The following is an 882500-nucleotide window of genomic DNA, read 5'->3' as shown; positions in this document are numbered from 1 at the left end:
CTCTCTCTCTCTCTCAGTCTCTCTCTCTCTCTCTCTCTCTCTCAGTCTCTCTCTCTCTCTCTGTCTCTCTCTCTCTCTCTCTCTGTCTCTCTCTCTCTCTGTCTCTCTCTCTCTCTCTCTGTCTCTCTCTCTCTCTCTCTCTCAGTCTCTCTCTCTCTCTCAGTCTCTCTCTCTCTCTCTCTCTCTCAGTCTCTCTCTCTCTCTCTGTCTCTCTCTCTCTCTCTCTCTGTCTCTCTCTCTCTCTCAGTCTCTCTCTCTCTCTGTCTCTCTCTCTCTCTCAGTCTCTCTCTCTCTCTCTCTCTCTCTCAGTCTCTCTCTCTCTCAGTCTCTCTCTCTCTCAGTCTCTCTCTCTCTCAGTCTCTCTCTCTCAGTCTCTCTCTCTCAGTCTCTCTCTCTCTCCCTCTCTCTCTCTCAGAGTCTCTCTCTCTCTCTCTCAGTCTCTCTCTCTCAGTCTCTCTCTCTCTCTCAGTCTCTCTCTCTCTCTCAGTCTCTCTCTCTCTCAGTCTCTCTCTCTCTCAGTCTCTCTCTCTCTCAGTCTCTCTCTCTCTCAGTCTCTCTCTCTCTCTCACCCTCTCTCTCTCTCTCAGTCTCTCTCTCTCTCAGTCTCTCTCTCTCTCTCACCCTCTCTCTCTCTCTCACCCTCTCTCTCTCTCTCAGTCTCTCTCTCTCTCTCAGTCTCTCTCTCTCTCTCAGTCTCTCTCTCTCTCTCAGTCTCTCTCTCTCTCTCACCCTCTCTCTCTCTCAGTCTCTCTCTCTCTCTCTCAAGTTGTGTTTTCATTGGCTACAGGAGGGACGAGGAGCTCGGCAAGTTGCAATTTCTGCCTGGCCTGAAAGCGCAAAAAACAAGGGCTGCGATTGGAGGTTTCACAGCCGTGTAGCTGAATGGTGAAAAGGGAAATCAAAATAAAAGGAAGTGCACAATGGAAGCAGTTACTTGCTGGCTTTTGAAGCCCTGGTAGCTGTGTATGTGCTGTTGGTCCCCATTTGCAAGCAAGATAATTGGCAAATGCAGAAGTGCGAATTCATACCCTATTATATCTAATGTTGCAAGGTGTCAGATGGGTTTTCTTTAATTTCTGGAAGGATTTGCTGCCTCCTCTCCCTAAAGACAGGCGCCTACGCTGGGAGTTAGGGAACTAGGCACACGACAACATCTTGCATTTAGATAGCGCCTTTAACAGTCACACATGCCGAGTCCCTTCACAAGGGCGATAACCAAACAGAAATTTGACACTGAACCACGTAATGTGATGTTAGGAAATACTACAAGACACTTGTCCAAGAGAGTTGGGTTACAGCCCAGATGTGTGTTTGTAGGTGTGGGGTGGTGTGGGGTGGGGGGGGGGGGGGGTTTAAATAAACATCTCTTCGCATTATTGAGCTCAGGACCTCTCTTCCAAACATAGGGAGAGCAAATATCATATCCCCAGAATAATTAGATTATTCCAACTTAGACCAGGGGGCTTGGCTCATACCTCCACCGCCTCACAGAGAAGTGAGATATACATTTCTATTTCACGATCCCAGGATGCACCCCCCCCCCCCCCTGCGCCCCCCCCCCAAGCCCTTCAGCATCAGTGAAGTGCCTGTCACTGCTGTAATGTAGGAAACGGTGTTAACCAATTTGCACACAGGTAGCTCCAAAAGACAGTCATAAGATTCTGGCCAAATTATCAGCGTTTATTTAGTGGCACAGAAGCAAGCTGACGTAGGTGCCGGAAACCTGAAATAAAAACAGAGACCGCGGAGACTATTCAGCAAGTCAGGCAGCCCCTGCGGAGAAAGAAACGGAGCTAACGTTTCAGCTTGGCCTTCAGCCGGACTTGATGGACTAAAGCATCTGTGTCGAAAGAAGCAGAGTTGGCGTTTCAGGCTGATGACCTCTGGCCCCACCAACCGGACTAGTGTGGCCAGAGGTCATCAGCCTGAAACGCCAACTCTGCTTCTTTCGACACAGATGCTGCCTGACCTGCTGTGTGTTTCCAGTATTGTCTAATTGTTTTTTTTTTTTTTTTTTTTTATTGATGTTGGCTGAGGGGTTCAATATTGGTCAGGACGTTAGGCAGAGAGAGAGCCCTGCACCCACCGTGCAATCCATTTGAGAGGCCAAAACTCTGTGAGGAAAGGGAATGGGAGGGGTGGGGACTTAGGTGAGGGGGGGGGGTAGAGTTGTGGGGGAGGTGAGGGGGGAGGTGAGTGAGGTGGGGGGGAGGTGTGTGGGGTGGGGGTGTGGGGGGGAGGTGTGTGGGGGGGGGGAGGGGTGGGGGGGGGAGGTGTGTGGGGGGGGGAGGTGTGTGGGGGGGGGAGGTGTGTGGGGGGGTGTGTGGGGTGGGGGGGAGGTGTGTGGGGTGGGGGGTGTGGGGGGGGAGGTGTGTGGGGGGGGGAGGTGTGGGGGGGGGTGTGTGGGGGAGGTGAGTGGGGTGGGGGGGAGGTGTGTGGGGTGGGGGTATGGGGGGGAGGTGTGTGGGGGGGGGGAGGTGTGTGGGGGGGAGGTGTGTGGGGTGGGGGGGGAGGTGTGTGGGGTGGGGGTGTGGGGGGGGAGGTGTGTGGGGGGGGAGGTGTGGGGGGGGTGTGTGGGGGAGGTGTGGGGGGGGGGGAGGTGTGGGGGGGGTGTGTGGGGGAGGTGTGGGGGGGGGGGAGGTGTGGGGGGAGGTGTGTGGGGGAGGTGTGTGGGGGAGGTGTGGGGGGGGAGGTGTGTGGGGGAGGTGTGGGGGGGGGAGGTGTGGGGGGGGAGGTGTGGGGGGGGTGTGTGGGGGAGGTGTGGGGGGGGAGGTGTGTGGGGGGGGAGGTGTGGGGGAGGTGTGGGGGGGGGGAGGTGTGTGTGGGGGGAGGTGTGTGTGGGGGGAGGTGTGTGTGGGGGTGTGGGGGGAGGTGTGTGGGGGGGTGTGGGGGGAGGTGTGTGTGGGGGTGTGTGGGGGAGGTGTGGGGGGGGGGGAGGTGTGTGGGGGGGGAGGTGTGTGTGGGGGGGAGGTGTGTGGGGTAGGTGTGTGGGGGGGGAGGTGTGGGGGAGGTGTGGGGGGGGGAAGGTGTGTGGGGGGGGGAGGTGTGTGGGGGGGGGGAGGTGTGTGGGGGGGGAGGTGTGTGGGGGGGGGGTGTGTGGGGGGGAGGTGTGTGGGGGAGGTGTGGGGGGGGAGGTGTGTGGGGGGGGGTGTGTGGGGGGGGAGGTGTGGGGGGGGGAGGTGTGGGGGGGGGAGGTGTGTGGGGGGGGGAGGTGTGTGGGGGGGAGGTGTGGGGGAGGTGTGTGGGGGGGTGTGTGGGGGGGGAGGTGTGGGGGGGTGAGGTGTGGGGGGGGGAGGTGTGGGGGGGGGAGGTGTGTGGGGGGGTGAGGTGTGTGGGGGGGTGTGTGGGGGGTGAGGTGTGGGGGGTGAGGTGTGGGGGGGTGAGGTGTGGGGGGGGTGTGTGGGGGGGGGTGTGTGGGGGGGGTGTGTGGGGGGGGGGAGGTGTGTGGGGGGGGGAGGTGTGTGGGGAGGTGTGGGGGGGGGTGTGGGGGGGAGGTGTGGGGGAGGTGTGTGGGGGGGGAGGTGTGTGGGGGAGGTGTGGGGGGGGGGTGTGGGGGGGAGGTGTGGGGGAGGTGTGTGGGGGGGGGGTGTGTGGGGGGGGGAGGTGTGTGGGGGGGAGGTGTGGGGGAGGTGTGTGGGGGGGGAGGTGTGGGGGAGGTGTGTGGGGGGGGAGGTGTGGGGGAGGTGTGTGGGGGGGGAGGTGTGGGGGAGGTGTGTGGGGGGGGAGGTGTGGGGGAGGTGTGTGGGGGGGGAGGTGTGGGGGAGGTGTGGGGGGGGGGTGTGGGGGGGGGGGAGGTGTGGGGGAGGTGTGTGGGGGAGGTGTGTGGGGGGGGTGTGGGGGGGTGTGGGGGGTGTGGGGGGGGAGGTGTGGGGGAGGTGTGTGGGGGGGGTGTGGGGGGGTGTGGGGGGGGTGTGGGGGGGGAGGTGTGGGGGAGGTGTGTGGGGGGGGTGTGGGGGGGTGTGGGGGGGGAGGTGTGGGGGAGGTGTGTGGGGGGGGAGGTGTGTGGGGGGGAGGTGTGTGGGGGGGGAGGTGTGTGGGGGGGGTGTGTGGGGGGGAGGTGTGTGTGGGGGGAGGTGTGGGGGAGGTGTGTGGGGGGGGAGGTGTGGGGGAGGTGTGTGGGGGGGGAGGTGTGGGGGGGGGAGGTGTGGGGGGGGGTGTGTGGGGGGGGAGGTGTGTGGGGGGGAGGTGTGGGGGAGGTGTGTGGGGGGGGAGGTGTGTGGGGGGGGAGGTGTGTGGGGGGGGAGGTGTGGGGGAGGTGTGTGGGGGGGGAGGTGTGTGGGGGGGGAGGTGTGGGGGAGGTGTGTGGGGGGGGGAGGTGTGGGGGAGGTGTGTGGGGGGGGAGGTGTGGGGGGGGGAGGTGTGGGGGGGGGAGGTGTGGGGGGGGGTGTGTGGGGGGGGTGTGGGGGAGGTGTGTGGGGGGGGAGGTGTGGGGGAGGTGTGTGGGGGGGGAGGTGTGTGGGGGGGGAGGTGTGTGGGGGGGGAGGTGTGTGGGGGGGGAGGTGTGTGGGGGGGGAGGTGTGTGGGGGGGGAGGTGTGGGGGGGGGTGTGTGGGGGGGGTGTGGGGGAGGTGTGTGGGGGGGGAGGTGTGGGGGAGGTGTGGGGGGGGGTGTGTGGGGGGGGTGTGGGGGAGGTGTGTGGGGGGGGAGGTGTGGGGGGGGGTGTGTGGGGGGGGTGTGGGGGAGGTGTGTGGGGGGGGAGGTGTGGGGGAGGTGTGTGGGGGGGGAGGTGTGTGGGGGGGGAGGTGTGGGGGGGGGAGGTGTGGGGGGGGTGTGTGGGGGGGGGGAGGTGTGTGGGGGGGGGAGGTGTGTGGGGGGGGGGTGTGGGGGGGGAGGTGTGTGGGGGGGGGGGTGTGGGGGGGGAGGTGTGTGGGGGGGGTGTGTGGGGGGGGTGTGGGGGGGGTGGTGTGGGGGGGGGGGTGTGGGGGGGGTGTGTGGGGGGGGGAGGTGTGTGGGGGGGGGAGGTGTGTGGGGGGGGGGTGTGGGGGGGGAGGTGTGTGGGGGGGGGGGTGTGGGGGGGGAGGTGTGTGGGGGGGGTGTGGGGGGGGAGGTGTGGGGGGGGGAGGTGTGGGGGGGGGAGGTGTGGGGGGGGTGTGTGGGGGGGGGGAGGTGTGTGGGGGGGGGAGGTGTGTGGGGGGGGGGTGTGGGGGGGGAGGTGTGTGGGGGGGGGGGTGTGGGGGGGGAGGTGTGTGGGGGGGGTGTGGGGGGGGAGGTGTGTGGGGGGGGAGGTGTGGGGGGGGAGGTGTGGGGGGGTGTGGGGGGGGAGGTGTGGGGGAGGTGTGGGGGGGGGTGTGGGGGGGGAGGTGTGTGGGGGGGGAGGTGTGGGGGTGGGGAGGTGTGGGGGAGGTGTGTGGGGGGGGTGTGGGGGGGGAGGTGTGGGGGAGGTGTGGGGGTGGGGAGGTGTGGGGGAGGTGTGGGGGTGGGGAGGTGTGGGGGAGGTGTGTGGGGGGGGTGTGGGGGGGAGGTGTGGGGAGGTGTGTGTGGGGGGGGTGTGGGGGGGGAGGTGTGTGGGGGGGAGGTGTGGGGAGGTGTGGGGGGGTGTGGGGGGGGAGGTGTGTGGGGGGAGGTGTGGGGGGGTGTGGGGGGGGAGGTGTGGGGGAGGTGTGTGTGTGGGGGGGTGTGTGGGGGGGTGAGGTGTGGGGGGGTGAGGTGTGGGGGGGTGAGGTGTGGGGGGTGAGGTGTGGGGGGTGTGTGGGGGGGTGAGGGTGGGGGGGTGAGGTGTGGGGGGTGTGTGGGGGGGTGAGGTGTGGGGGGTGAGGTGTGGGGGGTGTGTGGGGGGGTGAGGTGAGGGGGGTGTGTGGGGAGTGTGTGGGGGGTGTGTGGGGGGGTGAGGTGTGGGGGGGTGTGTGGGGGTGAGGTGTGGGGGGGTGAGGTGTGGGGGGGTGTGGGGGGGGAGGTGTGTGGGGGGGGAGGTGTGGGGGGAGGTGTGGGGGAGGTGTGGGGGGGGGAGGTGTGTGGGGAGGTGTGGGGGGGTGTGGGGGGGGAGGTGTGTGGGGGGGGAGGTGTGTGGGGAGGTGTGGGGGAGGTGTGGGGGGGGGAGGTGTGTGGGGAGGTGTGGGGGGGTGTGGGGGGGGAGGTGTGTGGGGGGGGAGGTGTGGGGGGGGAGGTGTGTGGGGGGGGAGGTGTGGGGGAGGTGTGTGGGGGGGGAGGTGTGGGGGGGGAGGTGTGTGGGGGGGGAGGTGTGGGGGAGGTGTGTGGGGGGGGTGTGGGGGGGGAGGTGTGGGGGGGTGTGGGGGGGTGTGTGGGGGGGGAGGTGTGTGGGGGGGGAGGTGTGGGGGAGGTGTGTGGGGGGGGAGGTGTGTGGGGGGGGAGGTGTGGGGGGGGAGGTGTGTGGGGGGGGAGGTGTGGGGGAGGTGTGGGGGGGGAGGTGTGTGGGGGGGGAGGTGTGGGGGGGGGGGGTGTGGGGGGGGGGGTGTGTGGGGGGGGGGTGTGTGGGGGGGGTGTGGGGGGGGGAGGTGTGTGGGGGTGGGAGGTGTGGGGGGGGAGGTGTGTGGGGGGGGGGTGTGTGGGGGGGGGAGGTGTGTGGGGGGAGGTGTGTGGGGGGAGGTGTGTGGGGGGGGAGGTGTGGGGGGGGGGAGGTGTGTGGGGGAGGTGTGGGGGGAGGTGTGTGGGGGGGGGGGAGGTGTGTGGGGGGGGTGTGTGGGGGGGGGAGGTGTGTGGGGGGGGGAGGTGTGGGGGGGGGGAGGTGTGTGGGGGGGGAGGTGTGGGGGGGTGTGGGGGGGTGTGTGGGGGGGTGAGGTGTGTGGGGGGGGGGGGTGTGTGGGGGGGTGAGGTGTGGGGGGGGTGTGGGGGGGGGAGGTGTGGGGGGGTGTGGGGGGGGGAGGTGTGGGGGGGGGAGGTGTGTGGGGGGGAGGGTGAGGGGGGAGATGTGGGGGGTAGGAGGGGGGGAGGGGGGGAGGTGGCAGTAGGAGGGGCCAATACCCTGCAAGAAGGGAAATGGGGGTTTTGGAGAGGTGGGGGGGGGGGGGGTGGTGGGGTTATGGTAGGAGAAGCCTAGATCCAGCGAAGAAGGGGAAGGGGGGGAGGCTGCCCAGCAGATTCTGGTGCTCCGGAGCTTGGATAGGAGGGCGTACAAATTGCTCTATCTTCCTGACATACAGGCTAGGGAAATCAGCCCTGTGAACCAGAGAGACAAATTATAAACACACAGCCTCGAAAAATATTTCAGTACCAGTAATCCCAGAATCCCAAACCATCAAAAAAAAAAGGAACTTGGTTGATTCTGGCCTAGTTAAAAAGGAAGTTTGCCTGGCAACACAGATTTCACCGTGTGTACAGCTCTAATTACAGGGCAGGATAGAGAACACACAAGACTTTTATATTGTGATCCATTCCAGCACAGCCCAGCGCAGTACAAGGTAAAACAACACATCGTTATTGCATAAATAAAATTATGAAACAATTAACTGCAAGTCATCTCAAGACAGAGTCTGTACGCACAAAGTTCAATTCGAGAGTGGGCTGTGCCTAGATGGTCATTCTTTTTGCTGTCGCTGGCCAATCATTTCACCTTATGTTATTTACTACATCAAAGTGTTGGCTCCCTTCCCGTAACTAGTTGAACCTGATTGGGAGGTCAGCATTCCAAACCGCCCATAAAACCCAGAAAGTTCCACCTTGCTTTTCACACTCCCGAATGCAGAAACAAGACGCAGAGAGTAAATTATCTACTGCTGAGCAATGTGTCTGCACTTGTACACCGTGGTTTCTCCCTGAACAGCAATTCCACCTGTAAAACCTTCACTCCTCAGCTTCTGGGGAGAGCAGCGGGGAGGCGTTTTGGACAGCAAACCAGCGGAGGGTCATGACGACTGTAAGGAGGAAGTTGGTGGTGGTCGGCGATGGTGGCTGTGGTAAAACAAGCCTGTTGTTTGTGTTAAGCAAGGATGAGTTCCCAGAAGGTTATGTCCCCACCGTCTTTGACACCTACGTGGCCGACATCGTGGTGGACGAGAAGCAAGTGGAACTGGCGCTCTGGGACACGGCCGGTCAAGAGGACTACGACCGCCTACGGCCCCTCTCCTACCCGGACACCGACGTCATCCTGATCTGCTTCTCGGTGGACACCCCCGACTCGCTGAGCAACATCCCGGATAAGTGGATGCCCGAGGTCAGGCACTTTTGCCCCGGCGTGCCCATGGTGCTGGTGGGCAACAAGAGAGACCTGCGGAGCGACCAGCAGGTCCGCAAGGAGCTGGCCAGGACCAAGAAGGAGCCGGTGAGGTGGGAAGAGGGCCAGGCCATGGCGGAGAGGATCGGGGCCTACGCTTACCTGGAATGCTCGGCCAAGCACAAAGAAGGCGTCTGGGAGGTTTTCGAAACAGCCACCAGGGCCACCTTGAAAGCCTCGGAGCCGGGATGCTTTGGGTGCGGGTGTGTGCTGATGTAAGAGCGCTGGACTGGGGACGGGTGAAACCGCCAAGTTTCCCAGAAAGGCAAATACCTTATTAACATGTTAGGGCAGGAAAGTTATTCTATCAAGTGGGCTGGGGGAATAATAAAACTGGCACGGGGAACCAGGACACTCATCGAACAAGATGTCAGCTGCTGCTCAGTGGTGAGCACCCTTATAGCTCTCGGGTCACACCGGGTTGTGGGCTCAAAGTCCCAACTCCAGTGACTTGAGAGCAAAATCTAGGCGGACGCTCCTGTGCCAGTGGTTTAGGAAGGGCAGCATTGTAGCAAGTGCCACGTCTGCCCTCTCAGGTGGTGAAGAAATCAGCCCTTGACATCATTTTGAAGAAGAGCTGGGGAGTTTATTTGTTTCATTGCTGTTTATGGCACCTGAGGGTGCAGAAATTGTCTGGCACGTTCCCTTCACTACAATGGGTGACTTATACTTCTAAATCCTTTGGTGTTTTGCTGTTTGGGATGTCCTGAGACTGCTAAAAGGCACTATCTAAATGCAAATTCTTTTCCTTTTAACCAATGTTCCAAATGGCTTCAAATCGTACAGACGTTTTCTGTTAAAAAGTAAAGGAAAGTATTTTGTTCAACACCAGATCACGATGTTATAGTTCAGTTGGCATACAAATTGTATATCTGATCTACAATTTCCGTTTAAGGGTCAGGCCAGCTGGATTTTCTGCTTTTATACTCACATGTTCCTCTTTGCATTTGAAAAGTGGACAAAAAAAATTCCTCCATGATTCACTGGATACTTTCCCTTGTTTATGAAAGGGTGAGCGAGGTTGTGACAATTAGATCATTTTTGTTCTGCTAATTATCAGCTCACTTAAAATCACACTTCAGCTTTCTCACTGCACGCCAGGTAAAGACTGAGGTCAGTGCTGGGCGAACTCAGGTCAGTCCAATGGTTTGCACACAGACCAATATCCCACCGGCACTCGCCTCCTGTACGTGGGAATGTCCACCTCGGCAAAGTGACGCACGGGGAGACAAATGAAAGGGCAGTCCAGGCTCCCACCAGGGAACCCGCGGTACCTGGGGCCAGTCTGAACTTTGCTGCGGTAACTTACCGGCAGCTCCGACTGCCAAGGAGCTGGGCCCGACCAGTACCGGGAACACAGCCCCTTGTGGAAAAGCGGCACTGGGAAGCTTTTGAAGTGTCCGGGGAAGAAGGAAATAGGTGATACGTCTGCCCAAGAATCCACCCCCTCCCTTGACTTTGTGCACCAGCTAACAGGGAACTAAGTCCGACAGACCGGGAAGGGCTTGAGAGTCCGATCCCCGCCGTGTTGGTGGGGTGGGGGGTGGTAATGAGCATCTGTGACCCCCCCCCACCCCCCACCGCCACCACCCCTTGCCAAGACAAGCCGAGGACATCAATCAGCCAGGGTTCCGTCTCCCGCTCACCGGCTGGTCAGCACTGCTGGAGACCAGGTGACTGCAGGCCGAGATCGGGTAGGGACACCCTTCTCCGCCCACGGGCAATGCCTGCTTCAACTGACGCCCATCCAAGGGGGGTGGGGGGGGGGGGGGTGGGAAGGCACCTTCAGGAAAGGAGGGCAGGAAACGGAAACGGAAACTGAACGCCACTGGGACCGAATGCGAAAGTTCCCTCTCACCGCCCTGGAATCAGGGGAATGGGTACAACACAGCGGGCGGTGGTCACTCAGCCCATCGGCACACGTGGCCCCTCTCCACACCGCGGCACTGTTTCCCGGCCGTGGCTCCGTTAACCACCCGGCGGAGGCCTGTGTTTAACGTTGTGTGGTGGGGGGGGGGAGGGGGGCAATGGGCTCACGGAGGTGAAGTGGCTGGCACTCAACAGGCAAGGAGCGGGGGAGGGGAAATAAGCAGACGAGGTTGGGGGTGGGGGGGACATGTTAGGGAAAGAATGAGAGACCCACCAGTTGAGATGTGGGGACACTTCGGACCGGTGGGAGAGAGGGTGGGTGGTGGGAGGAAGTGGGGATCCTCGCCGGCTTGTATCTGCTTTGCTTTGCTTTGCAGGGCCTGATAGAAAAGTCAAGCAGCTCCGGCAGCAGTTGGCACCGTGACCACCTCAGGAGCCAAGGCCTCCAGCCAGGTGAACTGCAGCGCTGCCCACGGGCAGCATGACAACCAATTGGCAAAAGAAAAATACGGGGGGGAAAAAAAACCAGGAAAGGTTGCAGAGGGCAGGTATGTCAGCCACCCTCCTTGATCGTGAGGCAGGCAGAGGGAGTGGCAGCGGAATTAAAATGATTTGTTTAAATTCTGTAAGCATTTAACATTTTTTTTCCCCTTGAGGAGAGGTGAGGCCAGAGTTAAACATTAACCTGTTTGTTTGCGTCAGTAGATAGCAATGTTCAGTGAATATTTACCCAGATCAAAAAACTGCAGTTACAGAACTTAACACCAGCCCAGGTTTCCTGGGAACTTGCGTGGGGTTTCGCCTGGATTTTCAATGACCCTTCTGACATTTCCCCATTCCGGTCATCTTAATGATGGATGGACTGCTCCAGATCAATGCGTGCATTTGCAATGAAATCGTTCAAATAAATAAACTGCTCCGTCAAAGCCAACAGTTTAAACTGCGTTTTTTTTTTAAGCAACCGATTTTCTTCGCAAGAAAATAACGAAACAACAGATTAAAACAATGCTCTAACAAACAGGCCGCCAGCACAAAGATTTGAAAGATGGCGGGGGTGGGGGGGGGGGGTGGGTGGTGATTGCACCTCTTCAGTTCGAGGTCAAAACTCCAGCCAAAACAAATGGGAATAAAATCTCCGAATCCCTCGATGGTTATAAAAGTCCAATTGTAGTCGAACAGCCGCTACCCAACTTGTGAAAAGCCAGAAGAGCGCGCACACACACACACACACACACACACACACACACCGTAGCTCCTGTCTTCTCAAGAAGTCGGAAGTCATAGCTTAGTGAGCAGCATCCAAGTCTGAGTCAGGAGGTTGAGGGTACAAGTCTCTCACTCTAGACTCGAGCGCATAATCCAGGCTGACACTCTCTGTGCAGTATGGAGAGAGTGCTGCAGAGGTGCCACCTTTCAGATGAGCTGTTAGAAACATTGAAACTAGGAGCAGGAGTAGGCCATTCGGTCCTTCGAACCTGCTCCACCATTCATTATGATCATGGCTGATCATCCAACTCAATAGCCTGCTTCCGCTTTCTCTCCAAACCTTTTGATCCCTTTCACCCCTAGAGCAAAATCTAACACCTTCTTGAAAACATATAATGTTTTGGATTCAACTACTTTCTGTGGTAACGAATTCCACAGGCTCACCACTCTCTGGGTGAAGACATTTCTCCTCATCTTGGTCTGTTAGACCAAGGCACCAACCTCCTTTCAGGTGAATGTAAAAAAAAAATCCCATCACACTGTTTCTAAGAAGAGTAGGCGAGTTATCCCTGGTGTCCTGACCAAAATTATGCCTTAACCAAGATCTTTAAAAAAAAAATCAGATAGCTTGCTTGCTCTGGGGAGATTGTGGTGCTACGTTTCCAACGCTACAGCAGTGATTACACTTTGAAAGTATTCCTTCGGCTGGAAAGCACTTTGGGACATCCACAGGTAGTGGAAGGTGCTCTATAAATGCAAATCGTCTTTTCGTTCTAAACTGGCGGCTTCATTCAAAGTGGCCAAATCAGCTGCTGGAGTGGCACACAGATGATGTAGAGATCCACTGGTCACATATTAAATTGGGTTTATTGGTTCAACTGATAAGGTATCACACCAGGCTCAGCATGTACTCTACCTGAAGAATAGTTTGTTCATCATAAAGTGCATGTTTGAAACTCTTGATGTTCTATATGATTGATGAGGACAATTAACTTGTTTTTCACTGGAATCAATCACATGTTAGAACAGAGGAGCAGTAGAGAGAGTGCAGGGAAAGGGTCAGCTGACGGCTGCCGAACACTAAATCCCCTCCACGCAATTCTTGTAGATTAATCCACACTGATGATAAAATCAAAGGCTCAGTCCCAGGCCAGTACTACGTTTAACTGATCTTACACAGTACAGCAAATGACATGGACAAAATGGGCCTTCGATTCCTGTTCAAGGCACACGAATTGGGAGGTGGGGGGGGGGGGGGGGGGCAAAATCTCCCAAAACTGATGGCTACCCAGTGATTCTGGCTTCAAAGTTTATGATAATTCAATGGGGAAAGGACTGGACCAGACTAATGCCCCAAAACAAGCCTTTAACTTTCACTGTCACAGGTCAAACATAATGATTGGCATATGGCAACAAGGAACCCTACCCCAGTATAAATCACCACACACCATGGAACCCAACCTCAGTATAAATCACCACACACCATGGAACCCTAGCCCGGTATAAATCACCACACACCATGGAATCCTACCCAAGTATAAATCACCACACACCATGGAACCCGAGTCCAGTATCAATCACCACACACCATGGAACCCTACCCCAGTATAAATCACCACACACCATGGAACCCTACCCCAGTATAAATCACCACACACCATAGAATGCTAGCCCAGTATAAATAACCACACACCATGGAACCCTACCCCAGCATAAATCACCACACACCATGGAACCCTACCACAGTATAAATCACCACACACCATGGAACCCTCCCCAAGTATAAATCACCACACACCATGGAACCTGAGTCCAGTATCAATCACCACACACCATGGAACCCTACCCCAGTATAAATCACCACACACCATTGAACCCTACCCCAGTGTAAATCACCACACACCATGGAACTCTACCCCAGTATAAATCACCACACACCATGGAAGACTACCCCAGTATAAATCACCACACAACATGGAACTCTACCCCAGTATAAATTGCCAAACAACATGGAACCGTACCCCAGTATAAATCACCACACACCATGGAACCCTACCCCAGTGTAAATCACCACAAACAATGGAACCCTACTCCAGTATAAATCACCACACAACATGGAACCCTAGCCCAGTGTAAATCACCACACACCATGGAACGCTAGCCCAGTATAAATCACCACACACCATGGAACGCAAGCCCAGAATAAATCACCACACGCCATGGAACCCTAGCCCAGTATAAATCACCACAAACCATGGACCCTACCACAGTGTAAATCAACACACACCATGGAACTCGAGTCCAGTATCAATCACCACACACCATGGAACCCTACATCAGTATAAATCACCACACACCATGGAAGGCGAGCCCAGTAAAAATCACAACACACCATGGAACCCTACCCCAGTATAAATCACCACACAGCATGGATCGCGAGCAGAGTATAAATCACCACACACCATGGAACCCGACCCCAGTATATATCACCACACACCATGGAACCCTACCCCAGTATAAATCACCACACACCATGGAACCCTACCCCAGTATAAATCACCACACACCATGGAACCCTACCCAAGTATAAATCACCACACACCATGGAACCTTACCCCAGTATAAATGACCACACACCATGGAACCCTACCCCAGTATAAATCACCACACACCAAGGAACACTAGCCCAGTATAAATCACCACACACCATGGAACCCTACCCCAGTATAAATCACCACACACCATGGAACCCAACCCCAGTAGAAATCACCACACACCATGGAACCCTACCCCAGTATAAATCACCACACACCATGGAATCCTACCCCAGTATAAGTCACCACACACCATGGAACCCGAGTCCAGTATAAATCACCACACACCATGAAACCCTACCCCAGTATAAATTACCACACACCATGGAATCCTACCACTGTAAAAATCACCATACACCATGGAACCCTACCCCAGTAAAAATCACCACACACACCATGGAACTCTACCTCAGTATAAATCACCACACACCATGGAACCCTACGCCAGTATAAATCACCACACAACATGGAACCCTACCCCAGTGTAAATCACCACACACCATGGAACCCTACCCCAGTATAAATCACAACACAACATGGAACCCTACCCCAGTGTAAAACACCACACACCATGCAACGCTAGCCCAGTAAAAATCACCACACACCATGGAACCCTACCCCAGTATAAATAACCACACACCATGGAACCCGACCCCAGTATCAATCACCACACACCATGGAACACTACCTCAGTATAAATCACCACACACCATGGAACACTACCCCAGTATAAATCACCACACACCATGGAACACTACCCCAGTGTAAATCACCACACACCATGGAACCCTAGCCCAGTATAAATCACCACACACCGTGGAACCCGACCCCAGTGTAAATCACCACACACCATGGAACGCTAGCCCAGTATAAATCACCACACACCATGGAACGTAAGCCCAGTATAAATCACCACACACCATGGAACGCTAGCCCAGTATAAATCACCACACACCATGGAACGTAAGCCCAGTGTAAATCACCACACACCATGGTACCCTAGCCCAGAATAAATCACCACACACCATGGGACACTACACCAGTGTAAATCACCACACACGATGGAACCCGAGTCCAGTATCAAGCACCACACACCATGGAACACTACACCAGCATAAATCACCACACACCATGGAACGCTAGCCCAGTATAAATCACCACACACCAGGGAACCCTACCCCAGTATAAATCACCACACACCATGGAACGCTAGCCCAGTATAAATCACCACCCACCATGGAACCCTACCCTAGCATAAATCACCACACACCATGGAACCCAACCACAGTATAAATCACCACACACCATGGAACCCTACCCCAGTAAAAATCACCACAAACCATGGAACCAACCACAGTATAAATCACCACACACCATGGAACCCTACCCCAGTATAAATCACCACACACCATGGAACCCTACCCCAGTATAAATCACCACACACCATGGAATCCTACCACTGTATAAATCACAACACACCATGGAACTCTACCTCAGTAAAAATCACCACACACCATGGAACCCTACCCCAGTATAAATCACCACACACCATGGAACCCTACCGCAGTGTAAATCACCACACACAATGGAACCCTACCCCAGTATAAATCACTACACAACATGGAACACTACCTCAGTATAAATCACCACACACCATTGAACCCTACCCCAGTATAAATCACCACACATCATGGAACACTACCCCAGTATCAATCACCACACACCATGGAACACTACCCCTGTATAAATCATCACACACCATGGAACCCTACCCCAGTATCAATCACCACACACCAAGGAACACTACCCCAGTATAAATTACCACACACCATGGAACCCGGCCCCAGTATAAATCACCACACACCATGGAACGCTAGCTCAGTATAAATCACCACACACCATGGAACGCTAGCCCAGTATAAATCACCACACACCATGGAACGTAAGCCCAGTATAAATCACCACACACCATGGAACGTAAGCCCAGTGTAAATCACCACACACCATGGTACCCTAGCCCAGAATAAATCACCACACACCATGGGACCCTACACCAGTGTAAATCACCACACGCCATGGAAACCGAGTCCAGTATCAATCACCACACACCATGGAACACTACCCCAGCATAAATCACCACACACCATGGAACCCGACTCCAGTATCAATCACCACACACCATGGAACCCTACCCGAGTAAAAATCAGCACACACCATGGAACACTAGCCCAGTATAAATCACCACACACCAGGGAACCATACCCCAGTATAAATCACCACACACCATGGAACGCTAGCCCAGTATAAATCACCACCCACCATGGAACCCTACCCCAGCATAAATCACCACACACCATGGAACCCAACCACAGTATAAATCACCACACACCATGGAACCGTACCCCAGTATAAATCACCACACACCATGGAACCCTACCCCAGTATAAATCAGCACACACCAGGGAACCCTACCCCAGTAAAAATCACCACAAACTATGGAACCGCACCCCAGTATAAATCACCACACACCATGGAACCCTACCCCAGTGTAAATCACCACACACAATGGAACCCTACCCCAGTATAAATCACCACACAACATGGAACCCTACCCCAGTGTAAATCACCACACACCATGGAACACTAGCCCAGTATAAATCACCACACACCATGGAACGCTAGCCTAAAATAAATCACCACACACCATGGAACCCTAGCCCAGTATAAATCACCACACACCATGGACCCTACCCCAGTGTAAATCACCACACACCATGGAACGCTAGCCCAGTATAAATCACCACACACCATGGAACCCTACCACAGTATAAATCACCACACACCATGGATCGCTAGCAGAGTATAAATAACCACACACCTTGGAACCCTACCCCAGTATAAATCACCACACACCATGGAACCCTACCCCAGTATAAATCAACACACACCATGGAATCCTACCCCAGTATAAATCACCACACACCATGGAACCCTACCCCAGTATAAATAACCACACACCATGGAACCCGACCCCAGTATCAATCACCACACACCATGGAACACTACCCCAGTATAAATCACCACACACCATGGAACACTACCCCAGTGTAAATCACCACACACCATGGAACCCTACCCCAGTATAAATCAACACACACCATGGAATCCTACCCCAGTATAAATCACCACACACCATGGAACCCTACCCCAGTATAAATAACCACACACCATGGAACCCGACCCCAGTATCAATCACCACACACCATGGAACACTACCTCAGTATAAATCACCACACACCATGGAACACTACCCCAGTATAAATCACCACACACCATGGAACACTACCCCAGTGTAAATCACCACACACCATGGAACCCTAGCCCAGTATAAATCACCACACACCGTGGAACCCGACCCCAGTGTAAATCACCACACACCATGGAACGCTAGCCCAGTATAAATCACCACACACCATGGAACGTAAGCCCAGTATAAATCACCACACACCATGGAACCCTACCCCAGTATCAATCACCACACACCAAGGAACACTACCCCAGTATAAATTACCACACACCATGGAACCCGGCCCCAGTATAAATCACCACACACCATGGAACGCTAGCTCAGTATAAATCACCACACACCATGGAACGCTAGCCCAGTATAAATCACCACACACCATGGAACGTAAGCCCAGTATAAATCACCACACACCATGGAACGCTAGCCCAGTATAAATCACCACACACCATGGAACTTAAGCCCAGTGTAAATCACCACACACCATGGTACCCTAGCCCAGAATAAATCACCACACACCATGGGACCCTACACCAGTGTAAATCACCACACGCCATGGAAACCGAGTCCAGTATCAATCACCACACACCATGGAACACTACCCCAGCATAAATCACCACACACCATGGAACCCGACTCCAGTATCAATCACCACACACCATGGAACCCTACCCGAGTAAAAATCAGCACACACCATGGAACACTAGCCCAGTATAAATCACCACACACCAGGGAACCCTACCCCAGTATAAATCACCACACACCATGGAACGCTAGCCCAGTATAAATCACCACCCACCATGGAACCCTACCCCAGCATAAATCACCACACACCATGGAACCCAACCACAGTATAAATCACCACACACCATGGAACCCTACCCCAGTATAAATCACCACACACCATGGAACCCTACCCCAGTATAAATCAGCACACACCAGGGAACCCTACCCCAGTAAAAATCACCACAAACTATGGAACCGCACCCCAGTATAAATCACCACACACCATGGAACCCTACCCCAGTGTAAATCAACACACACAATGGAACCCTACCCCAGTATAAATCACCACACAACATGGAACCCTACCCCAGTGTAAATCACCACACACCATGGAACACTAGCCCAGTATAAATCACCACACACCATGGAACGCTAGCCTAAAATAAATCACCACACACCATGGAACCCTAGCCCAGTATAAATCACCACACACCATGGACCCTACCGCAGTGTAAATCACCACACACCATGGAACGCTAGCCCAGTATAAATCACCACACACCATGGAACCCTACCACAGTATAAATCACCACACACCATGGATCGCTAGCAGAGTATAAATAACCACACACCATGGAACCCTACCCCAGTATAAATCACCACACACCATGGAACCCTACCCCAGTATAAATCAACACACACCATGGAATCCTACCCCAGTATAAATCACCACACACCATGGAAACCTACCCAAGTATAAATCACCACACACCATGGAACCCTACCCAAGTATATATCACCATACACCATGGAACCGTACCCAAGTATAAATCACCACACACCATGGAACCCTACCCCCAGTATAAATCACCACACACCATGGAACCCTACCACAGTATAAATCACCACACACCATGGAACCCTACCTCAGTGTAAATCACCACACACCATGGAACCCTAGCCCGGTATAAATCACCACACACCATGGAACCCTACCACAGTATAAATCACCACACGCCATGGAACCCTACCCCAGTGTAAATCACCACACACCATGGAACCCTACCCCAGTATAAATCACCACACACCATGGAACCCTACCCCAGCATAAAACACCACACACCATGGAACCCTACCCCAGCATAAATCACCACACACCATGGAACCCTACCCCAGTATAAATCACCACACACCATGGAACCCTACCCCAGCATAAATCACCACACACCTTGGAAATCTACCCCAGTATAAATCACCACACACCATGGAACCCTACCCCAGTATAAATCACCACACACCATGGAATCCTACCACAGTATAAATCACAACACACCATGGAAACCAAGCCCAGTATAAATCACCACACATCATGGAACCCTACCCCAGTATAAATCACCACACACCATGGAACACTAGCCCAGTATAAATCACCACACACCATGGAACCCTACCCCAGCATAAATCACCACACACCATGGAACCCTACCACAGTATAAATCACCACACACCATGGAACACTACCCCAGTATAAATCACCACACACCATGGAAACATAGCCCAGCATCAGTCACCACACACCATGGAACCCTACCCCAGTGTAAATCACCACACACCATGGAACCCTACCCCAGTATAAATCACCACACACCATGGAACACGAGTCCAGTATCAATCACCACACACCATGGAATCCTACCCCAGTGTAAATCACCACACACCATGGAATGCTAGCCCAGTATAAATCACGACACACCATGCAACCTTACCCCAGTATAAATCACCACACACCATGGAACCCTACCCCAGTATAAATCACCACACACCATGGAACCCTACCCCAGCATAAATCACCACACACCATGGAACCCTACCCCAGCATAAATCACCACACACCATGGAACCCGACCCCAGTATAAATTACCACACACCATGGAACCCTAACCCAGTATAAATCACCACACACCATGGAACCCTACCCCAGTATAAATCACCACACACCATGGAACCCGAGGCAGGTATAAATCACCACACGCCATGGAACCCTACCCCAGTATAAATCACCACACACCATGGAACCATACACCAGCATAAATCACCACACACCATGGAACCCAATCCAGGTATAAATCACCACACACCATGGAACCTTACCACAGTATAAATCACCACACACCATGGAACCTTACCCCGGTATAAATCACCACACACCATGATACCTTAGCCCAGAATAAATCACCGCACACAATGGAACCCTACCCCAGTATAAATCACCACACACCATGATAACTAAGCCCAGAATAAATCACCACAGACAATGGACCCCTACCCCAGTATAAATCACCACACACCATGGAACCCTACACCAGTATAAATCACCACACACCATGGAACCCTACCCCAGCATAAATCACCACACGCCATGATACCTTAGCATAGTATAAATCACCACACACCATGATACCTGAGCCCAATATAAAACACCACACACCATGGAACCCAAGCCCAGCATGATTCACCACACACCATGGAACCCTACCCCAGTATAAATCACCACACACCATGGAATCCTACACCAGTATAAATCACTACACTCCATGGAACCCTACCCCAGTATAAATCACCACACACCATGGAAACCTACCCCAGTATAAATCACCACACACTTTGGAACCCTACCCCAGTATAAATCACCACACACCATGGAACCCTACCCCAGTATAAATCACCATACACCATGGAACCCTACCCCAGCATAAATCACCACACACCATGGAACCCTACCCCAGTATAAATCAGCACACACCAGGGAACCCTACCCCAGTAAAAATCACCACAAACTATGGAACCGCACCCCAGTATAAATCACCACACACCATGGAACCCTACCCCAGTGTAAATCAACACACACAATGGAACCCTACCCCAGTATAAATCACCACACAACATGGAACCCTACCCCAGTGTAAATCACCACACACCATGGAACACTAGCCCAGTATAAATCACCACACACCATGGAACGCTAGCCTAAAATAAATCACCACACACCATGGAACCCTAGCCCAGTATAAATCACCACACACCATGGACCCTACCGCAGTGTAAATCACCACACACCATGGAACGCTAGCCCAGTATAAATCACCACACACCATGGAACCCTACCACAGTATAAATCACCACACACCATGGATCGCTAGCAGAGTATAAATAACCACACACCATGGAACCCTACCCCAGTATAAATCACCACACACCATGGAACCCTACCCCAGTATAAATCAACACACACCATGGAATCCTACCCCAGTATAAATCACCACACACCATGGAAACCTACCCAAGTATAAATCACCACACACCATGGAACCCTACCCAAGTATATATCACCATACACCATGGAACCGTACCCAAGTATAAATCACCACACACCATGGAACCCTACCCCCAGTATAAATCACCACACACCATGGAACCCTACCACAGTATAAATCACCACACACCATGGAACCCTACCTCAGTGTAAATCACCACACACCATGGAACCCTAGCCCGGTATAAATCACCACACACCATGGAACCCTACCACAGTATAAATCACCACACGCCATGGAACCCTACCCCAGTGTAAATCACCACACACCATGGAACCCTACCCCAGTATAAATCACCACACACCATGGAACCCTACCCCAGCATAAAACACCACACACCATGGAACCCTACCCCAGCATAAATCACCACACACCATGGAACCCTACCCCAGTATAAATCACCACACACCATGGAACCCTACCCCAGCATAAATCACCACACACCTTGGAAATCTACCCCAGTATAAATCACCACACACCATGGAACCCTACCCCAGTATAAATCACCACACACCATGGAATCCTACCACAGTATAAATCACAACACACCATGGAAACCAAGCCCAGTATAAATCACCACACATCATGGAACCCTACCCCAGTATAAATCACCACACACCATGGAACACTAGCCCAGTATAAATCACCACACACCATGGAACCCTACCCCAGCATAAATCACCACACACCATGGAACCCTACCACAGTATAAATCACCACACACCATGGAACACTACCCCAGTATAAATCACCACACACCATGGAAACATAGCCCAGCATCAGTCACCACACACCATGGAACCCTACCCCAGTGTAAATCACCACACACCATGGAACCCTACCCCAGTATAAATCACCACACACCATGGAACACGAGTCCAGTATCAATCACCACACACCATGGAATCCTACCCCAGTGTAAATCACCACACACCATGGAATGCTAGCCCAGTATAAATCACGACACACCATGCAACCTTACCCCAGTATAAATCACCACACACCATGGAACCCTACCCCAGTATAAATCACCACACACCATGGAACCCTACCCCAGCATAAATCACCACACACCATGGAACCCTACCCCAGCATAAATCACCACACACCATGGAACCCGACCCCAGTATAAATTACCACACACCATGGAACCCTAACCCAGTATAAATCACCACACACCATGGAACCCTACCCCAGTATAAATCACCACACACCATGGAACCCGAGGCAGGTATAAATCACCACACGCCATGGAACCCTACCCCAGTATAAATCACCACACACCATGGAACCATACACCAGCATAAATCACCACACACCATGGAACCCAATCCAGGTATAAATCACCACACACCATGGAACCTTACCACAGTATAAATCACCACACACCATGGAACCTTACCCCGGTATAAATCACCACACACCATGATACCTTAGCCCAGAATAAATCACCGCACACAATGGAACCCTACCCCAGTATAAATCACCACACACCATGATAACTAAGCCCAGAATAAATCACCACAGACAATGGACCCCTACCCCAGTATAAATCACCACACACCATGGAACCCTACACCAGTATAAATCACCACACACCATGGAACCCTACCCCAGCATAAATCACCACACGCCATGATACCTTAGCATAGTATAAATCACCACACACCATGATACCTGAGCCCAATATAAAACACCACACACCATGGAACCCAAGCCCAGCATGATTCACCACACACCATGGAACCCTACCCCAGTATAAATCACCACACACCATGGAATCCTACACCAGTATAAATCACTACACTCCATGGAACCCTACCCCAGTATAAATCACCACACACCATGGAAACCTACCCCAGTATAAATCACCACACACTTTGGAACCCTACCCCAGTATAAATCACCACACACCATGGAACCCTACCCCAGTATAAATCACCATACACCATGGAACCCTACCCCAGCATAAATCACCACACACCATGGAACCCGATCCAGGTATAAATCACCACACACCATGGAACCTTACCACAGTATAAATCACCACACACTATGGAACCTTACCCCAGTATAAATCACCACATACCATGGAACCCTACCCCAGAATAAATCACCACAGAAAATGGACCCCTACCCCAGTATAAATCACCACACACCATAAACCCTACACCAGTATAAATCACCACACACCATGGAACCCTACCCCAGCATAAATCACCACACGCCATGATACCTTAGCATAGTATAAATCACCACACACCATGGAACCCAAGCCCAGCATGATTCACCACACACCATGGAACCCTACCCCAGTATATATCACCACACACCATGGAATCCTTCACCAGTATAAATCGCTACACTCCATGGAACCCTACCCCAGTATAAATCACCACACACCATGGAAACCTACCCCAGTATAAATCACCACACACTTTGGAACACTACCCCAGTATAAATCACCATACACCATGGAACACTACCCCAGTATAAAACACCACACACCATGGAACCTTAGCCCAGTATAAATCACCACACACCATGGAACCTTAACCCAGTATAAATCACCACACACCATGGAACCCTACCCCAGCAGAAATCACCACACACCATGGAACCCGATCCAGGTATAAATCACCACACACCATGGAACCTTACCCCAGTATAAATCAACACACACCATGATACCTTAGCCCAAAATAAATCACCACACACAATGGAACCCTACCCCAGTATAAATCACCACACACCATGATAACTAAGCCCAGAATAAATCACCACAGACAATGGACCCCTACCCCAGTATAAATCACCACACACCATGGAAACTTACACCAGTATAAATCACCACACACCATGGAACCCTACCCCAGCATAAATCACCACACGCCATGATACCCTGGCATAGTATAAATCACCACACACCATGATACCTGAGCCCAACATAAATCACCACACACCATGGAACCCAAGCCCAGCATGATTCACCACACACCATGGAATCCTACCACAGTATAAATCACCACACACCATGGAACCCATGCCCAGCATGATTCACCACACACCATGGAACCCTACCCCAGTATAAATCACCACACACCATGGAACCCGAGCCCAGTATAAATCACCACACACCATGGAACTCTACCCCAGTGTAAATCCCCACACACCATGGAATCCTACCCCAGTATAAATCACCACACACTAAGGAAACCAAGCCCAGTATAAACCACCACGCACCATGGAATCCTAGCCCAGAATAAACCACCACACACCATGGATCGCTATCACAGTATAAATCACCACGCACCATGGAACCCTACCCCTGTATAAATCACCACACACCATTGAATCCTAGCCCAGTATAAATCACCACACACCATCGAATGCTACCCCAGGATAAACCACCACACACCATGGATCGCTATCACAGTATAAATCACCACACACCATGGAACCCGACCCATGTATAAATCACCACACACCATGGAACACGACCCCAGTATGTATCACCACACACCATGGAACCCTACCGCAGTATCAATCGCCACACAGCATGGAACCCTACCCCAGTATAAATCACCACACACCATGGAACCCTAACCCAGTGTAAATCACCACACACCATGGAAATCTAGCCTGGTATAAATACCCGCACACCATGGAACACTACCCCAGTATAATTCACAACACACCATGGAACACTACCCCAGTATAAATTACCACTTACCATGGAAATCTATCCCAGTATAAATCACCACACACCATGGAACCCTACCCCAGTATAAATCACCACACACCATGAAATCCTACCCCAGTATAAATCACCACACACCATGGAACCCTAGCCCAGTATAAATAACCGCACACCATGGAACCCTACACCAGTATAAATCACCACACACATTGGAACCCGAGCCCAGCATAAATTACCACGCACCATAGAACCCTAGCCCAGCATGATTCACCACACACCATGGAACCCTACCAAAGTATAAATCACCACACACCATGGAACCCAACCCCAGCATAAATCACCACACACCATGGAACTCTACCCCAGTATAAATTACCACACACCATGGAACCCGTGCCCAGTATAAATCACCACACACCATGGAACCCTACCCCAGTATAAGTCACCAAAAACCAAGGAACCTCAGCCCAGTATAAATCATCACACACCATGGAACCTTAGCCCATTATTAATCAACACACACCATGGAATCCTACCCCAGTATAAATCACCACACACCATGGAACCCTATCCCAGTATAAATCACCACACACCATGGAAAAAGAGCCCAGTATCAATCACCACACACCATGGAACCCTACCCCAGTATAAATCACCACACACCATGGAAACCTACCCCAGTGTAAATCACCACACACCATGGAACCCTACCCAAGTATATATCACCATACACCATGGAACCGTACCCAAGTATAAATCACCACACACCATGGAACCCTACCCCCAGTATAAATCACCACACACCATGGAACCCTACCACAGTATAAATCACCACACACCATGGAACCCTACCTCAGTGTAAATCACCACACACCATGGAACCCTAGCCCGGTATAAATCACCACACACCATGGAACCCTACCACAGTATAAATCACCACACGCCATGGAACCCTACCCCAGTGTAAATCACCACACACCATGGAACCCTACCCCAGTATAAATCACCACACACCATGGAACCCTACCCCAGCATAAAACACCACACACCATGGAACCCTACCCCAGCATAAATCACCACACACCATGGAACCCTACCCCAGCATAAATCACCACACACCATGGAACCCTACCCCAGTATAAATCACCACACACCATGGAACCCTACCCCAGCATAAATCACCACACACCTTGGAAATCTACCCCAGTATAAATCACCACACACCATGGAACCCTACCCCAGTATAAATCACCACACACCATGGAATCCTACCACAGTATAAATCACAACACACCATGGAAACCAAGCCCAGTATAAATCACCACACATCATGGAACCCTACCCCAGTATAAATCACCACACACCATGGAACACTAGCCCAGTATAAATCACCACACACCATGGAACCCTACCCCAGCATAAATCACCACACACCATGGAACCCTACCACAGTATAAATCACCACACACCATGGAACACTACCCCAGTATAAATCACCACACACCATGGAAACATAGCCCAGCATCAGTCACCACACACCATGGAACCCTACCCCAGTGTAAATCACCACACACCATGGAACCCTACCCCAGTATAAATCACCACACACCATGGAACACGAGTCCAGTATCAATCACCACACACCATGGAATCCTACCCCAGTGTAAATCACCACACACCATGGAATGCTAGCCCAGTATAAATCACGACACACCATGCAACCTTACCCCAGTATAAATCACCACACACCATGGAACCCTACCCCAGTATAAATCACCACACACCATGGAACCCTACCCCAGCATAAATCACCACACACCATGGAACCCTACCCCAGCATAAATCACCACACACCATGGAACCCGACCCCAGTATAAATTACCACACACCATGGAACCCTAACCCAGTATAAATCACCACACACCATGGAACCCTACCCCAGTATAAATCACCACACACCATGGAACCCGAGGCAGGTATAAATCACCACACGCCATGGAACCCTACCCCAGTATAAATCACCACACACCATGGAACCATACACCAGCATAAATCACCACACACCATGGAACCCAATCCAGGTATAAATCACCACACACCATGGAACCTTACCACAGTATAAATCACCACACACCATGGAACCTTACCCCGGTATAAATCACCACACACCATGATACCTTAGCCCAGAATAAATCACCGCACACAATGGAACCCTACCCCAGTATAAATCACCACACACCATGATAACTAAGCCCAGAATAAATCACCACAGACAATGGACCCCTACCCCAGTATAAATCACCACACACCATGGAACCCTACACCAGTATAAATCACCACACACCATGGAACCCTACCCCAGCATAAATCACCACACGCCATGATACCTTAGCATAGTATAAATCACCACACACCATGATACCTGAGCCCAATATAAAACACCACACACCATGGAACCCAAGCCCAGCATGATTCACCACACACCATGGAACCCTACCCCAGTATAAATCACCACACACCATGGAATCCTACACCAGTATAAATCACTACACTCCATGGAACCCTACCCCAGTATAAATCACCACACACCATGGAAACCTACCCCAGTATAAATCACCACACACTTTGGAACCCTACCCCAGTATAAATCACCACACACCATGGAACCCTACCCCAGTATAAATCACCATACACCATGGAACCCTACCCCAGCATAAATCACCACACACCATGGAACCCGATCCAGGTATAAATCACCACACACCATGGAACCTTACCACAGTATAAATCACCACACACTATGGAACCTTACCCCAGTATAAATCACCACATACCATGGAACCCTACCCCAGAATAAATCACCACAGAAAATGGACCCCTACCCCAGTATAAATCACCACACACCATAAACCCTACACCAGTATAAATCACCACACACCATGGAACCCTACCCCAGCATAAATCACCACACGCCATGATACCTTAGCATAGTATAAATCACCACACACCATGGAACCCAAGCCCAGCATGATTCACCACACACCATGGAACCCTACCCCAGTATATATCACCACACACCATGGAATCCTTCACCAGTATAAATCGCTACACTCCATGGAACCCTACCCCAGTATAAATCACCACACACCATGGAAACCTACCCCAGTATAAATCACCACACACTTTGGAACACTACCCCAGTATAAATCACCATACACCATGGAACACTACCCCAGTATAAAACACCACACACCATGGAACCTTAGCCCAGTATAAATCACCACACACCATGGAACCTTAACCCAGTATAAATCACCACACACCATGGAACCCTACCCCAGCAGAAATCACCACACACCATGGAACCCGATCCAGGTATAAATCACCACACACCATGGAACCTTACCCCAGTATAAATCAACACACACCATGATACCTTAGCCCAAAATAAATCACCACACACAATGGAACCCTACCCCAGTATAAATCACCACACACCATGATAACTAAGCCCAGAATAAATCACCACAGACAATGGACCCCTACCCCAGTATAAATCACCACACACCATGGAAACTTACACCAGTATAAATCACCACACACCATGGAACCCTACCCCAGCATAAATCACCACACGCCATGATACCCTGGCATAGTATAAATCACCACACACCATGATACCTGAGCCCAACATAAATCACCACACACCATGGAACCCAAGCCCAGCATGATTCACCACACACCATGGAATCCTACCACAGTATAAATCACCACACACCATGGAACCCATGCCCAGCATGATTCACCACACACCATGGAACCCTACCCCAGTATAAATCACCACACACCATGGAACCCGAGCCCAGTATAAATCACCACACACCATGGAACTCTACCCCAGTGTAAATCCCCACACACCATGGAATCCTACCCCAGTATAAATCACCACACACTAAGGAAACCAAGCCCAGTATAAACCACCACGCACCATGGAATCCTAGCCCAGAATAAACCACCACACACCATGGATCGCTATCACAGTATAAATCACCACGCACCATGGAACCCTACCCCTGTATAAATCACCACACACCATTGAATCCTAGCCCAGTATAAATCACCACACACCATCGAATGCTACCCCAGGATAAACCACCACACACCATGGATCGCTATCACAGTATAAATCACCACACACCATGGAACCCGACCCATGTATAAATCACCACACACCATGGAACACGACCCCAGTATGTATCACCACACACCATGGAACCCTACCGCAGTATCAATCGCCACACAGCATGGAACCCTACCCCAGTATAAATCACCACACACCATGGAACCCTAACCCAGTGTAAATCACCACACACCATGGAAATCTAGCCTGGTATAAATACCCGCACACCATGGAACACTACCCCAGTATAATTCACAACACACCATGGAACACTACCCCAGTATAAATTACCACTTACCATGGAAATCTATCCCAGTATAAATCACCACACACCATGGAACCCTACCCCAGTATAAATCACCACACACCATGAAATCCTACCCCAGTATAAATCACCACACACCATGGAACCCTAGCCCAGTATAAATAACCGCACACCATGGAACCCTACACCAGTATAAATCACCACACACATTGGAACCCGAGCCCAGCATAAATTACCACGCACCATAGAACCCTAGCCCAGCATGATTCACCACACACCATGGAACCCTACCAAAGTATAAATCACCACACACCATGGAACCCAACCCCAGCATAAATCACCACACACCATGGAACTCTACCCCAGTATAAATTACCACACACCATGGAACCCGTGCCCAGTATAAATCACCACACACCATGGAACCCTACCCCAGTATAAGTCACCAAAAACCAAGGAACCTCAGCCCAGTATAAATCATCACACACCATGGAACCTTAGCCCATTATTAATCAACACACACCATGGAATCCTACCCCAGTATAAATCACCACACACCATGGAACCCTATCCCAGTATAAATCACCACACACCATGGAAAAAGAGCCCAGTATCAATCACCACACACCATGGAACCCTACCCCAGTATAAATCACCACACACCATGGAAACCTACCCCAGTGTAAATCACCACACACCATGGAACCCTACCCCAGTATAAAACACCACACACCATGGAACCTTAGCCCAGTATAAATCACCACACACCATGGAACCTTAACCCAGTATAAATCACCACACACCATGGAACCCTACCCCAGCATAAATCACCACACACCATGGAACCCGATCCAGGTATAAATCACCACACACCATGGAACCTTACCACAGTATAAATCACCACACATCATGGAACCCTACCCCAGTGTAAATCACCACACACCATGGAACCCGAGGCCAGTATCAATCACCACACGCCATGGAACCATACCCCAGTATAAATCACCACACACCATGGAAAGCGAGCCCAGTATAAATCACCACACACCATGGAAACCTACCCCAGTGTAAATCACCACACACCATGGTACGCTAGCCCAGGATAAATCACCACACACCATGGAACCCTACCCCAGTATAAATCACCACACACCATGGAACCCGAGTCCAGTATCAATCACCACACACCATGGAATCCTACCCCAGTGTAAATCACCACACACCATGGAATGCTAGCCCAGTATAAATCACCACACACCATGGAAACCTACCCCAGTATAAATCACCACACACCATGGAACGCTAGCCCAGTATCAATCACCACACACCATGGAACCCTACCAAAGTATAAATCACCACACACCATGGAACCCTACCCCAGTCTAAATCACCACACACCATGATACCTTAGCCCAGTACTAATCGCTACACACCATGATACCTTAGCCCAATATAAATCACCACACACCATCGAACCCAAGCCCAACATGATTCACCACACACCATGGAATCCTTCCCCAGTATAAATCACCACATACCATGGAACGCTAGCCCAGTATCAATCACCAAACACCATGGAACCCTACCCCAGTATAAATCACCACATAACATGGAACCCTAGCCCAGTATAAATCACCACACACCAAGGAACCCTACCCCAGTATAAATAACCACACACCATGGAACCATACCCCAGTATACATCACCACACACCATGGAAACCGAGCACAGTATAAATCACCACACACCATGGAACCCTACCCCAGTATAAATCACCACACACCATGTAACTCCACCCCAGTGTAAATCACCACACACCATGGAACCCTACCCCAGTATAAATAACCGCGCACCATGGAACCCTACCCCAGTAGAAATCACCACACACCATGGAATCCTACCCCAGTATAAATCACCACACACCATGGAACCCAAGCCCAGTATAAATCACCACACAACATGGAACACTACCCCAGTATAAATCACCACACACCATGGAACCTTACCCAGGTATAAATCACCACACACCATGGAACCCTAGCCCAGTATAAATCTCCACACAACATGGAATCCTACCCCAGTATAAATCACCACACACCATGGAACCTTACCCCAGTATAAATCACCACACATCATGGAACCCTACCGCAGTATAAATCCCCACACACCATAGAACCCTACCCCAGTATAAATCACCACACATCATGGAACCCTACCCCAGTATAAATCACCACACAACATGGAACACTACCCCAGTATAAATCACCACACACCATGGAACCCTAACCAGTATAAATCAACACACACCATGGAATCCTACCCCAGCATGAATCACCACACACCATGGAAACCGAGCCCAGTATAAGTCACCACACACCATGAAACCCTACCCCAGCATAAATCACCACACACCATGATACCTTAGCCCAGTATAAATCACCATACACCATGATACCTTAGCCCAGAATAAATCACCACACACAATGGAACCCTACCCCAGTATAAATCACCACACACAATGGAACCCTACACCAGTAAAAATCACCACACACCATGGAACCCTACCCCAGTATAAAAAAACACACACAATGAAACCTTACCCCAGTATATGTCACCACACACCATGGAAAAATAGCTAAGTATGAATCAACACACACCATGGAACCCGAGCTCAGAATAAATCACCACACAACATGGAATCCTACCCAAGTATAAATCACCACACACCATGGAACCCAAGCCCAGTATAAATCGCCACACACCATGGAACCCGACCCCAGTATAAATCACCACACACCATGGAACCCTACCCCAGTATAAATCACCACACCCCATGGAATCCTACCCCAGTATAAATCACAACACACCATGGAAACCAAGCCCAGTATAAATCACCACACATCATGGAACCCTACCCCAGCATAAATCACCAGACACCATGGAATCCCACCGCAGTATAATTCACCACACACCATGGAAACCTACCCAAGTATAAATCACCACACACCATGGAACCCGAGCTCAGTATGAATGACACGCACCATGGAACCCTACCTCAGTATAAATCACCACACACCATGGAACCCTACCCCAGTATAAATCACCACACACCATGGAACTCTACCCCAGTATAAATCACCACACACCATGGAACCCTACCCCAATATAAATCACCACACACCATGGAACCCAAGCCCAGCATGATTCACCACACACCATGGAACCCTACCCCAGTATAAATCACCACTCACCATGGAACCTTAGCCCAGTATAAATCACCACACACCATGGAATCCGACCCCAGTATAACTCACCACACACCATGGAACGCTAGCCCAGTATCAATCACCACACACCATGGAACCCTACCCCAGTATAAATCACCACATACCATGGAACCCTGGCCCATTATAAATCACCACACACCAAGGACCCCTACCCCAGTATAAATAACCACACACCATGGAACCATACCCCAGAATACATCACCACACACCATGGAACCCGAGCACAGTATAAATCACCACACACCATGGAACCCTAGCCAAGTATAAATCACCACACACCATGGAATCCTACCCAAGTATAAATCACCACACACCATGGAATCCTACCCCAGTATAAATCACAACACACCATGGAAACCAAGCTCAGTAAAAATCACCACACATCATGGAACCCTACCCCAGCATAAATCACCAGACATCATGGAATCCCACCGCAGTATAATTCACCACACACCATGGAACCCTACCTCAGTATAATCACCACACACCATGGAACCCGAGCTCAGTATGAATCACACGCACCATGGAACCCTACCTCAGTATAAATCACCACACACCATGGAACTCTACCCCAGTATAAATCACCACACACCATGGAACCCTACCCCAGTATAAATCACCACGCACCATGGAAACCTACCCCAGTAGAAATCACCACACACCATGGAATCCTACCCCAGTATAACTCACCACACACCATGGAACCCAAGCCCAGTATAAATCACCACACAACATGGAACCCTACCCCAGTACAAATCACCACACACCATGGAACCTTACCCCAGTATAAATCACCACACACCATGGAACCCAAGTCCAGTATAAATCACCACACAACATGGAATCCTACCCCAGTATAAATCACCACACACCATGGAACCTGACCCCAGTATAAATCACCACACATCATGGAACCCTACCCCAGTATAAATCCCCACACACCATGGAACCCTACCCCAGTATAAATCGCCACACATCATGGAACCCTACCCCATATAAATCACCACACAACATGGAACACTACCCCAGTATAAATCACCACACACCATGGAAGCCTACCCCAGTATAAATCACCACACACCATGGAACCCGACCCCAGTATAAATCACCAAACACCAAGGAACCCTACCCCAGTATAAATCACCAGACACCATGGAATCCTACCCCAGCATGAATCACCACACACCATGAAACCCAACCCCAGTATAAATCAACACACACCATGATACCTTAGCCCAGTATAAATCACCATACACCATGATACCTTAGCCCAGAATAAATCACCACACACAATGGAACCCTACCCCAGTATAAATCACCACACACCATGGAACCCTACACCAGTAAAAATCACCACACACCATGGAACCCTACCCCAGTATAAAAAACCACACACCATGAAACCTTACCCCAGTATATTTCACCACACACCATGGAAAAATAGCTAAGTATGAATCACCACACACCATGGAACCCGAGCTCAGAATAAATCACCACACACCATCGAACACTACCCCAGTATAAATCACCACACACCATGGAACGCGAAACCAGTATAAATCACCACACACCATGGAACCCTACCCCAGTGTAAATCACCACACACCATGGAACCTTAACCCAGTATAAATCACCACACACCATGGAACCCTACCCCAGCAGAAATCACCACACACCATGGAACCCGATCCAGGTATAAATCACCACACACCATGGAACCTTACCACAGTATAAATCATCACACAGCATGGAACCTTAGCCCAGTATAAATCACCACACACCATGATACCTGAGCCCAGAATAAATCACCACACACAATGGAACTCTACCCCAGTATAAATCACCACACACCATGATAACTAAGCCCAGAATAAATCACCACAGACAATGGACCCATACCCCAGCATAAATCACCACACACCATGGAACCCTACACCAGTATAAATCACCACACACCATGGAACCCTACCCCAGCATAAATCACCACCCGCCATGATACCTTAGCATAGTATCAATCACCACACACCATGATACCTGAGCCCAATATAAATCACCACACACCATGGAACCCAAGCCCAGCATGATTCACCACACACCATGGATCCAACCCCAGTATAAATCACCACACACCATGGAACCCAAGCCCAGCATGATTCACCAAACACCATTGAACCCGAGCTCAGTATAAATCACACATACCATGGAACCCTACCCTAGTATAAATCACCACACACCATGGAACCATAGCCCAGCATCATTCACCACACACCATGGATCGCTAGCCCAGTATAAATCACGACACACCATGCAACCTTACCCCAGTATAAATCACCACACACCATGGAACCCTACCCCAGTATAAATCACCACACACCATGGAACCCTACCCCAGCATAAATCACCACACACCATGGAACCCTACCCCAGCATAAATCACCACACACCATGGAACCCGACCCCAGTATAAATTACCACACACCATGGAACCCTAACCCAGTATAAATCACCACACACCATGGAACCCTACCCCAGTATAAATCACCACACACCATGGAACCCGAGGCAGGTATAAATCACCACACGCCATGGAACCCTACCCCAGTATAAATCACCACACACCATGGAACCATACACCAGCATAAATCACCACACACCATGGAACCCGATCCAGGTATAAATCACCACACACCATGGAACCTTACCACAGTATAAATCACCACACACCATGGAACCTTACCCCGGTATAAATCACCACACACCATGATACCTTAGCCCAGAATAAATCACCGCACACAATGGAACCCTACCCCAGTATAAATCACCACACACCATGATAACTAAGCCCAGAATAAATCACCACAGACAATGGACCCCTACCCCAGTATAAATCACCACACACCATGGAACCCTACACCAGTATAAATCACCACACACCATGGAACCCTACCCCAGCATAAATCACCACACGCCATGATACCTTAGCATAGTATAAATCACCACACACCATGATACCTGAGCCCAATATAAATCACCACACACCATGGAACCCAAGCCCAGCATGATTCACCACACACTTTGGAACCCTACCCCAGTATAAATCACCACACACCATGGAATCCTACACCAGTATAAATCACTACACTCCATGGAACCCTACCCCAGTATAAATCACCACACACCATGGAACCTTAACCCAGTATAAATCACCACACACCATGGAACCCTACCCCAGCATAAATCACCACACACCATGGAACCCGATCCAGGTATAAATCACCACACACCATGGAACCTTACCACAGTATAAATCACCACACACCATGGAACCTTACCACAGTATAAATCACCACACACTATGGAACCTTACCCCAGTATAAATCACCACACACCATGATAACTAAGCCCAGAATAAATCACCACAGAAAATGGACCCCTACCCCAGTATAAATCACCACACACAATAAACCCTACACCAGTATAAATCACCACACACCATGGAACCCTACCCCAGCATAAATCACCACACGCCATGATACCTTAGCATAGTATAAATCACCACACACCATGATACCTTAGCATAGTATAAATCACCACACACCATGGAACCCAAGCCCAGCATGATTCACCACACACCATGGAACCCTACCCCAGTATATATCACCACACACCATGGAATCCTTCACCAGTATAAATCACTACACTCCATGGAACCCTACCCCAGTATAAATCACCACACACCATGGAAACCTACCCCAGTATAAATCACCACACACTTTGGAACACTACCCCAGTATAAATCACCATACACCATGGAACACTACCCCAGTATAAAACACCACACACCATGGAACCTTAGCCCAGTATAAATCACCACACACCATGGAACCTTAACCCAGTATAAATCACCACACACCATGGAACCCTACCCCAGCAGAAATCACCACACACCATGGAACCCGATCCAGGTATAAATCACCACACACCATGGAACCTTACCCCAGTATAAATCAACACACACCATGATACCTTAGCCCAAAATAAATCACCACACACAATGGAACCCTACCCCAGTATAAATCACCACACACCATGATAACTAAGCCCAGAATAAATCACCACAGACAATGGACCCCTACCCCCGTATAAATCACCACACACCATGGAAACTTACACCAGTATAAATCACCACACACCATGGAACCCTACCCCAGCATAAATCACCACACGACATGATACCCTGGCATAGTATAAATCACCACACACCATGATACCTGAGCCCAACATAAATCACCACACACCATGGAACCCAAGCCCAGCATGATTCACCACACACCATGGAATCCTACCACAGTATAAATCACCACACACCATGGAACCCATGCCCAGCATGATTCACCACACACCATGGAACCCTACCCCAGTATAAATCACCACACACCATGGAACCCGAGCCCAGTATAAATCACCACACACCATGGAACCCTACCCCAGTATAAATCACCACGCACCATGGAAACCTACCCCAGTAGAAATCACCACACACCATGGAATCCTACCCCAGTATAACTCACCACACACCATGGAACCCAAGCCCAGTATAAATCACCACACAACATGGAACCCTACCCCAGTACAAATCACCACACACCATGGAACCTTACCCCAGTATAAATCACCACACACCATGGAACCCAAGTCCAGTATAAATCACCACACAACATGGAATCCTACCCCAGTATAAATCACCACACACCATGGAACCTGACCCCAGTATAAATCACCACACATCATGGAACCCTACCCCAGTATAAATCCCCACACACCATGGAACCCTACCCCAGTATAAATCGCCACACATCATGGAACCCTACCCCATATAAATCACCACACAACATGGAACACTACCCCAGTATAAATCACCACACACCATGGAAGCCTACCCCAGTATAAATCACCACACACCATGGAACCCGACCCCAGTATAAATCACCAAACACCATGGAACCCTACCCCAGTATAAATCACCACACACCATGGAATCCTACCCCAGCATGAATCACCACACACCATGAAACCCAACCCCAGTATAAATCAACACACACCATGATACCTTAGCCCAGTATAAATCACCATACACCATGATACCTTAGCCCAGAATAAATCACCACACACAATGGAACCCTACCCCAGTATAAATCACCACACACCATGGAACCCTACACCAGTAAAAATCACCACACACCATGGAACCCTACCCCAGTATAAAAAACCACACACCATGAAACCTTACCCCAGTATATTTCACCACACACCATGGAAAAATAGCTAAGTATGAATCACCACACACCATGGAACCCGAGCTCAGAATAAATCACCACACACCATCGAACACTACCCCAGTATAAATCACCACACACCATGGAACCCTACCCCAGTGTAAATCACCACACACCATGGAACCTTAACCCAGTATAAATCACCACACACCATGGAACCCTACCCCAGCAGAAATCACCACACACCATGGAACCCGATCCAGGTATAAATCACCACACACCATGGAACCTTACCACAGTATAAATCATCACACAGCATGGAACCTTAGCCCAGTATAAATCACCACACACCATGATACCTGAGCCCAGAATAAATCACCACACACAATGGAACTCTACCCCAGTATAAATCACCACACACCATGATAACTAAGCCCAGAATAAATCACCACAGACAATGGACCCATACCCCAGCATAAATCACCACACACCATGGAACCCTACACCAGTATAAATCACCACACACCATGGAACCCTACCCCAGCATAAATCACCACCCGCCATGATACCTTAGCATAGTATCAATCACCACACACCATGATACCTGAGCCCAATATAAATCACCACACACCATGGAACCCAAGCCCAGCATGATTCACCACACACCATGGATCCAACCCCAGTATAAATCACCACACACCATGGAACCCAAGCCCAGCATGATTCACCAAACACCATTGAACCCGAGCTCAGTATAAATCACACATACCATGGAACCCTACCCTAGTATAAATCACCACACACCATGGAACCATAGCCCAGCATCATTCACCACACACCATGGATCGCTAGCCCAGTATAAATCACGACACACCATGCAACCTTACCCCAGTATAAATCACCACACACCATGGAACCCTACCCCAGTATAAATCACCACACACCATGGAACCCTACCCCAGCATAAATCACCACACACCATGGAACCCTACCCCAGCATAAATCACCACACACCATGGAACCCGACCCCAGTATAAATTACCACACACCATGGAACCCTAACCCAGTATAAATCACCACACACCATGGAACCCTACCCCAGTATAAATCACCACACACCATGGAACCCGAGGCAGGTATAAATCACCACACGCCATGGAACCCTACCCCAGTATAAATCACCACACACCATGGAACCATACACCAGCATAAATCACCACACACCATGGAACCCGATCCAGGTATAAATCACCACACACCATGGAACCTTACCACAGTATAAATCACCACACACCATGGAACCTTACCCCGGTATAAATCACCACACACCATGATACCTTAGCCCAGAATAAATCACCGCACACAATGGAACCCTACCCCAGTATAAATCACCACACACCATGATAACTAAGCCCAGAATAAATCACCACAGACAATGGACCCCTACCCCAGTATAAATCACCACACACCATGGAACCCTACACCAGTATAAATCACCACACACCATGGAACCCTACACCAGTATAAATCACCACACACCATGGAACCCTACCCCAGCATAAATCACCACACGCCATGATACCTTAGCATAGTATAAATCACCACACACCATGATACCTGAGCCCAATATAAATCACCACACACCATGGAACCCAAGCCCAGCATGATTCACCACACACTTTGGAACCCTACCCCAGTATAAATCACCACACACCATGGAATCCTACACCAGTATAAATCACTACACTCCATGGAACCCTACCCCAGTATAAATCACCACACACCATGGAACCTTAACCCAGTATAAATCACCACACACCATGGAACCCTACCCCAGCATAAATCACCACACACCATGGAACCCGATCCCGGTATAAATCACCACACACCATGGAACCTTACCACAGTATAAATCACCACACACCATGGAACCTTACCACAGTATAAATCACCACACACTATGGAACCTTACCCCAGTATAAATCACCACACACCATGATAACTAAGCCCAGAATAAATCACCACAGAAAATGGACCCCTACCCCAGTATAAATCACCACACACAATAAACCCTACACCAGTATAAATCACCACACACCATGGAACCCTACCCCAGCATAAATCACCACACGCCATGATACCTTAGCATAGTATAAATCACCACACACCATGATACCTTAGCATAGTATAAATCACCACACACCATGGAACCCAAGCCCAGCATGATTCACCACACACCATGGAACCCTACCCCAGTATATATCACCACACACCATGGAATCCTTCACCAGTATAAATCACTACACTCCATGGAACCCTACCCCAGTATAAATCACCACACACCATGGAAACCTACCCCAGTATAAATCACCACACACTTTGGAACCCTACCCCAGTATAAATCACCATACACCATGGAACCCTACCCCAGCAGAAATCACCACACACCATGGAACCCGATCCAGGTATAAATCACCACACACCATGGAACCTTACCCCAGTATAAATCAACACACACCATGATACCTTAGCCCAAAATAAATCACCACACACAATGGAACCCTACCCCAGTATAAATCACCACACACCATGATAACTAAGCCCAGAATAAATCACCACAGACAATGGACCCCTACCCCAGTATAAATCACCACACACCATGGAAACTTACACCAGTATAAATCACCACACACCATGGAACCCTACCCCAGCATAAATCACCACACGCCATGATACCCTGGCATAGTATAAATCACCACACACCATGATACCTGAGCCCAACATAAATCACCACACACCATGGAACCCAAGCCCAGCATGATTCACCACACACCATGGAATCCTACCACAGTATAAATCACCACACACCATGGAAGCCATGCCCAGCATGATTCACCACACACCATGGAACCCTACCCCAGTATAAATCACCACACACCATGGAACCCGAGCCCAGTATAAATCACCACACACCATGGAACTCTACCCCAGTGTAAATCCCCACACACCATGGAATCCTACCCCAGTATAAATCACCACACACTAAGGAAACCAAGCCCAGTATAAACCACCACGCACCATGGAATCCTAGCCCAGAATAAACCACCACACACCATGGATCGCTATCACAGTATAAATCACCACGCACCATGGAACCCTACCCCTGTATAAATCACCACACACCATTGAATCCTAGCCCAGTATAAATCACCACACACCATCGAATGCTACCCCAGGATAAACCACCACACACCATGGATCGCTATCACAGTATAAATCACCACACACCATGGAACCCGACCCATGTATAAATCACCACACACCATGGAACACGACCCCAGTATGAATCACCACACACCATGGAACCCTACCGCAGTATCAATCGCCACACAGCATGGAACCCTACCCCAGTATAAATCACCACACACCATGGAACCCTAACCCAGTGTAAATCACCACACACCATGGAAATCTAGCCTGGTATAAATACCCGCACACCATGGAACACTACCCCAGTATAATTCACAACACACCATGGAACACTACCCCAGTATAAATTACCACTTACCATGGAAATCTATCCCAGTATAAATCACCACACACCATGGAACCCTACCCCAGTATAAATCACCACACACCATGAAATCCTACCCCAGTATAAATCACCACACACCATGGAACCCTAGCCCAGTATAAATCACCACACACCATGGAACCCTACACCAGTATAAATCACCACACACATTGGAACCCGAGCCCAGCATAAATTACCACGCACCATAGAACCCTAGCCCAGCATGATTCACCACACACCATGGAACCCTACCAAAGTATAAATCACCACACACCATGGAACCCGACCCCAGCATAAATCACCACACACCATGGAACTCTACCCCAGTATAAATTACCACACACCATGGAACCCGTGCCCAGTATAAATCACCACACACCATGGAACCCTACCCCAGTATAAGTCACCAAAAACCAAGGAACCTCAGCCCAGTATAAATCATCACACACCATGGAACCTTAGCCCATTATTAATCAACACACACCATGGAATCCTACCCCAGTATAAATCACCACACACCATGGAACCTTAGCCCAGTATAAATCACCACACACCATGGAACCCTACCCCAGTATAAATCACCACACACCATGGAAAAAGAGCCCAGTATCAATCACCACACACCATGGAACCCTACCCCAGTATAAATCACCACACACCATGGAAACCTACCCCAGTATAAATCACCACACACTTTGGAACCCTACCCCAGTATAAATCACCATACACCATGGAAAACTTAGCCCAGTATAAATCACCACACACCATGGAACCATAGCCCAGTATAAATCACCACACACCATGGAACCCTACCCCAGCATAAATCACCACACACCATGGAACCCTACCCCAGCATAAATCACCACACACCATGGAACCCGATCCAGGTATAAATCACCACACACCATGGAACCTTACCACAGTATAAATCACCACACATCATGGAACCCTACCCCAGTGTAAATCACCACACACCATGGAACCCGAGGCCAGTATCAATCACCACACACCATGGAACCATACCCCAGTATAAATCACCACACACCATGGAACGCGAGCCCAGTATAAATCACCACACACCATGGAAACCTACCCCGGTGTAAATCACCACACACCATGGAACGCTAGCCCAGGATAAATCACCACACACCATGGAACCCTACCCCAGTATAAATCACCACACACCATGGAACACGAGTCCAGTATCAATCACCACACACCATGGAATCCTACCCCAGTGTAAATCACCACACACCATGGAATGCTAGCCCAGTATAAATCACGACACACCATGCAACCTTACCCCAGTATAAATCACCACACACCATGGAACCCTACCCCAGTATAAATCACCACACACCATGGAACCCTACCCCAGCATAAATCACCACACACCATGGAACCCTACCCCAGCATAAATCACCACACACCATGGAACCCGACCCCAGTATAAATTACCACACACCATGGAACCCTAACCCAGTATAAATCACCACACACCATGGAACCCTACCCCAGTATAAATCACCACACACCATGGAACCCGAGGCAGGTATAAATCACCACACGCCATGGAACCCTACCCCAGTATAAATCACCACACACCATGGAACCATACACCAGCATAAATCACCACACACCATGGAACCCGATCCAGGTATAAATCACCACACACCATGGAACCTTACCACAGTATAAATCACCACACACCATGGAACCTTACCCCGGTATAAATCACCACACACCATGATACCTTAGCCCAGAATAAATCACCGCACACAATGGAACCCTACCCCAGTATAAATCACCACACACCATGATAACTAAGCACAGAATAAATCACCACAGACAATGGACCCCTACCCCAGTATAAATCACCACACACCATGGAACCCTACACCAGTATAAATCACCACACACCATGGAACCCTACCCCAGCATAAATCACCACACGCCATGATACCTTAGCATAGTATAAATCACCACACACCATGATACCTGAGCCCAATATAAATCACCACACACCATGGAACCCAAGCCCAGCATGATTCACCACACACCATGGAACCCTACCCCAGTATAAATCACCACACACCATGGAATCCTACACCAGTATAAATCACTACACTCCATGGAACCCTACCCCAGTATAAATCACCACACACCATGGAAACCTACCCCAGTATAAATCACCATACACCATGGAACCCTACCCCAGTATAAAACACCACACACCATGGAACCTTAGCCCAGTATAAATCACCAGACACCATGGAACCTTAACCCAGTATAAATCACCACACACCATGGAACCCTACCCCAGCATAAATCACCACACACCATGGAACCCGATCCAGGTATAAATCACCACACACCATGGAACCTTACCACAGTATAAATCACCACACACTATGGAACCTTACCCCAGTATAAATCACCACATACCATGATACCTTAGCCCAAAATAAATCACCACACACAATGGAACCCTACCCAGTATAAATCACCACACACCATGATAACTAAGCCCAGAATAAATCACCACAGAAAATGGACCCCTACCCCAGTATAAATCACCACACACCATAAACCCTACACCAGTATAAATCACCACACACCATGGAACCCTACCCCAGCATAAATCACCACACGCCATGATACCTTAGCATAGTATAAATCACCACACACCATGGAACCCAAGCCCAGCATGATTCACCACACACCATGGAACCCTACCCCAGTATATATCACCACACACCATGGAATCCTTCACCAGTATAAATCACTACACTCCATGGAACCCTACCCCAGTATAAATCACCACACACCATGGAAACCTACCCCAGTATAAATCACCACACACTTTGGAACACTACCCCAGTATAAATCACCATACACCATGGAACACTACCCCAGTATAAAACACCACACACCATGGAACCTTAGCCCAGTATAAATCACCACACACCATGGAACCTTAACCCAGTATAAATCACCACACACCATGGAACCCTACCCCAGCAGAAATCACCACACACCATGGAACCCGATCCAGGTATAAATCACCACACACCATGGAACCTTACCCCAGTATAAATCAACACACACCATGATACCTTAGCCCAAAATAAATCACCACACACAATGGAACCCTACCCCAGTATAAATCACCACACACCATGATAACTAAGCCCAGAATAAATCACCACAGACAATGGACCCCTACCCCAGTATAAATCACCACACACCATGGAAACTTACACCAGTATAAATCACCACACACCATGGAACCCTACCCCAGCATAAATCACCACACGCCATGATACCCTGGCATAGTATAAATCACCACACACCATGATACCTGAGCCCAACATAAATCACCACACACCATGGAACCCAAGCCCAGCATGATTCACCACACACCATGGAATCCTACCACAGTATAAATCACCACACACCATGGAACCCATGCCCAGCATGATTCACCACACACCATGGAACCCTACCCCAGTATAAATCACCACACACCTTGGAACCCGAGCCCAGTATAAATCACCACACACCATGGAACTCTACCCCAGTGTAAATCCCCACACACCATGGAATCCTACCCCAGTATAAATCACCACACACTAAGGAAACCAAGCCCAGTATAAACCACCACGCACCATGGAATCCTAGCCCAGAATAAACCACCACACACCATGGATCGCTATCACAGTATAAATCACCATGCACCATGGAACCCTACCCCTGTATAAATCACCACACACCATTGAATCCTAGCCCAGTATAAATCACCACACACCATCGAATGCTACCCCAGGATAAACCACCACACACCATGGATCGCTATCACAGTATAAATCACCACACACCATGGAACCCGACCCATGTATAAATCACCACACACCATGGAACACGACCCCAGTATGAATCACCACACACCATGGAACCCTACCGCAGTATCAATCGCCACACAGCATGGAACCCTACCCCAGTATAAATCACCACACACCATGGAACCCTAACCCAGTGTAAATCACCACACACCATGGAAATCTAGCCTGGTATAAATACCCGCACACCATGGAACACTACCCCAGTATAATTCACAACACACCATGGAACACTACCCCAGTATAAATTACCACTTACCATGGAAATCTATCCCAGTATAAATCACCACACACCATGGAACCCTACCCCAGTATAAATCACCACACACCATGAAATCCTACCCCAGTATAAATCACCACACACCATGGAACCCTAGCCCAGTATAAATCACCACACACCATGGAACCCTACACCAGTATAAATCACCACACACATTGGAACCCGAGCCCAGCATAAATTACCACGCACCATAGAACCCTAGCCCAGCATGATTCACCACACACCATGGAACCCTACCAAAGTATAAATCACCACACACCATGGAACCCGACCCCAGCATAAATCACCACACACCATGGAACTCTACCCCAGTATAAATTACCACACACCATGGAACCCGTGCCCAGTATAAATCACCACACACCATGGAACCCTACCCCAGTATAAGTCACCAAAAACCAAGGAACCTCAGCCCAGTATAAATCATCACACACCATGGAACCTTAGCCCATTATTAATCAACACACACCATGGAATCCTACCCCAGTATAAATCACCACACACCATGGAACCTTAGCCCAGTATAAATCACCACACACCATGGAACCCTACCCCAGTATAAATCACCACACACCATGGAAAAAGAGCCCAGTATCAATCACCACACACCATGGAACCCTACCCCAGTATAAATCACCACACACCATGGAAACCTACCCCAGTATAAATCACCACACACTTTGGAACCCTACCCCAGTATAAATCACCATACACCATGGAAAACCTAGCCCAGTATAAATCACCACACACCATGGAACCATAGCCCAGTATAAATCACCACACACCATGGAACCCTACCCCAGCATAAATCACCACACACCATGGAACCCTACCCCAGCATAAATCACCACACACCATGGAACCCGATCCAGGTATAAATCACCACACACCATGGAACCTTACCACAGTATAAATCACCACACATCATGGAACCCTACCCCAGTGTAAATCACCACACACCATGGAACCCGAGGCCAGTATCAATCACCACACACCATGGAACCATACCCCAGTATAAATCACCACACACCATGGAACGCGAGCCCAGTATAAATCACCACACACCATGGAAACCTACCCCGGTGTAAATCACCACACACCATGGAACGCTAGCCCAGGATAAATCACCACACACCATGGAACCCTACCCCAGTATAAATCACCACACACCATGGAACACGGGTCCAGTATCAATCACCACACACCATGGAATCCTACCCCAGTGTAAATCACCACACACCATGGAATGCTAGCCCAGTATAAATCACGACACACCATGCAACCTTACCCCAGTATAAATCACCACACACCATGGAACCCTACCGCAGTATAAATCACCACACACCATGGAACCCTACCCCAGCATAAATCACCACACACCATGGAACCCTACCCCAGCATAAATCACCACACACCATGGAACCCGACCCCAGTATAAATTACCACACACCATGGAACCCTAACCCAGTATAAATCACCACACACCATGGAACCCTACCCCAGTATAAATCACCACACACCATGGAACCCGAGGCAGGTATAAATCACCACACGCCATGGAACCCTACCCCAGTATAAATCACCACACACCATGGAACCATACACCAGCATAAATCACCACACACCATGGAACCCGATCCAGGTATAAATCACCACACACCATGGAACCTTACCACAGTATAAATCACCACACACCATGGAACCTTACCCCGGTATAAATCACCACACACCATGATACCTTAGCCCAGAATAAATCACCGCACACAATGGAACCCTACCCCAGTATAAATCACCACACACCATGATAACTAAGCCCAGAATAAATCACCACAGACAATGGACCCCTACCCCAGTATAAATCACCACACACCATGGAACCCTACCCCAGTATAAATCACCACACACCATGGAACCCTACCCCAGCATAAATCACCACACGCCATGATACCTTAGCATAGTATAAATCACCACACACCATGATACCTGAGCCCAATATAAATCACCACACACCATGGAACCCAAGCCCAGCATGATTCACCACACACCATGGAACCCTACCCCAGTATAAATCACCACACACCATGGAATCCTACACCAGTATAAATCACTACACTCCATGGAACCCTACCCCAGTATAAATCACCACACACCATGGAAACCTACCCCAGTATAAATCACCATACACCATGGAACCCTACCCCAGTATAAAACACCACACACCATGGAACCTTAGCCCAGTATAAATCACCACACACCATGGAACCTTAACCCAGTATAAATCACCACACACCATGGAACCCTACCCCAGCATAAATCACCACACACCATGGAACCCGATCCAGGTATAAATCACCACACACCATGGAACCTTACCACAGTATAAATCACCACACACTATGGAACCTTACCCCAGTATAAATCACCACATACCATGATACCTTAGCCCAAAATAAATCACCACACACAATGGAACCCTACCCAGTATAAATCACCACACACCATGATAACTAAGCCCAGAATAAATCACCACAGAAAATGGACCCCTACCCCAGTATAAATCACCACACACCATAAACCCTACACCAGTATAAATCACCACACACCATGGAACCCTACCCCAGCATAAATCACCACACGCCATGATACCTTAGCATAGTATAAATCACCACACACCATGGAACCCAAGCCCAGCATGATTCACCACACACCATGGAACCCTACCCCAGTATATATCACCACACACCATGGAATCCTTCACCAGTATAAATCACTACACTCCATGGAACCCTACCCCAGTATAAATCACCACACACCATGGAAACCTACCCCAGTATAAATCACCACACACTTTGGAACACTACCCCAGTATAAATCACCATACACCATGGAACACTACCCCAGTATAAAACACCACACACCATGGAACCTTAGCCCAGTATAAATCACCACACACCATGGAACCTTAACCCAGTATAAATCACCACACACCATGGAACCCTACCCCAGCAGAAATCACCACACACCATGGAACCCGATCCAGGTATAAATCACCACACACCATGGAACCTTACCCCAGTATAAATCAACACACACCATGATACCTTAGCCCAAAATAAATCACCACACACAATGGAACCCTACCCCAGTATAAATCACCACACACCATGATAACTAAGCCCAGAATAAATCACCACAGACAATGGACCCCTACCCCAGTATAAATCACCACACACCATGGAAACTTACACCAGTATAAATCACCACACACCATGGAACCCTACCCCAGCATAAATCACCACACGCCATGATACCCTGGCATAGTATAAATCACCACACACCATGATACCTGAGCCCAACATAAATCACCACACACCATGGAACCCAAGCCCAGCATGATTCACCACACACCATGGAATCCTACCACAGTATAAATCACCACACACCATGGAACCCATGCCCAGCATGATTCACCACACACCATGGAACCCTACCCCAGTATAAATCACCACACACCTTGGAACCCGAGCCCAGTATAAATCACCACACACCATGGAACTCTACCCCAGTGTAAATCCCCACACACCATGGAATCCTACCCCAGTATAAATCACCACACACTAAGGAAACCAAGCCCAGTATAAACCACCACGCACCATGGAATCCTAGCCCAGAATAAACCACCACACACCATGGATCGCTATCACAGTATAAATCACCACGCACCATGGAACCCTACCCCTGTATAAATCACCACACACCATTGAATCCTAGCCCAGTATAAATCACCACACACCATCGAATGCTACCCCAGGATAAACCACCACACACCATGGATCGCTATCACAGTATAAATCACCACACACCATGGAACCCGACCCATGTATAAATCACCACACACCATGGAACACGACCCCAGTATGAATCACCACACACCATGGAACCCTACCGCAGTATCAATCGCCACACAGCATGGAACCCTACCCCAGTATAAATCACCACACACCATGGAACCCTAACCCAGTGTAAATCACCACACACCATGGAAATCTAGCCTGGTATAAATACCCGCACACCATGGAACACTACCCCAGTATAATTCACAACACACCATGGAACACTACCCCAGTATAAATTACCACTTACCATGGAAATCTATCCCAGTATAAATCACCACACACCATGGAACCCTACCCCAGTATAAATCACCACACACCATGAAATCCTACCCCAGTATAAATCACCACACACCATGGAACCCTAGCCCAGTATAAATCACCACACACCATGGAACCCTACACCAGTATAAATCACCACACACATTGGAACCCGAGCCCAGCATAAATTACCACGCACCATAGAACCCTAGCCCAGCATGATTCACCACACACCATGGAACCCTACCAAAGTATAAATCACCACACACCATGGAACCCGACCCCAGCATAAATCACCACACACCATGGAACTCTACCCCAGTATAAATTACCACACACCATGGAACCCGTGCCCAGTATAAATCACCACACACCATGGAACCCTACCCCAGTATAAGTCACCAAAAACCAAGGAACCTCAGCCCAGTATAAATCATCACACACCATGGAACCTTAGCCCATTATTAATCAACACACACCATGGAATCCTACCCCAGTATAAATCACCACACACCATGGAACCTTAGCCCAGTATAAATCACCACACACCATGGAACCCTACCCCAGTATAAATCACCACACACCATGGAAAAAGAGCCCAGTATCAATCACCACACACCATGGAACCCTACCCCAGTATAAATCACCACACACCATGGAAACCTACCCCAGTATAAATCACCACACACTTTGGAACCCTACCCCAGTATAAATCACCATACACCATGGAAAACTTAGCCCAGTATAAATCACCACACACCATGGAACCATAGCCCAGTATAAATCACCACACACCATGGAACCCTACCCCAGCATAAATCACCACACACCATGGAACCCTACCCCAGCATAAATCACCACACACCATGGAACCCGATCCAGGTATAAATCACCACACACCATGGAACCTTACCACAGTATAAATCACCACACATCATGGAACCCTACCCCAGTGTAAATCACCACACACCATGGAACCCGAGGCCAGTATTAATCACCACACACCATGGAACCATACCCCAGTATAAATCACCACACACCATGGAACGCGAGCCCAGTATAAATCACCACACACCATGGAACGCGAGCCCAGTATAAATCACCACACACCATGGAAACCTACCCCGGTGTAAATCACCACACACCATGGAACGCTAGCCCAGGATAAATCACCACACACCATGGAACCCTACCCCAGTATAAATCACCACACACCATGGAACACGAGTCCAGTATCAATCACCACACACCATGGAATCCTACCCCAGTGTAAATCACCACACACCATGGAATGCTAGCCCAGTATAAATCACGACACACCATGCAACCTTACCCCAGTATAAATCACCACACACCATGGAACCCAAGCCCAGCATGATTCACCACACACCATGGAACCCTACCCCAGTATAAATCACCACACACCATGGAATCCTACACCAGTATAAATCACTACACTCCATGGAACCCTACCCCAGTATAAATCACCACACACCATGGAAACCTACCCCAGTATAAATCACCATACACCATGGAACCCTACCCCAGTATAAAACACCACACACCATGGAACCTTAGCCCAGTATAAATCACCACACACCATGGAACCTTAACCCAGCATAAATCACCACACACCATGGAACCTTAACCCAGTATAAATCACCACACACCATGGAACCCTACCCCAGCATAAATCACCACACACCATGGAACCTTAGCCCAGTATAAATCACCACACACCATGGAACCTTAACCCAGTATAAATCACCACACACCATGGAACCCTACCCCAGCATAAATCACCACACACCATGGAACCCGATCCAGGTATAAATCACCACACACCATGGAACCTTACCACAGTATAAATCACCACACACTATGGAACCTTACCCCAGTATAAATCACCACATACCATGATACCTTAGCCCAAAATAAAACACCACACACAATGGAACCCTACCCAGTATAAATCACCACACACCATGATAACTAAGCCCAGAATAAATCACCACAGAAAATGGACCCCTACCCCAGTATAAATCACCACACACCATAAACCCTACACCAGTATAAATCACCACACACCATGGAACCCTACCCCAGCATAAATCACCACACGCCATGATACCTTAGCAGAGTATAAATCACCACACACCATGGAACCCAAGCCCAGCATGATTCACCACACACCATGGAACCCTACCCCAGTATATATCACCACACACCATGGAATCCTTCACCAGTATAAATCACTACACTCCATGGAACCCTACCCCAGTATAAATCACCACACACCATGGAAACCTACCCCAGTATAAATCACCACACACTTTGGAACACTACCCCAGTATAAATCACCATACACCATGGAACACTACCCCAGTATAAAACACCACACACCATGGAACCTTAGCCCAGTATAAATCACCACACACCATGGAACCCTACCCCAGTATAAATCACCACACACCATGGAAACCTACCCCAGTATAAATCACCACACACTTTGGAACCCTACCCCAGTATAAATCACCATACACCATGGAAAACTTAGCCCAGTATAAATCACCACACACCATGGAACCATAGCCCAGTATAAATCACCACACACCATGGAACCCTACCCCAGCATAAATCACCACACACCATGGAACCCTACCCCAGCATAAATCACCACACACCATGGAACCCGATCCAGGTATAAATCACCACACACCATGGAACCTTACCACAGTATAAATCACCACACATCATGGAACCCTACCCCAGTGTAAATCACCACACACCATGGAACCCGAGGCCAGTATCAATCACCACACACCATGGAACCATACCCCAGTATAAATCACCACAAACCATGGAACGCGAGCCCAGTATAAATCACCACACACCATGGAAACCTACCCCGGTGTAAATCACCACACACCATGGAACGCTAGCCCAGGATAAATCACCACACACCATGGAACCCTACCCCAGTATAAATCACCACACACCATGGAACACGAGTCCAGTATCAATCACCACACACCATGGAATCCTACCCCAGTGTAAATCACCACACACCATGGAATGCTAGCCCAGTATAAATCACGACACACCATGCAACCTTACCCCAGTATAAATCACCACACACCATGGAACCCTACCCCAGTATAAATCACCACACACCATGGAACCCTACCCCACCATAAATCACCACACACCATGGAACCCTACCCCAGCATAAATCACCACACACCATGGAACCCGACCCCAGTATAAATTACCACACACCATGGAACCCTAACCCAGTATAAATCACCACACACCATGGAACCCTACCCCAGTATAAATCACCACACACCATGGAACCCGAGGCAGGTATAAATCACCACACGCCATGGAACCCTACCCCAGTATAAATCACCACACACCATGGAACCATACACCAGCATAAATCACCACACACCATGGAACCCGATCCAGGTATAAATCACCACACACCATGGAACCTTACCACAGTATAAATCACCACACACCATGGAAGCTTACCCCGGTATAAATCACCACACACCATGATACCTTAGCCCAGAATAAATCACCGCACACAATGGAACCCTACCCCAGTATAAATCACCACACACCATGATAACTAAGCCCAGAATAAATCACCACAGACAATGGACCCCTACCCCAGTATAAATCACCACACACCATGGAACCCTACACCAGTATAAATCACCACACACCATGGAACCCTACCCCAGCATAAATCACCACACGCCATGATACCTTAGCATAGTATAAATCACCACACACCATGATACCTGAGCCCAATATAAATCACCACACACCATGGAACCCAAGCCCAGCATGATTCACCACACACCATGGAACCCTACCCCAGTATAAATCACCACACACCATGGAATCCTACACCAGTATAAATCACTACACTCCATGGAACCCTACCTCAGTATAAATCACCACACACCATGGAAACCTACCCCAGTATAAATCACCATACACCATGGAACCCTACCCCAGTATAAAACACCACACACCATGGAACCTTAGCCCAGTATAAATCACCACACACCATGGAACCTTAACCCAGTATAAATCACCACACACCATGGAACCCTACCCCAGCATAAATCACCACACACCATGGAACCCGATCCAGGTATAAATCACCACACACCATGGAACCTTACCACAGTATAAATCACCACACACTATGGAACCTTACCCCAGTATAAATCACCACATACCATGATACCTTAGCCCAAAATAAAACACCACACACAATGGAACCCTACCCAGTATAAATCACCACACACCATGATAACTAAGCCCAGAATAAATCACCACAGAAAATGGACCCCTACCCCAGTATAAATCACCACACACCATAAACCCTACACCAGTATAAATCACCACACACCATGGAACCCTACCCCAGCATAAATCACCACACGCCATGATACCTTAGCATAGTATAAATCACCACACACCATGGAACCCAAGCCCAGCATGATTCACCACACACCATGGAACCCTACCCCAGTATATATCACCACACACCATGGAATCCTTCACCAGTATAAATCACTACACTCCATGGAACCCTACCCCAGTATAAATCACCACACACCATGGAAACCTACCCCAGTATAAATCACCACACACTTTGGAACACTACCCCAGTATAAATCACCATACACCATGGAACACTACCCCAGTATAAAACACCACACACCATGGAACCTTAGCCCAGTATAAATCACCACACACCATGGAACCTTAACCCAGTATAAATCACCACACACCATGGAACCCTACCCCAGCAGAAATCACCACACACCATGGAACCCGATCCAGGTATAAATCACCACACACCATGGAACCTTACCCCAGTATAAATCAACACACACCATGATACCTTAGCCCAAAATAAATCACCACACACAATGGAACCCTACCCCAGTATAAATCACCACACACCATGATAACTAAGCCCAGAATAAATCACCACAGACAATGGACCCCTACCCCAGTATAAATCACCACACACCATGGAAACTTACACCAGTATAAATCACCACACACCATGGAACCCTACCCCAGCATAAATCACCACACGCCATGATACCCTGGCATAGCATAAATCACCACACACCATGGAACCCTACCCCAGTATAAATTACGACACACCATGGAACCCGAGTCCAGTATCAATCACCACACACCATGGAATCCTACCCCAGTGTAAATCACCACACACCATGGAATGCTAGCCCAGTATAAATCACCACACACCATGGAAACCTACCCCAGTATAAATCACCACACACCATGGAACGCTAGCCCAGTATCAATCACCACACACCATGGAACCCTACCAAAGTATAAATCACCACACACCATGGAACCCTACCCCAGTCTAAATCACCACACACCATGATACCTTAGCGTAGTACAAATCAACACACACCATGATACCTTAGCCAATATAAATCACCACACACCATGGAACCCTACCCCAGTATAAATCACAACACACCATGGAACCCAAGCACAACATGATTCACCACACACCATGGAATCCTACCCCAGAATAAATCACCACACACCATGGAAAAAGAGCCCAGCATGATTCACCACAAACCATGGAACCCGACCCCAGTATAAATCACCACTCACCATGGAATCCTACCCCAGTATAAATCCCCATACACCATGGAATCCTACCCCAGTATAAATCACCACACGCCATGGAACGCTAGCCCAGCATAAATCACCACACACCATGGAACCCTACCCCAGTATAAATCACCACATACCATGGAACCCTAGCCCAGTATAAATCACCACACACCAAGGAACCCTACCCCAGTATAAATAACCACACACCATGGAACCATACCCCAGTATACATCACCACACACCATGAAACCCGAGCACAGTATAAATCACCACACACCATGGAACCCTAGCCCGGTATAAATCACCACACACCATGGAATCCTACCCAAGTATAAATCGCCACACACCATGGAACCCAAGCCCAGTATAAATCGCCACACACCATGGAACCTGACCCCAGTATAAATCACCACACACCATGGAAAGCGACACCAGTATAAATGACCACACACCATGGAATCCTACCCCAGTATAAATCACAACACACCATGGAAACCAAGCCCAGTATAAATCACCACACATCATGGAACCCTACCCCAGCATAAATCACCAGACACCATGGAATCCCACCGCAGTATAATTCACCACACACCATGGAACTTTACCCCAGCATAAATCACCACACACAATGGAACCCTACCCCAGTATAAATCACCACACACCATGATAACTAAGCCCAGAATAAATCACCACAGACAATGGACCCCTACCCCAGTATAAATCACCACACACCATGGAACCCCACACCAGAATAAATCACCACACACCATGGAACCCTACCCCAACATAAATCACCACACGCCATGATCATTTAGCATAGTATAAATCACCACACACCATGATACCTGAGCCCAATATCAATCACCACACACCATGGAACCCAAGCCCAGCATGATTCACCACAAACCATGGAATCCTACCCCAGTATAAATCACCACACACCATGGAACCCAAGCCCAGCATGATTCACCACACACCATGGAACCCTACCCCAGTATAAATCACCACACACCATGGAATCCTACACCAGTATAAATCACTACACTCCATGGAACCCTACCCCAGTATAAATCACCACACACCATGGAATGCTAGCCCAGTATAAATCAACACACACCATGGATCCCTACCCTAGTATAAATCACCACATACCATGGAACCTCAGCCCAGTATAAATCACCACACACCATGGAACCCGAGCACAGTATAAATCAACACGCACCAGGGAACCCTACACCAGTATAAATCACCACACACCTGCAACCCGAGCCCAGTATAAAACACCACACACCATGGAATCCTACCCCAATATTAATCACCACACACCATGGAACCCGAGCTCAGTATAAATCACACACACCATGGAACCCTACCCTAGTATAAATCACCACACACCATGGAACCATAGCCCAGCATCATTCACCACACACCATGGATCGCTAGCCCAGTATAAATCACCACACACCATGGAACCTTACCCCAGTATAAATCACCACACACCATGGAACCCTACCCCAGTATAAATCACCACACACCATGGAACCCTACCCCAGCATAAATCACCACACACCATGGAACCCTGCCCCAGCATAAATCACCACACACCATGGAACCCAATCCAGGTATAAATCACCACACACCATGGAACCTTACCACAGTATAAATCACCACACACCATGGAACCTAACCCCAGTATAAATCAACAGACACCATGGAACCCGAGCCAGGTATAAATCACCACACGCCATGGAACCTTACCCCAGTATAAATCAACAGACACCATGGAACCCGAGCCAGGACTAAATCACCACACGCCGTGGAACCCTACGCCAGTATAAATCACCACACACCATGGAACCCTACCCCAGTATAAATCACCACACACCATGGAACCCTACCCCAGTCTAAATCACCACACACCATGGAACCCTACCCCAGTATAAATCACCACACACCATGGAACCCGAGCCCAGTATAAATCACCACACACCATGGAACTCTACCCCAGTGTAAATCCCCAAACACCATGGAATCCTACCCCAGTATAAATCACCACACACCATGGAAACCAAGCCCAGTATAAACCACCACACACCATGGAATGCTACCCCAGTATAAACCAACACACACCATGGATCGCTATCACAGTATAAATCACCACGCACCATGGAATCCTACCCCTGTATAAATCACCACACACCATGGAATCCTAGCCCAGTATAAATCACCACACACCATGGAATGCTACCCCAGGATAAACCACCACACACCATGGATCGCTATCACACTATAAATCACCACACACCATGGAACCCTACTCCTGTATAAATCACCACACACCATGGAACCCGACCCCAGTATGAAGCACCACACACCATGGAACCCTACCGCAGTATCAATCGCCACACAGAATGGAACCCTACCCCAGTATAAATCACCACACACCATGGAACTCTAACCCAGTGGAAATCACCACACACCATGGAAATCTAGCCCGGTATAAATACCCGCACACCATGGAACACTACCCCAGTATAATTCACAACACACCATGGAACACTACCCCAGTATAAATTACAACATACCATAGAAATCTATCCCAGTATAAATCACCACACACCATGGAACCCTACCCCAGTATAAATCACCACACACCATGGAACACTACCCCAGTATAAATCACCACACACCATGGAACCCTAGCCCAGTATAAATCACCACACACCATGGAACCCTAACCCAGTATAAATCATCACACACCATGGAACCCGAGCCCAGTATAAATTACCACGCACCATAGAACCCTAGCCCAGCATGATTCACCACACACCATGGAACCCTACCCCAGTATAAATCACCACACACCATGGAACCCTACCCCAGCATAAATCACCACACACCATGGAACTCTACCCCAGCATAAATTACCACACACCGTGGAACCCGTGCCCAGTATAAATCACCACACACCATGGAACCCTACCCCAGTATAAGACACCAAAAACCATGGAACCTCAGGCCAGTATAAATCATCACACACCATGGAACCTTAGCCCAGTATTAATCAACACACACCATGGAATCCTACCCCAGTATAAATCACCACACACCATGGAACCTTAGCCCAATATAAATCACCACACACCATGGAACCCTACCCCAGTATAAATCACCACACACCATGGAACCCTACCCCAGTATAAATCACCACACACCATGGAAAAAGAGCCCAGTATCAATCACCACACACTATGGAACCCTACCCCAGTATAAATCACCACACACCATGCAAACCTACCCCAGCATAAATCACCACACACCATGGAACCCTACCCCAGTATAAACCACCACATACCATGGAACCCTAGCCCAGTATAAATCACCACACACCAAGGAACCCTACCCCAGTATAAATAACCACACACCATGGAACCATACCCCAGTATACATCACCACACACCATGAAACCCGAGCACAGTATAAATCACCACACACCATGGAACCCTAGCCCGGTATAAATCACCACACACCATGGAATCCTACCCAAGTATAAATCGCCACACACCATGGAACCCAAGCCCAGTATAAATCGCCACACACCATGGAACCCGACCCCAGTATAAATCACCACACACCATGGAAACCTACACCAGTATAAATCACCACACAACATGGAATCCTACCCCAGTATAAATCACAACACACCATGGAAACCAAGCCCAGTATAAATCACCACACATCATGGAACCCTACCCCAGCATAAATCACCAGACACCACGGAATCCCACCGCAGTATAATTCACCACACACCATGGAACCTTGCCCCAGAATAAATCACCACACACAATGGAACCCTACCCCAGTATAAATCACCACACACCATGATAACTAAGCCCAGAATAAATCACCACAGACAATGGACCCCTACCCCAGTATAAATCACCACACACCATGGAACCCTACACCAGTATAAATCACCACACACCATGGAACACTACCCCAGCATAAATCACCACACGCCATGATCATTTAGCATAGTATAAATCACCACACACCATGATACCTGAGCCCAATATCAATCACCACACACCATGGAACCCAAGCCCAGCATGATTCACCACAAACCATGGAATCCTACCCCAGTATAAATCACCACACACCATGGAACCCAAGCCCAGCATGATTCACCACACACCATGGAACCCTACCCCAGTATAAATCACCACACACCATGGAATCCTACACCAGTATAAATCACTACACTCCATGGAACCCTACCCCAGTATAAATCACCACACACCATCGAACGCTAGCCCAGTATAAATCAACACACACCATGGATCCCTACCCTAGTATAAATCACCACATACCATGGAACCTCAGCCCAGTATAAATCACCACACACCATGGAACCCGAGCCCAGTATAAATCAACACGCACCAGGGAACCCTACACCAGTATAAATCACCACACACCTGCAACCCGAGCCCAGTATAAAACACCACACACCATGGAATCCTACCCCAATATTAATCACCACACACCATGGAACCCGAGCTCAGTAAAAATCACACACACCATGGAACCCTACCCTAGTATAAATCACCACACACCATGGAACCATAGCCCAGCATCATTCACCACACACCATGGATCGCTAGCCCAGTATAAATCACCACACACCATGGAACCTTACCCCAGTATAAATCACCACACACCATGGAACCCTACCCCAGTATAAATCACCACACACCATGGAACCCTACCCCAGCATAAATCACCACACACCATGGAACCCTACCCCAGCATAAATCACCACACGCCATGATCATTTAGCATAGTATAAATCACCACACACCATGATACCTGAGCCCAATATCAATCACCACACACCATGGAACCCAAGCCCAGCATGATTCACCACAAACCATGGAATCCTACCCCAGTATAAATCACCACACACCATGGAACCCAAGCCCAGCATGATTCACCACACACCATGGAACCCTACCCCAGTATAAATCACCACACACCATGGAATCCTACACCAGTATAAATCACTACACTCCATGGAACCGTACCCCAGTATAAATCAACACACACCATGGAATGCTAGCCCAGTATAAATCAACACACACCATGGATCCCTACCCTAGTATAAATCACCACATACCATGGAACCCCAGCCCAGTATAAATCACCACACACCATGGAACCCGAGCACAGTATAAATCAACACGCACCAGGGAACCCTACACCAGTATAAATCACCACACACCTGCAACCCGAGCCCAGTATAAAACACCACACACCATGGAATCCTACCCCAATATTAATCACCACACACCATGGAACCCGAGCTCAGTATAAATCACACACACCATGGAACCCTACCCTAGTATAAATCACCACACACCATGGAACCATAGCCCAGCATCATTCACCACACACCATGGATCGCTAGCCCAGTATAAATCACCACACACCATGGAACCTTACCCCAGTATAAATCACCACACACCATGGAACCCTACCCCAGTATAAATCACCACACACCATGGAACCCTACCCCAGCATAAATCACCACACACCATGGAACCCTGCCCCAGCATAAATCACCACACACCATGGAACCCAATCCAGGTATAAATCACCACACACCATGGAACCTTACCACAGTATAAATCACCACACACCATGGAACCTAACCCCAGTATAAATCAACAGACACCATGGAACCCGAGCCAGGTATAAATCACCACACGCCATGGAACCTTACCCCAGTATAAATCAACAGACACCATGGAACCCGAGCCAGGACTAAATCACCACACGCCGTGGAACCCTACGCCAGTATAAATCACCACACACCATGGAACCCTACCCCAGTATAAATCACCACACACCATGGAACCCTACCCCAGTCTAAATCACCACACACCATGGAACCCTACCCCAGTATAAATCACCACACACCATGGAACCCGAGCCCAGTATAAATCACCACACACCATGGAACTCTACCCCAGTGTAAATCCCCAAACACCATGGAATCCTACCCCAGTATAAATCACCACACACCATGGAAACCAAGCCCAGTATAAACCACCACACACCATGGAATGCTACCCCAGTATAAACCAACACACACCATGGATCGCTATCACAGTATAAATCACCACGCACCATGGAATCCTACCCCTGTATAAATCACCACACACCATGGAATCCTAGCCCAGTATAAATCACCACACACCATGGAATGCTACCCCAGGATAAACCACCACACACCATGGATCGCTATCACACTATAAATCACCACACACCATGGAACCCTACTCCTGTATAAATCACCACACACCATGGAACCCGACCCCAGTATGAAGCACCACACACCATGGAACCCTACCGCAGTATCAATCGCCACACAGAATGGAACCCTACCCCAGTATAAATCACCACACACCATGGAACTCTAACCCAGTGTAAATCACCACACACCATGGAAATCTAGCCCGGTATAAATACCCGCACACCATGGAACACTACCCCAGTATAATTCACAACACACCATGGAACACTACCCCAGTATAAATTACAACATACCATAGAAATCTATCCCAGTATAAATCACCACACACCATGGAACCCTACCCCAGTATAAATCACCACACACCATGGAACCCTAGCCCAGTATAAATCACCACACACCATGGAACCCTAACCCAGTATAAATCATCACACACCATGGAACCCGAGCCCAGTATAAATTACCACGCACCATAGAACCCTAGCCCAGCATGATTCACCACACACCATGCAACCCTACCCCAGTATAAATCACCACACACCATGGAACCCTACCCCAGCATAAATCACCACACACCATGGAACTCTACCCCAGCATAAATTACCACACACCGTGGAACCCGTGCCCAGTATAAATCACCACACACCATGGAACCCTACCCCAGTATAAGACACCAAAAACCATGGAACCTCAGGCCAGTATAAATCATCACACACCATGGAACCTTAGCCCAGTATTAATCAACACACACCATGGAATCCTACCCCAGTATAAATCACCACACACCATGGAACCTTAGCCCAATATAAATCACCACACACCATGGAACCCTACCCCAGTATAAATCACCACACACCATGGAACCCTACCCCAGTATAAATCACCACACACCATGGAAAAAGAGCCCAGTATCAATCACCACACACTATGGAACCCTACCCCAGTATAAATCACCACACACCATGCAAACCTACCCCAGCATAAATCACCACACACCATGGAACCCTACCCCAGTATAAACCACCACATACCATGGAACCCTAGCCCAGTATAAATCACCACACACCAAGGAACCCTACCCCAGTATAAATAACCACACACCATGGAACCATACCCCAGTATACATCACCACACACCATGAAACCCGAGCACAGTATAAATCACCACACACCATGGAACCCTAGCCCGGTATAAATCACCACACACCATGGAATCCTACCCAAGTATAAATCGCCACACACCATGGAACCCAAGCCCAGTATAAATCGCCACACACCATGGAACCCGACCCCAGTATAAATCACCACACACCATGGAAACCTACACCAGTATAAATCACCACACAACATGGAATCCTACCCCAGTATAAATCACAACACACCATGGAAACCAAGCCCAGTATAAATCACCACACATCATGGAACCCTACCCCAGCATAAATCACCAGACACCACGGAATCCCACCGCAGTATAATTCACCACACACCATGGAACCTTGCCCCAGAATAAATCACCACACACAATGGAACCCTACCCCAGTATAAATCACCACACACCATGATAACTAAGCCCAGAATAAATCACCACAGACAATGGATCCCTACCCCAGTATAAATCACCACACACCATGGAACCCTACACCAGTATAAATCACCACACACCATGGAACCCTACCCCAGCATAAATCACCACACGCCATGATCATTTAGCATAGTATAAATCACCACACACCATGATACCTGAGCCCAATATCAATCACCACACACCATGGAACCCAAGCCCAGCATGATTCACCACAAACCATGGAATCCTACCCCAGTATAAATCACCACACACCATGGAACCCAAGCCCAGCATGATTCACCACACACCATGGAACCCTACCCCAGTATAAATCACCACACACCATGGAATCCTACACCAGTATAAATCACTACACTCCATGGAACCCTACCCCAGTATAAATCACCACACACCATCGAACGCTAGCCCAGTATAAATCAACACACACCATGGATCCCTACCCTAGTATAAATCACCACATACCATGGAACCTCAGCCCAGTATAAATCACCACACACCATGGAACCCGAGCCCAGTATAAATCAACACGCACCAGGGAACCCTACACCAGTATAAATCACCACACACCTGCAACCCGAGCCCAGTATAAAACACCACACACCATGGAATCCTACCCCAATATTAATCACCACACACCATGGAACCCGAGCTCAGTATAAATCACACACACCATGGAACCCTACCCTAGTATAAATCACCACACACCATGGAACCATAGCCCAGCATCATTCACCACACACCATGGATCGCTAGCCCAGTATAAATCACCACACACCATGGAACCTTACCCCAGTATAAATCACCACACACCATGGAACCCTACCCCAGTATAAATCACCACACACCATGGAACCCTACCCCAGCATAAATCACCACACACCATGGAACCCTACCCCAGCATAAATCACCACACACCATGGAACCCGATCCAGGTATAAATCACCACACACCATGGAACCTTACTACAGTATAAATCACCACACACCATGGAACCTAACCCCAGTATAAATCAACAGACACCATGGAACCCGAGCCAGGTATAAATCACCACACGCCATGGAACCTTACCCCAGTATAAATCAACAGACACCATGGAACCCGAGCCAGGACTAAATCACCACACGCCGTGGAACCCTACGCCAGTATAAATCACCACACACCATGGAACCCTACCCCAGTATAAATCACCACACACCATGGAACCCTATCCCAGTCTAAATCACCACACACCATGGAACCCTACCCCAGTATAAATCACCACACACCATGGAACCCGAGCCCAGTATAAATCACCACACACTATGGAAACCAAGCCCAGTAAAAACCACCACACACCATGGAATGCTACCCCAGTATAAACCAACACACACCATGGATCGCTATCACAGTATAAATCACCACGCACCATGGAACCCTACCCCTGTATAAATCACCACACACCATGGAATCCTAGCCCAGTATAAATCACCACACACCATGGAATGCTACCCCAGGATAAAACACCACACACCATGGATCGCTATCACAGTATAAATCACCACACACCATGGAACCCTACCCCTGTATAAATCACCACACACCATGGAACCCGACCCCAGTATGAATCACCACACACCATGGAACCCTACCGCAGTATCAATCGCCACACAGCATGGAACCCTACCCCAGTATAAATCACCACACACCATGGAACTCTAACCCTGTGTAAATCACCACACACCATGGAAATCTAGCCCGGTATAAATACCCGCACACCATGGAACACTACCCCAGTATAATTCACAACACACCATGGAACACTACCCCAGTATAAATTACAACATACCATGGAAATCTATCCCAGTATAAATCACCACACACCATGAAACCCTACCCCAGTATAAATCACGACACACCATGGATCCCTACCCCAGTATAAATCACCACACACCATGGAACCCTAGCCCAGTATAAATCACCACACACCATGGAACCCGATCCAGGTATAAATCGCCACACACCATGGAACCCGAGCTCAGTATAAATCACACACACCATGGAACCCTACCCTAGTATAAATCACCACACACCATGGAACCATAGCCCAGCATCATTCACCACGCACCATGGATCGCTAGCCCAGTATAAATCACCACACACCATGGAACCTTACCCCAGTATAAATCACCACACACCATGAAACCCTACCCCAGTATAAATCACCACACACCATGGAACCCTACCCCAGCATAAATCACCACACACCATGGAACCCTACCCCAGCATAAATCACCACACACCATGGAACCCGATCCAGGTATAAATCACCACACACCATGGAACCTTACCACAGTATAAATCACCACACACCATGGAACCTAACCCCAGTATAAATCAACAGACACCATGGAACCCGAGCCAGGTATAAATCACCACACGCCATGGAACCTTACCCCAGTATAAATCAACAGACACCATGGAACCCGAGCCAGGACTAAATCACCACACGCCGTGGAACCCTACGCCAGTATAAATCACCACACACCATGGAACCCTACCCCAGTATAAATCACCACACACCATGGAACCCTACCCCAGTCTAAATCACCACAAACCATGGAACCCTACCCCAGTATAAATCACCACACACCGTGGAACCCGAGCCCAGTATAAATCACCACACACCATGGAACTCTACCCCAGTGTAAATCCCCACACACCATGGAATCCTACCCCAGTATAAATCACCACACACTATGGAAACCAAGCCCAGTAAAAACCACCACACACCATGGAATGCTACCCCAGTATAAACCAACACACACCATGGATCGCTATCACAGTATAAATCACCACACACCATGGAACCCTACCCCTGTATAAATCACCACACACCATGGAATCCTAGCCCAGTATAAATCACCACACACCATGGAATGCTACCCCAGGATAAAACACCACACACCATGGATCGCTATCACAGTATAAATCACCACACACCATGGAACCCTACCCCTGTATAAATCACCACACACCATGGAACCCGACCCCAGTATGAATCACCACACACCATGGAACCCTACCGCAGTATCAATCGCCACACAGCATGGAACCCTACCCCAGTATAAATCACCACACACCATGGAACTCTAACCCTGTGTAAATCACCACACACCATGGAAATCTAGCACGGTATAAATACCCGCACACCATGGAACACTACCCCAGTATAATTCACAACACACCATGGAACACTACCCCAGTATAAATTACAACATACCATGGAAATCTATCCCAGTATAAATCACCACACACCATGAAACCCTACCCCAGTATAAATCACGACACACCATGGAACCCTACCCCAGTATAAATCACCACACACCATGGAACCCTAGCCCAGTATAAATCACCACACACCATGGAACCCTACCCCAGTATAAATCACCACACACCATGGAACCCGAGCCCAGAATAAATTACCCACGCACCATAGAACCCTAGCCCAGCATGATTCACCACACACCATGGAACCCTACCCGAGTATAAATCACCACACACCATGGAACCCTACCCCAGCATAAATCACCACACACCATGGAACTCTACACCAGCATAAATTACCACACACCATGGAACCCGTGCCGAGTATAAATCACCACACACCATGGAACCATAGCCCAGTATTAATCAACACACACCATGGAATCCTACCCCAGTATAAATCACCACACACCATGGAACCTTAGCCCAGTATAAATCACCACACACCATGGAACCCTACCCCAGTATAAATCACCACAAACCATGGATCCCTACCCAAGTATAAATCACCACACACCATGGAAAAAGAGCCCAGTATCAATCACCACACACTATGGAACCCAACCCCAGTATAAATCACCACACACCATGGAAACCTACCCCAGTATAAATCACCACACGCCATGGAACCATAGCCCAGTATAAATCACCAGACGCATGGAACCTTAGCCTAGTATAAATCACCACACACCATGGAACCAAAGCCCAGCATCATTCACCACACACCATGGAACGCTAGCCCAGTATAAATCACCACACACCATGGAACCTTACCCCAGTATAAATCACCACACACCATGGAACCCTACCCCAGTATAAATCACCACACACCATGGAACCCTACCCCAGCATAAATCACCAGACACCATGGAACACTACCCCAGCATAAATCACCACACACCATGGAACCCTACCCCACTATAAATTACCACACACCACGTAACCCTACCCCAGTATAAGTCACCACAAACCATGGAACCTTAGCCCAGTATAAATCACCACACACCATGGAACCTTAACCCAGTATATATCACCACACACCATGGAATCATACCACAGTAAAAATCACCACACACCATGGAACCCTAGCTCAGTATAAATCACCAGACTCATGGAACCATAGCCCAGCATGATTCACCACACGCCATGGAACCTTAGCCCAGTAAAAATCACCAGACGCATGGAACCATAGCCCAGTATAAATCACCACACACCATGGAACCTTAGCCCAGTATAAATCACCACACACCATGGAACCTTAGCCCAGTATAAATCACCACACATCATGGAACCTCAGCCCAGTATAAATCACCACACACCATGGAACCATAGCCCAGTATAAATCACCACACACCATGGAACCCTACCCCAGTCTAAATCACCACACACCATGGAACCTTACCGCAGTATAAATCAACAGACACCATGGAACCCGAGCCAGGTATAAATCACCACACGCGATGGAACCCTACCCCAGTCTAAATCACCACACACCATGGAACCCTACCCCAGTATAAATCACCACACACCATGGAACCCGAGCCCAGTATAAATCACCACACACCATGGAACCCTACCCCAGTCTAAATCACCACACACCATGGAACCCTACCCCAGTATAAATCACCACACACCATGGAACCCGAGCCCAGTATAAATCACCACACACCATGGAACTCTACCCCAGTGCAAATCCCCACACACCATGGAATCCTACCCCAGTATAAATCACCATACACTATGGAAACCAAGCCCAGTATAAACCACCACACACCATGGAATCCTAGCCCAGAATAAATCACCACACACCATGGAATGCTACCCCAGTATAAACCACCACACACCATGGATCGCTATCACAGTATAAATCACCACGCACCATGGAACCCTACCCCTGTATAAATCACCACACACCATGGAATCCTAGCCCAGTATAAATCACCACACATCATGGAATGCTACCCCAGGATAAACCACCACACACCATGGATCGCTATCACAGTATAAATCACCACACACCATGGAACCCTACCCCTGTATAAATCACCACACACCATGGAACCCGACCCCAGTATGAATCACCACACACCATGGAAGCCTACCGCAGTATCAATCGCCACACAGCATGGAACCCTACCCCAGAATAAATCACCACACACCACGGAACCCTAGCCCAGTATAAATCACCACACACCAGGGAACCCTACCCCAGTATAGATCACCACACACCATGGAACCCGAGCCCAGTATAAATTACCACGCACAATGGAACCCTACCCCAGCATAAATCACCACACACCATGGAACTCTACCCCAGTATAAATTACCACACACCGTGGAACCCGTGCCCAGTATAAATCACCACACACCATGGAAAAAGAGCCCAGTATCAATCACCACACACCATGGAACCCTAACCCAGTATAAATCACCACACACCATGGAAACCTACCCCAATATAAATCACCACACTCCATGGAACCCTACCCCAGCATGAATCACCACACACCATGGAACCCGATCCAGGTATAAATCACCACACACCATGGAACCTAACCACAGTATGAATCACCACACACCATGGAACCTTACCGCAGTATAAATCAACAGACACCATGGAACCCGAGCCAGGTATAAATCACCACACGCGATGGAACCCTACCCCAGTATAAATCACCACACACCATGGAACCCTACCCCAGTATAAATCACCACACACCATGGAACCCGAGCCCAGTATAAATCACCACACACTTTGGAACCCTACCACAGTATAAATCACCACACACCATGGAACCTTAGCCCAGTATAAATCACCACACACCATGGAACCTTAGCCCAGTATATATCACCACACACCATGGAATCCTACCACAGTAAAAATCACCACACACCATGGAACCCTAGCTCAGTATAAATCACCAGACGCATGGAACCATAGCCCAGCATGATTCACCACACGCCATGGAACCTTAGCCCAGTAAAAATCACCAGACGCATGGAACCATAGCCCAGTATAAATCACCACACACCATGGAACCTTAGCCCAGTATAAATCACCACACACCATGGAACCTTAGCCCAGTATAAATCACCACACATCATGGAACCTTAGCCCAGTATAAATCACCACACACCATGGAACCATAGCCCAGTATAAATCACGACACACCATGGAACCCTACCCTAGTCTAAATCACCACACACCATGGAACCTTACCGCAGTATAAATCAACAGACACCATGGAACCCGAGCCAGGTATAAATCACCACACGCGATGGAACCCTACCCCAGTATAAATCACCACACACCATGGAACCCGAGCCCAGTATGAATCACCACACACCATGGAACTCTACCCCAGTGTAAATCCCCACACACCATGGAATCCTACCCCAGTATAAATCACCACACACCATGGAACTCTACCCCAGTCTAAATCACCACACACCATGGAACCCTACCCCAGTATAAATCACCACACACCATGGAACCCGAGCCCAGTATAAATCACCACACACCATGGAACTCTACCCCAGTGTAAATCCCTACACACCATGGAATCCTACCCCAGTATAAATCACCACACACTATGGAAACCAAGCCCAGTATAAACCACCACACACCATGGAATCCTAGCCCAGAATAAATCACCACACACCATGGAATGCTACCCCAGTATAAACCACCACACCACCATGGATCGCTATCACAGTATAAATCACCACGCACCATGGAACCCTACCCCTGTATAAATCACCACACACCATGGAATCCTAGCCCAGTATAAATCACCACACATCATGGAATGCTACCCCAGGATAAACCACCACACACCATGGATCGCTATCACAGTATAAATCACCACACACCATGGAACCCTACCCCTGTATAAATCACCACACACCATGGAACACGACCCCAGTATGAATCACCACACACCATGGAACCCTACCGCAGTATCAATCGCCACACAGCATGGAATCCTACCCCAGTATAAATCACCACACACCATGGAACCCTAACCCAGTGTAAATCACCACACACCATGGAAATCTAGCCCGGCATAAATACCCGCACACCATGGAACACTACCCCAGTATAATTCACCACACACCATGGAACACTACCCCAGTATAAATTACCACATACCATGGAAATCTAGCCCAGTATAAATCACCACACACCATGGAACCCTACCCCAGTATAAATCACCACACACCATGGAACCCTACCCCAGTATAAATCACCACACACCACGGAACCCTAGCCCAGTATGAATCACCACACACCATGGAACCCTACCCCAGTATAAATCACCACACACCATGGAACCCGAGCCCAGTATAAATTACCACACACCATGGAACCCTACCCCAGCATAAATCACCACACTCCATGGAACTCTACCCCAGTATAAATTACCACACACCGTGGAACCCGTGCCCAGTATAAATCACCACACACCATGGAACCCTACCACAGTATAAGTCACCAAAAACCATGGAACCTCAGCCCAGTATAAATCATCAAGCAAAATGGAACCTTAGCCCAGTATTAATCAACACACACCATGGAATCCTACCCCAGTATAAATCACCACACATCATGGAACCTTAGCCCAGTATAAATCACCACACACCATGGAAAAAGAGCCCAGTATCAATCACCACACACCATGGAACCCAAACCCAGTATAAATCACCATACACCATGGAAACCTACCCCAGTATAAATCACCACACACTTTGGAACCCTACCCCAGTATAAATCACCACACACCATGGAACCCTACCCCAGTATAAAACACCACACACCATGGAACCTTAGCCCAGTATAAATCACCACACACCATGGAACCTTAACCCAGTATAAATCACCACACACCATGGAACCTTAGCCCACCATAAATCACCACACACCATGGAATCCCACCACAGTATAAATCACCACACACCATGGAACCCTAGCTCAGTATAAATCACCAGACGCATGGAACCATGGCCCAGCATGATCACCACACGCCATGGAACCTTAGCCCAGAAAAAATCACCACACACCATGGAACCCTACCCCAGTATAAATCACCACACCATGGAACCCTACACCAAAATAAATCACCACACACCATGGAACCTTAGCCCAGTATAAATCACCACACACCATGGAACCTTAGCCCAGTATAAATCACCACACACCATGGAAACTTACCCCAGTATAACTCACCACACACCATGGAACCTTAGCCCAGTATAAATCACCACACACCATGGAACCCTACCCCAGTATAAATCACCACACACCATGGAACCCTAGCTCAGTATAAATCACCAGCGCATGGAACCATAGCCCAGTATGATTCACCACACGCCATGGAACCATGGTCCAAAATATATCACAACACACCATGGAATCCTAGCTCAGACTAAATCACCACACACCATGGAACCATAGCCCAGTATAAATCACCAGACGCATGGAACCTTAGCCCAGTATAAATAACCACACACCATGGAACCAAAGCCCAGCATCATTCACCACACACCATGGAACGCTAGCCCAGTATAAAGCACCACACACCATGGAACTTTACCCCAGTATACATCACCACACACCATGGAACCCTACCCCAGTATAAATCACCACACACCATGGAACCCTACCCCAGCATAAATCACCAGACACCATGGAACCCTACCACAGCATAAATCACCACACACCATGGAACCCTACCCCACTATAAATTACCACACACCACGTAACCCTACCCCAGTATAAGTCACCACAAACCATGGAACATTAGCCCAGTATAAATCACCACAAACCATGGAACCTTAGCCCAGTATAAATCACCACACACCATGGAATCCTACTACAGTAAAAATCACCACACATCATGGAACCCTAGCTCAGTATAAATCACCAGACGCATGGAACCATAGCCCAGCATTATTCACCACACGCCATGGAACCTTAGCCCAGTAAAAATCACCAGACGCATGGAACCATAGCCCAGTATAAATCACCACACACCATGGAACCTTAGCCCAGTATAAATCACCACACACCATGGAACCTTAGCCCAGTATAAATCACCACACATCATGGAACCATAGCCCAGTATAAATCACCACACACCATGGAACCATAGCCCAGCATAATTCACCACAAACCATGGAACCCTACCCCAGTATAAATCACCACACACCATAGAACCCTACCCCAGTATAAAACACCACACACCATGGAATCCTACCCCAGTATAAATCACCACACACCATGGAACCCTACCCCAGTATAAATCACCACACACCTTGGAACCCTACCCCAGTATAAATCACCACACACCATGCAACCCTAGCCCAGTATAAATCACCACACACCATGGAACCCTACCCCAGTATAAATCACCACACACCATGGAACCCTACCCCAGCATAAATCACCACACACCATGGAACCCTACCCCAGTATAAATTACGACACACCATGGAACCCGTGCCCAGTATAAATCACCACACACCATGGAACCCGATCCAGGTATAAATCACCACACACCATGGAACCTTATCCCAGTATAAATCACCACACACCATGGAACCCTACCCCAGTATAAATCACCACACACCATGGAACCTTACCCCAGTATAAATCACCACACACTTTGGAACCCTACCCCAGTATAAATCACCACACACCATGGAACCCTACCCCAGTATAAATCACCACACACCATGGAACCTTAGCCCAGTATAAGTCACCACACACCATGGAATCTTAGCCCAGTATAAATCACCACACACCATAGAACCTTAGTCCAGTATAAATCACCACACACCATGGAACCCTATCCCAGTATAAATCACCACACATCATGGAACCCTACCCCAGTAAAAATCACCACACACCATGGAACCCTATCCCAGTATAAATCACCACACAACATGGAACCCTACCCCAGTATAAATCACCACACACCATGGAACCCTACGCCAGTATAAATCACCCCACACACCATGGAACCCTACCCCAGTATAAATCACCACACACCATGGAACCCTAGCCCAGTATAAATCACCACACACCATGGAATCCTAGCCCAGTATAAATGACCACACACCATGGAATGCTACCCCAGTATAAATCACCACACACCATGGAACCCTACGCCAGTATAAATCACCCCACACACCATGGAACCCTACCCCAGGATAAACCACAACACACCATGGAATCCTAGCCCAATATAAATCACCACACACCATGGAATGCTACCCCAGTGTAAACCACCACACACCAAGGATCGCTATCACAGTATAAATCACCACGCACCATGGAACCCTACCGCAGTATCAATCGCCACACAGCATGGAACCCTACCCCAGTATAATTCACCACACACCATGGAACCCTACCCCAGTATAAATCACCACACACCATGGAAATCTAGCCCAGTATAAATCATCACACACCATGGAACTCTACCCCAGTATAAATCACCACACACCATGGAACCCTAGCCCAGTATAAATCACCACACACCATGGAACCCTACCCCAGTATAAATCACCACACACCATGGAACCCTACCCCAGTATAAATCACCACACACCATGGAACCCGAGCCCAGTATAAATTACCACGCACCATAGAACCCTAGCCCAGCATGATTCACCACACACCATGGAACCCTACCCAGTATAAATCACCACACACCATGGAACCCTACCCCAGTATAAATCACCACACACCATGGAACCTTAGCCCAGTATTAATCACCACACACCATGGAATCCTACCCCAGTATAAATCACCACACACCATGGAACCTTAGCCCAGTATAAATCACCACACACCATGGAATCCTAGCTCAGACTAAATCACCACACACCATGGAATCCTAGCTCAGACTAATCACCACACACCATAGAACCATAGCCCAGTATAAATCACCAGACGCATGGAAACATAGCCCAGTATAAATCACCACACACCATGGAACCTTCGCCCAGTATAAATCACCAGATGCATGGAACCATAGCCCAGTATAAATCACCACACACCATGGAACCTTAGCCCAGTATAAATCACCACACACCATGGAAACTTAGCCCAGTATAAATCACCACACACCATGGAACCATAGCCCAGCATCATTCACCACACACCATGGAACCCTACCCCAGTATAAATCACCACACACCATGGAACCCTACGCCAGTATAAATCACCACACACCATGGAACCCTACCCCAGTATAAATCACCACACACCATGGAACCCTATCCCAGTATAAATCACCACACACCATGGAACCCTATCCCAGTATAAATCACCACACACCATGGAACCCTACCCCAGTATAAATCACCACACACCATGGAACCCTACCCCAGTATAAATCACCACACACCATGGAACCCTACCCCAGTATAAATCACCACACACCATGGAACCCTACCCCAGTATAAATCACCACACACCATGGAACCCTAGCCCAGTATAAATCACCACACACCATGGAACCCTACCCCAGTATAAATCACCACACACCATGGAACCCTACCCCAGTATAAATCACCACACACCATGGAACCCTAGCCCAGTATAAATCACCACACACCATGGAACCCGAGCACAGTAGAAATCACCACACACCATGGAACCTTAGCCCAGTATAAATCACCACTCACCATGGAACCTTAGCCCAGTATAAATCACCACACACTTTGGAATCCTACCCCAGTATAAATCACCACTCACCATGGAACCTTAGCCCAGTATAAATCACCACACACCATGGAACCCTACCCAGGTATAAATCACCACACACCATGGAACCCTACCCCAGTATAAATCACCACACACCATGGAATCCTACCCCAGTATAAATCACCACACTCCATGGTACCCTATCCCAGTATAAATCATCACACACCATGGAACCCTAGCCCAGTATAAATCACCACACACCATGGAACCCTACCCCAGTATAAATCACCACACACCATGGAACACTACCCCAGTATAAATGACCACACACCATGGAACTCTACCCCAGTATAAATCACCATACACCATGGAACCCTAGCCCAGTATAAATCACCACACACCATGGAACCCTATCCCAGTATAAATCACCACATACCATGGAACACTACCCCAGTATAAATCATCACACACCATGGAACCCTAGCCCAGTATAAATCACCACACACCATGGAACCCTAGCCCAGTATAAATCACCACACACCATGGAAGCCTACCCCAGTATAAATCACCACACACCATGGAACCCTACCCCAATATAAATCACCACACACCATGGAACCCTAGCCCAGCATGATTCACCACACACCATGGAACCATAGCCCAGCATGATTCACCACACACCATGGAACCATTGCCCAGCATGATTCACCACACACCATGGAACCATAGCCCAGCATGATTCACCACACACCATAAATCTTCACAAGACAACTACAAATTTAAACGCGTCCCAGATCAGCCACAGCAGGACCCGGACACATTCGTCCACTCTCCTGTTTTTCCAGTTTCGTTCCATCTCTTGAGGATGGCTACTGATGATTGGTTATTTGGTATCTCTGTCAACTGGTCATTCCTCTTCTGGACAGTTGGCGGTTTGACCAAGGGTGCTTATCCAGGCGCGTCAGTATGAGCAGATAGACTGGCTGTTCTCCCCTGCACACACAAGCCCCCACCCTGGCCCTCTGGAGAATTTTAAGGTCAATTTTAACCCTAGCCTCAAGTATCATGACAAGGAACCCAACATGAGTCTTTCATGATTTTTCTTTATTCTTTCATGGGGCGTGGACATCGCTGACAAGTCCAGCATTTGCTGCCCATGCCTAATTGCCCTTGCACTGAGTTACTTGCTAGGCCATTTCAGAGGGCACCTAAGAGTCAACCACACTGCTATGGGTCAGGAGTCACATGTAGGCCAGACCAGATAAGGACGAGAGATATCCTTCCCTAAATGACATTAGTGAGCCCGATGGGCTTTTACAACAATCAGTGATAGTTTCATTCTTACCATCACTGAAACGAGCTTTATTCTCCTGACTTATTAATTGAATTTGCATTCCACCAGCTGCCATGATGGGATTTGAACCCGTGTCTCCAGAGCATTAGCCTGAGGCCTCCGGATTACTAACCCATTACCAAGATGCCACTGTCTCCACGTGTGGATTCAGAAACCACGTGGTACTCACGGCCAAAGCATGATACAAGGGACTGGGGACTGGAGAAAGAGAAATCTGTTCATCTACGTCCATTTTAAGACCCCCTGTCCAAGATGCCTTGTCGAGAAGTTCTCTGATTGTACCCAAAATAAAGCAGGCACTGAGGTTGGCATTGACCATCTGCTTCATCAGGGCAAGTGAAGTACCAGTCGCTGATCAGCTATTAACTCTGCTGGTCTATCCACAGGACCAGAGTTGGTTCACAGTCCTGTGAGAGCCTGTCTCTTTTGTGAGGACCAGCATGGGTCTGTCATTTCAATAAGGCTTTTTGCAATAAGGATAGCGAATGTCCAATTACTTTCTCCCTCCAACAATCCATCTTTGATTTAGCCTCTGTCACCCTGATCACCGATTCTCGCCGGGGCACAACGCCGCAGACAGCAGGTTGCCTTGCTCTCTCTCTCCCTATGCAAGCCTAGACACTGAGTGCCAGGGCTGTGAAGAACACTTTAAGCCAAGGTTTGACCTATTCTTAAACCAGTGCCCACACATATACACCTCATAGAATCATAGGATCATACAACACAGAAAGAGGCCATTCATGCCTGTGCTGGCTCTTTGGTAGAGTTAGCCAATGAATGCCACTTCCTAGCCCCTTCCCTTTAACCCTGCATTATTTTCCTTTTCAAGTATTTATCCAATTTCCTTTTGAAAAGGTATTTTACTGAATCTATTTTCACCACTTTTTCTGGCACATCACTCCAGGTGGTAACAATTTGCAGTGCAAAAAAAATTCTCATCGCCCCCATTTTTTTTTGTGCCATTAGCTTAGGTCTGTGTCCTCTGGCTACTAACCCTCCTGCCGGTGGAAATAGTTTCTCCTTATCTACTGTCAAAACCTTTAAAACTTTGAGCCTGTCTATTAAATCTCCCCTTAACCTGCTCTGAGGGGAACAATCCCAGCTACTCTCACTGAGGTCCCACATCCCTTCTAGTAGGTACCATTCTGATAAATCTCCTCTCCAAGGCTTTGACATCTTTTCTAAAAAGTGTGGTGGCCAGAATTAGATGCAATATTCCAGCTGGGGCCCAGCACAGGACCTGTGGAGAGACCTCTTCCCTAACTCACGCGTGCCGAGACCAACTTATGAGTCTGTAGTTCTGCCACAGCTGAAATCAGTCACCTCAACACAGAGTCCAGATGGAACCTGGAGCTTGTGTTCCAGCCTGCGTAATTCAGCAATTCATTACCCCGATCAGGTGAGCCCTCATGGGTTCAAATGTCCAATACCTCAGGTCTATAGATAACAAAGACTATTGATGGGTTAAGATATCTGAAACAATGCAAAGGGGCATTGTACTTTATGGTCTGCGAGAAAATGGTCTCTGTTTATTCAACACGGCAAAGCAAGGTGATATGAAGTAAAAAAGAAACTCACGTTCCCCGAAGGCCTATTGGGTAACAGCACCACCAGTGACAACCAGCGCTGCCCGGACAAGGAGGTATTGGGTCTGGATTCCAGTTTCTATGGAGTTAGCTCAGCTCCGCCAGGGTTACCATTGGGCCTCTATGAAGGAGAGAAGAAATACCTACAAATAAATCAGGGATTAGCTTCCAGGTTCATAAGTAAATGTTGTTGAGCGAGGCTCTGGCCTGTCCGATGACGCCTCCACAGTTGAATGCTCAGTGCCCGGCCTCCCACATGAAGGAAGGCCACTCACACATGATGCCAGTGGACCTGGAACTGTCCTCAAGCAAGAGATGACGCGGAGGAGGAAGGCATTGGCAAAACAATTTTGCCCCCAATTATAATCATGGTTTAATTCCAACAATGTGATCTGGCTCCTCAGTGAAGGCTGAAATTGCTTTCATCCAGTTTGATAATGGGAGCTCAATGTGCACGTCCGGCCTGTTTTCCCTCCTATCCCAATTCCCAAAGTCTTTGCAGGGTCACAGAACTGGCAACGTCCACTTTTTAACCCCTGAGCCTCGACAGCAACACTCCTTAAAACACCAAAGCGATAGTTTTAGTCTGACTCCCTCTCTCCCATAGGCTGGGACTGACAGCAGCGATCGGAGCTCATGCCACATAAAAGAAAGACTTACATTTATCTAACACCTTTCATGACCTCAGGGCATCCCAAAGCATTTTACAGCCAATGAGTGTGGTTGTTGTTGTACTGTAGGAAAAGCAGCAGCCAATTTGCACACAGCAAGATCCAACAAATAGCAATGTGACCAATGAATCTGTTTTGTGATGTCAGCTGAAGGATAAATATTGGCCAGGGCGGTGGGGAGAGCTCCCTGTGCTTCTTCAAGTAGTGGCCTTGGGTTTTCCACATCCACCTGGCAACCCTTGACTTGACATCTCACCTCTGACAGTGCAGCACTCCCACAGCCCAGCACTGGCGAGTCAGTTTCATGAGTGGGGCTTAAACCTGTCAGCTGTAAGTGTCCGCGGCTGGAGGAACTTCAGCTCAGAGGCACTGAGCTGGAGGCTGAGCTGCAGACACTGCGACGCATCAGGGAGGAGGAATGTTACTTGGACACTTTGTTCCAGGAGGCGGTCACACATAGGATAGAGTCATCTGATCTGGTCCATAGTGAGATTCAAGAGGTCAATCTACATATAGACTGATAAACCTAATTAGCATTAATGCTGTGGGGGACGAATTCCTGGAAAGTAGCACGAGATGGTTTTCTGGAGGAACCAACTAGAGGATGGGCTATTTTAGATCCAGTATTGTGCGATGAGAAAGGGCTAATTAATGTCATTGTAAGGGAGCTTCTAGGGAAGAGTGACCATAATATGTTAGATTTTTAAATTAAGTTTGAAAGTGATGTAGTTCAATCCGAAACTAGGGTCAAGGGAACTACAAGGGCAAGAGGGGCAAGTTGGCTGTGATAGATTGGGAAGCAACATTAAAAGTTATTATGGCAGAGAGGCAATGGCTAGCATTTAAATAATTAATACATGGTTTACAAAAAATTTACATTCTGTTGAGGCACAAAAACCCAGCAAGAAAGGTGATCCATGAGAAACAAGATTAGATCTAAAGAAGAGGCTTATAAAGTTGCCAAAAGTAGTAGGATTGGGAGCATTTTAGAATACAGCAAAGGAGGACCAAGAAAGCGACAAAGAAAGAGAAAATAGAGTTTGAAAGTAAACTCGTGAGAAACATAAAAATGGACTGTAAAAGCATTTATAGGTATATAAAAAAGAAAAAGATTAGCAAAGACAAATGTGGGCTCACTACAGGTAGAGACAGAAGAACTTATAATGGGGAATAAGGAAATGGCAGAGAAATTAAACAAATGCTTTGTGTCTGTCTTCACGGAAGACAATACAAAAGACCTCCCAGAAATACTAGGGAACCAAGGCACTCGCGAGAATGACAAACTGAAAGAGATTAGTATTAGTAAAAACGTGGTAGTGGAGAAATTAATGGGACTGAAAGTTAATAAAGCCCCTGGACCTGATGATCTACACCCCAGAGTGTTCAAAGAGGCGGCTGTAGAAATGGTGGATGCATTGGTGGTCAGCTTCCAAAATTGGATAGATTCTGGAACAGGTCCTGCAGATTGGAAGGCAGTGAATGTCACCCCCCCCCCACTATTTAAAGGAAGGGAGGGAGAGACAGAAAATGGGGGAACTACAGGCCAGTCAGTCTGACATCAGTAATAGGGAAAATGCTGGAATTTGTTATAAAGGATGTGGTAGCTGGGCACTTAGAAAATAATGAGAGGATTGGGCGGAGTCAACACTGATTTGCGAAAGAGAAACCGTGGTCAGGAATTCACGACCCCTGCCACCCGGATGTTACGGTCCCGCCAAACTGAATGGAGATTGAAATGGCTCACCGCATCCACCGGTGGGAGACGTTGTGGCAGGGCCGTAACATCCTGGCCTGTGTTTGACAAAGCTGTTGGAGTTTGTTTTTGAGAACGTAACTCGCAGAATAAAAAGGGGGGAGCCAGCGGATGTGGTGTATTTGGATTTTCAGGAGGCTTTTGATAAGGTCCCACACAAGAGGTTAGCAAACAAAATTAGAGAGCATGGGATTAGGGGAGGAATACACTAGTGTGGACTGAGAACCGGTTAACAGGCAGAAAACAGAGAGTAGGAATAAAAGGGCCATTCTCCGGTCAGCAGGCAGTGACTAGTGGGTTACCGCAAAGATCAGTGCTTGGGGCCCCAGCTATTCACAACCTATATCAATGACTTAGATGTGGGGACCGAATGTAATATTTCCAAGTTTGCTGATGACACAAAAGCAGGTGGGAATGTGAGTTGTGAGGAGGATGCAAAGAGGCTTCAAGGAGATTGAGACAGAGTAAGTGAGTAGGCAAGAGCGTGGCAGATGGAATATAACGTGGAAAAATGTGAAGTTATCCATTTAGGTAGGAAAAACAAAAATGCAGGGTACTTCTTAAATGGTGAGAGATTGGGGAGTGTTGGCATCTAAAGGAACCTGGGTGTCTTTGTTCCTGTCACTGAAAGCAGACATGAGGATGCAGCGGGCAATTAGGAAGGTGAACGATATGTTGGCCTTTATTGCAAGAGGAGTTGAGTACAGGGGTAAAGGAGTCTTGCTGCAATTGAACCTTGATGAGGCCACCCCTGGAGTATTGTGTACAGTTTTGGTCCTCCTTACCTATAAGGAACAACATACTTGCCATAGAGTGAGTGCAACGAAGGTTCACCAGACTAATCCCTGGGATGGCCGGATTGTCCTACAAGGAGAGATTGAGGAGACTGGGCCTATATTTAGAAGAATGAGTGATGATTTTTTTCAAGTATACAAAATTCTTACAGGGTTCGACAGGATGGATTGCAGGAAGGATGCTTCCCCTGGCTTGGGGTGGTGGGGTGGGGGTCTGGAACCAGGGGGGACAGTCCCAGAATAAGAGATTTAGGACTGAAACGAGGAGGAATTTCTTCACGCAGAGGGTGGTGAATCTTTGGAATTCTCTACCCCAGAGAGCTGTGGAGGCTCAGTCACTGAGTATGCTCAAGTTAGAGATCGATAGAGTTCTTGATAGAAAAAAGAATCAAGGGGTGTGGGGATGGCACTGAGGTGGGTCGGCCTTGATCTAATTGAATGACGGAGCAGGCTCGAGGGGCTGGAAGGCCTATTCCTGCTCCTAATACATCCTGTTCCATAACCTTCAGACTCAGGCGAGTGCACCATAACCTTCAGACTCAGGCGAGTGCACAATCATTTCCCACTCAGGACATTTTTGCTACAACCATGACATATGTTACACAAACTCTATTCCAAAGACTTGTTCCCAAAATTATTTGGAGCATTTATCAAAAGCTTGGTCAAAAAGGTAGGATTTAAGGAGTGTCTTAAAGGCGTAGAGAGACCGATAAAGAGGCTTAGCGAGGGCTTCCAAAATTTAGGGCCTAGGCAGCTGAGTGTATGACCACCAAGGGTTAGAGTCGAGGATGCACACAAGGTCAGAACTGGGGGGACAGCAGGGATCTTACAGGGTTCTAAATGACAACAACTTGCTTTTAAAATAGAGCCTTTAATATAGCAAAATGTTCCAAAGCGCTTCACAGGTGTGTGATCAAACAAAATCTGACACCAAGCCACATGAGGAGGAGAGACCAGAAGCATGATTAAAGGGCTGGGTCTTAAAGGAGGGGGAGATAAAGAGGTGGAGAGGTGCAGGGAGGGAATTCCAGAGCTTGTCAACTCTCTCCTGAAACAGTGAGTGCGTTCGAAGCGTTTATTGTGAAGACACTACTCCTGTCAAGTATTAATTGTTCGAAAAGACACCAACTACACAACCTCCCCCAACATTAAAGGATGAAGGGGAGAGATTTTTTTTTTCAAAATGTGGGATGAGATAAAATAAAGTATTGTGCAAGCAAAATACGTAATCGATTTTAAAAGGGAAGTAGATGTTTAAAAAGTTTTAGCAAAAAAGCAGAGAATGCGCTTGAGTGGTTCTTTCACAGGGCCAGCACAGATGCATTGGACCGAATAGACTCCCATATGGAGTAAGATTGTAGTTCCATGATTACAAGACCTTACAACCTCCGTGGCCCCAAAGCCTGGCAATTAAGAAAGAACTTGCATTTACATAGCATCTTTCACAACCTCAGGGCCTTGCAGCCAATGAAGTACTTTAAACCGAGTAAGAGACTGTCATAACTTCAGAGACACAGCAGCTAATTTCTGGAAAGCAAGCTCCCACAAACAGGAACGAGAATCTGTTTTTTTTTAAGCCCTGTAGGTTGGGGGGGGAGGGTGGTAAATGTTGGCCTGAGCAACTCCCCTGCTCTTCTTCAAAATAGCACCATGGGATCTTTTACGTCCACCTGAGAAGGCAACAGAGCTGCTGTTAAATGTCTCATGTGAAAGGAGACCTTTCTGACATTGCACCTACTGTGGGACTTGAGCCTGCAGCCTTTTGACTCAGAGGCAAGCGTGACCCTGTTTGTTCCGTTTAGGCTTTGTGGGGTTGGTGGTTTGGGAAGTGCTGGTTTCGTGCTGTCACATCATTGCCGGCCACGTGAAAAATCCAGCAAAGATCCCGTGTACCAGCGACCTGAAACACCCGCAGGATCAACTTTACTTTTACCCACGGGCCGGCAATACTCCACGAGATTCACTTACACAGCTCGCAAAGACAAAAACGTCCGCGCTTCCTCCATGATTTTATCATCCAATCGCTTCCTAAGCTATCACAACGTTAAAAGGCATGGTTCCACCCAAAAAAAGTGGGAAGGGGGGGGAAGGAACGCGCAGGTGGAAGGGGGTACTGTGAAGCTGTCTGCAGTCAAATAGCCTGCCAACAATTGTCAAGCCAGCTACCACAAAGGATGAAGTGTAACAGAGAGTCTCAAGCCCACGAAGCTTACCTCTCAAAAACAGGGTTGGTGCCTTCAGGTGAGTGGAAAAGAAATGGGAAGAGGTGGAAATTTGAAGAGAAAGCACAATAGAATAAAACTAACAAAATACGAACTATTACATTTTTGCCCCCAAAATCACTCAATTCAGTGAGAGAGAGAGAGAGAGAGAGAGAGGGGAGTCACCAAGTGGTCAAGGAATAGAAAGAACCTGCATTTATCTAGCACCTTTCAAGGACTCAGGGCAACTCGAAGCACCTTACAGCCAATGAAGTACTTTTGAAGCATAGTCACTGTAGTAGCGTCAAAAATACTGCAGTTAATTTGTGCACAGCAAGCTCCCACAAACTGCAATGTGCTAATGAGCAGATAGCCCATTTTTGTGATGTTGAATGAGGGATAAATATTGACCGGGGCACCAGGGATAACTCCCCTGCTCTTCTTCGAAATAGGGCCACAAGATCCCTTGCGTCCACCCGAGGGGTCAGACGGTGTCTCCGTCTCTTCCAAGAGAGGGCACGGCTGACAGTGAAGCACCCCCTCGGTCACTGCCCTCGGGGGCGTCAGCCTGAATTTTCGGTCTCTGGAGGGGGAAACCAACCCACAGCCTTCTGACCGCGAGGCCAAAGAGGGCGACCAACCGGGGGAGGGAGAGGGGAGGCTGCAAGCATCCATGCCAGAGCTGGCAAAGTTGGCACATGTTCATCTGAACCCACCACCCCCACCACCCCCCTCCCTTTCCAAACCCTCCCCTCCACCACCCCGCTCCCACCCCCCCACCCCAACCTCAACACCACTCCTGACACACACTTATCAAACACTTGTCTAGTTTGCCTAGCCACTTACCCGCACTCAGAGCTGCCTTAGGGTCCACGTGGAATGACATCAGTGGGTGCACACAGTATTGCAAAGCCCTTTGTGACATAAGAAAGTGTATGATATCAACCATGTGTCTGATGGAAGGACATTACAGAGCTTAAAGCAAACCAGGCCAGCAGCCCCTTTGCACCCTCCAGCACACAGACTTTATTTTGACAAAAAGCACAGACTAATGCAGACAGAGGAACACAATGCAGCACCGACAACAAGTGGGAAACAGTCAGAACAATGCAACACAATCAGGGAAAGGAAGAGAGGAAATGAGCTCACAGGAAATGATGTTACAGAGAAGGCAGTGCTTGCCGCCTTAAAGGCACACATGACCCTTGAATAATGCTGTTTATAATTTTTTAAAGCTACATACGCCGTCGCATTGGAACAACATCAGTGCATTTTATATTTTAAGCGCAGTGGACTTTGTGCAATTTTTGCAACAGTTTTCTTTCCTTTCTCCCCTTCCTGTTTCCTCCATCTATCCCCCTACCCTCAGCCTCAGGGGTTTTGCCTCTGGGTGGGGAATTACCCCACCCGTGTCGGTAGCCCGCTGTCTTTCCCAATTGCCAACCCTTCCCCTCTGACCACCTTGCCAGGATATGTGACTGCACGCAGGCTGTCACACTGTGCCATTCTGCCTCAAGCCAACAGCCGCAAATTGGCACTCGGCAGCAATGGGAAATCAGGAGCAGGAACCCCCAGCTGACTCCTTCCCACCCGCACCCCCCCCCCCCCCCACCTCATACACCTTCAACCCAGAGATTTCAAACTCAGTTTGAATTTCCTCACTGGAATCTCAGCCGGGAGCGACCCGGATCATCCCCAGCTTGGGGCGTTTGGCGGAAATTAGCGGGCACAAGGAAGTTGAGCTGAAATTGCAGGTCCCCCCCCCCACCCCACCCCACCCCACCCCAGGTTCAATGAGTTTGTTCGGTGAGGTTAGCTGAGCTGTGAGAAGCCACAAGGTCCCACAGCTTAGATTTCCAACCCCGTGCAGGGGGTTGATTCGTAATTCGTAATCTTGAAGCAAAATGCGGCTGGAAATCAAATAAAGATGGGAAACGCTGGAAGTTCTCAGCAGGTCTGGCATCTGTGGAGAGAGGAACAGAGTTAATGTTTCAGTTGTGTGACCTTTCATCAGATAACTAATAATCTTAGCTGGGACACTAGAAGGAGTGCTGTTACCGTTGAAGGGTCATGAGGACTCGAAATGTCAACTGTGCTCTTCTCCGCCGATGCTGCCAGACCTGCTGAGTTTTTCCAGGTATTTCTGTTTCTGTTACCACAGACCTCTGGGCTAGAGTTGGAGAAATGCCCGGGGTGGGGGTTTGTTCCTGATCGTTATTCAGCAACGTCTCCACATGTGGATATAAGGCAAGGGCAGGATTAGGCCTTCCACACTCCCTCCTCCCCTACTCCTGCAGTTGAATAGCCCAACAGCACTCATGATCAAGACAACGTGCGTGAAGGACAGCCAGTTTATACCAGAAAGCACACCCTAGGATAGGGACAATGCCTCAGGAAAGGAAGAAGGAGAGTGGAGAGGCAAACATCTTTTTCTTTCTATTTGCTCATTCAGCAAGTGGCTCTTTTGTATCATAGAGATTTTCCAATAGGTTTTTACACAGCAAGTGATTAGGATCTGGAATGCACTGCCTGGGAGGTTTTTTTTATTCACTCATGGGGATATGGGTGTCACTGGCTGGGCCAATTTATTGCCCAACCCTAATTGCCCTTGAGAACTGAATGTCTTGCTAGGCCATTTCTGAGTCAACCACACATTGCTGTGGGCCAGATCAGATAAGGACAACAGAGTTCCTCCCTTAAAGAGCATTAGTGAACCAGGTGGGTTCTTACAACAGTGGTTTCATGGTCATCATTAGACTTTTAATTCCAGATTTTATTCAATTCAAATTCCACCATCTGCCGTGGTGGGATTCGAACCCAGGTTCCCAGAGTATTACCCTGGGTCTCTGGATTACCAGTCCAGCCACAATACTGCTCTGCCATCACCTCACCACACCCCTGGGGCTAGCTGATTTGTTCATGCAGAGTGCTGTCACTGAACGATATGCCAAATGGTCTCCTTCTGTCTATGACTCTCTGAAGATCTCGTTGAATAGAAGAGCAAAGATTTCTTGCTAGTCGCCTAGAACCAAGGTCAGGTCCCACAACTGAAAGATCAGTGTTGTAACCAACTATCTCACTACCCCCACCCACCACCCCCCTGCACCCCCCAACTCCAACCCCACCATCCTGCACCATTGTGTCCCTTCTTTAATTGGAGGGATTATTATTTGATTCTCATCGTGCTGTGGGATATCAGTGCAAATGTACTTAACGTCTTTCTCTAAAATAGTAGAAAGGTCAATTTAAAAACTGGCCTGTATACCTTGAAATGGAACACCAGTAAAACTGGGAAATTGGAGTACTGGACTGGTCTAAACTGTATTTTCCTTCTGGGTTCCAAGCAATACAGCACCTTAGAAATGTGGTTCCTGCTGCAACCAATCTGAGCACAAACAGCAATGTGATAATGGCCAAATAATCTGTTTCATTATATATTAAAAAATGGAAAATGCTGGACATTCTCAGCAGATCAGGCAACATCTACGGAGAGAGAAACAGCGACAATCTATCAAAGACAATGGAACTTTCACATGAATCTGTTTTTAATGATGTTAATGAGGGGGTAAGTGTTGACCAGGACATCGGTGAGGTTTCCCCAGCTCTCCTTCAACAAAGTGCCATGGGATCTTTTCCACCCACCCAAGAGAGTAAATGGAACCTCTGATAGTGCAGCATTCCCTCATTACTGCCTGAATTTTGTACTCAAGTCTCTGGAGTAGAACTTGAACACACAACCTTCTGACTCAGAGGCGAGAGTGCGATAAGGGATAAATATTTAAGTAGATTCATATTGTCCCATGGTATGATTTCATGGCCAAAGTTCTCTCTTATCAGAAAGCTGAGTGATAAAAGCTCAAAGGGAATTCATTTTTAATGCAGATGAAACATAATATTAAATAATTTAAATGTTTTCAGTCTATCAAGAGCCCAAGATGTACACAACACTGGGCCATTGTGAGATTTATGAGAGGATAGGTTTATGGGGTGGTAGTGGTGCTGCTAGTTAACTACTAATCTAGCTGTTTAGGCTAATGCTATGGGGGTATAAATTCAAATCTGACCATGACAGCTGGTAGAATTTGAATTTTGTTAATTAAACAATTAATCAATTCTGGAACTGAAAACTAGTCTCAGTAATGGTGAGCATGAAACCATCATTGATTGTGGTAAAAACCCATTTAGATCACTCCTGACTTTTTGGGAAGGAAATCTGCTGTTTTTACCCGGTCTGATCTACAAGTGACTCCACAGTAATGTGCTTGACTCTCAACTGCCCCCTGAAATGGTCTAGCAAGCTACTCAGTTCAAGGGCAATTAGGGATGGGCAACAAATGCTGCTCTTACCAGCAACGCCCACATACCATGAAAGAATGAAAAAGAATCCTCCTTTTTGAAGGAGCTACTCCACATCTTTGTGCCTACACGGTGAGTGTTGGCAAGCTCCTGGACCGTGCGATGCTGACCATGTACTTGTTTGACGTCTGCACATTCATGGGTTGCCCAACAGGAGTCACTGTGGTCATTACCACCTAGGTTGTGTTAGGCCACACAGCCTGCTTGCAACCTGGGGTCTTGCAACGTGTTTGAGATCCACATGGAGCATTGCACATACCCACTGAGTCATCAAAGGTGTTTAACGTCTATTCTGTTTAATCCTACAGTTTTTTCTCACATTCCCCTCAACCCTGCCCCACCGACCTCCCAACCAACACCGCCCCCCCCACCAACCCCTCAATTTTACTTTACTGCCTGGGTCCAAGATGTCTCAACTAATGATTCCAAATCCCAGTCCAGCACTGATCCAATCGAAGGTGTATCCCTGGCAGTGGGGATCACTGGTTGCTTTACGACCTCTCAAGACTTGGTGTGCCTGATTAAACATGAACTAAACAATTATTCTTTTTCCCCTGTTCTTCACCCAGTCCATCTGCCTCAAGCCAGAACCTCCCCTCGAGCACGTCTGCTAGGAAATCCACAGCCCAAACCCGCCCACAAGAGAACAGCAAAGACTTACTGTTTTCTAAGGGAACAGGGTCACCCCTGAGTCGACACATCCTCATGCTAAATGTCAAACTGCTTCACATGATCAGTAATAATTAACAAGGAGTTTCCATAACAGGCATTGGAAGAAATCAGGTGATTCAAACCCAGAGGGAGACAGGCTAAAATAAACCATCAAACTTGTTTTATTTACTACTGGCTCAGCAGTGCTCCAGATGAAAAGAGGATACATCAATGTAGAACACTTCCTGCCCTCTCTATCCCATCCTGCCTCATAGGCCGTGCGACACAGGTTTTTGGCTGCTGTACACACTTGCAGTTTCCCTACCTCGCAACTAACATTCAGATTGATGTCAAAGAAGAAAGCAAGAACTTGCATTTATATAGCGCCTTGCACAACCTCACGACGTCCCAAATTGCTTCGCAGCTATTGAAGTACTTGCTGTCGTGATGTAGGAAACATGACAGCACATGTGCATGCGGCAAGCTCCAACAGAAGAAGGGTGAAGACGGGCGGCAGGTTATGTGGGTTTTGAAAGAACTTAACTTTTCCCAAGTTCAGTTTCCCGTCCTGACTCCCTCTGCAGGATGTGCACAGGGATCGTCTCGTGCCTCCCGTCTCTTTGTTTGATCGTCATTGCTCTTGCTGCTTGTTTTGCATCTCGCTGCCTCCCCAGGATGTTCAAAGTGTTTAACCGGAAGGTACCTCCTGTAACTCTCTCGACTTTGTCCAGCTTGGCGGTTGTACCTCCTGTGGGAGCAGCATAAGGAGGCAACTGATTCACCACTGCAAATATTTAACAATTTCCACTTCACGTGCGTACAATATTGGAAAAAAAAGACCAGCACCTTTCACAACCTCCGAATATCCTGAAGGAGTTTTAGTAGTGCCGTTGTTGTTGTAATGCAGGAATGCAGCATCCAAGTTGCGCACAGCAATATATTTATGACCGATATCTATTTTGGTGATGTTGGCTAAGACACCGGGGAGAACTCCTTTGCTCTTCTTCAAAATGGTGTGGTGGACTGTTTCACATCCCTGGAGATGGCAGACAGGGTCTTGCTTTAAGGTCTCATCCAAAAAGATGGCACCCCCGACAGTGCAACACCCCCTCAAGCTCTGCACCATGAGTGCCAACCTGGCCTTTGCGTAGAAGCCCTCTGGGTTGGGATTTGGACCTTCTGGCTCAGGGTGAGGGTGACACCCAATGAGCCACATCTGAGAAAATAACTGTTGTTAGTTAATGAAAGTTCAGAACTTCAAAGGCACGAGTAAAAGGGATTCAGCATAACAAAATCACAATAAAGGAATGAAACATTTCGGAGAGGAGATGGTGCAGCGACACACTAATCCCTAAATTGATGCCAGCAGTTTCTGAGGGGGGTGGGAGGTGGGGGGGTGGGGGGGGTGGGGTGGGGGGGGTGGTGGGTGTGTCAAATGTCCTAGTGGGGAATTTCAGAATGTTTTTCAGATTGCCAGGACTTTGTGACCATTTCCTATGTAGCTGCTGAGCTGTGCTCCTCAGTATTGAATGAAGAAAGAGAAATGGCGCAGAGAACCAAGAGGAGGACAGATAAATCAAAAAAAAAACGCTAGTGGGGTTTGTGGGAGGATTTTACAGGCTTTTGCTTCTGCTTTTGCTTCTGCTTTGGTTGTGTCATCATCATAGACTAGCATCCGTATTCCAGCAACATTTATCAATGTGGTTAGTGCTAGCTGAACTAGGCCTGACCCACCGATATTGTAGTCACGATAATGAAAAGCTTATACAATGGAGATGATCTAAAGGTGGGTTTTGAAGAGTTCAGGTGACGGGGCCATGACTATTTCCTTTGGCAGCTTGTTCCACTGTGGGATTGTCCTTGGGAAGAAAGATTGTTGATACACCGTCTTGGAAACAAATGGTCTTTGTTGTTTGTTCGAACGGTTACCTTGTGTTTTGTTATTGATGTGGGCACCAGGCACTTGTTAACTATATTTTCTGACGCAAACACTTTTTAAGTTCCTGCCAGTTCCCATCAGTACATTCCATGTTTTATATCTATCTACTTTTCTCCCTCCTTTGCTGTAGTGATTCCCTTTCCAAACCTTGGCCCAAGGACATGACACTGGTGTATTTCCCGTACTGATTTATGCAGAATCGTGCAGCACATCTTTGAGATTGCTTCAATTTTATTTATATCTCTAGCTAGTATAAGGATCCCACACACAACCTGCCCACTCCAAGTCTGAATGAACAAATGTTTGGTAAGCTGTAACTCTGATATTTTTGTCGCACTGTAAAAGAACCCTCCTCCGAAACTCAAGAACCCAGCTTGCTTTTGATGTTACCTGCTCAGGTAACTGAAATGATAACAATAATTATAACAGAGATTTTCAAATTGTATAACCAGTGGAATTCCTCACTTGGACTCATTCAGGTGAGAGCTGGCTGCTGCAAAAGACACCCGGCTTGAAAGGCTGGAAACAAGCGGACCAGAGGTCCTCTGTCACCCCAATCCTGGGCTTTAGAACCATAGAACACTACAGCACAGAAAAACAGGCCATTCGGCCCTTCTAGTCTGTACCGAAATATTATTCCGCTAGTCCCATTGACCTGCACCCAGTCCATAACCCTCCAGACCTCTCCCATCCATGTATCTATCCAACTTATTCTTAAAACTTAAGAGTGAGCCCGCATTTATCACGTCAGATGGCAGCTTGTTCTACACTCTCACCACTCTAAGTGAAGAAATTCCCCCTAATGTTCCCCCTAAACCTTTCCCCTTTCACCCTAAAGCCATGTGACACTAAAACAGAAGCCGCTGGAAAAACTCAGCAGGTCTAGCACCATCTGTGGAGAGAGAAACAGAGTTAACGTTTCGACTCCATATTACCCTTTTGTGATTGTATTACAGCCTAGTGACAACCTTCTGCCTATTATTGTCCCTGTACAGCCATCACAAAGGTGTGAATGATCAACTTACAGAGACACAACTCAAAGAGGGTTTGCATCAGAAAATATAGTTAACTTTATCGTTTACTAAAATCATCGTATTAAATTTGGGATTAACTCTGATGGGCTTAACTTCTTGAAAGCAGTTCAGATCGTTCTGCAAAGACGGTGTTAATTGCTCAAATAACACAGGCTTTCTGATGTTGGTTTGCCCATTATCTTCGTGTGTCCCTTCAGTCGAATTCACGGTTCTGCAGCTTTACTTAACAATGTAATCTCAGCACAAACCAGCTCAGCTTTATCTAATGTGAATTTTAGACTTCAGATACTCATTGGCTAGCTGACTCGCAAGATGCGGCACTGGATGAGTAATCCAGAGGCCCAGGCTAATACTTTGAGGATAAATTGCGATAATTTATATAGATTTTCCTTTTCCCATCTATTGCCATTAATTTTAAATGTATTCTACCCATTGTTTATTTCACCCCACCCCCACTAGAGCTGTCTGTACCTTGCTTGTCCTGCTCTCCACCCTTAATTAGCACATTCTTTTAGATAATATCACCACCTTCAACAGCTCTTTGTTCTTTTGTCTGTGAAACTTTTGGTTATCTCCTCCTATCACTGCTTGCTTGTCCCGACAACCCTCCACCCCTCCCATTAAATCAGCTTATTTTTCACCCCATTCCTATTTTTACTTAGTTCTGTTGAGGGGTCACGAGGACTAGAAACGTCAACTTTGCTCTTCTCAGCCGATGCTGCCAGACCTGCTGAGTTTTTCCAGGTATTTCCGTTTTGGTAATGTTTTGAGGACGTGGGTTCAAATCCCACCAAAGCAGCTGGTGGAATTTGAATTCAGTTAATAAAATCTGGAATTAAAAGCTAAGCTGAATGGTGCTCATGTGTCGATTGTCGTCAAAAACGACCTAGTTCACTAATGTCCTTTAAGGAAGGAAATCTTCCATCCTTCCCTGGTTGGGCCTACATGTGACTCCAGATCCACGGCGAGAGTTGACTCTTAACTGCCCTCTGGAATGGCCGAGCAAGCCATTCCGTTGTCTCAAAACTGCTGCAAAACCGACGAAAAGGAATGAAACCAAATGGGCAACCTGGCATCGATCCAAGCATTGGAAAAAAACAGCAACAAACTCAGCTTTGTCAACCCTCCTGCTTAGTCCTCCTTATTAATAGTTAGGAGCTTGTGCCAAACTGGGGAGATCTGTCCGACAGACTAGCCAAGCAACAGCCTGACATAGTCACACTCATGGAAACATAGCTGACAGACAACATCCCAGACACCACCATCAGGGCAAGGCCGACCCTCCAGACGTAGTGGTACAGTGGGGTGCAGTTGGGAGTCCGCAACATTGACTCAGGATCCCGTGGGCCAGGATTTTACCTAGGGCGGGGACAGGAGCGGGCGCAGAGCCGATCACTACCCGCAATTGGCCCCGTGCTGCCCTTTTACCCCGGGCGGGCCAGTTAAGGCCCGCCCGGCGCAAGTCGGGGCTCCCGAGATCAGTGGGAAGGGGTGGGCAGCAGAGGGAGGCCAAGGACAGCCGGGTCCAGTGGCGACCCGGCGGTATATTCAAAACTGGCACCGGCACCCAAGCTAAGGCTGATGTTGGAGAGGGAGGATATCGGGCAGAGTCCTCGGAGAACAGGCCAGGCAGGAGGTTCAGGTCGGCCCTCGGACGAGTCCCTCGCTACCCTCCTTGAGGAGGTGGCAGCGCGCCCCCGATATCCTTGTGCCCAAGGACAGGAGGAGGAGGGCCCCCCCCCCCCCTCCTCCCTCCCCCCCACCCACATAACAAAACCTGCCTGGGAGGAGGTGGCGGAGAGGGTCAGCTCCCACACGACGTGGTGAGACGTACCCAGGTGCAGTGCCGCAAGCGGGTTTAATGACCTCTCGCGATCGGGAAGGGTGAGTAGCGTGTTGGCATGGGTCACTTATCACAGCGGTTAGGCTGGCACCCCACCCCCTGCACCCCCGCCCCCCCAAAACCCAACCCCTCAACTCCAAATGTTGTTTCTGTATTTATTAATTCACAGGATGTGGCCTTCGCTGGCTGGGCCAGCATTTATTGCCCATCCCTAGCTGCCCCTGAGAGGGTGGCGCTGAGCTGCCTTCTGTATCTGCTGCATTTGGTGCGGGTACACCCTCAGTAGTGTTTGAGGGTGAGCTCCAGGATTTTGACCCAGGCGCAGTGGTGGAGTGCCGAAAATATTTCCAAGTCAGGATGCTGAGTGACTTGTGGGGGAACTTCCAGGTGGTGGTGGTCCCATCCATCTGCTGCCCTTGTCCTTCTAGGTGGCAGTGGTCGTGGGTTTGGAATGTCTTAGGGTCTGAGTGGCAAATGTGAAGGAGGCAGTATCTGGGCAAGGGTGTCAGCCCTGGCTGCTTGGAGGGAGTGTAGTGTGGCTCCAGGGTCACAAATCAGCTGCAATGTTTCCCTCAGGTGGGGGTAGCAGGGCTGCAATGACAGTGCAGGTACAGGGTGGGCTAATCAATGCTCCTCTCTCCTTTCAGGAGAAGACCACACACCATAATGCCGAGCGGCTGCAGACTGGCAGAGGACAGCCCCACCTTCTCATCATGACCAGACACGAGCAGGAGGCTCTCGAACTGGAGAGGCACCATGCGCTCAAGTCAACCGGCCGCGGTGAGGTTGGGGGTGCCACTGGGAGGTAAGGGTGCCGTGCACTGAGGTCACAATGTCTGTCAGTGCAAACGTTCCATTGTTGACTGTATATTGATTTCAGCCTCCAATATGGGACCCCCATCGATAATGGAAGGAGGAGGGCAACCTGATCCGGGTGCCAGGCATGAACATTAACAGCGTATCAACTTCCACTAATCAAATGTCCTTGTTCTTCCTTTCAGCCTCACTGGAGCCCGCTCACACTCAGGAGCCAGAGGGATGGCTGCTGACCCCTGAGGACCCAGGAAGTATAAACGCACCAGCCTCACACCCTCTCAGCCGGGCAGGTGCCAGCACAGATACCAGCACTTTGGTGGGCATAAGATTGTCGGCTAGACTCTCGGTGCACAGCGGTGAGGGCACTTTGCACTCATTTGAGGTGCGGGCAGAGGCAGAGAGTGCCCAGGGCGCTGGCAGTCGGAGGACAGCTGAAGACCAGGAACATGCTCAGTCGGTGGCTGATGATGAGCCTCTGGAGTCGTCCCTGAGGCAAAAGATGCTGGAAGTCCAGCAGGGAGTGCGGGAGGATCTGGTGGAGACACATGAGGGTATGTGTGCCATGGTCTCCATGATGGAGGAGTCCATGCGGAGCATCAGCAATGCAATGACCCTCGTGGCCGAATACCATGCTTCCTCCATGGAGATAGTGGCTACTCTCATGGAGAGGCAGCTCCAGGCTCAGAATCAGGGCTTCCTGGGGATGCACTCGGACCTGCAGCCCTCACACAGGCAATGACCTCAGCTGATCAGTGTCAGTGTGGGAGATGGATTGGGCACCCAGTACCCCAGCTCGGTGCCCGTCCATCAATGGCGAGCAGGGAGGTCAAAAGTGACCTCACGTTGGCACACGAGCTGCCTGTCGTCTCTGCGAGCTCCTCTCAGGGCGCTCCGGAAGATGGCAGCAGCTCCTCTGCCCCTCTGCCAGTGACTGTGGCATCTGATGAGGCTGTGGTGACTGGGGAGAGCCGGGGCCAGCACAGGCTTCACAGGCCAGAGGACACCCGCCCAGGTCATCAAGGCCAACAGGACAGGAGAGTGAGCAGGCTGCCTCCAATGCTGGTGCCAGCGAGGGGGGAGAACCTGGACGTAGCACTTGCAAGTGTAAGTGTAAATTACCTTAGGCACAACAAGGGCTTATCACTAATGGTTTTCTTTTGCCCCCCATTTCTGTAGTTTTTCAATAGGTGGGCTGCTCAACCTCTTTTAATGGAGAAGAAAAGAGTTGACGTTTCGAGTCCTCATGACCCTTCGACAGAACTTGAGTTCGAGTCCAAGAAAGAGTTGATATTTCAACTCTTTCTTGGACTCGAACTCAAGTTCTGTCGAAGGGTCATGAGGACTCGAAACGTCAACTCTTTTCTTCTCCGCCGACGCTGCCAGACCTGCTGAGTTTTTCCAGGTAATTCTGTTTTTGTTTTTGTTTTGGATTTCCAGCATCCGCAGTTTTTTTGTTTTTATCTTTTAATGGACTTTGAGTTCTGAATGCAAGTTGGCAATCATTAAATGTTTTGATTCTCAACCATGCCTCTGGGTGCTTCATTAGTTCTGCAGTTGAGGGGGAACCCATGATGTTATGAGTGATTTGTTTGTCATTGAGCTTTATTGACAAGGCACATAGTTAATGTTCCTAACCAGGCAGATGTTGCTGTCAGGTATCGAGTATGGAGCCTGCAGCCCTGGCATGTGGTGCTGGTTTATCTTTGGTAGGCTAGCTGAAGGAGTGTTGGATCAAAGCCTCCCTGGTGTCCCTGCTTCCCTGGAGGTTGTCCGGGTTAGCGTCTACCCCCTCAGCATTCTCCTGACCGAGCTTGTCCTCGGACTCACTACTGGACTCATCGTCTGCAGCCAGAGCAGCTGCATCAACACCTTCTTCCTCCACTGCGTCCCCTCTTTCCAGCGCCAAATTGTGGAGAGTGCAGCATGCAACCACTATCAGTGACACACGATCTGGGGGGTACTGGAGTGCGCCCCCTGATTGGTCTGGACATCAGAAGTGCATCTTGAGAAGACCGATGGTTCTCTCCCCCACAGTCCTTGTGGAGCCGTGGCTCCTATTGTACCGCTGCTCAGCTTCTGTTCTTGGATGGTGGAGAGGCGTCATGAGCCACTTTCTGAGGGGATAAACCTTGTCACCCAGCAGCCATCCATCCAGCCGAGCTGGAGCACTGAAGAGCCCTGGCACCTGGGAGTATCTGAGGATGTAGGCGCCGTGGGAGCTGCCTGGGTACCTTGCACAGACTTGTAGAATCAGCATCCTGTGATCACACACTATCTGCATGTTCATGGAGTGGAAGCCCTTCCTGTTGATGAAGTCAATGTAAACCTGAGCGTCTGTCACCAGCTTGACACAACTATGGACAGCTGATTGGGAGACACCACAAAGATCACCCACCAACCCCTGGAAAGAGCCGGAGGCATAGAAGTTGAGGGCAGCCGTGACCTTCAGAGCCACTGGCATGGGGTGTCCACTCACATAGTTGGAGCTGATCTCAGGGCCGATCTGACAAATGGAGGTCACTGTCTCCCTTGAGAGGCAGAGCCCACTTCAGCATTGCATCTCAAATATATTGAGATAGCTGCATCGCTGCCTGCAAACCCTGGCAGCAGGATAGTGGTGTCTTCTGCAGCCCTTTCTGCCTTGGACTTCCATTTGCTTCTGCGCCCCTTGTGCCTGTACCTGCGCCTGTCCTCCCACAGGTGGCTCCCCTGGAGGCTGAATTTGGACTCCTGGCCTCCTCCCCCTTCTAGCCCTCTCTTCCTCCTCAGAGGAGGTGCCTGTAGCAGAGAGCACAATCCCCATTCCCAGGGTAAGGGAAGGCTGTCTGATACCGGGAAGGCCCCGAGTGTTATGACTCCTCCAGGGTTCTGAACTGAAGCCTGTTATTTCTCTCCAAGCAGCTCTGAAGAGAATTGAAGTTGCCCAGTCAGTGCAAGCAAGTTGCAGTAAGTTAAAACCTAAAGTTCCAACAACTCACATTAACGAGCCCACTCACCCCTCCTATCCCGCCCGTGGATGAGGCTTTTAAAAGTGTGGCCTACCCGCCTGCCTGTTGTGCCTGTGCGATGCACTGGAAATCACACGGGCTGCGCAAAATCGATGTCAATTGCTGCCTCAATGGCCTTAAGTGACCTGTTAGTTAATGGCGGGCCGCCTCGAAACTCGTAGCGCGTCTGCCTTCCAAAGTATCACGATGGCGTGCAGTGATGTCGGGACGCCCGCCTGATGTCACCACGTGTCATTTTAAGTGTCAGCGTGTCGGGCCCGCCCCTGAACATCAACCTGAAAATTCAGCCCATGACGTCTCCTGGCAACAGGTCAAATATGGGCCAGGAAACCTCCTGCAGACAACTACCTACCACCCCCTATCGGTCACTTGATACTCAGTACTGTTCCATGTTCAACACCATCTGGAGGAAGCACTAGGGTCGGCAACGGCACAGAATGTACTCTGGATGGGGGGACTTCAACTTCCATCACCAAGAATGGCTCGTAGTACCATTACTGACTCAAATGGCTGAGTCCTAAAGGCCATAGCTTGCAGTAGGTAAGGGAACCAACAAGAGGGATAAACCTACTTGATCTCATTAATCTCACCAATCTACCTGTCACAGATGCATAGTGTTGGTAGGAGTGACCACCGCACAGTCCTTATGAAAACGAAGTCCAGATTTCACATTGAGGATACCCTCCATCATGTTGTGTGGCACTACCACCGTGCTAAATGGGATAGATTTCAAACAGATTTGGCAACTCAAAACTGGGCATCCATGATGTGCTGTGGGCAATCAGCAGCAGCAGAATTGTACTTAATCACAATCAGTAACCTCATGGCAAACCCTTCCTCTACCATTACCATCAAGTCAGGGCATTAGGCCTGGTTCAATGAAGAGTGCAGGAGGGCATGCCAGGTGCAGCACCAGGCATACCTAAAAATGAGGTGCCAACCTAGTGAAGCTATCACACAGGACTACTTGTGTGCCAAACAGTGAAAGCAGCAAGTGATAGACAGAGCTAAGCGATCCCACACCCAACAGATCAGATCTAAGCGCTGCAGTCCTGCTACATCCAGTCGTGAATGGTGGTGGACAATTAAACAACTCACTGGAGGAGGAGGTTCCACAAATATCCCCATCCTCAATGATGGGGGAGCCCAGCACAATAGTGCTAAAGACAAGGCTGAAGCATTTGAAACCTACTTTAGGCAGAAGTGCCGGGTGAATGATATATCTTGTCCTTCTTCTGCATCACAAATGTTAATCTTCAGCCAATTTAATCCAATCCATGTGATATCAAGAAACGCCTGAAGACACTGGATAGTGCAAAGGATATGGGCCCTTACAACATTCCGGCAATAGTACTGAAGACTTGTGTTCCAGAACTAGCCGTGCATCTAGCCAAGCTGTTCCAGTACAGCTACAATACTGGCATCTACCCGGCTATGTGGAAAATTGCCCAGTTATGTCCTGTACACACAAACCAAGACAAATCCAACCCAGTCAATTACAGGCCCATCAGTCTACTCTCCATCATCAGTAAAGTGATGGAACAGGTCATCAACAGTGCTATCAAGCAGCACCTACTCTGCAATGACCTGCTCACTGATGTTCTGTTTGGGTTTGGCCAGGGCTTCTCAGCTCCTGATCTCATTACAGCCTTGATCCAAACATGGACAAAGAGCTGAACTCTAGTGGTGAGGTGAGAGTGACTGCCCTTCACATCAAGACAGTATTTGACCAAGTGTGGCATCAAGGAACGCTAGCAAAACTTGAATCAGTGGGAATCGGGGGAGAACTCTCTGCTGGTTGGAGTCATATTTAGCACAAAGGAAGATGGTTGTGGCTGTTGGAGGTCAAACATCTCAGTTCCAGGATATCACTGCAGGAGTTCCTCGGGTAATGTCCTCGACCCAACCATCTTCAGCTGCTTCCTTCCTTCCATCCTAGATCAGAAGTGGGGATGTTCACCGATGATTGCACAATGTTCAGCACCATTCTCGACTCTTCAGATACTGAAGCAGTCCATGTCCATATGCAGCAAGACCTGGACAACATTCAGGCTGGGGTTAGTAAGTGATAAGTAACATTTGTGCTACACAAGTGCCTGGCAATGACCATCTCCAACAAGAGAGAATCTAACCATCTCCCCTTGACATTCAATGGCATTACTATTGCTGAATCCCCCACTATCAACATCCTGGGGGTTACCATGGACTAGCCAAATAAATACTGTGGCTACAAAAGCAAGACAGAGGCTGGGAATTTTGCAGTGAGTAACTTACCCCCTGACTCCCCAAAGCCTGACCAACAAGGCACAAGTCAGGAGTGTGATAGAATACTCCCCACTTGCCTGGATGAATACAGCTCGCACAACATTCAAGATACTCGACATCATCCAGGCACAGCTCGAACATGCACTCCCTCCATCACTGACGCACAGTAGCAGCAGTGTATACCATCTACAAGATGCACTGTAGGAACTCACCAAGATTCCTTTGACAGCACCTTCCAAACCCACGTTCACCACCACTTTGAAGGACAAGGGCAGCAGATGCATGCAAATACCACCACCTGAAAGTTTCCCTCCAAACCACATACTGTCCTAATTTGGAAATGTATCTCCGTTCCTTCACTGTCACTGCGTCAAAATCCTGGAACTCTCTCCCTAACAGCACTGTGGGTGTACCTACACCATATGGACTGCAGCGGCTCGAGAAGGCAGCTCCTTCTCAAGGGCAACTAGGGATGGGCAATAAGTGCTGGCCCAGCCAGCGAAGCCCACATCCTGTGAATGAATAAAAAATAACATGGGATCCTGATTTTATAAACAGAGACAGAAACAACAAGGTTATATGAATCTTTTATAAATCATGAGCCTCTGTTCTTGCTTTTCCCTGGAAACTATAGAATCAGAAAATTTTCCATTACTGAAGGGGGGCATTTGGCCCATTATGCATGTGCTGGCTCTTTGAAAGAGCTATCCATTTAGTCCTACTGCCCCCACCCTTTCCACATTGACCTATAAAACTGTCCCTCCAACTATTGATCCGATTCCCTTTTGAAAGTTGCTATTGAAATCTGCTTCCACCACTCCAGATCATCACAACTCGCTGCATAAAATATTCTTCAATTTGCCTCTGGTTCTTTCGCTAACTGTCCTAACCCTGTGTTCACTGGTTATACTGACTTCTGTCCAGTGGAAACAATTTCTCCCCATTTACCATAGCAAAACCCTTCATGATCTTTATAAGGTGTTAGTTTGGGAGACACTGTTTCCATTGACAGGTATCTTTTTACATCTGTTGACCATCCCAAGGATCATTGCTTGAGTGGTCACTGTTCATGGGGTGGTAATTGGCTGGGTTGGATTTGTCCTGCTATTTGTGTTCAGGACATACCTGGGCAATTTGCCACATTGCTGGGTAGATGCCAGTGTTGTAGCTGTACTGGAACAGCTTGGCGAAGGGTGTGGCTAGTTCTGGAGCACAAGTCTTCAGCCCTATTTGAGGCAGTGCAGTCTAAGCTCTCAGGCATCAGAGTCATGCAGTCATTACCTGCTCTTCAGCTGTACAGACTCCATCAAAAACCATACTGACGTGCTGCCTCAGCAGTCGAATACCCTACAGGTGCTCACTTCCCTGGTTTGCAAACGAGCACTAGCCACTTTTCAGGGGAATTACAGGGGGAAACAAGACCCTCAGGACAGGAGGCAATAACATCAATGATAAAAGGGAAAAAGAAATACAAGATTAAATAATTTGATTCAGCCACAAGGGACAGATATAAAGCAAACTACAAGAGGAGATGAATTCAGATTCCGCACACAAACTCCACTCAGTAATTCATCCCTGTCAGATTTAATTGCTCGAGTGCAATGGAATCGGAGGCCAGGAACTCCCTGGATTTCCCTCCGTTCTCTCAGCAGATTTTTTTTGTTGTTGTTGGAACAATGCAGATGCTCCTTATTGCAATTAATCTTGCTTTATGGCTGGTGTTGGAATTCATTTATTGCACACGGTTTGAATGAAGTGGCCACTTGTTCACGCTCCTGCCCGTTACTGTGCATTTTTGCTCCTTTGTCTGCCCTGCCCTGGCTCACGATTGGGGCATCGTTGATTGGTGCCAAGGTCACTGCGCACCCAAACCTGGCATTGTTAACCCACGCTGATGTTCGCTGCATAGTTGCACCAGTGTGCTTGGTCTGTGCAGTCACGTTTGCCTTATTATCAGTCAAAACCCTGCACCATATGCGGACAGACCCTGTTGCAATGTGAGGCCCTTTGCACCTCAAATTTTTGTTTGCGACCCCAGAGATGCCCCTCTCTGCTGCACTCGTTAAAAAAAAACTGCCTCCCTCTCCCTCCCAGCCCCCAGCTCAATAAGGTCGCCCGGCTGCTTCTCGCTTCAAGCAGCTCTTTGTAGTTGTCTGCCCTTTGACCTTCTCCTCCCCCCCCTCCCCCCCCCACCACCAACCTTCGGCCCCCTGAGAGAGCTGATTTCTGTTCTCCTATAGGCCACTTAAGAGGCAATAATTGGTCACCGTTTTTTAGTGAATGGCATTTTTTTTTTCAGAAATAATGATGTAATTATTTAAACGTTTTTCAGTGTTTGATTGTCTCGAATGAATGTGAAAACGAGCCTTTCGGGATACGCTGTGCTCTTCATACATATTTGGCACATAACCAGATGCAAAGCTGATAGAGGTACAGACATTTTACACACAGATAACATATTACGAAAATATATCCAGACTATAGAGCCATACAAGTGGCGGGCACTGGTTTGTTAATGTTGACTCAACTTTCTTCCTTTCTTCCAATTTGTGCTAGTTCATACAGCAGTGTCGTCAGATAAGCGCCAGTTACCCTGCGTGAAGTGAAGTCCTTTGTCTACCTCATGTTGGCAAAATCTGATAGTGTGAATCAACAGACTAGTGCATAGCAGGGGGCCATCATGTGCAGGCCAGATCTTGCACCCCCCCACCTCCGCCACTTCCCACAAGCTTGGGCATGCATTCCGTTTGCAGGTTTATATGGCGCCTTTCACAACCTCAGGATGTGCCAAAGCACTTTACAACCAATGAAATCTTTTTTGAAGTGCAGCCACAAAACCATCAGACATAGGAGCAGAAATTAGGCCATTCGGCCCATCGAGTCTGCTCCGCCACTCAATCGTGGCTGATAAGTTTCTCAACCCCATTCTCCCGCCTTCTCCCCGTAACCTTTGATCCCCTTACCAATCAAGAACCTATCTATCTAGCCACTGTTGTGGCAAACACAGCAGCCAATTTGTGCGTAGAGAGATACCGCAAACAGCCATGAAATAAATGGCAGGATCATCTGTTTTAGTGACACCATTGGACGATTTTCTAAATTTAAAAGCATCTGCGACTTGGGGCAGTTCTCCCTTGGTGACGGGAGTGAGGGTGTCAACTTAGACTTTGCGCTCAAGTCTCTGGAGTGGAACGTGACTTTCTGAGCCACGTTGAGCAGACTGAGGTTCCTTTGTCGAATGCGGACCCCCCGAGGCTGATTGGAGCATTGAAAAGCTCTTGCTGGAAAGGGAATGGAGCCCTGCCTCATGAAGAGAAGGGTCTGGCTTATAATTAGAAGCGACTTGGCAGAAGGAGAAGGAAGCATCCATTGTGGCAGCAATGGACCAGTTTCCACTGGTGTTATCCTCGCAGCTATAAGACAGCGGAACACATTGCCCTCAACTTGCAGCTGTGGGACAATCACACCCATTATCATCGCGTGTCATGCCCAGCACTTACCCTGAATGAAAGAGTAAATAACCGAAATAAGAGATCAGGAAATGAGCGCAAATTAGCCCCTGAAAGAAACATTGAGCGAGAAGATGAGAGAGGCAGCTAGATAATGCTGCTTCCTGTTGAGGAAGGACAGTGACTGCTTGTTTCACAGGACTGGTGGTAATTTTTTTTGCTTTTTTCTCTCTCTAAAGATTTCCCTCTTGGACCGAGCATTCACCAAGTGAAGCAAAGCTGAAAAGAAACTTCAGAAAGGAGGGATAGGGCAACAAAGGGCTTCTCAGCCGAATGAAAACATTCAAACAAAGTCGTTGACTCAAATGTTTGTGCAATGCAACTTTTCCTGAGCGCCAAATTCCTAGTTTGCTGTGTTATTTATGTTGTTGAATTCATATGGGGGGGAGGGGGGGGTAATTTAGTTTTTTTTTAATGTGGTACTTGGCGTCATTCAGAACTTGCCCTAGCATCAGAAAACCTGCAGTAAGCCGGAAGATATGGTACAACCAGTGACTCCACACTCATCTTCAGTGTCTCCAACACCACCCCGAACCCCCCCCCCACGCACAAGAAATGTCAAATTGACTGAAACAAAGATGCTGCCACCTCCTTTTCTCCCTCAACCTGTGGAAGCACAGGAGGGTTTTGGGACACAAGACACTGGCCTCCCACAGCAGCAGAACTGCCCCTAGTTTGGGGTCTGGCTTAATCCTATTGTTCACAGTGGATAAAGCAGAGCTGGATCACATCTTGATCCCTTTGCATTTAGAAGATTAAGGGGTGATCCCATTGAGGTATTTAGGATGATTAAAGGATTTGGTGGGGATGGTAAAGGGAAACCATTTCCGGGGGCTGGGTGGTGGGGTGGTCGGGCGAGGCTTGGGAGCGGGGGTCGGGGGGGGGTGTGGGGGTGCTTGGGGTGGGGAGGGGTGTGCCAGAGATGAGGGCAGAGATGAACAAAGTGGCATAACCTTAAAATTAGATCCAGGCCATTCAGGGGTAACTGTGTCCAGGAAACTCAAAAGGAAGTGGAAATCTGGAACTCTGTCCCCTAAGAAAGCTGTTGGGCCTGGGGTGTGGGGTGATTGAGTTGTGGTGGGGGTGGGGGGTCAATTGAAAATTTTAAAACTGGGGTTGATACATTTTTGTTAAGCAAGAGTATTAAGGGTTACAGAACTGAGACACATAGATGGAGTCAAGGTACAATTCAGCCGTGATCTAATTGAATGACGGAGCAGGCTCGATGGGCTGAATGGCCTCCTGATGTTCTTTTAACTTGGCTCCCATTTGACTGCCAGTGAGAGGTGTCAAAACGCCCAGTGTTTCATGTGAGAAGCTCTGGGAAGCTGATTCCTGCTTGTGGGGATGAAATCAACTCGTGTATTTTCACCTATGATGAAATTGCTATTGTGCAAACAGGATATTGTGGGTGACAATAAAAGCTTTCCTTCCCGTGATTGGCCGCTATATTTAGTCCCTCGTTTTAGAGTTGAAAAAGGGCAGCTGATTCTCCTCTTCACCAGACCCAGCTTTCACCGTACAACAAAGCAGGTCTCTGTCTCCGTGAGGCTAGTAACGGCCCAGTGTTCTGGTCACACTTCTCAAATATCACTGACAGCTTTTCCAGAGCCATCAATAAAATGAATCAATGCAGATCCAAAAAGGGCTGTTTTTAGAAAAAAAAAATCTCACGGTGGGTTGGGGGTGGGGGGGAGGTGGGGGGTAGGGGGGGGGAATGTAGCATAGTGGTAATGGGACCGTGCTAGTAAGTCAGAGGGACTGACTGAATAGTCCAAAAATCATAAGCTGAAATCCCACAAGACAGTTTAGGAAGTGAAATTCAAATGAATGAATAAATAGGGATTAAAAATGCTAGTTTCATTAATAATGATAATGTTTTAAAAAAAAAACCCATCAGGTTCACGAATGCTCTCCAGGGGAGGGTACCTGCTGTCCTTGTCCGGTCTGGCCTACATGTAACTCCAGGCCCACGGCAAGGGTGGTTGACTCTTAACTCCCCTGTGAAATGGCCCAAGCGGTTGCAGGCAACTCACCGTCACCTATTCACAAGGCCAACCAGGCTTGGAAAATACTGCTGGCTCAGCCAGTGAAGCCCACATCAAAAGAAATTATATTGTTAAAAAATGCCTGCAGACTCTGCGTGCAGAGGTGTGGCCTCGTCAAGCTGAAGGATCAGTTTGAAGAGGGCAGGATCTTCAGGCTTTTCAATTCTCTTTACCTTCCTCTCTCAGAGACCCCGCCCAAAATGTTAACCCGTCAAACGCCGTCAAGCCTGCTGTGCGTTCACCCGAATTCTCTCGGTTGCCTGATTCAGATTTCAGCCATTTTGCGGTTTACCTTTTTAATCCTTTGTCTGTTTTTCTTTCATTTTGTCCTCAGGTTAACTGGTGCTATGAGCGTTTTCCCAGAAATCTCCAAACGTCACATCCTAATATCTATCCTTCATCTGACATCGCTGAAACAGTTTATCTGACTATTGTCACATTGCTGTTTGTGGGAGCTTGCTGTGTGCACAAATGCTTGCCGTGTTTCCTACATTGTTCCACTTCAAAGAGCAGTTAATTAGTTGTCAAATGTGTCGAGATGTCTGGAGGCTGTGAAAGGCTCTACAGAGATACAAGTTTTATTTTAAATGCGGAATAAGCTCAAAGGGCTGAATGGCCTATTCCAGTTTCAGTGTAAATGTATTCTCAGCTGACTGACCTGCAGAGTGGATGTGTTTGTTAACATAATAACCCAAAAAGACTGAATGGGGGAGCAGATCAAAGGTCTATATACACAGATAGGTTTTGGAGGGTGTCTGATTGTACCCTAATTACTCTGCAGTGACCTCTGCTCACCGGTCACCCCACACTGGACATATCCATGTGTGCATGTTAGGTTAGGAGAGCATTGGGATAGTCTGTGGCTCACTTCCGATAGATAGAAAGAAAGAAGTTGCATTTATGTAGAGTCCTCCATGACATCGCAAGGCCATAGCCAACAGAGGACTTTCAAAATCTTGTCACTGTTTGTAAGGCAGCACAGTAAGATCCCACAAACAGCAACACAATAACGATCATATCATCTGTTTTTAGTCTTTTCAAAAAAAATCATTCTCAGGATGTGTAGGTCATCTTTAGTTGCCCCTGAGGAGGCAAGTCAGCCACCTTCCTGCCAACCCAGCGGCTTGCTGGGCCAGTTCAGAGGGCAGTGAAGAGTTGGCCACATTTTGAGTGATGTCGGATGAGAGAATAAATAGTGGCCAGGACGCAAAGTTCGACCTAAAACAAATCTGGGTGAAGTTCAAAGAGAGGGCATGGTGGAATGTGAGTTTTAATTTACTACTTTTCACGAATCAGTTGACCTAGCACCATTAGATTACACTCTGAAGCTCCTGGGCAGGGAAGATGGAACCTTTGATTCACACGGAGCCTTATGGCGCTCCCTGGGTGTCCCAAAGTACTTTTGCAACTGATAAATTACTTTCGAAGTACCGTCACTAATGGTGATTCAGGCAGAGATGCCGCCCGATTTGCACACAGCAGGAATGATATGCACTAGTGGTTAATCTGGTTTTGACGGGGTGGGTTGGATGTTGACCAGGACACCAGGGCAACATCGCTGCTCCATTGAGTCAGTCAGAAAGATATATATCGGGTGGGTTCCATAAAGTGTGTGGGTGATCCACCTCCTCAGATTAATGGTACAGACACAGGGCGCGGCTCTGGCCTGGGGTCACTTAACTTGAGGCAAAAGCATGGAAGTGTCTAACTTCGCTCATCTTTTGCTTTTTGCTACATGTAGGACTTCGTATCGCGTCACTGGCTCAGAAGAATTGCTGAGGAATCAAACTTGTCTACTGCCAGAAAGCAACCCACATGCCCGCACATTGCAGGCACCCAATTCTAAGGTTCAATTATCCCCAGGCAACAGGGGAATAAACAGTACCTTCCTGTTTAAACAAAAGAGGGTGGGTTATGTAATTGAGCCAAAGGTGAATTAATTCCACGGGCTGAATGCCATTTGCAGCTAGTATCATTTCCTCAAACGAACCAGAACTGAAAGGACTCATAAATATAAGATTAAAAACAGGGTTATGATATTACAGATCAGAAAGCAAGCATTAACTGGTTTGATGGACCAAGTAGCCTCCTTCGATGCTGTATCATTGTACAATACACTGTATACACTAAAAAAACAAGAAAAGTCACAAGAACACAGGAAGTAGGAGCAGGAGTAGATCATATTGCCCGTCAAGTCTGCTTCGCCATTCAATATGATCATGACTGATCTTGGATCCACTCCCCATATCGCTTGATTCCCTGAGAAACCAAAAATCTGTCTTGTCCAATCTAAATGGCATGGCTCCTGCCTTTTAATACCCTCCCCTCTCCTGAACATATTGCCTTCAGTTGGGATTTAGAGAGTTGGCTGCCTATACCCTTTGAGTCTCTCACATGACTCACTATTTCTTCCTGTGGGTGTCTGGCCAATGAAATGCACCAGCTGTGGCTCAGCTGGTAGTGCTCATGCCTCTGAGTCACGGGGTTGTTGGTTCAACTTTGGCTCCAGAGATTTGGGTACAAAAATCCAGGCTGATGCCCAGTGTAGTACTGAGTGAGGTATTGTCAATAAGGTGAGACGTTAAACTGAGTCCACCATCTCAGGTAGCTATCAAACATCTTGTGGTACAATTTTGATTCAGGGGTGTTATCCCTTGTGGCCTGACCAACACTTATTCCTCAACAGACTAAAAACAGATTTTAACCCTGAAGAAAAGTCATACAGACTTGAAACATTAACTTTGTTTCTCTCTCCACAGATGCTGCCAGACCTGCTGAGTTTTTCCAGCGTTTTCTGTTTTTATTTCAGATTTCCAGCATCCGCAATATTTTGCTTTTAACTAAAACCGGATTATTTGGTCATCATCACCTTGCACAAATCAGTTGTGCTGCAGCATGTCCTACATTAGGATGACTACACTTAGCAAGTACTTCATTGACTGTAAGTGGGACATCATGGATTATTCACCATGGATTATTCCAAGTCACCCTGAGTTATTCATTCATGGGATGTGGGCATCATTGGTAACTGCCCCCTGAAATGGCCTAACAAGCCACTCAGTTCAAGAGCCACAGGCCTGGCTAGGCCACCTGGAGTCACATATAGGCCAGACAATGTAAAGATGGCACATTTCCTTCTTCTAATGAAGCTATGGGTTTTTGGTCACCATTACTGAGACTATTAAATTCAAATTCCACCAACTACTGTGGTGGGATTTGAACCCATGTTCTCCGGAACATTAACCTGGGCTTCTGGTTCAGTGACACCACCACTACACCACCATCTCCCTAACAAAAAATGAATTGTATTTTCCTCAGAAGCCTGATACTGGGCACAAGGTTCTTATTCGGATTAGATCAGGTATTAAATTCTGAAGTTAGATATTTGGAGTGTTTGAACACGTAACAGATAATTATAATGGAGTCAGGTAAATCTGCCTTTTAAAATGTTAGGAAAATCGACTAATCTGACCACAGTTAAAGAAGAGTGCTGTCTTTCCAGTAACTGTGTACCTGAGAGGGCATTTAATTATGTCCGATCTGCAGCTTAGATGCAACAGGGTATGGTGGTGCAGCAGATATGAAACTGGACAAGCAGCCAACAGGTTTGGGTTAATAATCTGTGCGAGAATGTGAGCATTAATCCCACTTAGGCAGTTTGACGATTTGAATTGAAACTTTGAGAAAATTGTAAGTTGAAAGCTGATATCACCAAAAGTGGCCAGGAAGCTGTTGGATTGTCCTGGAAATCTAATTGGTTCAACGATGTCCCTTCAAGGGAGAAAGAGTAACATCCTTACCTGGCCTGGGCTGAGATTTGACTCTAGTCCCACACTCAGATTGTTGACCCTGTAGTGACCTCGTAAGCCTCTCGATCGTATTAAACTGCTGCAAGGAAGGCGGCTCACCACTAATGTCTCAGGGCAAATTGCAATGGGGTAATGAGTGCCAGTCTTGCCTGCAACGCCCATATCCCAAGAATTTCAGTTTGTTTTATTCACACATTGCTTGGTTATTATCTGGCATCTGATCTCACTAAAAGTTAAAGTAACACAAACAATTTACTTCTTCAGATTGTGGTTACGGTACCTGACTTTCAAAACTTCAATAATTTGTCAGGATTTTTCTTGGTGAATCAATTTGTCCTCTTTCCTTTGAGATCTGAAGTCTCTTTATTCTTTCATGGGATGTGGGCGTCACTGGCAAGGCCAGCATTTGTTGCCCATCCCTAACTGCCCTCGCTGGGCATGCTACTTCCGCTGTTTGGCAAGTAGTTCTGTGTTGTAGCTTCAATAAGTTGACAAAATATTTTTAGCTATGCCTGGTGCTGCTCCTGCACTCTTCATTGAACTAGTGTTGATCTCTTGACTTGATGGCCAAGGTAGGGTGAGGGATATGTCGGGCCATGAAGTTACAGATTGTGGTTGAATATAGTTCTGCTGCTGTTGATGGCCCACAGGGCCTCATGGGTGCCTAGTTTTGAGCTGTTAGACCTATTTGAAATTGTCCCATTTAGCACCATGGTAGTGCCATAGAACACAATGCAGAGTGTGTTCAGAGTGAAGGCAGAACTTCATCTTCGCAAGGACCGTGCAGTGGTCACAGCTATCCATAGTGTCATGGACAGATGCATCTGCAACAGGTAAATAGGTGAGGATAGGATCTCATGGATTTTCCCCTCCTGTTGTTTCCTTCACCACAGACCCAATTTGGCAGCTATGCCCTTTAGGACTCGGCCAGCTCGGTCAGTAGTGGTGCTACCGAGCCACTCTTGGCGATGGACATTGAAGTCCCCCACCCAGAGTACATTCTGTGCCCTTGTCACCCTCAGTGCTTCCTCCAAGTAGCGTTCAACATGGAGGAGCACTGATTCATCAGCTGAGAGAGGGCGGTAGGTGGCAGTCAGTAGGAGGTTTCCTTGTCCATGTTTAACTCAAAAACATACACCTTATTTTTAAGAAGGGGAAAAGTTCACTGAGCTTAAAGAGCCCAGCCCACCTACCAGCCTCGTCACCATACCCTCCAACCGTTTCTCTTTCCAGAAGCAGTCCATTTTAATGAAGCTTTCTAGTAACTTATTGCAGTGTTCTATCCCTTTTTTACCCCACATAATGGCTGGAGCTGTGCAGCAAAACTCCAGGTGCATTTAATACAATGCGACATTTCTGAGAGATGGGAAGAGCTGCTATGTAAATGCAGGCTTTCCCATTCTGCCTTTTCAGTAGAAGCAGTCTGCCTGCCTTCCTGTCCGTCATGTTTGTGTGTACATCTATTAGAGAAACTTCTTCTCTGAGACAAAACACAAAGACGGCAAAGCTAGAGTTACCTGGAACCTTTCCTTCATTTTCTCTTGACCATTGGTTTCAACATGCTTTCACTGGTTATATTATTCAGCAAATTGAGCAGATTCCAGAAGTACCAGATTGATAGGAAGAAATGAAAAAGGGATTCTGTTTCTTTCTGTGCCTTTCTCTTCCTCATGATGACTCAAAGAGAATTGTTGCCAATGAACCCACCCAGCATATGCCCCCCCACTGAGTGGAACCAATGACGAGGATAGCTGATAAGATCCAGTCTGATTGCTGCCTGGTTAATCATGTACTGATTATTGTGAGTTGTCTCATCTCTGACTTCAGTACTTTTGCATGATAGTGACTAACTCTGTATTGACATTTGGACTGGGGGATGGACTGTGTTTCGGCCAAGTGCTGTCTAAGAGCGATTGTTCATCACATCCCAGTTATATTGGCTCCTGTTAGGGTTTATACTCTGTTTATACTGTGATGTGGATATTCCACAAGGAGCAGAATAGCCTCCTGGTTGGTTCAATCTTCTGTCCGTGAGCCTGCATTGCAGTGGGGATACTGCCCAGTTTCAGGGAAATGATGGTGAAAGCGCAGACACACAGCTAGAGCAAAGATGACACATCTAACACAAAGTCTAACAACACCACACGTTCATCGTGTCTGAAGGAGGGCCCAACAGCACTGACTCTGGGTTCATTACATCACACTGGTGCCTCCAATGCCACATTTTCTGTTGGAAGATCAACTCTTTAAAGTAAATAGAATTAGCAGAGCAAATGTCAGCATTTTGTGTATCAGTTAACGGCAACAACTGGAATTTATATGGCACCTTTAATACAGTACAGCTGTCCCTCATTTAACATGTCTGATGTGTTCCTGAAAACAGCATATTAAACAGAAATCACTTTCTCATAAGGAACCATGTAATAAGAGTGGGTTACATTCCTGACCTGTCATTTTGACATTAAAAACCTCTTGGCTCCCTTAAGTTCAACTAGTTCAAAAATCCTCATTCATCTTAGTTACTCTTACTAACTTACTACTTTAACTACCTTTACTAACTTACTACTCTTGTTAACTAACTTATTAAATTACTACCCTTAGTAACTTATTAACTTACTACTCTAACTAATCTTAATAATTTACTAAATTACTGCTCTTACTAATTTAGCTCCTGACCATTGCTTCCACCTCCAAACCCCCTCACTCCCCCTCACTCCCCCTCACTCCCCCTCACTCCCCCTCACTTGCTGCTTCCCTCTTAGCCCTCTTTCTGTTTCTTGCTCCGCTGACTCACTTACAACCCATTCCTGAGGCTGTGAGGGAGGACTCGGGAGCAGGTAGCAATTGGGAGGGAGTGAGCAAAGTGGCGAGGTGGGTGGTGTGGGAGGGAAGGAGGGGGTGGGGAGAGAGGGTGAGTGGGAGGGAGGGAGGGGGTGGGCAGAGAGGGTGAGTGGGAGGGAGGGAGGGGGTGGGGAGAGAGGGTGAGTGGGAGGGAGGGAGGGGGTGGGGAGAGAGGGTGAGCAGGAGGGAGGGAGGGGGTGGGGAGGGATTGTGAGTGGGAGGGAAGGAGGGGGTGGGGAGAGAGGGTGAGTGGGGAGGGAGGGGGTGGGCAGAGAGGGTGAGTGGGAGGGAAGGAGGGGGTGGGGAGAGAGGGTGAGTGGGAGGGAAGGAGGGGGTGGGGAGAGAGGGTGAGTGGGAGGGAGGGAGGGGGTGGGGAGAGAGGGTGAGTGGGAGGGAGGGAGGGGGTGGGGGGAGAGGGTGAGCTGGGAGGGAGGGGGTGGGGAGAGAGGGTGAGTGGGAGGGAGGGGGGTGGGGGGAGAGGGTGAGTGGGAGGGAGGGGGGTGGGGGGAGAGGGTGAGTGGGAGGGAGGGGGGTGGGGAGGGACGGTGAGTGGGAGGGAGGGAGGGGGTGGGGAGACCGCTGAGAGGGTGAGTGGGAGGAGGGAGGGAGGTGGGAAGAGAGGGTGAGCGGAGGGAGGGAGGGGGTGGGGAGGGACGGTGAGTGGGAGGGAGGGAGGGGGTGGGGAGGGACGGTGAGTGGGAGGGAGGGAGGGGGTGGGGAGGGATTGTGAGTGGGAGGGAGGGAGGGGGTGGGGAGAGAGGGTGAGTGGGAGGGAGGGAGGGGGTGGGGAGGGACGGTGAGTGGGAGGGAGGGAGGGGGTGGGGAGAGAGGGTGAGCAGGAGGGAGGGAGGGGGTGGGGAGAGAGGGTGAGCAGGAGGGAGGGAGGGGGTGGGGAGAGAGGGTGAGCAGGAGGGAGGGAGGGGGTGGGGAGGGATGTGAGTGGGAGGGAGGGAGGGGGTGGGGGGAGAGGGTGAGTGGGAGGGAGGGAGGGGGTGGGGAGAGAGGGTGAGCAGGAGAGAGGGAGGGGGTGGGGAGGGACGGTGAGTGGGAGGGAGGGAGGGGGTGGGGAGAGAGGGTGAGTGGGAGGGAGGGAGGGGGTGGGGGGAGAGGGTGAGTGGGAGGGAGGGAGGGGGGTGGGGAGAGAGGGTGAGTGGGAGGGAGGGAGGGGGGTGGGGAGGAGGGTGAGTGGGAGGGAGGGAGGGGGTGGGGAGGGAGGGTGAGTGGGAGGGAGGGAGGGGGTGGGGAGGGATTGTGAGTGGGAGGGAGGGAGGGGGTGGGGAGAGAGGGTGAGTGGAGGGAGGGAGGGGGTGGGAGAGATTGTGAGCAGGAGGGAGGGAGGGGGTGGGGAGGGACGGTGAGTGGGAGGGAGGGAGGGGGGTGGGGGAGAGGGTGAGTGGGAGGGAGGGAGGGGGTGGGGAGGATAGGGTGAGTGGGAGGGAGGGAGGGGGTGGGGAGGGATTGTGAGTGGAGGGAGGGAGGGGGTGGGGAGAGAGGGTGAGTGGGAGGGAGGGAGGGGGTGGGGAGAGAGGGTGAGTGGGAGGGAGGGAGGGGGGCTGGAGGGAGGGTCGGGAGGGGTGGGGAGGGACGGGAGGGAGGGGGGTGGGGAGGGCGGTGAGTGGGAGGGAGGGAGGGGGTGGGGAGGGATTGTGAGTGGGAGGGAGGGAGGGGGTGGGGAGGGATTGTGAGTGGGAGGGAGGGAGGGGGTGGGGAGGGATTGTGAGTGGGAGGGAGGGAGGGGGTGGGGAGAGAGGGTGAGTGGGAGGGAGGGAGGGGGTGGGGAGAGAGGGTGAGTGGGAGGGAGGGAGGGGGTGGGGAGAGAGGGTGAGTGGGAGGGAAGGAGGGGGTGGGCAGAGAGGGTGAGTGGGAGGGAGGGAGGGGGTGGGGAGGGACAGTGAGTGGGAGGGAGGGAGGGGGTGGGGAGGGACGGTGAGTGGGAGGGAGGGAGGGGGTGGGGAGGGATGGTGAGCAGGAGGGAGGGGGTGGGGAGGGATTGTGAGTGGGAGGGAGGGTGGGGGTGGGGGAAATGGTGAGTGAAGCACTGGTCTGTTTAATAACAGCCGAACTTTGTGGGGTTCTGGGGATGTGATAAAATGATAACGGGTGCTCGTTCGTTTCATTGTGGTGGTGAAGCGCTGTGAGGGACAGCGGGACAGTGATTGGAGACTGAAATGGCTGAACCCAGGCCCTTATCCATCCTCAACCAGCCGAATGCTCCTTGTATCAAGTGACTAACTAACTCTCAGTGAAGGTGCAGCACAGATTTCAAACATAAAGAAACTCTCCACCTAACTATCACTGAATTTCACAATAATCTCATCATATTTTTTCCATTCCCCACGGTTATTATGCTTTCTGGAGTGTCAATGTTTTTTCTTTCAACCTTGTTTGTTTCATTAAGCTATCATCCAGAGTGTAACAGAGAGAGTTGTGTCACTTACTACCCTGGGTTAATATGGTCAGATGGTCTCTCGGTCAGTCTGGTTCTTGCTCCATGTGCAGCAACTGCACTAAAATGAAAATGGAGCCAATATTATTCAGGTAAATCCCCTAATTTACAAAGCACATTAAAACAAAAAAGTGCTCTTAGAACCCATTTTAAATGGGGGGGATATCTGTATTTGGCAGTGTGGTGTAATATGTTTAAAATAAGCACATCAAACTGGCCAACGGCTTCTGAATCATTTGAAAAGTTACCAAAACAGTGAAAACACTGAACAGTGATTAGCTGCTGTCAGGTTTGGAGGGAGCTTTTGTAATATCAAATGGGGAATGACTCAACTCTGCCACCTTATGGTGTAAACACAGACTGACCGAGAGACCATCTGACCATATTAACCCAGGGTAGTAAGTGACACAACTCTCTCTGTTACACTCTGGATGATAGTTTAATGAAACAAACAAGGTTGAAAGAAAAAACATTGACACTCCAGAAAGCATAATAACCGTGGGGAATGGAAAAAATATGATGAGATTATTGTGAAATTCAGTGATAGTTAGGTGGAGAGTTTCTTTATGTTTGAAATCTGTGCTGCACCTTCACTGAGAGTTAGTTAGTCACTTGATACAAGGAGCATTCGGCTGGTTGAGGATGGATAAGGGCCTGGGTTCAGCCATTTCAGTCTCCAATCACTGTCCCGCTGTCCCTCACAGCGCTTCACCACCACAATGAAACGAACGAGCACCCGTTATCATTTTATCACATCCCCAGAACCCCACAAAGTTCGGCACAGCCCCAGGAATTCATTCACTTTCTTCAAGAGTGTAGGCCGGGATTTTCCTGACTTGCCGGGGAGCGAGGCGGTGCTCCAGCCAGAAGCCCATCGACTCGCGGCGGGACCGGGAAGATCCCGCCCATCGTCACCGCTGTTACTGTCAGCCGCACAGCAGGATCCCACAAGCAGCGGGAGTTAAGCTGTTTGGCTGGCAGTGTTGGGGGTTGAAGAGAGGGCTCAGGGATAGCTCTCTACTCCTGGTGGTCGCAAGGTGCCGTGAGGTTCCTCATGTCCGTCCGATGAGTGTAAATGGTGGAGTATAAGCTGACCAAGCAATACATAAGATGGCCCCGTTTGCAGGCCCAGACATCATGTTTTCGCATATACTTGACCTACACGCGACATGCTAACCTCACAGGGGTAGTCAGCCTCAATTTTTCACGCCACACATGCATGGTTTACTCGCTGGGTACCTCATGAAGGGACACAAGAGATCAAGCAGGTGACACGGGCTGTGGTTGTGGATATGTGTGGGGATTTAGGGACCCACCCACTCTTTGCGTTGGATTCCGATGATGTTTCAGAAATGGCGGCTCCCTGCACCCACACCGGCGGCTCATTTTTATATCGGCGTTTCGGTCAACCCCATAATTGGAGGGATTTCTCGTGGCTTCAGAGGTTGACTAACTTGCCAACAACAATGGCAGGCAAGAAGCTGCTTGTCAAAAACACTTCTAGTCGCCTTTCTCATTGTTTCAATTGGCTATTCGTCCTTGGTGGGCTCGCCGCCCCACCCCCCCCAACTCTGTGGACATCCACAAAATACACCCAGTCTGATGAGATGTCATAGGCCTGAAAACTGGGTGTCATTGCAACCCCCAGAAATGGGTGGGCTCGGGTTTGGGTGGGAGGTTAAAACGGTAAAAGTCTCAAACAGGAATGTGCCTCTCTCCCACCCACTCCCACTTTTAAGCGAGGTAAGATGAGGGGAGGGCAACCAACTCCCCTCTCACAAAGTGGTCACTGAAAACGCTTAAGGTGACAATGGGCCTCCATTTTAGAAAGATTTCTATCTTTTACTCACGTTGGACTGGTTTCTCTGGTCAGGAAACCCGGTGGTGAAAAGGAGGCGAGAAGTGGGAGGGGTTCCATCAGGCAAGGGTCTTTACAGCACAGCTTGTGGGCCAGGGGGAGCATGAGTGTTTCCCTCAGGTTCAACAAACAAATCCTGCAAACTCCCTCCTGCAATCTCCAGCTCTCCCCCAACCTCCAGTCATTGCTGACTCTCCTTTAACCAACCGCAGTCTCTCCCCCATGTTCCAGCCCCCATGGAATCTTCACTAACCCCTTCATGAGCTCCAACGTTCTCCCCCAATGCTCCGACCGTGCTGTACCCACCCCTCCAGACCCCCTGCCGTCCCTACCCCCCGCCCCCCCCTCCCCACCACCCCCAACAACCGGTAAACTACCTCCTCCTGGGCTGCTGTCTTTTCTGGAACATTCCCTGTCTGACAGGGAGACCAGGCCGCCAGTCAGGCTAGTCTCCAGGTGAGGAAACCGCTTGAAAACAAAATTAACGTATACGCTGCGCCAATTGTAGTAAAAACCCATCTGGTTCACTGATGTCCTTTAGGGAAGGAAATCTGTTATCCTTACCCGGTCTGGCCTACATGTGACTCCAGACCCCACAGCAATGTGGTTGACTCTTAAATGCCCTCTGAACAAGGGCAATTAGGGATGGGCAATAAATGCTGGCCTAGCCAGTGACACATCCCACGAACACACAGTTAAGTCTCTAGACAATAACTCCCCTTCCCCATCCCCATTACTAAAGCCTACACCAGTGAATATTGCGGCCATTAACTCCATGGGAAGAATTTTCCCCCCGTTGGGGGGTGGGTGGGGGATGTTCAGGAGCGGGCATGTGCGGGCGCACCTCTGATCGGCGTCCCCGATCGGGGGTGCCCCGCCATTTTACGTGGGCGGGCCGATTAAGGCCCACCCAGTGTGACGCGTGCTCCCTGTGCGTGTGGGGGGGTGGGGGGGAGGGGGGAATCCCCTCAGCCAAGAGTCCGCCCTTTCACGCATGCGCATGAAAGAGCGCGCTCATCTCCCTGAGGCTAAGTGCAGCCTCAGGGTGAACAGCGCCAAATTTAAAAATGGCACCGGTGGACAAATAAAATTTCCCTGACATGGCCCCTCATGTGACACTGCCACACGAGTTGAGACGTGTCCATCGCTTGTAACCAAAACCTTTATTACATTTTTAAAAACCCCTCATGAAACCTCGTCCCGCCCGTGGATGGGGTTTGATGCTCTTTCTGAATCCCGGCCTGTCCGCCAACCTTAAGGCAGGATGGGCAGGTCCATTGATCATCTCAACGTCTTTTTAAAGAACCTCTTCAATCAATTAGCAGGGCTGCTTGTCCAACTTTAAGGTAGGCATTGGGGGAGGGGGTGGGAGAAGGGGGTGGGGTGGGTAGGCAAAGAGTCCAGGCGGCCTTCGCATTTCTCGTGAAACCTCATCCATGGGCGGGAGTCTTTATAAATTAAATAAAAAAAACCTGTTATTGAAACACGTAAACATGTCCCAGCTCGTGTGACTCTGTCCCGTGAGGGGACAAGTCTGAGTCATTCTTTTAACTCTTTTTTCTCCCTCCCCATTTTTCATAATGAAATGAATCTCCCTGAGGCGTCTCTCCCCGCCACCCCCCCCACCCCAACCGTCCGCACAGGGAGCGCTGAGCACTTCCAGGTACGCGTCACGCTGAGGGGGTGGGGGTGGGGGAGGGGAGGGGTGCAGGGCCTTAATTCGCCCGCCCAAGTGAAATGTCGGCGCCCGGCCGACAGCGGCGGGCAGGGATTGGCTGCTGCGCCCGCTTCCCGCCCGGCACTCAGGACGGGGAGGGAATCCTCCCCCACGTTCCTCTCTCCCCCTCTGCACCTTTGCGGCCTGAGTGTTTCCCGGAAGTTCCCGTTGCGGCCCAGAAAAACTCAATGGCGGAAATCCGTCTTGGGGAATAGCGGAAAATGGCTGCCGTTGACTGGTCTGCCTGTTGTGCCTCCCGCCCGTTATTTATTTATTCTTTAAAAAGAAAATTCACTCACAGGGTGCAGCATCACTGGCAGTGCCAGTAATTACCTCCTGTTCCTTCATCGCCCTTGAGCAGGGAGTGCTGGGCTGTCTTCTTGAACCACTACCAGAGGCTCAGTGCCGTTGAGGACACTTCAGGGTTAATCATTTTGACACAGCTGCAACTTCTCCTACGTGCTGTGGCCCTTAGTGTCTATCCAGATAGGGGATCAGGGCTGGTCGCTAAGTGCAAATATTTCTTTTCGATGCCTCACTGAGGCTGGAACTGAGCCAGACACAGCCCGCACTCGGGCCAGGGTTCAAACTCCAGGCCGTGCTGGGTAAATCCGCTGTAAACCAGTCACAGCGCCCACCCTTGGCCGGATTTTGATCGTTCTCTGAGAAGGGAAAACGGATCATGACTGCGCGTTGCCGTTTGTGGGAGCTTGCTGTGCCCAAATTAGTTAACCGGGGTTCCAGAGAACCATAGAAAAGTTACAGCACAGAAAGAGGCCATTCAGCCCATCGGTTCTGCGCCAGCCGAAAAATAAATAATAAAAAAAGAAACAGCTTCCCATTTTAACCCCACCTTCCAGCGCCCAGTCCATGTCCTTTGCAGGTTACAGCACTTCAGGTGCAGATCCAGGTGCCTTTTAAGTGAGTTGAGGGTTTCTGCCTCCACCACTAAACCAGCCAGCAAATTCCAAACACCCGCCACCCTCTGGGTGAAGAGGTTTTTCCTGCCGTCCCCTCTAATCCTTCCACCAATTACCTTAAACCTGTGCCCCCTGGTAATTGGCCCCTCAGCCATGGGAAACAGGCCATCCCTGTCTACTTTATCCAGGCCCCTCCTCATCTAGTGCACCTCAGTCAGGTCACCCCCCTCAGCCTCCTCTGTTCCAAGGAAAACAACCCCAGCCTACCCAATCTTTCCTCATAGCTGCAATTTTCAAACCCTGGCAGCATTCTTGTAAATCTCCTCTGCGTTCTCTCTCCAGAGCAATTGTGTCCTTCCTGTAATATGGCAACCAGAACTGTACACAAAATTCCAGCTGTGGCCTCACCAGCATTTTATACAGTTCCATCATTACATCCCTGCTTCTGTATTCTATGCCTCGTCCAATAAAGGAAAGCATTCCATATGCTTTCTTGACAACCCTAACCACCAGCCCTGCCACCTCCATGAGCCTGTGGGCATGCTCACCAAGGTCTCTCATTTCCTCTCAATATCCTACCATTTATTGCATATTCCCTAGCTTTGTTTGCCCTCCCAAAACACACTATCTCGCGCCTCTCTGGATTGAATTCCATTTGCCACTTTTCTGCCCACTCAACCGAACCATTGATATCATTCTAGAGACACCAACTATCTTTTTCACTATCAACTACACGGCCAATTTTTATGTCATCTGCAAACGTCCCAATCATGCCACCCACCTTTAAGTCCAAATCATTAATACACATAAAACAAACAACAAGCGACCCAACCCTGAGCTCTGTGGAACACCATTGGAAACTGTTTTCCATTCGCAGAAACATCCAACAACCATTACCCTTGGTTTCCTGTCACTGAGCCAATCTTGAATCCAACTTGACACATTCCCCTGTATCCCATGGACTTCTACTTTTCTGACCAGTCTGCCATGTGGGACCTTGTCAAATGCCTTTAAATCCATGTAGATAACATCCACTGCACTACCCTCATCAACCCTCCTTGTTACTCCCTCAAAAAATTTGATTAAATTAGTAAGACACGACCTTCCCCTAACAAAACCACGCTGACTATCCCTGAGCTATATAAATGCAAGTCTTCCTTGCTTTGTCCCACCGTGTGCATGAAAAATCTGTTGAAGTTTCATTGCCTGAGCTCATAGGTGCAGAACGTTCACTTGGTACCGTTTAGCAACTTACTGTACCCTGAGAATCAGCAGCTTGAACAAAGGAGATGGGGTGGGGGTGGGGAAGGATTACGAGCAGTTTTGATAGAGTAAATCAGAACAAACATTTTGACTGGTAGGAGGGTTGGTACCAGGACACAAGGTTAAGGTATTTGGTAAAAAAAAACAAGGGGGAGATAATGAGGTTTATTTTACACAGTGAGTTATAATGATCTGGAATTCACTGCCTGAAAGGGAAGTGGAAGCAGACCCAATGGTAACTTTCAAAAGGAAGTTGGACAAGTTCTCTAACTATAAAAGGGCTACATTTGCAGGGGGAATAGTTGGACAGCTTTCAGAGGGCTCACACAGGCACAATGGACCGATTGGCCTCCTTCTGTGCTGTGGGCTTCTATGAATCAGTTCAAAGAAAAGCTGTGCACAACAACAGAAAGGAAAAGCCTCCAGTTATTTTAAAACCCAGTTCCTGGACTCGGTGGGGAGGGCTGGCTTATGAGGTTGTCAATCAGCATCTTGGAAGTAGCCCAATCATTTTGGTGGGAGAGCTGAATCAGGGAACCAGGAAAACCTGATTGGGCAGTCGAGTCTGGTGCTGGTTCATAAAAGCTGCTGTCTGTCTGTGCAGCTGAGACTTGTAGTTCTGCAGTGCACTCGAGTGCATGAACAGGGAGTACTGTGGTCACGTTAACAAATCGGAGCAGCTTTCTCTCATGGCCACAATAAGGAGAAAGTTGGTGGTGGTCGGCGATGGTGGCTGTGGAAAAACAAGCCTGTTGTTTGTGTTAAGCAAGGATGAGTTCCCGGAAGATTATGTCCCCACCGTCTTTGAGACTTACGTGGCCGATATAGAAGTGAACCAGAAGCAAGTGGAACTGGCGCTCTGGGACACGGCCGGTCAAGAGGATTACGACCGCCTACGGCCCCTGTCCTACCCGGACACCGACGTCATCCTGATCTGCTTCTCGGTGGACACCCCCGACTCGCTGAGCAACATCCCGGACAAGTGGATGCCCGAGGTCAGGCACTTTTGCCCCGGCGTGCCCATGGTGCTGGTGGGCAACAAGAGAGACCTGCGGACCGACCAGCGGGTCCGCAAGGAGCTGGCCAGGACCAAGAAGGAGCCGGTGAGGTGGGAAGAGGGCCAGGCCATGGCGGAGAGGATCGGGGCCTACGCTTACCTGGAATGCTCGGCCAAGCACAAAGAAGGCGTCTGGGAGGTTTTCGAAACAGCCACCAGGGCCACCTTGAAAGTTTCTAAAACAGGATGCTTCGGGTGCCGGTGTACTTTGCTGTAAAGGCGTGTGGAAGCAAGCGGAGCAAGGAAACAGAGCTCCTATTTACTGAAGACAATTTACCTCACTAAACCAAAATATCTGGGAGATAGAAACTTGTGATAGAAACCTGGGGGAGTTGCTTTTGGAACCTGATCTTGAGAAACAATGGGGTCTGCAAGAAACTGCCTGGTTCTGCTAAGAAAAGAAAGATTTAGCTTTAAGTGCTCTTCAAACTGCGTGTGTCAATCCAACTGATGAGTTTAAAAGGTCCTTTTTTTAAAGGAAGGTAGAATTGGAAACTGCTGTACTGTGTATGAATTAACTGTTAATGTTTCTGAGTTTTGCCACAGAATCGTGTTACAGGACTAGATCAAATCAGTGATTATCTGTATCTCCCCAGACTGGATGTCATTACGAATGGATGTGGGTGGGCAAGGGCGAGGAGGTTCTTAAAGCAGGCCCCACTGTACAGCCTCTACGGCCCTCTGAAAAGCCTCTTGGCTTTTGGTGTTCGGTCTGTTCTATCAAGTGTGCAGTTTCTTGTCAGCCAAACTCTTAAGATGTGATTTCATTGCATGCAGAGTGCTCGGAATTGTGCAGAATTCTCTATGTTCAATTTTCAGCCTTTTACAGCATGTGTTTTTTATGAGAGAGAGAAGGAAAAATTACTGTGTGTGTGTGTGTGTGAGAGAGAGAGTGTGTGTATGTGTGTGTGAGAGGGAGTGTGTGTGAGTATGAGAGAGAGTGTGTGAGAGAGAGAGTATGTGTGTGTGTGTGTGTGTGAATGAGAGAGACTGTGTGTGAGTGTGAGAGAGAGTGTGTGTGAGAGTGTGTGTGTGAGAGAGTGTGTGTGAGTGTGTGTGAATAAGAGGGAACTAGTGTGTGTGAGAGAGAGTGTGTGTGTGTGAGAGTGTGTGTGTATGAGTGTGTGTGTAAGAGGGAACTAGTGTGTGTGTGAGTGTGTGTATGAGAGAGTGTGTGTATGTGTGTGCATGAGAGTGTGTGTGAGAGTTTGTGTGTGTATGTGTGTGAGAGAGAGTGTGTGTGTGTGTGGGAGTGTGTGTGTAAGTGTGTGTGTGTATGAGAGAGTGTGTGTATGTGTGTGCATGAGAGTGTGTGTGCATGAGTGTGTGTGTGTGTGTGAGAGAGAGAGAGTGTGTGTGTAATTGTGTGTGCGTATGAGAGAATGTGTGTATGTGTGTGTGAGAGTGTGTGTGAGAGAGTGTGTGTGTGTGTGTGAGAGAGAGAGAGAGTGTGTGTGTGTGAGAGAGAGAGAGAGTGTGTGTGTGAGACAGTGTGTGTGAAATTATATTTATTGACGGGGACCTCAAGGTCTTGGAAGAGCAAGTTTGTTAGCAAGATGGTGACACAGTTTTGCTTTTAGTTAGACAAATGTTTAAGTTCCAAACTGTCCCGAACTGAACGGATTTGGTTTCTGGTTATCTGAGCTATTTAACCCCCTCCTTCCCTCTTCTCACTCACAGCTCAGTGAGTAGCGGGTGTGTAACTGAGGTGCCATGGTCAGGCTTGGATAGTCACCAGAGGGTTGTGTGAACACCCCACCCATGTCCCAGCAAAGGGTAAAATGCTTTAGGAGAAGAGGTGAGGAAATTGGCAGGAGAATAAGAATGTATAGAGAGATATAGGAGAGAGCAAGAACAACCTTTCAGCATCTCGGATACAGACAATGTATAAAAACCCTTGGGCCCGGATTTCAGGCATGTTCAGGCTGAATCTGAACACAACCTACTTGAGATCCGATTTCCCTCTTATGGGAGGGTTTAGCCTGGATCTAGTCATCAGGGTCACTGTAATAACCGCCTAACGTAAAACAAACAGAAAATTCAGGTCAGGCCCAAGATCTAAGGTCTCAAACAATAGGACTGAAAATAATCCAGGATTGTGCTGAGAGTGGAGGGTTTTCCTCATGAATCCGGTCAACGTTCCGGTCAATATTTCTGCATTACGGCTAAACAATGGGGTTTTCTGACATGAACGTTATTATTTTAGATTAGTTATTGATAAGTCTACCTCCTGTTAAAGAGCCCACACCAGTCACTGTTAAACTCTCATTCTTACACCACAGAGTGCAGGGTTAAAAGTTACCCCCAGTATGCGAGCCTTACATCCTAGTGAGAAAATGCACACTGTGGTACAGGAAAGCTCTTACGTTTCTCGTGGCTGTTTATCATATCCCTTTGGATGTCCCGAGCACTTCCTGGAAAACAAGTTTATATGAAGTGCAGCCATTGTTGAGACAGTAAGCCACACAGGCCAGAATGGTTTCAGGCCGAATCCTGGATTGAAATCGAACCTGTGGGTCAGAGGCAGCCAATAGCAAACCTTAGTGTAAAACTCTAATACTTGCAGCACATATACCCCAATTAAGTGGAGCAGCGCTGTAAGCTCCGATTGGTTTTAGTCTTCTGCGGGTAAAGGAGATGGGACGAGGGTAAAGGACCAAATCCTGATCATTATCCAGCCATCCCTGCGTCTGCATGTGCAGGTATATTTTGGAACTGCAGCCTCCTGCAGTCACATAGTCCACACACTCTCTTGTCCAGACATAACATCAGTGACGCACAGCAATAAAAAGTACTCCATTGGTGTGAAGTGCATTGGGACGTTCTAAAGTCATGAAAGGTGCTATAGAAATGCAAGTTCTCTTCAGTCTAACCAAAAGGAGTGATGGCTGAAAAGCTAATGGGGTAACTCAGTATGGTGTCTGGTACCCGTGGGAGTGGGTCTCAGGTACTGCAGAGAACACTCATGAAACACATTGCCATATTCTGGTAAAAATACTTCAAAAATATTTATTTCAAAATGTTATTTAAATTTTATTTGCTTGTAAAAAGGCATAAGCCACTGATTTTTTTTGTACACGCTGAATGTAAAGGAACAAACTGAATGTTTTTCAAAGGCTGCTGGAGAGGAATGTAAAGGCTTTGTTTCAATCTTTTTATTTGGTGCAATTATTTGTACACTGATTGAAATCCTTATTTAAATAAGATGTAATAAACGTGAAAAATACTCAAATAATTAGAAGCCCAAAGTGTTATAGTCTGAATGAAGATCACTTTCGAATGGGACATTGCTAAAAGAAAAGGAATGTAAATCTCTGACTGTAGTTTGTGTGTTATGGATAAACAACATGGATCAACCTTGAATGCCCTCACTAACAGCACGGTGGTTGTACTTACACTACAGGGACTGCAGTGCTTCTTGAAGGCTGCTCACCACCACCTTCTTGAGTGCAATTAGGGACGGGTGATCAAAATGCTGGCCTTCTGAGACGCTCTCATATCCCGTGAAAGAATAAAAAAGACATATGTGGGAAAACAGACCATGAGATTGACCTCAATAACCCGAACTCGATCATAATTACTACCCAGTGATACTGCAGGAATGGGTAGGCATTTAGCCAACCATTGAACATAAGTTTGGCTGTGATTCCTTCCACAGTTGAGCATCCTGCCTAGTATCACAAACCAGGTTCAAGTCCTGAAAAATGGTCACATAATTTAGGAGCGTGGTGAGTAGTTGATGTCCCTAAACTAACCAATGTACAGTAACAGGTCAATATCCCTAAACCAACCAATCTACAGCAACAGGTCAATGTCCCTAAACCAACCAATGTACAGCAAGGGGTCAATGTTCCTAAAATAACCAATGTACAGCAAGAGATCAATATCCCTAAACTAACCAATGTACAGCAACAGGTCAATTTTCCCAGGCAAGTCAGAAGTAAAGTTGATTGGGAGAGATCGCTTGCAGCACAACAATCAGTGACAAACGAGTAAATTTATTTCGCTGTACACATCTCGCAATCAGAGTGGAAACTGAAATGTTTTACATATAGATTCTCAAAGCTCTCAAATGCAATGGAACCATTTATTAGGAATGGGCACAAGGCAAGAGTGTTCTCTCCAGATGTAGATAGGCAGTAGCAGTTTCTGGAATATTTGGCGGTGCGGTGTAATGTGTTTAAAATATCCTTAGCCACTTCTAAAAGAAGTCAAGAAGATATTGTGCTCGATGACCTGTTTACATCCTAGACCTGTATTTTGTAGTTGGTTTACAGTTAGTGCTCACTCATGAAGAGCCACATTTTGAACAGGGTACTAGTGGCCCTATGACAAAGGTGGAATTGCATCTCAGCCAGAGTTGGTGTTTTTAGGGTGTAAGTGAGTTGATATGTAGATGTTGAACATTGTAGTTATGTAACAGTGAGAGAACGATATTCCAGGAATGAGAGCAGCTCTGAAAATTGTTTAACTGACAAGGAAACTAAAGGAAGCTGAGGAAAGATCAGGAATGGGTAAAAAGAAAGAGATAGTTACAGACTATTCTGTTACAGTGAAGGAGGACTTTTTTGATGATTGTCCCCTGTTCTTGGGACAGTGTACTGATGCCTCAGAAGCAAAGTTGCTGCAATAAACAGAGAAATGGGTAAGGAGCAGGGGGGAAGTGGAAGAAATTAGATAGCACTTTCAAAGAGCTGGCACAGGCTGGATGGGATGAATGGCCTCCTTCTGTGCTGTATGATTCAATGATCTGTCCGAAAGAGGGCCAGAAACAGATTCAATAGCAGCTTGCAAAAGGGAATTGGAGAAATAATTGAAAAGGAAAACAAAATGTAGGGCTTTGGGGTAAGAATGGGTGAGAGGGACTAATTGGATAGGTCTTCCAAAGAGCAGGCACAGGCATGATGGGCTGAATGGTCTCTTTCGCACTGTACAGATGTGTGAGCCATTCCTGTTCCAGGTCTATTAGCTGAGGGATGCAGCAGCTCTGGATTTGGAAAGGGAATATCAAGCAGCACTTCCACATCTGGCAATTACACAGTAACCCTCTTCTGGAAGTGAAGACAGCTGAAGATCGGATAAGGACAGAACTCAGCTCAGTTGTGATGCCCTCCACAGTCAGATAATCAACAAACGTTCACCATAAAGTATCACAAATAGGTGATGCCAATTTGGGCAATACACTGAATAGCATTTGCTATCTGTGAAACTTGCACCAGAAAAGAGTCAAAGCCGTCAACAACAACTTGCATTTAAATAGCACTTTTAACATAAGATAACTTCCCAAGGCAGCCAGAGGGATTATAAAACAAATGATGACACTGAGCTACTTTAGGAGATATTAGGTTAGATGACCAAACGTCTGGTCAAAGAGGTAGGTTTTAACAAGTGTCTTAAAGGAGGGAATGAGGCGGAGAAGTTTAGGGAAGAAATTCTAGGGCTTAGGGCAATGGTGGAATGATTAAAATCAGGGATGCTCAAGAGGATGATTTGGGGGAATGCAGTTATCTTGGAGGGTTGTGGAGCGGGAGGAGATTACAGAGATAGAGAGGGGTGAGGCACAGGCATGATGGGCTGAATGGTCTCTTTCGCACCGTACAGCTGTGTAAGCCATTCCTGTTCCAGATCTATTAGCTGAGGAATGCAGCAGCTCTGGATTTGGAAAGGGAACATCAAGCAGCACCTCCACATCTGGCAATTACACAGTAACCCTCTCCTGGAAGTGAAGACTTCCTATCACTTCCTATCACTGACCTTTCAATGATTTGTAGAAAGGCTGGCAAATATTTGGGGAGGACTGTCGATTTAAAAAAAAATTTGGGTTGAGCAGCTTGTCATTGTAGATGGTGAAAGGTAGAGTACTTATAGAAGAACACCTAGCTCTGACCCAGCCTCTACAGGTAAGGGACTTTCCAATCCAACCCTGGTGGAGTAGCTACAACATGGTCAAAGAATGCAATTGAATATTTCATCGTTTAAAGTGACAGAAGATGCTGTGCCCGAATTGCTCCTCCCTATTAATCCTTCCCCTCCTGTTCTCTCCAAACTGCTTTGAACCCCCTCCTTGATATGATTCCACAGATGCCAGTTGCCTCCCCCTTTCACCCCCACCCCAAAATCCCTCCACTCCCTTACTCATGTGCCCATTCTTCTCTCTGGAATTTTGTCTGACGACTCTTCTGAGAGGTGGGTCATTTCAGTCTGTCAAAGGCGCCGTATAAATACAAGGTGTTGTCGAAAAGATCCACATATGAAGAGTGACCACTTGGGCCAGACTGCAGAACGCTGGTCTCTGTGGAGCTGCAATCACCTTCCAGAACAATTTTTAGGTCATTATGAACGAGAACATGATGTGGAATCCAAGGTTTAAATTACACGGAGAAATGACACAAACTAGGGCTGTATGCCCTGGAATTTAGATGGTTAAGGGATGATTTGATTGAAGTTTTCAAGATATTAAGGGGAACAGATAGGGTAGAGAGAGAGAAACTTGTTGGGGGGATCTAGGGCCAGAAGGCATGGTCTAAAGATTAGAGCCAATCCATTCAGCAGTGAAATTAGAAAACACTTCCACACACAAAGGGCGGTAGAAGCTTGAAACTTTCTTCTGCAAATGACAATTAATACAAGATCAATTGTAAATTTTAAATCTGAGGTTGATAGATTTTTATTCTTCATTGGTATTAAAGTGATACAGGGTAAAGACGGAGTTAGGTCACAGATCAATCATGCTCTCTGTCTTATTGGTGGGAACGGTGGAACAGGTTTGAGGGGCTGAGTGGCCTCCTCTTGTTCCCATGTACCTATGTGGGAAGGCCATTTGGCCCACCTTAGGTGGTCCAGTCATAATGATCCCATGGTTGCCCCACTGCAGGGTTTTTAATCTATTCCAGGATTTTGCCCTCTCGAGAGGCTTGAGCACATAATCCAGGCTAACACTATTTCTGTTTGAGGGAGCTTGCTCTGTGCTAATTGGCTGCCATCTTTTCAGTTATTACAACAGTGACTACAATTCCACTCAATTTACCTTATTGGGTGTAAATCTCTTTGAGATGTCCTGAAATTGTAAATGGTGCTATATTAATGTAAGTTCTTTATTTATTATTTTCTAGAAATTTAGCTTTTATTTCAGACAAGCTGGTCTACGTGTACTACAACGGGGAAATAAAAGAATGAAAGTTAAAAATAAGATTTAAAAAATAAGATAAAGAAAATGTTTTTATGAGGTAATAAGCTGCGATATTTGCCCTATGGGCATATGGACTGAATATCCAACAGATTTCATTTAACAATTCACTTTATTACATCCTTTTGCATAATTATTTTAATTAACAATTCTGATCCCACAAACATGAAACACAAAATTAAATTCATGCAATCCTCAAAAAAAAATTGACCAAAACATAAGTTCACAATGGGTTTACTTTCATTTGCTTTACTTTGCTTGGCTCTAGTTTAGTTAGGTTTATAGAATTCCTACTAATCATTTTTTACATCCTCAGTGTCACTCTCAAGATCCTCAAGATCAAAACCTACATCCATACCTACGTCCCCAATGCTTTTGAATACTCTGAATATTTCATCATCTCTGTCAGAAGCAAAATCTGTGGCATGACGTTCTCAGTGTCACGCTCCATTTTCAGAGTTTGTCGAAACATTAAATGCTTCAGCTGGACAACATTAGAGGTCCTTCCTTCTTGAGCCGAAATAAAGAGAGTTCTTCGTGATTCTACTCAAGTTGTTTCTGATGTTTTCCATGGAACGTTTTGATTTTGAACACTCAGTGGGTCAGGTGGATCACTGAAGGGTGACACCCTTGCTTCACCATTTGGGCAATGGTGGATCTATTTGCCCTTTTTTTGCATGAAATCCACCAACTCTGATCTACTGCCAGTTCTGGGTCTGACTCATTAATTATCATGTGCATCATGGATGAAAGCTTCCTTAAAGAGTCTTGGGCTAGGTTTGATGCTCACCCGCTGTTTGGAATCCAGCGGGTAGCCTACCCACCACATACCTGCCCGCCTGCCCCCAACCTGTCTGAAATTTTACAGGGGGCAGTGGATGGGTTGGGTGGCCCACTCACCCTTGGGTCTATGGAAGCCCTTATGAGGCCAATTAATGTCCAATTAAGGGCCTCATCCAACTCTGGCGCTATTACACCTGCGGTGGAAAGGGGCCCATGCCAAGCGGGTAGCCTGGCAGGTTTTACTTGGTTGGTTGTTGTCAGGAAAGTGGGTGGGGGGACCTCCTTTGCGAGTCCCAAGTCCATCAGAGTCAACCCCCCTCCCCAGGTCATACTTCCCCCTTTACCCTCTCCGCCCGGCCTCTCTAAACCCGGCCCCTTACCCTCCTCCTCAGGGCCTGCCAACCTGACCCCGGTGATGCCCCGGGCTTACCTTCAACCCGGGGATCTCTTCGCTGAGCCTGCCTGTAGTCCCAGTGGTGGCCATTGCTCCTGCCTGGCGCTACCGGGACTACAGAGCTGCGAGCCATCTGATTGGCCGACAGCTTTCTAAGGAGGGACTTCTTCCTGAGGGAGGGGCAGAAGTCCTGGCCTTAAAGCAATTAATGCTGTTCCCAATAATAAATTGCTGAGGGGCAGCTGTCAGTATGGTGGGAGGGCGCACCACCGATTTCTCAGCCAGGTGGCCGCGAACCTTGGCACTCCCTAAAATCAGAACACCTTCGGTCTGTCCGCAAGAATGACCCAGACCTCTCTGGCGCTTGCCATTTTAACACTCCACCCTGCTCTCTTGCCCACATGTCTGTCCTTGGCCTGCTGCTTTGTTCCAGTGAAGCTCAACGCAAACTGGAGGAACAACACCTCATCTTCCAGCCCAACACTTTACAGCCTTCTGGACTGAATATTGAGTTCAACAACTTTAGATCTTGAACTCCCTCTTCCATCCCCACCCCCTTTCCATTTCTTCCCCCTCCTTTTTGTTTCTTCCAATAATTTATATAGATTTTTCTTTTCTCACCTATTTCCATTATTTTTAAATGTATTGCACCCATCGTTTATTTCACCCCACCCCCACTAGGGCTATCTGTACCTTGCTTGTCCTGCTTTCTACCCTTAATTAGCACATTCTTTTAGATAATATCACCACCTTCAACACCTCTTTATTCTTTTGTCTGTGACATCTTTTGGTTATCTCCACCTATCACTGCTTGCTTGTCCCGACAACCACACCCCCTTCTCCCACCACCCCGCTCCCCCCCCACCTCCCCAAACCAGCTTATATTTCACCCCTTTCCTATTTTTATTTACTTCTGTTGAAGGGTCATGAGGACTCGACACATCAACTTTGCTCTTCTCCGCCGATGCTGCCAGACCTGCTGAGTTTTTCCAGGTATTTCTGTTTTTGTTTCCATAAAATCCACTCCTTGGCCTCTTTACTGCAGCACTGAATCTTCTTTCATTCTGTCACTCTTTTTCAACTTTATGCTCACGCCTCTTCATGTTCCCTGGCTCCGTGTGCCGCCTGTCACTTTCCCTTGCCAAATAATCACATGTTGTGTCTCAGAAAAGAACTTACATTGGAACAGATAAAACATGAGAAAATAACCAAATGAAATATGAAGGAAAGTCGTGGGTTTATGACGTAAATTCCTCACATTCTTTCTTGGAATGTACGGTTAGGGTGGTTAAAGCATGTCTGGGTTACTGGCAGGGCCACGCGATCTACTGATAGGAGGCCAAAACCCCCTACCCCCCCACTCCGATGAGGGTGGTTAGACGCCAACTCCCCGACAACATGCCCCTTGACCCACGAGGTATTGTCTCGTCAAGTTTGGTTGAGATCGGCCCAAGGACAAGACAGACTTTGATGTGTAGGTTTCTGGCTTTTGTGGTTTTTCTTTGCAAGGGAAGAATCCCAGACATTGAGTTGGAAAGTGTGCAGTGTGTCATTGGAACACGATAACTCCGCAGTGCTAAATGCAAGTGGATTGTGTTTGATCTGCTTCCCTCCTTTATGAGTGAAAAGCAAGGCATTTAGTGTAAAGCTTCAAAAATTACAATCACACACGAGACTGTACCAAATTCCTCTCAGGAATTTCAAACACCAGCAGTATGCCCATTTATTTTAAACAAATTAAAACTTACATTAAAGCACAAAAAGACATTTGTTAAACGTTCCTGTGCGACAATGTGTGTCAATCCTTCAATCTCTGTCACCAGCCAATTGGCATTGCCACCTTTATTTTTAACCGTGGTTTATTTGTCATTCTCCCAATTGGTTTCTGACCTTTTACCCTCGGTAACCTTGAGCTCATCCAAAACTCTGCTGCCCTGTCTCCTAACTCACACTATTGCTCCCTTGCCTTGATGATCTACAATGGCTCCTGGTCTGCCACTGCCTCAATTTTAAAAGCTTTGTCTCCAAGTCCCTCCATTTCTGTAACCTCCGATGACGACTGAAATCTCTGCACTTTTCCAAGTCTGGCCTCTTGTACATCCCCGATTTTAATCTCTCCACAACTGGGGGCCCATGCCTTCACCTGAAGCTCTGGGATTCCGTCCCGAAACCTGTTCCCCTCCACCCAAACATGTCCAGCTCCATCTAAACCCATTCACCTCCACCTGAGTTCTGATGAAGAGTCATACAGACTCGAAACATTAACTCTGTCTTCCTCGCCACAAATGCTGTCAGACCTGCTGACTTTTTCCAGCTATTTTTATTTTTATTTTTGTTTCGGATTTCCGGCAACCGCCGTATTTTGCTGTTACCTCCACCTAAACCTGTTCACCTGTTCACTTTCATCTAAACCTGTCGACCTCCATCTAAACCTCTTCACCTCCAGTTAAACCTCTTCACCTCCCCTAAACCCCTTCACCTCTATTTAAACCCCTTCTCCTCCCCTAAACCTCTTCACCTCCAGTTAAACCTCTTCACCTCCACTAAACCTATTCATCTCCATCTAAACCTCTTCAACTCCCCTACACCCTTTCACCTCCATCTAAACCTGTCCATCTCTCCAACTTTCCTCTTCTCCAAAAGATGGTCCTTCAAATCTACTTCTTTGATCAATCCTTTGTCACCTGTCTTAGCGGTGCCGTAGGTGGGTCAGAGTCAAATTCTGTCTGGCTGCTTTTGCTAAGCACCTTGGGACATTTTACAAGGTTGAAGCTGCTATATAAATGCAAATTGTTGTTGTTAAGAGATTTAAAAGTGTGTTATATGCGAATCAGCCAGGTTTGGGGCTGCTGATCCTTCAGTAGCCCTTGATGGAAGTCATCTTGACATGAACATCAGTGAAGACAGGATCTGGCATGTCCTCAATTAGAACATTAGGATTACTAACCATCAACCTCATTCACCTTCTAGCATCCCAACAGTCACATGACAAACTGATAATGGTGTTGCTGACTAATCATGACAATCAGTCTCTATTAAAGAGCATCAACTGACCCAGATATAAGGTGAGGGAGATCCCCAGTGCTGGAGAGCTCTTGGAACTATATATGCAAAGTCACCTGTTCCCCCCAAACACCCTCCACGTACCACATGCCACACCAACAATCTACATTCACAAGACACATTTCTAACATCGTAAAACATTCCAATTAAGGCACTTAACAAAAGTGACATCAATGAAAAAAGTGTAGCATTTTTTGACACCAAGCCATAGAAGGAGAAATCAGGAACGACCCAGAACTTGATCAAAGAGATGGTTGTTTAGGAGAATTTGAGAAAAGGAGGGAGAGGTGAAGAGGTGGAGAGATCATAACTACCTCTTCCTCCCAAACAGCCTAAGCCTTCCAGCTGTCAGGTCTCAAGTTATTCAGATAACATACTGCCTCCTTTCGACTATTTCCAACCTGTTCATCAATGACATCAGGAGCCTTCTTACTCCACTCGTGAACCCACATTGCAGCATGCTAACCAGCTGTTAGTGTACTGTATCCAGATGCAAATTCAGACCCATGTTACTTCACAAAGCCCATAATGGAACTTGCTACCAACTCACGTTAACTTATGCCCTTTCCCGCTCTTGCAGTAGAGATGACCGAGGACAGCTAGTTTCCTCGCATTGAAACCTGCCCTTTCAGAGCAGAAAATAGCTCTTGAGTAAATCCAGTAACCTACCTGGAAAAATATTCCAGATGTGAATATGTTTAGTTAAGAAACATTTCCTGATAACAAGCTTTTGGCATTTTCCAACTAATTTGTGTTATCTTCCTCCATTGTCACCTATCTATTTCCCTTCCTTTGGGTATCGATTACATCCTGTGCTGCGTGTCCATAAGAACCTCACCCAAAGGCTCACTCTTGATGCATCGGGTTTGAGAGAGGCTGGCAATAAGCTATTTGGTCAGTAGTTGCATCACAGACAAACCTGGTCCTGTGCCAATCAATTCACACGTGCACACGCATGCACACGCGCACACGCATGCACACGCATTCACGCACACACACACACTCACACGCGTATGCACACACACACACACATACATACACACTCATTATGCACACTTTGCATATGAACTCACACAGGCATGCAATCACACACATGCTACAGACTTGCACATCATATGTGTATACCATGGACACATAGGCACAGAATCTCTTCCGGTTCCTAAAAGCAAGAAAGAATTGAATTGATAAAATACTTCTCATGGCCTCAGGACATCTCAAAGTGCTTTACAGCTTATGAAATACTATTGAAGTATTGAAGTGTAGTCACTGTTGTTATGTAGGAAGCGCAGCCGCCAATTAGTGCACAGTAAGCTCCCACAAACAGCGATGTGATATTGACTGGATATCTGTTTTGTTCTGTTAGTGGGGGGATAAATATTGGCCAGAACACTGGGAATAACTCCCCTGCTCTTCTTCAAAATAGTGCCATGGGATTTTTTTAAAGTCCACCTGAGAAGGTAGACTGGCTTTTGTTTAACGTCTCAACCAAGCAACAGCACCTCTGACAGTGCAGCACTGCGTCAGTACTGCACTGGAGTATCAGCCTAGATTTTTTTGTGCTTAAATCTCTGGAGTTGTTCTTGAATCCACAACCTTCTGCTCAGTGGTAAGAGTCTTACCAACTGGGCCACAGCTGACACCATGTGCCAATTTTTGATTGAAATGCCATTAATGACCAGAGGGTGGACCCACTGCCCCATTAAGCATGCTAACTGACCAGTGGGAGGCCCTCCAGCGCTGAAGGATCGGCAACCTGCCGATGCAGGTAAACGAGAGAGAGTGAGCCCTTCAAGAAGGAGGCGCCCTTTAAAATCTTGCTACTTAAAAAAATGGCCACAGCTCCCAGATTGCCCTTACCTAGGGGGATTCTCTCCACAGGCTGGCCTGCGGCCATTTTAAAATTGCCCGCAGAGATGCTTCAACAGTGAAACAGAATGCTGGCTCCCCCTCACCCCCTCCCCACCTCCCCCCTCCCTCAGGCTGCCCCCGGGGAGTTCTGCCGACTTTCTCTGGCTACGTTCGGTCACTGCAGGAGCATGCCTGCCAACCGGAAAATTTCTGGCGGTGTGGGAGAGGGGCCCTTCATCAACTCAAGTGGCTCCCTGCCGCTTGCAGCTAGCTCACCCCCAGCTTGGTCTCCTGAAATTGGACTTGGAGATCAGACAGGCTGGCACGCCAGCCAGCAGTGGGAAATTCCAGGTATGCACCCCCCACTCCAAGAAGCCGCTTAGAAATTTCTCCGCGTATATTTGTGGATAAGAATCACTAGCAAGAACTGCTACTCATTTTCCCCTCCCTCAGAGAGGAGGAGGAGTTACTTTTCTCAAAGGGCGGTGAATCTGTGGAATTCACTACCTCAGAGCGCGGTGGATGCCGGGACGCTGAATAAAGTTGAGGAGGGAATAGACAGATTTTTCATTAGTAACGGGTTGAAAGGTTATGGGGAGAGGGCGGGAAATTGGAGTTGAGGCCGAAATGAGATCAGCCACGATCGTAATGAATGGCGGGGCAGGCTCGAGGGGCTGAATTGCCCACTCTTGCTCCTAGTTCTTATGTTTTTATGTTCCCCCAACCCAGGTACAGTGGTATCAGTTCTTCTGGCTGATTTACCATAATGAAACCAGCAAGAAAATGGCACCAAACTCCTGGTCTGCCCAGCTCAGCTACTCACTTCCTTCAGGAACCTTTGCTGCTTGACCATATGTGGAGAGGACTTTGTGGGATCCATTATGTGCTTCCCTTTCAGTAGCCACAGCCTCACTCAAATATTTCCAGCTTGCCATATGCCTCGATGTTCCTGTCTGTTCTATCCTTTGGCCAATGACTCATATCCTGAATGTGAAATCAGAGCCTAAATAACCTGTGTCAACAGGACTCGTTTTGTTGATTTACACATCATGAGCTGACATTACCCAGCACCTGAGGGAGCCATGAGGGGTTGACATGTTCCTAAAACAGTTTATGTCTGGGGACGAGAGAAAGGCAGATAATGCCCTTAAAGGAGCACAGATCAGGAGAGAGGGAAAAAGAGATGGAGAGGGAGAGAGAGAGAGAGAGAGAGAGGGAGAGGGTTAGGGAAGGAATACCAGAGTTTAAGGTTGAGGTTGAAGGGAAAGCTATCAATGGCTGAATGATGAAAATGGGGGATCTGCAAGAGACCTGTTTTGGAACAGTACAGAGATTTTGGTGGGTTGTAAGGTCGGAGGAGGTTAGAGAGATAGGGAGGTGTGTGACCATGGAGAGATTTGAGAAGAAAGGGAATTTTAAAATTGAGGCATCGTTGGACCAGAAGCCAATATAGGTCTGTGAGCTCGGAGGTGATGGGTGAATGAACGATGTGAATTATGATGGAGGACGCCAAGTTTTGGATGAGCTGAGGTTTACAGAGGGTGCAAAGTCAGGGGTCAGCCAGAAAAGCAGTGGAATAGCCAAATCTGTGGATAGCGAAGACAGGGAAGAGGTTTTCAACCATAGGTGAGCTGAGGTAGGAGTGGAGACAGGCAAATAGTAAGGAAGGTGGAAGTAGGCAGTCTCGTGGTGGTAAGGGTGTCGGGAGATGGTAGCTCAGCTCAGGATTAAACAGGACACTAATCTGGTCAACAATCTGCTTCCGACTCAGACAAGGGACATGAGGAGAATCCACCCATTCTATGAACAGAGTGAATTTACCAGAGACTGGGAGGGGCAGGATAACAGTAGATGAAAGCTTCAATGTGCACAGCTGTTTTCAAAAAGTGGTTCTGTGCTATTTATTAGGCATGAGTCATGTAGCCAGGCACACACCAAACACATCCCACAGGGGAAAAAAAATCCACAGAAAAACAAGACAAGAATTTGACATACCTCAGTCTGCTCTCAAACAGCTTTTGAAAATTCCCTGCAATAACCTGCACATATTGTCTTTCAGTGATTCAGTGCGGATTAAACTCTGTCAACTCCCCTCCTGAATTCAAGGGAGTCTCACTGCTTAGGTAAGGCTTCACAGACCCTGGGGCCTCAGCCATTTCATTTCTATAATGTGTGAGGCTCAGCGTGAAAGCTAATTGGCTGTGGGAGGCACCACACTGAGCTCAAACTTGCCTCATTTCCTGCATTGTGATGAAAGGTCGCTCATCGGAAACATTTTTCTGTTTCTTTCTCTACAGTTGCTGCCAGACCTGTTGAGTATTTCCAGCATTTTCTCTTTTTATTTTACTTGATATCTGAAATCGGATATTTTCCAGAAGCGAGTGGGAGACTTGAACCAACCACCACCCCCACCCCATCTTCCCCATATAAGAGGCACTGAAGCTAGTTGTAGCAAACAAACATATGCACAAGGAGTAGGAGTAGGCCATTCAGCCCACTGAGCCTGCTCAGCCATTGAATAAAATCATCTTATCTGAAGCCACCTCAAATCTGCATCCCACCTACCCCCGATAACCTATCACCCCCTTGCTTACTAAGAATCTATCCACCTCTGCCTTAAAAATTTCCAAAGATTCTGCTTCCACCACCTTTTCAGGAAGGGAGTTCCAAAGACTCACAACCCTCATCTCCATTTTAAATGGACGACCCCTTATTTTTAAACAGCGACCCCTGGTTCTCGATTCTCCCACAAGAGGGAACATCTTCTCCACATCCACCCTGTCAAGACCCCTCAGATCTTATATGCTTCAATCAAGTCGCCTCTTGTTCTTCTAAACTCCAGCGGATACAAGCCTAACCTGTCCAGCCCTTCCAGGTAAACCCGCTTCCTATTAGCCAGCCATTCTTCTATCCATGCCAATATGTTACCCCCTACACCATTAACTTTTATTTTCCACAGTAACCTTTGATGTGGCACTTAATCAAATGCCTTCTGGAAATCTAAGTACAGCACATCCACCGGTTCCCCTTTATCCACAGCACAAAAATGCAAAGGCCGCTTGGCCTTTTCACTCACCCACCAACCGAACGGTTGGATGGGCAGTGAAAAGTTAGTAGGCCACGTAATTGTCAGCGGGTGCGCTGCCAGCTCCCACAAGCGCCTTCACCCAAAGTATCGCGTGAGTGCGTGATGGTATTGGGCGCTTGTCCGACATCATCGTGGGTCATTTTACGTTCGTTCCGGCTGGGTGTGTGCCCACCTGAAGAGAGAAAAATTCTCCCCTCCCCCACCCCCCATCTCTTTTCATGTCCTGGCAATTTTTATCCAGGATTGCACACAGCAGCGTCTGGGAGATTTTTTTGATTATTCATTCAAGGGATGTGGGCTTCGCTGGCTGGGCCAGCATTTATTGGCCATCCCTAGCTTCCCTTGAGAAGTTGGTGGTGAGCTGCCTTCTTGAACCGCTGCAGTCCACGTGGTGTAGATACACCCACAGTGCTGTTAGGGAGGGAGTTACAGGATTTGGACCCAGCCAGGCCAATCCTTGAGGTTTGGCAACCCTATGCAATGCATGCAAATGTGTACCTTTGTATAGCTTAACGCTGGCTACAGCAAGTAATGCCTCATCAATTAGATTTTTGATTACTTGCTCACATCATACACTTTGCACCCAGATACCCATCACAATTACAGTAGCTCCTTCAATTCTCTCCTATTTCATGCTCTACCCAGGCTCAGCAAGTGTCAAGTGGCACAGTTGAAATAATATTGAGCTGTTAGCATTGTCCAATTCATTGACAATGGACTCATCTAATAAAGTGTTACTCAGTTAAAGTGGGTTTTGTGACCAACGGGGTCCCAACAGATTGTATAACTTTTGACCCCTTCTCACAATTTTTGACTCTAGTGCTGCAACGTTTAGAATTTGATAAACATTTGAGTTTATAATCAAAGAGCAGTGCACGACTTAACATCTGCAGCACAAAAAAAGGCCATTCAGCCCAATGGGTCTGTGCTAGCTGTTATGCTTCGCAAGGGCCACCCCCCACACTCCTTCACCTAACCCGATCATCATAACCTTCTGGTCCTTTCTCCCTCACTCGTTTATCTTTTCTCCTTAAATGGATCTTTGCTATTTGCCTCAACGACTCTATGGACAGGCACTTACTGCAGGCCTGGGATCATCCAAGAAACAGGCTGCCACCTGCGATCCGATTTCTCGTGGGCCAATCAAGGTCCGCTCAGGGTAAAACACGGCTCCCCATTGGTTGGGAATGGGCGGGGGTGGGGGTGGGGCTTGTCGGCCGCTGGGTCCCATGGTGCCCTGGTGGCCAGTTTAAATACGACACCCTTGAAGGCTGCCAATGGAAGAATGCCTCTTCTCTCTCTCATTACCTACGATGATGGAGTCCAGGACAGCTGGAGATGCCAGGCGGGAGAGCATGTCGGGTGGGCACTTGTCCTCCCCTCACTGCTTTTCTGATGAGTGGCTCGAGGTCCTCATGGACGAGGTGGCTGCCCTTATTTAGTAAGGGTGCCCTTGTCCCCAGAGATGAGAAGAGGAGGCCACCGCACCTCACAAAGAGGGCATGGGAGGAAGTTAGCAGCCATGACGCGGTGCGGCGCACATGTGGGTGCAGTGCCGGAAGAGGTTCAATGACCTGCTGCACTCCGGAAGGGTGAGCACCGTGTTGGCATGGGTCAGTGTGCAGAAGTGTTAAGGTGTGGCTATCCCCCTGTGGACCTCAGGGGCGCTAGAGTCTGAGTGCCAGCTGTCAGTGACGTCGGAGCTGGCCAAGGGGGTGAGCCCTGGCTGCTTGGACTGAGGGCCTCGCGGCTCGAGGGTCACGACTCGGATGTGCCCTGCGAGGTATTCCTCAGCTGGGGTTGTCCAGGCTGCAATGGGGCTGCAGGTAGAGAGTGGACTCATCAATGCTCCTCTGTCCTTTCAGGAGAAGACAATCTATAACCAGGCAGAGAGGACTCATTCAGGCAAGGGCTGCCCAACCTGCTGCTGCTCACCAGATTCGAGTGGGACTCCCTAGAGCTCAAGATCTGGCATGCATCACGTGCAACCAGGCATGGAGAGGTCGGTGTGCCAGATGAAGGTGAGAGGGCAGTGCACAGAGGTGAGAGTTTCATATTGTGCAACCAGTCTAGTGTAGTCTCTTCATTGATGGGAGCCTCAAGACTGGAGTCCCCATTGATCATTGAAAGACGATGGCACCATGATGCAGATTTCCATTGTCTCACTCAGGTACCTGGCATGCACAGTGACAGTGTGATGAGTTTAGCTAATGACATGTCCTTGTCACCTCTTTTAGGTTTGCCAGCTCGCACTCGCTCTCTGGACCCTGAAGTGCCACTCCTGATAGCAGAGGACCACTGGGTTTTATTTGCACGTCACAACTGCTCTCTGAACCAGGCACCAGCATAGATACCAGACCCTCGGTGGGAATTAGATCAGTGGCTAGAATTTTGGTGCACATTGGTGAGGCCACTTCACATTCACTTGAGGTGCAGGCGGAGGCAGAGAGTGCCCAGGGCGCCGGCCATTGGAGGGCTGCTGGGGACCAGGACGATGCTCAGTTAAAGGCTGAGATGAGCCTCTGAAGTCGTCCATTAGGTGACAGATGCTGGGTGTCCAGCGAGATGTGCGGGAGGATCTGGCAGAGATCCATGAGGGTATGCGTGCCATGGTCTCCGTTATGTGTTGACCCTCGTGGCCGAGTGCACTGCCTCCTCCACTGAGAGAGTGCTGACTCTCATGGAGAGGCAGCTCCAGAGGCAGAATCAGGGCTTCCTGAGGGTTGCGCTCGGACCTGCAGCCCTCACACAGGCAGTGACCTCAGGTGGTCAGTGCCAGTGTGGGAGATGGATGAGGCACCCAGTACCCCAGCTAGGTGCCCGTCCATCAATGGTGAGCAGGGAGGTCCAGAGACAAGCTGCTTGTCACCTCTGCAGGCTCCTCTCAGGGCGCTCTGGATGAGGGCAGCGGCTCCTCCGCCCCTCTGCCAGTGACCACGGCATCCGATGAGGCTGCCCCGACTGGGGAGATGCCAGCCATGGCACTGGCCACTCCTTCCCAGGCGGGGCCAGCACAGGCTCCATGGGCCAGAGGACGACCACCAAGGTCATGAAGGCCAACGAGACAGCAGAGTCCGCAGGCTGTCTCCAGTGCTGGTGCCAGCGAGGGGGGAGCACCTAGACGTAGCACTCGGGAATGTAAGCTAAAGGTGTCATGAGCACAAGAGGTGCTGTTGGCGGGTGATCTTCTATTTCAATTATGTTTGATTTATATGCTACTGGTGTGGACGTCAACACAAGTAATAGTCACGCCAATGTGATTTGAATGTGGCAATAACATTAAATTTGCTTTCATTGTGATGGCCTATGTATGCTTCACCTTTTGTGTAATGATGTAATTTATGGCTCTACACTTTATTGCACAGGCACTAAGTGGACTTTGGGTTCACATGACGGGAATTTCAGACATCCAGGATGGAGGTGGCACTGGCATGAGGTGAAAGCAGATCTTTGGCAGCCTGGCTGAAGGATCATTAATTCAAGGTGTCCCTGGTGTCCCTGCCTCCCTGAAAGATACAGAGGTCTGCTTCCACACCCCCAGCATTCTCCTCAAAGTGCTCCTCTTCTGACTCACTACTGGATTCATCCTTTGTGGCCTGTGGAGCTGCCTCAAGATCCTCTTTGCCAGTGCCAGATTGTGGAGAGCACAGCGTGTAACCACCATCAGTGACGCCCGCGCTGGGGGGGAGGGTATTGTAGTGCTCCCCTTGAACGGTCCATGCAGCGGAAGTGCATCTTCAGGAGACCTTTGGTCATCTCTATCACTGCCATTGTGGAAGCATGACTCCTATTATAACGCTGTTCTGCCTCTGTTCTTGGATGGTGGAGAGGTGTCATGGGTCACCTTTTCAACGGATAGCCCTTGTCACCCAGCAGCCAACCATCCAGCTGAGCCGGAGCACTGAAGAGCCTCGGCACCTAGGAGTGTCTCAGGATGTAAGAGTCATGGGAGCTGCGAGGGTACCTTGCACAGACTTGCAGAATCTGCATCCTATGATCACACACTATCTGCACGTTCATGGAGTGGAATCCCTTCCTGTTGACGAAGGTATCCGGCTGACCTACTGGCACCTTGATGGCCACATGTGTGCTGTCGATTGCACCCTGGATGCTGGAGAACCCAGCAACCACTGCAAAGCCTCTGGTTCACTCAGCCTGGCTGGCCTTGTGTGTATGGAAATGAATGAAAGACAATACCCGCCTGAACAGATCTTCTGTCACCAGCTTGATACAACTGTGGACAGCTGATTGGGAGATTCCACGCAAATCCCCCACTGAGCCCTGGAAAGAGCCGGAGGCATAGAAGTTGAGGGTCACTGTGACCTTCAGAGCCATTGGCATGGGGTATCCACCCACACAGTTGGAGGTGACCTCAGGCCCAATCATCTGACAAATGGAGGTCACGGTCTCTCTTGAGAGACGGAACCTCCTTCGCCATTGCACCTCGGACAGATTGAGGTAGCTGCATCACCGCCTATAAATCCAGCAGGGTAGTGGTGTCTTCTGTGGGCCCTTCTGCCTTCGACTACTTGCTGGCCCTGCACCCCTTGTGCCTGTGCCTCTCCTCCCACAGGTTGCTCCGCTGGAGGCTGCATTGGGACACCTGGTCGCCTCTCCATTCTGCCCCTCTCTTCCTCCTCAGAGGAGGTGCCTCCAGCGGAGACCACAATCCCCATTACCAGGGTAAGGGAAGGCTGTCTGGTACCTGGAAGAGTCCACACAATCTGAATCTTCCAGGACCCTTGGAGACACCAAGGAGTCTTGAAATGAAGCCTGGAAATGCTAAGAATGAAGCCCCAGAGATAAGGCTGCCATGTATCAATAAGCAGCCAGCAGTAAACTATCTCGAAAACTCCTCACTACTCACACTGGCAATGCTGCTGACCCTTTTAATCCTGCCCTTGGGTGAGGTTTTGCAAATTGTGGGCTGCCTGCCTGCCCGTTTTGCCCTGAAACCTGGCAGGCAACATCAAATCCAGCTTAATTGCCTTTTTAATGGCCTTAACTGGCCTCGTAATTGATGGTTGGCGGGTTCCGACTCCTGCCAACCAAAATATTACATGAGTACGCGATGGGAAGCTCGCCCGATATCATCAAGCGCTATTTTACCCTCGAGCGGGTCGGGTGGTGTGCCTGTCTGCTCAGTGAAAAGTTCTGCCCTATAGGTGGTAGCCAGATACATGTTCTTTAATCACTTCCTGGTTAAAGAAACAAGTTTCCAGTGAAACAAGTTCCTTCCGAATGCCTTGTACAATTTATTAGTCACTCTCCTACATTTCTAACTGCTAGTTCTGCTCTCGCCCACAGCAGAAACTTCGCTAACAAACCCTTTCATAATCTTAAAGACCTCTATCAGGCTACCCCTCAGCCTTCCATATTTAGGAGAAAAAAGCCCCCAGACTATTCAACCTTTCCTGATAATTGGAACCTCTCGGTTCTGGTATTATTCTTGTAAATCTACATTTGCCCCTTCTCCGGTGCCTCTGGAAATACAATGGATTGTCAGGAGATGCCGTGTGTATAGATATTACAATGCATTTTCATTTTTCTTCCAAAATATTTGTCTAAGTACTTGATTTTACAAAGTTCAACTCTGGTTTTTCAGAAGGCTTGCGACGCCAACACTTATTGTCACAGCTCACACATGAACCAAGTTGACGCAGACTGCCAACAGGACTGCTGCTCAGTAAAAAGTCAACTCCCTCGAAGAGGCTAAACAAGGAGAGTAGCAGGCAGGAAAAATAAAACTGCCAGGTAAAGAGGAAAAGAAGTAGCACCTTTCACAACCTCTTGGTGCCCATGGCATCTTACAGCCAACTGAGAACTTTTGAAGAGTAAGACATAAGACCATAAGACATAGGAGCAGAAAGTAGGCCATTTGGCCCATCAAGTCTGCTCCACCATTCAATCATGGCTGATAAATTTCTCAACCCCATTCTCCCGCCTTCTCCCCGTAACCTTTGACCCCCTTACCAACCAAGATCCCATCTATCTCAGTCTTAAATACACTCAATGACCTGGCCTCCACAGCCTTCTGTGGCAATGAATTCCATAGATTCACCACTCTCTGCTAAAGAAGTTTCTCCTCATCTCTGCTCTTAAAGGTCTTCCCTTTACTCTGAGTAGTTGTTCTTTGATATAGGAAGCGCAGCAGATATTTACCCATAGCAAGATCCCACAAACAGCTACGTGTTGATAATTGGATAATTTGTTTTCGGTGATTGTGTTTGAGGTATAACTATTGGCCAGGGGATTGTGAAGAACACCCCCGGGTCTTCTTCAAAATAATACTTCTTCATCCCCCAGAGAGAGCAGACAGAGCCTCAGTCTTACCTCTCACTTGAAAGACACTCAACAGTGCAGCATTCCCTCAGTACTGCACCAGGTTTTCAGGCAAGGTTTCTTCAGGATTGGGATTTGAACCCATAACCTCCTGCCTGAGGAGCGAGTGCAACCCACTGAGTCACAGCTGACTCTATTCTTGCTGTGAATGAAAATTTAATTTCCAAATGTGAGAGCTTTAATGTTATTTTCTTCGTTGTTGTTCTTGCTGTACAGATGAGGTAATCGAGACTTGTTTCGACAAGCTGAAGGGCGATTTCAGAACCATTTGGATTAAAAGGGTAACACTGGGCTGAATAATACTCTCACTCAGAAGCAGGCTCCTGCCCTGCTGTCACAGCACACCGTGTCAGGTAGTAATCATCCAATTAACAGCTGCAGGCTGTGTTCTTAAGCCCACGGTGTTGCTGGGTTGCCGTTCCCACACCAAGTCCGAGCTGGAGGGAGGGATACCTGGCGGCCGTGATCCGCAAGGAGGTCACGCCCTCTCGTTTAAAGGGGCACCCGGCACAGGACAGGGGCAGCTAACGCTGCGATTTGCAAAGCCCAGAGGGAACGGGTTGTTTTCTGCAAGATTCTCAGGCGTTGTTTGAGGCAAGTATTATTATTCTGAAAATTGCGTCAAGTTCTGCGAGGCTCTGAGTTAAGTGTTTTTGCCAGTGAACACAGATGGTATGAAATCTGATCATGCATATAAGGCTAAAATCTAAAAATTGAGCAGCTGCTGAGCGTGTTTGCCTCCATAGATGGCCAAGGCAAGGGGACAAGGACAGAGGCTGGGAGGAAGATCCAGAACCACCTCACGTTTTGATGATGACTCCCTCTGTGCCCTCCTCCAGGCTGTGACCATCGGGTGTGATGTTCTCAGCTGATAGGAAGAGGAGGCTTCCCTCAATCACTCGACCTGCCTGGATGGAGGTGGCCCCAAGGGGTCAGCAGCATTTGGTGTGGTGCCCCGAAATTGGACGCAATGCAGGAAGAGGCTGAATAAACTCTTCAGATTGGCAAGGGTGAATAAGTCCTCGCTCTGCATATTAGCGTGCAGGGAAGGAATTAAGAAAACTCCACATCAGTCATGAAGTGGTTCACATGGATGTGTTTTGTGGATGTTATCATTAGATGCACTATTGCAAATAGGTCAATAAACTTTCAATTCACTATCCCTCATGCAGGGGTGAGTTTTCTGTAAGCGCTATAGGAAATGTATTGAAATAAGATTCCTGAATTGTCAGTAGTGAACGGTGGTCAGGATGCAACAATGCCGAAGGAATCAAAATGGTGAATGCTCTGACAGGGCTTTCTCAGTGAGTTCACAGTCTAGATGGAATAACGTTGAGACACAGACAGTATCTCTGAGGCTAAGAATGCCTGACCTATAGGGACCTCTGTCTTACCAAAGCTTCCCTGTGTCAGGGCCATCCATGCATTCCCCTGCAGGCCCTTGCACCTCCCCATCAGGTTGTTCCCTCACCTCATCGACCTCATCTTCAGAGGAATGCCTGCTATCTTGCACCCCCTCTTCCTCCAGAGCATTCCATCTCTGAATGGCGAGTTATGCAGAGCGCAGCACACAACCAACCATCTGCAATGCTCCTCCTGAGCTATCCAGGCATTGGAACCTCATCTTTAGTAGCCCGATTGTCGGCCTGACGATGGCCCTGGTGGTTCCATGGCTGTCATTATAGCTCCTTTCTGTTTCTAGGGACCCTCACTGGCATCATGAGCGATCTCTAAAAGAGTAACCCTTGTCACCCAAAAGCCAACCATCCAGGGCATAGGCCTATTGAACACGTCTGGCACCTGGGAGTTCTGGAAAATGTACGAGTCATGGCTGCTGGCCGGGTACCTAGTGCAGATCTGCATAATTCTTCAATTATGGTCACATACCAACTGGACATTTAAGGAGTGATAGTTCTTCCTGTTAATGGATACACAGGGCTGGCCTGCTGGAGCCTTTATGGTGTTGTGAATGTAGCCCATTTCTCCCTGAACCCTGGGGAAACCTGCTATTGCCGCAAAGCCTCTGCATTGTCCAAGTTGACTGTGATGGTCCATTGAAAATCTGATGTACTGACCTGCCCTTCAGAACATTGCATCTGTGAAGATGCTACTGCAATGGTGTGCAGCGGGCTGCATAATGCCATTGAGGTCTCCACAGGCAGCTTGAAAGGATCCAGTGGCAAAGAAATTCAGTGCAACAGTCACCTTTACAGCCACTGGCACTGGGTGACCACCAGTTGGAAGTGATCTCCCCTGCCAGCATCTCACAGGGAGAGGTCACTCTGGCACTTGAGAGCCTGAGTCTCCTCCAGCACAGTGTCTGTGACATCTGAAGCTAACTCATTCTGTGCCTATATACTCGATTGGCAGCATGGGTACTTGCTTTGCGCCTCAGTGGTTGCAGCACCCTGACTTCATCAGCTACTGGTGTCCAAGCACTGGTCTATCGCCCTCATGCACCACCAATGCATTCTGACCCTTACCATCTGGCCTTCTTCCTCTCCCTCTCCTCCTCACTGGAGGATGTGTCTCCCACAGCGACCACTATCCCCATGTTTGTACAAGCAAACAGGCTGGTTGAGGCTCTACATGTATCTCTCTGCAGGCTAAGTGGTGCCTCAGATCAGCAAAGGTAACCCCTGGAAATACAGCTAGCATTAACAAATGCTAGCAGCACTCATAGCAGCTTGCTGAGGTCAAACGAAGGGCCCAGCGGGTGACTTTTAACCCACCCTTACAATCTCTCAGTGAAGAAAATGAGATTCCCACTCGGTGTGATTCACACTCTCTGCTTTTTATTGGTCCCAGCACATTATTCCAGGCAACTGGGACATTAGCGAGCTTAACTAAGCAATTAAATTGAATTTGAATATGGTGGGCAAGCTCCCATTTTCTAGGCTCGTCTGTCTACCATATTATTGCGTTTGGACGTGATGATGTCAGGAACGTGACCTGATGTCATTGCACCTGTTAGCATGAGCGCGATACAGGCCTGTTTTTGTCGTATATTATTCAGCCTGCTGTCCTTATTAGGCTGCTTTCAACTACTCTTGGATCATGCAGCAGTGGAATAGGGAGTAAAAAAAACTCAAGCCCAATTTTTGATCCAACAACAACTTGCATTTATATGGTGCCTTTAATGGAGCAAAAACATCCCAAGGAGCTTCATTGACCAAAATCTGACACCAAGCCACACAGGTGATATTAGTCCATGCAATCAAAAGCCCCAGTCAAGATATAAGGTTTGAGGAGCATCGTAAATGAGAGGCAGAGATTTTGGGAAGGGAATTCTTAGGGACGAGGCAGTTGAAGGTGTGGCTGCCAATGGTGAGTTGGTAAATTTGCAATGAGCAGGAGGTTGGCACAGTCTACCTCAGGAAAAAGTGGTATTGAAATGTGGGCTTTAAGAGGTTAAGATCTGTTATTTGCATTCATCTGCCAAGAGATATTTCAGGCATGGCCCTGGACATCTATTTTATTCCTTTTCCAATATGGTGGGTGACACAGTTTTCTCCCACCATCTTGAGGGCTTAGTAGGCCAGCTAGTGCCTGAAAAACCAGTGCTGTGCAGCCAAATTTATAGGGCCATAATACTTACTGAAGCACAATTAGACACTTCAGAATTTTTGGGAACTGCACAACTGAAAATCCATAAAAATGTATAACATATATATTTTATTTGTACATAGTCATTCATTGAAATAATTTGCATCTCTTGTTATATCCCAAAGTATTTCATGGCCAATGAATTGTACATGTCACGCTCTATGTACCTTCACACTGTAGATATGACTGTTGTTTACAACACACTTCACATTTTCTTGAAAGGGAAGCATAAATTTTCCACTATTGCACAAGAATGATTTATTGCATGGAGCTGATGGATTTGTATAGGGTGATTCACGTAGCTGTTGTAGTTATAGGGCAGAAAAAACAAACACTGGCCTGAGTAATGAATCATCAAATCTGAGGAAAGAGTAAGGCTGAGCAGGACACGAAGCTAAGAAACATCTTATCTGCTTTAATGTGGCACGAGCAAACCCAGAACATAGACTAGGGTGATAGTGGGGCAATGAGCTGTAGCAACTTGAGACTGATAAAGAGAAACCTCTGTCTGTAGTTAGACATTTCCTAAAGCTTGATGATTCCAAGGCTTCCTCAAAAGTGCTTTGTTTGCTTTCATGGAAGATCACATAGCGGAGTTGTCTGACAACCCAGTGAGTTCCTGGCATGGAGCTGAGGCACACAGACAAGGAAGATGTTAAGTTCTATCCTCATTGTGTGCTGAGGTCACTGATCTTGAGCACAATTGTTGCCATGCCTTTGTAGTGGTGTAGGAATATTGGGTCAGGGAACCATTTATGATGCCTGTCCTGATTGCTGTCCACTGACTTGGTACAAATAGGTGAGGACAGGATTCAACTTGGCGCTAATATCTCAACATCAATGAATTGGCAATCAACATCTAGGCTGAAAGCTGACCTACATTGGCTCCTGGCCTGGTAACATCTCAATTTTAAAATTCTCATCCTTGCTTTTAAACACCTCCTTGGTCTTCCCCTTCCCTATCCCTCTAATAGGGGAGGTGGTGGCATAGTGGTATTATCACTGAGCTAATATTCCAGAGACCCAGGGTAATGCTTTGGGGACCTGGGTTCAATTCCACCATGGCAGATGGCAAAATGTGAATTTGATAAAAAAAAAATCTGGAATTAACAGTCTAATAATGACCATGGGGTGAATTTTCTCCCCAGTGGGTGTGGAGCCGATCGCTAGCTGCGCACCATCATTTTACGTGGGTGGGCCAATTAAGGCCCATCCAGCGTGACGCGCACCCGGTAGTGCTGAGCGCTCCCTGTCCGGCGAGGGGAGGGAGGGGAGGGAGGAGAGTCGGGGCCTGCGCTGTCTCGTGCATGAGGCACGGAGCTGCCTCAGGGAGATTCATTTCATAATAAAGCATTGGAAAAAAGAAAGAATAAAATTATTCAGACATGTCCCCTCATATGAGCTGGGACACGTTTATGGATTTTCATAACACATTTTATTTAATTAATAAACCTTTCGTGAAACATCATCCCGCCTGTGGATGAGGTTCCACGGGCCAGAATCTTCCGATTGGCGTGCAAGCTGACATGTAAAGTGAGGCACGGTGACGTTGGGCGTGTGTTCCGACGTGACCGTGCATCATTCCGATCTTCAGTTCGGCCGGCGCACACTGGAGTCGGCTGGGAGTCCGCCGGACTGTCAAAGGCCTCTTAAGGCCACTTGAGTAACAATTAAACTAATTAGCGGAGCTGCCCGTCCAACATTAAGGTCGGCGGTGGGGGGTGCAGGTGAAGATTCCAGGCGGCCTTCGCATTTTTCATGGAACCTCATCCACGGGCGGGATGAGGTTTCATGAAGCGTTTATATCAATTAAATAAAACGTTTTATGAAAATTCATGAACATGTCCCAGCTCATGTGACAATGTCACATCAGGGGGGCATGTCTAAGGAATTTTATTCTTTCTTTTTTCCAATATTTTATTATGAAAGTAATCAGAGCTGCCTCAGGGAGATTTCTGCACGCTTTCGCACGCAGGCCCCAGCTCCCCCTCCTTCCCCCCCGTCCCCACCACCCCCCCCCCCACCGCCCACACAGGTAGCGCTGAGCGCTTCTGGGCGTGCCAATTAAGGCCCGCCCGCATAAAATGGCGGCACGCAGCCGATCGCGGACAACGGTCAGCTCCGCGCCCGCCCGTGCCCACTCCCGACCGGCGGGGAGAAAATTCTCCCCCATGTAAAATGCAAAGGCCGCCTGGTCTTTTCGCCTGCCTGCCAACCTTAACGTTGGACAGGCAACGCTGACAAGTACTTTAGTTTATTAATGGCCTTAAACAGGCCTTTGACAGTTTGGTGGGTGCGCAGCTAGCTCCGGCGCGTGGCCGCTGAACTGAAGATCGGAATGACGCGCGGTGACATCGAGACGCGTGCCTGACATCACCGCTTGTCACTTGATGCATCGACATGCGGGGCCCACCTCCGCACGCTGAACGGAACGTTCTGGCCCATGAAAACTCACTAATGCCCTTTAGGGAAGGAAATCTGCCATCCTTACCAGGTCTGGCCTACATGTGACTCCAGACCCGCAGCAATGTGGACGACTCTTAAGTGCCCTTTGAACAAGGACAATTAGGGATGGGCACTAAATGTTAGCCTAACCAGCGATGCCCACATCCCATGAACATATATATATAAAAAAAAAGCTCCTCCAGCTCTACAACTTCTCTGCACTCCGCCAGTTCTGGCCACATCCCAAATTTTATCATTCCTCATTGGTGGATCTGCCTACAGCTGTCTCAGCCCTAGGATTTGGGTTTCCCTCTCTAACTCTCTCTCCTCCTTTAAGTCGCTTCTTAAAACCTATCGATTTGACCACCATTTGTTCATCTGTCCCAATATCTCCTTATGTGGCCCAATGTCAATTTTTATTCACTGTCACTCTGCTCAACAACAATTTGTATTGATACAGTTGTTAAAATGACCCAAGGTGCTGGGACTCATTTCTGTTGAGGAAGGTGAGGCGCGTCTGCCCACAACAAATATGGCCGCCCGTACATTTATGAGGCTCGTCTGCCCACAACAAATATGGCCGCCCGTACATTTATGAGGCTCGTCTGCCCACAACAAATATGGCCGCCCGTACATTTATGAGGCTTGTCTGCCCACAACAAATATGGCCGCCCATACATTTTCTTAGCGTGTTAGCCATGGCTCAGTTGGTAATATTTTCGCTCCTAAGACTCCAGGTTTGAGCTCCAATCCAGAACTTGATCAAGACTGATGGAGTGCTGCGCTGGCGGAGTTATCGCCTTTTGGATGAGCTGTAAAACCGAGGCCCTGTTTCCCACCACCCTCCACCCCACCCCCACCCCCCTCCCAATGTCAAATGGAGGTCAAAGATCCCATAGCATCCTGTTGAAGAAGAAGTAGGGGTGTCTGGGCCGATAGCCTCAATTAGCATCATGAGAAACAGATTCCCTGGTCATTATCATATCACTGTTTGGGCTGCATTCCTTCCTACTTCACCACAGAGGCAACACCTCAAAAAGTACTTTATTGACGGTAAAGCACCTTGAATTGTCCGGTCATTGTGAAAAGTGCTAAATAAATGAAAGTCTTTCTTCTGATAATATGGTATTTGGCATTATAAAGTGGACTAGGAGGTGGTGGTGTAGGGTAACTATGCATCCAGAGACCCAGGCTAATTCTCTGGGGACATGGGTTCAAATCCCACCTTGGAAGCTGATGGAATTCAGTTAATTAATAATCAAAACCAATCTGGAATCAAAGAGCTATCACGGGTTGTTGAAAAACCCTGTCTAGTTCACTAACGCCCTTTAGGAATGGAAATCTGTTGTTCTTACCTCATCTGGTCTACATGTGGGGCACATGTACAACCACAGTAATGTGGTTGACTCTTAAGTGCCTCTGAAATAGGCTGGTAAGCCATTCACCAAGAAGGTGGCTCTCAAGCACCTTCTCAAGCACCAAGGGGCTGGGAAAGGTATAGGCCCCTCAGGTTGTACGGCTCAGAATGAATGTATGCATTGAATACTAATTGTACTGAAGCACCTCAGAGTGCAACATGATGTATGTCAATAACTCCAATACCATTGCACTGTCTGACTGTCTGTAATGACCATATTGAAATGATTGTAATATTCATTGATGGTATTGAAGCACCTCGTGATCCACGTGTAAAAGTTGAATCTGATTGTACTTTTTGTGATGGCCATTTAGAAATGTTTTGTAATGTTCTTCCAGGTATTTTATGAATGAAGTGTATTTTTCAAAAAAATTAAATTAGGGATTGTATGATTGAAGCCCACAGACAGCACGGCCTCCCAGTCCCTCCTGTCCTCTATCACGGAGGTCTTAGACGACAGTACACGGGAGAGCCTGGACAAACCGCTAACTCCTGATGAACTGACTAAGGCCCTTGGGTCCTTTTAGAAAAGTAAAACTCCCAGAAGCGACAGCTTGCCGGCGGAGTTGTATTCAGCTCTGTGTGACTGGATCGGCCCAGACCTGCTAGAAGTGTACGAGAGTATGCTCCTGGTCGGCAGTATGTCAGAATCCATGAGGAAAGGCATCATCACCCTCATCTACAAGCACAAGGGGGAAAGGGAGGAAATTAGAAATTGCGAACCCATTTCACTGTTGAACGTGGACTATAAGATTCTGTCCAATGTCATCGTCAATTGGGTCAAGTCTGCTCTGGAATTGGTGATCCACCCTGACCAGACCTGCACTGTGCCGGGCAGGAAGATCTCTGACAGCCTCGTGCTGCTCAGGGATACGATTGCCTATGTACAGGACAGGGGTGTGGACACCTGCCTCATCAGCCTGGATCAGGAGAAGGCCTTTGACAGAATATTGCACACCTACATGATGGATGTGCTCTTCAAAATGGGGTTTGGGGAGGGAATTAGCAATTGGATCCAACTGCTCTACACTAACATCAGTAGCGCCGTTTCAATCAATGGGTGGGAATCAGATAGCTTTCTAATTAAACCTGGAGTCAGGCAGGGCTGCCCTCTCTCCCCTGTCCTGTTTGTGTGTTGTATAGTACCCTTTGCTGAGTCCATCAGGAAGGATCGGGGCATAAGAGGAGTGACGATCCCAGGCAGTGGAGGCACTCAGGTCAAAGCCTCTCTGTACATGGACGATGTCGCCGTCTTCTGCTTGGAACCGCTGTCGGTGCGCAGACTGATCCACATCTGCAACCAGTTCGAACTGGCCTCAGAAGCCAAGGTAAATTGTGGGAAGAGCAAGGTCATGTTCTTTGGGAACTGGGCTGACCGATCATTTGTCCCCTTCACCATCAGGGCTGATGGCCTGAAGGTGCTGGGGATATGGTTCAGAGGGACTGGGGCATGTGTTAGAAACTGGAAGGAGCGAGTGTCTATGGTGAAAAGGAAACTGAGCATGTGGGAGCGACGCTCCCTCTCCATTGTGGGTAAGAACCTGGTCATCAGGTGTGAGGCACCCTCACTGTTGCTGTACGTGGCGCAGGTCTGGCCCATTCCAGACTCCTGCGTGATAGCGATCACCCGAGCCATCTTTCGCTTTATCTGGAGGTCGAAAATAGATCGTGTTCACAGGGACGCAATGTACAAGCCTCTAGATAAAGGGGGAGAATACATTCCGAACATCGCCCTCATACTGATGGCCACCTTTGTGTGTGGCTGCATCAAGCTGTGCGTAGACCCTCAGTATGCAAACGCCAAGTGTAACTACGTGCTGAGGTTCTACCTGTCCCCGGTGTTGTGAAGGATGGGTCTGGCCACGCTGCCGCAGAACGCTCCAAGTGGTTGGACCGTGCGGTACCACCTGTCCCTCGTGGGAAAATTTATGCAGAGAAACACCTTTGACCACAAGTCCATCAGGCAGTGGTCGGTAGGTAACATCCTAGAGACCCTGCAGGAAAAGGAAAGGGTGGATCCGGTGGGATGGTTCCCCGAGCAGACTGTCAAAGTCAGTTGGCAGAATGCCTCATCGCCAGAACTTTCCAACAAGCACCAAGATGTAGCTTGGCTGGTGGTGAGAAAGGCCGTCCCTGTCAGATCCTTCCTACATGCCAGGAGTCTCACCCCCTCTACACGTTGCCCTCGAGGTGGCTGTGGTGGGGGAGAGACCGTTGTTCACCTCCTTGTGGATTGTGCCTTTGCAAAGAAGGTCTGGAGAGAGATGCAGAGGTTTTTGTTGAGGTTCATCCCGAGCAGCTCTGTGACACAGGACTCTGTGCTCTACGGGCTGTTCCCAGGGACACACACCGAGATAAACATCAACTGCAGCTGGAGGATCATCAGCTCGGTGAAAGATGCTCTTTGGTCTGCCCGAAACTTGTTGGTCTTCCAGCGCAAAGAGTTGTCCCCGACCGAGTGTTGCAGATCGGCACATTCCAAAGTCCCCAGGACTACGTGCTGAGGGACGCACTAAAGCTTGGGGCAGACGCCGCAAAGGCCCAATGGGGAAAGGTCACTGTCTAAGACCTTTCTGCCACAGTGCACCTAGGGACTGGGAATTGTATAGACCCCTCGGGCTGTACGACTCAAAGGTTGTATGTAGTGAATACGAAACGTATCATAATTGTACGGAAGCACCTCCAAGTGCAACATGAAGTATGTCGATAACTCCAACATCATTGCACCATCTGACTGTCTGTAATGACCATATTGAAATGACTGTAATATTCATTGATGGTATTGATGCACCTCATGATCCACGTGTAAAAGTTGAATCTGATTGTACTTTTTGTGATGACGATTTAGAGATGTTTTGTAATGTTCTTTCAGATATTTTATGAATAAAGTATATTTTCCCAAAAACAAAACTAGGGGTGGACAACAAATTTTGGCCTTGCCAGCGATGCCCACATCCCATAAAATAATTTTTAAAAATGCTGTCACAATGTTTGCACATTTCAGCAATTTTGTTTATAATTCCCTTCATTATGCTTTTCATTCAATGGTTTTTGAAAAGCCACAGGGTATCGTTCCTGATGTAAGTTCCGGGTCCTGGTCTGGGTTGGACGAGATATGGACAGCTATGAGTGACACTGAAAAGGCATCTCGGCTGTGTGTGCGTGAGTAGGCTGACAATTCCAGTGCCAGTACCTCTTTCAGGGGAATGTGCTGGAATGATGAGGGCTCTAACCAATTGGATGCTCCATATTCCTTCAAAATTTTGGGGTGGGGGGCAGTGGAAAAGTGCAGGCAAAGTTTTGAAGATCTTCAGCTTACCACCTCAAGGTGGACCTCACTCCAAACAAAGCTCGGGCCTGCTCCCACCTGCCATAGCAGCTCAGTGATGTTAGGAACGAGGAAACTCGTCTGGGAGTCCCGTCCCTCTGCCACAACACATCAGATGTAGCGGGGGGGGGGTCCAGGTTTGAGGGGTTGGATGAATGATACTTAAATGCAGGGAGATGGTTCCATGTGTTTGCTGCAGTGATTCCATATAAAGGCTGAGCCCCCACATGACCCTACAGAGGTCAGCACTCAGGCAGCTGGGTGAACCTCTCCCCAAAGGAGCCACTTTGCGGGGATAGGAAGCAGTATGAGGCAAGAAGATAAAAACAGCTTCCTCCGACACATCAAGGGTGAAACGTTAAGATAAAAGCAAAATACTGCGGATGCTGGAAATCTAGAACAAAAACAAAAATACCTGGAAAAACTCAGCAGGTCTGACAGCATCTGCGGAGAGGGACACAGTTAACGTTTCGAGTCCGTATGACTCTTCAACAGAACTAAGGAAAAATAAAAAAGAGGTGAAATATAAACTGGTTTAAGGGGGGGAGTGGGACAGGTAGAGCTGGATAGAGGGCCAGTGATAGGTGGAGATAGCCAAAAGACATAGACAAAAGGACAAAGAGGTGTTGACAGTGGTGATATTGGCTAAGAAATGTGCTAATAGGGACATTAAGGGTGAAACATCGTCATCATTCCCTCTAGGGAAAGGTGGAGCAGATTGTTCCAAAAATAGATGCAACTTTCGTGCCAACAGAAAGGATTATCTCACTGTTTAATTATTCTTGAAGAACCAGCTGTGGAATTTTGATTCTTGCTCTTTCATTTGTCCTGAAGATATAATAATTTTCATAATGTTATCGTAGAGTAATAGTGGGGTCTGTGTCTATGGGTCTGTGTGAGTGACTGTGTATGTGTCTGTGTGTGCGTGTGTATCTGTGTGTGCATGTGTGTGCGTGTGTCTGTGTCTGTGTGTGCAAAGGTGTGCGTGACTTAATTGAATTAAAAGCAGCTGGTCTGAAGAGTCTGAAGATCAGAAGATAAACTGTGTTTGACATGTTAAGTAGGTAAACATGGGTGAAGTCTTAGAATGTGAGGTGTAAAGGGAACATTTACATTTTTTAAAAAAACCAGAAGTGCCTCAGGGAGATTTGTTTTAGTGTTAAGCTTTTCCACAAAGGATTTTTAAACCTTTGAAACATGTCCCCTCACGTGACAGTGTCACATGAGCTGGGACATGTGAATGAAGTTTTGGAAAAAATTTTATTGATTTTTTAAACACTTCATGAAACCTCATCCCACCCGTGGATGAGATTCCATGAAATATGCAAAGGCCGCCTGGGCTCTTCACCTGACCCCCCCCCGCCAACCTTAAGGTTGGATGGGCAGCTCATTTAATTGTTTTAATTAGTTTTCAACAATAGGCCTTTGACAGTTCGGCGGGTGTGCAGCCGAGAAAGAGAAAGAATTCTAGCTTAAATGCTGGCAGTTAAAAAAGAGATGCCAGTAGGTGAGGAAGGGCTTATTTCTAGATCAGAACCCAGTGGGGAGATATTTAAATTTATACAAGCTCTTCCAAATTTTGAGGAAAGGGATGTTGAACAATTCTTTATTTCATTTGAGAAGATAGCTAAACAGATGAAATGGCTGCAGGAAAACTGGACATTGTTGTTACAATCCAGGTTGGCGGGTAGAGCACATGAGGTTATACTTTACTGTCAGAAGAAATGTTGGTGAACTATGATGGGGTTTAAAAAAAAGGCTATTTTGAATGCATATGAGTTGTTTCCTGAGACATACGGGCAGAAATTTGGAAATATGAGAAAACAGCCAGGGTAAGCCTATATTGATATATTTGAGATAGCAAAACAAAGTAATTTTGACCGTTGGATATGAGCATTAAAGAGAGACAACATATGCAGCTTTTAGAGAAGTAATTCTTTTGGAAGAATTTAAAGATTCAATTCCTTCGGTAGTGGGAACTCATGTGGAGGAACAGAGGGTTGAGACGGTAAGACAAGCAGCAGAGATAGCTGATGATTATGTGTAAGTTCCCAGAGCTAAACCTTTTCTTCGTCACACTTTTAAACCGGAAAAGGATGGAAAGTAGGAGGGTGAAAGGAAGGTGGGTAGTCAGGGAAAAGAAGGAGTAGGTGGAAATTCCCAGGAAGTTATTTGCTCAGAATAAAAAGGAAGGTGCTGAGGGTGGAGGTGACATTCGAAATTGAAGTATTTTTATTGTAATAAAGTTGTACAGATGAAGTCAGTGTGTTGGAAATTGCAGGGAAAATCTGTTGGAATTTTTAGGTTGCAGAAAAAGTTCTGGAAGTAAAAATACTGTGGGTTTTGAGGTTCTTGGACAGGGAAAAAAAACAATAGTTTGTGTGCAGGTAAAACAGGAAGAATCAGTGATAGGTAAAGAAATGGGAATGTGTTCATAATTTACCCAAGAGGATTCTGAGGAGCAGGTCTCAGAAATGTTTAAAGATTTTGTGTGTGAAGGGAAAGTCTTTCCATGTGTACTGGGTGGAGTAGGTAAAGATGTTAAAATTTTAAGAGACACAGGGTCCAGTCGATCCTAAATGTTGTGGGATAGTGATATTTGTTTTTCAAAAGGAGTATTGCAGGAACAGGTGGCAGCAAGTTGGGTTCATGGAGATGCTAAACCTATTCCATTGTGGAAGGTAAATTTAAAGAATAAGTGGAAAACAGGTGAGGTGATTGTTGGAGTAGTGAAAAAAATGCCCATTGCAGGGGTTCAATTTAGTTTGGGTAATGATATAGCTGGGTCCGAGATGTGGGTGATGCCTATGATAGTTGAGCAGCCCGTAGGAGTGTTTTTAACAGAAGTGTTGCAGAGAGAGCATCCTGCATTATTTCTAGATTGTGTGATAAGAAGATTAGAGGCTCATAGGTTGAAACAAGAAGGACAGGAAGTTCAAAGGCAGGGAGAAGGTGCGTAAGTCCAATTAGCTGGCACTGTGTTTGATAACATTGTTCAGGAAGAAAGACAGAGAGGCAATACAGTTGAAGTGTTTACCTCAAGGCAGTCAGTAGATTTACAGAGAAAGGATTTGCAAATCAGACAGTTATATCAAACAACTTACTCAGAAACAGAGGCAAAATGTATTCCAGAATGTTATTACCTTAAGGATAATGTTTTAATGAGAAAATGGAGGCCATACAAAAATGCTTATATTGGCCTGGATTGCATAAGGATGCAAATTCTGTTCAACACATGTCAGGTGATAGGGAAACCATAAGCAGTGACTAAGCAGGCACCTTTAATCCCCATTCCAGCATTTGAAGAGCTTTTTACTAGGATCGTGATTGATTGTGAAGGACTCCATTCTAAGACTAAAAGTGGAAATCAGTACTTATTGACATTAATAGATGTGTCTACCAGGTTTCCCGAAGCAATACCTTTGAGGAATGTTACAACAAAGAAAATGGTGGAAGAATTGATTTTTTTTTTTACAAGATATGGTTTATGAAAAGAAATACAATGAGATCAAGGTTCAAATTTCATGTCACAGCTGTTTAAGGAAGTAATGAACATTTGGGGAATAAAACAATTTAAGTCAACAGCTTATCATCCGGAGTCACAGAGGCTTTGGAAAGATGGTATCAAACTTTACATATTATGGTGAGGGCTTTTAGTCAGGATTATCCACAGGATTAGGATAGGGGAATTCCATTCTCGTTATTTGCTATTCGGGGTGCTCCTAATGCATTGACTGGTTTTACTCCTTTTGAACTAGTTTACGGTCATGAGGTAAGGGGATGACAGAAATTGAGAAATTGATGGGTCAAAATTCAGAAATTACTCTCCAGGATTATGTATCAAATGTCAGCGGGAGCCAATTTCACCACCAAATTAGCTTCTTGTAATCGGGTAAATAATTATTCCAGATGTTGTAAATGCTCCTCCTACATCTGACTGAAAACTATCAAGTCTTCATTATACACCGCACAATTGCCCAGAACTGCCACTTCTCTTTAGGGCAATCCAGTCAGTCCCATTCCCCCACTCAATCTCTGTAGCCCTGAAAATTTATTTCTCTCAGTGCCCATCCAATTTCCTTTTGAAATCATTAATCATCTCCGCTTCCACCACCCTCGAAGGCAGCAAGTCTTCTAGGTCATTACCAGTCACTGTATGAAAAATTAGTTCCTCACATTCCCCCTTATATCTCTCACTCAAAACCTTGGAACAGTTTTTTTTGTCTACCTTATCTAAACCTATCATAATCTTATATACCTCCATCAAATCTCCCCTTAACCTCCCTTGCTTCGGGGGGAACAAGCCCAGCTCCTAACCTTGCAATTAAATACCCTCATCCCCGGAATTATTCCGATACATTGCCTCTGCACCCTCAAGAACCCTCACATCCTTCCTAAAGTGTGGTGACTAGAAGTGGATGCAGTAGTCTAGTGAATAGACAAATTATGAGAGAGAGAGAGAGAGAGAGAGGGATTAAAAGAGTGAGAGCATGGAAAGCAGTAGAGAGAGACAGTAATTGGAGGAACTGAAGCTTTTTGTCCTCAGTGGAGGCCACAGGTTGATCAATTAATCGAAAATTCATTTCCTTTCGATCTTTAACAGCATTTCCTGTTCCGATGTTTTTCCAAACCATTCAGAAGGGCGAGAACAAATTAACTGGCTCATTGTATCCTGGTCAATCGAGCTGCTTCCGTGTGGACCCTTCTTGATTTAAACCAGACAACATGCCCGTCTCTTTATTAGATTGCTTGTCAGTTAAAAAAAAACCTCCAAACCTTGCGCTTTTAGCTGTCCCGCCCACTACTGCACTTTGTGTAAATCTGGGGCGGTTCCACCCAAAGGTGGGAATGGTGCCTCCGATCGGCGCCCCCTGATTGGGGGCGCGCTGCCATTTTATGTGGGCAGGCCAATTAAGGCCTGACCAGCGTGACGTCCGCCAGGAAGTGCTGTGCGCTCCCTGTTGCGGGTGAGGGGTGCGGCGGCGTGGGGGGGGCAGGGAAGGTGGGTGGATTCCCAATGGTGATATGCTTCCAAGTCAGTGTGGTTTGTGACTTGGAGGGGTACATGCGGGTGGTGGTGTTCCCATGCATCTGCTGCCCTGGTCTTTCTAGGTGGTGGAGGTCGCAGGTTTGGAAGGTGGATTGTTGGAGGCCAACTGAGATTTCCCAGCTGGCTTTCAGGTCCCTGCAGCTGGTGAGGGACAGTTTAGCTGTGTGTGGGGGGCCAGTGCGCCAGGCAGGTTTTAGAGACCCTCGCTACCTGCAGGGGTACAGCAATAGCTACAGGTTGCCCTGTGGTCCTGCTGCAAAGGAGGTTTTTTGTTTGTTTAAGTGGAGAGAGGATGCCTCCATTTTGGAGTGCCATCTCTCTCATGTACTTATGGCATCTTCTTAATGCTTCACCGCTGGTTGGTCCCCTATTGGAGCCTGCCCATGTGGTGCACCTGCCCTCTGACCATTAATTGGCCAACACAGGGGAAAATCACAGGTGAGTGACTGCTATCTGACCCACATTCAAGACTGACGGTGGAGTTTGGAAGCCAGAAGAAAAATCCTGCCCCTGGTCTCAGTGACCCGGGTACAAGGGCGGAAAGTCCTCTTGCTGGTTATGACCAAGTCATTCTGACGGACAAGTGTCTGTGAGATCAGTGTGGGTGGCACAGGGAGCCTGGGTAACTGGGTATTAGAGAGCAGTGGGCGGGTATCAGGGGCAATGTAGCAAAACGACAAAAGGGATTATTTAAGAATATTCAATATCAGAGCACATACCGGACAACACACTGGTCTAGAAATAACCATGATATTACGGCAAAAACACATGGGGCAAAATTTTACCCTTGCTGGGGTGGGGGGGTGCGGGGGGGGGAAGTGCGGGAGCGTACATGGGTGGGTGTGCCTCTAATCGGCGCCCCCGATCAAGGGCGCGCCGCTATTTTACGTGGGCGGGCAAATTAAGGCCTGCCCAGCGTGACGTCCACCAGGAAGCGCTATGTGCTCCCTGCACATGCGGGGCAGGGGTGGTTCCCTCAGCCAGGAGTGTGCTGTTTTGTGTGTGCGCGTGAAAGAGCGCACAGATCTCTCTGAGGCAAAGTGTTGCCTCAGGGTGATCATCCCTGCTTTCAAACTTTCATTAAACTTGTTTAAAAATTTTCCCTGCCATGTCCCCTCATGTGACACCGTCACACGAGTTGGGACATGTCCATAGGTTTTATTGAAACCTTTCTTAAAGATTTAAATACACTCATGAAACCTCATCTTGCCCGTGGATGAGGTTTGATGCTTTTTCTGAAGCCCGCCAGGGCTCCTGGCCTGTCCTAACGTGGGACGGGTAGGTCCATTAACGACCTTAGTTACTTTTTAAATGGCCTCAATAGGCCATTGACAGTTGATTCGGCTGCACCCCCGCCCACCTGAAAATTCAAATGAGGCGGGGTGATGTCGGGAGTTCCACCCGATGTCATCCTGCATCATTTTACGTGTCGGTGAGCAGGCCCCACCTCCACTCGCCAACCGGAAGATCCTGCCCAAGATGTGCCTTCCGTGTCATATTTTCATGGAGGCATTCTCCCATTTAAAATAAACTTAATGTCTTTGTTAGGAACGTAAAGGAGTATCTTACGAATATGTCCTGTAAATATCAGTAAGAGTCGTTCCTTGTCTACTGAGAAAAGTTAGGGATGAGAAAACTCCTTTCAGTCAAATGGAGGCCGTCCCTCCTTTCACATATCATGACATCTCATTCATTGTGCTTTGAAAGACCAAATGTTTTGCCTCTAGCTGTCACTGTTTAAATAAATATATTTTCCTGGTATCATAGAATGATACAGGAGAGAAAGTGGCCATTCAGCCCATTGTGCCTATGCCAGCTCTTTGAAAGAACTCTCCAATTAGTCTCATTCCTCTGCTCCTCCCAGAAGCCCTGTACATTTTTTTGTCTCTAAGTATTTATCCAATTCTCTTTTGAAAATTGTTATTGCGTTGGTTCCCACTGCCCTTTCAGGCAGCGCATTCCAGATCTTAACTCACTGTGTAAGTGTTCATTTTCCTCATGTTGCCTCCGATTCTTTTGTCAATTTGCCTCATATCCTTTGGTTACAAACCCCTTCTGAACTTGTAAAAAAGACAATCAAACAATGCTGCACATTACCAAGGAGCGTCCCCTCTACACACTAACTGCAGACTAATCGCATTAAACTCAGCAAATGAGGGGCTTTTGAGCATTTGCATTCACTAAATAAATAAACAAACAAACAAATAACTAAAACTAACCTTCCTGTCACTGGAAACCGTTTCTCCTCATTTATTCCTTAAAATTATCCATGTTTTTCAACACCTCTATTAAATCTCTCCTTAAGCCTCTCTGCACAACAACAACAATTTCTCGAGACTCTTCTCCCATTCGTACCTGGCACCCTTCTAGTAAATATCTTCCATCCAAGACCTTAACATTCTCCCTAAAACGTGGGCCAGGATTTTACGCTCCCCCAGCAGTGAGTTTTTAGAAAGTGGTGGCGGGGGTGGGGGGGGGCATGAAATTGAAGGGGTGCAATTCCCTCTGGGTTCCTGCCCACCCCAGCCACACAGCGGTTGTACGCTGGGGCGGGCAAGGCTTCATAGGGGAAGTCCGCCCTTGACCCAATTGAGGCCCTTAAGTGGCCAATTATTGGCCACTTAAGGGCAGTTTCAGACCCAGCTCAATTTTTAGGCTGGCAGGAGGATTGAACTTGTGTGGGGGAAGGCCAGAAATCAACAGAGTTACATCTTGGGCAGGGAGTTGGGGGGGGTGGTGAGGATGCCTCTATCTCTTCTGAAGTCGAGCCCCACCCCTAACTTTAAGTTCTGTTGGCTGGCCTCCATACATAACCACCGCCCCCAGCCTCTCCCCCGAGACCCGAATCGCCCTTTTTGCACCTCCCAAGACCTTCCCCACCCTCCCCGCCCTGGGGCTCTTGAATTTACCAGGGGCATCCAGTGCCTGGGCCGAGTCTCAGACATTCTCCTGCATTTCCTCTTCTGTCCACTGCAGCGCTGTTGCTGCAGGGACTGAAGGTGGGACTTTCTCCTGAGTGAGGGGCAGAAGTCCCGCCTGTAGCCACTTGACGCTCTGTCAAGCGTGAAATGGCGGGAAGCGAGACCCGGCCATCCGAAAAATTCAGGCCGTGCTTTCCAGAATTGGCCGCAATACACCAGTTCAGGTTTAACCAGTTTTTTGTAAAAATTTAGCCTTGCTTCTTTGATCTTGTACTCATTCCTTCAAAATGTAAAGCCAAGGACCCTTTATGCCTTTAACAATCTTCTTTACTCGTCCTGTCAACTTCAAAGGCTGGTGTATATTAGTCCCAGGTCTCTCCTTTCCTGCAACCATTTCTGTTAGAAATTTACTTTCCAAGATTTCCATTTCTGTCTTGTGATCTTTGATGTAATGATCATTACAGTTCAATATTTTACGTACTTCAGTGAAGCGTTCCCTTCACTAATTCTTTCTGGACTGCCTCACGCTTTACTAATCTTTCTCCATAGCTGCTGTCCTTCTTCCTGACCTTTTCTGCCCTTCTGCTGTTTCTCGTCAGGATTGGCTTTACTTCATGGGGTGTGGGCATCACTGGCTGGGCCAGAATTTATTGCCCATCCCTAATTGCCCTTGAGAAGGTCGTGGTAAGCTGCCTTCTTGACCTGTTGCAGTCCATGTTCACTGAGGTTAGTGACCAGCAGAAAAGGTTGCGCTGTTTATGGGATGTTTAGATTCCAAACTGCACCCTCACATGAGATAGGCCAGAGCACTAATCTCTTATCCCTTTATCTGCATTCTTGGTGTCAAGACAGGTTATGTTCCCCTGAATGAGTAATCCCACTGATCACTAGTGAATGTTCCTCTTTTATTGGTTGTAGCACAGTGGGATCTGGAAACTGAACCTGGGGCATTCTGCTCTATGTGCTTTAATACAGTTGTACAAGAGTGGACTGGTGGTGAATGAACCCACTGGTTCATCATAGAAGGGATCTATTCCTCTATAGTTATCTCCATTTCTGCCCTATCTCAGTTCATCTCCAGTTATCCATGCCTTCCTAACCTCAAGGCCCAACTATTCCAATGCCCTCTCACCTGTCTCCCACCTTGAAACCTCTGTAAACGCGAGTTCATCCAAAACTCCGCTTGCCCATATCCTGACTTGCACCAAATCCCTTTCAACCAACACCCCTGGTCTCGCTGACCTACACTGTCTGGAAATGCCTCCATTTTAAAATTCTCATTCTTGTTTTCAAATCCTTCCATTGACTTATCTGCTCCCCATTTCTGTTACCTCTTCTGTTACCTACAAGCACATCCTGCCCTCTGAGAACCCTGCATTCCTCTAATTCTGGCCTCTTGAATATCCCCAATTCTCATCATTTCACCATTGGTGGTTGTGCCTACTACTGCTGTCAAGCACAACTGTTACACATACTAGTACTCCAGATATCCAGAGGCACACAGGTTTTGAATCCCAGCACGACAGGTGGGATTTGAATTCAATAAAAAATCTAGAATTAGAAATTCAGTGGCCATGAAACTATTGTCGATTGTCTTAAAAACCTATCTGGTTCACTAATGCCCTTTAAGGAAGGAAATCTGCCATCCTTACCTACATGTCTGGCCTACATGTGACATTAGACCCACATTAATGTGGTTGACTCTTAAATGCCTTCTGAAATGACCTAGCAAGCCACTCAGTTCTCAAAGGGCAATCAGGGCTGGGCAGTAAATGTTGGCTCAGCCAGCGATGCCCACATCCTGTAATGAACAAAAGAAAAATCAATGGTTCTCTGTGCTGATTTGGTGTCACACTTCTTGACGATGACTTCAGTGCCGTTGTTCACACCCGGCCAATAGACCGTTTCTCTTGCAAATCTTCTCGTCCTATCTATGCCCATGTGTGAATGATGATGTTGTTGAAAACTATCAAAACGCAAAGGTTCCGATATGGATGACCTGCCTCACTTTAAATATCACTTTCTAAAGATGCCTAGCTCACCCCGATAAGGTCAAAATGGTCTCCTGCATTCTTTGACATACTGAATTGAATCCGGCTATCCTTCGATGATGGTTTTCCAGTTAATGTAATGTGGAATCTTTCACTGTTTTTTCTTGTAGCTACTGGGATTTGTGTTGTGCAGGGTGTACCAGATCAATTGACAGACTTGCATTCTCCTGCAAGCGTAATGTTGCAGCTCCCTTGAAACATAGCTGACAATTTTGTCGAAACATTCTGGAAATTTGAGGTTAGTTGATGAACTGAGATGATAGGAGTAGGTTCTGAGGTTGATCTGCCTTGTGATGTCTGACTAATCCCATGGATTGTCACTAATGTGAATTTAAGGAATGCCGATAGACCTGTGATAGCTGGACCTTTAGTCTCCACAATGTAGAACATCTGTGGCACCCAGGTGAATTGATTGTACTTGCACTCCAGTGCTACGGAACCTGCACATGGAATTAGTGAACCATTGTACAATTAAAGATTCACAGCCATTAAGGATTCACCATGGTCTTCCATTTCTTTGGATGCATGTCTTTTAGAATTTGCAGGGGTACTTTGTTAGCACTTTCTCTTGTGTCAATCTTGGCCAATAATGAGTAGTTAACTTTTTTTAGGGTAGATAGCTTGAAATGTGGCAAACGGCTGGGATAGTGTGAGGTATTTAGGTTTTTCATGGGACTGACGGTGTGAAGTATATATTCATCGCTCATTGTCTCGTCATGCACATCCCTGGTTCGTCAATCGCCTCATGTCTATGTTTCCGACAGGATACTAGACTGTCATTCTTATTGCTTGAAGGTACCCATTGTGTATGGACTGCTTAGATCGGTGAATGGCTCTTTGTAGCTGCATCAGCCTTTACTCTAGCGGAACTACCACTGCCAATGGCCCTTTCTGCCACATGCCTTGCAGAATTGATGGAAAGCTGGGCATTTCCTTGGTGCAAGCAGAAGGCCACACCTTCCACATGCCTTACTAGGTTTAAGTATTTTATTGAAGGCGTCAACAATGATGATTATAAGACCTGTAAGCTTCGTCGATCTGTTAGGATCGCTTCGTACTTACATCCATCTTTGAGTAGTGCTTCAATGCTCTACATTTTGGGCTTGTCTAGCAGATCTGCCTGGAATACTTCCATGGGAATGGAAGTGATCATCAACTCTACAATTCTTTCTGCTGGTGCTGCGTTTGAAAAATCACAGTATGTATCCCTTATCTCTGCATCTGCTGATGATGCAGTCTATGAACTCTGCAGGTTGTTGTTGAAAGGACATGAACTTCAGCTGAAGAATGCGGAAGTTTAACCTGATTCTGAACCAGTCTTCCAATGTCGTCCATATCTTTTGGGGATTCTTTAGCTCTTCTGCTGTTAATGCTGATGTATGCAGCCTATGTAGACCTTCATTCCCAATTGCCAGGTGATTTTTTTATCGCTTTCTGATCTGGTTCAGACACACCTGAATCAAGAAACCATAGCTCTGTGCGCTATTTAAACATTCTGAATTCAGATAGTAGGACAGTTGCAGCCCAATTTAAAGTAGGGAATTTTGGGGACATTCTGACAATATCCCTTTGATTTCCCTTTTCCTATAGCACCCGGGAGGAGTGTCACTGTAGCGGCTATTCCTGCGCTAGTCTGAAACTCCGTCCGTTATAATTGCAACCCTCTCTAGCCCGATGTTTTTGACAGTTTTGGGATTTTTTTTGTTGGAATCTCCCTCGCTCGCTCTCGATCCGGCCCACACGCTGGTTCCTCGCTTTCCCCAACACAGCTAACCCGGTGCTGGCTCTTTCAAGGTGCTGTCCCGCTCACTGAACTGACAGGCTATGGACTGCAACCTCATCACAAGGGGTCTGCCAGCTATTTAGTTGAGCACTGTCCCAGCTCAGTGTCTTCAGTCAGCCAGCACACTGTGGTTTCAGCACTCTCTGATGCTGTACCTTCCGAACAATCTGACCAAAACATCGAGGGTTGTCTCATGACGTGTAGCATGATCTAAGACTGTTCACCATGTTGCGCCTGTACTGAATTTTACTGCAGGCTGAGCACCATGTCGTTTAGAAGGAACCACTGCTGTAAACCATATTGTGCGTGTTATAATGATATAAAGGCACCAATCGTTCATAAGCGATTGAGGAAACATATTGTGGATTCATTTATCTATTCTAGGCACAGGTGAACATGGGCAGAAAGCTTGGAGACACTAGGAGCAGTGCTGTGTCCTGCTCCAATGTCAAAGCGAAACTGTGCCTGGATCACATGACCCATTTAAAGTGATGGCATGTTGCTATCCCTTAAAGGCATATTACAACCGTGCCTGCAGTTACTTGCCAGCATAGCTGTTCAGTGCCGCAAGGATACAACAACGTGCCTCAGAGCAGCTGTGCAAAACCACTTCCTATCCCTGTGGAAAATGCCAGTGTGGCTTATTGTTAAGGGTCAGCTGTGAATGAGAGACACCATTGCTCCCAATCAAGGTTACCGCTTTGGCTTGTACAATCCCCAAAACCTTGCCAGAGTTCTCAGAATCCTGAGTTAGAAAAACAGAAGCTGATGCGTCAGCAGCCTTTGCCCATGTCCAAATATCTTACTGTCATTCTCTGGGCCAACACGTCAAAAATAGTCTTTAGGGTGAGACACCAGGGAGCATTACCACAACAGCTTCTACAACCTTCGCTATCCAGGATACGTTCACCTCGTGTTTCTGGTAAAGATCTTAGGAACAAAGGAAAACTAGAAACACTAGAACCTCGAGCCTCCTCAGACATTCAATTAGATCACAGCTGATGTCGCCTTCCATACTGTCACCTAATCCAGATCTATCAACCTCAGTCTTCAAATTCCAATCATCCCTCAGCATCCACAGCCTTTTGGTGGGGAGGAGGGGGTGGGGGAGGCGTGATGAGAAGGAGCGGAGTAGGACAATTCTGGGTCTCCCCATCCTCTGTGTGAAGAAGTGCTTCCTGATGTCGCCCTTCAATATCCTAATAAGAATGTCACCTTGCTCTCCCTGTATCTCAGCAGGGGAAACAGCTTCTCTGTGTGGACCCTATCAAATCCTTTTTAATATTTTAAACACCTTGATCAGATCATCCCTCAATCTTCCATCTTCTTTCTCCATATGGTTTGTAATTCCCTTTGGGCAAAGTATTTTGAGACATTTCTGAGCGGAGTGACAGGGTGTCACATAAACCCATTGCATAAACCATTATATTTATTATGTAGACCCATCAGCCACTTACATTCCTACATTACGACAGTGATGACAGTTCACTGTGTGACATCCTGGGGTTGTGAAAGGTGCGGACAGAAAGGTGTTCTTCTTCCCTTTGACTGCTCATCGAAGTGTTGTTTGATGGAAGGAATAAAAGAGAAAAAGGGGATAAAACAATTCCACCCGCATCAATGTCTAAAAAAACAATTTGCACCACTGGGGTGTGCTGACATCGATTAGTGAATTCCCAGAGGGTGGGGCTGTAAAAGAATGAAAGCTGGGAATGCTTTGACGTGGAACTCCGGTGGGGGGGGGGGGTGCAGGATTGTTGGGTTGTCGAGCGGGCGTGGTGGGTGTGGGCCTGGAAACAGCCGGCCGTCCGCGATGGGCTGGCCAGTTAACAGCGTGGAAGGCTCAGCACTGCCGGGATGGGGGTGGGGGAAGGGCCGAAGGCAGAGAGCGGCCTCAGGGAACTGACGAATTTTAAACCAACAAATAAAGTCTTAAAAATTATGGAAAAAGCGTCCACACAGCGAACTCACTCACCTTTAACGCGTAGATTTGATAAAATTCTGCACAAACTCTTTTTATTTTTAAAATTTAACGACGGAAGCCTCATCGGGCCCGTGGATTTCCTCAAAAATCCAAAGGCCGCCTGGCCAATTCGTCCGTCCGCCCGCCAACAGTAACGTTGGATGAGCTGCAAAAAATATAGCTTCATTAATTGACTAATGGCCTTAAAGGGCCTCTTAATTGTCGGCGGGCGCGCTGTCGACTCTCGCGCTTGCCTGCCGACCGAAATACCACCCGGGTGCGCGGTGATGTCAGGACGCTCGCCCGGCGTCGTCGCGCGCTATTCCACGCTTGAGCAGAAAACCCTGCCTCAGGTGAAACGTGAACCTACCTGTTCTGTGTTCAGGTGTCATCTGGCTGACTGCGCGTTTCCAATAACCTCTGTATTAACTCCCAAGGCAGCATGAGTCAGCGTGTTCCGATCATCCACAAACAAAACCTCCGGGAATACAGACACGCTTTCAGATTGCTTGTGCATCTGCAGGAGGTTGCAATAAAGCCACCAGACACCCCAAGGCTGGTTTTGAATGGAGTTGACTGGAAAGCGCGATTTCGCAACCTCTGGAACCTTGCCCAGCCCTACAGCTCACTGAGGTCCCTGCATTCCTCCAATTCTGGTCTCACGCACATCTTTGGTTTTCTCCACTGGTGGCTGTGCCATCAGCTGCTAAAGGCTCTAAACTCTGGAATTCCCTCCCTAAACCTCTCCGCCTGTCATAATATTTCCTGATGTGACTCAAGTGTCTAATTAAGCTGCTGTTATGCTCTGTAGGGGGTGCTTTACAAAGTAAGCCATTGTATACATCCTGCCTGCTCTTGTGGGCTTATGTTGTCAGCGTGATTGACTGTTTTCTTACACAGCTGGCTTCTCGATATCTCTGTCTTAGTTTGGATTCCCACAGGCTGACATCTTATGAGTAAGTCCCCAGTGTTTACAGATCTCATTCCCGCTCGCTTAACTACTGACATTCCCATGAGGGGTGAATTGAAGCGCTCCAGATGTTTGGAGGGACGCTACCTCAGGATGTGTCACACGCTCATCCCTGTGTTCTTCTGTGGGTGGAAGTGGATGGGTGGACTCACATGGGCTGCATATTTTGACCTGAACAGTAGAACCAGAGGGGCATGGCCTGCACCTTAAGGTTGGTAAATTCAAAACAAATTTGTGGAAACAACAGGCGGAATGAATAGAGCCCGCCAAAGCGGGCACAACAGAGGGGGGTGGGTGGGTGGGAGGGGTGTGATGGCGCCAGACAATCGGGCAGAGCACCCATGCCTTATTCCCAGCATTAAGAAAACTGTCCCTAATTTAGTGTGAGGTGCAAAGGGCCCACGTCACTATGAGCCACTTAAAGTAAATTATCCCTGACCTCACTAGGATTTAATGGCGGCTCATGAATTTAATGGGATTGGCACACCTCCTGTTGGGTTTGCCAGTGGTTTAACAATGGTTTCCTCATTGACAGACAATCAGTGCTCGATTGCAGGAACAAGCATCAGGAAGGTGGGGGCTGCTGAAAGTCACCTCCCACCCCCCTGCCCAGCATCCAACCCCGCCTTGCCTCCCCTCACCAGGTGCCCCCTGCCCAAGACCGCTATGTTATCCCACTCACCCATCTCCAGGAATCCCACGGTGATCCCTGGTGAAGGCTTCAGAGCATGTCTGGCAGCAAACACTGCTCCTGGTCACACTGTCTGCAATGGAGAGCGGCCAGCCTTTGACTGGCCCAGCATCTGGAACCGCTGCAGTCCCTGCGGTGTAGGTACACCCACTGTGCTAATAGTGAGGGAGTTCCTGGATTTTGACCCAGTGACAGTGAAGGAACACCAAATCAGGATGGTGAGTGACTTGGATGGGAACTTCCAGGTGGTGGTGTTCCCATCTATCCGCTACCCTTGTCTTTCTAGATGGTGGTGATCGTGGGTTTGGAAGGTGCTGTTGAAGGAGCCTTGGTGAGTTCCTGCAGTGCATCTTGTAGATAGTACACACACTGCTGCCACTGTGCATTGGTGCTGGATGGAGTGAATGTTGAAGGTGGTGGATGAGGTGCCAATCAAGCGGCTGCCTTTTCCTGGATGGTTTCAAGGTTCCTGAATGTTGTGGGAGCTACACTCATCCAGGCAAGTGGAGAGTATTCCATCGCACTTCTGACTTGTGCCTTGTAGATGGTGGACAGGCTTTGGGGATTCAGGAGGTGAGTTACTTACCATAGAATTTCCAGCCTCTGACCTGCTCTTGTAGCCACAGTATTTATGTGGCTAGTCCAGTTCAGTTTCTGGTCAACGGTAACCCCCAGGATGTTGAGAGTGGAGGATTCAATGATGGTAATACCATTGAATGTCAAGGACCAATGGTTAGATTCTCTTTCGTTGGATATCATCACTTGTATGGTGCGAATGTTACTTGCCACTTATCAGCCCAAGCCTGGATATTGCCCAGGTCTTGCTGCATTTGAACATGGACTGCTTCAGTATCTGAGGAGTCGTAAATGGTGCTGAACATTGTGCAATCATCCCCACTTCTGACCTTATAATGGAGGGAAGGTCATTGATGAAGTAGATGAAGATGGTTGGGCCGAGGACACAACCCTGAGAAACTCCTGCAGTGATGTCCTGGGACTGAGATGATTGACGTCCAACAACCACAATCATCATCCTTTGTGCTAGGTATGATTTCAACCAGAGGAGAGTTTTCCCCCTGATTCCCATTGACTCCAGTTTTGCTAAGGCCCCATGATGCCACACTTGGTCAAATGCTGCTTTGATGTCAAGGGCAGTCACTCTCCCCGCACTTCCGGAGTTCAGTTTTTTTGTCCATGTTTGGATCAAGGCTGTAATGAAGTCAAGAGCTGAGAGGCCCTGGGGGAACCCAAACTGAGTGTCAGTGAGCAGGTTATTGCTGAGAAAGTGCTGCTTGATAGCAATGTTGATGACCCCTTCCATCACTTTGCTGGGTCGACAGCTAACCCATCAACCTTGTTTGTACGGCCCACTGCATGGTGCCCTAACCCATGAGTCCATCACAGGAGCTCCTCAAACATAAATAAATCACTTATTGAATATATTCTAATCACCAATGTGGAACTCTTTATTGAATTTTCTATCGAAAGTTCAAAGGCCCTTGCAAGCCACTAGATATTTTTGTTGCATCAGGGCATTGCTATGAAGGCTGGTCAATGGACTTCAGGTGAAGATTAGCCATAAGCTGACAGAACGACATAGCATTCGTGGGGCCAAATGATTTACCACTCTTCCGGTTGTATAGCTTTCCCTATCATGAACCTAATCTAATTTGTCTAATCATAGAATGGTTACAGCACTGAAAGAAGCCATTTTGCCCACTGTACCTGTGCCAGCTCTCTGAAAAGCAACTCAGCTAGCAAAATCCCTTTGAAAATAATTGTGCAGAACACCAGAATGTCAGTCCATCCTCACAGCCAGCTCTGAAACTGTGCCAGTGAAAGCAAAGCAGAATCCGTGAGTTCCTATAATATTGACTCACATGCCTACCGCTCCAGACCCATACTTCCTTCAGATAAAAGCATCTTACCTTCCCTTCCAAGTTCCTCAGCTTTCCGGAGGTGACAAATGAAACCCTGGCATGTTGACAAGGGAACAAAGTTCAAAGCAGTAAAAGCTGAAATTTAAATTCAGAACAACAACAAAATACATTTATACAGCTCCTTTGAAGTGGTAAAACATCCCAAGGCATACATTTTAAAAATTTCATTCATGGGGTGTGCCGCGTTGCTGGCTAGGCCAGCATTTATTGCCCATCCCTAATTGCCCTTGAGAAGGTGGTGGTGAGCCAGCTTTTTGAACCGCTGCAGTCCATGTGTTGTAGGTACAGTGCTGTTAGGGAGGGAGTTCCAGGATTTTAGACCCAGCGACAATGAAAGAATGGCGATATATTTCCAAATCAGGATAGTGTGTGGCTTGGAGGGGATCTTGCAGGTTGTTGTGTTCCCATGCATCTGCTGCTCTTGTATAAGTCGTGGGTTTGGAAGGCGCTGTCTAAAGAATCTAGGTGAGTTCCTGCAGTGCATTTTGTAGATGGCACACACTGCTGCCACTGTGCGTCGGCGGTGGAGGGATTAAATGTTTAAGGTTGTGGATATACGGGCTGCTTTGTCCTGCATGGTGTCCAGCTTCTTAAATGTTGTTGGAGCTGCACTCACCCAGGCAACTGGAGAGTGTTCCATCACACTCCTGATTTGTGCCTTCATACAAGCATTATCAAATTAGGTTGAACACCGAGCAGAATAAGAAGGTATCAGAACAGATGACAAAATGTTTGATCAAAGGGGTAGTTTTAAGGTGTGTCTTAATGGAGCAGAGAGACATGGAGAGAATTCCAGAGCTTAGGCCCTAGGTAACTGAAGACATCGTCACCAATGGTGCAGCAATCAAAATGGTGGATGTGCAAGATGCTAGAATTGGAGGAACACAGGGATCTCAGAGGATAGTAGACCTGGAAGAGGTTATAGAGATAGGGAGGGACTAGCCCATAGAGGGATTTGAAAACAAGGATGAGATTTTTAAAATTAAGACATTGCCAGACTCAGATCCAATGTAGGTCAATGAGAACAGGAGTGATGGGTGAATGGGACTTGGTGTGAATTATGATACATGAGAACTAGTGTCAAGCAGCTCTTCAAAAATTCTGGTTTAGGGTTTTTGGCCAGGTAGGGGAAATGAAAATCTGAGAATCACTCAATAAAATGGTGGATACAATGATGGGGATATAGGACCAGGTGTAGTCTATTTAGCCCTTCAAGCCTATTTCACCCCTTAATTCATGGCTGATCTCCATTTGGTTTCACATCCCACAATAACGTTACCTAGCAAAAATCCATCAACATCAGCTTTGAAATATTCAATTCAGCCTCAGCCTTATAGTATTAGGGTGTTCAGTGCTGAAAGGGTTAAAGTGTGGGACTGGAAAAACAGTACTGCCTACATGATGATGTAAAAGATACAAATGACCAAGAGTCGAGAAGGAGAAAGCTCATGGCTTAGACTGAGTAATAACTGTAGTCTTGTATATTTGTAAATAATTATGTTCCTCTAATAAACCAGTTACTGTTCAGACATATCTATGTCTCTGTATTTGTTCCTTAGCCAGTAACAAACAACATACAACATGGCAGCGGTGAAGGACCCAGAAATGTCCGAACATCAACTTTTCAAAAGTTCGCAAGTCTGCCCTGAAAAAGTAGGCACTAAAACTGAAGATTTCGGTTACACAATTGAAAATCAGCAAAAGAGCTCCACAGAAGACATGGAGGTGAGAGGCAGAGAAAAAAAAAATCAACTGTTCCACTTACTAAGGGCTGCACTATAGCATGTGGTGGTCTGTGAAAAATCCCTATTTAGCAGCAGGAGCCAAAGAACATTGCAATGATCGAGGAAGGGTGCGTAAACCTCGAAAAGGTTCAAAATCTTCGGACTAACATCACAGTAAGCAGGCAGCACTGGGAAATTCCATTTCAGTGGGTGCGGGTTTTCACCCACACACCCTGCAGCCCAGGTCCGAGGTTGGCATCATTACATCATTACACATGGTAGCTGTGCAGCAACAATTGAAAAAAAAATTTGGGTGCTGAAACACGATTCCCCATTTGGGGGTGGGGGGCTAAGAGTTTAATAATAACTTGCAGTGATTAGTTTCTAAATTCTATAAAATTTAGGAACTGTTGCCAAAAAGGGTCAGTGATGGCAGCAGATATCAGTGAAAGGCTGATCAGCACGGGAAAATTCCATTACTGCAACAAAAGTTTAAAACATCTAGGCAGACCTTACAAAAGCTCAAAACAGCTATGGATTCCAGATTCACCTTGCCAGACTGATTTGGGTGCTTGGAAGAGCCAGGCCAAACGTAGAATTGGGCACTATGGAGGAAGAGATTTTTAAGATCCAGGATTGCATCCAGATTGAGCAGTAAGTCAGAGGCTGAATGAGTCAATACATTATTGTGCTCCATTGGAGCAATTGTTAATGATGTGATAGCAAGACCTGGCATTAATTAAACAGCAGGCAAATTTGAAGAAATCATTAAAACCTTTGTTAGTTATTTTATCTTATGGAGTAACAAGATATTAGAACAAGCCAAGTTTAACAAAAGGATCCAGAAACCTAGCGAACTAGTAGACACCTGTATCAATTGGCTGAAGGTTGCGAATATGGTGATACATGACCACACGTTAGTCATTGTTACCGATGACACCCTATCTGACCGACTGGAATCCAAAGAAGACTTTGGATCTGGCAATACAGTTAGTCAGGCAATCAAAGGTCCATCAACAAAATAGAGCCACACCGAGAGCATAAGACAATTCATGATTCAGAAAACCCCTAATGATGGCACATTCCAAGGAAGAAGACACGTCATGGAACAAAAGCTCAAGGTTCCATTAAACCATGCCAGCGCTGTGGACCCCAAAATCCCTGCAAGGGCGAACAGTGCCCTACAAGCACCGCAGAATGCTTTCACTGTAAAAGGTTTGGACACTTTGTATCTAGAAGTGTGAGTTCTGCTCATCTTTCCACAGAGAATACCAAGGGAATCTTCGCACACAAGGCCATTAATGAAATTGAGGAATCTCAACAAGAAGAGGGGCAACAATTTTTCATAGGTGAGGTCAAAGATCCAATATACACATTCCAGAATTTGGATGTTTGTGTCTATGGACATTTCACTGATTTCAAATTGGACACAGGGGCAAGTCTTGTCCGACAAATGACTGTGACTACCAAAACAATGACTGAAACCCAGTTGTATGGTCCAAGAGGGATCATTCTGCCAGTCACGGGTGTGCAGCAAGCAACGCTCCAATGCAAGAACAAACAGATACGGGAAATGTTATATGTTATTCACAATCAGGAGTTTTCTCTTCTGAGCTGTGTCAACCTCAAACTCATCAAGACAGTGGAGATGTCAATGAGCAGTCAATCATCGATGAGTCCAAATCAGAGCCCCTCAAACTTTCCACATGGACTGATGATCTAGATTAGGACTTCAGTGATGATCTTTCGACATTCTTCACAGAAGCTGATAATCCAGCCCTTTTCCAAGATGTCCAGCAGATGGAGGAAAAACTTGTGCTTACTGAAGCTGTAATGAACCAATTGGGTCAATGAATGGCTGAATGCGACTGATGCCTCATCACTCTGTGAGTCTACTGAGAAGGTGGAAGGCGAAACTCAAGTGTTAAAATACACTGGTACAATGCCAGATTCATCTAACAGTGGTGATCCTTTTTTAATTGCATCCACACGTATCCATCCACCAAAAGTGGCAGTCCAGGGTACGAGCAGTCAAAAACGTCCTGAACCAGAGACAGAACAGAACCAAAGTCGACTTCTTCCACATTGGAAGACACTGGCCTTCCTGCTACACCAGGGTTACTGGAATTTGAGGGAAAGCGAGATGTTGATCAAGTGCCTTTCTCACAGATTCCTATTCTGCCTAAACAATTGTTCCCAGAGGCAGCAGTCCAGGATTACCCAAGAGTTCATGAATCAGAGGCTACAAGGAATCACCAATCCAGAAATAAAGAAAGACAGAAAAAATCATCAAAAAGAACCAAGGTCAACTCAACCAATAAGAATAGGGAACATATCAGACAAACAAAAAGGGATAAACCCACAATATTCCAATCATGAAAGAGAACCAACAGATTGAGAGAGGTATAACAGCAAGGAGAGGCAAACAAGGATCAAGTCTAGATCCAAATGAGAGAATTATCCATTATACATTTGGAAGAACCAGATGCTGAGAGTCAAACTGATGATGCACCAGATACTGCAACTCTTACTGAAGACCAACCAATTCAAAGCAAAGAAATCCAAAGGGAGACAGCTGATCTTCCAAGCATCAAAGGGACTTGATCAGGGAGAGTCGTGAGACCTCCAGACTGATTGAATCTATGAAGTCAGAGACTTGGTGGGGGGAGGGGGTGGGGTGGTGCTGGTATGTTAATAATAAATGTAAAATATATTTGGACAGGGGGAGATGTAGTATCAGGATGTTCAGGGCTTAAAGGGTTAATGCGTAGGAATGGAGAAACAGTACCAACCAGATGATGATGTAAGAGATGCACATGACCATAAGTCGAAAAGGAGAAAGCTCATGGTTCAGACTGAGCAACACCTGTCATCTTGCATATCTGCAAATAATTATGTTTCTCCATTAAACCAGTCAGACTTATCTATGTCTCTGCATTTGTCCCTTAGCCATTAACAATTAACATGCAACAAGCCCCGGCATCATTTTGGGGAAGAAAGTTCTCAACTTCCACTATTCTATGGGATGTTTCTATGTGGATGAGGTCAGACTCTATCTTGGGATCTTGTTGCTGTTGTTGGTATTTCACTGAAGTGGTTGGTCATCCTGCAAATCTGGTTAGTGAACAGCAGCATGCTATTTGACCAGATCATAGCAGAGTCTGTCCCTGTTCTCACCCAAAGTTCGCTAGTTATCACTCAATGCCAATCAGTAGTAGCAACTTCTGATTGTTTTCATCCCCTCCTGAATCCAACTTTAGAACAGACCAGGAATTAATCCAAGGACTTGCCTGGATTGTATTTCGTGTATTTACCAACTTGCTCATTAAAGAAGTTCTTAACACAGACAGGCAGACCGACAGCTTATCTGCTCTTAATTAAAGGACAGTTACTCTTCAAATAGTTGGGCAGAAACAGTTTGGGAATAATTATTTTGTTCTGTCACACAAATATTGTGCTCACACCATACTTAAATATTCAAGCATCTGGTGCATTAGTTAATGAAACTGTATGAAAATTTAAATTCAGCCTTCCCAAGGACAGCGATTGTAAAGGTTAACCATGGATGCCTTACATCAACATCTGCTTTTCCTTACGAAGGTTTTTAATTTGTTATGACTTTGGCATTTTCTCCTTGTTATTTATGAAGATTTTTGCCCAAGATGTAGGAACAAATTAAGAGCACTGATGCAGACTGTTAACAGTTGGTACACCAGATGGTACAAAACTATTATGTTTCACAAATATTCATCAGTCAATTATGTCATAAATGTACAGCATTGAGTATGAGCATAAGACAACGAAAGGATAGAACTGACCATCTAATGGCAGAGCTATAAGACGTTTGGGCTGGAAAGGACACTCTAGTGTCAACTGTGGCTCACTGGGTACCATTCTCATCTCTGAGACGGAAGCTTTGTGTGTTCATGGGCCACTCCATTTCAGCACAAGTCTATACCGACACTCCCAGTGACTGTACTGAGGGAGGGCTGCACAGTCTGAGGTGCTGTTTCTCAGATGAGATATTAAACCGAGGCTCCATCTGCCCTTTCAGATGAGATGCCACCATTTTGAGAGCAAGGGGGTTGTCCCCGATGTTCTGGCCAATATTCATCCCTCAAACCAACAGCACAAAAACAGATTACCTGCTCGTTATCACACCGCTGTTCGTTGGATCTTGCTATGTGCAGGTTGGCTGCCAATCATTACAATAGTCACTACGCGTTAAATATATTTCTGTGCTCTGGGGCATCCTGGATGAAGCTATACAAGTACAAACATTTCTTTGGATAATTTTCATTGGCATGAAAGAAGTACATGGAAATACTTTCTCAAATCAGCACGCACTCTACTATTAAAACTGGCTGCAGCCTTTTTTTTTATTTTCCATCTGCTTTACAAAATTCAGAATGATAATCTTGTACAGCAACATTTTTCAAAGATAATGTGTGGCAGAAAAGCTGTGATACACATTCAGTAGGTTCTCAAAAAAAGTTTTAAGGCGTCTGGACCAGTGGCTGTATTCACATAACAGATCTAAGAATCGGAAAAGTGCTCACACTGCTGCTTGCGTAGCGTTCTTCTGCTAACAAATTCCAGCCCCAACTTCCCCTTTCCCTCACCCCAGCCCTAGGAATGGTTCTGGGCCATGTTAGCTCCTCTAATCTTTATGAACACTGACTTTAGTTATTCTCCTCTGGGGATATACGGAGTGGAGGCCTGGTGTTATTCCATGGTGAGGCTTCTGGTCACTCATGTGTCTTCTGTTAAGTTTCTGGGTAGAATTGGTTGACCACTGGTCATCCACCTTACTCCCTTCAGCTGGGATGGTGCGCACTAAGCCAAGGAGAAATGGTTCAAGCACCCAAAAAATTGGTCTGTGACCATTTAAAGAACTAAAAGGTCTCTTTTTGAGTCAGAGCCCGTTGAACTTAGCAATCTCTAAGAACATAATCCAACAACTTCCACTGTTACCTCAATATGGAAACCAATATGGGACAAATGTTAGCTTTTTCTACTTTAACCAGACCCAGCTTCCATTTGGGAAGAGCAGGGGAAAAGGAAAGTTCAACTTGCGTAGCATTAAAATTCAGACAGCAATCCTGACAACTGTATGCCAATGCTTGAACCTCTCAGCACCAACAGGAATCAGAGACCCTAATCACCCTCCCACAAGAACAGAGAAGCATTTTCACTGGTAAACAACCAGCGGACCGGTTTCCATATAGTTCCAAGCTGCTGGAATAAACAGATAGGCACACCAGCCACTAGACCATCATGGTTACATCTGGACATTCAACCATCCCCACCCCAAACCCCCCTCCCCCCACCCCGATAGCCTATAAATGTCAAACAGCACAAAGACCACTAGACCCAAAGAACTGGATACAGACCACTGCCAAGAATATCAAGCATGTGAAGCTACCCACCATCTTATCGCCACTGGACAGACAAGGATCAAACAAACACTAAATACAACAGAGTAGAAACTCAACTTGGTCACTCTCACTCCTGATACTGCTGGCAGTCATTTACCCAAGTACAGTGACAGGCACTAAGAAAGTTGTGGGATGCAAAATAAATGGTGCCTGGGATGCCAAAAAGAACATTAACCACAATGTAATGTCTTTTCTCCTCAGACAATATGTGCCTCTGAACAGGAGGGTGTTTGGCCAACTGGCATTGAATGTGAAACCTTATTTTTTATGTAAACTTACAGCTACAATAGTAACCTAGACATTATGAAGCAATGGGGAGTAAGAGTCAAACCAAAGTCAACAAGTGTACAAAGACCGTGTCGACCTAACTATAGAAGACTATGTAAGTTTGAGGGTCACTTCTTCCACGTGAAGCGATTACTGTGGTATCTGCTTGAGTGTCACCAAATGTCTTTATTTCTGGAATAGAATCCGATGAACAGCAAGTTACTGCCAATATCAAGGAACCAGGACACCATTGCAACTGACTGTAAAATCACCACCAACCATAAAACCACCACCAACCATAGCATCACCATCGATTGTGGCATCACTACCATGCAGAAAGCATTGGAAATCAAGTCTGGTCCTTGCCAAAAAATGGCCAGGGGTATGATACAGAAAAGTGACTTTCTTTTTATCCTTTCCACTCACCCAAAGAATGGCCAGAGACCATAAACCCACCAATAGGCAACTGGATGGTGAGCCTCCCACCTCGTGCTCCCCAGTGTAAAACAGACATGACCACTAAGCCATAGAGTCTATCTTCTACCTTGTAATTGCCAAGACACACTTTCATTCTGCCTGACTGGTTAAGGAACGTAGGAACAGGGGGAGGCTATTTAGCTCCTCAAACATGTTCCACCAGTCAATTAGATCACACTGCTTTTTACCTCAGCTCTATCTACTCACCTGGATTCGGGGATGCCTGTTACTTTTTGCCAAACAAAAATCTGTCAATGTCACTTTTAAAGTTTTCAATTAACCCGCAGCCTCAACAGCTTTTTGGGGAATAGAGAGTTCCAGTCCCCTTTCCGTGGTAATGCTTCCTGACATCAAACCTGAATGGCCTAGCTGTAATTGTAAGGTTCTGCCCCCACTGTTCTGGGCTCCCCGCCCCCAACCCCACCCGAGGAAACAGTTTCTCTCTGCCTACCCTATCAAGTTCTCCATTAGATCAGCCTTAAGAATGGTTCATTATCTGTGCTCCTCCCCTTTCTAACTGGCTATTTTCTACTTTTGTTACTCAGCAGTCATATCACGTATAAGGTTTTCTCCAGGGGCTCATCTTTATGCCAACTTCACTCTAGCCAGCTAAAAAAAGACTCCCACCCATCCCACTATTAAATCCCTAAAATCGAAATCTATCACCTAGAAACCAAATAACCATTGTAAACATTCACAGGCTTCCCCCTGAAATCAATGGTAAATCTTATGCTCACCATCAAAAGCACAAATTAGTTGCACTGACAATGTGTGGGCGGGCCTTCCTATATACTTTCCAACTCCATTCATTATCATAATAGTACCTTGTTCCCTGTGTGGGTTGGGTATTGGGAATTTCCTTGTGGATCTCCTGATTGACCACCATAACTTTGGCTTTTGTGTGAATCTGGGGTTTCCGCCGATTTTCTGGTGCATATGCAACAGCCAATCACAAGAGCGCCCTGGGAAATTCCCGGCATTAATGCAAACCAATCAGCTGCAAAGACAATTGCTGTGAACCCCTACCGAAAACCATGGTCTGTGTACTTTCAATACAAAGAGTGGAATTGGTTAAAAAGGGAGGCCTATCACCACCTTCCCAGGGCCACGAGGAGACAACAATAAATGCAGCCTTGCCTACAATCTAAGAACAAATAAGAAAGTAAAAGCTGAAGCTCCATATCTCCGATAGACAAAATTATCCTAAATTGGGTGGAGACAGTCTCCCCATGGAGGAAAGAGACATCATCAACGCAGAAGCCTCCAGGATGGCACTCATCCCTCCCCCTGTCCGTTAATGTCCTCAGTGACTCTCTCCTTCCTTAAATTTGCCTGCCACCACAATGTAACACACCATGCATTGCCACGGCATCTGTGCTAGAAGGCGTGCTGCTAGCACCATGGTAAAACTTGGTCGACATGCATTTCCCGGAAAGTTTCCCAAAGAGGCTAGGATTGCCGCCCCACCATTCTCAGTAAGCAAGGCCTCTCAGTCCACCTGCCTCAAACATCAGCGACCATACAGTCTCTCTCTCCTGGGGGTTTAGTTCATGAGGTTCGGGAAAGCATTACCTGGTGAAGGATTCAGTTCAAATGAGAAGGAATAAGAACCTTAGGGAGGGATTCCAGAGTTTAGGATCTGGACAGTGGAAGGCATGGCCATCAGTGATGGAGCAATAAAAATCAGGGATGTGCAAGAGGCCAAAATTGGATGAGCAGAAGGTTTTTTCCTTTTCTCTCATGGGAAAGATGTGAACTTTACTGGCAATCCCAGAACTTGTTGCCCATCCCTAATTGCCCTTGAAAAGGTGGTGGTGGGCCATCTTCTAACTCTATGGCTTTCTGGGCCATTTCAGAGAGGCAGTTAAAATCAAGCCAACCACATTGCTGTGGGTCTGGGATGGCACTTTAGTTAACCAGATATGTTTTTATATAGTGTCATTACCAAGACTAGCTTTCTATTCCAAATTTATTAATAAACTGATATTTAATTTCCACAAGGTGAGATTTGAACTTGTATCTGAACTCTGGATCATTGGTCCGGGCATCTGGATGACTAGTCCAGTAACATTACCACTATATTACCATGACCCTATGTTATCAGTTGGAGGAAAGTGCAGAGATATGAGTCCTTATGCAATCTCTCAGTGAAATGAATTTTCAGCTAACGCCTGGAGCACAGTCACATTTTTGAAATGAAAATAAATTTGTGTGATTTGTTTATGGTTCATTTAATACAAATTTTAACAGGGATGAAAATGTTTCACGTTAAAGCTGGGTATCACTGGTCAGTCCATCACACCGCCTCATAAAGGGCTCCTCCTGCCTCTTTTCCATCTGATCCAACCTATGGCCTGAAGACACAACACTCATATCTACCCCTAGAACCCCCATCCCCCTACAACTATCAACCTCACAGCACTCATATTAATCCACATTAATGGCTTTTGGGACCAACATAAGTAAACATCCTCCAGGACTATTGGTTCCAACACCATGTGATGGCCGGGGCCCCGTTCACTGACTGGGTCTACAATTCGACTCAAGTTTTTGTACGTACGGTGGATGCTCCGCTATCCCAATCAATGTGCCCCTTCATAAAAACAATGTAATATAAAAGCAGCTCACAATCAACACACTTTAGGAAAGCAAGTACAGGACTCCAACCACTAACATGACCAACCCAGCAATCTCGTGCTTCATGGCATTAGAACAGGGATGAGCTCTTCCTATTCCTGTCATGTGGCTCTTTACATACACACTGCAAGTTAACCAGTTGCAATTGGAAGAGTCACTCTGATCTTTGCAAACAGCTGTAAGGTTTCATGATGGACAAAAGCCTTTCAACAAAGAGACTGAAATCACAAATGCTTCTTTCCAACTTGACAACCTCCCCTCAAACCACTAGATCCAATCTGCCTACTTGACAGGATAGGAAAGGCTGTGAAACTAATGGGACTCTGCAACATCAACCTTCACTCATATTCCCCCATGCACCTAATCATTGCCATGGAAGCTGGTCTAACTTAGGCAGTTGCCAAGGTCTTGCAGTGGAAGAACTGCTTTGTGAATACAGCCAGGCATTATGGACATCGAACATCAGAGGGTGCCAGTGTACTTTCTGTCTAATTCTATAAAATAGCAAAATCTCTGGGTTCTGTGAAGTATCTATGAAATTTACAACCGGTTACCACTGAACTTTTTTTGTCTGGATTCCCTACAATCCTTCTGCTCTTCCACTCTCTGTCTTTCTCCGTGTGCCTCCTTGGAGCTTTCTTATTCATTAACAAATCCCCGGACGTTGTCTGCTTTTGACAGTTGGTGCAGACTGTCTCTGTGTCTCATGTTCTCAGTTCCTGCCTCATTAAGACCAGGACGTCCCCTGTTTACCCTGACCTGGAAATCAAAAGAAATAGCAGTGAATTAAACCCGCAAAAAAGTAACGGGTCAGCTCAACTCTGAAACATCCCTTTAAAACTCACAAAGGCTCCCTATTGGTGGGTCAGTGGGTGTTAGGAGTTGCTAACTCTGGTTGGACATATTCCTGGAGGTTTCATCGTGCATGGTTAAACCTTCTTTCCCTCCCCATCCCCAATAAGCAAAGTGTTCAGGGAAAATTTTAAAAAGGCCATTTTTTTCTAATGACTGTGTGATTTTGAGTTCCTTGTTGCTTCTCACTGCAGCGTACAGGAGAATAGTCCTTAATTCCCGGAAACTCATGGAGGGTTGGCAATCCCAGGGGGTAGGGAGAAGGTGAAAGTGAGCCATGAAACCTGGAATTCCCAGGATCAATTGTCCATCTGTGTTTATAATCAAGCCAGTGGCAATCAGTCTCAGAGCTTTTTTACGGAGAAAAGGAAAATATTCAGTCAGTTTTCACTATCCTCTGGCCCCCTTGTAGATATCCCAAGGTAGGATTGAACTAGAATGTGATACCCTTATGGTCAAATAGCCCACCAATATTCACGATCCTGGGTCACTTGTGAAAACAAAAAGCCCTTTAGGAAATGTAGTAGAGGGCAGACTGTGCTCCTGTCATTGTACCTGGAGTGAATCAGCATTTTCAGAAGAGGATGGGATAATAATCGGAAGGAAAAATCTGTTCAGAGACTGCAGCATATTTATTTCCAGGTGTGTTGCTGCCAGTGAGCATGGGGTTGTAAAGAGGCCTCAAATATAGGCAAGGATTGTAGAACTGTCACTGGTGAGATTATAACCCTGGACAATGTGTGACATACTGTGAGAATTCTTCCTCCCCCTGTTTACACACACATACACTCAAACACAAACATGCACATAAACATAAATACATGCACAAGTCTTAATGCTCATTTGTGCATGCATAACATGCGTATGGTTTTGTGTGTGGTTGACATGTACGTATATTAATGTGAATGTATAGAAGTGTGTGTGTATGTATAAGTGAGTTTGTTTCCTGGTTTTTATTTATTCTTTAAAGGGACCTACTTATACACACGGACATGCACAAAAACACACTCATGTACATTCGCACTAATATAAAAACATGCTGGCCATACAAAAAACATATGTTATACATGCACAAATTAATATTAAGACATGTGCCTTGCACTTAAGCATTAATGGTCATTAACACATGTGTAATGCACACATTGATGGATATTAATATTTCATGCACAGAGGCATTAACATACATGTAAAGTGCACATTAATCGGCATTAACACACAAATAATGCACACATTAATGGTATAAACACACGTATAATGCACACATTAATGATATTAACATACATATTATGTAAACAGCAATTGTCAATAACACACATGTAATGCACCCACTATCGGCATTAAGACAGTTCCCGTTGATAACTACACACAGACAGACAGTTACACTCCCTTTCAACACACAGTTGTACAGGCAGACATTGATATTCATACACATTTACATGCGCACACCACACATGTACATGTTATTTGAAATCTACTAAGTAATTTAAGAATGCCGGTAAAAAGCATCAAGGTGCAAACACTGGAAATCAGAAACAAGAGTAGAAAAAGCTCTAAACAAACAGCAGATGTGTCAGTTTCTACAGTGGGAACAGGAGGTCCATGGTTCAGGCGGGATCATTTGTTAGAACCCATTCCGCTCTGGGCCACAGATGTACCTGCTGAATCCTTCCAACAATTTTGTAATCGATTTTGTGAATGAATCCTCCAGTCACAAAATCTCAGGGGGCAGGAATAAAACACTGCGAGTGATGTAAAATTATTTTTGCCTGTCCTATCCTATAATACAAAGTCAAAATGATCCCCCTCACAGATTCAGACCACAGGATCAAGGTACTCTAAACATACTCTAATCATATAATTTAGTAAAATTTCATTATTTTCTCTATAAACCATGCTAATAATTATTTAAGCCAAACCATAAGCACCCTTTTAGATACCATCAGTAACACAACAGGAAGCAGAAATTAATCCACTTTATTCACTCTTCACTGTAATAATGGAACCCACTTAATGCTAAAGTGATTCGAATTATTATCTGCAGCCTGTTACTTAATGAGAATTCGCAGACACATTTTACAGCAAGTTTTTTTTCTTATAAATGTTCTTCCTCTCTTCAAGTGATAGCACTGACAGGTGCTATGCTTCAGGTTGCTGTCTGTTGGCTTCCATTGCCCACTAGGCTCACTACAAAAGCAAATATTGACAGGCTGCTAGATTGTGGGGGCATCATAGCTGAGTTTGATCCTGCTTTCAGCTAAGGTTGATCCGTGTGCACTTTCCGACATCCAGATGGTGTTTAATGCTGCAGTTGATCTGTGTCGAGGTGAATCGCCACCATCAGGTAGATTGTAAATAGTACGGAGGTTATCACACAGCCTTGCTGACCCTGGTCAGGATTCTGAAGCGGACTGTTTCTGATCTCCCACTCAAGACGAAGGCAGTCATATTGTCACAAAACAATTGCAGGATTGTGATGAAGTTTCTTGGTCATCCAAATCTTTCAAGTACAATCCACAGAGCCTCACGATTTACTGGGTCTAATGTTTTGATCAAGTCGATGAATGCAATGAAGAGTTCCTGCTATTGTTTTCCAAATGGGTTTGTCTAGCAACAGGGAATGGCAACAACTTGTCCATTGAGCTGCATCACACTTTGATTCACAATGTCTTCATGATGAAGCAGACCGGTGGCAGAGTAGGGAAGTAAAGGAAACAAATCCTGCACTCTGGATCCCACTACCTCGTGGGACATCCTGCCTCCATGTTCCCAAAGATCTGCGCGTTGGGAATCGGCCTGTCCAGTCGCATGAAGGCCAATGGCAGAAACTCACGACCCTGGGTAGACATCAGCCTCAAATTGAGGGACAGGTGATGATGACAAAGACTTTCCAACAAATTGTGCTAAATCGTGATCCAATTCTGTGCCCCACCCCCCACCTTACACATTTTAAGCCCCAGCCTCCATTTTTCTGGGTTTCATAAGGACTGGAACCAATTTTGCAAGTTGAACTATGACACTGAAGCCAAAGTCAAGGATTAAACTATTATTCTGAAACCTAGGGCCTTAAGGATTGAACTGTGATACTCAAACCCAAAGAATTCTCCCATAGTCAAAAGACTCTGAAAGAATACTCTAGGATTGGAGGTGCAGTCACCAATCAGATGAATATATTTTCATGAATTAGTTACTTCTGAAATCAAAGAAGTTCCAACAACTTCTGCTATCAAATTAGGTGAATATTACATGGAAGTGACATGATGGCTCTGTTTAGTGATGGATCCATTGACAGCTTAGCCACTGCCCAACCAATCAATGCAGAGAAAGAGAACAAGTTTGAATGGATAGGTAAGGTTTACCTACCTGTGTTCCTAGATGGAATTCTGAAAGAGAATACAATTGTTTAGTAACGCTATAAATCATTCAGTGGCTCTGAACATTCTAAAAATTAACACCTAGGATATTGTACGTCAAAAATTTACATTAGGGTACAAATAATATGTTTCCAGCCTTTCAACTCTTTGAAGAGTCACTTTCTTTGGAAAGGACTTTGGAAAAGGTCTTTCTGTTTGTAAGAGTCATGGAATATTGCAAATAGTTTTCTATCCACTACAAATTCATTGACACATGACAACATTTTAAGGAATTGTCCCATTTTGGATCTCTGACAAAAAGGAAAAAATAGAAGTTTGTTGAATAAATGTTTACGATAGCGGAATCCATTTAAGAAGGCTTGTGATAAATTTACGATTTAGTGCTTCACTTTAATAAACACTGCAATGGATGTGATGTCATAATACACAATATGTATCAACGAATGTCCGGGAAATGGTCAGAGAATCACACATAATGTGTTTCCATTTTTAGAAAAGGGCACATGAATTGCATCAAATTCTGTCCATTTGACAGTGATAAACAAAAATGCTAATTATTCTTGCCTTTTAATTGGTGAGTGTAAATTGCAAAAATTGCAAGGGCGGAACATTGACCAATCACCTACAATAACCCTCACTGTGAATAGCAAGTAGCTGAAAAAAAGCAGGTAATTGATTAAATAACGGATCAGAAAGACAGAAATAGTTCAATTCACTGATGTCCTCATTCTTGATTTTGAATGTTTGGTTTATAAATCCATGGAAATGGATTCAAAATACTTATTCTTCTGAATTTCATAGAAGGTATACACAAAAATTGGTCATTCAACCCATCTAATACATGCTGGTATTTATCCTTCGTACAAGCCCCTCCTACCCCTCTACATCTTACCCTACCATCAAAGTCTTCGCTTCCATTTTCCTCTCATGTGTTTGTCCAGCTTCCCTTACATGAATCTATGCTATTCGCCGCAATCACTCACTGCGGTAGCGAGTCCCACATTCTAACCACTCTCTGGGATAAAAAGTTTCACCTGAATTATCTATTGAATTTATCATCTTACAGTCATGGCCCCTCAATCTGGGCTTCCCAACAAGCAAAAACATCCTCTCCATATCTACCATATCAAAATCAACTTCTGGGTTGTGAAGTCCGAAACACAGATTTAACCACGGTTACCATTTCATGCTCCTGAAGTGAGGCTAAAACTGCCCCTTCACAAATCAAGCTTTAAGAGCTACATGTCATTCGAATTGGATAATTTAACGTTAAGAAAATTCTAATAAAAGTGATTTCCTGGCTAGCTTAGGCCTGATTAGTACTTGCGGTGATTTAAGCAAACACACAAAGCAGTGAGTTTTGTGATAAAAGCAAAAAAACTGCGGATGCTGGAAATCCAAAACAAAAACAGAAACAGAAATACCTGGAAAAGCTCAGCAGGTCTGGCAGCATCAGCGGAGAAGAGCACAGTTGACATTTCGAGTCCTGTTTCTGTTTTTGTAATGAGTTTTGTGATTTATCCACAGAGGGGTTGGGGGGGGGGGCGGTGGGTGCGCGATGAGTGCAGCCGGGTCGCACATTTGAACTTTTCTAGTTTTCTCTCTGCTGGACACAATGGGCCGGATTTTCATGGCGAGGTCAAGAACCTGAAACTCCGATGAATTCCAGGCCCCAACACTGTGCCCTCGCTGAGTCGTTTTGGTGATGTAATTCATAATTTAAATGGCTTAACTGGCCAGGAGGCAAGTTTGGTGCCCAATTAGAAGTACCGAGGGGCTATAGGAAGGCAAGGCTGCCTGCATGACACCTCAGAACTGAATCCAGATCCTTGGAAGTTTTTAAAGGATCTGTTAACATTGGAAGATGGGATGAATTTACTTAAAAAAAGTGTTATGGGTGGTTTTATTTCAGATGCTGTTAATTGTTTTAGAATGCTGCGGGCTATCTCAGCTGCTGTGGTGCACTTTGTCACAGCTGTCAAAATGTGAGCAGAGTTTTCAAAGCAGGTTGTTGGATGTGGATTAGCCTCAGTGAGATGGAAGCTCTTAATAAAAAAGATTTCTTTTTACAGAGTTGTTACAGAGCATTAAAAGTCTTAAGGAAGAGCTGTGAAATTGTAATAAAGTTAAGTTAACACAATGTGAGGGAGGTATGCACTCTACTGAGTGCCCTCTTCACTTGTTTCTGCCTTTTCCGGAGGGAGGGAGAATTTGTGAAGTGTGATTGATTTCTATCAAAACAGCAAAAGTACAGAAGCATAGAATCAGACAGCACAGTAGGAGGCCAATCTGCCCAATGGGTCAGTGACAGCCCTTTGAAAGAGCTATCCAATTAACTCCCCTTTACCTTCCCCAAGAGCCCTGTAAGTTTGTTTTTTTTCCAAGTACAGTATATATCCAGTTTCCTTTTGAAAGTTAGTATTGAATCTGCTTCCATCACCCTTTCAGCCAGCGTATTCCAGATCACCATAACTCACTGGGTAATTTTTTACCTCACATCTCACCTCTGGTCCTTCTTGCCAATTGTTTTACATCTGTGTCCCTCTGGGCGGGGGGGTGGGGGGTGGGGGTGCAGTTACTGACCCTTCTCTCAGTGGAAACAATTTCTCGTTTACTCTATAAAAACCATTCACGAGCTTGAACTCCTCTAGTATCTATCTCCTGAACCTTCTGTGACCTAAGGAGAACTGCCTCTCGTCTCTGCATATATGTAGAAGAGAGTGGAAGATCTCTCTGATCGAAAAGAAGTAGTTTATTTGCACCTTTTCGGGCCTCACATTAGTTTGACGTGAAGAATAAAAGAGCCAATTGTGTATGAGAAAGGTTGAGAGTTCCGCAGCTATAAATACAACCTTCCCAACAATTTCCTACATGGTTTTGTTTCTGCTGTAAACACTCTGCAGGTTACAAATTAATTACATGGTATTTTCAAAGATACTGTGCCATGTGATAAATGAACCTCCTATCTGTAAAATATTGTGTTAGTAAATAACACTGAAAATATTAATTAAAATATAATTAGTGAGATTGTACTTTATTGCATATTGTGCTCTCCCACACCATGTGCATAATTAATCAGAGCTGTCAGCTCAAACTCTCTCTGCCTGAACTTGCAATCCGCTGTTCCAGACCTGGGAATTCTCCCTTTCTCTCTCGAACAATAGAATGACAAATTGTTCCCCCCCCCCCCCCCCCCCCACCGAACCTCTTTGTGATGCATCACTTTGCATTAAAAGTGCCATAGGTTACCGAAAGGAATTGCTTCTTCAAATAGTTCTCAGTGTATTTACATGTTGGACAACCTGGAGGGGTCGATAACCCAGATTGGAGCTAGTCAGTGGGAAGGGTTGCAACATGGTGAATTCAGCAAGATCACCAATTAAACTCATCTTGGTGGGATGTCAATAGAATTTACAGCATAGAAACAGGCCATTCGGCCCAACCTATCTGTGCTGACGCTTTTGATTCAGATGGGCCTCCTCCCATCTCTACTTCACCTCAGCCCTTCTATCCCTTCCTCCCTGATATATTTATCTAACTTGTCCAAGACTATACACCTTAACTACTCTGTGTGGTAGCGAGTTCCACGTTCTCACCACTCTCTGGATAAAATTATTGGATTTATTGATCACTAGTTTATATTTATAGCTCTTAGATTTGGACTCCACACTCCACATGCCCCACCCACACCCCCCCCAACCCACCCCCCGACCCGCTACCCCCAGCCCCACCCCCCACCACAGGTGGAAAACTTTGTTGATACTTTAGCTCCCTCTGCTATGGAGTGTTCAAAGCTTGGTGCTTGAGCCTAGCATGTCCTGAGCTCTCAGCCATATCAACAGTGAAGTGGTGCTGGCTGAGGGGAAGAATGGAGGGAGAGTCATCATTAAACAGCTCTTGGGACACTCCCTGGAGGTTACTTCTAGAACTACCACAGGAAAATCTGGGCATGTCCACCAGCTGAAGAGGAGGCAAGAAAGATATGGTGAGGAGATAATATGAAATTAAATACGTCCCTTCTTCTCCTACTTGCTGAGGCACATTGACCTCGCGATAATGTTGTCGCTCAACCGTCCATTCCATTCCAGAGACTTGTGCACGCAATCGAGGCTGACACTATAGTGATGAGGGAGCATGACATTGACAGAGAAGCTGTCTGTCGGATGAGATATTAAACCGAGATGCCATCTGTCATCTCAAGAGGAAATGAAAGATCCTACTTGGAAGAAAAACGGGAGTTCTCCCCAGCGTCCTGGGGCAATTTTTACCCCTCAACAAACAAACAAACAATTCGCTGCCTCATTGCTGTGTTTTTGGGAGCTTGCTGTGCACAAATTGATTGGTGCGTTTCCCACATTACTGCCATAGCTACATTTCAAAGGTACTCCATTGGTTATAAAGCACTTTGGAATGTCCTGATGTTGTGAAAGGCATTAGTTTTTGTTCAGAGAGTGTTGTTGGCCAAGACACCTAAAGAATGCTCTCTGCTCCTCTCCAAATAATACCATGGGATATCTAACCTCCGCCTGAACTGCTGGAACAGTCAGATGGTCCTTCAGTTTGATATCTCGTCTGAAGGATAGAGTTCCAACCGGGAACCACTCCCTCCACATTGCACTGTAATTGCAGTCTAGATGATGTGCTCAAGTTCTTGAGTGGGAGTTGAACTTCCAGCCTTCTCTGACTCACAGGCAAGGGTGCTGCCAGCTGACCCAGCTTGAATTGAGGTTACATCGAATTTACAGCACAGGGACAGCCCATTCAGCCCAATGTGTCCATTGCGGTGTTTATAATCCACGCAGGCCTTCACACGCCCCTCTCTATTGGACATTATCAGCATAACATACCCTCATTTATAAAGGCTCCCCTTAAATGCACCAATGCTATTCACCTCCACTACTCCATGTGGTATCTACTTCCACATTCTAACCATTCTCTGGATAAAGAAGTTTCTCCTGACTTTCCCACTGGTGATTATCCTATATTTTTGGCCCCTAGTTTTGGTTCCCTGCACAAGCAGAAATGTTTCCTCTAAGTCGGCCCTATCAAACCACTTAATCATTTTAAAGGCTTTGATCAAGTCACCCCCTCAGCCTTCTCATTTCTAAAGAAAAGAGATCCAACTTGGTCAGTTTCTTCTGGTAACTATAATCCCTCAATTCCAGCATCATCCTTGAAAATAATTTTTTTGCATCTTCTCCAGTGTCTCTATATCCTTTTTGTAATGTGAGACCGAATGGAGCACTGTTACTTCACATGGTCCAACCAATGTTCTTTGCAAGCTGAGCATAACTTCCCTGCCTGTTAATTCTATCACAGTAAAAATAAACCCCAGTGTTTTTCCCTCATTGCTAAAGTAACTTTTGGTATTTGAATCACTCCACCATTGGTGGCCGTGCTTTCAGCTGCTGAAGCTATAGGTTCTGAAATACCATCGCTATTTCTCTCTACCTCTCTTAAAATGCTCCTTAAATCCTACCCCTTTGACCCGGCTTTGTTCATTCCTTCTGATACCTCCTCACATGGCTCAGTGTCAAATTTTGTTTGCTAACGCTTCCGTGAAGTGCCTTGCGAGGTTTTATGTTAAAGGTGCTATATAAGTGCAAGTTGTTGTTGTTCTGCATAAACCACATGAAAGTGTTTGTTGAATTGCACTTGTTGATTTTTTTTTGGAGCGCAGCACAATGGTGGGAAGCTGTACTATACAATGACCCCTGACATAGTAACAGTCCCTGGGCATTGCAGGCAGGCCCTCACATTCAACATCACAAAAGCAGCCTGAAGGAAGGCAAACTGGAATTAACAGGTTTGTACTTTTTTTTCCGTTCATGGGGTGTGGACATCGCCAACAAGGCCAACATTTGTTGCCCATCTCTAGCTGCCCTTGAGAAGGCGGTGGTGAGCTGCCTTCTTAAACCGCTGCAGCCCATGTGGGTTAGGTACACCCACACTGCTGGCAGGGAGGGAATTCCTGGGATCTGATCCAGTGACAGTGAAAGCATGGCGATATAGTTCCAAGCCAGGGTGGTTTGTGACTTGGAAGGGAATGAGCAGCTGGTGGTGTTCCAATGCATCTGCTGCCATTGTCCTAGATGGTAGCGGTCATGGGTTTGGAAGGTGCTGTTGAAGGAGCCTTGGTGAGTTGCTGCTGTGTGTCGGTGGTGGAGGGATTGAATGTTTAAGGTGGTGGATGGGGTGTCAGTCAAGTGGGTTGCTTTGTCCTGGATGGTGTCAAGCTTCATGAGCGTTGTGGGAGCTGCACTCATCCAGGCAAGTGGAGAGTATTCCATCACACTCCTGACCTGTGCCATGTAGATGGTGGACAGGCTTTGGGGAGTCAGGAGGTGCGTTACTCTCACCTATGTTTTAATAGAAGGGGTTCCTTTTTAGTTCTGGGTGTCTGGAAGAAGGAGGAGTGCAGAATGTTGAGAAAACTTGGGGAAATGGTGTTGTGGTAATGTCACTGGACCAATAATCCAGATGCGCAGTCTGGGGGGCATGATTACAAATCCCAACACAGCAAAGGTGGAATTTAAGCTCAATTGATAACTCTGGAATTTAAAGCTAGTCTGGTGACTGTGAAACTATCATCAACTGTTACAAAAATGCTGTCCTTTAAGGAAGGGAATCTGCTGTCCTTACCTGGTCTGACCTACATGTGACTCCAGACCCGTAGCAATGTGGTTGACTCTTAACTGCCCTTTGAAACGGCCAAGCAAGCCACACAGTTTAAGGGCAATTCAGGATGGGCAACCAATGCTGGCCTTGCCAGTGACACCCACATCCCATGAAAGGATAAAGGAAAAGAAAGGGAATCCACACAGGAAGAAATATAAGGGAGAACAAGAAGCAGATATCACAAAAGGGGGAGACAACAAGAGAAGCGGGAGGGAGACAGCGACACATAGGGCAGGATTTTTACCTCGAAACAGACCACTGCCCCCGATGGGGCCTCAACCTCGATTTCACGCTGGCTGGCCAATTAACGCCAGCCGGTGTGAATCGATCGCTGCGGCGCTGGGCACTGTCTGGGTGGGTGGGTTGGGGGGGTGGTGGTGGGAGGAGGGGGAAACCCGCAAACCTGCGCGTGTGCGTGGGGGATGTGTGCGCACTGAAAACTCCCCGAAGGCCCAGAGCTGCCCTGGGTGGGGGGGGGGGGGTGAAGATTTTTAAAAAACGCAAGTAGAGAATTGAAAAAATGTTAAAAACATGTCCCCTCATGTCACACGAGCAGGGAGGTGTTGTCAATGAGATTCGAACCTTTTTTAGCTGTGTTTTTAATTTCTGTTGGAAACCTCATCCCGCCCGTGGGTGAAGCTTCATAATTCGCCCGACAGCCAACCGTAAGGTTGGACAGGCAACAAAAATTTCCATTTAATTATTAATGGTCTTTACAAGCCTGCTAATTGTCGGTGGTTCGTTGCCGACTCCCACACGCGTCTGCCGACTGAAAAGTCACAGGAATGCGCAGTGATGTCGGGTACCCTTGCCCAACATCATCGCGTGTCATTTTATGCTCAAGCCGGTCAGGTGTGCCCGCCCGTCCATCCACTGAGCTAAACTTTCTGCCCACACAAACAGTTTGCCAAGTGAGAAAGGCAGCAAGAGGGGGCAGGGAGTGAGAGAGAGACAGGAAAGAGAGAGAGAGAGAGAGAGAGAGGGGGAGGTGGATAGAGAGAAAATGAGAGACAGAGAGGAGTATGGAAAAAAAAAGATGAGGGAAGAATTGGGGTAGGTGGTTGCATTTTACAACCCAGGAGATGGTTAATCCAGGCCTTGCCCCTGTGCCATCTCTTGGATGGAATTATCCACGTCTTCTCTGACCTGACTGCTCAAGTAGGAAATGAGGAGGTTTTCTGAGTGCGCCCCATGCACTTGCTTTACCAGTGAACCTCCTTTCACGCCGGAATCCTGAAAAATCCCATACGGGAGGACCAGTGCTCTCCTGCTCATTCCTTTCCTTCCTCAAAACGCTTCAAAAATTTAATTTTTTTTCTAATATGTCCCCACTTCCCTTTGAGAAGTTATTCTGGATTCTACTTCCACCACTGTTTTCCCTGTCTTAACATCCGTCTCTGAAAAGAAACCTCTCCTCACCTCTCAAAAGCAACTTTTTTTTCGCATTTAACAAGCACTTAAATATAAATAAATGCCAAGGTACATCACAGAAGGCCTCTGTGGACGGAGGTCCATCCCTTCCCACTTGCTGAGGATCTGGAATGCCCTCTTAGAGACCAGTGGAAATAGCTCTTCCAGCTGTTTGAGTGCTTCCATCAGATTTCCTTTCAATCTTCTCCCTCCTAAAGAAAACAGCTCCAGTTTCTCTTTGTAACTACAACGTTGGTATCCTCTTGGTCAATCTCTTCTGCACCCTCTACAAAACTTTGAGCTCCTTCCTATAGTAGGCAGACTATAAAACTGGTCACAGTATTCTACCTGTGACCTAACCAATGATTTGAAAACTGGAAAAGTTAAAGGCAGAAGGTGAGTTGAAAAAAAGAGAGGGAGAAAGGGAAAGAGGAAACAAAGAGGAATACTTAAGTTGCATAGAGCCTTGGTGAGACTGCACCAGGCATATTGTGTACAGTTTTGGTCTCCTTATCTAAGGAACAATATACTTGCCATAGAGGGAGTGCAACAAAGATTCACCGGACTGATCTGTGGGATGGTGGGATTGTCCTATGAGGAGAGATTGAGAAGCCTGGGTCTGTATTCTATAGAGTTTAGAAGAATGTCTTGCAGTGGAGGGGGGGGGGTGGTCTAGAACCAGGGAACACAGTCTTAGAATAAGAGGCTTAGGACTGAAATGAAGATGAATTTCTTCACTCAGAGGGTGGTGAATCTTTGGCATTCTCTACCCAGAGGGCTGTGGAGGATCAGTCAATGAGTATGCTCAAGACAGAGGTCGATAGATCTCTAGATATTAAAGATATCAAGGGATATGGGGATAGTGCGTAAAAATGGCTTTGAGGTACAAGATCAACCTTGCTTTAGTTGAATGATGGAGTAGGCTCAAGGGGCTGAATGGCCTACTCCTGCTCGTACTTCCTACATTCCTAAGGGAAACTGATGATGGATTGGATAAGAGAGAGAGGGGAAAAGTATAGCTTGGGATACAAGAAAAATCCATTACACATTCATATTCAAGAACTAATTTCATTTCACTGCTAGTTTGAAATGATATGTATTATTCCAGTTTTAGTTCAAATATGGAAATTTATGCATAAACATTGATATAAAATCTCAACACTGTTTTTCATTCTTCAAAAGATTATACATTTCTTAAGGTTCTTTCCCCGATCTGGCCCAAGCTTTTTCTTTTTAGAAATTGTGTATAAGATTCAAAGGCTTTGCAATGTTTTATTAGAAATATTTTTTCATGGTTGTGATCTGAGAGAAAAGATGTGCATGTCTTACAAGTAGAAAGGGCCTTTCAAAATTCAAAAAGGATTAAACATGTGAGACTAATTTTAATTAATCAGAGTGCGGCAACAGGTGGGGGATTAAATAAGTATTCAATATTTATTAATAAATGTTACTGGTAATAAGTGATCTGGCGGGATGTACATTGGTAATGGTGAACTGTGCGTCTGATTCACATCTAACGGAACTAGCCATGTTGCACATTTCTGCGGAGAATGACGAGGAAATTCAGTTCCCTGTGAAGATGAGAAGCTGGGATTGTTCTCCTTAGAACAAAGAAGGCTAAGGAGGGATTTAACTGAGGTGTTCAAAACCGTGACAGGTTTTGACAGAGTGGATGGGAAGAAACCGCTTCCACAGGCAGGAGGGTTGGTAACCAGAGAACACAGGTTGAAAATAATTGTCAAAAAAAAACCCACGGGGAGATATGGTCAGCAAGTTATGATCTGGAATGTTAGAACCATAGAACCATAGAACACTACAGCAAAGAAAACAGGCCATTCGGCCCTTCTAGTCTGTGCCGAAATATTATTCCGCTAGTCCCATTGACCTGCACCCAGTCCATAACCCTCCAGACCTCTCCCATCCATGTATCTACCAAATTTATTCTTAAAACTTAAGAGTGAGCCCACATTTACCACATCAGAGGGTAGCTCGTTCCACACTCTCACCACTCTCTGTTCTGCCTGAAAGGGTGGTGGAAGCGGGTCAATATTAATTTTGGATAGAGATTTAGATATATACTTAAAAAGGGAAAAAAATTGCAGGACTATGGGGAAAGGGCAGGGATGTGGAACTATTTGGACCATACCTTCAAAGAGCTGTCACAGGTGTAATGGGCTGAATGGCCTCCTCTTGCACTGCAAGGTTCTATGATTCAATGAACATAGGAAGAGAAAGAAGCAGATACCACAACAACAGAGGGAGCAGTATGAAGAACTGGTCCTCAACCCCAGGGGCAGGCAATAAGGAGCTCCCCGCGGCTCTGCCCCTGGGATAGTTATTTCTACACGAGGCAACGTGCAACTGTCCCCAGTGGCAAAGTACACTCTCCAGATGTGCTAAGGCTGGTGGCCGGGAGGGCTGGTTAAGTTTTCGTACTCCAGAGATTTAAGCGCACAATCTTGCCTGACACTCCCAATGTTGGACGTGCCGTCTTTCCGTTGCGATGCTAAACTGAGGCCCCTCTGCCCTCTCAGGTGGCCGTAAAAAGATCCCACAGCACCATGTGAATATTAGCAGGGGAGTTCTCCCAGTATCCTGACCAATATTTATCCTTAACCAACATCTCTGGACATTATCTCACAGCTGATTGTGGGATCTCGCTGTGCTCAAATTTGCTGCCGGGTTTTCCACATTACAATAGTGACTGCACTTCATAAAGCACTTAATTTGATTGTAAAGGCCTTTGGGGACATCGCAAGATTGAGAAAGTAAGTTTTTTTCTTTTTTCTATGCCAACCCTCCTCCTTTCCCCTAACTGACATTGGGATATGGCTGCACAAAACCCTCTGACTCTCTCTTGAGACCCTAGAGTCTGACCCTAGGCACTAAGTGTTGGCGGTCCATAGAGTAAACGTGGTCAGGCCCTGTGCCCTCTCTGCACACCCTGACGCATACACTTTCCAAAAAAAATCTCAGGGACTTCGGATGATATTTTTCTCCCTTTCCAAGGCCAGAGGGTGTTGAGGTCAAGAGTGATGCGCCCACACACCTGTCCCCTGCCCCCTGCCCCCTGTCTTCCCAGCTGTGACCAGTCTTCTTAACACAGTGTGATCTTAGGCCTCCTGTGTACTTTCCCTGGTCAACTTTACTGAGGCGAGAAGCTCATGACTGAAATTTAAAATATTTAAAATGACTCACCGCCTGTGAGTGACAGTTCAGTGACTGAACAGTCTCGAGAGCTGAAGAGCCTAATTCCTATTCTGTAACTTAGGTGCTCATACAGGCTGTCAAAGCTCCATATCTATGGCAGAAAATTAATTACGTTCTTCAAAAGCTGACTGACAGATTCTTTTTTTCAATCCAGGGCCTGTTTTCTCTTCATCCTCCGTCACCTCACGCCACAACTGCACCCACCTCCCCCACCACCGCCCCCCTGCCCCCAGCTATCCTCGGCAGCCCACTGCCACACAACACTCCCCCCACCCCCATCAGACCCCACCCCTCCACAGACTCCCCTCGCCCTGCTTTCAACCGACGGCCTTGAGTTTCTAATGATGTGAAGTTCATTTCAACCTGACCCTTCTTTCTTTTGCACGGCTCCTAGTTTGGTCAAACTCTGGATCCTCTGGGGCCTAGTTTACTAAACGGATGGGCAAGGAAGCGAACGAAGTGGCGCTCAAAGCTGGCCAAGCGGATTTGGCCCATGATCAGCGTACTCGAGGAGATCAGCGCACTCGAGGAGTTCAGCGCACTCGAGGAGTTCAGCGCACTCGAGGAGTTCAGCGCACTCGAGGAGTTCAGCGCACTCTCAGTCTAGGTCATCTTCAGGCTTGTGTCCACCAATGGGGACTATAACTTCAAGCAGGACCACTCAGTTATACCGTATCACAGGTGAAGGTCACTCGGGCAATCTAAACCAATTTCTTTCTGAAGCAGAGCAATTTGCAAGGATAACTCACCTGGATAAGGGAGGCGGAGGGGGGTGGGGGGGGGGCGGCTGTTGGGGGAGGCTAATGGTGGGGGCTGGAGGGGAGGAGATACAAGACTGGATAGAAGGATGAACAAAAATATTGAGGTTAAAATTGAAAAGTAAGGGCAAAGCCTTAAATGATGCAATTTGGTCATTAATTCAGAAACCACTCGACTCTATTACATCCGAAGTCCTGAGCGTTTGTCCGCCCTCTTGTTTTCTGAATGGTCTGATTCGTGCTGGGGCCCAGTTTGACAGGCCATCATTCTGGGGGCCTACTTTCCCTGCCTCAGCTTCCCTTGAGTTGGGTGAATACATGAAAGGGAAAAAAAATATCGCAGGGCCTTTGGGAAAGAGCAGGGAATGCAGTTGAAGAGAAGCTGGATTAGCCCATGAGGAAAACAATCTGCTGCTAGGGTCAGATGGATTAGGGTGGGAGAAGGCTCGGTGGAGGATAAATGCCAGCAGGGAGCATTTGGGCCGAATGGTCTTTTTCTGTGCTGTAGATTCAATGTCATAAATTAAAATGTTTATGGCAAATTTCATGAAAGACTCAGTTATTCTTTAAAAACTCTTAGGGCATTTCTTTCAGGTTGCTTGTGGCAGTGTCTGGGACTTTTTCCATTCCCCAGGGACCCCAGGGCAACGCTACATGGTTGGCAACCCCAACTCCAACATGTGCCCGGGCGAGGGGTAACCCCCATCTTGCTGGTTGTCTCTCTTGAACAGATCATTGCCATGGCGACACGAATTCTGGCACCCTGAACCCCACCATTGCACAGTCCCTGAACCCCACCATTGCATAGTCCCTGAACACCACCATTGCACAGTCCCTGAACCCCATCATTGCACAGTCCCTGAACCCCATCATCGCACAGTCCCTGAACCCTATCATCGCACAGTCCCTGAACCCCATCATCGCACAGTCCCTGAACCCTACCATCGCACAGTCCCTGAACCCTACCATCGCACAGTCCCTGAACCCCACCATCGCACAGTCCCTGAACCCTACCATTGCACAGTCCCTGAACCCCACCATTACATCGTCCCTGAACGCCACCATTGCACAGTCCCTGAACCCCACCATTGCACAGTCCCTGAACCCCACCATCGCACAGTCCATGAATGCCACCATTGCATAGTCCCTGAACCCCACCATTGCACAGTCCCTGAACCCCACCATCGCACAGTCCCTGAACACCACCATTGCACAGTCCCTGAACCCCACCATTGCACAGTCCCTGAACCCTATCATCGCACAGTCCCTGAACCCCACCATTGCACAGTCCCTGAACCCCATCATCGCACAGTCCCTGAACCCTATCATCACACAGTCCCTGAACCCCACCATTGCACAGTCCCTGAACCCCACCATTGCACCGTCCCTGAACCCCACCATTGCACAGTCCCTGAACCCTACCATCGCACAGTCCCTGAAACCCACCATTGCACAGTCCCTGAACCCCACCATCGCACAGTCCCTGAACCCCACCATTGCACAGTCCCTGAACCCCACCATTGCACAGTCCCTGAAGCACATCATCGCACAGTCCCTGAACGCCATCGTCGCACAGTCCCTGAACCCTACCATCGCACAGTCCCTGAACCCCACCATTGCACAGTCCCTGAACCCCACCATCGCACAGTCCCTGAACCCCACTATCGCACAGTCCCTGAACCCCACCATTGCACAGTCCCTGAAGCCCACCATTGCACAGTCTTTGAACCCCACCATTGCACAGTCCCTGAACCCCACCATTGCACAGTCCCTGAACCCCACCATCGCACAGTCCCTGAACCCCACCATTGCACAGTCCCTGAACCCCACCATTGCATAGTCCCTGAACCCCACCATTGCACAGTCCCTGAACCACACCATTGCACAGTCCCTGAACCCTACCATTGCACAGTCCCTGAAACCCACCATCGCACAGTCCCTGAACACCACCATCGCACAGTCCCTGAACCACACCATCGCACAGTCCCTGAACCCCACCATTGAACAGTCCCTGAACCCCACCATTACACAGTCCCTGAACCCCATCATCGCACAGTCCCTGAACCCTATCATCGCACAGTCCCTGAAACCCACCATTGCACAGTCCCTGAAGCCCATCATCACACAGTCCCTGAACCCCATTGTCGCACAGTCCCTGAACCCTACCATTGCACAGTCCCTGAACCCCACCATTGCACAGTCCCTGAACCCTACCATCGCACAGTCCCTGAACCCCACCATTGCATAGTCCCTGAACGCCACCATTGCACAGTCACTGAACCCCACCATTGCACAGTCCCTGAACGCCACCATTACACAGTCCCTGAACCCCACCATTGCACAGTCCCTGAACCCCACCATTGCACAGTCCCTGAACCCTATCGCACAGTCCCTGAACCCCACCATTGCACAGTCCCTGAACCCCATCATCGCACAGTCCCTGAACCCTATCATCGCACATTCCCTGAACCCCACCATTGCACAGTCCCTGAAACCCATCATCGCACCGTCCCTGAACCCCATCGTCGCACAGTCCCTGAACCCTACCATCGCACAGTCCCTGAACCCCACCATTGCACAGTCCCTGAACCCCACCATCGCACAGTCCCTGAACCCTACCATTGCAGTCCCTGAACCCCACCATTGCACAGTCCCTGAAGCACATCATCGCACAGTCCCTGAACCCCATCGTCGCACAGTCCCTGAACGCTACCATCGCACAGTCCCTGAACCCCACCATTGCACAGTCCCTGAACCCCACCATCGCACAGTCCCTGAACCCCACTATCGCACAGTCCCTGAACGCCACCATTGCACAGTCCCTGAAGCCCACCATTGCACAGTCCTTGAACCCCACCATTGCACAGTCCCTGAACTCCACCATCGCACAGTCCCTGAACCCCACCATTGCACAGTCCCTGAACCCTACCATTGCACAGTCCCTGAAACCCACCATCGCACAGTCCCTGAACACCACCATCGCACAGTCCCTGAACCACACCATCGCACAGTCCCTGAACCCCACCATTGCACAGTCCCTGAACCCCACCATTACACAGTCCCTGAACCCCATCATCGCACAGTCCCTGAACCCTATCATCGCACAGTCCCTGAAACCCACCATTGCACAGTCCCTGAAGCCCATCATCACACAGTCCCTGAACCCCATTGTCGCACAGTCCCTGAACCCTACCATTGCACAGTCCCTGAACCCCACCATTGCCCAGTCCCTGAACCCTACCATCGCACAGTCCCTGAACCCCACCATTGCATAGTCCCTGAACGCCACCATTGCACAGTCCCTGAACCCCACCATTGCACAGTCCCTGAATGCCACCATTACACAGTCCCTGAACCCCACCATTGCACAGTCCCTGAACCCCACCATTGCACAGTCCCTGAACCCTATCGCACAGTCCCTGAACCCCACCATTGCACAGTCCCTGAACCCCATCATCGAACAGTCCCTGAACCCTATCATCGCACATTCCCTGAACCCCACCATTGCACAGTCCCTGAAACCCATCATCGCACCGTCCCTGAACCCCATCGTCGCACAGTCCCTGAACCCTACCATCGCACAGTCCCTGAACCCCACCATTGCACAGTCCCTGAACCCCACCATCGCACAGTCCCTGAACCCTACCATTGCACAGTCCCTGAACCCCACCATTGCACAGTCCCTGAAGCACATCATCGCACAGTCCCTGAACCCCATCGTCGCACAGTCCCTGAACCCTACCATCGCACAGTCCCTGAACCCCACCATTGCACAGTCCCTGAACCCCACCATTGCACAGTCCCTGAACCCCACCATTGCATAGTCCCTGAACCCCACCATTGCACAGTTCCTGAACCCCACCATTGCACAGTTCCTGAACCACACCATTGCACAGTCTCTGAACCCCACCATTGCACAGTCCCTGAACCCCACCATTGCACAGTACCTGAACCCTACCATCGCACAGTCCCTGAAACCCACCATCGCACAGTCCCTGAACACCACCATCGCACAGTCCCTGAACCACACCATCGCACAGTCCCTGAACCCCACCATTGCACAGTCCCTGAACCCCACCATTACACAGTCCCTGAACCCCATCATCGCACAGTCCCTGAACCCTATCATCGCACAGTCCCTGAAACCCACCATTGCACAGTCCCTGAAGCCCATCATCACACAGTCCCTGAACCCCATCGTCGCACAGTCCCTGAACCCTACCATCGCACAGTCCCTGAACCCCACCATTGCACAGTCCCTGAACCCCACCATTGCACAGTCCCTGAACCCCACCATTGCATAGTCCCTGAACCCCACCATTGCACAGTTCCTGAACCACACCATTGCACAGTCTCTGAACCGCACCATTGCACAGTCCCTGAACCCCACCATTGCACAGTACCTGAACCCTACCATTGCACAGTCCCTGAAACCCACCATCGCACAGTCCCTGAACACCACCATCGCACAGTCCCTGAACCACACCATCGCACAGTCCCTGAACCCCACCATTGCACAGTCCCTGAACCCCACCATTACACAGTCCCTGAACCCCATCATCGCACAGTCCCTGAACCCTATCATCGCACAGTCCCTGAAACCCACCATTGCACAGTCCCTGAAGCCCATCATCACACAGTCCCTGAACCCCATCGTCGCACAGTCCCTGAACCCTACCATCGCACAGTCCCTGAACCCCACCATTGCACAGTCCCTGAACCCTACCATCGCACAGTCCCTGAACCCCACCATTGCATAGTCCCTGAACGCCACCATTGCACAGTCCCTGAACCCCACCATCGCACAGTCCCTGAACACCACCATTGCACAGTCCCTGAACCCCACCATTGCATAGTCCCTGAACCCCACCATTGCACAGTCCCTGAACGCCACCATTGCACAGTCCCTGAACACCACCAACGCACAGTCCCTGAACCCTATCGCACAGTCCCTGAACCCCACCATTGCACAGTCCCTGAACCCCACCATTGCACAGTCCCTGAACCCCCCCATTACACAGTCCCTGAAATGCACCATTGCACAGTCCCTGAATGCCACCATTGCACAGTCCCTGAACCCCACCACTGCACAGTCCCTGAACCCCACCAATGTATAGTCCCTGAACCCCACCATTGCACAGTCCCTGAACCCCACCATTGCATAGTCCCTGAACCCCATCGTTGCACAGTCCCTAAACCATACCATCACACAGTCCCTGAACCCTACCATTGCACAGTCCCTGAACCCTACCATTGCACAGTCCCTGAACCCTACCATCGCATGTCCCTGAACCCTGCCATTGCACAGTCCCTGAAACCCACCATCGCACAGTCCCTGAAACCCACCATCGCACAGTCACTGAACCATACCATCGCACAGTCCCTGAACCCCACCATTGCACAGTCCCTGAAACCCACCATTGCACAGTCCCTGAACCCTATCGCACAGTCCCTGAACCCCACCATTGCACAGTCCCTGAACCCCATCATCGCACAGTCCCTGAACCCTGTCATCGCACAGTCCCTGAACCTCACCACTGTTCAGTCCCTGAACCCCATCATCGCACAGTCCCTGAACCCCATCGTCGCAGTCCCTGAACCCTACCATCGCACAGTCCCTGAACCCCACCATCGCACTGTCCCTGAACCCTACCATCGCACAGTCCCTGAACCCCACCATTACACAGTCCCTGAATGCCACCATTGCAGAGACCCTGAACCCCAACATTGCACAGTCCCTGAACCCCACCATCGCACAGTCCCTGAATGCCACCATTGCATAGTTCCTGAACCCCACCATTGCACAGTCCCTGAACCCCACAATCGCACAGTCCCTGAACCCCACCATTGCACAGTCCCTGAACCCCATCATCGCACAGTCCCTGAACCCTATCATCGCACAGTCCCTGAACCCCACCATTGCACAGTCCCTGAACCCCATCATCGCACAGTCCCTGAACCCTATCATCGCACAGTCCCTGAACCCCACCATTGCACAGTCCCTGAACGCCACCATTACACAGTCCCTGAACCCCACCATTGCACAGTCCCTGAACCCCATCATCGCACAGTCCCTGAACCCTATCATCGCACAGTCCCTGAAACCCACCATTGCACAGTCCCTGAACCCCATCATCGCACAGTCCCTGAACCCTATCATCGCACAGTCCCTGAACCCCATCATCGCACATTCTCTGAACCCTATCATCGCACAGTCCCTGAACCCCACCATTGCACAGTCCCTGAACCCCATCATCGCACAGTCCCTGAACCCTATCATCGCATAGTCCCTGAACCCCACCATTGCACAGTTCCTGAACCCCATCATCGCACAGTCCCTGAACCCTATCATCGCACAGTCCCTGAACCCCACCATTGCACAGTCCCTGAACCCCATCGTCGCACAGTCCCTGAACCCTACCATCGCACAGTCCCTGAACGCCACCATTGCATAGTCCCTGAACCCCACCATTGCACAGTCCCTGAACGCCACCATTGCACAGTCCCTGAACCCCACCATTGCATATTCCCTGAACCCCACCATCGCACAGTCCCTGAACCCCACCACTGCACAGTCCCTGAACCCCACCATTGCATAGTCCCTGAACCCCACCATTACATAGTCCCTGAACCCCACCATTGCATGATCCCTGAACCCTATCGCACAGTCCCTGAAACCCACCATCGCACAGTCCCTGAACACCACCATCGCACAGTCCCTGAACCACACCATCGCACAGTCCCTGAACCCCACCATTGAACAGTCCCTGAACCCCACCATTACACAGTCCCTGAACCCCATCATCGCACAGTCCCTGAACCCTATCATCGCACAGTCCCTGAAACCCACCATTGCACAGTCCCTGAAGCCCATCATCACACAGTCCCTGAACCCCATTGTCGCACAGTCCCTGAACCCTACCATTGCACAGTCCCTGAACCCCACCATTGCACAGTCCCTGAACCCTACCATCGCACAGTCCCTGAACCCCACCATTGCATAGTCCCTGAACGCCACCATTGCACAGTCACTGAACCCCACCATTGCACAGTCCCTGAACGCCACCATTACACAGTCCCTGAACCCCACCATTGCACAGTCCCTGAACCCCACCATTGCACAGTCCCTGAACCCTATCGCACAGTCCCTGAACCCCACCATTGCACAGTCCCTGAACCCCATCATCGCACAGTCCCTGAACCCTATCATCGCACATTCCCTGAACCCCACCATTGCACAGTCCCTGAAACCCATCATCGCACCGTCCCTGAACCCCATCGTCGCACAGTCCCTGAACCCTACCATCGCACAGTCCCTGAACCCCACCATTGCACAGTCCCTGAACCCCACCATCGCACAGTCCCTGAACCCTACCATTGCAGTCCCTGAACCCCACCATTGCACAGTCCCTGAAGCACATCATCGCACAGTCCCTGAACCCCATCGTCGCACAGTCCCTGAACGCTACCATCGCACAGTCCCTGAACCCCACCATTGCACAGTCCCTGAACCCCACCATCGCACAGTCCCTGAACCCCACTATCGCACAGTCCCTGAACGCCACCATTGCACAGTCCCTGAAGCCCACCATTGCACAGTCCTTGAACCCCACCATTGCACAGTCCCTGAACTCCACCATCGCACAGTCCCTGAACCCCACCATTGCACAGTCCCTGAACCCTACCATTGCACAGTCCCTGAAACCCACCATCGCACAGTCCCTGAACACCACCATCGCACAGTCCCTGAACCACACCATCGCACAGTCCCTGAACCCCACCATTGCACAGTCCCTGAACCCCACCATTACACAGTCCCTGAACCCCATCATCGCACAGTCCCTGAACCCTATCATCGCACAGTCCCTGAAACCCACCATTGCACAGTCCCTGAAGCCCATCATCACACAGTCCCTGAACCCCATTGTCGCACAGTCCCTGAACCCTACCATTGCACAGTCCCTGAACCCCACCATTGCCCAGTCCCTGAACCCTACCATCGCACAGTCCCTGAACCCCACCATTGCATAGTCCCTGAACGCCACCATTGCACAGTCCCTGAACCCCACCATTGCACAGTCCCTGAATGCCACCATTACACAGTCCCTGAACCCCACCATTGCACAGTCCCTGAACCCCACCATTGCACAGTCCCTGAACCCTATCGCACAGTCCCTGAACCCCACCATTGCACAGTCCCTGAACCCCATCATCGAACAGTCCCTGAACCCTATCATCGCACATTCCCTGAACCCCACCATTGCACAGTCCCTGAAACCCATCATCGCACCGTCCCTGAACCCCATCGTCGCACAGTCCCTGAACCCTACCATCGCACAGTCCCTGAACCCCACCATTGCACAGTCCCTGAACCCCACCATCGCACAGTCCCTGAACCCTACCATTGCACAGTCCCTGAACCCCACCATTGCACAGTCCCTGAAGCACATCATCGCACAGTCCCTGAACCCCATCGTCGCACAGTCCCTGAACCCTACCATCGCACAGTCCCTGAACCCCACCATTGCACAGTCCCTGAACCCCACCATTGCACAGTCCCTGAACCCCACCATTGCATAGTCCCTGAACCCCACCATTGCACAGTTCCTGAACCCCACCATTGCACAGTTCCTGAACCACACCATTGCACAGTCTCTGAACCCCACCATTGCACAGTCCCTGAACCCCACCATTGCACAGTACCTGAACCCTACCATCGCACAGTCCCTGAAACCCACCATCGCACAGTCCCTGAACACCACCATCGCACAGTCCCTGAACCACACCATCGCACAGTCCCTGAACCCCACCATTGCACAGTCCCTGAACCCCACCATTACACAGTCCCTGAACCCCATCATCGCACAGTCCCTGAACCCTATCATCGCACAGTCCCTGAAACCCACCATTGCACAGTCCCTGAAGCCCATCATCACACAGTCCCTGAACCCCATCGTCGCACAGTCCCTGAACCCTACCATCGCACAGTCCCTGAACCCCACCATTGCACAGTCCCTGAACCCCACCATTGCACAGTCCCTGAACCCCACCATTGCATAGTCCCTGAACCCCACCATTGCACAGTTCCTGAACCACACCATTGCACAGTCTCTGAACCGCACCATTGCACAGTCCCTGAACCCCACCATTGCACAGTACCTGAACCCTACCATTGCACAGTCCCTGAAACCCACCATCGCACAGTCCCTGAACACCACCATCGCACAGTCCCTGAACCACACCATCGCACAGTCCCTGAACCCCACCATTGCACAGTCCCTGAACCCCACCATTACACAGTCCCTGAACCCCATCATCGCACAGTCCCTGAACCCTATCATCGCACAGTCCCTGAAACCCACCATTGCACAGTCCCTGAAGCCCATCATCACACAGTCCCTGAACCCCATCGTCGCACAGTCCCTGAACCCTACCATCGCACAGTCCCTGAACCCCACCATTGCACAGTCCCTGAACCCTACCATCGCACAGTCCCTGAACCCCACCATTGCATAGTCCCTGAACGCCACCATTGCACAGTCCCTGAACCCCACCATCGCACAGTCCCTGAACACCACCATTGCACAGTCCCTGAACCCCACCATTGCATAGTCCCTGAACCCCACCATTGCACAGTCCCTGAACGCCACCATTGCACAGTCCCTGAACACCACCAACGCACAGTCCCTGAACCCTATCGCACAGTCCCTGAACCCCACCATTGCACAGTCCCTGAACCCCACCATTGCACAGTCCCTGAACCCCCCCATTACACAGTCCCTGAAATGCACCATTGCACAGTCCCTGAATGCCACCATTGCACAGTCCCTGAACCCCACCACTGCACAGTCCCTGAACCCCACCAATGTATAGTCCCTGAACCCCACCATTGCACAGTCCCTGAACCCCACCATTGCATAGTCCCTGAACCCCATCGTTGCACAGTCCCTAAACCATACCATCACACAGTCCCTGAACCCTACCATTGCACAGTCCCTGAACCCTACCATTGCACAGTCCCTGAACCCTACCATCGCATGTCCCTGAACCCTGCCATTGCACAGTCCCTGAAACCCACCATCGCACAGTCCCTGAAACCCACCATCGCACAGTCACTGAACCATACCATCGCACAGTCCCTGAACCCCACCATTGCACAGTCCCTGAAACCCACCATTGCACAGTCCCTGAACCCTATCGCACAGTCCCTGAACCCCACCATTGCACAGTCCCTGAACCCCATCATCGCACAGTCCCTGAACCCTGTCATCGCACAGTCCCTGAACCTCACCACTGTTCAGTCCCTGAACCCCATCATCGCACAGTCCCTGAACCCCATCGTCGCAGTCCCTGAACCCTACCATCGCACAGTCCCTGAACCCCACCATCGCACTGTCCCTGAACCCTACCATCGCACAGTCCCTGAACCCCACCATTACACAGTCCCTGAATGCCACCATTGCAGAGACCCTGAACCCCAACATTGCACAGTCCCTGAACCCCACCATCGCACAGTCCCTGAATGCCACCATTGCATAGTTCCTGAACCCCACCATTGCACAGTCCCTGAACCCCACAATCGCACAGTCCCTGAACCCCACCATTGCACAGTCCCTGAACCCCATCATCGCACAGTCCCTGAACCCTATCATCGCACAGTCCCTGAACCCCACCATTGCACAGTCCCTGAACCCCATCATCGCACAGTCCCTGAACCCTATCATCGCACAGTCCCTGAACCCCACCATTGCACAGTCCCTGAACGCCACCATTACACAGTCCCTGAACCCCACCATTGCACAGTCCCTGAACCCCATCATCGCACAGTCCCTGAACCCTATCATCGCACAGTCCCTGAAACCCACCATTGCACAGTCCCTGAACCCCATCATCGCACAGTCCCTGAACCCTATCATCGCACAGTCCCTGAACCCCATCATCGCACATTCTCTGAACCCTATCATCGCACAGTCCCTGAACCCCACCATTGCACAGTCCCTGAACCCCATCATCGCACAGTCCCTGAACCCTATCATCGCATAGTCCCTGAACCCCACCATTGCACAGTTCCTGAACCCCATCATCGCACAGTCCCTGAACCCTATCATCGCACAGTCCCTGAACCCCACCATTGCACAGTCCCTGAACCCCATCGTCGCACAGTCCCTGAACCCTACCATCGCACAGTCCCTGAACGCCACCATTGCATAGTCCCTGAACCCCACCATTGCACAGTCCCTGAACGCCACCATTGCACAGTCCCTGAACCCCACCATTGCATATTCCCTGAACCCCACCATCGCACAGTCCCTGAACCCCACCACTGCACAGTCCCTGAACCCCACCATTGCATAGTCCCTGAACCCCACCATTACATAGTCCCTGAACCCCACCATTGCATGATCCCTGAACCCTATCGCACAGTCCCTGAACCCTACCATTGCACAGTCCCTGAACGCCACCATTGCATAGTCCCTGAACCCCACCATTGCACAATCCCTGCACCCCACCATTGCACAGTCCTTGAACCCCACCATTGCACAGTCCCTGAACCCCACCATTGCACAGTCCCTGAACCCCACCATTGCACAGTCCCTGAACCCTACCATCGCACAGTCCCTGAACCCCACCATTGCATAGTCCCTGAACGCCACCATTGCACAGTCACTGAACCCCACCATTGCACAGTCCCTGAACGCCACCATTACACAGTCCCTGAACCCCACCATTGCACAGTCCCTGAACCCCACCATTGCACAGTCCCTGAACCCTATCGCACAGTCCCTGAACCCCACCATTGCACAGTCCCTGAACCCCATCATCGCACAGTCCCTGAACCCTATCATCGCACATTCCCTGAACCCCACCATTGCACAGTCCCTGAAACCCATCATCGCACCGTCCCTGAACCCCACCACCGCACAGTCCCTGAACCCCATCATCGCACAGTCCCTGAACCCTATCATCGCACAGTCCCTGAAACCCACCATTGCACAGTCCCTGAACCCCATCATCGCACAGTCCCTGAACCCTATCATCGCACAGTCCCTGAACCCCATCATCGCACATTCTCTGAACCCTATCATCGCACAGTCCCTGAACCCCACCATTGCACAGTCCCTGAACCCCATCATCGCACAGTCCCTGAACCCTATCATCGCATAGTCCCTGAACCCCACCATTGCACAGTTCCTGAACCCCATCATCGCACAGTCCCTGAACCCTATCATCGCACAGTCCCTGAACCCCACCATTGCACAGTCCCTGAACCCCATCGTCGCACAGTCCCTGAACCCTACCATCGCACAGTCCCTGAACGCCACCATTGCATAGTCCCTGAACCCCACCATTGCACAGTCCCTGAACGCCACCATTGCACAGTCCCTGAACCCCACCATTGCATATTCCCTGAACCCCACCATCGCACAGTCCCTGAACCCCACCACTGCACAGTCCCTGAACCCCACCATTGCATAGTCCCTGAACCCCACCATTACATAGTCCCTGAACCCCACCATTGCATGATCCCTGAACCCTATCGCACAGTCCCTGAACCCTACCATTGCACAGTCCCTGAACGCCACCATTGCATAGTCCCTGAACCCCACCATTGCACAATCCCTGCACCCCACCATTGCACAGTCCTTGAACCCCACCATTGCACAGTCCCTGAACCCCACCATTGCACAGTCCCTGAACCCCCCCATTGCACAGTCCCTGAACCCCACCATCGCACAGTCCCTGAACCCCTCCATTGCACGGACCCTGAACCCCACCATCACACAGTCCCTGAACCCCATTGCACAGATCTGAACCCCACCATTGCACAGTCCCTGAACCCCACCACCGCACAGTCCCTGAACCCTACTATCGCACAGTCCCTGAAACCCACCATCTCACAGTCCCTGAACCCTACCATTGCACAGTCCCTGAACCCCACCATTGCATAGTCCCTGAACCCCACCATTGCACAGTCCCTGAACCCCACCATTGCACAGTCCCTGAACCCGATTGCACAGTCCCTGAACCCTACCATTGCATGGTCTGAGGACTGAACATGGAATCTATTTGCTCTGTATGGGATTGAAGGATGATTTCCTGATGCATCTGTCAGAGGTGATTAGTGGGGTGGGGGGGGGAGGGTGGTGGGCGGGTGGATGTGTAGGCCTCAGTTACTTGGCAATGTGAGTGTAACGTTTGAACACTTACAACACTGATTTAATCATCCACGGCAGACGTGCGCAGAATAGCTACAGACTCCGCTTTCTGCTTTCACTTGTGTTTACGATATTCAAAGTTCCACCAGTTCTGATCTTTCCCTTTTCCCCTGTGAATGCCAATTAGCAGGTAGCTACCACAGTGGAGACAGTAATAAAATTAAAGATGTTCTCACGGACAGGCATTAAAAGTAAAATATGGATTATTACCATTGGCCAACACTCCCCAGAGTATCGGAGAAAGGTTTTAGTGCTGAAATGAAACGGTGGGAAGGGAAGCAAGACAGCAAATTTGACTGAATCAGTGAGGGAATGTTGGCCATTTCCTTTCTCTTTGTGTAAAGCACTTACGTGTACAGAGGCTGCAACTGTAAAGGAGAAGTCTTCTGTGGGGCCTGATAACCATAGGAATCAAATCCTCCAATGAAATCAACTGAAAACACAGGAGAAACAATTAGTATTTTGCAGCGTGATTAATTAATAATTTTCAGACCGTTGCGATGAGAGACATTGTCCTTTGTATCTTTCGATGGCATCTTGCAAATTTTCACTTTTCAACTATTTCCACACCACCCCCTCTCACACCTCCAACCAATCCCCTTTTTCAACCCACACTAAAAATTAAATTATTTGCTCGTTATCCCATCGTTGTCTGTGGGATCTTGCTGTGCACGAATTAGCTGTCACTTTGCCCTGCATTATAACAGTACATTTCAAAAAGCGTTTCATAGGCTTTAAGTTGCTTTGAGATGTCCTTAAGCCTGGAACGGTGCTATATAAATGCAAGTTCGTTCTTTCTTTCACCATATACCTTTGCCAAAGAGACAATTAGAAACCTAATTCTCTCCGGGATGTGATAACCAAGAGCAAGGCCAGCATTTGTTGTCCATCACTGGTTCCTCATGAAGGTGGGTGTGGGCCTTCATCTTTAACCTCAGTGTTGTAGCACTCTGATACAACTGAGGGTCTTGCTAGGCCACTTCGGAGGGCAGTAAGAGTCAACAATGGACAACATTCTGGCAATAGTACTGAAGACTTGTGCTCCAGAATTTGCCATGCCCCTAGCCAAGCTATTCCAGTGCAGCTACAACAGCTGGCATTTACCTGACAATGTGGGTAATTGCCCAGGTATGTCCTGTCCACTAAAAGCAGGGCAAATCCAACCCAGCCAATTACCGCCCCATCAGTCTACTCTCGATCATCAGTAAAGTTATAGAAGGAGTCATCATCAGTGTTATCGAGCAGCACTTGTTCAGCAATACCTGTTCACTAACACTCAGTTTGAGTTCCACCAGGGTCACTCAGCTCCTGTCCTCATACAGCCCTGGTCCAAACATGGACCAAAGGGCTGAACTCCAGAGGTGAGGTGAGAGTGACTGCCCTTGACATCAAGGCAACATTTGACCGAGTGTGGCATCAAGGAGCCCTAGCAAAACTGAAATTAATGGAAAGCAGAAGGAAAACTCTCCACTGGTTGGAATCATACTTTGCATAAAGGAAGATGGTTGTGGTTGTTGGAGGTCAATCACCTTAGTCCTGGGACATCACTGCAGGAGTTCCTCAGGGTAGTGTCCTCGGCCCAACCATCTTCAGCTGCTTCATCAATGACCTTCCCTCCATCATAAGGTCAGAAGTGGGGATGTTCGCAGATGATTGCACAATGTTCACACTATTCGTGACTCCTCAGATACTGAAGCAGTCCGTGTCTATGTGCGGCAAGATCTGGACAATATTTAGGCTTGGGCTGATAAGTGGCAAGAGACATTAACACCACATAAGTGCTGGGCAATGGCCATCTCCAACAAGAGAAAATCTAACCATCGCCCCTTGACATTCAATGGTATTACCATTGCTGAATCCACCACTATCAACACCCTGGGGGTTACCATTGACCAAAAACTGAACTGAACCAGCCATTTACATACTGTGGCTACAAAAGCAGGTCAGAGGCCAGGAATTTTGCACTGAATAACTTGCCTTCTGACTCCCTAAAGTCTGTCCACCATCTAGAAGACACAAGTCAGGAGTGTGATGGAATACTCTCCATTTGCCTGGATGAGTGCAGCCCCAACAACACTCAAGAAGCTCGCCACCAACCAGGACAAAGCAGCCCGCTTGATTGGCACCCCGTCCACAAACGTTCACTTCCTCCGCCACCAACGCACAGTAGCAGCAGTGTGTACCATCTACAAGACAAGCTGCAGCAACTCACCAACTTCGACAGCACCTTCCAAACCATGACCTCTCCCATCTAGAAGGACAAGGGCAGCAGATAGATGGGAACACCACCACCTGCAAGTTCCCCTCCAAGCCATTCGCCATCCTGGCTTGGAAATATATCGCCGTTCTTTCAACGTCACTGGGTCAAAATCCTGGAACTCCCTTCCTAATAGCACCGTGGGTGTACCCACATCACAAGCAACAGTTGAAGAAAGCGGCTCACTACCACCTTCCGGTGGGCAATTAAGGATGGGCAATAAATGCTGGCCTAGTCAGCGATGCCCACATCCTGTGATGAATAAATGAATAAACAAAAACTGTCTAGGTGTGGGTTGGAGTCACTTACAGGCCAGGCAGGGTAACAATGGGGTGTTCCCTTGCGGACGTTAGTGAACCAGTTGGACTTTTACAACACTCTGACAACGTTATGCTCACTTTTACTGACACCAGCTTTTAATTTCCAGATTTCTCCAGCTGCCACGATGGGATTCATTACAGTTAGCCTAAGCTATTTTTGAAAATTATTAGTCCTGTAACATAACCACTACGCATTTCCAATGATCTCAAACAACACCAATAGCACATTAATTAGATAATCATTCATTTGCAGTTTGTGCTGTGAACAAATTCACTACATAACTTTGAGAGTGATTTCCTGTTTGCAAAAGGGCTCTGGGATGTTCTGAAGACTTCAGAGTGCACTGCAGAAATGCACACTCTTTCTGTAGATAGAGCTTAACGAAACAGGAAAAGCCAAGATGAGGCCTGGGTGAGGTGGTTTTTGGATTCTCCTGACATGCGTACAGGTGAGGGGCCTCCCTTTCGCTCAGTGCCTCTCTTGAACAGCCCAGGAGAGACCGGATGATTGGCAGTGAGAACCTGCAGATTTAGGGTGGAATGCCTGGTGCTGCTGCAGCTCTTTAAAAAACCGCAGCATCGTTTCAGGGAAAAAAGGGCCATTTGGCAATGGAAATATTTTGGAATGTGGTTTTATTTTCCCCATTGATACGATAACACAGCATCAAGGTTGAATAGTCAACTTTAAGGAGGCAGCTGTTGAGGCCGTGATACGAGCTGTGGGAATGGAACATCTCCTTGGTTGGTACACAATGGCATTCTCCCCACACAAAAAAAGGGCAATGGGATCGTTAATGAATTTTGTCTTTAACACCACTTAACATATCCCAAAAGGCATTCAGTCAGCTTTGTCCCTGTCTCTATTGCATAGCAGGCATTTCATTCTTTTCGTCTTGAGGAAGGATGTCCAGGACCTTAGAGAGGGTGGAGAAGAGATTTACCAGAATGGCATCAAGGATGAAGGGCTTCAGCTGTGTGGAGAAGCTGAGATTGTTTCTTTTTGGAGCAGAGAAGGTTTGATAATAATATGTTAATTATATTGTTGAGATACAGAGCTAAAGGGCATTTTGTAAATTAAGCACCTGCAGCACTTATAAAGAGAGACTGCTGGAACGTGGGGATTGTAACTAGAAAGCAGACATATGTAATTCTGTGTTCTGTAAATATACTTATTATCAGGAGAAGTATTACAGTGTAGTTTCATACTTCACCAAATAGCTTGGGATGAGTTAACAAGGTTACTGGGAGATTTGATGGAGGTGTCCAAAATTATGATTGGTTTTGATAGAGAAAATGAGGAGAAAATGTTTCCACTAGCAGCAGGGGCATAGCCTGTGGTTACTAATTGAAAAAGATTGGCATGATGTTTGGGGTGGGGGGGGGGGGGAATGAGGAGGATCATTTTAACACTTGAGGTGTTGTGATCCGGAATGCACTGATTGGAAGGGTAGTGGGAGCAGATTGAATATGAACTTGCCAAAGGAAATTGGCCATAAATGCGAAAAGGAAAAAAAAACAATGCACGGCTATGGAGAAAGAGCAGGGGAGTGGAGTTCATTGGGCAACTCTTTCAAAGGGCTGGCACAGGAAAAGTAGGCTGAATGGTCTTCTATTGTGCTGCATGATTCTCTGATCTGTTAGCTTGAAAAGATTTTTTCTCTTCTTGATTAGAGTTCCAAGCCCCGGGTACTCGATATGTTTTTGCTTTTGGCTGAGTGAAGCGGTTTTATACTCACAGTTCCTGCGCATTTAGCTACTGAGTACAGCAGAGTGTCTCCCACCTGCTTATCCAGTCCAGGTTGTCTGAAAAGAGGACTTGGGTATAAATGTTGCCAGGTTACATTCAGGGTGGCTGACAGTGAATCGTTCAGACAGTTTGTAAATCTCACTTATTTAATTCAGGGGCTGTCCACTGAGTGGAAAGTGCCTGAGCAATTGGCTTTCAGTGAGAGGCAGGTATTTAACAGGCCATTGTAAATTGGCACTGCCTGATTTTCCTGGACTCAAGCAATGTTACCTCCTTGCTGGACTGCATCTCCTGTTATCTGGGTTGCTTGTCTTTTCGAGAGGCCGGTTTTGTCACAACAACAACCTGCATTTACGTAGCATCTTTAGAATAGTGAAACATCTCCCAGCATTTCCCAAGAGCGCTAGAAAACAAATATAACACGGCACTGCAAGAAGGGATATTAGGACCGGTGACTAACTCTTGGTCATAGAGGTAGCGATTGTATCAGGAGGACAGAGGGGTAGGGAGGGTATTCCAGAGTTCCGGGCACACAAATCTGGATGTACAAGAGGTCATAGTTAGAGGAAATCAGAAATCTTGGTGGGGGGGGTGGGGGTGATGGTTGAAGGAGTGGAGGAGATTAGAGGGAGAGTGAGAAAGACAAGGCCATGGAAGGATTTGAAAACAAGCATTTTATATTTGAGGTCACAGAGTTACAGAATCATAAAACAATACAGAAGGAGGCCAATCAGCCCACTCTGCCTGTGCCAGCTCTTTGGTAGAGTTATCCAAATAATCTCCTCCCTTTCCTACAGCCTTGTCAATTTTAAAATTTAAATTTAAAATGGTGCTGTCAGCCAGTTTGGGATTTTGTCTTTTAGCACGGGATGATTTCCTGCTCAATCTCACCAAAACTCCAGGAAAGGTCAGACTTAAATTGTGCCCTGGATTCTGAGCCAATATGGGAAGAACACACACACACCCCCACACACCCGCCCACACCCACACACACACACACCCACAACCCTGCCCACACACACAGACCTCCACACACCTGCCCACACCCACACACCCACACCCACACACACCCACAACCCTGCCCACACACACACACCCCCACACACCCGCCCACACCCACACACACACACACCCACAACCCTGCCCACACACACAGACCTCCACACACCTGCCCACACCCACACCCACACCCACACACACCCACAACCCTGCCCACACACACACACCCCCACACACCCGCCCACACCCACACACACACACACCCACAACCCTGCCCACACACACACACACCCTCACACACCCGCCCACACCCACACACCCACACCCACAATCCTGCTCACACACACACACACCCTCACACACCCGCCCACACCCACACCCACACACACCCACAACCCTGCCCACACACACACACCCCCACACACCCGCCCACACCCACACACACACACACACACACCCACAACCCTGCCCACACACACACACCCCTCACACACCCGCCCACACCCACACACCCACACCCACAACCCTGCCCACACACACACACACCCCCACACACCCGCCCACACCCACACACACCCACACACACACACACCCACAGCCCTGCCCACACACACACACACCCCCACACACCCGCCCACACCCACACACCCACACCCACAACCCTGCTCACACACACACACCCCCACACACCCGCCCACACCCACACACACACACACACCAACAACCCTGCCCACACACACACACACCCTCACACACCCGCCCACACCCACACACCCACACCCACAACCCTGCTCACACACACACACCCCCACACACCCGCCCACACCCACACACACACACACCCACAACCCTGCCCACACACACACACACCCTCACACACCCGCCCACACCCACACACCCACACCCACAACCCTGCTCACACACACACACCCCCACACACCCGCCCACAACCACACACACACACACCCACAACCCTGCCCACACACAGACACCCTCACACACCCGCCCACACCCACACACCCACACACAACCCTGCTCACACACACACACCCCCACACACCCGCCCACACCCACACACACACACACCCACAACCCTGCCCACACACAGACACCCTCACACACCCGCCCACACCCACACACCCACACCCACAACCCTGCCCACACACACACCCGCCCACACCCACACACACACACACACACACACACACACACACACACACAGCCCCACACACCCACACACCCACACACACACACACCCACAACCCTGCCCACACACACACACACCCACAACCCTGCCCACACACACACACACCCCCACACACCCACCCACACCCACACACACACACACCCACAACCCTGCCCACACACACACCCCTCACACACCCGCCCACACACACACACACACACACACAGCCCCACACACCCGCCCACACCCACACACACACACACCCACAACCCTGCCCACACACACACCCCCACACACCCGCCCACACCCACACACCCACACCCACAACCCTGCCCACACACACAGACCCCCACACACCCGCCCACACACCCACACCCACAACCCTGCCCACACACACAGACCCCCACACACCCGCCCACACCCACACACACACACACCCACAACCCTGCCCACACATACACACCCTCACACACCCGCCCACACACACACACACACACACACAGCCCCACACACCCGCCCACACCCACACACACACACACCCACAACCCTGCCCACACACACACACCCTCACACACCCACCCACACACACACACACACACACACACAGCCCCACACACCCGCCCACACCCACACACACACACACCCACAACCCTGCCCACACACACACCTGCCCACACCCACACACACACACACCCACAACCCTGCCCACACACACACACCCCCACACATCCGCCCACACCCACACACACACACCCACAACCCTGCCCACACACACACACCCTCACACACCCGCCCACACCCACACACCCACACCCACAACCCTGCCCACACACACAGACCCACCCACCCGCCCACAAACACACAGACACACACACACACACACACACACGCACAACCCTGCCCACACATAGACCTGCACACACACACACCTCCACCCACCCCGCCCACACACCCACACACACACACACCCACAACCCTGCCCACACACACACACACCCGCTCATATACACAGACCTGCCCACACACACCCACAAATACACCCACCCACACACACACACCCCCACATACACACCCACCCACATGCACACACACACCCGCCCACACACCCCCACCCACACAGACCAATACCCACACACACCCACCTACACCTCCACACACACCCACCCACCCATAACCCCCCGCCGCACACCCCAACACCCCCATGCAGACACACACACACCCACCCACACACATCAACACCCACCCACACACCCACCCATACCTCCACCCACACACCCACCAACACCCACACACCCCCACCCATACCGGCAAACACACCAGACTCCTGCCCAAATACACACCCACCCACGCCTCCACCCATACACACACACCAACACTCCATCCACCCACACACACACACATCCGCTATATCCTTCCGACACACACACACACCAACACCCCCACGCAGACACACACACGCACACCCACCCACGCTCCTGCCTACACACACACCCATACCTCCACCCACACACACACACCCACCAATACCCCACCCACACACCCCACCCACATCTCCACCCACACACACATATCCCCACTCACACACCCCTGCCCACACGCACACATGCACACACACATACACACCCACACATACATACACACACCCACTCACCCACACCCCACCCCACAGAAATGACCATCTCCAACATGAGAGAATATAACCATCGCCTCTTGACGTTCAGTGGCATTACCATCACTGAATCCCCTACTATCAACATCCCTGGGGGTTACCATTGACCAGAAACTGAACTGGACTCGCCATATAAATACTGTGGCTCCAAGAGCAAGCCATAGGCAAGTTATCCTGCAATGAGTAACTCAACTCCTGACTCCCCAAAGCCTGTCCACCATCTACAAGGCACAAGTCAGGAGTGTGATGGAATACTCCCCACTTGCCTGGATGAGTACAGCTTCCACAACACTCAAGAAGCTTGAAACCGTCCAGGACAAAACAGCCCGCCTGATTGGCACCACATCCACAAACGTTCAGTCCCTCCACCACTGACACACAGTAGCAGCAGTGTGTGTACCATCTACAAGATGCACTGCAGGAATTCACCAAGGCTCCTTAGACAGCACCTTCCAAACCCACGACCACTACCACCTGGAAGCACAAGGACAGCAGACACATGGGAACACCACCACCTGGAAGTTCCCCTCCAAGCCACTCACCATCCTGACTTGGAAATATATCGCCATTCCTTCACTGTCGCTGGGTCAAAATCCTGGAACTCCCTCCCTAACAGCACCGTGGGTGTACCTACACCACATGGATGCAGCGGTTCAAGAAGGCAGCTCACCACCACCTTCTCAAGGGCAGATAGGAATGGGCAATAAATGCTGGCCCAGCCAGTGACGCCCACCTCCCGTGAACGAATTAAAAAAAACCTTTCTCCAGGGGTCTCTGGTAAAGTTTATTACTAGAAGTGGCCATCGTTCCAGGTGGCGCTGCGGTGGGAATGATGAGCTGCCGGCATCTGACTGGCAGGCAGCTCTCGGGGATGGGCTTTCTGCCCTACTGGTGCGGGGTGGGGCAAGTGCAGCAATTAAACTCCCCCCAGGAGCCGGGAGTCCCTGCAACAGGGTTCCCGCTGCCAATTAGAGTCTTAATGACCTTGAGGCTCCTGGAGACTAATTTGGCTGGGGTGCAGCAGGTTTTGGTGGTGGACATCCAATGTTTCAGGTCAATGACTTTTCATCTGCAGTGAAAGATCAACTCTCACCACAGACACTGCTGGACCTGCGGAATATTTCCAGCATTTTCTGTTTTTATTTCAATAGAATTTTGTCGGACAAGGGTATCAATGAATACCGAGCTGCAGTGCAGGTCATCCAGGATGTTATCGGGGGGGGAGGTGGGGGGGAGCTGAATGGCCTCCTCCTGTTCCTATGGATGAAAATAAAATGAAAAGAGCTTGCATTTGCATAGCGCCTTTCGTGGCCTCAGGACGTCACAAGGGGCTTTTGAGTCAATGGGCGGGATCATCCCAGATTTGCACATAATGTGGTCGCGGGTGGGAAATTGCCGGCTGCAGTGGTGGGTTTTCACGCCCTATCGTCCCATTCCCACCTCATTAGTTACACAGCCACCGGGAACCCGCTGTCTCGCTGGTGGGCGGCCTTCAATTTGCCCACCATGCTGTTACCTCGCCGCTTCCTCACGCTGGACGCCATATTTAAACTGCAGTCACGCGCACACACTTCTCAATGCTTACAGCCCAGGGCTCCTCTGGTGAAGACATGGGCCCCAAAAGCCAAGAAGAGTGCAGCCACTCCCCCACCCTCCCCCCCAACCCCGATTCAGTGACGCAGCCCTGGGATACCTTCTGGATGCCATGGATGCCAGCTGTGATGTCCTCTACCACAAGAGGCCCATCAGTCTCACCGCTCCGGCTTGGGAAGCGATGGCAGAGGGGGGGGGTCAATGCCAAAGCTGCACACAAGAGGCCGGCCATCAGTGCAGAAAATGGATGAAAGATCTTATCTGTGCCGCCAGGGTAAAGCAACCCTCTCATCACTCTAAACTCACACATTCACAAGCCCATCACACATTCACTGGCATCTCACTCACTGCCAGCTCAAGGGACATCACCACTCACTCCCTCACACACACACACACCCTCACACATCCATCCAGCCTCATCTCCTCTGGAGACTGCCTCCTCAGTCCTCACCATCTTGAAGCCACTTGCACAGATCAACATGTGCCCCCCCCCACACACACACACCCTGGGATACCCTCCTTCCCCAGTACAGCCTTCGTCCTGCAGCCTCTTCCCTTACCTGAGGCCACTTCTGCCTCCTCCCCAAGCAAGCCCTCGCCCTGCAGCCATCGAAAAGCCACCCCTGCCTTATGGGTTGTCTGGTAAGGTAGATTCCTGCCTGTGAGCCTCCCAGAAGTGATGCATGCTGCCTGTGAAGCCTGGCACTGATGACTGCGAGTGCTGCCTGAAGCAAGATAGGCAAACAAACCTCGAAATCCCGAGCGAGGTGCAGCTTGTCAGGTGTATGTCGCTCATGTACAGTTGCGAAACATGTCGGCGTACAATCACACTGATGTGCCCGGATGATCCAGCGTGGTGGTGGGGGGGAGGTGGGGGGGAGGTGGTGGGGGAACGATTCCAACGGGCAGGGCTTATAATGAAATGCTAATGTATTGAAATTAGGTTCCTGACATGTGGCAAGGGGAAATGTGGCCCACCGCTGACGGCTGGAGCAGATCATCGCACACTGGTTTCGCGACTGCGTGAAACCAATTTTTGGCCCACCTTGCCATGTTATTCCCCGGCAACCACACCCCAACACCCCCCCACCCCAACCCCACCCCACCAACCCGCCATGATACCCGACGCCAATGGGGCCGGAAAATTCCGGCCAATGAAGTACTCTTGAAGTATTGTCATTGTTGTAATAGAGGAATACCACACCGCTGCTTGGACACAGTGTCTCTGTTGTTAGGCACCATCACTTTAGGAGGCCTGGAACTGCCTTCACCCATTAAGGGTGTGAAGGACACTTGTAGAATGGAACTAAATCCCAGCTTCTTGAGATTTTGAAGAGAGGTAGAGGTGGAGGGAGGAATTTTTGGCCCCGTCGCGGGGGGGGCGGGGCGGCGCGCGGGGCTGTAAAATATGGGGAGCCGTTCGAAAGCCCGCTAACTTTGCTGGGACCGTAAAAACCCGCGGTGTAAAATCCCACCCATAGAGAGAGAGAGAGAGAGAGAGAGAGAGAGGAACAATTCATTTATTCATTTCACAAGAATGCCTTTTGTGCCCCTAAATGCCCGAATGCATTTTACAGACAAGTAATTAATTTTGCAAAGCCCGGTCCCTGTCGTTATGTGGGTAAGCAGGGCAGCCAATTGGTGCACAGCAAGATCCCACAAACAGCAATCCAAGAAAGCACCCACTTGACCCGCTTTAGTGATATAGGTTGTGAGACAGATGTTAGCCAGGACAGTGAGAGAATTCTCTGCTTGTTGCGGGGGAGGGGGGGTGGTTGTGCGGTGGGGGGAGCATGGAACCTTTCATGTTCACCCACACAGACAGAAGATATTAATTATTCAGGACGAATATTCATAAAACAGCAAAGTAGACACATTGAAGGCGGTTCAGATGGAAGTTCAATGCTTCTGTTTGAAGAATGTTCAAAAGCTAAGAGTCTCAGAGCTGACAGAAAGCAGCTGCTGCATCTCAAGCAAAGAAACATAGCTTCGTATTTCTACATATGTAAGTAATTCCAAATAGGCAGCTAATCTGCAAAGGATCTGGCATGTACTTGGACCATCTGCACGCCTTAAAGATATTCATTAACATCTATTTGTGTGTAGATGGGATTCATTTTTAATGTTCTGAAGGAACAGCTTCTGCGCTCTAACTACTTCAGTGAAATGATTATATTTTTGGAAGAAAGGGTGATTGAAATATATTGTGAAACGATGTAACTTTGATTCTCAGGGCTGGATTTTCGCAGAGGCGGCAAGACTCCCCAGACCTTTAAAAAAATGGCAGGCAGGTCCTAGATGTAGAAGTTCCGTCCCCATTTCCAACAGATCCAATTTTTGCCAGGAGGGAAAACACAGGAGGGAAATCCCAGACTCAGCAGTACCACGTGAATTTACTGCTGAGTTCAAACAGACGCCATTTTGGCGGGTCCAAGTACCTTCACCCGCAGTGTGGGAGTCATGAACTGATGAAGTAGACGTAAATTCTCATGAAGGGTGGATAGGTTCTGTTTAAGTGTAATGATCTGAAATTTTTAAAAAATTCCCCACTCTTTCAACATGAACAAACAGGCTGAAGCTGGCAATGAGAGTTAAAAAAAACCCCTCTGCTATACTACTTTGATTGACAGGCCATCTGGTGTGCATTAGCAAAAACATTACCATCTATTTGTGCAATTTCAACAAAGGCCTTTGTTGACATTTTCCAAGGACTAGTATTAAGTCATCATGAATGCTTGGCTGAGTTTCAAAAGCTACAATTATCTCAGCAGGATGTTCTGAGTGCACAGCTTGATTGGCAGTTTAAAGAGATTAAAGATATTAAAGGATTTGATGTGGAGTCTGAATAGAAATTTGTTCGCTCTCATAGGAGATTAATCACTTGAGGGGATTTAAAAGCTTTGAATGTGTTACATGAATTTGAGTTCTTTCACTATCAAGTGTGTATGAGTAAGAGCTATATTAAATTGTTAAAGGTTTATTTTTTTAAAATCTGCATCTGGCTCCTGAGGTCTGCCCATAGTGGAGATTGGGTGTGTAGCTGTATGGAGTGGCATTGGGTATTAGGGGGTAAGGGGGTTGAGTGGGCCGATTCCCAGTCTCTGCTGGGTTTGTTTTCTCGATTCCCAGTCTCTGCTGGTTGCGTTGGGACACCAGCGGTTGTCTCAGAATCCCTGAAGCGAGAGTGGAAACATCAGCCAGGGTTCAAGTTCCTGACTGTGGCCTGATGAATCCTAATCCTGGTGGATGGTGAGCGTGAGCACAGGTCGGTGCGAGTGTGAGCACGAAGGAATTAGTGCATGTGTGAGCACAAGTTTGTGTGCAAGCATGAGAGCGCATGCATACAAGTCCATGTGTGTGCACGTGTGTATAATATGTGGGTGAGGTCAGCTGTGGTGTGCACACCTCATGGACAAATCCCATGCTGACACTCACTCTACCTGGGTGAGGCACTGGAGCTCACGGCTAATCAACAGCCATTATGAGCATCTTTTGGTGGCCAAGATGTCAACAACTTCACAGGTGAATGAAGCTTCTTTGTGGGGGGGGCTGGGCTAAGGTGGATATTCTGGCCCTGTGCCCCAATGAACCTTGTGATTTCACCCTTCAGGAGGGATGAAAACTGGTAAAGAGAGAAAGTTAAAAAAAAAAATATATATAACAGGCCAATGTTTTTCATGTGACAACTCAAAAGATCAAGAGCCTTATCCTGATGTAACCTTCAAGAGAAATATAAGGATTCTTGGTTTTCACTGGATGTTGACCGTATTGTTATGGGTGATATTGATTCAGGATTAAAGTAAGATATATAAGAGACACAGAGGAAGGAGCAGACACGATTCAGAGATCTCCCTGAGATGCTCTGATCAATGCCCGTTCAATAAAGGTTTTATCCCATAATCTCTCTGTTGACAATGGCTGGAGGCAGTTCTGCATCGCTCAGCTTCATTAACAAAATGAGGCAATCCAAGGGAATATTGGTGGTTTCATCTCCTTTGCAGCTGCCAACCAAGAGAACGTTATCTTGTTGCTGTGTTACTCGATTAATAGTCCAGTGAGGTCAAATCCCACCATGGCAGTTTGAGAACTCGAATTTAGATTTGAAAAATCTGGAAATGAAAAGCTGGTATCGAAAAGAGTGACCAGAAAACTGTCAGATCGTAAAGAAGATGTTTCACTAATGTCCCTTCTGGAAAGGCCGGTCACGGCCTGTTAAGGAAGGGCTGGTCTGGGGGCCAAAGGGCAGGCCTGCGCCTATTTCTGACTCCCGTCCCACACCAACCTCGTTGAATCTTTGTCACCCTCTCAGGTGCATCAAGCTGCTACAAACACAGTCCAAGAACAAGGCCCAGCACCTTCTTAGGGTTTCTAGGGCAATAGATGCCAGCCTTGCCAGTGATGCCCACCTCCTGAGAATGAATAACAATATTGCTCTGTATTTTTGGAAATGCTGACCTGATGATGTCTATATATTGAGAACAGAGCAAATCCTTAGTTCTATCACTGACCTTTGAGCAGGAACAGAGGGAAAGTTATGTAACAAGAGGCTTCAAAATATGGAATTTCTGACCAGTTTTCTTGGCCATCAACGGTTATTTCAAAAAACAATTCATAAACAGGAAGCACTTGGCAACATTTCTGAGAGATGTGATGAGGTAGTATTTGAACATCATTTCTTTCCCTCTTTATTTGCACACTTTAATGGCATTTATAATTTCCTGATACAAAATTGAATGAATGAATTCTCAAGATGAATTCCAACAGTATCGCTCCAAACTGATTGAAGACTAGGATCCGTATGTTTGGCATCACTTGTGTGCACACACAGAGGCACATAGACACATATGCACATGGGCACATATACACAAACATACACCAAGACATACCCAAATACACAAACACAAAAAGCATAACCATGCACACACACACAAATATAAACATGTACACTTACATACACAGACACACCCAAAAAACAGATCATTCAGCAGTGACAACATGGTTGAAACAGATTATCTGATTTACACATTGTTGTTTTGTGGGAGCTTGCTGCACATAAATTGGCTGCCAAATTTCCTGCATTACAACAGTGACTACACTTCAAAAAGTACTTTGAATGGTTGTAAAGTGCTTTGAGATCGCCCGAGGTTGTGAAAGGTTGTGCAAATCTTTCTTTACTTGAAGTTATGACAAAATTAATTATTTTAAACATGTAGTATTATACAATTGTTCAAAACCCTTCGCAATCTGCACAGGACTGCAGGCGTAACTATGGGTGGAATATTCCGTGCCCACTGGCATCGGTGTCATGGCGGGCATGAACGGATAATATGACGGGAAGGCCAAAAATTAGTTTCGCAATGTCGTGAAACCAGTTTGCAATGCCCACTCCATCTGTCAACGGTGGGCCGGGTTTCCCACTGCCGCACATCAGGAACTTTATTGCTAATACATCTGCATATCATAAGTCCAGCTCGCCAGAATCATCCCCCTCACCCTGGATCATCCAGGCACATCAGTGGGATTGCACACTGACGTTTCTCACAACTGAACATAAGCGACGTGTGCCTGGCGAGCTGCACTTCGCTCGGGACTTCTCGGTTTGTTTACCTATCTTGCTTCGGGCATCACTCACTGTCATCAGCGCCAGGCTTCGCAGGCAGCACCACTTTTGGGGGGGGTGGGGTCTCATGGGCAGGTCTCTACCTACCAGACCAGCTGTAAGGCAGGGGTGGCTTTTCATTGGCTGCAGGTCTAGGTGTTGCTTGGGGAAGGGGGAAGGAATGGCCTCAGGCAAGGGAAGAGGCTGCAGGACAGGGGCTGTATGGTCCACTTCTGCTCCTTATTCGTATGTATGTATGCTCAGAGTAACACGTTGAAATGTTTCTGAGAGATAGGGACGAAATAAGAAACAGGAGCATGTTGGTCTCTCAAGCCTGATTCGCTGCCTTTCAATTAGATCATGGTTGATCTACACCTCAGCTCCTGCCTCTGTGAACTCCTGTTAAACACCTAGACCAGATCACCCCTCAGTCTTCTAAACTCAAACAAGTACAAGCCAAGTTTACACCCTGTTCTCATAATTTAACCCTCTAAACTTCATGTAATATATTGTAATATCTGGCATATTGTTATATGTTGCCCTCTCTGCTGGTGAGGTGTAAATAAAATTAGTTCAGTAATCACTGCCTGAAGCTGAGCATGTGTTAGTCCCACTCAGTGCAATTTGTAACAGAAAGCTGGTGACAAGAGTGTGATGTAATTCTTTTTTACATTTCATTTGAGAAGTTAAGCACTGAGGAACATTGGGGCACACTTTTTTGGAATTTCTGAAGTTGAATTCGAGGAAGGTTGAGTAATTTGAAAGATTTCCCCGTGTGCACATCATGCTCAAGTACACAGAGAGTCAACACGGTACGCAGTTGAAAAAAAAAATGGCACTGAAGACATATTTGGGGACAATGAGGGAAATTCAACCCTAACAAAGAGGACTGGTGTAATTATGAATGAAGGTTGCACATTTGGCTGGAAGTGAATAAAATAGATAAGGATAAAGTAAGTGCTTTCTTCACCATGATGTGGCCAAACGTTTTGAGATGGTGTCTAAACAATGTTGCCTGTGAGACCTCAGGACGATGAACTATTCTGAAATTAATGAGATTCTGGACTCAAATTATGGCACAAGTGAGAATGAAATTATACTGAGAAATGCATTCTGTGAAAGGAATCAGTTGCTAAGTGAGGCTGTTGCACGTTACATTCTCGAATTAAAGAAACTCTCTCATCACTGCGGGAATGGTCCGAAAGTGGAAATCAATCCTAGAGGCATATTTTTGGGAGGTCCAAAGAACAAGAAAATCCAGGTCAAGCTTTTGAATAAGCAGATGTGGTCGGAGGCCTGTGATGAGGGCCACAGCCATGGAAAAGGCCAAAAGAGACAATTCCTGATCGCACGGGAGTTCTTTTCCAGAGTTGGCAGCTGGGGGCTGGGTCCATCAGATTTCAGCGAGATCCAGGTCATGGCAGCCAAGTTCATAGTCTCAGGATCAGAAATGTAGACGGGCGCCGTTGCCATGGTAGCCGCCAACCTCCTAAATGCCCCCATTTCCAGTAAAAGTGCTACGCCTGTGGGAAAGTCGGTTACATCTTTATGGCATGCAGGAGGAGAGGGAACATTAATGCTGCAGGTTGCAGTAAAGCATCAAGTCACCGCCAAGCACCAGGTCAAGGTCGTGGTGGATCTAAAGCTAGCTCAGGAATCTGGAAATCCTCGAATAGATGTGAAAACAGAAGTTGATGTTATCGAACAGGAAGGTCAAAAGTTGTGCTCAGTCAGGGAGCAAGGGAAACAGTACATGGAAGATGAGAGCAACAGGGCTGAAGATAAAAGTCCAGCACCCACGGTAGAAATGAAAGTTCACAACTTACTTTCTACATTGATACAAACTGCAGGCGTGTCTGTTATATCAGAAGGATGGTACAAGAGGTCGCCAAGTCTCATTCTCTTACCCCAAATGTTGTGAAATTAGCTAACTATTCCAAAAGCAGTATTCCGGTGTTAGGTGAAGTTAGCCTTAAGATGGAATATGTGATACATCCTACTACTTGCTGTTTGTGGTAGTAGGAGGGAACAAATTCTCTCTGATGGGAAGGAAATGGTTAAATTGGACCACGTTATTCACAGTAGGGATCTATAAGCGATGTCTGATATTGAGGAAGTGCTACGAGAGCAGAAAGTGGTCTTTGAGCAAGGACCACCAAATGATAAAGTTAGGTATCACAAGGCTGAAGTCAAAATGAAAGACAATGTGCCACCGACATTTTGCAAGACTCAGCCGGAAAGCAAAGAGCTGGATAGATTAGAAAGAACAAGGCTAATAAGGAAGGTGAGAACCAGGAAATGCTAGGAAAAACTCAGCAGCTCTGGAAACATCTGTGGAGGGAGAAGTAGAGTTAATGTTTCAAGTCTGTATGACTTCTTCAGAGCACCGAAGAAGAGCAAAACAGACTGGCAAAGCTAATTCCGTTTCTCTCTCCACAGGAGCTGCCAGACCTGCTGAGCTTTTCCAGCATTTTGTGTCTTTATTTCAGATTTCCAGCATCCGCAGTATTTAGCCTTTATGTAAGGTGAAAAGTTGCGAAACATGTCTCAGAATGAAAAACGATCCAACCAAGGTTCCTTTCATTCCATGGTCAAATTTAAAAAGCCATGGGAACGAGTGCATATCCATTTCTTTAAGTTGGAAAGGAAAGAGTACCTTGTTTTGATCAATAGTTTTGGCAAGTGAATAAACATTGACTCTACGCCCAGTACCATAACGGCAAAAACTATTGAGTTGGTTTGCAAGTTATGGGTTGCCAGAGGTGTTGGTGTCATATAATGGTCCACAGTTTATGTCAGAAGAGTTTGAACTTTTCTGAATAGGAATGGAGTTAAACACACTCTAATAACCATCATCTCGCCTAGCATTTAATGGTGCTGCAGAAAGAAGTGTGCAGATTGTGTAGAGGTCTTTGCAGGAGTATCAGCTAAGTGACAAGCTAGGCATTAATTCCCATGTTTCTCTTCAACACCGGCTAGACAGTTTTCTCTTCTCTTACAGAATAACCTCACAGACTATAAAAAGTTGCCCACCTTACGAGTTAGTATTTAAACTTGCTTGTAGGACAATGTTAGGTTTGATGTCAATAGCAAAGCAAAAGAAAAGCAAGACAAAGTGAAGATGAGTCATAAAAACAAAAAACAGGACTGTCATGAGGACTCGAAACGTCAACTCTTTTCTTCTCCGCCAATGCTGCCAGACCTGCTGAGTTTTTCCAGGTAATTCTGAAGATGAGTCATGATGCATCAGGCATGAAAATTAGAGACAAAAACAAAAATACCTGGAAAAACTTAACAGGTCTGGCAGCATCTGCGGAGAGGTTCTCCGCAGATGCTGCCAGACCTGCTGAGTTTTTCCAAGGTATTTTTGCTTTTGTTTTGGATTTTCAGCATCCGCAGTTTTTTGCTTTTATCTTATGAAAATTAGAGAGTTCAGTCCTGATCCGAAGCTTGTGGTGAACAACCAATGAGGTGATAAGGAGAAGCATGTGACTGGAGTTGTAAAGAGACTACATATCTTCATACATCGCATGAAGCTAGGAGAAAGTCTCCACCAGTGCAATGTAGATCATTTGCTTGAAAGAGGAAATATGACGAAAGGAGAGCATGGTAAACCTTCAATTTCTTCCACAGTCTAACATGAAAGTCAGAAAGAAAGTGGAAGTTTTCCAGCATTACAGAATTCACTGGTAGATCAAAGTGAGTCAACTTCTTTGATTAAGACAATTCAATCTATTTCACAGTCCCAACCATGAAGTGGAGTTAATAGTTAAAGTGAAAATTCATGTTTGACGCAGTCCGAGATGTTGAGATAGCAATGTCAATAATGGAAGGCGATGCTCGGACAGAAAGAGAACGGTGCCAGATAGATTCATTGAAAGTAAGTCAGACAAGGGAAGAAATAAGTTGTTCTTTTCATTATTTCTTGTCAAATGATGATATTTTTGTTAAACACACACTGCTGTTACGGAAAAACATTTTTTTACACGTAAGTTAGTCTGGAAATACTGGTCATATATGTTTTAGTTATGATTACAGTAAAACAAATTTACAACCCAACCTCTTGAATTTCAGGTATTGTTGATATTGGTTTAGTCACGTTGCATTCTGAGAAATTATCTGCATATACTATTTTAAAGTTTAATGTGTGCCGTGCTTTTTTTTAAGCGGGGAGGGAGTTAGGAGAAGAGAAGGCCGAGAGGAGATTTGATAGAGGTATTCAAAATCATGAAGGCCCTGGACAGAGTAGATAGGGAGAAACTGTTCCCACTCGTGACATGATCAAGAATGAGATGGCACAGGTTTGAAGTAATTGGGAAAAGAAGCAAAAGCGATATGAGAAATGATCTTTCATGCAACGAGTGGTTTGAATATGGAATGTGCTGCCTGAGAGTGTGCTGGAGGCAGGTTCAATCGAGGCATTCAAAAGGGAATTGGATTGTTATCTGACAAGGAAGAAGGTGCAGGGTTAAGGGGAGAAGGCAGGGGAAGGTAACTAGATGAATTGCTCATTTGAAGAGCCAGTGCAGGCAGGGGTGGGGCTGAATGGCTTCCTTCGGCACTGTAACAATTCTGAGATTCTGTGACATGGGACAGACTTTTACATCTGTTGTGCGGGCGCATGTCTGACACGCCAGAATGTAAAATGATGCGCGATGATGTCGGGTGTGCGTCCCGAAATCAGCGTAAACTCACGCAATATTTCGTTCGGTGGGCGTGCGCTGGGGTCAACTGCACACCCGCCAATAATTGAAAGGCCTATTAAGGCCATTAACTAGGTAATTAAGTTGAATTTTATGCTTACGGTTGACGGGCAGGCGAAAAGACCAAGCGGCCTTTACATTTTTTTTAGGAAACCTCATCCACAAGCGGGGTGAGGTTTCCTAAAGCTAATACTAATTAAATAAAAGCGTTATTTTCAAAATAAAAACAATGTTCCATCTCTTGGGACACAGTCACGAGGGGAGGTGTTTCATTAAATTTTTCATGTCTTTATTTATTTAAAAAGCACATCAATCCCCCTGAGGCAGCTCCGTGCCTCAGTGAGATTGGAGCACTCTTTCGAGTGCATGGGCAAACTGCACGCTAGGCCAGCTCTCCCTCCTTCCCCTGCCACCACCCCCCCACCCACCGCCCGCCGCCCCCCCCCCCCCCCCGCCCCACCGCCTGCACAGGTAGCGCTCAGCGCTAACGCTCGCGATCCATGCTAGGCGGACCTTAATAGGCCCGCCCACATGGAATCATGTTGCAGAGCCAATTGCGGGTGGCAGTTAATCTGCTCCAATCCCAAGCCTGCCCGACGACTGGAAAATCCTGGCCATGGGTAATAGTTGAGCATTTTGTTATATTTCCCTCTTTGCTGCCCTCTCTGTTGGGGAGGCGTAAATAAAGCTGGTTAAATAATGGCTGCTTACAATTAAGAATGTGTTAGTTGTACTCAGTGCAAAACACATCACTGCTGCTGTTTTTATTCCTACATTCCTATCCCGTGGAAACATTTCAGTTGACACAATTGGAGTCATTGTATAAAAAGGTAACACTCTGTTGACAGGCTCTGGAAGTCTGTCTCCGACAACAGCAACCATCTAAAAAAAAAGAAGCATATTATCTTCGGAGAGATTGTAGAGCTCTGAGTTGCAGAGGGATCTGGGTGTCCTAGTGCATGAATCGCAAAAGGTTAGTATGCAGGGACAGCAAGTAATTAGGAAAGCTAATAGAGTGTTATTGTTTATTGCGAGGGGAATTCCTTATTTAAGGAAGGACGTAAATGCATTGGAAGCAGTTCAGAGAAGGTTTACTAGACTAATGCCTGGAATGGGTGGGTTGTCTTATGAGGTTCGGCTTGTATCCACTGGAGTTAAGAAGAATAAAGGATGACTTGATTGAAACATATAAAATCCTGAGGGGTCTTGACAGGGTGGATGTGGAAAGGATGTTTCCTCTTGTGGGAGAATCTAGATCTAGGGGGGTCACTGTTTAAAAATAAGGGGTTGCCCATTTAAGACAGAGATGAGGAGAAGTTTTTTTCTGTCAGAGAGTTGGAATTCTCTTCCTCCAAAGGCGGTGGAAGCAGAATCTTTGAATATTTTTAAGGCAGAGCTAGATAGATTCTTGATAAGCAAGGGAATGGAAGGCTATTGGGAGTAAGTGGAAATGTGGAGATGAGGTTACAATCAGATCAGCCATGATCCTTTTGAACGTCGGAGCAGGCTTGAGGGGCTGAGTGGCCTACTCCTGCCCCTAATTTGTATGTTCATACACTATTTGGCACCTTTAATGGTTCAGACTTGTTATTATTTCTCTCTCTGATTGATTTTGAGAGGATTGTTGCCTTATTGTGTTACTTGTGTGTTAGAAATTGGGAAGGGATTTTAGCCTACCCCATCCATTGAGAAGCTGATCGGGTTGGGAACAACACTGGTTTGAACCCTGCCTGAGAATACCTTCGTTGAAGTCTGTGATGAACCTTATTGGTTGGGGATGGAGTGGTGGTAAAACTGGTGTTCTGCTTGATCCAGTAGACTTCCTGACTACAAAGTTAGGTTAAAATTGTCCCCGTGGTGTCCCTCCAGTGTTACTAAAGACTAAGGTTCATCCTGAGTGAATAATACTTCAGACACTTACAGCTGTCTTCCTCTTCCATAAAGACTTTGCTGACGTAACAAGCGTAGACAAACCCGCAGAGCTGCAAAAGAACAAAAAATAGCAGAATTCATTATTCGCCACAGTTTCAATTTCTTCCCTCAAGTCCCAGTCCCCCTCCAATCCATGACCTCAGTGGCCATTCTTCATGAGCAAGCCTAAGCTGAGAATTTTGGCATGCTCTTTGACCACAAGGGGCCTCGCAACCTCGTTTCACCTGAGGCGAGTGAACTTTCCAGTGGGGGTGGGGATGGGGTGGGGGGAGTGGGTCGGGGGGTGATGGGGGTGGGGGGGGTGGGTTTTGGGGTGCGCAATGAATAACGATGAAGACCCTTGCTGATTTTGGCCCTTTGCCATGAGCAGCAATGCACTGATGATAAAGCGTAGTGGCCCCTAATTGTTGTCAAGACCAGCTCACTTAGCACCGACCAGCAATGAAACCTTATCACCCGAGGGGGAAACACTTAGAATATGAATCAATTTGAAGTTCTGCAGTTACATTTGCACGGCAAGTTATAAACTGAATTTCAAATCAGCCAAGTGATGATTCCTGAACTGTTACTTATGCAACTAAAGTCATATCTAAAGACCAGCAGCACATCACAAGTTACCAGAAAAAATGTCATTAACGATCACAAAATAGAATGGGATGCTGCTTAAGGTTTGCCTCTGGCATGTCTAATAAGCCTAAAGATTTGAAGTCGAATAATGGATCTCTCAACATGCTGAATACTAAGTAATCCCCTTTTCTTTGTTTTATTCATCTCTTCCTGTACACTAGGACATATTGTTTTATTCTTTTATTTATTTAATGTTTTAGGAGATTAGGAGTCAATGATGTATCCATTGTTTAATAGATACACCGTTAATACTTGCAGGCATATGCGTTGAGTGAAATTAGGAGAGCCTATCAACAGTTTTATTGTGCTGAATTCACATTATCAGTACTGGCAATGCTTCAGGCCGGCAAGCTAATAACGGCAGGGAATTCTACAGCTCAGTTATGTTTCCATCATCTGAACAAATATCTCATCTGCGTAGGTGACACACAACACTTGGCACAGATTGTAGCACACTTGTCACAGACATGCAGTTTATTGGTTCAAGTCTCCCTTCACAACTTGAGCTTAAAATACAAACTGAAGTGTCAGCTGCTTATCGAGGGATCCCTGCATTGTCAGGGACACCATTCATCATTAGAGGGCCCACTTTTTGCCTGACCAGGCAGGTGCTAAAGGTCAAGTGTGAGCTGTGGCAGAGGGTAGCAGTCTCACCTCTTCAGTCAGAAGGTTGTGGATTCAAGTCTCACTACAGGATTCGAGCACAACAATCAATTCCAGATTCCAGTGCCATACTGAGGGAGTGCTGCACTGCCAGAGGTGACATCTTTCAGATAAGACTTAGGCCTCATCTGCCCTTTAAAGTGCACGTAAAAGTTCCCATGGCACCATTTTGAAGAAGTGTTGGGGAATTATCCCCACTAACTTATCAATATTTACCTGTCAACCAACACTAGAATAGATTATCCCATTGCTACTTATGGGATCTTGCAGTGTGCAAATGCTGTGTTTCCTACATTACAACAGTGACTGCACTTCAAAAAGTAGTTAAAATGACTGCTTTGAGTGCTTTGAGAAGTTGTGAAATGTGTTATATAAATGCAAGGCTTTCTTTATCTCACGTCAATACTCAGAGGAGGTCATAGAGCTCTCTCCTGGCCAATAATTCTTCCACCAGCAAAGTGGGTGAACGAGTCATACATTTCACTGCTGTCTGTGGGACCTTGCTGTGCGCAAAACACTATCTTGGTCACGACATTTTACAATGATAGTAATTGTGAAGTGCTTCAAGATGTTTGAGAGAAGCTGTCAGGAGCTATATAAATGCAGGCCTTTGTATAATTTTAAAGGGGGGCCCAGGAGCAGAGAGAGCTGGGGGTGTGTGTGCACTAATCGTTGAATTTGGCAGGAGAGGTTCAGAAAGCTATTAACAAAACATAGGGATCCTTGACTTTAATAATAGAGGCATAGAGTACAAAAGCAAGGAGGTTATGCTAAACCTTACCTAGAAGGATAAAAATAGTAAAATTTGGGAAGTGGATGTGATCTCACTGGAGGGGGCGCAGAGGAGATTCACCAGGATGTTGCCTGGGATGAAACATTTAAGTTATGAAGAGAGGTTGGATAGACTTGGGTTGTTTTTGTTGGAGCAGAGAAGACTGAGGGGCGACCTGATTGAGGTGTACAAGATTGAGGGGCATGGACAGGGTGGATAGGGAGCAGCTGTTCCCCTTAGTTGAAGGGTCAGTCACAAGGGGGCATAAGTTCAAGGTGAGGGGCAGGAGGTTTAGGGGGGATGTGAGGAAAAACTTTTTTACCCAGAGGGTGGTGACGGTCTGGAATGCGCTGCCAGGGAGGGTGGTGGAGGCGGGTTGCCTCACACCCTTTAAAAAGTAGCTGGATGAGCACTTGGCACGTCATAGCATTCAAGGCCAAGTGCTGATAAATGGAATTAGGTAGGTCGGTCAGGTGTTTCTCACATGTCAGTGCAGACTCAATGGGCCAAAGGGCCTCTTCTGCACTGTAAGATTCTGTGATACTTGGTCTGGACTGATCTTGTATACCTTAAAATGGAACTCCACTTTGGACCAGTACCAGTCACTTCCTAAGTTTTATTGGTTTTTCCTTTAATGAAACACTGGTTATGCATCATCTGGAATATTGTGTTCAGTTATAGGCACACACTTTAGGAAGTTTGTCGAGGACTGGAGAGATTGCAGACTACATTGGGAATGGGGAATGGGGAATGAGGACCTTCACTTATGTAGAGAGATGGCAGAAGCTGGGGCGATTCTCCGAACAGAGTAGATTAAGAGGAAATTTAATAGAGGTGTTCAAATCACAAATGTATTTAATAGAGTAATTAAAGAACAACTGTTTCCAGTGACAGAAGGAGTCAGGTTTAAGATAATTGGCAAAAAGACCAGAGATGACATGAGGAAACTGTTTTTTCTAAACAGTGAACTGTTGTGATTTGGAACGCGCTGGCTGAAAGTGCAGAAAAGCAGATTCCATCATCACTTTCAAAGGAGAATTGAATGGAAATAAAAACCAGGGCTATGGGGGAAGAGCAAGGCAGTGGGAATAATTAGGTAGCTCTTTCAAAGGGCAGATGTAGCGTATGCTGGACCAGATATGGCCTTCTCCCGTGAAAATGTGTTGATTCTGCCCACCCTAATTCCACTTCCCTGTCATTTTCCCATATCTTTTTATATCCTTCCTTTCAATTATATATCTAATTCCTCTTTTAAGCTTTTGATCCAAAGATGTTTATGACACCGATCCAGCCCATTGTGTCTCTGCTGTCTGTTTTGTTGGAGCAATCGGAAATGAATCGCACATGTCCTGCTCTCTCCCCATAGATTTGCATCTTTTGTCGATTTTACTGTACCATTAAATTTGTCAAACTTAACCAGTTTTCAACGAATCAGTGCTGAGTGTCTGTGATTAATCCTTGCATTTCCAAAGGCTCACTATTGCAATATTATCCCAAACTCTCACTCAATCATTGCTTGTGGTAAGTTAAGCATTTCAAATTCAAATTGGCCACCATCTGGATAAAATAATTTCCCACTTTATTGTTCCTATCAGTATCCTAAGTACAAACCCCCTTTTTTAATTAGTTCACCAACCAAATGGAAGCAATCTTTTACTGTTTCTTCTTCAAATATCTTTCGCGATCATTTATCTTATAATCTCTATTTGTTCTTCCCTTAACCTTCCTTGTTACAGTAAAAAAGTAATACTTTTTCAAACATCTCTTCAAACATGGAGCTTCTCATTCCTGGTATCATTCTAGTGCATGGTTTTGTGGAAACTACATTGTTTATTTTATATCTAATGCCCCTATATGTAGAAAACCCAGATACCCACTTGTAGAGCAGTTTATTTTGGGAAGAAATAGTGAAAGGAAATATTATTTAAATGGTAAAATTCCTAATGGAGTGGAGAAGCAGAGAGATTTATGGTCCAGGATGTATTGATCTTTAAGGAAGCGTCCCTCAGATAGAAGAGATGACACACACACACATACACAGACACACACATACAGACACACACACACACACACACATACACAGACGCACACACATACAGACACACACACACACACATACACAGACATACACAACACATACAGACACACACAGACATACACACACATACAGACACACACACACACATACACAGACATACACAACATATACAGACACACACAGACACACACACACATACAGACACACAAACACACACACACACACACACACAGGCATGTTCTTTGATTGAAAATCTCATGTTCTAACCACCTTTTATTCAACACGCACAGCAATCCTCCAATATTCAGTTTCAAGCACCAATTCATTTTTATAATTTAAGTCACAGTGTCAAAGTGGGAGCTTTCCAATTCCTGAGAGCAGTCAATGATAAGTGTTGAGAGGCCAACAGAAGTCTTTTGTTATCAGGTTGAGGTATCACACTTGCTGCTGACAGCAATAACCTGCAATCCTATCCAATGTAATTATTTATTTTTCCCCTTTCTTGCTCATGAACATTTTGACACCTTGTTGGGGTGCAGTTCCACAAGCTCTGGTTGTCCTCTGGTCTCTTGCTCAAGTGCTCAATATTTCACAAGCAATTTCTGACAGTGAGGTCAACAACACGCAGCTTTAGGTGTAGATTAGACTAAAAACTGGCAGCTCCTAAACAAACTTAAACCAAAACTATTATGGTCTTGTTTCCAAATCTCCACTGTTGGCTCATTTGGAAAGCTTCAGGGAAAATGGCAATGGAGGTGGACAATTTCTCTCGTGTGTAATTCCATGATACCAATCCTTCGGTTAGCATTGTGGTTAGCCAGTTTTAGACAAGGTTGTTAACCGTGGATGTACTAGGCCTCTATTTCCCATTACTGAGTTCTAGGGCCGCATGGGCTTCACCAGTTTAAAAGGCAGCTCACCACCACCTACTCAAGGGCAATTAGGGATGGGCAACAAATGCTGGCCTTGAGAGCAATGTCCACATCTAATGAGTGAATAAAAAAGACCATTAATGATGGTACTGTGGAATTTGTTGGAAAGTATAACTGGGATGGTTCCAGAGTATCCCAGAATTGATTCTACACATATTCAAACACATAAGCACACAGACAATCACACAACACAGACATACTTCCTCATAAGATCTACCGATATAAAAATAACATAAAGTCAACACTTGGGGTTTTGCTGTGCATTTTACTACTCAGTCATGAGGCAAGACGTTGTCAAATCAGATAAGGCTGCGGAGAACCTTCCTGAAACAGCAAGTGGTTGCTTTCAGTGAGTGGAAAGTATTCACTTTGTAACATCTTACCCCAACATAAGAACATATTGAAAATCTCTGAAAGCCAATGCCCAAATGGATAGGATGCTCTCAACTGACCAATCAGGGGAAAGCCCACTAGAGTTTGTACTGTGAGCTATGTGGCTTTAGTCCTAGGCTTCCCCAACTTGTACCTAAGTTCACTGGATCAGCTGAGTGGAATGTGTCCCTTCAGGAAAAAAGTGCACACTATCTGTTAGGCAAATGGAAACCCTATACATGTAGCTTGGTTTGGAGAGCAAATATGGTGGTAGGTTTCCCCTTGTGTTGGATACAGAGATGGTGGTTGATTTCCTCGTGTTAGATACAGCACAGTACAGTTGCAGTCCTCACATTGACAATGAAGCTGGCTCAATCATATTTGCCATTTCAATCATGCTTCATCTATGATGAAATTTAAGTCTGTGTGTCACTGACAAAGACACATTTATTGACCACTCATAGTTGGCCTTGGAGGGTGATGTCGACCTGTTTCTCAAAACAGCAATTAACTTTACAACTTTAAAAAAAATAATTCTTGCTGAAAAGAGAGACATGTTGTCAAAGAATGTCAAATTTCAAACAGTTACAACAATTTATGCAACAGGAGAAAAGGATGCCTTTGCTTTCTCCATGACAATACTTGTCCTGTAGTATAAGTTATTGTGATCGCTTGAAATTTGGTGTTCCTGTGTTTGTCCTGATGAGTGCAAGATGAAAAGCTTCGACAACATGTCTCTCTTTCCAGCAATATTCACATTCTTTACTGCTAAGTGACTGATGTTGGGTATCTTTTTTATTGCCCACCACTATTTTCCAACCTTTGTAACAGTTTAAAACAACTGAATGGTTTACTAGGCCACTTCAGAGGGCAGTTAAGATAACCTTGCTGACGTGGGAATGGAGTCACATATAAGCCAAGTAAGGACAAACAGGATTCTTTCCCTAAAAGATGTATGTGAACCAGTTGGGTTTTTTATTGATTATCCAATAGCTTCATGGTTATTTTTATTCATTTCAGGTTTACAAAAAAAAAATCAAATTTTGAACTGCAGTGGTGGGATTTGAACCCACGCCACCTGTATTGTGAATCCAGTAATATACCCACCACTCTACCTGGGTGATTTAAGAATAGACCATTTAGTGAGGGCGTAGGCACACACAGGTTATACCACTTAAGAGTGACAGATCCCCTTCCTGGAAGGTCACGAGTGGACCCGTAGGATTTTTATATTTCCATAATCAAAAATGACCAGGTTTATTCAAACCAGTTTTGTAACTTGTCACAGTGAAGATTTGAACTCATGACTACTGGTTCCTAAAGCAGCTCAATCATCATTAAGCTGTAATGTCTAATATTTATATAAGCAATAAAGGAATACATCGACATGTCTGGGTCGCGGTAAAGCAAGAAAAACATTACGCTGGAGAACAGCCGATGTGCATGACTGTCTTCCTGCCCTGGCCAATATTTATCCCTCAACCAAAAATGGATTATCTGGTCATTACCATATTGGTGTTTATGGGATCAAAGGTTACAGGGAGAAGGTGGGAGAATGGGGTTGAGAAACTTATCAGCCATGGTTGAATGGCGGAGCAGACTCGATGGGCCGAATGGCCTAATTTCTGCTCCTATGTCTTATGGTCTTATGGAATTTGCTGTGTGCAAATTGGTTGCAATATTTCCTGCCTTAAACAGCAAAAGTACTTCATTGGCTGTAAAGCACCTTGGGATGTTCTGAGGTTGTGAAAGGTATATTATATTGAAAGATATGAACATTTTGTTATGTTGCTCTCTCTGTTGGGGATGTGTAAATAAATTAAGTTAGTTCAATAATGGCTGCCTGCAGCTGAGCATGTGTTAGTCTTACTCGGCACAAGCAGCAATACACAACTAAAGGTACCATATAAATACAAGTTTCCCAGACAGTTTTCAATAGATCTCACACTCTAGACTGTCTAGTTCACCTCAGAGCATTCCTTTGAAGAAATTGCATTCCCGAAGGCTCAGTTGATATGAAAACTATCTGGGAAATGACCGAGGCAGACTGACCACAAGAATCACGAGGTTCTTGGTCAGTGTCATCTGACTCACCAGGGTGATCGTTGGCTCCGCGCTCCTGGGTTAGAGAGGGGTGAAACCTTGGTCAGGGTCTTCAGACACACAGAGACACCAGGTGAGACCAAGCTGTCCTCACTGATTGAGCGGCCTAACAGCACTCACTGTCTAAATGGTTATTTGGAATGAGTGGATGGGGGCTACCAGAAGACTGCCAGTGCCCAAGGAACCAAAGCTTACTATAACTCACTGCTTCAGCAAAGAAAGGAAGAAAACTGGGTCTGCTGGGGGGAGATAAATGGAACTCTTGTGACAATTCTATTGAGACGGCACAAGATGTCAACTGAGGGCGCATAGAACATGATTTTGATATTCTGCGCTTCACTCACTTTTCTGAAAGCGTCTATTCATCCAACACTGATGCAAGTGAGTATGACAGAAATATTAAGTTAAATATGAAAGAGCTAAGATATTGGCCAGTGTGGATGTGAATGATTAGAATCTTTCACCACTCCAATTCTATGGCTTTCCAAAATCCATTGAAATGATTAAAAATGTCAGGTGGAAACTACTGAGTAAGGAGATCAGCCAATATTTGTCATGTCAATCTAAATGAGGAAAGGGACTGGGCATGCTGCACCATAAAGACATGGTAAGGTGGATTTGTCACAGAAACTGTGCTCGGAAAGCAAAAATAGATAACTTGGTTAAGAGAGCTGGAGTTATAACTAATTTATTTGAGCTCTAACAGAATACATAAGAACATAAGAAATAGCAACATGGCCACGCCATTTGGCCCATTGAGCCTGATCCATTATCTGATAATCTCATGGCTGATCTGATTGTGGCCCTAACCCCACTTTCCTGTCTCCCTTCATAAACCTTGTTTCCGTTGCTGATCAAACTCAGCCTTGAATATCTTCTAAGACCCAAACTCCACTCCTCTCTGGGGAAGAGAATTCCAAAGACTGAGGTAAGAAATTTCCCCTCAGCCTCATCTTCAGTGGGAGACCCCTTATTATTAAGCTGTGCCACCTAGTTCTAGAAAACTCCACAAAAGGAAACACCCTCTCAACATCTACCCTGTCAAGTCCCCTCGGAATCTTATCTGTTTCAATAAGATCACCTCTCATTCTTCTAAATCCCAACGAGTATAGACACGTACGCCCACGCATATACACAAAACCTCCTGCAGTATGGCTGACTGGGAGACTCTCTCATTCTTACCACTGCCATAGGCATATTGGACAGATTTACAGCTTGATAATCAACCTGTTTGGCCAGGTCATGAACACACCTTCCATGGCCATCAAGTCATGGAGGGGACTCAAATCCAGAGCTTCTGGCTTAGGGGCAGGGACGCTACCCAGTGTGCCACAAGACCCCCCAGAACTGTCCAACTCTTCCTTGGAATAGCGCCATAGGATCTTGCATTCATCTGAGATGAGAGGGTAGACAGGCCTTCAATGTAAGAACATAAGGAAATGAGAAATAAAAGCAGGAGTAGGCCAGCTCCAAGCCAGCTTCACCATTTCAAAAGATCATGGTTGATTTTCTACCTCAACTTTACTCAACTCCACTTTCCCGCCCTCTCCCCATATCCTTTAATTTCCTTAGCAACCAAAAAATCTACCAATCTCAGTGAGCTCAATGAGAAAGCATCCACTGCTCCCTGGGGAATTCCAAAGATTCACAACCTTTTGAGTGAAGAAGTTTCTCCTCTTCTCAGTCCTAAATGCCCGAATGCTGATTTTGAGACTGGGGCCCCGAGCTCTAGACTCCCAGCCTGGAGAATCATCCTCTCAGCATATATCCTGTCAAACCCCTTAAGAGCTTTACAGGTTTTACTGAGGTCATCCCTCACTCTTCTAAACTGTACAAAATATAGGCCTGTTCTACTCAATCTCTCCTCGTAGGACAATCTCTCATCCCAGGAATCAGTCTAGTGAACCTGTATTGCATTTCCTCTACCCTTCTTTAGGTACGGAGGCCAAAACTGTGTATAAGTTTAATATTTCATCTGAAAGCTAGCACTTCTGACAGTGCAGCACTCCCTCAGTGCTGGGTTGTCAGACTAAATTGTGTGATCAAGTGTCTGAATTGGGACTGAACCCAAAGCCTTGTGACTCAGAGACAAGTGTGCTATTAGCCCAACCACAGGTGACACACAAAGGAGGCAACTTACGTTCTAAGCCCCTGTCCTGGAGGACAGTTGCAGTATGAGACACCCAAACCCAGCAGGAGTCAGCACCTTTAGCACAGGGGGAGAGGAGGGAATGGGAGAGTGTTGTGGGTGGGGAGACAAATCAGGGGACAGGGATAGACATTGGTGAAATAGGAGTGTATATATATATATCTCAATTGGGGCAGCAATTGTGCATGCATCTAAATAACTCCAATTTCCAGAGAGAATGATTTATTCCCATACTTAGAGCGGTTTCACAGAGATACTATTTGCTCTCTAAAACTTTTCACCATTTATGATATTGGTTGATGAATTCACAACATAATTCATTGTTAAAGCATTCTGACCGCAACCACGAGAATCTCGGGCCAATTTTCCTTTTAGTAAAATTTATGCTGCTTTTAAACAAATCAGACAGAAAGTTATGGCCTGATTTTATGCTTTTCTCCCTCTCCCACCTCACTTGCTTGTCCCGTTCGGGGTTGAATTTTTTTGTGGGATAGAAATACACCATGCTGATGGCACCAGTGAGGAAGCGGCATTGAGTAATTATCAAGTCCCATAGTGCAAGCTCACTGGAGTTATAAAGAAACGGCCATTGAAGTATCGTGGGCGAATAGGTAGCTCCCATATTTAATTCAAACCGCTGCTTTTGATCATTCCCACAATTCAATACCATGTCAATCAACAGAAATAAAATAAAACGACAGCATCCAAGCCCATCCAGAACTTTTCAAGGCGACCCTTGCGCGGGGCTCTTACGAAAGGGGGGCTAAGGGCAACTGAAGTTAACAACGCGTTGGCCGTGAATTTCCTTAGGCTTCCTGTCATCACAGTCTTGGGCCTACCCGTTTCCACGGGAATGATCCCTAGGCCTGAGGCAGGCTGGATACTGAGCCGGATATTGGGCATTCTCGGGCAGCTCATCGACGAAGAGGATTCCAATATCAGGTCGCTGAGAGGCTGATTGTGAGGGGTGACTGGGGAAGAAGTGGAGGAGGCTGCAAAATGGAGGGAGGAGGAGGTCAAAGGGGGAGTCTCTGGGGCTAGATTGAACTTCAACTCCCAGCTCCACATTCAGGTCAGTGGTTTTGTACCTTTCGGTATCTTTAAAGACGGTTGGTTAAGAATAAAGATCTTGCATTCATAGCACATTTCACAATCTCTCAGGGTGTCCCAAAGTACTTTCAGCCAATGGAATATTTTTTGAAGTGTGGCAGTGTAGGATACATGGCAGCCAAATTGTACACAGCAAGCTCCTGCAAACTGCATTGGGATAATGACTGGATAATCTGTTTTAGTGGCATTTGTTAAGAGATAAATATTGGTCAATAGACTAGGGAGAGCTTCGCTGTTCTTCTTCAAATAGTGCTGAGAGAGCAGGTGGGACCTCCGTTTAACATCTGATGCCAGAAGGCAGCACTGCTGAGAGAGTAGCGCTCCCCCCAGTCAGCTTAGGTTTTGTTCTCGAGTCTGTGGAGTGGGACATGAACCAACAACCTTCTGAGTCAGAGATGCTACCATTGAGCCATGGCTGTCACTGTTGGGATTAGGAACCTGTATAACATGTATTCCTGAGTGCAGCTGACTTGGCACTGGGTTATTCAGGGCAGCTCAATTTTGTACAGGGTCTTCAAGTAGGTGGGAGCTCTTGCCTCTTATGGCATGGGCTATGGACATCTCGTTTTCTGCCTCTTGTGAATATGGAGGAGTGCTGGATCCCTCTCCTCTATCTCCACACCTCCCCCCATAGAAATACTGGAAGCCGTACCAAATAAAATTCCCAAAATGAACTTTTTCTGGTCCCCAAAGTCAGTGGTCTCAGAAAAACAATCTCCTTCCTTTAATGCTTACATTTTACATTAAAAGTGAAGGAATCAGCTCATCATCGAATGATAAAGCACAGAAAGGAAACCACTTAGCCCATCATGTACATACCTACATAGGCATGTGCCCAATGTAGCTACTTGCTTTTATTTGTTATGGGATGTTTACTGGATGTTGAAGGTGTTGGCCAGGAGGGTCCATGGTCCATATCTAAATGGCACATAAAGTCAAAAAGGCTTGGACACCCTTCCTCTACAAGATCTGTTTCCTTCATTCTATCCTGGCCATGGAGTCATACAGCAGAGAAGGAGACCATTTGGCCCATCATGCCAGTGCTAGCTCTCTGAAAGAGCTGTTCAATCAATCCCAGAGCTCTTTACCCGTAGCTCTGCAATTTTTTTTTAAGTAGAGATCCAATTCCGTTTTGGAAGTTTATACAGACTCTGCTTCCACTGACCTTTCAGGTCACGTCTTCCAGATCATAACGACTTGCAAAAAAAATCTCATCTCACCCTGGCTTTTTTTGCCAATTATTTGCCAGCCATATCCATTGGTTACCAAACCTGCTGCCAGTGGAGAGGTGACGGTTACACAAGAAATTTTCCCTTCCTGTTACACAATAGGGAACAAACCAATCCTATAGGATCTCCAACCAGTCGTATTCTCATTAGAAATAGATGAGGATGGAACCATGAGAAAATAGACAGGCACAAGGGCCTGAATATTATGGGGCCCGGGTGGTTCGACCCTCTCCCCAGGAGCAAAGTCAGTGTGGAGCCAACCCGCTCCACGCCAGCCCATCATGCAGCCATGGTGCGCTGCAGGTGGGATAAACAAGGGTCCTCACTGGGGAGGAAGTCCTGCCCTCGGGAACTGCCAGCCAATCCAATTGGCCAGCAGCTCCATCAGTCCTGGCAAGAGCGTGTTAGTTGGCGCTGCTGGTACTGCAAGGGTGGGTGGGGGGAAGAAGGTCCAATGGATCCCTGGAAACAGATAGTTCTGATGTCTTGACCACGGAGGGTTTGGGTAGGTCAGGGTGGGAGGTGGGGGGTTGGTTTTGAGGCTGCAGGCGGGTAGGAAAGGGGGTTGCCATCTTGGAGGGTGTTGGGGGAAGGTGGGGGGAGGCATCCCTCGATCGGCAAGGGACAGCCCCTGAATTTAGAACTATCCCCTTCCTTCCCACACTCTCAGGAACGGAACAAAATATTTGGGCTGCCCACTCCCGCTCGATTGCCCACGCCAAATGTTTCATAGTAACAAGCCTAAGTGACCCTAGATCGTCTGTTTAAATATGGCAGGCGGGCTGTCGATTTTGGGGCCCGCCCACCTGCTGTATTATGAGGGTGAGCTTGGGGTGGGTGGGAAACCTGCCCTACTTTACATGCCCAGTGAGAGGGCGGTGGCGGGGGGGGGGGGGGCGTATAAAATGCAGCCTAAAATCACATTAAGACATGATCTACAGGTTTCTGAGAGGGTAAGGAAGTGTGGACTGCATATCATGCTTCTGCTCCATTCACTCGTTGTAAATGCTCTATTCACAATTGGTGCTAAAAGAAGGAAAGAGATTATCTACTTGTCATGGCTACTCTTTAAAGGTCAATGTCAGCCTTGAGTGATGGAAAAATATAGACAGAAGATGGAAGAATATGTGCAGTGAATATGTGCAGTGAATACTAGAACTTCCTCATGGCTACAGCTAATATCAAAGGAGTGATTCCTCATCCAGATTCTTAATTGATTATGGAGGTTCGATTAGCAACAGATTTGCAAAATATTTTTGAGTGATTGTTCGTAAATCATAAGTACTCAAATATTTGCATAAAATAAGCAGATTGCCTGATTAAATTCACACTATTCTGAACAGCAACATAGTGGTAATGTTACTGGAGTAGTAATACAGAGACTGGGACCAATGCTTCAGAGGCTGGCGTTCAAATCTTACCACGGCAGCTGTGGAAATTTAAATTCAATTAACAAATCTGGAATGAAAAATTAGTCTCATTAATAATAATCATGAGACTACCAGATTGTCATAAAAAACCCATCTGGTTCACTAATGTCCGTCAGGGGAGGAATTCTGCCACCCTTAACTGGTCTGGCCTATCTACCAGGCCCACAACAAGGTGGGTGACTCCTGAACACCTCCAAAATGGCCAAGCAAACCACTCAGTTCAAGGGCAGTTAGGGATGGGCAATAAATGCTGGTCTTGAAGTGACGCTCCGATCCCAAGAAGGAATTAAAATAACTGACTCCTCTGTTTACAAGGACAATGATATAGAGTCTTAGAATGATCACAGCGCAGAAGGAGGCCATTTGGCCCATTGTCTTTGTGCTGGCTCTCTGCATGAGCAAATCAGCTAGTCCCAGTCCCCCACCATTTCCCCCCCAACCCTGCAAATTTCCTCTCTTCAGGTGCTTGATCCAATTCCCTTTCGAAAGCCACAATTGAATCTGTCTCCACCACCCTTTCAAGCAGTGTATTTCTGATACTGACCACTCGCTGAGTAAAAATGCTTTTCCTCATATATCCATTGGTGCCTCTTTTCTCATTTACCTTAAATCCACGTCCTCTGGTTCTCCAGCCTTCTGCCAATGGGAACAATTTCACTACATCTACTCTGTCTAGACTTTCATGAATTTCCTCACATTTTTGATGAAACATAGATGGAAAAATAGGTTTAACAAGTAACTGCACTAACATTTGGGGACAAATCCTGTTGTGTAATTTATGTGCATAATGTAGGGGTAGCTTTTGAGGGGCCACTTTCAGTGTGACACTTCACCAGAGAGGACAGGTCACAGAATCTGCCTTATTTTGCTGCAGCCCCATCTCAAGTCCTTGCTTCCCTTCTCGTGAGGCTTCATGCAATGAATATATCCGATATTTTGTTGGCTAGTGGCCTTTTCCTCCTTTCCTTTCCTCCCTAGCCTCTCCTGTGAGCATTAGATCCTGCTGTCAAAGCACTCTACACACACATGCATTGGCAAGTCCTCTGGGCCCTAACCTGATTGGCCATTCATCATTTCATCCTGCCAGTGTGAGCACTCAGGGCTATTCCACCATGAAGGCGACCCAGCCCAACTCAAGGTCGATTCTTCCCTTATGATCAACTCACACCTGCATGTGAAACGGTCAATGGAAATCAATTAGAACCCTAGGCTGATACTCCTCTTGTCCCTATCCCAGGATCTGAACCAGAGGGAGCCTATTCAACCAGCAAAGTCCATGGATTTGGAAGTTCCGCATCTCGAATAGGGGTCATGGTTTAAATATAAGGGGTCGTCCATTTAAGACAGAGATAAGGAGAAGTTTTTTTTCTCTCAGAGTTTAACAAGTCTTTAGAGCTCCCTTCCTCAAAAAGCTGTGGGAGCAGAGACTTTCAATGTTTTTAAGGCAGAGCTAGATTGATGCTTGAAAGGTGAAAGGTTATCAGAGGTAGGCAGGAGGTTGCAATCAGATCAGCCCTGATCTTATTGAATGGCAGAGCAGGCTCGAGGGGCTGAGTGGCCTACTCCTGCTCCTAATTTGCATGTTCATATGTTCCAGCTTTGGTAGGGGAGGTTGATGTTGGTGTAAAACAGACAGTGAAGGATCAGCTGCCCATTGTACCTTTGGTCCAACTTCCATTTCCATTCAGCTAGAAGCTCGAGGCCCCCACCAGGACCAGGAGCAGAGGGAGGTAGGAGCTAAAAATAGCTCTGCTGGCCTGCATGCCAGTACTCCACAACCCCCACCCCCACCCCAGCTCCGCCCTGCACCACCTCCCCCATCCTGGACATCTTCCTGTGGTGGGATATCAGTAGGCTGAGTGTAACCATTTAAACTAGTTCATGGCCACTTAAGGCCAATCGAAGGAGGCCAACTGGGCTTTTCCACTCAGCCTCCAGGTTCCCTCAGTTTAGCAGCCTGGAGATGACCTCTTTAGCGGCAAACAGGAGAGTTGGGGGCGGGGGAGTGGGTGGTGGGGGGGAGCAGGACTCCATGCAAACCTAGAGGCCCTAGCTACCTTGGTGCAGTAGCAGAATGCCCCTGTGGAGGAGGTAACCCCCCCCCACCCCCCCCCAAACCCTCACAGTGGGTGGTCTACCTGCAGAGTCCTTTTTGTACTTAAGTTGGAGAGTGGGCATCTGCATAGCGCCCTCTCCCGCACTTACCTGGAATGACATCCTGCTGCTCATTTCAAGCTGGAAGCTCTGCGCTTGACCTCCAACTTCAAGAGCTCCCCTTTCAACACTGGCCTTAAATGGACAGTGAGCCCACCCTCTGGTCATAATGGCCGCCCTGGGGTTGGTCACAATGAATGACTGTTTTTCACACATTATGGGCTTCTGATCCACATTTGAGCTGACGGCAAGATCCAGAAGGTGCAAAGGAAAATTCAGCCCCTGGCTCCATGGATATTCCTGGTTTGTAGATTTGCACCTTGCCAGACACGACATTTATACCCAATAAGCAACCTTAATGTCTAAGGGGCATTGGTTTTAAGTCACACAAGGCCATGTAAAACTGGTAATTAACGGTAGCTGGAAATCTATTAAGATTTCATCCATTCAGAACATGCCATCATTCAAAATGTAAGAAATACTTCAGTGTGTTTGTATAGAGAAACAGGTTTCATATAAGCATTGCTAAGTTTTAATCCTTGCTAACTTTTTTGAAATATGACTTCTTTCCCGGTTTTGAACATTTAAATAAAATTTTGTGTCTGTCCAGAGCCTATACATTAAACAAGTAGTTTCACTGCAAAATATCTATTAGCGGACATGGCCCAAGTTTCCATTGCAATCATTGATGTTCAGCATCTGACTAGAAGCTCCATGTTAGTCGCTACTTCAATTTGATCTGAGGATTTGGGTAGCAATTGTTCACACCACAAAGTGACTTGCTAGGGCACTTCAGACCAATTAATGTGGGACTGGAGTTACACGCTGACCAGATAGAGGAGAGATGTGGAACCCCCCTTCCTCAATGGATATTAATGAATCAGTTACAAATTTTGGAATGACAATCTTGTAGCTTTTATGGTCTTTGTTTCAAATCTTCCCATTTTCTTGAATTATTGAACATTTATTGAATTCACCTTCAAACTTGCCAGGATGAGATTTGAACACAGAACCTCTATTTTGCTTTTTCATGACTATACAACAACACAGTTGTGCCCTTAGCAGTCTAATTAGTCCTCTGCTCTGTCCATTACAATGCTTTTGTCACCATAATCTTGAATCACACATAAATTACTGATAACCACATCCCACTAGTTGCCAACCACTATGTCTAATGTAGACACGAATGGTGTTTCTAGGAATAGTGTTTAAATGAATTAAGGTTCTATTGGTTTCATGACCTGATGGCTTTTACACCCAAAAACCAAAATTGACTTCATAATTCCAATTTGTTCATTTTAAAATGTGTAAGTTTGAGATATTTTACTATTTTCTTCCCTTCTCTATAAGCCCCAACTAAAAGGGCTGGTTAGCAATTTTTGACCATCAGCCTGGCCTATGCTGTTCTGCTGTTGGTTGGTAGGGAATGGGGGAGTGTAGGGTGGGTGATTCATTCTTTCTCCTATAGGACTGGGATGCATATTCTTGGCGTATTCCTGCGACAACACAGTCAAGACTCCTCATGCCAAATTCTACCTCACTCATACTTCCACAAGACCTCAAAACTACAACTCTTGACACTTGTTCATCTTCCAAGACCTGAAACTTGGCATTACCTAATCACCGCTCCTGATTTACCTCATCATCTTTCCAGCTCTTATCAACCTTGCTAGTCTCCTGCATGATGGTTCTTGTCGCTTCCCATAAGCTTCTCAGTTTGGAAAACAAAAAGCTAAGTATGGTGAGTCCATACTTGGCAACGTCTTTTACCTCGAATTTCTTTGTGAAGGAAAACTAAGATCAATACTTAACTGCAAGGAGGATCTGTAAGGAACTGCTGGTGACTTCAATGTACTGGTAGTCGAGCAGGCAACCTGTCACTGTGATAACATGATGGTCTTCAGGAGCCTGGTCAGCAGAAGTCACTTGGGTCGCCACACAGCCTGGTCCATTCTGCATCCACCAGGAGCGATGCAGTGATGTGTTGAAGGTCATGACAAAGTCTCTGTCCTACAAACAAAATACAACCAAGTTCGTTAGCCATTAAAGTGCTTGTGGAAACACTAAGTGGGATAAAATAGCTCCCATCAATAATGAAAAGGTTTAGATTATTCAGACTCTTTCTCACTAAAGTAATTGCCAGGAGGAATTGCGCCTCTGGATGTGTCGATTTCATGAGCCAATAAATTCCTTTAGTCCAGGGAGTACAGCTTGCAATCTCAGTGTGTGAGCACTTCATGTAACAACCTTCCCTTTATTTTAGAAAAGGTGTTAACTTCATTCACCTGAAATGGATTAATTTCTCCATAATTCCAATTACTGCCTAACCACAGGCAGTACGTGTGTGCCTCCTATTGACGTAGTGAGCTCTAGTGATCCCCAGTGGTACTTGTTTTACATTAGGAGCTTGAGGAAAAGGTTGCATATAATGATACCACAAGTCCAGGCCAGAATGGGAATGATTGGTTCATGTCCCTGTCAATCACACCTGGATGCTGCATTGCTATAAAGTACTGGGATTGATTTTACATGCAGAATTTGAAATGATCCTCCAATCAATAATCTTGCTTTTGTATTGGTGAAAAAAGAGACATGTCGAAACTTTTCATCTTGCACTCATCAGGACACTTGACAAGAATACCAATATAAGGGAAAAACAACAATTTACACTGTATGTGAAGAGAGTGCTGATTGGTTGGCAAGTGGCGTTACCATGGAGAATGCACCAGCGATAGTAACTGACAGTTAACTTATTTTATTTAGCTGAAGCAGGCACAATGTGTGTACATGTTATTTGTAACTCGTTCAGAGTCAATCAAATAAACTAAATTAACGAAATGAGAGATAAAATAAAACGCAGCCCCTAAGTTAGGGTCACTGCAAAACCAAAGACAAAATTTAAAGGAAACTTACAACATCAAACCCAAATGTGATAAAGAGGGTCGATAAAGCACCCCAGTCCCCGCGGTGCCCACCAGGCATGGAAGGCCTCAACGGTGCCGGCAGATACCGCGTGCTCCCTCTCCAGGGAACGTTATTTGTACATGTACATGCGCCAGTTTCAGCTAAACAAGATAAGTGACAGTCATTCGCTGACTCATTTTGTAGGATAATGCCTTGACTAATCACGGTCAAGCTGCCTGGTTTAAATTTCAAACAATGCTTGGCAGTTAACTGTCAGCCACCATCAGTGAGGCATTCTCCATGGAAGTCCCATGAGCCAACCAATCAGCACTCTCTTCACATACAGTGTAAATTGTTGTTTTCCCCTTATATTGGTATCCTTAGGAAGTGTCCTGATGAGTGCAAGATGAAAAGCTTTGACATGTCTCTTTTTTCAGCAACACTCAAGTTCTGTATTACCAAACAACTAATCTTGCTTTTATTGGGAGACACTGCTGTGGTTGCACTATGAGTTCTGTTTTCACTAGTTTGTAGACTGTTTAAATAGACTCTGTTTGCTTTGAATTAGACTGTTTGCTGTAAAACCTACTGTTGAGTCTTGCCCTGCCTTCAACTCATTGACTGATGCAGCATTGTCAATATTTACTCTGTGCTAAATATCCAAATTTAAGGGTAAACAACTTGCTTTTGCACAGGCATTTTCCTTACTATGTAAAAAAAAGCTTGCTACCTAAGTGTGTGCTTGTAATTAGCAGTTGGGGAATCTAAAACAGGGGGGCACAGTTTCAGGATAAGGGGGTGATCATTTAGGACTGGGATGGTAAGAAATTTCTTCACTCAAAGGGGTTGTGAATCTTTAGAATTCTCTACCCCAGGAGGTTGTGGATGCCCCATCATTGAAGATATATATTTAGCACTGGGATAGACAGATTTTTAATCTCTCAGGGAATCAAGGGATATGGGAAGTGGGTGGAAAAGTGGAGTTGAAGCTCAAGGTCAGCCATGATTTTCTTGAATGGCTGAGTGGGATTGGCAGGCCACATATGTTGTAAGATGTTGTATGCCTTTCAGTAGGTCTCACAAAGAGGTCCTGAGTCTTGTATAGGTTAATGTTAAGTGTTTATTGGTAACATATAACTATGTACATACATACAGATTATAGTCTACGCTAGGAGCTGTCTCCATGCTTGCTTCTACAGAGGTCTCTGTCCAGCTCAAGGCTGCCCTCTACACTCAGGTCATGTGTTCCTTTACATCACACCAAGGGCGGTACTGTGCCCAGTGCCATGTTAACCCTTTCTATGCCAGACCCATACACTATACCTAACCAAGTCTTTACCCAATGTATTTACAATGTAACTGTGTACATCCAACATATTTAAATTACATATGCTACCCCTTTTCCTCCCCTCAGACCCCTATGTTTAAAAATTCAGGCATTCTGGAGGCTTTAGAATACTTTCAGATCTTGATCTTGTAATAGTTCTTGGAGTAGTAGGCTCTCTTGAACTGGGCAAACCTTGTTCCTTCAGAGGTTATTTTGTGAGTTGTCTTTCTGGCACTTGGTCGTCATCTAGTTTTGATTCTCTTTTTCCACTCCTTTGGAGTCGAACCTTTCCCTGTCAACTCTCCATCTGGTAATAATTGATGGCTACTGGCTTATCTCATTCCTTTTGGGGGGAATGAGCCCTCTGCTCATCCTTAGTATGAACCCAATGTTTCTTTTTGTGTGTGGTCCACCTTGTGGGAGTTTACGTTTTCCTTATCTGCTTTCTAAGTCTGGATTTGCTCATCTATACTGCACATCCCCTCTTTCATGTTCTTCAGATTGGATCGAAGTTCATGAATTTCATCAGCTTTGGTTGTTAATTCTGCTTGGAACCAACTGCTCTAGTTTCATCAGAAATTCTTTCTCCTGTTGCAGGCATTTCTCATGATACTTACTAGAGACTTCTGATGCTCGAAGTTCATTGAGTTCTAATTGAAGATCTATCTTTGCTAAATTTGTCTCACAAGTTTATCATTTAGGCATTTCAAGCCTTCTTTCAAGTGTTCTGCTTCCTGTGAGTGACACTCCGGTATTCTCATCAAATCTAATTTTTCATTAGCAAAGTCATTTTCTTACGTGAAAGTTGGTCCTCTACACTGGTTAGTTTTTTCTGAGCAGGGTCTAATTCCACTGCGCTAGCTTTCAAGTTCACGTGCTGTAATTTTACCTTGGCTAATTGTTTCTGAGACTCTTCAAGCTCCTTTGTGAGAACTTCCACTTTTCTCTAGCCACTCCAGGTTCTTGAATTTCCATTTTAGCCATTTCATTTTCCAATGACTCAATGGTTCTCAGTAAGTTTGAGGCATCCAGTGCTTTCCCTTCCAGTTCCTTGACCGTCAACTCCAAATTTACATTTCCTGATCCTGATTTCATCTTTTCTTTATCTGCCTGCAGCTTGCAGTGCTTCATGACTGCCTTCAACCAGAATCAGATCGCTCAGCACTGCTATATGCTGTTGCAGTTTGGGTAATGTCTCAGCATTTTCAAAAAGATTGGTGTTTAAGACTTCCAGATGGTTCTCTGTCTCTCTTCTGCCCTTGTATGGCTTGCTTAGGTATTGTCTTTTCCCTTTCATAACATAACTCGGGGTTTTCTAACTGAAGCTCATGTGCTCAACAACTTGAAGATTAAAATATTTGTCAAAGGCTTTTAACATCTCATCAAAGCTGGTTGAGGCTACATCAATGCATTGCATTAGGATTACTTCATCTGCAAAGTCACCAAACAAGTATAAAAATATATTAATCTGGACCTCCTCTGATTACCCGCTTAAACCTGATGTACTCTGGTAACAAAGATTTTCCCCTCCAAGATACCCAATTTTGCGTCTGGCTTTTTAAAAAATTCATTCACGGGACGTGGGCTTCGCTGGTTGGGCCAGCATTTACTGCCCATCCCTAGTTGCCCTTGAGAAGGTGGTAGTGATCTGGCTTCTTGAACCACTGCAGTCCAAGTGGTATAGGTACACCCATAGTGCTGTTAGGAAGAGAGTTCCAGGATTTTGACCCAGTGACAGTGAAGGAATGGTGATATATTTCCAAGTCAGGATGGTGAGTGACTTGGAGAGGAAGTTCGGGGTGGTGGTATTCCCATCTATCTGCTGCCCTTGGCCCTCTAGATGATAGTGGTCATGGGTTTGGAAGGTGCTGTCTAAAGAGCCTTGGTGAATTCCTGCAGTGCATCTTGTAGATGGTACACACTGCTGCTACTGTGCGTTGGTGGTGGAGGGAGAGAATGTTTATGGATGTGGTGCCAATCAAGTGGGGCTACTTTGTCCTGGATGGCGTCAAGTTTCTTGAGTGTTGTGGGAGCTGCACTCATCCAGGCAAGTGGAGAGTATTCCATCACACTCCTGATTTGTGCCTTGTGGATGGTGGACAGGCTTTGGGGAGTCAGGGGTGAGTTACTCAAAGCTGAACTCCTAGCCTCTGACCTGCTTTAGCAGCCACAGGATTTATAAGGCCAGTTCAGTTTCTGGTCAATGGTAACCCCCAGGATGCTGATAGTGGGGATTTGGTGATGGTAATACAGTTGAACATCAAAGGGTGATAGTTGGATTCTCTCTTGTTGGAGATGGTCATTGCCTGACATTTGTTTGGTGTGAATGTTATTTGACACTTGTCAGCCCAAGCCTGGATATTGTCCAGGTCTTGCTGCATTTGGACCTGGACTGCTTCAGTATCTGAGGAGTTGCAAATGGTGCTGAACATTGTGCAATCATCAGCGAACATCCTCACTTCTGACCTTATGATGGAAGGAAGGTCATTGGTGAAGCAGCTGAAGATGTTTGGGCCTAGAACACTACCCTGAGGAACTCCTGCAGTGATGTCCTGGAGCTGAGATGACTGACCTTCAACAACTACAACCATCTTCCTTTGTGCTAGGTATAACTCCAACCAGTTTTCCCTCTGATTCCCATTGACTCCAGTTTTGCTAGGGCTCCTTGATGCCACACTTGGTCAAATGCTTCCTTGATGTCAAGGGCAGTCACTCTCACCTCACCTTGGGAATTCAGCTCCTTTGTCCATGTTTGAACCAAGGCTGTAATGTGGTCAGGAGCTGAGTGGCTCTGGCGGAATCCAAACTGGGCGTCATTGAGCAGGTTATTGCTAAGCAAGTGCCGTTTAATAGCACTATTGATGACCCCTTCCATTACTTTACTGAGGGTCGAGAGTAGACTGATTGGGCAGTAATTGGCCGGGTTGGATTTGTCCTGCTTTTTGTGTACAGGGCATACCTGGGCAATTTTCCATATAGCCGGGTAGATGCAAATGTAGCCGTACTGGAACAGCTTGGCTAGGGGCGCAGCAAGTTCTGGAGCATTGATGCAATGGCTTGCCCCTTGCATCAGTCCAAATTGGTCTGGTAAAGTCAATTTCTCATCCATGGTCATTGAAAACGTTTTGTGTGTATAGCTTTAAATGCTGTGAGGGATTCCAAGATGGTGCCGCGGTGTGCTTTTAGTTCACTAGGGTTTCCTGCACTTGTTGGATTTTCTGGGCTCCCACTGTAATGGCGGTCCTGACTGCTTTGTTTAAATTTTCTGCAGCAACTCTCTCAATTGACTGCTCTGTACTTCCCCGCACTATCTGGGGCCTTTCAGGTTTTGAAGACGTCATTTCCCAGCTTTGGCTGGCTTTTAAAATGCCAATTTTTTAATGGTTCGGTGCACGCTCAGCTGTCACGTGGTCAGGTGCCTGATTCGGTACCTTGGCTGGCTGCAGTGCTTCTTAAGTGAGCTACCCTGACTTCTGACAGCTGAAAACACTTTTAAAACCAGGTTCTGGCCAAGAGCATAATTTTTAAGCTCACCCCAGCGAGGTCCTTTGACTCTTCACGCTGTGGGTATTCAAGCTGGGCCTCCATGTGATCTGATGGAATCCTCTGCTGGACAGTGGGTTTTTGTTCTGCCTTCGGCTCCCAATCTTGCTTCTCTCGTGCAATCTTCCTGAGTCTTTGCTTCGGTTGCTTTCAGCCAGGTCAGAGTGCTTCTCCTTTAGCCTTCCAGCTTTTGAATTTCTGCTCCAGCCTCTGTGAGGTTCTGAGTTTTTCCGACGGCTGCCACCATGTTGTAAGATGTTCTATGCTTTTCAATAGGTCAGAGGTTCTGAGTCGTTTATAGTTTAACATAAAGTGTTTATTGGTGACACACAACTATGCACCGACATACAGATTATAGTCCAAGCTAGGAGCTGTCTCCATGCTTGCTTCTTCTCAGGTCTCTGTCCTGTCTAAGACTACCCTCTAGACCTGGGTCATGTATTCCTTTACATCACGCTGGGTGGTACTATACCCAATCCTATGTTAGCCCTTTCTATGCCAGAGCCTTATGCAGTATGGCTTACTCCTACTCATATTACTTATGTTCTAGTGTGGTGCTTTCCCCTAGGATCAGTGGCCAGGACCTTTTACTCCCCACAGGAGGTGAGGAAGGAGGTGGGCCTGAGAATTTGGTGGGTTGGCATCGGGGCCGATACGGGCACTACTGAGTGCAAGAGTTGCCGGCCTCTGATTGGCTGGCAGCTCTTGGCGGAAAGGAAGTCATCTTCTGGGGTCCTCAGTCTGCAAGAAGGCCTGCTGCTGTCCACTTAAAGAAGAAGAAAGAAAAGAACAGAACAGGAACAGGCCCTTCGGCCCATCCAAGCCTGCACCGATCATATTGCCTGTCAAACTAAAACATTTTCCACTTCCGGTGTCCGTATCCCTCTATTCCCATCCTATTCATGTATTTGTCAAGCTGCCTCTTAAACACCACTATCGTACCTGCTTCCACCACCTCGTCTGGCAGCGAATTCCAGACACTCACTACCCGCTGTGTAAAAAACTTGCCCCGCACAACTCCTCTAAAGTTTTCTCCTCTCACCTTAAATCTATGTCCCCTAGTAATTGACTCTTCCACCCTGGGAAAATGCTTCTGACTATCTACTCTGTCCATGCCACTCATAATTTTGTAAACTTCTATCAAGTTGCCCCTCAATCTCTGTCGCTCTAGTGAGAACAATCCAAGTTTCTCCAACCTCTCCTCATAGCTAATAACCTCCAGACCAGGCAGCATCCTGGTAAACCTCCTCTGCACCCTCTCCAATGCCTCCATATCCTTCTGGTAATGTGGAGACCAGAATTGCACACAATATTCCAAGTGTGGCCTAACCAAGGTCCTATACAGCTGCAGCATGACTTCCCAGCTTTTATACTCAATACCCCTGCCGATGTAGGCAAGTATGCCATGTGCCTTCCTGACTACCTTATCCACCTGCGTTGCCTTCAGTGACCTGTGAACCTGTACACCCAGATCTCTCTGCCGATCTATGCATTTAAGGGTTCTGCCATTTACTGTATAATTCCTACCTGTATTAGACCTTCCAAAATGCATTACCTCGCATTTGTTCGGATTAAACTCCATCTGCCATTTCACCGCCCAAGTCTCCAACCGATCTATATCCCGTTGTATCCTTTGACAATCCTCTTCACTATCTGCAACTCCTCCAACCTTAGTGTCGTCTGCAAACTTACTAATTAGCCCAGTTTAACTGCCTGATGGGCAGAATATACATTGGGCCCTTCTCCCCAGAGCCAGTGTAGGTAGCCTTCTGCTTTTTCAGGCAGTGAGTGAGACACTCAGCGAGACTGGAAGATTCCGCCCAGTGATTAGGGTATTAACAGGCATTGGTTCTTAATTAAATCAGAGGCAATGGCAGTTGGAGAGGGAGGTGAAGGGGGTGGATAAGCTGACTTATCTCAGTTTGTTTCTTGGTCCTTGATCTGTCTGAGTGTCATCCATAGATACTTCTGCAAAAATGCTAATTGGTTCCCAAAAGTCTGGCAGGAATAGTAGAAATATATTGAGGTAAACTTTTGAGGTTTCCCCATCAAATTGGCTCATGCTTTGTCAAACCATGTTTTAACGCAGTGCCCAGGAATCAAATATAATAAATAGGTGTGTGTGCTGCGGGGAAACAGGTAGAGTCAAATTTATCATGAAAATTTTGGAGTGCACAGTCTATTCAGTGTTCATAGAGAATATGAAAAAAATCGCTGCAATATTCCATCGTTATCTGCGCACTACCAATGATCACGAGTGTGCAAGATCTAAAACCTGTGAGGAACTCAAAACAATTGTGCAAGCCCTTACCAGGAGTGATTGAAGGACTATATTCTACTCACCTGGTCGAATAGCCTGTAGGCTATTCAAAACATTTCCAATGACACACGCTACCATGGTGCATTTTAAACTCGCTCAATACACGTCCTCCAATAATTCAAATAAATTTTTCATGCTGAGGAATTGAAGTTATCTAATGATTTGAATAAAGCAACTTAAGGTTCTAGGTTAAGATACTAGAACTCACTCCTAATGGCACTTCACAATACAAACTGCAGTGATTCAAGAAGACCCACCATTACCTTCTTAAGGGAAACTAGGGTTGGGAATTCGCTTACCAATGGTGCACACATTCTGAGCCAAACCTAATAGTCTAATTGATGGCCATTACTCATTCATTATTGATGCACACAGTATTAACTGCTATTTAATAAAGCATGTACAAGCTAAGGAAGTGTATGCTTATGGTAGGGCTTAGAGTGTCCTTACATGCCTTGCACTGGGAATACGCTATATGTGCTTTTGGAGGTTTTAATAAACCGGAGTCTGACTGATTATTTGTACGTTGTAAACTGTTTAGAACAAAGTTGTTGTAGCCACAAGTATAGTTACTTTATATACATTTGTTAAATCAGTTTTACCTTCTTTCTCACACTCTGCTGTTATCAATAGCCTGGGAGACGGTGGCGGGGGGTGGGTGGGGGGGGCTGCTGTTGTTGGTGGTGGTGGTCAGTGAAGATTGTGTGAGAGCAATGAAGAAAGTAGCTGAGAGGAGATTGAAATGGTCTGGTCATCTGTTGCGGAGAGAGAAAGAGAAAATGTGGTGAGGCAAGTGTTGGAGATGGGACTGCAAGGAAGAAGGAGAAGAGGAAGACCTAAGACCAGACGGAAGGATGCGGGTGTCGAGAGACTTAAGTATAGTGGGATTGGAAGAGTAATGGGTGATTGACAGGGTGAGATGGAGAAGGGTGACCAGCCAGCATTGTGACGACCCCAGGTAAAAAGGGAGAAGCTGAAAGAAGAATAGGATTGCACCATTGCATGGCTCTTAACTGTCAGTCAAACAGACTGTTGCAAAACTCAATAGGTTTAGAACTAATAAATAGAAATGCAAAATGAATTTATTTAAAAAACATTTTTTTTTAATGCCTCTTGTGACTTTACTCCTAGGTGTTTCTTGCAGCTACGTCCTTTAGAATAATAGTTAACTCCTGGAGTGCCCGGGGCAATCCTGAAGGGTTGGCAACGCTACCATAGAAAGAACCAATTGAAGTGTTTGTACTTAGCGGGGGAAAAATGTGGATTTGGGATAATGGAAAGTGGACAGGGAATTGGGCTCAAAAAAATGAAGCGCTGCCATGGTTACCAAAATAGTGGAGCATGTTTGCTAGGTTGAATTTCCTAACGTTCCTTAATCGATTTTATTACAAAGCATTTTCCTGATTAAAATATTAGAAAAAAGATTGCAGATGGGATTGACTTCTCAAAATAGTTTTCTGTCAGAATTTATTTTAAGCGGTGGGTTATGTACTTTTTAAAAAAAAACTTTCGATTTAAAAATAAATCCTCAAAGGCCAGGAAAAGCAGAACAATAACATTTAGGTAAGAAATAGGAGCAGAGCCTCTCTTCAAACAGTTTCCCGCCCTATTCCCTTAGCACTTGATTCGCTTAGTTTACCTGAGATAAATTTTAAAATTGATTATTAATCAGTGTATTGAATGATCCAGCAGGTATCACATCTGGGACAGGCAACATTAGATTTATTAATGTACTCAGCTCTTAATTAAAGCCACATATGCTCTTTTGTTACATTACTTGATGTTCACTATAGGCTTAACTGACCCCCTGTGGGCTGTAGAATCCAAATTGTCTATTCAATATTGTTTTTTTTTCATCTCTTTTATTAATGAACCAATGGTTTCACTCGGTTCACTGATGACAGTTTACACAGTGCCAGTGTAAACTGACAAAATGCACATTAACAGGTTTGTCACACTATCAGAGAGAACATCAAATATGTAAACATTTGCTGCACTCTGTCCTCATCTCACATTCTTACCTGATGCAAATTTCATAAAAAAATATAAAGTGGCTATGGGCCCAGCATTACTTAGCCAGACGCACAGTAACTATTGTACAAGTCTCAATGGAGGATTACAAGACAAATGCACTTGAATTAAACATTGTGAATACATATTTTTGGTGCAGTACACTTTTCAGTGGGTTGTTGTGAAAGACTGAATGCTTCTGCCACTTTGCAGAGTCAGCCTCTGAAGGTATTTGCAAACCAAGTTTCTCAGTAAAGCTCACTCACCATTATCCTGTGTAAACAGCACACCTTGTATGGTTTATACTACGCATGCAGTGCACCACGGCAGTTGGCTGACAAAGAATAGCCACATCTCCCATAAAATGCTGCCTTACTTACCTGTCTTCAGGTTTTTAATGACCCGCACACATGAGGATGTTGCTTATAGTATCGTTGTGATTTGGCTGTTGCACCAAGTGAAAGCATCATGAAGGGGAGATGTTTATGTTAGTAAAAAATGTGTGAACATACCAAATTATGGACAGGAAAAGACCCAGTGTTCTCTCTAACCCTGTCCCATATAGTTACAGTAACTTAGGTATCACAATGGAGTGTTATGTTTGGGGAAGATGGTGGTAGTGGTAATGGCACTGGACCAGCGACCCAGAGGTGCAGGTTAATGCTCTGGGGACATAGCTTCAAATCCCACCACGGCAGCTAATGGAATTTAAGTTCAATTGGTAAATCCAGAATACGCAGTAATGGTGACCATGAAACTATTGTCATCAAGACCCATCCTTACCCAGTCTGGCCACCAGACCCACAGCAATGTGGTTGACCCTGGACTGTCTTCTGAAATGTTCTATTCAAAGACAATTAGGGATGGGCAACAAGGACCTCTGCGGTTGGACACCACAGGGGTATTGGCGACCCTGGGACTGCAGGAGGGGTGATGCTTTCAAGGAGGAAATCAAAATGCCAGCCCACGATTCTCTATTTATTTTTAAAAGAAAAACAAAATGTCATGGAGAATATAAACATATCTCCAGAACGAACAGTGAATGCTTTGACCTTAAGAAGAAAAGTGTAATTTGACCGACAAATAGACTTCAGTATTTTGCTATCGATCCAGGATTTGCTGTTACCATGCAAGAAGCAATTATGGGTGCATTAGAGGCAACTGAATAATAAACAAAAAGAAATCAATGCAGAGCAATGTTGCCCTATATAACTCAGAAAATTCCAAAGGCCTAACAAAGCTAAGCAGGAAAGCTTGTTCTAAATGCTGGAGTAATGAAAATATAGAGGTCCAATGAGGAGCAGCCTTGTACCTGAACCATCAGTAACTATTCCAATATGAATAATAATTGGTATCTTGGCCTCAACAGGGTATTCTATGATATCACATATGTGTCCAGTGTGGCACAAGACTTTTAACAATGGACCACTTAGTTATTAGTAAGGCCTAATCAATAGTCAGTCACCATTTGGCCACTGCTGTAAATCATTGTGCTCCCAGCAAACAGTTTAAGTGCAATTATGTAAAAAAAATCAATAAACTCTCAGGTCATCTGCAAATTGTAAGCTATACTTATCCCCTTTGTAGCTGTCATAACATTACAGGCAAAGTCAACTTGGATCAGGGGTAAATCTAACCTTAACACTCCAGTTGGGAAACACAGGGGATCGAATGGATCTCCAGTTTGACCTACCCCCGCCCCCCGCTCTACCCCTAATCCAATATTACCCACCACTGATTTCAATGGAGAGTAAAACTGGTGTTGCATCCAATCCCATCAGCTTTCCATTGGGCTGTGTTTGTTTGAAGCTGCCTCCATCAAGTCTCTGTGAATTTCTATGGCTTACACCTCATTGAGAGCTGCTTCCCAGTTACTTTTACATTCAGAAGCAGTTCTGTGTGACAGCAGCGAACTGCAGCCAAGGCTGGACCTAGCTAACCAGAGGCCATACACGGGACTGGCCATTTAGCTTGGCTCCCACCACCAACCCAAAGAAAGAAAAGGATTTGTATTTATATAGTGACTGAGCACTTCTCTGAGACATGACCCAATGGCGGAACAATGAAAATTAGCGATGTGCAAAGAAGCCAGAGTTGTAAGAGTGCAGAGACCTTGGAAGGTGGTTGGACAGGAGGACAATGGACAGAGATGGACATCAGCAAAGACACAGCCACGTCAGGAGAGCAGGGCGAAGATTGGGCAGTAGATGTGGTGGGTGGGGGTTGGGGGGGTGGGGTGGGGGGGGGTGGTGGGGGAGGGGGGTGGGCAGTACAAAAATCCTTCAATGGGAAATGGTGCATCAGAGGCAACTGAGTAGAGAGTTTCAAACAGCCACACAACTAATTCATCATCCCACTTCACTTTTCTCTTCACTCTTCCTCCCAATCATTATTTTTCTATTCTCTAGTCTCTTAGCCATTTGATTTCTTTCTTCATGCATTGTCACAGTTATTTATTTCCATTTTTGGCAATGAAAGCATCTCCATTACTTTTCTCCCCTGGTGTTTAATTATCTCTCTCCTTGCCTGTTTGTACATCGATATGTTATATTCATTACTACTCTGTTTTTGTACATTAATTGGTTTCCGTCCTTTCCAACCATTTCCATATTTGCTTTGAATTTCATTTTCAGTTTTCTTTTTAATGTGTTGCCCTCCACCACTTTATCCCTCACCTCTCACTCTGTTTCTCCCTCTCTATGTATTGTTCACCCTCGCGCAAACTATTGCTCTGATATGAACTGCGCCCATCCATAGGGAACATGGCAGGTTCAAGTTGATGCATTTCTTACATCTCACTTGATTTTATATTCTATTGTGTTACTGTCCTGTAAGACTACTTTTTTTATTCACTCATGGGATGTGGGCATCGCTGGCTGGACCAGCATTTATTGCCCATCCCTAATTGCCCTTGAGAAGGTGGTGGTGAGCTGCCTTCTTGAACCGCTGCAGTCCATGTGGTGTAGGTACACCCACAATGCTGTTAGGGAGGGAGTTCCAGGATTTTGACCCAGCGACAGTGAAGGAATGGTGATATATTTTCCAAGTCAGGATGGTGAGTGACTTGGAGGGTAACTTCTTGGAGGGTAACTTCCAGTTGGTGGTGTTCCCATCTTTCTGCTGCACTTGACCTTCTGGATGGTAGCAGTTGTGGGTTTGGAATTAGTATGTCAAACTTGTGTTGAACCTTGGTTAGGCCATATTTGGAGTGCTGTGCACAATTCTGGTACAGAGGCATTGGGGAAGGTGCAGAAGAGGCTCATACAAACATATGAATTAGGAGCAGGAGTAGGACATTCAGCCCCTCGAGCCTGCTCCCCCATTCAATAAGATCATGGCTAATCTGATTGTGACCTCAACTCAATCTGCCTTCCGCTGATAACCTTTGACTCCCTTGCTAGTCAAGAATCTATCTCCCTCTACCTTAAAAAATATTCAATGACCCTGCCTCTACTGCTCTCTTGGGAAGAGAGTTCCAAAGACTAATGACCCTCTGAGAGGAAAAAAACTTTTCATCTCTGTCTTAAATGGGAGACCTCTTATTTTTAAACTGTGTCCCCGGTTTTAGCCTCTCCCACAAAGGGAAACATCCTTTCAGCATCCACCCTGTCAATTCTGCTCAGGGTTTTATATGTTTCAATAATATCATTCTCCCAAATCCAATGGAAACAGGTCCAGCCTGTCTAACATTGCGACATAAGATAATCCCCCCATCTCAGGGAACAATCGAGTAAACAAAGACATTAGTGAACCAGATGGGTTTATATAATTGATGATCGTTTCTGTCAAGAAGATATAATAATATTATTGGAAATTATTTCAAATTAGAGTTCTAGTGGGGTCTGTGTCTATGTGTGTGCGTCTTAATTGGATTAAAGCCAGGTGCTTTCATGTATAGTAGTTTTGAGGTGGTAATTAGGTAAACAGAAGGAGGGTAGAAGGTACAGTGTAAACTTGCACTTGTTAAAAGAAATCATTCAAGAAATCTTAAACCTAGCTGGAAGATGTCAAGCAATGTGTTTTTATTTCAGCTTACTAATAAAATTGGTGGGATGAAAGGATGTTATTGTTCGAAGACGTAAAGTTAAAAGTCTATTGATACAATGGGAAATTTACATTCAAAGAGAAAGATATGTATAAAGGAGAAAGGAGACTGTGTGCAAGGTACAGGCATTTTAAGATTCAACGAGTGTGAGAAGCCTCCAGCCTGTAAGCCTCAAGCTGCTGTCTGCAAGGACCCAGAGCTGAAAGAAACTCATTTTGAATGCGATTGTCCAGGGTGTGCTCTGCCAGGTGTCCGTTTAAATCTATAAGATTCCCTGTTGCCTTAACGGGGGTATAACTGAGAGTCAGATTAATTAGGGGATTTTTGTATTTATTATAGTAGTAATTTTGTAGACATATGTATATGCTTACAATCTTTCTTGTATTAATAAATGTTTAATTTAGTTGTACAAAAAACCCCTTGAGACTCGGTGGTCTTATTACTACTGAATTCAAAGCCTGTATCTTGAAACACACAAATTGCAAAAATGGGTTGTGACAGTTGTTTCAAGTTTCCCTCTAGGATTTGAGCAACTCAACCTTTACCATTGGCTGCAGCATAATAGTTTCATGGTCGCCACTACTGAGACTAGTTTACAATTTAGATTTTGTTAACTCAATTTAAATTCCACTAGCTGCCCTGGTGGGATTTGAACCCATGTCCCTAGAGCCTTAGCCTAAACCTTTGGATTAATAGTCCAGGCACAAGGATCATACCCAAACTCAGAGGATGTACTTATCAGGAACGGCTGAACAAGCTGGGGTTCTTTTTTCTAGAAAGCAGAAGACCAAGCAATGACCTGATAGAGGTTTTTTAAGATTATGAAATGGTTTGACAGGGTAACTGTGGAGATGTTTTCATCTGTGGGGAACACAAAACTAGTTTGTCTCAAATATAAAATTATCAATAAATCCAATTGGGAATTAAGAAGAAACTTCTTTGTTCAGGGTAGTTAGAATGTGGAACTTGCTATCACAAGGAATAGTTGAGCTGAATAGCATTTTGCTGAAAAGAGAGACATGTTGCTGATACCTTTCATCGTGTGCTCATCAGGACAAACACAAGAATGCCAGATTTCAAACGATCACAACAGTTTATACTATTAGTACTAGATTTTATCCTACTACTGTGTTAGTATAAATTGTTGTGATTGTTTGAAATTTGGCATTCTCACATTTGTCCAGTCCTGACTGCAAGACAAAAGTCTTGAGCAACCTGTCCCTCTCTTCAATGACATTCAAGTCCTGTACTGCCAAGGAACTGTTTGAACAGCATTTAAGGGGAATCTAGATAAACACATGAGGGTGAAAGGGATAGAAAGTTGCGCTGATAGGGCTAGATGAAGCAGAGTGGGAGGAGATGCATATGGGGCATAAATGCTGGATGAATCTGTTGGGCTGAATGGCCTGTGTCTGTTTTGTGCACTTGATGTAGTACCCACAGGAAGGCTACTCTGTAATAATGGGGCCTGTGGTAAAATGTTCCTGTAATGCTAATGCTGACAGGTTAAGTTATTTTACTGGAAGTGTCAAACCATCCCATCAGCATGATCTTGGCCTAAAGCTTAATGCAGCCGAAGCATTGTTGTCATAGCAACCGAACATCCTCGTGTCCAAGTATCAAGACATTTTGAAACTACAAACCAACTGCTCAGAGACTTTTAAAATATTTGGATGTTCAATTTTTTTTCCCGGATGATTCAGCAACCCTTGCTGCTGAATTTTCAGCAAAGAAAATGTCAGAGCTCAGTCCGTCAGCCCTTCTCCCTCCTGCACCTGCCTCGCGCATGCCTGTGGACTTGGGTAAAAGGTGGCAACCCTAGATTTAGACCATTTTGAAGTTGTGATTCTTCAATTAACGCTAAACTGATATTTACTTTTGAAACTGTCGAAACGTTTTGAAACTGTCCGTTCGGAGGAAAAGGGATCAGCAATTTCAGACTGAGATGAGGAGGAATTTCTTCGCTCAGAGGGTTTTCAATCTTTGGAATTCTCTACCCTGTAGAGAGCTGTGGATGGTTAATTGTTGAGTATATTCAAGACAGAGATTTTGGAATCTAAGGAGATAGGATGTATGTAGAGTTGAGGTAGAAAGTCGGCCATGATCTCATTGAATGGCGGAACTAGCTTGGTGGGTCAAATGGCCTACTCCTGTTCCTAGGTTCCCTGTTCTTATAGTGATTTTCACTGAAGAATGGCTGTGTCCTGCTCCCATTGCTGTCCCATGCTTGATATTCCATTTGACCAGTCTGTTTGTAAAGACTCATTGGTACTGCAGGAGCAAAAATCCCTTCATAAAGCAAAGCCCTTAAAGCAAATAGAAACAAAACAAAAGAGAAGCAGTCTGAAGTTAAAGAGCCAGCATTTTGGATTTTGGAGTGTGCTTTGAAGTGGCTAATAATGCTGCAACTTAAACACATCGAGGCCTTGAACGTTCCTCCGGCCCACAGCATAGCAGAACAAAGCTATCGGGGGACCTGTCAGAAATGCTGGCAATCCTGCACCTTTCTCAATCAGCTGCTCAATCAACTTCGCCCAAGGTTTGTGAGCAGCCTTTGTGGATAGGTTAATAACAAGTCATGTGATGCAGAAACTATTGGGCACAACTCTGGTTCTGAGGAAGGTCAACTGAGTTCAACATCTGCTCGGTGAGGAGGAGAGTGGGGAATTGTGCTCAGATTCCTCCTTAAACACTGGAATTCCTTCTCTACCCTCTTTGTCGGTCTCTCTCTTCCTTTATGGTACTCCTTAAAACCTAACTTTTTGACTAAACTTTTACCTGTTCTGATGTCTCCCTATGTGGCTCAGCATCATATTTTATTTGATACACTCCTGTGTCAGTGCAGACTCGATGGGCCGAAGGGCCTCATCTGCACTCTGTGATTCTGTGAAGCACTTTGGGACATTTTTTACCATGTTACGATTGTTATATAGTGTTATTCATGAGATTTAAAACATATATGCATAATTATTGATAAAAAAATTGAAGTGCTCAGTGCAGGACACCATCAAGGTTGAAGAAATAGAGGATGAAGTTAATCAAGCATTGGAGATTAGCTGATGGCAAGTTTGGACTTTGAAAGGTTTGTGGAGTGCAGGTGATGGAGGAATACAGTCGGTTCCTTTAAGATGAGAAGCCCCCAATTAAGTTGGCTTTGCTAATGGCAAAAATGTAATTCTCTCTTTCCAAAAAATTAGCGAGTTAATTCTAGCAACTCTAACGTACAAGCCTGACTGGGATTTCATTTAATATTTTCCTTCCCCTCTTCAATAAATTATTATACAGAAGACACGGGCCAATTCAACCTCAAAGCATAAGCCTGTTGAACTCGGTAGATCTCCCTCAGGCCCAGAATACTTCCTGTATTTTTCTAGCTTCTGCATCATATGGCGTGTTATTAATCCATCTATAAAGGCTGCACACAAAGCTTTATCAAAGTTGATTGAACTTAAGGTCATCGCTGAAAAAAGAGATTTTTTTGTCAAAGCGTTTCGTTTCGCACCCATCAAGATGATTCACAAGAAAATGCCAGTGTTAGGGGAAGCGACAGATTTATACTGTACAAGAAGAGAGTGCTGATTGATTGGCAAGTAGACTCTGATTGGTAGAAGCCACTTGCCAACCAACCGGCATTCTCTTCTCATGCAGTATATAGTGTTTCCTCTGACATTGGCATTCTTGTGAACTGTCCTGATGAGTACAAGACAAACAATTTTGACAAAAAAAATCTCTTTTTTTCAGTGATTGTCAAGCTCTGTACTACCAAACAACAGCTCAAGGTCAGGTAATGTCAACATATACAAATCACACACAGAAATTAAAAGATCAAATGGATTTCACTCTGCGCCCACCATGAAAAAGAAAAACCAAAATTGCAGGACACTGGAGAAGAGCAGGGAGAGTGAGATTATTGGATAGCTCTTTCAAGGGGCCAGTGCAGGCATAATGGGCTGAATGGCCTCCTTCCGGTACTGTGTGATTCTATTCTTGAAAAAAGAAGCGTGTCTAAGCTTTTTGTCTTGCACTCATCAGGACACTCACAAGAATACCAATATAAGGGGAAAACAACAATTTATACTGCATGCGAAGAGTGCTGATTGGTTGGCAAGTAGCATTGCCATGGAGAATGCACCAGTGAGGGTGACTAACAGTTAATTGCCAAGCGTTGTTTGAAATGTAAATCAGGCAGCTTGAGTCTGATTGGTCAAGGCATTGCTCTGAGGAATGAGTTAGCAAAATGGCTGTCACTTATTTTGCTAGCTGAAACAGATGCAATGTGTGTACATGTTCTTTCTGTCTGCAATTAGAAGGTCCTGTGTATTAATATATGTGCCTTCCAGTACATGCAAATGCGCCACCTAACTGACAATCTTAAATTGGTTGTCAGCGTTATTCTTAGCACACTGAGAATTATTTAGCAAATGTTGTCCAATCATGGAATCACATCAAATGTTGGACACTATTTGAGTTTTGAGTTTTGCAAGCACAGGCTGGTTAGATACGTTCTGTACCTTGCCCATTGCGAACAGCGGCTGGGAAATACTGTTTGATATGATCCACCAGTCTTTGGGATGTATGACCTACATACCGAGCATCACACTGGCCCTGAAATTCATACACAACATTACTCATTTGTGTGATAGACAGAACATCTTTTTTGGCTTGACGGCAGCATCCTGTTAGTGGTGAATACCACTCGTGTTGCTACTGCATAGTAGCAGCGTGAACTAGCTAACTTCATCTGTTGCTCAAATTTTTGAGATACCTTGCCCTTCCAGGGCAATCTGAGGTAGACTGAGCACTTTGCAGGGCTGAAAGTGATGGCCTTAGACCCATTCATAAGTTTGCGTGATATACAGCGCGGAATGATCTGATCAGGGTAGCCGTTGACCTGCAGGATGCCTTCGATACATCTTATTTCAACATCAAGCTTGCATAGTGAGCAAATGGCTCGGACCCTAATTACAAGTTGCTGATAAGGCAATGTTATACCGCGTGGAACTGTAAGAATCCCAATATGTATACTGACCAGTGAAGGCAGGCTTGCGGTAGACCATGATAGAGAACTCCCTGGCTGATTTCTCAACTAATACGTCAAGGAAGAGGAGTTCATTTGACTGCTTCATTTCAAAGGTGAATTTGAACGCAGGATGGAGCCCATTAAGGCATGTAAGGAAATTGTTACATACGGCTGCAGATTTAAATATAGCAAATGTATCATCCACACATCGGAAGTAAGCCAGGGGTAGGAGGTCAGGCATCATTCCATTGAAGACATGTTTCTCATGGGATCCAACAAAGATTTTTGCGAGAGCTGAGCCTAGAAGGGATCCCATGGCAATGCCATCTGTTTGGGCATCTAGGTGTCATTAAAACTGAATCCAACTGTGCGAGTTGCCGAGTTCATAAGTTCAATGAATACTGATTCACACAATGGTGGCGGGTCTAGATCGCCATGACATACTGCTGCAGCACCAATAATTGAGCAACAGATGAAGCTAGCTGTTTCACGCTGCTGCTATGCAGTAGCAACACGAGTGGTATTCACCACTGACAGGATGCTGCCGTCAAGCCAAAAAGATATTCTGCCTACCACACAAATGAGTAATATGGTATATGAATTTCAGTGCCAGTGTGATGTTAGGTATGTAGGTCATACGTCTTAAAGACTGGTGGATCGTATCAAACAGCATGTCCCAGCCACTGTTTGCAACGGGCAGGGTACAGACCGTATCCAACCAGCCCGTGCTTGCAAAACTCACAACATAGTGTCCAACATTAGACATGATTCGGTGACTGGACAACATTTGTTAAATAATCCTCAAGGTGCTAAGAATTACACTGGCAACCAACTTAAGATTGTCAGTTGGGCTCATCGTGTGCTGCATTTGTTTGTGCTGGAAACTACATATATTAATACACAGAGCCCTGTTCTTTGCAGACAGAAAGAACACGCACACATTGTGCCTGTTTCAGCTAAACAAAATAAGTGACAGCCATTCACTGGTTCATTCCTCAGGGCAATACCTTGAACAGTCAGAGTCAAGTTGCTTGGTTTAAATTTCAAACAATGTTTGGCAGTTAAATGTCAGTCACCCTCACTGGTGCATTCTCCATGGTAATGCCACTTCCCAACCAATCAGCGCTCTCTTCACATACAGTATAAATTGTGTTTTCCTTTTATATTGGTATCCTTGCGAGTGTCCTGATGAGTGCAAGACAAAAAAACTTAGGCATGTCTCTTTTTTCAGCAATACTCCAGTTTTGTACTACCAAAGGACTATTTTTATGATTCTACCTTGCTGAATTTCTGTGTTTTTATTGTGTGTAAAGTAAGCAAAAGAAGGAAAGACTTGCAGTTATGTAACACCTTTCACAACTGCAGAGTGCCCCAAAGTGCTTCACAACCAAGTGCTTTAGAAGTGTAGGGCGGAATCTTCCGGTCCTGCCAGCAGTGTGAAGCTTGGCGGGCAGGGGAACTTCATTTGGCGTGAGGACAAAAATCAGCTTCCTTACAGCAGGCTGAACTTTCGAAATTATGTTCTCATGACTTTAAAAGCAGGTTAAAGGTTGACCAAGCTTCCCGACGAACAATGACAGGAAGTCTTTTCGCATGTCATGCACGCTCATTAAAAGGCCACCTCACCAGAATTAAGCGCCGCCTCCAAATTAAATTCCTCGCCAGCAAGAAATTAGAACGTTCATAATCACGGCTGCATGTAAATGGTGTGAACCTAGTGAGGTAGACTTCTCCCATGATTAACAGTGAGTCGCCCTGCATTGTCCTCTTTAGGGAGTGTCTGGAAATGCCAGCCTGTGCTGGAGACTGGGTGTTGGCAGTGCAAGTTGCCTGAACAATGACCAAGGAAGGGAGGAAGGGTTAGCGTGGAAACGTGGAGCCAGTGGCCACGCAAAGGTGGGAGGAAGAGCGCAGGCTGTCCGGGTGCTCTTTAAATATTGCACCCAGACTGCCAACCCCCATGAGGTAATGCTGGGGACGGTGACTTCCTGCCTGTCCCCAGCATGAGAATCAGCGAGCTTCTTGCGGATGCATATGTAATGAGCTGAACAGGGCAAGAATGCGTGTGAACATCCATCTGCGCCCCCCATCACCCACACCGCCCCCCACCATCACCTGCACCGCACCCCCCCACCACCCCCAGTGGAAAGTGCTGTCACATCCGTGCTCGACACGAAACCTAAATCCCAGTATGGAAGATTCCGGGCATATTCACTGCTGTAATGGAGGAAACGCAGAAACCAATTTGCCCACAGCAAGATCCCAGAAACAATAACGAGATAAATGACTGGATTATCTGTTATCATCTGTTGGTTGAGGGATAAGTATTATCCAGGAAACTGATAGAGCTCTCATGCTCTTCTTCGAATAGCACTGTGGGATCTTTTAGGTCCTTTCAAGAGGGCAGACAGTGCCTCAGTTTAACGTCTCATTTGAAAGGTGGCACCTCTAACCATAAAACCATAGGACATAGCAGAAGTAGGCCGTTTAGTCCATCGAGTCTGCTCCGCCATTCAATGAGATCATGGCTGATCTGATAATCCTCAACTCCACTTTCCTGCCTTTTCCCCATAACCCTTGATTCCCTTACTGATTAAAAATCTGTCTATCTCGGCCTTGAATATACTTAACTGACTCTCTCAGATCTTGAAGTGATGTTTGGTTGGGTTTCCCATCTGTCAATGCTCCACTTCCAGTGCCCTTTCTGTTTGTGGCTCTTCCTCAGTTCTGGCATTTGAGTATCAGCCTAGAACGTGTGCTCAAGTCTCTGGTGTGGGACTTGAACCCACAGGTGCTATCAGTCGAGCCACTGAGTATTGGTGGGTGCTCTAAAGAGGTGAGCACAGGTCAAGGTTGATCCCGCCCACTCCCATTAAAGATCACTGGTCTGTGTTGAACAAGAATTTTGGCATTTTGCCCTCTTTCATTGCTAGGGGAATATGGAGGCCAACTGCAGTGCCTGTGCTGCAGCTTTGGATGGCAGCTAACTGAGCATAAATGGGGAATCATGCTCAGGGTCCTTTCAGCCTGTGTGTGACTAAATTGATTCCTGCTGGTGACTTTGACATCCCAGGATCAATAAAACCCAAATGGCTCTCATAAGCCAAATGTCTCAATTAAACATTCTTGGGTTGATTGGCCTGGATGAGCCATCTCTTCGGATTTGAAGGAGACACATTTTGGCATGCCCAATAAAACTTTTACCTGTGGAAAAATAAACTGGAGTTGACTGAAGCTTGGATGGACCAGGATTTCTGAAAATTAGTTGAACTTGTATATTGTTGGCAGGAGCCATCTTGTTTCACTGAATAGTTGAGTGATAAAATGGCTATAGGGGCTTCATGTTCCAGTTGCATGGGACCAATTTGTGGCTGTATAATTTACTGGGGGCATCGTTATAGACAACTTGGGATACTGCCGTTGGTATGAAATTCCAAGGCAATGATCACTGTGGCTCGAGGAATCTTTCCCATCCAGTAGCTACATCAGCTCCTCCAAGGACTAATCCCTCAAGGCTAAAAACCTAACTCAGACTCGAAGATTGCAGGCTGCAAAATGACAAGTTGTAAAACTGATTTCTTATCAGTGACAGAATGATTAGACTTTAATCTGTGTGTTGATAACAGGAAATCATTTCAATGTCTTATTTGCTGTCTGTGCTGCTTAACGGTGACTTTGCTTCTTCAGCTTTGCCCTGATGTGCTGTGTATTGTTATGCTTCTCGGTCCTTGTTTGAAATTCTCCCCACTCCCTTCACATCCTTTAAGCCTAGAATGTTTTCACTCATCTGACTGCCCGGTTCTTGTGATTTGCATCGACCCCAAACCGACAGTGGAACTGGGAGACCGAGCAATTGTTTCACCCTAAGGAAGCTAACTCACACTATCTGCAGGGCTCCTAAGTCCTAAGTGGTCCGAAGCCACACAGACTCCTGCTTCTGAGTCAGCAGGTTGTAGGTCCAATTCCCACCCCGGGGACTTGAGCACAGGTTTCTAGGCTGACAATCCAGTGTAACACTGAGTGAGTGCTGCACAGTGGGAGATGCCATCTTTCAAATGAGACATTAAATGGAGACCTCAGCTGTCCTCTCAGGCGAATATAAAAGATCCCATGGTACTATTTTGAAGAAGTGAAAGTGTTCTGGCTAACATTTGTCCCTCAATTCATATTACTCAAAATAGATTATCTGGTCATTATTCTAATGCTTTTTTATGGGCATTGCTGTACACAAATCAGCTGACACATTCCCTACATGACAACAGTGACTACAGTTCAAAATTACTTCATTGGCTGAGTTTGTAAAAGGTGCTATTTAAATGCAACTCTTTCCCTTTCTTTAGAAGGTCCCAGAATTGATCCTTGGCCTGTGCTAAGTTAACTCATCAAAGCCATGCTTATGTTACCTCCAGACTCAACTCAGCCCATACCATATAACGCAGTCCAATACTTTACCATCCACATCCTATTCTGCCCCGAATCTCTTTCACTCATCACCCCCCCGCCCTGCAATGCAGTGAATTCCATACCTCTGTTTACAAATTCCCCCAGCTGATTCCCCCCTCTTACCTTTGTAACCTTTTCCAATCTTACACCCCAGTCCATGCTCTTACCTCTTCCAGCTCTAGCCTTCTGTGCACTCTCTTCACCTTCTACTCCACTGCCAGCTCCCTCTTCCCTATTCCCTGAGAATTCCCTCCCTAAGCCCTTTCTAGTTCTTGATCCACCTTTGTAAGATTCTTCACAAACCTTCATTTCCAGGTTTAGGGTCACCTCGTCCCTGGATTCTCCAATTCCTGCTCAGTGTCCATTTCCTCCCTGAACATTTCCGACTGAATCCCATGTGCTTTAATTTTGCAGACTGATCTTTTAGGTGGGACTTTATCAAAAACTTTCTGAAAAATCCAAATACATCCACTGGTTCTCCCTTATCTATTCCGCTAGTTATGTCCTCAAAAAACTACAGTAGGTTTGTCAAACATGATTTCCCTTTCAAAAATCCATGTTGACTTTGTCTAATCCTGCTGATAATTAGTGCACAGCAGAGGCCTGTGAAAGAGGACACATCACTCACAGCATGGTTGTCTGATGGATGTTGCACTGCTGGATCCCCACTTGGCCATGCACCGCTGACGTTGCCATCAGCACGGGAACGGCCCAGATCCCCGCCAGCCAGCTGGATGACTCTATTTTCAAAGTCCATGAGGACCTTGATTTCAGTCTTTCCTCCACCAGTCTTGGCCTCTCCCTCTTGTTGTGTGCCAGCTTGTCCTGTATGAATAGAGATGGAGAGAGTGTAAGCAGGTTGCTTGCCAGGCCAGATGATAAGTATGCCTGGCAAAAACAGAATTACCTGGAAAAACTCAGCAGGTCTGGCAGCATCGGCGGAGAAGAAAAGAGTTGACGTTTCGAGTCCTCATGACCCTTCGACTTTCCAGCATCCGCAGTATGCCTGGCATGTGTGTGGATGGTGAGTGGGTCCCACGGATGGGATGAGGACAATGAAGGTGTGTGTGAGAGAGTGAATTGTGATGTCCCTTGAATTGGCAGTGAGTGAGATCCCTGTGGATGTGTGATGGGTTTGAGAGTGTGTGAGTTGAGAGTAATGAGAAGAATGACTTACCCTGGCAGAACGGAGGAGATCATTCATCCTTTCTCGGCACTGGGTGTCTGTTCTCTTTTGTAGGGCATTGGCGCTGACCACCGCTACCACTGCCTCCCAAACCTGGTTAGTGATGTTGCTGCTCCTCCTGTGGCCAGTGCAGGGGTAGAGGACACCACAGCAGGCCTCCGCTAAGTCCAAAAGGCGCTCAAGGGACGCATCATTAAACAGGGGGGGGCGGGCTGCAGTCTTCTTGCCTTTTGGAGCCATCTTGTCTTCTGTGCAGCAGTCATGGGCCGGAAGCACTGAGATGTGTGTACGCGGCTGCTCTTTAAATATGGCGCCCAGCGTGATGAAGCAGCGAGGCGATGGGCGTGGCGGGCGAATGAGAGCCTGCCCACCATCGAAATGGTATGTTTCCCAGGAGTGCATAATTAAGGAGGTGGGATTGGGATGATATGGCGTGAAAAGCCACCATTGCAGCTGACGGGTGAAACATCCATCCTCCCGCCTGCTACCACACTGAGTGCAAATCTGGGATGATTCCACCCAACGTCTTTGGGTGGGGGAGTGGCGGGAGAAAATTGACAACCAAAAGTAAACTGGTCTATGTGAACGACATATTCAATGCCAGCACATGCTGTCCAAGTAACGTGTGTATCAAATGCAGCAAGGGTGAGTGTTCCCTCTGTGCCAGTGTTTATTGAATATAAAGTCTCTCAGATGCAAGGAGAATAAGAAAATAATTCTGTGCGTGCGATCAAAAACAGCTTTATTTTGGATGCAGTACAGCGCATTAATAATGGCAAAGCACGCTGTGTGCTTTAATCTTTTACTGCTGCTGGAAGTCTATTAACTCGCATTAAATGTGAATGTGGACACTGTAAGTCTCTTTCGATACAGTCACTGCCACACTATCTGCCCAGCACAGACACTGGCTGCTGCTGTCACCCACATCTCACACAAGGGAGGGAAAAAAAAAGCCTCTTTAATCCCATTGGAACAGAGCCTGTACTTGTGCGATAATGGAGCACGCAGGCAGCAAGCTAATCTTAATACATTCAGCAAACAAAAACAGTATGTGGAAATTCATCCAGGTATTCCCAACTTACCTACACCTTAACAAATCAGTCATCACAAGCTTGTAACTGAGACATAAGCACAGTAAAAGTGACATTCACATCGCAACCAAGCATGCAAATTTGCTTATTTCACCCCAGGTACCGTGGTTCATTAAAGTTCTATGTTCTGCACATTTTTGTGAGGCAGTCAGTGGGATTTTCTCATGGATCTGCACCACAGTGTTCCCAGTAGCTATCAGTGTGATATGACTGAGTCAAAGAGAAACCCTCACTCTGTCTTTACTCTTCACTTGCGCTTTAGTTATTAACTGCGTGAGATGCAGTGAATTCTGGTGGTACACATTCCATCTGTTTCCATATTTCTCCTCAAGGCGATACAGTTCTTTGGAATAAAGGGTCGCTGTAGCGTGGATATGAAATTGGCTAACAGACAAAAAGCAAAGTTGTGGCGAATGGTAATTTATCAGACTGGAGAGTGGATTTTTTCCCTAGGGGGTCAGTATTGGCACCCATTGCTCCTTTTGTTATACATCAATGAATCGTACTTGAAGAGAAGGGGTTTCATTTCAAAGTCTGCAGATGACACAATGCCTGGAAATGTAGTAAACAGCGAGGAGGATATTCCAGCTTCAGGAGGACATAGATAGACTGGTGAAATGGGTAGACCCAGGGCAGATAAAATTTAACGTTGAGAAGTATATTGGCAATGACAGGACACAAATTTAAGACAATTGGCAAAAGAACCAGAGGTGGGGTGAGGACAGGGTGTCACAATGAGGTGTTATGTTCTGGGATGCATGAGCTAAAAGGGTGACTGAAGTAGATTCGATAGTAATTCTCAAAAGGAAATTGGACATATACTTGGAAAGAAAAAAAACTCCAGGGTTTTGAGAAAGAGCTGGAGAGTGGGATTAATTGGATAACTCTTTGAGAGAACCACCAAAGGGACAATAGTCTCTATCGATCTCTGACTCGAATATATATACCATGACTGAGTCCAAAGCCTTCTGGGGTAGAGGGTTCCAAATTTCAACAACCCTTGAGTGAGTAAACTTCTCTTCATCTTAGTCCTAATTGGCCAATCTTTTATTCTGAGATTATGACCCGTAGATCTAGACTCCCCAGTCAACCTCCCAGCATCTAGCCTGTCAAACCCCTTAAGAATTCTAGTTTCATTGAAATCATTTCTCATTCTTCTAGATTCCAGGGACTTGGGAGTTAGCAAGCTGAACTTACTCGTGCTCAAATTCTTGAGAAAAGAAGTGGGTTCATTTTTCACTTGATCAAGAAAATAAAATGGAACAATCATACTCTAAAGATTTTGGGTGAGATGCGTCACTTTGAATATGATATAAAACAGAATAATTGAGTAGACTGCATCAATAAATGTGAACTTACCTGTCTCCCCAAGGTATTTTCTGGGTGGAGGTCAAGGACTACGAGTCCCAGCATGCCCAGGGAGTTCTGGCGAATGCGTGGAGTGGGGCAGGCCATGCATGTTCAGCCCAGTGTTCCGGGTTCTTCAGGGACCATTGCAGAGATCAGCAGGGCACCTGTGCAATGGTGGCGACACAAAAACTGACCACGGGACCCGTAGTGGAGGGTAAATGTCAGTCCAGGTGACTGGGTGTGCTGGGAGGCAGAAGAAAAGTGCTCCTAGCAGCAAATGTGTTGCTGTTGTTGTTAGCTGGAGCACAGGAGAAGTCCTAAGAGCCATTTGATAGCCCGGTGTAGTTGGGGCTCAGGAGAAGTCCTGGGGAGCTGAAAAGGCGACGGAAGGTCGTGGGCTCAGTGCTGCTGAGAGGGCTAGGTCTCCGAGGAAGCCTTGGGAGCCCTTGATAAGTCATTGCAACTGGGGAGACTGCAGCTCGGTGAAACCCAGGGACAGCACCAGCTGTGATGGTAGCTGCCTGCTAAAGAGCTGAAATTGTGCAAATAATTGGATGCTGGAGTGCAGCTTTATGAATCCCATGGAATACAATCTGAGGAGAAGAGATTGATCCATCTGAGCAGTTGTTGAAACAATCTGAGTTGGGATGGGTTTTGAGGAATTCAGAGGCTAGAACTTCAAAACTGAAGACTTGAAATCCCTTGTGTGGGATTCGGAGTTTTAATGAGATTGTATAACTCCCAGTGGGCACTGACACCTGGGTGGGTTGCTGAGAAATCTGTGGGATTTGTCTTGGTTGCGCCTGCCATTTATTGTGCAGTGTGGTGTGTCTGACCACAGTTTGTCTGTTAATTCATATTTACCTCATGCTAAGTCTGAGTGTTGGAGGATAAGATATAAATATTGTAAATTGTTTTACTTAACAGACTTTGTAAAGTAAAGCTTATATCATTGGTTTAAAACCGTAGAATCTTGTGGCTATATTCTCTTAGTAAGTACCTGGGATTTTAAACTCTGTCTATTCTAAATTAAAAGTTACAGGTCCCAAACCAGATCATAAATCTGGAAGTCAGCTAAAAAAATTGGAACAATCTGAAGGAGGTTGACAGAGGGTTGATTGACTGAAAAGGCATTTAATAACCTCTGTCTCACTACATTTTGACTGCTGTACCACCATTCAGTCAAATACTAACATTAACCCAGCTGCAGTAACGAGTGTCTTGCAGCCGAAATTCAGCTCCGATAATCTAATGGAAGAAATGCGGTGTGTCATCTTGCTGTACCAACCTTCATGATTTGGCACAATGTGGCTGATGTATTTCTGCTGCTTGTACCCTAACTCACACCAAGTCCTCACACTTGCTGACCAGTCTGGCAATGCCTCAATTTTAAAATTCCTATCCTTGAGTTCAAATCCCTCCATGGCCTCGCCCCTCCCCATTTCTGTAAATTTCTCCAGCGCCACAACTCCCCCTGAGGTTTCTGTGCTCTTCCAATTCTGTGTCTCTTGTGCAAATCCAATTTCTATTGTGGTCGTGCCTTCAGCTGTGAGCCGCTAAGCTCTGCAATTTCCTGCCTAAACCTCTCTGTCTCTCTCTACCTCTGTCTCCTCGTTAAAACCTATCTCTTTAGCCAAACTCATGTCCTAATGTCTCCTTATGTAGCTCGGTGGCTGTGAAAATACCCTTGGGTCTATATAGTTGCATGTTGTTGTTGTTGAACACACAGCTGTAACAATAACCTGCCATAGAACTCTATTGTCATTCAGTGTTCAGCACTCTCCACCTCCAGCCTCATCCTCTTCTGCACAGAGAAGATCCATCCTCTCCCTAAATGCTCAATATGTCGCTTAGAATTCCCTGCTTTGCTGCAAGTTGGTACAGGTATATCATGGGATGTAACCTGAACATTTGTACCAAATCCCAAGATGGTTTTGTGAATTTTGCCTGGATGAAAGCAAAAGGAACAAGTGACAATGTTGCGTGTGTGGCTCACTCTGAGCCAAGGCCTTTTTGGCTCCAAGTAGTTATCATCTGCCTTTCCCTGTCTCTCTTGAAGCCCCCTGTTTATAGAACCATGAGTATTAGCATCACTCCTGCATCTCTACAAGTGGCCTCTCCTCACATGTGAGTCTAGGGAACCATATGAACCATTACTATGGCAATAGGGATAGAACATGAGAATGGGGCTGATTGGGTTGTTCCACAGAGCCGGCATGGACTCAACAGGCCAAATGGTCTCCTTTTGTGCCTCAATGGCTCTCTATGTTGCAGACTAGGCAAGGTCCCACAAATAGTAATGTGTTGAATGAGCAGCTAGTAGCTGCTGATGGTGCTGCTTCAGGGAGGGTTAATGGCCAAGACACCAGCAGAACTGCCTCTGATTTTCTTCAAATGGTGTAATTTGGAATTTAAACATTTACTTGAACCCAGAACAAATTTGAGTTAGTTTATTCTCTCATCCAAGGTTGGAGCATCTCAAATGCAGCACTCCCTTGGCAACACATCCCTGGTCTATATTACATGTTGCAGGCATAGAATCCATCAGAGGGCAGAGCTGAAATCCAAATTCTGAAGGTGCGCAAAATGAGTTGTAGCGGATTCTCTGCCTGTTACATGTTCCGCCTAAGGAAAGGGGAATTGGGAGGGGTGTATAAGGGGACTGCCAATAGGAATACAGGAACAGGCCATTCAGCCCCTCAAACATTTTTTGCCATCCAGTGAGGTCACGGCTGAAATGTATCTTAACTCCATCCCTCTTCCTTGGATCTACATTCCTTTATATCTTTGGCTAGAAAATGCCTATTAATCTTAGATATCAAATTATTGAATGGGAGAGTTCTACACTTACCACCCATTGAGAGAACAGATATTTCGTAACTTCTCTCCAGAATGACCTGCCTCTGATTTTAAGATTATTTGCGCCATAATATCTGACTCTGAGGCAAGAAGATGACTAAGTGAGGCAAGCAGAGGCTTGATAGCTTTTTGCACTGGAGACCTTTGACTCCTTCTATCTTGAGTTCTCAATATAAAAACAATACACGCTGTCACAAATCCAACAGCAGACTTTGCAGTACATGTAGGAAGGAAGTCTCAAGCGATGAAACATTGGTGTAAGGACATGACAACTGTCTTGATTACTGGCTGGAAGAGGGTCCTGCTGTGATTATGGAAAGTGGTAACGTTCGAGCTTCTGGGAGTTTTCTGGATAATAGGCTTATATTGACATTGTAAAATCTGCTTTTTTTTCCCCTTCTGTAAACCACTTTAAAGTCAGCTGAGGGATTTCACAAATGATCTGCTTAAACTGATAATGCTTATCTTTCTCTGTCAGCCTCAAGATCCCAGGAGGCCAGGGACACATTTTCTAATACTGCATTAGTCTGTTCTTAACAACATTAGCATTCTTAAATGTTTCCTTTTTGGTCTTTTTGCTCTGAGATAACACATCCAAGAACATCTGGAAACCAGGACAGTCAGCATTTATCTCACTGGGTCAAAGCCATTTATCATTGCCACACAAAAATAAAAGTTCTGTCCATTGTTGGAGTTTTTATTTGGGGTTTCAACCCTCCTAGATTGTCCTGGAATCTCCAGGAATTAGAGATTAATCTCCTAGACATTGCTGCGGGCAGCACCCAAGTGAAAGATTATAGGGGTGTTTGACAATGATAACCTGTTTCTTATTCATATTTTTAAAACATTCTCATGTATCAGTTATAAAAGTATTAGCAACGAGGCAAAACATTTGATTGGGTGGGGTGGTTGGGGGTCATGCGATGCTGTTCAGGAATATGTCTAAACAGAGCTGTCAACCCCACGTTTTAACAGATTACTGCAGCTTTTACTGCACTGTGAAACCAAACAAGTTGGAGCCGTTCTTTTTACCATTTGTTCTTGGGATGTTGTGACCCAAACAAGGAAGCACTCAGTGCTCAATTCATTTCCCTTTGGCCATTAAATGTCAACCACATTGTGTGAGACTGGAGTCACGTCTAGACATGTAGACGTGTAGATGTGTAGGCAGGCAACATTCCCACTAAGATGTGAGTCTACAAGGCTGTGCAACAATCAGGGGCAACTCGAATGCCCACAATTTCGACAGTTTGTCAGGATCAATGTTCAGCAAAACCTAAGACATGGCTTTCAAAATGTCAACTGTCCATGGTCAAAAGCAGTAGTGTTTATCAGAGGAGTTTGTCCCTTCCCTGAAGGATACTTGTGAAATGGTTGGGTTTTTACAATAATGCCATTTCATGATCAGTTTCTGGTACCAGTTGAATTTCATTTTTATAACGTGACATTCTGGGGATTTGAAATCACAACCTTTGGTTTGCTAACGCCAGTACAGGACAGAGATGAGGAGAAATTTTTTTCTCTCAGAGGGCTGTATGACTTTGGAACTCTCTGCCTCAGAATGTGGCGGAAGTGGGGTCACTGAATATTTTTAGGACAGAGGCATATAGATCCTTGTTAGGCAAGGGAATCAAAGGTCATCAGGTGTAGATAGGAATGTGGAATTCGAAACACAAACAGATCAACCATGATCTTTTTGAATGGCGGGGCAGGCTCGAGGGGCCGAATGGCCTACTTCTCCTATTTTGTATGTTTGTAAGCTTGTATGTATCATAAGCACTAGGCCACTATTTGTCTCTTCTCCTACTGGCGCTCTCTCTTGCTGACATACAGTTGAATGGGTGCCGATTAGCTGTGGCTGTATACTGTATATTCTATATTCCAGGTTATTCCATCATTAGCAAGACACAATTCTGCCCCAATCCTGACCTTACAAAGAACTGGTGGGAAAGTTCAGAGGCTATCACAATGCAGCAAAATATTTACCCAAGACATGGCCTGCACTCAGCTAAGATTTCTTTGTAAGTGTAATTGCTCTTTGACTACAATGTGCTCTCAATGCTCGTGGAGTACATTGTACATGGTGTAGTATCCATGTGATCTCTGGTAATGAATGATCTTTACTGAGGGGCCAGGGTGATGGACAACCTGGGAACTGATTCCAAGGAGTGGTGGTAATACTTGACTGTGTTGCCCTGCTCACTAACGGTGTCAGTGACCATTAACTGTGTCAATAGGCGTTAACAGTTACCCTAATAAAAACAGAAATGCTGGAAAATCTCAGCAGGTCTGGCAGCACCTGTGGGGAGAGAAACAGAGTCAACGTTGCGAGTCGAAGATGAATCTACTTTGGGACACTTCTTGCTGCCAGATCTACGGAACTTCTCCAGCACTTTCTGTCTTTATTTCAGATCCCCCAGCACCTGCAGTATTTTGCTTTTGTTAACAGTTACCCTATTTTAGTGAGATAAAGTGTTCTTCAAGTGCTTGGTGCTGGCTGCTTTTGATGAAAGGAAGATAGAGGGCGGAATCATCCAGTCCTCTTGGCATCAGGCGTCATGGTGGGGTCAATATGGTGAAAAGGCCAAAAAACGGTTTCGCCTCATTGTGTGACCAGTTTGCGATCGTCCACTCCACCCGTCAATGGTGGGCCGTGTTTCCCACTGCCGCACATCCAGGAACCTAATTTAAAAACTTTAGCATCTCATTATAAGCCCTGCTCGCCAGAATCATCCCCTTGCGTCTAACTTACCGCCCACATCGAAGTGACTTCTGAACAGTTTGCTTCACAATTGCCCATAAAAGGCGTGCACTTGGCAACCTGAGCTTCGAGTGGGAACTCAAAGGTGAGTGCACTCAGTCTTATTTTTATTCGTTTTTATAGGATGTGGGCATCGCTGGGTGGGCAGGCCAGCATTTATTGCCCATCCCTAATTGCCCTTGTTCAGAGGGCATTTAAGAGTCAACCACATTGTTCTGTGTCTGGAGTCACAGGTAGGCCAGACCAGGTAAGGCCGGCAGGGAAGGGGTGGAAGGGAAATTACTGCAGATGCCTGCTGTAATCTCAGCTAGGAAGAAAAGGCAGATCCCATTCTCTAAAGGACAAATAGTGAACAAGGCGGGTTTTCACAACAGTTGACAATGGTTTCACCGTCATCATCGGACTTTTAATTTCAGATCTTTATTGAATTCAAATTTCACTATCTGCCGTGGTGGGATTTGAATCCAGGTCCCCAGAGCATCACCCTGGGTCTCTGGAATACTAGTCCAGCAACAATACCACCACCTCCCCTTGTGATAATCATCTGTAGGACATCAAGGAAGAGGCGCCATGAATTCACAGGGAGGCACAAGCAAGTCGCTTTTACCAGCTGGCTTTCAGTACAGTGCCAAGGCAAGGGCTGCAGTGCGGGTCAGGCTGGGGTGGGTGGGGGGGATGGGGGCGGGGCGGGGGGGAGCAGGGTGGTGGGGGGTCAAGGCAGCACAGACTGAAGGAAGCAGACAAGCACATGCCGGAGGTGGGTGGGGGGAGGGGGTGTGAGGGAAGCGGCCACACCCTTGGAAAAGCTTGTCAAAAGTGAGCATTCTTCCACAGCTGAGACCGTTTAGCAGCAGCTCCATTGACGTGCTTGGAGTCGGGGCCTCTGGAGCTTTTCTGCCCACTCAAGCAACGCAAAAGTATGAATGTGCCACCAACTCCTCCAGAACTTTTCACTCCTTGGGTGCAGACTGCAAATTAATGCGTGTTTAAGTGGGGGGGGGGCAGCAGAACAATTGGTCGACTGGACAAGTTGTAGAATCCCCTTGTGAAAGCTGACCATGGAGCAGTCGCTGGTGGAGGTGCTCACAGCCCCTTTACAATGTCATCATCCCGGTTTGGACCAGTCTCCCCTCATGGTTCAAGCTAACAGCACAGCCTTGCAGTGCGGGTTAGGAGAATGTCTGTGCCTGAGCTGAGAGCAAAGCACACAGTCCAGTGGCCGTAGCTGCCGCCAATCGGTCAAGTGGAGTCAGGTGGAAGTGGGCAGGGTCATGGACAGCCAATGAGCGCACTGCACACTGGCCATCTAAGTGGTGGCCAGCACTTTCCGGCATGTGAGAAGGGGCCTTCAGACTTAACCAAGAGAGGTTCTCAGTATATCTATGCTAACCCTCACATCTCTCTCTTTGATCCTGCAGGAGGAGAACATCAGGATCGTGGAGCCTGGTGAATTAGCAGTATGCCTCAGGGATTCCAGAGAGCAGAGAAGAAGGAGAAGAGAGCGGTGAAGGCATCTGGCTCAGCAAAGGGAGCACCACCTCCCACAAGATGAAGGGCCTGCTGTGTACGCAGCTGCAGATCCACAAGGAGCTGTCGCTCATAGGAGCCTTGCTAGACCCAGGGTCTATAGACAGTGCCTGTCATTCCTGTAGATGACCGAGAACCAGTGTCGCCTAAGACTGTGCATGTCTAGGAAACTGGTTGGTCATATATGCCACCTGCTGCAGGATTGGCACTACGAGAACCTGGATGGCATCCACGGCCAGTGCTGTGAAAGTGACCATGGTGCTCAATTTTTAGTGGCTCCTTCCAGGGCTCCAAGGTAACCTGTGTGGGATCTCACAAGCCTCCATGCACAAGTGTATCCAGGAGGTCACGGACTCATGAAGGCACAGAGCTTTGTGCATTTTGCCCAGGATCAGGAAATCCAGGAAGCAAGAGCGCTGGGATTTGCGCAGATGTCCGGTTTTCCACAGGTGCAGGGTGCCATCGACTGCAATCACGGGTCGCTTATATCTCCATGGCAACAGGCAGTCAACTATGTCAATAGAAAGAGCTCCTATCTGCTGAATGTTCAGCTGGTCTGCGACCACCACAAGTGCATCCGACAAGTCTGTGAACGATTCCCAGGGAGTGTCCATGACTCCTACATCCTTAGCAGGTATCAGATCTCTGACATCTTCCAGGGTCCAGAGAGGCTGCAGGGTTGGCCCCTTGGGGTCAAGGGCTACCCACAGAGGACGTGGCTGATGACACCCGTGCGGCGGCCTCAGACTGCAGCAGAACGACTGTACAATGAGGCTCTTGCCGCGATTTTGGTGGAGCAAACGATAGGTATTTTGAAAATGAGGTTCTGGTGCCTCAACAGGCCCGGTGGAGCACAGCAATGCAGTCCCCCAGAGAGCGTCGTGTATCATCGTCGCTTCTTGCACGCTCCATAATCTGGCGCTGCAACAGGAAGAGGAGTTGGCTGAGGAGGAGATGGAAGAACCGCTCATCTCCAACGAGGAGGATGTCAAAGGGGATGATGGTGAGGAGGTCCTCGAAGGCAAGGGTGCTGGCGATGAGGCCTTCACACTGGCCACATGAAGCAGGCGCGCTCGGGAGGCCCTCACAGCCGCAAGATTCGTGGATGATGATGATGACGAGATGCAGTGAGGACACTCCTGACATCTTCATCCTGCATCTGTGAACGTTTGACTCCTGTGTGGCTGATGGCAGCACACATACCCTCAGCGCTCAGGCTCATGTGATGGAGATACAGCGGAGGACCTAATAGTCGCTAGATTCCAGGAGGATGATGACGACATGCAGTGAGGACACTCCATAGATCTTCACATAGACTCCGTGAATGTCTGACTCCTGTCTGGCCTTCGGCAGCTCGCTAGCGCTCTGTGACCAGGGTCATATCATGGAGACACAGCTATGAAACTTTAAATACACCTGATCCTTTGTCCGCCTTCAGTACCTGAGCCCTTTACTGGTCACAGATGCTGAAGAGATGGGGGCCCAGCCCCACCACAAAGGTGCTGAGAGCACACAGAGAGACTGAAAGAACTCTGTGACGCCTGCCCACGACATTCTGGCAGCAATGACAAGCATCATCGAGGTGTAGGCATCAATGTGTCCAGTGAGTGTGAAGCTGGTCTGAAGGCTGCACAAAGCACAGGGAAGGGACCCTGGACTGAGACACCTGCCTTTATCTTGTGCAGGAACCAAGGTTTCACACCTGAGTGACACGAACACTGCTCATCAGAACAAGGAGCCATAGGAAGGGAGACATTGTTGGAAGTTTCTTTACAATAGTGAACATTATGTACGAGTGATTAACACCCTGTGTCCAGGCTGTGCAATCACATCTTCTTAACCTTCCTAACCCTCCCGCTACGTCTTGGTGCTCCCCCGGCTTCCACAGCGGAGGTGTGCCCGAGGGAGGCGTCACTAAATTTGAGGGAAGCATGTTTCCTCGCTTTGGCATCCATGACTTTCCAGCAGCTTTTGATCCCTTAGAGAGTGCTAGCTCTGTGCCCGGATTATGGACAGCCTGAGGTGGTTGTGGGCGAATCAGAGGGCACCCCGCCAGCGATCCAGCTTGTCTTCCTTGGATGCATTTTTAATGAGGCAGGTGTGCTGGGAGTAGAACAACATGACAGGAAAACCACGGGTAAAACAACTTTTTGCACCTCTGCTGCTGCACTTATTGCAAATCCGCCCAGAGTTTTAGTGTAGGTTTTTAATGGCTTGCTGACCTAGGACATAATTTGTATACCACTGTAACCAAAAATAGCAGCTTTTGAGACTTGTGTAACTTTAATTATTATGCGTAAAGGCATAGTAAAGATTAATATTCATGGGCACATCGTTCTGCTCTTTGTGCAAGTTATGTTAATACTTTAAACATGAGAGCAAATTCTTTATTTCCCATGTTGAACTGACTAAGATTACCAATCTAATACAAACTGTGTGTAGTTACGGGCAATGAGTAAGTGACCTGAGAGTTTCCAACCTCATTGCGTATGAGACCCTTATGTTGAATATTGATTTTAAGACTGTGAGGGGGGTTTAGGAGCGGGAAGGGCACCTAGGTGTCCTTGTGGCTTGCGGGGAAGTGTTTTCAACAACTTATAGAACTCAGAACAGAGAGAGGGCAGAAAAGGGTATGATGGAGAGGACAAAATTGGAATTTCAAGGTGAGAGAACAATCAGCTATCAGAGGACAAACTCCTTTGTTGGATTCTGTCCAGGAGGCTTAATGGGTGGGAACCTCACTAGATATTGGAGTTGGCATCAAGTCTTTAAGAGCTGTGCAGGGAGCACATTGGTAAATGGAGCTGACACTAACAAATGACCCCAAACAATAAAAACCATCTCATAAAAAGGAATGTTATATATTATGTTATGTGTTCTGTATATAATAACATGTAACAAATGTGCTGGGGTGTACTAATATAATCCTGGGTTGGAATGGCAGACTAGCATCAAGCATCACTCGTCACAATTTATAACATTATTTAAATTCCTTTGAACAGATTAATGTCTGGGAATCATTCCCAAATACTCCCTCTTGTCTAGATATTATCTTAGACATGGATAATAAACATTGAAACACTGACTGGATTTTTCACAAAAAACAGATTTCTTTTATTTTTTCTTGAAAGATAAGCTACTGCAATACAGATTATAGCAAGGATGTTACCGACTGGCGAACAGATTGGATTTTTGTTACAGGCACTTGACGTTGGAATAAATCAACTTTGCCTTCACTGTAGTGATGACCAGAGTTTAGAAATAGATTTCTTTTGTTACACTTAATTAGTTCTGAGCATTGCCAACATACATCGACCAAGCCGAATCATGAATCAAATCGACAGCACCTATCTGCCTGTTCCCAACCACTGAACTTAGCCAGCTAAGCACAACTGATTGTCAATCAATCTTTTCTATGAATTCCTGAGGAAAAAGTAAAACTATATACTATAGAAATTTGTGTATACAAGCAGCATTAATTCTTACTTATTATGACTTTTTCTATGGCGTATTTGAGTGACAGAGTCACTCTGCCGTTGGTAATTCTAAATTGCTTTTAGTGAAGTATAGCCTCATCATACTGGAAATTACAATTCAACCTGCTCTGTTATTTAACTGGCTTGAATTGGTCTCCACTGGTGTCTGTAAAAGGAAGCCACAGGGGAGGGAGTGGAATTGAATTGAGAAGTGGCAACTGGATTTAAACCCTCTATTTGAAACTATTGAAGTAAAGGTCACCACCTCCCCACTCCCAGTCACCAGCAATTTTCCCCCATCCTCTTCTGATTCATGCAGGTTGTGTCTCCATAGTTACACTTGCAGCCCTCCATGTCCAGTTCCCTGGTCACTCTCCATATTGAGAGCTTGGGCAGGAAGTATTGCTCAGCTTAATTGACCTCATGGGGAAAAGAGAGAAAGAAAAATGAAGAGAGTAAGAATGAAAGAACAAAAGAGCAAAGAGAATGAGAAAAAGGATGAGAGAAATGAAGAGGGAAAGAAAGAACCAGATAAGAAAAAAATAAAGAGAAGGAAAGAGAAAGTGAGAAAGAAAATAATGAGCAATAAAGAAAGGGAGAAAGAAAAGAGAGAACACTTTTTACAATGTTCCAGTGTGTTGTACAGCCGCTGACTCTGGCTGCAGTCCACTTCCATGAGTACTGGTTGCTTTATTGTCCTTCACTGAAGTGGTCATTATTTGAGTGTAAGCTCGGACAGCCAGTGTGGTAGACTATTGGACAGTGTGTCGGGATCAGGGGCGGTGTCTGGGGACAGAGAGACACCATAGTCACCGTGTGCCAGCCCTCACCTGACATCCAGACATCAATGGACGGAATCGTCCCAGATTTGCAAGAAATGCGGTAGGGGGTGGGAAAAAGAACGTGTTACCCGCTGGCTGCAGTGACCGGTTTTCACACCATATCGTTCCATTCCCGGCACATCCCGCCTCATTGGTAACGCATTCCCCCGGGAAACACGCTGGGTTACTGTGGTCCCCCCCCCGCCGACTCCAACCTCACCCCTTGCCGACACCTTCATTTCCCCCACCACCATCTCACTGCCCCCCCACCCACTACCCCCAGTACACCTTCCTCTCCCAGTCACACTAGACCTTCCTCTCCCACACCCCCCGGTACACCTTCCTCTCCCACTCACAGCTGGACCTCTCTCTCCCCCCGTTGCCGACCATCTGTAACAGCCCATGGCTAAGACCGTCTCGTTCCGAAGCAGACCCGAAGCATCAACGGAGACGTCCTACCTCCCGAGAGCTGCTTCATGGCGGAGCCACGACCATGAGACTGCACCCAGCATGCAATGCATGTGTTCCTCCAGGGTCTGGTGGCTGTAGGGCTCCAGCAGCTTCTGCTCCTGGGTTGTCCTCAATCTGAGCAAAGGTCTAATGGTAAGTCCTGACTTCTGCACGTCACACTTGTCCAGACGTGTTCTGGGCTGATGTGTATTTCTGCCAGCATAACAGGAAATCTGGTGGGGGTGTGGGTTGGGGGGGGTGTCGGGGGGTTGTGGGGGGGGGGGGTGGGGGTGGAGGGGAGTTTCCAGTTGGGTTTTACTCTGCATCGCATTAGCAGAGTGCAAAGCGGGTTGACGCTGGCCTCCAGCGGGACTGGCGTTCCGCCATGGTGGACATCATCGGATGATCCCACTGTGATTTCACACTGTTGTCAAACTGATTTTTAGTCTTCTCGCCATATTGCACCCCCCCCCCCCCGCCCCCACACCACCACCCGTCATCCTGCCCAATGCCAATGGGGCCAGAAAATTCCGGCCATTGAGTGGCAATTAGAAGAAGAGAAGGTAGCCGATTGTTCTATAGCATGTTAATACTGGCTGGTAACCCAATAAGGTGCTGGCAATAGGCAGGCACTTTGGTCTGAATATTTCAGTATCATTTACTGCTGTGTAATCTTCCATTAGGATCCCATTTGCAAATATTTAAAGAAGAATCATCATGAAAGAAGGATTTAGCAAATCACGGCTGGTTTAACAATGGAGTTAAAGAGTCTATCTGATGATATACAAACAAAAGCAAAGTTATTTTTTTCACTTGGACAATACCTCATTAGAGAAATAAAATACTCACTCTTGAGTATTTGTTTCCTATTCTCCCTATCAGCCGCCCATTCAGTTTTCTGAGCTAGATCACGAGTGAATGCTGAATTGGGGGCAACTATAGGATACGTGATGACCAGGAGATAGAGGGTTGGATTTGAACCCAGGTCCCTGATTTGAAGGATGCATCTATGGTCACCTATGTCACCCAATCACCAACGATGTCCCTTTAATGCAATTGAGCCTCAGTTTATCTTAACCCTCTCCTCTCCCTGAAAAGAGCAACCTTTTGAGGGGAGGTAGCGACTGTACCACCAAGTCTTCTGAATACCAGTTTACTTTCTCCACAGAGTCATTTGCGAAAGTCTTTGGCAAATGCTTAAAACCAAACATAACTTTGTGCTATTTAGAATAAATTTTCAAACTGATTTATTAAATTGCTGTGGATGTGTTTACTAAACAAAGCTGATCATAATGCGGAATTAAAACGTCATCCCATTAGTTAGCAGGTGAGGGATGAAAAGATAATGCTTTTCGGTGTTATCCAATCATCGCTCCTCAGATCCACTGGAACAGAGAAGATTAAGAGGAGCTCAAGGAGGTGTTCAAGATTTTAAGATATTTTGATACAGTAAATTCGGATTACAGGACCCCATCAATTGGTTAGTCAGTTGCTAGGCAGAGTCGTAAAACATGCCAAGGTGATTCATTGGAATGTTATCAGATAGAAATTGACCCCAAACCAAAGAAAGATATTAGGATAGGAAACCAAAGGCTCAGCCAAAGATGGAGGTTTTAAACTGTACCCCAAAAAAGGAGAGAGGTTGAGAGTCAGAGGAATTCCTGAGCTTAGGGTCTAAGTAGCTGAAGGCACAGCCGCCAATGATGGAGTAATTAAAATTGGGGAAAGGGAGCGAAGTCGGAGGAGCGCAGGTATCTCGGATGGTTGTGGGGCTTGAGCGGGTTACAGAGGTAGGGAAGGGCGAGACAACGGAGGATTCTGAAAACAAGAATGAGGATTTTAGAATTGGGGAGCTGTTGGACTTGGAAGCAGTGTGGATCAATGAGCACTGGGACGATGGGATTGAGGTAAGTTAGGTGGGGGACAGTAGAGTTTGGGATGAACAAATCTGGGTTACCATCGGCTACACAAGACCTGACGCACCAGGAGCTAGTACCTTGGGCAGACCATTAAACGAAACATTGAAACAGATTAGTACCTGGGACTTTCAGGCTTGAACTGCAGACATATTACTCCAAGCATGTTTGTCGTGTTTCTCTTGGGTGGCAAATCAAAGTAAACGTGACAACATTTCCACCGTGGATTTGCTGAGCATCGCAAGGGAGCAACTGATATACGTGTATGATTTTAGTGAAAATTGTGTGCATCTCTTTTAGCTCCAAGACTACATTGGGCTGTCATTTCTCATTTTGGTTGTAAGCTTTGCACCTGAAACAATTGCTTCCACTTTAAAGAAAACATAAAAAGGCCAAGCGGTGACTGTTCCCTCCAGAGCAGAGAAGGTTAAAGGGAGATTCAATGGAGGAGCTCAAAACCGCAAGGGGTTTTGACAAATAAGGAGAAAAATGTTTCCCTTGCAGGAGGGGTCGGTAATCAGAGTGCAGAGATTTAAGGTAAATTGCAAATGCAGCAGTTGGGAAATAAGGACATTTTATTTTTGCAGTGAGTTGTTATGGAAGCCTGAAGAGGCGATCAAAGCAGATATGATAATAACTTTCAAACGGGAATTGGATAAATACACGAAAAGAGAAAAAAGTGCAGGGCCACAGGGAAAGAGCAAAGGAATGGGACTAATTGGAAAACTCTTTCAAAGAGCCAGCACAGGGGCATTGGGCCTATTTACTTTATGCATGATTTTGAACACCTCTATTAAACCTCTCCTTACATAAAATCAACCCCAGCTTCTCTAGTTTCTCCCAGGTAACTCGAATCCCTCATCCCTGGTACTATTTTGGTAAACCATGTCCTCAGTCCCTCCTTTGAAGCCTCATTCAGCCTAGGGGATGTCACAAGTAATTGCAGCACTTCAATCGTTAACTGAAGGCTCTATGGAAGCTCAAACAGAAACTCAGATTGCTGCTCATGCCCACTTGGCTATAGAGGTGACGACACAAGGAAATTTTCAGCGCTTAGAAAGGCACCAGATAAAGACTCCCACTGGAAAGTCCACTCCGCATTTAGACTTATTGAATCACAGCACTTTATAAAACAGATACATCGCTGGCTTGTACATGATAACACCGTGATTTACTCCCCTGCTGTTAATGCTGCAATTGTATATAAAGCTGTTTAAAGTTTGAGCTGGCAGTTTATTACTGTTTTAATTAGTATGATGAATGCCGTACTTTGCAACTAAATGTGTAAATCAGCTTTATGTCAAGGTTTGCAGCAGTTTACAGATTTGCAGCCACATTAAAGCATGAAATTAAATTGCTTCTTTAACACTGCACAATGAACTTCGTGATAGTGTTGTGTTAGCGTTCACTCAGGGAGTCTGAGTTGCTGTGGCAACATGCACTTTTACATGCATGCTGTCGTCTGGAGCAATGGATAGTGAGGGTAGAGGATCCCATATTCATCCCATCACATGGCTGATCAGGAAACTACCCCAATCTTACCACCTGCTCTTTTGTGTGTGTCAGAAGGATTTACATGTTGTTGCTTACCTGTTTGGCCACACTTTGAATGCACCTTCATGTCCTGGAATGGGACTTGAACCTGGAGGCTCTAGCTCAGAGGCAGGGATAGTAGCCACAGCACCACATGACCTCCTCATAACAAACTCTGTAAACCTTGAATATTAAGAAAGTGTCTCTTGACAGCTGGATGCAACACAATCCTATTAATTGTGGTTTTGTTCTATTACCTATTTACTGGCTAACTTTCCCTGCAGAGATGAGAGGTAGAGGAGGCTCCTCAGGGTTTAAGTGGCTCTGGGATAACATGCCTGTCGTTTTGAATTAAGGCAACCTTCCATTGCGAGCTTGGCGGTGCACTATCTGAACCAAACAAGTCAGCAGTGCTGGACTGGACTGTTGATATTCACCGGTCAGTATTGCGGATTCTGTTGTTAGCGGAACGGGTGGGAGGTATCAACTCAGCCTTCGGAAACCTTTCAAACTTTTAGCCAACGGGCCATGCGTACTTGGCTGAACAATCAATGGCAAACTCACCAGTGCTCTGTGCTGGTACGGTTTGACTTTGTTAAACCATGGCCTGCCAACCTGCATCTCAGGGGAGAGGCAGCCCGGACAGAGCAAACAGAAAAACCTGCATATAGATTGCTCAGTAGCTTTGGTTTTTTTTTTAATGATGATGGATTCCCATGTATGTCAGGTACAGAGAGAAAATTACTTAGGTGATTTGTCATCCAGTTTTTTCAGCTAGTCTGACCCTCACATGTATCACCCAAAGCTATCAGTGGGTGTGGACGGTGAGTGTATTAGACTGACTGGCCCTGGAGGGCATCACAGCTGATTTTCATCCTATCCTTAGCTTTGTATACCATATATGCACCACACACACACAATCTATTGTAACTTGCTGGCTACTAGTTGCCTTTTCCCTTCCTTATCTCGGTGGCAACACGTAACACCCCTAAGCCAACCCTTTTGTGAGATGACCTAATTCAACATTGAACGTGGGTCGATTGGACGCGATTCTGATTTGTACGCCTTAGTGGATTCCTGCTATGGGTGATCGATAGAGGAACAGGTGGCCCAAAAATCTGAAGCCATCCCGAGGGACTTTGGCCAGTTTTGCTGGACCCCAGCCAGACACCAAAGACCAACGGATGTCCTTATGAGGGCCAACAAAATAAGGGGAAAACACCGTTTGGGGGGGGGGGGGGGGGGGGGGGGGGGGCGGAGGGGATGGTGGTGCGGTAGGGGGCAGGGCATCTCGATCACCTGATCCTTATGCTACTTAGGGACCCGGCGTATAGCTGGCACTGATTCGTCTGGTGAGATCTTTCCTTTCTGACTGTTCAATACCAGGTGAGTAGGGAATGAACCCTTTTCCGATTCAGGCCCCCATTGTTGACATCAGGCATTCCAAGAGTTAGGGCAGCCAACTACAGAACAAAGTTTCCTCTAACCTGTGCCAACAATGTGCCCAAGCCCTGAGCTTAGTGAGTACACTCGACTGCAACCTTGATATTTTTTCTATTTCCTGCACCAATTATGATGACTCAGTGTTAATTGCTACTTGGTGTCAATGTAACGGAAATTCTGAATTTCAGTCTCTTGCCTAAAGTCGTTTCACACAGGACCCTCCTGCTACAGAGAGAGGGGAATTTCATGTCTACTTTGCGGCATTAACTGAAACACCAACAGCTCCCAGCCTCACTACCCATCAACCTAATTTAAAATGTCTCTCTCATCCCAGCCAGAACTGCACAAATCACAAAAACAGGACCAATTGACAGGCAAGGCTCTAGGTGTGACACATCAGAAGGATGCTGTGCCCTTTTGTAAGATGATTAATTCATTGTTGGAGAAATGACTGTTCACTGTAAGATTGATAATGCAGCCTCACTGCCCTCTCAAACCATGAATCTGAGCCAGACTGACACAGGAAATTTCTTGTATGCAACCACTGAGTCTGAACTTGGCAGGTCAGACACTCATCAAACTAACTACTCTGGCACTGGAGTGATGGTGAACTAGCGTGGTTCAGCGTAGTAGTGAGAGTCAACACAGCTCTGTAGGAACAAGCATCCATCATAACAGACATGAAACCCACCCTAATTGTTGATGGACCTTCTCCTGGTCAGAATCTTCCTTTATCCCCCTTTTGTTGATCCCACTATGATCACTGCTCCTCTGAGGTTATCTCTCTTGTCCCTTGTCCCATGATGCCTCCTCCTTTCCGGATCTTTCCCAACACGCATGTTCCTCTAGGCATTCGGGAGTTGTGCATCCCTTTCCCTCCCCCTGTAATTCCTTCCTCCCACAATCTTCAGGTGTTTAAAGTCCAAATTTAATCATGAGTTCCCCACTTACATTCTCTCCTCTTTTACTCTTTTGAACCTTAGGCTTCCCACAGTACAGATCTCAGTGCTTCCCCTCTGTGGCTTCACAACTGCAAAAAAATCTAAAGTGCAAATCTGGTTGTCACATTTGAAGGAATTTTTTTCAATCCACTCCAGACCACTAGATGGCATTAAATAGATATGGATTCGGAAACATGTACATTCACATATAGCACCCACGCATAAAAATACACAAACAGAAATGGATACACGCACATACACTTGCACACACACCTGCACACACACACACACACAAGCACATATGCACATGTGCACACACACTCGCACACACGCACATGCACGCGCGCACACACTCATGCACACACTCTCACATGCACGCACACACGCACGTGCACGCACACACACACTCATGCACACACTCGCACATGCACGCACACACGCACGTGCACGCACACACACACTCATGCACACACTCTCACATGCACGCACACATGCACATGTGCACGCACACACACACTCTCAAATGCACGCACACATGCACATGTGCATGCGCACACATATATATAATGGCACAATATTTGCAGTGACCCATTGGTGCTATCCTACACTGTGACCAACCACAGAGATTGTGCCCATGGACTTTCCTCATCGTTACTGCCAGATGTCAGTTGGTGTCAGGGGAAGAAGAGCCAGCAAATTGTCTGACAAGCTAAAACAAAAACAGAATTACCTGGAAAAACTCAGCAGGTCTGGCAGCATCGGCGGAGAAGAACAAAGTTGACGTTTCGAGTCCTCATGACCCTTCAACAGAACTGAGTAAAATTAGAAGGGAGGTGAAATATAAGCTGGTTTAAGGTGGGGGAGGGGGTGGGGTGGGGGGAGAGAAGTCGTGGGGGGTGGTTGTAGGGACAAGCAAGCAGTGATAGGAGCAGATAATCAAAAGATGTCACAGACAGAAAATCAAGAGGTGTTGAAAGTGGTGATATTATCTAAACGAATGTGCTAATTAAGAATGGATAGCTCTAGTGGGGGTGGGGTGAAATAAGACTAACAGGGCATAAAGGGTATATATTTAAAAATAATTGAAATAAGTGGGAAAAGAAAAATCTATATGAATTATTGGAAATAACAAAAGGGAGGGGGAAGAAACAGAAGGGGGTGGGGATGGAAGAGGGAGTTCATGATCTAAAGTTGTTGAATTCAATATTCAGTCCGGAAGGCTGTAAAGTGCCTAGTCGGAAGATGAGGTGTTGTTCCTCCAGTTTGCATTGAGCTTCACTGGAACAATGCAGCAAGCTAAGGAGAGACATGTGGGCAAGAGAGCAGGGTGGAGTGTTAAGAATGCAAGCGACAGGGAGGTTTGGGTCATTCTTGCGGACAGACCGCAGGTGTTCTGCAAAGCGGTCACCCAGTTTGCGTTTGGTCTCTCCAATGTAGAGGAGACCGCATTGGGAGCAACGAATGCAGTAGAATAAGTTGGGGGAAATGCAAGTGAAATGCTGCTTCACTTGAAAGGAGTGTTCGGGCCCTTGAACGGTGAGGAGAGAGGAATTGAAGGGGCAGGTGTTGCATCTTTTGCATATGCATGGGGAGATGCTGTAGGTGGGGGTTGAGGAGTGGACCAGGGTGTCCTGGAGGGAATGATCCCTACGGAATGCCGCCGGGGTTGGGGGTGAAGGGAAGATGTGTTTGGTGGTGGCATCATGCTGGAGTTGGCAGAAATGGTGGAGGATGATCCTTTGAATGCGGAGGCTGGTGGGGTGATAAGTGAGGACAAGGGGGACCCTATCATGTTTCTGGGAGGGAGGAGAAGGCGTGAGGGCAGATGTGCGGGAGATGGGTCGGACACGGTTGAGGGCTCTGTCAACGACCGTGGGTGGAAAACCTTGGTTAAGGAGGACATGTCAGAGGAACTGTTTTTGAAGGTAGCATCATCGAACAGATGTGACGGAGGCGAAGGAACTAAGAGAATGGGTTGGAGTCCTTACAGGAAGCGGGGTGTGAGGAGCTGTAGTCAAGGTAGCTGTGGGAGTCGGTAGGCCTGTAATGGATATTGGTGGACAGTCTATCACCAGAAATTGAGACAGAAAGGTCAAGGAAGGGAAAGGAAGTGTCAGAGATGGACCATGTGAAAATAATGGAGGGGTGGAGATTGGAAGCAAAATTAATAAATTTTTCCAAGTCCCGACGAGAGCATGAAGCAGCACCGAAGTAATCATCGATGTACCGGAGAAAGAGTTGTGGAAGAGGGCCGGAGTAGGACTGGAACAAGGAATGTTCCACATACCCCATAAAGAGACAGGCATAGCTGGGGCCCATGCGGGTACCCATAGCCACACCTTTTACTTGGAGGTACTCTCCTCCATCTGGATGAACTTGTTCTCACACTGAACAATTTCTCCTTCAACTCCTCTCACTTCCTCCAAATAAAAGGTGCGGCTATGGGTACCCGCATGGGCCCCAGCTATGCCTGTCTCTTTATGGGGTATGTGGAACATTCCTTGTTCCAGTCCTACTCCGGCCCCCTTCCACAATTCTTTCTCCGGTACATCGATGATTACTTCGGTGCTGCTTCATGCTCTCGTCGGGACCTGGAAAAATTTATTAATTTTGCTTCCAATCTCTACCCCTCCATCATTTTCACATGGTCCATCTCTGATACATCCCTTCCCTTCCTTGAACTCTCTGTATCAATTTCTGGTGATAGACTGTCCACCACTAACCATTACAATCCTACCGACTCCCACAGCTACCTCGACTACAGCTCCTCACACCCCGCTTCCTGTAAGGTCTCCTCCCATTCTCTCAGTTCCTTCGCCTCCGTCGCATCTGTTCTGATGATGCTACCTTCAAAAACAGTTCCTCTGACATGTCCTCCTTCTTCCTTAACCGAGGTTTTCCACCCACGGTCGTTGACAGGGCCCTCAACCGTGTCCGGCCCATCTCCCGCGCATCCGCCCTCACGCCGTCTCCTCCCTCCCAGAAACATGATAGGGTCCCCCTTGTCCTCACTTATCATCCCACCAGCCTCCGCATTCAAAGGATCATCGTCTACCATTTCCGCCAACTTCAGCATGATGCCACCACCAAACACATCTTCCCTTCACCCTCCCCGGCGGCATTCCGTAGGGATCGTTCCCTCCGGGACACCCTGGTCCACTCCTCCATCACCCCCTACTCTTCAACCCTCACCTACGGCACCTCCCCATGCATACGCAAAAGATGCAACACCTGCCCCTTCACTTCCTCTCCTCTCACTGTCCAAGGGCCCAAACACTCCTTTCAAGTGAAGCAGCATTTCACTTGCATTTCCCCCAACTTAGTCTACTGCATTCGTTGCTCCCATTGCGGTCTCCTCTACATTGGAGAGACCAAACGCAAAGTGGGCGACCACTTTGCAGAACACCTGCGGTCTGTTCGCAAGAATGACCCAAACCTCCCTGTTGCTTGCCATTTTAACACTCCACCCTGCTCTCTTGCCCACATGTCTGTCCTTGGTTTGCTGCATTGTTCCAGTGAAGCTCAAAGCAAACTGGAGGAACTGCACCTCATCTTCCGACTAGGCACTTTACAGCCTTCCGGACTGAATATTGAGTTGAACAATTTTAGATCATGAACTCCCTCTTCCACCCCTACCCCCTTTCCATTTATACCCCCTCCTTTTTGTTATTTCCAATAATTTATATAGATTTTTCTTTTCCCACCTATTTCCAATATTTTTGAATATATACCTTTTATGCCCTGTTAGTTTTATTTCATCCCACCCCCACTAGAGCTGTACTTGTGTGTCCTGCCATTCATTCTTAATTAGCACATTCTTTTAGATAATATCACCACCTTCAACACCTCTTTGTTCTTTTGTCTGTGACATCTTTTGATTATCTGCTCCAATCACTGCTTGCTTGTCCCTTCAACCAACACCCACCCCCCGCACTTCTCTCCCCCCCCCACCCCACCCCCCCTCCCCTACCTTAAACAAGCTTATATTTCACCCCTCTCCTAATATTCACTTAGTTCTGTTGAAGGGTCATGAGGACTCGGAACGTCAACTTTGTTCATCTCCGCCGATGCTGCCAGACCTGCTGAGTTTTTCCAGGTAATTCTGTTTTTGTTTTGGATTTCCAGCATCGGCAGTTTTTTATTTTTATCATTGTCTGACAAGCTGTTGTCCTTTCTGCCTGTTGATTGTCGCCACCTCTACAATAGAGGTGACAGTAAACATTCATAGAACAGTAATGGCACGTCACATGTTTTGTTGCTGTTGCCATAGTAATGCTGGATGCCAGCGATATGGGCAAGTTACAGGTATCCAGTGTTGCTAATGGTGGGTAGGAGGCTTTTTCCATCAAGGAGCCATTGAATCATTTTTTTCACTTATGAATTTAAAACTTGACCCTCGATAGGGGCCTCTGCATATACATACTGCCTCACTGCCCCACATAGCCTACAGCACTATCCCACAGTGGCAGCCACCATACTTCACCCTAAACCTAACCCCACCAACAGACTGCTGACAGGCCTATACCATAGCTGTAGCCCCTTGCCCTTCAGCCTGGCCAGGGCTCCAAAGGGCAGTATGTGTTGGGGGAGGGGGGTTGTTGGGGTGGGGTGGGAGGGGGTGGGGGGGGGGGGTGGTGGTGGGGGGGTTGGTGGGTGGGGTGAGCGGCGGGGGGAGGTGTGATACCGTCAGGAACTTGCCTGATAAATATTAGTGAGACTGATCGATGGAATTCGCCAGGTTCAGCACTGAATGAGATGGGAGAGCCCTTCCCAATTAATGGCTACCATAATAACAGCAGGTGCAAGAGAAGGCCTAAGAGTCTAGGTAGTCATAAAAACAGGCCTTTCAGCACCCAATAACCCTGTTTCACTGCCTTTCAGTTAGATTGTGGCTGATCTGTATCTGAACTCCATCTACCTGCCTTTGATATCCATACCTAACAAAAATCTATCCATCTTAGTCAGACTTGACATGAGAGACAACAAATACTGCTGATACACCAACAATGCTGATACACAACAATGCTGATACACAACAATGCTGATACACCAACAATGCTGATACACCAACAATGCTGATACACAACAATGCTGATACACCAACAATGCTGATACATAACAATGCTGATACACCAACAATGCTGATACACCAACAATGCTGATACACCAACAATGCTGATACATAACAATGCTGATACACCAACAATGCTGATACACCAACAATGCTGATACACCAACAATGCTGATACATAACAACGCTGATACACCAACAATGCTGATACACCAACAATGCTGATACACCAACAATGCTGATACATAACAATGCTGATACACCAACAATGCTGATACACCAACAATGCTGATACACCAACAATGCTGATACACCAACAATGCTGATACACCAACAATGCTGATACACCAATAATGCTGATACATAACAATGCTGATATACAACAATGCTGATATACAACAATGCTGATATACAACAATGCTGATACACAACAATGCTGATACACCAACAATGCTGATATACAACAATGCTGATATACCAACAATGCTGATACACAACAATGCTGATACACCAACAATGCTGATATACAACAATGCTGATACACAACAATGCTGATACACCAATAATGCTGATATACAACAATGCTGATATACCAACAATGCTGATACACAACAATGCTAATACACAACAATGCTGATACACCAATAATGCTGATATACAACAATGCTGATACACAAAGAATGCTGATAGGCAAAGAATGCTGATCAGCAAAGAATGCTGACACTCCAACAATGCTGATACACCAACAATGCTGATACACCAACAATGCTGATACACCAACAATGCCGATACATAACAAAGCTGATACACAACAATGCTGATAGACAAACAATGCTGATACACCAACAATGCCGTTACACCAACAATGCTGATACATAACAAAGCTGATACACAACAATGCTGATAGACAAACAATGCTGATACATCAACAATGCTGATACACCAACAATGCTGATACATAACAATGCTGAAACATAACAATGCTGATACACCAACAATGCTGATACATAACAAAGCTGATACACAACAATGCTGATACACCAACAATGCTGATACACAAACAATGCTGATACCTAACAAAGCTGATATACAACAATGCTGATAGACAAACAATGCTGATACACCAACAATGCTGATACACCAACAATGCTGATACACCAACAATGCTGATACACAACAATGCTGATACACAAACAATGCTGATACATAACAATGCTGATACACAAACAATGCTGATACATAGCAATGCCGATACACCAACAATGCTGATACACAAAGAATGCTGATACTCCAACAATGCTGATACTCCAACAATGCTGATACACAAAGAATGCTGATAGGCAAAGAATGCTGACACTCCAACAATGCCGATACACCAACAATATTGATACACAAAGAATGCTGATACTCCAACAATGCTGATATGCAAAGAATGCTGACAGGCAAAGAATGCTGACACTCCAACAATGCCGATACACCAACAATGCCGATACACCAACAATGCCGATACACCAACAAGGCCGATACTCCAACAATGCCGATACACCAACAAGGCTGATACACAACAATGCTGATACACAAACAATGCTGATACACAAACAATGCTGATACACCAATAATGCTGATATTCTGACAATGATGAGCCACTGGGAAAAAAAATTGGACACAGGATTTCTGAAAATCATATAAACTTTTCTCACATTATTCTGGAACCAATTCTTTTCCCCCAAATCAAAAAGCATGGACTACCCAGGAACTATTCCAGAATTCACTGCTTACAAGAGTGGTGGAAGCAGAGATGACCAAATGATCTCAAAAAGAAATTGGATGGGCACTTGAGAGAAATAAACTTAGAAGTCGACCGGTGAATGGGACTGACTGGATTGCTCTACAGACAGTCAATATGGACTCGATGGGCTGAATGGCCTCCTTTAGTGCTCTATGACTACCTATGGACAGGGCCACTGGCTTACAATGACTGAACAAGTAATATTTTTAACCAGTGTTTTGATGACCTATGATTTCATGCGTTTTTCTCTTATAATTCACAAACCAGTAGTTAGTTGATTGGTTTATTAGTGGCTAGTTGTCTGAATTGTGTGTGTTGGGGATGATAATTTTGAGACATCTTGCAGTTTCTTCTCCTCCTGAGCAAAATGCTGCAATAACAGCAGTGCTCCTTAATGTTTAGGCACTGTGAAAGGTTACCGTGGTGCCCATCACATTGCTGGGATGCCTGCAAGGCTTTGCTATCGAAAGGTCAGAAAATCTAATAATGTTGGAAATTGAAGGATTGGTTGAGATGGGACACTGGGATTCAGCTTTTATTAAAGTGCTGATGAATATTAAGGGGCTCTGCTTCTGCAGTGTTACGTCCGTCAGAAGGATTTGGAGATCGGAATTTCTTTTTTGAATGATGCAGTTAAGCACAGCAGGCTGATCTGGTTGAGAGTGTGAGACTGAGCAATTTGACCGAAAGTTCCTGCTGCCTCCAAGTCCCATTTCTTTATTGCAATTATTTTCTTCACTTGCTCATTGTCTCCGCAATCAATCTCAGCCAGTAATCTCCAACCATTTTCACAGCCTAGAGATATGAGTTAATGGACGAGCTCTTCATATATATGCAAGAAATTCCTTTGCACCATGCTTTAATGAAGACATTTAGCTTCATGTGAAATGAGTTAGCGCCTGGGTAAGGCATTCCATACAAGGATGGTAATTATCTGTCTGTTAATTTCAGGAACAATAATTTCTTGGCTTTCTCCTAACCCCCCCAAAGATCGCTAATAAAAAATGTAAAACAAAAAGGAATGAATGAAGATTTGGGCTGTCTAACTCAGGTCCTCAGAGTGGGTGAAGCAGAGGATCATGTAAAGAAGAGAGAAAGGCAGCAAGAAAACAAGCACAGAGAGAGAGAGAGAGAGGGGGAGAGAGCAAACCGTCATACAAACAGCAACAAAGGAGAGGAAACAAAGGGAAACAATGATGAGTGAGGCCCAGGGAAGACAGAAGATACTAATGAGGTTAGCTGCCCTTCTCCAAAACCAGTGAAGCGGAACTGCAAAGCACCAGCCAGAAGCTGCAAACGCAGAGAAATAAAACAAGATGTGAACTTGAAAGACAAAGAGGTTGCCATCGAACAATTAACAATTGCAGAACTCTTGAAGAAAAGGAACTTATAATAACAACATCGCTGGCAAAAAGCAATGAAAAACATTCATGTCATATGAAGTATTTTAATAAACATTGCTGAATTACAAGCATCCTGTATCATGTCTGCACTGCACACACAACACAAACGTACGACACATACAGATACACACACACACACACACACACACACACACAGAGCGCATAGAACATTTAATGACCTACACACATACCGTCCATACAAAGACATCAACATCTCTTAGCATTAGACCATTTAGGAGATTCCAGGTTGATGTGTCTCAAGCCAAACATTAGTGGGGACAGGGTTGCTGTTACATATCAACAGAAGCCACTTTCAAAGAGACAGTGAAAAGAGTCTGCAGGTTTGACTGAATTTGCAGGGATGTTGGACGGATGATTGACCAATAGATGAGGGGCATCATTATTTGTGGCTGTCCTGCCTCTAAACCAGGAAGTTTCATCCTTCATTTACACTCCGCATAATTGCCATTTTGGTGCAAGTTGTGCAATTCCTCTGTTTTTTTAGGAATTGTTTTGCAAACTGCATGTCCCACGCTACATGAATATTCCAACTCTAGCATCCTGTGCATCCCTGATTTCCTTGGCTCCACCATCAATCACCATGCCTTCAGCTGCTTGGGCCTGAAGCTCTGGAATCCCTGCTCTGATCTCCACCTCTCTCTCCTCCTTTAAGACCTCTTTGACCAAGTTCTTGCTCACCTGTCCCAATATCTCTTTATGAGGCTCAGTAAGTGCCTTGGGAAGTTTCACTGTGTCAAAGGTGCTTTATAAATACAAGTTGCTGGTGCTGCTAAGAACAAGTCCTGTGTAACGATCAGCGTTCTGGATGAAAGTGAGAGCGGGAGTTGGGAGTTTAAGGACACAAGCATAGATGCAATATCAAAGAATGGGCTCAAAAATGAGAACTTACAATGGTGGGACTGAGGGTGCAGGTCAACAGAGCACATCCAGGGATATCAGCTCCCAGCTGCTGGGAGATAGGCAGACAATCTGCCATGGGGCAACCTACCGGATGGAGGCTTGAACCTTAATAGGCCATTATTGATATCAGGGAGACATAGGGTGCTGACTCAGAGTAAAACTATTCCAGAAGATTTTTTTTCCTGAACATGCTGATGTCATCAACTGACCTTTGACTTGTCATTCCCAAACCCATGTACAATAAAGCCTTCATTTTTTTATCTATTGTGAGACTCTGAGTCAAGTCTCTTGGCAGAAAGCAATTCTAAGCTTGGCTTATGGGCCTTTTTAATCAATGCAATTTTTCTAGCCCAGCAGCAAAGCAGGAAGCTGGAAGCAGTGCTCCCTCTTGCATCTCAGCCTCGCGGGACCCTTGTTTCCGCTCGGGACCCTTGATCCGCTAAAGCTTTCTAGCCGGGCTGAGTTGGTGGGGGTGAATTTTCCAGGCAGGCATGGGCATTTAAAAGTTAAGTTGCCCTTAATTGCTCACTCCTTTGCTTCCTCGTTGGGCTGGATCCTTTGTTCTCTAGCTTCTGTTTCTCAGTCTCCACTCGAGGCCAGGTCTACTTGAGGCTCACTCACAGGCTCAGCACCAGTGAAAATAAAACAGGTAGTGCAGCAAGCTACAAAGTCATGAGTGGAGTACACATGCGCTGTCATGGACATAAATGTTCTATGTCATCATGCTATGCCTGTGTCAGGGTGCTGCCTGCGAATCAATCATCCATTACCATTCAGTTAGATGGACTCTGTGACCGTTATGAATCGATTAATGGAATCCTATCATTTTAAAGTCTCCTGGACAGCTTTTAATAAGAGATTAAGGGTGAACCTGGTAGTCTCCCGGCATTCCAGCAAGGTTGGAAACCCTAGGGAGAGAGGCAATTCCCATGGTAAATGATGAATTTATGGAAAAACTAGATAAGCACAGGAGGGAGATAGGAATAGAAGGATATGTTGGGGATGAAGTAGGGTGGGAGGAGTCTTGTGTGGAGCATAAATACTGGCGTAGACCGCTAGAGCTGAATGACCTGAGCCAATGCTCTAACACATTGTAATTGTTGACCTAAAATGTTAATGGGAAAGGACTGCTTAAAAATTACACGAAGAAGAAGATAAGCTTTTGGGACAGAATGTAAATACGTAAACAGGATTTGAAATATTACACTAGTACTCCTCCTGTGACCAAGATAAGATGGGTTTTGTCCAGTGCCTGTGCATTTGTGATACTGTTGTCATAGGTTCTGGGGATCTGAAGCCTCTGGAGGTGTCAGCAGGGACCAAGTGTGTAGCACTCTCACCTCGGAGTCAGAATGTCATGGGCTCGAGCCTCACCATTCTGTGACACACAATCACTGGTGCAGCTCTACACACCTTCCACTTCATAATCTCCAGCAGCCACAAAGCTCCACCCTCCTGGATAATAGTAAGGATGTATCATTCACAGAGCAGTATCCAGGGACTTGAGCATATAATCCAGATTGGCATTTCGGTACAATACTTGAGGGAGTGCTGCACTAAGCAGCAGCTAGCCGCCTTATGGATAGGACATCCAACTATACCCAGGAGGACATAAACGACACCGTGGTACTTTTTAAAAAAATCATTCATGGGATGTGGGCTTCGCTGGCTGGGCCTGCATTTATTGCCCATCCCTAGTTCCCCTTGAGAAGGTGGTGGTGAGCTGCCTTCTTGAAACACTGCAGTGCCTGTGATGTAGGTACATCCACAGTGCTGTTAGGAAGTGAGTTCCAGGATTTTTAACCAGTGACAGTGAAGGAACGGCAATATATTTCCAAGTCAGGATGGTGAATGATTTGGAGGGGAACTTCCAGTTGGTGGTGTTCCCAACTACCTGCTACCATTGTGCTTCTAGATGGTAGTCGTTTTGGGTTTTGAAGGTGCTGTCTAAGGACCCTTGGTGAATTCCTGCAGTGTATCTTGTAGATGGTACACACTGCTGCTACTGTGAGTCGATGGTGGAGGGACTGAATGTTTGTGGATGTGGTGCCAATCAAGCAGGCTGCTTTGTCCTGATGGTGTCAAGCTTCTTGAATGTTGTGGGAGCTGTACTCATCCAGGCAAGTGGGGAGTATCCCATAACACTCCTGACTTGTGCCTTGTAAATGGTGGACAGGCTTTGGGGAATCAGGAGGTGAGTTACTCATTGCAGGATTCCTAGCATCCTGTAGCCACAGTATTTTTATAGCTAGTTCAGTTCAGTTTCTGATCAATGGTAACCCCCACGATGTTCATAGTGGGGGATTCAGTGATGGTAATGCCATTAAATGTCAAGGGGCGGTGTTTGGATTCTCTCTTGTTGGAGATGGTCATTGCCTGACACTTGTGTGGCGTGAATGTTACTTGCCACTTGTCAGCCCAAGCCTGGATATTGTCCAGGTCTTGCTGCATTTGGACATGGACTGCTTCAGTATCTGAGGAGTCGCAAATGGTGCTGAACATTGTGCAATTGTCAGCAAACATCCCCACTTCTGACCTTATGATGGAAGGAAGGTCATGGATGAAGCAGCTGAAGATGGTTGGGCCTAGGACACTATCCTGAGGAACTCCTGCAGTGATGTCCTGGAGCTGAAATGACTGACCTCCAACAACCACAACCATCTTCCTTTGTGCTAGGTATGACTCCAACCAGCAGAGAGTTTTCACCCTGATTCCCATTGACTCCAGTTTTGTTCGGCCTCCTTGATGCCACACTCGGTCAAATGCTGCCTTGATGTCAAGGGCAGTCACTCTCACCTCAGTGTTCAAGGAGGAGCAGGGCAATTCTTCCAATGTCCTGTACAACCTTTATCCCTCAACCAACATATAGTTATGTAGTCATTTATTTAATTGTTGTCTGTGGGATCTCACTGCAAATCTGCTACTGCATTTCCTACGTAAGTTCTTCAGAAATTGAAGTATATTTGAAGAGTAAAAGTGCTGCCCACTGAGGCAAGCTGACAGCAAAGATTTCTTTGTCTATATAACAGTGCATGCAAATTAGTCAACTAATATTCCAGGTGTGTTACATAACGACAAACTGAATGTGCAGAGAGAAGTTCCAGACCTGAAAAAGACTTGGTCTAAGTGTAGATCATTTTCTGCAATGAAGCTAGGAGAAGCAATCAAATGAAATCAATGGGATTGCATTTAAAGAGCAAGCTTCATCCATAACTACATAATTAGTACCTATGTAAGCATTCTTCTGATAGAATACCTTACAGCACATGGTTGCTCTTCTGGTAGTGGTATGTAGTTCATCATTGTCAGTGGCCAGCCTAAGACAGCTTTGGTTCAATTCTCCCTTCCCTAAACCATTCTGTCCTGAGCTTCTCTTTTCAATTCTCTCCATGTTCTTCCATTTTTTAATTGGTCCAGAAGTATCTCTCTTTTTCCTCCTTCTGGGTTTTTACTTTGCTTTTGTCCTTCTATCACCTCCTTCAACATCCCATCCCTCCTCTGTACAAGACTGATCCAATTCAATTTCTTCCTTCATAGCCCTAACAACCACAATCTGTTTGTAATTTGATTCATTTTATATGGTAGTCTTATCCATTCCATTTGTTTTAAGTAGGCTTTATTCCATGGGCTATGACAGATCTGATCAGCACCAACATTGAGACAGAAAGGAGGTAAGAGAGGGCCCGAATCACAGGCAGTGAAGGTCTATTCAGCAAAGAAAATCCAAAGTCGGTGGCAATTCAAAGTTCACAGTGTTTACCATGGAAAAGAAACATGCATGGATATATACTCACTGGCTTCTTCCCAATCTTCTCCCCTACCTCATAGCTCTGTGGTTGGCAGGTATTAAGGTGATAGGAAGGTGGCATAACAGCATGCATAATAATACACCGCACACAGTGAGATGTTTTTTTCAAGAGCTTTGCATTTCAGCCTGTACTATGATTTGAGCTTGGCAAGCTTTTCTGGGCAAGTTTCTCCCCAAGCAAGGTAATGGGCATGGGATGGGAGGGGAAGTAACAGGGAAAAGAATGCTGACTGACACTCTATATACTCCCAGCACATATGGATTTGTCTCACAATTTCTGTTACATCAACTGGCCACATATATGTCTTATATTATTAAAATTTCTAATTAATTTTCATCTCCCAGTAAAGCAAACTGCAGTCATAATTAGGATTTGAAATGCGTCGCTTTATAGGGTGGTGGATACAGCATTAATAGTAATTTTCAAAAGGGAATTGGATGAGCAATTGATGGAGAAAAAAATGCAGAGCCAATCCTATTGAATCAGACAGGAAGATAAGCCAGAATAATGCACCATGAACACAATCACAATGGTGACAACTGTCATCCTTCATTCGTAGCTTTGAGTAGACTCATTTTGGTGCTGTGAGGAGGGAGTTGAACAAAGAGTTTTGAGAGAGATGGACAGATAGGTAGGCCTCCTGAAAGAGGAAAGGCAAGATGGAGTTGGAGGGTTAGTTGGAGAAGTCAGTCAGGTCAAGGTCGGATTTGGCGATAATTGGCAATCCAAAGTCTGTCTGAAGCATTTGCCATGGAAATGAAGCATGCATGCATTTACACTCACTGCCCCTTCACAATCTCCTTCTCTACCTCATGATTTTGTGGTTGGTGAGTATTGGGATTAAAAGTCAGATGGCCAAATCAAACTTTCATTGATGGTTACCAAGCTCTGCTATAGAAGTCCCAAGCATTTTCTCCGCCTCCATAAGCAAGCTACCTTTTCAACAGAAGAACTAGCAACACAGAGCAACCTGCTGTGTAAAACCTAGCATTCGTTTTGACTCATTCTTTGAAATGATAACATCTATTAAATATAGTCTTAAAAAAAGTGATTTGTCGCATAAATAAAGCTGATGTTATTAATTTCTCCTTGCTGATGTTATTAATTTCTCCTTGCTGATGTTATTAATTTCTCCTTGCTGATTCACCTCACCTTCTCACTCGCTGTTTTTTAACCTTGGTGGTGTCCTGAACTACAGGCCTTGACCCATTACCTAGACTTGTCACTGAGCAAAATATGCAGCAGAATCCTCATTTGTCTTCATTGTCCTGTGAGGGTCAGGACAATCGCTGCGAGGAGTGTGGCTGTGCAGATATAATAATAACATCCATTAATGCGAGTGATTAGACTGCATGGATTGCCTCTATCTGGTGTGCGTGATGGTAGGTTGAGTGCTTCTTTTAACCAGCATGGGGACATTCTCTCCAGCCTTGTGTGACTTTTTTCTAGAGCAAAGAGCAGAAAGTAATAAGTTGTGGGCTGAAATTCTGCCACTGTCAGCACAGCTTGATGACATAAATTTAGGAACTTGTTTATCGCTGGCTTCCTGTGCTGCCTTGCGAAAGAGTTGGCAGGTTTGTACACCTTAGTCTAATTTTCTCTTTTTCCCTCCCACCCAGTTTTCTCTTGCTTGATCCAGAATGGAGTTCTGGCATGGAGTTCTATGTGCACAAGCAGTGATATCCAACACTGGGAGCCTTTATGCCCAAGCCAAACCACCGCCTCACTCAATGTGTCCACACATGCACACCCTGCAACCTGAGTCACGTGGAAGGCAACATCTGGCTGGTTCTTCCCCCTGACTGCCCCACGGGCACAATGCTGAGGTGCCTACCACTGCTGAGCAGCTAAATGAGCGCATGCCAGAGACTGAACCCACGATTGCCCTAGGCTGTATGTGTTCGGCTGTTTGTTGTATTAACTGGGTGAGTCAAAGGTGGATGTCTTTGCTTTTTGGTTTCCGCATCTTTCGCACATCAGCAAGGTATATTTATATAGCACCTTTAATGTAATAAAACATCCCAAGGCGCTTCAGAGGAGCATTATAAAACAAAATGTGACACCCGAGTCGCATAAGGAGATATCATGTCAGCTGAGCAAAGGTTTGGTCAAAGAGGTAGGTTTAAAGGAGGAAACTGAGGTAAAGAGTTGGAGAGGTTAGGGAGGGTTTTCCAGAGCTTGGGTCTAGGCAACTGAAGACGCAGCTGCCAATGGTGGAGCGATTAAAATTGGGGGTGCACAAGAGGGGAGAATTAGAGGAGCGCAGATATCTCAGAAGGTTGTGGTCTGAAGGAGATTTACAGAGATACAGAAGGGTGAGGTCAAGGGGGGTTTGAAAACAAGGATAAGAATTATAAAATCAAGATGTTGCTTGACCAGGATATAGGTCAGTGAGCACAGCGGTGATCGGGGGATGGGACTCGGTGCAAGTTAAGACACAGGGAGCAGAGCTTTGGACGATTTCAAATTTACAGAGGGAAGAATGTGGAGACCAGCCAGGAGTGCTTTGGAATGGTTGAGTTAAGGGGTAACACCGGGTGCTACTCTCCTAATGACAGGGAATGTTGACAACCTGCCAGCAGATAGCAGATATTGAGAGCACTGGTCTTGAATATGAGCGTTGGTCCAAGATGTGATGCCCTTGGTTGATGAGAAAAGCTTGGCCTCTGCTCAGCATTGCCCCCCTCCCCACCTCCCCCCCAAGGTCAGATAGAGAGAGTTGAGCACAAGGCCTCATGCTGAATTGTGTCCAATCTCAATTGGCTGTTCATCGGTGAGGGAATTTGGTCATTCACCACAGCATTCCACAACATTTTAAAATATCACATAAGCCTTGTTCTGTGGGCAGTTTTCAAGTGCTCCTGCTCATTTTCTGCAACATATGATCTAAGAAGGTAGCATTTACACACTTCACTTTCAGGACTGTGGTTATTTTTTTGAAAACCAGATTTTCATTACAAAGATCAGCTGACACCAAATTTGTTTTTAACTGATCCTTCAAAAGAAAACACAAACAGTACATTTTGCTCCTTAATCCTTCCACTAATCCGAGAAAGAGGAAACTTTGTTGATCAAACACTGGCTCCTTCTTGGTTTTCTTTATACAATCACCCATTTTATTTTTCTCCTTTCCTGACAATGTAGCATTCGATTATGATTCAGGAAGATATTATAACTTTGGACCTCTGCACAACAGAATGGAATGACAGCAAGTTAGAGAGGAGTGTTATTTTCACAACAATGGACTGAGCAACATAGTTGGGGGCAGAACTTTGTCTTGGGTGGTGGCACAACACGGGCAGTATTGGCTTGGCTGCACATTCTACACACGATGTCTGATAATTGATATCATTGACTGCAATGGAATTGAATTTCAGACAATATTGTAAAATATTGTATTGGAGCTGAGTGAGGAACATTGCTGGGGGAGTGCTTGATGCTGATGCTGGGTGCCTGAAATATATGCATTGCATCTCTCATTTCAAACACTCCCCACCTTAATGAGCACAAAATTGACCAAAAGACTCTGCATTGCCAATTTGACTAACAGCTTATCTTTGTTGCATAAATATTGATTTATTCCCACCTTCTCTGTCTGCCTTTACTCTATGTCTGTCTCACTTGTCACATATATTTGCTAGGCAATTCAATTAAAAAGAATTTGCATTTAGGTAAAGTCTTTCATTGTGCTGGGACATCTCAAAAACCAATGGATTATCCCAAGAAGTGAAGTCACTGCAGTAATTAGCCAGCATTGAATATAATGAGATTCTCAATGTAGTGGAATGTTACCACAACAAGATGCAATTAGAAAGGAATCCCACTGTTTTCTGTTACACACTACCTGTTGTACATTTATATGACTTGCAATGCAAAACAAAAAGTCAATGTAATTGCAGTGGAAGAGGTGATAGGTGACTGGCAAAGTGCACTTCTGACTGATTAATAGATCCTCTGATTGTGGTTTCTGAATATATAAATAATTCAAAAGCTGGACCCTCTTACATGTTTATAATTTGTGCTTTTATAAATGTTAATGAATTTATGTTAGGCAACCAGAGACCATTTGAACCATTGGTCCCATTCATATCAATCAAAACACTGCTGAGCCCACCCAGTATGGCAGCAAAATGTTCACTGTGAATAAATCAGAAAATAAAACAAATCTGTTCCCTCTGCATGAGGATTTGGTTATCCTGAACCAGACAGTGAAGATCAAAAGTTCTGTCACTTAGCATTAGAAATGATGCCATCACTGAGCAGCATAGAATAAGGAAGAAACACAAAATTGATAGGAAATGGGGGGGAGGAATAGTAACTCCTTGACACAATAATATTATTATACATCAAACTCATAATTACGCTGCTGCTACACTGTGATCTCTCATAATCTACATTATTTATCACATTCTCAATGTTAGAGCAACCATGTATAAGATTTTTGCTGCAATATGAATCTTTTTTATACCCAAAAACCTGAAAAGCAATTAACCTGTGACCTCACCCAGTGTTGAGTTGACAGCAATTAGACTGTGTATCTTTAAGAAGACCTTATGTGTAGATTTATAGAAAGCTCAGAGTATTCTGGTTTTTGTGTTTCAGTCACTATAACTACATGAAGGATAAATAGAACTTTTTGGAAACCCTGTAGGTTCAGTATTTGACCTGGTACTTAGGCATAGTTCATAGGCTCAATCTATCGACAAATTACCTACTCTCAATGTTAGACTACAAGGGAATGGAAATCATGCTTCAACTGTATAAAGCCCTGATTAGACCACATCTGGACTACTGTGAGCAGTATGGGTATGAAAATATATTGGCCTTAGACAGAGTACAGCACAGATTTACTAGGATGATACCAGGACTTCAACGGTTAAACTATGAGGAGAGATTAAACAAACCAAGGTTGTCTTCTCTGGAATTTAGAAGATTAAGGAGTGACCTTATCAAAATTTTTAAGATAATAAGGGGAAGAGATAGGGTAGAAAGAGAAAAATTTTCTGCTGGTTGAGGCATCTAGGGTTGGCAGGGAGGGGGGGGAGGCATGTTTAAAAATTAGAATCAGACCTTCCAAGTGTGAAATTAGGAAATGCTCCTTCGGGCAAAGAGTAACAGAAATTTGGAACTCTCTGCCACAAATGGCAATTGATATTAGATCAGTTGTTCATTTTAAGACTGAGATTGATTGCTCTTTGTTGTCCAAAGGCATTATGGGATATGAGACAAAGGCCAGTAGAGGAATTAGATCACAGATCAGCCATGATATCATTGAATAGCAGAACAGATTCAAGGGCTAAATGGCCTCTGCCTACTCCTACATTCCTATGTAAACCCTTGTCCATGCTCTTTGTCTCCTGGCCAGCCTCCCTTCGTAAACTTCAACTTATTCAAAGCTCTGCTGTCTGTATCCCAAGTTGTGCCTATCCTGTTCATCCAAAATAATGAGGGGTCTAGACAGACTAAATAGAGAAAAACTTTTCCCATTGGCATAGGAGTCAAGAACCAGCAGACACAGGTATAATAATTGACATTAAGGGAGGCGGTGGTATAGTAGTATTGTCACTGACTAGTATTCCAGAGACCCAGGGCAATGCTCTGGGGACCTGGGTTTGAATCCCACCACAGCAGAGGGTGACATTTGAATCCAATAAAACTCTGGTGATCACCATGAAACTATTGTCCAATGTTGTAAAAACCCATCTGGTTCACTAATGTCCTTTAGGGAAGGGAATCTGCTGTATTTACCTGGTCTGGCCTACATGTGACTCCAAACTCATATTAATGTGGTTGACTCTTAACATGTTTCCTGAACAAGGGCAATTAGGGATGGGCAATAAATACTGGCCTGGCCAGTGATGCCCACATGCCATGAATGAATTTTTTAAAAAAGAACCAAAGTTGTCATGAGAAAATTTTTTAATGTAGTGAGTGGTTAGTATCTGGAAAGTACTGCCTGAGTGTGTGGTGGGGCAGATTCAATTGTGGCTTTCAAAAGGAAACGTTAAGCACCTGAAAATAAAATTGTGAAGGCCTATGGGGGAAAAGGCAGGGGAGTGGGATTAACTGAATAGTTCTTGTAGAGGGCTGACATGGAATTGATAGGCCAGATGACCTTCTTCTGTGCTGTAACCATTCTATGATTTAATTCTATGGGTGGCTCAGCTCCTAACTTACCAAAGCATCTCCACCAGCTGCAAGGCACTATTTTTGAGAGTGATAAAAAAAAACTCATCACTTGCCTGGATGATTGTAGCTTCAACAGCACCCAAAACACTCAGTGCTGTCCTGGATAAAAGTTGTCTGATTAAAATTAACTCCCCCATTCATGAGCATAAACATCCAATCCCTCCACTGCTGGTGTACCATGACTACAGTGTGTATCATTTACAGGATACACTGCAACAACTCACCTAGACTTTTTCAACATTGCCTCTCAAACCTACGACCTTCATCACCCGGGGCAAGGTAACATCATAACCTCCAAGTTTCTGTTCAAGTTGTACACCATCCCGGCTTGGACATGTATTGCTATTCCCTATTACCTTGGGTCAAATCCTGGAACTCCGTACCTTTGTGGGGATACCTTCGCCAAATGAACTGCAACAGTTCAGGAAGAAGGAACATCTTGAACAGATCTTTAATCTTGCTGAAAAGAGAGGCATGTTGCTGAAGCTTTTCGTCTTGCACTCATCAGGCTAAATGCAAGAGTGCCAAATTTCAAACAATCACAATTTATACTACAGTAGAAAAGGGTGCTGATTGGTTGGCAAGTCAACTCTGATTGGCTGATGCGTTGCCATAAAGAAAGCAACAGGGAACAATGGGCTGCTCAAACTCCCAGGTAATTCAAAAAAGAGGCAAGGCTTGAAAATATTCCATCACCATCATCAACTTGTCAAGAGGCAGCTAGGGCAATAAATGCAGGCCTTACCAGTAATGCCAAAACTTGGGAATAAATTGTGCAAAAGAAGAGACAGAATTCTCAAGTGTAGACTGTAGGGGGAACAGAATTAATAGCGAGATTATTGGAAAAGATAATCCTTTAGGGAGCTCAATTCTGACCAAAGCTTGGGATGATAAATTCAGCACAGTGTGATGACAAGATGTTTGAGACTTTTCTGGGCAGTGCAAGCACAGATTCCCTGAATTTACAAGCATTATTAGCCCTGCATTTTTATGAGTCTGTAATGCTATCAGCTTTAGCTAAGTCAGAGAGAAGCTGACGAAGGGAGAAAGGAGTGTTTACTGTCAGCTGTAAAGTATTTTCTTGATTGCCGTTTCTAAGTAGCTTCCTAATCCATTACTGCATCAATGCTGCCCTTAATAGGTGCTATTCTCATCTTGCAATAGCTACAGAGATTGGTTGGTTTTGGATTAGCGATTTTGCCACCAACATTCATTCCACTAATTCTCCATTTAGTAATATATCAACTGCATATTTGGAGTTATGTATCACAAGAACTCAGTTATTATAAGAAATGGCATCTCTAAAAATATTATACAATTAACAGGCATAGTATTGTGGACTCCTAGATGCAGGTTGATTGCTGCGTTTCTCTTACTCTCTTTGGAAAAAACATTCTTAGCAGCTAGGGTCGGAGGTAAACAAAAATAATAGCCAAGGAGAATAGTGCTATCAGGGATCTCACGTTGAGCTCTCCTGGTACAGGCTTCCATGTTGACATTCCTAAGTCGATAGGATGGTGTCTTGTACCCTCTTATTCATACAAGTTTCCAGCAGGAGTTAACAAATGTCACCCAGCATGAGATAAGCTAAAAAATGAACTCAAAGTGATGGACAGAGGGGAGGTGAGGCCTTGGGTACCTGCTCTGTGGTCATTGACCAGATCTATCCAAACAAGTGATTGACATAGAGTTAACAATCGACTCTTAGAAGTAAAATCTACTCACAGGTGCTTGGGGGGGGTTGTCAGGCAGCCTCCTTCTTCACATGGGGGGAAGACCAGGGAAGATGAAGGGAGACTGGGAGAAGAGTTTCCTAACACGCAGGATGCTGAACAGAATGTTGCCACAAGCTACAGAGATCAACAACACTCTGCAGCATCTGCCCATTTGTCCTCTGGGATCAGTAAACCACTCTCAGGTCGAATGATCTTTCTGTCTATTTAGCTTATGCATCATTTCTAAACTGTGTTTCTTAACAAACATAATAAATTACCTTAAAATCATTTATGAGTCCCTGACAGCTTATGTTGGATAATCTGTGACTCCCAAAATGGAATAGTACACCATGAGGAAAGAAATTCAAATCATTCACAAGCGATAGAGATTTTGTTTAGAACTTTTCACTCTGAAATAACCTTTTACTTTATTTTTTGTTTCTCCTTCATTTTGAGGACCAAGGCAGTTCCAAAATCCTAGATCCCAGTCTCAATGGACTTATGGCTTGGACAAGAAGCAGCACTATTACAGGAGATCCAAGAATGATTACTGCAATAGTTTGAGAGAGCTTCAACAATGAAAATGGCTAGAATATCTTTCATGGTCCTTCACACAACAAGAAGCTCAGGATGACCAAGGAATTGCTGGATGGGCAAGGTCAAGAATGGCTTGTCACAGAAAGGGACACAAGGTGATTTAGGACCAGCAACAATAGAATGAATTCATTCAGCCCCTTGACCCCGCTGAGCTGACAAATGGTACTTTAGGAATACTAGCACAAGTAGTCATACTTGGTAGGAAAATTCATTACTGGTGGTAATAGGAATAATAACAGGAGCAGTGGTCCTTCTGGTGCTGCACCAACTTTCTCATTACTGTTTGTGGTAGTTTCCATGGCAACTGTTTCTTTTTCAACGTTTGCAACTGTGCACTTGTTGGAAGGTCATTGCACATGACTGCTGAGCTTGTGGCTGTCCAAGGCCACATTGCAATGATTGTAAAACTGCTTCACTGAGCTAAAAGTACAATGTGGACACAGGTCGTTTGACCAGTCCATGTTGCTGTTTACCTGCCACAAGAGCAATAGTCTTAATCCTATATGCCCAGCCTGTTCCTACATCCTTTATCCCTCTTTCCTTCAACCACCGTCAAACCTATTCCCCAGCTTGTCAGGCACCATTCTAAACAATATGTTCACATCCACTGGCCAGCCCCTTTGGGGTTTATAATGGCAGCAGAGGTGGTGTTAGGACTGGAAGCACAGGTAGAAATTACCCCTGTTGATGCTGCACACGGTCTCTGATGGTGCCGGCATTGCCTTGTTTAAGTTCCTGGTTTTCATTGTGGTGGGGCAGAGGTTGCTATTAAAGAATGAACTGGCTTTTTATGCAGCTTTCCAGTCAATGAATTACTGTTGAAGTGCGGTGACTGTTGACATATAGGCAAGCGCAGCAGTCAAATTCTACACAACAATGCCCCATAAACACCAAATGAGTGAATGGCCAAATAACGTGTTCCTGTTGGAGGGGAGAATGTGAAACCGGTCTTAGATTAACATCTGATCAGAAGTACAATACATCCGATAACTCTGCACCTCCTCAGTCCTGCAACTGAAGAATCTGTCCAGACTATGTGCCGAAGTCCGTAGGGCAAGGGGGGCTTAACTCTGCAATTGATTTGACTCAGAAAGCGAGAGTGCTACCAACTAAGCCAAGCTAACACTTAAATTAATATTTTACGTTCAGAGTTAGTTCTGCAGCAGGATGTTACAGAATCTGTAATTCCAATGCTCCATGCCTCTGTAACATCCTCTAATTTTGGTCTTGCACAAACTTGACTTCCCTTTCCCCACCATTGGCAGCCAATGCCTTCAGCTATCAGCCCCAGAAGCTCTGGGATTCCCTCCTTAAACTTCTTCACTGCTCCCTCCTCCGTTAACTCACTCCTGAAAACCTCTCCCTTTGATCAAGCTGTCCTATGCAGCTTGGTGTCAAATTTTATTTGGAAACTAAAGCACCTTGGGATATTTTACCGCATTAAAGACGCTAGGGCCAGAATTTTTCCGTCGGCGAGATGGGGGCGGGGCCCCGCTCACCGACGCGCAAATGGCGCGGGATGACATTGGGAGGAACCCCCGACGTCACCGCGCCCCGTTTAAATTTTCAGGAAGGCGGGCGGACAGCGAAATCAGCCGCCCGCCCGCCGACCTGTCGATGGCCAATTGAGGCCATTGATGGGATAATTAAACCTTAACCTTAAGGCTGGGGGGACAGGCCAGGATGAGGCCACCGGCGGGATGAGGTTTCATGTCCTTTTTCAAAAACTTTAATAAACTTTATGTGATTATTTAGTAACATGTCCCGTCTCGTGTGACATTGTCACATGAGGGGGACGTGTTAATCATTTTTTTCATTTTTCTATTTTTTATGTTTATTAAACATCCAGCGCCCTCCCTGAAACAGCACTTAGTCCCGGGGAGATGTGCGCTCTCTTGTGCCCATGCGTGAAAGAGCGCACTTTGACAGCTGGGGAATCCCTTCCCCCCACCCCTGCACAGGAAGTGCCTAGCGCCTCATGTCGGGCAGGCCTTAATTGGCCCGCCCACTCAAAATGGCGGCGGGGCCTGTTTCGGCAGCGGCGATCGGCTGCCCGCCCCCCCATCAGGGGCAAAATTCTGCCCTAGCCAAATGCAAGTTAGTATTGTTGTTAAGACTAAAAAGGCACTTACAGTCCGGCATTTCTGGCTTACAAGTAACTAAAACACTGCCTCATCAAAATCATACTGTTATAAACTCTTCCAAATAACAATATCAAAAGAATAATTATCCTGCATCATGCTAAGGCCATTTGAAGTAGCTGTGAGCCGCGCTGAGCCATTATGATAATCAGTGACCTTCTTACCTTCCCCAGAGGCATGACAATGGCACTTTAATCAAAAGCCTTCCAATATTAATGGCATACCCCTAAGGTGGTGCTCGCTTGGGATCAGACTGCAGGTAAGTTAAAATATCTCTCGGCAATCTAGGTCCAGCTTAAGCTCAATGTCACGAGTCAGACAGCAACGAGTCTCTTTAACCCTTTAAGTGAGATATAAGCACATCAGAACCTTTGTTTCAGCTTTGTCCTCTTGATTATTAACGTTGTAATACTTTTGCACAAGATGAGCTGAGATGGGGGGTGGGGGGGGGGGGGCGGAGTCAGGCGATGTTATGAAGATGAAAGATGCCCAAGCTGATGCGCAAGTTGCCATTCTCATTGGAACAGATAGCTTAAAACAATCACTGAGCTGCACGGGGGAAGGGGGGGTGCAGGGGGTGCAGTTAAAAAGGTAAGAGACGCTGGGGCAGATATCTTGGTACAAGATGTTACGGAACAGGAGACAAAAAAAGGAATAGAAAGCACCAGAGAATCGCAAAGAGAACGGGCAGAATTTTGCCCTTTGTTGGGTGAGCTCGGTGGGGTTGGGGGGGGGCGGTTGGTGGTGGTCAGGAAGCCGACAGCCGCCCACGATTGAGGCCGGAAGGTGATTTCATGCCAATGAAGGCCCACCCAGCATGAAACGTGAGCGGCAGCGCTCAGCTGGTGGGTGGCGGTGGGGCTGGGGGGTGGGGGGGGGGGTAGTGCCAGCGGGGAGAGTATGAACTTTGCGCATGTACGTAAAAGTGTGGACTTGATAGTCTCCCTGAGGCACAGAGCTGCCTCAGGGAGATGGAGAGTTTTTTTTTAAAAATAGATAATAAAGAATGTTGTAAAACATTTTTCCTCACGTGGTCTCAGATGGACTCGGTCCACGTGAGCAGGGACACGTTACGAATTAAATTTAAATTCATTTTTATTTTATTTTTATTTGCTTTAAGGAACCTCATCCTGCCTTAGGTTTCCTAAAGGCCGCCTGGCCTTTTCTTCTGCCCACCCACCGGAAGGTTGGACCCGGCAGCAAGAAATTTCTTTGAATTACCTTGGTTAATGGCCTTAATAGGCCTCTTCATTGTTGCCGGCTCTGGTGCACTCCCACCGACCGAAATATCGCGCGGCAGCGCGCTGATGTCGGGACCCTCGCCCGACGTCAACTCGCAATCATTTTACGCTTGAGCAGGTCGGGCGCCCACCTGCCCACTCACCGAGGTAAAGATTTTGCCCAGTATAAGAAATGCAACACAAACACACTTTGAGCCACAGGTTTAAAAGCTTCTAAAATTCAAATAACCTCTTTCATCTTTGGATCAATGTCCATTAATATGGAATTTTCCCTTTCCCAAAGTAATTTTTTTTGGATTCGATGTTTTTTTTTCCCCTTATGTATGCAGTATTTGAGAGCATGGTGGGGATTTTACATCGGCATATGCTGACCATCGCACAATTGTTGAACGTGTTTCTCTATTCAAACGGCTAAGAAAATGATGTAAGAGCAGGAGAAGGCCACTCAGCCCCTCTAGCTTGTTCCACCATTCGATTAGATCGTGGCTAATCTGTACATCAACCTTACTTGCCCATCTTTAATCCATCCCTTGAAATCCTAACCTGACAAAAATCCACCAGTTTCTGTCTTGGAAATTTCAATTGACCCCCAGCATCCATAGTACTCTGGGGAGAGAGTTCCAGATTTCTAGATTTGCTACCGATGCCATGGTGATAGAGGGGGAAACTCTGTCACTGGAAGGGTTCAAAATTGATAAGGAGGAAGTGGTAGACAAACTGTCGGTACTTAAATATGACAAGACACTGGGGCCGGATGAGATGCATCCAAGGATTTTGAAGGAAGTAAGAGTTGCACATTGCACGGGCACTGGCCATAATCTCTCAGTCTTCCCTCAACTCAGGGGAGGTGCCAGAGGTCTGGAGAATTGCAAACATTACGCCCTTGTTCAAAAAAGGTTGTAAGGATAAGCCCAGCAATTACAGGCCAGTCAGTTTAACTTCAGTAGCGGGGAAGTTTCTCGAGACAATTGTTTGGGATAGAGTTAGTAGCCACATGGAAAAATGTAGGTTGATTAGGAAGAGCCAGCATGGATTTCTAAAGGGGAAATCATGTTTAACCAACTTGCTGGAGTGTTTTGAAGAGGTAACCGAGAGGGTAGATGAGGGCAATGTTGTTGATGTGGTGCACATGGACTTTCAAAATGCATTCGATACGGTGCCACACAACAGACTTGTGAGAAAACATATAGCTCATGGCATAAAAGGGACAGTAGCAACATGGGCACAAAATTGGCTGACTAATAGGAAACAGTGGATAATGGTCAATCGATATTTGTCAGGCTAGAGGAAGGTTTGTAGTGACTTTCCCCAGGGGTCGGTATTGGGGCCCTTGCTTTTCCTGATATATATTAATGATCCAGATCTTGGTGTGTAGGAGTCAATTTCAATGTTTGCTGACGGTACAAAATTTGGAAGCATTGTAAACTGTGAGAAGGACAGTGCAGAACTTCAAAAGGACATAGAAAAGTTGGTGGAGTGGGCAGATAGGTAGCAGATGAAGTTCAATGCAGAGAAGTGTGAGGTGATGCATTTTGGTAGGAAGAACATGGAGAGGAAATATAAAGTAAGGGGTGCAATTCTTAAGGGTGTGCAGGAGCAGAGGGACCTGGGTGCTTACATGCATTAAAGGTGGCAGGACAGGTGGCGAGAGAAGTTAATAAAACAAACAGTATCCTGGGCTTCATTAATAAAGGCATAGAGTTCAAGAGCAGGGAGGCTATGATGAACTTATATAAGACACTAGTTAGACCTCAACTGGAGTATTGTGTACAGTTCTGGGCACCACATTATAGGAAGGATGAGAACACATTGGAGAGAGTACAGAAGAACTTTACAAGAATGGTTCCAGGGATGAGAAACTTCAGCTACGAAGATAAATTGAAGAAGTTGGGACTGTTCTCCTTGGAGAGAAGAAGGCTAAGAGGAGATTTGATAGAAGTGTTCAAAATCATGAGGGGGCTGGACAGAGTAGATGGGGAGAAACTGTTCCCACTCGAAAAAGGATCGAGAACGAGAGGGCACAGATTTAAAGTGATCTGCAAAAGAAGCAAATACGATGTAAGAAAAAACTTTATCACACAGTGAGTGGTTCGGGTCTGGAATGCACTGTCTGGAAGTGTGGTGGAGGCAGGCTCAATCAAGGCATTCAAGACATTAGATGATTATTTAAATGGAAACAATGTGCAGGGTTACGGGGAAAAGGCAGGAGAATGGCACTAAGCCATAAGATAAAATCCATAAGGCTCATTTGGAGAGCTGGTGCTGACATGATGGGCCGAATGGCCTCCTGCATTGTAACGATTCTGTGATTACCATTTACATAGTAAGAATGTTTCCCAATTTCATTCTTGAATGACTTAGCGTTAATTTTAAGATGATGACTCCTTATTCTAGCTTTCCCAATGAATGGAAATGATTAATTTTAGAGGGAGAGAGAGAGAGAGGGAGTGATGGAGAGAAAATGTACAGGGATATCCTCAGAGGCTCAGACTCATTGTTTCAAACAGAGGACTTTTTCAATCAAATGAATATGGGAAAAATATAGCCGGTTTAATTCCACACTCAGAGTGGGGAATGATGTGCTCAAGGGGAGTGTGGGAGAAATCACATGCGATTTCCTACCACCACATCATGCACTCATGAGTACAGCTTCCTACTGGGACAACAAGGGTACAGAATTGTGACCTGCTGTCTCCTCTGGCTGTACTGATGTCTGCCATGCTTCTAGTCCTATTGTTTCCTAACGCTTCCTCAGGCTTCGTGTCCAGACACTTCCCCTTGTATTTTCTGACTTCACTTTCCCTGATAGTTCCTCATGTTCTCTGTCAAGGCCACGAGCAAGGACAAGAAAATATTACGTGGTCCACTGAAGCTCATCCCTAACTCCTGCTTTACAGCATCAACTGCATTTTGAATGCCCCTAATGCTAGCCTCTTCTCTGAACGAAAAAAATCTGACACAGTTTCATATATCCATCCAAAATAAGAGTATTAAACTTAAATAAAGCCAAATGCATACAAATGAGAGACACATTGACAAAAGTAGATCAGGAAATTAGATTTAAAGGTACAGTGTTGGATAAGCAATGGTGACCATTTAAAGAAACATTTCTTAATACTCAGTGAATATACATTTTATTAAGAAATGAAAAAAATGACGTGGGAAAAATGACACATCTATGATAAACTAAAGAGGTTAAGAATAGTATTAGACTAAAGGAAAGAAGCATGTTATTTTGGCAAGATGAATAGTAAACCTAAGGATTGGGAGAGTTTTACAAACCAGCAAAGGATGACCAAAAAATTGAAATAGCGGGAGAAAATGGAATATGAAAGTAATCAAACAAGAAATATAAAAACAGTTTGTTAAAGCTTCTACAATGGAAGAAGAGATTAGTGAAAGTAAACGTGGGTCCCTGAGAGGCTGGGGCAGGAGAAGTTATAATGGGGTGGAGGGGGGAGGGGAGATTAAGTAAATGGCAGGGACATTAAACAAATATTTTTTGTTTTTGGAGAGATTGTGGATGAACTGGGTTTGATCTTCCAAAATTCCCTAGATTCTGGAACGGACTCAGTGTAATGGAAGGTAGCAAGTATAACACCGGTATTCAAGAAAGGAGGGGAGAGAAAAACTGGGTACTGCAGGCCAAATAGCCTAGCATCAGCTGTTAAAATGCTGAAACTCATTACCAAGAAAGGAGTGTCAGGGCACTTAAAAAAAAAATCATAAACTGATTAGGCACAGTCAACATGGTTTCATGAAAGGAAAATCATGTTTAACAAATCTAGTAGTTTTTTGAGGACGTAACTAATAGGTTAAATAAAATAGTTTAAATAAATGAGAACCAGTTGTGGTTAATATATTTGTACGGATAGAGGATTGGTAAAAGACAGAAAACAGAGAGTAGGAATAAATGGGTCACTTTTGGGTTGGCAAACTATTACTACTGGGATGCTACAAGGGTCTCAGCTACTCACAATGATTTAAATGAAGAGACTGAGGCTGGAATTTTCCGGCCCCTTCTGCTGGCGTGGTCCTCCAGTCCTGCTGAAGGCAAATGATTATTACATGGCCCGCCGCATTTTCCAGCATCGCACCGCTGCGACTATGCCGGAAAATTCCGCTCTGAGCCTCCTGTATCCAACTTTGCTGCTGACACAAAGCCAGGTGGGAAAGTAAGCTGTGAGAAAAAACACAGAGAGGCAACAAAGAGATGTAGATGGGTTAACTGGGCAAGAAGGTGGCAGAATCTGGGGAAACGTGAGGTCATTCACTTTGGTAGGAAGAATAGAAAAAGAGAATATTTCTAAAATGATGAGAAACTATTAAATGTTGATGTTGGTGATTTGGGTGTCCTTTGTATGTGAAACACAAAGTTAACAGTCGCTGTGGTGATGTATGAACACAGCAGTGAATTTGCACACAGCAAGCTCCCACAAACAGCAACATGATAATGACCAGATATGTGTTCTTTTGTTGTGCTGTCTGTGACATCTTTTGATGATCTGCTTCTATCACTGCTTTTGCCAACAACCACACCAGCCCCCTACACTTCTCTTCCCCCACCCAACCCCCCCCCCCCCCACCACCACCACCTTAAACCAGCTGATATTTCACCCCTTCCTGGGATTCACCAAGTTCTGTCGAAGGGTCACGAGGACTCGAAACGTCAACTCTTTTCTTCTCCGCCGATGCTGCCAGACCTGCTGAGTTTTTCCAGGTAATTCTGAATCTGTTTTAAGTGCTAGTTAAGGAATAAACACTGGACAAGGCCCCCCCCCCACCCCCCCGATCTTCTACAAAATAATGCCGTGGGATCTTTTGTGTATACTTGGGGGTGCAGACGGCACCTCCAATTTAGCGTCCATTCTGAAAGAGGTCACCTCCCACAGAGCCACACTTTCTTCAGCAATGCACAGGAGTCTCTTAGATGATGTGCACAAGTCTCTTAATTTTGACTTGAATCCGCAACCTTCTGACTCAGATGAGAATGCTGCCAGTGAGACACAATGGAGAAACCCCTGGCTTGCAGGGAGACAGACTTTGTCCGCTATCCAGTTAATCTAGTGACAAAGTTACTGGATAATGTGGTGTGATGGCAGTGGGTGCTTCACTCACAGCCTATTCAGCACTTTGGAATTCGTCAATGTCAACATATCCTGAAAACCATTTGATAAACTGGGTGTTTGCGTTTACAGTGTCAACAAACCAGGGAACTAGTGTGTAAATAAAGCTTCAGATTCTGTTTAAGGGCAGGCTTTACAAGATTACTAGTAATCCAGAGAATGTAAATTTAGACCCTGTCCTTTTCCAGTTTGACTTGTGTGTGATTCCAGTTCCACATGGTTGACTCTTAGCTGCCTTCCGAAATGGCTGAACAGGACACAGTTGCCAGGGCAATTGAGGGTGCCCAACACACGCCAGCTTTGTCAGTGATGCCCACATCCCGAGAATGGATCAAAAACATGCCCAGAACCAGTTGGTGAAGTGCTCTTTTATAACCAACATGAGGCAATAGAATCCCCCCACCCCCCCCCCACCGCCCAACGAACGGTCAGGGAAACATGAATAAAGGTAAGGAAGGCTATTCAGCCCATCTTAACCTATCAATGCTAACAGCCAGTAAGGCCACACCATCGCAATATCCTCCTGCCTCTTAAATGCAAGGCAGGTCACACTGATCATCATGAACAGCAGTGGTCACTGAACTAATTCCAAGTTGCATTCGTAAGGAACAGCGAATTATCAGAGCAATTGCATTAAAGTGATCTCCTTTTCCTCCACCTCGTTCTGTATTATCCATCTAATCTAATTTATTATCATCATACAATTTCATGGTCAATTATTGATTTGAATGCAGCCCAATCTTAGAAAACATTTCAAAGCTTCCTGACAAAGCCTATCCCCCAATTTTCAATGAATTCCATTCTTTTCTCCTCTTGCCAACTCTCCAAATTAGAATGGGAGCCAGTTATCCTGCTCAGCTTTATATCATTTCATGCCAGATCAGGAAGGAGCTCATGTCTCATTACTCTGGTACTTCTGTCTTGTGAAATCCTATGACCCTGATGGCTGCCCACTAGATTACTATAACACAGAGATCTACTGAAGACTCTTTGATAACCCCTTCAATGTACAGTGTAAAGGCTCCACAGCATTTCATTATAGCTCCGGTAAACATAAAGCTGCCATTTAACCTTATCTTCCCTACACACCTCTCTACCCAACAGTGAAGTGCCCATAATTTCTTGCCTTGTACTAGGCACTACTGATACCAGGTTACTCAAAACCTTGTACACTCTGTGCGCCACAATGCAATTTATTTCTGTCTCAGGTATACAAAAAGTCATTTGGTGATACAGAACTTGAGCATTGCTGAAAAAAGTGACATGTCAAAGCTTTTCGTCTAGCACTCATCAGGACACATGGCAAGAATACAGTATAGAGTATAACTTGTTGTTTTCCCCTTATATTGGTATTCTTGTGAGGTGTGCTGGTGAGCGCAAGACAAAAAGCTTCGGCATGTCTCCTTTTTCAGCAACGCTCAATTTATTTCTGTTCTTATTTTCCCTGGGGCGGAATATTGTGCTCAGCAGGTGGGCGGGCGCCCAAACCGAACGAGCGTAAAAGGATGCGCAATGACGTTGGTTGGCGGGCAGGCGAAAAGGCCAAAAGCGGCCTTTGGTTTTTTTTTTCAAAACCTCATCCACGGGCAGGATGAGGTTTCAATCTGTCACATAAAAAAAAATTATTCGCTCTAATTTCTAACATGTCCCTGCTCAAGTGACAGACTCACAGGAGGTGACATGTTGTTGACATTTTTAAAATCTTTCTTTTTCATTTTCAAAAATCATCATCTCCCTGAGGCAGCTCCGTGCCTCAGGGAGCTTTTCCTCCGCGATTCTGCGTGCACGCACTAACTTCCACACTTGCCCTCCTCCCCCGCCTGTCTCCACCCCCCCCCCCCCCCCCCCCCCCCACATTCCACCCCCCCCCAACACAGCACTGCAGCGTGCATTTCACCCTGCGTAGGCCTTCATTAGCCCGCCAGTGTGAAATTGCAGTCGCAGATTGATCGCGGGTGACAGTCAGCTTCCCGACCACTCCTGCTCCCACTTGGCCCTGCCAAACCTGCCCGATGAGGGCAAAATTCTGCCCCTAATGTCCTTCCCTCCCAATAACCTCCCAAGGTTTGAAATGTATTTGGAACAAATGATTCCCGCCGATGATGTTCTCCACATAATTTATTTCCTTTTCCTCCAATGACCCCTGGTAACCTTTGACGCTCCTCAATTTATCTGTGTGAACTTTAATAGCTTTTGACTTTATTAGTCTTGGGCACAATCAGGACCCAGGGCCTTGATTAGATGCAAAGTTTTCTAGCCTAAATTTGCTAAGCAAATACAGGTAGAGTACCTCAAATCGGGCTACCCAAAAACCGGCGGTGTCTAAAAACCTTTTCCACGCATCAATCTTAATTGAGCAAAAGTTTTAAAAATCCCTTCCCTGGACAATTCGGCTAGGTGCTGCATTTGGCACGATGTGGCTTCAGGCCATTCTATCCCGTGTTCCAAGTGGCCTTTGACTCCACCCACCCGGTTTAACCCAAGCTGCCCACAGCCTGAAATGCCCAACCCAAAAACCGGTAATATCTGAAATCCGGCACGGCCTCAGTCCCGAGGGTGCCAGACTTGAGGTTCTTGTGCCTAAATGCTATTCCAAAATAATAGGTCTGAGGAGACAGAAAGCAGGAGACTATAGCCCAGTTAACCTATCATCTGTCCTCGGGAAAATGTTAGAATCCATTATTAAGGAGGTAGCAGCAGGATATTTAGAAAATCATAATATAATCCAGCAGAGTCAACATGATTTTATGAAAGGGAAATAGTGTTTGACAAATTTATTAGAGTTCTTTGAGCATGTAAAAAGCAGAATGGATAAAGGGGAATCAGTAGATGTACGGTATTTGGATTTCCAAAAGGCATTCAATGAAGCACCACATAAAAGTTACTGCAAAAGATGAGGCCCATGGTGTTGGATGATACATTAGCATGAATAGAGGATTGGCTAACTAACAGGAAACAGAGGATAGGGATAAGTGGGTCATTTTCAGGTTTACAAACTAACTGGTGGAGTGCCATGGGGATCAATGCTGGGTCCTCAAGTATTTAGGATCTATCTTAATGACTTGGATGAAGGGGTTAAGTGTATTATAACCGAGTTAACCAAAGATACAAAGATAGGTTAAGTAAGTGAGCAAAAATTTGGCAGATGGAGTATAGTGTGGGAAACTGTGAGGCTATCCAATTTGGTAGGAAGAACAGCAAAGCAGAATGTTATTTAAATGAGAGAGACAGAAGAATGGTGAGGGGTCTGGTATCCTCATACATAAAACACAGAATCTTACCACGCATGTACAGCAACTAATTAGGAGGGCAAATTGAACATTTGTCTTTATTGCAAAGGGGAGGAGTATAAAAGTGGCGAAGCCTTGCTACAACTGTACAGGACATTGGTGAGACCACACCTAGAGTGCTGTGTACGGTTTTGGTTTCCTCATTTAGGAATGATATACTTGCATTGGAGGCAGTTCAGAGAAGTTCACTAGGCTGATTCCTGGGATGAAGGAAAGGTTGAGCAGGTTGAGCCTACACTCGTTGGTATTTAGAATAATGAGAGGTGATCTTACTGAAACAAATAAGATTCTGAGAGGGCTTGACAGGGTAAATGCCGAGACCATGTTTCTCAATCATGCGGAAATCTAGAACTAGAGGGAATAGCCTCAGAATAAGGGGTTGTCCATTTAAGAAGAGGAGGAATTTCTTCTCTCAGAGGGCTGTGAACCTTTGTAATTCTTTACCCCAGTGCGCAGTGGAGGCCAAGACATATTGGAGGTTGGGATAGACAGGTTTTTGGATTGTTGACAGATGTATTATGAATTTCTAAAAGGGAACACACAGGAAAGTGGAGTTGAGGCTAAAGTCAGATCAGCGACGAACTTATTGAATGGTGGAGCAGGTTTGAGGGGCTATGTTGTGAAATCATGCTTTATGTCAAAAAAATGATTTTTGAATTTACTGGCTGAAAACGCCGAATTGTTTTTTTTTTAAAGATTAAAGCCATATACTAGTGTCTTGGAATCATAGTCAAAGATAGCTGCATTTTCCCATTACTGTACCTTCTACATTCCATAAACCATTGAAATGGAGGCAACCTGTCTGCAAATTTGCATCAAAAACAATGGCCTTGAAAGAGGATGAATGGGGGCCATCTCCAATCTCATTAGCAGAATTGAGTGGAAAAAAACCATCACTTTGACAATGGGACCCTGATGAGTGAGAAATTCCCAGCCATGGTCTAATCAAGTTACAATTTGAACACACTAGCCATGACCTTATTTGGATCACTGGACAATTGGCAAGAGAAGGTCATGTGACAGCATTTTTAACACCTGTTTTCTCTGCAGAACAGGACTAGCTACAAAGACACTGAAGGAACAAGAACGCAAGTGAGTTCCTTTTCTCTCTCTCTCCATCCAATTTGCAAGTTTCAGACCTTATCTGCTGATTTTCACTATCCAGGTTCTGCATATAGAAATTTTAAAAAGAACTCAACCGAGTGCTGTTGTCTCCAGAAGAATCCATAAATCATCCATCTACAGCCTTAAACCACCTCATCGCCAAAAACAGCAGGGCCACTGAGTGAAAGCAACAGGATCACACAAATTCAGCCTGAAACCAACAAAATCACCAACCTTCAAGAGCAGTATACAACTTTAATTTTACTGCACTCTAAACTACTTGATCTATCCTCCCTACTCTATAATCTATGTGTGTGTGTGTGTGTGTGTGTGTGTGTGTGTGTGTGTGAGAAAGTTGGAGCATTTTTAAAATTACCTTAGGCTGGGTACAATAAAAAACTATCCTCTTTTTAAAATCTCAAGGAAACCTGTTGGATTGTGACTTCCATTGTCACAGCATGTAAACAGTTAAACGCATAGGGAATTGGCAATTATATCCATTTAAAAAAAAAACCTGTTTTGGTCAAATGAGGAGAGGGGAGCCATTCGACCCTTCCTCAGCTGATTGTAACAGGCTATATGGTCTACTCCTGCTCCTATTTCTGAAGTTCAAATTGGGACCATGAAAGCTGTGTTGAATCTGAGCCTGTGTTGAGGAAGGTAACTCAGTTAAGAGGGAGCAGTGCTTCATCATTCCAGACAGGAAAGTTATCTCTCTCCTCCCTTCTGCTAATGGTAATCAATCCCATAACTTGTTTTTCTTTTAAACTGTTTCATGCTGAGTAGCTTTAAACAGTTTAATGCTGTTTTTTTTATCTGCTTCAGGAGCAGCCAAACACAAGCACAGCGTTTGCAGAGCTCCATCCAAAAGTCTGATCCTGTAAGGACAGATTCATGTAGGGTGTCATTTGTGACTTTGGTAAGAGTGCCTTTGGTACTTTGGCTGGGGTACAAACCTAATTCAAGGGATTCAGACATGGAATAAAGAGAGAAAATATACTGGAAAAACTCAGCAGGTCTGGCAGCATCTGCGGAGAGAGAAACAGAGTTAATGCTTTGAGACCAATATGATCTTCTCCATAGTCTGAGGGGGAAAAAGAGTATGGGAAAATGCTAGCCCCTTCCCCACATAACTTTGGGTTGATGGTCCCACAGGTTCTGTCTTCTGTATTTTATTCTTGTTTGCAAAGAAAACACGCACCCCAATTGACTCTTGTCCTCACATTGGAAGAGACTGTGAGAATATTACTGAGAGAAAGCCTTTCACAACAACAAAAACTTGCATTTATATGGTGTCTTTAATGTACTAAAGCATCACAAGGCACTTTGCAGGAGCTTTGCAGAATTTGAAATCGAGCCCCTAAAGGAGACATTGCGACAGGTGACATTGGTCTACGGTATAGGTTTTAACAAACATTTTACAGGATACAGTGGGAAGGAGTGGTTTAAGGAAGCAATTCTTAGGGCCTAGTCAACTGAAGACACAGTTGCCAATAGTGGATCAGTTGAAATAAGAGATGTGTAAGTGGCCAGAATTGGAGGAGCGCAGGATCTCTGCGGGTTGTAGAAATGGAGAAGGACAGCAATCACTCTTCAAACATCTTCAGGCTACAAAGGTAAATATTTTGACCAGTCTCTGCTTGGAACAGGTCTGTCTCTTCAAAATCATTCGCTACCCTTAGCGCTACCCACAGAGTTACAAGGTTGTTGGTTCAAGTCCCAGTCCAGAGACTTGATCACAACATCAAAGCTGACACTCCCAGTACAGTACAGTACAGTGGGACTGCTATACTGTTGGAGGTGCCACCTTTGGGTGATATGTTAAACCAAGGCCCTGCTGCCCTTTCAAGTAGACATAAAAGACCACATGACACTATTTTATAGAAGAACAGGGTCATTCTCCCCAGTGTCCTGGCCAATATTTATCCCTCAATTGACATCACTAAAGCAGATGATCAGGTCATTATCACATTGTTGTTATTGGGAGTTTGTCATACTTAAATTGGCTGCTGCAGTTCTAAGTTGCAACAATGGATGGATGTACTTCAAAAGTACGTAATTGGCTACAAAACTTTGGGGCTTCTTGAAACCTCAAAGGACATAATATAACTTCAAGTGCTTCTTTATTTTAGTACATGATCATGGGTTCTGGGCACACTTGTGCCAATTATCCTTATTTCGATATTAAGAACAAAAGGAACCTTGCATTTTTATGGTGCTCTCAATGACCACTGGATGACTCAAAGTGTTTTAAGCTAATAGAGTACTTTTCCAATGTAGTCACAGTCATAATCTAGAAAACACGGCAGCCCATTTGCGCACAGCAAGCTCACACAAACAGCAATGTGATAATGTCCAGACAGTCTATTTTTTTGTGATGTTGATTGAGGGAGAAATATTGGCCAGGACACCAGGGAGAACTCCCCTGCTCTTCTTCAGAATAGCATCAAGGGGTTTTTTTGCATTCACCCAAGCGGATGGGGCCTTGGTTTAAAGTCTCATTTGAAAGCCAGCACCTCTGACAGTGCAGCATTCCCTCAGTATTGCATTACTGTCAGCCTTGATTTTTGTACTTAAGCCCTAGAGTGGGGCTTGATCCCAGAACTTTATGACCCAGAGGTGAGACTGGTACCAATTGAGCCATGACTGACACAAAAATACTCTAATGCTGGAAATCTGAAATAAAAACATAAAATACTGAAAATGCTCAACAGGTGGAGCAAAATCTGAGATGAGAGAAAGACAGTTACTATTTCAATTCACTGGCCTTTCACCAGGAGACTGAATTCTGACAAATGGTAGGCTGCCTGTTATGTTTATTTTGTTTCTCGCATGTTGAGTATTTCCAGTATTTTCTGTTTTTATTTATTACAAACTTTATTTGAATTTATGATAATGATCTCCCAGCAGCATCAGTGAGCACTTTCATATACACACACAGAGGCACGCACAAACACATGCACACAGACACAGACACACGCACAAACACATGCACACTGACACAGACGCACGCACATACACACACACACAGACATGCACATACACATGCACACAGACACAGACACACGCACAAACACATGCACACTGACACAGACGCACGCACATACACACACACAGACACGCACATACACATGCACACAGACACAGACACACGCACATACACGCACAAACATGCACACAGACACAGACACACACACAGACACGCACATACACATGCACACAGACACAGACACACACACAGACACGCACAAACACATGCACACAGACACAGACACACACACAGACATGCACAAACACACACACACAGACACGCACATACACATGCACACAGACACGCACATACACGCACACACAGACACGCACATACACGCACACAGACACGCACATACACACGCACACAGACATGCACATACACACACACAGGCACACACACAGACATGCACACAGACACACACATACACATGCACACAGACACACACACAGACATGCACATACACACGCACACAGACACAGACACACAGACAGACACGCGCGCATACACGCACACACAGACACAGACACATACACACAGTCACGCACATACACACGCACACAGACACAGACACACACACACATACACTCACACATACAGACATGTACATAGACACGCACACAGACACAGACACACACACAGACACACACACTCAGACACAGACACACACAGACACACACTCACAGACACAGACTACACACATATATATACACACACACACACACACACACACAACAGGATGGAAGCTATAATGCTACTATTATAGTTTGGAAACCCAGTTTAAAGGAGGCCCTATCGTAATTGGCTACAAACCTTTGGGGCTTCTTGAAACCTCAAAGGACATAAAATAACTTCAAGTCCTTGCTAGTACTCAGCACCTAACCCAAACATGGTGAAGATTTGTGACATATGGCAGTCGATTTGTGCACAGCATGGTCCCAGAGATAGCAATGTGATACTGATTGGATCATTTTAAAAAAAAAAATGATGTTGTTTGAGGCATAAATATTTGCCAGACACTGGGGAGAAATCATTTGCTCTTCTTCAAAATAGTGTTATGGGATCTTGCTTTACCCAGAGAGTAATGAGAATGTGGAGATTAGCTGTGTCGAATTGCAAAGGTGTAGTTAGGGAGAAGCCTGGTAAGTATATGAGGGAGAAAGGGAATAGATGGATATGTTGATAGGGTGAAATGGAGAAAGGTGGAAGGATGCTTTTGTGGAATTATTGCGCTGTATGGAACTGTGAATTCAATGTAAATTATAAGCAAATTGGAGGACAAAAGGCTTTCGACACTCATTGCTTTTACTGAATTAGTGCTACCTACTGCAGGAAGTGGACATCAGTTTCAAATGGAGAGTATCAAATCCCTCAGGTCAACTTTTCTCCAATAATAAGGGATATAGCACTATATAAGAGTTTGAACCAGCAGGTCTGTCACATAAAGCTATACAAAAGCAACAAGGTGATAAATTGCAGTGAGTACCACACTTATTTAAGCACAAAAAACCTCGATGACATTGATGCAGCAACATACTTAAGCAATTATCTGCTAGTGGAGAAAATGTGCTGTCTGTAAGGTGGGCTTTGTGCAGAAAGCCACGTGCATTGGGTTTTCCAGTGTAATGAGTTCAAAAACCTCTCACCTGTTCAGCAGCTTTGCCAATGCTGCACTTCCACTGAACTCCCTTTAAGTCGACTTCTGGCAAATAACCAACCAAAGAAAAAACATTCCCCACCTGGTTTTACTTGAACAGAAACCGGTTTAACAGCAGCAAAGTGAACCCCTGTCACACAGTGTGTTGCTGACTATGCAATGGCAGCATAAATTTCACAGATGCTAATTATTAGGAGCAGGAATAGGCCATTCAACCCCTCTTCTGCCATTTCATTCCGTATCTTACTCCACGTCTATCTGCCTTGGCTCCATCGTCCTTAATACCCCAGCCAAGCGGAAATCTACCAATCTCAGTTGTGAAGTTTTCAATTATCCCCCAGCCTCAAGAGCTTTGTGTGAGAGAGTTCCAGGTTTCCACTAGCCTCTATGTGAAGAGTTGCTTCCTGACATCATCCCTGAATGGGCTAGCTTGAATTGGACTCCTCAGATCCAGCACTTTGTCCAAGTTTTTTGTTATCTATCCTAATATCGTTTTACACGACTCAGTGTCAAATTTTGTTTGATAATATTCCTATGAAATGGCTTGTGATGTTTTATGATGTCAAAGGCACCATTAACGTAATAAAACATCCCAAGCCATGTCATAGGAATATTATCAAACAAATGCAAGTTCTTGTCATGATTGCCCTTCCTCAGTAATGTTCTCACAATCTCTCCCGTTGAAGAGCAAGAGCCAAAAGCATGTTGCTTTTGCAGAGGGGAATGAGGTGGCCATTTTACAGAGAAGGGCAGAGCCTGTGGGAGAGTCAATATGTTAAAGGTGCTTTATAAATGCAAGTTCTTGTTGTTGTTTTTGAGCTGAGGAATAACGTGATCTGGATTTTCATTTACTCCTGTCCCCATGCTGTGCTAAGCAGGGTCTGTTTTGTAGTTGATGGACCATGAGTGAAGGAGGTGTGTTGGAGGAGGATCATGACTCAGTGACTTTGGGACTTTGGGCTGTTTCATTGCCATGGCAGGGGCAGAAATCTAACTGGAGTGATAGAACCATGATGGTACCCAGCCATTATGTGACCGTGGTGGTGACCCGCAATCCCTTCCTGTCCTCGTAAGCACTATTCACATACAGAGGCTGCAAAAATGTGGTCAGCTTCCACAAGTATGACCATGACGCCAAATCTGCCACATACCAACTCCTGGGTTATTGCTCTACTATATGATTGCTTGCCCAATATCAAGTCCTGGACAATTCTTAACTTCCTGTGGGTCAACATTGGCAATGCCATTTGGCTCTTGCCCGCACTTTGGTGACCCCCACTGCCAACTCCAAATACCCATTGACTGCTTACTCAGGCTGAGCCCAACAGAATGTAACTTAGATATTCTGTTGAGCCTTGAGCTGGATTTTCCATCCCTCATCTCGTTCACTACCTAGACTGCTACTTTCCACCTTTATTTTCCCCATTCTTGGGATGTGGATACTGTTGGCAAGGCCAGTGTTTATTGTCCATCTCTTGTTGCCTTTGAGAAGGCGGTCATGGTGAGGGTGGACCTTTCTGAATTTCTGCGGTCTGTGTGTGAAGGTGCTGTCCGGCTGGGAATTCCAGGATTTCAGCCCAGTGACAATATTCAAAACAATATCCTTTCTCTCTCTCTCCACTCCCAAGACCTAATCCCCACATGCACCCCCACAAAGGGCTGAATTCTCTAGCAACCTCCGCTCCACCCCTAACCCCTGGCAATTTCCAGAGAATCTATAAATCTGTGACAGCGTCCTCTATCACTGAAATGCCTGGTCCTTTCCCCAGATTGATGTCGGGCTTCAGAAAACTTGCTTTGTTTCTAATTATTTCCCCTATTCACAACAGAGAATCGGAATTATGCAAAAATGTAAAGATGAAAGCTTTCTGGCGTGAATTCAGTAACATTTTATCTCTATATGTATAAAACCGAGGAAGAAAGGAGCTAGTAAATGAGCTTTGGGTTGCATGCTTTGATTAAGTACACTGTAAGAATCATTTCTTTGGATCATAAGGTAGATAATTACCCGTGACAACTGCCCAACTTCTAGATAGAAGCAAATGATGAATGTGTTCCATGCCACCCACAGCACCAGCCATCCTGCATACTGTATAAGACAAAGGAGAAAAAAAATCACTTTAGATACTAAAAGCTCTGTTCACAATAAATCTGATTAATTTCTAAACTTTGCAGTACAATGCAACATGCTTGCATACAGTGTCAGCCAGAGCTCAGTTGGTAGCACTCTCATCTCTGTGTCAGTAGGCGATACCACTCCACCGACTTAAGCGTGTAATCTGAGCTGATACTTCCAGTGCGAACGCTAAGGGTTTAGTGCACTGTCGGAGGTGCCATCTTTCAGATGAGATGTTAAACTGAGACCCTGCCTGCCATCTCAGGTGAATGTAAAAGATCCCTTGACACAATTTGGAGAAGGGAGCAGGTGAGTTTTCCCCAGTATCCTGACCAATATTTATCCCTCAACCAACATCGCAAAAACAGATTATCTGGTCATTATCACATTGCTGCTTATGGGGGCTTTCCGTGCCCACATTGGCTGCTGAGTTTCCTACATTGCAACAGCAGCTATACTTCAAATGCTCCTGATTGGCTGCAAGTTGTTTTGGATAACATGAAGTTGTGAAAGTTGCTATATAATTGCAAGTCGTTCTTTCCTTCTATGTGTGACATGCTCCTTCAGTTAATTGGGATGACAGACCACAGGGATCACCCGGTCGTTCCAACAGCTGTAAAAGGGACTAGACTTGTCACAAATCTTTCAGAGGCAAGCTGACAGATATTAACAATATAAAACCCTGGCTGCTTATTGAGCACCTTATTTAGTGACAGGGATTATGGCAGATGATACTGCAACTCTGCTCAGAGATACTGCAGCAATATTGTCCCATTCCTCATGCTGAGAACGGAGCACAGCAATGTTACTGTAAAATCTCAACAGTCATGTTCTATTTGCTGTCACAACTCCTAACAAAATGTATTGCTTTCCTTGATGGCTCACTGGGTAAATACATCATGCAGTCCAGCAAGGCCCTGGGAGGTTTAACTTGACCTCAGTGTTTCCGGGGCTTGAGTTGGGGATGAGAGAAATCAGTCAGCGTTCCTGCATTTGATTACTGTTTAATCATCACTGCACTGTGTGTGTCCCCCTTAGAAGATTTAGACATTAAGATAAAAGCAAAAAACTGCAGATGCTGGAAATCTGAAGCAAAAACAAATAATACCTGGAAAAACTCAGCAGGTCTGACAGCATCTGCGGAGAGGGACACAGTTAACATTTCGAGTCCGTAACTGTGTTCCTCTGCGCAGACGCTGTCAGACCTGCTGAGTTTTTCCAAGATTTAGACATTGTTGTCTTTATTTTTCCAGCATTTTTGACCAGACTTTTTCATCTTAAATCTTCCCGGGATTGATAACTGCTATTGGATTGCCACTCCGCTCCTTCTTATTTACCCCTAGCCGAGAAGTGCACATTTCTTGTCCGGACTTCCGACCCTGGCCTAGTGAGTAACGTGCAGCTCAGCACCTCCTGGGGCAGCTTTTCCCGCTCAGCGAGCAGGGGGTGAGGCCCGCTCGCCGACGTGTAAAACGACGCGGCGATAAATCGGGCGCGGGTCCCGACGTCACCCCGCGTCATTTAGATTTTCAGTTCGGCGGGCGCGCAGCCGGATTGGCTGGTTAAGGCCATTAAAAAAACGAATTAATCTCATTGACGGACCTGCCCGTCCAACCTTAGGGGGGGGCGGGGTGACACAGTGCGGGCTGAGGGCGGGGTCACAGAGCGGACAGTGGGCGGGGTCACACAGAGCAGGTAGGGGGCGGGGTCACAGAGTGGGCAGGGGGTGGGGTGACACAGTGCACGCTGAGGGCAGGGTTACACAGCGGGCTGGAGGCGTGGTTACACGGAGAGCACAGGCGGCGCGGGGTTACACAGAGCGTGCAGTGGGTGGGGCTACACAGAGCGCGCAGGGGCGGGGTCACAGAGCGGACAGTGGGCGGGGTCACACAGAGCAGGTAGGGGGCGGGGTCACAGAGTGGGCAGGGGGTGGGGTGACACAGAGCGCGCAGGGGGCGGGGTGACACAGAGCGGGCAGGGGGCGGGGTCACAGAGCGCACAGGGGGCGGGATCACAGAGCGTGCAGGTTAACACAGAGCGGGCAGGGGGCGGGGTGACACAGAGCGCGCAGGGGGCGGGGTCACACAGAGTGCTCAACCTTAGGGTTGGCGGACAGGCTGGGAGCCCTGGCGGGTATTAGAAAAAGCATCAAACCTCAACCCCGGGCAGGAATGAGCTTTCACGAGAGGGTATTTACATTTTTAAGAAAGGTTTCAGTAAAACTTATGGACATGTCCCAACCCAGGTGACATTGTCACATGAGGGGACACGGCGGGGAAAATTTTTAAACATGTTTATTAAAAGTTTTAAATCGGAGCCGATCTCCCTGAGGCAGCACTTTGCCTCAGGGAAGTCTGTGCTCTCTTTCGCGCCCATGTACAAAAACGCGCACTCCCAGCTGAGGGAATCTCTCCCGCTTGCACAGGGAGCACATAGCGCTTCCTGGTGGACATCACACTGGGTGGGTCTTAATTGACTTAAAATGGCTGCATCCCCCCCAATCGGGGGGTTGGGGGGGGGGGGGTCAATCGGAAAGCCGCCCGCTCCTGCACTTCCCCCCGATTGTTGGGAGGGGGGGGGAATGTTGCCCCTGGAGTCCCTTCAGTGCCGGACAGGACTGCCAGAGGAAGTGAAGCCACAGCCCCTTTTTTTTTTACAGCAGCAGCCGCTGTAAAGGGGTAAGTTTAAATGCCCCAGCCAATTTGACAGGAGAGAAGAAGGTAACTGGAGAGAATGGGTTGTGGAGTGTTGGGGGGGTGGGGGTAGGGAAGGGGGGTGGGTGGAGAGGGGCAGTTTGCAGGGGTACTCTAGGGGTGGGGTTTTGGGTGGTTGGGGGGTGGTCAGGGGAGGGTCGGGTAGTCGGGGGTGGGGGATAGTTGGGGGGGCAGGCGGACGGCGGGTTGGGGGTTAGTCAGGGTGGGGGTCAGATGGTCAGGGGGTAGTCGGGGCCGGTGGGGGGGGGTAGTTGGGTGGAGGCCTAGTCAAGTGGGATAGTGGGGGTCCGGGGGGGGTGGGTCAGTACACTCATTACCCAGGAGTTAGAAGTAGTTTTAATACTTCTAACTTTTCCTGGGTAACTATATTGCTAAGAGAGTCGGAACCACCCACAGGTGCAGGGTAATTGCCCAAAGAAAATTTAAACTTCCCAGACAATTCCCATGCAGCCCTTGATGAGGACTTCTACTTCTGGCGGGCTCCCCTCACACCTTCTGGGGTACGACCCTCTGGAGAATGGAAGATCTGGGCTTTTACGTTTAGTGTGCATTGTTTTCTAGTGTGCAAAACCTCCTCATAGAATTATAACACACAAAACAGGGTCCCTGGTTTGGTGAACTCATCCAGCGAATGGATGAGCCACACAGCTCAGGAAGGTTAGCCAGCTCACCAGCCCAAGCCCAACGCCAGGAACTGGAGTCCCAGTGGAAGTGAGACAGATATCAAACCACAGGACAGAGAGGCAGCAGACCAGGGGAAGGAGATATCAGTCCCCAAGAGAGAGAGAGATATTGGAGCAAGAGGAGGAAAGATAGCAGAATGAGAGGGAGAGATAGCAGATATTGAGGAGAGATAGCAGATCACAAGGGGGAGAGAGGTCAGATCATGAGGAGAGATACCAGAACAAGAGAGGGAGAGATATCAGATCATAAGGGGGAGAGATAGCAGAACAAGAGAGGGAGAGATACCAGATCATGAGGGGGAGAGATAACAGACTAGGATAGGTAGTTGCAGAAATCTGGATCTTGGAGCCAGCTGCAAAGAACACAGGATTCCCGTATTAATGAAAGCTTTACTTATACAATAACTAAAAACATTACTACTTTACTTGGTTCCATTGTTAGTACTGTCCCTCAGAGTCAGCATTATGGCACAGAGGATGGTAAATGCTGAGGGAAACTTGAAACAGTTGCCACAACTGTTTTGCAATTTGTATTTTTATTTCGAGATGTGTGCGTTGAATTAGAGTTTTTTTTACAATATACAAAATACAATATACAATGTACAACTAAATAAATGTTATGAAGGACTGGAGGAGGTTACAGAGACAGGGAGGCGGTGGGACAGTTGTGACTGAGTGATCCAACAAATTTTTACCCCTGCATTCTAAATTTTTGGCCAAGTGCACTTGAAGAGGCAATTCATTGTTGCGACGCAACTTGACATTATAAAATGTGGCATGAAGCAAAGGAAACTATAAAGTATAGAAATGTGACGGTAGGAGAAGTTAAAAGCTTTTGAACCATAGAACCAGACTGTGTCACAAGCGACAAGAAGGACATTTTATTGTGAACTCTACTGGTTTTGTGAGGTATGGTGTGAAGTGCTGCAGCAATAATGTTGATATTGGACAGCTCCATTTATATGGTGTAAAATTGGATTTGTCTCAAGTTAACCTCGCATGTCATTTAGAATTCCTTCTCTATTTACAGTGTAGTTTAAATGTAGATTAGAATGGAAATATATTCTCTTACCAAATATATCTCAAGAGACATATAAGTCTGTCAAGAGTGACCAAGGAATAAAATTAAATAAGAAAGATCATATTCATATATACTACTTTGGGTCATAAGTTAACTACACAAAAACATTTTGGGGGTGCTGTGATTTAAATGCTGATGGAGATTCATTAGCACAAACACTTTCTTGTAGCTATGTAAGAACTGGAGAAATCCCTTCAATAAGTATTTGAAATATGTTTATGATATTTCATAGCGAAGCAGTCTACCTATTCATTAGAGAGAGCATGACTTACAATTATTTAATACTTTATGGGATCCAGCTTATGGTCATTATTAGACCCACATGTGACAGGATTGACTGCTGTTATCAGTAAGAATAATTGTAATTGTCATTTTACTTAATCATTTATTCATGTCCAAAATGCATTCCGTTTTACCCAATATCAGAGTTGAGATATGGATCATCAAATAAGTCTATTTATCTCCTGCAATGACCCCTTCATGTACTTTGCCATAACTGGTTAGTATATTATTACAGATTCTCCATCACAGAGAGCTCAGTTCTAATCAGTCCTCAAGGCTCTTAAGCTATTCAATGAAACTCAGTGGGAATGGTCAACTTTATACTGCAAACACATTTATTAGAGTCAAGCTCTTTGGTATGCAAATTTTCAAAAATATCATTATCACAGGAAGGAACCACACATAAAAGCGTGCACTGATTTTCTCTCATTTGAGGTGTAGCAGCCTCAAAACATTTTTTGGAATCCAGGTTATCAGGAACAATATATATCTCAAACTGATTTTGTAATGGTGAAGTCTGTAACTATATTGTTCATGGTGGTGGTCTGTTTTATAATGACTGCATTACCCATGGAAATGACTTGTTAACACAGAGGTTGACATTGACAAACAGTGATATATCCAGGTATATCATTGGCATTAGATGGCTAGTAGCTCAGCTGGCTAGATCGCTAGCGTGTGGTTTAGAATAACGTTAACAACATTATGAGTAGCAAGTTGAAGGTCCTTCAGCGTAGCTTTGGGGATGGGTTGCTGTTGCACTGTTTCTGCATTCTAGGATTTGCAGGTTGGTCACATTAACAGAGCTGGTATTTGACAGTCAGCACTTGAAAAGTATTGCATTACCCTATCTACCCGATCTCATCAAGCTCTGCCCTGCCAAAAATTTTCAACAGGTTTGGAGTCTGCAGAGTTAAAAAGGAAAGCAAAAGAGAAAAGAATTGCAGAGTAAAGAAGAATCTGCAGAGTTTAAAGGCTCTCTTTTGTTAAAAAGGAACAGTTTGAAAAGTTTGAAAAGCTTTGAAAAGAAATGAGGCAGCCGATTGCTGGAGAGACCACCAAAATCGGAAAAAAGACACGGGAAACTCACAAAGAGGCCAACGGCCTGCAAGACAGCCTGGGTGAGAAAGCGATTACTGCACAAATAGCCTTTCAGGACAACACCACTTAAAGCAGTAACTACAAGAAAAAAACAGCCACGGACAGCAAATTAGAAGAGCCAGATGCATCTTGGATAAGGAAATGTCTACACCAGATCAAAGAGTTAGAGTCTTGGAGAAGACAATTTTTAGTTTAAAGGAGAAAGGATTAAATAAGGAATCAGAAGAAGTACCAGTTGGTAAGTTTTTATTCATCTTTGGTTCATTTGCTGGTGAAGTACTCCACAACCAACGTATGGATCAATACTTGACAACATTTGGTGAGATATTAAAAAGGGTTTGACAGATATTTTAAACTCCAAGTCGTGTCGACCCTGCAAGAAGGTTTAGCACACCCCTAATAAAGCAACATGGGAAACAAGAGACCTCAGAGCGAGGGCAACAAGACTGCTAAGTAGTATGTCATAAATGATCAGCTGTCCTTTTTTACTAACAGGCAGCTTGATGTTCATTCTTGATCATGCACAACTTAGAATTATCAGAAAACAAAGCATGATTTTCTTTAAAAATATGAAAAAATAAAGTTCAGGATTAAGATCATCAGGTTTTAAGTTACAGCCCAAAAGGAACATGAGAGAAGCAGATTGGTTGCTGACGTACAGCAGGTTGTGGATGGCGAAGGTAAATGTGGTGTGATTATAGCCAGGCCCAGCATATTCAATGCACAATCTTCCTGTGCTTCCAGAGAGGACAACAAGGGATCTCAGAGCAAGGGAAACAGAGGCTGCCAGAGCGAGGGAAACAATATTCAAGTAAACCACAAGATCGTTGCCGACTATGTCAATGCAATGAAATGCACGAGCTTAAAAGAGTTTAGTGCAGAAAAAAGAAATAGCTGAGAAGCAGCCGAAAGGCTTAACCACAGAGGGTTTTTGAAAATGCTGGCACTGCACCCAAACTGCAATAGCAGATAGCAGGGTGGAGTGAGCAGATGACTGTGAACGAAGGAAAGCTATATGAGGTAACTCAAAAGAAGCAAAGTGTACAAAAAGTAAATGAAGCTGTTCTACAGGAACATGTTCACATCAGAGCTGGACTGGAAGATTTGAAGTGCATGGTTCAAGCTTAGGCTATAATTTTGAAAATGCACGATAAACTGGAATCATCAATGAACCAAGTGGTTCGAGATCTGAACAAATATCGGAGATGACACAAAGGTATCAGGAGGAAAAACGACCCTCAATTCCACAGCTGGCAAATTAAAGCAGGAGTTGGGAAAACACAACCAGGTGTAGAGCCAGGCAAAACAGCAAGCAGAGAAGGCACACAAAGAAATTGTAGCCCTGAAGGACTCCTTGAAGAATCAACATGTAGCCATGGAAAAACATGAGGAGCTAAAAAGGACGTTGAATATTACTTCAGCAAAAGCTGCATTGGAAAATCAGTAGCAATGAAACAATGGACTGAAGCCCAGAGTGAGTTGGCTAGAGGTCAACAAAAAATTAAACAGTTGAAGGACCAGTTGATAGTCTTTCAAGGTCAAATGCAAAAGGAATGTGTAACCATTCAGTAACAGGAGGAAATGAAGACTGTCTTAAACAGCAGAATGGAGACCCAGCAGAAGAAAATCAAGGAGACTCTGTTGAATTACAGGAAAGTTCAAGATGAAGTGAGCAAGCTCCACAAAGAAAATAAAATGAAAGATCTTTATACGTTATAAGAATCCCTCAGGAAAAAATAGTTTATTTTTCTGGAAAACTATGAAAAGCAAAATAAATTTAACATCACTCTGGACAAACTGAAGAACCAGTTGGCAGAAAAGACTTAGCAATGTTGCATATTCCAGGAGGAAGTCAAAAGCTACAAGAAAAAGACTGAAGAGCTGAAGATGCAGTCGATTAGAAACCAGGAGGCATTGAAAGGAAAAGCTGTCGAACTTTCAAAGCTGCAAGTGGATCATGAAGCCATGAGTAGCATAATTACAGAACTGAAACAAGTTAAGACTTGGCTGGAGACAGACCTGGCCGACAGTGAAACCAAAATGAAGCAAAAGGACAAAGTTCTACTGCAGACAGAGAAAGCAAAGACAGAAATCAGATTGGAAAATGTAAATCTGACACTGAAGCACAAGGAACTAGAAGAAGCAAAAGCTAAGCTGAATGAGAAGATTCATAAGCTTGCAAAAGGATTTGAAAATTAAAGAGCAAATAAATGTTTGGCTGAGCTTATGAAACAAGTAGAAATGAAGGTTCCATTTGTGAAGCAGGAGCATGGCACGCAATACAGAAAAAGAAAATTTGAGTTCACTCTAGGAATGGACGAAGTGCACATTCCCTTCGGAAGGAATGGGACAAACCCACAGTATCCAAGAGAAGCAGATGAGTTGTTAATAAAGAGAAATGCGAAGGAGCACCAAGAGCGAATCAAATGGAGATAACCAAGTACCAGAAACACAGAGTGCTACTGCCATTCCTCCAAATGTGACAGACCGAGACATTGAAGAACTGTCAAGTCTCAAGATGATCTGAATTTATAAAGTAAGAGATTTGAAGTGCAGGAGCAGGGATAGCAAGTAAAGATTGTGTTGTTATATTCTGTTGAAAGGGAGGAAAGTTTTCTTTTGCGAAGAATGGGAGATGTTGTATGATATTGTGTATGCCTGCACACCATTGTAAGGTAAAGGTGGTCGGCAGGGCAAGGGTTAACGAGGGACTGGAGAATATCACCGCCCCTGGTATGATGTGTAGCGTCACATGGTAATGGACTGAGAGAACAGCCTAGAAAGAACAGTCCATAAGCAGCCTGCCTTCATGGCAGCAGCACCATGCATGACATTAACTGGGATCTGTACATAGTTAAAGGTTAACAATAAATGGTTCACTTTTAATAGGTCTGAAGATCTCATTTAGGCACCAAACGAACCCATAGCACAACAGATAGCCCCTTGAAATAATGATTTGAACACATTGTCATAGGCCATGGGACAACAAAGTCCCATGTTTAATGTGTGTAATAAATTATGAATATGTATGCAAGCAAAACCTCTGTTTGGTGTTTCCAGTGAAATTGTAAATATATTCCTCACAAATGTGTTTACAATGTTGCCACACAACGACTTGCCTTTATTTAGCACTTTCAACATATCAACTGAACATCAACTGGAAGGAAATTGACACTGAGCCAAAAAGGAGACAAAATTAGGATGGGTGACCCAAAGTTTCATTTCATTTCATTCAAAGATTTATTAAGAAAGCAACATCAGTCACAGCCAGGGGCTGCATTGAAGCGAGTTTTACAATCAACAAATAAAAATCAAAATACAAAAAAAAAATGGCAGAAAGAGCAGAGTAAAATAATTCAGCATCAAAGAGTGAAAAAAGCAAAAAGTTTAGGCAAAGCTTCTTTGGCAGCTTCACAGCCAAACTGCACCACCACCAACTCATCAAATGGTCCATCTAGATCTCTTATCTGGGGTTGAATCTCACTCAAAACCAGCAGGAATCAGTGCCTAGTCATTGGGCAGGAGCAGGTATTGGAGCAGCTGGGAGCCATCTACCCAGAGATTTGGATCACTTCATTCCACTCAAATGAGTCCAGAAGCCCACAGGAGTCAGAGTTCCTGTTATTCTTTAGCTAGCTTTCAAATGAGCTTTCTGTTTGGTCAAAGAGGTAGGTGTTAAGAAGCGTCTTAAAGGGCGAGAGGCAGAGAGGGCTGAGGAGGGGTTCCAGAGCTTAAAGGCCCCAGATGGTTGAAGTCACAGTCACCAGTGGCAAGGTGGAAGAAGTGGGGGTTGCACAGAACTGAAGCCCATTGTGAGCAGGAGATTCCTTATCTGCCTTTACTTCAGGTAAAGATTCAGACAGCCAGGCAGTTGCTGTGGAGAGAGAAACAGGCCAGTTTTCAGGTCAATCACCAAATTTCATCAGAACAATCATCGACTTGAAACGTTAACAGTTTCTCATTCCACAGATGTTGCCTGGCCAACTGAGTATTTCCAGCACTTTCTGTTTTTATTTCAGGCATCTGCAGTATTTTGCTTTTGAAATATGCAGATGCCTCCACTGGCATATTAATGTGTACACTTAACTTTCATCACAATATCAGAGACATTAAATGCTGTCTGACAACATTTAGTGTAGCATTTCCATTGCAAATCGCAGCTTTTCAGGTTTCCCAATATTTATATGTAAATTAAACAATTTAAAGAATTTAATAATATAAAAAACACATCAAGAAATGAAATGAGTCATCTTAGGCAGGCATTAGTGTGAAATAATAATTAGTGCATGCACACACAAACATACACCCACCGTGTGTTACATTCTGAGAGATGTTCTGAGATATATTCATGAATCCAGTTTAACTGTTTCACTCCAACAACCATATAGCTTTGTCATTGGGGTCTGAATGTTTCATAGCCAATTCATATTTTGAGTGGCTTCATATGAATCCAGTTCTTCTTTATCTTTGGCCTTGTTTATCCAACTGTGGCGCATTTTCTGTACCCTTTGACATGGTTGACCACACCATCCTCTTCCCTTGCCTCTACTCTATTGTCCAGCTGAATGGCACTGCTCTTACTTGGTTCCGCTCTCTGCTTTGCAATCATAGTGCTCTTGCCTCTGAGCCGGGAGGTTGTGAGTTCATGATCCATTCTAGAGGCTTGAGCATAAAATCTGGGCTGACATTCCTAACAGAGCACTATCAGAGGTGACATTTTTTGGATGAAAATTTAAACTGCGGTCCACCTGCCCTCTCAAATGGACATAAATGATCACAGGGTACTATTCACAAAAAAGCTATTCTACCTGGTGTTCTGAACAATATTTATCCCTCGAACAACAGGCGATCAGGTTATTATCAATTGGTTATTTGTTGGAGCTTGCTGTGCACAGATTAGCAGACACATTTCCTACATTACAACAGTGACTGCACTTCAAAAGTAAAGGCTTTAAAAGGCTTTGGGACATTCTGGAGCCATGAAAGGCGCTATACAAATGAACATTTGTCCTTTCTTTCTAAAATTGTAACCTGCATTGAGTGATTATGTGACAGAGATACCCTCAATACATGATCTCATCCTTTGAAAATACCAACCTGACTGACCTCACAATGCAGGGTTTAAATGCTTCATAAATTAACTCAAGGTCTCATCTTCATCCACCTCCCTGACAATCCACTCCAGCTGTTCATGACTCTCTGTGTAAAGAAACACTTCCTGTGACTGAGCTAGTTCATCATAACTGATCTTGGCTAGGCAAATGTGGACAAACAAGACAGGAATACAATCAAGAGGTTCTTGTCGGAGAAATACAATATTGTCTTACTAAATACAGAGCCTCAACATTTAATGTACCGCTCTTCAAAAACAGAAAATTAGATTGATCAAAGAATCAATGAAGGGGAAGATTATGTTCTTTAAAGGATTCAATGTGCACATTTTGGTATGTGAACATTATCTTTTCCTGAGGATTGATGATGTAAAAATGAAGTGAATCTGCATTTACACTGTGCTTTTCATGACCTCAGGACACCTCAAAGAACATCCTTCCTGGGCAAGATCTACCAGCAGGCCTGCTTTGGATGAAGGAATGGGAAACACGTGAAGTCACTCACAAGCTCTGGGTGACAAACCCCACCTGTCGAATGGCAGTCTTTGAAATGCCACCGTGACAGTGGTCCTTGCTAAATGGGTTCAGGACAGGCCAAGATCCCAGTGCAGCCAACCTCTATCACTGGGGCCTCAGTACAAACCCCATAGGCACTTGTGCAAAGGCACAAACAGTGCTGCACATTACTGAGGAGCATCCCCTCTACAGAGCGGTAGGCTAATCGCCTTAAACTCAGCAAATGAGGAGGCTACCACTTGGCTTTGGAGATTTGCATTTCCTAAATAATAATTATCCCAAAGTGCATTGCAATCAACCTAGTACTTTTTGAAGTCATAATACTAGGGATGAGATATGGTTTATTGTAAGCTTCCACAAACGGCAGTCTGACAAGGACCAGGAGATCTATATTTGTGACTGTGATTGGTGGATAAATATTGGCCAGGTTACCAGGCAGAACTTTCCAATTCTTCTTCAAAATGGCTTCAAGGGATTTTACATCCATCTGAAAGGACAGTTGGGGCCTTAGCTGAATGACTTATGTGAAAGATGATGGGCAGGATTTTCACCTTGGAGGGTGGACACACACCCAACCTGCTCAAGCATGAAATGACACACGATGACCTCGGGCAAGTGTCCCGACGTCAATGCGATAGTTCAGTCAGCGGGCGCATGTGGGAATCTGCAGCCCGCCCGCCGACAATTAGAAGGCCTATTAGGGCCATTAAAGCATTAATTAATTTAAATTAGCGAGATGAGGTTTCCAACAGCCAATAAAAATAAAATTAAAAATTTTACATCTCATTCATAACATATCCCTGCTCATGTGACAGTCACATGAGGGGTCATGATTTTTAACATTTAAAAACTCTTTATTTTTGCTTTACAGAACTCTTCATCTCATGTGCCTCAGGGAGCTCTTCCAGTGAGCACCGGTGCTTACCCGAAGTTCCCTGCTCGCCCTTCTCCCCTGCCCCAACCAACCCCCCACCCACCCTCCCCCCCCCACCCCACCCCTCCCCCCCCACTTAACTGGCCCACCAGTGTGAAATCGCAGTCCAGCCCTGATAGTGGGCAGTGGTCAGTTTCCCTCTCACCCCCGCCCACTCCCACTAAGCCTGCCCAACAAGGGCAAAATTCTTCCAGATATTGAGTATTGCATTGAGTAAGATTAACATGTGCACCCACAGCAGGCAACCATTATTGAACTAACTGTCTTTACACCTCTCCAACAGGGAGAGCAATATAACAAAATGCTCACATCATGCATTATACTACACTCCCGCCCCACTTAAAAAAAACTACCTATACATTAAAATGTAAAATGGTACATAATTTCCCAGAATGCAATATGACTAAACCAACATCAACAATCGCTCAGTTCCAGAGTAATTTACATGTAAAAAAAATGTTTTTCCTTAACACCAGTATATGTTTAACAAAAATAATATTCGACCAGAAATAATGAAAAGAACAATTTATTTCTTCCTTCCTACACACCCAGATCAGTTCATTGTTAGTGTCTCCTTCCATTTCCATGAGCTTGACTGAGCATTTTTTATAATGCAGGCCAGCATTTGTTGCCCATTCCTAATTGCCCTTGAGAAGTTGGTGATGAGCCGCCTTCTTGAACCGCTGCAGCCCATGTGGTGTAGGTACACCCACAGTGCTGTTAGGGAGGGAGTTCCAGGATTTAGACCCAGCAACAGTGAAGGAACAGCGATATATTTCCAAGTCAGGATGGTGAGTGGTTTGGAGAGGAGCTTGCAGGTGGTGGTGTTCCCACGCGTCTGCTGCCCTTGTCCGTCTAGATGATAGAGGTCGTGGGTTTGGAAAGTGCTGTCGAAGGGACCTTGGTGAGTGTCTGCTTCTTGTGGATGGTACACACTGCTGCCACTGCGAATCGGTGGTGGAGGGAGTGAATATTTTAGTGGTGTGTGGGGTGCCAATCAAGCGGGCTGCTTTGATTAAGAAGGCATATGGGATACTTGCCTTTATTAGCTGAGGCATAGAATACAAGAGCAGGGAGGTTATGCTGGAACTGTATAAAACGCTGGTCAGGCCACAGCTGGAATACTGCGTGAAGTTCTGGTCACCACATTATAGGAAGGATGTGATTGCACTGGAGAGGGTGCAGAGGAGATTTACCATGATCCTACCTGGGCTGGAGGGTCTGAGCTATGAGGAAGGATTAGATAGGCTGGGGTTGTTTTCCTTGGAGCAGCGAAGGTTGAAAGGGGACTTCATAGAGGTGTATAAGATTATGAGGGGCATTGATAGGGTGGATAGGAAGGTACTTTTTCCATTAGCAGAGGGGTCAATAACCAGGGGACATAGATTTAAGGTAAGGGGTATAAGGCTAAGAGGAGAGTTGAAAGGAAATTTTTTCACCCAGAGTGTGATGGGTGTCTGGAACTCACTGCCAGGAAGGGCGGTTGAGTCAGGAACTCTTGTAACATTTTAGAAGTATTTACATATTCACTTATGTTGCCATAGCCTCCAGGGCTATGGGCCAAGCGAAGAGAAATGGGATTAGTGTAGTCAGATCTTTGTTCACTGTGGACACGATAGGCTGAATGGCCTCCTTCTGTGCTGTAAATGTCTATGAGGCTTTGAGTCGTCTAATTTTTTCTACTGTTTCAGGCCTTTCTTATCGTGTTTCCTGGGGATGTCAGATGCTTGGTGTTCATGAGGTTTTAATTGAAGTTCTGTCTTTGTTGAATTTGTTTGTACAAGTTCATCATTTAAGCTTTGCAAGTCCTCTCTTAAGTGTTTGAAAAAATGAATGAAATAGGTCTCGGTTTTTCCTTATCAAGCTCTTCTTCCAAACGTGATTCTCTAAACTGATCAGTTTTCCTTGGCAGAGTATAATTCCTTTGTGCGATCCATCAAGTTCACGCTCTGTAATTGCACTTCTGCCAATTGTTTTTGGGACACCTCGTGCTCTTTAGATAATTTCCACCTTTGTTTGCCATTCTATGTTCTTGATTTTTGTTTGTTTGTATATCTCTTTGGAAATGTAATGTTCTTCCAAGGTTTCTTCCAAATGTGCAACTGTTTTCTTCAGTGCTGCAGTCTCTTTCTTGTACCTATCGACTTCCACCTGGGATGTTCAATATTCCTGAGTCTTCTCTGAAAACTGGATCATCAGTTCTTTCAGAGTGGCATTAAATTTATTTTGTTTCACTTTATAATGTTCCAGAGGAACAAACTCTGACCTGAGGGATCCTTGTAGCATGTTGAAGTCCTTCAACCGGTTTTCCTTTTCTTTGGGAAGCTCAATTACTTCACTTTGAGTTTTCTTGTAATTTACCAAAGTCTCATTGAGTTTGTTCTGCTGTTCTGCCATTCTGCTTCTCAAGGTATTCCTTATCCTGCCATGTTGCTGAAGGGTTATGCGTTATTTTGAATCTGATCCTGAAGGACAGTTAGCAATTATATGTTTATCTTCTTGGTCAGCTCTTGTCTTTTCATTCTGTGTTTCAGTGTATTGCTTTGTCATTACTGATAGCTCCAATACAACTTTTTCTGAAGTAGCATTTAATGTATTTTTTAACTCTCCATGTTTTTCTAGGGGCATGCATTGGTTCTTCAAAGAGTCATTCAAGGCTGCAACTTCTTTGTGTATCTTTTCTGCATGCCTGGCTGTACAAATGGTTGAGTTTTACCAACTCCCGCTTTGATTTGCCAACCATGGAATTGAGGGTTGTTGTTTCCTCCTTCTGTGGTCTCTGAAATTTGTTTGTTCAGATTTCGATCAGTTTGGTTCATTGAAGACTTTAGGTTAATCGTGTGGTTTCAAAGGTATACACTCAGCTTGAATCTTGCACTTCAAATGTTCCAGTTCAGCTTTGATATGAACATCTTCTGATTTTACTTCTACTGTTTCTTACTCTGCCTGCTGCAGGTTTTTTCCCTTGTCATTTACCACCAGCTGTTGGTACAGTTCTGGAAAGAAATGGTGTTTATTGAGACTTCTGGCTCAGACTTTCCAAAAAGATATATTCCTGGGACTTCTGGAAAGTTCTGTGCCTCTCTGGTACCCTCATGTGGTTTGTTCAGGGTGCTGTTTTCCTCTTTCATCACTTTGCTGGTGGTTTTCTATGCCTCTTTTTAATCCCTGCATTCTCCTCAGCTTGCAGATTAAAATATTCACCAAAGGCTGTTAATAGCTCCTCAAAACTGGTTGTGGATTCATCAATGCCTTGCACCATATTAACAAGGTTCTCAAGATCACCAAACCAGTATAAAAAGGCAATAATCTGGGCTTCCTCTGATTTTTTACTGCGACCTGATGTACTCGACTAATGTGAAAGTCGCTCCTCAAGGAAGTCACATTTCCTCTTGGATTTGGCCCTTGGGTTGGCCCAAATTGAGTTGGAAGTGTTGAAGATTTTTAAGATGTGGGTGCAGCTTTAAGAGTTTTTAGACTTTCAAAGATGGCGTTGCTGTTCAATGCAATACAAAGGATTTCCCACGCTTGCTGGTTTTGGTGGGCTCTGAAAAAGTGGCGACGGCACACTTCATGAAGGAGCATTTTTAACAATGGCGGCCTGGGTCAGCTGTCTGCCAACATTTTTTTTTCAGTGGTTTGCTTTTCTGAACGAGGCATTCAAATTAAAGTGTAAGTTTGCTGTTTTCCGAGTTGGACAGTCGTGACATTCTGGGGACAATTAATTGATTTTTTTTTTGATCTTACACGATTGTTTGGGACTCAGATTTGGAATTAGTGACGGGCTTTGTTCAAATGCCACTTATGACTCTGGATTAGTTTCAGGACTAGTTTCAGGACTAGTCTCAGGTCTAGTCTCAGGACTAGTTACAGCCTGGAACTTTAAAAGATTTAGCTCACCCTTGCAGGCTCTGTGGACCCTGCATTCTGAAGCTGGCCTTCCAATGGAGATTCAACACTACAGTATAAACCTCTGTCTTTTCTCTGGAGCATTTTGGGTGAATTTTCTCAGCATCTTCAGCTTCTGTTGGGAGCTTCTCGCAGGTTGGAATTTCCTTTGATGTTTTTCCTTTACTTAGTCTTTCAGTGTTTTAGTGAGGTTGTGGGATTTGATTCCCTTCTGCCACCATGTTGGGAGGATGTTGGTTACAGTTTAGTGTCTCTGAACAAAGTCTTCATAGTCTTCAGTAAGTTAACAGCAAGTCTTTATTAACTACTTGTAATTATATACTTATACACAGCAAAGGGTACAAGCAAGGAACTACCTCCATGTCTAGGTCTTTACATGTCTCTGCTCAACACCACACTGATCCTAGGTCTGGGTCATGTGACTACTTCACTGTGTGGGTGGTACTGTTTTCCCAAGTCACGCTCTCCCCCTTTGATTTGGCAACCACATAAACCCTGTACATACCAGACCCTTATACTACAATTTGTAATTACGCCAGTCCTCTTTGTTAGGGTTGAACTCCCTGTCATGAAGTTACTAATGTATATAATATCATTGGAAAATGTTTTTCTTTTAAAATGGAGGTTTAGTCTGTGGGTGTGTCTTAATTGTTTTAAAGCCAGCTGGCCTGGGTTCTTTGATGTGTACTAGTTTTGAGATGCAAGAGAGGTAGAGTGCATTTCCATTTTTTGAATAGAGCATTCAAGAAGGCGAGTGAAATCTGGCGCCTAGCTAGCAGAGACCATGAAATATGTTTATATTACTCATAAAATTGATACTATGAAAGGGGTTTTATTGTTAGAAGAGTCTGGTGATACAATGAAAATTTACATTCAATGAGCTATGCAAGGTATAAGGATAGCAGTTTTGTGTGTGGGGGGCAGAGGCAATGTAAGGTCAAAGTAGCTGTAAGCCTCCAACTGTCTCCACAGGAACCAAAATGAGAAGAACCTCATTTTGAATTCATAAGGTGAAAATGTTTTGCCTGGTGTTTGGTTAAGTCTATGAGTTGCTGTTGCCTTAATGGAGATTAGTTTGGGAATTTGTTAAAAGTTATGATCGTAGTAATTTGTAGCCATGTGTATATATATTTTAACATGTTTCCTTTAGCTTAATATAAAACCTCTCGAGAACTGGTGGCCCGATTCCTGAATTTAGAGTTGCATCTCAAACATACCACTTAAAAATATGGGCTATGACAGTTGTTTAAAGTTTCCCTCTGGGATTTTTAAATAACTCAGCTTTACCAAACCACTGTCTCATAATACTCCCCCATTGTCCCCAAATGTGTCAGCAGTACCATTTTTTTCAATTACATACCGTGTTGACAAACTCTGCACCTGAATATGATGTGCACATGGAGTAATATTTCAAATCACTCAAACGTCTTTGAAATCAACTTTAGGAGTTCAAAAAACATGTCACAATGTTCTCCAGTCCTTTATTTCTCAAATGAAATGTAAAAAAAAAATTCCATCCCAGCCTCGTGGTCATCTCTCTGTTGTGCATTGCCTTGAGTATACATGCTCAACAGGCAGCCATTATTAACCTAACTCTATTTACATCTTCCCAACAGAGAGGGCAGCATAACAAAATGCTCAGATCTTACAATATACTACAGATGGCACCTCCGACAGTGAAGTGTCATTGCAAGTGTCACGCTGGATTTTTGTTTGCACAATAATCCCATTGTATTGCCGCTGGAAAACGTCAAAGTGATTGACAGCCATATCAAGGTGGCTGCTCTTTGATGTCCAGCAGTGACCATTTACATCTGCTGCTGCTGGCTCTTTGCATCCTCAGGCAGTTTCCCCTTGCGAGGCAGCATTCAGGGACTATTGTAACTCTTTACGACTCAAGGTGAGAAAACTGGCCAAAGATTAGGGCTTCAGGCAAACAACTCGAGTGACTCACTCCGCCATCAACATTAACATTCAAAAATTGTAGTTTTGCCAGCAGAAATGAAAAAAGAAATGGCTTTTTTCTTCTCATAACATCTCAAAAAAAAAGGTCTCAAAACGCAGTTAAAAAACTGTAAAATTCATGATATTTCATCTTTGAAGATCCAGCATATCCAGGAACATCAAATGAGGCCAATCATTCCATCCTGAATTAGCATAATTAGCCAGCTATGACTCAAGGCAACATACAATAGAAATTCATACCCTGTCACACCTTAGCATTCTGAGTGTCTATAGCTCTGCTTACAAAATGTTTCTTGATAATAGGCACGAATGGATGTTTGTTATTTAATGCCAACTTGTGGCTGATGTGTGTGAAGTTGGCCAGCAACGTTGAGTGACATTCTTAATTGCACTGAGAACATCTCTGCTTATTATGTTATACTGTGAGAATCAGTGATATTGTGCCTTGGATCTGACATGAATGACAGCCCTGCCTCCATATGGTATTACGGATATCAACACTCGACAGTTCTATATGCTCCATTTGTAACATCCCTACCTCAAAACTGAGATTGATAGCTTTTTGTTAGGCAAGGGTATTAAAGGAAGTTAGGGAACCAAGGTGGGTGGATTAAGTTATAATACAGATCAGCCATGGTCTAAATGAATGCGGAATAGGCTCAAGGTGCTCAACGGTCGCATTCCTATTCCTGGGACAATGTTGCACTTGCCCACTGTAGGGAAGGAGATAGTGAGCCAGTTATCCATCACCAAATGGCTCTGGAGGTGTGTAGGGTGCGAACTAGGTAGTAAAAGCCTTAAAATGGAAACTCTGTGTGCTCAACTCATCATTTGAAGGAAATAATGGATAATGTTACTCGAAATAAAAGCAAATAAATTTTTAGCCAGCCAACACAGGTACAATGGGTCAAATATGCTCCTTCTGTGTTATATCATTCTATGATTTAACAGGAGTAAGGTAAGGAGTAACAGGCATTGGGTAAGTTTAGCTCCAAATAGCAGACAAGATCATAATGCATAACCTCAGGCCATGATTCCAATTCTTATCTCTGTCTGCTTTAGGTTTGCCAAATGATGACAAGCAATCAAACTTGCTCCGTGCAGTTAATAGTCAACATGTTAACGTTTAAACTAATGGTTAATGCAGTGGTTAAAATAGCAGACAAAAGAATTTTATCCAAACACGCCAATGTGTTCTGATGAAAGGTCATGACTTGAAATTAATATTAACTCTCTTTCCCTCTCCACAGAAGATGCCAGACCTGATGAGTATTTTCAGAATGTTCTCTTTTTATTTCAGCCTTCCAGCATCCACGGTATTTTGATTTTGTGCTGATATGTAAACTTGCCAAGATTGTTCGGGGTGATTTCGCCCTCTGAGACTGGAGCTAAGATTGTGTCAAATAAGCTGCTGTAGCTTTAGTGATGAAATGTGGCGTAAAATGACTCATTTAGAAGATCAGAAATGCAATTAAAATCTGTTTCTGAAAAGATCCACATCACTGACTGAAGAGGTGATTACTTCTAAACACTACTGTCCTGCTCCATTAATATTACAGTGTAGAATGGAACTAGATGTAACTGTGGTTCCTCTACAATCGCACGCATGGCAAACCTACACAAGTTCTATCAGGGGAGCCTGAACAAATTAATGTACCTACAGCTTCCTGCACTAAGTGATTCTTTCAGGTTTTCACCTGCCCTTGGATGCTGTGCAAATCAAAGGTCGTTTCTGTTTCAATTTACTTCCCATCCCAGGCCTTTCCTCAAGTTCCAACATGTTTCCCAGGAAGTGGGAGCCAAGTGATAAAAACAAAAAACTGCGGATGCTGGAAATCCAAAACAAAAACAGAATTACGTGGAAACACTCAGCAGGTCTGGCAGCATCAGCGGAGAAGAAAAGAGTTGATGTTTCAAGTCCTCATGACCCTTCCACAGAACAGGCCAAGTGATAAGTGATAGCCCATTCCATTAGTTATGTTTCATGTGCGCTCTTGGAGAAACTGTGTGTGGGGGAGTTGCGGGGTGGGTGGGGGGTTGTGGTTGTGGTTGGTGGAGGGCAGGGGTGGGGTTGAGCACGATCTTGACCTAAAATACTCATCAGGAAACCAGTGAGATCAGGTGCAATACTAATTTTACACCCCGCCTGATTTTACCCTTCGTGGCAGTTTCAGATTAGCATCAACTGACTCAACACTTTCTGAGAGAAGCTGGAAGAACTTCAATTCAAGGCAGTAAATCTACTTCACAAATAAAATAAGTAATTAGTCATTTGAGTTTCATTCTTAATATAATTTTACTTCTAAATAAATTTAAGCAGTATAGTTAAACCTGTACCAAATGACTTGTAATATCAAAGCTCCTGCCTTCTGAAATGCTGGAATCACAGAATCACAGAATTTTAAGAGCACAGGAGGCCATTCAGTCCATCGTGTCTGCGTCAGCTCTCCAAATGAGCATTATGACCTAGTGCCATTGCCCTGCCTTTTCCCCGTACGTTGTTTCTATTCAAATAATCATCCAATGCCCTCTTGAATGCCTCGATTGAACCTGCCTCCACCACACTGCCAGGCAGTACATTCCAGACCTGAACCACTCATTGTGTGAAAAAGTTTTTTCTCATGTCACATTTACTTCTTTTGCAGATCTCTTGAAATCTGTGTCCTATTGTTTGTGATCCTTTTACAAGTGGGAACAGCTTCTCCCTGTCTATTCTGGCCAGCCCCCTCATGATTTTGAACATCTCTATCAAATCTCCTCTTAGCCTCCTTCTCTCCAAGGAGAACAGCCCAACCTCTGCAATCCATCTTCATAATTGAAGTTTCTCATGCCTAGGACCATTCTTGTAAACCTCTTCTGCACTCTCTCCAATGTGTTCACATCTTTCCTATAATGTGGTGTCCAGAACTGTTTACAATACTCCACTTGCTATCTAATGAATGTCTAATACAAACTCAGCATAACCTCCCTGCTCTTGTACTCTATGCTCCTATTAATAAAGCCAAGGACACTATATGCTTTAGTAACTGCTCTCTCCACCTGTCCTACCACCTTCAATGGTCTATGCACATATATACCCAGGTCTTTCGGTTTCTACACCCCCTTCAAAATTTCATCCCTTATTTTATGTTGCCTGTCCATGTTCTTCCTACCAAAATGCACCACCTCACACTTCTCCGCATTGAACTTCATCTGCCACCTATCTGCCCACTCCACCAACTTTTCTATGTCCTCTTGAAGTTCGACACCGTCCTCCTCGCAGTTCACAACACTCCCAAGCTTCGTATCATCTGCAAACTTTGAAATTGTCTCCTACACACCAAGATCTAGATCATTAATATATATCAGGAAAAGCAAGGGTCCCAATACCGACGTCTGGGGAACTCCACTACAAACCTTCCTCCAGCCTGAAAAATATCCATTGACCATTACTCTCCAATTCCTATGTTTCAGCCAATTTTGTATCCACATTGCTACTGTCTCTTTTATTCCATGAACAATGACTTTTCTCACAAGTCTGTTGTGTGGCACTGTATCAAAAGCCTTTTGAAGGTCCAAGTACACCACATCAACAGCATTACCCTCATCGACCTTTTCTGTTAACTCTTCAAAAATCTCCAACAAGTGAGTTAACCATGATTTCCACTTTAGAAATCCATGCTGGCTCTTTCTCATTGAGCCATATTTTTCCATGTGACTACTAATTCTATCCTGAATAATTGTTTCTAAAATCCTGCCACCGCTGAAGTTAAACTGACTGGTTTGTAATTGCTGGGCTTATCCTTACAACCTTTTTAGAACAAGGGCATAATGTTTGCAATTCTCCAGTCCTCTGGCACCTCCCCTGAGCCGAGGGAAGACTGAGAGATTATGGCCAGTGCCCCTACAATTTCTACTCTCACATCCCTCAATATCCTTGGATGCATCTTGTCCGGCCCCAGTGCCTTGTCAACTTTAAGTACTGACAGTCTATTCAACACCTGGGAAGAGTGTCCTGCAGTCAGCATTGTGGTGAAGCAGTCCGGGAAGAGTGTCCTGCAGTCAGCATCTCGGTGAAGCAGTCTGGGAAGCGTGTCCTGCAGTCAGCATTGTGATGAAGCAGTCTGGGAAGAGTGTCCTGCAGTCAGCATTGCGGTGAAGCAGTCTGGGAAGTGCGTCCTGCGATCAGCATTGTGGTGAAGCAGTCCGGGAAGAGTGTCCTGCAGTCAGTATCACGGTGAAGCAGTCTGGGAAGTGCGTCCTGCGATCAGCATTGTGGTGAAGCAGTCTGGAAAGAGTGTCCTACAGTTAGCATCACGGGGAAGCAATCTGGGAAGAGTGTCTTGCAGTCAGTTCTTGTTGAAAATAACAAGAGTGACATCACAAGATAGCGCAAGAGAGCAGCGGAGAGAACAGAACCAGCGCGAGTGTGGGGAAGCTTCAAAAAGTGATGTCAGCACAAAGGTGAGAGCTGATTGGTGAGTAGTGAGTAAGTGTTTTTCTCCAGTTTAAAATAGATTAAGCTAAGGAAAGGTAAGAGTTCTAGTTATTTAAAGTATATAAATAATTGAACTTTTTTACTATATTTAACTTAAAGCAAGGGGTTTTTTTCAACCAGAGGTTTGGCTGGGCAGCTCAGTCCCGTATTATGTATCGCCTGCAACATGTGGGAAGTCTTAGACACTCCTTGCGCTCTGACTGACCACATATGCAAGAAGTGCCACTAGCTGCAGCTACTTGAGCTCTGAGTTTCGGAGCACTGAGGTGCACCTGTGAGGCTGATACTTTCATGGATAGTACGTTTTTAGATGTGGTCACCCCACAGCTTACGGACGTGCAGGCAGACGGGGAATGGGTGACCATCAGTCGGAAGAAAGGGGACAGGCAGGTAGTCAGGAAATTCCCAGGGTGCGTCTTGCTCGAGAACCGTTTTTCAGTGTTGGAAAATGGTGAGAGTGACGGTTCCTCTGGGGAGTGCAGCCACACTCATGGCTCAGCTGCACGGGGACAGAGCAATAGTGGTAGGAGACTCGATTGTAAGGGGAACAGACAGGTGTTTCTGCGGCCATAGGCAGGACTTCAGGATGGTATGTTGTCTCCCTGGTGCTAGGGTCAATGATATCATTGAACCGCTGCAGGGCATTCTAAAGGGGGAGGGCAAACAGACAGGGATTGTGGTACATATTGGTACCAACGACATAGGTAGAAAGAGGGATGAGGTCCTGCAAGCAGACTTTAAGGAGCTAGGGAGCAAATTAAAAAACAGGACTTCAGAGGCAGTAATCTCTGGATTAATTCCGGTGCCACGTGCCAGTGATTATAGAAATAGGAGGTTAGTCCAGATGAATGTGTGGCTAGACAGATGCTGCAGGAGGGAGAGCTTGAGATTCCTGGGACATTGGAATTGTTTCTGGGGATGGTGGGACCTGTACAAGGTGGACAGGTTGCACCTGAACTGGAATGGAACCAAAATCCTTGCGGGGAGGTTTGCTAGTGCTGTTGGGAAAGGTTTAAGCTAACTTGGCAGGGGGGTGGGAATCTGTGGGGAGGTTCAGCAGGGGGAGATGCATAGCCTAAATTAGAAGAGAGAGCAAGTGAGTCTGGAAGGTATAGAAATTATAGGCCAGTTAAGGCACAAGGGAATTTGGCAAGGTTGGATGGTATTTATTTTAATGCAAGGAGTCTGACGAATAAGGCAAATGAGTTGAGGGCACAAATTAACACATGGAAGTATGATGTCATTGTTGTCACAGAGACATGGGTGAGAGAGGGGCAGGATTGGCAGCTCAACATTCCAAGATATGGGGTTTTCAGACGAGACAGGGAAGGATGTAAAAGAGGAGGGGGTATTATGATATTGATCAAGGAATCAATTACAACAGTAAGGAGGGATGACATCTTAGAAGGCTCCTCAAATGAAACCATATGGGTAGAACTTACAAACAAAAGAGGGGCAATCACATTGCTGGGAGTGTACTATAGGCCCCCAAACAGTCAGAGAGAAATAGAAGAACAGATATGTAGGCAAATTTCAGCGAAGTATAAAAATAATAGGGTAGTAATAGTGGGGGATTTCAACTTCCCCAACATTAACTGGGTTAGTCATAGTGTGATAGTTTAGAGGGGGCTGAATTCTTAAAATGCATCCAGGAGAGCTTTTCAAGCCAGTATGTAGATGGTCCTACAAGAGAGGGGGGCGGTCCTGGACTTAATATTAGGGAATGAAGCCAGGCAAGTGGTAGACGTATCAGTGGGGGAGCATTTTGCAGATAGTGATCATAACTCTGTTAGATTCAACGTTGTTATGGAAAAGGACAAGGTTGGGCCAGAAATCAGAGTTCTAAATTGGGGAAGGTTTTCCCCTTAGTGGAGGGATCAATAACCAGGGGGCATAGATTTAAGGTAAGGGGCAGGACTTTTAGAGGGGATGTGAGGAAGAATCTTTTCACCCAGAGGGTGGTGGGAATCTGGAACTCACTGCCTGAAAGGGTGGTAGAGGCAGAAACCCTCATAACATTTAAGAAGTGTTTGGATGTGCACTTGCGATGCCATGGCATACAAGGGTATGGGCCTAGTGCTGGAAAATGGGATTAGAATAGTTAGGTACTTGTTTGATCAGGGCAGGCTTGATGGGCTGAAGGGCCTTTTTCTGTGCTGTAGACCTCCATGACTCTATGACTTCGTCCTTATCAATTTTGAACCCTTCTAGTCACAGAGTTTCCTCGTTTGTCACCATGGTCTGGGTAGCATCTACCTCCTTGGTAAAGACAGATGCGAAGTATTCATTCAATACCTCTTCATCCATGTGTAAATTCCCTTTTAGGTCCCTAATCAGCCTGACTCCTCCTTTTACCACCCTTTGACTATTTATATGCCTACAGAAGACTTTGGGTTTCCCCTTTATGTTGGCTGCCAGTCTTTTCTCATAATCCCTCTTTGCTTCTCTAATATGCTTTTTCACCTCCCCTCTGAACCTTCTGTATTCCTCTTGGTTCTCAATTGTATTTTCTACCTGACACTTGTCATAAGCACACTTTTTCTTTTTTATCTTAATTTCTATCTTTTTCATCCAGGGAGCTCTGGATGTGTTTACCCTACCTTTCCCTTTCAATGGAATATACCTTGACTGTGCCCGAACCAATTCTTTTTTGAAGGTGGCCCATTGTTCATCTACAGTTTTTCCCGCTAATCTTTTTTTCCAGTCTATCTGGCCCAGCTCCATTCTTGCCCCATCAAAGTCGGCTCTCGTCCAGTTAATTATTCTAACACTGGATGGCCTATCGCCCTTTGCTATCATCATCCTAAAGCATACAATACAAGGATCACTGTCTCCTAATTGTACCCCCACTGACACTCGATCCACTTGGCCCACCTCACTTCCAAGAGGTAGAGAGCTCTCAGCTACTGAATAATTTACTGTGATGGGAGTTAGCTGTTAGACCTGAGCTGAATTAACAAAAATATGACAGAGAATGGAGACATGGGGTTTCTGTTCATCGAAGGTTCGGCCTGTTTACTTCAGGAAAAGCTTTGGGAAAAAGAGCCTGATCTGTTCCAAATTAGCACATTATCAAATGAGTCTCCGGGTTATTCTAACCAATTGCCTGATTCAGCAGGCATTAACCACTCAATAAGAGCTAACGTTTTAACAAGTGCCAGAGCTCAATATGCTAATATTTCACTCATGGTCATGGTTTACACTGGGACAGAGACTGAGTTCATTAAAGCATTTGGCTTCAATCCAAGCTTCAATCAGCTCTTCACCCGATGGGCAGAATCTTCTGGCTGGCGTGTGGGTGGTGGAGATCACACGCCAGCGCTTAAAATGTCGCGCGAGCGTCCCGACATCAGCGCGCTGCATCGCGATATTTCAGTCGGTGGGCGCGCTATGCAGCCGGACGCGTGCCCGCCGTTAATTAAAGGTTAATGAAGGCCCTTAACTTGCCAATTGTTGACGATTTTGAGGGGCCCTTGCGAACCTCATCCGGTGGCGGGTTGAGGTTTGATCGCGGTTTTAAAAACGTTTAATGATGTCTTTGTTTATCTTATTAACGTGTCCCATCTCGTGTGACATTTTCACGTGAAGGGGACATGTTAATGAATTTGTTATCGTTCTATTTTTTTATATTTGCCAGCCTTTCAGCGATCTCCCTGAGGCGGCGCTCTGCCTCAGGGAGATGGGCGCTCTTTTGCGCGCGCATGCGCGTTAGAGCGCACTCTGACAATTGGGGATTCCCTCCAACTCCCGCCCCCCCCACCCGCCGCACAGGAAGCGCATGGCGTTTCCCACTGGGTGGGCCTTAATTGTCCCGCCCACTTAAAATGGCGGCGGGGCCTGTTTCGGCGACGGCAATTGGCTGCCTGCCTGTCCGCCGAGTCGGTGGGGCCCGCCCGCCCATCAAGGGCAAAATTCTGCCCCATGTTTCTGAGGAAACCAAATTCTCTGTAACCCCATAATGGCAATTCAGCTGCCTGTTTAGTGGCACTTTTGGAAGGGGATGTTTAGAAGAATCAAGTCTATTTTCTACGCTGGGAGTGAGCTGTTGTGTGTCACTCCCAACTGATGCCTATTGTGTCAATCCTGGTTGAGCAACACTTTGACAATAACATTTCTATCCTTCTTTTCAATTTCTCCATGGCCTTACCCCTCCCCCATCTCTGCAACCTCCTCCAGCCCTACGACCCTAGAAGATTGTCGTGTTCCTCCAATTCTGGCCTCCTGCCCATTCCCAATTCTAATTGCTCCACCATTGGTGGATGATCAGCTTCCTGGGGGGCGTGGGGGGGGGGGGGGTTAAGCTCTGGAATTCCCTCCCTAAATCTCTCCACTTCTTTTTCCTCCTTTAGGAAGTTCCTTAAAACCTAGCTCTCTAACCAAGCTTTTTTGCTCATTGGTCCTAACATCTCCTTATATGGCTCGATGTCAAGATTTGTTTGATAATGCTCTTGTGGAGCACCTTGGGACAATGTAATACATTCAAGTCATTCTTCTGCCCCCTAAGAAGACTTGCCTTAATGCATTGCCCTCATTCCACCACACTCATCTTTCCTGTCTGACCCAGCCCTGTGCCCTTGAAACCTTTCCAATCTCTTCCTGCTCCTTTCTGGTAGGTTCCTGCAGCTCTTTTTCTCTCTTATAAACAAGTGCTATTACAGAACATTTACAGCACAGAAACAGGATATTCAGCCTGACTGACAAACGCTGGTGTTTATGCTCCACACGAGCCTCCTCCCACCTTATTTCATCTCACCCCGTCCGCATATCCTTCTGCTCCTTTCTCCCTCATGTCCTTATCAGACTTCCTAAATGCATCTCTGCTATTGTTTAGATATTTGTGATTCAAGCAAATAAATCTTAGAAAGGATCAAAAACCACTCTCTGATAACTCGACACAGGCTGTGATTGGCATCACCTTTGGTCAGGTTCTTGATGTCAAGGCTCTCCTTACTCATTTAGTTGAGCCCTGGTTCACTTTCCAGACATAAATTATTATTAGTCCTCCAGGATACATTCTCTCTTTTTGTTGCTAGGACACCACTGAGCCATTACACTGTGTGTGATTACCACAAATTGTGCCTGTTCATGTGTAATTGGATGTTAATGTGACTGGTGTTTCAGTCAATAAAAAAGTAACTTAAAATAGAAGTCATTTCAAATCACACACAATTACCTCAGCAGTTCATGGATATTTTAAAATTTGTTTCCAGCTGGTGTCTTATTTACTTTAGGTAAACACCGTTATCCGACTGGGATCAGGAGCGTCATTCTGCCTTAAGATTTTTTCAACAGGACCTCCTAAGCTCTTGAATGCCACCTCCCAAAAGGACAAGGGCAGCAGGTGCATGAGAGCACCACCACCTCCAACCAGCAAAAACAACTTGCATTGATATAGCGCCTTTAATGTAATAGACCATCTCAAGGTGCTGTACAGGAGCATTATGAGGCAAAATTGGACAGCGAGCCATATAAGTATCGAGCTAGATGACTAAAAGCTTGGTCAGAGAGGTAGGAATTAAGGAGTGTCTTAAAGGATGAAAAGGAGGTAGAGAGGTGGAGAGTCTTAGGGAGGGAATTTAAGAGCTTAGGACCTAGGCAGCTTGAGGCATGGCCATCAATGGTGGAGCGATTAAAATCAGGGATACCCAAGAGGCCAGAATCAGATGAGCACAGGTAAGTCCGTAAGGTTGGTGGAGATTACAGAGATAGGGAGGGGAGAGGCCATGGAGAGATTTGAAAACAAGAATGAAAATTCTAAAATGGAGGCATTGCTTAACTAGGAGCCAATGTAGGTCAGTGAGCAGAGGGCTGATGGGTGCAGGACTTGGTGCAAATAAGGAGACAGACATAATCAAGATTGTGGCATATAGTTCCTTTATTGGCAGCGGGTCAAAATCATGGAACTTCCCACCTAACAACTCTTTGGGACTGCACTACCACTGTGTGGACTGCAGGGGGTGTCACGAGGCTGTGCCCCATTAATTTTGAAAAAAGGACTTTGAAATGAGACTGAACAAATTACTTGAAAATGCCAGGTCATCTTCCAAGGTGGAGGTGAAAAAGCATCCTAGGCACCCTCAGGGGAGTGTGAAGAGAGGGACATTTTCTATAATTCAAAGATCCATTGAAAATCATCACTGTCTAAGGCAGAAACATTAAAATGCAAAGTGCTGGATATTGAAACAATGGTTACCACAGACAGACCCATCCAAAACTCCTTGGAAATACACAATGGGTGAAATATAACAGGCCAGGCTACAGCCACTGCAGAGTGCAAGGAAAGTTTCACCAGAGGGAACAAGTGCAAAAGCTGCACTCTCTCCCTCTCTCTCTTTTGGAAAAAAAGTGTGTGTCACCCGGATGGAGAAGTCAGCTTTCAGAAACCTACGGGCGAACCGAGATCTCATAATAATTGCAACATCTTCTTTATCTGACCGCATCCATGGAATCAGCTAATCCAAATCTGCCCCAAGGTTGAAACATCTACGCCTTGAGGACAAGGGAAGGGCACTTGATCATTTATTCTTTGAACTTTTTTTATTGGGCTCTGTCTGCCCTTATTTCTGATACCTGTTTGTGTGTATGACACTGTGTTTTTATTATTTTTTCTCTCTCGGGTTTAGTAGTTAATAAATTTGCTCTTCTTTAATTGATTAGCTCCTTATTGCTCACAACGTAAATAGTTAAGCACATTCGGATTCAGAAAAGGCACATCCTTGTGAAAAATAAACTTAAACCTTTGTTGTGACCAAGTGGGGAGGTTGAATAGAGGGGAGCCAGTTGGCTCCTTCTCACCTGGTCGTGACAGGGTTAAGAAGGTGGCCCATTGCTACCACCAGGGCAAAACTAGGAATGGCCAATAAATGCTGGCCTTGTTACTGTTGCCCGTATCTCGAGGATGAATGAAACAAATTGGAAGGTGAACTTCCAGCCGTATACTCGTACTAAGACTATCTATTGCCACATCAATCCAGCTACACCTCTGCACGGTTATGTGCATCCATCCAAAGGAGCAATTGTGCCTAATTTATTCAAATTAGGAAGGGTGCAACCTCTGAAGAAGGACAGGCTTCTGCTTTTGGAACCGTTTGTCATGTCTTTTAGAAACACTCCAGATATGCCAAAACAATTTGAAGTGTAGTGACTGTGGTCATGGAGGGAAATGCAACAGCCATTTTGTGCACAGCGGGATTCTTCAGATGGTTGATGAGATGAAAGAGCAGTAAGCAATGCAGTTGAAACGAAAGCCGTGCACTGAACTTTCAACTTCGGTGGGGTGTAGGATAGGTGGTATTTGTTCAACTGTTTGCAATACATCCCTGCACCATTTGTCAGTAATTACATTGTTTTTTTTTAAAGTAACAACCTTTTTTTTTATTGCTGAACATTAGTGAGATGCTTTACAAAAAAAGGTAAAACATAGGAAAGAGACTTTCAAAGATTTCAAAATCTAACACCAAGACAGCACTTCTCGTGAAAATTAGGACGACAGATCGAGCTGCTACACCCAGTCCTTTTGAGAGGATCTTTACTTGAACCTTCATGAGTGAAAGGCGAGGTTTATTGCGTCAGAATTCAGTTCCCATAAAAATAGGCATTTGGTCCAGGATGAATGAATGCATTAAGTTGAAGCTGAATTATTGTGGATGAGCGGGTGTACTTGCCCCAGATGTGCAACATAAATACTGAAGCGATGAACAGTAGACTCATGACAAGCACTGGAACAGGCCCAACTTTAAGCCCAGGAGAATCCTCTGTGTAGAATCGCCACCTACCCCCAGCGCCTGTTGAAGTGGTTCGCCCAGCACAGCTCACTGCACTGCTAGTAGCTTTCCTCTGCCTCACTGTGGATCCACCACCAGCAGCCCAGGGCGCTACAGCCTTGCTGGGCGATCGACTAAAGGCACCGACATTTTTTGCACTTGCAGCAGGTCCAGGCATGTTGACCCGCGCGCTCTGCTATTGGACCTGGACAATCTTCTTGTTGACTTGCAATTACACTGTTAAAGACGACTGCTTGTTAGAACAGGTGATGGGTGTTAGTTCACCCATAAAAAAAAGAGTATAAATGGGTACAGCTGTAACACTCTGGTATGGAAGGGACCGGAAAAGTTTGCTGTGCTAAAGAGCTGTCTTGAGGTCAAAGGCTAGCTATGGACTCAATCTTCCTCGACAGACACTTATTGTGACTAACATTCATTGAAGGCAACAGAAGTGAAAACCAGGTGGGTGTATAGAGGGCGTCCAGTCTGATACTGGCAGACACCCGATTCACAAGTTGAATGTGCCTCCCAGTAAATACTGGAATCACAAAGTAAGTTAGCCTGCATCCGTGTGGAGGGAAGAGATAATTGAAGGTTTAGACATGCAGCCCTTCTACAGAAGTGTGCAGCCACAAGAGTCTTTTCCAATCTTAATTTATTTTTAGAAGCTTTTTAAATTCACGTGGAGCAAGTCTTTGATTCTATTCAATCCAGCAGAGTTTTCTAATCATCAGGAGCATTGGTTACAGTGTCATTTCTAAGAACGAAAACACTGGGTTCTATTCAGATGAACAAGGCAGCTGGATTCTAAAAATCTTAAAGGCAACCTTTGAATAGATTGACTGTATGCATCACCCCAGCACATTTGAAGAGGCAACACAAGGGAGGAATGGCAGGCATCCCCTTGGCATAAGCCTTAACAATAGCCTATTTTCAATGACATGCAATGACAAGTTTAGTAATTCTGAACCCAATTTCCACCTCTATTCTTATTCATTCAATTACCGTTCTTGCTCCATTCTTGAGATTTTTAAGGTTGTATCTTTTCTATACACTCCTGGGAGTTTAGGTCTTCACCACAAAATGGATTGGGAGACAATCAGCAGCCTGTTTTATATTCCTTTCTCATTTTTATTTCTTATTGATTTCAATGCAAAAGGTGAGGTGTAAAATGGGCTGCCAATTTGCGATTGCCTGTTCTACTCCATTGCACAAACTCAAACGCTGATGCGTGTGATGTAAAAGCTCCACTGGAACAATGTTGGTGCTTGTTATGTCAGCCAATGGTTAATTTGAATGTCCCCCAGCCCTTGTCCCAAGGGCTAATGTTGAACAGAGCCACTGAACAATACAAATGTAAAAAAATGCTGCTTTGAGTCACTTTTATCACTGATGTATCACAAAAAGATGTGAAAAAATAAAATCAAGAGCATCTTATTTGATGGTAATAACATACAATAACATTCCTGCAAAATATTGCAGAGAAAACATAAACTTGCATATATTTTAGTGCCTTTAATGACCACCGGACATCCCAAAACTCTTCACAGCCCATGAAGTATTGTTGAAATCTAGCCACTGTTGTGATGTAGGAAACACAGCAGCCAATTTGCGCACAGCAAGATCCCAAAAACAGCAAAGTGGTGATGACCAGATAATCTGTTTCTGTGAAATTGATTGAGGGACAAATATTGACCCAAGACACCAGGGAAAACTCCCCTACTCTTCTTCAAAATAGCATACTGGGATGTTTTACATCCACCTCAGAGGGTAGACAGGGCCTCAGTTTAACGCCTTATTGGAGAAACAGCACCTCTGACAGTGCAGTGCTCTCTCAGCACTGCACCGAAGCATTGGCCTTTATTCGGAGACTCGGAGACGAGGGTGCGGCCAAATGAGCCACAGCTGACGCTGAACAACCCACTCATCTCAATTCTACCTTCAGATTGCTAAATCAAGTGGTGGGGTTTAAGGTGTTATTAATTATTCCTCTTTTGCTGAACTGCTCACTGTCTCTTTCAAATAGAATTGTCATTTCCAGCTCTGTTTTTGCTTTTGTCCATCACGGTCATCAAGTTTATCAACTTTTTTGCGGAGGCCTTCGCACCATGCAAGATGTTGACTTTAGAAGTCTCTCAAGGATGTATCAATAGACTATGACCAGGATTTTCCCCTTGGTGATTTGGGGGGTGGGGCCCGCTCCCCAAGGGGAAAATTATGGGGGATGATGTTGGGAGGAACCCCCGATGTCATCCTGGGCCATTTAAATCTTAAGAAAGGCAGGCGGACAGCGAAATCAGCTGTCCGCCCGCCAACCTGTCAATGGCCAATTAAGGCCATTGACAGGCTAGTTAAGGTACTTAAATACCTACCCGGCCAACCTTAAGGCTGGTGGGCAGGCGAGGAGCCCCTGTGGCCTGTAGATTATTAATGAAACTTCATCCAATGGCGGGATGAAGTTTCTTTACCGTTTTGTAAAAATGTAGTAAATTTTATGAGTTTGTTATCAGCATGTCCCATCTCGTGTGACATTGTCACATGAGGGGGACATGTTAATAATTTTAAAATGTCTCTATTTTTTGACTTTACTTACCTTTTACTAATCTCCCTGAGACAGGACTTTACCTCAGGGAGCAGTGTGCACTTTGACAGTTGGGGATTCCCTCCCCCCCCACACAGGAAACGCATAGCGCTTCCCATTGGGGATGCCACTGATTGGGCCTTAATTGGCCCGCCCACTCAAAATGGCGGCGGGCCCCGTTTCAGCGGCGGGGGTCAGCTGCCCACCTGCCAATGAGCCGGTGGGGCCCGCCCGCCAGCCAAGGGCTAAATTCTGCCCTATAAGTGGAAGGATGGGAAATATACCGAGATTCCTCACTAATGAACTCCCGGATTTCAAATTTGTCCAACTGAGAGGGTTCCTAATGGAGGTTGGACACTTCCCAGCAAGGAAGCAAACTGCAGGACCAAAATAATGACAGGAAAAGCTGGAAATACTCAGCAGATCAGGCAGCATCTGCGGAAAGAGAAACAAGAGACTTTTGGGCCAGGATTTCCCAGTCGGTGAGCCTTTTGAGGCCACTGACAAAGTAATTAATGTAATTAGTGGACCTGCCCATCCAACCTTAAGGTTAGTGGACAGGCCGGGAACCCTGGGGGGCATTGGAAAAAGCATCAAACCTCATTCACGGGTGGGATCAGGTTTCATGTGGGTTTATAAATTTTTAATGAAAGTGAAACTGAAAGTGTCACATGAGGGGACATGTCAGGGAAATATTTCTGTTTTTAATATTTTTCAATGTGGAGCCGATCTCCCTGAGGCAGCACTTAGCCTCAGGGAGACGAGTACCTCCCCACCCTGCCCACACAGGGAGTGCATAGTGCTTCCTTGTGGATGTCACGCTGGGCAGGCCTTAATTGGCCCACCCACTTGAAATGGTGGCACGCCCCCAATTGGGGGTGCCAATCGGAGGTGCGCCTCCACACGCCCACTCTTGAACTCCTCCCCCTTCCCCCCTCCCCGATGGGGGGAGACTTCTGCCCTTGGAGTTTGTGACGGTAATGATAGCAAAACTCTCAGTGCTCGCCATCATTACTCTACTGAAACTGACAGGAAATTCGGGAGTCTGTACATGCGCAAAATAACATGGAGATCCAGAAGTTGGTGTCAGTGAGTTTACTCTCCTCTACCAGCTGTGCTACAGAGGTCCCCAAATAGTGCTATCTCCCTTGCAATCATGATTTGGTGAACACTTTCTCTTCTACCCTATTAAAAACCGTTGAAAAAGTCACATCTCGTTGAATGAAGGGTTTTAAATGGAGTACTAACTTTGAAATTACTGCTAAACACCCCCACTGACCCTGAAAATCTAACTTTGTATTTGTAGAATGTCAAATTTCTCCACAAGGATAAAACACTCCACATATTTTTAAAAACCTTTTATTTAACAAGAAATCTGTTTAGCTTTATTTTAGATTATATCTTAGTACAACCATACATTTCGCTATCTGAAATGTTATACTAAAAGTGAAGGATTTTAAATGCTCTTAACTTCTTGGTTTATTGGGTGAGAGTACTACAATGTGATTGGTTGCCTACCTTATTGCTGACACCACTGTTGCTGAATGTCCAGAAATCCCCTTGACATGGCACCAGATTTAAACTTGTCATTGGGAGAGGGGAAGTCCAGGCCACAGGAATTGCTAGATCTTTGTGAGCAGTTTGCCCTGAGGTCAACCATGAGTCCCCTTGCTTCTCTATAAAATCTGGGTCAGAGCTAACATTTCAGCAATCTATCAGCAGAATTTTTTTATCACTGAAATGTTAAATCAGTTTCTCGCTTCAGAGATGCTGTCTGACCTTCCAATGGGCTGAGCATTTCCAGTTTTTATTTGAGATTTCCAGCGTCTGTGGTATTTTGCTCTTATAGGGCTAATCGTTCTATTACATTGATACTATATGATCAATTAGAGCCTTTCCAAATGCTCCATTTCCCACTGGTGGAGGAGGTGGAGTGTAATTGGTCTCTGAACCATATCATGATTATCATCATCCCCTACTACAGGGCCCCTGGGTGAGGTATTCTGAGCATGTGGTATTTCAAAGCAAACCTTCTCAGATTTTTCAAAACAACTGATATATACTCCTGATAACATGAAGTTTATGCAACAATAAATAGGTTGGTGTCTCCATTAAATTAGCAGACAAGCTATTCATCAAATAATTCACTTCCGTGTTGATACCCAGATAACACATACAGTCACTTCTAAGAAATTCAGCATTGAATGGATGAAAAAATACACGGTGGTATTTATAGGATTTGATTTTCTGCACTGGATGGGCCTAAACTCTGGGCAGAGAGAGCAAGGAATAGTGAGCAAGCTTCCCGAGACGCTTGTTGCTGGGGTGATGACCTGAGCAAGATGTTATGTGGCATATTAGCAAGTCCAGCTCTCAGAGCTGCTGAGTTTTAATGCAAGGTGCATTAATGCCATGCTGGCATTCTTTCTTTCTTATCCCAACCTTGTTTCTTTCCACAGAGATAAAAACAAAAAACTACGGATGCCGGAAATCCAAAACAAAAACAGAATTACCTGGAAAAAACTCAGCAGGTCTGGCAGCGTCGGCGGAGAAGAAAAGAGTTGACGTTTCGAGTCCTCATGACCCTTCAACAGAACTGAGTAAAATTAGGAGAGGGGTGAAATATAAGTTGGTTTAAGGTGGGGGGGGGTGGTGGTGGGGGGAGAGAAGTGGGGGTGGTGTGGTTGTAGGGACAAGCAAGCAGTGATAGGAACAGATAATCAAAAGATGTCACAAACAAAAGAACAAAGAGATGTTGAAGGTGGTGAAATTATCTAAACGAATGTGTTAATTAAGAATGGATGGCAGGACACACAAGGTACAGCTCTAGTGGGGGTGGGGTGGAATAAGACTGACAGGGCATAAAAGGTATAGATTTTAAAAATAATGGAAATAGGTGGGAAAAGAAAAATCTATATAAATTATTGGAAAAAACAAAAGGGAGGGGGTATAAACGGAAAGGGGGTGGGGATGGAGGAAGGAGCTCAAGATCTAAAGTTGTTGAATTCAATATTCAGTCCGGAAGGCTGTAAAGTGCCTATTTGGAAGATGAGGTGCTGTTCCTCCAGTTTACGTTGGGCTTCACTGGAACAATGCAGCAAGCCAAGGACAGACATGTGGGCAAGAGAGCAGGGTGGAGTGTTAAAATGGTGAGCGACAGGGCGGTTTGGGTCATTCTTGCGGACAGACCACAGGTGTTCTGCAAAGCGGTTGCCCAGTTTGCGTTTGGTCTCTCTACAACCACCACCCCCCGACCACTTCTCTCCCCCCAACCCCCCACCTTAAACCAACTTATATTTCACCTCTCTCCTAATTTTACTCAGTTCTGTTGAAGGGTCATGAGGACTCGAAATGTCAACTTTTTTCTTCTCCGCCGATGCTGCCAGACCTGCTGAGTCTTTCCAGGTAATTCTGTTTTTGTTCTTGTTTCTTTCCAGTTTTCTTCTGTGCAGTAGTACTAATTCATTGCCACAGTAAATTCCCTAGGTCCCTCATTTGAGTGGCCAACATATCATTGCAGACCCAGACAGTCAATGTCAGGAGGCTTTACGACAGTAAGGGCTGTGCAGTTTAATCTGAGTCCACTTGGACAAGCACCTTTTAAAGAGGGGGTGGGGAGTGGAGTTTACTCGACAGTGATTCAATGTGGAACCCTGACTGACTAACCCAGAAATGTTTAAGCCGAGTTGTACACTCCACCAATTTGATTTGAGTTCTGGTCCCATGGTCCTGATCTGTATCCAGACGGGACACTCAATGGCCATTCAGGTAGCATCATCAGGTCTTTATCTCAATCTAAAAAGCAGTTACAAGTCAAATGATGCACTTACCATAACTAAGTATCTGGGTCTGTACTGGATGGTTCCAAAGATACCCAGGATGATTGCCATAATGTATAAAAAGTTGGCGAGGATAGGAACCCATTGATAGCCAAGGAAATCAAAGATCTGCCTCTCCAAAGTAGCTGCCTGAAAAAAATGGAAACAAGTGACTTCTCAGACAGCTCCAACGCACAATACATTACAGCAGCAACATACAGCATGTTACAGAAATGACACATTGTGCATTCTGGACCTGTCTTTCTGTATGTGACATCTTCCACACACTGCACATTATAAATTCCACACATCGTGCATGACAGCAACAACATACACCAGATTCACGGCTCTCAGAAGGAAAATGGAAGAAAATAAAATGAGCTATTTCCTTTCCCCATCTCCTGCATATAATCTAAATAGGTGGTTCTCTTCAGGATTTGAGTGAATGACATAAGGCATGCAGGGGAGCAATTTGACTGCAGCCCAAATTGGGCACAAGGTCAACTTCACAACTGAATCCATGCACCAATCTGTTCTGATTAGTGGCCCACACAAATTTCACACAATTAGAATTAAAACAACATAGCAATATTACACCAAGACCTTCCCCAGAATATCAATCAGGCCTGCAAGATCCCTTTTATTGATCTTTTGTATCCTAGTCTCTGACATTCACCCAAGGTGTCATCCATCACCCTTGAAACCTTTGAGCCTGCTCATGTTCTTCACTCTTTCAACTTTAGCCTCTTGTGCATTGTATCCTCCTCTCAATCCCCCATTTGTGACAGAGGTTTTAGCTCCCTTAGCCTTACACTGAGAAGCACATCCCTTAAAGCTCTCCCTCTTTCTAGCTCTCTCACCTTAAAATAAAACTTTCTCAAAACTGACCTTTTTGTACACAAGTTCAGTCTTACCCATAATGTTTCTCCTACTACACCAAGGAATAAGTGCATCTCAAGAACAAAGGGATGAGGTTAAGTCCCTGCTCCCCTCTTTTCCCTCTCCTCATTTAACTGCAACAGTTTTTATTTGTTTTGGATAAGGATACCTTTACAGATTTTAGTGTGTACTTAACTGTTTACATACTGTGATTATAAAGAACTAGTAGAACAAGTTTTCTTGAGTTTAACAAAGTAAGGGGTTAATTTTATTACACTGAAAAAAACAACCTGGGGAAAATATTAAAAATGTCTCAACTTCTGCAAACACACGCGCACAGATACACACTCAAAAACCACACACAAATACTGATTACAGGGGAGGGGGGAGATAGCCTTAGCTAAATTAGAGTTTATAGGAAATAGTAACATGCTGCCAATTGTCCAGCTGCAGATAGGATCCGATGGCCTTGATACTTCTGATTTAAAGATGTAGATGTCTGTTGACATTGATTGTTCCTCTGGAGACACAGCTATGGTGTTGAATTCTTTTCTTTAAAAAATGGAGACATGTGCCGGAATTTTCCGTGCGGTGGGGCCAACGAGCCTTTGAAATCTCTGTTCAATTTGGGGGGACCAGAAGATCCCATTGGTTGGAAAATTCCAGCCAGAGCCACATTAATAGACAGGGCTCAGCTCTTAGTTAGAAAGGGAGAGAGAGATAGAGGTGGATTGGAGGTTTCCCTTCACTCAGCAGTTACTGTTCTATTTCTGACTACCATGTGCTTAAAAACACACACAAAGAGCTTGGCTTGCCAGGTGACTTCTCTCTCCAACTGCTTGTAGCTCAAACAATAATTGTAGATTCCAATGATAACTCAATTAGTGCTACTCAAAAAAGTCAAACTCTTTTGTCCAAGCAATCAATACTTGAATGGTTTGTTTCCAGTTATTAAATTCTGCAGATGGCTGCCACAGATGTCTTTGATAAGGCAAGAAGAGGGTTGTTTAAAATTCCTGGGCATGTCATTGTTTAAAATGAGTTTTGTAGACTGACTGTCTTTGGGATATACGGTGATGTATATTAGAGCCGGCCATCTTGATGGGAGTCAGTTATGTTGTTTCAGCAAAAAATGGTGTATTTTTTAAAAAGTCCAATGTGTGAGTCCAGCTGATGAGTTAAAAAAATATTTGATTTAAGCACATCTTTGTAACAATCACATCACTCTCATTGGAACCACCAAAAAACCCTAAGACTCAGCTCAGCTCATCCCATGTAAAATCTATGCTCCAATGGGCATCAATTTATCATATCTTCATTTTCATTCAAACAATTTTTTGCAAGTAAGTCCTTGCACCAAATATAAGCAAGATACAGTTTTGATTGTATCAATTGCATGAAAGAATGATAAATTGTGCAAGATATTCCCCCGAGTTGTTGAAGCCTACTGACAGGCTCAAGTGTGGGTCCGAAGCTGCACTGTGTGGGAAACAGTCACTCGTTGTGATTTTCCCCAGAGCCCAATTAATAGCCAGAGGGTGGGTTCACGATCCGATTGGATGGGCTTTCAAAGCTGGAGGGCCAATCAAAAGCCATCCAGCTTGAAAGCAGCAGCAGGATGATGGCCAGCTCTTCAAAATGGAGGTACCCATCCTAAATTTTTTTTTAAAGTCTCAATTAACAATGGGCTTTTGGGGCCAGGCCACCATTGTGTGAGTGGGGGAAGCCCCTCTAGAGGGTGGTCTGTGGGCTGCTGCATCACCCAGGCAGTTAAACTGCCCCTGTCACCTGCAGGAACCTAGAACTTATGGAAAATCCCAGTTGGCCTCTTTTAATTGGCCTTAAGTGTTTATGAATGACCTAATTGGCCAGCCACTGTTTGGAGGTGTGTAGTGCCGCTGAACCCCAATCATCCCCTGAGAATGTGGCCTGGGGTTTGGATGGAGCTGGGGAACAGACCCACATTCCAGCAGCCCTACTCTTAGCACCTGCCCACCGGCCCACCTCTGATACTGGCCCCGCTGGGGCCTAACGGTCAAGGCCATTGTCCGTGGTTCTTAAAAAGCAGTTCTCCATGAGGCCTGAACCTCCTTCGATTTGTGATCCTGTCACTCAGCATGCTGTCCTACTACACGGTAGAGTCATAAAATTTTACAGAAAGAATTTGCATTTATATAGCACCTTGCACAACCTCAGGATGTCCCAAAGCACTTCACAGCCAATGAAATACTTTTTGTTTGAAGTGCAGTTGCTGCTGTAATGTAGGAATGAGGCCTTTCGGCAAGTTATGTCTGGGCTGGCTCTTTGAAAAAGCTTTACAATTACATCCCAACATTTTCCCTGTGACCCTTGTAAATCAATACTCTCAACTCCAATCCTTAAACATCTTGCATTTATACAATGCTTTTATCACAGAAGAAAGTCTCAGGGTGACTCACAGAGACAGAATCGGACAAGTATGGACACCATGCCCAAGAATGAGATATTAGACGAGGTTGGTCTAGAGTTTTAAGGAATGTCTTAAAGGTGGAGGAAGAGGTTAAGAGATGTACTTCCAGAGCACTGGGCCTAGATGGCTGAAGGTACGGCCACCGATAATGGAGCGGGGAAAAGTGGGAGGAATCGGCAGGGTGGGAGGGGGACGATGTAGTGGAGGGAGGAGTGGTGTTTGCAACAAAAGCTCCAGTCAGGGAAATGGAGAGGCTGAAAATAGGTAATTGTTGGGTTGGAGGTTAGAGATAGGAAGGGGGGACAAGGTCATGAAGGGATTTAAACACAAGAAAGTGAATTTTAAATTGAAGGAATTGTGGAACCAGGATGTAGGTCTATAAGGACAGGGGTGATGGACAAGCAGTAACTAAGGCAGGATGAGACACAGGCAGCAGTGTTTTGGGTGAACTGAAGGACAATTGGTCAGCCAGCCATAACATGACCACTCATCGATTGCCCCCACCACCAATGATAAAAGCCTTTGTTTCTTTATAAATTTTCAAAAAAATAACTGCAAATTGGATATACAAATAGAATTTACTGGAAAAACTGCAGCTGGTTCAATAACATCTGTAACTAGAAAAAGAAACGAAGCTAACAAGTCAGGTCTAACCCTTCCCAGAGCTGGAGTGTGGAAGGTAAGGCAATCTCCACCAAAACAATACGGTGTGTGGAGAGTTGAAGAAGAGCAGGTAGCACCAGGGATGTTGGCCCTCCTGTAACTGGGAGCAGTTGATGGGTTGAATGTTCAGCAAATAACTGTTTAGAACAGTTGACGAATGGTGAAAATTAGTGGATGGAATGTGAGAACCTTCAAGAAAAGGCATCAGACTGTTTAGTACTTTACCAAGGTCAGAGCAGAAGTCCTTGCGATCTCCTTGGAGTGTTCAGATTGGTTGAGTGCAGGAGCAAAATCAGTATCAGTGCAGGAGAATGTCCTTCTGGCTAATGGCTTCTCTAGCAGTCATCCAGTTTGAGGCAGGTGGGAGGGAGATGGTGCAGGGTGCCCATGGTGGTGGGGAATCTGTGAAGCTTGTGTGAGGTGTAGTGTGAGGTGTAAGATCCTGAGGTGAGCCTTGCACATTTTGACACTTGTGTTACAAGTATGACTCGATATTTCTCAATGAGTTCCTATTGATCCCCATCTGTAGGTTCAGTAGGATGACGGAACTGCCTCTCTTTCAGCTGGGTGGGAGACTTGGTTCTATGTGCAGGTCAGTCAAATCTGGCAGGCGACCCTAATGCTAGTGGACAGGAGGAGATTGCAGCTGACAGTTATGTTGCTGACAGTTATGTTATCAGGGTTGATGGTTGCGTTTGCAATCTCCCAAGCAATGAGCCACCTGTAACACATCACAAACAGAATAGTCAGTGGTGACCTCTGTCAGTAATAAATCCAATCAGGAATCAAGGAGAAACCTCCTTTACCCAGTCTGTGATTAGAATGTGGAACTCTCTCACACAAGGAATGGTTGAGGAAGATAGCTCAAATGTTGAACACACGAACAAGAAAAAAATAGAACAATTTGCAACCAAAGTTAACGAGCATAATGTGGTTCCAATGAGGTCAATTGTTTAAATAACTTTGGCACCATTATCAAGTTCTGGCAGTAAATCTAAAGCAGTAATTAATATCCAGGTTCTGGTGACGGGCCTGAATTACTTGTTGTACCTTCTCACACTTGGTACGGCCGCTTGGTCATTATTATTGAACTGACATGTGATTACATCCCTCAGTTATCTATAAGTAATATACACGATGCTGTAATACGCCACTGTAATGCATTGCTGTAAAATAACTCCAGCATCACTGCTGTGCTACTCGACAGGGCAGTACCACTGCAATAACTTCTGTCAATTTCAAAGGCACTCACACCAACAAAGAACTCAACAGAAAAATATAAGCTGTGTCCAAGGCTGTAAAATTCAGAAAGATTATAATAATGCATTGTTTGGGTTATTCCATATTAGTAACATATTGTATGGTTCAGATGACCGCACAGATGACCTCTCAGCTTTGGTTTTGTGGTTTCTCAAAGTCATCCCAACCCACAGCATGTTATTGCCTTTATATTGACTCTGCCATTCTGTATTCATTCAACTGTCCATGTGTCCATGCTCCTCTCGTCCTTAAAGTTGTTGAAATATGACTACCTAAGGATGTTTCATAACTGCTATCTGGATCTTGATCACCTGTGTAGTAAAATACTTCAAAGTGACTGCTTAGTACAACAGAAACCTCTTAATGGAACACCCCCTTGGCAACCTGCTGGGTCCTTCTGGCAGCCAATTGTACACACACTGTAGAAGCCGGCAAACAGGGACGAGGGTAAGTTCCACGCCCTAGGAATGCCCATTGACTGAGGCCCCAGTGGAAAGTGTCCCAGTCTCCTTCCTCTCCCAGTCAAGGGTGCTGCTTAAGCAGAGGGATAAATGGTGTTTAATTCATATTAGCACCTGCTGCAAGCTTTACAAAAAAATGAATGAGCAAACTGACTTTGGGGATGCATGTGCTTGTAGCGTAACTTGTCCTCATTAAGAGGAAAGCTTAAGTGTCCGTTTCTGAATGAATACAAATTTATTTTCTGCTCCTGTTTTCAGGAGTTGAACCTTCAGTGAATAACATCAGCCGACCGTGAAAGAAGAAAGAGGCAAAACCACTGATTGGAAATGTTGCTCTTCTATATTGTAATGAGCCTCGGGAAATTTAACATGATAAACATACCTCATTTAGTTAAAAGCAACTCAATGAGCCATTCGGAGTCTTGTTTACCTCATGGCAACAAATCCTCTCAGCTGTTTAGTGGTGTATCACCAATAAATCTGGATCGAATCAATAAAGTAGCAGTGTCTTAAAAAGTTATCAGCTAACTTCCCTTGGAACATTTATTACTTATCCTCCAAATGTAAAGGCTTTAAGGCCCATTTGTTCCTCTTTCTGACACTTGCTCCCCAGCATTCGGAATGGTTTGCAAATACCTGGATAATTATTCAGTACGTTGGCTCTCTTAGGATGCCTGAGGGTTTTCTTCCCTCTTTACATTTGTACAGATCGAGATGACAGAGGTTAGGGTCAGGGAATTAAACCTCCTTTTACATTCCGGGCAACCAGTGCCTGAATCGAGCATAGGTCAAGATGTTATCTTGAATTTTACACCACAGAAACAAGTATGGCCCAAGTATGGTCCAATCACATTCTTACACCCTGTTTCCTTTATCTAACATTTTAACATACCCTTCTATTGCTTTCTCCCTCATGTACTTATCTAGATTTCCCTTAAATGCATCTACGCCATTCACCTCAACAGAGGCTCAGCAATCAAGAACATGAATCACAAACAGAACTGATTCCACACACCAATCCTAAAACATACAGCCAATGAGACACAAATATGAGGGACATAAGGTGGATTAAGGAAAAAGATGCAGCTCAGTGGTTACCAAGACTTTAAAGTTATTGCTGAGGTCCAGAACAGAGGAGAAAAGTCAAATTAATGGCCTTCTTCAAGGTCAGTGAGTTAAATCACTTTTTTATTGCCCTTTTCTCTGAATATTTCCCACTGCCTATATCTTTACATGGGTTGAGTGGCCACAGCAGGATTCAGTACTCTACATGTCGTCTCACAAATGCTTTATGGGTTGTTGGTTTCAGCTTATACAGCCAACATACTTGAATAGAATTTACAGTGTAGAAACAGGACATTTGGCCTAACTGGTCTATGCCAGTGTTAATGCTTCACACAGGCCTCGCTTCAACCTATTTCATCAGATCCAGTCGACATATCCTCCAATTCCCTTCTCGCTCAGGCACTTACGTAGCTTCCCCTTAACTGCAGCCAGATTCTTCCTCTCAGCCACTCCGTAAGTTAGCAAGTCCCATATGCTTATAGGAAAAATGGAAAAGAGTGGGAAGAAATCTCCCAGACAACTCATGGCTTCTCTTCCTTCACATTCAATGCAATGCGAGAAGGAGAAAGGATGAAAGAAGATAGAAAGGAAATAAAAATGGAGGTGGGGGGGGTGGGTGGGGGGGGCGGAAGGAGAGAAAGAATTTAGGTAGGCTGTCAGTTTGCTCAGCAACATTTAATCTGCTTCATGTAGATTGAATTGCTTCTGAAATGCACTTACTGTGTTCGTGGAGAGGCCATCCATTTTGTGTTCAGTTGTGAAGGGTCAGCTTGCATATATTGTTGGTTAATTTTAGTTTTGGAAAAAAATAAAACTCAGTGACCACATTCTTTGCTGGGACTTGGGACAGAATTTAACATAAGCACTGGAGGTCAGGCCTGCAGGCTGCAGACCCGGCCAGTGGTCCACATCACCTCTTTTCGGGAAGGCCCACTGAACTAAGTGCCAATCAAGCACTTGTCAGGGCAGTGGAGGGGCTTCCCCTGAGGATCAAGGACCCTTGGGCTGGAAATCCCACCCACTGAGAACTGCTAGCCAATCAGAGGCTGGCAGCTTTCATTGCTCAGCAGCACCACTGGGGAGGCTGTGGTTGTTGCTGGTAATCCATTCACCTGAAACTCAGGATCAGTGAGGGAGCCAGGACACAGGTGACTGGGAGGGATTGTGGGTGGGAGTCACAGAGGGGAGAAGTGAGGGGCACCGACAAACAGGACAGGACCCCCGCATCCTCCCTATCCTAATGCCAGGTTCCTTGGATAGGCACTGATTGCTTTTGAATGAGAACCCTCCCCGCCAACCTGGAATCCTGCAAGCAACCCAAAGAGGGTTTGTTTCTTGGACTTCCTTCATGGCCTGTCCCCCACCCACCACTGGGTGAATACTAGAAGCAGTGGAATGAGGCCTTTAACTGACCATTAATCCACGTTATGGAGAGTTCAGAAAAACACCACAATGACTGAGACCCTTGCAGACGGTATTGAAGGGCACTACCCAACTGGTTCAGGCATCGGATTAGCATCTTGAGAAGCCCAATGGCCTACTCAATGGCTGTCCTTCTGGACAGGTGGGTTTGAATGTATCGCCTTTGTGCCTCTGCCTGGGGCTCAGGAAGATGGGTCAGTAGCCATCTCTTTAAGGCATCTCCCTTGTGCCCATGTGCTTTGGGAGCTTAGAGTGAAGAACTGAAGCAGCCTGCACAAGCAGAGGATAAAGGAATCATGGAAAGTGAACGCAAATATGCAGGAAGCTCTAGTCATGGTCACAGACAAGCTGGACATTGAGGGAGGGGAAGTCCTTTGTATTGATCAATCTCACTGGCCAGTCACTGGATGTCTTGATGGTCACATGGGTGCTGTTCAGGTCTCAGATGAAGTCAATACTGGACAAGCCAGATCCCGGGGTGAAACTTGGCTTGATAGATCCTAACCATGGAGGAAAGTTACTCAGCAAATTCACAAGAGACTGCTGATGAATTTTTAATACAAAGAATGAAATACTTATTAAAACAAGAAAAATGAACTATATTACACCAGACCAAAAGGTTGGAAAGGTCTCAATGCAAACACACGAAGATGATTGAATTTCCCAATATTCCTTTATCCAGCAATAGCATAGACCAGTAAAGAGTTACCACTAGCTTGACACAAAGGATGGAATCATCCCAGAATTTCACTAAATGCAGTAGCGGGTGTGGAAAACAATGTTTAACCCGCTGGCAGCAACAGCGGGTTTTTGCGCTCTATCATCCGCTTCCTGCCTCATTAATTATGCAGCCACAGGAAACACGCCATCTTGCTGGCCTCTGATTCGCCTGCCACGCCATTACCTTACCATTTCCTCACTCCGGGTGTCATATCCAAACTGCAGCCGTGTACACAGTTCTCAACGATTGCAGCCCAGGACTGCTCCAGTGAAGACACGGCCCTGAAAGCCAAGAAGAGTTCAGTGACCTGTCACGGGAGTACCTTTTGCAGGCCCACCATGATGTGCTCCACTCCCACTCTGGCCGCAGGAGGTCCAGCGATCTCACCACTCCGGCTTGGGAGGCGATGGCAGTGGTGATCGGTGCCAACGCTGCACAGAAGAGGTTGGCCATCCAATGCAGATAGAGGATGAATGACCTCATCCGTGCTGCCAGGGTAAGGCAACCATCTCATCACTCTAAGCTCACACACTCACAAGCCCATCACACATTCACTGGCATCTCACTCACTGCCAGCTCAAGGGACATCACCACTCACTCTCTCACACACACACCCTCACATCTCCAATTGGCCACGTCTCCTCTGGAGTTTGCCTCCTCCGCCCTCACCACCTTGAGGCCACTTGCATAAATCAACATGTGCCCCCCCCCCCCCCCCCCCACACCACACACACCCTGGGATGTCCTCCTTCCCTTGCCTGAGGCCACTTCTCCCCCTTCTCCAAGCAAGCCCTAGCCCTGCAGCCGTTGAAAAGCCATACGGTTGGTCTGGTAGGCAGAGACCTGCCTGTGAGCCCCCCTAAAAGCGATGTGGTGCTGTCTGCAAAGTCTGGCGCTGATAGCCACGAGTGCTGCCTGAAACAAGGCAAACAAACCTCGAAGTCCCGAGTGAAGTGCAGATCACTGGGTACACATCGCTTACGGTACAGTTGTGGAACACGTCAGCGTGCCTGGATGATCCCAGTGTGGGGAGGTGATTCCAGCGAGCAGGGCTTATATGAGATGCTAAAGTATTGAAATTATGGGCTGAATTCCCTGGTTGGCGAGCGGAGGTGGGGCCCGCTCGCCGGCGCTTAAAATGACATCACCGCGCGTCGTTTAGATTTCTAGTCCAGCAGGCGCCGGTCGGATTCACGCCCAGTCCCGATTCCCGCTCACCCCTGCACAACCCCTCCAACAGGGGGGTCGGGGGGGGGGATTTTTCCCTATGTTCCCAATATGAAGCAGTGGGAAACATGGCCTATCATTAACGCGTGGAGCAGATGATCTCAAATTGGTTTCATGACAGCGTGAAACCGACTTTTGGCATTCTCACCATATTGTCCGCTTCTGCTGCCAAATATGCCATCGCCAACAGGAGCGGAAAATTCCATCCGTAGGCTCCTTGCTTGGGACTGGCACCCGTGCAGACAATTTTCTCCCAGTGGACTCTTGAGCATTCACTTGATGCTTCTCAGCCAACTTACATATCTCCCTGAGACACCTTAAACCACACTTAAAACTCACTATTGCTTCAACTGCATTCCCTAAACTCAGTCTTCCAGTGGCCTTATGGTATTTCTTATCCCAGAGAGCCAAAAATCCTGGTCTTTACTTTCTGACACACGCTGAATTCTTCCCCGTCTTTCTCTGTGCCTCTTGACCACTGTCGCTAAGCAACAGCCCAGTTTTTTTCTACTTTGTGTTTTTTTTTTGCCCAAAATCACTAAACTTCTGCTCCCTTTTTAACCCACCACTTTAACTTCTGGGGTTGTAAAACCTCATTAAAAATGTGTGTATATGTAAACAAACCCAAAAGACTGACCTTTCAGCTGCAGGTCCACCCAGACTTCTAGGCACCAAGGCTCATAAAGAAAACTAAGTGAAACTGGAATTCCTCTACCTTCCCTAACACAAAAATACACATATACAAAAATTCAACTTAAACATTATACAATGTTCATCACAGTGCAACTGATGATGAACAATGCTGACCACGTTCAAAGCTCAGGCATTGAGTGCCCACTCTCACTGCTACCTATACTGTGCCAAAGGCATACCCCTGCCAACTGTCCTGTCCCCTTTTTGCCCTGCTGACCCTCTTATGGGCGGCGGTGATGACCTGGGGCATCCATGACTGTCTCCCCGCTGTCTATCAGCTTTAATGGGGATGAGAGTTGAATTCCTGTCCCATTCCGCCTCTAACTTTTAACTGGTTTTTACTCGTGTTCCATTTTAAGGAATACAAGACCAGTTCAGACCAGTATTCTTTCTTCAGTTATTACTGCTATTTCATTCTGAGTTGTTGGTGCCAGGGTCGGTGCCTTGAAATTGTCACACTGCCCAGCACCAGTATTTTCGGGACCCCCGACTGCTTTTGTTCTTCTCTTCGGTGAGGGGTGGCAGAAACTCAGCCCCAAATGAACAATTTGTGCCAAATACAGATTTTACATCACTTCAACAGAGCCACAGGTATTTTTCCCAGTCCTATCAGTGTTCACGCCACTTTGCTCTAAATCTATTTCCTGATTTAACAATTGTGTCCACGCAGCTGGGACGTTGCCGACTCCTTGACATGCTTATCCCCTGCCCTCTTAATATTCACTGTCTGATTTAAAATGCTGTTCTGATCAGCCCCACATATATCAGCTCAAAAATGTTTCTTACGTTAAAAGCCATCAACAGTGAGGTGTCCTGTAACTAATGGCAATCATTCTTATTAAATTCCACATTTCTGGGGGCCCTACACCACTCAGGGAATGTACACAATATTGTTTGCAGGAAGCAGAACAACATTTGCAAGGCGGGGGGGGGAAATCAACAATTAATAACGTGCTGTTCACTATTTAAGAGTCGCAGATTAACTCCGGCTGCATAACAAGGGTCTGTACGCCATTCACAAAACTGCTTGATGTCATTGGGCTGAAACCTGGAATCAGTTTTCACTGGCCTTTGTTCCAACTATTTACATGAGCACATGACTTGAGCAGCCACAACAGAAATATAGAGAATTCTGAGTACAAATTCCAAAGTTAAGGGATTACACCAAATTGGGGTTTTTTAGTTAATACTAAGGAAGATGTCATGTGTTATATGTCTCAGAGACACAGACAACAAACAAAGAGATTATTGATAAACTGAATGCATTCGAAATGCAGACGTAGAGGAGGATGTTCTGCATCTTACACAGACAGAAAGACTAATGAGGAAGTGCTGGAAATGGCTGGAGAAAAGTGGAAATTAGCGTATAACATTAAAGAAAGAAAGATGTAATACTTCAGTCGCACCATTAGAGCAGACGGTAGACAGTTATTGGAGGGGAAGAATGATGGGAAGCGTAGGAGAGGGAAACAGAGGAGAAAATGGATGACAGATATACTAGACTGGATGCAGTTGACCTATGTGAAATGTGTAAGGGTGACACAGGTAAGACAGAGGTTGAGATCCCTGGCAGTCAACCTTCTAAGAAGATGATGCTCTAACGATCGAACAAACGAAGGAAGGCTACGGCAAAAAACAAGAAGACATTAATAATGTTGTAGAATGGGTGTGTAATTGGCAAATGAATTTTGATGTAGATAATGTGAGGTGGTGCATTTTGATCAGAAGAATTTGGGGGACACATATTCTTTGGAAAATAAGAATGTACATGAGGTAGTGGAGCAAAGTGTAAAGAGAATGTAATTTTCCTAATATTACTGTGGGGGCTCTATGTGTGTGACTAATTTAAATAAACTGAAGACAGTCAGACTATAAGGTTTAATTCATCAAAGGGATTAAGTGCAAAAGCAGGTATTTTGAAATGGAGATGGACAAGTTAAGATGAGATCCCAGTAGATGAAGTGAATGGGAATTTTCATTTGTAGATAAATTGAGAGGTTGTTTGAATTTCTAAGGGGAATTAAAAGGTGACAAAGGAAATGTTTGCATCATGCATGAGTTCATAGGTAAAAAAAGTGGGGATATTATATTTTTATTGACCCAAAAGCAAAGACAAGATGGAAACATTAAATATCTTATATTTAGAAGAGTTTGAGTTTCAAAGAAAGTTTAGAACAGTGGGTTTAGAGATAAAAGGGGGAGAAATATATTTAAGGAAAGATTGAAAGCTGCATGGCCTATGAGATCTTGAAATGTGGGCTGCATGAAGATAGGCTTGTAAGAAGCAGTCTGTAGCCACCCCAGAGAAGTTCTTGTTTCTTCCAGAAAGCAAGGTTTTGTTAAACGCCTTGGAGTTTCATTGTTGAGTGAAAGGGAGAGAGAAGTTGTGAAACACCTCCCTTATAGCAACAGCAGTGCCTCCTGGTAATATTACTGGATGTCTTATAGATTAAGAATCTATTTGAACTGTTGCCTGAAAAGGGGTGTTTATTTTAGGCATCTAGTTAAGTATAAATCTTTTGGGAAATGTTGTAAGACTAAATTTAACTGTGTAACTGTAATCTTGTGTGTTTATGTTTTCTTTTCTTTAGTTAATAAATGTTTTAAGTTACCATTTAAAATCTCTAAAAGTGGTAGTGGCATCTTTATTTCTGACTTCAATATACATAGCTTCTCATAATAAAATACAAATGGCAAATCGTTGTGATAGCTCAGCCAAGATTTCCTTTGGGATTTGATCAGCCTGGTCATTATCACCTACGATAACATAACAAAAGGAATTTAGAGAGACAGATACACAAATCACTAAAAGGAGCAACAGAGCTTAACAAAGTTTTAAAAAGCAAACAAAGCACTGAGGTTAATTTCTAGAGGAACGGAATTGAAAAGCAGAAGAGTCATGTTAAATTCATATAGAACCATGGTTCAAACATACTTGGTGTACTGTGCACAGTTCTGGCATCCATATAATAAAAAAACAAGCCTCCAAAGACAATAGGGAACTGAGAGGTTACATCCATCAGGAAACTCTAAACAGGCTGGGCTTCTAGAAGGCTGAGGATTGATTTAATCGACATCTTTAAGATAGTGAGAGTTTGATAGCGTAGATCCGGATGTTTCCACACACATGGAGAAGACCAAAACTAGGGGACATAAAGATAAGATAGTCACAAATAAATCCAATAGGGAATTCAGGAGAAATTTCTTTACCCAGAGAGTGGTTAGAATGTGGAACTCACTACCACCAGGAGTAGTTGAGGTGAGTAGTATAGAAGTATTTAAGATAAAGTTGGATAAATGCATAAGAGGGAAAGAAATAGAAGGATATGTTTAGATGAAGTAGCTTGGGAGGAGGTTCAAATGGAACACAAACACTGGTATGGACCAGTTAGGCCAAATGGCCTGTCTCTATGCTGCAAGTTCTATGTAATTCTACATTAAAGTATTGGAAATATATAGGCTGATACGAACAACCCATAAAGCATTTGTGAGACCATACACGGAGCATGGAATCCAGCTGTGGCTGTTCAATCCACCTTCAGATATGAACAGTGGAAAGGGTTCAAAGAAGGCCAATCAAAAATCTATTCCACCTTTTACTTCACTGACTTTGAAGGAAGATTTAGAAAGCTCCATCAATTCATCTTTTTTTCTTTTATTGTCCAGGGTCTTGACAATAATATTAAGGCCTAATCAACTACTGTACAGTCAACCACTGAACTAAAGTCTCTTTCTTTAACACACCTTATGTCCTTCATGTTTTTGCCCCATTGGCTGCTTTTTCAGGGTTGTTGCATAAAATGCGAACTCCAATTTGTGATTCATCTAAGTGCTTACTGAGTCTCTATTGAACTCTGCATATTTGCACCTCACCTCTGGCATCTGCCTTTTCTTCACAGAGTCATATCACCTACTGAATTAGATACTCTATTTTAACATCTCTGCCTGGATTGCTTTCTGTTTCCCCATCTCTCTTGCAATGAAAAACAGTAAAATGTGGTGCATTATATCTGATGTGTCACTTTCCTATGTCTTGCTTTTCTGCCCCATTTAATTCTGAATAAATTTCTTGCAGTTAATTAAATAGTGCTAATGTCTTCTAACAAGCTTTTTTTCAGAAAGGGAAAAGAAAGCCAGTCTTTTGGAATGCACAGAGAATCTTGTTCACCATCAGAATCTACTTTAACACAGGAGCTAGATTGTCTGTGATGCATCGCTTAGGACTGAGCAAAACATTTAATGAAGATCAAGGGAGGTATACCATTCACAGTTTTGAAATTATGAAGTACATCAATAATGTGGCCACAAATGAGGTTAAGTATCAAGAGTAGTTGCAGCACAGACGGAGACCATTTGGCCTTTTGAGTCCATGATGGCTCTCTATAAGAGCAATTCAGCTATTTATACTTCCCTTCTACTATAAACACTGAACTTTATGTTTAGGTTATATTTTAAAATATCCCCTTTAACTTAAGGTGAAACTCAACACTCTGAAAAGTGTGGTGTTGATGTTATGACAAATATCTCAGCTCAGAAACATGCCCATGTGATCTGGTTGCTGTGGGGAGAGAAACTCAAACAGAAACCCTTTGAATGTTGGGTGCCATCCTTAACACCATTTCACAGTATCTCACAGAACAAGGGCAGCTGCTGTTTGAGGCACAGAGACAAATAAGCTACTAATGTGGGGAGGCATGGGGGGTGGGGGGTGGTGGAGCTGTTTTTGGTGCTACTGACCAAGCAGGATGCTGGTTAGGGCCAAGTTTCTCTTCAGAAGAAAGGGAACAGAACAAATGGGGGCTCGTGGAGATTTAGCGAATGGAGAGTCATGGAGCTGTGCCTTGCTGTGGAAAATTGAATCCAGAAAACTCAAACAGTGAGTGGAATGATTGTTGAAGAACACTGGAAGTTTCGACCTGGTGTGGCAGGGAGAAGTGAACCTGCTGGAGAGCTGGGAGTTCCTGTAATGCTACTTATCTGCCAGAAGCGAGGCATTGAGTAAAAGTGTTTCAGAAGACATATTTCAGTTGTGTTAGTTAGTTGATGTGAAAGTACTTTTTCTTTAGTTCAATTTATTAGTGGCTTGTTAAGTAATGTTTGATCTTGGTTGATTTTAATTTGTTTGTTATAGTAAAAGTCTTAAAATGTGAAATTTTGTCCTTCGGTTCTTTCCTGCAGATTCATCCCATTTTAAAAGTTATCGGACGCTACAGGGATTGTATCACTCCCTTTTCCCACAATTTCCTTTTATCTTCAGGTGCTTATCCAATTCCCTTTTGAAAAACAATTGAATCTTCAAGATATGATTATCAACTAACTTACAAAGTTATACAACAGACCCAGGGCCTATGACCGAACATAGAATTAATCCAAAAGAAAGGCATTTGTTTCAATTTTGTTCTCTGTGTCTATACATCTACATTCAAAACACGAGCAACCTAGTAGTGAAGGGTATACCCCACTCAATCAATTACCTTGACATTCTACAGACATCTCAAGTTTGCATTGGTACTTAAATTTTGTTTTCTTTGAGAGACATCTTTGGAATGGATGATTCAGCACATCAATTTATAGTATATGAGATCAAAATACTTAGAGCCTTGGGTCCCTCTCATTGATAAAAGCATTACATTTAGCTCTACAAGTTCCCCTGCAAGACAAACCCTAAGCCATCAATGTCTCCAGAACTTCTTGTCAAATGAATGTTTGTCGCCAATGGAAACAATCTTGTATTGATTCTAAATGAAAGCTGCAGCTCCTGTTTTCTATTAAAAGGTTACTGTTCTATCGACCCACACAATACACAACATGCTCTTTATCTGAAAGTAAATCAACACAATTATTCCTCATTAATGTAAACCCTTGACAACATACATATAAGCACTGATTTCACGTGTAGAACCATGATGTTGACAGAATAAATTATGCGATGAACAATTTGTTTGCACAATATTCAAATGGTCACAATGTTGTATTAGACCTGAACCAACTGGACATTGACCACTTAACACCACAGCATTTTTGATGGTTTTACACCACAGAGCCAACAATAGGATGACTTTGGAGTGTTAATCAGGCGTGAATTGGAATCCAGGATGATGGGGAGTGAGGCTCCATGGACTAGGTGTGCTCACACTGTTTCATTCTGGAATTGGTTCAGTCCAGCTCTGGATTTACACTACAAAACTTCAGCAGTAGTGTGAAAAGGCTTCACAATTACTTGAATGGTGTTTCAATGGACCTTTATAATCCCTGTTTAGCTTTGTGGGGTGAAGGTGGGGGGTGGGGGTTACAAAATTATCCTTTGAATTGATCTTATTAACATAAGACCTTTAAATCATAGAATTGTCACAGCACAAAAGGGGTCCATTTAACCCACCCTGTCCATTCCAGATCTCTGCAAGAGCAACACACCCAGTCCCACTCCCTCATCTTTTCCTCGTAGTCCTGCAAATCTTTTCTCTTTATATAATAATCCAATTCCTTGCAAAGGAAATATGAGCAGGAGTTCACCATACAGCCCCTTGAGCCTGCTTGGCTATTCAATACAATCAAGGCTGATCTTCTAACTCACCTCCACTTTCCTGTTCATTCCTCATATTCTCAATCTTCTGAGAGATCAAAAATCTCTTGACCTTAGTCTTAAATATACTCAAAAATGGAGCATCCACATTAATCTAGGATGGAAAACTTGAAAGATTCACAACCTTCTGAATGAAGAAATTTCTCCTCATCTCAGTCCTAAGAAGCCCCTTATCTGGAGACTGTGCACCTGTATTCTTGATTCACAGCCAGAGGAAGCAACCTCCGAGTGTCTACCCTGTCAAGCCCCTTCAGAATTTTGTATGTTTTAATAAGATCACCTTGCATTGTTCTAAACTCCAGAGAATATAGACTCAATTTACTCAGCCTCTTATCACAGGACAACCTTCTCATTCCAAGAACCAATCTAGTGAACTTACACTGTACAACCTCAAAGACAAGTATACCCTTCCTTAACTGATAACATAGAGTCAGGCATGCAATTTCCTTTCATCACTAAATTGAAAATGTCCCAGCATCAGCAAATGAAATAACAGAACGTAAGACTTTGTTAATGTTGCTGTGACCTGCCCCTTTCACATGTCAGAGGAGGTGATGGCATAGTGGTATTGTTGCTGGGCCAATGATCCAGAGACTCAGGGTAATGCTCTGGGCACCTGAGTTCAAATCCTGCCACAGATGATGGAATTTGAATTGAATAAAAGTCTGGAATTAATGAAACCATTGTCGATTATTGTAAAAACCCATCTGATTCACTAATGCCCTTTAGAGAAGGAAATCTGGCCTACATGTGACTCCAGACCCACAGCAATGTGGTGGACTCTTAAATGGGCATCGCTGGTTAGCATTTTATTGCCCAGCTCTAATTGGGCTATTGCTGGGATATTGTCAGGGCCCATAGCCTTTGTTCATGACTCATCCTCACCAACCTCCCACAGATGCATCTGTCCATGACAGTACTGGTATGAGTGATCATTGTACAGTCGTTGTGGAGACGAAGACCTGTGTTCACATTGAGGATACCCTCCATCGTGTTGTGTGGCAATACCACCACCGTGTTAAATGTGATAGATTTCAAACAGATCTAGCAACTCAAGACTGGGTATCCATGGGGCACTGTAGGCCGTTAGCAGCAGCAGAATTGTACTCAAATGCAATCCTCATGGCCCAGCATATCCCTCACTCTGCCATTGCCATCAAGCGAGGGGATCAACTCTCGTTCAATGAAGAATGCAGGAGGGTATGCCAGGGGCAGCACAAGGCGTACTTAAAAATGAGGTGCCAACCTGGTGAAGCTTTAACACAGGACTACTTGCATGCCAAACCACATAAGCACTATGTGGTAGACAGAGCTAAGCAACCCCCCCCAACCAATGGATCAGATCTAAGCTCTACAGTCCTGACATATCCAGTCGTGAATGGTGGAGGACAATTAAACAACTCGCTGGAAGAGAAGGCTCCACAAATATCCCCATCCTCAATGATGGGGGAGCCCAGCATAGCAGTGCAAAAGGCTGATGCATTTGCAACAACCTTCAGTCAAAAGTGCTTAACGGGTGATCCATTTCGGCTTCACCCAGAGGTACACAGCACCACAGATGGCAGTTTTTAACCAATTCAATTCACTCCACGTGATATCAAGAAATGGCTAAAGTCACTGAGTAGTGCAAAGACTATGGGTCCTGACAACATTTCAGCAATAGTACTGAAGACTTGTGCTCCAGAACTTGCCACGCCCCTAGCCAAGCTGTTCCAGTACAGCTACAACACTGGCATCTACCTGACAACGTGGAACATTGCCCAGGTATGTCCCGTGCAAAAAAGTAGGACAAATCCAACCTGGCCAATTATCACCCCATCATTCTATTCTCAATCATCAATAAAGTAATGGAAGGGGTCATCAACAGTGCTATCAAATAGCACTTGCTTAGCAGTAACTTGCTCACTGATGCTCAGTTTGGGTTCTGCCAGGACCACTCAGCTCCTGACCTCATTACAGCCTTGGTTCAAACACGGCCAAAAGAGCTGAACTCCCAAGGTGAGGTGAGAGTGACTGCCCTTAACATCAAGGTTGCATTTGATGGAGTGTGACATCAAGGAGCCCTAGCAAAACTGGAGTCAATGGGAATCAGGGGAAATCTCTGCACTAGTTGGGGCCATACGTAGCACAAAGGAAGATGGTTGTGGTTGTTGGAGGTCAGTCATCTCAACTCCAGGACATCACTGCAGGAGTTCCTCAGGGTAGTGTCCTCTGCGCAACCATCTTCAGCTGCTTCATCAATGACCTTCCTTCCATTAAGTCAGAAGTGGGATGTTTGCTGATGATTGCACAAAGTTCAGCACCATTTGCAACTCCCCAGATACTGAAGCAGTCCATGTCCAAATGCAGCAAGACCTGGACAATATCTAGGCTTGGGCTGACAAGTGGCAAGTAACATTCATGCCACAAAAATGCCAGGCAATGACCATCTCCAAAAAGAGAGAATCTAACCATTGCCCCTCCACATTCAAAGGCATTACCATCACTGAATCCCCCACTATCAACATCCTGGGGATTACCATTGACCAGAAACTGAACTGGACTAGCCACATAAATACTGTGGCTACAGGAGCAGGTCAGGGGCTAGGAATCCTGCGATAAGTAACTCACCTCCTGACTCCCCAAAGCCTGTCAACCATCTACAAGGCACAAGTCAGGAGTGTGAAGGAATACTCCCCACTTGCCTGGATGAGCGCAGCTCCCACAACACTCAAGAAGCTTGACACCATCCAAGACCACGCAGCCCGCTTGACTGGCACCACATCCATAAACATTCACTCCCTCCACCACCGATGCACAGTAGTAGCAGTGTGTACCATCTACAAGATGCACTGCAGGAATTCACCAAGGCTCCTTAGACAGCACCTTCCAAACCCCACAACCACTACCTTCTAGAAGGACAAGGGCAGCAGACACATGGGAACACCACCAGCTGGAAGTTCCCCCCAAAGTAACTCACCATCCTGACTTGGAAATATATCGCCGTCCCTTCACTGTCGCTGGGTCAAAACCTTGGAGTTCCCTCTCTAACAGCACTGTGGGTGTACCTACACCTCATGGACTGCAGCAGTTCAAGAAGGCAGCTCACCACCACCTTCTCAATAGCAATTAGTGATGGGCAATAAATACTGGCCCAGCCAGTGAAGCCCACATCCCATGAACAAATAAAAAAAAATGTCATGACAAATTGTTTCCACCTTCAGGAATTGTCATGAAGAATGATGACTCCACAGCCACTTGTACCCATTCATATTTGCATAAATAATCAGTTCATTATATGTATTGTATTCAGTTAGAGTGAGTTGCTGGCCGTCTCACACTGCTGGCTGTTGTTTGACACTGCTACTTGCCATGAAAGCTATGTGGGAACAGCACTGAACTATACCGTCAACTGGCAAACTGTGGACTCCAGAGGATTTAGCTTTGTGAATGCTTATTGCATTTTCAGTATCAAGTGTATCTGAGTGTCTATTAGATTGTTAGAAGTTTACCTTTTTACATCCCTACTTGGCTCCTGAGGTCTGCCCATTATGCATACTGAGTGACTGGCTATGGAAGATAGATGGGGGGCATGGAGGAGATGGGGGATATGAGGGGGCTTTGGAAATGGGTGGGGCAGTGAGGAGTGAGGGCTAGAGGGCCTAACAGCCTTTAATACAGCTGGGGCGAAGTTCCAGGAAACCAAGACAGGCCTTCTAACCTGCCCATCGAGGCACTCGCAAACCTCCAGCGGTCACTCCAAACTGCCTCTGGCTATGTTGGGCCTCACTCCATCCCACCCCCACTTCCCAGGAGTTAAAATATGGTGGGTGGGGATCCTTTTAAAGGAAACTGGTCTGGAGGTTGAGAAGTTTCCCAACACAACCTTCCTGTCCCCTCCACAAAAACCCAGACCCTGGTCTTCAGATTACAAACAGGAAGTACAGGCATTGGTGAAAATGCAAAAGAGATTCAGGAGGATGAGCCAGACTGAGAAATGATATCTATCAGGAAAGGTCAATCAGACTGGGGCTCTTTTCTCTAGAAAAGAGAAGGCAGGGAGGTAATTTGATAGAAGTTTTAAATATTGTGAAATGGTGTTGATAGGGTAAACATAAAAATGATGCTGGCAGTTGTGAGGCAGAACAAAGCTGGACACCATAATTATAAAATAAATAATAAATCCAGTAGGGAGTTCAGGAGAAATTTTTTTTACACAGAATGGAATTTACCATCACAGGAAACGATTGTGGCTAATAGCGCAGATATACTTTAGAAGAAGTTATCTAGCTAGATGAGAGATAAAGCGATGGCGTGTTGTGCTGAAGGAGGTTAGATGAAGAGTGTTCAGAGGAGGCTCTTGTGGAGCATAAATAATAAGAGAATCTGTTGGGCTGATTGTCTTGTTTCTGTGCTGTACATTCAATGTAATTGGGTGTCAAGATCATTTTTCCAGCAATCTTTTGTTGTCAAGGGGACTTGCAGGTTGGTTATTTAGAAGTACAGAATGCTGTGCTGGGCCTTTTCTCTACATGATCTACCCACAACACACTTTCCTCTTCGCTTCCTGCACGTCCTTTAACATTTCTCTTTTACAAATAACAACAATCTGCATTTTTGTATCTCTTTAAATGTAGCATTATGTTCCAAAGCTTTTTGAAGTTCTAATGTAAGAAAACCACATCAGCCAATTTACACACAGCAAGATCGCACAAACAGCAACATAATAATAACTAGGTCATCTCTTTTAGTGACGTTGGTTGATGGATTAATATTGGTCAGGACTTTAGGGACAACTCTCCTCCTCTTCTTTTGAATAGCATTGAGGGGTTGTTCTCATCCACACAAGAGAGAGTTTACCGTTATTTAATATTCTCCCACCCACCATCCCCCCTACCCCAAATTAGTTAAATCAGCCAAGACTCCAGGCACCCAATGAACCGTAAACCTTACAATATTGAACCTATTCCCTTCCAGGGCACATCATTTGTAAGAGGTAATGATAGGGATTTAGGTCATGCTCAAGATTTTTTATTGTGTTGGTTAGCGACTGAGTCCAAAATAAGAAAATAAGATCCATTGAATTATCCAGGTAGAAAGACAGTAGGACAAATAAGAGCAAAAGAAATTAAATAGAAAATAAAATTGAACTCATTGGAGAATCAAACTGTAAGTAGCAATCCCATATCCATAGGGATTCCTGCATTTAATGGGAATAGCAGCGGGAATCCAGAGAAGGTCAAGGAAATGACAAAAGTCACTAATATGTGCAGCATGTGCTGGATTTCAAATCAGCTGCCTGTTATAGAAAGTTGACATCCAGACTTATTACTACTGAGCTGCCTACTGAGGTCTTCATCTAAAGAGACCAGCTCGGGGACAATTGACTCTTAGTTTCGGAGAGAAGAGACCCAGGTTTGGAACTGAAAAGAGAAACTGTGAGGGAAAAAAGTATCAGGAAGAGAAACGAATCCCACTGCAACACCAAAACTGAGTTACTTAATGAGTACTTTGCATTTAACTTGGCTAAAGAGAAAGATATCAGAGAAGCAATGATCCTTGATGTATTTGAGTGTGAGATGAGTGATATGATGATGGATAAAAAAGGATTTTCTTCAGATTAGTTCATTAGTCTTGGACCTCAATTTTGTGTTGTCAGTTAGGTTTGGCTTCTGTACTTCTATGGGGTGCTCAGAGTAGCATTCAAGGCTTCCATTTTATTAGTGGCATAGATTGAGGGGTATCATGAGAAGAATGAAAGGGGAAGTTAGATAGAAAGAAAGAACTTGCATTACATGGCACCTATAACAATCTCAAGTTGTCCCAAAACATTTTACAGCCAACGACGTACTTTTTTCAATGTAGTCGCCGTGGTAACTTAGGAAATACTGCAGCTAATTTTCACTTTTTAAGGCCCCACAAATTGCAATGTGATAATGACCAGGTAATTTGTTTTTAAGGATGTTGGTTGAGGGATAAATATTGGCAAGAATACAGAGGAGAACTTTTTCTACTCCTCTTTGAAAAAGCACTTTGGGATCTTTTACCCCCACCTGAGAGAGCAGAAGGGACCTTGGTTTAATGTCACACCTAAAAACAGCACCTTCAACATTTCACTTTAGTATTGAGTAAGTGTCAGATTAGATTATGGGCTCAAATCTTTGGAGACCATTTTTTGTTCTCATATAGATAGCCATTAGGATACATAATGCTTTCACTACAAGTGACCTTGGACATAATGGCACTGTAGCTTTAAATGTTAAATGAGAGACAGCCAATTGCATTATTAAAGCAAAGGTCACATTACAAACATTAATGAAATACATAGCTGGACCTGGTAATCAGTTTGCTTTTTTTTTAACCACGTTTTCTTGTTGTATATCAATTTAAATTGCTATGCTGCATCACTGTGAATAAAGAGCCTTTCCTGGGTTGCCAATTCCAAGGTAAAATGATGGCACTTTGCAAGCCAATTCCTTTGCTAATTGGTGCTGATTATACCCAACTAAAACCTTCAGTGCAGCAATGCACACTTACTCCTTCATTACTGCCTAATTAGTTTGCTCCATGGCACACTAATTTGTAATTCTTTGAGCAAACAGTTCTGCTTAATTGCAATCTCTTTTGTGCCTCATTGTTTATGTACCTGCCTGTGGTAGCATCCTAAAAAGGCACCTTCCTTTCCAGTTTGTCCCTGAATTCAAAATTCTAATTATAAGGATGTCCTTCAAATAGTTTACTGCGATGAGACTGCATTGAGAACAAGAACTATTTTTGTGGCAGAGATAATACTGTTTTGATTCAAACAGTGCAATGTTTGGTCTCCACTTGAAACTGTTGCTAGTTTGAACTTGGAGCAATATCAAAGCTAAACCAACCAATTTCCAGCCAAGCAGCATGATTGGCTTCTTGTGAGGGGAACTGATGAACATCTGGTCTTCACAAAATTAAGCTCATTCAAAATGTTGCTGTCTGTAACTCTTTCGAGTACAAACCCATTTCCATCTGTTTCAGATGAAGTTACATTGTTTCATAGTTTGCCATTGTGAGATTTGAACTCTTGATACTCTTTTGAGTAAACCTGTTTCCATCTGTTTCAGATGAAGTTACATTGTTTCATAGTTTGCCATTGTGAGATTTGAACTCTTGATACTCTTTTTGAGTAAACCTGTTTCCATCTGTTTCAGATGAAGTGACATTGTTTCATAGTTTGCCATTGTGAGATTTGAACTCTTGATCTTGGGGTTACAAACCCAGTACCATAACCACTTGGCTATTTAGGCCAAGCCCAAGATGCTGTGTAAGTAAACAGATTATATACTAATATGAATTAGGAGCTTGAGTAGGCCATTCAGCTCATCAAGCCTGCTCCACCATTCAATAAGGTCATTGATCTAATAAGGTCATTGATCTAATTTAGACCTCACTTTCACATTCCTACCTACCCCCTTTAACCTTTCATCTCCTTGCTTATCACAAATCTATCTACTTCTGCCTTAAAGATATTCAAAGTCTTTATCTCAACTATCTTTTGAGGAAGTAAATTCCAACATCTCACAACCCTCTGAGAGAAAACAATTTACCTCTTCTCTGTCTTAAATGCCAACCCCTTATTTTCAAACAGTGACTCCAAGTTCTAAGTTCTCCCACAAGAGAAAACATCCTTTCCACATCCACCCCGTCAAGTTCCCTCAGAATCATATACTTTTCAATTAAGTCACCACTTACTCTTCTTAACTCCGACAGATACAAGGCTAGCCTGCCCAGCCTTTCTTCATATGACACCTGCCCATCCCAGGTGTTAATCTAGTGAATCTTCTCTGAACTGTTTCCAATGCATTTACATCCTTCCTTAAATAAGGAAGCCAATACTGTACACTGTACTCCAGATGTGGTCTCACCAATGCCCTGTATAACTGAAGCATAACCTCCCTACTCTTGTATTAAATTCCCCTTGCAATAAACAATAACATTCTATTAGCTTTGCTAATTACTTGCTGCACCTGCATACTAACCTGTGATTCATGCACTAGGACACCTAGATCCCTCTGCACCTTAGAGCTCTGCAATCTCTCACCATCTAGGTAATAATGCTTCTTTTTTAGTCATCCTGCCAAAATGGACAATCTCACATTTTGCCACATTATACTCCATTTGTCAGTCTCTTTATGTCCTCTTCACAACTTATTTTCCTATTTATCGTTATGTGATTAGCAAGTTTAGCAACTATACCATCAGTCCCTTCATCCAAATCATTTATGTAAATTGTAAGGAGTTGAGGTCCCAACATTGATCCCTGTGGCACACCACTCCTCATATCCTACCAACCAGAAAATAACCCATTTATGCCTACTCTTTGCTTCCTGTTAGGTAGCCAATCTTCTATCCATGCAAATATGTTATCCCCTACACCATGAGCACCCGGTGCGGAATGGAGTCGGGAAGGAGGAGGACCTCCTCGTGAACCTGCTCTTGGGCCTGGCCAAGTTGGCCATTAACAGGTCCAGGCAGCGGGCGATCGACGGGGGAGTCCCGCCCGATTGTTTGTCCCTCTTCCGCGGCTACGTTCGCGGCCGGGTGTCTCTGGAGAGGGAGCACGCGGTGTCTGCTGGCACTCTTGAGGCCTTTCATGCTCGGTGGGCACCGTGGGGACTGGGGTGTTTTATTGACCCTCTTAATCACATTTTGGTTTAAAGTTGTAAGTTTCCTTTAAATTTTGTCTTTAGTTTTACAGCTGACCTGAATTAGGGGCTGTACTTGATTTGTCCTCATTTTGTTGATTTGGTTTAACCTGAAAGATTCCTACACCATGAGCTTTTATTTTCCGCAATAACCTTTGATGAGGCACCTTCTGAAAATCTAAGTATAGTGCATCTACTGGATCCCCTTTATCCAAAATGCCTGTTAATTCTTCAAAGACCTCCAATAAATTGGTTAAACATGAGTTCCCTTTTGCAAAACCACACTGGCTCTGCCTGATAACCTTGAATATATCTAAGTGCCCTGTTATAATGTCTTTAATAATAGTTTTAACATTTTCCCTATGTTAAGCTAACAGGCCTAAAGTTTCCTGCTTTCTGTCTCCTTCCCTTATTGAATAAATGAGTTACATTAGCTATTTTCCAATCTAATGGAACCTTCCCTGAATCTAGTGAGTTTTGGAAAATTAAAACCAAAGCATCACCTATCTCACTAGCCACTTCTTTTCAGACCCTAGGATGAAATCCATCAGGAACCAGGGACTTGTCAACCTGCAGTTCCAACAATTTGCTTAGTACCACTCGTTTGGTGATTGTAATTTTCCTGAATTCCTCCTTCCCTTCCAATCCCGGACTTGCAGCCATTTCTGAGATGTTACTTGTATCCTCTATATTGAAGATTGATGTAAAATATTTGTTCAATTCACCTCCCATTTCCTTATTTTCCATCATTAACTCTCCAGACTCACTTTCTATATGACCAATGCTCAGTTTGTCAACTCTTTTCTTTTTTAAGTATCTATAGAAATTCTTATTATCTGTCTTTATAGTTCTAACTAGTTTTGTCTTGTACCCTAATTTTCTCCTCCTTATTAATCTTTGGGAAATCTTTGCTATTTCTAACATTCTGTCCAATCTTCCGACCTGCCACCCATCTTTGTGCAATTATATGCTTTTTTAAAAGTTTGATACTATCTTTAATTTTTTTTAGTTAATCATGGATTATGGGTCCTCCACTTGAAATTTTTCTTTCTTGGAATGTATCTATTCCATGTATGCTGAAATATCCCCTTATATATCTACTGCATCACTATTGACCCATTCCTTAACCTAAATTGCCAGTTCATTTCTGCTAGCTCATGTTTGATGCCCTAATAATTGCCCTTATTTAAATTTAAAATACTAGTCTTAGACCCACTCTTCTCTCCCTCAAACTGAATGCAAAATTCAATCATATTATCTCAGTGCTACCTAGGCATGCCTTCACTATGATGTCATTAATTAATTAATCCTTGTCTCATTGCACAATTTCAGGTCTAGTATAGCCTGCTCCCTGGTTGGCTCCAGAATGTGTTGATCTAAGAAATTTCCAGAAAACATTCTATGAATTCGTCATCTATGCTACCTATGCCTATCTGATTATTCCAGTCTGTACGTAGATTAAATCCCCCATGATAATTGCCATACCTTTCTGACAAGCTCCCACTATTTCTTTTTTGATACCCCATCCGACTGTGTGATTATTGTTAGGGGGTCTGTACACCGCTCCCACAAATGACTTCTTGCCTTTACCATTCCTCACCTCTACCCAAACTGCTTCTGGTTTCCTGAACTTAGGTCATCCCTCTTTAACATGCTAATATCATCATTAATTAACAGAGCCACCCCTCCACATTTTCTTAGCTTTCTGTCCTTCAATATTCAGGTCCCAATTGATGCTATCTTACAGCCATGTCTCTGTAACGGCTATTAGATCGTATTTATTAATCACTATTTGCACTATCACTATCTATTTTGTTTTGAATGCTATGTGCATTCAGATACAGGGCCTTGAGTTTTGCCTTTTTATTATTTATATAATCTCTAGCCATATCCATTGATTTACCCTTAGACTTGTACTGTCTGTCCTTTCCTGTTACAGTCTGTTTATTATTTCCTATATCAATGCCTTCCCCTCTTCCCTTGTCTCTGTCTGATAAATCACATCTGCCCACATTTGATCCCTTGTCCCCACTATTTAGTTTAAAACCCTCTCTACTCCCCTAATTATGTGGTTTGTAAGAACACTGGTCCCGGCACGATTCAGGTGTAGACCATCTCAACGGCACAGTCCCCACTTTCCACAGTACTGGTGCCAATGTCATAATCCATTTATCCCACACCAGACTTTGAACTATCTATTCATCTCATTAATTTTATGTACCCTATGCCAATTTGCATGTGGCTCAGGTAATAATCCAGATATTATAATCTTTGAGGTTCAGCTTTTTAATTTAGTGCCTAGCTCCTCATACTCTCTATGTAGAGCCTCTTTCCTTGTTCTACCTATATCATTGGTACCTACTTGGAACATGACAACTGGACACTGGATCCTCCCCCATCCACTGTAATTTCCTCTCCTGCCCTGAACCCTGCCACCAGGCAGAAAACACAGCTGTCTGGACTCTCACACTTTGCTATGAGAGAACAGTGTCAATCCCCATTACTATACTGCCCCCTACTACCACTACATTCTTTTTTGCTCCCTCCACTTGAATGGCTACCTGTGCCATGGTGCAATAGTCAGTTTGCTCATCCACTTTGCGGACCCCACTCTCATCTAAACAAACTGAGAGAACCTCAAACCAGTTGGACAATTGCAAAGGCCGAGGCTCCTGCACTCCTGCCCTTTGGGTCCCCTTACCTGCCTCACTCACAGTCACACCCTCCTGTCTCTGACCACTGACCAAATCAGAAGTCCCTATTCTCACTGGTGTGACTGCTTCCTGGTACAAAGCATCCAGGTAAATTTCCCCCTCCTTGATGTGCCGCAGTGTCTGCAGCTCAGCCTCCAGTTCTATGACTCTGAGCTGAATCTCTTCGAGCCACAAACACTTACTGCAGATGTGTTTGCCCTGGATCACAATGTTATCCAGGAACTCCCACATGCTGTAGCCTTGACACGTTACTTGTCCTGGCATCCTTAATGTGTTTTAGTTAATTATTTAGTTATATTATTCACTTATTTATGTTGCTTTTTAATATATATTATTAACTTTACCACCAGTTTATGTACAATGTTAAACCTTAGACTTACCTGTAGTAAAGTATCAATTCCTACAGGGTGAGAAAGGTAGAAAAAGCAAAAGGAAATGAGCAGCTCCTTCCGTTCCTTCATCGAACTCCCCCTCTCACCAAACTCCCAGGTTCCCACAATCACTTCCTCAGCTGCACTAATTTGCCCTCATCACCCTTTGTCATTATCACATAGCTGTTTGTGGGAGCTTGCTGTATTTCCTACGTTACTACGGTGTCTGCACTTCAAAAGCACTCTATTGGCTTAAAGCACTTTGAAACATCTGGTGGTCATGAAAAGCACTAAAGAAATGCAAGTTGTTCTTTCTTTTTATTAGATGTGCTATATAAGGCAAGTTGTGCTATTTTTAAGCAACAGTGATGATTGTCCAGATCTTGTGGTGCCAGAAGTCCTGGGATCAGCTCCCATTTCAGGACTTGATGGTTACGGAAGGTGCATTCATAACATGGCCAAACAGGTTGATTATCAGCCTGTAAATCCTTCCAATTGGCAGGCAGTAAGAGTGGGAGAGTTTCCTAGTCAGCCAGACTGCAGACAGCAATGACAAACCACTGCAGTACTTGGCCAAGCATAATCATGGATCAATCTAATGGTTGCCAAAACCCTCTTAGGATATGGTACCTGAAGGAGGAGGAGGATGAAGCAAGTCCAGATTATTTCAGGGTTGGGAGGGTATTTAGGAATAGGAAAACGGCAATCGATCCAAACAGCCAACTCCTTTTTGGTAGATCACCATTTCCTGCCCAACCTCTCATGAAAGCTTGCAACCCTTTCTCTACAAAGTATCCAGTTGTTTCTTCCAGCAGTTGATGTTGTTTTCTGGCACAGTACTGCCTCAAAACGTTCTGCCCAAATACATTGCCTTTTGTGTAAAAACAAATGTGTTTGCCTGATTTCCCTGAGGATTCCTAACTTTGTACATTTGATCTTCAGTTCTCAAACTTTACATCAAATCTCATCTACCATTCTTTAAAATTAAAAACTCTCTTTCACTGACCTCCATTTCCTCATTCAGCCAGTCATACAAAAGCCTTGAGTTCACTGACAACTATGAAACATCAGACGGTTCCAGGACCATTATTTGTGAAGTCTGCTGACTAAACTGCTCAGTGAGAACGATTGCCACCGATAACTCTCCCATGTTTCCATATTGGCTTATTATTCAGGCAACAACCTTCATCACAACAAGATTTCACATTAGTCACAAATCTCTTGTGAGATACCTAATCAAAACTTCCTGGGCATCAGGATAGATAAAAGTAATTTTCATCCATTCACTCTGTATCCTCCCTCTCAGAGAAACCCAGTAGATCAATTAGGTACAAATACCTTTCAGAGAACTGCACTCATTGAATTTATAACTTTTGTTGTAACTAGATGTTGTTGAGTTGCTTTTAAAAAGCATAATTGACTTCAATGCTCTTCTCTACTATAGATGTCAGGCTAACAAGTCTATAATTTCCAGACTGATGCATCTGGCCCTTTTGCAAGGCTGAAGCTTATCATTCATTTTTCCCCCTTCAAATGTCACCTCTGCATTAACTGGGTTTCACAGAATTTTCTACCTTGGCACCCTATGGTTTTGCTTTAATATCTTTTACTGTTCCTTCTTCCCTGCTCTGGTAATTTTGAAATTCAGTGATTCCATTTTTATTCTACGGTTAACAAGTTATTGACCAATCATTCTGCCTCTGCCTGTTGGTTGCTCCCAATTTGGCAATAACTTATGCCATGGAGGAAAGAGGATGAGAATTTCAAATCAAGGTATTGGTGGGCCCGGAGCCAATGAAGGGTCAGCGAGCACAGGGATGATGGGTGAATGAGACTTGGTATGATAGGACATGGACAACAGAGTTCTATATGATGTTTATGAGGTCAGAAGATCAGAGGCCAGCTAGGCGAACGTTTGAATAGTTGAGATTGGAGTTAAAAGACAAATTAATAAGTTCAATGCGTGTATGTGAGGGGACGAATGGAAGAATGGAGAGTTGGCAAGGCAGAAAGCAGAAAATTAAGATGAATGGCTGCTCTTCATGGTGGCAAAATGTAAGAAATGGGGTAGATCTCACAAAGATTCGTACTGGGACCACTGTTGTTTTTAATTTATGTTAAGAATTTAGACTTTAGAATTAAAACCGCAACTTTTGAATTTGTGTAGGTGTGAGTGATTGCCCTTGACATCAGGAAACGCTAATAAAATTGAAGTCAATGCAAATCACTGGTTGGAATCATACCTAGCACAAAGGAAGATGGCCGTGGTTGTTGGAGGTCAATCATCTCAGCCTCAGGACAGCACTGCAGCAGTTCCTCAGGGTAGTGTCCTTGGCTCAACCATTTCAGCTGCTTCATTAAATGCCTTCCCTCCATCCTAAGGCCAGAGCAAGGATGTTTACCAATGATTGCACAATGCGTACTGAAGCAGCAAGACCTGAACAATATTCAAGCTTGGGCTGGTAGTGGCAAGTAACAAGTGTGGCACACGAGTACCAGGCAATGACAGCTCCAACAGGGGAGAAACTAACCATTTCCCCTTGACGTTCAGTGGTGTTTCTATTGCTGAATCCCCCACCATCAACATCCTGGGGGATGCCATTGGCCATCAATTTAACTGAGTCAGCCATTTAACTATTGGGCTGAATTTTGTCAATGATGATGAAGTCCCACTGATGGGGCTGAAAGTGGGAGCTAACACTGCTTAGGTTGGCTGGGAGACATGGGGTGGCATGTTGCCAATGGCAGCCAATTAAGTTTCCCTTTAGATTGAAGCAAAATACAATATTGTACCTACAGGCCTAAATTAAAACAAATGTATAAAATTAAAAATACAACTTTATATAACTCTTTTTAAAATTTATTGCTTAGCTTTAATTAAACATTCTGCAAATGGTTGTCAACTTTCTCAAAGAAACTTCATCTTGAAAGACAATTTGCCAAATCTTTCACGTTGTGGAATCTTCAGTTATCTATTTGTGATCCATGTATTGAATGACAATTTACACATGTGTTGAACGTCCACCTCCCCTCGCCATTTTGTCAACCCTCCTGCTTTCCAGCACTTCACCAACGGGCCGCAAAATTTCAGCCCATTGTGTCTACAAGATCCTGTCAGAGGCTGGGAATTCTGTAGTGAGGAATGCGCCTTCTGATTCCCCAAAGTCTGTCCACCATTTACAGGGCATAAGTCAAGAATGTCAGGAAGTGGAGAAGAGTAATACTATGCAGGTGGAAGTTGGTGATTTGGGACATCATGGTTGGAAACAGTCTAGTTCACCCTGAGACAGTGGTCAGGGTTTGGAGATTGTGGCAGGGGCAGAGGATAATGGCTGTTGTCTTACGAATGTTTCATTGGTGTAAATTGCAACTCCTTGAAGGCTGGATGTCAGACATGCAGCCTGACAACTAGGAGTAACAGTGGCACTGAGAAAGATGGTGGTGATGTAGAGCTGGATGCCATTTGTGTACATGTACAACCTTATATCAGGTGTTTGGATGATATTGTGGGCAGTCAGTGTGTGGACAAGAAATAATGGAGGATTAAATCGTTAATCTGGAGTTAATTTTCTAATTATTTTGTACTGCAAGTGCATGGTACTTCTAAATGTCTAATCTCACAACTGCTTTTACAATCACAGGAACCAGAAAGGAAAACTCCACTTTAACTCCCTCTGGACCATGAGGTCTCCTGTTGGCTGGCAAAGTAAATGCTGCCTAGTTACAGACTATTCCAATCTTCACCTGGCTTGTCTGCCCTTTGCGCCCTGGGGGTGGTTACAAATGAGGTGCAGAGGTCAGTCATTACCAGGGAAGCTTAGAGCTATTCAAACCATTTTCATTTTGAGGTGTGTGATGAGTGGGATTGAAATGCACAATAGAAGCTTCTGGACAAAGGTAGCTCTTGAAGTCCAATTTATTCGGCAAAGAAAACCACAGTAGACTCACGGCGTGGCAATCCATGAAAGTGTCAAAGAAATATTGACAGGTATAGTAATTGGGACAGCAGTGAGTAACAGAAACAAAGGCAGCAATTGATTTTTTTAAGGAGGAGGGGGAAGTAGAGGCCAACAATCATTTCCAACCATTCAAGTTAAATCCTGTCTAAAGAAACATATTCCATCAATTGCCCTCACATTAACTCATCGTACTGCTACAAGATAAGCACATACATAGATGTAAGCCCATCAGTTTGAAAGGCTTAATTGTATAAATCCCTGATAAGAGGAGATGTTTAATGGGACAATAAAGTGATGGTAAAGCTGAATGCTGATCATTCCATTCACATTTGTTGACAAGTCTTGTGCTTTCATCTGGAACTTTCTCACATTGGGATTTGGCATAATACAACAACAACAATTTGCACCGATTCAACTCCTTTAACATCAAGAATCATTTCAAAGTGTTTCACAGTGCTCTTAGAATGTGATTGCCAAGCCGAAGAAGGGGATTATGGGTGGGGTTACCAAGGGCTCAGTCAAACATTTGGGTTTTAAGGAGGGGCTTAAAGAAGGATAGGGAAATGGAGAGTCAGAGGCATTTGGAGAGGGAATTCCAGAGTGCAAGACGTGGCAGCTGAAGGTGTGGCCAGCAGTGCTACAGGGTGTTATGTGTAGGATGTTCAGCTTTTATTTCTGTTGTTCCATCTTTCTCTCTTCTTTCCCAAAGTCACTGGCTCATACAGATTACAGCTCCTGAAAATCAGTCAATCTTCGCTGTCTGACATAAATTGCTGTGCTTCACCTCAGTGCCTAGGCAATGTGTTTCAGATTGACTCTTGTGACTATCCCAAATGGGCATGTCATCCTTCCAGTTCATCCTGTTTTTATTTGATGCTGTCCATGCAGCAGAGGTTCCTGTGTAGCAATCAGTTCTGAGGAAGAGTCAAATTCGACTTGAAATGTTAACTCTGTTTCTCTCTCCACAGACGCTGGCGGACTTGCTGAGTACCAGCACTTTCTGTTTTAACTTGTTTTAAGTATCTTACAAGACATTGCAGTTTTTTTTGTCTTAATGCCATTACGTTCCTCTTTTCTTTGATGTAAATGTACCAATCATGCAGAAAGATTGGTGAAACAATAATGTGGATTCTGTATTTGAAGATAGGACTATATAGAGTTAACTGGGAGACTATTATTCACACACCTTAATCCAAGTCCTGCTGCTGATAGACTGACTACTAGTCATGGGATGATTACATTATGTCCTGTCCGGGTATGCAATGATTGACAGTCATTTAAGATATGCCACCCTTAAAGCGCATGTACATCATATCACAATAAATGGCACTGGCTCATGAACCTCCCCATGAAACAGCTTCAGGTTTACAAGAGAGTTTGCAAAAGGTCCGCGAGATGGCATTTGCTGAGAACCATTGCTGACAGCCAGTCATCAGCATGGTTTGTCACATGGGCCATTATGTCTCTCCCTCCAGGGCCTAACAAAAAAACAGCATAATTTTGTTAGTCCTCTGGTGTTGAGGTCAAATATGCCCCCAACCAACCCCCAAGATGTTCCCCAATGTCACCACCAAATGGTGAAGTAGGTGACAATCTTAACAGAAGGTAAGCCAACAGAAATTAGTGTGGAGTATGGGCACTTGTCACAGATCTATAAACATTTTCCATCTTATACCTGAAGTAAAACATGGCAAAACTAGGCTTATCAAAATGTCCCATTCTTCTTAACATTTTAAGAATCAATTTACACATTGAAAATAAAACTCCTGCATTGGTTTGGGGGATGGTTAGTATCCTTGGTGCATGAAGGCCCCTCAGTCATTTTCAGTCATATTTGTCTAGTCATCATAAAATATTCTGTGCCAACATAAGCTATTCTCAAAAAGGTTTTCAATGACTCCACTTAACCTGTATCCATAGAGGCAGACTAACCACTACTAAGCAAAGCACCAGGTGTGTGAAGATGAAATAGAAATAACAATGAGGGGGCAAAGTGAGCAGTGTTCTCGACCATACCAACCCAACTCCAACAACATTCTCTCTATATGTGATGTTTCTATCCTCCTATAGTCCACGAGCTACACCTTTCAGAGTACAATAATATAAAAGCAAAATACTGCGGATGCTGGAAATCTAGAACAAAAACAAAAATACCTGGAAAAACTCAATAGTTCTGACAGTATCTGCGGAGAGGGATACAGTTGATGTTTCGAGTCCGTATGACCCTTCATCAGAACTATTGAAATGAGATGAAATATAAGCTGGTAGAGGGGGGTGGGTGGGACAGGTAGAGCTCAATAGGGAGCCAGTGATAGGTGAAGGCCAAGAAAAGATTGCCAAAGATGTCATAGACAAAGGGGTGTTGACGGTGGTGATATTATCTAAAGGATGTGCTAATGGGGACATTAAGGGTAGAAAGCAGGACGAGCAAGTGGAAGATGGCCCTAGTGGGGGTGGGGGGAAGGGATTGAAATGGGCTAAAAGGTGGAGATGAAACAATAGATCGAAATAAATTTAAAAATAGGAGGGAAAAGAAAAATATATTTGTAAAAAAATTATAAATTATTGGGAAAAGGGGGATCAGAAATTGGGTGGGGATGGAGGAGAGGGTTCATGGTCTGAAGTTGTTGAACTCAATGTTAAGTCTGGAAGGCTGTAAAAAGTGCCTAGTCGGAAGATGAGGTGCTGTTCCTCCAGCTTGCGTTGAACTTCACTGGAACATTGCAGCAGGTCAAGGACAGACATGTGGGCATGAGAGCAGGGTGGTGTGTTGAGATGGCAAGCGACAGGGAGGTCTGGGTCATGCTTGCGGACAGACCGAAGATGTTCCACAAAGCGGTTACCCAGTCTGTGTTTGGTCTCTCTACTGTAGAGGAGACCGCATTGGGAGCAGCGATTGCAGTAGACTAAATTGAGGGAAGTGCAAGTGAAGCACTGCTTCACCTGAAAGGAGTGCTTAGGCCCTTGGACAGTGAGGAAGGGGCAAGTAAAGGGGCAGGTGTTGCACCTTCTGCTTTCAGAACTGTACTTTCAGAGTACGATTGTCAAATTAAGCACTAATTAATCCTAAACCTGTGGTCTTGATTTTCCACTGGCAGGACTTGCAAAGCCAAGGTCAGAGTTGGAGCACCAGCTTTCAGCAAGAGAGAGAAAAGATAATGCATCTCAGCTGGATTTTAATTCAAAGAACAAAGAAAAGTACAGCACAGGAACAGGCCCTTCGGCCCTCCAAGCCTGCGCCGATCATATTGCCCGGTTACTAAAACATTTTGCACTTCCAGGGTCCGTATCCCTCTATTCCCATCCTATTCATGTATTTGTCAAGCTGCCTCTTAAACACCACTATCGTACCTGCTTCCACCACCTCCTCTGGCAGCGGCTTCCAGACACTTGCTACCCTCTGCGTAAAAAGATTGCCCCGCACATCTCCTCTATAGTTTTCTCCTCTCACTTTAAACCTATGTCCCCTAGTAATTGACTCTTCCACCCTGGGAAAAAGCTTCTGACTATCTACTCTGTCCATGCCACTCATAATTTTGTAAACTTCTATCAAGTTGCCCCTCAATCTCCGTCGCTCTAGTGAGAACAATCTGAGTTTCTCCAACCTTTCCTCATAGCTAATAACCTCCAGACCAGGCAGCATCCTGGTAAACCTCCTCTGCACCCTCTCCAATGCCTCCATATCCTTCTGGTAATGTGGAGACCAGAAGTGCACGCAATATTCCAAGTGTGGCCTAACCAAGGTTCTATACAGCTGCAGCATGACTTCCCAGCTTTTATACTCAATACCCCTGCCGATATAGGCAAGCATGCCACATGCCTTCCTGACTACCTTATCCACCTGTGTTGCCACTTTCAGTGACCTGTGGACCTGTACACCCAGATCCCTCTGCCCATCGATGCACTTAAGGGTTCTGCCATTTACTGTATAATTCCTGCCTGTATTAGACCTTCCAGAATGCATTATCTCGCATTTGTCCGGATTAAACTCCATCTGCCAGTTCTCCGCCCAAGTCTCCAACTGATCTATATCCTGTTGTATCCATTGACAATCCTCTTCACTATCTGCAACTCTTCCAACCTTAGTGTCGTCTGCAAACTTACTAATTAGCCCAGTTACATTTTCCTCCAAACCATTTATATATACTATAAACAGCAAAGGTCCCAGCACTGATCCCTGTGGAATTCCACTAGTCACAGCTCTCCATTCAGAAAAGCACCCTTCCACTGCTACCCTCTGTCTTCTATGACCAAACCAATTCTGTATCCATCTTGCCTGCTCACCTCTGATCCCGTGCGACTATACCTTCTGTACCTTGTCAAAGGCCTTACTGAAATCCATGTATATAACATCCACTGCCCTTCCATTGTTGATCATCTTTGTCACTTCCTAGAAAAACTCGATCAAGTTAGTGAGACACGACCTACCCTTCACAAAACCATGCTGCCTCTCACTAATACGCCTATTTGCTTCCAAATGGTAGTAAATCCTGTCACGAAGAATCTTCTCCAATAATTTCCCTTCAACTGAAGTAAGGCTCACCGGCCTGTAAATTCTTGGATTATCCCTGCTACCCTTCTTAAACAATGGAACAACATTGGCCATTCTCCAGTCCTCTGGGACCTCACCCGTAGCCAGTGAGGATACAAAGATTTCTGTCAAGGCCCCAGCAATCTCCTCCCTTGCCTCCCTCAGTACTCTGGGGCAGATCCCATCTAGCCCTGGGGACTTATCCACCTTAATATTCTTAAAGGTGCCTAACACCTCCTCTTTTTTGATCTCAACATGATCCAGGCTATCTACACACTCTTCCCTAGACAAATCGACCGCTAAGTCCTTCTCCTTGGTGAATACTGATGAGAAGTATTCATTCAGTATCTCTCAAGCCCAAGGATAGAAAATGATATCTTGCTTAAGACTCACTGGAGGTTTTGAGCTCATAATCTGACAGTTCGGGGTAGAACTAAGAGAATTCTGCATTGTTGGAGGTACTTGCCTCAGTTGAAATGTCAAACTGAGGCCTTGTTTGCCTGTTTAGGTGTCAGCAGTGGCTCAGTGATAACTCCCTGGCCACTGAGTCAGAAGGTCACGGCATAAGTGCCCCCACGGATTTAAGCACAAATCTAGGCTGGTACTTTAGTGCAGTGTTTAGGGAGTGCTGCATTTTCAGAAATGCTGCCTTTCAGATGAACCACTAAACCGAGGCATCATTTACACCCTCAGACCTCATGGCATTATTTTGAAGAGGAGCAGGGCAATACTCCCCGATGTCCTGGTCAAAATTTGTCCCTCAACCAACATCACTAAAAGAGATGACCTGGTCATTGTCATGTTGCTGTTTGTGAGACCTTGCTGTGTGCAAATTGACTGCTACGTTTCCGACATCACAATACTGCAAAAGTATTTCATTGGCTATGCAGCAGTTTGGAATAGCCTGAGGTCATGGATGAGTATAAACAGTCAAATTGCATCTGAAAGCAATTCTTGCTTTACTTTTCAGGCAGGCATTAAAGATCCAGTGATGCTTTTGAACCAAGGCTAAGGAGGTCTTCCAGTGTCTTGGTCAATACCATCCCTCGGCCAACTTCACCAAAAAAAATACATCGGGGGCAGGGATTTGCACTGAAATCCTGCTGTAACATAGATGCAAGCTGGTTGCTCCATTTGCCGGCGTAAACTGTGATTGCATTTTATAAGCAATTTGTCTGAAATGCTCTGAAACACTCCATTAAACATAATAAACATGTTATGTATAATTGTGAGTTTGTTCCTGTCTTAAGTGTGCCTGAAGTCTTTGTAGTCTGGGGTTCACAGCTAATCCATGTCAATGTTATATTTTGGGAATCAAGTGGTTTCTTTGTCAGGAGCAGGAATTGATTGTGATCTTTTTTTAATTGATCAAGTTGCTTTGTGTATGAGTAATTGGTCTGTTTTGCTAGACAGAGCCTTCCAACACACTACAGCAAGAGCCACGGGGCAGAATCTTCTGCCTGTTGGGTGGGCTGGTTGGGAGAGGGCGTGGGCGGACGCAGAGCCGATCGCCACCTGCAGTCGGCCGCGTGCCGCCATGTTACGTGGGCGGGCCAATTAAGGCCCATGAAAGGGGGGCAGGAATCTCCCTGTGGCACGGAGCTGTCTCAGGGAGATCAAGTTCATATTTAAACTTTGAAAAAAAAAGATTAAAATTTATTCAGACGTGTCCCATCATGCGACAGTGTCACACGAGCCGGATCCTGTTCATGAATTGTCAATTTTTTAATCTATTTATCTATTTATTTATTTATTTAATAAAACCTTCATGAAACCGTGGATCAGGTTTCATGAAAAGCGCAAAGGTCGCCTGGGCTCTTTGCCTGCCCTCCAACCTTAAGGTTGGACGGGCGGCGTTGACAATCAGTTTAATTAGTTTATTAATGGCCTTCACAGCCCCTTTGACAGTTCGGCGGGCTCACAGCCGCCTCTGGTGCGAGTCCGCCAAATGGAAGATCAGAATGACATCGGAACGCACGCGTCATTTTATGTGTCGGCATGCAGGCACCCCCCCCCCCCCAACGTGCTGATGGGAAAATTCTCCCCTATGTTTCAGGTCAGATTCTGGAGAAACGTCCTTGACCTGAAACGTTAACCCTGTACCCCCTCCACAAATGCTGCCAGATCTGCTGAGCATTTCCAGAATTTTCTGTTCTGGTCTCTATGACACCAACTACAAGAACAAAACTCAACACAAACACTTGCCCTGGAAAAGCAGGACACAAGCAAAATGTACGAGATGTCAAGGTGGGTTAACAATTTGATGCACAAGCATAGCTTTTCTAGGCAGAAACAGCAAACAAGGATCCATTAAGAATCTGAGCATGTCTGATTAAGACAAACATATCACTGAGCATTGTGTGAGACAACAGCTATTGAGGGATGGGACCATCAGATACAAAGGAGGGCCCAAGACAAACCAATTCCATGAGATAATCTGAACTGCAATATATTTGCATCAGGATTTGGTTCTAATGATCAGTTTGGGATGCCCTGCTTTTGTTGGTCTTATCCACTTGCTCATTACATGCAAATGCCTGCCCAGCCATCGCCCTTTCTCTGTTACATCCTCCAACTCTGCAGTCCTTCGAGATCTCTGCATGCCTCCAATTCTGGCCTCTTACACATTCATCAATTTTAATCTCATCACCATTGGTGGCTGTGTCTTCAGTTGCCTGGGCCCTAAGCTGTGGAATTGCCTCCATGAATTACTTTGCCACTCTACCTCTCTTTTTGTAAGATGTTCCTTAAAACTTTCCTCTTTGACCAAGGCTTTTGATCATCTGTCCTAATATCTCTTTACGTTGTTCAGTTTCAAATCTTGTTTAATATCACTTCTTTGAAGTGTGTTGAGGCATTTTACCATGTTGCAGGTGCTATATAAATGCATGTTGTTGTTACTTTGTATACCAAAGCACTGTTCTAAATGAGACAGTGGACCAGGTCCAATTTTATGGGACAATGCTCAGCAGCTGCTTCTTTACCATTAGATCTGCATTTGTGACCTTGGTTCTGGTTAGGCAATCAATCATTTATCCTTATTTTCTGCCATGCTCCACAGGCAGTCAAATTGTTCTGCCACTTCTTTTCAGCTAGTTTTATTATCAGCTGAGGCTCAGTGGGTAGCGCTCACACCCTCTGAATCTGAAGGTCGTGTGTTCCAGTCCCAGGCCAGGGACTGGAGCTCAAAATTTAAGCTGACATTCCCAGTGCTCACCTACTTCTCCTTTAGTTGTGTCGGCATCACAGTCTGATCTCTGTATTCCACCAACATTTATAGGGGTAGCGCTGGCTAAACCAGGCATGACCTGCTGAGATGGTAGTCCTGATAAATGGAAGAAATCAAAAGATGGGTCTTGAAGAGTTCAAGTGATGGGGCCGTGACTATTTCCTTTGGCAGCTTGTTCCACTGTGGGATTGTCCTTGGGAAGAAAGATTGTTGATACACTGTCTTGGAAACAAATGGTCTTTATAGTTTACGTGGATGGTTACCTCATGTTTTGTCCTTTCTTCAGGGCACCAGGCACCTGTTTCTGTCAATTCCCACTAGTCCATTCCCTATTCTATAGAATGTGGCCAATCTATTTTTGCTGAGGGAGGCCACACAGTGGGAAATGCTGTCTTTCGGATGAGATGTAAAACCGAGGCTTCGTTTGTCCTCTCCTATCCACAGATAAGAATCTTAAGAAGAGCATGGGTGTTCTCCACAGTAGCCTGGTTCATGTTTATTCCTCAGCTAATGTTGTAATACGCCCTTAAGAGACAGCAGCGTGCCATCACTGGAAGGGAAGTGTGTCATATGATCCAGCCTCAGTTTCACTTTGGCCTGTGAGCAGAACACAGCAAACACAGCTCTGCTGCTGATGTCTTCAAGCTTTCTGTCCATGTATATATGTGCATAGCCTAAATAAATGACCCCACAGAATGTTTACCCTATCCCTTATATCATTATAAAAACATGACAACCGACATCATTAAAATACAGATTATCTGGTCATTTCTCATTGCTGTTTGTGGGGGCTTGCTGTGTGCAAAATGGTTGCTATGTTTCCCATGTTATGATGATCCCATTTGAAAATGTAGTCCATTGGCTTTAAAGCATTTATGCAGATCCTGAGGTCATGAACAATACGAACATACATACACATGAAATAGGAGCAGAACTAGGTCAATTGGCCCCTCGAGCCTGCTCCAACATTCAATAAGATCATGACTGAACTGTTTCTGTTTCGAATTCCATATTCTTATCTACCTCCGATAACCTTTGGTTCCCTTACCTAACTAGAATCTATCTACCTCTGCCTTAAAAATGTTCAATGACCCCGCCTGTACCATCTTCAGAGGCAGAGAGTCCAAAGTCTCACAACCCTCTGAGAAAAAATTTCTCCTCATCTCTGTCCTAAAAGGGCAACCCCTAATTTTAAAACAGTGCTCCCTAGTTCTGATCTCACCCACAAGAGGAAACATCCTTTCCACATCCACCTTGTCAAGACTATTCAGGATCTTGTACACTTCAATCAAGTCACCCCTCACTCTTATAAACTCCAGTAGAAACAAGGCCAGTCTGTCCAACCTTTCCTCACAAGACAATCTACTCATTCCAAATATCAATCTAGTAAACCTCCTCTGAACCACATCTAACATATTTACATCCCTCCTTAAATAAGGAGACCAAAACTGCACACGGGATTCGAGACATGGTCTCATTCAACGCCCTGTATCATTGAAGCATAACATCCTTACTTTTATGTTCAATTCCTCTCTTAACAAAGGTAGCATTCCATTAGCCTTCTTAATTACTTGCTGTACCTAAATACCAACCTTTTGTGCACTATGCTAAATAAATGCAAGTTTTTCCTTTTGGCTCAAACATGCATGCAGGAGTAGCAAAAAATGAGTTCCTCCTGGGCATTTGAAATCAGCAAAGCTTGGCACTCAGTAAGAAGAGTAAGCAGGGCATGCTTCTATATCTAATGCAACTCAGTGAAACACGAATTGTTTTCAATCGGCATGCCCCGAGTCAGGAATTCATTCCTGCCTGTGGAACATCAAAAAATACTCACTTCAAATTTGATCTTTGCAATCAAACATTGATTCAATTGTTCATTATAATAGAAGTGGGACGTGCTTCTGTAAATTAAAATTTGACCGTTAAAGCAGGCTAACTACTAAAAACCGTGATCATGGAAACGTGCATTTCATCGGTGGTGATTTTACAGCCCTGGCGTGGCAGGATCCTCCGCTGGAGATTCGGTGGCCCAGCCAAAAGCCTATTGACTTGTTGTGGAACCGACAATCCCTGCAGCGGGTAGGGCTGGAAAATCCTGCCTATAGCATCACACGGTGCAGAAAGGAGTTCCGTCGTATCTGTACATGCCCTTTGAAAGATCCCAATATTCCCACTTCAATGCTCTTTCTTCATAACCCTGCAAAATTTTCCTTTTCATGTCCATTCCCTTAATTGTTATTCGAAAACCTCCAATGGTGTAAAAAACATTTTTCAGGCTAAGAGTCCAACCAGCAAGTGGCTGCTGGCTTATAGCAGGCTCCTGTGGCACGCTTTACTTGATGTTGAACGTACTACAGGTGTGTACCTGGGTTATTTTCCTGCTCTCAGCTCCTAGTTCACAACCTGCTCCATCTTATTAAGGTTGCCAAGTTCTAGAGCGGAAACCATGGACAGAATTTTTCTGGCCCCAGGGTGGTGGGACTGGAGGGGGGTTGGGGGCTGGGAAAAACGGCAGGGAGCCGCTTCGGGATGGCTCCTGGATACATTCCTGCCGCCGAGGGAGTTTGCCAGTGGTGGGCAGTGACCTGGATCTGCTGCCCACTGAATGGCGTCCCTGTGGCAGTCTGGGTCGCCATGAGACCGGGGGGGGGGGGGGGGGTTCCATGGCGTGAAGAGGAGGCCACGGGAAGGGAAGACAGCCCCAAAAGACCCCTCTGGAGGAGCTTCCCTCCACTCAGAGGCCAGCCCGCGGGGCCCCTCATTTAGGAATATGGGAAGATAGAAGCAGGATTAGGCCATTCTGCCCATCGGGTTTGCTCTGCCATTCAAACACACCATCCACCTCTGCACCATTTTTCCCCATTATCCCCATACCATTGATCTCATTAGTATCCAGAAATCTATTGATTCCTGTTTTGAACATGCACAATGATTGAGCTTCCCCCACCCTCTGGGGTAGAGAATTCCAAAGGTTCACCACCCTCTGAGTGAAGAAATTCCTCCCTATCTCAGTCTTAAATGGCCTGCCCCTTATTTTAACCGTACCTCTCCTGAGGAAGCCTTCTCTCGATCTTCTACCTGCCTCAATGCCCAACTCTTCCAGAGGGGCTGCCAAGGCTTCGAAACAGTTGGTCCTTTGACCCTTAATTGAATGGTGAGCTCAGAGGCAGCAAGTAGGGGCCTGTGACTGAAGTCCCCCGGAAAATTCAGCCCCTAAAATCAGAAGTTTTGGTGGTTTGAGACTGAAATGGGGGGGGGGGGGGGCAGCACTGAGTGATACTGTATTGATTGCACCATTAAGTCTCCAGACAAAGCAGAGCTTTACAAATAGATACTTAAAACAGGTTCATCAGTATCCAGCTGCCACGAGACTTTCGTGTAAGAATGCAAGATCCATTCCTTGTACGAAAAGTACATGAATCTAAGTACAAGTTAAAAGACAAGGAGTAGAACAATAGTAAACTAATCAACTGAAAAAAGGTTAAGTTGAAAAGTGATGCTTCTGACTAAATTAATAAATGTTATTTTATGCCTAACCTAAGTTATAATCATCTCATCTGCATTCAGGATCCTGATCAATACAATTATTCTGAGGACATTAACTGTGTTTCTCTCTCCACGGACGCTGCCAGACCAGCTGAGTATTTGCAGCATTTTCCACTTTAATTTAAGATGCTCATCATCCGCAGCATTTTGATGTTGTTTTATTACCCTGTTGCCCGGAGTGAGTTATGTAGTGACGGAGAATGAACATTTATAAATACTCCCTTACCTTGGTAAACACCCCAGGTCGGTTTGAGTATGTAATTTAGAGACATCCGTTTAACAATACTTGATTATATTGCATATAGCCAAATTGTTTCTTGACTTGGCACAAGCCAAGAAGCTACAAGGTTGAGTTTGTTAGCAGTGTTTGAGCTGCTGTATATAAAGCTGTTTGAAACATAGATTGTAGAGATTAGAAAGAGATGATTCTAACCAATTGGTCTAGGCTGGTGCTTATGCCCCACATGACCTCCCTTTCACTCTACCTAACCTAACCCTATTGATAAATCCTTCTAGTTCTTTTCTTTTCCTCATGTACTTTTTGAGCTTCCCTTAAATGCCCTCTAGCCAGTCACCTCAACTCTCCAGCCAATCATAGGCCAACAGCTCTTCAGTGATTGGCAGTGCCAGTGGGGAGGCGGTGGTAATGCAAGTGGTAGCAACTTCCGCGTTCGACCCATTCTCAGAGTAAAGGACTCTCCTGAATTCCTTATTGGATGCATTAGTGTCTATCTTATATTCATGTTTTGGAATCCCCCACAAATTGTATTAAATTTATACACTTATTGACAAATTTCTATATCACGTAAAAGCTAGTTCAATGAATATCTTATTTCACTCTGGTCAACAGTTAGCTGAAGGAACTGACATTTTAAGATCACTGTATGGTCTCACTGGGTGGAATTTAATGTCCTCCCCCATGGTGAATGTACTGGGAGGAGTGCATTTAATCTGGAGGAAGGGTCACGCCTCCATCCTGATTCAGTCCGTAGCAGGAAGGCCCGTGGGCAGCCTTCTCATCCCACTGCTAATTGAGACCCGTAAGTGGACAATTAATGCCCACTTGAGGGCCTTATACCCAGGTAATTACCCAGCGGTGAATGGGGTTGTGAGGGGGGGAGGTGCTCGCCATGCAGAAAGCCTGTCCAACGGCACTCAGTGCCTAACTGAGGGGCCCAGCATTGGGAAGGGGAGGTGGCCCACCGAGAGCCACTCCTTCCTCCGTGGTCCCAACCTGCAAAGTCCCCGCCATCACGTGGCCCGGGTCCCTCGGTGATCCTGGGCCTCAGGAAGGTGCTCGATCGACAGTAGCCGCCACCTCCCCACTGGCACTGCCGATCACTGAAGAGCTGTTGGCCTCCAATTGGCCGGCAGCTCTTGGCAGGTGGGACATCCGCCCCTCCAGGATCCTTAATCCCAGGGAAGGCCCGCTGCTGCTCGGTTAAGATCCTGATTGGAACTTAATTTGGCGGGCCTTCCTGAGCACGGGGCTCCTGTCAGCTTTGCAGTCAGTGGCCGAGACTCCCATCACCCCCATTAAATACTGTCCACTCTGTGAAAGCACCAATGACTGTTCACAGATCCATGCAAAGAGGAAACGGATTTTGGTCCATTAACAGGCAAACTTGAAACTGATAAAAAAAATAAACAGTTCGAACTGTAAACACAACAGTCAAGGCTGGCCTTCTATCTAAGTGGCTGAAGACTTTTCCGTGGGCAGTTTTTCTGGTGAAAGCGGTCCCAGGTGGTACATATTATTCACAAATTCATATTATAATACATTACCCTGCACATGTCCCACCTGGGGCCAGTGTAAGAGGGAAATAAGCCCACAGTGAAACATTGAGCAGATGCAGTGTCAAATCCCTCCTTGCCGCCTGTGTAGTGATAGATCTAGTGGGCCTCATTTTTGAGCTGACTTTCTTGAAGCCTTTATTACTGAATTTGACAGAGAAAGCCGGCATTCTTAGATTTATGCTACGTTATGGGGATGGAGAGTGTGAGGAGTAAACATTATCCCACATGAATGCTCCATTGTCGTTAACGTTCCATTAAAACAATGATGAACATTTACTTTATAAAAAACAAATCCTTTTGTTCTCTGGAGTTAGGCTTTGGATGCCACCATCTTTTTGGTGATGTCACGATAATGGTGTTTATTATGGAGAAGGCAGTTGGAAGCCTTGCACAGTGTACCAAAGCCATCCTGACTATCAGCTGAAATGATTTTTTAAAACTAGGTCAATACTTAGAATTGTTTCAGTTGGCTTCACGGAGATTCAGAGCTATGGGATATCCATGTAGTATCTCCCTCTCTCGCTCGCTTCATGGAGTATGCTCAGTTGTCTGACAGTTGCTAACCATGGCTCTGAACACATCACTATCTCTAGTGGTCTGTCAATGATGCCGTACTACACAATGGAGCTAGTAGAAGAGATAGGCCTCAAGGACTACTTGGTACACACTGCTGGCGCTATTAAGCACCTGCCTCAACCCAACTGTGCTAACTGGCCATGGATGTGGATATCACAAGATTCAATGACTTTCTTTGCCCTTCAAGATTGCACAACAGGATCTCATTTGATTGTGATACTTCTCATGATTGTGTAGCCTGGCAACCCTCATCCTCCAGGTTGATATAAGAGGAAGGGATTTTTGGACAAGATATCACACTGGGGCAGTGCAGAGCCTGTAGAATGATACTCTAGCATGAAACCACATCATACATACAATGTAGAGCATAGAAACAGATCTACATTGATGGCTATGACCTACATGAGCTTCCTCTCACCATCTCACCCTATCAACATATCCTTCTGTTCCTTTCTCCCCCATGTGTTTATCTAATTTCCCCTTAAATGCATTGATCTATTCACCTCGAACAGTCAATATGGTAGCAGGTTCCACATTCTAACCAGTTCCTGGGTAAAGACGTTTCTTCTGAATTCCCTATTGGGTTTATTAGTGACTATCTTATATTGATGATTCAAAAGGAAACATCTTTACGTCCACCTTATCAAACACTTGCATGATCTTAAAGACCTCTACTTGCTCACCTCTCCAAAAAGAGCCCCAGCCTGCTTAACCTTTCAGGGAAAAAATGGAAAAAAATACAGAGTGGGGAATTAAAGCTCGAACATGATTGAAGGGGGTCCTGGGAAGGGTCCTCACAAGAACAACTGAACTGTAAGAATTAGCTGTGGAAACCTAAAGCTGGTCTTTTCATTTTGAACATCGATGTTAACTAAACCCTCACTGGTCAAAAGCCATGGGAACATTCCTGAATGTGATGCAGCATTTATATCAAATGATCAGAAACCATTAAATTGTCCCAAAATGTGTCTCTTACTATGTGTTTCAACATTCTCAAAGTTCACCAAAAGAAGATTCCATTGAAAGACAATTATATATTCTATGTCCCTTAAACTCTTATCATTTCACTGCCTTTGTTGGCTAATTTGTTCATTATTCAGCATTGTGGAGGAGAGCGTAAAGTGGTTTAGCTTTTGATAATACTCCAATGAGCTACGTTGCCTCATCTGGACATTTCCATTTTATCTGTCCATATGTCTTTAGCACACAGGGGAGCTTTTCTCATTTCATCCGGAAAGGTTTTTCACAGGAAACTCTCCAGTGGTGCTCAAGAGGTCAGCGATTCAGCACGGCTTGAACCTTCTCTGTGATGGACGAATGTGACGTGTTTTGTAAATTGGTCAGCCACCAGCTTTGAGCTAATATCAATCAGTTTGATTGCACGTCTCACAATCTGGTAGTATTGGTAACATTGTGTAGATTATGCGATTTTCCTGCTACCCTCCACAGCCGCTGGAGGATGAAGATTAATTGAGGAATATCCGTGTTTGGAGAAAATGGCAGCAACGACCATTGAGACAAATGGACTGGACAGGCTGTCCCTGTTTGTCAACCAAAAGAGAAGACTGAGGGTGACCTGATAAAGCTCTTTAAGATTATAAAGTGTTTGATAGGGTAAACGTGGAGAAGATACTTGCGGGTGAGACCAGAACTAGGAGCCATAAGTATAAGATGGAATTCAAAAAAAAAGATTTTTACCCAGTTAGAACAAATCACTGTGGAACTTGCTACCATAGAGAATATTGGAGCAAATAGTATAGATACACTGAAAGGGAAGCTAGGTGAGTTCATAAAGGAGCAAAGAATAGAAGGTTATGTTGAAAGGTGAGATGAAGGAGGGATGGGAGGAGACTTGTGTGGAATCTAAGCAACAGTATAGATCGACTGAGCCAGATGAGCTGCTACTATTAATACTTTGTAATCCGCATATTGGTCATACTGTCCTCACTTCGGTTATGCTCATTGTTTGGCTGTTAAATATAGAAACATAGGACTTAGGAGCAGGAGTAGGCCATTCAGCCCTTTGAACCTGCTCCGATATTTGATAAGATCATGGCTGATCTGATTGTGGTGTCAGCTCCAATTTCCTGTCTGCCCCCCCAGAGACAGAAAGACAAAATCCTGCCCTCTACTTTCCACAAAGCCATTAGATGGGTCAGGATTTGTGGCTGATAGCCATTTCCCTAACCCTAAGTTAACTGAAGCACCCTATTTCTACATTTCTACCTCAGCTAACTCACCAGCATTTGAACGTGGGACCTTTTTTAAGATACCTGATCTTACTCAAGGTGGAGACATGGGACTACAATTGGGCCAGTGAGCCTAAAGTAGAGAGCGGAAAGTCAGCTAGCATTCCTACTCATTCAGTGGCTCCTACTGGGAACAGGATAGTAGGGTCATTTGAGACCTCAGAGGGTGCCCTCTGCAGGTTGCTCCAGGTCCAGGTATGAGTCTCATGCTCAGGGTTACGATCTAGGGTCAATGGGGGAACAAGCAAATTTTCGGTAGTGAAGACGAAGAGCGAAAACCTCAAGAGGCAATGATTGCTTCCAGCTAGAGAACCCTTTGGGAAGTGGACTTGTGTTTCCTTTAAGCACACATGAGGAAGACAATGGGAAACTACCTCATTTATTCATTTCCCAATCACAGCACTCATTGTTCATGGAAATTGAGAACGGAAAACTCTTACGAGCAACAGAAGAGGGAAACACAATATTGCTAGGTGTGGAGAAATGAGCAGAGGATCTGACCTTGGGCAGATCACCATGGCTTTCCACCTGTGCAAAGTCCATGTAACCAAATTCCGATAAGGACAGGACATGGTTTAACAGAGTTGGCTTGATATCAAATCAAGAGGACCATTCACCTTCTAGAATACTGCAGGTAGTTTATAGAACATTTCTTAAATTACAAGATTCTTTATATAGGTATATTGAATATAATATAAAGACATGAAAAATAATAAACCTGTTTTAAACTAGCTCAGTTAGTGCAACTCTTCTCTCTGATTCACAGATTCTAGGATCAAGTTGCACTGCAGGCACGTTATCTAGGCTGAAATTCCAATGTAAGTACATAGGGAACAATGCATAGACAGAGGTGTTTTCCTTTGACTAAGGTATTAAATAGAAGCTAATTCTTCCTGTTCTGATGATTCAGGTGAATATTGGAGGATGCCTTTAATAATTCAAAACAAGAGTAGGGGCTTCTCCCGATCAATATTTTTCCCCTAGTTGGCACCACCAGAAACAGATTACTTACTCATTCATTTTGCCATGCACAGAATGGCGGGCAAGATTTCTTACATAATTACACTCAGTGCACTTCATATTATTATCAGTTAAATTATACAGCACAAAAAGAAGCCATTCAGCCCATCATGCCCATGGGCAGCTCTTTGAAAGAGCTATCCAATTTGTCGTGCTTTATGGCGCTTCTGAGAGATGCAGTTAGGGAGTTGCTGCTGAACCATTATTCCTAAAATGGTTAAAAGCTTTTAAACAAATCTATTGGTCGAAAAATCTTGCGTCAACTTGGGGCAATATAAGCACTTTTGAAATATTTATGAGAAATTGCACATCACTAAATTATTGGCAATTAGAGTTTTGCAGTAGGACGCTGATGGAATGGCTTTGCACTGATTTTCTGGTCTAATCTCTTTAAGCTGATGCATTGACGTAGGTGTGATATAATACACCAGGACTAGTATGTTTATACATCCATTGGATTTTATTAGTGTGATCACTCAGTAAATACCAGCACTGAAAATCTTGGAAGTGAGGAAAACTAGGTTTTTGACAACATTTATTTTCTGTGCTCACACCTCAAAATCATCCACTTGGGTGATGTCCCAGCGTCCACAGAACCAGCCTCTGACCAAGGAGTTAGCAATGTTATGCAAGGAGAAGAGAAAAGTTAAAAGGAAAACAATGTCCTGAAGTTTCCTCTTTATTTCAACCATTGTCTGGATATTTTAACTTCAGGGCAAAGTACTTTAATGACTTACGTCCACTATGGCAAGTTGCGAAATTGAATTCCGTAAATTTGGTAATTTGTGAACTAGTTCTGCAAAAATAAATTCAGAAAGCTGCTAGATTGTTCAAAGAACTCTTCAGGGAAGGAAACATGCTGCCTGTACCCTGTCTGACCTACTTTCGACTCCAATCCCACACTGCATTGTTGCTTTCTGAAGTGTCCCTACAAACTATTCATTTGTAAAAGTAATCATGATCAGTGGTTCAAGAGGAAGGCTGAGCTTCAGAGGGCAATGAGAAATGGGGTAGGAATGGGGCCACCTATCACTGGCCCTCCATCCAGCTCTACTTGTTCCATCCCCCCCTTAAACCAGCTTATATCTCACCTCTCTTCTATTTTTCCTTAGTTCTGTTGAAGAGTCATATGGACTTGAAACGTTGACTGTGTTCCTCTCCGCAGATGCTTTCAGACCTGCAGAGTTTTTCCAGGTATTTTTATTTTCGTTTTTGTTAAGGAATGGGGTAATGCAGTCTTGCTACTGTTGCCCACATCCTAAGAGAAATTTTTTAAAGGACTGCTCCTCCAGGTGTTGACTCTTTGCAGGGTTAGTGTTTCAGGGGCCCTGATAGCTCTTGGGTACTCCACTCAAGCCAACAATCTTCATGTCCATACCTCAGCAGTCACCGCTGACAGACTATTAAAGCACAGAGTGAATCACCTTCCAAGCTCGGTCATGAGGGATTGAATTGCTACATTAGGGCAAGGAATATGACATTTTAAGCAAAAAAGTCAAGGAATGTGTTTCTAAGGACTATTGAATCTCTTGTTGTGACCGAGAAGAATCTGAAGGGACTGAGCTAAAATCCTGAAAATGTATTGATTAAATAAAATTGTACCCAGCCATGAAACGTACGATGTTTTTAATTACATACCCAGAATGAATACAGTTCCCTCTATTTTAGCTGAAGGATCATTGGCCTCAGACTTCTGTTCCTTTCCACAGAGGCTGCCTGACCTGCTGAGCATTTCCAGCATTTTCTGTTTTTTGTTTGTTCTATTTAATGTTACAGGCCAGACAATCAGTTCCATTGCACTTCCTCGAACGGTCTGCAGTGTATCAGTGCTTGTCTGAACAGGAGATTGGTACAATTGCATGCAATTCTCTGGCAGAGGAATTACCAATGGATTATACACAGTAGGATAATCTGCTTGAAGTTAAGCCACACAACGCTGGAAACTGATTGCATTAATATAGAGTGCCTTTAAATGTAAAAATTATTCCAAGAGACTTCACAGAGATAGAACGGAAAGGTGGCAAGTCTTTGAGAGTTGAGGAGAAGGATCATCAAAGATATTGGTTCTCAAAATACTCTTAAATGCAAGATGCACAGGGAAGTAGAGACATACATTTGGGGTTGGAAGGTCAGTAGGGCTTAGCTAGCTAAAAGCAGAATGGGTGAAGGGAATACAGAGGCCTGAGTTAGGTCAAAGGGCAGAGGACGAGATGGTGGGCATGTTTCCCAGGAGGGGTTATGTAAAATAGGGCAGGTGCCCAATCCGCTACCTCCCCGAGCTCTCTCCCATAATACGGGGGGGGAGGGGGAAGCGGGGCACCAAAATCGGCAGCCTGCCCGCCATATTTAAATGAATAATCAAGAGCCAATTAGACTCGTTATCAAGCCAATTGACCCTGATAATACTCTTGCTCACACCATAAACCGTTTGGCATGGGCAGTCAGGCTGGAGCGGGGAGCCGGATTTTAGAAGTCAAATGATTAAAGGGTGGGGAGAAAAAGACGAGGGGGGGGTTGGTTCGGTGGCTGCCTTTTGCCGATTGCGAACACCTCTTTCCTTCCTACTTGCTCCTTCTCTTGAACACTACCCCCCACCCCCCCCACAACTTCCCTCACCCTAACCTACCCAAACCCTCCCAGCCCAAGACCCCAGGCTTGCCTGCTCCGGGGATCCCTGGGCCTTGATCATCTTCTCCTGTAGTCCTGGCAGCAGACACTGACACCTTCCTGGTGCTGCTGGGACAGAGGGAGCTGCCGGCCAATCAGATTGGCTGGCAGCTGCAGAGGGTTGGCCAACCTCCCCAATGACGGATAGAAGTCCCACTCGGCCCTCGTGGTTTCTGGGAGTGGTGGGGTGGGGGTGGGGTGCGTGCTGTCTGGACCCCCCCCCCGCCCCCCCCCCCCCCCCCCCCCCCCCCCACCCAACCCCTCTCCCCATATTATTCAGCCCAGTATGCGGGACCATACCGCTGAGGTAGTTTGGGATGAGAGCACTGGATTCGATGTATTGGAAGTGGTGCACATCAATGAGTGATAGGTTGATAGGCTACAGTAGAATGTGGGTAAATCATCATTTCAGATGGTTTATGAACAGCCTGGTTCATGGGGTAGGAAGGTCGAGTTGGTGGCAACTATGCAAGGTTTTTGCAAGAAGCCAATATTGATCGTTTGAAGTCTTTCACTTGGTCAATTGGAGAAACTTCTGCGTCACCCATGAGTTAATACAGAACAGCAACCTAACAGTGGTTATGGGGTCACGGAGTCAAGGGAAATCGTGGAGAAGCAGAGCCAGTTGTCATCAGCATTCTCATAAAAGTTAACTCTGTGCTTACAGATAATGTCAGAAGCAGAATGTGGACATTAGGAAGCTGGGAAGGGCACGGACAGATCTTTAGGGAACTTCAGAGAGGGAGAAGCCATTAATGAACATTCACTGATAGCATTTGGGTAGGTAGGAGTGAAACATGAGGGCAGTTCCATAGGATTGGATCAGGACACCCATGGCTGTCACAGTGAAAAGAAAGGAGTCCTAAGAAGGGTAACATACTGTGATCCCAGTCATAGAGGACAGTATTGATGACATCACTGATGCACTGCAGCAACTCACTAAAGCTCCTTAGACAGCACCTTCCAAACCCACGACCACTACCACCTAAAAAGACAAAGGCAGCAGATAGGTGGGAACACCACCCACCTGGAAGTTCCCCTCCAAGCCACTCACCATCCTGACTTGGAAATATATCGCCGTTCCTTCACTGTCACTGGGTCAAAATCCTGGAACTCCCTCCCTAACAGCACTGTGGGTGTACCTACACCACATGGACTGCAGCAGTTCAAGAAGGCAGCTCACCACCGCCTTCACAAGGGCAATCAGGGGTGGATAATAAATCCTAGCCAGCAACACCCACATCCCATGGATATGAAAAAAAACTTTTAACCAGAAAGGTCTAATATTGCAGCATGATACTGCCTAATAAAAATGGTATAAAAACAAGGTTATAATGAGTTATAATTAAGAAGCAAAGAAGTACTTGCATTTATATATCACCTTTCACAACCCCAGGAGTCCTCAGAGCAAACTCCCTCAAAAAGCAATGAGGTAAATGACCTGATAATCTGTTTCAGTGATGTTGGTTGAAGGATAAACATTGAACAGGACTTGAGCAAAATGGCTTTACTTTCAAGGTAGATTTCATTTCTTTGGATGACAGGAATTTAATGTTGATTTGATGACATTAATTTTAATACAACACTGAAATGTAAAAGATAACTCAACAGAACATAAATATTTATGATTTTTCAGATTATAACGTTGAAGAAAGGGAAGAGATAATAATAATAGATTACCAAATGAATTTTTTTCATTACAACTGAGTGACAAATAGAATGTGGAACTTGGTACCACAAGGAATAGTTGAGGCGAATAGCAGAGATATGCTTTGAAGGGGAAACCAGATAAGCACATGAGGGAAAAAGGAATAAAAGGTTATGCTGATAGTGTTAGATGAAGTAAAGCAGGAGGAGGCTTGTTTGGAGCATAAACATTGGCATGGGCTTATTTCTCAGTTGTACATTCTATGTAATTCTGTCTACAAAACTTCGATTGGAGAAGCTGGACACGTCCCCAAGGCCTGTGTCAATCTTTATCCCCTTTCAATCTTTTCTCAGTTTCCTTATTTCTTGAAGGGATTGCCTCTTTAAAGTGGGGTACGGTTCCAATGGATGGTGGCTGGCCCCCAGGGCCTCACCCAACTGGTCATTATTCCCGTGAGAGTATGAAGAGTGAGGACTGGCCTTCTATAGATGGCATCACAGGCATTCCTGGTTCTCACCTGTAGTCCACAGATGTGCGTTTTGAGCAGAAGTGGAGTAGCTATGGGGAACGAGTAACACCAGCCAACTGCATCTTCCCTAACCAACATGTGAGCAACTGTAAAACTTCAGCAGAGCAGGGATCAAACCATGAACTTTTCTGGTCTGTGTGGCTCAGAATGTCAATGGCATGTTGAATCAGTTATGTGGAGCTAAGAATAATCACATTCAATCCCTGCGGAGAATTAGCTGACCTCACTCATCCCTTACGTGTTCTGACAAGGCCAAAACTGAGTTGAACAGATGAATCTTCTATCCCCCCAAGATAGCCATATGCATGGGGAATAAAAGACAAACTTCCCCAGGAGCTGCTCATCCTGTGCTGTTAGTTTTAGTTGCCTGGACAAGTGCGGATGCGACAACACTAAAGCAACTCAATACCGTCCAGAACAAAGCAGCCCACTTGATCAGCACCCCATTCACCACTTTAAACATTCACTCCCTCCAGCAGTGTGTACCACCTACAGCAACTCACCAAGGCACCTTCGACAGTGCCTTCCAACCTCTGTCACCTAGAAGGACAAGGGCAGCAGATGCATGAGAACATCACCACCTGTAAGTACTCCTCCAATGCGGTTCAAGAAGTCAACACACCACCACCTTCTTAAGGGCAATTAGGAATTGGCAATAAATACTGCCTTTGCCAGTGATGCCCACATCTCTTGAAAGATTTTAAAAATTAGCCTTTAATTTAAGGCTCCTGTTGACAGGCTAAAGGTCAAATGTCACCAACTAAATTGAAAACTCTTCTGGTTGCTAGGCCCCAGAGAACAGGAAGACATTGAAAACAGGAAACTTACTGGATGATCAGATGACTCTGGATCCTGGTCAATCCTGGTCAGGCACCCAAGCTTGGACAAAACCAGAGCTGAATTGGGACTTACTTAAACATGACAGTTACGTACAAAGAATTACTACTTTGATGTAAAGGGTTTAAGACATTTGAGGCCTGTAACAAAATGCCATATAAAAGATTTTTTTTCTCCCAACGTTACCAAGGAGAAAATGTAAAAAAAAAGAATGAAGAGCGGGAAGAGGACGTTAGCCCCAAAAATTTGTTTTCTTCATAATAGGCCGACTCCATCCATTCACCAAGTGGCTCAGTTCCCCTCTCCTCTTAGTCATAAGAGGAATGGCCTATGAATCTACTTTTGGTGGTATTGATTGACAAAGGAGGGATGTTGGCCAGACCAGAGAGGAAAAGGAGCCATTAAATATGCTCGGAGGATTTCAATGTCAACCTGTAATTTGAATTGATATCTCACCCAAAGGATGACACCTCCAGTGATGTAGTAATCTCTTGGTATTAGGCTGAATTGTCAACTTTGATTAAAATCAATATTCTATACGTTATTTATCTCATTGCTGGTGGTATGACTTGCTGTGTGAAATTGGCTGACACATTTGCCTACATAACAACATTGACTACATGTTAGAGCCAGTTAATAGGCTCTAGAACATATGGGATGTCCTGAGGATGTGAAAGGTGCTACATAAATGTCAGGACTTCACACTGTTCCACCTGCCATTTACTTCCAAGGTCACCTACCTTCAATCCTGTCCTAGCTCTTTCTACCATTGCTTGCTTCAGCACTTCCCAGTGGAGTAGCATTGAAAGGAAATGCTCCTCTTCTTTGATAAGTGAGGTAGATTGTTTTCAACAAGAGGGGTTTAGACCTGTGAGCTGAATGACCAGGTGAATGACCAGTGAACAAGGTGATTGGGTTCCAGTGTTTCTATCACCAAATTCTCCAAATATAATACACCTCTTTCATGAAATTGTGACCCCAATTGAGCACTCCCAGTGAGGACTTCACACTGTTCCACCTGCCATTTACTTCCACGGTAAATAAGATTCCTCAATTTCATGAAAGAGGTGTATTAAATTTGGAGAATTTGGTGATAGAAACACTGGAACCCAATCACCTTGTCCACTGGTCTAAACCCCTATTGTTGAAAACAATCTGCCTCACTTATCAAAGAAGAGGAGCATTTCCTTTCAATGCTACTCCACTGGGAAGTGCTGAAGCAAGCAATGGTAGAAAGAGCTAGGACAGGATTGAAGGTAGGTGACCTTGGAAGTAAGTGGCAGGTGGAGCAGTGTGAAGTCCTGACATTTAGTAAAGGATTGATGCCTCACTGGGTTGCAACAAGATTTGCCTGTAACAGATACTTGCTGATTTAGGAAATGATAGACTCTGACAGGCGCTGATGGAATTGGTATAAATATAGCAAAGCTTTATGGCTTTGGACACACAAGAAAAATAGCCATTTGGGAGAAGTAATGAAGAGTAGAAGTTGACTGCTTTAGAAATGGGTCTAGCATGAACTAACACCTTCAGGACTGGAGCAGAGAAAAGGTGCACAGAGTTGAGGGAAGTTAAAAAAAATCCTTGCAGCCACTATATTGTTGGCTAAGTGTGTGAATGTCCTACATACTCAGAAGGCTGAGAGCTTAACTGTACACGGGTTAACTATGCGTGGATTTGTCTTATTTCAAATAAGCAACCTTTTTATTCTTGCATTTCAAAGAAGGAATTAAAAATCATTTTGGGGGGTCACAGATTAGTGCCTTTGTTACAAAGAAGGCCTATATTTTCATTAAAAGTTTCAAGTGCTGTTGAAAAGGTGACTTAGGCTGATATTCTATCGAAGAAATCAAAGTTCTTCCTTTTAACGGTTCAAATGATATTCTATAGAATTCTTTTTCATTAGCTGTCGAACGAGACCACTCTTAGTTAAGCTACAATTCTTTTATTGTTGAAATCCATCATATGATTAGAAATGTTTTTTCTTAATATATTCCAGTAGTGCACCAAACGTTTGATATATTTGGCTGGAAAATATGAAAGCCTCATTAAAAATTGGAGCAGCAACTCTCAGGTTGAATTATTGTCAAAATGCTTTTTGTAAAGCTTCAGTATTTTAATACGTGACATAAAATTTTTACTTTGAAATTATTTCAAGGTTCTTGAGGGAAGAAAGAATGAGTGGAAGAGAGAGGGGGTAAGAAAGAAACAAAGAGTATTATTACCAATTAGTACTGCACCTTATTGACTCATTGGTCACAGACAATGTATTATACAGCTGTCATCTGAGCACAGTATGACTCCACTTGTCTTCTTCTTACAACTACTCCCATTTGACTTGGGGTCGATTGCCACAATACTGGTTGGTCATCCTGCTCCAGTCAATCACCCATTCCTCTTCCAATCCCACTGTGTTTAAGTCTCTCACCACCACATCTTTCCACCCAGTTTTAGGTGTTCCTCTTCTTCTTCCTGGCAGTCCCAACTCCATCACTCACTTTGCCACATTTCTTCTCTCTCTCCACGACAGATGACCAGATAATTTCAATCTCTTCTCAGCTACTTTCTTTAACGTTCCCATAATCTTTACTGACACCGCCCCCCTGTTGTGCTGGTTCCTGATCTTATCCTTTCTCATTACTCCACACATCCATCTCAGTATCCACATCTCATTAGTACCCAGTCCTTGTTCCTCTCTTCTTGATGTTGCCCAGGTTTCTTAACTATATAATAACTCTCACAGCTATCTTGTAGATTCTTCTTTTCAGTTACAGAGGTATTTTTCTATCTTATAACACCCCCCTGAACTTCCTCCAATTACTGTAGGGGTCATGGAAAATATGACAGTACATGGGGGGAATATAAAAGGGCATGAGGGATATGAGGGAGCGGGGAGGGGGCATGGGAGGCATTGAGTGGTTGTGGGGGGTAGGTGCGGGTAAGGGGGTGTGAGAGGTGAGGACAGGAAGGCCAAACAGCCTTTAATGCAACTGGGCCGAAGTCCCAGAGAACAGAGGCAGGACTTCTAACCAGCCCGCTCAGCACTTGCATGCCTCTGTGGCTATCTCCAATCTGCCTCTCGACATGGCAAGCCCAACTCCATTCCATCCCCGCCTACCCAGAGAGAAAATATGGCGGCTGGGGGCCCTTTCAAAGGACACCGGTTGGTGGGTTGGGAGGTTTCCCAAATCGACCTTCCTGTCTCCTCCTCGAAAATCTGGCCCAATGTGTTTTTAATGATGTTGTTCAAGAGATAAATATTGAAATGAAATTTCAATGATTTATGTCCTGTTGGGAGGGCAAACAATGCCTTGAAAAAACTTCTCATTTAAAAGATGCACTCCTTCATTACTGCATTGCCCTGATACTATTCCAGTGTTGCATTTGCACTGCGTACGTGCAATTAAAGGCATGTATACAAAAATGCAATACAATACTCAATAAAGTTCGAGTTTTATAAAAGACTGAGAATTGACGTATATATTCATACATATATATATATAATGTATATATATCCTACATTGTAGGCTCTGCATCTGTCAAGATTTTTGTATGAATGGAAGGATATATTGGAGTGAACACTGCATTAATTTCCAGGGCAGCGAGGGCCCAGTTGATATAATTTGTACTGATTAATTAAGTTGTTTTAATTAGCTGGCATCACAGCCTGTCACTGGGTTTGACAGTCAGCCTCTGAGATACGCTGCATCTCTCATAGCCATTTCTCATCATTTTCTCCATTAGCAACTACCTAACATACAATCCAAGTTGTCTTTGAGGAATATTTTAGCCTGTGAACCCATCAGGAGTTAAATATCACAACCTAGTTATGGATAAGGGAGGTGTGGATGATCTTGCTTCATCCATCCATAAACACCTCCTGGTCCTATATTGCCATATACAATTATTTGTTAAATGATACCAAGGGTTTTTTGCTTTCTCTCCACGGATTGTTCTCACTAGAGTGATGGAGATTGAGGGACGGCTTGATAGTTTACAAAATTATGAGTGGCATGGACAGAGTAGATAGTCAGAAGCTTTTTCCCAGGGTGGAAGAGTCAATTACTAGGGGACATAGATTTAAGGTGAGAGGAGAAAACTATAGAGGGGATGTGCGGGGCAAGTTTTTTAGGCAGAGGGTAGTGAGTGTCTGGAATTCACTGCCAGAGGTGGTGGTGGAAGAAGGTACGATAGTGGTGTTTAAGAGGCAGCTTGACAAATACATGAATAGGATGGGAATAGAGGGATACGGACCCTGGAAGTGCAAAATGTTTTAGTTTACGGGCAATATGATCGGCGCAGGCTTGGAGAACCGAAGGGCCTGTTCCTGTGCTGTATTTTTCATTGTTCTTTATTCTTTGTTCTTTATCTGGAAGCCCCATACTATGTGTTCATCACAGGGAATCAGCAGCACATTATATATTCTATCTCATCCTCTATTCTACTGATGTCAATGGAGGTCAATTATAGCATCACTGCTGCCCGGGAAACAAAGATCGCAGCCTTAACAAATTCTGGGAATTTGAAGTTGAGATCCTCAAGGTCTGTGAGGTTTAGTTCTACAGCAGACAGTGCATTTATGCACTGAGACACTCAGGCAACTCTGGATCTGCTATAGATATAAAGAACAGGAGGCAAATTCCTGTGGGTAAAGGTGATGCAAGTGCGCTGTTGAAACAGGCACAATGTCATCTGTAGCTGGATGAAGGCTACTATTTGCATTCTTAACTGGTGGGATCAGATTTTGCATTTCCAATTTTCTTGCTGTGTAAATTCGCCCAAGTTTCTAGATCTTCCATCATCAATGCCCCAGTGAAATATCTTAAAGCTGCCCATCACACTCTCCCCAGTACAGTTCTGTTAGTAAAACACAAAGAGTGCTGGTAAGTTGGAGCTTGATCCACCCACTTACTCCCAAAGGCAATGGATGCTGACCGACTGAAATTTTGTATTCAGACATAGAGTCTTATTGGGTGAGGATATCAAGGGCTATGGAGGAAAGAAGGGTAAACGGCATGAGATACAGATCAGTTGTGATCCAATCGAATGGTGGAACAAGGGGCTGAATTTCCTGTTCCTAATTTTCGAAAACCAGTGAATAGCTGAGTCAGACCAATCAGATTCGATTACCAACCCTCAATTTCCTTAAGGCCTCAGTTAGCATTTCCAACCTACCTGTTGGCTCATCGGCGTTTCACTAGGTGTGGAAATCAATTGGTAGGCAAGACTGAATACCGTCAACATCAGTGCTGGCAGCCAGGGTGGAGCCTGCAACAGCCAGTCAGATTAGGAGCTAGTGGCGGGAGTAGAAAACGGCGCAGAATTGAAACTTTAAGTGCCAGAGATGATTAAAAGGAAGCTTCCCAATAGGGAAAAGGAATCTGGAAATCTTTACGGGACTCACAAGGCAGCTCAATCCAGCATCAGGCCTTTGCCATGGATGATGGGGCCATAGGGATTAAGAACTGTAAGGAAGATGAAGGGAAAGGATACTGAAAGTGCCAGTCTGAAGTTGCAACCGGCTGGTACTATTGAGTCTGCCATCTCTATGATGCTTGTTAACAAACTACTCAGGCTCCACATCTGGCTTTCTGCTGACTTGGAATGTTGCTGCCAGGTAGGTTTGGCAATGTCTGAAAAGATCTTGTTTGATATTGGCTGATTATCACCCATTTCATAGAACAGCACAGCACAGCACAGCACGAGGCTATTTGGTCCATCAAGCCTGCACCAGCTCTTTCTTAGAGCCATCCAGGTAGTCCCACTCCTCTAGTCTTTCCCTATATATCTGCAATTCTTTCCTCCTTCAAGAATTTATCCAATTCCTTTTTGAAGGCTATGATTGGATCTTCTTCCAATGCCCTACTGGGCAGTGCATTCCAAATCCTATAACCACTTATTGCGTAAAAATGTTCTCCCTCATGTTGCTTCTGCAGTTTCTTTTTGCCAAATCAACTTAAATCTGTATCTCCACCTTTCAACAATTGAAAACAGTTTTTCTTTGTTTATTCTACCTTAACCCTTCATGGTTTTAAACACCTCTGACAAATCTCCTCTTAGCCTCCTTTGCTTTAAGGAGAACAACACCAGCTTATCCAGTGCCCCAACGTAGCTGTAATTCTCCAACTCCACTGTATCTCATCCTCCAGCCTGAAAAACAGTCATTCACCACCACTTCCTGCTTTCTGTTCCCCAGCCAATTTTGTATCCACGTTGGTACTGTGCCTTTCATCACATGGGTTTCAATTTTGCTAACAATCTGACAAGCTAACAAAATCCCTTTGGAAAGACCACATAGACAACATCAACTATACTGCCCACATCTGTCCTCTCTCTTAGCTCCCCAAAAGTTGCAATCAAGTTAGTCAAAGACGATTTGCCTTTAACATCTCCATGCTGGCTCTCCTTTATTAGTCTACGCCAGTCCAAATGGCTGTTAATTTTCTCTTCATGTGGCACTCCATTGAGTATGACTTGCTGTGATTGAGGTAACTATCTAGCTGGACGGCTAGTCAGGTCTTCAAACATATCAGGCTTAGTCGTCCCAAACAATCAGCATTGGAGCACCTGGATGGACTAATCATCTGCTGAAATGAGGCCAGGTCACTTTATCTGCCGATATTGGTATGTGTAGGAGTAGATTGTCGGACTCAGAATACCTCCCATTGTAGCCTCACCTGCCAGGCATCCTCTCTCCAGTCATTCTTTTCTGCTTCCAAGCCCCTAAGATAGGAGGATTCCCATTGGGAAACCCACTGATGTCCATAATCTCATCGGGGAGGAGAAATTAAACTATCGGCACAAAATAGTTACCAGATGTTTGGCGTAAGGAGAAGAAAATCAGAAAAAGATTTTCATAGAGTTATCTGGGATTCGATTTTCCAGTAGCAGGGACTGGTCATGGTTGAGCTGTATTAAAGTTCCTGTGACTAGTGTCGTACAAGACTCCAAAATACGGGAAAATATATAAACAGAGACATTTTTTAAAAATCTAAACTTTCTGGGAGACCTGCTAGAAAATCAATTTCATGGGCAGGATTTTATGTCCTGCAGACTGGCGTCGTCCAATCCGATCGGGTGTAAAATCGTGCACAATGACACTGGGCGAGCATTCTGACATCATTGCGCACTCACGCGATATTACAGTTGGTGGGCAGGCACGAGAGTCAGCAGTGCGCCCACCGACAATCAAGAGGCCCATTAAGGCCATTAAGGTATTAACTGAGAGAGATTTTTCGCTGCTCGTCCAACTTAACTGTTGGCGGGTGGGAGAATTGGCCAGGAGGCCTTTGCATTTTTGAAGGAACCTCATCCACGGGCGGGATGAGGTTTCCGACATTAATTTAAAAATAAATAAAAATGTTTTGACTTCATTTTTATTATGTTTACGTTCACGTGAGCGAGTCCCTATGTGGGGACATTTCGCTCAGGTTTATTTTTGATTTTAAAATTCTTAAGCTCCCTGAAGCAGCTCCCTGTCTTCTGGGAGTTTTTGGTGTGTGCTCCTCTGTGCCTGCGCTGACTTCAGTGCTCACCCTCCACCCTGCCCCGTACCCCGGCAGCACTGAGCCTTTCTTCATGAGTTACACACTGGCCAGCCAGCGTGAAGTCGCAGTCGGGGGCCAATCGCAGGCAGTGTATCACTTCCTGGCTGCTCCCGGGCCCATCCAAAAATCCTGTCCCATGCGTCCAATTGTCGTATCCCCCCCCCATTCAATAATTTCTAAATCACTACAAGCTACTTGATTGTGTGCTACAGTTTTCGCTCCTGCAGTGGCAGCAATAGACTACTGGGTAGAGGGCTGCTTATATTTGCCAAGTCCCACTCCTGCTTCACTTCATCCCCCATACAACATAGAGGGCTACATTCCGGGCTTTTCAGAGCCATGAAGCACTTTGCGAGGTTATGAAAGATACGACAATACATAGAATTTACAATACAATACAGATCAGGGAATCAGGCCCAGCCGGTCTATGCTGCACATCAACCACTTGCCACTCAACATCATCTAACCAGCTCTCTTTGGCAAGCCACCAGAGGCATCTCGCAAAATGCAGGATGGGAACTGCTTGATTTGAGTATCATTTGAGTATTTTGGGGGCTTTATCTTTTGAAACTGCTGACCAATGTTTGGCAGCCATCTTAGACAGTGGGTTGCGCTCTATGTCTGAGTTAGTTGACTCAGTTGGTGGGTCAGTAGAAATACCACATTTGGACTCAGCACTCCTGGGTAGGAGAAAGGGGCGGGGGGGGTGGTGATTGGGGGCGGGGGGGGGGGTGCAAACATTTCCACTAGGGTTCCAAATAACTATCAAGTAACCTTTGCTGGAAAGATGACATACGTGAGAGATATGGGCGAGGAGATCAGAGAGAGCCGTGGTGGGTCCACACATTTGAAAATCCAGTCAACACTCACTGTCTATGCCTAGGGCTGGCAATCATTTTACCTGAAGAGCTGTTTAATAAAACATTGCCCAAAATAAAACTATTGGGAACTTCAAGAGGAAAATTTCGCATTTCTCAACTGAAGACTTGGCAAATTGCCAATTGTTTCTGGTAGAATGCCTAATTTGCATACATAATAACGTGTATTGAATTTATTGAAAGAAAAAAAAATCAAAATTAAAACAGACCTAACTCCGGACTACCACAGGCAGCATATTACAGGAGGTGGAGAGCACACCGTCCCCAACCCCTCTACCCCCAGAAGCAGGTCCATAGATCCTGGAGGAGGGTAAGTCCGGGGTACTGGGCAGAGAGGAGTTGGGCAGTTAAGGGAGGGGGGCAGGGGGGTGGAGTAGTGTGCTTTACAGAGCAGATGGATAGGAAGAAAGTGGGGGGGGGCGGGTGCCAACTTAGGGCGGCTGCCTCCAGGTATACATAGGGCACCCCCCCCCCCGCAACCGAAGACAGTACCCCCATTTCTTTCCTGCCCTTTAAAAAAATTTTTCAAACAATTGCCTGCCCACTCCCACACGATTGCCCACGCCAACAGTATTATGGTGTGGAAAGTCTATTACGGGGGTCAGTTGGCTTGTGAACAAGCTCAACTGACCCTTGATTATTTAGGTAAATATGTGGGTGGGCTGTAAATTTCGGCACCTGCCCATCCCCCTGTATAATGAGGCTGAGTTCACGGGTGCGCAGGAAGATGGCAGGATTGGCACCTGTCCTATTTTACGTGCCCCCCTGCCCCCCCCAGCCAAAAACAGACCTGGTAAGGGCACGTTAAAATCCATCCCCACATTTTTTGACTTATTTTTCTAAGTAATATTTTGCCAGTAAAATCAGCTTTAAAAGAAACCTTAAGATGTGTGGAATTAAGACAATATTTTTCAGCTATTGATTCTCGTGATAAAGAAGAGCTTCGATTAGCATTTAGAATAGTTTATCATCTCAGCTATATGAGAAAAATTAATGATCAGGACCATAAAACCTATTCCTCGAACCAAAGCCATAATTTATAACCCTGTTGTAGTACAATGTAGCCGTACCACTCAAACAGGTTTAGTCGGAGCACAATGATTCTTTTTTTGTTAAAATAATAATTCGAAAACCATGAGGTGCAGCATAATGATTAGCCTTTCACCCTCACAATGAAAACACAGCTCTTTTCTCGACTTAATTTAAAAATAAAAATAGTTTTCACGTTAATACGATCCAGCTGGTAAAGGTTGGAAGCCACAACTGAGATGCTAAAGAACCACATGTGGTGGCTCTGGAGCCAAAGGTTCCCGACCCCGGCCAAAGCAATTTGGATGTCAGTCATGGCTTGGATGGTAGCACTGTTGCTTCTAAGTCAGTAAGGCTTTGGGTTCATGTCCCACTCTAGAGATGATAGTCCATCCATCTGCTCTGGATGGCGTGACTGACCTAGTGCTTCTCATCTGTTACCCAGGTGAGTGGGACTGATCTCACTGGGTTCCCCTTTTACTTATCCAATTATATTATCCTCACCTCTGAGTCAGACAGCTGGGGAGTTCAAGACCCACTCCTGAGGCTTGAGCACAAAATCTGACCTGACACTCCACTGCAGGATTGGTCAAGCAAAGCGTAGAACCAAGGCCCTCTCTGCCCTCTCAGGAGGAAGTAAAATGCCCCTTGGCACTATATTGAAGAGAAGGGGAGTTCTCCGCAGTGACCTGGCCAATATTTATCCCTCAACCCACCAAATCTTTATTGTGTTGCTGCCTGTGGGATCTTATGATGCACAGATTGGTCATTGTGTTTTCCCACATTACAAGTGACTACACTTCAAAAATATGCCATTGTCTGAGAAGCACTTTGAGATCTCGTGAGATTATGAAAGGTGCTACATTACATAGAATGAACAGTGCAGATCGGGCCTTTCGGACGAGCTGGTCTACGCAGGTTTTAATGTTCCACACAAGTCTATTGCCACGTTATCTCATTAAGCTTCTGTCTTTGGCAAGCTACAAGAAGTATTTTGCAGAAATGCAAGAGGAACACTATTTTATTTAAAAAGATTAATTTCAGTGAGTCATTCAGTAAAATTTCTAAGTCATTTGTTGCTGTGTAGTCATCCATCATATCTTCTTTATCCTTGGCTACATTGCTGATTCCTTCCTTTAGCAGCATAAAGAAAGCAATGAATCAGGAATAACCAGGCTCCCAGGACTCATTATTCAGAGCACTCCATCTCTAATCCTTTCTATAGTCCATTAGCGTTTGTAGTTTACAACCATAGTACATCTCCAAAGGACTTAGTCCACCCGCTATGTCTCTCCAGAAAACTGGCATAGTTCAGGACACCTGCCAGAAAAGAATTGTTGCGTGAGAAAACCATTGGAATTCGCCATTTTAAATGAGGTCGGGTTTACAAATAAAAAAAAAATCCCTTGACAATATTCTCAAGCCATAAGTGTGTTGCCAGAGCCTGGCTGGGCAACAAAGTATTCTTAGGTCAAAGATGCAAACCATTTACCAATCTAGCTGTTCTACAAAGAATTATTAGATAAAACCATTTACCTAATTGCTGTTTCCTCTGTAACTGGACTTGTGCAGACCCAATTATCTGTCCACATTGATTAGCCTGGGCCTCCAGTTCACCATTTTCCTGCAATCCTTGCCATGCTCCTGTCTCCAGATCAACTAAACTCGATACGCAGAAGCTTGTTAAATATTGTGGGGCCACATGTTCTTTGGTTAATGGTTTGATAGAAACCTTGAAGTCCCTGTTAAGGAATAACAAGGTCTTGAAATGTTTATATCGATGGATTAAATGTCAAATTTTTATTGTTGTGGCATAATTCCTGGTGTGCTTCTGTCAGAAACTGATGGATGCACAAACCAAGACTGAAACAAAATCTTTTCAAGCCTTGAAAATAATGAAAAGCTCTCCTGACAAGTTATGCTACAATTAACAGGCTTATTTGATGCTGGATGGATTTAGCTTTGCGATCTGTAGAAAGCCCTCCTGGAATTCAGTCATGTACAGGATACCAATGGCCCTTTTTATACAAAAGAAAAGTCTTGCATTTATATAACAACCTTCATGACCTCAGGAGGGCAAAAAAGCACTTCATACTCAATGGGTTTGTTTTGAACTGCAGTCACTTTTGTAATGTAGGGAAGTGTAGGAACCAATTTGTGTGCAGCAAGATCCCAGTAACAGCAATGTGAGAAATAACGATAATCTATTATTTTAGTGGTATTGCTTACAGGATAAATGTTGGCGGATCCTTCCCAGCTCCTCTTTGAATAGTGACTATGGGATCTTTCATATCCACCTGAGAGGTCAACTGGAATCTCGTTTAATATCCCACCCAAAAGACAGCACCTCAGACAATGCAGCCGTCCTTTAGTAATACACTGGAGTGTCAGGATGGAAACAGCCCTGAATGGAAGCAATCCCATAAGCAAGTTGGACATTATTATTAGTTGCTGACAATACCACCACATAGAATCTTGGTGTTTTATGAGTTAAATGATGCCAATCATTTCAACTATTGGTTATAATAGCAACAGTTTCGTCGAGACTGCACTTATGGCCCAAATCTCTGAAATAATCAAACCCTGGCAGCTCCTCTCTATTACAGTCACTTCACATAAGTGCACTGGAAACCATTCTTATGTTTAAACTGGATTTCCAGCACATTACCAGTTCAGTCACAATGGTGTGGCAGGAACAGTATCGAGGAATTTCCAGGCCTATATTTCAGAATTACTGTACTTCGCACACAAAATTAACCTGCATATTGGAGATGGGGAGAATAGGAAAGAAAAGGTAAATATCAAATGTATGAGCAGCATAGGAACAAAAGGAGAGTGGGAGGGAGGGAGGATATAGAGAGGGGTCAGGAAGTGTGGTGGAAAAACGGTAGCAGGGAGGAAGAGGGGCATGAAGGGGGTAGGAAGAAACAGACGATGAGGGAGTGAGGAAGGAACAGACCCTGATGAATGGGAAACAGTCTGAATATATGCATGGCACTTGCATATTGGTAACTGAACATCTGTATTTGGGAACAGGCACATTATAGTATTTACACTGCAAGGTTTCTATTGGTTACTCTTTAATGATGTATTCTGGAGGGCCCCGAAATAAAAGCAACTAGTTATGACCTCATTAATGTGTGTTTTAATTTGGGCATTACATAACGATGAGAAGTTCATTGATGAAGCAGCTGAAGATAGATGGGCTAGGATGTTTACCTGAGGAACTCCTGCAGTGATATCCTGAGGCTGAAATGTTTGAGCTCCAACAAGTACAGCTACGCCTATTTTTGCCAGGCATGACTACAACCACTGAAGAGCTTTTCCTGCTAATCCCCATTAACTTCACTTTTACTAGGGCGAGTGGGTATCACACTCGCTGCATTGGTACCAAGGTCCATCACTCTCTCCTCATCTCAGGTAATGAGTTTTGGAACAGCGTGGTTCTGGCATGACCATTAACAAGCGGGTTATCGATGAGTGACTGTCATCCATAGCACTGTGAAATACGAGCAAACAAAAATTAATGCATTTGCTCAAAACTCTGTCAACTCATTTGTTTTACATGGGTCAGAGGAATTTCAGAGGAACATTTTAACTACTTCTACAGTGTCCTAGAGCACGTTTCAGTCCCTGTGCTTGTTTTCCTTCATGTATTACCGCTTTATTTTCTGAAGTGCTCTCCATGGCTGTCAGACTAATCTTTCAAAAGATAAATGCAAACTTCCAATCATATGCTGGTTCTAATTAGAAATTGTATTCCTCCATTTCACTGAGGCCTGGTCCTATTAATCACTGGAAACTCTTTGTATATTGTCTGTTTTATACACTGGGATTTTGGACCCTTTTGCTAATTACTGGCTAGTCCCATGGAATCACATATTTACATAAAGCAGCAGGAACATCTCACTCAGCAGAAGCTCTCGGGAGATTGCCAGGTTTGTAATGTCAATGCCCCATTCACATAATTAAATGGTGTTATATTGGTCCTGTCTTCAATCCATTATCAGGGGCCAAAGCAATGGGCCATTGAAGATCCTCAAGGGGTGTCCGGGCCCTTTCAAAACACAGTTACACACCAAGTGCAGTTAATTTGTAAGCAGCACATTTTACAAGCTGTAACCAACATCTGGGCTTGGAGGGGACAGCGGCAGATATTAGCCAGAGTTAATGCTCCTGGCCGCTACCCAGTGCCTTCTGCTGGTACATGGGCTTATTGCAAATGCCAAGCAAAGATAAAATGGTCCAGAATTTGCTAGGACAATGACATTGAGTTCAAGGCACTAACTTGTATGAAGACAATGTTATTTGTGTCCTGGCAGAAACATGGCATGCGTTACCGATTGCCACAACTTCCTGGATGACTTACACTGCTCTGCCCTTCAGCCTCTTAAAAATGGGGGCTCGCCTTCAAACTCCCAATGAATGTCAAGAGATTCGGGATGTACAGGAGAATTAAACTCACTGCAGGAAGCTAGGGTTGCTATTTCACAGGGTAAAGGCCTAGTTAACAGGATGATTAATGTTCCTGTGACGCCGCACAACATCAGAAAGGAGGCAGCTGAAATTGTCAAGTCTCACTCCTGCATATAGCAAATTGTTGCTAGAGGTATTTCAATTTGAACATTTAAGAAAAAAATTTATTTTCCTTTGTCTCTTTTTCTCCCTCAATTCAATCTTTCTACACCTCTCATTATTTCTATTTTTGTGTCTAATTGGATCTTAATGCTCCCTATTTCCTTCTCTGTTGTTCCTCCATTTCTTTCACTATCTTTAAACCTCTTTGGTTAAGGAGGTAGACTATTGGCCCCCTGGTTCATCAAGGTCCTAGATGTCCCATTGTCCTTGCCACATCATTATCAATTTGCACTTCCACCAATTTGCGGTGCCAAAATACATTGGAGCTGAAGGGTGATGGGGAGAATCTCAACTTACAGCACAATGTCCAACTCCAGCAAATTCTGGACCAATATTGGGCTCAACTCTGATGCTGTCCACAGTTGAAAAACTCAGCACCGACTGTCTAGGCCAGTGGTTTTGGAGCCACTTGTGACTTTTTAACATCTCTTTTACGCCTCAACCTTTTCCAGTTGGATCACATTAACGTGAAAAAAACTTAAACAAAATTAAGTCAAAAAACCTAAGAGCCGTATTTTCATTGTGAGGATAAAAGGCTAATCATTATGCTGCACTTTATGGTTTCAAATGACTATTTTAACAAAAAACACCATTGTGCTCTAAATAAACCGCTTCGAGTGGTATAGCTACACTGCGCTACAACAAGGTTATAAATTATGCCTTTGGTTCAAGGAACAGGTTTATGGTTGTGACCATTATTGTTTCTAATGTAGCTGACATGATAAACTATTCTGAATGTGCTATTAGAAGCTATTTTTTATTCTGAGAATCAGCAGCCGCAATAAAGCCTTGATTCTACCATCTTGTTAGTTTGTTTTAGAATTGACTTTATTCACAAAACTGAAGTAAAAATGCAAAAAAAAACATGATAATTCATTTAGGTATATTTAATTTTGATATTTTATCTATTGACATGTAAATTCAATATATGTATTTTCTTTGTTATAAATGCTAATTGTGCATTCCACTGGTGACATTCAGCAATTTGCCAAGTATTTGGTTTAAAAATGCCGAATTGTGGCTCCCAATGATTTATGTTCTAAGCAATTTTATTTTTAAAAGGTTCTTCAGGTAAAAAAGGTTGCCAGCCCCCTGGCTGAGGACCACAAAAACAATGTTAGCTCTGAGGAGAAATAAACGAGGTGAGGCAGCGACCCCAGGGAAGTGCTAATGGAATAATTATGGCCTTCAGAAAAATCAGGGAGAAAGTCAAGAGAGGAGGTCAGGAGGAAGACAAAAAAAAAGCAAGGAATCCAGTCAGATAGTGTGAAACAATCCCAGATGAAATGACTTTCTTGGTCTTGATGCTGCTGAACGTCTCAATTGAAACATGAACCTCCCTCCTTCATATGGACTGACTTGCTGTGCACTCCCAGCTTACAGTTTGTCTTGAATTTAAGAGATGTTGCCTGCCTCAATAATCAATATATATCTGGTTTATTGTAGTAAAACAACGTACTGCTCCTGACACACTCTGTGCAGTTAGAGTAGTTACTTATATTGTCAAATGCACTTCATTTTAATGGATGGTTTGTTGGAAAAATGGCTTAAGCATAAAAGAGCAGAAGGTTTCTGTGCTTCATCCTGAAATGTTCCAGCAGCCCACCGCACCCCACCCCCCATCTCAACATGTTGTCCATCGCTTTGACAGCAAGAGCCTAAGCCAGATATTTGGTAGATCTGCCAATGGGGCAGCTGGACCTTATGAACAGAATAATTGAGAATTCCTGTCGTACAGCATTTTCAAAATCACTACAAACATTTGGTGGCATTTAATGGGGACCGTGCCAACCCATATTAAAAAGTCAAGTCTGATAAAGTGCCAAGGTGCAGTTTTTTTTATTAGCATTGTGCTGAATCCTAATTGCAGGGGTGCTTCAGCCCATAGTGTGAATATGTATGTCCATGGTCTTTGCCACTTTGAGAGAGCAAAAACATATTGGTGCCTCCTCTTCGGAGGAGAGCAAACAATTTACTTTTAAATTTTCCAATTAGCCCCCCAGTGATCTCGGGTAACGACACTGACCTTGCAGTACTAAGGCCTGGAACTTTGCAACACTGAAGGAGGCCATTCATTCCATTACATCTGTGCTGACTCTTTGCCAGAACCATCCAAAACAAGTACCATATTTCTCTCTGTAGCTCTGTAGCTTCCTATGCTTCTAATATTCACTGATTCTTTTTAAATGTTATGATTTCGGCCTCAAACAATCAACAATCTGGAGTGTTCTTTGCTCTAAACCCTCCCCCAAGTTGAAGATTTTTTTTGAACTCCTGAACAGATGACCAGCGAACGGAGCAAAAAACCCATAATGGGTTTTGAGAAGGAACTAGACAGGATTTTGTCAACAAATGGAACTATCAAATGCACTATGAAAATATTACAGATAGATGCACTGGACAGACCTGTCTGAAACTGTTAATTTAATTTACTATTTTATGGGAGTTGGACATCGCTGGTAAGGCCAACATTTGTTTCCCATCCCTGATTGCCCGAAAGCCAGGTGGACCGCTACATCATTTCCAAGGGCCATTGAGAGTCAGCCACATTGCTGTGAGTCTGAAATCAAATGTAGGCCAGACTAGGAAAGGATTGCAGATTTCCTTCCTTAAAGGACATTAGTGAGCCAGATGGGCTTTTACAACAATCTACTGTGGTTTCATGGTCAACTTTACTGAGAGCAGCTTTTCAATTCCAGATTATTAATTGAAGTGAAATTCCACCAATTGGTGTGGTGGGATTTGAACCCATGTCCCCAAAGCATTAGCCCGGGCCTCTGGATTACTAGTCCCGTGACATTACCACTACACCACTATCTCCCCAGTTGTCTCTCGATATCACTTAGCAACAATTTTAAATTGAGCATCCCACATCATTGATCCCAACCAGAGGAAATAACCTTTCCCTATTCATTCTGTCAAAGCAACTTTTCAAAATCTCTACTAAATTCCCTTTTAACCATTTCTTCTCCAGTAGAGAGGACCCAATATCTCATGTCTCACTAGAGCAAAAGTCAGGGCTTCATGAGGACGGATGTGTTGGGTAAGCAATAATGGGAGTGTGGAGGCAGGAAGAGCTTTTGAGGATATCTACAGGAGCGTGGAAACTATAGATAAAACTCAAAATGCTGATGGCTTGTTTCATGGCTTGATTGACCTGTGCATTCAAGGAATAATTTGACCCCTTAGATCTCTCTATTCACTATGCCTTTCAGTGTCTTTGAATAGAGGAGATATATATAGATCTTCCTCTAAATTATATTACCTACCCTTACCCAGCTTGAATTTGCATCTGCTTTTTCTTTACTTGTTCCATTTATCTGTCTGACTTCCTGTGTCTTACACAGTCCTCCTCACTGTTAATAAACTTCCTGCTTTTTTTATCACCAGCAAAGTTCAAGGTAATGTCCAGACAACAAAAGTGAACCCAGCACTGACCCTAGTGGTAACCAATTCCAACCTTCCTCCAACCCAAGGAACGCCCAAACCAATCAACCAACCTTCTCTCCACACGATTATGCTTCCTTTTGTACCATTTGCCTGAATTTTTCTAACAAGACTCTATCCAGTAATCTCTCTAAAGATTTGTTAACACAATTCATCTCTAACAAATTCCTGCCACCTGCCCTTGATTAAGCCACTCTCTATAAATGGCCCCTTACTCTTTCTTGAATAACAGATTCTAAAAGTTTGTCCATATCTGATGTTAGAACAAGTCTATGGTCATTTGGCATATCCTTCTTCAATGAAGGATACTCTCAGTAACTTGGCTGAGTTACTTGCATATTTGAAGAGGAATGAAAAATGGACCAGAATTTTTAGGGTGGCAGGATTTCCCTTCCCACCATCCCGAGGAGTTGGCGGAGAACCTATACCTGGCAATACTACCAGCCCTGCAGCCATTTGACACTCCAACAGTGTTAATTGGCAGGAGGTGGGCCTTTCATCCCTCAATCAGGAACCAAGCTGACTGGCCAGCAGCTCTCTGGTCCCTGCAGCACCAGGAGCTGCAGTGGACATGTCTGGGACTGCAAGCAGTCCTCACAGTCTAAGTCTCGGGAGTCCAGGACCAAATAATTGTCAGGGTCTCAGGGCAGGGTGAGGCCCATGGGGTGGGCAGAATGGGGTTGGAGTGTTGGTGGAGAGGCTGAGGGTGAGGGGAGGGGGTACGGCTGGGTGCGTTTGTGGGGAAGGATACCTGCAGCGGCCAAACATTTTGAGGGGGGCCACCTGCTGATGGAGGTGCCACTCCCCCCACTTTCCCGTCGAGGCCTGGACAGGGTCACTTTATGGATCTCTCCCCGGCCCCCTGAACTCCTCCCAGCAGCCTGAAAATTGAGGCTGGGCAGGAAACAGCCCGTAAGTGGTCAATAATTGGTCACATCAGAGCCTCAATTCGGACAAGGGGAGATGGGCCGGACTAGGCCTTGCCTGTCCCACCGTGAAATTGGGGAGAGGTCAGGGTGGGTGGGAGCTGGGTGGGAAGACCATCTGAAAAATTTTACGGCCACTGCCCGCCTACAGCCTTATCAATGCAGGAATGTAACGTTCTGCCCATGGTGCCCAGAGTCTCTCATACTTCTTCCCTGACTCCTTTCAACATTCTTGGACACACAGCAAACCCCAGTGACCTACTCAGCATGAGTTCTGCTAATTACATCTTAATATTAGCACAGAAGGAGGCCATTAGGCTCATCACGTCTGTGCCAGCTCTTTGAAAGAGCTATTTAATTTGTTCCACTCCCCTTATCTTTCCCTATGGCCTTGCAAATCTTTCTTTTTCAAATATATATATCGAATTCCTTTTGAAACTTGCTACTGAACCTATTTATCTGAATTTTCAGGCAGTGCGTTTCAGATCATAATAGCTCTCAGTGTAAAATAATTTTTCACCATTTCCCCCATGGATTCTTACCAATTATTTAAATCAGTGTCTGGTTACTGACCCACCTGCCAGCAGAAATAGTTTCTCTCTATCTAACTCTAGCAAAGGCCCCCCCTCCTTTAATATTGAACACCTCTATCAAATTCCCTCTTAACCTTCTCTGCTCTATGGAGAACAGTTCAAGCTTCTTGTTCTGTTGAATAGTCATGCGGACTCAAAACGTTAACTGTGTTCCCCTCCGCAGATGCTGCCAGACCTGCTGAGTTTTTCCAGCTATTTTTATTTTTGATCAAGCTTCCCCAGTCTCTCCAAAGAACTGAAGTCCTTCATCCCCAATCCCATTCTAATAAATATCTGTCCAATCTATTTAGAAAACTGGGATTAGGAACTTTAGCACCACTTACATATTCCCCCATCTGTGCTGCAAGATTCAGGGTATCAACATCGTCAGGGTTACCACTAACCAGAAATTGAACTGGACTAGCTATATAAATACTGTGGCTACAAGTGCAGGTCAGAGGCTAGGAATCCTGCGGTGAGTAACTCACCCCCTGACTGCCCAAAGTCTACCTACCATCTACAAGCACAAGTCGAGGTGTGGTGGAATACTCTCCACTTGCCTGGATGAGTGCAGCTCCCACAACACTCAAGAAACTTGACACCGTCCAGGACAAAGCAGCCCACTTGACAGGCATCACACCCACAAACATTCACTCCCTCCACCACTGACGAACAGTAGCAGCAGTGTATACCATCTACAAGAAGCACTGCAGGAACTTACTAAGGCTCCATCGGCAGCACATTCCAAACCCACGACCACTAACATCTAGAAGGACAAGGACACAGACACATGGGAACACTGCCACCTGGACGTTCCCCTCCAAGTTACTCAACATCCTGACTTGGAAATATATCGCCGTTCCTTCACTGTCACTGGGCCAAAATCATGGAACTCCCTTCCTAACAGCACTGTGGGTGTACCTATGCCACATAGACTGCAGCGGTTCAAGAAGGCAGCTCACCACCACCTTCTCAAGGGCAATGAGGGATGTGCAATAAATGCTGGCCCAGCCAGCGATGCCCACATCCCATAAATGAATTTTAAAAATTCTCTGATGTAAATATTTGCTTGCCCGTGAAAATGGATATGGTGATTGAGGTGTGACATAAATCTCCCCACCTTTCAATATGATGCATGCAGCATGCAAACATCATGCTACCTAATAATCAGAATGGTTATGGTGGGCAAACCAGTACGGAAATGTTACCGAGTGTCTGCACACCTCAGTAGGGGCTACAAATTGGACACTGGCCAATATTATAATCTGCCTACTTCTGGTGCACGCAGGTTTTTATTTTTCCATTCATGGTGTCACAGACAATTTTAAGGTGTTACCTTTTATTGCCCGTGATCAAATATAATCTGTATGTGGATGTATGTAATTTCTTACCCTTGGATTGATTGAATCAATTTAAATAGCCCAGCAGCAAGCTCTAGTATTTTAAAAATGAAGAAGATTAGTTTATTTCTCACATACTTGCACCAGAGGTTAAAGAAAACAAGACATCTCACTCACATGGCTCACCCACACTATCACACACACACACAAAACTAGATACAGATGAAGGAAAAATAGATTATAAAAATGGAATTTAACTCCGCTCTATTTTGGTGCAGGCTTGATGTTTCATAGTCGAGTTGTTACTTTAAGTGAACTGAAGGACTTGAAAATGCAGAGATCTCTCAATGGTTAGGATGGTTCCTAGAGATGATCTGCCTGAAGTTGGATTCACAGGTAGGCTTGAAGATGGAACAGGTTAGAGGAGAGAGGGAGGCTTAGATTCTCTTCCAAGATATTGTAGATAGTTAATTTGCTGCTTAACTGGCTGCTGTGGTTTATTCCTGTTGGACCCTCTCGCTCTCTCTCTCTCTCTGATGAAAATATGTTTGCATCTCTGAACATATCTCTGAAAAGCTGTTTGAATTCCCTGCTAGATCTTTAGCAGGGAGCCATGATGGCTGATGTATCATGTGACCTCACATCATGGTCCCAAATAAGGGGTTGTGGTACCCTACTTAACAGTCTGAAGTCTTCTCCCACCTATGCCTTTTTTAGGTGGCCTAAACCTTTAGATTTGACAAGGCAAATTTGCATTTTTACAGTGAAGGCGTTGATGGAGTTTTGTTTATCTCCCAGCCAAAAACAGTGAGTCAGTCTCAGAAAAGGTATCTTTATCATCTTTGTCCTCTTGAGAGATAAAATGGTTTAACCCGTGAAACTATCTGGTAGCTCTGAGAAGCCATCTTAAATTCTAATTGTACTTATTTTTAAAATGTAGTCTTTAAAGATTTATAATACTTTCATGCAGTCACTGTGTCATGACAATAGGATGCGGGCATCGCCGGCCAGCATTTATTGTCCGTCCCTAATTGCTCGAGAAGTTGGGCTGCCTTCTTGAACCGCTGCAGTCCATGTAGTGTAGGTACACACGTAATATTGTTAGGAGAGGAGTTCCAGGATTTTGACCCAGCCACAGTGAAGGTAATATATTCCACATCAGGTTGGCATGTGACTTGGAGGGGAACCTGCAGGTGGTGGTGTTCCCATGCCATCGTCCTCTGGGTGGTAGAGGTCAAAGGCTTGGAAGGTGCTGTTGGAGGAGCCTTAGTGAGTTGCTGTAATGCATCTTGTAGATGGTACACACCTGGCTCATGTCCTGAACAACATGGCGTTCGGCCCAAGCCATAACGGGAATGAGCGAGAGCTATGCCATTTTTCACCAAAACTGGAAGCTGGAACTGCCACCACTGCAAAGCCAAATTTTGTGATCTCTGATTCTGTAATGACTCTTTTTGTATATTTTGCTCTAGCATTTGTTCCGTTTCCTCCTGTAGTACACCTACATTCTCACTTTCACTAATATTAGAAGAAAATGCACAATGTTTGATTAATGTCTATACCATATCTTCATTATGTAAATTAGACCTTCCCCTTGTCAGTGGTCTTACACTCTCTCTAATGACTTGTTTCTGGTTTATATGCTTTTAAAACCTTGGCTATTTCTTTTCCCATTCTTTTTGCTGGGTTTTTTGTGGTACTCCTTTCTAAACCCCCCATTCAGCACCTACTGATATTCTTGCTATATTCCTCAGTGTTACTGTCTGTAATATTAGTCCTATATTTTACCATATGCTTCCCATTTACCGAGGAACATAGAAACAGGATGGGCCATTCGGCCCCTCCAGCTTGTGCCTCTTTCAATTAGCTGCTGCAGTATTGATCTGTATCTCCATTCCAATTGCCTGCCTTAGATCCTTTTAAGTTTCAGTTTATCTTTTAAGCTCTGTTCATCCACTGAGCTCAGTCTCTTTTCAGTACAGGCCCCCAATGTTTCATAGTCGACTTGTTACTGAAGTGAAGGTGTTGAAAATGCAGAGATTCTCAGTACTTGAGTCGATTCGGCCGGGGAATGTTTTCAAAGGTACGTGTGCATATGTTGCCTTATCAGAATCGATTTAATTTATATTCTAGCCAGCTCATATTTGAAGGTTTTCCACTGCTTATCAGTTGAGCTGTTTTCCATAACTGTTTGCCCAGTTATTTAGGCCAGGTTCCTTCTGATGTGGCCGAACCTCTGACTTTCTTTAAGTCATCACCACTCTATCTGATTCTCCAATATGCTTTTCCTTTGCTACATTAAACCTAACAAAGTTTGGTCACTGGTCCCCAATTGTTTTGCAACTCTTATCAGTATCTAATTTCCTGAAACTCTGTCATGAGATGTTTTATTTCATATGTCACACAGGATGAATGCCCAGATTCAAATGCTGGTTTGGTTTGGCAAACTCAGCCTGGGTAGATTTGTTGATGCTACAATTGGTTCCTGGAACCTGGTGCTGGGCAAGAAACAAAAGCGTTTCTAGAAAGTGCCAGCATTTAGTGATTGGGATTAACTGGATCCAACTTACCTGTGATGCACTTGAAGATCAAACAAATTGCTGACTCTCACTGAAGAATAGCTACCTGATTAAAGGACTAGAAGGTTACTAACATCCACAGACCCATAGAGAGTAGAAATTAGACTGGGAAGGAGGTCATGTGGAAGGGACATGATCTTATACTACCATTAAAGATCCCACAACAGTATTTGAAAAAGAGCATGGAGTTCTCCTGTTGACCCGGCAAACATTACCCCCTCTAACAAGAGCATCAGAAATGGGTCATTCACCTCAATGCTGTTTGTCGAATATTGTAATGTCTAACAGGGCAGCTGCATTAGCCAACTTAACAATAACTACGGCTCTTCAAGATAACTATTTATGCGTGAAGTGCTCTGAGATATTTAGGAGAGGGGGTAATAAGGGCTTATATTAATGCAAACCTTTTTTTATGAAGGAGGCTGTTCTCCAGCTCTCCTCCTCAAAGTTCCATGTGTTATGATATGGCAGGTGGTAATCGCTGGGCTGACCATCCCAAATGGAAACTTGGCCAAGCTATCACAGCGTTTTTCAGTTTGTATTTTATTACAAAAAGGTATGCGCACTGAAGACAGAAGTGAAGATTCCGCTACCACGTTTGGAAATTTTAAATATTACATTAAAACAGTTATTAACAAAAGAAAATAAATCTTAAGTGCACAAGATTACAGTTACACAGTTAAATTTAGTCTTATAACATTGACCGAAAGATTTCTACTTAGCCAGCCTCACACATAAACAACCTTTTCCAGGCAACAGTCCAAATAGATTCTTACTCCATAAACTATCCAGTAATATTACCACAAGGCCCCCACTGTTGCTATAAGGGAGATACTTCACAAGCTTCCCTCTCACTCTCACTCTCACTCGACAATGGAAATCCAAGGCTTGTAGCAAAACCTTGCTTTCTGGAACAAACAAGCACTTCTCCGGGGTAGCTAGCAGCTTTTACTTCACAGTTCACCCCTCACTTATCTCCTAATGCAAATTCCCATTCATCCTGTATCTACTGGGATCTCGTCTTAGCTCACCCATCTCCATTTCAAGATGCCTGCTTTTGCATCTAATTCCTGTGATGATTTAAACTTTGCAGTCTGACTGTCTTCAGTTTTATTAAATTAGTCATACACACAGAAGACACACATAGCTCCCACAAGCCTGTTTCACAATATCCCACAGTAATATTGTGAAAAATGATATTCTCCTTATGCATGCTATAATCAAAACCACAAGAAATAGATTAACTGGTTGTTCATTTATTTGCTATTTATGGGATCTTGATGTACACTTCAAAAATAATTGATTGTCAGTGAATCACTTTGGAATGTTCTGAGGATGTCATGAAGCACTTTATAAAGGCATGTTGTCCCTTTGCCACAGAGACAGGTATACTCAAACTTAGGATCAGATAACACAAGCTATTTGACTCATTGCACATGCAATATGGCATCAGCTTAACCACATTATTGTTTTGTAACTCCTTCCTAACCTCTTTGCTACTTCACATGTGTTGTTGGGAACTTCATTACCAGCAAAACAGAGGCACCAGAGACCCTGATTGTGTTGTACAGTTTAATAATGAGAAAATCTAATCCTACCACTATCTGTATTGCATTTGAAGATAATGCAATGAGGCTAGGATATGATCCAATAGCTTCCTATCAGGGGGCAATAGTTGTGTTGCTTGTTCCCTCTCCAGAATGACCGATCACAGCAGGGGCATTTGTCTTCCCTAACGCTGTAACAGATGATGGATGTATCTCCCCATTCATTATCGTCGCCGTGCTGTGTGTGCAGCGGTGTGTTGGAGCTTTGCCGAGTGCCTCAAACGAGGGCATTTATCACTTGAACAGGTTGCTCAATGACTGAGAAGAAGAGACCTGTCCTCATTAAATAACTGCTGTGCTTGGGCTCAGATGCTGGAATCATTTCTCTGCCACCTGCTAACGCCCACCATACCCTGAGCACAACATATATTTAATGCTCTCAGTCGGACAAATCTTTTGACATTAGCGTGCACAAAAATCTAATGTTAAAAGGCATTCAATCTCAAGCCCTTTCAGTAGTTGATGGCCCTTCCATTCTCCCACTCACTGTATACCTCTCACAAACTCTGACATACAGTTCTGACGAAAAGCCACAAACTCTTTCTTTGCTGAATTACACTAATACTGTTTTAATCAAGCAACGGGTGAAAGTAAAAAAATGTACTCTAATTTTTCTGGAGGCTTGCCGCTCTCCTCAGGAGGCTATGCCCTTGTAGCTGATGACTTTGTACGTTGGAAGGAGCATACTGTGGTAAATGTGCCATACCATAGCTTCAAATGCTGCGAGGAAGCTCCAGGGATTAGAAAAGATGAGGCAGCACTTAATTGATTGCATAGAATATAGAGAAACAGGCCACTCAGCCCAACCAGTCCATGCCGGTGTCTATACTCCACACGAGCCTCCTCCCACCCTTTCTCATCTAACTCCATCGGCTTAACCCTCTATCCTAGGCCTTCCCAAACTTCACAATCCCCCAGTGGGGTCACGAGGCGAGATTCTGGTGTTGCAAGCTCTGCAGCAGCAATAGCTGCCTTGGAGCTCCACCTCCATGTTGACACCTGTGAGGCTGCTTTAAATCTTCACTTCTTTTTAAATGGTGGGCGCGGCCTAAATGGCTGATGCTTGAGGCCTGATTCCTGCTCCCAAAAAAGGAACTGAAGGGGTAAGTTTTAAAAAATATGTGAAAAACTCCGTGCAAAACTCAGCTTCACCTTCTCCCTCACAGTTGTCTCCTCCCCACCCACCCACCCTGATTCCAGAGTCTAAATTGCTACTATAAATTGTGAACAACGGTGGTCTCAGAACTTATCCTAGTAGGAGTGCACTTTTTGTCACTCTGGCCTTTACTCCTACATTCTGCTCTCTTTGTTCAAACCAGCTTACTTTCATTCTGCTATCTTCCCAGACTCTGCACCCTCTCACCTTATGTGTTGATCTATTAAGTGGCATTGATTTTAGACTTTTGTATTCCGTGTGTCCATCAAGATAAGAGATGTCAGTGTCAGAAGCAGAGACAAAAGCAAAATACTGCGGGTGTTGGAAATCTGAAATAAAAACAGAAATTTCTGGAAATACTCATCAGGTCTGGCAGCATCCATGGAGAGAGAAACAGTGTTAACATTTTGAGTCAAATATGACTTGTTCAGAACAGCAGTTGCGAGATATAGTATCTATTTTCTTTTCTGCTCCGTGTCAGCCACCCTATGAACTGGAGATTTGCAGGACAAGAAATAATTTGCGTGGGGTGGAGGAAGTGTGTGGTGGGGGTGCAGGGGGTGGGGGTACAGAAATTTGTGGGGTGCAGAAATTGGGGGTGTTGTAATATGCCTTTAAGGGATAGCAGGATGACATCACCAGAAGGGAAATGTGTCACATGATACAGTCTTAGTTTCACTTTTGCTTTGGTCAGAGCACACGCACAGCTCTGATCTCTTCAAGTTTTATACCTGTGTATAACTGTTCTTGTGTGCTGAGTCTTAATAAATGAACTCACAATGTGTTTAACCAATCCCTTATGAGAGATTGTTGCCCTGTGTCCTAAATAAGTCCAAGGTATTAGATCATTATAGTTACACAACATGGTGATCAGCGGTGGTAGGTACAACATAGTGACCAGCCTTAGATCATGCTATATGGCATAAGATGACCCTCAACGTTCCGGTCAGACTGCGATGAAGTCAGAGCGTTGGTTGAAAAAACAGCATGGTGCCTGCGAAGAAAAGCTTTGAAGACACAGCGCCGAGCTAGCACTCAAATAAAAAGCTGTCAAGCAGACGGACCCCCCCCCCCCACCACCGTGGTGAGATTGCAGTGCATACCTGTCATTTCCATGAGTGAAACAGCACCGGGTCAGCTCTGTGGGGAAAGGTGAGCGACCAGGATGTGGACCAGATCGATAGCAAGCGAGGAAGAGTCAAACAAAAAAAAAACCCTAAAAGAAAACATAATAATAATCGGACCAGAGAAGTTTGCGATTATATTGGGCGGCTTCGGGAGTTGCTGAACAATGAATTGAATAAAAAGCAAAGACGCCACTACTCTGTGATGTGCTCAGGTCACAACTCGTCTTCGTGGGTGGGACTTTGAAAAAGCGTGTGAAAGCGACTACAGTGACACTCATCCCAGGTACGATAGGAAAGGAAGGTCAAAGGGATATTGTCAAAACATCCATAAAATTCCTCTGTTTGAATCGGGATGCAGCTGACCTACTATACGAATTCAAAATGCTTAAACTGTGTACAGAGCAACAGGAAGGAATGCTACTGCCCCTTTGTAGCGGGGGCAGGGCTGTAAAATGCGGCAAGCCATTCAAAGGTTCATTGACTTCAGTGGGACTGTAAAATCCAGCCGGCGTAAAACTCTGGGCCCCAGGGTTTCTTCATTCAGCTGTGTCTGAACCAGACAAGAAAGCCAGAAAAATTCAGGTAGCAATTAGGAATAAAGGTCTACACAGGCTGAATGCATCAGGATTAATAAGAGAAAAGCTAAAGGATCCCCAAAAGATATGGACTACATTGGAAAACCAGTTCGTAATCAAGATAAACTTCTGTATTCATTGATGGAGTTCATGTGTTTTTGACGACAAAAACCTACAGAATCCATAGATCACGTCATCAGCAGATGCAGAGAAAAGGGTACACACTGTGATTTTTCAAACGCAGAGCTAGCAGGCAGAATTGTTGAGTCAGTGATTGCATCCATTCCGATGGAATAATTCCAGAAAGATCTGTATCGAAGAGCTACTTAAGGATGGACCTGAGTATGAAGCAATCCTCACAGGTCAACAAAGCTTACAGGTCTTAAGTACAACCCCAATTGTTGACGCACTTACTAGAACATCCAAACCTAGCAAAATACATGGAAGGTATGGTCCTCTGCATGCACCAAGGAAATGCCAAGCTTTCCATCAACTCTGCAAAGCATGTGGCAGAAAGGGTCATTGGCAGCGGCAGTGCACTAGATCAAAGGCTGATGCAGCTACAAAGAGCCATGCACTGATCCAAATAGACCATAGAATGGCTACCTTCAAGCAATAAGAATGGCAACCTGGTTTCCTGTCAGAAACATATATGTGAGATGATTGACAAACAAGAAAATGATGGTGTTGTGCCTGACGAGACAAAGAGCGGTGACACTGTCAATCCTGTGGAAAATATAGATGCCGTCTCATCATCCAAAGTGTTTGCCAAAGTTCAATTTATCAGCCCCGATGAAAGCTGGTAATTATTTGTTATTGGCCAAGATTGACATGGGAGCAAGTGCCAATATACTACCCCTGCAAATTCTAAAGGACATGTATCCATAGAAGGCCATGGCAAAATCAACTGCTGTGAAACTTTCAGTGTACAACGGTCACTAATCCCATGTGCAGGATCCATTGTCCTGGAGTGCAAGTACAATCAGTCCCCCAGAGTGCCACAGATCATGGAAACTAAAGACTCAATGATTGCAGGTCATTCGCATGTTGCGACCTCATACTAGTAACAATCCATGGAATCTGTCAGACATCACAAGGCAGATCAGCCTCAGAAACTACCCCGTTACCTCAATTCATGACCTAACTTCAAAATATACAGAATGTTTCAACAAAATCCTGGATCTCTCTCCCTCACAGCACCTTGGGTGCACCTACACCACATGGACTGCTGCAGTTCAAGAAGGTAGCTCACCACTATCTTCTCTAGAGCAATAAATGCTGGCCTAGCCAGTGATGCCCACATCCCATGAATGAATAAAAAAATGTTTCAAAGGAGCTGCAACATTACACTTGCAGGAGAATGCAAGTTCATCAATTGATCCATCACGTAAACGCAGCATCCATATGTAAGACAAACTGAAGGTTGAACTAGACAAAATGGAGAAAGTGAGCATCATTAGAAGAGTTGAAAAGCACACATTTGGTGCAGCTCAATCTCGTGTCATAAAGAAGGACGGGTCATTGAGAGTATGCCTCGATTCACAACATTTAAATGCATCTTTGAAACATTGTCCTTACAAAATACCCACATCAGAAGAGTTAAATCTGAGATCTGCAGATGGAAAATTCTTCTTGAAGCTTGATGCCAAGCATGGTCACTGGTCAGTACGTCTCATGGAGAAGACCCAAGAGCTTACTATATTTTGTACCCCATTTGGACAATACTGTTTTCAATTACTTCCTTTCAGGCTGTTAGCTAGGACCTCTTTCAGGATCACATGGATTGTATTACATGCACTGTACCAGGATGCATCTGTATCACAGATGATATGTGGGAAGAATGAAGCAAGAACATGGCCACAGTCTGCACTTATTGATGCAAGTGGCAGGTAATGAAGCATTGGTGTTCAATATTCTGAAATATAACATCATTTTTCAGCAGATCAATTTCTTCAGTTCTGTTTATTCTAGTGCTGGCCTATGTCCAGAACCAAGTAAACAAAGGTTATTAAGGCCATGCCAACTCCTCAAAATAAGGATGATCTTTGGAGATATCTGGTCTTTTTAATTGCTTGTCTTCATACATTCCCAATTTCGATCAACAGTCTTCATTGCCAAGGGGATTGCTGAGAAAGGATGTGCCTTTCCTGTGGCACGAAGACCAACATTACTCATCGAAGCTCTGAAACAGTCATCATCAGAAACATCAACATTTTATTTTTATGATCCTAGGGAGACAACTACCCTGGAGATAGATGCCTCACAGAAAGGCCTGGGAACATGCAGACTACAAAAAGGCAAACTAGTCACATTTGCTTCAAAATCTCTGTCCATAACACAATCCAACTACTCCAACATCGAGCGGGAAGCATTAGCTTTTGTGTTTGGAATCATGCGTTTTCATACCTATCTATTTGGCATAGGATTTGTGGTAGAGACCAACCACAAGCCACTGGAGTTCATTTTGTGAAAACCATTGACCAGTGCACAGCCAAGATTGCAACGTCTCTTGATAAAGAGATAAAGACTGTGAGATTAGGTACAAGCTAGATAGCTTGATGGTCAGATTGGACACATTTAGCAGATTACGTAACCCAGTAAAAACAGAAGTTAGATCTACAAATTGACTTCAATGACATTGAATTTGGAGATGTTCTTCAAATTGATCTGGTTCACAAAGTTAAATCCCTAATTCTCAGATGTAGACAGACCAAGCAAGATCTACACATCACATTGTTACATCTGAGAGCAATGCCTTTAAGTGCAATTATTTCATCACTGGCAGAGCGCATGTTTGACAGACCACTGTGTATCCGTTTACCTACTCTTACCCATTTGATTCTCTCAGAAACTAGAAAGCAACTTTTAAAACTACAAGAGAAGATGACCAATTTCACAATAAAAATACAGGTACAGAACTGTTAAACTTACAGTTGGGGTAACAAGTTCACATCCAGGCTCCCACAGAAGGCACATGGCAACCAGCTAAGGTGACAAGGATTTGTTCGGAACCAGGCCCTATGAAGTCATTACACACAAAGGTGCAGCAGTGAGGTGTAACTGAGGACAAATCAGATCCATTCCAGCTCCTCAACCACCGTACAGTCCTATTACATCTAGGACAAGATCCAAAATGCAACCAGGAACAACATTCAAGAATGACAATCCCATAGATCACTGCGAGCGATTGAAGACACCTCCAGACAAGGTTACCATTACAAGATCTGGATGTACCAGCAGATTATCTTTATGCTTTAGGGACCCATAGGCTCAACAGTACTTTGCACTTATGTAATTAAAACAAAAATGAACATGTATTGTAAATAGTTATACTTCTTTAGAAAGGAGGAGAGTATTGTTAAAAAGAAAGGGGGATGTTGTATATCCTTCTAAGGGATATTAGCATGACATCACTAAAAGGGAAATGTGTCATGTGATTCAGTCTTAGTTTCACTTTTGCTTTGAGCAGAGTGCGCACACAAACATACACAGCTCTGATGTCTTCAAGCTTTATTCTTCAATCTTGATACCTGTTTATAACGGTTCTGTTGTGCCTAGTCTTAATAAGTGAATCCACAACGTGTTTACCCAATCCCTTATGAGCGATTAATGCCTCGTGTCTTTTACAGTAAACAAGCCCAAGGTATTATATCAATATATAACATGATAAGGGGTAGGAGGGTGGAGGCACAGCTCCAAATCCTGTTCTCCATCAAAGGTCACTGTCAAATGTAAGCTGCATTACTCAATGTCATGTTACTCATGCCAGCAGCAATATATGTATTCCAGTTTTTTGGGCATTCCAGGCTTCCATTGAAAATCAACTTGCACAGTCAATGGAAAGGCTTGTACATGAGTAATATGATGTATGCCCCCACACACGAGTAGAAGCATGCATGGCACCTCTAGAGACAAGTCACCTTTCAGGATTTTATAGATTCCACATAAAAGGTGTAGAAAAATAGAAGATTACTTTTAATGTCGGACTTCATACATTCTCACAAAAGTGAAATACTGTGGCTGTTTGAAATCAAAGCAAAACAATTTGTATTGATATAACACCTTGAGCAACTTGTCCTAATATGTCCTGATGTGGCTCAGTGTCAAATTTTGTTTGATCATGCTCCTGCCAAGTGTCTTTGACCATTTTACTATCTTTTAAAAGTTCCAAAAAGATGCAATTTGATGTTGCAGATATGAGAAGGTTGGCCAACTCCCATAGAAGAAAGATGCTCAGACTGCTGACTGAAACTGAGGAAAGCAGACCCAGATTCCTAACAAGATCACCCCTGTTGTAGCGCTGCTCACTTAATCTTCAAGATCCCCCTTCCCCTACTTACAGAGGTCACTGTCACCAAAACATCCTTTGAGGCCAGCACCAACACCACTGGTTAGGGTTTCATACATCATCCTGTGAACATCACATAAGCAAAATGGGCAAATGCGCTATTGGGAAAACCAGCATCAAGTAACAAAAGAAAAGCACAAATTCATATGCAGTGCTACCAATTTAGCACTAATTTACAAGCAGTTTTGTTTCACTGCACAGCGAAACCTGCTGTGAAGAAAGACATTTGAAGATGAATGCAAAACTATTAAATAGAAGGGAGGAAGGAATAAGTCTTGGAATATATCACCAGATGTTCAATGAAATGGAGTAGCAAGTATATATCCGTCGTGTCAGATCACGATGAATTTTAAACGTCATCAGGTCTTGGTGCTATTGACAAGTTCTCTCTGCAGGCAATGATGGAATGAATGAGGAAGTAACTCTTCAAATGGTAATGGGTGGGGGGTGGGGGGGGGGTAGTCTCAATTGCATTTGAGTTTGAAGATTTATATCCTCTTTAACTCCATTTGTTAGATTTGTATTAATCTTCAGTTATGCTTTTCTGCAGTCAATTTGAATCCAAAGCAAACAAAGATTACTTGAAATTTGACCCTAAATTGATAAAGTCACTCATGGCTTTGCTATAAAATTTTCAGTACTTTCTGCTCACTCACCAGTTGGTACAAAAGAACATAAGGACATAAGAAATAGGAGCAGGAGTAGGCCATTCGGCCCCTCAAGCCTGCCCCGCCATTCAATAAGATCATAGCTGATCTGCCCCAGGCCTCAACTCCTCTTTCGTGCCAGCTCCTCATTGCCCTCAACTCCCCGATATTTCAAAAATCTATCTACATCTCTTTAAATACTTTCAATGATTTAGCCTCCACAACTCTCTGGGGTAGAGAATTCCAGATGTTCACTACAGTCTGAGAGAAGAAATTCCTTCGCATCTCAGTTTTAAATGTCCCCTTATTCTGTAACTATGATCCCTAGTTCGAGATTCCCCCACTGGTGAAAACATCTTCTCAACATCTACCCTGTCAAGCCCCCTCAGAACCTTGTACATTTCAATAAGATCACCCCTCATTCTTCTAAATTCTAATGAATAAAGGCCTAACCTGTTTAGCCGTTCTTGATAAGTCAACCCATTCATCGCAGGATCAGCTTAGTGAATCTCTTTTGAACTGCCTCCAATGACAGTATATCCTTTCTTAAATATGGGGACCAAACCTGCACACAGTACTCCAGGTGCAGACTCACCAACACCCTGTACAGTTGTAACAAGACTTCCCTATTTTTAAACTCCAACCCCCTAGCAATACAGGCTAAAATTCCATTTACCTTCTTAATTACTTGCTGCACCTGCATGCTAACTTTTTGTGTTTCATGCACAAGAACACCCAGATCCCTCTGTGCTGCACTTTTTTTGGAGTCTCTCTCCATTTAAATAATAGTCTGCCTTTTGATTCTTCCTACCAAAGTGCATGACCTCATATTTTCCAACATTAAACTCCATTTGCCAAGCTTCTGCTCACTCATTCAACCTATCTATATCCCTCTGCAGATTTCTTATGTCCTCATCATGACATGCCCTCCCACCTATTTTTGTATCATCAGCAAATTTGGATACATTACACTCTGCCCCCTCCTCCAAGTCATTAGTAAATAATTGAGGCCCTAGGACTGATCCTTGTGGCACTTCACTAGTTACATCTTTCCAAACTGAAAAAGACCCACTAATCCTGACTCTCTGTCTTATGTGTGTTAACCAATCCTCAATCCATGCTAATACATTACCTCCAATACCGTGAGCTCCTATCTTGTGCAATAACCTTTTATGTGGCACTTTATCGAATGCCTTCTGGAAATCCAAACACACTACATCTACTGGTTCCCTTTTATCAGCTCTGCTTGCTATATCTTCCAAGAACTCTAGCAAATTTGCCATACTTGATTTCCCTTTCGCAAAACCACATTGACTCTATTTGATTGTGTTAAGCTTTTCTAAATGTCCTGCTTTTCCTTCCTTAATAATGGACTGTAGCATTTTTCCAATGACAGATGTTAGGCTGCTTTTAGTTTCCTGCTTTTTGTCTCGCTCCCTCTTTGAACAGGGGCATCACATTAGTAGTTTTCCAATCCGCTGGGACCCTCCTGGAATCGAGCGAATTTCAAAATATTTCGAACAATGCCTCCACTATCTCTGCAGCCAATTCCTTTAAAACCCATGGATACAGGCCATCAGGTCCTGGTGACTTGTCTGCCTTTAGTCCCATTAGTTTGTCAAATACTTTGTCCCTTGTGATAGAGACTATTACTAGATCTTTCCTCCCATTAGCTTATTTGATATCTTTGGGATGTTTATGGTGTCCTCCACCATGAAGACCAATCCAAAATATTGGCTCAAGTTATCTGCCGTTTCCCTGTTCCCCATTATCAATTCTCCAGTCGTATCCTCCAAGGGCCCCACACTCACCTTAGCCACTCTCTTTTTATATACCTTGCTGTTTGTTTTTATATTTCTTGCCAATTTACTTTCATAATCAATTTTCTCCCTCCTTATTAGCTTTTTAGTCATCCGCTGCTGGTTCTTAAAAAGTTCCCAATCCTCTGGCCTACCACTAGTTTTTGCCACTTTATATGCCTTGGTTTTTGATTGGATACTCTCCTTGACCACCTTTGTTAACCATGGGTGGTTCATCCTTCTCATCGAGTCCTTCTTTCTGACCAGGATAAATTTTTGCTGAGCGTTATGAAATATCTGCTTAAATGTCTGCCACTGGTCATCCACTGACCTTCCCCTTAGTTTATTTTCCCAGCCCTCTTTAGGTAACTCTTTCTCCCTACCTCTATAATTTCCCTTATTTAAGTTGAGGACACTGGTTTGAGACCCGAATTGCTCACCCTCAAACAGAAGCCCATCTTGATTACATGGCATTTCCAAGACTAGTGTACTGATAATTATTTTGGCATACCTGTTACAAATTCCCATCTATTATTTTAACAAAGAGTGACTGCTCAATGGCTTTGTTGAAGTGGCAGATGAAAGAATTGCTTATGAGTATATGAGGCAGTGCAGAAGGATGCCATTTGGCCCACCAGCTTGTGCTATCTCTTTGAAATACCTACCCAGTTAGTCCCCCTCTCCCCTCTCTTATCACACAGCCCTATAAAATTGCTCACTTTCAACCTTCCTCCCATCACCATTTCAGGCAGCGTATTCCAGATCACAACAACTTATATTTAAAAAAATATATTTCTGCTTCTTTTGCCAATTACTCTAAGTCTCAGATTACTGATCCTTCTGCTAGTCGAAACAATTTCAACACGCTGACTCATTTGCCATTAACATCATACAGCACCATCTCGATAATTCAGGACAACAGAGTTCTATTAACTGTGCTAGTTGTCAGAGTGAACAATGTCAACAGGTTCAATAGATTATTAGGCATTGTGGAAAAACAGAGGATTGGAGATATAGCACAAAGGTAGTGTCAGCTGTGGCTAAGCATTAGCACACTTGCCTCTGACTCAGATGGTTGTGGGTTCAAGTCCCACACCAGGGACAAGAATGGGACCAACTTAACCAATCTGACATTTAAACTATAGAGACATGAAAGTACAGAAGAAGCCATTTAGATAACTGTGTCTGCTTGGCTGGAACTATCCTATGCTTTTCTATAGTTCTGCATCTTTCACTACTTCAAAAATTGATCGGATTTTCTTTCAAATTATGCAATGATCCCCTCCAACCACCCCCACCCCCGTGACAAAAGTATTCAGTGCCCCAGCAACACTTGATCTAATGAGTTTTTTTCTTATTTGAACCCTTTTAACAATATATTGCCTTTATATAGCACCTTTAATGTAATTCAAATCACCCCAAAGCACTTTGCATGAGTATTATCAAGAAAAGCTTGACACACAGCCACATAAATTTGGTTTGGAGTAGGTTATAAGGAGGCTTTAAGAGGTAGAGAAGCAGAGATGTTTAGGAAAGGAATTCCAGAGATTAGGGCCTAGTCAGCTGAAGGCACAGCGGCCAATGGTGGAGCAATTAAAATTGGAGGTACACAAGATAGAGTAGAGAGCTCGGATTTCTTAAATTATGTTTTAAGTATAGCAATACACAATGCTTGCTTAAGGCATAACCACTGTCTCTGAGACTTTTGGTCAGTCTAGAAACTGAGATCAGCAGTGCCTCCTACGACAAGTCTGTCTTTTTGTGGTGAGGCTGAATCAAGACCCTCTATTTTATATTTCATGTCCATCAAATCATCACAGTGATAAAGCTACTCCAGCCATTTTAATACCTTTAATTTTGTATCGCGTAGATTATGTCATTTTGGAATTGCACAGCATTAATGGCATAGAAACAGGCCATTTGGCCCAATGGGTCTATGCCAGTATTTATGCTCCACATGAGCCTCTCCCACCTTACTTTATCTAACCCTTTCAGCATAATCTTCTGCTCCATTCTCCTCCTTGTGTTTATCCAGCTTCCTCTTAAATGCATCTAACGATATATGTAAAAATAATACAGTGGACACTGTTCAAGGTTATTTGCTGCCTCTTAACCCATCTTTGTTTCTTTGCTTGTCCCATTAGCACCCACTTCTGCCTTGCACCACCATCCCATTTGTCATTTCACCTCTCCTGCCTTCTAGCCTATCACAGGCCTTTGCTTTTTTATCTCCACCCCACCGCGCTCTCCCCACCACCGCCCCCCCCACCCCTGTCTCGGTACTGCTTAAAACCTGATACATCTCTTAACTTCCTCCAGTTCTGACAATAGGTCACAGACCTGGAATTTTAACTCTGTTTCTCTCTCTCTCTGCACAGATGCTGCCAGACCTGCTGAGTGTTCCCAGCATTTTCTGTTTATAGCTCCGGCATCTGCTGTATTTTTCCTTTTTTATATAATATTTATATATTGCCTCAGTGCAGTGCCATGGTGTTGTGAAGATCAACAATTTGCAAAGCGGCAAGCCTATGGAGGCTGCAGCTTCTCTGGATCTGCCAGGATTCTAAAGACTGGGAATGTTCATCAGGTAAAAGGATGCGTTAGAGAAGGGACTGGGAACAGAGAAGCCAATTGCTGTGAAAACAACTCAAGCTGAAAGCTAATCTTGTGCTGCAGGTATCTAGTGGATATCACACGTAAATCAACTGTTAATATGGATAATTGCTGTTCAACAATTGACCATAATGAGGTAAAACAGTGAATACAGGAGCAATGGTGCAGTGAGCGAAGATCCCACCTTCTCTGACACTGATCCATTCAGACTGTGGAGTCTGGTTCATGACCCGCTTGAGGCCTCGAGCTTTTAATCTGGGTTGACAATCCTGTGCAGGATTAAGGGAATTCAGCATAATTGGAGGCATTTCCCTCATTTGAAATGCTAAACCACAGCTTTGCCTGCTTGTTTAGACATTAGCCTTGGCTCAGTGAATGGTGCCCTCAGCTCTGATTCAGAAACTGGTGTGTTCCAGTTCCACTCTTGCAATTGAGCTCAAGGTGTATAGGCTGACCCTGAAGTGCAGAATAGAGGGAGTGCTGCACTGACCGAGGTGCCATCTTTGAATAAGACATTAAGCCAAGGCTCTGTCCTGTTGGATTTAAAAAATTCCATGATGCTATCTGAAGAGCAGGGGAGCCCTTTCCTGTGTTTAATTTGTCCTTGATTCAACATCACTAAAAAAAAGACAGACTAACTGGTCATTATCACACTGCAGTTTGTAGGAACTTGCTGTGAGCATATCGATTGCTGCACTTCCTACATTAGGACAATGATTGCATTTCAAGAAGTGTTTCATTGGCTGAAAAGTGATTTGGGACATCCTGAAATCATGAAAGACATTCGATAAATGCACACCTTTTCCCCTTATGTTTTCCAAACATAAGAGATAGACAGGATGATAATTCGCCATAAGAAACTGTAATTTAAACACTGAGGCAAGTGTAACATCTGCATGAAATATTGATGCAACTAATTAGTCAGATCAATTATTAAAATGAGAGAATTTATACCTGTACTAATGAGTTAGATGATGAATTGAGGTTGAGGGCGGATTTAATAATAATCCTTTTACTTTGTTGAATTATCTTATCCAGGTGCAGTTGGCCCATCTGTGACACAGACGGGATGATTTGTAATTCAGCAGACAATGCTGACTTGATACACCGCAATATCTGTCTGTCGCACGTCAGCGAAGCTATTACCATATCAGTTCTTAGAGTTCCATCTCTTAACTGGCTGAAGATTGGAACCAGTTTTGAACTATCAGATGCCAATTCTCACTGCAAGATGGCAGAAGGTATAAAAGATAAGAAAGAGAGGACAGAAGCACAGGAATGATAGAAGGAACATCAGTTGGAAATTAGCTGAAGGTGCAGTTAAAAGTGATGTCTTGTACTAAATTTTGGAGATTAAAGTCATTAGATTAAAGGTTGTACCTGCAAATTGAGTGATTTTTATTATATTAGGCTGTGTTTTGGGGTGAGCCGTGAAGCAACAGTACTTGCAGGTGACCTCCAAGAAAACTACCCACAAAGATCAACTATCTCTGGCATGCACTTCCCCTTTCCTAATTATCAGTTTGAAACTGGCACCAAATCAAGAGGATCTCCAGGTGCCCAGCAACAGTGATGTCATCAAGCATCCAATTACACTGAAGTATTCTCACAGAGAGAAAACCAGGAAGTAAAATCCACTGAATCCCTTCACTTACATTTTTTTTTAACATTTACAGATAGCAGAATAAATGTTTGGCCATACACATGTGATTTAGGTAGAAGCTAAAACATTGGACAAACTTTTTTAAAAATGTAGATTTATCATAATGGAGAAATTTGACACTCAGCAAATATAAAATTACTATTTCAGGGTCAATGAGGCAGCTTGGCCATCATTACAAATTAGTGCACAGTTAAAAAACCCAGCTTAACCTTATTCAACAAGGTATAACTTTTTCAGAGGTAAAGACACAGCAAGACTAAGAGGGAAGTTTTGGTCAGTTCAGTGATTTCTACTTGATCACATTCTAAGGGGTACTCAATGACACACCCTCAGCTAAAGCTTAGAATCACCTAAGCAACTTCTAGATTTCCACAATTCTACATGTCCAGACTCCAGGAGTTGTTGCCAGTTTCAGAGGAGTAATGATGATGAATCCTGATAGATTCTGGCATAAAATCCAGACCATTATTTCTGTTTGGTTTCACTATTGTAGTGGGAGAATTGAAAAGAACTCTCGAAACGGAAACAAAAAATGCTGGAAAAACTCAGCAGGTCTGAAAGCACCTGTGGAGAGGGAGACAGAGCTAGTGTTTCGAGTACGTATGACTCTTCTTCAGATCAGATTTCTCACCGTGGTAGATCATCCCACAAAATGTACAACTTGTTCCATTCTATTGATTTCATGAAGAACTAAGAACGTGGACATTTCTTCTTGCAGCCTGTTTCTCCATACAGACATAGCCATATTCTCTTACTAAAGGTATGGGTCCAAAAACCTCTAGTTGGCCAGAACTAGCCACTTTCTCCACCACCTGTGCACGTGCTGCAGTGTACACTACCCACAAGATACACCACAGCAACTGACCAAGACTCCTTGGGCACCACATCCCATACCTGTGCTCGCTACCATCCAGAAGGAAAAGGTTTGGGAAATCACCACTCCTGATGTCACCTCCAATTCCCTCACAGACCACCCTGATTTTTTTTTCATGCTTCAGCCGTTGTACCTTCATCATCGCTGGGTCAATATCCTGGATCTCTCTACCTTACAACATTGTGGGAGCAATGTCACAAATTGCAACAGTTTAAGAAGAAAGCTCACTGCCCCTTTCTTAAGGGCAACTAGGGATGGTCAAAAATTGCCGGCCGTTTGACACCTTCCCTGTGCTCTCTGCTCGCTCCCCACCTCCAACCCTGAGATCTCCATGGTACTCCAATTCTGAGCTCTTGTGCATCCTCGGTTTCCATTGCTCCGTTAGCAGCCATGCTTCAGCTGCCTCAGCTCTCAAATTTCCTCCCTAACCTCGCCACCTCTCTCTCCTCATTTAAGACAATTCTTTGGCCTGCCATACTTTGACCAGTAAAGACATGTCCTATTCATAACTTCAAACATGGACTATGTCCCTGTGGAAGCTTCCGGAACTGTCTTTTATATTTTAAAATGCACACCCACAAAGTGGCTGAGATGGCTGCCAAAGGGTCAGGTGGCCATTGTTTGGAACACAGAATTTCTCAAGCTTCCAGCAAGTTCCTGATTGAATCACCCTGGGCATGGGGACTTCCCCTTGGATGGACATGCCTAGACAACACCCCGTCGTGGAATTCACACATGTCATTGTTCGAAGAGTAATCCAAACACAGAATCAATAGACCTCTGGGCTTCTCATCTCCGAGGTCAATGCCTCACAAAAGAGAGCTGATGAGACTAATTCTCCACAGGTTAAGCACGAAAGACCAAGTGCCGACTTTGGACTTCCAAACCATTCTGGTTAAACAATACCAGTATTGGTCATGTGACTGAAACAGGCGAGAGAGAATTAATTTTGATCTAGAGACCCAAAGTCTGCAAGAGAACACTGAATTTTGCAGAACAGCAGCAGCACAAGGCTGTACCTTCTTTTCCTTTTAATGGCTTTACAGCCTCCCAGTTCTTAAGAAAACCTCCCTGTCTGATTCCAAGCCAATTTGTAAAGAAGTTTGACCTCTTGATACGAAAACCACAAGAACCTAACTTTGTGACCTGCTGAACCTTCATCGCCTCTAGGGAATCCTGCAACAATCCAGATGCCTGGCTTCAGCTATTTTAATCCACCTGGACCACAATCCAAGGGTGGAAAAGGATTTCTTCCTCTATCTGACCCACAATGACTGATTTCCTATAACAACATGAACTGTTAACTATTCTTTTGGCTTAACGGTAGTAGAAGTGCACTATCTTCTTTAACTTTATCTTTCCTGAGTGTGTGTGGTCTGCGACTGATGTAGCATTTGGACTCTGTATGAATAAATAATAAAATTTTTAAACTCACGGAAGTCTGCTGCTGGTTTCTTAAATTGATCGCACGCTAAAAGTGGCTTAGAAACACACAAAACTACCTTTCCAAAAACAGCCACACTCACGGCGAAAAGTAAGGGAAGAGAATTGGGGTTTCAGTTTATTCCTCCTCCTCCCTCTCTATCAGACCAAATATTTCCGTTTGCGGCTCAGGGTCAAATTTTGTTTGATAACGCTTTTTGTGAGGCGCTCGGAAAGATTTTGCAAAGTGAAAGGTGCCCACATTACGTGAAGAATTTTAAAAATGGCATTGGGGACATGTGAGAAGCATTTGTAGCCTTTTGCCTCTGCTCCTGTGAGCCTCAATGGACATGCTGGTTTGTGAATGTTCATTCAGAGCCATCCCACCTGTGGGTTATGAGCTAAAATCAGTTCTACTTTATCTTTCACTCTTGTTCCTTGCACAGACAAATATGCTAATAGGATGCAGGATTATCAGCTCCCACACAGCGAGTGAAGGGTTCTTATTAAAATATGATCACTTTGCTATAGTCTTTCTGTGTTTTTCCTGTAGGAATTCCTGTAGTAATTACAATGGCATTGATTGATATGAGGAGCTCATTGTGTTGGGGGGTTTGGGGGGGAAATCACAGCTACAGGCTCCTGTGCCATCACTTTATAATGTTGGATATTGCAGCATTTCTGAGAGTGGACCTCATACGCATCATTAATTGGGTTTCTAACCCCAGCCTGGAACAATTGTACCACTGCTCCAGATTAAAGTCTTCCCCATCCACCACATTAATGTGAAGCCAGCTGGTGAGAGACAGGTAGGGATGGGACTCCTTACAGCTCCCACCCTCAAATATAGAGCACTCTACCTGCACAGTAATGAATTGCATTTAGGTAGCACCTTTCACATTGTAAAATGGCCTCAGGTGCTTCACAAGAGCGATAACAAACAAAATTTGATACTGAACCATGTAAGGTGACAAAAAGTTTGGTCAAAGTGGTAGGTTTTAAGCAGTGCTTTAAAAGAGGAGAAAGTAGAGAGGTGGAGGGAATTCCAGAGCTTAGGCAGCTGAAGGCATGGCCTCCAACGGTATGATAAAAATCAGGGTTGCATAACAGCACAGAATTGGGGAATCACAGAGATCTCGGAGGTGGGATAAGATGTAAAGCTGTAGAAAACTACAGAGATGGTGGTGGGGGTTGGGGTGGAGTGATTTAGAAACAAGGATGTTTTCAATTTTAAAGTCAAGACGTTACCAGAACAGAAACCAATGTAGGTCAGTGAGCACAGGGGTGACTGGGACTTGGTGCAAGTTAGAACAGATGTAACTATCCAGCCAGGTTAAAACCTATGCAACTGAGGGTGGTTAAGCTCAAAGGTCTCAAGTCAGAAAAGATTCTTGTAGCATCTCTCCATCTTAAATCCACAGGCTTTTAATACTCAAGAAGGATGCCTTTAACTACGATGTCTTTGAATAACCAACTTTGAAATCTAATATTTCCTAATGGATAGGGACTTGATCCTTGACCCAGGTATCTCAATTTTAATAAAAACATGAGGGATCACACCTCAAATTCAGGCCAGGGAGTGCAGAGCAAGATTTATCTTTGCTATTTATTCTTAATTATGGTTCGCTTGTTTGAGGAAGGAACAGCCCATACAGCTGTCCTTTGTAAAAAAAAAAATAATAATCTGCTCCCACAATGCTTTCTTGGATGATGTACAGCAACACTACAGAGCCCCTGTGTGTCAATTCATTATTCAGTCAATGCTGTTCCCAGTAGAGTAGCTTCCCTGGTTGTAGCATCCTTCAGGGAAGCAAGGGAAGTGCTGGATACAGGAATGGTGGCCAATCGGTTTGATGTATCATGCTCGAGCTTGCACTTAAGCTTCCTCCTGTAATGCATTCATTTATTTCTGGTAGTGTTTCGTCTGCTCCAGTTGTCGGTTAGTCTTTTCCCTCACTATTGTCTACTTTAAGCAAATGAATTCTCTTTCCCGTTCCCATGCTTGCAATGGCATGCTTTGTACAGATCTTTCTTGATTATTTTGCCTCCTGCAGTTTGTTTCCCTCCTGTTCTGAAGGCACTACTGGGATATAGATCTATGTCTCCCAGTTATTCACAAAGCAAGATGCTCAGTACTCTGGTGCATTTTGCAACCAACATTATTCTGTCCGCGCCCAACATCTTCATCTGCATCCTTCCGGCATGTTCTTCCGGCTGGACAATGAGCAAAAGTGGAAATCCTGGCTAATGTTTTCCTGCCCCTCACTTCAGTGTGGGATTGAATGAGTGCTGCATCATGTAATATGCTTTGTTTCGTATGTAATGTTCCCACAGCACAGGCAAAGAAGGGCTGGGTGTTCCTTTTGATGCTCTTGTCAACAGGAACCCCTCAATCAACACCCCCAGAGACTGGCTGCCTAGTCATTCACCTCATTGTTCCCTGTCGGATCTTGCTGCGCATAAATTGGCTGCCCTTCTGCTAGATTACAACAGTGACTACACATCAGAAGCAATTCATTGACTGCAAGCTACTTTAGGACATCTTGAGGGTGTGAAAAGTGTGTATAAATACAAGCATTTTCTTTTCATAGCCTGAGGGAGCAGAGACCAATTGTTCTGCCATCTTGGTCTGCACTGCTGGCTGAGAGCGGCCAGAAATCACACCTGGGGTTGCACCTTGTGCATTGCTTCTGATGCTATTCATCCCCCATCTAAAGGAAATAGCACCTCCACTGCATTGTGACTCTCAATAACATGGCTGATCGAGTCCCTTTAAGTGCAGCCCTTTTATTAGAGTTTTTTTTCTCTCAGCATCAAGATGTGTTAGGGCAGAATTTTGCCATTGGCGAGCTGGGGGCGGGGCCTGCTCACCGACACGTAGAATGATGCGGGATGATGTAGGACGGAACACCTGACATCACCCCACCCCATTTAAACTTTCAGGAAGGCGGGAGCGCAGTAAAATCAGCTGTGTGCCCGCTGACATGTCAATGGGATGAGGCTTCATGCAGGGTTTTAAAAATTGTCATAAAGTTAATCTGTAAAATATGAACATGTCACATGAGGGGGACATGATAGGGATTTTTTTTTTTCTATTTTTGATATTGTTCGAAGAGGAAGCGATCTCCCTGAGGCTGCACTTAGCCTCAGGGAGATGTGCATTCTTTCGTGCGCCCATGTAAAATGGCGGCATGGCCCACTTCGCTGGCGGAGATCGGCTCTCTGCCCGCCAGAGATTGGGTCAGGCCTGCCCACCCGACAGGCAGAAAATTAACAATGGAGGCAGGAAAATGGAGGGAGATTGTGACACAGGTTTCCAGACTTGGTCTTTGTGTGCAATCTCACAATCGGGATTCGTATCACAAGATCTCTTTTTTTGTCAATATTGAATATGGTCCCTTGCTAGCAGACGCAACAGAAGACATGTCTCAGGGGGTGCACGCCCTCAGGCCTAATAACCTCAATCCTGCATTGACCAAACTGAATTTGTGCTGATTACCAGGTCAACTTGGTGCTTGCTGTTGAATACTCAGTTAATTAATGCACAGATATTGTCACTGGTGAGACTGCTAGAACACACATGGTTAACAAGAGCTTTCACGTTGAAGCACAGCTTAAGATATAATGCAGACAGCATTTTACAAGGCAGGCTGCCCATCTGAAGCTCCGACAAGGCAATTTGCCAACTTTTACCTCTCCCCCTCATCTCCTGAGGGTTCTGAGTCTCGCTGGGCTATAGACTGGAGGGAAACTGTCACACAGCTACCTGCAATCTCACAACTGCGGCTGATATTACTGCATTGCTTTCCATGACACTCGGCCAGTGTTGGTATAGAGGGTGAAAATTGATAGGCTATTGCACCATGAGGGACGTCACAGCCAAGTCCAATGTTGTCTTCAGTTGAAGTCCGCACAAAAACACACAAGGTGTTTAAGAGGCTTAAAGGATTTTATAGGGTTGATAGAGAGGGGAAAAAAATATTTCCACTGGTGGAGGAGAGTCCAGAACAAGGATGCATAATCTTCAAGGATAAAAACAAAAAACTGCGGATGCTGGAAATCCAAAACAAAAACAGAAACAGAAATACCTGGAATCTTCAAATTAGAGCTAGGCTACAGGGGTGATGTCAGGAAACATTACTTCATGCAAAGAATGGTGGAAATCTAGCTGACCTGAAAAGCTATTAAGGTTTTTGCTGCGGATGCGTATTCATGGACACAGAACCAAGGTGGGTTGATGGAGTTGAGATAGAGTCATAGAAAAGTACAGCTCAGAAGGAGGCCATTTGACCCATCGAGTCCATGCTGGCTCTTTCAAAGAGTTAATTTCACTCCTTGTGTTTTGTTTTCTGTAAGGCTGCAGGCTTTTAATCAGATAACCTAATTAAAGGGCAAAACCGTCTCGAGGGGCTGAATGGCCTACTCCCGTCCCTTCGTTACTTCCTGTGTTCATACGCTTTCCAGCAGGGGCCATGATTCATAATTGGTGTGGGAATTGTGGCTGACGTATTTAAATTCTAGTGCCTCAATGTCTGTCATAACAAAGATTATTTAACTTGGCACAGGTTGGGAATCCAACACCGGGCCTTTTAGTCTGTATTTCCTCAGATATATAACCAGGAGTTAAGCAAAGCAAATTTTATGGCACTCAAAAAGCTAGACATATTTAAGAAACAAAACCCTAACATGCATACCAGGGCTGGCATTTTTATTGGATGTTTTATTGGATCAATATCAAAGACCAACTTTATTTCACATTCCAAATTCAATTATGAAAATAAAAACTATTGAACTGAACTAATATGTATGTAAACCTTTACATTAAACTCATAATTTAAGTAAGCAACTGTCAAAGTCTGAATACATTAAAAATTACTATTTATTCTCAATATGGATCCAGCACCAGCAAATTCACTTCCACTTTAATGGTCATATCTGCCTTTTTTCCTTGAATTTTATGCTCAGTGTGGAAGGGATGTCAGCCTTAGGCTGTTAGTCATTGTCTGCATCAGATAGATTCAGGCCACAGTCTTCATAAGCCAAATGTCATGTAGATGTCACTATTTTTTCCAGCAACGTTCTCAACCACAGCACAAGATAATCCTCGACTGCTCAGTCTACATTTCCATTTTCCACACACCAATCAACCTTGTAGCTTCTTTGAGCGGACCTGCCAAGTTGCAGGCAAACTTTTCCATCACGAGCTTGTCTTAGGACCTTCACGGGTTACCACTGAGAGGAAACTTTCACCTTTTCGGTACCAGAACTGAAACTTGTTATGGACAAGGAAATAGACAAGTTGCAAAAAAATGTTTTAGACTGGGGGAGAGCAGATTTTAGTAAAATAAGGCAGGATCTGGCCAAGGTAGATCGGGAACAGCTACTTGTGGGGAAATCTACAGAAGAGCGGTGGGGACCGTTCAAAAAGGAAATGGGGAGGGTACAGTCTCAACGTGTTCCCTCTAGGGTGATAGGAAGGAGTAACAGCCCAGAGAACCATGGATGACCAGAGATATTCAGGATACCATGAGAAGGAAAAGAGAGGCTTTTAGCAGATATAAAGGGAGCAAACGCACATGGGATACAGGGTAATTTGATAAGGTGGATTCAAAATTGGCTTAGTTGTAGGAGACAGAGGGTGATGACAGAAGGATGCTTTAGTGACTGGAAGCCAGTGTCCAGTGGCGTACCACAGGGATCTGTGCTGGGTCCTCTATTATTCGTCATTTATATAAACAACATAGTTGACTATGTGGGGGGTGGGATTAGTAAATTTGCAGATGACACAAAGATTGGCTGGGTGGTTAACAGTGAGGTTGAGTGTCTTGGGCTACAGGAAGATATAGACAGGATGGTCAAATGGGCAGATAAGTGGCAGATGGAATTTAACCCTGAAGAGTGTGAGGTGATACACTTTGGAAGGAGTAATTTGACAAGCAAGTATTCAATGAATGGCATGACACTAGGAAGTTCTGAGGAACAAAGGGACTTTGGCATGTGTGTCCATAGATCTCTGAAAGCGGAGGGGTATGTTAGAGGGATGGTGAAAAAGGCATATGGGACACTTGCCTTTATCAATCGAGGCATAGATTACAAAAGTAGGGAGGTCATGTTGGAGTTGTATAGAACCTTGGTGAGGCCACAGCTGGAGTAGTGTGTGCAGTTCTGGTCGCCACATTATAGGAAGGATGTGATTGCACTGGAGGAGGTGCAGAGGAGATTCACCAGGATGTTGCCTGGGGTGAAACATTTAAGTTATGAAGAGAGGTTGGATAGACTTGTGTTGTTTTTGTTGGAGCAGAGAAGACTGAGGGGTGACCTGATTGAGGTGTACAAGATTATGAGGGGCATGGACAGGGTGGATAGGGAGCAGCTGTTCCCCTTAGTTGAAGGGTCAGTCACAAGGAGACATAAGTTCAAAGTGAGGGGCAGGAGGTTTAGGGGGGGATGTGAGGAAAAACTTTTTTACCCAGAGGGTGGTGACGGTCTGGAATGCACTGCCTGGGAGGGTGGTGGAGGCGGGTTGCCTCACATCCTTTAAAAAGTATCTGGATGAGCACTTGGCACGTCAAGGCTATGGGCCAAGTGCTGGGTAATTGGGATTAGGTAGGTAGGTCAGGTGTTTCTCATGTGTTGGTGCAGACTCGATGGGCCGAAGGGCCTCTTCTGCACTATGTGATTCTGTGAAATGACAATGTGTGCTCACTGGCATGCATTTCTCCTTCTGTACCTGAATCAGTTCAGCCAAGGATCAACCTCCGTAAGACGAGAAAACAATTTCAAGGCCCTCATCCAGTGGAGCTAAGGCCCTCCAGTACCCGAGCATTCTCAGCCCAGGATTTTCATTCCAGACATTGACCATTCCTGGCCTGATGATGCTTCTCCTGACATTTGATTTAAATTTACTTTTTTCTGGTAAAGTCATGACTTCTGGTCCTCCTCACCTGACTTGCTTTAATGTAATGTTCTTACTTTATCAAATGCTAGCAGTTTAATATTTTATGTCACTCTACAGTCTTTCCACTGCCTGTGGAGCAACAAGCATTACACATAGTACTTGAAACATGGCCTGACCAGTGCATTGTATAATCTCAGCAAATCTGTGCCACTGTTCAATATCAAGCCATCGATAGTGATACACCCACTGTCTCTCCAAGCTCTCTTTCCAAGTTTCTCTGTGTAACCATGTTCTGTTCACCTTGCATCTGTCCTATGTTTTCACGTAATGTAATGTATTTTGGGTTTGTTGCGATCGCATTGAATGTGCAGCACAGTAAAAGGTAATTTATCCCAACTGGTCAACGCTGATGTCTCTACATGAATTTCTTCATGTTGCAGCTCATCTAACACTCACCTTTTATTCCTTTCTCTGTCATGTACTTAGTTTCCCCTTAAAGAGTGAGAGACACAGATATATCAACTACTCTTCGTAGTGACTTCCACTCCCTGGATAAAGAAAGTTCTTCTGAATTCTCCATTAGACTTAATTGTGGTTGAGCGCTTTTTAAATTGATGGCCCCGATTATTTCAGCCCCTACACTAGATCGAAGGTCAGCAAGGAGCTATTTCATTTCATTTCACAAGGATCTGGCGGTGGACATTTTGTACAACATCATTCAGTATGGCTGCTCACAGGCAAAAGTTCAAGAAAATGTTTTTTGTAAATGAGTAGGCCCCAGACCTGATTGGGCTGCTTTATAGTGGCCCAAAGCAGGACCGGACTTGGGCCTTGGATGAGATTTCACATGGGACTCTAAAAGGCTCATAATTATTTCAATTCATCCATTTAAATTTTCACTTTTGGACGTGGAAGCATAATGGATATTTTCTGTGTTTATCGGGGAGTGGCACTGGATTGGTTCCCATTAATCACGTGATTGATGATATCATTTGGTTCACACAGACCAATCAAACAGCAACCCGGAAAGTGCCAATCATACGTTTACAGAGGCTCGAACTTTATTAGAGATTTTCTTTAATTTAAAATGGTGTTCCATGTGCAATCTCAGTCAAACTGGGCCATAAACAGTGCACAATAAGTGCTTGGCAATGTGTGGGCTTGTCAGTCTGTCCTTTGTTCTGTATCTGACATACTGTGTAGCACAGTGATCAAACTCCACAGGCCTTGTCTCAAAAGGCTTTATTGTTCTACTAAAATAACATTCTCAGCAGATATCTTTCTACAGAGGGTCATTTGCAGATCCTTCATAGAACAAACTGCTGAAAAATGTGTACATCTTAAAAGCTGAGCTTCAGACAAATGCTAAATGCTTGTGGAAGGAGATTTGAAACGTCCCTCGTTGTATCAGAATGTCACCGATATTTACTTTGAGAAAGACCCCAGAAAAACACAAATCTAGATTGATAATAGCAAATGCTAAAGTAAACAAAAAGAAACTGCAATATTTTCATATTTTATTTATCATTCTTGAGGAATAGCGAACAAAGGAAAAATCTCAATTAAATCCATACACCCGTCCTCATTAACAATTAACAAACTGATCAGTGTTTACTCAACTGGCTCGCATTCAACCCACACCATGGAAACGTGACAATATTACATCCAATTACAACCAATTATCATTATCATCTGTTTGCTATTCTAATTGCGAAAACTGCCCAAATATTATAAATCCTTTCGAAATCAAATTGCAAAGTGATTTCATACACAGAGGGCTTTCAGCTGCCAGATTTGTAAAGGCTGTGGAAGAAACAGCCTGTCATCTTGTGAGATGGTGATCCTCGGAGCTCCCTCGCCCCTTAACTTCACATCATCAGAAACCCCAATATTTTCAATCTGACACTCAGACACCTCTTCTGGCTTGGTCACCCATTTCCCATTTTGAAACCTGTGGCGACAAATGAGGCATAAATTGAAGTTGTCGCTGTGGTTGAAGGGGCTAAATTCTATTTTCTTTGGGGGGGTTTTTAGTTTGTCGGAACAGGTATTGGAAGGAGATTGAATCATACATTTCAAAAGGGAAGTAGATGAAGGTTCAGTCTGCAGGCGTCTGGGAGAAAAAGCAGGAGAGTGCATGGGACCAATTGGATAAAAGCAAAAAAATGCTGGAAAAACTCAGCAGGTCTGGCAGCATCTGTGGAGAAAGAAACAGAGTTCATGTTTTAGAGGCCAACGTGACTTTTTTCGGAGCTGATTGGATAGCTCTTTCAAACAGACAGGACAGGCACAATGCGCTGAATTTTCTCACCTTAAGTTTTGTCTGGACTGTGGGGTCATTTTCAGGTCATGAACCCGAACGCAGCAGCAGGAACTGCCGCTACAAACTTCTGGGAAGCGTTCAGTTAAGAGCTTCTGGGATCACCCACCCCAGCCTGCCCACCAGTTAGGGATGTTGGGCAGGTTGAGGTGGTGGGAGGATAATTCAGTGCATGTGGTGGCAAGGATAATCGGCAGCCTACACTGTGCAAGGACTACTGGGGGAATGCAACAAGAGAGGGTGAGATGAAATGGAGGCACTAACAGTTGGAAGAAACGGAAACCACTTCTTTACCCCCAGGACCACCCATGACATTCTCCAGGAGCTACTCTTGCAATGGCAAGCCTCCACTTGCAGACTTTTAAAATATTCTTTCACAGGGCTAGGCCAGTATTCATTGCCCATCCCCAATTGCCCTTGAGAAGGTGGTGGTGAGCTGCCTTCTTGAACTGCTGCAGTCCCTGTGGTGTAGGTACACCCACGGTGCTGTTAGGGAGGGAGTTCCAGGATTTTGACCCAGCGACAATGAAGGAATGGCGATATATTTCCAAGTCAGGATGATGTGTGGCTTGGAGGGAAACTTGCAGGTGGTGATGTTCCCACCTATCTCCTGCCCTCGTCCTTCCAGGTCGTAGAGGCCATGGGTTCGGAAGGTGCCACTGAAGGAGCCATGGTGAGTTTCTGCAGTGCATCTTGTAGATGGTACACACTTTGCTACTGTGTGTCGGTGGTGGAGGGAGTGAATGTTTAAGGTGCTAGGTGGGATGCCAATCAAGCAGGACTGCTTTGTCCTGGATGGTGTCAGGCTTTTAGTGTTGTGGGAGCTGCACTCATCCAGGCAAGTGGAGAGTATTCCATCACACTCCTGACTTGTGCCTTGTACATGGTGCACAGACTTTGCGGGGGGTCAGAAGATGAGCTACTCACCACAGAACTCCCAGCCTCTGACCTTTTTTAAAATATATTCTTTCATGGAATGGGGGCGTTGCTGGAATTTGTTGCCCATCCCTAACTGACATTGAACTGAATGACAGGCTGAGCCAGTTCAGAGGGCAGTTAAGAAGTCAACCACACTGCTGTGGGTCTGAAGTCAAATGTAGGCTAGAGCAGGTAAGGATGGCAGATTTCCGTTCTTAAATGACATTAGTGACCTGGATGAGTTTTTACGACAATCAAAGATAGTTTCATGGTCACCATTACTGAGATTAGCTTTCAATTCCAGAATTAATAATTGAATTTAAATTCCATCAGCTGCTGACATGAGTTTTGAACCAATGCCCTCAGATGATTCTGCATCTCTGATTTACCAGTCCAAATGACATTACCACTATGCCACGTCTCAATGCAACCTGCTCGTGTAGTCACAGTATTTATATGGCCAGTCCAGTTCAGTTTCTGGTCAATAGTAACACCCAGGATGTTGATAGTGGGGGATTCAGCATTGATAATGTCATTGACTGTCATGGGGAGATGGTTACATTCTTTCTTGTTGGAGATGGTCATTGCCTGGCACTTGAGAGGTGGGAATGTTATTTGCCACTTGTCAGCCCAAGTCTGGATATTGTCCAGGTCTTGCTGCATTTGAACATGGACTGCTTCAGTATCTTATGATGGAGGGAAGAGCATTGATGAAGCAGCTGAAGATGGTTGGGCCTAGGAAACAACCCTGAGGAACTCCTGCAGTGATGTCTTGGAGCTGAGATGACTGACCTCCGACAACCACAATCATTTTTCTTTGTGCTAAATATGACTCCAACCAGCAGGGAGTTTTCTCTCTGATTCCCACTGACTCCAGTTTAGCTAGGGCTCCTTGATGCCACACTCAGTCAAATGCTGCCTTGATGTCAAGGGCAGTCACTTTCACCTCACCTCACCTGAGCTCTTTTGTCCTTGTTTCGATCAAGGCTGAATGAGGTCATGAGCTGAGTGGCCTGAACAGAATTCAAACTGCGCATCAGTAAGCACATTATTGCTGAGCACGTGCCACTTGATAACACCTTCCATCACTTTGCTGATTACAAAGAGTAGACTGATTGGGTGATAATTGACTGGGTTGGATTTGTCCTGCTTTTTGTGTACAGGACATACCTGGACAGTTTTCCACATAGCCGGGTAGATGCCAATGTTGTAGTTGTACTGGAACAGTTTGGCTAGGGGTGCGGCAAGTTCTGAAACACAAGTTTTCAGTACTATTTCCAGAATATTACAGTATCCAGTGCCTTCAGCCATTTCTTAATATCACGAGGAGTGAATCGAATTGGCTGAAGACAAGCATCTGTGATGTGGGAGGCCGAGATGGATCACCCACTCGGCACTTCTGCCTGAAGATAGTTGCAAATGCTTCAGCCTTGTCTTTTGCACTGATGTGCGGTACTCCTTCATCATTAAGGATGGGGATATTTGTGGAACCTCCTCCTCCAGTTAGTTGTTTGATTGTCCACCACCATTCCTGACTGGATGTGGCAGGACTACAGAGCTTAGATCTGATCTGTTGGTTATGGGGTCGCTTAGCTTTGTCTATTGCATACTGCTTCTCTTGTTTGGCATGCAAGTAGTCCTCTGTTGTAGCTTCACCAGGTTGACACCTCATTTTGAGGTATGACTTCTGCTGCTTCTGGCATGCTCTCCTGCACTCTTCAATGAACCAGGGTTGATCCCCAGCTTGATAGTAATGGTAGAGTGGGAGGATATAATGGACCATGAGGTTACAGATTGTAGATGAATACAATTCTGCTGCTGCTGATGGGCCACAGTGCCTCATAGATGCTATGTTATTTTTATGGCTCTCTACCTCCTGCTATGTACTCACCTCCTGTGAGTTGGCGAGCTACAGACAGTGCGAAGATCTTGTGCACTGTGTAAAATTCCATTGCTCTTGGAAAATGTCCACTAATTACTTCACTATCAATTTCACTTGGCTTCCCACTGCTACTGGGCTGGTTACCATCAGCACAGGAGCTCCTCTGGGAAAAGCAGGAGACGATGGGAACATGTTGTCATTCCTGTCTGATGTCAATGTTTTTAATTTTCCCCACCCTCCACACCCCCCACATCCCCCATCATCTCCAAACTCTTCTTTAAAGGCCTTGGAAAATTTCCACCATAGGGTTAACTGGCCTTCTTCAGTCTTGTGTCACTGTGTGTACCATCATTCAATGGGAAACAAAATCTTCTATATAAATAGATGGTGAGTACTTTTGGATTAACTGGATTATCATGACCATGTCTCACAATTATGTGCTAAAAGGATGTTTTAGGGTTTTGATGTGGTTACCAGAGCCTTTTACTGAATCCCCACCCCACTATCATCCTTAGGATCGCTCTCTTGAATCTTTCAATTCATTCCCCACACAGAGAGACAGAGGGATTAGCAATGGAAAGGAGTTGGGGTGGGGGTGGGGATAGGGATTGGGGTTTTCGAAAAGGTTGGGCAGCCCAAATGATTTTTTCTGTTTTGAAGCAGTTGTATGGTCTCAAATCTATAAGAAGCAAACATTCGTATTCAAAAGGAGTACTCGCATTCCTAGTTTAACATTGAATGACCATCTTCAGCAATGATGGAAGGGTTTCAGCAGATCTTAATCAAACGTCTTGAGTAAAGGTGTCAATAACTTGTTGTCCACACTGATCTTTGGAGGAAGTTATGTTTCACATCTCTGATTCTTCTCTGCTTCCTATGAGATTGAAAATGATAACTGCCCCCAGATAACATCAATACTGACATGTTATCCTTTGTGTCACTGTAGATGCAGGCACAATGCTACAGGAGCTTCATGTTGATAGTGATAAGGCATAAGTGGGGAGGGCAAAAGTCAAGTGGAGGGGAATCTCACTGTATCAACAAAGGAGGGTAAAACCTACCTGGAGATCCAAGGGATCCCAATAATACAGCACATAAGAAATAGAAACTGAGAATAGTACACCTGCACATTTTTAGTCTTATCCACCAGCTGTATATGGCCACTTATTAAATAGTAAATCAATAAGTTAAGGTGAATTAGTTTAATTTAACGCTGTAACAATTATAGCTTTAGTCTGCCAAGAAAGCTATTGATGGGATAGACTTCCTGAAACTGCAGATAAGCACTCACTAGCAGTCCGCTGTTACCTTATAACCTTCAGTGTTTTTGCTCAATTCCTGTATTAATCTTTCATGATGCCACATCCAGTGTTTCTCTCTCTCCACAGCTGTCTAATCTAGTTTATGCTTACTTTTCTTCCCCAGCTGAACAAAATCACATTCCATTGAATCCACAAACCAACCAGCAAACAGTAATTCATCTCAAATCCTTCAGTGATTGTAAGGGGATGTTTAATTCTATTGCGGTACCAAGTGGTATCAAACAGCTTCACAGCCAACCCCTGAGCTTGACTATCGACCAAAGGCAACAAGCTGAAGTCTGTCCTGTTCTGTCCAATGGGAACTGGATAAAGACTTTGAATATTAATTTGACAATTTAGCTCTCCAAAGAAGTGGAAAATGTCACACTAACATGAGATGGAGAGCCTTCCAAGGATGGATTTGGGGTTACGTCTGGGGTACATTGTGGAAGCAGTTGGGGAGGCTTCAGTGTCATTTAAAAAGTCTTTCAAGAAGAAATTATCCAAAGGGCAGCCACCACAAAGCCTCCTCATTTCCCTCTTACCCCAACACAGAAAAAAAAGTCAATAAAATATGGTGTTCAATTGTTCAGTGTTTGATTATGTGTGCCTGTTAACTTGTTCTCTGTGCTGTTACTAAAGCCTGTGGGTTTGGTTAGAGAAACAGAAACTAAATGTAAGCTGGAAGTTTACATTTTTAAAGCAATGTAAATAAAGTTCCTTTTTAGACATAGAAACTGGTATGTTATCTCTGCATATCTCCGAGGTATAAAACATAACATGCAATGATAGGCTGAAAACCCAATAAATGCTAATAGCTAAAATTCATTCTTTATTCACTTTCTTTTGCTAATTAATTCTTGGGACTGACATGCCCTGCTTTTATTGCCCATCACTAGTGGTCCTCATCTGCTGCACTCCAGGCGATGAATGTCCTGTTAAGCAAAGAGAAGGACAACATTGCTCCTCATTAAAATAGTGTCGACTTTACGAAGGGAACCAACTCAATGAACAACTACATATGTACATGGTGCCTTTAACATAACAAAAACATCCTAAGTCACCTCACAGGAGCGCTATCGAACTAAATTTGATACTGAGCTGCATATGAACATATTATGAAAAGTTTGGTGAAAAAGGTAAGTTTTAAGGAGGAGAAGAGAGACGGAGAACTTAGAAAGGACATTCCAGAGTTTAGGGCCTAGACTGCTCTAGGCATGGCTGCCAATGGTAGAGCGATAAAAATCAGGGATTTGTAAGAAAATGCATGATGGTGTCCTGGCATTTAATAAGTTTTTTTATTCATTTATGGGATGTGGGTGTCGTTGGCTAGGCCAGCCTTTATTGCCCTTGAAAAGGTGGCAGTGAGCTGCCTTCTTGAACCACTGCAGTCCCTGTGGTGTAGGTACACTCACAATGCTATTAGGGAAGGAGTTCCAGGATTTTGACCCAGCAACAGTGAAGGAATGGTGATAGTCAGGATAAGTCTGGATAGTGAGTGGCTTGGATAGAAATTTCCAGGTGGTGGTGTTCTCATCTATCAACTGCTCTTGTCCTTCTTGATGGTAGCAGTTGTGGGTTTGGAAGCTGCTGCCTTGGTGAGTTTCTGCAATGAATCTTGTAGATGGTACACACTGCTGCTACTGTGGGTCAATAGTGGAGGGAGTGAATGTTTGTGGAAGGGTGCCAATCAAGCTTGCTGCTTTGTCCTGGATAGTGTTGAGCTTCTTGAATGTTGTTGGAGCCGTGCTCATACATGCAAGTGGAGAGTATTCCATCACACCCCTGACCTGTGCCTTGTAGATGGTGGACAGGCTTTGAGGAGTCAGGTGGTGAGTTACTCATCGCATGATTCATAGCCACTGATCTGCTCTTGTAGCCACAGTATTTATAAGGCTGGTCCAGTTCAATTTCTGTTCAATGGTAACCACCAGGATGTTAACAGTGGACAATTCAGCAACGGTAATGCCAGTGAATATCAAGGGGCAATGGTTAGATTCGCTCTTGTTGGAGATAGTCATTGCCTGGCATTTGTGTGGCACAAATGTTACTTGCCACTTGTCAGCCCAAACCTGGATATTGTCCAGACCTTGCTGCATTTGGACATGGGCTGCTTCAGTATCTGAGGAGTTGTGAATGGTGCTGAACATCGTGCAATCATCAGCGTACATCCCCACTTCTGACCTTATAATGGAAGGAATGTTATTGATGAAGCAGCTGAAGATGGTTGGGCAGAGGACTCTACCCTGAGGAACTCCTGCAGTAATGTCCTGGAGCTGTGGTGATTGACCTCCAACAACCACAATCATCTTCCTTTGAGCTAGGTATGACTCCAACCAGCGGAGAGTTTTCCCCCGATTCCCATTGACTCCAGTTTTGCTGGGCTCCTTGATGCCACACTCAGTCAAATGCTGCCTTGATGTCAAGGGCAATCACTCTCACCTCACTTCGGAAGTTCAGCTCTTTTGTCCATGTTTGAACCAAGGCTGTAATGAGGTCAGGAGCTGAGTGACCCTGGTGGAACCCAATATGGGTGTCAGTGAGCAGATTATTACTAAGCAAGTGTCGCTTGATTGCACTGTTGATGACCCCTTCCAACACTTTCCTGATGGTCAAGAGTAGACTGGTGGGATGGTAATTGGCCGGTTTGGATTTGTCCTGTTTTTTGTGTACAGGACATACCTGGGGATGCCAGTGTTGTGGCTGTACTGGAACAGATACTCAGTTTTAAGACTTTGAGGTACAGTGTTTCCATCTAAGGTATAAGGGAGCAATAATTTATTTTTTCATCTGCAGTTAGCCCACTTTATTCATTCTACCAGCTTTAAAGCATTCCTCATCTTCAGCATTAGGGAGTAGCTGTCAGAATTTGATAGGAGCACCAAGGGACTGACCAGTGCTTTCAGACCTGGCTCATAATGTTCCCAATCCAGCCTTCCTTTATCAGTGCTTGTGCCAGCAGTGATAAGGTCAGACATTGTACAGCATACATCCTCTGAAAATATTTATTAGAGGGAGCCATAGTGTAACCCGTGTCTCATAGCTAATTTTTTTTTTATAAAACAACCCTAGTTCCAAGGTTCCTCCATCCATATCACAACATCGATGTCAAAGGAACTGAAAACGAACGCAGACTTTAAAATGCTCTTCCTCCTCTCAGCTAAGCCTTTTCACTGAGGTTTCAAATGGTCACCTGAGGGTGCAGGACAATAAGAAATAGTCTAATCCCACCGTCACCAATACAACAGAATTAAATATTCACAATACACCTTTATTCGGATGAATGCAGAGGCTTCACAGCGAGTGTGTGTGACAGTTTGGGGGAGAGCAAGTGTGTGTTTGTGTGTGTGTGTGTGTGTGTGTGTGTGTGTGAGCATGTGTTTGGGGAAGAGTGAGTGTGTGTGTGTTTGGGGGAGAGTGAGTGTGTGTGTGTTTGGGGGAGAGTGAGTGTGTGTGTGTGTGTTTGGGGGAGAGTGAATGTGAGTGTGTTTGAGGGAGAGTGAGTGTGAGCATGTGTGTGTGTTTGGGGGAGAGTGAGAGTGTGTGCGTGTTTGGGGGAGAGTGAGTGTGTGTGTGTTGGGAGAGAGTGAGTGTGAGTGTGTTTAGGGGAGACTGAGTGTGAGTGTGTTTGGGGAAGAGTGAGTATGAGCGTGTGTGTGTTTGGGGAAGAATGAGTGTGTGTGTGTTTGGGGGAGAGAGTGTGAGTGTGTTTGGGGGAGAGTGAGTGTGTGTGTGTTTGGGGGAGAGTGAGTGTGTATGTGGGGGAGAGTGAGAGTGAGTGAGTGTGTGTGTGTGTTTGGGGGAGAGAGTGTGTGTGTGTGTGTGTTTGGGGGAGAGTGAGTGTGTTTGGGGGAGAGTGAGTGTGTGTGTGTGTGTGTGCTTGGGGGAGAGTGAGATTGTGTGTGTGTGTGTGTGTGTGTGTGTGTGTGTGTTTGGGGTAGAGTAAGATTGTGTGTGTTTGGGGGAGAGTGAGTATGAGTGTGTGTGTGTGTTTGGGGGAGAGAGAGTGTGAGTGTGTTTGGGGGAGAGTGAGTGTGAGTGTGTTTTGGGGAGAGTGAGTGTGTGTGTGTGTATGTTTGGGGGAGAGTGCGAGTTTGTGGGTGTATGTGTGTTTGGGGGAGCGTGAGTGTGTAGGTGTGTGTGTGTTTGGGGGAGAGTGAGATTGTGTGTATTTGGGGGAGAGTGAGATTGTGTGTGTTTGGGGGAGAGTTAGAGTGAGTGTGTGTGTGTGTGTTTGGGGGAGAATGAGTGTGTAGGTGTGTGTGTGTTTGAGGGAGAGTGAGATTGTGTGTGTTTGGGGGAGAGTGTGTGTGTTTGGGGGAGAGTGATAGTGTGTGTGTGTGTGTGTGTTTGGGGGAGAGTGATAGTGTGTGTGTGTGTGTGTGTTTGGGGGAGAGTGAGAGTGTGTGTGTGTGTGTGTGTTTGGGGGAGAGTGAGTGTGTGTGTGTATGTGTGTGTGTATTTGGGGGAGAGTGAGAGTGTGTGTATTCGGGGGAGAGTGAGAGTGTGTGTGTTTGGGGGAGAGTGAGTGTGTAGGTATGTGTGTGTTTGAGGGAGAGTGAGTGTGTAGGTGTGTGTGTGTTTGGGGGAGAGTGAGTGTGTGTGTGTGTTTGGAGGAGAGAGTTAGAGAGTGTGGCAAGTGTGTGTGTGTGTGTGTGTGTGTGTGTGTGTGTGTGTGTGTATCTAGCTGACTTGCAGTCACAATATTCCCTCACCCCCACACAGCAATGCACAGTCACACCCACTCATACAGAGTGAGCATCAAGAGATTGGGAGTGAGCCAGACAAACAGACTGTCCCTCTCACACCCTAATGGTGATCTTTATTAATTACTCTTTAATTATCAATTTATTGTTTTGACATTTCTTTATTTTTGCTCAGCAAGTTGCTTCTTTTGTTCATGCCACAGCTTTATTTTCAAATTCACATTTAAAGCTGTGCCAAACCTCATCTTTCTGAAATTTGCTAATCGGCCTCTTGAAAGAGACAAAAATGGAAATGTGCCCCCCCTACCCCCCTGCTAGCGTAAAGGTTGGACAAGCCAACATCACAGAGTGGGGAAGGATAAGTTGGTCAAATTACAGTCTGTAAAAAAAGTAGAAGAGTATACAGCCTGTAGTTTGGTGACTCAGCTGGCTTCAGGCTGAATTCGATGGTCTTGATGCTTCGGATTTAAAGACGTAGGTGACTGAGTTGGTTGTCCTTCGGGAGACAGCAGTGCTGGGTTGGATCCAGGGCGTCCCTGGATGATCACAGTCAACAAACAGGGCTCAAAGCTTACCAGGTGGGTTGGAGGAAACAAGAGGCAGGAGGGACCCGACTGAGGTCTAAACTGCTTGTCCTCAGTTCTGCTGAGAAAACATGTGCTTAAAATGTACATGGGGTTGGCTTCTCATATGACCTTCCTTCTCCAATTGCCGGGGCATTAAAAAAAAAATACGTTGTCGGTGTATTCCAACCTAGTCAGGTGTCCAAGCAATGGGTCTTAATGGCCCGTTTCCAACAGCCGAGTACCTCAGGTAATTGCCGTAGATGCTTTGCTAATGAGACAGGAGATTTGAGCACTTCACGCTCCTCAGAAGTCATTGGGTGGGATTTTCCGCACCTGTCCGCGACTGGGATCTTCCGGTCCTGCCACAGGTCAATGGACTCCTGGCTGGGGCGCCGCCTCGCCCGAGATGGGTCGGAAAGCCCCACCCATTGTCTTTGATGGGTTTTGTAGACAGACTGACTCCACTCCAATGAATTGGAATGTGGAAAGTATAGTAATGCAAATTGTGTTAGCCATCTTGGGCTGTGAGTTCCAATCACTTTAGTCTCCGTGCTTTTTAAAATTCTGCTTTTTAAAGTTCAATTCAGGTTTCCACCAATGGATTAACAATCATTATTTGGCACAAAGAACATCTTCATGACAATATCCTTCTAATCTTCCTTCCCTCATCTACCTCCCTTTAAATTGTTTTGGTCCCAGGTGATGTTACTACTGAAAAAACCTGATCCTAGGGTGAAACCCAGCTTGGTAGGCACGAACTTGTATTTTTTTGGTTAGATACGTGGAGAGTGGCTACTGAACAGAGTCACAGGAGTCAACTGATGAACTTTTAACATAAGAATAAAATATTTATTAAACAAGAAAAGACGAACTATATTACAATACTCCTTCACCCACAACTAGGGTGAGGTTTTAACTGAATACTTTGCATCTGTATTTACTATAGAGAAGGATGATGTAGGTATAGAAATCAGGGAGTGAGACTAAGATATACTTGAACAAATTAGCATTGAGAGGGAGGAGGTATTAGTGGTTTTAGCAGTCTTAAAAGTGGATAAAACCCCAGGCCCAGATGAGATGTTTCCCAGGCTGTTGTGGGAGGCAGGGGAGAAGATTGCAGAGGCCCTAACATTAATTTTCAAATCCTCTCTGGCCACAGGAGAGATACCAGAGGATTGGAGGACAGCAAACGTGCTACCATTATTCAAGAAGGGTGGTAGGAATAAACGAGGGAACCTTCGGCTAGTGAGTCTAACATCAGTGCCAGGGAAAAAAATCTGAGGAACAGAATTAATCCCCACTTGAAGAGGCAAGGATTGGTCAAGAATAGTCAGCATGGCTTTGTCAGGGGGAGATCACGTCTAACAAATCTGATTGAATTTATTGAGGTGGTGACTAGGTGTGTAGATGGGGGTGGTGCAGTTGATGTAGTCTGCATGGACATCAGTAAGGCTTTTGATAAGGTCTCGCATGAGAAACTGGTCAAGAAGCTAAGACCCTATGGGGCAATTTGGCAAATTAGATCCAAAATTGTCTTAGTGGCAGGAGGCAGAGGGTGATGGTCAAAGGCTGTTTTTGTGACTGGAAACCTGTGTCCAGTGGTGTACTGCAGGGATCAGTGCTGGGTCCCTTCCTGTTTGTAACGTACATTAATGATCTAGGCATGAATGTAGGAGGTAGGTTCGCAGATGACACGAAAATTGGTGGTGTGGTAAACAGGGAGGAGGATAGCCTTAGACTACGGGACGATATAGACGGGCTGGTCAGATGGGCAGAACAGTGGCAAATAAAATTTAACCATGAAAAATGTGAGGTGATGTATTTTGGGAGGACTAACAAGGCAAGGGAGTGGTAGGACCCTAGGAAGTACAGAGGATCAGAGGGACCTTGGTGTACATGTCCACAGATCCCCAAAGGCAGCAGCACAGGTAGATAAGGTGGTCAAGGAGGCGGATGGGTTCCTTGCCTTTATTAATCCAGGCATTGAATACAAGAGCAGGGAGGTTATGATGGAGCTGTACCAAACGTTAGTTAGGCCACATCTGGAGTACTGTGCGCAGTTCCGGTCGCCACACGGTAGGAAGGATGGCCGGAATTTTTCCCTCACTGGGAGGGCTCGGCGGGAGCGGTTGGGAAGCTGGCTGCTGCCCGCAACCAGCTCCGCTCTGCAATTTCACGCGGGTGGGCCAATTAAGGCCCGCCCTGTGTGGATAGTGAGCGGAAGTATGTGCGGGTGGGGGGAGGAGGAGGGAGAGCCGGGACTGGCTTTCAGTTCGCACATGCGCGAGAAAGAGCACTTCCACCTCCCTGAGGCACAGAGCCGCCTCAGGGAGACTGAAGCGTTTTAAAAAAATTAATAAAGACAATAAAAATTTAATAAAACATGTCCCCCCTCACGTGACTGTGCCACACAAGATGCAACATGTTTTTAATTTCAAAATAAAGTTTTTATTTAATGTGTATTAGCTTTAGGAAACCTCATTCCGCTCGTGGATGAGGTTTCCTAAAAAACGTAAAGGCCGCTTGGCCTTTTCTCCTACCCCGCCAACCGTTAGGTTGGACGGGCAGCGTAAGTTTCAAGTTAATTACCCTGTCAATGGCCTCAATAGCCTTTCAATTAGTGGCGCCCGCCTGCCAAGTGAAATATGATGTGAGTGCTTGATGACATTGGGGCATACGCCTGATGTCATCGCGTGTCATATTACGCTCGGGCGTGTCAGTCATGCGCCCGCAAGCCGAACATAAAATTCTGGCTGATGGGAGAGGTGCGGAGGAGATTCACCAGTACATTGCCTGGGCTGGAGCGTTTCAGCTACGAGGAGAAACTAGACAGGCCGGGGCTGTTTTCCTTAGAGCAGAGAAGGCTGAGGAGGGGACCTGATCGAGGTGTACAAAATTATGAGGAGCATGGATAAGGTAGATAGGAAGAAATTTTTCTCCTCAGTGGAGGGGTCAATAACCAGGGGGCATAGGTTTAAGGTAAGGGGCAGGAGGTTTAGAGGGGATATGAGGAAAAAAAATTTCACCCAGAGGGTGGGGGGTATCTGGAACTCACTGCTCGAAAGGTAGAGGTGGGAACCTGCCATTTAAGAAGTATTTAGATGAACACTTGAAACACCATAGCATACAAGGCTATGGGCCAAGTGCTGGAAAATGGCATTAGAGTGGATAGGGGCTTGATGACCAGCGCAGACATAATGGGCTGAAGGGCCTCCTTCTGTGCTGTAAAACTCTATGACTCTATACCTTCACAGATATATACAGATATGTAAGTTACAAAAGCTTTCTTATACTCTAAGTCCGTGTAAACCAATAGATGGTCTGTGGTCAGGCACACCAGAGTCTGAAACCAAGTGACAGATACCACACGAAACAGATGCTATGATCTTTCACCAAATCCGCCCCAGACACTTGTCACACTGTGAGCTAACTGATCTCACTGAACTACGTCTTTCACACGAGGGTTTCCAATCTCCACTCTTGAAGAACTCGCTTTGGAATCTTCACCCAAACAACACTTCCTCTCAGACGTGCCTTCCACAAGGGTCCACCTCCATGGTTTCAAACACTTTTTCTGACATTCCTCGCCCCTGGATTATCACATGCAGTCCAGCTTTCTTCCACCCGCTCTGTCTCTCTCACTTACCCAGCCGTGCCAACACAGCACCACTGCCTCACAGGCCCATAGTAAAGAGTTACAGGCCTTTGGCTGTCCCCTTGGATTTTCTGGCTTCTCGCAAGCCATTCCTGCTTTAAGTCTGCTTCCTGCAGCTTTCTTCTCTTTAAGCTTGAAGCCTTCATTTCTGCTCCTCGCTCTTAACTTCACTTAACAGGACCTTATTCGGGTTCCTGTCCTTTTCCTTTGACTTGACTGTCCTCTTCGGACCTTTCCTGTTCCACTCCCCTGGATTTGGAGGCTTTCTTCTTTAGTTTCTGGAGCCTGCTCGTGCAGTTTCCTCTCCTGTCCAACCTCTCTGGAATCCTGGCTTCAACTGAACTTTGGTTTGGGATTTGCTATCTGTCCGTTCTATGCTGCTTTTGCTGGCAACTGCTTCCAACTGAACTCAAACTACTTTTCTATCTCTCTGGGGCCTCCTGTTGCTAGGCAACAGCACCATTTTTTTTCTACCTTGTTTGTTTCAATTCCCTTTCAAGAGTCATAAAATCTTCATTAAAATGCAGGCATCTTTTAAAGGGAAGCTAAAACACAACTTCTTACAGAACTTAAAGCAAAACCTTAAATGTAAAGATATACCTTATTCCTAAGACTCCCCAAAACACACATAACTTAATTAAACTATCTCTATTTGCTAACAAAATGCATTTATGCTGCTCACCTCAACCCCTCCTTATGGTAGTAAGTTCCACATTCTGACCACTCTTTGGGTAAATACATTTCTACAGAACATCATATTGGTGATTATCTTATGCTTTGACCTGTAGTTTTGGACTAAATTATTTACAAAAGACATTTGTGAAAAAATATAGCTGACCTTCCTTCCATCGTAAGATCAGAAGTGGGGATGTTTGCTGATGATTGCACAATGGTCAGCACCATCCTCAGATACTGAAGCAGTCCATGTCTAAGCAAGACCTGGACAATATCCAGGTTTGGGCTGACAAGTGGCAACTAACATTCTCGCCACACAAGTGCCAGGCAATGACCATCTCCAACAAGAGAGACTCTAACCATTGCTCCTTGACATTCAATGGCATTACTATCACTGAATTCCCCACTATCAACATCCTCGGTGTTACCATTGACCAGAAACTGAACTGGACCAGCTATATAAATACTGTGGCTCCAAGAGCAGGTCAGCAGCTTGGAATTCTGCAGAGAATAGCTCACCCCTTGACTCTCCAAAGCCTGTCCACCATCTACAAGGTACAAATCAGGAGTGTGATATAATCTCCACTTGCCTGGATGAGTGCAGCTCCCACAACACTCGACACCATCGAGGGCAAAGCAGCCCACTTGATTGGCACCTCATCCACAAACGTTCACTCCCTCCACCACTGACACAGAGTGGCAGCATTGTGTACCATTTACAGGATGGACTGCAGCAACTCACCAAGCCTCCTTACACAGCACCTTCCAAACCCATGACCTGTACCATCTAGGAGGGCAAGGGCAGCAGACACATGGGCACACCACCACCTGGAAGATCCCCTCCAAGCTACTCGCCATTCTGACTTGGAAATATATCGCCGTTCCTTCACTGTTGCTGGGTCAAAATCCTGGAACTCTCTCCCTAACAGCACTGTGGGTGTACCTACACCACACGGATTGCAGCGGTTCAAGAAGGCAGCTACCACCACCTTCTCAGGGGCAACTAGGAACAGGTAATAAATGCTGGCCTAGCCAGCCAATACACATCCCACGAACAAATAAAAAATAATTTGCTGTTCAAATCCCTTGTACCTGCCCATTGCTGCGGTTTCACTGTAACTACTTGAAATGTTATAGCAAGATTTTCTGGCCTGATCAATCAAATACCCTGTAATTCTAGCCTGATACTTGCAAAAATAAAAACCAAACCAGAGCTCACAATGAAATTGAACTTTGGCAAATCAAGATACTTGTTCCTAGATCTATATTTTTATTTCAATATGGCAGGCAATTCTACATGGATTCAGTTGACAAGATAAACAGTCTTGTACATTGCAATTTCCTTCTTTGGCATTTACCAACATGGCGTTGATCCAATAACATAGACTATTCTACAGACCTACTGATGACTGACCAGCCAGTATGGCTCAGCAATGGATTCTGCAGAGACATATCTTTAATGGAGCTGCAATTTCCATCCATTTCCTTAAGTGGCTCCAAATAGCCCTACATACCATGCTGGGCAGTGTGGAAATAAGAGTTATCACTAGCTGCATGCCTTGATGCCCTTGGCTGTCTGTGGGAATAGCGCAAAATGAGTTAAAACAACTTCTGCTGAACGTGAGATGCATCACATAAGTGGGTCTAAGACAAGGGCATCTTTTCAGCTAAAGGAGGTGATGAAATTTATGAAATTGATGGTCTGGAAGATATTAACCTGGTCATCTGTATTTAGCCGTAAAATAATTGAGATATTTTGCGAGGATGATATAATCATGGAGCTTAAGAGGGCAACATAAGCATAATAACAGAATGCTGAGAAAAGATTGGGAAGAGTTAAGTGCATTCTGCCAGCTCCATGTTGTTATTCTGATGTCATTTTTATGCATCTTTGATGTACTATGATTCAGTGGTAGAATGGAAGTAATGTACAGATCATGGAGCTTAAGAGGGCAACATAAGCATGATAACAGAATGCTTAGAAAAGATTGAGAAGAATTAAATGCATTCTGCCAGCTCTACGTTGTTATTCTGATGTCACTTTTATTCATCTTTGATGTACTATGATTCAGTGGTAATATGGAAGGAATGTAGAGATCAAAGGCAGAGTTCATAGATGAATTGTAAGTGAACCATTGTATTCTGTAATCGCACTGGAATCATTAAGTACTCTGAAGTACACCTGCATAATCATACTGGACTGTGTTTGTATGAATTCAATAAAGACCCTTATACTCACACTGGAATCATGAAGTGTGAGACCTGAGCAAACATGCAGGATTGTGTCATATGATATCTCACTAAAGACCTGAGAACATAGCGGATTATATAGGTCAATGTCTCATTAAAGACCTGATTCTGCATTATTTCAAGTGCCTGTATTCTGAAGTTTAAATTAACAAGACAACTTAGAACAAGAAAGCAATCTCAATAGTCAGCCGTCCTCAGGCAGGTAAACTTATCAGGGCTCTGTCCATATAAACTGTGTGGCTTTCGTTGGGTAAACTCCGGCAATATCCTAACACTCTTGGGCCACCCAAAGCCTCAGCTTTGTCACTTCTTGCCTAAGCTTGGAGGCCTTGGGTAAGTGAAGTGTATCTCGATAAGCAAAGAGCACACTCAATACTGGACTACCAGAAATTATAAACGTGTAAGCTTCTCAGAGGCTCTCAAACATATGGTGAGTTAGTGCTGATGTCAGATACCAAATAGCAAAACAGGAACCGAAAAAGGCCATTCAATCTCTCAACTCAGTCAGATCATAGCTGATTTGTACCTCAACCCCATTTATCCACCTTCCATGCCTCTTGAAACTCTTACCTAACAAAAAAATCTATAAAATTTCAATTTTAGGGGAGAGTGTGCTCAGGATATTCACTATCCGTTATGTGAAAAATTGTTGCCTAATTTCACATCTCACTGGCTTAGCTCTAATTCTAAGGTTATGTCCCCCCTGTTCCAGATTCATCCACTAGAGGAAATAATTTCTCTCTATGCACTGCATCAAATTCCAACACCCTGATTAGATCACACCGCAATCTTCAAAACTCAAGGGCATACAAATCAAGGTTATGCAACTTGACATCATAATTTAACCCTTCAAGCTTCAGCGCTATTTAGTTGAAGTATCTTCGCAGGTTTCCAGAATATATAATGAACTCAGTAAAAGCTCCAGTTACTGCATATTAACATGGAGCAGCTCATTTAGCAAATGCATTACGTGATCTACTGAGTCATTCAGGCCTGAAAGTATCTATGTGCTTGTGACCTTACCATTCTGAAACTCAAGGGAGATGTACAAGCCTGATGGCGGTTGGAGAACAGCCAAGAGATTGAGTTAAAAGGAATGACTGGAAAACCCATGCTTTTGTTACCTCCATTCCAACAATCTCCTGGCCAGCCTCCCAGCTTCCATCCTCCATAAACTTGAATTTGTCCAAAATTCTGTTGCCTACATTTTAACTTATACCAAGCCTTACTCAGCTATCACCCCTGCACTTGCTGAGCTGCATTAGGTACATCAGTGCCTTGCATTTCAAATGTTCATTCTCGTGTTCAAATACTTCCATGGGCTCACCCCTCCCCATCTCTGTAACTTTCTCCAAAGTTACAACTCTCTGACTACAACTTCCAGCTCCTCTTAGATATCCACAATTCTCTTTGCCCCAGGTATTGGCAGCAATTCCTTCAGCTGTCAAAGTCTTAAGCTCTGGAAATATCTCTCTCCACCTCTCTCGTCCCCCCTTAGATCCTCCTGAAAATTTATCACTTTGGTCAAGCCTTTAGTGACCCCTCCTAATATCCCTTTCTATGGCTCAGTGTCTATTAGCCTTTTAAGACATTAAGTTAAAGTTGCTATACAAATGCAAGTTGAGTTGTGCTCAAGAGCTAATAGAACATTATCGTTTATTGTGAGGGGAATTTAATGCAAAAGTAGGGAGATTATGCTTCAGTTATACAGGGGATTGGTGAGACCACATTGGAAATACTTTGTACAGTATTGGTCTCCTTATTTAAGGAAGGGTATAAATACAATGAGAAGGTTTATTAAATTAATACTTGGAATGGGTGGGTTGTCTTATGTGGACAGGTTAGGCTTGTACCCGCTAGAGTTCAGAAGAGTAAGAGGCGATTTGATTGAAGCATACAAAATCCTGACAGGTCTTCACAGGATGGATGTGGAGAGAATGTTTCCTCTTGTGGGTGAATCTAGAACCAGTGGTCACTATTTAAAAATTAAGGGGCGCCCATTTAAGACAGAGGTAAGGAGAAATTTTCTCTCCCAGTGGGTCATGAGTCGTTGGAACCCTCTCCCTCAAAAAGTGGTGGAGGCAAAATCTTTGAATATTTTTAAGGCAAAGGTAGACAGATTCTTGGCCAACAAGGGAGTGAAAGATTATCAGCAGGAATGTGGAGCTGATGTTAAAATCAGATCAGTCATGATTTTATTGAATGGAGGAGCAGGCTCGAAGGGCCGAGTGGCCTATTCCTGCTCCTGACTCTTATGTTTGTATGTAAACTACTGCAGATGCTGCAAATCTGAAATACAAACAAGACATGCTGGGAATACTCAGCAGCATCTGTGGGGAGAGAAACAGCGTTAATGTTTCAGGTCTGTGGCCCTTCGTCAGCACCAGAAAAAGTTCCATCTATAACAAGTTTAAAGCAAAGTGGTAGGGAAGCGAGGGATGAAAGAAAAGAACCAAAGGGATGATCCGTGATAGATCTTAGAAGATGGGAAAGATTAAGTGGCAAAGGGATGATGGTGTAAGGCAAAAGGGGTTCTGATGGAAGGTCACAGGCCTGAAACATTAACTCTTATTCTCCCTTCACAGAGGCTGCCAAGCCAGCTGAGTTTTACTTCCAGCATGTTTACTTCAGATTTCCAGCAGCTGCAGTATTTTACTTTGGAGTTGTGTTGTATTTACTTGTGACCGGATGCAACTGAAAAGACAGCCACAGAGTTATTTAAGAAAACTAATGTTGTGGGAATAGCAAATCCAGAATAATACATCAAATTTAACAGTGAAAATAGGGCAAGGAATCATAGGTTCAAACTACCTGTAGTGAAAAGCTAGTTTCAGAAGAAAAGGTCTTGACGACATAAAGAATGGTCTTTACAGGGAATGGACTTCCAGATTGGATCAGCACTGGGAATTATTTAATTAACAATTCAATGCTGTAATCTATTTGGATTGGCTGGGGTGAACCAAATGGGGAGGGCCTTCCCCACCACTATCCATCCTCTGTTTTTTTCTCAACGAGTGGAAAGGATTTATGTGTTAATTCATATTGTTTTGGTCCTATAATACCGTCACCATCTTTCCTCTTCTGCACAAAAGAGCTCAGGCTACATCTGGTTCCTTAATTTGTTCTTGGAATGTTGGTGTCACAGGAACGATGGTACCTATTGCTCGTCCTTAGTTAGCCTGAGAGCACTAAGAGTCGACCTCCTTGCCTTGCCTCACATTTGATGGGGAGTGGCGCCCCTAAAGCTATATAACCAATTGTCTCTCTCCAATGGAGAGAGCCTATGTCTTCTGTGGACTATAGCTAATTACCATTACATAGTGAGGGGCTTGGGTCATGTGAAGTTCACACCAGATAGGCTTACCAAGCTCCTTTCTCCTGCAGGGCATTGGTGAACCAGTGACTGTTTCTTTTTAAGCCACAATTGTGGTCATTTTCCGATGCTAGCGAGCAAATTAGCAGATTTGTTGAGTTCAATTTCTCCACTTGCCATTAAAACTCAGGGCCTCTGGGTTGCCAGTGCAGGAAGTACCATAACCACCAAGTGACCACACCTATTGTGTAAGTGAGAGTCTGCAGGGTATAGGGTTACCAACTCTGAGTGTTTACATTCCTGGATGATCTCTTGACTCTGATCGCCCCACACAGTTGACCAGCCTCTTTATCATCTTTTTTAAAAAAATTTTACAATCAGTAAATGAAAGGGTTAAAAAATATGAAAAACGTTCACTTTTCTAAAATGCTCCTTCTCGTCCAACCTGTCCAAGGGATTAATCTTTAATTCCTGCAGACTCCAGGACAATTCAGGAGGGTTAGCAACCTCATACAGGGCTTCCCAAACTGTGAGTGTGTGGGGGTGTGAGACAAGGTTTTGGAGTCACAAGCTTTGAAGGCAGGAATGGTTGCCGTGGAGCTCAGACTGAGTGCTAACAGCTGTGAGGCCCCTTTAAATCCTCATGAGTTTCTCTATTGGCTGGTGTGGTCTAATGGACAGATCTTTTGAGGCCTGATTGCTGCTATGAAAAGGTAGGTGCTTGTCTTTTCATAAAAACACCCCGCAGTTTAAACATGCTGAACTTCCCTCTCCATCCTCCGTACCCCCTGCTCAGGAGCCAAACAACCCCCTGCCCCCTCCCAGGCCCAGCAGTTGGAGTATTCCCCTCCACTCCCTCCCTCCCCGCACAGCCCCCAGGGTCACACTAAGTCTAAGGCATTAAAATGAGGTCACGCTGAGAAAAGGTTTAGGAAGCACTATCCTAGGAGCCAGTTACCATTGGCACGCACTGTTGGTGAGGCAAATGGGAATGAGCAAAGGGAGGTGTGTCCATTGGGAGTTATACACCAATGGCAAGCCTGGGGCTTCACATCAAAGAGCGAGAATATTTTTTTCTGAAATGATGAGAAATAAGCTGAGCAACCGTTAATGTAAAATAAACAATTATTTTGTCCGATTGACTTCCCACAAATACAAGGCACAAGAGGCAGCCAGTCTTTTCAATGTATAATCTACACCTTCGTTTAACTATTAGATTTATATATTATTGCAGAGATTATGGATTTCCAAGAAAAAATGTCGAGTGAAAACGTATTAAGTAACAAGTGAAAGGGATATTGATACAAGCAGCAACCCAGCCAACCTGAAATAAATAGAATCATCTAACCATGCAATATTCCTTGCTGAAGCTCCACCACAGTCCAGCAAGCACAAAGATGTTTGTTTCAAAAGACCAACAGCACACGCCATAAAGTGGCCAATAATAGTTTTGAAATGCTAGTACTGCATCCAGTACCATGTCTGACACCAATTACTGTGGGTCATTTTATTAGCTACGCACTTTTGATAGAGATTTTAACCTTTTTGACATGTGAATCTCTCCCATCAGCTACCAATACACATTAACTCTGTAGTGATAGAAATGAGTTTAGAGGGTGCGGGGGTGGGGGGGTGGGGTGGTGGCAGAGGGTGAAGAGAAATCAAACGGAATTGATACCCTTTACTTTGATGCAAAAAGCTGCCGGTTTGCTTGTAACGAGTTGATATCCCAGAAGGAAAAACTAGTTCAGACCAATACCCTTATTTCCCAATTTTTACTGGTGTTCCGTTTTAAAGTATATAAAACCAGGTCGAGCCAGTATTCTTATTTCCCAGTTTTTACTGTTTTATCATTCTGGGTAATCATTGTGTTTTTAATACCTCAGCAGAATAAGGAAGAAAACTTTCAGGAGGGCATATCGTTCTGCTTCAGCCCATTGTGAATATTTTGACTGTGCTCATGGCGAGTAAGGCCAGGATTACCGTGTCCATACAGCAGCAAGGTGCAACGTTTTGACATGGAGCAAGACCAGGAGATGACATCCAACCATAGGCAAACCCACTGATGATTAGCCTTTTCCCCTCTTTGTCAGTAATTACACCCACTGATAGTCTCATTCGATAGCCATCAAATTGGCAACCCCAATTTGAACTGTATTTCCTCTGAAGAACTCATCCAAAACTCTGCTGCACTTATTCCACCTTGGACCAAGTCCCCTTCCCCCACTATCTTCGCAGACCTACTTTGGACCCAGTCTGGAAACACCTCAACTTCAAGTTTCTCATAACAAAAACAGAATTACCTGGAAAAACTCAGCAGGTCTGGCAGCATCGGCGGAGAAGAAAAGAGTTGACGTTTCGAGTCCTCATGACCCTTCGACAGAACTGAGGACTCGAAACGTCAACTCTTTTCTTCTCCGCCGATGCTGCCAGACCTGCTGAGTTTTTCCAGGTAATTCTGTTTTTGTTTTGGATTTCCAGCATCCGCAGTTTTTTTGTTTTTATTCAAGTTTCTCATCCTTGTTTTCAAATCCATCTATGGCCTCACTTTTCTGAATCTCAGTAACCTCTCCCAGCCCTTCAGCCCTTAAGAGCCCTGCATTTCTCCAATTCTGATGACTTGTACAGCCTCAATTTTAATCTGTCGACCAGTAGCCGCTGTGTTTTCACCTGCCTAGGTCGTAAAAGCTCCATATTCCAGTTGAACTCTCTCTGCCTCTCCCTCCTCCTTTAAAATTCTCCTTAAAATCCGGCCTCTTCCAACCAACTTCCAATTACTTGTCCTAATATCTCCTTATGTGGTTTGATGTCAAATTTTGATTGATAATGCCCCTGTGAAGCACCTTGGGGTATTTAGAGCATTAAAGGTGCCACATAATTATTTCAAAATGTCGCTGTTGTTAAAATGACTTTAAAGTGACTCAGGTCTCATTTCTAAAGTTATACTCCCACAGTGTCTTCACTTTATACGATTGCCTTCGAGAATACTTGTTTACTACAATCTGTGATATCCATTTACAGTTAACTAAATAGAATTGCACGCATGAGGTTAACTGATTTAAACAACATTGCTTTTTTGATTTAAGCTTCATTCCTGTGACCTGAATCTTTGGCTGGAACTTTGTTCGGTTCAGCCTTAATTTAAATTCTAATGGCAATCTTACCACCTGCCAAGTGAATTTCAAGGGAGGTAAAGTGTCAGGTACTGCATCTTGGTAGAAAGAATAAGGTGGGCACATACTGCTTAGATAATAAGAGTGTAAGAGGGGCAGAGGAGCACACGAATCATGGAGTATGGATGCAGAGGTCACTAAAAATAGTGGCTTAGGTTAATATGGCCATAAACTGAATTAAGCACTGTTCATTTTGAATGGGATTGAATCATTAAGAAGCATTTAGGTGAGCACTTGAAACACCATAGCATACAGGGCTACGGGACAAGTGCTGGAAAATGGGACTAGAATAGATTGGTGCTTGATGGCCAGCATGGACTCGATGAGCAAAGGGCCTGTTCCTGTGCTGTACAACTCTACGGTTAATTGAAAAGCAGAAAAGTTTAACATGTATAAAACCTTGATTAGACCACACTTGGAGTACTGTGAACAGTTGTGATCTCCACATTATAAAAACGAAAGAAATGGCACTGGAGAAATTGCAAAAAAGGATTCCCAAGAATGTTGTCAGAACTGCAAGGTTATATTCATCATTAACAATGAACAAGTTGGGCTCTGTTCTCGCAAAAAGAGGCGCTCAGGAGGTCACCTGATAGAGGTGTTTAAGGTTGTTTGTTTGGACAGAGGTAAAGAAAAGACGGATATGGTAAGGGATGGGGGGAGCTGTTTCCTAAACTAGAGGCCATAAATATAGGACGATCACTAATAAATCCAACAGGGAGTATATCGTTAATCAAAAAGTGGTAAAAATGTGAAATTCACTATCACAAGGAGTTGAGGTGAATACCATAGATACATTTAAAGGGAAGCTATGTAATCAGAAATTAAAAGAAGGATATGCTGATAGGGTTAAATGAAGAGGGTTCTGAGTAGACTCATATAGAGGATTAATGGCTAAATGACCCATTTTGTATTGTACACTCTATATGTAACTCTGTGTAACAGAAGTGAGCAGGAATCAAGCTTTGAGACCACGAAGAGAAAATTAACATTACCTTTTGAAGCCCCAAAGCTATAATTTGACAAGAACACATAAGTGCAGCTATTATGTCACTGCTGGCAATTCAATCTCAATCCAATCCTGTTTTTACATTAGGTGACACCAGAAAAATAAATGTGAGATCAACACCAAGAAGTTGAAGCTGAACAGAGCTGTATGATCACACAATTCCTGGTCGTGACAATAGAACTGTCACACACATTTTAAAACTCTAAGAGAAGAGACGTTTCACAGTGAAGTTGTTCTAAAGATTGTGACATCTACAAATTTATTTCCAAAACAGTCTCTTAAAAAGCCTGCTGAAGACAAAAGAAAATCCTTGCAATCAGCAATAGGTCTAAGAAGCCAATTGAACACTTATTAGGAGAAGGCTATTTATGAAGCTATCTGTATAGGTGAGGGAAGGGCACTGGATTGCCTTATTAATAAAGTCCATCTGAAAGCATTGTGTTATGCGGTTATCATCATAAGCTCGATTATCTGGGTGGGCTGTCAGTGACAAGTCATCACCAGTTTAAAATGGTCACTAAATGAGCAAGGAGAGAGCTGGGGAAAAATTTCTCTATGTAGCTGTGATGGAGCAGACAGCTCTCGTAAAGAAATAGTAAAACTTCATTACAGAGACACCTAGGACACCAAGGCGCAATCTCTTGTTCAGAAGACTTCACCCCTCTGGATTGCCCGCACTAAGGGCTCACTGGTTGAAGTCCAGGCAGTTGATCTGTCTGTTGTTTGTAACTTACTGGGACTGTGGCAATGCTCTTGACTTGAATAGGTTCTCCTGTGTAAGTTCTTAACTGTTAGGAAATGGAGATAGATTAAGTGTGTTATATTGGTATTTGTAGATGTTAGGAATGAGTTTTAGCTTTAAAGTTTAAGCTTGATTTGTATTCCTGTATCTGTGTGTCAAGAGAGGTCACATGGAGTTTTAGTTTCACTTTAAAAAGGTGCTTGCATTTTTAAGAAGAGTTTACAACTTAAAAAGTTAAGCAACACAGGAGTAGGAAAATAGTGCTGTTGCATAGCAACAGGGGTCCAGAGAGGCAGATCCCTCCCACAGACACACACAGAAAAGTTAGAAAGAGCAATTTGTTTTGGAAGCTGTTGAAGTTCAGCTGGTTTGGAAGACAGCTGCCACCTAAAAGTGACAGATAGCCAGCTCGAAGCTCAGGTTGGTTGAGAGTAGCTGCCAGAGAGAGACTGGAGCAGGAGGGACAGACAGCCAGTCCCCAGCTAAGGAAAAACCTCAAAAACCCAGGGGAGTGGAACAGGGGGAAAGCCCCAAGCAGAACTTCTAGTCAAAGGAAGGGCAGGAACCTGGAAAAGGCCCTGTTAAGTGAAGTTAAGAGTGAGGGGCAGAGACAAAGGCTCCAAGCTTCATATTTAAAGAGATAAAAGCTGCAGAAAGCAGATTTAAAGTGAGAACAGCTTGCCAGAGGCAAGAAGGTCCAAAGAGACAACTGAAGGTCTGTAACTCTTTACAATGGGCATGTGAAGCAGTGATGTACTGTTGATGGCTGAGTTGGTGAGAGAGAGCGTGTGGAAGACAGCTTGAATGCATGTAGAGACCCAGGGAAGAGGAACATCAGAAGGAGAGTTTGAAAACCTGGAGGTGAGTCCTTGAGGAAGGCACCTGAGAGAAAGCGTCGGTTTGGGAGAAAATTCCGAGGTGAGGTCTTGGAGAGTGGAGATTGGAAACCCTCGTGTGAAAGACATGTGTCTGACCACAGGGTGCAATTGGTTTACATGGACTGTGTACTTACTGTGGACATTAAAAGATAAGATAGCTTTTGTAACTTGGGTTATCCTTACAAATCTGTATATATCTGTAAAGGTATAGTTGTGGGTGAAGGAGTATTGTAATACAGTTCATCTCTTTTTGTTGAATAAATGTTTTATTCTTTTGTTAAAAGTTCACCAGCTGACTCCCCCAACTGTCCTGTAGTCCCTTTCCACACATCTAAACAAACAAATTAAAAGTTAGCACTTATCAAGCTGGGTTCCACTCTGGTAATCGGGCTTATCCAGTGGTAACCTCAGTTGGGAATCGTAAAATAACTTAGCAGTTGTCCACTCCAAGTTTATTGGCTGTCTTCCTTCATTAAGGTATCTGAGAGTGTGCTCTCCAACCACCATAATTGTGGCACCAGTCTCCACTTCCATATGCAGTGGCTTCTCATTTATATGTACCGTCACTGTAATAGGTTCAATTTTCACAGCAGTTACATTATTCAGGGAATACACATCAGTATCAGCAGCTTCAGCCTTTGCTCTACCCATTAACTCGATCAGTTTGTTTGCTGTCTTTCAGGCTGCCTCATCTTTGTTTGGCATTGCCTAACCACATGTCTCTTCTTATGACAATAATGACATTCTATCTCTCTGAATTTACAGGTAACTGCTCCGTGGTCACCCCCATATCGATAGCAATTTCATCTTGAAGTCATTGATGAAGCGTTTCCATTAGGTTTCTTAATGTTTCTTAGTGGACGTTGAATCGTGCTTTAGTTCTGCAGGTCCGGTTTTCACACCACGCTCGGTGGCAGGTTCTCACCCCACCCCATGAAGCATGGCGCCATTATCCATGTGTTGTAAAGCCTGCGAGTCTCTTGCCGCGCTTTCCATGGTGAGGGAGATTCCTAGGGCGCGCTTAAAGCCGATATCGATTTTGGCAAGCAAACGGTGCTGTATGGCATTGTCCTGCACTCCACATACCAGTCGGTTCCACAGCATATCAGTTAATGCATCCCCAAAGTCACAGTATTCCATTAACTGCTTGAGGTTCACCCCATAGGTTGTGACGGGCTCTCCCGGGGCACGAACTCCTTAATTAAATTTAAAAAGCTGCATTATCACTGGTGGCTTAGGCTGGAAGTGTGCTTTCACTAGCTCCACCAACTCACTACATGACTTGGAATTGGGCGCGCTCGGAGCAGTCAGGTTGTATGTTTAACTGCCACATGCACTTAAGAAGGTAGCTTCCCCTTTTTCTTCTGTGGTTATTTAATTTGCTACAAAGTAAAATCTGAGGCACTCAACATACAGACTCTAATCTTCAATATCAGTGTCATATGGATTGATCCTCCAAACAGCAACATGATTGGTGAGTAGTTTTTAAAATTCAGTTTACTCACAGTAACAGGGTGAGGCGCACAGTCAAAGTCGATTTTACCCTCATCGCCAAATGTGATGACTCGATGGAGCAGACATGTTTCATAAAGAAACAGTAAAACTTTATTAAGGAGACATCTAGGAGTGCTTACACCTAGACCTGATCTCTCTTTCGGAAGACTCCGCCTACCCCCCCCACCCCCCCCCCACCAACCGCCCCCGTATTGCCTGCACTAAGGGCTCACTGGTCAAAGTCCCCACATTAGATCACAAGATCCACGATTGACAGGAGGGAGGGACAATACATGCAGTTACCACAGTAGCTGGTAGATGGAGAGTGGAATGCTTCACTGAAAGGAATGGTTGAGGCAATGGTGACTCCATCTTTTAAAGGAACATTGGCTAAATATTTGAAGTAGAAGAAGATAGTTTGCTCTAACAAAAAGGATGCAGACATGATGCGGCAAATGGCCTCCTTCTGAAATAATAAACGGTGAATTTGCCCACTATGTTCACAATGCAGTTATTCTGAGCAGAAATGTTCAACCCTTTGCAGCCTAAGTGGGGTAGGTAAAGTGAGGACAGTGTGTGTTGAATGAGTCAAAATTTGGAAGGGAAAGGCAACTGGATCCGTAATTTAAAGTCATTTGCAATCAACATGAAAGATGCTTGTTTGACAGCCCCTCGAACTGTGAGTCCGCACTTGATTCATGAGCGCAGAAATAGTTCTGGCCAAGAAATAAAGCTCAGGAAGATAAAAATCAAGCGTATAGAACAGATGTTAAACAATAGTGCCACACAATACAGCTAGCGTATAAATGATAACCCATTTCCTCACTCCTTCACTCGTCACCCGCATAAAGAAAAAGAAAAATCATCACAACATTCGGTTATCAATGAAAATGTTTCTCACACAACTATGTCTGATGTGACTCAAGGGCCAGAAGTGTTCACTAATATATTAGTCAAAAGCAAGAAAGTAGTGTTGGCACTTCAATAAATTAGACATATATATTTCATAGTAAAGCATTTGATCAATGGGTCTGGAAAACCTGGTGGTTGTCAGAAAATTAATCTAATAGTAAGTTACAATAATAGGGAAGTGGAAGCAAAAATGTCTCCATTCTCTACCAGCTAAACCAGGAGGTCTGACCTTGTCTGAAGGATGATAGGTTTGCAAAAATCTACAAGGGTATTTTTTATAGATTGTACACAAATCTTTGAATATGGAGTTGACTGGGTTGGTTGGTTGGTGTTATGGATATAGGGTGGGTCTTAACAAAATATATATAAAAGGATATAAGAACATAAGAAATAGGAACAGGAGTAAACCATTTGGCCCCTCGAGCCTGCTCCGCCATTCAATAAGATCATGGCTGGTCTTCTTGTGTTTCGATTTCCACGTTCCCATCTTACCCTGATAACCTTTGATTCCCTTACCTAATAAGAATCTATCTACCTCTGCCTTCAAAATATTCAATGACCCCGCCTCCACCACTTTCTGAGGCAGAGAATTCCAAAGTTACACAACCCTCAGAAAATAATTCTCCTCATCTCAGTCCTAAAAGGGTGACCCCTAATTTTAAAACAGTGCCCCCAAGTTCTGGACTCACCCACAAGAGGAAACATCCTTTCAATGTTCACCTGGTCAAGGCCATTTAGGATCTTGTGTACTTCACTCAAATCACCCCTCACTCTTCTAAACTCCAGTGGAAACAAGCCCAGTCTGTCCAACCTTTCCTCATAAGACAACCCACTCATTCCAGGTGTCAATCTAGTAAACCTCCTCTGAACCGTCTCCAACACATTTACATCCTTCCTTAAATAAGGAGACCAAAACGGCACACAGTATTCGAGGTGCAGTTGCACTAATGTCCTGTATAACTGAAGCATAACATCCTTCCTTTTATGTTCAATCTCTCTCATAATAAAGGACAGCATTCCATTAGCCTTCTTAATTACTTGCTGTACATGCATACTAACTTCTTCTGACTCAAGTACCAGAACGCCTAGATCCCTTTGCACCTCAGAATTATGCAGCCATCTCCATTTAAGTAATACTCTGCTTTTTTGTTCTTCTTGCCAAAGTGAACAACTTCACATTTTCCCACAGTAAACTCCATGTGTCAGGTCTTTGCCCCCACTCACTCAACCTATCTATATTCATCTGCAACCTCATATCCTCTTCACAACATACTTTCCTACCTATCTTTGTGTCATATGCAAATTTAACTACCATGTCGTCACTCCCCTCATCTAAGTCATTGACCTAAGTCATAAAAAGTTGAGGCCCCTGTACATCCCTGTGGGATGCCACTCGTCACATCCTGCCAATCCAAAAAAGACCCATTTATGCATGCTCTCTGCTTTCTGCCTACCAATCGTCAATCCATGCTAATACGTTACCCCCTAAACCATATGCTTTTATTTTCCATAATAAGCTTTGGTATCAAATGCCTTCTGGAAATCCAAGTACAGTACATCTACAGGCTCCCTCTTTTCCGCTGTGTATATTAATCCTTCAAAAAAATGAAAATAGATTGGTTGAACATGATTTTGCTTTCACAAAACCATATTGACTCTTCCCAATTACCTTGAGCTCTTCTCAGCTATAACCTCCTTAATGATCGATTTTAATAACTTCCCCACGACAGACGTCAAGCTAACTGGCCTGTAGTTTCCTGTTTTTTGCCTCCCTCCCTTCTTGAATAGAGGGGTTATATTTGCTACTTTCCAATCTGATAGAACCTTTCCAGAATCTAGCAAATTTTGGAAAATTAACACCAACGCATCTACTACCTCATTAGCCACCTCTTTTAAGACCCTAGGATGTAGCCCATCAGGACCCGGGAACTTGCCAGCCCACAGCTCCATCAATTTGCTCAGTGTCTTTTCCCTAGTGATTTCAATTTCATCAAGTTCCTTCTTCCCATTCACCTCCTGAGTTTTAGCTTTTACTGGAATGTTTTTTGTGTCCTCTATAGTGAACACAGAAGCAAAATATTTGTTCATTTCTTCCACCATTTCCCTATTATCTACTATTAACTCCCTATTAACTCATCTAAAGGAAATGAGTGGAGTTTTCCTGTAGATACCGTATTCTCTCTTCTAATCACAGTCTTTCAAAAAAGGCAAGATGAAAGGGTCAACAAACTGAAAGCAAAAGCTCCAATGTCTTCTACAGTGTATCTCTTCCCAAATTATAAAACAAGGGATGGAAGGCCCTTTCCAGTGTCCACTCTGGATAAATAACATTAACTCAAATTTTCTGGTCAGAGGGGGTCGTCTGGACTGTCCGCTTATCATTTTACACAGGAGCCTTTGCATATACCGATGCCAGCGCCAGCAGGGATACAGGGATGAATACAGTCGGGATTACAGATTGTCAGACGTACTTGCAGCATAGCTACACCCCCTTTTCTCATCATGGACTGAAGACAGCTCTCACTGACTTTCATTGTTTTAAATGGAGGTACCAACCTCCGAAACTGCATAGCTCCACTCCACAGACAGTGCTCACCCTCCTCATACCTGACAGTGTTTAACCCCCTCCCTCACCCCCGACAATGTTCAACCCCGTCCCTCAGCCTGACAATGGGGAGGTGATGGCGTAGTGGTATTGTCACTGGATTGTTAATCCAGAGACCCAGGGTAAAGCTTTGGGGGACCCGGGTTTGAATCCCACCAGGGCAGATGGTGGAATGTGAATTCAATAAATAACTGGAATTAAAAGTCTAATGACGACCATGAAACCATTGTCGAATGTCATAAAAAATATCCATCTGGTTCACTAATGCCCCTTAGGGAAGGGGATCTGCTGTCCTTCCTTATCTGGTCTGGCCTACATGTGACTCCAGACCCACAGAAATGTGGTTGACTCTTTAAAAAAATGCCCTCTGAACAAGGGCAATTAGGGATGGGCAAAAAATGCTGTCCGAGCTAGCGAAGCCCACATCCCACGACCGAATAAAAGAAAATATTCAACCCTCCCCCACCCCCCCAACTCCCTCAGTCTAACAATGTTCATCCCGCCACCCCTAAAATTGTTCAAAGCCCTCCCTCAACCCTGAAAGTGTTTACCCCTTCCCTCAACCCTGAAAGTGTTTACCCCCACTCCCTCACCCCTTCCCTCACCACTGACAATGCTCACCCCCTCCCTCACCTCCAATAACGTTCACCCCCCTTCCGCACCCCCAGCAGTGTTCACCGCCCCCACCCCCGACAATGTTCAGCCCACTCCCCACCCGCCCCACCCACCCCACCAATCGCCGACTGTGCTGACTCTTCCAACATCGACTGGACAGGAGCCAGGGAGTGGGGAAAGGTGGTGGAGGGGCTATGGGTGCCAGGCCAGGAGGTCTGGTGAATGTTGTTGGGCTGGGAATGAGGGGGTTGGGCGGGAGGGGAGCAGGATGAACATTGCTGGGATGAGGGTGGGGTTGTGCACACATTGCTTGGGGGTAGCGGGGGATGAACTTTGTCTTCGGGGGGAGGGGGGTGAACATTGCTGGGGGTGCTGATGTGCTTTGACACTCCAGCTGATTTAGAGTTTGCTGGTTATATACTGGCTATGAAAAGCTCTGTGTCAATCCATGTGAAAACCAGGGTAAGCATAAAGCTCAGCAGCCCAAGTCTCCATGGTCCTGGCCATCTGATCCTGCTGGAAACACAGAGTAATCCGGTCAGGCTAAAATCGCAAGATTAAACTCCCTGTATAAGTGCCATGGGTGTGTATATGTCAGGACTTCCTTAGAGTCCCGACACAAATCAGTGATGTAAGCTGAATCGGAGGTCACTTCCCATATCGGAAAATTTGGGCCCTTATTTACAACCCTCCGAGATTTCTTCTCTTCTAGTTTCTTGAGCATCTCTGATTTTAATCACTCCACTATTGGTAGCTATGCCTTCAGCTGCCTAGACCCTAAGCACGGAAATTCCCTCTGTAAACCTGTCTGCCTCTCTTTCCTCCTTTAAGATGCTCCCTAAACCTCTGTCACCTGGCCCAATATCTCCTCATGTAGCTCAGTGTCAAGTATTGTTTGATAAAACTCTTTTGATTTGTCTTCGTGGAAATCTGGGACAATTCCGCCCTAAGTGCGGTAGCGGGCAGGAAACCCGCCAGCTGCAATGGCGGCTTTTTGTGCCACATCGTCCCAATCTCGCCTCATTGATCACACATTCCCGGGAAACACGCCAGGCCACTGGCAGAGCGTCCTCTTGTTCACCCACCCCGCCTTCCTCTTGTTCACCCACCCCGGCCTCCTCTCGTTCACCCACCCCGCCTTCCTCTTGTTCACCCACCCCGGCCTCCTCCCGCTCACCCACCCCTCCCTCACACCAGGCCTTCAGTAAACTGGGAGCCATATTTAAAGGATGCCCCTGCACAGAGCCAGCACCCTTCAAGGGATCGGAAGCTGCTGCAAACTAATGGCTACCAAAGGGAGAAAACATGCTGCCCAAGATTTAGCGATGCCTCCCTCGAGTGCCTACTGGACTCCGGAGTGGAGGCCCTGCCGTGAAGTCCTCTACCCCTGCTCTGGGCGAAGGCCAGCAAGCAAGGTCACCAATCCTGCATGGGAGATGGTGGTGGTGGTGGTCAGTGCCAATGCCCTGCAAAAGAGGACAGCCACCCAGTGCCGCAAGAGGATGAATGGTCTCATTTGTTCTGCCAGGTTAAGTCACTCTTCTCATCACTCTCGACTCACACACTTACAAACCCATTACACCCACAGGGATCTCACACCTTAAGGGACAACAGCACTAACTCTCACACACACCCTCACATCTCCATCAGGTTCATATCCTCTGGAACTCGCATCCTCATCCCATGTGGCTCACTACACAGACATTCCACTCAGTGCCATGTGTCCTGCTCACACTCTCTCCATCTGTTTCCCTGTAGGAGAAGCCAGCTCACAGCAGGGAGGTCCCAGACCGGGGGTGGAATGGCCCGCATTAGGCCCCCCACTCACTTTGAGGAGTGTGCCATCGCGCTGACTGGTGAGAATGTGGATCATGCCTATGGCAATGATGAGGTCGGTGGCAAACACCCACATGAGGATCCTGCACCACATCATCCCTCTCTCAACACAATTGTGAGTGTTGTTTCTCTTCGGTTTTTGACTCTGTTGCTATGCACTAATCATCTCTATTTTGATTCACAGGGAGCTCTGCCAAGCGACCAACACCCTCAGCCAGTCAGTCCCTCATCTGCAACCAAGAGGGCACCAACCCATTGAAGAGCTAGAAATAAGCAGCCTGGGAGACCCGTCACAGCGCTTACCCACACCGTCCACCAGCGCAGAGACACACACCCTGGCGGGACCTAGATGCAGAGCAGGTTCGCGTTCACAATCTGGTGGTCACTGCACGGACACCTGTTTGCAGCAGTGGGAGGCGGGTTCAGCCGAGCTGGGAAAGAGGCATCTGTGAGGTCTGCATAGGTGACGAACCTCTGGATTCGGACTTCCAAAACATCATGGAGAGTCAGCAGAAGGTGGGAGAACATCACGCAGAGCTGTTGGAAGCCCTCAACAGAGTGGCACTTGAGTCAGAGGAGTGCACCTGCCTGCTCTCTGATGAAGTGGTGCCCACATGTGTGTGCATGGAGGTCTCCATAGGATGGATGGCAGAAACCATGGGGACCCTGGTCCAGCAGAACGTGGAAATGCATGCAGATCCGCATTCCATCGCGGTAGCCAAGGTTGACATCCTGAAGTGACAATGCAGGAGGGAAACAGGGCACCCTGACATCCCTCCAGATGCTCCTTCCTCTCAAAGAGTCAGGCCAGGGCCCTCGGGTGCCCGAAGGGAGGAGGAGTGGCAGCTGGACACCCCTGGATCATCCACTCAGGAATCTCAGAGGCTGTCTCTCCCTCCGATTCCCCTTTGCCTGTGACCCCCTCAACTTTGTCTTCTGTCACTGCAGAGGAAGCAGCTGGCCCACAGGAGGACAGCCAAATCAAGCTGAGGCACTCAGAGCCTCGGCTCTCCAGAGGACACACGCCAAAGTCATCAGAGGCAACAGGGCCAATCATTGCACAGGCTGTCCCCACCCCTGCTGCTGATGTCAGGGCAGCACCTAGAAGTGGTAAGCCTAGAAAAGTTAAGAAATTCTGATCACAAGTGGTTTCATGGGTGAACACATTTTGTCATTTTATAATCTGAAAATATATTCACTTTCACTGAATAACGTGTAATGTTGTCCTTCAGCTTCATTTACAGGCTTCACGAGTCCTCCCTCTGCCCCCACTAGCAGTTCAGCTGCGTGTAGCCAGCCCATGACTGATTCTGGAGGGAGAAGTATGTGTGTGTGTGTATGGGGGAGGGCCTTTCAGAGCCTTGTGCAAGCACTCCCCCCCTGCACATGGATCCTTCCTCCATCTCATTCATCTCAATGTCCTGAGCATTTTCAATGCTGCCTGCTGGTTATCCATCTGAGCTGACCTGTATCTCCGCCCACCCACTGACCACATCCCATGTTGCACCGGTTCCTGCCTAACACGAGTGTCCTTTTGCTTTTGGTATTTTGGTGATGGTAAAATTTGCCTTCAGCTCCCATCCTTCCCCTCCCCTGGTCACTCATGTCCTTTCCCTAATCACTGTCGACCCTCTGGCATCACCTTTCACCTCCCCACTGTCAACTATCAGCCAGAATCTTTTTCTTCTAGGGATGCCCAGGTGAACTTGCCCGTTCCCTTCTTTCCCAAGAAGCCAACCCCCATCCGCAGTGACCTCTCCGATCTCCTCCTCCCCGATCTCCTCCTTCCCGATCTCCTCCTTCCCGATCTCCTCCTCCCCGATCTCCTCCTCCCCAGCCCCAGAGTCTGTGTCTACCTCCGAGTCCCCACCAACCACTCTCGTTGTCCCTTCTACCGCTACCATTGCACCCTCACCCTCCCATCCTACCACCTCACTCTGCCCATCCTCATTCTCACCATTCGCTCCTACCATACTCACCCTCATCTTGCTCCCCAGGAGGCAGTCATTAACTCTACAGACCCTTCCCTTGCATGTTCACCAACTGGACAGCACCCCCCCCACGCCCCCACCTCGCTCCTTCCTCTGCCCTCACTCTACCTGCTCCATGAGAACCCACCCAGCATGCGGTGCATGTTCCTCCAGGGTCATGTTGCTGTAGGGCTCCAGCATCTTCTGCTCCTCAGATGCCCATGATGTGAGCAAGACCCTAACTGAGAGTCCCAAATGTTGCACACATCACACTTGTGAAGACGCGTTTTGCACCAATGTCTTTTCCTGCCAACTTGGACAGTAAATTTGACATGGGGCGGGGGGGGGGAGCGGGCGGTGGTGGGGGTGATGATTCTAGTGCGCTGGGCTTATAATCTTATAATGATATGGAAATGTATTAAAATGAAGTTCCCGACATGCGGCACACCATTGACAGGTGGAGCGGACAATCACAAACGGGTTTCACGAGGTCGTGAAACTGATTTTTGGCCCTCGCGCGATATTATCCGCTCATGTCCACCATGACTCCCAACACCAAAATTCCGACCCCTAGGAAATTTTAGAACATAGAAGGCATCATAAAAAGGCAAGTTTATTTTCAATATCCACCTGGCAAAGCCAGGCTGCAATTTGCTCCTTCTGATTCTATTATCTCCCCTTGACATATCCAGAGTAGGTTTGCAGCCTCAGTTGTATCTCCCTCTCCCAACTGCCTCACCCAAACAACCCTGAGCCCCTCCATCAATCTCTAATATATTTACAACTCAAAACAAAAGTGGTCAAAGAAAACAAAATAAAAATGTGTTTTTCATGTCTTGACGATTCTCCACATCCTCACACACCGGGTTGCTGTTAATCTTCAATTCCTGGAGACTCCAAGACAGTCTTGGAGGATTACTCAAAATGCGCAATGAAGCTTTTGGCAATTTTTTGTGGCGATCTGGGGTTGTGCACAAAGTCAGGTGCTCGTAATGGCAATGGGAATTCTTTTCACGTTGTATATTTCACGGTGATGTCCATCACTAGTCAAGTATCGATCATCCAGTGGAGGCACGGGATAATTTGCAGCTGACCTTCGTAGATTCAGCCTCAGATATTGTGACACAGATATCAGTTCAAGCCATAAAAGGGTCATTGGTTTAATTCATGGCATTAACCACAAAAGAATTTTGTAGTATAAGGATTTGGCACTTATAGGGTTAATGGGGGACTGAGTACCACACCACCCACACAGTGATGGAAGAAGGCACATAGCCCAGACCCAGGGGTCAGTGTGGTGTTAAGCAGAGATGGGTTAAGACCTAAGCATGGAGATAGCTCCTTGTCTGTACCATTCACTGTACATGTGCAAATAGATCTACTTGTTAATAAAGACTTACAATTAACCTTAATTGAAGACTAAAGACTTCTTTAAGAGACACTGTTCTGTAACCAGCACCCTCTCGACGCAATGGATATCGAATGAAGAAGTTGTTTCCCTCCTCACTCCCTGTATTTATTCAGCCACAAGTTCCTTTCTCCCTCTCCAAATGCCCAAATTTCTCACAAGGTCTCCCCTACTTTTTATGATTACGTTTCTGAATTGCTCTTCAAAATTTGTAACCATCAAACACAATTCAATAATACAATGCACTTAAGTTAAAAAATAGACATGTCTAAGAATTGTGACCAGTTCTTCTCTGGTATAATCCCTTGAAGCTGACACAATAATTGTTCAAATATCTCATTTTTATCTTCCTTATTATATATAGCTAAAATAAAAAGCAAATACTAGAAATGAGACATAAACAATAGATCCAAACAGCACATGGTAAAAGTGCTATCTGCTATCCTTACCCAGGCTAACGTAGATGACCTCAGTCAATATGGTTGATGCTTAACTGCCCCCACAAAGTGGTCTTATGAGTCATTCAGTTGCAGCAAACAGCTAGAAGGTGGAAGTGCCTCAAGAAGGTGGAAGTGGCTCAAGAAGGTGGCCCATCATCACCTTCTCTGCACAACTAGAGGATGGATAATGAATGTCCACCTCACCAGCAATAGCCCAGGAATGAATTTAAAAAATAGCTCAGATCAGTCAGGTTCTGTAATGATAAAAGGCACATTAATGTTCTGCAAAACCATTCCCACAAATACTCTACACTCAAATCATTAACCAAGCTTTTCATGTCACAGATGATGATGGCTCTGCTGTGTATTTTCAACATTTTGTTTTCATTTTATATGCTGGAGCTAAATTGGAAGTTGAAGGTTCTTGTAATTCATAACCCTGTTAAATTTGACATAGCATTATATTAAAGCTCAAAATATACAAATAGAAGCTTAAATCAAGTTAGCAACCAGTGAAATTACACACTGGTACTGCATTAGTCAAGAGAAAAAATGATAATATATTTGCAGATTCAGGTCCGAGCCTATCAAGTTACTGTTGAATTGTGCAAGTACATTGGGCCAAGTTTTCTGAGGAGTGCCAATCACTGTCGGTTTGCCAATCACTCAGATTGCCACTGCACTCCCTTTATTTACACAGCGCTGGAGCTCCACATTTCTGGCCCAGACCTTTGAACTGGTCCTCTTCACAAGTGCAGAGCATATCTGTTCTGGGAGCCCTTCCTTGTAAGGCAGGATCATTGGGGAAGCCAAGCCACACCCCACCTTTTACAACTCTAGCGATCATATTTTGGTAATTTTCATTCAGTAACACATTGAAAACTTTGGGACATTTGAATAGCTTTTCATTGAGTTAGTGAAATAAGTAAGGAAGTCTTGTGGCGCAGCGGATAGCACCCCTACCTCTGAATCAAAAGTTCCAGGTTCAAGTTCCACTTTAGAACATTATGGCCATGGAATATTTGCACATAATGTGGCCAAACAGGTTGATTACCAGCCTGTAAATCCTTCCAATACATCTGATGACAGGTGGTAAAGAGTGGGAGAGTTTCCTGGTTAGCCATTCTGCAGAAGGCAATGGTAAATCACTGCAGTGCTTTGCCAAGAATAATCATGGACCAATGCAAGGTTGCCAACCCCCTGATAGGGCATAGTACCTGAAGGAGGAGGTGTGAGCGAGGTAGGGTGGTTGAGTCAGGGGGATGGAGGAAGGGGGCCAGTGGGGATTTGTGGGGGTGTTAGCTCTATAGTTAGATATGCCATTTTTCCGTCTAACATGTCCTGGGTAACTATTACAGACAAACCCTCTGAAGTCTCCAACTCTAACTCAGAGTTGGAGACCTTTTCAGAGGGCTCTGGGGAGCAGGGGAATTGCCCATCGGAAGTTGCAACTTCCCGGGCAATTCCCGCGGAGCACTTGCATTGGGACTTCCAAAGAGTTCCGCAACGCATCTTCTGGGTTGGGTCCAAGGTTCAGCCACTCGGAGACTGGAAGATCTGAGCCATTGTCTGTTTTTCCTGTAAGCACTCTGTGCAATAACCAATCTCAGCACAATACACACACATCTGCCCTGTGCGCTGTGCTCACTGTGTGGTGAGTAGCCAGAACCAGACACACTACCTGGTTGATGCCAGCTTTAGCTTCACAGTGAATCAGCAATCACATTGGGACCGACTACTTGGCTTGTTGTTGCTCAAAGTTATTTTTTCCCTCAAGGGTTTTTCAGCAGAGATTGGAATTTGATACAAATCTCACGCCAGACGCAATTGGTTATTTATGCCATCAGTCACAGAGGAAGCACAATGCTTGGTTGAAGCTTCTGCCAGAGAAGGTTAGAAATAATTCAGAGCTCCCTTGTAATGTGACCCAGTTACTCTAACATATATATATTTGTGTGACACAGAGAGAGGGAGAAAGAGAGAGTGAGTTAAAATCTTACACATTCTCATCCACAAATCTTCCTCTCTGTTGTTACAATATTCTGTCATTCTTTTATGTAACATTTTCCATTTAACATGGAAAAACCCAACAGGGGCATTTGTTAACGTTTTAACAATTATGAATATACGAACACACGAATTAAGAGCAGGAGTAGGCTACTCGGCCCCTCGAGCCTGCTCTGCCGTTCAATAAGATCGTGGCTGATCCGATTGTAACCTCAACGCCACATTCCTGCCTAATTCCCAATAAGCTTTCACCCCCTTGTTATCCAGCTCTGCCTTAAAAATATTCAAAGACTTTGCTTCCACTGTCTTTTCTGGAAGAGAGTTTCAAACAGTCATGACCTTCTGAGTGAAAAAAATTCTCCTCATCTCTGTCTCAAATGACCAATCCCTTGTTTTTAAACAGTGACCCCCTAGTTCTAGATTCTCCCACAAGTGGAAACATGCTTTCCATGTCCGAGGTGAGGTGAGAGTGACTGCCCTTGACATCAAGGCCGCATTTGCCTGAGTGTGGCATTGATGAGCCCTTGCAAAACCGGAGTCAATGGGAATCAGGGGGAAACTCTCCACTGGTTGGAGTCATGCCTAGTACAAAGAAAGATGGTTGTGGTTGTTGGAGGTCAATTATCTCAGCTCCAGGACATTACTGCAGGAGTTCCTCAGGGTAGTGTTCTCGGCCCAACCATCTTCAGCTGCTTCACCATTGATCTTCCTTCTATCATAAGGGCAGAAGTGGGGATGCTCGCTGATGATTGCACAATGTTCAGCACCATTCATGACTCCTCAGGTACTGAAGCAGTCCATGTCCAAATGCAGCAAGACCTGGACAATATTGAGGCTTGGGCTGACAAGTGGCAAATAACATTCACGCCACACAAGTGCCAGGCAATGATCATCTCTAACAAGAGAGAATCCAACCATCGCCCCTTGATGTTCAATGGCATTACCATCACTGAATCCCTCACTATCAACATCATGGGGCTACCATTGGCCAGAAACTGAACTGGACCAGCCATATAAATACTGTGGCTACAAGAGCAGGTCAGAGGCTAGGAATCGTGCAACGAGTAACCCACCTCCTGACTCCCCAAAGCCTGTCCACCATCTACAAGGCACAAGTCAGGAGTGTGATGGGATACTCCCATTTTTCTGGATGAGTGCAGCTCCCACAACACTCAAGAAGCTTGACACCATCCAGGACAAAGCAGCCCCGCTTGATTGGCACCACATCCACAAACATTCACTGCCTCCACCACTGACACACAGTAGCAGCAGTGTGTACCATCTACAAGATGTACTGTAGGAATTCACCAAGACTCCTTAGACAGCACCTTCCAAACCCACGACCTCTACCATCTAGAAGGACAAGGCAGCAGATACATGGGAACACTGCCACCTGGAAGTTTCCCTGCAAGCCACTCACCATCCTGACTTGGAAATATATCGCCGTTCCTTCACTGTCACTGGGTCAAAATCCTGGAACTCCCTGTCTAACAGCACTGTGGGTGTACCTACACCACTTGGACTGCAGCGGTTCAAGAAGGCAGCTCACCACCACCTTCTCAAGGGCAACTAGGGATGGGCAATAAATACTGGCCCACATCGTTGTGAATTAATTTTAAAAAAGTGGGGAAAAATGTTTATCTAACACTTTACTCTCAGTCTCAATGTCTGAAATTTCTAGTGGGAAAGAACATATTAATTTGTGCGGATATAGTATTTTTTACATCCTCAGGGTGTGCCAAAGTAAATGACAAGCAATAAGATATATTTTTTCAAAAGCATTACCATATTTGCAATATTGTAAAATGTGGCAGCCAATTCCGTGCAGCAAGGATCAACTAACTGCAATGTTATAAATGACCAGCAAATTGCTTTTAATGATTTAATGATCAGCTCTGAAGAAGGGTCATACGGACTCAAAACATTGGCTCCACTACTCTCTCCACAGATGCTACTAGACCTGCTGAGTTTTTCCGGCATTTTCTGTTTTCACAGAATCACAGTGCTGAAAAGACCCTTCGGCCCATCAAGTCTGCACCGACACGTGAGAAGCACCTGACCTACCTACCTAATCCCATTTATCAGCATTTGGCCCATAGCCTTGAATGTTATGACGTGCCAAGTGCTCATCCAGGTGCTTTTTAAAGGATGTGAGGCAACCCGCCTCCACCACCCTCCCAGGCAGTGCATTCCAGACTGTCACCACCCTCTGGGTAAAAAGGTTTTTCCTCACATCCCCCCTAAACCTCCTGCCCCTCACCTTGAACTTGTGCCCCCTCATGACTGACCCTTCAACTAAGGGGAACAGCTGCTCCCTATCCACTCTGTCCATACCCCTCATAATCTTGTACATCTCAATCAGGTCGCCCCTCAGGCTTCTCTGCTCCAATGAAAACAACACAAGTCTATCCAACCTCTCTTCATAACTTAAATGTTTCATCCCGGGCAACATCCTGGTGAATCTCCTCTGCACCCCCTCCAGTGCAATCACATCCTTCCTATAATGTGGCGACCAGAACTGCACACACTACTCCAGCTGTGGCCTCACCAAGGTTCTATACAACTCCAACATGACCTCCCTACTTTTGTAATCTATGCCTCGATTGATAAAAGCAAGTGTCCCATATGCCTTTTTCACCATCCCACTAACATGCCCCTCCGCCTTCAGAGATCTATGGACACACGCACCAACGTCCCTTTGTTCCTCAGAACTTCCTAGTGTCATGCCGTTCATTGAATACTTCCTTGTCAAATTACTCCTTCCAAAGTGTATCACCTCACACTTTTCAGGGTTAAATTCCATCTGCCACTTATCTGCCCATTTGACCATCCCGTCTATATCTTCTTTATAGCCCAAGACACTTAACCTCACTATTAACCACCCGGCCAATCTTTGTGTCACCTGCAAACTTACTAATCCTACACTACCTCCCTGATCAAACCTTGCCTCTCCTAGTGGAGATAGATCTCTCCTTTTTGTTTCAGTTTTCCAGCATCCACAGTATTTTGCTTTTAACTTGGTTTTAATGATATTGGTTTGGGGTTGACTGTTGACTGGGGCATGGAGGAGAACTTCCCTGTTTGTCTTCGATTATGGGACAGGGGATCTTCACACCAACTGCAGGACATGGGGACAAACTGGGACTGATTTCAGGGAGCGCGTCAGCATAGGATGATACTTGGAAACATTTATTAGAACTGCATGAAAAATTATGAAGTCTTTCAAAAGGCAGTCAGACACTGTGATTGAAGTGACAGGAGTGGAATTGCAGCTTTTAACAAGGGTAAGCTAAATAACCAGAATGCTTTTATTTATCTGTACCTATTTTGCTAAAAGTGCAGGATTCTAAATAACCTGACATCTCCAAAGCACCTAAGTGCATTTTTTCTTTAAATTGGAGCATGAAAGAAATTTGTCATAGTTTTTCTGCCAAAATATATTAAACGAAAAAAAATTTAAGAGATTCCGCACAAACTAGATCAAAAGGGAAACAAAATCCAGCTTAGGGGGCTGGTGAAGATGGGAGAGGCTGTTTTAAAATGAAGAATTCTTTTGATCAATTTCAGTGTCACAGAGCAAACCCCACAAGAAAATTCACAGATCATTTGATCAAAAGGATACATAGGAACCAGAAGCTTTGATAGTGGAAACATGGCACTCTTGCATCTGCAAAAACTGGAGAATGAATGCAAGTTAACAAGTCACCAGATTTAATAATTAACTTTGATTAAAGCAAGTCCAGATCTTAGTGAAGTTAATGCTTGTGAGGATGGCAAGAATGAGCTGGCAAGAGTATTTATGGTTGGTTTAATTACAGGAAACAATTTTGATGCAGGTTTTCTGTTCCTGGGAGAAGTGCAGCGGCCTTTAGATTCAAAGAGGTGCCTATTGATATTAACATGATTAATTTGTCTCTCTTTATTTGATTTTATAATATTCCAATTACTTGTAACTGCAGTGTGCACCATCTACAAGATGCACTACAGCGACTCACCAAGGCTCCTTCGACAGCACCTTCCAAACCCACCTAGAAGGACAGGGGCAGGGGCAGCAGACACATGGGAACACCACTACCTGCAAGTTCCCCTCCAAGCCACTCACCATCCTGACTTGGAAATATATCGCCGTTCCTTCACTGTCGCTGGGTCAAAATCCTGGGACTCCCTCCCTAACAGCACTGTGGGTGTACCTACACCACGTGGACTGCAGTTGTTCAAGAGGGAAGTTCACCACCTTCTTAAGGGCAACTAGGGATGGACAATAAATGCTGGCCTAGCCAGTGATGCCCACATCCCATGAACAAATAAGTTAAAAAAATACTTATGTAACAGAGAACAAGTGGCTCATCACGAGTTCAGTAACTTATCACAGGCTGCTTCTTCTCCTCCTCCAGGTTGGAATGCTGATTATTCGAGGCTTGCTGAACCACACCTTTTGTCATGATTTTACTGCAGGGTAGGGCAAGGAAGCTAGGCCGAACTCTACCTCAGCCAGAGTGGGGACTGAACCCTGCACTGTTGGTGCTATTCTGAACCACATACTAACAGTCTAGCCAAACGAGCCAACTGTGCTCCTGTTATCACAGGCTAATTCACTCCTAAGTCCTACTTGTTTTCAAATCCCTCCATGGCCTATCTCCTCTCTAATCTCTGTAACCTCTTCCAGCTCAAAAATCTTCAGGGATATCTGTGCTCCTTCAGTTCTGGCCTCTTGGGTATTCCCCATTTTAATTGTTACACCATGAGAGGCTCTAAGATCTGGAATTCCCACCCTAGAACTCTCCACTTCTGTTTCCTCCCTTAAAACACTCCTTAAAACCTGTTGTGAGGTGTGTTATTCTATCTCAGACTCAAGCAAGACATTCTCTAGTATCTGCTTAACACTTGTATATTAGTACTCCATTTGCACAGGTTACAGAGTAGGCATGTAGCTCTTAAGTATGATTCCAACCTCCCTCCCTCCCTCTCTCTCTCTCAAGAGTCTAACACATGACTGAGTGGTGTCAGTGGTACATCATCATCATCTATGTCATCCATTAGCATATCCCATTCTACACCTCCCCGCCAAGTATACTATCCTATTTTTTTTAGTGGCTGGTGTCTCTGTGAAAGAAAGGAACGTACTGTAGATTGTATAAACTTCCTCAGCTTCTGACAGCTGAATTTCCATTGCTTCTAAATAAAAGGATGAAGATCGCTGCATGACAGGCAATGAGACTTCTGAAGGGTAGACATCAGTTGCTTTGTCTATGATTCCTGGAAGTATGCCAACATCACCACTCAACAGGGATATACGCTGATTATGAAGAACATAGAGAAAATCAATGATCTGTCACCCCTTCTAGCTAAGATCAGCAATAATCCTACCTTTGGTTGGAAGGTCAGTGCCACCTGAGCCTTGTAACTTGATGCCCTGATGGATGAAGGATCATCAGTTGAAGCTGGCCGAGGCCATTGCTGATGTGTTAATAGAAGCTCCAGTGTCAACATTAAAAGAAGTATCAACTTGGACTGTAACTGACCAGTAGTCTGGATGAAGACTGTCTAGCTCCCCAAGAAACTCTAGATTTGTCGTGCTCTTGACCTTCCATTTCTTGGAAGGAATTTGTTACATAAACATTTTCTGATCTTCGGGCTTTGATTAAAATGACTGGATTGGCAGGACTGCTTGGAAGGTCCATTTTTGCCACCCTAGAGGTATTCCACACCTCCTGCTGGGCAGCCTTGGAATCTAGGCTAGGTTTCCGTGCCACAATGCAAGCATCTCAAAACGGCCACTAGCATGGAGATGAAGTTCCCCGTCCTTTCCGTTTGCTTGATGGGCTTTCACATGGGTGATGGCCACGGGCCTACCTAATCCAAGGAGTCATGTGAAGCCTTGGAATCACCACAGATTATAGCCCAATTAAATTCTCTGGATTATTTGTCTCAAAGTAAGGTCATCCTTGGCTTGAAGAACATCAGGGAGTTTTTGCGAGCATGGATTAGCTCATCCTTTAGCGCCCCATATCTGCAAGAACGAGCTGCACAATAAAGGTCAGTTAGGAATAATTCAATCGATGCCCCAGGTCGTTTGGCTATAATTAGCAGGGCTTGGCTATAATCACACTACATTTACCTTCTGGGGCTTGGCCTAAATAGCCAAGTGGCTATGGTACTGGGTTTGTAACCCCAAGATCAAGAGTTCAAATCTCACAATGGCAAACTATGAAACAATGTCACTTCAGATGGAAACGGGTTTGTACTCGAAAGAGTTACATTTACCTTCTCCATCCACAACCTGCTGTAAATCAGCAACAAATCTGCTTCTCCCATGTTCCTTTTGGGCTGTAACTTAAAACCTGATGATCTTAATCCTGAACTTTATTAATTTTTTTTAAAGAAAATCATGCTTTCTGATCATTCTAAGTTGCGCATGATCAAGAATGAGCATCAAGCTGCCTGTCAGTAAGAAAGGACAGCTGATCATTTATGACAAACTACATGGTTAAAACGTGCTTATTCAATTACTAAATTTTGCTTCGGGTTAAAATAGCTGTCAAAGACATTAATAATGGACTCATAATCCACGGTGGGCTCTTGTATGACCTGCCCAGGGGGACATCATCTGGTCCTGGACCTGCTCCATAAAAAAAGGAACTAACACAGAAGCTTTGGCTCTTTATCGTGAAGACTTGACACTGCGCGGTACTGGAGAAAATGTGGTTCCCATAACTCCCACTGCTGGCCTCTCTGCGGGTCCTCGAGGCAGTCAAACAGACGGGGCGAGGGTCAGGACTGCTCAACAGATATGGTCATCTTTACCTCGCCCCACAGCACCTCTATTTTCAGCTGAAATTTCTCGAGCTGCTTTCAAAGGTTCCTTCAATAACACCAATACTTTTTTTTTTGCATCCATGTCTCCCCTACTGCCATGTTGTGAGGCGTGCTCTTCTATCTCAGAACCAAGGGTCGCACCTAGAGCCCAAGGCTGTAGAGGTACTCTGGTATCTGCTTAACACTTGTTTATTAGTACTACGTCTAAACAGGTTAGAGAGTAAGCACGTAGCTCCTTGGCATGATTCCAGCCTCTCTCTCTCTCTCTCTCTCGAAAACCTAACACAAGACTGACTGGTGTCAGTGGTACATCATCTACCTCGTACATTAGCATAACCCATCTGTTAACCCTTTATACTACAAAACCCACCTCTCTGGCCAAGCTATTGGCCCCCTGCGCGGTTGAGTGTGAAATGTGCTTTGCTAACCTACCTGTGAAGCACCTTGAGACATTGTGTTAAAAGCTCGACATAAATACAAGTTATTGCTTGCAAACTGGTCAATCCTCAGCTTAGCCCCCCTACGAAAGAATTTCGAAGATGCAAGTAACTACAAAGCGCTGGGATGGTGTTCTTCATATTGCAACTTGATTCATGGGGCAGGATTTTGCCCTTGTGGCGGGGACGGTCAGGATGCCGACTGCGATCAGCTTCTCACCGCGATTTTATGTGGGCGGGCCAGTTAAGGCCCGGCCAGTGCGGAACACAAGCCCCCTGCGCGGGCAGAGGGAGGAGGGCAAGCGGGCCTAGTGCAAACTTTGCACATGCGCGTGCGAAGCTGCCTCAGGGAGAGGAAGCGCTGTTTAAACAAAAAAAATAAAGGAAATAAAACCGTCGTTAAACATGTCCCCTCATGTGACTCTGTCACATGAGCAGGGACATGTTTTTAATTCAAGTGTAAAACTTTTATTTGCTTTAGGAAACGTCATCCCGCCCGTGGATGAGGTTTCCTGAAAAGTGCAAAGGTCGCTTGGCCTTTTCGCCTGCCCGCCAACCGTCAGGCTGGACGGGCAGCGTAAGTTTGAATTTAATTAGCTTCCTAAAGGCCTTTTAATCGTCGGCGGGTGCGCAGCCGACTCTGGCGCGCGCCCACCGGCCGAAATATCGCGAGACTACACGATGACGTTGGGACGCTCGCCCGATGTCACTGCGTGTCATTTTACGCTCAGGTGTGTCGGGCAGGCACCCACCCACCCAGCTTAATATCCTGCCCATGGTGTACTTTAGTGATGGGAATACAGGCCAACAACTGGAATGGAGAATAAACTGAGACACGGTTGAGTCGGGTCAAATTGTTTGTTTCCATGTTGTAACCCTATACTCGTATGAACAAAAGCTAAGAGGGAACTTACGAACATACGAATTAGGAGCAGGAGTAGGCCACTCAGCCCTTCAAGCCTGCTCCGCCATTCAATAAGATCATGACTGATCTGACTGTAACCTCCCACCTACTCCCAGTAATTTCCTGCACCCCCTTGATAATCAAGAATCTATCTACCTCTGCCTTGGAAATATTCAAAAACATTGTTTCCACAGCCTTTTGGCAAAGAGAGTTCCAAAGACTCTCTACCCTCTGAGAGAAAAAATTTCTTCTCATCTGTCTTAAATGAGAGACACCTTATTTTTAAACAGTGGCCCCTAGTTCTAGATTCTGCCACAAGAGGAATCATCTTCTCCACCTCCGCCCTGTCAAGACCCCTCAAGATCTTAAACGTTTCAATCAAATCGCCTCTTACTCTTCTAAACCCCAGGACATACAAGCCTAACCTGTCCAATCTTTCCTCATAAGACAACTTATTTTAAGAATCTGGGTAATCCAACACTGAATAAGATTCAAAAACCAGCAGCAAAATCTCTGCTAAAAACAGCTCCGTGCCTGAGTTCTGGCAGAAGCATTCTACTTCCAATTGGTTATCTTATTGATATGTTGTCAAAGACCAGTTTCAGAAAATGCTTCTCAATTATGTACTCAAACTAATAAATAACTGAGTTAAAGAACCCAGGTAAATGCTTTTATTATATAGCAGCGGCCTTAAGGTGAGTGAATCTTATTCCCAATGTGACAAGGATCAGTGAAACTATATAAGTTAATGAGGGTGGCCAGATCTTTGCATATGATGCCAATGACAGTCTGCAAACAATAATGGACAGCCAAAGGCTCTTTGCTCCATCCAGCCAGTATCATTTTTTAAATTTTTATTGAATATATTTATTTTTAAAATTAAGAGTGACATTATTTCATTATTACAGACATCATTTTAGAGTTAAATACTTGCCCAAGTAGCTCACGGAAAGTGGGAGTGAAATGAGCCAAAATAAGTTCAGCAGTGCAGCACTGGCATCTTAATCCATTGGCTCGTAAATTTGATTGCAGTCTTGACTGCCTATCACACTCATCATTTTTTTATTGGGTGAATCACGTCAGATTGGTACAGTAGATGCTGCCACCCTCCTCCATCATCTTGTGCTAGCTAGCACCATGGAATACCCACACACCCAGCTCTGTTCACACTGATCCAAACGCAGCAAATACATTTCCAGCAATAGCTTCTCTTCCCCGCAGCATCACACTGGTCTCTCCTCGGCCCTTTCCTCTCCCTTATTTACATCTTCCTTTCACTGATGGTTTCTGCCGGTATGGCTTCAGCTTTTGTATGTGTAGTGCTGACACCCTGCTCTAATGATTACATCATAATTAATTCTTTGTGTGAAGCATTTTTGGAGAAAATTGGATGTGATGAAGCATTATACAAACACAGCTTAGGTATTCTGATGGCAGTTGCCATCTGTTCTGTGATCACATCACTGATCACCTCCGTCATTGCACATTCCTTCATTTGCAAGTGTTTTCTAACCCAATTTCCATTAGTTGACAATGAAAAAGCAGGAATAGCTAACCCTTTTGTTTCTCCCAAAGGCACAATGTCATCAGGGTGAAGTGACATCAACAAGAAGTAATCTCTCTCATTGCAAATCATGATTGGTCTGAGGTTATTAAAAGCTATGATCTAACTGAATGACAGGACACGCTCGAGGGGCCGAATGGTTTGTACCTTTTCTTATGTTCCTTACATTACATGTCAGCATTACTCAGGGTTACAGAAATCAAGGCATGTGGATGAAGTTAGTCAACAATGATCTAATTGAATGGTGAAGCAGGCTTGAGGGGCTGAATGGCCTCCTCCTGTTCCCACGTTGCTTTGTACATACATCAAATCTTGACCTGCAACTTTTTCTAACGAGTAAAACTATTCCATGTGGGCCATTGGTTAACTGATTTAAATTGCTACTGGCTGCATCAATGTAAATATCAGGCATTTCCTGTCGTCTGAAAGGAACACATTAAAAGTAAATTGTCAGTGCCTGGAAACATGTTAATGGAGTATGGGTCTCAGCCTATGCTAACATGACTTCCTGCTGATAGGTCACAGGAATCTTATCAAACACCATGCTTGCATCTCTATCTCGATATCTTACAGTTGTAATACTGGAATGCGATACTGACGTCAAAAGAATTGACAGGTTAAAATTGTGTTGTGCCCATTTCACCAGGATCTTCCAGATTGTGGTATCTATTCAAACAACACACTGTTTAGTTCCAGGTGCAGGGGCTGTGTTAACCATATTATATTGCAATTCAAGATGTTAAACTAACAGAAATAATGGTTAAAAACTATAAATAATGCAACATTCTTAGCGCACAACTTTTCCCAACCAATATTGCAAATTTTCTTTCCATAACTGAAAATATTCTTTCAAAGGGCAACACTCCCACTGCAGACTTTTAAGATTTGTTTTTAGTATTTTACATGAGCTATCAAACCTGAGCTGTGTCTAATATCTGTTACCCCAAAGTGAGATTAGAAGATGTGAAGTTCAGTAAACAGATTATTGTGATCATTGTTAATCCTTGCAACACTCAATTCCACTAGGGCAGGTCATTGATAAAGTGCAATGATCCAACAATAGCAGATAAAATTCATGTATGGAAATACATGGCAAGAGAGGAAAGTGCCTATAAAATATCTACATTTTAACTAATTTTGTTGTTCACATTGTCTTACGGATCAGTCACAATCTAATTGAATGGCAGAACCATTCAAGGGGCTGAATGGCCTGCCCCTTTTGCCTTACAATACATGTCAGACAGAGCTATTCAGGGCTACAACAATCAGAGCAGGTGGATAGATTAGATACAGATCAACCATCATCTAAGTGAATCATGAAACAGACTCTAAGGGCTGAACAGCCTCCTTCAGTTCCTTTGCTTTGTACACACATGAAATCTTGAACTGCAACCTTTTCTAACAAACAAAACTATCCCATGAAAGCCATAACTACGTGTCTGTAACACTCTACTTGATTGGCTGATGATTTCAATGGTTAAAAATTTTAATAATCAGGATCTTTTAGATTACATTCAAGTCCCATGAGCTTCTGAATGTTGAATGAACTAATAGGATAGGTACAAGCATTCAGGAAAGAACTGAAGGCAATTTTTTCCGTCAATTCTCTTCTGCTTTGTCGAGCTTTTAAGACCAGCCAGGATCCCAAGCAATCAATTCTCACATCCAGCCTTACATGCATTAATGCTTCACAAATCTAGGTGCAAATTCTGGTGGATCCAGGGATGACAGCACAAGTAAATAAATTAAAGTACAGCTTTTAATGTGTGCCAAGTTCAGTTAGCTGTTTACAACGCGGATGGATCACTGGTAGACATATCTAGCACCTTAATAACATCTTTCAGAAACCTCTCAAACTGCTTCAGATACAATGAATTGTTTTAAGCTGCAGCTGCCATGGAGGCAAACAGGCAGCTGTTCTTAAATTGCCATTTGTGGGGTCTTACAGAACGAAAGCCAATCCGTTGTTGGTGGTGTTTGCTGAGAGGGATAATTGAGGCAGCTTGAAAAATCCCTTTGAATAATGGCATGGCATCTTCAATGTTCAGTGGAACACGCAGCCAGGGTCATACCTTATCTGAACAATGGAACTCTGAAAAAGTAGCACCCTCTTTGTACTGCACTGGAGTGTTAAATAAGGTTGCAAGCTCAAACTCGCTCCAGTACAGTTGTTCAGACCTAGGAACAAGAGCACTATCAAGCCAGCCAAGCCAACGCATCTTAGGGGAAACTGGAAGTCAAAACGAGCAACTATCATCAGGGCAGTGACTTGGCTTCTGACTTGAGTTTTGAAAGTCTGTAAGTAGAATAAAGTCTGTAGAAAGCCTGGCAGCCAAGAGGAGTGTTGACTATCTGAGGAAAAACGAAGGCAATCCGAAGGGAAACGTTCAACCTTGTATGTATCTGTGGTGGATGTAAGTTTTTTTTTTCCCACAGGTAGCAAAGTAGCTTGTTAAAATCCTTTCATAGCAGAACTGCACTAAACATGAGTTCATCAGCCACCGTGTTATCAGTAAAATCAGCAGGGAAGGTCCTTGACATTTTATGAGAATGCGTAGCCCATTTGCAGAAAACCTCCTGCTTCTTCTTTAAGTGCCACATGAATAATTGTTTTAATCCAGATATCCCACCTGGCATCAGGCACTCACCAGGCAGGACACTCGACATTCTGACAACTCGTGTGACATGAGATGCAGCTTGATTCACTGGTGCTCTTTTCATTTGCGTTAACTGCTACCCAATTAACCTTCAGAGAATGCTGTAGAAAGCTCACCAAAAACTCAAGGCTGCACTCCCCAGTTGTCGGTCGTTCATTTCGCCAGATTTCTTCCTCCTTCCATTGCTCCACCATCGGTGGTCGTGATTTCAAATGCCTGGATCCCAAGCTCTGGAATCCCTCCCTAAACATTCTTCTCTTCCTTTAAGTTGCTCCTGAAAATTTACCGCTCTGACCAAGCTTTTGGTCATCTGTCCTAATGTATCCACATGGCTTTGTATCAAATTCTGATCGATAATACTCTTGCCAAACATCTTTAACATTTTTACTGCACTGAAGGCACTTTAGAAATGTAAGTTCTTGTTGTTGGATGTGCTGAATCAATCTGGGATGGATTCCCACAGGTGCTAGTGGCTCTCCAGTGTCTGGGTGAAATATGTCAGCATCAACAGCCTTTCTATGGCCTGTTTGACTTTCAGGTCTTTTGAAGGGGGCACCTAATCCTATCCTGACTGGTGTAGAGTAAAGGGTTAACTCTAATGACGGCTACTGAGCATGTGCATAAGGAGCTGTGTCACAATGATGTCACTGACTAAAAGGAGATGTGTGTGTAGCATCTCAGAGTAGCTCCAGCTATGTCTTGGCTTTATTTAATCTTTGCAAATAGCTAGCGTATAAGTAAATGTTTTTGAACAAAAGACCATTACCTCCATCAAGATCTCTTCTGGAGTAAGAAACCAACGAATCCCGGGATAAACCTGCAATAACAGATGGTGGCAGCAATGACTACACCCACAGAGAAACATAGGAAACAGTGGGAAAAGCCTCAAGTGAAACCCAGCAACAGTACAGAGCAGAAGGTGAAGGACTTTCAGGCCAACCCAGCAACCACGCTGGAGATGACAAAACAACAAGGGCAGCCCAGCAACCGGCAAGACAATCAGCGTGGGAAAAGTCAACCTCGAACCAGAAATGGCTACTACGTTGCCCATACCAGAATCCTTTCTGGTATATAGAGGGGCCCCAAACAGGCTGAGCAATGACAAAGCTGGCGGAGACATTTTACCAGGCACCGCAAGCACCTCAGGTCTTGCGAGTAAAGTGAACAATGATCAAGTTAGCACTTTGTTATATGCTGTTGAGAGCATAGAAGACGATGTGCTGACCAAAAAGGGGGTGGACAAAGAGACAGCCTCAAAACAAGGATATCATTGGAGCCCTTGACTCATACTTCAGTCTTAGAAAAATATTGTCATTGAGAGGGCGAAATTTAATCGGGGTGCATTCAAAAACAGGGTGAAGGGATTGACTCATTCGTCAACGAATTGTACCGCTTAGCTGAAAATTGAGAGCATGGAGCACTCTATCTTTTTACAATCTCGGGAAGATTTAAATTTAAGCAAAGCTGGACAACTGGCCAGTCAGGCCAAAGGAGGAGGCAGGATAAGGATTTTGTCAGAGATGCAAGGGAAACTTCCCAAGAACAGCCCGATGAAGTCATTCCGTTTGTGGGTTGTAAAACCGAAAGCGCGGCAGGGCAGCAATCAGGGAAACACCCTGAAAGGGCGATGTCCGCCATTTTCCAATGTCCGCGCTGTGCCGGGGAGAAGGTCCACAGGTGGGAAGAATGCCCTGTCTGAATTGCGCGGCGCCAAGGCTGCGGCAAGTTCGGCCATTTTGAAGTGGTCTGTCCTTCCAGGAAATCTGTATTTACCAGACAGGAGGAGAAATCTGTTAAAGGAACCTCCATTCGAGAAATTCAAGACCTCCACAACTAGGAAAGCACCTTCCGAGGAGAAATAAAGGAAAATAAAAACCAGTATTGGAGTGCTGACATCGACGTAAATGGGCATCCGACTGAATTCAAGCTAGACACAGAAGCCGGTGTCTCAGTGTTATCTGACAGTTTCATGGCTGAAGAAAATGATCACTGCAACCGTCCTCGATTCAACTCCAAGGTCCAGGGGGATCGAGTTAAATGATTAAGGCCTCGAAATATGACACTAAAGAGCAAAGGTGGAGAAACTGAAAAGAATTCGACATTATCAAGAACACTATTTGTTGAGCAGTGAAGTCCACATAGCTCTGAACCGGTTTATAAAAGTTGGTGAAGCTAATGGGCAGGAAGAGAAAGCAGTCATTCAGGAGGTTGAAGCATCAGGAAGATATAATAATTTTCATAGTGTTATTGGAATTTATTGTAGAGTAATAGTGGGGTCTGTGTGTGTGTGAGAGTGTGGGGGGAACATAACTGAATTGAAGACAGCTGGTCTGAAGCCTTTGATGTATTAGAAGGTAAGTTCAGTTTGAAATGCTAAATAGGTAAACATGGGTGAAGTTTTAAAACGTGAGGTGTAAAGGGAACTTTTTCAATTTTAAATAAACCAGACTAGCTTGCATTCAAAAGAGGGGGTGAAATGTTTCACCTGGCCTGGAGAAGTTAAGAAACAGTGGGGAGAATTTTCTCCCCATCTTGTGTCTGGGCGGGAGTGGACACAGGCGGGCGCGGAGCCAATTAAGGCCCCCAAACATGACGCACAGCTGGAGGTGCTCAGCACTCCCTGTGCGGGTGGGGGGGGGGGGTGGTGTGGGGGAGGAGGGAGAGTCGGGGCCAGCGTGCGTGTGTAAGAGCGCAGAAATCTCCCTGAGGCACGGCGCTGCCTCAGGCGGATTATGTTCATTCTGAAGAATTGAAATAAATAAAAAAAAGATATTCAGACATGTCCCCTCTTGTGACAGTGCCACATGAGCTGGGAGATGTCAATGAATTGTAATAAAAAAATTTTAATTTATAAAGCCCTCATGAAGCCTCATCCCGCCCCCGTGGATGAGGTTTCCTGATAAATATGAAGGCCGCCTGGGCTCTTCGCCTGCCCCTCGACCTCAGGGTTGGTCTGGCAGCCCAGACAATCGGCTTAATTAGATTATTAACGGCCTTAATAGGCCTTTAACAGTTCAGTGAGCGCGCAGCCGACTCTGGTGCGCACCCGCTGAACTGTAGATCAGAATGACGCGCGGTGACATCAGAGGTGAGCGGCACTCACCCCCGCACGCCAACCAGAAGGTTCAGGCCAGTGTGTTTATTTTTCCCCAAAGGTTACTGGTAAAATTAGTACTATGATAGATTTTTTATTATTAGAGAGGTGAAGTCCAAAGACATAATGGCCTGAATCTTCTGGCCGGCATGCGGCAGGGGGGGGGAGGGGGACCCACTCGCCGATGTGTAAAATGACGCATGGTGACATCAGGCGTGTGTCCCAACATCGCCACGCATCATTCCCATCTTCAGTTCGGCAGGCACACACCCGAGCCTGTTATCAAAGGCCTGTTAAGGCCATTTAAACAGTAATTGAAATAATTAAATGAGCTGCCCGTCCAACCTTAATGTCGTCGGCGGGGGAGGGGCCAGTCAAAAAGCCCAGGCGGCCTTCGCATTTTTCATGGAACCTCATTCACGGGTGGGATGAGGTTTCATGAAGGGTTTATAAATGTCATAAAAATTATTAAAATTCATTGGCATGTCCCAGTTGATGTGACCCTGTCTGAATAATTTTTTTTTTCTTTATTTCAATTTTTCATAAACAAAGTGTTCTTACTGAGGCAGCTCCACGCCTCAGGGAGATTTCTGCACTCTTTCATGCGAATGTGCAAAAGAGTGCAGGCCTCGACTCTCCCTCCTCCCCCTCCGCCCGCCCAGGGAGCGCTTAGCACTTCCCAGTGCGCGTCACGCTTGGCGGGCCTTAATTGGCCCACCCACGTAAAATGGTGGCGCCCAACGGGGAGAAAATTCTCCCCAACGAAACAACGGAACTTTGCATTCAAAGAGGAAAGTATGTATAAAGGAGAAAAGGCTGTGGGCAAGGGGAGGAATTCTAAGATCTAACAAGTGTGAAAAAGCCTCCAGCCTCTGTGCCCGCGTTACGTTTTCTGGGTGTTTTAAAAGCTGTGTGTCTTACTGTTGTATTAACGGAGGTGTAACTGGGAGTTAGATTAAGCAGGGGAGCTAGGAGTTATTGTAGTAGTAATTTGTAAACCTCTGTATAGGCTTAAAATCATTTTTTTATTAATAAAGGTTTAATTTAGTTTTCTAAGAAACCTACAATTCTTGGTGGGCTTATTCTGACTGAATTCAAGGCACACATCTTGAAATAGATACAAATTGCAAAACAGTTGTGGCAGTTCTTTCAAGGTTCCCTTTGGGATTTCAGCAGCTCAGCATTTACCATCAGCTGTGCCATAGCACGAAACCATTCACAGACAAGAGCAAAACGTACCACTTCTCTCCTCCTTCTGATCAGGGTTTTGGGGATGCCTTGGCATGGATTTGTTCGACTGTAAAGGGAAAATATTTCTTGTAGCGATAGATTATTATTCCCGCTGGATAGAGGTGCAAAAGCTACATGGCATCACCTGAAGCTGTTATTCCCTCCTCGAAGAAAACATTCTCTACACATGGCATTCCGGGCATTGTCATCCCTGATAATGGACAACAGGTTTTCCAATCCTTCGCAGCATCACATGGATTTGTACATACCACAATCTTCCCAAAATACCCTCAATCTAACAGAGAAGATGAGCAAGGAAGTGTGCACTATAAAAACCCTACTGAGGGAGAATGTTGACTTTGAGCTCGCTCTGCTTTGTTATCACTCCACACCATTGCATAATGGGATCGCCCCATGCGAGTTTCTTCTGGGCCGCAGGCTGAAGACCCAACTTCCTTTGCTGCCAAATGTCACGGCAGAAGACCACGATTGAGCTAGGAAGAAGGAAGAGGCCTACCGAGCAAGCCAAGCTTGTTTGTTTAACAAGAGGCATGGGGCTCAATAACTTCCAATTCCTTGAAGGGGAAAGAGGGTATGGATCAGAGACCAGGACCGGGCTGGTCCAGTAATTGAGAAGCTACAGTAACTGAGATCATATCTGGTCAGGGCACAGTCAGTCTTCATTTGAAGTAACAGATCTGCCCTAACGTCAATGGACAGAAAACCATTAACAGTATAGGCAGGGTCCACTGAACCTCAAGAAAACATCACATCTACGGAACCACAAATGAGGGAACCCAGGAGTGACAACCTCCAGGAAATGACTTCAGAGAAAAAAGATTCCCATTCACCTCAGAATTCACAAAGACTTGGTGAAACCAACAGACGCTTTCCCTTTAAGATAAGAAACTTTATAGGAGGAAGTGTAGGAGAATGTGTGTATAATAGTATGGGGATAAAGACTTGGGGGGAGATGTAAAAATAAAGGGTTAACTCTAACAAAAGCTCCTTACGCACATGCTCAGTAGCTATGTCACAGTGATATCACTGAGAGGAGATGAGTGTGAAGCATCTCAGAGGGTGGCTCCAGCTATGTCTTGGTCTTATTTATCCTTCGTAAATAGTTAGCATGCAAATAAAGGTTTTTGAACAAAAGACCAATGCCTCCAGGAAAATCTCTTCTCTAGTAGGAAGCCAATTATTCTCGCGATAAACCCACAGTAACAGAACTGGCATCCATATTTGCACACAATGTCCAGCCAAGGGAAACTATCTGTTCTTGCCTCTAGCTATCACATTGGATCTGAGGCCATAATGAATTGTACAAAAGATTTAAGAAGCCATATGCAGAATCCTTGCCCCAGGTATTAAAAATCACATATCAAATGTTTGACCTTGGAAGTCAAATGTCAAATTGCACAAAATCACTGATAAATTAATTACTATTCAATGAATGTGACAGACTTCCAAGCATAAGATCAAAGCCATACTGCAGGATTTCAAAAATGTATTCTTTCATGGGATGTGGGCATCACTGGCAAGGTCAGTATAATAATTTTAGCTTTAAGGAACGTAGTGACTGTAGATTTAAGACTTATTGTGCTGTACAGTATCACATTACAGGGTGAACAAATCAGCTCCAAGCATGGGGAACCTTCGAGTGGGAGTTCTTCTTCTGGTTGTGGAGCTTGATGGAAGCATGTAATTGCTGCTGCAGCCTGTAAATAAATTTTGATGCTTCTAATGAGAAACCTGTCTGGAAAATCATATCCATAATAGTTACCATTTGCTGCCCATCCTGAATCACCCGTGAACCAGAGGGCAGTTAAGAGTCAACCACATTGCTGTGGGTCTGGAGTCACATGTAGGTGAGACAGGATGGCAGATTTCTTTCCTTAAAAAACATCAGTGAACCAGATGGGTTTTTTTTTTTACTACAATTGATGATAGTGTCATGGTCATCATTACTGAGATTAGTTTTCAATTCCAGATTTATTAATTGTGTTTAAATTCCACCAGCTGCTGCAGTGGGATTTGAACCTGTGTCTCCTGAGCTTCTTAGTTCAGTGACATAACCGTTATGCCACCATCTCCCCCTTCAGTTGAAGAGTAAATGAGATGAGATTGATCAGGGAGGAGTGATACAGTGATGCTAAATTCAAGTTTTAAAAGCCCGAGAAGCATAGCAAGAAGTCTATCAGATCCCTTTCCCTTTTCTAAACATGTGACCTTCTCCAGCCCTACAACCTTCAAAGATCTCTGGCCTCTTGTGCATCACTAATTTTCAACACTCAACCACTGGCGGCCACGCCTTCAGCTGCATCGGCCTTATACACTCTGGAATCTCCTCCCGAAAACTCTCCACCCCTCTACCTAAGGAGAGACTGCGACCTCCGCTAGTGGAGGAGGTAGGCGATGCGCACAGGGCCCCCTGCCATGCCACTCGATTTTTCACCTGGTCCCCTGCCTGCCAGCCTGCTCCCATGGGGCGTAGGGTGGGTGGAATAAAATGCTGGCTCTCGTGTGAAATGTCATTGGGAGAATTGCTGTGTTGGCTATTCCTAATTATTTAGTTGTCCACCACTTACATTGGCTGCATTTATGCAAACATGATTTGCCTGCTTTACACGATGGCCAGGGCGCATAGTGGCTATTAATAAAATTGAAAATCACAATGTCCAAAAGTAATGTCCTCTAAAACTCCTAAACAGAAAGATTGAGTTGTTGCTTGCTGATCCTGATGTCAGCCACATGTTATTTTGCTGGTACAGTCTACCGCACCACTTTAGCGGAACCACTTTAAATTAAAGAATTAATCTCACTTGTTTGTCAATCTGAAAACTCCTGAACTGCTGCTGTTGAGACTATGAATGTCTTTTAGAAATTAATATTTACTAATTGGTGGAGGCGTTCAATTCAAATATGCTAAACCAGTTAGTGATTAGGAACGAACGAAATGTAGCCTCGACCAGTAGCTTAAGCTGCCTTAAGTCGGATGGCCTGCTTTATATGTTTTTTTTTAGTCTTTCAACGGCGGTGGGCGTTCGCTGGCTAGGCCAGCATTTTTATTGCCCGTCCTTAGTTGCTCTCGAGAAGGTGGTGGTGAGCTGCCTTCTTAAATCGCTGCAGTCCACAGTGCTGTTATAAAGGGAGTTCCAGGATTTTGACCCAGCAACAGTGAAGAAACAGTGATATAGTTCCAAGTCAGGATGGTGTGTGTGATGGTTAGAGCAGCTTCTTTGTAATTGGCACCTATGGTTGGGAATGGGAATGGGAAAAGCTTAGCAGAAATTGCCGGATGTAAGCAACTATCTGGGATATGCAGGGACAATGCAAGTGTGGGCACTGTACAGTCATATCTTCAGCTGTACTTTTCTAAAACTCAGTTGTGCTTCATTTCCAAAAAGCATGCATCTAACCACCTTCCCATTGACGTCTAACGGCCTCCACCATTGACCAGAAACTTTGCTGGGATCATCCATATAAATACCGTAGCTGCAACAAGTTAGAGGCTGGGTATTCTATGCTCAATGACTCACCACCTGATTCCCTAAAGTCTCTATACATCCAAGGCGCAGTTCAGGAGTGTGATGGAATACCCCCATTTGCCTGGATGAGTGCAGCTCCAAAAAAGGAAGCTTAACACCATGCAGTCTAATAGATCATCATCCTATCTACCATCTTGAATGTTCCCTTCCTCCATCACCAACACACTATGGCAGCAATGTGCACCATCTACAAGATGCACTGCAGCAACTTGTCAAGACTTCTTCGACAGCACCTTCCGAGCTCGTAACCTTTACCAAGAAGGACAAGAGCAACAGACGTATGGGAACACCACCACCTCCAAGTTACCCTCCAAGGTCACACACCATCCAGTCTTGGAACTAAATCATTGTTCCTTCATCATTGCTGGGCCAAAATCCTGGAACTCTGTGTCTAATAGATCTATGTACATCTCAGCACTCTACACGAGGTTGTACTTCTGCATTCCGCCAGACCTCAGTCTCTTACTGATGTTAACTGTGATGCAATATCACATGACTATCAGGTGCTTCTGATGTTAACCTTTCAATCTACATCTCTCCAAGTCTTTAACCCAATTATATACATCCTCCTACATCTCCACTACAAAGTCTCAGACTTCACAGGGTTAGTCTCTGTGGTGTCTTGATCAATCTCCCTGATATGGTCCCAATTTCGCGTTAAGGTTGAAGATGTACTACATTCTCGCTGTTTGATTGTCGTGTCTTCCATCTGGGCGATTGTAGAGTTTCTAGTCCCTTGTCTCCATCTGGATGTAAATTGTACGTCCAAGTTTCCATTGGCTTCCTTCCAATGATATCAAGGATCTTCAGTTCCTTCTGATGTTTCCATGATCTGTCTCAATTCTATAAGTTCTGGGCTGTGGAGCTTTATCTATTACCAAGCCTTATTTCTGTTGATTTTGTACCCACGCTCTCTCCCCAGGCTGTGGCACTTTCAAGTTTTATGCTCTGTGCCTGAAGTTGAAATTATGAGCTCGACAATCTCTTTGTTGCTCCCCACAGTTCTTAAGTTTCTCATGATCATCTAAGGTAATGATAGGTGTTTGTTGTGCAGCTGGGAGTTGTACTTACAGCCATCTTCCTACCAATAGTTCTGATGGCAAGAACCCATTTTAAAGCGGCGAGGCTCTGTAGATAAGAAGGGCTAAGTTAATACCTTTGTTCTTTTTCATCAATCCCTTGATTGCTTGAATTCGTCTTTTAGCTTCTCCATTCAACTGAGGGTATCTAGACGAACTAGTCACATGCATGGAACCACATTCTTGTGTAAAGTTATAAAACAGCTCGTTTATAAACTGAGGACTGTTGTCTGACACTGCAATGTCTGGGATGCCATGTGTTGTGATGAAATGACTGCCCCCACCCTGGTGCTGTGCAGTCTACTCACCTCAAACCTACTCACCTCAAACCATCTGGAGTAGTAAACCTTGCCTTTAAACTCAGATAAATGCATTCCCAGGCACTGCCATGGCCTCAAAGGAAAGGTAGATGGTGCAAGTGGTTCACTCTGCTGCCGGCTATGCACTGAACACGTAAAACAATTTATGAATAACTCTTCAATGAAGTGACTGATGCCTGACCACCAAACTAACTGTTGGGCTCTTGCTCTGCATTTCTCTATTCCCAAGTGACCTTGGTGGATTTTCTGAAGAATATCGAGTCGAAGTGTTTCAGGGATAACGGGTTTGTCATTGAAAACTAAAATCCTTGATGATTGTGAGATGTTTTCTTTGTTCAAAGTATTGGCTAAGTATTGGATTATTTGGAGTGTACACTGGCCATCCAGCCTGGTAATACTCTTTTATTTTGATGTGCTCATCATCCTGCTGTTGTTTTTGCTTAATTTCCTGTAATCCCTTCTGGTAAGTGTTTGGGTAATGAGTGAAGTATATGCTTCTATTTCCTCAATAAAATTTAAGTCTTCCTGTTTGACTCCTCCCACTAGTATTCTTGATAATGCATCCATTGTTGTCTGGTGCTTCACTTGAACATACTCAGTAAATGAATCATATCTCATGAGTCTCAGTATAAAACGTTGAATTCTAGATGGTATTTTTGCAATTTCCTTTAGGTTAAGACGAGTAACCAAAGGTTTGTGGTTGGTTTCAATTTTAAACCTTAATCCCATGACATAATCAGAGAGCTTCATGCAGTCCCATGTGGCCACTAATGCTTCTTTCTCAATTGTCACATACCTCTTCTGTGTCCACGAGAGATCTTGAGGCATAATAAACTGGACTTCTTCGTCCATTTTATTGAATTTGAAACAGCATTGCGCCCAAGCCTGTAGATGATGTTAGCAAAAAGCAAAATACTGTAGATGCTGGAAATCTGAAACAAAAACAAAAATTGCTGGAAAAACTCAGCAGGTCTGACAGCATCTCTGGAGAGAAAGAAAGAGTTAACGTTTCGATTTCGTATGATTCTTCTTCAGAACTAAAGAGAAGTAGAAATGTGGTGAAATATATACTGTTTAAGGGGGGGTGGGACAGGTGAAGCTGGATAGAGGGCCAGTGATAGGTGGAGAGATTGCAAAAGATGTCATAAATAAAAGGCGGAAGGGGTGCCGATGGTGGTGATACTGGTAAAGGAGGTGCTAATGGTGACATTAAGAGTAGAAAGCAGGATGAGCAACTAACAGATGGCCCTAGTGGGGGGGGGGGGGGGGGCGGTGGGGTGGGGGGGGAATAATGTGGGGAAAAAAGATCAAAATGGGAAGCATGAATCAAATGCCTGGAGGACTTCCCTCTATAAGCTCAAAGCCTCACTGATGCCCTGTCTTGCAATATCATCTGCCATGGCCCATACTGCAATAATTATTGACTTGATCCTTCTGTTCTTCTTGTGCAAACCTGAAAGCAACCTGTGTCTGGAGAATCTTTTCTTCCAGTCACCCCAGTGTTGAGTCTGTTGTGAGCCTACAGCGGTTCAGGATAGCTCTGGGAGGGGCAATATCAACTCCATGCTTACCCTAATCTCTGGATCTGTTGCTGCTTCAGTAACTTGGCTGTGATCTGTGCTCTCTGCTGTCTGCACTCCAAGTCCACATGTCTACTTGCCTCTGCAGCACCCACGATGCTCCAAGTCTTCAATCTTTTTTCCAGCCCTTTTTCCAAGAATTTATAGGTCTCTCAGGTCTGTAGTCTTCTCTAGGAATTTTTCTGGGCCTTTATGCTCTGTCTGCTGCCACCATGTTTCAGATGGTGCATGTAAACAGTTGACAGAAACCATCAGCTGCCACCAAGGTTTTGGGTCTAGATGGGGTTTACTTAGGGTTTGCCTCTTACCCTAAGAATGCTACCAGAGATCATTATTTATAAAAACCATTCTTATTTATTTACAAATCTATATACATCTCAGTACTCTACATGAGGTTGTACTTCAGCATTCCACCAGACATCAGTTTCTAAGTCATGTGACAACACCGTTATGTCAGTAGTTACATTAGTAATCAGGTGCTCCTGATGTTAACCCTTTGCTCTACACTGGTATTGGTCAGGGTTTATGCATGCATGGTTTATGGAGGAAGCTGGCCATTTAAATCACCAGCTGCCACCATGGGATTTTGGTAGGCCAAATGTGTGAAACCCAGTGTATGCAGATTAGACCAGAGAAGAGGAGGTCTGAACTTGGTGATTTATTTGGATAGCCAGTGTACCACTTTAGAGAGGCCAAGGTACTCCTTTGGATATGGCCCTGTGACACCTTTGGGAGAGCTAAGGCACCCTTTGTTAAAAGTAAACATAATTGTGCGTAAAGTGTATAAATTTATTGGAACTGTCGAAGCTGTCAGGAAACCGCCAAAGACCTGTCAAGTATCAATATGAACATAATGAATTAGGAGCAGTAGGAGGCCATTCGGCCCCTTGAGCCTGCTCCACCATTCAATAAAATCATGGTGGATCTGATTGTGGCCTCAACTCCACATTCCACCTACCCCTGATAAACTTTGATTCCCTTGTTAGTCAAGAATCTATCTGCCTCTGCCTTAAAAATATTCATTGACACTGCCTCCACCACTCTCGAGGGAAGAGAGTTCTAAAGATTCCCAGCCCTCTAAGAGGAAAGAAAAATGATCACTTCTGTTTTAAATGAGAGACCCCGCATCTTTAAATTGTGTCCGTTAGTTCTAGTCACTCCCACAAGGGGAAATATTCTTTCAACATCTACCCTGTCAAGTCCCTTCAGGATATTATATGTTTCAATATGATCACCTCTCAACCTTCTAAACTCCCATAGATGAAGGCCCAGCCTATCCAACCTTTCTCATAAGGTAACCCCACTCATCCCAGGTATCAGTCAAGTGAACCTTCTCTGAACTGTTTCTAATACAATTATATCCTCCTAAATAAGGAGACCAAAACTGCACACAGTACTCTAGATGTGGCCTCACCAATACCCTATACAACTGTAACAAAACATCTCTACTTTCATATCCCATTCCCCTTGCAATAAACAACAACATTCTATTGGCTTTCCTAATCACTTCCTGTACCTGCATGTTAACTTTTTGTGATTCATGTACCAGGGCACCTAGGTCCCTCTGTACCTCAGGGTTCTGCAAACTCTCTCCATTTAAATAATATGCTGCATTTCTATTGTCCCTGCCAAAATTCACATTTTTCCATATAATACTCCATCTGCCAAATTCTTGCCCACTCACTTAACCTATGCCCCTTTGTAGGCTGCTTATGTCCTCTCACAACTTTCCTACCTACCTTTATGTCATCAGCAAGTTTAGCAACCATGCCTTCAGTCCCTTCATCTAAGTCATTGATATAGATTATAAATAGGTGAGGCCCCAGCATGGACCCTTGTGGCACTCTACGTGTCACATATTGTCAACCCAAAAAAGACCCATTTATCCCTACTCTTTGCTTCTTGTTGGTTAACCAATCTTTTATCCATGCTATTATGTCACCCATACACCATGAGCTCTTATTTTGGGTTAGAACCTTTGATGTGGCACCTTTTCAAATGCATTCTGGAAATCTAAATATAACATATCCACATTTTTTGGAATTCTCTGAGGAAGTGAGAAGCAATTCCTTCCATAAAATTATTTTGACTCTGGTTGATTGCATAGAGATTTTCTAAGTGCCCACTATAACCTCTTTAATAACCATTTCCAGCAATTTCCCTGTGACAGATGTGAAGCTAACTGGCCTGTAGTTTCCTGCGTTCTATCTCTTGAATAGAGGGGTCACATTCACTAATTTCCAAACTGATGGGGCCTTTCCAGAATGTTGGAAAATTAATACTAATGTCTCTACTATATCAGCAGTCACTTCTTTTAAGATCCTAGGATGAAGTCCATCAGCACCTGGGGACTTGTCAGCTTCTAATTCTAACAATTCTCCCAATACCCTTTCCCCAGTGATTGTAATCGTTTTAAATTCCTACCACCCTTTCACCTCTCATTCACAATTATTTCTGGGATGTTATTTGTATCCTCTACAGTGAAGGCAGTTGCAAAATCTCTATTCAATTCATCATCATTTCATTATTTTCCCTTATTAGTTTTCCATTCTCACTCTCGAGAAAACCAACACCCACTTTACTTATTCTTATCCTTTTTAAATACCTGTAGAAACTCAAGTAACTCTCAGAGTTGTCCATGAACTATCAAATCTGTCAAGGAACTATCAAAGTTGTCAAAGAACTGTCAAAGGATACTAGATAAATTGGCATAGAGAAGGTAGGGGCAAAGGGTGGTTGGTTGGAGACATGGGTTAGAATGAGTAGGCACTAAGTTGGCATAGGGGCTGTAAAGAGCCAAGGGGTGTGGGGAGCATAGGGGTATGAGGGGCATTGAGGGTGGCTAGGATAGGAGGCATGAGGTGGCATAGGTTGGCATGGATTGGGCATGGGGAATGTGTGGTGGGGTGGGGTGGGGGGGTGGTGGGATTGAGGGCTGGAGGGCTGCTTTTTGTTTTATTCTTTTTTTTATAAAAAAGAACTTGAATAAAGTGCCAGACCACAGAGGCAGGCCTTCCGCCCTGACTGCCTCCATACCCGGCAGCCTCCACACTGATTCCAGAGGCAGGGGCCCCAACTTCCAATCGAGATCCCCCCCCCCCACTGCACCCCCCCCCCCCCACCCACCCCCCCCCCCCCCCCCCCCCCCCCCCCCCCCACCAGAATGAAAATCCCAACTGTGGGCAGCCACCTTTCAAAGCTGGGTTCGTAGGGCCGGGAATTCTCCCGTCTACAAACACCCAACCTGAGTGTGGAAACCTGGGCCACAGTCAGGTACATACTGAATGGGCAAAGTCAGCTTTTTTAAAAAAAAAACTATTCAAACACTGTTATAACTAACCCAGGTGTGGGACAAAGAGAGGAGCCAGCTAACACTTCCTAACCTGGTCATAACAATACCTACAGCCTCGCTAACCCACTCTAAGGAAGAAACAGAGGAGACAGGGCGTAGTGGTAACGTCACTGGACTAGTAATCCAGAGACCCAGGCTAACACTCTGGGGATACGGATTCAAATCTCACTATGGCAGCTGGTGGAATGTGAATTCAATTAATAAATTTGGAATTGAAAGCTAGTCTCAGTAATGGACTATGAAACTATCATTGATCATTGTGAAAACACATTTGGTTCACTTATGTCCTTGAGAGAAGAAAATCTGCCATCCTTACCTGGTTTGGTCAACGTGTGACTCTAGATCCACAGAAATGTGGTTGACTCTTAACTGCCCCTCTGAAATGGCTTAGCAAGCTACTCAGTTCATGGGCAATTAGGGGTGGGTAACAAATGCTGACCTTGCCAGCGCTGCCCAGATCCCATGAAAGAATAAAGAAAAAGAGACACCTTTCCACAGGGAAAGCAATGGGCAATCGACAAATGTAGTCAGGAAATTGGAATCTGACTTTCTCAGCCAGTGTCCATAATTTAACAATGCTAACGCTTTGCAATTCAACTCCAGTGAGGTATTCAGGAGCAACAGCACAATGTCAGCTGCAAGAGTATCCAAGCAAACCTGTACTTAAGTTGCGCTTGAGACTGAATAAGTCATTTTAAATCCTGGCACAAGGCACTGCTGAGGGTGCCAAAATAAACTGCATTAAAATCAATATGAGCACAGCTGTGTCACTCACTCTCACAGCTCTTGGGCCATCTCTTGTCTGATCTGATTAACATCCTGTCTGCTGCTTTCTGTGAAACCTTTGGTGCCTCTGGCACCTCATCATTGGCGGCCATGCTTTCTACTGCCTGGGTCTTTATCCCTGGAACTCCCTCCCCAACCTCCTTCAACTCTTTAAAGCTGTTCTTTAAACCTCCCCATTTGACCAAGCTTTTGGAAACCTCTTGTGGGGCTCAATGTCAAATTTTGTCTGATTTAACAGAAGCAAAGTATCACAGATGCTGGAAATCTGAAATAAAAACAGAGAATGTTGAGATTACTCAGCAGGTAAGGCAGCATTTGTGGAGAGAAAAATGGATGAAGGGCCATGGATCTGAAACGTTAATTCTGGTTCTCTCTCCAGCGATGCTGCCTGATCTGCTGAGCATTTCCAGCATTTTCTGTTTTTATTTTTGTTTGATAACGTTGCTGTGAAGCACCTTCTGACAACTTTTACTACATGAAAGGCACTATTATAAATGCAAGTTGTCATCTTTGCCTTCCTCAGGTTTTACATTCAGCCATGAGATAGATCCATAAGGGTCATCCCAGCCTTGGGTGTTGCAGCCCATGTCCCTCCAAGATACCACTCAGCTCGGTGTGCCACAGCTTGTATGGGCACAAATATAGCCCTAGATTTTGCAATGGTGAGGCTAATAGGGCTCTCAGTTATGGAGTAAGCGGGGCAGCAGCTTCCAGCGACTACACATGCACAGTTTAATGCAGAAATCAGTAAGTTGCTGTTTGATTTTTTCCTGTTCCTCCAGAAATTTGCTAAGAGCTAGACTCATCATTCAAATAAATGAAGGGCATGAAGTTGCTATATTCAACCACTAAGCATGCCAAAAAATGAGAGCAGGTACAGCCAAGTGTAAGGGAATTTTTAATGGTGTGATAAGTCTCAAGTACTGTCAAATAACCTCTTTGGCAAGAAATTTTACAAATGTGGAGACTCATTCCTTCTGCCTTCAATTATTGTTGGAGATTTTTTGAAAGATAAAAACAAATTTCCTTTTAACATTTTCTTTGTCTTTTTTAATCTCTCTCTTGATATCATTTTTCTTTTCCTAGCTATATTGCTTTCTGTACATGACCTTATATTCAATTAAATTTTCCAATTTATTCTTCCTGGTTTAGACTCTGCATCCCTCCATGAGGAATCTTTAATCTGATTGGCTGAAGGGACACATGCTGTTGCCTGCCCAACTGAAACATATCAGATCCCATATTGAAGGTGCCGTTCTACAAAAAGTCCGAGGGCAACTGTGAGCATGTTGAACAGTGAGTACCATTTATTTGAATGACATCAAATTCCAGGCCATGGTTTCTTTTCACGAGGGTAGGGGAGGGGGTGGGGATTGGACCTCTGGATCTGTACCCTAGCAGCAGTGAGCACCTCCTGGTTAAGAAGGGGAGAAAAACTAGCAAAATAAGAGACCATTTAGAATCATACAGCACACAAGGTGGTCATTGGGCCCCATTATGCCTGTGCTGGACAACACTTTGACAGAACTAACCAATTAGTCTCACTCCACTACAATTTCCCATAACCCTGCAAATTTATCTTTTTTAAGAAGAGATCCAATTTCCTTGAAAGTTACTATTAAATTGGTTTCCATCACCCTTTCATTCCAGATTATAGCAACATCACTGTAAAAGAAAATTCTCTTCACATCCTCCTGGCTTTATTGCCAATTATTTTTCATCTGTGCGCTCCAGTTACTGACCCACCCCCAAAATAAAATTTGATTAAATTAAATATCTTTGAAATACGTCATGGGAAAACCAATGCAATTAAGTTCAAAAGAAAAATAATTCCGGTTTCAACCAAATAACTTTATAAGTTTTCAATTTCCCTTGCAAAATACAGTGCAGCAAATCCAAGAAATGGAATTAAAAACCCTCTCTGTTCAATTCGATGTTTCACCCTGACAGAAATATTGCAGAATGAGGTCCTTTCACACAGAGGGAGAGCAAAGGTCAAAAACCAAATACTTGTGGTTAAGTTTAAAAGAAAGCAAATGAACTTTAAAGGCTGATAATGTGGCAGACGAGCCTGTTTGACTGACAGATTATATTTAAATCAAAAGCTCAGTTGGCCTGCTGCTCACATATTCCACTGTCTGCCTGAATGCCTGTGCAATATAAATAGCCCCGTGAAACCCGAATGGAGCCAGGTTCAAGATGTCACTGTCGTGCTGTTAAGTCGGTTGCTACGTGAGCTGCTTCCCCATGAGCCAAATCATGGAGATGAATCATGATATTGCATTTCTCTTGCTGAGCCCTACATTCTCCCTCATCACTCGCTGAATGTTTGAGAAATTGCGTTGCCATACTGCAATGTGACACCAGAGGTATCCACAGCAGGTTCAGGTGAGATTTTCAGCATTGTTTACATGCCCAATGTGTAATCGTGTACACAAAATATATGAACATAAGCAACAGGAGAAGGATTAGGCCATACACCCCCCTCCCCCAACCTTGAACTTGCTCTGCTATTCAATACTATGGCTGATTTTCTATATCAAATCCACTTTCTCACCCTATTCCAAAATATCCCTCGGTTCCCTTGGTATCCAAAAATCTATCAGTCTCAGTCTTGAATATACTCAAAGACTGAGCATCCACATTCTTCAGTGGTTATATGCTAAATATTCACAATCAATCCTCCGGGTGAAAAATTTCTTCTTGGCTCAGCCAGAAATGCCTGACCCTTTAGCCTGGACTGCGACTCCTCGTTCCAGACTCTTCAGCCAGGAGAAAGAGCCTCCCAGCATCTACCCAGTCAAACTCTCCAAGAATTTTATACATTTCAATCAGATCATTTCATTCACTTGGTAAAAAGCTAACAGCTGCCAAGCTTGCAACAGAATGTTAAGTGACAATAACTGACACCAATCTTCTTGCGCTTCTTCACTTTCACTCCATCTCAGCCTTCCTTTTGCTGCTTTCTGATCCCTCACTACCTTCGCCAGTGCCTTACCCAGATCCCACTCATTTTGGGCACAACTGTGGAATGGTCCAAAGTTCAGCACAACGGCAAATCCTTTTTATTAAAACTTAACAGAGATGAGAGAGTTCCCAACTATAAAGGTTATAGATACGTTCTTACATTATCTTTATGCAGAATAGGAACAGCACTGTAGGATATGCGATAAATAAGTAATATGGGTATTTGAGCTAAAAGGGTTGTTGGGATTAAAATTTGTAAGTTTTCAACACACAAGCTTTTGACGAGAGCAGGGGGAATGCAAGAGAAGTGATTGCTGTAATATTAGACAATCAGTGGCTTTGGTGCATACAAGGTTTTTGTCCAACAAACCCATGGCTTGGGCAAAGTAATGGCAGGAAGTCACATGGTCTATGCCTATTTGGCAACCTGCTCAATTAACTGCAGCGAGAAGGGGCTATAAAACATCAAATAACGTTGCATTGAACAGGACAGACAAGAAAACAATGGCAAAGCAAGAGGTGCAATGATTTTGCTACTGTTAGCATCAGGTGGCAGGACCATTATCACTGTTCCTCACCGGAATCCTACACACCTGAGAGTTAGACACAAGGCTGACGTGTTTTGTTTCATAGGGGGATTTAAGATTAACCTTTTGTAACAATAAGTGAAGTAAATCATCAGGCATATAACCGTCTCTAGTTCTTTGAATCTTTCAAAGGATAAAGATATTTACGAGCACCAATGAGCACAATGGGTCAATTCCACCTTCAGGTGATCTCTTGGTTTCTCTCACTCTCCAGAGAGACTAAGTAGATGGAAAAGATTACAGGAAATGCATGTGTGGCATTAAAATCATGGAGTGAAAAGCTGGGAGGCTGATCTGAAAGTCAAGGATCCCACCGACTACAACATTTTCATGGCAACGAAGCAACACTCCCACATTTTGTTGAACTCCTGCGTGTATTAACCCCAGCTGGACAAAGTAGTTAGCCTCATAATGCAGTCCTCCTTGTGACCACCCAAGAGCTACTTACCCCCTACTGCAGATGTCATCAGAAAGCATGGTTGACCTTTGATGTGCTACGCCCAGACAGGACAAAGTAATTCACCTGTCTATAGCATGCAATTTTTGTCCAGTATCAAAGAGATACTGTGGAATTATGAATGCCTGACAAATCCCTAGAAAAAGATAACTTGGATTACCTCAGATAGTCCCAATACAGGTTAAAGGATATTGATAAGGCCTCTAAGACTGCTTCAGGCACACAATGATTACCAAACTCCTTTATTTGCTTTTTCTCGTCTGCCTCTCCATTGACATCTCGTAATTCCTTGAGCTTTCACTTAGCTACTATTTCTTGATAAATCTGCAACTCTTTAACCCCCTAGTGTGTTCCTGCACCATGGGCCTTGGCCCTTCACCTTAATCTCTCAATTCAAACAGTAATGTTTCCTTCTCAATTTGAGCTCATGTGAAATACTGATCCAGATTATGCAGCCTCAGAGAGCCTGTCAAAATAAAATCAATTAGTCCCTGTTGTGTACATGTTGTCTATTCCCAATTACCAACCCAATTTCAAAAAGTGATCCTGCAAAAAAGGTAAGTGCCCTTCACCAGAATTAATGAATGATTGGGGAACAATTCATAGATTCTAATTGTCTAGTCCCAGCCATTATTGTTCTGATGAGATAGATTTTCAATTCTGCACATGAAGCAATTCTACCCGTATCCACACTGCCATTGTATGCAATTTCAAACACTGAGAAAAAAGATTACCAAATTATAATTACTCCCAGTTATTCATTATTCTCTTGTGTAATCTCTCAGCAATACTTTAGATCTCACCAGTAGTCGGGTGGGAGGACAGTGCAAGTTGTCACACTGCCTGTTGAGGCAAACAATGTTTTTTTCTTACTTTTCAAATCCTATAGTCTCCGCGTAACCTCTCACCAATATCCTATTTTCTCTATATTTTCCTGCACCTCAAGGGGCAGCATTTTACACTTGGCGTACAGACCCGACACACCAGAACGTAAGCGATATTTTGTTTGGCGGGTGCACGCCAGAATTGGCTGCGTGCCTGCCTTTAATTGAAAGGCCTGTTAATGCCATTAACATACTCATTAACTCCAAATTTACGCTGCCCGTCCAACCTAACAGTTGGCGAGCAGGCGAAAAGGCCAAGCGGCCTTTACGTTTTTTAGGGAGCCTCATCCACGAGTGGGATGAGGTTTCCTAAAGCTTTTAGGAATTGAATAAAAACTTTTATTGAAAAATAAAAACATGTCCCGTCTCTGGCACAGTCACATGAGGAGACACGTTTCATTAAATTTTTAATCATTTCTTTATAAAGCGCTTCAATCTCCCTGAGGCCGCTCCGGGTGGAGGGTATGAGTTTGCACGGAGGTGGCATGGGGGCATTAGGGGCCATGGAGGGTGGGTGGGGTGAGGCAGTGTGAGGGATAAGGACTAGAGGGCCTAACAGCCTCTAAAACAACTGGGACGAAGCCCCAGAGAACCAAGGCGAGCTTGCTAACCAGACCAGCTCAGCACCCGCCTGCCCAGCGGCTGCCTAGGATCTGCTTCCAGAGCCACTAGGCCCACTGAGCCTAAATCTATCCTGCTCCCACCTTCCCACTCCGAAAACTGGGTCTAACGGGGCCCTTTAAATCCAGGCAGGTCTGCTGAGTTGGGAAATTCCCCGTCACGAGTTACCCGCCTCACTAACGAAAATCTGACCTTACATCTCAGGTCTTGTGGGGAAGTGCATTCCACATTCTCAGATCTCTGCACGAGCAAGTCCTTTCGGGATACACTTTTACCGAGCTTAGCTTGAATTGTAACGTTACAATCTTGTGCTATTGGTTTCCCTATAAGCCACTCTCTATCTACAGTGTCTCCATGTAACAGCTCCCTGGTGCCTAATATTTCGCTGAGGCTTGTGAATGTGTCTATTCAGTGAACAGAATGGTTTGAATGTTCAAGGGAAAATGCCTGTGCCCAGGCAAGTGACCAGCTCACCCAGCTGGATTCCTGTCTTAATTGCCCTTGTGAGTCTGCATGTGAGAGTGAAAGACAGAGGGAGAGAAAGGGGGCGGGGTGGGGGGGGGGTGGGGGAGAGAAGCAAAAGAGAGGAAGGGAGTGAGAGGGAGAGAGGAAGAGATGGAGATGGAGAAATTTAGTGCGACAGGAAGAGAGTGAGCATGTGGAGGGAAGATAAGAGCACAGAGAGAGGGGAGAGAGAATATGAAAGTGGAGGGAAGTAAGTTGGTATTTGAAGACTAGAGAATGAGGGAGAAAAGTGTGCTATTTGTGAAGAAAAATGATTTACTGTAAATTCAGAGTGTGGCAATAAGTAGTAGGGTAATAACTTTGTGGGAAGAGTAGGGTCTGCTCTAAATCTATATGTAATCCGTTATTCTCAAGGTTGAGATTAATCAGCATTTCTAGGTTGACTATCCCACATTGATTGCACAATGTACCACATGGGATCTTTACATCAATTCATAGTGGTTCTATTAAAGACACTTGGAAATTTGTACATAGCACGTTTCTTTTAGGAAGTGGAGTAGGCTATTCAGCCCCTCGAATCTGTTCCATCATTCAATAAAATCATTGTTGATCAGCTTCCAAACTCCATTCACATGTTTTTGATCCATACCACTCAATACCTTTAATTAAAGATTTGTCAATCTCAAACTTGAACATTTCAATTGGTACAGCATCCAACGTCTTTTGGAGAGGAGAACTCTAGATTTTCAATATCATTTGTTTGTAAAAATACTTCCAGGTTTAACTCCTGAATGGCATAGTTCATTTTTGGACCACGTCCCTTTGTTCTGGATTCATTTGCCAAAGGAAATAGCTTATTTGTATATGTTCTCTCAAATCGTTCCATCATTTTAAGTATTTGAATTTGTCCACACCTCAACCTTTCAAACTCAATGGAATTTTGGCCATGTTAATACAGTCTGTCCTCATGATTTAACTCTATGCCCTGGCATCATTCTGGGTAAAATCTGTGTTGTGCCCCTTCCAAGGCCAATTTGAGAAATCGCACCCAAAGCTGCAGTAATCCAGACAGGGTGCTAACAAGACCTGGTATGCCTGAAGTAGAATTTCCTGTCCTTTGTTCTCAAGCCCCTTCAAGTTAAAGACCAGCATTTCATTAGCCTTTTTGATTACTTTTACTACACGTGCATTAGCTTTTAGTGATTTGCACCAGGACATTCAAGCTAATTTACTCTTCCACAGTTCGTAGTACCTCACTGCCAGGAAAAGAGTTTCCAATTTGGCTTTTTTAGGTTCAAAATGGATGATCTTGCTTTTCCCCCACACTGAACTCCATTTTCCACAACTCCCACTCACTTATTTTTGGTATTTTCGTCATTTCTAGCTTCATAACTTACTGTGTCTCCTCAACTTACTGTGCATATTATCCAGATATTAAACAGCTTACAAGACACACACTGAATGTGGGTTCTATATCCTACACAAAACCAATCTGATATTGTAGATCTCGGTGCCTCCGAGTGGAAGCATAAGAAGGAAAGAAAGTAGAAAGAACTTTCATTTACACAGCGCCCATTCATAATATCTCAAAGGGCTATACAGCCATGAAGTACATTTGAAGTATAGTTGCCATTGCAACATAGAGAAATGCAAAAGTCAATTTTCACACAAGATCTAACAAACATCAATGGGATAAATGACCAGGTAAATCTGTTTCACTGATGTTGACTGTGGGATAAATTAAGCAGAAACCGATGGGCGTCATTTGAATTTTTGATCGATAAATTGCATCAAAACCACAGAATTCCATGTGTTCTGTTGAAGGGCTAAATCCCAAGTTGTTAAACTACAATTACCCTTTCACATTCTGATCAACCTCTGGTGTATTTCCAGCATCGCCTGTTTTTCTATTGTTTTTGAGTTAAATTTTGTGCCTCTTCATTTTACTTTTCATTCCCATTTCCCACAAAAGTCACAGTATAAGACACACACTTGTGTTTCATGAGTGACAGCTCATAAATATCAAGCCCAATGCTTATGTTCAAAATCCAGATGGATATTGCACACCTCATTGCTGTAGCTCATAAGAATGTCCAGCTTTGGAAACACATGAATGTTTCTTGGTATTTAATTCACTTTTTAAAATTTTAAATATTTATTACAAATGAAACATAGATACCAAAGCCATTACGATATCACTGACATGGATAGCTAGAGTAATCCAATCTTGGAGTTCAGTGATTGGTCCTACGAGAGTACAAGGATTGTTAATGAAATGAATCCTGGGCAGACTCGCTGCAACCTCCGCTCGCTGAGACAAACATGTCCATATTTTGTCACAGAATGAGGGCACTTGTTTGGATACATGAGAATGAGTGATGCGGGGCATTAAAACGTTGCATTGTGAGACAACAGCTGCCTTTCCTAAACTGAGCCTGGAATTTGAACCCATGTCCCCAAAGCATTAGCTTTAGTTTCTGGATTACCAGTCCCTCTATTTTTTATTGAACGTTCTAAAAAGCTTAATACTGAAACTGAAAAGAAAGCGTGGGTCCATGACACGATGGGAACAAAGAAAAGTGTCTTTTTATAAAGATAGGCTGGGGTTTTCCGTGCCCGCTAGCATCGGGCGTGTTCAGTGGCGTGAGTGGACAATATGGCGAGGCGGCCAGAAATCAGTTTGCGATCGTCCCCTCCACTCGTCGATGGCGGGCCGTGTTTCCCACCGTCGGTTATCGGGACCCTCACTGTAGATTTATTACCAGCCCGGCGCACTGGAATCATGTCCCCCCCCGCCCTCCGCTGCTGGATTGCTGCCCATGTCAGCGTGGTTGCACACCGATGTGTTTCACAGCAGCATATATATATATATAAGGCGTGCGCTCGACAGGCTGCACTTCAAGGGGAACTTGGAGGTGGGCGTAGAGTAACATGGCGGAGAGCTCGCAAGGGTCAGCTGCTGGAGTTCAAGGTTGAGGCGGGTTTGGGCGAGGGGGGAGGGTGGACAAGGGCTGCCCCTGCACACAAGCACATGGGCGTGGGGGAGGAGTGCAGGGAGGGAAGCAGCCGCGCTTTAGGGAAACCTTGTATAAAGTGACCATTCCTCTGCAGCTGAGACAATTTAGGTGCAGCCACACTGATATGATGGAAGTCGGGCCTCTAACCTATCTGCCCACTCAGCACTTTCATGCCTTTGCATTGCTTAAGTTCTCCAGAGCTTTTCACCCCTTGGGCACAGACTGCAACCTAATGAGTGTTTTAGTGAACTGCAGAGCAGTTGGACAACTGCACACGTTGTGCAATCTCCTCGCTAAAGCTGGCCATGGAGCAGTCACAGGTGGAGGTGCTCACAGTGCCTTGTGATGTCAGCATCCCGGTTTGGACCAGTCTCCCCCATGGTTCAAGCTAACAGTGCAGCCTTGCAGTGCGGTTTAGGAGAATGCCTGTGCCTGAGCTGAGAGAACAGCCTGCAGTCCAATGGGCAAAGCTGCTGCCAATCGGTCAGGTGGGGTGGAGGTGGGTGGGGTTTTGGACAGCCGTACCGAGCACTAAAAACTCTGAACATCCAAGTGGTGGCCAGCGCTCTCTGGGATGCTTTAAGAGGCCTTCACACTTAACCAAGACAGGTTCTTAGAACACCAAAGCTAACCCATGAACCTCTCTCTCTCATCTTGCAGGAGGGCCATGGAACCTAGTGACTTAACTGTATGCCTCATGGCGTACAGAGAGCGGAGAAGATGGAGAAGAGAGCGAGAGAGACGCCTGGCTGCAGAGGGAGGAGCAGCACCTTCAGGAAGAAGGGGAGGCTGGGGTTCCCACATATGCTGAAGAGCCACAGGGAGCTGGTTGGTGCCTAGCTAAACCCAGAGCCATAGGTGCTGGCTTTCATTCCTGTAGGTGACCGAGAACCAGTGTTGCTGGAGACTGCGCATGTCTCGGGAACTGATCTGTCACATCTGCCACCTACTGCAGGATTTGGTGCCACGGGGACATGGAGGGCATCCACTGCCAGTGGCAGTGAAAGTGACAGTGGTGTTCAATTTCTACTCCAGTGGTTCCTTTCAGGGGTCCATAGGTGATCTCTGTGGGATATCACAAGCCTGCACCCACAAATGCATCCATGAGGTCACAGATGCCATCTTCATGAGGGCACACAACTTGCTGCATTTTTCCCGGGACCAGGACAGCCAGGATGCAACAGCGATTGGATTTGCCCAGATATATGGTTCCCCACAGGTTCAGGGTGCCATCGACTGTACTCACGTAGTGCTCAGATCTCCATCGTTGGCTCCTCAGTGACCAGGGCTACCCACAGAGGCCGTGGCTGATGACACCTGTACCGCGGCCTCAGACTGCAGCAGAGCGAAGGTACAACAAGGCTCATGTTGCAACTCGGAACTTGGTGGAGCAAACCATCAGGATGCTGGGGATGAGGTTCCGGTGCCTGGACCAGTCGGTCTGCAGTAGGTGTCACGCATCGTCATTGCCTGCTGCGCCCTTTACAACCTGGCGCTGCAATGTGTTGAGGAGCTGGCTGAGGAGGAGATGGAGGAGTTGGAGGTCTCCTCCGATGAGGAGGATGCTAGTGGGGATGAGGGTGAGGAGGTCCTCGAAGGTAACCATGATGCCAATGAGGCCCTCGCACTGACCAGATGAGGCAGGCGTTCAGGAGGCCCTCATAGCTGCTAGATTTGTGGAGGATGATGGTGACATGCAGTGAGGAGACAGCATAGATCCTCACATTGCATCTATGGCTTATGGCAGCGCACAAACCCTCTGTGATAATGCTCCTGTCACGCAGACACAGTGGAGGCCCTAATAGTCACTCGATTGCAGGAGGAGGATGTAGTGAGGACATTCCATAGATCTTCACATAGCCTCTGAGAATGTCTGACTCCTGTCTGGCCAAGGGCAGCTCACTTGTGCTCTGTGATCAAGGTTATATCATAGAAATCCAGCCATGAAATTTTAGAAGCATCTGATCCTGTGTCCACCTTCAGCACCTGACCCCTTCAGGAGCACAGCATCAGTGGTCACAGATACTGAACAGATGAGGGCCAGCCCCACCTTAAAGGTGCTGAGAGCACACAGAGAGAATGACGGAACTCTGTGACGCCTGCCCACGACATTCTGGCAGCAAAGACAAGCACCGTCAAAGTTCAGGCATCACTAATGTTTCCAGGGAGTGAGGCTGGACCATCACTGTGGTCTGAAGGTTACACACTGCACAGGGAAGAGGCCCTGGACTGAGACACCTGCCTTTATCTTGTGCAGAAAGGTTTCACATCTGAGTAACACGAACACTGCTCATCAGAACAAGGAGCCACAGGCAGGGAGACATTCTTGGGAGTTTATTGACAATCGTGAACAGTATGTACAAGTGATTAACACCCTTGCCCAGGCTGTGCAATTAATTCTCCTTAACTTCCCTAACCCTGCCGCTACGTCTTGGTGATTTTCGACCATCCGGGGACTGGAGGTGGAGACAGCCTGCTGACTGTGACGCCCTGTCTGTGATGACCTTGACAGGTGTCATCTGGAGGGCTGAGACCCGGAGGGCCCCGGCCTGCTTTCGGGGTCACTGTGTGGCAGTGACACCCTCCTCGGCCTATGGAGGTGGAGCTGCTAAGGTCACAGGAAGATGAGATTCGGATGGGCCGGTCACTCCCAGAGTCACCTGGGTGGATGGCCCCGGAGTGTGCACCTGCTGATCCTCCTCCCTATGGGTGCCCGGAGGCCCCAGGCTGACTTCATGAAGAGAAGGGGTAGCTGGAGTGAGATTTAGCTGCCCCACACCCTCCTTGGTTACACACTGTTGGAGGCCAACTATGGCATCAGTGATGGAGTTGAGCCCGCGCAGCAGTGCAGGAGTGACATCCTGGACCAAGGTCTCCATGGTGGCTGCCATCCTGTCAGTGTTGACCTCGGTGTGTTGCAATGCCGGCGCTATCACCTCAGGCTGAAGATGCATGGACTTCTCCATCGTGCCTTGCAATCCGAGAAGTGCAACGGACATCCTTTCCTGATGTTCCCGAGCTTGCCTTTGCAGCTCCAGCAACTGTGATATGACCGAGTCCAGAGGATCGTCATCTGACTCAGACTTAGCAAATTTCTGGCCTCCAGCAGTCCTCCAAGTGTCGGACATCTGGGGAGTCCCTGCAGCCACCAGCTATGGATCAGACAGTGCGATGTGCTTCCCAGATCGTGATCACGAGGCTACTGTAAAGCTAGGTCCCACCGAGGTGTGTGTCTCTGCTGGTGGAGGGTGTGGGTGAGCTCTGTGACAGGACTTCAGGGAGGGTGCCTTCAGATTCCTTGTCAGAGGCTTGGCTGGGACTTGATTGGAGGTCCATAAATGTGGACTCAGTCAGCTGTTTCCCAGATGTGCCTGTGAAAGCTAGGAGAGATAATTAGTGCATGGCAGGGGACTGCGGAACAGGACACGTCACTCACAGCACGGTTGCCTGGTGAATGTTGCACTGCTGGATCCTCACTTGATAGAGCACAGCCAATCTCACCATCAGCACAGGGACAGTCCAGGTCCTCACCAGCCAGCTGGATGGATCTATTTTCAAAGTCTGTGAAGACCTTGATTTCGGGCATTCCTCCACTAGTCTGCAACTCTCCCTCTTCTTGTGTGCCAGCTTGTCCCGCAGAAATAGAGATGGAGAGAGCGTAAGCAGGACACCTGCCAGGCCAGATGAGACGTATGTCCGGCCTGTATAGGCGGTGAGTGGTCCCATGGATGGGATGAAGATAATGATAGTGAGCATGAGAGAATGATGGTGACGTCTCTTGAACCGGCAGTGAGTGAGGGCCCTGTGGATGTGTGATGGAGTTGTGTGCATGAGTTGAGAGTGATGAGAAAAGTGACATACCCTGGTGGAATGGAAGAGATAGAAATTTAGTAACTAGGAGCAGGAGTAGCCCATTCAATCCTTTGTACCTGCTCCGCCATTCATTATGATCATGGCTGATCCTCTATCTCAATGCCATATTCCCACTTTCTCTCTATACCCCTTGATGCCTCTAATATCCAAAAATGTATCAATTTCTTCCTTGAATATACTCAGTGACCCGGCCTCCACAGCCTTCTGTGGTAGAGAATTCCACAGGTTGACCACCCTCTGAGTGAAGAAATTTTACCTCATTTCAGTCCTAAATAGCCTACCTGTATCCTGAGACTGTTTCCCCTGGTTCTAGACTCCCCAGCCAGGGGAAACATCCTCCCTGCATCCAGTCTGTCTAGCCCTGTTAGAATTTTATACATTTCAACCAGATCCCCTCTCATTCTTCTAAACTCTAATGAATACAGGCCTAGTCAACCCAATCTCTCCTCATACAACAGTCCTGCCATCCCCGGTATCAGCCTAGTGAACCTTCGCTGCACTCCCTCTATGGCAAGTATATCCTTTCTTAGCTAGGGAGACCAAAACTGCACACACTACTCCAGCTGTGGTCTCACCAAGGCCCTGTACAGCTGCAGTAAGACATCCCCACTTCTGAACTCAAATCCTCTTGCAATGAAGGCCAACATACCATTTGCCTTCCTAATTGCTTGCTGCACCTGCCTATTTACTTTCATTGACTGGTGTACAAGGACACCCAGATCCCTTTGTACATCCACATTTCCCAATATATCACCATTTAAATAATACTCTGCCATTCTGTTTTTCATTCATCCTCTCGCGGCACTGGGTGGCTGTCCTCTTTTGAAGGGGGTTGGAGCTGACCATCACCTCCCAAGTTGGAATTAGTGATGTTGCGGCCCATCCTGCGGCCATAGCGAGGGTAGAGGATACCGTGGGGGGCCTTCGCTGCACTGCAGGGACGTGTCATTGAACCTGGGGGCTGCAGTCTTTTTGCCTTTCAGGGCCACGTCTCCACAGCAGCCATGGGCTGGGAGATGTGAGCCCGCAGCTAGACTTTAAATATGGCGCCCAGCGTGCCGAAGCGGCGAGGGGATGGCGTGGCAGCTGAACGTTTCCAATGCGGGCGGGCACTCCACGTGTTTCCCGGGAATGCGTAATTAATGCAGCGGGTTTGGGACGATATGGTGGTGAAAAGCTGCTACTGAAAAACCAGCAGGTTTTATCCTTCCGCTATCGCACTTAGTGCAAATCTGGGATGATTCTGCTCATAAACTGCGATATTACAGGATGGTAAAATTTGTGATCTAGGTTCTCTTGTGAGTCTACCTCTGGCTACAACAAGCTATCACCCTGCATCAGCAGACAAGCTATTGTTCAAACTCTGTGCAGAATAGCATCGGTTATTCCTTGTTACGTATCATTCCATCAGTCATGACTGACTATCCTGTGTAGTGTGGCATTTTCTATCAATTTCGAATCTAAAAATCCAACACTTCTCTTTATTGTCTGCAAAGGGGCAGGTCAGGTGGGCTGCTGATTGCAAAATGACATTTTCCTTCATTTCATTTTATTTCACACCCAATAATTTAACTGCATTGTCCAATTAAAGCGCTGAATTTTATGTTTTTCAGCCGGGTGAAGGAGGGGAATGGAAACATAGTCATCCACTTGCTCCAGCTCCACCCCACTCCCTCCCTCCACCTCTCAGCCCATCCAGTCAAGAGCTGGATCTCCAGTTAGTGGCCAACTGGTGGAAAGGAGGCCAATTAGAGAACGGATGGTGGGGCTCCACAGCCAATCAGGATTGCAGGCCGGAACGCCGCGCGGTAGAGGTGTACTGCTCCGAGCAGGGAGTTCATCACAGAGCTGCTAGTTTAAAGGCCCCTGCTCTCGGAACGTCTCTCTCTCTCTTGTTTTATCGAGGGCTCTGAAAAGCTCAAAAGTGAGTTCAAAAAAAAAAATACATGCAGAAGCTGCCACCTTCACCAACAGAATCTGCTGCTCCATTCAGCTATGGCCCTGGTGACAAGCCTTTCCTTCTGCCCTTGTGCTGCTTTGTCATGGCTGCCATGAAGAATTCTCAGGCCTTATCATGGCCAACACCCGAAAAAATGCAGACAATTGTGTTGTTTACAAGCTCAATGTTGTGAGGTTGTTTGGTGTCTCACTAAGAGGCCTGGAGGCTTCTGTGGTTGAACATAAACCGTTTATTGGTTACATAATCCCAAGGTATTGCCCTATCTAGGTGCAATCTTCATGCTGGCTTCTCTTAGACGCTCTCCGCACCACTAATCCCTCTATGTCATGTGTCTCTCTACATCCTACCGTGGGTGGTACTGCTCTCCAGTCCCATATGAACCCTTGCTATGTCAAACACCCTTAACCACACTTCCCCACCCCCCGCAAGCCTTTACACAGCACATTAACCGTATGATCTTTCTTTACCCATTACCCCTTCTCCTCCTCCTCCCCCCACAAAAGTCTCTGACTTAATAAATTTAGGCAGCCTGCAGGATTTACAACTCTTTCAGATTTTGTTCTCTTCCCATTAGGAGGAGTGGTAGTCTCAGTTAGATCCTCAACCTCTTTCTCAGAATTTTCCTTATCTGCTTTTAAAGGCTGGATTTGCTCTTCCATACTCATCTTTCATGTTCTTGATTGGATCAAAGTTCAAGAATTTCATCAGTTTTGGCTGTTAATTCCACATTCAACCAATTGTTCTGATTCATCAGCAATTTTTTTTCTCTGTTTCAGGCATTTTTCATAATCCTTAATAGATGCTTCTAATACTTGAAGTTCATCAAGTCCATACCTGAAAGTTGGTTCTCTGCAATGAACTGTTTCTTCTTAGCCGAGCCTAACTCCTCTGGGCTATCCTTCAAGCACACGTTCTTCAATTTTACTTCTGCGAATTATTTCTGAGACTCTTTCACACTCCTTTGTGAGAACTTTTACTTTCTCTTGCAACTGTTCAACATTTTCTTGATATTCTAGGTTCTTGATTTTCATTTCAGCCATTTCATCTTTCAACAACTCGATGGTTCTCAGTAAGTTTGAGGCACCCAATGCTTTTGCTTCTAGTCCCTTGATCTTCCATATCAGATTTGCATTTTCCTATCTTATTTCTGCCTTTTCTTCTTCTGTGTGCGGCAAATCTTTGACATTCATTTTGATTTCGCTGTTGGCCAGATCTGTCTCCAGCAAAGCCTTAAATTGTTTCAGTTTTGTAATCGTGCTACTCATGCCTTCATTATCTAAATTGCAGCTTGGGAAGATGTATGGCTTTTCCCTTTCAATACCTCCTCTTTTCCATTCATCTGGTTCTTTGGCTCTTCAAGTCTCTGTCTTGTAGTTCTTGGGTTCCTCCTGGAATATTGAACATTGCCAAGTCTTCTCTGCCAACTGGTCATTCAGTGCATTCAGAGTGACATTAAATTCATTTTGCTTCAGTTTGTAATTTTCCAGAGGGACAAACTTTTGACCCAAGAGATCCTTGCAGCTTGTGAAGGTCCTTCAATAGGTTTTCCATTTCTTCGCAAAGTTCAAATGCTTTGCCTCGAGTAATTGTAATTGAACAGATTCACCTCAAATTTTTACTGCTGTTCTTCCATTCTGCTATTCAAGACAGTCTTCATTTCTTCATGCTGCTAAGGGGTTACGTGGGTACTCTTTTGCATTGGATCCTGAAAGATGATTAGCTGTTCTTTCAGATGTTTATTTTCTTGTTGAACTCTACCAACTCACTTCGCTTCAGTGAATTGCTTTGTCACTACCAATAGTTGCAACACAGCTTTTTTCAGTAGTATTCAACACCTTCTTTAACTCATGTTGTTTTCAGGATCCCCTATTGATTCTCCAAAGGATCTTTCAGGGCAGCACTTCCTTCAAGTAACTTTCCTGCCTGCTGTTGTGCCTGGCTGTACTTATTGAGCTCTTCCAACTCAGCTTTGATTCGAACATCAATAGTTCAGGTTTTTTTGCTGGCTTTGTTGCTTTGGGTTACATCAAATAAAAGGTAAATTCAGCCTTTTTCTGACTTTTGCTCACCCTTTTTGTGATCTGGCTAGGTGCTTTGTATCTGCGTTCGATCAGGGGTCTGGCAATGAACCTCCATGTCGGCAACGGAGCTTCTTTTCAGGTGTGCCTTCAGATTAGGTGTAGTTCACTATGGTCAGGCTTCAGTATCTTCAGTTTTTCATGCTTTGTGATTCTGGGTTCCTCCTCCAGCTTCTCTGGGATTTCAAGGTCCTTCCCTTGCTGCCACCATGGTGTAAGGTTGTTTGACGTCTGGAGGCTCGTGTGATTAAACATAAACCATTTATTGGTAACCAATAACTATATACAGAGCACCTAGATAGGGCTATACCTTGGAGATATCATCATGCCTACTTCTCTCAAGCCCTCACTGCACCATTCTTGCCCTATCTTCATCATAGTATTATATATTGTATAACATTGTATTCTTCTCCAGTTCTACACTAACCCTTGCTATGCCAAACACCCCTTATACTACGCTCAACAGCTCTTTAATTAGGGCTGAATTTTGCGGCCCTGTCACTGTGGGGGCGGGGCCATAAAAAGCAGCGAGCCATTCAAAAGTCCATCGACTTTGGTGGACCGTAAAGTCCCACCAGTGTAAAATTCCGCCTTCAGTGCTTTCAAAATGATGGGTGGGCTGCCAATTTCCACACTTGCTTGACTTTGGTCATTTTGGAGGCTGGCGAGATGACGACATATTGCCGGAGCTGATGGCATCATGCCGCATTTTACGTTCTCATGGGTTGGTGGGTTGTTGGGGAGAGGAGGCTGTGCCCAATTTGCAGATATTAAATCTGCAACACTTTGTGCTGGATTTTATCAAGACACATTTCACCATCACTCTTTTCTGAAACCTCCTATTTCAATTTGTGCTATTTTTTTTTAAAAAAGAGCAAAATCCAAAATAAACTTGTCCAATTATTTTTTGTACAATTATTATTTTTGGGTGAATGTGCATGCCCATGAAGGGCATCCATAAGGCAATGTAACTAAGGAGATAACCCACTGAGACTCAATGCAGGTGTGAGAGGCTGAAGAGTTCCCTCTGTGCTTGATTGAAACACATAAGATCCTGAGGGGACTTGACAGGGCAAACGTGGAAAGGATATTTCCTCCTTTGGGAAACTAGAGCTCGGGGTCATGGCTTAAAAATGAGGGGTCATCCGTTTAGAACAGAGATGAGGAAACCGTTTTCTCTCAGAGGGTTGAGAGACTTGGAATTCTCTTCCTCAAAAGGTGGTTGAGGCAGAGTCCGTGAATATCTTTAAGGCACAGATAGATAGATTCTTGATAAGCAAGGGGGTGAAATGTTATCAGGGGTTGGCAGAACACGAGATTAAAATCAAATCAACCATGATCTTACTGAATGGCGGAGCAGGCTTGAGGGGCTGAGTGGCCTACTCCTGCCCTGAGTTCATATGTTCGTATGTATGTATGTTTCTGTGGGGTTTATTTTAACTTGCCCTAATCACATTTATCAGAAGCATGATTTCTTCAAAATGGTTGGGCGGTGTTGTTAACTTATTGTCCCACTAAATGCCCTCACTCCGTCCACTGCCGCTTTTAGCGCCTGAAGCAGCTTGGCACTTTGCCCCATCCAACCACTAAACCCCTTTAAATATGCAAATCAGGGATCTGGGTCCTGCAGCCCGAAGCAAAAGTAAGGTCTGACAAATAATTTTTTTCCCTTTGAGGCAGCAACTCTGTTCACATTCAATGAATTTATCTAGTGAGGAAAATACAGACAAATCAATTAGATCTTTACTTGTTAAAAAGGTTAATTTCTTGCACATACTTATAGGGTACCAAAAAAAAATGGAAAACCAGCTTGAACAATTCATGTATATAATTGAAAGCCATATTGAGCATGTTGATCGTTATCTACGTGGCTGCATTCTGAATTATCAATGCTTGGAGACCCCAAAGGTTATACATTCATTTAGACAGGATTAGCAAAAAGAACCAGAGTTATAGCAATTAGATTGTTCCATCATCTGCACAAAGTGCAGCCAATTTTGATTTTTGCGTCTGAGAACCAAAGAACAAGATGGAGGCTTTGAATTTAAAATATAATAGAGCCTTCAGTTATCCAACATAATGGAGGGGCGCTCTCTCTCTCCCTCTCCTGGTGGATGCTGCAAGACATGACATTGTCCAATCAAAATTCCTCAAGTCCTTTCAGAAGACATATAGATGAACGTTATTGGTTTTATTTTAAATTTTATTATGTTGGATTGATTCCAGCAGTACCCACTGCTCTGCTGATCCAAGAGCCTACACAAGGAATTCTGCCATCTCCACCAACTTCCAAAACCCTCTGCCAGATAACAGAATGAGGGAAATGATTTGGTCAGTAATTGATGTTCCCCTGAATGCTCCGTTATATTTGAAATTCAAATGGGCTGGTTAGAAATTGAACGTTAAGCAGCCAAGGTCAGGCTGGAAGGGGTCGATAGAAGATAAAATCATTAGGGAGTAGGAATGGGGGGGGGGGGGGGAGGGGGGAGGGAAGTGGGAACAGAGAAGTGCAGTGAAGCAAAAAACAAAACTTTTATAACCATCAGAGAACTCATTCATCCCAGAGCTTATGCTCTTGGACCTGTGGTGAGAGAGTTCAAATTCAAATGAATCTTGGCAATCTCACCCAGCTCCTGCTGGGCTGAAGTCCACAGCACAAAACTGCCAGGAAACTTCAACACAAATTGGCAATGCTCAAAAAAAACCAATGAAAATGCCTCTTGTGAGAAATGGAAACATTGAACTCTTAACTGCTCCGTTGTTTTTCTTTTCTCTGTGCATTGCTGTGACAGTGAAATAACTAGGAGCTTTAATCTGTATCATGCCTGTACTAGTCCAGGTCTGATGGAGATTGACAACAACGCTACAACATCTTGCATTTATATAGTTCATCTAATGCAGTAAAGTGGTAACAAAATTTGACATCGAGCCACATGTTTGGGCAGATGACTGAAAGCTTGCTCTAAAAAGGCAGCCTTTAAGGAGCAGAGCAGAAGTTCCATTCCCAAACACCAATATCTTCAGCATAAGCACAACAATGGGGGAAGAAATCCTCAATCCCATATCCTCGACATGCTCAATATTCTCTTTGCTGGTCCACCCATTGTATACTTTCCTAAACTCCAAGTTGTCCAAAGTTCAGCCACCTATATCCTGACACACATCAGATGCTTCTCACCCATCCCCCCCTTACTGGATGACCAAAAATTGCCTTCTTGGCCCTTAACTTATTAAATCCCCTGAAATAACCTTGCGCCAGCCTCTCTCTTGTAACTTTCTATAGTGTTCTGTATCCTTTGGTCCTGGACCTGCCAACTTTAAACCCTGTACCTCACACCTCATCTCTATCCTACTTTAAAAACCTGCTCGAAATCCTTTTCTAAGCAAGCATTCAGTCAAACCATCACCTAAGCTCGGCACTTGTCCATCCTCTTGTTTTCCCGCTTGCGAAGCAGCTTGAGAGGGTTTCTACCTTAAAGGTGCCACATAAATGCAAAGTTCTCATTTTTGTAGAATTTGTCCTATTGAGAGCATCCGCTGGACTTGGATTTATAAAACAACCGTAGCATCACTCTCCGAAACAACTCAAAAGCATCTCACATGGGTCATTTTGAAGTGGAGTGATGGTTACTATGCAGAAAATTACAATTTTGGTCACAGGAACTCTCAGCATAAAACAAAGGGATGAGTAACCAGTCAGTGACCTATCAGTTTTATATTTGTATGTTGCGATCAAAAGCTATTCTTTTCATTCGCTCTCGGGATAGGAGTGTCACTGGAAAGGTCAAAGTTTATGGCCATTTCAAATTGCCCTTGAGTAGCTGGTGATGACACAACTGAGTGGCTTGCTGGGCCATTTCAGAGGGTAGTTAACAGTCAACCACATTACTGGAGTCCCTTGTAAACCAGAGCATAGAATGATGGCAAACATCGTCTCATAAACTACATAAAAACCCATTTAGTTCATTATGACATTCTGGTAGTTTTAATGGTTATTAATGAGACTAACATTTTATTCCAGATTTACTAATTAATTGAAACTAAATTCCCCAGCTGCTGTGGTGGGATTTGAACCGGTGTCTGCAGGGCACTAGTCCAGGCCTCTGGATTACTAGTCCAGTAACATTGCCACTATTTACTGTCCCCTTAAAAACATTGATAAATACACCAGAATCGCTCACTAATGTATTCAAACATTGCCATGCTCACATCCATCTGTACCACCAGACAAAGATCTCAGTTTAATGCCATCTGAAGCATTGGAAGCACAGAACTTTCAACAGTCCAGAACCCCTTCTGTACTACACTGATGTGTCAGCCTAGACTATGTTCCCAAGTCTCTGGAGTGGGACAAGAGTGCTACAACTAAACAGAGTTAACATGAATAGGCTTCCCTTTTCCAACTTGCTGCTTGTCTCCACTAATGGCCTTGATCTTTCAGCTTGGCTTTGTAACAACCAAAAATCAAAAATGATACACTTGAGGGAAGCTAAATAAACATGAGGAAGCAAGAAATAGACGATTATGCTGATTGGGTTAGATGAAGACAGGTGGGAGGAAACTGGGGTGGAACATAAATGCTAGCCTAGACTAGTTGGCCCAAACGATCTGCTTCTGTGCTGTACATTCTACATAAATATGTTCTACATTTGTACTAGTTGGAGCTCCCCTGCTAGCTGCATGAGTAAGTGCACCACCTGATGTCATTCTAGCTCATGTACTCCAAGAACCCAGGGTGCATCCCATGTTTATAGGGTATGCTTACATTGTTTCTTCCCTGTACAACCAGACTATTCAGCTTAGCTGGTCAATGCCAGTGTACACCCACCACTGAGACTCCTCCTCTTTATCTAACCTTATCAGCATCATTGGAATGCTATTGCCTGGAATCCTGTTCCTTTACATGTACCAATTTATTTTTGATATGGTCACTCCTGTTGGGGCATGGATACCAGTGCCCTCTTGGCTGCTCACCCACTGACTATTCTTCCCATGTGAGTCAAACCAAGCAAGTATCAGCAGGGGGCATCACAGCCGAGCCTGGTTTTGTCCTCAGCCGGGGTCCAGAGATGCACGCACTTTTCTGGGCCGGAATCTGCCTCCAGTAAGAACGCAACCAAGCAAGTAAATTTTGTTGAATTTTAGTGCTCATTTTTTAAAAAAGAAATGATGAATGCTTCTTGTTTGAAGATCAAGCCTTCTGGTAGCTAAACGAAGGCTACTGGATATCATTCAGGATCCAACCTTTAGATATATCGTTTCCCAGTGATATTGGCTTGATTTTGCAAGTCCATGTCATATCACTGAGTATCTACTGACTCAAGGCTGGCCCTGCATCATCTGTATGAGGCCTAACAGCTTATTTAATAAACTGATCCCGAATACAGTGCACAAATGACACTTCAATCCATTTTACCATTCAATGCTGATCTTCAGGCCCATAAATCAGGTGTTCCTCAAGGGTCAGTAGTTTCTTTTAAACTCACCCAATTCAGTTTTCTATTTGACCAGGGTAATTGGTCAACAGTTAATACCAAAAGATGTCATTTCACTTCCATCTCTTGACAGCCATCTGGAAAAAGCTTAAGAGTTATTGAATAGTTTTTTTTAAGACTATCTGTATTTGTATTTGGACTTTACTCGTCCATTTTTCCACCATTTCTCTCTCCAAGCTTTATGATGAATGTAAGGGAACAGAAGAGAGATTAGTGTGTACAAGTTAGTGAGGCCCTATTAATGGCAACATTGAATGGTATCCAATTCATAACTTGGTGGAAATAGCTTCAAAAAATGTAACAGACATCTGATACATTAAATGGTTCAAAAAAAAAGTCAAAGGTCCTATTTGTTTAGTCCTAAACCCCTCCATAGGCTGCTGGACTGTATTGTAGAAGGTAATTTGCTTTTATACGTCTTTCACAACCTCAGGATGCCCCAAAGCACTTTGAAGTCAATTAAGTGCTCCTAGCATTCTCAGACTCTGCCACCCTGTTCTTATATTACTGGACCCTAAACCCTCATCCCCAATTCACAGAGTCACCCCATTATTAAGTTGGGAAAATAGCATAACTCCCTGCTCATATAAAATGCCTGCCCTGCCATGTGCAATGTTATAGGGGATCTGTTGGTCGGTGCACATAACTATATCCATCTCTTACATACGTAAGATCACCAGCCCTGATTGCAGACCTGCACGGCTTTCCACAGCGCAGGCAAGGAAGGATTGTCTGATTTTGTTGGGAGTGGCCTGGTCTCACTAGCTTTCCTTTAGTCCTCGGCTGCCTGTATTCTTTACTGTTCAAAGAAAATAATGGCACTACTTAAGATTGCTGCACATGCAGGTAGTCTTTTCTGGTGTATTTTTCTCTCAATCTGAGGTAGATGTACCACATTTCCTTCAAGGTTCGTCTTCAAGGAGTCATTGAACCTTAACCTGGGCCTATCTCACAGGCAGCGTCCAAGTTGAACTTGTGAACATATGAGCACCTGGGGGATTTTTTTTTTTTATCATCAGTCATACATGTCCACTCCTCAATATGAGTTATGACGACTCTTACGATGAGTAAATAAAAACAAAGTGCTGGAAAAACTGGAGAAAGAAACAGAGTTAATGCTTCAAGTCCAACATGACTCTTCAGGGAACTGTGTGGCCTGCTGGGCCATTTCAGAGGGCATTTAAGAGTCAACCACGTTGCTGTGGGCCTGGAGTCACATGTAGGCCAGACCAGGTAAGGACGGCAGATTTTCTTCCCTAAAGGACATTAATGAACTGGATGGTTTTTTATGACAAATCGACAATGGTTTCATGGTCATCATTAGATTTTTAATTCCAGATTTGTTACTGAATTCAAATTTCACCACCTGGTCTGCAGTCCTGCCCGAGACCCGGGGTGCACCAGAAGTGCTCTCCTCCAGGAGGAGCGCAACAACCACCATGAGCTACCCTACTGCACACCTGAGGCATCAAGCATGAGTGGCCCAACCAGACATCCGCACCAGCCTGGCCTAACACTGCAGCCTTGGCATCGTTGATGACCCAGAGCAGCGATGTAGCAGGTAGGCATTGAATGTTGCACTCACCTCGAAATGGTGAACGAGGTGAAGGTAGGCAGCTGCATGCCACTTATATCCAGCTGTGGTTCAGGCCGGTCTAATTTCCCATTGCCATGTAACTGAGGGGGGGGGGGGGGGGAAACATGATTCCAGCAACTTGCGTTTTTAATGAGTATTCATAACATGCTAATTAGCCTCTCTCCAAATTTTCCACTGTCCCTGCCACTGGCAGTACTGGAAAATTCTGCCTGTGGGTACACATATAAAGAGAGGTGCAAAAGGGGAAGGAAATATCTCTTGGATTTGTAGGCAGTCAGGTTAAGAAATGACTGACAGCAAGACATTGATTTCGTAACTGAATGAAAGAACTTACAGAAGTCTTGACAGAGCTGGCACTACCCCTGTATTCACAAGAGAGAAGGTAAAAGCAACTTTTGAATAAATGATGAATCATCTTACAACATTTAGAAACATGATTTATAACATGCATAACTATGCTTTTTTGTAATATCAATTTAACATGTTCTATTTGCAGTGGACAAATAATTTTCACATGGGTAAAATCCAATGAAACTTTTCTATTTATAAACACATGGGGTTTTTTTCGCTTTAATGAGTCCTGTCAGTTTCTCTGTCTATGCTGAACTTGCTGGTGTATGCTGGCAACACTGTTAGCATTGTGGTTTTCTTGGTTCAGTTTGTAGCACTCTAGTCTCTGGGTTACAAGATTGGGGGTCTGAGTTTCCTCCAAGGAGTGTGATTCCATCATCTAAGCCAGTACTCCACAGTGCAATACTGAGAGCACACTGCATTGTCAGAGGTGCTACCTTGCAGGTAAGAATTTAAGCCACAGCTCTGTCTTCTGTGGGCCAACTAAGGCAGGTTAAGAGTACAGTTAACAAAGCATACAGTACCCTAGGCTTTATTAATAGAGTACAGGAGTAAGACAGTTATGTTAAACTTGTATAAAACACTGTTTCGCCCTCGACAGAAGTATTGCATCCAATTCTGTGTACCACATTTTAAGATAGATCTGAAGGCAATAGAGAGAGTTCATAAAAGATTCACAAGAATGGTTCCAGGGATGAGAAACTTCAGTTATGTAGTCAGAGTGGAGAACTTGGGGTTGTTTTTCTAGGAGAGAAGCTTGAGAGGAGATTTGATAGACACATTCAAAATCATGAAGGGTCAGGACAGAGTAGATAGGGTAAAACTGTTTCCACTCATGGAAGGACCGGGAATGAGGGGGTCACAGATTTAAGACAATTGACAGAAGAAGCAACAAAGACATGAAGAGAAATTTTTTTCACATAGTGACTGGTTAGGATCTGGAATGCACTGCCTGAGTGTGTGGTGGAGGCAGGGTCAATCAAGGCATTCGAGAGGGAATCGGATTATTGTCTGAAAAGGAAGAATATGCAGGGTTATGGGTAGAAGGTGGGGGAGCAGGTGGGGGTGATACTAGGCGCATTGTACATTCAGACAGCCAATACAGGCATGATGGGCTAAGTGGCCTCCTTCCGTGCTGTAGCAATTCTGTGATTCGGTGTGAACTACCCAAGCCAAATTTCAAGGTTCTTGATTCCCAAAACAACCAGGGGCAGTGAGTGGGTGGAAGTCCCAATCCTCTGGAACTCCACTTACTTTGTCCCCAACAGGTGGCACCAGCATGATGGGAGCTGCAATGTTCAATGACAATCTTTCACCACTCCAAAAGATGAAATAGTGCAGCAAAGAAGTAAGCCATTCAGCCTGTTGTATCTGCACTGGCCTTTCTGAGGAACAGTTCCATTAGTCCCACTCTTCAGCCTTTTCCCCCCAGAGCCCTGCAATTCTTTTCACCTTCCAAGTATTTATATTTTTTGCTATTTATTCGTTCATGGGATGTGGGTGTTGCCGGCTAGGCCAGCATTTATTACACATCCCTAACTGCCCTTGAGAAGATGGTGGTGAGTTGCCTTCCTGAACCGTTGCCGTCTGTGTGGAGTCGGTACACCCACAGTGCTGTAAAGGAGGGAGCTTCAGGATTTTGACCCAGCAACAGTGAAGGAACGGCGATATATTTCCAAGTCAGGATGGTGAGTGGCTTGGAGCAGAATTTCCAGGTGGTGGTGTTCCCATGTGTCTGCTGCCCTTGTCCTTCTAGATGGCAGTGGTCATGGGTTTGGAAGGTGTTGTTTAAGGGGCCTTGGTGAGTTCATGCAGTGCATATTGTAGATGGTACCCACTGCTGCCAATGTGCGATGGTGGTGGAGGGAGTTAATGTTTGTGGATGGGATGCCAATCAAGCGGGCTTTGTTCTGAATAGCATCAAGCTTCTCGAGTGTTGGAGCTGCATTCATCCAGGCAGGTGGGGAGTATTCCATCACCCTCCTGACTTGTGCTTTATAGATGGTGGATAGGCTTTAAGGAGTCAGGTGGGTTACTCACCACAGGATCCCTAGCCTCTGAGCTGCTCTTGTAGCCAGTATTTACATGGCTAGTCCAGTTCAGTTTCTGGTCAATGGTAACCCCCACGATGCTGATAGTGGGGGATCCAGTGATGGTAATGCCATTGAACGTCAAGGGACGATGGCTAGATTCTCTCTTGTTGGAGATGGTTACTGCCTCACACTTGTATAGCATGACTGTTACTTGCCAATTGTCAGCCCAAGCCTGGATATTGTCTAGGTCTTGCTGCATTTGGACATGATCTGCTTCAGTGTCTAAGGAGCTGCAAATGGTGCTAAACATCATACAATCAGCAGCGAACCTCTCCACTTCTGACCTTATGATGGAAGGAAGATCATTGATGAAGCAGCTGAAGATGGTTGGGCCTAGGACACTACCCTGAGGAACTCCTGCAGTGATGTCCTGGGGCTGAGGTGATTGACCTGCAACAACCACAACCATCTTCCTTTGTGCTAGGTATGACTCCAACCAGTGAAGAGTTTCCCCCCAATTCCCATTGACTCCAGTTTTGCTAGGACTCCTTGATATCACACATGGTCAAATGCTGCCTTGATGTCAAGGGCAGTCACTCTCACCTCACCTCTGGCGTTCAGCTCTTTTGTCCAAGTTTGAAGCAAGGCTGCAATGAGGTCAGGAGCTGAGTGGCCCTGCCGGAACCCAATGTGAACATCAGTGAGCAGGTTATTGCTAAGCTGGTGCTGTTTAATAGCACTGCTGATGACCCCTTCCATCACATTTATCCAATTCCCTTTTGGAGGCTATTATTGAATTTGTATCCCCTATCCTAACTGTTGAATTAAAGTAGATCTATTTAGATTACAGAAATTTCTGATTCATGAGAAATTAACTGAGTGAAAAGGATAACATGGATTCTTGGGCTCCTCTAAAGATATTTTGATGCTCAATTTTATTTTGTTGTTGAACATTAAAAATTCAATAAACATCATGTATAGGACATTTACTGCAGATGGTAATTCAGTGTGTGGAGGCCAGGGGAGGGATTAAGCTGTTTTAAGACACAAAGCAAAAGTTCCACTGTTCTTCATGAATTGTTTTCTACATGTGAAGCAAACCAATGCGAATATTTTTCCAGACTATCCCAGTCAGAAGGCAGGAAGGAAAATACCAGAGGAATTTCTAACCTTCAGAAACCAGCAGGGACCACATTATCTTTAAAGAGGTGCTAATGCCCTCTGTGACTGCCGACAATCAAATTCCAAAGGAATGCAACAACCCCCTTTGCATTTTTAATGCAGAGCTCTGACAACAGAGATGGTATGTCTGCAAAGGTTAAAAAGGACCTGACTCCTCTATTAAGCATCTCAAGATTTCAGACATGGGAAAATACATCCTTTGGCCAAGGCCCAGGCGAAGTAGTGGGAGGTATGTCAAATGACCTCTCCCAAGCTGCAGGAACCTGTGATATTGCCGTGTGGAACGGAACCCAGCCAGTCCACCACTTTATCATCTAACAGATAGCAGCAGAAAGAGCTCTATCCAGGTGAACAGCCTCCCACTCATCTAGCTGTGAAATACTGGAACATTGGAACTTCAACTTCTGTATCTGTGTCTTATTATGATGTGACAGATGATGCATTCCACAAGGAAAACTTGGTCACACTATCACAACAGTTTTCCAATTTGCATTTATTACGAGAATGTGTGTGCACTGAATTCAGAAGTAGAGTCCACCAAGGCCTTTAGAGATCTTAAAAAATAAATTAAAATATTAATTAAAAAATAAAAGATTTCAAGCACATACATAAAAGACTACAGTTAATTACTACTATAACAAATACTAAAACTCCTAATTGAACTGACTCCCAGTTATATACCCACTTTGAGGCAACAGTCCAAAATAGGTTTTATATTTAAAACAAACTCAGCAAGTGAACACAGTACCCGCTTGATAGTTTCTCTCTCTTTAATATGTAAATTCTATTGATTCATATGTCTTTGAAATTGTATCTTCCCATAATATAAAAACTTTCATGTTTCCAATATTGTCAGTACCTTTTGGAAAATATAAACAGTTATTATCTGGCTAGTTGTAAACAGACTAACATCACTGAAATCCAACAATCCCTTCATTTATCTAAAAATGCAAATTCTCTTCACAGCTTACATGCTAAGCCAGCATCTGTGTTTACACATTAACATGTCAAGCACATTTCTACACCTAGCTTCTTTTGATGATTTCAAGCTTGCAGTCTACTTGATTTCAAATGTAATTAAATCACAGACAGTCCCAACTATAATCACACCCATAAGCCCACTTCACAATAAACCAGAAAAGTATTATGAAAATTATTATAATTTCGTCACAGCCTTCAAGACAAATTCATCTCTATGTGCCTTCTCCTCGCGTTCAAATCTTCACTTCTGGAAAGTCAGATCATCCTGCAACAGTTTCAGCCTGCTAATTTCTGAAGGAATACACCACTGGGCTTTTGAGTCTGGACCCATGTGAAACCATAACTCTTATTTTTATCATGGTCTTGCCTGTACCCTTTGCTTTCCCTCATCCCTCTTTTATTGTATGAGTGCAGAAAAGGGCAAATGTTGTGATACCCCTTTCCTGCGTTTTGCGCACCTGCAAAATAAACCAACCCTCTTATTTTACCCTATCTCGAGTTTTGCTGCGGGGTTATCAGTAGAGGATTAGATCACTCCAAACTGAAGGGCTGGGGAAGACACATCACCACGTATAAAAGGAGGAAACCAAACATCAAAAACACCTTCCTGTTTATGGATGGGTAGCGAGAGGAGAAATCAGGGCTGTTTAATTTAATCCTCCCCCTCTGGGCTGTAACAGAAATTGGGGGCTCAAGTCCAGGAAAACCCAATTTGAATTTGGCCAGAATCCAAAATTTAAAAACAAGCCTGAATTGGACACTGAAAGAAACCGATTGGAAGCCCAAAAGAAGGGGTTAAAAGAGAAAAAAAAAAATCGGTGGCTGAAACTAATTTTAAGACATGTGACTTACTAGAGAAAATTGCGTGTCATAACACTAAGAAAATAGTAACATTTGATGCCCAACTGTTTGTCCAGCAAGAGAATCTAAGCAGGGAACGTTTGGAGACCCTTAGCACAGATGAATTGAAAGCTGTAGCGAGGGAGATACAGTTCAAGTTGCCCAGCAAGATCAAAAGAAAGGAACTAATCCTGGCCTTGGCGGAACATTGGATCTGACTGTTACCAGTTTGAGCTTCATCATGAATCCAAAGCCCCTCCCCTGGCCAATTTCAAGCTGGAAAAGCTTAAAGTGAAGCTGGAATTTAAGGAGAGGGGAAGGGAGAAAGAGATGGAAGTTCAGGAAAAGGAAAGGGAATTTCAGCTCCAAAAATTGGAAATGGAGCTAGCAGCTCGGAGAGAGAGAGAGCAGACAGCTAGCCGCTGCAAGGGAAAAACTCTCACCCAGCAGCATCCCCTCAATTCAGCCTTCATCGAACCACTATACTTTTTAAGGTAGAATATTAATGGGAAAGAGGGGGAGGTTATTTTTAAAAGCCCTCAATAAAACAAAGCAACATGTAGAAACTGATGAGCTTAATTCACAAAGAAATTTCACCTTGATCAACACAAAATAGGTTAAAACTTGATATGTTATTAAACGAAACCTCTGTTAGTTCGCGGAAAGTTTCCGTTGGTGAAGGACAAAAACTTCTAGGTTTTTACAAAGACAAAAAAGTCTTTGAATTTTGGCTAAGGCCCAATTAAAAATTAGCTTCTGTATGGAATTGTTTCTTGGTAAATGAACTAGCAACAGTGTGAAGGTTTATGGTTGAAGAACAGTCTGATATCCTTTGAAGAGAAGTAGAACATATTAAGCATTGTTTGCTAATTAAGTTGTCCTGGATCAAGAACAACACATGAAAGATGATGATCAGAAACCACTTTAGATTATGACATCAAAGCAGAGATGGAATCATGCATGCCACCTCACACCTTGATATTAATTATTTTCTCTCTATATTACAATTCTTTGACAAATGCCTCCTTGTTCCTTCCTTTACTTTAACCAGACTACAGAGAGGAGAATATAAACCTAAAAACCCATACCTAACTGAAATATGATCATTTACTTTTCAATGGGAAACCAAGGTCTGAATTTTGACCCAATGTGGAGGATTTGATATGTTTGAATTCTCCAATGCCTTGCAATGATCTGAAAGAACTTGCTTTGTTACTGTTCCATCTCACAGTAAGAATCAGAACAAGTAACAACTAACCTTTATATAATACCTTTCAAGTAGAACAATATGCTGAGGTGCTTATATTTCTGTTGTTCTCCTGTAACTTAAATCACTGGTGCATACCTGAAAAACAGTGGTTTTCTGTGGTTCAGTTGAGAAGTGCCACTAACATTGACTGACAAAGAGTGGGTTTCTAAAATCATATTGTGGGCCAGCACAAAAATGAGTCATTCACATCACCAAGATTGCACATAGATTCCCCCATTATCCAGAATTTTGAATACTCTTCATGTTCATGCAGCTAAATAATCTTTTCAAAGTACTCAGTCTCTGCTCCAACAATAATTCGTATTTCTTTAGTTGCATCATCACAAAGAGATTTTCCCTAATGTCTTTTTAATTCTATTTATGATAATCTTAATTCTGTGCTTGCGAGAGTAGTGGAGGCAAATAGCATGTATGCAGTTAAGGGAAAGCTAGATAAGGACGAGGGAGGAAGAAACAGATAGTGATAGTGAGCTTGTGAAGTGGAAACATCTGCATAAACCTGATGGGCCAAATGGCCTGTTTCTCTACTGTAAGTTGTGTCATTCTACTGTAAGTTGTGTCATTCTACTGTAAGTTGTGTCATTCTATGTACAGTAATCCAGAAGACCTCGATTAGGTCACCCTTCAGCTCAGTTGAAAAAGGCCCCCAACTCCTTAATGGTCTCTATTATCTTGGTTGCGCCCTACAATGGACCTTTTTCATTCCTTTTATACTTCCTACTTAAATGAGGTAATGCTGCAACTGCATCATAACCAAAGTCTTGTAGAAGTCAGCAATATTTCCTAACATTTGAATTCTGTCCTAATCCATAAAAGACTCCACTTAACTCTTTTACAGTCTTATTTACCGTAACTGCCACATCACCACAAATGTCCATCTTCTCCTCCATGCCATTTAAAATCTTAGTGCATTTTTTAATTATATCCTCATTTTTTTATATTCTTAATCTACGCTGAACTGCAATCGCCACTTAACTGGCCATCGTGTTGGCTTAGCGACATTGCAACACCTTCACAATCCCTGTCATTTCAATTTTTGACACCCTGCAATTTGATGTCAATATCAGCAAATGTTGATATTATTTCCTCAATTCCCAAATCCAACCCATTTGCGTGAATACCATAAACACATCAACCATTGAAAGATCATGCAGTCATGCAGGATGGTCTGCTTGCCGAATCCAAAAATGCCATCTCTGGCAAACTAACTATCCAGAACCAGGAAGTGGTTAAGCTGTGCCCACAGGAATGTTTTGATCACTGGAGATGGATAGGTTTTCATTTCCCTCAAGTTCTAGAAATTAGGTTGGACCTGATTGCCTGAGGCAACTTGAGAAGAGGGGAGTCAACGTATTGAAGAAGCAAAGTCCTGCAGATGTAAAGTGCTCCTCTGATGGGTGCCCCAAACTGGGGGCGCGCTGCTATTTTACGTGGGCGAGCCAATTAAGGTCTGCCCAGCGTGACATCCACCAGGAAATGCTATGCACTCCCTGTGTGTGTGGGGGTGGGGGTGGGGTGGAAGAGAGAGAATCCCTCAGCCGGCAGTGTGCTCTTGCACGCATGTGCTTGAAAAAGCACACAGATCTCCCTGAGGCTAAATGCAGCCTCAGGGAGATCAGCTCTGATTCAAAACTTTTAATAAACAAGTTTAAAAATTTCCCCTGCCAGTGTCCCCTCATGTGACACCGTCACATGAGTTGGGACATGTCCATAAGTTTTATTGAAACCTTTCTTAAAAATTTAAACACCCTCATGAAACCTCATCCCGCCCATGGATGAGGTTTCATGCTTTTTCTAAAGCCCGCCAGGGCTCCCAGCCTGTCCGCCAACCTTAAGGTCCATTAACGACCTTAATTAGTTTTTCAATGGCCTTAATAGGCTGTTGACAGGTTGGTGGGCACACAGCTGACCCGGCTGCGCCCCCGCCAACCTGAAAATTGAAATGAGGCGGGGTGACCTCTGGAGTTCCACCCAAAGTCCTCCCGCGTCGGCGATTGGTCCTCACCCCTGCTCACCAACCGGAAGATCCTGCCCTGTGAGATACCCACTTACCCTGGCGATTTTCGGGGTGGGAGTGAATTTGCATCCAGACCTCTGCTTGCAAGGTTTCCTGACAGAATCTAATATTCAAGGTGTGTTTCTGTGCCAGTTTGAGGAGGAACGCATACATAAGATGCATTGCACTGACTCTCCACAATCTTCAGTCCACGAATGGCAAAACTAAATTACATTCCAATGAAAAAATTCAACCGGTGAGGTGGGGGTGAATTGGAAAATAGAAAGAGCCATGTGGAAAACGATCATAATCCAAACTCCCTCTGCTTCAGAACAAAAGGGGACCAATCATCCCCAGTCATTTAGTCACTTATGTTAAAAATCTTGTTAAAAATCAGAGTAATGTTTACATGTAATAGAAAAGATCTGCAGCTGATGGAAGGGAAGGTTTATATGATTCCTTATCAGAGGAAATGTAATTGTTTCTTTTCTCACTTGAAAATTGTTAGTCAGAAAGGGGTTTGTTGGAAGAGTCTCGAGGCTATGAAACTGCTGGCTGTGCCTATGAATTAATGATTCATTGTAACTGGTTTTCCAAGGCTAGAATGACACTGTTTTCCTCGTTAAAAGCAATTTCCTCAAGTTTGTCCCTCATAGCCAAAATAACAGCGAGAACAAAATGTACAACATTTGAGCAAGTCAGGAACAGTGGGTACAAATGTAATATAAATAGAGACAGCAAGTGTTACAAGACAGCAACTCAAATTTGACGGCAATCATAAGCTTCAGTGTTTACAAATGTCAGTGGAACTAAATTATTGTATTAAACTCACTGTTGAATAATTGTTATAATGCGTTCTCAAAACTATCTGTATTTTGTGCTTAATTGGTTTACGGTTTCTCAGTCCCTGTTGTTACTTTGCTTTCATTTCATGGGTCATGACAGTGTGAACAGTAGATGTGATAATCCCAGACCGAACCCCCAGTTGTATTTATTTCTGATGGACAAACACCAACTATCAACCTGTAAGACTAGAAAATCAAAGAACATGATGGACTGTGGTAATAGGAACAGAAAATACTGCTCAGCAGGTCAGGCAGCATCTATGGAGAGAGAAAGAGAGCTAACGTTTCCAGTCTCTGCCCTTTCAACAGAACCAGAAAAAAAATTGGAGACCTAGTATTTTTCAAGCAAGTACAGACGCACGGCTAAGGGAAGGGGGCAAGGAGGGGGGGATACCTGAACCAAAGGGAAGGTCTTTAAGTGGTGGAAGGCAGGAGCGATGAAATGAATAGCAGAATCATTTACTAGCACCTGCTGTCTGAATAAAATGGGAGCAGCAGTTATGATCTGAAACTGTTGAACTCGATGTTGAGCTTCAAAAGGTTCAAAGTGCCTAATCAAAAACTGAAAGTGAAAACGGTTCGATCTCTTTTGAACAACATAGGAGACCAACAACCGAGAGGTCAGAGTTAGAGGGGGACAAATAATTAAAATGCAGGTGGCCAGAAGCTGTGGGTCATGCTTGCAAACTGAACACAGGTGTTCAGCAAAGTGATGGTGTCGCATACTGACCTTTCACCGCAAAGACCAGGCTTGAGTCCAGCCCCAACAAACAGAAAGTTTCCACTCCCTGCTGGGTACCAGCTTGAATTGAGCTTTGGCCTTAACTCCGAGTGGTACATTCTCAAAGCACAAAACTGCCCATGTTTCAGGAGCAGTTAGTATTAAAATTGTAGCAAAGACAACACATAGATACCTGGAAAAGTTGCACTTGTAAAGCAAATGATGCTTTGAGATTCGGTTTGAAGAATTATGTTGGATAGGCGGGAGGGAATTTATCCCGCGTCAAGTCCATCTGAATTGTTAACACTTGTTGCACAAATAATGAAACAGGGTTCCATTCTTGACTTGTTGAGCATGAAATTCACCAAAAGATGTTAATTTCAATGAGCAGAGTATTTAGATGAAAGCTCCTTCAGTGGTTCACCGGACAGAGGCATGTCATGGTGAGCTACACAGGTAAAAGTTCCCAGCTCCCCCCTTAATCTTTTTTTGAATTAGCCAACCTCAGGCAATGCAGCAGAGAGAGTCTACAATTAGTCAGTCGCTGGCTGGGGAAATCAGCAAGGTTTCCCTATCTCTACCTAATGATCTCAGGTGAAATATAAGAACGTCAGTTGGGGGCAGGACTGAGCTTTGGTCTGACATACTCCAAGCAAGTTAACCTATTGATTTTGGGCGTTTGGATTATCCATGGATAGTTGGAGGGAAATGGAAAAAAAAAATACACTTTTTTGTTCAAATTTAAAACAGTCTTTTTGTGAACTTGTGGCATCGATATCCTTAAATTACAATGCCTAAGAGTAGATGCAATATCCTAACTGTAACCTAATCAATGGGTTTCCTAGGCTTGGCATGACCTCTGTGCTTTTCTATATGTCCCTATTTATAAAACTATATGCTTTTTAAAAATACAGTTTTGCCAAGTTGTACTCCCACCTTTAAAGGTTCCTGGGTCTGTCTCTCTTGCGTTGTGCTAAGTCCCCAGCTAGCCTGTTTGCTGAAAATGTAGGTGTTACATTTTTCTGTATAGCTCACCCAGTTCTGTTTACTATTCAGTGAACTACATTTGAGGAACATCTTCCAACTAATCCCTTCCAAATAAATAAATGCAAATTGTTCTCAAATTAAAACAAGGAAGGAAAATATACTTGTCAAAGTGCCAGAAACAATTCGTTCTCACTTAATTTTCTGCCCAATATTATATGCCTATGATACTTCACTGTTCCAAGTATCATGAAGATAAAATGGCACCAAAAGTCAGTTGAAATTAAAGATAATGCAAGTGGTGACTGACTCTAGCAAAGAGGGAAATATCACTAACCTCCCTATAATCAAAACGCTTCAATCAATAACCTGTATGTCATAATATCATTTTGCCTTATTAGGAGTATTGACTAAACATGTATCTGCACTGAAATACAAAGCTGCATGCTCTTTAGCAAATTCAATCACTCTGGAGATTATGGTTGGAAACAAATTGGCTGAAGGTTATCTGAGCTTGATTGAGATACATTGATGATATCAAATGCTCCAATGTTTTTTGATCTCACCACAAAAACAAGTGCGAGAGACTGGGACCTGTGGAGAGGTCAGTGGGGGGTTGCGGATATAGAGGTTGTGGGGTGGGGGGGGGTAAATAATGGTAGAGGGGGATTAATTGGCTGTAAAATCTGCCCAGCCCAATAAATGAGGTTGTGCATTATAAATTGCCCAAACTTAATTGAGGACAGTCTGAAAGAATGACTGATTTGATCTTTTGCCATCTTCTGCAGTGTTTGACATTTTGAGCTTTTACACATTCCCTGTGGGATATTCATATTTGTCCAGTCCTATAGCAGATGGAAATGCTTTGAAAAGACATGCATACAAGAGACATGCATATGAACAGCAGAGTAAGAGATATTTTTTATATTCAAAATATAATCACTTCTAGCTACTCACGCTAAGCAGAATTCATTGCAGAATAGGGCAAGATTCTCAGTCACTTTGCTTCCAAGGTCCCCCACCCAGTGTCATAAGAATTACAGAATCCTCTATAAAATACAAGTATTTTTACTGTATAAAATTAGTTATACAACATATATTTATTACTTTTGCTTTACTTTGTGAAACTAGTTCAATTCTGTCAAGCCTGGGAGGTTATCTTCAAGCACACATGAACGTCATGCTCAATGTTCATCCTGATTCTGTTAAGCTCGACATGGAGTTGGTAGACGTGTCACTGGAGCTGACAAGAGTGCTGATGAGGCTGACAGTATTCTTGGTCCTATCAGTTCTCGCTCCGTTTTTCAATACTAATGATCAAGCAGAATTGAGACTGGACACCATCTCCTTGACAACAAAGCGCTGCACTTGTGACTATTGCAAAGGTGTTTCAGAAAGGTCTGGAGTCTTGTACGGTTGAACATAGCTCTGAGTTACCAATAAACTGTTTATGTACATATCGGTGGTACTGCCATGCATGGGTGCTGTCTCCATGCTGCCTCCTCTCAGACTCTACTCCACAGACAGTCTACATCATTCTGTGGGTGGTACTGTTCTCCAGTCCCACATCAACCCTTATTCCACTGCACACCCTTATCCTACAGTGACAATAAGCCTCCCTGATCATGCAGTATTTTCTGGTTCCTTATATCCTGTACAGGGTCGGAGACTAAAGTGACAGTGTTCATATCCATCAATTGGGAAGAGCAATAAGGCTCTGTGTCACGAGGCTATGCTCCTTTATTTTTGAAGATATGAATTTTCAACTGTAAACTTACTGGAAATTTTGCAATTCGAAATAAGATAGGACCATCTACTTAACAATGCAAGGCCACCTTCCAAGGTGAAGGTGAAAAACAAAAACAAAAAAATCACTTCAGGGGAAAGCGAAGAGAGAGGCATTTCCTACAATGCAGAGACCCATCAAAATTCGTCACTGCCTAAAGGAAGAGACATTAAAATGCAAAATGCTGGATAATGAAACAATGGCTACCACAGACAGACCCATCCAAAACCCCTTATACTTCACCCATTGTGTATTTACAACAGGCCAGGCTGCAGCCACTGCAGAGAGAGTGTCAAGTAAGTTTTCAACAGAGGAAACAGGCTGAAAGCTGGGATCTCTCTCTCTCTCTTTTGGAACAAGTGTATTCCCCAGTTCAAAAGTCCACTTTACTAGAAATCTATTAGCGAGCAGAGATCTCATAATAATCACAACACTTTCTACATCTGACCGCATCCATGAAACCAGCTGGACTAACTCAGCCGCAACGTTTAAAAATCTACACTTCAAGGACACTTAACCGTAAATAGCTTTAACTTTGTTTTTAAATTGAACTTTAGCTTCCCTTATCTATGGTACGTGTTTGTGGTGCGTGTGCCTGAATGACTGCACGAGGGCTGAATGTTTGACATCATGTTTTTATTATTTTTTCTCTGGTTTAGGAGTTAATAGAGTGGGTAAAGAGAAATGATTTCCTCTGGTTGAGGGGGGGGTGGGTACATTACAAGAGAGCATAGCCTCAAAATTAGAGGGAGGTCGTTCAGGAGTGGCCAGGAAGCATTTCTTCAAGTAGTACAAATCTGGAACTCTTTCTTCACCCCAAAAAGCTGCTGAGGCTGGGAGTCAACTGAAAACTTTAAAACTAAGGTTGCTAGACTGTGTGTTTGGCAAGGGTATTAAAGGGTCATGGAACCAAAGTGGCCAGATGGAGTTGCGATACAGATGAGCCATGATCTCACTGAATGACAACAGAAGCTCAGAGGGGTAAATGGTCTCTTCCTTTAACAATTTAGTTGGGTTACACCACAGTCCGTCAACCAGTTGCTTAGAAACGGGCAGAGAGTAAAATGATTGAAATGCATCTCTTTCTGAACAGCAATCAGCTTTCCAGGACAAAAATGATGTTTACTGTGTATTGTGTGCTTTTGCAAAATGACTTTTAATTTGTTTGGGAAAATGGAAGAGGCAGATCTGAGATTTCTGGCACATTACCATAAGACATTCAACCAATTTCCATATGTTGGCTTGCACATACTGTTAGCTTGCAATTGTCTGCCCCCCCCCCCTTCCTCCCCAGTTATTCCATCCCTCTGCCCCCCCACCACCTCCCAAAGTTAGAACAGCAAGTTTATGAAAGGGTTTGATAGGGTAGGTGGAGAGATGATGTTTCCACCATTAGGGGAAACCAAAACTAGGGGGCACCAGCAGATGATAATCAGTAATAAATCCAATAGGGAATTCAGAGTAGTTGAGGCAACTGGTATAGATGCTTTTAAAGGGAAGCTAGGTAAACATTCAAGGGAGAGATGAATGGTAGGTTAGATTGATAGGGTGTAAATAAAGAGGAGTGAGAGGAGGCTCATGGGGTGGAGTGTAAATAGCAGCTTAGACTAATCAGGCTGAATGGGCTGCTCGTTGCATGTAATGGCCTAGGATCACAGCCCTGCTCTCCAGGGTGGATGGAAGGAGCAGCAGGAAGAGGGGAAGTAAATTAAAGAGTGGTTAGGCAACGTAGACTTTGATAAGTAGGATCCTGACATTAAAGTTCATTGGAATGGAAAGCACTCATGTGACCTTGGGCCTACACAATGCTGCTCTCCGTAGTTCGCTGTACACTAAAAGGGGTGACACTGAGGGCCTCCACTCTGCTGTGTCACCATACTTGGGGTAGAGCATTATATCGTCACCTATGTAAATGCAGAGAGCTTCTAAATAATAAATAAAGGACAGACAGGCTGGCATATATATATATATATATATAATATATATATATATATATATATATATATATATATTCTATATATATATATATATATATATATATATATATTTATTTATTTATTTATTATGTATAGCCTCTTTCCTGACCTTAGGATGTCCCAAAGTAGTTTATAATTAACTATTTTAAATATGCAGTTTATAAAATAGGAACGCAGCTGTGAATTTGCAAGTTCCTACAAACTGCAATAAGACAATGACTAGAGCATGCTCCTTTTCATGAAAGAGATGTTTGGTTAAGGGGTAAATGATGAACAGAACATTGGGAACAATTTTCCTGCTCTTCTTTGGAATAGCACTATGGAATTTATTTGCTTTACACTCCACCAAGAGGACAAATTTAACATCTCACCCGAAAGATGGCCCTTCCTGACACTGCAGCACTCCTTGTACTGCACTCGGAGCATCAGCCTAGATTTTGTGAGGTCTCTGCAGTGGGACTTGAACCCACAATCTAACTCAGAAGAGAGTGCCAGCCACAGTGCCAAGCCCCCGATACCTTTTTGGGGTCACTTGTCATTGAAACTGGAAGCCTCAATGTAAAGAAAATGATGCATTTCTGGCAAGTGTAGTAAGACTGCTTATCTGAGAAAATAATATTGGAGCAAAACTCTGAAGTGTAACTAATTAGAATATGTTGCTGATGTAATCTGTATCGCTTTTCATTTGTATCATTACAAAAATCACCTGCCTTATCTGCAGAGAAAATGACTGAGAACTAAACAAAATTCAAATAAACACTAAATATATTAAACAGAATATTGCATTTTGAAGAGCTAAATGCTTTTTAATTTCACTCCTGAGGCAGCCTTATTTGAGGAGTCATAACTTAAGAGATGTTGTACAATTTATTTTTTTGCATCCTGTGTCAAGTTAAGCATGAGCATCAATTAGTATCAAATGTGTGGGCATCTCTGTGCTGGGAACTGATTTGAACTGGGAAACAAGGACAGTTCCAAGCATTTCATCCTTGGTCCTTAATGAGCCACTATCTAGTGACATTCTCAGCATTACCGGATTATTTTTGCTGAATTCAAGTCTTGGGGGATTAAAAGGACAAGGTTAACACACAGTATACCTTGCGGTATTATTGACTGTTGCTGCAGATCAGAGACTCGAGGGATACAGGTGTGAAACTCCACACCAAATTAGTATTTTTCTGGCTTTTTCATTATCATTCCTAGTGTCACTTTGTGACCATAATTTTAATCCTAGTTTCCCCACTATTATTTCTCATCACTTTGTGGTCCCAATAGATTTTCAGTTGGTGACCAGAATTTCTTCCCCTCTAAGCCTATAAGAAAAATAAATTGATTGCAAATTAGGTAGGTCACCTACTGCACCCCCCCAAGGTGGTACCTTCAGAATTTTGTTTCTGCAAATTACCACTTTGAATGAAAATGGTTTAAGATGGGTTCCAAATATCCATGAAGATGGGCTACTAATTGAGAAGTCAGAAGCTTCCTTTCAGAGGGATGGCAATTCAATGGTAGCACTCTCACCCAAGTCAGAAGGTTGTGGGTCAAGCCATACGCCAGAGATTTAGGCATATAGTCCAGGCTGACTCAATAATGACTGTACTGAGGGAGCTCTACATTGTTAGAGGTGCTGCCTATCAGATGAGACTTTAAACCTGTCGCACTCCACTCCCCCCTTAGATGGTTGTAAAAGATCCCACGGCATTTTTTGAAGAGGAGTGGGAAGCTCTCCTGGTGCCTTGGTCAATGTCTAAAACAAATTATCTGGTCATTTATTTTGTTTCTGCTTGCAGGAGCTTGCTATGTGTAAATTGGATGCTGTATTTCCAATTACAACATTGCAACAGTGACTTTTACAGAAATACATCAAAGGCTATAAAGAACTTGGCGGCTTTCACAACCCAAGTATCCCAATGTAAGTGCAACTCTCATTCTTCCTCCTGAAAAGACCATGTTACGTTCATTCCCCAGGAACAGGGAGAAGAGTTGGGGGTGAAAACACTGAAGACAAATGTATATTACTCAAAAATGGCATTACTCCAAAGATATGGCTTATATTTAGCCTTTTCAAGGAATTATGAGGGGGTGGAAAACAGATATGTGCTAAATAATCTTAAGTACATCACAGGAAAATATAATGTCTGGAAATGATGATCTGTGGTATCATTTGAACATTTAACATGTCAATACCAAGTTCTATTCATTTTAATGGTCAAACCATATTAAAATTGCAAAAGAACAATTTGATTTGAGTGTGTACAAGTGGAAATCTTTTGTAAATGGGCACGTGGTCTTCAATATCTAGTCATCTCTCACCTGGCTCCCAACATACCAGTGAATCTTGCCTTGTTGATAGAATGAGACACACAGCAGAAGTGCTCGGTGCATTATGCAAGACTTGTGTAATGTTTAAAAATATGTTGATGTCCAAGGTCTTTTGACTGGTGTAAAATGGCCTTTTTTTTTTAAAAGCAGAGTTGCTGATGAGAGCAACATTTGTTGCCTATCCCTAGTTGCCCTCAAGAAGGTGGTGGTGAGTCACTGCCTTGAACCGCTGCAGTCTACGCAGTGAAGGTACACCCACGGTCTGGCTAGGGAGGGAGTTGGAGGATTTTGACGCAGCAAATCATCTCCTGTCCCAGATTGAACTGGACAGGTACTTGAGAGAGGAAAAAAAAGTTAGTCAGGACTAGGGTTTTGGCTGGAATCCCACACACCATGACAGTATGGTAACTTTACCAATCTTGCTTCTGGCCCTCATCTCCTCGATAACAGTGATCACTGGTTACAATTGGCATCCCACCCTGCTCACACTGACCTGAATGCAACATCCTTGTCAACCACCTTTCATCAGTTGCTCCCTGACCTTGTTAAAATCCAACCCGTACAGGCAAATAAAAAACACGGCCACCACTCAACCTTTATTCATTTAAACACTGTCCAATCAGTTTACCACAGTGAAAGTAGACATCAGGCAGCAGTGCACAAAAAAATTAAAGGGAGACATCCCAAGACACAATCATCAATAAAAATTTGCTTTCTGGTCTTCAGATAATCCAAAAAATTGTTTATACCCAATTGTTTTTAAAAACAGGTGTTTTAAAAATCCTTCTTAGCAATTTGCATAATCAATGCAGTGTAAAGACAACACAGCATGATATATTAGTGCTCCTATAGATAGAGTTTACTTATACAGAAAGGAAAGCTATTGTACATCAGCAGGATATGGGGAAGAGGGCGATTTTCAAGCACTGTTGAAGCATTTCCAGTAAATTGGGACTCAGGTTAATTATAGGGACCTGTATTTCTGCAATGAACACAAACTGCAGTGGAAAATAGGTGCCTACATGAGTGCATAATGAGTATACAGTTTATTCAGTGGTCGAATGAATTTAACTAGATTTACAGAAGGCGAGAGCAGGAGCCTGCAACTGTGTGCAAGGAAACACAATTAGTGAGTGCTGTGACCGAAGTGTGTATGGCCTCTCACTCACCCATCTGTAACATCCTCCAGCTCTACAACCCTCAGAGACCTCTGTGCTCCTCCAATTCTAGCCTCTTGTGCAACCCAGATTGCAATCGCTCCACCATTGGCAGTTGTACCTTCAGCTGCCTAGGTGCTAAACTAGAGGTCAGTGAACTGTTTTATTGAGAGCCATGTTAAAAAAAGTCCGAAATATAAAATATTTGGAGCTGGAAAATGTAAAATTCAGCATATATAAAGAAAATACATGTCATGAATTCATGTACCAGTAGAAAAAAAAACAAAATTAAAACAGAACTAAATGAATAATCATGTTTTTAGACCTTCTTAAAACTATCATTTTGTCAGTAAAGTCACCTTTAAAAGAGACTTTAACTTATGAAGATAATGTTTTTTGGTTATTGATTCTCAAAAGAAACTTTATAGCACATTCAGAATAATTTGTTTCAATTTATCATCTCAGCTATATTAGCGACAATAATGGTCACAACCAGAAAACCTATTTCTCGAATCAAAGGCATAATTTAGAACTACTTTGTAGCTATACCACTCCAACAGGTACTTTAGCTAGAACTCAATTGTGTTTTTTGTTAAAATATTAATTTGAAACCATAAAGTGCAGCAAAATGATTAGCCTTTTGTTGCCACAATTAAAAGACAGCTCAGTATTTTTTTCCCAAATCGGGCGTTTTTAATGTTAACGCGGTCCAATAGGAAAACGTCAGGAGCTGCAAATGGGGTGCTCAAGAGCCACATGCAGCTTCAGTGGCACAGGTTGCAGACCAGTGGTCTTGGCTGTGCATTTCCCTCTCTAAACTGCTTTGCTTCACTATTCGTTCCATCCTTTTAAGATGCTCCTTAAAACAGTTCTCTTTTGGTCATCTGCCCTAATATCTTCTTATGTGGCTCGGTGTCAAATTTTGTTTAATAATCATTCCAGATGTTCAGCTGCCTGGGTTCCTTATCACCTAAGTTCCCTCCTTCTTTGTCTCTTGCTTCTCCTTTAAGATACTCCTGCAAACCGACCTCGGAACAAGCTTTTGCCCACTTGCCTTAATATTTCTAACATGTGGCTCAAAATTTGAGGCACCTTGGGATGTTTTACTATGTTAAAGACTGCTATATAAATATGTTAAAGACTGTAATATAAAATGAAGTTGGTGGTGAGGGGGAAGGGGTACTAGGAAAATGTGTGGGAGAGAAGAGGAGAAAGAGAGACACAAAACTGTGGAAAGCCAAAGCAGACTGCTCTTGCTCCTGTACCTTCTCTTTGGATCCAGATTGACATTAGCAACACCCTAGAAACAGGCCAAAAGCTTTCCTTTCTAGACCAACTTGAAGCGCAGAAGTGAACAAAACAAGCGAAAAATGTTACAAGAGTCCCCCTATAATCAAATGACAAATCAGCCTTTTGTCATTTATCTCATTGCTATTTGTGGGATCTTGCTGTGTGCAAAGTTGCTGTCACTGCACTTGTTTATGCAACTTCAAAGCAGAACTGTAAAAGCATACAACACAATGCATCATATCTGGACTGACACTTGCTTGAAAAGTCCAAAATTAACCCAGCTCACTCACTCCACATGGCCTTTTTTAAGCTTAATCGTTTCGAAATCATAATGTGTGGAAAAAATAAATAATTCCATTGCTCCCAATAGTTACCCTCCTTTCCCTTAAAAGGTGCAATGGTTTCTGATTTAACGATGCCCAGTGGCAAAATATTCCATGCTTAAACAGCTGTGTGCCAAAAGAAATATTTCTCAACTTCTCCCCTCATCTCTTTAATGACATTTTTAGATTAATGGCTTTCGTCACTGACTCACTCCCCAACCAGACAGATTGTCTTTTCTTATTTGTTCTATCCAAGCCTGTCATCATTTTGAAGCCCTCTATTAAATCTCCTTATTGCCTTCTCCACTCAAGTGGAAACAGCCCAATCATCTCAAGTCTTTCCTTGTCACCACTTTTCATACACAAAGTGCTTTTTTCAAAAAGTATGCGCGTCTGTGTACATAAACATAAAGCACTTTTATAGAGAAACAGCAGCGATAAGAGAATTCTGGTGAATATATAAATTGAGTTCCACGTGCACAGATGGGATTGTTCCCAGATTTTGATAATCCAGAAGTTTTACTTTCCAGACTGACACACTCAGAAACCAATCTGTGTGAAGAAGAGTCACCTAAGAACAATAAGAGAGCCAACGCTGCATTCAGAAACATGATTAAATGGAAAAAGCAGCCTTTCATTTCATGGCGCACAGAATTCTTCAAAAATGTGGGAACTGCATCACCCCTATCTGTCTGCTTTAACATGCCACGATATTGAATTAACACCTCAGATGAACAGGGCAGAATTCAAAACTGAGAAAAAGTGAAGTTTTTTTGATTTTTGCTTTGATCCTGCACACTCCTAGGGCAGAATTTTTCCCCCCATTTTGGCTGGGCAGACCAACTGACGTCTGCTAGGAAGTGCTATGCATTCCCTGTGCAGGCGGAGGGATGGGGGGGGGGGAATTCCCTGAGCTAAGAGTGTGCTTTATCGTGCACGCGCACAAAAGAGCACACTCATCTCCCTGAGGCTAAGTGCTGCCTCAGGGAGATCTGCTCCACAATTAAAAAAATCTTAAAAAACAGAAAAATAAAAATTCCCTGACATGTCCCCTTATGTGACACTGTCACATGAGTTGGGACATGTCCATCACTTTTAAATACACTTTTATTACATTTTTAAAAACCTACATGAAACCCCATCCCGCCCGTGGATGAGGTTTGATGCTTTTTCCAATGCCCGCCAGGGCTCCTGGCCTGTCCACTAACCTTAAGGTTGGGCGGGCAGGTCTACTAATTACTTTAATGAGTTAGTTAATGGCCTCAATTGGCCATTGACAGGTCGGCGGGCGCACAACTGATTCGGCTGAGCCCCCACCGACCTGAAAATTGAAATGAGGCACGGTGACATCGAGAGTTTCACCCAATCTCATCCTGCTTCATTTTACGGGTTGGTTCACATACTCTGAATTTGATGCAAGTATTCACTCACTTACCTCACACAAGGATCAGATACAGTACACAGTTTCATGTTATAAGTATCTCCATATGTTTCATGGCAGGCCTGTAGTTTCTTGGACAAACTTGATGTTTTAGTTGAAGTGAAGGTCTGGTAAAACGGAGGATTAATTTCCAGTTTGGTTCTCAGAGTAACTTTAACTGGAACAGGTTGGAGAACCCTTCTAGCTGATTTATAACTAGGCAGCAAACATGGCTGCCTCATCATGTGACCTTTTACAAGTTCAGTCTTCTTCCAAATAAGTTGGGTAGTTAGGTTGATTATACATCTCGTGTTGTGGGTTTCACACCTTGAGAGTTTGAATATCTGTGTTTGAATGATCCTTTCAATTAGTTAACACCCTCTCGGATTAGTTTCAGGAAAGGGCATTGATCCAACATCAGTCTGCAATGTTCCTTTTGCTCCCTCTTGAGGCAGAGTGGTTTCAGTCCACAAAAGTAGTCAGTGACCCTTGGGTGAGCATATTTTGCAACCTTTCATGTTCAGAGTTTGAATTAAAAAATTAGTTTGAAGTTCAGAACACACATGGGGTCTGGCAATACTGGTTTCGGTAACAAACTCCTGGATAGCCCTCATGCGTTGTCCCTTGTAGTCCAGGTCACTGGTTGTGTTGAAAAAGAGCAGGAGGAGGAGGAGGAGGAGAACCAGGAGACAGATAGCAACATCTAGAACAGCTATCCGTCCAGTCTAATCCACGGCGACAGAGCTGACTGACTGCATTCTGAGAAAAATCAAAGTGTGATGACAGAGGAAAACAGGTAGTTGATTGGTTGGTGAGTATTCTTCTCATTTACCTTTCAAAACTCAGCTAATTTTAGTAATTGTAATGTTTTATTAGTAGTTGTAAAGTATACTCATAGTAGTAAAACTTATTAGATTTGCTGGTGAGTATTTCCTATTTATCTTAACCAGGTTATTTCAATCGCGGCAAGCAGAACATTTATTGACATAGTAATGTCAGCACAGGCAGGACTAGAGACATTATTATTTTATTGATTAAATTTTAATTAAAGTGTTCCAGGAGACGTCACATCAATTAGACAGGATCATCTGATTTGGTCCATGGTCAGGGACAGGAGGGTATGACTGCAAGTGAGGCAGGTAAGGGACTGAAGAGATTGAAGAGACTGAAGAGGAGTCTCAGCCTTTGCAATTGTCCAACAGACTCAAGGGGGAGAATTTTCTCCCCATGCCGGGGGGGGGGGGGGGGGTGGGGGGGTTGTTGGGCAGGCGCAGGTGGACACGCCGCCAATTAAGGCCCACCCAGTGTGACACGCACCTGGAAGCACTGTATGCTCTCTGTGCGGGTGGGGAGGGAGGAGGCTGAGTCAGGGCCTTTAGTTTGTTTAAAAATCGAACTAAGACAAAAAAATAAATTAAGACGCGGTCCCTCATGTGACAGTGTTGGACGGGCAGTTCAGTTAAGTATTTCAATTGATATTTAAATGGCCTTAATAGGCCTTTGACAGGTCGGCGGGGGTGCAGCCGACTTCAGTACGTGCCTGTCGAACTGAATATCTGAATGACGCACGGTGACATCAAGACGCACGCCCGGTGTCACCGTGCGTCAATTTACACACCGGTGAGCAGGGCCCACCCCCATTCGCTGCCCCAAAGATTCTGCCCTGGTTCTTGCAGCCTATATGGATGAAGTGGGAGCAGGATGGATGTGCAAGCTGACCATGGCAGCATGATACAGGAAGCCATTCAAGCAGCGGAGTTAATCGGGAATGTGGTGACAGTAGCAGACAGTATAGTCAGGGGGATAGACACAGTTCTCAGCAATCAAATGTGCATGTCCAGAAGGCAGTGTTGTCTGCCCTTTGCCAGGGTCCAAGACATCTGCTTGGGGCTGGAGAGCAATTTGCAATGGGGAAGGGGGGGGATCCAGTGGTCATGGTCTACGTTGGGACCAACAGCATAGGAAGGTATGGAAAGAGGTTCTGCAGTGAATCTGAGCAGCCAGGGGCTAAATTAAAAATCAGAACCTCAAAAAGGTAATAATCTCTGGAGAAAATCTGTAGAGAGTAAATAGGATTAGAGAGTTAAAAGCAAGACTCAGATTGGTGAGAGAGAAATGGTTTGATTCATGGGGCACTAGCACCAGTACCGGAAATGGGAGCTGTACCATTGGGATGGTCTTCACCTGAACCATGCTGGGGCCAGTGTCCTGGCGAGTCATATAACTAGGGTGGTAGAGAGGACCTTTGACAAAATGGTGGGGGAAAGGGATCAGGTGAGGGAAGATGTAATAAACTAAAAAAGGGGACATAACAAGAGAGCAAGGTAACAATAAGGGAACCTATAATCTGAGTATGACAGGAGGAATAGAGAATACAAACTTAAGAATGTGCCAGCTGGTAAGGCTAGAGGTTGTGAAAATAATTTAAAAAGACAGAATTAAAGGCACTCTACCTGAATTCACATCCTGCACAACAAAGCAGATGATTAACAGCACAACGTGAAGTAAGCAGGTGTGAACTAATTGTCATTACAGAGACAAGGCTGCAGGGTGACCAAGACTGGGAACCAAATGTTCAAAGGACATTTGACATTTAGGAAGGATAGGCAAAAAGGAAAAGGAGGTGGGGTAGCGCTGTTAACAAAGGACGAGATCAGTACATTAGTGAGAAACAAGAGAATGAGGAACTGAAAGAGATTAGTATTAGTAAAAAAGTAGAACCAGAGAAATTATTGGGACTGAAAGTTGATAAATCCCCTGAACCTGATAATCTAAATCCTAGAGTGTTCAAAGAGGTGGCTGTAGAGATGGTTGATGCATTGGTAGTCATCTTTCAAAATTTGATGGATTCTAGAATGGGTTCTGGGGAGAATGGAAAGTGGCAAATGTAACCCCGCTATTTAGGAAAGGAGGGAAAGAGATAACAGGGAACTACAGACCCATTAGCCTGAGAAGATGAGAAGATACTTAGCAGGTAGATCACAGCCGGGGAAGTGGCCATGTGTAGAAAGCTTGTAAATTAATTTGAGCAATAACAAAGCCCCCAGTTGCCAAATAAAGATCAGCGCCGATAACATGGCCCCGTATGGTACAGACAGAGAACTTCACAACAGCAGCAGTTCTTCCATTGTTTCGAAAGACCCAGTGCTCAAATGTTGCAGAATGGATTTACACTAGCCTTGCTTGTAACATCTGGCCATTTATGTCACCGAATGGAATCTTTTACAGGGGCCCTCGGTTTAATGCCTCATCTGAAAGACAGCACTTCCACCAGTGCAGGGCTCCCTCAGTACCAGAAGAGCAGCACTGAATCTCAGTCCACATCCCACAGGCGGGCAATGGGTGCAGAGTTACATAGGGCAGCAATCAACTAAAGGCAAGTGAAGAATGAAGAATCACAATTGACTTTGTTTTCCGGAGCCTTGGAAGAATATTCACAGCCAATAGACTTGTAAAGTGATTAGAAATCAGAAATCCACAAACTTACTTTCTTTCGGCTGCATGCAAATGTATTCAAAACTGACCAACCTCAATACTGCAGTTTAATTTCCTAAACAAACACTTAAGCTGCTATTATTGAGATTCCCAAATTACAACACATTAAACACTCGAGGAAGCAGTATAGATATTGCAAGATCTGAAACTGAAGATAATGATATGCAATAATCTATGCAATTTAATGTTTGTCTAATGCAGGAATAAATCCCACTGAGAGACTGATTGTTATAGGTTCGTTTGGCTTCTTCAGGTATATGTTTCATTCTATCCCATAATCATACCCACTGCTGCTATTAAAATGCTATTTTATACATCAAAATGGTCATTAATCTTTCTGGCTCCCACAACCATTTGTTGGCTCAGAACACTGGAGTTATACTGAGGGCTCTGCAGCACTCTGTACTGAAATAGACCAAGCTCCCTGTGTGCGCACTCCTAGTCAAGATGCTGAAGAATTTATGAAAAATTGGTTATGAAATTATTACACTGATTTGATTAAAATATTAGCTAAGTAAAGTGATCATACTTTTGACTGTGATGAGTAGTATACTGCTAGTTCTTGTCCCAAAGTGGTTTCCTTGTTCCTTTTTAGCCTCTTTCAATTCTTATGTCTAGTTTTCCCTAGTCTTGTCTTCAATCATTTCAAGTGACTTGCTATGTTATGGGTGTCAACCAAACCTATAATCTCTTCCAACAAGAACAATAAAAGCAGCAGGCATCTGGAAATAACACCACCTCCAAAATCACACACCATCCTATCCTGGAGACACGTTGTTATACTTTCATTGTCACTGGATCAGCATCCTGGAACTCCTTAATAACAGCACCGCGGGAGTACCTTCACCACAAACTGCAATGGCTCAAGGTGGCCCCGCACCAACCCTCTCAAGTCAACCAAAGACGGTAAATAAATGCTGACCTTGCCATTTGCAGCCATTAATGTTTTTCTTTAGGTTTGCTGTTCATCTCAGTTCCTCAGGAGTTTAGTGGTTGCTGGGGTGTGGTCAGAGCGGAGTTGGGGGAGAAAGTGTGTTTTCAGGATGCTCCAGCCACCACGATTGTGGAACTGGCTTGATGCACCAGTCGGGTCTTTTTCTGCCTGTGAATTTTGTATGTTTGTATAAAAGGGGGTGCTCAGCTATTCAGACCGTACGAATCCCAAGTTTGATTCACAGTTTGTGCAGCATTAGTTACTACCAGCAACTCACCCATTGGCCAACAAACCACAATTGATCTTTGAACCACAGGACCAGAGAGGAAGACATGAAAAAAAAAACAGCCCAGGTTCACAGTCGCCATGGTGATCCAGTGATCCATACTGGTCAACATGGGGGAGGCTGGTCTCCCAACATCCCCTGTGAATGAACCCAAGACTTGCTGTCCGAGTTCTTGGATGAAGAATAGTGGCTTGCGGAGGGGTCCTGGCATTTGTAGAACCACATCGCTGCACAAGCCAGGGACTTCAGTGGGGAGTGAAGGTGATTAGGCAGAGGGGAGGGGGGGGAAAATGTGCTGGTTTCCATTGATGAGTTGCATCAAGTGTTTTTCTCTCATGTATTGCAAGCCTTTTCACAGAAGGAAGATTTCTGCCATCTCTTACTCTCAGGGAGTATGAGACAGAGAAAGGGCTACAACACACCCATCCAACAATCCACCTGAGCACAGCTTCCTGCTGGGTGCAAGGAAGCATAAAGCCCACCTTATAAAGGATCATAGTTTTTATTCGGAATGGGCAGAGGCTCAACAACAACTTAGGTCATCTGGTCACCAAGCACAGACAGTGTGCCAGCAACACTGCACTGTTAAGTCATTGTTCCACGTGCCAGCCAAAAAAGGAACCATCAATGACATTTTAACAGCAACAGTGCTCCTTCAACAAAGTCCCCACTGAGTTTTGCTGCGTTCATATGCTCGTCTCCAGGGCTCTATATCCAACTCAATATTCTGCAGTAGTTCTATTAACAATCAAACCTCTGTGGGGCACAACAAAAGGCAATTACTTTCCAGTGGCACTACTTCCCCCTCAGGCATTGTTTTGCTTTAATCAGTTATCTGCTAGATTCTGGTCAGCGTAGATATTGGACACCAAACTCTTCATCAACTACCAACTTGCTGCATTAGTTCTTTACACCCACACACATGCACAAATACCAGAAGACAATGAAGCAGATATTACAGCCTAGCTCCCATGGCATATAACCAACTAGCTGCACTTTGTGCGGCATATTTTAAATGCTCTGTCAGCAGACTTGAGATATACTGCTGCCTGTGCTTGCAGAGTTAGTGATAGTTCTGTACATACACAGAGAGCCACAATCACTTGACTTATTTTTTCCTTTTAAAACACATCATGAAAATGTTCATGCTTGCGATGTCCTAATGTTAAAAATAGTAAGAAATAAGTCTTCGAAATGCCTGAAGGACATGGGATCAGTAGACAGCCTGGGCACTTTTAACATGAAGTCCACACCAAGCTGAACATGGGCTGCATCATACAGGAGGCTGAGAATTTCACACATCCACAGAGGGCAGAACAAAAATAAAAATACCTGGAAAAACTCAGCAGGTCTGGAAGCATCTGCAGAGAGGAACACAGTTGATGTTTTGAGTCCGTATGACTCTTCAACAGAACTAAGTAAAAATAGAAGAGACGTGAAATATAAGCTGGTTTAAGGCGGGGGGGGGGGGGTGGTGGTGGTGGGACAAATAGAACTGGATAGAGGGCCAGTGATAGGTGGAGATAACCAAAAGATGTCATAGACAAAAGGACAAAGAGGTGTTAAAGGTGGTGATATTATCTAAGGAATGTGCTAATTAAGGGTAGAAAGCAGGACAAGCAAGGTACAGATAGCCCTAGTGGTGGTGGGGTGGGGTGAAGGAATCAAAAAAGACTAAAAGGTAGAGATAAAACAATGGATGGAAATACAGTTAAAAATAATGGAAATAGGTGGGAAAAGAAAAATTTATATAAATTATTGGAAAAAGGGGGGAGATTGGAAAGGGGGTGGGGATGGAGGAGAGAGTTCATGATCTAAAATTGTTGAACTCAATATTCAGTCTGGAAGGCTGTAAAGTGCCTAGTCGGAAGATGAGATGCTGTCCCTCCAGTTTGTGTTGTGCTTCACTGGAACAATGCAGCAGGCCAAGGACAGACATGTGGGCATGAGAGCAGGGTGGAGTGTTGAAATGGCAAGTGACAGGGAGATCTGGCAAAGAGAGAGAGGGTAGGGCAGGAAGAGATGGGTGGTGCAGGAATGTTCCAAGGTTGCGATGCTCACGAGCTGGTCTTCAGTATTGGAAAGCAGTGAGGGGTGATGACCAACATTCCACCTAATAATTATTAAGTTCTGAATGTGTGGACGATTTAAGCGTGTGACCCCTTTAAAGAAAACGTATGCGGATGCGCACAAGCAGCGTGGGCAGGAACATTCAGGGTGTTGCGTGACCACGCGACTTAAAGGGAGCATTGCTGATGATTCCTTGAAGTAGTGCAGTCCACAGCATGGCACTGTAGGGCAAAAGACTGCACAGGGTACAGCAATAAGTGTAGGAATATAATAGATTGTTAATGGGGCCAATAGAGCATGATATAAAGTATGTAAACTGGTGTGCAATAGATATGGCACCCACGGACACGCACATTCATTTTATGCATTTAAGGGGAAGTTACGATAAAGACAAGGGACAGAATTTCACCCACCTTGGGCAAGCTCAGCAGGGGGCAGTCAGGAAGCCAGCCGCTGCCGGCGATCAGGGCCGGAAGGGAATTTCACGGTGGTGGGCCAATTAAGGCCTGCCCAGTCTGAAACGCGAGCGGCAGCGCTCCCTGTGCAGGGGGAGGGGAGACGGGGCGGGGTCGTTGGCGGTGGGGAGAAAGAGAGAGTACGAGCTGGGCGAGTGTGACCTTGGTGTATTGCGTGCGAGGGCGCACGTCATCATCCCCCTGGAGGCGCAGGGCTGCCTCAGGGAGATGGACGAAGTGTTGTATAAAAATAATAAAGAAAATAAAAATGTAATGAAACATGACTCGCACATGAGCAGGGACTTATTAATTAAATTTTAAAATTTTTATTTGCTTTAGGAAACCTCATCCCGCCCGTGGATGGGGGTCTCCTAAAAAGCGAGAAGGCCGCCTGGGCCAGAGTTTCACATCCAGCACCTGCTCGACCCACACAAACGTAATATGACGTGCAATGATGCCGGGCGTGCGTCCCCGATATCATCGCGCACTCGGGCGATATTTCGTTCGGCGGGCACACACCAGAGTCGGCTGCAAGGCCGCTGATAACTGAAAGGCCTATTAAGGCTATTAAACAACGTAACTGACTGGAAATTTACACTGCCCGTAACGGTTGGCTGGCAGACAAAAAGGCCAAGCGGCCTTTACGTTTTGTTTTTAGGAAACCTCATCCACGAGCGGGATGAAATTCCAAAAGCCGGTACAAATTTAAATAAAAACTTTATTTTGAATTTAAAAACATGCCTCAGCTCCACGTGACACAGCGATGACATCATCGCGTGTCATTTTGCGCTCGGACCGGTCGGACATGCGCCTGCCTGCTGAGCTAAAAATTTTACCCATGAGGTATGTGTGAATAGAAGGGTATGCTAATAGGCTTGGATGAAGAGGAGTGGGAGGAGGTTCATGTAGAATGGTAACACTGACAGTTCACCGATACTTGTTTCCACGTAATTTTCTGTTAAACATTTATCATGCATGAGCAATAATTCTAACCCTAACTGCTCGCTCTATTCCCAAGCCACTTAAATCCTCCTTCCCTCACCCACCAGTCTAACCTATTCTTAAATGTTGACAGTGATTGAAGCGAAGATTCACTTCACAAGTGCATTCCACAGCCTCACAGCCTTATGTGTTAAAATAAAAGTTTCTACTCTCTGGATTAAATCTCTCCCAAATATTGCAGCCCCTTGAACTTCTCGCCAAACATATGAATTAGGAGTAGGCCATTTAATAAGATCATGGCCGATCTGATAGTAACCTCAAATCTGCATCCCGCCGACCCCCGGTAACCTCTCTTCCCTTCGCTCACCAAGAATCCCTCCAACTCTGCCTTCAAGATAGTCAAAGACTCTGCTTCCACCACCTTTTCAGGAAGAGAGTTCCAAAGATTCTCGACCCTCAGAAAAAAATTCACCTCATCTCAGTTTTAAATACTTGAAACAACCCGTTTCTATATATTTTGCCCCATCCCTTTATAATATTGACTATACCAAGCATTACATCCTCCTCTTCCAAAAAGAAAAAGAACTCAAATGTTTCAAGTTTATCTTCAGGTTTCTCTCATCCTAGACGTGGTGACAGTCCAGTGACCGTGTACAGTAACCCTTCACTGTTAGCTCAAACCCCTTCCACTTTTGTGAAACCCAAAGTGTACAGAATCCTTCAACTCTGATCTTACTGTGGCTTTGTACAGATTCACTGTTATATCTCAACTTTCATATTGCTAAAACTCTTGGCATGAAACTTTGCTTCCTATGCCTCCTCTATAGGACTCATTCACCTGAAGCGGTGCCACCCAGTCCTTGTGACCCCTACGCTTTTTCCACATCCCTCAACTTCCCACATTTTAATTATTGGTTTGAAGCAAAAAAAAAAAATGGATAATTTCCTTTAGCCCAACCTAATAATAGGCCATTGAAACATTAGGACAAAATTTCCTTTCCCACCTGAAGATGAGCATTGTAAAATTAAAAACAAAAACAGAATTACCTGGAAAAACTCAGCAGGTCTGGCAGCATCGGCGGAGAAGAAAAGAGTTGATGTTTCGAGTCCTCATGACCCTTCGACAGAACTAAGTAAAAATAGGAGGGGTGAAATATAAGCTGGTTTAAGGTGGGGGGAGAGAAGTGGTTGTAGGGACAAGCAAACAGTGATAGGAGCAGATAATCAAAAGATGTCACAGACAAAAGAACAAAGAGGTATTGAAGGTGGTGATATTATCTAAAAGAATGTGCTAATTAAGAATGGATAGCTCTAGTGGGGGTGGGGTGAAATAAGACTAAAAGGGCATAAAAGGTATAGATTTTAAAATAATGGAAATAGGTGGGAAAAGAAAAATCTATATAAGTTATTGGAAAAAGCAAAAGGGAGGGGGAAGAAACAGAAAGGGGGTGGGGATGGAGGACCCAAGTGTTACTTTTATAGAATCTGCCTTTCTTTTAACAATAATGAAAAATATCACATTTGTGTGTTCCATTTTACTGAAATTTTCGTATCTAGCATGAACAGGCTCAGGTAAGATCACCTTTCATCTGATGGAGCTGTTCCATTAGGGGTGTGGGGAGATTTTTTTTTTTAAAAACTACCTAATAATACTATATAACCCTCCTTATTTACCTTGGCTGGGGACCAGCACCGATATACACTGGCTTGCCTGCACCAGGATGCTGGGTTCTTTCACAGCCAAGTAGTCCTGGAATGGGTTTCCCAGAAGGAACAAACAGTTCGGACCAGTGTTCTTATTTCCCAGTTTTTACTTCTGGGCTTGAAGCCAGGGCCTTCAGGCTCAGAGGTAGGAAAGCTACCCACTGAGCTTATCCAGTTTCTCTCTACTCCAAGATGTTCCTTAACACCTACTTCTTGGAAAAATATATATGTAATACATATTTGTTATCTTAACGGTAACTGTGCTAATGGCATGGTTGTTGAACCACACCCTGCCCCCCCAACATACACAAACAATCCCCCCAACCCACACCCCACACCCCCCACACACACACACACAATTTTTTTTAAACTACAAAGCATACAACAGGATACTTCTGACAACCAATGCCTTTGAATTACTTGCAGGAGCCAGCAAATCTATTCAGAACGAGTCCATCTCACCGCTGGTAGCAGACCCCTGCTGCAATAAACAAGCTCATGTTTTATTTATCAGGTTTTATTCATCTGCTTCATTTTCACCATGCCATATTTCTGTAATCAACAAATCAGGTCCTGCAGAGATCTGGGATGCCTCTGTTGGCCATCATTGTGCTGAATGTTAGATGTCATTTGGTTATTATGGAAATTGTCGAGGCACTTGGGCCTGTCGGTTGCATTCCCTGTAGAATATCTGGCGAGACATTTAATAATTAGGATAATGTGTAACCCAGAAAAGGCATTCTGATTCAGCTGTTTTGCTCAGGGCTTTGATATTCCGAAGCGAGCGCCCCATTACAGACAGAAAAAAAGGGAGGGAACGTTTTTTGTGAAGAGAACTGGGTGACGAGAAGATAGGTTTTATTTTTCTCAGTGTGGCAGCTCACATCTGATGAAAGGATGACTGCTCACTAACAAGCTTCCAAGTTGGACATTTCAATGTCCACAAGCACTCAAACACTGGATTTCTTCATTAGTGAGCAGCATGTTATATAACTTCGGGGGTATTTCTCGTGTTCTAAAGACATGTAATGTTTCAAAAAGAACAGAAAAAATGGAAATTGACAGTAGTTGTTTTTAAAAATTCTCCTCCCACCCACCCACCAACAGAACAGCTCCACCAGGTGAAAGATGACCTTACCTGAGCCTGTTCTCACTAGAAATGAAAATTCCATCAACATGGAAGGCAATAAATGTGATACTTTTCATTCTTATTAAAAGAAAGGCAGATTCAGGCTGAAGGGAATTAGTACAGGACTGGTGAACTGTACACTTTACTTCTAGTTTTAAGTGGCTCAACAATAGCACAGATCGAGTTGCCAACCTCAGCTGGAAACATTCCTGGGAGGTTTCATTGCATGGTCTCCCCGCCACCAGCACAACCCAGTTTTATTTCCTACACCTAATATTCTCATAAACCAAAATAAAAAGCGTTCAACAAAAGTGGGGGAGAAAAACACCATTTTCTTTTAATGGTCATTATTTTTCTCTTTGTCCAGATGAATCTTCATTTCCTGGCAGACTCCTGGACAATCTTGAATGGTTGGCAACTCTTCAGAGATCGAAGAGTGAGGTGCAGAGGTTAGCACACCAATTGACAGCGTCCCTGAACCATCATTGACTAATTTTACATCAGCCATCTACAGGAGAACCCACAAATCAGGCAGACAACAGGCATCTTGCACCCAGTTCTCTGGTCTTTGCAAGGCCCCATATCTGCAAGCAGTCTTGCAACAAGCTCACAATACCCAAACTGGGAGGGTTTGATGTTATATAAAAAATAACCTCCACTCAGCCCTTCAAGCTTGTTCTACTATTCAATAAGATCATGGCTGAGATTCCACCTCAACTTCACATTTCCCCCTGATGCTCATGTCCCTTAATACCTAAAAATCTATTGACCTCGTCTTGAAGATACTCAACAATTGAACACTCACAACCCTTTGGGGTAGCGCATTCCAAAGATTCACAATCCTGCTAGTGAAGAAATTTCTTCTCACCTCAGTCCTAAATCTCAAGACTGTAATAGATCTAGATCAAATGCTAACAGGCTTCAAAGGAGAAAACTAGTCTGCCTCCCATTCATAGGTATACATTCAGCTCGACACAAACCACAGTAAAGAAAGAAAATAGCCAAAGGTAATCATGCCATCTAATTTTTTTTTTTTAAAAAGTGTTTTTTTCTTTCAAGATGACTATAATCCTTTTAGCTATAATGCAGAAATTATAAAGGGATAAATTTAAGACAGATTCATGGAAAAAGTCCAAATGGGCTCTGACAGAATCATAGAATGGTTACCGCGCAGAAGAGGCCATTCAGCCTTTTGTGTCTATGCCAGCTCCCCAAATCAGCAACTCACCTAGTGCCAATCCCACGCACTCTCCCTGTAACTCTGCACATTCTTCCTTTTCAAGTAGTAATCCAATTCTGTCTTGAATGCTCTGATTGAACTTATTTTTCCCCTCGAGTGACTGTTACAGCTCCAGAGTGAAGCTCGGCTGCTCGTAGTGACAGGAGAGCAGGTTGTCATGGGGTGAGCAGTGGTTGCATGGATCAGAGTTATGAACACAGCTGTGTTCAATTGATGGGGCCCTGAATCTGCTGCCAAACTTCAGCGTATGAGTATACCATTGAAATGAAGATGTCCAAAGGGAAAAGTGAGCAATCACATCTTGCTGCGATACACTTCTATCAGTCCTGGATGTCATGATGCAGCTTGTTAAACAGAGATCAGATTGTGCAACAGAACTCAGAGAAGCTTAATGGATAAAACTCAGTGTTTAAAAGGGTAGTCTCTGAGAGGTCATTTCCCCCAGCTGGGGGGTCTAGAACTAGCACTGTGCCATGGAATCTGCTGTTGAAAATAGTTCAAGGTGTCTATTTTACTGCCAGCATTAGTGATTATTTTCTTTTGGAGGATTGCACACCTGTACTAAGTCAGCAATATGCATGTTACACACCAACTAAAGGTTCGATATCAGTTTTAGCACAGCTGCACTAATTTTCAATTCTAACCCTTTGGAAAAAACCCCCGAGTGTAGAGTTTGCTTTTATAGTAGCCTTATTAACCTGTATCACTACTTTATACTCTTAGATCCCTTTGTTCCTCTACCCCATTTAGATTATTTTCCAAATAATCCAACTTCCTGATTTTGTTACCTAACATAATTCCCCACAATTATTGTTGAAATTCATTTGCTAATTATATGCCCACTGTAATTTTATTAATGTCTTCCTGTAATGTTACTGCTGCCCTCAGTATTGACCATTCCTCCAAAGTCAGAGATTTGGTTTTTACTTCTGAAATCTAAATTGCAAATATAAATTGTGAACCAGAATCCCAGCATTGAACTTTGTGCAACCACATCTTCTGCCACTCTGAATAGTTACCCTTCACTTCTACCTTCTGCCTTTCAGCCAACTACCCTTTAAACGTATATCTTTCCCCTTACTTGCCTGAGCAGGCTCAAATTGAATTGATTTCAATATTTAGTTTGGAGCGGATTCCCATGAGTAGATTATGTCAAATGAGGCCAATTCACACATTGTTGGAATGTACCCGTTCTGGACTCATTGGGCACAAAGGCAGCATCGCAGCCTCAGATGTTCCAGTTTGCTGATTTAAACGATGTTCATTATCCCATGAAATGTACTTGAAAGTGCAAATCCTACCAGGCAGCAAGTGCTTCTCATTCATGACCACTAGCCAATGTTTTCCAGAGGGTATTGTTCAGTCCTTCCATTAGCTGCAGTCCGTGTGCCATATTAGTGGGCTGTTTCTGACCTCCACGTGCACAGAGATTGAAGTCACGCTTCCATCATCCAGGCTGGAGTGCTGACAATTTGCTCGACATGAACATTGCTGGTTTAGTACAGGTGAGCAATCCTCCCAAAAAAAAAAATCAATCAGCAACACTGGCAATAAAATGGGCACCTTGAGCTCCCTTCAGCAGGAGATTCCATTTTATATGTCAGGTTGCTGTGATATGATATAAATTTACAGCTTTGGTTCTCCAATAGAGAGAGTGTTAGCTAGCACAAAGAGAGCCTCTGCCAATGTACAAAGCAGTTTTCCCTCACAGCTACTGTACCTGGAGATTCACTCCAACATAATAGAGAAGGCTTTGCTTTGTTCCGAATGCCATCTGCATAGGCTAAGGGAACTTCATTAATGATCCAGTACAATGAGATAGCCATTGTACATCTAATCAATGAATGGCTGCTTCACATCTTCCTTTCCTGCAGAGTACAGAGCAACCAATGAGTTTACAATAGCCAACTACCAGTGAGGCTGGAATCTGCATTAATTTGCATATTCATGCAAGTCCAAGGAGTGATACCGTTATAGCCGAGAAACTGAGATTTTTGTTCTTTGCAAGGCATGAATTAATATTTTCACTTTAAAAATTACAGTCCCTCATTTACATAACTATTGTGGCATAAACCAGGCTGCTTCTTCCTTAATAAAAACCTGTCATTGCTGTACAAAGTCTGTAATAGAACTCTGAATATCTTCAACTTACCCTAGGTTAAAGACAGTCCCAAAACATAAGCAGCTTATAAACTGCATATTTGTAACAATAGCACTTTGAATTCATGTTCCTACATAACCTGTGAAACTGGATCGGGAAAGTCTGGTTGGGCCTTGGCTCCAAGAATAGAAATCATTGAACACTGTCTAAATAAAGTCTCAACATGCCCTTCTTGTCTGATATATGAGCTCACATTGACCATGCTTCTACACTGCAGCTAACGATCAGTTTACAAATTGAACTCTCTCTTCGGTGCTGATCTCAGCTAAATTTAGACACAGGCACATGTTTGAAATTGGCATAATGCGTCTATTTAGCCAATTTCTTCTACCCTGGACAGTGGCCATGGGGCGTCATTGGCTCTGGGGTAATGTTGGCTGCTGTCAGTCTTGCCATTCGGCCACAAGCATGCATTTTGAAATTGTGGGGAGAAACTTTGTCCAATCTTTCCATTTCCCATGCCACTGAAATTGAGACTAAACTGTAAAATCTGATCACCGCACTGGACAGTCCAATGCTTAGTGTTTGGGGGAGGGGGCGGGGGGGGGGGGGGGGGAGGGTGGAGGTGTGGGGGGTGGAATTGACAATTTTGCACATCAAAGGGATTCTTTATGAATGCACTGGAAAGCAAACTTTGGCTAGAAATGCTTACAAATATTTCAAATGTCATACCAAACTGCAGATGAATAAAGGCTAAATAGTCCCCAAAGGTTTGTGTATTCAGGAAATCTTCAAATAATTCAGGAAAGCATCTCCAGCAGCTGCACACAAGATTTATTTAGCTTGTTTTGAACGTTCAGCAAAATACTGGCCGGAGCCCACTTAAACTTGGGAATTCTCCGCCCCAGGGGGGTTCTGCAGGTTCGATCATCAAGTGTGGACAAGACTGAGAGCAATAGATTTCTATGTATTAAAAACCATCAAAGGATACTGAGATAGTGCAGGAAAATGGTGAAGAAGTGGATGATCAGCCATCATCTCATTGAATGGCAGTCAGGCTCGAGGGGCTGAATGGCCTACTCCTGCTCCTTGTTGCTTCTGCTACGTTCCTACATTAAGGCTCTACAGTTCCCTCCGCCAATCACGATATTAGAGGCCTCACCAAATAATTACTCTAGTTCATTTAATGCCATGATTTTCTAAACAAATCAGACAGCTGTTCCTGCCACCGATTATCTCTTCATCAAGTATCGTCCGCATTCGCCGCTTGATCAAATTCCTTCCTGACCTGACATTTTTGGAAGCAGTGTGTTCACTGATTTGCGACATGTGTGGCAAGTGTCACATCGCTAGTTTCCCCAAACCCTTTGGTCCTATGGTTCCCAAACTCTCCAGCACCGGTATTTCCACACTCCATCACTGACTCTGTTGCAGGCAATTGATTGATTGATTGCTATAATTAGTAAATGATTCCATTATCATTGCAACTGTCAGGATGGTAAAAGACAAACTAGATGGACCATGATATTTTTCTGTCTAACAGTTTCTATGATCCTATAATGTTAACTCTTCATGCACCAAATTGCTTTAAGTTGAGCCGTTTTATAGTTCTCTCTTTTAAAGTTATCTCCTGCCTCTGTGTACTGGCTGAGAGAGAAACAATCACTGGGCTGATAATTAGGCCCCGAGTGCCCATCAACCAGGGACTACCCACCCTAAGAGGCTGCAGGCAAAACCAACGGTTTCCCAGGCGACATTCAGGAGGCGGGGGGGGGGGGGGGGGGGGGGGTGGCCGGGGGGGAAGAGTCGTGCGACTCCCAATTAATCTGAGCCACCACTAAATTGCGCTGGGCTCAGGGATATCAGTGCCAATTGGCTCACTAATAAGCCTAATTGACGTCCCACTGCTAGTGGACATCAGCCCCTTCGCACCTCAGACAATTGCGAGAGTTTCCCAGCCACCGGCAAACTAGCGCATCACCTCCCAAACATCACATTTCTTGACATGACAGGCTGGACTAAATGCTGCACTTGGATCATGGACTTCCAGAGGAGCTGAACTATGTTAAGGGATTGTTTGAATGAATAAAAGGAAAACAGAAAGTGAGGTTACCTTAAAAAGATCCTTTGCCAATCATATCCCCTAACTGCTGAGAAGAAATATAATTATCCCGGTATCTAATTGCATTTACTTATCCTGTAATTCCTTTAACAGTTAAATTGGTAATGGTGTTTTTAAGGGCAGCTAAGAAAAGGCACTACTTATAGTTCTTTTACTGGCGAAATTGATTTTTTTTCTTTGGGAAGTTATTGTGTAAGAAAAAATCGGCAATAAATTTAGTCTTTGATTCCATGTCAATTGGATCACGTTACCACCTGCATTCAGCACTTGTAATTCTGATCTGAGGTATGGCACTGACTTCTCAAATCGATTGAAAGGTTTCTTGAGGTTTAAAAACCTAATCGGCTACGAAGAAGAAAGGATTCCTGTGGATTGGAAAGTACTAATATAATATCACTGTTCAAGAAAGGGGGGGAAAAGAGAAAACAGGGAACTACAGGCCAGTTAGCTTGACATCGGTAGTGAGGAAAATGTGAGAATTTGGGGCCTGGTTACAAGGCACTTAGAAAATTACATAATTAGGCAAAGTCTATTTGTTAAACACAATTTCCCTTTCATTTAGAGTTCCTAGGGTCTAACTGGCAAACTTCATAAAGGGTATGTACTGTATTTGGATATTCAGGAGGCATTCAATGTGGTGCCACACAAAGAGGCAGTTACAGAAGATTAGGGCCAATGGAATTGGGGGTAATATATTGTCATGGATTGAGGATCAATTAGTGGACAGATAACATTGGAAACAAATGGGTCATTTTCAGGTTGGCAGGTTGTAACTAGAGAAGTTTTTTTTTTAAATTTATGTGATGTGGCTAGGCCAGCATTTATTGCCCATCTCTAATTGCCCTTAAGAACTGAGTGGCTTGCTGGGCCATTTCAGAGGGCATTCAAGAGTCAACCACATTGCTGTGGGCCTGGAATCACATGTTGACCAGACCAGGTAAGGACAGCAGATTTCCTTCCCTAAAGGGCATTAGTGAATGAGATGGGTTTTCACAACAAACAACAATGGATTCATGGTCGCCATTCTACGATCAATGATCCTGGACAACAAATATCAGAGGGGGCAGAGCTGAACTTTGACTGGTCTTCAATGGTCATTCACACATCACAGGTTTGATGGGTCATAGATCCAGCAAACGCCTAAATCGAATTTGTTCTGGAGCTCCTGCCAAGGTCCAGCTGTGAATTCTAACTTGGAAGAGGCAAGAAATCACAACAGCCACTTTTTGTGGCTGGTTGACTCAGTGTTACCTAGGTGTTGCTGTGAGCCGTTCCTCTGTAGATAGCACTTGAGTCAGAAGATCATGGATTCGAGCCCCACTTCAGAGGCTTAAGCATAAAAATGAAAATTGCATTTATATAGCACCTTTCATGAACACCAGATGACTTAAATCACTTTATAGCCAATTGACTAATTTTGATAAAAGCAAAATCTGTCACTTGCTCATCCTGCTTTCTACCCTTAATGTCACCATTAGCACATTTCTTAGCTAATATCACCACCATAGGACCCCTTTGTCCTTTTGTCTATAACATCTTTGCCTCCACCTATCACTGACTAATTTTGATGTTCAGTCATTGTTGTGATGTAAAAGACACAGCAAACAATTTGTGCACAGCAAGCTCCCACAAACAGCAATGTAATGACACCCAGGTAGCTTGTTTCTTTTTTGTGTGACGTTGGCTGAGGGATAAATATTGGTCAGGACACCAGAGAGAACTTCCCTGCTCCACTTCGAAATGGTGCCATGGGATAGTTTACATCCACCTGACAGGGAAGACGGAGACTCGGCTTAATGGCTCAGACAAGACACACTGTCTCAGACAGTGCAGCACTCTCTCTACACTGTGGGAATGCTGCACTGTCAGGGAAGGGTGGCAATTTTTGTATGAGACAGTAACCCAAAAAGGGCCTCATCAGCCTGCTCAGGTGGATTACTAAAGATCCCATGGCACTATTTAAAGAGTAGCAGTGTAGTTCTCCCTGCATCCTGGCCAATAGTTACCCTCTTTACGCATTCATTTCATTGCTGTTCGTGGGAGCTTGCTGTGCATAAATTGACTGCTGCATTTCCTAAATTAGAACAGTAGCTAGCCTCCAAAATTGGCTGTAAAAGGTGCTTTGGATTGACCTGAAAAAGTGTTGAATCAATCCAAGTTTGTTAGTTCATTTAGCTACGGAGCCATCAAAAAGCTACAGACACTTCTACAGAAATGTAGCTTAAACACTAAGAGCGACATTTTTCCATTTCTTCTCAGGGTGTGGATGATGCTGGCAAGGCAATATAAATTGGCCAAAAAAAGGTAATAAACTGGTCTCGAGCGCTCTCCCATGTCCAACTAGATGTTCAAAAAACTATTGACAGAAAATTCCTGGATTAAAGATCACTATTGTCAACTTCATTTGCGTGCACACAAGTTACATTTATATGTAGCATCTCTAATGTACAAATATCATAAGGTGCTTCAGAGGAGTGATTATCATACAGAATTTTACACCCAGCCACATTAAGGATGACCGAAAATCTTGATCACGTCGGTCAGTATTAAGGAGCAAGGGCGAGAACAATTTAAGGAGGGATTCCAGAGTTTAGGAGCTCACAACAGCTGATGGCATGATCACTAATGGCTGAATGATTAAAATCAGAGATACGCAAGAAGCCAGGATTGGAGGAGATCATAGATAGGGAGCGTGTAGAGTTGGAGGACATTGTAGATCGTGAGGGAGCGGCCAGAGAGAGTTTTGAAAACAAGGATGAGAACACATTGGATCTTATAAGTAAATAGAATGTCTGAAGACCACCAAGTGCAATGTTCATTAACATTTGGGCATATCTGATACTGTCATAGAAAACGGCTCCTGCACGTCAGTTCGATAAAAGACCTTCCAGATAAGTAGAGAAGTAGTTACTTAAACATCAAGTGTATTGACGGTGGGTTTTGTTTTACAAGAGAGTTAAATGCAATTACTGTGGGTGCAAGGGGAGCAGGACACATCAATTTAAACCACAATTTGATTGGAGGGAAAAGGCCAAAGAACCAATGATTGATCTCTGTGGCTGGTGGTTTGTGATCATTTTTCATACTTTTTTTTTTAAATGGCTGTATTATTAGGTTTCAGGCTGTACTTGTGGAATTATGCAGCAGTAAGGTCTGCATGGCCATTAGGTCTAAACCCTTTGAAATGTGAGCTGTGCAATGGCTGGTCTCAGTTCACTCAGCTGCTCCCTGGAAATGTCGAGTTTCCTAAAGTGCTGGAATTCATTGGAATCCGTCAGCTCACTTGTGTCTATAAGATGCTGTTAACTTGCCCATTTTGCAAAAGGTGCGATTACACAACCAGAAAACAGGGGTTTCTGCACTGTTACTGCCCCAGTCCCCTTCCCTTCTGCACTCTGAAATCTCTGACCATTACTCAGTCACAGTCCAGCACCAGATGCACAACTGATAGCTGAAGAGGAAACACTGCGGCAAGGTAATTTCTAAATGAAGAAAGATCAAGGTCCATCTTGGTCACCTGCCAACATCAAAACGTTGCACATAACAATATTTCTTTATTCTTTCCTGGGATGTGGACATCACTGGCAAGGCCCTAATTACTCCTGAACCGAGTGGCTTGCTCGGCCACTTCAGAGGGCAGTTAGGAGGCAACCGAATTATGGGGATCTGGAGTCACATGTTGGCCAGACCAGGTAAGGACAGCAGATTTTCTTCCTTAGAAGGACAGTGAACTAGATGGGTTTTTACAACAATCAGTGACAGTCGTCATGAACGCCATTACTGAGATTGATCAATCAAATCTGGAATAAAAAAAAAACGTCCACAGAACATTAGCCTGGGCTTCTGGATTGCTAGTCTAGTGACATTCCCACTATGCCACTGTATCCCCACAAATGACGTAGTGATTGACCAATCAGGCATCAATCCCTCTCAATGAGTCCATACGGACCCAGTCATAAAGGCAATGAAAACCCCAGTGGTGGAGAGCTTTGGAAACCATAAAAATACAAAGTTCCCTGTTTCTCCCATAAGTCTATACACTCAGCACACAATTACTCATATTCTATCTCAAAATATAATTTTCCAAAGGAAATCTAACAAGCATTTGAATGAATTAATATTATCTGCTTCCACCATCTCCCTAGGGACCTTGTTCCATGGATTAACCCTTCACTTACTGAAATTACATTTCCCTAGATTAATTTTACATTTAGCCTCTAGTGTTGCTGTGTCCTTGGTTTCTACTGTTCTGCACAGCTTGCCAAGTTATTTTAGAATACTAAAAAACATCACATCTCACCCTTCCCTTTTCCAGGACGAACATATGGAATTTGTGTAATCACTGCTCATAATCTAATTCCTTCATCTCCTCAATCATCCTGTTTGCTCTCTTCTGTATCCTTTCAACAGCCACAATATTGTCTGTGCTGTAGCAATCAGAACCACAGTATGTTCAGTGCAGTCGCACCAGTTTATAAAATGTCATGATTGGGATGTATTAAAAAGGTGAGACAATGTCTGATTTACTTTATTCATTGTCGCTAAGCAATGTTGTGACAGCTTCAATACATCAGTCAAGAACCCTAGACCTATTTCATTTTCCAACACATCTTGTCCATATAATTAATAGCCCCTTCCTGGATTTGTTTTTTTGGCTCCATATATGTAGCACTTTGTATTTCTCTACATTAACTTGCATCTGTCACTTGCCTGTCCAACGCCAAGTATATTCATCCCCTCCTGAAGCTTATCCTGTTGTGTGTTTGAGCTTACCACCTTTGTTTGGTCTCCTAGCTGAATAAATCTTATGACAGACCCTTGAGATCCCACTGGTAACATTCTATCTGGCTGAACTTTCAGAGTTTCAGCAGCCATCCAATATGTATCCAGTGTCAAATATTTCGACAGAATCTTCTGTGTAATTGCTAGTCTTTCCATAGGAACTGTATTAAAAGGCCTTACTGAGATCCAATTACACCACATCCACTGCTTTATCCCCACCAAGCTCTTTTGTCAAACTCTCAAAGAAAACCAGTGATTTATATTGACAAGACCTCTCCTTCATGAACCTGTACTGGTTATATCCAGATGATCCAGCTTTATCTTTAACAAAGCTGTCCATTACTTTACCCACAATGGGTGCCAATCTCACTGGTCAATAGTTTCCCAATTTACATTAGTTATATTTGTTGAAATAATGTTTGTATTTCTCCTCTTCCCAGGCAACTCTAGTGTTCAGTGATTTCTCGAAGATTTGTACCAGAGTGCCTGCAGATCATCCTTTCAATCCTTAAGGATCCTTGGATGCATCTTGCCAAGCCTCTGGGATTTATTAACCGTAAGTTTGCAAAGCTATTTGGTAATTGTTGGATATTTCATATCTCAATCTATGCTTGGATGACAAGTGTGTGTAGTTAGCAGGTTTTATTCACAGTGCTTTAAAACGTCTGTTCCATACTTCTAACTCTGGCCTTCAGCTCTTTCTACAGCTTTGTTTACTTTTCTCTAAGTTCACACCCAGGCTTAATCAGTCAAACACAGTGAGCATCGATAGTAAACAGACTCTCAGTCAAACACAGAACAATTGAGCACTATAGTCACCATGCTGGTAGTAATGTGAATGATGTCACAATAGGTCTACAAACACCCTGTAGCTCCCCTTCCAGATCAAATAAAAGTTACCAATCTCCTAATAGGTCAAAACAGAGTCCAAAAAACATGTTAAGCACTTTTTCAGCCTATGGAGCAGGTTATGAGAGGCACAAGTAAAATGAAAGTCTTTTTTCAAACTTTTAGCTTAAGACAGTTGTTTTTTAAAAAGCACACACTGTTAAATCACCAGTATGAGAGATAAGCCAGTTAATGGCCTTTTACAGTAAGAGCACTGAGTCCCATCTCTTTTATGAGAAATTGGTTGTGAAATCGACACGTGAAGTTTTCACACATTAAATGCTGACTACAGCAGCTTCTTACATGTTCTTATATGTAAACTACGCTTCAGTACCTGACCCTTACGAGCAGCAAGTCTCTCAGGCTGGGAGTGGGTGAAAAATACTCCCCATCCTTCCTCCAGCTGTTTTACTCAACTTAGTTTTAACAAACACAATTTTAATTTCACAGCCAATACACAACAGGAGTTCCTGCCAGAATCAGTCCTATTATCAGTTTAAATTTTCAAATATAAAAACAAAAAAACTACGGATGCTGGAAATCCAAAACAAAAACAGAATTACCTGGAAAAACTCAGCAGGTCTGGCAGCATCGGTGGAGAAGAAAAGAGTTGACGTTTCGAGTCCTCATGACCCTTCGACAGAACTGGCATTTCTTGAAGAGCAGTGGCAGTTCTGTCGAAGGGTCATGAGGACTCGAAACGTCAACTCTTTTCTTCTCTGCCGATGCTGCCAGACCTGCTGAGTTTTTCCAGGTAATTCTGTTTTTGTTTTAAATTTTCAAATGCTGTCCCAGATTGGGATACATGCAGAAGTTGAGTGTGTTGGTCAAATACAGGCATGACTCCAGACATTTTTCTTTAATATTCATAATCAAGAACAGGCAGTTCTTTTTACCCACTCACTCTGATTAAATGTTCCATTGCCAGCCGCCATGTAACTCGACCACACCGTACCGATGGAGGTTTCATACACTACCAATGGGTTTTTTCTTAAATTCTCTTTCACCAGGTGTGGGCATTGTTGGCTGGGCCAGCATTTATTGCCCATCCCTAGGTGCCCTTGAGAAGGCGGTGGTGAGCTGCCTTCTTGAACCACTGCAGTCCATGTGGTGTAGGTACATCCACAGCGCTGTTAGGGAGGGAGCTCCAGGATTTTGACGCAGTGACAATGAGGGACCGGCGATGCATTTCCAAATCAGGATGGTGAGTTGCTTGGAAGGGAACTTCCAGGTGGTGGTGTTCCCTCCTATCTGCTGCCCTTGCTCTTCCAGATGGTAGTGGTCATGGGTTTGGAAGGTGCTGTCTAAGGAGCCTTGGTGAATTCCTGCAGTGTATCTTGTAGATGGTACACACTCATGGTACTGTGAGTCGGAGGTGGAGGGAGTGAATATTTGTGGATCGGGGGAGGCCAATCAAATGATCTGCTTCATCCTAATGGTGTCCAGCTTGAGTGTTGTGGGAGCTGCACTCATCCAGGCAAGTGGGGAGTATTCCCTCACACTCCTGACTTGTGCCTTGTAGATGGTGGACAGGCTTTGGGGAGTCAGATGGTGAGTTACTCATCACATGATTCCTAGCCTCTGAACTGCTCTTGTGTAGCCACAGTATTTATATGACTAGTCCAGTTCAGTTTCTGGTCAATGGGAACCCCAGGATGTTGATACTGCTATTTATTATTGAGTTACAATTCAATCCACAAAGTACATAAAGAAACCGAACCAGCACCAATAGTATAACTATAGTTTTTACATGCTTTGTTTGGGTAGCTAAGCCCTCCACAACTGTTTAACGGTTTGTAAGTAGCATTTCTGCACTCGCAGCCAGACAGAGTTCAGGCAATCCACAGCTGGGAAAATGGGAGCATGGCCACCACTGACATAAATATTGCTGATTGCTATGGGCGAGTTGCAGTCTATCCGCATGTGGAAAAATTACCTTATTTGTAAAGGACTGTCACTCAGTTGGCCATAACACAGTAATGTAACAAGGCTGGTTAGATAAGGCCACAACCTGTACTGATGTAGCCTGTTTGCAAGCTTTATTACTTTTTGGATTGAATAATTACTCAGTAATAAATAGTAATTTCTTTTTAGTGCATAATTTCAAGTTACTATGCCAGCAAACATATACTCAGTGCAAGAGTTTAGTAACCATGAAGACCAAGGTGATAGTTACCAGCATTTACAACTTTGTCCTCTCTCTGAATTATCTGAATTGTGTAAACATGAGCACGTTTTCTTTATCCTTCAATAAACTTCTGTTGTTTCAGTTTTGTTAGATTCAAGGTCAGGTTTTAGCAGTCAACGTCTTGATGCTATTACACATTAAACTTTGGGAATGAAAGATGGAACTTGTTGACAGGAAGTCAAATCCTCATCTATCATTTTACCACAAGCTGCAACAATTCAGTTTAGCATCATGTTCCATTGAGGGACATTTATTTCAAAGGGAATGGAGTATAAAAATAAGGAAGTCTTGCTAAAACTATACAAGCACTAGTTAGACCACACCTAAAATACTGTGAACAGTTTTGGTCCCCTGATCTAAGGAAAGATATACTGGCATTGGAGGCAGTCCAGGGAAGGTTCACTAGGTTAATTCCAGGTATGGTGGGATTTTCTAATGAGGAGAGGTTGAGTAGGTTGGGCCTGTACTCATTGGAGTTTAGAAGAATGAGAGGCGACCTTATTGAAACATAAGATTCTTAGGAGGCTTGACAGGGTAGATGCTGAGAGGTTGTTTTCCATTGTGGGAAAGTCTAGGACCAGAGGGCATAATCTCAGTAAGGGGCACCCATTTAAAACAGAGATGAGGAGGAATTTCTTTTCTCAGAGGGTAGTCAACCCATGGAATTCTTTACTGCAAAGGACTTTGGAGGCTGGGTCACTAGGCATACTCAAGGCTGAGATTTTTAATCAGTAAGGGAATCAAGGGTTATGGGGAAAAGGTAGGAAAGTGAAGTTGAGGATTATCAGATCAGCCATGATCTCATGGAATGGCGGAGCAGGCTCAATGGGCCGAATGGCCTACTTCTGCTCCTCCGTCTAATGGTGGGTTGTATGTCATCTTAGAGGCAAGAATACTACACATGGAGCCTAAGTCAGGAGGTTATGCGTTCAAGCCCCACACCACAGACTTGTGCGGTAGACACATCAGTGGAGTACTGAGAGTGCCATTTTCAGCTGAGATCCTGTCTGCCCCTCAGGCGGATGTAAAGGAATCCATGGCATTTTTTGAAAAGCAGGGAATATATCCTGACCAATATTTATTCCTTAACCAATGCACCAAAATGGATGTTCTGCTCATTATTTCATTGTTGTTTGTGGAACCTTGTGTACAGTCCCTTGTATACCACACCATAACAATAGTCATGCAGTGTTTAGGAGATTCTGAGATCATGAAACGTATCATCTTTCTTTCATTGTGGACTGTGCATTTGTTCTTGACATCACATGCACTTCCTTATGCTGCAGTTACACATATTCCATTCTAGATTTTACGGTGAACTATTCTAGTCACTTCAGCATACTGCATTGCTTTGAATAAGTGTAGACAAGGGGAGAGACAAAAGCGCATTGTCACATGCATGGGAAAGAGAAAAAGACAGACAGAAATGCATTTACATTGCCTCGTTCACCATCTCAGGACAACCAAAGTGCTTTATAGCTAATTAAGATTTTTTTCCTCCCTGAAGTGTAGTGGTTTTGGTCTTGTAGGAAATGCAGCAGGAAATTTCAACATAGCAAGGTCTCAGGAATGTGATCACGACCAGATAGTGATGTTGACAGAGAAAAATATTGCCCAAGACATCAAGGAAACCTTCCCTATTCTTCTTTGAATAGTGCTCTGAGGGAGCAGACAGGGCCTTAGTTTAACAGTCTATCAGACAGTGCAATATTCCCTCAGCACTCTGCTGGGGTACGATTGAGTTTTTGCTAAATCTCTAAGGCTTGAATAAAATAATATAGGAAGGGTGTCCAGTTCATTTTTAAAAGTTCAAGCCAATGTTAAAGGGTCTGCATCAATCAATCAGAAAATCAGAAGTCAATGTCCTTCTGCTTAAAATAAAGCGTTTGAACTGACAGGTCTTAACCAATGGATAGCCACTATACCCTCCCCCTACCCTGCTCCCGCCAGTTCTATCCCAATAATTTCATGAACATTGGACTATACAGAATGAGAAACAACCATTATTAATTGGCCAAAGATCATTCTCACCCATTGGCTAAAGGTCATAACCATTTTACCCCACTTCACCTCTGATGGTGAAGAACTTGCACGCTACCTTCCTAAAATTTATTTTTAATAAAACCCCGCTTCCACTGCCCGCCCAAGTTCAATCGTCTGTATAATTACCTGCGTGAAGAAGTTATATCTTAATCTTAATTTGCTCATTGAAACCCAATTCATGTTCTTTATCGTAGAGCTTGTATGGATATTGAATACCATCTGGGGTCAAGTTTATACGTCCCTTTGAAAATCTAAATCACAGATCCAGAAACAAACACCGGGTGATTAGCCTCACCCAATTTGCAATTGACAACTGTGAGAAATCTCAATCCTTAATCAAAAGTAACTATCATCCTGAAAGATAGGGGAAAATGAGGAAGGAGAGGAGGGTACTTTCATTGTCAAATATTTCCAATCCATTCCACCTCACTCTCCAGTGCAAGGAACTAAGATTCTCCTTATTGACTGTTACCCTCCCCCTTCCAGGAGTCCTCGGGCCTCTGCCATCTTCCTCAACTCATCCAAAAGCCACCATTCTGCATTCTTAGATCGACCAGTGATTCGAAAGATTTCATTACCAGCTTGCACTGGATTTGAAAATGGCCAATATCTTTGTATCAGTAGCTGAGACTCTATAAATAAAGCTGCTGATCTTCTGCTGAATGAAATGGCATTTGTGGGTAATATAAATAAAAAAACCTTAACTGGGAGGGAAACAAGCCTCTTTACTTATTGCTATTCATAAAATAAGGACCAAAAGTCAAACTTCTTGTGCTTCTCATATCATATTACCGCTGTTAGTCTCTGTGCCAGTCTACATGACAATTTTGAACTTAATTGGGTACTTTTATGATACTATATTGATTTTTCTGACAACTTGTTCCAAATGGAAAAAAAGGTAAAAACTGATTGAGATATTAAGCAGCTCTGCAGCAACCACATTTTTTTAAAAACTGGATGATATTAAGATTTGCTCTTTTTGGTGGAAATATATGGAGAGGTGATGAGGCCAAGGAGGCTGGCAGATAGAACATGTTTGCCATGATTGATTTCCACATCAGACTGTTCAGAGATCCATTTACATTCATCCCAATTTTCCCCATGCACTGCAATGGCACTAATCTGGTTAAATTAAACATTAACATACTCAATTCCTACATCAGCGAGATAGATCTTACTCTCCTTGCTATTAGCTGCGGCCTAAACAAAAATTTGCTTTAAATATGATTCGGGGGTTTCTTGCTTCCTCCCTCTAAGGCACTGACATTAGTCAGGACACAGTCGCGCAGGTTGTGTTATCGTGCTCCAGTACACTCCCTACTGGCCTATGAATGACTAGGATAATCTGCTGGGATTTACCATTTAATAAATTTAAAACACATCCAGAGTTGTGCTACTTTTATTGATGACTGTTTCACTTAGACTGGATGCTTTCACAAGTAGCCATCTGTTCACATTAAAAAATGTGGGAGGCAAACAATAGCAGAATCAGTTAACTTGCCCAGGTCTCACAATCAGCTCGCAGTGATCCACCAAGCCCTGTAGCGTGAACATACGATTAAAAGCACCATCTGCCTTCTCATTTCAAACACGGAAGCAATTCACAATCAAACAAACCACTGTGCCGAACAATATTGGATTTGATGAGCTGAAACCACGAGAGCATTCTATAACTGGAACCAACATTGTATGTAATTCTAGTTTAACTCATTATGTATGGCACAGAAACAGGCTACTCAGCCCAATTAATCCTCACTGGCATTGATGCCTTACATGGGTTTCCTCCCACTGGTCTTCATCCCACCCTATCAGCATAATATTCTATCCCTGTCTCCCTCGTGTTTATTTGGTCTCCCCTTAAACACAGTGCCCCTTAAATACCATTCCTTGTGGTAGTAAGTTTCACATTCTTACCACTCATTAGTTAAGTAATATAACCTCTTATGCTATTGTACCCCAGTAATCAAATTTCAAAATACAAAATTTCTTTTCTTGCACGTGGCAGTGTTTCCACCCACCTCATCTCAAAACAAGAATGGAAAACAGGGTCAAGGAGCGAGTTGGAGGCATTTCCAGCAATTTCTCATTGCCTCCGATTGCTCCCTCTCCAAACAGACAAACAAGCAAAACAATTGACAGTGAGGGAGATTCACAGTCAAATGAATAGAAGCCCTTCAAAACCAGGACACACTCAAATCAGCAATATCTGAGCACAATTCTCTTCCAAGTTCCAAATCTGGCTGCAGCATTAAAAAAATCAGACGTCACAAAATTTCCAATAAATTGCCCACAGGAAGTCAAACGGTCGCTTCTCATACTCTCTCATTGCAAACAGATATTTTTTCATTGATGGTTAACCACACTACTTCAGTTTGCCTCAGAAATGTTTCTTCTCTCACAACATCAAGGCTGCTGGCCAAACCTTTAAAGAAAAAGGCCACTTCAGCTTCAAATTTGACATCATAGCTTAAGGTATAAAAGACAACTGAAGCAGACTTGATGTCTCAAAACTATAAAGAGGAATTGGGACTGTGAGCAGATTATGACCAAATCTGTGAACTGGAATTGGAATGAGATACCCTTTGGCAAAGATAATTCATTAACAGAAGACAGATCAACACCTCTTGCTGTCAATCAAGGGATTAATACATTTCCTTTCCCCCCGCAAGGAATCCCATTGAGCTTTGGGAAGAGATTTCTACTTTTGCTAATACTTTGTTACACCAACAGGCAGATGGTATATCTTCTTAAATTTAACCAATGAATCATGTAAATACATTAATTCTGTCTGTCAATTCACTGCCAGCCAAAAATCACCTTTTTTTCTTGGGTAGGTTCCATGCCAGCACCTGTTCAGCTGCACTAAAACAGTGCTGGCAAATCCACAGCAAGAGAATCTCAGGGACGAACAGTAACCTAGACACCAAATTTATTAAAAAGAAAATAAGTCTCCATTACATTCAATAAATCATACACCGCTAGAAAGGGTACAGGTAATGTGCTTCCTAAACCTAAACTTCAAGAGCAAATTGGAAATATACTTGGAACTTATTTTGAGCACTGCTGAAAAGAGACATGTTGCAGCTTTTCATCTTGCATTCATTAGGGCACTTCACACGAATAGCAATATAAGGGGAAAAACAACAATTTATATTATGAGAAGAGTGTGTTGATCGATCGGCAAGTGGACTCTGATTAGTAGAATGGCTGCCATGGCGAATGCACTAGTAATGGTGAATGACAGTTAACCGCCAAGCAGTGTTTGAAATTTAAACCAAGCAACTTGACCCTGATTGGTCAAGGCATTGCCCTGGGGAATGAACCAGCGAATGGCTGTCACTTATTTAGTTTAGCTGAAACAGACGCAATGTGTGTACATGTTCCGTCTGTCTGTCTGCGAACAGGGCCCTGTGCATTAATATATGTAGCTTCCAGTACATGTAAACACGCCACATTGCAAGTCTGACTGACAATCTTAAATTGGTTGTCAGCGCAATCCTTAGCACACTGAGGATTATTTAGCAAGTGTTGTCCAATCACAGAATCACATCCAATGTTGGACAGTTTTGAGTTTTGCAAACAGAGGCTGGTTGGGTAGTCTGTACCCTGCCCATTGCGAACAGCAACTGAGACATGCTGTTTGATACTATCCACCAGTTTTGGAACATATGGTCTACATACCTAAGCATCACACTAGCACTGAAGTACATATACCACATTACTTATTTGTGATGGGCAGAATGTCTTTTTTGGCTTGACAGCAGAATCATGTTAGTGGTAAATACCACTCGTGTTGCTACTGCATAGTAGCAGTGTGAAACAGCTAGCTTCACCTGTTGCTCAAATTTTTGAGATACCTTGCCCTTTCAGGGTAATCTGAGGTAGACTGGGCACTTTTAGGGTCGAAAGTGACAGCCCTAGAACGTTCATTAATTTGTATGATATACACCATGCAATGACCTGATCAGGGTAGCTGTTATCCCACAGGATGGCTTTGATGCCCCTATTTCAGCATCAAGCTTGCATGGTGAACAAATGACTTAGACCCTATTTACAAAGTTTCTGATAAGACCAATCTTAGCTAATTTAAGATAGTCAGCCAGCTCGCAGTGTGGCGCATGTGTGTGTACTGGAAACTACATATATTAATACACAGGGCCCTGTTCTTTGTGGACAGAAAGAACACATATATATTTTGTTTAGCTGAAATGTGCATAATGTAAGTGTCAGCCATTCGCCGACTCATTCCTCAGGGCAATGCCTTGACCAATCAGGGTCAAGTTGCCTGGTTTAAATTTCAAACAATGCTTGGCAGTTAACTGTCAGTCACTAGCACTGGTGCATTCTCCATAGCAATGCCTCTACCAGAGTCCACTTGCCAACCAATCAGCACATGCCTCTAATACAGTATAAATTGCTTTCCCATTATATTCGTATTCTTGCAAAGTGCCCTGACGAGTGCAAGATGAAAAGCTCCAACACGTCTCTTTTTTTCAGCAATAATTGGGGCAGAAGTTTATTCTCGGTGGGCGGATACCCGACCCACTCGAGCGTGAGATGACATGCGTTGATATTGGCCGAGCGTGCCGATGCCAATGCGCAGTTGTGCGATAGTTCCGTTGGCGGATGTGTGACGGAGCTGTCAGCGTGCCTGACAATAATTAAAAGGCCTGGTAAGGCTATTATGTAATCAATTAACATTTTTTTTTGCTGCTCCCCACCCCCCCACCCCCCCAAACCCAATGGTTGGCAGCCAGGCGAAAAGGCCAAGCAGCCTTTGTATTTTTTTGGAAACCTCATCCACGGGCGGGATGAGGTTTCCAAAAGCAATTAAAAATTTAAAAAAACTTTAATTTCTTATTCATAACAACATGTCCCTGCTCTTGTGACAGAGTCACATGAGGGGGCATGTTTAATTACTTTTTTAAAAAATATATCTCAATCTCCATGAAGCAGCTCCATGCCTCAGGGAGATTATGTATCGCTCACTCATGCCTATATGCAAATTTCACACTCTGCCCGCTCGCACTCCACCCCACCCACCCCTCACGCAGGCAGCATTCAGTACTGCCACCTCGCGTTTCATGCTGGGCGGGCCTTAATTGACCCGCCATGACATTGACGTGCGGTGTCGATCGCGGGCTGTGGTCAGCTTCTCAATTGTCCCCTGCCAAGCCTGCCCACCAAGGGCAAAATTCTGCCCTTAACTTCTGGACTACAAAATGACTTTTTGTTTGGCAGGGTGCTGGGGAAAGTGTGGGACCATTGGATAGCACTTTAAAAAGACCCACATTTATACAATGGGCCAAATGTCCTCCTCTGTACTCCATCGTTCTATAATGCAGTGCAAGCATTGCTTTCTGTAGAATAACTGTCACGCACTGAAAGCAAACAAGATTTATTTAGGTCTGATGCAAGTTGCAAGTTTAACCACCATGAAAAACATGGACACCTAAAACTAGACCAATGAGGAAAACCAGCCTGACCAAGACTGACTTGACAGTGGACCTATCCAATGCCTGATTGGCAACAGACAAGTGACTGAACACAGGAGTAGCTGTAACCATAGCAATCACACAAAGAGAAAGCAAACCAAATTTCTTCAGGACGAATTCTGACCTACAGTCTGAAAATCAAAGCTCTGCTTGATTGCACCCAGGACATTTCAACTCAGTGCTAACCTGACCCTCTTTGCTTAAGATTTAGACATAGTGGTCTTAAAAGAGGTAGACCTCTACCTTAGCAGAGTGTAGCACATTGTGTATTGCATAGTGTAACAACCCTGGCCAACGTACTGTGAGCAATGCCACATTAGATCAACTAGCGCATACAACACAGGAAGTCGTCATTCAACCCATCATGCCTACACAGGCTCTCTGAAAGAAATACCAATTTGTCCAGCTCCTATGCTCTTTGTGGCATTAAGTATATGATCAGTCACTTTTGAATCTGTCTCTACCACCATTTCAGGCAGTGCATTCTAGATCATAATTCACCAAGTTAAAAAAAAAGCCTCATTTCCCTGGGCACTGATTTTAAATGTGTCCTCTCGTTATCCACCCTCCTGTCAGTGGGAACAGTTTTCTCCTGATCTGCTCAACCAAATACCCCATAATTTTGAACACCTGTTTTAAGATTTTCTGGTCACAGGAAAACAATCCCAGCTTCTCCACATAACTGAAGTCCTTCATCCCTGGTACCATTCTTGTAAATCCCCTCTCTAAGGCTTTGACACCCTTCCCAAAGTGTGATGCCTAAAATTGGGCGCACTACTCCAGGCGAGGTCTAACAAGCGATCTTCAAAAGATTAACTTTTTTTTTGTTTTTATTGCCCGATTCTATTTTTAAAGCCAACAATTATCTTGAAAGAAATCAAAAATTATGAAATGGCAGGTGGCTGTGAAAAGAATGAGGTCATTTTAAATTTTAACGGCGGGGGCGGGGGGGGTGGGGGCGAAACTGAATCAGCAACTCCCTTTTTACTCGTTACCCGATCTTTTCCAGGGTGGTGAGAATTTCTTTGTTTCAGCTTTCACTTAAAAACAGCCTTCAATTTCTATAATTTTTAGCAAGTAATTCCTTGCTTCAGTTAAACTACAGTAAAATGTGAACTGTTCCTGCATACATTACAAATCCTGGCAGGTACAATTAGTTTTCATGTCCCAGTTTGGCTTCTTACATTATTAATGTTAGTCAGTCCTGCTTTGTCATCCATTCCCATGTAGAACAAGCGCCTGATGTGCTATCAAACCTACTTCAGCTGGCAATAAATTAAAATGACTGATTTAAAACTAGCCTGTAAAGTACGAAGAACAATTGATCGCAATTTTTTTGTTTTCCAGCCGATATGTAATTTGCTTATCTGTGGGCTGGTCTTACAGCGATGCACGCTAATTTCGTGCTCTAACCTCTCATTCTCACTTGGCTTGGCTGACAGGGGCTACTGATTTTGCTAACAAGGTTGCACTCATCTTTGAGGAGATGAGCAGCTCTTTGTGTTTTACATAATAGGAACAAAGTAGAAATGTTCATCACAATGACACAAGGACCCCTCGCACTTCAAATTCAGCGTCAGTGTAGGAGTGCAAGTCGCTGCGCGGTCCCTCAAACTCCAAGCTTAGAACCTCGGGTTATTGTTTGACAGTTTTACCTTTTCAGTAACTGAGCCATGTTAAACACAGGGAAGAAACATAAACGGAACAATGATAATTGTAACAAGGCTGCCTCTGATCGTCCCACAGCATTCCCGCAAAGCTCTTTTCAGATTCCCATGGTGAGATGAGATCTTTTTCCTTTCTCTCCAACCCCCCACCGCCCCAGAGGCTGATGCTGATGAATGGGACAGCAAGGTCACACACTGATCCATCAAAACTTTAACAACTGATGCTGTGCCCTGGAACAGAAATTAACTAGTCTGCTCTCCAGTGACAGATTGATCCATCAGTGCAGCCACAGCCATGGTCAGATCTTGGATTACCTTTTATTGAGAAAAAAAAGGGGAAACCTAGAACTTCATAAGCGTTGGCAGCACAGCACAGGCGCCTCGATAAAACAGAGCTCAACTATGCATCTAGCATGTAACTTTCTTTACTTGGCAGGGAGCTGAAACTCGTAGGAATGTACCAGGCAGAGGGGACATCTTTTCACAACCAACAGCCCCTCGAAAAAAGGTATTTTGCTTTTAAATTGAAAAGACCAAGTGAAAAGCCATGGTCCACGCTCAAGGATACCACCAGTTAGGAAAGGTATGAGAGGTAAAGTGAGATTGGCAAGTGGTAATGTTTCAGAGAACATCAAGATAGCTTGGAGGAAAGAGTTGCTGGGGTGGAGGGGGAGGAGCTGCAGGGCAAAAGAGATCTTTTTTAAAGACACACATTCAAGGGATGCAGGTGTTGCCGGTAAGGCCAGCATTTATTGCCCACCCCCAATTGCCATAGAGGTTGTGGTCCTGAGCCAGCTCTTTGAATCACTGCAGTCCATGCAGCATTAGTGTTCCCGGTGCTGTTAGATGGTTCCAGTATGAAGGACCGGTGATATATTTCCAAGTTGGGATGATACATGATGAAGGGGGTGTGCAGGTGGTGGTGGACATGCAGTAGCGTTCCTGTATACCTGCTGCCCTTGTGGTTCTGGATGGTAGAAGTCACAAATTTGGAATGGTATTGTTGAAAGAGCCAAAGAGAGTCACTGCAGTGCATCTTCTAAATGGCACACATGGCTGCCATTCTGCACTTGTTGTGGAGGAAGTGAATATTTAAGCTGGTGGATGAGGTGCTGATCAAGCGGGCTGCTTTGTCCTGGATGGTGTTGAGCTTCAGCAGTATTGTTGGCGCTGCACTTATCCAGGCAAGTGGAGAGTATTCCATCACACTAATTGCACCCTGTAGATGGGTGAACAGACTTTGGGGAATCAAGAGGTACTTCACTACACAATTCCCAGCCTCTGACCTGCACTGGTAGCCACAATATTTACAAGGCTAGTTCTAGTGAATAATTGAGGATTTAGCAATGATAATGCTGGCATGGGGGAACGGTTAGATTCTCTTGTTCAAAATGATAATTGCCTTGCACTTGCATGTCATGAATGTCACATAACACTTATCAGTCTAAGCCCGCGTGCTGCCAATGTTTTGCTGCATGTTGGCATGGGTTACTTCATTATCGGTGGAGTTGTGAATGGAACAGAATATTGTGCAATCACCAGTGAACATCTCCAAATCTGACCTTATGATTGAAGGAAGGTCACTGATGAAGCAGCTGAAGATGGTTGGGCCTAGGACACTACCCTGAGGAACTCCTGCAGTGATGTCCTGGTTCTGAGATGATTGGATTCAACAACCACAATCATCTTTTTAGTTTGATTCTAACTGTTGGAGAGGTTTATCCTAATTTTCCCTAACACCCAATGATTTCAGTGTTGCTGGGATTCCTTGATGCCGCACTTTTGCCTCTTCTCTGGAATTCAGCTTATGTTTGTCCATGATTTGGCCAAGGATGCAATGAGATCTAGTGCTCCATGGCCCTGGCTGAACCCAAACTGAACTTTGTTAAACAGGTTATTGGTAAGTGCCATCTGATGGAACTGATTTGTCAACAGTGCTATCACTTTACAGATGTCAGAAAGTAAAATGATGGAACAGTAGTTGGCCAGATTGGGTTTGTTCCTCCTGTTGTCAGGACATAAACTATGCAATTTTCCACTTTGAGTAGATGCCTGTGTTGTAGCTCTATTGGAACAGCTTGCGCATGGCTAATTCTGGAGAAAGTCTTCAAGGTGCAAGTGAGCATGCAGGGGAGACACCGTGAGCATGCCAGTTTTGATGTTTCGGAAAACAGAAGTTAAGAGTATGAGGCAGTGCAGTGAGTTTCAGTTTTGGCATGAGATTGCAAGGAGATAATCAAATCAGCATACCCACTATAGGTGTTCAATTGTTCAGTGTTTGATTATGTGTCTGTTCACGTGTACGATTAGTTATGTCAATGTGGTCATTTGGGAAAAGAAACTATACTGCAGGTAAGCTGCTATAACCATGAGAGAGCAGACATTTTAAAGCATTGAATAAAATTCCTGCTACATACATAGAAGCTGGTATACCATCTCTGCATATCTCCAAGGCATAAAACACAACATCCACTACTCTGAATCAACACAAAGCAGAAGAAGTGGTCAGGGCCAAGGAACCAGTTGTAACTGCAGGACAGTCAATTTGGTCAGGGAGAGGGGAAGCAATTTTAAAAAGTGCAGGATTCGGATACAACTGGAGGGATTTAAAGATATTATGCAAGCTGTGTCTATTATTCTGATATTGGTTGGAAACAATGTCAACCAACTGTAGAAACATTCTGGTTTGTGAAATCAAATGGGAGCTGAATATTTCACCAGATGTCACCATTGCCTCTGCATGAGTTCATTTTTTCCTATGAATTTTTCATTAATACAAACGGAGCTTTTCACTCCATTTTATAAATACATTTTTCAGAAATTCTGATTAGTTCTATAGAGTGGCCTCTGTTTTCAGAATCTGTCACATGAGAAATTCTGTGTCCTGTAGAACACTGCTATGGGGAAAGAACAGACTGTAACTACAGTTTTAAAAGAGACACCAGACAGAAACAGCCCAAAGGGGATATGGGGAAAGATGTGACTGATATTATGTCTGCAGGAAGTGCTAATATTGAGCATTATAAAAAGGAATGGAACATTCCAGCTATTTGTCATATTATACCTCTGTGAAATGATATAATGACCAAGGTAACGTTACGCTGATAATTAGTACCCTGTTTCGGAACACATTGACAATAAGTACATGCCAGACGGAGATTTTAAGCTCATTAATTATACTGCTTTCTTTGTTCTGGTGTCTCAGTTTATCATAAGTACCCTGGGACATTTCTGAGGCATATGTTTTGTGTTTTCAATCCAAGAATGTCTGGCAAAAGCTGAACACATCTCCACATGTTTTCACCTTCCCCAAAATAGTTACTCCACCAGGTTTCCAGTGATAGTTATGGAGTCAGTTGGAAAAGTTCAAGGAAAATCAGGCCATTCAGCCCCTTGAGTCTGTTCTGCCACTCAATTAGACCATAGCCAAAATTTACTACAACTGGATTTTCTGATCTTTCCTTCATATCCCTTGATACCGTTACCTGATCTATCGATTTTAGTCTTAAAAATTTCACTTCAGCCCCCGCCCCAATCTCCACAATCTTTTAATGGAAATGTGCCAGTTTTCCACTACCCTTTCTCTGAAAAAGTATTTCCTGATTTTAGTTCTGAATGGTCTTGCTCTTATTTGCCCCCTTGTTCTGGATTCTCCCACCAGAGGAACTGTTCCTCGGTATCCACCCTATTGGCTCCCTTCATCATTTTAAGCACTTTAATTAGATCGCTCACCAACTGTCTAAAGTCAAAAGGTAACCTTTTAAAAAATAAATTCATGGCATTTGAGTGTCCTGGCAAGGCCAGCATTTATTGCCCATCCCTAATTGCCCTTGAGAAGGTAGTGGTGAGCTGCCTTCTTGAACCGCTACAGTCCATGTGGTGTCAGTACACCCACAGTGCTTTGAGGGAGGGAGTTCCAGGATTTTGATCCAGTGACAGTGAAGGAACGGCGATATATTTCCAAGTCAAGATGGTAAGTGGCTCGGAGGGGAGCTACCAGGTGGTATTCCCATCTATCTGCTGCCCGGTGTCCTTCTAGGTGGTATAGGTCACAAGTTTGGAAGGTGCTGTCTAAGGAGGCTTGGTGAGTTGCTGCAGTGCCTCTTGTAGATGGTCCACGCTGCTTCCACTGTGCATCAATGGTGGAGGGAGCGAATGTGTGGACGGGGCACCAATTAAGCAGACTTTGTCTTGGGTGGTGTCAAGTTTCTTGAGCATTATTGGAGTTGCACTCATCGCACTCCTGACTCTTCTAGAAGATGCACAGGCTTTGGGGAGTCAGGTGGTGAGTTACTCGTTGCAGAATTCCTAGCCCCTGACCTGTTCTTGTAGCCACAGTACTTATATGGCTAGTCCAGTTCAGTTTCTGGTCAATGGTAACCCCCAGGACATTGAGTGGGGTATTCAGCAATGGTAATGCCATTGAATCTCAAGGGATGGTGATTAAATTCTCTCTTGTTGGAAACGGTCATTGCCTGACACTTGCGTGGTGCGGATGTTACTTGTCATTTGTCAGCCCAAGCTTGAGTATTGTCCAGGTCTTGCTGCATTTGGACATGGACTGCTTTAGTATGAGAATCGTTGCAATTGGTGAACATTGTACAATCATCAGTGAACATCCCCACTTCTGACCTTGTGATAGAAGACCGATCATTGATGAAGCAGCTGAAGATGGTTGGGCCTTGGACACTACCCTGAGGAACTCCTGCAGTGATGTCCTGGAGCTGAGATGACTGACCAACAACCACAACCATCTTCATTTGTGCTAGGTATGACTCTAACCAGTGGAGAGTTTTCCCCCCATTTCCCATTGACTCCAGTTTTGCTAGGGCTCCTTGATGCCACACTCAGTCAAATGTGGCCTTGATGTCAAGGGCAGTCACTCTCACCTCACGAGTTCAACTCTTTTGTCCATGTTTGAACCAAGGCTGTAACGAGGTCAGGAGCTGAGTGGCCCTGGAGGAACCCAAAGTGGTTATTGTAGTGAGCAGGTTATTGCTAAGAAAGTGCCACTTGATAGCGCTGATGATGACCTCTTCCATTACTTTACTGATGAACGAGAGTAGACTGATGGGTGGTAATTGTCCAGGTTGGAATTGCCCTGCTGTGTGTGTGTACAGAAGATAAATTGGCAAATTTCCACATAGCCGGGTAGATGCCAGTGCTGTAGCTGTCCAACTTTTCCCTCATTAGATAACCTCCGTCTAGGAATCAGTCGAGTGAACATTCTCCAAACGGCTTTTAATGTAATTATATCCCTTCTCAAGTTAGGAGACCAAAACTGAACACAGTACTCTAGATGTGATCTAAGGTCCTGTATAGCTGCAACACCTCCCTTCTTTTATACTCCGTTTCCCTTGCAATAAACGGCAACATTCCACTTGTCTTCTTAATCACTTGCTGCACCTGCACACCAACTTTTTGTGGTCCATGTAGCAGGAGCTCATATCCTTCTGTACCATGGAGTTTTTCAGTCGCTCTGCATTTAAATAATACACTGCTTTTCTATTCTTTCTGATAAAGTGCACAAGTTCACATTTTCCTACATTATACACTATCTTCCAAATTATAGCCCACTCACTTAACCTATGTCCTGCTGCATACTCTCTACCTCCTCTTGACAACTTACTTTCCTACCTATGTGCCACCAGCAAATCTAGCTATCATATCTTTAGCCCCTTCATCCAACTCATTGATATAGATTGTAAATAGTTGAGGTCCGAGCACTGATCCCTGTGGCACCCCACCAGCTACAGCTTGTCAACCTAAAAAAAAACCATTTATCCCTACTCAGTTTCCTGTTATCTAATCAATCCTCTATCCATGCTAATATATATGTTACCTCCTACACCATGAGCTCTTAATTTGTATAGTAGCCTTTGATGTGGCACCTTGGCCATTTGGAAATCCAAATACATCACATCTTCCAGGTTCCCCTTTACCCACCTTGCTTGTCACTTCCTTAAAAGAATTCTAGTAAATTAGCCAAATGTTATTTCCCTTTCGCAAACCATGCTGACTCTGCCTCATTGTATTATGATTTTCTAAGTGTCCTGCTATTACCTGCTTAATAATGGATTCTAATATTTTACCTGAGAGACAGTAGGCTAACTGGCCTATAGTTTCCTGCTTTCTGTCTCCCTCCTTTCTTAAATAGAGGTGTCACACTGTTTTAAGTTCCTCCTCCCGTGACCTCTATTTTCAAGTATTCTTGATATCTTGTGTGTGTTCTGCAGCGAATACAAACAAAATTTCTGTTCAACACTTCTGCCATCTCATTTCCTACTATTAATCCTCCATTCTCATTCTCCAAAGGACCAACACTCACTTTAGTTACTCTTTTCCTTTCTAAATACTTGCAGAAACTCTTACAGTCTGCTTTTATATTCACAGCTAGCTTTTCCTCACACTCTTTTCTTTGGTAGTTCTTAAAATCTGTCCAGTCTTCTCACCCACCACTAACCTTGGCAGAATTGTACAATTTTTCTTTCAATTTGATACGATCCTTAAATTCTTTCATTAATCAGGAATGGTGCATCCTTCTCAGAGTCTCATTTTCTCAGTGGAATAGAGTTATGGATCATCTTCTTCAATGCCTGCCACTGCATGCTCCCCTACTGTCCTACCTTTTAAACTTATTTTCCCAAGTTCACTTTATCCAACTCGGTCCTCAAACTTAAATGAAAGGCAATTATGAGGTAAGATACTAGTTTTAGAGTCACTCTTCTCTCCGTCAAACTGAATGTGAAATTCTATTATTTTAGGATCACAGTTGCCAAGAGGCTTCTTTACTATGAGGTCACTAATTAAGCCTGTTTCATTGCGCATTAGGTGGTCTTAAATAACCCACTCACTGGTTGGCACTAGAATGTACTGCTCTAAGAAATGGTCCCAGATACACTATGAACCGATCATCCAGGCTGCCTTTGCCAATCTGATTTATCCAATCTAAGATTAAAATCGCCCATGATTATTGCAGTACCCTTCTTATAAATCACCATTATTCCTTCCCATATATTCTGTCCTACAGTGTTGCTACTGTTAAGGGGGCCTGTAAACTACTCCCACAAGTGACTTCTTACCATTGCAATTTCTTATCTGCATTCAAATTGAATCTATACCTCGATTTTCTGAACTAAGGTCATCTCTCACCACTGTACTAATGTCATCCCTAATTAATAGAGCTACCCCACCACCTTTTCCTAGTTTCCTGTCCTTTCAAAATGTTAAAATAGCCTTGAATATTTAGGTCCCGGCCTTGGGCACTTGCAAACACATCTTTGAAATAGCTATCAGGTATTCAATTGTATTCCTGACACGTGCCTTGTAGGTGGTGGACAGGCTTTGGGGAGTGAATGGTTGCAGCACTAGACTTCAAGCCTAGTGGTTATGAACTCAATTCTCATCATGGTGTGGTATTTTTTGAACCAGCACTAGAAAAAGCTAGCAGGAAAATTATTGGACTGATGTAAAAACCCCAATTAATATCAAGTTAATCTGTTGCCTTTACACAGCCTGGCATATGTGTAACCCTAGTTCCATAGAGCTTGATTGACCTGAAGTGCCTCTGTTATAAAAAACACAATTGCTATCATAGCAAGGAGGATAGAGGGGCAAAAGCAGCCTCATCAGCATTATTCATATTTTGTTCTTGGGATGTGGCCAAAGAGTGCAAAAAAAGGTCCCACAGACTACGGCTTTCAATTGTGTGGGGAGCTGCGCCATTGGCCAACACAGATCAGGATTAAATCTTAGGATTGTCACCTCTTAAAAATATCCTAAAATGTACAGTCATTGAAGACTGCAAGTAATTTATTTCAACTCTTGCCAAGGTTCTTTTAACTTTATAGCAAGTTGACAAATCAATTTCTTATTAAAGCAAATCCCATGGATCTTACTGAAATCTGTTATATTTATTAGAGATGGGACCTTAACCCAAAATATTTAAAGAAATGTTCCACTCCAACTTCTTTTGCTCTCAAGTTGCCACTCCAAACTTTAAACAGTCCAGCTTCACACTCACTGACGTTACCATAGTAAGAAGAGACTGATTGCTGGGAGTTCACATGTGACCAAAAGCTTTATGGCATGAACATTAAATTCTCCGTTTTACAGCATTGGCTGCAGGTTTCTCAACTTAAAACAACAAACTATTGAAGTAAGTATCGAGTTACCTTTTAATGTTTGGATTGTTTGGACTCATAGATGAAGTCCAAATTTGAGACCACGAGCAGCAAATATTGTTCTACGAGGCCTAGAGATTGCTGTTCATTTGCACAATAGAGGCATACAATAGCATGGCACAAATTTACAGTCACAAACCAGGGATTGTTTCTTTATTCAAATGCCCTTCTGATAGGTCAACGATTATGACCGACAGCTAAACTGGGTTTAGTGAAGCCATGTAAGATCCTCTTTGTGGACAAATACTGTCCTCTATGAAACAACAGCCATTAACAATGAGGAAGGTGTCAGTCGCTGTACGACCATTACCATCAAAAAAACTGGTGGCTGAGCAGCCTTGGTTCAGTTGGTTGCACTCTGGTTTCTGATAAGGCAAGCTCCTGCTCCAGGAGTTGAACACAACCTAGGTCAATTTTCCAGGACTGCACCAAGGTAGCCCCACACTGTTGGAAGTGCCTTCCTTCAGGGGAGATGTCAAACCAAGACTCTGTTGTCTTGGTGAACCATTCAGGGGAGATGTCAAACTAAGACTCTGTTGTCTTGGTGAACCATTCTATGGGACTTTCCAAATAAGTACGGCATTTTGCCCTGATGCACAATCCCCTCCCACAAAAGTCAAGTGCATGGCATTACATCTTGTGGTTACCAATGGACAAGGGTATTTTCTTTTATTCATTCATGGGATGTAGGTGTCACTGGCTAGGCCAGCATTTATTGCCCATCCCCAATTGCCCTTGTTCAGAAAGCAGTTAAGAGTCAACCACATTACAGGGTCTACCTACTGTATCCAATTTCTTCATTCTTTTGAAGGCAAATCTATACAAACCTTTTAGCATAAATGAGATTACACCTGTATTAAAATTGAATCAGGAATCCACATGCAGGTTAAAAAGCACTATCGCCATTGGAAAGTTTCTGTTTTTGACTAGATTAATAGAATATATTTGCAAGTGAATTAATATACAAATCTAAAAAGAATCTCACACACGCAATCTTTTAAAACATTGAAATCTCCTCAATATTACAGTTCATCATATCATGGCCAAAACCAGTTCTGATGAAAGATAATGGACCTGAAATGCTAACTCTTATTCTCCCTCCACAGGTATTGTCTGACCTGCTGAACACCTCTAAGATTTTGTGTTTTTGATCATGAAAGTAATGGTCAGACCTGGGATTCCCAGCTTAGTGGGTGAGTATACCATATGATCTGGCATTTGGCCAGGAAGGGATTGGGTGCAATCCCTGAAATGTGACAAGTTGGCAGCTCTCAGTCAAAGTGGCAGTGATGGGACATGTTTAATATACACCCTCAGAGCAGTGGAAAGTCAATACAACACTGCAACTTCCGAACACATATGATCATTTCCTGACCTCATCCCAAGTCCAGAGCACTGTATAATATTTCTCCACATGAACCTTTTTCTTGTTAATACATTGTATAAATGGCATACATAGAGCTATAATACAAGCACATTTGGTGATGGCATTTGACCCAGGCTCTTGGAGGTTCCACACAAAAATATATTTTTTGAAATTCATTCCTGGAACATGGAAAACACTGGCATTTATCGTCAAACACCAGTTACATCGAAGGAACTCACTGGGACACCTCAGAGGGCATTAAAGAGTCAGAATCAAATCACATTTGTATGGGATTGGAGTCACATAAATCAGACTGGGTAAGGGCACAAGGACAGTGATAAGCTAGTCCAACAGCTTCATGGTTGCTTTATTTCCAGATGTTTAAAAGAAACAACTGATTTCCAATTCTCAAATTGACACGGGGTGGGGGGATTGAACTCCGGGTTCTCTAGATTATTAATCCAGGCTTGCCTGTGTTACTACTCCAATTACTACTGTAACCTTCTGTGGCATTAACCAAGGTTCAGCAGACATCCAGTCCCCTCACACAAAAGCAGGCACAAGTACAAGAGTGGATCAGAATCAGCCACCATGCCTAATGCACCCACAGCTAACTGATGTGCCAGCCTTAACTATGCACAGAAGCATAGGGCAGAGGGCAGACAGAGAGGGGGACAGACATACAAGGTCCAATCTCGTTTCAAACCAGCCATTAGTAAAGAACACAACCAAAGCCATGCATCAAGCTACATCTTGTGGGTATTTTAAATGGAGTTCATTTTTCCCCCATTAAAATATAACTGATGACTCCTTCAGGAAATGTAGAGCTTAACATTAGCTCAAAAATTCCAATTCAGAGAACACGTTGCAAAACAAAACATCTCTTTTTTGGGTAGGTCCTTTGATAATTTATCAAGTATGCTCAGTTGTAAAAGAAATTGGAACCTCTACCATCAGGCTCCAGATTACAACATGCACGTAAAAGCGTACGCTACCATATCAACTCGGTTCCTTGGGGGTGCGGAATTGTTCGATTGGCTGGACAGCCGATGTGGATCAGGTTGGTGCTGACAGCGTGGGATTCAATCCCTCTTCTGGCTCAGGACCTGCCTCCTTGCCGTACCCATGGTTGAGGTCGTGGCACTGTGGGTCAGACCTGCCTTCAGGCAGAGAACTCAAGAAAGTTGTTATTGTTCAGTTGTAGCACAAAGATGCCATCTCCCTTTCCCTTCTTCCCACCCCCTCTTTAGAAAAGGACCCACTGCTGACAGGGTTTTCATATTTATTCATCAACTTAAGATATTTCTTGAAGTCACATTGCACATAAAGGAAGATGAAGTCGGTTGGGGGTGGTGGGGCAAAGAAGGGGGGTAAATGGGGGAAGGGGCGTGGGTGGTTAGGATGGAAAGAAGCCAAGACTCGAGCATGTGTGTGAATTTAGATTTAGTTCTGAGGAAAGTCATAGCATTCTTTTTTTTTAAAAAAGTCTATAATTTGGACTTGCTGCCTCCAGGCATCTTCTCTGAAGCAGGCCCTACATCCATCAAGGAAGACAAGAGCCTTGAACCCATAAATGCACACAGACTGGAAAAAAGCCTTTAAATGTAAATTAATGGACACCATTTGAAGTGTTAATCAATCCATTATTGAAGCTGACATTACTGTATCTACATGAGGCAGACTTTTTTTTTGAGACCTATTCTATGTACAGATTGCACTCATCTCAAACATGTAAACCATGCGCGGAGCCAACAGTGGAATCATCATTTTCGTGTCTGAAAGAATTTGCTACATTCATGCTTCATTTGAGTTGAAACACCTGTACAAAAAGAAGTTTGCTTTTCTTGATCAAAATGTATTGAATTTATCTTACTGCAGCTCATCGCTCCAAATTAGAAAGTCTCATACTTCATGCACCATTTAGGATGGTTCAGCAATTTGTTTTCCAGAAGTTTATTGACGCTTGCTATTTCTCTTTGAATGATCTATAAGACGCTCTATCTGCAAACAACGATTCAATGCAAACAAAGCGCAAGCGTAGCTAATTCTTTCAGATACTATAATAGTTCCACTGTTGGCTCCATGCAAGTTTACCTCTTTGAGATGTATTGGCAGTTGGTATCAGTCATGGCTCAGTGGCTAGCACTCTTGCCTCAGTCATGGACTGAAGTCCCACTCCAGAGACTGGTGCACAATTTAGCTGATTCTCCAGTGCAATACTGAGGGAACACTGCAGCAGCCGGCATGGCTTGGCACGTCAAACCAAGATCCCCTCTACCCTCCAACGTGGTTGCACGAGTTCCTTCAGCGCTATTTCGAGATGACCAGGGAAGTTCTCCGTAGTGCCCTGACCAACACCCGTCTTTCAACCAACATTACTGAAGCAGATAACTTTGTCATTATCTCATTGCCATTTCTGGCAGCTTGCCATGCACAATTTGGCAGCTGTACTTTCTACATTACAACAGAAAAGCATTAAAAAAAAGGAACCGAGCGAAGGCAATATGCCAAGGGCTGCAAGAATTGTTAGAGGGGGATATAGGGCAGCGACCTGCCCAATTGTAATGAGGCATTTCGCATTATGAAGGACGTTTTATAAATGCAAGATGCTTCACAAATGCAAGTTCTTTCCTTAGTATGCCATGACAAAGTGGTAGCAATGAGTTCAGCAGGGCATTTTATTGATATCTTACTGCAAGTTTGAAGCCAATTCAGAAGTCAATATTCAAAAGAAATGAAGATTTTTCAGTAGTAACCGAGGACAGAGAAAAAAAAACCCCACTGGGTCCCACCTGTATTTCTTTTCAGAGATGCACTCTGCTAGTTTCCAAATCAACCAGCTTTTGTTGCGATGAAAGCACACCAACTTTGTACATCAGTATCTTTACACTTATTTAAAAAGATCTGAGCCAAGAGATCAGGGATGGTGAGACCATTCATTGGAAGAGCAGTGGCAGGCAGAGGACTGGGGGAGCTGTCAGGGGTTGATGGAGGGCTGGGGCAAGTTCCAAAACATCTTTGCCCAGCCCTATTATAAAGAGTGACTGAATAATTGCTGCAAGACTCGGCATGGGTCTGGGAGTCATGCAGGGGCAGTCTTTGCAGGCGGATTGCAGACAGGGCCGTTACAGTCAAGTCCTCACGGGACTCAAGTGCTTATAATCTCTTCTTGTACCAGCTGCCGTTAGTCCAAGCCTATATGAAAAGGCAGCCTTTCACATTTTAACATATAGATCTTTATTGCTTATATAAGGCACTGCATGCTTATAAGCCTAAAGCAAAGAGCTTTCTTGAAAAATCTATTATCATACAAATGGATTTTTTCTACATTTCACCAATTGACTGAATCAGCGAAAATCTGTTATACAAACCACTCAACGTCAAGATTTTAACAGTGTATGAAGCAATAAGGTAGTGTCTCAATCTTAGAGGCATCAATTGTATCGTTAACAACTGAACGTCTTACTCGTGTATCCTGGCATGGCACAAGCTTGCTAGTTCCAAGGTTACCTTCCTGTTACTCAGTTTATTCCTCATCTTTTTCTTTATTCATTCACAGGATGTGGGCTTCGCTGGCTGGGCCAGCATTTATTGCCCATTCCTAATTGCCATCAAGGAGGTGGTGATGAGCTGTCATCTTGAAACACTGCAGTCCCTGTGGTGTAGGTTCACCCACAATGCTGTTAGGTAGGAAGTTCTGGAATTTTGACCCAGTGACAGTAAAGGAACACCGATACATTTCCAAATCAGGATGGTTAGTGGCTTGGAGGGAACTTGCCATTGGTGGTGTTCCCATTCATTTGCTGCTCTTGTCCCTCTAGGTGGTAGAGGTTGAGGGTTTGGGGAAGGTGCTGTTGATGGAGCCTTGGTGAGTTGCTGCAGTGCATCTTGTAGATAAGTACACACTGCTGCTGCTGTGTGTTGGTGGTGGAGGGAGTGAATGTTGAAGGTATGGATGGATGCCAATCAAGCAGTTGCTTTGTCCTAGATGGAGTTGAGCTTCAAGTGTTGTTGGAGCTGCCCTCATCCAAGCAAATGGAGTATTCCATCACACTCCTGACTTGTGCCTTGTCGATGGAGGACCAGATTTGGAGAGATGGAGATACTGGTCACAGGATTCTTAGACTCTGACCTGCTCCTGTAGCCACAGTACTTATATGGCTGGCCCAGTTCATTTACTGGTCAATGGTAACCCCCAGAATGTTGATAGTGGGGGATTCAGCAATGATAATGTCATTTAATGTCACGGGAAGATGGTTGAATTCTCTTTTCTTGGGAGATGGTCAATGACTGGCACATGTGCCACTCCTCCCGCACCTCTCCTTGTAGCCAGGCACCAGGAAGAAATCCTGCACTATTCAAAATAATGCCATAGAAACCTTTATGGCCACCCCAAAGGGAGGACAGGTCTTTTTTGGTCAGGGCTGGGGTGGGGAAGAATGAGGAGAGAAAAGCGAGGAGGAGGGAAGGAGAGAGAAAGATAGAGAGAGGAGAGAGAGAAAGGAGAGATAGAAAAAGAGCAAGAGAGAGCGAGAGCGCGCGAGAAGAGAGAGGGAGGTCAAGTCTCATTCAAATCAGCATCTTCAACAATGCAACAATTCCTGAATACTGCACTGGAGTGTCAGCCTAGATTTTATAGTCACACTTCAACCACACACCTGACTCAGGTGAGAGTGCACTCTCCATGGAGCCACAACTGACAATTTAAGCAAAACAATATTTCACCCCATCCTTAGGCCTCGTCAGTATTTGTTCCAGTTGGTGTTTAGTAATGGATTTAGCAATTTATCCACATTATTTTCAAGTTACAAATGATTCGTGCCTAGCATATCAAACATTAACATATAAAAAGTGTATCCAAAAAGGAGAGAGAGAGAGAGAGAAAAGAGAGAGAAAAGAGAGAGAGCACGAGTGTGAGAGAGCAGGCAAGGGATTGAAAAAGCAATTTGAGAGCTGTAATCTTTCAAAGGGGTTCCAGTTGTTTTTATGAACTATTGAAACGTCATTCCTCATAGTATTGAAGTCATCTGAACATTTTGATGGAAATCATCTTGTACATTCACTCCCAGATATCCATTATTCTCTGTAATAGCAAGTCACAGGTACCTTCTTTAAAAAGCTAAAGAAAGTTCCTGTACATTTTACTTAATTATGCCTCTTGCTACAATTGCTGTCTTTTGTATTGTAGTCAATCAGTATTTGAAAAATATATAAAATTCTTCCAAACTGCTCCACGCAAGAATTTGTACCTTGCAGCATGAACAAACATGACAAATTAAATATACTCCTTGCTGACCTGTGGTTTCACCGATTGCAGCAAATCCCTTTAAACTGTCCATTTGATTGCACGGTGACAAGATTCTTATAGCAATATCTTCATTATCATCACAAAACACTTCAACAGGTTTCTTTATTATGGCTCTGCATATATACTTGGCCATTGAAGACAATCAGAATGGATGAGAAGCATTGCTTAAAATACACAGAATCTGTCTTGTTGCCAAGGAGACACACAAAATGGAAATACTTTGCACTGGAAACGTGTGTGCAAGCACACTATTTTATCTTAAAATCAGGTACATGATAAATATCTCATCCATTTTCAAAGTCAGCATTGTAATAACAAAGGACTACAGAGACATGTTCATGGTGCAGATGCTTTAAGGTGCACAGACTTTAGCCTGGTTGATGGGGGCCATTTTCAGGGAACAAAACAGATCAATGAAGCCTTCAAGCAATCTTCCTCTGCTCTTTTTTCATGCTCAGATTTCTTCTCCTTCTTTTCTAATAACCTAGATGTCCTTGAACCTACTGGAAATCCTGAAGTGGATAACATTAGTGAAGGCAGCAGCTGCAGTCCAGTTACCCCCCTCAGGCTCAAATCACTTGTAACAAATAGGTGCCCCCAAAACCAAACATTAATGACTAGCTCTATTAAATTTGTTATCCGTCTCCGAAAGGATCTAACTCCCTATGCAATTTCTCCAGCTGTGTTAGTTTAAGCTTCATTATTCCAAAGTCTTTTTAAAAACAAAAGAATTCTTGTTGTTTTAAGAATTAAAACTCAGGCTCTTTCATGCAATTAGGAATATAGGAACAGGATTAGGCCATTCAGCCCCTCGAACCTGTTCTGCTATTAAATTAGATCATGGCTGATCTCAACTCCAACCAACCTGCCTTGGTTCTATATCCTTCAGCACTTTAGACTTTAAAAAAAATAGCCAGCCTCAGATTTTAAGTTATTAATTTGGAGTAATGCCTACTGCTTTTTTGTGGGAGAGTGGTTCACACTTCTACCTCCCTTTGTGGGAAGCAGCTTTTCCTACCTTCCCTCCTAAATAGTCTGGCTCTGATTTTATCCTCCTGTCCTAGACTCAGCCTATCAGCTGGAAACATGAACTGAAAAGTTGTAAATAAAATGCTTGGAGCCAAGTTAGAATTGGTGTTTTATTGTGCAATTCACTTGGATCAGAGTTTCAAAAGCCAACATATACAGACACAGGCCTGGATTTTGTGTTAATAATGATTGTGAAACTGTCAGTGTTCACCATCATTACTCCTCAAGCTGACAGCAACTTCCAGAGCGCTATCTGTTTTTGTCTTTTGATTCCCAGATGTTGTTAATAATCAAACTGTAAGCTTGGAAAGATCAGAACTCTAATATTTAATTTTACCATGCTGCCTGGTACAAAAGAGGACCGGATTGAACTGGTTCTCTTATACTTCATGAGCTTCTAGTTCAGTCATGAAATGTGGCCCCCCCCCAAAACACTTACACAGCACATTAGTTCCTAGCTCTGTACAGATGTTTACAGATAGTACAACAATATATAACACAGTCTGTTTATTGTATTGTTAAACATGGAAACCCAGGAGCTGCTCTTAGTGATTCTAAACTCCATAGGGTGCGCACTGTTGATTGCATTCTGGGGATGCATCAAAGATTAAAGTGATGGAACTATGAGAACTTCCACTTATCAGTTTCACTCTAAAATCCCTCAAAAAAATTACACTTTGTATAACTGAGTTTTTATACAGTGCACTAAGTTCATAATTACTGCTAAACAGCCTCACTAGCCCTGAAAGAATAATTTTATATTTGTTGAATATAAAATAAGAAATTTCAAATTTCTTTAAGAAATTCCACAAACATTTTAAAAATGTGGAATTTAAGTTTATGATATTTTAGCTTCTATCTTAATCCCATGTGTATGTTCCCAACATTTATTTCTAGTTTTTTTTGTGGGGGTGGGGTCAGTGTTTGTAAGAGGGAGAGAGAAAATTTATAGTGTTCATTTCTTAAATTGTAAAAGATCATATTGACTATGGAAGTAAAAGAAAAAAAACATGCCCAAAGTATTTTAAATGAAGTATGTTGGGACTGTAGTCAGTTATAAAGTAGATTTAGCAAATATTTTAACCTCAATTTTCTTTTTAAATGCAAAGTCATTTGAAATAAAGGTAGAGCAGGTAGTACCTATCAGGTGAACAGTACCTGGGGCTGTATTGAGTCATGAAAATGTCAAGTAATGGGTAGATGAAGCACAAGAGAAAATGGGTATTTGGAATTAAAAATACTCTAAATGGCCTCCAGCTAGAAAAGAATTTAGTCTAAGGACCTTATCTCAACAAGATGAAAAATAACTTTTGATTTCAAGATTAACCTCAAGAAAGAGCAAGGATGCTGCAAATGATGCTGGTTTTAGAGGACAAGCAAAGGTCAAGCCCATTCGCAATCATCATCTAAATCCCAGAATGGAATCCCAGCCTTTAGATTCTCAGCTACGTAGAGAGTGTGTTTTATTTTAATTGAACATCTTTATCAGCAGCTGGTGGGATGCTAGTTATATCCAACTGGATAGAATATTAGCGCCTCATCATGCCTCAAAAATCTCAAAGCTCTTCAGGAACATCAAATTACCTCAAGAGCTCACCGATCGCCATTACGCAGCAGCCATTGTTGCATATAGTAGGATTCCAAAGTCAGCAGTGTAGTATAAAGGACTAACAGGTGGGACATACCAAAAGGAGATGTAGATCATGATGTACCACTGACAGCAGTCAGGCATGTGTTAGACATGAGAGAAAGAAGTTGGAACACCATGCCTAGGAGAAACATGTAACCTGTTTAGATGTATTACTAATAAAGTGCTAAGCAGATACCAGAGTATGGCTACAGACTGTCTACTAACCAAGTCTCCTGCCTAGAGTCAGAGATACAAAGACCATCTCAGAACAGGGTGGCAAGCGGTGAAGACATTGATGTAAAAAAAAAAAAATACATTGGTGTTATTGAAGGAACAACAGAGCAAAGGAAAACTTGATAGCAGCCTATACTTACAAACTGACAGGAGGCTGCAAACTGGAATGTGGTGACCACTTGAGCAGTCCCTGTCCTTCCCACAGCCATTCAAAGAAGGTAAGGGCTGGCAGAGAGACTAGAGTTGGAAGGTTTGGAGGAAATGCTTCATGTGTTGGGATTGCAAGATAGAGAGCAGCAGCTCCTGGTCAGTTCATTTCTTTATGCTGCGTGTCCAGTAGCAGACAATATTCTCGAGGCAGGGGGTCGACGAGTCCATGGCAGACTTTGACACCATCCGCAGAGCCTTTTAACACAGTTTAGCCCCACGGAACCTTGCTATTGAGCAAGCAGTTCAGTACATGACGCAGGCCAAACTCAGACCGCCAGATTAGGTTACCCATCCAGTGCGACTCCAAGGCTTCACATGACTCTGTTGACTGAGTAAGCCCAAGGGCAGCAGTCCCATCTATTAAAAAGTCCACCAAATGGGTCAAAAACACATGGAATGCCCCATGCTGGCAGCCATTGAGATGCTTGTGTTGTGGTGCAAAAAAACCAGCACAGACACTGGGACTGTCCATCAGCGGGTGTGGAATGCTTCCAGTGCAGCAAAACTGGACATTTCAAACGTTTCTGCAAGTCCAGCAATTTAGTAGAAGCCAAGGAAATATTTATAAAAAAGGTACAAGAAATTGGAAATCAAGGTAAAGACAAAATTACAGAGTTCCTAGGGGAAGTTGATAGTCTTAGTCTGGACTATCGGTCAGTTATAGTGGAAGTTCAAAGTTTTGATACCACCTTTAAAATTAACACTGAAGCTGTGAACATATTAGATAATCTTGACTGGCATCAGCCGATAAACCTACATCCACCAGACACCAAGTTACAAAGATCCAGGCAGCATAGACCTTCCAGTTAAAAGCAGGATTATTGCTCCTCTTCAGTAGAAGGAGTAATAGATAGTCGATTCTCCCCATGCTCTTCAAAGTCAATGTACATCCTTATTGAATAGCGACATTGGCATGCTCGTCGATATCCTTGAAAAACCAGGTGATGTTACCGTTCAAACAACACATCTTTCATGCAACATTCTTCAACCTTTTCTTTAGAACCAGTGGAAATTCAGCCTGCAGAAGTTTATATAATCAGCAGCAAGTTCCATTCCTTCACAGAGATACCATCAACTAAACCCCAGGCAGAGATTGAAGTTATGAGTCTCTTTGTTCTTCTTGAATGGAGGCTGGAGGTAGCAGATACAGGAGGTACTGCAGCAGGTGGTGACCATCCCCAATATGACCCCTGCTGGACCTGAAATGGCTCTTTTCGCAAACAGCAATGAGGAAGCCACTCTGTCAGCACTGTGATCTGTTGGAGGTGGGAGTCTTAAGAGGATTGATCTTTCCGGTTTATAGACACACCATATGGAAGTCTCTGTTGCCTTTTTAGAGGGGTCAGTAGCTGAGCAGCCTTCAAACCTTTGTCCCACTGAACATACCAATGTATTGCCTAGTTTATTTCTCATTGTCCATAAAGGATCTTTCAGAGAGAATGCCTTGCCAGAGTCCATGTCAGAGTCCATGTCAGAGTCCATGTCAGAGTCCATGTCAGAGTCCATGTCAGAGTCCATGTCAGAGTCCATGTCGGATCACACTGCTAAAGAGCTGGTACCTTCCAGGGTTGAAAGTCAATTGACATCTATACTTCAGTCCCAGCTGAAAGTTGGACTGGAGGTCAACACAGAAGCTGCTGCAGAATCCTTAGCACTTCTGAAGCTGCAGAATCCTGTACAGCAATCTTATCCCAGAGTTTGTCTACAGGAAATCCGTTTCATTACAGAAGATGAGTCTCCATATCCTCTGCAATTCTTCTCATTGTCCAAAGTGGAGCAGCCTTACACAGAAGTGAGATTCTCATTGCTGTCTACAGAAAGTAAACATTCTGGAAGGAATGTCATCGGGAAATTGTTTCTTTTCCTGAAAGGCTTACAGGAATTTGGTCATTTGTTGGCTAAGTTTATTGAAATCTCTGATCTTCCATGCCTTTTCAGTCTTTGATGTAGCTGAGAATGATACAACTGTGACAGTCTTCCCTGGAGTTGAATATCATTCCTCTTCTGAAGGTCTTTCCCATTGTGGTTCAAGGGAGCATCAAGTTCCTCAGCAAGTCGAGTTCTCTTCTAGTCCCAGTGGATCCAAGAGTCAACGCTCTTCAGTCTTCCATCTTGGATTAGTCTTTCATTGAAAAGTCTTCCTTATCTTCACAGTTTAGCCATCCCGCAACCTACACTCTGCTTCCCAGCATTGCTACTAACATACTGTCCTATTCTCAGCTGATGTCATCCTACCAGAGGCTTTCTTATGCATTTGTCTCCCCAAGACATCTCCCTTAAGGGCCGAGAATACTGTGGGAGATTGACTGTGGCTTGGCGAGGGGAAGTGTCAGAGTTAGTGTTGGGTAGAACCTGCAGTTGTAAAAAAGGGAGTTACAGAAATACAATGTAAATAGCTTGAGACATATTTCATGTTGTTGTTGAAAGTAAGATAGCAAAGTTGTGGGGAGGTGTAGTATAAATGAGTTAACAGATGGGATATGCAAATATATGACATGGACGATGATGTACCACTGACGGTCAGTCATGTGCCAAGTTCTCGAGAGAGAGTTGGAACACAATGTTCAGGGACAATGTGCTTACTCTGTAACCTGTTCAGATGTTGTACTAATAAGCAAATGATAAGCAGATACCAAAGTATGTCTACAGTCTGTCTACTAACCAAGTACCATGCCTATAGTCCAAGGCCAATGGACTATCTCAGAACAGTGAGATGGTCGAATAGTTTAGTCTGTTCTTGGGAGTAATCGAAAGGGGAAAATGTTGACCAGGATATCAGAACTCCCAGCTCTTCTACCACAGCAGCTTTCACATCATCTCCTCCGAGCAATGTTCTCTGGCAATGCAGCACACTCTCAATACTGCACTAGACTATGTACTCAAACTACAGCGGGGTTTGGACCCACAACCTACTTTCTCAGTAATACAATGATAGAAGTTGCACCATTCAGACCCTAATGAGAAAAGGTACAGAGAACAATCCTAATACTATATAGAACGTACAGCAGAGAAACAGGCTCTTCTACCAACAGGCCCATGGTGGTCATTACACCCCACACTCCTCTCACCTGGTCCTTTCCTCCCACCCAGCCTTACATCTGTAGATTTTACCATTCCAGTTATAAAAGTCAGGTGGCATGAGGAAGTTCAATTAATACAAAAAATAGTCAGTAATCTAAAAAAGGTGCTTCAGAAATCAGTTTCATCTGATGTAGCTGAATTAGCATAGACACTGGGCTCAGCCTGCTACAAGCTGTTTACTCTGTTTAGCACTCACTGTGGAAGAACAAAAACCCCCAACATAAATTGGCAGATGCAGCTAGAACAGCAAGAGATTTGCTATGAATTCTGAGATGATTAAAAAGAACGCTGATGTGGAATATTTCATGCAGTATGAATCACTAGTCAGCCTTATAAACTCCATTTTGATAATCATCACTTCGACCATTAGGAAAACTTTATATTGTAGATGTAACACTATTACTGAAATTCTCATTTGCCTAGAACAAAAAAGGAGCTGCTATTCAAATCCATTATTTATGATGCATCTCGTGCTTAAGTCTGGTTAAAAAAAGTACAGGCCAATAATTTGAAAACAATCAGTTCCACCAGGAAATTAGTACCAAATGTTCCAGACATGGTTAAGACGGTGGTGCTGGAGGTGGGGGTACAGGGGAAGGAAGAGGTGGCACACTTGAGTAGATCTCAACTTGCAACCTAGGTGTAAAACTGGGATTGAGGATGACCTCAGTAGAGATGAAAAATCAGGTGGTTTCTATAACCGATGATCAATCGGCACTCCCAGTTTTACATCTGGGTCTCAAGTTACGATCACTAAACAGGGTTCAGAAGCATGAATCACTCTATAAAGTTTGAAAGTTTTGGATCAGAAAAATCTCAAACATCAAACCAAAATGTCCCTAAATGTTAGCCCAGGCTACCCATAGGTTGCAAAGATTCTTGATCCGAAGAATCTATAGAGCCTGACCAGAAAATCATGGGCCAGAATTTTCACATCGGCATCTGGGAGCGGGCCCAACATGCCGATGCATAAAATGATGCCCGGTGACGCTGGGTGTGAGTCCCACCATCACCACACATCAGCCAGATCTACCGCTCGGCGGGCGCATGCCGGGGTCAGCTACATCCCCACCGAACGGTCAAAGGCCTGTTAAGGCCATTAGTAAACAAATTAAAGTAATTCTCAATGCTGCCCGTCCAACCTTAAGATCGGCGGGCAGGCAAAGAGCACAAGAGGTCTTCGCGTTTTCCAGGAAACCTCATCCACGGTCAGGATGAGGTTTCTTGAAGGTTTTATTAAAATAAATAAATAAATATTTTTGCACAATTCATAAACATGTCACATGAGGGGACATGTCTGAATAATTTTAATCTTTCTTTATTCCAAATTCAATATGAAAGTAATCTCCCTGAGGCAGCGCTGTGCCTCAGGGAGATTTCTGCACTCTTTCACGCGCATGCAAGGAATAGCGCAGGCCCCAACTCTCCCTCCGCCACCCCCCCACCTGCACAGGTAGTGTTGAGCGCCACTGGGCGCACGCGTCACACTGGGCAGGCCCACGTATAACGGCAGCGCGCAACCGATCGCAGGAAGTGATCTGCTCCACCCCCAACCCGTGCCCACTCCCGACACGGCCCACCCGACAGGCAGAAAATTCTGCCAGGGAGTAAAAGACAGACTTGCATTTTTATAGCACCCTTCATGACCACCAGGTGCCTCAAAGCACCTTAGAGCCATTGAAGTGCTTTTGAGGTGTCGTCACCGCTGCAGGAAACAGAACAGCCAATTTGCGCACAGCAAGCTCCACAAACAGCGGAGTGATGATGACCCAGATAATTCAGTTTAATGATGTTGAGTAAGGATAAATATTAAGAAATGCAATCAACCAGGAGCTTGGAGAGTCAAGCAGAAAGGAAGTTTGAAATATTAACAGGGCTCTGAAGCATGTAGCAGAAGATTTGGCCAAGCTGTTGAATGTTTGAGAAGGTCCAATTATTTTTGTCAAATTGGAGTTAATTAGGAGTTTTAGTGCTTCTCTGTGGGTAATTGCAATAGCAAGGCTTCTCCGATTGGGCATTACATTCTGTACCATGATAATGGTGGGACTGCAGAGACGAGCATTTGAAGTTTAGTTCCAACATTGATTCAATAGATTTTTGTTTGAGTTTTGCAGTACAGGCAGTTTATCCATTGCTGTCTCACACTAGAGAGTCAGTAAAGTTAGGATAAGGCTAAGTAGCATTGGTGCTCCAACATAAAATTCCTGTTTAATTCACTTAGATATTATACAGTCTGTGCATTGTGAACTCAATTGAGTTAATTTAGGATTTGATTGTCCTGGGTACCAGCTACAGTCTAACTATGACTAGTATTTACTGGAACCACTATTAATTCATCATCAGTTTAGCAGAGGAAGCAGAATAATTAATTGATCTAAAGCTCCACTGAGAGCACATTATAATTTTTTCCCCCCAAAAACAAAGCAAAATGAATGACAAGATGGTTAATTTGCAAGTAATCGGAACCTGGAAACTTACTGTAAGCTTTTAACGGAGGTTTGAAAAGCCCTGTCTACAGAATCAATGTTATTGATTTATCTAGCACAAACTTCAAGCGATTTATGATTAATCGCATTTTGCTGGTAATATTTCATATTCTTGTGCAGGGTTTTCAATGAGTCAGTGTGTCCCTTTCCAATAGGAGACTAGCCTGCAGTCAGCAGGTGACTAGTTCAAATCCTCTAATTCAGGCCCATCTGATATAAACCAAATTTCTTTTTTGGCTTGACAACTGTAAACAAATGCCTGCTCCCTCCTCAAGCTGACTGAGGATGTGATTTGAGTTTTTAATGTTCTACATGTTAACCACAAATCTGAACTGATCTGCTCTGTCGGCGTTATCCATGAAGCAGCCTTGTTGGCGTTACAAAGAAGTCTTCATTAGCATTACTGAACTATGTACGTATTTACTGTAGGTATGGAAAGGACTCCTTACTAGTTCCTCACATTTCTACTCCTCTCTCAACTGGCCCCAGCTTTAGCTAATGTGCCTTCTTACATCACCATGTGGGTGGTACTGTACTCATCGGCCCCATGTTAACTCTTTAGGTACCAGATCCTCCTACTACATGAACCACATCAAGTTATCCTTTTTTGTCCTCAGACCACCTCCTTGCTGTGGAAAAGGGAGTGACAGAGGAGTGGACCAAGGTGTGAGAGAGGAAATGGTCCATTCTGAATGCTGAAAGGGGAGGGGGAGGTAGGTATTTGGCGCTGGCACCACATCCTGGCAAATTTTACTATGATGGACTGCAAGAGTGGAAAACAAGGAGAAGCCCCATCTTGCACCAATACAACCTGACCAACTTCACCAAAACAGGATACTCTTTAAGTTCAACCATTTTAGCCATAGCTGAAATGACAGGGTGGATGTGAAAACGGCTAGAAAATAATGATGGTGGCAATTTCCCTTATACTGCTGTACATTCATTGTGGGGGCAGACTTTAGAAAATGGATTGTATTTAACAGATCTTTGCCATCATATCATTGAGGCTTGGGTTATTTAATATGCCATCACTTGTATATTTTAATTAGAGAAAAAAAAACATCCTTGCAATTCTCTATTCACAAGTAAAAAAAAAAAATTCTGGCCAAGTCACTCCATTTAGCAGCTGGGGACTGATCTCTGAAAAAGGCCAGGAATTTTCTTCAATAAACCAGTTATTGATGCAAAGCCAAGCCCAGTGACCTCCACAAACAAAAACGTATTGTGATTCTGGTAAAGACTTGGCAGAGGGATGACGCCACTCATTCTATTGCTTTTCTGGATTCCAGTGAACGAGCAAAAAAGAAAAATAGCTTTTTGAAAGAAAAAGTAGTTCTGTGCGACCCCACACATCCCTGGGGTATTTCTGTTTTAATAGCTTTGGTTGTTTTCTATACTTATACAATGTTATGTTTCTCTGAATGAGACATGGAGCATGAAATGAAGACAATTTCACATGCATCTAATTACATGAATGTGCCTCATAAGTCTGTTTGCCTACATAACAGTAAATACACTTCAAAAGGTGACTCATTGGCTAAGAAGCACCCAAGGGGATGACAAGCGCTGTTGAATGATAAATTCCTTCTTCCTTTCTTATTTCTAACCTTTTGGTGGTGGAGTTGTATCAATATCTGGTCATTTTACAGCATTGTCATTGCCCCGCATACATCTCAAGTGTCTCCTAAAAACAGATCTTGATGTTCTGATTTAGCATTTCTCTGTCAATGAGCTAAACAATTAAGTAGCCCCAGCCAACTCATTCTGGGGAGAGGCAAAGCTGGTAGCACCTGAAGGTAAGCGGTAGGAATATCTTGCAAGATGAGGATTAAAACCAATGGATTTTTAAAATCTATTCTTCACTACATATTGCCAAAGATTGGTGCATTCAAAACAATTTAACTATTTTTGCAGATGCTTTGAAATTTAGCCAGCCAACCTGCAATGAATCAGCCTAAAATATCAAACCTCCCCACATGCCAACAACTCCCAAAATCATTTAGTTCAACAATGCGTTGAGAGGTGCACCTCATTTTTGGGTAGCCACACAGATTAAACAAGATATTGTGATAGTAAATTTGGGATGCACACTTCCCTTTCACCTTGTAACTAGGATCCCCAGTTCATAACCCTGATAATTAGATGTGTAGAGTTCAGCGTGCATGTACTACCCTGCAGAAAATTAACACACACACAGTCGCTGAAGTGTAGGTGGGAAGGAAATAAATCTGAACTGAATGTGCAAAGACCTGTCTGGATTTGTAAGAACAGTACAGGGTCAAAAAAGTGTCAGTTCTTTTATTGGCCTCAAGGAAATCTTACCTTATTACAATAGCAGAATCCAGGGGATTGGGTGTCACAGTAAATTAGGACCTTGTGCTAAAAAAAAAATCTGTATTCAATTCACAGAGCCAAGTTTCAAATACTGTTAGCAGCAACTTCCAGGCCAGCGTGTGGACTTCCATTTGAAATGAGCTCATTAAGATCTCAGTCAACTGTGTGTTATACATAAATCTACAAGCAGAAAAACATATTAGGGCGACACAAAAAGTGCCAAAGATTCCAGCCTCCAGAACATGTGCTACCATCCTAATCACATGATCTCGGACTATGTGAAAGTTTAATCCTAAAACATTAAAAACAAACACTGTGGGATGCTGGAAATCTTAAAGAGAGGAAACTCCGGAAACATTCAGTGGGTCAGGCAGCATCTGGACACAGATACACAATTAACGTTTCAGCTCTGTGATGATTCATACATTCATGAAATAAGCAAGTTTAATTTGTGTGCCTGGAATAGTTGAGAATTAAACAAACTTTTTTGGGCGGGGTGGGGGGGTGGGATTTAGTGGTTTTCAGATGGGCAGTGAATGGCAGATAGCATACTTCCCATGCACTTGTGACAGCCCACCCACTTGGGGGGGCTGAATTTCCAGTGGTCCTCTGTTCGACGAAGCCTCCTGTGTTCATGGTTAATGATTCCAGGCAGCAGTCGCAGGAAAGGGTGATGGGTGCCAGCCCAACATTCTTCCCTCGCTGAATAGATTGGTCACTCATTCATTTCATTGCTGTCTGTTGAATCTTACTGTGTATGAAAATCGCTGCCATGTTGATCGGCGTTACAAAGGCTGCCTTTGAAAAACAATGTAATCGCAGGTTTTCAGAAGGTTAAGAAATGCAATATGGGTGTTGCATAAATGCAATTTCATTCTATTTGTGACAAGATTTGAGGTTAATGGGCAGGGCCACATGGAGCAAACTGTGTACTGGAGAAGTAAAAGCATAAACATATGCAGACTTCCAACTGAATCACAAATGAAACAAATGAGTTTGAAAAGTTACCCGGTGTTTGCATATTTCTACAGTACATGATCTGAGGGCTTGTCTTCCACTGATTGATATTAGAAAGCTATCTTTAATAGATAACAGTTCACTAGAAGATTGGAGCTGCTGGTGAACTACCAGTTTACTTGGACAGTCTGGTGGGTGGTTGTCCAAACTTGAAATATCGTTCCAAAAACAAAAAAGGTCATCAACCCGATTCGCTAACTCTGTTTCTTCTCACTGCAGATGCTTCCAGACCTGTACGTTTCCAGCTTTTACTTCCAGAAATCCAGCACCCACAGCTATTTTTTATTTTGCTTTTGTTTAATGGCTCTTCATATGGATTTTCCTTGGAGCCATCAGGCCAAGGCCTTTGTTTCCATGGTAACAATGAACATATGCATTGAAAGCATCGATTTTCTTGGACCTTAGGTGAAGCTCTCATGAGTATATTTACTAGGGTCAGGAAGGCCAAAGAAAACAGGGAATCCAAATTCAATTATTCCAAAATGTTCATCTTTACTCTATAATTCAAATTCTGATGTCTTCCAGAAGTATGAGTAACTTTGCCTACTGGTATAGTCATTATACTCTTCTGCTGGAAATGGGATATGCTCACTTAGAATAATTTACAGCTGAACTTCTGCAGCTATCACCTGCATTACATCATGCCTTTGACATAGTAAAATGTCCCAAGCAACTGGCAAAATCTAGGAACTATAGAAAATAATTTCACCAAGACAAGTCATGCAGAACTTCAATAATGGTCTACCATGGAACAGGGCATCCAGTCCCATTCAAAGAATTGCAAGCACTTTGCAGGCTATCCAAGACACCAATCACTCCTGTGGCCTGACCCACATGGGGCCTCAAAATTCTCTAATGAACCTCCTTAGGTCGGATTCTGGTGTGAAAGAAAATATTAAAACAATTCAACACTGAAGTAGCATCATTCACACAAAGAATTTTCATCTTTATGAGCTATCATGAACTATAGGATGATAGAGTGAAGGTTCGATTCTCAAATCAGAGAATAAAGCAACAAAACACATCCTTGGTGTAGTGCATTGAAAACAGCATTGTGCATTTGGTCCACTTGAGGCTACTATAAACGTATGTACCAGGGGAAGAAGTGAATAAAAGGAGTCAAGTTTTAACAGATAAAAGCAAAATGCTGCAGATGCTGGAAATCTGAAAAAAAAATGTAAACGGATGTTTAAAAACATCTGCCTCCATTTCTGCCAACTCCAGCACGTCACCACCAAAGATCTTCCCCTCTCCACCCCCCCCAACCCTCCCCCTCCCCACACTGTCATCATTCATTGGGACCATTCCCTCTGTGGCACCCTGGTTCACTCCATCACCCCCAACTCAACCCCTTCCCACAGGTCTTCCCATGAAATTGCAGAAAGTGCAACACCTGTCCTTTTAACTCCTCCCTCCTCACTGGCCAAGCACCAAATATACCTTTCGGTTGAAGCAATGCTTCACTTGCACCTCCTTCAATTTGGTCTACTATATTCACTGCTCTCCTCTACAGTGGGGAGACTAAACGCAGGCTGGGGTGACTGCTTTGCGGAACACCTTCGCCCAGCCTGCAAGCATAACCCAGACCTCCCTATCGCTTTTCATTTCAGCACACCACCCTGCTCTCATGCCCACATGTCCGTCCTTGGCCTGCTGCAATGTTCCAGTGAAGCCCAATGCAAACTGGAGGAATAGCATCTCATCTTCCAACTAGACACTTTACAGTCTTCCAGACTTAAAGAGTTCAACAACATAAGACCATGAACTCGATCCTCCATCTTTAACCTATTTTAAATCCATTCTTTAAAAACATTTATAATCATTATTTCTTCATTTTAAATGTATATTTTTAATTTTTAAACATTTTTGTAAAATCCTTTTTCCCAAACCTTGGACCCACCTTTCACTTGTTTCTATCCTGCGCTTTCACAGAGTTCTGACCTTTGTTCAGCTATGAACACATTCTGCTATCTTACTTGTATGCCACCATCAGCACCTTCTTTAGTCTTTAACGCTACTTTTAAGCTACCAATAACACCCCCTTTGCCCTGTGTCCCGTGTCCACGACACCTTTGTCAAATTTCTTCAGAGCTCCTACCTACCCCAACCTTCTAGTTGCTCCACCCCCTCTTAACCAGTATAAACTCTATCACATTTCAACTTCTCTTTAGCTCTGAAGAGTCATGTGGATTTGAAACATTCACTGTTTCTCTCTCCACAGAAGCTGCCAGACCTGAGCTTTTCCAGCATTTTGTTTTTATTTCATGTTTTAACAGCACATGCAGCAGTTTAACAGTACATGTTTCATGTTTCATGTTTCATGTTTCATGTTTCATGTTTTATGTTTTATGTTTCATGTTTTATTTCATGTTTTAACAGCACATGCAGCAGTTTCATATCCTATGGACCATGGCAGAATCTTACCTTTTCTACCCAAGAACATTACACTTGGTCCATTCACAACATTTTACAAAAGTAGACCATTAGGAAGGTGCAAGATTTCTTACAAAGCAATTCAGAACGCAAGTAGCTATTAGAAATTAAACTGAATACAACAACTTCATTATATAGCACCAGAAGAGAGAGAGTACTATCAAACAAAGTCTGACATTGAACTACATTAGGAAATTTGGACAGAAATCAGAGGTATGTTGTAAGGAGTCCATGATAGAGAAAGAAAAAAAAGAGAGGTGGTGGTGCCCAGGGCAGGAATTCCAGAGGTTGGGGCCTCAGCAGCCAAGACGAGAGCCAATTATGGGGCAATGCAAATCGAGGACTCACAAGAGGCCAAAAGAGGAGTGCGGAGATCTCAGAGGGTCAGAGGAGGAGCTAAGCCACAGAGGTTTGAAAACAAGCCTGAACAATGTTTTTGAAAAAAGAGAGGCCTGTACCTTCCAAGAATAGTTAGCTGATTGTAGTATGCTCCAAGCTCCTGGTTCCTTTGTGGAAAGGCAGTCAGCCACAATATTCCCTGACAAGTCTTCCAAGACCCTCAAATATTCAGTTCAGCTGGCATAGCTTCCAGTTCCTCTATTCAAAGAGTTCACCTAAAGATCCCATTCTGATGTCAACAAATTGCAGCCTGTAGCGCAAATACTACAACCAACCATCAAGACCCATAGCAGCAAATTGAATAAATTCACTTAGCAAAAAAAAAACACTCCAACAACCTTGACTTATAAGCACATTTACAAATATTGCTCTTGGCTTAATTATTATGAGCAGATTCATTAAGTTAACTTTCTGCAACAGGTGTGTACCATTAGAAAATAGCAATCAATATTCAAAAGGCGGAACGCACTAACAATGGCATGGTTTTCACAGAAAATTGTGCATTGTACATTTAATTTCCCCCACCATTTTCAAGAGCACAAACTCAAGGGCATCTGCCATGTTGGATCAACAAGTTGACCTTTGAAATAGGCAAATATTCACAAGGATCTTCACAGGGTCACACAAGTCAGACAAAAATTAACAGTGAGCCAGAGGATAATAGAGGAAGAAGGAATTCCAAAGCTTAGTACCTAGGCGACTGAAGGTACACAGTCACCAATGGTGGAATGATTAAAATGGGGATGAGCAAAAGGTCAGAATTGAAAGAATAAAAGCATAGAGATAGAGATATGCATAGTTGGAGGTTTCAGAGTTAGGGAGGCACAGAGGGACTTGGAAACAAGGAAGAAAATGCAAGCACCTGGACTGTCAGCAAACGGAGGGGTGATAGGTGAATGGGACTGTGAGAGAGGTAGGATACAGGCAGCAGAGATTTGGATGAAATCAAGATTATACACAAAGTAAAAAAAAAATTGGAAGCTGGCCAAAGCATCACTGGAATTGTCAAAATTGGCAGTAGCAAGTACACAAATCAGGGTGGATTAAAAAGTACATCTACATTCTTGGGCCCATCTTCTGGCGGTACACTGCAAATCCTTGTTCACCAGAAGTGAACAGGGAAAACAGAAGGAGTTGGCCATGAGATTCCATCTGCTCCTGACAGTTCAACTATAAAACTTACATTTCAATAGGGTTGTCAAAAGAAGTGCAGTTTTAGGGTCACCTAAAATGCCTTTCAGACAACGCAAGTCACTGCATGGAACTTCCATGGTAACTAAACCTTTCTGTTCCATCTGCTGTAAGGAGTCACAGCAAACTGTGGTATTAGAGCAATGATGTGGCAAATTGACTGGCTTCAGTCAATTGAAAAATTGCGCAATAGTTAAAGGAAATTGTTAAATCTTCTTCTTAGAGTCCCTAATTATTGGACACCTGCAAGCAGCAAGTAACATTTTTAATTTAGTTGACAGTCTTTCAAGTTGGAGCATCCTCGGATTGTCAAGGTGTGCTGTAACCTTCCCAATATAAGTTGCATGTAATGATATGCAGCAGATGATGTTGCATTTGAATTTTGTGATGAGATATTCACTGGACAATGTTAACACAGATTGAACTTCAAAAGACTTGAACATTCACTTCCAGCTCTAACTGAAAGCAAAAGGAGATAAAATAATTGCTTCGTCCTGAAGCGTGGAATTAACAAGACATTCAAACAATGAACAGCAATGGCTGGCTAGAAGTCAGGGGGGAAGCTTGGAGACATCTCCAGGGAGTGAACCAAGGATCAGATCTGTGACCAAAAAAATGAAACTAAGAATTAAAGAATCTCAGGTTAATTCCGTCATGACACACCAAGGGTTCCTGCACCCGGCAGGACATTGAAATTATGCTTCTGCTTTTCGAGTTAGACATAAACTAAGGGACATGGGTGTAAGTTAGTCATGAATAAAACCCAATAGTGAATTTGGGAGAAGACTGGTTAGAAGGTGGTATTCACTACCAGATGGAGTGGTTGAGGTGAACAGGATTCAAGGAAAATCTAGGTAAGTACATCAGGGAGAATGAAATAGGTGGTTATGCTGACAGGGCTAAATGAAGTAAGGTGGAAGGAGGTTGGTGTGGAGCATAAATATCAGCATAGACCAGTTGGGTCAAATGGCCTGTAAACTCAAGTCATTCTATCTTAACTGACAGAAGAAATGTTTCATTTTATTTTAATACAATTGCCACAACAATTATTAGTTCGTCTGAAAAGGGACACTTGAAGTTGGGGCCAAGCTATTCAACTGGAATGCAAGCAATTGTGTGGGATTTGTTTAAAATGTGTTTGATTGGCAGTTCTTTTTGAATTGAACAGTTACATTAATTCCACATTGTCACAGAAATTTTCTGAATATATTCAGCAGCATACCTCAACGAATCAGTGAGATTGTCTGAAGCCTTTAACTCACTGGATTAGTTCCATGGTTGGCAAGAAAGGCAAGGAATCTTTGTGTCATAACTGTTACCACAACAGGTGCAACTATTTTCTAGAGATTATAAATATATCCTTGGGATATGTGCAATGCTGGCATGGGAATATTTATTGGCCATTCCTCAGAAGATTGTCATACTCTTGAAGCAACTGTTTAATGGCGTGTTAGGCCATTGTGGAGATTAGTGGAGGGTTGGATAGGTGCTAGTAGAAGTGGGAAGGAAAAGGGAGCAAGTGTTTCGTCATGATTCTCCAGGTCACCATGGTGTGAGGCAAACTTAATAGACCGGTTGATATTTCCCTGAAAGTCAATTTTGTATGTTCAAAAAAGCAAGTAGTCATCCCAGAACTCCCTATCTAACAGCACAATGGGGGTACCTTTAATCACTTGAACTGCAGTGGTCCAAGAAGGTGGCTCACCACCATCGCCTCAAGGGCAACAAATGCTGGCTTTGCCAATGATACCCATGTCAAAGGACAAATAATTAAATAAGTGTAAGAGCGTACAAGTAGACCATAACAAAAGTTTCCCTTCCCTGGAAAGGCATTCATGAAGTAATTAATTTATAAAACAATCTGCCAATTTAAGGGTCATGGAAAGCATCTGTGGCTCAGTGGACCTCTGAGCCAGCAATTTGTGGGTTCAAGCCCCACTCCAGTGGCTTGAGCACACAATCTAGGCCGAGACCTCAATGTAGTACTGAGGGAGTGCTGCATGCTCAGAGATGCTGTTTTTCTCATGAAATGTCAAACAGAGGTCCCATCAACCCTCCTAGGAGGCAGTAAAAGTTCCCATGGCACCATTTCAAAGATGGACGGGGAGATTTCCTCCTGTGACCTACCCATTATGTCCTAGCCAATATTTACCCTGCAACCAAATCTTCAAAACGCACTATTGCCATTATCACATTGCTGTGTGCAAATTAGTGTTTTCTTACATTACAACAGTGACCATACCTCAAAAGTATTTAATTGGTTGTAGAGCCCCAGGGTCATGAAACATGATATAGAAACACAATCCTTTCTTTAATTTTTCTCCCAATTCTAGTCCAAATTGTTAAATCCAGTTTTATAAATTGCTGCAAATTAATCTAAAGTGTTGAACCTCTGGGTTACTAATCCAATAACCATAATCATTTCACAACTATAAACTACCAGCTTGAACCACTGCTATTCATCATTACTGCTGCTATTTACTTATTCTTTTACTGTTTAATAAATTGGATAGGTAGTTAAAAACTAAGCCAAATATATAGATCACGAGACAGGGTTGAAAAAACCAGCAGCTGAAATAAACTGGCATGGGATCTCAGTTTATTTCCTGAGAATGCTACAGATTTAGAGAGAGTGATATGAATATATGAATAAGTGAAAACAGACTTTGGGAAAATTGGCAGCTGCAAAATGCTTATGAAAATAAGCCTGGTGATGTAAAGGCCATTGAAGAGAGACAGGGAGGGAGGGGGGGAGGGGTGACGGGGAGAGAGAGAGAAAAAGAAAAAAGAGAGAGAAAGAGAGAGAGAGAAAGAAAGAAAGAGAGAGAGAGAAAGAAAGAGAGAGAGAGAAAGAGAGAGAGAAAGAGAGAGAGAAAAAGAGAGAGAAAAAGAGAGAGAAAGAAAGAGAGAATGAAAGAGAGAGAGACAGACAGACAGAGAGGGAGAGAAATTGTTGGAGTTGCAGCCTTGATTTGACTGTTATCTGGGGACTTGGTATTGTTAAACTAAAGCAGTTTGTTCACTGTTTAAGATGCTACATCCCTGTGGTTTCATGGCTTTGAACCATTTAGTTTAAAAAAATGGGGTTGTCGACCTTCTAAAAACAAGAGAGAGAAAAGTAAGATGAGACAAATTCATTATATTTTCCATCACACTATTCTTCCTCTTTGTTATTTTTCCAGTTGGCTTCTCTCCCCCATGATTCACTTCACTGCAGTGTGAAAATGTTATTTCCAGCGTAAAACTGGTTATCAGTCAGGTGCAAAAGTAAACCTTTTATGCTTGATGCCAATTTTATTTTTTAAAAACTGGAAAGCTTCAAACAAAGTACAGTAAATGTGGCTGGATGTGGGCTTCAGACAGGAACACTGGTGCTCCAATTTTGTCCCACTCCGGCCTTCTTACTGGTAACAAAAACAGCCGAAGATTGCTCCGCAGCTGAATGGTTAACCATTTCAACTCAAAGACAAACAGACTAGACTAAAATCAGAAGGGCAAGAAAGCAATTGATAAAACAAAAAGGACAAGATCAGCGTTCATCTCCTCGTTTGCTTTTAAGTCACTTCCACTTTCATCAAAACCTCCTAAAGGGTGGCATTTCTGACATTTCTATTGGAACACGCTGGGAGATATAAACCCTGTTTCATTCCCAGCTTCCTGGTGCTCAAGTATGCCATCTCACTGTGCAATTCAGAATACCGTCAAAACCTCTCGCTGAGCACAAGAGATTATTTGGGGGGTGGGGGGTGGGGGGGGGGGGGGTTGCTCATTGCCATAATCCTATTCCGTCAGTTAAACTAGGTGTACATTTATATAGCAGCTTTCACAACCGGCAGGACACTCCAAAGAACTTTGCAGCTGATGAAATACTTTTGAACTGCTTGCAACATAGGAGGGCCTGACAGCCATTGTGCACATCGCAACAACCCACAAGCAATGAGGTAAATGATCAGTTTTGATATTGCTCGAGGACAAAATATTGTCTAGGGGAAATGGACAATGATGATACGAGGAGCCAGGTTCCTCCAAACTCCACCTGTAAAGTAAGTGGGGAACAAAAAAAATACCATCTTTCGCATCTTCCTCAGTACTCTAAATACCCCTTTAATTTCAGAGTTTAAAGCCTGGAAGTTAGTCAGTTTGCATAGCACAAGCTCTGTCTGGTTTTCAATCACTTTCAGGACAAAATTCTTTACAGAAGGGGCTAAAAGCTGTTAAAGGCAGCTACCAGGAATGCCTAAATATTGCCTGATTCAGCATGATTTGAGACTCCAGCCTGGAGAAATTGGAACTTTGCCTGATTTTGGACCCAAGAAGCAGGCAAAGCAAGATCCAATTTTGCCTAATGAGTTTGAAGAAGGTACATACAGCCTTTGGCCAGCAGCAATCATTGAAATACACCAAGAGAATACTGCAGATAGGTGGGCTGGACAGAACCGAGGTGACCTAGCTAAAACTACCACCTCTATCCTTCACACCCTATAGGGTACGTTGGCTTATTCACACGAACCCAAACTTCCTTAAAGTTAACTTAAGTTGACTATTGATAGGCCAGTAATGCTTCCTTTTGAAGCGTCATGGTTGCCACACTAATGGCTACCAAAACTGTTATCCAGGTCAAAATTTGTACATGCCCACCATTGTTGCACACATTTTGGCAGCATTTCACAGAATCATAGAATATTACACCACACAGGAGGCCATTTGGCCCATTGTGCCCCTGCTAGCTGTCCAATTAACTCAACTCCAATTAACTATATTTATGAGCATAATTTTCATAAACATATTAATTCACTCCGACCAGGTTAACATCTCTACTGAAAGGGCAAAAAGAAACAAAGTCACTCCTTGGCTCATATCTGCTAATGTGCTAATGTATTCTTCAGGATTACAATAAGACACGAATCCTCAATGCTGATCTAATGGCCTTGGCAGTTGTAGGGTGCTAAGGCCTTCAAGAGGGTGCAGAGGAGATTGACCAGAACGATGCCAGGGAGAAGGGACTTCAGTTACAGGGAGAGATCAGAGGAGCTGGGATTGTTCTTAAGAGCGGAAAAGGTTTAAAGGTTAATAGAAGTGTTCAACATCACAAGCTGTTTAATAAACAAGGAGAAACTGTTTCCATTAGGGCAGTGACCAGAGAACACACATAAAAGAATCAGAAGGGAGAAGAGGAACCATTATTATCCAGTTATGATGGGATAGTGGAAGTAGATTCAATAGTACATTTAAAAAAAAGAGAAATTTGCAAAGTTAATGGGAAAGAATGGTGTAGTGGGACTAGGCTGAATGGTCTCTTTCTGTGCTATGACTTCACAACGATATTTCATAAAACTACATAAACTACCACAAGTGCATTTTTTTTATTATTTTGCGAGGCACTTTAAAAATGTTATAGCCCGAGAGGTGCAATGCACTGCAGCTACACAGCCCTTGCACATTTAATAGATTGCGCAGGTAATTCAATAAAATACACTATTTCCTGAAATAAAAACTAACCAGACGGTTATAAAGATGAACGAGTCACTTGCAGCTGCTCATTTTGCAAATTCTGACACTTAAGAGGTTTTCCCTTCAAGCAGTCCTTAACCTAATATGTAGGCAGGAGAGTAATTTCACATTACCACACTTCACACTATATAACAAAGGAATCCATCTATCCCAAGGAGGCAAGCGTCTACAGCGAGGCCTTTGGCTGTTTCAGTCCGACAGAAACATGCTTCACATTGTCAGGAAATATATTTAGTCACAGCCTCCTAGTGCTCTGCCCATTAAGATTACACACAATAGACTTATTAAGTCGATGCATTCAGCAATGGGTATTTATTATTACAGCAGAACTCTTCAATAATGAAAATTTGTTTATCTTAACTAAATGCCACTAACAGGAGGTTAATTCTATCAGGGGTTAGCTGGCTTGAGTTGTGCTGGGAGTGTGTGGGAATCAGGATAAATAGTATGGCTGACTCCTGGATTAGGGCCTGACTTTAGCAAACATTACAGCAACTGATAGGCAAGCTCTTCAGGGACTAGCTTCCTGCCCCGAGTTGCACGAAGAGATAAGCACTAAAAGCATACAAGAGAAAAGGTTGAATGCGAAGACTTATTGAAAAATGTACCATAAAAGATCATTGGAAAATTAGCTCAAACAAACATGGCTTCCGGGGGCAGGGGGGACTAACTGGTAGAGGTTGACGAAACTGTGGGAGGGAGTGGTGTTTGTTGTGTGTTTGGGGCTGGGGGGGGGGTGGTGGTGTTGGTGGCGATGGGTGCAGGAGCAGATCACCAGCACAGTTCGTATGCACATGCATACCGTGCGCGCACGAGAATCACAGGGCACGAGACAACTGTCCCAACTACAGGACTGTCCCGTAAAATTCAGGACAGTTGGTCACCCTGATCCAAAGCGGTCCTGGTTCCTAGAGGACTAAATACTAGAAGCATGGTTTGCTGTGGTTTTGAAATCCACAATTGTTTTCTGTTGCATCATCGGCTCATCAAGTCACATTGAAAAGGTTCCATTGTTTCAATGATGCAATTACCAGCATCCATCTTGAAAATCATTTCAAAGCCTTATTTCTGAGTAATGTACTAACTATTGCTTCAATAGTTCCATCCACAGCTGTACTTCAACTTGAGTGAGTGTGTTGAAAAGAATTTCCGATTTATTGTCAATGCTTTCATTATACATTGGCAAATTTGCATAACACGCATGTACAACTGTAGAAAAGTATGGCACTGAAATGAATCATATTTGTTATGGAAAGAGATAATTAAGATATACATTTTCACAAGGAGATAAAATTTGGTAATTAATTACTTACCATTCAGACATAAATTACGTGGGTCGTTTAGAGACAAAAATTTATGACCATAAAATAAAATGAAGAATTTAGTGAGAACATTTTGTCATTTTTATTGTCAGCTCTGCTTCCAATTGCATTCCATTGCAGCAAGCTACAATTAAATTTTACAAATGAACATCCCCCAAGGTTGTCAAAGGCCATTTGCTCATATCGTGACTTAATGTTGCTAATTTTTTAATGATGCTAAACGTGACATGATATGCTAACAATATACAAAAAGTTTCCAATACATTGCACTCCACTAATAAGTGTTCAGGCTTCATTTGAGTGGAGTTAATTTATTTTAATGCAGTACTTCGCTTGGTGTATCTGCAAAAAGATAAATCATCTCCACTTTGCTCAGGTGGTACAGGTTGCACAAAAATGCAAGTGGGAAATAACCTAAGCAATACATTGCATGAAAAATGAACAGCAAAAATAAATGTTCTAGCAATAAATTCTTTAAAACATACACAGGATTTAAACTAACCAGAATGGTCCCCAAAGAACTGCAAAGCTGCTAAGCAAAGCAGTTTTGAGCACTGCAAACATTTAAATACATTGACAAGCTCTGAAGAAGAGTCAAATGGACTCGAAACGTAAACTCTTTCTTTCCACAGATGCTGTTAGACCTGCTGAGTTTTTCCAGCGTTTATTGTTTCTTGTTTCAGATTTCCAGCATTCGCAGTATCTTGCCTTTATACAGCACCTTTTACCACGTCAGGAACCTCCTTTTAATGTTTCATCTGGAAGGCAGCACCTCCGATTAGTTCAGTACTGAGGGAGGGCTGCACTAAGTGTCAGCTGAAGTCCACAGAATGGGACTTGAACTCAACTATCCAACTCAGAAGTGTTAGAACCATATTTACAATAGCTATATTTTCTTTTAAAATTTGGAGGGACATTGCATTATTTGGACACTTAGCAGCTGACCTTGGATTTTTTTTTTAAATGGTCATAAGTTCATTTTTGAGCGGAGAAGGCATGCCTTTTCCAAGAAATCACATGACGTCAGCAAAATGACCAGCATGATAATTGTGGAGGAGAGATATTTGCCTATTTGTATTGCAATCACCAATTGATGGGAAAAAAATTGGTTTTAGACAAAGGCCTGACGATTTCCTGGAAATCGCCTGACAGGAGAGCTTTAGGTTTTGAATTCAATCGAGAATGAACCTGCTCAGCCCACACTCTCCTTTGCCTTGCTTGAAACAGTGTGGATATCAGTATCTAACTAGGGATCCTCATCTCAGGGGAGCTTATCTGTATTTGGAAATTTGAGCGGTTGAGATATGAAGGATTGATGCAGCTCTATTTTCCTCCATGCTGAAGCTCCGTTGGTGAGAACCTCCAGACATCTACTAGGACTAGGTGACCCGTCTTTACACGAGGGAGCACCAGATCGGCAGTATCAAAATTCTGCAAACTTTATGCTTTATGAAGTTTTTTCTTCAACCACCCATCTCTGAGAAACCCTATTTGTTTGTCCTTTGTGCATGCATGCATGTGTCCATTGGGGAATTTTAAAAAGGGATAGATACTCACGCTTCCAGATTACAAAGTGTGTGTTAACTTTTTTTTTGGAAAGCTTGCAAGAACTGAAGTTGTGTCTTATAATAAAATCAGAGTTTAAAAGTCTGGTTAAAAGTCTCTTATTCTATCTAACAGTAGCAAAGGTAAACAACTGGCCATGTTGGTGAGTGAATTAAACATTTACACTAAATGATATATTATCTGTGGAGTAGCGGGGCTAGATTCACTGTACACTCCTCCCATCCCAACCATAACAGAAGGAGTGCTACCAACTGAGTCACAGTTAACATTTGAATCTTTCACCCTACAAGAGCTTCCTTAGACTCCAAATTAAGGCAAATGGTCAAATGTAACTAAAATTAAATATACGCAGACCAACAGTGCATCAGAAGAATGAAATTAAGAGATATGGTTGCTTGTACCCATTTTGCCTTTTATAATGATCCCTGATCACCATTCCCAATCTATTTTCTCATCACACCAATATACATATGAGAACTTGCATCTTTTATAATCTCCCTTAAATGATGGAAACCATCATAGAAATTCCAGCACAGAAGGCCCATTAAGTCAGTGAAAGTGCTGTTCTTCAACTGAAGCGTATTCCCAATAAGCGCACTTGGTTGAAAAGATGTGACCAATAACTTGTTTCAGTTTAGCTGGGCTAACAAAACAATTTTAATATAAATGTGAGTTTAACCACACAAACCCAAGCAAATTTAAATAAAAACAAAAAAAAGGAGGTACCAATGAAGTGTTTGGCCAATGCAAAACAACATGTTGGATACTGCTGTGCCAATACCTGTAGCCTTATTGCTGTGCAGTATTTCACAGTTAGGTGTACAATGACTAACTTCTAAAGCATCCCTATGACAACAGAACACCTCAATTGCAAACATTACAAATCTTCAGCAGCACCTCCCAAACCCAGTCAGTGCATGGGAACATCTTCAAATTTCCCGCCAAGTCACAGACCATCCCAACTCGAACACATCTTGCCATTTCTTCTTCATCACTGGTTCAAAATTCTGGAACTCCCTATTTAACAAAAATCTTCACCACACAGACTGCAACGTTTAAGAAGATAGCTCACCACCACCTTCTCACGGACAATAAAACACTGAACCCTGGCTAGCAACACTCATCCCAAGAATGCATATTTAAAAATCTGCAAAACATCTGAGCAATAGACATCGAATCAAATTGCTTAAAGTTTTGGCACCCAACTGTAAGGAAATGGTTTGTGCAAGATGGTTAAGATATTATTCGCTTGCCACTCAGTAGTTTAAGCTTTAAATCTAGGCAAAAAGCTGTAGAACTTCTCAGCTGAAAATTCAAGGTCATGAATAAGACAGGTGCTGGCAGCTTTATATCCCGCTCCTCTGAAATATAACTCCCTGGCACTGAAAACTGAATCTAGCACTCGACACTTAACATTCCTGTTCTTATGGAGAGAATCATGTAAATGAGGATTGGAAAAACCAGAGAGTGGACAGCATATATTAGAGCACAGGGAGTGATTGACTGCTTTATCAGTTGGACAGGTAGTTAAAGCAAACAGCCTGCAAGGTGACAATCACTGTCATGGAATTAGACAGCATTTAGGATTAGAAACCAGGGAATCTCATGAGAACCTGCATCTCTTATAATCTCCCTTAATGATGGAAACGGTCATAGAAATTCCAGCACAGAAGGCCATTCAGCCCATCAAGTCAGTGAAAGTGTTATTTCTTCAATTAAAATGTGTATTTCCAATAAGTGTACTTGGTTGAAAATATGTGACCAATAACTTATTTCAGTTCAGCTGGGCTAACAAAACAATTTTAATATAATGTGCGCTTAACCATACAAACCCAAGCCCACCCCTTAAATAAAAACAGTACCATTGAAGCGTTTGGCCAACGCAGAACAACATTGCAATGAAGCTATTTAACAAAATAAAATGCAATAACATTTTGAAGAAATGAAGAAACTAATGGCTTGCCTCCTGTCTGCCCACGAAAAGCAGTGTTTCTGTAAAGCGGAATGCCTGCTGACCCTCCACCATCAGCAACCAGAAAGGAAATGATCCACAACATTTCTAATAAGACAGACATTATTTCTCATGCTCCACGTATTCAAACTATTTTTTGAAACCATTAAAAATGCAATTTTTCTTGTCCTTATTTTGAAACTAATAGAATGGAGTGTCCTTATTTTGAAACTAATAGAATGGAGTGAACCTATCTGCACCAGATTGAAACTGGACAGGATAAATAATTTCCTTTCGCCCTTACGCTATTATTTTTAACATGCATGGCTGCCCCATAAGCATTGTCATTGAAATAATCAGAAATTCTATTGTTGCTCAACTGTCAGCTTGGTTAGTGGACTAGTGTGCTACCAGCAAAGCTAATTATTGCAAGCTTGTCTCTTCATTCTACAGGACAAAACAAAAAAAATCAAATGTCAAAGAGAGAAAGACTTATATAGGACCTCTAAACCTCAGGATAACCTAAAATGCTTTACAGGCAAATGCATTACTTCTGAAGTATAATGTAGCAAACGGTGCAGCCAATTTGTGCACAGAAAGCTCCAACCACCAACAATAAGATAAATGAGTAGATGAACGTACTTTCGTTGCTGGAAGACAGAAAGCAAAACAAACAAAAAGCTGGAAATTCTCAGGTCAGCCAGAAATCTGTAGAGAGAGAGAGAGAGAGAGAGAAAGTGCAGTAATTTTACCAGCTCTGTGACCATTCGTTGGAATGAACCATATAATGAACTTTTAGTGGTGCCAGTTTAGGGATAAATGTCGGTCGGAACGCAGGAGATGAGCTCCTATGCTCTTTTCACTAATGCCACGGGAATTTGTACATCCACTCAAGGCCAGGCAGGGTTTAACATTTCATCCAAAAGGCAGCACCACATAGTGCAGCATTCCCTCAATAGTGCAATATAAGTTTTGCGCTCTCAAGTCTCTGGAGTGGGACAGAAACCCACAACTTCAGACTCAGGAGGCGTGACATACGTTAATTATTTAAAGTTTAGTTCCTAGTTGAGGGCTAGGCTATAGGCATCAAGAAGAGACAGATAGTCATACATTGCAAAAGAAATGAAATTCTTTTGACTTGTTTCAAAGAAAAAAAAACGTGTTAGAGAAGTGACCTTGTGCACTGTTGCCTTTCGAGTTCTGCGGCTCGTCAGAGGTCAGCTTTGGTCAAATAAAGGACTGAGGCAGAAGCCGTTTTAACCACCACATGGGAACATGGTGTCAGAAGTGTGGAAGTGTAATTGAATGGATTTTGATAGCTGTAGGAGAGCCATCCACTATAAGAAACAGAATAATTAAAACTTCATTCTGCAACTTTGTACAGGACAATGACTGTTGGGTGAGTCAGTATGGCTTTGAATATTCCAGTACAGGTTCCAAAAGGAGACAAAAAAAGGGAGATTTGAAAATACATTAGAAATGTTTCCAGTCTCAATGGCAGAGCTATGAAATTGCCACAGAGTTAAACAAGAAACTTGAACAAATAAGAGAACTAATTCTCATCAGTGACGAGGTAGGGGAAAAAAGGAGTTAAATAGATGCCGGTGCTATTTGTAACATCATGCACTTTGCAGGCCTGTGTGAAGTGGCTCAAGATGTTGACCCAAAAATGAAGGTAAAGTTGAGGCTATAAAGATATAAGGATGCTCACCCCAAGAGGATAAACTAAGCTGAGAGCTCAGTGCAATGGGAAGGAAGATAGATTTGCAGTTCCAGATAGTAAACACTAAGAAAAATCCACTCATCTCAACTGAAACAAGTCAAAAGCTTGGACTGGTAACCCACCATGTACCAGAAGAGGTTTATGGTGTTTCACACGGCACCAAACCATTGACCACTGAACAGATCCTGACAAATTTCAAAAGATGTTTTCACAGATCTTGGATGTCTCTTCCAGGCGATATCATCTTGATAATGTGAGATCAACTCAGCATCTCTCAAGGAGAGTTCCAGCCACCACACCCAGTCTGAAAGACAAGATAGAGGAGCTTGAAGTGAAGGGAGTAATCAAGGAGGCGACAACTCCGACAGACTGGATTAGCAGCATTGGAGCAATGAAAAAAACTGGAAAGCTGGGAGAGAGTGTGCATAGATCTTAAAAAGAAAGCTTTGAAGAGACGTCACTAACTCATGCCAATCAGTGAAGAAATTTTGCCACAACTTTCCAAGGCAAAGATCTTTACTACCCTAGATGTGAAGGGTGAGTACTGGCAAATGAAGTTTGCTAAAAGCAGTTTTCTAACTACATTCTGGATGGCATTTGCGAGGCACAGATTGTGAGCATGGCGTTTGGCATTTCTATTGTTCCAGAAGGGTATCAACACTGACAGCATGAGATAGTCAATGATCTTCCAAGAGTGGAAGCAATCGAGGATGATCAGCTAGTCTATAGATGTGGAGATACAATGGAAGAAGCCATCACAGACCATGGTCAGAACTTAGTGAGACTGCTAGAGTGTGCTTGTCAGATGAACCCAAACAAGAAAAAGCTGCGACTGAAGATGACCAAAGTCAAGTACATGGGTCATGTACTGACAGTGAATGAAGTTGGCCCTGATCCTGATAATGTGCAAGCTTCAGAGATGCAGGGGCCAACAGATGTTGAAGACAGTTTGTAGGATTTGTGAGCTACCTAGACAAGTTCTTGCCCAAGTTGTCTTCAAAATATGAATGTCTATGCAAAGTTAGTGCAAAGGATGTTCGGTGGTATTGGGGGCACAGAAGCAGCAGCTTTCACTCAGATCAAACAACTAGTGATGACAATGCCAGTTCTGAGGTACTATGATGTCAACAAGTCACCCTGCAGTGTGACGCCAATGAACCAGGACTAGCTGCATGAGAGCTGGTCCAAGTACAAATCATTTGCATTCGTATCCTGAATGTTAATGCAAATTGAATGACACTACGTAGAAATTGAGAGGATTGAAGAAATTGATTGTCTTTTCTGGTGAGCATTTTAATCACTGTTTGGAAGAGAGAAAGTGATGATGGAGTCTGACCACAAGCCACTTCAAAGCATCTTTCTCAAACTGTTCCCTTGCTTCAAAGCATCTGCAAAGGACGTTACTTCATTTGCAGGGGTATCATTTGGGAGTGAAGAACAAACAAGGGAAGCAGATGTACATTTCCAACATGCTATCTGGAACCACACTCCCTTTGAAGGGAGTTGCTGATGCTAGTACAGAGTGTGAAACTTTCCAGATTCAACGAGAAGCAACAGTATGACACATTCTGGAAATCATCAATGAGCAGAAATTAAATCTGACAGACAGGCATCTTGCTCTGATCAAGCAAACTACATGTAGAGTTGCCCAAGTGCTGAAGGAAGTAGTGATGAAAGAATGGCCTGCAAACATCAAGGACACATCAATTGCTATAAGAGAGAGTGCATTGGGTATACAGAGATGAAACGATTGCCCAAAATGGCATCTTCTATGGGGGAATTAGAATCATCAACCCTAAAGAGATGAGAAGAGAAATGCTGAAGCCATCAAGGAATCGAGTCTGAGGAAGGCAAATGAAGTTCTCTACTGGTCAAACATGAGCAAAGAGGTTAAGGACCACATCAGCCAGCGCAGTGTTTGTAATGAGCATCAAGCTAAAGAGCTGCTCATGACATCCCACAAAAGACTAAAAGGAACAAAAGTTTTTTGTTTGTACTTGGTAGACGATCGATGCAGGTAACTTGTCACTGAAAATGATAGTGCGTGCATTTTTTTTAAAAATAGGAGATGTTTGGAGAAGTGCCTTTGTGCATTGTTGCCTTTCGAGTACTGTAGCTTGCCATAGCCATGTGACCTCATCTTTGTAAACCAAAGGATTGAAGCAGAAGCCATTTTTACACATCGCATGGAACACTATGCTGCAGTTTCTAACAATGACAAATGCAATCCTTGATGTACCTCTTTATTAGGTGATTTGCTGCAGAATCCACATACAAGGATTTGAAAGTTAGTTGCAACTCAGACTTCAGTTTGTCAAGTCTATCTGTCACATTTATATTCCTGGAATGCATGGCTATATTTTGATAAACTAGAAATTCTTGAATCATATTTGTTATAGAATTGGTTTTACGTTGTTGGCTATGGGACTTTCAAGACTAGGCTGCTCACTGATTAGGTAACTTTGTCAAATGGAAGTGGCTTTAGGAATTCATATCTATTGCCTTTTATGATAGGCAGACAACACGCTATTTCAGATTTGGAGACATACTATAGTTTAATAATGAAATTCTCCCTCTCCCTACTAAGTATTCATCTGGAAGCATTTTGAGCAGTTTTGTCAAAGCATTAAACTTAATCAAGTCACTTGCCTTTTGCAGAAGGTTTGATGGGTCCAATTGGCTGTCCTTCTCGCAGACCCAGCCACACAACTATTCTCACTAACCCAAACTTCAGGGTGAAATTCCTTAGGTTTACTGTTTACACATCTCCACTAGAATTACCATATTCCTGCAACGTAACTGAACTCATAACTTCCAATGTAAATGAAATTTTCACTGATGTGGTGTTTTTACAACTTGGTGCGTCAGCTTGAAGCGCATCAATAAGTCTCTGACAAATGTCAAAATGATGATTATCAAACATTTGATTAAGTTTAACCTCCTATTAGTAAATCACAACCCCAATAACAGTCTTCCTCTTGTATGATTGAGGCATTGCTTTTCTTCTTTGAAGCCCCCACACCCAACATTTTAACACTGGGGTTGTGAAGGCACGGGCTAAAAAGACAGCCAGGTAGAATTCAATGGGGTCCTATCCCTTCCTAATTTTAAACTCAGGTTTTTTGGGAGCATGCAGCTACGGCAGGGGAGCAATGTGGTGAATATTGAATTGTCCGAGTCCAATGATCGAACTCAGATCCTGACAGTTTTAACACAAATACACTATTTTGAGCAGTTGAGAGCATAAAGTGCTAGGTATGTTAGAATTTTGCTTTGGTTCCTTATTGTCTTCTTGGTCCAATAGGAAGACTTTGGACCTCCTCTGCCTTGGGCTTTACCCATAGCCTTCCCAGCGAATGATTGGCCCAAAGCCCACTGCTTCATGACATACTCTACCATATGAACCATTTCCTTGGGCCCGCAGAGCTGTCCGGCTCAAGCCCAATATTCCCACTCCCACCCTCTGGCTGTGACGTCGCTGTCATTAGGTTCATTTAAATAGCCCAGCTCTATCACCTGCCTGAAACTATAGTTAAAATGGTCTATTCCTAATGCCAAGGGAGGTGCTGGGAGTTGGTTTCCCTCCCTAACCTGCGCAAAACCCCCTCCAAAAGCCCCCAGCTCTCTCCCTACCTGAGCTGCCCAAACCTCCCCGATCACCAGTGTTAAAACCTCCTCTGCAAAGTATTGGCAACTTCAAATGCAACATTCACCTCTCCTGCCATCACCCCCTTAATATTCAACTCTCCTGCCATCGCCCCCTTACCCCATCACATTGAAAATGCTTTTGCTGCGATAATTCCATGGCTTTCTTGACTTATCCCAAAAAACCCATTATTCATTATGAACCTCAACAGTAACCACAAGAGGCTACTCCTGTTCATTTGAAGTCTACACATACCTACTTTCCAACAGAAGTCACTGGACAGACTAATACCTGGAATAGGTGGGTTGTCTTGAGGAGGGGTTGGACTGGCTAGGCTTGTATCCGCTGGAATTTAGAAGTGTAAGGAGGCAACTTGATTGAAACACAAGATCCTGAGGTGTCTTGACAAGGTGGATGTGGAGTGGATGTTTCCTCTTATGGGAGAATTTAGATCTAGGGGTCACTGTTTAAAAATAAGGGATCACCCATTTAAGACAGATGAGGAAAAATACTGAGGGTTGAGTGTCTTTGGAATTCTCTTCCTCAAAAGTTGGTTGAGGCAGTGTCTTTGAATATCTTTAAGGTAGAGGTGGATAGATTCTTGATAAGCAAGGGGGGGTGAAAGGTTATCGGGGGTAGGCAGGAAGGTAGAGTGGAGGGTACAGTCAGATCAGCCATGATCTTATTGAATAGTGGATCAGGCTCGAGGGGCCGAGTGGCCTACTCCTGCTCCTAATTCGTATGTCCGTGTGTTTGTAATAGAGAGCTGCAACCTTGACCATTTGACCCCCACCCTCCCCCATACTTCAACATCGGGGACAATATTAACAACCAAACTCCTGCTCCAACTGAAATCAACCAACTTTTGAGCTAAAGCCAAGAGTCAAATCTGACTTCTTTTGGGTCAATGTGCCTTTGTGCCAAGTTTGGTAGCATGTTGCTCTCTATTAGAGGTTCCAGAGGAGTTCATCCACTTGGCTTATACCCCTTTGTGTTTGTACCGCAGCAGCTGCACCGTGTGTAAGCTAAGCATTATCTCAGTGTCTTGAAGACAAAACAAGGCATCAAAACTCAGCACAAGAGTCTTAACTATTGCAACAAAACAACTTCTACACTGCCTACCACAGCATTACCACACAATGTCCTGACTGGACTACTATCAGAGAAATCAGAGTAATAGAATAACTTTCCAAACCCTGATTCAAGTGTAGTTATACAGAACACCAAATAAAGCAAGAATGGAGAGGAAAGCAAACTGCTTTGCTGGTCCAAGACCAGTGTTGTTGATTTTATATTGCACTGCCTGCAGGCATTAGTGTAGATCTTAGAGAAACACAAAAAAAGTGTCATTTTGTTGCTCCCAATAGCCAAGCAGTGCTTGAACTAACAATAGCAGTTTGCCCAGCAGAGGATCTCAATTTAAGTGACATCAGTATTTGTAGCTTTGGGCAGAGTTATGAAATACATGTCGCCAGGAAAGTGGTAGTATTTATTTGAAAAACAACTAGCATTCATATAACACCTTCCACAACTGCAGGACATCCCAAAGCACTTAACAAGTTAAGTATTTTTGAAGTATTGTCAGTAGTAGCAAGTGCAGCAACCAATTTGCACACAGCAAGCTCCCACAAACAGCAATGTGATAATGACCAAATAATCTGTTTTTGTCATGTTGAGTGAGGGAGAAATATTGGCCAGGACACAAAGGTTAACTCCTCTGTTCTTCATTGAAATTGTACCATGGGGGTCTTATACATCTACCAGAGATCAGGCAGGCAGGGTCTTACTTTAATGCCTCATCTGAAAGACACCTCTGACAATGCAGCACTCCTTCAATGCTGCACCGAAGTGTGTTAGCTTTTTGTGCTTAAGTTCTGGAGTGTGATTGAACCCACAATCTTCTGATACAGAGATAAAAGAGTACTATCCACTAAGCCACAGCTTTTAGTTTTGTCATTGAATGAAAAAGTACATTCGGCAATCATCACTCACTGGAAGCAACAGCAGGCTATACATAGAGTTCTCAAGCTAACATAAGGGCGGTGTTAAAGTTCAAGGGATCACCAATGTATTTGTTCACTTGTTTTTTTTACTCTGTCTAGAGTGATTATTATCTGAGAAAACAGTCCATGAGGTTTCACAGCCTTGTAGATGGGATAAGCATTGATGGGTTTGCAGTTTTTACTCATCTTTTTTTTAACTGTTTACTTACCTCAGTGGAATAGGTGAAGCTTAGTACACTTCTGTGATTAATGTTAAGCATCAAAAATGGACATCATGAACCTGAATTGAAAGCATTTCCCAACAGAGTGTTTTTTTTTCCCCCTTTAACAAAATCATATACAACTGAAAACATTATCCTCCCTGAGAAAGTTCAATGCTGGGCAGCTCATATTGTTACAAGCAGTTATTGGCCAGATTTGAGTGTCTCCCAGTTACTCACGTCACTAGGCTGGCAGAGACTCCAAAACTGAAGAAAAGCCCATCAGTTGACATGCCTCAAAAGTTTTGAATGAACAATTAAATATTTCTATGCCGTATATGAAGTCCATAAATGAATCCGCTCGAAGAGTTCATAACCAATAGCTCCAACAGTATACATCCCAGAGTGCTTCCTTTGCTAATTCCTCTTTCTCCCCGCCTTCCACAAGAGCAATTAATGACTGGACAAATCTTCCACAAACCTTCATCTCCATGCCCTCTTAAGGAATATCATTTAAGGAAAATCTGTTGGACTTTTTTTTTTTAAAAAAAAAGTGATCAGCGACTTTACTCATTGTGCACCTCCTGTGAAAATTCCCTGGTGGAAGATTATGGAGCAAAACCCACAAGTGAAAACCTGTGCATCATGTTCACTTTTCATTTGACAAAAAAAAAAATTGACATTCATCCCAGATTTCTTCATAAATTGATTCACTCCATTATAAAAATACAAGCTGGGCAAAAGTGTTTTGAATTCAAAGCAACAAAAATTCAATACAGCAGTTTACTATTTAAATGGAAAGAGAATGCAGAACTCAATGGTACAGAACAATCGGTGTCCTGGTACGTGAGTCCCCAAAAGTTAGTATGCAGGTACTGATTAAGGCAGCAAATGGCTGTTGCATGGAGAAGGAAGTTTCATTGCAGCTGTACAGGACCTTGGTGAGACCACATCTGGAATACTGCATACAGTTTTGGTATCCTTATTTGAAAAGGAAGACACAAAATTGCATTCAAAGGAGTTCAGAGAAGGTTCACTTGACTTGCTCTTGGGATGAGGGGCTTATCTGATCAAGAAAGGCTAAACAGGCTGGGCTGATACACATTGGAGTTTAGAAAAATGAGAGGCGATCTTTTTGAAACATATATGATCCTTGATAGGGTGGATAGAGAGAGGATGTTTCCACTGGGAGGCAACTGGCCTAGCAAGCAAAATCAGTTGCATCATACCACTACAAAGTCAAAAAAAAGGAACGAAACCAGACAGACAACCCAGCATCGACCTAGGCACCAGAAATGGCAATGGCAAACTCAGCCCTGCAAAGTCCTCCTTACGAACATCTGAGGGCTTGTGCCAAAATTGGGAGAGGAGTCTCTCAGACTAATCAAGCAACAGCCTGACATAGTCATCCTCATGGAATCATATCTTACAGGTAATGTCCCAAGCACCACCATCACAATCCCTGGGTATGTCCTATCCCAGCAGCAGGACAGACATAACAGAGGTGGTAGCACAGTGGTATACAGTCAGGAGGGAGTTGCCCTGGGAGCCCTCAACATCAACTCAGGGCCCCATGAAGTCTCATGGCATCAGGTCAAATATGGGCAAGGAAACCTGATTACCATGTACCGTCATCCCTCAGCTGATGAATCAGTGCTCCATGATAAGCACCACTTGGAGGAAGCACTGAGGGTGGCAAGGGCACAGAATGTTCTCTGGGTGGGGGACTTCAATCACCAGTGACTCGGTAGCACCACCACAGACAGAGCTAGCTGAGTCCTAAAGGGCATAGCTGCTAGACTGGGACTGTGGCAAGGGGTGAGGCACTGGCATCTACCCAGCAACATGGAAAATTTCCCAGGTATGTCCTGTACACAAAAAGCAGGACAAATCCAACCCGGCCAATTACCGCCCTATCAGTCTACTCTTGATTGTCAGTAAAGTAATGGAAGGGGTCATCAGTGTTATCAAGCGGCACTTGCTTAGCAATAATCTGCTGACACCCAGTTTGGGTTCTGCCAGGGTCACTCAGCTCCTGCCTTCATTCGAACATGGACAAAACAGCTGAACTCCCAAGGTGAGGTGAGAGTGACTGCCCTTGAAATCAAGGCAGCATTTGACCGAGTGTGGCGTCAAGGAGCACTAGCTAAACTGGAGTCCATGGGAACCAGGGAGAAAAACTCTTCACTGGTTGGAGTCATACCTAGCACAAAGGAAGATGGTTGTGGTTGCTGGAGATCAGTCATCTCAGCTCCAGGACATCACTGCAGGAGTTCCTCAGGGTAATGTCCTTGGCCCAACGATCTTCAGCTGCTTCAATGACCTTCCTTCCATCATAAGGTCAGAAGTGGGGATGTTCGCTGTTGGTTGTGCAATGCTCAGCACCATTCGCGACTCCTCAGATACTGAAGCAGTCCATGTCCAAATGCTGCAAGACCTGGACAACATCCAGGCTTGGGCTGACAAGTGGCAAGTAACATTTGTGCCACACAAGAGCTGGGTAATTACCATCTCCAACAAGAGAATCTAACCATTGCCCCTTGACATTCAATGCATTACCATCACTGAATCCCCCACCATCAACATCCTGGGGGTTACCATTGACCAGAAACTGAACTGGACTAGCCATATAAATAAATACTGTGGCTGCAAAAGGTCAGGAGGTTAGGAATCTTGTGATAAGTAACTCACCTCCTGACTCCCCAGACTCTGTAAACCATCTACAAGGCACAAGTCAGGAGTGTGATGGAACACACCCCACTCACCTGGATGAGTGGAGCCCCCACAACACTCGAAGTTTGACACTGTCCAGGACAAAGCAGCCTGCTTGATTGTTTGTGGATGTGGTGCCATTCACTCCCTCCACCAATGACACACAGTAGCAGCAGTCTACAAGTTGCACTGCAGGAATTCAACAAGGTTCCTTAGAAGCATCTTCCAAACCCACAACCACTACCATCTAGAAGGACAAGGATAGATGGGAATTCCACCACCTGGAAGTTCCCCGCCAAGCCACTCACCTTCCAGACTTGGGAATATATCACTGTTGCTGGGTCACGATCCTGGCACTCCCTCCCTAACAGCACTGTGGGTGTACCTACACCACATGGACTGCAGCGGTTCAAGCAGGCAGCTCACCACCACCTTTTCAAGGGCAACTAGGGGTGGGCAATAAACGCTGGCCTAACCAAAGTCGCATCCTGGCCTCAGAGTGAGAAACGCAGACAGGGGAACTTAATTAAGTGGGAGCCAAAATTCCCATTCCCCCAATGCCAGGATGAGTTCAGCAGCGGAGCAGACATCACTGCACCCCAGTGATGGGTACCTATTTTCTGCCTATTTGTCTACCATAAATATACAAATTGAGAAGTTCACATTCAATAACTTTTACCTTCAAAATTAATTCACTGGTGCATGGGAAACTCATGCACCCTATTTCCTGCCAGCTTAGAAGGTGGCATGCACCAGGCGAGGTTATTCAATCTTTGGATCTGAGGTGAGATTTGCCTTGGTCTAACTTAGCACAGAGGCGGAGGGGGTTGGGGTGAGCAGGAGAGGATGCATGGTCCAGTAGTGGCAAGGACGAGGGGGGCTGGTCTGGTAAGAGGGTGGTGATCTGGACTTGAGTGGCATGTTTGAGGTGTGTGGTGGTTGAGGTGCCTGAATGGAGCTGGCCTCTGGCCTAGTTCATAGTTTGAGTTCTGATCCTTTAGGTTTCAAGATTTGCTTCACAATTGCAGACACGGGGACTCTGATACATCCAATTCCAAATTCACCAAACTGGAAAAAGTGCCGTTTTTGTTAAATTCTGCCCCTAACACAGTCTGGAACTGTATCGTTCTTATTTAATTAGTTTAGGTATAAACTTTACATCTCAGCCAACACAGCATTTGTAGGCTACCTCGAAATACACAGCATGTCAGCATGCTGTTCCTCCCCATACCAGAAAGCTCAAAATGTACAGTGGATAACCATATTCAGTGGATACCTCTGTTTAAAAATCTATACTGATTAAAATTAAGGATCTGCTACTTCAGTCTCTTGCTACACAAAATAAAATTTCTTCTCGTAGGTGGTGTGGGGTAACTTTCAAAAGTTGCCTTTTGTTCATTCATAATTTTTACGTATTGGGAAAGAAAGCGAATGATTAATTCAATGTCACTTCCTTAATTCCAACTTATCCTTTGACTCGCCTTGAGCAATGCCATGAGAGGAGACCCAGGAGTATTTGCTTTCCTCCTTCCAATTGAAGGAAATGGAAAACAAATCCTTCTCCAGATTTGTCTATTGACAAGGAGATGGTGACAGCTGCAAGCCAAACATACACTGCTATTTCATCAAAACGGTATTTTTGTTTTAGCAGCAACCATAGTATTTGAAATGCCTGGAAGTCCATAGGGAGTACGCTAATATTGTGCTCAAGAGACCACTAAAGAGCCTTAAGACTTCACTACTCTCTTGGCCCCATTTATTGATGGCACTTTTAATCAAAATCAGAGAGAAAAAAAGGACTAGGTGGCTTTCTGTCCTGCCCGCTTAATGGATTGAGGTATCTACTTTGTTTGATGTTCATTCAGTTCAGCAATGCAAATTGCCTGGCTTGGTGTATAAACCTAGGCTGTCTACTGCTATCATTTCAGCTGAAGAGGGAATGGGATCAAAAAGCAAAACATTTGAACTTTACAACCAAGTGCTAATTACGTCCTGATTTCTTTTTAAAAAGTACTAAAAAAGGTCAAGAAATTGAGCTCAAGGATTTAATCAAGCAGTTTGGAGACATCATGCCTTCAGGTTGGTTCTGACGAAAGATTCTGTTCCGACACAACTGGAGTGGAATAAGCAGGAATCTTTTACCCAGAAATCAGGGATTTTCCAACAACGTACTAACCTTACACAATTACAGAATGATGTGGACAAAATCAAGTACGACAGCGCTCAGAGAAAGGGAGATTTGAGGCAGCGTAATTGAAGTTTTCAAAAAGTGCAGTTACAAAATCAATCTAGGCAAATTGTTTGCAGTGATGAAAGAGGATTATATACTGAAGGGAAAAAGCTAAAGGAGAAATTTTAAAGAAATGAAAGTAGAAGTCAAATAACTTCTCACCCAAAAGATCAACAAAAGTGTGAATCAAGTTATCAAAGAAGGTCATTGAAGTCGGCAGTGTAAGTGCATTGAAGAGACAATTGGATGAGTTGCTGGATGGAGAAAGAAGTGACTGAGTTGTTAAAAACAGCCTGATTTCTTTGCATCTATTGCCATCTCACCCTCAAGTTGTGTTCAAACTGATTTTGGAGATTGTATGAGGTGGGATGGATACAGGTCGAAATCAGCAGCAGCAATCCCTCATGTCAAGGATGATTCCTCCTTGTGGATGGCTGGGTTTCAGCAAGATGTCAGTGTCGACTAGTTTCACAGATGGCTTATGAAATAAGAAATGAAAAGAAGGTTGAAATAACCTGTTTTATTATGAAGCTGACATTAATGTCTGTGGTGCAGAGAAGAATCCAACCACAATGTATAGTTTTATATCTTCATCGCTGTACGTGATGTGCAGATAATGAGGTGTGTTCCATACAGTAATCAATATTGTTGTTTGTTTAATGGGAAATCCTGACTTTAAGATGAAATATTGCCATATGTCAGAAGGTGAGTATGTTTTGGTTACATGAGCATGGAAGAGTCAGAACCAAAACTTGGGCAGCATTGTCACCACATAAAACACCAACCACAACATCCTTTATTTCAACATAGCTCTGAAAAAGAAACAATAAAAAAAAAAACAATGTTTTCAGCAATCTCAATTGCAAAACTGAAAGGATTCACCATCTCACTCTACACTCATTATAACTGCTCTTGGAACCAAACCTCCTGCAGACTATAAACAACACTCACTTATAGAGACTGAAAGCATAGAAAAATAATAGCTGAAGACAGAGTCAGGAGCCAACTTCTGGCAACCTTTGAATAGAGAGAGTGCCAAGGCTGAAAGTGCACACGGCAGAGGTTTCACAGGTCAGAGGTTTCACAGAACATAATTGGTACTTTGAGCAGAGACTGTCTCGGCCTCCCCAAGTATTGAAAGATTTCAGCCAGGTGATTGGGGAAGTTGGCTGGCACACACTTATTTTCTTCAGTTGAAAAAAATATTCCCTTTTGAGGAAAACTTACAGTTAAGAACATTTTGTCTATCCCCCTTTCAATGTACAATAACTTTCTCATTGTACAAAAATAGTTGCCCCATCCAAAAAATCTTCAAACTCAACATGTACTCTGCCATCCTAAAACTGTCAAGTTAAGATAGGCTGACTCAGTCCATTTTAAGCCATACTTACATTGGAAGCAAAGAAGGTACACTCGGCTGATTCCTGGGGTGAAGGGGCTGTCTCATGAGGAAAGGTTGAGCAGGTTGGGCCTATACTCATTGGAGTTTAGAAGAATGAGAGGTGATCTCATTAAATACAACATTTGAGGGAACGGGACAGGGTAGATGCCACGAGAATGTTTCTTCTTGTGGGGGGAAATCTGCAACTAGGGGCAAAGTTTCTGAATAAAGGGGTCTCCCATTTAAGATGGAGATGAGGAGGAATTAATTCTGAGGGTCGTTAGTCTTTGCAATTCTCTTCCACAGTGAACAGTCAAATCTGGGATGGACAAGGGAGTCAAGGGTTAAGGAGGACAGGCAGGTAAATGGAATTAAGGGCCACAAATCAGATCAGCAGTGATGTTATTGCATGGTTGAGCAGGCTCTAGGGGCTGAAGGCTCCTATTTATCTTTTTAAACCCTGGTTGTAGCCAATAGCCTCATTATAGAGAATCACAGAGGGTGAAGTTTGTCTTCAGTGACCAGCCAATGAAAAAGTAACGTGCTGGGGATGATGAACGGCCAATCCACCAACATCCATTTTACATTCCCAAAGTTGAATTTTGGGTCCCATAAAAAACTAGAATTGCAGGATGCTGTCAACAATGCTTACTCCACAATAGAATAAATCTATTCTAATCCCATTGCCCTGCTCTTACTTTCAGCCCATCTTCCCCCTGACCTGCAATCAGGGAGGGAATTGATTTACTGAAATGTGTTAAGTAAAACCACGAGAGTAAACAGAACTTCCCCATCCAGTGTTGTCCCACCCATAATGATTACACCAGTGTAATTATAACAAATGGATTCAGAAAGACTGGAACTTAAGTGTTCTTAATTGGACCCATCAGTTTAAATCTCTAAAGAAATGACAAGGTTTATTATATTTTACAACATAAGAAACATTTAATGTACTAAGTATAACGATACAGCTTCAAATGTCTGTAACATTTGGATACCCAGCTGCAAGTGTCAGATTTCTTGCCTCACTACAAGAAACCAAAATCAGAGACTCATTAATCAATCTTGCTGGAGGCATGAAGAGTCCTGGTACAGAAGAAAAAAATAAATGCAGGATTATATCACTCTGTATATCACTCTTGATCTTTCTGCCAAAAAAAAGGCTTAACGGTCCAAATCCAGAGATTTCTATATTTAAAGGGCTCCAGTGCCAATGAGTGAACTTTCATTTATATAGAACCTTTCATAACGTTCCAACTTCACAGACAATTACTTATTGCAGTAACAACAATGAGATTAATAACCAAATGGCTCATTTTGGTGATATTGGTTGAGGGATGAACTTCATAATTTTCTTCTTAAAAAAGTGCCATGGGGACTTATATTTTTTTTAAAATCAGAAGTCCACCTAAGCATGTTTTAAAAGTCACATAATACTACATCTAAATGATGGCTCCTCCAACAATACAGCATTGAACTATCAGCCCAAATTACGTGCCCATATCCTAGAGTGAGACTTGGATCCTGAGTCAGACAGGGAGAGTCAAACCAATCACAACAGGAAAACAAGCAAAATTCTCAAATTACAATATGGCTCAGCAGTGAGAAGAACCTTGCTGTTTAGATTCAACCATTAGGTGAAAAAGGTTTTTGCTGGTGCCCCCACCCCCAGTGTATTCCCTGCCCGACGTATCCCCCCTCCCATGGGGATGACCGAGTTCAGTTACAATTCCTCGTTGTACTTAACTATGGATTTTTTTTAAAAATCAAGTTGTAGACTTCAAATAGGTTTTTGGCAATTGTGTTGAAAAAGACACTGGCACAAAAATCACTATAGACACCGTGCAAGTTAATGGTGCACTCATCAGGCAAATTACTTAAAATAAATTTTACTTGATTTTATACATAATGCAAACAGTTCAGCAAAGCCATTAGAAGATTTTACTTAATGAAGAATCTAAATGTGAAACAGCATCAGTTCATTACTTCTCTCAGTAACATAACAGTGTTGACATTCCATATTATAATATCAAACACTTCAATGTTTGATTAATTCAAGCTCCCTTTGCTCAATAGATAAGGATAAACAAGTATGGCTTAATGCAGAAACATATCAATACCAGGTTATCAGTAAGAGCCTTTGGAGACTGGAGGAGGGAGCATTCTAACCAAGAACCACGCATTAAGGAAGCCACTCTACAATGTTATTGTATCTTATTCAAGCAACTACTCGAATTTTCAGACAAGAGGGTTAGTGTGACTGAAGGTGTAACCAAGGATGGAATGAAGGGAAGGGATGAACAGGAGGAAGCCATTCTACTCCCTCAAACCTGTTTCATCATTCAGTTAAATCATGGATGATCTGTATCTTGGTAGGTGACCCTTACCTAACCAAAAGTCAGTTTTGGAATTTTCCATTGACTTCGCCATCCCACCCCCACCTCCAACAAAAACTGAGGCTGGGTAAGAGTTCCAGATTTTCACAACCCTTTGTGTGAAGTTAAGAGCAGTAATTGCAGGGGAGAATCCAGGATTGCAGAAGCTAGCAGAGGTTGGGTCAGGCAAGGTGATGGAAAGATTCATAGACAAGGCTAAGATTTTAAATTGAATATGATGGGAGCCTGTGAAGGTTGGGAATTATAGCGATGAATGAGAAACAACGGTGGACTGTACACAAGCAGTGGAATTTAAGAAGGGGAGGGGTGGTGTTAAAAGTAAGCAATGACAGTGACATGGATTTCAGCCTGGGAATGCCCTCAATTTATCATCTAAGAGCAATCCTCCATTTACCTGGCAATTTGATTTCCTACAATTTGATGCAGCAAAGAACCTTATCCACTTGGATCATTTCCTGACCCATGGACTCCCCTCTCACACCTTTTATGCTCCTGATCAAGTGATTAATTTCTCTACAAGAGAAAGATAGATTAGAATGTCTGGGGAGATGATAGCATAGTGGTATTGTCACTGGACTGGTATTCCAGACACCCAGGTATCCTGGAATCCCACCACAGCAGATGGGGAAATTTGAATTCAATAAAAATCTAGAATAAACAAATTTAATGATGACCATAGTGGATTGTCATAAAAACCCATCTGGTTCACTATTGTCCTTTAGGGAAGGAAATCTACTGTCCTTACCTGGTCTGGCCTACATGTGACTCCAGACCCACGGCAATGCAGTTGACTCTTAACTGCCCTCTGAACAAGGAGAATTAGGGATGGACAATAAATTCTGGTCTAACCAACGACACTCACATCCCATGAACAAATAAAAAAAAGATAAGTTTTTGATGAGCCTTACTGAAATTATGCATCTACCTTTCTCTTTCAAAAGGAGACTTAACCCTCAGTATTCCAGAAGTCCAACTTCCATGCTTCCCCACCCCACCCCGAACGACTTGGTTCTGAAATGATTTGCTCCACATCCCTTGATACCTTTTACCCTTGCATTTGTTGTGTATCAAAGGATATGGAGCAAAGGCATGAAAATGGATTCGAGATGCAGAACAGTGATTATCAAGTTAAAATGGCAGAAGAGACCCAATATTACAAGTGAGCAATGGAGATAATCAAAAGCTTCCTTTTTTTTGCTTTACTTAAGCAGTTGCATTTAAATACCCAAAACATTTCAAAAATGTTGCACACAAACAATGTCACTTTGGATGGCAGTGGTTGTTCATTTGCCAACTGCATCCAGATGACGACCAGTTGGGCTTGCAAGAAAAGACCAAGTGCCTTCTGACAACTTCCAGCCACACTGGACACCAGCATTTGCCGAATCCAAAATCAACTCTGACCAGTCACGTTTCCTTTTAACCATGATCGACAGTAAAAATTAATACAATAATTATGGTTTCTTTTTATAAAACACAAAAGTTTAGTTTTCTTTCCTATTCTGAATCAAACAACTTACTGGAACTCAAAACATAATTTCCCCTAAATGTTCTTTTGTCTGTGCATCCACCACATTAGGTTGTGCAGTGTTGCACGTGGAGTTGGGTTGCCTGCAATTGTTTAAGTGCAAATATAGGATTCAGGAATGACTTCAAGTAGTCAAAGTCCATACTTGGTCACACTCAAATTGGTCTTGTAAATGGTCAAATCCAGACTCAAGAAATGTCTCAATATTCTCCAGCATGGCATGCCAACATTTCAACCATCTTAACAGAAGTGTTCATACCCAATGGGAATAATGCCTTTCCTCTACCAACCAATCATAGTAGGTTCATCGTTAAATGAGTATATCCAGCCTGCAAATGATTCAATTTTCTTCTGTGGGTCCCCTCATGACTGGAAAATCTGACAGGAGATCGCCATGGTTGTTAACTGAACTGGCCGTTCTTGTTGCTGGCGCTTGGAGAAACTTCTGCAGTTGTGCCATCTCTGGGTACAGGTGTTGAGAGTTAGGCATATAGTCCTTGAAACATGCCAAATCAAATTTCAGTGCTTGCCTCCACATGGGCCAGTTGGCTACAATGTTTTTCCGAGAGGGATAGTCTGCAATACAGAAGTTTGTAAGGCTCCTTTTTTTTTTTACGGATGCCCTTGTTCTGACCACCCTTGATGTTGTTTGCCCTGAGTCAGTTCCCTATAGATGATCTACTTGTGGATTCTGAGTCATCCGTGCTGGAGTCATGGCCTGGCCATCTAAGTCAAAATTTCTGCGAGGTTGTCCCCATGTTGATGAGCCAAGCAAGAACCTCATTGCTGGTGATTTCGTCCTACCATCGAATTCTCATGATGAACCTCAGGCTTCTCTGATAGAAGTGCTCCTGAGCTTTGATGTGGCCCCTATAGCAGAGCCAGGATTCTGCATTATACAGCAAGGTGAAAAGTACAATAGCCTGATAGGGTTTGATTTTAGTCTTCGTGCTAGGCTGCTCCTAGAGATGATCATGGAGACAGAACTTGCTTTCTGGATGTATGCACAGATATGGTCAATTGTGTCATCTCTAGAGGGCACACTACCAAGGTATGAGAATCTTTCTAGAGCTTTGAGACTGGTGCCAGCAACAGTTAGGTCTGACCCTTCATACATAGCAAGCCTGGTCTGGCTGAAACATGGCCTCCCGTCATGGGGCGGGCGGGGGGAGACATTGATTTGGAGAGCAAAGTTTTTGGCAGCATCGAATTGTTTGCCATAGTCTGGATGGCTTCCTCGGTGAAACCCATAAATCTAGTGGCTCATGACAGACAACCTGTGCCAATACCCTTGAAGCATTGTCGATTTGTTATATTTGTGATCAGTGCAGCGTGTACATTTGACACACGCTTTGATGGGTTTTTTTGTGTTTTACTGACGAAAATGTTTGCCTCTAAGTTGCAGCTGGTGAGACCTCCAGGGTGTTAAAAAGTGCAGTCCTGAAACCATTCCGGCCTACGTTTTGACCCGTGTCAACACTGTCACAGGATGAAAACTGAGTACATTGCTTCTTCTCAACAGCGCTGACCTCAATCTGGTCAGTTTCTTCAGTAATACAAGCGGTTACCCCGCACATATTCAAAATGACCCAACCGCAGGAAATTCACAGTTAAACTGAAACATGAATGGCAATGTCAGATTGTAACAATACCGCTCGCCTTACAATAAAACACGTAGTTATACACCACTGGCCGGAGCACACACTTAACAACCCCTCGCTTCGGAAACATTTGTACACCTCCCGGAGAAATGCAACCTTAACATGTCCCGGAGCAGACCCAGGCAACTGCTGTCCCAAAGTGGATCGAAAAACAACCCAACTCGTACCGTTAGCAGCATCTACAATAAATTTGTCTGAAATTACTCCGGTTTAAGCTGCCAACGTTGTGACTCTGCCGCCCGAATAACTGTTAGAAGGAACAGGTTCATTTTGATAATCAGTAACTGAGAACACACACACACACACACACACACACAAAATATACATTCGAAACCAAACCAATGCTATCCCCTCATGGTTACTCGAAATAAGATTTATAAAGGTAAGATTTGCAGATAATGGGAAATAGCCCAGGTTCATTGCAAGGAGAGACCTCAACATACACACACATATTGTAAAGTATCATTTGAGAGCTTAAATCCAGCGTCCGGAAGTCCATGGGCATAACTGCGTTCCTCCCACGGGGGGGTAACACCAAATATCAGGCGCGTTTATTCTCAAAACACCACACAGCCAGTTTGTACAAAAATCGGAAAATAAAGGAAATCCCTTTATAACTTACCAACTGCAAGCTGCAGAGTACGATTAAAGTGCAGCGCCCATTGCATCTCCCCATGGTCCCAGCCTCTGAGTAGTTTCAACAGGAAAAGATGAACCTGAAATGGTTTCAACTGAAACAGCTGAGGTTTATTTCACACTTACTCACGCCCAATACTCCTGCTTCTGACCAGCATACTTCGCTTAGCACTCACACAATGGGCAAGGTGAATGATATTGTCGACCCTACACAGACCTGGTTGGGTCCCTTGCAATCTCGTTCCTCATTTCCTTTTCATAGTCCAGGAGCGAGCAGAGAGCAGGTCATTTCCCCCAACACCACCCCCACCACCCCCCACCCCACAAGTCTGCCACACCTTCAAACACCAACAGGAAAGAAAAAAAAAACGCTCAGAGGTTGTTATCCATTCCTTTATTTCTCGCTCTTGGGCAGTGTATCCGAGGATACCCGACACCTAAATGCTGATGGTGCTGAAACTCAACATGCCCACATCCTCCTTCCCTCCCTCCACAGGGATGATGGTGGTGAGGAGGATGCACCGGGTTGAAGTGGGGCGTTTATGATTATTTTCCCCCTTTTTAACTGGACGCCGCTCTGTTCAAACACAGAACACTGCAGTCAAAAGATCGAACCACGTGGCTCTGGGTGTGGTGGAGAGTAAAACCCTCGATTAATTCCATTTATGGGGGTTTCTGAATGGTCACCCCGATCGCATCTGCTGCTCCATTCCACCCTAACCTCAATCACACATCTGTAAATGCTGGTTTATTGGTCTAAATGTCCAGCTCAGATTTAAGCCGTGACATAGACAGTAGTTTTGTTTCATTTTCCAGCCCCTCTGCTCCCTGAAATGTTGATTTGATTGCTACGTTTTATTTCTATTGTAATTCTGCAATCCTGTTCACCCTTGTTATTGTCCCTCTATCTTCCTTTGTCACCGTTTCTCCGCTTCCTTTTTGGGCTTTTCACTCCACCCCACCCACCCACTCTCTCTCTCTCTCTCTCTCTGTCTCTCTCCCCCCTCTCTCCCTACCCCCGGTGAACAACTTGCCTCGCGATCTGCGTTCAGACATTGAGAATCATTTTAAATTTGATCACTGGAAATGTTTTGTTGGTCGCTACTGGCGTCCAGTCGGGGGGGTGGGGGTAGGAATTGAAGCGAATTTGCTGGTGCGGCAACTGCTGACCTCTAGTGAGCAGGTTCAATTTCCACTTGCACTCAGGATCGGCGCTTCTAAAACAGCCTGGAGAAGAACTGGGAGACACTGAACTTCAGTCTTGGCGAGTGTCATCACAGGACAAGTCTAAGTGCGTTTGTTTTATCCATCCCTGTCATCATGAAAAGAAAAAAAAAGAGAATCAATATCATTGTGTCCTTCGCTGTTTAATTCCATTTAAGAGCGGGATCCCTATCTGCAACCAGGAGTTGGGAAAATCACGTCCTCGGTTTATTGGCATTTCTTTTGGAAGACTGTGGTTCCAAGTCTGCAGCGACCTCAAAAATTAAACAGAACCACAATATTGATTCACCCCAATTTGTCTCAGTCGCCTGAGTTCTCTTTGTGAGACTGTGTGTTGGGCTGGTGAGGCTTCCGATGGGTGATGTGTCTGCGTGGATTATAAATCTATGATGTTGCTGACGCTCTTAGGACGGTGACTATAAACTTCTGAACCTTTGTGCTTCTGTCCGAATAGCTGACTCCTCTTACGGTCGATGAGATTTCTTTCCCTCCGCCACCAAGTGCCGGATAGTCTGGGACAGAAGGAAAAGCCCAATTTTAACAGATGTGGGAGGCTGCACGCCTTCATAAAAATAATATTTTTTTGGGGTGGGGGGGGGGAAGAGAAAGGAAGAAAAAAAGCCCGTGTCTGCTCACAATGCGATACTGATGTCGCTGAAGAATCTTCAGAATCAACTGGTTTGAGAAAGTTCCACAGCATATTCTTTACCTCTTGTTCTGAGGTTCCAGAACTGTAATTTAGTGACTCGGGACCTTCTCTCGGAATCAGACGTTTTTTACGAAACGGGTGGGAGTGGGATAGGGGCTGGGAGTGGGTGGGTGGGTGGGCAAAGAAACATGGGCCGCCGAGTTTCGCGAATGTGAGCGAAGGTCGGCGATCCCAAATGTCTTTCTTGTGCGGAGTCTTGTTCGCGGTAACCACAGCCTTCTCCCTGAACGTCCTCTATCACGACTTGTTTGTCTCCGAGTCGGGGGCTGTTGCTCTCCTTGGTTCCCTCTACCGGGCCGCTGGAAACGGAGCAGCTCCCAAGGACCCCCGGAGTCCGGATTTTATAAGCCCACCCGAGTTCAGGATCCATCACCCCTTCACGGCATTGCTCCCTGCAAAGCAGGCGTGTGAAATCCAGTTCGAAGTAAGTATCGGGGGTTGATGTTTGGGGTGGAGTTCAGACATTAGATTTTAAAAGAAACGATTCTACAATTAGTTGGATTTACATTCACCTCGCACTTTATCGGGTTTTGGTGGAACATCTTTGAACTGCGGCCACCCGCATAGGCAAATGCCGCCATAATTTGGCACAGCAAGATCCCACAATGGGAAGTGAGCAATTGGTTCGTTGTTGACGGTGTTGGTAGTTGGTCCAGGACACCTGCCTCCTCCTCAACACCCCAGGTGACCAGCTGGGAGAAGCACTTGACCTATGCCCAGCTAGCATCAAAGGCAAAACCATCAGCCTTCAGCATTACCTCATCTTCCTTTTGCCACGTGTGTAAACCGAAGAAAATACTTATTAATATCCAAAGAAGTGTTGCAGGTGAAGCTGCTTCATGGTTGGAACTACAATGAATTAATTCTCTACAGTCTTGCAACATTCACTGTGTGTATATAGGAATTATTGGTACCCAAGGAAATCTCTACAATAAAGTTTCCATTAACTGCTCCAATTATAAAGCCAATAAACATGGTTACTTAAAATGATGATTTGGCTCCTTCAGTTAATCAGACATTCCAATCCTGCCGATTAGTTTGACAATGTCCAATCGTGGAGCTGAACAGCTGCTGGGATGAGGTGTGCAGTAAGTGGCCAGGGAGACTGGTCAATCAATGAAATTGAACTTGGTGGAGCCTGATGAAGTAAACAATGGAACATTAAGCCAGGTTTTCAATGAGTTTGTTATTGAGTTGTGGTAAAGTTCAAAGGGGGCTGGTTCATGCTGTACTTTCAGACATTTAAGGAATCAGGAATACATGGAGTAAGAGCTGCCAATTTCTAAGTGCCATAGAAAACACAGAGTAGGTTATACGTTCAACTCAGCAGTGATTTCCAAAAATTCAAACAGACTATACGTGGCCACAAAACTAGGAGCTAAACCAAACAACAAGATTAATTGTCACTAAATAGATAAGATCCATGATCAATGGTATACAGAATTATTTACCTGAACAAGGACAGAACTTTGCATTATTCACCTTCTTCTATGATCTTCCAAAGTGCTTCAGAGCCAATAAAATGCTTTTAAGGGTTTAGGGCTATATGGGCAATGAGTAGGAGTGAGCCGAAGTTGTTAGTTCTTGTAATGAACTGCCACAAGCACTCTGGGCTGAAAAGTCTCCTGTGCTGCATCACTCTATGATCTAAAGCACATTCACTCTTGTAGGGAAATGCAGTAGTCAATTTATACACTGCAAGGTTCTACAAACTGCAATTACTATAAATATTGTAATCCTGGTGGTGTTGGTTGAGTGGTTGGCTAGGGTGTTGGAAGAGATCCACTGTTCTTCCCATGTGCCATGGAATCTTTTACATCCATCTAAGATGGAAGATGGGACCTCGCATTCATGCCCCATCTGAAAGATGACATTGGTGTATGATAATGGTGATAATCTTTTAAATGAAAACCAAATCAACAAAATTGGGATAAATCAGGCACAGCCCCTAATTCAGGTCAGCTGTAAAACCAAGAACAAAAATTTAAAGGAACCTTACAAACTTTAAATCAAAATGTGATTAAAGGGGTCAACAAAACACCCCAGTCGCCACGGTGCCCAACGAGCACGGAAGGCCTCGAGAGTGCCAGCAGACACCGCGTGCTCCTTCTCCAGGGACATCCGGCAGCGAATGTAGCCGCGGAAGAGGGACAATCGGGCGGGACTCCCCCGTCGATCGCCCACTGCCTGGACCTGTTAATGGCCAACTTGGCCAAGCCCAGGAGCAGGATGATAATGGTGATGGTGTATCATGCCTTTTGATACCATAATCAAATGTGATCCTACAGCAAGTCTCTCCCCTCCAGCTTGAACCCACACCATAGGAATTAGAGGTAAGAATGCTGTTACCATTGTGCCATGAGAGTATCATATCTGTACCTCTGTATTTAACTCCAGACAATAAAGCTTCTTATTTCATGCTTGTTTAAATTACTGCACTTGGGACAAGCAGCTTTTGCCTGGGGGTCCCACTAGAGAACTTAAGGACATAGTCTTGCTGACACTTCAGTGTAGTAAAGAAGGAATGATGCATTGATGGATGTCCTGCCTTTCAGATGCAAAACCAACCAAGTCAGCATATCTAACCTCTTAGGTAGATGCAAAAGATCCATGGCACTCTTCCAACAAGGGCAAGGGCCAAAGATTTTGCCTCAATTAATGTCACTTTAAAAAAGAGTATCTGATCATTTATTTCATTGCTGTTTGTGGGGCTTGCTGTGTGCAAATTGGCTGTTGTGTTTTCCTCATTACTACAGTGACCACAATTCAACAAGTAATTCATTGACTGTAAGACGGTCTGTGACATTCTGAGTTCATGAATGGTATTACAAATTGATTCTGGGCTTGGCCTAAATAGCCAAGTGGTTATGGTACTGGGTTTGTAACCCCAAGATCAAGAGTTCAAATCTCATGATGGCAAACTATGAAACAATGTAACTTCATCTGAAACAGATGGAAACGGGTTTGTACTCGAAAGAGTTACACCAAAATGCAATGTTTGCAGTTGTTCCCAGAGGGCTGGTCTGTCGAGCGCCTTCCTGTCTCTCGATCAGGAGAAGGCGTTCGACAGGGTGGATCACGAATACTTACTCGGAACTCTGCGAGCTTTCGGGTTCGGGACGCATTTTGTCACCCGGATCCGACTTCTGTACACCGCCGCGGAGTGTCTAGTGAAGGTTAACGGGTCCCTCATGGCGCCCCTTCGCTTTGGGAGAGGGGTACGTTAGGGTTGCCCCCTGTCTGGCCAGTTGTATTCTATTTGCGTGGAGCCTTTCCTGCGCCTCTTGCAGAGGAGGTTGTCGGGATTGGTTCTGCGTGGGCCGGGCATCGGGGTGGTCCTTTCGGCTTACGCCGATGACGTGCTCCTTATGCTTAGTGACCCGGCTGACCTGTGGAGGATGCGCGAGTGCCAGGAGGTCTACTCTGCCGCTTCTTCTGCCAGGATCAACTGGGGTAAATGTTCTGGACTCCTGGTCGGTCAGTGGCAGATGGATCCCCTACCCGAGGAGCTCAGGCCTTTCACCTGGAGCAGGACCAGCCTCCTCTACCTGGGGGTCCATCTCTGCCCCGCTGAGGAATCCTGGCCGGCAAACTGGCAGGAACTGGAGATGAAAGTCACCGCTCGCCTGCGGCGCTGGACAGGACTGCTCCGAGTGCTATCTTACCGGGTTGGAGTTCTGGTCATAAACCAGCTGATCGCCGCCATGTTGTGGTATCAGCTGGTCACTTTGACCCCTCCCCCGGACTTTGTCACAAGAATCCAGAGATTGTTAGTCGACTTCTTCTGGGACAAAAGATTGCACTGGGTCGCTGCCGAGGTTCTGAGTCTCCCGCTTAGGGAGGGTGGTCAGGCGCTAGTGTGCCTACGCACACAGGTGGCGACTTTCCGCCTTCAGACCCTGCAGCGATACCTCTACGTCGAGCCTCCTCCTAGATGATGGGCCCTGATGACATATTTCTTCCGTCAGGTGCACGGCCTGAGTTATGACGTGCAGCTCCTGTTTATAGAACAGCTGGGCCTCGGTGGCTCCTTGCAGGCGTTGCCCGTCTTTTACCAGGACCTGATCAAAGTCTGGAAAGTGGTCGCCTCGCGACACAGCTCACCCCCGTCAGGAGTAGCGGCTATCGTCAGAGAGCCGCTGCTCAGGAATCTGCCCCTCCGTCCTTTTCAGTGGTTGGCGGAGAGGAGGGCTGTGGCCGCAGGGGTGACCAGGATCGTGGACGTGCTGGGTGGCGGAGGACTGGGCTGGATGCTCCCGCAGGAGTTGGCGCGACGCGCGTCTGTGTGTGTCCAGGTCGCAGCCGATGCCATCCAAGACCTGAGAACGGTCGTGCTCAGACCCGACGTTATTTTGGGTCTTGAGGTGGCCCAGGTGCGCGTTGGTCTTCCGTCTGAGCGTTCCCCTGTTCGGACGGAATTCCACATTGGCCCCAAGCCCCGAACCCTCCCTCGGGTGCTGGTGCCCCGCAATATGAGCCGCCTCGGGGACATGCCCTCTGTGCCTTTTGGCATGGCAAAGAGGGGCTTTTTGTACGGACTGCTGCTGCACACCTTCCATTTTCTCGCCCTTGTCCGTTGACCGGACATGCCCTGGCGTGCCTTGTTGCCGTCCGGCGGCGGAAGTGTCCTCCCCCTTTCTATCGGGGACCTGGGTTGGAGGGTGTTGCATGCAGCAGTCCCTTATAATAAGAGGATGCATAGGTTCACGGACTCTCAGGACACGTGCCCTTTTTGCGGTCTTGTGGAGTCCGTGGACCATGTATACGTAGGGTGTTGTAGACTGCACTCCCTTTTTAGTTATTTGAAAAACCTTTTATTGATGTTTTGTTTGCACTTCAGCCCCACGCTCCTGATCTATGGGCACCCGGTGCGGAAGGGGGTCGGGAAGGAGGAGGACCTCCTCGTGAACCTGCTCCTGGGCCTGGCCAAGTTGGCCATTAACAGGTCCAGGCAGCGGGCGATCGACGGGGGAGTCCCGCCCGATTGTTTGTCCCTCTTCCGCGGCTACGTTCGCTGCCGGATGTCCCTGGAGAAGGAGCACGCGGTGTCTGCTGGCACTCTCGAGGCCTTCCGTGCTCGGTGGGCACCGCGGGGACTGGGGTGTTTTGTTGACCCCTTTAATCACATTTTGATTTAAAGTTTGTAAGTTTCCTTTAAACTTTGTCCTTGGTTTTACAGCTGACCTGAATTAGGGGCTGTGCCTGATTTATCCCAATTTTGTTGATTTGGTTTTCATTTAAAAGATTATCAAGAGTTCAAATCTCACAATGGCAAACTATGAAACAATGTAACTTCATCTGAAACAGATGGAAACGGGTTTGTACTCGAAAGAGTTACAAATTGATTCTGTTTGTTGAACATGGTAGTTTCAAAACCAAACAGAGGCTTGTTGAGAGTTACACTGGGTCTACCTGGAATTATCTGATTAAATAAATTATGTAAGCAGGTGTCATTTTGGACACAATAAAGAACAAGGATGAACATTTGGCCCATCAAGCTTGTTCCTTCGACAGCCTTAGTACAAGCTACCCTATGATAGACCATACGCTACTTAACTCCAGAAAGATAGCCTTGCTAAACTTCCCTTGACCCTCAGAGGTAATGAAACCAAGCTCCCAAACATCAATATGACTCACTGATGTGTAATCTTGGCTCAGGGAAGTCAGAGATTTATTGTATCAATCCCTACTCAGTATTTTGACATGTACTCTAAAGAGACATACAGTGCAAGATTGAGTAAGTATTGCAATGTTGTAATTGGAATGCACTAAGCTGAAACACCTGGGTTTTAATGGGCCAGGTGGATGTTAAAGATCTCATGATTCTATTTGCTGAATAGCAGGGAGTTTTCCCATTTTCCTGATCAACATTCCTTCCTCAATCAACACCTCCAAAGGCCTGTGTTTACTGTTTACTTCAATTTGCCCTTGAGAAGGTGATGGTGAGCCACCATCTTGAACATACGAACATATAAACAAGGAGCAGGAGTAGGCCATTCAGCCCCTTCAGCCTGCCCCACCATTTAATAAGATCATGGCTGATCTGATAGCAACCTGAAATCTGCTTCCTACCTACTGCTAATAACCTATCACCCCCTTGCTTACCAAGAACCTATCCACCTCTGCCTTAAAAATATTCAAAAGCTCTTTCAGCATCTTTTCAGGACTCAAAGATTCAAAACCCTCTGAGTGAAAAAAAATTGCCTAATTTCTGTTTTAAATGGGCAACCCCTTATTTTTAAATAGTGACCCCCCCAGCTCTAGATTCTTCCACAAGAGGAAACATCCTCTCCATATTCAAAACAAAAACAGAATTACCTGGAAAAACTCAGCAGGTCTGGCAGCATCGGCGGAGAAGAAAAGAGTTGACGTTTCGAGTCCTCGATGCTGCCAGACCTGCTGAGTTTTTCCAGGTAATTCTGTTTTTATTTTGGATTTTCAGCATCTGAAGTTTTTTGTTTTTATCTCTCCATATCCACCCTGTCAAAACCCTTAGGATCTTATATGTTTCAATCAAGTCGCCTCTTACTCTTCTAAACTCCAATAGATACAAACCCAATCTGTACAACCTTTCCTCATATTCCAGGTATTAATCTGGTTAATCTTCTCTGAACTGTTTCCAACTTATTTACATCTTTCCAACATATTTACATCTTTCCTTAAATAAGTTGACTAATACTGTACACAGTTCTCCAAATGTGGTCTCGCTAGTGCCCTGTACAACTGAAGCATAACCTCCCTACTTCTATATTCAATTCCCCTCACAATAAATGATAACATTTTATTTGCTTTCCTGGTTACCTGCTGTCCTTGTATACTAGCCTTTTGAGATTCACTCAGATCCCTCTGCATCTCAGAGCTCTACAATCTCTCACCATTTAGATAATATGCTTCTCTTTCATTCATCCTGCCAAAATGGACAATTTCACAATTTCCCATATTATACTTCACCTGCCAGATCTTTGCCCCATCACTTAACCCATCTATATCTGTTTGCAGCCTCCTTATGTCCTCCTCACAACTTACTTTCCTACCTATCTTTGTGCCATCAGCAAATTTGGCAACCACCCTTTCAGACCCTTCATCCAAATGATTTATATAAATTGTAAACAGTTGAGGTCCCAGCACTGATCCCTGTGGCATGCCCCTTGTTCCATGTTGCCAACCTGAAAAAGACCCATTTATGCTCACTCTCTGCTTTCTGTTAGCCAGCCAATATTCTATCCATGCCAATATGTTACCCTCTACACCATGAGCTTTTATTTTCCACAATGACCTTTGATGTGGCACTTTATCAAATGCCTTCTGGAAATCTAAGTACAGTACATCCACCAGTCCCCCCCTTTATCCACAGCACACATTACTTCCTCAAAGAACTCCAATAAGTTGGTTAAACATGATTTTCATTTCCCAAAGCCATGTCGACTCTACCTGATTACCTTGAGCTGATTCAAGTGTCCTGCTATAACTTCTTTAAAAATAGCTTCTAATATCTTCCCTACGATAGATGTTAAGCTGAGCCATGCAAGTTGAACCATGTGGTGTAGGTACTCTCACAGTGCTGTATCGAAGGGAGTTCCTGGATTTTGACCCAGTGACAATGAAGGAACAGCAATTTATTTAGAACAGAGAGATGGGTCACTGTTTAAAAATAAGGGGTCGCTCATTTAAGAAAGAGATCAAGAGAATCTTTTTCTCTCAGAGGGTTGTGAGTCTTTGGAACTCTCTTCCTCACATGGCGGTGGGAAGCAGAGTCTTTGAATATTTTTAAGGCAGAGCTAGATAGACGCTTGATTAACAAGGGGCTGAAAGGTTATCGGGGATAGGCAGGAATGTGGAGCTGAGGTTACAGTCAGATCGGCCATAATCTTATTAAATGGCGGAGCAGGCTCGAGGGGCTGAGTGGCCTCCTCCTGCTCCTAATTTGTATGTTCGTATGTAGAAATTTTCAGGTGGCGGTTGTGTTTCCATGTGCCTGCTGCCCTTATTAATCTCAGTGGTATTTATGGATTGTCGTGAGAATATTTGCTTACATAACAACAATTCAAAGAAACATTATTAAAAAATTGGTAGATACTGGAGTGAAAAGCCAGATCTTAGACCTGACAACCACAACCACAGTTTGATCTGCGGTGCTTTATTTTAGCAACAGGAGTCAATTTTTTTTTTACCCCATTATTCATTGTCACAAGGTACCACAAGAAGAAACAACGGAAAATGATGTAGAACCTCTTGCAGATACTCGTCTAACTGTCATAGAAACAGGTCTAGCAGTCATCCAGACTGATCAATCTGTCATAGAGATTGGACAATCCTTCGTGCAAATTGTGGAAATAGAGTCAGATTTGGATGAAGAAAGCCAAGAGATTGTGAGTATCCTGATTCAAAGAGTTTTGCATCCTTTTCTTAGCCACCTACTCCATTTGATATCCTTGCATTGTTGATTTTCTGCTGTGTCTCTCTTTCCTTCTCTGCTACTTCTCTCCTTCAATGATTTTTCTTCTCTGTTGGGCTCCTCTTTCTGCTCATGTGGCTTGGGTAGAGATGGAGCTGCAGGTTACCTTTAGAGTGGGGCTTGAAAAGAAAAAATGGACTTCAGTGGCTCTCCTTCATCTCCTTCCTAATGAATCCTGCTTCCCTATTCTGTCACTCCAGATGTGTTCCTCACTGATTCACCTTTCTACAGTGCATTCCCCTTTCTCCCATTCCCTCATCTCCATCACTAGTGTTTACCATTTCCTTTCCTTTTTCAAAAGACTCTGCATGTGTCCCTGCTTGGTCATTCCACTATCACACATCTTGCTGTTAACTTTCTATCCACCATTCCCAATAACATTAGCTCCTCCCTCACCCCACAACAGTGGATCTTGAGAGGCCAAAAGCAGTTTCATGTGCAATCAATTTCATTACATTCCTCCCCCTCCCACTATTCTCCCTTTCTATTTCCCTCAGTTTTCGTTCATTTTCAAAATTCAACCTTTTAATAAATAAAAGAGACGTTCCCAGTGCCTCACAGGCATAAGAAATTAGACTCCTTGTCCTCACAATTAGTATTGATTGACCTTTCCAGATAATCAGCTGGCTTTAACATTCAACTGCCACTTTGGAAATGAAAGCAACATTACACGGAGAAACACATACACACGCTCCGAGGCTGCCTTCTCCCTGACCATATAACAGTCTGGTTCCTCTCTCACACATCTCCTCCTGTCTGACCTTAGCCGCTCCCCCTTCCTCCCTCTCCCCCCCCCACCCCCTTCACTTAATACACTTTTCTAAAGCTTACAAAACACAAAAAAGCTACAGCAGATGCATTACCAGAGCACACTTTATTATTATCCCTCTCTCATACTGACACAAACACCCACACACACACACACACACACACATCCGGCAGGCACACGCTCAACCTGAACGAGCGTAAAATAATGCGAGATGGCGTTGGGCGAGGGTCCCGACATCATTGTGCGCTCCCGCAATATTTTGGTCGGCCAGCGCACGCAGGGGGCCAGAGCCATGCCCACCGTTTATTGAGCGGCCGATTAAGGCCCTTAAGAACCCAAACCACTCAAGTTTTTCGCTGCCCGACCAACTGTTCGGGCGAGATTCGGTTTCGACCCGTGATTTAAAAAAAAAAAATAATTTTAAAATCTTTTAACGCTCATATTTAACACGTCCCTGCTCCGTGTGTGACAGAGTCACACGAGGGGACACGTTTTCATCGTCTTTAAAACATCGGTTTTCATTGTTTAAAAGCCTTCGGCCTCCCTGAGGCAGCTTACTGGACGCTTCCGCGCTCGTGCTCCTCCCGCATCCCCTCCCCCACCCACCCTCGGCAGTGCTGAGCGCCGCAGCGCAGGTTTCAGACTGTGCACCCCACCCCCCCCACCCCCCCAGCCTGAAACCCATGTCGGGGGCCTGGTCGCGGGCAGCAGTCGGCTTCCCAACTGCACCTGTGGGCCCGTCCGACTGCCGGATAATCCTGGCCGTGCGCACTCTGCCCCTCTTTAATTTAAAATAAAACTCAGTATAAATTTCGGCTTGCGTGAAGACTTTTACAAACTCGTCCTATCGTTTATCGAAATTAGCTAAAGAGAACTTCCAAAGCGGAAAGCGCTGGAAGGCGAAGAAAAATATCTCACCATACAACTGACTGAATGTAACGCGCCTCTTTAAATGGTCTGATTCCACACTCTAAATTCAGTGCACGGTGCCAAGCTTTAGGGGAAAAATCTCAAGCCCGGGTCCACACTCGTGCGAGACACTGAGTCATTTTAAATAAAAATGTTTGATGAAAGCATTAAAGGTATATAAAAAGGAGAAGTCAGACGAGAAGATCATGTGCTCAAGCTCCAGCCCAGATAGTTGAGCATATAATCTAAGCTGTCACTTCATAGAAACATGAGTAAGTCATTTAGCCTCTTGAACCTGTTCACTCAGTCAGATCATGACTGATCTCAGACGTAACTCCATGGGCAGGCACGTGCCCGATCCCAACAGGACGGAATTAGTGCACGATGATGTCGGGCGAGCGTCCCTGGGAAGTCCCTGCCTCCGCCTGCTGCGGATCAGACAGTGCGATGTGCTCGTCAGATTGTGGTCCCGGGGCTACTCTGAAGTTAGGTCCCACCAAGGTGTGTGTCTCTGAGCGGGTGGAGGGTGTGGGGTGGGCGATGTGACGGGACTTCAGGGAGGGTGCCTCCAGATTCCTCTTCAGGGACTTCTTTGTGGCTTGATTGGAGGCCCTGGGTCATGGACTCGGTCGGCTGTTTGGCCGATGTGCCTGGGGAGGCAAGGGGAGATAATTAGTGCATGGCAATGGCCTATGAAACAGGACACATCAATTCACAGCGTAGTTATCTGATAGATGTTGCACTGCTGGATCCTCACTTGGTAGAGCACCGCCAACCTCACTGTCAGCACAGGAACAGTCCAGATTGTAGCTGGCCAGCTGGATGACTCTGTTTCCAAAGTCCATGAGGACCTTGATTTCGGGCATTCTGCCACCAGTCTGCAAACTCTCTCTCTTGTTGTGTGCCAGCTTGTCCTGCAGGGATAGAGATGGAGACAGTGTAAGCAGGAGTCCTGCCAGGCCAGATGATAAGTATGCCTGGCTTGTGTGGGTGGTGAGTGTCCCATGGATGGGATGAGGACAAAGACAGTGAGTGTGAGACAGTGAATGACAATGTCTCTTGAACCGGCAGTGAGTGAGGGCCCTGTGGGTGTGTGCTGGGTTTGTGAGTTGTGTGAGTTGGGAGTGATGAGAAGAGTGACTTACCCTGGCGGAATGGAGGAGATCACTCATCCGCTTGCGGCGCTGGGTGGCTGTCTGCTTCTGAAGGGCGTTGGCACTGACCACTGGTGCCACCGCCTCCCAAGCTGGATTGGTCACACCACTGCCCATCCTGCAGCCAGAGCAGGGGTGGGGGGGGGGGTGGTGGATGACATCCCGGTGGTCCTCCACAGCATCTAGCAGTCGCTCGAGACCCGTCACTGAAGTAGTCAGTGGGGGGGGGGGGGGCTGCAGTCTTTTTCCCTTCGCAGGCCGTGTCTCCCAGGCAGCGGTGGTGAGCTGGTGGCGATGAGCACAGTGCCAGTGGCAGCCAGTGTGATGCAATGGCGGGGTGATGGCAAGCGGGCGAGTGAGATCCCGGCCGCCATGGGAACGGGGTGTTTCCCGGGAATGCATAAGTTCGCTGGCGGGCTCGGGGCGAGACGGCACGAGCACCCACCATCGCTGTGGGCGGGTGGAACGCCATTTTCCCTAACTGCTACCGCTACTCTGACCCATCAGGTATATGAGACCAGGCCTTCTGGAGAATTTGTAGACGCCCAGGGAACTCCCTTGGCATTCTGATCAAGATTTCATCTCTCAGCCAATAAAGCTAAATCTGATTATCTATCTGTGTCAGTGCTGTTTCTGGGACGTTGCCATTTGCAAATTAGCTGCACTGTTTGCCAACACAGTAACAGTGACTGCACTTCAAAAGCCCAGTATTGGCTGTAAAGCACTTTCAGATATCCTGGCAGTGTGTAAGGCACTATACAAGTGCAAGTTCATTCATTTGTTTTTCTTTCAGTCTTCCTTTGTATTTTAGTCACGTTATTGCGAGCTCCTGGATTTGAGTACAGGAGTAGTGAAGTCTTGCTTCAATTGTGTAGAACCTTGGTTAAAGCTCATCTGGAGGACGGTGTGCAGTGTGGGTCCCCTTAGTTTAGGAAGGATATTACTGTCATGGAGGGAGTGCAATGAAGGTTCCACCTGACTTGTTGCCGCGTTGGTGGGACATTGCTTTTTAATTCACTCGAGGGATGTGGGCATCACTGGCCAGTGTATATTACCCGCCCCTAATTGCCCTTGAGAAGGGGGTGGTGAGCTGACTGTGCGGCTTGCTTGGTCATTTCAGAGGGCATTTAAGAGGCAGCCACATTGCTGTGGGTCTGGATTCACATTTGGCCAAGCCAGGCACCCCTAAAGGACATTAGTGAACCGGATGGGATTTTACGACAACTTGACAGGTGATCTCATTGAAACCAACAAAATACTTCGAGGAATAGACAGGGTAGATGCAGGTAAGATGTTTCCCCTGGTTGGGGAGTCTAGAACCAGGGGACACAATTTCAAAATAAGGAGGAAGCCACTTCGGACCGAGACAAGGAAATTTTTTTTTACTCCAAGGGCTGTGAATCTTTGGAATTCTCTACCCCAGAGGGCTGTGGAAGATCAGTCATTAAATATGTTTAAAGCAAAGATTGACAGATTTCTAAATACCAGTGACATAAAGAGACATGGGGATCATGTGGGGGGAAAAGGCATTGAAGTGGATGATCAGCCATTTTCGTACCGAATGGTGCAGCAGGCTCAATGGGCTGAAGGGCCTACTTCTACTCCTGCTCCGACGTTCCTGTGAAGCGTGAAACTTTTTTTGAATTGCTGGGCTAGATTCTGCAGTCAGCAGTGGAGCAACAGCGCTCACTGCTAACTTCAAAGGAAACTGCCCACAAAGAAGTAGCAGCCTCTGTGGCACAGGCTTCCCTTTCCCAATAGCAGCTTAAACCTGATGCCAAGTCTCGGGGCTCTCCAGGTGCAGAGCTTTACATCCTGTGGGCGGGCGCACGCCCAATTCGATCGGGCGTAAAATCGGGCGAGGCGACGACAGGCGAGCGTCCCGACATCATCGCACACTGGAGCAATAGTTCCCTCGGCACACGCACGCAGAAGTCAGAAGCGCGCCCGCCAACAATTAAGAGGGCAATTAAGCCCTTGAACGGCCCAACTGTCTGTGATTTTTCGGGACCCATCCAAGGGCTTGATGAAACCTCCTTTCGGGGGCTGATCGCGGTAGGAGGCCCGTTTCCCGGCCGCTCCCGGGTCCACCAATCGCGGGTGCCTGATGGCCAAAAAGTTCAGGCCCAGGTGTGCAGCAGCAGTGATGTCAGCAAGTAGAGTAAGAGGCCAATCACAATGATATATTCTCATAGACAGCAAAGCAGGAAGTTAAAAGCACATAAAGATCGCAAATCCTTTCTCTATCATTACCACCACAAAACCCAGGCAAGGTTAAAGCATTAAATCCTCATTTTTAATATTAGAAATTTAAGTCCCGAGTTAAAGCACTTTATTCTTTATTTTACTTTTAAGCTAAATTTTCAGATAACGAAATAAATAATTATGATTGGCTTCATATGAATGCTAAAGTATGAGTATAAACAAAATTTCAAAATTATTAAGACAAAAATTTGGATGTTTTTTCTCATAATGGAGAAATTTTACACTCCATAAATATATAATTAGCTTTATGGGACCAGTGAGGATAGTTAGCAGTAATTATGAAGAGAGAATGCTATTAAAACCCAAGTTACATCTCATCCAACAAAATCTTTACATGACTAACGGTGTAAAAGTTGAAGTTTTCATGAATTCACTGATTGCTTTGGGATTGAATTCCAGGGGTAGAGTGCATCCTCTGGAGGACCGTTAGATCACTGACTGTGACTTCTGGTTTTCCACATTGTTCTGTGCATGTGCGAACTCCCAAAGTTGCTGTCAGATTTTGAAAAGTCATGACAGCCAACGCAAATCCTTTCTCTATCATTAATCTTGCCTGGGTTTTGTGGTGGCAAAGCATTAAATCCTCACCTTTGATATTAGAAATTTCAGTTCGGAGGAAAAAAAGAACAGATGGGGGAAAAAAAATGTTCAGAAAATATTTTAAAAGCGATGGAAATATAGCGGCCGGATTGCCAAAGTCGTGGCGATATCCCAATGATCGTAAAATGGCAGCTATTGTTGCACTGTTGATGGTGAGAATATCAATGCCAACTGCAGTGCAATGAAACACAGAGTTTAATATATAATTGTTTGTTTCGGCAACAGCAGGCAGAATTTTCTGTGCCCATTGGCAGCGGGCGTGATAGGTGGTGTGATCGGACCATATGGCGCAATTGGTTTCACGACGGCGGGAAGAGAGGTCACCATTGTCCGCTCAGCCCGCCGTCGGTCATCGGGAACCTCATTGTAATACATCAGCGTATCATCGCCATCAGGCCGTCGCGCCAGCCTCTTGCACTCCCGCTGGATCGTCCATCCACATTGGCAGGAAAGCGCACCGATGTGTTTCACAACAGCACTTGGTGGTCTGCACTTTGGGTGAACCGGAGGTGAGTGCACAGCAATGTTCCGCAGAGCTCGCCAGGGACGCCGGGGGATTGGGGTTAAGTGCCGCCCATCCTCGGCGGTGACTTTTGAAGGTGAGGTGCAGTGGGGGTGGTGGCGGGGGGTGGGGGGTGGGGGGGCGGTGTGGTTGGTCAAGTGCAGCCTTGTCGCTGAGACGACTGGTGGTGGACGGATTAGGCAAGGGCAGCCCTGCTGTTGAACACAGTACATAAGCATTCGGGGTAGGGAGGGTAGGGTGAGTGAGGGAAGTAGCCACACATTCGGGAAACCTGTAGAAAGTGACCATTCCTCTGCAACCGGGACAGTTCAGGCGCAGCCACATTGATATGATTGGGGTCGGGCTCCTAGCTTATCTGCCCACTCAAGCAACAGAGGCATCAAAGTGCCACCAAGCTCCGCAGAGCACATCCCCTCCCACCCCCACCCTCACCTCCCCCAGCACAGGCTGCAAATCCATAAGCATTTTAGCGGACTGCAGAGCAGTTGGACTGCACACATTGTACAATCTCCTCACTAAATCTGGCCAGGGAACAGTCACTGCTGGAGGCGCTCACAGCCTCTTGCAATGTCATCATCCCGGTTTGGACTAGTCTCCCCCATGGTTCAAGCTAACAGGGCAGCCATGCACTCATCTCTGGCCATCCAAGTGGTGGCTAACGCTCTCCGGGAAGTGTTAAGGGGCTGTCACACTTAACCAGGACAGGTTCTTAGTACACCCATGCTAACCACATGTCTCTCTCTTTCATCCTGCAGGAGAAGTACATCAGGATCATGGAGCCTGGTGAACTAGCTGTATGCCTGATGGCCTACAGAGTGTGAAGAAGACGGAGGAGAGAGTGACTGAGGCTCCTGGCTGTGCAGAGGCAGGAGCAGCAACCTCAGGAAGAAGGGGTGGTTGGGGCTCCAGCACACACTGCCCAAGAGCCACAGTGAGCTGTCGCTGATCGGTGCCCGTGACACCCAGGGTCTATAGATGCCACCTTTCATTCCTGCAGATGACTAAGAACGAGTGTCGCCGAAGACTGCGCATTACTAGGGAACTGGTGGCCACATCTGCCAGCTACTGCAGGACTTGGCACCACGGGGGACATGGAGGGCATCCACTGCCAGCGGCTATGAAAGTGACAGCAGTGCTCAATTTCTACACCAGTGGCTCCTTTCAGGGCTCCACAGGTGAGCTCTGTGGGATATCACAAGTCTCCACCCACAAATGCATCCATTAGGTCGCAGATGCCATCTTCTCGAGGGCACACAACTTTGTGCATTTTGCCCAGGACCGGGACAGCCAGGATGCAAGAGCGATTGCCCAGTTCTTGGGTTTCTCACAGGCTCAGGGTGCGATTGACTGCACTCATGTGGTGCTCAGATCTTCATCGCAACATGCGGTGAATTATATCAGCCACAAGGATTCCAGTCACTGAATGTGCAGCTGGTGTGTGACCCCCAGAAACACATCCTGCAGGTGTGCACAATGTTTCCAGGGACTGTGCACAACGACTACATCCTCAATCATTCACAGATACATGGAGTCTCCAGAGAGGCTACAGGGATGTCTCCTCTGGGACAAGGGCTACCTGCAGAAGTAGTGGCTGGTGACACCCGTGCTGCAGCCTCAGACTGCAGCAGAGCGACGATATAATGAGGCTCATGCTGCAGCTCACACCTAGGTGGAGCAGACCATCGGGATGCTGCAGATGAGGTTCCGGTGCCTGGGCCGGTCTGGTGGAGCCCTGCAATACAGTCCACAAAGGGTGTCATGCATTGTTGTCGTTTTCTGCACCCTTTACAACCTGGTGTTCCAATGGGGAGAAGAGCTGGCTGAGGAGGAGATGGAGGAGCTGCATGTCTCCTCCGATGAGGAAGAGCCAATGAAAGTGAGACTGAGGTCCTTGGAAGCGACAGTGATGGGGGTGAGGCCCTCACATTGTCTAGGCAAGGCAGACACTCTCGGGAGGCCCTCCTGGCTGCTAGATTTGTGGAGGATGATGATGACATGCAGTGAGGTTCCCTATAGCTCCTCACATCGTATTTGTGAACGTTTGACTCCAGTCTGGCTTATGGCAGCGCCAATACCCTCCGTGGGAATGCTCCTGTCATGGAGACATGGTGGAGGCCCCCATAGTCGCTTGATTGCAGGAGGATGATGATGACATGCAGTGAGGACACTCCATAAATCTTCACATAGCCTTGGTGAATGTTTGTCTGGCCGAGGACAGCTCGTTTGCGTTCCATGATCGGGGTTATGTAGAGACGCAGCAATGAAACATTAGAAGTATCTGCTGCTTTTTCCCGTGAAACAGGACACATCACTCACAGCATGGTTGTCTGATGGATGTTGCACTACTGGATCCTCACTTGGTACAGCAGCACCAACCTCACTGTCAGCACAGGACCGGTCCCAGTCATCGCCAGCCAGCTGGATGGCTCTGCTTTCAAAGTCCATGAGGACCTTGATTTCGGGCATTCTGCCACCGGTCTGCGATCTCTCTCTCTCTCTCTCTCTCTCTATCTGTCTCTCTTTTGCTGTGCACCAGCTTGTCTTGCATGGGTAGAGGTAAAGTGTAAGCCTGATGCCTGCCAGGCCAGATGATAAGCGTGCCTGGCCTGTGTGGGTGGTGAGTGGTCCCATGGACAGGATGAGGATAATGACAGTGAGTGTGAGAGAGTGAATGGTGATGTCCCTTGAACCGGCAGTGAGTGAGGGCCATGTGGATGTGTGATGGGTTTGTGATTGTGTGAGTTGAGAGTGATGAGATCGCGGAACAGAGGAGATCATTCATCCTCTTGCGGCACTAGGTGGGTGTCCTCTTTAGCAGGGCGTTGGCGCTGACCATCGCTGCCACCGCCTCCCAAGCTGGATTAGTGCAGTTGCTGTCCATCCTGCGTCCAGAGCTGGGGTAGAGGACATACTGGCGGTGTGTCCACAGCATCCAAAAGCTGCTCGAGAGACGCGTCGCTGAACCTGGGGGCTGCCGTCTTCTTCAGATTCAGGGCCATGTTCCCTCCGGGCAGCAGTGGTGGTCTGGAAGCACTGAGACGTGGGCTTGCGGCCGGACTTTAAACATGGTGCCCGGCGTGATACAATGGCAGGGTGATGGCGGGCGATTGAATGACAGCCCGTTTGCCGTGGAAACGACATGTTTCCCTGGAGTGCATGAATAATGAGGCGTGTTCGGGACGATACAGCATGAAATCTGCCATCGTGGCCGATGGGTAAAAAAAAAACCTCATTTAACCTGCCTGCTACTGTACAGTGCAAATTTGGGGAAATTCCACCCGGTGTGTCAGGTCAAAACATTAAAAAATGTTTGGCTAAGAAAAAGAAATTGCTCTAGTTCTGCAGGCATTTTTAATGGTTAAATTTAAATAGCTACGTTTGAGATTCACATTTTTTTTTGATAACATACTTAAAGGCACTTATTAGGCAGCCAGTAATTGGAAATTTGGCTGGAGTTTTTTTCTATTACTCCACAGTTTATTCAGACAATCAGCAAATTGTCTGATTTCCCCATGGCAGCCATCTTATAAAAGCCGTCCATGCCAAAGGGAATGGACCCACAATGAGGAGATTGTTCCATTCATTGCACGATACATTCTTCCCTCTATTTCATGGCTTCAGCTGAAGATTAACCAAGGAATTTTCCCTGCGTTCTTGCCAGTATTCCTCTCTCAAATAACGTCACACAAAATAGATTATCTGCATGTTCATTCAGGACATTAGGAGAAGATAATACTCTGCATCATTACAGATTATTTCTTTCCAGTTGATTGACTAGGGTTCATAAATATAAGATGGTCACTAAATAAATTCAATAGGGAATTCAAGTGGAACTTTTGTTTTACCCAGAGAGTGAGTAAGGATGTGGAACAATGGAATTCATTACCACAGTGAGTATTTTAGGCACATAGCATAGATGCATCTCTGGGAAAGTTATGTAAACATGAGGGAGAAAGAAAAAGGATATGGTTAGATGGAGAGGAACTGGAGGAGGTTTGGGTGAAGCATAAATGCCAGCATAGACCAGTTGTACTGAATGGCCTGCTTCTGTGCAGTACCTTCAGGGAGATGGTGGTGTAGTGGTTATGTCACCGAGCAAGTAATCCAGAGGCCAGGCTAATTGCCTGGGAACATGGTTTCAAATCCCACTATGGCAACTGATGGAATTTGAATTCAATTGATGAATCTGGTCTCAGTCATGGTGATTATGAAACTATCACCGATTGTTGTAAAAACCCATCTGGTTCACTGACGCCCTTTAGGGAAGGAAGTTGGCCATCCTTACCTGGTCTGGTCTACTTGTGACTCCAGACCACAGCAATGTGGTTACGCTCTTAACTGCCCACTGAAATGGCCTAGCAAGCCACTCAGTTCAAGGGCAATTAGGGATGGGTAGCAAATGCTGGCCTTGCTGGCGACACCCACATCCCATGAGAAAATATAGAGCTCCATGTAATTCTAGAAAATTATTGTTTATCCAACTTCTTACTCCATCATCTGCTCAGTTGATTGCATTTATGTTATTCAGTAAAGTCCTTGTAAATTATGTCACCATAAAGTCAATGTATGCTGTGTTCTCACCACACTGTCTCAGGCAGGTGATCTCTGTGTGTCACTTTACTGCCTTTCCATTTGGCCAGTGAAGCCAGTGGCTGTAGGCACCCTGTTCTCCACCTTATACAGGGACTTAGAGAGAGCAATCACAATGGGTTGAAATGGGATGTGTTATCCTGAGAGAGAAGAACGTGGACATACATTTCAGTGAGTCAATAATACCTTTGGTTCCTGGAACTGGGGCTTCTTTATGCTGTGAGTTCAGCCACGAGACAGTATGTTCCGAAGTGAGTGTAGTGTAAGAATAGCCATTGGTTTCTTCTGAGGTTATGGATTAAGAAGGAGATGAGGAGGATTTTTTTCTCTCTCTTGGAAGGTCATTAATTTTGGGGTTTCTGTTCCACATTGAGCAGTAGAGGCCAGATCATTGAAGATATTCAAGCCTGAACTTGACAGATTTTTAATCAATAAGGTAGCCAAGGGTTTTGGGGGATGAGGAATTAGAGTTAAGGTCACAATGAGATCAGTCATGGTCTTACTGAATAGTGGAAAAGGCTCAAGAGACCCAATAACCTACTCCTGCTCCTGTTTATTTTAATCTTAACATTGCATGAAGCAAAAGAAAGCTTCAGTACAATTAGCACCTTTTATAGTGCATGAAAATTGATGAAGATTTTCGAAGGATCTCATGTGGTTTGTCAATAAATTCAGTAAACCGTTACAGTGGACTGGAGGAAGCCTATTTTAACCAGAATGACGAGGTTGGTATTTGTTTAGTTTTTTTTTCAATCGGCAAAGGGAACCCAGGAAGGAAAGGAAGTAAAATCATCAAAGATTGTTCCAGAAAAAATGTTTCTGCATGAATGGATTTCATTCTGCTCAGGGTGAGGGCTGTTACTACAGAAGAGTGGAACATTTTATTTTCACCATTTACCATTCAGCGTCAGGATCAAGCACATTCAGCTCAGAACAGCCAGTTTCAGAGTAGAATGCCATCTGTTCTAGCAACATGGTTTGGCTTCAGCTTTTGAAGCGCCTAGAATCGTTCAGAAAGTATAGTTTTATTTTTTTTTCTTTATGAACACTCTGAGTGAAATTGACAATTTTGCCGAACTACAGATAAGGCTTTAAAGTGTGAGTCCATGCTCATGAGAAACAGGGTTGACTCTGACCAAAGAGATTCCGTGTAGGGCTGTTATAAATGGCAGGGAAAGGAGATTTTCGTCTGACAAATCTGGATTGGATTAAAACCTAAACCCTTGAGTTGAAAGGACAGCGTGCTTCTACACTGCACTAGTGCTTTCATATCTGCTCTTTTCATCATCTAAAATGAGTTATGCACAGCAGCAATCAACCTAGAAAAGTAAGAACCTGCATTTACATAACATTGGGATGTCACTGCCTTTGTAGCCAGTAAGTACCTTTGAATTGGAGTCACTGTTGTAATGTGAGAAATTTAATCGCCGATTTAAATGCAGCCCGGTCTTACAAACAGCAATGAAACAAATGGCCAGTTAGCGACATAGAATTTTATCAAATTTACGGCACAGAGACAGGCCATGCAGCTCAACTTGTCCATGCTGGTGGTTATGTTTCTTGGGATCTTCTTTGTCTAACATCACCAGCATATCCTCCTATTTTTTCTCCTTCATGTAGTTATCTAGCTTCCTCTTGGATGCAACTTAACATTTATGACCAATGTATTTACTTCAAAGTGCAATAATATCTTTAAATCATTTTTAGGCAGCTGCTTATTGGACACAAAGCAACTGTATCTTAAAGGAGACCGTTTGAGAGCAGCCTGTGTAGTATCTTCACAGTTGCTGTGTGGTTGTGCATACGCACAGCTTCGAGCGAACATTGTTTCTGAATCCTAGTTTTGGGTTCCGCTACATAGTTTAGAGGTAAAGTTGGCCAAGACATTGGGTGAACTCCCCTGTTTCCCTCTAAATAATGCTAGTGATATTTCACCTGAGAGGACACATGGGGCTTTGGATTAACATCACATCTGAAAGACAGCACCTCTGACAGTGCAGCACCCGTTGACTATTGCACTGACGTGCTAAATTAGATTTTGTGCTCAAGGCTCTGGAGTGGAATTTGAACCCACAATTTTTTGACTCAGAGGTGAGGATGCCTTCGTGGAGCTAAGGCTTATATCAACTATATGAATCAAGGCTTATGCTGAAAATGTCTGGAATTCTGCTTGACTCTGCGATTTGTCAATGTTTCAGATATGTCCGAAGTCTTAATTCCACTTCCAATCACTCTACTAGTGCTATATTTGATGCCTCCTCATCCTGCTCTTTTGCCATCAACTCAGGGGGGCAGAGTTTTGCCCTTGGTGAGCGGGCTCGGCGGGGATCAGTTGGAGGTGGTCACACCCGCGATCAGCACTGGACCGCGGGTGTGACCACTTCCAATTAAGGCCCGCCCAGCGTGAATGTGCGGGGAGGGGGGGAGGAGGGCAAGCGGGCTGAGCGCTGAGCAGGGACATGTTATTAATAAAAAAATTAAAGTTTTTATTTTATTTTTATTTGATCTTAGAAACTGCATTCTGCCCGTGGATGAGGCTTCCAAAAAATGCAAAGGCCGCTTGGCCTTTTCACCTGCCCACTAACTGTAAAGTTGGACAGGTGGCGAAAAATTTAAGTTAACTGATTGTTTATTGGCCTTAACAGGCCTTTTAATTGTTGGCAGATGCGCTGCTGACTCTGGTGCATGCCTGCCAACTGAACTACGCGTGTCGACATCGGCACGTTTGGCCAACATCAAGGTGCATCAGTTCACGCTCGAGCGAGTCAGGTGCATGCACCCCCCGCCAAGCGAAAATTTCTGCCCCGGGTTTTCCCGGGCCTTTATTCTGTCTCCTACCGATTCATTATAAGACCTCCATTCATGATCCAATCCAATCTACGTTTATTAATATCCTCAATTTCTCTAACCACATAATGGCTGAATTATCACACCTTGATCAAACTCATGCAGAGAAGAGAAAGAAAGCAATCAAGCTATTTGTTTCTTCAATTTTTGAAGGAAATGGACCCTAAAATATTATTTGGATGGTGGCAGGATGTTTAGTAGAGATCTGAACACATTCAGTTGATACATTTTCCTATTAATGTCCAGCAGCAAATTGCAGGGCCATAACTTTTGAATATCACTTAAATACAACAAGCAGCAGCTACCGGTCACCTTTGATGTTCCCTTGTTTCCATCCTTCATCCATTGACATTCTTGACTTCTCACTCTGCTCTGACCTACACTAAAACTCCCACAGCTTCTCCTTTGCTGAAGCTTCCTCCAGGATATGCTTGATTTTCTCTTTTGCAACAAATGGATCTTTTTTTTCCCTAAACCATTCTTTTTATAAAGTGCTCCAATCCTCATGAGTGTGGGACAAGCTTGATGGATCAGCTGGTTTTTTTGCCTGCGTCACTTTCATGTATTTGAATTATTAGATTAAGATTTCTAATAAACATTTTTTAAAAATGTATTTGTGTGATGTGGCCACCCATAGCTAGGCCAGCATTTATTGCCCATCCCTAGTTGCCCTGAGAAGGTGGTGGTGAGCTGCTGCCTTCTTGAACCGCTGCAGTCCATGTGGTGTAGGTACACCCACAGTGCTGTTAGGGAGGGAGTTCCAGGATTTGGACCAAGGAAGAATGAAGGAAAGTCAATAAATTTCCAAGTCAGAATGGTGTGTGGCTTGGAGGGGAACTCACAGGTGGTGGTGGTCACACCCATGTCTATTGTAAGATTGTATGATTATAGAGCTAACATTTAGGAATGCTGAGTTTTTTTTTAGGATCCAGCCTCCTGCTTTACAGGGTAATACCCTGGACTGGAAGCGTCCAAGCCACAACCCTCCTGGAACATTTCTGCAGCCTGGAGAAAATGGTGCATTCGATATATTTGGAGTGAGAGGATTCAGCCCTTTTCTGTTAACCAAAAGGAGTTGTTTCTTAATATTTGACTCTTTCAGGTTTAGGCTTCTGCTCTTCAGCCACCGAGTTGTCAAAGTGGACAGGGAATGCTGAAGGACCTCCTGATACAGACATCCATGTGTTCAGGATCTGTGGGTTATTGGATCTGACCACCTGTCTCTTTTTTGCTGTTTTGCTTACTCCTAGGTGGCTCTGGAGAGGGTGTCTACCAGGATGCTATGGCCTCTCTTGAACCGTGGACACCCCAGGATGAGGCAGATCAGATTATGAACTAGCGTGACTTCATTTTGTTAATATCCCATTTTGAATGGACCAAGTGTGAATATTGTCCTGGAGTTGTCCTCCTCTTAACCAGGGGACACTTGCAGTGGTGATCTTTATTAAGGTTTAACTTTTATTTACTCTTTCATGGGATGTGGGCATCATTGGCAAGGCCAGTATTTGCTGCCCATCACTAATTGCCTTTGAACTGAGTGACTTGCAAGGCCATTTCAGAGTGCAGTTAGGAGTCTACCACGTTGCTGTGGGCATGGAGTCACAAGTGGGCCAGACCAGGTAAGGATGGCAGATTTCCTTCCCTAAAAGGCATTCGTGAAACAGATGGGTTTTTACAGCAATCAATGATAGTTTCATGGTCACCATCACTGAGGCTAGCTTTCAATTCCAGCCTTTATTAATTGAATTTAAATTCCACCAAACGCCATGGTGGGATTGAACCTGTGCCCCCGAGAGGATTGACCTGGGCTAATCTCAAAATAGCCCTGGCCCTTGGCAGAATGCCTGGGCAATCAAAACTGGAGAAGAGAACAGATTTGTCGCCCTGCTGTGCTTCATCGTTGTCCTCCAAGACAAGATGAAGATAATTCCTCTGTAAAAGGACAATGTGAAAAATATAACCGGAGAATAAATCTTCACTGATGAATCAGGAAGACTGTTGTGGATGCCACGCTGAGAGATAATCACTTGTGCCAGTTAGATGGAGCTAAGGGTTATTTACAAGGGGTTAATGCATGCTAATTTACAGACGTTTGTACACATCCTACTAAGGCGCCATTTTAAACACAGTGCTCTTCAATTAAGTTTTTTACTTGGTTGCTAAAATTTCTATCTTGGGGTAAGAAACTTGAATTAGGCTCCAACCATGTTAGATTTGTCTTAGTTGAACTGAGCGTCCTGGTTTCTTTGGCAAACTTGCAAAACCAAAGCCCAACCTGTTTCTTGTTGCATTCTTTGAGGCTATTAATACAGTTTATTCATTCCTGTGGCACTCACTGAACTGGGGGAAAAGTACAGTCATAGCACATACATGAGATCAGCTTCTGAAGGAGCTGGGACTGATTTGATTCTGAAAAATCTTTGCACTTGATGAGTTAAAACCAAATTGAAATGAAATGAGGCAATTTCTGCTTCCTCCTGAATTTCTTTTCGCCCTTTATCATTACCAGTCCATGATGTCTCATTCATGAACTGAGATTAGCATTTGGAAACTACTTCAATGAGGCAAGCAATTTGAATAATTCCAACTAACTTCAGGTCCAATGTCATGATTAACTCCCAGCAGCAGCTGTTCATAATTTAGAGATTTTAGGACATCTTGCATTTTATTTTGTGCTGCTAATGTGCAGAAAGAAATCCAGCCATTTTGCGATAAAGAAGCAAAGAACACTGTGGTAATAGGGCAAGATGAGGGAGGGGAGGGGGATGGAGTGGTTTGGAAAGAGCTGAACGACTGCATCATTTTTGTACATCTTAATACGCACAGTTTGGAATCTCATCCTTACCCAACTCCCCCCAGACCCAGCAATATCTTATTGGTCCATGACACTATTCTATTGGAGCCACCACATTATGCTTTCAGTGTTTCATATTGCCAGATATTTATTGCAAAGCCTACAGAGAAATTTGTTCTAGCATGTTCTCTAGAGGATGGTGCACTGGCCTCAGAAGAGTACCTTTCTACATGCCACAGTTGAGAGGTTTATGGTGTTTCTGATTTAAAGAGATGGCACAAGTTTAGTAACCCATCTATTGGCAGCTGTTATTCTTACATGTCAGTCAAGGGCCAGGTGGATTTTTTTTTAGAAAAAGGCTTTCACCCTTAAATGAAACATCAATCTTTCTCCAGTATTTTCCCCTGTTCCTATGGGCAGTGGTTAACCTCAACTCTGAGCTTCCCTTTTAATGGTACAGCCTAGCAGAGGATGCTGGGTACAAGTCTATATCCTGTCAGTCCTTAGCAACGTGACGCATTACCTTTACAGATATTTATTTTATCCTCCGATATCCAGGACTTTGCTCCTCAGTCTCTCAAAACGCCAACTCATAGGGCAGAATTTTGCCCTTGATGGGCGGGTGGGCCCCACCGACTTGGCGGGTGGGCAGGCAACCGATTGCTGCCACCGCCGCGGAAACGGGCCCCGCCGCCATTTTAAGTGGGCGGGCCAATTAAGGCCCACCCAGCGGGAGGCGCCATGTGCTTCCTGTGCGGCGGTGGATGGGGGGTTGGGGTCGGTGGAGGGAATCCCCAACTGTCAGAGTGCGCTCTATCGCGCATGGGCATGAAAGAGCGCACACCTCCCTGAGGCTAAGTGCTGCCTCAGGGAGATCGCTGAAACTCTGTGAAACTCTGAAAATAGAAAAATTTGAAAAATCATTAACATGTCCCCCTCATGTGAAAATGTCACACGAGATGGGACATTTAGTGAAGAACACACAAACACTTCATTAAACGTTTTTAATTCCGATATCAAACCTCATCCCGCCACTGGATGAGGTTTGTAAATAAATCACTCACCCGCCTGCCCTTTGGGCCCGTGCGCCGAGCCAAACCTAGCACGGGCCCCTCAAAACCCTGGTTGATTGGAGAGTTAATGGGCTTAACAAGGCCTTTAATTAATGGCGGGCGCGTGTCCCACTGCATAGCGCCACCAGCCCACCGAAATATCGCGATGCAGCGCACTGATGTCAGGCCGCTCGGGCGACATCAGCGTGTGACATTTTAAGCGTTGGTGTGCGGACTCCGCCACCCGCACACCAGCCAGAAGATTCTGCCCATAGTGTTATTAATTGGAAGCCATCGATTATTCCATTGCGGGTAGTTGTTCTTCACGTATTGGGTTGTGCAGTGAGTGTCATTGGGCTATGGGAGCGAGGGGAGGGTGAGTCTGATCTGGTCTTCATCTGATGCCCAGTACAATGCAATTCAAGCATGGGAGCATTGAGGCTAATCCTAGCCCTTTCACTGTCAGCTCCAATGTGATTGGTATCTCACCACGGACTGACCCAGTAAATGAGCAATATCCACTGCCACCATTCTGTCAGCCAATGAGTTGGAGGTGGGGCAGTGGTTATGGCCAGGCTGACAGCAAATAAAGTTTATTAACAGGCCAGATTCTATTTAAACAACACACATCAACAAACAGTCTACAGAGTCTACTTACAAAGAGTATCAACCAACTATAGCAAACAGAACTTGTGATTGAAACTGCAGCGACAACTCCTGATTAAAAACAGCGTTACATAAAAATATGGTGATTGGAGATTACATGAAATTAACTCCAGTCACTTATAGCAATACAGCCTCCATTTTGGATGGCATACATATTTATTGCTGTAAAGCTATGTTTCATTAATTCATTATTTTGTCTAAGGGCAGTCTTTTGAAATACTAAAGCTAAAAGATAAGAGTGGAAATGATAAGTGACACTGGGTCTGGTATTTGAATCTATTTAAGTTTAACAATCCTTCCTCTCCTCTTCTTGTGTCAGGCAATCGTAAGTGATGATCTGCCAGGAGAAATGTTACAAACATGTCCAGCAAAGGATGCTGCATCAAGCAAAACAAAGGTTGAAGAAGCAATTCAAAATCCTGTAAGTGTTTCTAATTGATAATATTCCTTTACTGTGTCACCTGTGTTAATCTAAGATTTCAAGAAGTCTCCCAATGAAGATCAAGTGGAGACATGGGTGTCTTTGAATAAATGTGAAGGGAAATGGATTGCTTATACTAAGTAAATGCATCATGTTGTGAGGTATTGCATCATAGAAACCAAGAGTTAGCTGATTAAAATCAGGGATAATATCCTCTTGCTAAGGAGGATGAAGGGTAATCGGTCATGGTAGCATAGTAGTCAGGGTACTGGGCTGATATCTCTAATGTTGAGAGTTAAAACCTATTGTGGCAAGAAATTAGATTTGTGAAATTAAATTTGATAAATCTAAGCACCAGGTAAGAAAAGTTGTTGGATTATCGGACGCTAATGTACTGCCACATGTATGTGCCTTTTCGTACATCTGACTCCAGTCTCTCATTGCCTCTTGAAACTGCTATCCAGAAGTGTACTTTACCTGAGGTTCCCACCACCCACCACTCACCACCACCCCCCCGCCCCTCTGCACCTCCGCACCCTAACCCCCACAAACAATTGACCAACCTGTCAATGTGCACACTCCACCCTCAAGGAGATTCAACAACCCAACCAGTGGGTACTTTTAAAGAAATACTAACAAGGACACTGAGCAAAAGATGTGACAATGTAAAGTGACCACTTTCTGGAAAATTCCTATGTGGATTATACTGACAGATGTGTCCTGAGAGAACATGGAATGTCGCACCTAAAAAGGTGCCATGGTCTTTTTAATGCAGAGACAATTGAAAGGGAGATTATTAAGATGCCAAGGACTGAACTTTAATCTCCTGTGGTTGCGGAGACAAAGGAATGATTACCACATCTCAGTAGTCACCTAAAATTCATCTCCTGTTGATTTATATCTCAGAATGTGTAAAATGGTCGGAGGTGAAAGGCAATAGACTCTGGGCGAAGATATGGGGCAGAATCTTGCCCTTGTCCTTGCCCTGGGGTATGGGGGGGGGGGTAGGGGGGCTGGTTGGGAAGCCGACTGCTGCCTGTGATCAGGGCCAGAAGACGATTTCATGGAGGTGGGCCAATTAAGGCCCGTCCAGTGTGCAACACGAGCAGCAGCGCTCAGCGCTGCCTGTGAGGGCGGGGGCAGGGACATGATTGCGAACTTCCCCCATGCGCGGGAGCGTACACTTGATAATCTCCCTGACACACACAGCTGCCTCAGGGAGATGAAGAGTTATTTTTTTAAAAATAAAGAAACTGAAAATGTAATAAAACACGTCCCCCTCACGTGACTCGGTCACATGAGCAGGGACGTGTTATTAATTAAGTTTTAAAATTTTTATTTTATTTTTATTTGCTTTAGGAAACCTCATCCTGCCCGTGGATGAGGTTTCCCAAAAAGTGCAAAGGCCGCTTGGTCTTTTTGCCTGCCCTGTCAGCTGTAAGGTTGGACGGGCAGCGAAAAATTTAAATTAATCGATGATAATTTAATGGCCTTAACAGGCCTTTTAATTGTCAGCGGGCACGCCAGAGTCTGCAGCCTGCTGCCGGCCAAAATATCGTGCAACTGCACACTGTTGTTGGGATGCTCGCCCGACTTCAACGCACGTCATCTCACGATCTAGCTGGTCGGCTGCGTGCCTGCCCGCCAAGCTAAAAATTTTTGCCCATTTTTGTTTCCTTACAGGAATACACAGGGAAAAATGGGTTAAAAAGCTAGCTGCAGAGCAATGCAGTGTATGCTGGTGAGCTATGAGTGTGACAACAAGACCAACTTGTCGCCCCCACAGTTGTAGCAAAATTTGTCTCTCTGTTGCTGGAGGCAAGGCTCGGCAGAAGCCACAACCAAGATGGAAATAGGACGGCTTCTTCAGCTATCCTGCAGAACCAAGTGTCTCCAAACCAACTGTGAAACTGCCAAAGTCAGCCCTACCGGAATCACCCAACTTAATGGCCGCAATGTCTCAAGGACAAGCCAAATACTGATTCATATATCTTTTTCTAACTTTTATTTGAACTTTTAACTTCTCATTTCTGATCTGTGTGTACGTGTGTTGCATTTTTATTATTTTTCTCGGGTTTTCAGTAACTAATAAATTTACTTTTTCTTTGACTCAAGTAAGCCTAATTAAACTGGCTCCTTCTAAAAGTAAAAACGTCTGAACTAGGAAAAAGTAACCACAGGGGGTTAGGGATTCTTTTCAAATTAACCATTTTGTAACTAACCAATGGGATTGAATAAAGAAGGGGAGCCAGCTCATTCCTCCTCACTCGGGTGCATAACAAATTTAGGGTCCTGTTCGGGAAGTGAACAAACTGGGGGACTTGCCTGGGGGCCAGTCATAACAAATTGGGGGCTGAGCGCTGGGATATTTCCCACAGACATGTTGCCGGTGGTTACCAGTAACAGTTGTTGGCTTATTACAAAGAGGAGAAGAGTCAATTCTCTCTTAACTCTAAACTCGCTCTATTCATGTCGTTAGATCATCTCCATATAGCTTATAAGTCAGGTCAAATATAGACATGCAGTTTACAGCAGGTTATACAGTTTATACCCAAAACTAGGATCTAAACACACACCCACTAGGTTTCTCTGACACTCCCTGAGTGGTCACAGAATATAAAAGCTAATACCCGAAAAGGAGAGCTGACGCTGGCCAGGTGTTCCGTTCTCTCTCTCTCTTGCGTCTCTACATTGCTGACGTAGGTTCTTCTGCTTCTGCGATGGTTGGTCTCCGGAGTTCCCGCTGGCTCCACGCCCGAAATTCTCCATTCTTATACTGAATCTTATCTCTCCAAGCAGTGCTGTCTCTCTCCTGCTGGTTTAGGCCTACTTGCCTTGTCTGTGGCATCTTCTCATTGGCTTTGTCCCAAGGACTTAGGTAGCATTACCTCGATACTCCTTTCCTTCAATTTAGGCTGGACCTGTAATGAACAAGTGTAATTTCTATTCTTATTTAGTTTCTTTTAAGTACTATTCTAAGTCCAGTCTCTCCTTATACTGAGCCAGACCATCAATATCCTGTTCCCAATTTGTTTCAGATCATAACCATCCGTTTCTTCTTAATCCCCCTCTTTGTTTTATTTTTCTTTCATTTTTTCCCTGGATTTGCCTCTGCATGTGAACGGACAGTATCAAATTTGTGTTCAGTCACCTCCTCTTTGATCTGTAACTGGTCCTGTTCTTGATGTCCCTGACCTTCGGGATTCAGAACATCATTAGCATCAAGCAGCACATGCCAATGGTGATTATGTTGTTTTTCTCCCACTAACTTTAGCTGATTAATGTGATACCAGCCATTCTTGTCTGGTGTCATTAATATCTTGTATACAGATGGGCTGGCCTTGTCTACTATCTCATAGGGGCCAGCAAACTTTGGACTCAAGAAAGAGGTGGGCTGGTGTATTCTAATCATTACTCTTTGTCCGGGGCTCAACTCTATCGGGCTGGCTTTTGCGTCAAAATAAGCCTAGCTTTGCTGTTTCTTCTTTCCCTGTTGGTGAGCAGCTATATAATTTGCTTCTTTTACTGTTTCCACTAGCTGTTGTACCCATTTTTCTGATATAACGTGGCCTACCTCGGGTTCGGACAAATCCAAACCTACCAACCCCTCCGTTCCCCTCATGTTCCTTCCTGTCATGAGTCTATAAGGAGTGTAGTCTGTTGATGAAGCCACGGTAATCCTGATTATCATCAGCACATAGGGCAGAATGACCTGCCAGGTTGTCTTGTGCTGCTGCACCATTTTGGCTATCATGCTTTTCAATGTCCGATTCATTCTTTCCACAATTCCACTAGACTGTGGTCTACAGGGTATGTGGAATCTCTGTCTGACCCCAAAAAGAGTCATAACATCTCGCATTACTTGGGCTGTAAAATGTGTTCCCTGATCCGATTCTATGCTTCGGGGTAAACCCCAGCGGGTAAACACCTTTTCTTATAGAATTTTCGCAGTAATTTTGGCTGTGTTTGTTCTGGTCAGAAAGCTTCCACCCATTTAGTGAAGGTATCCACTATTACTAGAATGTACTTGTATCCTCCTGGAGCGGGGGGAAGGGGTCCTACACTTTCTATCTGTAAATTAGTCCAAGGCTCTTCTACTGGCCTAGTAAGTCGGAGGGCCCCTTTCCTAACATATCTATCGGGGTTGTGTTGTGCACAGATCAAACCATTCTTGACATAGTGTTCCACGTCACCTTTCATTCCGGGCCACCAGCACACCTCCTTTATCTGATCCAGGGTGCTCTCCATCCCTTTATGTCCCCATAAGTCATGGTGCCAGTGGATAATTTGGTTTCGTCCCCCCTCTGGCACCACAAATTTTCCCTCACATAAAACCACTCCGTCTTGAATATAGACCCCCTCGTGCCTTTTGTAAGTGCCTGACTCTGCTCCTTCAATTAGTTTTTTCAATTCTCCGTCTTTCTTTTTCTCCTCCGTTAAATCTATTAATTTGACCTGCTTCTCTCTCTCTGGCCCCCGATTTCCCCAATCGGTGGCTGCCATTCCTGTCCACTTACAGCACCTAGTTTAGCTAGTTCATTAGCTTTCCTGTTCCCTTTGGGAGATAGTTTTGAATGAGCTTTCACTTTTGTGACCCCAAATACTTTCCCCTATGCTTCTTCAAAAGATGTACCGTAATAGCGGGGCCGAAGGAAGGGGCCTTCCATCGCTGAGACAAATCCTCTCGCTTCCCATAGGGGCTAATGTTCTGTGAGGCTATTACAGATATACATGCTGTTTGAATATATGACTGATCTAGGCAGAAAGTATTCCGGGTGGCCACTCACATAGATGACGGCTGCTAGTTCTGCCCACTGCACACTCATGGCTTTAGGTAACTTCAAAGCTGCACTATATCTTTCCTGTCCGTGTTCATCCTCCATGTATATCCCACAGCCAATTCTCCTCTTCCCATCCTGTACTGATGAAGAGCCATTCACAAAAATTTTTAACTAGGGTTCTTCCTGTCCTGTTTCCTGTTTTTCTGCTTTCAGGCCCCGTCTTACTCCCTCCCTTTTCCTTTGATACAAATGGGACCTTGGGGTCTTTTGCTATCATCAGTTGACATTCATGTTTTTCTCCCTGATAAACTAAGTTGTCTGCTAACATAGTGGTGGTGTTTACCCCCTTTGCAGTTATATTTCTCCCTTGCAGCAACAATGTCCATCTAGTGATACTATTTTGGCTAACTGCACCATCCTTAATCCTTCCGTCTAACAGTAGCTGTACAGGGGTGTGTGCCGTTAATATTGTAAGTTGGTTTAGTCCCACTATATAGGTAAGATGCTGCACTGCCCAAAAGACAGCTAGCAAGTGTTTTTCGCATACCGTATACCCCTGCTCTACTGGTCAGAGTATGCGTGAGGCGTACGCTACTGGTCGTAATTTCCCGTGTGTCTCCTGTAATAGAACTGCCGAGAGGGTGGTGTCTGTGGTAGCCACCTCCAATGGAAAAGGCTCAGGTGGATTTGGGGTTTACAGAGCAGGTGCGGCAGCTAGTGCTTGCTTTAGAGCAGTCGTGGCCTGGGTATGTTCTGTTTTCCACTCCCAGGCCACAGTCTTTTTTAATAATTCCATTAGCGGGGCTGCTTTTGTGGCGAATCCATCAATGTGGTCCCTGCAATATCCCACCAAGCCTAAGAAGGACCTTAACCCTTTCACATCCTGTGGAACAGGGAATCTGCCAACTGTCTCTACCCTTCACTTGTCATTGTCCCTCTTCCCCGGTGTCAGAATCACTCCCAAGTAAGTAACTTTTTGTTTCATGATCAGCGCTTTTTTAGGGTTAATATTTAATCCCAAGTCATGTAACAACTGCAGTAATTCACTTCGCAGTTGATAATGTTCCTTATTGGTTTGTAGGAGTAAGTCGTCTACATACTGCACTAGACATTCAGGCCTCGATAATCTTTTTAACCCTTCCCTCAGCTGTTGGTGAAATATGGACAGGGAATTGTGAAATCCCTGCAGCAGGGCGGTCCATGTATATTGCTGTCCTTGGAAAGTAAATGCGAATTTATATTGACATTCTTTCTCCAGTGGAATAGACCAAAAACCGTTACTTATGTCCAAAATCGTAAACAATTGCGCATCCTCATTTTGTCAAACTACTGACTCTGGGCTAGTTGCTACAGTAGGGGCTGTTAATGGGGTGACTTTGTTTAATTCTCTGTAGTCTATCGTTAGTCGCCAGCTACTGTCGGGTTTCCTCACCGGCCAAATAGGCGCGTTGTTAGTAGAAGCTATTGGTCTTAATATCCCTTGCTGCAGCAGATTCTGTATCACCTTCCCTATCTCTTCTTCTGCTTCTTCTGGGAAACCGTACTGCTTTTGTGGTTTAGGGTCTGGACCTTGTATACGCACACTCCCGGTCATTTTCCCACAATCATGTCTATGTCAGGCAAATACTATTGAGTTTTGTGCGATAATTTGTTGTACTTCACGATCGTCACTCATGTCTCCTGGTTTTATCCACATTTCCCCGATCGTGCATATCCTATGCTGATATTCCCCCACCGGGACGAGTGTGTGATTTATACTGCCTATGCCCAAAGGCATTTGCCAAATCATACAATTAACGGGGTCAAAGCTGAGTCCTGCTTTGGCCATATAGTCACTCCCTAATATATGTCCTCGTTCTCTCGGTAATTTGATAAGGACCACTGAATGCTCTATCACCATGTCTCCCACACCAACTTCTCACTTGTGAATGCCTTGTGAATCCGCTTAGAATAATTTTGTTTTGAATTTTCCAATCTACGTCATTGATCTGAGTGATGTTAATGGTGGTACGGGATCCCCCTGTGTCCCAAAGGAATGTAATAGGGCGGCCTCCAACCCTACCGTTCACTAGGGGTCTCCCCGTGTCACCCACCGCGTGTCACACACCCATAACGGAGAGGCCTGAGACCGTCATTGCAGTTCAGGGTACAACCCAGAACTCGGTGATATTTCTATCACTGCCCTACTGGGGGAACAAAAACTTGGTAGAGGCACAAATGAGGCCCTTCCATGGGTAGGCTCAGGTTTCCTCCCCGACCTCCATACTCTCGTCTCAAGTTCGGGCAGTCCCTTGCGAAGTGTCCCTCTCGGCCACAGTTATAGCATCTGGACACCTCACCCTGAGTTCTCCCCATTCCCAAGAAGTTTCCTTTTCCTCTACCTCTTCCCACTGTCTGATAAGCTGGAGGGGGTTCCCTCTGAGTAGGTCCCCTCCCTTCTTTTCTCCAGGTTGTTGCCTGATCCTTAACAGGCATTGCTCTGTCCCTGGATGTCTTGGGTAGTTTTGGTGTTTCCCTTTCCCATACTCTAACCATCTTCCTAATTATCCAGGGCTCTGTATGTGTGTCATCAGTGGGATCAAACTGATCTAATGCTTTCTTCGACTCCTCAGTGCCATGCAACACTAGCGTTCTCAGCCATTGGTTCCGGCTGTAAATTATCCTTATCTAGGCCTATGCCATAGACCCCTTGAAACACCGCCCCAGTGCGAGCCGAAAATGCGGTGGGGTGTTCGCCTTTTCTTTGCTAGCATTTCATCAGCGCCTCCACTGGGTCCGCTTTGTTATCACCCAGGTAATACCTGGTCCTTTAAGGCTTCATTTGTGCCTCTACCAAATTTTTGTTCCTCCGGTAGGGCAGAGTGTATATGTGGATGTAGGCACATTAGGATTAATTTTCTTTCCTCAGCATCGTCTAAGCCATGTACCCCTCTCTGTTCCCTGACCGCTAGGAACAACTCCCTGGGATCATCCCCGGGCGCACATATCCCAATATCTTTCGCAATATCCCTCAGTTCTTATAGCCCAAGTGGGGTGGAATATGTCATATTCGGGCCAGCAGACCCCTGACCATCTGCCCCTGCTTGTGCTCTGGTGGTTACAAGGGGGTCCAATGGGGCAGACGGTTTATCCGGTTCTGGAATATATACCGGCGGTGGATCCTCCGGTGGAGGTTCCCCATCACCACTGCTGTATCTATCTGCCCCGTCTGCTAAATCATCCCAATCTATATCCCCTTGACTGTTTTCTTCACCTCTTCCGGGTGCGAAAGCACACACTATGCCCCTCTGTGCGGCTAACTGATCTTGCAGCCTCACTATCAGTTTCTGACACTTTGTGTGATCACCGGTACTGCTCCTCTTCTCCTGAGCTGCTCTGTGAATCACATTCATAGTAGTTTTTAAATCACTACGTTGTTGTTTCCATCCCTCCACTTCAGCTTTAGCTGCTTGGGTTTCTCCCTCTCTCTTACTCTTTTCATTAGCCAATTTTTCGCACTGTAACTGATATTGGTTCATATGCATCAAATCCACACTTCTCTGTCCCTTTAGATCAGTTACCTTCTCACTAAGGCAGGCTATCTCCTCATGGAGTTTCTTATTTTCTTCCTCTTGTCTGTCTCTCTCCCTCCTAGCCTGCTGTCGGCATTCTATCCATTCCTCAAATAAACATCCGATCGCTACGGACTTCTGTACCTTTTTAAATTTCTTATCTGACATCTTTGTTTGTACAATTCTCCAAAGGGTCTCCCCAGCGGGTTTTCCCTTGTCACCAATGTGACCAGCATGCTCCCCGTATTGCAGCCACTTCCCTATTACATATTTTTGGAGGAGTCCCTTCCAGTCAAAACAATCCAAGTCCCCAGAGCTTGGAGATTCCCTTTGATTCGTCATCTTATGTTAACAGCTATGAGTTAACCCAAACTCCTGTTCTCTGTGTACTTTGCCCACTCGGTTCGGCTCGAGTCACCAGCTGACTCAACGGAGAGATTTATTCTCGAGCCCACCCAGGGACACCAAATATGTTGACCGGAGGTTACCGGTAATGGTTGTTGGCTTAGTACAAAGAGGAGAAGAGTCAATTCTCTCTTAACTCTAAACTCACTTTATTCACATCGTTAGATCATCTACATATAGCTTATAAAACAGGTCAAATATAGACATGCAGTTTACAGCAGGTTATACAGTTTTATACCCAAAACTAGGATCTAAACACACACCCACTAGGTTTCTCTGACAATCCCCGAGTGGTCACAGAATATAAAAGTTAATACTCGAAAAGGAGAGCTGACGCTGGCCAGGCGTTCCATTCTCTCTCTCTTTCGATGTTGTCTCTACGTTGCTGACATAGGTTCTTCCGCTTCTGCGATGGTTGGTCTCTGGAGTTCTCGCTGGCTCCACGCCCGAAATTCTCCATTCTTATACTGAATCTTATCTCTCCAAGCTGCGCCGTTTCTCTCCTGCTGGTTTAGGCCTACTCGCCTTGTCTGTGGCATCTTCTCATTGGCTTTGTCCCAAGGACTTAGGTAGCATTACCTCAATATTCCTTTCCTAAGTTAGGACTTGTGTCTTATCACATTCCCAAGAAACTCAGCTACTTCAAACCGGTTCCAGCCAGCTCAGGCCAGTGACTGGACTCAGGTTACTTCAGGTCAAAAGTTGCTTTTGCCTGTGTCAGCAGTTTGGCTGCAGTCCCTGGCCAATGGACAAAAGGAAAGGATCGGATTGGGGAAAATGTATTGTTCCTTTGAAACCAATTTCTAAAGCTGCAAAGAGGTTTCCTTGAGTCGGTACCACCAAAGTGTAGAAATGGCCACATTTGACGCCCGGGCCTTCTCTCGAAGAAGGGGAAGTTAGTTTTGAGGATTCAAGATTTCTGTCACTTGAAAAGCTCAAAGAGCCAGCTAGGTACTTAGGACTATAGATTCCCTGGACTGAGATGAGACGTGTAACATTACAGTGGGTGGCCGGAACGTTACTTCGTGAACGTAAGACAAAACTATGAGAAGAAGTAAAATCACTGAGAACGCAGCTGGAGCAGAAACAAAGGGCGGAGTTTTCCACACCCACCCGTCGCTGGGATCTTCCCATCCCGCCGCAAGTCAATGGACTTCTGGCTGTGTGGGGGTAGTGGGGGGGGGAGGCCTCTGCCTCACCCGCGGCGGGTCCCATCCACAACGGGGCCAGAAAATCCCGGCCAAAGAGTTGGAATTCCAAGCATCACAATGTGAGAGAAGAAGATGAAGAGAGGGGGGTGGGGGTGGGGGTGGGGGGGGGGAAGGGAAGGAGAGGAAGCTTTCCAAAGAGAACGGAAAGAGAGACGGGGAAGAGAGAGGGACAGGGAGGAAGCTTTCCATAGAAGACTATGTGAACTGGAAAGGAAGAAAAAGGCAACTGAGGCAGGCCAAGGGCTAACACTCCTGAAAAGTCAGGAAATCAGAAGAGGCTGAAAGGGCTGGAGGAGACCAACTAGGATCTGTAGGAATACAGGGAACTCAGAATGGTTCAGAGGCCTTAAAGGGGGCAATAGAACCTGCAAGGGTTGGAGTAGCAAGGCAAGGGTTACTGGCAATCGAAGAGCCAGGGAACACACAGCCAAAGTCTGCAGAGAGGCAGAGAGCTGGAGAGCGTTCAGGGGCCCAAGAGGAGGCAATAAATCCAGTGAGGGATGGCGTGGTTAAGAAATGGCTTCCTGAATTTGAAAAGGCCAAGAGTTAACGAGCATCCAGAAAACATCAGTGGAATTTCAAACAGGCAAAGAGGATCACCTGGAATTGCGTTAGTAGGTACATTTTTTGCAGAATTAAACAGGGACCAAGGGAGTTCCAAGACAAGTCAGGAGACAGTGAGAGAGATGCCACAACCGGCTGCAGAGCCACTGGAAGTTATAAGGGCCAGACAGGCCTGCAGAAGTATAAAGAAACAAGATAGAACCTGAGTAAGATAAAATACCAAAGATAGACCGGCAGTAATGGAAGAGGTCCATGAGGGACCTGTAAAGGTTAAAAAGGAGGATGGGAATAGGCTAATGATCTGTTTGGCAAAAGGCTTCATGGCAGATTTAAATGGGTGCAAGGGGAGTTCCCAAACAGGAAGGCAAATAGTGAGAGAGATGCCTCACCCAGTTGAGGAGCCACAAGGGAGTATGGCAGGAGCCAAATGTCCACTTGGATGCAGTAATGTTCCTGAAGACGCTGAGCAGGTTAGGGGAATGTAAATTCCCAAGCCAACAGAGGGTGCTAATGCACTAGGGTTCTGTTTGATGGATACATCAATGGGAATTTAAATGGGAACAGGGAAATGTCCAATTGAGTGGGGGTGATTCCCCACTTAGCTGAAGAACCACAGGGCACAGCAGCCTAGCCTAGCCCAACCTCCGTGAACGAAGATATCCCCAAAGATAGAGCACAGAACAGGGATGCAAAAAGATCCCCAAACCAGGCAGAATGTTTTAAAAAGAAAACAAGAAGCTGGTACCCCTGCGTGATGAGCCGTGGGGTTTGGCTAGCCCACAACACTTTTTCCAGCTATAGAGGGGGAATGGGGAGGGTCCCAAGTAGATGTGCAGATGGCGAGGGGGACGCCTCACCTAGTTGATGAGCTGCAGGGCAGTGCAGCAGGATCTGGACAGCTACTTGAAGGCAGCAGTGTTCCAAACAATATGGGACAGGTTGGGGGACCAACCAACCCCTCCCCAAGGTAACAGGTCAGGGAAATCCACTACCCTTGGGACTACCATGCGGGGAGTGCAAGTGTAGTTGGAACCAAATTGAACCCAGAGCCCAGTCAACCGGTGAATGTCTACCGGGGTGGGGTGGACACCTCAGAGGATAGCCAGGAGGAACAGGAAGCATTCCCAGGTGGACCCCTGGCAGATAGTTTGGCAGACCCTGGAACCTCAAATGCTCAATCAACAATCCTGACCCTGGAGCAGTCGAAGGATCTGGCCAGCCTGCTCAGGAAATTGCAAGAAATTCACAGGGATCTGCTGGAGGGTACCCCACCAGCTTATTCCTCCTCACCTGGGAGCATCATAAAATTGGGGTCCCATCCGGGATGTTAACCTCACCTGGGGACCAGTTGTAACACCAGAGGGCTGCATGTGGAACTCTATCGCAGTGTAAGCTGGAACATTCAAGACAGGGAAAGGGAAAACATTTTTTAAAAATGATGTAACCAGCGGGAAATAAAGCCAGCCTCAGTTATTTCAGGAATATGTATTTTGGAAATACATGGGGGCAAAATGTACGTTTAGTTGTAAAGAGATGACATAGAGGTGAAAGGTGGCACAAACTGGCATTTACTGTGCCAGTAATCAAGGTGCCTGCTGTCAATCCCAACAGAGCAAATGATGCCAATTGGAAAAAAAATGATACAGGCATTGGCCAAATATTTGATTTCCACACGTGAATCTGGGCACCACAGAGACATCCCCTGCCTAGCCGAAACCTGCCATCGTCTAAAATCCAGATTCCTTATTTCTTTCATCAGATTCCCGCCAGGAACGTAAGGTGGCTTTCGTGTCCCTGTTGCTTCAACCCTCACACCAGCTGAGGTTTTACCCTTCCTCCGGTACACCCTACAAAGAAAGCAAAAACGTTTTCCTTCAATTCTGCGAACTCACAAAGCTCCAAGAAACAATCTTAGGATAGGACAATTATAAATAAGTTATAAATGTACCAGGCGAGTGGGAAATGTGGTACAAGGTGAATGGCTGACCATCAACAAAGTTGGAAAATACTAGAGGCTTCCCTGTTAATCAGTATTTTAACTAATAAGTAAATTACCAATTAACTATTAGAAAGTAGCCCAAGGGGCCTCTGAATACATATCAGATTAAGTTAATCTAACATTGTATATCAGTGAGGAGATTATAGTTTGGAACAGTGTGTGCCATTTTGAGCACCCTACCTTCGAAAGGATATAAGTTTCTAGAGAAATCTTTAGAGGAATAACAACTTGCCTTCTTATTGTGCCTTTGAGTGTAGTAAATCATCAGGGACAGTAGCATTGTGGAAATATTACTGCACTAGTAATCTAGTGGTCTGGACTAAAGTTCTGAAGATATGAGTTCAAATCCCATGACCGCCAGGGGGAATTTAAACGTAATTAATTAATAAATCCAGACTAAGATCATTAATGGTGATCATGAAACTACCAGATTGTTGTAAAACCCCAGCTAGTTCACTAATGTCCTTCAGGCGAGGAAGTCTGCTGTCCTTATACATGGTCTGACTTACACGTGACTCCAGGCCCATAGCAATATAGGTTGATTCTCAACTGCCTACCAAGCCAGTTAGCTGTAGGCTGCTCATCACCTCATGTTAAAAGGCAAATAGGGATGGGCGATAAATGCTGGCCTTGCCAGCAAAGTACACATCGCAAGAACAAACGTTTTTAAAAATCCAAGACTCTTCACAGGCCCCACAATTGGACAACTTTTGACACTGAAGCCAAATGAAGAGATATTGCAACAGGTGACCCAAAATCTTGGTCACAGAGGTAGGTTTGAAGAACCAGCTTAAAGGAGGAGAGAGAGGTGGGGAGGCAAAGTGGTTTAGAGAGAGAATTCCAGAGGCTAGGGCTTAGGCAGGGGGAATGATTTAAAATTGGGGATGTGTATGAGAAGAGAATTGAAGGGGTGTAGAGATCTCTGAGGTTGCGGGGCTGGAGGAGGTTGCAGATGTAGGGAGAGCTGAGGCCATGGATGGATTTGAAAGAATGAGTATTTTAAAAGCAAGGTATTGCCAGATGGAGAGCAAGTCAGAAGCCCAGTGATGATGGATGAGAATGAGTTGGGATACGAGAAGCAGACACGCTAACAGAGGTAATGAGTTTTAGCTCTATCTTCTGTTGAGAGGCTCAAAATCAAACTTGGTGTGAAAAGAATAATAATTGAGGGAAGAACAATGGTCCAGGTCTTAGCTGAATTGCCTAGATTGAAATGAATTATTTTACTCATCACTATTAGGGGGACACTGATTCAAAGTTATGAAGCCCTACATTAAACTGGAGATTAGTTTTTTTTTTAAATCCAACTGAGGAATGGGCACAAAAAGCAGGTGACAGCAAATAGGTTTGGGTTGATAGGTTCACAGAGAAGCTAATGGGAGGCAGTTACTGACACAGGGTATCCAAAAAATGGAAAAGTGTTCCATCCTGGCATCCCCCTCACTTTGAGTAGTAAACCAGCAACAAAATGTTCAATACCATACAGAAACAAAACACAGGATAAGAGATCATGTGATAAATGACATCACAGGCAAAGAAGTCAGTCGCTGGTAAGTGCCAGTCTGAGGTTTTATCTTGACTGTTCTTTCAACTTTTTTCATTACCATATTAATTGAGCTGGAGAGAGAGAGAGAGATTCACAACTCCATCTGGGTGCTAATGTACCTGTCATAGCAGATCAAACATGCCAAGCAGTTAGTCAAAATCTTCAGACTATTTTAGATCTACATAGACAGCATCTTCTGGTTTACCCATCTATTTGCAAGCTGCAATTTAAGGCTTAGTTACATAGATGCTATATTTTAAAAAAAACATTTTTGGTGATATATTTTTCACAGGTCTGGATGTTGTCTCCCAATTTAATGTCATCTTTTGAAAATTTTGGGGATTTTTTTTCTGACCAGGCTCTTTGTATTCTGAAAAATCGAACACTTCCATATCTGATATCCATTGGCAACGTCAAGCATTCCCAGATCAGGCATCGTATTCTTAGATGCAGAGTAAAGCTCCCTCTGCTACAACAACATGCATCATTTCCAACCTGCAAAGGACATCTTCTATTGTAGTTGTGTGACATCCCTGCATTTCTCATAACAGTTTTGTGCTTTAGGCTCATCACACCTTTAAATCTCAGCAAAATCTCTTTTTATGCATAATGTTTCATTGAAATGAAACAAATATTAAGTGCATTTATCTCAGGGTTTCCAGGTGATAATAACATTGAACAATTACATTTAAAACAATTACCATCAACTGCATTTATTTTTTCATGGGCCAGTTAATAGATTTTCAGCATTCAGTGTAAATGACACATGAAACTTAACTGGGATTTCTTGATTGAATATATATTTTTGAAATCAAATACAATGCTTATGCAATTTAAAGGAAATTGACCTGGATTTTTTTCTGCATTTATAACTGTTAAATTGCAATGCTCCTTTACAATAAATAATCAGACAGCCACTGGGAGGAAGATAATTGTTCCTCAATCGTTGTGCTTCCTAAAACATTACACTTATGAACAGAAATTAATAAATAATATCTAGTTGATCTCGTGCAGCAATGCTCACAGGCAAAAAGAAATCTAATTTTAAACTATTAAAAACAATATTGATGATCATCAATTATTTTATCCCCTAATTATTTTAGTTGTTAATTTTGAAAACAATTTTAATTGTTTTTCACATCAAATTTTTAAAGTATTTTCCTTTGCTATTTGGCTTACAATCCTCCGCTTCATTTTGTTCACAAAAGAATTATTCTTTTGTGAAAAATGTTTACTCGTGAGGTATTGCATTTTGTGTATTTATGTGTATTTCACAAACTGCTATCTCTTATTTTTAAATGGTGCGCTTATACTTTAACAGCATAGTTGTGATGAAATTTTGAATCTTTTTTATTAAGCCAATCAATTTTTTAACAAAAGAGGAAGGAACCAAGTGACAGTGGAAGTTATTGGGTGATGAAATTTGGGGCTCGAGAGCAGCTGAAAGTTAGACCAGGAGTGTCACTCATACAAGGAAAGTAAGAAACCAAAGAGGGGAATTGTGGAGGCTGGGGGAGGTCTGGAGGAGGGTGCCCTGCTATCAGAACTGACAACTGCGGAAGTGTGGTTTGTAAAGGGAATGAGAGGATTGGACTGAAAAGCAAGAGGGTAGCCTTTGGAACAGCCAGTTTAGGGTGAGGCCGGAGAAGTTTGGGTTGCATGGGTGGAGGGCATGCTAGTTTCTGGAATTTGTTCCCTTTGTTGTTTGGCTGTATTACATGAACCTCATAGTACATTTGCACCATTTGCACAAGCATTATGATGAAGGTTGAGATGAACAGCCCCCCTTGCCTCAGAATCTTGAGTCTTGAAATCTCCAATTCTCCCAGCATACAAACGTTTGGCTGGGCAATTGGTGAGTACTCGTGCATCATGCAGGTAACTTCCCCTTCAGGAGAGGCAAAGGAGGGAGAACTGGTGAGGGTCCTGCTGGATGACATCATCCTGCTTTTTCTTGTGACATCAGCACAGAGAGGAAACATGAGAAGATTCTGTCTCCCCTGTGACCTAACTCCATATACCCACACTTCCCCCATATCCCTTAATGCCTTTGGATAGCAAAACTTATAAATCTCAGTTTTAACAATTAATCTAGCATTGGTTGCCCCTGTGGAAGAGAGGTTGGAATACTTAAGAATGCTTATAATGAACCTTAGCCTGGTTATTTTTCATAAATCCAGGGAAAATGAAGTAACTGCAGAAAGTTACTGACTTTTATCTGTCAATTCCTTTCAAGAAAACAATTTAATTGACATAGAAACTCAAACATCTTTTAACAATGTTACTCATCAATCTTGCAATGGAGAGTTTTTTTTTTAATGTGCGCTCAGAACTCACCATGTGCAACTTCCAGTCACAACAACCAGTCATTTTAAAACCTAGCAGCAAATGGAAATTGCATTCTATAACCATAACAAACCAGTCGTTTATAATGTATATACTGAACACATCGCTGGCAGGTAGCCGAATTGAACAAAGTGTCTCACAAAGGAAGATACCATTTAGCATTTTAAAGGAGCAATCTGATATTGTGGACTGGATTTGACATTTCCCCATTGGCAGGTTTGAAGGCAGGGAGCTCATAATCCAGAGGGTGGTCTGCCTGCTGCCTACCCACCTGCCCCTGACCCCAATAGTAGGGTAGTGTTGGATGGTCCACCCACCAGTAGACCAACTGAGGTACTTAAATGGGTAATTGATACCCACCTAGAGGACTCGCCCTGCCATTGCTGGGATTAAACTGACGGCAGGAGAAGCCCATGCCAAGCAGCCCCACCTCCCACCCACCGCACCCCCCCACCCCAGCCTTCATGGACTGGTGCTTGGCTGGGGTGGGGGGGGGGCATCCCTCCACAACTGGCACCCTGGGCCCATCGGAGCCACCCATCCCCACCCCCCACCCAAGCTGTAACTCCCCCGCCCCCGCCCCAAGTTCCCCTTCCTCTAAAACCCCAGCCCCCACTACCCTCACAGACCTCCAAATACTTCCAAAGTTCCAATCCATTGCAACTTGCCTCCTCATTGCCCGTGTGCAATACCAGCTGTGGCCACTGCTCCCGCTGGCGCCAGAAGTACTGGAGAGAATTGCTGGCCTCTGAGGCTGGACTTCCTGACCTTGAGAGTTGGAAATCCCACCTCCAGCCTATTAATCACTGATTAACTGTTGATTGACTGTGAGGCAACTGTTCTTCCCCGGGGTGGTGGTGGTGGGGAGGGGGGGGGGGGGGGGGGGGGGGGTGTGGGGGGGGTGTTGCGGGGTGGGGCAGGATGATGGCAGTGACCATAGCGCCATGTATGATTCAGCCCTGTATATTGAGAGGAACAAAGATCATCAATCCTCTTGGAGGTGAATAAATCCTTATTTGGGAGTATTGCTTTTATCATATATACATTGAGACCAAACAGCAGATTTCACAACCCACTCTGGACACAAACAGACTGTGTCATTGTACAACAGATGAAGCTAAAGTGCCCTCTGTTGAATATTCTTTCAATTCGCTTCCAAGATGAGGGAAATAGATTGTATTGGTCTCAATAAGCACTGCACAGAGCCTTTGGGGCTCTGTTGCTTAAGCGGTTCCAATACCTTTTAATCTCAGGGTTTATATCATCTTCCAATGATTTAATCATTGTAGCTATTCCCAAATTTTCACAAAGTGATTGTAATGCTCTAACAGAGATCAGTACTGACCTCGTGTACATTCATGATTTTTTTCAGTTTATAAACCAGTTTCTACACCAAGAGAATGTGAAACCACTTCTACTTCCAATGAGGTTTCATGCACTAAAACTACAATCATGCTGTTGGGTTTACAAGTAAGAGGATGGTTCCAGGCTGACGGTGAGCTCTAGAGGAAGATCAGCTGAGTGGTCCTGATTAACTCCAGCAGCATTCTAAAACTGAAGTACTTTACAGAATTAACACCACTGTTGGAAGTAACTTACACAATGGCTCAATTGGCAATTATACACCTTAGTGTAGAATTGAGACAGATAAGGATGGTCTTGGATACAATCTCTTATCAGCACATCCCAGGTAAAAATACAAAATCTATGCTAATGGCTGTGGATGAGTGCAGCAACAAGGGAGCTATTATTGGCCTCTGAAAACTCTTACGTTATCGAATTACAGCAAGTTAAATTTACCTACCGCTAGTAGTCAGCCCTATTCTACTTTTCATTCCTGGGTGAGCTAATAATGAATTGCTTTACAAGTAGAATTGGTTTGAAGAGCTAAATAACCTACTCCTGTTTCTCTGAACAGGCTCATTATATGCATTGAATGTAACATCTAAAGGGCCATTTAAGTTGCTATTCTGTCTCCCTCATTATCTTTAGATAGTTCTTTCAGCAGCTGTCAGTCTTGGCTCAGTGGTAATGTTCTTACCTCTGAGGTGGTGGGTTCATGTACTCCTACAGTGACTTGAAAACGTAATAAAGAAAGAGGCTTGCATTTGTAGAGGTCATTTCATAAACTCCATGTGTCCCAAAGTATTTGAAGCCAATTAAATATTTTTGAAGTGTAGTCACTGTTATAATATAGAATGCACAACAGCCAGTATTGGGTGGCATTTCAGTGCAGTGGTGAGCAGGTGCTGCACAGTTGGATGAGATACTAACATAAAGCTCTGCTTAAAATCTCAGATTAATGCAAAAGATTGCATGTCACTGTTTGAAGAAGAATTGAAGGTAGACACCCCCACTGTATTGCCAATATTTATCCCTCAACCAATTATCCAGTCATTATCTCATTGCTGTTTGTGAGGCCTTGCTGTGTGCAAATTGGTTGTTGTATTTTCCTACAATAGTAAATGGACTTCAAAAGTATTTCATCCTGTGGATCTTGGACCAGGCCTGTGAATATAATGCCAATGTATTTAATACAGTTGCAGATTGTACAAGAGGGCAAAACCTCAAACTTTGAAGTGGGAGGGTGAAAATTTAGTTTACCTTATGCGGGGCTGTAGTGTTTTATAAATTACAATGTGCATTTTGTCCACTTGAGGCTACCATAAATGTCTCTAACTGAATACATAACTATTTGTGTCCCAAGAAATTCACAGGTGAATGTACGGCATGGATGCCAAAGACTTGCTTCTTGGCATTTTCTTCCTTTATAGCCCATGCTATTGTTTAGCACCTTGGTCCCTGGAAGCCAAACCTATAGAATTTAGAATACCTTCACCCACCAGTTTCCTACTTTTCTCTAACATGGCACATTGGAGTACAATGCAGTGTGCTGCCTACTAAAATGAAGACTGCAGAATTTTTGAGTGGAATGGTAACAGAAAGTTTTGAAGTTGGTATTTCTGAGAACTGACAGATGCAGAGTAGATTTTACTGCACAGCGCTCTGCACAGTGGAACCACACATGGCCATTCAGATCGTTGTGCCCAACACAATCTTCTGTCCAGCAGAATCAACGTGTGCAAGACTGACAACCCACTCATCACCAGCATCAATTCTTAGTCTGCGCTCTCACTGTATGAGGTTTTGCATCTCAAGCACGAGTTCCTGAAGCCTACCCCCCCCCCCCCAATCACCTCTTTTTAGAATTGATGACGCACATTAATTACAAATATTTTTGTATTTTAGATCAGCCAAGTCATCAGCCTGGGGGAAGATAAAAATACTTCTGCAACAAATGAATCTGACACACCAACAGAGAAAGGTAACTTTATACATAAATCCATATCCTGACTTGGAGGCTGCAACTGTCAACGGCGGATCATGATAGCAGATTTCTTCCCCAGAGAGCAGTGGAGGCAGGGGCATTGGATATTTTTATGGCTGCGTTAGATAGATTTTCGATTGATAAGGGAATCAAAGGGTATCGGGGGTAGACAGGAAAGTAGAGGCCACAGTCAGATCAGTCATGTTCTTGTCAAATGGCAGAGCAGGCTTGAGGGGCTAAATGGCCTGTTCCTCCTAAGTTGCATGCTTTGTATTTGAGTAAACATGGATATATTTGGGATAAATACACAGGGTAAAGTTGTTTATCTTATTCTCACAAGTGGATGCAACAGGTGACAACATACAGGAGATTAGCTCATGATAAATGTATGTTGCCGATGGTACTCTGAAGCTTGGGTGACTGTTATGCCCCTAATGTGCTCAGAACCCAAGCCAGAGAATGAAGTAAAAAGGAGGCTGAGCATAGAATTTAACAATAGATACCATTTCACCTGAAGGGCTGGTTATGGGATTCCTTCAGGTAAATATTAACTTTGAAACAAACTCAACAGGGTTGTGGAGAAAAAAATCATTCGTTCAGTTTGAACATGAGCACAATTGCAAAATCTGTTGGTTAACATCTCGTAAGACCTCAAACAGGACTTGGGTTTGTGATCACTAATTCCCTTGCCTAATGGTTCATCGCTAAATGAATAGAATAAAGAAACCTTGAAGATAAAGTAAAATTTGAATCGGATCTTGATTAGGCCTCACGAGTACTGTGGATGGTTCTGGTCTCCATACTACAAGAAGGATATTAAAGCACTAGAGAAAACGTAGGAAAAATTTAAGCACTAGCAAAGTGCAGGATGTTTCCAGAATTGAAAGGATGCAACTGTCGAGAAATATTGAACAGGCTGGGGTGCTTTTCTCTCGAAAAAAGGCCAAGAGGACAATTGATCCAGGTCTTTAAAATTTATGAAGGGGTTCAGTAAGGTACATTTGGAGCCCAGAACAAAGAGACATAAATAATGGATAGTCACAAACAGAAGAAATAAACATTTTAAGGGGAGTTTCTTATCCAGTGACCATGAAAATTTGGAACTTATGGCCACATGGAGTGGTTGAAGAAGGCCAAGTTGATGCGTTTGAATGAAGGCTTCATGAGGAAGAGGGGAATAAAGGGATGAAGCAGTGAAATGGCAAGAGATTATTAGAAACTGACATTGACTAATTGGGCAAAATGGTCTGTTTCATTGCTGTAGATTTTGTGTAGTCCATTTATTTCATGTCTTATCTGTTTGATAGCAGTAAAAATGTGAAAAAGTGTGGTGCTAGCAGACCCGATACTATTCTTGTATATAAATTCCAATCAGAAGTCTGTAAGTGGCAAGTTCTTTTTTGTATGTTCAATCAGAAATCAGCATTTACCTTAATGCAGCAGAAAACTTTTCTGATGGACAGCATAATTGTTCAGTCACAGGATTTTTAATGTTCACTTGAACCAAGGCAGCAAAGGGTATTCTCTCAATTAACCTCCTCCCTCAATCAGCTCCATTGAAAATGGCTGGTCATGAATGTGATTGCCTTTTGTGGAATGTTGTTGTCTGCAAAACATCTGCTGTACTTGCTTGTCCACCTTACAACAGTTGCTCTATAATTCTTTGCGGTTCAGTAATTCTTTGTACCTGAAGTAATTCGCTCTAAGGGCCCAGGTAAATAGAAGCCGTCCTTCAGCTGCAGACAACCAACTTGGATTTTGTAATGAACTCGATGTTTCTTATTTGAAACGGATAACTTTACTTCAGAGCGGGTTCAGAAGCTACATACTTTGAACCAGGTCTACGACTAGAAAGCTCCACCCCCAAGATTACCCGTGCTTAGGGCTCATTCGTCAGTACAATCACGTGATCCCTAAAGCAGAAGTAAATGTTTTACCTACAATTACTACATTCCTCCCCCTTTCTTTTTTTTTAACATTTCTTATTTACAAGAATATCTTAATCTGCAATATATGCATATATACACAGGCCATGCGATTATAAATTAATTCTCTGAGGTGGTTTTCAAATCCGGCTACAGCAACGTAACTCTATTACTTGAGATGCTCCCAGCGGATTGACCTGATCAAGAACTGTAACATCAGGGACATCCTTAGATAATGGCAGTTCAGGATTAGGTAATTCAACAGAGACATCAGGTATGTCTATTCTAGGTCAATCTGTCACCTCAGAATTAACGTTTCAACATCAATTACAGGCAGAATGGTTGGTTGTTGGAATGTTTCTCTACTCCTTAGATGATCCACAAGTTTTTGAACAATCCGGTCTTCCACTTCCTCTTGGAATGACAAGGGTCCAGTTTCAGAGACAATTATACCAGGAACCCAACTAGGTCCATTTCCAAAATTCCACATGAAACCTGAATCTCCCACAGTAAATCTTTGAGCTTTGCGAAGAATATCGTGATTCAATTTCTGTCTACTCTGATTCTTCTCTACCTTACCCTCTAAGTTTAGAAACAACAGACTCAACCTTGTATGAAAGCAACGTTTCATCAATAATTCAGACGGTGTTGAACCCGTAGTTGCGTGAGGAGTCGTACGATAATTGAGAAGAAAATGTGAAATTCGAGTTTCTAACGTACCTTCAAATAACTTCTTCATTCCTGATTTGAAAGTTTGCACTGCTTTTTCTGCAAACCCATTTGATGAGGGATGATATGCTGTTATTTTAATATGCTTAATTCGAATCAAGCTCATGAATCGCTGAAATTTTGCACCACTGAACACAGTGCCATTATGCAAAAAATAACTACCGGTAGTATACTAAAACATTGACTCAGCTTTTCAATAGTTGCAAATAATGTCGGTAATCTCACTTCATACACATCCACCCACTTAGAATGTGCATCGATGATCACTAAAAGCATGGTACCTAAGGATGGTCCTACATAATCAATATGTAGTTAACCAGGGTGGACTAGGCCACTCCCATGGATGCAGTGGAGCTGAAATAGTGCTTGACCATGCTTTCAATGTCACTATGCCTGGCCATCAGACATAGCTTCAAGCAAGCATCTTCATCTTCCAAATGCCTGGATGCGCATTGTGAAGCTCTGTCAAGAGTGGTTTTCTTCCTTGTTAAGAGATAATGACTCTTGATCCACACAACAAGATTCAATCTTGACAACTTAACTCTGTTTTACGGGCACGGAATGGTCTAACTGCTTCAGACACTGGTGAATTCGACCATCCTTACAATACCTGACCTCGGACTTTTGACAAAATTGGTTCCCAGTTTGTCCAATTTCTTATTTGCATCACACAGACCAGCAAAGAGTCTAAGAAGTTCAGCACAAGTACAGCTTCTTGAGGCACTGGAACATGTACAATGCTATCTAGTAACAGAAGATGACTGTGTGTGTCTGCATTTGCAGTATGCATATCAGAACAGTGCATAAAGGTGTACTCATGCTGCCAAAATCAAAGCCCACAATTGAATTCTGGCTGAGTCTATCGGTGGGATTGCTTTATCTTCACTAAGTAAACCCATTAGTGGCTTTTGATCTGACACTGGTGAAATGTCACCCATGCAGGTACTGATAGAATTTGTTGGCTTCAAATATTATGGATCAACATTCCTTTTCAAGTTGTGAGTAACCCTTTTTGGCTGCAGAGAGGGTTCTGGAGACATATCCTATTGGCCTTTCAGGTTTGATTTCTGCCTTTTCTTCTTCTGTTTGCCGCAGAGTTTTATCTCGTCCTTCATTTTGATTTCACAGTCAGCCATATTTCTCTCTGGTGAAATCTTAACTTGGTTCAGTTCAGTGGTTGTGCTGCTCATGGTTTTGTTACCCACTCGCATCTTGGAAAGTTCCATGACATTTCCTTCTAATGCCTCCGTTGTTTCAATCAGCTGATTCTTCAGCTCTTCTGTCTCCTTCTTGTATCTTTTGGCTTCCCGCTGGAACATTGAACATTGTTGTGTCTTTTCTGATGACCGTTTCTTCAGTTTGTCCAGAGTGGCACTATATTTGTTTCATTTATTTTCATGATTTTCCAGTAGAACCAACTCTGACTTGAGGGACCCTAGCATCCTGTGAAGATCCTTCAATTTTTTTTTTAATAGGGGCTTCGTTGGCTGGTCATTTGAAAATATTACCTACTCTTTTTTTTTTTGTTTTGTTTTACAGAGATCCACAAAGATCATCCAGCAGAGGACCCAGTACAACAGCACCTACAAAACCACCTAGAACGTGATGTCTTCATACTAATGGCAACTCATTTAACACTTGTCATCTCTGTTCTAGTGTTGGGTTGCAGGTGTTTATACGCCCACAAGTATAACATGCAGGGCACTGTTGATGTGGAAGAATTGCTAGTGACTGTAGGTTTAATTAGTTGTATAGTTGTTTCACTTTTTGCATTGCTAGGGGCTACCATAATTTTATTCATCCGCATACTGCTAGCAAAGTTCCCATAGCTGGAGTTCACCTTTCTAAAGCAATAAATCATTTAGTTGACACAACAAAACTTCATGGATACTTTATTTAGGGTAGATTACTAACACTGGGAAAGTTTGGCATTTGGCACAAAATGTTTTTAAATATGTGTATGCTTATTGTTTAAGAACCTAGACAAGTTTTGGTGCTGAAGTCCTCCTCCAGAGGTTTTAGCACAACAAGCTGACATTCCAATGCAGTACTGAGAGAGGGCAGCACTGTCAGAGGCGCTGTTCTTTTGGATCTGACGTTAAATCAAGGCCTCACTTGGCCTCTCAAGTTAGTAAGAAAGATCCTTTTGCATTACTTTAAAGAAGAGTAAGGGAGCTCTCCAGTGTCATGGCCACTATTTATCCCTCAACATTCACCATTTAAAAACAGATTATCTGGTCATTATCTCATTACTGTTTATGGGAGTTTGCTGTAAAGAAATTGACTGCCAAGCACGTTTCCTACATTACAACAATGGCTACACTTCACATGTACTGCATTGGCTATAAAGTACTTGGGGTGGCCTAAGTTCATGAAAGATGCTATGGAAATGCAACTTCTTTCCATATAAACAATGAGTCCAACTGAATAGTGCCTAAGCATCATACTTCTGCATGGTCCTACCTTAAATCAATGTGTCCCAACTTTAAACAGTGACACAACGAAAGGCAGCAGTGCAAGATGAGACCTCTAGGTCAGCAAAACATGATTTGCCAATACTACTGAACACCTCTGAAGCAAACACCAAGTCGTGTGCCCTTATAATTTGTATTAGTTGGAGAGATATGCCAAGAATCATACTGTCTGAAGCAACAGCCTCCAAGTTACCACCCAAAGAGGCATTTCTGGCCCTCAAATCCCAGTGTTCTGGCTCAAGAAGCTCCATTCTATTTGTATCTACATATCTCGCTGACTGGTGTCATCTGCATAGGCTGGATGGAAGGGATACCCTTAGTGCAGTTTTCTGACTGATGAAGTACAAACAGAAAATGCTGGAAATACTCAGAGTCCGGCAGCATCTGTGGAGAGAGAACGTTTCAGGTGTTCTAATGAAAGGTTACCATTCTGAAACTTTAACTCTGTTTCCCTTTCCACAATTACTACCTGATCTGCTGAGTATTTCTGTTTTTATTTCAGATTTCCAGAATCTACAGTATTGCATTTTTGGCTGACTGATGAAGATGTGCTAAATCAAAACACAAAGACGTGCTGGTTTCCACAGCTTAAAATAAACAGAAACATATGAAAGGTTGATTTTAAAGGACTGCATGCACTTGAGTGACAAAGACAAAATACCCAGATTCTCATATTCTATAGGTCCAAATACCTTTTCTGTTTCTATCCCGGGTACAAACAAGATATGTTTTTAAGTCTAATCTGGAAATGGCATAAGAACTTGACATATAAGTAATGTAGCACTTGTAACATTTTAGAACAGGCCAGTTACCTCAGAGCAGTGCAGAAAATTCACTTAGTTCAATCATTATTGTTACAGCCGGGGCTGCAGTGTTTGTTTTAATTGGTTAATTCAGGTCTTGTTGCTTGTTGATAAGAAAATGTTTGCTACCTGATTTCTGTTTGCACTGGGATGAAGAGAAGGCAATTGTTCAGGACTAAGAGGTCAATCCCTGGTTGCTGCAGCTGGTCAACAAGAACGTCCTCTGGAACCTGGATTCAAATAAACCTCAGACTGATGGGATGAAATATTGCTTTCTAGGCTAATTATAAAGGCCTTACATGAAATAAGCTTGTGGAGTCCCCTCCCCCACACTTCCTAACGGAGACGTGGTCAAAGCTCGAAACTGTCCCATGAGTGAGCAGACTCACCGGGACGAGGCCACAAAACACCTGATGTTGGAAATGAAAAACCATGACAGTCTAGGGTGTTCTCCTCTGCCTTGTGTCAGGGGAGGAAAAGATGAAGGTTTACTCTGTACCTTAATTTTCCCCATAATTGCACAACAGAAATATCAAATAAATGCATATCTACAGCCCTCTTATGCATCATTTATAAGCCATAAAGCAGAATGAAGGCCTAGGAAAATGTCTCCAGTCCATCTTCTCAACGAGGATAATGAAACCTGATAAGTTGCCACCATATTATTAGTGGTCAAGGGTGAACCTTCAGCAGGAACTTTGGAATAAGGTACATGCACAATCCCATAATTAGAGATGGGTTGTCAGCTTTGGATCTGCTAGCACTCAAAAGCACACACTGCTGGTTTTCTCATCTTTCCCAATGTCCCCCAAGCCTTTTAGGCTTTCTCCTGATTATGTACAGCCTTGAGATAGATAGAGATCCCATAATGACAATGAATGCTGGATGCAACACATGCCAATGTCCTTGCAAAGGATATCAACCCTGGAACAACGAAACATACACCTTTGTCAAAATGGACAGAGCATAGGGCTAGACTTTAGAGCACCTATTGATGCACATACACCAGCTGGTGCTGCAGCAGGAGCTGGCATTTATATCATTACCCAACTTTCTGTTTTTTATTCTTTCCTGGGATGTAGGCATCACTGGTGAGTCCAACATCTGTTGCCCATCCCTAACTGTCCTTAAACTGAGTTTCTTGCACAGCCAGTTCAGGGAGCAGTTAAGAGTCAACCACATTGCTGTGGGTCTGGAGTCAGATGTAGGCCAGACCAGGTAAGGATGGCAGATTCCCCTCCCTAAAGAACATTAGCAAACCATATGGGTTGTTACCATGTGTTCAGTTATCATCATCACCATCATGAGTTCTCTGCCCGAGACCAAATCCTTGGTGATTCTTCGCTGTACCACAGCTATATGTATACCAGGGTTTTTACTATGGGTAGGGCAAGGAGGCAGACCCCAGGTCTACCTCACCTGGAATGGGGATCGAACCCCATGCTGTTGACGTTAATCTGAACAACATACTAACCGTCTAGCCAACTTCAGCAAACTGCAGCCCCACGCCCCCTCCACCTCCCCCGTGCCCTGTTGCAATGAGTACAGTTCAAATAGCGGAGTTTGTATTTTCCTTTGTGTTCTTGCGTTCAAACTCAAGTGCCTGCTTTCCCCAAAAGATTAATATTGTTGCGTTATCAGCTCTCTGAGGGACGTTTTCCTTCCATCTGAAAAATTGAAGGATTGTTGCAAGCTCTAAAATAGTGCTGGGACATCTAAAGGGGCATCAGTGCTGAACTTCACAGCATTTAAACTGGATGAGAAAAGAATTTACTTTTTAAATGTGCTGCAACAGCTCGTAGTCCAAGCGGATAATAGCCTAGATCTTCCAATTGAAGTAGTGGTGAATGTTGAGGCGTTCACCGCTGCTGAGGAACAGAACCCAGAGGAGGTCCAAAGCATGGGCCTCGTGCACACGTTTCAACTCCTGGAGGGCAGAGATAAGCTGCCCAGACCCTACCCTGGATTCTCCCAACATTGATGCTGCCACCAGAGACTTGGGCTTGATGCTGGGTACTTGCCCATAAATTCACACCATTCTGCCTGGATTTTTAAACCAGGTGAGAAGTGTTTTACAGCGGAAGGTGTATCGGGAAGGCCTGTTTATACAAAACGCGTTTAAAAGTAAACTTGCGGAACAATCATCACCTTTCCCCACACCCATTACCCTCCTTTACCCACCCCACACACCTACTCAGCATCCCAACCACCCCACCTATCACCCCACTTCCATCAACCCCACTCCCCCAACGAACAAACTGCCATCCCCCACCCTCTTCCCCCATCTCTCCCGTCCCCCTCTCCCTCTGTCCATCTCTTCCTCCCACTGCCTCTTCCCCCACCCCAACTCTTCTTCCCCCTACCTACCCCTTCCCATTTCCCTCCCCCTCATTCTTCCCCACCCCTGTACTTGCCATTCACCTGTCTCTGCCCCCCACCCCCTCAGAAGTCATGATTCCATGGCCTCTTGTAAAATGTTAAGTGTAGCTAAAAACATAGTGGGCCAGATTTCTCAGCTGAGGTACTGAGGGTGAACTGTCAGTGTTTCCTCATCATTATCCCTTCTCAACAGCTCACACAGGATGTTGGCCATGCGCTGATATGTATGGAAATTCTGAAGTTATGGTCTGTCACTCAGTAATCCATCCAAGGCTGCATTGTAGACCCAACACCCAGAGCCAGCATTCATTGAGATCAGTGAGAATATCAACTTTCTGCCCCCCATATTGCTACCAGAAATCTCTTAAATAGTTACACCTTGTTTAATCACGTTTCTAATAGCAATGTAAGAATAGCATATTGATGAACAATAGAACTGGCACTGAAAAGGTAATTTTATATCTGTGGTGTGCTATGAACTGATTAATTCATAGATTTTTAAGCTTAAATATTTTCAATTACAATTTTTTAAAAAGTTGTTCAGAATATTTAGCTTCTACCTACAACCCAGGTTTATGTCCCAATCTTTAACTTGCTCGATGAAAAAAACATTTCAAAGTGTTTTTTCTGACTCTTTGTTCCCTGTTTGTGTGACCTTTTATTTATGCATTCATGGGGCATGGGTGTCACTGGCTGGGCCAGCATTTATTGCCCATCTCTAGTTGCCCTTGAGAAGGTGGTGGTGAGCTGCCTTCTTGAACCGCTGCAGTCCATGTGGTGTAGGTACGCCCACAGTGCTGTTAGGGAGGGAGTGCCAAGATCTTGACCCAGCGACAGTGAAGGAACGGCGATATATTTCCAAGTCAGGATGGTGAGTGACTTGGAGGGGAACTTCCAGGTGGTGTTGTTCCCATCTATCTGCTGCCCTCGTCCTTCCAGATGGTAGTGGTCGTGGGTTTGGAAGGTGCTGTGGAAGGATCCTTGGTGACTTCATTCTTTAAAGTGATTGGCTGCTTGGACAGCCCGGTGACATCACTCCAGCTCCACAGAATTTTCTGCCCGCCAGTCGGGCAAAGTGGGAGCGGGCGCAGGCCCGATCGGTGCCCTCGATCGGGTCCGGGCCACCATTTTACGTGGGCAGGCCAATTAAGGCCCACCCAGCGTGACGCGCACCCGGAAGCGCTGAGCGCTCCCTGTGCGGGCAGGATGGGGTTGGGGGGGGTGGGGGAGGTGTTGCTTGAGTCAGGAGTGCGCTTTTTTGCGCCTACGTGCAGAAGAGCACAGAAATCTCCCTGAGGTACAGAGGTGCCTCAGGGAGATTAGTTTTAAGTCCAAAAATTTTCATAAAATTTTAATGACATGTCCTCTCTCATGTGAAAATGTCACATGAGCTGGGACATGTGCATTAATTTCAGTAAAAATTTTTGTCAACATTTAAAATCATTCGTGAAACCTCATCCCGCCCGTGGACAAGGTTTCATGATAAATGCGAAGGCCGCCTGGGCTCTTCACCCACCCACCAGCCTTAAGGTTGGACGGGCAGCTCAGTTAATTATTTTAATTGAGGGTTAAACAGCCTTAATAGGCTTTTGACAGTTCGGCGGGTGTGCAGCACAGTCAGCGGCACGCCCGCCGAACTGAAAGTCTGAATGACACGCCAAGACGTCAATTTACACCTCGGCGAGCAGGCCCCGCCCCCACTCGCCGAGCCAAAGATTCAACCCATAAGCTTCTGAGGGGCTCGTCAGGGTAGCTGCTGAAAGGATGTTTGCTCTCGTGGGGGAATCTAGAGCTAGGGGGCACAGATTCAAAATAAGGGATCTCCTATTTAAGACAGAGATAAGGAGGAATTTCTTTTCTCAGAGGATCACTAGTCTTTGGAATTCTCTTCCCCTGCAAGCAGTCATTGGATATATTCAAGGCTGAATTGGTCAGATTTTTGATTGACAAGTGAGTCAAGAGTTATGGGGGGACAGACAGGAAAGTGGAATTAAGGCCACAACTGATCATCCCCATGATCATACTGAATGCCAGAGCAGAACCAAGGGGCCAAATGACCTACTCCTGCTCTTATTTCTTAAGCTATTACATTCAATGTCTGGCAACCTTAAAAGGTGGCTGCAGGACACACTGCGTATACAAGCAAATGGTTCAGAACGAACAAGAAGCACCAAATGTTTATTGCCATATGGTCTAATGGCAGGACAGACAAAACTTTTCAGAAGATCTTGGACAGTTTAATGCACTGCATACAGCACAATGACATACAGAGCTAGAAAATGTACATGGCATCTTGCACACACATTGCAACACAGAAAACACATATACATTCAAAACTTGTTCAATAAAATTAGTTTGCAAAATGTGATAGTTCCATACGCCAGGACTAGTGGTTACAAATCATAATGGTTAAATAAGTCAGTATCATCACCAGTCAAAAACTAAACTGGCAACAAGAAATCTATTCAGTAATGTATTATACTATTTATCAAAAGTGATTGGAGTTCAAAATTACAATATGTGATCTAATGTTATATATTAATATTCTTCGGTGCCCACCAGAGGTACTTGTTTTGGAATGGAGAGTTTCATCATCTGTGAATAAAAGTAGGAAGTTTAAGGTTGGTGCAGAGAAACGGCAACTAGAAAGTAAGCATTGAAAAAGAGCAATCCATGGTGAGCTGCATTATGTTTTTAGTTTTGCTCCTTATTGCTTTATTTAGCACAGCTAACTTTCTCTCTCTTACTATTCAATGCTAATGTGGCTCAAGTCCCAATCCAGGACTTAAGCACAAAAATCGAGGCTGTTACTTCACTACAGTACTGAGAGAGTGCTGCACTGTTGGAGGTGCCATTTTTCAGGTGAGACATTAAACTGAGGTTGTGTCTGCCCTCACAGGTGGAGGTAAAAGATATGATGACACTCTTTCCAAGAGCAAGAGAGTTATTCTTGGTGTCTTGACCAATATTTCTCCCTCAATCAATATTAAACAGATTATCTGGTCATTATCACATTGCTGTTTGTGGGATAAAAACAAAATACTGCGGATGCTGGAAATTTGAAACAAAAACAAAAATAGCTGGAAAAACTCAGCAGGTCTGACAGCATCTGCAGAGAGGGACACAGTTAACGTTTCGAGTCGGTATGACCCTTCATCAGAACTAAAGAAAAATAGAAATGAGGTGAAATATAAGCTGTTTGAGGGGGGTGGAACAGGTCAAGCTGGATAGAGGGCCAGTGTTAGGTGGAGGCAAAAAAGAGATTGCCAAAGATGTCATAGACAAAAGGATGTTGACGGTGGTGATGTTATCTAAGGAATTTGCTAATAGTGAGATTAAGGGTAGAAAGCAGGACGAGCAAGTGACAGATAGACCTAGTGGGGGTGGGGTGGGGGGGGAAGGGATCAAAATGAGCTAAAAGGTGGAGATAAAACAATGGATGGAAATAAATTTTAAAATAATAGAAATAGATGGGAAAAGAAAAATATATATATATTTTTTAATTATAAATTATAAGACAAAAGGGGGATCAGAAATGCAGTGGGGATGGAGGAGAGAGTTCATGGTCTGAAATTGTTGAACTCAATATTCAGTCCGGAAGGCTGTAAAGTGCCTAATCAGAAGATGAGGTGCTGTTCCTCCAGTTTGTGTTGAGCTTCACTGGAACATTGCAGCAAGCCAAGGACGGACATGTGGGCATGAGAGCAGGGTGGAATGTTGAACTGGCAAGCGACAGGGAGGTCTGGGTCATGCTTGCAGACAGACCGAAGGTGTTCCACAAAGCGGTCACCCAGTCTGCATTTGGTCTCTCCAATGTAGAGCAAACCACATTGGGAGCAGCGAATGCAGTAGACTAAATTGAGGGAAGTGCAAGTGAAGTGTTGCTTCACTTGAAAGGAGTGTTTGGGCCCTTGGACAGTTAGGAGAGAGGAAGTAAAGGGGCAGGTGTTGCACCTTCGACAGTTGCATGGGAAGGTGCCATGGGAGGGGGTTGATGTGTAGGGGGTGATGGTGGAGTGGACCAGGGTGTCTCTGAGGGAACGATCCCTACGGAATGCCGCCGGGGGGTGAAGGGAAGATGTGTTTGGTAGTGGCATCATGCTGGAGTTGGCGGAAATGGCAGAGGATGATCCTTTGAATGTAGAGGCTGGTGGGGTGATAAGTGAGGACAAGGGGGACCCTATCATGTTTCTGGGAGGGAGGAGAAGGCGTGAGGGCGGATGCACGGGAGATGGACTGGACACAGTTGAGGGCCCTGTCAACCACCATGGGTGGAAAACCTCGGTTAAGGAAGAAGGAAGACATGTCAGTGGAACTGTTTTGGAAAGTGGCATCATTGGAACAGGTGCGATGGAGGCGAAGGAACTGTGAGAATGGGATGGAGTCCTTACAGGAAGTGGGATGTGAGGAGCTGTAGGCGCGGTAGCTGTGGGAGTCGGTAGGCTTGTAATGGATATTGGTGTAAAGTCTATCACCAGAAATTGAGACAGAGAGGTCAAGGAAGGGAAGGGAAGTGTCAGATGGACCATGTAAAAGTGATGGAGGGGTGGAAATTGGAAGCAAAATTAATTAATTTTTCCAGGTCTAGACGAGAGCATGAAGCGGCACCGAAGCAGTCATCAATGTACTGGAGAAAGAGTTGTGGGAGGGGGCCTGAGTAGGACTGGAACAAGGAATGTTCCACATACCCCATAAAGAGACAGGCAGTACTGGGGCCCATGCGAGTACCCATAGCCACACCTTTTATTTGGAGGAAGTGATATGAGTTTAAGGAGAAATTGTTCAGTGAGAAAACAAGTTCAGCCAGATGGAGGAGAGTAGTGGTGGATGGGGATTGTGCAGACCTCTGTTCGAGGAAAAAGCGGAGAGCCCTCAGACTATCCCAGCAGGGGATGGAGGTGTAGAGGGATTGGATGTCCATGGTGAAGAGGAAGCGGTTGGGCCAGGGAACTGGAAATTGTTGATATGATGTAAGGCATCAAGAGGAATCACAGATGTAGGTGGGAAGAGACTGGACAAGGGGAGAGAGAATGGAGTCAAGATAACAAGAAATGAGTTCCGTGGGGCAGGAACAGGCTGACACGATCGGTCTGCCGGGACAGTCCTGTTTGTTGATTTTGGGTAGGAGGTAGAAACGGGCCGTCCAAAGTTGGGAGACTACGAGATTGAAAGCTGTGGAGGGAAGATCTTCAGAGGAGATGAGGTCAGTAACAGTCCTGGAAACAATGGCTTGATGCTCAGTGCTGGGGTCATGGTCCAGGGAGAGGTAGGAGGAAGTGTCTGCGAGTTGACGCTCAGCCTCTGTGAGGTAGAGGTCAGTGCACCAGACAACAACAGGCTCCCCCCTTGTCAGCGGGTTTGATGACAAAGTCAGGGTCGGACCTGAGAGAACAGAGTGCGGCAAGTTCAGAAAGAGACAGGTTAGAGTGTTTGTGGGAGCTTGCTGTGCACAACTTGGCTTCCACATTTCCTAAGTTACAGAGGTGTCTACAAATGAAAAGTGCTTAACCTGCTGTAAAGGTGCAAGGACGTCCTAAGCTCATGAAAGGCTCCACTTAAATGAAAATTTCTTTTCTAACTGCGGTAATAATGCACAAATATTAAGTTACAAATTCGTGGCCACAAATGTGTGTCTGCTCAGGGGCACAGGAATGTGCCAGAATGTGTCAGTCAATAAAATATACTCCCTCCACCACCAACGTACAGCAGCAGCAGTGTGTGTACCATCTACAAGATGCACTGCAGCAACTCACCAAGGCTCCTTTGACAGCACCTTCCAAACCCACGACCCCTACCACCTAGAAGGACAAGGACAGCAGATGCATGGAAACACCACTGTAAGTTCCCCTCCAAACCACACACCATCCTGACTTGGAACTACATCATTGTTCCCTCACTGTCGCTGCGTCAAAATCTTGGAGCTCCCCCCACCAAGAGCAATGTGGATGTACCTACAAGGTTCAAGAAGTTGGCTCACCACCACCTCCTCAAGGATATTAGGGATGGACAATAAATGCTGGCCTTGGCAGCGATGACATGACAAATTTTGCAGTAGCCCAAAAGTAGGTGTGGATTTATTATGGGCTGTCCACTGATCATAATGCCCATTTTACACCTGAAGAACAGGCAAACACATATAATTTTCTACCTGGCGCCCACCTCACACCTCCCGCCATGACACGTTGCTGATACATCTCATTTTGCTTGGTGCATGACCTCACCACAAAATTCACTTTGAAATAAGTTGGACAAGGCAAAACAAATAAGTATACTTACACCAAAGGGAAGCTGGCAAGTGATGCAATTCCACATTGATTATCCTTGTTCCTTGACATGTAAATATATCCTTCATCACCCCAGTCTGTACCCCAGCTGGCAAAAAAAAAACACCATGAAATGTGAGTATTTCGAAATGTTAAAATCCGAGCCAAATTGCCGACTCTAGCTCCAATGTCTTCTGTTCTTATGCTCTATGTGAAAAGATCTTCAAACTACACAGTGCAATATTAGCACATGAATATTTAATAGTGTAACTGAAATATTCTATAATTTTAATGATATAAATACCTACGTTAAAATAGGAGGCAAAGGAATGTCATACCAGAGTGTGTTAAACCTTCCATTGCACTAGGTTCTGACTCACTGATGAACATCACAATCTCAGTGTATGAGTTTGTGTTAACATTAATTTGCTGATATTGCAGTGTATTGCCAAAGTCCATGAAAGACTGGGAGAAGCACATCAAAGCTACAACCATTATAAAAACTTTTTTTTCTTTAAATATTCATTTTTTCCTCTTCTAGACCTTGTGGCCGATTTCCTTGTGTTTATTAACTTTGATCTTCGCTCTCCGGTTTATCTTTTTTGTCCTTTGATAGGATATGGGCATCGCTGGCTGGGCCAGCATTGTTATTACCCATATTTAAATGCCCTTGAGAATGTGATGGTGAGCCGCCTTCTTGCAGTCCATTAGATATGAGATTACCACATTGAGAAATCTGGGCGGCAGATGGTTGGATGTAACAATGTAGAAAGATTCACAGGCTAAATAAAACCTGACAGGGACTATGATGTGAATGTTCATGGTGTAAAGCCAGCAACAAAGAGGCTCAAGCTGAGGGGCAGCTTCTTAAGTACTGTCCAGCCCAAATAGCTGCTAACTTGCTGATTGGTCAGGACATCGACAGACAAGTTGTATAATGACCCAGAGAAAGCCCTCCCATCAGGGGCCAGTGAAATATGGCCCACTTATCTGTGGCTCAGTCAGTTCAGGAATGGTGGTGCCAATGCAAAGACTCTATGTAGAAGTCAGGATACAGCCAAACAAATTCTGTCAACTGTGAGTGTGGAGAGGCATCCCAAATGATGAAACATCTCCTAGAATTCCCTCTACTACCAGAGCCATGTAGCCCTGAAGATCTGAAGGTCTTCAGTTCTCAAGTCAGAGCTTGCAATGGAACAATGCCAGCCAAGGAGGGTGTAGCAACAGGACAAAAAGGTTAACTTTGATCAAAGTATTATGATAGATTAATTGTTTCATGCTTTTATCGAAGTTTATATATTCTTTTATCCCTACAGGATAAAAGATACAGGAACCAAGATACAGGAACAATAAAAGGGATAAAATGATGCATCCGATTATATCTTAGAGCATAGGGAAAAGCTTTTTGATACAAACTTTGATCATCATGATTGCTACAGAGATGTCACTGGGTGAGAGACAGAAGACAGATGATGTGGTGTACAGCAGCAAAGTAGAAAATAATACAGTAGCTGAGCCTAGAAATGAAATGAAAAGTAAACTAAAATGGTGTTGAACTCTCAGGGCCAAATTGTCCCAGATTTGCACAAAGTGCTGTGGCGGAAGGGTAAAAGGACATTTACCCGCGGCTTTTCGTGCCGTACCATCCAAATCCCGCCGCATTAATCATGCATTCCTGGAAAACACACCGTGCTCTCATTCGCCCACCCTCAGGCCTATAACACCGGGAGCCATGTTTAAAGGCCGCCCCTACACGGAGCTGGCACCCTTCAAGGGACAGGAAGCTGCTGCAAACTGATGGCTGCCAAAGGGCGGAAACATGCTGCCCCAGATTTAGCGACACCCACCCCCCCCACCCCCCCTTCGAGTGCCTACTGGATGGAACACAGGCCCACCGCAGTGTCCTCTACCCCGGCTCTAGGCAAGGTCATCAATCCAGCATGGGAGCCAACACCCTGCAAAAGAGGATAGCCGCTCTGTGCTGCAGGAGGATGAATGGTCTCATTCGTTCCACCAGGGTAAGTCACTCTTCTCATCACTCCCAACTCACACACTCACAAACCCATCACGCATCCACAGGGATCTCACACCTCAAGGGACAGCACCACTAACTCTCACACACACCCTCACACCTCCATCAGGCTCATACCTTCCAATCTCTCATCCTCATCCTGTCCATGGCTCCGCTCACCACACAAACATTCCGCTCAGTGCCATGTGTCCTGCTCACACTCTCTCCATCTGTTTCCCTGCAGGAGAAGCTGGCTCACAGCAGCAGGGAGAGGTCCCAGACCGGAGGGGGTGGAGTGGCCCACATTAGGCCCCTCACTCGCTTTGAGGAGTGAGCCATCACGCTGACTGGTGAGAACGTGGACTGTGCCTGCGGTGACAGTGAGGTTGGCAGTGAACATCCACGTGAGGATCCTACACCACATCATCCCTCTCTCAACGCCACTGTGATTGCTCTCGCTCCTGCTTTTGATTCTGTTGCCATGCATTAATTATCTCTACTTTGATTCACAGGGACATCTCCCAAGAGTTCGACACCCTCAGCCAGTCAGTCCCTCAGCTCCATCCAGGTCCTCACCTCCAGTCAAGAGGACACCTCCTCCATTGACAAGCTGGAAATAAGCAGCCTGGGAGCCCCGTCACAGCGCTTACCCACACCCTCCACCAACGCAGAGACCCCTCGGTGGGACCGAGATTTAGAGCAGGTTCAGGTTCACAGTCTGGTGGTCACCGCACGGACACATGTCCGCAGCAGGAGGAGGCAGCTTCAGCCGAGCGCCCCAGCAGTCGGAGGACTGTTGGGGAAGAGACATCTGCGAGGTCCAAGTCAGGTGACGAGCCTCTGGATTTGGGCTTCCAACTCATCGTGGAGAGTCATCAGAAGGTGGGGGAACATCACACAGAGTTGTTGGAAGCCCTCAGCAGAGGGGCACGCGAGTCGGAGGAGTGCGTCCACCTGCTCTCTGATGAAGTGGTGCCCACATGTGAGCGTATGGAGGTCTCCATAGGATGGATGGCAGATGCCATGGGGACCCTGGTCCAGCAGAACATGGAGATATGCGCAGACCTGTACTTCATCACGTTAGCCATGGGTGAACTTCTACAATGGCAACACGAGAGGGAAATGGGGCACTTAGATGTTCCTCTGAGTGCTTGTTCCCCTCAAGGATTCAGGCCGGGGCCCCTGGACACCCGAAGGGAGGTGGAGACTCTGGACGCCCCTCGGGCCATCCACTCAGGAATCTCCGAGGCTGTCCTCTCCCTCCAAGTCCTCTTTGCCTGTGACCCCCCTCAACCTCGTCCTCTGTCACTGCGGAGAGAGCAGCTGGCCCACAGGAGGATAGCCAAAGCAAGCCGGGCCCCCAAGGTCTTGTCTCTCCAGAGGACCCCAGGCTGAAGTCATCAGTGGCAACAGGGTCAACCACTGCACAGGCTGTCCCCAGGGACCCCTGCTGCGGATGTCAGGGCAGCACCTAGAACTGGTAGGCCTAGAAAATTAAAGAATTTCTGATCACAAGTGGTTGCACAGGTGAACACATTTTGTCACTATATAATCTGAAAATATATTCACTTTCCCTGAATAATGTGTAATGGTGTCTTTCAGCTTCATTTATAGGTTTCACAAGTCATCCATCTGCAACCGCAACCCCCCCCCCACCCACCCACTCACCCCACCCCACCCCACCCTTTACTACCAGTTCAGCTACACACAGGCAGTCCACAAGTGATTCTGGAGGGAGAAGTGTGTGTGTGTGTGTGTGTGTGTGTGTGTGGCAGGGCCTTCGGAGCCTCATGCAAACATTCTCCCACGCACATGGACCCTTCCTCCATCTCATTCATTTCAATGTCCTGAACATTTCCAATGCTGCCTGCTGGGGTTCTCTTCCAGTTGTCCATCTGAGCTGATCTGCTCAGATCAGCCCACCCACTGACCGCACTCCCATGCTGCACCTATTCCAGCCCAACACGAGGCTCCACTCACTTTCAATTTTGCAAGACGGTAGTAGTGAAGTATGTCTTCAGCCCCCCTTCCTTTCCCTTCCCCCAGTCACCCATATCCTTTCCACCATCACTGTTGAACCCCCTGGCATCACCTTCGACTTCTCTACCGTCATCTACCGCCAGAACCCTTTTCTTTCCAGGATGTGTAAGTGAAAGTGCATGTTCCTAACCTTCCTGAGAATCCTAGCTCCATCCACATTAATCTCCCTGACCTCCTCCTTCCCACCACCCCCCTCCACCCCACCAAACCCCCGCCCCACCCCCCCCCCCACCCCCCCCAGGTCCAAGTCTGCCTCTGAGTCCCCACCAACCAGCCTCACCATCCCTTCTACCGCTACCGTCGCATTCTCATTCTCCCACTCTACCAGCTCATTCTGCCCTCGCTCATTCTCACCATTCTTTCCTACCATGCCCACCCTCATTTTACTCCCAAGGAGGAAGTCATTGACTCCACAGTCCCCTCCCTCGTACGTTCACCTGGACATTCCCCTGCTTACTCTTTCCTCCCCCAGGACCCTTTCCTCCCACTGTACTCCTTTGCTCCACAAACTCCTTCCCCTGCCCTGCAAACTCCTTCCTCCCCCTTCTCTCCTTCTCCCGTGACAAACTCCTTCTTCCCCCTGAAGTCCTTCCCCCTGCAAACTCCTTCTTCCCCCTGAAGTCCTGCCCCCCCCTGCTGAATGTCTTCCCCCACTGAACTCCTTCCATTACATCTACCTCTCCAGTTGCCGGATTCTCATCTTTAATACCCTCCTCCCTGTACTCCCTACCCCCCTCCCAACCTTACCTCGCCCCCTCAGTACGCCTTCTTTCCCCAGTCAAACCTAGACCTTCGTCTCCCATCTTCCCCCCCTACACTTTCCTCTCCCGCTCACAGCTGGATCTTCCTCTCCACCCCTCTCAATGATCATCTGTAGCAGACCATGGCCGAGACACTGATGTCCCAAAGCAGACCCTTGATGGTGACCTTCCACCTTCCGTGAGCTGCTTCGTGGTGGAGCCATGTACATCAGAACCCACCCAGCATGCAACGTACATGTTCCTCCAGGGTCCCATTGCTGTAGGGTGCCAGCATCTTCTGCTCCTCAGATGTCCACGATGTGAACAAGGCCCGGGGGTAAGTCCCGACTTCTGCCTGTAGCACTTGTCAAGACGTGTTCCACACTGGCGTGTTTTCCCGCCAACGTGGACTTAAATTTGATGTGGGGGGATGATTCCGGCGAGCAGGGCTCATAATGAGATGCAGATGTATGATCCTGACATTCCTGATGTGCGGTAGCAGGAAAGCCATTGATGGGCGGAGCGGACTATCACAAATTGGTTTCACAACGGAGTGAAATCATTTTTTGTACTTCTCACCATATTGTCCGCTCACACCTGCCATGACAGCCGATACCAAGGGCACGGAAAACTCCGCCTTTAGAATTTGTTATTCGAAACTATTTCGAACTGTGTGTTTGTGGCCAAACAGATCTTTATGGGTGAGTACATTCAGGGGGGGCAAGTCTTACTCTTATTTCTCCACGGTGCACACAAAATTCAGTGATTAGATGGCTGATTTCTTGTTATTACCTTATTGTAATTAGGGTGGAAATTGGCATCTTGATGATTTAACCCCATTAATTGTTAGTTACCTACTTCATTCTGCCAACATAAATGAACAATACAAATGGTCTCTTATTTTGTAATGAAATACAATAGTTGTCAAATGCCAGCATTAAATGAAAAATAAGAGAATGACAGTGCACGTACTGACCTCAGCAAGGTTGAGTAAATTAATGGAATGTATATAATATTTGCAAGGTGTAGGTTTATGTTCTTACCTGTTCTTAACCAGCCAGTAGTCATTTCCATGTAATGTTCCATATCCAACAACCAAGACACCATGATCAAGCAAGAAGCTGCTGCACAATGGTTCATCATAGACTCCTGCATTTAAATGGACCAGACATACCATAAGACCATAAGATATAGGAGCAGAAATTAGGCCAATCGGCCCATCAAGTCTGCTCTGCCATTCAATCGTGGCTGATAGGTTTCTCAATCCCATTCTCCCGCCTTCTCCCCGTAACCTTTGATCCCCTTACCAATCAAGATATTTTCCCAGTAGTAGAGTTTAGCAATCACAGAGGATTTGTAAACTTACAAATTCCCTGCTTCAAGTGTCTGAAAATCTGAGGTAAGGAACTCATATTATTCAACAAATATTTCGTGTTGTCAAATGTGATTTTATGGATTATTAAATGTGATCAATAATTTGATCTGTGCAAAATGTGGATAAGGTTAGTTATCATTGTTTTTGGTCCCACAGTGTCTTGCCCCCAGCCACTTCCAGAACTTGGTCTCAGGAAACTGGCTCAAAGTTCATCTGATGTGCATGGCAGGCAGCTGGTAAGATCCTGGCTCTCAAGAAGCAGCCCAGATGGAAGTATCTGGACAGTGATCATTGTCTCACCACCCCAACCTCCATTTCCTACCCCACTCTCAGTGAGACTGCCTCTGCATAGGGAGCAAACGCAAAATACCAAAAAGACGTGGCCATGGAGTAAAAAAGGGGGCAGAGCTAAAAAAAAAATCAAAGGACTGACTAACCAATAAGCCTCAGCAGTGACCAAGGCCTGAAACGGTGACCAAGGATGTGGAGGCCAGATGAAACACTACAATGCCCTTTCCCTTTACGCTCCCACTTCCGGGAGTGCTGGACTCCTCAGGGCTTATCCACACTGCTCTTGCAGTCAGGGCCATTATTTCAGAGAGCGAGTGGTTATTCTATGAAACAGGTTGCCTTGGGTGATGGTGGAAGCAGATGGTATTGATTCATTCAAATGCAGATAAAATTTCTTTCAGAAAATAATATATTGGGAGACAATATATGAGTAATATGTAGGTTCAATATATGGGTGCAACTGATGACTTTGGGCCTATGGTTCACGTAGCTCCCCACTACTGGAGGTGTTTCACATGCCATGCCTGAGTCTGTTGTACGCTAATTGATAGGGATGATTGCTATGATTAGTCAACAACATCTTTAGCAGAGTTGAATGAGGTAATTACCAGGATAATGGAAAACTAGATAAACCATGGCTACTGCTGAAAAGAGAAACACGTTGCCAAAGCTTTGCATCTTGTATTCATCAGACAAAATGCAATAATGCCAAATTTCAAACGATCACAAATGGCTTATTTACACTTGCTAGAAGCAACATGCATTCATGCGCAGAGATCGGTTCTCTGCAAACAAAAGGAATATGTTCAAGCCTTGTGCCTTTTTTGAATAACCCGGCAACCCCTAGGCCAATCAGAGTCAACTTGTCAACCAATCAGCACCCTTTTCTTCTGTAGTATAAATTGTTGTGATCGTTTGAAATTTGGTATTCTTATGTTTGTCCTGGTGAGTACAAGATGAAAAGCTTCAGCAACATATCTCTCTTTTCAGCAATATTCAAGATCTGTACAACCAAATGACTGTTTATAAACCATGATCTTTTATCATGTAGCAATTACTATGTTCCCTTGAAATAGGGCAAGAATATCCCCTCCATTGATTTGGGATGCAGTTTTGCACAGTAGGAGTGACTGTTGAGAATTTTTGTCTGTATATTTCATATAAACCAAAAAACAATGCATTGGTCTCTGTCTGCATCCAAATTCCTAATATATATCCTATTGAGCTAGGCTCTGTGCCATGGGTGTTAAATCATAAAACTGAACCCTACAAATGGGTAAGGGAATGTTAAAACATGATGTATTCCATCTAGATATCTACCTGAGGAGTATAGCTGGAATGATGGTTGACTTGCATCAATGCCAACAGAGATTGGCCCATTCTTTGCCACTGTCACCTGTAAATAATTTTCACTTCCTTTAGGAAGGTCAACATATCCATTACAAGTAGCACCAACAGCTTCTGGATTGAATTGGCAGGGTCCATCCTGAGCAAACAGAACAAAAATAACAGAGCTTGTTGATGACTGGCACAGTTTGGGTTTTGCAATATAACAGAAATGAATTTTACATGTTTAATAATATTGTCGCCACATTTAGACTGTTTCGGTTACTTCCAGTGGGGTTGTGAATAAGAAGTGTTGAAATTAGTCATTTTTACATAGTACTTGACATATTGGTCATTTCTGGTGCTTTGGAAACAGAGCCCAGTATGGATTTGGTGCAGCCAGCGTTATGCATTGTTTAAAGTAGGAAGGTGTGTGTTAATATGTGTATTAATTAGATGCAGGTTTGGATTCTAGAGTAGAATCAACTGGTGACTACACTTAGCTGAGAGACTAAATTTAGTAGCAATTTTATATATAAAAGAGCTTTTAGAATGTAATCTGCTGGCTGACTCCTCAGAAGAAGTAAAATACATGCTTATTAATGTTCTTAGCCGTGGCCTGCGAGAAGCACCACCCTCCAATTATTCAAATTATTTTCTTTGGCATTGAATTTCTGAATTAGATGCACTGCTGGAAATAAGTTAGCTATTTAGACTTGATGTGCCCCTTTAAACACACATCACTTGCAATTATGCCATTTCTGTTTTCTTAGGGCTGAATTAATGGAACAGAAAGAGGCCATTAGGCCCATTGAATTCAGGCTGGCTCTTTCTAGAGCAAGCCAGTCAGTCTTATTTCTCCATACTATCCCTGCAGCTTTATCTTCCTCAAGTGCCCATGTTATTTTCTGTTGAAATCATTCATTGTCTCCACTTCTGCCACCCTAATCATTACCTGCTGCATAAAAAAAGTTCTTTCGAACATCCCACCCACCATCTCTTGCCCAGAATCATAAATGTGTGTCCTCCAATTATTGTACCATCAGCTAATGAGAACAGCTTTTCTTTGTCTACCTTTTCGAAATCTACCATAATCTTGTACACCTCCATTAAATCACTGCTCAATTTCCTTTGCTCCAAGGGGCACAAAGCCAACTTCTCCAACCTAATCTTGTAGCTAAAATTTCTCATCCCTAGATCCATTCTGGTAAATCACCTCTGCAACTTTACAAGGACCCCCACATCCTTCCTGAAGTGCGGTGAACAGAACTAGACATAGTAGTCTAGTTGTTGCCAGGTTCAGCATAGCTCCCCTGCTTTTGTACTCAGTGCCTCCATTTATAATGCCCAAGATCCGGCATACTTTGCTATTGGCTTTCTCAATATGCTCTGCCACCTTCAAAGGTCTATGCACATGAGCTTCCAGCTCTCTCTGTCCCTTTACACTCTTTAATACTATGTCATTTAGACTACATTGCCTCTCCTAATCCTTTTAATCAAAATGCATCACCTCACATTTCTTTCTATTAAGTTCTATCTGCCACTTGCCTGCCTATTCTGCTAGCCTACCTATACCCTGTTGCAGTCAGTTAGTATCATCCTCACTTTGTGCCACACCTCCAAATTTGGTATAATTAGCAAATATTCAAATTCCAATATCTAATATCTTCTTTATGGTAGTAGCTAACATAATGAAAGATAAGACATTTACCTGTACACCTATATTTCTGATTAAATATACTTTGTATTTAGCCACTTACAGCCTGCCTATCACTATTGTGGGAGCACTAACTCCATGAGGACTGCAGCGGCTGTATGAAATTTTACAGGACAGAATTAGGCCATTCGGCCCAACAAGTTTAAGAGAAGGCCTACCCTTCCCAATGCAACTAAGCTGGCCAACAAATAATGTTTCCAGCGTCGCCTGCATCCTGAGAACAAATTAAAATAACTTTCAGGGTAAGAAAAAAAGAAAATTGACAAAGGAAAAAGCATAATGATGGTTTGTCTGGTATCTCCAAACAAACATTTTTTCCCTTTGGCAAATAGTGGGGAAGTATTGGAGGGATAAACAGGCTAATTATCAACTTGTTGAATCTGTTGTGAGGTACGTTCTTCTGTCTTGGACTATAGGTGTGGGACTTGGTTAGTAGCACACTGTAAGCGGATACTCTGGTATCTGCTTACCACTTGTTTACCGATACTACATCTAAACAGATTACAGAGTAGGCACGTAGCTCCTAGGCATGCTTCCAGCCTCTCTCTCAAGAGTCTAACACATGAGTGATAGCTGTCAGTGGTATATCATCATCCACGTCACACGTTAACATATCCCATCTGTTAACCCTTTATACTTCTACATCCTGCCATGAATGCTCCTTCCATGCCCAATAAGTCCTGGAATGTGACTTGAACCCAGAGATTCTCTGCTTCAGTAATAAAACTGCACATGAGAGGGAAAAAAAATCCAAGGAAAATGATGAACTGTTTGAATGGCAAATTATAGCATAACATTCATTCAGCCATAGTCAGCAGTTTAGCACAATGATAACCCTTTTAGAGTGTAGGGGTGCTAAGGTCAACATTATAATCTTATCACTACCATGGGGGAAATTAATGGCTGTGATTAGTCAACATGTTCATTAGCATTGTATAAGTGACTACCAGGATGATAGAAGGACCTTAGTCTTTTTGCATCGAGCAATTCCTATGTTCCTGTGACTAAGATCAGCCGGAATAGAACAGACCATGAAGCAAACCTACAATTCACAAAAAAAGCACACCGTTTTTTTACCCTATTCGCAAAGAAAAATAAATATGTTGGGCTATGATAAGTGATTGGCTCATTGTAAATCTTATAATTCCAATATGCTGATGTAAGAGTTCAATAGAAATCCACTTAAGTTAGAGGATCAATATTTATTTCAAGTCATTAATTGCACTTCATTCGAATAAAGAAAGCTGACTTTTCAGTGTCGCTGTGCTAGTTATTACACTTAGTGTTTGCACGGTCACGGAAACAAACAACACCTGTAAGGTCACATCATACATGTGCTTTTGCATTAATATCTGGCAAGCTCGCATTTGAGTTTTTCTGTTATATGTGTATGAGAGGTTGTGCCTATTTGCATCGAAGTACTGACTCAACGTGGAATACTTTATCAAGGTTATCTTGGCTCACCTCTGCTGTGTATGGATACGATTCTTCAGTGTCAACTCCTCCATTAGCCATTATATATTCAAATGCATAATCCATGAATCCTCCATTACAGCCATCATTTCCATAATCGCCAGAGCAGTCAACAAGCTGCTGCTCACTCAGAGAAACTAAGTTACCAGTCTTTCGAAAGTGCTGTCCTTCCAAAGACCCTGTCTGTAAGAAAATAACCACACAATCACTTACAGGCGAAATATAAATCAAAACACCAAAAACATTCAATCCAAGTATCATAAATTACTGAATGATCAGCTCTTTCCTCAGGAGAGAAATCAAAACTACAGAAGTGCCTGGAACTTAGGTATCTCTGTTAAACGTGCTACAGGCTGATTTATACAAAACTACTGATAGACACTTGTTCATGATGGATGAATTGTCAGCTCAAATATAAATATGTATCACCTGATAGCCACCACAGAGGCCTGTCTGCAAGGTGACCTGCTACCTTAATCCTCAAGTGTATTTGACATTTTGGAAAGACAGGAAGCTAGGAAAAAATGGCGGGGTAGCTCTGTTAATTAAGGATGACATTAGTACAATAGTAAGAGATTACCCTTAGTTCTAAAGATCAAGATGTAGAATCAGTTTGGGTAGAGATAAGAAATAGCAAAGGTAAGAAGTTTTTGTGTGAGTAGCTTGTAGGCCTCCTAACAGTAACTACTCTGTAGGACAGGGTCCATGGGAAGAATAAAACTGGAGCATGTGTGAAATAGAGGGTCTTATATTAGTGATTTTTCAATCTGCTTGTAACATTTCCAGAATCTAGGGAATTTTGCAAAATCACAACCAGTGCATCTACTATTTCTGCAGCCACTTCTTTTAAGCCCCTAGGATGAAAACCATCAGGCTCAGGGGACTTGTCAACCTTCAGTTCTAATATTTTTCCCAGCACCTTTTTCCTAGTGATTATGATTGTTTTAAGTTCCTCCCTCCCTGTTACCTCTTGATTTTACCTCTTGCTTTTTTTGTCTTCCACCGTGAGGCCAGGCACAAAATATCTGTCCAAGACTCCTGCCAGTTTCTTGTTTCCCATTAATAAATCTCCAGCCTCACCATGTAAGGGACCAACACTCACTTTAGTTACTCTTTTCCTTTTCAAATACTTAACAGAAACTCTTACAGTTTATACATGTCGAGCTAGCTTACTCTCATACTCTAATTTATCCTTCCTTTTTAGTCATTCTTCTGCTCACTATACTCCATAACTTTCAACAAAGACATGTTCCATTGAGAAAGAAGGACTCTGGGAGAAGGATGCACCGTCCGTAGGTAATAAAGCAAGTTAAAGATTGTATTAAATTAAAAGGAAAAAAGTGTACAATACTGTGAAGATTAGTGGTAGGTCAGTGTGGCAACGATCATGGGTAATTTTAATCTACACATAGATTGGATGAACCAGATCAGCAAAGGCAGCTGGAAGATGAGTTCATAGGTGTTTTCAGGATAATTCCTTAGAGTAGTACATTCTAGAGCCAACCAAAGAGTAGGCTTTTTTTTTATACTTGGTGGTTTGCAAAGAGGCAGGATTTATTAGTGAGCTTATGGTAAAGGAGCATCTAGGCAGTAGTGATCATAACATTATTGAATTTTGCATTCAGTTTGAACAAAAGGAGGGTAGGAAGTGTGGGTCTAAGGTATGAGGACAGAGTTGACAAAAGTGAATTGGGAAATAGGTTAAATGGTAGAACAGTAGAGAAACAATGGCAGACATTTAAGGAAATATTCCATAACTCTCAGCAAAGATATGTTCCATTGAGAAAGAAAGACTCTGGGAGAAGGATGTACCATCTGTAGGTAACTAGGAAAGTTAAAGATAGTATTAAATTGAAAGAAAAATGTACAATACTGTGAAGATTAGTGGTGGGTCAGAAGATTGGACAAAATTTAGAAATCAGCAAAAGAATGACTAAAAAGTAAAAATGGCTACAGGGATAGTAGATGCATTGGAAAATTCCCTAGATTCTGGAAATGTTCCCTGCAGATTGAAAAATCACTAATGTAACACCTCTATTCAAGAAAGAAGGGAGACAGGAAACAAGAAACTATAGACTGGGTCATTGAATATGCTCAAGGCTGAGTTAGATAGATTTTTGATCAGCAACGGGTTATGGAAGGCAGCCAGGAAAGTGGAGTTGAGGCCACAATCAGATCAGTCATATCACATTGAATGGCAAAGCAGGCTTCAGTGTCCTACTCCTGCTTCTAATTCTTGTGTGTTCTCGTGTGCTAAAAGCACCTCAATATGCTGAATGGCAGAGCTAATGCTTTGCAGTACCAAAATATGGAAGGAAATTTTATGTAAATGCGCTCAACATCGATGTAACTACCTCAAGAGTTTGGTCATAAAATTACATATTTCTGTTAAGCCAGAGATTTGCCTTCCTATTGTTCAATGTACCAGAATGTAGTGCTTTATTTCGACCAAGCACAGTTTATATCTTTAAATAAAGCTGTACAACTTATATATCAGACTTACTGCACTGAATGCCCAGCAGGAGCCACATTCCTGTTGGTCTTTCACAGGAGTTACATAACCTTTATCCCTCCAGTCCACTGTAGCTGGAAGACTAGTGTTCTTGAAGGACAGAGAAGTGAATGGTGTAAACTTTGCAGCAGTGACATTTCTCAAGCAGTTGCCGAGTGCCATTTTTTTATATTCTTCATTTTTCTGCAAAACAGTTATTAAAATTATTAACACATGAACTCTTTTAGTGTTTATAGGTTAGGGCATGAGGTAATAGCTTCTCTTGTAAGACTTGTCAGATTACCTAACATGAGTGAGTGTCTTGTGGCCATTCCCATGAGGGGTACATGAAAATGCTATTCTTATTGAATGACACCATATTAGATTTACTTTCAAAAGCTGTTTCTAAAATTCATTGTAAATGCGTGCAAATGTTCTTTGATTGGCTAATTAGAACCTTGTATGCTGCATTTGATTGCCTCGTGATGCAATGGGTAGCACCCCTGCCTCTAACCCAGAAGCTCTGGGTTTGAATCCCACCCTGGACTTGATGGCCAAGAAGATGGGTTCATAATGTGACCAAACAGGTTGAGTATAAACCCGTAAATCCTTCTAAGACACCCCTTTGGCAGGCTCTCTGTGTGAATTGCAACGCACCACCACCAATGCTGTTGCAATGTTGTAACTACCAGTTCTAGCCAGATAACATCCTATGCATATTACCAAGTTGGAACTTGAATTCTGCCTGTTAAGCTGAGAGCTGATATGCTGCAGAGTTCCTCTCCACCCCACCCCGCCACCCCCCACCAATTACATTTTAAATGCTTGGAGAAGACAAAGCAGGTAAGTTTAACAACCTCAAGGAGCTTCAATCTGTTTTGATGGTGCACTGGAATCACACTGCATGTGGTGTCAAACTGTGAGACCATTCCACCTACCCTTCTCTCTGGAGCCATGTCAAGCCCCAACTCCAAGTCTGCAATGCAACTATATTGTGATTTCAAAACAGAAATCACATTGCACCAATACTAAAGCTCCATGTTGTAAATGTGCCTCTAAAGAAACTAGTAAACACTAGAATTACCAGGTCAGCAAAGCTGTTCATCCCCAGTCTATAGGCATATAACCCCTGGTCTGCCAGCATATTGTGCTTTATAACCATCTTCCGGTTAGCCAGCCAAATCTCCTTACGATAGGCTACCTCGTCAGGAGAAAAGTATGATTTACCTTGAATTAAAGGAACAACATTAGTGCAGTCACTTCACATTCTCAATTCCTGAGTGAAGTTTACTTAAGTGAGTTACTTCAAATTGATTTAGAAGTATGATCCAATTATGATCCCTGATCAATTAAGTTTTCTCTAATGCATCAAACACATTTAAAATTCAATGTAGACAAAGTATAGACACATGCAGACATGAAATGAAAAGTGTAATAATTTGAAACAGATTACACAGCAAATATCTCTGACATAAAATAGATTAACAAGTTTCATCACACCATAAAAGATTATTTTTTTATTAATTGAAAATACTTATCAACAGAAAAATCTGAAGGAAATTACTTAATGCGCCAGATTTTGCCATAATGGGGCATCCAGCAGCATCTGCCATACAATTTGCCGCTGCACCCTTCAGTACTCTACATTCTTGCCCACAAAGTTTCTGGAGGTGTGAGGTGATATCAGTGCAGTGAGGGAACCGGGTACCTGGAACCTGAGTGAACAGGGCAGCCAACAGGGCATCTTCTTCACCAATGAAAGTTAAGAATTGGGAAATAACCAGCAGAAGGACTTAGAAGGAGAATGAATTCAATTGGTTACAGGAAGAGAAATAAAGAGAGAAGAAGGAGATTTAGATTTTAAAAAGAGAGAAAAGAAAGGCAGACAAGAAAATTAAGAAAATAAGTAAAACTGAATATTTGAAATTTCTGATATCTCCCTAAAAAAATTAACATCTGAAAGAATAAGACTCCACACTTGTGTAATATTTACTTCCATTGCCATAGAGGTTAATTGTGGATAGGGAACGTTTCACTTTCATTTTGAATGATTTCTGCGCCTAAAATCTTGTGATTCCTGAGGAAGGGGAAATGTGCAGTCATTTACAACAGATTAAGCTTTCTTGTTTTGATTTTGATATTCAGGATGTTGCCTTTAATTGAATTCCGCTGGAGTAGACTTTGACTTTGCATACTAGTCTAAGAAAGGCAAATAGCAAGTTAGCAGCCTTTTTACACATCTCCTACCTGGGCTGTCAACTCGCGATCACTCACCCATTTTACAATCCAGATCTGTTCAGGTGTGCTGCTACGTAAGAGAAAGAAGCTGCATAAATTGGGCTGCAGTTATACTGGAGCGCTAGTCTGAGAGAGGTTGCTATAAGCTAAGCAGCCCAGCTTACAGTATACCTTATAAACTATCCTTTGCCCAGCAAGTCATTACTCTGTCTACGTTTGAGACAAGGCTCCACTCCCCGATCCAAGGGATCTTTTAAACCGTGATGTGCAACACATATTGGAGACCAAGCCCAAATGAGGAGTGGCAGCCTGCTGGGAGAACCTCCCTGCAAATTGATAACTTTCCCATCAATGCTCGCATCGCAGTAAAACTAATTTTTGTAACCCACACACTAAATGAAATTTAAACTTAAATAAATGGGAAGGTTTGGATCAGGTTTAGGTGTGAAAGCCCCAGGAACCTGCTCCGCGAGCTACTTTTGAATATCCATAGTGCTGATGTGGCTGGTTCAGTTAAGTTTCTGGGTGACTCCTGAGGTGTTGATGATGGGGCATTCGATGATGGTCATGCCATTGAATGTCAAGGATAGGTGGTTAGACTCTCTCTTGTTGAAGATAGTCATTGCCTGACACGAGTGCTCCATGTAGAAATGTCCTCTTTATGTCCCTCCATGCACGATTTTGCCTCTCTGAATGCTATGTCAGACTGACTGACATAGTCAGTCAAAGCATCCTCTGTCACCAAAGTGCCCTAAAGTTCCATCACCAAGTTAGAAAACACCAACATATTTTGCAATTACGTAAAAGCATTTCGACTTTTTTTAAAAATGCTCTATAGTTTGAAATGGTATTCCCAGCAGAAGTGGAACTCCGGCTCACTAGACACTTGCGTTCGGGTGCAGCGAGCTTAATGCATTTTTCACAGCACTTATTTTACCAGCTAAACAACTTACCAAACTTCTTTTGCCAGGCAAGCCACTCCAAATCTTCAACAGACGGACTGGCAGCACTTGCCAATGCCACAGCTGTAGCTAATATCGCAAACTTCATCCTAAAACTGAAGGACCGAAAGCAAGTCATTGAACTCAAGGGTTTAGAAATCATAAACGTCGAAATTTGGATATTTGCACTAAAGCATGCAAAATAATTCTCACCTCTGGTTCACTTTTTAACCAAAGATCTGATCAAAGTTAGACTCCAGCGAGATAAAAGCGCGAGTGAGGGAATCGAGAAAATGCAGAGACTTTATACACATCTTCTCGTCACCTCTTCGCGAAGTTGGTGCTTATTGGCCAAAAAAAGGGAGAAATGGTTGTTTCATTTCGATGTAGTTTAAAGTAGGATGTGATCCGACAAATATGTTCCAAGAATTACTTTCAATTACTTGCGAAATACAATGGCATTTTTTTGTGTGTGTGAAGATCACACTTCGATTCTTCAATGAATATATATGCACAAAAAGTTTTTATCACTAAAAACACAGCTGTATTCCAAGCAAAATACTCTTATAAAAAAACGATTTAAATATTTATTTATATATGTGTTTATAATCAAGTATGTTGCATGCAAGAAAAAAAAACTACAGTGCTCGACATGAGTCATTTAAAGTGGAACTATATATGAGTTAAAAACAAAGTCAGAAGACCAAAATCTGTTCCAACAGAGTTAGGGTGATTTCTTATCATTCAGGAAACATATTTGCTGATTTAAACACCAACCGTTCACGTCAGCTAGGGGTAGCTAAATGTCAAACTTGCCTGGCTGAAACATCCTCTTGCACTGAGATTGTTATCAAGAATGTTGTGGTTAATACAGAACATAAAACTTCAAATGTTCTTATCGATGTTGTGTGAGATAACCGATCGGGGTTCTAAATCTTGCTTTCTGATAAATCATCCCTTTCATCTCCTCCTACTAAAATAGAAATAAAATGAGACGGGTGACCTGTTTTAGATGAAGATCACAAATGAATGTGACATAAAATTGAGTGGAACATGAAACGCTTCTGGGGTGAAGTGATCCCATTTTGAAATAATAGGATGAAGTGATGTTGGTTGCTTTAATCTGTGGAAAGAAAAATACAGATTTGGAGATGATTAATGACCATTTCATTACGCAATCAATTGATAGGCTATCAGAAAATAAGAGTTAGTTCTGTTGTGACGTGGATCTAGAGATCATTTACCTCAACGTCAAACCAATTGTTGTTGAGGCCACATTTGGGACAGTGCATGTAGTTTTGAACTTATCTTCAAAGGAGCATGAATATATGTGAGAAGATTAATCAAAAAGCATCCAGGATAAACCTGGGGATTATCTAGGCTGATTAAACTATATTGGAATCATGAATTAGGGCAAAACTTGAGGTCATGGATAATTTGAGATCACAGAACTCTGATGTAAGTGTATTAGAAATAGATGGACATGTATTGCCCTTTATAAAAAATGATTACATCGTACTCAGAAACATTCACAACTCCTCAGGTACTGAAGCAGTTTGCACTCTTATGCAGCAAGACCTGAGCTTGATTCAGACTTGGGCTGACAAGTGGCAAGAAACATTGAAATCACACAATGACAATCTTAGACAAGAGAGAATCTAACCACCATTCACTGGCATTACCATTACTGAATACCCCACCAGCAGCATCCCTGGAGTTGTTACCATTGACCAGAAACTTAACTGGACCAGCCATATAAATATTGTTGCTTCAAAATCGGGTCACAGACTGGGAATTCTGTGGAGAGTAACTCATCTCCTGACTCCTCAAAGCCTGTCCACCATCTAAAGTCAGGAGTGTGATGGAATACTCTCCAGTTGCCTGGATGAGTGCAGCTCCAACAACACTCAAGAAGCTCATCCAGGACAAAGCAGCACATTTGATTGGCCACCCATCCATCACCTTAAACATTCATTCCCTCCACCACCGATGCACAGTGGCAGCAGTGTGTACCATCTATAAGATGCACTGCCTGAAAGGGTGGTTGAGGCAGAAACCCTCACAACATTTAAGAAGTATTGGGATGTGCACTTGTGATGCCATGACTTACAAGGCTATGGGCCTAGTGTTGGAAAATGGATTAGAATAGTTAAGTACTTGTTTGACCGGTGCAGACTCGATAGGCTGAAGGGCCTTTTTCTGTGCTGTAGACCTCTATGACTTCATGACTCTATGACATTGCAGCAACTCACCAAGGCTCTTTCAACAGCACATTCCAAATCCATAACCTCTACCACCTAGAAAGATAAGAGGATCAGATGCACGGAAGACCAAGATCTGCAAGTTCCACCCCAAGCCACCCACCATGCTGACTTGGAACTATATCACTGTTCCTTCACTGTCGCTGGGTCAAAATCCTGGAAGTCTCTATCTAACAGCACTCAGGGTGTATTTGGATCAGATGGACTTCAGCGGTTCAGGAAGGTGACTCATCACCAACTTCCCAAGGGCAGTTTGTGATGGAAACGAAATGCTGGCCTGGGTGAAAACAAGCAAATTTCCAAAAAAAAATGGGGATGTTGTAGCAAGGTGAGAAATAATGAAAATTCCTAACTGTTTCTACAGATAAAAGTACAGTAAGTTTGGGGATTTTCATTGTACTATCGGGAATTCTTGTGAGGTACTTCACAAACAGTGTAAGCAGTGTGTATAATTACTGACATCCAGTAACAGAAGTTCATATTTAGTGTTTGTGAAACCACTATTATATTTTGCCTCTCTGCCTTTATTTCCAAACTTTCTCAGTCTCTGTTACAACTTGTAATCTTCTGGGTGGTATTTGGACACAATGACATCACTTTGTTTAAGAATTTGACACTCTCATATGTTAATGTAGCAAATATATGGCAAAAGTAAATGTTCTGGGCTCAGTGTCCAACAGAGCAGGGCTTGAAGTATTACCAGGTGCAGCTATTGTAACCCCAAAGAAACCATAAAGTACTATAATGATGTAAAGCATTTGACAATTTCTGATCATTGTCAGTCATGGGAATGAGGCAACAGCAAAAGCCCAAAAATTTTCAGTGCAATTTACAGACAAACTTTTCCATCTGAAGCCCAGAAAGATGGGGAACTGTTTAAACTGGCGCTCTGTTGGAACTTACTGAAAAAAATACGCTGAATATGCAGTCTCATCACAGTGTCAGCAGGGCTGTTGCATATTATGTGCACAGCTGACCTGTTAACACCCTGCAAAGTCAACTTCTTTAATTAGGTACAGGAAGTGCTGGAAATACACAGCAAGTCTGGTCACATCTGTGGAGAGAGAAGCAGAGTTAACGTTAAGTCAAGGATGACACTTCTTCGAAATTTAAGAAGAGTAGAAAAGTTATGTGATTTTTGCCTTTGAAAGTGGGGAGGTGGGGGGGTGGGGGAAGGACAAAGGGGAAGGCCTGAGATAGGGTAGAGGGTGGGAGAGATTAAATGACAAAGATGTCATGCAACAAAAGGCAAAGGAAGTGGTAATGGTTGCAGTAGAGAAACAAAGCCTTTATCCTGAGTGATTGTAATGCCAGAATAATGAACAGCTCTGTCCAAAAGCAAGAACATGAAAAACAAACACGTGGCAAATTAAAACAGAATAAAATTGGGGGGGCAGAGTTCATGGTCTGAAATTGTTGAACTCAATAGTGAGTCCAGAAGGCTGTAAAGTGCCTAATCCAAAGATGAGGTGCTATTCCTCCAGCTTGCATTGAGCTTCACTGGAACACTGCAGCAGGCCAAGGACGGACATGTGAGTGCAAGTGCAAGGTGGTAAATTAAAATGACTAGCAACAGGAAGCTTAGGTCATGCTTATGGACTGAGCGAAGGTGTTTCACAAAGTGGTCACCCAGTCTGCATTTGATCTGTGCAGTGTAGAGGAGACCATATTGTGAGCAGCCAATACAGTAGACTAAATTTAAAGAATTACTGCTTCATCCGGAAGGAGTGTTTGGGGCCTTAGATGGAGAGGAGAGAGGAGGTAAAGGGGCGGGTGTTATATCTCCTGCGATTGTACAGGAGGGTGCCGTGGGAAGGAGATGAGGTGTTTGAGGTGATTGAGGAGTGGATCTGGTATTGTGGAGGGAACAGTCCCTCCAGAATGCTGTCAGGAGAAGGTGTGTGTAGAGGTGGCATCACACCGGAGGCGGTGGAAATAGCGGAGGATGATCCTTCGATTGTGAAGGCTTGTGGGGTGGAAAGTGATTACAAGGGGAACCCTATCACAGTTCTGGGAGAGAAGGGAAAAGGATGAGAGCACAAGTGTGGGAAATGGGTCGCAAACAGCTGGAGGCCTGACAACCACATTGGGGATGAATCCTTGGTTGGGGAAAAATGAAGACACATCAGAAGTGACAGGCTGGAGGGTCCCTGCTGCCAACAGTGGAATCCAGCAACAAAGGTTGCAGCCATACCCCAGACACTGTCACTGGCAAGATCTCTCCTCTGATTGGAACTTGCCTGCTTGGTCCCTCCAAGAATTTATTTTTAACCCCCACTAAGGTCCTTCCATGTTGAGACATCTTCTCAATCCCCAACCTACCTCTCCCAATTGGGCTGCCAAGGCTCCAGGATTGCCAGTCCTCTGATTGAGTTGGCAGCAGTGACAGCCCACCCACTGCTCTTAACTGGAGGGCAAGCTCAGAGGTGGCTAACTGGGAGGCTGCCTCTGGGAAAACAACTCTCTCGGTTTGGCTCCTGACAAGTGCAGGCTCAGGAGCCCATTTGATCTTGACGCCCAGCTCCCGAAGTCCATGGGGGAATCTTGCCCAATATGCTTAAGGGTCATCTTGAGAAATCCATAAGCAGGACTTTAATCGAATAATGCTGCCAAGTAGAGTGCTCCCACATCATTCAATGGACAGAGCAAGTGACCAACAGCCGTTGCTACTGATTGGCAAAGGCTGGAAGGAAATGGTGTGAATAAAGTATCGCTCCGCTTGATTGGGGCACATGTGGACACAGTTGTGCATTAAGAGTCCAAATTAAGGTCCTGGTTAATAAAGTCTATCTTAAGACTCTGGATTAAAATTTTGGGTACGTGGGAGGTGCAGATTCACTCCAACTGCTCGAATGCCAAGGGGCGGGGAACACTGTATATTCAGCTTTGGGGCCTTATTTCCATGAAGCAAGCGAGCTGTGAAGAGTGAGAGACAGCTCACCCAACTAAGCCTGTTTAATGATTGCGCCACTGTGATGCCAGCAGAGGCCCTCGGCTAGGAGAGGAAGGAGATGACCAGGCTCCACATTGAGGTAACCATAATTTAGAAGTGCATTTGTTGGTTGCAGCCTAACAGTCTCTTTAATGACCCAGCAGTGCTGGTGTTGGCTGCCACGGAGGAAACACACAAGAGGCCATGAGGGAAGACTAAGGGGTATGGAAATAGGTGAAGGATAGTACATTGGATGAAAGTGGCTAGTCCCACTGATACGCCTCCCTGTAAAGTTCAGCCCAGGGTTTCTGCAACAGATGCTCGAAGTAAACTCACTGCCATAACAATTAGTTTCAGGCACCAAAGAAGGGTGAAAAGAGGTGTTGCTAAGAGTAGGCAAGAAAGTGCCTATGGAATTCAATGTCAGTAAGTGTGAGGCAAAAGAGTAATAATTAAAACCTGAATGGAAGAAAGCCCGGTGATATGGAAGAGCAGAGATATTTGTGGATTTAGATTTACAAAGTACTAAAAGTATTCCGTTCCCACAACATGAAAAGAAACCCAACACTGCTTGTTCAAAACTTTATCCTTATTGTTATTTATTAAAATGGATTTTCTGTGGAACCAAAAAGGATGGCTGCTACAAGTCATATGATCACAGGGTTGGCCCTTTGTTCTGGGAGCTACCACCAGGGGTTACAAGAACAAAATAATTTTTCACTCAGCCTGTTCCTCACACCTCATTGTATGGACCCCTTGTAATCAATGAAAGCAGAGGAAGTGCAGACGAACTGGCTCTCCATCCTGAACCATCACAAAATAGAGAAATCAAAATTCATTATTCTGGAAGGAATGTTAAAAACCACTTTGTCTCTCTCCTGAGGAGGAACAATGGAATCCTGGCCAGAAGCACAGAAACTGATTGTTAAGCTGCAATTAACTTTTACTGGACCATGTCACATTACCAAAGCTTCTGGCCTTTTTGGACAGTTTTTAACATTACATCTTTAGCCTCACAAAGAGTCTACTGTTTAACATCCAACTGGTGAACCTACCAAAAAGCAGCCCTCCAGGCAGAACAATAGCCTGCTTCTCAAGGCTGTCTATGCTGGAAGATTTCCAGCTATCACCTTCAGAAGTGACCCAGTCTCTGTGTACCTGCTTCATCTTGTGGTATCAGCAGTAACCGTAAGCAAATTCTACAACTCTGATCTTCAACCAGCTGAACTTGAACTCCTGGTGAAAGAATTCGTCATTGGACTCTAACTCTGGAAATCACATGAGCTAATATTAATTTCTGTGGTTCTTGTACTGTTACTATCCATAGTTGTAGAACTCCTTTTTCTGTCCCCACTGTTTGGGGTGTGTGTGTGTGTGCATGTGTACGCACATGCGTGTGTGTGTGTGCAGTGGAGTGGGAAGTTGCAAATACTCCTCCCCCAGGTTTTTAACACAATATAAACTAACATTCTGAGTTAATCATAACACCGATCTGCAGTGGGTTATTAATAAACTGATTCACTCAAACCGAGGGTTCGGAAAAAGACACCACTGCATACATCAAAAATAATTCAAAACACCTTCTGCTTACAGACAGGTGGTGAGAGCATTTAAGTACAGTTTGCCTTTGTATCTCCTGTCCATAACAGAAGCAACAGATTAAGTGGATAAGACTATTTAAAAAACATTGATGGAATGGGTTCATAGCTTTTCCTTGTAATTTACCAGGTTGTTGAAGATTGGGAGGAAGACGGTGGCGGAGTCATTTAAAGTAACAGTGCAGCGACCGCACCAGAGCGTACAGGAATTGGATTGGCTAGGTGCAGCCACAGGCAGGTGAGGAAGGTGCATTGAGGCTGCAGCTTTTATGAGACCTTGTTTGAGGAGAAGTGCAGTCAAGGTGAAAGCAAGGCTGCGGAATAGTGGCGGCTCTGTAACAAACATATTTACTTGAAATAAACACACTTAAAAAAAAAGGGAAGCTGTGCTCACAGTAATGGTTTGTGCTTCCAGTCAGTTACTCTTCCTCTAATGAACTGTCAGCCTGCCCAGCAATGTGGCTGAGAACTTCCCATTCAACAAGTGTTAAATCCCCTGAAGGAGACTGTCTTCTGTCGTTCCTTTTGTGGTGCAGAAAAAGTACTTTCATATTCTAGCAAGCTGAGGTTAATGGGCGATGAGAGTTTTTAGGTCCTTTTTAGATACACGGAAAGACTTGTTTTTAATGAAAAAGAAAATGCTGGAACTAATCAACAGGGTCAGGCAGCATCTGTGGAAAGCAACAGAGTTAACGGGCAGCGTCTCGTCCTCTTGCTGGTGGTGAGCTTGGAGGAGGGAAGGGCATTTACTTGGGTGGGATGGTGGGGCACCGGAACACCATCTCCATCTCACCTCTGCCAGAATTAGATTCTGGGTGAGAAGGCCCTGTGGTCGACCTTCTCGCCCCTCTGCCAACTAAGGTCCTTATGTGGCCAGTCAATGACAAGCTAAGGGCCTCATCCCCTCACCACTGGTATTAACCAGGCTGAGTACAGACCTGGCACCATACAGCGTGCACGACAGGTAAAACCGTGCAGCCAGCTTGTCACCTCAGGCAAGTGGGGGAGTGGTGGGTGGGATTTGGGTTTTTCAATGACACCGGTACCATTTATTCAGCACTGAATTAATCTCTGTGCCAGTATTGGGGATTTTGTGCAAACAATCATTGATGACGTGATTCTTATCATTGCTTTTCTGTCTTTAAAAAGCCTGCCTTCAGACTTTTTAATTAAATTATTGTAAAAACTCATCTAATTCACTGATATCCTTCAGGGAGCATACCGCCCGGTAGTAATTGTAAGTTAAGTAATTCCTTATTGTTATGGGGATCATGTGACCATACAGACAAATCAGCCCTAAGCGCGGGGAATCTTAAGGGCGGAGCTTTTTAGCCTCGGTCTTGGAACAAGTGTGTAGCCTCATGTGAAGCCTGTGAATAAAGTTTACTGTTTCTTACAAGAAACTAGTCCTGCACTCTCCAAGTTTATTACAATTGGCAACAAGGTTAAATAACACCAAAGCAGCACCTCACCTCACGACTGTGAGTATTTTGACTTTTTTAAGGGAAGAAAGAAAAGAAGTACACTCACCAGCACTGCCTCTCTTTGGCAGAATAGACCCTTATGTCGAGGACTGAAGTCAATACATTGAGCAATTAGGCTTCTTACTTTGTAGCAAATGAAATAATGGTGGAGGAGAAACAGAAGGAAATTCTCCTAAGTGTTCGTGGGAGCAAAGCCTATAACCTAATCCATAGCTTTATGGCTCCGAATGTGCCAAATTCCAGCTCCTTCACCGAGCCCATTGACCCCGTGAAGGGACATTTTCAGCCTAAATTCACAGTGGTCATGCAAAGATTCAAGTGAAACTCTCAAGTAAGGACACCCCCCCCCCACCACCACCACCACCACCACCACCACCACCAGTGAGTACATCGCAGTTCACGGAGCACTGTGACTTCGGCGATACTCTAAACAACATGTTGTGGGATCGTTTGGTTTGCAACATAAACGACAACACCACCCAGCGCCGTTTACTTGCAGAAGTTAATCAGACCTGAAGCGCACCATGGAGATAGCACTAGCAATGGAGAGTGCTGGGAGGGACCCGCAGGCTCTGCAGAGTGTGCACCACGGCGCCGTTCTGGAGCTAGGTCGGGCACCTACCGCCGGGCGTGGTGCAAAGATTGGGGAGGCTACCCCGAAGTGGGACACGGTCCCTATCGCTAGAAAAATGAAAAAGAAATACTGGAAGCAGCTCACCAGTTATCCAGAAGTTTCAGTGTTCAGCGATGTGGGGGAAATCATGTGCCCGGAGTCTGTAGAGTTAAAGAGACAGAATGCCACTGCTGCCACAAAAAAGGGCATGTTGTTATTAACAGGACAGGACCAGCTCAAGGCAGCCAGTCAGACAGCAGGCCAAGTTAAATGAAGTGCACAATATAGATGAGCCAGAAGCTACTGAAGCTGATGTATATTCCCTATGCAATCTGAAGGCCAGGAAAATTGAACCAATCACTGTTACACTTCAAGTAAATGGAAAGCATTTGTCCACAGAGGTGGACATAGGAGCATCAACCACAGTAGTGGAAGAACACACCTTTAAATACATTAGAGAAGGGAGCCAGCCATTGAGTTTGGAGAAGACCACTGCTTAGTTTACAGGAGAAGCTATACAGGTGAAAGGCATCACCTCTGTATGTGTATTCTACAGGCAACAGGCAGCTCAGCTTCCAATAATTGTTGTAACAGGAATAGGACTTAGCCTTCTTTTGGCTGCGATTGGTTGAAGAGAATCAAACTAAATTGGTCAGAAATTTTCAATTCCAGACTGCAGGAATTCCAAAGCTGTTGAAAAGGTATGACAGAATATTCCGAGATGAGTTGGGGAAAATCAAAGGTCTACAAACTAAAATACACGTGGATTCTGAAGCAACACCCCGGTTTTTAAGGCAAGACCAGTGCCTTTTGCTCTAGGAGAAAAGGTAGATGTGGAATTATGTCACTTGGAGAAGTTAGGAATAATACAGCCAGTCCAATTGCAAGAATGGGCAACACCTGTAGTTCCTGTGCTAAGACCATTTGCATCAACAGGGATCATAAATTAACGGTAAACAAGGCCACGAAATTAGAAAAATACCCAATCCCTAAGATTGAAGATCTGTATGCTAAACTTGCAGGAGGAAGATCCTACACTAACCTAAACATGAGTAATGCATATGAACAGCTCGAGCTGGACAACACAACAAGAAGTTATGTCACCATAAACATGCACAAGGGCCTGTACCAGTATGCACGCCTCCCCTTCGGTATGTCATCCACCTGTGCGATTTTCTAGAGAACCATGGAAAGTCTACTACAAGGACTTCCCTGGGTTAGGGAGTACCTGGACGATGTCCTAATCACAGGATCCACAGAAGCAGAACATGTGGAGAGCCTGGAAGAGCTTCTGAAGAGATTTTTAGAGGCTGGCATTCGCTTAAAAAAAGAAAAGTGCACCTTCCAAACAAAGGAAGCTGCGTATCTGGGTCACCGAGTGGATGCCCAAGGGTTGCATCCATTAGAGGAGAAAGTCAGGGCAATCAAGGAAATGCCCTCTCCTACCAGTGTCACTAAGCTCAAGTCTTGTTGAATTTTGCCTAATCTATCTGCAGTGTTAGCCCTTTACACATATTATTGAAGAAGAACCACAGAGGGTCCTGGAAGGCACAACAAGAGGAAGTTTTCACTAGAATCATGAAACGTTTACACTCGCTGTGTCTGCTAGTGCACTATGACCTGTCTAAGGAATTGATACTAACTAGTGATGCATCTCCCTACGGTGTGGGAGCAGTATTGTCACACATGATAGAGGATGGATCTAAAAGAGCGATAGGATATGTACCCAGAACCCTTTCTGCAGCCGAGAAAGGATGCTTCCAAATTGAAAAAGCATGCTTATCTACCGTACTTGGAATAAAGAAGCTCCATCAATATTTATTATATATGGTTGACACTTCACCATAGTATTGGATCACAAAGCACTGTTAAAATTGTTTACTGAAGATAAGGCAATCCCACTGATAGCCTTTGCTAGAATTCAAAGATGGGCCTTAATTTTGTTGGCATACGAGTACACTTTTATGCACCGTCCGGGTGTGCATATAGCAAGTGCAGACGCCCTCAGTCATATCCCTTTGCCAGATAGTATTACACATGTACCAATGCCTCAAGAGGTAGGTAAATTTCCTAGACTCCTCACCAGTCAGTGCAAGACAGATAAAGAATTGGACAAATCGGAGTCCAATTTTAGCAAGAGCCCATGAACAACTATTACAAAGATTGTCAAATACACAAGCCCCTGAAAAATTAAAACCATTTTTTGTACAAAGATCTGAACTGAGTTGTCTAGATGGGGTATCTTGCAAAAGCCGTTATCCCTTTGCAAGGAAGAGAACCATTATTGGAAGAACTTCATAGTGCTCATCCTGGTATTTCAAAAATGAAGAAGCTCACACAAGGTTATATCTGGCAGCCAGGTATGGACAGTGACATAGAAAGAAATGGTGAAACACTGTCCCCAGTGTCAGCAACAACAGAAGTTGCCCGTTTCAGCTCCACTGCATCCATGGGAGTGGCCTGGTCAACCCTGGGTTAGACCACGTATGGATTACATAGGTCCATTTCTCGTATCATGTTTCTTGTGATTATCGACGCATATATTGTTTGAAGTGAGATCACCTACTTTGTCTGCAACCATTGAAAAACTGTGCCAGAGTTTCAGTGATCACAGTTTACCTATAGTTATTGTGTTAGACAATGGTACTGCTTTCACTAACATTGGATTCCAAAGATTTGTGAACCTAAATGGAACTAAACACATCAGAACAGCACCGTACCATTCCTCATCCAATGGGTTGGCAGAAAGAGCGACACAAGCATTTAAAACAGGCGTGAAGAAACAAGCAGAGGGAACGTTAGAATTTCAAGATTCCTGTTCAGCTATCACACAACTCCTCACGCGATCACTGGTTTAACACCTTCAGAATTGTTAATGAAGCACCGACTTCATACAGGATTGAGTCTAGTATTCCCTAATTTAGAGGGGAAGGTGGAGGGAAACCAGAGTAGTCAGAAAGTGAATCATGACATTCACGGTAAAGGTTGTGAGTTTACTCATAATCTTTATCTGTCCCTAAACTGCCTTTGCTCTAAATGAACAAATTTAAAATGCATATTCCTAAGTTGCATTGAATAAAGCTCCATCACCTTTTATAAAGCTTTCACACCTTAATTAAATTCTTACTTTCTGTCACACAATGAAGGTAAACATTTTGTACGAAACTTCGCAACTGGACCGATATGGGTCCCTGCTACTATGGTCTCTGAAACAGGACCATTATCTTATCAAGTAAAAGTGGAAAACAGGATTGTTAGGAAACAGTTGGATCATCTCAGAAGTCGAGAAACCCTCCAACAGCCCAGGTAATCCACCTGAAATCAAATTCAAAACTTTCACCCCTGAGGTGCCAGATCAACAAAGAGTAGACACACTGATGTCTCTGTTGAAGTAAACAATTCTGAGCTGCCGTTGTCTAGGGACATCCCTGAAACTGCTGTTCCTGTTCAGGTCGATCCAATGGAAGAACCTCCAGTTGTAGAGGGGCATCGCTCTACCCGAATCTGAAAAACTCCTCAAAGACTAAGTTTATAATGGCTTGAACTATATGTCATTGTATATAGGATGGGTTAAGATGTTTTTGTAAATAAGAGGGTAAAACAAAATTAAAGGGGAAGGAATGAAGTAATTGTAAGTTAAAACATTTCTTACTGTTATGGGGATCGTGTGACTGTGCAGACGAATCAGCCCTAAATGCAGGGAGTCTTAGGGGTGGAGATTTATAGCTTGGTCTTGGAACAAGCATAAGGCCTCACCAGAGGTCTGTAAATACAATTTACTATTTCTTACAAGAAACCTGTCCTTCAAGTCCTCAAGGAAAGGCAATGGCATAGTGGTATTGTCACTGGACTGGTAATGCTCTGGGGACCCAGGTTCAATAATTTTGAATTCAATAAAAAACGTCTAGAATTAAAAGTCTAATGATGACCATGAAACTATTGTCGATTGTTGTAAAAACCCAACTGGTTCACTAATGTCCTTTAGGGAAGGAAATCTGCCTTCCTTATCTGGTCTGGCCTACGTGTGATTCCAGACCCATAGCAATGGGGTTGACTCTTAGATGCCGTTTGAACAAGGGCAATTATGGATGGGCAATAAGTGCAGGCCTAGCCAGCGATGCACTCATCCCATGGGAGCGGGGTTGGGAGGAGTGGTTGGGAAGCCAACCCCTGCCCGCAATCGGGGCCAGGCCGCGATTTCACACTAGTGGGCCGATCGAGACTCGCCCAGCCTGAATCGTGTGCTTCAGGTGGCCTGTGTAGGGGGCAGAGGGAACTTCGGGCATGTGCACTGGTGCACACAGGAAAAGCTCCCTGAGACACGGAGCTGCCTCAAGGAGATGAAGAGCTTTGAAAATTAAAAATAAAGATTTTTAAAATGTTAACAAACATGTGCCCTTATGTTACTGAGCAAGGACATGTTAGAAATTAGGATTAATTTTTTTCTGTTTTTCTTAATGATGCTTCGAACGTTCATCACGCCCGTGGATGAGGTTTCGCCAAAAGTACAAAGGCCGCTTGGCCTTTTCGCCCACCCGCCCACCCTAAGGTTGGACGGGCAGCGAAATATTTAATAGGCCTTTTAATTGTTGGCGGGCGAGCTGACGACTCCCGCAGGCCACCGCCGCTGCCGACCGAAATATCGCCCGAGTGCCCGATGATGTGGGGATGCTCGCCCGACATCATCGCGGGTCACTTCACGCCTGAGCAGGCCGGGTGTGCGCCCACCCACCCACCCGCTCAGCGGAGAATCCTGCCCAGTGCGAGCTCCTCTGGAGAGACCCCAGCGCAAACTGGGTAGCCGCTTTTTTTTTGGAGCACCTCCATTCTGCTCATAAAGCAGGGCCCTGAGCTTTTCTGAAGGGAAGTCAAATTGGACTGGACACGTTAACTCTGTTTTTCTCTCCACTGAGGCTGCCAGACCTGCTGAGTCACGTTTTAAACCTTAGAGGGCCTAGGGTTCTCCTCCGTCTGCAACGAATGCTTGTGTTTTCGAATGTGAAGTAATTTGCAGTTGATTACTGTAATTTCTTTCAGCCATAACACAGGAAGCTTTAAAAAGGAAAATCTAAATCTGGCTCATCACCTTGGTGTCAGCAAGGATGACCAATTCTAAGACCTGCAAGCAATTCTTATAATGGGCAAGTCCACAGGAAAAATGTTTTATCCTTACTGTGTCACAGGAAGTAAAAAAAAAACTACTTAAGGTCTAAAAGCTTTATAAAAAGGTGATGGAGCTTTAATCAATACAGCCTGGGAATATGCATTTTAAATGTGTTCACCCCGATTTTAGGGCAAAGGCTTTTTAGGGATTATTAGGCCAGCAAATTCAGCCACACGGCCTGAATTTCACACACCCCCCCCCACCACCCCCACACCCAATGCTCCCCCCACCCAACCCCTCCCAGGGTTTTCAGGAGGTGGGGGGAGTGTGAAATTGAAGGGATCTGCTGTCACCCACTCCGACCTCACAGCCATTCTTCGCTGGAGCAGGCGAGGCATCAGATAGGCCACCCTCCCTTGCCCCATTCAAACCCTCTTTGGCCACTTCAGAGCCGTCTCCTGCCCAGCCTCAATTTTTCGGTCGGCAGGAGGATTTCCTGGGCCTGGAGGAAGCCCCAAAATAAAGGGGCTTAGGCCTCAGGTGAGAAGAGGGAGGGGGGATCTCCTCCATCAGAAAACCCCTTCTGACTTCAGACAACCCACCCCCACCCTCCGTCCACCTGCCTTAAGGTCCGGTAGCCACTGGACTTCCTGCCCCGACCTCCCCCGGCCTTTCCCCCGACACCCCAAACGCCCACTCTCCAACCCACGCCCCCACCCCCCAGGCCTTGCCTACCCTCCCCACCCTGGGACCCCCAAAACCTACCTTGTCGCCTGGTCTTGGGACTTAGGCTCCAGCATGTTGAAGCACTTCTCCTTCTGTCCACTGCAGCTCCTGTTGTTGCAGGGACTAGGGAGCTGCTGAGCAGTCTGATTGTCCAGCAGCTTCCCAAGACGGGAATTCCTCCCGGATGAGGGGCGGAATTCCCACCTGCAGCCACTTAACGCTCACTTGAGTGTGAAATGGCTGCGATGCGCTTGGAGTCGGCAGGGATGTGTTCCCCACCCACTCTTCAGATTGGCAGGAAGGGGAACCCCGCCATCTGAGATTTCAGCCCACCTCTTCTTGTTTTGAAAAATAAATGTCACATTCCCACCTTGTCAGCTTAATTCTCAATCTCTTCCTCCACCAGAAATGCCCAGTGTTGCCTCTCAGTGTGGCTTTCACTGATACAACATAGATGTAAGTAACAGTTTCATTATGATCACATAAGAATTGATGTTTAGGTGTCTGATAATTCGATAGAAGCTTAGCACAACACAGTTAACCAAGAAGATGGATAAAATAACAGTATTGTTAATCTAAGAATAGATTATGCCTGTAGCTACCATCACCTTCATTTGAACAGACTAATAGGCATCAATGGCCTTATTTTGTATAATTTTAGAGGTAGCAGATATAATTATTTATCAGGTCAAAATAAGGGGTCTCCCGTTTAAGACAGAGATGAGGAAGAATTCCTTCTCTCAGAGGGTCCTTAGTGTTTTGAATTCTCTTTCCCAGCCAACAGTTGAGGCTGGGTCATTGAATGTATTCAAGGCTGAGTTAGACAGAGCTCTGATTGACAAGGGAGTCAACGGTTATGGAAGGCAGGTAAGAAAATGGAGTTAAGACCAGAATGATGTCTGGCACGATCTTATAGAATGGCACAGCAGACCCAAAGGGCTAAATGGCCTACTCCTACCCTTTTGTTTTTAGTTTTGCTTTCAGTATTTAAAATTAAATGCAAAAGTTTTCAACTTTTTGTGATTAGTAAATGTTTATATACGTAAACGAAAGAAAAAAATAACCTCCCCCATTTTCCGATTCTTGAACTGAGTGTCCTGGAAACGTTATTTGCACCTGCACTGTGCAATCGACTGCTTCATTAAGATCTTGTGCACTATAAATGCATTCATTTCCAAGAATTGAGGGACAGTGTTCTGGAGGAGTTATTCTTTCAGAGGTAAAGTTTCTGCTGTTAACGATGTCAGAAATTCCTTTTTAAATATTAGTTTCGCAGTATATTTGAAGGCGGTGAAATGCAATGAACTCTCCCTCTTTCTGTTTTCCTGGCACTTGAGGAACAGTAATGATGAAAAAAAATCATCAGGCTTGATAAAAATAAATTATTTTGGAACTAGCCTGAAAACTCTGCATTCAGCTTTTCTTTAAAAAAAAGTGATTTTTAACACTAATTTATGAAGTTTGGTTATTAATATCTAATAGGTTCTGTTGATGACGTTAAATGCCCAGTAGTTTCGGGCAGCGAGGTGAATGGGTGTTGCACGTTGATTAGTTCATTATACTTAGATGTGGGTATAAAGAGGAGTCCGGCAGCACTGGGTGTCAATAGAGGCCTTCTGTGCTCAGTGAGGACTGGGGTGTTTTATAGACCCTTTTGATCACATTTTGGTTTAATGTTTGTAAAGTTCCTTTAACGTTTGACTTTCTGCTTGCAGTGTCCCTTTAATGGGCTGTATCTTTTGTCCCTTGTGTTTGGTTATTGGTTTATTCAAAAGAAGAGCACTGGGTGTCTGTGGTTAGAGTGGAGAGGTCAGCTCTGTGACCAGCAGTAAAAATTCTCCACCAAATCATCCTAATCTCAGTGTCCTCTTCACAAACCAGGCCTGAGGATTCCACTGACATTTATGAGGTCTTAAAGTTTTTAATCCTCCTATTCTGTTATCCCTTTAGGCTTCAAAATATTACATCAACTTACCAGCCCCTGTCCTGAAGATGTTGAACTGGATTTTATGGCACCCTCCCAATGCCAGGCCTGTTTTGAGCAGGGTGGAATGTGACAGGTCGGTAACCCACTGCCTTTCTGCCCACCCACTGACCCAGGCCCCATTATATGGGGTGAGGTGGCCGTGTGGGTAAGGCACCCATCAGCCTGCCCCCCCCCCACCAACCCCCAGCCTATTGAGGCCCTTCAGTGGCCAATTAGGCAGTGGAAGGTAGGCAAGAGTGGGAGGGCTGTTTTGTCAGCAAAGTTGGTGAAAAGGCAAGAAGAAGGTGGAGGTGTACATCCTTTGGAGGTACCTTGTGCACAATGGGGGAAACCCCCTTTGATCATAACCTCCCTTGTGCCTCCCCAACTAGCCTCCAAAACCCACCCCCCCCACCCCAATCCCCTTTGCTAGGGTGCCAATCTCTCCTCACCCAAAAAGGCCTGACTTACCTGTCTCTCACATCCATGGAACTTCTTCCTGGGACTCTTGGCAGTTCCCACTATTCTCTTCTGGCACTGCTTGGTGTGCAAGAGCTGCCGGTCAATCAGATTGGCTGACAGCTCTCGAGGGCAGGGCTGCCTTTCACTGAGGGCCGGAAGTCCAACCCTCAGCTTGTTAAGGCCACCCACAGTGTATTATCGAGCGGCGCCCACACCCCACCCCGGTACAATTCAGCTAGCTGATTCACACTGGAGTTTGATTCTGCAGACATCTGCTCCCTTCCACTGCCTGGTCCAAATGACTGCTTTTCATGTCAGAGTCCAGCTATTGAGAGCTGGCAGATTATGTGCGGGTGCCAAAAGAAGCATGAACCTGTTTTCACCTAACATCCAAACACCCACGCTGCCTGAGAGAGGTCACTGGGCACTGATCAAGAATGAGAACTCGAATTCAATTGTTAACCCCAACCAAAATACAAAATTCAATGCTTCGGAATCTATTAGAAAGTCACAAAGCAGTGTACATGGTGTTTCGTGTTCAAAGCCAGCAGTGCTTTCTCTGTTAGAGCCTGATTGTACGATGGCAGATTACAGAGATTACCTCACGGTAGATGACACATTACTTCTGCAAGCCAGATAGGGCACGTAGTATTGTTGCATTTCAAAACCCAAACATCCCCGTTTTCATAACAAACAAAAGATCCAAGCATTCCCCTTTTCCTAATGAACGAAAAGCACATTTGCATGCACGATCAAGTGTGACTGTGAGTTACTGCTATGGTACAGCCAATGGTAAATTTTGGACTGCTCAAATCCCAGAGGGAAATTTGAAATAAATACCACAGCTGGTTTTGTAATTTGTAGAAATTTCGAGATGCGTGCCTTGAATTCAGTAGTAATAAGAGCAGCGAGTCTTACAGGTTTCTTACAAAACTAAATTAAACCTTTATTAATAGAAGAAATGATTTTAAGTACACACCTAGGACTGCATTTTCCGGTCAGCGAGTGGGGGGGGCGGGGCACGCTCGCTGACGCGTAAAGTGAAGTGGGGGTGACGTCGGGCAGACATCCTGACATCGCCCCACGTGGTTTACATTTTCAGGTCGGCCTTCCTGGAGCCCAGTTGGCTGCCCACCCACCGACCTGTCAACGGCCACTTAAGGCCATTGTTAAATTAATTGACGTAATCAATGGGAGCCCAAGCGGGATTCTGACAAAACATGAAATGTCATCCATGAGCGGGATGAGGTTTCATGAGGGTATTAAAATTTGCCTGAAATGTCTAACTAAAAGAAGTTGACATGTCCCAGCTCATGTGATGGTGGCACATGAGGTAATTATTTTTCTCATCTTTATTCCATCTTTCAAACCTGAGCCGATCTCCCTAAGGCAACACTTTGCCTCAGGGAGATCTGTGCACTCTTTAGCGCACATTCGCAACTCCTCAGATACTGAAGGCTTGGGCTGACAAGTGGCAAGTAACATTCGCGCCACACAAGTGCCAGGCAATGACCATCTTCAACAAGAGAGAATCTAATTATCACCCCTTGACATTCAATGGCATTACCATCACTGAATCCCCCACTATCAACATCATGGGGGTTACCATTGACCAGAAACTGAACTGGACTAGCCATTTAAACACTGTGGCTACAAGAGCAGGTCAGAGGTTAGGAATCGTGTGACGAGTAACTCACCTCCTGATTCCCCAAAGCTTGTCTAACGTCTACAAGGCACAATTCAGGAGTGTGATGGAATACTCCCCACTTGCCGGGATTAGTGCAGCTCCCATAACTCAAGAAGCTTGACACTGTGCAGGACAAAGCAGGCCGCTTGATTGGCACCACATCCACAAACATTCACTCCCTCCACCATTGAAGCACCATAGCAGCAGTTTGTACCATCTACAAGGTACATTGCAGGAATTCATCAAGGCTCCTTAGACAGCACCTTCCAAATCCACGACCACTGCCATCTAGAAGTACAAGGGCAGCAGATAATTGGGAACACCACCACCTGGAAGTTCCCCTCCGAGTAATTCACCATCCTGACTTGGAAATGTATCACCATTCCTTCACTGTCGCTAGGCCAAAATCCTGGAACTCCCCCTCCAACAGCACTGTGGGTGCACCTACGCCACATGGACTGCAAGCTGCTTACCACAATCTTCTCGAGGGCAATTAGGGATGGGCAATAAATGCTGGCCTAGCCGGTGATGTCCACATCCCGTGAATGAATTTTTAAAAAGCATGAGGGGAGGCAAAGAATTGTTTATGACGTTATACCTGGAGCTGAGGAAGCTAGGAATAAATAGGCAATATTTCTGGATAGAATTTATTCCAATATACTTCAGCACTTTGTTAAATTAAGAAACTTCTTTCCATGCAAAGGGTGGCAAAAGTATGGAACCCTCTCACACAAAGAACAGTAGTTGCTAGCTCAATTAATCATTTTAAATTGAGATGTTAGAGTTTTTTCAACCATAATAAGGGAAATTGATCCAAGGCTTGTGGATGGAGTTGGGATACACATCAGCCATGATCTCATTGAATGACAGAACAGACTCAAGGGACTGAATGGCCTTTTCGTGTTACCCTATTCCTACTTTAACTAGCAGCACTACAATGAATAAAATAGTTCTCTTTTCCCCTTTTTTTTTATTTTGCAAAGTGTCACTACAATATTTGGAAGAATCCAGGGGCCATTATGTGAAGTCAACCACAAACCAAACATCCATGATGGGAGCAAATATTTAGAAGGTCCAAAACTCCTCCTCTACATCGTCAATATTCCAGCTGGCTTACTGGCAACATGTTTAGTTAACATGTAATTGTTCGGATCGTCTCATGGTACATGAGCTGATGAAAGGAATAATTTCAGTTTAACAGGTCAAGCCTTTCTCAACACAGACTAGAGAAGGGGAAAGTTCCTTTTTAAAAGGGAATTCGCAGCAAGACGAAGAAAATAGAGAAACAAAAGCAGATGTGAAATTAAAATGAGTCCTTTCTTTGGGTATTTACCATATTAAATCTGAAACAAAACTAAAGCTATCAGTATGGAAATAGTAGGCAACTGAAAAGCACAGTGAGGCTCTTAGTTGTTTTGGACCTAGTCTTTTTGCTTTATCACTTTGTAGCAAATGCTTGACTGTTACATTTTTAATAGTTTATCAACAAAATAGCTTAGCTAGTGGGTAGAATATAAAAATCCTATCATTATTGATTGAAGCAATACAATAAAGAGTTGTCTAGAAATTGGGATATGGAGCTTCCCAATGTGTCAAAAGGTCCATTGCTTAATTCCTGGACAGTTGTGAACTTAGTAACAGCACTGTGGGTGTATCTACACCACATGGACCGCAATGGTTTAAGGAGGCAGCTCGCCACCACCTTCCCCAGGAGTTTAGAGTAATCAGTTGGTTGCCGTACCTTGGCTACACAGATAAGATCATTCATCCTTGTTGGATGGCCAACCTCTTCTGTGCAGCATTGGAACTGAAAATCTAAATGATGCACGCCCAACGTCACCCCGTGTCATTTTACGCCTTGGTGAGCAGGTCCCACCCCCACTTGCCGAGTCGAAGGTTCAGCCCTTGAAGTTGGGGCTAAGCCATATTATTGAGGAATGGATAAACGTTTACTTTTCATCCTTGCTCCATTTGATCTTGGGCTGCTTAATGGCAGGTTGTCGAAAGTGTTCCATTTCCCCAAGATTAACATGGAACACTTGACGAACAGGGAATTCACCAATAAAGATAATTTGAAGGGAACTGGACACATGGGTTTCTGCTCATTTTAGTAAATTGGAGCCATATCTACTTGAGTGGCCAATGTAATTTTAATCTTTAGGTTCCCTACTCTGTGGTTTACTGAGTCCAACCAGCCATTATGGGGAGGTACAGAGGGAGACCTGGTTTTCCCTGCAAGGAGAGAGAGAAATTGAAAGATGCGCCCTTAAGCTGTTCTATAAGTCCATATTGCACGATTATAGAATGATACTTGGCTGCCAGTCACCTGCTGGGAATGGTGCATTGTTTATGGATGACTAAGGCAATTAAAGCAAGAATATAGTGCAGTAGGGAAAATAAAATGAGGATTCAGCACTGAATTTTAAAATTCTGAACTTTGGAAATGATGATATGTAGCATTCCTGTATGTTTTAGGCATGTATGACTGTCAAAATTGGTGCCTTTTTAGTGAGCTGCACATTGTATATTTAATGAGAATGCACACATTTAGTTCATGAGTAAAATCAACACGGTTAATGTGATTCAATTAAGACAAACACAAGATTATCAATTCATGAAAGGTCCATTAGGATGATTTGATTTCATGGCTGTCACTTCACAGCCAGCCATTTTCAAAAACTTTTCAAATATAATCTATGTACAATGAATAATTTTGATCTACAACCAAGATTACCCAGTCGAAGGTGGCAGATATTTTGCATGATGTCGGTTCCCACAAACTTGATGAAGGTGCTTCTGCTGATTAGTTTAGAAAGACAGTTTCTTTACACTAGAGGGCACTGTCACCTTGGTTATACAACTAGAATTCCTGTCTCGCTTTACATTGCAAACTGACATAACTGCCTTTTCTTTCAGGTGCTGCTGATTTTGAAAGATGTATTTCTAGCTATGTTAAAAATTTCATTTAGAGTTTTCAACATTTACAGTCTGTGGCAGGAAATTTCAATGAAACGCAGCCAGATAAAATCATAGTGCAATATGCACCAGAGAGAACCGATGCCGTGTGTATTCTTTGTAATCTCTTGCTGTACAAAACAATGCATGGGAAATGCAAAATAAAGTTTGAAACTGGGATTCGGTTCTTGGTCAGGGTCCTTCTGTGATAGTGCAGTAGGTACTTGGATCCAATGATAACCTGCGAAGGTTTAATTCTTCACGAGTTTAACTCCTTGAAGCAGAGCAATCCAAAATCTCTTTCCAATGAACTGGACTGAACAATGCTGAAAATGCAGATTCAGGCTTCATAATCAGTGAAGCCAAAATTTTTGCATGCGTTTTAGCTGTTAGGCTGATAGATTAAATCAGGACTTTGGCCCAAGGTTTTTTTGCAATGGCAAAAATAGCAGAACCGCCTGAAATTCTGAAATGCCCCCAACATGGCATTTACCATTTTCACCAAGAGCAGGAATGGGGCGGGACAGGTTTCAGGCATGTGCATTTGACAGAGGCAGCCGGCCACTTAACGCTCCTGCTGCCTCCACTCCAGTCGGATTTTAATAACTTAGGAAACTGGAACCCAAAATGTGCCAAGTAGACCTGGTAAAGGCTTGGCATGTTTCTTTGGCTTGCCTTTGGAGAGGTCAGGTACTCCTGTAGGATTTGCCTTCAGGTTTTATTTGCTGCCCCAGAAGTGGGACAAAACAAATTCTAATTGTCTTCCCTCGATCCAAGTGAAAACGCGGACGAGGCTCCGCGTGCCACAGGGCAATTATTTTTGCCCCTACTGACTCGTGCACCCATGACCCTGGAAGAACTCTGTGTTGGAGAAGGGGGCATAGCGCTTTGTACGAAGGAGCATAGAAGATGGGCGTGGCACCCTCGCACATAGAGGCCATAGAAGCCAGTCACCGTGAGCAGTCAGAGGCCAGAGGGAGAGTAGGAGGTCAGAAGGGAGAGGCTGGTTCTCGTGTACCAGGAAGGAGGACAACCAGGTACTACCCTGTGGGTAGGATGCACAGACTTAGAGAACATCCTACCTCAGTATGTCGGAGAACTAGTGCCAAAGGTGAATGAGGCTAAGCTGTGAGGTGGTGACAGACATATACCGCATGGTCAAGCGGCAACTCCAGTCAAAATCCATTGACCGCATGTGCTGCCAGTGGCTGCATAGGTAACATTCACTCTCAGCTTCTGGGCCTCAGGATCTTTCCAGGGATCATCAGGGGACCTGGCTGGTCTATTCGAGTCAGCAGCCCACCGCTGCACTAAAGCTGTAACTAATGCCCAGGAAAGACTTGTTTCCCCTCGCTGAGGGGTCAGTTACCAGGGGGCACAGATTTAAGGTGATTGGTAGAAGAATTAGAGGGGACATGAGGAAAATCCTTTTCACCCAGAGGGTGGTGGGCGTCTGGAATTCGCTGCCTAAGTTGGTGGTTGACTCTGAAATGCTCAACTCATTTAAAAGGTGGCAAAAACAGAAAGTGCTGGAAAAACTCAGCAGGTCCAACAGCAGCTGTGGAGAGAGAAACAGAGTTAATGTTTCGAGTCCGTATGACTCTTCTGAAGAAGAATCATATGGAACTCGAAACGTTAACTCTGTCTTTATCTCCACAGATGCTGCCGGACCTGCTGAGCTTTTACAGCATTTTTTCTTTTTGTTTCAGATTTCCAGCATCTGCAGTATTTTGCTTTTACCATTTAAAAGGTGCCTGGATATGCACTTGACGTGTAGTAACCTGCAAGGCTAGGGACCAGGTGCTGGAAAGTGGGATTAAAAATCACATTAATTTCCTTATAGATTTGGTGTCTCAGATGCAGAGACCATGGCCTTTGCCGAATTAGCAGACTTCCCTCAGGTGCAGGGTGTTATTGATTGCACCTATGTTACCATATTGGGCCCGAGTCAACATGAGACGCCTTGATCAACCAGAAGTCCCTCCACTACCTCAATATGGCTTGTGGCAACATCAAGGCCTTCCTTCAAATGTGTTCAAGGTCCCCTTGCAGTTGCCACAACTTGTTAATACTAAGGAGTTCCCAACCTCCTCAGCTACTTCAGCCACCAACGCAGATCCCTGGTTGACGTCTGGGGAACAAGGGCTACCCCTTAAAACTTGGAGAATGGTCACCTTTTGGAACCCACAAACGGAGGCGATGCACAGCTACAACAGCAGCCATGTCATCATCAGGAGTACCACCGAGCAGGCCATTGGCTTTTTAAAGATGTGCTTCAGGTGCCACAACCACTCAGGTGGAGCTCCGCAATATACCTCAGCATGGGTATCAAGAGCTGTAGTGGTGTCCTGCATGCTGCCCAACATTGCACAGCGATGGGGCATACAATGATGCCACCATGGGCAGAGATCCAACCTCTGAGAAAGAGGAAGAGAGAGCCCCTGTCCATTCGGAAGATTCCGAAATGGTTGAGGGTGAGGAGGCTGCCAATGGTAGAGTAGCTGGGAGGCGTGGCCATGTAGCCAGGGCTGACTCTGTGCTGGTCGGGATCATCGCCAGGCAAGTCCTTGTGCAAAACAGATTAGCGTAAGGTCCCCCAATATGGCTATTGCCATCCTCCAGTCTCTGGTGACATACTTCCACCTAAAGAACCTTGTGCATTGACTCCACAATTACTCAAGGGACCACGCAACCCCACAAAAGAGAGAATAAACACCAATGAGTTGGATTCAGTCACATTCATATGGCTGAAACCCTCATCATCATAACCACGGGCCTCATCATATTTCAAACACACAGGGTGATAAATCATTCACAACCTGGCCCCCTCACATGAACACCAATGGCTGTAAATGAGGGGCCCATGCCACCAAATTGTCCACAATCAAACCATGCCCACAATGGTGAGGGTGACACGATGTCAGAATTCAAACCCTATACACGCTGATAGGATTGTGTATTGTAGGTACACATGGATAAGGCATCTCGCTCATGAGTGCAGAATAGTGCAACAACAGCTCTTTGAAAGAACTTGCGCACCAACCATTCCAGCCAATGGTCCAATTTCTGATGTGGGCCCCACATGCAACATTCCTGTTTTCATGTACCTCTGCTTACTGCCCAAAGCACATCCTGTGACACCTGGAAAGCAAATGCAGCCTAACTAGTGGCACAGCAGACAACCAATATGACCTGCATGATTCACGGCTTCTCGAACTGCGATGCGGACACCTAGGCCAGTGTAACACTGCAGTGTGGATGAATGCCTTACACCCAACACTCATGCCTGAGATGCATCTGCTGCCCCAGCATCTGTTCATGGAGTCTGATCATTAAGCTTCCCTTAAAGTCAAGCTTGGATGGACAATGAAAGATACAGGGAGCATCTCAGTACTTGAATCTTTGAACTCTGGAATCTTGTGTGATAAAGCATCTCAAATTAACCTTGATCCTGTTGACAGCACATCGAGATGCACCTCAGCATGCCGCCCTCGTTATTACTGGTAAGAACACCTTCATAATGTTACTATTCTTCTTGAATGCAGACACACACCAAGGGCGTAATTTTATGCCGGTGGGAGATTACGGTACTACCGAAGTCAACGGGCTGTTGAATTTGTAAAATTCCGCCCCAAGTCATGTGCAAGCATAAGGAAATATAATAAACAAGTGCTCAAATGTGCTATATACGATGAGAAAAGTTTAACCACGGTGAGCTCATTAGTGCTCTGAGCGAAATGACGCCCTTTGTTCTCACTCACTCCTGCAAAATGCCCCCCCCCAACCACCCAAACTGTGTTGCCCCAGAGGAGGTCAAGGCAGGCTGCTCACTTCTCTGTCTCAATGGCAGTGAGGTGTGTGGTAACTTGCTTCGTCATGCTGGTACCCCATTGAGGAACTCCTTCAGCCTGCAGCCTCTGCACCTCTGCATGGGCAGCAGTGGTCACTGGGTCATATGCAGCTGGTGGAGGGGCTGACGAGGTGGAAGAAAATGAGGATGTTGAGGAGCTCTCGGCACCTCCACCCTCCTCAGCGACCTGCACAGCCCTGGGTTGGATGGGGCTGGCTGCTTGGTGCGCAGTAGTCACCCAATCCAGCAACCGCTGTGCCAACAGTATGACCATCCTGCTAAGAGTACGCAGCTCCTCATGACATGGATGTCAGGGCTCATATTCTGAGTGGACTGATCCAGGCCACTGAAGGAGGCCTGCACCCTTTCCATGCCGAAATGCAGCTCTTGCATCCACTCTGAGTGTTGCTGCATGTGTCTCTCCATGAGATTGGTCAATCTGTCATGGTCAGAGCTCATCCAGTTGAGCCCTGAAACAGTGTGGAGCTCATCATGGCAATGGACGCCTCCCTTCACAGTCCAGGAGCTCTCACCAGATGTCCGCACAACTGCTCCTTATTATCTAAACACTGTGCCCCAAAAGGAGATTCCTTGGGCTTCGCGTTCCTGCCCACTGGAGCATCATTGTGACTTCCACCCCCCTCCCCCCCCTCGGGAGACTGTGCACTGATGTCTCTGATTCTGACACCTCGCCTTGCACTCTGGTGTAGTGACTTTCACCCTGTGCCTCTGACTCAACACTCGGGCTACATCCCTCCAATGTTTGAGTTGGAGGAGTGTGGGCTAGTTAGATGTGATCTCTTCCTCCTCTTGATGCCCAAGGGATGATCTGACCCAGGATTGAGAATTGCTGGAGGTGTGATGGAACAGGACTGAGTCCTGTGTAAGACACAAAAGGAGTTATTTAGGCATAGCCCTTCACATTGTGGAAGCACACTCTGATGCATGCCATTGCCTTACTCATGGTCATGCTGCCCTTATGACACAACCTCATCGTTACATTCTATCTCCGTCAATACCCTCTTGTGCTCAGTGAACTGACATCATGACCTCCACCATTACCACCTTGTGCCAAGGTGATCTCAACACCAACTTTATCACCTGCCAACAGCGATTCACCATCACCAACAGACAACTGCTCAGATATCCTGGCAATCTGTTCCCTGGGATGATAGATCTCAGCCAAGCTGACCCACCACCAACCCCCCCAAGTCTGGGCCATTGCCGTGGTGTTCTTCACCCTTTTTGACTGCAATGACAACATGAATTTATGTTAGCCTGATTTATAATGCATGGAGATATTGCTCCATCAGTCTTGACAGTGCCAACAGTACGTCAGTGGACACCGCCGGAACTGCAAGAGGAGGAGGGAGAAGGCCCATGGATCCCAGCAAACAGATAAGTCTGGGATCTTGGGCAGGAAGGATTTGAGCAGGTCAGAGAGGGGGGTGGGGGGTAGGTTTAAGGCTGCAGGTGGGTAGGAAGAAAAGGGGGGGTTCTATTTGTGGGGTCTGCCCTTTGCCAATTGGAGTACACCCCCTCCCCAAGGTTCCTGGGGTACAATGGGCCTTCTTCCTCCTCCTCTTGCAGCCTTGGCAGGGCCCACTAACACACTCTTGGCACAGTTGGGACTGATGGAATTGCCAACCAACTTGATTTGCTGGCTGTTCCTGGGACGGGACTTCCTCCCCAATGAGAGGCAGAAGTCCCACACTAGCTGTGTTTAGCTCACCACAACGTGTCATGTCTGCAGAGTGGGCCAACGTGAAGTAGATCAGCTTCTGGAGGTTTTTGGTGGGGGGTGGGGGGGGGGGGGGGTGCGATCTACCCATCTGCCCCATATTATTCAGCCCACAGACTGTTCTGCGTCTTGCTCTCTTAGAGGCTCTTGATCATCTGAACCTTGATGTCATGCTTACATCACCAATAACATCATGATCTCATTAACATATCCATGAACTCATTACTCTTCAACCTCCCCCCCAAACATAATCTCAAATTGTTACATTCTTTTGTCAAATGTGACAATCCCAACATCTGTAAATCTCCCGAGCTGTTTACAGTTTCTATCTAATTCCTACCTCACACTCCTGCCCCCTGCCCACTCTCACCTCCTTCAAGTCACTGTCACCAAAGACTTCAATCTCCAACTTTCTTCTCAGCTCTCTTGGAGGACGTGTCAGACATATGCATTCCCTTATCTTCTCCCTGAAAGGCGAACACATTGACTGGGTTGGATATCAGCTTCCTATGGCTAATGATTTCTGGGCCATGACCCTCATGGCAATCTGACTGTAAAGGCTGTTAAAAAAACCAATCAATGAAAATCTGATTCACAGAATCACAGAATAACACAGTGCAGAAGAGGCCCTTCGGCCTATCGAGTCTGCACCGACAAGAGAGAAATCTTCCGGACGTGGGTGATCACACCTCCTTGAAAAGGTAGATAACAAACTGACATTCTCTCTCTAATCTTCTTCTGCATTGCACACTGGGGAAAGCCTGAGAAAATGAGGCATCTCCAACTTCCATGAAGAATTTCACAGCTGTGTCATTCACTGCTGCAGTGGCGATGAAAGGGGTCAATGCCTGAGACTTGAATAAATCTGGCAAATGAGAAGAAAAATGATGGACATCCTGAAGGCAATGCAGAATATGAAGAAAAGATGACTTCCCTACTACTCTAAGGGTAGGAATTGCACTTCCTGCAGGTAGCGGTAGCATTTCGCTGCTTGGTCCAGCATGAGGCTGCTCTCCCACAGGCAATGGGTTTGTGGTGTCAGCACGAGAAGGTAGGGCTGCACCATCTTCAACAATGGACTAAACTTTCTGGATCGAGATGAAATTCCTGCGGAGGACTCTTCAGCTGTGGAACCTCCAAAGGTTGGGTCTCTGCTTCTTCACTGAAGGATGATTTGAGTGTATCTATGACACGCTAGTGAGACTCACGTGTGAGCTGCAGCTCACATTCGCACAAACTAATAAGACCTGAACTTCCTCTATTGGTTTGATTCAACTTGGAATCGAGCAGCTCCTTTCGCACCATTTAGCCTGTCTGAGAAAAGAGGTGTGGGATCTGCAATCTCCTCCTGTCATCCAGTGGGTGGTGCTTCTACAATAAAGAGTGACACACTGTGTAATGAGTGAACTTCAAGCGCTGCTGCTGTTTCAAAGTCTGTCGGTCTTTGAACCAACTTTGGAAATTCATCCTTGAGCTTCACTTCACTGTCCTCTACTGAAACCTTGTTGAGTACCTGTATACGCTCAAGGGCGGGATTTTCCGATCCTTCCCACCCTCGGGATCATCCGGCCCAGCCAAAAGTCAATGGGCTTTTGGCTGGCCCACCGTATCCTGGCCCAACTCTTAAACAGGCTGACCTGCTGAGCAGAGACGTTTGCTGGTTCTGTAAGATATAAAGAGTTTTGTTAATTTCTAAGGGCTGTAGCAAACTGGCCCTTCACTTTGAGCCTGTGCCTACCAGGCCCTTGTAGCTTTAAGTTAAATGGTTGGATTTTGACTTCCTTAAGCCTACTCTGAAGTCAGTTCAATCTGCCCAGTAAGATTGAGACTCCTGCCCTGGTGTTCAGTTTAAATTCTGTCCTGCATCCTCAGATTTCCAACTCTACAGACCAGAACTGTTTATCGGCATCTTTGATTTCTCCCAGCAAATTATCAGGTTGGAAAGGTGTAACTCCTATTTCTTGGACCTCAAACTGGTTGGGAACATGCTCTAGCTTTCTCCCCTTGAACTGCGTTTCAGATCTGCAAAACTGTTTAAAATGTCCAGTCCTGCCACAGAGAACTCGGCTCTGTCTGCTGGGCAGTCTGTGTGGCAGTGTTGTCTGTTGGCACCTCATGTGGTGTATTTGGAAATAGTGGAAGGGTTATCCCCGCCCCTTCGGCAGATTTGGCAGACTTTTTAGCTGGCTTTTCAGTGGGCAGTCTCCCAACTTTGGGCCTACATACTGGATCGACCTTGCCCAAGCCTTGATCTCTCCCCACATTACACCCTGATTCTTTTGTTGCAACTTCACCCGCCTTGCAACCTGTTCTGCTTTCTCTAAGGTCAAATTCTCTTTGGATTGCAAAAGGTCTGACAGCGCCTCATCGAACATGCTGACTACGATGCAATCTCAAATCAACTCTTTAAGGCTCTGTAGCTGTAAGTATTAGCCAATCAATATAAATCATTAAAGGAATCAATGGATTTACCCAGCCTTTGGCTCCTCTGGTTGAATCTTGCTCTATGGCTAAATATTTCTTAAGACTGAACTCCTTATCGAAGGCCCCCATAGCCTTGTCGTCTGATGCCTTGTCACACCAGGACATCATCATCTATGGTCCCATAGCCTGGTGTTTCTGTGTTTTTCCTTCTAAATCCAAAGCTGTTCAGTGCCTTTTGAACTGTCTCTTCCAGAGCTCCCATTGCTGTCCTTGCTGCAGATCCTAAATGTGTTGGAAGGCTATGGAAGAGATAGTAGCTGTTCAGTAGATGTTGACATTGTGCATGTCTCACTATACCCTCACCAGCGTACTTTTCAGTTTTGTTCTTATCATTGCGGAGTCAATCTATTCCGAGGTCTTCACTCATAGGTTGCCAATCTGAGACCTCCATTTCTTAAATGTGGCCTCCAATGTGTTTCAAAGAGGCTTCACTGCCACCTTGATCAATCTGTTATCATATCTTGTGGCCTTATCATAACTAGATGATGCTTTTCTTATTCTATGATAGACTTGAGATAACTGAACAATTCCAAATATATAAGGTTCTGATGAACCTTATCGACCTGAAGCATTGGGCTGGATTTTCATGGAGCTGGAGAGATGCTGTGGAGGAGTGAAAATGGCAGCTGGTACCCAGTTCCAGGATTCCTGACCCCATTCCTGGGGTTTCTAATTTTCAGAAGTACCTTTTAAGGGTGTGGGTTGATTTGGGTGGTGAGCCTACACCTTGCACTTCAAACCTGGCTGGCTCTGTTGCAAGGATAGACATGTCCTAGTCCTCCACAATTTTCATGGCATTGGGACAGCTTTTAAAGAGTTGTGGTTCACGGCACCTCAGAGAAGTTGTGAACCATAGTCTGCATGAGTGAAACTTTTCCCTAGGGTATAGCAGCTTCAGTGCTCCAATGGATATCTGGGCTCTCAGCCAAGCCTCATTATGTATTTTTGGTTGAGAGCCCAGACATCCATTAGAGCACCTAAACACCTGAGCCCCAGAGAAATCATTGCTTGATTGACAACTCTGGTTCTCTGATCTATGCTGTCAATTTCACAATGTTTATTTATACAAGTTAAAGAGGTTTCAAGTGCTTATACTTTCAGCTATTGATACTTTAAAGAGTCTGGATGATTGACATTTTATTGGCCTGCAGTAAAAAGGAGTTTTTTTAGAGCGAGATAAAGACATAGAGAAATCCTTTGTGATGAAAAGACTTTTGTTGGATTGGGGGGAGACCATAATCATCTTTAAATTTGGGAAAGATAAAGAATATTCAAAATTTAAAAAGACTCACATTTATGTGGTACCTTGCAAGATCTCAGGATGTCCCAAAGCACTTTACAGCCAATGATGTACCCTTGACGAGTCATCACTGTTGGAAAAGTAGGAAATACATCAGCTAATTTGTGCACAGCAAGCTCCCATATACAGCAATGTGATAATGACCAGATTATCTACAATAGAATGTTGATTGAGAATAGATATTGACCAGGAGACAGAGGGATAACTCCTTGCTTTTATTAAAAAGTAATTTTATGGAATTCCTTACATTAGCCTGACAGATGAGACGAAGCTCCGGTTTAATGCCTCATCTAATGCCTATGGCACTGCTGCACTCCCTCAGCACCACACTCTGGAGTGTCAGTCTAGATTTTTGAATTCCAGTCTCTTGGGTGGGACCTGAACCCTCATCCTTCTGACTCTGGGAGGAGAGTGCTAGCAACCGAGCCATGGCTGACAGGTGTTGGTAAGGAATAGGTGTCTTTTTCTTTGAAGTAGATTAATTTCTGCACTGCAGGGGCATCTTTTCAAAACTGTAATCTGGGTAACTGATTAATAATTAAACATGGGTATTTATCTGGCTAGAAATAGAACCTTTCACAATTATCCTTTCTTTCCTGTATTCATTCAAGGCGGAATTTATTTCTCTGTCGTTCTGAGAGTTGCTAATGGGTTTGTTATAAATTCTCACATGTCCCTCCAGGCAACCTTTTGCAACAGTAAATCAGATGTGCAAGGTAATGGCTGTGGATCAATGAATAACAGGATGAATATTTCCAGGTAGGAGTGGGGTGGCGGGTGTCTGTGAACCACTCTTTAGCTGAATTAAAGCCGTCAATGCTTTCATACTGTTCACCCGCTGCAAAATTGCACTGGATTTTCATTTAAGGAGTGATTATATAACTGCAAAACAAAGCAAAAACTGCATGTTTGAATAGAACTCCTGCTGTTTGTTATCTCCCTGAAATCACAGATTCAGCCGTTAATTATGTGCTTATTTTTCTAAAATGTGATCTAGTAGCATGTTATAAGGAAACCATCAAATAGCAGCACAGGGACCTTTATCTCTTCAATAAGTGTAATAGAGCAATACCATGAAATCCCTTATTCACCCTCCCTTCCCAATGGTCTCGGAAGTGGTTGTTGTCAAAAGCTTGTAAACGTGGAAATTGGCAAAGAAAAAGTGAAGATAAATAATTACCATAAGTTCTCATCTGTTTTCCTCTCCATTATGATATTAAATATCTAATTGTATTCACTAAAAGAAACTGCTCTGCAAATATGAGAGCAAACAAAATACATCAATAATGACAAGTAAAAGGCTATCTTGCCTATCGTGTCTGCTCCATCCTGTCAAAGTACAATATTACAAGACTTTGTCTCCGGGTGTGATGTCCGGAAGAGGCCAAGGTGGTAAAGGCCTCAGTAAAGGTGGGGCTCAGCGGCACTGGAAAGTCCTCCGAGATAACATCCAGGGAATCGCTAAACCCCCCATTCACCCCCTCGCTCAACGTGGAGGCGTTAAACGCATCTCCGGCCTCATTTACCAGGAAACTCGCGGGGTTCTCAAGGTCCTCTTGGAAAATATCATCCAGGACTCAGTCACCAGGGCGAACTCTGTATGGGTTCGGTGGTTGAGAACTGATAACAAAAATAACAGAATCCTAACCATTAGTTATCCCTCAAGCAACATTGCTAAACAGTAATCACTAAACAATAACTATCTGGTTACACGTCTCCTTCTTGTTTGAGGGATCTGGCTGAACACTGATTGGACACCAGCTTTCCTTCATTACCTCAATTCCAAAGCATTTACTTAGCTGTAAATCACATTGGGATATTCTGAGATTGCAAAAGGCTCAACATAAATGCAAGTCCTTTCATTTCCCTCATAACACACCCACAGCTCTTTTTGAACAATTATCAATGAATCCATTGCACAGGCAGACATTTGTTCCAATGGTCAAAGACCCTAGGCTGAATTTTCAGACCCCTTAGAGGCAGACAGCATCCAAAAATACCAATGCTGGCTGATGTGCCAGTTTCCTAGTCCATTTCTTGATGCCATCCATTTTTGCCGAAGTGGTTCAGGGCTGAGAGGGCTACCCACCACCAGGAGGACAGCAGGCAATTAGGCTCATTAAGGGGCTTAGCTGCCTGGGGTTTTCCAGTCTTCCATCTGTTTCCCAAAGCAATAGGGGCAGTTTCACTTCCCAGAGGCAAGCATCCAGTGACAGGCCAGAGTGCCAGTGCTCCAGACAGGCCCTCCCTGTCTGCCTGGGTCCGGGCGCTGCCAAAGGCTGCCCTGTAGAGAGGGATACACTCTCCACCCATCCAACACCACACCAACACCCACCCCCCCCCACACCGCAACCCCCACCCCCCCGAACCGCGACAACCAGAGTGGTGGTCTGGCTGCTGAATCCATTTTTTTTATTTAAAGTTATAAAAACGTTAGTAGGAGGACATTTGCATGTTGAAGCGCCATCCCAGTTACTTACCCTCCACTGCAGCCTGCTGCTCTTCTCAGGCTGGAAGGCCTCTAATTGGCTCCCCCAGCTTCGAGAGCCCACCTAATTGGACAGGGAGTCTGCCTCCAAATCAATTAACGGGGGGCTACCTGGTTAAAATACCAAAGAGTGACTGTCTCCCTCCAGAGGATTGTTCTGGACCTGGAAATAGTCCCGACCCCTGTTTCCCTTCCCCAAAGTGAAAATACATCCCCCTTTGTGGAAAGAAAAATCTCTCCATATATATATAACTTAGATCCAAACTTATGTAACCTTTATGCAAAAAATAAAAGCAAACTACTGTGGATGCCGAAGTTCTGAAATAAAAGCAAAATGCTGCAAAAGCTCAGCAGGTCTGGCAGCGTCTGTAGAGTGTGAAATAAAGTTAATATTTCGAGTCCAATATGACTCTTCTCCGGAACCTATATGTATTTTCCCTTGTACTCTCTAATCTATTTAATCTAAGATAACACAACCACTTCCTTATCCAAAACAAGATCTGTCCTCAATTCCCACAAGATACAATCTTATTAAAGTAGCATTTTGTGTAGCATCTTATGAAGTCATTTGTAATAAGTGAAGATGGCACTCGATGCAGTGCATGCCTCTGTCTCCCTGTGTTAACTCACCATTATTATAATCATGCAGCTCTTCCTCCAGGCTTTTCCCTTCCTGGTTAACGCTCTGTAACTACAAAGCTGAAAAAAGGAACCTTTTTTATTACGAATTCTATCTCATTGACAAGGAGGCTGTAGGCCAATCCACATCCAACAACCTGCTCTGAAAACTCTGCTCATATTTTGACAGCTGTAACAAATTCCACCACAGCAGCTGAGACAATCCACAACATTCTGAAACAATCAACAACAATGTTTGAAACAAAACAACCCGCAACATTCTAAGATAGAAATAAATGCACCCTCTCTCCCAATGTTTTTTTTTAATTTGTTCACGAGATGTGGGGATCACTGGCTAGGCCAGCACCTATTGCCCACCCCTAATTGCCCTTGTTCAGGGAGTGTTTAAAAGTCAACCACGTTACTGTGTAGGCCAGACCAGGTAAGGGACAGCAGATGTCCTTTCCTAAAGGGCACTAGTGAAGCAGGTGGGTTTTTACAACAATTGACCATGGTTTTTTGGTCATCATTAAACTTTTAATTCCAGATTTCTCTTTTAGTCAAATTCTGCTGTGGTGGGATTTGAACCCTAGTCCCTAAAAGATTACCCCATGTCTCTGGAATATCAGCAAGTAACAATACCACTATGCCAACTCCTCCACCTTAACAAATACTTTAAAAAAATTCCAGGATCAGCATCCAGATCCACATCTTCAGAGAAAAAGTAAGCAGTTCTTCCTTGGGCCATATCCTATCTGTGTGCAGAGTTTTGTTGACATCGATCCAATAGTTTTTGAAATAAATCTAATGTAAGATAACACAATCATTTCCTTATCCAAAACAAGATCTGTCCTCAATTCCCATAAGGTACAATCTTATTAAAGTAGCATTTTGTGTAGCATCTTATGAAATCATTTGTAATAAGTGAAGATGGCACTTGATGCAGTGCATGCCTCCACCTCCCTGTGTTAACTCACCAGTATTATAATAATGCAGCTCTTCCTTGAGGCTTTTCCCTGCCTGGTCGATGCTCTACAAAGTTGAAAAAAAGCATCTTTTTTATTTTGAACTTCCATCACACTGAGGAGGCTGTGGGCCAATCCACATCCAGCAACCTGCTCTGAAAACTCTGCTCATACTTTGACAGCTGTGATATATTTCACCACAGCCGCTGAGACAATCCACAACATTCTGAAACAATCAACAACATTTGAAACAAAACAACCTACAAAATTCTAAGAAAGGAGTCAATGCACCCTTTCTCCCAAGGTTAATGGAACCTTTAAAAAATATTCCAGGATCGGGTTTCAGATCCACATCTTCTGCCAAAAACTAAGCAGCTCTTCCTTGAGCCATACCCTATCTGTGCATGGAGTTTCATTGAAATCCATCCATTAGCCTTTGAGATATATTGATTACAGACAAACAGATGAACAGGCTAGTGGGATGAAAGCATTACCACTGCCCACCTTCAATGGCAGAGACAACTAATCAGGTATGCAATGTCAGCCTTGCTATCTATACCCATTAGCCCAGAAATCTCCTCAAAACATTGTACCATGTTAGTAAGACATGGCCTTTTCTAGAAGCCATTTGGAATGTTTCGTACTCATACAGGTGATATTTAATGATCCTAGCAACAAACCTTTAAAGTGAAGTTTAGCTTTATGGGCTTATAATGTCTGAGGATTGATTTCTTGCCCTTTTCAAAGATCAGTCCTCCCTCCAGTACATGGGAAGGAGAAAAAAAACATGTATTTATATAATGAACTCAGGATGTCCCAAAGCACTGCACAACCAATTAAGTACTTTGAAATGTTGGCACTGTTGTATGGTAGGAAACACAGCAGCCAATTTGCACTCAGCAAAGCTCCCACAAAGAGCAATGTGATAATGACCAGAGAATCTATTTAATGATGTTGGTTGAGGGAGAAATATTGGCAGGACATCCTGGAACAATCCCAGGTCCTAATAAGCAATTAAATATGTGAACAATGTGCTTGCTGAATGTAGCACCCATTTCTTTGTGCACCCTTAGGTGAATGTCGTCAGAAGCAAGATCCAGCTCTCTTTTATTCTACTAAGAACTATACCTGCAAACCTGTTGCCACATACATTGCTACAGTCAACTGTACAATGCATTATTCATAGCTGAGCATCTTCTTCATTGGGATTGTTCCAAAGATATTGATGCAAAGAAGCTATATAAAACATTGACCTTATCCAAAATCAACACTCAGAAATCTTTCAACTGTCCCATGCAGCCCTTAGTGACCCTCTGACTCCTAACATAGTTTAAAAAAACACTGTCACTACCAATTATCCTCTAGCATCTACTTCCCTGGCCATTGCGCTGTTCCGATAACAGCTCATTTGCCTTTTGCTGAGATTGATACCTATTCCACTTCTCTGGACAAATACAGTAATTTATTTTATTCTGTAAAATTATTTTGCTTAAGCCTGATTTGTCTTCCTTGCACATAGTAAATTTGTAATGTCCTTAATTGATGTGATGTCTCATCATGATCTGTGCAAAAGATGTGATGTTTGTGTGTAGAATATCTTTATGAAAGTGACGTTTAAGAAGTTTCCCTTCTAAAATAGGGAAGGCACCTTTTTTAAAAATTCATCCACAGAAAATGAATACAGGCAAGGCAATTGAAACTTGCAAAGCTTGAGTATCTATATAAAAGCAAAATACTGCCGATGCTGGGAATCTGAAACAAAAACAGAAAATGCTGGAAAAACTCAGCAGGTCTAACAGCATCTGTAGAGAGAAAAACAGGGTTAATGTTTCCAGTCCATATGACTCGTCATACATTAACTCTGTTTTTCTCTCCACAGACGCTGTTAGACCTGCTGAGTTTTTCCAGCATTTTCTGTTTATGTTTGAGTATCTATATACTTGGCTGGTATCTTTCTGGGTCGACATTTCAGTGGTATATTGAAGGAGTGCTGTAATATTACAGCTCCATTGATCATCTCAGGTGGACATAAAAGATTCCTGGGTACTATTCAGAGAAGAGCAGGAGAGTTCTCCCCAGTGTAATCACTCAGAGTTTCACCCATCACCAGTTGGTTAAACGACCCAAACTGCAGAGTTATGAAATGGAAGAAAAATATCCAATTTCTGCAAACTTTGCAAATAAAGAAAAAAAACAGAACTGACATGCTACTACAGCATGATCGGTAAATCTTGCATTTTCTAGACTCAGGTTTTTAAAAATGTAATTTTTACATAATACAGTTACAAAAGTGACAGTTACCGACATAGAGTTTAAGAACTGACTGTGCTAGTGAATATTCTTGCAGAAGAAATTAAACTGGATGTTCTGTATAAGGAACAATAGTTCCCTTGCAACTGTGCACCAACAGTATTTGCATCAAATAGCTCCTACATTTTTTCCATCCGAATTTGCGGCTAAGTGTTGCCAAGAATCCTGGTCACATCTGATTCTATCTCTTCCTTGATGGTTCTCCTGGCTCCAGAAACAGGTCACGTCTTTTCGCAATCTTGTCTTCAGGTGCCATGTCCTTTCAGGTTCAGTTGGGAGATCTTTTGTACTTTATTGGCTTCTCGGCCTTTTTATTGCAATCACTTGGCTTGATAGGACTGTCATATCAATCATGAGGGAAGCTTATTGTGTCCTTGGCCTTGATCATCTGACTGTGTTGCACGATCCTCCAATCAGTGTAGATTCTCATTGCTAAAGCATTTTTATTTATTATTTCATGACACTGCAGTTGTAAGGTTCACACCTTTTCTGCTGCATTTGAAAGCTACAGCACTTGTAAGTATTGCAGTGGATGTGCATGACAGCTGAGATATCAAGAACAACATTGGACACCTTTCAAAGGTCGTGGCCGTGATACCTAATTTTATGTTACTCCAATTGTTCCTTACTTTACAGCACAATCACACCTTCATACTGTATGGCAGAGGAAGACCTTGAGGGCCCATTGCAATAAACCTAAAGCAAGCGTGCATTCTCCTCCATTACTGCATTTAGCTGTTTCTTAAGTGAGCCATCACATCCACCACTCTGTTCGGAAGTCCGGTCCAATAGTTTATCATTCCAAGTGAAGAGAAAATTCCTGTTATAAGTCCTATAGTTATGTTTTTACTATTGTCCAGAAACCAGAGCACCTTATTTTTTGAAAAATGATTTTTTTTTTAAAAAAACTTCAACTGAAACTCAAAATGCAAAGTGCTGGACTTTAATCTACTATAATGCTGTCAGGACCATGGGGAGCTGCTAGCCAGCCAGGACATGCAACCAACAGACACTCAAACCCCCTGTGGAGGGGTGGAGGGTGAACAAACTCCACCTGTTGGTGGTTTCTACTATCTTGAAATGTATCAAATGTTCCTGAGATGAAGCATCAAAATGTGATAACTTGTCCTACAACAATGACTACAGTAGACATGGCAATTGAATTTCTTTGGAAGACATAGTAAGCAGGATTTAAGGATTGGGTTTGTCAAGCAGAAGCAGAGGAATCTGGAGAAGCTGCTAATGAAGCCGTAAGGAAATCTCTCTCACTCGCTCTCCCTCTCTTGCTCTCTCAGTTAAGTAAAGCCTTATCTCTACAGTCTAAAAATCCAGCACAAGAGATAGTGAATGTTCATTGGAAAGAACCTCAGGATTCATCAATTTCTGGAAGATAGATCACAGGTTAAAGGAAAGGAAATTGTCCCCAACAAACATAGTTACATGGCCTTCAATTCAACCCCAGGATTTTAACAAACCAGATAACTTAAAATGGTCACAATGTTCAACAATTTATGCCTCAAGGACAAGCAAAGGATTTAACTGTTCATTCTTTGAACTTTTTATTTGGACTCTAACTTTCCTTGCTCCTGATACCTTTATGTGTATGTGTCTGTGTCATCGCATCTTTTATTATTTCTCCCCTGGGGCTTAGTAGCTAATAAACTTGATCTTTCTTTGATTCAAGAAAACCTCATGATTGGCTCTTGAGTTAAGGCTTCAAGTCCATCAGTTTCTCGATCCACAGATGCTGCCAGACCTGCTGAGTTTTTCCAGTATTATCTGTTTTTATTTCAGATTTCCAGCATCTGCGGTATTTTGCTTTTATCTTGGTGATTGGCTCCTTATTGTTCACTACATAGATAGTAAAACGTACATACATTTGGATTAGGAAAAGGCATCCATGGGGAAAATAAAATTTAAAAACTTTTGTTGTGACCAACTGAGGCTGAGGGAGCCAGTTCACTCCTATTCACCTGGTCATAACACTAGTTTGAACCAATATCTTCATATTCTATTCCCACAATAGAATTTTACATAGTATTCCACATAGATGGGAGGAGACTCAAGTGGAGCATAAATGCCGGAGGTTTTGGTCGGGCCAAATCACCTGTTTCTGTACCATTTATCGTTTTTAATCCTATGTGCTCTTTTCCATACCACATGATATTGCATACCTCTGTTAGATCATCTCTCAGGCACCTAGGGCAGGATCTTGTGGAGGTGACAAGGATCTCAGCCACCGACTGGAGAACCGGCAAGAGCCCCACACCACCTTTTCTCGGGAAGGGCCACCATATTATTGCCAATCAGGCACTTAACAGGCCAGCAGAGGGCCTTCCCCTGGGGTCAAGGGCCCTGGGGGTGGTCCACCGAGAGCTACCAGCCCATCAGAGACTGGCAGCTCTTCTGTACTCAGCAATATGGTGGCTTCTGCCGGTACTACTACACCTACCTGTGGCCTTAGAGCCAGGAGGGACCCAGACATAGGTGAGTGGTGGTTGCAAGGGGGTCATGATGGGGGCTCATGGGGTAGGGGAAGAGAGTTAGCATCAAGGGCAGGGGGTAGAACTCAACGCCTCCCCCAATCTTAATGCCAGGTCTTTTGATCAGGCACTAAGCGTCTTTGAGCGAGGGCCGTCCACGCCCCCTTGGCAACCCACAAGTAAACTCACCAGGTCTGCTTGTATCAGGCCCCGCATGGCAAGCTCCCAATGCACTGCTGGGTTATTACCAGCCACGGTGGGTTGAGGCCATTCAGTAGGCATTAATTGCTCACTTAAGGACCTCAAATGACAGCATGAAAGGAAAGGCTGTCCATGGGCCTTCCCGCCCTGGACTTAATTGGGAGGGGAGGGTGGTGGTATTGTCACTAAACTTATTATTCCGGAGACCCAGTGTAATCCTGGGTCAAATCCCACCATAGCAGATAATGAAATTTGAATTCAATAAAAATCTGGAATTAAAAGCCAGGTGATCATCATGAAACCATTGCCAATTGTTGTAAAGACCCGTCTGGTTCACTAATGTCCTTCAGGGAAGGAAATCTGCCATCTTTCCTGGCCTGGTCAACACGTGACTCCAGACCCATAACAATGTGGTTGACTCTTAAATGCCCTCTGAACAAGGGCAATTAGGGATGGGCAATAAATGCTGGCCTAGCCAGCGACACCCACATCCCATGAACAAATCAAAAAAAAAAATATTTCTCTGGTTTGTTGTCTGGGTACCTTAGATTGTTGTCAGTACAGGGACTGGGTGCCTTCGATTGTTGTCAGTACAGGGACTGGGGGTAGGAGAAGTACAGAACCCTGAATTCTTCATTGGCCTCAGCAAGTAAACTATTGTTAAAGTTTGAGTTACTTTCAAATTTTATCTTGACCATTGTGATTGTCCATTTGCTAGCATAATGGCCTGGATTTTCATCCCTGTGGGAGATAGGAGGAGTCAGGAAAATTTCCAGCTCTCCCCGCCTGCCCTGGGAGTAAGTGCCCAGTGAAAACAAACAGAAAGGCCCTCCAGCCCTTTACCCTCCATACACTCCCAATGCTCCATCCATGCCACCTCTTGCCCCTCACCCACCCCCTATATCCCACTGGACACTTTCTAGAGCCAATGAACACCATAATGTATAGTGGCATGTGTAAAAAAATAGTTTGGAAAAATCTGATCCATTAATACCTTTCTCCGGTGGCTGGGAAAAAAGGTCTGGTCTGCAAGCTAATAGAAATGTCAATCATCCAGGCCCTTTGAAGTTTCAGAAGCTACAAACCACAAACCCTTGAAATCTCATGTGTCAACAAGCATTGTGAAATTGACTGCAGAGATTTTTTAAAAATTCATTCATGGATGTGGGCTTCATTGGCTAGGTCAGCATTTATTGCCCATCCCTATTGCCCTTGAGAATTTGGTGGTGAGTTGCCTTCTTGAACTGCTGCAGTCCATGTAGCATGGGTACACCCAGTGCTGTTAGGGAGGGAGTTCCAGGATTTTACCCAGCGACAGTGAAGGAACGGTGATATACTTCCGAATGGTGAGTGGCTTGGAGGGGAACTTCCAGGTGGTGGTGTTCCCATGTGTCTGCTGCACTTGTCCTTTGAGATGGTACCAGTCATGGGTTTGGAAGGTGCTGTCTAAGGAACTTTGGTGATTTTCTGCAGTGCCATCTTGTAGATGGTACACAATGCTGCCAGTGTGGTGGAAGGAGTGAATATTTGTGGAAGAGGTGCCAGTTAGAGAACCTGATCTGTGAAACAAACAATGCTTCCTCCAAGGATCAGTGTTCCAGCATTCTGATAGCTGTCTGGCTCTCTTCCAATTGCACACAATGAGGCTTGGCTGAGAGCCCAGACAGCTATTACAACAGGAGAACACCTGTGTCCCATAGGAAACATTTTTTGATTGGCAGCTCAGGCTCTCTGATCTCTGCAGCCAATTTCACAATGTTTGTTGCCACAAGTTAAGTAGTTTCAAGGGTTTGTGGTTTTTGGTTTTTGAAACTTCAAAGTGTCTGAATGATTGACACTTTTATTAGCTTGCTATCCAGACTATTTTTACAAACATAGAATAAAGTTATCAATGGATTACATTACATGGTGCTAGAAGTGTACAGTGGTTCCATGAGCATGGAAGTGCCATTGCTTGGCACAGGGGTTAAAAGGGGCCATAGGGGTTGGGTAGATGGACATAGAGGGCATGATGCATCTTAAGGGGGTTAGGAAGGGCAGTGTTTGGCATAGGGAGAAAGAAGGGACATAGAGAGTGGGTAGAAGGGCGGACCTTGGCATAGGGACATAGCGGGTGGGTGGCCCACCCTGCTATCACCTCTGGCCTTCAGTAAACTGGATGCCATATTTAAAGGATGGCCCTGCACAGAGCTAGCACTCTTCAAGGGATAGGAAGCTGCTGGGAACTGATAGTTGCCAAAGGGGGAGAATCAAGCTGCCGCCAAATTTAGTGATGCTTCCCTCGAGCGCCTACTGGATGCAGTGGAGGTCACTGGGAAGTCCTCTATCCTTGCTCTGGGAAAAGACCAGCAAGCAAGGTCACTACATAAGGGTGGGTTGTGGTGGCAGTGGTGGTCAGTGCCAACGCCCTGCAAAAGAGGACAGCCACCCAGTGCAGAAAGAGAATGAATGGTCTCATCCATTCTGTTAGGGTAAGTCACTCTGGGGCAAGCAGGCAAGATGATGAGATACAAATGCATTGACATTAGGGCGGCCGGAAAGGCAGCCCGCCATTGACGAATGGAGCGGACGATCATAAACTGGTTTCACAACAGTGTGAAACCGATTTTTCGCCTTCTCGCCATATTGTCCGCTCACACCTGCCAAGACGCCCAACACCAACGGGGCTGGAAAATTCCATCCAATGGCTGCTACTAAAAAAAGAAAGTACTAACCAAGTACGAACGAATTATCTCCAGAAGTGGCAGCTGTGTATTTATTGTATAGATGAAGGCAAGCCAAAAAGCGTTTTAAGGACTTAACACATCTGCATTCAGTTCACGTGATAAATCACTTGATTCCCTTTCAATGTCATTATTTATAGTGGCGACTTTACAAAATAACACATGTGGCATGGTGCTTTGCCCATGGTGAGCGTATAACAGGAATTCAGGCACGCAATCCCCATGATTTTCCGTCCATTAAAAATATCCTTGGGATTGCAGTTTTGGAAAAATCGCTCCTTAGATCATTTGAGCCTCTACTGCATAATGCACTGTTTCCAACTGTGCATCCATTAAAATGTACATACTTCATTTTTACTTCCCTTCAAAATGTTCTTTATGTCAACAAACTAGCTTCATTATTATACCATTAGCAGCAGTATTATCCTGAATTTAGCAGGCTACAATAGAGAGTCAGAAAATATCATAAGTAGAAATCCTGCACTGACAAAACACAATAATATAACTACATGGGCTTTCAGAATTAACGCCCAATGCTAAAAGAAACATCCTTTCATTATATAACAAATAAAACGTAATTTGCCATGAGAAAAAAGTTGCAATTCAGTAAGAATTCATAATTATTTGACATTGTATAGCTAACTAATTTTCTTCCCAAAATTATAGATTGACTTACTTTCCACAGCATTTTCTTCCTCCTATAATTTTTTTCCAAATCATTTATGGGATTTGGGCATTGCTGGCTAGGCCAGCATTTATTGCCCATCCCTAATTGCCCTTGAGAAGTGGTAGTAAGTTGCCTTCTTGAACCGCTGGAGTCCCTGTAGATGTAGGTACACCCACAAAGCTATTAGAGAGCGAGTTCCAGGATTTTGACCCAGCGACAAAGGAGCGGCAATATAGTTCCAAGTCAGGATGGTGAGTGACTTGGAGGGGAACTTCCAGGTGGTGGTGTTCCCATGTAACTGCTGCCCTTGTCCTTCTAGATGGTAGTGGTGTGTGTTTGGAAGGTGCTGTCTAAGGAGCCTTGGTGAGTTTCTGCAGTGCATCTTGTAGATGGTACACACTGCTTCCACTGTTGGGCATGATGGATGAAGTTAATATTTGTGGATGTGGTGCCAATCAAGCTGGCTGCTTTTTCCTGGATTGTGTCAAGCTTCTTGAGTGTTGTTGGAGCTGCACTCATCCAGGCAAGTGGGGAGTATTCCATCTCAACCCTGACCTGTGTCTTGTAGATGGTGGACAGGCTTTGTGGTGTCAGGTGGTGAGTTACTCACCGCATGATTACTAGCCTCTGACCTGCTTTTATAGCCACAGTATTTAAATGGCTAGTCCAGTTCAATTTCTGGTCAATGGTAACCCCCAGGAAGTTGATGGTGGGGAATTCAGCGATAATGCCACTGAATATCAAGGGGCGATGTTTAGATTATCTCTCGTTAGAGATGGCCATCGCCTGGCAATGAATTTTACTTGCCAATTGTTCACCCAAGCCTGGATATTGTCCAGGTCTTGCTGCATTTGAACATGCTTTTTAGAAATTGAGGTTGGAATCATCTAATCATTACTCTTTGGTTGATTTTCTTTCTTTCTTAAACCTTAAGGATGCCCTTTACAGTGGCAATTTATTGCAATTGAATATTTGCTATTGGAATTTTTTATGAAAAATTATTCCCAACCACACTTTTTTGATTATAATTATAATGATAATGGTATTTTATTCAAGAAGTACTTTCACAGCCCAAAGGCTGGATTACAGTGTTACTTACATCAAAAATATCATATAGAGACTAAGTAATCAGGTTAGAAACACATGGACATGTAATAATCATGTATTAGCAAAAATAGAGAAACAAATCCAGCTGATAACAGGGAAGTGGTAAGCGGGTCATTAAAGGAAGGAAAAGCTTGAATTAAAACTCTATTAAAAGTACAAACCAATACCACATTTCAGCATTACAGGCACTGAAGTGCATAGAAGTTTCATCCTAAAAATTTCCCCTGAAGCTGCCTAAAAAGCACAGCAAGGAAAATGCCAGTGATTGTACATGTGTCAATGTTCATCCAGTAAAACACTAAAATGACTGTTCTCCATCCCAATGCCCTTTCTTGGGTACAGTAGATAATCAATAAACGAGGACTGCAGCAGATAAAATGCGAGTGGTAATTTTGGCAAGGAATGCGCAGGATTGGCAGGTACATGGTCGTCTGTGAATGCAAATTTTACAGCAATTTCAATCAATTGTGTGCTTCCCAGTTGATGCTTAATTTCACCGCTTTTTATTGTTAAGCCACAATGCAAAATTTTGCTATAAATGTTTGCAATCTTTTGTTTATGATCATGTGAAGCACTGAATGTCAAAAGGATTACAATAGCAGTACAAATTAAACCAGGCATGGTACAAGCCACCAAAACTGCACTGTATGAACGATGGAAATGCTAAAACTAATAGATGGTAATTGATTTAATTATTAGTATCTTACTCATACAAGGTATTTTGTTAAAGGTCAAAAAAAGGTCTCAGCTCTGCAGCCTTCTGCTTTTTTTAAAATTCTCTCATGAAGCATGAAAAACAATTTTTTTACTTTAGTATTTTTGCAAACACTAGCAACAACTTCCCACTTTTTACATTCATGCACCTTGCAAATTTTAACTGTTGTTTTCCCGCCACCATTAAGAGACATGCCAAAGGCAAGTGATTACTTTCTAATTCTGTTCTTTGGATTGAAGGATGGAACGTATTTCCTTTGGAGGCTGATCCAGTTATGCTGTGCCATCGATGGGCTTTCAAGTCATGGGGGCAGGGGTTAATGTGGTCAGTGGAGATTTTCTTACCTTATTCACTTTAGTAAAGCTCAGTTGCTTTGTGTTTTTTACTTAAAATAAAATGCCATTAGCAAATATCAAAGAGACAGTGAGACTAGTTCTCTTTTCAAAAACACTTGAACCCTCTTGCTGCTTCTAATGGTTGGTGATTTTCATTTTTTGTTCACCAATAAACTTCTATGGTATCAAGAAATCAAGAGTATCAAGAATTATCAAGAAATGTACAAAATACTAATAGATATTAACAATGTCACATACTATATTACATTAATATTATATTAGTATGCATCGCTAGATTCCTATTTACATTTTTCACATGGATCAGAAGTAATAAAATGAAATAAAAAGATGACTTTGTAAATATGTATTTTTCTTCCTTTCCCGTTCTATTCATTGGTAATCTGCCGTTACATGTTACCTGATTGTCCTCCAAATTTTTTTTCACCTCCCCTGAAGGGTTGACTATTGCCAGCTACAGTTAAGGCTACAAGTCACCTTCCTTCGTATCAATGGTTTGACATATATGATGCTGGAGGACACTCATAACCAACTTATCTAGCATTAGCCTTTGGTAGCCTTGATGCTCCATGTTTCTCACAAACTTCATCCATTATCTGCCCAGCTATAGAATAATGACTGAGCTGAGGTTCAGTGTTGTGTAGATTTGGGGTATTCAGGGTTGATAGGGTTAATATGTAGGATTGGAGAAACAGTACCACCCACTTGATACCGTAAGAGAGACGCATGGCGAAGAGTTGGGAAGGAGAAAGCTCATGGCTTGGACTGAGCAATGCCTAGGGTGGAATTTTCCATGCCCGCTGGCATGGTCGGCAGCATGAGCAGATAATATGGTGAGAAGACAAAAAATCAGTTTCCATCAGTTGTAGACGGCTGAGAACCAGTGTCTCCAAAGATTGCACATGTTTAGGGAACTGGTCAGTCACCTTTGTTACCTGCTGCAGGATTCGGCGCAACAGGGACATGGAGGGCACCCACTGCCAGTGGTCGTGAAAGTGACCACGGTGATCAATTTTTATGCCAGTGGCTCCTTTCAGGGCTCCACAGGTGACCGCAGTGGGATATCTCAAGCCTCCACCCACAAATGCATCCATGACGTCATGGATCCATCTTCGCAAGGGCACACAACTTTGTGCATTTCACCCGGGACCAGGACAGCCAGGATGCAAGAGCGATTGGATTCGCCCAGATCTCGGGTTTCTCACAGATGCAGGGTGTGATTAACAGCACTCATGTGGTGCTCAGATCTCCATCACAACAAGCGATGAATTAAATCAACTGCAAGGGCTTCCATTCGCTGAATGTGCAGCTGGTGTGCGACCATGACAAATGTATCCTACAGGTCTGAGCAGGGATTGTCTCCACGACTCCTACATTCCCAGTCAGTCACAGATCCCTGACGTCTTCCAGGGTCCACAGGGGCTGCAGGCATGTCTCCTCAGGGACAAGGGCTTCTCGCAGAGGACGTGGTTGATGACACCCATGCGGCGACCTCAGACTGGAGCAGAGTGAAGGTATAACGAGGCTAATGCTTAACCTTGCATTTTGGTGGAGCAAACCATCGGGATGCTGAAAATAATTTTCCGGTGCCTGGGCCGGTCTGGTGGAGCCTGATGCAATACAGTCCACAGAGGGTGTCACACATTGTCATCATCTGCTACTGCACCCTTTACAACCTGGTGCTGCAACAGGGAGAGGAGCTGGCTGAAGAGGAGATGGAAGAGCTGCACATCTCCTCCGATGAGGAGGACGTCGACTTGGATGAGGGTTAGGAGTCCGTGAAGGCGACAATGCTGGTGATGAGGCCATCACTCTGTCCAGACGAGGCAGGAGTGCTAGGGAGACCCTCATAGCTGCTAGATTTGTGGAGGATGATGACCACATGTAGTGAGGAGACACCATAGATCCTCACATTGCATCTGTGAATGTTTGATTCCAGTCTGGCTTATGGCAACACAAATACCCTCTATGATCAGCCTCCTTTTATGGAGATGCAGCAGAGGCCCCAATAGTCACTCAATCACAGGAGGATGATGACAACATGCAGTGAGGACACTCCATAGGTCTTCACACAGCCTCTGAGAATGTCTGACTTCCTTTCTAGCTGAGGGCAGCTCGCTTGCGCTCTGTGATCGGGGTCATATTATAGAGATGCAGCCGTGAAACTTTAAGTTCACCTTGTCAGCCTTCAGCACCTGAGCCCTTCAGGAGCACAGTGTCACTGGACACAGATGCTGAAGAGATGAGGGCCAGCCCCACCTTAAAGGTGCTGAGAGCTCAGAGAGAATGATGGAACTCTGTGGCGCCTGCCCTCTACATCTGGCAACAATGACAAGCACCATCAAGGGAGTGTGGGGCCGGACCATCACTTTGGCCTGAAGGCTGCACAGATCAAATGGAAGGGGTCCTGGACTGAGACACCTGCCTTTATCCTGTGCAGGAGTCATTGGCAAGGAGACATTCTTGGGAGTTTATTTACAATAGTGATCATTATGTACAAGTGATGCCCACCCATGCCCAGCAAATGCAACTACATCTTCTTAACTTTCCTAACCCTGCCGCTATATCTTGGTGCCCCTGGAACATCGACAGTGGGGGTGGGAGCAGCCTGCTGACTGCTACGCCCTGTCTGTGATCACCTTGGCGGGAGTCGTCTGGAGGGCACCAGCCTGCTTTTGGACCTGCTGTGTGACAGTGACTCCCTCCTCAGTTTGTGGAGCAGGAACAGGAAGAGGGGATTCGGATGGGCCAGACACTCCCAGAGCCCCCTGGGTGGATGTCCCTGCGGTGTGCACCTGCTGATCCTCCTCCCTCTGGGTGCCCAAGGGCCCCTGACTGACTCCTTGAGGAGAAAGGGTAGCTGGAGTGAGATCAAGCTGTCCTGCACCCCTCTCGTGTTGACACTGCTGGGGGCCAACCTTGGTGTCAGCGATGTAGTTCAGCCTGCGCAGCATTGCAGCACCGATCTCCTGGACCAAGGTCTCCATGGTGGCCACTATCCTCCCAGTGTTGATTTTGATGCATTGGCATGCTGGTGCTATCACCTCAGACCGAAGGTGGACGGAGTCTTCCATCGTGCCTTGCAATCTTAGGAGTGCAGTGGACATCCCTTCCTGAGGTTCCCGAGTTTGCCTTTGCAGCTCCAACAACTGAGGTATGATCAAGTCCAGACGTTCATCATCTGACTCAGACTCAGCAGATTTCTGGCCTCCAGCAGTCCTCTGAGTGCCGGGGACCTGGGAAGTCCCTGCCTCCACCTGCTGTGGATCAGAAAGTGCGATGTGCTCACCAGATCGTGACCCCAAGGCTACTTTAAAGCTAGATCCCATCGAGGTGTGTGTCTCTGCGCTAGTGGAGGGGGTGGGTGAGCTCTGTGACAGGTCTTCAATGAAGGTCCCTTCAGATTCCTCTTCAGGTTTCTTCAGGGCTTGATTGGAGGCTCTGGGTCATGGACTCCATCGGCTGTTTCCCAGATGTGCCTGCGGAAGCAAGGGGAGATAATTAATGCATGACAGTGGCCTCTGAAACAGGACACATCACTCACAGCATGGTTGTCTGGTGGGTATTGCACTGCTGGATCCTCATGTGCTAGAGCAGCGTCAAGTTCACCGCCAGCACAGGACTGGTCCAGATCCTCTCCAGCCAGCTGGATGGCTCTATTTTCAAAGTCCCTGAGGACCTTGATTTCAGGCATTCCTCCATCGGTCTGTGACCTCTCCCTCTTGTTGTGTGCCCGCTTGTCCTGCATGAATAGAGATGGAGAGACTGTAAGCAGGATGCCTGCCAGGCCAGATGATAAGTTTGCCTGGTTTGTGTAGGTGGTCCCACAGATGAGATGAGATGGGTTTGTGAGTGTGAGAGTTGGCAGAGATGGGAAGAGTGACTTACCCTGGCAGAATGGAGGAGATCATTCATCCTCTTACAGCACTGGGTGGCTGTCCTGTTTTGCAGGGCGTTGGCGCTGACCACCACTGCCATCGCCTCCCATGCTGGATTGGTGATGTTGCTGCCCATCCTGCACCAGCCAGAGCGGGGGTTCGAGAACATCAGGGCAGGCCCCCACTGCATCCAAAAGATACTCAAGGGATGTGTCTTTAAACCGGGGAGGGGGGCGGGGGGGCTGCAATCTTCTTGCCTAATGGAGCCATGTCTTCCTTGCAATAGTCGTGGGCTGGGAGCACTGAGAGATGTGCGCGCGGCTGCACTTTTCATATAGTGCTCGGTGTGATGAAGAGGCGAGGTGATGGCGTGGCAGGCGAATGAGAGCCCGCCTGCCATCGAGACTGCGTGTTTCTTGGGAATGCCTAATTATACGGCGGAATTGGGACGATACAGCGTGAAAAGCCACCATTGTGGCTGGCAGGTAAAACGCCCCTTTTCCCTCCTGTTACCAAACTTAGTGTGAATCTGGGACGATTCGAGCAGTCAAAAACATCCAGAACTAGAGACAGAATCAGATCAGATAATGTCCACTTTTTCCACGTTGAAAGACACTGTCCTTCCTGCTACACCAGGGTTACTGGAATCTGAGGGAAAGCGAGATGTTGATCAAGTGCCTTCCTCACAGATTCCTATTCTGCCTAAACAATTGTTTCCAGAGGATTATCCAAGAGTTCATGAATCAGAGGCTACAAGGAATCACCAATCCAGAATGACAGACAAAACCATCAAAAAGAACTAGGGTCAGGGGTCAACTCAACCAACAAGAATAGGGAACATATCAAACATAAAGAAAGGGATAAACCCACAAAACTCCATTCATGAGAGGGAAACAATGGGCTTAGAGAGGTATAACAGCAAGGAGTGGAAATCGAGGATCAATTCTAGATCTAACTAAGAGAATCATCCATTATACATTTGGAAGAATCACATGTTGAGAGTCAAACTGATGATGCACCAGATACTGCAACTCTTACTGAAGACCAACCAAATCAAAACAAAGAAATCCAAAGGGAGACAGCTGATCTTCTGAGCATCAAAAGGACTCGATCATGGAGAATCGTGAGACCTTCAGACTCATTGAATATATGAAGTCAGAGACTTAGGAGGAGATGGGGTAGTGTGTAAATATAAATGTAAAACATATTTGGATAAAGACTTGGCGGAAGATGTAGTATTAGGGTGTTCACTGTTGAAAGGGTTAATGTGTGGGACTGGAGAAACAGTACCACCCAAAAGATGATGTAAGAGACACACATTACCAAGAGTTGAGAAAGAGAAATGCTCCTGGTTTAGACTGAGTAACACCTAGTCTTGTATATCTGTAAATAGTTATGTTCATCCAATATACCAGTTATTGTTCAGACATATCTATGTCTCTGCAATCATTCCTTAGCCAGTCACAACCAATATATAACATGGTCTCAGAGGTTGGATCTTAACAACATTGTGCTCTCGTTTTTCTGGTTTTGCTATTGAGCATGGTTATTTTTATATTGTTATATTATCTCAAAATAATTTAGGAACAATATTGTCATGCGCTTGTATATCCAGGATGTCACATCACTCACTCCTGCACTACAGTCTGTGTACCGGACGAACATTGTACTATTCTGCCACACAAATGGAGAGATCTGAAAAATATATTCAATGGAAGTTCCAGTATCGGTGCCACAAAGTGTGATTATTTTGGACTTCTGAGAATCACAAGACATAACAGTTATCCAAGATTTCCTTCAGCAAATGAGATAAAGCTACTAGAATACATCAGTTTGAGAACTATCTGTCCTATAGTTCATTTTTAATTTTCTCTTCTTGTGAGGAAATGTCAGACATCCACTAATCAACTAGTCACAAAAGCAGGATAGATCTCTGTAAATCAATGCGAGAAGAGTCACAGGTGAAGATTCACCTAATATTATTCATGGTTTAATGTATCACATGAAGAAAACACTGGTTATGCTGTTAAACAAGAAGCCATGACTACCACTGGCCTAGGCATTGCAGTTCAGTATGTTTTTCAGTTGTGACTGGGTGGTGGGAGGAGTGGGGGCTGTCATACCCAACCTGAACCTGCCCTCATATGACATTCATCTATATGATCATTTTAGCACAAATTATTGGAAGGCAACTGGGAGTAGGAGCACCCCTAACACCCCACAAGTTGTGGGTTAAGGTGCCTTGGCCTCCTACACAAACTTGCTTGATCATAATTTCTACTGTTATATTTGAATATCGCTGAAAAGAGAGACATGCTGTGAAGCTGGGGACAAATGCAAGAATGCCAAATTTCAAATGATCACAACAATATATAGATATACAGGAGAAAAAGGTGCTGATTGGTTGGCAAGACAGCTCTGAATGGCTGAGGCGTTGCCATGGAGAAAACAACTGGCAACACCTCAGCCAATCAGAGTTGACTTGCCAACAAATCAGCGCCCTCTTCTCCTGGAGTATAAATTGTTGTGATCGTTTGAAACTTGGCATTTTTACATTTGTCCCAATGAGTGCAAGACAAAAAGCTTCAGCGACATGTCTCTCTTTTCAACAAAATTCAAGACCTGTACAACCAAGGGACTGTTGGTATTCCATTATATTTATGATGAAATTTTGAAATGCGGGAAGATAATATTTTTTATGACCATTCATGGGATGTGGGCATTGCTGGCTAGGCCAACATTTAATGCCCATCCCTAATTGCTCCTGAGAAGGTGATGGTATGCTGCCTTCTTGAACAGCTACAGTTCATGTGACGTTGAAACACCCACAGTGCTGTTGGAAATGGACATCCGTGATTTTGACCCAGCGACAATGAAGGAACAGTGAAATATTTCCAAATCAGAATGATGCGTGACTTGGAGGGGAACTTGCAGGTGGTGATGTTCCCATGCAGTTCCTTCCCTTGTTCCTCGAGGTAGAGGTTGCTGGTTTGGAAGATGCTGTCGAAGGGGCCTTGGTGAGTTGCTGCAGTGCATCTTGTAGATGGTACACACACTGCTGCTACTGTGCGTAACTGGTGGAGGGAATGAATGTTTAAGGTGGTGGATGTGGTACCAATCAAGTAGGCTGTTTAGTCCTGGATGCTGTCAAGATTCTTGAGTGTTGTTGAAGCTGCACTCATCCAGACAAGTGGAGCATATTCCATCACACTCCTGACTTGTGCCTTGTAGATGGTGGACAGGCTTTGGGGAGCCAAGGGGTGAGTTACTCATTGAAGGATTCCTAGGGCAGAATTTTCTGGGTGACATGCGGGGGGGCGGGTCCCACACATCAGCGCTTAAAATGACGCGCGGTCACGCTGGGCGAGCGTCCCAACGTCACCACGCGCCATTGTGACATTTCATTGGGCAGGCACGCGATGAAGTGTGACGCGTGCCAGCCATTAATTAACGTTCTAGTTAAGGCCCTTAACTTGGCAATCAACACCGATTTTCAGGCGCCCGTGTGATCTTCAGCTCGGCGCACGGGCACAACGGGCAGGTGGGTAAGCGAGGTTTTAACAAAACTCATCCACGGGCAGGGTAAGAGGGCTCAGTAAGATTGTCAATCTGGTCTGTGAAGTATTTATAGCAGCAAGTGTTTTAAACTTGCCTGTGTGATCTGTAACAGTTCAGGTTGATTTCCAGCAGCTTTCTGTGTACTATGAACATTCAGCTCAACACTCTACAGCCAGTCATCTTTATCGGGCCTGCAGCTTTCCAGACGCCTCCCTTTAGCCGGAGTATAGGTTCTGACATCTTCACTGGAGGCAGCTGCTCTGAGGAGGAGGGGAGGGATAGAATAAGGAGGATGCCAGAACAGGACAATCAGCCTCCAGGGGAGCCACCTTTGGGAGGCCAGGCGCAGGCACAAGGGGCGCAGGGCCAAGAGGTTGTCCAAGGCGGAAGGGGCTGCAGAAGACGCCACTATCCTGCTGCCAGGGTTTACAGGCAGCGAAGCAGCTACCTCAATATGTCTGAGGTGCAGTGCCGAAGGAGGCTCCAACTGTCAAGGGAGACAGTCAACTATATCTGTCAGATGATTGGGCTTGAGATCTCCCCTAACTGTGTGGGTGGACACCCCATGCCAGCGACTCTGAAGCTCACAGTTGCCCTCCACTTCTATGCCTCTGGCTCCTTCCAGGGCTCGGTGGGTGATCTTTGCAGTGTCTCCCAATCAGCTGTCCACACTTGTGTCAAGCAGGTTACAGACGTTCTGTTTAGATGGGCATTGACCCTCATCCACTTCTGCTGTGACCAGGCAAGTCAGACACAGTGAGCCAGAGGCTTTGTGGCCATTGCTGGCTTCCCCCATGTCCAGGGTGCTATAGACTGTACACATGTGGCCATCAAGGTACCAGCAGGTGAGCCCGGTGCCTTCATCAACAGGAAGGGCTTCCACTCCATGAAGGTGCAGATAGTGTGTGAACACAGGATGCTGATTCTACAAGTCTGTGCAAGGTACCCAGGCAGCTCCCATGACACCTACAGCCTCAGACACTCCCAGGTGCCGGGGCTCTTCAGTGCTCCAGCCCGGCTGGATGGATGGCTGCTGGGTGACAAGGGCTATCCCCTCAGAAGGTGGCTCATGACGCCTCTCCACCATCCAAGAACAGAAGCTGAGCAGCGGTACAATAGGAGCCACAGCAGCACAAGGGCTGTGGTGGAGAGAACCATCGGTCTTCTGAAGATGCGCTTCTGATGCCTGGACCGCTCAGGGGGCGCACTCCAGTACCCCCCAGATCGTGTCTCTGTGATGGTGGTTACATGCTGCACTCTGCACAATCTCACGCTGGAAATGGGGGATGCAGTTGACGATGAAGACCTTGACACAGTGGATGAGGTTGCATATGATGAATCCAGCAGTGGCTCAGAGGATGAGGAAGATCAGGGCGATGATGAGGGGCTGAACACTGACCCGCCACTACACCAAGGAGGCAGGGACACCCGGGAGACTTTAATCCAACAAACCTTCAGCTAGCTCCACACACATGGAGCAGCATGACCAGCATTGCCTGGCGCATCCACACGTGGCACTTAGGTGCTACATCTTCCACCTCATCAGCTGCAACTAAGGGCTTTGCATATAAACCTCAATGTCCACTCAAACACTCTTGACATGTCTATAAAACATACAGATGCAGCACAAAGGAGCCACCCTCAGCCGTGGTAACACATGTGGATTTTATTTTGATCCAACATATGGTCCAACAAAATGAATCCCAAACATTTTTACAACTTCAAAAAATAATAATTTCCTAATCTAGGGCCAACACAAAAGCACCAGTGAGAAACCCATGGCGTGCCTAACGTACCTTATGTTTACATTTGCGGGTGCTACGTCTTGGTGCTGCCCCATAGCTGGGAGTGGCATCTGAGCCAGCCTGCTGACTCTGCTGTCCTGTTGGCCTCGATGACCTTGGCGACCGTCCTCTGGCCCGTGGAGCCTGTGCTGGTCCCGCCTGGGAGGGAGGGGCCAGTTCCACAGCTGGCATCTCCCCAGTCATTGCTGTCTCAATGGATGCAACGGTCACTGGCAGAGGGGCAGAGGAGCTGCTGCCCTCATCCAGAGAGCCCTGAGAGGAGCTCGCAGCAATGACAGGCAGCTGCTGTGCCAACGTGAGGTCACATTGGACCTCCCTGCCCACCGCAGATGGATGGGCACCAAGCTGGGACACTTGATGCCCAGACCATCTCCCACATTGCCAATGACCAGCTGTGACCACTGGCGCTGTGAGGGGTTGCAGGTCCGAGTGTAACCCCAGGAGAAGCTGATTGTTCTGCTAGAAGCCCCTCTCCAGGAGAGTCGCCACTCTGTCCATGGAGGAAGCATGACTCTCTGACATTAGGCTCATGGCATCACTCATGCTCCGCGTTGTCTCCTCCACCATGGACACCAAGCGAAGCATAGTCTCATGTAACACTCCCAGATGCTCCCGCACACCCGGCTGCATTTCCTGCAGCTGCTGTGTCATAGACAACTCCAGAGGCTCCTCATCATGCACCAACTCAGCATGTGCCTGATCCCCTGCAGTCCTCCAGCTGCTGACGCCATCGGCACTCTCTGTTTCTGCCAGCTCCTCCAGTGATTGTGAAGTGCCCTCTCCACTGTGCCCCGGGACACGAGCCGATGTTACAGTTCCCACCAATGTGCTAGTCACTGCATTAGTGCCTGCCTCGCAGAAATGGTGTGACACAGGTGACAGTTGTGGGCCCTCAGGTGTGAGGGGGGAATCTGCTCTTCCTCTTGGCGGCCATGCTCTGATGATGCTGAAATTAACAACAAGGACAGTGGATCAGTTAGTGTGCACACAGTGACACACTCCATCCCTCTCCCCCAGGCCCATAATGCGCTCAACCTTCCAAAACCTAAGGAGACAAACATTGGTGGGGTGGCAATTAGTCAGGAGGAGGCCCAAACATTACAGACGGGCTGGTCAGGTGGCCTAAGGAATGCCAAATGGAATGTTATGCAGATTAGTGTGAGATGATGCACTTGGGCAGGACAAACAAGGTACGGGAATACACGAGGAATGGTAGGACCTTGGAAAGTAAGGATGATCAGAGGGACGTTGCTGGGCATGTTGACAGGCCTGTTAAGGTAGTGGGACAAGTACATAAGGTGTTTAAGAAGGTAAATGCCACACTTGCCTTTATTAGCTGAGGAATAGAATGTAGGAACAAGGAGGTCATGTTGCAAGTGCAGAAAACACTGTCGAGGCCACAGCTACACTTCTGCGTTCAGTTGTGACCAGCACTTCATGGGAGGGATGTGATTGGAGTGGAGAGAGTGCAGAGGTCACTGACCATGATGCATGCTGGCCTGGAGAGTTGGAGTTACGAGGACACATAGCATAGGCTGGGGATATTTGCCATGGAGCACAGGAGATTGAGGGGTGACATTACTGAGCTTCATACCATTATGAGAAAGCAACTTTTCCCCTTGGAGGAGGGATGACTAACCTGGTAGCATTTATCTAAGGTAAGGGGCATGAGGTTGACAAGTGAGGTGATGAGGGACTTTTGCACAGAGTAATGTGGGGCACACTGCCTAAAAGTGTGGTGGAGGCAGAAACCCTCCTAACATATAATAGGTATTTGGATGTGCAGTAGCGATGCCATGGCATACAAGGCCATGGGGATAGTGGTCAGAAATGGGATAAGGCAACTTTGGAAGGTACTAGACACGCGCATCTTCGAAGGGCCAAGGTACCTTTGTCTATGACCCACACGTCTGACTCTATCAGTCTGTGAATGAGCAGTGTTGCTGCAATAACGATTCAAACAATCATCAGTGCTATGGAGGGTGGGAAGACAGAGTGGATGTCACTATGGACCTCAAATACCTGGCTGCTCCACCCCAGTCTCACTGACACCTGAGGACCTGGGCGCATGGTGCCTTTCAAGCTCCAGGGCCTCCTGCTCAAAACGGGTCAATATCACCAGCTGGGCCTGGCCGCCTCCAGTGGGCGAACGTTCATATACACTATGCGCATTTTTCTCCTGCAAATCAGAAAAGACCATTCATTGGGGCTAATCGCTCATGGACTCTGCACGTGCATGCTGCACCCCAACCACAGTGGCCCATCTCAGGCCTCCAGTGCCTCCTGTCCACGCTACTGATCAGTCGCAAAAATATAGTACGGCTGCTCCCAACCCCCCTTCTCCCCCTAACAGCCCCTTGGACACATTCTGCGTCCATCACTTTCAGGAACACACGGTCTTAGCTCCCATGGCAAGGAGGCGCAACTAGGTGTGGCACCGAGGGGCACCAGATGGCTCTTGGCCACGAGACCTTGAGGCTCCCCTTCCACCATCTCATCACAGTGAATAGGACATGTGTTGGAGTTCTGAGTATGCGCCTAGCTGCATCTCCTGCAGGTTGCCCCTAGACTAGTCATGTGTGACTAAGACCAACACATGGTGCGGGGAGAACCCATCTTCTCATGAACCACTGAGACTGATGTAAGCATGGTCACCATCTGCTTGACCACCCAGCGTGCGACAAATGCCCAACATGAGTCAATGCAGTCAAGACAGTAAGACTTGGGGGGTTGCAGGGGGTGCAAAAGGGCCTCAAAGGCTAAGGCTACCTGCTGGGTTAAATGCCCAACACCAACATGATGCTCACCCTTCCAGAGCGCAACAAATCATTGAAGCGCTAATGGCACTGGACCCAGGTGCACTGCACCACGCCACAGGAGCTCACCACCTCCGCTGCCTCCTCCCAGGCATGCTTCATCGTGTGGAGGAGGGCCTCCTCCTCCTATTCTGGGGAACCTGCACCTCCTGCCATGCTGCCACCCCCTCGAGGAGGGCATCAAGGCAGTCATTCGAAAAGCGAGGGGCACATTGGCCTACCCTGCAGCCTGCCCTGCTCCTCTGGCCTTCCCTCTACATTGACCTGCTGTGCAGACCCCCTGCGGTTGGACCTGTAGCTGGCCACAGCGAACAGCCTAAAGAAGGCCCTTTTTTATACAGACTGCCAGGTCGCCATTGGACCTGGTGGTCTGCACATGCCCGCCGCAAAGCTAAGACTCCTGCTCTCCACAGGAGTCGGAAATATGCTGGGCCGGCCTTAATTGGCCCGCCCGCACAAAATGGCAGCGCAGCCCACACCAGCACCAGCTCCGCCCGCCCGCCAAGTGGAAAATTTTGGCTCTAGCCTCTGACCTGTTCTTGTAGTCACAGTATTTATATGGCTAGTCCAATTCAGTTCCTGGTCAATGGTAACCCCCAGGATGTTGATAGTGGGGGAATCCAGCAATGGTAATGCCATTGAATGTTAGGGGGAGATTCTTATAAAATGAGAAAATGTGACACACTAATCATGGGCAATTTAATATTAAAAGAGAGGGGTAAAAGAGTAGGATCTTAGTCTAAATTGAAGTTACATTCTTATAGCATTTATCACTTATTGTAAAAACACCCCACAACTCATGTTTATACTTTGGATGCTGCATGGCCTGTCTAACCAGTTGTTATTGGGGTGTGGAGGGAACTGCATTACATTCAACTGATTGCGACTAATTTATTTATTACTCATTAATACAACAGATGTGTCAAATTCTGGGAAAACCACTTCAAAACCAAGGGTCTCTGCAGTTCGAAGAATTGTGAGGGAGTATTCTGGTGACTGAGCATTGAGTGTTCATCATGAGAACCCAACCAACACCTGCCAACACCTGCAGAGCTCACTTTTATGCACACGTCTGAATACATCAGTCAAAGCAGGGAAGCTGGCTGATTTTCAGGACTCAGGAATGCACTAAGTGTAAAAGTGATCTTGGTAACAAATCCCAGCCTCTTTAGTGATTGACAGGCACCTGGGCTAGGTATCACATAGCTCATTGGTATTGTAAAGAGATGACATGGTGGGGTTGCCTTGTCTGCCAAGGTCCTGTGTCAGGTTGACCCAGTGAGCATGTAATACTCCATATGGTATCTGTGGCTTTTGAGACATTGTTTTGGTAAAGTGACAGAATGACAGACATCCACAACTGCTTCACAGAAATGGGTTTATTTAACTCATTGTGTGACTGCAGGTTTCATTATGTGTTCTAACACCAGTAGTCCTCTGTATCTTCTTACCAGTGTAAAATTGTTTGACCCTTACTTTTATTTGTTTTTCTACCTAACCTTTCAAAGGAGAGTCATAACTTATATTTTGCTGTGACATTAGACTTGTTAGTTTAGCAATAAAATATAAATTAATTTAAAACACTCTTTAACAAATTGTTGTAGCTGATCTGCCATTTTAACCTGACTGAAGCTGCAGAAGACATCCAACCAGCTACAGGTAAATTAACATAGACCAGGAGTCAGACTGACAAGCTGGCAAGGGCCTTGGCACCTCATCCTTCTGAAACCCATTCCCAGTTAAAATCCGTCTGCCCACAGTCCTGGAAAGGTGTCAAGGTCAAGGTAACTGATGCAAGAGTCAGATTCGCTAGTATTGCACTGCGCTTTTTATCTGTAAAATAATCTTTGTCTATCTGTCATTCTCATCTCTGTCTTAAATTATTTAAAAATAAACTATTTTTGAGTGCATTCAAAGTGGGAACATAATCTTGCAATTCAGTGATGAAGTACAGTGATTTTATTTACCATATTGCTGCCTAGCTACACGGTCCTTGCTATCAACATATGCTAACGTGAAAAGACATTTTAAGTGAATGTTAACTCTGTTTCTCACTCCACAGATGCTGCCTGACCTGCTGAGTATTTCCAGCATTTTCTGTTATTTTCTTAAATGTTTTCCAGCATTTGAAATATTTTGCTTTTGTGTTGTTGTAAAGCTGGGTGTCATTTACACAATGTAAGAATCTGGTGTCATGTCTGCAGGTGGTGTTGCCAGGATGATGAAATAAAGGTGGCCAAAGATAGATACTTAAGGCATTCTAGATGTAATAAAGTAAGGGTGGAAAGAGATGCAAGTCAAATAGGAAAAAGTGGAAATGCTTTCCACGGGCAGAGGCTATTTCCCTCAGGACGAATAGATAACCTTTTGAGGCAGATGAATATACAGAGCTGTTTGGTGAGAGCAGCGGTATTAGACTTGGATTACTCTTGCAAAGAGCTGGTACAGACACAAGGGGCCAAATGTACTCCTCCAGCATGAGAAATGTCTATAAGCCCAAGACTCTTGTTCTGTTGGAAGATGTTACCTCCATGTTGATGCCTGAAACCCAGTCTGCTGATTTAAAGGTGTGACTGTCTCATAATTATCAGCGGATCAACACACAGAAAACTCGTACACCAGTGCAACCACCGAGGAATCCAAAATACAAAGTCCATTGAGTGTGATTCACTGTTCACCAATGAGCTCTTCGATTTCACATATTCTAGCACCTTCTCCTTTGCAGCCCTCATGCTCTGGTCCTTTGGTCAAGATATCTGAGGTGTCATCGATCAAATCAGTATTCCTTATGCTGCTTTCCTTTCTCCTGACAATAAAGGAAAGAAACAGCTAAATGAAACGTATAATATCTAGGAGAAAAAGTATTAAAACATATACATATTTCGAAGCTCATGGAGCCAATATCTGTAGAAGTTAGTGTCCTCTCTTCAAACCAATCACTAGATGAGGTGTCTTCTAAGGCCAAGATCTGATGTGTCAGTGTTTTGCAAAGTTCAGTATGGGGACCATTATGTGCAAATGCCAAAAAGGCATTGTTTTCTATAATATGAGCCATGTTACATTATTCAGGGCCAACATTCATGACATCTGTGGGGAGTTGTTCTTAGCTGCCTCTCCAATTAAGTCTGACACTTAACTTGCCCCTTAGAGTACTAGGTGTTCCATTTCAGAAACCAACAAAAGGTCAAATTAAATGTTTTGCCACAACCAGCAAAACTCTTTTTAGTGAAATTTACTTTTTACTGCTGATTGAAATAGAAAAACAATGGTCAGCGTACCAGCCCCCCCAGGCAAACCTTCCGGAAAAAATGTTCCAGTTAAATCAACATGACATTACAAATCTTCAGGAAATTTGCCAAAACTGATGAGTTGAAAATCATAGGTCAATCATTTGACCTCTATTAGAGAACAAATAACAAGGCAAAAGTAAAAGTTATAATCAACAGCATTGGGAGAAAACACTAAGTCACAAAGATAGCTGTCAAAATAAACCCTGCTGGTTTCAGATTGAGTACAAAAATATAAGTGCAGAAGATGCTTTATTTCAAAACAGCATTATAACCACTCAAGACGAACACGTCAGATTTAAAGCAGTGCAAAGTGTGAAGAAAATCTGACTTGCAGCTCTGTTGAATGAAATTTCCACAAAATGACACATCATACTCTTGCATAACCCCGTTTTAATCGCTCCACTGTTTCTGGCCATGCTTTCAGCTGCCTAGGTCCTAAGCTCTGGAATCCCCTCGCTAAATCTCTTCACATCTCTATATCTCCCTCCACCTTTAAGGTGCTCTTTAAGACCTACCCCTTTCACAAAACTTTTAGCGATCTGTCCGAAGATCTCCTGATGTGGCTCAGTGTCAGATTTTGTCTGATAACTCTCCTGTGAAGTTCCTGAGATATTTTTGACAGGTGATAGGCGCTGTATAAAACGCACGGCTGTTCTTGTGCTCATTGATACAGACCGGATTAAAAAGAAATCCACAAGATGAATTAGTTCCCAATGCCACACCTAGGGGCAGAATTTTACCTCCCACGGGCGGGCACGCGCCTGACCCGAACAGGCATAAAATAGCGCGCGATGACATCAGGCGAGCGTCCTGATGTCATCGCGCACTTGCGCAATATTTCGGTCAGCAGGTGCGTGCGAGAGTCTGCAGTGCACCCACCAACAATTAAGAGGCCGATTAAGGCCATTAAAGTATTCTTTGAGACAGATTTTTTGCTGCCCGCCCAACCATAGGATTTGGCGGGCAGGCAAATCAGCCAGGCAGCCTTTGCATTTTTGAGGAAACCCTCATCCACAGGCTGGATGAGGTTTCCGCCATTAATCTAAAAATAAATTAAAGTGCATGACCATAATTTTTATTATGTTTGCGTTCAAGTGACGGAATCCCATGTAGGGACATTTCTGTTCAGGTTTTCAAAATCTCCATTTTTGTTTTTAAAAGGCAGCTCTCTGCCTTCAGCAAGCTTACAGTGCGCCCTCCCCTGCACCCCTGAAGACTTAAGTGCTCCCCCTCCTCCTGCCACCACCACCACCACCACCACCACCACCCACACACCTCCCCCCCCCCCCACCCCCGACCCCAGCAGCACTGAGCCTTTCAGCACTGGCTGGCCGTTAACTGGCCGTCTTGGGGCCGATCGCTGGCAGCGGACCGACTCCCGGGGTGCACCCATGCCCGCCTGCCACATCCACCCGATGACCTGAAAATCCTGCCCCAAGAGTACTATGTGCATCTCTGGGCACCACACCTTGGGTGGATATATAGTACTTGGAAGGTGTGCAGCAGACTGTTACCAGAATATTACCTGAACTCCAAGGGCTGAAAACCCCGAGAAGGAAAGATAATGCAAACTAGGGTTGTTTTCCCTGGAATTTAGAAGCTCAAGGGGTGATTTGATTGAAGTTTTTTTCAATATCAAGGGAAACAGATAGGATAAATAGAGAGAAACTGTTTCCCTGGTTGGGTATTCTAGGACGAACGGGCACATTCTAAAAATCGAGTCAGATCTTTTAGAAGTGGAATTAGGAAACTCTTCCACAAACAAAGGGTGGTACATGTTTGAAATTCTCTTCCTCAAATGACAGTTGATGCTAGATCAGTTGTTAATTTTAAACCTGAGATTGATCAATTTTTGTTAACTAATGGCATTAAGGTATATGGAGCAAAGGCTTAAGTCAGGGTTTAAGATCAGCCAAGATCTCACTGAATGGTGGATCAGGCTCAGAGTAGGGGGTGAGGGGCGCTAAATGGGCTACTCCTGTCCCTATGCAACAATTTAACACCAACTTTATTTTGCTGCACTCTCCACTTTCCAGAAGCAGTGACCTTGCCTTTTTACAGCTATGTTGCTTTTGGAAAATTGAATGGTCAGATTTCCCTGCAAAGCTGTTGTGGTGTTTTTAATTTATACTTTTAAAATAAAACTAATGATAAAACTCTTGCACTGAAGCTACAGTCAGCTCACTGTGAGTGGTGTGGTGTATTTGGGCTTTATAAGTTTCTATCATTTTCCTGATTAATTAACTAATTAATTAATTAATTCTGCTGAAAAAAGAGACATGTCAAAGCTTCCCGTCTTGCGCCCATCAGGAGTCTTCGCGAGAATGACAATATAAGGGAAAAACAACAATTTATACTGTATAAGAAGGGAGTGCTGATTGGTTGGCAAGTGGACTCTGATTGGTAGGGGCAATTGCCATGGATAATGCACCAATTGATGGTGATTGGCAGTTAACTGCCAAGCATTGCTTGACATTAAAACCAGGCAGCTTGACTCTGATTAGTCAAGGCATTGCCCTGAGGAATAAGTCAGTGAATGGCTGTCACTTATTTTCTTTAGCCGAAACAGATGCAATATGTGTCTACAAAGAACAGGACCCTGTGTATTAATACATGTAGCTTCCAGTGCACGCAAATGTATCACGTTCCGAGCCCAACTGACAATCTTAAATTGGTTGTCAGCGGAATTCTCAGCACACTGACGATTATTTAGCAAATGTTGTCTGACTGCAGAATCACATCTGATGTTGGACACTATGTTTTGACTTTTGCAAGCACGGACTGCTTTAGTACAGTCTGTACCCTGCCTGTTGCAAACAGCAGCTGGGACATGCTGCTTGATATACATGTATATTACACATATCATGAACAGGCCTAAGGCTTTCACTTTTGGCCCTGAAAAGTGCCCTCAGATTACCCTGGAAGGGCAAGGTATCTCAAAAATTTGAGCAACAGATGAAGCTAGCTGTTTCACGCTGCTGCTATGCAGTAGCAACATGAGTGGTATTCTCCACTAACAGGATGCTGCCGTCAAGCCAAAAAGATGTTCTGCTTATCACACAAATGAGTAATGTAGGGGTGGCATAGTGGTATTGTCACCAGACTCGTATTCCAGACACACAGGGTAATGCTCTAGGGATCCAGGTTCAAATCCCACCATGGCAGAGGGTGAAAATTGAATTCAATAAAAATCTGGAATTAAAAGCCTGGTGATCACCATGCTGATTGTCATAAAAACCAATCTCGTTCACTAATGTCCTTTAGGGAAGGAAACCTGCCATCCTTACCTGTTCTGGCTTACCTGTGACTCCAGACCCACGGCAATGTGGTTAACTCCTAACTGCCCTTTGAATGTGGGCAATAAACACTGCCCTAGCCAGCAATACCCACATCCCATGAACGGATAAAAAAATATATGAATTTCAGTGCCAGATGCTAGGCATGGAGCCCATAAGTCCCAAAAACTGGCAGATGGTATCAAAGAGCACGTCCCAGCCACTGTTTAAAATGGACTTCTGCCTACCTTTAAAAGCATGGCTGTGAGATATCGAGTGCCAGGGCTGGTACAGGAAACAAGGTGAGACGGAGGCAAGACTGGAGGGGGTGTGTGGAACATGAGGGGGGAGGGGTAGACAGAGGCAGGACTTGTTGGGGGGTCTCTGGAACACGAGAGAGGAGGGGGGAGACAAAGGCAGGACTGGGGTGGGGGGTGGTTGTCAGGGAGCAGAGTGGAGCAGTGAAAGACTGTACTGGGACAAAAGTTATAAGACTGTCCATGAAGAGTCAGAGTCCATCCTGGGGCTGAAGATACACTGTTGGGGGCATATAGAGGAGACCGGCCTGGGGCTTTAGGGCCATCCATGTGAGATTCATTAATAGAAAAGGATTTCACTCTCTGAACATTCAGCTAATTTGTGATCACAGAAAGCAGATCTAGTGTGTTTGTGCCAAGAACCCAGGGAGATCACATGATTGAAGTTCCCTTCAGGCTTCGATAAAGGGGGCACAACAAAACATTCATTGTCAGTGTTAACATATCACGGAAGGTCGTCAGTCTCACAGTGACCATGGAGGCAGCTTGTCACCTTCAACCCTAACAATGGGGTTATCCTTGGGGGGGGGGGTGCAGTAGCCTAGAGAACATGTGGGCACTGTGAAATGTGATCAGCGCTCCACTAGAACACCTCCTTAAGCAGCTACACACAGGGAAGTACTTTCAACCATGGGGTCAACAAATCAGCAAGCATGGCAGCCTTAAAGGGGCTGAAACACCATTGCTCACATGAATGTACACATACCAGTTTGACTGCAGCCTCGCAAAGCAGCGTTCACAGGAAAAAACATTCATCTATGGTTATCACTTGACCGTCTCAAGAGGGAGCACAATCTCTCCAATCGCCAACTCTCATGCATGAATAATGCAGAGACTTATCTTGCTGTTGAGCCCCAAGATGCCACCGGGCATCAGGACCCAGTGACCTGTTACTCGACAACATGCACCCAAAACTGCAAGTTATGTCTACAGTGTCCTCACAGAGAGTGGATCAGTAGGACCGTGGTTTGATCATTGACAAACACTCATGACCCTGCATTGGTCGAAAGCCTGTGCCGTGCATTTGGGAGAGGCGTGACCCAGTCAGTATTGATGCAGCATCAATGACAGCTTCTTCACTTCATAGATCCTCCTGAAGACTCAGGAGATGCTTTCATACCAGTCCTCGATGTTGTCCAGCTCACAAAAACCAATCCTTTCTATATACCATAAATCAATGAGTGCACAGTCATGCAACAAATTCCATTTTGATTTGCATGCTGTGTGTTACAGAGGGATTCTGTAAAACACCACCAGGCAGCCTTTCAGGAGCAAAGTAAGATCTTCACAGATAAGTAGATGGGTTCATCAGGAGGAGCCCACACCTCTGGACATCACACCCTCATTTTCCTTTTACAGACATTTCAATGTCACCGAGTGGAACTAACTTCCATTGCTCAGCATCGTGTATGGGGAGCGTGTGAACCAGGAAAGGAATAATGTTCAGCGTTAAACCCTGAGATGAAAACACACAGCAGGAAGGTATGAACGGCTATGGTGCTCGATGATGAATACAACTTCTTCCAAAAACTCACTGTCCTAAAATAAATGCTACTGTGAAGTACACTTGGGAGAAACTATTCTAATGTCGGTTGCGGCAAATACTTGTTATACCCACAAATTCCAGACTTCGGAGCAACAGCATCAGGATAATTAGCAATCTTGATGAGTAGTTCCCGTGATGCCAAATAAGGTCTGCCTGAGATCCAAGGGTCACATGTGTATTGTCCAGCCCATCGTTTTCATATACGAAGTGCCTTTGTTCATGTCACAGATGTGGAACTAAAGGCGATTCACTGTGATGAGATCGAGTAAGGCTCAGAACAGAGGAACCAGATGGGAGGTAATTGCCTGGCATTGCGGGGATTGGGTGGTGTCATTTTGTATCTCGACTGACCACAGGACTTTGTATCATCACCTCAATTAGCCATTCAAGACCTGAGACTTGGAGAGGGATAAACGTGAACTACATTTACAACAGTGCAGATTATATATGAATGAGTGAATGAGCGAATGAGTGCCACCGTCGTGCATTCAAAACTTCTTAATTTTTCCAGCCCTACCATCACATTGAGGCGCTGCCCCTGATTCCTGCAGCAGAGGTGGATGCAGCCGGCTGACTGCTACGTCCACTTGTCTAAGATGACTTTGGTGGGCATCCTCTGGTGGCCAGAGGCCTGGATGGCCCTGGCCTGTTAAGGGTCTCCTGCTCTGCGGCCAGCGTATCCTCTTTGGCCTGACCGGCTGGAGTTAACAAGAAGGTCACTGGCAGAGGGGTTTGGAGTACAGGACACCTCTGGCGTGCCCTGGGTGGCTGCTGCCTGGGCATCTGGCTGGTGCTCCTGCCCCCCCCACCCCCGCCTTTGGATGCCCAAGGGCCCCTCCCTGACTCTATGAAGAGAAGGGGCACCTAGAGGGTAGTTAAAGTGGCCCGCCCCTTCTCACCTAGCCACTGCTGAAGTGCACCCATGGCTAGACTGATGGTGGGCAGTCTGATTGAAAATCCAGCAGAAATTGCTGGACCTGGGTCTCCAAGGCAGCCGCCACTCTTCCAATGGAGGTCTCGATGCACTCACATGCCAGAGCCACAGCATGAGACAGAACATGAATGGACTCTTGCATCCTACGTTCCAGCCTGCTGGTAGCCTCCGAGAACTGCGTGATGTTCCCCTGCTTGCCTCTGCACCTCCAATATTTCTCTCAAGGCCGAATCCAGAGGCTCATCATCAGATCCAGACTCAGCGGGGGGCCTGGTTTCTAGCAGTCCTCCGAGTGTCAGAGACCTCGACTGCCACTGCCTCCACCTGCTATGGACCCGTGTCTGTGAGGTGATCACCAGGTTGTGAGACTACTCTAGAACTAGGACCCAGCGAGGTGCATATATCTCTGCTGGTGGAGGGTGCAGGTTAATGCAGTGATGGGTCTTCATCTGATGGATCCTCTGCCTCCTCATCTGAGGTGGTCTGGGGGCTGGGGCTGAGACTCTTGCTGGAGCTCTTCCTCTATCTTTTCTTGCTGGTAGCTGGAATAGAGAGACGATGTAATTAGTGATTGACCAAGCAGCATCCTACATAAGACGCCACTCACAGTCATTGTCCACATATAGCCAATGTATAATGGATGGACCCTCATTGGCTTTTTGGGGGAGGCCGATCTTGCCTTCCAAGCAGGATTGATCTCTGTCCTCTCCAGCCAGCCCTGTGGCCTGCTCCTCTTGGGAGGATGGTGTTCTCAGCTCCATTCTTTGATTTCTGTCTTCTGTTGTGGTAGATCTTGTGTTGCATGAAGACGGATGGATTGACTGGGTGCTATGGATCAAAAGGGCAGTTCAGAAGCTGTTGTGTCTGCTGAGCCCTCCCCAGTAAGGGATTAAGACACCGTTTGTGCAGGATCTTACATGAGATGGTGATCTTAAAGTGGCTGGCAGACATTTAGTGCTGATGTCCCATCTGCTGGTAGTGTGTGACATCCCTGTGCGCTCTAACGCTTAAACTGACTGAGGATTAGACTAACTTAGACTAACCCTTAGCCTTGAGAGACTGTCCTTTTCAGAGTGTGAGTTTGGAGTGAGTTGAAGTTTCACTTACCCTGGCAAAGCGCGTCAGATCATTCATCCTTTTCCTGCACTGAGGACAGTCCTTTTTAATGGCCACAGGCACTGACCTCCCTTGTGACCTCCTCCCAGGCTGGCGTTGTCAGGTGGGAGGACTTCCTGCTCCCACCCTGAGGGAAGGGGACCTCCTGCCTTTCCTGGACGGCCTGGAGGAAAATCCCTAGGGAAGCTCCGCTGAACCGTGTTGTCCTGTTGGGCGCCATGGTGAAGCAGAACTTAATAACGCACCTGCCCTGCACTGAGTGAATGTCTGTATGGGTGCCGTTTAAATACTGCACCAGGACCTTCGACCCCAAAAAATAATGGCGGGCAGATGGATCCCTGCCCACCCACCAGGAGATTCGGCGAGCTCCTTGTTGATGCATAATTAATGAGCTGAAAATCGGAAAATTGGGCAGATTAACTTGACCTGTCGACCAGTAGGAATCATGCTGACATTTCTGCCTGCCATCACACTTAGTCTCCAGAGTGGAAAATTCCACCTTCTGTCTCAGTCAGTTATAAGAGACGGACGATAATTAATATTGGCATTTTCAACCAAGTTTTTGGTGGGTGAAAATGCATGACACAAAGTTGTTCATAATTTCCATTACTAATTGGTCAATCTTACTTGGGGAGGCAACAAGGATTGGCTGGTCTAGATAATGGAAGTACATGACAAGCTGATTTTCTATGGCTGAGCTTAGGGTTGTGAGGAAGGAGCATTATGTTGTGATTTATTTATTACCTTGGATCATATTCCATTCCTCAGCACATGTTCTTCATCTGGATGAACAAGATAAAACTAATCAGTGAAATATTTAAGTGTCACAGTTGTGATAATTATGTATGCTTGCTATCAAATCATTTTTAATTAGCTCAAGTCTTCCTGATGTATCATTGCTCCATGTGCACACTCTATCGTGCTGCTTTGCACAGGGTTCAGTATCCTTCCTCTATCATGCTGCCTCATAAAGGACTCTGTCCCCATACAGTGCAACATTGCTTCTTACAAATTACAGACATTCGATCACAAAACCTCCGCAGGCAAATATTGGTGACAAGCCGTTATTAATCAATGTAATCTGACCAGTTATGTGAATATTTTATTTGTCTTGGAATCCAAAGCACAAGGAAAGGGAAAGGTCAGAAGTTACGTGACAGTGAAAAATGAGTTAAGTTATTAGCCTTCTACAAAATGTCCAGTTTTTGAAAGTTATATGTTGATGTTTTAAGGTGTTACTGTCCCTCAAAGTGATTGGTATTATTATTGAAATTATGCTGGAGCTCTCAATGTTCCAGTTCTTTATACATATATGGACTCCAGTCATTCCACAGCAGATGAGATAATTGACTTATCTTGGTGCCTCCCTAAAATAACTACAGTCAGTTAAAGCATCTGATTTAACTTGTTCCGAACACCGTGTTTGTACACTGCCTTGGGGACAGGATGTCACATACATAGCCAAAGTGTACAGTTAAAACAGTCTGAGGTTCTACCTATGCTCTTTTGAGGGAGTGGAGGGAGAATTCAGGTCCCCATTTATCCTCATTAAACCGTGTTATTCCATCCTACAACATTCCTCTACATCCCAACTCATTTTTTTACAAATGAACCACCCTTACAGAATGGTTGACCTGTAAAGAGGTATCACCATTGTTTTGACATTTAATCTGTATGCACTTGACAAAGAGGGAAAAAGCCTGATTGTTTGATAAAATTTACCTGCTCAAATCAGTGCCCAGCTTCTTGTTTTCCAAACTCACACAACCAACACCCAGTATAAATCAAACTGAATAGCCTATTACAGTTCAGCCAAGCACTTTGGAACAATAGCTGAACAACAGTGATCAGCAAATGTTAGATAAGTCAAAGAACTATCATGGGTATTATTAGTAGGTTGATTTTAACCCTTTGAATATAGATGTTCCAAGTTAAATTTCAAAATAGTTTGTTTCTGCTTTAAACATTCACAAACCCTGGGCCTAAAAATTCCTGATGACTGCTCGGTAGAAATCACACAGACTTGCATTGTTCTTCCAATATTTTCTGGGAACCTTATGGTCAGGTACATAAAACTTATGTACAAGATCGTAAAACAAGCAGAAATCACTGCAAAAATAAAACTGGGCCCAAGAAAAGTGAAAGACATACACATTAATCCTTCTTTAAGTCCTTCCTTATATTATAGATGTTATGAAAAGTAAAGTCTCAAGTTATTGAATTATTATTTAGGCAAATTAAGCACACATTAAGAAAATGCAATTGTGCAAAGCTATTTTTTATGTAACAGATTGCGATGGGTAAGAAAAACACAGTCAAACATACAGAATGTACAATGCGGGTCTCAGTAAAGCTAAAATAAATCTCTAAAAGACCAGGATAATGACTTTGGGTCCTGCTGAAATACAAATTTTAGACCAAATTTATGGCTGCTCGGAACAGGTGTAAAAGGAGGAAACTTGCTTTCTCTGGTCTTTTACAAGGGGTTTCTCTGGCACCATCTGTCATGTGAGACACTGTGTTGTGCCTTGGTGGTCAACTCCATGTTCATCAAAATTGAAGTGTCCTCTCCCAGCTCCATAGTGCAACGGAAACACTGGTTTCCCCAAACTTCAGGGCCCCCCCCTCCACCTGCCCAAAGGAATTTAGAAGTACTACACTTAGCACCAGCTTGGTTCCAGGAGGTGCCGGAAAGTTGACAGAATTAAGTATCAGTCCACCTATGGGCTCGACTCTAGATTTTCTGTCAGGGTTTGCTCCCTTAGCCTCACCTCTCCCAACGGATCCGCAAGGCAGTGGGACTATTTCCCCATGGCTAGGAGTCTGGTTCACGAGCGCCAGGGCATGTCCACATGCCAGCAGACCTGCGCACTGCACATCTGGGGGCCAAGCCTCCTCCGAGTTCCTCTGAAACTTTAGTTTGGGGAAGCAAGGGACCAAGTTTCTGTTGTCACCGCTGTTACGACCAGGGGATGAAATGACTCCGCTATACCCCCACTCCTCGTTTGACTGTAGAAAATATTTTTTTTAAGAGTATAGAGAGGATGTTCTTTGCCAATAATGTAAGTGTCCCACTATTTAGGTCGAGGTTGTAAGGAGTGACTCAGTCAGGTTTTCTTCGGTTAAACAAAGAACAAGGTAAGTTCAAGGGAAGGTAAGTTTTCCTTGTCCTCACTTATCACCCCACCAGCATCCGCTTTCAAAGGATCATCCTCCGCCATTTCCGCCAACTCCAGCATGATGCCACCACCAAACACATCTTCCCTTCACCACCCCCCCGACCCCCCCCACCACCCCACCCCCCGGCGGCATTCTGCAAGTATCGTTCCCTCCAGGACACCCTGGTCCACTCCTCCATCATCCCCTACACCTCAACCCCCTCCCACGGCACCTTCCCATGCAACCGCAGAAGGTACAACACCTTCCCCCTTACCTAACCGTCCAAGGGTCCAAACACTCCTTTCAAGTGAAGCAGCATTTCACTTGCACTTCCCTCAATTTAGTCTACTGCATTCGCTGCTCCCAACGTGGTTTCCTCTACATTGGAAAGACCAAACGCAGACTGGGTGACCGCTTTGCGGAACACCTTCGGTCTGTCCGCAAGCATGACCCAGACCTCCCTGTCGCTTGCCATTTCAACACTCCACCCTGCTCTCATGCCCACATGTCCAACCTTCGCCTGCTGCATTGTTCCAGTGAAGCTCAACACAAACTGGAGGAACAACACTTCATCTTCCGACTAGGCACTTTACAGCCTTCCAGACTGAATATCGAGTTCAACAATTTTAGATCATGAACTCTGTCCTCCATCCCCACCCCCTTTCCGATTCCCCCCCCCCTTTTTTTTCCAATTATTTACATAGAATTTTCTTTGCCCACCTACTTCCATTATTTTTAAATGTATTTCCATCCATTGTTTTATCTCTACCTTTTAGCCTTTTTTGATCCCTTCCCCCCACCCCACCCCACTAGGGCTATCTGTACCTTGCTCGTCCTGCTTTCTACTCTTAATTAGCACATTCCATAGATAATATCACCACCTTCAATACCTCTTTGTCCCTTTGTTTGTGACATCTTTTGGCTGTCTCCACCTATCACTGGCCCTCTATCCAGCTCTACTTGTCCCAAGCTGCCGCCGCCCCCCCCCCCCCCCTTAAATCAGGTTATATTTCACCTCTCTTCTATTTTTACTTAGTTCTGTTGAAGGGTCATTCGGACTCGAAACGTTAACTGTGTTCCTCTCCGCAGATGCTGCCAGACCTGCTGAGTTTTTCCAGGTATTTTTGTTTTTGTTTTGGATTTCCAGCATCCGCAGTTTTTTTTGCTTTTATGTAAGTTTATTGAAACTATCCCTGAGCTTAAAAAAAATAAGAAAAACATGACACCATTCATATGGCCACAAACACATTCATCTGGGCTCAAGCATGCACAAGTATGGATGGTAGAGTAAAGGGATAGGCTTATAAGGATTTTACAACCATGGAAGAAAAAAAATGGAGTATCCTTGATTGGTCTCAATGCAGTGATTCAATGTTGAGAAAGTTTAGCTTAACTGTTCTCCTGGCTGCAGTTGTATGGAGCGGATTTCCACATTTTGAAAGATCTCAGTTTGCAGTTGTTTTCTTCTCCAGGTGGTCACTTAACAAACCAGGCACAGTATTTCCAGACGGAGAGAGAAGGCTCCAACAACCTGTTTCAGTACAGCACGTTCTTTTCATTTCTTCCTCTCTTCTACATGACAGAGGCTCCCTTGAAATACCTTGCTGGTTGTATATTCCAGAGGGGTTTGATTAGTTCATGTCTGATGCAGTTATTGTTTCGGAACAGGTGATTGAATTTTGATAAAAACAAAAAACTGCGGATGCTGGAAATCCAAAACAAAAACAGAATTACCTGGAAAAACTCAGCAGGTCTGGCAGCATCAGTGGAGAAGAAAAGAGTTGACGTTTCGAGTCCTCATGACCCTTCGACAGAACTGGTTCTGTCGAAGGGTCATGAGGACTCGAAACGTCAACTCTTTTCTTCTTCGCCGATGCTGCCAGACCTGCTGGGTTTTTCCAGGTAATTCTGTTTTTGAATTGAATTTTTATGTCTCATCTCAGAAACATTTGCAGGGTCTCAACATGGTGTAAACAGTTGGGAGAATGGGGTCTTTTCATGCTCCCAGGGGGCTAATTGTCTGTCTTCATTCCAACTTTGTAGAATGCAAAATTGAAATTTGTAACAGCTCAGCCTGTCTGGGCTGTTTCTTTTAAAATAAAATCACAATTGCCTGTACAGGGTTCCAGTGTAAGATGCAGCCTGTGAAAAAAATCAAATCATATCTTCAGAAAGCACATCTTCATGACACCATGAGGAAGCACAGCAGAGGATTTGTTGATGGAGAGGCTGTGTACTGACAGATTTGGCTCTCCTTTTCACAATGCTGCAAGCCAATGGTCTAGGCTGAAAATGAGAAGCAAACAAGCACACAAAAAGTGGGAAACACTCTAACTTTCTTCAACCACATTAGATGCATCACATCAACCTGTCGGACATGCAACCAGTGGGAAGTGGAATTATGTTGATGCGTTAAGTGGAATTCTGTTTGGCTTAATTTTGGAATAGCATGGATGATCAAGGAAATTGACATGTAGCAGAGATTTAGTGGAAAATTGGCATAAATCAGTTATATAAAAACTTCGTTGGAAATAAGCAGCGTAACTCCCCACATATGGCAAAACTTTCCAGGAAGGTTCGGGCCCCTAACTTTGGTATCTTAATGTTCCACTTTAATTGGAAACTCCTGGCATTGAAGAGCACAGATGGGCAACATGGTAGTAGCAAAGTTGGATCCCAAGCTAACAAAATCAGCTGAGAGTCAGGTCTATAGAAATCTATTTCCCTGCACCAAAAGGTGAATTAAATTTCATCCTTTCAACATATTGTAGATTGAAAGGTATGTTCAAAACATATCCCTGTGAGTATTCGTTAGTCAGCTTTCTTAAAGGATTAAAGCCTAGAAAGGGGAACTGATGAGGAACATCAATGGTCAAAAAGTGTTACGATTTTTAAATAGTTAAATTGCTACCATAATCCTCAAATGGACTGCGTTCCTCCCATCTGCTGTCAGCAGAATTTAACTTCATATGTATGTAAAAATATATTGGTTAATTAAAATAGGGCTTTCAACTGATGGGTATGGGCTAAATTTGGAAATGTTTCATGTGCAAGAGAAATCAGCATAGAACTAGGATAAGAGGCAAGATCTTCAAATATGAATAAAATATGCTGGAAGCAAATCATTGGAAAAGCAAAAGGGTAGTCCTGGCCAAAGGTTGCACTCAAAATGTTAATGACTTTCTCTTTCAAATGCTACCTCTCTTGCTGTAGATTAGCAACATTTCCCTTTTGATTTCAGATTTCTAATGTACAGTCTTTCTCTGTATGTGGAATTCCTTCCATCGATGATTTTAGAAACATGGGCAGGATTGTCCCCCCCGTCTGGGGGGGGGGTGGGGGGGCGCAGAAGTTGAATGGCGGGTGCACACAGGCACGCCTCCAATTGGCGCCCCTAATCCGGGGCGCAGCGCCATTTTACGTGGGCGGGCAAATTAACACGATGTCCGCACGAAATCCCTAAACTCGAATTTCGTCTACCTGAGGCTAAGTGCTGCCTCAGGGTGATCGGTGGTTCTGTGACAAATATTAATAATAGAAAGAACAAGTTCCTGACATGTCCCCTCATGTGACATGGTGTTAAGATTTTTAAATAGTTAAATTGCTACCATAATCCTCAAATGGACTGCATTCCTCCCATCTGCTGTCAGCAGAATTTAACTTCATATGTATATAAAAATATATTGGTTAATTAAAATAGGGCTTTCAACTGATGGGTATGGGCCAAATTTTGGAATGTTTTACGTGCAAGAGAAATCTGTATAGAACTAGGATAAGAGGCAAGATTAATTTTTACAAAAACTTTAATAAATTTTTTTAAAGTCTACATGAAAGCTCATCCCGCCCGTGGATGAGGTTTCCTGCTTTTTCTAATGCCCACCAGGGCTCCCAGCCTGTCCGCCAACCTTAAAGTTGGACGGGCAGGTCCAGTAATTAGATAAATGACTCTGTCAATGGACTCACTTGGCCATTGACAGGTTGGTGGGAGCACAGCTGATTTTGCTGAGCCCCCGCCTACCTGAAGATTTAAATGGGGCAGGCTGACATCGGGAGTTCCGCCTCACGCCACTGCGCGTCATTTTATGCGTCGGCAAGTGGGCCCCGCCACCCCCCCCGCTTACCGATGGGAAAATCCTGCCCCATGAGTACAACTTACCCAGAAAAAGATCCTTCTGTCCATTGTGCTTTACTCCAGGATAGGTCTGACCTCTAAGCTCAAATGTGAGATTTTTGAGTTCTCATGTTCCTCATAAAAGGACCATGAGGAATGCAACAATAAACCACCACAGACACTCTCCCCAACTTTTTAAAACTTCATTTATTTGATGTGGACTTGACTGGCTAAACCAGCATTTATTGCCCATTCCTAATTGCCCTTGAGAAGATGGTGGTGAGCTGTCTTCTTGAAGAAGGCTCCCTTCCAAACCCAGGACCACTACCATCTGGAGGGACAGGGCAGCAGACGCATGGGAATACCACCACCTGGAATTTCCCCTCCAAGCCACTCACGATCCAGACTTGGAACTATATCGGCTGTTCCTTCACCGTCGCTGGATCAAAATCCTGGAATTTCTTCCCTAAGAGCATTGCAGGTGTACCTACACCACAGGGAATGTAGTGGTTCAAGAAGGTGGTGTACCTACACCACCACCTTCTGAAGGGCAACTAGGGGCAGGCAATAAATGTTGGCCTGACCAGCGATGCCCACATCCCATAAAGGAATTTTTTTTAAAACCCAGATGACCCTGGCCCTCTACTTCCATTGCCAGGACCTGCCAGCCTGGTCCCAAGCTTACCTTTAAGTCTCGGGTCTATGGCATCTCTTCCTCGGTGACAGCCTGTAGTCCCAGCAGTGGCCGATAGCACTGATGGGACCAGAGAGTTGCCAGCCATCTGCTTGGCTAGCATCCCTTAATAGTGGGACTTCCTCCCACCTTGAGCAAATTAACAGCCTGACAGCCTCCATGTAAAATTCTGTCCAATGAATCTCATTATTAGTCACTTGTTGTTATGGGGTTAAAGGAAGGCAGGTCTGTGCTGTAACAAATAAACACCTTACAGTTCTGTCGAAGGGTCATGAGGACTCGAAACGTCAACTCTTTTCTTCTCCGCCGATGCTGCCGGACCTGCTGAGTTTTTCCAGGTAATTCTGGTTTTGTTTTGGATTTCCAGCATCCGCAGTTTTTTTGTTTTTACCTTACAAGGATTGGCAGAGGGTAAATTATCACATATGCAGGAAAAGAAAAAAAGGATGATTTCTTTGCCTAGATTTTAAAAGAAAAATATGATTTCTTCCTTTCAAATTATCTTTGGTGTTGGCTGAGAAGGGAATGTTGGTTTGGGAGATTTCTGCTCTCAATTAATGTCATGGGATCTCTAACAATATTCTGAACCACCAGATGGGGCCTCCAATTAACATCTAAGTGGAAGTGTGGAACTCTGGCAATGCAGGATTCTCTCATTCCAATGCTGTCAGCATTCATTTCTGAAGGCCTGGAGTGGAGCTCAAAGTCACAACCTTTAGATTCAGAGGCTTCCAACTGATGAATTACAAACTTTAAGTAATATTGCAACATTTAATGACACCATAAATAGTGATCAAACAGTGAAGAATTGATTAACTGCAGTCTAAAGTTTGAATTCTATTCTTTAATTCCCACTCCAGGGCCTATCATCCAATTATACAGGCAGCATTTTCAAAGTTGTAGCTGTGACCTGAAGTCTTTTAAGGCCAGCTCAATAGCAGTTCCCGATCTCATCCTATATGCAACATGAACGATGTTGTGCATACCTCCATACACAGAAAGCAGGGAGAGTTGTCAGCCTCGCTTGTGCCTCTAGCAGCTGATTTCAAAGTGACATTAGCACAGGCCTTAGGCCTGGGATCCCCATGCAAAGCAAAATCCCGAAGATATTTGTCAGGTGCAGTATAACACAGAGTTAATTCATGAACGCGAATGTTTAGTTGTCAGGGCCTTAGGATCTATGGAACTGTTGAAATGGTTCTCATAAAGTCTTTAAATATATGTGGTGAGTGGTGGAAATTAAAACTAGCTTCTTTTAGTCAGGAACATGAGAGGCAAGACCAAAACTTAGGGAAGAAAGTACCTGAGGGATTTTTACCTGTCAAATTATAAAATATATCCGGCATCATTAACTCTGTATTATCTGAGGGACAAAAGTAATGTACTGGGCCTTTTTCTGATGATTTTGTGTATTTGGTGTATTTAGTTGTTTATCAGTGTCGCTTTTGAAATGGTCAAAGCAAGAAAGACATATTATCTTGCCAAGATAAATTATAATGAGCTGAATGATTTTATTCTCATTTCCAGGGGCATAGAATTGAAAAGTAAAGAAGTTTGCTAAACTTGTATTGAACTCTGGTCAGACCACACCTGGAGTACAGCGTATAGTTCTGGTCACCATATTATAAAGAAGATATAGAGCCACTGGAGAGGGTGCAGAAAAGATGAGGGGTATACTTATCAGGAGAGAATTGAACAGTGTTGTACTTAACGTAATGTCAAATTTGATTTGTTATGTTGTGTACTTTTACAAATTTATGTTTTTGAGAGGAAAAAAAGTTCTGTGCTTTTGATTAGCTTTCTGGCGTAAAGAGCTGCCCATGACCGAGTGTTGCGGACTAGTAAACTCCAAGATCCCGGAGAACATGCTGTGGGAAGCACTGAAGCTTGGAGCAGCTGCCATAAAGGCTCAATGGAGAAGGCCACTGTCTCCTTCCATAGGATACTGGGGGGGCTGGAACCTGTGTTATACCCCTCGGCTGTAGTTGCGACGTGGAATGTGTGTTATACTATAACCTGTAATTCTACAGTGAGGCACCTCAGCATACCACATGCTGTATTGGGAGAAATTGAACTGTATTCACTTCATGTCATGTCAATTTTGAACCGTTATGTCATGCACTTGTACAAATTTTATGAATTAAGTAGATTTTTGGGGAAAAAATTAACAGGCTTTTCTCTGGGAAAGTGAAGATTGAGGGGTGATTTAATAACGGGTTTTAAAAATTATGAAAGATTTTGATAGAGTGCATACAGAGAGAATGTTTCAACTTGTGGGGAAGAGCATAACTGGAGGCTATCAATATAAGATAGTCACCACCCAAGATCCAATAGGGAAGTCAGAAGAAATTTCTTTACCCAAAGAGTGTTGAGAATATGAAATTCACTACCACAGGGAATGGTTGAAGTGAATAATATGGATGCATTTAAGGGGAAGCGAGACAAGCATACCTGGGAAAAGGGAATAGAGGGTAACAATGGTAGATTTAGACGCAGAAGGCAGGACAAGTGGAGCATAAACACCAACATGGACTGGTTGGGTCAAATGGTGTATTTCGGCACTGTATATCCAATGTAATGTAATCCTATTCCATTTTCTTTCAATCACTGCTTAATTTTAAACTTTAAAAGGAAGATCTAACTGTATTACAACTATGGCATTCAGGCACTAGCTTTCTCATTCACAGACTCACCAACTATGTGTTGGAGCTGCCATTAAAAACACATCTTTTAGATTTTTACTTGGGAACAAGGGACTAGAGTTACATGGACATCTAGTCCACTGTGATAAGATTTATTTTATCAACTTTTAAGGAAGCTGTTTATCACCCTATGTGGGCTGGCAGAGGTTGGTATTGATGAGTGTTTTAAGAGTAGTGCTGGAATAAATCTCAGTGCTGGGACTTCCTCCTGTATACAAACTGGAGGGTAATTTGATACAGCCTGTAGACAGTCTTTTCTAACTGGGCTGTGAAGCATGTTACTGCAGGAAGCTAGTTTTAGAGACATGCTTAAAGTTCCTTATCTATGCGCTTTTAGTGGACACCTGAGATCAGTGGGGTCAAGGGTCCAGTTGAAAAAGAATGCTCTTGTGGAAGGTTGAAGGTAAAAACACCTTGAATTGTGAACTGCAAACGCAAATGTAGCTGGTGCAGAACATTGTTAAATAGGGACAGAAGTGTAAACACTGAGGGTTTAAATTTAAGCTCAATTTTAATTCAAGCTGCGGTTGAGATTGAAAAGGCACAAATAATCTTTGTGCGAGCGAGATTGTATCTCTTAAGCAGCATCTAATATCCAGACAAGGTGCAACAAGATCATTTTACTTACAACTTTATGTTAGTCCACTGGTACGATCATTTTTACTTGTGTTTAGTCATATGTACATTAATGTTAAACTGATGTGAGAAATTGATAAAATAAATCTTATCACGGGTGTCCACATAACTCTAGTTCCTCATTCCCAAGTAAAAATCTAAAAGATGGGTTTTTAGTGGCAGCTCCAATGCACAGTTGGTGACTCTATGAATGAGGAAGTTGTCTCACAAGTGCCATAAGTTCTAATGCAATTCGATCTTCCTTTTAAAATTAATGTACATATATAATTATAATTTTGTGAGCTCAGTAGAGAGTTTGAATGCTTAGACCATTTGATACTTTGAAAACTTGAACTGCAATCATGTTATTTGGAGAAATCACCAAAACTGTCAGAGTCAAAAATTCCTGAGTCACACAACCCACCCACTACACCCCATTCATGGATTTGACTTCTATGCCATCAAACTCCATTTCCTCCTTCAAACATTTATTCTACAACTACAAACATTGCATTTTGGTGTAACTCTTTCGAGTACAAACCCATTTCCATCTGTTTCAGATGAAGTTACATTGTTTCATAGTTTGGCATCATGAGATTTGAACTCTTGATAATCTTTTAAATGAAAACCAAATCAACAAAATTGGGATAAATCAGGCACAGCCCCTAATTCAGGTCAGCTGTAAAACCAAGAACAAAGTTTAAAGGAAATTTACAAACTTTAAATCAAAATGTGATTAAAGGGGTCAACAAAACACCCCAGTCCCCGCGGTGCCCACCGAGCACGGAAGGCCTCGAGAGTGCCAGCAGACACCGCGTGCTCCTTCTCCAGGAACATCCGGCAGCGAACGTAGCCGCGGAAGAGGGACAAACAATCGGGCAGGACTCCCCCGTCGATCGCCCGCTGCCTGGACCTGTTAATGGCCAACTTGGCCAGGCCCAGGAGCAGGTTCACGAGGAGGTCCTCCTCCTTCCCGACCCCCTTCCGCACTGGGTGCCCATAGATCAGGAGCGTGGGGCTGAAGTGCAAACAAAACATCAATAAAAGGTTTTTCAAATAACTAAAAAGGGAGTGCAGCCTACAACACCCTATGTATACATGGTCCACGGACTCCACAAGACCGCAAAAAGGGCATGTGTCCTGAGAGTCCGTGAACCAATGCATCCTCTTATTATAAGGGATTGCTGCATGCAACACCCTCCAACCCAGGTCCCCGATAGAAAGGGGGAGGACACCTCCGTAGAGGGCCTCCCATCGGGGGCCTCCGCCGCCGGACGGCAACAAGGCACGCCAGGGCTTGTCCGGGCAATGGACAAGGCGAGAAAATGGAAGGTGTGCAGCAGCAGTCCATACAAAAAGCCCCTCTTTGCCGTGCCAAAAGGCACAGAGGGCATGTCCCCGAGGCGGCTCATATTGCGGGGCACCAGCACCCGAGGGAGGGTTCGGGGCTTGGGGCCAATGTGGAATTCCGTCCGAACAGGGGAACGTTCAGACGGAAGACCAACGCACACCTGGGCCACCTCAAGACCCAAAATAACGTCGGGTCCGAGCACGACCGTTCTCAGGTCTTGGATGGCATCGGCTGTGACCTGGACACTCACAGACGCGCGTCGCGCCAACTCCTGCGGGAGCATCCAGCCCAGTCCTCCACCACCCAGCACGTCCCCGATCCTGGTCACCCCTGCGGCCACAGCCATCCTCTCCGCCAACCACTGAAAAGGATGGAGGGGCGGATTCCTGAGCAGCGGCTCTCTGACGATAGCCGCTACTCCTGACAGGGGAGAGCTGCGTCGCGAGGCGACCACTTTCCAGACTTTGATCAGGTCCTGGTAAAAGACGGGCAACGCCTGCAAGGAGCCACCGAGGCCCAGCTGTTCTATAAACAGGAGCTGCACGTCATAATTCAGGCCGTGCACCTGACGGAAGAAATACATCATCAGGGCACACCATCTAGGAGGATGCTCGACGTAGAGGTATCGCTGCAGGGTCTGAAGGCGGAAAGTCGCCACCTGTGTGCGTAGGCACACTAGCGCCTGACCACCCTCCCTAAGCGGGAGACTCAGAACCTCGGCAGCGGCCCAGTGCAATCTTTTGTCCCAGAAGAAGTCGACTAACAATCTCTGGATTCTTGTGACAAAGGCCGGGGGAGGGGTCAAAGTGACCAGCCGATACCACAACATGGCGGCGATCAGCTGGTTTATGACCAGAACTCGACCTCGGTAAGATAGCACTCGGAGCAGTCCTGTCCAGCGCCGCAGGCGAGCGGTGACTTTTGTCTCCAGTTCCTGCCAGTTGGCCGGCCAGGATTCCTCAGCGGGGCAGAGATGGACCCCCAGGTAGAGGAGGCTGGTCCTGCTCCAGGTGAAAGGCCTGAGCTCCTCGGGTAGGGGATCCATCTGCCACTGACCGACCAGGAGTCCAGAACATTTACCCCAGTTGATCCTGGCAGAAGAAGCGGCAGAGTAGACCTCCTGGCACTCGCGCATCCTCCGCAGGTCAGCCGGGTCACTAAACATAAGGAGCACGTCATCGGCGTAAGCCGAAAGGACCACCCCGATGCCCGGCCCACGCAGAATCAATCCCGACAACCTCCTCCGCAAGAGGCGCAGGAAAGGCTCCACGCAAATAGAATACAACTGGCCAGACAGGGGGCAGCCCTGACGTACCCCTCTCCCAAAGCGAAGGGGCGCCGTCAGGGACCCGTTAACCTTCACTAGACACTCCGCGGTGGTGTACAGAAGTCGGATCCGGGCGACAAAATGCGTCCCGAACCCGAAAGCTCGCAGAGTTCCGAGTAAGTATTCGTGATCCACCCTGTCGAACGCCTTCTCCTGATCGAGAGACAGGAAGGCGCTCGACAGACCGGCCCTCTGGGAATGGTAGATGATGTCCCGGACCAGATGGATGTTATCATAAATGGTTCGGTCCGGGACGGTGTAGGACTGGTCAGGGTGGATCATGTGGTCCAGCACGGTGCCGAGCCGAGAAGGCATGGCTCGGGCGAAGATTTTGTAGTCCGTGCTGAGGAGGGAGACCAGGCGCCAGTTTTTAAGAAGGCGGAGATCCCCCTTCTTCGGCAGCAGGGCAATCATGGCCCTGCACCACGAAAGGGGCATCTCCCCGGTAGCAATGCTCTCCCCCAGGACCCCCGCGAAGTCGCTCCCCAAGACGTCCCAGAACGCCCTGAAGAACTCCACGGTCAGCCCGTCTAGTCCCGGGGTTTTGCCCCTAGAAAGACCGTCGAGTGCGCCGGTCAGCCCCCCCAGACTTATAGGGGAGTCGAGCTTTCCGGCGCAATCCGGGCTGACCTGCGGCAGGTCCTCCCACAAAACTCTGCAAGCTTCCTCACTGGATGGATCCGGAGAGAACAGGGCAGTGTAGTAATCTCAGGCAATGGCCCTGATGCCCTCCGGATCCGAGACAAGGGATCCATCGACGGCCAGCAGCGTAAAGAGTTGCTTACGGACCCCGTGCCTTTTTTCCAGTGAGTAGAAGAAGGGAGAGCCACGGGCCATCTCCTTAAGGAAACAGATCCGCGACCTCACGAACGCGCCCCGAGACCCGACCAGTTGCAGGTCCCGCAGCGCGCCCTTCTTCTCATCGTACACCGACCGCAGGGCCGGGTCCGCGTCGGGCTGACGGAGATGTGCCTCCAGGTCGAGCACCTCCTTCTCCAACTCCTCGACCCTGGATTTGCGTCTCTTTGTCGACCCCTTCGCGTACTCTTGACAGAAAACTCGGACGTGAGTCTTGCCCACGTCCCACCATAGCCTCAAGGAGGGGAAGCCTCCCCGCTTCCTTCTCCAGCCGGCCCAGAAGCGACGGAACGAGTCCAGGAACCGCTGGTCTTCCAACAACAGGTTATTAAAATGCCAGTACGCGGACACCGTCCGAGCGCAGAACGAAGTGAGCTCCGCCCACACCAGACGGTGGTCCGTGCACGGAACCTGCTGTATAGAAGCAGCCGGAACGCAGGACACGTACGCCTTCGAAACGTAAAGGGGGTCGAGTCTGGACGCTCCGACTCCAGGTGACACAAAGGTGAACACGCTGGAGTCAGGATGGAGATTTCGCCAGACGTCCACTAAGTCGAAGGACCTGACCAGGTCCCGCAACTTACTCACACCTCGCGTGCAGTGCGGGGTACCGTGACGGTCCCGGACCCCGAGGGTGCAATTGAAATCCCCCCCGAGGACGATGCACTCGCCAGCGTCGATGGAGCCGAGATGAGTGGACACTTCTTCAAAGAAGCTCGCTTGCTGCTGCGTGCCCAGGGGAGCGTACACATTCACAAAGTGAAGCACCGCCCCCCCCCAGACGCACAGTCAGGTGCAGCAACCGGCCTGGCACTGGCTCCTTGACCCCCAAGATCTCCGGCTGAAAATGCGGGGCCAACAAAATAGCCACCCTGCCAGAATTGGAGGCTAGGTGACTCATGTAGACCCCCCCTCGCCACTCCAGGAGCCACGTGGCTTCGTCTCCCGGAACGGTATGGGTTTCTTGCAGGAAGCACAACGCATACTTCCCGTCCCTGAGGACCGAGAAGTTCTGGAACCTGCGCTGTGCGGCCCTGCTGCCGCGGATGTTGAGGCTGGCTATAGTCGTCTTCATTGTCAAAGGTACATCAAACCTTCACCTTAAGTCATTAAAAAGAAGAAGAGGACTTTTTAGTCCTTCCTCTCCTTCAGGAGCCCAGCGAGAAACGTTTGGACCCTCCGCCGCGCGTTCCTATCCAACTCAGGAGACTTGAGAGCCTCGCGAGTGGACCAGAACACCAGCGGAAAAGAATGCCACCGGTCCAAGGCCAACTGAACCCTGTCTCGGTGACCGCGATGACTCGCCAAAAAGTCCCGGAGTTCCCTTGGGGGGATGAGGGGGGAGTCAGTGGAGGGCACCAGGGGATCCACCGCCTCGCTTGAGAGCGACTCAGCGTAATCTCCAGCGCTCACCACGGACACCCCGTCCTCCTCCAGGTCGTCGCCTCCAGCTTCCGACCCCTCCCCCGCATTGAGTACGGGGGCTGATTCGGAGCTGCCAGCTGGCCCCACCTGTACCTCGATCCCACCCCCAGGATCAAGGCCAGAGGGGTCCTCTCTGGTCTCCTCTAAACCTTTTGGGTCAGAGGGCAGCGGCAGTTCTGATGCCCGCTCTCCTCCCGGCACCGGGTCGTCCGGGGAGCTCAGGACAAGCTCCTGACCCAAAACTAGGACGCCCGGTGCTAAGGTTTGGGAGGGAGCGGGAAGGCCTTCCTTTTCGCCGCCACCCAATGACCCGTTGACATTTTTTAAATTTTGAAAGCTACAGTCCCCCGACGAGCCAGAAGGTACCTCGGGGGTATCGAGGGTTCCTGAGTCGGGCACCACCTCAAGGGAGGTGCCTTCAGTGACCCCCGAGGGGCCCTGTTCAGGGGACTGCAGCAGGTTGACAGGGGTAACAGTGCTGGGAGTCGGTGCAGGGGTTTTGAGTTCCCCCAGAGGACAGGGTGAGATTTTACTTGGCGGAGACGCCACCACCTCTTCATCGGGGGAAGGGACACACCCAACTTCTTCAGTTTGGGCATCACCCACCTCCTCCTCCGAAGCGTGACGTCTCTTCCGGGTCAGGCTGGGGGCTAGGGAGACCTCCATTTCCGAGGCCCCCTCCTCCTTGTCCAGCCCTCCCGGACACTCCACCCTCTGGGTTTTGGGTGTTAGATACCCCGGCTCGGGGTCCCGCGTCCCTTCCCCGCCGGCCCCGGGAGCACGCGCAGAAACGACGCCGGGCCCAGCACTCGGCGCCTTAGCACCCACGGGCCCGGAAGCACACGCGGACACGATGCCGGGGCCGGATGATGTCTTTTCCCCCGAGCCGGTGCTTGCAGGTGTTTGGGGGTTTTGGGGCGTTTCAGGGGCCGCCTCCAGGTTGCGGGTCTTCCTCTGCGCCTTCTTATGGCACGGGGGCTCTCCCCCCGCCTCACCGGCAGCCGAGACGGCAGTGGCCGCCGGCGTCGCTTCCCCTTGCGGGGCGGGAGATGGAGTGGTGGCGGGGGGAGGAGGGGCGGTGCCAGCCGTGGCCGCTTGGGTGGGGCTCGTGGCCTTGTAGGCGGGGCAGTTCTTCCTCACGTGCCCCGCCTTCTTACGAGCATGGCACCGCATGCCCTCCATGGTCCAGAAGACCCGATAGGCGGTCCCCTCAAAATTGATAACGAAGGCCCCCTCCAGGCACTCCTCCTGGGCCAAGCGGACAAATACCTGGCGCCGGAAGGAGTACACATGGCGGAGGCCCGAGTCTTTGAGGCCGAGCGGGATTGGTGCAACCCCCGACCTGACCTCCCCCAATTTATTAAGGTGGGGGGGGAGGAGGAGCTCACTGGATAGAAAAGGCGGGACGTTCGAAATAATAATTCTCTGGGCGGTGGCCTCAAGGGGGTCCACCGCCAGAAAAGTCCCGCCCACAGTGAGTCCTTTTTGCAGGGCGAGGTGCACCGCCCGCTCAGACCTCAAGAGGAATATGGCCTTCCCATACATTTTAGAGGCCGCGACAATGGCTGAGGGGCCGACGACCCCAGCCATAGCCTTTACGCAGGCCTCTATTGTCATTTCAGGGTGAGCATAGCTCTTTACCCCAAGGGCCCTGGTCAGGAGGCGGAATGGTGACAGGGCAGCAGGAGCAGCTGGAGCTGCAGAAGCAGCCACCCCCGCATAGGTTTTCTTTTTTTGAGGCCCTGCCACCGGTGACAAAACCGCCTCCACATTAGCCCTCGAGGGCCCGGCCACAGGCGATGGTGAATTGGCCTTAGGGCCAGAGCCACGCCCACCCTGGGAAGGATTGGCCATTTTGTTTGAGGAAAGGGTGTGGGGGAGAGAGGTAGAAACAACCTCCCCTCTTTTAGGCAGGAGAGGAGAGGAGGGAGAGGAGTAAAAGACAGGGAGGCACAGGAGGGAAAGAGGTAAATGTCCTGGTGGGTGTCCTCGATGGTGGATGGACGGTGGTTGGGGGCCTGATGTTCTTCAGGCAGGGGGAGGCGATGTCTTCACCAGCTATTGCTGGCCTTACTGGGAAAAGGGCTGGGTTGGGGGGAGGGGTGGCAGAAAGATGGTTTCAGCACACACACACACCCTCCCTCTCTTCCTTCCCCAACTCCTCTGGCAGTCTTCTTGCCTCCCCCTACAAAACACAGTCCTTAATTGCCCCCACCTTAAACAAAAATACACAGTTCAGACACCCACCTAGGATGTTGTTTTTCAACTCAGTCCTGGCCTCCTGATCTTCCTGTCCTGTAGCAACAGCAGCAACTGTTCTCTTCTCTCCCTCTCTCTCCTTTAGCAGCACTGGAGGAGCAGCAGCAGAAGCAGCAGCAGCACACAGCAGAAGCAACAACCCCAAAGGCAGCAGCAGAAACAGTTGAAACACTGAGGAGCAGCAACACCAACAACACACACCTTCTCTCCTCAGTATCAGGAAACCAACTGAATCCACAATTACCTCCACGAGATCGTTAAGAAAATGAACTCTTGATACTCTTTTGAGTAAACCTGTTTCCATCTGTTTCAGATGAAGTTACATTGTTTCATAGTTTGCCATTGTGAGATTTGAACTCTTGATAATCTTTTAAATGAAAACCAAATCAACAAAATTGGGATAAATCAGGCACAGCCCCTAATTCAGGTCAGCTGTAAAACCAAGAACAAAGTTTAAAGGAAACTTACAAACTTTAAATCAAAATGTGATTAAAGGGGTCAACAAAACACCCCAGTCCCCGCGGTGCCCACCGAGCACGGAAGGCCTCGAGAGTGCCAGCAGACACCGCGTGCTCCTTCTCCAGGGACATCCGGCAGCGAACGTAGCCACGGAAGAGGGACAAACAATCGGGCGGGACTCCCCCGTCGATCGCCCGCTGCCTGGACCTGTTAATGGCCAACTTGGCCAGGCCCAGGAGCAGGTTCACGAGGAGGTCCTCCTCCTTCCCGACCCCCTTCCGCACCGGGTGCCCATAGATCAGGAGCGTGGGGCTGAAGTGCAAACAAAACATCAATAAAAGGTTTTTCAAATAACTAAAAAGGGAGTGCAGCCTACAACACCCTATGTATACATGGTCCACGGACTCCACAAGACCGCAAAAAGGGCACGTGTCCTGAGAGTCCGTGAACCTATGCATCCTCTTATTATAAGGGACTGCTGCATGCAACACCCTCCAACCCAGGTCCCCGATAGAAAGGGGGAGGACACCTCCGTAGAGGGCCTCCCATCGGGGGCCTCCGCCGCCGGACGGCAACAAGGCACGCCAGGGCGTGTCCGGTCGACGGACAAGGGCGAGAAAATGGAAGGTGTGCAGCAGCAGTCCGTACAAAAAGCCCCTCTTTGCAGTGCCAAAAGGCACAGAGGGCATGTCCCCGAGGCGGCTCATATTGCGGGGCACCAGCACCCGAGGGAGGGTTCGGGGCTTGGGGCCAATGTGGAATTCCGTCCGAACAGGGGAACGCTCAGACGGAAGACCACCGCGCACCTGGGCCACCTCAAGACCCAAAATAACGTCGGGTCCGAGCACGACCGTTCTCAGGTCTTGGATGGCATCGGCTGCGACCTGGACACTCACAGACGCGCGTCGCGCCAACTCCTGCGGGAGCATCCAGCCCAGTCCTCCGCCACCCAGCACGTCCCCGATCCTGGTCACCCCTGCGGCCACAGCCCTCCTCTCCGCCAACCACTGAAAAGGACGGAGGGGCGGATTCCTGAGCAGCGGCTCTCTGACGATAGCCGCTACTCCTGACGGGGGAGAGCTACGTCGCGAGGCGACCACTTTCCAGACTTTGATCAGGTCCTGGTAAAAGACGGGCAACGCCTGCAAGGAGCCACCGAGGCCCAGCTGTTCTATAAACAGGAGCTGCACGTCATAATTCAGGCCGTGCACCTGACGGAAGAAATACGTCATCAGGGCACACCATCTAGGAGGAGGCTCAACGTAGAGGTATCGCTGCAGGGTCTGAAGGCGGAAAGTCGCCACCTGTGTGCGTAGGCACACTAGCGCCTGACCACCCTCCCTAAGCGGGAGACTCAGAACCTCGGCAGCGACCCAGTGCAATCTTTTGTCCCAAAAGAAGTCGACTAACAATCTCTGGATTCTTGTGACAAAGTCCGGGGGAGGGGTCAAAGTGACCAGCCGATACCACAACATGGCGGCGATCAGCTGGTTTATGACCAGAACTCGACCTCGGTAAGATAGCACTCGGAGCAGTCCTGTCCAGCGCCGCAGGCGAGCGGTGACTTTCGTCTCCAGTTCCTGCCAGTTTGCCGGCCAGGATTCCTCAGCGGGGCAGAGATGGACCCCCAGGTAGAGGAGGCTGGTCCTGCTCCAGGTGAAAGGCCTGAGCTCCTCGGGTAGGGGATCCATCTGCCACTGACCGACCAGGAGTCCAGAACACTTACCCCAGTTGATCCTGGCAGAAGAAGCGGCAGAGTAGACCTCCTGGCACTCGCGCATCCTCCGCAGGTCAGCCGGGTCACTAAACATAAGGAGCACGTCATCGGCGTAAGCCGAAAGGACCACCCCGATGCCCGGCCCGCGCAGAACCAATCCCGACAACCTCCTCCGCAAGAGGCGCAGGAAAGGCTCCACGCAAATAGAATACAACTGGCCAGACAGGGGGCAGCCCTGACGTACCCCTCTCCCAAAGCGAAGGGGCGCCGTCAGGGACCCGTTAACCTTCACTAGACACTCCGCGGCGGTGTACAGAAGTCGGATCCGGGCGACAAAATGCGTCCCGAACCCGAAAGCTCGCAGAGTTCCGAGTAAGTATTCGTGATCCACCCTGTCGAACGCCTTCTCCTGATCGAGAGACAGGAAGGCGCTCGACAGACCAGCCCTCTGGGAATGGTGGATGATGTCCCGGACCAGATGGATGTTATCATAAATGGTTCGGTCCGGGACGGTGTAGGACTGGTCAGGGTGGATCATGTGGTCCAGCACGGTGCCGAGCCGAGAAGACATGGCTCGGGCGAAGATTTTGTAGTCCGTGCTGAGGAGGGAGACCGGGCGCCAGTTTTTAAGAAGGCGGAGATCCCCCTTCTTCGGCAGCAGGGCAATCACGGCCCTGCGCCACGAAAGCGGCATCTCCCCGGTAGCAATGCTCTCCCCCAGGACCCCCGCGAAGTCGCTCCCCAAGACGTCCCAGAACGCCCTGAAGAACTCCACGGTCAGCCCGTCTAGTCCCGGGGTTTTGCCCCTAGAAAGACCGTCGAGTGCGCCGGTCAGCTCCCCCAGACTTATAGGGGAGTCGAGCTTTCCGGCGCACTCCGGGCCGACCTGCGGCAGGTCCTCCCACAAAACTCTGCAAGCTTCCTCACTGGACGGATCCGGAGAGAAAAGGGCAGTGTAGTAATCTCGGGCAATGGCCCTGATGCCCTCCGGATCCGAGACAAGGGATCCGTCGTCGGCCAGCAGCGTAAAGAGCTGCTTACGGACCCCGTGCCTTTTTTCCAGTGAGTAGAAGAAGGGAGAGCCACGGTCCATCTCCTTAAGGAAACAGATCCGCGACCTCACGAACGCGCCCCGAGACCCGACCAGTTGCAGGTCCCGCAGCGCGCCCTTCTTCTCATCGTACACCGACCGCAGGGCCGGGTCCGCGTCGGGCTGACGGAGACGTGCCTCCAGGTCGAGCACCTCCTTCTCCAACTCCTCGACCCTGGATTTGCGTCTCTTTGTCGACCCCTTCGCGTACTCTTGACAGAAAACTCGGACGTGAGTCTTGCCCACGTCCCACCATAGCCTCAAGGAGGGGAAGCCTCCCCGCTTCCTTCTCCAGCCGGCCCAGAAGCGACGGAACGAGTCCAGGAACCGCTGGTCTTCCAACAACAGGTTATTAAAATGCCAGTACGCGGACCCCGTCCGAGCGCAGAACGAAGTGAGCTCCGCCCACACCAGACGGTGGTCCGTGCACGGAACCTGCTGTATAGAAGCAGCCGGAACGCAGGACACGTACGCCTTCGAAACGTAAAGGCGGTCGAGTCTGGACGCTCCGACTCCAGGTGACACAAAGGTGAACACGCTGGAGTCAGGATGGAGATTTCGCCAGACGTCCACTAAGTCGAAGGACCTGACCAGGTCCCGCAACTTACTCACACCTCGCGTGCAGTGCGGGGTACCGTGACGGTCCCGGACCCCGAGGGTGCAATTGAAATCCCCCCCGAGGACGATGCACTCGCCAGCGTCGATGGAGCCGAGATGAGTGGACACTTCTTCAAAGAAGCTCGCTTGCTGCTGCGTGCCCAGGGGAGCGTACACATTCACAAAGTGAAGCACCGCCCCCCCCCAGACGCACAGTCAGGTGCAGCAACCGGCCTGGCGCTGGCTCCTTGACCCCCAAGATCTCCGGCTGAAAATGCGGGGCCAACAAGATAGCCACCCCGCCAGAATTGGAGGCTAGGTGACTCATGTAGACCCCCCCTCGCCACTCCAGGAGCCACGTGGCTTCGTCTCCCGGAACGGTATGGGTTTCTTGCAGGAAGCACAACGCGTACTTCCCGTCCCTGAGGACCGAGAAGTTCTGGAACCTGCGCTGTGCGGCCCTGCTGCCGCGGATGTTGAGGCTGGCTATAGTCGTCTTCATTGTCAAAGGTACATCAAATCTTCACCTTAAGTCATTAAAAAGAAGAAGAGGACTTTTTAGTCCTTCCTCTCCTTCAGGAGCCCAGCGAGAAACGTTTGGACCCTCCGCCGCGCGTTCCTATCCAACTCAGGAGACTTGAGAGCCTCGCGAGTGGACCAGAACACCAGCGGAAAAGAATGCCACCGGTCCAAGGCCAACTGAACCCTGTCTCGGCGACCGCGATGACTCGCCAAAAAGTCCCGGAGTTCCCTTGGGGGGATGAGGGGGGAGTCAGTGGAGGGCACCAGGGGATCCACCGCCTCGCTTGAGAGCGACTCAGCGTAATCTCCAGCGCTCACCACGGACACCCCGTCCTCCTCCAGGTCGTCGCCTCCAGCTTCCGACCCCTCCCCCGCATTGAGTACGGGGGCTGATTCGGAGCTGCCAGCTGGCCCCACCTGTACCTCGATCCCACCCCCAGGATCAAGGCCAGAGGGGTCCTCTCTGGTCTCCTCTAAAGGTTTTGGGTCAGAGGGCAGCGGCAGTTCTGATGCCCGCTCTCCTCCCGGCACCGGGTCGTCCGGGGAGCTCAGGACAAGCTCCTGACCTAAAACTAGGACGCCCGGTGCTAAGGTTTGGGAGGGAGCGGGAAGGCCCTCCTTTTCGCCGCCACCCAATGACCCGTTGACATTTTTTAAATTTTGAAAGTTACAGTCCCCCGACGAGCCAGAAGGTACCTCGGGGGTATCGAGGGTTCCTGAGTCGGGCATCACCTCAAGGGAGGTGCCTTCAGTGACCCCCGAGGGGCCCTGTTCAGGGGACTGCAGCAGGTTGACGGGGGTAACAGTGCTGGGAGTCGTTGCAGGGGTTTTGAGTTCCCCCAGAGGACAGGGCGAGATTTTACTTGGTGGAGACGCCACCACCTCTTCATCGGGGGAAGGGACACACCCAACTTCTTCAGTTTGGGCATCACCCACCTCCTCCTCCGAAGCGTGACGTCTCTTCCGGGTCAGGCTGGGGGCTAGGGAGACCTCCATTTCCGAGGCCCCCTCCTCCTTGTCCAGCCCTCCCGGACACTCCACCCTCTGGGTTTTGGGTGTTAGATACCCCGGCTCGGGGTCCCGCGTCCCTTCCCCGCCGGCCCCGGGAGCACGCGCAGGGACGACGCCGGGCCCAGCACTCGGCGCCTTAGCACCCACGGGCCCGGGAGCACACGCGGACACGACGCCGGGGCCGGATGTTGTCTTTTCCCCCGAGCCGGTGCTTGCAGGTGTTTGGGGGTTTTGGGGCGTTTCAGGGGCCGCCTCCAGGTTGCGGGTCTTCCTCTGCGCCTTCTTACGGCGTGGGGGCTCTCCCCCCGCCTCACCGGCAGCCGAGATGGCAGTGGCCGCCGGCGTCGCTTCCCCTTGCGGGGAGGGAGATGGAGTGGTGGCGGGGGGAGGAGGGGCGGTGCCAGCCGTGGCCGCTTGGGTGGGGCTCGTAGCCTTGGAGGCGGGGCAGTTCTTCCTCACGTGCCCCGCCTCCTTACAAGCATGGCACCGCACGCCCTCCACGGTCCAGAAGACCCGATAGGCGGTCCCCTCAAAATTGATAACGAAGGCCCCCTCCAGGCACTCCTCCTGGGCCAAGCGGACAAATACCTGGCGCCGGAAGGAGTACACATGGCGGAGGGCCGAGTCTTTGAGGCCGAGCGGGATTGGTGCAACCCCCGACCTGACCTCCCCCAATTTATTAAGGTGGGGGAGGAGGAGCTCACTGGATAGAAAAGGCGGGATGTTCGAAATAATAATTCTCTGGGCGGTGGCCTCAAGGGGGTCCACCGCCAGAAAAGTCCCGCCCACAGTGAGTCCTTTTTGCAGGGCGAGGTGCACCGCCCGCTCGGACCTCAAGAAGAATATGGCCTTCCCATACATTTTAGAGGCCGCGACAATGGCTGAGGGGCCGACGACACCAGCCATAGCCTTTACGCAGGCCTCTATTGTCATTTCATAGCTCTTTACCCCAAGGGCCCTGGTCAGGAGGCGGAAAGGTGACAGGGCAGCGGGAGCAGCTGGAGCCGCAGAAGCAACCACCCCCGCATAAGTTTTCTTTTTTTGAGGCCCTGCCACCGGTGACAAAACCGCCTCCACATTAGCCCTCGAGGGCCCGGCCACAGGTGATGGTGAATTGGCCTTAGGACCAGAGCCACGCCCACCCCGGGAAGGATTGGCCATTTTGTTTTTTTCTTTTTATTTTTTTTTTAGAAATATAGGGAGGAAAGGGGGTGGGGGAGAGAGGTAGAAACAACCTCCCCTCTTTTAGGCAGGAGAGGAGAGGAGGGAGAGGAGTAAAAGACAGGGAGGCACAGGAGGGAAAGAGGTAAATGTCCTGGTGGGTGTCCTCGATGGTGGATGGACGGTGGGTGGGGGCCTGATGTTCTTCAGGCAGGGGGAGGCGATGTCTTCACCAGCTATTGCTGGCCTTACTGGGAAAAGGGCTGGGTTGGGGGGAGGGGTGGCAGAAAGATGGTTTCAGCACACACACACACCCTCCCTCTCTTCCTTCCCCAACTCCTCTGGCAGTCTTCTTGCCTCCCCCTACAAAACACAGTCCTTAATTGCCCCCACCTTAAACAAAAATACACAGTTCAGACACCCACCTAGGATGTTGTTTTTCAACTCAGTCCTGGCCTCCTGATCTTCCTGTCCTGTAGCAACAGCAGCAACTGTTCTCTTCTCTCCCTCTCTCTCCTTTAGCAGCACTGGAGGAGCAGCAGCAGAAGCAGCAGCAGCACACAGCAGAAGCAACAACCCCAAAGGCAGCAGCAGAAACAGTTGAAACACTGAGGAGCAGCAACACCAACAACACTCACCTTCTCTCCTCAGTATCAGGAAACCAACTGAATCCACAATTACCTCCACGAGATCGTTAAGAAAATGAACTCTTGATACTCTTTTGAGTAAACCTGTTTCCATCTGTTTCAGATGAAGTTACATTGTTTCATAGTTTGCCATTGTGAGATTTGAACTCTTGATAATCTTTTAAATGAAAACCAAATCAACAAAATTGGGATAAATCAGGCACAGCCCCTAATTCAGGTCAGCTGTAAAACCAAGAACAAAGTTTAAAGGAAACTTACAAACTTTAAATCAAAATGTGATTAAAGGGGTCAACAAAACACCCCAGTCCCCGCGGTGCCCACCGAGCACGGAAGGCCTCGAGAGTGCCAGCAGACACCGCGTGCTCCTTCTCCAGGGACATCCGGCAGCGAACGTAGCCGCGGAAGAGGGACAAACAATCGGGCGGGACTCCCCCGTCGATCGCCCGCTGCCTGGACCTGTTAATGGCCAACTTGGCCAGGCCCAGGAGCAGGTTCACGAGGAGGTCCTCCTCCTTCCCGACCCCCTTCCGCACCGGGTGCCCATAGATCAGGAGCGTGGGGCTGAAGTGCAAACAAAACATCAATAAAAGGTTTTTCAAATAACTAAAAAGGGAGTGCAGCCTACAACACCCTATGTATACATGGTCCACGGACTCCACAAGACCGCAAAAAGGGCACGTGTCCTGAGAGTCCGTGAACCTATGCATCCTCTTATTATAAGGGACTGCTGCATGCAACACCCTCCAACCCAGGTCCCCGATAGAAAGGGGGAGGACACCTCCGTAGAGGGCCTCCCATCGGGGGCCTCCGCCGCCGGACGGCAACAAGGCACGCCAAGGCGTGTCCGGGCGACGGACAAGGGCGAGAAAATGGAAGGTGTGCAGCAGCAGTCCGTACAAAAAGCCCCTCTTTGCCGTGCCAAAAGGCACAGAGGGCATGTCACCGAGGCGGCTCATATTGCGGGGCACCAGCACCCGAGGGAGGGTTCGGGGCTTGGGGCCAATGTGAAATTCCGTCCGAACAGGGGAACGCTCAGACGGAAGACCACCACGCACCTGGGCCGCCTCAAGACCCAAAATAACGTCGGGTCCGAGCACGACCGTTCTCAGGTCTTGGATGGCATCGGCTGCGACCTGGACACTCACAGACGCGCGTCGCGCCAACTCCTGCGGGAGCATCCAGCCCAGTCCTCCGCCACCCAGCACGTCCCCGATCCTGGTCACCCCTGCGGCCACAGCCCTCCTCTCCGCCAACCACTGAAAAGGACGGAGGGGCGGATTCCTGAGCAGCGGCTCTCTGACGATAGCCGCTACTCCTGACGGGGGAGAGCTGCGTCGCGAGGCGACCACTTTCCAGACTTTGATCAGGTCCTGGTAAAAGACGGGCAACGCCTGCAAGGAGCCACCGAGGCCCAGCTGTTCTATAAACAGGAGCTGCACGTCATAATTCAGGCCGTGCACCTGACGGAAGAAATACGTCATCAGGGCACACCATCTAGGAGGAGGCTCGACGTAGAGGTATCGCTGCAGGGTCTGAAGGCGGAAAGTCGCCACCTGTGTGCGTAGGCACACTAGCGCCTGACCACCCTCCCTAAGCGGGAGACTCAGAACCTCGGCAGCGACCCAGTGCAATCTTTTGTCCCAGAAGAAGCCGACTAACAATCTCTGGATTCTTGTGACAAAGTCCGGGGGAGGGGTCAAAGTGACCAGCCGATACCACAACATGGCGGCGATCAGCTGGTTTATGACCAGAACTCGACCTCGGTAAGATAGCACTCGGAGCAGTCCTGTCCAGCGCCGCAGGCGAGCGGTGACTTTCGTCTCCAGTTCCTGCCAGTTTGCCGGCCAGGATTCCTCAGCGGGGCAGAGATGGACCCCCAGGTAGAGGAGGCTGGTCCTGCTCCAGGTGAAAGGCCTGAGCTCCTCGGGTAGGGGATCCATCTGCCACTGACCGACCAGGAGTCCAGAACATTTACCCCAGTTGATCCTGGCAGAAGAAGCGGCAGAGTAGACCTCCTGGCACTCGCGCATCCTCCGCAGGTCAGCCGGGTCACTAAACATAAGGAGCACGTCATCGGCGTAAGCCGAAAGGACCACCCCGATGCCCGGCCCGCGCAGAACCAATCCCGACAACCTCCTCCGCAAGAGGCGCAGGAAAGGCTCCACGCAGATAGAATACAACTGGCCAGACAGGGGGCAGCCCTGACGTACCCCTCTCCCAAAGCGAAGGGGCGCCGTCAGGGACCCGTTAACCTTCACTAGACACTCCGCGGCAGTGTACAGAAGTCGGATCCGGGCGACAAAATGCGTCCCGAACCCGAAAGCTCGCAGAGTTCCGAGTAAGTATTCGTGATCCACCCTGTCGAACGCCTTCTCCTGATCGAGAGACAGGAAGGCGCTCGACAGACCAGCCCTCTGGGAATGGTGGATGATGTCCCGGACCAGATGGATGTTATCATAAATGCTTCGGTCCGGGACGGTGTAGGACTGGTCAGGGTGGATCATGTGGTCCAGCACGGTGCCGAGCCGAGAAGACATGGCTCGGGCGAAGATTTTGTACTCCGTGCTGAGGAGGGAGACCGGGCGCCAGTTTTTAAGAAGGCGGAGATCCCCCTTCTTCGGTAGCAGGGCAATCACGGTCCTGCGCCACGAAAGGGGCATCTCCCCGGTAGCAATGCTCTCCCCCAGGACCCCCGCGAAGTCGCTCCCCAAGACGTCCCAGAACGCCCTGAAGAACTCCACGGTCAGCCCGTCTAGTCCCGGGGTTTTGCCCCTAGAAAGACCGTCGAGTGCGCCGGTCAGCTCCCCCAGACTTATAGGGGAGTCGAGCTTTCCGGCGCACTCCGGGCCGACCTGCGGCAGGTCCTCCCACAAAACTCTGCAAGCTTCCTCACTGGACGGATCCGGAGAGAACAGGGCAGTGTAGTAATCTCGGGCAATGGCCCTGATGCCCTCCGGATCCGAGACAAGGGATCCGTCGTCGGCCAGCAGCGTAAAGAGCTGCTTACGGACCCCGTGCCTTTTTTCCAGTGAGTAGAAGAAGGGAGAGCCACGGTCCATCTCCTTAAGGAAACAGATCCGCGACCTCACGAACGCGCCCCGAGACCCGACCAGTTGCAGGTCCCGCAGCGCGCCCTTCTTCTCATCGTACACCGACCGCAGGGCCGGGTCCGCGTCGGGCTGACGGAGACGTGCCTCCAGGTCGAGCACCTCCTTCTCCAACTCCTCGACCCTGGATTTGCGTCTCTTTGTCGACCCCTTCGCGTACTCTTGACAGAAAACTCGGACGTGAGTCTTGCCCACGTCCCACCATAGCCTCAAGGAGGGGAAGCCTCCCCGCTTCCTTCTCCAGCCGGCCCAGAAGCGACGGAACGAGTCCAGGAACCGCTGGTCTTCCAACAACAGGTTATTAAAATGCCAGTACGCGGACCCCGTCCGAGCGCAGAACGAAGTGAGCTCCGCCCACACCAGACGGTGGTCCGTGCACGGAACCTGCTGTATAGAAGCAGCCGGAACGCAGGACACGTACGCCTTCGAAACGTAAAGGCGGTCGAGTCTGGACGCTCCGACTCCAGGTGACACAAAGGTGAACACGCTGGAGTCAGGATGGAGATTTCGCCAGACGTCCACTAAGTCGAAGGACCTAACCAGGTCCCGCAACTTACTCACACCTCGCGTGCAGTGCGGGGTACCGTGACGGTCCCGGACCCCGAGGGTGCAATTGAAATCCCCCCCGAGGACGATGCACTCGCCAGCGTCGATGGAGCCAAGATGAGTGGACACTTCTTCAAAGAAGCTCGCTTGCTGCTGCGTGCCCAGGGGAGCGTACACATTCACAAAGTGAAGCACCGCCCCCCCCAGACGCACAGTCAGGTGCAGCAACCGGCCTGGCACCGGCTCCTTGACCCCCAAGATCTCCGGCTGAAAATGCGGGGCCAACAAGATAGCCACCCCGCCAGAATTGGAGGCTAGGTGACTCATGTAGACCCCCCCTCGCCATTCCAGGAGCCACGTGGCTTCGTCTCCCGGAACGGTATGGGTTTCTTGCAGGAAGCACGACGCATACTTCCCGTCCCTGAGGACCGAGAAGTTCTGGAACCTGCGCTGTGCGCCCCTGCTGCCGCGGATGTTGAGGCTGGCTATAGTGGTCTTCATTGTCAAAGGTACATCAAACCTTCACCTTAAGTCATTTAAAAAGAAGAAGAGGACTTTTTAGTCCTTCCTCTCCTTCAGGAGCCCAGCAAGAAACGTTTGGACCCTCCGCCGCGCGTTCCTATCCAACTCAGGAGACTTGAGAGCCTCGCGAGTGGACCAGAACACCAGCGGAAACGAATGCCACCGGTCCAAGGCCAACTGAACCCTGTCTCGGCGACCGCGGTGCCCCGACAAAAAGTCCCGGAGTTCCCTTGGGGGGATGAGGGGGGAGTCAGTAGAGGGCACCAGGGGATCCACCGCCTCGCTTGAGAGCGACTCCGCGTAATCCCCAACGCTCACCACCGACACCTCGTCCTCCTCCGGGTCGTCGCCTCCAGCTTCCGACCCCTCCCCCACATTGAGTATAGGGGCTGAGTCGGAGCTGCCAGCTGGCTCTATCTGTGCCTCGATCCCACCCCCAGGATCAAGGCCAGAGGAGTCCTCTCTGGTCTCCTCTAAACTTTTTGGGCCAGAGGGCAGCGGCAGTTCTGATGCCCGCTCTCCTCCCGGCACCGGGTCGTCCGGGGAGCTCAGGACAAGCTCCTGACCTAAACATAGGACGCCCGGTGTCAAGGTTTGGGAGGGAGCGGGAAGGCCCTCCTTTTCGCCGCCACCCAATGACGCATTTATATTTTTTAAATTTTCAAAGTTGCAGTCCCCCGACGAGCCAGAAGGTACCTCAGGGGTGTTAAGTGCACTGGAGATGGACACCACCTCAAGGGAGGTGCCCTCAGTGACCCCCGAGGGGTCCTGTTCAGGGGACTGCAGCAGACTGGTAGGGGGAACAGTGGTAGGGGTAGGAGTTTCGGGTTCCCCCAGAGGGCAGGGCGAGGTTTTACTGGGTGGAGACGCCACCACCTCTTCATCAGGGGAAGGGACACGCCCAACTTCTTCAGTTTGGGCGTCGCCCACTTCCTCCTCCGAAGCGTGACGTCTCTTCCGGGTCAGGCTGGGGGCTAGGGAGACCTCCATTTCCGAGGCCCCCTCCTCCTTGTCCAGCCCTCCCGGACACTCCACCCTCTGGGTTTTTGATGTTTGTTTCCCCGGCTCGGGGTCCCGCGTCTTTTCCCCGCCGGCCCCGGGAGCACGCGCAGGGACGACGCCGGGCCCAGCACTTGGCGCCTTAGCGCCCACGGACCCGGGAGCACACGCGGACATGACGCCGGGGCCGGATGATGTTTTTTCCCCCGAGCCGGTTTTTCCATGTGTTTGAGGGGTTTGGGGCGTTTCAGGGGCCGCCTCCAAATTTCGGGTCTTCCTCCGCGCCTTCTTACGGCGCGGGGGCTCTCCCCCCGCCTCACCGGCAGCCGAGATGGCAGCTGCTGCCGGGGTCGCTTCCCCTTGCGGGGAGGGAGATGGAGTGGTGGCGGGGGGAGGAGGGGCGGTGCCAGCCGCGGCCGCTTGGGTGGGGCTCGTGGCCTTGGAGGCGGGGCAGTTCTTTCTTACGTGCCCCACCTCCTTACAGGCATGGCACCGCACACCCTCCGCGGTCCAGAAGACCCGATAGGCGGTCCCCTCAAAATTAACTGAGAAGGCTCCCTCCAGGCACTCCTCCCGGGCCAAGCGGACGAAAACTTGGCGCCGGAAGGAGTACACGTGGCGGAGGGCCGAGTCTTTGAGGCCGAGCGGGACTGGTGCAACCCCCGACCTGACCTCCCCCAGCTCATTAAGGTGGGGGAGGAGGAGCCCACATGGTATAAAGGGCGGGACATTTGAAATAACAATCTTCTGGGCGGTGGCCTCAAGGGGATCCACCGCCAGAAAAGTCCCGCCCACAGTGAGCCCCTTCTGCAGGGCGAGTTGCACCGCCCGCTCGGACCTCAAGAAAAAGATGGCCCTCCCATACATCTTTGAGGCCGCGACAATGGCTGAGGGGCCGACAACCCCAGCCATAGCCTTAACGCAGGCCTCAATAGTCATCTCAGGGTGAGCGTAGCATTTTACCCCGAGGGCCCTGGTGAGGAGACGGAATGGCGACAGGGCAGCGGGAGCAGCAGGAGCTGCAGAAGCAACCACCCCCGCATAAGTCTTTTTTGTAGGCCCTGCCACCGGTGACAAAGCCGCCTCCACATTAGCCCTCGAGGGCCCGGCCACAGGAGATGTTGAACTGGCTTTAAGGCCAGAGCCACGCCCACCCTGGGAAGGATTGGCCATTTTTTTTTTTTAAATTATATATATTTTTTAATATATATATTTTTTTTTTTTTATTAAATATACAATGTTCCTCCCTAGGGAGGGAGGTAGTAATAACCTCCCCCTTTTGTACAGGAGAGGAGAGGAGGGAGAGGAGTGAAGGACAGGGAGGCACAGGAGGGAAAAGGGAAGAGTCCAGGTGGGTGTCTCCAGTGAAAGGTGGATGTTGGGTGGGGTGTGATGATCTTCTTGCAGGGGGAGGCGATGTCTTCACCAGCCACCGCTGGCCTTACTGGGAAAGGGCTGGGTGGGGCGGGGGGGGTAGCAGAATGGTGGTTTTAACCACACACCCCCCTCTCTTCCTTCCCCAAACCTTCCTGCAGTCTTCTTTCCTCCCCCTACAAAACACAGTCCTTTATTGCCCCCACCTTACACAAACAATAATGTTGGACACCCACCTAGGATGTTGTTTTCAGACACAGTCCTGGCCTCCTGGCCTTCCTGTCCTGTAGCAACAGAAGCTGTTCTTCTTCTCTCCCTCTCTCTCCTTTTGCTCCACACGGGCAGGTCCAGCAGCAGCAGCAAACACCCTCAAGTGCAGGGGCAGCAGCAGCAGCAAACACCCTCAAGTGCAGGAGCAGCAGCAGCACACAGCAGAAGCAACAACCCCAAAGGCAGCAGCAGAAACAGTTGAAACACTGAGGAGCAGCAACACCAACACCACACACCTTCTCTCCTCAGTACCAGGAAACCAACTGAATCCACAATTACCTCCACGAGATCGTTAAGAAAATGAACTCTTGATACTCTTTTGAGTAAACCTGTTTCCATCTGTTTCAGATGAAGTTACATTGTTTCATAGTTTGCCATTGTGAGATTTGAACTCTTGATAATCTTTTAAATGAAAACCAAATCAACAAAATTGGGATAAATCAGGCACAGCCCCTAATTCAGGTCAGCTGTAAAACCAAGAACAAAGTTTTAAAGGAAACTTACAAACTTTAAATCAAAATGTGATTAAAGGGGTCAACAAAACACCCCAGTCCCCGCGGTGCCCACCGAGCACGGAAGGCCTCGAGAGTGCCAGCAGACACCGCGTGCTCCTTCTCCAGGGACATCCGGCAGCGAACGTAGCCGCGGAAGAGGGACAAACAATCGGGCGGGACTCCCCCGTCGATCGCCCGCTGCCTGGACCTGTTAATGGCCAACTTGGCCAGGCCCAGGAGCAGGTTCACGAGGAGGTCCTCCTCCTTCCCGACCCCCTTCCGCACCGGGTGCCCATAGATCAGGAGCGTGGGGCTGAAGTGCAAACAAAACATCAATAAAAGGTTTTTCAAATAACTAAAAAGGGAGTGCAGCCTACAACACCCTATGTATACATGGTCCACGGACTCCACAAGACCGCAAAAAGGGCACGTGTCCTGAGAGTCCGCGAACCAATGCATCCTCTTATTATAAGGGACTGCTGCATGCAACACCCTCCAACCCAGGTCTCCGATAGAAAGGGGGAGGACACCTCCGTAGAGGGCCTCCCATCGGGGGCTTCCGCCGCCGGACGGCAACAAGGCACGCCAGGGCGTGTCCGGTCGACGGACAAGGGCGAGAAAATGGAAGGTGTGCAGCAGCAGTCCGTACAAAAAGCTCCTCTTTGCCGTGCCAAAAGGCACAGAGGGCATGTCCCCGAGGCGGCTCATATTGCGGGGCACCAGCACCCGAGGGAGGGTTCGGGGCTTGGGGCCAATGTGGAATTCCGTCCGAACAGGGGAACGCTCAGACGGAAGACCACCGCGCACCTGGGCCGCCTCAAGACCCAAAATAACGTCGGGTCCGAGCACGACCGTTCTCAGGTCTTGGATGGCATCGGCTGCGACCTGGACACTCACAGACGCGCGTCGCGCCAACTCCTGCGGGAGCATCCAGCCCAGTCCTCCACCACCCAGCACGTCCCCGATTCTGGTCACCCCTGCGGCCACAGCCCTCCTCTCCGCCAACCACTGAAAAGGACGGAGGGGCGGATTCCTGAGCAGCGGCTCTCTGACGATAGCCGCTACTCCTGACGGGGGAGAGCTGCGTTGCGAGGCGACCACTTTCCAGACTTTGATCAGGTCCTGGTAAAAGACGGGCAACGCCTGCAAGGAGCCACCGAGGCCCAGCTGTTCTATAAACAGGAGCTGCACGTCATAATTCAGGCCGTGCACCTGACGGAGGAAATACGTCATCAGGGCACACCATCTAGGAGGAGGCTCGACGTAGAGGTATCGCTGCAGGGTCTGAAGGCGGAAAGTCGCCACCTGTGTGCGTAGGCACACTAGCGCCTGACCACCCTCCCTAAGCGGGAGACTCAGAACCTCAGCAGCGACCCAGTGCAATCTTTTGTCCCAGAAGAAGTCGACTAACAATCTCTGGATTCTTGTGACAAAGTCCGGGGGAGGGGTCAAAGTGACCAGCCGATACCACAACATGGCGGCGATCAGCTGGTTTATGACCAGAACTCGACCTCGGTAAGATAGCACTCGGAGCAGTCCTGTCCAGCGCCGCAGGCGAGCGGTGACTTTCGTCTCCAGTTCCTGCCAGTTTGCCGGCCAGGATTCCTCAGCGGGGCAGAGATGGATCCCCAGGTAGAGGAGGCTGGTCCTGCTCCAGGTGAAAGGCCTGAGCTCCTCGGGTAGGGGATCCATCTGCCACTGACCGACCAGGAGTCCAGAACATTTACCCCAGTTGATCCTGGCAGAAGAAGCGGCAGAGTAGACCTCCTGGCACTCGTGCATCCTCCGCAGGTCAGCCGGGTCACTAAACATAAGGAGCACGTCATCGGCGTAAGCCGAAAGGACCACCCCGATGCCCGGCCCGCGCAGAACCAATCCCGACAACCTCCTCCGCAAGAGGCGCAGGAAAGGCTCCACGCAGATAGAATACAACTGGCCAGACAGGGGGCAGCCCTGACGTACCCCTCTCCCAAAGCGAAGGGGCGCCGTCAGGGACCCGTTAACCTTCACTAGACACTCCGCGGCGGTGTACAGAAGGCGGATCCGGGCGACAAAATGCGTCCCGAACCCGAAAGCTCGCAGAGTTCCGAGTAAGTATTCGTGATCCACCCTGTCGAACGCCTTCTCCTGATCGAGAGACAGGAAGGCGCTCGACAGACCAGCCCTCTGGGAATGGTGGATGATGTCCCGGACCAGATGGATGTTATCATAAATGGTTCGGTCCGGGACGGTGTAGGACTGGTCAGGGTGGATCATGTGGTCCAGCACGGTGCCGAACCGAGAAGACATGGCTCGGGCGAAGATTTTGTAGTCCGTGCTGAGGAGGGAGACCGGGCGCCAGTTTTTAAGAAGGCGGAGATCCCCCTTCTTCGGCAGCAGGGCAATCACGGCCCTGCGCCACGAAAGGGGCATCTCCCCGGTAGCAATGCTCTCCCCCAGGACCCCCGCGAAGTCGCTCCCCAAGACGTCCCAGAACGCCCTGAAGAACTCCACGGTCAGCCCGTCTAGTCCCGGGGTTTTGCCCCTAGAAAGACCGTCGAGTGCGCCGGTCAGCTCCCCCAGACTTATAGGGGAGTCGAGCTTTCCGGCGCACTCCGGGCCGACCTGCGGCAGGTCCTCCCACAAAACTCTGCAAGCTTCCTCACTGGACGGATCCGGAGAGAACAGGGCAGTATAGTAATCTCGGGCAATGGCCCTGATGCCCTCCGGATCCGAGACAAGGGATCCGTCGTCGGCCAGCAGCGTAAAGAGCTGCTTACGGACCCCGTGCCTTTTTTCCAGTGAGTAGAAGAAGGGAGAGCCACGGTCCATCTCCTTAAGGAAACAGATCCGCGACCTCACGAACGCGCCCCGAGACCCGACCAGTTGCAGGTCCCGCAGCGCGCCCTTCCTCTCATCGTACACCGACCGCAGGGCCGGGTCCGCGTCGGGCTGACGGAGACGTGCCTCCAGGTCGAGCACCTCCTTCTCCAACTCCTCGACCCTGGATTTGCGTCTTTTTGTCGACCCCTTCGCGTACTCTTGACAGAAAACGCGGACGTGAGTCTTGCCCACGTCCCACCATAGCCTCAAGGAGGGGAAGCCTCCCCGCTTCCTTCTCCAGCCGGCCCAGAAGCGACGGAACGAGTCCAGGAACCGCTGGTCTTCCAACAACAGGTTATTAAAATGCCAGTACGCGGACCCCGTCCGAGCGCAGAACGAAGTGAGCTCCGCCCACACCAGACGGTGGTCCGTGCACGGAACCTGCTGTATAGAAGCAGCCGGAACGCAGGACACGTACGCCTTCGAAACGTAAAGGCGGTCGAGTCTGGACGCTCCGACTCCAGGTGACACAAAGGTGAACACGCTGGAGTCAGGATGGAGATTTCGCCAGACGTCCACTAAGTCGAAGGACCTGACCAGGTCCCGCAACTTACTCACACCTCGCGTGCAGTGCGGGGTACCGTGACGGTCCCGGACCCCGAGGGTGCAATTGAAATCCCCCCCGAGGACGATGCACTCGCCAGCGTCGATGGAGCCAAGATGAGTGGACACTTCTTCAAAGAAGCTCGCTTGCTGCTGCGTGCCCAGGGGAGCGTACACATTCACAAAGTGAAGCACCGCCCCCCCCAGACGCACAGTCAGGTGCAGCAACCGGCCTGGCACCGGCTCCTTGACCCCCAAGATCTCCGGCTGAAAATGCGGGGCCAACAAGATAGCCACCCCGCCAGAATTGGAGGCTAGGTGACTCATGTAGACCCCCCCTCGCCATTCCAGGAGCCACGTGGCTTCGTCTCCCGGAACGGTATGGGTTTCTTGCAGGAAGCACGACGCATACTTCCCGTCCCTGAGGACCGAGAAGTTCTGGAACCTGCGCTGTGCGCCCCTGCTGCCGCGGATGTTGAGGCTGGCTATAGTGGTCTTCATTGTCAAAGGTACATCAAACCTTCACCTTAAGTCATTTAAAAAGAAGAAGAGGACTTTTTAGTCCTTCCTCTCCTTCAGGAGCCCAGCAAGAAACGTTTGGACCCTCCGCCGCGCGTTCCTATCCAACTCAGGAGACTTGAGAGCCTCGCGAGTGGACCAGAACACCAGCGGAAACGAATGCCACCGGTCCAAGGCCAACTGAACCCTGTCTCGGCGACCGCGGTGCCCCGACAAAAAGTCCCGGAGTTCCCTTGGGGGGATGAGGGGGGAGTCAGTAGAGGGCACCAGGGGATCCACCGCCTCGCTTGAGAGCGACTCCGCGTAATCCCCAACGCTCACCACCGACACCTCGTCCTCCTCCAGGTCGTCGCCTCCAGCTTCCGACCCCTCCCCCACATTGAGTACGGGGGCTGATTCGGAGCTGCCAGCTGGCCCCACCTGTACCTCGATCCCACCCCCAGGATCAAGGCCAGAGGAGTCCTCTCTGGTCTCCTCTAAAGGTTTTGGGTCAGAGGGCAGCGGCAGTTCTGATGCCCGCTCTCCTCCCGGCACCGGGTCGTCCGGGGAGCTCAGGACAAGCTCCTGACCTAAAACTAGGACGCCCGGTGCTAAGGTTTGGGAGGGAGCGGGAAGGCCCTCCTTTTCGCCGCCACCCAATGACCCGTTGACATTTTTTAAGTTTTGAAAGTTGCAGTCCCCCGATGAGCCAGAAGGTACCTCGGAGGTATCGAGGGTCTCTGAGTCGGGCACCACCTCAAGGGAGGTGCCTTCAGTGACCCCCGAGGGGCCCTGTTCAGGGGACTGCAGCAGGTTGACAGGGGTAATAGTGGTGGGAGTCGGTGCAGGGGTTTTGAGTTCCCCCAGAGGACAGGGCGAGATTTTACTTGGTGGAGACGCCACCACCTCTTCATCGGGGGAAGGGACACACCCAACTTCTTCAGTTTGGGCATCACCCACCTCCTCCTCCGAAGCGTGACGTCTCTTCCGGGTCAGGCTGGGGGCTAGGGAGACCTCCATTTCCGAGGCCCCCTCCTCCTTGTCCAGCCCTCCCGGACACTCCACCCTCTGGGTTTTGGGTGTTAGATACCCCGGCTCGGGGTCCCGCGTCCCTTCCCCGCCGGCCCCGGGAGCACGCGCAGGGACGACGCCGGGCCCAGCACTCGGCGCCTTAGCACCCACGGGCCCGGGAGCACACGCGGACACGACGCCGGGGCCGGATGTTGTCTTTTCCCCCGAGCCGGTGCTTGCAGGTGTTTGGGGGGTTTGGGGCGTTTCAGGGGCCGCCTCCAAATTTCGGGTCTTCCTCCGCGCCTTCTTACGGCGCGGGGGCTCTCCCCCCGCCTCACCGGCAGCCGAGATGGCAGCTGCTGCCGGGGTCGCTTCCCCTTGCGGGGAGGGAGATGGAGTGGTGGCGGGGGGAGGAGGGGCGGTGCCAGCCGCGGCCGCTTGGGTGGGGCTCGTGGCCTTGGAGGCGGGGCAGTTCTTTCTTACGTGCCCCACCTCCTTACAGGCATGGCACCGCACACCCTCCGCGGTCCAGAAGACCCGATAGGCGGTCCCCTCAAAATTAACTGAGAAGGCCCCCTCCAGGCACTCCTCCTGGGCCAAGCGGACGAAAACTTGGCGCCGGAAGGAGTACACGTGGCGGAGGGCCGAGTCTTTGAGGCCGAGCGGGACTGGTGCAACCCCCGACCTGACCTCCCCCAGCTTATTAAGGTGGGGGAGGAGGAGCCCACATGGTATAAAGGGCGGGACATTTGAAATAACAATCTTCTGGGCGGTGGCCTCAAGGGGATCCACCGCCAGAAAAGTCCCGCCCACAGTGAGCCCCTTCTGCAGGGCGAGTCGCACCGCCCGCTCGGACCTCAAGAAAAAGATGGCCCTCCCATACATCTTTGAGGCCGCGACAATGGCTGAGGGGCCGACAACCCCAGCCATAGCCTTAACGCAGGCCTCAATAGTCATCTCAGGGTGAGCGTAGCATTTTACCCCGAGGGCCCTGGTGAGGAGACGGAATGGCGACAGGGCAGCGGGAGCAGCAGGAGCTGCAGAAGCAACCACCCCCGCATAAGTCTTTTTTGTAGGCCCTGCCACCGGTGACAAAGCCGCCTCCACATTAGCCCTCGAGGGCCCGGCCACAGGAGATGTTGAACTGGCTTTAAGGCCAGAGCCACGCCCACCCTGGGAAGGATTGGCCATTTTTTTTTTTTAAATTATATATATTTTTTAATATATATATTTTTTTTTTATTAAATATACAATGTTCCTCCCTAGGGAGGGAGGTAGTAATAACCTCCCCCTTTTGTACAGGAGAGGAGAGGAGGGAGAGGAGTGAAGGACAGGGAGGCACAGGAGGGAAAAGGGAAGAGTCCAGGTGGGTGTCTCCAGTGAAAGGTGGATGTTGGGTGGGGTGTGATGATCTTCTTGCAGGGGGAGGCGATGTCTTCACCAGCCACCGCTGGCCTTACTGGGAAAGGGCTGGGTGGGGCGGGGGGGGTAGCAGAATGGTGGTTTTAACCACACACCCCCCTCTCTTCCTTCCCCAAACCTTCCTGCAGTCTTCTTTCCTCCCCCTACAAAACACAGTCCTTTATTGCCCCCACCTTACACAAACAATAATGTTGGACACCCACCTAGGATGTTGTTTTCAGACACAGTCCTGGCCTCCTGGCCTCCCTCTCTCTCCTTTTGCTCCACACGGGCAGGTCCAGCAGCAGCAGCAAACACCTTCAAGTGCAGGTCCAGCAGCAGCAGCAAACACCCTCAAGTGCAGGGGCAGCAGCAGCAGCAAACACCCTCAAGTGCAGGAGCAGCAGCAGCACACAGCAGAAGCAACAACCCCAAAGGCAGCAGCAGAAACAGTTGAAACACTGAGGAGCAGCAACACCAACACCACACACCTTCTCTCCTCAGTACCAGGAAACCAACTGAATCCACAATTACCTCCACGAGATCGTTAAGAAAATGAACTCTTGATACTCTTTTGAGTAAACCTGTTTCCATCTGTTTCAGATGAAGTTACATTGTTTCATAGTTTGCCATTGTGAGATTTGAACTCTTGATAATCTTTTAAATGAAAACCAAATCAACAAAATTGGGATAAATCAGGCACAGCCCCTAATTCAGGTCAGCTGTAAAACCAAGAACAAAGTTTTAAAGGAAACTTACAAACTTTAAATCAAAATGTGATTAAAGGGGTCAACAAAACACCCCAGTCCCCGCGGTGCCCACCGAGCACGGAAGGCCTCGAGAGTGCCAGCAGACACCGCGTGCTCCTTCTCCAGGGACATCCGGCAGCGAACGTAGCCGCGGAAGAGGGACAAACAATCGGGCGGGACTCCCCCGTCGATCGCCCGCTGCCTGGACCTGTTAATGGCCAACTTGGCCAGGCCCAGGAGCAGGTTCACGAGGAGGTCCTCCTCCTTCCCGACCCCCTTCCGCACCGGGTGCCCATAGATCAGGAGCGTGGGGCTGAAGTGCAAACAAAACATCAATAAAAGGTTTTTCAAATAACTAAAAAGGGAGTGCAGCCTACAACACCCTATGTATACATGGTCCACGGACTCCACAAGACCGCAAAAAGGGCACGTGTCCTGAGAGTCCGCGAACCAATGCATCCTCTTATTATAAGGGACTGCTGCATGCAACACCCTCCAACCCAGGTCTCCGATAGAAAGGGGGAGGACACCTCCGTAGAGGGCCTCCCATCGAGGGCCTCCGCCGCCGGACGGCAACAAGGCACGCCAGGGCGTGTCCGGTCGACGGACAAGGGCGAGAAAATGGAAGGTGTGCAGCAGCAGTCCATACAAAAAGCCCCTCTTTGCTGTGCCAAAAGGCACAGAGGGCATGTCCCCGAGGCGGCTCATATTGCGGGGCACCAGCACCCGAGGGAGGGTTCGGGGCTTGGGGCCAATGTGGAATTCCGTCCGAACAGGGGAACGCTCAGACGGAAGACCACCGCGCACCTGGGCCACCTCAAGACCCAAAATAACGTCGGGTCCGAGCACGACCGTTCTCAGGTCTTGGATGGCATCGGCTGCGACCTGGACACTCACAGACGCGCGTTGCGCCAACTCCTGTGGGAGCATCCAGCCCAGTCCTCCGCCACCCAGCACGTCCCCGATCCTGGTCACCCCTGCGGCCACAGCCCTCCTCTCCGCCAACCACTGAAAAGGACGGAGGGGCGGATTCCTGAGCAGCGGCTCTCTGACGATAGCCGCTACTCCTGACGGGGGAGAGCTGCGTCGCGAGGCGACCACTTTCCAGACTTTGATCAGGTCCTGGTAAAAGACGGGCAACGCCTGCAAGGAGCCACCGAGGCCCAGCTGTTCTATAAACAGGAGCTGCACGTCATAATTCAGGCCGTGCACCTGACGGAAGAAATACGTCATCAGGGCACACCATCTAGGAGGAGGCTCGACGTAGAGGAATCGCTGCAGGGTCTGAAGGCGGAAAGTCGCCACCTGTGTGCGTAGGCACACTAGCGCCTGACCACCCTCCCTAAGCGGGAGACTCAGAACCTCGGCAGCGACCCAGTGCAATCTTTTGTCCCAGAAGAAGTCGACTAACAATCTCTGGATTCTTGTGACAAAGTCCGGGGGAGGGGTCAAAGTGACCAGCCGATACCACAACATGGCGGCGATCAGCTGGTTTATGACCAGAACTCGACCCCGGTAAGATAGCACTCGGAGCAGTCCTGTCCAGCGCCGCAGTTGAGCGGTGACTTTCGTCTCCAGTTCCTGCCAGTTTGCCGGCCAGGATTCCTCAGCGGGGCAGAGATGGACACCCAGGTAGAGGAGGCTGGTCCTGCTCCAGGTGAAAGGCCTGAGCTCCTCGGGTAGGGGATCCATCTGCCACTGACCGACCAGGAGTCCAGAACACTTACCCCAGTTGATCCTGGCAGAAGAAGCGGCAGAGTAGACCTCCTGGCACTCGCGCATCCTCCGCAGGTCAGCCGGGTCACTAAACATAAGGAGCACGTCATCGGCGTAAGCCGAAAGGACCACCCCGATGCCTGGCCCGCGCAGAACCAATCCCGACAACCTCCTCCGCAAGAGGCGCAGGAAAGGCTCCACGCAAATAGAATACAACTGGCCAGACAGGGGGCAGCCCTGACGTACCCCTCTCCCAAAGCAAAGGGGCGCCGTCAGGGACCCGTTAACCTTCACTAGACACTCCGCGGCAGTGTACAGAAGTCGGATCCGGGCGACAAAATGCGTCCCGAACCCGAAAGCTCGCAGAGTTCCGAGTAAGTATTCGTGATCCACCCTGTCGAACGCCTTCTCCTGATCGAGAGACAGGAAGGCGCTCGACAGACCAGCCCTCTGGGAATGGTGGATGATGTCCCGGACCAGATGGATGTTATCATAAATGCTTCGGTCCGGGACGGTGTAGGACTGGTCAGGGTGGATCATGTGGTCCAGCACGGTGCCGAGCCGAGAAGACATGGCTCGGGCGAAGATTTTGTAGTCCGTGCTGAGGAGGGAGACCGGGCGCCAGTTTTTAAGAAGGCGGAGATCCCCCTTCTTCGGTAGCAGGGCAATCACGGCCCTGCGCCACGAAAGGGGCATCTCCCCGGTAGCAATGCTCTCCCCCAGGACCCCCGCGAAGTCGCTCCCCAAGACGTCCCAGAACGCCCTGAAGAACTCCACGGTCAGCCCGTCTAGTCCCGGGGTTTTGCCCCTAGAAAGACCGTCAAGTGCGCCGGTCAGCTCCCCCAGACTTATAGGGGAGTCGAGCTTTCCGGCGCACTCCGGGCCGACCTGCGGCAGGTCCTCCCACAAAACTCTGCAAGCTTCCTCACTGGACGGATCCGGAGAGAAAAGGGCAGTGTAGTAATCTCGGGCAATGGCCCTGATGCCCTCCGGATCCGAGACAAGTGATCCGTCGTCGGCCAGCAGCGTAAAGAGCTGCTTACGGACCCCGTGCCTTTTTTCCAGTGAGTAGAAGAAGGGAGAGCCACGGTCCATCTCCTTAAGGAAACAGATCCGCGACCTCACGAACGCGCCCCGAGACCCGACCAGTTGCAGGTCCCGCAGCGCGCCCTTCTTCTCATCGTACACCGACCGCAGGGCCGGGTCCGCGTCGGGCTGACGGAGACGTGCCTCCAGGTCCAGCACCTCCTTCTCCAACTCCTCGACCCTGGATTTGCGTCTCTTTGTCGACCCCTTCGCGTACTCTTGACAGAAAACTCGGACGTGAGTCTTGCCCACGTCCCACCATAGCCTCAAGGAGGGGAAGCCTCCCCGCTTCCTTCTCCAGCCGGCCCAGAAGCGACGGAACGAGTCCAGGAACCGCTGGTCTTCCAACAACAGGTTATTAAAATGCCAGTACGTGGACCCCGTCCGAGCGCAGAACGAAGTGAGCTCCGCCCACACCAGACGGTGGTCCGTGCACGGAACCTGCTGTATAGAAGCAGCCGGAACGCAGGACACGTACGCCTTCGAAACGTAAAGGCGGTCGAGTCTGGACGCTCCGACTCCAGGTGACACAAAGGTGAACACGCTGGAGTCAGGATGGAGATTTCGCCAGACGTCCACTAAGTCGAAGGACCTGACCAGGTCCCGCAACTTACTCACACCTCGCGTGCAGTGCGGGGTACCGTGACGGTCCCGGACCCCGAGGGTGCAATTGAAATCCCCCCCGAGGACGATGCACTCGCCAGCGTCGATGGAGCCGAGATGAGTGGACACTTCTTCAAAGAAGCTCGCTTGCTGCTGCGTGCCCAGGGGAGCGTACACATTCACAAAGTGAAGCACCGCCCCCCCCAGACGCACAGTCAGGTGCAGCAACCGGCCTGGCACCGGCTCCTTGACCCCCAAGATCTCCGGCTGAAAATGCGGGGCCAACAAGATAGCCACCCCGCCAGAATTGGAGGCTAGGTGACTCATGTAGACCCCCCCCTCGCCACTCCAGGAGCCACGTGGCTTCGTCTCCCGGAACGGTATGGGTTTCTTGCAGGAAGCACAACGCATACTTCCCGTCCCTGAGGACCGAGAAGTTCTGGAACCTGCGCTGTGCGGCCCTGCTGCCGCGGATGTTGAGGCTGGCTATAGTCGTCTTCATTGTCAAAGGTACATCAAATCTTCACCTTAAGTCATTAAAAAGAAGAAGAGGACTTTTTAGTCCTTCCTCTCCTTCAGGAGCCCAGCGAGAAACGTTTGGACCCTCCGCCGCGCGTTCCTATCCAACTCAGGAGACTTGAGAGCCTCGCGAGTGGACCAGAACACCAGCGGAAAAGAATGCCACCGGTCCAAGGCCAACTGAACCCTGTCTCGGCGACCGCGATGACTCGCCAAAAAGTCCCGGAGTTCCCTTGGGGGGATGAGGGGGGAGTCAGTGGAGGGCACCAGGGGATCCACCGCCTCGCTTGAGAGCGACTCCGCGTAATCCCCAACGCTCACCACCGACACCTCGTCCTCCTCCAGGTCGTCGCCTCCAGCGTCCGACCCCTCCCCCGCATTGAGTACGGGGGCTGAGTCGGAGCTGCCAGCTGGCCCCACCTGTACCTCGATCCCACCCCCAGGATCAAGGCCAGAGGAGTCCTCTCTGGTCTCCTCTAAACGTTTTGGGTCAGAGGGCAGCGGCAGTTCTGATGCCCGCTCTCCTCCCGGCACCGGGTCGTCCGGGGAGCTCAGGACAAGCTCCTGACCTAAAACTAGGACGCCCGGTGCGAAGGTTTGGGAGGGAGCGGGAAGGCCTTCCTTTTCGCCGCCACCCAATGACCCGTTAACATTTTTTAAATTTTGCAAGTTACAGTCCCCCGATGAGCCAGAAGGTACCTCGGGGGTATCGAGGGTCTCTGAGTCGGGCACCACCTCAAGGGAGGTGCCTTCAGTGACCCCCGAGGGGCCCTGTTCAGGGGACTGCAGCAGGTTGACAGGGGTAACAGTGCTGGGAGTCGTTGCAGGTGTTTTGAGTTCCCCCAGAGGACAGGGCGAGATTTTACTTGGCGGAGACGCCACCACCTCTTCATCGGGGGAAGGGACACACCCAACTTCTTCAGTTTGGGCATCACCCACCTCCTCCTCCGAAGCGTGACGTCTCTTCCGGGTCAGGCTGGGGGCTAGGGAGACCTCCATTTCCGAGGCCCCCTCCTCCTTGTCCAGCCCTCCCGGACACTCCACCCTCTGGGTTTTGGGTGTTAGATACCCCGGCTCGGGGTCCCGCGTCCCTTCCCCGCCGGCCCCGGGAGCACGCGCAGGGACGACGCCGGGCCCAGCACTCGGCGCCTTAGCACCCACGGGCCCGGGAGCACACGCGGACACGACGCCGGGGCCGGATGTTGTCTTTTCCCCCGAGCCGGTGCTTGCAGGTGTTTGGGGGGTTTGGGGCGTTTCAGGGGCCGCCTCCAAATTTCGGGTCTTCCTCCGCGCCTTCTTACGGCGCGGGGGCTCTCCCCCCGCCTCACCGGCAGCCGAGATGGCAGCTGCTGCCGGGGTCGCTTCCCCTTGCGGGGAGGGAGATGGAGTGGTGGCGGGGGGAGGAGGGGCGGTGCCAGCCGCGGCCGCTTGGGTGGGGCTCGTGGCCTTGGAGGCGGGGCAGTTCTTTCTTACGTGCCCCACCTCCTTACAGGCATGGCACCGCACACCCTCCGCGGTCCAGAAGACCCGATAGGCGGTCCCCTCAAAATTAACTGAGAAGGCCCCCTCCAGGCACTCCTCCTGGGCCAAGCGGACGAAAACTTGGCGCCGGAAGGAGTACACGTGGCGGAGGGCCGAGTCTTTGAGGCCGAGCGGGACTGGTGCAACCCCCGACCTGACCTCCCCCAGCTTATTAAGGTGGGGGAGGAGGAGCCCACATGGTATAAAGGGCGGGACATTTGAAATAACAATCTTCTGGGCGGTGGCCTCAAGGGGATCCACCGCCAGAAAAGTCCCGCCCACAGTGAGCCCCTTCTGCAGGGCGAGTCGCACCGCCCGCTCGGACCTCAAGAAAAAGATGGCCCTCCCATACATCTTTGAGGCCGCGACAATGGCTGAGGGGCCGACAACCCCAGCCATAGCCTTAACGCAGGCCTCAATAGTCATCTCAGGGTGAGCGTAGCATTTTACCCCGAGGGCCCTGGTGAGGAGACGGAATGGCGACAGGGCAGCGGGAGCAGCAGGAGCTGCAGAAGCAACCACCCCCGCATAAGTCTTTTTTGTAGGCCCTGCCACCGGTGACAAAGCCGCCTCCACATTAGCCCTCGAGGGCCCGGCCACAGGAGATGTTGAACTGGCTTTAAGGCCAGAGCCACGCCCACCCTGGGAAGGATTGGCCATTTTTTTTTTTAAATTATATATATTTTTTAATATATATATTTTTTTTTTTATTAAATATACAATGTTCCTCCCTAGGGAGGGAGGTAGTAATAACCTCCCCCTTTTGTACAGGAGAGGAGAGGAGGGAGAGGAGTGAAGGACAGGGAGGCACAGGAGGGAAAAGGGAAGAGTCCAGGTGGGTGTCTCCAGTGAAAGGTGGATGTTGGGTGGGGTGTGATGATCTTCCTGCAGGGGGAGGCGATGTCTTCACCAGCCACCGCTGGCCTTACTGGGAAAGGGCTGGGTGGGGCGGGGGGGGTAGCAGAATGGTGGTTTTAACCACACACCCCCCTCTCTTCCTTCCCCAAACCTTCCTGCAGTCTTCTTTCCTCCCCCTACAAAACACAGTCCTTTATTGCCCCCACCTTACACAAACAATAATGTTGGACACCCACCTAGGATGTTGTTTTCAGACACAGTCCTGGCCTCCTGGCCTCCCTCTCTCTCCTTTTGCTCCACACGGGCAGGTCCAGCAGCAGCAGCAAACACCTTCAAGTGCAGGTCCAGCAGCAGCAGCAAACACCCTCAAGTGCAGGGGCAGCAGCAGCAGCAAACACCCTCAAGTGCAGGAGCAGCAGCAGCACACAGCAGAAGCAACAACCCCAAAGGCAGCAGCAGAAACAGTTGAAACACTGAGGAGCAGCAACACCAACACCACACACCTTCTCTCCTCAGTACCAGGAAACCAACTGAATCCACAATTACCTCCACGAGATCGTTAAGAAAATGAACTCTTGATACTCTTTTGAGTAAACCTGTTTCCATCTGTTTCAGATGAAGTTACATTGTTTCATAGTTTGCCATTGTGAGATTTGAACTCTTGATCTGGGGGTTACAAACCCAGTACCATAACCACTTGGCTATTTAGGCCAAGCCTAATAGTTTGCCATTGTGAGATTTGAACTCTTGATAGTTTTTTGCCATTGTGAGATTTGAACTTTTGATCTTGGGGTTACAAACCCAGTACCATAACCACTTGGCTATTTAGGCCAAGCCCTTGCATTTTGGTGTACTTTAGGTTTCTTTCCCTATTTGACAACGAGTCGACTATTGAATACAGCTGCAGCTTAAGTCTTCAGAGGTTCATATCCCACTGCCTTCCCATTGTAAAGATTTACTTTCATTTTCTTGTACAAAGATATTTTTTACTGTAAAACTAATTGAATTGCAGGGTGTGACACCAAAACACTTTTTAATCCAGTATAATAGTTTGACTTTTTCAATTGTCTTGATGGCTTTATTTATAGGAGCTCCTTCAGAATTATTTTTCAGTTGGGTGTTGATGGTTGAGCTGTCAGCTTCTTTTGTTATGTCACATTTTTGGGAAACTATTATGAGATTTTATGGTTTTGCAGTCTGACTT

At 45.4% G+C, this 882500-nt stretch overlaps 6 protein-coding genes across 6 annotated transcripts; 3 read left to right on the top strand and 3 right to left on the bottom strand.

The window, feature by feature from the left end:
* Window positions 1–7559: 7559 nt before the first annotated feature.
* Window positions 7560–9927, top strand: LOC121291549 (ras-like GTP-binding protein RHO). The gene has a single exon (XM_041212903.1). It carries the CDS (start codon window positions 7801–7803, stop codon window positions 8383–8385), a length of 585 nt encoding a protein of 194 aa, XP_041068837.1. The 5' UTR covers window positions 7560–7800; the 3' UTR covers window positions 8386–9927.
* A 110838-nt stretch (window positions 9928–120765) lies between these two features.
* Window positions 120766–122153, top strand: LOC121291548 (ras-like GTP-binding protein RHO). Its single transcript, XM_041212902.1, has one exon. It carries the CDS (start codon window positions 120779–120781, stop codon window positions 121412–121414), a length of 636 nt encoding a protein of 211 aa, XP_041068836.1. The 5' UTR covers window positions 120766–120778; the 3' UTR covers window positions 121415–122153.
* Window positions 122154–180380: 58227 nt separating this feature from the next.
* LOC121291960 (sodium/potassium-transporting ATPase subunit beta-1-interacting protein 1-like) lies at window positions 180381–686902 on the bottom strand. Its single transcript, XM_041213649.1, has 8 exons — window positions 686646–686902; window positions 374803–374940; window positions 337748–337828; window positions 251502–251699; window positions 234100–234160; window positions 212457–212538; window positions 186822–186841; window positions 180381–183368 (listed from the first exon to the last, which is right to left on the bottom strand). The coding sequence occupies exons 1-8, from the start codon at window positions 686697–686699 to the stop codon at window positions 183337–183339; spliced, it is 666 nt and encodes a 221-aa protein (XP_041069583.1). The 5' UTR covers window positions 686700–686902; the 3' UTR covers window positions 180381–183336.
* Window positions 368204–368569, bottom strand: LOC121291422 (protein transport protein Sec61 subunit beta-like). The gene has a single exon (XM_041212577.1). The coding sequence runs from the start codon at window positions 368567–368569 to the stop codon at window positions 368204–368206; it is 366 nt and encodes a 121-aa protein (XP_041068511.1).
* Window positions 686903–688728: 1826 nt separating the features above from the next.
* LOC121291676 lies at window positions 688729–739866 on the top strand. Its single transcript, XM_041213171.1, has 5 exons — window positions 688729–689016; window positions 696785–696961; window positions 715536–715637; window positions 735290–735365; window positions 739562–739866. Exons 1-5 carry the CDS (start codon window positions 688768–688770, stop codon window positions 739849–739851), a joined length of 894 nt encoding a protein of 297 aa, XP_041069105.1. The 5' UTR covers window positions 688729–688767; the 3' UTR covers window positions 739852–739866.
* Window positions 739867–745837: 5971 nt separating this feature from the next.
* On the bottom strand, window positions 745838–766945 carry ctsl.1 (cathepsin L.1). Its single transcript, XM_041212792.1, has 9 exons — window positions 766798–766945; window positions 766597–766700; window positions 764490–764632; window positions 763418–763609; window positions 760906–761097; window positions 757719–757884; window positions 755776–755881; window positions 749955–750050; window positions 745838–746273 (listed from the first exon to the last, which is right to left on the bottom strand). Exons 2-9 carry the CDS (start codon window positions 766691–766693, stop codon window positions 746270–746272), a joined length of 996 nt encoding a protein of 331 aa, XP_041068726.1. The 5' UTR covers window positions 766694–766700; window positions 766798–766945; the 3' UTR covers window positions 745838–746269.
* Window positions 766946–882500: the final 115555 nt, after the last annotated feature.

Source organism: Carcharodon carcharias, chromosome 19 (assembly GCF_017639515.1).
Source record: "Carcharodon carcharias isolate sCarCar2 chromosome 19, sCarCar2.pri, whole genome shotgun sequence".
Lineage (NCBI taxonomy): Eukaryota > Metazoa > Chordata > Chondrichthyes > Lamniformes > Lamnidae > Carcharodon > Carcharodon carcharias.
The sequence above is the reverse complement of the archived record's forward strand: the minus strand, read 5'-3'. Positions and strand labels throughout refer to the sequence as shown.

Bases quoted from the DNA above. Each gene is read 5' to 3' on its own strand.
- LOC121291549 (XM_041212903.1), top strand. From the start codon at position 7,801: ATGACGACTGTAAGGAGGAAGTTGGTGGTGGTCGGCGATGGTGGCTGT.
- LOC121291548 (XM_041212902.1), top strand. From the start codon at position 120,779: ATGAACAGGGAGTACTGTGGTCACGTTAACAAATCGGAGCAGCTTTCT.
- LOC121291422 (XM_041212577.1), bottom strand. From the start codon at position 368,569: ATGCCTGGACCTGCTGCAAGTGCAAAAAATGTCGGTGCCTTTAGTCGA.
- LOC121291960 (XM_041213649.1), bottom strand. From the start codon at position 686,699: ATGGGGAGATGCAATGGGCGCTGCACTTTAATCGTACTCTGCAGCTTG. The intron at 374,941-686,645 runs GTAAGTTATAAA...CATTTTTTTCAG, and splicing joins TACTCTGCAGCTTGCAGTTG to GCAGCTACTTTGGAGAGGCA. The intron at 212,539-234,099 runs GTAAGTGTCTGA...CTGTGTTTTCAG, and splicing joins TATGGAAGAGGAAGACAGCT to TTGATTTCATTGGAGGATTT.
- LOC121291676 (XM_041213171.1), top strand. From the start codon at position 688,768: ATGTCTTTCTTGTGCGGAGTCTTGTTCGCGGTAACCACAGCCTTCTCC. The intron at 696,962-715,535 runs GTGAGTATCCTG...TTCTTGTGTCAG, and splicing joins ATGAAGAAAGCCAAGAGATT to GCAATCGTAAGTGATGATCT. The intron at 715,638-735,289 runs GTAAGTGTTTCT...TTTGTATTTTAG, and splicing joins AAGAAGCAATTCAAAATCCT to ATCAGCCAAGTCATCAGCCT.
- ctsl.1 (XM_041212792.1), bottom strand. From the start codon at position 766,693: ATGAAGTTTGCGATATTAGCTACAGCTGTGGCATTGGCAAGTGCTGCC. The intron at 763,610-764,489 runs GTAATTCTAGTG...ACTGTTTTGCAG, and splicing joins TGAACAGCTTTGCTGACCTG to AAAAATGAAGAATATAAAAA. The intron at 755,882-757,718 runs GTAGATATCTAG...ATTTAAATGCAG, and splicing joins ATTCCAGCTATACTCCTCAG to GAGTCTATGATGAACCATTG.